The 913,203-nt window shown below is 41.7% G+C and overlaps 2 protein-coding genes, 2 long non-coding RNA genes and 1 other non-coding gene across 8 annotated transcripts; 3 read left to right on the top strand and 2 right to left on the bottom strand.

Moving 5' to 3' along the window:
• The first annotated feature begins 75,851 nt into the window (after positions 1-75,851).
• On the top strand, positions 75,852-75,958 carry LOC123455485. Its single transcript, XR_006633946.1, has one exon. It is a non-coding gene; the product is annotated as a U6 spliceosomal RNA (small nuclear RNA).
• Positions 75,959-112,207: 36,249 nt separating this feature from the next.
• Positions 112,208-169,355, bottom strand: Orc5 (origin recognition complex subunit 5). 2 transcript variants are annotated; one of them, XM_004652887.2, is made up of 14 exons: positions 169,188-169,355; positions 168,337-168,429; positions 164,403-164,603; positions 160,848-160,922; positions 154,053-154,164; positions 149,996-150,126; positions 146,577-146,625; positions 146,397-146,487; positions 141,832-141,884; positions 140,232-140,344; positions 139,235-139,282; positions 137,921-138,031; positions 119,030-119,142; positions 112,208-112,991 (listed from the first exon to the last, which is right to left on the bottom strand). In XM_004652887.2, the coding sequence occupies exons 1-14, from the start codon at positions 169,257-169,259 to the stop codon at positions 112,946-112,948; spliced, it is 1,308 nt and encodes a 435-aa protein (XP_004652944.1). In that variant the 5' UTR covers positions 169,260-169,355; the 3' UTR covers positions 112,208-112,945. The 2 variants fall into 2 exon arrangements, with proteins under 2 accessions (XP_004652944.1, XP_044991739.1); XM_045135804.1 differs by lacking the exon at positions 164,403-164,603.
• Positions 169,356-169,439: 84 nt separating this feature from the next.
• LOC123455328 lies at positions 169,440-205,049 on the top strand. 2 transcript variants are annotated; one of them, XR_006633840.1, is made up of 3 exons: positions 169,440-169,532; positions 171,040-171,114; positions 203,967-205,049. It is a non-coding gene; the product is annotated as an uncharacterized LOC123455328 (long non-coding RNA). The 2 variants fall into 2 exon arrangements; XR_006633841.1 differs by lacking the exon at positions 169,440-169,532 and adding an exon at positions 170,477-170,623.
• Positions 205,050-286,607: 81,558 nt separating this feature from the next.
• Lhfpl3 (LHFPL tetraspan subfamily member 3) lies at positions 286,608-803,762 on the top strand. 2 transcript variants are annotated; one of them, XM_045136192.1, is made up of 4 exons: positions 286,608-287,052; positions 644,939-645,175; positions 758,565-758,612; positions 801,334-803,762. In XM_045136192.1, the coding sequence occupies exons 1-3, from the start codon at positions 286,608-286,610 to the stop codon at positions 758,579-758,581; spliced, it is 699 nt and encodes a 232-aa protein (XP_044992127.1). In that variant the 3' UTR covers positions 758,582-758,612; positions 801,334-803,762. The 2 variants fall into 2 exon arrangements, with proteins under 2 accessions (XP_044992127.1, XP_004652943.1); XM_004652886.2 differs by lacking the exon at positions 758,565-758,612.
• Positions 803,763-831,514: 27,752 nt separating this feature from the next.
• Positions 831,515-852,744, bottom strand: LOC123455324. The gene is made up of 3 exons (XR_006633838.1): positions 852,435-852,744; positions 840,136-840,248; positions 831,515-832,021 (listed from the first exon to the last, which is right to left on the bottom strand). It is a non-coding gene; the product is annotated as an uncharacterized LOC123455324 (long non-coding RNA).
• Between the last annotated feature and the right edge of the window lie 60,459 nt (positions 852,745-913,203).

A 913,203-nucleotide genomic window follows, 5' to 3' on the forward strand; every position in this document is an offset into this window, starting at 1 on the left:
CCGGAGAAATAAAGTTCCTGCCTCAAGGAGCTTATATTGCAGTGGGAGAGATAGACATAAACGTGATATGTGCTCTAAGGGGAAATAAAAAGTGACAGAGGGCTGGAGGGATGGCTTAGTGGTTAAGGCCCTTGCCTGCAAAGCCAAAGGACCTCGGTTCGATTCCCCAGGACCCACGTAAGCCAGATGCACAAGGGGGCACATGCATCTAGAGTTCCACTGAAGGCCCTGGCATGCCCCCCTTTTTTCCTCTCTCTCTGTCACATGAATAAATAAAAATAAATATTTTTTAAGTGACAGAAGAAAAGAGGACAGTAGAGGGGGAAAGAGACTAAAAGCTAAGATCTGTGAAGATTTGGTTTGGTGAAAAGTGGTGGGGAGAAAAAAGAAAGCCTCTCTCAGGAGGCCAAAGCATCTCTGTGTAAGCATGCTCAACAGAAAGTACAGTAACAGAGCCGTGAGCTGAAACCCCGTCCAGCCAGGCAGAGCTGTGAGCACAGGCAGTGGGTCAGGCTGGGTAGGGCTTGTCTACACAGGGAAAATTTTAGTCTTTGCCCTGAAAACAACACTGAGCCACAGAATATATTTTTAGCAGGTACCTATCATGGTATCATGGTCATATCTATGCAGTCCAAAAGTCATCATTGTAGAGGGAAGGATGTTCAGAGTGGTAAAGTTAGATGCAGCGAAAGGACCAGGATGCAGTGGGAGTAGCTCAGGTGAGAGTTAATGATCTGGAGAGGAGATGAAGAGAATGGCACTGGCAACTATCAGGAGCCAGAACTATACAACTGAGTAACTGACTAGGTGATTGGACACAGAAATAAAAGGAAACAGGACTGGAGGGATGGCTTAATGGTCAAGGTGCTTGCCTGCAAAGCTAAAGGACCAAGGTTCGATTCCCCAGGACCCACATAAGCCACGTGAACAAGGTGGCACGGACATCTAGAGCTTGTTTGCAGCAGCTGAAGGCCCTAGTGAGCCCATTCTCTCTCTTTCAAATAAATAAAAACATTTTTAAAAAAGAAAACAGATGTGTTCATGATGCACTTTCAGGCACTTTTGCACCTTGGTATAACATGGCTATTAGATAAGTTACTTTTAAATATTTCTGTTATTTAATAAATTTTTTAATGAAATGTAATGTACACAAAAGTGGGAAAAGATATCTTAAGTGCCGAGCATAACACAAGGGACGCCCTAAGTAAACAGCATCCAGAGATCACGGGCAAAAGTTCCCATGACCCCTTTGAGCAAATATTCCTCACTGAGGCAGGAAGAGGATTTTAAGTGGGGGCCATAACATGTATTCAAGATGTCTGGTTTCAGACTTAGATGAATGAAATTATGCATTTAAAAAAATTATAGCTGGCCCAAAAGTCATGGTTATAACAATCATGTATGTGTTGTATGTGTTAAGAACTCATTTTTTATTAATATACTATGGGGCAGTTAAATTACTAATAGAGATTTTGGAAGTTTTCAGTCTGGACATTTTTTTAGATTTTGGCTACTGTCCAGCTGCAAACAACAATGGTTAAAAATACTCCTACGCAATTTCTTTCCGTGAATGTGTGAATATATTTCATAGAGGAGGGGAAAGTCAGATTGCTGGGAAAGGAGCCCCTTGCCACACACTAGTTTAACACAACTGGTGGCGACAAATAAAGAGAAGTCCGAAACTGAAATGGAAGCAGGAATCCAGAGATAAAGTGAGTATCCAGCCCACCCAGCACTCTGACTCATCTGCCCATTTCAGTTGTCCTTGGATTTCCGCTTTTGGTGACCATGTAGGGCATGGGAACAGGAGATAAAACTTAGGCCTAGCCCCAGGTGGGAAAAAATGATAGGCCATTCTACTCAGAGTGCTGTGTGGAGATCCGTCCACACGCTATCTAGTACTGGCCTGTAGTGAGATATGTACAGAAACGGAGTGCTCAGAAACTTTTATAGTAGTCTTTTTTGTTGTTGGTTTTTTTTTGTTTGTTTGTTTTAATTCCAGGCTGACCTGCATTTCACTATGTAGTCTCAGGGTGGCCTCAAACTCACAGTGATCCTCCTGTCTCTACCTCCCGAGTGCTGGGATTAAAGATGTGCTCCACCACGCCCAGCTTTATAGTAGTCTTAATAGTGCACAGATATATAAGTAGTATTCCATTTTTCTAGTAATTGACTTTGATTGTACTTTACATAAAAGTATCTGGGTGTGCTTTACTTTGCAAGGCACCATAAGAAGAAATGCATGCATAAAGCTATGACCCATCCCCAAATAGCAAAGCCCTTAGAAGAAAAGTGAACTAAGAAAAACAAAACAAACAAACAAACAAACAAAAAACTTTGTTGATCTGAATCTTGACAGAGGGTGGGACTCACAAGAAAATTATGTCGCCAATATCTACAATATCCAACTAGTCTGGCTCTCAAGAGGTTCTGACCCAAACTCACATGTGTTGCATTTGAAAGTTCTCAAGCCAAGAATTAGTTTCCAAGTGATTTCGTGTTTAAAATGCCTCGCCCCCAACACCTAATAAAACCAATTCCAAATGATTTCCCAAAAGGAAAAACAAAATCTATTTAAGTTATACATCAGGTGCTGGAGAGATTAGAGGCTAAGTCATTTGCTTGTAAAGCCTAAGGACCCAGGTTCCACTCCCCAATGTGCCCAGAAGCCAGATGCATAAGATGATGCATGCACAGGATCACTCATACACGCAAGGTGGCACACACACCTGGAGTTTGATTGCAGTGAGCAGGCCAATTCTCTCTCTCTCTCATAAAAATTTTTTTTAAAAGTCCATCAGCTAGGAACTCATTGAACACATGTCCACAATAAAAAAAAAAATCACTAACATAGTAAGAAAGCAAAACCAAGTGAATGATCACAGACAATAGATAACCAGAGCAGACCCATTAAGGCTTCAGATACAGAAGGATCAGCTACAGACTATAAAATTTGCATATTTAATACATTTTAAAATTAAATAACATTTTAATGCTATAACAGAAACTAAGGGGGTAATCAGAAATGAGCAGATATTCTTCAAGTGAAGAAAAAATCCGACAGCACAGGATGGACAACGCCGAACGCTGTCATCAGAGGCGCTCTGCCTGTGAAACAACTTCTCTAGAATTACTTGCTTACACAAAGTAAAGGAGATCATTCAGAGACCAGGAATTTTCATTAAAGCAACTCCTGGTTGCTTGTTTTGCAGGACCCAGTGCAAAATGTGCAGGCCCATGTTGCCAAAGTCAAAACCCATTTCCATTAAAGTCACGAATGTATTTCCCAGAACCAAATGAGGGAAAACAAGAGCAGCCTTTACAGTGAGTTCACTAGTGTGCGGAAACTCCATGTGTGACAGCTGGTTCTGCGGATCAGAAGAAGGAACAGCGGGTTTCTCAGTAAGTGTATTGAGGCTATTGGTTATCCATGTGACACCTAATAAAAATCAAGCCTGTGTCCTGACCAGGGCCACAGGCCTAAGTGCTGGGCCTTTCACTGGCATGAACCTCTTCAAGGTTCTCAGAAGGGCCTAGAATAAGTTCATCTAGTCAAAGGATTTTAAAAATTGAAAAAATAAGACAGTAAGAGATTTTGACTGTCTTCTTCCTTTCTTGCTCGGTGTTACTCTTCCATCACATTTCTCTTCATGTAGACTGAATGTCATTCGAGTTAAGTGTTTTATTTTATTTTATTTTATTTGTTTTTGTTTTTTGAGGGAGGAGGAGGAGGGAGTCTTACAAGATGCAGAAAGTTAAGGAAGTTTACAAGGTTTAGGAAGTTCCTCTGAAGATTCCCCAGGCTCTCCCTCCCCCATACAGAAGCAGTAAGAACTGCACTGCGGAGAAGATAGCAGCCCCCAAGCTTCCGGCACGTTGTACAGGAAGCTCTGGGAATGAAACTTCTGGGAGCTGTCACCATGCTGGGTGGCTGTTTGGTGGTCCTGCTGCCTTTGAATCACTTATACTCCCGTAAGTAACCCCTCACTTCTGTCCCTAGAAGTAATCCCAGTAAGCCCACTGGTTCACAAGCTGAGCTTGCATGGAATTATTCCTTTGGCTGTGGACAGTGCCCTCTCTGGGGTGAATGGATGCTGTTTGGTTTGCAGTTACTTTGTGTTTATTTAAGTTATTAAAGAATGACTTCAGTGCGGGGCGGGGTGGAGGGAGGGTATTACCATGGGATTTTTTTTATAGTCATGGAAAATGTTAGTAAAAATTGTGAAAAGAAAAAAAATAATAATAATAAAAAAGAATGACCTCAACAAAGACTTTTACTATCTACTGTGTTGACCTAACTATAGTCATGACAAGGAAGATTGGGAGTTATATCTGTTTTTGTTTTGTTTTGCTGCATTTTTCAAGATAAGGTCTCACTCTAAACCAGGCTAATCTGGAACTCACTCTGTAGTCTCAGGCTGGCCTAGAACTCACAGCGATCCTCCTACCTCTCTGCCTCCCAAGTGCTGGGATTAAAGGCGTGTGCCACCATGCCCGGCTTCTTTTGTTTATTGAGGTAGGGTTTCACTCCAGCCCAGATTGTCCTGGAATTCACCATGTAGTCTCTGGCCAGCCTTTAATTCTTGGTGATTCTTCCACCTCTGCCTAACTATGTGCTAGGATTAAAGGAATGTGCCACCATGTGAGCCAGGTATAGTGGCACATGTCTGTATTACCAACAGAGATTTGTGGATTACAACTTACTTGGGATAATATATGTCTTAAGTGGATTCATAGGTTTATAGATATTTGTTATAATATTTGTTATTTTATGCATTGTGTACTCATGCTTTATATTGGTAATGTTTCTTCATACATACAAAATATTTCATAATAAAAAGTTAAAAAATAAATTAATCCTTAAAAACCATACAATTACAGAATATTATATTCCAACTTAAATATCAATCATAACATTTTAAATATTAGTTTAAGTATTTCTGAAATACTATGCCACATAGTCAAAATTATAAAATTTAAAAATGTTATTCTGACCTAAACTGAAATTTCCCAACACATTTTAAAGCTACCTTTAAAATTCTCTTAGAAGTAAATATTAATTCTTTTTGTTTTATTGTGCTTTTCTATTATTTTAATTCCTTTGACATTTTTTCAGACAATTTTCCAAATTTATTACAGTATTATATACAGATTAAAATTAATAGAAGGTTTGGATTGTACATTGGAGACCTTAATTTCGGCTAATCAAAAAGGTTGCTTGCTGGAGAGGTGGCTTAGTGGTTAAGCACTTGCCTTTGAAGCCTAAGGACCCCGGTTCGAGGCTCGAGTCCTCAGGATCCACATTAGCCAGATGCACAAGGGGGCACATGCGTCTGGAGTTCATTTGCAGTGGCTGGAGGCCCTGGTGCGCCCGTTCTCTCTGTCTCTATCTGCCTCTTTATCTCTCTGTCACTTTCAAATAAATAAATAAAAATAATTTAAAAAAAAAAGATTGCTTACTGATTGAAATAACTGAAAAGCCCAAAGGCAATCTTAGCTTTACATATAACAAATAATACTTCCACATAATCTTCATCTCTTTATTGTTATTTCTTATTTTATTTCCTAAAGTGATATAACTTTAGGCAGGCTTTATCAACATGGTAGCTCCTGATAAGTCCAGGCATGTTTTATCATTAAAGTCTCATTGGACTGGCGAAGAGTCTTATGCCAATCCTTAAACCAGTCACTGTAATATAAGTGCTAATTATTTCAGTCTGAGGCATGTCTCCTAGAGCCAACCAAGAGTAAGTGCAGAGATGAGGGCCCCAAAGGCACACACTCTAGAGGAAGGACAGTGAGCCTCTTAAAGGAACTAGCTTCTAGAAGGAAACATGGACACCACACAGAACAAGCAACCAATGTCTAGTATGTCAATAGAAGGTACAAAAGTCCTTCTATTGACTAGTTGAGGAACTTGATCAGTTCATCTGTACCACATCCACCGCAGGATATCTGACAATACATCTGAATGCATTCTATTTAATGATGAGTGTTGAGGTGGGCTCAGTTTTCAGAACTGTCATCCAAAGCAAGGTGAATTTAATTATTTTCATTTTGTTTTTGTACTTTTGGTGTGTGGTGACTAGCTGAGGGTTTTATGTATGCTAAGCAGGTGCTCTGCCACTGAGCTATAACCCTAGCCTGCTGAATTTTAACTGATCAAGAACAGTCTGGACCATTATAAAGTAAAGGCCAGGATTCCCATATTTTCTAAAACTAAATAGCATTAATAATGTCTCCTATGTAGGTCTGCAGCTTGTTACATCCATGATAAAGTTCTACAAGAATAAAATATATTCCTGTAAAGCTATCCACTGTACTTAAATAAAAAAAGAAAGATTTGTTTAGTATCGTTGGATTCAATGCTATGTATACTGATGTAATGGGAAAATTATTCAGTAACATTTCATTCTAAGAAAATACTATCCACATTATCAATGCATTAGCACACCAGAGCTTATAAAAACCATAATCTATACTTTCAGAACACATGACCTTGTTGGTGACTTTTCACTAAAGAAGAAAATCTTGAAATTCAATAGCTTATTAGCAGTGCTCAGAAAGTAAGTTTTCTGTCACACACTAGAATAAAATTATAGATCCACCCACGTTCTTTTCTCAGTATTCAAACAAAATCTCTGAGGAGGTTATAGCAATTCCTTCCATTGAGTGCAATAAATCAGAATTTGGCTTATGAGAGGTTAGACTGAGGAAGATTAATTCATTATGTATCATTCACCTACTGAATTCCAAACACCATCTAGGCCCTGATGATAGAGAAGTGATGAGGAGTGAATAAGGTGTCAGCCAGAAAACAATGGGATGCAATAGCAGTGATGCTAGAAAATGCTTCAGTTGGTAAAAATGTTTTGTGGGAGACCTGGGCTAAGTCTAAGTCTCAGAACATGTAGGAATCATCCAGGGGCTACAACACAGTGGGAAAGGGCAGCCCAGAGTATAGAGAAAGAAGCACGGTGCACTCAGCAAGCTAAAACCAGGCTCCAACAAATGACGTCACGTAGCTGACGGTGTAGCACTACTTGGTGTGCATAGAGATAGTACTTACTACAAAATTCATATGTCACATACACAAATGAGGTTTTTTTCAAATCACATCTCATGTAGCCCACACTGGCTTCCAAGTTACTGTGTAGTTGAGGGTGATTGTGAACTTCTAATCCTCCTGCCTCCACCTCCCAAGTTGTAGGACGATAGGCATATGACACCATGCCTATTCAGGAAGTGCTGGATCGAACCCAGAGCTTCATGCATGAAGTCAAGCGTTCTACCCAGTGAGCTACATCCCCAGCAATTGTTCTTGGATTTACTCGAAACATTTTAATAGCTTAATATCCTTAGGGGTCATTATGGGGTAAAGATCAAAGATACAATCTTAGTGTCAAGAGTTTAATCCGTTTAATGCCCTAGCATGGAGTAGTCCAGGTTAGGACTCCGTAAGTATCCCCTCATAAAGGGCCAGCTGGTCATTATTTTTGGCTTTCTAACTTAGTTATAAACTATGTTAAAAGTGGTACTATATCAAAATTCTTGAGACTATAAAGAAAAGTTATATGGACTAACAAGTCCAAGGTCAAGGCACTGGCACCTGGTGTTTGGTGAGGACCTGATCTCCACTTACAAAATGCTGCCTCCTCTGGAGGGTGGGGTGCTCTTCCTCATAGCCAATCTGTTCCCACAAGCCCTTTGTTAAGGACACTCATGAGGGCTTTGCCTTATGACCTAAATCCTTCCCACTAGGTCCATGTCTCAGCACCTTTGCACTGGGGAATTACACTGGCAATAACATGAATTTGGAAGAAACAAAAATATTCAAGGACTGGAAAGATGGCTTAGCAAAGTGCTTGCATGTGAAGCCTAAGGACTCAGGTTCAATTCCCCAGTACCCATATAAACCAGATGCACAAGGTGGAACATATGTCTGGAGATTGTTTGCAATGGCTGGAGGCCCTGGCATGCCCATTCTCCCTCTCCCTCTCCCTCTCCCTCTCTCTCTCTCTCTCTTTCTCTCTCTCTCTCAATCTCTCTTGAAAATAAAAACAAATAAAAAATATTCTAAAACCATAGTACATGACACTGTTTTTTTTTTTTTTCAAACTCAGCTTTACACATGTGTCTAAAAGCAGCAATAAACACATGGGTGTGACTCTTGTTTCCAATAGAACTCAAATCTCCCAAACAGGCCACTTTCCCAAGGTCTTTAATAACTTTAGGGGTGGGGGAGAGTCTGTGGATTAAGCCACAAACAGTACCCTTTCAGAGCCATGCTGAGTCCAACCAATCTGGCCGGCCCAAGCAGCCCTCCCCACTTCCCCCAGCAGCCATATAAAAAGCTCTTCCTCTCTCTGGAAAGAAGAAAGAACTCCTTCTCTCGACTTGGCTCATCCCCTGCTCCTGCTCTGATGGGTAAGAAGTAAGGAAAGCTCTTGCTCCGTGGCTGCTCTCATTCAGGAGTTCATGCCCCTGCAAGTTCATCTTGTAAAGTGTTTGACATTTCCCCTCCTCACTGTATGCGTCACACAAGCGTGTAAGGAAGGGATTTTAGCTTACGCACAGGTTTCGCGGGGTATGGCTTTCCCATTCCGAATAATTTTCCTTCCCTCACACTTCTAAATATGGAAAATCACAAAGTTTAAGCCTAAACAGCAAAGCATATTGCATAGCTGAAGTGTATCACTGTTCCATGGCTGAAAGTTCTGTTAGGTTTACTGAATGGACCATGAACAGTCTGAAAGGCAAAATGTGTGTGTGTGTGTGTGTGTGTGTTTGTATTCACAGACTGAGAATCCCTGACATTCGGGGAGGGGGTAATAAAACTGGCTACCTTTAGTCATTTCCTTCTTTTAGTCTTTATCCTCATTTGAATGTGAGAAAGTCTTTAAGGCTTAGTGGGGACTTGTTCATTCCAAACAATTTATTTCTGTGAATTCCTTTCTGTGTACTTCACATGTCAGACATCCACAATAATACAACCATTACTTGCCAGTATCATGAACTCTGATCTCAACTGCCATGGGTCAGTTTCAAACAGAGCCTTAAATGTGAAATGATAAGCAGCTTCCGTGCCTATGATGTTACGAGATTTTATTCTTCACATAGTAAATACAATCGCATTTTTTAGTTAATGGCTATAATATGGCTCAAATGGCTCAAAATCTTGGGCAGCCTTAAATACTCTGTTAAACATTCAGACTTCTTAGCATTACACATTCTGGTACTATATATCTTCCAAAAATAAAACAATGAACATTCATTAATGCTAAATTATTTAATAAGAGGAAGACCAGTGACAACATGCACCTTATTACTGAAAAAACTCTACCACTTAAAATGTTGGTAAAATGGCCGGGTGTGGTGGCACACTCTTTTAATCCCAGCACTCGGGAGGCAGAGGTAGGAGGATCGCCATTGAGTTCGAGGCAAGCCTGAGACTCCTGAATTCCAGTCAGCCTGGGCTAGAGTGAGATCCTACCTTAAAAAAACAAAACAAACAAGCAAAAAGTGATAGATTTGCTCACTTTAAGACATGGTTTCACACATTTTTTGCCAATGCCACAGGCAATATTGCAAAAAGGAATTTTGTTTTTGGTTTTTCAAGGTAGAGTGTCACTCTAGCTCAGGCTGACCTGGACTTCACTATGGAGTCTCAGGGTGGCCTCGAACTTGTGGCGATCCTTCTACCTCTGCCTCCCGAGTGCTGGGATTAAAGGCAGGCATCACCACGCCCAGCTCAAAAAGTATTTTTTAAAGCCTTAAATTAGTCAAATTCTGTATAATCCATACAGGAATAGCCTAATCACCATAAGTTTGACATTCCAGTGCTTAGGGAAGGTGTTTGTAATGAGACCTATAGTAGAGCTCCGGTCATTAGACATGTAAATGAATCTGGATCTGTGAGTGACTGTGCTGAAAGCAGGTGGTTTTGTAAATAATTGAGTGCTACAAATGGCATGAGCACAGCATTTGGTTTTGGATCATATTCAAGAGATGGCGTAGCGGTTAAGCGCTTGCCTGTGATGCCTAAGGACCCCGGTTCGAGGCTCGGTTCCCCAGGTCCCATGTTAGCCAGATGCACAAGGGGGCACACGCGTCTGGAGTTCGTTTGCAGAGGCTGGAAGCCCTGGCGCGCCCATTCTCTCTCTCTCCCTCTATCTGTCTTTCTCTCTGTGTCTGTCGCTCTCAAATAAATACATTAAAAAAAAAAATTAAAAAAAAATAAAACATCCGTCCTTCACGTGCTTTGCTGGCCCTCAGGGTTTCGGGCTATTCTAAAGCACTTTTGAGTTTTGTTTCACGAGAACTCATAAACCCAAGAATCAATGATATGGTCCTAACCCTATTCATAAATCTAACAACTGTAAGTTAATTACTGGCAATGATAACATATTTTAAAACACAATGTGCTAGTACTTGATGAATTACATAAATGGTGGTTTGGCTAAATCGAAGCCTTTAGAATTGACACCATTATTATTTTGCAGCAAAAACAACCAAGGCCTGTAACTATGTCATGACAGTGACCAATTTTATAACCTCTAAGGGCATAGATTTCTCAAGCATAAGGCAGATTTCATTAATGCCCTATTATATAAAATTCTTTTAAATAAAACTCACAAAATTATTTATGGCATTGTTCCTCTTTTCCAGAAAATGTCCAAGTTTAATTCGTTAAACGACTGCCTGCGAGGTGGGTGGGTATGTTCACAACTTTTAAAAAATTTTATATGTGTTGGGGGGCACACACATGTGCCCTAATGTGCATGTAGAAGTCATTTGTGGCATTGGTCCTCTCCTTCCTCTTTCTTTTGAAACAGGGTCTCTCTTGTTTTTGTCACTAAAGAGACAACTAGCTTTGAGAGTTTTTTGGCTCCACCTCCCATTGCCACAGGCACACTGGGATTACAGACACCTAGGCCACTTTGGGGTCTAGCTTTTTTTAAAAAAAAATTTTTTTTAATGGGTGCTAGGGATTGGAACTCTGGCCCTCAGGCTTGCAAGCACTGGGCCACTCCCCAGCTAATTATTCACAACTTTTAAAATTGACTTATAAGTGTTTACAGTTTTGCTCTATAATGTTTTCGTAATATGGATAGTCACAAAAATCATCCATTTGATAATAACTTAAAATTTAACATATAAACAGTAGTGTAAATTATTAATCCCTTGCCTTTTCAGTACATGTAGAATTCAAGTCAAAGCTAGGCATATTAGTGGCTGGGGAGATGGCTCATTGATTAAAGGAACTTGGTTGCAAAGCCTACCAGCCAGGGTTCAGTTCCCCAGCCTACCACATATAGCCAGATGGGCATTCATTTGCCTCGGCAAGAGACCCTGGAATACACACACACACACACACACACACACACACACACACACACAGAGAGAGAGAGAGAGAGAGAGAGAGAGTTGCAGTCAGGATCACCATGCTGGCAGAAATCACCTGGCCAAGAGCAGCTTTTGGGGTAAAAGGATTTATTTTCGCTTACAGACTCGAGAAGAAGCTCCATGATGGCAGGGGAAAACAATGGCATGAACAGAAGGTGGACATCACCCCCTGGCCAACATAAGGTGGCCAACAGCAACAGGAGAGTGTGCTAAACACTGGCATGGGGAAACTGGCTGTAACACCCATAAGCCTGCCTCCAACAATACACTGCCTCCAGGAGGCTTTCATTTGCAATTGCCATCAGCTGAGGAGACTAGCATTCAGAAGACCTAAGTTTATGGGGAACACCTGAATCTAACTACCACATTCTGCCCCTGGCCCCTATAAACTGATAATCATACATAATTTAAAATGCAATGCATTCATCCAACTTTAAAAGTCCCCATAGTTTTTATCAATCCCAATGATGTTCAAACATCCCCATAGACCAGGATCTTTTTACTGAGCCATAATACCAAAAAATCCTCCCCAAATCCATAATGGCACAGAATACACATTTACAATGCAAAAGATGGCATTGGGCATAGCAAAGAAATATTAAGCCAATACAAGATTTAAAACAACAAGGGCAAACATCAAACCCTGTAGCTTCAAGTCCAACAACTCTCACCAGTGACAAATCTCCAAGTCTGATAATTCTAACCAGCAACAATTCTCTGGAGTTCCAATTCCACCCCTCCACCTAGGCTACTCACAGTCCTGGAAAACTTCATCGGGGCGGCAGCTGTCCTGGTATAACTGTCCCACATACAACCAAACGGAAAACTCCCTCCCCCCACCCACACGAAGTAAGGTTCTTTGAGGACCAGCCAGGGTTCCATTCCCCAGCCTGCCGCATATAGCCAGATAGGCATTCATTTGCCTCAGCAAGAGACCCTGGAACACCCATACACACACACACATGCACACACACACACACCCCACAATAAAAAATTTTTTAAAGGTAGTTATCATAGTTTATTTTTTTCTATTTAGTGTCAGTAACCTTACACCTTTAGGGTGCCATAAGCTAAGAAAACTGGGCTGGAGAGATGGCTTAGTGGGTTAAGTGCTTGACCGCGAAGCCTAAGGACCCTGGTTCGAGGCTCAATCCCCCAGGACCCACGTTAGCCAGCTGCACAAGGAGGCGCACGCGTCTGGAGTTCGTTTGCAGTGGCTGGAAGCCCTGGCGCGCCCATTCTCTCTCTCTCTCTCCCTCTCTCTCTGCCTCTTTCTCTCTCTGTCACTCTCAAATAAATAAATAATAAAACAAAAAATTTTAAAAAAGAAAAAGAGAAGTGGCAAAGGGAAGACCACGGCCTTTCGTGGCTCTCAATGTGATACAGAAATGCACTGGAGGTTACATAGCTATACATGTGAGGTTGACCATCAGGTGAACAATATGTAATAAAGGGTGATTTCTTCAGTTTGTTCATGAAAATACAGTTTAGCCACCCGTATATTTCACAGAAGTTCCTCCAGTTAAGTAGAGCATGGTTTTCCCAAGAGCCACTTAAGGTGCATAGATATTTTCTCCAGGAACGGGGCAACTTGGAGGTTCCTTGTGAATTGAGTGAGACGTGCTTTACAGACAGAAGGCCCAAGATGTCACAGACAGGGTAACATGGCCTTTAAGGGCTCCATGTCCTTTAACTTGGGTGGACCAGCTGACCTGTACCCACAGGCTGGTGAGTTATATGGGGTCAAGAGCTTTGCTTGCTCATTTCAAACCCCAAATTTTGGGGGTTCAGACAGCTGCTTTCTGGGAATGCAGCAACAGTCTTGTCTTATAGCCTTTCTCCCAGGTTCTGTTAATCATTGAGCTCTCTCTCTCTGCTGAATTGCAGAGTGAGCAGTAGCTGTCACGCCAGGGCAGCCTGGTAAAGGTTAGGCCTCAGCGGCCTGTCCTGGAATTTCCAGGTCAAAGGAAAAGGAAAAGGGAGAGGATGATGAAAACTGTCAACATCAGAGAGGCCTGTGAAGAGTTACAGCTGAAAAATAACATTGACCTCAAAATGACCTTCAGTATAAAAGTGCCCCTGCTCAAGGATAAACTGAGCTGAGGCTAAAATCTAACACTAACACCCTTTCTTCTTTTCTCCTTCTCCTCCTCCTCCTGTCTTGGAGTTACAGTCACATGTATCCCAGGCTGGCTTCTAACTCATTTCATAGCCAAGGATGACCTTGCACTTCAGATCCTCCTGCATTCAACACCCCATTTGTGTGGTTTGAACTCAGGGCATCGTGAAAGGCTAGAAAGCATCTGCCAACTGAGCTAAATCCTCCGTCAAGATCTAACATCTTAAAGCTTTTGTTTTTTTTTTTGTTTTTTTTTTTTTGGTTTTTTGAGGAAGGGTTTCACTCTAGTCCAGGATGACCTAGAATTCACTATGTAATCTCAGGGTGGCCTCGAACTCTCAGCGGTCCTCCTACCTCTGCCTCCTGAGTGTTGGGATTAAAGGCGTGCGCTACCACGCCCAGCATCTTCTTTTTTAAAAACACATTTTGGAGGGCTGGAGAGATGGCTTAGCAATGAAGGCATTGCCTGCAAGGCTGAAGGACCCATGTTTTATTCCCCAGGACCTATGTAAATCAGATGTACAAGAGGGCATGTGCATCTTGAGTTTGTTTGCAGTGGCTAGAGACCTTAGTGTACCCATTCTCTCTCTCTCTCTCTCTCTCTCTCTCTCTCTCTCTCTTTCTCTCTCTCTCTCTCTCTGTCTGTTTCTCTCTCTCTCAAATAACTAAATAAAAATAAAATATATTTTTTTAAAAACACATTTTGGGGCTGGAGAGATGGCTTAGTGGTTAAGGCACATGCCTGTGAAGCCTAAGGTCTCAGATTTAATTCTCCAGGTCCCATGTAAGCCAGATTCCCAAATGGTGGCACATATATCTGGAGATTGTTTGCAGTGGCTAGAAGTCATGGTGTGCCCATTCTCTCTCCCTTGGTCCTCTCTCTCTAATAAATAAACAAATAAAAAAATCTTTTTTAAAAAGCACATTTTAGTGTCCCTAAAAATGGATTTTATTGTTTTTAAGGCATGCAACATGATGTTATGGGATGCATATAGATAATAATAAGATTACTACAGTGAGGCAAATTAACATATACAACTTGCATAGTTAGCCTTTTCAAGGGGAAGTACATTTAAAAATTAGGGCTGGAGAGATGGCTTAGCAGTTAAGCACTTGCCTGTGAAGCCTAAGGACCCCGGTTCGAGGCTTGGTTCCCCAGGTCCCACATTAGCCAGATGCACAAGGGGGCGCACGCGTCTGGAGTTTGTTTGCAGAGGCTGGAAGCCCTGGCACGCCCATTCTCTCTCTCTCCCTCTATCTGTCTTTCTCTCTGTGTCTGTTGCTCTCAAATGAATAAATAAAAAAAAAATCTTTAAAAATCAACTCACGAATCCTAAAGGTATATGCTGCAGTTAGTTTCTCATTGCTAGACAAATACATGACCAGAAACAGGTTATGGGAGGAAGAAGGGCCTTATTTTGGCTTATAGACTGGAGGGGAAGCTCCATGATAGCAGGAGAAAATGTGCCCTGAGCAGAGGTGGGACTGCAGTTCCTAGCCAACACCAGGTGGACAACAGTGTCAGGAGACTGTGCCAAACACTGGTAAGGAGAAGCTGGCTGTCGTCCCCGTAAGCTCCCTCCCCAACAATACACTGCCTTCAGGAAGGTCCAATTCTCAAATTGCCATTAGCCGGGAACCTAGAATTCAGAATAAAAGAGTTTACGTAGGACACCTATTTCAAACCACCACAGTATAGATCTCATTCTATTATGTGCAGACCTCATGTTTAATTGTAGGGCTCTAGATCTATTCCTCCTACATATCTGCTACTTTTTTCCACCACCACATGCTCAGTCTTTATAATAGTTGATGTGAATGGATATTTTAGTTGGGACTAAGATTCTAATCTTTCTATAAATACATATGTATGCGTATGTATATATCGCAACTGGTTCGCTGAGATTTAAAATGATCATGTATGAATGATTTCCTAAGATAGAAAATCAAATGTAAACCCTATAGCTTTGGAAGGCCCTGGCTGAGTGATCACATCACTCAACATCTATTATTGATGGCAATAGGCATGACATGTTGGCCAACAGCTACTTATTTCGTTACAGTTATTTTAGGCATCTAATTGCTGGTAGTCATTGAAGAGCTTGAAGTGAAAATGATGGGGTTTATTCTTAGACAAATTATATACAAACAGGGAAATCTGAAGTTAGGGGAAAAGAAAATCAATTTTGAAAAATCTGATAATCATAATAATATTCATTAGTATCTTGGCAGATGAAATTTTTATTGACAAATAAAATAAAATACATGTATATAAGGTATTTTTTTTGAGGCAAGCCCAACAGACTGGCATTTTTTATGAGAGAGAGAGACTGAGAATTGTCATGCCAGGGCTTCTAACCACTGTAATCGAACTCCAAATGCATGCTGCCACCTTGTGGGCATGTACAACTTTGTGCATAAGTTGCTTTGTGTGTCTGGCTTACGTGGGATCTGGGGAGTCAAACATGGGTCTTAGGCTTCATAGGCAAGTGCTTTAACTGCTAAGCCATCTCTCCAGCCCAAGGTATTTTTGATTATAATCACCTCTCATTACCTTCTCTTTCCTTCCACTAAACCTTTTCTTCTTCCAGCTAGTCCTCTTCTACTTTGATATCGTTGTGTGTGTGTGTGTGTGTGCATGTGTGTGAAGGACAGAGACAGAAACACACACAGAGGTAGAGACACACACTGAGCTTAAGTGTGGTTGCTTGCCTGAGCATGGGTATGGTGTTATATTCTAGAGCAAATGCAACTTACCAGTGGTTACACTACTGAAGAAAACATCTCCCCCTCCCCAGTAACCCTTAACTTTAGTAGATGAAATCATAAGAGTTCAAATAAGTGGACTACATTAAATTAGGTCAATATGTACTTTATTTATTTATTTATTTAAAAGAAGCACATAGAGGAAGTGGGCATGGACACTCCAGGTCTTTCGGCCACTGCAAATGGACTCCAGACATAAGCTCCACTTTTTGTATCTGGCTTTACCTGGGTACTGGGGAATCGAACCCAAGCCTGTGAGCTTTGCAAGCAAGTGTCTTTAACCACTGAGCCATCTCTCCAGCCCCTCAATGTATGATTTTTATGGTCAGATATGTTCCTTGACTTCATTACTAAGGTAAGAGAAAAAAACGTATAAGTTGAAATTCAGGAAATAAGGAGGCCACATTTTACCACACATCAGGCAAACTGTATGCTGACTTCAGGCTCAATGAATAGACTATTTCTGCTGATTTTTATTCTCTCAGCATGTATCATTGACTGATAAACTATTACACAGGGACCTGGGAGGAAGGATCCCATAAGTGTTCAATAGACAGTTTAGCAATTTGATGGTTGATTTTTTTTTTTTAGTTTTACACTGTACATTTTACATTTTCATGGCATCCTATAAGTGAGCAAACATTTGCATGCTAAAGCACTCATTTTATTTCATCTGCAAAATAAACTCATGGAGTTGTTTTTTCCATTCCATTCTATAGACGCAGATGGCCAGGCTCAGGGAGCTTAGGAGAACTCGATAGAGATTCATTCAAGTAATTACTGGTTGAATGCCTAGAATGTGCCAGAGGCAGCGAGTAAATGACAGCCAAAACTTGAACTCAAATCTAATCATTAAACTTACTGTCAAAAACATTGTTTTCAGAGTCTTTCTTAGCAAAGAGAAAATGGGCAACAACTTCCAGTCTATTAGAACTGGCATGCAGATGAAATCTCCTGCCATCTCTGAGCTGTGCCAACCTACACTTAATGATTTGATCTAAACCCTGAAGTACTAGAGATAGGCAGAACTATGAGGCAGAACTGAGAGGCAGCCATCCTCTCCCACAGGTGGGCCTTTCTCAACACTGGCTCTCCTTTCTACCTGTGCCCTACCCTTTCCACGTCTAGTTCCTCCTATTTGAAAATCCATTAGAAACAAACAACTAAGGAGGAGCGGCAGGGGTAAGGAAGATAAGGAGGAGGTGGAGGTGTACTATGCTTGACTAAGAGAAAAGAAAACAAAATTTATGTGTTTCTAGAAAGAAATGTTCGGCCATAGATATGAAAGGTAACAAATTATTGAGAAAGTTTGTGCAACTCCGTGGGAATAAAATTGAAAATCCAGAAGGTACTCATTTTCCAGCAAACTATAACTCATCAAAATTACTTTAAGAATGAAAATCCAGGGACTGGAGGGATGGCTTACAGTTTTAAGTGCTTGCCTGAAAAGCCAAAGGATCCTGGTTTGATTCCACAGGACCCACATAAACCAGATGCACAAGGTAATGCATGTATCTGGAGTTCATTTGCAGCAGCTGGAGGCCCTGGTGTGCATATCCTCTCTGTGTCTCTCTCAAATAAATAAATAACAAAAATAAATATCTCAAATAAAAATAAAAATAAATGAAAAGCCATCCAGATCAGTACTTGTAGATTATAGCAAAAGACATGCTATCAGTCACAGTGGTTTTACAGGTATATGAAAGACTCTAGCTCACAGTAAGTGTAGGAATCACTTTCAAGGAACCAAGCAGTACCTCACTGATAAAACCCAAATCCCAAAAGTTCAATTAAGAAATTCACAAGCTCATTTTACTTACATCTGATCCAGGAATAAATAAAAAGAACAATAGAGTTTATACTGGATGAATCAGGGTACTTCAGCATTGAACTCCAAATAATTCATTATACTAAAAAAAATTGATGTGCAAGGTGATATTGCTATGACTACAACAGTATAAAATGGGACTAACCAAAACTCAACATGTACTTTTAATTCTTAATTAAAAATACAATAAACTAGAAATGAAAGGAAAGGATAATAGAGTTCACTTGGCATTATTCAGAGCCAACACCAAGCGAATACATAAAACACTGAAGCTATTTATATTAAAATCAGAAAAAAAGCAGAATTCCCACCTCATTATTTTAAAAGTAACACTTGAGACAGCAAAATGAAAATGTTTGTGTAAATATTGGAAAATGTTTGAAAAGTAGAAACAAAACTTTTTATTTTTTTTACGATTTGATTTCAAACATAGAAAGCTCAAGAGACTTGTTAATAAATTAATAGTATAAAAGAATGGCTTTAACTTAATATATAAAAGTAATTAGCTTCTCTATACACTACCAATAACCAATGGGATAGCACAATGTATTAAGTATTATAAATTAAAAATAATAATAACTGTGATAAAATGAACATAAAGGAAACTGCATAAAATACTAGCTAGCATAATAACTTGAGACTTGAACAAATTGAATAGCATACTCTGACTTTCAATCAGATTCTTTTTTACATATTTATTTTTACTTATTTGAGAGAGGGGGAAGTGGCAGATTATAAGAGAGAATGAGTGCACCAGGGCCTCTAGTCACTGCAAATGAACTCCAGATACATGTGCTACCTTATGCATCTGGCTTACATGGGTCCTTAGGCTTTGAAAGCAAATGCCTTAACTACAAAGCCATGTCTCCAGCCCAAGTCAAACTCTTTAACATCATAAAATGTTACCTTCTGAGGGCTGAAGAGATCGTTCATCATTAAGTGTGCCTCGTGCACAAGTCTGAAGCCCTAAGGGGGCCTGAGTTCAAACCTCCAGAAGTCCATAAATAGCAAGGGTGGCCACACCCACCTGTAACTCCAGTCCTGTGGGGAGTGGACACCAGAACCTCTCTGAGGCTCACAAGAAGCAAGTTCCAAAATTTGTTAAGAGATTTCTTCTCAAGGAAAAACCAAGGAGGATGATGGAGGGAAATATTTTCAATATTCCTGATATTGACACAGGAGCCACAGGTGCACACAGAGTGCTGCATCAGCACATGCATGTACATATACCACCACACACATACACACACACACACACGTTCCTCTTCTAAAATCAAACTGAATCTGATTCAGCTCCTATGTATACCTTACATAATAACATGTAATACAATGTTTTAAATTTTATTTATTTATTTATTTGAGAGCGACAGACACAGAGAGAAAGACAGATAGAGGGAGAGAGAGAATGGGCACGCCAGGGCTTCCAGCCTCTGCAAACGAACTCCAGATGCGTGCGCCCCTTTGTGCATCTGGCTAACATGGGACCTGGGGAACCGAGCCTCGAACCGGGGTCCTTAGGCTTCACAGGCAAGTGCTTAACCGCTAAGCCATCTCTCCAGCCCTGTAATACATTTTTAAATATTTATGTATAAAGTAAAACATATATTAATTATATATATATATACAAATGAACCAAGTAACTTTTAAATTATTTTTGTTTATTTATTTACTTAAGAGCAACAGAGAGAGAGAGAGAATGGGCATGCCAGGGCCTCCAGCCACTGCAAATGAACTCCAGATGCGTGTGCCCCCTTGTGCATCTGGCTAATGTGGGTCCTGGGGAATTGAGCCTCGAACCAGTGTCCTTAGGCTTCATAGACAAGTGCTTAACTGCTAAGCCATCTCTCCAGCCCTGAACCGAGTAACTTTTTGCTTACACTGTGTGTATGTGATGTGCATGCATGGGTGTATGCTTGTTCATATGTGTTTGGACCGTTACATGTACACATGTACATGCATATATACATGCGTGTGAAGGCCAGAGGTCAATATCAGCTATTTTCCTCAGTCGCTGTTTGCCTTACTGAGTGAGGGTCTCTCATTGAACCTACAGCTGACCAATTCAGCTAGACTGGCTACTCTGTGGGCCCTAGGAACGCCGTGTCTCTGCCTCCCCAGTGCTGGGATTACTGGTGCATGACGCCACACCCTGCATTTTTGTGCGGGTGCTGACTGGGGGTCTGGACTTAGGCCCTCATGCTTGTACAGCCAGTAGTTTACCCACCTCCTTGTCCCCCCAGCCCCTGAGTAGTATTTTAGAGGCCAACTGAAAGCATCTGAGATGAGACAAGAAAACTATGTAGTAAACAATTTTTATATGGGATCTTGTGAAATATTAAACCTATTGAAATATTACCATAATAAAAACAACAGGACCGGGCGTGGTGGTGCACGCCTTTAATCCCAGCACTCACTCGGGAGGCGGAGGTAGGAGGATTGCCATGAGCTCAAGGCCACCCTGAGACTCCATAGTGAATTCCAGGTCACCCTGGGCTAGAGTGAGATCCTACCTCGAAAAAAAAATTATAAGTCAGCTGGGCATGGTGGTGCACACCTTTAATTGCAGCACTCACAAGGCAGAGGTAGGAGGCTCACCATGAGTTCAAGGTCACCCTGAGACTACATAGTGAATTCCAGGTCAACCTGAGCTAGAGTGAGACCCTAGTTCGAAAACAAACAAACAAACAAAAATATTGAAAAAAAACAAAAATAGAAAATAAAATGGACCATGAAAGCAAAACCACTCTGTACAGGGAGCTTGATAGATAACAGAGAACAATTAGACTTCCTTAATACATAAGAAAGTGCAGTAGGACATTCCTGTAGAGAAAACTGCAAACTTCACACCTTATTTCAGTACATATAAAGAATAAATATGGACCTGAGTTTAAAGTTACAAAGCCATTAGTTTACATAGTCATGGGCAGAGGCAATATTCAGAAGCCATTTAAGTACACTGAAAAATATATTCTATAAAACAACCTTAAAAGAACCAAATGTGAAATAATAATAGAAAATGAAAACATTATCTTATCCTATAGCAGAGCTTTTGTACATGTTTTACACTTATTGACTTAGCCCTCATCCCAGTCGATGAAATAGAAACCACTTTCAGCCTCATATTTCACAAGTTAAGTCTATAGTCCTAGGTTATCTACTAATAAATAAACCTGAAATTTGAACCTAAACAGTCTCATTCCAGAACCTTGTCACTACAACTAAGTTGCTTCTTACCATTCATTGTCTAGGAAAATATATTTCTTAATTATGGTGACCAAGATATAGTGAATTCTGTAAGTTATTGATAATGAAAGAGAAGCAGCCAATTAAGTAGTAAGAAGTGATATGAATGACTTATTTCCAAAAGAAGAAATTTATCTATAATTGCTATAGCCCCAAAAAATTTTTAAAAACTTTCTTCACACTGGGAAAATACAAACAAAAGCAGTAGACAAATTTCCAAAAATGACAAGATCCAGTGTTGCCAAAGACATGACAGCCAGTCACCCTCCCATGCTGCTGGTGGAGATTTGAGGACGACTGTCACCCTTTTGAAATCTGGTCATATTGCTGGAGATGGGACAGCCTTTCACCTGACTGTCTCATGTTTGGGATTTCAAATAGCAAGCAATAACATCTTCATCAGGATATCAAAGTAAAAACACCAAAATGAAAGCTTTTTGCGTAAGAATATTACATCATTGTAAAAAATATTACGCTGCTTTAGTGGGACTTAGTGTAACTATTCTGCCAAGCATTAGCTATTCAAAAGGTTTTTTTTTTTAATTTTTATTAACATTTTCCATGATTATGCTATTCAAAAGTTTTAAAATGTAAGATTTACATGTAGTGTTTGGCAAGAAAATTATTGCTAAACAATGTGTCACATGTCCTCCTATTTTTAAAAATTTTTTTTATTGTTTATTTTTTTATTTGAGAGTGACAGACAGAGAGAGAAAGAGGCAGAGAGGGAGGGAGGGAGAGAGAATGGGCACGCCAGGGCCTCCAGCCACTGCAAATGAATTCCAGATGCGTGCACCCCCTTGTGCATCTGGCTAACATGGGTCCTGGGGAACCAAGCCTCGAACCGGGGTCCTTAGGCTTCACAGGCAAGTGCTTAACCGCTAAGCCATCTCTCCAGCCCTGTCCTCCTATTTTTAAAACTCAAAGGCATGTTGTATTTTAATAAGTGCATTGAGAAAGCATTACTATTAACTTTGATTTACCTTAGAAGCGAAATAAAGAAAGAGAGGATAAAGGAAAAGACCCTTGTCCCATTCGACAGATGTAGACTGCCCTGACTGAACAACACTAACCTGAAAGTAAAGGCTTGTTCTGGAAGATAGACAAAAATGAAATAGAATTTGAGTCAAGATATGAGAAAGAAATGTTCTTTTTAGGCCCCTCTGGTTTTTTCCTGTTTTGATTTTTGAACAGGGTTAATTATTTGATTTTAAAGAGTTTGTAGACTTATTCCAGTGATTGAAAGATTATAGTCACCTTTCAAGGAAAAATTAAATTCTAATAAATGATTCTGAACTTTGCATCTGGGAAGAGTCTATCTATTTTAAATAGGTTATCAGGCTAAGAAGTGGGGATCCTCACAGAACAAGCAATAATGACCACCAATTTCATCTGTCAAGCACTTTTCAAATACTTTCTCCCTTCTAGAACTTTAGACTTTGAATTGAAAACCTTTGCCTCAGGGATACACTTAGTATTGCAGTGGCAATCCATCAATGTGGAGAGTAGTCAGGCCGCATTAGCACACACCTCTACCGGCATGTGCAGATCACCTCAGTAGCTGTCGTTGTGTTAGGCTAATTCACAGGTCAGAAAAAATGCCACAAACTTCTTCTATGTGTCAAAATGACTCATGGGGCTGGAGAGATGGCTTAGCAGTTAAGTGCTTGCCTATGAAGCCTAAGGACCCCGGTTCGAGGCTCGGTTCCCCAGGTCCCACGTTAGCCAGATGCACAAGGGGGCGCACGCATCTGGAGTTCGTTTGCAGAGGCTGGAAGCCCTGGCGCGCCCATTCTCTCTCTCTCCCTCTATCTGTCTTTCTCCCTGTGTCTGTCACTCTCAAATAAATAAATAAATAATGAACAAAAAATATATATATATATTTTTTTTAAAAATGACTCTTTGTTTCTAGTCTTAAGGAAACTTATCTTGGGGATTGATCTATACAAGAATGCCATTGTTGCAGTCCGGTTCGTATTGCTGGTAGAAATCACCCAACCAAGAGTAGCTTCTGGGAAAAAGAGATTTATTTTGGCTTACAGGCTCGAGGGGAAGCTCCACGATGGCAGGGGAAAACGATGGCATGAGCAGAGGGTGGACATCAACCCTGGCCAACATAAGGTGGGACACAGCAACAGGAGGGTGTGCCAAACACTGGCATGGGGAAACTGGCTATAAAGCCCATAAGCCCGCCCCCAACAATACACTTCCTCCAGGAGGCATTAATTCCCAAATCTCCATCAGCTGGGAACCTAGCATTCAGAACACTTAAGTTTATGGGGGACACCTGTATCAAACCACCACAGCCATGAAAAGCCATTTGTAGCTGTTTAAATCTGTGTTGCTCCCAGAGAGCAGAGTATAACCACATAAAGCAATGGATACTAATGTGGTAAGAATAATTGGGCTGTAGAAGATAGGCAAGTCCAGTAGGTAGAAATTACAATAACTAATAAAAGTACTTACATAAACCAGGTGTGGTGGCACACGCCTTTCATCCCAGCACTCGGGAGGCAGAGGTAGGAGGATCATTGTGAGTTCAAGGCCACCCTGAGACTACACAGTGAATTCCAGGTCAGCCTGAGCTACAGTGAGACCCTACCTTGAAAAACAAAACAAATAACAACAACAAAAGCTTATATAATCACTGCTATGATATCTGTACTGGCTGGATATAGGGGAGCATAAAGAAATAGAAGGGATTATTTAGAGCCAGACACAATGGCATGCACCTAAAATCCCCAGCACTCAGGCAGCTAAGCCAGAAAGCTCACTAATTTGAGACCATCCTGGACTACATAAAGAAACAAAGCAACAAAAATTCAATATTTTAGATGTCAAGAAAATCCACTTTGCTCTTTGCATTCTCTTAGTTAATGCACATTAAGTAAATATAGTTCAAAAGAAAAAAATAGATGAAAATTGAATGTCAGTTTGAGTCAGAAATTTTAATTGGAGAATAATCATCCTTTTGGATATAGATGAGGCATATAAATGAAGTTATCACTTCCCTTCTCTCACTCATCTCAACTCCTAACACAAAGTGATAATTGCTTTAAAAGTAAAGTAGTCCTGAATACACTGAAAGGTGTTTTTTCTCCCAAAGGACTATAAGTAGCAATATCCCAACACCTGATGAGTCATGTTATTTCTCATCTCACTTAACAAATTCTAATAGGAAGTAAAAAAATCTCCTGCAGGGCCTTCATTTATCTTGGTACAAATGTTTGAGGTTTAAATCCAGCCCAAAAAACAAAGCAGAAAGATCAGGAAATAGAAATTATATAGCTGTCATCAAGAATAGTATTCTGTACTTCTGGACATGAAAAATAGCATTTTATTATACATGTTCATGTCCCTTCTCTAGAAAAGTAAGTTATCAAAAATTTACAAATCTAAGTAAATAATAGACAAACTTTGTCCTGAGTGAGCTCATGATGAGAGTTTGTAAAACCCATGAGGAAACCCATCAGAGCTCTTTATTCTTTTTTTTTTTTCTTCTTACAATACTGGAATAGACACAACATTCATAGAATGGACAGAAGATAAGTGTAGTCAATTATATTATACTCCTACTCCTGAGAAAATATCTCACAGTCCAGGAAATGAGTTCTGAGATCCTTCCTGTGTGTGGTAATGTGTCCCACTGAGCCTTATTGTCTCTTAAATGCTCTGCTTTTACACAAGCCCAGAGTGAATATGTATTTTTATTGATTTTATGTACAACGCCTTTTGTTTCAAAATGAGCTGAAGATGGCTTTAAAAACACATAAAGTTCAGTGAGAACTCAGAAAGCATGGACAAAGAAAGGAAATATAAATGGGACCAGAAATAGCACCAAAAATAAGTCCAAAATAAGGCCTATTATAATAACCTAACTCTTGCTGTTAGTAGACTATATATTTGTCCCCAAATTTTCTAAGAGTGACTGAGAAAAGGAAGAAAAGCATCAAATTGTACTATAGCTCTTCAAATGAAAAAAAAAAAATTCTTAATGAACTTTGGCAGACAGCTTAAATTATTTTACTTGTATTTAAAGAGTAAAAGTGTAAGTATAGATATAATTCCAGGTATGTACTATAGTTCCAATGACTTTTCTGTCTTTCAGTCATTAAATCATCATAAAAGTCATAATATGATTACTTCCCTTTGTTAGAAAACCAAGAGGTATGCAAGTTGCTTCTGGTAAGGAATAAAACTGAGATGTACTTAAATAAGGCATAAACACTATGGAGCTTATGGCTTCTATATATTCATCTGTCTCAGTGTTTTGATTAAATATAACAAAACTGCACAAACAAGGTAAGTTGACACTTTAAGTTTATACAGTGAATCATGTTTGAGACTAAATCCTGCTTGCAACATTAATATGGAATCGAGTGCTAAGATGAAAGTCCATTTAAGCTTGGCATAATTTGATGACTCAATTCCCACTTCATCTCCCTCTAATTAGACTGCTGGGACACCTAGTTCACATGGCCCGTTGAGAGGTGCCTGGTCTTCCTTTAGTGAGATGTCCTTCGTGTATCAAGCCCACCAGGGTTCTTTTTCATTACTTGGCAACAACCTAAGAAATATCACTTGGTATCAACTCTATTAGAAGCACAAAAATAAACTCAGGTAATGAAACTGTAGAGCGGTGTTAATTATGAGATGCAAATGATCCAAAGTATGCTGATACTAATTTGTTTTCTAGAACGTCATTTAAATATAAACACAAAGTATGCTCTTGTCAACAACTATTAGGTCCCCTATTGGGGGATATACCTCTTTCTGTTCTTCATTTGAAAAATAAGCTGTTCCGCTATTCCTATTTCATCATGCAAGAAGTTATTTCTCATGGATAGGGGCAATGTCATGAGGATAGTATGGAATTAAAATAACAATGGATTTGGTAACTCTTTGTGGTGTTTTGAATGGAGAATGTCCCCCATAGACTAGTGTACTTGAATGCCTAATCCTCAGTTGATGATGCTAACTGGGAAGACCATGGAACTTTGAAGAGGTGGAGTCTCGCTGCAGGAGGTGTGTCCCTGGGGAATGGGGATTGAAGCGTTTTAGCTCAGCCCTTCTGCCAGTGCACACTAGTTTCTTCCTGCTAATGTGAAATGTGACACCCGCTATGTGCTCCTGTCATGCTTTCTTACTATGATGAAACTTCCTCTTGACTGTAAGCCAGAATAAGCCCTTTCCTTCCCTAAATTGCTTTTGGTTGGTTTTTTTTTTTTTTTTTTTGTTTTGTTTTGTTTTGTTTTGTTTTTTTTTGCCTCAGCAATGAGAAAGTAACTGATACACTCTTCTATGATAAAACAACTAGAATCCTGAAACTATAACAATAATGTCACCTGAATGGACAGTTTAATAAAAATAATCCTGATGATCTGATTTTAGTTGAAGGATTCTGTTGTACTTATTTGTGTTGGCTTGTCATTTTGTGGTGTTAATGATCAAACCCAGGGGCCTTGCTCACATCTGCTTGACAAGTCTTCTCCCACTGAACTCTCCCTACCTCCTAGTTGAGGGTATATGTTTGCACAAGAGAAACCCAAACTTTGAGAAGTTAGTGATAATGAAAATAGATATATAATACTTCAGAAACTATGTATTGGCTTCAAAGGGCCCATGAACTTCAACATCAAAAAAGCCAGTCCAAAAATCTGACACATTGAATTTCCACTCCCAGATGGACTGATGGTATGTTCTTAGGAAATGTGCCATCAATAATGCATATTTATACAATGTTCTTATGTTTAGAAAGATCTTAAGGATCCTTGATGATTTCTATTTTTCTTGTTACCAGTGAGGATGCTTCAAAATTGACTTCAGGGCTGGAGAGATGGCTTAGCTGTTAAAGCACTTGCTTGCAAAGCCTAAGGACCCATGTTCTACTCTCCAGGTCCTATGTGAGCCAGATGCACAAGGTGATGCAAGTGTGCAAGCTGGCACATGCGCACAAGATGACATATGCGTCTGGAGTTCTTTTGATTGCCATGGCTAGTGGCCCTGGCCTGCCAATTCTCTCTCGTGCTCTCCCCTCTCTCTCATAAAAATGAAAAAGGAAAAAATACTGACTTCAGCAACAATGAAATATGTTGTCTCATGAAATTAAGGTCTCAGTGTAGGTATGGTTTCAGCTTTGACTCTTTTAGCAGCTGAGGGAGGTTCAGGTCCCATCTCACTGCTTTGCTTTGCTTGGAGTGCATTTCTTCCACCAGCAGGTTTCCCAGGCAGTCTAGATCATGGTTTCCAGTAGCAACACGATACATGATTCCTACTTTGCATCCATCACAAAGCAGACTTCTTTATGAAAAAAACAAAACAAAACGGGTCTTTTAAACTTATCGACTAACTATAAGTCACATTAACAAAGAAATTTACAGGGTGTTTAAGCCAGGTATGTAACCAGCCCAAGTAAGAGAGGTGAGATCCTTTTTCTGCCGTGTACTGGTTAAAGCAACTCAGGCTGCAGATGGGGTCACTTTCCCTTCAGCTGCATGGGCTACATTTTGTGAAAGTCTGAATAAAACTTGAATTCCACTGTGAAGGGAGAAATGGGCTTGATAACCAACAATCTAGTCATAACACCTTTGGGGCTGACCAGTGGCAGAACAAAATATGTAAGTAACCCTGAACAAAATTTTGTTTTTGTTTTTGGTTTTTTGAGGTAGGGTCTCACTCTAGCCCAGGCTGACCTGGAATTCACTATGTAGTCTCAGGGTGGCCTCGAACTCACGGTGATCCTCCTACCTCTGCCTCCCAAGTGCTGGGATTAAAGGCATGCGCCACCACGCCCGGCTCCCTGAACAAAATTTTAAAAATAATTAAATAATAAACTTTTCCGAGAATATTTTAAGAAAAACCTGTGTTGGGCTGCAGAGATGGCTTAACAGTTAAGGCACTTGCCTGTAAAGCCAAAGAACTCAGGTTCAATTCCCCAGCACCCATATAAGCCAGATGCACAAAGAGGCCTATGTGTCTGGAGTTCATTTGCAGTGGCTGAAGGCCCTGGAATGCCCATTCTCCCTCTCTTTCTTTTTCACTCTTCCTCTCACTTAAATAAATAAAAATAAAAATTTAAAAACAGGAAAAAAAAAAAAAAAACCTGTTTTATGCAGTGTCCTGACATAGATACCTTGGGTTGGCTATAGGGGGCAGTACTTAGTGACAGCTATGTTGTAATAAGGAATGCTTTTCTTTCTTTTTTTTTTTTAAATTTTTTTTTTGTTCATTTTTTATTTATTTATTTGAGAGCAACAGACACAGAGAGAAAGACAGATAGAGGGAGAGAGAGAGAATGGGCGCGCCAGGGCTTCCAGCCACTGCAAACGAACTCCAGACGCGTGCGCCCCCTTGTGCATCTGGCTAACATGGGACCTGGGGAACCGAGCCTTGAACCGGGGTCCTTAGGCTTCACAGGCAAGCGCTTAACCGCTAAGCCATCTCTCCAGCCCAGGAATGCTTTTCTTGTACAGTGTTTATTTCTTTGAAGCTCAAACATCATTTACAATCAAAGAATATAAAGCACAACAGATACCTTGGCCATTTAAAACTACACTATTTAGCATCAAGTACACAGAAAAAAATGGCCTGTTCCTTTTCTCAGTATTTCACTATAAGGCTTTTCTGGTCTGGATTAGCAAAACCATTTGATGTATTCAATAGCTCTATTTTTCTTACTGTGTGCAAATAAAGGGTAGGTTAACAGGGAATAGATATTTCTATGTATGTACTCCACATTACATGAATTCATCCCGTACAGTGCACCATGGTTAACATTAAACTCGGGAGAAAGATTAATAAAATGGGCAGTTATGGATTTGAGTAGGAGACTTCTTCAGTCAGTTAGGGTATGAGTGGGAGACAAATGGGAAAGCAAAATAAAAACAGGAAAGTATTCCTAGTAAGTAAGCTCCTATGGAAAAAGAGCTAAGCAAGTTCAGGACTCCAAGCAGATAAGGGAGTGGCTGGAGGGATGGCTTAGTGGTTAAAGCACTTGTCTCAGAAGCCTGAGAACCCAAACTTGATTCCCCAATACCCACATATGCACAAAGTGGCGCATGCATCTGGAGTTAGTTTGCAATGGCTGGATGTCCTGGCACGCCCTCTCTCTATCTGCCTTTCCTTCTTTCCCTCCTTCCTTCCTTCCTTCCTTCCTTCCTCCCTTCCTTCCTTCCTTCCTTGTTTCTTTCTTTCTCTCTCTCTCTCTCTCTCTCTCTCTCTCATAAAATGTAAATATTTTTTTCAAAAAGAAGATACTGGGGATGGGGAAGGGGGACCATAAGACTACACACTCACTCATCAGGGATGATGGGATCTGTAATGAGAAACCTAATGATAACATCTGTTGGTTGTCTAAAATGTGCCAGACACTGTGTTGGTTGATATTCATAAGAACCTAGCAAAGTAAGTAATACCACTATCTCTCTCTGTGATAGAGAAAATTGAAGTTCAAAGATGCTAAGTAAGAATCTTAAAATTCAGAACTGACTGTGGTGGGAAGACTCAAGAGACAGCATCAATAATCTATGGGAGAGGGGCAGTTAACAGGCGGCCAGTATGTTAAAATGCTTGGTTATGGAGATGTAGATGAGATTACATACAATTAAACACAGCCAACTCCAGAAGTGAGGAAGAGGAGTTTAAAGTGATGACCCTGTTTCCAGTTAAAATGCAGGAGCTAAAACTCCAAGAGTTGATGGCCCTTGCTACCAAGGATAGTAATTAGGTCAAATATGTTTTTATATATAACCATATATATCCATCTATTTATATCTATATCTAATATATATATATACATATTCTGCAGGGCGCCCATTTAGGAACAAAGTTCTCTCTTTGAAAATATTATCAAGGGGCTGGAGAGATGGCCTAGTGGTTAAGCGCTTGCCTATGAAGCCTAAGGACCCCGGTTCGAGGCTCGGTTCCCCAGGTCCCACGTTAGCCAGATGCACAAGGGGGCGCACGCGTCTGGAGTTCGTTTGCAGTGGCTGGAAGCCCTGGCGCGCCCATTCTCTCTCTCTCCCTCTATCTGTCTTTCTCCCTGTGTCTGTCACTCTCAAATAAATAAATAAAAAAATGAACGAAAATATTATCAGGACCTGACTCACTTGGAATTTGATCTACTTTGGGAAAAGGCTGGATTAACTTTCTTATAAATTAAAGATAAGAGAAAATATTTTAAATATATAGTCAGCACACATTCTACAGTACCATCATCTATTTTTTTCTTTTTAAAAAATCTTTAATTTATTTGAGAGATCAAGAGAGAGAAGCAGAGAGAGAGAGAGAGAGAGAGAGAGAGAGAGAGAGAGAGAGAGAGAGAATGGGTGCACCAGGGCCTTCAGCCAATCTAAACAAACTCCAGATGTATGTGCCACCTGGTGTGTCTGGCTTATGTGGGTCCTGGGCAAGTAAACCTGGGTCCTTTGGCTTTGCAGGCAGCTGTCTTAAGTGCTAAGTCATCTCTCCAGCCTGCCCCATCATCTTTTGAGCACATATGTAGGTTGGCATTTGCTACTTTACCTTTTCCCTCGTCCCTGTTCCCATAACAAACATATCGCCAATAATAATTAATAAAAACAAAACATTTAAAAAGCAGGTAATAGAAGGAAAGGGTTTATTTTTTCAGCTAACGGTGTCAAGTGGAAATTTCATCATGGCAGGGAAGGCAAGGCAGGAACAGACAGTCGCCGTCTCATCTTCACAGTATGGAGGAGGTAAAGCAGCAAATGCCAAGCAGGGCCTGGCTATGATGTGTCCCCGATGACACACTTCCTCCAGCAAGGCTCCACCTCCCAAAGGCTCCACCTCCCAAAGACTCCACTCTCTTCCCAAGCAGCAACATCAGCTGGGGATTAAGCATCCGAATGCATGAGTCTAATGGGGACATTTTTACATTCAAGCTACCACATATGAATACCATGGGACACAGAACAAATCTTGGCTTCTATCCTTTCTGGAGTTGGGGTGGCACTGGAGACTGAATGCAGGGCTTCCTGCTAACACTCAGCATTTACTCTGCCACTGAGTTACATCTCCAAAACTCCTTGATTTTCTGCTGCATGTTCTTTAATGCACTGAATGCTATTGGTGATGCCTACTGAACAATATAGCTGTGAAAATCAAAGATAGTAATAAATTCCAAGCACTATAAAGTATTATTTATAAGTAACAAATATTTCAGCTAGAATTTTTTTGCACACATGTGTGTAGTGTGTGTTCATACATGTGAGATGCACATGTGTACAGGTGTGGAAGTCAGAGGAAAAAATCAGAGGTTTTCCTCAGTTGCTCTCCATCTTCATCTCTGCCACAGTGCCTCTCACTGAACCTAGAGTTCACCAGTCAAGCTAGGCAAGCTAACCAGTGATTCCCTAGGTGTTGCTCTCTCCTTTCCCTGGGCTGGGAATACAGACATGTGATACTCTGCCTGGTATTTTTACACAGGTGCTGAGGATGAACTTGGGTTTTTATACCTGTACCATTCCCACTGAACCATCTCCACAGCCCCTAGGATACTTTTGAGCTTGTTAAACATGCAGAAGACATGCCTGGGTCATTTATTCGATTTGATTTGATAAGCAAATGATCTTTCTTCATAGTATATTCTATAATCCAACTGTCTTGTAAATTCAGACAGGCAATCCTCCAGAGTCCTTCCTTCCCTCCAAACAAAGTTTAATAATAATAATAATAAATACTCCCCAAATGAGCTGAAAAACTAATGCATGCTATCAATAGCATAAGGCTTGCCAGGCTTGCCATCTCCTTTTCCTTGAGCTGTTGACATTCCCTTGAGCAAAGAAGCCAACAATTTGATTCAATTTTTTTTTTTTTTTTGCAGCACATGCACTATGTTCAACTCAAGTCAGCGATCATATAACTCCCAAATGGCTTAAGTAAGTTTTAGACTGAAAACAAATGTCAGTGTTAAGAATAGAAGGTACCAGAAAGGACTCCCGTGGGAAATAGCTGGAGGACACACACACAAAGAATGCTGAGCATGGGCAGCACTATGGTTTCAATCTCAGCTTCGATGTTTGAGGGTAGAGGCAATGGAAAAGAATCAGACTAACCACTATTTTTGAGCATCCAGTAATTGTTCCTAAAATGAATCCCTAAATACATGGTTCTCTCAGACGCACATGTTTCTTCAAACCTCCATTCCTATCAGGTGTAATACCAGAAAAATATTATTTTGATATTGTCTACAAGATAGTGTAGACATCCGTGGTGCTGGAGGACAAAGAATAAACAAAGAGTGAGTTCAGGAATGGAAAGATTGCTTAGTGGTTAAGGTGCCTGAGTGCAAAGTCTAAGGACCCAGGTTCAATTCCCTAGTACCCACATAAGCCCACACAAGGTGATGCATCCATCTGGAGTTCATTCACAATGGCTAGAGGCCCTGGTGTACCTGTCCTCACTCTATATCTGCCTCTTTCTCTTAACTCTCATAAGTAAATAAAATATTATTTAAAAAAATAATGAGTTCATAGGTCGATGTCATCACAGTGCTCTAGGCCATACTACCAAATCCACAGTCAAGATTTAGCCCTGAGCTGTGCCCATGGATACAGCAAAAGTGGAAAAGAGAACCAGAGACTTCGGGTCACCACGAGCCTGAAATCAGAAGCTTTTCTACTATACACAAACGAAGTAGGCAACAAATTAACCTGGACATTCAAGCACTCCGGTGTAAGATACGGGTGGGGGGGGGGGAGGTTAATAAAAGCCACAGATGTTATTAAATATCAAAATGGTTCTCTGAAGACTGTCCCTGAGCCTTCAACATTCAACTGAGAGGCTCCCTGTCCTTGGTGCCCCTGTCCCCAGGTGATTTTTCTACCTCTCAGCTCTATGGGTAAGGAACCCAGATGGGATAGCTGCTGAGAACTCAAGAACGGCATAACACTGCCACGACTCAATCCAAGTGTAAAATGGGCATACCCTGAGTACTGCTCAGGAAGACACAAACTCTCCACAGCTTAGTCTCCCCAATAAGAACGTATGATAGTGCCTGACTCACAGAATTGTTGGGGGCAGTACTGAGGTATGTGCTTGACAATCATGGATTCAATAACTGTGATCTGTTAATATTAGCCACATGGCGTTGTGTGAATGAATGGTTGTGTGTGTGTGTGTGTGTGTGTGTGTGTGTGTGTGTGTTGTATGCATGTGGTTATGCATGTGGGTATTTAGGCACAAGTGTGTGCATGCATATGGAGGCCAGAGTTCAACCTCAGGTATCATTCTTTTCTAAAATATTTATTTATGTATTTGCAAGCAGAGAGAGACAGAAAGGGAGAGTGCGTGTGCCAGGGTCTTCAGCCTTGCAAATGGACTGTAAATGCACGTGCCACTTCGTGCATCTAGCTTTACATGGGTACTGGGGAATTGAACCCTGGTCTCTGCAGGCAAGAGCCTTAACTGCGGAGCCACCTCTCCATTCCCCATATCCACCCTCCACCTGTCCAGTGTTAGGGTTACAGGCACACACCACCACTCCTAGCATTTCTATATGAGTTTGGGGAATCAAAGTCAGATCTTTATGCATACAAGGCAACATTTTCCTGACCGAGCTATCTCCCCAGTCCCCACCTTCCCTTTTAGTAGAGTGAGTGCCTTGCCCTGCGTGATGTGGCGGCACTGGGGACAAAGGACAACTGTAGAGTGGTCCCTTGTCACCTGGGCTGGACTGCTTAAATCTATAGCTTCCTAAGAGCGAGCATAGAAAATGATAGTCCTGTCATTTTCCCAAGAAGGGCACAGCTGGGGTTGAACAGATGTTTGTGTGAGAAGCCAATTAAGTTGAAGGTTGTTGCTTTTAACTTTTCAAGCTCTGGAAGAACTGCTTCCAAGTGGGCTTTAGGAACTTTGGGCTGGCCCTTGCCTTCAGAGGGTTTGAAGGAATGGAGTTTTGGACTTTGGGGCTCCTAGTACATTAAAGGAATATACATTTCTTTCCTCACACTGCCCCCAGGCATGAAGATCATCGCTCACTTTAAAAAAGCTTTCATGTTTCAGGGGCCCTTGGCACCTCAGATTTATTTTGTACTTGAGTTTTATACTGCTGTTTATTTGGGGGGGTATCCTACATTTATCTTCTTTTATGTTTGCCTTTTGGTCTCAGTTTCACATATTGTTCTTTTGGGGGAATGTACTTTGGGTTTAGAAATCACTTAATATGCATCAAGGACAAAAATATCCCCTGTGAGTTTCTGAAGTTGATGGATAATAGATCAACCTAAAATTCCTTTTAAAAGACTACTTTTAAAACAATTTTTAAATGTTAAGGATACCACTTTGCAGTGTGTATTTCAGTCATTTATTTTAACACATGTAATTTAAGAAATGACAAACGGGATGTTTTTAAAGCCTTTTATCTGTGGTTCTCTCAGTAAACATTTATTGTGGAAAGCTCATGGGTTCAATTAATTATATGGGAAACTGAGTGCCTAAAAAGCTAACAGAGTTATACAAAGTATTTATTTATTTTTATTTTTTAAATAAACTACAGCCAGTCTGGACATGGAATCCAGGACCCTTGACAAGTCAAGATCCTAAACGTCACTTCTCATAATGTGTGAGAAGCTTTTCATACATGGACACTTCCATGATGCCAGAATCCATTTCAGGAATTAGAGAAAAGAGTCATGAGTATTCATTTTCTATGTATTTGTGGAATAATTTCCTCCTTTTCTAAGGTAGCATGTTCCAAGGCCCCCAGGGAATACCAGAACCCATGGGCAGTGCCGGTAGTACAAGCCCTGCGATGCCATCCATGATGGTCAGCCTGTAACCAGTCTGACGCCCATGCAAATAACAGGTGGGTAACAATACTGGGCAAAGGAACCCAGATCAGATGGAGTGGGCTGGCATGAGAACATACCATGGTGCTCAGAGTCGTATGTAATTTAAAACTTACAAGACTTTAATTACTGTAATTTTCTACTTAACATTTTTGGATGATGCTTAACCTTAAGAACTGAAACCATGACAGGGGAACCACAAATAAGAGCTAAGTACCATATTTTTCATATTCTCCAGGACCCATGTAAAACAGATGCACAAGGTGGTGCATGCATCTGGAATCCTCCCTCCTCCTTTCTCTCTCTTTAATAAATAAATAAAAATTAAAAAGAAAAGAGAAAGGAGACAGAAAGTGTACTGAATACTAAAACTAATATTGTTGAGTCCTTCCCCTTTGCCTGGGATTATTCCAACAGTTTTTTGAAGTAGAGTTATTGTTCTCTGCTTTTTATAGATGAAATATGGAACTCCTGACATTTCTTAAAGGATTTAAAAAGTGGTGAATGCAGTATTTAAAACATGTTGTGCACATAGTAAAACCCTCTATTAATTTAGGTTATTATTAAATAATTAAAAATTCTATTAAATATAGGTTACTATTACTGTAGAGAAATCAAAAATATATCAATACTACAGTATGCCAAAAGTTACAGTTACACCTGCCATTTGCTTTTGTGATCATTTTTCATTGAAATAGTTCATATGAAATACTCCTTGAAACAGCAGTATTTTATGTGAAAGGAAGGTATGGTGCTCGCACATTTACTTTACAGGTAAAGAGATGGGATCTGCAATGCAGCCACTAGTTAGAGCAGGGTTAGCACCACTAAGAGCAGGATGCAGGAGAGATGACAGCTCATATTTCCGACCTACCTGGTTCAATGACACCTGAATCTAGCCTCTTCAGCAATCTGGGGCCTGAGGGTTGAATTTCTCACCTGAGTTTAAACTGCTGATTTGCTATTTACTGAACTCTCCTTCCCATCGCCTCCCCACCCCTCTCCACCCCCTCCTCTTTGTATATCTGGCCTTTGTCTGCAAGTGGTCATAAAAGTTTCATATAATGACAGGTAAGGGACTTGGAGAAGAAGCGGGCCTATGAAATCTGACACTCAAAAGATGTATTTCACCTGCAATATGCTCCAAACAAAGCATTTTTCTGAGCATTAAAATAATAACAATGAAAGGATCCTCATACCTTCCAATAGTAAATTATTTCAGCACAAAAGTCACTTTGTCCCATAAATGTCTAATTTTCGCATACTCAGCTCACTGTAACTTTGATTTTAGACACACTTGCATCTTTGGAAGGCCAGGATGGTGCGACAGTGAAAAGTTTGCAAACGCTGAAGTGTGAGGGAAAAGGACTATGCCTTACCTTCCCCCCTCCATCCATCCCTCCATTTCTCCCTCTCTCTTTTCCACTTTCTTTTCCTTGCTTCTCTTATTTGGGGAGGAATTTAGACCTGTGTAGTTGTGGGTCTTACTCTGTACAGTCACTCCTGACCAGCTGCTACAAAGCAGGTGTGGAAGAGTATTGTCTTCAGAGGGGTAGGTCATACCTGATTCGTGAATCCCTAGCTTTCTATCTTTCTCTGGAATAAGTATCAAGTACAAGTGACATTTGGGCACTTTATTAATTTGAGACCAAATCCACATTTACCCCCCAAGTATTTGTTGACTGATGCAAGCAAGGACTACCTTATAAAACAGTGTGTAAAATTAAAGTCCCTGATATGTTGAAAATGTACGTGCATGCCTGTGTGCATGTTTGTGTGTGTGTGTGTGTGTGTCCATCGTGAAAGGTATTGGAATTTATCACATGCATTTCCTACATGTGGGAGGATGATCATGTGGTTTTTGTCTTTTGTCTATAGTTTGCTGTATCGTTTTAACTGACTTGTGTATGCTAACCCAGCTTGCTTTGTTGGGATATATCCCAGTTGGTCATATTGTGTAATATTTTCATATAGGTTCAGCTTACTCTTATTTTGCTGATGAGTCTATATTTATACTCCTTGTAGATGTTAGTCTATAGTTTGTTTTCGTTGTTTTTGCTATTGGCTTTATAAATTAGAAACTGTGCTCTCTTTTTTTCCATTTTTGGAAGCTTGTGTGAATAATTCCTTTAAGACATAATGGAATTGAGGACTGAAACCATCTGAGTTTGGGATTTTCCAGCAGGAAGTTTCAAAATGACTAATTTGATGTTTTATTAAGTCTATTCATATTTTCTATTTTTTTGAGTCAATTTTGATGATTTCTGTCTTTATAGAAATTTGCCTATCATTTTGACTATCTAATTTGTTGGCATACATTTGTTTCCTTCATATTCAAATCTGTGCAGGTGCTGATCTACTGGGGTGACATCATTTTAGACAAAGATAACATGTAAGAGTAGAATATGAAAGTAAACATCTTTTGCTTTAGAAAATTATTTAATTACTCTTCATTCAACAAGCATTTATTGAATGCCTTTCTGTTGCGTGCATAGTTTTTTAGCTCTTGGAATAAGGAATGAGCAAGAGACAACACCTTGTCCTTATGTTTTCAACATTCTCATGAAAAGTGGTCAAGTATAAGATTATAGAATACATAATGCATTCTCTGGGAATAGTCTTAATTATTGAGTATAGTTTATTAGGTATCAGCCTATCAATTTATTAGATTTTATATTCTTATCATAGTAATTTAATAAATGAACATAACAAAGATAGGATGCCTATCAGGTTAAATAGATTCTAATAATTAGATATGTGGAGATGAGAGTACAAAGGGGGGAGAAAGCAGATATTTATTCTAATTTGGGGAATGTTAACGTTAGAGTATCAGGGATGTTTGACAATATCCAGTAGCTGATTTCTTCCTAGAACTTTGATTTGAGTCTTGGGTCTTGGGTGAACCCCATAAAAGAATTTGCTTTAAGATTCCCCTTGTGGGCTAGAGAGATGGCTTAGCTGTTACGGCACTTGCCTGCAAAGCCTAAGGACTCAGGTTCAATTCCACAGTACCCACGTAAGCCAAAAGCACAAAGTGGCGCATGGTTCTGGAGTTCATTTGCAGTGGCTATAGGCCCTGTTGCTCCCATTCTTTCTGTCTCTCTTCTCTGTCTCTGTCTCTCTCTCCTTGCAAATAAAAGAATATAAAAAAATAAAACTAAAAAAGGATTCCCCTTGTGATTCAGTTATAAGGCCTCTCTTGAATGACAAGTACCTACTATGTCCCAAACATTGCAGATACGTCATATGTTATTTTATTGTTCTAGTGTTAGCTTGAATTGTACTTTACTGTTCTCATAGATGTGAAAAAAACAGATTGAAAGAGATTAGATGATTAGCAGAAGGTTAAATAGTAGCTATTTCCATCTTACTACTTTTTCTTATTTTGAAACTATTTTTAAGTTGGGCATGCTGGTGCATCCCTTTAATCCCAGCACTCAGGAGGCAGAGATAGGAGGACTGCCATGAGTTTAAGGCCATTGTGAGACTACATAGTGTATTCCAGGTCAGACTGAGCTATAGTGAGACCATACCTCGAAAAACTGAAAAAAAAATTTACTATTTGGAAGGAGAGAGAGAGAGTGAGCAAGAGTGAGAGCAAGGGAAAGAGGGAGAGAGGAGAGACTACAGGTGCACCAGAACCTCTTGCTGCTGCAAATGAACTCCAGATATATGTGCCCTTTGTGTGTCTGTCTTTATGTGGGTACTGGAGAATTTCACGCAGGCCAGAAGGCTTTGCAAGCAAGTACCTTTAACTGCTGAGCCCTCTCTCCATCCCCAGCTTGTCATTTTAAGTGTGATTAGCCCATTTGTGTGCTTAATCAAAGGGAGCTTGAAAAATCAGGCAGAAGCCTCAATATTATATTTTCTCTAACCACTCTTTTCCCCACTCACTGGGTTTCCTTTTGCACTTTCATCACTCTTTTCCTTGTTTCTTTCTGTCTTCCTTCCTTCCCTTCCTTTTTTTCTTTCTTTCTTTTGAGACAGGATCTCATGTAGCCCAATCTGGCCTCAAACTCACTACATAGCCAAGGATGACCTTGAACTTCTGATTCCCCTGCCCCTACCTCCCTTGTGCTTAGGCTAAAGTCCTGGTTTACATTACTGCTGATCAAACCCAGGGCATCATAATACTTGTCCAACACCCTACAAAGTAAGTTATATCCCTAGCCTGCAATTTGTCTTTATTGTCTTAATTTTTTTTTAATTTTGTGGCTCTTGATCAAACCAGAGCCTTGTGTATGCTAAACACATGCTGGACCACTGAGCTATATTCCTTCCTATCCAATGGGGAGAGAGCTTAGCACTTAAGGTGCTTGTCTGCAGAGTCTAACAACATGGATTCAATTCTCCGGTACCCACATAAAGCCAAATGCACAGAGTAGTACATGTTTCTGGAGTTTATTTGCAGTGGCTTGAGACCCTGCATGCCCCTTCTCTCTCTGTCTCTCTCTCTCTCTGCTTGTAAATAAATAAATAACATTGAACACGAGTCTTTGGCCTCATTTCTGAAGCCATTACTTATTTGGGTGACTAATTTGGATCTCTGTTTCTGACTGTCGGACCTCAGAATGATTAGCTTGACTCCTGATTTTGCCTCTCATTGACCTTTAATGCACCAGATAAAACCTTGACTATAAGGTGGTATGTGCACAGTGTGATTACATTTTATATTATTTCCCTATTTCCCAAACCATCCAAAGAGAATTATAGCTTCTTCGTAATGTAAATCAGAACAGCTCTCAAGTGAAAAATAATGACCATGTCTTTTGTATACACTGAAGAAAGAAAAGTTCTATTTGCATTTGTCTTTTGTGTCTCACTAACTGCTCAGCCAATTGTCTATGTTGCTGGTAAATAGGAATAAAGGCAATGTGCAAGTTGACCATTTAGTCCTTTGCAAAGATTCTGTTACCAGAAGACGAGCCCTTTAATGAAGACAATTTCATGTGTCCATTTTAAAAGCTAAAGTGAGAACAGAGGGACATTTGTTGTTCAATTAAGACAAATTTGGGGGGCATGCACAAGTCAAAGCCATTTTCTACTTAAGTGGCTAGTTGCTTTGACAATATTCTATCCCATAATAAAACTAATGTGAGGCACTTTGTGAGTGGTTAGTTCCTCTTAAATTTAGTCTAAATGAGGGTCCTCCTGGATAGAAGCTAACTAAATGGAAGGCTATTTACTTGATAGGCCCGAGCAACATCTGTACTGCCATCCTCCGCTCTGTGAGGCCGCACATCTCAGGACCTTGGACAGCACCTGGGCCAGCGCTCTGACTTCAGAGCATGGAAGGCAAATATTAACTTGCATTGCAAAATTATGTTAAGCTCTTTATAAAGACAATCTCATTATTCAACACAATGACACCATGAGGCACATAATGTCATTTTTTGTTCCCTTATAATTGAAGAAACTAAAAACATAGAGACAACATTATCTTGCCAGTAAGTGACTACAATGAATTGTGGACCCAGGAAATTTGATTCCAGGCTAATATGTTTAATCACTGTGTGAGTCAGCTTTTAGTCACTGTGACAAGATGTCTGAGCAGAGCAAAGGAGGAAAGATTAATTTGTACCTGTGGTTTCAGAGGTTTCAGTCCGTCGTGACCAGGAGGGCATGGTGGAGCAGGAACTGCTCACATCATAGTGTCCTGGAAGCAGAGAGGGCTCACCTACCTAGAAGGTCTTTCATTTCACCTTCTATTCATCTGGGTCCCCAGCCTATGGGTTGGTGCTTCCCATCTTCACTGTGTTCATCCTGCTTACCTAACAACCAGGTTATAAGGGCAAAAGACCCTTATACTGTCAATCTCATGTGGCTAGCCTTACCTCTTTCAATACATACTTACTTGCATATATAATTTATATAGAAGCCAAGTTTATGTAGCTAGGCATAGTGGTACATGCCTTTGATCCCAGCATTTGAGAGGCTGAGGTAGGAGGATCACTGTGAGTTCAAAGCCAGCCTGAATTCCAGGTCAGCCCAGGCTAGAGTGAGACCCTAGTTTGGAAAAAAAAAATCAAAGAAAATAAATAAGGTCTTGTCTATAAATTCTATTAATTGGTTAGGACAATTAAAAGGAAAAGCAAACCAAACTAGGTATCCTCTATCAGTCCCTCTTCATAAATACTCGCACACCTCTCTTCAGAGAAAGAGCATTTTCATCAACTTCCTGAGAAGATATTTTAAACTACAATTTTCAATGAACATGGACAGCCTTGAAAGTATTTGGCAAAACTCAAATGTACTTGAAATTCCTTAACATGTAAATGATAGATATGAATTTGATATTTCTATAAACTTTTGCAACTCACATGGCATAAAATTATCATCTTTTCTTGTTTAAAAAGTGATAAAAATCAAAATACTATATTTAATTATCTATAACATGTTTAAAACTGACTAAAAATGTATATATATATATATATAGATAGATAGAGAGAGAGAGAGAGAGACAGAGAGAGGGGAGAGACATGTAATTTTTTATGTCATTATCATTACTGGCTTTTGTTTCTTTGACTTTCTTGGAAAAAAATATGGGAGCAGTCACAGTATTTTTTTAAACTTTGTATTGACAACTCTCATACATCTAGATAATGTGCCATGGTCATAATCCCTCCTACCATACTCCTGTTTCCCTGTCCAAAATTCCCCCTCCACTGAATTCCTTCATCTTTCCAACTAGTCTCCCTTGTATCTGAATGTCATGAGTTTTTTCTGCTATAATACAGGTCTGATGTAGGTAGTGTTGCCCACTGTGAGGTCATGAATACCATGGCCACTTTATGTCTGGAAGATTGTATTATAATCATTCTTCTCCTTCCTTTGGCTATTTCATTTTTTTCTACCACCTCTTCCAAAATGGTCCCTGAGCTTTCAAGGGTGAGCTGCAGTATTTCTAAAACAATTAAGAATAACTTTGTAAGACTGGAGTGGTGGAGCATGCCTTTAATCCCAGTACTCAGAAGGCAGAGGTAGGAGGACCGCCATGAGTTTGAGGCCACCCTGAGACTACATAGTGAATTCCTGGTCAGCCTGAGCTAGCATGAGACCCTACCTTGGAAAAATCAAAAAGAAAAAAAATAGTTTTGTAGAAAGCCTTGCACATGCTTTCTTCTTCTTTTTATTAAGCAAACTCAGAGACTTTTGACAAAAGTGTAGAGGCATTTTTTCCTAAAAAGTACTGGAAAATGGCAGTACAAGTCCACCTTCAGGTATTACTGGTAAGTAAATGAATACAACTTTGAGCACAAAACCCAAATTGAACAATCTGATAACAGGCTACTTCTTGACATTCCTGTTCTGGGAATCCTACTTCTATCCTAAACCAAGCTGAACAGTGAATATTGTGCTCCATTGTCCATGGAAATTACAGCTACCATAGGAAGTTCACTTGCTTCTCTGGCTGTACTGTAGAACACATATTAGATGAGCTTGTGGAACAATTTCCATGAACTCCCTCCATTACTATCTGGAGATTTATGGTTCACATATAAAATCAACTGTCTGGTGCATGCTGATTATTTTACTGCTGAGCTTCACCATCTGTTTCAACCCAAGAATCATGAAAGATTTCTTAAATAATGTTGTAGGATGATATTTTAAAAGGCATTACCAATAGTCTTCCAATGCTTATTACTTATTACAGTGCTTACTAAAATAGAATTGAGGAGACTGCTAGCCAGTCTCATAAATTAAAGGACTTGTTTAAATATATATCTTATGCACAGAAATGAGCCTTTCTTAACATGTGTAGTGAAGGGCAATATATATATATTCCAAAGTATCTGAAGATTCATTCATAGGCACACCAACGCCAAGATTTTAGAAACTTAAAATACAGAATCTGAATGCAATAGTGATGCCTTGCTAAAAAAAAAAAGAAAAAAGAAAAAAGAAAAAAAAACTAAAATAGGGCATGAGATCTGTCTGTCGATAGCTATTGCAAAAATGACTGTATTTACCAAATACTCACATGATCTCTCCATGGTAGCCCCTAAAAATTATGATGGATACAGAGTATATCTGTGTACTTTTCCTCCTAAAGATGAGCTAATATCTTCATTATCCTTTACCCATTCTTCTCTCAATCAGCCTAGGCCCATCTAACTAACTTTACCAATAGTCTCTGAAAGTCTCACTTCCAGACTGGGGCAAGTTGGAGCTTGTATGCATTTTCCGTCACTGCTCCCTAATGGTGGCAACCTTGGAGAGCGTGTGTTCCAGATGTCATGGGAGATGGAGCTCTGCTTGGCCAATACTGAGCTGTGATGGGAATGAGAAGTACGCTTTTATTGTGTCAAACCCCAGAGATTTCAAGGTTGTCTGCCGCAATTAATAACTTTGAACAATGCCATCACAATTATCAGGTGGCACTGAGATTTCTCAACACTAAGGACAAATTTCATTTTCACCACTAAATTGGGCATGTCAGAAAAGTTTTTCTCATATCAAAGGAAATAAAATATCTGTACCCACTGTATGATAGTGCTTTTAAAAATGATACCAGCCACAAGGTTCTTGGGTGCTTTTCCAAAAGAAAAAAATGAACTTTCTTAAAAAATATAATGGATATGAAAAATACATATTTCCACCAAATTATTGCTATTTTGGTCTCATTAGCAGGCTGGTAGAACAATGTTTAATTCCAGGACCCCCCAGACTGTGTCAAAGCCACCTCTCTTGCAAAATCTTCAGTGTCAAAAACATTGATTACCAACAGGGTTACATTCTGGAAAGGGCTCCATTAGCTGATCCATTATTGTGTGAGCATTATAGAGTACATTTTCACAGACTAAGACAGCTATAATGTCAGTGGGCATTACAGTCTTATAAGACCATCATCATGTATTTGGTCCATTGTTGAGTGAAACATCATTATATGGTGCATGACTAACCTTGATCCATTTTTCAAGTGGAGGTGAATCATATTAACTAGATTCAAATGTAGTGTGGAGTGGATGGGCAGAATAGAAGGATAAAGGAACTCCACTTTTTAGCAAGCTTCTGTCAAGAACTATCTGCCCATGAACAATGACTTCTATGGGAAACCTCATTGTAATGGCAGAAGGCATCTGTCACATTATCTTAGCCACAATATATGAAACACAATGAAATAATCATCTTCAAGGAACCCTTGGCCATGCACTGCATTTGGTGACCCAGAACTGATTGCAGGATTGTAATGGTTGCAAGAATATGGAGCATAGAAGATAACTACCTATGACTCAGGAAAGAAACATGACTAAGAAATTTTGGTCAGAAATATGTGTCAACTTCCTAGACCTACTCCAGAGAGAAAAGTCTTTATTTTAAAGGATATTTTTGGGTGCTTTTTATACATTATTGTCTGAATTTCTGTGTCTTCCTTTCTTCACATTGGCAGCTTTACCGCTGCATGAGAGCAGAAAAAAAAGATTTCTTCCTTTGTGTGTGGAGGACAAAATATGCAGGGGAATCTACATTTTCACTAGTGCCAGCACAACTACAAGGTAGTATTTTTCCCCACCTAGGTTATAATTCTTGTAGATGGGCACCCATTAGCATAGAACTACTACCCTCACATCCCTCCTTCAACCCCAGAAAAGAAGGGTTGTCTTGTCAGATATGTGATTTGAGAAACAAGAATGGAGACTGTTTACCTGAGAGTCTCTCTCCTCTCTTCTCTCTGAGATCTGTCAGGCTGTAGACAGCACATGCTGTGGTCCCCTTTTAGACACAGGCAGAAGCTCTGTGTTTTCAGAGAGAGGCTATAGCTTTTCTGTGCTGCTCCTGACGAGTGAGCGAAGTGGTCTAATTCTTGGATTCCACATGAGGAAATTCCCTCTCAGCTGATACCTAAGTTCCACCATTCAATTTAACATGGTTTGCCTCACTCCTTCGACTAAGTTCAGAACAGGTTTGGGGATAATAAGCCAATGAACTCAGGCCAGAAATCCACCATTCCAAACATGGGGACTCAGACCATGAAATTTTCAGATTCTCTATATTAAAGATAAAGAGGGAAAGGGAAGAGGGAAGGGAGAAGGACATGGAGGAGGAACATAGGAAAAAGAAAAGTAAGAGAAAGATGGGTGAGATTCACAACAGGATGCAAAAACACTACATGGAATTCAACGCAAACAAATAAAAAGAGCTACTGGGCCTTGGGAGGGTACTGGGACTAAGGACCGTAAAGCCAGCTGGGTTGTCTCACTTCATCTTTATGTCTCTGGACATTGTTTTCATTCTTCTTTCTGCATGCCAGTATCTTGTACATTTCCATGCCACATTGAATTTGTTAGAATTTTAATTTAACTTATTTCCTTGACAATTTTTAAGGTATTCCTTCATGCCAATCTGATTTTCATTCTTTAAAAAGGATGTCTTTCATCACACCTGTTGGTTGTGGGACACAGGAGAAATTGAATTGGAGCCAAAACGGAAGCTTCCTTCTTGCTGTGGAGTTCTCATAGTGCCTGAAGTGTTATGCAGATTTCTGGCAGGGAAAATCGCCAACAGTATCACCCAGTGATGGAACCTGCATTCTACGATACTGGTCCACCAGGTAAGAGGTGCCCTCTGGGGTAATAGTGGCGTGATTTTTATGAGGTAACCATCTGCTCTTTGATTAGATTTGAGGTGTGGTCCATAGACGGGAGCTCATACCTGGTACTGAAAACCAGATCAAAAACCCATGAGTCCTTGGGAAGAATCTGCTGTTGTTATGTTGCTAAACAGATGTGTTGTTAAACTGCTTCCGAAATATTTATCTTTATATCCACAGAAGAGCTCTGCTCTCAACCCTAGCCAGAAAGGCTTTTATTTCTTTCTTCTTTTTTTTTTTTTTTTTTGGTTTTTTTTGTTTTGTTTTGTTTTCTGTAGTGGATGGTGGTTAATGCAGAGAATCATGATGGGTCAAAGTCTGAAAATAAGTGATTGGTGAGGGCTTGGCCCTACACAAGTCATAAACATGGACCCCTCCAGAGCTCAAGGAACGTCACAGAAGATGTGATATATCAGAGATACAACTGAGGCCCATGCCACAGAAGGTAGTGCTGTGTGCTAAAATAGGTGTCCATTCCATTGGGGCTCAGGTCTCTGCCTAGTGCACTAGAGGCTTACTGGTGAGCAGTGGCCTGGTGATAGCTATGATGTCCAGAGTGTGGGAGGCAGAAGGTGGAGGTAGCCACTGGCTATCAATGCTGATGCTAAGCTGGCTCACATCTGAGCTTCACAGCCGTAGGCACCTGCATCCCCTCAGGAGGAAAATAGAATATACCAGACCCGTTTCAAGGCTAGAAATGATGTAACTAAAACTCCCATCTCCCCCACTGGTGTACAAACTGCTGGATAAAGCCAAGGAAATCAACATACTTCCTTTGTGACCTCTGACCTGAGAATGGGGCTTTCAGTCTCTATTAATTGTTGGGTCTTATAAAATAGAAGGTCTGGTGCTGGGCTAAAAGACAAAGTCTTGTGCTATTTTTTGTGCTCTGATCCCCATTAGGTGGAGTCCTGCTGCCTGAGGTTGGGGAAGGTGTGAGGAGACAGTGGACTGGCTAATGTAGTTCAGCACTTCCATCTGCAGTTACCCACCAGCAGTGGGTATACCAGCGTTCATCCTGGTGGGCTGTGTTTCAAGTCTAACGTGAGGACTTAATTCTCCCCCTCTGCCAGGCAGGAGACTGCTTAAGGTTGAAGTGACATAGGGAACTCCTTCCCTGCCTTCTTCAACATGACTTTCCCATTGCTTGATTAAAAGCAGATATCATAGTTTCTCACTTGATTTCCTTAGTTTTTAGAGAGGCTCTCTCATTTGTGAATAGCTGTTCAACTTGGTGTGATTCTTACTCAGAAGCCATTTTTCTCCACTTTCCTCTCCTGATTTTTTAAAAAATTATTTTTTTGTTTATTTGAAGCAGAGAGAGAGAGAGAGAGAGAGAGAGAACTAGAGAGAGGGAGGGAGAAAGAGAGAATGGGTGCCCCAGGGCCACTGTAAACGAACTCCAGGCGCATGTGCCACCTTGTGCATCTGTCTTACATGGGTCTTGGGGAATGAAACCTGAGTCCTTGGGCTTTTCAGGCAAGCACTTTAATCAGTAAGCCATCTCTCCAACTCTGACATTTTTAAAATGAAATTTACACTAGCAATATTTTCTATCTCCTTATATATTTGCTGTTATCAAAAACTATTATTTGATCAATAACATTTTAGTTTATAAGATTTCTTCTCTATCATTCCTTTCACATAACAACTTGTTCTTAATTTATGGACATATTTTATTAATTTAATGTTAAATTAAATATTAATATATGCTCATGGAACAAAATTTAAGTAAAGAAATGTATAGTGAAGAAGTCAGCACACTCTCATCTGGTTCTCAGTCATAGAAATAAGCTAGTTATTAATTTTTAATGTATGCATCCAAAGACATCTCATGCATATTTTAACTTTATTTTATTTTATTTTATTTTTGAGGCAGGATCTCACTCTATCTCAGGCTGGCCTGGAATTCACTATGCCAATTCTGGGTGACCTCGAACTCATGGCGATCCTCCTACCTCTGCCTCCCGAGTACTGGGATTAAAGGCATGCGCCACCACACCCGGCATCTCATGCATTTTAAAAACTTGCCTTTAAAGGTGCATTTTTGGATTTGTTTGAAAGATAATTGGAGTTTTGTTTTTCTTTTTCTAATCTTTGTGTCTTTCCTAAATTATCTCATATTTATTGGGGATCAGATATTCCTCTTTCTCTTGGATTTTCCAGTTCATGTTACTGGTCTTTCTTGTGTGATTTCATCTTTATACGGTAATGACTTAAATACTTAAGTAAAAATGAAGTAGACTGCTTTGTTTTCAGGGTATCAGACATGAATTTCTTTGTTGAAGTGTGAGTTCTGAACTATTCTTATCCCCGAGTAGAAAAGTCACCTGTTCATGTGTGGCAATGGACATAGAGAGAGAGCAGAAGAAATCCACCTGTGATATTTATTTCAGAATAGGTGGCCACCAATGTCCTGAGCAGATGAATGAGTGGAAACTAGAACCCATCCAGGATCCTTACCCCTCTTCAGAGAATTTTTTCTTTCTCCCCATTCCAATTAATAGCATGTTTTCCTTTTTACTTCTCACTTCCACATTCTTCTCTGACTGCATTTTGGTTTGGGTTCCTCCATACTATGTCCTTTTTGTCTATAAAGGAGTATTCAGAACCATAGCTTCCACAGACTCATATAGTCACTAACATCTCTCATCTATTGGCGATTCCCCTCACAAATTGTCCTTTGAAAAAGTTGGACATTGGTTATTGAATCAGTATGAGCACTCCAGTCTATCCTGTTATGACATTTGTTTATTAATCCATGTGAAAGGACATGTCATGTTGGAGGTGGGTACTTCTCTACAGAAAGGCTTTTTTTTAAAAAAAAAAAAAAAGTAAGAGGATAGTCAATCTGTCCTCATAACTTTAGAGGTATATTCTGGGGAGGCCTAGGACAAGGGAGGGAAGAAATGCTATTTTTGCGTATTTGTTTCTGTGTACCTCCCCACTCTCCATATGCGGGATTGGTATTTTCATAGGAGACACCTGGCGGCCCTGTCTGTTCCAGGGCTTTGCACTAATACAAACAAGCAAAATGAAACTTCAGCTGTTATCTTCTTCCTCACAAATAAAGTATCTTTCAACAGTCGCAGCGTTTTGGAATGATCATAGTTTCATCTCCATGGGATCATTTCTCATTTTCTACTTTGAGATATGTTCTTCTCTTATGATAGAAGGAACTTCAGTCACTTGGCTTCAAGAAACACTATAAAATTAGAAGGGGAAAACTTTAGAAGTTGCAAAACAGCTGATTAACAGTAATGCTGTGGCCTTATTAAGTCGAGGGATGTCACGCTGTTTACCCATTCACACATACTTATTGATTTAATGTTTTGTAAATTTAGCTCTCTTCAGTCTCAGCTGATGTGTGGGGCACATATTCCAACCAGACTGATAGTTATACCATAAGTGAGAAATGACTTGATAATTTATGAGCGGTGAAAACTCAAAGACAAACAGGTTTTCCCCCAGGAAAGGAAAAATCACATGCAGCACCTTTTAGACAACTCCCTTCCGTGACACTTTCATTTTAAGGAAGTATACAGTTGTTGGAGGAGAAGCAGGAGAAAGAATCCCACAACTTGGTCAACCACCATTTCTTTTTATGCACCCTCTCTGAGAGAAACAGACCTAAGTAATGAATTTTTTCTCTTCCCCTTTCTTAGCATCTGTATATAGGGTTAGCCTATGCTAATGAGGAAGTCAAGAAATCTAGATGTGGGATGCCAGAAGGTACAGAGTGACTAAACCACGGAATGTTTTGAAAGCTCAACTCATGAAAAAGGTCTTATGTGACATCTTGGATGGACCTCCCTTTACTCCCTGCCTCCATATGACTACAGAGCCCCACGATTTTTTTTTTTTTTTTTTTTTGAGGCAGGGTCTCACTGTAGCCCAGGCTGACCTGGAATTCACTATGGAGTCTCAGGGTGGCCTCGAACTCACAGTAATCATCCTACCTCTGCCTCCCAAGTGCTAGGATTAAAGGTGTGCACCACCATGCCTGGCTTTTTTTTTTTTTTTTTTTTTTTTTTAAACAAGGAAGGTGGATTTGGGTGCAAGAGACCAAGTTCTTTTAGTGGAGAGAAGGCCTTCAGGAAAGAAAGTGAGGGAAAGGCATGCAAATGAATGCCCGTCCAAGCAATCGTCTTTACTTAGGCCAAGTGGTTATTGTTCAGGTGGCATTAAATCAGATCAAAAACATACACGGAGGGGGCAGGAAGATTGTTAGAGCCACAAGTTGGGACATTTTGCACTGAGACATTGCCTCTCCTCCATAACTGACTGCTGACCCCATAATGCATGACCCACAATCCCCATGGGGTTGACCTGCATTCCCAATGAGGAAGGCCTCTTCAGAAAAGGGGCAGGGAGGAGGAAAAGGATGGTACCAACATGTGTTGTTTACATACTAAATATGTCCATCGCTAATAAAAATTTTTAAATGTGCATGGAGCAGTAAAGTAGGTTAAAATGGCCAAAATAATGGCCTTTCTTCCATGCAGAGACATATGCACACATGCTCACATGGTACATACTCTCACATGTACATGCTTGAAGATGACTATGGGAAATACTAAAACCAAAAAATTAAAAAAGCAGCTGAGAGTCTACTCCCCCTCTTTACTCTCCACAAATTTAGAGAAGTCTATGGATTCCCAAAGAGCACATGAGCCAGAAAGCTGTTCGGAAATGCAAAGGCACGATACATCCCTGATCCTGAAAACCTACAACAGGGGTAGTCATGAGCCCTAGATGTAACATCTGCTGGTGTCTGGCTAAATGTATGTGCTATGCTCACCAAACTGCCCAGTCAGTAAGAACGTCTCTTAATGTCCATACCCATATATTAATGCTACTCTCACTTTGGTTAGAGAACCTTCTCTTTTCAGATGGCAGTGACCTGGAGATGACTCAGAAGGCGCCATGGTGCTGAGAAGAAGTGACAGAGGAGTGCTCAGCACTGAAATATCACAATCACACTTATGGCTCAGGGTCCATTGTGGAAGAGGAAGCGGAAAGAATATAAGAGCCAAAGGAAGGGTAGGACTCCTTACAGCATGCTCCTCCAGACACAAAATGGCCTGGACATCCATGACCTCACAGTGCCTGACACTACCCAAACAAGACCATTGTAATAGGAAGAAAAGATCATGACATCAAAATAAAACAGAGGGGATATGATGGAGAGTGGAGTTTGAAAGGGGAAAGTGGGGGGAGGGAATTACCATGGGATATTGTTCACAATTATGGAAACTGTCAATAAAAAAAAATATTTTTTTAAAAAAATGGCTCTATCCAAACTGTCTTACCCAAAGTAGCATGAGCTTTTCAGAGGGAGACCGGGCTTTGATGCAGAACACAAGCATCCGCAGCTCATTTTTTGGTATGACTAGCCCTCACTGAAGATATGGGATTAAAATAAGGAAGCTGATTCAGAGATGGAGATGGAGCAGCAATCTTGAAAACATCCACTACATGTTAAACTGCTTTTCAAATACCCAACAGTATTCCTTGGAAATGATGATTAATCATTCATGGTTTTCAGCTCCAGCTGACAAATGCTTTCAGCTGAACAAGTTTCTGAGATTTTCTTGGGTAGATTTTCAGTTAATCATATTAAAGTTCATTCTTTCTTATAAAAGAATTTTTTTTTCTTCTTACTAAGAGGTCTTAAAGAAAGCTACAATCTCAAATTGAAAAGGTTTTTAAGAAAGCTACAACCTCAAAGCTCCCTTTCACCTTAAAGTCATTATGAAACTGCTATGTGACAATCCCTTAAAATTCGAAGAAGTCCATTACTTACCTAAGAGTCTATGAGGCCTTGAGAAAATTTTGTCTATTTAAGAGTCTGTTAGCCTCCATCTTAAATCATTCTGAGGTCTCAACTGAGCCTTACATGAACAGCCTAGATTTAATCTTTGCCTGGAAGCTATTTCTTAATCGGAGAATATTTTTCCAATTCTACAAGCTTGAGAAGAGACCGTTTTTCTTCAAATGTAAAAACTCCTGACTTCTTTATATTTCCTGTAAATTTTGTCAAAACAAAACAGGTGCTTTGTTAGGTTTCTATTTCTGTCTACAGCTCTACACCATAAAACATTTGGTCAACAATGGATGACATCTAGAGCTGGTCCCGGGGGTTGATACGATGGTACAGCAGACAAGAGCCCTTGCTGTCCAAGCATGAGGACCTGAACTTGATCTACAGAACTCACATAAAAATCTGTAAGTGGCTGCGCAGGCTTGTAATCCTAGTGCTGGGGGAGACAGGATGATCATTGGGGCTCTCTGATCAGCCAGTCTAACCCCAAAACAGGGAGCTCCAGATTCAGGGAGTGAGTTTTGTTTCAGGAAAACAAGATGGAAGAGTAGTAAACCATCTTCCTCTGGCACACACACGTGGCATACCCATCTACACAAACGCACACATACACACACAACATACTGCGCACAGCAATGGTGGTTCCACACCATTATGTCATCTAGTGACACTGTAGCCCATCTTATTTTGTAGTAGTACAGACTATAAAGTTTGCATAGTGATAAAATCATTCAACAATGGCACTCTCAGAATGAATATTTATTTTTGCCATTATTATTTTGTTTGTGTTTTCAAGGTAGGGTCTCACTCTGGCCCAGGCTGACCTGGAACTCACTATGTAATCTCAAGGTGGCCTCGAACTCATGGCGCTCCTCCTACCTCTGCCTCCTGGAGTGCTGGGATTGAAGACGTGCGTCACCACAGCCAGCTTTAACACTTATTTTTAAGCAATACATGGGTGTCACAAATTAACAGCTTAAACACAAATTGACATTTCTGACAATTTCTGCGGACTAGGAGGCTAGTGGGGCTTGTCTGGATCTTCACAAAGTCTCACACGGCTGAAGGCAGCGTATTAGCCAGCTGCAGCCTCATCTGGAAGTTCAACTAGGGAAAAATCTGCTTCCAAGTTGTCTCATGTTAATGGCAGAAGTTATTTCCTGGGGCCATGCAAATGTAGTCTTTCTTTCATGCTGCTCTTAGTACTTGGGGAGTACATTTAGGTCCTTGCCATGTGGCCGCTTCATACCTCTTTATAAAATGGAACTGATCCCTTTCCAGAATTCACTTGACTGGGTTAAATCCACATAGGATAATCTCTTTTTGATTAATTCAAAGTTAACTGATTAAGAACTTTAATGACACCTGTAAGAGTCATTCAGTGACATATGTCCTATTGAGGGGTACAATGCTGGGAGGATGGGGGACATCTAAGATTCTGCCCAGAACAGTTGCTCTTTGGTTCATCTCTCTTCTTCCATTTGACTACAGGCAGCCAAAAGGTCCTAGGCAGAAACAACAGTGATGTACATGGAAACTCCATTAGCTAAATTATCCATTTACTTTATATTCAGTTGATTTTCTATTCATACAAGGCCTCATTTTCTGTAGCTTCCAACCTTCCTTTCAGCCCTTTCTAGAAACTTCTTCGGAGCCTTTAAGGCTTCTGCAAACACCATTCTTAAGCCTTTAGGTTTTCACTAATGTTTTCCTCATGCCTCTTCCATCTTACACCAACCATTAGTTTCAAAGCTGATGACATATTTTAAGATTTTCTGATGGAAGCATTGTCTAAACATGGCACAAATCAGTCAGAATTCCAAGCATAGGTATGTATTTACTAACGTATTTGTGAGCTAATTTAAATCAGTAGGTTTTACAGTAGCTTGCTATCCTGTTGTGGATAAGAAGTGTAGATTTTAGTACTTATACCATTTTTGGTACAGCTGCCATTGTCATCAGAAAACCCTGGAATGGTATCAGTGGCTTTGGGACTGTATTCACTGTGGTAGTTTAAATATGATAGTTTGATTATATGGCCCCACAGACTCAGGCATTTCATTAAAATTGAGCCCCTATAGGAGGCATGCCACTGGAGAGCAGATCTCAAAGTCCAGCCCTAAGATGTGTTTGGGTGGATCTTAAGTCTATCCCTAAGGTGTGCTTGGGGTGGATCTTAAGTCCAGCCCTAAGGTGTGCTTGGGTGGGTCTTAAGTCCAGGCCTAAGGTGTGCTTGGGGTGGATCTTAAGTCCAGCCCTAAGGTGGCAATCAGAAAGCAGGTTGAGCTCTGCAATGCTGTGGCACTGGCTGTTGGTGGCACCTCTCTGCTTGGATCTTGGAAGTGAGCCAGCTTCTCCACCATGGATGGTGTTCCCCTGGGTTTTATAAGCCTGAAAGAAACCCCTTCCTCCCATAAACTGCTTCTGATTGGTTGGTTTTCCCAGCAACATGAAGCTGACTTCCACAAAATATCAAATACCTTGGAATAACAGTAACCAAGGATATGAAAGACCTTTATAATGAAAACATAAAAACACTCAAGAAAGGAATTGAGGAAGAGTCTTGAGCAGATTGAAAGGGCTCTCATGCTCTTGGATAGGTAGAATTAATATTGTGAAAATGGCAATTCTACATAAAGCAATACACAGATTTAACACAATACCAATAAAAATTCCAGCATCATTCTTCACAGAGATAGAAAAAATGATCTCAAAATTCACATAGACCAGGTATGGTGATGCACACCTTTAATCCACACACTTGGGAGGCAGAGGTAGGAGGATCACTGTGAGTTCTAGGCCAGCCTGAAACTACATAGTAAATTTCAGGTCAGCCTGGGTTATTTTTATAATCATAGAAAATGTTAATAAAAATTGAGAAAAAACAAAGACCCTACCTTAGAAAAACAAACAAAAAAACATTCATATGGAATGGCAGAAGACCTTTGATATCCAAACAAATCCTTAGCAAAAGAAACATTTCTGGAAGTATCACTAATCTAAAGCTATATTACAAAGCCATAGTAACAAAAAAGCATGGTTTTGGCATAAAAACAGAACTATAAATCAATGAAACGGAACTGAAGACCTGAACCTTAGGTCAAGCAGCTATAGCAACTTGATCTTTGACAAAGATGCCATGGTGCTGAGAAAATTAGGTAACAACATGTAGAAAAATGAAATGATCCACTCATCTCACCATACACAAAAATCAACTCCAAATGGATTAAAGACCTCAATATAAGAGCTGAAACTCAGGCTAGAGAGATGGCTTAGTGGTTGAGGCACTTGCCTGTGAAGCCTAAGGGCACATGTTAGACTTGCCAGGTCCCACATAAGCCAGATGCACAAAGTGACACACTGCACAAGGTCACACATGTGCACAAGGGGGCACATACATCTGGAGTTTGATTGCAGTGTCTGGAGACCTGGGCACACAAGTTCTCTCTCTCTCTTGTGCTGTCTCTCTCACTCTCTCGCATTAAAATAAAGGGGGGGGCTGGAGAGATGGCGTAGTGGTTAAGCGCTTGCCTGTGAAGCCTAAGGATCCTGGTTCCAGGCTCGATTCTCCAGGACACACGTTAGCCAGATGCACAAGGGAGCGCATGCATCTGGAGTTCATTTATAGTGGCTGGAGGCCCTGATGGGCCCTCTCTTTCTTTCTTTCTTTCTTTCTTTCTTTCTTTCTTTCTTTCTTTCTCTCTCTCTCTCTCTCTCTCTCTCTCTCATTCTCTTTTTCTTTTTCTCTCTTTCTCTCTCACTCTCTCTCTCTGCCTTCTCTGCATATTTCTCTCTGTTTGTCACTCTCAAATAAATAAATAAAATAAAAATATTTTTTAAAAGGCCAGTCTGTTGGGCTTGCTTCAAAAAAATAAAATAAAGACCTGAAATTCTTCAACTACTACAAGAAAAAATAGGAGGAACTCTCCTCCACATAGGAGTGGGGAAGGACATTCTGAATAGCACTCCAGTAATTTAAATAGGAAATTAAACAATCTTTCCACCAATGGGATCTCCTGAGCAAAAGGTAAGACAAAACTAAACCCAAAATGATCTGGTACCATAGAAACCTTTCTCCTTGAAAGTAGACTGGAAGATATAACCCTCAACAAGAAAATAGGGGGAATGTACGAAAAGAAGGGCTCTGGAGAGGGTAGGATGAAGCCTAACCTTAAAAAATTTTTGCTCTGCTGGGCATAGTGGCACACGCCTTTAATCCCAGCACTCAGGAGGCAGAGGCAGGAGGATCGCCGTGAGTTTGAGGCCACCCTGAGACTATACAGTGAGTTCCAGGTCAGCCTGAGCTAGAGTGAGACCCTACCTAAAAAAAAAAAAAAAAAAAAAAAAAAAACTTTGGCTCTGACCTGTAACTCACAGTAGCAGAAATAGGTGCTACCAACATTGAGCTGTTAACTGGAGAGGCTAATAGCACATGTTTGCTATTTGCAATATTTTTGGGGGGTTTTCAAGGTAGGGCCTCACTCTGGCTCAGACTGACCTGGAATTCACTATGTAGTCTCAGGGTGGCCTTAAACTCCTGGCAATCTTCCTACCTCTGCCTCCCGAGTGCTGAGACTAATAGCAATTGCCACCATGCCCTGCTGCTATTTGCAATATTGATGGTCACATTTACACGCACACACACACACACACACACACACACACATAGTACATTCAATTAGCATATCTCGTTGTTTCAGTTGTTACATATTTATATACATGTTATCTTAACTATACCAGGCACTGTGAAGCTGTAAATTTGAATTCTAAAGTGAATGTACAGTTACCATTTTACAATACAAAATCAATCTGACTTGGCATGTATGACTTGAAAAAAGATTTCCCTATAAACTACATCTCTATTAAAGATTTTAAAAGGTTTTTTTGGTCTTTAAAGAAGATTAATGAGCCCATTTACATCTGGATTCTGTAATCTGTAATAAAGTTTTTATATTACATAAACACATATAACATAATAATATTTATTGAGCTTTTTTGTATCAGACACTGAACTAAATTCTTTACACTGATAGATGTTTTCTTTTCTTTTCTTTTTTTTCTCCATTATCTTCTAGTTTACCCAATATTGAGCTAAAACTCAAACAAACAAACAACAACAACAACAAAAAAAAAAACTAATGTTGGAGCCACAAATCAGCTTGGATTTCTGTGATTCCAAACTTATCCCACAAAATTATGGCATAAAACTCACTTAGATTCAAGAAACACTTATTTCAAAATATTTTAAAATAAGAAATGAAACAGAGAAGATATTTTGCCCAAGTTTTATTTCCATGATAAGATTTTAAAAATAAATCTCTTTTTTCAAATTTTATTTTCACCATAAGATTTTTAAAAACAAATCTCTCTCTTACTCTCTTGGAAAGCAGTAAAAAGCCTCTGTTGGCAGGAATTTTTCTCATGATAACCCTGTTCTCTCAGGTAAGCAATGGCCTTTCAAGTCAATATTTACTATGATTGATTGAAATCAAAACATACAGTAAGGCCAACTAAGAAAGGAAGTTTCTCTGTATCAAAGAACTTTGATGTAGATAGAGAAGATAATGATTAATCCTGGGGGAAACAGAAATTTGATACCATATTTACCCTCCAGTATATGGCAGCAGACATGTAAACAAAGAAGAGTCATTAAGAGGAATGTGGGACTTTAAGGCTCACTTGGATCAATATGTAGCCCTCCTTGTGTTTGTAAAAGCTTGTTTGTCTCTGTGCAGACTGGATGGGTTCTGTTCGGACATCTCACAATACCCCACACTTTCTATTCATTAAAGCCCTAAAGGCTGAACTCCAGATAGTCCAGCCATCAAATATTGCCCTATCACCAAAATATATGCATTTTTATTAATTTTTCATAGAAACACTAAGATGGTTTATGCATATGTGCATCAGAGACCACTGGAGAAAGAAAGAGCAGGATGTATTTTTAAAGTACTTTAAAAAAAATACTACTTTGCTGTTTGCCCTTGTGAATGTATTTGCTTGTTTCATAAAATCATAGTTAATGAAATGTGGGCTAATGAACTCTTTATGAATATAAATTACGTCCAGGTTTCTCTAGTAAACATTTAGGATTATTCATCTTCTCTGCCCCTCCTGATAGCAACTGCCAAGTGAGAGATGTGCCAGCCTAGAGGCCTAATGAGTGCCTGTCTCAATTACTGGTGATATAACTGGAATTTCTGCAAGAGTTGCTTCTGTAGAGAAAAGGAGGAAATGGTACCCAAGTGCCTCTTCCCCAGGGCTTGTTTGCTTATCCATACCTATCAACTCATACAACGATTCAATCTAATTCTTATCTTTTGGTGTTCTCAGAGGAGACTAATATCTGCATTGGAAACAGGAAAATATACATTTGGGCCCCAATCTTCTTGTCTCTGAGTCCCTACACAGCCACCTAGCAGCTGTGTAAGCTTGGGTATGTTAGTTGATATCCCATGTCTTACCTTTTTCTCAGGAATGTTTGAACAACAACAATGACAGTATCTATCTTGTAGCATGGTAATCAGGAGTAGACATTGTTTCTTGAATGAATTCAACTTCACCTGTTATTTGACTGCTCCCAGGGTGGTTGCATAGATTAATTCTCCCAAATGTACATATGCATTATTTGAAGTCAAGTAGATTATTTGAAATCTAGAGTAACATTTGTCATCTATCTTATCTAATTCCACGCAGCCTCGTGACCCTTGACAAGCAATTTTATATAGACTCTGCAAAGGTTAGAATTGACCAAAAAGGCATCTTGCATTATTTCTCCAATTGTCTTAGAATACTATCTATAATTGCTGTCTGCCTCATCCTTGTGGCTCCATCCTCAATTATCTTTTATTTATCATTTTTAGTTCAAGCAAGACTATGAACTACTTAAAGTAGAAACTCAGTATACTAGTCTTTGAGTCCTTCATTACTTCATTTCTTCAACTAAGGCAATTCCCTCCCGACGGCTGGCAGCCAAGTCTATCCGTAGGTAGCAATCTCACAGTTGTTGTATCAGGATGCCCACCACAATGCTGAAGTTAGTAATTCATATAAGAAGCACAGGAGGTAAATGTCAGCCTTACTCCACTTTCCTAGCTGTCCCTTAGTCATAGTGTAGACTTTTGTAGGTTGGATGGATTGGATGACCTCTGAAAGCTGACCTTGTTTATTTTCAGCCCACAAACCCATGGCAGCTGGTAGGCTTCCCCGGGCAAACAGTTGTGATCAGTACTAACTGAAGATAAGTTTCTGTTTGAGGAACCTTGTTTAGCTACAGATTTGGAGAATCCTACAGGTGGTTCCCATGCTTTATCAAACTCCAGAAGAGCTGATGGAGAGCTGGCTTTGCAACTTAAGAATAAAATACACCTGTGAGGAACTTTGAGACATAGAATATGGTTAGATCTGGGGTGGGGTGGGTGGTAAGATGGGCTCGGAAGCTCTAATTTGGGACTGACTGTCAGGAATCTCTCTGGGTGTCCTGTGTCATCCCAGCATTGCCCCTAGCACAATCATTTCTTTCTCTGCTCCAACCATGGGGCAAGCAGGATGGCACCCTGGAAGCTTTGGTGCCCACAGCTGGTCTGGCAGACCATACCACAGCTGAACGCTAACAACAGACTTGGGTACCTCTCATGCCAGCTGCTCCTGACCAGAGGGGCTGAACTAGAGGGCAAGAAAGGGACACAGCAGTGGCTTAATCTTACATGTCAACACTAGGGCCCAGCCACCATGAGGCACTTCCCCAAGAGCACGTAGCGTAGCTCTCCTCATCTCCTGACTCCTCTGAAGTAGCGCTTGCCTGAGCCTGACAGTCTTTCCCTCTCTCTCCTGGAAGATGTTAACTAACTTCACCCTAGTGAAGGTCCCTGTGGGACCTAGAAGCTGGTCATTTGAGGAAAATTTAATGGCGAGACCAGTTCTGTGGATAACATGACACAATACCTAAAGCTGGAGAAAAAGTAGGCGGCATCAGGACCTCAAGGAGAAAGTCACTGGGAGAGGGGCTGTCTTGATGGGAATGCTCACCTGCCATCAAGGACTCCTCCGGCAGCACAGAGAAAGAAGGCAGGAGACAAGGACTTGTAACCTCACTTTACCCCCCACCCCCCGCCCTCTTCATGCGGGGCTTCTCAGTGGCTGAATCCAACGGGAAGGCTGAGGGCAGGGCGCCTGCAGTGCTTTGAGGGAAGGAGCAGAAGAGTTGGGGTACATAGTGTTCTGGGGGCAGGGATCAGAAGGCTTCCTGAATAAAGTCCGCTGATAATCGTGAGGGGATGAATGATGAGCTATCTTGTGAGCATCAACACTATAAAATGAAGACAAATAAAGAAAAAGCATGAACCCAGAAAGCAGGATTAAGGCAAAAGACATAAAATTTAAATCAAACAATGTATAAATAAATGTATCTCAGATTTATGAGAGGGGATATTAGGAACATGAGGCAGAACAAAGCCATTCAGAAAAAAAAAAAAAAAAGCCAGGAGGATGTTGGTGATGGAGAATAATACAAAAATAAATGGCTTCAATAGCAGAGTGGGTGCAGTCCAAGAACAATTAGTGAGCTGGAAGATCGCACCAGGGAACTCTTCCAGAAGCTTTGAGAATGGATAAAGAGGATAAAGAAGTGAAGAGAAGCGAGAAGATAGGAGATAAAAGTCAGACCATCAGGTGGGAGCCCCGGGTTCAGATACAGACTAAACGGAACAAGAGCAAAGAAAAAGACCTCACTGAACTGAAGAAGCATTTAAGACTCCAAAACAGGATTGATAGTATTGAATAGGGCAGAGAAAAAGAAAAAGAAAAAGAAAAAAAAAAAAAAAACCTCACCCTAAACACAATATGGTGAATTTCAAAAAATAAAATAAAATAAAATCAGATCTCTGATTAGTAAAACCATGTAAAGGGAGACTACACATATAGAATCTTTTAAAGAACTGGAGGAAGGGCTGGAGAGATGGCTTAGTAGTTAAGGCACTTGCCTGGGAAGCCTAAGGATCCATGTTCAACTTTCCAGGTCCCACTTAAGCCAGGTGCACAATGATGTAAGCATGCAATGTCACACATGTGCACAAGGTAGCACACGTGTCTGCGGTTCAATTGCAGAAGCTGGAGGCCCTGGTGTGCCAGTTCTCTCTCTCTCTCTCCCTGTGTTTCTTTCTCATAGAAAAGGCCAGTCTGTTGGGCTTGTCTTAAAAACAAATTAAAAAACAAAAAGAACTGAAGGAAAACAATTTTCAACCTTGAGCTTAATAACCAACTATTGCTTGAATGTAACAATGAAAAATGTTTCTCAACTTTACTTATCTCAGAAAGTTTGCTATACCAACATCCTCTTTAAGAAACACAAGGACCATGTACTCCAAAAAGAAAATAAGCTAAGAAGGAAAGATAATTATGGACAGAGTAAAGGGGGCTGGAGAGATGGCTTAGCAGTTAAAGCACTTGACTGCAAAGCCAAAGGTCTCAGGTTCAATTCTCCAGGACCCATGTGAGCCAGATGCACAAGGTGGTCCATGCTTCTGGAGTTCGTTTGCAGAGGCTGAAGGCCCTGGCATGCCCATCCTCTCTCTCTAGCTGCCTTTCTCCCTCCCCCTCTCTCTCTAACAAATAAAATAAAGTTGTTTTTTTTTAAAAAGAACTGAGTAAAGTTTTATTTTTATTAAAACTTGACCAAGACAAACAACAAATTTATGCATGTGTATTCTGATGCAAAAGTAACACAAAATGGAATAGTATAGGAATTCTATCAATAGATGCACAAACATGTAAAAATCTGATACATATTAGTGGTAACACCACAATGAAAAGGGAAAGGAAGAATTCATAGATATAACTGGAATATATTCAGAAAAATAGGGGTGGCCTAAAGCTCATTTGGTAGCTCTGCTTTGTACCAGGAAGAGGAAAACAAGGATGGCTTTGTAGGTTGAACTACACTAAATAGCACCAGAGTGAAGGATTACCTGCACATATCGACAAGAAAACAAAACAAGGTGGAGGCTTATTTGTCTGTACTGTAAGAGAAGTCTCCAGGTGGAATTCAGGGTTGAAGCTATAACTCCGTAGGATCTTCAAAGCCTTCTTGTCTTTACTGACTTACCTATTTTCCCAAGAAACAAATGAGTTTTGAGAGGTAACTAACCAGAATTGACTACCAAAAAGCAAGTACTAAACTGATTGTTATTCTAAATATGAAGAGCTGGGAAGAGAGGTTAAGTCAGTAAAGCCGTTCAGGCATGCAGCATGGTGGCATGTGCTTGTAAACCCCACAGCTGGGGATGTGGAGAGAGCTAGGTCTGCAGGACTCACTGACCAGCCTGTCTCATCTAATTAGACGAAGTCCAGGCCAACGAGAGACTCTGTCTCACAAAAAGGTGGATGGTGATCCTGGAGAGTTTGACACCTGAGGTTATCTTCTGACCTCCAACACACACATGTGCGCACATGCATGCATACACACACACACACACACACACATGCACACACCTACATGAACACCTGCACACATACATACACATCCACACAACCTAAATATGAATGATATGGTCATAGGGCTAATAGGATAAAAGATAGAAGAATACATGTGATATTGTGAGGAGGTGGAATTTCAGAAATAGATTAGGAGGAACTAAAGTCGTAGGAAAATAGATGGATTATACCACAGCAAAAGCAGAGATTTCTATTTAGTGAATGACACTGTATAGCACGTTTCTCATACAGCATTAAAATATTTTTCCCCAAGATCTTTTTGTTGTTGTTGTTTGTTTGTTTACAGGTAGGGTCTCACTCTAGCCCAGGCTGACCTGGTCTCAGGGTGACCTTGAACTCATGGTGATCCTCCTACCTCTGCCTCCCGAGTGCTGGGATTAAAGGCATGCACCACCATGCCCAGCTTCCCAAGATCTTAATCCAATAAGGCATTAATGTTAGAAGGTTAAGAGGAGGATTTTAGGGGCACTCACTTATTGGTCACATTAGCGAATGCCAGAAAGCTGGAGGCTAGCCCCTGAGATAGACGTTCAATGTGCCAAGAACCCAGTCCTTAAAGACTATATTTATTGTAAGATTTAGGGCTCAGGTCTGGTTAATAAGACACTGAGGTGACAAGCAACATCAGAACAGAACCAAGCCAATTCTCAATTAAAGTAAAACTCGTGGGCATCTTCCACATGCCTTATTTTATCCTCTATCCCAACACAGCTTACCACCTTTCAGCCCTCCACAACTCTTTCACAGTTATGTCAGGACACAGTTGCTTCTCAGAACCTCCAGTGTGAAATTTCCGAGTGACTGAGGCCCAGCAACGAAGAGAAGTCGGAGGTAACTCACAGAGGATAACCCAAACTCCACAGCCTGGTTATGAGTTGTGTGTGAAGCAGAATGAACTCCAATGAACTTAGTAGGCATATAAATTTGAATTCAGAAGCTTGGCTATAAGGACTGGAAAAAGGTAGGATGTCATTGCTCAAAGGAACCTTACCTAGCACATGATTTATAAATTCACTTGGTTACCTTTTCTCTCAACAACTATTTTTTGAATGCTTGCAGTGTACCAGACATGATGTTACACTCTGGGGACTCACTGAGGAATTAGAGGTTGGACTGTGCCCGGAGCATCAGTCTAGTGCTGGAAATGAGCAAGCCTTTGAGCTTTCACACATGCCTGGAAGGATCTTTAGATGAAAGTCTCTTTCTCAAACTTCAAATTGTCTTTTAATGTAACTTCCTTAGAGAAGCCTGTCGGAGCAGTCATGCCCACCACAGCACCCTGCTTGTATCTTCCATAATACATACCACTGCCTGTTACTGTATATTTACTCATTTACTTGGATGAATGCCTAAAGTTTTCAGAAACTGTAGGGAGCGGGTGTGGCAGCCATTCCAAGATGGCGCCCGGGACGGCTGCCACGTCGTATGATTTGCACCTGACTTCCTTATACACCCCTGAATAGCCACGTCCGCAGTGCGCGCTGCGCAGACTCGTTGCTATGCAAGATCAGACCATCTGACGTTTTACTGACGTGAGCCTATTGAAGAGACTTACGCGGCAGACTCTGAGTGGTGCAGGCTAGGGATTTAAGGATGGACTGGGAAGGGCTCAGGGTTCATTTTTTTCTTTCTTTGCATGCGGTTAAGGTTCCTGAATAAACTGCCTTGAGAAGAACATTGTGTGGCGTCGTTCCTTTCTGCTGGTCGGACTGAGAAGTGACAAGAAACTGAAGCCCAGGGATAACAGGACATTGAAGAAATCATGGAAGCCTTTAGAAGTTGTAGAACTTCCTTGAATCTCACTTTACTCATGTATATAAACATTGTGAGCAGTAATCTGGCCTGATATGGAAATTAGATAGGGAAAAGAAATAAAAACCGTTCAGATTGTGAAACTATCTATATGTTATGGATAGTATGATCTTATCAGTAGAAAATCTTGAGGACTCATACTTTTCTATAAGCTTGTCTTTCTCTTTGTTGGACTGTATTAGATCTACCACCTGGTCTTCTAGCTTAGATATTCTGTCCTCTCCCTCATCCATCCTACTGGTGAGATTTTCTACAGAGTTTTTTATTTCATTAACTGTGTTCTTCATTGCTAGTAATTCTGACTGGTTTTTCTTTATTATTTCTATTTCCTTATTTATGTCTTGTATTGCCTTCTTTATCTTATTAAATTGGTGTCCTGCATCTTCTTTGATTTCCTCTTTGTTTCTTTTGATTTGTTCCTTGACCTCTTTGAACATATTTATAATCATTCTTTTGAACTCTTTCTCAGGCATTTCCTCTAACTTGTTCTTGCTGGAGGACATTTCTGATGCATTAATACTTTTAGGTGGATTTATATCGTCTTGCTTTTTAGTGTTTCTTGTGTTATAATGTATATATTTTTGAATCTTGGATTAAGTTAATGCTTGGATTTTCTAGCTAGCTGGGTATTCTTAGCTGTATCAATTGATTTGACGTAATATATTTTCAGGGTAGGAGCTTAAGGTGTTAGGTGTGGCTCTTAAGACTCTCAGAGTATCTACAAAGATGTTCTTAGGGGTTGAGTTTCCCTGCTATAGGAGTATTCAAGCAGGCTGAGTGGAATAAAATACAGGTAGATTCTAAAATTTAACTGAACACTGTACACATTCAATCAAAAACAGCCCCGAGTATGTATGGAAGAGTAGTTATTATAACGACCAGATCCTCTATCAACCAAGAGGTTAAGATTTCTGGTCTGTTGAGGGATCCAAGTCAGCTTGCGACCAAGTGAGACCCTTCCCTGGTGCAATCCCAGTTACCTTGGATGATTTTGGTCTCAGTCAAGTTGCTGCCTGGGTCGTTGGGCTGCTGTTCTGATTTCTGGAGCTGAGCACTGGCTTTTCCTGTGGGGCAAACTGAGCCTGGCAAGTGTGGCCCTGCAGATCAGCACCCCTGCTGCTGGAACTGCTGCTTGAGCTGCCGCTGCTGGGTCTGTAGCCGCTGCTGCTGAAGCTGCTGCTGCTGGACCCACTGCTGCTGCTGCCTCTGCTGCTGCTGTAGCTGCCACTGCTGGATCCACCACTGCTGCTGAAGCTGCTGCTGCTGTGTCCACTGCTGTTGCTCCCACAGGAGCTGCTGCTGCAGTATCTGCCGCTGGTGCCGCTCCTGGGTCTGCTGCTACTGGGTCTGCTGCTGTTGCCGCAACTGGAGCTGCTACTGCTGGGGCCGCTGTTACCGGTGCCAGAGCCACTGATGTTGCTGCCGAACTCTGCTCCTGCTTGGGTCCCGCTGTTGGCTCAAGTTGGCGTGGCTGGGTCCCGGGACGCTGCTCTGTTCGCCAGAGCTGGGCTCAGGCAGTTGGGGAGGGGAGGGAGCCACAGCTGCTCTGGTTCTCTCGCTGCTCCACGTGTTCTTCTACCTCGCGGTCTGCTCCTCCGTTGCTCGCTGCCGCTCTCCTTTCACGTGTCCTGAGTTGCGGAGAGCACGGTGTGAGGGGAAGCTCCTGTACCTGGCTTTTCCTATGGCTGAAGCCATGCCTGGTGGCTTTCTGGTGTGCCGCCGCCACCACGGTTGGCTGAGCTGATGGAGCCGCTTTTGCCAGCCTGTGCGGGCTCTGGATGCTCTGGATCTCTTCTACTTCTCCGCTCTCGCTTCAATTTCCTATACACCTCACTTTTTAGTAAAAGTGTATATTTTGCTGAGGTTTTTTGGTCTTTTTTCCCCCCTAGGCTGCTTTGGCGTGGTACCTATGCCGCCATCTTAACCAGAAGTCTCTTGAGGACTCTATATGCAGGAAATTAAGAAAAAAGATAATAAGGTCAGTAAAGTTAAAGGATTTAAGATAAATATACAAAAATCAAATTGTTTCTCTCTCTCTCTCTCTGTCTCTCTCTCTCTCTCTCTCTCTCTCTCTATATATATATATATACATACATATATATACATATATATATGAATAATTTTGAAAAAGAAATTAACAAAATAATCTGATTTACATTAGTATCAAAATAATAAAATAGGCCTGCAGAGATGGCTTAGTGGTTAAGTGCTTGCCTGTGAAGCCTAAGGACCCCAGTTCGAGGCTTGATTCCCCAGGACCCACATTAGTCAGACACACAAGGGGGCACACGCATCTGGAGTTTGTTTGCAGTGGCTGGAGGCCCTGGAATGCCCATTTTCTCTTTCTCTCTCTGTCTCTATCTCTCTGTGTGTCTGTCTCTCTCAAATAAATAAATAAAAATAAACAAAAAATCTAAAAAAAAAATAAAATACATAGGAATAAATTTAATTAAGGAGAGACAAACTTGTGCTCATAAGCTATGAAGTACAGTGGGGAGGATTAAATGAAGACCTATGTAAAGAAAAAGATAGACTGTGTTCAGAGACTGTAACGCTGAACATCATTAACATGCCAAACTGCAGACTAAGTTAATCTAAAGCTTCAGTATACTACTTCTAAAAATGCCAGCTGGCTCTAAAGACAACTTTGAGAACATAGTTGGGAAGGCACACTTCCCATTTCAAACCTTAAATGAAACTAAAGTCATGAAGGATACGGCAGTGGCCTAAGTACAGACATGTAAGCCAATGGGATAGAACTAACGTTTAGAAGTAAACTTATCATGACCCATCCAGTTTCTACAAAGGTGTTGGAACAATTCAGTGGAGGAGGAGAACCATTCCTCATCTATATGGTCTTGTGTAGAAAAACTCAGCTTAGACCCAATTCTTAGAATCACTTCCTCAGATCCAGCCAGCACCACCTCCAGCAGTCCTTCTAGCCTTACCCTCCACTAGGAAAATACCCTTTTCACTTTTTTACTGGTTCTCTCTTTTTCAGTGTTTATTTTATATTAAGTTTAATAAGATATTATTAAATTACACTAAATAATATATTATTAAATTAAATTATACATATAATTTAATATATTAAATAATATATTGAAATATTACTTTACATTAATCTTAGTAAAATATTGCTATTTCCATGTAAAAAACAAATAGTGAATGAACACTATTCACTGGTTATTCACATTCAAAAAATGAGACTGGACTCCTATACCATTTAACATACAAAAATTAACACAAAGTAGAACCTAAAATGTAAAAGCTAAAAAATGTATATAACTCTTAAAATAACATATAGAGGTAACTCTTTGGGATCTTTCATTAGTCAATTATATTTTAGGTATATGTGGTGGTTTGACTCAGGTGTCCCTCATAAACTTAGGTGTTCTGAATGCTAGGTTCCCAACTGATGGAGATTTGGGAATTAAAGCCTCCTGGAGGGAGTGCATTGTTGGGGTTGGGCTTATGGATATTATAGCCAGTGTCCCCTTGCTAGGGTATGGCACACTCTCCTGTTGCTGTTGTCCACCTGATGTTGGTGAGTAGGGGATGTCCACCCTCTACTCATGCCATGATTTTCCCCTGCCAATGTGGAGCTTCCCCTCGAGTCTGTAAGCCAAAATAAGTCTTTCTCCCCACAAGCTGCTCTTGGTCGGATGATTTCTACCATCAATGTGAATTTGACTGCAACAGTGAAGTTGGTACCAGAGGAGTAGGATTGCTGCTAGACACCTTGCCATATGGCTTTGGCCTTTTGGAGCTGATTTTCAAGAGGAATGTGGAAGGATTTGCAATCTTGGCCTAAGAGATGTCTTGCAGTGTTGTAAGTATAAATTGATGGACTGTTCTGGTCAGTGTTGAAAGACTTGAATGCAATAAGAACTATGGACAGTGAGGTTTGGCTTGCGATGGTAGGAAAGAGCTTTGCCTGGACTGGGATAGAAGCAGTTTGTGTGAGAGGCTTGCTGTTATGACCACATCCTGAGAACTTGTGCAGGGTGGCATTGTATAGGAATGGACTGCTGTGAGCAGAGGGATATGGCACAGAAATATTTGCTGAAACTGCTGCCCATTTAGCTGCAATTATATGAGAGATTATGACCTTTTGAGATTGGGCCAGCTAACCTGCATTGGAACGACAGAAAGAATGCAGTCTTTTGAATGGCCTGAATGCTCAAAGTGTGTCCTGTTCTTCAAAGTCTGCTTTAATCCCCACTGGATTAACAAATTGGCACCCAACCAGGTATTATGGAGTATAAAAAAATGCAAGAAAGACAAAGTCATCAAATTTGTAACATGGTTTTGTGTTTTGGAAATGGCTATGGGCAGTGTGAAGCAGGTTTGCTGGATGCATGCATAGAAACCCAATGGAGCTACGAGAATGGTTCATGGGTTTCAGAGGCCTGGATGAAGTTTTCCAGGATTGTGAGTAGCCTAGCTGGAATTGGAACTTCAGAGACTTATCAGTGGTTAGAATTATTGGACTTGGAGATTTGTCACTGACTAGCGTTGTTGGACTTGAAACTATAGAGTTTGATGTTTGCCCTGGTTGTTTTAAATCTTGTATTGGCTGAATATTTCTTTGCTATACCAAATGCCATCTTTGGTAGTGTGAATGTTTATTCTGTGCCATTATGGGATTTGGGGAATTTTTTGGTATTATGGCTCAGTTAAAAGACCTTGGATTATGAGGATGTTTGAAAATTATTGGGATTGATAAAAACTATGGGGACTTTTAAAGTTGGATGAATGCATTACATTTTATATCATGTATGGTTATCAGTTTATGGGGGCCAGGGCCTGAATGTGGTGGTTTCACTCAGGTGTCCCTCATAAACTTAGGTATTCTGAATGCTAGGTTTCCAGCTGATGGAGATTTGGGAATTAAAGCCTCCTGGAGGCAATGTCTTGTTGGGGGCAGGCTTATGTGTTTTATAGCAAGTTTTCCCTTGCCAATGTGTGGCATACTCTCCTGTTGCTAATGTCCACCTGATGTTGGTGAGGAGGTGATTCCACCCTCTGCCCATGCCATCGATTTCTCCTGCCATCGAGTCTGTAAGCCAAAATAAACTTTTTTTTTTCCCCACAAGCTGCTCTTGGCTGGGTGATTTCTGCCAGCAATGCGAACTTTATTGAAACAGTATGTCACCAAGAGATCAAACCATAGAAACAACTACTGATTAAATATAATAAAAATTAAAATTTATGGGCCAGGCATGGTGGTGCATGTCTTTAATACCAGCACTTGGGAGGCAGAGGTAGGAGGATTGTTGTGAGTTCAAGGTCAGTCTCAGACTAGAGTGAATTCCAGGTAAGCTTGGGCTAAGGTGGGACCCTACATAAAAGAAAGAAAGAAAGAAAATAAAATTGGGGAGCTGGAGAGATGGCTCAGCAGTTAAAGGCATTTGCTGACAAAGCCTGGTGGCCCTGGCTCAAATCTCTATGACCTGTGTAAAGCCACATGCACAGAGTGATGTGGACATCCCGAATTCATTTGCAGCAAGGGGCCCTGACGTGCCCAACTCTTTCTTTCTCTCTCTCAAATAAATAAATATTTTTTTAAACTTTATCTATTTGACAGAGAAAGAGGAAAAGAGAGAGAGGAAAAAATGGGTGCTCTAGGGCCTCCAGCCACTGCAAACGAACTCCAGACGTATGTACCCCCTTGTGCATCTGGCTAACGTGGGTCCTGGGGACTCAAACCTGGGTCCTTTGGCTTTGCAGGTGAATGCCTTAACCACTAAGCCATCCCTCCAGGCCAATAAGTACATTTTTAAAAAATTAAAAATTTTATATTTCAATATTGAGGCCCTAAGGGGGAACCTACTACTGTCATTTTGCTAAACAGACAGCATGCCAAACTACCTTCTGAATATCTGTACTTGCTTCCAAAGATTAGTACTGCTTGATGCCTCACTTATAGAAATTTCTTACTACAAATGGGCAGTGGGTAAGAAAGAGATGCATAGCTGAAAAAAAATTGCCAAGAATAAGTGGTTACTGTGTGCTCAGCCCCAAATAGAACATCTAAGCTACCCCTTCTAAGGCACAGGGGACCTCACAGAAGAGGGGGTGAAAGACAGAGCAGGAGGACGGAAGAAGATCTGTGAAAATGCTACCTTCTGGATACGGCTTGGCTGCGACACAAATGAACTCACAGACTCACAAGACTGAGCCCGTCAGTACTTCACCATCCATGGGGGAAGGATGCACAAGACCCCAGACTTCCCGGAGTAGCTGCGGCAGCTAATGGCTGCTGGGAAAGGAGTCAGGTTTAGCAGTGGTGTAGCCACTTTTTTAAAAAAAATTTATTTATATTTATTTGAGAGTGACAGACAGGAGGAGGAGGAGGAGGAGGAGGATAGAGAGAGAGAGAGAGAGAGAGAGGGAGGGAGAGAGGGAGAGAAAGAATGGGTGCGCCAGGGCTTCCAGCCACTGCAAACGAACTCCAGATGCATGCGCCCCCTTGTGCATCTGGCTAATGCGGGTCCTGGGGAGTTGAGCCTCGAACCGGGGTCCTTAGGCTTCATAGGCAACCGCTTAACCGCTAAGCCATCTCTCCAGCCCGTGTAGTCACTTTTAAGTTGCCCACGCCACAGTAAGATCCTGCAGACAATCCTTATTTACCATAAGGAGTTCTATTGTTTTTAAGGCATGAAAGTATGATGGTGATTAGTTGGAAAGAATAAGGGTATTAATGGTCAGGGGAGGGGGCATACAAGAGGGTAATTGGCAGGAATAAGATCAAAATATATTATATTCACATGAAAATGGAAAAATGGGGAAAATTAATAAAACAAAACAACAAAATTTTGTTTTAAAGGATAGCATGATCAATAAAGTGAGAATATACCTATACTCTCAGCACACAGGAGAGGCTAAAGTGGGAAGATTATGACTTCAAGGCCAGCCTAAGCTACATTGAGAGATCCTGTCTCAAAAGCAAACAAACAAACAAGAAAAGCAGTACTACTTAGATGGGATGGACGTAGGAAGTTTCTATGTTATTATAATGAGGTAACTGTTATGTGAGTTTCCTTTTAATAAAAGCCATATATCACATAGAAATTTCCAAGAATTATCCATTGCTTTTGGTGGCTTTTTGCCTGCGATTTCACTCTCCTGACTTTAAATAATTCTGTTTATCACCTGGACTCAATTTAACTTGTATAGTGACTCCCAGGTATCATGGATGGCTCACCACAGTATTTCAGTTTTTTTTTTTAAATGTACTAGCTTCATTTATTACTTGTATATTATCCTTTAAATAAATGGTAAACATGCCTTGCCTTCATTTAAAAAAAGGGGGGGGAGGGAATTACCATGGGATATTTTTTTATAATCATGGAAAATGTTAATAAAAAGTATTTCAGTTTATACAGCCTGTACACTCAACACAGCGTTTCATATACCACTGCCTTTGTTACTGGGAGAATCAGTTCATGATCTGACCTGTTGAGTTTGGCAGAATGCAATCACATTATCTAAAATGCAGGCAGGTCCTGCTGTCGCAGCTATAAATCACAAAGATACTTGTGCTGCCTAGTTTTCCTTGCAAGAGACCTCTAAATTCATGGTAAACTCATGAGCTGTGCTGCCAATAATTAGAAAATTGGAATCTGGGGGAAGAGGGTAATCTCAATACTTATAATAATAATAATAATCCCAGGCAGAGGTTGCAAAGTTGTACACTAAGTCTTTCCTATCCTTCCTGTCCACCCTCCCTACAGAAGGATGTGCCAACCTTTGCACAAAAGACAAAGTCAGTGACTGGAGGGTTAGTTCAGTGGCAGAAACTTGTCTGGCATGTGTATGTCTCTGGCTTCAATCCCCATGCCACAAACAAACACTCAGAGGAGAGACTTTTTTTCTCTAGACTGTTCGGTCCCTTGTGTCTTATTTCCCACTGGGTGCTAATTATTGGTTGAAACTTGATAGATGGTGGAGTGTATACTGGGACCAGGAAACGAAATTACCACTTCTTTCCACATAAATATAAAGTCTTTGCCAAATAGGGGTGAAGTGCTGCCAACCTCAGGTGTGGACTGGTGACTCCCCGGAAGCACGCCGGGTTTTGGATATAAATTACCAGGGCGTTGAGATGAGCGAGGAACACAGGTTGGTCAGAAAATAAGGCCTCCTCATGCAGCAAGCTTCACTCCTTACTTTCAGACTTCTCTGGATTGTTGAATCGTCATCAAGTTGAAGAGAGGAGACATTCTGAATCAAAATAAATTGTATCCTATGGCTAATGAGGCTTAGCTCTTATGCTGTGAGTTACATTTCAGGACTGTGTGATGGTTCATCCTGATTGCCAGCTTGACTGGGTTTCACGTCTCCTGTGTAACAATGCTCTGGGTGGGTGGTGCAGTGTTCCTAGAGAGGTTGAACCTGGGTGACACGTTCCACCCTAAACATGGTCTGCTTGCACCAGTCCTCTTGGTATGTTGTAGAGTGTTTCCAGAGAGGTTGAACTTAGGTGGGAAGTTACGCCCTGAAAAGGGCTGGCACCGTTGCGTGCACCCCAGGCTAAATGCAATGGAGAAAGCGAGCAGAGCACCAGCAGTCATCTCTGTCCACTTTTTAACTGGAAGCACTACGTAACCACCTCAAGTTTCTGCTACTGTACCTTTTCTTCCACAGTGAACTGGATCCTCTCAGACTCTAAGCCAAAATAAGCCCTTCTTCCCGTAAGTTGCTTCATGTCAGGTATTTTGTGACAGTAATGAGAAAAGTAACTAATTCAAACTGGAAAGGAAGAAATAGGTGCAAAGTGCAGGCAGAATGGGAAGGTTGGTTGTGATATGATTTTCTGTGCTCTGATACCAGTTTCTCCTGCTCAGTCACATGAGCAGAAGCAGAACCAGAAGGGAGGAGTCATGTCTTAAAGAGAAAATAAAAGTCAACCTCCAGTGAACAAACAGGAGAGACCATGGACATTGTGTTGGCTGATAACTAATTAGGTCAGCAAATTTGATCAGTCACAAAGAAGGCACTGCTTTCAGGATAGTTCTATCTGAATACAGCAAAGGAAGGTTGAAATGAAGTAGAAATGGAAGGACCAGGACTGGAGAGATGGCTTAGTGGTTAAGGCACTTCCCTGTGAAGCCTAAGGACTCATGTTCAACTCTTCAAGTCCCACGTAAGCCAGACTCACACTGATGCAAGTGCATAATGTCACATATGTGCACAAGGGGTCACACACATCTGAAGTTTGATTGCAGTGACTGGAAGCCCTAGCACACTAATATTCTCTCTCTCTCTCATGTAAAAAAAAAAAAAAAAGGCCAGTCTATTGGGCTTGCCTCAAAAAATAAAAATATAAAAGGAAGGAACAGTTTTTCAGTCCACTAAGAAAAATCATATAAAATTAAAAAAAAAACAAATAGTAACAATGAGAAGAAACAGTGTTTTAGTATAAACTAGGAAAAGAAAAGTCCAAGTATGTGAGTGAAATTAACTGAGTAGGACTGGTCAGAGAGCAAGGCTTTGCAGATGAAAAGGCAGGCAAGTCAGCAGCGAGGCCATTCTCGGGAGGTTGTAGTTGTTTGTATGGGCAAATGAAGGGGCAGATTGATTATGATGGGCCTCCATTCCCCTGAATGTTAGAGAAAGCAAGTTCTTCAATGGTCAAATCACTCCTGCTGCCACTGAAAAGACTAACGTAGTTAAGGCTTGCAGCAATGGAAAGTTTTGCAAGGTCATCTTCCTCTGCGATCTCATAATCCTCAACACACATCCTTTCCATTGTACTTACAATGTTATTTTTATTTGTGTGTGCATATGTTTATGCGTGTGTGTGTGTGCATGCACATGCGCTGGGGTCTCTTGCCAGTGCAAATGAATGCCCATCTGGCTTTATGTAAATGGCTTGGGAATTGTGGGAATCACACCCTGGACCAGCCGGAGTTGCAAGCAAGCACCTTTAACCACTCTGTCATCTCCGCAGACCCTGCAACATTGTTGATGATAGACCGTTTGATAGCTGTCTGCCTCATAAATTTGAAAGTTCCTCATGTGCTGTGATCATACCCTATTCATCTCAGTCATCCCCGTGCCTGGGATGGTGCATAATTGGCACCACAGTGCTCGTGTGATCAATGCTCACTGAACATTTGCTTATTCCAAGAAGGACAGAGTGGTGGCCAAGATAGACGGGACGTGGACTGGGGTTGTGGCTAAGTGGTAGAGCTCACAGTTGGCATGTGTAAGGCCCTGGGTTTGATCTCTGGCACCACACACATCCACAAATAAAAGCAAAATGAAAACAAAACAATAACAAAAACACTTGCTGTCATGGAATATACATGGAATAACCAGTCAGTGAATAGGGTGAAACTGTAAAATGTATGGATTTGTGTATTCAGTTGCTATTAATGTGGTCAAGATATTACAATCCCTACAAGGCCCTTCACTTTGTTTTTGTTTTTCAAGGTAGGGTTTCACTGTATCTCGGGCTGACCTGGAATTCACTATGGAGTCTCAGAGTGGCCTCGAACTCACGGTGATCCTCCTACCTCTGCCTCCCGAGGGCTGGGATTAAAGCTGTGCGCCACCATGCCCAGCACCCTGCACTTTTTAAAATTATTTTTTTTAATTCTTTGTTTATTTATTTGACAGCAATAGACAGAGAGAGAGAGAGGGAGAGAGAGAGAGAGAATGGGCGCGCCAGGGCCTCTAGCCACTGTAAACGAACTCCAGATGCATGCGCCCCCTTGTGCATCTGGCTAACGTGGGTCCTGGGAAAGGGAGCCTCGAACCTGGGTCCTTAGGCTTCACAGGCAAGCACTTAACTGCTAAGCCATCTCTCCAGCCCACCCTTCACTTTTTAAAAGGGGAAATAAGCCTGTATTGTGAATTTCTCTTTGTCATGCCAATAAGGAATTCTACAGGAACCTAAAGCTTTCCCTTCCAGGAGAAAGCTTTGTAGTTGGAAAGGCCTGGAGGTATATGGCCTGGCAGAAAGGCAGGATGGCGGAGGAGCAGTCTCCCAGGGCCCGAACACTGAGAGAGCCACTTTATTGATGCTTGTGACATTTGTCTATTTTGCCCAAGCGCTTTGTATTGGTGCCAGTTCTCGCTTCAGTAAGCTCGCCCGTCCTGTTTACAAGACGCCGGATTCTTCAGCCCGGCTCCTCTGAAGAATCCCAGGATGCGCGCGTCTAGCTGAGCCTGCGTCCTTGTGCACAGTCTGAAGACGCCCCGAGGCGTTCTTGCCTAGCAGCTCGGAAACAGAGTGGGCCTTCAAAATAGTAGGCATTAACTATTTAAGTAGCCCTGAGTTTTGTTTTGTTTTTTGTTTTCTAGAAATAATTCAGACAGAAAAGTGAAGCAAGGCCTTAGTGGTTAAGGCGTTTGCCTGCAAAGCCAAAGGACCCCAGTTCAATTCCCTAGGACCCACGTAAGCCAGCTGCACAAGGGGGCACATGCATCTGGAGTTCGTTGGCAGTGGCTGGAGGCCCTGTTGTACCCATTCTCTCTCTCCTTTCTCTCCCTCTCTCTCTCTCTCTCTCAAATAATTAAATAAATAAATAAAGTTTAAAAAAAGAAAGAAAAGTGAAGCATGTCTTACATTTATAAAGAGTGAGCATAGAAATTTGAATCATCCTAACATAATAGCTTAGTATTTGCTATAATTTATTGATGATAGACATGCCAACCTCTGAAAATGCAGTTTAAAAATAGGAATCATTAACATTTGCATAACATTTCACAAATTGATTCACACAACTCATAAAGGAGATATGGGAGGTGTTTAATATATGACATGTCGAACTTGAAAGGACGTAATTGATTTTTTTTTCTTTTTTCCCCTTTGTTATTTTATGAAAAAATTTAAAATACAGTAAAGTTGAAAGAAGACAATACTGGACATCTAGGAACCCATGCCCATAACTGAACCATTGTGTATGTTTGCTAGTTTTGCTTTGCAACTACAGGTATAAAAATATTTTGTGCTCGCTTCGGCAGCACATATACTAAAATTGGAACGATACAGAGAAGATTAGCATGGCCCCTGCGCAAGGATGACACGCAAATTCACGAAGCGTTCCATATTTTTTCTCAAATACACAAAAAATTTTTCTTTTTTGCTGAGCTATTGGATAATTAGTTGTAAATATCATACACTTTACCCCAAATATTCAGAATACATCTATTGAAAAAGAATGCCCTAGCCTATATGAGTTACTTTTCTCATTGTCATGACCAAGCACCTGACAGAAGCAACATTAAGGAAGGGAAGGTTTACTTTGGTTCCCTTTGAGGACGAAGTCATTGGTGGCAAGAAGAGCAAGGCAGCTGAGCACACGTGTCTGCAGCTGAAGCAGAATGAGATGAATGATATATTTACTCACTGTCTCCTCTGTACTTGATCCAGGACCTCAGCCTAGGCAGTTGTGCAGCCCACATTGGGGGCAAGTCTTCCTTCCTCAGACTTCTCCAGAAAACTGTTATAGGCACACCCAGAGGTTTATTTTCTAAATCCAGTCAAGTTAACAATGAAGATTAATCATCACCAAGCCCTAATAACATTTTCACTCTAATAAAATTAGCGCTCATTCCCTAATATTATGTAATGTTGACAATATCTCAATTTCCTCAATCTTCCTCTAAGGCTACTTTGCATGTTCGTGTACATGTGGGTGCATGTGCGTTGGATAAGTGTTCATGTAGAGGCCAGAGGACAAGCCCCGGCATTGTTCGGAGACAGTTTCTCATTGACTTTGGATTTCCCATGTGGGCCAATGAGCCCAGCCAGTGTTGGGATTACAAACATGCCACCACACCCAGGTCTTTTTTCTAAGTGGATTCTGGGATTGAATATAGGCCCTCATACTTCTAAGTCAAACACTTTACCCACTTAGCTATCTCCCAGCCCATTTGTATTTGTTTTATTGAGATACAAATCTTATACCATAAAGATTACCTTTTAAAAGGATTTGATTTAGTGGTGTTGATATATACTGCCAGCCACCATTATTGATGTCCAGAACATTTTTATCATCCCAAAGAAATTCCTTTTTAGGGCTGGAGGGATGGCTTAGTGGTTAAGGCATTTGCCTACAAAGCCAAAGGACACAGGTTCGATTCCCCAGGACCCACCTTAGCCAGATGCACAAGGGGGCGCATGCATCTGGAGTTTGTTTGCAGTGGCTAGAGGCCCTGGCGCACCCATTCTCTCTCTCTCTCTCTCTCTCTCCCCCCTTTCTCTGTCAAATAACTAAATATTACAAAAAGAAATTCCTTTTTAAAACTTATTTATTTATGTCCCAGAAATTCTTACAAAGTAGCAGTTATACTTTAGTCCCTCCTGCCGTTTGTGTCTCTCTACGCCAATGCATAATGCTCCTTTGGGAATTTATCTATTCGAGACATTTCACACAACGGAACCCTGCAATATGTCTGGATTCTTTCCGTGAGCATAACGGTTTCAAGGTTCACTTGTGCTGTAGAATGCAGTAGCACTACACCTTTCCAAGGTTGGACATATTTAAGATATATACACTCATCAATTGATAAATACGCAGGCTGGTTTCTCTCTTGGGCTATTATGAATGATTCCTCTGGGAGTGATTGTGGACACGTGCTTCTAACCGTCTTGATATAAGACTGAACTTCACAAGGCATATAACTTTGTTTACTATTTTAAGACACTGCCAAAGTGTTTCCCAAAATGACCGCATCAGTTCACATTCCCACCATCAAGCATGAGAGTTCCAACTTCTCCACCTCTTCACCAACATCTATTGTCTACCCTTTTTCTTATCACAACCATTCTAATTTTGTGAAGTCGTAACTTACAGTGGTTTTGATATGCATTTTCCTAAGACTAATGAAGCTGAGAGTCTCTTTATGTACTTATTGACCATTTATATACTTTCTTTGGTGAAATATATGTATACATTTTCAGATCCTTCACTCATTTAAAATCAGGTTATTTTTCTTTGTATTATTCAGCTATGATATGAGTTCTTTAGATATTCTGAATATCAGACTCTCATATGCAAACATTTTCTTCCCTTACTACAAGTTGTGTTTTTACATTATTGATGAAATTCTTTGAAGCAAACACTGTTTGGTGTGTACATATGATGTATGTGCATGTTCGTTTGTGTGAGTGTGGACATACATGTGTCAAAGCATGGGAGTGGAGGTCAGAGGATCACTTTTGGGTGATGGTCCTTGCCTTCCCCCACATTTAAGACCAGGTCTCCTGTTCTTGTTGTCATTTTGCTTCATTTCCCAGGCTAGCTCACCTCTGAGCTTCCAGGAAATCCTCCTATCTCTACCTTCCATCTCACTTGGCAGTGTGTTAGGATTATAGATGCCTTCCAAGCTTTTATGTGGGATCTAGAGTTCTGAACTTGGGTACTCCAGCTTGATTAGTAAAAGTAGTAAGGGCTTTTTTTAATTGGACTATGTTATAAGCCCAATCTTTTATTATTTATATATATAATATAAAATATATAATATATACTTATGTATAATATATATATTAGCATGGCATGGTTCATGTGTAACTTCCACGTGTGGGAGTCAAGAGACAATTTTGGGGAGTTGGTCCTTTCCTTCCACTTTGTAAGACAAATATTTCTCTTGCTGTTTTACTGCTGGGAAGGTCAGACTCACCGTCCTGTGAGTTTTACTATTCTCTGGGTTCCGTCCTAGGTGCACTGCAATTACAGACGCGCACGTCACGGAGCGCCCCGCTTTGCATGCTGCCAGGGATCTGGACTCTGCTCAGCAGGCTTGTTGAGCCATTTTGCTAGCCCTCAATTTTAAATTTTTGAGATTCTATTAATCACTTTGTCATTTTGATATTGGGGAAATTGTATATACATGTCCTAAGAAAATGGTTCCCTAAGCCAAGGTCACAAGGATTTTTTCCAAGAGTTATATAGTGTTACCTCATTTATCACATTTAAGTATGTGACAAATTTTACATTAATTTTATACAGTCTGGTAAGTAGGGTTCAACAGCATTTTTGTTTTGCAGATGAATATCCAGTAATCCAAGAAAAAAAAATTTGGAAGATTATTCTTTCCTCATTGAATTCTCTTGGCAACTTGCCAAAATGAGTTGAGTATAGATGTATGCATTTATTACTGGGTATTCAATTCTAGTCCATTGATTTATACTTCTATTTTCATGCCATTTTTATTCCAGTCCTGATTACTGTAGCTTCAGCATAAGTTTTGAACTTGGAAAGTGCATTTCCTTCAACTTGGCTCTTCCTTTTCATAATCATTTTGGCTATTGTGGATCTCTTTTATCTCCATATGTATTTTAAAATCAGCTCATCAATTTCTGTAAAATCAACAGCTAGAAATTTGTTCAATATTTTTAATGCTCCTACAGAGTGACTTTTAGATACTAGCCAATAAGCTGTTCTAAGGTTTTCAAGGACAATCACTTCTAACTATTTGAATTGTTGCAAAGGACTAAATGTGGAGTATCATCATTTTTACATAACTTCATTCATTTTGAGGGGAAAAAAAATCACATTTAAACACATGCACAACTGAATTTAAAATTGTTCATGAATAAAGATGTATGTTGCCAAGTAATCTATGACACTCTTACCAAAAGCCAGCTTTCTTTAATCAGCAAATTTAAAAAGGAAAAATTTCAAGGAATTTTTATTTTTCCTTTTGAAGAAATTTGATTGCTAATTATTACAAAGAGTACTACATCACTCCAACCACTGTGTGGGTGAGGAACAAACAGAAAGATGAAATTTCAGTGAATGAAAATTCAAAAAGCAACAGCCATACTTCTATTGGCTTGAGCACTGACAATGCTTCCTTATCAAGGCCTGATTGCCCAGGATTTCAGCAAATGATACTGTCAAAGAAAAATATTTCAAAATGCCTTCCTTGTGTGAATTTTTATGTCTAACCTTCCAAATTTTTTTCCACTGCCTTCCCTTCTCATCACTTATCTCTGCTTTCTTCTCACAGGCTCATGGCTTATACCTTGAAAAAGTGGTAGAGACCTGGCTGAGAGTATGTGGACCAGTTCACATGATCTGCTCATGTGTGTGGAGATAGGCTACATGGGTGTCCACTAACTCTACACTAATATGAACTTAGGTGTGAAATTTCCTAACAATTTTTGTTACCTCGAAGACAAATTTATTTGAAGCAGACTCAAGATTTAGATCAATTACATTTTTCTCTATGAAAAAAATGTTGCATAATAAATGAAACAATACTGAACTGTGTGTATCATAAATGTGAAGCTTAGTTGAAACTGTCTAAATATTATAATAGCTACTTTGGAAATTATGTGAGGAAAATTTCAATACCACATTGGTGACTTTCAATCATATGGTCTGCCTTCTTCTACCATCAGGGGATGTGGCTCAGAGAAGGAAACTCATTTTCATATGGCTGTATATAAAATGTAAGTAGTAGCCAGGCATAGTGGCACACGCCTTTAATCCCAGCACTCGGGAGGCAGAGGTAGGAGGAGTGACATGAGTTCAAGGCCATCCTGAGACTACATAGTGAATTCCAGGTCAGCCTGGGCTAGAGTGAGACCCTATCTCAAAAAACCAAAATAAAATAAAGTAAAATGTAAGTTGAAAATAAACCTAAGAAAAATCAATTAGCGTTTTTCAAAACAAATGTGTGTGTGTGTTTCCTGTTCCATCATTTTGAATTCCTGGAAACACTAACCTCCCATGTATTGCTCTAAATTACCAAAACAGGAACATGAAGATTGAATGTGCTTGGGCTTTTTGGAAAGGTAACATGTTAAGTCAAACAGACCTCACACAGATGTCTTGTGTCTATTATGTGCAGCTTCTCAGATCATCCTTGATGGTCCTGGAAAAAACTCAGACCTGAGCTCTTTTAGTAGTAGAAGACCCTCATGGAAAAAAATATTTAGGGGCTGAAGGGATGGCTTAGCAGTGAAGGCATTTACCTGCACAGCTAAAGGACCCAGATTTGATTCCCCAGGACCCACATTAGCCAGATGCACAAGGGGGTGCATGTGTCTGGTGTTCTTTTGCAGTGGCTGAAGGCCCTGGCGAGCCCATTCTCTCTTTTTCTCTCTGTTTCACTCTCTCTTTCCCTCTCTCTCTGCCTCTTTCTCTGTCTGTCACTTTCAAATAAATAAATGAAAATAAACAAAAAAATTAAATATATATATATATACATATATATATATATATCACCTTGTAACTTAATGTGCACCTATGTATGTGTATGTCAAATGACATAAATTTTATAAAATAATACTCTTACTACCACAATGTACTCCATCTGAAATTTTCTGTTCCATGTCTTTCATTTTGTGAAAATGCTGGGCAGTGTAGTAAACATATCTCTTAATGTTATAACCATATATTAATGCTACTCTCACTTTTGGTAGGGAACCTTGTCTTTTCAGATGGCAGTGACCTTGGGATGACTCAGAAGGCATCATGGTGCTGAAAAGTAATGGAGGAGTGCTCAGCACTGCAATATCTCTATCACTCCTTCCAAGGCTTAGGGTCCATTGTGGAAAAGGTGGAGAAAAGAATGTAAGAGCCAAAGGAAGGGAAGGACTCCTTACAACGTGCTCCTCCAGACACAATATAGCCTGGATATCCATGACCTCACAGTGCCTGACACTACCTACACAAGACCATCATAAGAGGAGGAAAAGATCATGACATCAAAATAAGAGAGGCTGACTGAGAGGGGGAGGGGATATGATGGTGAATGGAATTTCAAAGGAGAAAGTGGGGGGGGGGAGGGCATTACCATGGGATATTGTTTACAATCATGGAAGTTGTTAATAAAAATTAAATTAATTTTTTAAAAGTGCTGGGCAGTGTAGTCAACCAGTTTCACAACTCTGCAATGGTTTCCCAACCTGTTCTTGGAGGAACACTTTTCAGAGAAAGAGTCCCCCCACATGGGAGTAGAGCAAGCAAGGCTCTCGGGGTGTCATCTGAGAACCCGGGCCATGACTTGGTCGCTGCTCCACTGTGAGTGACGTCTACACTCTGCGTGCTTTCCAGTTTCCTTTCCTCTGGGCCGGTTTCACCTGCCACTTGCTGCAAATACATACAAACATGGAGAGAGAGAGAGAGAGAGAGAGAGAGAGAGAGAGAGGAGTGTAGCATGTCATAGGCTTTTGCAAAATTCTTATCCCAAACATCACAGTCTATAACATTGGCAATTACATAATCAGTCATCAAGAGAAGAGCAAATATTAGAGGCAAAACCGTCCCACATAAGCAAAACGCATACAGCGTTTCCAGTTTACAATCTCCCGCCCTCCAGACTTGTTTTCTAGCCCTTGTCCTCCCGAATGTCAGATTTTATGCTCAGTGGGGAGAATACGGTTGCCTTCTTTGCCCCAGTGTCTGCTTTCCTTCCCAGAGAGCAGCTTTTCTCTTAGACAGATGGCAGCCTTCCATGCTGTCTCCCCCACCCCGCCCTGGCACTCTCCGAAGAATGGGAGCTCTTTCATGCAGTCCTGGGCACTAGCTCTCTCTTGACTCCTCACCCACCAATCCATCACTCATTGCCCAGGGATCCCCAGTAAACTCTGGCTCCCCTTCCTCTCCTGCCAGAACATCTTTTCAGCTTTCATCAAACAAAGGCTAGGATCACACAGCCAACAGGACCATGCATAACAAAACAAGAGCTTTCAGAAATTGTTTGCTTCACTCCACACAGCATAGGATTCTGTTGGGAAGGTAGATGCGTCGTCTCTACCCAGTCTAAGATAACAGACTCAAGATTTGATTTACCCAAGGATTGGGGGGAATTAATTTAGGAGCAGGGAACTCCGGAATTCCCTAACCCTGTTCCAGCACAGGAAAAAATGCCTTTAGGAACCCCTCTCTTTCACCTTTCTGTTCAGTTTTGTCTAAGTACACTTTGCTAGTGAAGATGTCACTTCTAACTGCCCCTCTTGTCACACAAGGGTTTTTGTTAATTACTTTAACTTTGCCTATAATGAATCTCTCTGGTTTTTTTTTTTTTTTTGTGGTGGGGGGGGGCTGCGTTGGTGTTGTTGTTATTCAGATGTCTGAACTGAATATAGATTTAATTGGCAACCTAGCATGGAGTAGAGCTACATCAACAGTTTCCTGACTAAAATATGTCTCAGCAACTGTCATAACATCCTTCTGAAGCCATACCTTATCCTATCATTCCATCCAAAAGAGGTGGCTTAGATAATGTAATATCAGCTAGACAAGCTTAATGGAAGAGCCGCTCATTTTGATGCTTTTTGCTTAATTGTCTTTTTTCATGATTTTACCTAATATCAATATTCAATAACCACTAACACATTTGGTGTATATCCATGGAGACAATTTTTTTTCATGTGTGTATGTGTGACAATTGCACACATTAACGCAATATTTTAGAAACATCAAAAGTGGCTAGTTGCCTTTAGGAGATTACAGTAAGACTTGTTTTTTCTTCTTCCTCTATGTTTTAGATAATGTATGTGGCTGCACACCACAATAAAAGAAAGGTAAAAATAAGAGAGCAACCAGAGGTCGTTTGGTAGGCAGGGCAGACGAGCTATGTGGTAAGTGGGGTGCTGGAGCATGGGCAGAAAGCAGGGAAAGTGGGGATGTGTCTCTCGAGAAAGTTCTACCTAATCACACCTAATTCTCAGTTCCTGCTGCTGTTCTCAGGACTTTCACACTTGTGGGCACACTCATAATCACTTTCAAATGCCTGTTTATATTTTCCAGGTCTTCACCAAAACCTAATAAAAAAAATTGCCTAGTATTTTTTTGCCAACATCAAGAAGTGAAGGATAATTTATGGTACTTTCCTTAACTTCCACTGTTTGGATCATTATGAAAAATCCCACTCATGCCTCGGATGTAGCTGGCAGAAGAGATGTGATGATTATCTGAGTTCCCGTCATCAGGCAATGAAAGAAGGAAGTGTGTACATCTCTGCAGGGCGAGAATGGACTCCCCACAGACCCCTATTTCAGTTGAAGTGTTAAATCACACGCCTGTGCCAATCGCAGGAAACTCCCCTCTCTCTCTAAGGAAGCATTTATCATGATCTCCACACTGAATCTAAGGCCCATTCCCTCTCCTGCACCTTCAAATCTAGCCCATCCATCTCTTCCCTTTGTTTTACTTTGGGAGGGAGGTTTATTATATATTGCTTGTGTAATGCTTTAATCATGTACTACGGATTACTTTACAGCTCCCAGAATGCCTTGGCAGGGTCTCTATATAAATAAAATGATGATTATTAAAGTCAATTAATCAGAGGCACAATTCACTTTTCACCATCTGACATCCTGAATACTTACTGAGGCACAAAAATCCTTTTGTTCACTTCCAGCATAGCATTTGTAGGAACCAATAATCCCACACATGATCCCGTAGATTTCTTTAATTACATTGTAATTTGTACATGTGTACAGATGTGTCAACCTGTTAAGGATGAATGATGGATGAGCAATGAAACAAAACATGCTATGGAGTTAATTATGTCTAGGGAATGTTGGTGAGGCTCACTGCATTGTTTGCAAGCAGTTTAGATTCATACTCAGCAGAAGAAAGAAGGGAGAAGATGCTCCCCGTATAATTAAAATCTCTCATCCACCTCAATTTCTTTTGATAGGCTCTGTCTGGAGTTGCTAATTACTCTTTTTCTTTTATTTTTTTTTCTCCTTGTAACATTAAAAAAAAATAAAGTGTATATTTAAAAAAAAAACAACACAGAGAGAAGAGTACAAGCCACAAGTTTACAGCTCAATAATTTTCACACAGAAAATACAAAGGAAAGGACCACTCAGGAAATCATTATTTTGTTTTGTTTTCTCTCCAATACTGAGCATTGAACCCAGGGCCTCACACGTACCAGCCAAGCACTGTGCCTCTGAGATAGATCTCTAGCTCCAAAGGGACACTCAGGTCAAGAAACAAAACATTACCCCTCCCCAGAGCGTGCCTCCTGTTACCTTCCACTTCCTCTGTTCCTGACTCCCATCTCCGAATTCCTCTGGCCTGCTTTGAAATCTTCTGTACATACACTCATAGGGTATGTGCCTCTGTGTCCGCCTAAAGGTTTGTTTTATAGTGCTTGGGTTTTCTAGTTACCTTTTAAGTACCAACCTTATCAAGATTGCAAGGGGCCATGATGACCTATCAGACACAGTCACCACCCTTGGTGATCTTTTAGTCCAGGGGGAAAGAGAGACATATGAGCAAATGAGATTTGGTACATGTTAGGGGTTCAATGAAGGAAGAGAATAGGGCTCTAAGGATATGGGTCAGGTCCACTGGGGACCAGTAACAGGACATCGTGGGTGTTTTTCTTGATGTCTGTTATATAACTTAAACTCCTCTAAGGTCTTGTAAATAGGACAGGGTTAGTTGGACAAGACTGCTTTGGAGGGTCTTCCTGAATGGAGGCTAGGATCCTCTCTTTTTCCTCTTCCCTTTCATCTCATTTCTGCTCTTCCTTCTTTTTTTAAATTTTTTTTCAGTGAGAAAGAGAGAGAGGGAAAGAGAACGAATTGGCACACCAGGGCCCCAGCCACTACATTTGAACTCCAGACACTTGCAGCACCTAGTAGGCATATGCGACCTTGCACTCGCCTCACTTTTCTGCATCTGGCTTAAGTGAGATCTGGAGAGTCGAACATGGGTCCTTAGATTTCACAGGCAAGTGCCTTAACCACTAAGCCATCTCTCCAGCCCATGTTCTTCCTCTTTTTAATCTTTCCACCTCTATGCTCTTAAATATCCCACCTTCCTCATCTTTCCTCCCCACTCTCTCTATTTCTTGATCTCCTCTTCAGAAGCTGTAGGCTTCCCTAATCTACCCTGGACCTTTTTCTCCTGACTGACTGTTGCTTGCAAGAGGTGAGATCCTAGCATGTGCTGCCCACCCATCCTTCCACGTGGGTTTCCTTGGGGTTATGGCTATTTAGCACTCCTGGTGGCTGAGGGCTTAGCAGGTGGGAAGGCTGGATAAAAGGAACCATAGATACAGTGAGATGGTCAGAGGAGACAAGCAAAACCATCCTAGGTCCATTCCTTTTGGTGTGGTACTTTGAGACCTGCAGTCAATCAAACTGAGTTTGGTTGACTTAATATTTATTGTGCTTCGGGTACCATTGCCAGAAACTATTGCTTTGGATGGTTGGGATGGGATGGATGTAGTTTTGTTTTGTTTTGGCTCCAAAAAAAACCACATCCTTCTTTCTGAAAACCCAAAAGATGGTTTGTGCTGATTGCCTGTCTGCTGAGAGGACTCACTTCTGATGAATCTTGCCAGGAAGATGCTTTCTGTCCAGCATCAACAGGAGACCACGTAGAACACCAGCAGGAGGACAGACCCCCTTGTGTTCGTGTTACACCAGGAGCTCTCAGCCTGCTTTCCTTTCTCATCTCATTCTGACAGTGATGTTTGTATCTTGCCCATTGGCTGTCCAAATTGGAGAACTGGCTGAAAACAGACTAGTTGAAGTTCAGTACAGACAAGATAAATGCTCAGGTTTGGTACACTATAGAAATAGTGAAGAGATAATCCACCTTAGTTCTTCTTTTCACAAAAATTTGCACAAAGAGAAGTTGGGGTTTTAGGAGAAAGAAAGATTACCATTTTGCAGTGTGAGAATACATTGAGACAGAGTAATGAAATGTTGAATAACTAAGAGCTTTGAATCCAATAATCTGAGTTTAAATTCTGATTATAGCAACTAGCTTGGGTAACTTTGGGTGAGGTAAATAGGCCTGAGGTCTGTTCAACAGTCTGTTACTTGGAATGGCAATACATGCCTCAGAGATCATGGGCTGGGAGTGGAAGATAATATATGGCAAGGGCTTCCTGTGAGTTCCATCTTCATGACTTTTGAAGGGGATTCTGTTTTTAAAACCAGAGACTTCTCAAACGAAAAAATGTAAAATCTTACTGATGTGGTAAGAGGCATTTTGGAGTTCAGACATCAGAAGGGGCACAACTGAATAAAAAAAAAAAATAGCTCTCTAGCTTGCATGACCAGTGAAAAGATGGTATGGAGTTCCAGGCTGAAGGCTTAGTGGTCTCACTGGTCGTTCAGATGGTCTGTGCTTAAGGACCTTCTGGTAGCAGTCATCCACCACTAGGGTCCAGTTCCTGAAGGCCTAAGGTGTTGAATTAAAGAAAGGCTTTGTTCATGCTGTCTGCAAGTTCCTAAAGAAGTTTCTTTACCTTCTCTGGGCCAGACATTACTATAAGATATGATCACAAATAAACATTAAACCGACATGGCAGTTCAAATCTTAGGCTCACTCAGAGGTGAAAACCATTCACATGAATCAAGATCATTTAAATATTGACGTGATAAGTTATGATAAAGTACCAGGCGTATTTGTTGATTAATGTACCAAAGAATTATGGAGGAATTATATGCATATGTTGTATGTCTAAATGATAGTATCCATTCCTGTGACGTAAAATATGCATTTAGAGCTTGTTTGTACATGGAGTCATTGCTTGGGCTACAGTTGTAAATGATAAAAATACATGGCCCTTGTTCCAAAGAAGACTGTTTACTGGGGAGGAGAGATGGCTTAGCAGCTAAGGTGCTTGTCTGCAGTGCCTAAGGACTCATGTTCGACTCTCCGGGTCCCACATAAGCCAGATGCCTCATGTGATGCAAGCACACAAGGCTGCACATGCACACAAGATGGTGTGCACGTCTGGAGTTCGATTACACAGCTTGAGGCCCTAGTGTGCCAATTCTTTCTCTCTCTCTCTCTCTGATAAAAAAATAATAAAAAAGATTTAAAATAATCTTTAAGGGGCTGGAGGGATGGCTTAGCAGTTAAGGTGTTTGCCTGCAAAGCCAAGGACCCAGGTTTGATTCTCCAGGGCCCATGTTAGCCAGATGCACAAGGGGGTACATGTGTCTGGACTTCGGTTGCAGTGGTTGGAGGCCCTGGCACACCCATTCTCTCTCTCTCTCTGCTTCTTTGACTCTCTCACATAAATAAATAAATAAATAAATAAATAAATAAATAAATAAATAAAATATTAAAAACAAGTTTCTCTGGATAAGCACACCTTAAGTTGCCACCCACTGATGTTAATAGAAAATATGATTTGAGGGCTGGAGAGGTAGCTTAGTGGTTAAGGCACTTGCTTGTGACACCTAAGGACCTATCTTCGACTTCCCAGATCCCATGTAAGCCAGATGCACAAGGCCCTGGAACAAACCAATTCTCTCCCTTCCTCTCTCCCTCTCTCTCTATTTCTCATAAAAAAAGGCAAGTCTGTTGGGCTTGCCTCAAAAAAATATGATTTGTTCTTCTGCCCAGCAAAGAAAATGAGAAACTACAGAGTAAAGAGTCAATGAAGAAATTCACTGCTAGCTATTTACTTGACAGGGCTTAATATCCAGAACATGTACTCAAAAATAAATAAATAAACTACCAAAGTATTAACAAGGGCTGGAGAGATGGATTAGAGGTTAAGGTGTGGTTAAGGCACTTGCCTACAAAGGCTAATGACCCACGTTCACTTCCCCAGTCTTAGCTTAGCATATTTTCCCCCCTTATTCTTTGCCTCCTTCTAATGGAATGGAAGCTCCAGTTTTGCTACTGCAGCTATGGGCCTATCTATCTGAAGCACTTACACTTAACACCACATATTCGTTGAAAGGCTGATGGAACTAAGCAGGATAGAAAGGTCCTTACACCCAGTCCAACCTCTGCGGTGAGACTTTGTCCTTGCAGGTGCTTCCAACACTTCTAGTGCACAGATCAACCCCTGCTTCTGCGCTGTATGTTCAGGTCTGCTAGGAGAGCACATACCGCTGGGAAATGTGCCAGATGGGAGGAGGTAAACCACCCCTTGTAAGAGCAAGAATGCAGCTTCCCTGGCGAGCCTGACAATCAGTGCCAGGGTGAAGGAGACAGACCCTGGGGACACTCAACATGTACCAAAGCAGAGATCCAGAGGCTCTTAAGATCTCATCGCTAAAGTAGACTTAAAACTCACCCAATACAACTCAGGGAATTTTGCAGAAGAGGAGGCAGAAAGATTGTAAGAGCCACAAATGGAGGCATCATGCCCAGACGCATTGCTTCTCCGCAATAACTGACTGATGCTCCCACAATGCTTAACCCACAACCCCATGGGGAACACCAGCAACCTCACTGAGGAGGGGCCCCAGCACAATGGGGACAGGGACAAGGGAAAGGATGGTACCAACACATGATATATCCATACTTAGTATATCTGTAATTAATAGTAATAAAAAAAAGTTGGCTGGGCACGGTGGTGTATGCCTTTAATCCCAGCACTCAGGAGGCAGAGGTAGGAGGATCACCATGAGTTCGAGGCCACCCTGAGATTCCTGAGACTACATGTTTAATTCCAGGTCAGCCTGGGCCAGAATGAGACCCTACCTCCTTTCAGAGAAAGCCAGTCACCTGTGGAATCTGCAAAGTCCAGGTGTCCAGAGGCCCACTTGGATGACCTGCAGAATGGGGAACGAAAGTCCCATCTTCTATTTTCTTTTTCTTTTTGAAGATAGCAAGGCCACTATTTTTAGCTTATATTTTTATGACAGTCAATGTTATTATAAACATATTACTTAAAATGCAGCATGCTTAGCTTGTAAGTATGATACCTGGGCACATCTAAAGAATAAATCTCAAGTTCTATCAATATATGTGGATGTAGTAAGGAATATATTTCTCTTATTTCACAAAAATTGAGCTCATTGCTTGGATATAATATTGGTAAGGGTTGTATCCATAAAAAAGATGTACTTTAGAGGAGGAAGTTGAAATATAATTTGGGAACCAAAAAGCAGTAAACATATTTCTCTAGATATTTAAGAACTATGATGCATGCCACAGGGCTGACGTTTTGTTGTACAGCAGTTTCTTCTCTGAATAGTGCCCTGCGTGAGCTTTTGTGGTGTTACCCGGCGCTTGTTTCCAGTTTATGTACGGGATTCTCCATGGAGATACGTCCATAACATGAAGGCATCCAATATAGAAAATGACATGCAATGCCTTTATTCTTCCAGTTTAATTAATGCTGTGACAACCGCTTGGCAGAAAGTACAGTGGACGGGAGGCATCTGCAGGGAACGGCAGGTTATAAGCAGTAAGGAAACTGTCAAACTGTTCCTGGGATCCAACATATCAAACCCAAAGCTTTCTTTGCAGTATTTCTGGAAATAAATTGCAAGAACAAGCCACTCAAACATCAGGTTCTCCAGTATGACAAAAAGAAAAGTTGGGGATGGTAGAAGTTGTAATATTTAATAATGAATCCCAAATTTATTTTAAAAATTTATTTTATACCTTTAGGAAAATAAACAAATCTTGATATCTATGCAAGTGATATGTGTTCTTAATTTTCTAAATACTTTGCTTGAGGAACTGAAGACTCTTTGCTGGTTTTAGGATGCCTTAATTGAGCTTGAAGTTTGAACTGGGTCCAGTGGTAAATAAGGCAAGTCTAACGATGCACTGGCACCCAAAGTGAAGAGACAGAATGAAATCATCGGGAAATCAGAATTCCAAGTCAGGGGAAAGGTATGTTAGGGGCTGAAGAAAGTGTGATTACTTGTGCTTGGAAGCCAGCAGTAGGAGGCCGAAGAGGAAGGTTGTGGGTGGCCAGAGGAGGTTAAGGGAGCTGAGACTCCACTGCGTGGAGCACCATGAGGCTCTCAGTTCCAGGAAACAACATCCCTTTATTTCACAAATGCTTTCTCATGGCCCCTCTATTATTTTGTAAGAGAATTTACATAGGAATTTAAGGTGTCTTTGAGAGCAATGAATCTTTTCCTAGCTCTTGGTTGGGCTATAACTTAGGATTTAGGGTGCTGGACATTCACACCTCAAGTCATAATTAATAGATTTCCAGAGAATAATAAAAGTCTTATTAGGGGCTGGAAAGATGGCTTAGTGCCTAAGACACTTGCCTACAAAGCCTAAGGATCCAATTTCAATTTCCCACTACCCACGTAAGCCAGCTGTACAAGGTAGCACATGTGTTTGGAGTTTGTCTGCAGTGGCTGAAGACCCTGGTATGCCCATTCTCTCTCTCTCTCTCTACCTACCTATCTATGTGTGTGTGTGTGTGTGTCTGTCTGTCTGTCTCTTTCTATCAAATAAACCTAAATAAAAATTTTAAAAAAACTTAATTTTTAAAAAAGCTCATTAAGGGCTGGAGCCATGGCTTAGCAGTTAAGGTGCTTGCCTGCAAAGCCTAAGGACCCTCCAGGTTCCTCATAAGCCAGACACACAAGATGACACAAGTGTGCAAGGTCACACGTGCACTCAAGATGGTGAATACATTTGGAGTTTGATTGCCATGGCTGGAAGCCCTGGTGCACCAATTCTATCTCTTGCTCTCTCATAAAAAAAAAAAAAATAAGTAAAAATAAATTTAAAAAGCTCACTAAAAGCCTTATTAGGCAAAGAAAAATTTTGTATTGTCATCGACTATCCTGAGCATTGGGCTACAGCTGGCAAGCCATGGGCCACTAAACGCTTGCAACACTTGCACATATTTACCATGATCCCTTTGATGGTCAATTCCATCTTTTCACAGAGCCAGAGAGGCTGGCTATGGCCATGACAGACTATCTATAATTAACATCCTTGAATTCACCAAGGTCATGGTAGATGATCCTTAAAGTATATGACTATCAGACCTAGAAAAACTCTTTTGACAGAGATTAGGAGCAAGGTAGTTTTCTTTTTGCATAGTTTGTTAAGGACACAGGCCCAAAAGAACATAAATGTCAACCTGCCTTGGCAAGACTAGAAGGGAACTCCAGCCTGATTCAAGATGGTGGTCAGAGACAGCTTCCTGGATCTTCCTCCTTAATTTTTCTCAGACTTTTGCTTACCTGGGGCTCTTTCTGAGTCTGCTCTTCTCCCTCACCTACAAATTCAGGTACTCCATATACCTTGTCCAGTGAGGCTCATTCTAACTGGATGGCGAATGTGGTGGTTTGAATATATGGCCCTGGCCTCTGGCTTGCAACTTGAGTCTCCAGTGAGCAGAGCCCTACTGGGAAAGAGATGTAGTACTGAGAGAATAGATCTTAAGTCCAACCCTTAGGTGCGTAGAGAGCATCTGGAGCTCTGGATGTTTTATAGTGCTGGCTCTGCTCAGATCTGTGGAAGTGAGCCAGCTTCTTCCACCATTTATGGGATTTCTCTGAAAGTTGTAAGCCTGAAATAAATCCTTTTCTCTTATAAGCTGCTTTTGGTTGAGTATTTGTCCCAGAACACAGAGCTGACTGTAACACTAGTTTACATCTCCAAGGTTATAAGAAGACCTGACCCAAGTTGCCTTGTGATTTTCTCACTGGAGACCCCTCCCTGCTTTTCTGACTTACTTCTACTTTCTGCTGTATTCTCTTAAAATAAATCTTTAGGGCTGGAGAGATGGCTTAGCAGTTAAGGAACTATCCAACAAAGTGGAAGGATCCAGGTTCAATTCGCCAGGACCCATGTAAGCCAGATGCACAAGGTGACAAGGGGGCACATGTGTTTGGAGTTCATTTGTAGCAGCTAGAAGCCCTGGCATGCTCATTCCCTCTCCCTCTCTCTCTCACTGTCTCTCTCAAATAACAAATAAATAAAAATAAGATTTTAATTTTTTAAAACATTTAAAAATATAGCCTACCCTTCTTCATGACTGCTTGTCAATTCCTTGCTAGTTATAAGACAAGAACTAGAGGGCCACTGGTTTGGGGGGGCCATCCAGAGCCCAGAGGAACTAGGTCACTCTCAACCTCCCAGGGCTATGATGGGGACCATCTTTTTTTTTTTTTTTTTTTTACTGCTCACCATGTTTGTTATTTGTTTATATTGGCTATTTTCTATTTTGTAGAAATTCTTTTCCCACACTTATAATTTAATTTTTCTGCTGCTGACCCCGATTTATAATCAGAATACCAAAAGTCATAAATCTACTCTTTACCCTCTATTATCATTTAGAAATCTACCTTGTATAGGAGTCCTAATCTAAACCTCTGCCGATCATCGACTTTACCATTTAGTAGGCTGCTGTCGAATTTCCCTTTTATGGACTTAATATTTTAATCAAGCTGCTTTTAGATGTAGTCATTTACAAGAGCTAGCTTCAGAGAGGCTTCTTTCCAGATGATTTTTATCTTAATATATACGTCTAACAACACTTGTTCATTAAATTTGTAAATCTCTCTATATATCTATATATCTCTATATCTCTCTATGATACTCTGGAAGTAATTTTCAAACTCTTGCTGTGTTCCTAATAAGTCCATTACACTCTCTCAGCATTACAAATCATAGACTTTGAAAGCAGCGTGCATGCTCAAAGCATTTTCTTGCTCTCCCTCTCAGCAGATTCCCTTGACAACTGACCCCTGTAGGGTCTTATCAGAAGACTGAGGCTCAGCTGAGACTGGCTGCGGGGTCACAAGTCTCAGCTGCAGTCCCTCATGGTGACCTGAGAAGAGTTCCTCCAGGAAGAAAGACACACAGGCCTGGATGGCACTCCTTCTGAGCTAACGAAGGAAAGCTGACCCGAACCTCATCACGTAATGCTTTGAGGTCTCTTGGGATACTGCAAGGCTGCTGGCTCTGCACTTGGCAAAGGTAATCTAGGAGAGCCTGAGCCTGGATTTGGGGTGTGTGTCTACATCCTCACCAATAAGGATTCCAAAGTTTCTGGTTTGTTTGTTTCTTGACGATCCATCCTAGATGTTTTCTGGTTCTAAAGATCTCAGTAGGCTCTCTACTGCCTGACCTCTCCTGAACCTCCAGGTTCTGATGAGTTTATCCTCTAGTCCTTACTTTCCACATGGGCTCTTTACCCCTCCTGATCTCCCCATGGCAGGAGTTCTTTGAACTTTCTTTTCTGCCCTCCCATGTTTTTTCCCAGGCCCTCCACATGGATTCTCAAGACATATAGGTGTCCTTCCTGTGGCTCTGCACATCCCTAAATAAATGTAATAATGTAATTATCAAAAAAGAAAGATCTCAGTAGTAAAAACTAACTAAATAAATACAATTAAAAGTGAGTAAATTAGTCTTTCCAAAACTGTTCCCCTGATACAATGTAGCGGAGCATGGCTTGGGTTTGAATCCTGGTTTTGAATCTTTGTATGGCATATGAATAGCTAAAAAAGTGTTCACACCCTTAGCCATCAGGGGAATGCAAATTAAAACTAATTTGAGATTCCACCTAACTCCTGTCAGAATGGCTACCATCAAGAAAACAAATGACAATAAGTGTTGGCAAGGATATGGAAGAAAGGGAACCCTTCTACACTGTTGGTGGGAATGTAGTCTGGTACAGCCACTGTGGAAATCAGTGTGAAGATTCTTGAGACAGCTAAAAATAGATTTACCATATGACCCAGCTATAGCACTCCTAGGCGTATATCCTAATGATTCTTCTCACTACCTTAGAGATACTTGCACAACCATGTTTATTGCTGCTCTATTCACAATAGGTAGGAAATGGAACCAGCCTAGATGTCCATCCACAGATGAAAGGATAATAAAGATGTGGTACATCTACACAATGGAGTTCTTCACAGAGGTAAAGAAAAATGAAGTTATGAAATTTGCTGGACAACAGATGAATCTGCAAAGGATTATACTAAGTAAGGTAACCCAGGTCCGGAAAACCAAATGTCTCATATTCTCTCACATATTTGGATCCTAGCTACAAATGTTTAGACTTGTGTGTGAGCTGGAACCAAAAATTCTGTAGCAGAGGCCAGTAAGCTCGAAAAAGGCTATAAGGGAGGGAGGAGAAGGAAGGACTTCATATGTAAGTAGAAGAACAGATTATAGGGAGTGAAGTGGCCAAAGTGAGGCCAGAGGAAGAAATTGAGTAAGAGAGGGTGGGAGAGGGTCAATCAAATTTCAAAATATTCTGAATGAGACATATGAAAGCCTGCTTCTCTGGATAACAGCACATCTAGAAGCCATAGATTGCTACTAGAAATTTTTTAGCACCAGGGATGGGATACATTTCAGTGAGTTGTTGGCCAGGAGGCCCCTGTTGCCTCTGAAACAGAACATGCTATTGCCAAGGCCCTTGGTTTCCCACGAGTAACAGATGGTAAGACCCTATTGCTGAAGACTTCACATTTTAAAAATTAAAAAAAAAAATAAACACTAAAAAATAAAAAGTAAGTAGGGCTGGAGAGATGGCTTAGTGTTTAAGGCACTTGCCTGCAAAGCCAAAGGACCCAGGTTTGATTCCCCAGGACCCACATTAGCCAGATGCACAAGGGGTGCATGCATCTGGAGTTCATTTGCAGTGGCTGGCGGCCCTGGCATGCCCATTCTCTCCCTCCTTCTGCCTCTTTCTCTCTCTCAAATAAATAAGTAAATTGTGTGTGTGTATAAATTTTTTTGTCGTTTTTTTGAGGTACGGTATCACTCTAGCCCAGGCTGACCTGGAATTCACTATGGAGTCTCAGGGTGGCCTTGAACTCACAGCAATCCTCCTACCTCTGTCTCCCAGGTGCTGGGATTAAAGGCATGTGCCATCACGCCCAACAAGTAAATAATATATTTTTTTAAAGTGAGTAAATTAGTGTTACCAAAACTGTTCCCCTGATACAATGCACTAAAGTATGGCTTGGGTTTGAATCCTGGTTTTGTATCTTTGTAATAGGCCTTTGAAATACTTCAATCCCACTTTTCTCCTCATTTGTATAAAGTATTGCACATCTTTAAAAAATACTTATTTCCAAGGACAGAGAGGGAGAGAGAATGAATATGGGTGTGACATGACCTTCACCTGTTGCAAATGAACTCCAGATGTATGTGTCACTTTGGCATCTGGCTTTATGTAGGTATGGGAGAATCAAATCTGGGTGGGTGGGATTTGCAAGGAAGTGCCTTTAACTGTTGAGTTATCTTGTCAGCCTGGTCTTGCACATCTCTTGACTCCTATCTGTGTTAATTTTTATGCCTGTATATATGCTATTACTTCATTTGCCAATTCTTTATAACTGTTACATAGAAATGCAATACTGATATATATATATATATATATGGAGACATTATTGATGCTTGGGTTTTTAAATATTTTTATTTTTATTTGAAAGAGAGAGAGAGAAGCAGAGATAGAGAGAGAGAGTTGGCATGCCAGGGCCTCCTGCCACTGGAAATGAACTCCAGATGCATGCGCTGCCTTGTGCCTCTGGTTTACGTGGGTCCTCAGGAATCGAACCTACTCCTTTGGCTTTGCAGGCAAACGCCTTAACTGCTAAGCCATTTTACCAGCCCTGATTTTAATATATTGCCTGTACCGTCTTCGAGATCTTATGGATATGTACATGAACAACTTTACTGTTTTTTTGTTTGTTTGTTTGTTTTTTGTTTTGGCATGGCGCTAAGGTTTCAATACAGAGCTTTTGTATGATGGGCAATCGCTACCACTGAGCTACATTCCCAGTCCAAAGTTTTACTTTTCACTTATAACTCTCAATTCTCTGTCATCCTTATTGCATAAAACTGATATCGGTTCTCACTTGAGTGTTTAGTAGAATGTTAATGATGCCATTTGATCTTGGAATGAACTTTGTTGGAAGGATTATTTGGAAAATAAATTTCTCCAGCAATTATTGGAGTAGTTATATTTTTCCTATTTCATCTTGTGGAGTGGTGAACCGTGATTGTTGGAGTTGGCTTAGTTCAACTAAGCTGTCAACTTGATAAACAATGCTGCTCATGAAATGCATATAATCTATGCCGCCTGCATTTTCACTTCTGGTGTCATTGATCCTTGTTTCTTTTTTCTTCATGATTCTTGCTTAAGGGTTTATCAGTATTCTTAATCTCTTCAAAGATCCCATTTGGCTTTTGTGGATTTTTCTCTATTTCCCATATTTCTTATTGTGTTCTTTGTCATGTCTTTCCACTTACTTGGCTTAAATTGCTGCTCTATCGACTCTATCTTTTTTGAGTTGAAAATCTACAAGAGCATTTTAACTCTTTTTAAAAATTTTATTATTTACTTATTTATTTGGGAGAGAGAGAAAGAAGCAGATGAGGGTGGGGGTGGAGAGAGAATGGGCTCACTAGGGCCTTCAGCCACTGCAAATGAACTCCAGGCACATGCGCTCCTTTAGGCATCTAATTTATGTGGGTCCTGGGGAATTGAACCTGGATCCTTTGGCTCTGCAGGCAACAGCCTTAACAGCTAAGCCATCTCTCCAGCCCTTAAATCTTCTGTAGTGGCATGCACCTAAAGATAAACATTTTAATATGTACTTTGAAATATCTTTCTTTAAGCATTATTTTAGCAAAATTCCTTGAAATTTGTATTTTATATTTGTTAAATATTTTCTAATTTCCATTATGACTTCTTTTTTGACTTATAAATTATTTAGATTTTGACCAACAGCCAAACAACTGGGGTTCCTTGTCATCAATTATTGCTCCTCAGGTTCAGGTTATGGCAAGCAGGGACTGCATGTCAGGTGCTATTATGCTTTGAGACTGTGAACCTTACCATGTTCTATTTTTGGTGAATATAATATTCTTCATACCTTCAAAGCAATGTGTACCTTGCCGCTGTTGAATAGTGTCCTAAAGACTTCTTCTAGGTCAGATTAAGAACTTGTTTAAAGCATCTACAAAGGTGTGTGGGGGCGGGGAGTGAGTTTGCTCTGCTAACCACTGAAAGATCCTATAAGCTCAATCCGTTACTGTAGACTTAGGATGTCTTCCATATCCATTATGAAATGTCCACTTTAAAATTTCTTGACTTAAAGAAACTCTTGATGTTTCTATAGCCAGATAATCTTTTTTATTGTTTATTTTTATTTTTTTCAAATTTTTATTTTCACATGCAAGTATGGGTGTGTCAGGGTCTCCCCCTTGCAAATGAATGCCAGGTACATGTGCCACTTTGCATGTGGCAGCACAAAGATGCCAGGAAATTGAACCCAGATCAACAGGCTTTGCAAGAAAAGCCCCTTAACTACTGAGCAATCTCCTCAGCCCCCCCCCTTAAATGTCCTGTCCTTAACTTTTAAAAACTTATTTATTTGGGCCTGGAGAGATGGTTTAGTGGTTAAGCACTTGCCTGTGAAGCCTAAGGACCCTGGTTTGAGGTTCAATTCCCCAGGACCCAAGTAAGCTGATGCACAAGGTGGTGCACTCATCTGGAGTTCGTTTGCAGTGGCTGGAGGCCCTGGTATGCCCATTCTCTCTCTATCTGCCTCTTTCTCTCTATGTTTGTCTATCACTCTCAAATGAATAAATAAAAACAAACAAAAAATTAAAAATTGTATTTATTTGCATGTGTGTACATGCATGTGTGCCTTTTAGGATCTCTTGCCACTGCAAACAGAATGTCAGATCCTTGGCACCATTTTTTGCATCTGGATTTAGGTGGGTGGCTGGGGGATCTAAACCCTTACCTGAAGGCTTTGTAACCGCTGAGCCATCTCCTACCCTTTTTAGAATTAATTTATTTGGGAGAAAGAGAGAGGCAGACAGAGTGAGTGAGTAGGGGTGCACCACGGCTTCCTGTCACTGCAAACAAACTCCAGATGTACGCATCATTTAGTGCATCTGACTTTACGTGGGTACTGAGAAATCAAACTCAGGTCCTTAGGCTTTGCAGGCAAGCACTTTAGCTGCTGAGCCATCTCTCCAGCACTTTTTGGGGACTAGTGTTTTCATTCTTTTTCCCCACACCCACAGCATTTTATTTCGTCTATATTTGTGCCTTTATGTTTAACTGCTGCTTTATATAAACAGCATGTATTTGAGTCTTTAAAAATCATTTGTGTACTTGTACTGAAATCCCAGTAATTAGGATGCTCAGTCAGAAGGATTGCTGTGAGTTCAAGGTCGGCCTAGGCTGCAAGGTGAAATTTAAGGCTGGCCAGGGGTACAGAGTAAGACCCTATCTCAACAAACAAACACATAAACAATCCCCAAATGGAGGCATAAGAAAAAGACATATTTTACATATAAAATTCATTTTTATTTAGGTATATAGTTCTTTAAAATTAAAAAAGTAATTATTTCACTTTCATCACAAACAAGATCAAGAACATGTTTGTGGTGGTTTGATTCAGGTGTCCCCCATAAACTTAGGTGTTCTGAATGCTAGGTTCCCAGCTGATGGATATTTGGGAATTAACACCTCCTGGAGGGAGTGTGTTGTTGGGGGCGGGCTTATGGATATTAAAGCCACTTTCCCCATGCCAGTGTTTGGCACACTCTCCTGTTCCTGTTGTCCACCTTATGTGGGCCAGGGGGTGATGTCCTCCCTCTGCCCTGCCATCGTTTCCCCCTGCCATCGTGGAGCTTCCCCTCAAGCCTCTAAGCCAAAATAAATCTCTTTTTCCCAGAAGTTGCTCTTGGTTGGATGATTTCTACCAGCAATGCAAACCAGACTGCAACAATGTTTTAAAATATTTATTTGCAATAAGAGACGAGGAAAGAGAGTGAGGGGGAGAGAGAGAGAGAGAATGGGTGCACCAGGGCCTCCAGCCACTGTAAATGAATTTCAGATGTATGTGCCCGTTTGCACATCTAGCTTCATGTGGATATGGAGGAATCAGACTTGGGTCGTCAGGCATTATCAATAAGTGCCTTAACTCGTAAACCATCTCTCCCCGCCAAGAACATTTTATCAACACAGAAGGTTCCCTTTGTAGTCAATCCAATTGCTCTATCTTTATGACTTGGCAATACCTGATCCTTTGTTTTTTTTTTTTTTTTTTTTTTTTGAGGGAGAAAGGGTTTATTTTGGCTCACATATTGAGGGCAGGGAGGACATGGTGATGGAAGTAGCTCCCAGTTGTGAAGACAGGAACAAGCTGCTCATATTCACTGATCAGGATGTAGGGCTGACTCTACCTCAAGGCCCGCCCCCTACTGGACCACTTCCTCTAACTAGACCACCTTCTAAAGGTCCCTTCCAAAACAGTGCCCCAGCTGAGAACTGGATGTTCAAATGCGCAGCTTTTCCTTTTGCAAAGTGTCACAAAATGGATTCAGACAGCACCCATTTGGCTTTCTTTCATCTACTATAATACATTTGAGTTTCACCCATGTTGCCACCTGTACTGATGGTGTATTACTTTTTCTTGCTTAGTAGTGCTCCATAGTGTGAATGTCTCATGGTCCTTCTATTCACAAGTTGCTGGGTTTCTTTCAAATTTTTACTATTATGTTTACTGTGGTAGTTTGAATGGATGTCCCCCGATAAATTCAGGAGTTTATTAGAGGTTGGGATTTAGATCTCCAGATGCCTGGCTGGAGGAGGTATCATTGTGGGTCTATCCCAGGGTTCAGTCCTGAGGCAGATCTGAATTCCAACCTAACATACACAAAGTGCCCGGGTTCTACCTGTGGTTTGGCTGCTGACTGTATTGCTCCTGCCTTTGGTGGTGGCTTTTGTCTCTATGCATGGGCCTGTGGAAGTGGGCCCACTTATTCCACCATTATGAAACTTCCCCTTGATCTGTAAGCTTCAAATAAATGCCATTCCTCCCATATACTGTGCCTGGCTTGGAAGTTTATCCGAGCACCTGGAGGCTGCCTGCTGCAGTTACAAATAGTACAACTATTCAAGGGCTGGAGAGCGGGCAAGGAGCTCGCCTGTGAAGCCTAAGGACCCACGTCCCACTCTCCCGGTCCCATGTAAGCCAGGCCCACAAGGTGACGCAAGCGCACAATGTTGCACATGTGCACAAAATGGCATACTTGTCTGGAGTTGGACTGCAGTGGCTAGAGGCCCTGGCAGGCCGATTCTCTCTCTTTTGTAAATAATAATAATAATAAGAAGAAGTAAAATTATTCAATCACATCTTTTTGTGTACCTAGGTTATCTTTTCTGGGTCAGGTATGTTCAGTTCTCTAGGCAGCTGGTTGTTTTCTAAGGTTGTTGTGGCATTTGTCCTCATCAGCATCCACTTGCTGTCACTGCTGCTTGCCTTCCATGCAATAGTCACACAGGTATATGCTAACAGTTTGTTGTGCGCTTGTGCTGTCTCAGGCCATAGCTCAGACTGACCTTTCCTCCTCATGTAATCCAGGCTGGGCTCAAACTGACAGCAATCCTCCTGTCTCAGCCTACTGAATGCTAGAATATGTGACTCCACACCCAGAATTGTTGTGCTCTTTTCACTTTTCCTCTGCTCAGTGTTGAGTGTCTTTCAGGTGTTTGTCGGGCCACCTTTCTATCTTTGATGAAGCGCTCATTAAAATCTTTTGTCAAATTTTGGTGGGCTTTATTTTTATTCTTGCAGTGTGAGCTATTTGTGTACTCTAAACTCTAACCCTATCTCCTTTGCTGGTAGGTCTCCCTGTCTTTGCATTTTCTTAACAAGTGTTTTTATTTGTTTGTTTGTTGAGGTAGGGTCTTGCTTTAGTCCAGGCTGCCTGGAATTCACTATGGAGTCTCAGGGTAGTCTTGAACTCATGGCAGTTCTCCTACCTCTGCCTCCCAAGTGCTGGGATTGAAGGCGTATATCACCACACTTGGTTTAACAAGTGTTTTTGTGAAGAAGAACATTTAAGTTTGATGAACCACCTGGTTATTTTCTTTATATGTTCTGCGTTTTCTGTGTCTTACAAAGAGCTGATTATTTTCACTAAAAATCTCAAATGCATGGGCATGGAACATTCCCTGATATCTTCTTAGAGTCTATAGAATCCTGTCATGTCTGATATTGGTTATTTGTGGGTAACCCACACACGGGTTAGCCTGACAGGTGTTTATCAACTTTATTGATGATTTCAAAGGACCAGCTTTTGGTTTTATTGATTTTTCTCTCCAGTTTTAAATTTCCATTTAAGTAGATATTATTTTCTTGCTTTCACTTCATTTGGATTTAATTAGTCCTTCTTTCTTCTAGTTTCTTAAGGTAGAAACTCAGATTATGGAGTTCAGACTATTTTTTTAATCTAAATGCTTTAAAGATTATAAACTTCCCATTAAGTACTGCCTTAGCAGCTTTTCATTTAGTTTAGAGTGACTGCCCTGAGGTTTCCTCTTTGAACAATGAGTTATTTGTAAGTGCTTGTCAAATATGTACATATTTGGCAATTATCCAGATCTAGAAAATACTTTTTAGGCAGATTCTTCTTACCAGTGTGTGACACCCAGCGTCCACCACAGGTAAGAGGTGTTCATGTTCTGCTTGTCTTTGATTTCATGCCATCCCATTATCCTTAGTTTTCTGGATTTTTGGTTCTTTTATTAATTAACCTATCACCCTCTCTGTTTCACTCTTGGTGCCTGCTGACTGCCACTAGTGACCACAGGCATTGAGAGAGAATCACTGTAAATTAATGCAACATCTGGAGCCATAATCTGATACTTGTTCTCTACTGGGTGAGGCTCAGTCACAGACTTATCATGAGTAGGTGAGACAATAACAGATAAGATAAACATTCCCAGGTTGCAAGGAAGAATTTGGCACTCATCAACAAATATGCCACACTTAAACCTACTTAGCCTTTATAGTTGATAAAGACATTCATAAACTTCTGGTCAGTATGGCATCTGCCTAACCATGCCTCACAAACCTATCACACCTATTGAGATTGAAAAGGTAATCAAAAACCTACCCAAAAAGAAGAGTCCAGGACCAGATGGCTTCTCAGCTGAATTCTATCAAACTTTCATGGAAGAACTGAAACCAATTTTTCTCAAACTGTGCCACATAATTGGAGAACAGGGAAAGCCCCCCAACTTCTTTTAGGAAGCTAGTATCACCCTCATACCAAAACCAAGCAGAAATGCCACAAGAAAAAAAAAAAACAAAAACAACTATAGGCTTATTTCCCTGATGAACTTAGATGCAAAGACCCTTAACAAAATCCTCGCAAACTGAATTCAACAACACATCAAAAGCATTATCCACCTTGATCAAGTGGGCTTTATCCCAGGAACGCAGCAGTGGTTCAACATACAGAAATCTGTCAACGTAATACACCACATAAATAAGCTTAAAAACAAAAGCCATATGATCATTTCAATAGAGACAGAAAAGGCCTTTGACAAAATACAACATCACTTCATGATCCAAACATTGGAGAGAATAGATATGGATGGTTTATATCTCAACATAATAAAGGTTATATATAAAGTTCTTAAAGCCCAAATAATACTTAATGGGGAAAGACTGAAGGAATTCCCATTGAGATCAGGAACAAGAAAGGGGTGTTCACACTTACCTCTACTCTTCAGTGTAGTACTGGAAGTCCTAGCTCAAACAGTAAGACAAGAGAAAGAAATAAAAGGGATACAAATTTGAAAGGATGAAGTTAAGTTAGCTCCATTCACAGATGACATGATTCTATACATAAGTGACCTGAGAACTTCCATCTCAAAACTCTTAAAGGTGATTAATTCCTTCAGCAAAGTAGCAGGATACAAAATCAAAGCACAAAAATCTGTAGCCTTTCTCTATGCAAAGGACAAAGATACAGAGAAAGGAATTAGTGGCATTGTCCCATTTTCAGTAGCAACAAAAAAAGATAAAATACCTTGGAATAACATTAACCAGGATATGAAAGACTTACATAATGTAAACATAAAAACACTTAAGAAAGAAATTGAGGAGGACTTGAGGAAATGGAAAGACCTCCCACGCTTCTGGATAGGCAAAATGAACATTGTAAAAATGGCAATCTTACCAAAAGCAACATATAGATTTAATGCAATATCAATAAAAATCCCAATATTTTTCCTCAAAGAGATAGAAAAAAATGATCTCAGAATACATATAGAATGGCAGAAGGCCTTAGATATCCAAGCATATCCTCAACAAAAGAAATACGTCTAGAGGCATCACCATACCTGATCTAAAGCTGTATTACAAAGCCATAGTAACAAAAACAACATGGAGCACCAGACAGCTGCCAGGCTCAGCTTCAGCTGCAGGAAAAGCCAGGTGGAGGGAGCTTCCACTCACACCGCGCTCTCCGCAACTCAGGAAACGTGAAGGGAGAGCGGCAGCGAGCAACGGAGGAGCAGACCACGAGGTAGAACACGTGGAGCAGCGAGAGAACCAGAGAAGCTGCAGCTCCCTCCCTTCCCCCACTGCCTGAGCCCAGCTCTGGCAAACAGAGCAGTGGTCCCGGGACCAGCCAACTTGAGCTGACAGCGGGACCCAAGCAGGAGCAGAGTTCGGCAGCAACATCAGTGGCTCCGGCACTGGTAACAGCGGCCCCAGCAGTAGCAGCTCCAGTTGTGGCAACAGCAGCAGACCCAGCAGCAGCAGACCCAGGAGCGGCAGCGGCGGCAGACTCAGCAGCAGCAGCTTCAGTGGCAGCAGCAGCAGTGGACACAGCAGCAGCAGCTTCAGCAGCAGTGGTGGCTCCAGCAGTGGCAGCTACAGCAGCAGCAGAGGCAGCAGCAGCAGTGGGTCCAGCAGCAGCACCTTCAGCAGCAGCGGCTACAGACCCAGCAGTGGCAGCTTGAGCAGCAGCAGTTCCAGCAGCAGAGGTGCTGATCTGCAGGGCCACACTTGCCAGGCTCGGTTGGCCCCGCAGGAAAAGCAAGTGCCCAGCTCCAGAAATCAGAACAGCAGCCCAACAACCGAGGCAGCAACTTGACTGAAACCAAAATCATCCAAGGTAACTGGGATTGCACCAGGGAAGGGTCTCACTTGGTCGCAAGCTGACTTGGATCCCTCAACAGACCAGAAATCTTAACCTCTTGGTTGATAGAGGATCTGGTCATTATAATAACTACTCTTGCATACATACTCAGGGCTGTTTTTGATTGAATGTGTACAGTGTTTAGTTAAATTTTAGAATCTACCTGTATTTTATTCCACTCAGCCTGCTTGAATACTCCTATAGCAGGGAAACTCAACCCCTAAGAACATCTTTGTAGATACTCTGAGAGTCTTAAGAGCCACACCTAACACCTTAAGCTCCTACCCTGAAAATATATTACGTCAAATCAATTGATACAGCTAAGAATACCCAGCTAGATAGAAAATCCAAGCATTAACTTAATCCAAGATGCAAAAATATATACATTATAACACAAGAAACACTAAAAAGCAAGACAATATAAATCCACCTAAAAGTATTAATGCATCAGAAATGTCCTCCAGTGAGAACGAGTTAGAGGAAATGCATGAGAAAGAGTTCAAAAGAATGATTGTAAATATGTTCAAAGAGGTCAGAAAAGAAATCAAAGGAGTCAAAGAGGAACTTAAAGAGGAAATCAAAGGAATCAAAGAAGATGCAGGACACCAATTTCATGAAATAAAGAAGGCAATACAAGACATAAATAAGGAAATACAAAAACAACATGGTAGTGGCATGAAAACAGGATTATAGACCAATGGAACAGAATAGAGAACCCGGACTTTGGGTCAAGTAACTACAGCTACTTGATATTTGACAAAGGCCCTAACAATGTAGACTGGAAAAAAGACATCATCTTCAACAAATGGTGCTGGATAAACTGGGTAACCATATGCAGGAAAATGAAACTAGATCTACACATCTCACCATGCACAAAAATCAAGTCCAAATGGATCAAAGACCTCAATATAAGCCCAGAAACTCTGTTACTACTGGAAGAAAAAAATAGGAAGACCTTTCCATGATATAGGAGTGAGAAAAAACTTCCTGAACAAAACCCCAGTAGCTCAAAAAATTAAACAATCACTCAACCATTGGGATCTCATGACGCTGAAAAGTTTTTTCACAGACAAACATATAATAAGGAGCTCCAATAGATTACCCACCGGATGGTAGAAAAATTTTGCTAGCTATACATCTGACAGAGGGGTGAAGGAGGTAGACACAGAGAACACCGAACTCCTACCAAGCCAGATATGCAGAGACACAGAGGCTCCTAAGACCTCATCACTGAAGTAGACCTAAAACAAACCCAACATGGCTCAAGGAAATTTGCGGAAGAGAGGAAGGAAAGATTGTTAGAGCCACAAATTGGGACATTATGCACATAGACATTGCCTCTGCCCCATAACTGATGGCTAACCCCACAATGCATGACCCACATTCCCCAACGAGGATGGTCCCTTTGGAGGGGGGAGGACAGGAAGGAGGCTAACGATGGTGCCAACAAGGCTTTTTAAACACTGAGTATGTATATAACTAATAAAAGAAAAAAAAAAGAAATTCAACATTTATTTTTTATACTTCAGAAATAGCAAAACAGTAAATGCTTAGTAACATCTTTGAAACAGGGTTTGTGACATTTAACTAGCATGTTTGATCTGGGCACTCAGTAATTAGAAGCCATCTTATCTAGGCTGCACATGATATATACTGATGCACCCAAGACTATGACTCACTCCTTCTCTGCCATATTCCTCTTTCTCAACCCTACCAGGATTATTTTAAATTTTAGTATTAATACTAATTTAGCACTTGAAATTTTAGTACTTAAAATTCCAGCTCCCTCATGGGTTCCACCTTCCTTCCCATGGGAGAGAATGGCCATGCTCTGAGAGCTCCCATGCAGGGAGCTCTGTCTTTCCATAGAAACAGATTCTAATCCAGAGGAATTTGCCATTTGTGTGCATTTTTATATGGTCCTATGTCAGCAGACACCCCACAAGTGTCTATTGCCACCCTGTGCTTCTCCTCTGAACTCTGCAAATTCTTTTATGTCTTTTTCATCGAGGTTGGTCTAATTCCTTTCCTTTTAAGTATGAGTAGGCTTTACTGCCTTGACCCAGTGCTACAAAATCTAATGCTACCTGCCTTTGGAAAGTGAGATTTTAAAAGGCAATATGGGGACTGGGGATATGGCTCAGTGGATAAAGAAAGGTGCTTGTTTCCAAAGCCTGCCCACTTGGGTTCAATTCCACAGCCACCCATGTAAAGCAAGATGGGTACTTGTTCGCTACAAGAGACTTTGGTGTGCACGCAGGTGCACACACACACACACACACACACACACACACACACACAAATGAAAATCAGTGAAAGGCCATGCCCATCACTGATTCTCTGAGCCTGGTCACCAGCTTTAAGAAAGTGGACCAGATGCTTTCTTAGTGAATCTGATATCATCACAAGGGTAAAGGAGACAGACACTGAGGATACTCAACAACTACCAACCAGAGATCCAGAGGCTCCTAAGTGCCCATCACTGAAGTAGACTTAAAATGCTCCCAGCATGGCTCAGGGAATTTTGTGGAAGAGTGGGGGGGCGGGTTGGAAAGATTTTTAGAGTCACAAGTTGGGATATTACACACACAAACATTGCCTCTCCCCCATAACTGACTGCTGCCCCCATAATGCATGACCCACAATCCCCATGGGGTTGACCTGCATCCCCAATGAGAAAGGCCTCTTCAGAAAAGGGGCAGGGAGGAGGGAAAGGATGATACCAATATGTATTGTTTACATACTAAATATGTCCATGTCTAATAAAAAGAATTCAGTAAATACAACTATAGTCTGAAAAAAAAGAAGAAAGTAGAACAGAAAGATCACCTCACTTAAGATTCTCTAAGGTACTAAGACTACATAGACTCCGCCTTTCCTTCTTTATGATTACTTCAAAGGCAGAAGGGAAGGGGGTACAGTGAATTTGAACAACATAGACAACTTGCAGTTCTTTTTTTTTTAAAGTTTCCATTTTTATTTGAAAACAAAATCCATTGACTTCTCATTTGTTGACGCTGACAAAGGAGCACAGACTAATATTAACCTAGAAATATCTCACACAGTATGATGCACCATGTGGATTCAGTTCTGGAAGCACTTTGATTTTTACACCTCGGAATAGAGTACCTGGCTTTTCTCCGAAAGCGGTTACAAATTCACAACTTGCGGTTCTTAAAGAACATGATTATGACTAATTTCTCCCTCCCCATGGCATAGATGGTACTTTAAGAAAGAAGACATGTAACTCTCTAAACAGCCACCTCCACCCTGATGACGCCCACATTTACATTTGCAGCACATAGGCGCCCCAACACAGATCCAAGCAGCCGGCTCACATCAGCCCCTCAGTAGTCCGATGTCCAAGAAGAAACTTATCATCTCTCTGCCCCAGGCTTCGTGGTCCCCAAGGAGTGCTTCTTTCAGGCACCACTCGGGCACACTGCAGGGCCATTTCCTTTGTTCACTGCTCTATGCCTGCACCTCACGCAAGGCCTCACATGTAACTGGCACCTAGTTTTTGTGGAATAAAAGTGCATATTTTCCACATTACGAAAATTACCATTAAACCAGACCCTCATCTTCTTGAATGAGCAATGAAATGGATTATGGCCTATCTAAAACCTGAGCAAACCTCTAATGCCTCTTAAAAAAAATAATAAAAAAAACCCCTCAGGCTCTTCCCATCATGTCAAAGCTCCCACTATTTACTCAAACAGTTGGAATGCCTTCTCAAAGTCCCATCATCACTGTGCGTCCACATGCAGGTAAATGAATGAATTGATTGTAATTTCCTCTGCTCTACCAAATCTATCCTTCTCACACTGTGTCTCACTGCTGGAAAATGAGCACTAACTGTGTACTCAGGGCATTTAGCAGCAAATTTGAGTGAAATGTTGCTATCTTGATAGGAGAGCTTTCTTTGAGCTCTACTAAGCATTTTTGAAAGCAAATTGTGTCAGCAGACTGAAATTGCATGCAAAATTTTCTAAACTGTTCCTGTGATAGGCAGCCACATGTCGCAGATGAAGCTTTCACAACGTGGGAGATGAGGCTGAAAAATGTCAACTCGGGTCTAATTACCTCCAATCCAAGTCTCCGCTCATGGATAAGTGTGTTAAAATGCAAACAATTAAAGTGAGAGACACTGCAGAGACTCAGGTAGCTATGGAGGATGCTATTACAGCTCTGACTGCACACAAGGCTGTCTTCCTATTTCGTGTGCTAGTTTTGAGATTTTACCGAGTACTCAATGTGTTAAAAGAGGATGCATTATCCTCGGGCTGGTCCATGACATTTCTTTGCATAGCACAGCAGCATGGTATGAATATGAAGGGTTAATAGCTTTCCCTGAAAACCATGGGATCTAAAGAGTTAATAACTATCCTAAGGGCAGGCCATTAAAAAACAAACAAACAAACAAAAAAAACCAGAGAAGTTCAGTCTGGGTCCCCTGATTGATGTACTCTCCTTAGACTTAGATGGCCTTGAAAGAACAAAAATCATCTGGGCATCCTCCCTTAGACAATCCTGACTGAAGAAACCTATTCTGTCTTTTTTTTTTTTTTTTTTTTTGATGTAGGGTCTCACTCTAGCCTAGGCTGACCTGGAATTCACTATGGAGTCTCAGGGTGGCCTTGAACTCAAGGCAATCCTCCTACCTCTGCCTCCCAGGTGTTAGTATTAAAGGCGTGCACCACCACACCTGGCTCTGAAGAAACCTATTCTGAACCAAGGACACAAACAGCTAGCTACAAGTTCCTTATCTACCGCACCTGGTACAGTTTGTTTTGCCCAGGATCCTCCTTACAAACTTACACCCTAGCCTGGCTCAGGGCTTCAGCCTTCATCGCGCAGGAAGAGTGCTGCCCCTTGCTGTTTCTCTCAACAAACAGTCTGTAGAGATCAAGTCCTGTGTTCTCTTTTGCTTTTCTCTTGTTCTTTCCTCACAGTATGCTGCAGGGACTGAGTAGGTTTTATTATTATTTTTTTTAAACTGAGTTTTGCACACTCTTGAAGATATTAATTACATGAATCAGCTGTTGGTTAATTTGGTCTGTTGGCAATATACCTCTAGTTGTTCAGTCATCACACCTTGAGGGCGAACAATCTGCATCCTCACTTGGCTGCTCTCTGATTGGACAGTTCTTAGCTACGCGTCTGGCCATCTCATAGATCCCGCCCTTGCCCCCTCAAAAAGTAGCGAAGTTTGCATGTGAATTAGAACCCAGTGGACATTTCACCTTTAAAAATACAAATCTAAAATACTCCAACTTGAGCAACTCCAAAACTTTTAGCATGAAAACCTTTTTCTAGACGTGATCTTCCTTTCTCATGCAAATAGTTAACACACAGAACGCACTTACTTAGATCTGGGACTCTCAACACAGTTTGGACCAGATACTTCTGTTATGGAATATGTAACTAAGTGTATTTAGCCACTTCTCTAGCCTCTTTCATTCCCACCTTCCCATTCAATAGTGACATCTAAAAGTGTTTCCAGGAATTAGTGACTATTGCCTGAAAGGCAGATTTGCTCCAACTTGAGACTTACTGCCTTAGATATATCAATTTATTTAACTTTGGAGGCAACACTGTGAAGCAAATTCTATTCTTCAGTGTACGTGTTCCTATAACCAAATCTCTGGAAATAACGAATTCAAATGAAGAAAAGTTTGTTTGAGTTCTGGCTCACAGCCCTAGTGTTTTGGCAGGGTGTGCAATAGAGGAGCAGTTAGGGCCCTACGATCACCTTCCACGATATGCTTCCTCTCCTCTTCAAGGTTCCACCACCTCTGAGTAGGATGTAGAACAAGCCTCTAAAACACCCTGGGGGACATTTATCCAAGCTATAGCAACGGGTGACCAGACAGATGGACAGAGGTAGACAATTTGGCTATCTACAAAGCCAGTAATGCTACCGCTTCAAGGTACTGTGACTTGCATCCGGGGTCTTAACTGCTGCCCTAGCGTGGAGACTTGATCCATTTGTAACTTTGAAGCTTATGACGTGTCTTGTTGGTCATTATCCCTTCCAGAGCTGCTTAAAAACAGCTGCCTTGGGGCTGGAGAGATGGCTTAGCGGTTAAGCGCTTGCCTGTGAAGCCTAAGGACCCCGGTTCGAGGCTTGGTTCCCCAGGTCCCACCTTAGCCAGATGCACAAGGGGACACTCGCGTCTGGAGTTCGTTTGCAGAGGCTGGAAGCCCTGGCGCGCCCATTCTCTCTCTCTCTCCCTCTATCTTTCTGTGTCTGTCGCTCTCAAATAAATAAATAATTGAAAAAAAATTAAAAAAAAAAAACAACAACAGCTGCCTAATCAGTAAGGTTGGTCAGGGACCGAAGAAAATGACTAAGTGAAGAGGGAGGGAGGCCTTCATCTATGAGTAGCTGGCCTTTGGTAAATTAAAGATGATGTCTAATGTAGATCATCTACATTAATCTAAAAATTTGTAGCTTAGTAACTTCCATCTTCTACCATCTAAAGCACTGGGTGTAAATGTAAGTGCCTCCTCTCTTAACAGGAATATATGGCCCACCAGTTAGCCTAATTCTCATGATTGGATTTCTTCCTGTAATTGGAGATTTGCATCTTCAAATTAGGGAATTTTATTTGCAGATGACCCCTTGTTAAAATGCTAATATGCATATTAAGCTCTGTTAGTATTCATTTAAAGAAGTTAATCCCATCACCTAGTCATTTTGCAAGCCATTAGAAAGTAAATTACAAACCAGAAAATTTCTGAAGGCTTGGGTCAGGGCAGGAAGATGCAGTTACAAGGTACTCTTAAGGGAAGTGACATCTGGGGCTAGAAAGTAAGGTGAGGCAGGCGAGGCAGCCTAGGGCAGGAAGTATACTGGGGGAGATGGGTGACTAGCAGCCACGAGCAATGAACAAGTCCTTGCAAAAAATATCTCTTTTCTGTTCTTGTTTTCTGTTTGCTAACTGCTCACCTCTCTCACATAGTTTCTCCCTCCATGACAGGCTGCCTAGCAGACAAACTCCCCTATGAGGGCTACACTCTCCCAGGTGGCACTGGTCTTCCTTAGACCCTCAACTTTTAAAAAATATTAATATTTTTATTTACTTGGGAAATAGGCGGGAGGGGGGGCGGGGGGCAGATGGGTGCACCAGGGCTTCCAGCTGCTGTAAACAAACTCCACACACGTGCATCTGGTTTATGTGGGACCTGGAACCTGGCTCCTTAAGCTTCACAGGCAAGCACCTTAAGCACTAAGCCATTTCTCCAGCCCCGGCTCCTCTACTTTTTGATGACGTATGGCGTTCCACATGCAGAAACCCAAGAGTGAACACACTAGCACATGGCTCTTCCCTGGTTCTGCCTTCTCCAAACAGCTTGCAAAGCACAAGACTTCACCTCCCGTGGCACAGGCCCAAGGCTCGGTACACGCTCTCGTTGTGGAAGCCACACTTCTGGCTGGGAAGTCTTTCTAAGTCTTCTCTTGTCTTACAAAGAAAGGCAGGAACCACTCCACTTCTTCTTTCTGTGAACTGGGTAGTCAGATAATCACTACATAAAATGTTTTGTACCTAGGAATGCCAACTGTGAATTAAGGAATAAAATGTTGCTGAAACTTAAACTAGGCTGTAATGAAACACTTTAAACCTGCTCAATTTTCATGCATTCAAATGCTAACAGAAAACTTCTGTAAAAATATAAACAGATGAAAAAGAGCCAAGGTACATGACTGGTACAAGAAGAAACATTTTTATTGTGGCACTGTCAAAGGCCGGTGATGTACATAAACACAGAGGAGGAGGAAAGGGAGTCATGTGCAGGTGAGGAGCTGGACTAGGGGCAGGGGTGTCCCTGACCAGAGCGGCAGCTCGGCCTCACGTGAACACCGCAGTGATCGAGTGGGATGGGAGGCGAACGCAGGCCATGAGAGAATATGCCACCTTGTCTTCTGAGGAATGAGGGTTAGAGATAAGCACAGACAGCCTGGATTTAAAAAGAACTTAGTTAGATATACAACTAGCTTTTAAAATGGTGGCCTTAGGAAGCTGCTTTGGCAAGCAGCGGCAGAGGCTCCCCGGGAGAGGAAGCGCAAGGACTGGCATGTACAGGGCTGCTGGCGCGGGCACAGCGCAGGGGAGAGTTCACAGAGCAAAATGCAGGCCTAAGTAAATGGTTCAGGCAATTTCAGTGTTAAGATAACATCATTAAGAGAAGAACAGATTGTGCTCAAACCCTGCTGTTTATAATTAACACATTGCTTCCAAATACTCCAGGGTCCCTGTAAATAGTCTTCTGCTCACATCCACTCAGGCCAATCAGAACATTTCCAGCAGCTTCCATGCTGGGCCGGCACCTGTTTGGACAAACCCAGTAGAGCCAGAGAACTCCTCTCCCTGGCCAGCTAAGTAGCTGGATGAGCACAGCTTGGCTCAGTCATTGTCACAGTGTCCATATGGCTCTGAAGCTTGTTTTCACAAGAAATCATACAAGTATTTTATTATGTCAAAGTTCACCGTCCTATAAACAAAAACAGACAGCACGTTAGCATCCTCACCTCTGTGGTGCTCAGCTTCAGAGAGCTCTGCAAAGCATATGCAAAAACCCTTCATAACTAATTCAAACATCCTAGTGGGTTTCCGGTGCACCACGACAGGAGCGGCCCGCATTTGTAAAATGTCACCAGGAGCATGTTTTCTTCTTTTCATGAATAAAGTTTACTTTTTTAAAGAAGTTAGAAGAAAGTTAGAGCTATTCAACATTTGGTGTTTAAATTATGCTAAAGAAAGTTTAGACATACTTGAAAGCTATTTGCTTAATAATCAGAATAAAGTAATTAGAGACACAAAAGCATTTAAATTTTTGCTTCTGAACATTGTTTCGCTTCTGAAACACCTGTTTTGTCATTACACAAACGCACAGATCATCTGTCCTCATTTGTAGCTTTCATTATTTTCCGTCTTTTACCAGCGGCTGACCTGTGTGTGTGTTGTAACTAAATCTGTATGATCCAAGAATACGATGCAACAAACAGACGACGTAGATGTATATTTTTGTACTCTGATGGCAGGCAGAATAAAATAGCAGAGAAAAAGAGACATATAATTATTTTCCGTCCTCCAACTCATTCTTCACTATAAATATTCACACTTGGAGGTTTATTATTTGAATAAATGGTCAAAATAATTAGATATAATGATCTAGCAATAAGTATAAAATTAAAGCGTTAAGTATTCAATTCTGCAAAAATAATCATCCATGTGAGAAGAGCCTTTTAAAGATTCACTAATTGCATGTCTTATTATTAAACCCTCATCAATTCATGTTTTTGTCTATCATTTTGGAATACACTTTCCAAAAAAGTTTCTATGCAAACAACTGACGTATGAAATGTTTTAAAAAAATATGGCCAGGAACTATAGATACCACTTTTGAAAACAGATTTAAAAATAGCTCAAATAATGACATTCTGTTGTATATAATATTGAACTGAAGAACATCTTCACTGTTTTATTCTAACAGTATCTCCTGGAAGAATATACCTTTCTAACCAGCAGAAAAATACTGCCCTAAACAATCCTGTTAAGACAAGCACTGACAAAACTACTGATAGAAAAAAGGGTGTGGTTATTGTCATTGTCATAATGCCACTTTATTTTTTTGTCTTTCTTTCATTCACCTTTTAAACCCTCAAATTTACTGGCAACAAGGTAACTATGAACATGACCTAAAAGTTGTGTTACTGTTCAGAAGCAGCCAAAATGAAAACAAATGTTATAATATTAGGAGAATTCTCCTTTCTTTTTTTCCGAGGTAGGGTTTCAGTCTAGTACAGGCTGACCTGGAATTCACTATGTAGTCTCAGGGTGGCCTCGAACTCATGGTGATCCTCCTACCTCTGCCTCCCGACTGTTGGGGATTAAAGGCATATGCTACCATGTCCAGTGAATATAAGGAGAATTCTTAAATTACAAGGCATTATGTTATGGAATATTACACTGTAGTAAAACATGATCAATATGAAGAAACACAATATTAAGAGTGACAAGGAGAGCTGAGAATCAGAGCTATATTTTACTTGGTTTGGAAAAATGTTTGCCAAACAGGTGAATAATAAGAGAGGGTGGAAACAATGAAAATAATCACTCATTTGTGGTAGAGCTTCATTGTGTATTTTAGAAATATTTATGTTACTATGATAGCTTATGCAATAAAAATTTGAATAGATTAAATGGACTGATGTCTTTACCCCTAAGCCACTTAAAGTATTCATTTATAAAAGATTCACTACATTCTACTTCTCTGCTTTGCAAAATTTGGTAACTTTACAAGAAAAAAAAAAAAAGACTATGGAAATAAGGAACTGAATTTACAACATAATTAAGATATACTGCCCCAAGTGTGGATAAAACCTATAAATATAACTATAACCAAAAGTGAATATAAAGAGTCAGAAGAGGAGGAGGGATGGACAATAGGATAGTTGTGACATTAAAAAGAAAAATACATGGAGGATGAGAATGAAGGAAAAGGGGTAGGATGAGGGACAGGAGTCAATAAAAACACTGAATGTGAAAATGCCATAAATAAAAATAATGCTAGAAAAAAAACCAAGAATTATCATCTAAGAAGTCCAACTATCTACCATTTTTCCAGCTCTCAATCTAAGCAGGTGATTTGCCAATTGGTCTGGACTTGCCTGGCAAATCCCCAATACTGCATGATTTCAATTATAATTCTTTGCTGCTCTAGTCTCTAGCATATGGAATGCTGCTGGAAAAGACCACATGTCTCACAGACTAATGCCACTGTAAATTCAAGGTCAAGCACTTCAAACCCTCTCAGCAAGTTTCTTTCCTTGTTAGCATTTTCTTCCAGTTCTCATGGCAATGAAGTCAAATATCCCACATGTCTCTCAAACTCCTAATACTTCTGTCTGTAGTCACAATTCTGCTTCCTCCTTCACTGAGAAAATAAAAGCCATCAGATGAGGGCACTATGGGAAGAGACACAAAGCTGTTACACAGGAGAACATTACATGTGTATAAGGCCGCTACGGCTGGTGTGGGCAGTCAGCATACGGGGAGAAGAGCAGAACACAGCAACAACACGGGTAACGGAGGGAAAGGCCTGTGTACGCAGGAGAACCTGGAAGTCATCAAGACGAGCCCCTGCATATGGGGAGGGTGTAAAAGGAAAATGAAAAGATGGCTCCCAAGTTTCAGGCCTGGGCACCATGGGAGACAGACACGCTGTTCTCTGAGACAGGAACCCTGGGAGAAAGCAGAATCTTTCCTCTTGCTGGGTGGGTCAAAGCAGAAGTTAGAATTTCTGAGTTCAGTTAACTAGGAACTGTCAAGAAAGCTCAAAAATATTAAAAATAAAGGTCTGGCCTTTAACAGTAGGGGAGTGATTAATGTATGCACAGCTGTCTGATGAAGCAGTGGGTGTCGCCAAGATGGCTTAGGAAAATGTACTATAAGGAAAGAGGCCGGGAACAAGCCCCAGGAACACCTCTGTTAAAGGTCAGGTGGAGAGGACAAGCTGGTAAACAAAACATAGCAAAAACAGCCAAAGATTAAGGAAAGGGCTGGACAAATAACTTAGCAGTTAAAGCGCCTGCCTGCAAAGCCTAAGGACCCCAGTCCAAGGCTCAGTTCCCTAGGGCCCACATCAGCCAGATGCACAGGGGGCACACACGTCTGGAGTTCGTTTGCAGTGGCTGGAGGCCCTGGCGCACCATATTTTCTTTCTCTCTGCCTCTTTCTCTGTCACTCTCAAATAAATGAATAAAAAAAATTAAAAACAAAAAGCACCTAGTCTGTTGGGTTTGCCTCAAAAAAATAATGAGAAAAACCTACCTCATGGAATCACAGCTCCAAGGGACAAGTTTTATTTATTTATTTAATATTATTATTATTATTATTTGGTTTTTCAAGGTAAGGTCTCACTCTAGCTCTGGCTGACCTGGAATTAACTCTGTATTCTCAGGGTGGCCTCGAACTCACGGCAATCCTACCTCTGCCTACTGAGAGCTGGGATTAAAGACGTGCAACACCATGCCTGGCTGAGTTTTATTTATTTATAATTAATAATTGATTAAATTGCTGTGCTGGGTGTAGAACCTATGGCTTCATATATGCTAGGCAGGTGCTCTACCCTTGAGTTATGTTCCCAGACCTCAAAGACAAGTTTTAAAACTAAGTGAGCACTGAGAAGAAAAATAGCTTAGATGACAGGAGATTCTGAGGAAATGGAAGAGATGGAATTCTGAGTACCAGTGAAAGACTCTATCCTAGGGAGGAGTAGGGGGAAGGACCCGTACTGAGAGCAGAGAGAGGAGAGAAGCGAGAGGAGAGAGAGAAGAGAAAAGCAGAAGATGGGGGTAGTTGAAGGAATTCTCAACCGACGGCTCATTGTTCCCCTGTGAAAGAGCAAAGCACTGGCCTGCGCGAAGGTCAGGGTCAGGGCTGTGCTCTAAATGTCAAGGACATGCAAGGGCAGTCTGGCAACTGCGGCTCTGTTCTTCACTGCACAAACTGAAATGGCCGAGGACTGACAGGGAGTGAGAAGGAGAATAAGGAATCAGACTGTCTGTCAAAGTCTCTGGTAATGCAGAGACAGTGATGTTCTGGAAGTAGTAACAAGAAAGGCATTGCTGAGGTGATCTACATGAGGGACTGGGCTTGAAGCAAAGCAAGAGCTGTCACCAGAAGTAACTGTAGGGGGCATCAGGCTGTACTTAAGGGGGCCAGGAGAAAATGAGGGGAGGCTGGTAGGACCTAGGTTGGAGGGAACAATAGGAGGTTAAGTCAGTGGAAAAGAAGAATAAAATGATACTAAGAATGGAGCAGGCAGATGGAAGAGGGTGCTTAGTGTTTGAACAGGGCTCCTAGGAAGTACAGAAGACTACAGGAAACCAAAAGGAAGAAGTTGGAGTGCTTAGGCCAAGCTGCAGCTCGGTGCTTCTGCTCCTTGCTGAGGCAGTCCACACAAGTGTCTCTGGGTGTGGCTTACTCTCTCTCTCTGGTGCTATGGAATACAAACTCCAATTCGCTTTGGTTTGGTTCCCACAAATCTGTCATGTACATTGTTATATTGGGGCACAAACCAACATTCAGATGAAAACTAAGCTCCTGAAATAAACTGACTTTATTCCAAAGTTGTGTCTTCAGAAGTTCTTAAACAAAAATATCCCAGTATCATTGTTTTAAACACCGTCTTCCAACCTACTCCAAACTTATTTTTCTTATTTTATGAACATAATGAATACACCCAAGAAATGTTTCCTATCAATTTCGTGTGTGTAAATGTTTGCTAAGTAGGGGTCAATATACCATCAAAATGTGCCAACTGTCCGCATTATGTGTCACAGAGCTTTCACTCCAGAACTATGCTAGGCCCAGGCTGCCTGCATTATCCCAGCTCAGAGCTTTTGCTCTGGAACAAACACCAGGCAGAATCTGCCAGCCTGTGACTTCAGAACCTCAAGACGCTGCACATCCATAACCACGAAAGCACTGCTTTCATGATGAATAAACACAACCAAGTATTTGTTTTGAAATATTTACAAATCCTCCATGACTTATTTTAAAATGATTAAATACAATCTACCCAAAAAGACTGGAACACTCTTATGACTGCCTCTTATACTCTTATACTGCCTCTTCTACTACGGTCCTTGAAAACTTTCCATACAGAAAGCCCTTCTCTTTCTGAGGCAACTTTTTACATTTTTAGACAGCTCTCATTTTGACATTTCCTCCCTGAACTTGCAATGCTCAGGACACTGGATTTGTGCATGGTAGCCTTGGAAATACTTCAGATGTGTTACTGTGTCCTTCTCAAGGCATTTTACTTCATTTTTGGCTTTAGCCAGTGGGGGTGACATGGTTTTCACTGGACCACCCACCTTCCTGTCTCTTCAGCAGGTTCACAGCTGCCAGGTCTCCGGGGAGACTCAGAAAAGAGCTTCAGGTCTGATGGGCTCCAGCAGTAAGTACTGCTGCCTCCCTAAAGCCTCTCTAGCTCTGTGCGTTACCTAAGTTTGGAGTTTTAAAGCCGTGTAGTCAGCTTAAAAACACAGGGGTGGGGGAACCTTAAGCCAGGTGTCTCATTTTAGTACAAACAAGTTCTTAGTAGCCACAACTCCACCCCACCTTGCTACCGTGGAACTAGTTACAGTGTTTCCAAATCCTGACTTCTGTCACCTAACATATTAGTTACTATTTCTTTTTTTTTTTTTGTTTTCTCGAGGTAGGGTCTCTCTCTAGCCCAGGCTGACCTGGAATTCACTATGGAGTCTCAGGGTGGCCTCGAACTCACGGTGATCCTCCTACCTCTGCCTCCCGAGTGCTGGGATTAAAGGTGTGTGCCACCATGCCTGGCTTGTTTACTATTCTTCATTGTGTATCACTGGTAAAACTGACGAGAGGGTGCATTCTCCAATGCTGCGGACTCATTCATGACGTCGTTTTGGAAAGGACACTGGTATTTAAGTTTGGAGTAGCATTTGCATGATTCCTGCTGCTTCACATTGCTGCTTATTCTACACTTACCGTGCAATAGCTCGGATGAAATCAAGAGAAACTGTGCACTTGTATTTCGGTGCATCGAGCTGATCGTCATGGCCAACCAGGGTTAACAGCTGTAGGGTCACTAGGGAGGCAATCTAACAATGAAAGGGAATTTATGAGAAGTCAATTAATGAGATCACACAATCCCCTTATCTGAAATATTTTATAGGACCTTTGATAAAGACATATAAATAAATTGGCCAAGAATAGGACTAACTTAAAATTTGTACACCCAAATTTGTACATATGTTTCAATAGGTAGTTTAACAAGTAGGGATAGCTGCTAACGAGTCATAGCCTTAACAGATGACTCGGGCATTTGATAGCATTTTCTCTCAACTGTAAGTAGCATTATTAAAGACTGAGAAGACAAACAGAAGAGTCTCCTATGGCAACATTAACTGCAGCTCTTCATTTGCTAAAATAGCTAATAGTTACCTCAAAATCACACATCAAACTCTCTATGTTATTAAAGACAAAATTCCTTTGTACTTTTTCCTTTAATACAGAAGAAAACATTAAGGACTTTTTACTTTGCAACTGGCACTGCCTTGTATTTCTTATAACTTTGCTGTGATTTAATACTCGCCCACATTTAATTGGATACTTTATATTGCATATTACTTTTCTTCCACAATGTTCACAGTAAAACACAAAATCTGTCTGTATTTAAGTTAGAATTTATTGCTTTGATGACAGTCACAACAAATGTCCAAATGCAAATGCTGGAACAAACAATCCTCCCTTGAAGTCACTTTCAGTTCTACCAGGATGTCATGGTAAATAATTTAATCATGTAAATTATGCAAAGGCACAGGATCACTTCAAGATGTAGCAACCAAAAGGCACTTCCAAAATATAAATTAAGACGACCACTCAACTTTCAGGGCAGAAGAAGGGCTGATTTAAGAAAGCTAATACTCAAAAAAGCCAAATCCAAATAAAATTCTTTTTCACATTAAAGAGAATCATTCCATGGACTTGTCACATAAGAATTATTCAGAAACTCAACATACATACACATAGTTTAGAGAAGCATCTATCACATATAGTAGTGTGCAAATGTACTCACACTAAGAGTACCTTCCGGGCTGGAGAGATGGCTTAGCGGTTAAGCGCTTGCCTGTGAAGCCTAAGGACCCCGGTTCGAGGCTCAATTTCCCAGGACTCACATTAGCCAGATGCACAAGGGGGTGCACGCATCTGGAGTTCGTTTGCAGTGGCTGGAAGCCCTGGCGCGCTCATTCTCTATCTGTGTCTCTCTCTCCCTCTCTCTCTCTGTCACTCTCAAATAAATAAATAAAAATGAAAAAAAAAAGAGTACATTCCCAGTTTATTATCTTAAAATCAAATAGATATATTTGACTTTTTTTTGAGTCAAACACACTGATTAAAAATTATAAAATCTGGGCTGGAGAGATGGCTTAGCGGTTAAGCGCTTGCCTGTGAAGCCTAAGGACCCCGGTTCGAGGCTCGGTTCCCCAGGTCCCACGTTAGCCAGATGCACAAGGGGGCGCACGCGTCTGGAGTTCGTTTGCAGTGGCTGGAAGCCCTGGTGCGCCCATTCTCTCTCTCTCCCTCTATCTGTCTTTCTCTCTGTGTCTGTCGCTCTCAAATAAATAAATAAATAAAATTTAAAAAAATTATAAAATCTTTCAGAAAAAAATGAAGCCTTTAGAAAAATGTTTCTATACATGCATAAATATATGTCTCATTACCACACCCTTAGTTTGCCAAATTTTTATTTCTAATTGCTTATCAACAAAACTTTATAGTAAGAGGACTTACTCTAATAGGTGTGCATTCAAAGATGAACAGGATCACAGAAAATGCTTATTACTTCCATATTTAACTTTATTCATGATAACCCAATGTATCCAGATCTCTGGGCTAACAGTAATAGCTAAGTAGTCTGATCTGGTCAATGAGGATATGATGGAATTTTCTAAACAGTGCAGGCCCCTGTGGCTCCATCTCAGTGCACACTTTTTGGCATGCATAAGATAGAGGTGAGACTAGAGTTCCCAACCAGCTACTTAGGACTTAGTGACAAATCTGTCACAAAGAAAAGAGATACACAGAGTTGTTCTTGTTGTTAGGTTCCTAAATACAGAATGTGATTTATATATACTTTGGTTCCAGTAGAGAATAAATTAGAATATTTTACAGCTAATAAATTAACATCTTAGAAGGATTTAATCTTTGTTGGAGAAAAGCACTCTAAATAATAATAGCAAAATATACTATACTTGAATGTTATACTATTTTTTTTTAGCTCTGTGTAATTTACAGAAGGCCTACCATTCAATTGAGCATTGAATTATCCTAGAACATATATCATCATCAAATACTAACAACAACCTAGGTAGAAGGTTAGGAAAATTGTAACTCAGAGGGATGCTGTTCCCTGCTAAGTACAACTATAAAAGCTGAAAATAACCTACAAGTCAGCCAAAAGAGAAGTGGGAAAGGTGGAGAGAGGACAGGGGCCATGGAGGGACTCCAGGCCTGCAGGAACAACCCAAGGCACAGAGTCCGAGGTCACCCACCTGGCAGCTCATTGTCACTGTCACCTGACAGGATCTGGAATCACACAGGAGACAATCCTCCAGGCATGTCTGTCAGGGAGTTTCCAGACTGTCTTAATTAGCTGGGAAAACCCATCCTAAAGACCCCATCCATGGGCTGGGGTCCCATATGAAGTCAAAGGGAGAAAGCAAGCTGAGCCTCCTTACCAAGACAGACTGCATCCCCTCAAAATGTCATTCAGAAATGAGGTGCAGAGCCAGGCGTGGTGGCGCACACCTTTAATCCCAGCACTCAGGAGGCAGAGGTAGGACAATCTCTATTTGAGTTCGAGGCCACCCTGAGACTCCATAGTGAATTTCAGGTCAGCCTGGGCTAGAGTGAGACCCTACCTCAAGAAAGAACAAAAACAACAAAAAAGAAATGAGGTGCAATAGATACTTTTAAACAATAGAAAAATCAGAGAATTTGCTACTTCTACCTTTGAAGAAGAGCTGAGGGAGATACTTCAACCAAAGTTATAAAAAGAATCTTGAGGGCTGGAGAGATGGTTTAGCAGTTAAGGAACATGCCTGTGACGCTTAAGGACCCAGGCTTGATTCTCCAGGTCCCATGTAAACCAGATGTATAAGGTGGCGTATGCGTCTGGAGTTTGTTTGCAGTAGCTAGAGGCCCTGGCACACCCATTCTCTCTCTGTCTCTCTCTTTCTGCCTCTAATAAATAACTAAATAAAAATAGATCCTTTAAAATATATTATCTTCTCATGCATTTTCTAATCACATTTGATTAAAAAATGTAACACCAAAGCCGGGCATGGTGGCGCACGCCTTTAATCCCAGCACTCAGGAGGCAGAGGCAGGAGGATCGCCATGAATTCAAAGCTACCCTGAGACTACATAGTAAATTCCAGGTCAGCCTCGGCTAGAGTGAACCCTACCTCAAAATAAATAAGTAAGTAAGTAAGTAAATAAATAAATAAACAGCAGCAGTGGGTACTCAAGGTACTGTCATGCTCAAAGTATAAGGAACTAAATGGAAGAACAGAAAGATCCATATGCCTACAAAACCCTGTACACTGATTTCCACAGTGGCTCTCTTTATAATAGCAAAAAGCAAACCAACAACAAAAACAACAAAAAACCCAATCAACAAATCAAACAAACAAAACTGGAAAGAACTCTGATGTCCTTCAATGGGCTGTCAAACAAGCCTTGCTCCACCCACACGTGGAGTATTTATTAAAGCAGGAATGCACACAACTATTTCATGCAAATATCTGGGTGACTCTCAGAGGAAATAAATTTCCATATATTATATGATTGAAATTCTTAGAATGATAAAATTATAGCAGTGGAGACTGGCATTTGTCAGTGCCAGAGATTAGAAAGGGGAAGGCAAGAAGGGGTTATGGTTTTCAATGGGAGACAGAATGGTCCTTGTACTGATGAAACTGGTTTGTATCTTGATTGTGGTGGGAGATATGCAAACTTATATGTGGGATAAAATTCCACATAACCAAAGACATGGGGACATACACAAAAATCAATGGATGCAGGGATAGTAGGTATGGCTTAGCAGTAAAACAACCTGGGTTCTACCCCCAACACAAAAAGCAGAAAAGGCAAAAGAGAAAACACATAAAAAAGAAATTAACCCTTTCCCCCTGCAAAAAACAAAACAAAACATAAATTACATTTAGAAGTACAGAAATTTGAGTAAGATCAGTAGATGGCATCAGTGTTGATTTCCCAACTATGATACTTGCAGCATAGTTTTGAAAAATGTTCACTGGGTGAAATTAATAAAGAAAGGCATACAGGAAGACAGAGCCTGAGTCACTCTTTGCAACTGGCGATAAATGTGTAATTATCTCATAAAGCATTGAATTAAACACACACACATCTTGATACAGTGATCAAAAGGAACCTTACAGGAAACCTTCACCTTTATTTCAAAATGTTTATATATCCATGAAGCCACAAAAACCCTAAAAAACATTATGAACTAAAGCTCCATGATACAATATAGCATTAGGTGGGAAACTCAAAGAATGATAATTATGTCAATATTGACATATCACTGAAGTAGGTTTTTCAATGTTTATAGATTTTGGATTTTTCTACTTAAAGGCACATGGCTCATTATGCCTTAAGAAGGGCTTGCAGCCACTGGTTTCGTTCTGTGAACCCAAAGAGGTTCTCACTCTCACACTTCGCCACAAGCCTGGGGCTAGTACACCACATTACCTCTCTGATCGTACAGATGACTATGGCAAGAGTGTTAGGATGCTAAATTCCAATGTGTTTTATTTTCCCAAATTCTCACTTTTAAAGTTATTTCTATTCCTTAAAATGATTAAAGTGCTATTTTTGTTTGGGAGCTTTAAGAATCAATTATACTTTAGGTTCAATAACAGACTATAATCTTCTAACTTAAAAATGATTGAAAAATAAAATTCTGAGCTAGCCCACTGGGCCTGAGACACCTTAGAGATGAATGTCTATCCCATTTAATGGATGAGAACACAGACATCATAAAGGATGACTGGCAGTTCCTAGTCAGTCAGCAAGCCAAATAATACGTTTCCCAATTATTTAATGTGAAAGTCCCAATGAAAAAGAATGGAACACATATGCCATGCTAGAGGTTTACTAGAAAATACTTCAGGGTTGTTACAACAATTTTAAGTTAAGCAGTTAATGTTAAGACTACTCAGCATACTAAATATGTTTAGCCAAAACAATGCCTCACTTTAGGTGTTGATGAATTCTAGAAAGTGGTTGAAGATTACTGCTGCAGTGAGGAAAAACCTCAGCAGCAGTGTGTGGGCTTCCACCTTTTCTTCTTTCAACAGTCCCAGAATAAACATACGTGTACACAGACATTCACACCTTACCTGAGGAAAAGCCTAGAGATGAAAAGAAATGGAAAGAAAGGAGCCACTGAACAACTTAATATTAGTGATCATGGGAAACTAGTGGTGTCTGGGCTTTATGGCAGACACTGTACCAAGGCATTTTCATTACTCTAATCTTCATAATTCCCCTATAATTAGTTACTATAAATAAATTACCTTTTTCCAGTTCAGATAACTTCTAGAGGTTAGTAAAGGGCTCCAGGTCATTGAGCTAACAGTGGCAAGAACACTACTGGATTTGAATACTTCCTGGATCCAAAGTCAGTGCTCTTTAAATTACTCCAAACTAGAAGCTGCAGGAGACCGGAAAGGGTAATGACTTGTTAGGAGAGATGCAGGACAGCTTTGGGGGGAGGGAAGTGAGTAGGATGAGATTCCACACTGGGAGAACACTCAGGCAGGGTGAAGGCAGAAAGTGGGGACAGCAAGCACTGTGGAAAGGCCTTAAAGACAAATTTGAGGACAGTACAGGGAAACACCTCACCCTAGGGAAACAGAATATTCTGGAAAAGTAACCATCAGCAGCCTGTGGGCAAAGTTACTAGATACAAGGGCTGAAAACTATTAACATCGAATGAATTTACCCTAATGACCCATAAACTCAAGTCACGATGTTGAAAATAAAGTTACTGTTTTCAAGAGAGAATTAAATATCATTTACAAAAGATTCATGGGGTTGGAGATGGCTGAGTGGTGAAGGTGCTTGCCTGGGAAGCCTAAGGACCCAGTTCAATTCCCCAGTACCCACATAAACCAGATGCAAAAGGTAGCGCATGTTTGTTTGCAATGGCTGGCGGCCCCAGCATGCCCATATTCTCTCTCTCTTGAATAAATAAATAAATAAATAAGTCATAATTGCCATAGCAATCAAACAAAATATGTAACTACTGAGGACCTGGAGATAGAGCTTGATTGGCAAAATGCTTGGCTACCATGCACAAGGCCTGAAACTTAATCACCAGCTGTGTGTGTGTGTGTGTGTGTGTGTGTGTGTGTGTGTGAATGTACTAAGAGATAAGCATTAACATTTTGTGTGTATGTATATAAACAGGAGACATGAGAGTTACCATAGGCAACAGGACAGTATATAACACAAGGGGAGAAAAGGAGGTGATAGGGGGCAAATGGGAGACAAAAGGCAATATGTAACCTAAAAGCTGAAAGGTGGCTGTGGTTGAGAGAGGGCATGAGAGGGGAGATGAGGGAAAGGAACAAAAAACAAAATTTGTTTGAGAAATAACATAAGAAAACTTAATTCATTATATGCTAATAAAAAGTTAAAAACAAAGAGAATGTAAAAGTATAAAAGCTAACAATTGTGGGGAAGGTACAGTTCCCCTTCTGGGTCTCTACAACCTATGAAGTCAGATTCTTTTGCAAGTCATGTCTGGGTTTTAAGGGAGCACATACTGTTCCACACTTCTTTTTAAGGCTCAAAGTCAAAGGAATGAAATTCAAATGAATTGACAAGTAGCCTAGGGACTGGACTTTCTTTTTTCAAAGTCAAGATTTACATCTCATGCTAGAATAGAGAACAAAGTTTTCTTTTTTTAGACTATACTAAATGCCAGTTATTTATGTCCTAAGTTTTTAGTCATGTTTCCTCTACTGACAGTTCCCCCTCAAAATAAAGTTTGTCTTCAGTTTAAGGATAAACCAAAATCCCTAAAACTTGGAAGACTCTCGCTATAAAAGAATAGAACTTACCTAGTTTTGCATATAGTAGAAATTTTTTTTCTCGTTTCTTTGAGGTAGGATCTCACTCTAGCCCAGGGTGACCTGAACTCAGTCTGCAGTTCCTGGCTGGCCTCGAAGTCACAGTGATCCTCCTACCTCTGCCTCCCTAGTGCTAGGATTAAATGCGTGTCACCACACCCAACTATACACTGGAATTTTGACAGTATATTTTATTTACCTTAGTTTAAAATAATCTGACTCAAAAACTGAAATATATGTGCTTTTCCTTTAAATAGCTCCTATGACAAGTGAGGTATTCACAAAGAAAATGAAACAAGAAAATCTCCTTATATACACATTTTTGGACTCATATCATAATGAGGTCATGCAGTATTTGCTTAGTTAATCTTTACTGTGTATTACTGTGGTCTCTGTCCTCCTCCATGTGGGGGTGAGCTGACTATTTATGTCTTACCAATAGGAGTTCGTGTACCACAGAGAGGACTTTTATTCTTAATCTGAGAGGCAGTCACTAACAAGCTTCAGCTGGAAATGCTTAATGTAAACAGTGTGAGCCTGTTCCTGGACTAATGAACAGTTCTTTCTGCCACAGAAGGAAGTCAATTTGCAACTGTAATTAATTTTAACCGTCTCATTATTTTTACAGGTCAATTAATTTATGAAATATCCTATCCTGATTGTCCTGGAGAAGGTTTATGATTCCAAACATATTAAATTATTTAAATAAACAAACTTAATAGACAAAGTGTCACCATATGGGTTTTACACAACGCAGCAAGCACTACATTTGGCTCATGGCACAAATTAACTGTTCAACTAACATTTTTATACACAAAAAGCGGAAGAGTTCGTAAGAAGCACAAGGAAGAGACAGGAAAAATACTGTGAAACCAGGTAAAATTAAAATCCTCACTGGGATATTTTGCCTCCATAGGGAGGGGGAAATTATTAGTTTTTATACATCCCCAGACAAGACAAAAAGAAATCATACATTTTTTGTACAAAGAGGGACTACAAGATAACACCTCTAATCTTTGGAAATAATGGCAGCAAACCTTAGTAGCCAGGAAGATCCTAAGTGTGCATCACTCCTAGCAGAATTCAGGCGAGCGGAGAGTGCACAGTAACAGGGAACAACAGTGTGAGCGCTATGCCCACGAGATGAGTAAACAGCATCACCTGGTTACAGAGAAGCGAAGGAACTTCAAACAAGGGAGAGTGTGGACTGATAGAGGACTGGCTTTGCAGGGTGTCCCACGAGCATAAGAGAGCAGTGGGAGGACAGTACACACAACACAGGGACAAGAAGCACTAGCGCCTCCAGAGAAGAAACAGCTTCCTGAGCTCAACCACGGCAGGGGACGACTGACGTCACGGGGTCAAACTGAGCAGGGCTGACAGGAAGGCAATGGAACGCAGACTTAGTTCTTTGGGCAATGCGGCTCAACTTAAAAGTAAAGGCAGGACTATAAAACCAAAATCATTTCTTAAGGTTTATGCTGAGGTCTGTATAGAAAATTCCTGGTGAGAAGGAAGGCAAATAGGAAGCAGGTCTAGTTAGTACTTGAACATGTTCACCTACCATTTCAGGAAGTCGACTAACATTCCAAGTGTGTGATGATGACGCAGCAAAAATGCATGAGTACATCTGTAGGTGGGGCAGTGTGTCCGCAGGTGTGAGCAGATGTGACTCATCACGTGTGTGTGGGTGAGGCGGGGCAGTGTGTCCGCAGGTGTGAGCAGATGTCATTCATCACGTGTGTGTGGGTGAGGCGGGGCAGTGTGTCCGCAGGTGTGAGCAGATGTGATTCATCATGTATGTGGGTGAGGCGGGGCAGTGTGTCTGCAGGTGTGAGCAGATGTGATTCATCATGTGTGTGGGGGTGAGGCGGGGCAGTGTGTCCACAGGTGTGAGCAGATGTGATTCATCATGTATGTGGGTGAGGTGGGGCAGTGTGTCTGCAGGTGTGAGCAGATGTGATTCATCATGTATGTGGGTGAGGCGGGGCAGTGTGTCCGCAGGTGTGCGCAGATGTGATTCATGTGTTTGGGTGAGGCGGGGCAGTGTGTCTGCAGGTGTGCGCAGATGTAATTCATCATGTGTGTGTGGGTGAGGCGGGGCAGTGTGTCCGCAGGTGTGCGCAGATGTGATTCATCACGTGTGTGGTTGGGTGAGGCAGGGCAGTGTGTCCGCAGGTGTGCGCAGATGTGATTCATCATGTGTGTGTGGGTGAGGCAGGGCAGTGTGTCCGCAGGTGTGTGCAGATGTGATTCATGTGTGTGGGTGAGGGTGGAGGCAGTGGTCCAACGGTTATGGGTCAGCATAGTACACCCATGGTCATGTGACAAGGCTGGTCTCTTCCACAGAAGTTCCCCTAGGTGTGTGCTGGCAAGCTGTCATGGGAAACTCTTAGTCTTTGCAATTTCTTTTTCGGACTATTTAAAGTAGTCTTTTAATCTCCCTGTAACAGAGATTATTCCAAATATTTACTTCTTGTTCATATTTATACCTCTTATTAAAGCAATCTAGTCACAGAGCTTTAATATATTCATTTGTCTATGTAAGTCACTACAGTAATAGTGTGGAGTCTCTTTAAAATACATCTGAAAGCATATATTCATACAAGCTTCCTGTTTTTAGTCAAAAATGTGCTAAGTGAAATAAAATTTACTGGGTGTCAAATACATTTTCCTCAAAAACGTGAATAGTGGATATATATTTGGCATATTTATTGTAAGTAATCTAGGCTTTGAGAAAGATGGTTAGAAAATATTGTCTACAAAACTACAGTACCAATGTATTATTTTATATAAAAGTAGCGAACATAACTTATGCAGTCTTTTGAGTCCCTGAGGCAGTATTTCACAGGTCACCCTTAAGCAGAATTTCTATTTTCCTATGCTTCAGTAAAAAGGCCCCTTGTTGGACTGATATGCTCACAAAAGTGCACTGGCTGCACTGAAGAAAGTTACCACCAGACTCAGGGAGGACAAGGAAAGAAGAAAACACTGTTTGATTACAAATGAAAGCACAGTCAGCTACTTCTCACTCTGGGCAGTATGATAAAATCTACTGTGCTTTTTGTTGTCCTTGGTAATGAAAAATGCTAGGACTCCTTGCAACAGTACAGCTAGGGAACTCACACATCAACTGTACTCTTCACTCATGAACAACCTCAAACAGTCTCCAGAAAGCTCCTGAGACAGGCACCTACTACAGAGTGGCACAGGAGTGCAGGCGCACCAGGGGCAGTTGGGGATTCGAGATTCTCCTTTGCGGCCTGTGGAGGCTGGGCATCATGGCGGCGATGCGCTCAGCTGCCAGAGAAGAGCCAGACTCTCAAAGAGCAACCCTGTTGACCTACTCAGCACCTGGTAGGCATGAAGACAGGCTCCTTTACCTTGCAGGGAATGGAATACCTCACTATCTCAGTGGTGGCTAATAAAATAAAATGAAAAAGCAGCACAGTAAAGATTAGAAAATGTTGGCCTTTAGGTATTTTCTGTGATATGCATAATTTCCCTTAATGGCATCAGATATTTCTGTTAGGTGTCACTGAGACAATGGAATGCTGGTACCAGGCAAAACGAGCATTGAGAAATTACCAAAAACAACAACAAAACAACAACAAAAAAACCACAAAAGGCTTTTCACATTTCTAATATTCTAGCATCCACAGAACTTTTTTGTATTAAATTTCTAAGGAGAGACAGAGAGAGGCAAAGACAGAGTACGGGTACACCAGGGCCTCCCAACACTGCAAACAAACCCCAGACACATGTGCCACTCTGTGAATCTGGCTTTATGTGGGTACTGAGCAACTGAACTCATTAAGTTTCAGGTCTATGAAGACAATGCTTTGACTCAAATTACTTTATATGAATATCTTATAGCTAGATTTTAGGATATTATATTTTATGTGTACAAGGTTCAAATTTTCATTTCATCAATTTATGCAATGAATAGTTTTGGTGGTGTTGTTTTGATGTAGGGTCTCTCTCTAGCCCAGGCTGATCTGGAATTCACTATGGTGTTTCAGGGTGGCCTTGGACTCACAGCGATCCTCCTACCTCTGCCTCCTGAGGGCTAGGATTAAAGGCATGGAGTACCACCACGCCCAGCTGAATAGCAATTTTATCAACAATTTCTAATGTTATATGAGTAGCATTTGTAATTAATTACCTTCCATAGAAATACTCATAGAACCATAATATGATATAACATGTAAGTTAATTTTTCAGGGAACAAGGTTTCATAAATCAAGTATTTGGTTAAAGAGCTTTTGATTAAAAATCTATAAAAGCAGTTTGAAATATTATATATGCCTTATTTTCACAATGGGTATAATTTTTCATTCCAAAGTATTTAAAATATAGCAATATACCTTTTTAAGGAAAGCCACTTAAACAGCTTATATTCAGCCACATAAGATCCACTGCTTCTTTGTCCCTACTTTGATAAGCTCCAAGTATCAACTGAGATTGTGTGATGACATCATAGCACAATTTAGTTATATAAACACAGGTATCAAGCATTCATTGCTCCAAACACTAAGTTCAAGGCATTCCCAAGGGAAACGTGGAACAAACAGGTTTATTATTTCATAGAAGACACATATATATCTAAGTTGTCAAATATCGGGAAATTACTGAAGTAGAAGAATATCATTTGTTAATCCACTCGAAGTACTTAAGCATTAGCATTCCCACTACGTATCTCAGTATTAGTTCCTTTACCCATCTGGGGTAAAAATGCTATCTCCCCTGAACCCCAGCTGAAATCTTAACTCTACGAGTGCATATGAAAGCCACAGATACATTTTCTTTCTCCAACACAGACCCTGAAATGTAGTAGACACTTAAGTATCTGTTCAATGAAATTTTATACAAAGAAAAATTCAATTCTAACTAAGGAAAAAAGATAGTGACTTTGAAGCCTAATTCAGCTAAAACTTGTTTTATTTTTGTATGCTTTAGAATTGAAAAAATACTAACAAACTCTTTTCTTTAAAAAACTGAAAATACAGGCCGGAGAGATGGCTTAGAGGTTAAGGCGCTTTGCCTGTGAAGGATAAGGACCCATGTTTGACTCTCCAGGTCCCACATAAGCCAGGCACATAAGAAGATGCTAGCATGCAAGATCACACAAGGGGGCACACGCATCTAGAGTTTGACTGCGGTAATGCACATCTACATATCTGAGGGAAAATGTTAAAAACTCTGGTTTTGGTGAAGTAACATCTTAGGTACACTCGCTACACTAGGAAGTACAGCAAAACATCTTTACAATGTGCTACAAAAATCTCTATAGATAAAAAAAATCTAAACTACTATTCTTTTGATGATAAATTTACTGCAGAGAAATAAAATAATTTAAATATGTACTACTTAGCTAATTGGAGCAACACTTAAATGAGTTAAAAACTTAATATTATCTAAACACTACAATTAATCCTATCTCAGTGAGAAAAAAGTTGATTTATGACAAGAAACTAAACTAATGCAACAAATAAATGTAAACATATCTTAGCATATAGAATACTATGAATTTAAAAGCAGAAAAACTAAAAATATAAATGTGTATTTTAAAAAATAACATCTGCATATTAAACCATGCTTTAAAATGCTTTTTCTTAATGCTCAAATAAGTGGAAAAAATGCATAAGAAAATTTTAATTTTACTTTTTATTAAATTCTGTATAATTAAATGTGAAATTACATATTATTGAAAAATTAAACTGCCAACATGGTACATAAACTCCTTTAAAAAATTATGCTCCAGGGCTGGAGAGATGGCATAGTGGTTAAGCGCTTGGCTGTGAAGCCTAAGGACCCCGGTTCGAGGCTCGGTTCCCCAGGTCCCACGTTAGCCAGATGCACAAGGGGGCGCATGCGTCTGGAGTTCGTTTGCAGAGGCTGGAAGCCCTGGCGCGCCCATTCTCTCTCTCTCCCTCTATCTGTCTTTCTCTCTGTGTCTGTCGCTCTCAAATAAATAAATAAAAATTTAAAAAAAATTATGCTCCATTCCTTATCTTTTGACTGTTGCTTGGTATTACTTTATAACACAGTTTACAAAATACAGTCTATAATTATTAGTTTAAATGAAAAAAATTTAATTATCTTAAAATTATTTTATCAATTAATCAAATAAGATCAATAATAATATGTGATGAGCATGTGTGAAATTAAATATCCAAATTTCAGCTACTTTATCATCTGGGAAAAATTAAGCAGTATGGCTTAATATTTTAAATTAAGACATATAGTTAACAGTCTTATAGAATTGTACTTCTTGTCCAGTCAAAACAGAGCATTGAAATGAAAACTTTCCAAGTTGATCATTTTTCTTCAAGAAAGGAAAAATATTTTTTAAAAGGCATACTTAACTTTATTTTTAATACTTGGTACACTTTGGGAAAAAAGTTAACTCAGTATTATAAATAATCTTCAAAATCTTTTCACTCATCTTACTTCGTGCAAATAGTACAGCTTGTAACTTCTACTCATGTAAGAAAGGGAAGAACATAATAAAATGCCAGAATATTTTCTTACCCACAATGTTCAGGAATGTATATACAGAGAGGCTACCTTATCTATTTGAATGAAAATTTTAATAAATGACTCATGATAATGATTGACAAAACATGTATTAAACACAAAGACTAGTATATTAAAAGCCTGAAAACTTTTAAAACCCTATGTTCAGTAAGCTCAACAGATCTGTGCACTAAAACAACTTAAAATGTTAAATATGCGCTGCTACTAGTTTCTTTACTTATGAGACTAAAGCAATTCAATAAAGATAGCCAGAATATGTTACTATCATGAATTATTCTCAGTTGCAGTTTTAATCAACTTGAAAGCTTTCTTAAGCTATTATTTTATAAACTTACTATGGAATAAACTTAAATAAAATATAATAGAAATAAAATTTTCCTCTCAATAAATCTGAATTTAGACATGATTGGTTATATGTGAAACACTTTAAAATCATTACATATGTAAAGTCAAATCATAAAAATAACACATTACTATAAAACACCTGCATACAGATTAAACAGAAAAATTATATATTATTACCTCATATAGACATATAACAACCACTATTTCTGGTAGAAAATATTCTTGCAGAATTCCTAACCAATATGTATTTACCTTTGCATTGAAGTGTATTCATATTCATATATACACATAAAGCACACATACATCATTTTCAGGAAATTTTACTTTTACTCAAGTAACCCAAGGTGTCTAATGTTGAAAATTTCTTAAAATATTAAAGATAGTGTCATGTTAAAGCTGGTTTCCTGTTCATCTTACAGCTAGAATGCAACAGTATTGCCATCTACTGCTCATAACAAATAAAAGAAATGCTGTATCTGTTCACTTAAAAAAGTAAATGGGTATAGGTTAAATATAAATGGATAAGAGGACAGTTGTCACAGACAAATCAAAAAAAGGTAGAAAAAACTCACTGGGGAAAAAGGTACAAGGCATGGGAGACAGCCTCCTTCTAGATGTGATCCCTAACGACCAGGTTTATGTTCATAAACACAGTAGATGTTACTTGATAATTTACTGACAAATCCAAAGCAAAGGTTGACTCTTACAGCTAAGTGTTCTGTCTATTCCCAGGCACTCCTCTACCTCTGTATCCCAAACAGAATGAAGATCAAGTTTCCAAAAGATTTATAAACAAACAAGCACATTCACTTACATGTTTTAAATATAAAAATCATTGTAAAGACCAAGTGGTAATAGGAAACAACAATAATACCAACAACTTAAGTTGCTAAAAGTGAAAAGAATTTCATGTTTTACCAGGTCAAGATACATTTTGGGCCATAGTATTTCTTAATTAAAAGAATGGAGGCACTGCTTATCACAGTCAAAACTCCAGAGCAGTTGTAAATCTCTCAATCAGAAACCTCCCATTGCTTATAACTGTTCTATTTTCCCCTCAGATAGTAAAGCCGCTGTTTTGTTCTAAGAAAGCAAAAGAATCGAAGGTGCAGTACTCAAGATACAGCAGCAAGGTGTGGCAAGTGGTGGTGGCATGATGAGAACTTCTGCCCGAGTCAGCACTTCCGCCACACCTACAGCAACCATCACTGTGACAACATGGTCACCGCCACCCAACCAAACTCCTGTGGCAGCTGAGCGACGTGTCTGGCTTTGGCTTAGCCCCATACCTTTAGTTCTATTACCCTCTCTTCCTATACTGCTGATCTAAATATACTCCTTAGAAATGTCAGCTACTTTTGGTATGTTTCCTTTTCAAACAGTAAGTGCGTACCATATATAAATTGGAAATACTTAAAGAACAATTAAAAAATTCATTCAATTCTCTACCAAGCTCCACTGTCTTCATCTGTCACATCATTCATCTCCCCAACCCAGACATGATCTTTTCCAGCTCCAAGCTTCTCAACAGCAGTGTCAAACTTTCATTCATTTATAGCCTTTTACTATTTTTATGTGCACGTCACCCCTAAACTAGAGTAAGCTGTAAGCTCCAGAGAGGAAAAATTCATTTATTATCCTTCTTTGGTTCATTGAAAAGGTAAGTTCTTTGGTTCACTTAATTTTCCACATCATGTGATGTTCGTTCTTCCTGCTCTGGTTAGAAGCAGTCTCTTTCTTTCTTTCCTAGGCTTTAATTCTTAAATATTTACTTTTTAGCATACTGTGAAAATCAATTTCTCTGACATAGGCTCAAGTGGTTTACAATGAAGATTATAGTGCCTACTGCCCATTTAAAAAAATTATATTTCCTTTTTTCCTTCCTTCCTTCCTTCCTTCCTTCCTTCCTTCCTTCCTTCCTTCCTTCCTTCCTTCCTTCCTTCCTTCCTTCCTTCCTCCCTCCCTCCCTCCCTCCCTCCTTCCTTCCTTCCTTCCTGTGAGAGACAGAGGGAAAGAGAGGGGAGGGGAAATGGCACCAGGGCCTTAAGCCACTGAGTGTAAACTACAGACACATGAGCCACGATGTGCATCCAGCTTAGGTGGGTGCTGGGGAATTGAACCTTGGTCCTTAGGCTTCACAGGCAAGCAAGCACCTTAACCGCTAAGTCATCTCTCCAGCCAACCTACTGCCCATTTTAAAGTAGTTGTGACAACAAAAACAAAGAGAAAAACAAAACAAAACAAAACCTTACATGTTATATTTAGAAAGCTACTAGTAACAGCTGGGTGTGGTGGCATATATCTGTAATCAGAATGCTCAGAGACTGAGGCAGGAGGATTTGAGTTTGAGGCTTGCTTGTGCTACACAGCAAGACCATGTCTCCAAACTAAACAAATAAGCAAATAAAAATAAAAAACTACTAATATATTTCATTTTATTAAAAATTGACTTTAATATGAGACAGCATGTTGTTTAAAATACAGAAAAATACTGCTAATGCAGATTACAATTGAAATAAATTTTAAAAATTACCAGCATTAGGGATCTAACTCCTTATATAGCTAATTATTTATGGAGAATAAATGACTAGCTTTCTTCAATTGGATCATAAATGTAGATACATTTTCTATAAATGCTGGCATGGAAAACTTATCAAAAATCAATGTTGAGAACACTGATATTATTTTTGCTATACAGAGTCTTTTGAAATGAAGAAGTAAAAGCAACTAATTGGTAGATAAATGATTACAATATTTACTCTAGCAGCATATTTATTCATAGCAAAGTAATCACAATGTAAGTTTAATTATTTACATTTTTTATATCTTATTTTTATTTATTTATTTGACCGGGGGGGTGGAATAGGGGCATCCAGGGCCTCCAGCCACTGGAAACAAACTCCAGACATGTGCACCCCTGTGCATCTGGCTAACATGGGTCCTGGGGAATCAAATGTCCTTTGGCTTTGCAGGCAAATGCCTTAGCCATCTCTCACAAAACAAAACATTAAATGTAGTATTTAATATAATGGTTTAGTTCAAGAAATGCTACTTATATCGTTTTGCTTTTTCTAATATTTACACTATGTGCTAATATATCTTTCTGTATCATTTGCATACCTTTAATCCCAGCACTCGGGAGGCAGAGGTAGGAGGATAGCCATGAGTTCAAGGCCCCTCTGAGACTACATAGTGAATTCCAGGTCTGCCTGAGCTAGAGTGAGACCCTACCTTGAAAACCAAAAAAAAAAAAAAAAAAAAAAGAAAGAAACCAAGTGTGACTATATATTTTAAATTTTTCTTAACTTTTAATTACTTAAAAAAAATTAGGGCTGGAGAGGTGGCTTAGCAGTTAAGCGCTTGCCTGTGAAGCCTAAGGACCCCAGTTCAAGGCTTGATTCCCCAGGATCCATGTTAGCCAGATGCACAAGGGGGCGCACACGACTGGAGTTCATTTGCAGTGGCTGGAGGCCGTGGCATGCCCATTCATTCCCCCCCTCTCCCCCCCCCCTCTCTCTCTCTCTGCCCCTTTCTCTCTGTCGTTCTCAAATAAATAAAAAATAAATAAACAAAAATAATTTTTAAAGAAAAAAATTAGGGATGGAGGAATGGCTTAGCAGTTAAAGTGCTTGCCTGCAAAGCCAAAGGAATGAAGTTCAATTTCTCATGAACCCACATAAGCCAGGAGCAAAAGGTGGCACATGCATCTGGAGTATGATTGTAGTGGCTGAAGGCCCTGGTGTTCCCATTCTTCCTCTTTCTCTCTCTTCCTCTCTCTCGAAAAAATAAAATATATTTTAAAAAATCCACCTTATAGTTCCATTTTTTAGGCTTTTGCTGCCACCTAGTGATATACTGAAAAATTAATTATTCTGGAAAACAGATCAAATTTTTAAAAAGGGCATGTAAACCTATGAAGTAAATACAAAATATATACATGAGAAATAAAAACATTATAGATAACTTTCTTACAAATAAATTCTTTAAATGCTGTTTTCATTAGATTAGACATATACTTCATTAAGGCCATTTGTTTAATCAGTAAGATAATTTTCTAAAATTCCTTTATTGAAGTCAGAAACATCAATTTTTTCATGTCATCAGGTTATATGTATAGATACATGTAAACTTGATATTTACCCTAAAGATTCTATATTGAAAAATTAAAAATACTACTTTTATTTATTTGAGAGAGAGAAAAGGGGGGCAGATAGAGAGAGAGAGAGAACCAAGGCCTTCAGCCACTGCAAATGAACTCCAGATGCTTGTGCCACCTTGTACATCTGGTTTACGTGGGTCCTGGGGAATTGAACCTGAGTCCTTTGGCTTTGCAGATAAGCTCTTTAACCACTAAGCCATCTCTCCAGCCCCAATACTGGAATTTTTAATTATAGCTATTCTTCAGTATTCTTAGGACAACAGGTTCCAGGACCTCCGCAGATGCAAAAATGTGAGAATGAATGATCATATGTATAAAATGGCACAGTATTTGCATACAACCTACCATACCTTCTGCATGTGTAGAATTGTCTCCAGGTTGCTTACACCTAATGCAATGACAGATGTCATGCTATGGTGTCCACTGAATAATAAGACAAAGTCTACACATGTTGAGGTGACAAGCAAGTTTCATTTTTGTTTTATTCCCCACCCCCAGTATTTCTAGATGTAATTGGTTGAATCTATTAATGTGGAATCCACATATATGGAGAGTTGGTTGTTAAAATAGTAACCTGTAGACCAATATCTGTACACTTAGAACTCTATCAACAATACTTCCTAAAGAACTGACTACAAATGATAGGCAATAATCTGTGATTAAGCTTACCTGGGAAAAAATGTTTGCTGTGGGAGCAACCCTGCTGTCCACAATACTATACAATATCGCCAATAACCTGTCCAGTGGAAATGGTTTTGGTCCTAGGAGATGATTACTTGTCTGTAAAGAGAACATGGATTTTCTACTTACACCAGAGCATTCACTTTCTATATCATAATTTCTCCACAATAATATAGGTCTACTTGTCCCCCTACTTTGTCTGCACTCCTTAGCTAAAACTTGGCCTGATATAAAAGCCTGTCTATTCTGCTAGGGCTTTTCCCACTTGTGGCCCCTTTCTATCAACCTTGGTTATGTAGTTATATAAAACAGGGATAGAAATCAAACATTCATTTATAATCAATCATAAATTTGTGAGATACATGTAATTTTTCTATTTACTAAAGACAAAATCAACTCTGCATACTGATGATGTGGACATGTACGTTTACGTTTACATGGAGAATTAAATCTATTTTATCTTGCAGCATGTAAGACATTTCAAAAAAGTTTTTCAGTATGGATAAACATTTTGATTTCATAATCATCAATGCTGAGAACAGTGCTTTGCAAGAAGACACAGGACAAAATGGAAAAAGTGTATTTACAGCCATTTCAGACACTTGGAAATTCTGTCATAAAATTCATTTAATTTTTTTTATTGAAAATAAAATCAGCAATTCCAATAGCAATTATTTAAAACAAATATTCTAACACAATACTGCTAAAAGATAAACTAATTTGTTATTTGCATACTAAAGAAGTCAAGTGCACGCTGTGTGTTCAGAACTTGCGCTGCTGGGAAGCTGAGGCCACTCGGATGAGTGCTGCCAGAAATACCCCAGTCATTATATAATTCTGAATTAGTTCATGGTTATTATGTGATTGGAACCTTTTATTAGTGTCACATGGGGTCAAGACCCACAGTTAAAGAGACAGTATACTATGCAATTCCAAATTTCCAACTTTGGAAAGGTCTCCTCTTGGTCTTTGTGGATTTCCCTTTTATACTTCTTCAATGTAATTTTTAAAGTAAGAAAAGAGGAAAATAAGTGTATTAGAGCAACCAGCTGTATTTTACAGTATGGAACAATAGTTTTCAATTAAATCATTAAAATTCTTTGGCAACTCGATTTTCTTCTAGCACCAGCTCACTCAAATGTGTTTTCATTGTACTTAACAAAATACTATTAGAACATTAAATAGTACTATTACAAACACAAGTAGATACTTCTATGCAAATGACTAATGTAATTACATAGCCACTCATTTCTCATCCTAAATTCATAAGTTCTTCTATTAGCGAATTTAAAATGTAAATACCTTTTCATGTTTCTTTAGGAAGTTGGTTTTCTTGATTTTCCCATGATGCTACAATTATGGAAAATAATTACTAAGATTTAAAAGATAGTTTGCACAAAATCAAAAAGAAAACGTGTTGAAAACATGGCATATAATCTTTAACTTTTCATCACACTGGTTTTAGTACTGCACCTTTATTTCTGTACAAACAAAACTTCCATAGGCTTGCATTCATCTTTTTAGTGTCTCTTTGTGTTTTGTGTTTGCGCATGCACACACCCATGCATGATGGGGAGGGGGACAGATATTCCCTTGTCTTCAAAAGACTGGTGGGACAGATGACAAAACACACACACACACAGCTTATTAGAAATTGTGCCTAGAGAAGAAAACAAGTGTCGCATGCAATAGTGAACACTGAAGAAGGCCGACTTCGAATAGGCTGAACAGGAAGGGGAAGTGGACACAAGGCAACATTTAAACAGAAATGCAGAGGGTGAGGGAGTAGGAAAGGAGTTTTCCAGAAAGAAGCAGCAAGTATGGAGACTGGAAATGATTACAATGTCTCTTCTGCAAAGCTACCAATTTTCTTCAAAATTTCATGCTGTGATCTTAAAGCCATTACAAAATAAGTTCTAAATACATTTTTAGCAATTTTTTATTCTAAACTTTGCCCCCTAGAACTTAACAAGTGTCGAGAAATTAAAAAATAAATCATCCATCCATAGAGAATGAATATCTCTCAGACACCAAAGCTGAAGAATACTCAAGTCCCGAATGTACAGTGTGCTGGTTGAATATAACCTACTACATCCTTCAAATCATTTCTAGATTACCTAGTATAAAGTAGTAAAATATAAATAACATTCTGCTGAAGTGAGAACATTTATAGGCTCAATAAAGACACAATTTTACTTGATGCTCCGATGAATGAGCAGGCAGGCATGGAACCTATGGATACAGAAGCCAATTGTGTTCCTACGATTTTCAGTGATGAAGTGAAAAGAAATGTTGTTACCTTGAGGAAGAATCTCCTGTCGGTCCTTGCGGGGTTGTAGGACGCAAGGTACGCAGCAATGAGAATAAACTTGGAGTAGTATGGAAGTTCCACGTGACTATATGCGGAGAGACCTACACAACGAAACACATACTTGAGAACGTCTGTCAGGCTACCGTTAGTGTAGTGTCCTTTCTCGCCCATCTTTGCACACTTCCTATGATGGTCTCTACTCTGAATGAATGAATGACCTGCTTTAGTGATGACAGTAACAGCAGCACTTAAAGACTATCACTGAAATGCTTTGCTCACTCTGTTACATTTGCTTGCCCCTTCCATTCTGAAGCCCAAATCCCACCCATTCCTGACTTCATGCCGTGACCTTGTAAGTTATAGGCTACAGGTTAAGGTTTTAGGCTATTTTCTTCATTAAACTTTCCCTGATGCTCTCCTATTGTAGCAAAATAGCAAACTTTGCTTCTACTATAAAGCCCTACTGTGTGTATATCTTACACATGCCCTGTAACACTGTGACTTCCGTTATCAATGAAATCTGAATTAAATCCCCTGCTAAGATGCACTGTTCATTGAAGGACCACGTCTAGTGGACTTTTTTGTGTCCTTACAGAGTTACGCCTATAAAAAGTAATGAATGAATGAGTAAAAAAAGAACTAGTCAAGAACAAAGATTCTGAAGGAAGAAAAGGAATGTGATATTGACTAGTACTGTGTCCAACCTAAGCATCTTACTTAAGTACCAATTTGAATCTTTATAGTAACTTAAAGCTAGACAGTTTACTCACTTTACAGATGTGAGCTGACTTCAAGGTCACAAAGGAAGTAGTGCAATCAATTACAGCAGATTATTCTCACTTTACTAATTTTTCTTCCTCCCCTACAATATACTACTAGAATCACTTGTAAATCACCTACAGAATACAGAAACCAAGGGACAAAACATAATTTTAATGCCACCATTTCAGACTCCAGCTATCAGTTTTTAAAATCTTTGAAAAATATGAACATTTTAGATATTAAATTTTTTTTTTTTTTTTTTTTTTTGGTTTTTTGAGGTAGGGTCTCACTATGGTCCAGGCTGACCATTCTCTGTCATCTCAGGGTGGCCTTGAACTCATGGCAATCCTCCTACCTCTGCCTCCCAAGTGCTGGGATTAAAGGCGTGCGCCACCACGCCCGGCTTAGATATTCAATTTTTTAAAAAACAAAAATCTGTTCTACCTGGGATAAATGAAAGTGATAGTTTTAAAGAAAAAAGGAGCACAATGTTTTGAAGACATAACCAATGAAAAATACCCCTTAATGGCTTTATTATAAAACTGGGTTTTATTCAATAACCAATGAAATATATAAATATACTAAGATAAAACGGCATCAAATAATTGGTCTGTTTTAGTAAAAACATTGGAAGAAACTTGCTTGACTTTCATGTGATATAATCTAATATTTTAGAAAGCAGAAGACTTATGTTAAGGGAGGTCACAAGTAAAATATCATCACTGCTTTCTTACACTACTTGCTGACTGCTTTTGCTCACTACTTTTGTATCTGTCATTAGTTAAAGAAATAGCTCTGGTAATTGTCTTAATACTTTCTTTGATACCTTTGACTTGTGCTGGGTCTGCATCATCTTTCTGTAGCTTTTCCCACTGAGAACTGAAAGAAATGAGAAGAGCAAAAGCATACTGAGAACACATGCTGTGCTGGACAGATGCCGAGTAAGTAAAGCAGCTGCACAGGCATGAGGACCCAAGTTCATATCCTCAGTGTCCACGTTAAGCGCCAGGTCTGGTGGTCCTTGCCTATAATCCCAACACTGGGGAGGCAGAGACAGGGGGATCCCTAGGACTTGCTGGCTGGCTAATCTAGTCAAATTGGTAGGTCCTGGATTTGAGCAAGACCCTGGCTCAAAAAAACTGGGTGGAAGAGCAACTGAGGAAGATACCTGATGCTGACCTCTGTTTTGCAAACACATGTGCACATGTACCCCCTGGGGACCCACACACATAGAAACACACACACAGCACATACACACACACACACACACACACACACACACACACACACAGATTAAATTTATGATGTAATCAAAAGAGCTCTAGAGAAACTAAAACTTTTCACTAACAGATTAGGAAACAATAAATTAACCCATCCAAGCGATACATATTTTATACCTATTCAAAATCATGTGACATCAATTAAACCAATATAAACTCACAAAGAAATATCCAGATGGTAACTTTTTAATCTCTTTTACTTTGGCTACCAAAGTAAAACCATCAAAAAGCATCAACAATGGGCTGGGAGATGGCTCAGCTGTTAAAGGCACTTCCAGCCCAGGTTTGCTTCCCAGGTACCTACATCACACCAGACGTGCAAAGTAGCACATGTACCTGGAATTAATTTGCAGTGCCAAGCAGCCCTGGAATGCCCATTCTTTTTTTACTTCTCCTCTTTTCTCTCCTTGTAAATAGATAAACTTTCTTCTAAAATGCACCAACAAATAACCACCATCAATCATTCATCAAAATGCCCAACGTGTTAGTGAGCATACAAGATACAAGAGTTGTACAGTAATTCTGAATTTTATCAATCCCTTGAAGTAGTATGATCAGAACAGAATAGTGAGTTGTTGAACAATTAACATATGTGAATGTATATTTTTGAAAACAGTGATGGAGGAAAGACCAGAAATGATAGATGGTTAGAAACATGGTAGGAGGATAAAGATGGGTGTTTCTTTAAGTAGTTTGGTGTGGTGCTTGTTGTTCCTGCTGATTAAGTTTTTGTCTCTCACCTCTCCCTCTCTGGCAACACATACTCCTATCTGACCTCATACTTTTAAGGTAATACAAACATTCTCCTTTCTCTTCCTTTATTTTATTTATTTATTTATATTTCTTGAGGTAGGGCCTCATTCTAGCCCAGGCTGATCTGAATGTACAATTTAGTCTCAGGGTGGCTTTGAACTCATGGTGATCCTCCAAACTTAAGAATACATGTGCCTCTAAGTTTGAAAATCTAAAAGAAATGGATGATTTCCTTGACTCATATGACCTACCAAAATTAAATCAAGATAAGACAAACCATTCTCTCTCTTTCTCTCTCTCTCTCTCTGTCGCTCTCAAATAAATAAATAAAAATGAACAACAAAAAAAGTTCAGGCTATGCTGGAGGGATGTCTTAGCAGTTAAGGTGTCTGCCTATAAAGCCAAAGGACCCAGGTTCAATTCCCCAGGAGCACGTTAGCCAGATGCACAAGGGGGTGCACGTATCTGGAGTTCACTTGCAGTGGCTGGAGGCCCTGCCATGCCCATTCTCTCTCTGTGTCAAACAAACAAATAAATAAAAATAAACTATTTTAAAAAACAGTCCAGGCCCAGATGGATTCATTGGTCAATTTTACCAGACCTTCATGGAAGAACTAACACCCATGCTTCTCAAACTTTTCCATAAAATAGAAAAGGAAGGAATTCTACAGAACTCCTTCTATGAAGCCAGCATCACCCTGATACCAAAAGCAGAAAAAGACAGAACAACCACAACAAAAAAATCATAGCCGGGCATGGTGGTACATGCCTTTAATCCCAGCACTGAGAAGGCAGAGGTAGGAGTATCACCATCAGTTCGAAGCCACCCTGAGACTACACAGTGAATTCCAGGTCAGCCTGAGCTAGAGTGAAACCCTACCTTGGAAAGAAAAGAAAAGAAAAGAAAATTACAGACCAATTTCCCTCATGAATAAAGATGCAAAAATTCTCAACAAAATATTGGCAAACAGAATACAAGAATATATCAGAGATTATTCACCCTGACCAAGTTGGCTTTATCCCAGGGACACAAGAATAGTTCAACATATGCAAACTGATATATGTAAAACATCATATAAATGGTCTGAAGGACAAAAATTGTATGATAATCTCAAGAGATGCAGAAAAGGCATTTGACAAAATCCAACATCTCTTCATGATAAAAGTACAGAAACTGGGAAGAGAAGGAATATATCTCAACATAATAAGAGCTATTTATGACAAACCTACAGCCAACATAATACTAAGTGGGGAAAACCTTGAAGCTTTTCCACTAAATTCAGGAACAAGACAATGGTGTCTACTTTCCCCAATTTTATTTAATAAAGTACTGAAAGCCTTAGCTATAGCAATAAGGCAAGAGGAACTCATAAGAAAGGGATACAAATTGGAAAGAGATCAAATTATCATTTGCACTCACACATGCATGAACACATATATACACTTATACACACACACATACACTCATAAAGTAAGTTAAAAAATTTAAATCAGCCAGGCATGGTAGCACATACGTTTAATTCCAGTACTTGGGAGGTAGAGGTAGGAGGATCACTGTGAGTTCGAGGCCACCCTGACACTACATAGTGAACTCCAGGTCAGCCTGGACTAGAGTGAGACCCTACCTCAAAACAAAACAAAACAAAACAAAACAGGTTGAGTGTTGTGTCTACTTTTATTCCTATTTTGTGTTTCTTCTCTAGTTTGTCTATTCTTCATTGTGAAATGTCTCATTTTCCATGGATCAGACATGGGAGATTAAATTATAAATTGCTTTCGTCTCTAAAATAGTACTATTTATTCAATATAAAGTGCCACTTTGAGGCAGAAGGATGGGCTTACCTTCTACTTTTGCTTTTCAACTTTGTTTGATATAAGAGAAGCTCCTAATTTCCACTCTATTTTTTATTTGTTATTTGTTTAGGCAGAGTCTCCTGAAGTAGTCTAGGCTGGCCTTGAACTCATGATCCTCCTGCCTGTGGCTTGTTTTTGTGGGATTATAAGCAGGTTCCTCCAAGTCTGGTCCATTTCTTTTCTTTTCCATTACTACCAGGCCTTAAGAGACATCATGCGCTCCCACATCAACTCCATGGTCTCCCCTACCATGCTATAGTTTCACTAACTCATAAGACATCACGTTAGTTCTCCAGTAGCCAGTGGCTATTCTTGTGTCTCAGGACATTTAATGCTCCTAGTGGGGAATGGACTACTTCCAGAGGCGATTCCCTCTGCAGGTCACTCCTACTGGTCAGCCATCTACTCACTCTCCTTTTGCTTTTCCTAGAAAGCTATGCTTGACTGCTACATAAACACAAGAAGTAAGCACAGCTGGCTCCTAGCTGTAATGAGGCAGGGTGATGGATAGTTTTACTGGTTTGTCTTACTGATACTAGACAGAGATGTGAATTTAGATGGCCATAATTATCCTATGTAGAATTAGATGTCTTTTCATTATTTTCTTAGACTCATTTTAACAAGCATGCATTTTTTCCCTACCTTTAGAAGAAAGGATCACAAACTTTCTCATTCTGCAACTTTCAAAAACTACCACGGAGTCAATTTTTATTAGTGACAGAAATCACAGCAAATTTGCAATGCAGCATTTTTGCTTGTTCAGAAACTATAAATTTTTGGTTTTATAATCTAATCAGCTAATTATCTAGGTAGCTATAGAAAGAATAAAATGAGATAAAAATGGTAAGAAAATTGACTAGAAAGTAAGACATGCAGATAGGATTTTTCCAAGCTTCCCATATTATTTTACAATCTGGGCTTAATCTAACATTTTCACATGTTATCTACATCTTCTAGGGATTGTTGGAGGAAGAAGCCAAGGCTTGATTGTTTTAGATGATGTGGAATAACCATGACTTTCTCTCTCTCTCTCAGACACACACTCTAAAGGAAGAGCTTCTAATAATAGAAAAACATAGATTTATTTGCTTTATAATCAAAATTTCACACTGGTAAAGCTAACACCAATTTTCCTACAGCTTTCCAGGTTCAAAAAAAAAAAAAACTTGTTTTAAATTATTCACATTGGTTAAAAATGGCTTGGATTTTCAAATCTACTAAGTGGATAAAACAAATAACCCAAAAGTTCTGTAACAGTTTCTCTTATGTGAAGGAAGGAAACATCTACTCTTTAAAGATTCTGATATGAAATTTAAACAATTTAAGTCCTAACCATTAGGGTTGTACTATATTTTGGATTTCTTATGTTTGGACTAGAGGATGTTCAACCAGCCAATTCTACATAAACATTTAAAAATAATCTGAAATCTTTAACACTTCAGGTGGTAAGCACTGGATAAGGAATACATAACATGTTAATATACATATTAAATGAAGCAATTACCTTGATATTTCCCTGAGATAAACAGTCTGCATGGCTTTCTTCAAGTGAGGTTCAATATTCCTCCATAGTTTGCGAGTATCGCGTTCACCTGCTATCACCCCCCCAGGAGAAAATTTCAATAATTTACAATCATCATTTTTTCACCAAAAGGAATATTAATAATTATAGTTACATAGTTACCTTCTCCTTTAACCACAGGTTCACAATATTTAGGAAAATTAAGTACTGCCTGTATTTTTAAGAAAGAGAGAAAAGATAAAAAATAGTAAATTAACATAATCAGTTATTTATTTTTAAGCAAAATATTATACATTAAGCAATTTTATTTAGATATGATTTTTGATGTAAGCTTATTATGTAGCTTATTATAACAATAAACATAAAAAATAGCAATAATCATAGCACAACATTACAGCTGACTTATTAGGCTCATATAAAATAACAAAATAACAACCTTGAAACATTGAATTTAAAAAATCCCATGCTCAAATATTTAAATGGTATTTTTCTAGGTCACAACAGTGTTACAAATCCAACACCATCGAGTTCAGCACCACGTAAAGTAGCTGCACTGGCAGCACTACCTGTCATTAGCACACACTCGGCCTCTTGACCAAGAGTGGTTTTAGTCTTCCCAGAAATTCTACGTACTCTGAAGTTTAAGAAGCATTAACTAACCCATCGCATTTAGTAGTTTTCCATGTATCAACACCAGTACTCTACTGGAATGTTGTTTAAGCAAACTGGCAAAAAAGCATCAATGCAATTTGTTAATGTTAATTTGGTCCCAAGTACTTCACATAGAAATCATTTAATAGCGGGGCCTGAGAACACAAAATGGTATAGCTATGTAATCTCAAATTGAAGACAGAAAGGAATAGAAGAGCAATTTTCATGCTGTCACCTTAAGTTTTCATTTCAGATCTAAGCACTGGCCAATAACACAAGGTATTATATATTAACAGATATATTAACACTAACAGGTTAGTAACAGGCAAATTAAAATACATGTTAAATAACATGAATAATAGTCAGAAAGTTAACAAAAATAATTTAAGACACTATTTTCAATTTTGCTTTAATAATTCATAAAGAAGCAAAATTAGTATTTTCTATGCAATTCCACAAAAAGTTATTGAATGTGTAAACTATGTGGCTATACAATGAAGATAATGGATGCATTTACCTGTCTAAACACAATTTCCACTTTTTTTTTTGAGGCAATCCCAAGAGACTGGCCTTTTTATTTTTTATGCAAGCACAAGAGAGAGAGAGAGGGGAAAGAACTGGTGGGCTAGAAGGAGAGAACTGGCACACCAGGGCCTCCAGCCACTGCAACCGAACTCCAGACACGCACGGCCCCTTGTGCAAATGTGTGACCTTGTGCACTTGTCACTGTGCACCTGGCTTATGTGGGCCCTGGAGAGTCGAACATGAGTCCTTAGGCTTCACAAGCAAGAGCCTTAATTGCTAAGCCATCTCTCCAGCCCAATTTCCACATTTCAATAAATCTGTAAGGCCTAGTTCATACCATGAAGTGGAAATTTACAAATAAAATATATACCCAATTACAAAATTACTCCTCACAATTTCCACCATTCACATTCAAATGTGCTCTCCAACATCATGCTCCCCACTCTTCACACACTGTCAAATGGAAGCAAATGCTCACTTCTCTGCTTTGGGACTGACTACAGCACAATCTAAACTCAAGCTCATTAGTTTCTTAAGCTGTATCCCCAATTGCCAGAAAATGGAAATAGAAAATCTGCTAATAAAATCACTCCAAAAACAAGCTGAGATAATTTTTGGTGAATTCTGACATTATATATTTTGACTATTATGTACAACACCTCATATACTCCCATATCAGCCTTTAACTTTTAGGTATACAGATGACTCTTACCTAGCTCCATGAATGAAAAGGGAGGAGAAAGGTACAGGGTTAGCTATATTAAGAAATGATTGTGGCCTCAGTGACTATTCATGCTCATAACAGTACCAGCAGCACCATCATCAAAAGCTAACTATGGCCACCTGTTAATTCATTTATTGCAAAAGTTGCATTTTTATTATGCCCACTTGGCAGTTGAGGAAACAAAGGTAAAGGCCACAGGGATTCCACAGTCTGAGTCTGTGATCATAGATCTGTGACATGTTTGGGGAATTTATTTCTAAGTCAGTAAAGATCAACTTTATCAAAGCCTGATTCAGGTGAAATAAAATATGCCCCTTATTTTGAAAGGAGAAACTTCCATCCCTTAAAGGAGTAAAACAACCTATTATGAATACTGAGTAGGTTGCAAAAGGTGAGACAGGAGGGATATTAAGAAGCTCTTCCTCGGTGAGATTTCCAGAAAAACTTCATTATTGAAATCAAGAGTCCCAAGACTTTGTTCATTAGTATACACACTTTCCTCTGGCTACTCACTCAAACATTAATGTAGGTACTGCTATGAAGACACTTGGCAGATGAAATTAAGACGCCAAAGACTACAAAACTTGGAGAGTTCAAATAGGGATTATTAGGTTAGTCACAGGTACCCATGAGAAGCAGAACTTTGCTCTGGCTGGCCATGGAAGACGTTAGTCCAGGGACTGGAGAGATGGCTTAGCAGTCAAAGCACTTGCCTGCAAAGCCATAGAACCCAGGTTCAATTCCCCAAGCCAGATGCACACAAGATGGCACATGTGTCTAGAGTTTGTTTGCAGTGGCTAGAGGCCCTGGCACACCCATTCTCTCTCTCTCTCTCTCTCTCTCTCTCTCTCTCTCTCTCTCTCTCAGAAAAAAAAAAATTTTTTTTTAAAGTTAGTTGGAGACTTACAGGCTGCTGGTACCTTGTAGGTGGAAATAAGCAATGCACCTGCCTTTAGGAGGCAGGAAGGAGACATAGCTCGCAGACAGCCAGGCCATGAAACCACACGCCTAAACCAAAAGGAGCTGAATTCTTTTAAAATCTGAATCAGCCTAAAAGACCTTTTCCCCAGAGGCTCTAGTCTGTAGTCCCAGGCTGACCTCAAATTCACAGCGATCCTCCTACCTCTGCCTCCCGAGTGCTGGGATTAAAGGCATGTGCTACCACACCCAGATCAGTTAAGTTTTTATATCTTACTGTTATTCTTCAATTTAATTTTAATGGACTTCTATATTTCTTGCAAGTACAAAAAAGTTAAAAAAAAAAAAAGTGCTGGGTGGACTGCTTGCCTAGAAAGCACGAAGCTCCAGGTTGTGCCCCAGAACTGCAAACACCAGATGCATTTTTGTGTCTATGACCCCAGCACTCAGGATCACAAATTCAAGGTCATCTTCAGCTACATGGGAGTTTTGAAACCCAGCCTGGGCTACATGAGTTCCTATTTCCAAAAAAAGTGGGGAAGGGGAAATAAAAAACTTTCAAAACCGACATTCCTAAGAATTGAAAAGGAGTAACAGAAGACAAATGCTAATTTTCTCTTGCCGTCCAAGGATGTACTAACTCACAGACATTGACTTTTTTATAGTAAATGACTCTTAAGGCGCAGTCTAGCTTATCTCACATCATTCCTACAAGGGAACATATTAGACTACATACACACATAACCATGGGTAAAACACTTACCAGATGTCTGAGTTCTTTCAAATCTCGACAAACAGTGTAGAAAACTCCAAGGAGAATGTTGATGTAGGCAGCATAAAAGTCGGCTGAGTACTCTGGAGGATGGTCATGGGACAAGATCTTTTGAAGGTTCCCTGGTCACAGGACACAAATTAACTTGAATGAATAACACAGCACCCTAATTTATCTTCTAGGATTTCACAGCATAGGTTTAAAAAAGAAATATTTACGGCTGGGGAGATGGTTCAGCAGTTAAAGATGCTTGTTTGTAAAGCCCAATGGCTCGGGTTTAATTCCCCAGGACCCATGTAAAGCCAGATGCACCGAGCGTTACACTATCTAGAGTTCCTTTATGGTGGCAGGAGGCCCCGGTGTAACCATACTCTCTCTAAAACAATAAATGAAAAATTTTAAAAAAATATTCAGGCCCATCAATAATTAGTGAATAATATAGCTGTTACAAAGACTACAGAAGTATACTTCTGAGATAGAATACATTTGTATTTGTTTTTGCCCCCAGTTCCTCACATGGAGGTTCTAAAATTTTTATAATTTCCTAAATGATGGGGCAAAGGGAACATCTTTCAGAATTCATTCTGAGTCATTTTCAAATATACCATGGTATATACTAATGAGGTGACCATTAATGGACTTCTAGGCAACTTTAAGATGAGAATCATTTGCCAGAGCCCCTATTTCTTATGCTCCAAGGAGCAGATAAGGGCTACCGACTGAGTTCATAACCAATGCCAATTACTTAATCAACTGTGCTTAAATGAGAAGGTTCATAAAAACCACTAAATGATGGGGCGAGAGGTCATACGCTCTATGTGCTGGGAAGGAAACAAATCTCAACTCCACAGGGACAGAGTTCCTATGCTTGGCACTCTGGACCTCATTCTTATCTATCTTCAACTGACAGGCCACTTCTGTCCTTTTAAACATTATTTAAAATAAACTGATAATAGTAAATACAGTGTTCTTTTTTTATTCTTCTTCTTCTGCAATCCATTCTGGCAAATTATCAAACCTTAAGAGGAGTTCATAGCAATCTCCAATCTATAACCTGTTTTCAGAAGTACAAGGGGAAAACTGGCATTTGCAATGATACTTGGAAGCAGTAGCAGTCTTATACCAATGAGATAGCTTAGCGGTTAAGGCGTTTGCCTGCAAAACCTAACAAGAGGAGTTAGATTCCCTAGTACCCACATAAATCCAGATGCACTAAGTGGTTCATGCATCTGGAGTTTGTTTGCAGCAGCTAGCAGCCCTGGTACACCCATATTCATTCTCATTCTCTCCTTAGAAATAAATTTTAAAAAATTTCAACAAAAAACTGAAGTGAATAGCCCACTTGGCATCCAATTAGCAAATTGGTTTTTGGCCAAAGGGTGGGGTATTGGGGTCCTCAAATTTGGCATTAGAAGTGTCTTCAGTATTGAAAATACAGAAAAAGGATGTGAACCTTTGAAGAATCACAAATACTCTGCAACTAGGAAATGCTCATTTCTTGAAAACTGAAAATTTATTAAAATTTTTAATGATCACTATCACTTGATCTCAATCCTTACTCTGACATCCCCCCTTTGATAAAATATGTTTATTTCCTACAATTTTGGTGCTTTCACTATTTCTTTTCTATTATACCTCTAATTCGTTATATAATATTATATGGTTAGGTTCCTAAACATATATTTTAACATGATGAAAATATAGAGCAGTTAAAACTAATGACAAATAACCACCTGTGGTAGTTTGAATGTATGTCCCCCACAGACACAGGTGTTTTACTAAAGCTGGTCTACAGCCACCTGGCTGGAGGAGGTATCACTGGGGGTGGATGGGTTTCAGTCCAAAGATTCGGAAAGCAGTGTGAGCTCTGGGGTTCTGCTTGCTATGGATTTGTCTTTACTGCTTTTGGTGCTTGCTGGCTGGTGATAGATTCTCTGCTTGGATGTATGCAAGCAGTTTCTTCTCCCATTGAGGGAACTTCCCCTGGATTTGTAAGCCTGAAATAATCCCTTCCTCCCATAAACTGTGCCTGGTTTGGATGCTCATCCCAACAGCATGGAACTGTCTACAATACCACCTGTTATTCAATTCCCAGTGTACTATATCAATGAGTCCTCCATGCCTTACTGTAAGATCCTCTGGCTTCTTGGTACAATGGAATCCTCAATTAAGTTTTTTAAAACTATATTTGGGAAAACACTTCACACAGTGAAAATCTCTACAGAGATTCTTTCAATTTAGGAATAAAATCTTTCAATTTAGGAATAAAGATTTTACATATAAAAGCTACCTATTAACTGGATGGACAGAAAGAGGGAGAGCCAAAAGATGATGATGGATGGGTAGAAAGATAAATAAATAGAAAAGGTGGTTGCTACATAGATGGATATGGAAATCTGTAGAACACTTGAGTCTCCAACTCAGACTTTATTCTCAGGGGCCCTGTGGTCGTCTCTATTTATGTATCACTTTTGGGTAACACTCAGTTTCACATAACAAAGTTGATTACAGGTTAAAAACTGCTCCATCTGATCCCTGATGAGCATTCACAGGAAACAAACCTCTCAATGAATTGCTGTTAAAAACAGCCCAGCTGCTTGGGTATAGACTGTCTACATTAAGTAAGTCATGGTAGACTTAACAGTCTAGGATTACTCAAAGGCATAGGGAAAAAAAATCCTAGTTATGATAAAAAGCTAAAAAGTGTACCACCAGGTAAGCCAAAGGAAACAGAACCTTTTAGATTGGTCTACTGCTGTCTTATAAAGTTTGCTTATATCATATTTAAAAAAAGAAAATATTCATTCATTTATTTGAGAGAGAAAGAGAGGGAGAGAAAAAAAAGAAAGAAAGAAGCAGAGAGAGAAAGAAAATGGGCACTCCAGGGCCTTCAGCCACTGCAAATGAACAAATGAACTCCAGATGCATGTACCACCACCTTGTGCATCTGGCTTATGCAGGTCCTGGGGAATTGAACCTGAGTCCTTTAGCTTTGCAGGTAAGCACCTTAATCACTAAGCCATCTTTCCATCCTACATCATATTTTTTACTTCAAAAATGACATTGTTTTCTTACATCCTAAATAACTTTCAATTATCTAAAAACAAAATAGGGCATAAAAAAGTCACTATAGTACTGCCATAGAAACACAGAAATTTCTTAATGAAATTCTTTAACTTATTCCTTTTTTCCTTTTTATTCTCCTTGTTTGTGATTTTCATGGAAATCTATGAAAATATGACCATCTATTTTGAATTCCTTTTAAAAAAAGAACACTTGTTATTAGCTAAAGCAAGAGGTGTCATTTGGCTTGCTGTTCTTGTGAAAACAGACAGAAATGTGATGATCCTGGCAATGAATGCCTACAGCTGATTAGTTTGCAGAGATAGTGTTAGCAAGGCCAAGGTCATGGTATGCTATTTTCTCCTAGCCAGCTACCACTTATGTTTCACAGTTACAATCTTAGACTCAGAAGCATCACCTTGGCATGCTGACAGTTCAATATTAATCTACAAAGCTTTGCTACACGAAAGGCCACTGTGTTCTTCCAAATATAAAATTATTAGGACCTATAACACGATTAAGTACTACACCCAGAAAGAAACACAAGAGTTAGCCGTTGATACAGTAAGAGTAACAGTAATGAGAACTACAAAAGCAAAAGATACATTCCACATGCACTTAGTCCAAGTATATGGTAATCAAGATTTCAATATAATTTTCATATGCTTTACTAATCTGACTCTTTTTGCATGGAATTTATAATCACAATATACATATGTATTAGTGCACTAAAATAATAAAAACATATCATTAGCATAAATTACCATAAATGATACCTGCTCATTAAAAATTGTTGATTATGACAATACTCCCTTACAATGTCAAAATAAAAACTACTATAAGTGTAGAAATACAAGCATTTTATTTTCTATTAGAAATAAACCTTAACAGTTTATAATATCAAAACCATTTCAATTTGAACACACTATGACTTAAACTTTCAAACAACAAAAAATCTTTAATAAGGATTATTTGTTAAAATTACCTATGCTATAATCAGGGAAATATAAGACAAATGGCTCCAAACATCCAGTATTTGGACGAAACTTTTCCCAAATAATTTCACTGAGAAAGATAACAGTCACATTTCTGTCAGTCTATAAAAGAGAAAGACAGAGATAAAAGTAACTTCAGAGGAGTAATTCCATTGAGATTTTTCTTCAGCTAAATCCAGGAAAGCTTCATAAATTATTTGCTTATTAATAAACCGTATGTAGAAAACCTAATCGAGGAGCTCAACCTTTATAAATTTTCATACATATTTGCTTGGAGTTTCCAAAAACCTTCTAGGCTAATCAATATTTCAGTTACTCATGAATGTTAGGATAATCATAAAAGGATCTGTTTCATACAAAGTAAGAAACACATTTACTTGAAATATTAGGACAAATCCTTTTATGAGAATTCTCAAAAATCATTGGATTTCAATCAATAAAGCAAAGATAAAATAGCATTTCTCATCATTAAAATAGCTACAGAAACTCAAAGAACAGGAAATGCAGAGCTGAAAAGTAGATATACAATATCATAGCATTTCATGTTACTAAGAAATGTTAAAAGTTTCTTAAAGTCTTTTTCCCAAATTGAATAAAAATAATATTGGACATATATGTGAAATACGAACAACTGGCTGGAGAGATGGCTTAGTGGTTAAGGGGCTTGCCTGTGACGGCTAAGGACTCATGCCTGACTTTCTGGGTCCCATGTAAGCCAGACGCACAAAGTGACACAAGCTTGCAAGGTTGCACAAGGGGGCGCATGACTGAATTCTACTGCAGTGGCTGAGGCCCTGGAACACCAATTCATTCTCCCCCTCTCTATTTCATTACAAAAAAAAAAAAAGGCCAATCTGTTGAGCTTGCCTCAAAAAAGAAAAAAAATACAAACAACTGTAGCTATTAGTATCAAAAATACTTAGCAAAATGTATCTTTTTAAGTTATAAAGAAACTACAATTAATATGCTGAAAAGAATAAAAGAATTTCAATGGGTCTGTTATTCTTTTATACAGTAGTTACAAATGTCCATGCCACAAAAATCTCTGCATTGCTGCACAAAATTTAATTCTTCCCATATTCTTTTGACATCTCTGAGGCTGACAAAGCAGATATGATAGCTACTTTTGTTGACGAGCATGTTAGGACCCAATCTCACTGCACTCTACTTTTGTTTCCTTACTTGTATACCCTACTGCTTAGAAAGTCATTGCTTAGATTGGAAAAGACAGCTGAATTGGATAAATGGATCCACAGAAATCTGTCATGTCTACAACAGAGGACAAGTCTTGACCTTTTTTTTCCTCACATATGCTAAGCAAGCATTCTACCACTGAGCTATGCCTGCACCCCTCCCTCCAGTGCCTGGAGAAGAATATGTTTGTCTTATAAATTCATTAATTTTAAGAGTCTCTCAATTTATGCAGGTTAAAAGTCTGCTCTACCCACAATCCTGATTACAAAGTATATGGAAAAACATTTTAGAAGATCAGTTAATCAGATATTCAGTTTTTTTTTTAAAAAAAGATAAAGGACTTTAAATTGACAATACTGTCATCAGTTTATCTGAAAAAAAATTCATGAGACATGCCTTTTATCATGATTTAAATTTCCTTTGGCTCAGATACTTTATAAAAAAATGAGACAGGTTTCTTTCTATTAAATTTTTCTCAAAATATGATCCTATTTTCAATAGACACACAAAAAATTAAATACTTTGTAATATCACTAATAAAGGAAGTGAAAGATTTATACAAAGAAAACATAATACTGAAGAAAGCCACTGAGAAGGACATGAGAAGATGGAAATATCTCCCATGCTCATGGACTGGAAGAATTAATATTATGAAAATGGCCACCCTACCTAAAGCATTATACAGATCCAATGCTACTCCAATGAAAATTCCAGCAATGATCTTTAGAGACAGAAAAAAAAAAAAATCTCAAAATTCATAATGAAGTACAGAAGGCCTTGCATAGCCACAAATATCCTCAACAAAAGAAATATGTCTGGAAGTATCATGATAACTTGATTTCAAGGTATATTATAAAGCCGTAGTAACTAAAACAACATGGTATTGGCATGAAAACAATGGAATAGAATGGAATAGAAGACCCATCTCAAATTCAAGCAACTAAAGCTACCTGATCTTTGACAAAGGGGCCAAAAATACACACTGGAGAAAGCATCTTCAACAAACAGTGCTAAAGAAATTGGATAACTACATGTAGAAGAATAAAATTAGAACCATTCTCTAACCCTACACCAAAGTCAACTCTAAATGGATTAAGGACCTCAATATAAGACTGGAAACTCTGAAACAACTAGAAGAAAAGGCAGGGAGAACACAATATAGGAATAGGGAATGACTTCCTGAATAAGACCCCAGTAGCACAGGAAATTAGATCAATAGTCAACCACAGGGAACTCATGAAACTAAAAAGCTACTTACTATACAAGCAAACCATTAACAGAGTCAACAGATATCCTGCAGAATGGGAAGAATTCTTTACCAGCTATACCTCAAACAAATGTCTAACATCTAGAATCTACAAAGAATTCAAAAAGCCAAACAATAAAATATCAAACAACCCAATCGAAAAAAAAAAAAAAAAGCGGGTATAGAGAACTTAACAGAAAATTCTCAAAGGAGGGAAGACAAATGACCATTACTCACTTAGAGAGGTTCAACATTTTTAGACATCAGAGAAATGCAAATCAAAACTCTTAAGATTTCACCTCATTCCAGTCAGGATAACATCCATCAAAAATCAAATGACAAGTGCTGGTGAGGCTGTGGGGAAAGAAGAGCCCGTATGCACTGCTGGTGGGAGTAAAAACTTGCACAACAACTATGGAAATCAGTATTGAGACCCCTGAGAAAGATGAAAATACATATAGCATTTGATCCAGCTATACCACTCCTGGGTATATACGTTAAAGACTCCAGTCTTTCTACATAGTTACTTGCTCAGCCATGTTTGTTGCTGCTCTATTCACAATAGCTGGATATTAGAATCAACCCACGTGCCCATCAACTGATGAATGAATAATGAAGATATGGTACATACAGACAATGGAATTCTATTCAGCAATAAGAAAAAATGAACTAATGAAATTTGCAGGAAAATGGATGGAGTTGGAAAAAAATCATTCTAAGGGAGGTCACATGGGCACAAAAAGACAAGCACTGCATGTCCCACCTCATCCGCGGTTCCTAACTGGCATCAGTTGGAGGTGAGTACAAATGGTAGTAAGCATCAGGAACATAGGCATAAAGCTAGACTGAGACCAGAAGAGAGAAGTTACTTGACAGACTCAGGGAAGGACAGATCAACAGGGCTGGGAGGGCCTTGGAGATATAGGGCAAAGGAAGAGTGTGGAGTGAATCACACAAAAGTTAAGACAACATGAATCAGTTCCATAGAAACTCTCATGCTGGCTAGCATTCTGCAAGATATAACCACCAATAAAGAGGGAGGGGGGATAGTCAGGACAGGGTGGAAAATGCTTAACAAACTTAAAACCATGGACTCTGATCAATAAATCCAGGGCCTAGAACTGGGATGCTCAACCCTACAGCAATCTGTTAGCCAGGGAGACCCATGAGTCCCCAAAACAATGTAGACCATTGTCAAAACACTTGATTACTCAGTAGCAGAGGCCAGTAAGTTAAAAAGGAGATATAAAGGGAAGAGAAAGGAAGGGAGAAGGGTACTTAATAGGTTGGCATTGTATATATGTAAGTAGAAGAATAGATTAACAGGGGTGAAAAGGTCCAAAGTGAGGTCAGGGGAAGAGACTGAGTAAAGCAAAGGTGGAGGGATGGCTAATCAAAATCTAAAAGAATACAAATAAATCATATGGAATCCTCTGGTTTTGGACAATGGAACACTCAGGAGCCATAGGTCACTGTTAGAAAATTTTCAGTGCCAGGGATGGGATATCTCCAGTGAGTTGTTGGCCAGAGAGGTCCCTGATGCTCCCAAAACATTATAGACCATTGCCAAGGCCCTTGGTTTCCCACCAGGAATAGAAGGTAAGACCATATTGCTGAAGACTCCACATACTTGAGCTACAAGGCCACTGAGAAATCCTGCTGGAACTGAGTTGATAACCTCCTTCATGTAGATCAGCTGACAGAAAGCTGGAAGAAGCCATTCTACATGTAGTTCAATGGGAGAAAGAGATACTGCCAAGTGAAGATACTCAACAGTGGACACTGCAAGCCTTATAACTGGCCAGCCAGGCCAAATGAGCCAACGGGTGCAATAGTGGCACATCTGTTATGGTGGAAACCAACTGCTCTCCAATTGAACTGGAGGCCTGCTCCATGGGAGGGAATACATCCCTGATACTGAAAAGTTAAAACAGGGGTAGTCATGAGCCCTAGGGGTGTAACATCTGCTGATATCTGGGTAAATGTATATACTATGCTTATCAAACTGCCCCATAAGCACTTCTCTTAATATTTATACCCTTATATTAACACTACTCTCACTTTGGGTAGAAAATCTTCTCTTTTCAGATGGCAGTGACCTTGGGACAACTCAGAAGGTATCATAGTGCTGGAAAGAAGTGACTGGAGTACTGAGTAAAATCTTGATCACACCTTCCAAGGCTCAGGGTCCAATGAGGAAGAGGTGGCGGAAAGAATGTAAGAGCCAAAAGAAGGGTAGGACTCCTTACAACATACTCCCTCCAGACATAAAATGGCCTGGATATCCATGACCTCATAGTGCCTGATACTACCTAAACAAGACCATCACAAGAGGAGGAAAAGATCATGACATCAAAATAAAAGAGACTGATTGAGATGGGGAGGAGATATGATGGAGAATGGAATTTCAAAGGGGAAAGTGGGAGTAGGGGGATATTACCATGAGATATTTTTTATAATCATGGAAAATGTTAATAAAAATTGAGAAAAAAAGATTAAAAAAATGAAATTTAAAAAAAAACACTTCATTACCTGCCAGAGCTAAATGGTAAGCCTCTATTGATGAAGACACTATACGCTGCAGTCACTGGACATCAAAATATCATGCTGGAACTGAAAGGGAAGCTAGTGCCCACCTGGCTAGCCCAAATAGTGCTGGAAAGGCCTATGTAAGCCACTGGAGGACAGTGGTTACCAACAGCATGAATAAGCAGGGGACCCTGCACACCTTGAAATCAACAATCTGGATAAGAAGTACACACCTGTGCAATATGGCACATAGCCTCTGTGGGTAAGCAACTGTTCTCTGATTGGACATGAGGCCTGTTCAGTGGGAGAGAACTCACATCTGGTACTGGAAACCAACTCAGAATTCCATGGTCTGGAAACTCAGACCTCAGAACGAAGCCTCCACTGTTCTCTTGATAAGAAGTGTGGACTTGCACACCAAAAAAAATCTCCAAATAACTTTGTATACTCCTTTTAATCCAAGGTGCTTTTACTCTTAACTGGAGAATTGGCTTTATTTTATACATGGCAGAGAAAATGGAGAAGAACCAAGATCCATTAATAAGACAAGAAGATAGCCAACTGCCCACCATGAGACTTGCCACCTCTACTACATCTGCTAGGGCCCAGAAGAAACTGCAGTAGGAGTTAAGACATGAATACTGTTAGCCTGATAACCAGCTCCAGGGTGACGGTGTGATCAATCAAAACCTATCAAGGCAGGAATCAAGAGGCTACAGAGAACACAACATTGAATTGTAACTGCCCACAGAATCTGCCATGGCTCAGGGAACACTGTGGAAGAGGGGTCAGAAAGACTGTAAGAGCCACAGAGTGGGTAAGAATAGCCTGAGGCATGGTCCCACTGCTACCCCACAGGGACTAAGGCCTTCATGACTCCACAGGAATACTGTAACCCCACTGAGGAGGGCCCCCAGGGTAATGGGAGCAGGGGTAAGAGGATAAAAAGAATAAGCTGTTTATATATGTGTTTGTGTGTTTAAAAGAGTGAAAAAAGTCAAGTATATTGGGAGCTGGGGAGATAACTCAGTGGGTAAAATGCTTGCCTTGTTAGCATGAGGACCTTCATTCAATCCCCAATCCCCTCATACAATACTGAGAATGGAGGTTTATGCTTGTAATTTGAGCACTGGGGAGGCCAGCTTATGTAGCCTATTTGGTAATCTCCAGGCCAATTAAAGATACTGTCTCAATAAAAGGTCCCCAACAGATACTTATTCCCCTCCTATCCTCTATATGCCTCCTGTCACCCAATTCTTAGTAAATATGAGTCATGGGAGCCCACCTTTGGCATACAATAACTTCAGTGACACCTGGAAGACTTCTCTAAACTTCAGCTGTTTCTCAAATTTGGGTAATGTACTTAACTTTGAAAAGGAAGAAATGTTCTATCTAGACTTCTTTTTACATATTTGAATTTTTTTGGATGGTTTTCAAGGTAGGGGCTCACTCAAGCACAGATTGATCTGGAATTAAGTATGTAGTTTCAGGGTGGCCTCAAACTTATAACAATTAATACAAAGTTTAAAATCTAGCCTTCTCCCACTAATCAAATGCCTTTAAGTGTTTTAGCAAATAACCTTACCTTATAAGTAGAAATAAATGGCTAAATAATTAGGTCTATCAAGCCTTAGAATGATTTTACAATGGAAAAAAAAAAAAAACACCTGAACTTAATCCATAACACAGAAATGCAAATTAAATTTATACTAAGACATCAGGTTTTACCTGTCACATGGCAAAAGTTTAAAAATGTGAAAATACAATCTACTGACTACAGAACAGATACACTGATCTGTTCAAGTATAATACTCACCAATTCTTGTAATCTAAGGAACCCAGGCAAAAGATTTGCTTCCATGTCTCTTAGATATTCTGCTTTATCTAGAACCTTAAAAAATAAAAAAAAAAAGAGAGTGCAATGTAACATCAATTAATTTTCAAAGCCCTATCTAAAAGATGTTCATGATAAATGTATAAAATTTAAAAATTTTCCATGTTACAAAGAAAAATTTTAACTTCTGAATTTACTTTTAGAATGCTATTTATATTTGCAGTGAGACATTTCAAATAGATTAAGTTAAATAACAGACTATTGTAACATGTTTTAATCTAAGAATCCAAAGAGAAAACTAGTCACAGTTAACTAAAAAGGTTTGTTTTATTAGGTCCCAGGAGAAATTACAGGGGAAATGGCAATTTAAATATAAGTGCTGCTCTCACTGCTAGCCTGACAACAGTTCCAGGGAGATGGCAATACACACTGAGCACACTGAAAACTCATCGAAGCAGAAATCCAGAGGTTGCAGAGAGCTTAACATTGAAGTAGACTTAAAACACACCTGCCAAGGCTCAGGGAACATTATGGAAGAGGGGTTGGAAAGACTTTAAAGAGACACAAGGAAGTAAGGAGTTTCCTGAGGCATTGGTACCCCTACCCCCAACAGCCTCTCACAGAGACTGACGCATTTTTGATCCCAGTGAATACCAATAAACATACTGAGGACTGTCAGATGAATGGGGGCAAGAGAGAGGGGATATAGAGTATATATGGGATGATAGGAATATGACCAACACACAATGTATTGTTCACTTATTTGCAAGAAAGAAACTGGGTGGGGGGTTGAAAATGGTTGTGCCAGGGCCTCCAACAACTGCAAACAAACTCAAGACACATGTGCTCCTTGTGCATCTGGCTTATGTGGGTACTGAGGAATCAAACTTGGGTCCTTTGGTATTTTAGGTAAGAGCCTTAACCACTAAGCCATCTCTCCAGCTCAACAACCCCATCTTTAAAGGTATTCAAAACACCTTTGAGTCATCCTTGAATTCTTTTTCCCTTCCCCCAACAATGAATCCATGAGAAAAGTCTGTTGACCCAACTTTCAAAATATATTCAATCCACTTTTTACCAACTCCACTGATATTACAGGCCAAGTACATATGATGTGTTGCTAAGAGTATTACAAGAGCCTAAAGCTAGTTGGTCTGAATTTTTTTTTTCTACATATTCTCTCACAAGATTTCTGTGACCAAATGTGTGAGGTTATCCCTCATACCAAAGGAGAGAAAAGGCCAGTTCCAGTCCTTTCTCCTAAATTTTGGCATTTTCTTGGCTTTTTGATAGTATAACTTCCATCTTTACATGGTATCCTCTGTGTGTGTGTGTGTGTGTGTTGTGTGTGTGTGTGTGTTTCCCTGTCTGTCCATCTCCAAAACCCCTTTTTTACAAGTCATAATGGAGCAGGAGCTTATTTTCTTCTAACATGCTCTCATCTTAACAAATTAGAATGGCTCCCATTCGAAGGTAATGAGGGCTACAGCTTTTTGGGGGGGAGGGGAGAATGAATACTTCAACCCTTAACACTAGCACACATGGTTTTACATGTGCAACCTTCACTAGATTCTCAAAACTAACACTCTCTCCATTACTTTCACTACTCTAGTTAGAACAGGTCCTTGACATGCCTTCCATACACAGGGTATGCTCTAATTTCCTGTGCACTCTCATATAATCTTTTCACCTGCAACATTCTACACATATGCTCATGACTTGTCTGTCTCCTCCTTCAGGTTTTAGCTCAGATATCCACATCTTGTGAGAGCTCCCCTACTTAGAAAAATAATTACTGTCCTGTTCCTCAGCTCCCTTGGGCTCCCTGACTTGACTGCACGAGTCTATCACATTTGACATGCTACTACATGTTAACCTGTTTATTCTCCATCTTCTCAATCAGACTAGCTGCAAGTGGGTCAAAACTGTTTTTTCTTTGTGTATCTTACACATAGAACACTGCCCCGGTATATAGGAAGCCCTCAATATTGAATGAGCCCTCAATCACTAGATAATACAAATGAAACTAAAATGTAGAAGAAAGTATAGGAAATGTTAAAATGATAAAAACTCAAGAAATGCAAGAACGTATACAATTTTATCCCTTTAGTGAATATGTAACTCAGTTGTGACTTTTTCACTAAAATTTAATGCTAAGGTCAATGAATAATCATTTCCCTTAAAATGCTGAAAAGTATTATGAAAAAGTCACTAAAACTTATGATAGCAACCTTCCTGACCTGCAGGTTTGCTTGCTATAGTTCAAGTTACTCATGATCACAAAAGCACAAAATTATTAAATAGACAATTCTAGAAATAAGCAACTCAAGGCCTTTGAATTACATGCCATTTGAGCTGGTCATGAAGGTGCATGTCTATAACCCAACTCATGAGACTGAGGCAGTAGAATTGCTGTGAGTTCAAGAGCAGTCTAAGCTGCACAGCACATCTCTCTCTGCTCCTTACTGTGGACATGATGTGATTTATTTCTTCTCATTCCCTACCATGCCTTCCCTGCCAAGATGGACTGGACAACTTTGAACCATAAGCCAATATAACTCTTTCAAAGTGTTTTTTGTTTTTTTTTAATCAAGTAAGTGATCATGGCCATAAGAAAAGTAACTAATCGACCCTAATCATTCTTTTAGGTTGATCTCAAATCTCCCCACCTCATCAGATGCACTGAAGTGAGTACTTTACATCGCATGACTTAAACTCGTCCCATTATGCATGTGGTCCTGTGTATATATACATTATCACTCTTCAGCTAAGCAACCTCTCTTTAGACTGGGAATATTTCTGATTGATTTTTGTATCTCAAAAGTATCTTTGGGCTGGAGAGATGATGGTCTAACAGTTAAAGGCACCTGCTTGCAAAGCCTGAAGGCCTGAGTTCAATTCCCCAGTACCCACGTAAAGCCAGATGAACAAAGCAGTACATGTGTATGGAGTTCATCTGCAGTGGCACTAGGTCCTAGCCTGCCCATTCTCTCTTTCTCTCTTCTCTTCTCTCTCTCTCTCTTTTGAAATAAATAAATAAAATTATTATTTTTTTAAACAATTACTTTTTTTCATTTTTTTGTTAACTTTATTTTATTTGAGAGACAAAGAGGCAGATAGAGAGAGAGAGAATGGGCGCGCCAGGGCCTCCAGCCACATGTGCCCCCTTGTGCATCTGGCTAACGCCTTCTCTCCAGCCCAATAAAATTATTTTAAAAAAATCTTCCACAGGGCATTATAAAAATGGGCTGAAGGGCTGGAGAGATGGCTTAGCGGTTAAGCACTCACCTGTGGAGCCTGAGGACCCCGGCTCGAGGCTCAATTCCCCAGGACCCACGTTAGCCAGATGCACAAGGGGGCACATACATCTGGAGTTCGTTTGCAGTGGCTGGAGGCCCTGGCGTGCCCATTCTCTCTCTCTCTCTCTGTTGCTCAAATAAATAAACAAACCAAAAAAAATTTTTAAAATGGGCTGAAATACATTAAAGTTGATCTAACACAGTCACAAAGTAGAGATTATACAAACAAATTACTTACAATGTATACAGTTTGATCCTTAAGACTTTCAGCTGTGGTTACTTGTTTAAAAGCACGAACAAAGTCATTAAATGTTTCACAGGTTATTTCAGTAGAGCATCCCTCCTCTGAAGAACTAAGATGGTTCAACTTGTTTAAAATTTGCTCCAAAAGTAGCCTCAAGGTAAAACATTCAACACAATTCACAAAGACATGTGGGAGCTGAAAACGAAAATAAAATAAAGTATAAGTAAAACACACACACACACACGAGCTCTGATGGATAGTCTCTAACTGACATTCTAAATCTATACCCCACTGTTCTTCAAACAACCCTGTGTCCTAAGAGCCTGCCCAATATGGACTCTATCATCTGGCCTCTTGGTTTCTGGCTCTGGTCGGAAATGTCAATAGGAAGCAGCAGCAAGAGACTGTAAGAGGGAGAAGGAGGCAAATTATTCCCTTGGCACCCTACCCTAGGGTACAGTTTGGCAGTGTCTACATTCTTCTACCAAAGCTCCAATTGGGTATGCCCTCTTATAAGGCTTCTCTTTCTGGGTTCCAGTAATAGCTACTGTCTAAGGTCTCTGAAGTTCTGCACGGAATAAAGGTCACAATCAGTCACTATCTTTTCTTGATCTCCTTAAAACTACCTCAGCCTTTGTATAACTATTTCTTTCTTACTTTATATTATTATTTTTTATTTACTTAAGAGACAGAGAGAGGCAGACAGCGAAAAAAAGAGAGAATGAGTGTACCACAGCATTCAGCTGCTGCAAATGAACTCCAGATGCATGCACCATCTTGTGCACCTAGCTTATGTAGGTACTGGAGAATTAAACCTAGGTCCTTTGGCTTTACAGGCAAGTACCTTAACCACTAAGCCATCTCTCTAGCCTTAACAATTTCTTTCTTAAAATCACTTTAATGATTTGAGTTTGTCATTTGTTTTCTATCAGCAACTAAAGTGAACTTGTATTTTCCTCTAAATAATTCTTATAAAGAAACCTAAGCACAACTGAATACAAAAGTCCTTAGTGGAATTTTTACATTTATAACCTTTTTATTTTTCAGTGTTTTGAGATAGTCTCACTCTAGCTCACACTGACCTGGACTTCATTATGTAGTCACAGGCTAGCCTGAACTCACAGTGATCCTCTGGCTCCCGAATGTTGGGATTAAAGGTGTGAGCTCCATATTTATAATTTTAAGATGTATTTTTCAAGATGAAAGATTCTAGGTTAAAAAAACTTCTATGAGATACATGGATTAGACCAATATTTAAAGAAATATCAAAATGAGGCAATTCCAAAAGCAGTAAAGAATCAAAACAAATATAATCTGTTATTAAAATAAAATCACAAAAGCAATACTAATCATTGAGAGGAAGATAACTTATGCCATTTGGCACTAAAACAAAACCTGTAACTGTTTTCCGTGGCATTCTAAATCCTCATTATCCAATTAACAAAGCTTTTCTGAGTACCAGTGTAAACAGCTATGTTATACTTACTTGGGCAGTTTCATCAACATTTGCCAGCCCCCTTCACCCTTATTTTCTTACGTAGAAGAGTCCACAATGTCTCTGTTAAGTATCTTGTTTTCTTTTGTGCTATCCATGACTTTTAATAATAGTATTCTCTAATCACATATTTGTGTAGTTGTACCAGAAGTAATGATAATTTTATTTTACAGTGGGAACAAAGTTCTAAAATGTTAAAAAATGGAATCCAGCTTTCAAAAATGAAACTTCTTGAGCCGGGCGTGGTGGCGCATGCCTTTAATCCCAGCAAAGGGAGGCAGAGGTAGGAGGATCACGGAGAGTTCGAGCCCACCCTGCGACTACACAGTGAATTCCAGGTTAGCCTGAGCCAGAGTAAGACCCTACCTTGAAAAACAAACAAAAAAAAATGAAACTTCTTTATTGGAGTTTCATGTCTTTAACATAATTTTCTGGATCCTTCACATAAGATCACAAATGCAAATGTCTGGGCCAGGACCTTATACCCAGACTCTGAAGTCAGGTATGAAGCTCAGATATATACACACCACTAATCATTGGGACCAAAGACTAATATCCACAACTTAAAAGGTACCAAGTACTGTATGTGATGCTGGAGATGATCTCAAAAAAAAAAAAAAAAAACAACAAAAAACAAAAACTCAAGTCTAAAATGGAGAGAGATAACTATTGTGACAGAATTAAGCTAAGAACGCTGTGGCTGCAAAACCAAGACATTTTCACATAGCACAGGAAGTCAGGAAGCACACTTCTCAGAAGTAGAAAAAATGGCCGGGCAAAATAAATAAGCAGTTGTCAAGCAATATGGTAATAGAAGGGTGAGGAAGTATGGGAAAGTATGGGAAAGCCATTCCAAGCAGAGGGGGCATCATGTGCGGGGGTTTGAAAGAGAGCAAAACCACCAGCAGGGGCTGGAGAGATGGCTTAGCGGTTAAGCGCTTGCCTGTGAAGCCTAAGGACCCTGGTTCGAGGCTCAGTTCCCCAGGACCCACGTTAGCCAGATGCACAAGAGGGCGCATGCATCTGGAGTTCGTTTGCAGTGGCTGGAAGCCCTGGCGCGCCCGTTCTCAATCTCTCTCTCTCTGTCTCTTTCTCTCTCTCTCTGTCACTATCAAAAAAATAAATAAAAAATGAACAAAAAAAAATTTTAATTAAAAAAAAAAAACACCAGCAGTTCAGTAAGCCACTCTAAACAGGCATCCGGGAGCTACAGTAAGACCAGGCTTAGCAAACTGGAGTCTGTGGGCTGGCCACCTGGTTCTGGACACTCAGGTTCTCTGCATCATGGCCTTACCTATTCAAATAGATGCTATCTACCCCTGGCTTTAGATATAGATATGATATGCTTTAGATATGAAAGTGTATAGTAATTTTCATAAATAGTAGAACTTAACCTTTACTCAGTGGCTATTAAACTGAATAAAATAATTGCATTTTTAAATGTAATATAATTAACATTTGCTTCTTATAATAATACCAAAGGCTATTACAATTAGCCCCAGTTTGAAGATGGGGAAAGTATTAGGTGATGAATCAAAAGGAGCATGAATCTGCCAGACTCCAGCTCTTAACCCAAACTCTTAACCACTATGTTATAAAAGATAAACTGAATTCAGCTCATGAAAGGTCTTCTATATCAGGCAAATCACTTGAACACTGCCCTGGAGATCTCACAGGAGATTCGCAAGGGCAGGACACAGGATGAAGAGTGGGCGGCAACTGGGAAACGGGCAGGAATTCTTAGAAGGAACAACAGTAAAGGGACCTAAGATTGCAGCACTGGTTATGAAAAAGGCAGAGGACTCACTACTTTAAGGGAGCAAAACTGATGGGCTGTGTTACGGCTCGCCTGACTAGATGAAGGACAATGAAGAAAGAACTAAGAGCAGTTCTGCACAATTACATCAATGGCTAAGATCATATACGGAGACAAGAAATGTGAGAATAATGCCACGTGTCCAGTTTTGCATTTGTGAAAATTCAGAATTATCAGCATCAATATCATAAATGGAAAATGACAAAGAAACTGAGTCATGTAAATGTAAAAGAAACAAATTTTAGTATTTTAAAGAGTTTTGTTACTTGTGTCCCCGGTGCACCCTAATATCAGATGAAGAGAGAAAATTTGGCTCAACTTAAAAAACAACTTTCTGGGCTGGAAAGGTCACTTAGCAGTTAAGGTGCTTGTCTGCAGAGCTAAAGACCTCAGGTTTGATTTCCCAGAACCCCCATAAGCCAGATGCACAAAGTGATACATGTGTCTGGAGTTTGTCCGCAGTGGCCAAAGGCCCTATAAAAAAAATTAAAAAATAAAAAAAACTTTCTAATACCAGTACTCAAGTTATTTAGTAATTAGCAGTTTATGATAAAATGAACAAAGGTTAATCAAATAACTTAGATTCCTTCCATCTCTAGGAATCTGAGTGTTCTTACCTCTAAAGTTTTCAACAAAGTTTGTGTTACATAAGTCTTTCCGCTGGCAGTATGTCCATAAATAAAAATCGATGGAAAGCTGAAATGATGTCTCTAGGGAGAAAAAGACATGACAGTCTTTAAAACTTAGTACATGAATATTCATCAACATGTGAGGAAGTTTTACATGGTACAACAAAATATCCAATCCAAATTACTTTAACAATGAATAGGCAGTGAGTTCTTCACATTTCAAATTTACTTAAATTGAACTCTAAGCATTTTATGAAATTATCCTGTAAAATTTTATTTGGCTATTTTATGCTATGTATTTTATATTTATACTTTTATTATTATGCAGGTTTACATATATAAACTCTTGTATGCTGAACTTCCTAATATAATGTTACCTATACTCCTTATCAAACAATCTAAATGATTTTACAGGTTATGACTTCACTATTCACATTTTAATGATTGAAACTAAACCTATATAATCACAGAATTTTTAAAAGGTATTTTGAGTCCTCATTATTAGGAAAACTTATGGAACGTTTTTAATTATGTATAACCACTTATTCCATTCACTCTAGCATTACTGTGTATTTTTCACCAAATACTGGTGAAATCTGAATAACAATATATGTAAAAGTACATACTAGGAATGGCAAGGGTAAGCTCAGCTGTAGTGTGTTTGCCTAGCATGTCCAAGGCTCTTTTGAAATGGACACTCTGGGCACCTTGTGGGACAGGTGTGCAGCACCTCATCTTAAAAGCCCTGACCCACGACCCACACGCCACCGAAAGAACCGGAACAGACCACGGCAACGTTCGCCTCTGGGATGTGGGAAGGACCGCTTGGCCCCCAGTACCTCTCCAAACAGGGACTTCAAGGTGGACACTTGGGACTCTCGACAGAGCACCAGATTCTCCAGGTGAGGCATTTTGGCGGGTACCGCGGGCGGAGCGCAGCGCCGCTCACCGACGAGGAGCCGGGGAGCGCTCAGGGAAGCAAGGCTCTCTGCCCCGGGCAGGCCGTGCGCGCGCCGGAAACCGCAGGCCCGCCGAGCTGTGGGCGGGGCTCGGCGCGTCCCGGTGACGTCATCGCGCACGCGGTGCGTCGGAGCCGCTCTAGCCTCTCACGGCGTCGCTGCTGGCCGCTCGCTGGTCGGCGCGGGCCCCGGAGCGCAGCCGGCTTGTAAGCTCTGCACCGGAAGGTGAGGCTAGGTAGGGGTGCAAACAGACAAGGAGTATTGCCCCCCAACACCAAAAAAACAGCAACGACAACAACATGAGGTTTTCCTCTACCGAGAAGGTGGGGAATTCGTGGCATCCAGTACAAAAAGATAGAAAGGAGGGATTATGGAGAAGCCTGAGAGCATTTGAGGAAGTGGTTGATGTAGGAGAGAAGGGTATTTACAAGCTGAAGATGAGATGACTTTCACTATTCCAATAGCGTTGGTGTCTTTGTGCAAGAGGTCATGTGAAGACACAGGGACCTTGGAGAATGCCAAGTCAAAGTGGTGATGAGTATTGGAGTGAAACATGTACATGCCAAGAAATTACAGGCCCTTGCCAGAAGCTGGGGTTTAGATTCTCTCTTAGAAGCCTCGGGAAGCAACTGCTCATATCCTGGTTTTGGACTTTTAACCTTCAGAACTACTGGAAAATAAATTTATGTTTTTTTTTTTTATCACCTAGTCTGTGGCACTTTATTAGAGTGGCCCTTGGAAACTAGTACAATGGATATATTAAGTATCTTAATTACTGTGATGGATTCATCGAACATCTCTCAAACCATCAAATTCTACACTTTGAATCTATGCCATTAATTGCATGTAGTCATCTCAACAAAATTTCAAATGAATTAAAATAATAGAGGGCTGTGCATAGTCGTGATCATGTGTCATAGTCTGTCAAACTGATTAGTCCAATTCTGTCTCCCTGAGATGCATGTAGAAAACAACAGTCTTTAATTGTCTTACTGTCTCCCATATATGTCTACTTTGTCGCCTACAATCATGCTTTCTTCTAAATTTCATAAATTATTTATTCATCAAATGAATTGAGTGCCTCCTTCAAATAACAAGATCTTCAAGTGGCTCTATTTTTCTCTGCCTATATTCCTTTTATTTGAACCTACCCAGTTCTACCGCAAAGACCTCAAATCAAATACACAGAAGAGTACTGAGCCTTCTTTTCTGTAGCCAACATTAAACTTGGGTGACCAGGGAGTTCTCATGGAAAGATTCTGGTCCTCTTGCCACTTGCCCAGCTATTGAAAGGGACAGCACAGAAGTAAGAGAAGGTAACTTCCTGGGGTGGGGGGGAGGGGAGAGTGATTCCTTGTAGCAAATTTAAGCAATCAGGAATAGTACATTGCAGGGAGATATACACATTTCCTCCCCTCACATTCACACAGTGGCATGGTTATTATAGGCATTTTCCCATGCACTGCTTTGTGAGGCTGTTTTTAGAGGAGCCTGGGGAAATGGCACATGGTGGTCAGATGCACTTACCCTGAGTATGCATGGCTCCCGTGGAACAGCAGTACTTCAGCTTCGTGTTTCCCTCTGCCTCACTGCTACCTTTCCTCATACTTTGCTTCCACTTACTTGAATCTTTCAGGTAAAAATACCAGCATTTCCATCACTCTTAAGCTGTATTTTCTAAACAGCATAGTCTAAGAAACGTGTTCTTTTTCTCTGCCTATCGTCCTTTTAGATTTTATTTGAAGTAACCCAGTTCTACCACAAAGACCTCAAATCAAATACACAGAAGAGTACATTCTTTTTGTTGGTGAGTAGAAACCTATTGTGTGATTATACTACTGCTTATCCACCAAATTAAGAAGGAAAAAGATGACATCAATATAGAAAAAGGTTAATTGGAAAGAACAAGGGGTTTGGTGGAGAAGGGATAGAAGAGGGGTCACAAAGGAAGGTGGTGGGAGGGAATTATGACCAGGGTACATTATGCATAGTTATGTGTGTGGAAGTTGTCGAAGTTTAAAGGAGAAAGAAGGCCCAAGTTGATAAAAGTAGAGATTAAAAAGGAACCATTATGACAGATAATGACATTCATAAAATTAGGGCTGGGCACATGGCTTAGTTGTTGAGGTTGCAAAGCCGAAGGGCCCAGGTTCAAATTTCCAGTACCCACGCAAGCCAGATGCACAAGGTGGTACATGCATCTGGTGTTCATTTAAGACAGATGGAGGCCACGCACACCCATTTTTCTCTCTCTCTTTCTGTCTCAACTAACTAAAATAAATATTTTTAAAATCATAAGGATGCACCTTAAAATGTATACATGAATAAATTAGAACATCTAAAATAAATGGATGAATTTGTAAATACATGTGACCTACCAAAATTAAGCCAAGACGAGATGAATCATTTCAACAGATCTATCACAAGCAATAAAATTGAGTTATTGTGAAAATCTTCCAACTGAAAAAAAAGTTCAGGCTTAGATAAAGTCACTTGTGAATTTTACCAGATTTTCAAAGGAGAGCTCACACCAATACTTCTCACACTATCCTGTACAATAAGAGAGGAATGATATCAAACTCCTTTTATGAAGTCAGTATTACCCTTATAGCAAAACCAGTTAACACACACACAGAGTGATATAATGTAACCAAAAGATATACTGTAACTGTCCTTGTGAGGATATGTCAAGGCTTATTGAGTGCTACTAATATCAAGCCTCAGAAAACAAATGTATATTAATAACACTTTTAAAATTATTACATGATTGAATAAATCTTAAGAAATACATTTTCACAACTAATTTTCTCTTTGTGTTTAGCTTAAAATATAGTATGTCTTATGTTTTCTATAATATTACATTTGAATTTCACTGAATATAGCCCCACAAAAATATTTTTTTGTTGGACAAATTGTCAAGATGTAGCTGTAGGTGTGGGGTTCTTATTGTAGGACTATGATTTTCAATACCTCATATTCCCTGACCACAGCTAAAAGTTACTAGAACTTTTTTTGTTGTTGTTGTTTTGTTTTGTTTTGGTTTGGTTTGGTTTGGTTTTTCAAGGTAGGGTTTCACTCTAGCTCAGGCTGACCTGGAATTCACTATGTAGTCTCAGGGTGGCCTTGAACTCATGGCCATCCTCCTACCTCTCCCTCCTGAGTGCTGGTATTAAAGGCGTGCACCACCATGCCCGGCTAGAACTCTTAATAATACATATAAATTGAAGTTGATCTGAACTCAAATTTATTTCATATTTCACAAAAGAAAAATCAAGTAATAAGAGAATATAGTAAAATTATATTCAAAGGTGGTTTATGGTCTGGAGAGATGGACCAGTGGTGAAAGCACTTGCCTTCACAGCCTAACAACCCTGGTTTGCTCCCCCAGAACCCACATAAAGCTAGATGTACAAAGCAGTGTGTGCATCTAAAGTTTGCAGTGGCTAGAGGCCCCAGCATGCCCATTCAATGCCCACTCATTCTCTCTCTCTTTCTCTGATTGCAGATAAATAAATTTTAAAAAATATTTATGAGAGAGAGAGACAATGAGTGTTAGGGTCTCTAGCTACTGCAAATGAAGCTAGATGCATGTGCCACCATGTGCATCTGGCTTACATGGTTACTGGGGAATCGAACCTGGGTCTTTAGGCTTTGTAGACAACAGCCTTAACTGCTAAGCCATCTCTCCAGCCCAAACAATTCTTTTTAAAAAGTGATTTACATAGTGAAATATAAGAAGATTCCCAATCAGAGTAAACTTACATCAATATTAAGTTGAAAAAAGAAATTCAGCTAGCTCTATGCTACCACAGCCCAATCAAGTTTTATATATAACTTCTTCAAAAATGTTTAATGCAGGCTGTAAGATGGCTTAGTGGTTAAGTGCTTGCCTGTGACTCCTAAGGACCCCAGTTTGAGGCTCGATTCCCCAGGACCCATGTTAACCAGATGCACAAGGGGGAGCATGTGTCTGGAGTTCGTTTGCAGTGGCTGGAGGCCCTGGTGCAGCCATTCTCTCTCTATCTGCCTCTTTTCTCTTCTCTCTCTCTCTGTCCGTCACTTTCAAATAAATGAATAAAAATAAAAATAAAAATAATGTTTAATGCTGCATGTCTAAGGGAAAGTTATTTTGTAGGCTAAATTAACACTTATTAAATGATATTATAGTCACTTCTGGTGCATATTCATGATTTAAAATTTTTTTTTCTTTTGTTCATTTTTATTTATTTATTTGAGAGCAACAGACGGGGGTGGGGGGAGAGAGAGAGAGAATGGGCGTTCCAGGGCCTCCAGCCACTGCAGACGAACTCCAGATGCGTTCGCCCCCTTGTGCATCTGGCTGATGTGGGTCCTGGGGAGTCAAGCCTCGAACCGGGGTTCTTAGGCTTCACAGGCAAGTGCTTAACCCGCTAAGCCATCTCTCCAGCCCATTCATGAATATTTTATTATTCACTAGATAATAATGTGCAAGGTCAAGTCTTCAACAGACCTGGGTTACAATCTTGTCTTGAACACTTGGTAATTGATACAGCTGGCACATTTAGTTTTTAAAGCTTGTCTCCTCACCTGTAAAGTGTGTGTGTTTATGTAAAAGTAATATTTACCTCAAATATTGACATCTCAAGAATTTATTCCTGACCCTGTTGGACTTCCTCGACAACCTAATTATCCTCTTTAGAATTCAGACACCACAGTAGAAGGCAGGGATTTGTCTTGATTTTGCTCAGTACTTAATCTCCTGATCCTTGAAATTGTAGGATCATGAAGACAAGAATTACCATGAGTTTGGTCATGTTAATGAATGAAATATTGCCATATATTGCCTGTGGGTTGGTAACTATGTTAAGCATATCACATACATTCACATACCAGATAATCACTGAGCAATTTTGTTGTACTGGTCAATGTTCCAGGGTGAGAGATAAAGTTCTAGAAGAAAATGGCAGAAGGTAGGAGACAAGTAAATTCATTCATACCATGACAGTGTTTATACCTGATCTTGAAAATTACAGGGAGCTCTTGAAGGATTTTAAGTTTGGATATTTGTAATGTTGGAAAGGTCACAGTTAATACCGGCAGCAGTATTAATTGAATCAAGTAGGACTTAAAACACAGAGGCATTTAAAAATTAAAACACTAAGCTGAGCATGGTGACTTGTGCCTGTGTCTATAAGCCCAGCATGCAGGAGGCGAAGGTAGGATGATCACCATGTATTCAGTGCCAGCCTGGGCTACAGAGTGACTTCTGGTCAGACTGAGATAGTCAGACCCTGACCAAAAAAACAAAACAAAAAAACCTCAAAATGAAAGTTAAAATACTAAATAAGGGAAAGGTTACTACAGCAGGAAATGGTGCTATGCCTTTTAATCACAGCACTTGGGAGGCTGAGGTAAAGAGAATTGCTGAGTTCCAGGCTAGCCTGGGGCTATAGAGTGAAACCCTGCCTCAAATAACCAAAACCAAAATAAAAACAAAAGCACGCTGAATAAACAGAACAAAGTAAGTGTACTAAAATCAAAGAAAATGCATTGAAGGCTGCAAGAGAGAGGGTAAATAAGGGAAGTCCTACCAGAGTCACAGCTGATCTTTTCTGTGGAAAGTTTAAAAGCCAGAAGGGCTTAGAATGATGCTTTTTATGTCCTGAAAGACCTCAGCGGCCAGCCCAGACTACCAAAACTATATGGCAAAACTTTATATCATAATTGAAGAAGAGAGAAAAACTTCCCATGAAAACAGCAGTTGTGATATTTGAATGTAAAATGGTCCCCCATAGACTTAATGTGTTTGAATACTTAATCCCTAGTTGGTGGTGCTATTTGAAAAGGAATTAAAACCTTGCTGGGGGAAGTATGTCACTGGAGACAGGCCCTTGAGGTTTTTTAGCCTCACTTTCTCTCTCTTCCTCTTCCTCTCCTCTTCCCTCCCCTCCCTCTTATATCTCCTCCTCTTCCTCCTCCTCCTTCTCTCTCTCTCTTCTCCTGGGTAATGCGACAACAATGTAATTCCACAGACCCACTAAAGGTAAGCATTGTGAGACAGGGTCTTCATCCCTTAAGCTGTGGAGAACCCTAATTGCAATGGAAACCTCAGGATGTTAGAGATGCCAGGACCATGGGACATCTGTCAAGTAAAGCTACGAGTTCAGGTCAGATCTGGTCCAGAAAGGATACAGGCAGCACAGTTGGAGGAGCAGAGCTACCCAAACCTTTTGGAGCCCAGAGGAGTTTATCCTAAGTCCAGATACTTGACACGGACTCACACGCTTTGATGTTGCCCGTGCTCAGATTTCATCTTGCATTGGTTCAATCTTTCCTTACTATACACTTATTCCTCTGTGTGGGAATGGAATGAAAATGTTTATTCTGGGCCATTATATATTCAAAGTATACAACTTGTATTTTGATTTGTATTGGGATTACCATTAAGAGATTAACTTGGGCCTCGGATAAGACTTGGGATAGTCTTTTTCTCTCTCTCTCTTTCTGTGTGTGTGTGTGTGTGTGTGTGTGTGTCTGTGTGTGTGTGTGTGCACGCATGCATGCACATGTGTGTAGAGTATGGTGTGGTGTGTGTGTTGTGTGGTGTATGTAGATGCATGTGCCCCATGTGCATGAGTGCATAGGTTAGAGGAGAATGTTGGGTATCCTCTTCTCACTGATCTGCATATTTCCTTGAGATGAGATCTCAACCTGGAACTGCCATTGCTTAGCAACCCCAGCAATTCTCTGGTCTCTGCCCCCTGAATATTTGGGTTACAGATGTGTACAGTCACACCCAGCTTTTTACATGTGTTCCAAGAGTCAAGCAGTGCTCTCCAGCCCAAAAGGCCCTCATGCTTAAACAGCAAGTGCTCTTAACCACAGAGTCATCTCTCCAGCACAAACTTTGGACTTTTGAACAGTGTTGAAACTGGTCAAAATAATAGGGACTTTTAAAATTGGGCTGAATATGTTTTGCATCAAGAGATGGACATGAGGGCTGGAAAGATGGCTTAGCAGTTAAGGTGCTTCCTTGCAAAGTCTAAGGATGCATGTTCGACTCTCCAGATCCCACATAAGCCAGATGCACAAAAGGTCAGGCGCAAGGTTGCACATGCCCACTAGGTGGTGCAAGGGTCTGGAGTTTGATTGCAGTGGCTGAAGCCCTGGCATGCCAATTCTCTCTCCCTTTCTGTCTCTAAAATAAAAAATAAATAAAGAGATGCACACAGGTATCTAGAGACCAGAAGCATAATGTGATGGTTTGCATAGACTAGTGTGTCTGTGAATGTTTAGCCCTCAGCTGGCGATGCTGTTTGAAAAAGTTGTGGAACCTTGCTGGAGGAAGTGTGTCACTGGAGGTGGGCCTTGAGGCTTTTCTCAGCCTGGCCCATGTAGTGCTTTGTCTCTCTGCCTGCCAATGTGATGATGTAATGCCAGCTTCTTGTTGCTGCCATGCTTTCCCTGTCATGATGGACTCTGCCCTCTGTAACTCTAAGCCAAAAGCAAACCCCTTTCCTTCCATAAACTACTATTTTGTCCCAGTAATGAAGAAATAACTGATACACAGGTTTAAAAAAATTATGACCACAAAACCATCTCTGCAGAGAATACTGGGAGGAATACTTCAGGCTGAAGAGAGGACTAAACGCATCCATGATGCTACAAGGAAAAATAAGCAAGGCTAGATCAGATGTTGCACAAATGAGGACTAAGAAATCATCAAGCACTATGAAATCAAAACGACAAACTCGCATGTTCTTGCATATATGCGTACATATCCTGGCTTGGAAATTTTAGATTTGTGTGTTTAAGTTGGAGGGAGCATTTTTAGATGCCAGGAAGCTAGGGACCATGGATTGAAAGGGGAAAGAGGTTTTAAGGGGGGAGGGGGAAGAAGGCAGAACACATGTGATGTGAAAAGAGAGGGGGATAATAGTTGAGGAAAAGTTTTCAGCAAGAATCAAGGTAGGGTTTGGGAGGGAGAAGGGGAAGGGAAGGAGGATTAATCAAAACTAAGGATAAATAAAAGTGCCATAAAGGAACCTTCTACTTTATGAGAAATTAAAATATAATTTAAAAAGGGCTTGTGTGGAGGTATTCTCTATAGATAATTTCTTCTGCTTACATTAGTTTATCTACTATTTCCTGGGATCAGGGCAGTGCAAACCCTTCAATATTTTAGTTTTACGACGTTCATTCAGTTGGTCTTTTTATCTAGTGAATGGTACAGTTCTTATGTGACATCTAGCCACACATGTTAACCAGTGAGGAGGTTGTTTCTGAGGGTTCCATACTCTGCTAATATCCTAAATATGCAATGAAGCCATTATTGAATGATCTAACAATAGGAAGAGGAAATGAAGAGAAATACACAGGTTGGGAGCTATTTAGGTAGCAGACTTGTCCCAATTGTTTAAAGAGACGGGAGACAATAGAATGTCAGGATTCTGAGGGGAACAGTTCCATCTGGCGCTTACCAGGTACCTACCAGGAGGAACAGTTTGGGAAGAGAGGCAGGCCAAATCCAAGGGGCCTGGAAGACATCCAAATGGTGATGCTGGGTTGGCTAAATGGTTCTGACGCTGAGGGAAGCTATTTAAACTAAGTGCACAGATTTAAGTGTCATTAACATTTAAACGTTGTTAAAATAACATCAGTGAAATCATTCAAAGAGAGTGGATACTGTAAGATAGAAGAAGGGAGTTGAGAAACAAAATATTTCAGTGAGCTGGGACTTCCAGATTGAACTAGGCAGCCTGAAATGGGGTGATTGGTCTCAAGTCAATAATGCCGTCTGAAATTACCAGAAATTAGTGGACACTTTCTCTCAAGAAAAGTACCTCGGACAGGCACCATAGACTCAGGTTAACTAATAACAAGGCTTGCTCTTAAGTTGTAGAGCTGATCACCACGAAGCGGAAGTCACTTTCTCCCTGTTCTGGACTGGAGCAAAGGTGCTTTCTCTGAGCCTGCAGCTGCTCCACCTGGAGACAGCCTGCCAAGTCAGGAAAACCTCTCTCCATCAGGAAAAAAGGGGTTGTCAAGGAGAATGATGAGTTGATTTTTTTTTTTTTTCCCTTGGCCATGGACTGGATTTCAGTCAGCTGCAGTGATAGCGAAGAGAGAAAGAATGTGACAGGACTGATATATATATATATATGTGTGTGTGTGTGTATATATATATGTATGTGTATGTATATATATATATATATATATATATCTCCATGATCCCTTGCAGGGCGTGGTAGCTCACACACCTTTAATCCCAGCACTCGGGAAGCAGAGGTAGGAGGATCACCGTGAGTTCGAGGCCACCCTGAGACTACATAGTGAATTCCAGGTCAGCCTGAGCTAGAATGAGACCCTACCTCGAAAAACAAACAAACAACAACAACAAAAGTCATGATCCACAACAGCTGCTGAGACTGGGAAAATGGGAAAGAGAAGACCTGGAGCTCTTTGCAGAGGGGAACCCTCACACAACTCTGGGAAGATCAGGGGAGAGTGAAGGAAGTCGCGAGAAAGATCATAGCAAAGTAGGTCTTGGACATGGGGAAGTTCTGTGCGGTTTAGAGGCGATGGCCCGGGTCCTGGCCCTCCAGACCTTTCCTAGGCCCCGGTGAGTGAGCCCCCGGGGGGCAGCGCTGCCAGCAGGTAGCCGGGGGGTCCTTTCGCTGCTCGGGTCTGTTTGGTGGGCAGAGGGGAGGCTGGGTGGTCCATGCCCTCGTTCCTCATCCTTCACCTCCTAGGCTTTGCTGGTGCTCACGGCGACGCAGGCTCCTGCAGCAGGTTAACTTTGGGGTGCTTTGGCTGATCACAACAACTTCCTGCTGATGGCCTTGAGAATGGAAGGCCGAGGCGACTGAAATGCGGAGTGAAATGTGCAGCAGGAGGAGTCAAAGGCCCGCCTCGGGCCGCTCTGACCTGGGCAGCAGGTCACCAGGGGAAGGACCTCAGCTGAAAGGAGACCTGGGACAGTGGAAGTGCCGCAGATACGCTTCTCGGTCTCTAGATGTCGCCCTTGGAGTCAAAATGACAATTCCAGATCTATTCGCGTTCCCCACTCCGAGAAGAGGACTCGAATTCGCCCCCTCAAAGGACAGGACAGACCCTACACAAACCTGGTCCCGAAAATCAAGGCTCGAGAGCATGAAGCAGAGGCAAAAAAAGAAAGGCTCTTTCTTCTTAAGTCAGATGGGAGATGAGATGAGACAGGAGGTCGGTGGATGGAATGAATGGTGGCACAGCCATCGGAAGATCAGACGCTGCGGGTCTCTGTTGTCCGTCCTAGTTTGGAACAAGAGCTACCTTCTCTCTTGTGCAGGAAAGACCGTAACATTTTTTGTTTTGTTTTTTTGTTTTTTGCGAGGTAGGGTCTCACTCTAGCCCAGGCCGGCCTGGAATTCACTATGGAGTCTCAGGGTGGCCTCGAACTCACAGCCATCCTCCTACCACTGCCTCCCAAGTGCTGGGATCAAAGGCGTGCACCACCACGCCCGGCCGACTGTAACTTTTAGCTGGCGTCTCAGAAAATTCTTCTAAGCAGCTGACATATGTGTTAATATTTTCCAGACAATAGGTAATCTATAATTCTCAGGCTTGCCCCAGGAAGAAAGAACTTTCTCTTCACTCCAACATGTATGTCCCATAGTGCCTCTGTGGCGTGAAGAATGCAGACATTCACGTTCCTTTGTTTTCCAGGCCCTTCAGTGCAGCGTATACCTTACCTATGCCTCTGGCAGAATTCCGTTTATCTACCTCACCAAACTGTAAGTCACCAAAACCAAAACAAAACAGAATCACAAAAACAGAGCCAGAGAAACATCAGATACCTTACAGAAACCAGGAATAGAATGTCAGCAGACTGCATTCTAAGCAATCAACGTCAGAAGGAGGATAGCTATAAAATGCCAAAGGAAAAAAAAAAATGCCCATCTCAAATTCTGTACTCAGAAAACCTTCTTCAAAGAATAAGAGCAAACTCAAAACTTTGATAAATAGAAATAATTTTTCAGCAACAAATCTGAACATAAGGAACTTGTAAAGGTTGTACTTTAAAAAGAAGAGAAATATCAGAAGGAGGGTGTGAAATGAAAGGAACCATGTGGGAAATAAAGAGATCAGCATAGTTAAATCGAAATCATTATCTACCAAAAATGATAATGATACTAGTAATGGGTAATGTGACAGGATTGAAAAGGACAGGTATAAAACATGGGCCTGAACGGCAAAGTGGAAGATGGCTGGTAAGAGTCTATATATTCAAAAGGTCTTTTTCCCTAGGGGAATAAAGTGAAAACTATCCACTTTACATTTTAGCTCACTTAAAAAGTTTTCAGGTTGGAGAGATGGCTAAGTGGTTAAAGCATTTGCCTGTAAAGCCTAGCAACCTGGGTTTGGCTCCCCAATACCCAGGTAAAGCCAGATGCACAAAGTGGCCCATGCATCCCAAGTTCCTTTGCAGTGGCTGGAGGCCCCAGCATGCATGCCTATTCTCTATCTGCTTGAAAATAAACAAATAAAAATATAAAAAATATAGAAAATTATTTTGGGGGTGCTGGAGAGATGGCTTAGCAGCTAAGGCGGCTGCCTGTGAAGCCTAAGGATGGATGTTTGAATCTCCAGGTCCCATGTAGCCAGGCACACAGTGATGCAAGTGTGCAATGTTGCACATGTGCACAAGGGGGCGCACGCATCTGGAATTTGCTCACAGTGGCTGAAAAGCCCTGGCATGCCCATTTTCTCTCTCTCTGCCTCTTTCACTCTCTCTCAAAAATAAAATAATAATATAATAAATAAAAACAATAAAATAATAAAATAAAATAATGATAGTAATAAAATTTTTAAAAGTTTGTATAGATAAAATCTTATGTAAACTTTCATAAAGGAAAAAGAAAATGTAAATCTGAAAACTTTAGAAAAGTGAAAATCTCTTCTCTGTCATTTGTTTTTGCTAATTCCAAGCTTCCATGCACCCATGCACTCAAGCATAATAAGCATAATAATTTTTAATTAAAATACTACTCTCTTCAATTTGCTTTTTCACTTGGGAATAATCATGGATATTGTTCCAATTAAGTACATATGTATCTACCTCATTCCATTTAACAGCTGGATAATATCTAGTGATTCAATATTTTTAATTCCATTGATAATTTGTTTTATTTTTGGTAGTATTATTTCAAATGTCACAAAAGATGTGTATATATACTCATTTGTGTTATTGTTACCATAAGATAGATTCCTAGAAATGTATTAAATGATAAACATAACTTTGATTTTCATAGATATAGCCAAGTTAATCCCCCAAGCTACAATCCTACAGAGAGTGCCTATTTCCTCTACATACCTCATCACTAAATATTATAAATATTTGCTTTTTCCCACTGGAGAAACAAACATTTAAATTTTTCATTATTTGAAGTTTCATGGTCTTGATTGCTTATTTATTGATATCTTCTTAGTTTATTGGCCACTGACTTTCTTTTATGGGTTGACTATACATGTACTTGTCTTAATTTTTGTGGGAACCAATGTGTTTATTGGGGTTCAGAACAGGATGAGGAGTTGCTTATAGGAGCATGTATGCCTCAAAGGAAGTTGTGTCACTGAAAAGCCCACCCCAACATTACGGGTGACTCACCGTGGCTGCATAGAGCTCCCCACAGGCGGCTCAGCTGGTCAGAGAGTCTCTCTTTACTTATTTTTACTGGCTTTTATTTTTGTTTGAGTTTATTTTTAAACCTTGTGAGGTATAATTTGCATATTTAAGGAATGTGATTTGATATATTTTGAGTAGTAAATACTTGTGTTATTGTACCATAATCTACATAATGAGCATGCTTATCACACTAAAAAGTTTTACTATGACCCTTCATTTTTCTACTCCTGTACTCTACTCCAACTCAAGAATACCATTGATCTATTTCCCGTTACTACAAACTAGTTTGCATTTTCTAGAGTTTTATATAAATGGATGTTTGCCCTTAGTCTCCTTTTATCTGGCCTTTTCTATTTAGCATAATTATTTTGAGATTCACCCATATTGCTGCTCATAAGACCTCTTTTATGTTATAAATAAATATTAGTCATTTTCTGTCACATATACTGCAAAGATGTTTTAGGGTTCTGTCTGTATGGTAACATGGCTTTTGTAAGAGGTCATTTTCATTTCAAGAAATACATATTTTATTTGTTTTTATTGTTGTTGGTTTTCGAGGTACAGTCTCACTCTAGCTCAGGCTGACCTGGAATTCACTATGTAGTCTCAGGGTGGCCTCAAAACTCATGGTGATCCTCCTATCTCTGCCTCCCAAGTCCTTGAATTAAAGGCATGTGCCACCACGCCTGGCCTAAGAAATACATATTTTATAATAATCTCTATTAGCATTTTGCTTATGGCTTGGTCTTGGTTTTAGATTCATAATTAAGGGGTCTGCTTCATTGCAGTTATAAATTGTCTAGAAGTTACTAGCACTTTTGAATTGGAGTTACATTAACTTTATAGGTAGACTTGAGAGAGAATTGATATCAGTAGGGCATTGATTCTTGCTGTCTCCATTTCTTCATGTTTTTCTGTATGACTTTTGCTAAGGTATTATAGTTTTAAACAAAATTTTTCCCCAGTCCTTCTAATTGTATTTATGTGGATAAATTTAAGGTAGTTATTACGAATATCATTCCTTATTTTCTTAGCAATTTTCCACTTATATTACAATGTATGTTTCAATTACTGCCCTAGGTTTTATAAGTACAAGCAGTACATGCCAATTAAGTAATTTGTCATTTTTCACCTTTCCAGTATTCACATGTTTCAGTCATATGCTTTAGTTTAAAAATAAGCCTCCCAACTATTTGACTTCAACTTAAGTTACCATGGAATGCTAACTGCAAATAATTGCGGAAAGTACAGAGCCCATAATTCACTGCAAAGAACAGATGAGCATCATGATTAGAAACCAATCACATTGATTCTCTCTAAGGCTGTCCATGGCTGACCATCATGCATTCATTATTAAGATCTCACACAAGGGCTGGAGAGATGGCTTAGTGGTTAAGCGCTTGCCTATGAGGTCTAAGGACCCAGGCTCGAAGCTCGATTTCCCAGGACCCACATTAGCCAGATACACAAGGGGATGCAGGCGTCTGGAGTTCATTTGCAGTGGCTGGAAGCCCTGGTGCACCCATTCTCTCTCTCTCTCTGTCTCCTTCTCTCTGTCTGTCATTCTCAAATAAATAAATAAAAATAAACAAAAAAATTTAAGATATCACATAACCAGCAGAACATATATATGTGTGTATGTGTTGTTTTCATGTCTCCCAGTGAAAAAGTCACATGGCATTTTATGAAAAGGGTGCCCTAAAGATTGAGTTGGTCAGCAAAAGTGAAAGTGCAAAAAAATAGAAGTGATGAGACCGACAGTCACAGCTGAGTCATCCATCAGCAGAGCCATAGAGGAAATAATGTAAACATTGTCACCAATCAAGACACTCTAGAACAACTCAGCCAGGGGACTCTGTGAAGGTGAACTTATGGATATAAGCAAAGGAAGGATGATGAGGTCCCAGAGGACGTCACACTGGCAAGAATCCATCCCTTGAAGAAACCATCAGAGATGCTTCATGGCATTGAAAGCACAAAAGGTGGAAGTCAAGGACACTTTTCCACAACAGTGACAATATAAAAAGTACTGTTTGTCTTACAGCATATGAGTTTTTTTTTATTGTTGTTGTTTTTTTTTTTTTTTTTTTTTTTTGGTTTTCTAAGGTAAGGTCTCACTCTAGCTCAGGCTGACCTGGAATTCACTATGTAGTCTCAGGGTGGCTTCAAACTCTCGGCAATCCTCCTACCTCTGCCTCCCAAGTGCTGGGATTAAAGGCGTGTGCCACCATGCCTGGCTACATCATATGAGTTTTATGTCTTGCTGGAGAAAGATCAATCTGTTTGGTTATATAGTGTTATTTCAGACTTTCTGCGGACATCGAATATAGTTCATGTACCATATTATCTTTTTTGCTGTGTGTGTGTGTATGTGTGTTCACGTATGTGATTATGGTGCGCTACAGTGCTCATGTGGAGCTCAGAACAACTTCTGTGTTGCTCATCTTCTATTTTATGTGAGGGAGGGTCTGTCATTGTTCACCAGGTTAGCTGGACTGAGTTCCAGGAAATGACTGTCTCTGCCTCCTGTGTCGCCATAGATGTGCTGAGATTACCACAGCTTCTGACACTTTATGAAGGATCTGAGTATCGTAACTCAGGTCCCCATGCTGCCTGGCCCACACTACCTGCGGAGCTATCTTCCCAGTCTTCAATTTTTGTTAATATCTTATTTTTATTTGTGATAGGGAAAGAGGGAGGAAGAGGGGGGGGGGAGAATGGGCATGCCAGGGCTTCCAGCCACTGCAAACGAACCCCAGATGCATATCCCACCGTGTGCGCCTAATTTACATGGGTCCTGGGGCATCGAACTGGACTGAGTTCCTCTGGATTTGCAGGCAAGCATTTTAACAGCTAAGCCATTTCTCCAGACCCAGTCTTTAATTTTCTTTATAAAATCTTTGTAATTATGAAGTAAAAAGATTTAACCATAAAGGTTTTCATAAAAATGGCTGTGGAACTATGATCTGATATTACTGGCTCATAGACAAAGTAACTTCCTGACAGACTTGTCAAGTCACTAGTTCCAACCACATGGAAATATAACATCCAAGCCAAGGTACAGGATGATAACTTTGGAGCTTAATTAACTTGGAGCCTGGTCTCTTTCTGAGGATAGACATGCAACAAAGAACTGTGAGGAAAGAGCCTGTAGCTGGAGCTCCCTGGTTCTCTATTTTATAAGCTGGCCAGCCAAGGGAATAACCAGTCCAGGATAAAAAGTCCCTGTTGGCTAGGCTTTATTCACACTTTGGGAACTAAAAGGGAACCAGAGACTGTGTTCTATGACCTTGCAATGGAAGTCAGGGGTGGGAGACAGGAGTGTGCAGTGGATATGATCCACCCGGCAGCTTATTAGTAGAAAGTAATTTTTCAGATTAATCCTGGAATACAACTAAGCCATTTTGTTGGGCTGAGACCACACAGTTATTGCATTTTTTTTTTTCAAAAAAGACACTGCAGCGGGGGTGGGGAAGCAGTGAAGAAAATGGAATAGGAATGCACCTAAGTCAGAAAATGGTTGGTTTTTTAAATGAGAAGATCAAGCTCAGAGTTGATAGCCACAAAGGAGATACTCTAAGAGATAAAGACTCAGACAAGAATCCACAAAAATCAAGAAGCAAGACACTGAGCTACGTAGGCCTCCTTACAGCCACTGCACAGTGTGAAAAGACAGCTGGGGGCTAATGTCACAGTTTGAGGACGCATCCGTAAAACGAAGACTTTTGTAGGAAAGTATTAATGCCAACCAGCTCAAATGCTTTGGTGAGCAACGGAGATATAACTAGGCAGACAAGTATAATTTAAAATTATCTACCATAACAGATATGAAATGCTTATCTTTGAGATGTGCAATGTGTTTCTTAGGTATTACCATTGCTGTGAGCTTGAAGGAACTCTCCACAGGAGCTGACTGGCTTGGAATCTTCCATCACCACTTGCTACTTGGAAGTGTGTCTGTCCTGTAGAGATTCTTATTAACCATATATGCCAGGGTAATGTTTGCAAGCTGAAGGAGGGGTGTGACTGTTGCCAGCCTTATTTCGTCAACAGATCAGAGTAAGATGTAACTAACGCTCTCATCTTCCTAACCAGGGTATACACGTGCTAGGGCAAAGTTCTAACCCAGCAATTCCCCAAAGGTCCTTTGGCAGCCTTTACAAGACGAGCTGTCAAAGGGGCCCTAGACCTTCTTCCATATACTGCTAGGCTCTTAGCGAACATCACTTCCAGCATCTTGCTAATGGTCTTTACTTTCAGCTGCTGACTGTTTTCTCACTCCCCCCGCCCCCGCTGCGCCTTGGTTGCCTCCTGAGGTTACCTTCTGCTCACTCTGGCTTTAGGATTTCATCCATCCTGCACACCTGTTTCACATTCAGGATCATCTCGGGCTGGATTCAGTATCTCTCGGCCCCCTTCTTAAGTGATGCTGTGCTAAGTGCTTTTTTTTTTTCTTAATTTTTTTATTTTTTTTTTCTCAATTTTTATTAATGTTTTTCCATGAGTATAAAAAAAATCCCATTGTAATACCCTCCCCCCCCCACTTTCCCATTTGAAATTCCATTCTCCATCATACCCCCTCCCCATCTCAATCATTCTGCTTACATATATACAATACCAACCTATTAAGTACCCTCCTCCCTTGCTTTCTCTTCCCTTTATATCTCCTTTTTAACTTACTGGCCTCTGCTACTGAGTTTTTTCCTTCTCATGCAGAAGCCCAATCATCTGCAGCTAGGATCCACATATGAGGGAAAACATGTGGTACTTGGCTTTCTGGGCCTGGGTTGCCTCACTTAGTATAATCCTTTCCAGGTCCATCCATTTTTCTGCAAATTTCATAACTTCATTTTTCTTTACCGCTGAGTAGAACTCCATTGTATAAATGTGCCACATCTTCATTATCCACTCATCAGTTGAGGGACATCTAGGCTGGTTCCATTTCCCAGCTATTATAAATTGAGCAGCAATAAACATGGTTGAGCACATACTTCTAAGGAAATGAGATGATTCCTTTGGATATATGCCTAGGAGTGCTATAGCTGGGTTATATGGTAGATCAATCTTTAGCTGTTTTAGGAACCTCCACACTGATTTCCACAATGGCTGGACCAGATTGCATTCCCACCAGCAGTGCAGAAGGGTTCCTCTTTTTCCACATCCCCGCCAACATTTATGATCATTTGTTTTCATGATGGTGGCCAATCTGACAGGAGTGAGATAGAATCTCAATGTAGTTTTAATCTACATTTCCCTGATAACTAGTGACGTAGAACATTTTTAGATACTTATATGCCATTCATATTTCTTCCTTTGAGAATGCTCTATTTAGCTCCATAGCCCATTTTTTGATTGGCTTGTTTGATTCCTCATTATTTAACTTTTTGAGTTCTTTGTAAATCCTAGATATTAATCCTCTATCAGATATATAGCTGGTGAAGATTTTTTCCCATTCTGTAGGTTGCCTCTTTGCTTTTTTCACTGTGTCCTTTGCAGTGCAAAATCTTTGTAATTTCATGAGGTCCCAGTGATTGATCTGTGGTTTTATTGCCTGAGCAATTGGGGTTGTATTCAGAAAGTCTTTGCCAAGACCAATGTGTTGAAGGATTTCCCCTACTTTTTCCTATAGCAGTTTCAGAGTTTCAGGTCTGATGTTAAAGTCTTTAATCCATTGGGACTTAATTCTTGTGCATGGCAAGAGAGAAGACTCTATTTTCATTCTTCTGCAGATATATATCCAGTTTTCCCAAAACCATTTGCTGAAGAGGCTGTCTTTTCTCCAATGAGTATTTTTGGCATTTTTATCGAATATCAGGTGGCTATAGCCACCTGGACTTACATCTGGGTCCTCTATTCTGTTCCATTGATCTACATGTCTGCTTTTGTGCCAGTACCACACTGTTTTTGTTACTATGGATCTGTAGTATAGGTTAAAATCAGGTATGGTGATACCACCAGCCTTATTTTTGTTGCTTAGTATTATTTTAGATATTCGAGGTTTTTTGCGATTCCAAATGAATTTTTGGATTATTTTTCTATTTCCATGAAGAATGCCTTTGGAATTTTTATGGGGATTGCATTAAATGTGTAGATTGCTTTTGGTAAGATTGCCATTTTCACAATATTGATTCTTCCAATCCAGGAACAAAGGATGTTTTTCCACTTCCTAGTGTCTTCTGTAATTTCTCGCTTGAGTGTTTTACAGTTCTCATTGTAGAGATTCTTTACTTCCTTGGTTAGGTTTATTCTAAGGTACTTTATTATTTTTTTTTGATGCAATTGTGAATGGGAGTGATTCTCTGATTTCATCCTCTCTGTGTTTGTTGTTAGCATATATGAAGGCTACTGATTTCTGTGTATTTATTTTGTATCCTGCTACATGGCTATAGGTTTTTATCAGCTCTAACAGTTTGCTGGTAGAGCTTTAGGGTCCTTTATATATAGAATCATGTCACCTGCAAATAATGATAACTTGATCTCTTCCTTTCCAACTTGTATCCCTTTTATGTGTGTCTCTTGCCTTATTGCTATGGCTAAGACTTCCAGAACTATATTAAATAAAAGTGGGGACAGTGGACACCCTTGTCTTGTTCCTGATTTTAGTGGAAAAGCTTCCAGTTTTTCCCCATTTAGTAATATGTTGGCTGTAGGCTTGTCATAAATAGCTTTTATTATATTGAGATATGTTCCTTCTATTCCCAGTCTCTGTAGGACTTTTATCATGAAGGGATGTTGGATTTTGTCAAATGCTTTCTCTGCATCTAATGAGATGATCATGTGATTTTTGTCTTGCAATCCATTTATATGATGTATTACATTTATAGATTTGCATATATTGAACCATCCCTGCATCTCTGGGATAAAGCCTACTTGATCAGGGTGAATGATCTTTCTGATATATTCTTGTTTTCTGTTTACCAATATTTTGTTGAGAATTTTTGCATCTATGTTCGTGAGGGAGATTGGTCTGTAATTTTCTTTTTATGTCCTATCTTTGTCTGGTTTTGGTATTAGGGTAATGCTGGCTTCATAGAAGGAGTTTGGTAGAATTCCTTCTTTTTCTATTTCATGGAAAAACATAAGAAGCAATGGTGTTAGCTCTTCCTTGAAGGTCTGGTAAAATTCAGCAGTGTATCAATCTGGGCCTGGGCTTTTTTTAGTTGGGAGATTTTTGATAACTGTTCAGATCTCCATGGTTGTTATAGGTCTATTTAAGTGAATAATCTCATCTTGATTTAATTTAGGTAGGTCATATAAATCAAGGAACTCATCCATTTCTTTCAGATTTTCATACTTTGTGGAGTATATGCGTTTATAGTATGTCCCTATGATTTGTTGAATTGCTCTGGCATCTGTTATGATGTAACCTTTTTCATCTCTAATTTATTAATTTGTGTCTCTTCCCCCTTTCCTTTGGTCAGATTTGCTAAGGGTTTATCAATCTTGTTTATCCTTTCAAAGAACCAACTCTTTGTTTCATTAATTCTTTGGATTGTTTTCTTGTTGTTGTTGTTTCTATTTCATTAATTTCTGCCCCAGTCTTTATTATTTCTTCCCATCTACTGATTTTTGGTTTGCCTTGTTCTTTTTTGAAGGTTTTAGGGTGAAGCATTAGGTCGTTTACTTGCGACCTTTTTAATTTCTTAATATAGGCACTTAAGGCTATAAATTTACCTCTTAGAACTGCCTTCATTGTGTCCCAGAGATTTTGGTATGTTGTGTTCTCATTATCATTTGACTCTATAAATTGTTTGATTTCCTTCTTGATTTCTTCATTGACCCATTCATCATTTAGTAGTGTATTTTTTAGCTTCCATGATTTTGTATATGCTCTATAGCCTCTCTTGCTATTGATTTGTAGTTTGATTCCATTGTGGTCAGAGAGAATGCAAGGAATTATTTTAATTTTCCTGTATTTGTTAAGATTTGCTTTGTGTCCTAATATATGGTCTATTTTAGAGAATGTTCCATGTGCTGCTGAAAAGAATGTATATTCTTCAACATTTGGATGAAATATACTGTATATATCTGTTAGGTCCATTCCTTCTATGACCTCTTCATCCAGATGCCTCTCTGTTTATTTTTTCCCTGGATGATCTGTCAATTGATGAGAGTGGGGTGTTGAAGTCACCTACTACCACTGTGTTTGGTGTTATATGTAACATTAGTTCTAATAGTGTTTGTTTGATGAATTTGGGAGCCCCCATGTTAGGTGCATATATGTTTAGGATTGTAATGTCCTCCTGTTGGAGTGTGCCCTTAATCAATATAAAGTGACCCTCCTTGTCTTTGTTGACTAACATTGGACTGAAGTCTACTTGTCAGATATTAGGATAGCAACCCCTGCTTGTTTTCTAGGCCCATTTGTTTGAAACACTGTTTTCCAACCTTTCACCCTAAAATAATGCCCATCCTTTGTAGAAAGGTGAGTTTCTTGGAAACAACAAATTGTAGGATCCTGCTTTTTAACCCAGTCTGCCAACCTATGTCTTTTGGTTGGGGCATTGAGGCCATTGATAGTAAGTGATATTATTGAAAGGTGGATTCTTTTATGTATTTTCTGTAGAGCTGGTTTTGTCTTCAAATACTCCTTTAATCTGCTTTTGTCATGGAATGTCCTTATTTCTCTGTCTATTTGAATGGATAGCTTTGCAGGATAAAGTAACCTTGGTTGACAGTTGTTATCTTCCAGAATTTGGAATACATCACTCCAAGCCCTTCTGGGTTTTAAAGTTTGTGTTGAATAATCTGCTGTAATCCTGATGGGCTTGCCTTTGTAGGTAAGTTGATTTTTCTCTCCAACTGCTTTCAATATTTTTTCCTTGGAATGTGTGTTTGGTAGTTTGATTATAATATGGCGAGGAAAGGTTCTTTCCAGGTTTTGTCTGGCTGGTGTTCTAAAGGCTTCCTATATCTGTATTGGCCCCTCTTTCCCAATTTGGGGGAAGTTTTCTTCTATAATTTTGCTGAGGACACCTACTATGCCTTTGGAGTGAAATTCTTCTCCTTCTACTATTCCCTGAATTCTTAAATTTGATCTTTTCATAGTGTCCTGAATATCTTGAAATTCCCATTCATACTTTTCTATTAGTTTGTCTTTCTCTTTGTTGGACTGTATTAGATCTGCCACCTGGTCTTCTAGCTTAGATATTCTGTCCTCTCCTTCATCCATTCTACTGGTGAGATTTTTCTACAGAGATTTTTTATTTCATTAACTGTGCTCTTCATTGCTAGTAATTCTGACTGGTTTTTCTTTATTATTTCTATTTCTTTATTTATGTCTTGTATGGCCTTCTTTATTTCATTAAATTAGTGTCCTGCATCTTCTTTGATTCCTTTGATTTCCTCTTTGTTTCTTTTGATTTGTTCTTTGACTTCTTTGAACATATTTACAATCATTCTTTTGAAATCTTTCTCAGTCATTTCCTCCAACTCATTCTCACTGGAGGTCATCTCTGATGCATTAATACTTTTTGGTGGATTTATATTGTCTTGATTTTTGGTATTTCTTGTATTATAATGTATATATTTTTGCATCTTGGATTAAGTTAATGCTTGGATTTTCTAGTTTGCTGGGTATTCTTAGTTGTATCAATTGATCTGATGTTATATATCTTCAGTGTAGGAGATTAAGGTGTTAGGTATGGGTCTTAACACTCTCAGAGTATCTAGAATAGTGTTCCTAGGGGTTGAGTTTGCCTGCTATGGGAGTATTCAAGTAGGCTGAGTGGAACAAATACAGGTAGATTCTAAAATTTAGCTAAACACTGTACACATTCAATCAACAACAGCACCGAGTATGTATGCAAGAGTAGGTGTTGTAACAACCAGATCCTCTATCAACAAAGAGGTTAAGATTTCTGGTCTGTTGAGGGTTCCAAGTCAGCTTGTGACCAAGTGAGACCCTTTCCTGGTGCATTCCCAGTTACCTTTTTGCATGATTTTAGTCTCAGTCAAGTAGGCTGGCTGGGTCGCTGGACTGCTGTTCTGTTTTCTGGAGCTGGATACTGGCTTTTCCTGTGGGGCAAACCGAGCCTGGCAAGTGTGGCCCTGCAAATGGGCACCCCTGCTGCTGGAACTGCCACTGCTGCTGCCGAAGCTGCCATTGCTGCTGCTGAAGCCACCACTGCTGGAGCTGCTGCTGCTGCTGCCGGAGCCTCGGCTTCCACTGCCGATTCCGCTGCCGGAGCCCGGGGCGCCACTGCTGGAGCTGCTCCGGCCTGCCTGTGTGGGCTTTGAATGCTCTGGGACTCTCCTACTTCTCTGCTGCCATTTTAATTTCTCATATATCTCACTTTTTATTAAAAGTATGTATTTTGCTGGGTTTTCTTTGGCTTTTTCTCCCCTAGGGTGCTTTGGCATGGTTCCTATGCCACCATCTTAACCGGCAGTCCTGTGCTAAGTTTTGGTTTGATGAACTTTCTCCTTCTATGCCACTGTGTCCTACTTATCCTCTTCTTGATTATTTGTGCATCCAGAGACCAGAGACTGTCACAGATGTCATTTAAATTCCATATAGTACCTACTAGATAGTTATCACACTCATTGGATTATCAAATTGAGTATCAACAAAGCCAGTTTTCACACTGTTCACAACCAGTTGTGGTCTCAAAAATACTTTCATGAGTAAGGGCTGTGATAGTTCACAAAATGACATGGGATGGCATACAACAGGAAATAAAAGTATGCATTCTAAAACAAAACATAATATGATGAAACTTGTATTAGAGTCATAAGATAAAGATTTTTATTATAAATTCATTTCCCTTTATTTTTAAATGCTTTTACTTATGTGTGTGTGTGTGTGTGTGTGAGAGAGAGAGAGAGAGAGAGAGAGAGAGAGAATGTGAGTATGATGTGAGTATGATGTGAGTATGGACACATCAGGGCCTTTTTCCACAACAAGGGAATTTCACAAGCACATGTAACTTTGTGCATCTGGTTTTACATGGGTACTGAGGAATTGAACATAGGGTGGCAGGCTTTTCAAACAAGCACTTTTGCCCACGGAACCATCCCCAGCCCAGATAAAGGATTTTTTTTTTTTTAATTCTGCAGGTTACGTTTAAAAGTCACTAAAATCTCTGATGGTTACTCTTATCAATTTGAAAGTATCTGGAATCAATTGGAGACAAGCCTCTGAGTGGATCTATGAAAGCATTTCCAGAAAGGATTGACTGCAACTGCCCAGAGAAGACCTTCCCTCAGTGTTGGGGGGGAGTACCTTCAAGTGGATGGTCCATGAAAAAAGAGGCCCAAGTGCTGGAGAGATGGCTTAGCAGTTAAGGCACTTGCCTACAAAGCCTAAGGACCTATGTTCTCCTCTCCAGGCCCCATGTAAGCCAGACGTACAAGGTGATGAAAGTGCACAGAGCCACACAAGGTGGCACGCCATCTGGAGTTCAATTACAGTGGATGGATAATTTTCTCTCGCTCTCTCTTTTTTGTGCACATGCATGCATTAAAAAAAAAGAAGGCCTGGGCTGGAGAGGTGGCTTAGCAGTTAAGCGCTTGCCTGTGAAACCTAAGGACCTCGGTTCGAGGCTCGTTTCCCCAGGACTCACGTTAGCCAGATGCACAAGGGGTGCATACATCTGGAGTTCATTTGCAATGGATGGAGGCCCTGGTGCGCCCATTCTCTCTCTGCCTCTTTCTCTCTGTCTGTCACTCTCAAATAAATAAATAAAAGTAAAAAACAACAACAAAAAAGGCCAGTCTATGGGCTTGCCTCAAAAAAAAAAAAAAAAAAAAAAAGAGTCCCAGGAAAAAGCTTGCTGTTTGTCTCCAGCCTCTTGAGTCTTTCAACTAGGACTGATGACCAGCAACACTAGAGGAATCTTCTAGGCCTTCAGAGCCAGATTGGGACTGCTGAGTCATCTAGCTTTGAGGTCTGGTCTGAGTAGCTGCCTGGTTCTCAGCCTCTCCAACCTGTAGACAGAAATTCTTAGACAACCCAGCCACTCTTTTGTAAGGCATTATAATGAATCCCTTTTATAATACTATGCACACTTTGGCTTGCATATTCACTCCACCAGTTCTTTCTCTCTAGACAACCATGCCTAGTACAAAGGCCATGAATTAAATTGCAGAAGGAGTTGGATATTAAGTAGACATTTGTTAATTTTGTCTATAGAATTTCTTCTACTATATTTCTGGTTATAGAACCACTTCATTCTTTTTTTATTGGCTAGAGCTTATCCCACTTCTAAGCCTGTCATTAAGGAACTTAGTCATTGTCTAAGGAAGAGATAGGAGATACAATCGGAAATCCTCCCGGGGACTTCTGTGTGCATTTTGTGCCAGAGTACAAAGGACAACCTTTTCTTGCCACTAGAGTTGCTTAATTGGGGCTAAATTTAAGGCTAAGATTGGATGTATTGAAGTCACTTGGAGAGAGGAGTAATAACCCTGGCTCCAAGTGTTATCCCTGAACTTTTCTATAACACAAGGAAATGTATTTCTTTCTTTTTTTTTTTTTTTACTTCAAGTAGGTTAAATTGGATTTTTTTTTCCCTTTTGCAAACAAAAGAATCGTGGTCAATATAAAAGAACATATAATGAGGAGTTGGGAAATCTGGATTTAGACTTAACAATGTCATACAATATATAATGACTCACTGAAAATCTCAAAGGCTCTATAGCGCTCAGTTTATTACTTGTCTAAAACAAGAGAAATACATGAGATTGGTAACTCACTGCCTTTATTTATCTTCAGACTCCCCTATGAAGATTGAAAAATAAAAGAGAGAGATGTTTGAGCTTCATGCCATGTTTTAATAATTGAAATCTAAATGAGTGTGGCTCAGGCAGGCACTTGGAATTTTTAAATATCCTTGGATGTTTCTGCCCAATAGCCAAAATAGGTAAATGCTAAACTAGATCACTTCTGTGGTCTTTCGATACACAATCCTCAATGCTCCATGAGTTTTACAGATCACACTGTCTGACTGAATCCTTAGCAATTGATAGAGTGACAAATGTAGGATTTGTACTCACTCTATTTTTATTTACTGGCCTATGATAATGGTTTAATATTAGGGGCAATAATGACAAATATGAATATTAACTATTTTCAACTAGGTATAAAGAAAACTCACTCCAATACATCAGTAGACATTTACTAGTGCAAATATCCATCACGGGGTGGCCTGCTACCCTAACCAACTCTTATCCCAGCAGTTAAGGGAATTCAAGGAGAATAATGTAGGAGTTAAGGAGGGAAATATGTAGGAAGGTTGTATTACACTTTTTGGCATCATTACAAAGATTTGTGGTGTTCAGAGGTGTGACATCTCCTTTGTCAGAGCACAGAGGTAAATTAGAGATGTTAGGCAAGCGATAGCACAAAGCCTTGGTGATCTTTCTTAAGAAAGTTTCTCCTGCCCCCAATTTCATTCTGTATAAAAGGTACATATTTCTGTCATTTATTTAATACATTTTATTTATTTCTTTGAGAGAGAAAGAGGTGGAGAGTGTGTGTGAGAGAGAATGGGCATGCCACTGCAAATGAACTCCAGATGCATGTGCCCCTCGTGCACCTGGCTAACGAGGGTCCTGGAGAATCGAACTGGGATCCTTTGGCTTTGCAGGCAAGCACCTTAACTGCTAAGCCATCTCTCCAGCCCTCTGTCATTTATTTAATAAAACCCCACAGAGATAAGTCTCATTAAACCAACAGATTTATGTCTATTTTCCTCTTTAGCATGCTTCATATGAATTTATTAGTCTGTTCATTGTTTTTCACAGGAATGCTAACAAGAGAGGCAGACCTGGAATCCTTTGTCTAGGAGACTGGTGTCTTGGTGCATTTTCAAATGCACCTCTCACTCCTCCCCGTGGTGGAAAATGCAGAGATGAACACACTGTCACCACGGGCACATACTTATCGTGTTAGCCTCCTGGGGGCTCCAGGACAGTGACAACAGAGGGGAGAAGAAGATGTAGTGTCCATTTGTAAAGGACTGGCAAAGACCTTCCGCAGGGAGAGGTGGGTGTATGGGGACAACCAAGTAGGTAGAATAGGGAGGAAAAGAGTAGACATTGTGCACCCGGGGAAATAACTATTTTTGAAATATTAGAGTATCTTGTCAACCTTGACTGTGTGTGTGTGTGTGTTTCAGATTCCCAGGAAACCAGGGTGACTAATTACAGGCAGTGACTGTCGTTGTCAAGATAGCTACATAATTAGAGCAACACAATATATGTCTCACTTGGAGACACCTCAGGTAGAGCTGCCAGGGTAGCCTTCCGCTAGAAAAGGTTAACAAAGTCAGAACAGTCAGCTGATGGGGAAGCTGAAGAATGTAACCAATGGCTTTGGTAGCAGAAGATATTCTGTCCTTTAAAGCAAAGGCTTTTCTTTTAGAAGTAAACCTAGCTGGAGCAGTCAAAGGAAAAAGGACTCCTCAGTTCTGCAGGAAAGTTGATGGGAAGAGGAATAGCTTCACCAAATTCCTATGCATTTGGGGGTTGGATTTCTTTTAATTATTTTTATTTATTTATTTGACAAAGAGAAGGAGGGAAGGGGAGAGAGAGAGCATGGGCACGCCAGGGCCTCCAGCCCCTGCAAACGAACTCCACACGCATGCACCCCATTGTGTATCTGGCTTAAATGGGTACTGGGGAATTGAATCTGGGTCCTTTGGCTTTGCAGCAAGTGTCTTAACTGCTAAGCCACCTCTCTAGCCCCAGGGGTTGGATTTTTAAAATCCTGTTTGCTCTTGGAATAAAAATTACTTCCCAGCACTCGGGAGACAGAGGTAGGAGGATCACCATGAGTTCGAGGCCACCCTGAGACTACATAGTGAATTCTAGGTCAGCCTGGGCCAGAGTGAGACTCTCCCTTGAAAAACAAACAAACAAAAACCCCAAAAAACAAAAAACAAAAAAAAATTACTTTGAGGTGAGGAGCAAGATTCTTTCTTTGGACTCATAGTTGGAACCTACTTTCACTTGTGTAAATTCCATGAGATGGCTTATGAAAGGCAGCTTGCTGTCTAAGCAGTCAGTGTTTTAATAAGCACAGAGTGAAATCATTTGAAAACAAAACCTTCATTTATGAAAGCATGTAGAAAGTAAGTATGTTGAATTATAGTGCTAATTGGAGGCATGCAGTGGTTTGTTTTATGTGTAAGAGATGCAGCTGTCTTTGGGTATCTGGTTCAGATTCACGGATGCTCAAATAGACATCCTAAATCCGAACAAAGGCATATGGTCAGAGTAATTGATTATTGTCATTTGTATGGTTTTGTTTTATGTCAAAATGTAGAAATTGCTCTCTTACTCTTACCACACATATTGGAGGAGCTTAAGCTAAAATGTATCTTTAACCTTTAATTTAATTGCATGCTTAAAATGATTTTCAGAATATGAGAAACCACCAAAGCAGCTTATGTGTCTGTGGAGCCTATGAACTGACTCTCCTTTTCTCTTTACCCTCTTCACTTTCTTCTCTCCCTTTTCATTTGCATGTTATATTTAGGAAATGAGTAAAAGGTGATAACTATGTGAAAATTAGGCTAAAATGAACTTTTGTTCAAGAGAGCACGATTTATCAGCCACAAATAGATATGATCTTTAAGTACTAGCACCATATCTTTGTCTGCATGGAAGGATAATTTTAGAAGTTAGATTTAAAAAAGAAGACTAACTCATTAGGGTTTCAATTGACTAAAGGCATTGGCCACATATGTAACTTTTTAAACTTTTCATTTCATACTCATTCTAACAATGCTCACATTCATTCTGTGCTTGAGCCAATGCTAAACCAATAGTCAACATTGTTGAAGGATTGTGTAACCTACCAGTAAGTCCAGGGAGAGCTAATGGAATGTTATTTGAAGCAAAATTACATTTATGGTTGTGATTTTAAAAAAATAGAAGTAGGGTCGGGGAGATGGCTAGGAGATCCAAGACACTTGCTTGCAAAGCCTGTAGGTCCAGGTTTGATTCTCCAATACCCACATAAACCCAGACCCACAAAGTGTCACATGCTTCCAGAGTTCATTTGCAGTGGCAAGAGAGACTCGTGTGCCCATTCTCTCTCTCTCTCAAATGAATAAATAAATAAATAAAAATACTATTAAAATAGAAGTAGCTAGAGTTTAAACTGTTGTGACCTATTGAGTTAAATTTAACATTTCTGGTTAAAACAGGCATGTTAATTACTTGTTTAAAAAGAAAAGTGAAAATGGCATTCTTCATAATTACAACCTTGTATTTGAAAGGACTTTGGCATAAAGTACCTTTGAGCATGTCCCATTTCTTTTATTGACCCCCCAACTCAGAAGTTGAGAAATTATTTCTATAAATCACTGAAAATAATTTCAAGCTTTTCCCACCTGTAAACAGGTTGGAAATGTTCTTTCATTGCCCAAGTATTCATTGAGACATTGGGGTAGATTTGTTGAGGAAAATACAGTGGTCTACCATAAAGAAACTCCAACTTTAGTCAAGAAGACTGTTTACAAATATACGTGAGCTAAATTTAGACATAAATCTAAATACTAAGAAAGTTAAACTCCACTGACAGACTTAAGAGTTTCCTTCAGAGAGTATTTGAAGTTTCAGTTGGGTAGTGAAGCATGATCAGAAATCTTACAAGCAATTAAGAATGTTCCAGTAAGGTGAAATGCCTGGGAAAATATATAAGTGTTTGAGAGCAACCAGCAAGTGGCCTGATTTAGCTAAAATTGGGATTGGAAGGTTAAAGGTCAACAACTAAAGAGGAGAAGGGAAAGATGGATAGAAGTCAGATGGATTGATCAGTGATTCTTACCATACATATCATGCCCCAAACACAAAAATGTGCAACATGGCTTGCAAGCTTCAGCCGCATGTCTCTCCCTCTACCTAAATCTTCAGATTAAGAAGTACTAAAGCAGCCAGGTGTGCTACTTTGAAAACAAAAGTACTAAACCATTAAAGGCTGTGGGGACACTGAAGTATTTTCAGTCAAAGACTGGTACAATAAGATGCAATTTTTTTTTTTCGGAAAGACTGTTCTTATAGCAGCATGGAACATTTTACTCGATCACCTCTCATATACCAGGTTTGAAGAGGGACTGAATAGAGTTCATAAGATGCACGGAACCCTCATCCAGCTCTCTCATTTTAAAGGCTGGCTCTCTCCCACAGCTAATCAAAACACATGAGTGGAAACGTCCAGTCTACAAGTAGCATGTGCATAAATCCCTGGGTTCCAGCCCAGCTTCTTTCACCTGTCACAGTTGACTTTCTTCCCAGCTCATGACCTTTCTGCTCACTGCCATTCTGATTAGGATTTCTCAGTTGGCAGCAAACTGCACAGAGTAATAATTAGTTACAAGCTGAATTTTGGCACAGCCTCAAGACTTTTCACATCAATGTGCACTTCTCATTCTAGATTTTCCTCTAGTGCTTTCAGCCAGTTTCAGACAGCAAGGCAAGTAGTGTCATCTCTGGGTGAAAGCTGACACAGGACTGAACAAAGGGAATGCTGGAAGTAAAGGTGCATTGCAGGAAGAATTGGTAGGACTCACCCTTGGATTCGGAGTATGAAGATGACAATGGTGACACCCAGGATTTCAACTCGACAGATGAGCTGCTTGGTAAATAAATAATTGGCTAAATGAAAAGGAAGGAGATGGGAAAGCAAGTTCATTTGAAGAAATCAGTTTATTTTTGACCTGCTAAGTTTGAGCCTTCTTTGGTTCATCAGGTTCAGTGCGCGTGTGATTCCCGTCTGTTACACAGTGATGAGTCCTGGGTTTGGACTCTGGCTTGCTTTGTCTTACACTGGCACACAGCCTTTGAATGAAAGCATCCATTCTTGTAGCTGCAACCACTACCTGCTTATGCACGCGTCTCTCTGCTTCTATTCTCTCCCCAGCCCAGCTTGGTAATAAAAACACAATGAATATTCAGTGAAGTATGTTTGAGTGAATCTCTCTTCCTTTAGTCCCCTTGTAGGTTTTCTAAAGTGTAAATATGAGCCTGGAGTTCATGACCATAGCCATCCTGGAGCTGAGATCCATTAGCATCATATTTTTTAAGATCTATTTTTTAAATTTATTTATTAGAGACATGCACACAGAGAGAATGGGCATGCCAGGGCCTTTAGCCACTGCAAATGAATTCCAGACACATGCGCCACCATGTGCATCTGGTTTATGTGGGATGTGAAGAATCAAACCTGGGTCCTTAGGCTGCACAGGCATGTACCTTAACCACTAAGCCATCTCTGCAGCCCCATTAGCATCATATTAATGAATAAAGTCTTAGCATGGATGAGTTTACTCACAGAGAATATGTGACTAGAGAAAAAAAAAAGATAATGGAAGACAGAACCTTGGATGTCAAGATTGCTAAAGAATTAAGCAGAATGAAGTAGGGTAAGTTACTGAGAAAGAGTGAAGAGGGACACAAGAGGTAAACAAGGAAATCTTTGTACCTTAGAGGTTAGATGACAGGGTCCCCGAGTGAAGTGGCCCTGGTGTTAGGGAAGAAAGTTATTAATGAACGCTGCAGCATGGATTCCCACTTACCAAGACTGCTGTATTCACAACCACTGTCAAATGTGCAACTTGCTGTCCATGGAATCCAAAACTGAGCTCCCTGCATGATACTAGCTCCTGAAAAGGCTGCTGTTGGTGGCAAGTGATTATGCTGGGCTTTTTCTACTCTGGAGGAACCAATAATTCATCCTGGCAGAAAAGACCTGTACGGGTCTGCTGTTTCTCACTGCAAGGCCTCAGCCAGCACTCCCGATAGGACATTTGAACCAAAGACATGGACTCTCACATAGTATCATTACAGATCAGGGACTCGCTTTCTAGCGGAAGAGTGGGAGAGGCCTATGCCTACGGAATCTGCTCTTCCCGTCTCGGTACATCACTCAGAAGTTCTTGGCGGATGGAAAAGGTTAGATCATTAGAACACTGTGTTAAAAGATACGGTGGTTTGGCGATGAACTGTTCTCCCTCCATAGGCTTGTGGGTGTGAGGACGCATGTGTTTGAACACTTGGTCTTTAGCTGATGGTGCCATCTTGGAGAGGTTGTGTAACCTTTACGAGGTTAGAGGCTCACTGGAGGGAGTGGGTCGCTAGGGGCGGACCTCGAGGGTTGTGAGCCTGGCATGACTTTCTGTCTGTTCTCTGTTTGCTGCGCGCTGTGACCACTGACCTCACCCACCTGCCTCCCTGCCTTCCTTCTGTGCCACCACGGGCTGCATTCCTTCTTAAACCTCAAGTCAAGGTAAGCTGTCTGTCCTCGATTGTTTCGGTCAGATACTTTGCCACTTTGGCAAGGAAAGTAACTTATACGAAAGGATAGCTTGGAGACAATACCAGGTCATCACTCACTTAACCAAAGAACTCAGTAAGGTACTTACTGTGTTCCCAGCAGGAAGAATTGAGGGGTCCACAATCAAAGGGCGCAAAAAGTGCTTGGCGCCACTCCCAAGAAACTGACATTGTGGGCTGGAGAGATGGCTTAGTGGTGAAGTGCTTGCCTGTGAAGCCTGAGGACCCCGGTTCGAGGCTCGATTCTCCAGGACCCACGTCAGCCAGATGCACAAGGGGGCGCACGCATCTGGAGTTCGGTTTGCAGTGGCTGGAAGCCCTGGCGCGCCTATTCTCTCTCTATATCTGCCTCTTTCTTTCTCTCTCTGTCGCTCTCAAATAAGTAAAAATAAACAAAAAAATAAAAATAAAAAGAAACTGACGTTGCCCTCCCTGTGAGAAATGAATGCTTCCCATCTCTACAACCATGATCTCTGCAGACTCAGAGGCCCTGATTCTATGTGGGGAAATACGTCCGCCAGGGAAGAAAGAACAAATTTGTTTTACTGTGAACTATGACCGCCATCTGAGCACCTCAAGTTCCTGGTGGCAGGTGAGAAGGACAATAACCATGTTGGCAGTGGAAATGGCCCTGAATTTCAGGAGAAGGCAAAGCAGCAGGATGCAAGCAGGGAGGGACATGTGTGGGGTCCCTGGTTCCTCAGGAGGCCATTGTGAACCTGAGCACGGTCTTGAGCAGCAGTGAGTGCCACGGGAAACACCCAGGAGACAGCTTTGGAGAACAGCTGTTTGTTCATCAGGGGACTGAGTTTTTATAAGCAGTTGAGAGAGAGCAGGAAGAGGATCCCTAAGGGGATCGGTGGGTTCAAAGGTTGCTTGCTGATGCCTAGGGACGTTCATTCCAGCCCATAGGGAGAGCCTCAGGTGATCTGTGTAGTGGTGGCAAAAGGTGTGGGGTACTAGTCGTGGGGGGATGAGCTGTGTGAAGGGTGCTGGCTAATACCATATAAGGAGTTTCCTCGGTAACTGGCCAAAGGTCACAGGGCAATGAGCAAGCCTAAGTCTAGGTGTGCTGAGCTGGGGAGGGCATGGCCTCCTATAGCCCCGGGCCCTTAGCTGTGCCTGGCATCTCAGGCCCTCGTTTTAACTCTCAGTGGAGCCCGGGGGCCCCTACCTGTGTCCAGCAGACATGTTGGAAACTTAGATGAGCCACCCTCATAGCATTGGGTGCTTCCAGACCCCTTTCTATAGTGGATGAAAAGCAGCAGCAACCCCATCCTACGGGACGACTCGGAGATGAGCTGCGTACTGGGGGACATGGGAATCTCGAGTGGCTAGTGGGGAAGGGCACGGTGGCATCGCTGGCAGCCTTGCCAGCGCTGGAGTAGCAGGGCTGTAATTCCTCAGGCGGATTTCTTGCTAAGTACCCCAATCAGACACAGCCCATTAGAGTCTGGGAAGTGCTGCTTTGGAAATACATATGCAGAAGGAGATCCAAGTGGCACCAGTTGTTCATGGCTACAGATGCTTTGAAGCACTGCCCAGATCCTTCTTGAATGACGGATTTATCGTTTCACTTACTATGCTGTTTGCAGACAACGTTAACCCTCAGCTGTTTTCCAGGCCAGTTTACTTGGGAGTATAAAAGCCTGAATATCTTGGTCCCTGACTTTCAATGTTTTTTCCAGCTCCAATCTTCTTGGGGTGTGCAAAGGGTAACATTGGACCTGGATTGTAGTCCCAATTCTCCCTCATTACAATCATGCTTCCTTTCTCTCCTTTCCATAGGTACTAACTAATCCCTTCTTTTTTTATTTCTTAATATTTTATTTATTTTGTGTTAATTTGAGAGGGAGACAGGAGAGAGAGAGAGAGACAGACAGACAGACAGAGAGTCAGACAGAAAGGGCATGCCAAGACCCCCCAGCCACCTTGTACGTCTGGCTTACGTGGGTACTGGGTACTGGGGAAATCAAACTGAGTCCTTAGCCTTCACAGGCAAGCTCTTAAACACCAAGCCATCTTCTCCAGCCTAAGGATTCTCCTCCTCCTCCTCCTTCTTCTTTTTTTAGTTTTTCGAGGTAGGGTCTTGCTGTAGCCCAGGCTGACCTGGAATTCATTATGTAGTCTCAGGGCGGTCTTGAACTCACAGCGATTTTCCTACCTTTGCCTCCCAAGTACTAGGATTAAATAGCCAGCTAGGATTCTTCTTAATAAGCCTCCAGCATGCTAAATTCATATTTTGCCCTGAGGCTCCCAACCTGTGGTACTTCCCTAATACTCAGCCCTGGATGAGAATTCTCTTCACACCACTATTCCTTGTTCACTCAGAGCTGGGATAACCATCCTCCCTAGGGAATCTCCAGCTTTTGGTTTCATCTCATGAAGTCCTTTGGTCATGGGAACAACTTCCGGGTGGAGGTGCATTAGACCTGACATTGTCTGTGAGTCAGTCTTGATCCTCCACGTTCCCCCACTACCACTCTCACTGGGGACTGAAGGCTCATAATGGCCTGCGACTCTGTCCAGGGGTGACAGCTTGCTCTGAGCACTCAAGCAATGAAAGCTCATATTTATTAAATATTCACTGCAGCAGAAACATGAAGCTACCATCTGGAAGTTTACAGAGATGTGTTCTTTCCCCTCAAACAAACATATGCAGGACAGAAGTTCCCCTTGGGAGCAAAAGAGCCTTTTCGTTTTCCCCACACATCACATGCTTCTTTTCCTTTCAGAAGCAACATTCAGAGGGGACGACTATCCTGCACCGCAGCCTCTGCGTCCTTCTCCTTCCCAACCCTAGGAGCGGACGTCCAGCAGTGGTCTTCTCATACGTTTCCTACCCAGGCCCAGGAACGGAGTGGCGTCTGTGATCTCCTTTGCATGGAGGGTCAGACGAGAAGGACTCTGTCAACCAGAGTGCACAGGGGCAAGCACTAGTCACCCAGCCAAAGTCTATATGTGAAGGAATTCTGCAAGGAAGGGTGACCCTCAGAAACTATTTTCACTGCACTGTATCTGACCATGGTGTGGTGGAGGGTGACAGGGCTCAGAATTCTGGCCCTGCATGAGCAAAGACTACTCAACATTTTACATCTTTACACACGTGCTATCTGTAAAGGTCAAATTCCACAGCAACCCTTCCCCAGACACCACTTGCTAGATATATATATATATATCTATATATATATATATACACACACACACATATTTTATATCACCTACTAGAGTAATAATTCTAATTTCACCCAGGTGGTGGATGGGAGAGGCGGTGCTAGGACCTTTTACTTGTTGGGAAAATAAGAATACTCAGCCAGACAGCTATGTAGTTTCTCATTTGGGTCAAATGAAAGCATATGAGTTCATTTCATAAAGGTGGAAACACTAAACCAGTGAGCTCAATCATATAGCCCATACATGCTTGGTTTGGTTAGGACTATTTTTTGTTGTTGTTGTTCAAGGTAGGGTCTCACTCTAGCCCAGGCTGACCTGGAATTTACTCTGTAGTCTCAGGGTGGCCTTGAACTCATGGCGATCCTCCTTCCTCTGCCTCCCGAGTGCTGGGATTAAAGGCGTGCGCCACCACGCCCGGCAGGACTGTTTTAAATTTAGTGCCCTCAGGTGAATGATAGTCTTCAACAAGTCAACATTTGTCAGGCCTCCCTCATTAATTTACATAGGATGCTGGGTCCTGATGATTTTTGAGTTGATAATCTTGCTTAAGCAAATATAAACATTACTATTATCTGTGCTTTAAAAAAACTCTATTATTATGGGCCGGAGAGATGGCTTAGCACTTAGGATGCTTGCCTGTGAAGGCTTATGACCCATGTTGACTCTCCAGGTCTCATATAAGCCAGATGCAGTGACACAAGCATGCAGTGTCACACATGCACACAAGGGGGCACATGTGTCTGGAGTTTGTGTGCAGAGGCTGGAGGTCTTGTCACCAACTCTCTCTTCACATAAAAAATGGCCAGTCTATTGGTTTTACCTCCGAAACACCCCTCTATTATAGTAGAACATGCATCATTATCAATGTCTAATAAATTATAGATAAATTTTTATATATTAACTTCAAATACATTCTACTTGTCAATAAACTCGCTGAGAATAAATACAGTATCTTATTCATTACTTTATCTCCAAAACCAAAGACAGTGTTTGGATCATTGTAAATGCTTGGTAAATATTTGTTGATCCTAATTGAACCAGATGGGAAAGAAGTGGGTCATTATAACAGGCTAGATGTTAAACAGAAGCAGAACATGAAGATGGGAAAAATAAATAGTAAAACAAGCATGGAAATTAGTGACCAGATAGAAGCTGGATTTGCACTCATTAAAGAAAAAAGAAAGCCATGGAAACACCAAAGACCAAATACCAATTAGACACAGGGCAATCTCCATGACAGCTTAGACTCCAGGGGATAAAGTTCTGGGAGGGGAAAAAAAAAACAAACAAACAAATGGAAGAGATGTGTTAAAGACAAAACCCAACAAATATGGGACTAGATATGCCCCACATTAAGAAAGCAGTGACTCTGTGTTGATGTTTAGCAAACAATATCAGGCAGCGTCAGTTAAACAAGTCCTGGCCTTGCTGGAGGTCACACATTACATGTGTCGTGTGCCCAATTTAGGATTATAAAAGCAGCTGCTCCTAATGCTGTCATGCGATGCTTGTCTCAAGAAGATAGTGTTCAGCTTGACTCTACTGTGTAAGCCAAGGGCCTGAGTTAGGATTATTATGCTACTTGACACAGTCCGCCAGTAGATTGGACAAGATAGTGAAATTCTGTCAGCATCTAAACTTGTTTTTGGCATGTGTGTTCATATGTGCTTGTATGTACGAGACTGCATGTATGTATGCAGGCAGTCTAAAGGTTGATATACATGTCTTCCCTTCAAAAATATTTTAATTAAATTATTTATTTATTTATTTATGGCAAAGAGAGAATGGGCACACCAGGGCCTCCTACCCATCCAGATGCATGTGCCACTTTGTGCATCTGACTTTACAGTGGGTACTGGGCAATCAAACTTGGGTCGTTCATTAAGCTTTGCAGACAAGCTCCTGAGATCTAGCTCTCACAGTTAGGCTCGACTAGCTGGTCAACAAGCACTAGGTATTTTCTTGTCTCTGTCTCCACGGCACTGGGATTATAGGTACACACCACTATGCCTGGCTTTTTTAACGTGGGACCTGAGGATCTGAACTAAGTTCCTCAAGCTCACATAGCAAACGCTACCCACTGAGCCGTCTCCCCAGCCCCTGCCTCCAAATTTTCTCTTTCCTTTGGGTTTTCAAATGTGACTTCCCAGGACCTTTTTGTTTTCCCTGAGCAGGAAGCCACAACCTTGACTGAAGCATAAGCCATCGGCAAGCTATGCTCAACTACCGAGCTGGATCTCTTTTGCCTTCCAGACTGCAACTTCCTCCTGCCTCAACTCTTACCGCATTAGATGTGTCCCTTATTTACAGGGCCCCCCACTTAATTTTCAAAGTGAATTGCAAGTCTAACTCCCAGGATCCATTCCGTCTGCCCATGGTAGCCTCTGGCTTGTTCATGCGTAGTCAGGCCTATGCGTTACCCTTTCTCCACTAGGCTAATTTTCATATCCTCACACTCTGGTTTTTCTGAATCTGAAACTTTCCTTTTTCTTATTTCAAAGGGACTCCTCACTTTGCTCACGAATCATTTTAATTTTGAACATTGGGGTTACGTGCAGTTTTATGGAAATTCTGTCATTGGACTGCAGTCACTCAAGATACCATTGACTGAAATGTGACTTACATACCTGGGAATATGAGCTTGCCGCTTTGAGAAGGACATCAATCCTGTGATGGGGAAGAAAGGTTCATATGTCTGGATGACCACCGTGTTGGTCGGTCATCAGTTGGAGGATAGCTGTCATAGCAAATTTGCTTTTCCTCTGAGCAAGGGCCAGCCAACTATAGCCTTTCCGTCAAACCGCCTGTTGCCTGTTTGGGTAAATGCCATTTTTATTTTGACACAGCCAGGTTCATTTGTTTACGTGTTACTCACAGGTGCTTTCATGCTATAATGGCCTTGCTGAATAGCTACAACAGCTACCGTATGGGTCAGACAAGCCTCAAATTAAAATTTAGTGTCAAGCCCTGTACAGAAAATATTTGCCAACCTGACCTAGAGCACACTTGCTTGTTTTGGCTTGTGTAACCCCTTCCTCAGACTGTAGCCTGTAGGGCTGCATATTTTCCCCACTGCAACTTGTAAAGCACTCCGGAGAAGGCTTGGGTTTCTGATGAAATGAGAGGCATTCGTCCAAGAAACATTTTTAAGTACACCAGATGAGCAGCAAAAGCTAGAGACAATTTATATTTTATGTGGTAGGAAGGCCATTTCCATGTCTTTTCCTTTCAATACATTGTTGTGTGTGCGTTTTGATTTTTATAAAGTGCTTTTCTACAAAGACTCTCCCACAAACTTTCCCGAAGGGGTTTTAAGGAGTCGCGGGCTCTGGGGAAAGGCTGCAGCTTGTGTTCCTCTGTGGGGCCTGGCATGGAGGAGATGCCTGAGAGACAGCAAACGGATGCTGAATAAATGAGTTTCCTCTTCTGGTTGCAAGTAATTTTATTTGAAATATGTTGTTTGAAAACATATGTAAACTTGAATTTCACAATGTTCATAGCTGCACAGTTAATTAAGGAACACCAGACATATGTTTGTTTGCAGAACACCTGCAGATCTGCAAGGGGATCAACCACAGGCCGAGGCTGATACAACGAACTGTTCAGACCATTTTGGTGTCTTGTGAAGGATCCCAGAACCCCGAGATCATTACAACAGGATGAATGTAGGCAATCTCCACTTAGAAAACAGGCTGTGTTTCAGAAGGTGGTTTGTAAGGAAAGCCTTTAGCCTACAATTCTACTTTATAGAAAATCCTGTGAGAAATGGCTAGATGCTTGCCCAAAGATCTCTTAGAGGGAAAGGAGCTGGAGAGGAAAAGGAATCAGGATTCAATAAATTCTAGTGAATTGGGACCCTGCCCTGGTGATACTCAAACTGCAGCCTGATTCAACTTCATCCTTGGCTTAGCGGTTAAGGCATTTGCCTGCAAAGTCAAACGATCCTGGTTTGACTCTCCAGGACCCACGTAAGCCAGATGCACAAGGGGCACATGCATCTGGAGTTCGTCTGCAATGGAAGAAGGCCCTAGAATGCCCATTCTTTCCCTCCTTCTCTTTCTGCCTCTTTCTCTCTCAAATAAATAAATAAATAAATAAAATATATTTAAAAAAAAGAGCAGCAGCTTCCTGGTTCTTCCTAATTCTTTCCTCAAACCACCCCTCCTATCTCCCATCTTTGCATGGTGCCCCAGGGCATCCAGCCACTGGAGCAGACTCCAGACACATGTGACCCCGTGTGCATCTGGCTTATGTGGGTTCTGGGGAATCAAACATGGCTCCTTGGGCTTCGCAGGCAAACGCCTTAACCATTAAGCCATCCCTCCAGCCCCAAGCTCTCCTTTCATGGTTTCTTCTCTCTGGCTAGGGAGAGGGGAGCTCCTCTTGGCTTGGTAGCTTTCCTACCGTTTTTTGTTTTCCCTCTTGTCTCAACTCTCCTTTAATAAATCCTTCGTAATTTGTCCTTCTCTGTGTCTGCATTTCAGAGCCGCTGGCGATGGACTTCTAAACTCATCCAGAACCCAGACTCTCTCTCTCCCTCACCACTATGGAGATCCAATCCCACCACGGGCTTTCGCGTAATTACCTGACTTGGGCAGTGATTCTTTTATTGCCGAGTCTGAATACATGAGTTTCCTCTTCTGGTTGCTTTTCCCTTGTTGTTTGTTTAACCTGTAAGCTAGGAGGAAGTCATGTGTGTCCTAATTAAATGTGATCATGTGATCAGCTGATTCTGACTATTCCTGGCACATAGTAAGTATTTCTCAAACTTCATTTTCTCTTTTCCTAAGCACTTGGTAGAGTTTATATTTGAAAGCCCTTGTTTTCCCCAACTCTCCCTCCCCCTAGAGCTCAGTGATCTAAGTCACTTTCCAGGTCGGTGTGTCTCATTTCCCAACCGGCACCAGGGCTGCAGAGTAATTAAAAACGCTCCTTTGTCTAATGCATCAGATCTTGGCGACCTGTGGGGAAGGAAGCCCTCTGATTGGATTTACATACACTAAGGTGGTGATGACTTGGCTCCCCTAAAATTGTTTCCAAAAAGACTCACATGAATCACAAGTAATCAAATTAAGATGCAGGCAGAGGAGGGAAAGGGCCGTCTCTGTGTCTACTTCTAGAATGGCCTCCCAGCTTGTCACCCCAGGGGAGCTGCTGGGGGGGGGTGTCATTGTGCAGCCAGAGATTCCCTGGGAGGAAAGGGCTCTGGACATTGGTATGAGTAAGCCAAGGTGCATTTTTCAGGGGAGGAGAGTGTTTCACAGCCATCACATCCCGAGTGATCATCCGTGATGACAGAGCGGTTCGAACCGCAGCTCTGCAGCCGATTTCACAGTCTCTGTCTACAGAACTGTGGACTCTCCGAGTCACTCCGGGCTGCCGCTCAGTCCTCACTGCACGGCCCTCGGCCCTCGGTGTTGAGTGGAAAGGAAGGCAGACAGCACGTGGAAGACACTGCCTGTTTCTCCCTGGGAATTGTTTAGAACATAATTTTCCTATATAGAAGGTGAATTCCCACTGGAGAAAGTTCAGAAGAATATGAAGAAGAAAGAGAAAGGATGGTTGTCATTTTAGGAGCTGTGTGGCTACTATTTATTTATTTATTTGACAGAGAAAGGTGGGGAGTGGAGGGGAGAGAGAGAGAGAGATTGAGAGAGAGAGAGAGAGGGAGAGAGAGAGAGAGAGAGAGAGAGAGAGAGGGAGAGAATGGGTGCGCCAGGGCCTCTAGCCACTGCAAAAGAAATCCAGACTCATGCGCCCCCTTGTGCACCTGGCTATCATGGGTCCTGGGGAATTGAACCTGGGCTCTTTGGTTTTGCAGGCAAATGCCTTAACTGCTAAGCCATTCCCCAAGCCCTTTGTGGCTATTATTGAAAAGCAGTTTCTTCACTTTTAAAATTTGCATACTAGGGGCTGAGAAGGTGGATCACTGGTTAAGGGCACTTGCTGGTTAGGTCTAATTCCTTGGCTGCTTATTACAAAGCCAGATGTAAATTTGACTGCTGTGACAAGAGACCCTGATACACACACACACACACACACACACACACACACACACACACATACTTTAAAAAAAAATTAAAGGGCATACTAATAGTAACTCTGCTATATGGTTGACACTTTTAATAAAGCTACTTTGTTACTCATGTGCCTGGGTTCCTTTGTCTACAAACTGGAACAGTTTCCCATAATATTGTTTTATTATGTAGTTCTTCCTTTTCCCATTGGGATGAGTATTTATTCAACCAGTCCTCAAGAATTAAGAATCACTTACTGGGTTTTAAACAGGAAGGGTCATGAAACTAAATTTTTAAAAAATTATTTATTAGATATATTGAGAGAAAGAGGCAGAGAGAGAGAGAGACAGAGAGAGGGAGAAAGAGAGAGAGAGGGAGAGAAGGAGAGGGAGAGAGAGAATGGGCACACCAGAGCCTCTAATCACTGCAAATGAATTCCAGATGCATGTGTCACTTTGTGCATCTAGCTTACATGGGTACAGGGGAATTGAACCTGGGTCCTTAGGCCAGGTGCCTAAGAGAAAGTGCCTTAACTGGCCTTTTTTTTTTTTTTTTAAATGAGAGAGAGAGAATTGGCACACCAGGGCCTCCAGCTATTGCAATTTAATTACAAACGCGTGCGCCCCCTTGTGGGCATGTGCAACCTTGCAAGCTTGTGTTACTTTGTGCATCTGGCTTACTTGGGACCTGGAGAGTTAACAGGAATCCTTAGGCTTCACATCAAGCACCTTAGCTGCTAAGCCATCTCCATGAAACTAAATTTTTTTATTCAGAGGTCTCAAGTACAAATTCCTCCCAGATTAGGCAGGTAATGTAGGAAGAAAAGTGCTGGGTAACTGATGGGTCTGCAGCAGAATGGAAGAGCCTGCTTTCTCTAAACGATTTCCCACTTTTCTTTTGAGGAGAGAGAGAGAGAGACAGAGACAGAGACAGAGAAAGCACTTCCTCATCTCACTTGCAACATTTGGTCATGCTTTTATACTGGAGAATAAAAAACCCTGCATGTTTAGAAAAGCACAAATTAAAATCAACGGTTTTCTGAAGTTCTCAAAATGTCCAGGATTCAGTATCCTACAAAAACAATTTCCCTAAGAAGCTCAGTTGACTGGTCCACCATGACAGTCATTAGGCCTACAGAATATGGCATCACTCCTTTTTGCCTCCACACACTCCACAGTCCAACCATCCAATTTCTCTTCACTTCCCTTTCCTCTCTTTTCCCTCTCCTTTCCTTTCTCCCTCTTCTCCCCTCTCCACTGCTTTCTTCTTTCCTTCCGGCTTCCTTTCCTTCTGTTTCTCTTCTCCTTGCCTTCTTTCCTTTTTCTTCCTTCCTTTCCTCCCTCCTTTCCTCCCTCCCTCTCTTTCTTATTTTTTTCTTTCATATAGGGTCTTCTAGCCCAGGATAGCCTTGAACTTCCTATGAAGTCAAGGGTGATTTTGATCTTCAAATCCTCCTGTCCTCACCTCCTGAATGCTGGGTATTTTCATGCCACAGTGGGAATGGAACCCAGGGCTCATGCATGCATGAGTTACATTTCCAACCCACTGTGACCATGAAGTTGCTTATTTCCCATGGCCATACCTGTGTTCCCATCTTGTATGGGCCTGTGTCACCTAGGAAGCTGGACCCCATCGTACAGTATTATGATGAAGTACTCCTCTGATCCAACTGGCCCGTACAACAGAGCTGATATGAAAAAGGGAAATGGAAAGAAGGTCACATGGACCTGTAACCCTGCAGTTTGCTGACACTGGAGAGTTATTTCTTTGATTAGTGTTATTGCTTTTGTAATGCTTCAAATATTTCACTGCACTCTTTTATTGCTTCATGGTTTCTGATGAGAAATCCAGTGTAGTTCTCTTCTCTTTCTCTCTCCCTCCCTCCTTATTCCCCTCCCTCCTCTCCTCCATTCTCTTGATGTAAACATGGCAATGCTGACCTCCATGTTCCATACAGATTGGAGCAGTAATGGGAGTTATGCCCTTCTGGTCATCACTAGCTCTAGAGCTTATCATACAGCAGCTCAGCTTCGTTGAATGAACCTTCCCCTGATGCCCTGTTTTCTATCTGTCAGATTGAACATAGAGTAAGTTATTAGCCTCTATTCTCTATCCCTTTGTGTTTTTTAATTTTTTTTTATTTATTTGTTACTTATGAGAGAGAGAGAGAGAGAGAGAATGAGCATACCAGAGTCTCTAGCCACTTCATACAAACTCCAGATGTATGTGCCACCTTGTGTATCTGGCTTATGTGGGTCCTGGGAAATCAAACTTGGATCCTTAGGCATTGCAGGCAAGCACCTTAATGGCTAAGCCATCTCTCCAGGCCTGACTTTGTTTTTTGAAACAGAAGTTTACTCTGTAATCTAGGCTGTCCTGGAACTCACTACATAGGCAAAGCTGGTCTCAAATTCGTAGCCATCTTCCTGCACCTTGGGTGTTTGGATTACAACATGAGCCACCATATCCAGCTCTCTCTCTCTCTCTCTGTTGTGTGTGTGTGTGTGTGTGTGTGTGTGTGTGTGTGTGTGTGTGTGTGTGTGTGTGATGTATGTTGTACACACATGTGTGTGCAAATGCATGTGTCCCATGAATATGTGTGTGGAGGCCAGGACATCAGGTGTTCTCTTATCACACATCTGGGTACTTCTTGAGCAGGAGTTTCTCTCTCAATCCAGAGCTGTCATTGGTCAGTGTAGCTCTATGTATTCTTAAGCCAATGTTTCCTTCTATGTCACTTTGTGCTCCAAGTTTCTCAGCTTTTCTTAATGATTTAAAATCATTTCAATGCATGTATTCCATCTGTCCTACACTCAAGAATATATTCATTTACTTCTTTTATTTCTATTTAAGGAATGAGGTGGGTTTTTTTTTGTTTGTTTGTTTGGTTTTTTGTTTTGGTCAAAAAGATATAGTTGGTTGATGTATGTGTGTGTGTGTGTGGTGTGTACATGAGTGTGTGTGAGTACATGTGAAGGCTAGAGGTTGGTGTGGGTGTATTTCCCATTCACTCTCCACCTTGCTTTATGAGCCAGGGCCTTTCACTGAACCTGAAGCTCACTGTTTGGCTGGAATAACTTAGCTGGTAAGTCCTAGAGATCCTCCTTTCCAGTTCTGGAATTACAAGCATCCACCACAAGCAGCCAACTTTTATGTGGATTCTGGAGAGATCTCAGGTCATCATACTTGTGCAAGAAGCACTTAACCATTAAGATATCTCCCCATTCTCATGTTGAATTTTTATGTGTGTAAAAACAAAAAATTTCTGGGCAGGAGAGATGGCTTAGTGGTTAAGGCGCTTGCCTGCGAAGCTTAAGGACCCATGTTGGATCTCTCTCCAGAGCCCATGTAAGCCCGATGCACAATGGTCAGGCAAGTGCAAACTTGCACATGCCCTCTAGGTGGCGCAAGCATCTGGAGTGCAATTGTAGTAGCTGAGGCCATGGCATGCAATCTCCCTCCCTCTCTCTCCCTCTCTCTCTCTCTCTCTCTCTATCTATCTATCTGAAAAGACTGTCTGACAAATACTCAGTAAATATTGTTAACCAGGACCTAGCCATGTAGAACATATATAACTATTGATTGTAAACACAATTATTTTACTCTGAAATGTTCATAATTGTCCAGACAATTTTCTAGTTCAGCTGATTTAGGTGTTGTTTTCCCAACTATAATTTATTTTTTTCTTTAAGTAGAACAGCTAGAAAATAACAGATTCCATGTATATTAATAAGCATGTAAATAGAGAGGGTAAAATCAGGATTCCAACTTCAGAACAATCTATTTCTACTGTTTTCATTTATTAAAAATAGAAAAAAAAAGCTGGAGTAATCCAAAGTATTTAAAATTTTTTCTTGCAGTGGTAATAATAAATAGATTTCATTATACAAAATCCTTGGTAAGCCAGAAATAGAGAATAAATGGTAGTAGACCAGGAGCAGTTGATAGTAGTAATTAATATTCATAACAACCATCATATAGCTATAAACTATTACTGATTGTTATAGCTAGCATATAAAATCCAATTGACTTCCTCAGGATTAGTTAAGTAATGTCATTATAGCCTGAAAATCATGTTATAAAACTGTAATCATTTTGGCCTAAATAAAATGAGAACTTGCACCAAAAAGTCAATCTATTCACATACATTCTGCATTTGAACTGCATACACAGTTCTATCAGAATTTTTTGAACTTAGTATAAAATGGGAGTGCCAATATCTGCAGATTATCATAAAATATGCAAGTGTTAGTACTGTGGGAAGGTCTAGTTAACAGGAAACAAACCCATAAGGGACTTCCTGGCATTCTGGACTTGAAGGAGCAAAACATGGAATTATAGGATCCAGTCACTATTTTCTTTTTCTTTTTTTTTTAAACATACAGAGATTTTTATTTATTTATTTGACTGAGAAAGAGGGAGAGAGAGAGACAGAGAATGGGTGCACCAGGGCCTCCCGCCACTGCAAATGAACTCCATGTACGCCCCCTTGTGCATCTGGCTAACGTGGGTCCTAGGGAATCAAACCTGGGTCCTTTGGTTTTGCAGACAAGCACCTTAACCACTAAGCCATCCCTCCAGTCCCCAATCAGTGTTTTCATGTTGACTGAATGAGCTGCTCAGTTCAATTACTGAGCTTCCATGCTCTCTTATGTTTGATTTAATAGTGTCAAGCAACAAACCAAATGAAAAAAGTATTGTGAAAATCACTCTTTCTATATTTTTTAAAATTTCCAGGGAGTATTCTGATGAAATAAAGGCTCTCAAAGCAAGGAGTTGAAATGAGATCTGGGCTCAACTACTACTTATAAGTTTTGTAATATTGCGTTATTAAAGTTAAAATCATGAGTCCTGGGCTGGAGAGATGGTTTAGTGGTTAAGGCACTTGCCTGCAAAGCCCAAGGACTCAGGTTCGATTCCCCAGAACCCACGTAAGCTAGATGCACATAGTGGGACATGCGTCTGGAGTTCATTTTCAGTGGCCAGAGGTTCTGGTGCACCCATTCTCTCTCTTTCCTTAATAAACAAATAAATAAATAACAATAAAACTTAAAAAAAAAATCATGGGTCCTGCATTTAATTCTTAGCCATGTCCTCTGCCCCTAGCTTTTCTTTCTTGCTTCATGATCAAATGACTAAATCTTCCACCAACTCGGCCATTATCATGCTCTGTCTCCTTCATGATCTCTCTCTGCTACCTCTGACTTCCAATTTTTCCCTCTTCTTCCCCTTCAATCATCATCCTAGCTTGTCTTTTTGTCTTCTATTTCTGACAGATGTTCACAAAACGCATTCTTTTAAATCACTCATAGAATGTTAATATAGTAGCTAACTGCACAATTTTAGGTCTTTTATTAGTGCTATTTTATTTCTATTACTTGTGATGGGCATCTGTCATATCTTCTGCCTGCCCAATCTCTACTTGTTTTTAAGCAACCTCGAGTATTTGAGGAATTTTCAGCTTATGAATTTGTTGCTTCCTTCACAGATGCCTTACCAACCAAAGCATAGGTATGTGAGTTAGATTACAAATGGACTCAGTCATTTTACACAGTTGAGTGAACTATGGATTGACAAGACAGCAACTTGAAGTAGGAGCAATATCATGTTGTCAAGACAAGTTGGTAGAGTTGTGACCACAGTGTGGCAGTTGGAATGGATGTCCCCCAATAGATTCAGGAGTTTTATTCAAGCTTGTAACTTGGTATCACTGTGGGTGGATCCTGGGGTCCAGCTCTAAGGCGCGGGAGGGGCATAGATCTGGAATTCCAGTCTAAAGATATGCAGAGTGCTTGAGCTCTGCCTGGGTTGTCTAGAGCGTGGCTGCTTGTGCTGGTGGCAGTGTTTCTGTTCATGTGGACCTGTGGAAAGGGTCCAGATTCTTCTGCCATTATGTAACCTCCCTGTAAGTTCTGTAGGCTTCAATAAATCCATTCCTCCCATAGCTTGTGCCTGGATTGTAAGTTCATCTCAGCAACGTGAAGCTGACTGCAACACACTGCAATCATGGGGAGCATAACTGACCATGGTACCCCAAGTGCTGATCTTGAAATCATTTTGCAGCATTTGTATTGAGGCTATGTTCTCCAAATGGCCATTCAATCAATGCCAAGCCTATTTCTGTCCTCTGATGACTGATTTCAGCTGGAAGGCTTCCTGATGGGCCTTCCAGAATTTCCTAGAGTGCAGAGTAATCTACTAACCCGTTCTTTCTGTTTTCTTTTCCATCCGTCATAACTTGGTTGGATGTTGGATGGCTCTATGAAACTCCCATTTTCTCTCACATAAGCATCTCTTCTAGTAAAATTCTTGCCTGTTTAAGTCTACCTTTGTGCCTGCTCCTACAGAGACCCAGATTAACACAAGGGCTTTGAGGAAAGACAGTGGCTGCCAGGGTGAGTATCTGGGACTAAAGCAAAAGCCGCACAATATTGTGGTTGTGGTGTCTGTATTGGCTGGTGGGTAAATGTTCCCTTACAGGGAGATTGGAATATAGATGGGGGCAATTTCCTTAGAAATTGAGCATCAAACCTCATTTTTTTTTAGCACTTTTCACACTTTCATGAGCTTCTTAATATCCTAATATAAAGTGGAACTTACCTACCAAAGTGACCTTTTCTTCCTTATGACTAGGAACTTGCCAGCATGAGGAGCCAAGTTTGACCCTCAGTGCTCCTGTAAAATGCCAAGCATCAAGGTGTAGACCTGTAATTCCAGCCTGGGAAGGCAGACACAGGTGGATCTCTGGAGCTCACAGGTCAGTCTAGTCTAATCGGTCAGCTACAAGCCAATGAAAGATACTGTCTCAAAAGAGGTGACTGGTATTACCTGAAGAGCAGCGCCTAAAGCTGACTCTTGCCTTCTCATGCATGTGCACATTCTCGCACATGCATCCTCACACACATGCACACCCACACACACCATTATCTATCTGCTCACATGCATGCACACGTGCACGTAAGCTTGTGCACGCAATTGTGGCCAGGCACGGTGGTGCACGCCGTTAATCCTAGCACTTGGGAGACAGAGGTAGGAGGGTCACTATGAGTTCAAGGCCAGCCTGGGACTACAGAGTGAGTTCCAGGTCAGCCTGGGCTACAGTGAGACCTTACCTTGAAAAAAAAATTGATTGTGGAATATCAGAAAATCAATTCCTCCAATACTTTTTGAATTCCTTGAGAGCCTGTGATCTTCCCAACAGTAGGTTTTGACTAGATTTTCAGTACCAGGCATGAATTTCAAACCCAGAATTTGATTCTCTGGTATCTGCATTATATCAGTTTAATTCACAAACACTCTGTCTCTTAATAACTAAACAATGGGAGAGTAAAAAACCCTAATAAGTGGCATAAGAATCTATGGAAGGGTTTAATGATTAAGTAATCCAAATTTATTAACTCCAGGGCCCAACAGGAGAAGCATCACCCATCACCTTAGGAGCAGCCCCTCCTGCCTTGAAGTGGGACATGGCTCTGCCACAAGCCCATCTCCTCAGCCTTGCCAGGAAAACCAGTGGCTTGTCTGCTACCCCTACACCATCTCCCATTGCCTCACACCCTTACTTGCAATCAGATCACAGAAAACCAGAGCTAGGCAAATACAAAGTCAAAACCAAGAATCAAAGCCTCCCACACCAAAATAATTATAAGACTTTACTAATATGCATGGAAGAAAGGAAATGCAATATTAGATTCTAATACATACATACATATATACATATATACATATACATATACATATACATATACATATACATACATACATACATATATATATCATCTCTTTTATGGAATCGCCTCTTCCCAGGACAGATCAGCCTTTTGTTATATGCAGGATTTTAGATGGTTTTATAAAGCACAGCTCCTGTACAACCTCTGTAGTAAGGCTAGTCTGCCTTACCAAGAGTCCATCAATTTAAACTTTTTTTTTTTTTTTTCTGACCCAGATATAGCCTCACTGCAAGATCTGAGCGATGTTTAGCCACATCCAAGCTGACTCAGAAAGTTAATCCTCACAGCAGGTAAAGCAAGTTCATAAGAATTCTGGAACCTGGCAGTATATATTAATAATTATTTCTATAGATTATTGCATTCCTTTTTAAATATTTTTTTAAATTTATGAGACAAAGAGAGAGAGAGGGAGACAGAGAGAATAGTCACACCAGGGCTCTAGCCACTGCAAACGAACTCCAGATGCATGCACCACCATGTGCATCTGGCTTATGTGGGTTCTGGGGACTTGAATCTGGGTCTTTAGGCTTTGTAGGCAAACACCTTGACTGCTAAACCATCTGTCCTGCCCAAATATTGCATTCTTTTTTAAGGGATCCAAAAAGTAAATTATGTCAGTTTCAAGCATTGAATGTAAGTGCTATAAAATTCCTGACTACATATTTTTAAATTTTATTTATTTATTTATTTATTTATTTATTTATTTATTTAAGAGTGACAGACAGAGGCAGAGAGAGAGAGAGACAGAGAGAGAATGAGCACGCCAGGGCCTCCAGCCTCTGCAAACAAACTCCAGACGTGCACTCCCCCTTGTGCATCTGGCTAACGTGGGTCCTGGGGAATTGAGCCTTGAACTGGGGTCCTTAGGCTTCACAGGCAAGCGCTTAACCACTGAGCCATCTCTCCAGCCCTCGACTACATATTTTTAAATTAGCTTACTCTGATTAATAGAATAAAAGGGCACCAGGATATCGCTTACTCTCAATTTCTTTTTCTCAGTCGATACTCTTTACTCGTGGATTCTAAGCAGGAAAACTTGATATTCATAGCACAGATAGAAATAGAATCCTGTAAAAGATAATGGGTAAACATTACGACTCCAAAGTTCTGATCCATGGAGTCATCAGGCTATTGATCTGGCTTGTTTATATTTATCTTACCAATGGAACCCATAAGATATACCACTTTTGTGTGTATTATTGCTAGATAACCACTGCAAAATCAAAGAAGAAATCACACACCACAGTGAGAGGCAAACAGACAAAAATGACTGAAGTTTAGACAACATTTTTTTTCCCTAGACAAATGGAGATGTAACATTGAGAGCATATTTTACTTTAATTCAGTCAAGGTTATTTTTTCATGATGTCAGGGTGCTAGAGGCCCTACAGATAATACTCATAAAATTTCTCTGCCAGATATATACACTCAAGGGAGATATAAAAAACTCAGTGAATTAAACTTTACTGTCGAAAGCAACTTTATTATAATAAAAGTCTGTAGAAAGGCTGAATTAACTGTATGTCTTATGATATAATTATTTAACCTACCTTGAACTAAGGATTTCAAGGACGCTGTACAGCCAAAGAAAAATCCATTTAGTTTCATGAAAGGCTTTATAATGATTTAAAAAAAAAAAAAAAAAACAGGCTTGGGGCTGGAGAGATTGTTTGGTTAAGGTGCTTGCCTGTGAAGCCTAAGGACCCAAGTTCAACTCCCCAGAACACATGTAAGCCAGACACAGTGTGATGCATGTGCACAAGGTGGTGCACATGTCTGGAGTTTGACTGCAGTGGCTAGAGACCCTAGCATGCCACTTCTCTCTCTCTCAATAAATAAGTAAAAATTAAATTAAAAGTATGAAAAATAAATAATTAAAAAACACAGGCTTGGGCTCAGTGTTCAAGGTGATTATCATTTGATGACTCAGAACAGGTTTGTGACCAGGAACAGGAGCGTGAGAAACACACTGGTGTCAAGCCAGCTTTGCCATGTTGGCACCCAAGCACTCCTCCACCGTGCTGTTTATCTCAGAGCTGGCATAGCAGTGCCCCTACGAACTTACCTTTCATGATGTGTCATGACGTAATGCTTCAGAACAATGGCTGCTCAGTTATTGCCTTAAATCATCTTCAGCTTTGTGCTAATGGAAGCGGATGCGGTAGGGTATGGCATTGTCTTGTTTCACGGTTCATTAAACTTCTATGCAATTTGACTACTGCAGTAGATGGCAGTATTCTTTTTTTGTCATTTTATTTTATTTTTTTATTTTTTATTTTTTTCTCAAATTTTTTTTTTTTTTTTTTTTTGGTTTTTCGAGGTAGGGTCTCACTCTGGTCCAGGCTGACCTGGAATTAACTCTGTAGTCTCAGGGTGGCCTTGAACTCATGGCGATCCTCCTACCTCTGCCTCCCGAGTGCTGGGATTAAAGGCGTGCGCCACCACGCCCGGCTTTTTTCTCAATTTTTATTAACATTTTCCATGACTATAAAAAAAATCCCATGGTAGTACCTTCCCTCTACCCCCACCCTTCCCTCCCCCACCCCCCACCCCCGCTTTCCCCTTTGAAATTCCATTCTCCATCATACCCCTTCCCCTTCTCAATCATTCTACTTACATATATACAATACCAACCTATTAAGTACCCTCCTCCCTTCCTTTCTCTTCCCTTTATATGTCCTTTTAAACTTACTGGCCTCTGCTACTGAGTTTTTCCTTCTCACGCAGAAGCCCAGTCATCTGTAGCTAGGATCCACATATGAGGGAGAACATGTGGCGATTGACTTTCTGGGCCTGGGTTACCTCACTTAGTATAATCCTTTCCAGATCCATGATGGCAGTATTCTTAAACTTCCTCTTTTTGCAAATAAGATGGCTGGGTGGTTTTTGTTATCAGGATATTTATATCATATAGATAAGTCTATACAAAACAGTTATGTTTTTGATATATATATATATATATATATATATATATATATATATATATATATATATATATTTTAGATAGAGTGTGTGTGTGTGAGTGAGTGAGAGAGAGAGAGAGAGAGAGAGAGAGAGAGAGAGAGAGAGAGAGAGAGAGAAATGGAATGCCAGGGTCTCAGCCACTGAAATCAAACTCTAGTCACTTGCGCCACCTAGTGGGCATGTGCAACCTTGCACTTGCCTCACCTTTGTGTGTCTGGCTTAAGTGGCATCTGGAGAGAGATTGAACATGGGTCCTTAGGCTTCGCAGACAAGTGCCCTAACCACTAACCCATCTCCACAGTCCTGCTTATTTTTGGGGTGGGGGAATATGGCCTTTATTGAGCTTATTTACCAGAAGTAGTGTCTGTACAAAACCAAATGTTTGTTACTATAACTTCTGCATCACAATTAAAATCCAAACAGCTTTTTAAGAACAGTCAACTCAATCAAAACCCACTACTTCAGAATCAATAGCTTCTTTGTAGCCACAGGAACACTTAAACATGGCTAAGACTCGAATGCAGAAAATTGGCTGGTTGAAGCTTCCAACTTACTCAAATAGAATTACAAAAAGGCAAAAATTGTGTTTTTCACGGAGATATGGTCCACTGGAATCACCAACACTGGACAGCTGTTAATAGTATTTAGTCAGAGTGCTGAGATCATGAGGAATCCAGGCATCCTTTCGCCAGCTTTCTGTTGTCCTTTCTTCCCCAGGAGAGATTTGTGGATGTGTGGCATGACCCCACCGCTGGTAACTGCAGCCTTGATCAGAGACTCCAATTCTTCATCTCCACGAATAGCAAGGTGCAAGTCTTTTGAGGCATTTTCTGCCAATTCAAGTGACTCTGTGGCGAGGTACTCCAGGTGTCGACATTGGTGTTGACACATCCATGACTGGTTGTCCTGGATTTCAGGTGTCATGGATAGAGCCCACAGGGAACTGCAGCGTGTGGGAGACCGCCTTTGCCTTGACCTTTATGGACTTTCCAGCCTTACCACCAGCCGTGTCCAAGGTCCTGAAGCTCTCTCTAGCAAGGCAGAGGAGAGGCTAAATCAGCGAGACGGCGAGATTCCCAACACCTATGATTCAAACCCTCCAGCCCTGCTTTCTTGAGTTCATTACTTCCTGGGCAAATGGTGAAGAGCAATGAAAGTCGAATTTACTTATTCATCTATGTACTTCAGAGTTGTCAGCGTTTACATGGAAAGTACATGACATTCCCTGAAAACTGGTAGCAGAAAAAGTCAGGATTAAACTGTGTTAACAATGATTATCAGCAGAGACTAATAGAGCCTAAATGGGTTTTTAACAGAGAGCAATAAAGCTCAGATAGATAGCCCTGAATTTTCAAAAGAACCTAAGGCTAAAACACAGGTTTTATTTCATGAATATTGTATATTCCATAACTCCAGGCAAGGTGAAATTATTCTGTCTACTGAAAAGTGGACCCTGATCCCCATTGGAAATCTCTAGCACATGCTTTTGGCTGAGTGTTATATATCACCAGTAATGTTTTATTTATCCTCATTGACTCATAGACAAATGTGTCCCTGACTTTTGCCAACTCCACCAAGAAATGATTTAAGTATTTTTTTGTTTTATTTTTAATCATCATGTCTTTTTGTCATAATGAAAATAAAATTTTCTCCATTATCCCTGGAAATGTGAGAAGGTTACTCTATCTAGAGGAAAACAAAGCAGAAGCTTTGTAGTAAACCAACATAGCTCTCAATTAGGCATTTTGTGGAATCCTTCTTTCTCCAATCTGGCATTTTATTTTCCTCCAACCCTGCCTGGATGGAGAATACTAAACATCTTGACAACCAGTCATAGGAATGATTATGGAAACTGTTTAATTCATACCCAGAATATGGTTTTTCTATTTAAAAATCAACTCCTGGCCTGGAGGGATTGCTTAGTGGTTATGGCACTTGGCTGCAAAGCCAAAGGACCCAGGTTTAATTTCCCAGGAACCATGTAAAGCCAGATGCACAAGGTGGCACATGCATCTGGAGTTCATTTGCAGCTGGTGGAGGCCCTGGCACACCTATTCCCTCTCTCTCTCCTCTTTCTCATTCTCTCTCTCTTTTAGCCTCTTTGTCTCTGTCAAATAAATAAATAAATATTTAAAAAATAAATTCTGGGCTGGGTGTGGTGGCACTTGCCTGTAATCCCAGCACTCAGGAGGCAGAGGGAGGAGGATAGCCATGAGTTCAAGGCCACCCTGAGACTCCATAGTGAATTCCAGGTCAGCCTGGGCTAGAGTGAAACCCTACCTCAAAAAAAAAAAAATCAATTCCTGTGTCATTATCTATTAATTGTCCCTCCTATCTTTGTATCTCAACCTTTCCTTGTGACTGCCTTCTTCCTCTCAGCCTAGAAACATGCTTATCCTAAAATAATTATGTAGATTTTTCTCTTGATTCAGTTTGGTTATTGCCTGTGCAATTATTGATTATTGATTAGAATAACCAACTTGGGCTGCTATAACCAAATGCTATAGATTAGGTGACAAATATTACAACTTTTTCCCCCCTAAGTTCTAAAAAGCTGGAAGACTGAGATTAAGGAGCCAACATGGTTGGTTCCTGACAAAGGCTCTCTTACTGGCTTGTGAACAGCCCTCTTTTTTTTTTTAAATTAAATTTGACTGAATTATTATTTTTGGACAGAGTCTTACTATACTGTCTAAATCCAACTCATAACTCTCTTGCTTTAACAGACATGTACCACCATGTACCTGGCTTGTTCTTTCTTTATATATTTTTTACTTAAATCACACTGTTTTTGAGGTAGGATCCCTTTCTAGTCCAGGCTGACCTAGAATTCACTTTGTGATCTCAGGGTAGCCTCAAACTCATGGTGACCCTCCTCCTACCTCTGCCTCCTGAGTGTTGGAATTAAAGTTGTGCACTAACATGCTAGGCTTACATTTATTTTTATCATGAATTGTTTTAACTTTTGAATTACATTTACTTTTAACCAATACATAAAATCATTAAAAATTACTATGTAGGGACACTGGAACTGCTTACTCCCAAGCCCCAGGCACAGAGTAATTCAACCAGGGCCAAGGGGTGCCCAATCAGTCCCATGGGTACAATGCCAGCCCCCAAGCTCAGTTAGGGATCAAACCCATTTGGCACTGACCTCACTCCCTGACCTGAATGTCTGTGCTACCTTGAGTAGAGAAGACAGAACTGGCCACACTTCCCAGTCCAGACACCCAGAGAGACTGTAGGAAAAAGACAGATATTACTTCGCTTTCAGTGTGTCCACTTAAGACCTGCAGATGGACTGCCCACCTGGACCAAGGCTGACCAGGCTTGTCACACTCAGGCTCCACAACAGCCAATGTTGCCACATTCCAAGCAAGGCAAAAGGTCTATCTCTAGATGGGCAAACCCCAACATAAAACAAATGCCACAAACAAACAAGGCAAAGATAACCGCACTGAGAATGCTTAGTCCCACAGGGGAAGACAATGAAAACTACTGTTATAGAATTCCAAAATACAATTATAAGTATCATATTCAACAACCTTAATTAAATCATGAACAAATGGCTGAATAAAATGGAAGGCAGTCAAGAGGAACTCAGTAGGCTGAATGAAGTGGATGAGAATCAGCAAAAATAAAAATAACTCAATAGACAGTGGACCAAATTCAAAGAGAACATGATAGAATGTAGTAATGGATTTCAAGAGACAATAAAGTTAAATCAAGAAATGAAAATGGAATTCAATAGTTATGGAGACACTAAAGAATAACCTAATGGAAAACAAAAATGAAAGAATTCACTTCAAGGGCTTCTAAGAAAGGCCCACCAACAGAATATATCAGGTGGAGAAGAGGCTATCAGGGCATAAGGACAAGACAGAGGAAATAGATCAGGAGGCCAAAATCAATGACAAATTCCACAACACATACAAATAAGAACATGAGGAAACATGGGGCGTCTTAAAAGGACAAAACATTCGAATCATGGGAATGCTAGAAGGGAAAAACTACCTGATAAGGGTATAGAGAATATCTTCAGTAAAATGATATAAGAATATTTTCTGAATCTTACAAAAGCGAGACCTATCCAGATACAGGAGGCACCAAATAAGAAGATCAGAGGTTGCTGAGAGCTCAACAGTGAAAAAAAAAATTATAAATTTCCCTCCAAGACTCAGAGAACATCATGGAAGAGGAAGCAGGAAGAATATTAGAGCCACAAATGTACTATCAGGGTATGCACTCCCCTACCCCGGAGAGACTGACTTGTGCATTCATGGCCCCACAGTGATTACTGATAACTCCGCCAAGGAACAGTCAGGGACAGGGACCACACGAATATAATCCAGTGGAAATATGACCGACTTGCAATATGTTCATATAATAAAGTTCTCAATAAAAATTATACATAATAAATATACAAAAAGTGTTTGCCCACAAAGCCTAAGGACCCAGGCTTGATTCTCCAGTACCCAAATAAAGCCAGATATATAAGGTGGCTCATGAATCTGGAGTTCATTTGCAGTAGCTAGAGACTCTGGAGCACCCATTCTGTCTGTCTGTCTGTCTGTCTCTCTCTCTCTCTCTCTCTCTGCCTCTTTCTCTCTCCTATAAAAAAGAAAAATAAGGGCTGGAGAGATGGCTGAGCAGTTAAACACTTGCCTGTGAAGCCTAAGGACCCTGCTTAGAGGCTCCATTCCCCAGGACCCATGTTAGGCAGATGCACAAGGGGGCTCACACATCTGGAGTTCATTTGCAGAGGCTGGATGCCCTGGCACACCCATGCTCTCTCTCTCTCTCTCTCTCTCTCTCTCTCTCTCTAACTGCCTCTTTCTCTCTCTCTGCCTGTCACTCTCAAATAAATAAATAAAAATAAACAAAAAAGAAAAATAAATAAATAAAACATACTAATAAAGCATAACATGATGAAAAATATATATTTAAGTTTATAATGCAGTAGGTTATCATGCTTTTCATATCTCTTACGTTTTGGTTGACAATCTCTATATCCCCTCTTCCCCCTTACCCACCCACCTCACCCCTTCTTCACCCTTCCTAATCTCCCACTATTGTGCCTTCACTCGTCTTATGTCACCTGTGTTCGTGAGCACCCCGCCCACTACTACCTTGAGATCTCTGCAGATACTCCAGATTGAACTCCTAAGTCAGGAAATTCAAAGCTATGACGTGGATGTGAGCAAGAACGTGTGATATTTTTCTTTTGAACCTGACACTTTCTTAATTTCTAGTTTTTAGCTTCAAGAAATGGTGCTTACTGTCTCCCCTAATCCTAGAGTTTATTTCTTAATCACCTATTGATTGTCTTCCCTGATGTTGCCATTATCAGGATTCCACCCTCAGTGATCATTTCCTAATCTACGGCCTTTGTAAAGGTACTTCTAAATCTTAATGATCGACCATGCGTTGTTGTGTTCAGATCATCCATATGCAAAGGGAGCGCACTGCCTTACCAGGCAATCTGGTCACCGCCCAACTTATTTCACTATTTTCTTAGATGAAACCATGTCTGTCCCTCTTATCAAGTCTCTTTTTTTCTTAGTTATGACAGTAAAAAAGTTTCTTGCTTATTTAGAAAACTCTTAAAGTATGTGTGGGTGATGTATATATACACTGTGCCTCTGGCTGACATGGATCCTGAGAAATTGAACCAGGGTCCTTTGGCTTTGCAGGCAAATGCCTTAACCACTAAGCCATCCCTCCAGCCCTTTTTTTTTTTTTCTCTCTTTTGAGATAGCTTCACTTTATAGCCCAAGCTGATTTGGAACTCACTATGTGGCCTCTAACTCACAGCAATACACGTGCCTCTGTATCCTAAGTGCTGGGGTTATGGGTGTGAGCCACCATGTTTGGATCAAGTGTTTTGAAGTCTCCTAGATGCTTTTAAACACTTGGAACTATTTATAACTGCAAGGGATTTTAAAATTGGACTGAAGGCATCTTGGAATTATGAGATGACCATGAGCCTGTAGGAACAAGGGCTGGAAGCCTATGGCTTAACGTTACATTGGTGTGGCAGTCAGGTTCGCATTGCTGGTAGAAATCACCTGACCAAGAGCAGATGGTGGGAAAAAGAGATTTATTTTGGCTCACAGGCTCAAGGGGGAGCTCCACAATGGCAGGGGAAAGCGATGGCATGAGTGGAGGGTGGACATCACCCCCTGGCCCACATAAGGTAGAGAACAAGAACAGGACAGTGTGCTGAACACTGGCATGGGGAAACTGGCTATCGCACCCCTAAGCCCACCCCCCCCCAAATACACCGCTTCCAGGAGGCATTAATTCCCAAATCTCCATCAGCTGAGAACATAGCATTCAGAACACCTAAGTCTATGGGGGACACCTGACTCAAACCACCCCCGTTGGTGTGTCAAGGTGACAAGGGGTGGACTTGTGATGGTAAATGTCTGCTTGTTAATTTAATAGGATTTAGAATCCCCTTGGAAGCAAATGTATGGTTTCGTGAGGGATTTTTATAGATTAAATGAGTTGAGAGGAGATAACTATAACTGTGGGCAGCACCATCCCAGTGGGTGGGATTCCTGGATAAATCTAGGGGCTGGTGAGATGGATTAGTGGTTACGGTGCTTGCCTGTGAAGTCTAAGAACTCATGCTCAGATCTCCAGGTCCCGCGTAAGCCAGACGTACAGTGACGCAAGTGCACAATGCCGCACATGCACACAAGGAATGTGTGCATCTGGAGTTCGTTGGCAGTGGCAGAAGGCCCTGGCACACCCATTCTTTCTCTCTGTGCCTCCTTTTTCTCTCTTTCAAATAAATAATTTTTTTAAAAGGAGAAAGCTCTCTATGCATTCAGCCTTCATTGCTCTGCTCTACTTCCTCTATGCTGATAAGGCAAAATAAAGCCTTTTCTTCCTGAAAGTAAATTTATGTGATGGATGTTGCTCGTTTTCTCCATGCAAGCAATTAGTCACTGTGGTTAACAGCACATTCCAATCATCACCTAATTCTCTATTAATTGTTGATGTCTTTCTTAAAGTGTATGGCTAGAACAAAGAGGACAATACTTCAGATCTTGTCTTCTCAGCCGAAAAGGCAAAGAACTACTAGTCTCTTCATCTTGACACTAATTTATTTTTAAAAGATATATTGATTGCATGTGAGTTGTTTGGGGCATAATCACATCGTTGGACAATGACTCACATGAAGTTTTTCTCCCATCTAAACAGCCTGCTTCCAAGTCACACTTCCAAGGCACACTTTGTTTTTGCTCTTTTTTAAAATTTATTATTTTTTTATTAACAACTTCCATGATTGTAAACAATATCCTATGGTAATGCCCTTCCTCCCCCCACTTCCCCTTTGAAACTCCATTCTTCATCATATCCCCTCCCCCTCTCAATCAGTCTCTTATTTTGATATCATGCCCTTTTCCTCCCATGACGAGGGTCTTGTGTAGGTAGTGTCAGGCACTGTGGGGTCATGGATATCCAGGCCATTTTGTGTCTGGAGGAGCACATTGTTAGGAATCCTTCCTTTGGCTCTTACATTCTTTCCACCACCTCTTTCATAATGGACCCTGAGCCTTGGAAGGTGTGATAGAGATAGTGCAGGGCTGAGCACTCCTGTCACTTCTTTCCAGCACCATGGTGCCTTCTGAGTCATCCCAAGGTCACCGCCATCTGAAAAGAGATGGTTCTCTACCAAAAGTGAGAGTAGCATTAATATATGGGTATGAACATTAAGAGAAGTGCTTACTGGGCAGTTAGACACACATAATATATACATTTATCCATACAGCAGCAGACATTACTCCCTCAGGGCTCATGACTCCCCCTGTTTTAGGTTTTCAGTATTAGGGATGTATTCCCTCTCATGGAGTGGGCATGAGTCCAATTAGAGACCAGTTGGTTTCCATCATGACAGACATGCCACTATTGCACCTGTTGGCTCATTTAGCCTGGCTACAAAGTATAAGGCTTGCAGTGTCCACTGTTGAGTATCTTCACTGGTGATTTCTCTCTCTCCCATTGAACTGCATGCAGAATGGCTTCTTCCAGTTTTCTGTCAGCTGGTCTACATGGAGGAGGTTATCAGCTTAGTTCCAACAGGATTTCTCAGTGGCCTTGCAGCCCAAGTATGTGGAGTCTTCAGCAGTAGGGTCTTACCATCTATTCCTGGTGGGAAACCAAGAATCTCAGCAATGGCCTGTAATGTTTTGGGGGCATCAGTGACCTCCCTGGCCAACAACTCACTGGAAGGTATCCCTTCCCAAGGCACACTTTTTAAAAATCATAAATTCAAGAATTATTGGTTATTTTTGTTGGATTTTACCCTACAGATTTCAATCTAGTGTTTTAATTCATGCTGAGATAATTACTTATAACAATATGAATTAATTGCATACTTCCCTTCTGTTACATAAATCATTATTATTATTTGGAATCTCTAAAATCTGGATAGTTTGGGTTCAGGTACTTTATCTAAGTCCTTGGCATTGTTAAATGTGCTTAAAGGAAGACTTCTCACACATTGCAAAAGATGCTGCCTGCTATAGTGCCATGTGCTTACAATTCACTTGAGAAGTGAATTGGCCCATGCAATGTCACTACTGACATCAACTGTAGTTGTGTGAGCTCCTGTGAACTCACCAACAGTGTTGTTACATTGACAATCTACCCAAGAGACTGCTGTGGAAATTTTCATAAAATACCTCCTAAAGACCACGCCACATCAAATGTCTGCTTCATGATCCACACACTATCAATTTTACTCAAAAACATTACTTTAATATGATTATTTTCACTGAACTTATTTTTATGGCCCATGAGTGCTTAACCCATTAAAGGCTCCATTTTATCCTGTGTCCAAACCTTCCTCCTTTATCTTCATTTTAATTTTTAAACAAGTTATAATTTGCTTTTTTTTCTTTCTTTTCTCATTGTATATTTGTTTTACTAGTCAGGACAGGTCACATACCACTGAAGATTTCTTTGTTAGGGATTATTTGATTGTATTTTACTGGCACAGTTCTGCAGTGGAGCTTAATATTATGATGAGACACCCCCATACCTGACTAGCGTGAATTCCTCCTCTTAAGTACATCTTACCACTAGGTCACAGGAGTCACCCCAAATGAAAAACTTATGTTTTTCTGTGTATCACAGTCTCCAGAGTACAATAGTGAGGTTTGGGGTACAATTTCATCAGTATTTTATTCCTAGACACACGGACATAAGCATATTTCAGGAAACTCTGATTAGCTATATTATAGGTTTGTGTCACACTCTTATGTATATTCCAAACACTTTGATTGGAGCATAAATGCTTAGCCTTGAGATTCTTTTCCACATCCCGAAATATTTCCTTAAAATCAGCAGTTGCGGAGTCTTCTAATTTTTCACACCTGTCCAGAAACACCTAGCCAGGAAACCACCCGTGTATAAGTTCCAGCACCTTTCAGCTTTGTCTCTCATGGGCTTTTCCTTCCTCATTTGTCGTTGTTCCAGGGGACAAACAGCACTAGATGCTTTCTCAGCCTTATTGCTGGACTGTGCTTTCGGTAGAACGTCTCCTTTATTCTCTCTTGCCCATCATTAATGTTGGACAATTTTCTTTTCCTAGCCTGACAATCAACACACATGCTGTAGTTACCTTGACATTACTTGGACAAAGCACTCCACCAAAAGCAGCTCATGGGAGGAAAGGTATTTTATTTTGGCTTAAAATCTGGAGGGGAAGCTTCATGACAGCAGAGGAAAACATGCCCTGAGCAGAGGCTGGACATCACCTTTTCCCCAGTGGTGGGAAATAGCAGCAGGAGAGTGAGCCAAACTCTGGCAAGGGGGAGCTGGCTATAACACTCCAACGTTTGCCTCCAACAATCTACCTCCTCTGGCAAGGCTCCCCCTCCCAAAATGCCATCAGCTAGGAACAAAGCATTCAAAACACGAGATTATGGGGGACACCCAGTTCAAACCACTACAGCACACAAGTGGCTTTTTCAGTTAAACTCTCTTGCATTCCAAAGGGTGACTCTTCCGTGGGCTTACCCTTGGTTTACAGCTGTGAGACAAGGCACTTAAATCCCTGTGAGAAGAATTTCAGGCTATAGTGAGCAGGTAGAAAAACGTTCACTCTAATCAAATTACATTTAATGCTCGTCTAGGAGTTATAGCTCCCTTAGTAATAGTTCAGATACCTAAGATAGAGGGTAGCTGTTCAAAATAGGAAGTGAGTATTCTGGATCAGCTCCTTTAGGCAGTTATTTTGAGAAAACTGCGGAGCTCAGTTTTTTGGAGGAAAAATGAAAACATTCTCTGACTTCTAATTTTGTTATATATAGTGATTGATTTGACCACCTGTGTAATTGTTGGGTCTGTAGAGAGGTCCAGCATAAGAAATCATAGGAGAGAAAACGTTCAGTCATTATTCAACTTCTGGGACATCCAAAAGAGAATCAATCAACAGATACATCCATGATTTTAAAGGTACCTCTTCTTCAAAACTTGTCCTAAAATTAGGTTCTCCCCAGCAACCTTGCAGGCTCTAATGGATTATCAAATAGCGTGAACTGACATTGGCTGAAGTGGATGCTAGGTGCTTGATGAAAGAAAAGTCCTTCATGAAAGCTATTCTAGTAGAATGGTTACTTTGTGCCTGGTACTGAAGCTGGTTGTGATGAAGAAATACTAGCCCTTCTGACAACTAGCTATGATGAAGAGCAAGAGATGATTTATAGCCTCAAACTAGGGTTCTACTGAAGGACCTCATATATGAGAAACCACTGGTGATGTCCTTGCAAGCTTAATTTTACCTGGCTAATGGCAGTGCACACCTTTAATCCCAGCACTCAGGAGGCAGCAGTAGGGGGATCACCATCAGTTTGAGGCGACCCTGAGACTACAGAGTTAATTCCAGGTCTGCCTGGACCAGAGTGAGACCCTACCTCTAAAAAAAAAATAAATAAATAAAAATAAAAAAGAGTCTATTGTCAGGCATGGTGGTGCACTCCTTAATTCCCAGCACTCAGGAGGCAGAGGCAGAAGGAGTGTCATGAGTTCAAGACCAACTTGAGACTACATAGTGAATTCCAGGTCAGCCTGGGATAGAGTGAGACCCTACCTTGAAAAACAAAACCCAAACAAGCAAAAAGAGTCTATTGGGCCAGGGAGATGACTTGGTGCTTAAAGGTGCTTGCTTGAAAATCTGGGATCAATTTCTCAGTACTCATGTAAAGCCAGAAACACAACAGGGTTGCACACACCTATAGTTTGCAGTGGCAAGAGGCCCTGGTATGCCCAGCCAAATACACACACACTTTCTCTCTCTCTCTCTGTCTCTCTCAAATAAATAATAAAAATACTTTGGAACATGAGCCTATGTCTAAAACTTATTCAAAATATGAAAAACAGGGCTGGAGAGATGGCTTGGCAGTTAAGGCACATGCCTGTGAAGCCTAAGGACCCAGATTCGATTGTCCAGGTTCCACATAAGCCAGATCCACATGGTGGTGCATGCATCTGGACTTTATTTGCAGCGGCTAGAGGCCCTGGTGTGCCCATTCTCACACACTCTCTTTCTGTGTCTCTAATAAATAAATAAAAATAAAATTTTTTTTTTAAAAAATACCAAAAACCCCATGAAAAATAGTGCATTTTATCTAAAAAGGCCAATTAGAACCTGTAACATTCAACATGTCAGAGGGGTGTTCTAGAGTCAGGATAACATTAGAAGAAGAAGAATTATTAAGTCTGTCAGGTTTTCAGTTTCTCTTGGCTGTAAAACCAAAAGAAGTAAGGCCATAGAAAGCATTAGTATATGTTTTCACAGGCCAAGTAGGGATCCATAGTTACTGTACATGGTGTGTGAGGAAGGGTAGCAACTTGAAGTACCCTACATTCTTTTTTTAAATATTTATTTATTTAACAGAGAAAGAGGGACACAGAAAGAGAGAGAGAGAGAGAGAAAGAGAAGGAGAGAATGGGCGTGCCAGGGCTTCCAGCCCCTGCAAATGAACTCCAGACACATGCATCCCCTTGTGTATCTGGCTTACATGGGTCCTGGGGAATCAAACCTGTGTCCTTTGGCTTTGCAGGCAAATGCCTTAATTGCTAAGCCATCCCTTCAGCCCTAAGTACCCTACATTCTTTACAAGACAGGAGTCACTAGGAAGTTTATGTTTGCTTCTTGGTAATTAAATAAACTCTAGATTCTGAAATTTCTGACTGTCCCAAAATTCAATGAACCAAAATCTTGAACAAATTACTTTCAAAATACAGTCTTCCCTAGATTGGTAGGAACGTACTGCATCCACATACATGCTTACCTTCATTTATTTATTTTGGCTTATTTTCAAGAAAATTGAAATGAGAAAAAGGAATGAGATCCATTATGCGAATACAGAAGTCCAGTTTTCAGTGAAATTGATATTGTGTCAGGAGATTGTGTACTAACCAAATGCAAATGAATGAACAATTTGCTAAAATATCTAACTCCACGAGCATAAAGCACAAAGCCTTCCTTCTCAGCTCCCTCACCATCCCTCAGCCACTTTCCTCCCCTGCAACTGCGATTAATGTCAATGGATTGACCTTTTGAACTTTTCTCTATATATCCATATCTGTATCATGTAAGTCAATTTTTAGAAATGTCTATTACAATAAAAGGGCCACAGGTTTAAAGTACAGAGTTACAATGCCTTACACAACATCAGAGACCTCTGTACTGGCAAAACTAAGTGACCCAGGAGTCCAAATATGGAGATTGTTTCATCCTAAACTTCTTGGGAAATTAGCTTTGTGCATGCCATCTCTAACGTGACATCAAGGTTGGATACTGTTCACTTTGCTGAACATTTACACCATCTTCACACAAAAGCTGTGGCTTGTTGGGAAACAGTAGCAGCAGGGATCACGAGGTGGGTGACAATCAAGATTGTGGGAAGTTTTTAGTAGAAGCAGACCATGAGGCATATTTTATATGATGTGAGCTCTTTGATGAGCAGGCTTCCCTAGGGCCAACCTGAGCACACGTGAACATTTTCCGCCCCAGCTGGACTCACGCACTCAGCATGCAGAAATAGCAGAAAGAGAAGCAGTGGAGCTGGTAAGAGTGTGTGGATTTGTGTGCTTGCACCTGTATGTAAATTGCTTAAGTGAAGAGATGATCTCAGGTTGTGTCTGGGGTTTAGGCACTTAAGAACGTAGCATTCCAGGAATGCTTATCTTTCAATAATCGATAGTCTCCTGACTTATAGCAGTCTACTGCTGTCAATAAAGACCTGTGTTTGTTTGGGGGAAAGACAGATTTGTATTGAGACAGTGTTAAAATATTGATTTACACAGCATATGGTCAGCAGAACAGACCAGACTGATCCATAACTTCCCATTGTGTGGGCATCATTGTTTCTTTCTTTCTTTCTTTCTTTCTTTCTTTCTTTCTTTCTTTCTTTCTTTCTTTCTTTCTTTCTTTCTTTCTTTTTTCACTCTTTGGAACAATAAAAGGGAAAGGAAATGCATAGATATCTGGCAATGTCTCAGCAGTTGCCACTAATTGTAACTTAACCCAGTTGCATATTGAAGAGCTTTTACAGTCCTTCAAGATTTATGCAACACTTGTAGCATTATGATTTATTTACAAAGAGCTTCTTTGATGTTCTCTTTGAGACAGCCCAGTAAAGCCATGCGTCTTCCATCCAAATAGTATTTGAGTTGAATTCCAAGTTCAGCCCTGCAAACTAATTCATATAGTGAAGTGCATTTGACTTGGACACCAGCCATGTGCAAATCTCATGTTTGCTGACCCCTGTGCAACTAATGAGGCCTTCTGAGGATGCTTTCTTTACCAGCATGGCTCCCTGAAGATGGCAGTGGTATAGGTGGTCCAGGCTGTGATTTTTCTCTGCCTACCACGCAGACATTATTTTAGCAAATATGTCTCTTTCTTGCTCTAGAGGATGATCCCTTTGCCCCTTACTGAACAGAGGTCTCTTGGGTATAACCATCAAGATGCCCTTAAGTTCCTTAGATAAAGGGGACATCTTATCACCCTTTGTCTTAGAATGACTCAATCTGGGCCATCAGACTCTTTTCTGGGACTGTAACAGAGATATACAAAGAACTGACCCATTTCAGTGATAGCCCTGTGAAGAAATTTTCCATTGAGTGTTGTTAGATTTTGATCCTCAGATTTCTTTGGACCCTCTTCTTACTGTATAATTGCTTATTCAAGTTTGTAAATTAACCAGCATTGATCTCTCTTTCTTTTTCCTGATGAAGTTAGTTGTTTTTCTGCATGCTTGTAAATGAACAGCGGCAGAAGCTGAGTTATGCTGCGTGGCCAGTAGACTCTCTCTCTGGAGTATCTGTCCCTAAGGCCAATATTATCCTTTTCCTTCATTCTCCTCATCATCTTTCATTGTTGCTTGGTGAGTGGTTTGCCCACACAAAGTAGAGTTTCTTCAGAAGAATATACTGAGAACAAGAAAAGAGATTAATAAAAATCTAAGTAATAAATATTTAATGTTTTAGAACATGGTTTATTTTTTTTTCTCAAGATTGCACTTACTTAAACTTCTGAACTCCTGATACACTAAAATTGGATCCTGTTTCATCAGAAATTCAAATAAGATGTTCATCATCGACCATCAACAATTCAAATAAGCACCTGGCTCACCGCCAGAGAACTCTGAATATTCCTGCTGCCCTCAGACATGATCCCTGCTGATTTCTCTGCAGAAAATTGCGTGATAGTTAGGCTTAAGTATAAGATTCCCCATCAGGAATGTCCTAGAACCACCTAGGCATCCCCTCAAAGCCCCTTCTTCACCTCTCTTACATATCCTTGTTCTTCTTTCTTCCTTCCTTCCTTCCTTTCTTCTTTTTTTTTTTTTGTTTTTAAGGTAGGGTCTCACTCTAGCCCAGGCTGACCTGGAATTCACTATGTCGCCTCAGAGAGGCCTCAAACTCATAGTGATCCTCCTACCTCCACTTCCTGAGTGCTGGATTAAAAGCGTGCTCCACCATGCCTGGGTTACATCCTTGTTCTTGAGATTCCTTTAGTCCACATCCTCTAGACTTCTGGTTTAGAGCAGTGTTATTGTTTTTCATTAACTTCTAGTTGTACTTCCTCTTCATCAAAACTTTTGCTATTCATTATGTTTTTGGTGGAAGTAAAACATAGTAAAATGTCATTATATTGTAAAATAAGAATGCATATTATACATTCGTATATATATATATATATATATATATATATATATATATATATATATATATATATATACATACATACATACATGAATGAATGACACAGTAATATTCTCCAAACAATGATTCAAAACCAACTTGTGGGCTGTGAAATAAGTCTAGTAGGTTGTGTCCATGATTTTAAATCATATTGTATTGACTAAAGTCGAACTGAATACAAAACATCAGGATACCCTTTGCACAATGAAAGTCAATCTTTTCAAAACAAGAGCTGTGTTTCAGTGATGTGTGCTTCATGGTCTGGTCTGCTTGAGGTCAAGGCACAGTTGAGATGTCTGATATATAATTCATTCTGTTCCTTCATTCATTGAGAACAAGAGTATGTTACATCTTTCGCCTGGCTTCTTGGTCTTATTGGAAAATGTTAATTCATTTACACAATGTTATTTTTAAAGACTATAAGCTGTCTTACAAAATTATTATCCTGTTGCCTAACCTTAGTTTGCATGCCAGATACTAAATTTCAAAGTGTTACTATGGTGTTTTGTTTGTTTGTTTTGCCCAAGAATGATCCTAGGGTCTCAAGCATGGGCAAATGCTGTACCATTGAGCTTTATCTGAAACACTATTAACGTATTCTTATGCTGTATTCCCTCTATAATGTTTCTAATCTTTCGGGCACAGCTGTTGAACCATATTTGGCTACCCAGAATGAAGGTTAAGTACTCAGGATGGTAGAAGAGAAAAATCACATTAATTTAAGACCAACTATTAGGCTTATCACATAAATGCTCCATGCTTTCAAATTCTTAGTATCAACACACTTTTCTGAAAGAGAATTTTGGTTTTGATGGGCTCTAAATTCTTATTTGATTCAAGATTAGATCACTTTAAGAATATCTGTACTATTTCCTCTTTATATTCCCCAGCTATAACCCTTGCTGCCTTTCCAAGGGCAGTGCCTTTTTACTGTTCTATTGAGGTTTTGAGGTTTATTTCTTTGACCAGTGGTTCATCTGCAAATTTACAGGGGTCTTTCCTCCTCATAGGAATATTGTTCTAAGTAACTTTCTCACTTAAAAAATAACAGATCTCTTCTAACCCTTGCTTTCTTCCTTCCAAGGCCCAGTAGCTAATGAGATAAATGAATCCTTAGTTCTCTCATTTTTGTTAATACTCGTTTGCTGCTCTTCACTCTTTACCTAACCCAGTCTTAGCCTCCAACAATTAGTCAGTCTTGCCTCCCTGAAGCCCTTTGCTTCCACCTTGAAAGATAGCAGCCAAAGAACTTTTGCTAGTTTCATCCTTCTTACTTTTCAAGTCCCCACTCTCTTTCTGGCCTCTCAACACCTCCTTCATGATGGTCACTCTCTCTCTCTCATTATTACTCTTTCCATCCCTGTTAGTAAACTAGTGACAACTCTCTAAGAAAAACAGTCCCACATACTACCCTCTTTTCTTCACCCCCAGTTCCATTGTTTGCATTCTTTTTCATCAATATCTTCTTGATTTACAATATAACCCACAGAAATATGAATTTGTAAGAATATTTAATGGCTTGGTAGTCCTTTTATGACATAAGTTAAAAAAAAAATTCGAAGCAAGCCCAACAGCCCTTTTCTTATGAGAGAGAGAGAAAAAATTGTCATGCAGGGGTCTCCAGCCACTATAATCGAACTCCAGACACATGCATTACCTTGTGCGCATGTGCAACCTTGCATGTTTTTCGTCTGGTGTGTCTGGCTTGTGTGGAATTTGAACATGGGTCCTTAGATTTCACAGACAAGTGTCTTAACCTCTAAGCCATCTCTCAGCTCCTAAGACATAAATTTGCAATCCAAGGAACATTCCAGAGAATGTTACTAGTAGGATTTTTACTATCTGTGGGACGTTAAGGGTGAAAGTAACTTGGGGTGGAACATCTGGTATTCCCATCCTGCCTCCATCCCCAGAGTTTTATCTTCCAGTGCTCACCTTAGTGGAATAGGCCTGAACTTTGGTGGGAACAACTTGTTGAGCATTCACTTACAGGCGACAGAGCCTAAATTTGTGCTAAGCAGATGTTGAGACTACACCACACTGACTGACTGATTTGTTAACTAAAGTTTCTTGGCTTTGTAAAGGAGGGAGGAACCTAATGTGTCCTTTACTATGCATTCTAAATCGTAGACTTTATTTCAAAAAATATCTTTTAAGAAACTGTAGCCCCAAAATATCTTTCAAAAGGTAATTATTGTGCTTTAATATTTATGTGAATCATTTTATATAAACAGGCTTGAAAACATTTTGCAAACGTATTTATTAACTATATAGTGTGTTCGCATCAATTAAAGTAAAACTCAATTAAAAAGCAACCACCTCCGAAGTAGGGCTCAGCAGATGTTTAACAGCTCACAGCAACACCTCACAGCAGTGTAACTTAAGCAGCAGTTGATGAACAAAAATGAATTCCATTTTCTATTTAAGCTACAGGAGCAACAGAGAGAAGCAGAATGTAATTATCCAAATTAGAAATTTTCTGTGACACCAAGGTCACCATCTCTACCATTCACAGAAGGGCCAAAGGATATTTATTGATCACACACAGCCAAGAATCCTGCTTTATGTCTCTGCTGATGGACAATCCCCTCAGGCACACAGCCTCCAAATACTACAGCAATGAAAATTTACAGCAAGGCAAGGGATGTTCTTCAAGGCTTCAACAAAGGCACTCTCTTATTCTGTGTGCTACTGTCCCTGGGCTTGAGAGAGAGTTTGACCGGCAGACTCTCTACCAAATGACAAAAGTAGAATTCAGGGTGAAGGAAGTTAGACATCATATATTTTTTGTCACACGTAGAGGGATTATGCTAGTATTTAAGTTGATTATGACTCCATATGTAATGGAAAACATTCAGACCACTTCACAGTATGATTTTCACTGCTATCAAAGATAAAGGGGTACTGAGCCAGATATGATGGCACATGCCTTTAATTGCAGCACTTTGGGAGGCAGAGGTAGGAGGATCGCCATAAGTTCTAGGCCACCCTGAGACTACATAGTGAATTCCAGATCAGCCTGAGCTAGAGTGAAACCCTACCTCGAAAAACCAAAAAAGAGAGAAACAAACAAACAAACAAACAACGATAAAGGCATATTGAGGTGGGTTAGGGTTTCTTCAGGGGCAGAAATTTATCTGAAAAACATGACTACCCCAAATCAGAGCAGCCTTATCAAGACCAAAAATCAAAAACAACCACCACTACACTGAAAGTGACCAGGTAGAAAACTGAACATCTCTTCCTTTCTCCCAGATCTAAGTTTGCTCTGCATTCACAAGCTGACTTGATCATTATGAATGTAAAGACCTTATGCCTATTATATTGTTTGAAATTTAAATGTTAGACTAGATTTCCAGGAAGAAATGAAGAAAGAAAAGCTTCTAGACTGTAGTTTGTGTTGAGCTGAATGATGATTTTACTCAGGTTTTCTTTAATCTGATATATTTCTAAAATTAGAAGCAAGCAAAAATTCAGGGAATTATCTCTGGGCCAAATTTCTTTTTTATTTTTTTTGGGCCAAATTTCTTGATTGGTTTGCCATTGTAATGCTACTACTGAATTCATTCCTGTTGGCAATGGCTTCCTGCAAACAATACACTGCTACATGTAGACTCGAAAACCCATTCGGCTCCTGCATGCTGGTAACAATACCTTCCCCAGCCTGAAGGAGAGGGAATCAGAAACTTGGGGTATAGTCTCTGCTGTCATAACCATTTACCTAATCAATATAATAAAAGGCCTTTGGATATAGTATGACTTCATTTGCAGTGTATGGATCCCAGGGTCAAATACTGTGACATTTCTCCTCAGACAAATAAAAGACTTCTTTAAGAAGATTATATTGACTTGATTTTCTCTGAATCAAATAGATGCAAATCAATACATTTATTATACGCTGATTACTGAAAAAAGCTATAGCGTGTGCCAATGTTCTAGTTAGATATGAGTATGGACACGATGATCTTATCGAATTCTTACCGTATTTATGAGACCTAAGGCACTAGGAAGGAGACAAGTCTAAGGCAAAGGGGCCACACAGCATGCAACATGCAGCTGGAAGTCACGCTATTAGAGCTGCTTTTGCAATCTGGTGCCACCTCTCAGAGGCCAAGATTTGAACTGGGGAAGATTATCAGGTATTATATTATGGTGGGCTCACTGCAGAACCAAGTTGCACTGTCAATGAAAGGGTTGGCATGAGAGATGGAGTCAACAAGAACCAGAAACAGAAGTTGGGGTGATGAGATTGTTGGTTTTGGTGAGGAGAAGGGATCGTGAACCAAGAGATGCAGGAAGTTCTACAAGCTGAGACAAAGAAATAGACTCTTTTCCTCCCTGGCGCCTCCAGGAGAAGGAGGAGTGGTGTGTTTCAGCTCATGGTTTCAGAGGGTGTGGTACTCAGTCTCTTCATTCTGTGATTCTGGGCACAATATGAAGCAGAGCATGGGGGGAGATAGGAAGCAGAGAGAAGAAAGAGAGGGAAGGGCAGAGTGGACCAGGGATCAGACTAGTCTGCAAATAAATGATCCCAGTGATCTATCTCCTCCATTTAAGCTGTACCTTTTAGTTTCTCCAAAAACATTGGTACTAGCTGGGGAGCCAGCCTTCAACATACAAGCCTGTGGGGGGAGCATTTCCTTTTCAAGACCATAAATGTAACTCAATGGGAATTATAATGTTAATTATATTTAATTAGTTAAATGTTATAATGGGAGTCATGCATAGTAAATACAAGATAGTCAGTTTGTGTGGCCGAGTCACTAAGTTTGAACTGGAATGGAAACCCCGGCTCAGCTTCTTTCTCTCACACACTGGCATCCTGGTCTTGCCTTTACCACAATGCCATCACCGCCTTCACATGGGCCACCAAAGCTTTGAGAGAAAGAATGATTTTCTTCCTTTTAGATTTTAGGTTAAATTTATTTATTTGAGGGTGACTGACAGAGAAAGAGGCAGAGAGAGAGAGACAGAGAAAGAGAGAGAGAAGGGGAGCGCCAGGGCCTCTAGCCACTGAAAATGAACTCCAGATGCATGTGCCACCTTGTACATCTGGCTTACTTGGGTCCTGGGAACTCAAGCCTTGAGCTGGAGTCTGGGGTCCTTAGGCTTCACAGGCAAGTGCTTCACCACTAAGCCATCTCTCCAGCCCTAAATTTATTTTTTAACTGAATCATAAACATAAAATTATACACATTAATGTGGTACTATGTGCTTTTTGTTTGTTTTGTTTTTTTGCATTCAGCAAACAATTTTGTCAAATATTCTTTTTTTTTCAAAGTTAACTTTTTTATTTATTTATTTATTTATTTGAGAGCGACAGACACAGAGAGAAAGACAGATAGAGGGAGAGAGAGAGAGAATGGGCGCGCCAGGGCTTCCAGCCTCTGCAAACAAACTCCAGACGCGTGTGCCCCCTTGTGCATCTGGCTAATGTGGGACCTGGGGAACCGAGCCTCGAACTGGGGTCCTTAGGCTTCACAGGCAAGCGCTTAACCGCTAAGCCATCTCTCCAGCCCAGTCAAATATTCTTTAATTTCACAGATGACAATATGAAACAAGCACAATGGTTTTGCAGTACAGTTTCAAGGTGTATACAAATTAGAATACAGAGTTTAACACCTGTGTATCTGACATTTTGAACTTTAGATTTCCATATAAAACTTACTACTTCAAATATTAGCCAATCTGATAACTTTCTCATAATATAAAAAGGATGAAATGCAGATTTTCACTAAACAAACTACACAAAATATTTAAAATAATCATTAAAACTCAACATTAGAATTTGTAAAGATTAGCTATAAAAATATATTGGCAAGTCACTCTTCTTACAAAGGTACCATTCGCTACATTACGAAATAGTCTCTAACATAAAATTCCTCAACTAACTGTTCTATCTCAGAACCTGACAGCCCTTACATGAAGTTCATTGTAAAATTCTCTTGGAGAGCTTTGGTATGCATTTTCAAAGGTTTTATAAAACATATTTTCAAAGCTTTTGTAAACACTTCATTCTATTAAAGCACAAAAGTAATGCGTATCCAACAGCATTTAGGATACAGAATCAAAAAACCAAATCAGTATGTATTTGTAGACTTTAAAACAGTTCTTTTTCCATTTTTCTTATTAAAAAAATGCTACAAAATCATCCCACTTCATTCATGTACCTAGCAAGCCTTTTAGGAAAAGACCTTAGAAACAGTTAACCCATTCTTAAAAACCCTCTCCAGTTCAAAAAACTTACTTTTAAATCTCATCTAAAAAATTTCACAACACGACAGGTATACACAATCAGACCACATAATTTACATATTTAGTAAGGTATCAAGTTTTTTTTTTTATTTTTTTTTATTTTTTTAATTTTATTTATTTATTTGAGAGCAACAGACACAGAGAGAAAGACAGATAGAGGGGGAGAGAGAGAATGGGCGCGCCAGGGCTTCCAGCCTCTGCAAACGAACTCCAGACGCGTGCGCCCCCTTGTGCATCTGGCTAACGTGGGACCTGGGGAACCGAGCCTCGAACCGGGGTCCTTAGGCTTCACAGGCAAGCGCTTAACCGCTAAGCCATCTCTCCAGCCCATATCAAGTTTTTTTACATTTGTAATTTAGAACTTATTGGTAGAAATAAAATACACATTCAACCACATACAACTGAAAAAGGCCAATCTCAAGAAAAGAAATGCATACATACAGGGTAAATTGATTTACAAATTCAATTTACTAAATTTCACCTTATATACCATTTTTGGATTGACTTAGAAAACTTGAATTGCTGAAGTTCACTTCTTGCTTCTTGAGGATGCTTCTTGTTTACAAAGCCCCCAGGTGTGCCAATAGCTTCTTAAGGCCATCGGCCACTTCATCCTGTGACCAGGTCTCTTGCATAAAGACATTTATTTACCTTCGCATTGCAAAAGCCTAAATAAAAATTAGCTTCACTTTTGTAAAACTTTATAAAACTCCACTAAAAAGAAATCCATCTAATTTTTGGGCCCATCCACAAAAATACTTTCTTTAAAAAAAAAAAAATCACTTACGAGAATAAAGATCCTTCAAAGTTTTTAACTCTTCTATGAGAGTTTCATTTTGGTTTTCCAGGACTGCCACGCGATTTTCCAGGCATTTGACATACTCGTTCTTCTTTCTTCGACATTCTCGAGCAGCTTCTCCATGTTGCATCAACCTTATTTCTCTTTTCACTTGCGGCTCATCTGTCTTAGTCTTAGTCTGAGACGTAGGAGTCACGGGAGGCATCACCGCAGCTTGTGGCAGCGAGGTGCCCGAGGTGTGGCAGAGCTGGGGTGTCCGCGCATCTCCTGATGCCCTTTGCACACTCACCGGGTTGCTGGGCACCAGCACTTGCGGTCCAGCAGAGCTCTGTGCACACTGGACACGCGTGCCTCGCTGAGGACCGCCGACGTGGTCACGGTTAGCGTCGGGAGTCCCTGTTCTCTGCGCCCGCGCTGGCCCGCTGCAGGGCTCCGCCTGGGGCAACGAATGGCACTGTCCCGTCCGCTGCCGGCCTGATGACGGGAGTCGGAACAGACCCAGAAGTAACGGCAGAAACCCCAGGATTTCCTCTGAGTCCTTTTCTGCTTCGTGTTTCTTCGGAAGGGAGGTCTTTCGAAATTCTTCTGTTGGCCAATATGAGAAATAGCAGCTCCCTGAACTGCTGAACCAGGCCGAGGCGCAGTCTTGGAAGCGTCATTCTTTTTTTTTAAATTTTTATTTATTTATTTTTATTTGAGAGTGACAGACACAGAGAGAAAGACAGATAGAGGGAGAGAGAGAGAATGGGCGCGCCAGGGCTTCCAGCCTCTGCAAACGAACTCCAGACGCGTGCGCTCCCCTGTGCATCTGGCTAACGTGGGACCTGGGGAACCGAACCTCGAACCGGGGTCCATAGGCTTCACAGGCAAGCGCTTAACCGCTAAACCATCTCTCCAGCCCCGGAAGCGTCATTCTTGTGGGAATCTTCCATAATCAACTGTGGCCATCGCCCAGGGCGGACACGGTCCACTCCCGGTCCCGGGAGGATCCGAACTCACTTCCCAGACCCCCTCTCCCAGGATCGGGCGGGGACGCGCAGGGCCCTTGAGAGCCCCGTCCTGACTGCCGCTCCTCCGCTGTCCCCAGCGGTGGCTTGATCGATCGACACCAGGCCCGGGGCAAGAGAGGGGGACCAAACTGAGAGCCTGTATTTTGTTTTTTCCAGGTAGGGTCTCACTCTAACCCAGGCTGACCTGGAATTCACTACGGAGTCTCAGGGTGGCCTCGAACTCACGGCGATCCTCCTACCTCTGCCTCCCAAGCGCTGGGATTAAAGGCGTGCACCACCACGCCCGGCCTATGTTTTTTGAAAAGCACGTTTATACTGTATGATGTTGAAATCAGTTAAACTTGTCTCTTGGCTCAATATTTATAATTTCTACATGGTGAAAACTTTAAAATTATTTTTGCACCCTTATTTCATAACAGGTAGCAGCACTCAAATGCTTACAAACCAAGGAACAAGTGAATTATTAGCCTCTCACCAAATAACAATTGTAACAAAAACAAAAATCAAAATTAACAACTCAGTTTAAAGAATTGAAGTGATCAGACCCATCCAGAAAATATGGGACAGAATTTTAGGAGAACAAAAAGGAATATGTGCAGTGTCCTAAACTTGGCATAATAAAGTGTAATGTGTGAGGTTTTTGCATGCGTAACCCTTTGGTAGGATAATATAATGGGAGAATGGAGAGTGAAGGGAAGAGCCAGTTGACAAAGAAGGAAAAGTAAATAGATTTTTAGGTTCTTGAATAATGGCTCCCCATAATAATTAATAAAATAAGAGCTATTTTCTGTTTGCATTAGTCATGTTTCCTTAGACTCAACTTATATGAGAGAAATTAAGCTACTGAATTTGTTAGAAGTATTGCTGCAGTTGAGGCTACTGGTGGTGTCTTATGGTTTTGTAGTGCATTAATGGCTTCCGATTTTCAGAGTCCATTTCTACTCTGAAAATCACAAAAATGGACAGTTCATTCATTTCAACCATCAGGCTCCCTAGAAACCTCTGTCTCCCTGAAACCACTGTTAATGGCAATTTTAGAATAACTATAACACTTAACAGCTACCAAGCCTGGAACATCAAAGCCTGCTTTCCATCTGTTGTGCATTTAATTCATTTACTTAGCATTTTAATTCAGTAGAAGAGCTAATATAATTACACTTAAAGAAAAACCCTCTAATTATTTATAAAGCACACGATCATAGACTTACATTGCCTCCCATCTTCTTACTTTAAAAAAGCAGAGATTTGGTAATCATTTTCAGTTTGGTGCTGGTGGGACTTCGGGAGAAGCTTTATGTAACTCAATCAGAAACCTTCACTGTTAGTTACTAAACAATGTTGATTTTTAAAAAATTATTTATTTAAGAGAAAGTGTGTGTATGGGCATGCCAGGGCTGCTTGCTACTGCAGACAAACTCCGGACACATGGACCACTTTGTGTGTCTGTCTTCATGTGGATGCTGGGGAATCAAACCCAGACAGGCTTTGCAATCATGCACCTTTAACCACTGAGCTAACTTCCCAGCCTCAACAATGTTGGTTTTTGAGTACAGCCACTGAAATAATTTGTCTTGGGTGTCTTTCTACTTTTGCACTGAAGTGTTTCCTAAATTTGGGTGCTGATTATACAATTATCGCCTCTAGTCATGAAGGATTGCTTTTCCTTCCTATCGCCTAGAAAATATTTTCTGTGGGCAATGAGACTTCTAAATAATAATGTCAGTCTTTTCAGATCTCAGAGTGTGAGATCCAGGTCACTGGACTCTGACTTCTTAGATGCAAGTCCATTTGTCATTTACAAAGAGGTTATACTCCTTGTGTGTCATTTTCTGCTCTGTGAGATGTGGCTTGTGATATTTTATATTCATTGCCAACTTGACAGAACCTAGGATCACCTAGGAAAATGGATCTCTGGGCATGCTTATGAGGGAGTATCTTGGTAGGTTAGCTGAGGTGGGAAGTCCCACCTTAACCTTAACAGCTGAACACTGAGTTCCTGAACTGTGTACAAAGGACACTGCCAGCTGAGCATAAGTATCCATTGCTCTCTGCTCTTTTCTTCCTCACTGAGGAATGAATGTGACCAGCTGCCTCAGGTGTCATGCCTTCCCCAGAACTATAACCCTGCACTGTAAGCTAAAATAAGCCTTTCCTTCCTGCCTTAAGCTGCTTCTGTATTTGGTCCCAGCAACTATATACTAGTACAGGGATAATGATAATGCAAATAGGGTGTATGTCATAAGGTTGATGTTGATTTAAATGCATTGATAAAGTCATTTAAAAAGCACCTATAGGGCTAGAGAGATGGCTTAGTGGTTAAGCGCTTGCCTGTGAAGCCCAAGGAACCTGGTTCAAGGCTCGATTCCCCAGGACTCACATTAGCCATTTGCACAAGGGGGCACATGCGTCTGGAGTTCATTTGCAGTGGCTGGAGGCCCTGGTGTGCCCATTCTCTCTCTCTATCTGGCTCTTTTTCTCTCTGTCACTTTCAAATAAATAAATAAAAATAAACAAAAAAATTTTTAAAAGCACCTATAATAGTTTTATAATGAGAAGTTAGAATTTATTATAAAATAACTATATTATTATATAGTTATAATAAGTATACCTTATTATAAACTCTGGCTGTGCTGAATGACCTAGTGATTATTTATGAAATGTCTATGTAATTTTTTAAATCAAATAGTGGAATATTTATGCTAGAATAAAGCGGAATTTCAAAGGGGAGGGGGGCATTACCATGGGATAATTTTTTATAATCATGGAAAATGTTAATAAAAATTGAGAAAAAAATCAAATGATTCTATCTCTTTTTAAAAAAAATTATTTATTTGTTTGTAAGGAAAGAGAGAGGAGAGAGAGACAAGAGAGGCCTCTTGCCACTGCAAGCTCCAGATGCATGTGCTGCTTTGTGTATCTGGCTTTATGGGGGTCCTGGGGAACTGAACCCAGGCTGGTCAGGCTTTACAAGCAAGTGCCTTTAACTGCTGAACCATCTCTCCAGCCCTGATTCTATCTCTTTAAACCCACTCTACAATTGATGCTTTTTCTCACAGTAGTTGAAATGATTATCTTAAAATGCATTTGTGATCAGTGACTCGTCAACCCCAAGATAAAGGCCAAATGCACCTTCCCTGGTTTATGATTCTTAACTAACACTTCTCTCCCAGTGCTAGACATCAACAATGCAAGTTTTCAGTGTTGAGGGGATGATTTTTCTCAGGAAGTGCTGCCTCTTCCTGAAACATTTTTCTTTATGTGTCTCACTCCTTCTCTAAAGGTAGGAACCTCCAGTGTGTCATACACAGCAGCCACAGTTCCCCCGTCGGTAACTACCGCATCACATTGTGCTCATTTGTTTCTCATATCCAGCCATCTTTCCTCAATTCTATGAAGAAAGAATTGTCTCCATATTCTTTGTAGTCTCATCATCAAGATTAAGCTCAGTAGATAAAACATAGATAACATAAATAGTTATTGTATGAATGAATAATATAAATCTATGATTTTCCCCAGATTACTCAGGGGAAGGATGGAATTAAAATTTAGGGCATTTATTTGATCAATTCTCTGGACAAAATGGGAAGGCTTTTGAAGTTGTCCAGATAACTGCTTTCCCCAAATACCAAATACCCAATGCCGAATAAAGATAGTCCCCTGAGGGAAAAAGCAACCAGGATTATCTATTAAATTCACTCACTCTTTTCCTGTCACTTCTTTACCTCAGATTCTTACATATAAACACATTGCAATTTTTTGATGATTTTAAACTTTCCACTTGGTAGATAACCATTTTTTTTCTCTATGTGTGCATATTTAAAGGAACTTAAACTTACATGGATATTTTTGCTTGACAATTTAAATTTCCAAGGATCATTCATTTTGAGAGGAAGTCAGGTAGCTTTGTTAGGTAGTTTAGGGTGACCAGGCCCCCCAAAATAAAGGCAGGGAAGTCCGCCCTTGCAGTTTTCACTTTGCCAGAGATCAGAAAAGCTGGCTTCTCCTTATCTCTTGCCTAAAGGAGTTCCCTAGACCCATTTTTTCTACAAACAACCTGAGCCTCTCCTGAGAGGGAAGTCCCCTTTCCTAGAACTTAAATTGAATCCTGACATTGTGGTTGGTCAGGTTCTGTTCTCAGAACTTATGTCATGGCTGACCTCTTTCTGAGCCAGCCCCTGGCTCAGACCAATGGTGTGTCTCTCTGGCTCACCTGAGCCGGAAGGTGAAACCCACCCCTATAAGGTTATAAATAGATGTGTGCCAGGGGACACACATATCTCATATCAGGGGACAAGTCTGTCTTTGGGCTGTCCATCACTCCAGAACCTCCAACCTCGGTAAGTCTTCCCTCCTCTCAGCCCACCTGGGCTTGACCTCTCTCTACCTGCCCCTGCCCTCCACATGACAGGAGCTCTCTGTACTTTCTTTACTTTTCTCTCTAGATCTCTTTTTCATGTTTCTTCCAGACCCACCACATGGGCTCTACAACCATGTGGGGGTATCCATTTTTCTTCCCTTGGTTTTGTATTTCCCTATTTAAATGATTCACCCAATTCTTTGGTTAAATACAAACATTAACTCAGGGGGCTGGGCATGGTAGCGCATGCCTTTAGTCCCAGCACTAGGGAGGCAGAGGTTGGAGGATTGCCATGAGTTGGAGGCCACCCTGAGGCTACATAGTGAATTCCAGGTCAGCCTGAGCCAGAGTAAGACCCTACCTCAGAAAAATAAAAAATAAAAAAAAAAAACAAGAACACAGGATTTGGGGTTCAAGGACTTTCTTGGACTCCCTACAGACCCTGAATTAATTTGATGCCATATTATTGATCTGGAAAGGGGAATTTTTTGAAGAGAAATGTATGCCTTAAAGGTACTGGCTTATTTTTGTGAGATGAGAATAAAGTCGTTCACCTGTTCTTATAAACGGGTTGGAAGTTTTAAGCTAAGAAAAGACTCTGTCTTTTGCAAGGTTGAAGAGGGATCCCCAGTAATCAGTTTATGGTGCTTGGTATAAGAACATTTCATTGCCATAGGCTTAACATCTAAGAGTTTGAGGGTGAAGTACTTAGGCCTGATTCCGTTGCATCACCAGGGTCAACCCTGAAGGAGAACGTCAAGTGGATGTCATTTCTGGGCAAAAGAAATGACATCCAACATTCTGGATGTTCTTGGCCGTGCCCTGGCCCACCCTCCTGGTGTTCAGGTACACTTCCCCAGCCTGTGTGGCCTTGACAATCTCAGGACTAATTCCTTCATGTTCTGTTCTCCCCACTTGCTTTAAGAACGAGTAGAAGCCCTTGGTACGACTTCCTGACATAATCCTTCCACTACTGTAATACCCAAGTCATTCTGTACTTTTGCCTGGAGCTGTATCTTTTTTATTTGGTTTTTCAAAGGTAGGGTCTCACTCTGGTCCAGGCTGACCTGGAATTAACTCTGTCATCTCAGGGTGGCCTTGAACTCATGGCAACTCTTCTACCTTTGCCTCCCGAGTGCTGGGATTAAAGGCGTGTGCCACCACGCCCGGCTTTATTCCTCCCTTTTGAAGCAGCTCTTGGACACTTGTGCTCTACCCTCAGAAATGCCCTGCGTTCCAAGAGGTCTCAGTTAGACCCTGCACTTGACGTTCTCCTTCAGGGTTGACCCTGGTGATGCAACGGAATCAGGCCTAAGTACTTCACCCTCAAACTCTTACATCCTGGAGTAAGTGTGCCTTGCCAAGGCCTCCCGTGTACTTAATATATCACTCAACCCGTCTGATTAGCACAATCTCATTGACGTGGTGGACTAACTAATATATTCTGCAGACTGCCCAAACTGCCAAGGTCCTTCAAACTATGAAAGAACATAAGAGTATCAATTTGTCTTGTAAGGATAGTCACTGTATAAAGGCACAAATGTATATTGCTTGTAGTTCCATGTTGCAAATTGTTACTTATTACTCCTGATCTTCCTTCTCGATAGGAAAGAAAGAGAGTATCTTTTCAGGTATATCAGGCTATCTATGTACCATACACATAAAGTACATTAACCTGTCCTGGTCAACATAATCACATTTGCCACTGTACCTCCTGTTATAATTTACTATATTTATTATTATGTTAAAATTTCTAATTTTATTTACAAAGATATATATGTAATTTTTAAGGATACCACTATTGAATGACATGAGAATATGGTGGGTTGTGTCTTTTATGTCTCTGGATAGTATTAATCTTTTCCATTTCCTTTAGGCTATAATAGTACTTTTTAATTTTTAAATCTATTTATTTGAGAGAAAAATAGAGAGAGCCAGGAAGAGAATGGGTACGCCAGGGCCTCCAGCCACTGCAAACGAACTCCAGATGCATGTGTCACCTTGTGCATCTGGCTTGCACAAGGGTCCTGAGGAATCAAACCTGGATCCTTTTGGCTTTGCAGGCAGGTGCCTTGACCACTAAGCCATCTCCCACTCCACCCTCCCCACATGACTATACTTTTAACTTATCCTCTTGCCTCCAGAAGGTAGACTCTATCCTAAAGGTTTGGTCTTTGTATTAATGTTCAAATATCCCTCCCACTGTAATGTCATCACTGGTTTTTTTGTGCAAAGGTCTGACTACCAAATCTCTTATGTCTGGAGATGCAACCTGCTTATTGCAGTAACGCGAGTCTTAGACACAGCTCCATATCAGACCACCCGCCCGGGCAGGTGTCAGTGGTGGGGTCAGCCTGGCTTAGCAGATTTTTGGGCAAAAGACCCAACTTGTAGCAGATTTGAGAGGAACATCAGAGAGTTTGGAAATAATCCAACTTAGTTGTGGGAAGATTTTAGAATACTTTAACAAAACAAAGGCTGGTGAGAGCAGGTCCTCACGACATCAATATCCTGCATATGGAATGGACAGAATGTGGCAAAGATCTAGGCCGAGGATGATGGACATGTTATAGCAGCATGATACATTCATAAGCTACATCGACGGCCGTGCCATGGGAACTGGATTAATGATGTAGCAATTAGAGTTTCTTTCAAAAAGATATGCAAGTTCTTGATAACAGAACCATAGGAGAGAAGACCGTTCGAGATGGAAGAAGGCTATTTTCTTTCAGGCAATTAAGGAACAGAAGGGTGATGTACAGAGGAAAAAAAAAATGGAAGCATTTAGTATAGGATGGTGAGGTTGTTTGGGCCATACTAAATGTGGGTTGATGGTAGAAGATCATGCTGAAATGGTCCCTTAACAACCTTAAATGTGGAGTTATAGACTCAGATGAACATTCAATGAAGCTATAAAACTTTAAACCTGGAAAGGAAGCCTTTTAAGGGACCAATTAGAACCTACTCAGTTGCTTCAGTGACGGATGACAGGGGTGATTTTTAAGAAGTTGTGTTTGTGAAGTTTATGCCTGAATAATAATTTGGAGATGTTAGTACATACCTTTTCCCACAGCATTTTCCCATCCATTTCCTTCTATTAACTCAGCAGTAGATCTTGTGCTTCATTGCCTAGAAGAGAGTAAAGAGCAAGAAAAATGGCCAGGAGTAGTGCTTAGGACCCAGTATCTCTAAAAGTGTGTGCCCATTGGAGGAAGTGTAAGGAAGAAGCAACAAGCTAGCCGATGCACAAAGGAAAGGGAGGATCTCTCAGATAAAACAGAGACCCCCATATGCTGAAGGGAAGCTTGGAGATCCTGGGACCCTAAGAATTTGTGCTTCTTTTTTGGTAGCACAAGTGGACCGCCACGCCTCAGAGAGCACTTGATACAAGCAGCGCTGCTGATCAATTGTGGCTTCACATCAGATGATCCGGAGGGGATATTTTATTTTATGTGCATGTATTTTAACCAATACCCAAGTCTACTTCCAATGGTTTTGGGCTAAATGGTCTGATTTGGATCTAGAGATACATATATTTTCCTAATAGCTTTCTAAGTGACTCATAGGCATATCCACATTCACTGGCCTATAACAGAGTTTCTCAGCTATGACACTATTAATATTTGGGATGAAAAGTTTTTTCTGTTGCAAAGAGGGAGTGCTTTTTTTTTTATTGCAATAAGATTTTAGCTGCATTCCCAGCCTCTAACCAGTAGACTACAGTAGTTTCTCCCCACTCTCACTTATAAGTGTTTCCATGTGTTGGCAAATGTCCCTGAGTGACAAAAATGTTCTAGTTAAGAACCCCTGGGGGTAGGTAAACTATACCCTTTGAGAGTCCTGGCCTCACTCTTAAATCATAAAGAAGCGGGAGAAAATGTCTGAACCTTGAGAAGATAGTGGATAAAACAGAAAAGAATATCTGAAGATCATTAACAATATAAACCAACAACTGATGACCACACTATTCTCTCCCTCACTTCTCAAACTTAGGGTCACGCTCTGTGACAGCTTCTGAAGTCGTGGCACCACTTGAGGGTGAGGGAGGCAGGAGGATGGGGACTGGCGGGGAAGGTCCAAAGTAACTCATGGAACTTTCTACAGCATGGTGGCTTCGGAGGGGGTGGCTTCAGAATTGGAAATAAAATATTAAGAGGGGTGGGAGGAAGAGTGATTAAATGTGTGGCCTGATATTCATGCCTTATGCAAGTTCATATTCCATTAGCCTGTGTTACCAGGAGAATATCACACACAGAGCTATGCTGCAGGCAGGTCCATTCCAATCTTGGAGTAGACTAGAAGAGCAAATGGAAACAGAATAGCCACGCCTGACTAGCTAGAACAGTCTAAAGGTAACACCTATGCTTATGCAAAGAGATATCTAAAATGGCATTGTGAAATAGGTGCTGCAGAAATCAGAGCCTTTCAGTTCTTTTTATCCATAGTTAGAGCAACTTAGACTATTATGTTGGTCATGTGTTCACTGCCTGGAAGGCCCAATGTTCTCACGGGGACAGCTTGACATTCAAGCAGACAACTGAAGGAAGCACTCCCTTTCCTATGTGGGAGTAAATCTATTCTATACAAGAATCATAAACACATATTTAAATGTCCAACCCAAATGGAACCTTTTTGTCTTTTGCTTTTATAAGTGGATTTGTTCTCCCAGTTGCATCAAGATCAGAACATTGTTAATATCACCCAGTAAAGATCCTGTAATCTAAGCCGGGTGTGGTGGCACACATTTTTAGTTCCAGCACTCAGGAGGAAGAGATAGGAGGATCACTGTGAGTTCAAGGCCACTCTGCGACTAAATAGTGAATTCCAGGTCAGCCTGTGCTAGAGCAAGTCCTTACTTCCAAAAACCAAAAATTTAGAAATTCTATAATTTAATAAATCAGAAACCTGAAGCCCCAGATAAATGATACTGTCCGGCGATTTACACCTGGTTAGGAGCAGCATCAGGGCTAGAACTTATGTCAGCCCAGCTACATTCATCAGCAGAGCTGAATGCTAAACTTCCCAGATATTTTTCTGTATGCTAGTAGTGGTTTTAGAGAAAAGAACAAGGCAGGCTACTATAAGTGTGTAGATAGTCTTAATTATCAGGTTATTTCTGATAGGCTTAAATCTCGACATTCTGAGCACCAGGAACAAGAAACAGCACACATTTCAGCAAGATGAAAAGTCCGAGGTTTTCAATGTACAGGATTGCCTTTTGTTAGGTCATGAAGAGAGAAAAGTTGTTTTCTTCCCAGCCTAGTCAAGGTCATACACAAAAGTGTAGACTCTTAGACATATAACATATTCCCCACAAAAGTTAATTTTAGCATCCTGGGCCCCTGTTAGCGTCTATATTATGTGTACTTCACAAACCGTGGAGAGGTCCTCTAGAGAGGGCTTGAGGCTAACAGTCAGGTTACTTCCTTTCATGGTAAAACACCCTCAAAAGTAATTGGTGATGGTGAACAAGGTAGACTCTGAAGGAAGACGTGGCCTCAATAATGCAGGGCATTCGTGTGATCCAGTGGCTTTGCATCTTCCTTCAAAGTGGAGAGTGGTTTCTGGGGTGGCCTACTATATCCCTGGCACCACGCAAGGATACTTCAAACTGTGATGCCTGAATTCCTTCAAGGCCTTGTTTCTTTTGAAGTGAAATCTGAAGTTCAAAGACTGGGTGTCTTCCTGCCTTCCAATGCCTAATTAACTGTGATGCACTGGAGACTACAGGTGTAGAGCAGCTGGGAACAGCGCTGGAGCCAAAACAGAGTGAAGCTAGAACTGGGGTCAGAAGGAGGCATTGACGACTAAAGTTAAGTTGGAATCAGACCTGAAAAGGTGGTGTAAATAGGCCACTGGACGAGAGCAGCACCTGCCCAGTAGAAGATAGTGCTGACATGCACAGGAGGTGACAGTCACCTCCCTGGGTGGGCTTCCGTACTAGGGCCACCGGCTTATTTCTTTCACCCTTGCCCAGCAATCCTGCTTATTCATTTTGGGATCATAACAAAAACACAATGAAATTAAAAGGACCACTTAAGTATTTAAAGAGTACTTCCTTCCAAATATATTTGCACTGTATAGTAGACTCTTTATAGAATCAAACACTTAGATCCACTATCCTCAGATTTGAAAATAAAAGTTCTGACTTGGAAAAAAAAAAAACCCTAAACATTGATGAGTTGACTTCCAGGTATAAATTACAGAAAAAGTCTGATCCCAGGGAGGTGAGGAGAGGAACTGACCACCAATGCTGCCTTGAGGACATGAGCCTATATTAGGACAGATAAAAAGACACTTGATCTTTGTTCAAGACCCTCAGGGGCAGGAGCATAGCATTGAATTCCTTGAGCAAGAAAGCCCATCAAACACTCAATAATGAAAAAAAACCTCACTGATGAAATTAACCTGGCACAAAATCATGCAGAGAATAGAAAGAGAGGATGTTTCTCAACTCCTTTTATCAGGTTTTCATATCCCTGATTCCAAAACTCGATAAAAACATTACGAGGAAGGAAAACTAGAGGCTAATCTTGGTAAAAGGAAAACTGTTGCAAAATCTGAGAATGTGAGGTTAGGTTAATATTAAAAATCAATCAAAAGATAATTCCTGATAGCAGAAGTTTGAAGGAGAGAAATCATAGAGTCAGATCAAAAGATGAAAAAAATGTAGCACACATGTCTGTTAAGCAATAGGATACAATGCACACTTGTTGCAGTCAGGTTCGCATTGCTGGTAGAAATCACCCCACCAAGAGCAGCTTGTGGTAAGAAAGAGGTTTATTTTGGCTTACAGTCTCAAGAGGGAAGCTACATGATGGCAGGAAAAACGTTGGCATGAGCACAAGGTGAACATTACCCCATGGACAATAGCAACAGGAGAGTGTGCCAAACATTAGCATGGGGAAACTGGCTATAACACCCATAAGCCTGCCCTCAACAATACAGGGCCTCAAGGAGGCGTTAATCCCAAAGTCCCATCAGCTGGGAACCTAGCATTCAGAACACCTAAGTTTATGGGGGACACCTGAATCAAACCACCACAACACTACTCCACAAAAAATACTATTTATGATAGTTAGCTAACAATAGATAAGTTCACATTATTGACTCTCACAAATACTTTGTTAAACAGAACAAGGAAAGATTGAAAGAACACCTATAACATGATTCTACTTGTAAAAATGTTTTTAAAAAATAGACAAACTGGGCTGTAGAGATGGCTTAGCGGTTAAGCGCTTGCCTGTGAAGCCTAAGGACCCCGGTTCAAGGCTCGATTCCCCAGGACCCATGTTAGCCAGATGCACAAGGGGGCGCACGTGTCTGGAGTTCGTTTACAGCAGCTGGAGGCCCTGGCACGCCCATTCTCTCTATCTGCCTCTTTCTGTCTGTCACTCTCAAATAAATAATAAAAATATTTTAAAAATATACAAACTATAATTATATTGTTTATGAATGCATATAGCTGAAAATACACTAAAGAAAGGACATTATTGCTATGGATAAATGCAATGCTATCAATAACCTGCAGGAAGAGGGTGAGATATAAGTTGATGGCAGAAAAGTTTTTTAAAATATATTTTATTTATTTATTTGAGAGAGAGAAAGAGGGAGAGAGAGAGAGAGAGAGAGAGAGAGAGAGAGAGAGAGAGAGAGAGAGAGAATGGGTGCACCATGGCCTCCAGCCACTGCAAGTGAGCTCCAAATGCATGTGCCCCCTTGTGCATTTGGCTTACGTGGGCCCTGTAGAATCGTACCAGGATCCTTTGATTTTGCAGGCAAAGGCCTTAACCGCTAAGCTGTTTCTCTAGCCCGTGAAGGGGTTTTTGAGAGCTTCCAGTGCTTTATTTGTTTTGCTTTTTGAAAAGCTACTTATCTTTTTTCTCACTTTTATATTTTCATACATCTGTATAATGTATGTTAATCTTACCCCCCCCACCACCCCTTACCCTCTCTAATCTCTCTCCCCCTCTGATTAACACCTTCCCTATTAATCCCCATTTTATTTACATGCCTTTAAAAAAAAACCATTGAATTAAATTAGGATTGAGTGTATGATCATGTGTGGAAAGCTTTTTACAATGAAATAGGTAACTTACCGGTGGCTACACAACTGACCAACCTGACTCCCCTCTCCTTGAAACCATTAGCTACTCTGTGAGGTGTGGCATCTTATGTACCCTTCCCCACATCAATGGTGAAGTACTGCCAGGCTCAGTCTTGTGCAGGAAACCACAGCTGCAGTGAAGCCATGAATGGGGCAGCCATGTCATAGAAGGCAGTGTTTCACAGCCATCCTCCCGAACTCCTCTTCTTACCTTCTTTCTGCCGCTTCTTCCCTGAGGTTCACTGAGCCTTGGAGGGGATTTCTTAGATGTCTTGTTTGAAGCTGAGCATATAACAGTCACATCTTAGCGATTTTTCCAGCAATGCATTAACCACTGCCCATTGTAATAAGAAACCTCTGACTGTGGCTTTATAGTACTAATCTATGTGAATAAATGCATGTATTTAGAAAGCAAGCTTGAGATGACGTTTATTTAGCAAAACCAGGTGCCTTGCTAGGGCCTATGTTCATAGACATAGGCTATTGGCAACTTCATAGGTCCAGGCATGAATTCCCTCTTGTGGTGTAAGCCTCAAATTCAAGCAGAAAGTAGTTGGGGGCTGGAGAGATGGCTTAGTGGTTAAGTCACTTGCTTACAATGCCTAACAACCCAGGTTTCATTCCCCGGGAACCCATGTAAGCCCAGATGCAGAAGGTGGGGCATACATCTGTAGTGTGTTTGCAGTGGCTACAGGCCCTGGTGCACCCATCCTCATTTTCTCTGTCTCCCTCTTTTGCTGTGTCTCTATGCTTACAAATAAATAAATAAAATTAAAAAGAAGGAAGGAAGGATGAACGAAAGGAAGGAAGGAACAAAGAAAGTAGTTGGTCACTCCCATGCCATTCATGCCACTATTGCACCAGTGGGCATATCTTGCCTGGCAGGTCAGTTGTGGAATACATGGAGTCCACAGCTGGGTAGAACCGTGGGCTTTTCTCTGCTAGCAGCTTGCATGGTGCATCCTGGCATGAAGAAAGCCAGCTGACTGAGAGGAAGCTTCCAACCTGGGTTTTCTATGTCCTGCAACTGAAATGTGTAGAGTCTTCAGTTATAGCAACTTACCATCTAGTTTTTGTGGGCATCCAACAGCTATGGCAATTGCCTGTATTGTTAGTGGAGCCTATGTAGCATCCCTGACCAACAATTCATAGGCACTGGGAGTCATGATTAATAAACTATGGCTTCTGAGAGCAGTTTTATCCACCTGCATAGGGTACCTTTGTTCAAACACCTTTTTAAAAACTTACATTTTAAGTAGCTTACCAAGTAATAGGTTTCCATATGGCTTATTTATATATCCTTGGTTTTGATTAATCCTCCCCCTTCCCCATTCTCTACCTCACCCTACTAACCCCATCTTTGCTTATATTTTTCCTTCCTGCTATCACCCCTTCTACTCTTCTCTTCCATGTCTTCTATTATCCACCTCACAAAACTGCCCCTGCCATGGCTCAGTTCAGACTTCCTGGCCTCTACAGACACTCTGACTTATATTCACACACTGAGAAATATGAAACTATGATCCACATATGTGAAAGAACATTTGGCTTTTTAAAAAAATTTTTATTTATTTATTTATTTGAGAGCGACAGACACAGAGAGAAAGACAGATAGAGGGAGAGAGAGAGAGAATGGGCGCGCCAGGGCTTCCAGCCTCTGCAAACGAACTCCAGACGCGTGCGCCCCCTTGTGCATCTGGCTAACGTGGGACCTGGGGAACCGAGCCTCGAACCAGGGTCCTTAGTCTTCACAGGCAAGCGCTTAACTGCTAAGCCATCTCTCCAGCCCAGAACATTTGGCTTTTGTAAGCCCTATATTACCTCACTCAGTATGGCCTGTTCCAGTTCCATCCATTTTCCTGCAAGTTTCATTTTTATTTACAGCTGAATGAAACGATTGTATGTTTGTACCACATTATCACCATCCAAGTGTCAGCTGATGGGCATCTAGGCTGATTACGGTTCCTGCCTCTTATGAACAGAGCAGCAACAAAAATGCATGAGCAAGTATTACTGAAGTATAGAGCCTTTAGGGCATATGCCCAGGAGTGGTATAGATGGTAGTGATATTTTTAGAATTTTGGGAAATTTTTACATTGATTTATACAATGGCTATACCAGTTTATATTCCCACCAACAATGAATAAGAGTTAGATCAGTGGTGAACTTTTAAATTTAGGTTACCGGGCTGGAGAGATGGCTTAGCGGTTAAGCGCTTGCCTGTGAAGCCTAAGGACCCCGGTTCGAGGCTCGGTTCCCCAGGTCCCACGTTAGCCAGATGCACAAGGGGGCGCACGCGTCTGGAGTTCATTTGCAGAGGCTGGAAGCCCTGGCGCGCCCATTCCCTCTCTCTCCCTCTATCTGTCTTTCTCTCTGTGTCTGTCACTCTCAAATAAATAAATAAATAAATAAATAAATTAAAAATAAAATAAAATAAAATAAAAAAAAAAAGAAAAAAAAAAATAAATAAATTTAGGTTACCTTCCTTCTTTCAGTGGAGGTCTTTGCTATATTCTGGAGGGACTCTCTTGCATTAGGGTATAAGTGTCAACTTCTTATGTTAGACTGGTAGAGTACCAGGCTCTCTCCCAAGTCCTCCCCTTCAAATAAGTATTGCTTGTAACAATAGTCACTATCTTGGGACATACCCACTGCAAAAAATAGTGATAGTTAATTGTAAAATAATGATCTCTCAACAGCTAATCATTTTAGGGAGTAAGGAAACATTGAATGTACTAATAATTGTGGGTTGTTGAGAAGAGAAAAAAAGATAAAGAAGGAAAAAAGCTCATAGAACAAATGGTATTGGGTTGATAAAGAGAAAGTAATGGAGGAGGACATGAGTAGAAGATGGAGCTCTAGAAGTAAAAAGAGAAACGGGGGAGGATGGGAGAATTTTGAGGAGTATGGGAGAATTTTGGCTAAAGATAAACTGCAGAGACAAAAAAATATGTCATGTGCTGATAAAAAGTGGTATGTCTCTCATGATGTTGAGGTTCAGAGTTCCTGTAAACCTGAACAGACTGTTTCTTTTTGGGGAGGGAGAAGATGGTGTACAGGGAAAGAGAGAGTAAAGAGAAAAGAAGAAAAATATAAAGATTAAGAACACATACAAAACAAAACACAACCGGCCCTACCCCGACACACTCACATAGACACATAAACAAAGACTGGGGTCCATGTTGGCCTAGTTAGATGGCAACAGGTGTCTAAAACACTGTAGGTGCAGGGAAAGAACTGGGTGGAGATAGAGGATTTACAACCTGACTGGCCTGATTATTGACTCTCACCTGGATTTCCTCAGTGCTTACAATGGCAAGTGACCGATCCTACCCCTGGGACTTCCTTTCTTGCCTCTTACAGGGAGGTCCATTGGAAGTCTTGGTTCTGAGGTGGGGCCCCTGCAGAGCTGAGAACATCCCTCTGTCTGGAATGGGGTTCAGGGGTGTAGGTAGTTTCATCATTACTCCTTCATGGAGAGCTCTCTTGTTGCAGTTTTTCTGTGGTCTCTGGGAGGCTGTGCTTCCTGGAATCAGTCTTTTTTCTCCACCTGACTGGCAGGATGGGAGGAAGGGAGCTGTGTGCATATAGAAGTCTCTTAATTTCAGTGTTACAACCCCCTCCTCTGGTGTTCTTGCTGTCCTGGAGGCTTTCCAACTTAAGATTTTATGTTTTCAATCGTACAGGGTGCTGGAGCCTCCAGGCAGTTGCCTCTGTGGCTGAAAGCTCAGAGCTGTGCTCAAAGTGTGTGTTGATCTCTTGGCATGAGTGGAGGTCACAGACCCCAATTCCTGGCAACCTTTTGGGGTGGGGAATTACTTAATAGTGATTTTCTGAGGTTCTTCATTTTTTTCTCTTTTAGTTCTTACTTTCACTTTCTCCTTCACTGGCTAATGTCAAGCTGTCTGCCATCTTACTCAGAAGTCCCAATGTTTTATTTCCTGTTTTTAAATTTTTTTGGTTTATTTTTATGTATTTATTTGAGAGCAACAGACAGAGGAAAAGGCAGAGAGAGAGAGAGAGAGAGAGAGAGAGAGAGAGGGAGAGAATGGGTGCGCCAGGGCTTCCAGCCACTGCAGGCGAATTCCAGATGCGTGCGCCCCCTTGTGCATCTGGCTAATGTGGGTCCTGGGGAATCGAGCCTCGAACCAGGGTCCTTAGGCTTCATAGGCAAGTGCTTAACCGCTAAGCCATCTCTCCAGCCCAATGTTTTATTTCTTAATTTCAGTGGCAGGAGGGGGTCAATAAGGTGTTCACTTAATAATTAATGTCATTCTTCAGCTTTATGGCTTATGCACTTCTAAATATATATTGCAAACTTACCAATTTCTTTTTCAAAATGGAACCATTTAGGTGCCAGAAATAAATCACAAGGAGTGGCATTTCAGTATCATGGCATAAGCAACAAGAGAGAGAACTTTAGATTAGATGGGCAAACTCATATTCACTTCAGCCAGTTTCCACACCCAATTCTGTATTCTGCCACCCAGATGAGCCACCTTGCCCTTCACAATGAACCTCACTGAACAAGAGAGCTAAATCTTGGTCATTTATGCAGCAGTTTATTGATTTTGCCATAATATTTTAGAACCAACCAATATTATGATTAGTTCAACCATAACACATCATAAATTTAAATTGGAAGCACAGTAATTGGTTTCATGTTTTTAAATCTGAATTACACAAACCAATGAACGTGATTCCAAAGCAACTATGACAATTATTCATGCCATGTTAGCTTGTCAGGCTATGGGTCATAAGAAATGAGAAATAAAACATACTGAAAAATTCAATGATAAAAAGTAAAAATGAAAAACTTACTATTTTTTTGGAATGATAGTTATAGCTCACAAGAGCCTGGAGTTGCCATGGTAACAGTAATACAGGAAAATGAGCCTCTAGCCTCCAAGTTTCCTCTTTTTTTTTTCCCTCTTTCCTAGTCTTGGCACTAAATAGTCAAGAATGGTCCCAGATGATGTGTAAAACCCATAATGTTTATAAATTAGTCTCAGTTAACACATACAACAACCTTGAGTTTCTAAACAAATAACATTCTGATGAATGTTAAGAGGATAGAGACATCTTTGATGAATGTACAGTGCATCCAGAGCACATGAAAATAAAATAGTATCGCATGTGTTGAATTTACTAATAGTCCTCCTGTATGAAACCCAAGTCAAATGTGTGACAATTTTGGAAATTTGTGCCACCTTTATGACACTTCACTAAATAAAAGGCATCTCATTTCAGCCTCATTTATCTATTGTGCCATAGTAACTAGGTCATATAATATGCTGGCTTGAATAGTGGAGTTTGGGACCAGATACACTTAAGTTCAAATTCCAGCCCTATTGTGCATTTTCTGAGAAATCTTCGGCGATTTACTTAATATCTCAAAAACCTCTTAAAGTTAGGTGCAAGGTTTCAATGAGATAATGTATGTAAAAATCACTTAACGTAGCACCTAGTATATTCCAAATATTAATTTACTAGTATTACACACTGCATACTGTCCATGGCCTGTGGCCATACACATTTTGAGCAATTATTGAAACAGGTCTCAGAATCGTAATTCTTGGCTACTTTATTCTGCTTCTGTTTCTGTTCTTGATTTAGTGTGTTTTATTTCCAGCTAGTACTTGAAAGCTCCATTCAAAGACCACCGTGTCAGTCTTCCTTTATTGCTTTCAGTGCTTCATCATGCTTCTGCCTGAGCCCTGATCGCTATCATCAGCATCAGAAGTGGCATATTCTGGGAGCCAAAACACAACTTAATCTCTATTTTGGCTGTAGTTTGATAAGTGAGATAAATAAAGAGCATAATCATGCTATGTTTAGGAGTATAAAAATGGGAGATTGTGGAAGAGCTAGCCAAAACTCTCAAATCAGTAACAAGAGTATGAGATGACAATCCCACAGTGAGAACTAGTTGACAGTATAAACAAGCCTTGGAAAGGTGTAATAGGTAGGGGTAGGATTATATAGTAAGGCTTATGTGTCTGCTTATTTAAGAAAGCAAAGAAAGGTCTTTTCCAGTCACCCCAAAAGCTACATTTGGGCCCTGGTTCCCTGAGAGTACAATTGCAAATGACTGGGGAGAACCAAGGGTAATTTTCTTGACCTTAAATTAAAGCCTTCATCTTTAGCTCACACACTGAGCCAAGCTGATTTCTCCTTTTCTCTCCTGAATGGAAACGCATATACTTACACAAAGGCAAGCACATGGAGACCAATTTCTTTGTGTACAACTGGATATACTGTCACACAATAAATGCACTCATGTACTTGCTTCCCCGATTAAGAAATAGAATATCACCAGCAGAACAGATCCCTTCCTAAACCGCTTTCCTGGTTATTGCCCCTTTAATGACATCCACTTAAAAAAAAATCATCATTAATTTATTTTGCCACCTTTTAACTTTGTAAAATATAATAAGAATGTATTCCTATTTGGTTTCTTATCACTAATATGCTTCTGAGATGTCCCTATGTTTTAGTTAGCTGTTATCTGTTTATTTTTGTTCCTATTAGTATTCCATTTTATGAACACATAACAGGTTTTTTTTAAAAAATTGTTTCCTGTTGATAGACATTTGGATTGCTTTCGTTTGGAGGGTTTTACAAATGGTGGTATAATAGATATTATTGTACCTGTATTTTGATTATAACATGAAATTATGCATAATCCATTTCTTTTAGGATATATATCTAATAGTTACAAAAAGCTAGATTTTAGGGTTTTCAAACATTTAGCCTTAGTTTTAGTACATGATGATACACCAATATCTGCACCAAAGGAAGAAGAGGAGTCCTTTGAAATACTGTCTTGCAAGAATTAATTGCATTCATGACCTCACAATGGCCATACACAAGATCTACATAATAGGAGGGCAAAAAAGGAAGCCATCAAAGAAGAAGAGGGACTAGCTGGAAAGGAGTTCCATGAAAGGGTATTGGCGATAGAGGTATATATAAAAGGAATGGAAGATACATTTTTTTCTGCCATCTCTTCCGCAATAGTCCCTGTAGTTTTTAAATGTTAGCCTGAGTTTTATATTTATTTATTTATTTGAGAGTGAGAGAGACAGAGAGAAATATGCAGGGAGAGAGAGAGAAAGAGAGAGAGAGGGCATCCCATGGCTTCCAGCTGCTTCAAATGAACTCCAGAAGAATGCACCCCCTTGTGCATCTGGCTTACATGGGTCCTGGGGAATCAAACCTGGATCCTTTGGCTTTTTAGGCAAGTGTCTTAACCTCTAAGCCACCTCTCCAGACCCTAGCTTTTCTAATGGGTATATATGGCATCACTATTGTTTTGGTTTTTTAAATTTTTATTTTCTTGATGAATGATGAGATTTTAGCACATTTTCATATTTTTTTTTTTGTCCATTGGATTGGTTATACTTTTTAAAATTCTTGTCCAGGGATGGTGAAATAGCTCAGTGGGTCCAGATCCCCAGAGCCCATGTAAAGCCAGACTCAGTAGTGCACATCTGTAATCCCAGCACATCTACAGCCAGATGGGAGGTAGAAACGAGAGGACCTCTCAAAGCTCAAGTGCTGTTTTCAACACTGATGATGACAAAATCAAATGTTTATCAACTCTGAAAAACTCTTTGAGATATCCTATATCCTGTAGAATAAGATACATTTAACTCTTTTTTCTTTTGAGGCAAACCCAACAGACTGGCCTGTTTTTAAGCAAGAGAGAGAGAAAATCGGTGGCCAGGGCCTCCAGCCACAGTTTGTAATCAGACTCCAGACACGTGTGCCACCTTGTACACGTGTGTGACCTCGTGCATGTGTCACCTTGTGCTCCTGGCTTATGTGGGACCTGGGGAGTCATACATAGGTCCTCAGGCTTTGCAGGCAAGCATCAGCCACTAAGCCATCTCTCCAGGTCCTCTTTTCACTTTTTACTAGTTTCTTTTGAAATTCTTAATTTTAATGCAAACCAACTTATCAGTAACACAGTGATTATAGAAAGCTTGGAAGGTGACAGATACAGGTTAAAAATCCCAATTCTGGTTCTTCCTTAACCCATGCAATTTAGGAAAATTATTTTTATCTCTCTAAGCCCAAAGTTCCTCATGTACAAACTGGATATAGCTCTTATCTCTGTCATAGTCTGCTGTACGGATGGAATGGCATCATTTGTGTGAAGCATTAAGAACAGGACAAAGTGCTCAGACTGTTACTATGACACTAGCCCACAGCATTATCAAAGTACTTCCCATTCTTGTCTTCCCATGTTGAAATATAGGTGTGATAAAACTAAGGTTTTAATGGGTTCACATCATGGGGTAAAAATAATTAATTTCTTCATATCAACTTTAATGAAGAAACAGAGTTTTCTAACACTGATATCATGATGAAATCCTGGACCAAGCAATGGACTTGAAAGAATTTCCTTTTTGACTAGAATCTATATGGCTGGGAAGCATTTGATTTTTCAGCACAGTTAATTTTAAATATTCACTTATCATTACATAGTAACATTTAATCATACCAGTTATGACTTAATATAACAAGACTCCACAGCACTATGCAGCCATAGTCTGCAAAAGAAAATATTCCACATTATTCTCCTTTTTACCTTGCTAGGGAATCATTCTTGTGATAATATTTAACTGCTTCTTTATTTAGAATTACCTAAAATGTTATTAAACAATTCTCTGAAAGTAAAGCATGTATTCCTGGAAATTGGTTGCACATAGTGTCATACCATTCAGTGTTCTCTGTACTTGGTTTTCTAAGTGACATTATGGTTCCTCATGTTTCTAGAGTAAACTGAGAGCTATCCTTTGGATAATTTGTAATGAAACTGCAACAAACATGAAGATACCAACAGAAGTGGAAAAAGGAATGGTTGACTTAATATGGTGACTTAAAATTCTGAACTGATTCATTTCTTTCGAAGTTGCTTTGCATACACCCTCTTTTTATAAAGGTCTTCAGTGAAAGTGGACGCTATATTACAAGATGCTGCAATAAAAGAGTTAGTATTGCCAGGCGTGGTGGCACACACCTTTAATCCCAGTACTCAGGAGGCAGAGATAAGAGGATCACTGTGAGTTTGAGGCCACCCTGAGACTACATAGTGAATTCCCTGTCAGCCTGGGCTAGAGTGAAACCCTACTTTGAAATAATGAAAAAAAAAAAAAGAGTATTGATTGAACATTTTCTATGACCACATATCTTTTCAATACTTCACATAAATTATCTGTTTTAATGTTTCTAATGATCTTTAATATGTGGTATCATTTTGTGCACATTGGACAGCTAGAGAAACTGAACTTTGAAGGGAGTAATTAACTTGGCCAGAGATACAACTAAAAACACAAGCCAGGATTTAAGCTTATAGCCCGTTTGAGATCTAGCACTATCTATCCATAAGGTATAACGCCCCACTGCACCCTTTCAGTAGATGTTTAACTCTCATGGAGAGATTGAAATGGCTCTTATGAAGGTGTACTCAGGGGAAAGATGAGTTAGATAACTCCCTGCTATAGCCATAAGACCATCACTAGCTCAATCAGCAGCCATATTGTAGTAAATCCAGAAAGTTCCTCAATGTGTACCTACAGAGAAAGACACATGTGGCAAAGATGACAAATGTAAAATCAACAATTCAACCATGCAGACACTTGTTTAGAAAGGATGTCACTGACCATTTCTTGAACAGGAGTTCATATTGCTCTTGAATAGCTTTTTTTTTTTTTTTTTTTCTTTTTTGAGGTAGGGTCTCACTCCAGCTCAGGCTGACCTGGAATTAACTATGTAGTTTCAGGGTGGCCTCGAACTCACGGTGATCCTCCTACCTCTGCCTCCCAAGTGCTGGAATTAAAGGCGCGTGCCACCACGCCCGGCTTTGAATGGCATTTTTAAGCTGCTTCTTTTTAAAATATTTTATTTATTAATTAATTTATTTAAGAGGGAGAGAGAAAGAGGCAGGAGAGAGAGAGATAGAGAGAGAATGGACTCACCAGGACCTCCTGCCATTGCAAACAAACTCCAGATGCATTTGCATCTGGCTTAAGTGGGTCTTAGGGAATGGAACCTCAGACTAGGGTCCTTAAGGGTTCACAGGCAGGCGTTTAACCCCTAAGCCATCTCTCCAGCCCTCTAAGCTGCTTCTATAGCAACCACAAAAATACCTTCAGCCTGAACTTTGCATCATGATGATTAGAAGGAAACAACTTAATAGATTAAGCAGATGAAGTGTGAAAATCAAGAGAGAAAGAAGAATGCAGGACTTGGGAGAAGTAAGGAATAGAATTGTGGTCTAGACTGGGTGAAGTGGCACACATTTTTATATAAGTGAGATTTCCTGGTGCGCTTACTCTCCCCCTATCTAGTGAAACATTTGTTTGGCAAGCACTTTGATGAAGCATTCAATCCAAGATGGTAATGTGGACCACTTGATCTAAATGTTGGTTCGTAAAATAGTAATGTCTTCTATGACATCTTCTAGTCTTTTCCTGCTATGTTAAGGCCCCCTCCAAACTCTATTGCTTAAAGCAAAACCAATACTTTATTTAAAGCCAGAGCTTTGGTGAGATGGTTTATACTCACTGCTCCACAGTGTTTGTTGGAGTGGCTCACCTAGGGCCTGGCAGATCCATTTTTACAGATTTCTCATGACATTGCCCTAAGAGGGTATGGTATCAGCTGGAAATTCAGACAGAGCTGCAGAATGAAGTTCTAATTCCCTCATCTGATGGGCATCTCTGCAGGATATTTATGACACTCCATGACATAGTGGCTGAAATTTGAGAACAATGACTTCAAAAGAACCATGTATTAGCAATTGTCCTTTATGGGTTAGCCCCAGAAGTCACATAATAGCATTGTGGTCAGAGCCTACCTACATTTAAGAGGTGAAAGTATGATCCCTCCATCTCCTGAAAGTAAAGTCAATTCGGAAGAATATATCAACTAGGAGATATTGTGGACAGTTTTGGAAAATTCAATTTGCCGTGTCACTGTGTTCATTTACCCACCCATCCATCCATCTATCCACTCATTCATTCCTTCAACAGATACTTACTTAGTATTGAATGTTTTTGCACATGTCGGGGTGGGGGCGTATTTTAAGGTAGGGTTTCACTCTAGCCAAGGCTGACCTGAAATTCACCATGTCGTCTCAGGTTGGCCTTGAACTCTCAGTGATCTTCCTACTTCAGCCCCTACCCTAGTGCTGGGATTAAAGGCATGTACCACCATGCCCAGCAGAGCCTGTTTTAGTATTTAATTAAGAACTAAATTTTGAGTGGTAAGGAAAAATATATACTTACTGCTACACAAGGGGGATGGCTATTATTTAAATAGCCACATAAATAGATATAAAAGTCACAAGTGGCACTGATGAGAAGTCTGTAGTTCCGTAAGACAGTGTAAAGCAGGTCTAAGAGTCAATAAAGTTTTCTTTAAAATAAAAGAATTAAACTGAGGTCTGAAGGAGGATGAATGCATTATCCAGAGTTCTATAAAAAGAGAACCAGTAGACTATATATAAGACAGGGTTACCATATTGGCTCAGCCTCTGAACAGATGCTGAAAGTCCCACAACATTCAACAGAAATGGAGAACCAGGGAAACCGTAATTGCTAAGTCCAAGAAGCCAGAAGCCCTAGAATGAGGAAGAGACCAATAACGTAGCCTTAGTCTCATCTGAGATCAAAGGCCTGAGTGTTCCCGGAGCTGTTCATGAAAACTCCTGTTCAAACACTGAGGAATATGGAATGTGATGTCCACAGGGGGCAATGGCATAGAAATTCTTCTGAGGGAGAAGTGTCTAGCACAATCGCGGATTACCTTCTCCCTTTGGCTTTTTCATTCCATCCAAGCCCCCAGTCTATTGGATGGTGCCACCCATATTAGGGTGAGTCTTCACCACTCAATTCACTGATGCACATGCCAGTCATTCAGAAAGCATTCTCATAGGCCCACCATTAACAATTCTATAGGCGTCCTTCTATTCGGCCAAGTTGACAGTCGAAATTACTGCAAAAAAATAAAGTTAAATTTCTCAAACAGCATCACACACACACACACACACACACACACACAAATAAAACAGCCTGCAAAAATCCCTATAAGAGAAGAAAGAACACACTGAAAATAAAGATCCAGACAAGGCCTGTGTGGTGGAGAAGGTGCTGGAATGAGAGAGTACAGTAAGCTGATGGTGTTGAGACTGGAAGACTTGGCCAGAGCAGGGAGGGGTAAGCTGAGACCTGTACCATGTCATTAGTCTCAAAGTAGATAGATGACATTCAAGTGTTTTAAGTAGGGACAATAGTGTAATTGGACTTACGTTTCAAAAGGTCCTCGGTGTAAGGGATGTAAGAGAAGATGAAAGCAAGAATAAGGATGTAGCCGTTCTGCGCTGTAATTTAGAAAAGAGTTGGCAGGTAACAAGTCTGGTAGCAAAGATGGAGAGAATGAAACAGATAAGAGACCTAGAACCAGGTCTATGTGAACAAGATTGGTGAGGTAGAAACAGCATGTAAATTCCTAGAAACAGCCTATAAATACTAAATAATTAAAAGATTTAAAAAAAACCCTAAATTCCCACTTTCTTCATTTTCCTTATTTACTCAGTACCATAATCTCTGGTTCAGCATGAGCTCATTGATTGTCTCCACTGAAGGACTTTCAGCCAGTTCAGACAAGAGTGCCCTTCTAGTGAAATGGTCCTATTTAGCAAACTGAAAGAGTCATCATATGGACTTTAAGCCCCACGTTAGGCCTGTAGCTCCTGGTTAATTTGTTTACAGGTATGTAGGGCTTAAAGCTCATTAGATTATTCATATTTTTAAGAAAACCTGAGAAGACTGGGTATGGTGGCTAATACCTTTAATTCCTGCACTTGGGAGGCTAAGGTTGGAATATTATATTAGTTTGAGACCAGCCTGGGCTACAGAGTGAGTTCCAATTCAATCTAGACTAGAGTGAGATCAAAATCTCAAAACTCAAAGCAAGCCAAATCAAACAAAAAACCTAGGCTGACCTGTAAGGAGTAATAATATGGAATTAGTAACAACACCAACAACAGATCCTGCCCAAGACCACATGACTTCACTGGAAAATTCTATCCAATATCTTTTTTTGTTTTTGGTTTTTCAAGGCAGGATCTTGCTCTAGCTCAGGCTGATCTGGAATTCACTATGTAGCATCAGGGTGTCCTAGAACTCATAGCAATCCTCCTACCTCTATCTCCCAAGTGCTGGGATTGAAGGCATGTGCCACCATGTCTGGCTTCTATCCAATATCTAAAATAAGAATAAATACCAATCTTCTTTAAAACTCTTCCAAAGGAATAAAAGGAAATACTTCCACACTCTTTCTAGGATCTAGAATCATTCTACATGATCTTAATATGTACAAAACCCTAAACATTCCATATATATAGACATACACAACATCTTGCCAGGACTGATAAAAGATTTTGACAAAGTTATAGATATAAAACCAACACACAAAATCATATACATTTGTATATATTAACAACAAAAAAAATCAGGTAGGAAATTAGCAAAACAATCCAATTAGCAATAGTATTAGAAAGGATAAAAATTAGAAATAAATTCAACCAAATAGTTGTAAAATGTATATATTGAAAACTATAACACACTGGTAAAAGAATTTAAAGACAATAAAAATTGGTAGAGATGATCTAATGCTTGTGATTTGGAAGTCTTAATTTTACTAAAGTGTCTACACTGATGAACACAACCTCTAGATTCCATGCAATTCCTATTGAATTCCTTATGGCACAAATGGAGAAAAGCTTCCAAAAAATCTTATGGAATCTGAACAGTCCTTGAATAAGTAAAAAATAAAAGTTGTAAGACTTAATTTTCTTGATTTCAGAACATATTCCCCAGCAATAGTAATTAAGGTGAGGTGGTCCTGGCATTTATATATATTTCATTGATATAATATATATAGATATAGATATAGATATAGATATAGATATAGATATGACAATGAAATAGAATAAAGACCACAGAAATTTATTATATCATGCTTAGCAAAATTATTTTCAACAAGGTATCTTCTTGACACAATGGGAAAAATATAAACTCTTCAACAAATAGTGTTGGGAAAAATCAGATATCCATAAGCAAAAAGAAAGCCGGGCGTGGTGGTACATGCCTTTAATCCCAGCACTCAGGAGGCAGAGGTAGGAGGATTGTTGGGAGTTCAAGGCCATCCTGAGACTACAGAGCAAATTCCAGGTTAGTCTGGGCTACAGTGAGACCCTATCTCGGAAAACCAAAAAAAAAAAAAAAAAAAAAAAAGCAAAAAGAAAAAAGAGAGAAAGAAGGAAAGAAGCATTTCATTACTTTATGTCATATATACAAATTGTGTCAACACAGAATAAAGACATAAGCATGAGACTTAAAAGTATAAAACGCAGGGCTGTTCACACTCATTAGGGTGAGCACTAGGAAAGAAATAAAAACTAACTACTAGTGAGGCTGTGGGAAAAAAATGGAATGCTTTTGTACTAATGGTGAAAATGTAAAATGGTTAAGCCACAATAGAAAACTTTATAGAATGCCTTCAAAGAAATGTAAAAAATGTAAATGTTATGTGTCCTTTAGTATGAAAAAAAAAAAGAAAGAAATAGGAGTTCCTGCATTAGTTAGGTCTCTCCTGATACAGTGGATTCTTGTTTCCTTTGAATAATAGGAATCAAAGCCTCAGCTTTGAATCCATCCCACTTGGACCAACATGTCAAACTTCAGAGGTAATTAACATGTGATGGATGCACAAGACAGATGAATGAGAATAGACACATCTTGGTGTTGTCCTCAACACGATGTTCTCAAGCTCTCTGACCTTACTGCCTTTAATTGTATTGGCCCCTCTATGCAACATTCCCTCTGATAATTCTCTTCTCTAATACCATACCCTCACCAAACTGTCCCTCATCAAGGGAGCTTTTGGGGGTCCCAGGATAGTTGTGTGCTTCCCTCAGTAGAATGTAATAACTTACCATGCACTATCTAACTACTTGATTTATCTCTTGTGTGAGCTCCTTGAGGTGGGGGTTCAACGTTTCCCCGCACAGCTGTTTCCCTGGCTGACAGCTACCACAGTGCACAGCCTGTAGCAAGCACTAGTTAAGACCTGTTTATATCAGTACATGAAGTGAATACAGTTCCTAACCCTTGAGACTTGCAGATGCGTACTTTGGCTATTTGACCTTATTTCAAAACCAGATTTAAAAAATTATTCCTTCGGAAGGAGAGAGAAAGAGGAAATAGGTATGCCTGGGCTTCTACCTGCTGCAAACAAACTCCAGATGCATGTGTGCCACTTTGTGCATCTGGCTTTACATGAGTACTGAGAAATCAAACTTGGGTCTTTAGGTTTTGCAGCAAGTGCCTTAACCATTGAATCATCTCTCTAGCCCCCAAAGCCAGATTTTAAAAATAAGGTTTGGGAGATAAAATCTTTACAGAATCCCATAAAAAAAAAAAATCTCAAGGACAATGTCACTGTTTCATATGGTTGACTACCCAGAATTCTGTATGTATAAGGTCCACAATTTCTGAGTAGAAACTCTAAGAGTTAAGTTAGTCTTCTTCCAAAACAAACCTGCCCTCGCCTCTGCCTTTGAATGGCTGAGACACAGTTGGTGAGCAACCTTTATTTCCTTCTTTCCTCAGGGACACACGTGCACATACGTGGCTACTTCTGCATTTAAGTAAAAGCTTAGCTGAAACGTCGGTTTTCTACCATAAGATACATTAGGAATGCATTGGGCCTGAAAAACACTCACAGGCAGATGTTTTCAACATAAAATTATTAATAAATAGCATACTCTTCCCAGTAGAATAATTATCTAAAGCGCTGTCTCATACTTTTAACAAGAGCACTAGTGAAAAATTATTACTCATAAAACTGAGAAACACTACCTGGTGGACTGCATAAGGTTTTAGGCTAATGCTTCTTAAGCTGAGATCCATATGTTCTCCTGAGCTGCAAAGGAACACATTGTCACCTAGACATTGCAGCCTCTAAAAAGAACTGTGCACACAAAAATCAGCTCCAAATGGATCAAAGACCTAAATGTAAGACCAAAAAATGCAAAAGGAAAAGGGGCATAGAATTTTAGATTTACAAGATGAAAAAGTTCTTCTGTGACATATAGGCATAGGTAGGGACTTTGTGAATATGACTCCAGTTGCTTAGGAAATAAGGCCAATACTTGACAAATGAGACCAAATGAAATTAAGAAGCTTTTGAGCAATAGAGGAAGCTGTCAGTTGCTTGAAGAAACTACCTAGAGACTGAAGAAAATTCTTGCCAGTCCTCTGATGAAGGACTAATATCTAGGCTGTGCAAAGGACTGAAAAACATCAAGAAAACAACTCAATCAAAAAGTGGGCTATTGAACTGAACAGAGTTCTCAGAAGATGAAATATGAATGGACCATAAATATTTTAAAGTGTTTGACATTCTTACCCACCAAAGAAATGCAAGCTAAAATTACTTTAAGATTCCGTCTTACTCCAGTTGGGATGGTTGTCATCAAGAAAACAAATAACAGCAAATTCTGGTGAGGGTGTAGGAGAAACAGAAACCTTATTCACTGTTGGTGGGAGTGCCAACTGGTGGAGCCACTAAGTAAATCAGTGTGAGGTTTCTCAAAAAGCTAAACATAGACCTACCGTATGATCTAGCTAGAGCAATCCTAGAACTCTACCCAAAGAACTCTACACTCTACTAGAGACAGTTTGCTCATTCATGTTTATTGCTGCTCTATTCCCCTTAGCTGGTCAGCCCAGATGACCATCAACTGATAAATGGATAATGAAGAAGTGGCACATACACACAATATAGTTTTATCCAACTACAAATATAAATGCAATTATGAAATTTGTAGAAGAATGGAAAGACTGGAAAATGCACCAAGATAATCCAGGCCAAGAAAGATAAATACTACATGTTTCTTTCTCATACACAGATCCTAGCTTTTAATTTTTAGATTTGTGTGCTAAAGTTGAAATGAGTGCCTGTAGGAAGCTCAAAAGAAGCCATGCTAGGGAGGAACTTTGGGGTGGGTGCATATGAAATTTGTAACAGGAAAGTAAAGGTGGGGAATAATGTGGGGTTAAACAGGGATAGGAGTGAAGGGAGGGGCTCTTGAGAGGACTAACTAAAACTAAGGATGTATGAAAAAATCATATGAAGACCTACTACTTTATAAACTTATTAAAATATAATTTTTAAAATTTGGGCTGGGGAGATGGCTTAGCGGTTAAGCGCTTGCCTGTGAAGCCTAAGGACCCCGGTTCGAGGCTCGGTTCCCCAGGTCCCACGTTAGCCAGATGCACAAGGGGGCGCATGCGTCTGGAGTTTGTTTGCAGAGGCTGGAAGCCCTGGCGCGCCCATTCTCTCTCTCCCCCTCTGTCTTTCTCTCTGTGTCTGTCGCTCTCAAATAAATAAAAAATGAACAAAAAAAAAATTTAAAAAATATATATATATAATTTTTAAAATTTGAATAAAATTCCCCTACATTGGTGCATAAAGCTACTTCCAGAAGGCATAGATTATAAATAAAAAACATCCCAGTTCCAGGGATGAGTTATCTCTCAATGAGTTGTTGGTCGGGGAGGCCTCGGAGGTCTTTAAAACAAATCAGGCTATTGTCTTTCCTCTTGGTTGCCCACCAAAGCTCTTGTTAATTTCTAGATTTAAAGCATTGTGATCTGATCTGATGTAGGAAGTTATGTCAACTTGCCTGTATTTATGGAGACGAGCTTTATTGCCTAATATATGATCTATTTTGGACAACGTTCCATGGGCTACTAAAATAAAATGCGTAGCCTGTAGAATTGGAGTGTTTTGTTCTGTTGGTATCTGTTAGGTTTAGTTCATCTATGGTGTTTTTGAAGTCTCTTACTTCCCTGTTGATTTCCTGTTTTGATGATCTATCTGTTGATAATGGTGGAGTATTGGAGTTCCCAACTATGGGAGTGTTGCTGCTTATGTCTGTTTGTTAGGGTTGTTTTATAAACTGCTGTGCACCTGCGTTTGGTGCATGTAGATTTATGTTTGTGATGTCCTCATGTTGAATTGTTCCCTTCATTAGTGAAAAGTAGCAGCCTTTTTGTCCTTTTTGATTACTTTTGGTTTGAAGTCTATTTTATCAGATATTAATATAGCAATACTCAGTTGTTGCTTATTTTCATTTGCTTGGAATATCATTTTCTGTCCTTTCACTCTGAGGTGTTTGTCTTTAGTGGTGAGGTAGGTTTTTTGAAGACAGAAAACAGCAGATCGAAGGGTCCATTTGTATGATCTTCCCTGCCATGATGTGGTACTTTATAGGATTTGATGTTTTCTTGGACTTTGTACTTTTTTTGAGCTTGGTCTAGTTTTGGTTATTGTCATATTCTTCTTGCAGGCTCTTGAGACTGGTTGTTTGACTCTTCTGTGTGGAAAATTCCCTGAGGTATTCTCTGTAGATTTTGCTTTGTGTTCATGTAGTTATAGAGTTAAGCCACCTTTCCAGCCCTATTTACTGAATCTCTAACATAGCACAATGCTTTGTATTCATAGTTTTTCATTTTGTGGCTGGACAACTTGCATTGGACAGATTAAAAACATTTATCTATTACCATATGATGGATATTTATATTATTTCTTTGCTAGTCTGACAAGCTCCCTATTTTTGTTTTTTGGGTTTTTTTGTTTGTTTGTTTTGGTTTTTCAAGGTAGGGTCTCACTCTAGCCCAGGCTGACCTAGAATTCACTCTGCAGTCTCAGGGTGGCCTTGAACTCATAGCGATCCTCCTACCTCTGCCTCCCGAGTGCTGGGATTAAAGGCATGCGCCACCATGCCTGGCTCCTGTTTTGACTAATATGTTTAGTCCATTTACTTTTTTTGCATTTGTAAGATGTATACATTTATTGTTTCATCTAACTTTTTAAGTTTTATTTCTTGTTTTTATTTGAGAGTGATAGACAGAGAGAGAAAGAGGCAGGCAGATAGAGAAAGAATGGGCACACCAGGGCCTCCAGCCACTGCAGACAAATTCCAGATGCATGCACCCCTGTGCATCTGGCTAACGTGGGACCTGGGGAATCGAGCCTCGAACCGGGATCCTTAGGTTTCACAGGCAAGCGCTTAACTGCTAAGCCATCTCGCCAGCCCCTGAACCGGGGTCTTTAGGCTTCACAGGCAAGTGCCTAACTGCTAAGCCATCTCTCCAGCCCTATTTCATTCAATTTTAACATAACTTTATATTTTGATATTTGGATTTGCATGCAACTATAAGAAATAATACAAATGGGTTCTTGTGTATCATTTACTTATTTTCCCCCAGTTAGTAATTGACATTTGTCAAACCTGTGCCGTCATAGCACAACCAGGATACTGACCTTGATCCAGTCCGACTAGGTGTGAGCCATCAATCATGTTTGTGTTCTTTCATTTGTTTTTCTTTTGTTGATTTCAAGATTTTCTTTCATTTTAGCTTTAGGGGTTTAGCTATGATACATACCTTGGTATAGAACTTTTTGTGTTTATTCTAGTAGGGATTTATTGATTATCTTCATTCTATATACTAATATTTTCATCAATCATGAAAACATTTAGTCACAAATTTTATGGAAGTCTCATTATATACTCATTAGTATACTTAATATTGTCTCACAGATATATGAGGCTTTCTGCCTTTTCCTTTCCACAATGAATAATCTTCATTGATTTATTTTCAAATTCATTAATGTTCATTTCACCCCATCAAATCTTCTACTTAACCCATCTGGTGAATTTTTCGTATCAGTCATTGTCCTTTTCAACTCTAAAATTTCCATTTGATTCTTTTTTGTAGTCTCCGTTTCTCTATTATGATTCCCTATTTGTTGAGTAAGAGTTATTAAGCTTTCTTTCAGGTTTTCAAGCATACTTTCTTTTTATTTTTTTAAATATATTAAGAATAAATAGCTGCTTTGAAGTTTTGTCCCATGAAGTTATCTGGGCCTACTCAGAGTCAGCTTCTATGGAATTATTCTTTCTCTCCTGTTGCAGTCAACTCCCCATTTCTGGGACAAATATCTAACCAGATACAGCTTATGGGAAGAAAGGGATTTATTTCAGGTTTGCAGAACTCAGGGAATACCATCAATGGCAGAAGAGGGTGGCTCCCCTTAATAGATCCAAGCAGAGAGACACCACCAAATCCAGAACCATAAAATACAAACAGCCAGAGTTCAAACTGCTCCTAACACACCCAGTAGGGCTGGACTGCAGATCTGCCCCCAAACAGACCTTAGGGCTGGACTCCAGTATCCACCTCCAGTGACATGCGCCCTTATAGCACTGATCTACTTGCTAGGGCCTCAAGTAGAAAGTGTAGTCAAAAATGACTGAGTCGGGCTGGAGAGATGGCTTAGTGGTTAAGCGCTTGCCTGTGAAGCCTAAGGACCCCGGTTTGAGGCTTGGTTCCCCAGGTCCCACGTTAGCCAGATGCACGAGGGGGCGCACGCATCTGGAGTTCGGTTGCAGAGGCTGGAAGCCCTGGCGCACCCATTCTCTCTCTCTCCCTCTATCTGTCTTTCTCTCTGTGTCTGTCACTCTCAAATAAATAAATAAAAAATTTAAAAAAAAAGATGTTTAAAAAAAATGACCGAGTCTTTGGGACCCTATATTCAAACCAGCACACCTCTTTTTTTTTTTTTTTTTTTTAGTTTTTTGAAGTAGGGTCTCTGGCCCAGGCTGACCTGGGATTCACTATGGAGTCTCAGGGTGGCCTTGAACTCACGGCAATCCTCCTACCTCTGCCTCCCGAGTGCTGGGATTAAAGGCATGTGCCACCACGCCCGGCTTCAGCACACCTCTTAAATAGAGGTGCTTTCCTAATATTTTTATATGGCTCATATTATCTTGTTGAAAATGATAGTAGCTGTAGAGTCTAACTTTATTTTCTAAAGATTTCTTTTCAGTAATTTGCTTGGACTTCACCTACAGGACTTAAATCCATTATATTATATGGCTACCGATATCTGTGCTCAAAGATATATTATTCGAATATTCACATTTTTGGCCTGGTTTCCTAAGACAATGAGATCATGAATCTGCATACCTTAGTGGTCAGCCAATTCTGTAGACAGATTGTGCTCAAATATGTCAAACCCATGGGCTACTATTCTCTCATAGCAGATTCTGACATATTTTTTAAATATTTTATTTATTTATTTATGAGAGAAAGAAGCAGATAGAGAAGGAATGGTTGTGCCAGGGCTTCTGGCCACTGCAAACTCCAGATGCATGTGCCACCTCGTGCACCTGGCTTTACATGCATACTGGGGAACTGAAACCAGGTCCTTTTGCTTTGTAGGCAAGCACCTTAACCATTAAAAAATCTACTCAGCCCAATTCTGGCATATTTTACATTCTCCCTCAGTGCTTCCTTTCCACCACTGAACACTCTTTTGTCTTTCCTGAGCACACATGCCACACCTCATTTGGCTACAGATATATAGGCAGCTGATCCGGCTTTTCTATGGTTATCTCACTTTTAAGGGCATCATGATTAAACTTCTCTCTAGTTCACTACTTGTCCCAACCTAGACTTCGGGTGAGTGGAACTCTGGGGTCACCATGCTATTTTCCTATGGGCTTGTTGCTTTCATTGATACTGTTTTCGGCATGAAGTTTTCTCTTATATTCCAATCTAAGTTTTTCCCTTCTATTAGAAGCTACTGGTTTTCACTGTTGGTGCTGGCCAAAATAAAACTACTATGCGATATTTAAGTAGCATTACAATAGTGATTGTGTAAATCAGTACTTGTAGCAGTTACCTTAGCAGTTACCTCCTCACTGCTGGAACAAAACACACAACGAAAGCAGCATAGGGGAGAACAGGGTTTATTTGGGCTTACAGTCTTGAGAGGAAGTTTCCTCATGGCAGAAGCAGGGTGGCAGAGCACAGGCATCACATCTTGTCATGGCACCTAGGAGGTAGCAATAAGCATGAGATGGTTCTGAGTGGACAAGGTCTGCTCCAAGCAAGACGCCTCCTCCATCAAGGCTCCACTGCCCAAATTACCACTAGGTGGTGACCAGTATTCAAAACACATGTGGATGTGAGGGGAATTTTACATTCAAACCACCACAGTCTTGTAGTTTATACTAACTGAAAAAAAAAAATCCAGAACCAAGTTTGGAACATACTGCAGGTTAGTTCTGAAAATTCTGCAAGTAACGTATTTTTTTTTTCACTTTGAAACAAAAGTTATTAAAAATTAGTTAACACTTTAATAGGCATGGTTATGCATCATATTTGAGAAATGTAAAAATGAAAAAATACTTTTAACTTAGCTTCTTATTGGCCCTTTGCACGTTGTTAATGTTCTATTATAAAAACTCAAGAATGAGTATATTCTTCAATGTAATAATGAACAAGATATAATGCTTATTCATAATGAAATAATCCGTAACCTTTAAATAAGAATTATATATGAACACATTTTCTAGGAAATATTTGGAAAGCAAGTTGATATTAAAGTTTTATCAGAGAGAAAGTAGATACTGTAAATTTTATTAAAGTTCTTAATTTGGGGGGGTATTGAGGTAGTGTGTCACTCTAGCTCAGGCTGACTTGGAATTCACTATGTAGTCTCAGAGTGGCCTCGAACTCACAGCGATGCTCCTACTTCTGCCTCTCGAGTGATGGGATTAAAGGCATGCACCACCACACACGGCAAAGTTCTTAATTTTTCACTCAACTTTTCCTTGTAAAATGATAATACATTCCATTTTTTTCTGTTTTTGCAAGGCAAGATCTCACTCTAGCTCAGGTTTACTTGGAAATCATTCTGTAGCCTCAGGCTGGCCTCAAACTCATGGCGATCCTCTTTCTTATCAATTGACAATTGGTTTCTTCATATGCTATGCTTTGGCATATGAATATTTGGATATGGGTATGCTACATGCTGTATTTGAACCAAAGTTTTTCCTAAGTCACTTCCTGATCTTTTCTCTTCCATAACACAATGGGATCAGCATCGTGGTGCTCACCTTTAATCCCAGCACTTGGGGGGCAGAGGTAGGAGGATCACTGTGAGTTAGAGGCCAGCCTGAGAGTACATAGTAAATTCCAGGCCAGCCTGGACTAGAGTGAGAACCTACCTTGAAAATAAACAAACAAACAAACAACAACACACAAAAACCAACACAAATAGAGTCTTCTCATTCAACTTGATCCTGGTAATAAGACAAGGTCATCAGTCAGATCTACTGCCTAAAGCAGGACTATAGCCATGATCATGTGGCATACATTAGAAGTGAATGAGAATGGTTATAAAGCACTGTAAGGTTGATCTGATTCTACAACAAAAACTGACTAATGTAGGCAGTAAAATATGCCTCTACACCAAAAGCGTTGATTTATCAAGACTAATGTTTTTGCGTTACTATGGGAAGAAACAAAGTCTATCTTTAAGGATATCAGGAGTATAAGACTTAAAATACAGACTCTTAATTTTTTTTGGCGAGAGGGTTCAAGGTAGGGTGTCACTCTAGCTCAGGCTGACCTGGAATTCACTATTTAGTCTCAGGGTGGCCTCAAACTCACAGAGATGCTCCTACCTCTGCCTTGGAGATATTCTTTTTTTTTTTTTTTTTTTAATTTATTTGAGGGAGAGAGAGAGAGACAGAATGGGCAAGCCGGGCTATTGCAAACAAATCCCAGAAGCATGTGCCACCTTATGCATGTGGCTGTACATGGGTCCTGGGGAATTGAACTCAGGTCCTTTGGCTTTGCCGGCAAGTGCCTTAACCGCTAAGCCATCTCTCCAGCCCCAACACTGGCGTCTTTCTTCCTTCCTTCCTTCCTTCCTTCCTTTCTTCCTTCCTTCCTTCCTTCCTTCCTTCCTTCCTTTCTTTTCTTTCTTCCTTTTTTTTTTTAATTTTTATTAACATTTTCCATGATTATAAAATATATCCCATGGTAATTCCCTCCCTGCCTTGGAGATATTCTTGAAAAGGCTGAACCTGAGATTTGAGAGACCCAAGTGATTGCCAAGTAGGAGAGGCAAAATTGGCATATAAAGTTGCTCTCAGCAGAAAAGCCAAATAATGCTTTTAGTTATAAGTTCCAATTTGAAGGTGTATGTGCTCAATCAAGGTGTACCTTTGTCACAAAACAGGTTTCTCTCTCTCAAAATAAAAATTTTATAAAAGGACAAAGGGGCTAGAGAGACAGCTTAGTGGTTAAGGCACTTGCCTGCAAAGCCTAAGGACCCAAGTTTAACTCCCCAGGTCCCACATAAATCAGATGCACAAGGCAACACAAGCACGGAAGGTCACACATGCACACAAGATAGAACCCACATCTGGGTGGTTGGCTGCAGTGGCTGGAGACCCTGGTGTACCAGTTCTCCCTTTTGTTCTCTCTCTCTTGCTCTGTCTCTCTCATTCTCTCTCACACATAAAGAAAAACAGTCTATTGGGCTTGCCTCAAAAAATAATGACAAAAGCGTGAGAAAAATGATCAAATTATTATTTGCTCATACACACACACACACACACACACATACACAGGCATTCTCAATTAAAAACAGAACAGACAGATAAGAATCCAGAATGAGAAACCCTGCCTCAAATGAGGTAGACAGGCAAGAACCATCCCAAAAGTTGCCCTCTGACCTCTACACGTGACCCATTCCATATGCCTGCCTGCACTCACATACATGAATGTGCATGCACACATAAACGTGTATGCGCACAAATAAATAATTATAAAATAGAAGAATACACCATACCATGAAGTTTTCATATAATATTGCTCCATAATGGATTTGTTTTAAAATAATGCATTTCAATTGAAGATCACGTTTCTGTAGTGTCATACTCAATAGGCATCTCTATCTATCTTCGGGCAGAAGCATTCTGAAACGAAGAATCTACAAAAGTTATGCAGTGTTTCTTTTAGCATAGACTACTGAGGTATTAAGCCTTATTAGAAAAAAAAATGCTCTTAACTGGGTTCTGGAAAAATGTAAAAGACACATTTATACAGGAAACATTCTAAAGAGGAGAAAAGGAAGGGAGCATGCCTGGTTGGTATTCCTGTTTTCTGTTTCATTCCTTGTTTCTGTCTTTTTTTTTTTTTTTCTAAGGTAGGGTCTCACAGTGACCTGGCACCCACTCTGTAGTCCCAGACAGGCCCTGAGCTCAAGGCGGTCCTCTCACCCCTAACTCCCAAGTGCTGGGATTAAAGGTGTGCACCACCATGCCCGCTGTGTCATTCCTTTTTGAAGTTCAATGTCTCACTGAAAAATTGTGCAGACCAAGATGCAATGCTCCGAGTCCTTGGATCAATTTGATCTTGGTTAGCAGAGTGTTGAAACAGTCAAGCTATCTTATTGCCTCTACTAACTCTGTGGTTGCTTAACTGAGGGGTGATTCCTGATTTCTGAAACCTCTAAGTGAAAACTAAAGAGGGAAGGAGAGCAAAGAGAAGTCATAAGGGAGTGCCAAGTGCTTCCTTATGTGAATCTTTGTATTCTGGAGTGAGATCCAATAGTGACCTCGGCAATAAACCTAAAAAGCAATTAAGTACCAGTTTTTAGAAATCTTCTCTCTCTGAATTACCCAAGGTCATAGCAATGACTCTTGCAAAACTTCCAAGCACCTATTGCTTGCAAATTATGCTTATGATATTTCAGAAAGGGTTTTCAATTTTAACTAAAAACATTTAGTTTTAGTTAACTAAAAACATTTAGCTTGAAAGTTCTTCTTTGGGTTGCCTACCTTTTAAGAACTAGGTTGTGTCTCTTTTAAAAATGTTTTTCCTTTTTTTTGTTTTTGGTTTTTCAAGGTAGGGTCTCACTCTGTCCAGGCTGACCTGGAATTAACTCTGTAGTCTCAGGGTGGCCTCGAACTCACAGTGATCCTCCTACCTCTGCCTCCCAAGTGCTGGGATTAAAGGTGTGTGCCACCACGCCCAGCCTAAAAATGTTTTTCAAAGTCACCTTGAAATAGTCTTGGTCGAACAGAATTTTACTGCAGAATGTGTTTGCTGTCACCTGCCCCTCACTGAATTCTAGAGAAGACAAATGGAGTCTTGAACACTTGGACTCTAAGAGGTAAGGATAGTGCTGGATCCTAAGACTTTTGCCCTCTGAGGCTTTGTAACCCTCCTCTATCATGTTGAATTACCTTGTTAGCAGTTCACACAATCCAAGAATTGTTCGGTTCTTTGTCATATAGATCTAACTAACATTCATTGAGTGTTTGTGAGGAGTAGGTCTCACTACTGACCCTGTGTGGCAGTATGAGAAAAGCATTTTCAACAGTGGAACTTGAGATTTGAGTGTTCAGGGTTCCCACTTTCACCCTGTCATATAAATCACGTTTTAGTTTCAAAATACTTTTTTATCAATAGCAACTTCTTTTTTAAAAATTTTATTTTTATTTATTTATTTATTTGGCAGGGAAAGAGGGAGAGAGAGAGTGAGAGAATGGGCACACCAGGGCCTTCAGCCACTGCAAAGAAACCCCAGATGTGTGTGCCCCCTTGTGCATCTGGCTAATGTGGGTCCTGGGGAATTGAACCTGGGTCCTTTGGCTTTGCAGGCAAATGCCTAAGCCATTAAGCCATTCCTCCAGCCCAGCAACATATATATATATATATTTATTTTAATAGGAACTTCTTACTATGTATCAGGTTAGTTTTATTAGTGCCTTTTACCCCAAATAACTTTCTTGCTCACACTGATTTGATGAATGCAGAGTTGCTTGGATGTTTAGCTGTCCAAAATCTTTAACTCTGAATGGAGCAAGCCACAAGTTTTACATTCAGGGTGGGAGTATTACCTGTGGGATCCCTGGTTTCTAAGGGCAGGACTGAAGAGGTGGTGACAAGGGAGTTTGGGGGAGGATAGACGGACTACCTGCATTCACTGATGGTCCATCCAGAGTATGCAAGTCAGGCTAGCTTGTTTGTAATTCCCAGCATCTTAGCAGACCTTGCATCAGCCTGGAAATCAGCTGCGGTGCAGGACAGGGTAGAAATGTTAGAATGCAGTTCATTTCTGCTTATATCCTAACCTCAAGGAGCAAAAATAGTCTCAGGGTGCATGTACTGGAGCGCTTTATTTAATACCCCAACACCGGTAGGTTCCTAGTTGTGTTAACAAGGATTCATGGACACCTTGACTGTGCCTTGCGGTATACCCATTCTGAGCACGAACCTAGAGGCAATTCCAAACCTGGAATGAGAATAAGGCTTTCCTTTGGCATGACTCAAAAAGAAAAGCTCTTTGAATCACAACCTTCGAGGCTGAGTCACTTGCCAGTCTTTTCTTTGTCCCGGGAAGGCAATTGAAGCATTGAGATCTAACCAGGCTTTTGATTCTTGGCTTTCCCTTCTCAGCAACCTCCCATCTCAAACATCCCCTTGGGAACAGTACAGTTATTTTTTCAAGGCATTGATTTTAAAGAAAGATCACTTTATATAAGCAAGTTTGGGGGATTTGAGGGCTTGAGCGAGTCACTAGAAATTACGGTCAGTTCTCGCCTTAAAGCTGTCTCTGTTCTGGGGTGCGAGGCCTGACAAATGACCCTCCCCATCTGATTGCCCTCATCTTTTGTCTTCCTTCCTCCACGTTAAAAATGTTTCTGATTTACCAGCAGATTTAGGGGAGTTCAGACAAATGAAGCCTAACAGAAGTTTTGTTCAATACCACCAGTAAGTATACTGGTGATACGTCATCATGGATTATAATTTTAGAGACATAACTGTTATGTTGCACTGGTCCACATTTAGGCCACCTTCCTTCTCTGCTCCAAATCCCTCTGATATTTTAGAGACTTGAGAGTTTACAACCACATGATAGAAATTCTAAATTAACATGTCATTTGCTTCTATCCAGCGATGACCTTTTTTTTTTCAGCGCCCTCCTTACCTGATGGCTCCTGGACAAATTCCATGGTCATCAGAGAAACTCACTGTAACACACACTTTCAGCTCTTTCATTATCTGGTATGTCCCATACTCCAATTTCCACTTTCCCTCTCCCTCCCCACACAATCTCCAACCTTCAGGTCACCAGAGGAAGAGCATAATTAATCTTCATCACTCTTTCATTGAGCAGTTAATTTCTGTAGCCAATAAATGAAGACTGACCTATCAAAGTCGATCACAGCACTCTCTCTTTTTGCTCAAAGAATTCAGCAGTTATGTGGTGCAAAATGGTTTGTTGTTGAAATCTATTCCTTGTATTGAGCACTCCGGTTTCGAAGACTCGGGGGACAGGGGTCTTACATGTTTTAGAAGCAACCAAACAGTAGCCGGTGGAAACAGAGACACTCGGATTGAAAGAGAGAGACTATTTAGAATGCAACAGAAATCCTGAATAAACGAGCGAAGGAAACAACACAACACAAACTGCAGGTGCCCAACAGCCATGTTTCCCAAGACTGCACAGGATCAGGGATGACACCCTGAAAACAAGGCTATGATTTGCTGGGGCTTTGGGGCAGGTGGAGGTACCTAGGCAATTAAAACGGAGTCCTGGTTACCATCCTCTTTGTATCCTTAGCGCATAGCAGCTGCCAGTGAGTGTTGGTGTAATAAATGAAACACTGGCCAAACTATCCCATGTTTTCAAACAAACTATAAAATGAATGAGAACAATCGCTTCCGTGCACACACAGGCCGCCTCTATGGCAAGCTTTATGGGGAAATAAGTGGCTTAACTTTGAGATGTGGAGGTCCACTGGCCACAGTTCATTTGGCTGCATGGGTGGGGGTGGGGACAGAGCAAAGAGAAGCTTAGTCAGAGATGATTCCACCTTCAAGGTTTGTCTTTTCCATCTTCATCTGCCAGGGTCCTACCCAACTTCTGTTTCCACCTGTCACCAGAGGTGGAGTTTTGCCCCAGGGCAAATCTGTGGTGTTAACAGAGAAGTCTCCTAGGGGCACCAGGTAGCATTCGTGGTCTCTCCTCTGCACCTGCAAAGATGCAGAGGTTGTCGAAGCACGTTGCTGTGCAGTGATGAGATGATGCTCCCAGAATCACACCTCAACCCCCCCCTCCACCCTTGATCCTGGCCCCCTAACAATAACCGGGGATCCTGCCAATGCCTCTAAGATTTCTGGGAGTGCTCCGGGTGGTCCTCCCCTTAGGACTCACGTCTGCCACTTAAGGAGCCTCCCACGGTCACCCCGGTCCTCTGCACCCCGGACATGGGCAGCGCTGACTGGCGTGCCAGGGAGGGGAGTGTGGTGGTGGAGGGGTGGGGGCGTTGTGCCGTCCAGAGGCGGGAAGCGGAGTTGGGTGGGTGGGGGATCGCGAGGGTTCACCACCCTTCAGCTGCAGCGGGAAGAGGGCCTGGAGGGTGGGTGAGCTGGGCTGGAGCCCGGGGCCAGGAGTGAAGGGAAGGGAAAGGAAGGGAGGGCAGGAGGCTGTGCCCGGCGCGCGCGCGCGTGTGTGTGTGTGTGTGCCGGAGGGGTGCTTTTCTCTTCCCCCGCCCTCCTTCCGGGGAGCGAGGATGCAGACTCAGGGAGCTAGGCTGCTGGGCTAAGGCGGAGGCAGGGGGATTGCAGCGCGCGCGCCCCTCGGCGAGTGTGTGTGTGTCTCCTGCGCGCCCGGAGAGGCGCGGGGAGCGGGGGGCGGGGTGGGTGGTGGAAGCGGAGGACCGGGAGGCGGAGGAGGAGGAGGAGGCAAGAAGGAGGAGGAGGAGGAGGGGGAGAATGCCCGGAGCCTCCGCCGCTGCCGCCGCAGCCGCCGCCGCGATGCTCCCGGCACAGGAGGCTGCCAAGCTGTACCACACCAACTATGTGCGGAACTCGCGCGCCATCGGCGTGCTGTGGGCCATCTTCACCGTGTGCTTTGCCATCGTCAACGTGGTGTGCTTCATCCAGCCCTACTGGATCGGCGACGGCGTGGACACCCCGCGAGCCGGCTACTTCGGCTTGTTCCACTACTGCATCGGCAACGGCTTCTCCCGCGAGCTGACGTGCCGAGGCAGCTTCACCGACTTCTCCACGCTGCCCTCGGGCGCCTTCAAAGCCGCCTCCTTCTTCATCGGCCTCTCCATGACGCTCACCATCGCCTGCATCGTCTGCTTCACCCTCTTCTTTTTCTGCAACACGGCCACGGTGTACAAGATCTGTGCGTGGATGCAGCTCACCTCCGGTGAGTGCGCGCTCACCTCCTCCCGCCCCGGGGGAAGGCTGGGTGCGGGGTGCAAGGTGGGGTGTAGGTGAGCGGGGGGGGGGGCGGAGAGAGGGACCCGGGCTGTGTGCACGCCGCCCACAGGGGTCCCGGGGCAACCCTGGAAGGCCAGAACCCCTTCCCCCCCCGGGGGTTCCCCCTGCCCCCCTCCGGGGCTCTTGCACCAGGTCCCGTGGCAGAGTGGCTGTGGAGGTGAGTACGCTCAGAAGGGGAGGTGAGGGAGGTGGGCGGAGAGAGCGGCGTGGTGCTGAGGGATCTGGAGGACGGACACACAGGCAGGTGGAAAGAGGATTTGAAGACCAGCCAACCTGGGCTGCTGCCCTTTGGTGGAATTGTTTCTGCCTTTTTTTTTTTTTTCTTTTTGTTTCTTTCTTTTTTTAATTCGTGGTGGTTGTGTGTGTTGTGGGGAGGGGTGCCTTAGGGTGAAATTGTTTCTGTCTGTGCTGAGCAGTGACAAATGTTTCATTATCCATCTGGAGCCGAGTAATTCCTAATTCTGTTTCGGGTTCCCTCCCCCTTTAAGAAAAAAAAACAACAAGCAAACACGAACATGTAGTTTAGAGTAGGTATTTCCCAAAGCCAGACTTTCAGTTTGCCTCGTGTCAGCAGAGGTCCTTCCATTTCGTCTTCAGACGGCCGGAGGACTCGAGGGGATCGGGAAAGTGGCTTTAGGAAAGTGGGCAGGGAGACAAGCCTGTTTCATTAGCTTCTCTGATCACTGCCTGGACAGGGTAGGTTGTTGCCACCTGGAGAATATGAAAGCGCTTTTTTTTTTTCTCCTTTTTTCCCCTCTTGAGCATCGAAGTTACTTTCCACCCAGAAAGGATGAGAAGTACGTTTCCTGGTGGCTTTGAGGAGTCCCGAAACAAAACTGGCTTTTCCTGTACTTCCCTTGATGACACTGTCTCTGCCCGCGCCCTCGCCGGCCTTTCTCACTGAAGTCGGAGGTCCTGGGGATCCTTGTCTCTCCAGAGGGGCAAGGCTGTGGTTGAAACCCTTTCGACTGGAGGAAGTTGGAATGTCTCAGGCAGCCTAACTTTCTCGTTTGTGTTTTAGTATTGTCATTAGTTAAGGATCTTAGTTACAAGAGTTTGTTGTCTATCCCGTTTCTGGGCACGTTTTCTGGGTAGGAGGATTTAATCCCTGAGATCATCAGGACATGTAGTATGAATCTTTAACAGTGCTGGACAACATCAAGGTTTGCGAGGTTTTGTTCATTTACTGATTTGGTTGACTCGTGAGCTTATTAGTTTCACATAGGAAACCGGGAGACTAAACTTGTGCAGAACTATTTGTTTGGTATTTGTGTTGCTGATTTTTATTTTTACTGCAAAAGTGTGTGTATAGAGAGCAAGAAATGAGCCCCAACAGAAACCCACCCCCTCCTACCAGCTATTTTCCTCCTGAAATGTGAGAGGTCATCTTCCGTGCCTCCGTCCCTTCCCAACTTGAAGCGCTTCCTCAGGCCTTGTCTTTAAATATAATGTTAATTTTTTATGGGCATTTTAAGAGCAGAATAAACTCATGCATCATGGCAGTTCTTGATGGTTAATTCTGGCCTGACTTTGATGAGAACAGGACAAATAGGATGTAGATGTTTTAGAAAAAGAATTGACCCTGCACAGCTAATTTTAATTTTTCTGAGTTAAGTGACCTATTTAGACTGATGATTTCAATTAGATTGTTTTTCAAATGTCTGAGAATAGTTTGCAGGTACTTTCTCAACAACACATTATTAAATATTTTATTCCTTTATGAATTTTCATGTTGCAAACCCATACTTTTAAATAAAAGAAAAGAAAGAAAATAATCTTTGAGAAAGAATTCTTACCTTTGCAGTTAGGACAAGCTATAGCTGTTATAATGTCCCCTCCTTTCTGGAAGAGAATACACAAAAGCAATTTATTCTGGGATAGTAAAGTATAATGTAATGTTTTCAGACATACTTCATAAATATACTATTTTGGTTTCCATGTCTGTCCTACACCAGATACAAGGACGTTCACTTCGTTTTGGATAAGCTCAGATTCTTATGTGGCATACTTTCAAAAGCATCTATTTGCCATTTGTTATTTTATGTCTGGTTCTAATTATTAATGAAGTATATCAATAGCAAATACCTACAACAAAGGATCAAATATAAGCCAAAGTGTAATACATTCACAGATTTTTAAGAAATGAGATATAGAACATAATTTTGAACACTATCATTTAACGTGGCTTTTACTTTTTTGAGTCCAATAAGACAAGCAATGAATTTAGCATAACACAAAACGTACCAAGAAGTCTTTGCAAGTTTACCTTCTTGGCCCAGAGTGACCCTTCTTTAGCGCTCTGCAATGCTACAAAGACTTCTCATGCTTATAGTTCAACCATCCAGGTTAATCTTAAGTGCAGTTTGCTAAATTGAAAGGTAAGACTTACCATACCATTTTTTAAAATTTATTTTTATTTATTTATTTGAAAGTGACAGGCAGAGAAAGAGGCAGATTGAGAGAGAGAGAGAGAATGGGCACTCCAGAGCCTCCAGCCACTGCAAACGAACTCCAGACGTGTGCGCCCCCTTGTGCATCTGGCTAATGTGGGTCCTTGAGAATCAAGCCTTGAACCGGAGTCCTTAGTCACAGACAAGCGCTTAACTGCTAAGCCATCTTTCCAGTCCTACTATACCATTTTTGTTGGAGAGATTCTTGAACCTTCCTTGAAAGCCAAATAATTTTCCTGTATATTTATTTATCAAAGCTTTTTACTATGATAACATCATACATAAGACCCAGAAAGAATATAAAATTCTGTATGAAATGACACATTAAGATGATGAAGCAGTCCGCCATGGCAGTCAACACTTTTATAAGGATGCTAACAATGAATCTGAAATAATCACTTAATTTATTGGTCCTGATGTTGTTCATCTATCCAGACATGTGATGCAATATAATTATTGGAAACATTATAAACACTTTGCGCTCACCCTTGACCCTGTAAATCATTGATCATCTCAGGAGCCAAAGACTAGAAGCGCCAAATCCAGAGCTAGTATGTCACACAACCTTCAAATATAATGATATTTATGGACTGTGCCTTGCATAAAGACTGCATACATAAAATATAATGCACCAAATAATGACAATCAGGTGCAAAACTGCCCATTTCTGCAGACGGAAAGCTTCTAGGAAATAAAAGAGAAACTTTTCTTTCTTCTTTTCTGTGTTATTTCTTTAGCATGGAAAGCAAAGAAATGGAGCTGTGGTTTTCAAGCAAAATAATAAAGTTCTGCTTTTTTTCCCCCTCTTAAATCAAGAAGAGAATTTTGCTCCTCCGGGAAATTGATCCTCTATTTCTAGTCTCTTTCAAAAAGAATTTCAGTATGTTTTCAAGTCTACTAATAGCGAAATTTCACAAAGGTGCTTTGTTTATTTTACTGATGGTAAGCCCTATCTGGAAATGGTTTTGAGACACCTATGTGGGTAATAAAGTACTTTTATAAGCTAAAATACTAAGGTAAAATTTAAGGCATTGCACACACTGTGGATTTCTTGCTGGAAGGTAGTCAATGAGGAGGTTTTCCCTTTTATCTGTGTGCAAGGGGCACCAGACCTAGGGTGGATTTTCATGCTCAGGAAGAGTAAGAACAGAAGTAGATTGCATTTCCCGATTCACCTCTCGCCACTCAGAATGTACCAAGAAAGATCACTGTGAGGGCCAGGCTTCATGGCAAGGGTTAAGTTGCACCATTGCTCACTACTACTACATCTCTCCCAGCTTCTCAGCCTTCATTTCCCCCAGCTCGTTTTTTAGACAGCTGACTTTCTTACATTTTATAACTTTATCATTTAGGTGAGACAGGAGTCACCAAAGGTCACTACTATGTTTGTCAGCCTGCAGGAAGAGCCTTTGCATCCTCTCTCATGACACTCTGCTCTTCATAGTTTTCACCAGCATTTGAAATTACAGGATGCATGTGTATATATTTACTGCCTGTCTTCTCCAGTGCATTGAAAGCAAGGACTTGTTCTTTTGTTTTATTTTGTCATATGCATAGAGATCAAGAGCATGTGTGTTGGAGCAAAAAGATGCAGGTTTGAAGTCTGGTCCTGACACTCTGTGACCTTGGGAATTAATCCTTCTATGCCTCAATTGCTTGCCTGCAAACAGGGATATAATTATACCTACGTTGGGAGATTGGTGAAAGGGTTGAATGTGCTAATGTATGTAATCACTGTCTGGCTCATTGTTTATAAAAAAAGGTACCTATGTGAGTATTTGGCATAATTGTTGGTTTTTTGTTATTATTGTTGTATCCTGGAACATAGCAATATGTATATGCCTGGCTCAGATTAGATATTCAATAAATTTTTGTTGATTTAATGAATGAGAGAATAGCTAAAGGGGTGAAAGTGAAGGAGGGAGTGTTGCTTACTTTCTCCCTTGCTGTTGTGAGAAGGAAACGTTCTTCCTGATGGAGCTCATCTTTATCAGTGGCTCAGCAGTACCTGCAGAATAGAACTCTTCCGACTTGACAGCCTACTTTGTGGTCTTTTTTTTTTTTTTTCCTTTTTCCAACTGGAGGCTTCTCTGATGTGTAGCTAATGATCTTCCTTATAACACTGGGAAATAGTCAGTCATATCTCAGACTTCAACAAATATTTCCTTCCCTTTAAGCTTCCCATGGGAAAAAAAAGTTGCACCATTCCAAATGGAGGTTTCATGTAAGAATAGAGAGATTTGGTTTTTCTTAATGAAGAATGGAGATCTATTCCAGGTTCAGCTTCCTTATGAGTTTAGGGAACACTCAGGACCACTAAGGAGGGTATATTTTCCAAGTTTTCCCATTTCTTCTTGCTGGGCATTAGTGCTGAAGTGTCCTTTCCAGCCTCCCAGGGAGCCTGCTCAGCTGGGAGAGTGTGGTGTGGGCAGAGCTCTGGTGGGTGTTCTCAGCCAAGGCCAAGCTTGGCCTTCACTGAGTGCAGACTCAGTGTTTAACATAATCACAAGCTCTTACCATTTAGCTAGTGCTAAGAAGTATATGAAAACAAGTTCTTATCATGAAGAGCTGTTAATCCATTCTCCATTCAGTGTTATGAAAAGTCCTTTAAAAAAAAAAAAAAGATGTTTTCTTCTCCTGCCATGGCATTGTAAGCATCCTCTAGGAATCGAAGGGCAAGTATATGCTGCTATACAGGGAGGTTTTCACTCTTAAAACACATTTCACTTATGTTGAAATGTAATAAATACTTGCAATTTTGTGTCAATTAAAAATTAATACATTAAAAAGAACTTCCTATTTACCAAGCCAAGCTTGCGAGAAAGTGACTTGAACTATTTTAGAAACAGTTTCTCACATGTGGTGTGACAAGGAAAGAGACAATTGAGATGTTATAAAATATATGAATGTGAATGTCAAAACAAATGTTTATAACAGCAAGATTTTAAATGAAGATCTGTGAAAACAACATGTTCCATACAATTATGTAATATCCTGTTCCCTTGCCCTTAGTGCAAGGCTCTATATTTAACAGTCTTTCTACTTCAAAAATGTTGATAGGTGGCTTATTTGCCTATGCTTAGATGATAAATAGAATAAAAGCCGAGCTGTTGTACCGAATATTAGGTGCTTTGCATGAAACACATACTTGGTAACTGCTGCTTTGCTTTGGAAAGAGAGCTCTGATGGCTAGGTCGGTATGTTGTACCTTATGTACGTACCTCATAGATCTTTCAAAGTGAACCACATTTTAGTTGTTTGTTTGTTTGTTTTATAGAGGTAGTCATCTCACTCTAGCCCAGATTGACCTACAACTCACTCTGTAGTCCCAGGCTGGCCTCAAGCTCACACTGATCTTCTTACTTCTGCCTCCTAAGTGAGTTCAAGGATTAAAGGTGTGCACCACCATGTCTGGCCGAAGGGAGAAAACAATCACAGAGCCCATAGGTAAAGTGTGGCATGTGGCTCAGAGTCCTTCTGTGCATGGTGTGAGGAGATAAGTATGTATAGAGATAACTCCAAAACACACTGGTGTAAAGCAAAGATTACTACAAGAGTATTCTAATTTGAAGGTTTAATAGCATGATAACTAGGCTAGTTTTAAGGTGTAATTTCCATAATATATTTGAACTTTGGGGGTCAGCATCAGCTTTAATTAATGTGAGCTTTCCTTATCATAATGAGTCAACTGGAATTCTTATTTGATATGGGGAACGACCAAGGACATGACCTTTGTCCTTAATAATAGCAGGATGATATTAATACTGACAAAAGAGAGGCTGCCTCAGAGAACAAATAGGAGATAGATTATTTGCTGTCTTAAACATAGTACTGTTATGAAAGTTACTGGAGCATCTAAGGAAGGAAGGAATAACCACCCCCAGAATCCAGAATGTTCACATAATTAATATCATAATTAAAAACAAACTGAAACAATGACTGTGGCTCTGTTCTCTGTGGCCTAGGGTTCTGGCACCATTCAAAATTTATATTGTCCTAAATGTAATCTTGAGCATCTTTCTCATCTTTTATGCAAAAATAAAACAGAAAAATGATTGGCTTTCAAGAGAAAGGGATTTGAGCCAGGTGTGGTGGCACATGCCTTTAATCCCAGCACTCGAGAGGCAGAGGTAGGAGGATTGCTATGAGTTTGAGGCCACCCTGAGACTCCATAGTGAATTCCAGGTCAGCCCGGGCTAGGGTGAGACCCTACCTTGAAAAACCAAAGGAAAAAAAAGGGAGGTCTTTTTCTTTTTTTTTTTAAAACCAATGTAGACATGAACCCTGCCTATTGACTGAAAGTACAAAGCAGATATTTTTTTTCTGAAATAAATTTGCTGGTATGGAATTTCTTACCTAAGACATCTTTCCCAGTCCAGTGTAAACCAAGATCCGTAGCAGGTTGGGGCTGCCTGTGTATGTGTACAATAGGAAGAAAGAGCCTAATAATTGTCTCAGCAAAGTCAGCCTTCCAGCTGCACCTAATTTTGGCATGATGACATCAGTAAAAGGGTGAGTGGGAGATTGGAGAGAGGGAATGGCAACTACTAGTCAGTAGTTGTAGATCTGACATGAGGCTCTAGCTGAGGTCAAGAGTCAAGAGTGGTTTCCACGCTCTTTGTCCTGTTAGAAGGTCATGGCACAGAGGGGTGTGAGGAAACCTCAGCTCTCCCTGTAATACAGAATGCACTACAGGGCCATTGCCATAACAGCTGGAGACCCCATCCACAGGAGGGGTGATCTACATGGTCCTTCATTGGTTTCAAGACAGAGCAAGAACAAGGTGCTGGAAAACCGAAATGGTAAATGTGTGTCATCACTGACAGAAGGCCCACTATTCAACAAACAGGAAAACAGATTCAACTGTGAAGGGTGACAGGAGCCCTGCAAAGATGAACTATTAGTAAAAATATTAGTAAAAACTATTAGTAAAGGGCTGGAGAGAGGGCTTAGCAGTGAAGCGCTTGCCTGTGAAGCCTAAGACCTTGGTTCGAGGCTTGATGACCCAGGACCCACGTTAGCCAGATGCACAAGGAGGCTGACACGTCTGGAGTTCGTTTGCAGTGGCTGGAGGTGCTGGCGTCCCCATTCTCTCTCTATCTGCCTCTTTCTCCCTCTGTCTGTCACTCTCAAATAAATAAATAAAAATGAACAAAAAATACTATTAGTCAAAAGAGATGATGTTCAAGGGAGACTAGCCTATGGGATTTTCATGTATCAAAGGTGTTGTTGATTTTGATATATCAATGACTTTAAAATGCACTGGCATAGGATAGAAAGTGAGAATAGGTATCATGGTGCAGAGCAGTTCAATTTGCAAATCCTAGTTGCCAAGAGAGAATACTTGTGGCTGTGTCTGCTGTGCAGGGAATTATAGGCTCTAAGGTCAAGCTATTCAAAGGAAGGGATGGATGGTCAAACTTCTTGTATGGTATGGCGACTGAAAATATTGAGAAGGATTAAAATAAGCCTATAGGTTTGCCTTTAAAAAAATCTAGTTACAGTCGTTGATCTAATTGCTCCTCTTCCTCCTCCTCCTCCTCTTCTTCTTCTTTTTTGAGGTAGTGTCTCACTCTAGCCCACGTTGATCTGGAAGAATTCACTCTGGTGTCTCAGGCTGGCCTCAAACTGACAGCAAGCCACCTATTTTAGCCTTCCAAATGCTGGAATCAAATGCATGTGCCACCACACCAAGCTGATTTCTTCTTCTTCTTCTTCTTCTTCTTCTTCTTCTTCTTCTTCTTCTTCTTCTTCTTCTTCTTCTTCTTCTTCTTTTTTTGAGATAGGGTCTCACTTTAGCTCAGGCTGACCTGGAACTCACTATGTCGTCTCAGGGTGGCCTTGAACTCATGACAATCCTCTTGCCTCTGCTTCCCAAGTGCTGTGATTTCTTCTTTTGAAAAAAAAAATTATTTATTTGTAAGGAGAGAGAATGAATGAATGAATGAATGACGGGCCCATCAGGGCCTTCTGCCACCGCATACGAACTCCAGATGCATGCACCACTTTGTATCTGGCATTACCAGGGTACTGGGGAATCAAACAGAGGCCGTCAGGCACTGACAGCAAGCACTTTAACCACTGAGCCATCTCCCCAAACTCTAAATTGATTTCTATATGGCCTTCATTGGGAAAAGGAAACAGAGTGAGTGTTGGGTGAATGTATACACAGAACATTATGTAGCGTGTATAGTTCTATTAGATCAATTTAGTTCACTAAGACTCAGACTATTAATAACCAGCTATACTTCAGGTCTGCTTTAGTTAACTGAATTTTATCAAGTTGGTTGAACTTTGCAGAGTACTAGACACTTGTACCAAAAAAGAGTACTAATCACTTATGTTACAAAAACCTCTATAGAGAAAGGAATGCTGTACTTAGTGTTTCAAAAGCCATGCTTGGTGACCCTCAGCAAGCATCAGGTTGTGCCATCTCTTTAGTAGAAATTGATCATCATTGGAACGTGGATTATAATAGAATTATGGATGCAATGCAATAATACGGGTCAAACTAAGCTTATTTTATAAAATGCTCATGTATACATATATTTGTGGACTCAAATGTAATGTGAAATGCATGGCTTATTGTTGGCTACAGTCAAAAAATCTGAAAGATGCATCCAAAGAAAAATGATGATTTAGTATGAATTTAGAAAAGTAATTATATTTTGTTTAGAAAATTGTGAAAGATTGACATTGCTCATAATTAATCTTATACTAAAAAGTAGATTAGATAAAATATACTTAGCTTAGGCTTTTGAAATATTTTCTTTTACTTGTTTCACCTTAGTTTATTACTTTTTGCTAATGTACTACAATTAGATTATGGACTGATTGAAACTTAGAATTATTTTTTCTTGATGTAAGTTGATTAACCCTTGATATGCTAAACAAAATTACATAGTCTACTTTTGAGTAACAATAAAGCTAAAAAAATCTGCTGGAACAAATGTACTTAACCTAGTGTCAAATGTATATAAACTTGTAATCTTTTTAAAAAAATTGTAGGGATACCAAAATAATTTAGCACAATCTTCTCTTTTCTTTACTTTTTGTTATTATTTATTTTAAAGAGAAAGAGAGAGAGAATGGGCACACCAGGGCCTCCAGCCGCTACAAGCGATCTCCAGACGCATGCACCCCCTTGTGCATCTGGCTAACGTGGGTCCTGGAGAATCGAATCTGGGTCCTTTGGTTTTGCAGGCAAACACTTTAACCACTAAGCCATCCCTCCAGCCTTCTTCTCTTTTCTTAATAAAAATAATAATAATCCTGGACTGGACACATGGCTTAGTGGTTAAGGTGCTGCCTGCAAAGCCAAAGGACCCATGTTTGATTCCCCAGGATCTACATAAGCCAGATGCTAAAGGTGATGCATGCATCTGGAGTTCATTTGCAGCGGCTGGAGGCCCTGGTATGCCCATTGTCTCTTTCTCTCTCTATATCCCCCTAACCCCTGTCTCTCAAATAAATACAAATAAATATAAAACAATATTAAACAATAATAATCTAGTGATGATGATGATAACTTTTAAGCAATTACCACTTCCAAACCTTGGATTTGTTACACTGAACACCTATAGGAATCCTCTGTTTGCATTATTATGATCACTTTGTAGATGAAGAAATTGGAGCTTTAAGATGGTTCAAGGTCATATAACTAATAAGTGGTGTGGTGCTTTGACTCAGGTGTCCCTCATAAACTTAGGTGTTCTGGCTGGTAGGTTCCCAGCTGATGGAGATTTGGGAATTAATGCCTCCTGAAGGCCGTGTATTGTTGGGGGCAGGCTTACGGGTGTTATAGCCAGCTTCCCCATGCCAGCGTTTGGCACACTCTCCACCTTTGGTTGGCCAGGGTGTGATGTCTTCCCTCTGCTCATGCCATCATATTCCCCTGCTGCCATTGTGGAGCTTCCTCTAGAACCTATAAGCCAAAATAAGCCTTTATTTCTTACAAGGCTGCTCTTGGTTGGGTGATTTCTTCCATCAAAGCAAACATGACTGCGACAAGTGGTTTGAGCCAGAATCAGACTAATAATTCCCTCAACATATTGCCATTGAGTCTGAGAGAAATTAAGTGTCTTGCCAAAATAACACCTCAGTAAAATGCAGATTATCATATCTGAACATCAATGCAATGCCGTCTCTACCACTCTTCTGTTTTCCAACCTAATATGCATTTTTGATATGCCTTCAACATGTATTTTCAATATTTTGTGTCAACATGAAAGGAATGAGCTACTATTTATAGCAATTAAATTACGTATTTATAGACACCCCTGTTCTCCCACTTAGGTGTGATGAGGTACACCTCATCCCATGCTTTTCATGTCTTCAACTTAGAGCCTAAGTGGTTCTTTTCCCACAATGCTCCCTTGATTAACATCTGGAATAACTAGTACTGGCCTTACACTATGAATTCCTGTGGCCCAGGGTTAATGGAAACATTGGTTCAGTGTTATCCATTTCTGCCCTGCTTCAAACACAGAAATGTCTCTGATTGAGATGCTTAATGGTGTTGGAGGTAAACGCGGTCATGGTAAGCAGAAATGCTGTCACAATCACAGTTCCAGAGAATTGGGACAATCTGAGTGAGGGCGGGGGACCGGCAGGTTCTCACAGTATTTGCATCTTGACTGGGCAACTTTTTGGCTGGATGACTTCAGGCAAGCCATAGAAGTATTCCTAACTTGTCATTTCCTTGCTTCTATTTATCTCAGGTTTATGTAATTTATTCCTAATTAAAAAAAAAAGAGATTTCAAGTTATGGACATTAAAAATATGTTACCTGATAACCACTTTTTTTTTTATGAGATCTACCAAGAAAGTAGATATTAGGAAAACTATCAAAGAGGGTGAAATTAAACCAGAAAGAAGATAGGGAACAATCCTAGATTGACAGATGGATATCTAGCTAGAGTTTCAAAATCTAATAAAATGTTGGACAGAGTATCTATTAGCTTTATCCATTGGACTGTTGACTTAATGTCCATGAAACACCTAAAATTTGAACTAAGCATTTATGTAATAGTTATCATTGTTGTCTTCTGTTCTTGGTACTGCTCCCAAAGAGATTAGGGCTGGAATAGTGGTTAACATTCATAAAATTCTGTAGGCAGTAAAAAAAAAAAAAAGGAACTCATAATGTGCAACCTAACAAAGGGCTGTTTTTGTCCCAAGTCGTATGTGCTTGACCTCCCTTATTCTGGCAATCAAGAAAGAAAACGCTGTGGATGTCTTTTATAAACTTCACAGTGTTGTAAAAATTTTCATTATGATTCCTATAGTGGATTTTATACATCACCCACAAACTATTATATTCAGTTAAAAACTTAATTTTGGTTAACAAGGCTAGCCTTTTCCATTTTATTTGAGGTAATGACTGTAAGTAAGAGGAATGTGCTTTGGAGATAACAGTGAGCTATTTTGTCACTACTAGTGAACCAACTTGAAAAAAAGGAAGCCACACTTTAAAACTGCATGGATCAATTGTTTTATTGTGTCAAGACCCCGAAATTCATACTAAGTTTCTCCAAATGACAGAGAAGTATTAATATTATCCAAATAATTTTGTTTTCAGTTATCAAAAGCAAAATTGAATATTTTAATCACTAATAACATTATTTAATGGGAGTATATTAGAAATAGCATTTGCTGTGGTATTTTAAATGTAGCTATGGTATACTGACTATTAGGGTTCTAATTATTGTGTCTGTGAATCTGTTCCTTTTTTCTGGGAAAAGATGGAAATATGCCTAAAATGAAGATCCAGTTGTACATTAACTTGTTAATTCTTTGCTTTTCTTTTGCATCTCTAAAGTAATCTTTTAAATGTTTTGATTTTAGTTATTGTGAAATTAGGTTATCAGTTTTCTATGACTACATAGCTGATTATGATCCAAAGTGGAGTTTGGGTAATGATCAAATGAACATTCTCAGTTCTATATACTGTCGAAATCCCTCAGGTGGTGAACACCCATGTTGATGCTGACAAGGGAACTTACTGAGTAAGCATGCTCAATTGAATTCTACTTCTGGATAAGCCCATGAGTGTTGCCAAGTCATCTCCATAGGTCCCCATGCACCGCTCTGCTCTTCCCAATCTCTCTGTGTTTTGGAAAGAACTCTCCAGTTGGAAGAACTAAGATAAGGAGATGGGCCAGAATCCAACCAGCTCTGGTTCACAGCACTAGGACCCCTCCACTGACCACAGGATGGGCTCTAGAGGGAGCTCCTGCCCTGTCATGTTGTGCTTCTCAGAACTTCGCCTTTTACAGGGTCAGATCTTGACTCACTTTCTCATTGACTTTATTCCCAGGATAACTTTTCCTTTTGAAGATAAAATATAAAGACTGAGAATGAGTAAGAAAAAGGGTTTACTAGAATGCATGTAGAAGAAGAGAAAGCTGCTTTGCCTGTAAGAAAAGGCCTACTCTTCTTAGATATTTCTTTTTGACTTCCCTTGGTATTAGAATTTCGTGAACTTGGTTTCTATCATTTATCTGAACCTTGAAGAAGCTGTGCTGTGACTTGCAACAGCTAACCTTTTCAGAGGATTCGTTGCAGTGCTCTTCCTCCATTAGGACAAGTTGACAGGCTCCTGGAGAATCGACAAGATGCTGGGGAATCCAGACTCCAAGAGTCCAAACAGCCATTTGATCTCGGTGGTCTTAAACTGTGCATGTGGTCAGGTCTCAGTAAAAGCCTTGGACACAGTTTGAACATCAAAACCAGAAATTTCATTTCTTGGAAAAGTTTAGAGACTTTGCAAAATGGAAAAGCAATGTTTATGATAACTCCTAACACAGGTTCTAGCTGCAGGCAAATAATGTTTTATGTCTTCTAAATGGAACACTGAATACCCCATTTAAACACTAGGACCTACCTACATATTCCAGTCTCCATTTCTTTAAACAAAACAAAAGAAAAAGGAGTCAGTGCCTGCTCGCTATGCTGGATCCACAAAAGGGACACACAAGTTCCATTACATTCTTCTTTGTTTCATCAATATTTCCTGAACATAAGCTGGATACAGAGTGTTTTTTAGATGAAAACCATCAAAACAAACAAAAAAAAATCACTCTCCCTTGCATAAGCCATTTTTTCCCATCATATTTAGAGATCATTATTTTTAACCTTTACCAGAATTCTTCTAATTATCCCTGATTTTCTACATAGTGCCCTCTACTGATTGAAAGGGCCAAATAGAAATTCTGAAACGGCACTGGGTGGTACTTGGACTGTACACAGCGTGCCAGCACCACTGTGGGACCTCTTAGAATTTTTTTTTGGGGGGGAGCTGAATTTAGTGTACATAGGAAAAAAAGGAAGAAAGTCTGGAGTCAGTGTGAGTTCATTTGACATGAGTTCTCCCTTCCTTTGCCTACCATTAAAGAATTGATTTTTGTTCAAACAAGTTCTCTAAATGAACAACCCAATGATTATGTGGGAAGTCCCTTAATGCTAAAATATTAATTGCAGTGTATTTACTCAGGAAATAGACTGAGTCCTACATGCAATTCTTCCTCTTTGAGTTTCATATTAACATGAGCAGTTCATTTGGAATTTATTCCCTAAAGGCGTCGAAGTATTATTCATTTTTAGAATGTGATTTCTAAGAGGTCAAGCATGAACTTAACACAATGAAAGAGAGTTTTAAATTTTCTGTTGTCGTTTTGTTATTTGGTTTACCCATAATGTTGGTTTTGTTTAACATTTGCCAAATGAATTCTTGTTTCCGTCCCATCTGCAAACACATTGTGAATAATACATTTTACATTTCTGTGTATGGGGCCCCGTATATGTGCATGTTTTAAAGAATACCAAAATGGCCATTTGTGTACCTGCTACTCAGTGTCTGGATTACATCTCTCCTACCCCACGGAAATAGCTGCTACTTTCTTGTTTGTGTATATGTATGTGTTTGTGTGTGCAGGTAACGTGTGTGTATATGAAGCCAGAGGTCAACACTGGGTGCCTTCTTCAATTACCCTTTACCTGATTAATTTAGTTTATTTCTGAGACAAGGGTCTGTCAATGAACCTGGAGCTCAGCAATTTGGTGAGACTAGTTAGTCAGCAAGCCTCAGGGATCTCCTGTCTCTTCTCCCTGGTGTTGAGGTTATAGGTACATGCTGCCATGTCCGAGTTTTATATGGGTTCTGGGGATCCAAAGTCAGGTCCTCATGTTTATGTGGCTAACTTTTTATGAACTGAGCCATCCCCTAGCCTATAGCCACTTTCTTGAGTCTTGTGTTAATACTTTTCTTTATAATTTACCACTAATATACTCATTCCTAATGTATTGTTTAATTTTTTATTTTTGTTTAAAAAACTTATTTTAACATGTTACCACTTAATATATCATAAGTCTATAGCTTATAAGTACTATTTGTTAGATTAAGAAACTCCTTTTATGGGCTGGAGAGATGGCTTAGCAGTTAAGGCACTTGCTTGTGAAGCCTAAGGACCCAGGTTTGATTCTCAACGTTCTACATAAGCCACATGCATAAGGTGGTACATGCATCTCAAGTTCATTTGCAGGGGCTAAGGGTCCTAGCACGCCCATTCTCTCCCTTTGTCTCTCTCTCCCCTGTCTCTAATAAATAAAAATAAAAACAAATTTAAAAAAATTATTTAAAAAGAAACACTTTTTATAGTCCTCCATTGATTAGAAGGTTTAAAATGGTGAATGGACATTTGAAGCATTGTTTCCTTGCATTGAGATGATCAAATTACTTGTTTAAATTAATATAAATTAATGGGATAAATTATAATATTGGATTTTCTAATATTGATGTAATCATACATTTAAAAAATAAAGTCAACTTTGTTGTACATCATAAAACTCAGCCCCTAATATTTTATTTTTTTAAAGTGCTTTCATGGACAAATTTAGTCATTTTCCCAATTTTCATGATGTCTTTATTTAGTTTGAATATCATGGTTATGTAAGATTCATAACAGTTAAGATGTCATTATCTTTTCCTTTTTGAAAGGATTCATGTGTGATTTGAATGATCTGTTCCTTGAATGTTTAAACAGAGTTATCTTATAAAATTGTCTGTGCCTGGTATTACTTTGCAGAAAGATATTAAACTACTGTTTACATTTGTTTCATTGGCATAGCACCATATATATTTTTCATTTAAAAAATTTTTGGACAATATCACATAGCTGTATTTTGAATGGTATATGCCTCCATTACCATACCACAGCTGCCGTGAGTTCACGACTGCCATGGCCCTGCCATGTCCACATGACAGAGTTCCACAGTGCTCCTCCTGCTCTTATGCTTTTTGACCCTCTTTCATGATGTTCCCTGAGCCTTGGAGAGGGTGACACAGATGCCTCGTCCAGCACTGAGCACTCAACAGTCACTTATTCTCAGCACTTTGATGAATTCAGAGCATTTTCTATTTATTTCATTTTCTATAGATGCTTCTAACTGCATATATGTACATATAACATAGAAATATATTTCTCTAAATAAAAAACTCTATATATAATGCATATAGAAATATATATTGTTTTCTAAATAAAGTTGAGAGCAGCACTACTGTATGGGCAAAAGCATAAATATTTAGAGGGCAATTTGATGTGCACAGCATATCCATTTAGCCAAATGACAGCCATCCAGGCTTCTTGCATTTGTCTTAAAAGGACTAATTTTAACCTTGTTGCTCTTCTCCATCACAATGTTATCATCTGTAATAATTTTTGCTCTTAATATTTTTCAATCTCTTTGGATGAGGACAATGTATCCATTTAGTCAAATAACACTAGTAGTTTCCCACACTAGAGTCTATGACCTCCACAGCCATAGGCCTTTGACTAGGTTTTCAGTGCCAGGCATGGATTTCCTCCCATGGAGGAATCCAATCAAAAGAGCACTTGGTTACCCCTGTCATGCCAGTATTACACCAGAAGGTACATCTTACTTGATTGGTGAGATCTGAAGCACATACAGAGGATCTTCTGTTGGCTAAGACTGTTGATGACTTTTCTCCCCCTTAGTACTTTCCAGCACTATGATGGCTAGCCAGCAGGGAGGAGGCTTCCAACTCAGTTCCAGATTGGTTTTTTTTTCACTGTCCTACAACCAATATATATTAATTGGAGAAAAACCCAAAGCAGTCCCACGATGTTCTGGAACAAGACAAGGGTGTTCACTCTCTCTACTGCTATTTAATGCAGTGCTTGAAGTCTTAGGTAGTGTGATAAGACAAGGGAAAGAAATAAAGGGACACAAATTAGAAAGGAATTAAAACTTTCCTTATTTGCGGATGATATGATTCTGTATGTAAGAGACCCTAAAGACCACCATAAAATTCCAAGAGCTGAAAAAATTTCACCAAAGTGACAGGATATAAGATAAACACACAAAAAGCAGTAGCCTTATTATATACCATGACAAAAATAATGAGAAAGAAATCAAGGAAACAGCCCAATTCTCAATAGCCACAAAATTAAATATCATGTAACTTCTTAATTAGGTTACCAAACTAGCTAACTGTTTAGCTGCTTAAATTTTCATGGAAAAAAAACCCAGCTACTTACCTTTTACAATGTTTTTAAAGAGGACATCCTCAAAAGTTTTAAAAACTTTTTATTTATAATTTTTATATAGAAATACAATAGAATGTGATTATAATCCCCTACCACTAACTTCTTTTGTCCTTCCTCAACCATTTCTTCAACCGAACACCAGTTTTTTATTAGGAATTATAGGAAATCATCTACACATAACATAAAATGAAAATGAGTTCTTGAATGCTCAAATTATTATAAAAATATTTACAAATATTGTAATTTTGTGATTTATGTAAGTTAAATATATTTAATATCAATTTCTACCTTACTTAATAGATAATTCTTTATATTCTATTTTTCTTATGTCATCTGTGATAAATATAATATGAAGCTATATATGAATACTCCCGTATATATCCTCATCCATGTAACTGCTATTTTAATATGATTTTCTATGACAAGAAAACTATATGAGCAAATTCAGCCATTAATAATCATTTGACAGACCCAAAGTTTTTGCCGGATTTAGTGCTCAATTACTTCTCTGGAGTTTTGCTCTCAGTATTTCTCTTACTAAAAGAAAAATAAAGAATAGCATTGGAATTTTGATCGAAATTACATTAAATCTGTAGATTACTTTTGGTAATGCAACCATTTTCACAGTATTAGTTTTGCCAGTCCAGAAGCATGTAAAGTTTCTCTAACATCTGGTATCTTCTTGTATTTTGCTTTTTAGTTATCTTGCAGTTTTCTTTGTAAATGAAAAAAAAATATTGAAAAATACAAAGAAACCTAATTCTTTGTATGCTAGTAAAAATAAATAAATTTAATTAAAAAATAATTAAATGTTTTACTTTTTTATCTAGAAGTTTTGGGTATTCAGGGATTTATAGGGACTTCAGGGGTCATGTAGTCTGCATTCTTCCCAAAATCAAAATCCTGTGGACAATATTCAACTGACTTTGCTGTAGTCCAATGCAATAAGAACTCCAAATATCAAAGTCCAACTCTCTAATTGTGTCATTCCTGAAAGGAGAAGGGTTGGGAGAAGTGTGGATGTTGTATGCAAAAATTATAGTTTCTGAAATAAAACTGCACAAAACCCAAGAGGTCCCCTCAGTGAGTTCATCATATTTTCCTATATTAGGAGTTAAGAGGTGAAGGTCTCTATTCTAATGACATATGCATGGGATATAGTAAATTTCTCTTAGTTTTGATACCAAATGAAATCACAGAAAACTATGATTGGGTTCTCAGTATTTTATTTCTTTTCATTCAATCACTTACCTTTCCCTGATACATGCCCTATATTTGTTATTAGGGAAGATGGGAAGATTGAAACACTTTTTAATCTTGATGATCTCTTTATAACTGGTTTTCTTTCTAGTGGTGGAAAGAAGTTTTCATACCTGAGATGAGAAGTGTGGAGCCATACCAGAAGTGTATATAACTCTGAGAACAGAGTATCTGGTTTATGTGGCAGATGTGCCATGCCACCTTACATGGGAGAGCTGTGGGCCATTCCTTGGTCTGTCTTTACCCCTGTTTCCTCCTTTGCAAAGTGAAGATTAGAAAATGCACCTGTCTTATGTGTATTATGCAGTGCCCAGGGAATGTTACTGTTGGTGTCACCACCACCAGTGTCATCAGCCCCACCCTAGAAAGGCCATCCCAAGGAGACTGACAAGGACCCGGTGGGTTGCTGCCCTACCAAAATGCCAGGTGGCCTCAGAATTTTCTTTCACTTTTTTTTTTCAAAAGTGAATCATGTGCATTTTGGCTTTATCAATTTATTACTATTATATTCTTTTTCATTTTTTAAGTATTTATTTTTATTTATTTATTTGAGAGAGATATAGGGAGAGAGAGGGAGAATGAGAATGGGTGCGCCAGGGCCTCTAGCCTCTGCAAACGAACTCCACAAGCGTGTGTCCCCCTTGTGCATCTGCCTTACATGGGTCCCGAGGGATCGAACCTGGGTCCTTCAGCTTTGCAGGCAAGTTCCTTAACCATTTAGCCATCTCTCCAGCTTGCTACTACATTTTTAATCAGTGAGGCTATTTTGTTCCATTCTAGCCTTTTGTGAGGATTTGGTGATAGTAAGAGGAAAACAGAAGAAGGTGTGGAGGTTCTGTGGAATGGGTCACCTTTGGGCCTCCTTTGGCAGTTGAGAGTCTGTGGAGTTGGGACGCTGGGGCTCAGATGGAAAATGTAGGAGTTAGAAATCGCAGCTTATTGCAACCTGCGTGCTAGAGCCTCCAGAAGACAGGGCTTCCTGGCTGTGTGAATTGGCTGCGATATTCAGTGACATGAGTGCTTGCCTGTCAAACTTTGTCTTATTGTCTCATGCATGGAATGTAACAAAATCCAATGCTCTATCCTAAGCACTTCTCTAAAGACAATTTCTCAGTTGCATTTAGAGAAAAGGTCAACAAAGTGTTTTTTTCGCACGGACTCTATATTGCAGAGCATATTTTTGTATGACTTAAGCTCTCTTTAAGAAAACAGGTTCTAGGGCTGGAGAGATGGCTTAGCGGTTAAATGCTTGCCTGTGAAGCCTAAGGACCCCCATTCGAGGCTCGGTTCCCCAGGTCCCACGTTAGCAAGATGCACAAGGGGGCGCACGTGTCTGGAGTTCGTTTGCAGTGGCTGGAGGCCCTGGAGCGCCCATTCTCTCTCTCCCTCTACCTGTCTTTCTCTGTGTGTCTGTCGCTCTCAAATAAATAAATAAATTTTAAAAAAAGAAACTTTTAAAAAAAAGAAAACAGGTTCTATTTTTGTTTCAACTTTTAAAATAATGAACCATGATGCAAACTCATTTACATTTCTTTTAAGGTAGGGTCTCATTCTAGCCCAGGCTGACCTAGAATTCACTATATAGTGTCAGGGTGGCCTTGAACTCATGGCAATCCTCCCGAGTGCTGGGATGAAAGGTGTGCACCACCACACCTGGCTAAACTCAATTACATTTTAATATCTCATGTGTATGAATATAAAATTACACACATGCTTAATGACTCACCTTGACCAGAAAAAAATAGCACCAAAAATATTTTATTAAAATCAGATTCGTGGGTCTTACGGTTTGTAACTTTTGACCCTAACACAAAAAGAAAGACGTTACAAAACCAAGTATACTAATATGCTTAAATATAAATCTTATGCTTAAACAGATTATTTTCCTAAAGAGATTGTCTATGCCTTTAGCCTTCAAGGTGGTAGCCATCATATCTGACAGCTGGACAAGGTGGGAAGACAAAGAGGACCAAAGACAGAAAGGACGCAGAGCAGCACCGTCCACGGCACTAAACAGATGGGACTGGCATGTGACAACACGGCACTCCTGTCCCTGCTCCATTTACCGACATTTATATAATGGCCACAGGAGAGGGGCTGATCCGCTCAGTGGAATGAGGAGGGAAGAGCCTGTATTCCCTCCCCCTCACACCTCTCCACCTACCTCTCCTCTCCTCTCCACTCCTCCTCCTCATTTTTGTTTTTCTTTATTTGTCTTGAAGACAAAACCAAAAGCAAAACCTAATTTTTAAAGGAGAAAAATACTTATTTAAGTAAGGAACACACATCTTATATGGAAGGTTAACAACAACAACAAAAAAAAAAAAAACAACAGATATACAAAATGAAAAAAGTCAAGACACCCTCAAAATATAGCCACATCAGTTTTTTTTTGCCTCCTAAGGCTAAGGCAATAATAAAGTAGAGTCTAAGAGATACATCTTCATTTTTTTTCTTATAAGTAATTATTTTAGCCTTTTTACTGTTGCTGGGGTTTTTTTATTGTTTTCTGGAAGCAGAAAAGTGTGCAGCATATTGGGTGCATCTTTAAAATCGTTGTTAAAATTGAGAAAAAAAATGTGGGGAAGTGAACTTTTTTCTCTGGAAAACCCCAGATATACAAGGGAACCCTTTTATATAATTACACAAATGTGACTGACATTCAGAAACTTTATTTAAGGAGATGAGATGCTCATTATATTTTATTTCGAATTTTGAAATTGCTGCTGAGGTCATTGCTGTTTTATTAAAGAGTAGCATTATAGTCAACAAACCTTGCTCATATACATTACAAATTTCCCTATAATCACCCCATTTTTAACATATTACATATTTGATATAATCTGACATTTTGGAAATGCTTATCTATTCCTATGTTACTTTTTTATTTTATTTATTTGAGAGAGAGAGAGAGAGAGAGAATGTGTGCACTTAGCCACTGCAAAGGAACTCCAGATGCATGTTCCACCTTGTGCATCTGGCTTATGTGGGCACTGGGGAATCGAACCCAGGTTTTTAGGCTTTGCAGGCACCACCTTAACTGCTAAGCCATCTCTCCATTTACATGTTAAGTTGGTATTAAAATCATGTCTGAGTAAGGATTTAATGTTATTGCAGACTAGCTCCTTTTGCTCACAACAGTATCATTTACTGAAAGTACCTACTATGCCAAGTGTTCTAGGGCTGTATATACTACCCCATTTAATCCTCACAACAATATTATGAGATGCTTTATTATTATTCCCATTTCAATGAGAAGGAAATACACATAAATCTTAAGTCATATTGCCAGGATCACACAGTATACCTGTGCTGTTTAATACAATAATTCCTAGCCATATATGGCAACTTGAAGTTAAATTTAAAGGAAACTAAATTAAGATTTCAGTTTCTCAGTTACATTATCCATACATCAAATCTTCCATATATCCATGTGGCTAGTATTCAATGATGTAGAGAAACACATGTCCACTTTTGCAGAAACATCCACTGGACAATATTGTTGGAGAAGTAATTAAGCCAGGCTCCAACCAGGTGGTATGGTAGTTTCACTGTTCAGACTTGGACCTACTTCAATGAATGACTCTCCTTTCTATTAACAATTAAGGGACTAGTATGCAGAGTCCATAGATGGGCACTAACCTACAGAATAAGGATAAGATGACTGTATAGAAGCTGCAGGAGAAATAAGTTCTTTCAGTCAATGTTTGTGGAACCCCCGAAGAGTGAAGGGTAATGGTCTAGATTCTGTTCATACAGTAGTGAACCAAAGGGATGAATCCTCTTATGTCACAGAGCTGCCACTCTATCTGAGGCAGACAGTCAGACAAATAACTACATAATCTGTGAGGGAGTAATATGAGCTACATAGAAAAGCAGTCATGGGCTGGAGAGATGGCTTACTGGTTATGTTGCTTGCTGCCAAGCCTAAGAACCCATGTCCATGTTCTACTCTCTAGATCCCATGTAAGCCAGATGCACAAAGGTGAGGCAAGTGCAAGGCTGCACATGCCCACTAGGTGGCACAAGTGTCTGCAATTAGATGACAGTGGCTGAGGCCCTTTGTGCCAATTCTCTCTCCCCCTCTGCTTCTCTCTAAAATAAATTTAAAAAAAAAAAAAGGAAAAGCAGTCAGGGTGAGGATGACAAAAGAGAATGCTGATGAAAAGGTGTCTTTGAGAAGACACCACTTAAGAGAAGAGCCAAGAGAAGGAAGCTACACTGAGAAGTGAGGGCAGAGCATCCCAGACAATGGGGCCCTTAGTGCAGAAGCCCAGAAATGGAGGTCAGTGAATTCAGTGCCACACAAATGGCAGGTATCCAAGGAAATCCCTGTTCTTCCCTATTGCCACACATCTTCTGCTCAAGCTTCTTCACCCATGGCCTAATGTCACCATACTTTCCTTCCTTTGGGTCAATCCAGCCTGTTTCATCTCTCTCTTTTTACAAATACTGATTTTGTACCTTGAAAACTTGGGAACACAGAGCAAACTTTAGCATCCTATTTTTACCAACATTGTCTTGAAAAGATGCGGGATCATCTTTTAAAAAATCTTTTTTAGATGTTATTTTTATTTATTTATTAGAGACAGAGAGAAGGAGAGAGTGTGTGAGAGAATGGGCATGCCAGGGCCTCTAGCCACCACAAATGAACTCCAGACACATGGGCCACCATGTGCATCTGGCTTACGTGGGACCTGGAGAATTGAACCGTGTTCCTCAAGCTTCACAGGTATGTACCTTAACCGCTAAGCCATCTCTCTAGCCCAAGATGCAGGATCATGTTTGTTTGAAATGTCTCTCTGTGCTCCCTGTCAGATAGATAAAGGTGAATCTACCTGATCAGAAGTTACTATATATAAAAGCTGATAAATCTACTTCTTAAAAGAAAAGTACAATGAGAACCATAACATTGTCTAAAACTCACTTCTAGGTTCAAAATACAGCCTCGTGGAATTTCATTTTAGTTGCTAGCAGTTTCATGAAACGTAGAAAAAGAATCACGAGTCTTTTGAACAATTATAAAATTTTCAAGATGATAATACATTGACTAAGACAAATCAAACTTTTTTATTTTCCAGATAGTAAAAATTTGGTTCTTAGGACAGTATCTGGTACTTTCTCCCTTCTTGACTGTCCACTGTTCCTCTCTTGGTCTTTATGTCCTGTTAAGTCCAAGCCCGTGCTTCTCTTGTTTGTGACGGCATGCATCTAGAGCAGTGACCCTTTGTATTCTTCATTGCAAGAGGAAAAATAAATTGATGCCTGCACAATACTACTTTTATACTTATATGTCAAACAAACGTGTTTTTACACATAGAGCTCATAAACTATGACCCAGTACATGATAAAACTATAAATATTCACTTTTATCAGTATTACTCTCAACACTGTTATTTTCTCTGCCTTGCATAAGGCAGGCCTTTCCTCAACACACCCTACTGTATAGACCTTGCTGCAGGATATCTGTATCTCAGCCCCACATATATCCTGAGAAGCTCAAATACAGTGCACGTCTCCTTTGGTAAGCACTGCTTCTTCTCTTGGCCCTTTTCATCACCCTGCAAATTGGAGTCCTGGCCCTAAAAACCCTTTAAAATGTTTCAGCAGACACCTTGAGATTTTATCTGCTCACCACAAGCAATTTATACTCTAAAGGAAAGGCCTCAAGGCACAGGTCAATAAGCCTCTTTCTCCCAGGACACAGGTTTTTCTATTTCCCTCAGAGTGGGATAGATTTTGTGGGACCTATCCCCATGCCTCAAGCCAAGCATTCTGGGTCCTGGGAGTGTGTTGGGATCCAGGTAGATTCAGCCATGAGTATTTGGCTCCTCTTCCAGGAACAGTCAAATCCACTTACACACAGTCCAGGAAAATCCCAAAGTTGGCGGCGGAGAATGAATGAGTCTCCAACTAGTCTGGGCAAGTGCCTGATTTCGGTGGGGAGCCCGTGAGGCTACCCAGAGAGCCCATTTTCCCTCTCCAGGTCTGGATGACTCACTGAGGCTCCAAAGGAGGTAAAAATTCCTGCCTCTTTTTTTTTTTTTTTTTTGCAGTATATTTGTGAGGAAACATTAAAATCCTGATATGTTCATGAAACCAGTCATTTTGTCCATTTTATATAATTAAAAAAATAGCATACTGTGTACTAGCTTATGAGGAAGTGTAAGAAATTTAGCAGCTAATGGTAGACAAGTTCACATTTGAAAAACCACCAGTGCTCAGGCAGCTTCGTAGATGGGGAGTCATTTAGTTGTACTGTGCTGTGCTGTGCTGTGCAGCGGGGGTGTGATGACAGAGGAAGGGTAATGTGTACATGGGATAATCATCTTTCAAAAGGTTCTTAATATTCTGCCATTGGGTCGTGAGTCCTTCTTACTTATATTTCCTCAGGACTTGGCGAGGGTCTGTGTTCTGGAAAGATACGTTTACAAATTATTTTTTTGTGTGTGTATAAATAAAGAAGGATTTGCATAGTGGGAGTAAGATCTTACCTTGTAAGATAACAAGTAATTCTTTGTAGGTACTTAAATTATGAATGATGGCACCTTATTTGCTTTATCCATGTTCTTAATAGAGTTAAGGAAGTTATGATCATCAGTGCTTAATAAGGCAGAAAGGTGGTCTTGCAAAACAACAGCAGGCCAGTGTGAACTCCAGGTACTATTAGCTATTTCTCTTTAGGAAACCTTTGGAATATCAAGGCACAGTGCTTAGCGCTTTAAACACAACAACATCATATTTCTTAACGTGGCTTCAGTGTTGGTTTTCTTTGTTGATAATACAACTAAAAGCTCAGAGAAATTGTGTGACTTGTTTAGAGCCACCTGCCTTGTAAGTAGAGAAGCAAGGGTTGATTTATTTGTCTCTTTTTCATGTGATTTTTTTTTCTACTCAGTTCCTTTTATTCTTATTTCCTCATTTTCCAGTTTCACCAGCTTCCTCAATGGCTACCAAACCACTGTAACAAGTCTATGGTGTACACTTTTATTTGCATGAATTTTCATTAAGGAAAATAAAATTTCTTTTTTGTATTCATATATATATATATATATATATATATATATATGTATGTATGTATATATGTATGTATGTATGTATGTACGTACGTACGTATGTATGTATGTATGATTTTGGCAAATGATATTCTACTATAGACTTCTTTATTTTTCATTATTCATTTATTTAAAAAATGTCTCATGTGAGCCAAACATGGTGGCGCACGCCTTTAATTCCAGCACTTGGGAGGCAAAGGTAGAAGGATCATTGTGAGTTTGAGGCCACCGTGAGACTACATAGTGAATTCCAGGTCAGCCTAGGTCAGAGTGAGACCCTACCTCGAAAAACCAAAATAATAATAATAATAATAATAATAATAATAATAATAATATCTCATGTAATTCTGGTTTTTGAAGATCTATCCATATGGCTGTGCAGTACTCTGGGGGAACATCTACCACATACAAGTATCCATAGCCTCTGGATCTCCACCACACTCATTAACCCTATAATGAGCATCGTGCACACATCCCTTGATGGACTTGTGTAAGATTGTTTGGAACTGCTGCCTGGCTTGGCAGTCCCATGTACACAGCAGTACAGGATACTCTTATATCCCCTCATTCCCATGATCACCACCACTCTTCTCATTTTTCTAATTTTGTCTTGTCTGGTGTGAAAATTTATTTCAATTTTCATTATTCCAAATTAATGATACCATTAAAAGTCATCTTTCCCACACTTGTTGATTGAACTGTTTCTGTGGCTACCCTGAGCTCTAGTTCAAGGGGTAATGAAGGTAATGACCAGGGTCCTGCCCATCTCTCCAGGCCAGCACAAAACTGAACTGTACTAAAATCACATTATGTAAGTTCAGACTGTCAACTGGACACATTTTCAAAAGGTAAAGGAAAATGAGTGAAATTAATTTTGATAATGTATCATATATGAAGTTGAATAATGTATCTTATTTAACTCACTATATCTAAAAGTCATCAATGAGATTATGGTCTTTTTTTTTTTTTTTTTTTTGCACTATGTTCAAAATCCTGAGTAGATGCAACATGATGAAAGACAAAAACTTATCTTAATTTGAACACTAAATTATTGTTTTCTTGGCACATAAGAACGACGAAGGCTCATGGGCATCATTATGATGTCTGAATACATGTATATACGATATATAATGTTCCAACAAGGAGGAAATATCTGGGTCCTTGAGTATTTTCCACTTATTTAATGTGAAAGTATTCAAGCCCTTCTAGATTTTTTTGTTTGGAGATGTACAGCACATTGTTATCTATAGTCACTCTACTTTATAACAGAATTCCAGAACTTATTTCTCCTATCTAATTTTAACTTAGTACCTGTTGATTAACCTCTCTAGTCCCTCTTTCCCCTATTTTCTCTTTAACTTAACATAATGATCTTTAGCTCCATCTATGTTGTTGTAAATGACAGAGCTTTTGTTTTGGAATCATTACATATATGTACCACTTTTTAAAAAATTATTCATCCATTAACCAGGTAGTGAACACTAGAGTTGTTTCTATTTCTTGGCCACTATACTTCAATAATCAAGGAAGTTCAGATGTTTCCTTGGCATGCTGATTTTATTTCCTGTGGGTATATACCCAGTTGTGGATTTCTAGAGCACATGGTAGTCTCATGTTTGGTTGTTTAGGACCTTCCATATTGTCTTCCATTTGGCTGTATTTATTTACATTCCTACCAACAGTGTGAAAGGATTACCTTTTCTCTAGATCTTCAACAGCATTTGTTGTCTTTACTTTTGTTAATAATAGTCATTCTAACAGGTGAAACATCTCATTTTGGTTTTGATTTGCAATCTTGTAACTACTAGTGACATTAAACATATTTTATGTAACTTCTGTCCTTTTACCTTCTTTTAAGAAATTTCTATTTAGAACAATTACTAATATTTTGTTAATTTTTGGTATTGAAATTTTTGAATTTAAATATTCTAGATATATATATATATATTTCAGACATAGTTTACAAGTGATTTTCCCCATTGTTTAGGTTGTGTTTCATCTATTAATGGTTTCCTGTCCTATACTGCAGTTTTTTTAATTTGATATAATTTCTCTTGTATATATTTGCTTTTATTTCTGGTGATTGGGGAGATCTTGCCAAAAAAACCCTTCTCTATTCCAATGTTCAGAGTCAATTCCCCTATGCTTTCTTCTAATAATTTCATAGTTTCAGGTCTTACATTAGTAGGAGGCCCTTCTTGCATTCTTTAATTCATTTTCTAATCTGGTGAGAGATAGGAGTCTAGCTTCATTCTTCAGCATATGGATATTCAACTTTCCAGACACCTTTTTATTGAAGAGATTTTCCTGTTTCTCCAGGGCTTATTATTAGCACCTTTGTTGAGTATCTGTTGGCTGTAGATGTGTATGTACTTCTGGGTCTTCTTTCTATTTGTTGGTTTATGTATTTATGTCAATGTCATTCTGCTTTGAATAAGGCACTATGTTTTGAAAAGCCAAAGTTAAATAGAGTCACCTTATATTGGTAGGAAACATTTTATACTGCTTATAAAATTTTTAATCTGGGCTAGAGAGATGGCTTAGTGGTTAAGCGCTTGCCTGTGAAGCCTAAGGACCCCAGTTCAAGGCTTGATTTCCCAGGACCCACATTAGCCAGATGCACAAGGGCACGCACACATCTGGAGTTCGTTTGCAGTGGCTGGAGGCCCTGGCGTGCCCATTCTCTCTCTCTCACTCTCTCTCTCTCTCTCTCTCTCTCTCTCACTGCCTCTTTCTCTCTCTGTCACTCTCAAATAAATAAAAATGACAAAACAAAAATAAAAAAAAATTTAATCTGATCAATTATTAGAAGGTCCCACATTGAGACAAAAATCTATCTCTACATTGTACTCATTCATATAGTACTGCTTTCTTGGTCACATAAAGCTTGTTATCCATCTTTAGTTGGCATTATGTTAAGTTCTTGAGTTTCTCATTTCTCACATATTTTCTTGTTTGTAGTCAGCACCTCCATTTTCCTCAGTTATGCTTCTATATGACATCATTTTTTACCTAATTAAATTATGTTCGTGGCTTGTATGCGTTTCAGAGGATGTGTGAATCTACGGCCATACCACCCTGAACTCGCCCGATCTTGTCTGATCCTGGAAGCTAAGCAGGGTCGGGCCTGGTTAGTACTTGGATGGGAGACTCCACTACTATGGGAAACAGAGCCAACATGATGGAGCAGTGCCAAGATAAATGTTGGCCTCCTGTGACCTAGACCTGATACTACCACCAGAGTAAATTAAACTGAGTTTTGAGATGTCACATATGGATTCATTTAATAATTACTTGTTGTGTGGTCACTCATTTGTTTGTGCTTTTCATGAACCCACAATATATTTGGCATATCTATAAAAGTATTGATCTGACATGCCATCTTAGTCTTAACAATTTCTAAACAAGGAGAATAAAATTCATAAATTATCCATTACTTTTGATAAAATAATAACTTCCTCCACCATTATTGCCCCCAAAATATTTTTTACAGACTATCACTCAGAAACAACTGTAGTATTTCAAATGCCTAAAGCTATTTCTTGGACCCAAGACTAGTGGCAAAGCTTTTTTCCATTAATAACATCCATCAAAGATGAATTAGTAACACAATCTGAATCTATTCATAATCCGTCATAAGAATTAGTGTATTTTACTGCATAGGCAAAGCGGCATATTTTAATATGAAGTATATAACCTAGAAAGATAAATTTCCTTCTTCACATTGCTGGTATAGTACATTAAAAAAACCAAATGAGGAGATAATATGCAATATAATAGGCATTAATACCAAGTGTGAAATGTAAAAAAAAAAAATGTAGCACCATAATGTGATCCTGTTAGGATGTAGATTTTAAAAGACAAGGAAACATGCTCTTATAAAGGGGTGGAAAATGTGTTGCTTGCTATTTTCAGTCACATTTCCAGGCTTGCTCAACCAGAGAAAGTAACAAGAAAGAGAAAGAATTTGGGCTCTAGGCAATAAAGAGACCCAACTTTAAAAAAATATAAATCTTTGTAGTTTCTTCTACCTCTTTACTTCTCCCTCCCTCCCTCCCTTCCTTCCTTCCTTCCTTCCTTCTTTCCTTTCTTTCTGCCTGCCTGCCTGCCTTCCCTTCTTTCTCTTTTTTGCATGTGTATGTTGGGTGGTATGCAGTGTATACATGTATGTGAGATCGCATGTGTGTGGTGGGGGAGTGCTCTTGCATATGAGCATGTATGCACATGGAGGCTGGAGGTCAGCACTGAGTGATTTTTTTTCAATTGCTCTTTAGAGTAGACACATCCACAACAGACTTGTGGTTGCCAGGTTCTGGGACAAGGGAGAATACAGAGCGATTGTGGAAGTTTCTCTTGGAAGATGTAGTTCTGGAATTGGGTAGTGATGATGATTGTACAAGTCCTTTGTAAACATACATAATGTCACTAAATTTTGCACTGCACAATGGTTAACATACTAATTTTATACAATGCATAGAATAAAAAAATTAATCAAAGTAAAAATTGAGAACCACAGTAAATTAATTTTACTTCATTGTGGTAGATCTAACATTGGGACATACGTCTCAGTGTTGGTAGGGTGTAAATTATATGACTCATTTTAGCAAGGGACTCAGCTGCTTCTTAACAATGTGAGGCTGGGTCCCCTAATGGTAAGTCACATAAGGTGAGGTGTATGCTGCTGAAGACTGTACTTCTGAAAGCCCAGCTTTATAACAGAAGGACCAATCAGGCTTGATGAAGACAGTTTGGCAGCAGGTTGAGTAATAAAGATAAGCCAGCATCACACAGCAGGCGGTGGCGATCCTAGATGTAAGTGCTTTCAGCTGGAGTACACCACTTTCCGGCGAGGGTACCAGTTTCGGAGGAGGATCATGAATATCTGGCCAGTAGGAAAAAAACTGAGATTTTTAGCTGAGCTATTGTACTTAGGTTTCTGGGAATATTTTATGGGCATGACTCTTTTCTTCTTGATAAATTCTTCTTGGTCTTGCTCTTTATTGAGAGTTGTGATTCTCTGTGGACAGTTGATGTCTGCATAATGATACTTTTGCAATGGTGACAGTTAATAGAATTTTTTTTTTTCCAAACTTGTTGCTACTGACAGACATTGAAGAATTCCCAAGTAAAGTTAGGGATCACTTTATGAAAATGAATGGTGACAGTGTCTTGGGGCCAGGGTTTGAAAATGGACTTTTGCCTGGTGTAGACAGATGTTTTCGTCTTGGGAATATTTTTGGCCCTTTCAGGACAACATTACATGTCTGAAACTACTAAGGAGGAATTTAGTTCCTGGCATAAATTGGTCTAGAGGTACCTGTAACTGGAAGAACTTTTGGAAAGTCCTAAGCTGGACTATATGTCATTGTACAAGATAAAAAAAAATGGAAGCTAAAATTATGATTATCACATACATCATTGTTAGCTTATTTCAGCCATTAAAAGCAAAAGCTTGAACGAAAATAATTTGCTGTGGAATGGATGTCTTCGTCTCAAATAACTCAATAAATGTGCTTAAAAGCATAGTATGACTTGGTGTGGTCCTTATCACAAAATCTACTCAGCTAACTCAGCCATGGTGGCTGTTCTTTGGCTTATTCCCTGTCTCTGAGTCATGTGCACAGGGACCCATGAGAACTTTCAATCTGTACGAGAACAAAGGGCCACACACTATTTAAATGGCCACTTCTACAGCCCTCACTATGTTTATCACTTAGGCTATGTTATCACTTAGGGACAACTATTGAAAGACAACTTATTTAAGAAAGTCATATACTAGAGTTTATAAGATACATGTGTGGTTTTTTTCTTAACTGTTTTGTGCAATATTTGTTATGAAAATGACTTCCAGAAAAGAGACTAACATGTCTAAGGAACCAATGGTAGAGTTTGTTTCAAACCTAGGACAGTCTGCCACTTGTCATTATTTTATACTGGTCAGTCACATGGCTAGTCACCAGGAGGTGGGCCATAGGACACCTAACATTTTTTTGTTTTTGTTTTTATTTATTTATTTGACAGCAACAGACAGAAAAAGGCAGATGAGAGAGAAAGAGAGAGAGAGAGAGAGAGAGAGAGAGAATGGGCGTGCCAGGCCTCTGGCCACTGCAAATGAACTCCAGACACATGTGCACCCCCTGTGCATCTGGCTAACGTGGGTCCTGGAGAAACGAGCCTCGAACCAGGGTCCTTAGGCTTTACAGGCAAGTGCTTAATCGCTAAGCCATCTCTCCAGCCCAGGACACCTAAATTTTTAATGGGACTGGGCAAATGATCCTGGTAATTGCAAGCTGATTCACATGAAGTGCTCTTGCCTCTCTGACATGGCCTGTGTGTAGCCTGGTGGGATCCTGCAGTCCAGATGAATGCGTTCTGAAACTAGCTATACCTCCCTGGTGCTTGCTACACACCTGCCCATAGGTCTGGAGTCACACTTCCTGTGCTTTCTTGTGGCTGGCACAGAACCTTCATGAATGAGTCGGGTGAGGTGCTCAGGTACTTCTCGGAGAGTGGGCGGAGCAGACCGGGGACACTGGGTAGCTGATATAGGAGGCCAGGCAGTGACTAACTGCACTCGAAGTGTGACCTCCTGCTTCTGGATTTTCCTTAGAGTAAGCCGCCCAGCCCTGGACATGCACACGGACAGACAGATGTGCTGGTACAAGAGCTCAGGCTTCCTAGCTAAGGTGTTTTGAGCTTCAGGCACGCGTGGGTTTATTTTCAAAGTGGGTGGTTTGTTTGGTTGTTTTGTTTTTAAGTAAATCCTGTGTGTGTGTGTGTGTGTGTGTGTGTGTGTGTGTGTGTGCATTTATAACATGCATATGTTCTTGTCCGAGATATAAACAAAGATTTGAGAGAAATACTTCGGAAGAAAGTGAAAAATACAGAGCTATCTGCTCTGAGGACTAAGAATTCCCCACTGTGGCCTCTAAGCCAGGGATAAACAAATTGTAACCCAAAGCCAAATCCCTCTTGCAGGCTGTTTCTGTACGGCCTCCACACAAGCTGAGCTAAGAATGATCTTTATATTTTTAATGGTCAAAAAAAGGAAAAAAACCTCAAAGGAGGGATATTTCATAGTATATGAAAATGAGACAAAGTTCAAATGTCAGTGACCCTCTTTCTAATGCTTTGTGCAGAGCAGCTCTATGCTTCCAGGACAGAACCACGGTGTTGCTGCAACACTTGCAGATCCAGTAAGCCCCAAATATTTACTATCTGGGGGTTCTTTGTGCATGCATGCATATGCGTGTATGTGTGTGTTTGGTGTATGTGTGTGTAAGTGTGCATGGGAAGGTCAGGGGTCAATGTCCGGTGTCTTCCTCAATCACCTTGTTTTTTTATAAGAGAGAGAGAATTAACATGCCAGGACTTCCAGCCACTGCAATCCAACTGCAGACACATGTACCACCTGGTGCACATGTACAATCTTGTATATGTGTCACCTTGTGCGTCTGGCTTACATCGGATCTGGGGGAGTTGAACGTGGGTCTTTAGGCTTTGCAGGCAAGCACCTTAACTGCTAAGCCATCTCTCCAGCCCAATCACCTTTGTTTATTTATTTATTTATTATTTTTTTTAATAATTTTATTTATTTGAGAGTGACAGACACAGAGAGAAAGACAGATAGAGGGAGAGAGAGAGAATGGGCGAGCCAGGGCTTCCAGCCTCTGCAAACGAACTCCAGACGCGTGCGCCCCCTTGTGCATCTGGCTAACGTGGGACCTGGGGAACCGATCCTCGAACTGGGGTCCTTAGGCTTCACAGGCAAGTGCTTAACCGCTAAGCCATCTCTCCAGCCCAATTTGACACAGGCTCTCTCACTGCACCTGGTGCTCACTGATTCATCTAGACTAGGAAGCCAGTGAGTCCCAGAGGTTCCTTGACTCTGCCTCTTCAGGGCTGAGATTACAGGTGCATTTCCCCATTCATATGTTACATGGTTTCCAGGGATATGAACTCAGGTCTTCAGGTTTGCATGGCACATACTTCACTGAATGCTCCACCTCTTCAGTCTTTAAAGTATGTTTCCTTTTTTTTTTTTTTCAGTTTTTCAAGGTAGGGTCTCACTCTAACCCAGGCTGGCCTGAAATTCACTGTGTAGTTTCAGACTGAACTAAACTCACATTCATCCTCCTACCTCTGCCTCTCAAGTGCTGGGATTAAACACATGTACTATCATACCCAGCGTATATGTTTCTTTAAGGAAAGTTTTCCAGCCACTGTTCTAAACCATAGTGGCATTATCTTTTCCCCATTTAACCTTTGATAAATAGATTTGTTAAGTATTTATTTATTTGCAAGCACAGAGAGACAGAAAAGAGAGAGAGAGAGAGAGAGAGAGAGAGAGAGAGAGAGAGAGAAAGAGAGAAAAAATGAGAATTGTACTAGCCAGGGCCTCTAGCTACTGCAAGTAAACTCCAAACACATACACCACTTTGTGCATCTGGCTTTACATGGGCACTGAGAAATTGAACCCAGGTCATTAGGCTTTGCAGGCAAGCACTTTAACCATTGAGTCATCTCCCCTTTCCATTGTATAGTTTTTAATAATGATTTTCTTCCAAAATAAGTTGTAAAAATAATTTATTTTATTTTATTTGTTTAATAGTCCTGGGTAACAAAAGACAATAAATAGAATACCATTCCCTTTTAAGGCTGGTGAGGAAACAGAATAACATTATTGTTCTTGGTTTTTGTTGTTCTTGTTACTGTTTCCAAAGCCTTCAAGCAGAGGATATTGTCTGTAGAGATAGATTCCTATTTATTTCTGCTATTACTTTAACCTGTATTAGTGTGAAGGTGCTGGGATAACTGTATATTCTGAAAGCACATTCTAAATAGCGTTTAAGAAATCTCCCATGCTTTATTTTGGTAAAGAAGCTTTAATTTTTTGAATTTTTTAAAATTTATTTGAGAGAGGGAGATAGAAAGAGGAAGAGAGAGAGAATGGATGCGCCGGGACCTTCAGCCACTGCAAACTAACTCCAAACACCTGTGCTACCTTGTGCATCTGATTTACATGGGTCCTGGGGAATTAAATCGGGATTACTTGGCTTTACAGTCAACTGTCTTAACCACCAAGCCATCTGTCCAGCCCAAGAAACACTAATTTTTTTATTTTTTTAACTCACATCTTTTATTTACACATATAATTAATGTTTGGGAAAAGCAGTTTACAAGGAAAGTACAAATGGCTTAACTTTTTTTTTCAGTCAAGTCTGATAGTAATAAAAGAAACAGAAAAATGATAGAGCACCTTTTGGCTACTAGAAACACTAATTTTTTTTTTTTTTTTTTTTTTGAGAGCGACAGACACAGAGAGAAAGACAGATAGAGGGAGAGAGAGAGAATGGGCGCGCCAGGGCTTCCAGCCTCTGCAAACGAACTCCAGACGCGTGTGCCCCCTTGTGCATCTGGCTAACGTGGGACCTGGGGAACCGAGCCTCGAACCAGGGTCCTTAGGCTTCACAGGCCAGTGCTTAACCGCTAGGCCATCTCTCCAGCCCTAGAAACACTAATTTTTAAATTGCCTTTGTTCTTTTCCATCTCTGTAAGAGCTGAAGGAGAATGGTGGGGTGGCCAATAGACAATCTCTTTCTACATTACTTCATGACTTCCCTGAGGATTACTGAGATTATATAGATTGTCTGTTTGCACTTCTGTTTTTTATTTGTTTTAATTTTTAAGTTTTTTATTTGAATCAGAGAGGGGGTGGTGAGAATGGGCATGCTAGGGCCTCCAGCCACTGTAAACAAACTTCAGACACATGTACCACCTTCTGCATCTGATGCGCTTACGAGGGTCCTGGAGAATTGAACCTGGGTCCTTTGGCTTTACAGGAGAGCGTCTTAACCACTAAGCAGCCCCTCTAGCCCATCTTTTGCACTTTTTGTGACAAGAAACTTCATAAATAGAAGATATCATCATTAGCAACACATCTTTGATCTCTGACTCATACACTAATAGGTGCCTACAAAAATAATTTAGACTTGATGATTAAATACATGTTTGTAAATGGGGCCAAAGTAGTAAGAGGTTACGGACAAGGTAATTGTGGACTGAGAAGGGGTCATTGAGATTTCAAGGTGTATAAATCTGTCTCCAATGTTAAGAAAATGAAAATATTCCTTCTTTCCTGACATTATGTAAGATTTGATGCAAGAATAAATGTGATTGGTCAGAAATCATTACAGGGACCCTTCTTTGAAAGGATTGGCCTTATGTCATATACCTGGCCTAGTAGCTTGAGCTCTCTAGGCATTAGGAAGTATGGACATAAATGAGGCAGAAGTGGACCTGGGCTTTAACCTGTGCCCCGCCAAATTTGCTTGTTTGAATACATGTTCCTGGGTTGCAGTGTAGTTTTTCCTCAGAGAAGACGCTGAGTCAAGGACCTACGTGCGGGCGGCTTACCTGAGAGGTGCTTCTCACAACCAGAAATGAGCAAGCGGGGGGAGCAAGAGAGTGAAGACAAAAAGCCAGCAGAGGCGATGCTTCCTGGGCTGGGTAAACTGTGCAACTCAGGCTCCATGTGCCGGGAATCTTCTGAGGCTCTGTGTGGGATAAGCTTCAGGCTGTCCTTGCTAAGGAGGCTTCAATTAGTCAATTCATCCTATCACAAAAATAGCCATTGCACTGGGCGTCGTGGCATACATCTTTAGTTCCAGCACTCAGTAGGCAGAGGTAGGAAGAGCACAGTGAGATCAAAGCCACCCTGAGACTACATAGTGAATTCCAGTTTAGCCTGGATTAGAGCAAGACCCTACCTCAAAAAAAAAAAAAAAAAAGAAAGAAAGAAAGAAAGAAAGAAAGAAAGAAAGAAAGAAAGAAAGAAAGAGAAATAAAATAGCCATTACCGAATTTTGTATTATACATTGTGCCAGGAGTGGTACCTATGAAGTTTTGTTTAATTCTGAAACAATCAAGAAAGAGATCATTGGGCTAGAGGGATGGCTTAGTGGTTGAGGTGCTAGCCTGCAAAGCTAAAGGACCCAGGTTCGATTCACTAGGGCCCACGTAAACCAGATGTACAAGGTGGCGCATGTGTCTGGAGTTTGCAGTGGCTGAAGCCTCTGGCATACCCATTCTCCTCTCTCTCCCACCCTCTCTGTCTCTTTTTCTCTCAAATATAAATAAAAATAAAACATAAGATTTTAAAGAAAGATATCTTTATTCACATGCTATGGACAGGAAACTTAGTATGTGAACATAAGTTACATAATGTCATTTCACTTGGCAGTGTTGGTTCTAAGATACGGATTCAGGCCTGCCTAACAACAGTTTCCTCTGTGTGGTGAGGAAATGCAGCTGCCTGTTTCCCAGCTGGTAGCTTTACGTTTTTTTTTTTGTTTGTTTGTTTGCTTATTGTTTTATTTATTTGAGAGTGATAGGCAGAGAAAGAAGTAGAGAGAGAGAGAGAGAGAATGAATGGGCGCGCCAGGGCCTCCAGCCACTGCAAACCGAACTCCAGATGTGTGTACCCCCTTGTGCATCTGGCTAACGTGGGTCCTGGAGAATCGAGCCTTGAACCGGGGTCCTTAGGCTTCATAGGCAAGCGCTTAACCGCTAAGCCATCTCTCCAGCCCATAGCTTTACTTTTTTCACATTATCACTCTTCATAATATTTGCCTATGGGTGAATGTTGAGAAGTTGTGCTGTAGTAACAACCCTTAGAGCTCAGTGGTTAAACCACAGCTTACCTGCTCTTCGTGAGCATGTGGGTGACAAGGTGGGTCTTTGCAAGTCTGAGGATTTGGGCAGGTGGGGCAGACGTGTGCTGGTGGTGCTGGGTCCATTTCACAGCAAGAGAAGCAGGGCTGTCCAAAGGCCAACCTTGAATGTACAAGACCCTGGTAATGAAGGCTCTATATCACCCTATTAGGCCTAACAGAAGTGCTGTCACCCTATGTGGTAGAGAGAAGAGACCAAATAAAGCTTTTACCCAGGGCTGACTTGTTATCTCTGCTCACATTTCGTGGAAGAAGCAAGAAGGACACTGAATATTGGTGAACAATTACAGAGTCTCCCAGAGTAGGTCTGATTTAATTCATTTTTACAAGCCTCCCTTTCTTGTTGTTAATAGGTTAACAAGTTTAAGCTATTAAGCAGATTATCATGGCTTGGAATATATTTAATTCAAATGTTGACTTTTCTGTGCGACCTCATGAAAATTCAGAGTAGCCAGCTGCCGCAACTGTCGCTCCTGTATTTGAGTATTGGAAATAACACGAGGGCACACTGTAAAAATGCCCACCCCCAAAATCTGCCATCTAAGCTAACCTTAAGATTTAGCCATCTCCTGGATATTGCAAGAGGCAGAGCAAACAAACACACAATTATTACCCTAAGATTTTATCTTGAATGTGTAATGAGAACCTTTGGCCACAGGCGCAGTTCGATAGCTCTTTAGCATGGTGGTGGAGGGAATTGTTTACACGTAGTTGTCCTTTGCAGCACGCGGCCAAGCAACTTCTTTTGCTGTGTTTTGCATTGTCTCTGTGAGCTGAAAGTATAAGCAGAGTAAGAGGAACATTAACCACTGACACCCACATTTTTAAAAGGCACCATGAGAAGAAAAATAGCTTTGATTAACTCATAGCAAAATGAGTGGGGTGCCGAGAGGACCCGAGACTGAGTTCTGTCCCCCAGTACCCGCATAAACAGCTGAGTGTGGCCACTCATGTCTATAGCCCCAGAGGAGAGACTAGAGAATTGTTGGGTCTCATGAAAATGGAAGCTCCAGGGCAGAGGAATGACTCTGAAGGAAACAGAGTAAATAGCAATGGAACAGGACAGCCTGTATTCTCCTCTGGCCTTGCATGCATACATCTGGAGCACACATGTGCATATACCACACCCCACACCACACTACACATACCGAACAGACACACACACACACATACACACACACACTCATAGAAAAGCTAGTATTTACTTGATTTTGTTTCTGCTTATCCTTGTTCTTAAGTCCCAAGAACCCAGTTATTCTACCTAAGTTCTACCTTTTTCTTGGGAGCCACTTCCAGGGATGAAGAATGATGTAGTTTGGTCAAAGTTAAACGCAGATGTTGGAGTGAGGACAGGTGGTTAGGAAGAGGGCATTGTAGCAGGTAAAAGCTTGCTGCGTCCCTTGGGCCTGTCCACTCTAACATGACCCTGTTCTGTATCCACGGGCAGGCCCTTTCACTTTGCTTTCTTCGCCTCTCAGATGAAACAGGCTAAGTGTCTAACATCTAAAAATAGCAACAAACATTTTACAAAGACCTTTTCAGCTCAGATAGATGTGGATGGAAAAGAAAATTTTTAGGCTATAGGACACTTAAGTATGTTTGGACTTTAAGAGGAAAAGTTATTTGCAGGAGATGCTAAAAGTGCAGGGGAAAGGATTCCTGGCATCGCAAGGCTATAGAAGAGGTAGGAGTGAGAGACAGGAGAAGATCACATGGAACATTCTCCTGAGAGGTAGGATGCTTTTTCTTCTAAACATAGACTGAAATGAGGATTCAGAAGGTGGAGATACCGTGTATTTTAAGAACACAACAGGAGATGTAGTATCGTGAAGACCAAAATCCTTGGGCCAGCTCGGTCATCTACCTAGAGTGTGTGGGTCAGGGAGGGGAGTGGACATGTTGGGGCGTGGAGGAAAGTTCTGGAGCCAAGCTGTGTAGAGAACAATGAAGGGAGCTAGTGGCCAAGAGAAAAATACAGATGTTTTTGAGCCCAAGAAAGACTCAAACAGAGATGAGGAGCAGGAAATAGAGTTGAGCAGTTGACACATACACACACACACACACACAGTTATATTTGGTGACAACCTCCACGCCTATCCTTAGTGTATCTTGGTTATCGTCCCCTCCTACCACCTTTCTTTGCCCCCCTCCTGAACCCTGCATCCCCTGAACCCCTTCTTCTTTTCAACTCGTCCCTCCTCTATTTGGGTGTCATCATTATTTCTCTCATATTATGCAGGTCTTGCGTAGGTAGCATCAGCCTCTTGGATTCTGGAAGACTGCATTCCGAAGCACTCTTCCCCACCCTTTGGCTCTTACATTCATTCAGCCACTTCCTCCACAGTGGTTCTTGGTTCTCGGAGGGTGTGATGGAGATGTCTTTTGGTGCTGAACAGTCCACCGTCACTTCTCAGCATTTTGATGAATTTTGAGTCTCCCCAGCAGTCAGTCACCGGACATGGCATATTTTTATGACTTGACCCACCAAGGTTCAGGAATGAGGGAGACAAGATATAAGACATAAGCCATCTCCTGATGATCTTATGCTCCTCTCTCTCTCTCTCTCTCTCTCTCTCTCTCTCTCTCTCACACACACACACACACACAGACACAGACACATTTATGCTTTCTGTCACGACAATTTCGCTTGGGAGGGAAACAGGAACTTGAGGCTCTTTATAGTCTCAGTGAGGGAGCAGAGAAGACTCTTGTCTAAGAAAGTGCAAAAGACAGAGGAAAGGAAGTTTGGAGCATGTAGGGGACACTAAAGACAAAAAGGAACTTAGCAAAGAGGAGGTCTGAAAAGTACAGAGACCTGTGAATGATGGATAGGGAGGTGGGATTCCATTCTCTTTCTGAGAGAGCTGAGACAGAGGAGAAGAAGGAGACTGTGGTTTCTTAAAGATACTGGCAAGTCTCCTCCATTTTGGCATTCTAGCCTTCAGCATCTTGTCAGCACAAAGAAGATGCTCAGTAAATCCTGCAAATGAAGTTGCATTCTGCCCAGTATGACGGCAAAACAGGAAATCAGGAAGAGAACTCAGAAAGGAGCCCACTGTGGGTCAGGCTGGCATGTCTAATTCAGAGGGGTGACCTAGTTTCTTTTCTCCAACCCCATCATGGGCTTTTCCTTCCTCTCTCTATGACTGACTCCACAAATAAGGGGTGATTTCTCCTGTGACAGCCAGCTGGGCCTCCTATTTCTATAGGCAGGGATTCTTTTGCCATCACCTTAATGCAAAATTATATCCCTCCTGGGCTGGAGAGATGGCTTAGCGGTTAAGCGCTTGCCTGTGAAGCCTAAGGACCCCGGTTCGAGGCTTGGTTCCCCAGGTCCCACGTTAGCCAGATGCACAAGGGGGCGCACGCGTCTGGAGTTCGTTTGCAGAGGCTGGAAGCCCTGGCACGCCCATTCTCTCTCTCTCCCTCTATCTGTCTTTCTCTCTGTGTCTGTTGCTCTCAAATAAATAAATAAAATTAAAAAAAAATTATATCCCTCTTGCTTGCCTATATGAATGTATTTTGTGGTCATGGTTTTGGCTTCAGTCTTGATAAAGAGCTATTCCTAGAGATTAAATATAATATAAGGGAAATGAAACAGAAATGAGAGCTCACCTAATTTGTATTAGAGATAGGATAGTCCACTTTTGGATTGTTGAATTTTGAAAGATAGCTAGGATAGAAAAAAACCCACACAAAGAAATCAGCCTGCCAGCACTGTTGAATATAGGACTTTTGATTATTTATTTTGTCAGTATGGATGGTTGTTGATTACATATTTATAATATTTCATAGCTTACATATTTATGACTATCCTAAAGTACATTTCTTCTTACAACATTATTGTGTGTGCTATTAAGTTTTATCTGGGAGGTTGTTTAAATTTGGTATGAAGTTTCATGATAAATTATATTGGAGTGGACTTAGCAAGGATCTAGGGATAAAATTTAAGTACAAGAGATATCCTTAATTTTTGAGGGGTTCTACCTTTACTGCACCCACATGAATAATGCATTTGATCATCAGAGAACCATTTAAAGTGCAGAAGGCCTATGGACCGTAAATATCAGTATAATCCTTATATTTCCAGATTGATGATCAGAGGTTCTGCTTAACTTGTAACTTGAATGAATACCTTTTTTTTTTTTGAAATCCTATCTCAAAATTGGAAAATTGGTACACTGTATGTATAAAAAGTAAGGATTTAATTTTAATCCATTCCTAGGATTGGTGGTGATCTGATAAAATGGGTTGTGATGGCTTTGGGATATAGATTATCAAATGCTAGGCAGGTAGAATTGGGAACATGTTGTCATATTGATAATCACAACTGAAACTAATGAACTTGGAAATTATCAACATAATGAATGTGTTTTCCAACTTGGCAGTCCTGAAGCTATTCATGTAGTATTCAAGGAAAAACTGTGGGCTTTGATTTTTTTTTTTTTTTTTGACTGCCCAGGTAAATAAAAATTTGAATTATCATGACTTGCAAATAAAAACGGATCCTGGGCTGGATGGGTGGCTTAGTGGTTAAGGCACTTTCCTGCAAAGCCAAAGGACCCTGGTTCGATTCCCCAGGAATCACGTTAGCCAGATGCACAAGGGGGCGCACGTGTCTGGAGTTCATTTGCAGTGACTAGAGGCCCTGGTGCGCCCATTCTCTCTCTCCCGCCCCCTCTTTCTCTGTCAAGTAATAAATAAAAATAAAATATTTTAAAAACGGATACTACTGAAGAATTGCTGAGACTTTGAGAAGGAAAGAGCATCTCACAGTAAAGTTTTAAACTGATCACTTAGTCCGAAGGCACAGGGAGATAATGCTATCTCTGTACTGATACAGTTCCTGGAAGCAACCCTTCCCCCAGGCTTACTTTCCCCTTGATGCTTTTGAACTTTAAGCCTGTAGCCCAGAGCATTTAGAACTTTACCATTGTAATTTTCTGGCTATCATTTTGTGCCATGAATCCAGCTCTCCTCTTGCCGGGCATATGATTTGCTAGGCTGTTTTTTCCATACACAGCAGCACCGAGTGAAGCTGTGGACTTGTTAGCAGTGGCATATATGACTTAGATTTTATACATGTGCCTGGAGTTTCTGGGGGCTCCTATGTAAGCCCTCACCAGGCAGTCTTAGCTATGGATACTAAACTTTATTTTCCCAGTAGGACAGTTGGGTTTCAGAAACATCATTCTTTAGTATAAAAAAAAAATCTCTGTCCAGCTTCTCTTTGCTGTTGAAGTTGTGATGAGAACATTAACGAGGCCGGCCACATTAACAAAATTTTGGAAAGGAGAAGTAAGGGAGAAAGGGGGAAAGGAGATCTGTATGATTCAGTTTGTAACTTGCTTGTAACCATCTACCACCTGAACTTGGTGGTGGGTGTGCAGGCGGTGTTGGTGGTGGGGGTACTGCCTTCTTTCCTGGTTTGTGATCTGTTCCTTGTATTTACGATTTTTCATCTCAGTTCTGCACTCCTGCCTCTGCCTACGCTCTTCCTTTGCTTTTCTGTCTCCATCTTCCAGCCCCAGAATGTCTGTCCCGTTTGCAAATACGGTGCGTTGTGTTTGTGTGTGCGCATGCAATATTTCTTTGCATAGCATTTCCACAGAACACCTTCTGTGGCTTCCATGCCCTACATGTGACTATGGCTTTATACCTGTGTCCTGGTCTCCTGTAAGTTCCCGGCCAGCTTGTTTCACACTAATGTTTGACCTACTATATGTGACAACCATTGTGTCAAGTATGGCACACTTACAATATTTAATTTATAACAGCACAGAGTAGTGGCAATATAGCACGTAGCACTTACTACATGCCACAAACTATATTCCATGTTTGTTCTATATACTAAATTCTTTTATATGTACAGCAACCCAATGCCTGTGAGAGCTTTGTCAGTCAGGGTCTATCCAGAAGACAGAAACCACATCATTTCCTTTGGTAGCTGTCTTGAGGTACACTTTGTATCCTGTAAAGCGTATATGTTGCAGGTATTGAATGTGATAATTTTAGCACATTTGTAGTTCATGTAAATGTACTCACACACTTGGCATTTTCCACTAACCTAATGCATTGAGCAGTGCACATGTGATTGCATGGACCTTGAGTCTATTTATTTTGGCTGCGAAATAGAATTTTATGCCTTAGTAATACCACATTTTGTTTATGGATACACCAATTCATGGACATGAAATCATGAAGTTTTTTCCACTTTGGGCTGTTGCCAATAATGTGTCATTTCTTTTGGATTGATTTTTAAGACTGAAATTATTGGGTTGCATAGGAAGTTTATTTGTAACTTTTATTTTTATTTTTAACTTTTTTATAAAGAAAAGAAATAAACCTGCCTGGCTAGTTTCCAGAGTGGATGTGGTCCTGTGTTAATTGAGAAAAGGCTACCATTGTTCTTCTGAATTCTTGAAAGCGTAGGAGAATTGTAGAGATCTAGACCATAAAAAGACTATAAATGGTGAGTGTTCGTGCCAACCTTTAGAAGGAGTCAATCCAGCTGGTTTATTCCTGTTTCATTTAAAACTCTGTCTCTCATTTTCATCTCATCCCTTCCAAAAGCACTAAAAAATTTACTGGCATGGGTAGGTGTTTTCCTCCAGTGTTGCCAAAGGGGAATAGTTGCATTAGAAGTGAATCACTGGGCATGGTTCTTTCTTAGAACAAGAAGCTAATTCACATACAATTTCATTACCACTTTTTTTGTTTTTCATGTTTCCTATTTCTTTTTTTATTTGCATTTTTATTGACAACTTCTGTACTTACACACAATAAACCATGATGTTTCTCTGCCCTCCCCCAACTTTCTCCTTCACAACTCTGCTCTCCATCATATCCCCTCCCTCTCTCCATTCGTCTTTCTTTAATTTGATGTCATCATCTTTTTCTCCTATTATGGTCTTGTGTAGGTATTGCTAGGCACTGGGAGGTCTTGGATATCAAGACCAAATTCTGTCCAGACAGTTGTATGTAAGGAGTGGTACCCTTCCTTTGGCTCTTACATTCTTTCCACCATCTCTTCCACAATGTACTCTGAGCCTTGGAGGGTGTGAGATGTTTCAGTGCTGGACACTCCTCCATCCTTTTTTCTTAGCACTGTGTTGCCTTTTGGGTCATCCAGGGTCCACTGTTTTCACCACTGATGACTTCTGTCTCCCATAGGGCTGCATACAGTGCAGGTTTTTCCAGCTTTCTGTTGGCTGGTCTATAGGGAGAAGGTTTTCTGTTTGGCACCACCTTAATTTCCCAGTGATTTTGCCTCTCAGGCATGTGAAGTATTCAGCAATAGGGTCTTACCATATCTTCTCAAGGGAAACCAAGGACCTTGGCAATAGCCTGTAATATTTTAGAGGCAACAGGGGCCTCCCAGGCCAGCAACTCACTGGAATGTATCCCATCCCTGGCCCTTAACATTTTCCAGTAACAATCTATGGATTCTGGATGTGCCATTATTCAAAAAAGTACGTTTTCATATGTCTTATTCAGAATATCTTGAATTTTGATTGACCCTCCCCCCACCCTTCTTTTACATAATCTCTTCTCCTGGCCTCGCTTAGGCCTTTCCTCTCCCTGTAATCTGTTCTTCTACTTACATATATACAATACCATCCCCTTAAATCCTTCCCTCTCTTCCCTCCCTTATAGCCTTTTGCTAGTTTACTGGCCTCTGCTACCAATTTTTGGTTCCAGCTCACGCACAAGTCTATACATTTGTAGCCACGATCTACATATAAGAGAGAACATGCAATGTTTGGCTTTCTGGGCCTGGGTTACCTCACTTATTAAAATCCTTTCCAGATCCATACATTTCCCTGCAAATTTCATTTTTCTTTACTGCTGAATAGAACTCCATTGTGTAGATGTACCACATCTTTATTATCCATTTGTTCATCTGTGAAGGGACATCTAAGCTGGTTTTATTTCCTAGCTATTGAGTAGCAATAAACGTGGTTGAGCAAGTATCTCTAAGGTAGTGAGAAGAGTCATTAGAATATATGCCTAGGAGTGCTATACCTGGATCATATGGTAAATCTATTTTTACCTATCTCAAGAACCTCCACACTGATTTCCACAATCAGACTACATTCCCACCAACAGAGCAGAAGGGTTTCCCTTTTTCCACATCCTTGCCAACATTTATTGTCATTTTCCCCCTTTCCACATCCTTGCCAACATTTATTGTCATTTGTTTTCTTGATAGTAGCCAGTCTGACAGGAATAAATGGAATCTCAAAGTAGTTTTAATTTGCATTTCCCTGATGGCTAAAGCTGTAGAACACTTTTTCTAGATGTTCATATGCCATCTGCATTTCTTCTCATGAGAACTCTCAATTTAGTTCCATAACCCATTCTTTAAGATTTCATTTTATTTATATATTTATATATATATATATATTTATTTATTAGAGACAGAGAGAGGGAGAGACAGAGTGAGAATGGGCATGCCAGGGCCTCTAGCCATTGCAAATGAACTCCAGATGCATGCACCACCTTGTGCATCTGGCTTATGTGGGACCTGGAGAATCGAACCTGAGTCTTCAGCTTTGCAGGCATGCAACTTTAACAGCTAAGCCATCTCTCCAGCCCCCATAGCCCATTTTTTAATTGGGTTCTTTGATTTCTTGTTTTGTTTTTTGAGTTCTTTGTAATTCTAGATATTAATCCTCTGTCAGATGTATAGCTGGCAAAAATTTTCTCCCATTCTGTAGGTTGTCTCTTTGCTCTATTCACAGTGTCCTTTGCTACACAAAAGCTTTGTAATTTCATGAGATCCCAGTGGTTGATTAGTGGTTTTATTTCCTGAGCAATTGGGGTTATATTCAAAAAGTCATCGCCTATGCCACTATGTTGAAGGGTTTCTCCTACCTTTTCCTCTAGCAATTTCAGAGTTTCAGGTCTGATATTAAGGTCCCTGATCCACTTGGATTTGATTCTTGTGCATGGAGGAAGACAGGATCTATTTTCATCCTTCTACATATAGATATCTAGTTTTCCTAGCACCACCTGTTGAAGAGGCTATCTTTGCCCCAATGAATATTTTTAGCATTTTTGTCAAAAATCAGATGGCTATAGTTGTCTGGATTAACATCTGGGTCCTCTATTCTGTTCCATTGATCTACATGTCTCAATACCATGCTGTTTTTTTTCTATGGCTTTGTAATATAGCTTAAAAACAGCTCTGATGATACCACCAGGCTTATTTTGGTTTCTCAAAATTGTGTTGGCTATTCAAGGTTTATCATCCTTCCCAATGAATTTTAGGATTTTTCTTTCTATTTCTGTAAAGAATGCCACTGGGATTTTAATGGGATTGCATTAAATGTGTAGATTACTTTTAGTAAGATTGACATTTTTACAATATTGATTCTTTCAATCAAAGAACATGGGATGTCTTTCCATTGCCTGAATCTTCTGCAATTTCTCACTTGAGTATTTTAAAGTTCTCATTGTAGAGATCCTTCACTTCCTTGGTTAAGTTTATTCCAAGGTACTTTACTTATTTATTTATTTTTGTAGGCAATTGTGAACGGGAGAGATTCCCATATTTCTTGAGGGTATTTTATGTATGGAATCATATCATCAGCAAATAGTGATAATTTGATCTCTTCCTTTTCAAGTTGCATCCCTTTTATGAATGTCACTTGCCTTATTGCTATCGCTAAGACTTCTAGTACTATATTAAATAAAAGTGGGCACAGTAGACACCCTTGTCTTGTTCCTTAATTTAGTGGAAAAGGTTCAAGATTTTCCCCATTTAGTATTATGTTGGCTGTAGATTTGTCATACATAATTTTTATTGTTTTGAGATATGTTCCTTCTATTCTCAGCTTCTGTAATACTTTTACCATGAAGGGATGTTGGATTTTGTCGATTGCCTTTTCTGCATCTATTGAGATGATCATGTGATTTTTGTCCTTCAGACCATTTATATGATGTATTACGTTTATCTATTTGCATATGCTGAACCATCCCTGCATCCCTGGGATAAAGCCAACTTGGTTTGGGTGAATAATCTTTCTGATATATTCTTGTATTCTGTTTGCCAATTTTTATTTTTTTGAGAATTTTTGCATCTATGTTCATGAGGGAGATTGGTCTGTAATTTTCTTTCCTTTTTTTTTGTTCTGTCCTTGTCTGGTTTTGGTATCAGGATGATGCTGGCTTTATAGAAGGACTTTGGTAGAATTCCTTCCTTTTCAATTTTATGGAAAAGTTTGAGAAGCAGTGGTGTTAGTTCTTACATGAAGGTCTGGTAAAATTCACCAGTGAATCCATCTGGGTCTGGACTTTTTTTTAGTTGGGAGACTTTTTCTAAGTGTTTGGATCTCCATACTTGTTATATAGGTCTATTTAAATGGTTTATCTCATCTTTATTTAATCCTGGAGTTAGCCCTGCCTGTATCCCTTTCAGTAGCTCCTTAGTTGATCTCAGCTGTCTTTCCTTCAGATTTCTTGGCTTTGCAAGGAGGCTGATGAGGTTGGAAAATCCAGTGTGGTCTCTGCAGCTGCTGCTTGGTGCCCCTGGCAGGTAGTGCCCAGCAGGTGTGCAAATTGTCTGGATCAGTGGGCTACAAGCACCTCAGTGGGATTCTGGCCATTTTTCTCCTTTCTGGTTGACCTTGATCTCTGTTGCTTCTGCACTGCACCTCAGAATAACCTGTACTCCTTCTCTTTTCAGAAGAGTGTATTTTGCTGTGATTTTGCTTACATTCCTCCTTGGGCTGGTTTTGCATGGCTCCTATGCTGCCATCTTACCTGAAAGTCATTGCTTTTCCTATTTCTCAGTTGCTTTCTACTTCTGCAAGTTTCAGAATATGGTTTACTGTTTTCACTTTGGACATGAACTTGATGCTTCTATTGCTTACCTTACAAATTCCAGAAAAGTGATATACCATGGCTTTCCACAGGTAAGAAACCAGGTAAATTTTCTTGTTCCAGATGAGTCACAGTACGAATGCTGCACGTGCACCATCAGTGCTGTAGACTGTGCAGTGCTCTGGTGCTGAGAATTCTAAAGTGACCTCTTAGAATACGAATAAAAACGTGGTTCAGGGCTGGAGATATGGCTTAGCGGTTAAGCGCTTGCCTGTGAAGCCTAAGGACCCCAGTTCGAGGCTCGGTTCCCCAGGTCCCACGTTAGCTAGATGCACAAGGGCGCGCATGCGTCTGGAGTTCATTTGCAGAGGCTGGAAGCCCTGGTGAGCCCATTCTCTCTCTCTCCATCTGTCTTTCTCTCTCTGTCTGTCGCTCTCAAATAAATAAATAAAAAATTAAAAAAAAAGCAAACGTGGTTCAGTAACATTGCATAGACAAAGAATTCTGGGACAAAGTAAAGTGAGCTGTCTGGAATGTGCACTCAGAGGAGTGTTCCTCCTCTCCTCCACATGATATATATAATGTTTACCTTGGTAGATTTATCCAGAACAACAGTCTGGACCAGAGTTATGTCACTACAGATTGAAAGCATTGGAGAAGATACAGTTTATGTTGCTGTGCAGATTGTTATTGGCTAGTTAGCTAGTATTTCTTTTCAGTGGCCGTTACAGTCCACTGAATAACCTAGCCTCTTCAAACTTTTGCCTCTTCAGTGACAATATTAAAATGTTCTGAACAGTAATTAAATACCAGCACAGGTGCCTCATAAATATGTAGAGTTGTTACATGTCATTTAAAACAATAGTAGAAATGAAGTTAAGAGTGGCCAGAGCCTAACCACAACTATCATCTTGTAGCTGGCGTGCTCACATGTGAACCTATAGCAAGCATTAAAAATCCAGCTTTTGCTGGGCATGGTGGCACATGCCTTTAATCCCAGCACTCTGAAGGCAGAGGTAGGAGGATCACCATGAGTTCGAGGCCACCCTGAGACTATATAGTGAATTCCAGGTCAGCCTGGGCCAGAGTGAGACCCTACCTCAAAAAACCAAAAACAAACAAATAAAAATAAAAACCCAGCTTTTAGCAGCCTGGATGGAGGTGAAGAAACTATTTTCTCACATGTGCTTTGACTTTTAGACTCTTTTCCTTTTCTGGTCAGAGAGTGATCTGAAAATTGAGGACCATACTTCCAAATATGTGATGTTGATTTAGAACAATGAGGAACAATAAATCTAATTATTGTTTTTAAGTATTAGCTTAGTTCTTGATTCATCTGTGACTTTTGCTTCCAAAATGCTATACACATTGTATTACATCTAGAATCTGTTGAGTGTGATTGGTAATTTTTGTTTATTAAATGTGAACTTTACTGTATGAGCATATTGATATTAGCCATACTTCCCTCTAGAATGGGGGACATTCCCATGAGGGCCCTCTTCAGTGGGGTTATTGGTATTCATAGTGAGATCATGAGTCAGTCTCTGTGGGAAAAGTGTCAGGTGGGGGGGGAACAATGCCTCAGGATACTCTTTCTACCCTGTGGCTCTTACAGCTTTTCTGTCCCTCTCTTCTGCAATGTTCCCTGAGCCCCAGAAAGCAGGCTTTAGGTCTCTTTAAATGTTGAACTCTCTTCAGCCTCTGATTTCCTACTTTGATGAGTGTGAGTCTCCTTAGTGTCTACCATCACCTACTTGGAGGAGGTTCTCAGGCTAGCAGCTTAATCCATCAATTCCTTTGTAATGTCTCTTGGGACCTGTAGAGGTGATAGAGATGACTTGTCTTGTGATAGACCGCCAGCTTGCTTGCTTGCTTGCTTGTTTGCTTTCTTTCTTTCTTTCTTTCTTTCTTTCTTTCTTTCTTTCTTTCTTTCTTCCTTCCTTCCTTCCTTCCTTCCTTCCTTCCTTCCTTCCTTCCTTCCTTCCTTCCTTCCTTCCTTTCTTTTTTTTGTCATACTGATGGATCTTGGATCTCCCCAGTATTCACTGCCATCTGTAAAAAAGCATATTTTCTAACAAAGAATGAAAGCAGTGTGGATCAAAGGGGATAAGTGCATATGCTTAGAAGACATTTTGATAGGCATACCCAGAATCTACAACCTTCCAAACCACAGGCTTCTGACATGGACATGGTTCTCAGTACCACATATGAATTCCCTCCCACTGAGCAAGCCTCATATTCAATCAAAGAACAGTTGATCTACCCCATAGGCTGTGCGCCACTATTGCACAGGTGTTTACCTTTTGCCCTGCTTGTTGATTCTGTGGCCTGCAGGATCCCCTGCTTGTTCACACTCTTGGTGATCATTATCCCCCAGCAGCCCATATAGCACTTTCTAGCACTATGAGGACTAGCCAGCAGGAGGAAGGCTTCCTTCCTCAATTCCAGCATGATCTCTTGATGTTTGAGGTGGTTTTGGTCTACAAACTTAGAATTCTTATTTTTCTTTTGTGCATGTGTATCTCATGTGTGGTGTGCATGGGTGTGCACATGTGTGTGGAGGCCAGAGGTTGACTGTTACTCTCCACTTATTTACTGAGGGAGGATATCTCTCACCTGAACCCACTGACCATAAATTCATGTAGTCTAGCTAGCTAGCTTGCCCCCAGGACCCCCTGTCTCTGTCTCTGGTTCTGAAGGCAAGCCTGCATCAGTATTTCTTTCACTTTGTTTTCTAAGAAAAGTGTGAGCATGGTTCTCAAGATTTGTGCCTTACCTATTAATCACAAGTGCCTGCTTTTTTTCTGTATTAAATGATTTCATATTTTCTCCAGCTCACTGTTTTCTAAAATGGTTCAACATTTGGGGTCCTTGCTAAAAATGCAGATTCTTGAGTGATACTCCTGTACTACTCCATTTATATCTATGGTATTTGGGCTGGGAACCTGGACCTTTACAACATATCAAGTTATCCTCATGCATGTTCATACAGGAACTACTAGTTGATATGTAAGATTTATACATTTGATTTGTTTTGGCTTTTTGAGGTAGAGTTTCACTCTAGCCCATCTGATCCGGAATTCACTATGTAGTCCTGGGCTGGTCTCAAACTCATGATGATCATCCTATATCTGCCTCCCAAATGCTGGGATTAAAGTTGTGCACCAACTGGAATACCCAGCTGGAATTGTACATTTGAAAAAATGTAATCTATTGCTATAAGATGTGAGGAAAAACATTTGTGGGGAAATGTCTAGCTAGCACAAAATCATTCACTCATCACTCTACCCAATCAGTCATGATGCCTTATAGTCACTTGTAAATGTTAGGTTCTGTCTAGGTCCTGGGGAATATGGTGATCAACAGGATTGAGATCCTATTCTCATCAACTATATTTTCATGTGAAAGGTCAAAAAATGCAAGTGAAAATTACATATTTTCAGATCATGATCGTTGCAAAAAAGGAAGTGTAGTTTTAATATAGAACTTTTTAGTATACCATAAATGCCATAAACCCCAAAAGAAGGAAGATGTAAACTGAGACCTTCCAGGTCTTTCATCTCAATAGGGACAAGAGTAACATTGAAATTTTTTTCCTGTCTATTCTTATGATAATATCCTTGCTACTTTTCGTGAAATGTTAGTTTTCATGATGATAAGATGGAGTTGAAGGCAGGATATTATGAAAGTTGAGTCATAACAAGGAATTTTTGCTCTATGAAATCCCTTGTCAAAATATAATCCGTGGGTAGACATCAAGAAGCAAATAAAGTTGGTAAATTGTCTCTAGGCTCTGGGAAGGGAGGAAAGCCCCTTGGCTACATTTCACCTTATCCTTGCCAAAATATACTCATGAATCACATTACCAGTGATAACTATCCATCTAAAATTCATAATATATAGCTGTTTCCTTGAAAGTTATAGCAGCTTTGCAAAGCAAGTTAGTATTGTCAGTATGAAGAATTCCTGGGTTATGACTTTAAAATTTTGATGCATGGAGTTTAGTTTTCTTGTTGGAAATTTTGCTTGGTAAGGACAAAAAGGTAACACAGAAAATTGACTACATTTACCCAAATATCTGGACACTTTCCAGTTCCCAACTAACTCTATTAGGGCTGTAGGAAGGTCAAAAATATCCCCGTTGCTGAGGGTGGCAGAGAACTGGATGCATTCTGACATCTTGTAAAGTTCCATGCCTCCTTTAATCACAAAATAGAAGGAAAGAATTTGCTGACTCACAGATGTTTGGCTTGCTGTGTCCCAAAGAGTGTGACAAAGGAATCATGAGGATGCTGCTGAATGCGGGATTCTGCTTGCAAAACCTGTTAACGTGGTGTTTATTTTTTTGTTTTACTGCTTACACGTTAAATGGGGAGGAAGCAAACTCCCATTCTTTCAACAAAAAGAGAGAAATCAGATTTGAAAGCATCACACACCGAGGCCCACATAAGCAGGAGGGAAAGGAAGGGTTTCAGGAAAGGGGGGCTTTCAACTGAATGCTTGGAAAAGCATGTCTTCATTGTAGCCCTATTTTCTTTGGAATCCACTTTCAAAGGTGTGGCAGAAGCTCCATTGTTTGGAGTACTTAAAACCATCCAGAATAGATGAGAATCCACTTGCACCCGTGAAAAACTGGGTCAATTAAGCTAAGTTGTCTTTCTCACCAGTTTCTGTGACAGTTGGCAAAACAATGACTGCTCACTTCATACCCCACCCCCACCTCGGATTATCACAGCATTACATAACTCCTGGGAAGGACAAATCTGCATATTTTAAAAGCTAATAATGCTTCCTAAATTTTCCTGTGCTTTCTCAGTCACCATAACTTTTATTTGCCTTTAAATTAGAAAGCTGGAGTTCATGTCCCTGTTGTTTCTACAGTTCTTGTAACAGCCCTTGGTGAAAATATAATATGGGTATAGTATAATAGTCTCCTTTGGAACCATCCCAATTTTTACTTCCCCTTATTTATTTATTTATCTATTTCTAAGAGAGAGAGTGAGAGAGAGAGAATTAGAGAGAGAGAATGGGCATGCCAGTGCCTCCAGCCACTGCAAACAAACTCCAGACGTTTGTGTTGTTACTGTGTACTTCTGGCTAATGTGGATTCTGGGGAGTTGAACATGGGTTGACTTTGCAGGCAAGTGCCTTTAACCGCTAAGCCATCTCTGTAGCACCTCTTTTATTTTGAAAATCAGTTCTGTTTGGTGCAATTTATATACAATAAAGTTGGGCTGGAGAGACATCTTAGTGGTTAAGCGCTTGCCTGTGAAGCCTAAGGACCCCATTTCGAGGCTCGACTCCCCAGGACCCACAATGGCCAAATGCACAAAGGGGTGCACACATCTGGAGTTCGTTTGCAGTAGCTGGAGGCCCTGGTGTGCCCATTCTCTCTCTCTCTCTCTGCCTTTCTAAAATTTAAAAAAAAATAAATAAATATATATGCAAATGCACCCAATTTGTGCATATAATTCAGGTAGATTTGACAAAGCTATACACATGCATAAACACCATCATCATCAAAATACTTGTAGTACACTTACAGCTTCCCTCTTGCCCCTTTACCATGATCCCACCACCATTTACCCCAGACTATTAATGAATGACTTTGTTTTATGAATCAGTTTGCTCCATCCGCAAATTCAGATAAATGAATGGCACAGCATATAGTCTCCAGCCTCTTTTGGAAAGCATGCTTTTCAGATATATTGTGCTCACTTTTATTCTCTGCCAAATATTATTTCATTATACAGGTGTACCACATTTATTCAATTGTTGATGGGTGCGAATGTTGTCTGAAGGTTTGGGCTACTCTGAATAAAGTGGCTGTGAATGTTCATTGTACAAGCCTTTGTGTTGACATGTTTCACATTTTTGGGGTAAATATGTAGGAGTAGAATTTATTGGACATATGGTAAGTGCTTTTTTTTTTTCATTTTGAAGAAAATGCCAGACTGTTTTCTAAAGCAGCTGTCTGACTTTACATTCCTGTAGGCAATGCACTGTGTGACAGTTCCACTTTCTCTGCCTCTCTGAGCAAATTTGAATTGTCCATCCTTTGACTGTAGCCATTCAGCACAGTGGTACTTCTCTGTTTTAATTTAGAAATTTCCTAATGACTCATCATGACACTGAGTATCTGTTCATATGCTTAAGAGTTTAGTACAATTTCTCTGCATATCTTTAATATCAGTCCATATATATATATATATATATATATATATGCATATATATATATATATATTACAGATTTAGAATATTTTATCCAAGTCTTTAATTTGCCTTTTAATATTTCAATTTGTATGTGTGTGTGAGAGACAGAGAGAGAGAGACTGCGTGCATTTGTCATTACGCACCTGTGGAGGTCGGAGAACAATCATGGGATCCTCTCATTCCACAGGGTCTCTTTTGTTCTCTATGCTGCTAGAAAGGCCTCTATCTGGCCTGTGAACATTAGGGCTCTCCTCACTCTGCTTCCCTTTCCTACAGGCACATTGGCATTCCAAACATGTTTACCACTTTGGTTCCAGCTTTACTTAGGTTCCAGGGATTTGAACTCATGTTGGCTTGCTTTCTGAGCAAGCACCTTTAACCACTGAGGTAGCTATCCAGCATCAAAAGTGTGGCTGATTTTTTTTTTTTTTTTTTTTTTTTTTTTTGGTGGTGTGGGGATCAAACCCAGGACCTTAAGCATACTAGGCAAGTTCTTTATCACTGAACTATGCTACCAGATCAAAAAAAAAAAAAAAAAAAAAAAAAAAAGAAGAAGAAGAAGAAAAGAAATTGATTTTCAAATTGATTAAAAGATCACTTTAACCTAAACTTTTACTGCATGGTTTGAGTTCAATTTTTTCTTGTTTCTCAATATATGATCCAGTGTATTGCTCCTGAATCCTGAAGCCAATCATATAAAGTGAACATGTTTATATTTTACAAACAACACAGAGTTTCTGAAAGAAATAGTACCAGGTGGTCTGAATGTACCAACCTGGCTGGCTTTTTGCCAACTTCAGTCCAACAAGGTCCATTTCTAGAACAGGCTTAGAAAGCTAGATTCTCTAGTAGACCCTAAATAGAGCCCACCCAATCAATTGGACTCCCAGGGTATGAGAGGTAATTTAGGGAAAGAGTCCACACTTCTGGGGCCTTGCTTAGTGCAAATCAACTTGAATCAGACTAAATTAGTTACCTATGTGTAGAGTGTCTCTCGTAAGTTTGTAAGCCTTTATTTCTTGTTCATTCTTGGACATGAAAATGGAGTCCGTACCTTATTACAAAGGCTAGTAAAGATAATGATGCATCTGAGATAAGTATTGTCTAGTAAATAATTCTCACATCAGAGAGAAAAATAAAGTGCTTCCTTAAAAAACATCTTGGACAAGTCACCTACTTTAATTGTTCTAAGCTGGCCATAGGACCCAGATCATCTGAAAGACAGGAAGTATAATAGATATGATGCACCAACTGATTTTAGACACAATTTAGCATTACCTTCAAGGTAAAAATCCAATAAAGCAGAGAAGACCCAAACCACATGAGTGGAAGCCACAATATTTCATGGCCATGTGTAAACTGAATTTGACCAATATGAATGTATAATAAAGTCTGTTCTCCTTTAGTATGATTATGTGTGCTATTCTTATTAGTAAATTTTTAAGAGAACAGGACCTAAACATAAATCATACATTGCCATTATATTAAGACTTCATCGCTTAGAGGTGTAAACATTGAACACATAGCCTCATCATTCATTAGCCTCAAGTTTCTCAATTGCAAAATGGGATATAAAAGAGCTTACCTCTTACTGTCATCTTGTGGAGTTCATTAAAATCACCCATGCGCCTAGCACATGGTGAGTCCATAGGAAATTTTATTTTAATTCAAACTAATGCACACACACATATATATTTATATCTCAAGATATAAAATCAAGAGATGTTAGATACACAGAATGGGAAATAATGATCCAACAAACGGTGGATAACAATATTTATACATAGGTATAAATAGGAAAAACAAAAAAGTCTTTTCAGGGCTTAAGAAAGACCTGAACCTTCAGTTTGAAAGACTTTACCATGTTTTAGTAAAATTAATGAAAATAGTTATCATCTAAACATAACCTGTTTGATATTTTTTGGATTTCAAAAGTAAACAATAATTCTGGTAAACACTCAATAAGGGAGAAAAATCTTTGCTACAAATAAGGGGCTACATTAGCCTTTGACTTCCCCACAACATGGAAATGATGGGTGCATAGAATTTTATAAGTAACATTTTATTCATGAAAACCTTTAAGCCATAAATGCCTGAGGGAATCAGAATGACATTTTTAGATTTGGAAGGAATTAGAAAATACGTCATTCATGAACAATATGGAAAACTCTATTTACAGCCATTCTTCTAGCCAAGTTAGAAATGAACAAAAACAAACAGTGCAGAATTCATGGTATGAAAGGAAGTGTCGTGAACATTGAAATCCATTGTGTAGCCTTGATTCTTAGCTGTTGAAAATTTGATTACAAAATGAAATGTAATTATGATACATAATTCTTGTGAAAAGAGATAAATACTGGGTTAGTATTTATAAACTTGGTAGAAAAAAATCTTGAATTATTTTTCAAGTGGAAAATAGAGGAGGAATAGAAAAAAAAGTAAATATGCTATTTGTTTTAACTTCAAGAAGAGGGGTTCATTGATATTGTTCCACTCTCCTGGTGACAATTAGTATCAATCTCAATGTGTTTCCTAAAACTGAGAAGTAGCTAATGAATGAGATCTGAAGCCAAATATACCTTTCATGTTGCACAGAGGTGAAAAATGAGCCTACATTAGGGGTGGCTTTTAAGTCATATAAATCATATCTCTATAAATGTGGTTTTAGAAAATACAGAAAAAGTAAAATATAATTAATGTAACAAAAAGTAGACTTGTAAGAAAAGACAAAGATGCAACACAGAATAGAAAAGATTGCATCTTCAACTACCGGTGCTGGAAAAATTAGACATGTACATTCAGAAGAATGAAGCTAGACCTTTATCTCTCACTCTGTGCACGTGTGTGTGCAAATGCACACCCACCCACACCCACACACACACACACACAACATTTCCAAATGGATCAAAGACCTCAACATGAAACCTGAAACTGCTAAAGGAAAATGTACAAGTGTACAACCAGGTGTAGCCATAGGTAAGGATTTTCTAAAGAAGACTCAACTGCTCAAAAAATAAGTCCAGCAGTAGACAAATCAAACCTCATGTAATTAAAGGCTATAGAACAGTGAAGGAAACTGTCTAGTGAAGAGACATTCTAAAGGACCATCTTCCATCCAATACTGCCTACTTAGAGAAGGAAATGATAGGTGACTGTGACCAAATGATGCATTCCTGTTCCTAATTGCCTCATCACAGACACTTTTCGATGCTTCAGATCTCCAGAACAATTCATCATTTCCTTGGGCTGTTCTTATTACTGATAAATTTGCCCATATGCAGTTTCTGACATATCATACAATTAAACAGGTTAGGAGGTAGGTGTCCCAAAGCCTCTTGTTGGTCATCAAGTCATGCGAGTGAGAGAAAACATACTTTATCTTATTATTGTGAAAGATGAGCATCAAATAGTGTTAGATAGGAAGTTGTGCACAAGATCTAGTGCCAATACTTAACACATAAGTATACCTTAATACTTAATACCTCCTTTTTTCCTCCTACTTCCTCCCTCCCTTCTTTCTCTCCTCCTCACATGTACTTACTGAATATGTACTATGTATTACATAGTGCATGTGTTCTGATTATAAAGTTGTAAGTGAGCTGGGCGTGGTAGTGCATGCCTTTAATCTCAGCACTTGGGAGGCAGAGGTAGGAGGATTGCTATGAGTTTGAGGCCATCCTGAGACTACCTAGTGAGTTCCAAGTCAGCCTGGGCTAGTGTGCAACCCTACCTCGAGAAGCCCCCCAAAAAGTTGTAAGCGAAATAGATATGAATCCGACTTCCATACAATTTAAAATCCAATGGCAAATTAAGATTGTGACTCCTGCTTTCATTATTTACTTGATGAGTCGCTCATTATTTATTTACATTTTATATAAAATGTTTTTGTAAATGAAAAATAGCAAGAGTTAATTTTGACTTTGTGGGAAAAATACTTCTTTCAATGAAATTCTCATTTAGAGTGAAATATTGCAGCTCTTCTTGGATTGAATGCATACAAATAGTGAGAGATGTTAATTTGATTTAAAATTGCCAAATATGGCATAGAATGCAAATCTTCATCCATCATTGGGATTATCCTGAGGTACAAGTTGTGGGGTGGTCAGGACTGTTCTATTCATCATTCCATCTTGTTATTGCTCTGGCTCTCTTGCTTTGCTGTGTCAGTCTTAAAAGGCTATTTCTCATCACAGCTACGATTCCCAGTAGCCTAGTTGTACTAAATTCATTTCTGCTCAACAATATTTTCCAAGTGTGATGGCTTTGTCTGGATGTAACCCCGTTATTGTTTGGGGAGCATCAGTCATCTTACTGGCTCCCATGCACACATGAAAACATGGAGGCACAGTGAGGTGCTAGATCAGGGAATGCAGAAGTAGGTTTCAGGCATACATATGAGATTCTACAGCCCTGCACTTGGCTACTGTGCCATGAATGCCTTGTATGAGCGGTGCAAACAATGAGACTCCGTGACGTTTTTTGTCATGTGTGTGAACATTCCTAGTAGGCATTTAACATCTGTGCCTTTCCTGCTCTTATTTACCTCCTATGAATTACGAATGCTTTGCTGTCAGTTCTTTGGAAGACACCCTGTGCAAGACTTCACTCTGATATAGAGATTTCATATGCTATAGGTACAAACTACATGGGAGGCTGATGCCCCTTACAAATTAATGACTTCCTTAAGTGTCAGGCTGGCCTTGTAAAATGCCATTAAACCTAATTTTTACCAAAGTGCATGCTAATTGGCCCCTCTGAGTATATTCCTTTAACCAGGTATTTGGATGGACCTGAATTTCAAGATACTTGGATGAACAATGTTTTCCTTGATATATTAATGAATTTCATTAGCATTTGCTGATTGAGCACACAGCAACTGCTTTCTCTTTCAAGGTGTTGCTTGAAAGGAGGCACTCTTCCTTCCCAGGGAGCCATATTTTAATTCACTTATTTTTTCAAGAGTAAGGCCCTTGCTACAGGTACTTAAGTTGCAAAGGTAAGATTATAGGACTGCTTATTCTTTTAGTTTTAAAGAGAGGAAGGTGCAAGCTAATAGACCAGTGATGCCTTTCTCTGTCTCTCTGGCTTGTTGTCAGGAGAGTGCAGAAGGTTTTATAGACCGTTATTAAAGGTTACTCTGGAGTCTTGAAGGTCAGTGGAGCTTGCCTCTTACATGCCTGATGGAAATATTTGAAAGCTCATCATCAGTTGTCTGGCCTCTAGCAATGGCCTTCTTTTAGCTTCCAAGAGTACCTTGTGAATCCTAGAAGCTTGGCATGCCTGAGCACTAATTACCTAACTTGACCATTTTTACTGTAGCCTACACAAGTGGAAGAAAAATACAAGAAAATTTGGCATTGGAGCAGCATGTTTGTGGAGAACAAGTTTATTAGAGGACAATAATGTTGGCAAGAAATTAAATGACTTCAAAAAGTAGAAGAGGCCAGGCATGGTGGTGCACACCTTTAATTGCAGCATCTGCGAGGTAGAGGTAGAAGGATCGCCACGAGTTCAAGGCCACCCTGAGAATACACAATGAATTCCATGTCAACCTGGGTCAGAGCAAGGCACTATCTCTAAAAAAGAAAGAAAGAAAGAAAGAAAGAAAGAAAGAAAGAAAGAAAGAAAGAAAGAAAGAAAGAAAGAAGGGAGGGAGGGAGGGAGGGAGGGAGGGAGGGGGGGAGGGAGGGAGGGAAGAAAAGTAGAAGAGTTAGTGAATAAGCATATCAGAAAATTAATTTCAGAAGTTGAGGAGATGCAAAAATAATCTCAGGATGAAGGGGAGATAGACACTTATTTAAAGGGAAAGAGAATAAAAAGAAGCATCAGGAGCAGTTCTATAAGCTATACAGACACAAAATACCATTTATCCTGTTTAACTCAGAATAAATACAAAAGTGGGTGGTAAAGGAAAGAGGTGGGCACAATTCTGAGATGACTCAGAGTTTGAGTGGTTTGAAGCCAAAGATTTAAAAATATACACATCAAAAGAGGGATTGTCCAGAAATGGCATATAAATAAGGGTATCTCCACAAGGAGATCTTGGGCAAGCACCATCCAAATCTTGGCCAAAGGCGAAAAGTCTCTGGCCCCAGAGAGAAGAGGCATTGGCACTTTAGAAGTGAAGTCTTACACATATTTTGCAACGTGGATCCCTGATAAGCATACCCTAAGCAAGAGAAGTCAGACTCTTTCTTCATCTGCCTTGACCTTCACTCTCATCTCAAGTGGTCTGTTTGAAAACCTGGGACCTCTAAGAAGACAGATACCAAATGTCCAGCTATCTGACAGGGAGTCTGGAGCCCTGTGCTGCTGTGGAGCCACTCTCTGAACACATGTCCCTTCCCCACATTTCTTTTTTTTTAAGTTATTCATTTTAAGTTATTCATTTGATGGAGAAAGGAGAGAGAGAGAGAGAGAGAGAGAGAGAGAGAGAGAGAGAGAGAGAGAGAGAATGGATGCACCAGGGCCTCCACACACTGCAAACGAACTCCAGATGCCTGCGCCCCCTTGTGCATCTGGCTAATGTGCGTCCTGAGGACTTGAACCAGGGTCCTTTGGCTTTACAGAAAAATGCTTTAACCATTAAGCCATCTCTGCAGGCCACCTTCCCCACATTTCTTTACCTCAGGTAAACTGTCTTCCCAGGTCAAACTGCATCAGCCCTCTGCTCCTTCACAGTTGGAACCATACCAGCTTAGCCTCTAGTGAGGCTCTAAGGCTAAAGGAGGCACAAAATAGGATGAGTAAAGTACTTCACGTCTCCTCCTCCATATGCAAAAAGGATTAGATCCTAAGTGGTGAGATGACATTTCCATAGCTTCTAGTCTCCTAAATCAACAAATGTTGAAATGACATTTCCATAGCTTCTAGTCTCCTAAATCAACAAATGTACATCTAGGTTAAGTAATTAACAGTATCCCAATACAATAACAATTCAAGTGCGTAACAGTTCATGTTGTTCAGTTACTATGTGTGCCCTGAAAAGTTCTCAAAAATATTTGTCTCACAAGACTTATTACAGGGAGACAGTGCAGTATACCTCTTGTATAGTGACTGTGGTCCTTGTGGCATTGGTGGTTTTTATTGTAAATTAATCAGTTGGCATTCCAAAGTGAAAAACTGTCCCAAAGAGATGGCCCTACTTATGTCTAACAGACAGGTTGCTAGCCGAGTCTGCAAAGCTGGCGGCCACACTTGGTACCAGACTAAAATCAACAGGATGATGATTGCCTCTCTAGAGGGCATCTGGGTAGGCTAGCAGCTGGGACCCAAGCTCCCGACAGCATGGCCAGTCACCATGTAGGTATGTCTTTGCTCACTCATTCATTCACTCATGTGACCACTTCACTCATTCATTCATTCATGAAGTAGAGTGAGGGGCTGGAGAGAACTTAGCACTTAAGCATTTGCCTGTGAAGCCTAAGGACCCCAGTTCAAGGCTCAGTTTCCCCAGTACCCACATAAGCCAGATGCACAAGGTAGTGCATGCATCTGGAGTTCCTTTGCAGTAGATGGTGGCCCTGGTGTGCCCATTCTCTCTCTCTCTCTCTCTCTCTCTCTCTCTCTCTCTCTCCCTCCCTCCCTCCCTCCTTCTCTCTCTGTCCGTTGCACTCAAATAAATAAAAACAAACAAACAAAGAAGTAGAGTGAGTTGTTTCCATGCTGTGCTTCGCGAGGGAGCTGCGCTTTCCTGGGCACATAATAGTGCTATGTGGGCTCCTTGCTGCTCTAAACAGTTGAATGGATCCAGTGCCACATGTTGTTCGTTTAGTGCAGAAGAAAGGTTTTAAATACTTATTTTTAAAAGTCTGAAAGAGGGAAGTATTTTCATGTTTCAAATGTGGTAAAATAAAAACCTCTGAAAATCGCTTTGACATGAAAACATTGGTAAAGTTGTCAAAATCAACTTTTTTTTAAGAGCTTCATAAAAATTCTGACAAGCATTTATTCCAATAAAAGCTGAGTAACAGTGAAACAGTGAACTTGCTTTGTGTCATTTCATTTCTCCCTCTTTCTCCCTTTCTCGCTCTCTTTCTTTCTCTCTCTCCAGCTCCATGGTAGTTCATGTTGTTCCTTTACTATGTGTGCCCTGAAAAGTTCTCAAAAATATTTGTCTCACAGGCTTAAAAAATCAGCAGATTCAAAACCATGGTAATTGTGAAAGATAGCATAGCAGCCTCTGGTATAAAATAACAGGTTTGGAACTTTCCAGCAAAGTCCCATCCTTACAGCATTGTCTATAGCACAGCTCCATTCCTGGGCCATTGTTATGATTTGGAGCAGACTTGGTGCTCGTTCTGTGGGAAGAACACTATGCCCAGGGAGCTTGCTGAAAACAATAATTGGAAATTTTTAATATCACGGTTACCTTGAAGTGCAATAACAGTCGGGGCACACAAGAACTGAGAACTCAGTAGCTAGGTAGGAGGAGTAAAATGTTACCAGGAGCTTGTTAGAAGCTCTTCTGTATTCCTGCACATCTCGAAAGTCATGTACCTGTGCAAGGCTATGATTGTGCTCCGGAAATACCAGAGGATGTGCTCCTTTCTCACCTCTGAGTGACCTTGAGTCTCTGCCTGAACAGGAAGTGGAGGCACTATGGCAGAAGTGGGGGCTGCTGGTGCATTGCCAGAGTGCTACAGAACACATGGGGAGCCCTTCCATGAGGGGCGAGGAGACTGCTGGACTCCCCCACAAAGGCAGTTAGGACAATATCTGTCCTGTTATTAATTGTTCTTCCTATCGCTGCATAACACCTACAATGTACATCTTACAGAATTGTTCTAAGAAAGTCACCAAGCGAATAAAAAGAAAAAAAAAAAAAAAAAGCACAGCCAGAAAAAAAAAAAAAATCTGGTACGAATGGAAGATGTCTGATTTTTAAAATTTTTACATTATATTTCCTGCAATTTCAACTCTTTGACAAAACGTTATAAAACATACAAAGAAATAGGTCATTTCAGCCCATGCATGGGCTTGGCAGGGGGCAGCAAACAAACTACTTATGAGGGCATCAAGACTTAGCTTTACTAGACTAAAAATCTAAGTTAGCTATTGCAAATATGTGTAAAGAACTAAAGAAAACCATGTATAAAGAACAAAAGAAAAATATAAAAGTAATGTCTTGCCAAATAAAAAATATCAGTGAACAGAAAAATAAATGAATTAAAATCCTAGATTTTAAGAATGTAATAACTGAATGAAATTTTTATTAAAAGCAGATTTGAGCTGGCAGGAAGAAGAATAAGGAAAAATGAAGAAAGCTACCGTGAGATTAGTCTGAAGAACAAAGAAAAACATGAATAAAAATAATCAACATCTTAGAGATCTATAAACACCATCAAACTTATCCACATGTGCAAATAGCAATAGTAGAATGAGAAGGGTGAACTAAAGGTAGATAAAGGAGAAATGAGTAAGGAGAGAGAGGAAGAAATAGAATATTTGACAATAATACCACTCAAAAATTTTCCAAATTAATTGAAAAACATGACTCTAAACACCCAAGAAACACAAAAAGGCTAAGTTTAGAAAATCGCACCTAGGCACACTATTGTCAGATTACTGAAAGGCAAAACCAGAGTATCTTGAAGTTAAAGTTGTGTCCCTTTATAATACAGGAGGATCTCCAGGAAGAAACACAGCGGCCTTTTCGTCAGAAATTGCTCAGGCTAGAAGGCAGTAGAACATTATTACCCAGAGTGCTAAAAGAAACTAATTCCATTCCAGTGTTTTACATTTAAAACAACAGGAAAGAGATACTTCCCAACTCATCTACAGGACCAGTTAAGCAAAAAAAAAAACAAAAACATCAAAAGAAAGGAAGACTATAGACCAATATCTTTCATAAAAAAAAAGATAATAAAAAGACACAAACTCCTCAATAAAATGCTAACAAACTGAATAAAGTCACATGTAAAATGTATCATAAACTGTAAACAAAGGAAATTCATCTAAGGAATATAGTTTGCTCAGGAATCAAGGTCATATAAACCTTATTCATCGATTAAAAGACAAAAATAGTATGGTCGGGCTGGAGAGATGAATTAGCGGTTAAGCACTTGCCTATGAAGCCTAAGGACCCCAGTTCAAGGCTCAATTCCCCAGGACCTACATTAGTCAGATGCACAAAAGGGGGAGCATGAATCTGGAATTCGTCTGCAGTGGCTGGAAACCCTGGAACACCCATTCTCTCTCTCTCTCTCTCTCTGTCGCTCTCAAATAAATAAATAAAAATAAACCAAAGAAAAAAATAGTATGGTCATTTCAAAAGCTTGAGGAAAATCAGTAAAAATTGACAAGCTGATCCTAAAACTTTTGTGGAAATATAAGAAACCAAAAATACTTCCCAATTTTAAAACTTTACTTATATCTAAAAGAGACATAGAGATGACTTGTTCAGTGCTGCATACTGGACTTTCACTTCTCTTTGCCATCATGATGAGTCTTGGGTTTACCCAGTATGTGGCAGCGTCTGGAAAAGGAAGCCTCCATAACCCAAAGTGAGAATAGCATTAGTCAAAGGCCATAAACATATGACGGACACAATGTCACTATTTAAGCAAAGAACAGTGGTAACTTTCCTCTAGTGTCTATGACCTTCCAAACCACAGGCCTCTGACTTGATTCTCAGTACCAAGCACGGATTCCCTCCCACTAAACTGGCCACACATCCAACCAGAGAGCTGTCAACTATTCCCATCACTTAGGTGTCACTATTACATTCATGAGTACATCTTGCCTGGCCAATCAAATACATATATAGTATCTGATTTAAAGTTATCAATAAATAAATAAATAAAATTTAAAGGTTTGGCATATACAGATCAGCAAACAGAGTTGAGAATCCAGAACCATACCTACACAACCTTGGTCAACTGATATCAACAGGATGCACAGATCATACCAAGGTAAAGAAATAATCTTTTGTTCATGTGCTGCAGGAACAACTGGGTGCTCACATGTCAGAGAGAGACAGTACATCATAAGCATCATACTACACACAGACACTGCATTGTTATCAGTCATACACATACATGTTAGAAGTAAGACTTTTAAGCTCCTGGAACAAAATATTTTGGTAAATCTTCCTCACTAGAATCTGTAATAATAAAGTTTATGCCCAAAACACAAATGTCTGGCAATCTGGGATCAGTGGGTAAAGTGCTTTCCATACAAACATGAGAACCAGAGTTTAGATTCCCAGTATCCACGTAAATGCTAGGGGGAAGACAGTGTATGTAGCAGTATGCCTGTAATCCCAGTGCAGGACAATGAGGCAGGGAATCCTTGGAACAGGCTGGCTAGATAGAATAACTGAATCTGTGAGCTCTGGGCTCCAGTGGGAGATGCTGACTCAGTAAAATAAAAAGGAGAGAGATCAAGAAAGACACCTGATTTTAACTTCTGGACTCCATATGCATGCACTCACACACACACATTATATATATATATCCATACCACATACACACACAAAAAAATATAAAAATACAAAATAGAGAAGTTGGATTTCAACAAAGTCAAAAAAGCCATGCCTCAAAGGACATCAAGAAGATAATGAAAAGGCAACCTATAGAACAGGGGACATAATCATATAATTTATAATGATCTATCTAGTATCTAGAATATGTAAAAGACTCTTACAACAAACAATAAAACATCAAGCACCCATTTTGAAAATAAGCAGATAGGTAGACATTTCTTTTTTCTTTCTTTCTTTCTTTTTTTTTTTTTTTTTGAGGTCGGGTCTCACTCTGGCCCAGGCTGACCTGGAATTCACTATGTAGTCTCAGGGTGGCCTGGAACTCATGGAGATCCTCCTACCTCAGCCTCCTGAGTGCTGGGATTAAAGGTGTGTGCCACCATGCGTAGCTAATTAGACATTTCTTTAGGTAAGCGCATGAGAAAAGATTCCACATGTGTAGACACAACCCATGCATGCACACACACACAAGAATAATGTGATATATAAGATAGTAGCTAGCAATGTCTGCAACTGCATGAGTACACTAAAACCACTGTCTTGTATACTTGAAATGGACAAATTGTTTGACATATAAATTATATCAAGAATATCAATTATAAATTATATCTCATGGCATGTAAATTATATCCAAAAATTCTGGTTCAACATTTCTTTTGCCAGCTAAGCTAAAGATCTACGTAAAAGAACCAACATATCAGTTCTCAACTTTAGTGTGCGTAAGATCACTTGAAGAAGCACCAATAGTATCATCTATTAATCCTGGTGATATAATTTCAGTAATTTAAATTTGCCTTTTTATACTCTTAAGTTTTCTTTGAAACATTTTTGCAACACCCAAAAAGAATCAAATTTCTAAAATAAAACAAAAAGAAATCTTCCACAAAGCAATTATTCTATATATTTAAGCCATGCCAGGTTTTTTTAGCCTACATTTATTTTCATCATGAAAAATTAATCTTTGTGAAGATTCTATGGATGAAAAAATACATATATGTTAACATTACTATTAAGTTTATGTTTTCTTTTTAATTCGTCTGCGTAACATGGTGAAGCTACTCACATCCATTAGCTATAATTACTACCCATTATTTTCTAAGGATCAACACTGCCATATGCTGCGCTTTGTTCATGCCCAATGAGCTAATTAGAGCAAGACAGTTAGTCACCGTCTATATGCCTCACTGCCGGGAACGACACAGAAGAAGAGGGCGATTCTGAGATCTGATTCCCAGAAAGCTTATAGTTAATTATTAGGTATTGCATAACTGGCTCAAATAACAAAGCTTATTGGAACATGATTAGCAAACAAGGCAAAAGTGTTTAATTAAACTTTTCCTGAAATGCCTGTGTCTATACGTAGTTGAAAAGGCCAACAACCTGTGGTTTGTCAGCTCGTGCAGTTTGGCATCACTGCAGTGGTCTCATGCTCTCATATTTTTCCAAAATTCCTATTGCCGTCAGTGACTGAGCCAGATGCTCTGGCCAGTCTGCCACTTAACGTCACTGGTATCATGAAATGCAATATTTTTTTTTCCCTGAAACTGGCAGGCAGTTTCTTCGTCACCCACTGTCAGACTTCCTTCCCTTTACTGCTACACTCTCCCCAGATTTTATATACTTGGTTGTCAGGAGAACCTGCCGACTGGCAAGAGAAGCAGTGGTGAGGAAAGGTGCAACGGGTGGAGGAACTAAATTGCCTGCCACTGAGAAACCAGCTCTCTCCTGCATTGTTCCCCCCTCTCAATTTCTGCTCTCTCCCAGACATCCCATACGCCACGTGGACAAACCTTCTCATCCTGGGTTTTGGTGATGAAATTATGGCGTGCTTTCTTCATTTTCTGATGTTGATGGTGTCCAGCTGTATTGAGTTCACGTACTCCCAAACACAGAACTTCCCTTTGCATGAATGCGCAGTAGCTAGACTCTTTGGGTTGTCAGTGACAGAAATGGAGGAGTAAACTCAGCCCAAGAGAGGACATAGCCAGAGTTGTGTCACCGGCCCGGGGCAGGAAGGCAGGTAGAGCTGAGGATAGATACATTGCAAAATCACCACAAGTCCTCTTGTTCACCCTTCTCTCTCTGTAAAGAGAGTTCTCCTGTCCCTTGATTCCCCACTGTGAATAACATGTTCATTCCAGGCAGTGTGCTTGTGTTGATCACACCATGAGAGACCAGCTCTCTCTTGAACTTGCTTGGATCAGTAGCTTACCTAAATTAGGAGCACATTAAATAAAATGGCTGTGAAAGACCCAGGTCTACAAGGGACCAGGAAGGAGATCAAATGGACGTAGCACAAAATGACACAACATAACGTTGACCTGACAGTGGTTATGGTAAGAGAGTTCAATCCTCAATCCTATGTAAAAAATCCAGGCATGGTGGCATGAGCTTGTAATCTCAGTGCTAGAAAGGCAGAGACCAGCAGACCATTGGGGCTTGCTGGCCAGCCGGGTTAGCCTACATAGCAGGTTACAGGCGAATGAGAGATGCTATATCAAAATGGCAAATGGGCCGGGAGTGGTGGCGCACGCCTTTAATTCCAGCACTCGGGAGGCAGAGGAAGGAGGATCGCCATGAGTTCAAGGCCACCCTGAGACTCCATAGTGAATTCCAGGTCAGTCTGGGCCAGAGTGAGACCCTACCTCGAAAAAACAAAAACAAACAAACAAACAAAAAAATGGCAAATGGCACCAGAGGAATGACACTTAAGGTTGTCTTCTGGCCTGCCTGTGTGGTGTGTGCACAAAGCGCGTGTGCACACACATACACACACACACACACACACACACACACACACACACACAGTGAGAGAGAGGGAGAAAGAGAGAAAGGAAAGATTAAGGCTGTGCAAAGACTGAATGTATTTAGTTGTAGTATTTAACTAATTGGGTTAAAACACCAAATTAACATACATGAGAAGTTCTAATGAAAGGCTAGAAATCAGTGAAGGCTGAAAATAAAATCAAATGTATAAAAATATATTGGTTTATAAAAACATTCTTACAGAACTGGAAACAGACTTAATTAAAATAATTAATAACGAGCAAGTTTTCTAATAAAAGTATAAAATTCTAAGCAATAATTTTAGACTATAATTTTGTTTCATGCAGTATATTTATCTTAAGACATACTGAAGTTGTAATTGCAAACATGTTACTCTTTATGGGGCTTCATTATTTCATTGTATCTCTTTTAACTTCCATATTTATTTCATTATTTTTGTTTATTTATTTGAGAGAGAAAGAGGGAGGAGAGAGAGGGCACATCAGGGCATCCAGCCACTGCAAATGCACTCCAGATGCATGTGCCACCTTGTACATCTGGCTTATGTGGGTCCTAGGGAAGTGAACCTGGGTCCTTTGGCTTTGGCTCTGGAAGCAAGAGCCTTAACTGCTAAGCCATCTCCCCAGCCCATTTTTCAGTATTTCTATACTTATATTAAATAAGATTAAGTACTTAGTTTCTGTTCTTTTTACCTCAGTACTTAAGAAACCTTGAGATATTTGAAAAAGTCTTGGAAATTCCTGACCCAAATTTGCAGAGCAAATCATAGGAAGCAAAATGTAAATTTGATCAAGATATCTTCAGTCACTTCATATTCATTCCCCCAAGCCCTTTCCCAGTGACAGCCCTTTTCCTGCCCTCCCTCTAGAGCAGTTTCTCCTGGAGCTGCTCACATCCCAGGGGGTCTGAGCACTAACACCTTCTACCAATACTTACTGGGCTTCTATTGCGTCAAAAACAGGACGTGTGACATCCAGAGCAGAAGTGGTGTGTACTGGGAGGTAGCGAAGGACAGTATATTTATAAAAAGAGATGGCAGAGCTGGAGAGACGGTTTAGCCATTAAGGCGCTTGTGTGCAAAGCCAAAGAACCCAGGTTCAATTCTCCAGGTCCCCTGTAAGCCAGATGATGCCCCTGGTTGCACATGCATCTGGAGTTCATGTGCAGTGGCTAGAGGCCCTGGCGTGCCAATTTTCACTCTCTCTCCTCTCTCTCTCTCTCTCTCTCTCTCTCTCTCTCCCTCTTCCCCTGTCTCTAATAAATAAAAATTTTTTTTTAAAAAGAGATGACAGTAGCTTTGAGCCTTGAAGAAGAGTAGAAATCCAATAATGAACATAGATTTCATTTCATTTTTTTGGGTGCATTTTTATGAGGAGAGAGAGAGAGAATTGGTGATCCAGGGCCTCTAGTCACTGCAATTGAACTCAAAATGTGTGTGCCACCTTGTGTACATGTGCAACCTTACACACCCATCACCTTGTGCGACTGGCTTTCTTGAGATCTGGGAAGTCAAACATGGGTCCTTAGGCTTCACTCACCTTAACCACCAAGCCATCCCTCCAGCCACCATTCATTTCATTTTTGATAAGCCTCTCCAGCTTGGCCACCACTGTCTTTTGACATCGTGAGCTCAACTGTAGAAACTTCTCCGGGGTTTTACCCATGCATGGGGTATAGAGTGACTGCTCAAGTAACGCCTCTTCTTCACAGCCCCCTCTCCACTCATGTGCTGTCAGGTCTCGTCTCTTGGAAAGCAGCCCTGTTTTATCTTACATTAAAATGTGTGGGGCTGGGGCTGGAGAGATGGCGAAGCGGTTAAGCGCTCGCCTGTGAAGCCTAAGGACCCCGGTTCGAGGCTCGGTTCCCCAGGTCCCACGTTAGCCAGATGCACAAGGGGGCGCACGCGTCTGGAGTTCGTTTGCAGAGGCTGGAGGCCCTGGCGTGCCCATTCTGTCTCTCTCTCTCTCTCTCTGCCTCTTTCTCTCTCTGTCTGTTGCTCTCAAATAAATAAATAAATAAAATTTAAAAAAAATATTAAAAAAAATGTGTGGGGCTGGAGAGATGGCTTAGCAGTTAAGCGCTTGCCTGTGAAGCCTAAGGACCCCGGTTTGAGGCTCGGTTCCCCAGGTCCCTCGTTAGCCAGATGCACAAGGGGGCGCACGCGTCTGGAGTTCGTTTGCAGAGGCTGGAAGCCCTGGCGCGCCCATTCTCTCTCTCTCCCTCTATCTGTCTTTCTCTCTGTGTCTGTCGCTCTCAAATAAATAAATAAATAAATTTAAAAACAAATTAAAAAAAAATGTGTGAGGAAAGGACAGGGTTCAGAGGTCAGTAGCCTTCACATGCCATTCCCTGACTGAGAAAACACAGATACTTCATGTGAGGGGTCATGTAATCCCTGTCAGAGTTGGTAACTACTGCTCTTCTATCTAGATCATAGTTTTTATGTTATATGTGGAATCTTTTTTTTTTGTCACACTATGATAAAACTAGGACAAAATAAAGAACAGATGGAAAACTGTCTCTGTGAAAAGAGAAGCTAAAAATTTTAATGCATGACAGTTTACAGTGCATTTCTATAAGTGTTACCTCATTTAATTCTCACGTCTATCTTGTTTATGATCCCATTTTTCAGAAAGAAAAAGTGAGACACACAGAGATAAGGCAATTTTCCGTTATAAGCAAAGAGGTCAATGCAAATTTTCCTGCGCTTTTCATTATTATAGTCTAGTAGTGTCTTCCCACAGACCAGGCCTCCCTAACTATTATGTTCCCTTAAAAACTTCTGTTGCCAACACCTGTGGGAATCGCTCCCTGATGTCCACCTGCCTCCTCTGCATCTTCATAGAATTGATACGCGCCTGTATTACAATTCCTATCACATTATTTTTCTTTTTATTTATTTATTTATTTATTGGTTTTTTTGAGGTAGGGTCTCACTCTGGTCCAGGCTGACCTGGAATTAACTCTGTCATCTCAGGGTGGCCTTGAACTCATGGCAATCCTCCTACCTCTGCCTCCCGAGTGCTGGGATTAAAGGCGTGCGCCACCACGCCCGGCCCTATCACATTATTTTTCTATGATTTGTAGACTTATTATTTTTCTCTTGAGAGGCATAGATAGTGCTTGAGAGGAGGAATTAAGTCGTCTTTGTTTTGATATTTGCAGAGCAAGCCATAGGGTCTCAGATACCTATATAGGTGTTTAAGAAACATCCATTTCTTTTCCTAATGACAGGGATTATATAGCCATGGTTGTAGTATGAACACTGGTTTCTAGAAGCTTCTGGATGCTGCTGACAAGTGGGAAGAGTAGTGGGGACAATGTTTCCTAGAGTTTTGGAGAAGGTGGAGTTTCTGTGAGTTAGCCTAGAAGCTGCTACCTATGACAAGCTCTTCCTTCTCCGACATCCTCAGTTTCCAAGTGAACAAGACCCTGGTGCTGCTGCAGGTTGCGGGAATAAGCAATTAAGAACAAACTGTCTAAAAATACAGTGTATATTGATGCATTGTGAAGTTTTAATATCACTGGTTAATTTAAGGTATTCAGTTATAATTAGTTAATACTCAGGTGATTTTTTTTCACATTTATCTCATTTTTTCACATTTATCTTAATGAGGTGAGGTCAGGGTAAATTACCTAGGAATATATTATTGTGTTCTTTTCTACTTACGGTAATTATTGGGAATAGTTCCAAAGGTCTTACTGAAGAATTTGACAAGGGGCTGGAGAGATGGCTTAGTGCTTAAGGTGCTTGCCTGCAAAGCCAAAGGACCCAATTTTAGTTCCCCAGGACCCAACTAAGCCAGATGCACAAGGTGGCAGCACATGCAGCTGGAATTCATTTGCAGTGGCTAGAGGCCCTTGTGTGCCAATTCTCCCCCTCCATTCCTCTCTCTCTCTTTCAAATAAATAAATCAAAATAGAAACATTTTTAAAAGAATCTGATAGGATTGGAACTTGACCTGCCACGAATTTTATAAATATATATCTCTTAGAAGTCACCCAGGGAGGAGTTACTTTAGGTCAAAGAAGGCAACATTCATTCTCTCCTGTGAATAGGCTCACTACGTGTTTGAATTGTTTATTGCAGTTAGAAACTAAGCTGGCCTAAGCTATGCTGCACTTGTATGTGGAAGACATCGTACAACACACAATGGGATACTATATATGATTAACTCTACCTGGTAGGTCAGTTCTTTCAACTAACTAGAGACATTTTATTAAGGTAATCTGTAAGTATGAGCCACTTGGTTGGCATTTTTACTAGGGGAAAGGAGTCAAATATTCTGTAGTTTATAAGTAATTTCACCTCATATTTCTAGTGTTCTATTACCTATTATCTGATTTTTACCAAATTGCATAGATGAGAAATGGAAGTATCTAAAAAAACTAACCCAAAAGACAATTGTCTTTTCTGCTTAATTCACATACCCGTTAATAATATCTCATTTGCCCTAGTCTCTAGAGTTTTTGTGCAAGCCATAGGCATTTCAAAAATCTTATCTACATGGATTTTTTTTAGCTTTGAAAACTTCAAACTTTACTTCTTCCATATTTTTCATAAAAGCCAGTTAGGATTTTATTTTTCATTATATGCCCTTTGGGATTATTTTTATAAATGTGTCCTATTGATATAGACAGCCACCATCTGCCCAGGTTTAGTGAACTCTCAATGTGTGTCTTCATGTATTACTGGGAGTAATTTAAAGCCATGAATTTAATTTGACACATGCACTGTACGCCTATAGTAGTTGCACACAAATATAATTTGTAGTTTGATAGAGAGGAAGCCCTAAATCTGGCTCTATCCTGAGGACAGGCCTGGTCATAGGAACAGCTCTTAATTCTCTTGTTCTCTCCTTGGTCATTCTGCTATGTAGGTAGACCTTTCATTGCTATGATAAATGCCTAAAGAAACCATCTAAAGACAGAAGGATAAATTAGTTTGGTTTATCACGGATTGTCATTACCATTGTCACTGCTTCCATTGTTTTAAGGAGCATAGGAGGAAGGGTACAAAGGAAAGCTTGGTAACCGGAAAGCAAACAATGATCAGTAATAGGAAGGGGCCAAGGTCAAGATATATCCTTGAAATTAATTCCCCAAAGAGACCCATTTCCTTCAACAAGGCATCACCTTCCACAGTTCTACCATCTTTTGATAGGCTATTTGAATTTTGAACAGTGGATTAAACCATTGATGAGATCAAGGCTCTTGTGACCTAATCACCTCTGGAAATGCCCTCGGAGACCCACACCCAGAGGAGTGCTTCACTGATCTTGCATTATCTCAGTCCAGTCAAATTCATGATCTAGTCGTTCTCATTCTCTATGTAGTGATGGGATATTACACAGAGAGGAATGTGTGGAGAAAACCAGGATTCTCAGTCACAAATTCTAATCACAATAGGACATGACTTTTCTAGATCCAGTCCTAGTGTTTAGCCTCAACTATTTTTATAAAGCTCTGAGTGACTCCTGGAGTAAAAGAAAGGTTGAGGAAATTATTGTGATGTTAGTCTTATAAACAAAGAACAAAAAATGTTTTAATGTTTAAGCCAATATTTTTATTGAATAAAAACAGCCAAATCAATTTGAGCAGTGTTCATAGGACCAGAAAGTAAATTGTATTTAACCAAATATAGAAAGACAGAAACCAACAGAGAAGAAAAAAAATAGAGTATAACCTTTTGTATGACTTGAAATTTGGAAAAACAAAGGCATAAATTCTAAACCCAAGTTTTATTTAAAGAAAGAAAGGATGCTCGGTGCCAGATATTCCTTTCTGAAATTCAATTTTAGAAAGAGAACATTTAGAAAATATCAGCCAAGACAAATTAAATTTATTCTAAAAGCAGTTAGGAAAAAAAATTATTCATTCTTTTTTTTTGGCTATTGATATTTGGTGGCTCAATTGTGAACTTACTAAGGGAAAAATACAGAATATTAAAGAATCTAGTGGATAGGAAAAAATATGAAATTATTAAGGTAACAAGTGCATTAATTTTCCAGGGAAGATTAAAGTAGAAAAGCATGATTGAATTTGCCTAGAAGGCTCAGGGGACTCACAGGAATAGTCTAGGAACACCTAAGAAGTTCAGAACACAGAGAAAAGGAGAGAATTATTGAGCACGAAGCCACACAGGTAGAATCAGAAGTAACTGCGTAGCTCAAAAGGGCTCTCAAAAGATTCCAACCAGGGAGTATTTTGCATGGCCAATTTCCTACTAGAAATGCTATTGATTTCAAACGTTGGGCTGTCCAGGAAAATAAAACACAAAAAGGTCCTCATTGTTGTTGCTTGTAAGTCTCCCCTATTTATCCAACAACGTCCTGAGATCCAAACTCCAGGGAGGTAAGGGAGATCCCATGTCCTACTCGAAGTAAATTCGTAAGAAAGTTTAAACTAGGGAAATTGTACTGCATTATTAGCTGAGCGCTTTTGCCAACAACTTTTGCTTGTGCTGTTCTTGTTGCATCTTTTTCTGGTAACCTCATTCATCCTTTGAGATGCAGTTTGGATGTCATGCTGTGTGACTGTGTGGCACATAGGAAAGCATGGCCTCCTGAAGTTGCCAAAGATGTCTGCACCACAGAGTGTATCACGGGGCAGTCTGTTTCCAAGTGGCCTGTGTCTGCCTGTTAGACCCTGAGCTCCTTCAGAGCAAGGATTGAGCCTACTCACTTCTGCCTCCCTAGCACGTCTTAAGGCACAGATGCACAATAGCCATCCCGTGAAATGTCGCTATATGAATGAGTGAGAACTATTACAAAGAATGATGGAGTTATTCAGTTCTTTTAAAATTTGTTGCTTTAGGTTTTGGTGATTCTTCCATTTTCTTGTGCCATTTTTTAAAAAGCATGATAAAAAAATATATCTTTGGGGGCTGCAGAGATGGTTTAGTGGTTAATGCACTTGCCTGCAAAGCCAAAGGACCTGGGTTCAATTTCCCAAGACCCACATACACCAGATGCCCAAGGAGGCACATGTGTCTGGAGTTTGAATGCAGTGGATAGAGGCCCTGGTGCACCCATTCTCTCTCTCTTTCTCTGTCTATCTATCTCTCAAGTAAATAAAAAAAAATTTTTAAAAGTATATATCTTTGAAAGAGGGAGAAAACTATAGTGAGCTTCCAGAATCTGGTTAGAATGGGGGGGGGGTGGTTTTTGTTACACAAAGAATCCAATGATGTCTAGGAAAGTGTAGGCTTTCTCGCTCTCACTCTAGGTATAAAACAGAACCCTATCAAGGAGAGGTCATTCCACCAAATTATATCTACCAAGCCAAAGCTGCCCTGACATTATTTTTGTGTGCTTATTATCTAAGAATGTCTTTAAATTTTTTTTAATGGTTGAAAGCCTACAATAAGAATAATATTTTGCATTCTGTGAAAGTTATATGAGATTCTAATTTCAGTTTCTACAAGTAAAATTTCATTGGAACCCAGCCATGCTCATTCTACTCTCTATGCTTCAGTAGCATAATTTTAGTAGTTATAACAGAGGTGGTGTGGGCTGCAAATAAAATATCTACAGTGTACCCTTTAACAGGAAAGGTTTCCTGACCCCTGTTCTAGAAATAATAAACTTCTACCCTACTATAGGCAAGAATGATACCTTGTATCTTGATCAATAAGATAAATCTTTTAAACAGTTATCATTCTAGGATCAATTAGCTGGTTAATAATCTCATCATTCTCTTACATTTTATTGTAGGTATTGATGAGATAACCATTGTTTAAAAATTGGAACTGAAATGTTCCTTCTTTCTTAAAGTATAATTGCATTTAATTATGTGTCTTTTGGGGTTAGATTTTTAGTCAAATGAAGCAAAAGGCTGTTTTATTTTCTTCCAATGCCCATTTGATTTACTAAAGATCAGTAATGATTTAGTTAAAGGTCAGTTTTTACTAAGGCAAAATTGTCTGAGAAATGCACCCTGTATTTTCTACAGGGTACTTCGAGAGCTGAAGTCTAGCTTGAGAACCAGTGTTACTGGCTTTGGACACTAGCTCATAGCATTAAATCACAGACGTCACCTCTCCTGTCATAAAAGGAACTAGAATTGAGTCATTAAAGCGTAAGACAAATGTCTCAAGTTCAAGGCAGGAGTCCTGTCTCCCCTGTCAGCTTCCTCTGCCAGTCAGAATGGCACTGGGTGGAAGGCAGAGCAGCTGGGCTGCATGACCTGACGTGATACCTTTTCTAGTGCTAACCAGCTGCCTATGAACCTAGCGTCTACTTATTGAATCAGTTTATGCTTTTGTCCTGTCCTGTCCTGCCTCACAGGAACTATGTATGCATTGATCTCATAGCTTACTAGTCATGTAGTACACGCACAAATAAGCAAACTGTTGCTGCCTGGCTCTATGGCTGATATTTGTCAGCTAGCTGATCAGGCCCGTGAAATCCATTTAACATCTGGTTACATCGGTTGTGGTGACTTGGGTCTTTGGGGAGGGCTGTGTTTGTGTATGTGTTGTGCATATGTAAGCATGAGAGAAGGATTTATTGACTTTCAAATAAATTCGAACTGGTTGGTTTTCAAGATACCAGTGGTTTATTTTCTGAGATATTATATTCTATTTGAGATAAAAAGAAACATGATGGGATTTGTCAACCTATTATTCTAGTGATTATAATTTTTAGCCCAACAAAAACAGTTGGACTACTGTAAAATTATTGGATGAGGTAAAGATGATATTTGACATCCTTGTTCCTAATTAATGTTTTATGCTATCTAAAGTTATCTTTTCTGTTCCATGTGCTTATATTCATTAATAATGTAGAACTGATTGGGAAAAGAAATTCCAGTACTGACTTTAGTAGTATTTAGTACATTTAGTACTTAATTTGTCAGATGACTGGCAAACTATAAATAAAACCCAGATATTCCTGAAATAATGATAGCTAATATTTACTCAGGAATTATTATGCACTTGGTCCTTTTCTAAATGCTTTGCATAAATATCCCCCTTTTTCACACTTCCAGTGTGAAGTAGATGCTATGGCTATATTGTACAAACTGAGGCAAAGAGAAAGAGGGTAAGTTGTCCAATGCTGCACAGCAATGATGGGTTTAGGTTCACACTGCTTAACAACCAAGCCCAAGATTTCCACCCTGGAACTACAGCGCTTCCCAGTCAGTGTCCTTCTCACAAACTTTACATTATCCATTTTGATTTTTCAGAACTCTGGGCTAAAGCTGAATTCTTCTTTTCTGTATGTGTGTGGGCGGTAGACATGCATGTGGGTAGTAGACATGTATGTGGTTAGCATGTTTGTATATGTGGTGGGTGGTAGACATGCATGTGGGTAGCATGTTTGTATGTGGGTGGGCATATGCTCATGGATGGTAGAGGTTGACTTTTTTTACTTATGAGAGAGAGAGAGAATGGGCATACCAGGGTCTCTGGCCACTGCAAATGAACTCCAGATGCATGCGCCACGTTGTGCATCTGGCTTGCGCGAGACCTGGAGAATTGAACTCGGATCCATAGGCTTTGCAGGCAAGTGTCTTAACCACTAAGCCATCCCTCCAGCCCCGCTCTCCACTTTTTATACTTTGTAAGTGTCTCTTGCTGAATCTAGAGCTCACTGATTTCGTCAAACTAGCTAGTCAGTAAGCCCTGTCTCCACTGTGGTTTAGGAGCACACACAATACGTGACATTTTACATGGGTCTGGGGATCCAAACTGAGGCTTCCATGATTCTCACTGAGCACAAAGTATTAGGGCTCAAAGCATGGACATGTTCAAGAAGATCAGGATTTAGTACATACTAGTGAATTGCTTGTTGTATGTTAGAACCCAGTGGTGTCGTGGGGGTATTGGATAGAGGCATCATTGCTACTGTTTTATAAAAGAAGAACTTGAAGGTTAAAGAGGTCACAAAGTTTTTCTGTGTGAAGCAGGCAAGAAGTAGAATTCCAAGTGCAGGATAATTCATGTCTGTGAGTCTTCATTTTCTGTATTTTTTCTAGACAGCCTCTCATAGCTTTCACAAGGGTGCTGTCAAGCTGTAGTCACTCATTCTAATGGAAAGTTTTCCATTAATAACCCAGCCCCTCCCTTGCTGACTCAGGGCTCCCTGGTGAGCTGGGATGTACAGGAGTACAGTGGTAATTGTGCTACATGAATATTCCTATTTTCCTGGAGGAGAGCGGGAGTCTGAAAACAGTGGACTTGACCAGCAAGAATCTTTGTAGGGAGAAGACAGGGCAAGAACTTTATCTGTGAAATGCAGACTAGGTTAGAAATGGCCATAGAACACTCTAGAGCCTGCATTTGCAGTGGTTATTCAAGAGAAAGTCAATAGACTTTCTATCATTTTTCAAAATCACCACCAAATGGTGATTTTATAACTAGCCTCATTTGTTGATATAGGAATCAGTGCCAAAGAAAATGAGTAACATTGCCATGATCAGATTCAAGCTCAGGTCTTCTGGCTCCAAAGCTTCCCTTGTATGACCTTTTTTTTTTTTTTTTCTAGAGAAATACCTGGGTAAGTATGCAGAAAGATGATGTAGATGTCATTATCATAGCATATAAGAGCAACCCTTGCCACATGTTCCCGGTGACTGAGATGTTGGGTCATCACTGATCTTGTGGCCAAAAATAATGGCCTAAACCTGGCGGGATTCAAAAGCATAAGAAAGTCCTTAGGCTTTGAAGAAATTTATAATTCAGGGGACTTTCCAGGACACTTGTTCAGCCCATATTTTTGGAGCTTTGTATTTGCAACTTGTACCACGTTGGTCAGGAGTGGCATAAGTATGAAACCTTTGACTCTGGAGTCTAAGGCAGGAGTTGAACTCCTGCTTCACCATTTATAAATTGCTTGATCATGAGCACAACTGTCCTATGGGAATTGCAGTACTGACCTCACAGAACTCGAGCTGATGAGGGATGCGAGGTTGAATGGGTTCAGAGAACATCTCACAAAATTACTGATGGTGTTTACATGCAAAAGTATGTGGCAGGCTCCAGCTCTGATTCTCAGTTCAATTCCATGGTCAATGCAGTTTCCTTTAAATTCCATTAGTTTTTTAAATAATTTATCTGTGTGTGTGTGAGGGGGGGGGAGAGAGAGAAAGAAGGAAAAGAGAGAGAGAAATAGGAACATTGAAAAAGATTACATCAGGAATTGCTAGTCACATGCTATGTCAAAAAACTAGCATCCATGTTATTTAGGGAGCTTATTAAATTCGATTTTCTGAAATTAGAATTGGCCCAAAGTATTAGAAAGTCCACTAGAACCAAAACCAGAAGGCCCTGTTTCAAACTCTTTTAACTAACGGGCTATGTGACTTGAACAAATTAGCTTCTGTGGGCATGTATCTTATTCCTTGAAGAACCATTCTTACCTCTCCCACTGAGCTGCTATGGGGATCTTCGGATAAAATAATAAATGTTGAAACCCATTAGAAGTTGACATAAATACAAATCTGTTTATAATGAAAGGGAGCGGTAATTCATAAATCCAAATGCTTCACCATTAAAGGGCCCCACGGAGCCATTTGTGAGTTGTGAGATAGCTCATCCAAAGCTCAAACAAGGTCATCTCAAGGACATAATAGTGCATCATGTTGCTGCAGTGTGAAAATATGTTCCATAATGTACCTCACATCATGTTGATTAATGTGGATCATATGAAAATAATCACCAACCAATCTGAATGATATGTAAATGAAAACATGTGGAGGATAGCTTGACAAAGCAAAATGCCTAAAGCTGACATATATACAGTGACTCAATATGATTTTTCTGTGATTTTCAGAAATGCATCTCCTTCCTCAATTATACAGGGAAACTAGAGAAGCATAGAACCTCATCAGGAATTCTTTTAACAACAATATACAAGAACAACTTCTATGGTTTAAGCACCGTGGGATTAGAAGATGCATATTTACAGTGTTCCCATCAAATTAGGCTCTTTCTAAAGGAATTAAGTTCAGTGGGGGAAGCTTTTTTCTTTTCTTGAGGCAGTGTTCCAGGCTGGCCTTGAACTCAACAATCCTCCAACTTTGACTACTGTGTGCTGTGATAAAAGGCACATACCACCATGCCCGGCTGGACATTTTAATTAAAAGGGGCCTAGTTGTGGGTGACATATTAAAACTCTGTCCTCATGCTTGCTGTGATCATTTGATTTTTGAATATGTTAGCCTCTTGGTTATGACTCATAAATTCATCTCTGGGTTCTGGTACTTTTTGTACTTACCTTAACATATGAAAGGAGTGAGAAGATGATAACTATAGTACCACTGACTACAGTATCTTGAAATTCTTTATTAAATTGATGGGGTTTTAGGCTCGATGTGTTCTTTGCAGTAGAGAAGAGATATAGTGCATTTAGCTCTCAAACTGTTTTAAAATTCAACATTCTTAACTCGGAATACATAGGTAACATTTCCTGCAAGGACCCTACCGACTTTCCTCATAAAAACACCCATTATAGTTCTAGTCAGGGCTGGGAAATTGTGTCAGAGCAATGGAAAACGCTACCAGAAGTCATCCTACGAAAAGAGAATTGCTCTTTAAACTCCCTGAATGGTTGTGAGTTTGTTCTAACTCCACTTTGAAAACCATTGGCATATCAGCAGGATATGCAGCCCACATGAAAAGGAGCTCAAACAAGGGTAGGATTGAAAATAAACCAAGGAAATATATTCCTTTAAGAAGGTGTACTGCAATGTAACTGTTAAATTTTTTTTTTAAAAAACACATTTATTTAAATTGGTAGCAATCTGTAGAACTGGGTTTGCTAACTCCAGAAAACACATACAAAGCAAAAGGAAATTAAGCATTTTTCTAAACCTGTTTCAGAAGGTGTGACGACAGTTCTTCGTACAAGTCTCCTTTCTGATTGTGTGTTCTCTGCAACCAAATTTAAGAATAACAGAACAAGAAGGACATTGGCATAACAGTCAGGTGAAAGGAACAAGAGATTACTCATTTTATGACCCCTTCTCATCCTTTATAGGCCAGTAAAAGTCACTGATTTGAAACTCAATAGGTTCTCTCCTTAATAGAACAAGAGCTATGGTCTAATAAGGATCTATCATAGTTTTAAGTGATATCTTACACCCTTTATGTCTATTATGTTGTTCATTTAATCTTTACAATAACCCCTTCCGGAGGCATGGCAGACTCCACCTATAAGTGAGGTGAGGTGGCTGAGGTGGAAACAGGTAACAAGCTTGCCCGCAGCCTGTAGCAAGAGAGTGGTGGGAACACACATAACCTTACTCTTCACCACTCCCCCACTGACCTGCCTTCTTGTGGAACCAGTCTGATGTCTTGTGAAGATTGTCACAGAGAGGAAACCAATAAAAATTAAAATTGGTCATTGATGAAAAATAATCTTGGGTAAAACAAAGTCCTGGGCAGTGAGGTCATACAGAGTTTGGAGCTGTTATCTACTGGGAGACTTTTCTAATCCCTTCAATGCACAAGTAATCATAGGGCCCAGTCAAAGCACAGAGTGGTCCAGGACCTCCGGTGTGGCACATTAAGGCTTCTCTTGTTGCTTAAGGATCCGCTCTGGGTTAAGATGAATACAGAGTGGGTAGAGTTGATGTGTGAAGTTACATCATTTGCACAGAAGGAGAATCCCATTGTATATTAAAGGTTTTTATAGGGTGATTTCAAAAATCCACATAAAATACTGTCATGGGAATCTTGGAAACCTCATCAGCTGCCAATTTCCTCTTCTTATTCCTGAAGCTCTGTGTGTTTGTTAAAAATTCTAATTGCAAGCATATTTTTTACTTTTATTTATTTATTTGAGAGAGGGAAAGACACACACACACACACACACACACACACACACGGAGAGAGAGAAAGAATATGTGTGACCTCCAGCCATAGCAAACAAGCTCCAGACACATGCACCACCTTGTGCATCTGGCTTACGTGGGTACTGGGGAATCAAACCCTTGTCCTTAGGCTTCACAGGCAAGTGCCTTAACTGTTAAGCCATCTTGCCAGCCTATGCAAGCATATTTTTACATGGATAAAATACAGAAGTTACTGTGTCTGATAGTTAATGATTTTCAGCATAACACAGATTCTTCATTTATTGTGTGATAAAGTAATCTTGGTTGACAGTTCTCTTTCAGAACTTGGAATCTATCACTCCAAGCCATTTTGGCTTATAAAGTTTGTGTTGAGTAATCTGCTGTTATCCTGATGGGCTTGCCTTTATATGTGACTTGCTCTTTCTCTCTGCTTTCAATATATATATATTTTTTTTTGGTTTGTGTGTTTAGTAGTTTAATTATAACATGGCAAGCAGAGGTTCTTTCCAGGTTTTTTCTGTTTGGTGTTCTAAAAGCTTCCTGTATCTGCATTGGCATTTTTTTCCCCAATTTGGGGAAATTTTTCCTCTATGATTTTATTGAAAACACCTACTATGCCTTTGGATTGAAATTCTTCTCCTTCTACTATACCCTAAATTCTTATATTTAATCTTTTCATAGTGTCCCAAATATCTTTAAATTCCCATTCATACCTTCCTATTAGGTTATCTTTTTCTTTGTTGGGCTGTATTAGATCTGACACCTGGTCTTCTTGTTTAGATATTCTGTTCTCTTCTTCATCCATTCTACTGGTGAGATTTTCCACAGTTTTTATTTAGCTGTGTTTTTCAGTGCTATAATTTCACCTTGGTTTTTCTTCAGTATTTATATTTCCTTACTCATATCTTGTAATGACCTCCTTATTTTATTAAGCTGGCTTCCTGTGTTCTCTTGGAATTCCTTCAGGAGTTTGTTTTCTTCTTTAATTCCTTTGTTTTCTTCTTTGATTTCTTTGAGTATAGATAAAATCATAATTTTTTGAAATCTTTGTCAGGCATTTCATCCAAAACAGTCCCATTGGGGGTCATTTCTGATGGATTTATAATTTTTTTATGGTGTTGTATTGTCTTGATTCTTTGTGATTTTTGTATTATAATGTAGAGATTTTTGCATCCTGAGCTGATTTAATGTTGGGTTTCTAATTATCTGCGGTGCTCTTAGACTTGGAAATACAACTTTATGTACCTTCAGAGTAGGAGTTAAGGTGCCAGTGCAGTTCTTATTCTCCAATCCAACCCCAGAAGTCATGCTAGGTGTTGTGTTTGCCTGATATTCAAGTATTCTAGTGGGGGGGGGGGAAGAAATTTATTGCCAAAATTCTAAAATTCTATTGAGAAATATACACATTCAAGAAAAACCAGCATAGAGTATGCAAATGTGGGGATTGAAACAGATAACCTTATAAAGCCAAAATCCCTAAGGGTCTGTGTTGCTCGTCACCCTTAATCCTGTCTGCTGGGAGGTTGAGATTTCCATTCTGAAGTAGATTCCAGGTCAGCCTGGGTCTGATTCAGACCCTGCCCTCAATAATGACAGAAGAAAAAGACAAGGCCCTAAGAATATGAAAGCATCAAAGGCAACAATAGTTAATCCCCAAATATAGCTTAATTGGGAATGGTAAAGCCGATCAGGAATATGTAACCCATAACCTGCCCTGACATGGAAAGAGAGATTAGCATTTCCAATGCAGGCCTACGTACCTTCTTTTTTGTCAGTCGACCTTGTTACCTTTTGGGGTAGCTTTCAATCTCACCAATGCTGAGTGCCCACCTTGGTCCCTCCATGTTGTGCTGTGGAGCTGGTGCTCTGAGCAGGTGTGCTGGACACTGGATGCGTTCTCTGGTGGTTCGTGGCTCTGGTGGTTGGGGGATGGGAGAGGGCAGGAAGCCTGGAGTTGTACTGGAACTGCTCGGCTGGTCCCACCTGTGTCCCTTTCAGCAGCTCCTCAGCCATCTCCACTCTCTCCCTTCAGGTTTGATGAGGTTGGAAAACCCCCTTGTTTGGTCTCTCCTCCTGCAGCTGAGTGCCTGGCTGGGCAAGTGTGCAGATCCACATGGGCTGCAAGCACCTCCACAGGATTCAGGCCAGTTTCACCTTTCTGGTAGATCTTGGTCTCTTCTCCTTCTCTGCTGTAGCCGATAAAAACCTAAACACCTTCACTCTTCAATAGAAAAGTATATTTTGCTATGGTTTTACTTATATCCCTCCCTAGGCTAGTTTGGTATGACTCCCGTGCAGCCATCTTACCCAGAAGCCCCAATTCTGCATTTGTTATTCATATGAAATGCAAGCAAATATATTTCAAATTTTAAAAAGCTTTTATTATAATTTCTATAACTTATGTGGTATTTTACACTTTTCTATTATGTCTCATAATTCTATAGACTCCAAGTTTGTTTCTCATAAACAACCTTAAATGGTATAGGCACATTCTACTGAAACATTCTATACGTAGACTTGTTGTGCTACTAATAACTCTTTGTTAAAGAACCATTAACATGGGATCCATGGTGGTTATATAATATCACTATGCTGCTGGTCTTGGTTCCAGATGATCTTTTTCACTCAGAAGACCCTTACTCTTTGGCTTTGCTTCTTAGAGTCCTTATTATAAAAAAATTCTATTGGCTAATACTTATTAAGAAGCTTATTTGTCAAGTGCTTTTTAATATTTTAACTATTACTTCATTTAATCCTCATGGAAAACCTTCTATAGTTTGAATCTTGAATTTTCCCAAAGGTCCATGTGATAAAATCTTGGTCCCTAGGGTGATGGTCTTTGAAGATAGTGGAACCTTTAGGATATGAAGCCTAGTGGGAGATATTTGAGTTATTGGGAATATGCCCTTGATATGCCCTTGAAGGGGATATTAGCATTTCACCCCCTCCCTTCTTTTTGTTTGTTTCCTAGCCACGGGTGAGTAGTCTATATACTGCACATTATAAGCTGTAGAATTTACTCAGAGATCTACCATTTCATGCTGTTTTCAGTCTTGAAAGTCATTATTTATAGACTCTAGCCATTCTTTTTAATGGCTTGTGTTAAAATATATTAATTATACATAGTAATGGGTTTCATTATGACATTTTCATGCACATACATAATGTATTTTGATTCTATTCACTCCCTCCTTTACCCTCTTTTATCCCTCTCCAACTTTGCTAATCCCCTTCTTCCCAAAGGCAAAGCTGCCTATAGCTCAGATAATTTGGGATTATTTTGTTAATGATCCCTTACCAGGAACTCTGTTTCCACTTTCTGTTTGACTGACTAGCCAGCTTAATTTATTTTCAATGAAAATGTGATTTAAAATGTAAGACTCTCTCATACATTAGAAATGACAGGTTTTTCAATAAGTAGTATATCACACTGGAGACTGAACATTTAATTTTAATCCCTTCATCTCTTAAAAATGTTATATTTCCTGTTACTTCAGTAAAAGATAACTACACCACACAAAAGGGGTTTTCCTCTTTTGAAACCTGTTCATTGGCATTTAGTGTGAAAAGTAGATAGAAAAATCAAAGTTATACTGAAAACGAGTAGCTACCCATCACACTGGCTTTCATATTTAAGAAAATACGTTATGTAAGAAATATACTTGTAGGGCTAGAGAGATGGATTAGTGGTTAAAGCACTTGTCTACAAAGCCAAAGGACCCAGGTTCAATTCCCCAGGACCCAAGTAAGCCAGATACACAAAGTAATACATGTGTCTGGACTTCACTTCCAGTGGCTAGAGGCCTTGGCAAGCCTATTCTCTCTCCTCTTCTCTCTCTCTCTCTCTTTCTCACTCCCTCTTTCTTTTTTTTTCTCTCAAATAAATCAAAAAGAAAAAGAAATATACTTGTAATTAGAGTTTCCCTTTTGTCTCTTAGCAAACATATAGTGTCTCAGAAATAAGAAAAGGAAATTGCAGCTGATGAGCTATTCCCTACAAGAGCAATTGCTGTGTGGATTTTCAAAAGCATCCTACAAAAGGAGAATATTGTTAGGCACTTCCTAGAGTTTCTTAGGAGCTTCTATATTCTGAGCAACATGTGACTGTGCCCAGCTCTGAGGACAGGGAACTCTGAAATGAAGCACAGCTGTCTTGATATTTTTAAGAAAATTGTCAGGGAGACACTATGCACAATCAATTAGATTGTTCTTTATATCCCCCTATTTCAGAAGACAGAAACAATTTGTAAATGCAGAGCTGGTGTGGAGAATGTGAATTGGCTAGAGAATCTGTTTATGCTCTTAGATTTATGCATAAACTGTAGATGTACAAACAAGGTCTTATTGACCTTAGCAGCTAAGCACTGATCCAAAACAGGCTCGTTGTATTCAATTTCATGCTGCCAAACAACAGTCTTAACATTTCAGTTTTGAGGGTCGAATTCTCCTGCTGACTTAAAACAACATTGACAAATACAGATTATGTTGCCGTCTAAAAATTTTATCTATCAAATCCAATGAGTATATTTCCAGTAGTTAATAAAGGCATTGCTCAGGATGTGATTGGGTTTAATGGTAGGCAGGTCATCCAAAGAAGAAAATGAATTGTCTAGTACCAGTAAATGTTAATTCCAATGAGTATTTAATTGAGATCATGCTGAAAAATAATGAACAATGAGTGCACAGATCTCTTTTAAAAAATATTATGGGGGGTGGAAAGATGGTTTAGTGGTTAAGGTGCTTGCCTGTGAAGCCAAAGAACCCAAGTTCAATTCCCCAGTACCCACATAAGCCAGATGCACAAGGGGACACATACGTCTGGAGTTCATTTGCAATGGCTGGCTCTGGTGCACCCATTCTCCTCTCTCTCTCTCTCATACACACACTCTCTCTCTGCTTGCAAATACACTAAAAAATTTAAGTATCATCAATTGATGTCCATCTGAGCAGAGCCAAGAAATTGGAAATGTAAACAGAAAAATGGGAGAATGAATTCTTTTATATATACTATTTATTTATTTGAGAGAAAGAGAAAGAGAGAAAATGGGCATGCCAGAGCCTCTAGCCACTATAAACGAACTCCAGATGCATGTGTCACCTTGTGTATCTGTCTTACATGGGTCCTGGAGAGTCAAACTGGGATCCTTTGGCTTTGCAGGCAAAATGACTTAATTGCTAAGGACAACTCTCCAGCCCTGGAGAGTGAATTATTATTATGTTGTTGTTGTTGTTTTGTTTTGTTTTTCGAGGTAGGGTCTCACTCTGGCCCAGACTGACCTGTAATTCACCATGTAGTGTCAGGGTGCCCTTGAACTCACGGCAATCCTCCTACCTCTGCCTCCCGAGTGCTGGGATTAAAGGCATGCACCACCACGTCTGGCTTCCTGGAGAATGAATTCATAAGCCTACATAGAGGGTACCTGCTTAACAAACAATTGTTAATAATTGAAGTGTTCAATGAGTACTTGTTGAGTATGTCCTGTTTGTGATGCCTGTGTAAGGTGCTAACAATAAAAAATAGCGAACATACAGTTTCTGCTTTGAGAGCTTGGATGAGTGGCTGGTATTCTTAATCATGCTATAAATGGTGCTTAATTATTTTTCTTACATCAAAATGTTATACAAATTCCTATTCCTCCAAATACATTTTATCCTTTCTATTTTGAAAAAAATATTAATTATATTACTATTCAACAATCATTATTTCTTTCCTTCCCATACCTTCTGTAACATTTTTAAATTAAGACTATTATATAAAAGCATGAAAGCCAATTGTGAAAACTTAATAAACCATAGCCATCCCTCACTCCAGCTCTAGCACATTGTTTTGCTACTGTTACTTTTTCAAATCTTGGCTACCTAAGTACATATTTTCACATGCTACCAATTACAAAATATATTCCAATTTCCAGTCTGCTTTGTCATTTAGTGTAACAAATATTTATGCTTTTTAAAGCTGCATTAACAAAATATTTTTAAAGGGGGGGCTGGAGAGACTGCTTAGTGGTTAAGGCATTGCCTGCAAAGCCTAAGGGCCCAAGTTCAATTCCCCAGTACCCACAAAAACCAGATGTACCATATATGCATCTGGAGTTCATTTGCAGTGGCGAGAGACCCTGGAATGTCCATTCTGCCCCCCCCCCCCACTTTCTTTCTCTCGGATAATTAATAAATAAGTAAATATCTTTTAAAAGCTGCATTTTTGAAAGAAAAGGAGATATACTCAATGTAAGTAGAAATATTATTCACAGTTATTAGAATAACTTCTATTTAATATGTTCAGGAAGGATATTGTTGTCCATGGAGTCCAAGGGATGACTTATCAGGTCACAGAGGATCAAGCAGTGCCATCGAGACTGAGCGATGACATTGCAGCATGCACTGTTGACACACTATCCTGGGTTAACCAGTACCACCTGTCATGGGCTGCATTGAGTCCTCCCATAAAGGATACAGTGAAATGCTAACTCCAGTACCTCAGAATGCAATTTCATTTGCAACTAGTTACAATCATCTAATACAACTAGTGTCCTATGAAGAAGCCAAGAGAGGCAAACAGGAAGAGGATGACCTTGTGAAAGGCAGAGTGAAGAGATGCTTCCTGAAGTCAAGAAAGTGCAAGGGTTGCTGCGAAACATAAGAAGCTAGAAGAGGCAAGGGATGCCTTTTACCTTCAGGTTTCAAAAGGAGCTTGTCTCTGCTATATCTTGAGTTTTTTTGTTATTATTGTTTGTTTGTTTGTTTGTTTTTCCCTGGGTAGGGTCTCACTCTGGTCCAGGCTGACCTGGAATTAACTGTATAATCTCAGGGAGGCCTCGAACTCACAGAGATCCTCCTACCTCTGCCTCCTGAGTGCTGGTCTGATGCTAGGCAAACAAAAGGAGGTATACATGTCTGAAAAAAGAAATGGTAAAGTGATTACTATCAAGGGAACATAGTCCATTGTGTTTGGGCCATAACTAAAACAGTTTTCCTATATTTTTTTAGACATTTCAAGTAGTCTTCAGATTGCTGTTATTTTATGTGGTAACATGTGTGCACCTGTAAGTTTAACATGGCTGTGTTAAGCATTTTCTTATGTTTTGAGCAGAATATTGCAGTTTCCATGTTTTCAACCACTTATTCCCAGATCTCTTTTCAAAAGCATTCTCTTAGTCCACGTTTTCATAGAAAGCTTGCAAGCTACACCCTACTCAATTCCATTACCCAGTGGTTTTTTAAAGGCCTCTATTATTTAATTGATATTATTTAATTGATACCATGGATATAAAATGGTACATTGAGGTTGATTTGATTTGCAATTATTTCATCTTTATAAAGATTAATTTTTCACATATAGTTTACATTTTCTATTTCCTTTAGACTACTTTTTCTTAGGACATGGTTTGCTGTGTTTTAAAGAAAACATTTAAACAAATGCTTTTTAGGCAGTAGTCTTTACAGGCATTAAATCACTATTATTATTGTTGGCAAGAATTATAAAATGGTATGTGAAACATCTAAGAAAATAATCCTTGAGAGTGTTTTCTATTTTAAACTATTTTCCCATTACATTAGCTGTCAAGATATATGAGGGATCCCTGACATTACGATGTGGTTAATATGAGGTAGAACACAGCCTCACCTATGCTCACTTCACTGAGGGGCTCAACTAAAGGTCAGTGTTAACTATCCCTGTTATTCTTTATGCTGTTTTTATTTTCTTCCATTCTGGTTAAGAGAAAAAGGTTTATTATTTCAATGATTATTTCTTGAAGGCAAAAGACTATGCCAAGCACAGCAGATGATATCACAGTGAAGATGGATCAAGGGCTTTAAACCAAGGGGGATAAATGGAAAGCTTACAGAGAGCTAGGCTCCTGACAGTGATGCAAAGGTCTTTTGAGGACTGGAGAGAAAGGAAGGAAGTTCATATCAGCCTTCACTGAAGACTATGATTTCAATGAGCAGAGATGGAGTCGAGGCATCCCAGGAAGCAAGAGAAAGGTATGGACTGGAAAGATTAAATCAAGTTCCTAGAATAAGAAGTGATCATCATTAGTCTTCCAGTTGAAAGACAGTGGATCATTTAGAGTGTCAAACAAACAAATGCTATGCTAACACTTCAGGATATATGCATTGTCTAATTAAATGTTGAGGGCAAACCCATGAGACATGAACCATTACTGTTCTCGTTTTATTAATGAGAAGTTGTGGTTCAGAAAGGTCATATACTTGGCCCCACGTCATACAGATAGAAGTGGTCAAGATTATAGCTTGAATCTTGAATCACTAGGATGTGTCAGAAATGCCTGGCATACTAAAACTGGCAGATATAATGTGATTGAAGTTCAGAGCAAATAGGATCTTGAACTAGAAAAAGAGAGACATTGTTGAAGAGCTACAGATGGTGCCTAGCTGTCAGGTGAAGAAGTGAACTTTATTTAACTGGGAAAATGGCATCTTTGTGTTCCAGGCAGCAGAGTGATAGGCTTAAAGCACTGCTTTTGAAAAACAATCTGTCTTTACAATGTTTTGTCGGAAAGAGAGATACTGGAATCTTTAGTTACCAATGCCAAGGCAGGAAGAACCTGAGATATAAATATAATCAACAAGGTGAACTAAAGCAGTTGTGGATTTGAATATTTCTAAGAAAATAACTTAGTGGCCATCCAATATGGGGAAAAGAAAATAAAAGGTATATTCACATTTTAGAACTGCTTGACTAAAGGATTGTATCATATGTAGATAGTTTAAAAGTAGATTTAGGGAAGAAGATTATAAATTTGACTTTGGATTTATTGATTTTGAGGTAGAATCAAATTACTTAAGAATTCAGAACTAGGGCTTGGGAGAATGAAACTATAATTGTAGATTTTGAGATTCCTCTGGGAAGAGGTAATGATTGAAGTCTGGACCACATGGTTGTCCAGTGCACAAAAGAACGAGATGAAGCCTGGAAGCTTAGGAATGTCACAATGAAGAACAGGAAGAGAGAAGATGGGTAAGGGGAAATGCAAAGGCAAAGCAGTGTTCTCTGGGTTCCAGTGGCATACACACAGGATGGATTCAATACTAAGACAGAGAAAGGTAAAATGAGGGAAATTTATTTCAACTAAGTTTTTAAAAAATATTTTATTTTCAATTTATTTATTTGAGAGAGAGACACAGAAATAGGTAGGGAGGGAGAGAGAGAGAGAGATTGAAAGAGAGAGAAAATGGGCACACCAGGGCCTCCGGCCATTGCAAACAAACTCCAGATGTGTGTGCCCCCTTGTGCATCTGGCTAATGTCGGTCCTGGGAGTCGAACCTGGGTCCTTTGGCTTTGCAGGCAAGTGCCTTAACTGCTAAGCTATCTCTCCAGCCCCTCAACTAAGTTTTAAATGGTTACTGGTGACATTCCAAAGGGTAGGTCTATGAGAGTGGTCGATTTAAACCAAATTGATTAGGTTGAAAAAGAAACAGATGGAAAGTAGAGAAATGATTAACATGGATTAACGTGCACTTTGTGATAATTTGAGTTGGAAGGAATCAGAGGGATGGGTCATCAGCTCAAGGGCATGGTCAGTCTGAGAAAGCATTAGTTTCTGCTATTTGTTGATTGGAAGATAAGGAGACTTGTAGAGAGAAGGACATAGTACAACTAAGCAAAACAGGAGGATATGTACTTCATGAACACAGAGCCTGAAAGACAAGAGAAAAGATGGCATCAGGAAAGGATCCATCACTAAAATTTTTCAGAAAAGAAGAATGCTCAAAAAATTTAAATATAACTATAGTCTGTAATGATTAGGGGAACATTCTACTGAGCTCTGCTCCTGTAGATTTAAGTTAAAAAGACAATATGTTGGCAAATTCAGGTAAGGGTAGAGAAGAGAAAAGGGGGAGGCTGTGGAAGTAGTGTTGACCAGATAAGAACATTATGGCAGGAGAAAACTCACCATGTTGCAGCTGTCTGTTAGGGAATGATACATGAGAATTAAAGGTCAGGAAAAAATAAGACCCAAATGAGATCATTGGAGTGAAGAAAATGGGTTCAAAATGTGAACTGTGATGAAGAAACACCATATGTGATGGGGAAAAGTCTCTTAAAGGCCCTGAAGATGATCTGACCTGCAGGAATTTTCTGCAAAGGAAACGAAGTGCTCTGTGATTTCTGGAGAGCCTCGACCAGGGAAGCAAGAGAGACATGATTACAGCTGTCAGTATTGGAAATTACTTAAAGTCCTGGACATAAAAAGCTCTACAGAAGAAATAAAAGGTAATACAGCAAAGTTAAAGGAGGAAGAAATGGATGTGGAATAGCTTTATAGCCTAAAGGTATGTGTCCTTCTTCATGTTAAAATCCTTGCCTCCCCAACACCAGTGTAGAGGTTTTAGGAGAAGTGATTAAATCCCGAGTGTGAGGCCCTCACAAATAAGATCCATGCACTTACAAAAGAAGCTCCAGACAGCACTCTAGCCATCTTTCTGCCATGGAAAGGTACAACAGAATGCCAGTCTGAATCCTAGAAGATGGCAATCACCAGAACCTGACCATGCTATTCCCCTGACCTCAAATTTTTATCATCTAAAATTATTGAGAAATAAATTTCAGTGTTTCATAACCCACCTACTCAGGGTACTTTTCATAGCAACCTGAACTAACTAAAACAATTGACTTCTCATTGTTTATCACTGCTTCCCCACAAATAAATTAAGTCAGAGCATGTGTCTTATGTAGATTGACTTCCTTCAGCTAATTTTAATAAATGTTTTATTACAAAGTTATTAATCATGGGTTCTGGAGTCGAACTGCCTGGGCTTTAGCTCCGGGCCTACTATGCATTATCTGTATAACACAGACAAGTTATTTTTATTCTCTCTCAGATTCAGTTCCCTTATTTGTACAAAGGAGATAATATAACCCCAATTTCACAAATGATGAAAGTTGAATACGTTGCTCCAAAATGGGTGACAGATTGGCAGCTAGCACATGTTTGTTAGATATTCTTTATAACCATGATGATAATGGTGATGACGGTGATAAAAAAAAAATACACTGGAAATTCATGGGTGAATCTGACAGAGTACCTGTCTGCACAAAACTAAGAGAGATTAATTCATTAGATAAAATCAATACTTACAATGAATTGAATGACTTGTTAAATAATTATTGTTCATTAGTTCTTTTTAAAATTATTTTCTCTTTATTTCAGAGAGAGAGAGAGAATTGGTGCGCCAGGGCCTCGGTCACCAAAATAGAACTCCAGACTCTTGTGCCACCTAGTGGGAATGTGCCACCTTGTGCTTGCCGCACCTGTGTGCATCTGACTCATGTGGGATCTGGAGAGTCAAACAAGTGTCCCTAGAGATCCCTAGGCAAGCGCTGTAACCTCTAAGCCATCTCTCCATCCCTTGTCCAGTAGTTCTTGAGCCTTATACAATATCACAGGTGCTGGGAACACATTGGTGGAGAAAACATACCAAGATTTCCCAAGCTTCATGGAGCTTGCATTCCAGTGAGGGGATTCAGGAAATCAGTGCTAAATTTTATAGGCAAAAATCTATCCAGAGCTGATATGTGTCATGACAGGAAAGGAGAATGAGCTTTGCAAAAATAAGGGCATTGAAAAGACTGGGGTAGAAGATGTAGCAAGGTTGCAAGTTAAATAAAGCACTGAGACAAGCTCTTCTAAGAAAGGTTGGGAGTTTTGATGGGCTGCTATGGAAGCACAGACTTGGACCATGCAACATGGCCTGGCTATAGGAATGGCCAGGGTCCTTCAGAATGAAAAAGGGCTGGCAGCATCAGAAAGGCTAGCCAGAATAGGCCACCAGCTTTGTTCTTTGAAGGAGGCAGTAAGGTGTACCCTAATGTAGCCTCCTAAACCATACAAAACCTGGTTTCAAAAAGAGGGAGGAAAGCAGCACTCAACCACTGTTTTAGATAAGAAATTGTGCTATAACTGCTTCTCTCCTTTTAAAATAAGAGACTGTGGCTTACAGTGGTTTTCATATTAAGTTTCTGAAAACGATGGCTACTTTACCAAGTATGTGCCATGTGAGTATTATTGTAGAGAAATTGGTTTTCTGATTGAGCCGTCTCTTGATGGGCACTCGCTGTGCACGAGGTGGCAGAGCCCTTCTTGGCTTGGCGAGCTTTGGCAGGGAATCAGAGGGCTGTCTGTGGCAATTCACAGAAGAGCTACTGTAGGATGGTGCAGAGAGAAGAAAAACCTTCCACCAAGGCACAGAGGAGCTCTTGTAGGACCCTCTGTACAACTGGACAGCCTTTCAATTCATTTCATAATGCTCACAGCTTTCCATGACGGACAAGGTTAAATAAGACCACAGAAGGCGAGAGAAGTACAGACTAAGTGAATAAGTACACTGTAGCACCCACACAGTAAATCCAAATATTGTTTTATCTAGCAAGACTAACCGAGCAGGCATGCAGACATTTTGGACATCACAGCTGGTTGGAGGAGGGGTTACTAACTTCCTGAGGTTAAAGAAAAACTCAACCAGCAGACAGAGAAAGGTCTGAACTGCCCGGAATGCACAGGACAGTCCACAAAGAATGATCAGGCCCCAAATGTCCACTATGCTAAAATTCAGAAACTCTGTTGTAGTGCACAGAATTGTAGCTGGTAAAAGGAGGTAAAAAAATGTCCAATAGATAAGGGACAGAGAAAAACAGTTTAGTTACGAACTCATAGGGCTCAACATAGTTCCAAATCACGGAGAAGCTCTTAAGGAGAAAGATGTTTTGGAATCTGAGAAGTATAGATGAGATAGAAAGTAGATTTGAGGCCAGATAGTAAGGATGCTTTGATATAGGAATCTCACAGGGAGGTAGGGGTATTTCCATTATTGATATTGACAAAGGATGGTTATATTTCATGGACAAACAGACATGAACTTGAGCATTTATTTCAGCATGTAGAAGCATTATAATCTTTACTTATCTTTGTAGGTACATAATGCCCCAGTGTGACATATTAGTCCACTATCACATCACAATGCCCCACTGTGACATCACAATCCAACCCTGTGACATGACAGTGCCCCATTGAAACATCAAAATGCCCACTGTCACATCACAGTGACTCACTGTAACATCACAATGTCCCACTGTCACATCACAGTTCTCCACTGTCACATAGCAGTGACTCACTGTAACATCACAATGTCCCACTGTCACATCGTAGTTCTCCACTGTCACATCACAGTGACTCACTGTAACATCACAATGTCCCACTGTCACATCACAGTTCTCCACTGTCACATCACAGTGACTCGCTGTGACATCACAACGTCCCACTGTCACATCGCAGTTCTCCACTGTCACATCACAGTGACTCGCTGTGACATCACAACGTCCCACTGTCACATCGCAGTTCTCCACTGTCACATCACAGTGACTCGCTGTGACATCACAACGTCCCACTGTCACATCGCAGTTCTCCACTGTCACATCACAGTGACTCGCTGTGACATCACAACGTCCCACTGTCACATCGCAGTTCTCCACTGTCACATCACAGTGACTCGCTGTGACATCACAACGTCCCACTGTCACATCGTAGTTCTCCACTGTCACATCACAGTGACTCGCTGTGACATCACACCGTCCCACTGTCACATCGCAGTTCTCCACTGTCACATCACAGTGACTCGCTGTGACATCACAACGTCCCTCTGTCACATCGCAGTTCTCCACTGTCACATCACAGTGACTCGCTGTGACATCACAACGTCCCACTGTCACATCGCAGTTCTCCACTGTCACATCACAGTGACTCGCTGTGACATCACAACGTCCCACTGTCACATCGCAGTTCTCCACTGTCACATCACAGTGACTCGCTGTGACATCACAACGTCCCACTGTCACATCGCAGTTCTCCACTGTCACATCACAGTGACTCGCTGTGACATCACAACGTCCCACTGTCACAACAAAGTTCTCCACTGTCACATCACAGTGACTCGCTGTGACATCACAACGTCCCACTGTCACATCGCAGTTCTCCACTGTCACATCACAGTGACTCGCTGTGACATCACAACGTCCCACTGTCACATCGCAGTTCTCCACTGTCACATCACAGTGACTCGCTGTGACATCACAACGTCCCACTGTCACATCGCAGTTCTCCACTGTCACATCACAGTGACTCGCTGTGACATCACAACGTCCCACTGTCACAACAAAGTTCTCCACTGTCACATCACAGTGACTCACTGTGACATCACAACGTCCCACTGTCACATCGCAGTTCTCCACTGTCACATCACAGTGACTCGCTGTGACATCACAACGTCCCACTGTCACATCGCAGTTCTCCACTGTCACATCACAGTGACTCACTGTGACATCACAACGTCCCTCTGTCACATCGCAGTTCTCCACTGTCACATCACAGTGACTCACTGTGACATCACAACGTCCCACTGTCACATCACAGTTCTCCACTGTCACATCGCAGTTCTCCACTGTCACATCACAGTGACTCGCTGTGACATCACAACGTCCCACTGTCACAACAAAGTTCTCCACTGTCACATCACAGTGACTCACTGTGACATCACAACGTCCCACTATCACATCGCAGTTCTCCACTGTCACATCACAGTGACTCGCTGTGACATCACAACGTCCCACTGTCACAACAAAGTTCTCCACTGTCACATCACAGTGACTCACTGTGACATCACAATGTCCCACTGTCACATCACAGTTCTCCACTGTCACATCACAGTGACTCACTGTGACATCACAACGTCCCACTATCACATCGCAGTTCTCCACTGTCACATCACAGTGACTCGCTGTGACATCACAACGTCCCACTGTCACATCGCAGTTCTCCACTGTCACATCACAGTGACTCGCTGTGACATCACAACGTCCCACTGTCACATCGCAGTTCTCCACTGTCACATCACAGTGACTCGCTGTGACATCACAACGTCCCACTGTCACATCAAAGTTCTCCACTGTCACATCGCAGTTCTCCACTGTCACATCACAGTGACTCACTGTGACATCACAACGTCCCACTATCACATCGCAGTTCTCCACTGTCACATCACAGTGACTCACTGTGACATCACACCGTCCCACTGTCACATCGCAGTTCTCCACTGTCACATCACAGTGACTCACTGTGACATCACAACGTCCCTCTGTCACATCGCAGTTCTCCACTGTCAGATCACAGTGACTCACTGTGACATCACAACGTCCCACTATCACATCGCAGTTCTCCACTGTCACATCACAGTGACTCGCTGTGACATCACAACATCCCACTGTCACATCACAGTTCTCCACTGTCACATCACAGTGACTCACTGTGACATCACAACGTCCCTCTGTCACATCGCAGTTCTCCACTGTCACATCACAGTTCTCCACTGTCACATCACAGTGACTCACTGTGACATCACAACGTCCCACTATCACATCGCAGTTCTCCACTGTCACATCACAGTGACTCACTGTGACATCACAACGTCCCACTGTCACATCACAGTTCTCCACTGTCACATCGCAGTTCTCCACTGTCACATCACAGTGACTCACTGTGACATCACAACGTCCTACTGTCACATCACAGTTCTCCACTGTCACATCACAGTGACTCACTGTGACATCTCACCGTCCCACTGTCACATCGCAGTTCTCCACTGTCACATCACAGTGACTCACTGTGACATCACAACGTCCCACTGTCACATCGCAGTTCTCCACTGTCACATCACAGTGACTCACTGTGACATCACAACGTCCCACTGTCACATCACAGTTCTCCACTGTCACATCACAGTGACTCGCTGTGACATCACAACGTCCCACTGTCACATCGCAGTTCTCCACTGTCACATCACAGTGACTCGCTGTGACATCACAACGTCCCTCTGTCACATCACAGTTCTCCACTGTCACATCACAGTGACTCACTGTGACATCACACGTCCCTCTGTCACATCACAGTTCTCCACTGTCACATCGCAGTGACTCACTGTGACATCACAACGTCTCCACTGTCACATTGCAGTTCTCCACTGTCACATCACAATGACTCACTGTGACATCACAACATCTCCACTGTCACATCACAGTTCTCCACTGTCACATTGCAGTGACTCACTGTGACATCACAACATCCCACTGTCACATCACAGTTCTCCATTGTCACATCACAGTTCTCCACTGTCACATCGCAGTTCTCCACTGTCACATCGCAGTTCTCCACTGTCACATCACAGTGACTCACTGTGACATCACAACGTCCCACTCTCACATCACAGTTCTCCACTGTCACATCACAGTGACTAACTGTGACATCTCACTGTCCCACTGTCACATCCCAGTTCTCCAATGTCACATCACAGTGACTCACTGTGACATCACAACGTCCCACTGTCACATCACAGTTCTCCACTGTCACATCACAGTTCTCCACTGTCACATCACAGTTCTCCACTGTCACATCGTAGTTCTCCACTGTCACATCACAGTTCTCCACTGTCACATCGCAGTTCTCCACTGTCACATCACAGTGACTCACTGTGACATCACAACATCCTACTGTCACATCACAGTTCTCCACTGTCACATCACAGTGACTCACTGTGACATCTCACTGTCCCACTGTCACATCGCAGTTGTCCACTGTCACATCACAGTGACTCACTGTGACATCACAACGTCCCACTGTCACATTGCAGTTCTCCACTGTCACATCACAGTTCTTCACTGTCACATCACAGTGACTCTATGTGACATCACAATGTTCCACTGTCACATCTCAGTTCAGTGCTGCAACATCACTGTACCACAATGTGACATTACAATGCCTTACTGTGATGTAACAATGCCCCAATGTAACATCAACATGTTTCAATGTGGTGCCACAATGTCATACTGTAATGTCACAACTCCTCACTGTGACCAAATAAAAAACTTTTGGCTCACAATTTGAAGCGATGCAATTCATCAAGGCAAGGGAGGCATGGTAGCCCACAGCTCCGTGGTGGTTGGGAGCATGTGGTGTTCAATTAGAAAACAGAGAGCATTCTAGCATGACCTAGGGTGAGTTATATATAACTCATAAGTCACAAGATCTATGGCCCTACCCCTGCCAGCAGGGTGCCAGGTTCAAAATGTTCTACAGCCTTCCAAAACAGCACCACATCCTGCTGGGGACTAAGAATTCAAACACAGGGGCTGGAGAGATGGCTTAGTGGTTAAGCGCTTGCCTGTGAAGCCTAAGGACTCGGTTCGAGGCTCGGTTCCCAAGTCCCACGTTAGCCAGATGCACAAGGGGGCGCACGCGTCTGGAGTTCGTTTGCAGAGGCTGGAAGCCCTGGCGCGCCCATTCTCTCTCTCTCCCTCTATCTGTCTTTCTCCCTGTGTCTGTCGCTCTCAAATAAATTAATTAATTAATTAAAAAAAAAAAGAATTCAAACACAGGAACCTGTGGGGGACATTTTAATCCAAACCATAATACTAAGCTTATTTCTTATCTTTAAAATGTGGTCTTTTTCTCTTACTTACTTGAAGTATATGTCTAATATAGTGCTGTCTGGAGCACTCTCTACTTGCTCAACAAACTTTAGCCACTATCCTCTCTATTATGGTGATGATTAGACAGACACCTTTTGTAATTTGCCCCACTATGCAAGGGGAAAAGGAAGGGAAAATAAAAGAAAGAAAAAGTTTAGCTCATCTACTTTTCTTGGAGATGCAAACTTCTTAGCTCCACTATCACTGCAGTAAGGGAATAATTATATTACCCTATCTGGTCTGATGATGCAATGGTGTTTATACTTCTGATTGTGGGAATGCCTGAGGGAGTCTCTTAACTCTAGTGGGAAATGAGCTGGTGAAATTATTTTCTGGAGAAAGTAAGTATTCTGAAGCTTTCTTAATATAGAGGACTAAATAAGGTATTTCCTTCGTTTTCTTATCCAACCTTTTACTTAGAAAATACCTAGGTTCTTATCCTTTCCTAGCTATCATATTGCCCTGAATAATCTTGAACTACACTTAGGAGATAATTTTCAGGGAAGTGGCTATGTCTTTTCAACTGCTTCTCCATCAATATTGCCTATTACTTCTCTTCACAAAGGCAAAAATTACTTGTGTAAAACATTACTTAGGGTGGGTGTATAAAACATTACCATTCCCCCAAAGATATGATGACATTAGGTTATCTGCTAGTTTATTGGCATGACATTTTCTATATTGTCATTTGAGTATTTTCTGTACACATCTGATTCTTCTGTATAATGGGTTTGAGATTTCTTAGGTTTACTTCTAGATGCAACTTTGATTTCGGTGTCCTATGTTATGTTTCCCAAACATACTTCCAAAAAGGAAAGGAAAGTTGGTTTTGGGGGAATGGAGCCTAAATTAAGAGCAGGTCAGAAAATTTGCAAACAGATATGTGTTAGAGGTAACAATGTTCTGATAGCTCTCAACCTTATATGCATTTTTGTGTGGGATTCTCTCCTCGAAGTATACTTTATTCTTTGAACTAAATTTCTACTTTGCATTTCCACTGAGGGTTAATAAAGTTTGGTTGGTGTGATGAAGGTCCCTGTCACTTCATAGTTGTGGACTCTGCATGTATCGCTTTTAGTAGATTCAGTTCTTGTAAAGAGGAGGAATTAATGTTTTATTAAAGAGTCTTCTCACTGCTGCCCTCATAGCACACTGTGTGGCACAGAATAAACACTCAAAATGGTTTAATGAATACAAATGAATTAATGACTAATAAATACTTCTTGAGTACCTATTATGATATAAGTATTGTGTTAAGTTCTAAAAGTTCAGACTTAGTATCTCAAAAGTATTCAGTATGCTAGTACAAGAAATCCAGTCATCAAATCCAGGAGAAATTGGCCCATTGGCAGCACTCAGCTATAGTTATAAAAGCATGGGAGATGACTGAGCAAGAAGAAAGGAAAAGATAACCTCAATGTAATTTAATAGCTTCAAGGAGGACAGTCCAGTGTCTCACATGAAAACTATGGAAACTGTAAAACTTGCTCTGTGGATTAGTAAAATATCATTCATTTTAAACATAATCTGAACTTTCTGATCATCCACACTATTCTAATCTACATAAATGGGTCTCCTAAGAAATTGAATGGTAAAACAATCACAGTACTTCCCTTTGACTTTCCAAAAGATATAATAAACTAGTCCTTTAAATTATCATTGTTTGCCAGGTGTGTCTTTAATCCCAGCGCTCAGGAGGCAGAGGTAAGAGGATCATCATGAGTTTGAGCCCACTTTGACACTACATAGTGGATGCCAGGTCAGCCTGAGCTAGAGTGAAATCCTACCTCGAAAAACCAAATATATGTACATATATATCATTGTTTATGTAAAAACTGGACAGTACTAATGTCAGGTCCGTTCTTAGAGTAGTAGTTCTGGAAGAGTCTTTGCCTAAAGGTATTTTTCAACTTGTACTTTCACTTACTATGTGAATTTGAGAGGTTCAAACCACATACCACAGGACTCATCCCGCCGGCTTTGTATGACCACAGCCTGGTTTGTCTCTAGGTGATGCAGTCTACACTAGAGCTTTTCTTTGTGGTACGATGAAAGTACTTTCTCTCTCCCTACTTGGGGTGGATGATAAGCATACCAGTGATTGATGTGGAATTAGAATGAATGAAGCCTATTTCTAATTTAAACCATTTAGTTCTTCAAGTGTTTAACATTTTGATACTTATGGGGTCATGAATAAAATAGCTCAAATGGTTCAATTCAACCAGCCATAACTCAGGAAACCTCATGCAACAGGTTTTAACTAGCGATGATCATCAGGAATTAGAAATAGCACTGGCAGGCCCGTCTGCTTCCTGAAAATATGAAAGCTGAGATTATATAGCATACTCCAGGGCAGAGCTTATCTAATTAAAATGGATGGAAACTGCTATCCGAGTAAATCACACAGCACCTCCACATCACAATGCATCAGGTCGGTAATATAACATTTCACCTTGCCCACTTAGTTCTCAAATGTAATTTAGTCACTTAGAATCATAGCCATATTATGCAGTCTTTGCCTAATAGCATCCTAAATGCAGCCATTTCGTAAATGTCTGCCCAAAATTATGTTAAAAAGCACATCGAAAGCAGAATGATATGGTTGCATAATGCTAAATCTTCCTTCACTTAGGAAGAGACCACAGAATATTCACATATGGTAATATGATCCTAGATTACTCATTAATTAATTTGCTTTATCTAACCCCAAAGTGCATTGGGGGGGGGGAGAGAGCAGTCAGTATCCCTTTTTAAAGATGAGAATAATCAAATGTTCTTGAGGACTTAGGACATTACAAAACAGGCATTTTTATGTATGACATTTATCACTACCGTTTAGGGGTACCTGGGAGGATGGGAAATGAACACACAACCCACAAAATAAGATTTAAAGAAGGGTCACGGGGGGTGCACTAGCTCCCTGAACTGACTATACTCTCAGTGTTTATTCAGTTCCAAACAGTCAAAGCCATGGGGAGTCTGAGCATAAGACAGATCACGAGTCTGAATCAGATCAGATCTCAAGTTGCTTGTTTATATTTATTACATCAGGGAATCCTTGGAGAAGCTGTGAGCTCCTGCCTTCAAGAAATTCTACCCAAGGTACACAGCCTTCCATGTCCTGTTGTGAATTAGCTTGATAGCCACTTTCCCCAATTAGTCTTGATAGCCACAAAAGTTTAATACATTCTCCCTGTAATATATAACTTTGTGTAATTGTCACATTAGCCAGTGAAATTCTGGCTATATTTTTCTACTTAATGCTAAATCTAGAATTTTTTCTCAGTGCAACATGCACAGAGCTTCTTACACTAAAGGTCACATCTCAAGTCCAAGTTAAGGCTCTGCTTGTCACTTTTATTTGTTCTTTATGGAACTAGGAGAAGTAACTGCTTGGCATTTATAACATAACTTTGAAACCTTAGAAACTTTATTTTATGGTAATTTTCATATCTCCATTTCTCCTTATTTAGGAGTGAACAATAAAAATGGCGTAAGTCTGGATTGAAATAGTTGGATTTGAGACTATAGCAGTGCCACTTAGGCAAGTAATTCTGACTTTATTTTTCTTTATCTATAAAAGTATGTAACAGGGGCTGGAGAGATGGCGTAGCGGTTAAGCGCTCGCCTGTGAAGCCTAAGGACCCTGGTTCGAGGCTCGGTTCCCCAGGTCCCACGTTAGCCAGATGCACAAGGGGGCGCACGCATCTGGAGTTGGTTTGCAGTGGCCGGAGGCCCTGGCACGCCCATTCTGTCTCTCTCTCTATCTGCTTCTTTCTGTCTGTCTGTCGCTTTCAAATAAATAAAAATACACAAAAAATAAAACCTTTAAAAGTATGTAACAGAATTATTTTGAAGGTTAAATGAAGCAATATATGTATATGAATTTGAGATGTAACTGGGGCAAATCAACCCAGCATAATGCAGATCGTTTTTCCAGTCCAGGAAAGGATGGAAGGTGAGTGAGGTGAATATAACTTATGACAAGCCACGTGACGGCCTGCCATAGTTTGAGCTGCTCTTGAAATGCAAGCTGCTTTTAGTTGAGACTGGGAAGGACAAGTCCCGGAGAAATAGATCAATGGCTCCTCTGAGTGCTGGGTCTTCCAGCAGGGCTTCAACACAAGCTGAATGTCAGGGGAGCCGTTGTTAAAAAGGATGAAGGAGGAAAAAATGAAAACAGAAACAAAATAGGAAAAGAAATCCACGTTTGACATTCTTTAAAAACCCTTTTGTATGGAATGGAACACATTCGCAATCCTTATCCTATCTACGCTCATGTCAAGCTATCTGACCCTTCATCTAGCAGGCATCTTCTCTCTGTGGAAAACTGAGGATGTTACACCAGAAAATGATAATGGAATGCAAGGACTTGGCCACCTCTTATGGAGCCTGTTGTATGAACTCGGCTTACTTTTCTTACTGAAATTCACACGGGATTACTTTCAAGAAAACAGTTCTCGCAGCTTCAAATTGGCTGCTAAGAAGCCAATACCTGGGCTGGAGAGACGGCTCAGCAGGCGCTTGCCTGCAGTGCCTAATGACTTGGGTTTGATTCTGCAGTACCCACATAAAGACAGATGCACAAAATGGGCATTTGCACCTGGAGTTCGTTTGCAGTGGCCAGAGGCCCTGGTGCACCCATTCTCTTTCTCTTTCTCCTTGCAAATAGATGATTTAAAAAAAAAAAAAAAGCCTATAACCACCTCAGCAGCTCCTTTAAAATGTATAACCAATGGCTTTATTCTTTCTACTTTTGTTTCTTCTTGACCTTGAGTCATTCCTCTAGACGGTATATGTTCCAGAACACCCTAAATTCTATTTTATGAGGATAAATCGAGTGAATTAAAAGTTTCTCTTCCATATTTAAAACCATTATTCTATTATCTCTTGGCGTCCATTTTTTTTTCTGTGCAAAATATGGTTTTATTCAGATGTTTGTCCCTTTGGAACTGATACACTTTTTCTTTCTCGAAGGCTCTAGCCTTTGCCTTACTTTCATGTCAACTCCTTGTCTGTTTGAGAATGGAGGCAATTGAATAATTCCCAATGGGTCCGTAAACCTTACGGTTATTCTTCCCTCCCTCACTGGACTCTGCCCGAGGTTTTACCTCAGTGACGAGGCTGTTGCTGTCTTCTGTCGTTTCCCCAGGCAATGCAACGGAGACTAGAGCCGAGTTTAAAAGCCCACCATAGGCCTGTTCTCCTTCTGTGTTGGGTTGCCCATTACAGAAGATGTACGTGAGGCTGCCAGTGCATGGTAATGATCGCCTCTGGCCCTGTTCTCAGCTCCTATGCTCCTAGTACTGTGAGCGCAGTCCTGGGGTTTCTCCAGGGAAGTTGCTGGGGAAGGAAGTCAAAGCCAGGGCTGCCAGGAATTGGAGAGTGCACTCCCGTCACTGCATCATGTCACTGACTTTCTTTCCGAAACACGGTGCTTTCGATTTCCTGATAGCACATCAGGATGCATACGGTCGGTGCATGCATTTTGAGTTCACTGCAGTGGCGAGAAGCCCTAGCCTGTCCATTCTCTCCTTCCCTACCCCCTGCCTCTTTCTCTCTCTCTCTCTCTCCTCAAATAAATAAATAAATAAATTTAAAATTCTTTTTTTACAAAAGAAAATATAAGTATAATAAGGCATTTATAAGTGACTTAACATATTTCCCTTACGAGCCTAATGAATTGGGGTTTTGGTTTTATAGTGTGTATTAATTTGTCCCTTTACTCAGTAGTCTTAGAGGACTAATTCCTCCCAATTGGCTCTGGCTTCCCTCTGCCTACCAAGCAGATCACTGTTGTAGGGTTAAAGCACAAAAGGAAAGTTGTGCATGTACACATGACTACTTCCTTGGCCACTGGAACTAGGGAATGGTTGCCTATGGGCAACCTATCTGTTCCAGCAGAGGACCAGAGAAATCATTTATGGAAATTTTACATACGCTTTTGCATATGCAAACTTCTCTTAGGATGGGATTCGTCACTGGAAGAGAACAAGGATCAGAAAAGTAAAGCGATCATTTCATGATTGATGACTTGGCTTCAGTGTGTAATGAACTATTTTATTTCAATGAGGAAAAAAAAGGAACAAGTGAACTTAGGTGTAAGATCAATCTGTATCTCAGGTCCATTTTACACTGGCAGTTTTAGGCCCACTATGACTGAAAATTCTTGTAGAATTCTATGTATGTAATAGAACCTTCTGAGGACGTGAATTTTTCTGTTTCTCTGCAAGTTAAACTACAAGCTAACTCTACTAAATCATATTCAAAAAAGACATGCTAAGAAAGCTATTGTGTAAGATCAGATTTCAATTGCTGATCAATTCTGTAGAGCAATAATTTCTAAAACCTGTAACTATTAATGACAACATATTTCACTTAAATAGTAATGAACAATTTGATTCATTTATTAGGTTGTCATTAATTTATTAATATACTACCAATTATCTATTGAATATAATGCTTATTCAGTTTTAAATTTCCATCTGAGGTACAAGATTTTAAATGCTTTATGTAATTTTTCCCTTTTGTGGGTACATGTATGTGTGGGTGCACATCTCTGTGTGTGTGCATACACATGTGCACATGGAGACTACAAATAGACTTTGAGTATCTTTCTCTATGCCTCCACTTCATTTACAGAGGCATGGCTACTCAATTGAACTCAGGACTTACTGAGTTCATTCAGATATATCTAGCTAGTCAGCATGCCCAGAGGACTTTCTGACTCTACCTCCCTGGCTCCCTAGTACTGGGATTACAGGGGAGCACGCGTGCACGTGCACACACACACACAGCAATTTTAAGTAGGTACTTAGGGTCTGAACTCAGGTCCTAAAGCTTGTGTAGCAAGTGTGGTTTATCCACTCAGCATTCTTCCTAGCTATTGTATTTTTTCTTGAAGTTGTGACTGCCATATTTGGTGACATAGAAGCATAAAAGAAACTAAGTGGTCAGGCTGGAGAGATGGTTTAGTGGTTAAGCGCTTGCCTGTGAAGTCTAAGGACCCTGGTTCGAGGCTTGACTCCCCAGGACCCATGTTAGCCAGATGCACAAGGTGGTGCACATGTCTGGAGTTTGTTTGCAGTGGCTGAAGCCCTGGCACATTCATTCTCTCTCTCTCTCTTTCTCTCTGACTCTTTCTCTCTGTCTGTTGCTCTCAAATAAATGAGAATAGACCAAAAAAAAATTTTTTTTAAGAAAATAAGTGGAAAATAGGAAATATTCCATAATATTCTTTTAGTATCCACTTATTAAAAGGCTTTAGACATTCATATATTTATTCCTGCATTAGATTTATTTTCATATTTTTATTACCTCTCCCTACTTAAGAGATAAACACTCTTTATAGTAGGATATTTTGTGAATGTAATAGAGCATCAAAGTGTCTTTGATCAATGGCTGGCTCCTGGCTTACAGTATCTTTTTCTTTTTCTCTATTTTGAGAGTTCATCTCAAGGAATTTTATTTTTTATTGAATTACTATATACATTTACATTTTCTTCCATATCTGATTTGTGATTTAGATATTTATTTAAAAACTAATTATTTACAGATTGGTCCCCTGGCCTGTAATCCAATTTAATAAGATCAACTTAATTTGTTTTTATTTTCAAACAGCAGAAAGCAAGCTATGTTTAAGATTATGACAGAGAAATGGCAAAGTTAAAATTACTAAATCCAATGTGAAATGTTCTTGGATGTGCATTTTAATGTGAAAATATTCAGCTTGAGGAGAGTTATAGTAGTAGTAATAATAGAAATATTTAAATATCATAGCCATGTTACATACTCATTACATTTTATGCCTGTACAGCCCAATATAGTTTCCCCTGGCTAGGCAGCTACTGAGCACTTGAAATGTATTAGGGTTAGCTATTCATAGGATAACATGTTGGAAATATGACTAAAGAAAAAATATGATGTAAATTAATTTAACTTACTGTTTGCATATTGATGAGACTATGTGAATATTCAAAATTGTTTTAGTGGCTTATCTTATATTTCCGTTGAACACCATGTAGGCACTTTACAGGCACTTTAATCTCAATCATCACAATAACCCTATGAAGCAAATATCTTTAATATTTTCATGTAATATAAATAAACTGATAATCATAGAGATCAGATAACTCTCCTAGGATTATCCACGGTGGAGCTGTGGCTCCACCCAGGTTCTTATCTGTAGCTTATGATATCTACTACTTTTGATGGTTGTCTCATGAGTTCTTTCTGACACTAGTGACAACATTGTGATTGAATATACTTTTTTTTTTTTTTTAGATCTTGGTTTCTTACTTTGTAACATAGCAATTTAAGGATCTCATACATTTTTAAATGCATGCACTTAATGGCTGTAATGGCTGAAATATGTAGCTCCCAAAGATGTGTACATCCATACAAGCAAGGATGTCACTGACTGTACTTACAAAATCAAGGTGCTTGTTTTTCAGCCCATGCATTAATTATGCAAAGGGTTTTATTGAAATGCAGCTAGTAGTTGTCTATCTTTCCTGGTGTCATTAAGTTGTTCGTGCAAACTAATTGGATGATGTTGCATTTTCCTATTTTTTATCAAGTGGCTCCTACTGAAACTGTTTGAGAGACATTTAAGCAGCTTTTTAAGTGACAGCCTTTTCTAGAGGTGACACACATAGTTTTCATGTAGAGCAAACAGAAAAATTTCCATATGTTTATCTTTAAAATGTTTTATGCTCTAGTTGCTGAAAATGACACCTCTGCCTTGAAGTGTGATTAAAAAGAGAAAACTTTGCTATGTGCATATTACTGCTGACCATGTGTCATCAGAGAGGAGTTCAGCTAATTTCTAGCACTTTCCCTTTGCCAGAAGGTATGCAGCATCCTTAAATTTAAATTTTTCTCCCCTTTTTTCTTATGATACTAAAGACACAACAGTTTTAATAGTTGGTAACAGTTATATTTCAAAGTACTATGGAGAGTCTACCAGGTTCTACTTATTAAAAAATATTTGTAGCATATTAACTGCGTTAATCACCAAATACAAGAAAAATAGCAAATGAACTGTTTTCACCTACTATATTCTCAATACAAAGCAGTACATTTTTGATCCCAGATATGTACATCTCCCCCCATTTATCAATTTTCTGGTAGACAGCAACTACACAGGTTCTACAAGTCAATTCTGACAGTAACCAGAATTAGCATAGATACCACAGGTTAAAGTTGCAATCTCAGAAGGCTTGGCTCCCACTTCAAATGCCAGCTGCAAGCAGTAATTTGCCAGGTTACTGACCCTGTCCAGCTCACTAAAAAACTACAGAGTACTATGACATATTTCTCAGGTTTCATTATTTTCTCACTTAGGAAATAGCTTTACTTACAATTACTCATTTTTATGTAAAAAATTCCAGAAATATGCTGATAGAAAAGAGAGATAAGACAAGGTATGAGTGAAGAGTCATAGGATTCACCTCTACAGCCTCTCTGGGGCCACCACCCTCCTAGCACCTCCCTGTGTTCAACACCTGAAAGCTCTAAACAATATAGTTGAAATCTCTTTAAGGAAACTTCACCACAAATTGATGGTTACCTCAATATCCAGGACCTAACCCCTTTCCAGAGGACAGCTATAATCTGAAAGTTCCAAAAAATTTTCACAAATTGGGTCTTCTGGTGATCAGCCCACATGCAGGCGAACACCTAGGTCAACTATTAGAACATAAGGCATACCCATCACCTAGGAAATGCCTAGGGATTAAGAACTCTTTTGGCCTGGAGAGTTGGATTAGTGGTTAAGGTACTTGCCTGCAAATCCAAAGGACCCAGGTTCAATTCTCCAGAACCCATGTAAGCCAGATGTACAAGGTTGAGCATGTGTCTGGAGTTCATTTGTAGTAGCTGGAGGCCCTGGCATGCTTATTTCTCTCTCTCTCTCTCTCTTTCTTTTAAATAAGTAAAAAAATTTTTTTAAAGAACTTTGTTAGGAACAAGAGTCAAAGGCCAAATAGTAGAACAAGTGATGTACCTAGCACCCCTGTCACTCAGGAAATCACAACCATTTTTTAGGCAGCCCGTATCAGGAGCTAGGGACAGAGATCAAATATATATGTTTAGTTTTATTATCTCACAATAGTATTTTGTCACAACGTTTTCTTTTGACTTCTCTTGTTTGCCATGTCTGCTTGACTGCACTGAATGAATTCCCCATGTGGTGCTTTTTCTGTAACCTTAACTTTGAAATATTTTTTTTTCAATCCCAATTTAAAAGATTGTTCTGCCATTGATTACACTTGCACACGTTTTTCACCAACCATTATTTGCATCACATAATTCACATATTATGAGATTCTCAGGCACATATACTTGTGACTATATACTAAAGGCTTATAGAACTCGTTCATCAAGAGTTTCATTATTGTGGTAAGTTTATGTAAGATATATTTAGAAAATGTTTTAAATAGAATGATAATGAAAATATAATATGCTAAAATTTGGGCATGCAATTAAAGTGGTACTTAAGAGAAATTTATAGCTTCAAATATACATTAGAAAGGAAGACTTAAAAATCAGTGGTTTAGTTCTTTTCCTTAAGAAGGTAGAAAAAGCTGAGCAAATCAACGAAAGTAAGTAGAAGAAAGGAAGCAATAAATTAGGAGTAGAGGTCATTGAAATAGAATGCAAACAACAGAGAAAAATTAATAAAGGAAAAGTTTGAAAAATCAACAGAACTGTTAAATCTCTTGCATGGCTACTCAGAAAAAGGAAAAAATGCAAATTACCAACATTTGGAAGGAAAAAAAATATCAATCCAGATTCTGGAACCAAAGAACACTAAGGGAATAGTGTGAACAAGACCCTATCAAGTCCAACAACGTAGATGAAATGGCCACTCATATTGTTTCCATGTCTTAGCTACTGTGAATAATGCTGCAATGAACATTGGCAGACAACTGTCTCTTCAGTTCTTCTGGACCTATACCTGAAATAAGAACTCCAGGTCATATAGAAATTCAGTTTTAATTTTAAAAATTCATACTGTATTCCATAGCAGCTGCAATGTTTTTCAGTCTCATCAACAATACACAGGAGTTCCAGTTTCTCCATATTCTCATCGACTGGTATCTTTTGTTTGTCTTAATATTGTTTGATTAAATAATAGCCACCTAACAGTTATGAGTATATATATGAATATATATTCATTTATTCACTGGGCTTTTGATTAGTATTCCCCTTATGATTTCACATTTTTAAATCTGGGTGGTTTTTTTGGCTATTGAATTATAGGAGATATTAACTTCATATATACTTGAATTCCTTTAAGAAAATTCTAGTGTCATTGTGATTCTCCATTTCAGAATCTTTGTTGTTGTTGTTGTTCTTAGTAAAGAGGGGCCTCATGATGGTGCCTGAGGCTGACCTGGAACTCCTGGGCACAGACTCCTGAATGGGTGGGAGTAAGAAGTACAGCCATGTGTCATCATGCCTGGATGAACCTGACATTGAGATTTGAGACAGAGACACAATGCTTTTGAAAAGATCAAAGGAATGGAATGTTATATGCTTGATTTAGTGTAATGGAAAACTTCTGGAGGCTAAATGAAAGTATAAAGTCTACAAGAAAATAATACAGGGGAATCAAGTGCTAAAGTTTGATCACTATACTCTTTCATGAGGTAATGTATACCCAAGAATCTGGATGCTTGGCTGACTGAGTAGAATCTGGGTTTTTAGGTTGATGATTCTCTGAATATTCCTTCAGCCAGATGGTTCTGCATGGCTGGATGCCATCTGACCAGGCAGTGTTTAGTTAGGTTATTTAATTCTGTGTTTATTAAAGCTTGCTCTTTCTGGCAACATATTGTGCTTTTTTAAAGCTGTTCCTTGGCAAACTGCTCAGATTCGGGTGGTGACTTTTTAAGTCTTTCACTGGGGTTGCCAGGGGAACCTCTTTTAGTCTGTACATGACCAGTGACTGAGTTTCCATTGCTCCGTTACTCACACTACCTCCGCCACAACTGCTTTTGAACGTCCAGCCCCATCCTTAACTGCTGCACAATTGAGGGATTCTCTTTTAAAGTGATAATCTTGGGTGATTTGGTGATGAGTGGATGAGTCCAGGGTTTTCTTGTTGGTCCCAGTGGTGTTGAGTGAACAATAACTTATACCCGACGGTAATCACATCAGAAGTCTGTTTTTTTGTTTGTTTTTTTCGAGGTAGGGTCTCACTGTAACCCAGGGTGACCTGGAATTCACTATGGAGTCTCAGGGTGGCCTCAAACTCGCCGAGATCCTCCTACCTCTGCCTCCCGAGTGCTGGGGTTAAAGGCAGTGTGCCACCACACCCGGCTCAGAAGTCTATTTTTTAAAAGCATGATTGAGGTTATTTAAGAAGACACAGATCAATGTGCCTGGTGGAAATGGGAGAATTTTTAGTCCTGTGCAGCAACTGAAGGAGATGGAAGACAGACAAGATGGCACTCTAAGCCTGTTTCCAGGAGGTACTTGAGAACACTAAGCAATATTCCCATTCCCAAGCACACTAAACATACAAGGAATATCTACACTGGAAGGCACAAGTTGGGGTGAATGAAGTGTCAGATTTACAAGGAGGCCATGAACACTATTTACAAGGCAAGGATGTTTGGCTTCAGGGGTCTCCTGTGAGCGCTGACCCTTTTTGTAACTGGCCCTCAAATACTTTAGCATTTTTGGCATGACAGCCATCCCCACCACTACCACCAAGTCTACAACCATAGGCCAGACATGTACCTCAGAATACATGGAATCAAGAAATACCTCATTATCAACCAAGAGAAAAATAGGAAGCATTTAAGGCAAAAGCAATAGAAGTAGCCCCAAGTTTGTTATGCGCAACCAACTAGGATCCGTAGTTGTAAAATTCCTTAGTCACAGAGCATTTCTGAGTCTTGACCCTTGGAAAGTGGTGGAGGTAAGAAATCTGGGGCTGGGGATATGGCTTAGTGGTTAAGGTGCTTGCCTGCAACACCTAAGGACTAGGTTCGATTCCCCAGTACCCACCTAAATCAGATGCACAAGATGACACATGCGTCTGGAGTTCATTTGCAGTGGCTGGAGACCCTGGCATGCCTGTGAGCGTGTGCTCGCTCTCACCCCCTCATGAATGAATGAATAAATTAATTAATTAATTAATTAATTAAATTTAGAAAAATAAAACAGAAATGTGGAATTTCTGCTTCACTTCAGATTAAGGTTGCCTCGCAGTATTTTCTCAATGCTGGTGGCTACACTTCCTGTATGTTGCTCAGGAAAGTGAGCCTGCGGGTGTTCTTTAGCAGTCATAAAAGGCAGAATGAGGGTATTCTTTCAAGAAACTAATGATAATAGAGGAGCCTAACAGGAAGGAGTAATGAAAGGATGATTTATCACAACAAAGCATCTTGATAGACTTACTGAAGTGAATTGCAGACTAATACATTCATCTCCCAGAGGTCAACTGATCATCCCCATGTAATATGAATTACTTGCAAGTCAGCATAAATTTAGGATATTTTATAGAGCAGCAAAGATACTGCACAAGAAGTGAAACTCTAAATCTGGATTCCTTCAGCGAGTTTCCCTTCTCAGATATAGCTTAGTACAAGAGTAGAGGGAGAAGAAAGAATATAAGAGCCAAAGGACGGTGAGGAGTGCTGGGGAACTCTGTCTTCTGGACATGATATGACTATTGATTGCATAAACTCACAGCGGCTGTGGCTGCCTGGTTACCTACCCAAGATTTCCACAATATTCTGTCATGGAGGGGAATCCTGAGACCTCCTCTCCCCCCGCCCCCATCATAGACAGTAAGTAGTTGCTAGGGGAGGGACATTTTCTTTACTGGAGTAGCCACTGGCCAGTTGCCCATGCTCCAGCAAATAACCTCCTACCCATGCTTAGGCAGGCAACTGTAATTAAAGTCCAGTGGACCCTCTACTTACAAAGGCATCAAAGTAGGAGCCATATTGGTATGGAGAAGGGTTCAGCAGAAGAGGGTGGGAACAAGATAAGGTAATGGGAGTGGTGTGAATATGTTGAAATATATTTCATATGCATGCATAAATTTATCAAAAATAAAATAAGTGTTTAAGGTTGTCATGAAGATGGAGGAAAGAAATGCATGTAGCACCAAGCCTGGCGCATAATAAACAGACAACACACTTTTAGCATCTCACCTGTTTTCATTCTTATAGGCCTAAGAAATGGCAGATACCTACTTAGTTAATTCTATCTTGTCTTGTTCCTAAATTTATATGAAGGAAAAATAAGAAATGGTCAGACTTCTAGACAGGTGCCTTCTGTTTTGCACTGATAGCAACCAAACTTGTATCTAAGCAATGCTGAAGATACAAGCCTTAGGAAGTTAATTTCATTCTTTTGAGTCTTTTTTTTTTTTTTTTTAGGCAAGCCCTGGCTTTTTTTTTTTTTTTCTTATGCTAGGGAGAGAGAGAGAGAGAGAGAGAGAGAGAGAGAGAGAGAGAGAGAGAGAGAGAATTAGTATGCAAGGACCTTCGGCCACTGCAATCAAACTCCATATGCATGTGCCCCCTTGTACACATGTGTGACATTGCACACTTGCATCACTGCATCTGGCTTACATGGGACCTGGAGAGTAGAACATGAGTCCTTAGGCTTTGCAAGCAAGCCCCTTAGCCCCTAAGCCATCTCTCCAGCCGATCTGGGTCTTTTAAAAGGGATTTTGCCCAGTGTAAAATTCCACCAGCTTTTCAGATCCAACCCTCTCAGTATTTCTCCTGCATGTGAATCACAGCAAGGCATGAACAGAAACAAAACCATTTTCCTGCCTTTTGATTACTTCCGGGCCTCTTGACCCAGATCCCAAGCACAGGATAATTTACCTGCAGGAGCTGCTAGTGAAAGTCAAGTGTCACAGGACATTGTCCTTATCACCAAGAAGGGTTATTAGTCAGTGCTTTCTCAGAGGGATGCAGGATTATTGCACAAAATAGTATATTTTTCTTTTTATAAAATGCCTCGTAGGTCAGTTTCTATGAATTTTTCCTCAAGAGGCCTGGGAAATATCCCAAAGTGAGTGAAAAAAAAAAAATCATTGCACTTGAGAAGTAATTTTCAATAGAAATTTACTTATGGAAGTAAACTATTTGGGCTGTTTTGCTCTTTGAGCATTTGGAATAGTCTCTTATAGGAGGTAATGTATCATGGGAGGGAGGGAAGAGACAGGTGGAAAACCAGCCATGGCAGATACAGCCTCCAAATTCTACAAGCTGTGTGTGTCCTTTCAAGACCCTCTTAGTAGGAGAGTTTTGTGGACCACTTCATATGGCACTCATGTCACTTCTAGGTCGTGTGTGTGTGTGTGTGTGTGTGTGTGTACATGTGCGCACACACAAATAGATAAATAATTTTACAAAATCATTTATAAATTGATATCCCCAGTGCTCTTCGAGTGCACTGGCATTTTCCTAGTTTTTAATCTGTTTTTTTTCTCTTTTTTTTTTTTTGAGGTAGGGTCTCTCTCTAGTCCAGGCTGACCTGGAATTCACTCTGTAGTCTCAGGATAGCCTAGAACTCACAGTGATCATCCTACCTCTGCCTCCCAAAGGCTAGGATTAAAGGCATGTGCCACCACACCCCGCAGTTTTATCTTTTTATGGTTGATGTTTGGAATTCCATAAGTTCTCAGTACTGTTTAATGCCAGTCACTGTTTCTTATTCTGGGAACCATAGGGAGGTATCCCTCCTGTCCACGGTGAAGGACCAGAGATACTATTCCATGCAGTCCTCAGCAGCCTGAGGCATTCCCTTCAATATCTGAGAGGCCTTGATTCAAGAAAACCTATGATTAGTGGCTTTGGCCCTAAAAAGAATTTTGGGACTAGGGGTAGAAAGCAGAGTTAAAGATTTTATTAAAGATATCAAGTAAAGGGCTCCAGTAGAGGATGAAAGCACACCGGAGAACATGGACGTGAGCTCGTTAAGAGCAAGTCACAACTGAGTGTCTTAGCACTAGCCATGTATGCCATCTGGGTGGTTCTCAAGTCACATTTCAAAAGGTTGTTAAGAGACCTTTTCTCTCTCTCTTTTTTTTTTGATAAGTGAGATTATACGGTGGTTCCAGAGGTGCCTTGGAGAGGGTTATAATATGATAAGGTAAAACCAGGAGCCACTAGGGTTGCACATGGGGGTTATAGCATGCCCTCTGCTGGAATGGGGTTTCTGGCGAGATTCCTAGAAAACTGTAAGTTGACAGCTGGGAAGGGAGAGAGGCTTTCAAAGCAGTTGTTAACTGTCCGAACTCTTGCTTCACTGCTGACAAGAGCTTCAACAAGACTCCAGGTAAGGGTTTTCCTCTCCCTTCTCATCTCCCCACAACTTCCCCTGCATTTCTATTCTGCCTTACTCTTACTTTTTTTTTTTTTTTTAACCTGTGTACTCCCTAAAGAGAAACTGCACCAAGGTTTCTATCTTAGGCATCTAGCTCTTTCCTATTCTCCTTGAACATTTTGATTGTGTTTCAAAATACTTCATAAAAAGTTTTTATTTGTGTCTATCTTTGTGCTCATCAATTTAAACACAGAGAAGGATCCATCTGTCTGAGAGTAAATGGCCAGGATATATGTACTTTCTTAAGTTGGTCAAAAATGAAGAACTGGCCAGCGTGGTGGGGCACACCTTTAATCCCAGCACTTGGGAGGCAGAGGTAGGTAGATCACCGTGAGTTCGAGGCTACCCTGAGACTACATAATGAGTTCCAGGACAGCCTGGACTAGTGTGAGACCCTACCTCGAAAAACCAAAAAAAAAAAATAAGAAGAAGAACTGTTGATGGCTTCCCTTTTCTTATGTTCATGTTAGCTTTCTATTATCCTATGTAAGAAACCCATCTTTTCTGGATAAATAGATACAAGGTTTACCCTTAGACTTTCAAATACAGTGTATGAAAAGAAACTCGTTTTTAACTAAATTATGTATTTCAAGGTTCTATTTCATCAAGCTATGAGTGTAACTTCCACCATCATTGATATCAGTACCTTATGAGAATCACAGATTTAACTGATGGATGTTTTTTTTCTTCTCTTAAGTAGTATTGATGAGGAAAATGTTCAGGGAAATCCTTTTCCTTCTTTTGTTTTTCTTCAGTATATCATTTATTCATTCCTGTCTGCAATGTCCGAGTTAGAAGCAACTGGAGCCGAATTTCAAGGCCTCTCCCAGTAACAGGTTCCTCTCGTCCCTTGGCAGTCACAGGCAGCTCTTTCTATGACGACTCTATAATTACCCAGTTTTGGTAAACACACATTATTTAGCCAGTGCAGCAAAATGGCTCCTTCAGAGCCATTACATTGCAGTTCATCAAGTAAATAGTGATTTAGTCATTTTCATGAAAAAAATGTGTGTTATTTCCTTGGTAGCCTGTCAATCCACTGCATTCAGCTAATTTCCCTCCACTCCTTTATTTTGAAACCTCCTTTTGAAAACCATTACTATACTGTATGAAAACTGTTCAATGCTCTATTTCAATGTAAAAATCGGTTAGTGTGATTGTTTTTATAGATATTTCTATTATGAACAGTCTCTTAGTGTTAGAGATAACAGGACATAGCACCCAGGCTATTAACTTGAATTGCTTTGATAGAAATGAAAATGCTTGATTGTCTTTAAAGAATGGAAAGAAATGATTTTATGCTTAGGCCCTGGCAATATTTTTTGCTTGATCATTTAAATGTGGAATAATTTAATGACAAAATTGTAAGACCCATTTAAGAAGATCTGCCTTAATGTTTCTCCTTGCTGCCTGAAAACAGGTGTGTACCAGTGAGACTGTGCCTCAATGCTAACGGAGTTAGTCTCACAAAGGTGCTTTCAGGTTTAAAATTAAGATGATGTCTTTACTTATCTTTCAAATGGAGCCTTTTCCTTCAGGATAATATTACAGTGTGGGTGTCTAGTATATCCTCCTGAAGAGCAAATGCAGAGGAGACCCCTAACTCAAAGACAATTCCACAGAGACTGCAGCGAGCTCGCTGTGCTTGCTTGTGTTGTAGTGATGCGTCAAGCAAGGAATTCTAACAAAGCAAACATTGGAATGCAGATGGAGTCTCTACCTTCTGTAATGATTCTCCCCTGCCCCCAGACAAAAGTAAATGCCTTGCCACACGGTGCTGCTGGGCCTTGATGGGAAACGTCATGCTGTTTCTTGCTTTCTTCCCCGGATGGCATGGTATGTATCAAGAACAGGTGTGATCATCTAAGTTTATTTAGCGAGTCTCTGTGGGACACAGAAGTGGGAACTTAGAGCAGAATCACACAAAGACTTCAAAATGAAATCCCGCTACCTACGTCAGGCCCTTGCTGCTTTTCACAATGATATGAGGACAAGACAGAGATTAAAACCCCCACTGCTTCTTATATATGAATTAACAGTGGCTCATGTGGTATCTTTTTAGGCTTCTGCAAGAAACTTTGCCTTAATCCATTTACATGCCCAAGATAACTCAGGTATGCCAGTGTTCTGATCCACGTATGACTTTACTGGTGTGCTGGAGGACAGAGGGTTTCTCGCCGGTGCTTTCCCATCACCCTTTGTGGTGATGATGGTCTTAAACTCTGCCTTCTTTCTCCAGCTGATGCCTTCAGCTGTTTCTTAACAGTAGGAAAGTTTCCCATCATGGATATAACTACTTGTTTGGCAATCAACAATGTCAGTCAGAATACATTTGTTGGGTGACCTATGTGGCCAGTTGCTTGGAATTTCAGGGTTTGGTCAGCTTAGACAAGTTTCTGATTTTGTTTTGACATTTTCTTTCCTCATTGGCATAGCCAAGACAGGCCCGAAGGAAACCCTCTCATGATGGACATGTGTGGCAATTCTTTGTCTTTGCTCCCCCCCACCTTCCAGAAACATCTGTGGTCTGGTAAATTTTCCTGAGAATTGGTTCTCAGGAAAAAAAAAATTCCTGAACCTGTCAGAAAAAAATCGAGCAAAGGCTTGAAAGAGCAAGGAGAGATGCTTTGCTCCTGGAGCGCAATACCAAGGGAGCCATGCTTAGTGCTAAAAGATTCCTAATCACTTAGGTATGGCTGGTCCTAAGAAGTGCTCATGGGTGGGCTAGGGTTTTGAACTCGCTGTCCATAGCCTCTCCTAAAAGTGAAATGAAGCTAGAGCCAGACAGAACTAAAATTGGAAATGGAAACATACATTAAGACTTCTTTTTTTTCCTCAGAGGGATACACTATGTATACAGTAGCTGATTCATTTCCCCATGAAGAGCATCTGAGAATGTAACCATATCAAGGGTCCCTGAGTTTACTGCAGACTATTAACGTGTCTTCATGGTGATGAGCTGGGAAGGTAGGAAGGGAAATTTGGCTGCCGTGTTCAAGGTTAAGAGAACTGAAGGGATTGGAATCAGTAGGCAAGAGAATTAATTACCAGTTGATTAAGGACATCTAATCTGCAAAGTGCAAGCCTGGTAAGGGAGTAAGTAGCAATGCCGTAATGTGGCTAGTGAAGAGGGTTTTATTTTGGGAGGGGTGGGGTTGTTTAGTTGTTTGTTTTCCAGTACAAAGGCTTTTCCTGACGATTTTTGTACTGTAAGTAATATATCCCAAAAAAATCAAGCTACACAGAGAAATTACAAGAAAAATAAATATTGGTAACACTCTAATCACCTATGGATGACAATGGTCAACGTTTTGGTAAATCATCCTAAAACCGAGGTATGCATCCTATTTAAAAAAATATATTTTCTTTCGATAAAAAAAATAACAAGTTCATCATTTAAAAATTTCAAATAGTAGAGATCAAGTCAAAATAAGAAAGTAAAAACTTCCCTTTCCTAAAACTACAGTGACAGGGTGCCAGGGGTCCAGGAAATTGAACTCCAAACCTTATGTTCATTAATTTAGTCAAAGAATTGAATTAAAAAAAAAGAAGGCTGAAAAGGATAATTATCAAATTCTTATATTTATTGAGGGAAGTACAGAGCCAAGGAAAGGCACCCGTGTGGCCAGAGATCCCCCATGGAGGGCCTGGAAAGAAACGTGGAAAGAAAAGAGAAAAGAAAGTTCAAGGAGCTCCTGCCATGTGGGGAGCTGGAGGGGATAAAGGATGCATGCGGAGAGTAAGGACTAGGAGGCCCTCCCGGCTAGACCTGGGCCCAGGACCAGGGTCTAAGCTGAGCCCCTCTTGGCTGGGCCTGGGCCTGGGCCCAGCCAGCCCAGGCCCAGCTGAGGGAAAAACTCACCTATAGCTAGAAGTTCCCAAGTGAGACTCTACCCTCCCCTTGCAAAGGTATTTATAACCTTTTAGTGGAGGTGAGCTGTCTTCCGGCTCAGGTGAACCAGGACAGCTGGTTGGTTAGGGCTAGAGGCTGTCTCAGGAAGTGGTTAGCCCTGGCATCAAGATCCGGGGACTGAACTTGACCAACCATGTCTAAATCCTATGAAAGACCTGAAGCCCAGGAGTGGGTCCCGGTTGTTTGTGGAAAAACAGGTCTAGGGAACTAGGGAAGAGATAAGAAGTCAGATCATTGGATTTCTAGCAAGTACAAACTTTCCTGCACTTTTCGCTTTCAGGGGTCCAGTCACCCTAACTCTACCCCCTTCTCACTTTCACCCAGACATAGCTCCCATTCAAGTGTTTTCCCCTCACTTAGAGTCAGTTCTGTATGTATGCACAGGTGTATATTGACTTGTGAGTTACATGAATGGGATCTACTTATTTACCCAAAGGAGGGTGTGTGAGTGTGTGTGTGTGTGTGTGTGTGTGTGTGTGTGTGTGTGTGTACACGTACACACACACATACACATGTTAATTAAATAAGTGGATAGATATGTAGGTAGATGATAGGTAGGAAGATAGATAGATAGATAGATAGATAGATAGATAGATAGATAGATAGATAGACAGACAGATAGATAGATGCTGCACTGTATACCTCAACCCTATGAATCAACCTCACTTCTTCATTATTTTATTCAGGAAAATTTAAATTGCTCACAAGCTTGAGGTAGTTGGGCATTTAAGACCTTTGTACCTAAAGCTTTGCTTCATTTATTCAATATTTCCTGAGGATTCTTTCCTACGCATGAAGTTAAAGGATCAAAGGGCATGGCTACTTAAAGAGCATTTTATACCTGATGAACTGGTGCTTATTGCTTTAATTTAAAGCTTTGTTTGTCAGAATTAATTTTTTCATATGTCAATTAGCCACTTATATCTCTTCCCTTCTTTTATGTTAAGATTTATCCTTTTATTTGTATTTTTGTGAATTTTCCTGTTTATACCTTTGTGTTTGTAAAACTCTTATGCAGTAGAGATTTGCCCTACATCTATTGTATATATTTCACATATTTTAACACCTTTTAGTTTGTCTTAAAAAATTATTTTTTAAGTTATTTATTTATTTATTTGAGAGCATTTGAGAGAGAGCATGCCAGGGCCTCTAGCTACTGCAAACAAACTCCAGCTGATCTGATACTTAAATATGATATAAAAGAAGAATGCCATTGAGCCAGTTAAACAGATAAGAATGTTTTTATTAATGACTACTGTGAAAAAATAGAGATTGACTCAATTTACCTGAGAAAAATAGCATATGGTTTTAGGGATGGAGAGTTAATGAAAAAGCCCTGGGAGGGTGTTGTAAACAAAGGAAGATGCAGATCCATGCGTTTTAGGCCTGTGTGTGTTAATTGCTATTTACAAAAGTTAGACTCCAATCCTTACGCAGAAGAGACTGGTTAATCTTTTTTCTGATTATATTTCCCTCTGGGGAGGGAGTGTGGTGATAGGGATCCTTGGGGGAAACATTCCTGGGTGGTAGAACATTTACATCTTAAAAGGGCAAAAAAAAAATGAATTTTCAATTGTTAGTTTTCTCGATGCTCTAATAAAAGGGAGGCTTAGGGACCTGTACTCCAGAAGAAATCTGTCTAAAGTTCAATTGGGCTGAGGGGAATGCTAAACTGTGTTGGTCCCTTGGGGAGTGATTTGCTTCTCAGGGAACTGGGAAGCTAATGGAAGAGAGAGAAAGGAAGAGATGAGCAGCGGAAATACCTCTTAGGCAGAGGCTAAGCTGGAACTGGTGCCCATTGCAAACACATGGTTGAAATGAAAGGAGCAGGAAAGGAATGGGGCCTCAGTCAAGGCAGGCATTGTTGCTCCTCCTGCATCTCCCACCAGATCATGGTGCCGCAAATAAAGCAGGCAAAGCGTATGCTGTGTTGGTCCTCACCTGTGAGATTGTCGCATCGTGTGTCACTCAGAATTGGAATCCTGCCAGTCCCTTCTTGAGTCACCACATCCTTACCTGCTACAAACTGTAGTTGTCAACATGCCTAGTGGTAATATCTACAGTGCAAGAAAGAGCAGTGGCCTGAAGGTACCAAGCTTGAGTCCTGATTTCAGTTCTGCTATTTATTAGTGTCCTATGGACAAGTCATTTAACTCCCATAATGCTCAATGTCATCTGGTAAATACAGATAGTAACGGTATTCAAGATTTTTGGACAAAATTCATTGAGATCATGTGGGCAATATACCTGGCCCGAATCATACACAGAATAACCTCATTTAATGTTTCTTTGCTTCCCTACCATTTTACATGAATATTGCTGCCCTACTTTGATTAAAAAACACGAGGAAGTCTGGAGAGATGGGTCAATGGTTAAGGTCCTTGACTGTGGAGCCTAACAACCCTGGTTTGATTCCCCAGTACCCATGTGAAGCCATATGCACAAAGTGGAGCATGAGTCTGGAGCTCATTTGCAGTGGCTAGAGGCCCTACCACACCCTTTCTCTCCCGATCTCTCTCCCTCTCTCTTTCTCTCTCTGCTTGCAAATAAATAAGTACAAAAATTACTTTTAAAAACAACATTAGGGGTATTAGTGAGTAATTGTTCAGTTCTTTAAGTCCTGTGTTGCAAAGTTGTAAGTCCTTGGAAACCCCACTCTTTGTCTTCATGGTCTTACTGATAGTGGCCGATGAGCCAGCCTCCTCATTTTGCCTCTGTGATTCTGCCTCAGAGCCTCCTCGATGTTTTTTTTTCCTTTATAGATTTATTTAATCTTGAGGCACAAACTGGGTGCAAATCACAACATTTCACTTCATCACCAGTATTGACATTGATTTATAGACAGCTTGTTTATCAGAAATGGTTCTTGTGATTTTAAAATGCACCTTAATTAGGATTTTGCTTTTAATGAGTTATTGGTGATTGACAAATTAATTGTCATGAAATGCTTATTTGGGATCTACAATGCTCAAATTAGTTGTACAACCAAATGAAAAGTTTCTAGCTCAAAAATATGGACAATGGCACTGGAGAGATGGTTTAGCAGTTAAGGTGTTCGCCTGCAAAGCCAAAGGATCCCGGTTTGACTCTCCAGGACTCACATAAAGTAGATGCACAAGGGGCGCATGTGTCTGGAGTTCATTTGAAGTGGTTGGAGGCTCTGGCATGCCCATTCTCTCTCTCTCTCCCTCAAATAAATAAATAAAATATTTTAAAAATATGGACAAGGACAGGCTGGAGAGATGGCTTAGCAGATAAGGCACTTGCCTGTGAATCTAAGAACCCATATATGACTCTCCAGGTCCCACATAAGCCAGACACAAGGTGACCCCAGCACACAAGGTTATACATGCACACAAGATGGCACAGCATCTGGAGTTCAATTACAGTGACTGGAGGCCCTGGTGCACCAATTCTCTCTCTCTCTCTCTCATAAAAAAAAAGGCCATCTGGGGCTGGAGAGATGGCTTAGTGGTTAAGTACTTGCCTGCAAAGCCTAAGGACCCTGGTTCAAGGCTCGATTCCCCAGGACCCACGTTGGCCAGATGCACAAGGGGGCGCACGCATCTGGAGTTTATTTGCAGTGGCTGGAAACCCTGGTGCGCCCATTCTTTCTCTCTCTCTCTCTCTCTCTCTCTCTCTCTCTCTCTCTCTCTCCCTCCTTCTCTCTGTTGCTCTCAAATAACTAAATAAAAATTTTTTTGAAAAAAGGCTATCTGTTGGGCTTGCCTCAAAAAAAAATTGGTTGTGTGCATAGTATGTGCTTCAAGAAAATAATGGAATCTAAAACATAAATAATGAAAAAAAAGGGATTTAAACTTTCAATTCTATATATTTAATACTTATCTTCTGAAATTACTAATAGTTAGCAGCCTAAGACAGTGACAAATCATATGTCTTGTAAGACTTTTTAAAAAGTAAGATTATTTGTAAGAAAAAATATTGAAAATGTCAGAGCAATCTATTTTTATAAATCACTTTGGGTCATCATTCAATAGTAATTATTTTATATTAAAAATGTTCTTAGTGGAAGTCTATTTAACTGATGAATTGGGCTTCCTCCCCCTCCTTTTTCTCTTTCCCTCTTTCTCTCGCATCATTTAATAGCATAGACTAGAAGGACTGCTCTTGCTTCCTGTTTGTCAGAGAGTCAGTTTTCTTTGACTTGACTGTTAGAACTCTGCATATATAAATGCAATTTTAGCACTCTATAAATAATAAAAGGATAATATAAATATGCACAAATGTTTAGTTTTTTTAAAACTTTTTTTGTTCATTTTTATTTATTTATTTGAGTGTGACAGAGAGAGAAAGACACAGAGAGAGAGAGAGAGAGAGAGAGAGAGAGGGGGGGGGAGAATGGGTGCACCAGGGCTTCCAGCCACTGTTAACGAACTCCAGTCGCATGCGCCCCTGTGCATCTGGCTAACGTGGGTCCTGGGGAATCGAGCCTCAAACCGGGGTCTTTAGGCTTCACCACTAAGCCATCTCTCCAGCCCACAAATGTTTTGTTTTGAAGTTGTATTTACTATATGATGCTTTGATGCTTTATAATTTGAAAGCTCAAAAATTGTAACTAAGTAACTCTTATGGAATCTAAGGTTTGTGGCCACTCTACTAAAAAAAAAAAAAAAGATTAGAATTTGTGAAAGCGGTTTTGTTTACAATTTGGTTAGAATTGGGAAGAGAAAATACTCAGTCTCTCTTTTTCTTCCTTGTAGCTGATACAACTGGTAGAAAAGATGAAACAAGGGCTGGAGAAATGGCTTAGTAGTTAAGGCATTTGCCTGCAAAGCCCAAGGACCCGGGTTCAATTCCCCAGGACCCACATAAGCCAGCTGCACATGGTGGGGGGTGCACACATCTGGAGTTTGTTTGCAGTAGCTTCAGGCCCTGGCGTTCCCATTTTCTCTCTCTCTCTATATATATATACCTCTTTCTCTCTCTCAAACAAATAAATTTTTTTAAAAAAAGAAAGAAAAGATAAAAGAAAAGTGAGGAGGTATGCACATGTACATTTAGCTGTCAGATAGACCCAGGGTTCCTGGAGAGGACCTACCTGCACTGCCGGCACGAAACTTCCTGAAGAAATTCTAACCTTCACTTCTGGAAGAACTTTAAGGTGACCTGCGAGTCTGATAAGTATAAAAGCAGAATACCATAGACTTAGAATTATGAATTTTTACTTTATGCATTTTTAACTTTATTTTTCTTTATTTATTTTCTGTTTGTTTTTTCGAGGAAGGGTCTCACTCTAGCTCAGGCTCACTTGGAATTCCCTATGTAGTCTTAGGGTGGCCTTGAACTCACAGTGATCCTCCTACCTCTGCCTCTCAAGTGCTGGGACTAAAGGCGTGTGCCACCATGCCTGGCATTATTTTTATTTATTTATTTGAGAGAGAGAGAGAGAGAGAAAGATGCAGAGAGAGAGAGAGAGAGAATGGGTGTGCCAGGGCCTCCAGCCACTGCAAAGGAACTCCAGATGCATGCACTCCCTTTGCTCATTTGGCTTACGTGGGTCCTGGAGAGTCAAACCAGGATCCTTTGGCTTTGCAGGCAAATGCCTTAACTGCTAAGCCATCTCTCTGGCCCTATTTATGCATTTTTTAAGAAAATATTTTTTATATTTACTTTTAAAAATATTTTATTTTTATTTATTTAAGAGAGAGAGAGAGATACAGAAACAGGCAGGTAGAGAGACAGAATGGGTGCACCAGGGCCTCCAGCCACTGCGAACAAACTCCAGACACATGCGCCCCCTTGTGCATTTGGCTTATGTGAGTCCTGGGGAGTCAAACCTGGGTCCTTTAGCTTTGTAGGCAAGTGCCTTAACTGCTAAACCATTTCTCTAGCCCAATGTATTTTATTTTTATTTTTTAGAGAAAAGAGAGAGAGAATGGGCATGCCAGGCCCTCTAGTTACTGTAAACGAACTTCAGACGCATGTGCCACCTCGTGCATCTGGCTTATGTGGGTCTTGGAGAATCAAACTTGGGGCCATAGGCTTCACAGGAGAGCTTCTTAACCACTAAGCCATCTCTCCAGGCCTAAAAACTATGATTTTTAAGAAACTGAAGCAAGGGGAGTTGCTCAGTGGATGTGCTCACCAAGTGTGAGTATGAGAGTTTGGATCCCCAGCACCTACATAGAAAGCTGGAAGTGGCATGGGTTAGGCGCATCTAATCCCAGCACTTCTACAGTAAGACAGGAGGGAGAGGCAGGTCCAGATAGCCTGACAAAGTGGCAGATGACAAATGACCCCGCCTCAAACAAAGTGAAAGGCCAGGGCCAACACCCACAGTTGTTGTCTGATTTGCACACATACTCCAAGGCAAGCACAGGCTTGTACACATATATACAATTATTTTTTGCTTAAAGAAATTGAAACAAGAGGCACATTACATTACTGAGACTAACCAGCATTCATAGTACCTCCCATATACCTGTTGCTGTTTTTAATGCAATAGTTTTCCATTTGAGCTTTAAATACACTAAGACTGTTTTCACCCTGATCTTCACAACGTGGCTGGAGGCCACGCTTCGGCAGTGCAGCATCATCATGTGGCTGGAGGCTGAGCTTCAGCAACTTCAGCTGAGGACCACACATGGCTGGAAACCTGGCCCTCCAGTCCGTCAGCTGAGGACCACAGTGCTCTGAGTTAATGATCATTGAGGGTCTGCATTTTGTTCTCAAGCATGTGCAGCACTTATTCCAACACCCATGCAACCAACTTTCTGTTAAATGTCTTCTTTTAGAAATACCTAGAATATTCTGTCTTTTGAGTTTTTAATGTAATGCGTGCAAGGCCACATTTAAGCATCACTTATTACCTAATAATATGACCCAATCCCAATACCTTACTATTCTCTGTAACTTTTACATAAGGTAACAGATTTAAACCTAAAATGGAATTAGAGCCCTACACTTTGGATTTCACTGTGAATCTTGTTCAGAAAAGTCAATATAACAAGATGGTACAGGGCAGGAATGTTAGTTTGACGTCAGACTTCATTGGAACAAGTTGCGACCTATGGTGACCTGAAGCATGGGTAATGCTCTGCTATGGAAGATATGAAAGATAGGAATAGACGGCCACCAAATGTATTTATATCTGATTCTACTCATCATGTTCCTAGCTTCATCAGCTAGTCTTAAAGCTATAGCCAGAAAAAAATGGCTAAGGGAGAAGACTGGCTTAGTAACAGGTACTAGTGAGAAAGTGAGTGGCTATAAAGCTTTGTCATTATTGTTGCTTGTTTCTGAATTAGTAATAGGATCTAATCTTTGCCTTTTACACATAATTTTCATTTTTATTTCCTGACTAGACTGGCCAAAACTTGTATCAGTACCATCTTTACTAATAATTTATGCATCTGAAAATTTACATCTCTTTAACTATTTATGATAAGAGGATACAAAAATAACGACAAACAAAGAATATTGTTGCTTTATATAGATATGGTTCTGATTTCAGACTTCTAAGCGTGTGTTTTGGGCACACCTGGTAAAAGCTAGGAATATTCCTGAATAGAAAGAGTGAACTGCAAAAGTCAATCACGTACATATGTTCTTAGTTTCAATCTTTGGTCCTCTCCCTGGACAGGAAATGTCAATATTGGAAGCAAGAGAACGAACTCTGCTACCATGCTTCAGACAACTGTGCACGTTTATGTTGCTACTAAAAAGATCAAGCTAATTAGGGAATACTCTGCTTTTCCATGGTTAAAAGGGCCTGTTTTTTTCAAATTCTAGTGCGTTACAGTTCAGTCACCATTTTGTTGTCAGTTTTGTTCAGCCACAGTTGTGCCAATGTTTCTGCCAGATCTGTCCAAGTGAAACAAAACCAGTTTTTATTTTTGTTTGTTTCTTATTGTTGTTGCTCGATGAAGGCTTTATGGGTATGTGGAGCTGGATGTTTGACCTAGTCATATCCCTTTCTATGGACTAAAGGTGGTTTTCACTGGAATTGAAATCTTTTAGTGAAAATGAAATGAATCCATGTTAGAGAACTCCACATATTCTAAAGGCGTGGCATTTGCCCAGATTCAACATCTGTAGCAAGAGTTTGGGTTTCAGTTTCATTTCATCCTTTCTTAAGAACTATCTTTGTGACTCTTTTCTTGCATTCTTTTCTCTGTCACACCTCCTTCCAAAGTGCTCATCACGGCTAGCAATGAACTCACTCTAATGATCCTCCAAATGCAGCTTCTCTTTGGCTGCCATCTTTTCCAGTATGTTCCCTTTTTTAAAAGCAAAAAGGTTTATCCTTCTACTGGGACCAGTAGTAGTGTCCACAGTTGGTCCTAAAGCAGTGACTTTCACTGTATAGTTTTAGTCTATCGATAACATTCAAGTAACAAAAAATGAGAGAGGATCAGTCATTGGACCACACATTTTACAACTGGTATGACAGTTAACAAGAGGCATCATCGGGTAATGCAAAGGACCGTGGGGGGGGGGGGCGTGAAGAAGTGTAAAATGTGTAGTTTAACTCATACATCTGCAGCTCAGCAACATCAGGTCTCCACTAGTGTCTTTAACTATCAAGCAATTCTACTAAGTCCTACCCATCTCAAGAATGTGTCAAAGAGGAAAATTAGATATGCTGTGTAAATATAGACTGTAACTGGAAAGTTCTATGAAATATACGTTTCATGAACTTATCTCCATTTAAGAAAACAATGGCAAATTGATTCTGGAGGATTACTTTCTATGTGATAGACTTTGTTATATGACCTAATGGGCCATATTATGCTCTTTGAGAAGCTGCATATAGATCTATTTCCAATTTTATAATCTTTCTTGGGCTGATTTCTCCTCATCTAATGAAGAAATTACATACATTTGGACTGGGACATAATTGGCAATAGACATATTGAGAACATGAATTGGAAGCTACTGTGGATTTGCCCTGAACAAGTTACTCATTTGAGCATCAAGTCATTTGTTTTCTATTTTTTCTCTTCCTCCTATTAATCATGCGTCCTTCTTTTTCTTCTCAGGCTGTGTCTCGTATCTTCTTTAGTAAAGATGGGCCCTTAGATCTTCCTACTGTCCAGAGCTTTTGCGTCCTATAACAAGAATGATGACGATTAGGTTTTTATCTCTCTTTATCTATCTCTCTGTGTTTAGTGTACTCTAGATATTTTAAACAAATAGATTTAATACCCAAAGTCATTGGGAGAGTTAAAGGAATGGAAATGACCTGAAACTGTCCATTTCAAGGTCATATCACAATAGCTGCCTCCCAGGGGTCAGAAAGCATCTAATTCTGTGTCTTCTCCCTCCATCAGTTGGCTTGCAGCCTTCGAAGCTGGTGAGATATACCAACCCACCTTCCTAGCCAACTAACACAAGTGTGTCTCATTACTGCCTGCATCCTAGCTGCCAGGGAGGTCTAGCAGCACCGTTTTGAGTTTTTCCTCCTCTACAATGATGGGGTAAGGTTGGAAGCTAGTGGCCATTGACAATTGCTTCAGCTAGGAAAATTGTATGGTCATCCTGAAGTTTTCAGAAATAAAGGGAGAAAACAACTGCTTTGGGTTCTAGAAGAAAAAAAAAAAACATAACAGCGATATATCATTTGTGCCCTTGTGAGTGATAGTGATTGAAGATCTGCTCTCCGACTGAAAGTTGCATAGACTTGTTTCAGCATGGAGTAGTTTCCATGGAGAATGACAAATTTCCCAAGTAGGCAGCACTTATAAAATGTCTTTTTCCTTTAACCATTGAGGTGCTTCCTTGGGAAGGGAGCTTTGATTTACTGAGCTCCAGTGTCATTCGTTCCATAGGAGGCTCCAATTTAACAAGGTCATTTCAGAAATAAGTCAGTAGACTCTGAAGATGTTGATATTCATTTTATTTATCTCACTAGTGGGCTGGATCAAACCATCCATATGTTCACAGGGCAAAGGTTTGAAGGGTCCTTGCACAATTGGACAAAAGTGCAAGGAAATAGATGACAGCATTTTAAGTGCCACACACTCTGAGAATGCCTAGATTCCAGGAAGGGCATTGTGTGAAGCTCAGATATTTGGTCTAAACATGCATTGCTTGGTGCTTCTATCTGAAAAGAAAGGACAGCCCTGATAAGGTGCAGAATGATTCAGCTTGGAGACAGGAAAGAATATGGATTCTTAGAGTTCTTCTCTCTCTCTCTCTCTCTCTCTCTCTCTCTCTCTCTCTCTCTTTCTCTCTCTCTCTCATTAGTATGTGGCTGTACATTTTCAAAAAGTAAAAGAGAGGAAAAAATGTTAAACAGCCTTTTCCACAAGTGATTTTTCTTGTTAATTCCATTGTATTCATTTCTTGGGGGATAAATTCTGAAATCAATAAAACAAGCTATTCCATAAGTAGAGGTTAACCCATATTATTTTAAATAATGACTTCTTCTTTGTGAACCCATGTCCTGTGTGGGCCTATTCATGTACTGTACTGTGAGTAACTGGATTTGAAAGTGTTGGTAGGATCTTGAACTAAATTTGGCTTAGAGAAAACAAGATTGTGTCTACCTCCATGCCTAGCCCAAGAACAATGGCTGCGTATTTAACCAGCCTTTGAGCATCCCATCTACAAACGTTAGCGGCTCTACAAATATGAGCTCTCTGACTCAGATAACAGCCCCATCATTCCCTGTTATTCAGCTGAGGAACTTCTGGTTAAAGATGACTGGAAACTCAGCCAAGTTCACAGAGCTGGAAGAAATCTGAATCTAGGCACACTGCCCCCAGTCCTTGCTCTGAAACACCCTGAAACACTGTCACAGCCACATGCTCCCTTTGCTAGGCTGGCTGGTCCCTCAGTTTGGGGGACATTATCTTGTCTTTTCATCTCATCTTGTTGTAGGTATCCCGGGGGTTGCAGAAGCCTGCCATAGCTCCAGCTTTTAGATGGGTTCTGGGGATCCTAACTCAGGGACTCATACTTGTGTGGTAAGCACTGTGTCCATTGATCCATCTCCCCAAGTCTTTAATTTTTTAAAAAGTGTGTCTACCTCAGAATGAGTAGCAAATGGGAGGCAAGTAGGCTAATATCATAAAGGTTCAGCCCAAAAATTCCTGATTCTTATAATCTTGGTTCCATTGTGACAAGAAAATGGATATACACACTGCTGACCATAAGCCTCTCTATCCATGAGCCGTGGTGGACAATTGGGACTCTGGAGTCAGAAAAACATGGCTTTACATCCTTTCCCAATTGGGTGACCTTAGGCAACCATTCTGTCCCTCCTATATTCTGGCCATGAGATAAAGCAGTTTCTGTCTCTTGGGTTTGTTGTGGGAGTTATATGTGGCATTGTATAAAGCATTTAGAATGGTGCCTGGCACATAGGAGTTACTCAATAAATCTTATGGTAAATTTGCTTCAAAAATTGGAGCTTGACATATGGCATCTGAAGGTATACTCTAACAAACGTCCTTAACATCTCATCACTACATGAAAGAATGAAAGTAAAAAAGTAAGACCTATGCTTGATAATGACCATCTAAGAAGCTATGTGGGATACACATCCTTCTCCTTTGTAGGAGCATGTATACTGAATTGTAGAAGGAAAACTTATTTTCTATATTCCATGTATTCTGTGGACCCACACACCATCCTGCCTCAGACCTGTCACTTGCATGGAGCAGGAAAATGTCCCCAGCCAAGGGACACATGTGATCTGTTCCTCAGAGTCATGAGTATGAATTAAGACACTACCTGCCCCTACAATACAATAAAATCCCCCCCCAGCCCAGCTTGGTCTACATTCTGCATAGAGAAGGCCCAGATCTAAGTCACCAATCAGCAACCAGTATGTGGTTCCCTTCTAAAGCACTTCAGAGAAGGTCTATCCAGCTAGACAAATATTTCAGTGCCTTCCTATGAAAGAGTACTATTGTTCAAAATAATATGTAAACATTATTTCCCAGTTTTACTCTCTAATTACTAATAGGCACTCATAAGAATAATGGGAGGAGAATGGTGTAGATGGAAATGAAAAAGAAAACCACTAAGTATTTTCCATTAACCTTCTCTTACCATTTTTATATTTTTGCTTGAATGCTCTCATTTCTTCATATGCTGAAATCATGCTTAAAAATTATAGAGTAACTGTCAGGAGCTGATAATAGGGTAGAGAGACTGGAGAGTTGTCATTCAAGGGGTACAGACTTTCAGATCTACAAGATGAAAATATTGCTGGGTGTATGTTGCAAATGATGTGAATATACTTGACATCATTGAACTGTACTTTAGAATGAGCAGGACAGTGAGTTTTATCTTATTTTCTTATTATAGTTAAAATAATTTTTAAAAAATCATGTCTTATAGGAAAGGCTCACTGGCCAAGTATGTTTGTGATACATTTTTATTGATAATACCATTTTAATGAGTAGTAGTTTTGCCTGCAAAGCCTAAGGACCCATGTTTGACTTTTCAGATCCCACATAAGCCAGATGCACAAGGTGATACAGGCGCACAAGGTGACACATGCGTCTAGAGTTCAATTATAGTGGCTGAGGCCCTGGCACATCAATTTTATCACTCTCTCTCTCTCTTCCTCTCTCTCTTTCTTGATCTTACTCTTTTTATGTTGTTGTTGCTTTCTCGAGGTAGGGTCTCTCTCTAGCTCAGGCTGATCTGGGATTCACTATGGAGTCTCAGGGTGGCCTTGAACTCATAGCAATCCTCCTACCTCTGCCTCCTGAGTGCTGGAATTAAAGGCATGCATCACCACACCTGGCCTTGCTCTCTCTTTATCACATAAAAAAGGCTAGTCTGGGCTGGAGAGATGGCTTAGTGGTTAAGTGCTTGCCTGTGAAGCCTAAGGACCCCTGTTCAAGGCTCAATTCCCCAGTATCCACATTAGCCAGACACACAAGGGGGCGCATACATATGGAATTCATTTGCAGTGGTTGGAGGCCCTGGCATGCCCATTCTCTATGTATCTGCCTCTTTCTCTCTCTGTCCTGTTGCTCTCAAATAAATAAATAAAAATAAGCAAAAACAAAATTAAAAAACAGGCCAGTCTGTTGAGTTTGATTCAATAAATAAATAAATAGAAACCATTTAACTTTTCTTAGAGCTGAATTTCCAAAGACAGTAGTAACAAATCAAGACATCTTAGTTTTGGTCAAAATTCTTTTAAGAAATGCTTATGTATACACTATGGCTAAAGAATGGTAGATGATCTGTTTCCTATTCTTTCTTGAATGGAATAACATGAAATTTACCTAGCAATGATTATTTGCTAGCAATTATTTCATCTCTTAATTTTTTTTGGTTTTTCGAGGTAGGGTTTCACTGTAGCTCAGGCTGACCTGGAATTCACTATGTAGTCTCAGGGTGGCCTTGAACTCATGGCAATCCTCCTACCTCTGCCTCTCATGTGCTGGGATTAAAGGCATGTGCTGCCATGCCCAGGTAGTCTCTTAATTTTTAATAAAAACTCTTAACAGATATTCTTACTGATCTAGTCTAGCTCAGAAGTAATTTTCTTCCTGCCTGTGTTTATCATGCCTTAAATTGTGTTTACTGAGCTTTGAAAAACTGAGTGGTAACCTTGTTTATTGCTAAAACCAGTCCTCAGATGCATCAAGAATTTTCAATTGGCATATATCTAGGAATTCATGTATAAAATGGAAATACTCAACAAGTCTTCTTTGTGAAACATTATAAAAAGAAATAAAGCAAGCACAGATCTCATCAAAGATTTCCAACTTGGAAATACAACTTAAGAGATACAAAATAATAACTATAATAATAATAATGTGGCAGTGTTAGCCTTGAAAAAAAATGACTGTGAGCACAGATTTCAGATGATGCCCGTGGTTCATTTTGATCCTGACTTTCATCACCCTTTCAATGTAGAAAATACAGAAGCCAAATACTGCAGGAAATAGAAGAAGAATATAAACACTTTCTACTAAATCACAGATATCCCAGGATCAATGTGCCTTAGCCCTTATGTTCTTTTTATGGTTAAATTAGAAAAATGGTAATTTTTTGAAGACATTTTCATTCAGATATTTTCATTAAATGAGTTAGAAACTTTCCCAGGAGCATACTTCATAGGCATACATATTCAGAGCCATATTAACTGCCTTTTAGGCTTGTAAAGGGATTGTTTGATGAACTGGAAGTTGATCTGTATTGAACATTTCATTGTGATGCCAGTGTCTAGAAAATGCAGTTCTTTTCAAAAGAAATGAACAGCAATTTTACACATGTACATAATGCATATTGATCATAATCCCCTTCCATTACCTTTTCTTTACATCCTCCCTGTCCCTCTCTCAGTGAACTCCTTCTTCTTCCCAACTAGTGTCTCTTCTACTTTGATGTCTCTCTCATTTTTGTTCCTGAGTGTAAGTGTGACTGGCTGAGTTTAATTAGGGTTACCTTCATGGGCACGGATGGAGAAGTACCACAGCCCGTGCGCTCTATCGGTGGCTACACTACTGTGTAATACGACCCTCATGCCCCAGCCACCATTGACTGCCTACAGCTCCAAGAAAAATGGGCTTCATGTCCTCCTCCATCATCCACATTGGAATGTTGATGGACCCAGAATCGTGTAGGCCTTGAGCAAAGTTATGACAGTGACTGTGAGGTCATAAATGCAATGACCACATCACACCTAGACTGTTGTGTGGGGTGTTATGCAAGTTATGGCAGTCCCTGTGAAGTCATGAAGGTAACAGTCATATCATGCCTGGATAATGGCATTCCACAGAAATCCTCCTCATCCTTAGGTTTCACATTACTTATGCCCCCTACTTCACACACAGTACAGATGCTTATAGGGAGTACAGTAGTTTGAATGGATGTCACCCAATAAATTCAGGACGTTTATTAAAGTTTCTTGGATTTCCAGCTGCTTAGTTCAAAGAGGTGTTACTGTGGGCAGATCCTAGGGTCTACCCTAAGGTGTGTTTGTGTGTATCTGGAATTTCCAGCCAAAGGTATGGAGAGTGCTTGAGCTCTGCCTGGGGTTACTGGAATGTGCTTGCTTATAGTACTGGTGGTGGTATTTCTCTCTGCTTGGATGTGTGAAAGGGAGCCAGCTTCTTCTGCCATTATAGAAATTCCCCTGGATCTGTAAACTTCAGTAAGTCCCTTCTTCCTCCCATAAACTTTATCTGGTCTGGAGATTCATCTCAGAAACACGAAGTTGACAACAGAATTGGTCCCAGACAGTGAGTTGTTGCTGTGTGATGAATCTGACCATGTGGATTTTGGTCTTTTGTAACTTTTGTTTCAGAGGAATAGGCATGGACTTGGTACTTGCAACTAATGATGCCTTCTAGAGCAGTAATCCAAATTTTGTGGAGTATTTTGGTGAGAATTTAAAAATGCTATGTGCAGAGAGAATTGTATTTGAATGCTTTGCTTATGAACTTTCTAAAGGGAAGGAAAGACCATAGAGAACTTTATTGGAACTGGACAATTGGCACAAGAGGTGGCTGCATTCTGCTTCCCATGCCCAGAGAGTTTGATAAAGATTAAATTTGTAATGGACTGATGGGCTTGGATAAAGATATGGAACTGGGATATTTAAGATTTAAAGTTGGAAAAACTTAAACAACTTTAAAATTACTGGCACTGACATGGGTTGCTGAAGCATTACATTAGCATTTGGAAGGAAGATGGTGCAACTACTTCACGTTAAAACAATGGAAAGGATGCCTGAGGGAAGACTGAATGGTAGAGATGCAAACTCTTTTGAAAAGAGCTGATTGAAAGCAAGGAACCTGCTCTTCAAGGTCACAATTTATTTTTTTCCCTGAATTAAGAATACGGCTGTGTTCTGCATACCTGGCATTGGTTTTGGAAACATGAGAAATGTGTGGAGTTGGTCATGAAGTGCACACCGTTCTAGGAGCTCCTGTGAGCTGTGGCATGAGGCAGGCAGTAATGACTCTGATAGGCCAGTGGAGCCACTGAAAGATGGACCATGGTTTGCATGGAAAGCCAAAGATATTTTGGATATACAAAGATATTTTGGAAGATGGTTCAAGGGCTACCATGGAATGCTGTTGGCTCAGGATGGAAGTTTTCCCTGGCTATTCAGCATAGCTGGAGGGATGAAACTAGAAAATCTGGAGACTTTCAGTCACTGGTTATTAGATTTAAACTGCAGATGTTTGATGTTTGCTTGATGGTTACTGAGTTTACATTGGTCCAGTCTCTCCCTGTTATACCTTAAAGCAGTTGGAAATGTTTACTCTGTATCTTTGTATGTTGAAAGTATATAAGTTGTTTTGATTTTATAGGACTCACAATTACAGGACAATCTTAAATTTCAGATGGACTTGGAATTTTGGAACGATGTTAAATTGGTAAAGACTATGGTGACCTTTGAAGTTGGACTGAATATGATTAACAAAGTGAAGTATTTATGAATCTACTGGGGACTGAGGTGGTATATGTTAGTTTGAATGGATGCCCCCCAGTAGATTCAGGAGTTTTATTAAAGCTTCTTGGATTTCCAGCTGCCTGGCTGGAAGAGGTGTCACTGTGGGCAGTGTGTCTGAGAATCAATATGGAATTTATAGGCAAAGGTATGGAGAGTGCTTGAGCTTTGCCTGAGGTTTCTGAAGTGTGCTTGCTCATGGTACTCATGGGAGTATTTCTCTCTGCATGGACCTGTGAGAGGGGGCCAGCTTCTTCTGCCATTATGGAACTTCCCTTGGGTCTCTAAGCTTCAGTAAGTTCCTTCTTCCTTCATAAACTGTGCCTGGTCTAGAGATTCATCCCAGCAACATGAAACTGACTGCAATAGGGACTTTTGTTATTTATTCATTCTGACAGTAAGTATTTACCAAGCATTTGCCACATGCCAGGAACTGTGCTAGACAGTAAACATCAAGTGGTGAGCCAATGCAATGCGTTCTGTGCTTTCATGTCGCCTGCTATTGTTAGGAGGTTAAGAAAACTGTTAAACTGTTAAATAATCACAGAAAGGAATGGCGATGAAGATAGTCATGTATTTCAAATAAAAGAACATGATGCACGCATGTTAATAAACACATCTGATGAATCAAAGAGGGCTTCTCACAGGAAGTAGCACTCATTCAAGAGGAAAGATGAACAATGGAATGGTAGAGGAGGGAAAATCTGTCCAGACATATGAATGGCTTATGAAAAGGATTAAGGGCAGATCTGTGCAGAATCTTGCCCTGAGGATGTTATTTATTGAAATCTCTATCCGTATCCCACATAGGGAAAAGATCAGAAGAACCAGCATGGAGATATTAAATACAAGGGCTTTGCTATTTCTAACCTGTTTCTGTCTTTGGATTGTCTTATACTGAAGATATAATATTTTAAAACTCAAAAAGCTCCATGAACCAGAAAGTTTTTTTTTTTTTTTTTTTTTGATTTTTCAAGGTAGGGTCTCACTCTAGCCCAGGCTGACCTGGAATTCACTATGTAGTCTCAGGGTGGCCTCGAACTCACAGCGATCCTCCTACCTCTGCCTCCCGAGTGCTGGGATTAAAGGCGTGCGCCACCACGCCCGGCATCAGAAAGCACTTTTATTAGATTGATAGTTTCACAGAAACCTTTTTGTTAGTCTCCAGTGTCTTGAAAAAAAAAAAATCCTGATTGGCTGAGAAAGTTTTTCCATTCCAAAAAATTATCCAGACAGGAAGACAGGTGGTCTGTTGACTTATGGGACCTCGGGCACCTGAGATTCCCAGCTGTGACGGCTCCTAAATGGGAGTGTCTCCTTTCTCCTCTCCTCTCCACTGCCACTCACTTGGATGTAGGTTTCAATTAGACATGGAATCCTACTTGTTGTATATTAAATCTCTCTCTCTCTTAAGCAAGTTCAGACAAACCATAAAGGCTTTACCAAGTTTTGGATGCTCCGTGACATGCAGCTGCATGCTCCACTGTCATCTACCATGTCTTTACTCTAACATTCAGAAGAAGCAGCCCTAGGTGCACTAAGAATGTCCTATGAAGGCAGCAAGTCCTGATAGGAGGTGCGATAGTGATCAGATGATCTTGCCTCAGAACAGAGTTTAGAGGACAGTCTTCTATTCCAATCGTCTTTCCGAGCACTGTGCACAATAAACCACATCTGTCTGCTGCAGTTTCTTTCACTTTTGAGTTGGACCCATTCCAAGAAAACTCCACCCTGACAAGTCTGGGGCATTCTGCAGCTGGCAGAGGCTGGGTTGGCTGTTGGATATGATGCACTTGGTGAGAAGCAACTTCATGCTTGAAGAAGTCTCCAGTTCTATAGGTTTCTTATCTGACAGACTGGGGAAAAAAAAGGTAGCTCAGATGACTTAAATCTAGTCCCATCACCACGAGCCCTTCACAGTAAACATTAATATTTAACACTGACAGAGTTTAAGGAGGTAGTTTCCTCAGGCACTAAGAGAGTTTGGTGGTAGGTAGACCATGATCTTGGATCTACCATTGTGAATCCTGGTGCTGTGGAATCCATGATTGATCTCTTAAACTCTCTGAAGATTTCTTCTGAACAAAGAAACAATCAGTTAACACAAAATTATTATGAAAATTGAATGGAGTTACATATGAAGTTAAATAAAATGAAATAATACTCAAAGTTGTAACCGATACTTGTGAATACACTATAATAAACAACTTACAGATGAAATGCTACAGAGGAAAAATGTTCTTCCATTAAGTTAAAAAAAAAGTACTTGGATAGAAAAGAGAATAGACAGCTTTACTTGTACAATTGGAGTATTTCAAGGATGTGGCATTATGAGGCAGTTTGAACATTTGTTATTATAACCAATTGCTATAGTCAGGTCTGCTCCGGTATAGCTCTCCATTGTAACTTACCTTGAATCAATTCATTGGAAAGTTAAGTTCCTGAAAACAATAACAAATTATGGAACATGTCCTACTGTTACACCCACAGTGTCCCAGAGTAGAAATGATAGCTGGAATAGGGCCATGCATTCAAAAAGGCATTTGGTATTGAAATAAGATAAGGCAATAGAATCTTACATAACCCATGGGCAAGATCAAGAATTTATACTTGTAGATATTTGCAGCTGACATTTAAACTAAAGTGGCTGAGGGTAAACTAGTGGAATGCCTGATATTTTACCAAAGATTGAGACTCTACTCATGTTAGAAGCTGATGTTTTATTTTTATTTATTTATTTGAGAGCAACAGACAGAGAAAGAGGGAGAGAGAGAGAATGGGTGCGCCAGGGCCTCCAGCCACTGCAAACAAACTCCAGACACATGTGCCCCCTTGTGCATCTGGCTAACGTGGGTCCTGGGGAATCGAGCCTTGAACTGGGGTCCTCAGGCTTCACAGGCAAGCACTTAACCGCTAAGCCATCTCTCCAGCCCAAGAAGCTGATGTTTTAGTGAGCCATTTCTAAAGAATACTGGGATGAAGCAAAGAGACCAGTATTCCAGTTTCATTACTGCCACTGTACAATCATGTCACTTAGACTTGCTGGGTGACACATCCCCATCTATTAAATGGTAGGCTGTCATACATAATACATTTCTAAGAAGGATACTTGTTACCAACAGAAAGCCACCTGCACTTCCCTATCTGCTCCAACACCCTTCCTTAGTTCATGGGCCTATCCTTCCTCATCCAGGCTATGAACATAGTCCTGACTGATTGCCCTGCCCCCAGTCTTCCTCCTTCACATCTACCCAACATGATGTTTTAGAAAGAACACTCTTTCTAAAGTGCCAAGCTCATCAAGTCACTTCTCCTTTCAGGACTTCATGGATCTCAGAGAGTGTGTTCATATGGTATTCAGGTTCCTTCATCTTCTGTTCTGCCACCTCTCTCACCTCAAGGTTCTGGACACACAAACTTATGTTCAGGTCTCCAACACACCTAGGTACCTCTTGACTCTGCCCTTGTTTGTGCTGTTATCTCTGCCTGGAGAGCTTTCCCTTTCGTGCATAACTCCCTGTAAGCCCCAAATCTCTGAACTATAAACAAAACAAACACTTCTCTCTCTCTCTCTTTTTCTCCATGCTGTGCCTGACATATGACAAGGCCAAATACGTAGTAAAGTGAAATAAAGTATAATTATGGCCCAGGTTGCAATCTAGACAGTCAAAGAGGGTATTTTATGGTCAATATTATTTAAATGACAGCCTTAGGCTTCTTACACAAAATGTTGGACATCCCTGTAGTATAATTGGTAATTCCGAATCCACAGGCCAAACGTGATTGATTTTGATAATTACTTGTCTAGAAAAGAAGCTTCTCTTGAGCATATCCTTGCTTTCTGAGGGAAGGAAAACTAGGGGTTCCTGGCAAGGGTGCTTCTTTCTGTAAAGTACTAGATGCCACTTTTGAGGAGCAATGGGGTAAGGCATCTCACACATATAGAAAACAAGAAAAGAAAGCATGGTGGAGACTGGGAATCAGAAAGGAAGACAAGGCTCTGAGACCCGCTGAGGAACCCAGTGCAGTTGTGAAAGTATTTGGAAGGACAATACTGCTATATATAATTGGAAGTGAAAATATTAAAACTTCTTTTAAACACAAACCACATGGCACCTTAATGCAAACATCTCTGAATGTTAATGCAAACCATCGCTTACACAGAAGGCTGTCTTAGAAAGGATATATGATGGGCTGGAGAGAGAGCTTAGTGCCTGCAAAGCCCAAGGACCCAGATTCGATTCCCCAAGAATGTAAGCCATATGCATAAAATGGCACATACATTTGGAGTTCGTTTGCAATGGTTAGGGACCATGGTGTGCCCATGTGCATGCCCTGCCCTCTGTCAAATAAAGTAAAAAACAATTGTTTTTAAAGAGGATATTCTCTCAGGGACTAAGTGGGCATCCTGTCATTTAGGGTATACCACTGTGTGGTAGTGGTTATAGGTCTGTGTAATGCCTGCTTCTCCCTCTTACTCCACATGCGTAGCCTGCTGAAGGCTCACAGCCAAGCTTTCCCACTGGTAAATGACCCTTACTGAAGGCGAATTGCTTTTACTCGGTGATTACACCTTTTCTTCAATGAGGAGTGGTTTGTGAGTGGCCCCTGATTAATCCAGGGGAAGTCCTGATTCTTTTTCTCAAGGTAAACGAACTCTGTGGTCCTTGCTGGTCACACTCCAGAGCTTCCCAGGTGATCATGTTTCCTTCAGATTTCAGGTAACACATCCTGGCTTTAGTGTTTCCTCTTTCCTTTACCCTCTCCCCGCCCACAATTTCTGCAAAACTTTTCTGCTTCTCAGTAAATCATTTGAAGATCACTCTCCTTGCAGGAAAGCCCAATCTAAGATACCCTGATGGGCAGCAGATCCCCCTGTGGCGAGAGACCTTTCTCTTCACGGGATTGGAGGGGGCTGTTGCTGATCACTTTTGTCCACGCACAGAGTGTCTTTCCACCCATCACTTCCACTGTGAACGCAATCCCATCCATGGTGTACTTAGAAAGGCTCTTTAAATGGAGTCTGTCCTTTAGGACTCATGTGTTTATAGTTTCTGCCTCCTCCAGTGTGCACAGTACTCAGAACGAGTCAGTCATTTGTCACAAATTGGGCTAAAAGCAGACTCTGCCTTTCCAGAGTTTGCTTTTCTTGTGATTTCTTCTCCCTGCCACCTCCTCAAACTCCAGAACAGCAGTTGCTCACATCTCATGAACACTGAACAGATTTGGAACCCAAAAGGCAGCTGGCAAACTGCCCAGTGTGCCATATGTCACATTTACCCACTGCAGACGTTCTGTCTCTTGACTGACAGCTCAAGGGCTGGCTGTGGTCCAGTTTGAGGAAGAGAGATCTGGGAAGATGCGCTTTCCTCATGATGCCAGCTCTGCAACAAGGTTTTAGTTTTCGGACAGTGATAATCATCTACCCCTGAGATTGTAGGAAGTATACTGAACCACTCTCGTGAGGAGGACACGCGCGGTGCCATCCACATGACGACTCACAGCCTCCGTTTTGGAGAGACTGAGGTGACTGAAGAATTAAAACATTGACTCCAAAATAGATGGAAGTCATATATCGTGTGAAAATACATTCACTGTGATTAAAAACTGAACACAAAGCCGGGTGTGGTGGTGCACGCCTTTAATCCCAGGGCTCTGGAGGCACAGGTAGGAGGATCGCCATGAGTTAGAGGTCACCCTGAGACTACATAGTGAATTCCAGGTCTGCTTGTGCTAGAGCAAGACTTTACCTTAAAAAAAAAAAAAAAAAAAAAAAAACAAAAATCTGAACACAAGTTGAAGACCATTGCACCGAGTGATCAAGGAACAAGAATCAGTCATTTGTTCTAACTATTGATTTGTTCTGCATGTAAATTCGGTTTGCTTACATGCACTCTCATCCTAAACGAAAGATGACAAAAAAATAAAAATAAAAACTCCAGTAATTAATGCTACTTAATTAACTGCTGATAAACTATTTGGGGAGTGCTGGGATTCAAAAGGAAAAGTGTAAGTCAATATGACTGCTCCCATATAAAGTTCATCATTTTGTAAAATGTACATTCAGTCATAACTTCCTTTTTTTCTTAACCAAAGAACAATATTTTTAAATGGATCATCCAGACCCTTTAAACGTTGCATAGTTATTTTTACCTATATTTTTTCCTCAAGAAGAAAAGGTCACATCATGTAAAGGAAATGTGAAAGTAAACATGTAGGTTAGATAGTCTTGACACACTTTGACATATTTGTATTTCTTCCAAAATACTTAGCAAGAATTCTTAAACTTGTATTTCAGACACATAGCCCTTTTGTATATGATATTAATTTAAGGGAAATGAGCAAAGTTTTCCACAAGAGGCAATTTTTAATGTGCTGTTTTTACCTTATCCCTGAGTTTTCCAAGTTAATCATAATAATTCTAAAGATTACAAATTCTAATTTTTACCCGTTATTTTCTCTTAGTGGTCTGGGGCTTCATATTTTATGTTCTTTCCCCATTAAGAAAATCCCTCAGTGTGGGTAACAACTGGTTAAGCTTCTTCAATTATCAGAATTTTTAAGTTTTTTGAGGTTCTGTCTCACTTTAGCCCAGGCTGACCTGAAATTCACTATGTAGTCTTGAGGCTGGCCTTGAACTCACAGTGATCCTCTTACCTCTGCCTCCGGAGTGCTGGGATTAAAGATGTGTGCCACCACACCTGGCTTACTTCTATCTTTTTAAAAAAATATTTATTTATTTGAGAGAGAGAGAGAGAGAGAGAGCACACATGGGCATCCCGGAACTCCAGGCACTCTAAACAAATTCCAGACACACTGGCCACCTTGTGCCTCTGGCTTTATATGGATACTGGGGAATCAAATCCAGGTCCTTAGGTTTTGCAGGCAAGCACTTTAACCACTGAGCAATCTATCCAGCCCTACATTTACCTTTAAAACTCATTTATCTGTATTTTTTCTCTCCATGATTAATTAGCAATTCAGTCCTTTTGAACTGCTACAATAGAAATATCAGGATTTGCAGGTAGAGTGATGGCTTAGAAGTTAAGGTGCTTGCCTGTGAAGCCTAAGGAACTAGGTTAGATTCCCCCATACCCATGCAAACCAGATGCACAAGGGGACACATGCATCTGGAATTCATTTGCAGTGGCTGGAGTTCCTCGCATGCCCATATTCTCTCTCTCTCTTTTTCTCTCTCTCTCTCACCCTCTCTCCTTCCATCTCTCTCTAATAAATAAAGTAAATAAAACATTTAAGAAAGGAATATCATAATTTATGTTGCTTATAAGTCATACACATTTATTTCCCAGTTTTGAGACCTGGAAGTGCAAGACCATGGTGGTACACAACTCAGTGTCTGGAGAGCACCAGCTTTCTGATTCACAGATGGTGCTTTATAGCTGTGTCTTCACAGGCCTCCTTTACGAGGACACCAATCCTCCCCATAGGCTCTACACCCAAGTGCCATCACCTTGGAGTTAAGATGTCAACATACGTACAAGGGTTGTAGGGGCCAAGTGGACATGAACATTCAGTTTCCTTGTGCTGAGCAGGCACATTATTATATTTTAAAGAATAATCCTTTGATTTTATTTATTAGTGCTGCTACTTTAGCATTAACTAATTCAGCATCTCCTTTTATTCTATACTTTCCTTTATATTTTATTGGAGGTTTTCCTAACTTCATCAGTGGGATGGTCTATTTCTCAATCTTTCTTATTTGTTGCTATAAATACCTATCCTTGTATTTTCTACTTTAGAATTGCTTCAACTCTATTGTTTCCTTGTTTGTTTATGAGAAATAGGCAGAGAGAAGAGAGAGAGAGAAAATGGGCACCCCAGGGCCTCTAGACACTGAAAATAAACTCCAGATACATGTGCTACCTTATGCATCTGGTTTTACATGGATACTGGGGAATTGAATCTGGGTCTTTAGGCTTTGAAGGTATGGTAGTTTGAATGGCTGACCCCCAATAGTTCAGTTTTATTAAAGCTACCTGCCTGGCTGGAAGATGTGTCACTGTGGACCAATCCTGGGGTCCAGCCCTAAGGTATGTCTGTAATCCCAGCTAAAGAGATGCAGAATGCTTGAGTTCTGTTTGAGGTTCCTGGAGTGTGCTTACTCATGATGCTGGTGGTGTTATTTCTCTCTGTGTGTGGACCTGTGAAAGCGGGGGCAGCTTTTTCGGCCATTATGGAACTTCCCCTGAATCTATAAGCTTCAAACAAATTCCCTTCCTTCTATAACTGTGTCTAGTCCGGAGGTTCATCCCAGCATTATGAAGCTGATTATGACAGCAGACAAATGCCTTAACCACTAAGCCATCTCCCCGGGCCCAACTCTACTGTTTTATCTAATATTTTATTTATTTTATGTTATTTTATTTTATTATTTTTTTGAGTTAGGGTTTCACTCTAGCCCAGGCTGACCTGGAATTCACTATGTAGTCTCAGGGCGGCCTTGAACTCATGGCAATCCTCCTACCTCTGCCTCCTGAGTGCTGGGATTCAAGGCGTGTGCCACGATGTCTGGCTTTATCTAATATTTTAGAATCTTGTGCACATGTTTCATTTTTCCTTTTCATTTAATCCCCAATGCCCATTGTTGGGTTTTGTTGTCCCTGATGTATTTATTTGACCTTGTGCTTCTTGAAGGTTCATTTTCATGTCTATAATGGTTTGAAGTCTTACTTTTTCTTTGCTTCCTTCCTTTATGAATCTTACCTTTCTAATAGTTATCTCTTATTTTCTCTCCATCGTGCCCACAATTCTTGCATTCATGTTTTATGGTCTTCTTTTATTTTTGTATGATATTGCTCGTAATTATCACATGCTTCCTGGAGACATTTTTTCCTGGGTCTCCTGGCTGACACCTGTGAGGGAAAGACAAGTGCTTGTTAGCTAGGGTTCACACGCAATGCTCTCTTTCTCTTGACCGCTACCAAACATGCTGCTGTCTGTGAGTATCGCTTCTCTCTGTGCGTTGGTTATGCAGTATATGCCCAGTTCCTCTCTGCCGCTCTGGATTAAACATCAGCCCGCTCCCAGGATAGGTTCGCTGGGAATGAACCATCTGGTATCAGGAAGCGGATCTCTGCCAGTGCTTTCTGAGCTCGCCCCACAACTGAGCTCTTGCTGAAGAGATCCCTGTTGGCTCCTCTCCAGTTCCTCCATGCAGCTCCCTATTGAGCCTGATTGCTTTTGGAAATGCTTACAAATATTTTGGAGTTTTTCCTACCAGTTTTGCCAAAAACTGAGTGCACTTTTGGGTGGCTTCCAAGAGAGGAGGTAATACTGAGGTATAAAACCATGTGCATATCAAAATTCTTTGTTGGTCTTTAGGGAGCCATTCTCTTTTTGAGGGTTCACTTTACCTTGGAGAACAGTAAGCTCTTTGAAATAAAAGGAACGAGAAGGCAGTCACGCTGTTCATGTGGCCCACTTGCATTTACAATCCTAGGATTTCTTCTGTAGGCCTATGATTGTACAATGTCCTTCCTTTCCTTCCTGTCTTTTCTTCCACCTTCATCTCCAAAGCCTAGGAAATTAAAGGTACAGGACTTGAATTATACCCATCTGCTCACAGCCTTTGAGGTGTCATATGATCAAAGGATAAGAAAAAGGTCGGCTGAAGAGTATATCAACAGATAGCAACTAAGACTAAAATGCAATGTGAGGGGACAAGAGGAGATGTGTATATGAGGCAGTTATAGCTGCAGTGATGCCACATATTGAAAGTACGGACATCCACAGGTTATCTAGAAGATAACTTGATATTTAAGCTAGACCACAAACTCTTATTCATTTCTGTCTTGACCTTCTCATTCATACTTTGCATCAGCAATCAGATATTCAGGAGCTCTGGCACTACTTGACCTCTCCTCTCCCACTGAATATGCAGTTGGGGGAGACTTAAGTGGAAAATACTCCCTTCTGATCAAACTTTAGGGAGTTTCAATGTGTGCATGGGCATACAGCATTTTCTGATGAACTCTGAGGATTCTAATTGGAGTCCTACATTCATATCCTTTTAAGTATCTTTATTAACTATTAGAATTAAGAAATGCCTCTGTCACCTTCGGTGAAATAGCAAGAAATTTTCCATGTTAAAAAAACTATAGATGGAGATGGAATGTGAACATAAAAACAACAGCTCACACATTGTCTCCAAGTAGGCAGGGCAATATCCAGTCAGCGCTGGATACCTGCTGGGGAGTAAATCAGATCACGGTAGGTGAGGGCTGATTGGCCAGCCACACAGAGTTCTCTTTCTGTCCCACTTCACACTGTAAGTGCTAAGCAGTGGAATCAGAGGAAAGCCGCATAAGACAGACATTAAAAGGACAGAATTATAATCCTTCTATTTGAAAAGACAATTTCTAGGATAGTTTATATTTCTTTCATTCAAATTAAACATTCAAAATGTCCCAGTCAACAAACAGGTTTCCATATCCAAGTGGAAATGATCAGTATAGAATACAAAATAAAATTTTTCCAATTAGAATGTCGGGTAATTCTAATGGGAATTATCTGAATAAGTTCTAACTGGATAATAGTTATAGAGCATATTCTTTTTCATCATGCCAAGTTGCGGTCCTCTTTCAGCTATATGTGATATTGTTTACAGCCACCATGCACATATCAAAATCAGAGCATGACTAAGCTTTTAGGGTCAGACCTTGTACTAGACCAAATTCATGCAGGAAATGGTACCTTGTGTGGTTCCATTGGACACCAGCCATTTCTTTGGGTTTTGCCTGGCATATCCTAACTGTTTTGTTATTGTATTTCCCTCTGGAGCTTTGTATTTTTAGCACAGGAGAGCCTAATAAACATTGTATAATAATAATAAATATCCAAGACATATGGTCCAAGCTTCTCTGTAAATTCTACAAAACTGTGCTACTTTCACAATCGTTTAAACTCCCATACTTACTAAATCTGAAAGCGCTAAGATTTCTTGCTTTCCAGTATCAACTGTCTGAATTTTAACCTAGTGTCTTTTGTTCCCTTTCTGCCATACAGGATGGTATAGATGCTTGTGGTCTGCTTTTCCATGGCTTCTTTCATCCCATTTGTTCCTGAGAGCCTTCTCATATGTTCTCATCTTTCTTTACTTCACTATCTTTAATAAAATATTCTCAGTTCCCTCCATGCTAGGGAAATACTGCTCACCACCAACATACCTTTCACACTGCAGGTGTGTGCAAATTGATCGATCCATGATTCCTGGAAGATTCTGCTTGCTCTCTTGTTTTTTCATTCACTTGTCCTTTCAAATATAAGATAGCTGGGCTGGGCTCTTCCCCAGCAGGCCTGCTAGAGTCATATCCCTTTACCTCATTTTCAGATCCCACTGGAGGCACATGGGAACTTGGCTCATGTGGTCTAGAGAACATGGGAAAGGACGTGACGTCAGGTGGCCTTAGCAACTTGTTTCAAAAAAAAAGTTATTTATTTATTTGAGAGAGAGAGGAGTAGATAGGTAGATAAATAGATGATAGATGATAGATAGATAGATAGATAGATAGATAGATAGATGATAGATGATAGATTGATAGATGATAGATTGATAGATAGATACATAGATACATAGGTGATAGATAGATAGATAGATAGATAGATAGAAAGAAAGAAAGAAAGATAGATAGATAGATAGATAGATAGATAGATAGATAGATAGAAAGAAAGAAAGAAAGAAAGAAAGAAAGAAAGAAAGAAAGAAAGAAAGAAAGATAGATGGATAGATAGATAGATGGCATGTCAGGGCCTCCAGCCACTGCAAAGGAACTCCAGACATGTGCACCACCTTATGCATTTGGCTTACATAGGTCCTGGGGAATCAAAACTGGGACCTTAGGCTTCACAGGCAAGTGCCTTAACCACTAAGCAATCTTTACATCCCTTAACAATTTTTTAAAAAAAATATTTTATTTCTTAGCAGATTTTTGCCAAGCCAAGTGGTGCTGCAAAAATACAGACCTCTTCCTCCACCAGGCAGGGTGTAGACAGATTTGGGATCCCTGAGGATCACAATAGTACTCTGTGGTCCACTCACCTGGTACTCATCAGTTCTGAGGTGACCAGTTCTCCCTTGAACAGAATATGTCCATTTCCATTTTCGAACCCTCTTCCAGATTAGACCCCTTCCTATTTCAGAACCTGTAGTGAGAAGCAGAAACCAGGTTACAACAAGCTTCCCAACATGTTGGCCCTTTCCTTTGCACCTCGAAATGTGCTGAGGAGTTTCTGTGGATCAACAGCCACACCTCAGAGATGGCTCAGCCCCTTATCCTTCTATCCCACCTCACCTTAATTAGAGGAATGCTTTGTTCTATTTTGTTCTCAACATATGCTATGAACTTGGTGCATACCATTTTATTTAATCCCCATTACTGTGCTTAGAGAAGATGAGTTACTTGAGATCAGATCACACACTTAGTGAGCAGAGGAACTATGATTTGAAAGAAGGTCTTGGTGGTTTCCAACTGTCTGCTTAGCCATTAGCCAGGATTGGTATAGCCTTCATGTAAGAAATAATCCCTTCCCCCCACCTCCCGACAAACACACACACAAAAAATGTATCTCATCTTTGCTACCAGATGCTATGAGGACTGTTCTTCCTATGCCCAACATAGAAATAGGTTGCAAATGGAACTATCTGTGAAAAGGAAGAAAGGAAAAACTTTAAACTCTTAATAATGAACTTTATGAACAAATCTTGTGTTGGCCACATTCCCCTTGTGTTACCTTCTTATATCTCATCTCATATCACCCCCATTCTACTGAGGCCCTCCCCAGTGGGGTTACCAGAATTTACCATGAGATTATCAATGCACCAGTCAATCTGTGGTTATCAGGTGGGATGGTGTCTCAGGATGTTCCTTCCTGCTCTGTGGCTCTTACAATTAATCTTTCCATCCCCTCTTTCACAATGTTCCCTGAGCCTTGGCAGGTATGTCATAAGTCTACTTTAGTGTTGAGCTCTCTACAGCCTTTAGATTTAAGTTTTGATGAGTTTTGAATGTCCTCGGTATCTATTGCCATCTCCCTGGAGGTGGTTGTCAGGCTAGCAGTGATAGCAGCACTCAGGTTTAAATCACCACTTCCTCTGTGATATCCCCTGGGCCCTGGCAAATGTGCTGGAGGTGGATCATCTCATGCAAGGCAGTTGACTTTCTTTGCTCGTAGTATTGATGGATCTTGGTTCTCTCTGGTTTTTGTTGCCATCTGTGAAAAACAAAACAAAACAAAACAGATTCCCCAACCAAGAGTGAGAGCAGCATGGATTAAAGGGGATAATAATAGTTAATTCTGAGACATTTTAATGGATATGGCCACTTTTCTTGGCCAAAAACTACTAGAAGCTTCTCTCTGGAGTCTATAGCCATTGTCTCCATAGGACTCAGATTTGGTTCTCAGTACTGGATATGAGTTCTCTCCCATTGAGTGGGATTCGTAGCTAATCAGAGAGCAACTGGTTACATGCCAAAGGCTATATGATGCTATTGCACAGATGTGGACATTTTGTCTGGCTGGCTGATGTCGTAGCTTGTGGGATTCCCCTACTTGCTCACCCTACTAGTGGCCGTTTTGTCCCAGCAGCTCACATAAAATTTTCCAGCACTAGAGAGCTGGCTTCCTTCTCAGATCGAGAGTGATTTCTCCATGTCCTGCATCCTCCGCCTGTGGTGTCTGCAGCAATAGGGTCTCACTCTTTAGCTCTGGCAGGTAACCAAGTGCATAACCAAGTGCTTGGGCAACTTTACCTCTCATAAACTTTGCAGGACTCCCAGTTTTATTTCACATGCCTCTTTATGAAATAAATTTAGCACCCTCCAAAAAGAAGAATAAAGAACAAAGTCAGTCATTTTGGCTCTTTTCATCATTCCTGCTCCAAGCAGCCCCAGTCTCCCCAGTACCTGGAGAAATCATCCCTAGATCTATTCTCCATTAAAGACTGGCTTATTACAGGAGATTTTCAGGGCAGCTGGGATACTGTGAGTGCTACATATGGAAAACTGGAACATCTGATTACCATTATTGTCATGAAATTTGATTGGCAGCACAGAAAACACAAGCATGCATTCCCGGGCGTGTTTTGTGCACTTACAAGGATGACTTACATGTCAGAACAAAGCCTTGATAATTTACATAATGAAGAACTTTCAACCACAAAAGTAAAAACTTCCATTCAAACATTTTCAATGTAAATACACACACAAATAACATGAGGAACTATATCGCTAAAAGGCCTTCCTAATTACCTGGTCAGGAAGTTTCTTTGGGTTCAACCCAAAAGTAAAAGTTCCTTTTGAGCATTAATTTAAAAAATACACACACACACACACACACACACACACACACATGTATGTATATATGTTATAGAGCATATCTAAAAAACAGAACCACAGCAAGCCAATCAGAAGTCACCTCTGCTGCCTTGGTCTTCCTTTGTGAGAGCTGGCAGAAACTTCCATTGTTGGTAAACAGACTATGATATGCATTTTGGGGGATGAAATCTCATTTCTCTTGTTCTGCTGTTACTATGGTTACCATCCTACAGATTCCCTGCATACATCAATAAAAATGAAAATAATAAAAGAAGGAAAGGAGATCACAAACATAAATTTAAATATTAACACATCTCTTCCAAGCCAGAGGGACCATCACTGGGAATTTGCTTGCAGCCTAGTCATTCATCTTTGGCAGTGATATCCCAGTGTTACCCTTTAGCCTGATTTCCAATAACACTTAGGAGGGTGGCAGAGATCTTGAGCTGCAGGAGAGACACCTGAGTCACGCAAGTCTTAACTTGTCATAGCCTGGCACATAAAACATGTGGGAATTCAGGGTCCATAGGCCTGGCTCTTAGGGAAATATGAAAAATAAGGTATTGTAAGTAGAGTAAGCATTGGCAAAGAACTTTTAATCACAATTGAATTGTGACCCTCATTTGTTGAATTTGTGCACTCTTGGCACATGGAGACAACTTCTAATCAAATTTTCCTTTTTTGCCAATAAGAGTAATTAAAAATACCAGCTCTTGGGATCCAAATGGGTCCAATAGTCTAAGATTAAAAAATGGAACATTTGGGGTTGGAGAGATGGCTTAGTGGTGAAGGCACTTGCCTGCAAAGCCTAAGGACCATGTTCCACTCTCCAGGTCCCAGGTAAGCCAGGTGCACATGGTGACACAAGCATGTAAGGTCACACATGCACACGAGGTGGTGCACACATATGGAGTTCCATTGCAGTGGCTGGAGACCCTGGTGTGTCAATTCTCTCTCTCTCTCTCTGTCTGTCTCTCTCTCTCTCTCTCATTCTCACTCTCTCACATTAAAAAAAAAAAAGCCAGTCTGTTGGGCTTGCCTCAAAAAAAAAAATGGAAAATTTAAGTAAAAACTTTACATGAAAAGCTATATTGCTCTAGTCTTCCTTTGATAAGAATTCTATAAATGTTCAAAAAAATGTTCTTCCATGAACACAAGTACATCAAAGTTTTGAATAGGAACTTTTTCAGATGTGGTTACTTATTTAGAGTCAAATTAATGCCAGTAAAGCATGATGGGATGGCCTTTTTTTATATGCTCCGAAACTTATGCATAGTAAGTCACCTTAATCTTATTCCTGGGGGAAATGATGTCATCTTATCTACTTTGTGAAAATAAAAATCAAGAAAAGGGTATAAAGATAAGAAGTGGGAGACTGGGGATCTAGTCTTTGCTGTCAATTTTGTAGGTGATGTTAGTAAAAAGCACTTATCTCTTGTTAGTCTGTTTTCTTATTTGTAAATGCCCTACAATTCCTTATTCATTTTAATAGAATTGGTACTATAAATTAAGTGACTGGTGCCAATGTGCTTTGAAAATGAAAAAAAAATAATAATACTATCTCAAAGTTACCTGTTTTCATTCTTGTATTTGCCCTCAGGAAAGAAGTGGGTACAGTTGTAAGGAAGCATGACTTAGCTCTTATCCTTTGAAGTTGTTATGACAGTGTCACCCTTGTACAGGTTGGTGGGGATATTTACCAAAAGTCTGGTTCAGTGATCCCTTCCCAGGTCCTATGACAAATGACCTCAATAAAAGGGAGGGGAGTGGTCTTAGCTTCTGGTTCACCAATATTGTATCATTAATTATAGTATTTTCCCTGTGTGCAGACACCTGATGACCAGTAATAAGATGAATTAGTTCAATCTGCTACATTAATTTCTTTTTATTGGGAGGTTTAAATCATTAAACTAATGATCTAATCCATATTTTCAAGCAAATTAATAAAATGTGTGTAGTGATAACCACATATAACCCCAAAACAATATAGAACTTGGTAAATTGCTTTAAAAGAATTAACTATATTTCAATAATGCTTTCTTACCAACAGGAAAATAAAGAGAATACTACTGGATATTTAAATAATAGCAAATTAGACCAACAGACAAGACATAGGCTTCACAGCTTAGATTTTTCCAGATGCAGAGTAATTCGTATCATTCCATCACGGAGGCTTACATCACAACGATGGATAGTATATGTGGATAGCTGAACGTTATATTGACTATGCATCATCTACTGATTGTATGGCTGTTTCCAGAACTGATTCAGTCTAAGAAGAATGAGAATGTGGTTAGATAGTAAAGCCACAGATATTCACAAGTATTGCCATAACAGAGACGGTGTTTTTGAGGCCCATCCTCAGACAGTTTCAGAGAACATTTCAATAGTCTGCTAATTTTATCAATACCCTTGTGATACCCTCTCCTTCTTATAACAGGGAGGGGGTTGAGGTAGAATTTTTCTAGGGTCTCACTCTAGCTCAGGCTGACCTGGAATTCACTATGTGGTCTCAGGCTGGCCTTGAACTCACCATGATCCTCCTACTTCTGCCTCCAGAGTGCTGGGGTTAAAGGTGTATGCCACCACACCTCACCCTTCTAAGCAACTGAGGATCAATGCTTATTATTTTAAACAACACAATTGTAAATTTTTTTATAGCTTAGTTTATAGTTTTACTGAATTTGCTTACTCCATTTTGCTTCATAAAGCTGTAAATGATGAAGATAATAAGATGATTAGCAAAGAGAATGGGAGACAGAAAGAAAAAGGCAGATGAATCAGAGCGAGCCATAATTTCAGTACTGAGGAATTTGGATGCTCACAAGGAAGGTAATTTGGGTGCTGTCTCTTAAATCTATCTTCATTTACTGTCTCCCTGATGCTATGGGCTACTTCAGGTGCTCATCTCACCTAAAGCACTGCAATTAGTGGTCTCTTTGGTCCTCCACCTCTCATCTTCCCTATGTCCATTACTCCTCTTCCTTATGGAAGGCTAGTGAGTTTTCTGAACACAAATTAGATCCTTAAACAACCTAAAACTATTGAGCGAATCTCTGTCCACAGAGCAAACCCTCCCTTTGGTTCAAGTGCGATTCATGTGCTTCCTTCACGTGTCATAGCTTCCTTACCCAGCAATATCTCATTCAGCCCTTCAAATCCCTCATCGTCTTTCAAGTACTGAGGGTCCCCGAGATGATGCCATGCCTGCCCCATCTTCCCCAAGTTCCCAAGTAGCTTTACTGTCTAACTTAACCTATGTGCAATTATCTTGGTGTGCACACTCATTACTTTATATTGCAACACTGAATTGACTTCTTGTTGCTACATCTTTATTATGAATGTATCCCCAGGGTTTATCATGGTGCCTGACAAAAAATAAAGGCTCAATAAATGTTTATTGATTGAAGGAAGGGAAAAACAAAGGAAGGAACAAGCTGCATGGTTTAGTGTTGTGCCCTTTTGAATTTCAAATACTATTCCTTGGTTAATGATAGGTATTTTTTTTTCATATACTCTAAACCAATGCCATATACCACTGTAATGCAGCTTTCCTTTCAACAACATGTGTTCTACTAATTTAAAAGCTATTAAGTAAGATGATGCCTTCAAAACCAGTCAACTGAACTGTTACAGTCACTTGGGAGCAGTTAGTGCTCTGTACGACTGCTAATACGATTTAAACTGGAGGTGTAAACCCTTTTAGTTTTGAAGTTGAAAGCAAATAAGATGCTAATAAAATATGGAGCTTTATCTAACTGCACTTTTTGCGTGTTTTTATAGCTGTAACTGTAGGATTGGGCGTATACCTGGGTCTTCTGAGCACAATAGTATTTTATACAATTTCTTAAATTTTTATTGTTTTTATTTGTATTTATTTATGTGAGGGTGAGAGACAGAGAGAAAGAGGCAGAGAGAGAGAGAATGGGCATGCCAGGGCCTCCAGCCACTGCAAATGAACTCCAGACACATGCATTACCTGATGCATTTGGCTTCGTGGGTCCTGGGGAATAAAAATTGGGTCCTTAGGCTTCACAGGCAAGCACTTAACCACTAAGCCATCTTTCCAGCCCACAATAATGTTTTACAATGACAGGTCACTCAATGCTTCTTCTGGAGATGGGACCTTGTATCTCCCTGGCCATTCTTCTTTCATGTCCACAATAAGATACTGGCTTCAGAAGTTCTGGGTCACTGGGCCCAGTATAGCCTGGAGTCCAGGGGATGTTAAAAAAAAATTAAAAAGGGGGCTGGAGAGATGGCTTAGCGGTTAAGCGCTTGCCTGTGAAGCCTAAGGACCCCGGTTCGAGGCTCGGTTCCCCAGGTCCCACGTTAGCCAGATGCACAAGGGGGCGCACGCGTCTGGAGTTCGTTTGCAGAGGCTGGAAGCCCTGGCGCGCCCATTCTCTCTCACTCCCTCTATCTGTCTTTCTCTCTCTGTCTGTCACTCTCAAATAAATAAATAAAAAAAATAAATAAATAAAAAATTTAAAAAGGAAAGAAAGTTGTATAAATGGTATGTTTCAATTTGAAATAGAGGAAGAAAAAAAAAACCAAAAGAACCTTAAAGAAAACCAAGTATATTCTGTTGAAGCTGTGTTTAGATGCTGCTATTGAATTAGCTCTATCATAGTTGATTTGGTCAGTTTTTGTCTGTTTTCTTTTTCCTGACTATAATAACTGGGTTTCTGAGCATTAAATTAGATCGATTGTACTGTGTTTGGAATTAAATTAACTGAAAGAAACTTCAAAATAATCATATTGTAGTCCACTTATTGTAAACGCATTTGGACAAAGAGACAGATATCAGATTTCTAAAGGTACCTAGGAGAAAAATGATTTCATGGAAATAGACACGAGTCATCAGACAATCACATACCATTACTGAGATGTTGTGAAAACAGAAAGTTAACACAGAATTCAGGAGTATCCTAGGTGCAAGTCATATTGCTTTCTATATCAGATAATGGTGCAAGGTACAGCCTGCTTGCTAACATCTAAAGGTGTTAAAAATTGTTGCTTCGCCCCATGTTTCAGGATTTGGAAGTGAACTCCACTCTTACCCAGAAGATAAAGGAAGTCGCTTTTCAGTGCTTCATGTAGGTTTGCCATAAAATTGGGGGAAGGGTAAATAGTTGAAATAAAAGTGATAGTAGGGAAATGGTGGACGTAGAAGTCACGTCTCCATGTTGGCTGAGCCTCCTGAACGCTCACGCCACAGTGAATCATGCTTGTGGTCCAAGGCAATACCAGGAAACTGTGGTCCATCTGTCCCTATCATGCATAACCCTGCTGCAGTATTTCCTCATGTTCCGTGCAGAGAAGGTGAACAGCCTTCTTGGAACTTGCCTGCAGTGCTTTTCCAATTCTTTTTAAATTTTTATTTACTTATTTATTTATTTATTTTAGAGAGAGAGAGAGGGAGAGACACAAAGAGAGAGAGAGAGAGAGAGAGAGAGAGAAGCGCCAGGGCCTCAGCAACTGTAACCAAACTCTGGATGCTGTGCCACCTAGTGGGCATGTGTGACCTTGCACTTGCCTTTGTGCATCTGGCTTACATAGAATCTGGAGAGTCGAACATGGGTCATTAGGCTTCTCAGGCAAGCACCTTAACCACTAAGCCATCTCTCCAGCCCTCCAACTCTTATTACTCAAGGTGTTTCTAGTAAGATTTATTTTTTCCTACAACACTGATCCATACATACTAACTTAGAGGATGGTCTGGGAGGTCTAATTTTCAGAACACTATCTTTTAAAATAATTCTCAGTAGTAACTGAGTTCTTAGAAAAAATGGCTTATTTTAAAAAATATTTTATTTTTATTTATTTACTTGAGAGAGAGAGAGAGAAATAGGCAGAGAGAGAGAGAGAGAGAGAGAGAGGGAGGGAGAGAGAGAAAGAGAGAGAATGGGCATGTCAGGACCTCTAGCCACTGCAAACAAACTCCAGATGCATGTGCCCCCTTGTGCATCTGGCTTACATGGGTACTGGGGAATCAAACCTGGATTCTTTGGCTTTGCAGGCAAGTGCCTTAACTGCTAAGCCATCTCTCCAGCCCCCAAAATGGTCTTTTAAAACAGTATTACTGGCAGTTAAATAATTTCCTATTTTCTAGAAGTAAAAGGTAACTTTAAAGTTTTATGAGCACTAAACCAGCAATCGCTTCTAGAAACTTATACTGAAGACATAATTACATATATTTACAAACCTTAATTTGCTCATTATTTGTTAATAAAAAGAAAACTAGAAATAAGTTAAGTATTTCATTACAGGGGATTGGTTAACTAAATTAAGCTATGTAAGACGGTACAATACCATGAAGCCATCACAAAATACTCACATATAATTTTAAGTGAACAGACCAAGTCAAAATAAAATGAACAATAATATATCATCATGGTAAAAATATGTACATACATACACACATATAAATTTGTATGTTAGCATATGTACCCACCCATTGGTGTGTGTGTGTGGTGTGTGTGTGTGTGTGTGTGTGTGTGTGTGTGTGTGTGTGTATGTAAAAGGTAGGAAAAATTAGTCCTTTCTGGTTCCCCATGTTTTTCTAGATTTTCTATAATATTTACTTTGTTATAAGAGACAACACTTTCATTTGATCAAGGCGATGTCCTTGAGTATCCTATTTCTTATTTTGATCATTTCCATATCTACATTTTTCACCTGAAGACCACTCAACATTTCCTTACCATTCAGGTCTGCTCATTTCTTTTCATTAGACACTTGTTTTGCATTTCTTGTTTGGGTTCTATTTGGTTGATAGTGAACAGTAACTACTCAGCACACTTCCATGATCCATCCTATATTTGAAGATAATGATCAAGTAATCCATTACTCATTTTTCTCTGTAGGCCAAATAAGGCCCTTTCCTTTCATCTTTCTGTATGAACTCATTTTCTATTCCTTTCATCTTTATTTGTTGTTCATCTCTGAACATTCTCTGCTTTCTTCCCGTAGAATTTAAAATGCAATGACCAGGCTGAAGACAATTGCAGAAAAAAAAAAAATGTGACTAAGACAGACAACAATGGGAAGAGTTACTCTTAATACTTAGCTATTTAAAAACAATGTGTATTTTTTGTAAATTGTCAATTGTGTGTTCAACTTATGCTTATAAACAGGTAATACTTCTCAAGGTTTTCTGTTTTCTGGATACATTTTTTTCTTCAATTTTGCTGCAGTTTTTAAATTTTTTTTAATTTTTACTTATTCATTTGAGAGCAACAGACAGATAGAGAGAGAGAATGGGCACCCCAGGGCCTCCAGCCAGTGCAAACAAACTCCAGATGCGTGAGCCTCCTTATGCATCTGGCTAACATGGGTCTTGGAAAATCGAGACTCAAACCAGGGTCCTTAGGCTTCAGAGGCAAGCGCTTATCCACTAAGCCATCTCTCCAGTCCTCAGTTTTTTAAATATTTTATTTTTATTTATTCCTTTATTTGACAGAGAAAGAGGGAGAGAGGAGACAGACAGAGAGAGAGAGAGAGAGAGAATAGGCATGCCAGGGCCTCCAGCCACTGCAAACAACCTCCAGACATGTGTGCCCACCAGTGCACCTGGCTAATGTGGGTCCTGGGGAATAGAACATGGGCCCTTTGACTTTGCAGGCAAACACCTTAGCCGCTAAGCTATCCCTCCAGCTACAACTTCAGTTTTTATGTTTGCTGTTAGATTTTTGCCTAAATGTTTTTGCATTTAGATGCTTACCCATACAGTTTCAAATTGTATTTTTGATAGAAAAAATATCTCAAAAACATCCAGGTCATTTGAATTTAGTCAGAGATGTTAAAAGCAATAATAATCCCTCCTGATTGAGAATTTTCTGCAGATCTGGTAAGTGTGTTCCTGATTCTGGGTCATGAATGTTGAATACAAATACAACCACCTCAGGGCTTATTCAAACTCAATATCACCTTTCTCCAGGTTATATTCTTGATTTAGCTATCTGCTGACATTACAATAGGGCATTAAGCACCTAACTGTTGAGACATGGTATTATATATAACATTAAAACAATTGCCATAATTCAACCTATTACTTTATTACTTGGGTCCCTACCACTTTGTTTTTATTATGTGACAATGGCATAAAAATAAACACTGTAGGTGCAGCATGCTGAAATTCTACAGGTCACTGTGGAGGCCTTTTGCTAGCTAATCATCAGCAGTTGAACAACTGAGGGTGGTTGAATTTTTCTAGCTTTCAAGGATTATAACATCACCCTGCTGTATGCACACACACACACGCACACAACTATGTTTATGACTGTGTGCATGCATTTATGTACACATGCAATGCATATATGTAGGCAATCACATATTTAAGCAAAACTCTTCAACATTTACAGTTGTGTTGAAGTGGCACCGCCCTCCCAATTAATATTCAGAATGCTAAACATAGAAGGAAATGCACCAGTGAAGTTTTCGTCTTCTAACTTCGTGATTATATTCAGTCATGACAGGGAAAAATGTTTTACCTGGACTGCATTTATTTTTAAAGCCAGCTCATTCAGATGAGATACGGAAATGAAAAGCTTTCAGATTGCTGATGCTGAAGAGCAAATTAGAGGCAAGTGATGATAATTACAGAGTTCAACCTTGTGTTCTCCTGCATATGCCTAAAGGTAATGAAAAAGCAGGAGGTAAAAAAGTAGTTGGGGGTAAAGATGGAGCATGGTGAGCTGTCAGGGAACTCCCACTGAAGAAAGCATAGTAACAGCAGAGCTAGCGCTTGGTCTCATGGGAAAGATTGTCTGAGCATGAACAATCGGGTTTCATTTGAAAGAGAAAAAATTAGAACTCATTGGGAATATCACAATCAGTTAATTATCATACATAAAATATATTTATATGTCCATAAAAGTGAAGCACAAGACAATGAATGAATGATTATAGTACAAGAACCAATCAAGTATTCAAATATGAATAAATGCAATTAATAGAATTAGTCACTGTTAAAATTACCAAAGCATGTCATTGTAATGTAAAAAGCTAATATCTCTCAGATGGATTAATGGAAATCTTTTAAAAAGCTACTCTTCTCCATTTTCAAAAATTGTATTTATGAACCAGGAGTTATATATTGAAAGGGCATCATGTGCGGCCTCTTTCTCCAGGGAGACTAAGCCTAAAATGGACCTGATTACTCATGGTACACAGTTATTTGAAAATGAATGTAATCAGCTCACTGGAATAGATGAAAACTGAATTTATAAGGGAAGTTTTCCTCCCAGTACTTCAAGAGTGTGTATAGCACATGCCATCCATTGTTCATCACTGAACTCCTACTCCATCTTCCAGAGGGAGACACTTCCTTGGAGAAGCCTTGCCTGAGCTCTGAGAGACTCCTAAGTGTTCCCGTGACCTTGCTGTGCATATCATGGTCTCTACCACTTGTCCTAAAACCTTGTCATCTCTTTGTCTCTGCCATTAGACTATGGCCAAGTCCTTGAGGTTATGTTATACTCACTGTTAAATACTCAAGGTCCATGATACTGTCTGATTCTAGCTGATGTTCCTTAGGTACCCTAAAAGACACAGGTCATAATGACAATTCTAATTTTGTAGTGAAAGAAATGAGGTCCTCAGAGTTTCTGTGATTTGCACAAGGTGAAAGTGCTCTGGTTCAAACATTTGATCAGGGAAGTCAAGGGAAATAGAACTTTACCAGGATCCACCAAACAATTTCAAACGAAACAGACTTTTGAGTGGAAATGAAAGAAGCAGGTCTGGGAGAAAGCGTGATCTTTGAGAACAGTGACAGCAGTAGAATGAATAATGAGAGTGCAAATCCAGAAAAGTTAGACAAAACTTGCAATGACACAGAAGTGATAGAAGTAGTTAACTAGGTATTCCATCTGGAAGACACCAAAATGTTGATGGTCACTAAGAAGACATATTAATACAATTCTCTTTTAAATTTTGTATCATATGTTAGTGTTTTTAATAAAAAGGGTTACACCCTTATCCCTGACCCAGTTCTGCCAAGTGTCTTCTTCGGTGGGGTTATTGGTACTTACTGTGGGGAACAAGAGACCTCAGTCAGTCTCTAGGAGTTGGGGGGAGATACAGTGCTTCAGGATAGTCCCACCCACCCTGAGGCTCTTGCAATCTTTCCGCCTCCTCTTCCACAATGTTTCCTGCCTTGACGGGCAAGATACAGATCTGACTTAGTGTTTATTTCTCTGAAGCCTCTGCATCTCTGTTTTGATGAGGTTTGAGTGACCGTGGTGTCTGTAGCCATCTCCCTCGAACCGTTTTGCAGGCTAGCTGTAAGAACAATATTCACATTACCACTCCCTCTGTAATGACTTCTGGGCCCAGACAAATGTGGTGGAGGTGAAACCATCTCCCGGTAGACAGTCAGCTCTCTACTCCTGATGTATCCTGACTCTCCACAGTGTTCTCCACCATCTGTAAGATAGAACAGATCTCCAGTGAAAGGTGAGAGTAGTTTGAATGAGAGGGGATAAGCCTAACATTGATGTGGATGTCTACTCTTCTTAGTTAAAGAGCAGTGAAGGTTCTCTCTGGAAACCTATTAGTTTCCTGTCCTAAGGAATTTGGCTTGGCCCCCAGAGCCAGATATAAGTTCTGCCCCACTGAGTGGGTCTTGTGTTCAACCCATGCCGCTATTGCACAAGTGTTGCTCTGCTGGTTGATTTTGTATCTGGCAGGATCTCCTGCTTATTAAGTCTGTTGGCGACCCACGTAAGCCAGATGCACAAGGTGGAACACATGTCTGGAGTTTGTTTTCAGTGGTTAGAGGCCTTGCTGTGCCCATTCTCTCTATATACATCTGCCTCTTTATCTCTCTCTCGTGCTCGCTCGCTTTCTCTCTTCTCATAAATAAATAAGTAAAATATTTTTTAAATTCATTAGCATTGAAGGGGAAATCAGCCAGTTAGATTTCATTTTTCTATGTGTAAAACTGTTGAGTGAGTACAATCTGCAGACCAGGGAGATGATTCTGGAAACCACATATATGAGAAGAGACTATTACACAGAGTATGTAAGGAGCTCTCAAGACCCAGTGGTAAAAGTACAAACAATCTAATTGTGAAATGCACAAATACAAAGACTTTACATTGAAATGAAAAATGGGCCATTTCAACATCATAAGCCTTCAGTTATGTGCAAATTCAACCCCCAATAAAACGTCACTAGACAACTAACAGAATGTCTAAAAGAAAAAAAAAATGACATCACCAAATTTTGTCAAAGACATGGAGAAACTGAATGACTCACCCACGTAAAATGTATAGGCACTCTGAAAAAGAGCATTTTCCAAAAACTGACTCGAGGTACAACTACCATAATATCTAGTCCCTGAACTCCTAGACATTTATCTGAGCAAAATGAAGGCATGTTCAACAATGCCTCTACACAAGTGTTGCTAGCAGCTGCATTCATACTAGATAAAAGTTGGGAAAAACCCAGATGTTTCTCAGTGGACAAGAGGCTCAAACAAACCGAGGAGCACCTATATCACAGAATACTGCTCATCAGGTAAAACTAACCATTGGCACATAGAACCACCAAGACGAGTCTCCAGAGAACATACTGAGTGGAAAAGAAGCCAGTCCCAGAAGATTGTGTCCCAAGGGACTATCAAGAATATATCCTTTAAATGACATGTGCAGAACTAGAGAACAGAGTAGCAGCTCCCAGAGGTAGAGATGGAGAACAAGGGCTGGTGGCTATTAAAGGACCACATGAGATATCCCTGTAGTGATAGAAATGTCATGAATCTCACATGCATCAATGTCAACATCCTGAATGCAATACTGTAGCATAGTTCTTCAAAATGCCACCATCAGGAGAAACAAGCTATAAAGGATCTCTGACTTACTGCTTACAACCGAAGGAGGGTCTACGGTGATCTCAAAATAAAACATTTTGTTTAGTACATGCACAGCCAGTAGAAAGGAAAAGATTGAAGACAAGGACAGAGGATGTAGAGGAGTTTTGCTTTCCATTTAAGATCTCTTCTTAGTGTTTCTTCAGTTTTAATTCTAGTCCAACTATTTATAAAGAAGTGCTAATGCAGAAGAGATGCCCCTTGCATGATGAGTCTTGTTGCCTCAAGTGAAGACAATGATTAAAGATGGAGTGTGGCTTTTTCTCCCCCTCCTTCACAGTGCCTGACACTACCTACACAAGGCCATCATAATAGGAGGAAAGATGATGACATCAAAATAAAAGAGAGACTGATTGAGAGGGGAAGAGGATATGATGGAGAGCGGAGTTTCAAAGGGGAAAGTGGGGGAAGGGAGGGAATTACCATGGGATATTGTTTACAATCATGGAATTTATTAATTAAAAAAATAGATAGATAAATTATTTAAAAAGACAAATGAGATGGAGTGTGGCAACTTCAAATTCAGTTTATTTTTTTCCCTCCTAATAGTTTCCCTGATCAAACCTTCAACCTATAGCAATAATCTCTCTTAGCCACATGTCAGGAGAACTTTAAAAACATTGTAATGCCAGGATCCCACTCCCAAAGATTCTGAGTAAGTTGGTATGTGTGTGTGTGTGGGGGGGTCCTCTCTGGTCCTTCCATATATTTAAAGGAAATAGCCAGGTAATTGCAAAGTACAGCCCTGACTGAGAACCACTGACCAAGTAAAGGGCCACAGGTTGAGCCTTACCTGTGAGTGCATACCATATAATTGTTTCCAAGTGAGGGGACAAAGTGGGGATCTATGAAAATCACTTCACTGTGCTCACAGGGACATTAACCCTGTAAGCAGTGGTTGAAGGTTTGGGATGGTGTCCTCCACAAAGGTTTCCATGATTCCATGAACTTATCAACATTCCACATTCTCTTGCTTTGTGGCACATGCTATTCTCTTAAGCAAATCACAACTGATTCAACACTGATACTCTGTCTGGTGCTATGTTTATGCACTTTACTGGCTTTTGATTCCTGCTTCACTAGACATAGAAAAGGCCTCAGATATGGTGGGGACAAACATTAGTGTGGCCTGAGTTGATTCATTCTCTCTCCCTCCCTCCTTTCATCCCTCTGTCTCCCTCTTCTTCCTCTCTTGTCTCCTCCTTCTTTTCCTTTATTTCCTCTTTTACATAATTAATATGCTTACCCTTCAGGTCTCAGTCTTCCTTGGAGAAGACAACCACAGACTTCTCCTCTCTACTTACTTCACTGATAATTTTATAACTATTTTTTAATACACAGAGGCTTTTTATTTGTTTATCTATTTGTTTGTTTGAGAGAGAGAATGGGCACACCAGGGCCTCCAGCCACTGCTAATGAACTCCAGATGCATGTACCCCCTTGTGCATCTGGCTTATGTGGGTCCTGGAGAGTTGAACCAAGGTCCTTTGGCTTTACAGGCAAATGCCTTAACTGCTAAGCCATCTCTCCAGCCCAATTTTATAACTATTTTATCACTATTCCATTAATGTCTGCTTTTCCCACCAGACGGTGAACTCTATGAGGGCAGGAATCTCATCTGTTCTGTTTTCTTTTCTCAAAATTTTATCCATATCCACAAGCCCAGTGCCTGATAAATTGCATATGATAGAAAAATAATTGGTTGCTTAAATATCATAAAAACAAGTTTGGCTGAAATCTAATTAATGTGACCTTGGGTCAGCCACCAAGTCTTCCTGGGACTTGGTGTCTGAATTTTGGGAAACGGATAATTTTCAAACTTGGCTATAAATTAGAACCACTTGGGAAACCTTTCAAGTCCCAAGGACTTAACCTGCATGTTTTCCTTTAACTGGCTTTAAAAGGATGCAGGCATTTAATTTTTTTCCTGAGTGAGTGAATGTGCAATTGAAGTTGAGAACCACTGGGCAATGATGGCTATAATCTGACACAACTGTATACATTTATGAGTTTATGAAGTATCTGACCTCCTTTGGACCACCCTCTTCTGTGATTAGGATAATCTATACTGTTTAAAAAAAAAAAAGCTTATGATAATTTGAGAAGACATACAAAGTGAGGGTTGTATGACCCACCACCCCAGTTTTCTCACTGAAGATGAGGTGTAGGTAAATTGGAAAATAATTGTTGATATAAAAACAAAGCAAATAAAAGTGCTCTTTTGGCCAGGCATGGTGGTGCATGCCTTTAGTCCCAGCACTCAGGAGGCAGAGGTAGGTGAGTTCAAGGCCATCCTGAGACTACATAGTGAATTTTAGGTCAGTCTGGGCTACAGTGAAACCCTACCTTGAAAAAAAAAAAAAAAGTGTGCTATGCTCTTTTGATTATTACCTTTCTCATTTTCAAAATAGCTATTTTAAAAATGCATCTTTCCATTCAAATTCTCAGAGGGGTTAGTCTGTGTTAATCTGCATTAGAGATGAATGTTTTATTCTTCAATAGTCTCCTGGTTTAAGTATTAATATTCCGCACTAAAAATAATCGCGTGCGAAATTCCATCTATTATTGCTTTTTAGTTGCAATTGACTTTAAGATTTTTTTTTTTTAAATCTCATCAGATTGCATGGCTTTTATCCGTAACAAAGCAGCGTCCTTGTTAAAGAACTAGGCTCACAAAATGCAAATGAGGAAGCCCAGCCTAAACCCTGTGGCTCTAGAAGTAGAAAGCCAGGCTTCTTCCTCCAGCTCCTCGAACTAATACTTTTTTTTTTTTTGTCTGTTTCCTGGGTTATGAGAGAAACCTCAGTTTACTAGTAAAATGGCTCATTAGGAAGGAAGTGTGTTTGAGGTAATGTTTTTTCATCCTAATTAGAAAAGTTGGCAGAAGAAATAGAAACTACATGCAAAGAAAAATTACTTCCACTTCTTTGTAGCCCTAGGGATGAAATGCACTTCCATGGTATCCCATTTGTAGGATGCATGAAAGCTTGGTGGAAAAAAAAACAATGTCTAAACACTCTAGTGAGGTGGAAAGCATGGTGCTGAGGGGTGAGAAGAGCTGTATCTGTCTCATGAATCAGTACAAGTGGGTCTTCTCTACTTGAGTCACAAGATTCTCCGATGAGTGCATCCTGTCTGTGTCTCAAAGCCAGCTATGAGCACATACCGCAGTGGTTCTGTTATTTGGGTGCTGCCATTCTCCCTGCCTAACTTGCAGCTATGAGATAGTGGCCTTGATGTGTTTGTAGCTGACATAAAGAACTTTTATTTGCCAGAGGAGTATGTTGTATGAATTGCTGACCTTCTAGAGTTCTCTTTTGGAAAAGGAGCCATAGAAAAGAGGCCCTTGCCATTCGTCACTTCCACACCACATACAATAAAAGTGCTGGACATCACCCACCAACAACTCCTCCTCTATAATGATTGCAACCCTGGGAACGATGAAGACCTTTGTTCATTCACACTTTAATATGTGTGAGGTAAGTTAGAAAATCAGATCCATTTTCTTCTCAGGGAAGTCATATATAGAAAGAAACTGGGATTCTGGATATGGAAGGGATGAGGAGTAGGTTTTTTTTTTCCAGTGTAAGAACCAGGATGATTTAAGTGAGGGGGTGCTATGGTGGGGATCAGAAGCATCTGAGAGTTCCTAATGCCTGGATATAGGAGTGAGAGCAGGATGAGGGAATATCATGGAAACAGGAAACTATAAACCACTTAAATTGCACTCACACATTGCCTGAATTTTGAGAATAGTTATTTAACTATGAGACAGTGGCAAATAAACTTTCTTCTACACAGGTGTGTACATTGCTATAGGCAAATAGACAATTTTGTCTTATACTGTAATAAATTGAGAAGCATGGATGACTTTGGGAAAACTTGTGCAGTGGCTAAAATGTGACCAAGGTCCTTGATAATCTCTCTCTGTAAAGATTAGATGAATTTAGTAATACCTTCCATCCCCCCCGCCCCCCACTTATGGCCCCCTAAAGCCAGAGAACTTCACACTGGGTGTAATGGTTAGTATCGATTGCTAACTTGACAGGATCAATAGTCACCAAGAAGACAAGCCTCTGTTAGGTGTTTTCTAGATTAGATTAACTGAGGTGGGAGTATCTAACCTAACTGTGGGCAGCATCATTCCATGGACTGATATCCCAGACTGAGCAAAAAGGAGAAATTAAGTTGGGCACCAACATTCACTTCTTCCCTTGCTCCCTGACTGAATTTAAATGTCACCAGCTGCTTCACACTCCTGCGTACCATGCCTTCCCCACTGCGGTGGACTATAACCCCTTAAACAATAAGCCAAAATAAAACTTTCTTTCCTTAAGTTACTTTTTGTCAAGCATTTTGTCACAGTAACAAGAAAAGTAACTAAACATGGATCTCACATGATCCCAGGATTTGGTGAGAGAGAGAGAAAGAGTCCATGTGATAGGCACAGAGAGAATTAAATAATTCAATCCCTAGCCTCAATGTTCTTGTGCACAAGTCCCCAAAGGGGGCTTGCAGCTAATATGTTCAACACGTTCTCCTTTTCCACTTCTTCACAGTGAACCTTTTGCTTTACAAAAGAAAGTCTTCTTTTGCCCTTCCTCTATCTCACCACAGAGAACTTCAAGGTACCAGCAAACTACAACTACTGAAGCTAGGAAAGGCTCCCTTAAGCAAAGCACTTAAGCGTGACTGTGTCTTCCCTGGCTCAGACACACTTCCTTCTGTGACAGACATCCAGGATGTCACAAAGACCCTCGTTGACATGTCCTAGATTCCAGAGCAATGGCAAATTTTATCTAAATATTTCATTTTCACCACCACCCATTAATGAATAAGTTGCTTCCAAGGGACCACTCCTTGTGAGCAAATCAAAGCATGAAAAGAAACATAGTGTGGCAGTGCATCATCTCATCCTTGCACAAGCCCTTGAAGGAACCTTGTCCCCTATCTATCTCTGAGAATTAAGTCCAAAGCAAGGTGGCTGTCACAACGATGTGTATTAACACATCCATTAGAGCTGAAACCTGAGGCCAAATTCTTTCTAACAAAATGTAAGGCTGTCAAACCAATTCCTTGACAATAAGGACTGTCTCATTAATTATGTTATATCAAGGGCTCCTCCATAGGTTCAGTTAGCTGAATTTGCAGCTACAAAGTTTTGACAAAAATTAAAGGCACTTGCTTACAGAGCCTGATGGCCTGGGTTTGATTCCCCAGTACCCATGGAAAGGCAGATACACATGGCACGTATGGCAGGAAGTCCTAGCACACCCATATTCACTCTCTCTCTCTCTATCTCTGTCTGTCTCTCTCCCTCTCTCAAATAAATAAATGAAAATATTTTAAAGACTATTACTAATTATTAATATTTAATTTAATATACTTGACAAAATATAAACAAAAATTAATTTTATTAAATAAATTCCTACGCTAACTTCTATATTAATAATGTATTAGTATATTGCATTAACATATGGTGCTATTATGTTATATAAATGATTATATTAATATATAATTTGATATGTAATAGTACATATATTTGATATATAATTAAACATAAAGGTTTAATATATAATATTAAATGATAGATGGCTGTGAATTTTGGCATGTAACTCAAAAATTATTCAAGTAGTTGACTGACATTATTATAAAATAGCCTTGCTTGTGTGAGCAGCATTTTCAATGCATGTTTGTAAGATAGAAAATCGGGAATCAGACTAATTCTTAACCTAGCAATAAGTAATATTTGTGAAGGTTTATATGTAGATCAACAACAAGAACAGAAAACATTAACAGCTGCATTTTCCAATCGGAATTTTACTTATAATTCATCAAAATTTATAGTCAATGCATGTTGTTTTACTTATATATATGCTATTTGTATCCTACTGGTCAATTATATTTTACTGCTAGTAATTACAGTTTCTCCTTTCAGGAGAAAAATTTAAACTTTTTTCAGCCTTATGGTGACAGGACATTTTTAAACAAAATTCATATTTTCATATTGTTGTTTGAGAGATCCATGATAAGGGTAATCAATAAAAGATTTCCAGGGTGAAAATGCATCATGTTTAAACAAGACTAAGGAGAACAGAAGGCAAGTGGTACTTAAAGGAGAGAGGGGATGTAGAGAGGTTCTGACTAGGAGGAACCTGAGCTTGGATATTCTTAAGTGAATGATAATGAGTATCTAGTCTACAGTATTTGAATTCCACTGGACACATGAAAAAAGATAGTGGCATACTTCCTTTGTCAATGTTTAAGGTTATAATGAAATTTAGATACCTTCTCGAAAAAAATATGAAGACAATTGTTCAAAAGTTGGGGAAAGACTGTTTGAGCAAGTGGTTCTTTGGCTTTTTTATTTTTTTATTTTTTATTTTTATTTTTGTCTCTCCCCCAACTGTCCCTCCAGAATTTTGTGCTCCCACATGTATTAGAAGTAACTTCCATGTGGGCGACTATTACGCTCTTCCTAAAAGACATTTGCACTGTGCTAGGAGTTCCTGGAATTAATAATGTAACCTAAGAATGATGTCACAGTGAGACTCTTCAGCCAGGAACAGAGCTGTCTGAGAGAAGAGGGAATGTTCCAGAATTTATACTAAGCCTGTGGAGACAGGACTGTGAGGAGAGAGAGAGACTGTTGGGGGAGGTATGGGTAACTTTATGGATCAAATTAAATGAATGGATCAATTAACTCATGATTGACAGAAACATGCTCACTAGATATGTATTGCTTTTTGTATTTTGATCTGACGTTTTTGACACGGCCCCAGTAGTTTGATAGGTATTCATACACACACAGAATATAATTGAAACTTGTTTAGTTTAGGAGTAGAGAAGAGAAAAACCAAAATCTTTTAAAGGAAACTGCTCACTTACATTTGGGGGTTGGATAGTTTTCTGTTGTATTGACTCCTCAGCTGATGTCCATGTCAAGAAAACATAGGGAATTTTGTGTTTCCCCCTTTACAAAGCAGTCCACTAAGCAGCTCAAAATCATGGCTTGAGGGATACTATGACTCTAAACTCTGCTTCCTGGGAGCCCGAGGCAGCATGTGATGTGAAAAGATGAACCCTTTGGGCACAGTTGCATCTGCGCAGTTCTGGGAAAGCAACGTAGATGCCTGATTGAGGAATGGCTCAGAGCATCATTGTTGTTAATGAAGGATTGTGAATTATAAAAGTGGTGGTACTCCAAACAAGTAAAATCCATCCTGCTTAGTTCTTTGGACTTCTGCAATTGTGAACACCTTACTCAATATGAAGATACTGCCTCACTAGAAAGAAAGAAAAAAAAAAAAAAAGCTAGTGTCTTCCTGGTCTTTGTCAAATGTATGGAATTTTATGTGACATAAGATGTGTTTCCTAGATTGAAGAGATGCCAAACGCAGCAAGGTAGACAGGATTTGTTCTTAAAGAAAGGAGAGGCAACGCACAGTCTCTGTTCCATTTGTTGGACACTACAGTTGATGTGTCCAAGTGTTATTTTAGGCCTAGTGGCTCATAGTGTAAAGCAGCACTTTATTGAGACTTTGAAACAAGGGTAAGACTTTGAAAAGAGACTTCAGGAAGATCACCTACATCTATCTAGATAGATGATGTATACATTTACTTTCTCTTTTCATTTTTTTAAAAAATCTTTTTATTTATTTATTTACTTATTTATTTATTTGAGACTGAGGAAGTGAGAGAGAGAATGGGCATGCCAGGGCCTCTAGCCACTGCAAATAAACTCCAGATGCATGCGCCACCATGTGCATCTGGCTTACATGGGACCTGGAGAATCAAACCTGGGTCCTTAGGCTTCATAGGAAAGTGCCTTAACTGCTAAGCCATCTCTCCAGTCCACATTTACTTACTTTCTAACTTCTCGTGTGCAACTTCATATAAACTATACTTTAAAGGGTCACTAGAACCTTTCTGGTGAGTAGTAAGGATCTGTCATTCCTAAACCCCTGTCATGTGTGCCAGGCACTGCAATAACCCCTTTAAGTACATATGGGATTCCAAATTCTTTTTTTTAATTTTTAAAAAATATTTTATTACTTATTTATTAGAGATGGGGGGAAGATAGAGAATGAGCACTACAGAGCCTCCAACTACTGCAAGCAAACTCCAGATGCATGTGCCACCCTGTGCCTCTGGCTTACATGAGAAGTGGGAAATCAAACCTGGGTCCTTAGTCTTCATAGGCAAGTGACAACTGCTAAGACATCTCTCCAGCCCCCCGTAATTCCAATTCTTTCATGGTCCCCTTTGGCAAATGGTCTATAAAACACATCCCCCTTATACACACATATATACACAAAAGTATCTAGTGCTTTCCAGTCCTTTTAAGAATGGAATAAGACATTATAAAGAACCAGGGAGCAAAGGGTAAGTTATACTCAAGGTTTCTTTTTCCTTCATAGCTAAAATGCCCCATGAGCCAGGCACGGTGGCACACACTTTTAATCCCAGCACCCAGGTGGCAGAGGTAGAATTGCTGTGAATTTGAGGCCATCTGGAGACTACATAGTGACTTCTAGATCAGCCTGGGCTAGAGATCCTACCTTGAAAAATACAAACAAAAAAAATGCCTTGTGACTTGTTAGCCAAAGGTGATCAAGAAGCACATAGGTGTTGCCTCTTGTTCCTTCCTCCTTCCCATCCATCCAGCCATTTCTATCTTCCCAGTAAGTCCTTGAATGCTTGGTACGCACCTAGCCTGACATACAAACCTATGATGTAGGTACATGCTTCCCCAGCTACACCAGAGATCCCTCCATCATGGAGTGTGATGACGACCCTTCGGTAAACAGCCACAACCACAACAGAGTCCGTGGAGTTCCAGGATCTTAGAACTTTTCACTTTGGTTTCGTAATTGAATAACAAGGAACCTCCAAAAAGGTAATCCCGCAGCCTGGCTACATTCCTGAAAAGAATTTAAAGCATTCACACCCATCCCCCCATCGTGCTTATCCAAGACTTAGTAAACAAGAGTCTCTGAGATTCATTCAAGAAATCTTGGTTATTTCAGAAGTTTCCTCAGCTGACTCTAATGCAGTGAGTTAATGTACCAGTGAGTGTTCGGGAAACATTTGCATCAACGAATATAGCAAGATATTGACAAATCCAACAGGATTTCTTCCTTCTTTGCTCCACATGCTAGCAACATCATATTTGCATTGTGTTAAATGACAATGACATGTATGCATTTCTGGAATGGAATCACATGGCATGTCACAGAAGTACATAATTAGATGCGGACAGGAGTTGGGCCAAGGCAAGTAACGTGGTAAATCAAAAATTCTTGCAGGATTAATGGTAAGCCAGGGGTAACATACCAAATATGAACCTTGGAACTGAGGCATGGCTCACGCCATTACAAAGTGTTAAGCTCACAAGAAGACAGGAGAGAGGGCTGGGCAAACCTGAAGTTAAAGAAATCATAACCTCAAGAAGCTGGGCTTACAGGCATCCCTTCATAGGGAGCCACTGCATTTCATGATTCCATGAGGGCCATAAATGACCCTTCCGGTACTAATCTGGTGCAATGATACACTTTGAGGTCTCTCTCTTCTACCCAGCTAGCAGCAACAGGAGGAAAAGACCAGGGTCCATCTCTTCCTGGGTCCTCAGGTCTTACCCAGCACTAATCAGTGTTGTTGAACCAAGTTAGCCTAAGTCAAGGACTCCTTGTAGAGTGACCATAGTATGGCTCGAGGGCCTTATGAAGTGCCACCCACAATTAAGAAGCATGTTTTGACTTTTAAACACTAGTCACAATTCTCATTTGTGTGAAGATAGTGATAATGCTATAAAAGGCTATTGTATTTGACCCACAATCCCTCTTCCTTCCCCAAAGTGTAGGTCATATGCCTCCCCAATGTGGTCTTTTAGCTCAGAGAAATCTCAACCATTGGCCCTGTTTTATTCCCAGCAGCTTGCTTTTCCAGCGAAAAGGTTTTCATTCATTTTGTTTTTCCCAGTTTGCCTTCTGCAGTGCTTCAAACAACTGAGAAATTACACACACCTAGTATTGCTGCGGCAAGGCTGGCTTGCCAGAGAGGCGGAATGCGTTGTGACCATATGTGTGCCTGTGGGACTATGAGAAGGTGGCGCTGGTCTCGCAGCTCCTGCAGCTTGTGCCGGAGTAACAGTTCCTGTAACGCGGTAGTGGGTGTGTTTGTTTCCCACTCAAGAGTTAAGCTCCTCAATGTATATCACACATTTTAAATCTCAATATGCTGCTCACTACTTTAGCACCGAAACCCAGAAAATTCTAATTCTCCAAAGGAAAGTAATTTCTCCCCTTCCTAAATCACTCAATTCGCCATTTTTAATGGGATGCATAAAGACATCCGGGTTACAAGCATGATGACCAACAGCTTCACTATAGACATGTATGAAAGAATGTTCAAAGGTCTTCCTGGATTTGGGATTTCCATGGGAATTGTTTTATTCTAGGATGGTGAGGGTATTTTGGTTGTAAGTGATGGAAGTTCAAACCAATTTTCTTAGCTTCTGGAATGTGTTGGCTCACTAAGGTAATCACAAGACTGAAAGAAAAGTGAAGGAATCTGACTTGGGGCCTGGTGTAGAGGAACTGCCTGGGCTCTTTATCTTCTCTTGCCTCTTGCTGTCTCCTTGGCATTACCCTAGACAGTCAGGCTCTCCCTACTTAGAGAAGAGGAAGGAGCAGTACTGGGAGACCCAGATCCATACCTTCTCTGCTTGGCAACTCCAGCAAAAATACAGCATCTATTTCTCCATGTATCATTCCCAGTAAAGATTTGCATTGGTCCCACAGAAGCCTTATTCTCATGCCTTTCATAAGTATTTCTCAGCCCTTGAAACACATAAGAAAAACAATACAAGTGATCTCTACAAAGGTATGTAGGTAGGACAAATGCATCATTCCCTCCAGGGCTCAGGGAACATCATGAAAGACGGGACAGGGTGAATGTAAGAGCTGGAGAACGGGGTTGAGCGCTGCGGAACTCTGGCATCTGGACATGGCAAGGCACCTGCGCTCACAAACTCACACGGGATGTTGTCAGGTGCACAAGACCTGCGCATAATGGGGCCATCACTATCATTAGCTCATCAGGGAGAGACCCTCCCTAATAAATTAATGAAAGCCAATGCCAGGAAAAGAATGAAAGTATATATTTTTTTAAAAAGGTGTGCCAGGCATGGTGGCACTCACCTTTAATCCCAGCACGCAGGAGGCAGAGGTAGGAGGATTGCCATGAGTTCAAGGCCACCCTGAGAATTCAGAGTGGATTCCAGGCCAGGCTAGACTAGAATGCAACTCTACCTCAAAAAAACAAAAAGGTGTGTAGCTAGGGTAGGAAGAGGAAGGTGAATAGCAGAGGAGTGACAGAGGGAGGAGGTGGTAAGGACAGTCACACAACAAACCCCAGGCTTGGGAAAGTCCTGGACTCTGCCACGGGTGATGGTACGGGCCTGTTATCCCAGCACTGGGGAGGCAGAGGCAGGTGGATTGTGGTTCAAGGCCAGCCTGAGCTGTAAAATGAGTTCCAGGTCAGCCCTAAATAGTGAGACCTTGGCTGGGAAGGAAGGAAGGAATGAAGGAAGTGAAGAAGTAAAGAAAGAAGGAAGGAGGAAAGAAAGGAGGTCCTGGCCTTATGATAGGCACATACTGCACTTTGCCTTAAGTGACATGTCAGAATATGGAGAGAAATTCACCTCTTTTTAGCCCTTCAAGGAATCCTCATACACTGCTGCCTCCCAGCTGATGAAGGCTAGCATTCGAGGAATTGTAACATGGGCAGAAATGTATTTTTATTATTCAAAGGGTATGACCATATTTATTTAAATGTAAATCACAAATCCAAGCTTACGCATGCTTATCTTTAGGGATATTGATCTCTAGCCTTCTCCATCTCTTGAAAATGGCTGTTGCAAATTAATTAAACTCTCAAGAGAGCGCAGGACTCTGTGGAAGGAGGATAAATAAATTAATAGCTTTTTAGACCCTGTGATACATTTTTTCTTTTACAAAAGAAACTGAAATAAGTTGCATTTACGTTAGGATTTCTGTAGGTTTGATTATTTCAAAGGGATTTCTGGTTTTCTTTTGGGTACGGCAGCCACCAGGGAGTTTGTCAACGTTTCAAAGCAAGTGGGTGAGTTGCCATGATTGGATGGAACATAGAAAGAGCGCTTTGGACTTTATGTAAATAGATTCATTTAGCTTCCACTTGGAACATAAGCAATGTTGTAATAAAGGGATTGAAGTTACATTTGGTAAGAAGTAGTTATAGGCTCCTGTAAAATGATTTTCCCTTCACTTTCTCATCCATTTCTCTTACCTCAAGCAGAAAAGCAATTTAAAAATGCTGTTTTCTCAGGATCGCAGGGGACATGTACAGCCCTAGCATCAACAAGAAAACAACTAGGTCTTTGAATAAGACAACCACAGAAGGCCCGGTGCTGAATGATCTAAGGTAATAGATAATAAGGTTAAGACAGAAGGAACAAAATATGCTAACGGATGTTCCAATCCCATGGGATTATGTACTGCTCCTAGAAAGCAGATGACCTTTTTTTTAAAAAAAAATTATTTTTGTTCATTTTTATTTATTTATTTGAGAGTGTCAGAGAGAAGGAGAGGAAGAGGGAGAGGGAGAGAGAGAGAGAGAGAGAATGGACATGCCAGGGCCTCCAGCCACTGCAAATGAACTCCAGACGTGTGCGCCCCCTTGTGCATCTGGCTAACATGGGTCCTGGGGAATCGAGCCTTGAACCAGGATCCTTAGGCTACACAGGCAAGTGCTTAACCGCTAAGCCATCTCTCCAGCCCAACAGATGACCTTTTTAAGGATAATGAAATTTCAACAAAAAAAAAACTCTAGGAGTAACTTTGATAGTCAAATTATGTATTTCCCATGTCCCTAAACCGCACCTCTCTCTTTTTTTATAATTTTCTAGGGAAGTTAATTCAAACACCATAACTTGACATCTAAGATGTTTGGCTAAGACATTCGGTTCTTCTGGAGGTGATGCATAGGAACAAAACTCACCCCATGGTGAACAGGACAGGGAATTCCTCAGCTCCTGAGGCCTGTCGGAGGAGCAGCTGCACTTCCGTGGGTCATTTAGCCAGGGGCTTTTCCTTTGCAGCAGTCAGTGAAGCCCTCCTCTGCGATGCCTTTGGTTTCAGACTCTGCACTAACAGCTCCTGAGAGCTCCTGGTTCACTGGCCCAGGGTCAAAAGGGAAAGTGCTTCCTTCCCATGGGACCATCAGAATGGTTAGTGCATCTCTTTATTCTAACTGGATAAAATGGCAGTCTCTGAACCAATGGTTACGGTCAGAAGACTGGGATGCTCTGATTGGCCAGACCTTGGGCAGCAAAACCACAGATTACCATACGGGCAAGGGTCTTGACAGGTAGGCTGGGCTCCATCTTTTGTACTGCTTGCCCAGCCCCTAGAGTTCTCATTGCAAGAATTCGTTCATGCTCTCTAGGAATCCCACGAGATTGAGTCTGCGTAGCTCCCATTGCTACAGTTCCATTTCTTCAGAGAAGCTAAGTCTCAACACTTACAATATACCTCCTGCCTGGTATAAGCTCATGATGTGTCCTCTGAGGGGTGCAATCTGAGCATATTGTCAGCGGCGCCCTCTCCAGTGAAAACACTTGTCCCCACCACCAATGGTGGGGTGTCACTCCTTTTACTACAGAAGACATGAACTCATGTTGAACAATCGAATAGTTTGATAGATGGAGTTGAGGAGGTTAGAGGCAGGGGCCCAGGCCTGGAGAATGGCATGGTGTGTCAGAATAGGTGTAAGAGGTACTTGTTTCAGTCTATTCCAGAAAACGCTGCATCAGCACAGGGGATGGAGGTGGCTGATGGGAGTTTCAAGCCAAACAGGCAGGACAAACCTGATAAACCAGATAAACTGAACCGGTCTCTGAAGAGTGTGATCATGGCAAGAGGAGTAAGGATGCGCAGGTATCAGGGTCCAGACAAAAGTGGACAATGGAAGAGGACTGCCTCAGCTGATCTCCACCAAGAACAGGCTTGTGATGTGTTTTCATTTTCCTAGCTTATGTAGTGCTTCATAAAGCTTCTCTTAGAATGCTAATAGCAGCAAGGTGACTGAAGAAGGATCAGCTATTTTTGACATAAAAGATAACATCCTTGGGCTGGAGGGATGGCTTAGCAGTTAAAGCGCTTGCCTGAGAAGCTAAAGGAGCCAGGTTTGATTCCCCAGGATCCCCATAAGCCAGATGCACAAGGCAGCACATGCTTCTGAAATTTGTTTACAGTGGCTGAAGGCCCTGGCATACCCATTTTCTCTCTGTCTCTCTCTCTCAAATAACATAAAATAAAATAATTAAAAGACAGTATACTTAATCATCCATATCATTTCAGTTCTATGATTTGAACGTCATTGTAGATCTAACTGCATTTACATCCCACAAAGGAAACTAGGGTAGTTTCTACAGAGTTCTAAAAGATGTGATGTTGGTCCTACTTTGCAGTGACTTAAATGTGGCCAAAAGCAGCTTGTATTGGAGGCTGTCAAGTGCTTTATAGCTACACACGGCAGCATATTGCCTCAGAGTACTTTCTCCTGCAGCAGTCATGTTTCCAGTGCACCCAGGGCCCAGCGCAGCCACAGCTAGAACTGGCAGACAGCATATGTGGTTGGTTGGTTGCTTGTCCTTAGAAAATTGGGCATGACAAGCCAGCGGGGGGATGGGGAGAGCCGTGCCTGTTGTCAACACATTTAGAATTCCAGAAAAACAAAGTGTAGGTCTGAGAATTTGATTTGTGAAGCTCGTAAGGATTCATTTCTTAACCATAGTTCGTTAAATTTAACAGTTGTGTGACTCTGAATTCACAAATGGCAGCTACGACATACTTTGTGCAATAAATTACTAGCTGCTTTAAGAAATGGAACTGATTTAACATTGTGTTGTGAAGAAGTAATAGAAGCACTAAAATCTGTCTTTCTATCTCCAAGGGGTTTGTTTTAAAGGTTTAGATTGTAACAATAAACATTCCTTTAATCCTTCACCGTGCAAGCAAGTCCACTTTCTGAGGCACTCGTTAACTTCCCTGGTAATAAACAGTAATTTATGATATGTGGTGTCGATTTATATTCCCACTTTTCTCTCTTGTGACAGAGGCATAATGCTTTTTGGTTGTTCTAGCAGAACGTGCTTTACAATTATCTCACATCTAAGACAAAGCAAATAGTGCTTGTGTTTAAAAAAATTAAATAAAGGCTCTGAAAGTTGGAACAGGGCCTGGAATAGGTCTCAGTGACAAAGTCCTACTTGGCACAGAAGGATGCCCACTTCACATTTGCCTCTTGAGCTCCGTGCCACCTGTGTGCATTTTCGTGATGATTGTTATATCCCTTCCCATCTGACCTTATTTCTATCTGAAACCATAATTTTGTGTTTTCCCTCTACAACCCTTTCCTCTTCCCAGAAGTGTCTAAACAGATTGGCTCACTTAGTCAGCTAAGAACTTCAAGGAAGAGAAGGACTCCAGTGGAGACAAGTAGCCATTGCAAGCTGACGACCACAACATCTGTTAACCACTAGATAAAATAAGAGCTGGAAAGGGCCACTGGGTTTGAAATGATTATTTTCTTGGCGGGAGGGTTAAACGTGTACTGATTAACACTGATTAACAGGGATCTGCTTAACATAATTATGTCATTGGCCTTGAAATGAGAATCTTACTGTTAAAGAAGTTTCAAAAGATCCATTGTTTTTCTTGGTTCTAGACACTGAGACCCTCACAAAGACAGGCAGTTCCACATTTTGTTATCTGCCCTGTCTTTCGGAATTTACCCAAAGGTTCTATCCAGGTGTATCACAAAGAAATTCATATGGGAAACCATTTATACTGTAGGCATAACTGGTGGGTCAGAGGTTTAGGAGTAGAGAGAGAGTCACATTTCCTTATTTTTCCATTAGCAGTTTCACTCTGACTCTCCAGTACAATACAATTTGATGTGTTGAAGATAGGTCTATGTGGGCCTATACCCATTGGGGTTTTGCCAAGATTCTGGGGGTCAGGATGGCCTCCCTGGCTATCAGGCATTTGTCCCCTACATTACTCCAACCTGTGTTACCAGCAGACAGATCATTGGCTTTGCCCATATAAGAAACCATGCTGAGGTTGGGAGTTCTGGGCTTTGATTTCTCTGAGGTTCTGCCCCTTTCCAGTGCCATCAGAGTCTAACTTGCCGACATGTTCAGGCACCACACACCTCTCACACTATCTCTCAGTTAACTTGTTGTTAACATTGGAAAAAAAATTTCTCCTTTTTATCCCATCAAAAGCATGGATATAGACTTCTCTTTATTCTCCCTCTGACCCCAGGCAATCTAATTTTGTCTTGGGGAAACCCTTTTCTCTCTCCATGTTTCTTTCCAAATGCTCCCATCTCCTTCCATGCTATTATTCTCTAAGACATTTGCTTCTGGAAGCCAAAGCCAGGGAGAATAGTTTCTTATGGCAGAATCTCTTTTTCTTCTTCTGAAGGGGAAGAGAAAATCGACAATATAGGATAAGGGTGCTATATAACAGTGACAACTAATTATCCTAGCATAGACATATGCACGTGATTTCAAAGCTGAGTTGATTCAGTCTTGCACTGGTAGAAAAAAACAAAACACTACACCAAAGACCCATACATTTTATACATCATGTAAGTTATGAATTTGTCCATAGCAAAATGCATCAGGCAGGAGGGATTGGAGAGGAGGAAATCAGCTTCACAGGAGTGTCCCGAGGATCTCCAATTACCATCCTTCCATTCCCAAGTCTGCTGCATTTGCACCTGTGACTACAAGACTTTGTAGTCAGTCATCTTTCATCCACCAACATTAGCTACACATACGGGTTTATGGAGACCCATATTTCCAAACAGAAACAATAGAACTAATAGTTGTTATTTTCATCTCCGTGTGTGGGCATAAGTGGTCACTTTTTTTTTCTTGGAACTTTCCTCTCATGGAAACACTAATGATTTCTTCCTGTCACCTGATCTTTCCGCATCCTTTGAGATGCTTTTTCCTTATCCACATCTGAATACTGATCCATGAGCAAGTCCAAGTTCTCTTTCTTGTCCCTCTGTTTCCCTCACAGGATGAATTTGCCTACTCTACTAATGACTCATCTTTGACCAGCCCTCCTCAGTGTGCACTTTCAGGCATGCAGAACACCTCCATGGGAATGTCCCATAGCACCTTGAGCTCAAAACGTCCAAAGTGAAATGACTCAACTACTCCTTCAACTTATACCTCGCCTTACGGTTCATTTTATTAATCACAGAGAAATAATTCTCAACCTTGAACAAACCTTCAAGGCACATAAAATTAGCACCAATTTCAAGTACTTTCTAGGCTTACTCCTAGCCCCTTTGTGTTGATTGTTTTCAAACGTCTCTGAGACTGCAGTGACTGTGCTGTTTGCTTCTAGCCCTGCCAAATTCCTTCTTGGATGTCCACTCTTCATTTTCACAGCAAGACTTTTTCTATGTCTTTACTTTTCCTGTTTCATGAACTCTTCTAAGTCCCTCTTGGCCATGTAGACTTTTACTTTTAGGTTCCTCCAAACACCAATGATAGAAGGAAGAAATAGACACCTAACTTCCTCCCACATCAAATTAATAACCAAACTTTCATTGGACCTGTTTATTCTCCCTGACAACCCTTGCTAACATGAACTCAACTTCAGCTCATATCCTCTTTTTCCTACATTATTTAGTTTCCAAATAGTCCTCATTGTCCTATTTTGTTCTCCACTTGGCAGGAGAATGACTGTTCTAAATCATGGTACTGATTATTCCTTTGCTGAAAAACAATCAGCAAATATTTGCAACCAAGATACCTCATCATTTTAAAAAAAATCCATAAAACATTTAGGAGAGGCATATGGTGGATCCAACCCCAGAGATGGTAATTCAGTGGCTCCAAGAGAGGGCCCCAATATCAAAGTGCAGAAAGAGCTCCTTTGGTAATATCTGTGCAGCCTCCCTCACATGTCCCTCAGTTCTACCATTGCCCACCTCTGCCTATATTTCCAAGTCTAGAATGGCTGGAATCCAGTGACAAAAGCCACAGAACTCTTAAGTTTCAGACACCTAAATGTGCTTTCTGTATTCTAGAGCCTGTTGTTAGAGTGTTTGATGTTCATTGGCATTAAAAATTGACAACTGCAAAAGGGTGGTAAGGTTTATCAAAGTGTCAGAGTTTTTGTGGTGGTTGTTGTTGTTGTTTTGTTTTTGAGGTTGTTAAGGACCCTGGAGCTGAAAGAGTGCCTTTGGATTTTCACACTATAATTGAATGTATTCCTCTTCTTAATTCCCTGTTCAATGCTATTTCTGTATAGTACTAGACAAAATAATTCCTCACCCTACTTGCTATTTACACCTTTAAAGTATTTATAGATCCCTTTTCCATTCTCACTTAGTCATCTCTTAACGAAGCAGTGCACATTTTCCTTCTACCCTACTACTTTGGAAATCTATCCCTCCACAAGGTGGTGACTTTTCCTGAGTCATTCTATTCCCTTATAAAGTTCCCGAGTTGTAGTTTTTCTGCTGTAGATAATAGTCCACAAGTACTTAGAAGATAACAATTATGACCAAAAAATATGACTTTGGCTTCACTGTTACTTGACATGACCTACCTATAAAACGGGGGAAAGAAGGAAAAGAGAGGGTTTACCAAGAGGAAAGGGCATTAGGCTTATTCTTACCTGTTTTTTTTCCCCTTCTTCTTGTCTTGTTAACTACTATTTAAGATGCTCCTTAGTGCTATCCTGTGTGTTTCAGATATCTGCATTTCTTTGACTGGATTGCAAGTAAGCTTATTTGAGATATGTTAACACAAAACAACCTTGGAAGATGGAATTCTTGCTATTATTTTTACATCTCTGGAAAAGGAAGGCTCACATCATATAACTTGATGAGAATTTACCAAAAACCAAAATGATACTTCTAGCAAGGAGTGAAAATTGTCATTCTGAATCTCTGTTATAAGAAGTTGTATTTGGCTACAATCCAATGAAATGTATCAAAATGCAATTCCCAGTGCATTCAGAACTGTACCCTTCATTTGATTCTGTGCATGCCCATGGAGTGTCTGAAAAAATATTCATTAAGTGTTTATAATGGAATGAAAAAATAACTCAGGACACACTCCAGGAAATCTTTGGTAGTATATATACACTCCCTCTCCTCCACCAAAGCCCCTTCAAGCAGCCAATCCTGTTCAGACATGTGTGAATAAAGGGTTTTGCCAGCAAGGGAGGAAGCCTTGAGCCCAGCAGCAGTAAAAAACATTTCAGACCCAGGACACTGTGACTAGTTGCATAATAAAAAGAAAATGTCCGGTGCCCATGGAAGATGAGCATGAAGACCAGACTAGGCTACCATGACAGGTAATTAGCATGGGAGAAACATGAACATCCAAAGAGACAAGAAAGAAGGACTGTGCAAGAAGAGAATGGAGAAGAGGAAAGACAGCAGAAGTAGCAGCTATATAGAAATCAGAAGCTTGCCATAGATGGGATGGAAGCTACGGAAAGAACAGAGAGTCACTGCAGCATGAGAGAGTGGGAATACAAGGCCTCAGCTCTTACCTCATCTGCCTGTGGAGCCAACTGTGAGTGCCCACCAGCAATGCTAGAACAGCACCGACCCAGGGCCACACTGAGAAGCTACTGCACCCCTTTGGCCCCCAGGGCCCTCTACACCCACATCTGTAGCCACAGATCACATGGGGGGACTCAAACATATACCCTGATAAAATGGCATGTCATTTTTCTCTGTTGAATGAAGCATCGACATTTATAGTACACACATTACAGATTGATAATGTGAACAATATTTAATATAGAACCCCCTCAGCAGGGAAACACACAAACTCTGATGCACCATCTTAACCCCAACAGGGAAAAACTGACCTTATAAAGGAGATGCACGTGAGATGATGTTGCTGTCAAATTTGAGCTCATTCATATATTTTTAAGTGTTTGATATGTCCACATCTCTACAATTTAATTTTAATACTATAACTTCATCTCCAGATCCATTCAAAAAAAATTCCAGGCTGGAGGGATGGCTTAGAAGTTAAGGCACTTGCCTGCAAAGCCAAAGGAGCCAGGTTTGATTCCCAGGGACCCACGTAAGCCAGATGCACAAGGTGGCGCATGCATCTGGAGTTCACTTGCAGTGGCAGGATGCCCTGGCGTACATACTCTTTCTTTCTCTCTCTCTCTGCCTCTTTCTCTCTCCAACAAATAAACAAATAAATAATGGGCTAGAGGGATGGCTTAGCACTTAAGGCATTTGTCTGCAAAGCCAAAAGACCCAGGTTCCATTCCCCAGGACCCACATAAGCCACATTCACAAGGGGGTGCACATGTCTGGAGTTCATTTACAGTGGCTGGAGTCCTGGTGCATCCATTATTTCTCTCTCTCCCTCTGTTTCTCTCTGTCAACTAAATAAACAAATAAAATATTTTTAAAAATAAATAAAAACAAATTTCCCAAGTACAGTTTTTCTGGACCATTACATCAAGTTGCACTGTAAAAGAAAAATAAATGGTTGACACTTTCTCAATATTAACTGAAGCTGTACTTCTGTCCAGAAGCTGTTGATCTAATCTTCTGTGACCAATCTTGCTTGGACAATACCAAATGCACCTTTGGACTTCTGGGTCTCCATAGTTCCATGAGTGCCAGCCTCAGATTATTTTTCATCATTTAATATTTTACACTGATGATAAGATTTTGTTCTTTCCACTTATTGTCTTTAAACTTTATTTCATTATTTATTCATTTGAGAGAAAGAGAATAGCCATACTGTGGCCTCCACCACAACAAATGACCTCCAGACCATGTACCACCATGTTCACCTGGCTTATGTAGGTCCTGGGAAATCAAACCTGGGTCCCTAGGATTTGCAGGCAAGCTCCTTAACTGTTAAACCATCTCTCCAGCCCACCATTTATTTTCTTACTATGACCCATACTCCTTTATCTTCCAGAATGTTAACAAGATTGCATGTCCCATGTACAAGAAACTCTTTAACACAGTTCTTTCAAGCCAATTCATTTTTTTATATTACTGAACAAAAAGTGTCAGCAAATGTCAATAACAGAATAGCACAAAGTTTAAATGACCACTAACTTTATCATCCTCCATCTAGATTATTTCCTATGGTCCTTGCCTATCCGAATCAGGGGCTATTAAATCTCTCCACTCCACGTTAACCTTTTCTAAGGTAGCAGACAAGTCATCTGTCACTCAGAATGTGAAGGTAAAAAGGAATTCTAAGAGGTAAAACGTTGCAGCTTCCTTAATGTGACTGGCTGATCCTTAACCCAAGAAATAGGCAATCCATCTGTTCAAGGGGAGCTTGTCTCCTGCAAATGGTTGGCTCTTGTCATAAAAGGCATTTCAACACACAGCCTCCATCTGGTCACTGCTGATCGCTAATCTAAAAAGAGACTTGTGGATGTGGGGGCGAATGACATTTCCAGTTAACAGTAATTATTTCTAAAAGCTCTCAGCTTCTTTTGACATTTCCTCCTCCTTCCCAACACTTCTGTTTCCCACGGAGAACCTTCAGAAAATGAGGTTATCAGTAGAATCTTGAGACTATTTATAAATAAGATATTCTTCTGCTAAACCTTGGTTTCGGTCTGTCTCCTTTTTCATTCATTGATTCCTCCTACGTAAGTGTGGGTTCCTGCCCCAACTCTTTTCTCTCCTGACATGTTGTCCATCTGGAGCACATGTGTTGAAACAGAGTGTGCTCCCTGAGCCAAAGGATGACCCATCACCCAAATTCTAGCTGTTTTACCTGACCTGATGATTGAGAACTGGTAGTGGTTGAAAACCCATGATGCATCTGTCATATTTGCTCAACTGAGATAAAATTTGTGGATTACTTGCTTTGTGGTTATGAACACTTCATAGCTGATACAGTTCCCTGCAGTAATGTGGAGATGTGTTTCCTCACTGGCACCAGGCCATACTCTTTCCCAAATAGCCTCCAGTGTAAATGGATGAGGGAAGTTGAAGAGATTCATCTAGAGAGTATATAATCTACCTATAACCAGGTGACAGTCCTTTAGGTTCCATTCCATTAAGTTACCTTATGTAGGGAACATTTTTCTGAAGCCAGAAAATGGATTATAGATGAAAGCAAGTAGAAGTTAAGGCAAGGTTTCTTTTATCAAGAAAGAGTTTGCCAGGAAAAATAAAACTAAACTAACCTCCTTTTAGTCCAGTGGCAATTAGTGTTGAATTCTGTCACAAAGACCTCACCACACTATCATGTTAATTAAGTTTTGAAGTACCCAAGCCATGAGTCATCACTATGTAATCCATACTAAAACTTTAAACAAAAATAGCCCTTTCTACTCCACATCAGCTACCCAAATCTGAATAGTGTGACAGCTAAAGGGAAGCTTTAGAGAGATGTGTGCTTAGATCATAGTACAGAAAGCTTAACTGTGAAGGTCTTTAGGTGTTAAAAATACACCCAGTACTCAGGGATAAGTGCTGCCCACATTTGTAGAGCTGAGTTAAAAAGGCCAGAACCCAATTAAGAAGAGTCTGCCTCTCAAATTTGGTTTTGTGACCATGAGCACTCGTCTTTGAACACACAACCATGTATCAGGAAAGCATCTCCGAGTGACACGTCACAGCCTCCATTGCATTCCATGTGTTGATCATCCAGTGCACAGGGTGGATGTCTTGCCATTATTTGCTTATCACAAAAGTGCTGGGTGTAGCTTTGAGCTCCCAGAGACATGGCTTCTTTTATCCACAGTGTTTGTGCTCAAAAACAAATTTCAGGTGATAAACAAAGCCCTTGATGGGGGTGATATTGTGTATTGATAAAGAACAGTGAGATTGGTTAAGGAGGCAAAACAATGCTCATTAAGGAAAGCTATAGTGTGACTATATTAATTTACCTGGCAAAAGTAACTCATGGGCATGGTTAAATTAAGGACCTTCAGGGAGATGATTATACTAGATCATATAGTGCACTCAACCTAATCATGTGAGTCCTTATACTCAGAGAACCTTTCCTATCTGAGTACAATTTAGAGTCTTTTAGTCAAGCTAAATTATTTCACTTACTTGCTTTCTTTCATACTGAAGTTATTTTATTTTATGCTTTTTGGTAATAAGATTCCCTTTCAATAACAAATTTGTGGAGTATTATTGGCTGTTGTTGTTGAGATGCTCTTACAGGGCAAATATAAAAGTTGCCAACCATATATTAGAACTTCTTGCACAGCTGTGGTGGTACAAGGGAGGGCAGGGGGATTTCTGATTCACACAAGGAAGACTGAAAGGCAGAGTATTAAAGCAATGAAGGATGTCAGATAACGTGATCAGGCTAGAGCATTTGGGAGATAGATTTATGGAATGTTGATGATTGTGGGAGACTGTTAACTTTAATGTCTTGATACTAGAGAGTCAACAAGCACAGCGCTTACTGCTGTGTTCTCAGCATTATGCAAGTTATAGGAAAAGCATGTGGCATGATGAGAGGTCAGAGTTCATCTTGCTTGGCTGGAGTCAATAGATGAAAGTAATAAAAGTTATGCTCTTGAGAATGATAAGTGGCATTGAAATGTGGCTATCAGAGGAATAGAAAATCTAGAGGAATCGTTTTTAAGCCAGGCTTATTCCTTGCATTCCCGGCTAACAGGGCACTTGGCAATGCCTGGAGACATGATGAACTGAGGTGCCCCTGATAGACAGTAGCCACCCCCCCCCCATGATGAATTAGCTAACTCCTAAGGTCAGTGGTGCCAAGATTAAGAAACACTGGTCAACAGGAAGTTTCGATAAAATAAAATAAAAAGGGACTACTATACTTTTTGAGGTGAATCACAGTGTTAAAAGAAGGAAAGAAACAACCCTTTCTTAACTGTCTATTTTGTCATTCATTCCCACATGTAGAAATTCCTATTTACTATCACGGTGATGCTGAGTGTTAGTAATGTTGTCTTACAGGTGAGGAAGGCTGGGTTGGCCTACCATCAATCAGTGGTCAAGACCAGATTTCAGCCTCACTCTGTTCCATTTGATCACTTACCAAGGCCAGTCAGATATTTATTACTCAACTTCTATACTTCCCCATTGCCTCCAGCTGAGGTCAACTCCATTGTTATCTGTTGCCGGGGTTACCGAATGCAGCAGTGGCTTAGGAGCTTTTCTCTTGCACTTTTTCTCAACTGTAGTCAGAGGAAGCATTTATCACTTCCGACCTTGCTTTTCTAATTAAAACTCTGACAGCTTTTCTACTTCATCATGCGTGTGTTTATTTTCTATATATGCATATCCTCCCCACAATACAAAAAGAAATGTGCCCACACAACACGTTCTTCTGGCTAACCCATTCCGTCCCATCAAACTCACTTCCGGAGGAATAGTGGTTCTGATCCTCAGGCTGAATTATGTCCCTAACCTGCATGCTCCTGTCACGTGCTGGCATCACTGTACTTCTAAAACATTGCACTAGAAGTTCAATTATTTGTCTCTTTTTTCCCCCACTAAGATATAAGCATCTTGAAGCAATAACATTATTCCCATATGTAGTCTTCACAATAGGCATATGGTACCAAAACATAGGTATTGGGTTCTCCATAGCTCTGTCTGATCAACAAACTGGGTTCAGTATTCTCCAAATGTAAAAGGGCCCAACAGGGCTAGAGAGATTTCTCAGTGGGTAAGGCTTGCCGGCAAAGCCTAGCAACCTGGATTCGATTCCCCAGCACCTATGTGAGCCAGATGCACAAAGTGGCACATGCATCTGGAGTTTGTTTGCAGTAGCTGGAGGCCATGTTGTATCCATACTCACCTGTATATCTATCATCCATCTATATCTGTTGCTCTCTGCTTACAAATAAATTGAAAAATATACATAAAAATGGGGCCCAACATAAAGCTATTTTCCTAGGCACAAGCAGTATCATGAGTACCACTTGGTCATAGGAAGGAAAGAGAAAAATGTGAAATGGCCTGAAGAAACAGGTATAGTGGATGTCTTGACAGACTGACCATGTGGGTGACTGAAGTTAGTTTACTGAAAAGCATTCTTTATTAATAATAATGATAAATAATTTTTAAATTAGTATACAAAGTAATGGTTTCATCATGGTGTTTTCATATATGTGTCATTTAAATTCTTTTTTTTTAAATGTAGAACAAGGACTTTTTTTAATTTTATTTTTATTCATTTGAGAGTGACAGAGAAAGAGGCAGAGAGAGAGAGAGAGAGAGAAAGAGAGAGAGAATGGGCATGTCAGGGCCTCCAGTCACTGCAAATGAACTCCAGATGCATGTGCCCCCTTGCGCATCTGGCTTATGTGGAGAATCGAGCCTCAAACCGGGATGCAAATGCTTGTGGGCCATAAAGTATCTGTAATTATTGGAATTATGATCCTTTAGTGACTATTCCAATGGATTTTAAGATTCTGGGTTTTGGGTTTTTTTGGTTTTTTGTTTGTTTGAATGTTTGTTTTGAGGTAGGGTCTTATTCTAGTCCAGGCTGACCTGGAATTCACTATGTAGTCTCAGGCTGGCCACAGTCATCCTCCTACCTCTGCCTTCTGAGTACTGGGATTAAAGGCGTGTACCACTATACCTGGCGAGATTCTGTTTTTAAAGAACGGAAGTAACTCACACTTACATGTCTAGGGAAAATTTGTATGGCTACAGAAACTTCTTTGGAAGGAAGCTATATGTCATGTAACACAAGTCAATGTTTATAAGAAGATGTGATTGTACAAACAACCACAAAATTATAATTTTCCTTCACAGACAGAAATTTAGAATATTACAGGGTCAGATCCATTTTGATGGGACATCTGCTTTCATCTCCCTTAGAAATGTAACGTTTTCATTTCCCATTGGTCCTAAGCCCTGAAGTCATTTTTTTTTTTTCATTTCTTTCTAGAGCAACACAGACTTTTAGCTGAAAAATGACAAGTGAGCCACAAACACACCAAATCAGTCATGGGGTCTCTTGACAAGGACAGAAATGGTTGGTCCTGCATGCTGTCGTCTATCTGCAAAAATGATTTCTGAAGAAAAGCAATGCAGTTTTCACAAGGGAAAGGATGTGGGTGAAAGGAGAGTATGCAAAGTTGGAAAAAAAAGCAGAACTGTTTAAAAAAAAAGAAAAAAAGAAATGAAAATATGACTCCCTTAGACTTCTACAAAGGTATCTGGCTTAGTAGAAGATGGCAGCCTTTGTGTCAAATTTAGAATTTCTGAATGAGGTACACTAGACAAAACCTTGACAGTTCATGCATTTGGGATTTAGACCAAGATGGATACTGCCTCTCTGCATCTTGCATTCAAGCCTTTATGTCTTTTTTTTTTTTTTTTTGCCCCTTAATAAGCTATCAAATCATTTTTACCTTTGAAAGTTGTCCATTTTTTCCTTTCATTTGATTAGAGCCAATTGAATAATATGAAAATCATCTCCACTTACATTATGCTTATAAAAGACATCCTTACCCATCATCACCACCCTTTTATCCTTTCCTTTCTCAGGTTTTTTTTTTTTTTTGCCACAGTGAATATCAAATGAGCTTCCCCGGATGCAGACACTTGGAGTGGCCTCCTGGGTTTTGCCTGTGTGACTGATTCTGGGCCTGTTCTCTGATGCGCATCCTTGCCAATCCCCCCCCCCAAACCAGATTCTTGCACGAACCTTTTTGCCTGTAAGGATTGTCCAAACTTTGTTAGAAGTCAGCTCATCTGTGTCGTAGCCGGCTAGCTGAATATAGTACAAAGACGATTTCTAATACGACAGGGGCTGCCTTCATCAAGGGCCATGTGTGCTAGCTGGGTCTTGTAGAGTACACTGCAACCCACCATCTGTCCTCCAAGTGTGGACAGGAGGCATATTTCCTTTTATTATTTTTTCTTTCTCAGCTTATGTCACACAGTGACATTTAAAGTACTGGGGACTGGCTGTGACCTAAAAACCTTACGATAGTTGAAATACGTAATTCCATAACAAAAATTCCATATTTAACCTAGCACTTTTGGAGCAGTAAACTAATTTTATCTTTGAAATTATCTTTGCATGTATCCAAGACTGGTCAGCTACTTCTTAACCACACATTGCATAGTGAAGGCTCATAGGCACTAGATAACAAATGTAATTTTGTAGGTGAAAAGGACAAAAAAGATACCCCAAATAAAGCCAAAAATGAAGCTAATAGTTGACATGAGGATTTCTCTCTTAAAACGTGGGTCTCTCGCTGTGAAGCGAAGGTGTAGATTGCTTTCATTATAGCACAAATTCTTACTATGCTAATATTCTTAACATATTGAATCAGAGATTCGCTATGGGCATAGGAAATTATATAGTCAGATTACCACCTACAGTAAATGTTGGGGCCTTATGCAGGATTCACAATTGAGTTATAGAGTTTTTAATTACTCATTTACATGTGTCTGGGTGCACACGCATGCGTGTGCCCACACCCACACATGCGCCAGGGCCACTTGCCACTGCAAATGAACACCAGATACTTGGGTCACTTTTGTATCCAGCTTATGTGGGTAGCTTGCAAAGTAAACCCCAGTCAGCAAGCTTCGAGAGTTAAGTGTCATCATCTCTTCCCCGAGTTATGAGACTTCTAGCTTTGAAATTAGAAACCTGAGTTCAGATCCCCACATCATAGCCTGAACTCAGCTCTATTACCTTGTTCAGTACTGTAAGCCTCAACGTTCGCTTCCCTAGAATCAGAAGGACAATATGCATCTGTTTCTTGTAGGTGTTAAGCGGGCTTAGTGAGAAAAATGTGAGTTACTAAGTACCCAAATCTATATATGTCCCAAATTATCTTTGAAAGGGTAAAATAAGAGCTAAAGATATGCCTCAGTGGTTAAAGGCACTTGCTTGCAAAGCCTGATGGTCCAGGTTTGATTCTCCAGTGCCCACATAAAGCCAGATGCAAAAAACAATGGTGCATGCATCCAGTTTGTTCGCAGTGGCAGGAGGCCCTGATCCACTCATATTCATTCTCTCTGCCAGGCTTCGTTACCCCCTCTTGTAAATAGCTAAAAATATATATTTTTAAAGCGAGTAAAATAAGTAACTGGATAGTTTAAATTAATTGTAATACACTTACAGTCTTCTCCTTGTAACTAGATGCCAGAGAAAAATCCTTTCTTTAAATCAGAAATCCTGTCCAAGTGAGGTGTGACTGGGCCAAATCTCACACACTCCTAGGTTAGTGACAGGAGAAAAGAGGTGCCATGTCTCCCTCCTGTCTTTCTGTGACGACAAAAAAAAAAAAAAAAAAGGCTTTTGGTCAATCCATGCCCAAATGCTAACAACCAACAGTGAACAATCCCAGCTGCCATTGTCCCTGCTTCAAGAACTTTCCATGCTGGTTGTCTGAACAAAACAACACTACCACAGCTCAGTACACTTATTTTACATGTTTGAATAGTCTGTAAGGGATTTAGTAGTTGAGTTTGTGAAGAAAAAGGGCAAAGGGCCATTATGGGGATTAATAAGACCTGTAAAGGAAGTGAGACTGGTGCATTAGTAGAAAAAGGAGTAAGTAGCAAATATGATGTTAAAAGTAATGTGAACATCTCTACTTGACACAAAATCCAGATGGGCCAGTAAAGATTCTATATCAAAGAAGAGTAAAAGCACACACTTTCTACTCCTTACCCTTCAACTAGACATATAGACATTGATGTCTAAATAATAGATAACTAGATAGCTGTAGATGATACAGATACACACGTAAGTATATAGATGCACATGCAGGCACACAGATGGACAGAGACATAGCTCCCTTGGTTCTTACTATAATCCTAAAAATTGAGTCAGACATGATCCCCAGTTCATACATGAAGACAATTGCATAGAAGATAACTGCCCAGATATGTACAGCTAGCATGTGATGGAGTTAAGACGTCAGCCTAGACAGTTAGCTCCAGAGAGTACTTAGAGCCCTTGAAAGAAAATGCTAGAAGGAACATTAAATGTGCTTTCCTATCATTGAGCCCTTTTTGAAAACATTCAAGTACAGAGAGATGAACTGCCCAGAGCTGAGTGGCTAACATATGATGGAGTTGAGACTTCAGCCCAGGCAGTTAGCCCCAGAGGGTACTTACAGTCCTTGAAAGAAAGTGCTAGAAGGAACATTAAATGTGCTTTTCTGTTATTGAGTCCCAGTTAATGTAAAGGAATGAGGAGAAAATTGGCTCCACAAACCTGAGTTAACTTTAGTAAAGAGTGATCTTGTAAAGTGAATCCCCCGGCACCAAACAACAATATTTACCATGTGCCTATAACTGAAGAATGACGAAAACATTTCCAGCTACAGCCTGTTCCAAATAAGCATAATATATTAAAATAGGGCCCAAGTCACTAGCCTTGTGTTTGTTGTTAAAGGTATGCTCTTTTGACTCTTTTCCCATCACCCTACATATGTATATTTATATATCCATATATTAAATATAATGTTATTAACTTTTCCCCACCCAATATGTGTTGGAGCCACAGGAACCCACAAGGGACATTGCTATCAGGATTTTTCACTTACAATTAGCATATAATTGGGGAAAAAGGGATGAAATTAAAGATGAAAATACCTTGAGTTATGTCTTTGAAGGTATCCACTATAAAATAGAAAATCTTTTGCTAAACTTCTGCTTTTCTTTATCCATTTTGATGACTTAAAATTAAACTTTTGGGGCTGGAGAGATGGTTCAGCAGTTAAGGCACTTGCCTGCAGAGCCTAAGGACCCAAGTTTGATTTCCCAGTACCTACATAAAGACAGATGCACAAAGTGGTGCATGTGTCTAGAGTTTGCTTGCAGTGATTAGAGGCCCTGGCACACTCATTCTCTTTCTCTCTCTCTCCCTCTCTCTCTCTTTCTATCTGTATCTCTTGCTCATCATGAATGAATAGAATGTTTTAAATTCAACTTTTTATTTTTATTTTATTGACAAATTCCATACATATAGAGAATATATCATGATCACAGTCTCCTCCCACAACCCTCCCTTTTCCTCCTCCTGAATCCACCCCTGTAGTGAATCAGTTCTATTTTGATAGCATCATGTTTCTCCCTATCACCCAGGTCCTGTGTAGGTAGCATCAGCCACTGTGAGGCCATGAATACCATGGCCACTGAGTGTCTGATCGACAGCATTGTAAGCACTCCTCCCCTTCCTTTGGCTTTTACATTCTTCCCACTACCTCTTCTGTAATGGTTCCTGAGCCTTGGAGAGTGTCATAGAGAGGTCTCACTTAGCACTGAACAGTCCATTGTCACTTCTTAGCACTTTGGTCAGTGGCCACTGCCATCTGAAAAGAGAAGCCCCTCTAACCAAAAGCAAGTAGAGCGTTAATATTTGGGCATAAACATAAGTATTTTAAAAGCAGTTTGGTGGACATGATATAACCATCTACCACACAGCAGTAGTGTTTTCCCTTTTAGGGTGTATGACCTTCCTACCCATGGGTCTTTGACTAGGTTTTCAGTCCCTGGCAGGAAATGCCTCCTGTGGAGTGGGCCGCCCCAACCAGAGAGCAGACGGTCCACCACTGCACCAGTTTGTCCATTTGGCCTGGCTGGCCAGACATAAAGCTTGCCGGGCTCACTGCTGGTTAAGACATACTGATGACTTTTCTCCCCAAACAGGCTACATGACTCTTTCCAGTATCCTGACAGCTTGTCAACAGGGAGGAGGCTTCTAGCTCAGCTCTTGCTTGATTTCTCAGTGACCTGCAGCCCAGGCATGTGGCGTCTCCAGCAGCAGGGTCTTACTGTTCAGTTCTCGTGGGAAGCCAAGAGGTTTGGCAATAGCCTGTACTGTTTTGGGGGCCCCGGAGGCTTCCCTAGCCAAGAACAAGGGTACCCCATCCCTGGCATTGAAGGTTTTCTAATTATAGGCTATGACTTCTGGGCACAACATTGTCTACCTACACAGGATAATTCTGCCCAAACTCTTTCTTAACATATATATTATTTGCCGGTGAAGAAGTAAGCTTCCATATGGCTTATTCATGACATCTTAAATTTTGATTAACCCTCCTCCAACCCCCTTCTCAGCTCCATCCCTTCCCCTGACCCCATAAAACTGAATGTTTTCTGTTGTGTGATCATTGAATAGAGTGAACACTGGGAACTCGCTGGTAAGTGGCAGGAGCGATGCCCTCCTGGAGCTTACAGAAGGGGTCAGAAATGTTAACAAACAATCGATAAATACAATAAAAAACAATAAATAATCAATAAGCCAAGTATTTTATCACAGGCCTATAAGTGATATAAACAGAAGCCAAATGTATGTAGAAGCAACTGTGAATTAATTCCCTCAAAAAAAACCATAGTCTGGACTGGAGAGATGGCTTAGCAGTTAAGCGCTTGCCTGTGAAGCCTATGGACCCCGGTTCGAGGCTCGGTTCCCCAGGTCACACGTCAGGCAGATGCACAAGGGGGCGCACGCGTCTGGAGTTCGTTTGCAGTGGCTGGAAGCCCTGGCGTGCCCATTCTCTCTCTCTCCCTCTATCTGTCTTTCTCTCTGTGTCTGTTGCTCTCAAATAAATAAATAAAAATTGAACAAAAATATTTTTTAAAAAAACCATAGTCTGAGCACATATAGAAAGATTCATTTGTTTTAAGAAATTGGCCCCCGTTATCATGCAATTCAAACTCTACATGGTGGACTGGCTAGCTGGAAGCCCAGGGATTCCAAAGGAAGCCTACTGGAGGAATCCTTTCCTTCCTGGGTGAGGCCATTCATTCATCTACTGAGGTCTTTAAATGAGTGGGTGAGGCTCCCATACACTATTATTATGGTTTGAGTATGAAATGTCGCCCCCTCCAGGCCCATGCAGTTGACCACTCAGTCTCCACCTGGCAGTGCTGTTTTGAGAGGTTTTGGAACCTTTAAAAGGTGGGGGCCTATCTCGAGAAAGTGGGTCACTGAGGAGGGCCTTATAGCCTAGCTCAGTTCCTCCCCAAGTTCTGCCTCCTGATCCCCTGACATGTAATCAAACAGCCTTCACATTCCACTGCCACTGGCACAAGCTGCTGTGACCTCCACCACATCTGCCCTGCCGCCAGGGACTATACCCTCAGAGCATGGGCCTGAATAAGTTCTTCCACCCTAAGTGGTACCTTTCTGCTATTTTATCACAGTGAGAAGAAGTGTAGTATAATAACAGTGAGCAATCAGCTTTCCACAAGCCTATCAATTTAAATCTTAAATATCATTCAAAAAATCCTCATAGAAATATTCATAATAATGTTTGACCAAGTATCTGGGCACCATGGCCCAGCTAAGTTGACACATAAAATTAACCATCACAGCAATTACTTTTGCCCTGGCGAAAAGAATAGAAGGTGAATGGGGTAGCTGGATGATGGTTCAGTTAGAGGAGATCACAGTTCAAGAGCAAGGAGCAGTACACAGGCAGTGTGGGAGAGGACACTCTGTCCAAAGGAATGCACTTGCATCACAGGTTGCTTTAAGGACCGCGGAGTAAGAAGAAAAAGATGAAAGAAGAGCTGAAAACAATCAGCAGACAGAAAACCAAGAGCTTTGATTGCACAGAAAAAAGGGTTTTGGATTTTCCCCCAAATCCAAGTGAGCCATTAAGGTTTTCAGCAGCAAAGTATCCCGGCCAGCTGGGTGTGCTGGGAAGGTCATGCTGACCCCTGTTCTCACAAAAGAGCATAAAATTGCCAGCTCTATTGAAACCTGTGAAAATTACTTAAGTTCCTTGGAGGGAAGATAGAATGGGGGAACTCAGCATCCTTTTATGATTTAAAAAAAAAAACAGTGAAAAAATTTTCTAGATCTGTCTTTAAAACTATTTGTAGAAATGAGAGTTGTCCTTGATACCTTGTTTTTCAATCGCATATTTCAGGAAGAACAAAATCCCTTCCAATGATGCCTTATATTCCAAACAGTATGAAAACCTCCCAAGATTGTCTATAACACTCCTTGCTCTCCCTCACCAGGTTATATTTAGCTCTTATATAGGCCTTGACCTTTTCAATAGACTGCACAACACAATGCACTAATTGAAACATTTCCTAATAGACTTGAATAAAGCTGGTGGACCCAACCCTGACCTTTTAAACACAGACAACACACACTCCTGTCTGCATGCATGCTCATCCTTGTTTGGGGGTCATTTCGGTAAACAACTATTAAGCTAGGCCAGAGGAAGATAGATGTCTGGTAATTTTGCCAACAAAATGAGTTTTTAAAAGACTTTATTTCTCTGAGCTCTGGGAAAGTAGAGATTTGCACTTCTTTCCTTCTTAGGAAGTTTTTCTTGCTGTTTTAAAAATTTTGGCATGTTTCCAACGGTTATAAATCTTACCTTGAATGGATCTCTCTAGGGTTTTCTTTCTGAGGTTTGTTTTGGTCTGCCAGTGGGATCTGTGTGCAAAGATTGACCTACAGGGTGTAGTGCCCTTCTCAGGAACATGAACACTCCCCTCTTTTATGCCCCACACCACAGCATCCCCTGATCCTGTGGGTTTGTTTTGCTCAGAGAGGCTTCAATCATGCTGTCAAGGTACTTTCAATGTGGAACTTACTATATCATTTATTGTCGAATTAATAGTAATACTGGTTACAGTGTAAATGACAGGGTGGGAAATGAGGCATGCTATCCAAGCACCTGGTATCACAGTTACTCAGAAAGGTTAACATAAACCTGCCAATCATATTTAAATTAAATTTATTGCTTATTCTCAGAAGTAAAAATAAAGAAAAGCTGAAAAACCAGGAGAAGCATTAGACAATTCTCGCAGAGGGGTGTGATTAAAAAAAAAAAAAAAAAGGAAGGCAGTTTCCTTTGAAGTATATCAATCTCCAATCTCCAAGAAACAATTGTTTGGCAGTGAACTGGCCAGCTGGCCATCTGCTGATTTCGTGATATGCTCAGCTTATCAGTTGTCTGTTCCTTTCCAGAGCATTTCAGTCCTGCCTGGTTCTACTTTGAAACTTCACTTGCCCTTTTTCCAGGACTGGGTACAAATCCCCATTTCACCACTAACTAGTTGCATGTCTTGGGAAAGTCATTTAATCTCCCTGTGACTCAGTTTCCTAGACTAGAGACATTGGTTACAAAAACAGAAGACTTAAGCAGCACCTTCGGGCCCTCAAACAACCCGGCAATATGATGTGTGTGGAACAAATGCTACCAAGCAGCCAGTTTCAGACAGCGGTCAGGACCAAGGACAGCTCCGAGCCAGTCATGCACTGTCTCCAGTCTCTTCCCTACATCTTCATCCAGTATCTTCCCTACATCTTCAAGGAGCCCAGAGCATCATTTATTCTGTGTGAGGTTGGGCTGGTTAGCTCTCCTTGCCTGACTGAAATGTTGCTAGGGGTCCTGTGATGATTGTGCCATGGTGTGATTCAGGTGTACCCATAAACTTAGGAGTTCTAATTGCTAGGTTCCCAGCTGATGGAGATTTGGGAATTAATGTCTCCTGAAGGCAGCGTATTGTTGGGGGCGGGCTGATGGGTGTTACAGCCAGTAGCCCCTTGCCAGTGTTTGGCACACTCTCCTGCTGGTGTTGGCCAGGGGGTGGTGTCCACCCTTTGCTCATGCCATTGTTTTCTCTTGCCATCATGGAGCTTCCCCTTGAGTCTGTGTGCCAAAATAAACCTCCTTTTTCCCCCCAAAGCTGCTCTTGGTCAGGTGATTTCTGCCAGCAATGCAGATCTAACTGCAACAATAAAGCTGGTACTGAGGAGTGGTGTCATTTGCTGCTAGATGCCTGACTGTGTGGCATTGGCCTTTCAGAACTGATTTTCAAGATGAATGTGGAAGGATTAAAACCATGGTCTAAGACATGCCTTGCAGTGCTATAAGTACAGCTTGATGGACTATTCTTGTCAGAGTTGAAAGACCTGAATGCAGTAAGAACTATGGACTGTGATGCTTGGCTTATAAGGGTGAGAATGAGCTTCCAAGGGTAAGAATGAGCTTTGCCTGTACTGGGCTAGAAGCAGTTTGTGTGAGAGGCTTGCTGTTATGCCCATGTCCTGAGAACTTATGCAAGGTAGCATTGTGTAGAAATGTACTGGTGTGAGCAGAGATAAATGGCACAGAAAGAAATTTTTGGACTGAAACTGCTACATAGTTAGCTGCAATTATATGAGAGATTACAACCATTGAGATTGGGCCAGCTGACCTGCACTGGGACAACAAGAAGAATGTAGACTCTTTTGAAGGGGTATGAAGGCTCAGAGTGTCCTGTTCTTCAAAGTCTGCTTTATTCCCTCCCTGGATTAATAAATTGGCATTCCTCCTGGCCTTATGGAATATAAGAAATGTAGGAAAGAGAGGGTTATTGAATTTTCAACACATTCTTATGTTTTGGAAGCAGACATAGGCAGTGTCAAGCAGGTTTGCTGGGTGCCTGCACGGAGACCCAATGGAGTTGTGAAGATGGACCATGGGTTTCAGTGGAGACCCAGTGGAGATGCTGGGGCCACAAGATGGCTTCCAAGAACTGCCAGCCCAGATGTTTGCCAGGACTGTGACTAGCCTAGCTGGTGGGGAAGAATTGGAACTCCAGAGACTTCTTGCTGGTTAGAATTATCGGACTTGGAGATTTGTCACTGACTCTTTTGAAGTGTGAATGTTTATTCTGTGCCATTATGGGTTTTGGGGGAAATTTTGGTATTATAGCTCAATTCAAAGATCTTGGACTATGGGAATGTATGAACATCATTAGGATTGATAAAACTATAGGGACTTTTAAAGATGGACTGAATGCATTGCATTTTACATCATGGATGGTTATCAGTTTATGGGGGCCAGGGTCAAAATATCATGGGTTGATACAGGTGTTCCCCATAAACTTAGGTGTTCTGAATGCTTAGGTTCCCAGCTGGTGGAAAGTTGAGAATTAACGCCTCCTGGAGGTAGTGTATTGTTGGGGTGGGCTTATGGGTATTATAGCCAGTGTTCCCTTGACAGTGTTTGGCACACTCTCCTGTTCCTGTTGTCCATCTGGTATTGGCCATGAAGTGGTGTCCATCCTCTGCTCATGCCACCGTTTTCCCTAGCCATCATGGAGCTTCCCCCTTGAGTCTATAAGCCAAAATAAACCTTTTATTTTCCAAAAGCTGCTCTTGGTCAGGGGATTTCTGCCAGCAATGCAAACCTGACTGCAACAGATCACAGGATGACTTTTTTTTTTTTTTTTTGGTTTGTTTTTCGAGGTAGGGTTTTACTCTAGTTCAGGCTGACCTGGAATTCACTATGTATTCTCAGGGTGGCCTCAGACTCACTGCGATCCTCCTTCCTCTGCCTCCTGAGTGCTGGGATTAAAGGCATGCACTACCACACCCAGCTTTGATGTGGGGTTTTACTAGGGATGGAGTAGAAGGGGAAATTCAAAATAGTTACCATTGCTTTTTAAATGGGAAACTCAACAGGAACGAACTCAGTTCTTGCTTATTTCCAAGAAAATCCTGTGCTATCTTTAATTCATCTCTTCTATGACATTTGTACATTAACTTATTTTATAATTGAAGCATTTTGGAGGGAGCAGGTTTTTAAGTTTGCTGGTTGTAATGTAACCATGAAGAAGATTACTGTCTTCTAGTTTCACCCTATAAATTTCCTCAATTTCAATCAGGTCTTTTATCATCTGCAAATCTAAAGTAGAAATTAAACTCATGGTTCAGATGCCTACTGTCCCTTTTCTTAGGTGTGTATCCTTCCCATGGTAGTTCACTTACCCCTGTGAATGGAATAAACATGGTGCATATTTTATAGAGTTACTTTGAAGACTGTGTGTGTTAATATTCACAGCATATTTAGGCTATCCCTCATTAAACATTAATCCAGGTTATGATTTTGATTATTTATATATGGTGCTTCTTTGTGGCAAAGCATACCTCTCCTCTCCCCTTGCCCAGCACATATCAGCTTTCTATAATGTTATTTTGATACTGAATCTAAAATAAGAATCCACATCGTGTTTGTTTTGCAATATCCTTGCCCAACAGAAGCAACACTTCACATTCTTAAGAGTTTTTACTCTTTGAACTTAAACCAGAACGTGTCCTTTGTGGAAGGCAGCCTACAGAAACTCTGCTCCTTGAAGACACAAGAAAACATTACTGTTGTGTCACCATTCTGTCTATTTTGATTTTAAAAAGTTATAAAATATCTAACATCTTCAACCTAGGTGGATTTAAGTTCTTTTGTCACCTAACATGGGAGGCACAGACTTAGCAACATCTACCACCATCTCCTTAATCTCTGAGAACCATCCAGAAAATTTCTGTAGTCCTGGCTGTCTTGGTTAGGTATGAAACTGCCTTTAGGCCCATGTACTTAGTAGTAGTAATCTGAAATGTAAGCATTTTGTATTCACTTAGTTCTCCTTTCTCTTTTCAGTTGAGCCTTTCTTGGGCAGAGCCTTAATGACTCGCATCACACTCCTCAGCATCATTAAGGTAGTTTACCAATTAAAGCCATACAATATTGAGATTACTCCATAGAATACAAGTAAGCAAGCCCTCTGTATATCATGTGACCATCCAGCAGCTGCTCACTAAGAGGCAAACACCGGAACTGACCTCAGTGACTCCTTTCCAGTGAATGGTGTCTGACTAGACTAGCTCTGGTGTTCCCATGTGTGTGTGGGTGACTCTGAAATAGTGCCAATTTACTTTCTCTCATCCTAAAGCTTCACTGAGATGTTTCTCTGTCCCAAAGCTCTTCGCTGATGATACTAGGATTCCCCATGGTGGGAATTTTCCTAGCTGGTGGCAATTCATCAGTAACAAATTTCTGATTTTCTATGTGCTATTCTACATTGCATACTAATCTCACAATAACTCATCCTTATATCTTTCATTTCAACAAATAGCTCAGTCATTTTGAGGCATGGCTGCTTTTGCTTGTCTGGTTTCCTATTTTTTGTTTTGCTGATTTTTTTTTTTTTTTTTTGGCTCGTATTACTTGATTCACCCTTCTTGCCTTCATCAAGGAAAGGGATTATTGTCTTAGAATTATTTCTGTTAATATTTCTTTTTCTTACCATTCACTCTGGATGATTTATGAGTTAATTTGACAGCGAGTTCTATATCTTTCAGAGAAGCTAAAGGATCTTTGATGTATGTTTTACCCCTTCAAATATAGCATTCTAAACACAAAAGGTGAATGAAGTCAGGCAGTTCTAGAGACTGAATGTTTGTGTGCCCCCAAAATTTATATTTTAGAATCTGAACCCAAGCATGTGGTTGTCAGAGCCCCCAGAGGAACCAACAGGCAAGGCAGGCAGGCAGATAGATAAGTTGACTCATGATTATGGAGACCAAAAAGTCCCACCTCAGAGTACATAATTGAAGATCCACTAAAATCTTTGGCATAGCCAGGTCTGTGTTATAGGGCCCAAGAATTAGGGAAGAAGATAGAGAGTAACTCAGTCTGAGGCCAAATTCCTGAAGACTCAGGTGTGGTGGTTTGAAAGTAAAATGTCCCCCATAGACTCGTGTGTTCAAATACTTAATCCCTGGCTGGCGACAGTGCTCAGGACAGTTATGGAAGCTTTAGGAGGTAGAGCTGTGTTGGAGAACATATGTCACTGGGGAAAACCTTGAGGTTGTATAGTCCAGCCCCATTTAGTGTACCCTCTTGACTTCCTCCTGGCTGATAAGAAGATGAGACACAGGCTTCCTGCTCTAGCCTGTTACGCTTCCCTCACTATAAGAGGTTTCCACTTGAAACTTGAAGCTGAAAATAGACCTTTCTTCCCGTAAGCTGCCTGCTCCTGGATATGTATTTTGTCCCAGCAATGAGAAAGTAACTTACATTCCAGATGTCCAAATATCAGAAACCAAAGACCCCAAAACCTAGAGTTTTGGTGTCTAAGGGAAGGAGAATAAAATTGTCCTAGCTCTAGGAGAGAAACATGGACAGGAAAGGAATTCATTAATTTGCCCCTTTGTTCTCCCTGGGCCTTTGGCTGGCTGGATAGTGCATGGCCACATTGAAGGTTGGATATTTTCCACCCAGCCTGCCAATTCACTTGCAAATTTCTTCTGGAAATACTTTCATAAGTGTGCCCCCAAATCATACTTTACCAGCTATCTAGGTATTGTTAAATCCAGCCAAGTTGATACTTGAGACTTACCATCCTCCAAAAGTAATTAGGTTGTGGATGTGGGGCCCTCATGAATAGGGCTGGCGGTCGTTCAGGAGACACCAGAGTACAGGAGTAGACTATTATCTGTGAACCAGGAAACAGCTCCTTACCACACAACAAATCTGTCAGCATCTTGATCTTAACCTTTCCGTATTCCAGAACTGTGAGAAATACATCCCCATTTTTTTTATAAGCCATCTGGCCCATAGTATTCTGCCATATCAGCCTGAACAGACAAGGACAGCTGAATAAACAGAATATTAAACTTGACATTCAGTGAAGGAATTCTTAGTTGAATATTAAGCAAATGGAATTGTGTTAACTGTTATTTTGCCATAGAAAATATCCAACAGTAATGGCAATCCATAACACTGTGTGTTTATTATGTGTTTTGCATTGTGCTGAGCACTTCATAACAATATCTTATTTAATCCTCTAATATGGCTGCTATTATTTTATAAAAGACAACAGTTAAGGATAGAAATTAAATAACCCATCCACGGTCACACAACACCTGGTAGAATCACAATTTATACTTGCATGAAAGTCAATAACATGTGTTCGTGGGTCACATGGCTTGTGCTTCTTTTCTTATTTTTTTTATTGCCAACTTCCATGATTGTAAATAATATCCCATGGTAATTCCCTCCCTCCCCCCACTTTTAAAACTCCACTCTCCTTCATATCCCCTCCCGCTCTCAATTAGTCTCTCTTTTATTTTGGTGTCATCATCTATTCCTCCTATTATGATGGTCTTGTGTAGGTAGTGTCAGGCACTGTGAGGTCAAGGATATCCAGGCCCTGGTTCTCAGAGGTATGAGTTAGGACCACAGCTTTGCTCGTCACAGACTGATTAATTCTTGGTATGTGACACCACTTTTAAAACACCCTTCTGTGGGTCATAAAATATGTATTATCATAGGTGCAATAGCCAGCAATAGGAACTCATAGCATTCAATTATATTTTATTCACTCAAAAAAAATTTATCAAGGATCTGCAGTGAGGAAAAAGTTAAGATGACTGTTGCAAAGAGCACTAGGTTAATTGAATACTATGATAAATATATCATACAATATATGTGGTTTTATTTAGACAACTCATGGAATCTGGTCATCTAAATAAAAACTGGGTTTTTCCATGAGAAAGAGAAAATCAGAACAGAAAACTCTGCATCCAGAGTGCTTTGCTCTCTGGCATTCTTGGGTGATTTACCTTATTACTGAGCAACCAGAGATGAGTGTTCCCCAGTTGGCTTCAGAAGGCAGGGAACACTTGTTGAGGATGGGAATGAACATTGATCTTGAAGTAACAGACCACTGCTGGGCTGTCTTGTTCTGAAGCAAACATAGCAGCATTCTAGAACCCTGGCTATGGCTCTGAGTGGGAAAAGGCTCCAGGTCTCCTGGGAATGGAACAGACTAGGAAGGAGAATTATCCTTGTCACTGCCTCCATAAGCAGTGACTCTCCACTAGTGCTAATGAAATACAAACTGATGGATGACAGTGATGAATCTGTGAACCTGGAACATTAAATAACCATATGTGGTTTGCACTGACATGGGAAATCATATGCAAATGGATCAAGTTATCATTAATAAAAATGTACTACTAATGAGCTAAAATTATAGTTGACCAGTCGACGAGAAAAAGACAGATAAGGTTTTGAAATCACTTAAGTATTCAAACATATGAGATGGCAGATGGATTGAAAAACATTAAGTCCTGTGGAGATAATTTTATTCACTGCAGTGTGGGTCATAGATATTTAAAAGAAACCAAAGCCCTCCAGAAAAAAATGTAAATTGGACTCTACCTCCTATTAAGAAAGTTTTTTGCATTAAATAATACATTTAAGAAACTAATGCCTATGACAAAATATTGCTATATCTTTGAACACTACTTAAAAGTCTGTGTTTAAGAATAAAGCCCAAACTGGACCATTACTTAAACTATTTTGTTAAAAACAGAAGGAGAGGAAGGAGTTTGCAGGAAGTGGAAGAGAATCAATGAAAGCCACTTGAAGGTTTACACCTAGGAAAATGCTAGCTTGCAATAGAGATTACTTGTGGTCTGCCACTTTAATAATGAAAGCCATTCAACCAATGCATGTGCTCCGTCTTATTCCATATTACTTACTGTGGTTGTTTGAATGTGAAATGTCCCCTACAGTCTCGTGTTGGTGATTAAGCCTCATGCTCAATCTCTAGCTAGTGAAGCCTTTGGGAGGTGGAGTCTTGCTGTCTTGAGGTTTATTAGTACAATCCTACTGGGTGTTCATTAGCTAGCTCACTGGAGTTACTTTCTTCCCCTGTTGTGACAAGATGTGATGTTCTTCCATGCCCCAACCCCCTGATGAAACTTCCCCCTTGATGCTATAGCTGAAATAAGCCCTTTCCTCCCATAAGCTGCTTTTGGTCAGATGCTTTGTCTAAGCAACAAGAAGCTAACTGCTACAGTGACCCTCCTCTTAGTCAAGTTCCTTTCATTTGCATAACTAGCACCACCCCTTATCTTCTAGGCTACCTGTATATAATTATACACAACGCTGCCATTTCACCCATACCTCCAGAGGACCAATTCCAAAGCAAGTGTAACCACAGGTATATCTCATGTTGCATCTCAATTGACAATACCAGAAAACGTGATGTGACTTTTATACAGAAATGAAGTCTATTTGGGTATGGAAGACGTTTTCAAAAATCCTCCCTTTCAGTGGCCTTCGTGGTTTTAGTTAACAGATACTCTAATATTCTAGACTTTCATCCTGGGGCTACTATTGTTGAATGAAGACATTTTGTGAATGCATGTGACAGAGCCAGCAATTATGATGCACTATTAAGAACCAAGACCATGAATTCACCAGAGGGAAAAGGTATTTTCAACCCCCAAAAGCCAGAGAAGTAGAAATTAGAAGGAAAGCTCTACATAGTTTTGTGACTCATAATACACCTTCTCCATACAGTTTTCACTTAACCTAACCCTCCGCATCTGAGGTAAAAATACTCCACTTCTCATGAAAAGTCACCTTATTTATATTTTTATATTTAGAAATGGAGTTGTGAATAATGAATGTTCATACAGGGACCTTCCAGATTTATTTTCAATATTAGGAAAGGGAAATTGGAAAATGATGGGTTTTCAGGTCAGCACTAAGGACTGTTCATGTTATTAAAATTAGTTGATGTGGAGAAGTCTGTGACATGGGCCAAAAGTCTCTTTCTGATCTTCCCACGAATCAGCTGATTGCCCTGGAAGCCAAACCTTTCTTTCCCAGTGATGAAGCAGAAGGCTTTGTGCAGACAACTCTTTAAGGATTAATTATGTTTTAAGATGAAAAGTCTGAACAAATGTTACCCAAAACCTCACGAAAGCCTCTGTGCTATTTCCCTGTGTTTCCAAGCACTCAGAGAAAACACCGTTTATATCTCACATGCAATTCTCTTTTGCATAGCTTCTTTGTACAGGTATTTTATTGTAGTTAATAATTTGTTTATAGTGACAATTTTCATACATGGGCATAATGTATTTTGATCATAATCCCCTACCATTACCTTCTTTTGGCCCTCTACCCATACTAAGCCCTTTCTTTTTCCCAATTAGTCTGTCTTCTACTTTGATGTCTTTTTCTTTCCCCTTGAGTATGGGTGCAACCCACTAGATCTAATTAGTATTGCCTGTATAGATACAAGTACAGGATTGGTTACCAAGGTATGTGGGCCACACCAGTGTTTATATCACTGAAGGAAATCCCCCCAACCCCAGCCACCAGGAACTGCCAATAACTCCTCAGGGAGCAATGAGGGCCTCATAACTTCCTTCATCATCCATGATGGAATACTGATGGACCCAATACTGTCAAAGTGCTAAGAATAAGTGGCTATGTAGCACAAAACATTCATCTCTATAATTCCCTCCAAGCTTGAGAAAACAATGTGCAAGAGGGTGAAGAAAGAATGTAAGAGCCAGGGCAGAGGGAGGAACACTATAGAATACTGTCTCCATGTAAGAGCCAGGGCAGAGGGAGGAACACTATAGAATACTGTCTCCATGTAAGAGCCGGGGCAGAGGGAGGAACACTATAGAATACGGTCTCCATGTATGATATGGCCACTGTATTTAGCACTGCTATAACCTGCTCAGACCCATCTCACAAAAATTCTCCCTGAACCTCCATTAGGGTTTTTTAAACAAACGTGTTCACAGTTCATTCCTCACATGCTCCATGTCGGCCTCACTGACTGTTGTAACTCTAGGCAAAACTCGCCTTCACATGCACAGCTTCTTCCGGGACAACTATGTTTTCCATATGAAACAAAGTCAACTTTATATTGAGCCACGTCACACAGTAATATTGACTTTCAGTTAACTTTTGTGAATTCCAAATCCAAAGTGATTTCTTCTGGTTTGGAGACCATCTGTATTTTAAATGGCTCTATTTTCTTTACCAGTGGGTTTAATGATTTCGTTTCAATAATTATTTCCAAAAGAACACACACGCCATAGGGTGAATGTTTAATTATAGTAACTTGTGCTTTACTTGTCTTCCTTACCAAACAATAAGTTCCTGGAGGACAGAGACCAAGCTCGATTAACTGAATCTTATTACTTTGATCTTATGGTGGTGTGATGGTTAATGCTGAAAACTTGACAGAGTCTAGAATCACCTATGAGACAATTCCCTGTGTTTGTCTGTAAATGTTTTCCTAGATAAAGTTACCTGAAATAGGAAGACCCATTCTAGGTGTGAGCTACTCCATCCCCAGGACACAGTGTCTTTTGTGCCTCTTCCTGGAGTGACATAGGTGACACTGTGCTAGAAGCATCTGTCTTTCTGGATGAGCAACGCGAGGGCAAGGACGTGTCTTAGTCATTTCTGTTTCCCAGCCTCTAACTGAGACTCGATAAATATGTTTAAATCAATGAATGACCCTTAACCTGCAAACTAAAGAGGAATATTCTCACGTTCACAGCAAAGGTAGAACCGCACATAGCTATACACACTCTGTTGTTCGGTGATCTCTTGATAGCAACGATTGCAAAGGGTGCGTTCATAATAATTCTGACAAGCTGTACAGGGTAGAAACTGCCATTCCTCCTGTCTGCACAGTATAAAACTGGGCTTGATGAAGTTGAATGACTTGTCCCAGGCCACACAACCCATAAATCAAATTCAAATCCATCTCTGCCCGACGTCACAGACAATACTCTCAACCACTGATCCAGTCTTTCCCTCTCTCCTGCCACTCTATTCCTGATTATCTTCAAGGATAATCTCAACACACGCCTATAGGAGCCATCAATATTTGATATAACAGAGATATGATTCACTGTGTTTTGTAGCAGCAGCCATATGAAAATGCTAATTCATTCCAAATACATTTGCTCTTACATATTTTAAAGTGTTGGCTTGAATTAAATTAGACTGTTCCTTTGTTGGGAAAGCTGTGATTCCAACCAGACATTGGAAAATTCCAGGGTGGATGAAATTTTTCATTAGAGTAAAAGGGCAGTTGATACTGACTGAGTGATTGGTTGGTCAGTTGATTGGTTGGCTAAAGCCTTCTCATTTCCACCTTTTGTCTGAGCTTCTCAGCCCTGATACATGTTCAGCTGTAGTCAGCTGCTTTTCATGGTGGTCCCACACTTTGGCTAAACGTGGCTTGTGCACCAGCCTTGCACTGAGCAGCATGCATATATGAGCGCTTAACTCAAGAAAATGACTTCCCCTAGTGGAGCTCACGAGGCTTGCTGAGGATGTCCTCAGTCCACCGTGTCTGCCATCAGACCTGCTTTCAATCAGAACTTGAACTTGATGGTATAATGTGCATGTTTATTATGTCACAAACAGTATATATATATATATATATTTCCTTCAATTTCAGTCTCCCTAAGATATTCCATGTGAAGCAAATTCATTTCTAGTAACTATCCATGTTCATCTCAGAACATATGCCTTGCAGGCATTTTTACGTTAATCAATCACCTACAGTAAACATGTTCCTAATATGTTCTATGGAGCTTTCTTATGTTTTCGTATGTACAAATATACATCATATCTAAATATCTTGCTTTTCCATTGAATTATTATTCAGGAATACTGTTCTCCTCTTACAAAGACTCAGATATTTTCACACTACACAAACATCCTGCCCTTAATGTTCACCTGGTGGGAAAAAAAAATTCTTTTGGAGAACCCAGCAAATGTGAGAGCAGCATCTGATTCAAAATGTTAATTTAATTACATTTTCCACTCTGCTTGAATTCCTCCTGCTTCAATGTTAAAAAGCTCTTATAAACATTTTCAACAACTTCACCCTAAATGGTTTATGATGTCAGTAACTTGTTCTTCCCAATATTCATTTGTGCATGATGCCCTGAAGTGTCTACTTTATACTACGCAATGAAAGGGCCATGAAAAATTTAAAATCTGTCTTACTTTATCTAGTCAAGAGACCATAAATGATGCCTCCACGAAACCAAACTTTCTCCTCTGTCTTTTTAGTCTTCAGTCAATGGCAAAGCATGAGGTGTGGAATGAAGTTCTTTGTTGCAACAATTTCAAAGAATTTTCATTTGGAAGGCCTATGACCCAAAGCTCATTTCTGCTCACTGCATCCCTGAAGTCCCTGGCAGGTGGTTCCCCAGCCTCTTCAGGTGCATAGTAGTAAAAAGGAATTAACTCCTTTGGAGAAAGCCAAACCCACTGATGTGTGGATTTGGATGGAAACAGAAATCTCTTTTCCAATTATGTTAACTAATTAACCTTAGGAGAAATACATATACCCTTTGTTGACTCAACCCAGCAGCCTTGTAGGTATTTGTAGACAACCAAGGCTTCTCAATATTAATCAATAGAGATTCTCAAACTCTCTCACACACTAGCAGGCATCCCTCAGAAGACAGAAAATGACATTCAGAATATATGATGATTCTCTGGAAACACTCAATTTTTTCAATATTCTTTTCTGTAATTTATTTTTAGTTATTTATTTATTTGAGAGTGACAGATAGACAGAAAGAGAAAAAGGCAGATAGAGAGAGAATATGCATGCCAGGGTCTTCGGCCACTGCAAATGAACTCCAGATGCATATGCCACCTTATGCATCTGGCTTACTTGGGTCCTGGGGAATCAAGCCTCAAACTGGGGTCCTTAGGCTTCACAGGCAAGCAGTCAACCACTAAACCATCTCTCCAGGCCCAACATTCTTTTTAAAAAAGAATTATGCATACACACATGTTTTCTTATTCTTAAATATGTAAAGCAGAAATAAAAGCATCCTAAAATCTTACCCATCCATCATCTTGGCCTTTTGTGCATACTCTTCTGGCTATGAGTCTGTTTTAATGTGCTGACTCTACGTGAATAACTCTGTTTCTTACAAAAGATGTGCCATTTGAGTTTTTGTTTTGTTTTTAGTTTTTCGAGGTAGGGTCTTGCTGTAGCCCAGGCTGACCTGGAATTCACTCTGTTGTCTCAGGGTGGCCTCGAACTCATGGTGATCCTCGTACCTCTGCCTCCCAAGCACTCGGATTAAAAGCGTGCACCACCATGCCCAGCTTCCATTTGAGTTTTTAAGCAACTGACGCACTTATGACTCCACAGTGAATAGCAATAACCCCACTGAGGAACATTCTCAGTGCAATGGGAGGAGGGGAGAGAGGGTGTAAGAGTGTAACCCAACATGAATGTGACCGGTATGTGATATATCATACAGTGAAGTTCATAATTAATAAAAAAAAAAACTCCAAGCCAATAAATATGGTGGTGTTTTTAAGTAGTTCCTACATTTGAATCCATATATTGTTGCTGAAGGCTTATATTTTTAATAAATAGCAGACAAATTATAATTTTCAGTTGTCTGAGGTCAGTCTTTTAGAAATGTGACTTGGATCAAAAGGGAAATACATATTTAGGTTGGGCAAATGACTAACTCTGTTTTAGTTCAAAAAAATCAATAATTCTGTTTGGGAAGAGGAAGAATTTTATAGGTTCATGGACTTAATTGGACATGTCAGTCAACTTTCTATTACTGTGACAAAACACCTGAGACAGTTAACTTAAAAGGAGGACGATACATTTGAACTCACAGTTTTGGAGGATTCAGCCCATGACCAGGTAGACTTATTGCTTTGGACCCATGATAGCACAGTACCTTATGGAAGGTGGCAGCCAGGAAGCAGAGAGAGACAGAAGGTACAAGGCCACAATAAGTTTTCAAAGGCATACCTCCAATGAACTAACTTCCTCGCCAAAGGATCCATGCCTTAAAGGTTCTATCACTTGCTAACAGTGCAGGTAGCTGATAACTCAAGCCTCTAACACATAGACCTTTGCCATGTATGGTGCTGGAACCAGGCCTTTATGGAGGATTTCCTTTCCTTACAGTAGGGAATGTTCATATTATTTCTGTACAGCCTAATTTCATAGACTTACATTTTCTATTCCTCTAGAAAAAAAAATGTGTAATCTACTGTGTTTTGTATTTGCTCAATGATTCTGTAAAGGAGCAAAAAGGGTTTTGTACTACTGAATTAATTAGCCATCTCCTAATAGCATGCATTTTCTAGCAGTGTTCTTTTTTTAAAAATCAATCTACTGTATGGATCAAAATACATTGGTGCTTTTCTAAGTCATAAACTTCCTCACTGGATAGGCATTTTAAGGACGACATTGAATAACCCTGAATCCTAAGTGAGAAATATATTTCTTCAGCTTTCTTTCAGTCATGTTAATTAAGAGAAATATTGTCTCATCTTGGGATATATATATATATATATACACACACATATATATAATATTGGTGCCAATATATATATATCTTAGTATCTTGGTACTAAATATATATATATATATATTTATATATATATATATATATTTATGTATATATATACATATATATATATGTATGTATGTATGTATATATGCCAGTTCCCTTCTAGACAGAAAGATCAAGTTTATCTGGGCATATATTTTACCCCAATCACAATTACTGGAAGTAAATGTAATTATTTTTATCCTCAGTGCATTTGCATGAACAATTTCCTTAAATTTGTGACAGTTAATAGTCATTTTCCATCAAAGGTGATTGAGAAAGTTTCCTTTAAATCGTTCCAACTGGAGTAGAAAAATGAGATAATTTAAAGAAATCACTATTACATGGTATGTGGATGAACTTAAGAAGCTGAAACGTAAATGATAAGGTCATTTTCATTAGAATTTGAATCATTGTGAATTTCTTTTGTCCCTCTGTTGCCAGCTACATCCACAACTGCATCAGTCACAGTCCTTTCCTCCCAGCAGCTAGGATCTGAGTGATGGCTGGCAGAAGTCTGTCGCTACACTGATCTTAACTAATGCCATCCCAGAGGCCTTTCCTGCTAAGGAGGTGGTTGGAGGAGACATTCCTTTCCTGTGCAAGGCCATCATTTATGCTGGCCACAGTGTTTTGCTTTTCACAACAGTATGCTGCATGTGTCTCTTCCTTTTACAGTTCCCTGTGGAAGTTTTCTCCTTTATCTTTGTTTAAAAGAAAGGCTTTGATTTTTGGTGTCAGGGAGGATGACATCCATCCACAAAAGAGCATGAATTGGAAGAAGTAGACAGTGGAATGACTGACGTGTAGAATAAAAGATTATTGTGTGGCAAGTTGAAAATACTTACTGCTAGATCAGATCTCTCTTTTATACCTTTTTTTGGCATGTGTTGTTACCATCCTTTTCCCTTGCCCCTGCCCCCATTCCACTGGGGCCCCTCCTCAGTGGGGTTGCTAGCATTCCTCATGGGGTTGTGGATTATGCATTGTGGGAGACAGTCAGATCTGAGTATGACATCCCAACCTATGACTCTTACAATCTTTGTCCCCTTCTTCCATAAAATTCCCTGAGCTGGGGTGGGTGAGTTTTAAGTCTACTTCAGCGATGAGCTCTTAAGAGCCTCTGTATTTCTGCTTTTGTAGGTGTTGAGTGTCCTCAGCGTCTCTCTCCTTCACCCTGGTGCTGATCACCAGGCTCACCATGGAAGCAGCGCTCTTGCTCATCTCCCCAACTCCTCTGTGGTTTCAGCTGGGTCTGGGCTGAAGTGGTTTGCCTCCGTGGGTGTCACTACCTTCTGAAAAAATAAAACAGATTCTCCAACAGACAGTGAAGTCAGCATGGGTTAAATGGGATAAGCGTTATTAATTTAGGGAGAATTTGATGGATGTAGCCCCTCTTTTGGCCAAAGACTAGTAGGAGCTTGTCATTGGAGAACATAATCTTTGTCTCCATAGGATTCTGACCTGATTTCTAGTTTCAGATATGGGTTCTTTTCCACTGAGCAGATCTCTTAGCCAATCAGAAATGTATTGGTTACCCACCAAGGCTGTGTGCCACCTTTGCACTGGCACGTACATCTTGACAGGGTATTTGCTTCTGAGTAGCTCAGACCCTCTGTTTGCTCACCCTGTTGTTGGCCACTTTCCCCCAGTAGCTGATATAGTGCTTTCTAGCATGAGATGTGCTAACTGTCTGGGGACTGGCTCTCCTCCGGATTTCTGTTCTGTGTTGGTAGCAGATGGTGTCTTCAGCAATAGGGTCCTACCATTTACCTCAGGTGAGTGATCAAGGGCTTTGACAGAAGCCTATCTTGTTTTGGGGACCTCATAGGTCTCTCTGATCAACAACTTTTTATGGGTAGCAACCTATTTATGGCACTAGGAGTTACAAGCCAGAGCCAAAAAAAAAAGAAAAAAATTTAAGGTTAGCCTTCATCCCACCCTCTCCAGGGTCCTTCTTTCCAAGTGCTACCCCACCATACTCCTGTTGAGGGTTAACTCTTTTTGTCTACCTTCAAGGATAAAGGGTTCAATGGTACCAGCTCATTGTGGGTTAGTTTTGTGTTGGTCCCCCCCCACATACACCCCCATTCCCATCCCCCTAAATCCTTCCATCCCTATGGCTTAGGTCTGTAGTTGCCTATCAGGTATACCAGCAACCTGAGCCGAGCCAGGTTAGGAACCACAGCTGAGTGAGAACATGCCACGCTTGTCTTTCTGTGCCTGTGTATGTCCTCTGAATACTGTTCCAGGCCCACCTATTTTCCTACAAAGTTCATTTCATCATTGTTTTCTCACTGCTGAATCAGATCGATTGATTGTGTCCAAGCAGCACGGTGGACTTGAGAAACAAGGAACTGTGAAAAATACTCACAAAATGAAAACATTATGGAAGTGCCCCAAAACATAAGTGTTCTACCACCAAATAAGTCTAATTATAGTTGCTACTCAGGACTGTCACCTAAACAAGCCCAGCTAAGAGATGGTATTGGGGGCCACATTTCCTTCACATCGAAAGGTGCAAACAGCTATTGCCAGCTTCCTCAAAAGCAGCTGGGTCAACTCACAGGTGAAGGTATGGGTAGGGTCATCAGACCCCACCTGAGATTCAGGCACACCCTTTGCACCAACTTTTTACAATAACCGCACCAGGTCTTATGAGCTCAGGGTGAATAGAATATATGAAAACAATGAGCTGCATCGAGGTGGTTTCTTTGGAGTCTCCGTGCTCTGTAAGTAAGCTTTCACCCCGAGGCAGAGGGAAGAGCATCCACAGGGGGAATCCTGGCACAGTGAGCCTCAGGGCTGCCCTGGGGTCTTACACTCCTGGCCGGGAACAAGGAGCTTCTAGAAGTGGCCACAGGGAAGTTGTCATTCAGGATGGGATGAGACTTCTTGGTGGTGTGGCTGCTCCGGAGTCTTCACACTCTGTAAGTAGGTCCTCATCCTGAGGCTGAGGGAGGAGCATCCAAAAGTAATCTTTGAAAAATAAAAAGAGGGCTGGAGAGATGGCTTAGTGGTTAAACGCTTGCCTGTGAAGCCTAAGGGGCCTGGTTCGAGATTCAATTCCCCAGGACCCACGTTAGCCAGATGCAAAAGGGGGCACAAGTTTGCAGTGGCTCAAAGCCCTGGTGCACCCATTCTCTCTCTCTCTCTCTCTCCCTTTCTCTGTCTGTTACTCTCAAATCAATAAATAAAAATGCACAAAAAATTAAAAAAAAAATAAAAAGATGTTGCCATTTTTGAAATTTATTTTATTTACTTGAGAGGGAGAGAGAGAGAATGGGCATGCCAGGGCTTTTAGCCACTGCAGATGAACTCCAGATGCATGCATCACCTTGTGCATCTGGCTTACATGGGTCCTGGGGAATCAAACCTGGATCCTTTAGCTTTGCAGGCAAGTGCCTAAAGCGCTAAGCCATTCCTCCAGTCCCCAAAGAGTAATCTTGACACAGCCCATCCAAGTGGCTGCTTTGCCTGTTCCCCATTCTTATAAGTACCCCTCCTTAAACTCTGTAAATGATTCTCAATAAATTCGTTGCTTCACCAAACTAGTATTGGTGTATTCCTACTTTGGTCTGCCATCTGAGTCCCATTTGGGGGTGAAGGTGTGTGTTTGGGCCTCCCCAGGAGAAAAGTTTCCCATGACAGATGATTTGTCTGTGCAGAGTGCTATTACTTCAAATCTAACTAAAAAGATAATGTCTGTCAGTCCATCAACACTCACCCTTGGGGCACTAGGTTCCATCAAGGAGCAGGAACAGAGATGGGCACAAGCTTTTCTGAGAAAGGAACACAAACATCCTTCAATATCAAGTTTTGAGAGAGTTGCAATAGGGTAAAATGTACTTACCATAAAATTATACTGCAAGTAACACTATCTTCCTTTTATTCAGAAAGAGTTCCTTTGAGGAGTTTATGTCTCTGGCACATGCTAAATCTGTAGGTGACTATTGCCACCGCTGTCAGAGCTCCCAGTGCTGGATAAGTATCCAGGGGGAACCCAGAGAAACTAGGGAGGTGACCTCTAGAAGACAAAAGGAAAATGCTATAAAAATTTTAGGGTAGACAGGTCACAGAATTTTGAGGAAGAGGAGGTGGAAAGACTTTAAGAGCCACAGAATGTAAGGGAATGCTCAGGGGCACTGCCCCCTTAAAGTGACTGACATTTATACCCCATGAACCTAGGAGGAATACCATAAATCCCTCTGAGGAAGGCCCTTAGCAGAATGAGGGCAAGGAAGATGGAAATGATGGTACTAACATATGATGTATCCATACAACTTTCTACTTAATTTTAAAAAAAAAATGGGGCTGGAGAGATGGCTTAGCACTTAAGGTGCTTGCCTGCAAAGCAGAGGACTGGGGTTTGATTTCCCAGGGCACACATAAGCCAGATGCACAAGGTGGCACACACATGTGTCGGGAATTTATTCGCAGAAGTTGGAGGCCCTGACATGCCCATTCTCTCTCTCTCTCTCTCTCTCTCTCTCTCTCTCTCTCTCTCTCCCTCTTTCTCAAATAAATAAAAGTTTAAAAAATTAAAATTCAAAATATTTTTAAAATACTATAACCTTTGAAAAATATATATTATAAAAGAATAAAAAGAAAAGTAGGGTGATAAGCATAGACATTGTCAAAATCTATAACTTTTCTTGATAGGTAGAAATCTAAGTACACTGAAGTAATATATGATAAGAGATCTTTTTGATATTATCCATATTATTTACTTAAGAATTTATATATTTAAGTTTTTCTTCTTTCTTCTTATCTTGCACACTTTTAAGGTTTTACCACCAGTAATATTTTGCACACGTTATTGTTCTAGAATAAAAGGCAGAACTGGGTAAAATAAGAATGTCAGCGGGATGACAGATAGAAAATAGGACACTTCACACATGCCGGGCCTGGGAAAAATGAGAAAGATCACTCTGTGCATTGTAATGGCAATGTAATCTATGAGAGTTTCACTGCAAAAGAGTGGCTACTTTTAGTATACAGAGAAGTTTATAATCAGTAATGACTAATAGATTCAAAAATTAATCATGCATTTAACTCAGAGAATGCAAATGGGACCTATACATCAGAAGTCTTAAAAAAAGAAAAAAAAACCTGAAGCTGTGTGTGGTGGTACATTGAAGTGATGTCTCTGGAGCCTCCGTGCTCTGAAAGAAAGCCCTCACCCTGAGGCTGACAGAAGAGCATGCGAACGACTATAATCCCAGCTACTCAGACGGCTGAAACCATAGAATCACAAGTTCAAGGTCAGCTTTGGCAACTTAGCCATAACCTGTCTCCAAATAAGACTAGAAAAGGGGGGGTCACTAGAGAGATGACTTAGCAGTTAAGGCGCTTGCCTGCAAAGCCTAAGGACCCATGTTCAACTCTCCAGATCCCACGTAAGCCAGATGCACAAAGGTGAGGCAAGTGAAAGGTTGCACATGCCCACTAGGTGGTGCAAGAGTCTAGAGTTCAATTACGGTGGCTGAGGCCCTGGCATGCCAGTTCTCTCTCTCTCTCTCTCTCTCTCTCTTAAAAAAGTATATAGAAAAGGTATTTTTCTAGCATATCCCTGAGTTCAGTGCCCCAGGACTAGAAAAACAAACAAACAGCAAACAAACACAACATGAGAGTATTTTATAAATCAATAATTCCTTGAATTTAAAAAATTGGAAAGAGCCTTAAAAGAAATTCAGGGCTGGGGAGATGGCTCAGTGGTTAAGAGCACTTGCTGCTTCAAAGAAGGGCCTCTTCAGCCAGAGACCACCCAGTTTGACTTCCCAGAGCCCATGTACAATGTTAGGCATGGCCATTAATGTCTGTAACCCCAGTGGTGGGGGGCAGAGACCCTGAATTGTTAGGATTTGCTCAGAGACGGCAGCTCTAAATTCAGAGAAATGCCTCATCTCAAGAAACAGGAGATGAGCCGGGCGTGGTGGCGCACGCCTTTAATCCCAGCACTTGGGAGGCAGAGGTAGGAGGATCACCATGAGTTCAAGGCCACCCTGAGACTACAGAGTTAATTCCAGGTCAGCCTGGACCAGAGTGAGACCCTACCTCGAAAAACCAAAAAAAAAAAAAAAAGAAACGGGAGATGAGAGATAAGAGGACCTTCAGTGTTCTCCCCTGGCCTCCACATATATGCACACGGGGCACATACACATCTGCGTACACATGTGAGTACACCACACATCAAACGCCACACACATGCTCAATACATTCTGCATGCATGCCAAAAAAAGAAGAAATTCAGTTCTCTCAGATTAGTAAATCAGAAAACTGAGCCCAGAGTGACTGTGCTCACCTAATTGCCCAGCAAACCAGATCTAAATATCAAGACCCCAGGCTTTCAAATATTGTTATTTCTACTGTACCATTTCCCCTCCTTTCTTGCTTTTAAAAGAGTTTCTTTCAAGGGTTTGTATGAAGTCTATGATATGCCACTAGTTATTTTGAAAAGAATTGACGTCAAAAAGAAATTTGAAAGTTATTTAAAGAATATAATAATAGAAATTGAACACAGCTAGATAGATGATTTTAACCATAAAATTTACTGAAAGTGTTATATGCAATTTTTACATATTATTGACAAATAGGCTTATTTCTAATGTGTGGGAAGGGAGTGAGAAAACAGCTGACAATGCCCTAAGAGCTCTAAAAAATAAAACTAAAAATAGAAGCAAACTGCCTGCCCAGAAAGTCTTCAGACTGGACTTCCTTCTTCACCATCCAAATACAAAGGGGGAAATCTGCTTCCGTCCCACCCCAGCCTGTGTTCTCCCGATGGCTGTCATCTATGTGTTTGAGATAGAATCCACTACATGTCCTGGCCTAGAATCCATTATGTAGACCAAGCTGACCTCACACTGGTAGAGAGCCTCCTTCCTCTGCCTCCCAAGGGCTGTGATTACAGTGTGAGCCACCACAGAACTCCAGCTGGTTATCTTTCCAGCAGTCCCTCTGGAACTCCTATGTAAAAAAAACTCCTATGTAAAAAGGGGATAGATAGGTAATTAAAGAATTTGTCTTATAACTAAGATTGAAAGTATGTTGCTCATATTTAGACTGTGTTCATTTGGAGTGTGCTAGCAGAAGAGGGAAGTGGTGGTGATTATAAGTGAACTTTAATGCACTTACTGCCCCTCCCAGCCTGGGGCTTGGCATTGGTATTAGTTCTTAAACTTCCTGAAAGTATTCCTGTCTGAACAAAGGATAGATCTTCACACCTCAGTACTATGGTGAATGTAGGTCTTCCTTCCTACTTGTCCTCTGACCTATTGGAGAAGGGTGGTGTTTTGTCATAACTTACACTAATTTATGGACTATGCTTCCTCCAGCGCCCCTCAGCTCAGCAATGTTACACTTTTACCTCTAGGACTCTGGAGAAACAAACAAACTATACCCACTACCACATATTGATATATACTTTTTAAAATACTTGATTCAATTGTTTTAGTGACCAGGGAAAGCAGATAAGGACATTGACTCCCAAGTAGATACACCTTTCCTTTACGTAGGGGGAACAAACCCAGGGCTTCACACATGGTAAGCAAGCATTCTCTGTTCCCTTATTAATACATACGGTGTTTATACAAGATGTTACATACTTATGAATGCTTTTCTATTCTCTGTAATACATGACTCTAAGGTAATATGATTACGTAATGTTCTACAATGTAAGAGTAACACCCACTGCAGGCAGGCTAACTCTAGAAACAGCTAGTTGATCATCTCACAATTGGTGTGGCAGTTACTTTTTGTTGCTGGGGAAAACATAGACCAGAAACAGCTTATGTGAGAAAAGGGTTTACATCAGGCTTGCAGAATTCAGGGGAAGCATCATCTATGGCAGAAAAAGCTGGTTCATTTCCATAGATGTACAGCCAGCAAACACAAACAGCCAGAGCTCAGACTGGCTTTCTGCATACCTTCTAGGGCTGGACTAAAAGATCTGCCCCCAGTAGTGACACCTCTTCCAGCAGGCTGCTCGAGACTTAAGTGGGAAGCTTAACCTTAATCAAATATCCCTGGGGTTATGGGGGACACGCATTCACGTTCAAACCACCACAATTGGCATATTGTGAAGGCATTATTATTCCTCTAACTCAATTTCAGTGACATTTTTGAAGATCCATGAGCCAAAATTGTGGGAACTTTGCTTTAAAGAGATTAAGGAAAATTATGGTTAAGCAGGGTTTTTAGTATAATCAGGGCTTGGCACATCCTTACTCATTGCTTAGACAGTGAGAAGAAGCAATGAAGGGAGCTTGGAAAGGGCCTGCCTTTGGGGGGGGCACTGATGATAAGTGTCAGAACTTTTCCCAGGATTAATATCCCCAGATATTATGCATGTCTAGTATATAATGACCAGCAGGACAAAAGGCAATACTTACGAAGTCCAGAACATGCAAGGAACGAGCCCCACGAAGTACCTACTTAAGCCCACTTCTTCCTGACATAGATTTAAGGAGACCGCTGATTAGAGAAATCTGGAAAGTCCATCCTAAAGCCCAAATTTTGGTGGACATTTCCTAGGTACTGATGGCGCGACACAATGTGTCACTGTGTTCTTAGCAGGAAGCGCTCAGTTGGCTTGGTAAGCTTCGGTCTTTTATAGGGCACAGGATCAGAGATAACTAGCATGATCCAGGCCTAGTTGACTAGTGCCGATAAAAGGGAGACATCCTCAGCCAGGTGATTTAACCCCAGCACTCAGGAGGCACAGGTAGGAGGATCGCTGTGAGTTCAAAGCCACCCTGAGACTACATAGTGAATTCCAGGTCAGCCTGGGCTAGAGTGAGACCCTACCTTGGAAAAACTAAAGCCAAAACAAAACAAACCATTTGAGGGGCTAGAGAATATAACTCAGTTGGAAGAATGCGCTTGCCTAGCAAGAATGAAGCCCTCCCTGGGTTTAGGGTGTGAGCTTTGGTTTTAAAAACTCAATCCCAGCACTCATGAGGCAGAGGTAGGAGGATCGCCATGAGTTCAAGGCCACCCTGAGATTCCATAGTGAATCCCAGGTCAGCCTGCGCTAGAGTGAGACCCTACCTTGAAAAACCAAAAAAAAAAAAAAAAAAAAGATTGGGTCCTGAAAGGGTCTATGAAACCCCCAAAGTATATGTATGTTTTCCTAGTAAAAGTATCCTTGCTTGCTCAAATTTTGAACTAGAGAAAAAGATGAAGTCAGTTGCAGGGTAGGGTACAAATGTCACCGGTTCATACTTAAAAGTTGGACAAATTGGAGAGCTCACAAGACTGACCCTGCAACATTAGAATGTGGACTCCTGGCACAGGAAACTGAATGCTTGTTTTATGCTCTTCTTCCTAGCTGAATTTCAAGCCTTTCCAAGAGGCAGGAGGGTTGCTATACGTTCAAAGCCAGCCATGGCTATACAATGTCCCAGCCCACCTCCCTCCCCCAAAAAGAAAAGTTAAATAAAAACCAAGATCCTGGGAATTTCTGATTCAAGTATGCCCCAGATGTGATCAATTGCTGCAAAACTCCTGGGAGTCTTATACAGGTTTGGGTTATTCATCCCCCGACATTAAACCTCAGGATCAAATACATGGAATGCACTGATTTCAGAGTCACTGGTGGCCTAAGGAGGAAATAACACAACTTTTCCTTGGAAGAGGGCTGTAATGCCAAATGCCGGCCATGTTCATAAGCTTCTCTTTCCCCTGGATTTTCCTCCCAGTGTTTGAAGGCAGAAAATACTCTTCTTTGAAGATGCGTGATCATTCCAGAGAACCAAGACACACTTCCGGAGTATCGTGCTTATGGACGTTCTGGGTCTAGTTCAGCTGGCAGATGAGCCGATTAATGAACTCACCCCGAAAGCCTTGTGAGCTCATCTCCTTGAGGAATCCCACTCTTCCTGGTAGCACGATGGGCCACAGAGAGCTGGAAAGGATGAGAGAATGAGGACATCTCCTAGAAATACTTTGCCAGGGAAGCAATTTGAATGAGGTCTTTCCAGGCAAATAATACCAAATCTCCCCAGGTGCTTCTCAATCATCATGCTGTCTGGCCAGAGGGACGCTCTTATTCTGAACCTTGGATTCTTTGCAATTCAAGATGAGTTCCTGAGCCAACCCCAGAGTTAGACACCCCCCAGGTCACATGAGGTTCCACTTCACCCAGCGTTTTTATAGTTTGGGGATGACTGTGACAAAGACACGACTAAACAGTTTCTCCCGATGGAGTCCTGCAATGGGCTTTGGCGCTCCTCAGTCCTTTGTATGCACGCAACACAAGCCAAGGAAGATTTGTCAGGCGCTTCCAAAGCAGGGGGTTTTGCTGCTAGATGTAAGACCCAGACCTCCTCCCACTGCTGCTGCTAGAGGTCATGTCTAAATGACTCTAGTTTCTCAAATCTGAACCCATCCCCTTTCTTTTCCTGTACCCGCTTTGTCTGGGTAGCTTTGAGGGCTCGGTAAACCTTCCTCTTTCCCAGGAGGTTTTCTGCATCCAAAGGGATCGTTTCCTTGCCTCTTCCTTTGGCATCTTTCCTATGCCAGCAGCTATTTCTGACTATGATTTGAAAAGAAGGATCCGGGCACAGTGGTACACACCTTTAATCTCAATACTCAGGCGGCAGAGGTAGGATGATTGCGGTGAGTTCAAGGCCAGCCTAGGATAATGAATTCCAGGTTACTCTGGGCTCTAGTGAGACCCTGCCTTGAAAAAAAAATCAATTAATTAATTAACTGGGGAAGGAGTAGCACTAACATCCCAAAGCCATCAGTGTTGCCCGCCTTGTCTTCCTGAGGTTCTTTGTACATGTACTGATGTCTTTAACAGTCTCATGGGCTTCTTTTCCACAAATAATCTGTCTCCAGAGGGTTCTGTTCTTACCCCCTTGGGCCTTGGATTGCTCAGCTGTTTAATCAGTTACCTTCTGGTGACTCACTATCATGAATTTCTTTAAAGCCAACAGAATCTCTATAGCCTCAGATTTCCTTTATCCTATGAAAAGCACCCAATATTTGGTTGACTTCTTTATTTGATGGTCTGTTACTGAATGGCATATATAACACAGCACTGTGAATCCAGTGATATAAAGACTTAGTTCTTGAAGCTAGGGAAATAGCTTAATTGGTGAAGTGCTTGCCTCCCAAGCATGAAGACAATCCTCAGTACCCATGTCAAATGCTGGGGATGGCAGCACATACCTGTAATCCTGGCCCTGGGGAGGCAGGGGCAGGCAGATTCCTAGAACTCACAGCAAGCTAATCTGGCCTCACTTATGAGGTCCAGGACAATGAGAGAGCTTGTCTCATAAAGAGATGGACAACACACCCAAAGTGTGGTACATGGGGCTGTCCTCTAGTCTACATATGCACACATGCACACGTGTGCCCACACATATATGAGCAAGCATACACATACACTAAAAAAGATTCAGCTCTTTCCTTTAATAGGAACAGTTTTTTGTTTTGTTTTGTTTTGGTTTGGTTTGGTTTGGTTTGGTTTGGTTTGGTTTGGTTTGGTTTGGTTTATGAGGTAGAGCCTTGCTGTAGCCAAGGCAGACCTGGAATTCACTATGTAGTCTCAAGGTGGCCTCGAACTCATGGTGCTCCTAAAGGCATGTGTCACCACACTGAGCCACAAGAATGCCTATGAAAAAGGGAGAAGAGCTTCTCATATTAAAACACTGGGCTCCAGACAGGTACAGTTCCTGAAGAGAAATAGGCACAAACATAGGAAAAGGTCAGGGAGAATTCGCTAACAGAAGTCACTCTTAATATTATTGAATAATTATGCAGGAAATAGATTGTATAGAAAAGTATTTAGAAGATGTGGCATTAATGAAGGCCTGAGTGCACCAATCAGTATAGGACCTATAGAGACTTTCAAATAGCTCTGTGTTTGGGTACATGTAGTGTTAGAAGGCAGCATATGGCTAGGTAGTCCCTGGTGAGCTTTAAGCACAGGAGTACATCAGACTTACAATCTAGAAAAAGCAAAAAGAAAAATCACTTTGAAGAATGGAGGAGAATGGATTGAAATGCGCAAAGCTGGAAGTAAGGAGATAAGTACAGAGACTGTGGATAGCTTCTAAAAATAAATAATAAAGGTTATACAGGTCTGACTTATACCCAAGAGGAAAGACCTCCGAGAGCTACATATGAATCAAGATAAAAACGGCTTTGTGATTAACTGGCCTTTGGGTATAAGAGGAAGAGACAGGAGCAAAATTTAGACTAGAATTCTAGAGTGAGGACTTGGTGGATGGTGACACCTCCAGCTGCCGCTGACATTAAAGGAATGTTATAGCAAGGACAATGACTTTGGTTTTGTCTGTGTGGATCTGAGGAGGCCATGGGACATTCAGATGCAGAAGCATAGCACATGATTAGAAACACAGGAAAGGTAAGGACTTCTTGAAAGTATTTGAGTAGGTAAAATTGTCCTGGGAAATTTTACAGAATAAAGAATAAGGTGGAATTTAAACCCCAAGGAGAACTCCTATTTGAAAAAATAAGCAGGAGACTAGAAAAAGAAAGAAAAGAAAAGAAATAGAAAAACCTTTTGTCAGGCATGGTGACTCATACCCATAATCCCAGTGTACAGGAGGCAGAGGCAGGGGGATTGCTATAAGTTTGAGGCCAGCCAGGGATATGTAGCAAGAACCTCCATTAAGAAAAGAACAACACACAAGCGAAGAAGTCAAGGTTGAGAGAGGAGTGAGGAAAAATGATGTGGTAAGAAAGACAAGAGAGAATGTGGACAAGAAATATGTCATTCCCAGTTTGAGGTTCAACTGAGAGTTAAGCATTTTAAGGATAGAGATGTGTCCACTGGATTTTTAAGCCAATACTGGAGTACTGTTAGTGGAATGGGAAAGGGGACTGCAAAAGTAATATTGCAATGGGCCAAATCCATATGCTTGGGTGAAAGGAAGAGGTATGGGTGTATTTGAAAGTTTGTGTGAAAAGGGAAAAGAAAGGTGAATGATAACTCCAGAGACACAGAGTAAATGGAGAGAATTGCATCCAAGATTAAAGATAGAGTGGAACACTTGGGACTAACATGTGAAATGTGGTCTGGAATTTAATGGAGAAGGTGTGGCCAGGGGTAGAGTATTGGCTGTATATGACCCATGAAGTACTCTGAAATTGGAAGATTCAAATGAAGATGGATTGGATGTTGGAAATTTGGGGGGGCGGGGAGGAATGGAAGGCGGAAAGCAGTAAGTTGCATAAAAGTGTGCCCAGTGCTTCTTTGTAAGGTGAGTCTGAAATTCCAGTGGAGGGGGAAAGAGAAGGGAGGTGTCTATTGACTACTGAAGGCATTCACCAGGAGGAGCAACTCTGAGAATTTCCAGTCACTTGGAAGCCTGGGTTGTGGGTGCTGGATCTAGGTTTCAAATAAAAGGCCAGAATGGTTATCCTAACCTGACCCCCATCCCAGTGGAATGGATAGCAGAGCAGCCGTGCTGGGATAAAGAAGGAGGTGTTGTGAAGACGCACTCTGCCCTCTGCTCTGAAAAAGGCGGGTGTTCCAGAAGAGAGGAAAAATGGGTTAAAGATGAGCAAGTTAGATTTATGTTTATGGTGATTTTTTTCAGTGGTCTGTTCTCAGGTGTGTGTGTGTGTGTGTGGGTGGGTGGGTGTTTTGTTAAAAAGCCGACAGTTGAATTTAATGTTCTAGCCTCTTACTCTCTTCATTTTGATGCCCTCTCTGTTTCTCCTGAGTCTTCCATTTCTGGATCTAATTTTGTCCTGTGATTCCTAACTCCCGGCGATGGGAAAATAAGAGTTCAAGACTCTTTTGTTCTAATGACAATTGGATTTTAATTGATGTCAAAGAAGAGTATTTGATGTCAAAGAGGGTGTTTGAACTCTAACAATGAAGACAGATGGCTGTCTGGGTGTCTGCTGACTTGGCCGTTAGCACACCAAAGAAACAAAGGACGTTCCACGTCGTGGAAGTCCATCATTGAAGTCCCAAATAAATGTGAATGTTTGGCTTGAACATTTCCCTTTTTCCAAGGCTATTTTTAAAAACCTACACTCAGAAGTCCTGCTGATTCTGTAGTTGAGCCCCCCAGTCAGGATCAAGGGTCAGGCACCCGGCACTTGCCTGGCAATGAGCAGAGTTCAAGGTGGGTCAGACATGGCCCATGTCCCTATTGGTGCAGCCACTTGTGGTGACAGCTGTCATAGTAGGATGATCTCACCTAAGAAGCCTGAGGTGGCCAGGGAAGAAGGGCCAGTAACAGATTTCTGCGTAGCAAGCTCATTCATGCCTGACAGTTCAGGACCAAGACTCGTAAGCACTTGCCTAATATTATCCAGGAACAATTCATATCTTATCCAGTCTAGAAAATGAAGATGAATTCAAGATTTCAAGAGCCCCTTGCAGTTTTAGTGAGAGAAGTGCTTATGCAAAATGAATCGCCTCAGGTTGTTTCAGCAGATAGGATAGTGGCAGAACCTGAGAAAACATTTTACTTTCAACACACCACTGATGGATGCTCTCAGTCCAGTCTTGAAATCCCCACATGTCTCATTTTCTCTACTGTGTAAATATGAAGTAACGCAGGCACTCCTTTTGTATTCCACATTGGTTTTCTCATTCCCTGTCTCCTGTATGGCACTGGGTGACACAGGTCTGCCTACGTGCCCTACATTCCCTGAAACTTGTCTCATAACCCAGTCATCTCGTGTTAACCATTTGCTGCTGCCTTTCTTTGAAATCATGCCAAGTTTGTTTTTCTTTACCTTCTTTTTGACACTGAAAGCTCTATCTTATACTTAGAATTATCTGGATATATGTGAGGAAAATAACCATCCCCTTCTATTATGTACTTTAACCTCTGCGTTTGCAGAAGTCTTAAACTTTGAGCCATGGATATTTTTTATTAAAAGCCTACATATAATTTATTTTTCAATCAGCACTCTCATATATTTTAACATTTTCTAGGTATTTTGGCTGTTCAGTGATTGAAATTGGAATTACCTAGTCTCCCCTCGCCTTATAAGCTCATAAGCATTGTGTCATTAAGCTCCTGATGAATGGAAAACTATCAAAAGTTCAAATTAAGAATTTTTAATCCCACTTTGGCTATGTCTGAAAAGTTTTTTTCCACATTTCTAAATGATAATATTTTATTAGTAAAAATCTACTCTCTACTCTTCATATAAGATTGTGACTAGTAATAGGCAATTTAGTTATTTTCCACATGAATGTATCCTTGTGAAGTATTTAAAAGAGTGGAAAACGGATTGTCATGTCAGAGAAACAACAGTTCCTTACCTGCAAACTGGAGAGTCCCATCAGGGAGATATAATGGTCAGATGTGTGGTCTTATAGCACCCCAATTAAATTATGTTCTGCTTGAAGCCTAATTCCTATCATTAGTTAAATAGCACTTGGTAGGATTCAGAACACACTGCCCCCAAAATATAGTACCTTGACACATTGAATATTTTAAGCTGAAAGATTTTGAGAAACAAGGACTCTCTGACCTTCCCTGAAGCAGATCGACAGAGCCTCGTGTGAGAGGTGCCCTTCTTATTCTCAGAGAAAAGCAGCAACCTTAATTGCATAGTGAGAAAATCTGAACAAGCAGACTTTGCTAAGTCTCCACCAGACACTTCCCTTAGCTCGTTCTCTTGCGTCCTACATTTTCCCATCATGTCCCCTCTTCGTCAAAGCCAGCGTATTGTTCAACTTGAGCCACTGATGGAGAGCTTCACGTCCATGCTGTGTCGGTCAGCTTTCTATTATGCTAATAAAAACCCGAGATAATCAACTTGAAAAGAGGGAGAAAGGCTTCTTTTGGCTTACACTTTCAGGGGTTTCCAGCCATGGCTGTTTTATCATGTTTCTTTGGGCCCTGGGCTACGCGAGCATCACAGTGATATAGCCAGGAAACAAAGAGAGAGGCAGGCAGGGGTCCAGGTTCCAGTAGTGCCTTCAATGAGACAGCCCCAGTGATGGAACTTCCTTCCCAAAGCTTCCACCGGCTCCCCATAGCAGCGTGGACTGGGGACCAAGGCTTCTAGACAAGGGTCTTTGGAGGGCATTCAAGGATCCAAATTATGACATCTGTGAAGGTTCCTGTGTCGTATGAAACTTATATTAACTGTATGTATGCCTTCTTTTCTTCTTATAGGGGCTCTAGCATGCAAACCAGAAAGGGTAGATGCAAAAGATACCATCTTTTCCTATCCTACACAAATGCCTAAAATTATTACTCATTGGTTTATACTTGAAAGGACCATGTTGTCATAAGTCTTGTTTTTAATCAAAAGCATAATGTTTAATGTGAGGCTTACCCTGGAACACTTTTTGGGGGGCATGGTATGAAGAGATGTCTTTTGAGCTTCCTTTGAGGGCAGAAGGGTGAGGATTTTATGGCAGCCGTGATGGATTTCCTCATGACTTCACGTGTGTAGGATCATTCTCCTTTTCAAGAAGAGCTGGCAAACATCAAAGAGCGCAAATAGCTAGGTTTCTTCCTCTTAAAAATGAGGAGCCTGGGCTGGAAAGATGGCTTAGTGGTTAAGGCACATGCCTGCGAAGCCAGATCCCACATAAGCCAGTTGCAGATAAGGGCAAATGTATCTGGAGTTCGTTTGCAGTGGCTAGAAGCCCTGGCACACCCATTCTCACTCTTTCTCTCTCCCTCTGACTGTAATAAATAAATAAAAATGCAATCTTAAAAAGAAATGAGGAGCCTGAGTTACAGCTCTCACCCTGGTCACAAAGGATGGCTAGTGTTTGGCTCAGACCAGAGAGAACCTGGGCCTTAGTCCCATCCTGCGTTAATGCCATCTTCCTGAACACCATATACAGCAGTTCCTTTACCCTTGCTGGGACAAAACACTCTACCAGATGCAGTTTATGGAAGGAAAGGGTTTAGTTCAACTTACAGTTCCAAGGGGAAGTTTCATCATGTCTGGGAAAGCATAGCAACACCGGGAAGTTGGATCACATCATCACATGTCATCAGGAAGGACGTAGCAGGTGTGAGCTAGCCAGCACCAGCAAGGCAGGTATCTGAATGACAAAACCCAAAGGCCCATCCTCAGTGTGACTTCCTCTGGCAAGCTTCCACCGGCTAGGGATCAAGCATGAGATTTAATCATGAGCCCACAAGGCTATGGGGGATAGGTTCCATTCAAACCACTTGACATTTGCAATTTCTATTTTGTAATAACTCTAGAAAGATCTAACTAATTGTGTTGATTTAGCAAATATTTACTGAAGACCTTGTAACATGGCTTTCTGCTGGGGAGATGCCAACAAGCACTTGCTCCTTCCAGGAAGGTCACCTACAGTAAGCTAAAGGACAGTTCCAAAGTCAGCCTGGAGAACCAGTGAGTCTGTTGGGATTCCTCACATAGCATGGATGAGGGTTACTTACAGAAGCGTGGAGCCCCTAAAGCAGCTGTCGGAGTCAATAAAATGTTTCATCCTAGCATGGATGCCTTCCCTACCCCCAACAGCTGCATAAATGGAGCTTCCAGTCCCTTGATCTTCCACCCTCTATCAAGTCTATCATCCCCTGAGACCACAAGACTTCATGCCTCATTGTGTGTGGCTGGGATGAGGGTGGCTGAAATCTCAGCTGAGGGTCTGACGATATTCGCCCCCGCCGAGCTCCCCCCCCCCCCCGCCATTCTCTGAGGAACATCAACTGGTCTGATCTCGAGAGTCTCTCATGAGCGGTGGCAGCCACTTCAGATGAAGATGGCAATAGTTGTTTATCTGGAGGACTGCATCATACAACAGAACTGATGTGGATCAGGCATTGTACTTGGTATCTTTTTTACTCTCATTACTTACTATCAAGCATATCTTGAATTTAATCAATGTCTTAATAACTTGGCATGTTACAAGTATAGCCTATGAAGGTTTACAGAAAGACTTTCTCCTATGTATTCCTAATTTATGTTACTTGGAGGTTAATTATTTGCAAGGTCGGTAATTACTGTGAGAATTATAGGCACAGATATCACAAGAGAAAGCTTTTTGTCATGAACGTCTCTGACAGTCATTAGTCTGTGAATGTGTGTCTCTGCATGTTTAGGATGCCAGGAGCATGAGCCAGAGGTATAGTTAGCGGAGCATCTGCCAGCAGGTCACCCAACCAAAGTAGAGGCAGTCACTCTCATTTGTTACCAAAATTCCACCTGACTCCAAGCAGGATTGACAAGCAAAGAATGTAAGACAGATAGTATGCTTTGCAAATATAAGAATATACATTTTTCTAATTTTTATTTCTGTGAAATCAGTATGTGTCTCACAGCCAACACACGGCATGGATTAATTAATAGTGGAGTTGTTTTCTTTTTTTTTTTTTCTTTTTCTTAAGGCATGGGCCACCACACCTGGCTCTTTAAAAAGATATTTTTATTTATTTATTTGAGAGTGAAATAGGCAGAGAGAGAAAGAATGGGCATGACAGGGCCTCCAGCCATAGCAAACAAACTCCAGATGCATGTGCCACCTTGTTGATCTGGCTTACATGGGTCCTGGGGAATCAAAACATGTTCTTTTGGCTTTGTAGGCAAGCTCCCTAACTGCTAAGCCATCTCTCCAGCCCCGTTTTTATTTATTAGTAGTTCATAGAATGATGTTTTATAATCTTGTAATACTAACTTCGTGAAATAATGCACACTACATTATGATATGAAATTAATGCATGAAATAATGGAATGTCAAGCAGCAAGCTACATGAAATAATATACGTTGAGGATTTTTGTGTTTATGTGTATGTGTGTGGGAACATGTATGTATATGTGCCAGTGAACATTTACATAAATGTCCATGCATGTGGAGGCCAGAGTGTGACATTGGGTATCTTCCTTAATATCTCTCCACCTAATTTGCTTCAGACACTGCCCTTCAATGAACCTGAAGTTCACAATTTCAGCTAGATGGGCACACCCCAGGCATACCCTGCCTCCACCTCCCTTGCACTGGAATTGCAAATGTACATGGCCATGCCAGCTTTACATTAGTGCTGGGCATCAAAACTCAGGTCTTCATGTTTCCTCATCAATGTCTTGACTGGCTGAGCCATCTCAGCATCCCTAAATAAAGCTTTTGCAAGGTGCAAAATAAAAGTAAAGAAAAAAATCTAGGCTCCTGCTGCAAGTTAAAATTAATTCTATGTTTTCCAAAAATCTACACAGAATACCAGTAAAACATGGAGGTCTTTCTAGAAACCCCAATAAAATGAAAATGAGGAATTAAATAGTATACCCCTTTCTATTTGTCTCACCCCCCCCCAAAAAAAAAAGCCTAAGGAGACTATGCCATGGATGAGAGATTTTAACATATTTTCAAAAAGGAGAAACTAGCAAGTGGTGAGACAGAGTCAAGACAACAGCGGTGAAAGCATCTATCGTATGCTTATGCCGGTGATGGTCACCGTGGTCAAACTGATTCTGTGGAGGTGTTTGTGAGACGATGAATAAGATATAGGAAAAATACTTTGTGGATCATCCACCAGGTAGTTTTCAATCTACTGTAAATATCATTATTTCTTTCTGTCTTGTCTTTAAACATTGCCATCAAACTTGTTCAAGGTTTTAGTTAGTTGGGATCGCTTTTAAGATTTACTCAGTTATACTTTGTGTTTCAAAGTAAAATAGTCCACAGTGAGAGGAGGGAATAAGGGGATTCAATACAAAGGATGTGAATAGAAGTGTGATTATATAGTTCTAGTATGCATGTGTGAGTACATGTGTGTATCCACCCTGAGTAAAAGGAGTTCCTATTTCATATGAAGGGCTTATACCTATGAATGGTTTACCTCAGCGCCCCCTGACGTCCACTACTGCCAGAAGCTCTCTGGTTTCATGAACTATGCCTTCTATGGATGGTGACGGCCAAGCAGGAGATGGGTTTTTGTTTTTGTTTTTTTCACAATGTAAAACATGTTGAGCTGAGGTATGTATCCATCAGCAGCCCCTTCGTTACAGCTGTGTTTTCTCGAAAACCAGCCCTGTGCCCATTCTTCCCAAGGCTTCCAGTACATTGTCTCTTTAATAAATGCTTAAAGCATTTCCACAGTGATGCACACTTTCTTTTTCCCTTCAACCATAGGAAAGTAAGAAAACTATATCTGAGTCTGTTGTGCTGTAAAGGAAAAAAAAATCTAGAAATCAACTCTGTTCATCACCTTTTATTGTGACATATGTATAGAATGTCAGGGGAAATGGTATCACTGATAAAGAAATGCAGGGGAGGACAATTATTTAAGGTGTTTTACTAAATCAGTTATATTGGCTGTTTTGTTTCACATGTCAGGAAAAAGTCATAGGCAGTTGGCTTTTCCAGGAAAGAGGTTTCAGGAGTCAGTGTGATTTATGTTTTAGAATTTGTAACACTGTAGACTTGTCCAGAAAAAGGCTTCCTGCCAGCATTGGGGACTCCTAGCAAGCCACCCTGCCAAGCTGCCCTGTGACGGGTCTGATTCAGTAATGATCCCTGTCATTACTCATCCCTCTTCCTGGGAGTTTGGACACTGAGATTTCCTATTCAGGATAGACAGATTTAGCCTTGAGCTGCCACACTCAAACTTCATTTTGTCAACCAAGAGTAGCTCCTGCCTTCACCTGTGGGGTCTGGGCAAAACATTCTCAGGGTGAAATAAAGCATCTGAAAACAAAGTCTTAAAACGTTGCATGTTAGGGGCCAGAGAGATGGCTTAGCAGTTAAGCACTTGACTGTGAAGCCTAAGGACACTGGTTGCAGGCTTGATTCCCCAGGACCCACGTAAGCCAGATGCATAAGGTGGTGCATGCATCTGGAGTTCATTCGCAGTGGCTGGAGGCCCTGGTGCACCCATTCTCCCTCTCCCATTCTCTCTCTTTCTCTCTCTTTCTCTCTCTCTCTCTCTCTCTCTCTCTCTCTGTGTGTGTGTGTGTGTGTGTCTTTCTCTCTGTCTGTCACTCTCAAATAAATAAATACATTTTTAAAAAAGAAATTGAATTGCTTTTTAACAAGGTTACATGTTATAGCATATCATGTCACGTCATATCCAGTCATGTTCTATTTCAATCTCCCATGCAGTGCTCCTAACCTTGCCTGGGATTTCCTGCTGTGAGCCTTTAGCATCGGTAAACTCTGCCCACCTCACACCCAGCCAAAGGGTGATGGATGCTGCTTGACAGTCACTCCCAACTCCAAGCAGCAAGGACCACTTGTTCTTTTCACTCTGCATTTTAGATGTGGACCTAAGAGACTTAACTTTGATATATGGACACATCAGCAGATCAAGTCAGAGTCAACTGAGTTACAATTCATTTGTGTCAAGAGGCCATCTTGGTTGCTTCTGAGACTGAGCTCGAATTAGTTTGAATCTTAATTTGATTTTTGGAGTCCACTGGTTTTTCTGGTACATTGCCATTATCTGGCCAGGAAATTGAGGATGTAAAATAATGCTGTTTGGAAGTATTTAAGTGATCTAGTTTCCTGAATTATAGCACCTGATCTTAGCTTGTGTGGGATAGCATACTGCTGGTTTCTGCACCATTCTAGATTACCTAGTGAAATGGGAAGATGGCTAAGCAATGAAAAGTGCTTGCTTGCAAAGTTTTAATTCCCAGTACCTACATAAAGCCAGAGACAAAAAGCATATGGCATTCATTTGCAGCAGCAAGAGATCCTGGTGTTGTGTGTACAAGCACACACACAAACGCACACTCACAATGTAAAAAAATTAGCCAATAGTCAACATTACCCATTATTATTGTCATTAGTTTGGAACATTTATTTCATATTCTATGGATCTATGAATCACTCCAGAAGTAAGCTTCACCAATAGGATTAGAACTCTGGAAAGGCTGCAGAGATGGCTCAGTGGTTCAAGGTGCTTGCCTAAAAAGCCTGATGGCCTGGGTTTGATTCCCCAGTACCCATGTAAAGCCAGATGCACAAAATGGCACATGCATCTGGCTTACATGTTTGCACTGGCAGGAAGCCATATTGTGCTCATTCTGTCTCTTTCTCTCTCTCATAGCTATATATATATTTCAAAAAAACATAACTCTAGGGGGAAGCTAAGTCCAGGCTATAAGATTATTCTGCCTTTCAATACAGTTAATGTTCATTGAGTACCTACCACATGCAAGGGATAATTTGCTCTCAACACCTCTCACAACAGCAAGCTGAGGCATCTTCCTGGAGCTGATTATGTGGGTGGCCTAACTAAAGCTTGAGGTTGCTCCCATCCCTCCTGGAAACTCTGAGGTAAGTCTCCTTATTAGTTGATCATAAGATTTACACACTCAAAAGTCAATTCTTGTGACTGGGGAGATGGCTCAGCACCTAAAGGAGCTTGCTTTCAAAGCCTGCCAGCCCTCCTTCCCTTCCCCACCTACCCATATAAAGCCAGATGGGCATTCATTTGCAATAGCAAGGGATCCTGGAGCTCTCATAAACACACACACACACACACACACACACACACACATGCACATTTACATACATGCAAATAAATGAATAATTTTAAAAGTCAACTCTGTATTAAGGCAACAAATTGTTAACCACTAGGTGATAGATTATGTTCTATAAATACAGGTCATTTTAATATTTAGTACTAAATTGAGAAGGTGAGGTTGTAACAATGTTCTGATAAAGACCCTGGGGAGATAATAGAAATTAAAATACTAAGTCATCCTTAGTCAAGTTCTGAGAATTTTTTCATGCTGTGGTAGTTTGAATGGATGTCCCCCAATATATTCAGGATTTTATTAAAACTTATAATTCAGATATCCAGCCACTTGGCTGGAGGAGATGTCACTGGGCAGATCCTAGGGTCCAGCCCTAAGGTGTAGGGGTACATTTGGAATTCCAGTCTAATGATATGCAAAGTACTTGAGCTGTGTCAGTGGTTCCTGAAGGGTGCTTGCTTGCTTTTGGTGGTGGTCTCTCTCTCTCTCTCTCTCTCTCTCTCTCTCTTTCACATCGTGGGCCTGTGAAAGGGGGCCCAGCTTCTGCCATTATGGAACTTTCCCTGCATCTGTAAGTTTCAAATAAATTCCCTTCCTTCCATAATGGCACCTCATTTGGAAGCTCACCCCAGCAACACGAGGCTGACTGCTACACAGGCTTAATAATCTCTTTCCAGCTGACTAGTCAGTTTCCTCTTGTGTGTTGAGATATATATATACATACACATACATACATATGTGTGTGTGCGTGTGTGTGTGTATGACTGGTGAGTCTTTGTAAAGGCCCAGGTGTATAGTCTATCACATGTACTACATGTTACTCATTTTCTTTTGCCAAACATCTTATTGTGAAAGTTTTCACATTTGGGAAAAGTTGAGAGAATAATGCCTATGCACATGCCATTGAAATTGTGGAATTTACATGTATGTGTCTTATCTTATATGTACAAAAATCTATATTATGTTTTACATATTTTAAAGTGAATTGCAGACATGGCCCTTCATGCCTAAGCACTTGAGTGTGCATAGCATTACTTGAGCTCAGTATTTCTTTATACTATGATGTGTGAGTCTTCAGCTTTTCGGTTAATGAATTTAGTCAATGCATTTATCCCTGTAACTCAGATACCTATAAATAGAACATTTCCATCAGCCCTATACTGTCCAGCAACTAATTTCCATCACAACCCTCAGAAAGCAGTCACCTTTCTGATTTTTTTCCCACCACAAATAAGTTTTACATGTTGTAAAACTTTGTGTTAATTGAATGTTACTCCTGTGTAAGGTTCCTTTCTTTCAGCATGTTTTTGAGATTCATTCAAGGGGATGTGTATAGCATAGTTCTGTCACTGGGCAGCATGCCAACATAATGAGTATACAAAATTTTTTTCTTTCTTAAATTGGGCATTGAGGTTGTTTCCCATTTATGAATATTATGAGTAATGCTATTGTGAATATTCTCATAGAAGTTTTATGAGCATGTTTTATTTTCATGATATAAGAAGTTAAGATGCAGGGTCACAAAAAGTAGGTCTATGTTTAGTTTTAGAGGAAACTTCCAGAATATTTTGCAAAGTGGTTAAATTCCCATTGACAATATGTGGGAGAGTCAGTTCTCCCACATCATATTCAAGTTTGGAGATGCCCAATCTTTATAAATCCAGGCATTCTGAAGATTTGAATAAAACCTCACTATGAGGCTTCCCTCACCCCAGAAAAAAAAAAAAACTCCAAAGACTAATGACAGTAAGAACTTTTCCATGTGCTGATCATCTATATACATCTTCTTCTGTAAAGGTTTGTTAAAGTATTTCTATTGGTTTGCCAAGCCAATTTTTAACATACCCTGAACAAAAGTTCTGTGTCAAACATATATTTTACAAATATTTTCTCATGCAACTGTACTCCTTTAATTGTGAGTATAATTTGATGAATGTAAGTTTTCAATTTTGATGGATTAACTTATTTTTTTAAATTTTATGTGTATGATTTGCAATATCCTAAGAAGGCATTCCTATTCATATATTGTGAAGATATTCTCCTGGGTCTTCCTCTAGAAGTTCCATAGTTTTCTTTTTTAAAATAGGGTCAATCTCAAATCAATTCTTTTTTGTATGTGGTGACATTTACTTTTTTCATGTGGATGTCTAGGACCATTTATTGAAAGGACTTCTTTTTCCTATTTAATTATTTTGGCGTGTTTGTCAAAAGGCAAATAACCATGCAAGTGTGGATCGATCCTGGGCTCATGGTTTTGTTCTTGGTGGTGTTGTCTGTGCTGGTATTCCATTAGTGTAGTCTGACAGTGGGCTCTAAAGTTAGGTATTAAAGCCTTTTAGTTTTGTTAAGTTCAGATGGCTTTGGTTGGTCTTAGATACCACACCAGGTATGTGCCACCACACCCGGGGCCAGCCCCTAATATTTTATATTTAAACGATTATGCTATTTATAAATAGGAGCATTTTTTCCTTTCTTTTCAATCTATGTGTTCTGAAATTATTTTTCTTGGTGTTATTTACTAACGAGGATTCCCAAAGATGAATATAAGTGGTAGAGCAAATATTCTTGCCTTGTTCCTGATCACAGGGGGAAAATATTCAACATTTTGCCACTGAAATAATGCTAGATATTCTTTAATAGGTTAAAGAAATTTCCATCCATCTCTATATCACTGGTATTTTTAAAGAATGGTGTTGAATTTTATCAAATATTCTTCCTGCATCTATGGAGATTATCATATGATATTCCCTTTTTAGTCTGTTAGTATGGTGAATTACATTGAGTTTTGAATTTCAAACCAATGTGACATTCTGAAATAAAGCCCAAAGTGGTTATAATGTGTGTATATAGTGTAGAATGTATGAATGCACAATGTTTCTTCTTATGATAGTTTGAATAAATTTGATAATATTTTGTCCAGGGTTTTGTATTACATACATGTTTAATAAAGAGGATTTGTGGGGGGACTTAAAATTGGGTAGCTGATTGGGTACTTCTGGAGCCATTTCAGTTAGAATCTATATAAATGAGATCTTAAAGCACTGCCCAAATTGGATTGTCCTAATAAAAACTTTATAAATGTCCATTTCCCCCTTCCTTCAAGCAGCTAAAGAGAACACAGAAATCACTCACTTCATCTTTTTTCAAAAAGCTTTGACATAATTGCATTTCTTGCACTAGCAAAAAATGAAAAGGTCATAAGAAGTCATCCTCAAGGGATACAGAATTCTGCTTTCATCTATCATATTGGACAACTAGCCAAATGAAGAGAGCCCCACTGAGTTCTCAGCATTGACTCTTGAGTAGGTTAAGAATGCATCTCCTTGGGGCTGGAGAGATGGCTTAACAGTTAAGGCTCTTGCCTGCAAAGCCAAAGGACCCAGGTTCAATTCCCCAGGACCAACATAAAGCCAGATGCACAAAATGGTACATGCATCTGGAGTCCTCATGTGGCTGGATGCCCTGCTGTGCCCATTTTCCCCCACCACACTCCCACCTCTTTCTCTCTCTCTCTCAAATAAATAAATAAAAGTAAAAATTAAAAAATAGAAAAAAATAATGCATCTCCTTAAGAAAAAATGCACATAGCATTACTTCAAAAGAATCATAATGCCCAAGCCATCAAAATAAAAGAATCGCTAAAGTAGTGGTGTTTTAAGAAAAAGAACACACAAGTGATTTTGGATCACAGCATAATCAGAAATCAGAATAGAAGTTCACTGAACTTGTATAGCCTTAGTCAACTAAGTGTTGGATGTACTACTAACACAGGTGGCCTCTGCTTTCCGTGTGCATGCATGTGTGCATGGGTGCGTATGTGTGTGCAAAAGCTTCACGCACATATGTGAGGGAGCTCGCCTTGACAGCACAGTACCTTTGTGGCCTGAGCCTCACAGCTTTCTGCCACAATCACCCCTTGCCCTTCTTTCTTGTCTTCTAGTCTTTACCCTTGCCCCAACCCCCGGGCTTCCTTTCCTCCCTCTGCCATCTACCCTCGGTCATCTGTGCCTTTTGTGGTACCCATGACTGCTCAAAGGGTCTCTTTAACTGTAGAGATGCCTAACCAAAAAGGTTAGCCTAAAAGTTGAACACAAGAAAATCTTTCAACTAATTCTTTGATCCTTCAAAGGGAAAAGTTAATATTTATCAAAAGCAAGCATTATTTTTGTCAAGATCTGCATAGGGATCTTGAGAATTTCATGTAGGCCTCTCTCTCTCTCTCTCTCTCTCTCTCTCTCTCTCTCTCTCTTCCCTTTCTTTCATGTTTGGCCCTCATGTGTACTGCAGAGAACAGAAGCCTTTAAATGATGTAGGTTTGGGAAGGCGATATTGTTCTACAATTTGTCTGTCAGTAGCTTGTCCTACCCCTGAGTCATTGTGTTTTCCCAAGTGACAAACCTTTGGCTGAGCTCTGGAAATGCACAGGCTCCTCAGAAATGAAAAGTTATTAAGCCAAGACTTCAGGGGAGATAGAGGAATGCTCTGTTTGTAATTCTGGGGAAAATAATTTAGAATGCACTTTTGAAAGCTTAACACAATTACCTAAAATCTTGCAGGGAAACAATCGCGTTAGTTTTGTTTTAATTCGGTATCTAAGGATTTCATTTACCTTTTAGATCTAGTTGCTGCAAAATACTGATAATGCACAAATTTTTCAAGCTATTAAGTCTGTATCCACCAGCGACTTGTCAAATTAATGAAATCACCTCGAAGTTAGTGTAGTTGGTGAGGAGAGTTTGATGATATTCAGAACTTTCATGGTAATAATTACAGATGAAGAGGGTCAGTCAGTTGAGAATTAATGTGAAAAGTGAACATGATGAAAATCTGAACTAGGAGATCAGAGTTACATAAACTATAGAAAAAGGGAACCTTGAAAACGAAATTCATTTGTGTTCACTTGGAAGGAAGAAACAATAGAGAATGTGTAGGAATCTGAGCCTTGGGAAACTTAAAGATTGGATAATTTTTTTCAAAGTATTTTTGGTTTATTTATTTGAGAGAGAAAGAGGCAGAGAGAAAGAGAGAACATGGGTGCACCAGGGCTTCTAGCCACAGCAAACGAACTCCAGATGTATGTGCCACCTTGTACATCTGGCTTAGATGGGTCCTAGAAATCGAACCTGGGTCCTTTGGCTTTGCAGGCAAGTGCCTTAACCACTAAGCAATCTCTCCAGACCAAGATTGGGTAATTTTAATGAAAAGAAAGAGTAGATATGGATGGTTGTGAAAGTAAGTTAGAAATGATAGGGCATTATTTCTTCTTATTTCCACTTATTGTAGAATGCTGAAAATAGCTATTATAATTCACATATCACTTCTGCCCACAAGTTTATTCATCCTGATGTCATCCATGTATACACCCTTTATTTCCTCCTCCATGTTTTAAATGAATAGATAACACAGTGTATGAATTATCTTTCTTGCTTAAAAATCATGTACCATACAGAACATTGTAAACAGAAAGTTGAGTTGACTTAAAGTAAAACACATTTCCCTACTATTTCTCATATTATTACCCAACTCCCCATTCTTAAAGTTAGGAAAGTATGGGTAGTTTTATTTTAAATGAAATTACTTTAGATATTATTTGAAGATTTCCAATGGGTGCAAACATCTCTCATATTTCAGAATTAGCATGGTATACTCACTGCATTTTTATAGAAGTCAGTCACAACAGATGGTGTAGTAACCTTTAAAAATCTTACTAGGGAGCTGGAGAGATGGCTTAGCAGTTAAGCGCTTGCCTGTGAAGCCTAAGGACCCCGGTTCGAGGCTCGGTTACCCAGGACCCACGTTAGCCAGATGTACACGGGGGTGCATGCATCTGGAGTTCATTTGCAGTGGCTAGAAGCCCTGGCACGCCCATTCTCAATCTCTTCCTCCCTCCCTCCCTCCCTCTCTCTCTCTCTCTCTCTCTCTCTCTCTGTCACTCTCAAATAAATAAATAAATAAAATTTTAAAAAATCTTACTGGGGACTGGAGAGAGGGCTTAGCAGTTAAGGCACATGCAGGCAAATCCAAAGGACACCAGTTCAATTCCCAAGTACCCACATAAAGCCAGATGCACAAGTGGCTTATCTGTCTGGAGTTTGTTTGCAGTGGCTAGGAGCCCTGGTGCACCCATATTAATTCTCTCTCTCTCTCTCTCTCTCTCTCTTTCTCTCTCTCCCTCTTTCAAATAAATAAATAAAATAAAATACTTAAAAATATCATTGGCTCAATAAATAGTTGTATGTCTTCTGTGTTACAGGTCAGCAAGTGCTTTATGAAACCTTTCCTAGCCAATATAGTAACTTAATCTATACCCAGCCCCCAGAAAGTCTACCACTGAGAGTCAAAAGAAAAATCTGGGAGCATGTAATGTTGTAAAGGCCTTTCTTCAAACTGTATCTATTAAAAAATTGTGTACCACTCTTCACCTCCTGCTTAACATGTATAACTACGAAACAGAGACCCAGCTCATCCAGAGACAAATGGTCCCTGTTGTGACATCAAACATCAGGAAGAGGTGAATGCTCTTGGAGTTATTCACCATTCGATCTCTGCATACATGTGTTTACCGTGGTTCAGCTGCTGTAATAAGGACCTCAGATACAGAAGTGAATATGAAGCCATGATCCCTGCCACCAAAAAGGGCAGTGACTCTTATGCAAACCAATAAAATAAAATGATGTATAGTGGGTGCTAGGATTGAAGAATGTGTAAGAGCAGAAAGAGCTGACAAGACAGATGTTCAATAGCAAAGGGTAGGAGGCAGAGGAGACAGGGCAGAGACACCCTAAGATCCCAAAGCTTTTGTTCTATTCTCCAGTCTCAGTGATTTTCTTAGCTCAACTCTATTGTCTCAGAGCCAAAATGGGGCCACAAGTTGTTACCCTTTATATTTCCAACAGCCCTATCTTGTCCCATATCTTCCTTCCGAGTACCTGGCCTGGAATTATGCTGGTACATTAGCAAACACAACCTTTCATTGGTAGCTGCTCCTCTGTTCTTTGGGAATTCCTACTTGCTTTCATGAAAAGAAAAATTGATGACTTTTGTATAGCTGATCATCTACAAGTAATGCCAATTTCACAACTTAACAATTATAATGGGTGCTTGTTAGACATTTGTTACTAACTTTTGTTGTTTCAAAGTAATTAAAATTAGTATGTTGAAGCAAAAAAAAAAGAGATAAAGATGAAAGAAAGAAAGAAAGAAAGAAAGAAAGAAAGAAAGAAAGAAAGAAAGAAAGAAAGAAAGAGAAAGAAAGGAAGAACCCAGTGGTACTATAAGAAACTAAGTTTGGCTGAAGTGTCCAGCCCCTGAAAGAATGACAACTTGGCAAAATAAATTCTGGCCATGGAATCTCTTGCCAATGCCAAGGGTTATGGACTTTACAGCGCAAGCATTTGGGAAGTCCTCAGTGTTTTGAGCAGGGGAGTAATAAAGTCTCACTTAATAAACATAGTGAGAGTGGGATACAGTTAGGATGACTGGAAATAAAAAGCGTAGGAAAGTTTGAACTTTCTAGACATCCAAGATGATCTGACTTCTTAGCTCTTACCTGGCACCCCAGAGGTATTTTTCCACAAACAGTCAGAACCCCTCCTGGGAGGGAGGTCTTTCATAAGATTTAAACATTGTGGTTGGTCAAGTTCAGCCCTACCCTTCCCCGCTCCCTTCCCGGAACTTGGTGGTGCCAGAGCTAATCTCTTCCTGAGACAGCCCCTAGCCCTAACCAACCCACCCTAAGGTTATAAATACCTTTACAAGGGGAGGGCAGGCTCTCTGATCACTTGGGAACTTCTAGATGTTGGTTTTTCCCTCAGCTGGCTCAGCCCTGGCTCAGCCCAGGCCCAGCCTAGCCCTTACTCTCTGCATGGGTTCTTTACCCACTCCGGCTCCCCACATGGCAGGAGCTCCTTGAACTTCCTTTGCTCTTTTCTTTCCACGCTTCATTCCAGGCCCTCCACGTGGGATCTCTGGCCACGTGGGTGCCTTTTCTTGCCTGTGTACTTCCCTCAATAAATATAACAATTTAATAATTACCCTCAGTTTTCTTTTTTTATTCAATTCTTTAATTAAAATTAGAAATGAACCTAGGGTTTGGAGTTCAAGGACTTTCCTGGGCCCTCAACACCCAGTTACAATAGGACTTAAAATATAAGAAAGAATGGCCTTGGTACTCTATTTTATCAGAAATTAAGCAGTCAATGATTATCAGCCAGAACATCATCTGGGTGACACAAGCCACAGTTGAAACAATATCAGACAGTGATAAGGATGCTCTTCCGGCTGCTTGGGTCCCCCCACCCCAACCCTGAGAGCTCCTATTGCTTCTCAATCTCCAGCTCACCAGGTATATGTCCTTATTCATTGAGTGCTCATGTGCCATTATGGGCCCTAGATATGGTGGGGTGAAAATAGCTCATAGCCCTTTTCCTCAGGGTGTTCACTGGGACCATCTTCAAGCAGAGCCCTTGAGCCAGACATTGCCCTACAAGAGTCAGAATCGCGTTCATTCCCCCTCACACAGCCACATCCTGGCCTTTCCAAAGCCACATCGGCTGAATCCCTCATCTTCAGGTGCCATTTCAAGCAACAGTAATCAGCTTCATTTTGAGAGTTGCCAGGATGGTTAGGTGAAAGGGTTGAGAGTGAGGAACCCTACTGGTCTAGCACACCAAACACACATGCACACATACACACACACACACACACACACACACACACACACACACAAAGTGACTTTGCTTTCCGCAAGGTTGCTGTATATAAATTTGCAAGGGGTTCTATATAGTGTTCTACCACTCGAGGATTCAAATGCTTAATGCCAATGACTATTAGGTTAACAAGTTCATTATTGTTTTGATGGCTAGGCAGACCTCCAAGCGTATGTTGGACACACACTTTATTACACAAGCCATTGTTCCACTTAGTGTTCAGGGAAAAAAAAAAGAATGTATAAAATGTGCTGTGAAGGTAAGAGAATCATATAAGACAAGGAAATGGCATTTTTCATGTTTTAATGTTTATTATATGTAGAATAGAAAATGAGTTCAGAAAGCCCTTGAGTGCCTGAAAAATATTTTATAATTATTCTTAGTAAATCGAACTGGAAAGGAAAATGGGTTATCTGTGGGCTACGATGACTATAGCCTTTGCCTTCTCCTGGGCCTGTCGTCCGCATTGCATGTAACTAAATTGATACTCCGTCGTGCAACTTCTTGTAAACTCTCCGTTGCAGGAGAATACCTTCAAAAATCTCTTGCCTGCTCCTGAGGTTGAGTTGTTCTAGTGGAATGATCCCTTAGAAATTGATTTTTAGCAGTGTGAAGCAATTCTCAAAAGGCTTCCCTGCTGTCCTTCATAATAAGTGGAAATTTCCCTTTGAAGAGGCTGTGGAGCTCACAGCAGAGCTTCCAGCAACAAAAAATGTTGTAGTCGTAACCTTGAAGGCTGCATGGCAACCTTGCCAGTTAGGGCACAGGACTGGGCAGTGTGTGCTGTTACATCATTAATTGAACAAATATCTGTAGGAAGCCTACTGCGTTCTGTGAGCTGCTTGTTTTGTGCCTGGGCACTTCTGTGACTCCCATCACAACTAGAAGTTCTCCAGGTCTCTGCCAAACCCGAGGAACAGCTTCTCTCAACTCCAAGTAAGATCCCTGGCAGGGAGCTGCTTCCACTAACCCCACACACCTCATCTTAACAACATTTCACATTGTCTCGGCTTTGGTAAGAGAAGCTTCTGTTTGCAATTGGTGAACATTACTAAGGAGGCTCAGACTTGTCACAGGGCTGAGAATAAGTGACTAGTGAACGCTCAGTCCTTGGTGAGACATTTCTATCCCTCACTGCAAGGCTCTGGTACATTAAGAAAGCAGTGGAAAGAATGTGGGAGCCAGAGGGGGTGAGGAATGCTGCCTTCCAGACATGACATGGCTGTTGCCTTCACTATCTCACAGCGACTATTGTTACCCGCATCACTGTGGGCCAAAATCATTTCATCATGGATGATGGAGGAGGGCATGAGGCTCCCACCCATCCCTGAGGAATTATTGCAGTTAATGGTGGCTACGGGGTGGGAAAGACATTTTCTTCAATGGTGTAGCCTCTGGTAAGGTAGATGTGCACTGGTCAGTAATCACCACTGCCATGTTCATGCTGCCAACCCTAATTCAACTCAGTGGCTCATGTATGTGCACACATACAAACACACATGACGTTAAAATAGAAGAGGAATGAGCTGGTTCGGTGGGGGAGGGGACAAGAGAAGGTAACAGAAGGTGAATATGGTCAAGATACATTACATACAAGCAAAAATTATCAACAAATAAAAAATTAAGTTCCCTAAGGACATTTATCACAGCCACTTGTCAAGTGTGAGGGAGTAAGTTTGCCTTCTCCAAAAGTGGACAGAATAATCTCTCTCTTTTTAGTTATCAATGCAGGAGCAGGTTAGGACATAAGCAATAACCATGAAATGTAAAGAGTGAAAGCAGAAACGTTGTTCTATAACTCATAGATTGTGTGTACAATATTCTGACAAGTGGTGAGTATTCCAAGTTGGGCCATAGTACACTCTCAACCATGTTCACATGCAAAATCCTGGAATTCAGTTTCACTGACTAGAAGATGACAAATTTCAACAGCTTTTGAATAGAACATTCCCTCAAAGCACCCCTTCATCTCGCAGAATCTGCTTCAAACATCCATTGCAAACACACATAGCGATAACTTGCAATTGGAATAAAGCTTGTTCATACTACGGTGCCACACAGAGCAAGGCCTCCCTGTTGCTGCGGGCAAGATGGCTCTGCCCACTTCTGCAGCGGTGTCTGTAGCTCACATCGATCCTCCTGTGGCAGTCTCCCTGCCTCAGACCTTCTCATGGCTCATAAAGGTGCGGATGGTAAAGAGGTGCCAATGAAGAGTTTAGCCTTGAGCTCCAGTCCCAAGACATCTAAGTAAAGTCATCTTCAGAAGCAGTAACATCTCCATAAGCTAGTTTCCTCTGTGTGTGATCTAAGTCTTCCTATGATTTATCAATGGCTTAGAGACCCCATAAGCCTTTTTTTAGCTATCTTCGTTCAATATGAAATAGAGTTAGTAATGGTATTCCTGCATCTTTTGGATCTTATCAGTTGTTAAGAAATTAAAATGAGTGTGTTCAGGTCTGTTCATTTGCTTCCAAACAGATTAAAAGCACATCAATAAGAAAAGATAGAAGTTAGCAATACATATTTTATTCCCGCATGGGAGGTCATACGATTGACTGTTTCAGGGTGGATGTTAATTGAAATACCTAAAACTACAACTTAGGGTTTATATTCCTGAGCTTCACCTAACAGCAGCCCATGCTCATCATCGAATGATGTGTGGCTAGGCCTTTGCACTCTTCTTTAAAACATATTCTTTATTATTTATTTATTTATTTGCAAGCAGAGAGAGATAGAGAGAAGAGAGACAGAGAATGGGCGTGCCACTGCAAATGAATGTCAGATACATGTGCCATTTTGTGCCTCTGGGCTTACGCAGGTACTAGAAAATCGAACCCAGGCTGTTAGGCCTTGCAAGCAGGCATCTTAACCACTGAGCCATCCCTCCAACCCCTTTGCATTCTTTGTTGTGGTGGCGAATGAGCTCTGAATCACTGCTTTTAACTTTGCCATACCCTCGACATGACCATGAGCTCACTGGGCAAGGGGAAGGGATTGGTGACTCTGCCTTGTTCGTCCATTTTATTCCCAACATCAAATCCAACATCTGACATGCATCTGAGTGTGATAAACTATTTACTGAGCTATAAGAATTCTTAAACTCTCTCTTGAGTTCTTTCCCATGGAAAGCAGCCATAAGCATCTACCCTCCAGATACATTCATGCCATATCTAAGTCACACTGTTATAGCATAATTCATAAGCTGTATCAACAACAAAATGTCACTTAATGGGAGTAACATTATTTTTATTAGTTTATACATGTAGCATATTAAAGCGTTTTTTTTTTTCCATTTACCATTCTATTTGGTATAATTGTCCTTTCTTTTTGCTTTTGCATGCTTTAACTCATACCAGTAATTCTTTTTGTGGATATCTTTAGAGATAACTACAAAATCAAGTGGTTTGCACTCACTGTTTATATTTCAGGCGTTGACACAATGAAATCATTAAGTGCGTTAGTTAAGACTAGCAGATGCAACTTTAAACTAATCCCCTGTGTGAGTTACTTTCTTGCAGCTGGGACAAAATGTTGAACAAACTGCAGTTTTTAAGGAGAAGGGGTTTGTTTTCCGTTTAAGGCCCGTCACAGCAGGAAAGGCGTGGAAACAGGAGGTGGCAGCCTCGGGTCATGTCCAGTGCACAGTGAGGAAGCAGGGAGGAACGGACACTGGTGCTCTCTGCTTCCTATGCAGTTCAGAACCTGGACCCATGGATGGACACAATCAAAGTGGGTCTTCCTGCCCCAGTTAACCCTAATCAAGATAATACCTCACAGGCGTGCCCGGAAGCTAACCTAGCCTAGATAATCCCTCAGTTATTCCTGGTCCTGTGAGGTTGACCATTAATATAAACCACATCCAATGTTTGTCACGGTGATGGACTGACTGTACCCTCAAACTGTGAGCCAAAGCCAAAATAAGTTGCTTTCGCTGTGTATTTTGTCACAGCAATGAGAAAGGCAACTAGTACCCTCTCCATCCTACACCAGACAAGGCTCAGATGAGAAATTCCTCTGCACCGCCCTCAACCAGATGTCTTTTATGATCACCACCCGGTCTTCTTTGTCACCCTTTCATTTGGTGTGTAGTCCTCAAGATTGTCACCTGAAGCAGCACAGAGACATCTTGGGAAGTGAGGGACCTAGCAAGGGTCTGAACTTACAGTAGTAGAATTTCTAAGTAGACTTAATAAAATCTCTCTGTGCTGTCTACTTTTAGGGAGCTAATCTCTTGTTCTTTCCACTCTGCAAACATTTACTGAGATGCTGAGCTCGGCTCAGTGAAGAACCAGCCCCTTGGGAGCCCCGGAGCTGGCATTAACTCTAGACCTTCCATATCACTGAGCTAATCTCTATGCTGTGACCGGATGATTATTGTCATGCAGATTCTACCGCTCAGTCAAGCTGTCGCCGGAGTCACTGGGGACATCATTTTGAAGTTAGTGGTGATGACAACAAAAAGCCTCGTGTATTATGATGTGTTTCACTCTTACAAACTCTTCCCAAACTATTATCTCATCTTGTACTCAGCAGGATGAAGCAGATAATGCAAATGAAAACCCTCCTTTCATTGACAAAAATGTAGAGGCACCACAGACTGACTAAGTCACTTAGCTCATGGCAAAGCCAAGAATAGATGACCTCACACTTGACTGGCATCTGAGAGGCCATAAAAAGATGTACTTTTTTGTTTTTGTTTTCCTTTGGAATTCATAATGTCTCAGTCTTGGGGTTGAAGTGACCACTCCTTTATCAAGTTCCTTACTTGAAGTGCCTAGAGGTGATGTAACTGCCTAGGCATGAGTAAATACATGTGCATTAGAAGTATTAAGCTGCACTTATGTATCTGTAATGTTTCATTGAAGCTCAGAACAGTCTCTGAGTTAGGTGCCATCTTCCACACTTAATGGAAGAGCCAATCAGCTGATCGGATACGGCCTCCACCTACCAGCCATAGAACCAGCTTGTTATTAAGCTCCCTTCCAAATGTTTTCCACTTCAGGCTAGACTCTTGGTCTTTTTCATGTCTGAAATTCATTTATTAACACATCACAAATATGGCTCATAAGAAGATAAAATAATTTTGTTTTTTAAGTTCCTTTTTTTAAACTTAAAAAAAAAAAAAACTTATTTCTTTAGAGAGAGAGAGAGGAGATAGAGAATTGGTGCACCAGGTCATCAGCCACTGAAATCAAACCCCAGACACTTCCACCGCCTAGTGGGCATGTACAACCTTGCACTTACCTCATCTTTATGAATCTGGCTTAGGTGGGATCTGGAGAGTAGAACATGGGTCTTCAGGCTTCACAGGCAAGCACCTTAACTGCTAAGCCATCTCACCAGCCCTTAAGTTCCATTTTTATTTGTTTTATCCTTTCAGTAAGATTTTTTGAGTAGCCACCTGGGCCAAAGATGTACCATGTCCTGGTGACTCAGTGGTGGACAACATTTCGTGAGGCCCCTACACTCATGAAGCATATACTTTAGGCAGTAATGTGTGCTCACTTATGATGAGACAGTCAGGGTGGCTGCCCAGCAGGGATTTCAGTGAAGCCTTCTCTAAGGAGTATCATTTGTGCAAGCACATATGCACATCCATGATTACCACAAATGAACAAACAAAATAAGAAGGGAAATTTTTGAACCCACTAGAATTTCTGATCCTTTCATTAATTTTTTACAAAGCCAAACTTTAACTCAAGCTATAATTTATATATATTATATATATGATATATTATCATATATATTATATGTGTTATATATATATTATAATTTGTCTTATAAGCATCAAGATTTACACAGATTTCCTTGATGATCCCACAATAAAATTAAACCGCCTCCATCCTTCCAAAATACTGGGTATGTCTACAGTGATATACCTTTTAAAAAAAATAGCTTTTTAAAATATTTTTATTTATTTGACAGAGAGAAAGAGAGAGATAATGATGTGCCAGGGCCTCCAGCCACTGCAAACAAACTCCAGACACATGTCTCACCTTGTGCATCTGGCTATCATGGGTCCTGGGGAATGAAACCTGGGTCCTTTGGCTTTGCAGGCAAGCACCTTAACTGCTAAGCCGTCCCTCCAGCCTAACTACACCTTAATAAGGCATTGCACTTACTAAAATTTGTGTTTTGATATTTGAAATGTTCCTCTCTCCTCTCATCGTGAGGGCAAATAGTTACCTCCCGTCTTCGTGGCCCCCACAGTGTCTCAGACATGAACAGTGAAGACTATTATTGTATAAAATTTGCTGTATTCCAACCCGTTTTCCCCAATAACAGCAGTTCCTAGTGTTTGGCATTGATGCATTTTGACAAAACTAAGTTTCTAATAGAAGCTCCTCCAGTGGACTGCAAGCCAGCTGATCCATTGCTTCAGCAAGTATTTGTTAGCATGTAAGTATGCTTATCAGATTACCTCTATATATCCATAAATATGCACATTAAAGTAGAATCACCACTTCCAAAATCCATGCAAGTTAATTTTGAAGTTTCTACATCTTAAAATATATGAGTATCTCATTGGAACCTCCCCAGGCTGGCATAAACTCTGAAATCAGTTCCTTTAGGATAACAGGATAAACTGCATCAGTCACTATGATGTGACTTTTTTTTTTTTTTCAACTTTGGGGAAAAGCAAGTGGCAGGAAGATCAAATTCCTCCAATAATGGATTTTTCCACTCAATTATTCAGCTGTCGAAGCTGCCAGGCCAAGCAGAACTGGCTTCAGGACCACTCCAGCGCCAGATGAAGCTATCAGGATTGTCAGTCCCCAGGGAGCCTGAGAAATGTTTCAAAGTAGTCACCAAAGACCATCAGAATTAAGTGTACTTTACTGAGGGAAAAATGGTCTTTTTCCTGCTGGGATTTACCAGCCATCTCCTTCATTCTTCAAGGTTCAGGAATGACTTTTAATGAACACAATTTAGTAATTTTCAGCTGCTTATAGCAGGTATCTATTTTTAAAACATTTTAATAACCTAGGCTTGGGCTATATGAACAACACAAATATCTTAAAATTCACAGAAAAATTTCTACATTATCAAATAAGATTTTTAAATCTTGAATTGATACTTCTCAATCAAATAATGATTTTACTTTATTTTATGTAGTCCGCCATTTAAACTGCCTTTCCTTTACACTTATCTAAGTATCCAAACACTTATTTTCTTACTATTTGAATACCAAAAAATGAACAATTGTCTCATATTTTAAAAATGAGGAGGGGCTGGAAGAATGGCTTAGCAGTTAAGGCATTTTCCAGCAAAGCCAAAGGACCCAGGTTCGATTCATCAGGACCTATGTTATCCAGAGGCATAAGGGGTTGCACACATCTGGAGTTTGTTTGCAGTGGCTGGAGGCCCTGGCACACCAATTCCTTCTCTCTCTCTGTCAAATAAATAAATAAAAATAAAAATGAGGAGACAAGCATGGTAGCACATATCTATAATTCCAGAATTCAGGAGGCTGAGGCTGGGATACCATGAGCTTAAGTCTGGCTACATAGAGAGACATTGTCCCAAAAAATAAAAAATAAAAATAAGAGGCAAGTGAGGAAAATAATTAATTCATCTGAGCCCAAGTGACCTGGGGCAGTCAAAAATCAGACCAACAAAAAAGCAATACATACTCACCATAACCATATATCCATACTCACAAACCAATACACACCCTAAATTAAAACGTAAATAAATTATATATGTGTGTATTCACAAACCCAAACCCATTCTAACTATACATATATACTCATTATAACTGCACTTACATACTTATAAAAGTCCCAAGAGCTAGTTTAATTTGATAAAGCCATCTGTAAAATTGTAAATTTAAAAATAATGACATTAATTACAAAATAATTCTTCACTTAATGAAACTCAAATCACATTTTAGTATTACTTTTTAATTCTTTATTAACTATTAATTATTTTACACATAATTTTTTAAACCTGTATATTACATAGAAAAAGCATTAGTCTTAATAGAATGATAGGAATAAAAGCAGTCTCATCATATTAAGAAGGCAGAAAATTCAAGTCCTTTTTGAAGCTTGTCTAACCAAATGACAGTCTTTGGAAAATAACCTTAAGAAATATTGAGGAGTGGAGAGATGGCTTTGTAGTTAAGGCACTTGACTGTGAGGCCTAAGGACCCATATTCCAGATCCCACCTTAGCCAGCCACACTAAGGCAAGGCAAATGCAAGGTCACATATGCCCACTAGGACACGGAAGAGTCCGGTATATGATTTCAGTGGTTGAGGCCCTGGTGTGCCAGTTCTCTCTCCCTCCCTCTCTCCTTCTCTCTCTCCCTCCCTCTCTCCTTCTCTCTCTCCCTCCCTCTCTCCCTCTCCCTCTCCCTCTCCCTCTCCCTCTCCCTCTCCCTCTCCCTCTCCCTCTCTCTCTCAAATTAAATAAACAGATATATTGAAAATCTGCCAGAAATTTTGACAGGCATTTATTATTAGATGTAAAGGCATTCATTAGTGCCTACCAAGGAAACACACTCAGATGGCCGAAGTAGGGAGCTGGTGATGGCTTGTAACTTAGACATTCCCATTCAGTATTCTCCGCTTGCCTTGGAAAGATGGCAATGAGTGAGTGAGACTGGGAAGGACAGCAATCTCAGTGGCCACTGCTGCTTCTGCCATTTTTCTGTCAAGCTCATCACTTGCCATGTCTATAAACAGTACCTAGCTTTGTTGTTTGGAGCAATCAACCAGGGGTCTCAGGGATGACTCTATTTGAAATCTTCCCTTTCATGAGCTTGGAAATTACTTATCTCTTTGAACCTGAGGTTTCGGGGGGCAGGTAGAAAATAAAGATGATGATACCACCTCTGTCTACCTCAAAGGGTTTTACAGAAGGTCAAGTGAGATAGTAAGTGGTAAGGGGCTTTGAGGGCCACAAAGTGTTACGCAAGCACTCTGCATCATACGAATGGGCTCCGAAGAGTTGTCTTCCAGGAAACACATCAAATTCCATGCAGATTCGGGTGTTCAGATCCGAGTCACTTATAAGTCTACCAGATGCTTTGCGCAGCTCCTTCTATGATTTTCCCTCTATAAACCATCGCTGTGGTCAGTTCAGCAAGAGTGAGGTTTCAGGGCTCATTGAAGAACATCAGCCCCACAGGGTTTCAAGCCTGAGGCCAAAGAAGCTGTACCTGGCAGTTGGCAGGATACCTTGTTTTCTCTGAAGTGAGAATGAGCAGTGGGTGACATTGGCCTGTTATAAGTCAGAGTGGTACATAGTTTTATTTATTTATTTATTTATTTATTTATTTATTTATTTATTTATTTATTTGTGATGCTGGAGATCAGATCCAGGGTCTCATGTATATAAGGCAAGCACTCTACCAACCAAGTTATAACCCCAGCCCGAGTGCATATTTTTAAAACTGTATTCCACTCGTCTACCAATGTGGCCATGTAAGCTGGCTTTTTCTATGCCTCGGTCTTACTCTCTTTGAAAGAGGCACAGTGATAACACTAGTGAGGTTGTAAAAAGGATTAAGTGACATCATAAAACACTACACAATGCCTGCAAGAGAACAAGATATGACTACTTTCATTTTTTATTATCCTAATTATCTTTTATTATCTTAAACTCTTATACTTCTGTTTGCCTGTCTACAATATACATGTAAACAATTACCCATTTCCTGGAAGGGAAGAACTTTCATTCTGTACCTGAGCTGTACCTTTAGGTACATACACAAACATTCTTATTTTGAAGCAAATATTGTTTAGGAGGTGCATTCTTTTGAGTGTAAGAGACTGGATACTATAAGAGGTCTCTGACTAAATGGGAAGAAAATGAAAGTTTCCCTAGGAATGAAGACAGTGCAGAATATAGAAACTCGGGGGAAGAGTAAAGCACATTTAAAATGACAATTTGGGTATCACATGGTGCCCATAAAACAGCCTCACACACAGTCCCTGCCAAGCTTATTTGCCATCACTTCCAAAATTTGGCTGGTAAACAAGAAAGACATCTGGGAAAATAGTTAAAACAAAACAGTGTCTAATTAGTTTTAAAATATTTTGATTTAAATATACAGTAATTAAACAATGCAATTCCAAGGGGATAAAAGGAAGCAACTCTTCAGGACAGACACAACAATGCATTCCCAGACATCTCCAGTGGAGACGTTTGGGACATATAAGGAGAGGCACAATTATTTCTTCTTTAGTTTTTAATTATGAAACTATTGAAACTAGCAAAAGTACCAAAAAGAATACCATACCTTTCCCCCCACCTCTAAGACTTATTCACAATTATCACTTAAAAAATTATATTAAAATATTTAATTTATTTATTTGACAGAGAAAGAGAGAGAATGGGTGCCACTACAAATGAACTCCAGACGTGTGCACCCCCTCCACATCTTGTGCATCAGGCTAATGTGTCTCCTGGGGAATCGAACCTGGGTCCTTTGGCTTTGCAGGGAAACACCTTACCTGCTAAGCCATACCTCCAGCCCCCAAAATTATATTCAATTATTGCACTAGCCAAGCCTCATTTTAGTATCAGTTTCAATTGGTTGTGTAACTATTTTTCTGTGACTTATAAATTGATGCAATAAAAAGTAAAATGATACAGTAAATTAAAACTTGGCGGGGGGGAATGTTGGATTCTAAGTTGTAATGAAAAAAATCCTGAATCTTTTAAAAAGTTTGCTAAATATCTGGTAATCTTTGATTTCGTTTTGTTTGTTTGCTTTGTTTGTTTTTGCTTTTGTTTTTGGAGGTAAGGTCTCATTCTAGCCCAGGCTGACCTGTAGTTTACTAAGTAGCCTCAGGGTGGCCTTGAACATACAGCAATTCCCCTACCTCTGCCTCCTGAGTGCTGGGATTAAAGGTGTGAGCCACCACGCCCAGCTAGTTTTTGTTTTTGTTTTTGTTTTTTAGTTAAAGCAAAGCCAGTCCTTTGTATTGGTATAGCTCATGTGCTGCGCAGTTGTGCCTTAGCTAATTATGGGAAAGGTTTGCTTGCCAGAACAGCTGCAAATGTCAGCATCAAAGGTCACACCAAGGACACTGGTCCCTGGTGCTCAGCTCAACTCAGAAAAATTGGGCAGTAAGGATAGATTGTGTAGCAAGTGAAATGACAAAAGAGAAATAAGGGCTGGAGAGATGGCTTAGCAGTTAAGTGCTTGCCTGTGAAACCTAAGGACCCTGGCTCAAGGCTCAGTTCCCTAGAACCCACATTAGCCAGATGCACAAGGGGCGCATGCGTCTGGAGTTTGTTTGCAGTGGCTGGAGGCCCTGGTGCACCCATTCTCTCTCTGTCTCTCTATCTGCCTCTTTCTCTCTGTCTATCACTCTCAAATAAATAAATAAAAATAAAAACAAAAGAGAAATAAGTCATTTTTGCTCAATCCTTTCTCTCTTTTTTGTTATAGCTGTGGTTGTTTTTCAAGGTAGGGTTGTGCTCTAACCCAAGCTGACCTGGAATTCACTATATGATCTCAGGGTGACCTTGCATTTACAGCAATCCCCCTACCTCCTGAGTGCTGGGATGAAAGGTGCCAAGCACTGCTCAATCCTCTCACTCCAACAGTTGAAATTAATTATAGAGGAGAAAAAAGAAAAAGAGCATTAAAAGTGAGATAGTTAAAAAGGAGAAAAATACTAACAAAAACTAATGAGCTTCTGAGTAGGGTAAGAATAGAATGAGTAGTTACAATTGTATGTATTAAATTTTAGTGTCATTAGTTTTTGAAAGAAAAAGGGAAACAGAGCATTGTGCCTTGTATAATAGACTATGCTGTCCTGAGCTTCATGCTGGCATCACGGCTCTTTGGGCCCATTCTTCTGACGCAGTGTTTGCCTCCGGGATGTGCTGAATAAAGTGTTTCTATTCTTCAGCACCCTGCCGGGTGATTGTCACAATGACTTTCCCATTATTAGCCAGAGTCTAAGCTTTCTTCTTTCAGAGTGAAATGGCATGTAAAACATTATGGGACTTCGTTACTCAAGTGTATTTAGAAATCCAAGACCAGTGATAACATGGACATTTTCGTAAACCCTGAGTTTGAATACAAGGTCCTCCATCCATTCATTTAGAACTTTAAACATGTTCAATTTTTTAAACCTCTGTCTTCACATTTGTAAACTAGTGTTTATAACTTTCTCCAGGGCTGAATAAAATAAAATGAATCAAATATTATCCTGATTTCCGAGTAAATGGCAGTAACAGGTGGGTAGATAGATGACTGGAAAACAAACTAAAATGCTAGATACCTCAAAAAGAAATGAGTGCATTTAGGAGCATCCAAAGTTGGGAACAAAGAGAAGCTGCATGAAGTTCTGGAAGATACCCCCACTTGTCTGAGACCTGTGATACTAGAGGTATTTGATTTGCCACATGATTTATTTGGCTTCTAAAATATGAGCATGAATTTAAAAGCTTACAGAGAGCTCTCAAAGAAAGCTGTGAAGACACCCACACTGACATCGAAGATTTTCATAGACGTAAGTGACTGTTGAATGTGGCACAGTCCAGGGCGGCGGTGGGTGTGTAAGACAATTACACCACTTAGCCTAAAGGGATTTGGCACTTCATTTTTCTGCCTGCCTAGCCAAGTTATTCTCTTTCATTCCTTCTTCACAGACAAATTTTTATGCTTATTATTACTATTAACAAGATGTTTCGTATGGATACATCATGTGTTGGCACCCTCTTTTCCCTTGTCCCTGCCCCCATTCCACTGGGGATGCTCCTCAGTGGGGTTGCAGGTATTCCCCATGGGGTTGTAGTTTATGTGTTGTGGGACCAGTAGTCAGTTATTTTGGTGGGGGAGGGAATGCCTCTGGGCATGATGTCTCAATCTGTGGCTTTTACAATCTTTCCGCTCCCCCACCCCCTTCCACAAAATTCCCTGAGCCATGGTGGGTGAGGAGCTCTGAGGAGCCTCTGGATCTCTGCTTTGGTAGGTGTTGAGTATCCTCAGGGTCTGTCTCCTACACCCCGGCGCTGGCTATCAGGAACAGCATGGAAGCAGTGCTCTTGCCTGTCTCCCCAATTCCTCTGTGGATTCAGCTGTGACTTGGCTGGAGTGCGAAGGGTAGTTTATCTCCTTGGGTCTTGCTACCTTCTGAAAAAAAGCAGATTCTCCAATGGAGAGTGAAGTGGACATAGTTTAAGTGGGATAAGCATTTTAATTTAGGGAGCATTTGATGTCTATAACCCCTCTTTTAGCCAAAGACTAGTGAGAGCTTGGCACTGGAGAGCATAATCTTTGTCTCCATAGGATTCTGACCTGGTTCCCAATTCCAGATATGGGTTCCTTTACACAGAGCGGATCTCTTAGCCAATTGGAAAGCTATTGGTTACCCACTGAGGCTGTGTGCCACTATTGCACTGGTGTGTACATCCTGTCGGGGTGTTTGCTGCTGAGCAACTTAGACCTCTGGTTGCTCAGACCATTGTTGGCCATTTTTCCCCAGTAGCTCATTAGCGCTTTCCAGCACTAGAGAGACTGTCTAGGGACCAGCTCTCTTCTGAATTGCAGCCAGGTCTCTCCATGCTTTGTGTCAGCACTATATAGTGCACAGACAATTTTTTAAGTATCCAAATGTGACTATACCTGTGGCATCAGTCATGGCTTGCTTATTCCAGAATTTTTCATGTGTTTTCCCATGCTATATATATTCATCTCTCATGTTCACAAACTGCAAGTTAGAATTGGAATAATTCAATTGAAAACAAATGCACAAGTAATTGTATTTAACAACATTTGTAATGAAAGACTTTCTTGAATGCAAGTAGGAACAAGACAAATTAGCAGCCTACCTTTGGGTTGGGTATGTTTTCGTATCTTTCTCAGGAAGTTATAATAACCAGACCCCTTGCTGAAACATTGCCCTGCCCTTCCCTGGTGCTTTCTAATACAGACCCTGGCAGCTTTAAAGCAATCAGTGCTAAATGACACTAAGCTGTTAGAGCTCAGTGTTCAAGTGGAAACTGCAGATTGGCATAGGTGATACCTGGCTTAAAAGCAACTTGAGCTATTTAAGAATTTTAAGAAGGGGGCTGGAGAGATGGCTTAGCAGTTAAGGCACTTGCCTGCAAAGCCAAAGAACCTAGGTTCGACTCCCCAGGACCCACGTAAACAAAATGCACAAGATGTCACAGGTGTCCTGGAGTTTGTTAACAGTGGCTTGAGGCCATAGCATGCCCATCTTCTCTGTCTCCTTCTGTCTGACATTGTGTCTCTCAAATAAATAAATAAAAATAAAATATTTTTTAAAAAATTTTAAGAAAGGCAAGAACTTCATTGCCTTGAATTCTAGAATTCCTTTCCCATGCAAGTGGCCCTCAATAGCTTTTCATTGCTGCTAACACACGCACATGCACACATACACACACACACACACACACACACACACACACACACACACGAGTCCTGGCACTTAGAAAATCATAATTCTTTGTTTTTGTTTTGTTTTGTTGTTTTAGTTTTTCAATGTAGGGTCTCGCTGTAGCCCAGGGTGATCTGGAATTCACTATGTAGTCTCAGGGTGACTTCGAACTCACAGTGCTCTTCTCACCAAAGCCTTCCGAGTGCTGGGATTAAAGGTGTGTACCACGATCTGTCATAGTCACCAGATGACTAAAATCGATGGAAAAAGGTGTCAAGCAGCGTGGGTTTTACCTGGCTTTCTTTTTGATAAGTCAAATAAGCACAGTATACATCAAGTCTATATACAAAGTGTAGAAATATTTTTATATATTGAGCTAGTTCAAAGTAATATATTAGGACTGGAGAGATGGCTTAGCAGTTAAGCGCTTGCCTGTGAAGCCTAAGGACCCTGGTTCGAGGCTCGGTTCCCCAGGTCCCATGTCAGCCAGATGCACAAGGGGGCGCACGCTTCTGGAGTTCGTTTGCAGTGGCTGGAAGCCCTGGCACGCCCATTCTCTCTCTCTCCCTCTATCTGTCTTTCTCCCTGTGTCTGTCACTCTCAAATAAATAAATAAAAAATGAACAAAAAATATTTTTTAAAAAAAGTAATATATTAGCTCCATTAAGCAAAACAAGCTCCTGTTTACTTCTTCGGATTTTTTGAAGGTGATTTAGGGAAAATGAATAACATATCTCTTTACATTTTTATTAATGTCATTTTCTTCCATCAAAAAATATTTCCCCCAAACAAGTAAGAGTGTTAATCACTGCATTGGTCAGTAATTTTAAGAAACGGAGAGCATCAGTCTAATCAGATAATAAGAATAGTTCTATTAAGAAAATTTTAAAATTTTGTAGAACTTCTATCTCAAATGCCTTAGCAAGAGCAGGTCCTCTAAATTCAGTGATCCCGCTGCTTTTAAATAAAATAGGAATGATTGTGAATTGAATGTGAAACCAAGGGAAACAGGACTTATTATCAGTGAATCCACACAAGCCATGGCCATGCATGCTTATAAGGTACTAGGACTCAGGAAGCTGAGGCAAAAGAGTCATAAGTTCAAAGCCAGCCTGGGCTACAAAGTAAGTTCCAGGCCAGCCTGGGATACATAGTAAAAGTTTGTCTTTAAAAAGCAAAAACAAACAAACACACAAAAAAGGAGGCTGGAGAGATGGCTTAGTGGTTAATGTATTTGCCTGCAAAGCCAAAGGATCCCGGTTCAATTCTCCAGGACCACATGCTCACATAAGCCAGATGCATGGTGGGGGTGGGGGGTGCATGCATCTGGATTTTGTTTGCAGTGGCTAGAGACCCTGGTGTGCCCATCCTCCCTCCCTCTCCCTCTCACTCTCCCTCCCTCTCTCCCTCCCTCCCTCCCTCCCTCCCTCCCCCCCCTCTCTCTCCCTCTTTTACTCTCTCAAATAAATATATAAAAAATATTTTTAAAAAAAAGAAAGGAAAGGAAAGATGACAAATCAGGAATGTCTAAACTTTTTCTAGGTACCATGAGTCACTTGAGGCTTTTCATACATGACAAGGAACAATGATCTTGAGTCAAACGAGGCACATTGACAAACACCTGTGGCCAACTCCTGAGAGGCTGGGGCAGGAGAAGCACCAATCACTGGCTAGCCTGGATTAAGTAGCCAGACCCTTTATCAAAAATCAAACAAACAAAGCCTTTCATGTTGGCCAGCGCCAGCCCAGAGCCATACTATATGGACAACATTAGTCTCCCTATATTCAGTTTGTCTCTTCCAACATTTCAGCTGATAGAGTTCTAATACTGGCAACTTACATTTCTATATCATGCCAACAAAAATCTAAGCGTTGTCCTCCTGGTTTTTTTCTTCTAGATGCTTTCTAATGCTAAAATGTGTCCAAGTGCCTGATTAGAGACATAGCAATGGTTTTCTTTCTGTCAAATGCTCTAACTTCATGCAGCCACCAAACCAACAATTCTATGACTTAAATAGTGGCTTCCATTTCAGACTTTAGAATTTTAGGGATTTTCTTTACCGTATTTCTAGCAATAGTTATTATTTGGTTTATTAGTGATACCATCTGAGCCACCTTCTATGCATCTATAGGAAATTAGCAATCTATACATATTATATGAAGTAAAATGCTTATGAGTGTCAAGTCGTAGAAGATAAACTCAAAATACCTTGGGACTTAAGCTTAAACGAGGAGAACTGTAATGATCTGGCTGTAAGAACCTGATGATGGTCCATTGCATACGTACTGAATTTGAAGCTTCACGACACCATCACTGCCCACCGTTTCTGTCCTGTAGCTGTCCAGGTGTCTGCTGTGGCCTCGGGATCAGGATATTACAACTCTACATCCAGGTATTATGTGTCAGTGCAACACATGAGAAAAGAAAGGTGGCTTTTCTTTTCCCCACCCTATCTCCTTTCTGCAAGCCCAGCACTCGCTGTGTTCCATTGGTAAATAGTATGTTTTACAACCTTAGAGGAAAATGAAAATACAGAAATCCAGCCAAGCCTGGTGACACACACCTGTAATCCCAGCACTTGAGAGGCTGAGACAGGAGGACTGGCAGCCTGGGCTACATAGTGAGGCGCTACCTCAAAACAAATGCTATAATAGAATAGTTTCAGGATGGAGAGATGGCTTAACTGTAGGGCGCTTGTCTGCAAAGCCAAATGACCTCAGTTCAATTCCCCAGGACCCGCGTAAGCCAGATTTACAATGTGGCATATGCACTTGGGGTTCATTTACAGTGACTAGAAGGCCTAGTATGCCCATTCTCTCTCCCTCTCTCTCTCCCTCTCTCTCTCTCTCATCTCTCATCTCTCACTCCGGCTCTTACCCTCTCTCAAATAAATAAATAAAAATAAAATATTTTTAAAGTGAGTTCATCTGCACATTAATGAACAGATGCTTGATGAGGCTCCCACTTTTCCTGGTGCTTCACCAGTGCTGCCAAGTGGCAACTTCTAACCCTCATCACAGCCCCATGGGAAGTGCTATTTCTGTGGCCCCGGGCATAGAGGAAGAGATGAAAGTAGACAAAGGACTTCCTCTAAATCTTGAACCTGGTGTCAGGAGTGGGGTTCAAATTTAGGCAGCCTGGCTCTGGAAGCCCCCAGAGTCTGTCTGGTTCTGGGTTTGAGAAATAAGAACCAACACAAAATGTTTACTTTGGGCCCAAGAGCATGTATGTGTGTGTGTGTGTGTGTGTGTGTGTGAGAGAGAGAGAGAGAGAGAGAGAATTTTAATGCATGAACATATTATTTGATCATATTCCAGTCTCACTGTTCTCCTTTCCCACCCCTGTTCAATTGAGGACCCTCCTCTTTCTAAGCAGTCCATCTTCTTCTGTTTTTGTTTCATTCCTTTTGTCCTTCTCCATCCTCCATGTCAGAGTGTTGATGGGCTCAGAACTGTGGATGTCTTGTGGGCTTGGCAACAGCCGCTATGAGGTCGTGAATGCATGAGTCAGTTCATGTCCAGATGACAGTGCCCCACATTACTCCTTCCCACCCTGTGGCTCCTACATATTTTCAGCCACTCTTCTACAATGTTCCCTGAGCCTTGGAGAAGGGGCCAAGGACCTTTAACACCAGGAGAGTTTGGCAAAATATAAAACCAGAGTGGGGGATGGGCAGACAAAAGCAAGAAACTTTGGAACACTGGGTAGAGAGAGTGGGATTTTAAGGGTTGTGGCCAGAAGGGGGAAACTTCTCTGTGAGGGAGGCACCTTGCATGATATGACTCAGGGGCCGGGGAAAGGTGGTATGGCCCTCATCTTAGCCCAGATGCATTCTGTTACCATAACAGGGCATGTTTCCTGAATCCCAGACTTAGTCTGAGCATTGCCAGGTGACAGGAAGGGTAGAGATATCTCTGAGACTCTTTGGGGGTTCATATTGTTAAACACTGCATTGCAGCCTCTGCTAGATTCACATTTATTTCCATTTTTTCATGGGAAGTTTTCTTGGGTTATGTCATATACCTAAATAATTGAAATAAAGGTAATGATTCTTATTTTGGAGATAGCAACTTTATTTTGAGGTCCTGACAGGAAAGGGTAATGTAAATCTCATTAAAGTCAGGTAATCACATCCAAATCCAGAAAATGTAAGATCCAAAATGGTCATATGTCTCGGTCCAGGTCACTGGCCCTTAATGAAACAGCTTGGGCCAGAATTCATGTTGCCTTACATGTATTTTAATTAAATTCATAAGTATGAGTGGTGGGCTTGTGCCCCAGGTCAATCAGCAGCACACAGGACCACTGAGGCTCAGGCCTTTGTAACTTCTCTGTCCTCACCTAGTAGTTTTTCACTCATTGATGAAGCACACCATTAGTTGTGATTTTTATCATGGGTATTGCTCATAATGTTTCCTTTGGGCTCCATTAGAAATGAGATAGCATGCCTCCTCTACTAGGGGAAGTGAGAAGCTAGAAAGGGTTTTGAAGGTTGCATACATTAATTTTTTTTTTAGGTAAAAGTAACTGTAATAAGAACACATGTTTTTCTCATTCATATAGTTCTGTAATCAAAATTCATTGTAGCTTTTGTTTCTCACTAAGTGACACTAATTTTAGCCCCCAGTATAAAAAATAATCGTCTTATTAATTTTATTGCTTCTTTTTATTCCTTCTGTGTATTTTTATTATTTTCACATATTACTTTTGCTGTAACTGTTATAAAACTCCCAACATAATAATGGTAATTTCATCTTACATACTGGCTTGCAGCAATAACCCCATTTGTTTCAGAATCTTCTTTATAAAGTATTCATTATATTTATTTTCTGAAATCCAACCAAAATCAACTAAAGTTCTAATAGAATCATATATTGGGTGGTTAGTAAACTAGTATCATATTCATTCCAGTTAGTAGAGTGGTACAGACTTATCGAATAATGTATTCAAGTATCAATTTTCACATAATTCCAATGAGTGAAGTGTTTCATCATTTAATGCTCATGAATGTAATTCTTTCAATTAGAAAATATTTATTGCTGGCTGAGGCAGTGTACTGGGTGATAGAGAATAATGTCATGCTTTTGATTCTTAACAAGTTTGTGGGGCATTTGTAGAGCTAGAAAAGGATCACCCAACATGATAAGGATCATGTGCTAAGAGGAAGAGTTCAAATAAGACTGAGATTCAGGCTTGGGACGTGAGAGAAGGAGACAAATCTTAAGTTTAATTTGATCTGGAGGTCATTAGAAATAGTTTACAGCTGTTATGAAAAATGGTTTACTGTAGACTTATACAGGTTTTGTTTGAGTTTGTTGATAGTTCAATGATGACTAAGCTCTTCTGCTTAGATTGTGGAACATATTTTTCCTTCTACCTCACTTCTTGTTTCATTGTCAAAGTTTGCAACTTTTGCTTCCATTTTGACCATTTATCACTGCATGACAGTCTCTGCTCTTTTTCCTTTCCAGTCTGTGATTCTTTGGATACTTTCATAAATCAACATCCATTTCATTTGTAGCAGTACTTATCAGCTTTAACCTGTCTTGTGGCCTTGTCTAGTCTCCACCTTGGCCATTTGTTACACACCGGACCTCAAGACAAATAGAAAGGTATACTTTTTATCTTTAGTGTCGTACTTTTCTCCTCTAGTGATTTTCCACTTCCAGGTGCATAACAGCCCAGAGCCCTTTAGCTCATCATTGAGCATCTTGAAATAAATAACAATAATTCCCATGTGTAGGAGCCCAGTTTGGGGGAATCATGATTAATAAGAAGGTTTAATTAAAATGTCCAGATACTTTGTTAACAGCTAGAATGCCAATGCAGACGAAGATGTCTCATGAGCCCATGACTAAATTTGGCCTTAGACTGAGGAAAGCTGTCTTGCTTCCACCCTCACAGAGACAGACCTCCTTGCAACCCTGTTAGAAATCTCTATGACCCTTGGGAAAATTGCCAAAAGTACCCTGTGCTCACAGGAGTTGGCCTAGTTGAGTCTTGTTATGATTTGTATATGAACTATCCACCCATAGACTTGTATGTTTGAACATCTGGTCCTCAGCTGGTGGGATGTTTAGAAAGGTTAGAAAATCTTCAGGGGATGGGCACATGCTGGAAGAAGTGGGTCACTGGGTGCCAGGGCAAGTATCCAGGGCTTCCTGAGCTACTGACATATGAGGAAACTGTCAAGCTCTCACCTCTACAGAGCCACTCACCTCCCTGTGTTCCTCACATACTTGACTGTGTTTCTCAAAACCACGAGCTAGAGCAACTCCTTCCTCCTTTAAGTTGATTCTGGTCGGGGTGGTGATGAGAAATGTAGCGAATATAAGGCTTTCATCCCACACATCTCCTCATACTCAGGTAACCCGTGGGTCTCAGATTCTCCACCTTACAACTCTGTGGGACCCATCCTCAGCTCTCCCAGTGTTCCCCTGCTACACATCCAAATACTTAATGAAATCTGATTCTGAAAATTAATTGTGCAGCTCCTGGGGTTAACTCGCAGCAGGGTTTCACCCTTAATGGATTCGTAGAATATTCTAACCAACGTTCTGTAAGAGAAGTTTCACTATCTGCCACCTCAGGAACAAGCCTGCCAGTGCCATTTCCAGCATGCCCTTTCCTAAAAGCTCAATGCTAATATGTGATATCCCGGAGTTTACATATTTGCAAACAGACTTGCTGCCCACTCCACCAAACTCAACACTGAAAGGAGCAGCTGGTACTAGACTGAATGACAAAGATCACTGAAGAGAATATTGGGCAGCGGTGAGGCCCAGACTTCTACTAGAGCTTCCAAACCAAGCTGGAAGCCACTCCCTCCAGAGGGTTGGCAGATCACTTGATCATACTGCCATCTGTGTAGATAATGACATACCAGGAGATTGTCATTCCTCTCACAAAGGTGTTATAATGGACTTTTTAGTTGTACCTGAAACTAGGAAAGGAGTTGGCCATGTGTACAGTACAACATCAGTACTTTTATTGTACCATATAATTGTTAAAAGGAATAAGGAAGGAAGATAAATAGATGTCACAAAATCCTTTCATCATAGCAACTTTGTACCCATGGTCCCTGAAGAAATAAAAAATAGAGCACTCAGGCCCTGATTTCTGGCCTTTTAGTAATTCCTACTAACAGGGAAATGTTCTTCTACACACCAAATATATGTGTGTGTGTGTGTGTGTGTGTGTGTGTGTGTGTCTTCCCATTTCAGAAGATAGAACATACATGTTTATAACCAAATTCTCTTAAATTCTATTTTAGCATAGCACACACCATGAATATCTATAAGATTGTTTTTAGAAATAGCTATAACAATGTCCACTACAATTTTCTTTTCATTGAATAGCTTTATTGGGATAAAATTCACATACCATGATATTCACCATTTAAAGTATGTCACTTAGTGGTTTTAATATGCTCATAGGTTGTGCAAACACCATGATGACTAGTTTTTGCTTGGAATATTTTCACCTTCTTCAAGCAAAAAAAAAAAAAAAAACTCCTTATATCCATTAATAGTTCCTTTCCCTTCTCCCTCCACAATCAGGACACCACAGCCCTGGACAATCTAATCTACTTTATGTCTATATTGCTTTGTCTGTTCTGGACACTTAATATAAACTGAATTATGCCATGTAAAGTCTTTAGTCCAGCTTCTTTCACTTAGCCCATTTTCAAGAGTCATCCATGTTAGCACATGCAATAGTATTTCAGTTGCTTTCCATGTCAAATAGGATTCCACTGTATAGATATGCCACATTTTGTTTTTCCATTCATCAGTTGGTTGCCATTTAGACTGCTTCCTTTGTGGGGGGGTTGTGATCTATGCTGCTGTTAACATTCATTTTCAAGTTTTTGTGTGGCCATTTGTTTTCATTTTTCTCTTAGGTATTCATCTAAAAGCACCATTAATGAGAAATTGTGTGTATGGTACCTCTCTTATTTCAACACTTGAGGAACTGCCCCAGCATTTGCATCATCATACATTTCCACCAGTGGTGAATGTGGCTTCCAATTTCTTCACATTCTCATCAATACTTGTAATTACCTATATTTTATTTATTTATTAAAGAGAAAGAGACAGAGAATGGGCTTCTAGCCACTGCAAATGAACTCCAGATGCATGTGCCACCTTGTGCGCCTGACTTACATGGGTACTGGGGAATTGAACCTGGGTCCTTTTGCTTTGTAATTGTTGGCAAGCGTCTTGACTGCTAAGCTATCTCTCCAGCCCTCTCTATCTTTGAATTCTTCACTAACATTTTCCTTAATTGTCTCTACCTGGGAAATTTTAAGGGTCATGCCTTTATTGAAAAAAACATTAATTACACTGAATGCTTTGTCTTCATAAAGGAAAACATGTTAAAAGAGAGTATCCCTTCAACCTAAATTAATTATGACATCCATTGAAAAACAATGGCTGTAATTACACTTGGCATTCTGAGGCCTCTTATCATGGAAAACAGCCTGCTTAAACAACAAACAGGGTTACCTTTTCGTCTTATGAGTAAAATGCTGCACGTCTCTGTTCCACGGAATTGGAGACAAACATTCATGGGCACAAAACCAGCAATAATTAAGTAGCAGAGAGAGAGAAGTTCCTACCTAGCGTTTCTATCTTCAAAGTCTCCACCATCCTTGCCTCCCTATGGAATTTTGTGCCTCTGTTCTTAAACCACAAATGAAGGACAAGACACCTTATTCTTTGTGTCATTGGTGCTTCTCTGAGATTCACTTTGCCAGTCATTTCTGATGTCTATTTGTGAAGCCTTTTATTGTCATAGGTTGTCCTCCACCTCCAAATCACAAAAACCTTGCAGTCATCTTACATCAGCTTGAAACTGTAAGAATAGATTTTAAAAAGCTGGGCGTGGTGGCACACACCTTTAATCCCAGCACTCGGGAGACAGAAGTAGAAGGATCGCAGGGAGTTTGAAGCCACCCTAAGACTACACAGTGAATTCCAGGTCAGCCTGGCTAGAGTGAAACCCTACCTTGAAAAAAAAAAAAAGGAGCCGGGCGTGGTGGCGCACGCCTTTAATCCCAGCACTCGGGAGACAGAGGTAGGAGGATCACCGTGAGTTCAAGGCCACCCTGAGACTACAGAGTTAATTCCAGGTCAGCCTGGACCAGAGTGAGACCCTACCTCGAAAAACCAAAAAAAAAAAAAAAAAAAGCAGAATAGATTTTAACCAATTTTTAAATGCTTCCCTTTCATTCATTGAATATGACCTTACCAACTAAATACAGTCAATGTTACCCACACACTGATGGTACTGTTTAAAACATTCACATGGCACTTACGTCATGAAACTTCTTCAGAATCTCCAAAACAACATGTCTGTCTGCCCACTGTCATCCTCCCTCCCATGGACTTGCCACGGTCACCTTGTCTGACAAGCCTTAGCTCCAAGGTCACATTTGGCATATACGCAGAAGAAATCGACAGCAGAAGGTTCCACAGTTGTTCCTTTTGTATAAACTAGACAGTAATGTCGTGGGGAAAACACCCCCTGGGCCATGTCAGTTTTTCATTTTAATGAAAATATGTACTAGCTACAGGGTTTAACATTTCAGACACTAGAGCCTATTTTCTTACAAGGTGGCTTCCTAGAGAGGGCGGTGTGTGTGACTCCCTGTATTATCAACCCTAAGACACTTAGTGACAAAGCTCTAAGTACTTGATTTCCTACCGCCCAAGTTGGTCCAGCTGTTCAGAGTCACAAGTGTGATATTTATCAGAGAGCCTCAAACTTGCTTTCTGCGTTTTAAGTTTTCCATTTGAGATCAACATATAAGCTGAATTGCTGTGATTGGTATATCTTTGTTTTTAGGTTTTTATTTCTTTATTTGCAATCAGAGAGAGAGAGAGAGAGGATGGGTTCAGCAGGGCCTCTAGCCGCTGCAAATGAACACCAGACAGATGTGTCACTCTGTACATCTGGCTTGACATGGGTCCTGGGGAATAAAAGCTACGGAATGCTGGAATGCTTCATGAATTTGACTGTCATCCCAGCACGAGGGGCCATGCTAGGCTCCTCTATGGGGAAACGAGCATGGTGTATCTTTGTTTATTGTTCTTGTCTTAAGCATTTTAAGATACTTAACCTTCACTCCATTCTGCACATTTATGGTCCTCTTTCTTGCAAGCCATGGTCCCCAACCCAGGGCACTAAGTCACTACTGCTCTCAGCTATGGTAAAGTACCTGGAATCGGAGCACAGCACTGCTCAGGCGCACATAACCCGCAGATGCTGGCAGATCAAGCTGGAGGGTCTGACAGGTGATGAAAATCAAATGCTGAGTGATTTTTTAATCTGATGATGTAGTGGGGCATCCTTGCATATTTATCAAATATCTCTTAGGGACATACCAGTGATGACATAAATCATAGTTACTGTGAGCATGTGTTGCTGGAAAGCTAGACTTGGTTAATAAATCTTCCCTTTGATCCCATCGGGTAAAATTGTCAAGGAGTTCATTGTGTGCAGAGAACTGTTAGATTGTTTGCGAGCAGGAGCAGTGGGAATAAGTAAGATTTTGTGGGGGTAATGCATATTGCTGAGTCCCCCTAGAGCTAAACAGGGCTTTTCCAAATTAAACGTACCATTTTGTAAGATTTTTCTATGAATCTTAACTAAAGGTTAGTTCTATTTCTAAAGATATTAAGCTCTGGTTATTTTTACTCTTGTTGTTTAATAAGGGTGTGTTTGGACGTGTAGGCCACAGATTTTTGGAAGCTATACCTTAAATAGTAACGTTTCCTGAGATCAGATAAGAAACAAGCTCTTTAAATCCAAGAGATCAATAACTGTTCTTAGCAGTATTCATATCAAATATTAAGATAATCGGCAAACAATTTTACTTTATTGTCTGAAAATATTGTTTAGAAATTCTGCCTTGCTTTTTGTCAAATAAATTTCACTTGAAAGCCAGGTGTGGTGGCACACGCCTTTAATTCCAGCACTAGGAGGCAGAGGTAGGAGGATCGCTGTGAGTTCAAAGCCACCCTGGAATACAGAGTGAATTCCAGGTCAGCCAGAGCTAGAGTAAGATCCTACCTTGTAAAAATAAACAAAAAAAATTTCATTTGAGGTTTATTCTTCTTTTCTGGGGTTTACTCCTTTGGTACAAGTGTACTTCAATCATTTAAATAAACAAAAAATACTTTATTCATGTTATGAGCTGATGACCAGAAAAGTCCTTCCCTTTTGTAGCATGTCAGTGTTCTCTCTGCTTCTTCTGTCAGCATGACACCCTCACTCACTATTCTCTGCATTCAAAGGACATTACCAACATCCCCATGTCCACGAGGTTCCACATTGTCAAAACCGGTGAGGATCAGCCACAGACTGTGCTTTTTATCTAGAGAAAATTAGCCTGTATTTCTGATTTTTTTTTTTTTCCTTTCTAGAATTTTGGGTCCCCATGGTTCAAAAAGTATGTACTTTGTTTCTGAGAGCAGCCAGGCACTGTTGATCATCTTGCAGTATCTATAGAGTACACAGCGACAACTTGGTCTCCTTCGCTTCGTCATCCCATTTCCCGTGTCTGCCCTCCCTACCCTCACGCGGAAGCTGGCTTTGCAGGCCTCCTGTTCTCTGTCATCTGTACATCTCCAAACCTGCAGAGATCCCGCAGTACCAGCCCTGGCATCAGTTCCTGGGGGGTGGCTGGGTTCCAGCTCACTGCTCATGACTCACACTGGCCAGTTGATGCATCAAAGGTGTGAAGAAAACTTTAAAAATCCACTAAAGGTAGCCTCAACACCCAGCCCTTTTGGTCCTTAAAAATGACCCTAATGTGGTAACCTTTAGCTGTCTCCTTGATTTGACACAGAGCCTATTCCACATCGAATGAGTTCACGTCACACTGGCATAATTGCACTTAAATACAAAATTTATCAAGTGGTGACCCATGTGTGTGTGTGTATGTGTGTGTGTATATATATATATATATATATATATATATATATATATATATATATATATATATATTTATGTTAAATGTGCTTCAAGGGCATGGAGACTTCTCTGTGCATTATTCTCCCACAGCAGTTGGCAACACATCATTTGTCAAGGAAAGGTCCCACCTGTCCCTCATCATTCAGTTCCCTCCAACGCAGCAAGAAGCCTCCAGTGAGCCCAGCACCAGAGCCCTTGAAGAAGCGACACAGAATAAAAAGGCGGGCCTGGAGAGATGGTTTATCAGTTAAGCACTTGCCTGTGAAACCTAAGGACCCCGGTTCAAGTCTCAATTCCCCAGAACCCACATTAGCCAGATGCACAAGGGGGCACATGCATCTGGAGTTCGTTTGCAGTGGCTGGAAGCCATGGCGTGCCCATTCTCTCTCTTGCTCTCTGCCTGCCTCTCTCTCTCTCTCTCTCTCTCTCTGTCACTCTCAAATAAATAAATAAAAATAAACAACAAAAAAATTTTTTTTTTAAAGGCAGAAGTCCATCTCGGTGGTGTTTGTGATTTACCAGTAGAATCTAAACAGATGTACAAGAGAGATTTCCAACATGTAAGTGAATATTTTGAAGTGCATATTGTGTTAATGTTCTCCAGAGAAATTGACCACAGGGGCTGCAATGCTGCATAATCACCAGGGAAACTGGTTGCTGCTAAGTGTGAAGACGCGGGAAGCATCAGAAGCAGAGAGGAGCCATCGATACAGCCCAGAGCGAAAGGCCTTGAAGCCCCCAGGAAGTTCACTAGTCCAAACCTGCTTTCAAAAGCTGAAGCGGGGGCTGGAGAGATGGCGTAGCGGTTAAGCGCTTGCCTGTGAAGCCTAAGGACCCCAGTTCGAGGCTCGGTTCCCCAGGTACCACGTTAGCCAGATGCACAAGGGGGCGCACACGTCTGGAGTTCCTTTGCAGAGGCCGGAAGCCCTGGCGCGCCCATTCTCTCTCTCTCCCTCTACCTGTCTTTCTCTCTGTGTCTGTCGCTCTCAAATAAATAAATAAATAATTTAAAAAAAAAAAAAGCTGAAGCAGATTTGACTCTCTCTCAAAGACTGAAGAACCTGGAATCCTATGACCTCAGATGGCAAACAAAGAAATAATGCATTCCCTGGGAAGGTAGAGCCTGACTTTTCTTTCTCCCAAGTCAATAGTTCAGTAGACGGTTCCACCCAAATTAGGTGCATCTTCTCCCACTCAGTGACCCCCACCAATCTGCCAATTTTCTAGGCATCCCTCAATCCAGTCAAGTTGACAATCAAAATCAGCTCTGACACATTACATATGCATTACACGTGACATATACACAAGGTCACAGAAGCACTAGGACACTTATATGACACCTGAGAAAATAGTGTGTGGTGAGGGTGGAACACTAAAAAAAACAAAAAAGAAAAAGAATGGGCTGGAGGGATGGCTTAGCAACTAAGGTGTTTGCCTGCAAAGCCAAAGGACCCTGGTTTGATTCCCCAGGACCCACATAAGCCAGATGCACAAGGTGGCACATGCATCTGGAGTTCATTTGCAGTGGCTAGAGGCCCTGGCACACCCATTCTCTCTATTTCTCTCTCTCCTTCTCTCTCAAATAAATAAAACCTTAAAAAATAAAAATAAATTTTTTTTAATTATTTTTATTTCTTTTTATTTTTTTATTTATTTGAGAGCGACAGACACAGAGAGAAAGACAGATAGAGGAAGAGAGAGAGAATGGGCGTGCCAGGGCTTCCAGCCTCTGCAAACGAACTCCAGATGCGTGCGCCCCCTTGTGCATCTGGCTAACGTGGGACCTGGGGAACCGAGCCTCGAACCGGGGTCCTTAGGCTTCACAGGCAAGCGCTTAACCGCTAAGCCATCTCTCCAGCCCCAAAAATAAAAATTTTAAAAAAGGACACCTTACTCCTTACAACATGCTCCTCCAGACACAAAATGGCCTGGATATCCATGACGTCACAATGCCTGACACTACCTACACAAGACCATCGTAATAGGAGGAAAAGATGATGACATCAAAATAAAACAGAGACTGACTGAGAGAGGGAGGGGATATGATGGAGAGTGAAGATGCAAAGGGGAAAGTGAACAGGGAGGGAATTACCATGGGATATTGTTTACAATTGTGGAAGTTGTCAGCAAAAAAAAATATTTTAAAGAAGAATTTATAGACAAGTTGAATGGTAAGCAAGGTTATAAGGAGATAGGGCTGGTGCAGAAATAGAAACTAATATTCAAGTAAGGGATCATCAGGTACCAAGCAAGGGACATATGAACATGAGAATATACTCACCTTGTGGAAGGTAACATGTAGCTTTGGTTCGGGTTAAACTATTGGCATAAAAAATACTTAAAGTGGGGTTTCTGAACTGGTAGAATGACAAAAGGGACTATTGCTGGGAGCCTCGCAATGCCAGGCACAGGAAGGGGTGCAGTGCTGGCACTGATGGCTTGAGGCAGCAAACCAGTCACCATCTGGCAGGTGCTGCAAAGATCTTTACTTACCTGCTTGTTACACCAGTTCATTTTCATGGGCCTCGTGTATTACTCGAGGTCCGAGCAGAAGAGGAGAGCCATGCGGTCACTTAGGCAGGGCCAGAACTATTGTCAGGGAAGAGAATATTGCTCAGTGGTAGAGCGCTTACCTGGCATGCACAAAACTCTGAATTTAGTCAACCTCGTTGCAAAAATAAATAAATAGAATTATTGCTTTTAAAATGAAATAGAACAACAGAAGGTTAGTGTGGTGGTTTGATTCAGGTGTCCCCCATAAACTTAGGTGTTCTGAATGCTAGGTTCCCAGCTGATGGAGATTTGGGAATTAATGCCTCCTGGAGGGAGTGTATTGTTGGGGGCGGGCTTATGGGCTTTATAGCCAGTTTCCCCATGCCAGTGTTTGGCACACCCTCCTGTTGCTGTGGTCCACCTTATGTTGGCCAGGGGGTGATGTCCACCCTCTGCTCATGCCATCGTTTTCCCCTGCCATCGTGGAGCTTCCCCTTGAGCCTGTAAGCCAAAATAAATCCCTTTTTCCCAGAAGCTGCTCTTGGTTGGATGATTTCTACCAGCAATGCGAACTGGACTGCAACAGTAGAGTGGTACCAAGGAGTGGGATTGCTGCTAGACACCTGACTATGTGGCTTCAGCCTTTTGGAGCTGATTTTCAAGAGGAAAGTGGAAGGAGTTGAAACTTTGGCCTAAGAGATGCCTTGCAGTGCTGTAAGTACAGCTTGATGGACTTTTCTGGTCAGAACTATGGACTGTGAGGTTTGGCTCATGAGGGTGAGAAAGAGCTGTGCTTGGACTAGGCTAGCAGTTTGTGTGAGAAGCTTGCTCTTGTGCCCATGTCCTGAGAAGTTGTGCAGGGTTGCTTTGCATAGAAATGAACTGGTGTGAACAGAGGGATATGGCACAGAAAGAAAAATCTTTGGGTGAACTGTTGCCCGTTCAGCTGCAACTGAGAGATGACAACCTTTGAGACTGGGCTAGCTGACCTGTGCTGGGGTAACAAGAAGAATGTAGACTCTTTTGAAGGGGCCTGAGTGCTCAAGGAGTGTCCTGTTCTTCAAAGTCTGCTTTATTCCCCCCTGGATTAACAAATTGGCACCCTACCTGGTATCGTGGAGTATAAGAAATGCTGGAAAGAGGGTCGTTGAGTTTGCAACACGGTCTTGTGTTTTGGAAATGGCCATGAGCAGTGTGAAGCAGGTTTGCTGGTTGCCTGCATAGAGACCCCATGGTTCCATGAGGATGAACCGTGGCTTGCAGTGGTTTACGGTAGAGATGCCGGAACCATGAGATGGCTGCCAAGGAGCTGCTGGCCCCAGTGAAGTTTCCCAGGACTGTGAGTAGCCTAGCTGGAGGGGTGGAATTGGAATGCCAGAGACTTGTTGCTGGTTAGAATTATCGGACTTGAAGATTTGTCACTGGCTAGAGTTGCTAGACTTGAAGCTACAGAGTTTGATGTTTGCCCTGGCTGTTTTAAATCTTGTATTGGTTGAATGTTTCTTTGCTATGCCCAATGCCATCTTTTGCAGTGTGAAAATTTATTCTGTGCCATTATGGGTTTTTTGAGGTTATTTTTTTGGTATTATGGCTCAGTTAAAAGATCTTGAACTATGGGGATGTATGAACATCATTGGGATTGATTAAAAACTATGGGGACTTTTAAAATGAGATGAATGCATTGCATTTTACATCATGTATGGATATCAGTTTATGGAGGCCAGGGGCGGAATGTGGTGGTTTGATTCAGGTGTCCCCCATAAACTTAGGTGTTCTGAATGCTAGGTTCCCAGCTGATGGAGATTTGGGAATTAAAGCCTCCTGGAGGGAGGGTATTGTTGGGGGCGGGCTTATGGGCTTTATAGCCAGTTTCCCCATGCCAGTGTTTGGCACACCCTCCTGTTGCTGTGGTCCACCTTCTGTTGGCCAGGGGGTGATGTCCACCCTCTGCTCATGCCATCGTTTTCCCCTGCCATCGTGGAGCTTCCCCTTGAGCCTGTAAGCCAAAATAAATCCCTTTTTCCCAGAAGCTGCTCTTGGTTGGGTGATTTCTACCAGCAATGCGAACCGGACTGCAACAGTTAGCAAGTACAACATTTTAAAATAACTATTTGGCAGGCTCTTGGGAATGTATGTGTTCATGTTCATGTATGTGTTCATGTATGTGATAATGTTGCCATGTGATAGCAACCTGGCTCTATGAAAGGCAGCTGAGATGAGGGTCCTTTTACATATTTTATTTATTTGCAAGCAGAGAGAGAGAGAGAGAGAGAGAGAGAGAGAACACCAGGGCAACTGCCACTGCAATTGAACTCCAGATTCACGTGCCACTTTGTGCATCTGGTTTTATATGGGTACTGGGGAATTGAGCCTGGGTCCTTAAGTTTCACAGCCACGTGTCTTAACTGCTAAGCCATCTCTCCAGCCCTCCTGTCTTTTTAAACTTAAAGGTCGATTAGGAGAGTTATAGCACCATGCCGGAGTGGTATAGCAGAGTCCAAAGCCAGGGAGAATGGCAGGTTCTCAGAGTGGGAGATGAAAAAGTCTTCTTTCTTTCTCTCTCTCCCTCTCTCTCTCTCTCTCTCTCTCTCTCTCTCTCTCTCTGTGTGTGTGTGTGTGTGTGTGTGTGTGTGTGTGTGTGTGTGTGTGTGTGTGTGTGTGTACGTGCACATATATATATGAACAGGTCAGAGGACAATTCTAGGTGTCACTGCTGGTCTTCCACATTGTTTGAGGAAAAGCCTTTCATTGTTCTCTCCTCCATTTGCCAGGCATGCTGGCTCATGAACTTCAGGTGGATTTTCCTGTCTCTGCCTCCCTTCTCTCCATAGCTGTGCTGGGATCATAGACACCAGCTTTTACATGGGCTGTGATGATCCAAACAGGTACTCACACTTGCCTGCCCTTTACCCACGGAGCCACCTCCCCAGCCTTCTTGGTTGTTTGGGTTTTTTTTTTTCTTCAAGGTAGGGTCTCACTCTAGCTCAGGCTGACCTGGACTTCACTATGAAGTCTCAGTGTGGCCTCGAACTCACAGCAATCCTCCTACCTCTGCCTCCTGAGTGCTGGGATTAAAGGTGTGCACCACCATGCCCAGTTGTTGTTGTTTTTTTTAAAAAGATTTCTTTTTTATTTATTTGAGACAGAGAGAAGGAGAGAGAGAGATGCCAAAAGAGTGTGAGAATGGCTTCTAGCCACCACAAATGAACTCCATATACATTTTTCACCATGTGCATCTGGCTTACGTGGGACCTGGAGAATTGAACCTAGGTCCTTAGGCTTTGCAGGCATGCACCTTAACCGCCAAGCCATCTCTCCAGCCCCCACCTTCTTGGTTTTTGAGATGGAGTCTCACTCAGTAAGCCAGGCTGGCCCATGTAGTCCATGCTAGCCTCAGACTTGTTCTTGCCCCAGCCTCCCAAATGCTGGGATTTCATCTGTAAGCTATCATGCTGGTTTAGAAAAAAAATTTTTAAGTTCTAAAAATATGTATACAAGTATCATAAATAAGGGGTAACCACTACCCTTAAGGTGATGAGTATCCAAGAAAAAGCCCCTTCCCCAACTTCCAGGACTATGGGCCTAGACCTCGTTGGACAGAAAATAACTTTCACACACTAAATGGCATGTGGCACCATGCCAGCGGAATATCTGGAAATCTGCTGTGAGCTGCCAGGAAAAGTTGTTAACGAGGAAGTATGTCCTCTCCCACAAGCTCCCTGCCAAAGCCTATCATCATACTAGCTGAGGAGAGGAAAGCAGTGAAAAGATCTTTTTGTTTTTGGTTTTGTTTTTGTTTTGCAGAGCAGGCAATGAGGCATGATTTGTAGCTGATCAGTGTAATACTTTTCCTTTTCATTTCCTAAGAGTTTACCAATGCACTCATTCATTTTGAGGCATAAGACAATTTTGATTATGCTTCTTTTTTAAAAATAAAAATTTGAAAAGTTTTATTTTGCTTGGGTTGAGGGGCTGAAAATGTTTGAAATGCTGGGGATATTGGGAATCAAAGGCCCTCTTTTCTTTTCCTTTAATTTATTTTTATTAGCTATGAACATATTCAGTATGTAAACAACACATGTTGGTACCAGCCTTTCCCTCCTCCTTGATCCTTTTCTGAAGAGGCCCTCCTCAATGGAGTAAATATGCTTTTTGTTTTAAATAACAGACGTGCTCAGTATGGACACAACATGTGTTGGTACTATCCTTTCCCTGGCCCCTGCCCCCATTCCACAGGGGGCCCTCCTCTGTGGGGTTGCTGGCATTCCCCTTGGGGTTGTGGCTTATGCATTATGAGAGCAGCAGTCAGTTATTTTGGGGGAGGCAATGCCTCTGGATATGATATCCCAACCTGTGGCTGTTACGATCTTTCCACCCCATCGTCTGCAAAATTCCTGAGCCATGGTGGGTGAGCTTTAAGTCTACTTCAGCAATGAGCTCCTAGGAGCCTCTGGATCTCTGCTTTGGTCGGTGTTGAGTATCCTCAGGGTCTGTCTCCTTCACCCTGGGGCTGATTTTCAGGCTCACCATGGAAGCAGTGCTCTTGCTCGTCTCTCTAATTCCTCTGTGGATTCAGCGGGGCCTTGGCTGAAGGGTGAAGGGTGGGTTATCTCCTCAGGTCTCATTACCCTCTGAAAAAGAAAAGCAGATTTGCCAATGGAGAGTGAAGTCAGCATAGGTGAAATGAGATAAGCATTACTGACTTAGGGAGAATTTTACGGATATAACCCCTCTTTTAGCCAAACACTAGTGGGAATTTATCATTGGAGAGCATAATCTCTGTCTCCATAGGATTCTGACTTGATTTCTAGTTCCAGATATGGATTCCTTCCCACTCAGCGGCTATCTTAGCCAATCAGAAAGCCACTGGTTACCCACCAAGGCTATGTGCCACCATTGCACCGGCATGTATGTCTCGTCAGGGTGTTTGCTTATGAGTAGTTTGGATCCCTGGTTACTCAGACAGTTGTTGGCCACGTTCCCCACTAGTTCACATAGCACTTTCCAGCACTACACAGGCTAACTGTCTGGGGGCAATCTGGGTCTCTTCTCTGTGTTAGCAGCCTATGGTGGTGTCTTCAGCAATTACTTCAGGCAGATAATGAAGTGCTTTGACAGAAGCCTGTCTTGTTTTGAGGACCACATAGATCTCTTTGATCAATAGCTCATTGTGGGTAGCAACTGATTTCTGGTACTAAGAGTTACAGGACAGAGCAGAAAAAAAAAAAAAAGTTTTTAAGGGTAAGGTTCATCCCACTCTCTTCAGGACTCTTCTTTCCAGGCACCACCCCCAACTCCTATTGAGGGTTAAATGTTTTCATCTCCCTTCAAGGATAAATGTGTCTACGGTACCAGTTCATTTTGGGTTTAGTTTTGTGTTTGTTTTCCCCCAACCTTCCCTTCCCATATTTCACCAACCCAACTTCACTTCTTCCAGAAATCTTAATTAGCCCATGGAAGGAGCATGACTCATAGTTAGAGTCTGTGGTCTAAGCTAACATGATCGCATCTACCTGCAGAGGTTGGAAGACTGGGTCTACTGGTTTATGAGGAGAACCAAGTTAGAGCTGGAAGGTGGTCATGAGTTTGCTGTCAGTGAATAATGAGCACATAAACTGGAGGTGACTCCTAAGGAGGTGATCAAGATCCATTGATGGGGCTCATTACAAGAAACCATCTGCTTAGCTGTGGAGCTTTTGTTTTGTCTTAAAAATTGCACTCAATTGAAGACATCTCTTTTTATTTTTATTTATCTGTTGGAGACAGAGAGAGGGAGAGAAAGAGAGAAACAGAAAGAGAGAATGGGTGCTCCAGAGCCTCGAGCCACTGCAAACGAACTTCAGACACATGTGCCACCTTGTGCATCTGGCTTACATGGGTACTAGGGAATGGAACCTGGGCTCTTTGGCTTTGCAGGCAAGTGCCTTAATCACTAAGCCATCTTTCTAGACCTGGAAAATACAATTCATTATTTTTACCATCTTGGGATGTAAAAGAAGAATCAGCAGGAATCAGTATTGAGAAAGGAAAGTGAAGCTCAAAATAAGAAGAGAACTCTCACCCCAAACCATACTGGGGAAAATCTGGATGCCTTAGGAGAACTGCTTCCTCTCCCAAATAAAAGCAGAACACGTCTCTTTGAGTTTCCTTCTTTCTCTGGTCTTTGTTGAGCCTCCATGAGCATGGCAAGGTAGCCCAGCTTATCTCAACAGTACTGAAAATACAAGGCTCCAACCTCATAATTAGCCTACCTCTAGGCTCATTGTGCCTGGTGAAGGCACATACCTTTTAGAAATTAAATAATGAAGAGACCTCTGAAATCAGCTTTTTTTATATTTAGACTTGCAATCATCCCTGTCCTAGAGACCCAAATAATTAAATTCTTGCATACAATTCAATTGCATAAGACCATCACTAATACAACTATTTGAGTATGCCCTTCAGGATGTAGGCATTATTATTATAACAAAAGGAAAGGATTTGATGGTTCATTTTCAACCATTATGTGAATTTTTAGCCTAGAGACTATCACAGTCCTATAGTGTGGGAAATTTCTAATATACAATTATTATGAAAAAGGCAGACTACATTTTAAAGGTGAATGATGACTATTTTACAAATGCATCCTAAGGTGGCTCGGTTCTGCTGCTTTGAAGTCATAGTTATATACAGTTTGGAGTACCTGGTTGGATTCAGAGGGGTATAGATATAAAAACTACAACTAGTAAGCAAGTGATCAGTTAGCTGTGGGAACACTTTAAGCTCCCCAGAATCTTTTTTTCACCAAGTAAAGGGAAGATGATGAGGAGGACAGCAATGGTAATGATGATAAGGAAGTCTAGAGTCAGTTTTAAGGGCCATGAGAAGCTTTCTGGAATCTTTTTGACCACAGCTAAGGCTGCTACTGTAGTTGCATATTATTCAACCTCTCAATGGCACATACCCTCTGGAACACATCGAGTCAGTCCTGAGTGCTAGTTAAACATTGGAAAGCATAATTTGGTGAGTTGTCTTCCATTGTGAGTATAACATTCTAGGGAAAGGACATTTATTCCTGTCTACAATTGGCAATTGAGTACCCACCTGATGACAGGCATTTTGTTCACCTGTTTCTCCTCATCTGGAAAAAGATACATTGCACCCATGATTTGGGACTAAAGTCTACTTGGAGCTTTCCCCAAGGGCACTGACTACGTGGCCTGCAGTGTCTCCACTCCCATCAGCTTGGCAGAATGTTTCAGCCACAGTGAGCCAGGGATAATTCTCCATTCCTCATCTTCTTGCCACCTAAAGGTAGTTCCTTCCTGGAATCGGCTGTAAGATGGAGTGTCCACTTGTTCACACTGTATTCTGGCAGAGAGGGCTCATTTTTCAGACATGTACAGTTGGTTGATATGTTACACAAATACACTAGGAAGCTATTTCACTTCAGTTTAATTTGTGATGGAAGTAAAAGCTCGCACTTGGGCAGTATTTGCCAGCTACCCGTTTTCAGCTTTATTAAATACACTACTCAAGTTGCAGCCATTATAGCAACCTACTTCAATGTGGAATACTTGCTTTTCCTTCCTGCCATCCCATACTCTATTTCTCCAGCCCCAACTTTGTACACCTGCCCTACATGTGGTACCCACAGCTGGTGTTGGATGCAAATAATCCCCTGGTAGCACCAACCATCCTTGTCTTGCCACCCATTGATTTCAGTAATTCTAATAGTGCAATCATTGTGGACACTATTATCCTAAGCTCTATATCTTCATTTCTCAGTAATTTCTTCCTTATATTATAAGCACATAGGTAAAAGTGCAAGAGCTGATAAATATATTGATTTTTTTCAAAATACTTAAGGTCACTATGTGTATAAACTAGCCCAGGCTGACATAACAAACACTGTAGAGTAGCAATAAAAATTTAGCTGGGCACAATAGCATATGCCTCTGTACCCATCACTTGCAGTATGGGGCAGGAAGACAGCAAATTCAATGTCAGCCTGGGCTACACAGCAAATTTGAGGACAGATAGGGTTACATAGTCAGACCTTGTCTCAAATGAGGAAAATGAACAACAAGCCTTTGATTTTCTAACAGTTCTGAAAGCTAAAAGTCTAAAATTAGGTACCAACCTGGTTGGCTTGGTTCCCTGTAAGTGCCCTCTTTCTGTGGTATAGCCCTTCTCATTCTCCTCCCATGGCAAAAATAATTGCTGGTGCCTTTTCCTCTTCCTATGGAAGAGCCAGTCCTATTGGAGGAAGGACCAATGCTTGTGACCATCTCAAACCTTAATTTACTTCCTTAAAGCCCCTCTGAATAGAACCACGTTGGATGTTAGTGATGTAACATTTAAATTTGAGGCTCAAGGACACCAGGCACCAAAGAAGAAAGTCACGATTATACAGCGAGCAGTTACAGTCTCCTAGTCTTCCTTTGTGCTCTAGCTCTAATAGGCCAGCATCCAGAAGACTAAGGAGAAGACTACAGAATCCTTTTCTTGAGCCACACCAAAGAATGATCAAAGATGATGAAACCCGGGTATCTCCTACCCAGTGGTGCCAGCTTTTATTCCATTGTGCTACAGTTAAGCCGTTTAGTATGCCAGCCTGACTTACAGCTAGAGAAGTGTCATCTACTGAATACCTCACTCTTAAATATAAATATATAGAAGAGGATCATCTGCCATTTGAAGAAAGCTCCAACATGAAGCCAGGAGCCTTGGCTTATGACTGAAACCCCAGCATTCAGGGGGCTGAGGTAGGAGGATTACTGTGAATTTGAGACTACCCCAGGCTACAAAGTCAGTTCCAGGTCAGCATAGGCTACAGTGAGACACTGCCTCAAAAATAAAATAGATTATAATCTATGTGCTCAGAAAGCTAAGAGAAAACAGAAAGAATGAGATGATAACGTATATATCCATGTAGGTGCACACATACATTTTAAGACAACTAAAGAACAACAGAGAATAATTGAACATCCAGTGAACCAAAAATGAGGAAGACCAGAAAAGTGAAAGGTGGTCCCAAGAGAACAGTTTTGCCAAATACAACAGAAAAACTAGAAGACCCTCAAAGGGCTGTCTTGGGGGAGGGGGGGTTGGGGATAAATTAAATGACAAATTTGACCATGCAAAAACACACAAAGTATTCTATAGAGCTATTGGAATTGTGGGAAAGACTTAATCAGATGTTCTTCCAAACCCTGAGTGAATTTTTTAAAAAGGCAATTAACTCTAGAAACAATAAAATGTAATTCAAGACAGGGAGTGGAATCATATTAAATTTCTAGTTCAGTGGTGAGCAATCTTTACACAGTGTTTCTAATGAAAATCCTGAATATGTATGGGCTTAACCAAAGGTTGAAGCATAATTACATCAGGAGGAGAGGAAGCATATTCACCTACTGCCAAGGAAATTAGGAGCCTTGTGAGTCATCAGGATCTAACACAGATGCCTTCGGGGTGGCAGTATATATATATATATATATATATATATCTTGTAGAACTATGAAGGCTAATGTTGAAAGAAGCAGTTCAAAGAGTCAAAGGGGCTACTGATCTCTGGGGCATGGAGAAAACTTAAGCAGGATGCAAGAGACTAGTTTTTTATTATAAGACTTGTAGTACTATTTTTCATTTTCTAAATATTTATTTCATATGCTTTTAGATAATATTTGCTCTTAAAAGGTAAAATAAGTGCTGAAAAGCCCTTATTTCATTTTCAGGAAAGTAATTCAGGTATTGGAGTGTTTTCAAAGCAAGCTATGGTTTTGGCTTTTGGAAAGGAACCAAGAACCGTGTACATCAGTGATCAATATGTCTTTGTGTGTGTGCCAGATTCGTGTGGGCTGATCAGTTGAATTAGCATATAAAACCACTGACATCAACTAACTATTCTAAACTACATTTGGAAACAGGCTTGAATTTTCCACATGCTGCAACTCCTTAATTATTCTGTAGGATTTTTGTTTTGTTTCATTTTGTAGTTTTAAGATGCTGGGAAAAAAATATTTTAAATTATAATCAGACTGATGGCAAAATGAGCACTGGGAAAATGCCTTAGTACCCAATTCCAGCCTTGGTCACCCAGTGTCCCTCCATTCCTCTCTAGCAGAGCTGGAAATCTGCCATTCACAAATGACACCAGGCTTTCTATAGAAACAGAGTTCTGAGAAATGTGCATTTTTAAGAGTTGACATGACTTCCAGGGATAAGTGAAGCCTTATGGCCTAAATAACAACACTTTGGGCAGTCATCTTGAATGTTTGACCATTACCTACCTCTTGATTAACTCTGCCAAAGTATGCAGTTTCTCAGGTAATTTAAAGCATCAGGGAAAATATGTTTGACACTGGACAATACTACATCATTTAAGAAGTGTATTTGGGGCTGGAGAGATGGCTTAGTGGCTAAGCACTTGCCTGTGAAGCCTAAGGATCCCGGTTCAAGGCTCAATTCCCCAGGGCCCACGTTAGCCAGATGCACAAGGGAGCGCACATGTCTGGAGTTCGTTTGCAGTGGCTGGAGGCCCTGGTGCGCCCATTCACTTTCTCTCTCTCTCAATCTGTCTCTTTCTCTCTGTGTGTCTGTCACTCTCAAATAAATAAATAAACCAAGAATTTTTTTAAAAAAAGAAGTGTATTTGTCCCTTACATGGCACTGCCTTAGGATGACATATAATAAAGACAGGTTTTCAGTTCCCAAGCAAACACATCCTTGGATGAAAAGAGAAAGGCGAGCGAGGGTGAAAGTGTGACACTGAGTATGATTGAGTATGGTTTAGTACAGTGTTAGTTCTGGACCATCTCTCCGTCTTCTTTCCAAGCAGGACTCCAAACAACTTGTGAACAATCAGGAGTAATAAAGTTTGAATGTCCAAATACATCAGGCATTCCTATTCAAGCACCAGTGACACTTGACAGAGAAAGCTAGCAAGACCAGAGCTTAGATCATCAACCAGTGATTAAAATCACTAGCAGCATGACTGCATTCTTCTCTGCCATGGGTTAATGCATCCACAGGGAACCAGCTTAGTACATGACAAAGAGAGGGAGCTGATTTTTTTATTCATAAAAACCTGGTCAATTATTTGTAGAATAATTATACAGTAATAAATCTTCCATTAATGATCATGTATTTATTTTCACTTAAGGTCAATTTGAGAACAAAAACTGACTTCTTCTATTGAAAGGGTAGTAGCCAAAAAGATATTTCTATTTCTTGAAATTTTTCTTTGTGAAAGACTAAAGAGTTTCTTTGGTGATGTCCTTTCATAATACACTTCAGCCCATGGTTTTAGTGACATATTTCTTATTTTTTTATAATTTTTTAAGTGAGAGAGAGAATTGGCACACCAGGGCCTCCAGCCACCACACTCAAAGTTCAGACATGCATGCCACCTTGTGTGCATGTGTGACCTTACGCTTGCATCACGTGTGCATCTGGCTTATGTAGGACAGAAAAGCACCTGAGCCGCAAAGCCATCTCTCCAGCCCACATATTTCTTCTTATGTTGAGTGAGTTATCTCCTCTCCACCACTCACTATATTAGCTAATATTTTCGAAGAATATATAAATGATGAAAAGCAAGCCAAGCACAGCAAAGTGAATGCTATAATAGCAAATTTTTAGCTATCGCTTCTAAGATTTTGTGAGAGTATTTATATTGCTTATACTGGGATTTTTTTTTTCTATTGGCCCATAACTTCAAAATTTCACAAATTGATTTTCTATTCCCTCCTTAGAATAATCTGGTTGTTCTGAAATAAAAATAATGATAGAGAACAAATAATGTCTCCAGTTGAAAATTTTCATTTTATTCCCCACTTCAATGTCTGAAATCCATTATGTCGTATGTTTACAACATAACGCTTCTCACCAGTTTTCTCCTTTTCTTTCTCCTCCTCAGTCATGATACACAGAGGGCTCACTGTCCTCCGTGTGAGAATAAAACCACCTCTGCTCACCTCCCATTCCTTCCAGTGGCCTGGACCCCACCTGCACCAGGGTGCAGGAGAGGACTGGGGGAGTCGTGTTTCCATGTGCTGCAGATCTGATTTGATAGGCCATCTGCTGGAAGTCTTTCCTCCTAAGGGGCCCCCCTTTCCAGCTGGCATTCTGAACGCTCAAAGATTATCAACCTACAACCCAGCACCTGCTTCTAGAGCTGTGGTTTTGCTGGCAACGCTTTTAATCTTACAAAACGCAATGACTTTTGTCCAGTTTTATGTAGCTAAAAGTTGATCTCCTTTTAAACCAGAGACATTTAGCCAAGGTTTTCTTTTAAAATGTCTTTGCTTCTTCTTTTGTTTTAAGATTTCCCCCCCCCCATGTAAACTCACTTTCGTGTCTGCTCTGTACAGGAGGCGCGAGTACCCGCAAGAAACCAGAGGTTTCACTTGGCATTAGCGCCTCCACAGGCATTGACCCCCAAAACCCCCAACTCTCCCTTCTTGGTGAATCTTTGATCTGGTCACGTGGCTCTTCTGCACAAGGGCAGTGCTTTGGGTCTTGTTTCCTGTTGACCTTTCTCTGACACAGGCATTAAAGAGGAACATGGTAAATTGAGGGTTCTCTGAACCTTCCGAGAGATTCCCCCAGCCTCCACAAAATTCAGTTTTGTATTTTTGGGGGGAAGCAGCAATAATACCTTCCTCGCATGGTTTTTCTTATGGCAAATGAGATAGCCCATAATGTTAGCACTGGGATTTTAATTCTTTTAATGACCACTTCTACTGCGATGGCAACTTGTTATAAATGGACACCTATGTTGTGTTTTTCTTTTTTAATATAGATTTTCTTGAAAATTCTACCTTGATCTTAGAATCTCCAGGGAAAACCCTGAAGAGTAAAGAAAAAGTAGCCCATAAAGGACTCTAGGTGAGCAGAGCTTAACCTTAGCTGCACATCAGAATCACCTAGGGAACTGTATAAAGTATTGATGCCTGGACTCCACCCTCCAGAGGTATTAAATCACTTGGTTTGGAATACAGCCTCAGCCTTTTTTTTTTATTTTTAATATATGTTTATTTATTCATTTATTTGAGAGGGAGAAAGAAAGAGAGAGAGAACAGGCATGACAGGGCCCCCAGCCACTGTAAACAAACTCCAGATGTATGCGCCACCTTGTGCATCTGGCTTATGTGGGTCCTGGAGAATCGAACCAGGATCCTCTGGCTTTGTAGGCAAATGCCTTAACAGCTAAGCCATCTCACCAGGCCAGCCTCAGCCTTTTAAAAGCTCCTCAAGTTGAGATGCTAGTGGGAGACCATGGCTGGAAAGTATTGTTTTGGTTTAAATTTAAATTTAGGACACTTGAGCAAAACCTGACACTGTGCTCTAACTTTAGAGTATAAATTCAGAAAATACAAGTGCATAGCCAGTTCAAAGGGAATTTTTTTACTTTCATGATAGGAACTACAGTGTTTTGTGGCTATAGAAGCATGGAATTATCTGTAAGAAACCTGGAGCAGTCTATCCGTGATCTAGCAAGCTACACAGTTCAAATCCAAGCGTCATGAATGAATGTCATCTACTAGTTCCCTGTGGTGTGTCACGAGCAGACGGTAGCCACTGATAAAACAGTTGCCATTTCTTTTTACTGCTAGTTACATCCACAGTGTGTAAACAGCCATGTTGGTAGCATCGTTAGCCTCCTCCCTGTCCTCTCCCTCCACAGGGTCCCTCCTCGTTGGGGAATGTGAGTCATGCACTGTGGGATTAGCCATCAGTTATGGGGAAGAAGCAATGTCTCTGTGCATATTGTCCCAACATGTGGCTCTAAAAATCTTCCGACCCCCTCTTCCGCAAATTTCCCCGAGCCACGTTGGGTTTGTTTTAGATCTACTTCAGTGATGAGGTCTTGGAAGCCTCTCTGTCTCTGGATCTCTGGTTTGGTAGGAGTTGAGTATTCTATATGTCTATCTCCCTCACCCTTGTGCTCATACCACGTTCACCCAAGAAAGCCCATTTTTAAATAAATAAAAATAAAATATTTTTAAAGGGGGTGCTGGAGAGATGGCTTTGCAGTTAAGACGCTTGCCTGCAAAGCCTAAGGACACAGGTTTGATTCCCCAGCACCCATGAAAGGCAGATGCACAAGGTGGTACATGCATTTAGAGTCTGTTTGCAGTCCCTAAAAGCCCTGGCACAACCATTCCCTCTCTATCTGCCTCTCTCACTCTCACTGTCTCACTCTCCTCTCTCGCTCTCTCACTCTCTGTCTCCCTTTCTCTCAAATAAATAAAAATAAAATATTTTTTAAAAAATACATTTCTTGGGCTGGAGAGATGTCTTAGCGGTTAAGTGCTTGCCTGTGAAGCCTAAGGTCCCCAGTTCGAGGCTCGATTCCCCAGGACCCACATTAGCCAGATGCACAAGGGGGAACACGCGTCTGGAGCTCATTTGCAGTGGCTGGAGGCCCTGGCGTGCCCATTCTCTCTCTCTCTCTCTCTCTCTCTCTCTCTCTCCCTCTTTCTTTCTCTGTTTGTCATTCTCAAATAAATAAATTAAAGCAAATATTTAAAAAGTACATTTCTCATTTTTGAATTGGCAGCCATCAAAGTAGCTTGTATTGCTTTCACACATTAGTCAAAATACTAATTATCAAGTTTCTCCTCCCCTATCCCATAAATATTTCACTGATGAAGTCATAAATTACAGTTTCTGAGTCATTCTAAAAGACTCTGAGACCTGAATCTGTAGAATGGCTTTTCTAGGGCTACAGGGACAAAGCCTCACATCCTCCCGCCTCATCTCAGGCCTCTTAGTCAAACCCTGGTCCATGTGCAGCCTGCCAATGCCATGAGTATTCCTGACTCGGTCTCTTCAATATTATTGTCCCCCAGAAGCCCTTTGATCACCCAGTGCCAGAAACACAACTATATAAACAGTATGGAATGATTATAAGAAAGTGCGCGCACACACACGCACACACACACAGCAAAGTTAAATCACCAGTGTCCATGCCCACTCCTGAGTAAGCAACATCTAGGATCTTCTCTATGACATTGATTAGCAGCACGTGCCACGCTGAGTATTCTGTGATGCCCAAGACTGTAGAAGAACTCCTTGCCATCCCGAAATGTGTGACACCCATCAGAAGTAACCTTACCCTCAGTCACTCGAACCCTGCCAAGGGCCACGGGGAAGGCGAGGCAGATCCTGCTGCTGCTCCCTCTTCGGACTCCCTCTCTTCCTTCCCTGCTGCCCATATGTCTACCGTCTATCTCAGCGAGCTCTCAGCTTCAGCCAAACACGAACATCACCTGAAGAGCTGTGAAAAATATCGGAGGCCCACACTTCTTGCCAGAACAATAAACTGAAAGCTTTGATCATTGCCATCGTTTAAAAATTACCACGGCACAGCCGGGCGTGATGGTGCACGCCTTTAATCCCAGCACTCGGGAGGCAGAGGTAGGAGGATCGCCATGAGTTCAAGGCCACCCTGAGATGACAGAGTTAATTCCAGGTCAGCCTGGACCAGAGTGAGACCCTGCCTCGAAAAACCAAACAAAAATTACCACAGCTGAGCAGGGCATGGTGGCGAACGCCTTTAATCCCAGCACTCAGGAGGCAGGGGTAGGAGGATCCCTTTGAGTTTGAGGCCACCCTGAGACTCCAGAGTTAATTCCAGGTCAGCCTGGGCTAGATTGACACTCTACCTCATAAAACCAGAAAAAAAAATTATCAGGGGCTGGAGAGATGGCTTAGCTGTTAAGGTATTTGCCTGCAAAGCCAAAGGATCCCTGTTTGATTCCCCAGGACCCATGTAAGCCAGATGCACAAGGGGGCCCATGCATCTAGAGTTCATTTGCAGTGGCTAGAGGCCCTGGCATGCCCATTCTCTCTCTGTCTCTCTCTGACAAATAAATAAATTAGTTAAATATTTTTAAAAACAGCTTGTGCATCTGGAGTTCGTTGACAGAGGGCAGAGGCCATGGTGTGCCTGGGCACTTGTTTCCTCCCCATCACCCCGCCTCTCTCCCTCTGCAAATAAATAATAAAATATAGTCTTTTTAAAAAATCTCTGGGCTGGAGAGATGACTTAATGGTTAAGGTACTTGTGTGCAAAGCTAAAGGACCCATGTTCCAGTCCTTAGGACCCATATAACCTAGACGCACAAGGTGGTGCCTGTGTCTGGAATTCATTTGCAGAGGCTGAAGGCCCTGGAACACCTAATCTCTCTCTCATTATCTCTCTTCCCCCCTCTCTCTTTCTGTCTCTAAGTAAATAAATAAAAATTTTAAAAATATATACTTAAAAAAGTCTCCTGTGTGATTTTGAAAACATACTAGGCATTAAGCATCACTGACCTAGGTTTCTCCTCCATCATCCCCCCACACATCTCCTCTAAAGATCCCGAACCTCATCTCTTCTACTATGGCTCTATAAAAATGCACCCCCTCCCAGGGCTGGTGGGATGGCTTAGCAGTTGACGTGTTTGCCTACAAAGCCAGAGGACCCAGGTTCAATTCCCCAGAACCCATGTTAGCCAGATGCACAAGGGGGTGCACACATCTGGAGTTCTTTTGCAGTGGCTGGAGGCCCTGGAGCACCCATATTCTCTCTCTCGCTTTCCCCCCGCTTCTCTGTCAAATAAATAAACAGAAATAAAATATTTCTTAAAATGTTCCCACCATATTTACGAGGCAGCCATCCAAGTTTCTCAGTTGAATTTCACGCATGATTATCTAGGCTGTCCGTATTGCTTTACCCATGGAGATGCAGCCTACTTGCTCTGTTCATTCCCCATCTGCAGAACAACCCCAGGCCCTGGCTGCCAGTTGGGCTGGGCAGATCCTGATAGGGTTTCCACTAGAAACAGCCCTGCACACATGTGTGCTGAGTAAGTCCAATTCTTGGTTTTTGTTTTTATTTTTTTCTACACTGCTTTATTTTGATTTGCAAAGATTAATTTTGCCCAGAATCAATTCTTTGATTAGCTTACTGTTTCTTCTACTGATTGTTATTTTCAAAAAAGGAAGTGAGGGACAAACATGGAGTTCAAACAAAACCGCAGCAAATTGTAGGTAACAGGAATATGATCCAGGCCTTAGCGAATGCAATTAGCACTCGAGACAAGAATAAAGGCCCAGAAGCCCCCCTCAACCAAATAGTTGTTAGTGGAGGCTGCAATGCATCAAAGAGCTCAGTGGCTAAGAAAGCACAAAAATATGGCAAGGGCTCCAAAAATACTTATTCATCAAAAATTTCATGCATTTTTTTATGGATTAGCTATTGCATTTCATGCCAAATGTTGTATGCACACTTGTAAAATAGAATAAGATACTTTTTGGATAGTGCATAGACCACCCCGTTTCCTTTTCGTTTGATTTTTTTGAGGTAGGGTCTCACTCTAGTCGAGGCTGACCCGAAGTTCAATGTGAAGTCTCAGGCTGGCCTCGAATTCCCTGAAGTTCTCCTACCTTATCCTCCTACCTCGGCTTCTCAAGTGTTGGGATTAAGGGCCTGTGCCATGGCCAGCCCAAAAGCTCTCTTAATAACTTGAAGCAATTATATCCATGGCATTAATTCTACATTTAATTCACGTTTGAAATCATTCTCACATAGGGCTCCATGTCTCAAGACTGCAGTCCATCTTCTCATAAGCAGTAGTTCTCCATTGGAACGTGGGGCCTGGTGTCCAGGTTGGAGCACACTTCCAATCTGGTATCAGTGCTATCCAAGCGACCTTCTCGGTTCCCAACTCTCCACAGCACACACATGGTAAAAACCAAACAAGCCAACCTCCAGAGCAGGCTGACTCCACCTTGCCACAGTCTCTCTTGAGGTGAAGGCAGTGACAATCAAAAATCCCTGCAATCCAAAAATCTCAGACTGTGGACATGAATCTTGACTTTGTCCAAACACTGAACAGGCAGATTATTTAACCTATCTGTACCTCAGTATCCACACCTGTAAAATAAAATTGATTCATAGTGGGGACTGAATGAAATAGTATGTAAAGTGCTTAAACTCAATACTTGATAAGCATACTATAATATGCAAAGTGCTTAAACTCAATACTTGATAAGCATACTATAAATAGGATGTTGCTAATGTTAAAAGATTAAACATTTTTCTACTTGGAAGGCTTACCGTTGTTTTCTGTTTCCAGGTTTTTTTTTTCCACATTTTGTAGAATTAAATCATTTCATATGGCAGCAGTAACTGGCTGCATTAATGTGTGCTGGATTGCAGAATCAAAAATCAACTTCTGCTCTATGAAGCCGCATGAATTATCACAGGCACAAAGATGTCTAATAGGATTCAAGGACAGGAATGCAGCCTGAAAAGCTAGATGCGCCACTCGGTGATTCTCATCTCTGCTCTCCTCTGTGTTCTTGTTTTGTTTTCATTCTGGACTTGTTTTGTCTCTCCGTCAGTCATAAAGCAAAGATTAGTCCCAACAGGTAACAGATCCAGTCAGCAAAAGAAATGAAATTACTCTCTCTCAATTCCTAGTTCTACAGGTTCCCTGACTTTCTCGCCTTCAGTCAAGTGTCCACCTGGGAAGATCAGGATGACACTTTACAAAATGGCCACCAGGAGCCTGCCACTGAATGCAGGGCAGGGAAGGTAGGGACCTAAAGAAAGAATCGAAGGTCATCAGTAATCAACTTGCAAGACACAGCTAATCTGCATATGGTTCCTGTTATACGTCAACCAAAATGCAAGGGGGAAATATTTTCCATCTTCAGCAAATGTAAAACTTGTAGAACTTATCCGGGCGTGGTGGCGCACACCTTTAATCCCAGCACTCGGGAGGCAGAGGTAGGAGGATCACTGCGAGTTCGCAAGCCACCCTGAGACTACTTAGTGAATTCCAGGTCAGCCTGGGCCAGAGTGAGACCCTACCTCGAAAAAAGAAAACTTACAGAACTTAAATTTCTCTTTTTTTTTTTTTTTTTTTTTTTTGGCTTTTCGAGGTAGGGTCTCACTCTGGCTCAGGCTGACCTGGAATTCACTATGTAGTCTCAGGGTGGCCTCGAACTCTCGGAGATCCTCCTACCTCTGCCTCCCAAGTGCTGGGATTAAAGGCGTGCACCACCACGCCCGGCTCAAGAATTTAAATTTCTCAAAGCAAGGTTCACAAACTCAGTAAATCAATTTGTCAATTTAGCCCAATTATACTAAGTATAGGAAGATTCCACTCACCTGTGTGCAGTCTGTCTTTGTCCTCCTGTCTCCCTCTCTCTCTCTCTCTCTCTCTCTCTCTCTCTCTCTCTCTCTCTCTCCTTTCTTTTGGTTTTTTGAGGTAAGGTCTCACTCTAGCCCAGGCTGACCTGGAATTCACTATGGAGTCTCAGGGTGGCCTTGAACTGACAGCAATTCTCCTACCTCTGCCTCCCAGTGCTGGGATTAAACAGTGCTGGGATTAAAGACATGCACCACCATGCCCGGCCCCTTCTCTCTCTTTTGAATAAGACAAAGTTTAGATTAAAAAATACACAATAGCAAATTGATATGCAAAAATGATCACCCATTATATTTTTATGAAATTATATAGTTACATAATATCAGAATAAAATTTTTAAAAACTTTATTATTGTAAGTTAAAATCAAGAAGCTGTTAAAAAATTGAAGGCTGGAGAGATGGATTAGCAGTTAAAGCACTTGCCTGCAAAGCCACAGGACCTAGGTTCTATTCCCTAGGAGCCACATAAACCAGATGCATAAGGTAGCACATGCATTTGGAGTTTGTTTGCAGTGGTTGGAAACCCTGGTGCACCCATTCTCTCTAACTGCCTCTCTCTCTCTCTCTCTCTCTCTCTCTCAAATAAATACAAATAAAAATAAACTTTTAAGAGATTGATATCTTCAAGTAAATAAAACCCAAAAGCTTCTGAGGAAAAAAAATACCTTAAACAAAATCAAAACCTGAACAACAAAGTAGAGAAAAATATCTGAAATTTACTGCATAAAAGTCTAAACTGAATTATAAAAAGGCTTCCTAGAAATCAATAAGATTAAGCAGAAGAAAAACAGGCAAAATCTTGTATATGAAGAAAATGGTCATGATAAAAGGATTAAACATTCTTCAAATGTGAAAAAAAATACTAACTCACATGGTACTGAGAAAGTGTTTTTTGCATGTCAGATTAGCAAAACTTCAAAAATTTGATGACTCATTCTATTGTTTAGGCCATGAAGAAATATCTACATATGTAGTTTATACAGAGGAAATTGGCTCAATACCCATGAATGAGTTACAGTGGTGTGCAAATACACATTCTGTGGTCCAATAATTGAAATTCTAGGAATTTATCCAGAAGATAGACTTGAACAGTTGATGTGTGCGTGTGTGTGTGGTATATTAGGTTAGGTTAGTGATTACAGGTTAAAATAATAGAAAGTAAACATTCATCAAGTGTGGGCAGCTAAGTTATGGAACACATATGCAATAGAATACAGTGCAGATGTGAAAAAAGATGAACACAGTATAGTGAACATTTTGAGTGACTTGAAGAATACATGAGTATATGTGTGTACATGCATTTGTATTTACTTGGTTTTGTTCTACACATCTTTGAAAGGCTAGAAAACTGACCTCGGATTTCTGTTAGTAATTGAGTAGAGCAAATGGAGAGGTGAGGAGAGTGGTGGGAGGGAGATTATGTCATCCTCAGACCTTATTTCTCATTTTAATGAGAATTACAGTCAGTATCTAAGAAAAGAGCAATTGTAAAAAATTCTGTCCAACTCAAAAACCTCCCACCACCTTCCTCTGTCCCCGACTCCCCTCCACTGAGCCCAGACTTTTTCCATGTCTATTTTGATGTCTGGTTTTTTTCCTCTTCCATCACCCACAAAAACCTGTTGGTGGGCTCACTATTATGCAGGTCTTGTGCATATAACAACAGCCTCCATAAGGTCATGAATACAATAACTACTTTATGTCTAGGAGAGAAGTTTCCACAGCACCCCTCCCCATCCTTTGGCTCTTTCATTCTTTCTATCACCTCTTTTGCTATCATCCAGAGCTATTGGAGGGTGTGACAGAGATGTCTCATTAAGTGCTGAGCACTCAACTATCATTTCTGCTCAGAACTTTGATGAATTTTGAATCTCTTCAGCAGTCACTGCCACCTGAAAAGAAAGACTTCTCTAACCAAAAGTAAGAGAAGCAGGAATACATATAGAGAGATGTACATATTTATAGGGCAATTTGGTCGTCATAATATACCCATGTAGCCACACAACAGAAACAACTTCCCCCCTGGGGTGTATGACCCTCCAAACCATAGTTGTTGCTTTTTTTCATATAGATTTTCAGGCATGAATTCCTTCCCACGGAGCAGGCCTCAAATCAAATTAGAAAGCAGTTGGTTAGCTCAGTAACAGATACACCACTATTGCACGAGCAGGAGAATCTTGCCTGGATGGTCAGTTGAATATTTTGCACCACTGCTGGTCAAGGTCACTGATCACTGTCCTATCCCTGCAGGCTACAAAGCACTTTCTAGCACCATGACTACTTAGTCAGCAGGGAAGAAGCTTCCATCTCACCTCCAGCTTGATTTTTCAGTGTCCTGTAACCAGGGTGTCCTTAGCAGTAGTGTAGGTGGCCCACCAAGAGCCTTGGCAACAATAGCCTGTATTGGGGTTCTTTTTCTGTAGGGTTGTCATTGACTAATACATCACTTAAAGGTATCCCAACCCTGGCACTGAAATTCTTCTGTGGCAACCTGTGGATTCTGATCAAAATCAAGAGAAGCATGAATACATATAGAGAGATGTACATATTTATAAGGCAATTTGGTGGGCATAATATACCCATAATACACCCCCATAAAGTACTTCTGCCAAAACCCTGAATTTATGTAGATGTTTAATGAGCTAACAAAGAAGAATGTTTCCATATGGGGTTTTTATAACCTCTATAGTTTTGATTAACCCTCTTAGCCTCCATCCACCACCCCTGATCCCACTTAGACTTTATTTCTGAGCCATACAAAATATTACAATCTAGATCAAAATTTATTGTATATGTGTGAAAATATCAAATGGACATAAACAAAAATTTTAAAACCTAAAAATATTTTACATGAGATTAAAAATATACAAGAGTACTTCCATTTTTAAAAAATGTAGAGCTCACCTTGATTCCTTTGGACAGCCCCAGTCCTCAATGGAATCTTTCCACTGAAGTTCATGCTTCACTTCATTATATTTAGAAATAAGAAATTAAAATGAGTGCAATCTGGCCTTGTCACATGAAATATAATTACCTAGTAAAAAACATAGTTCCTTGAAGAATACTATATCCCCTAAGAATACTTCATAATAATTGTGTCCCTGAAAAAAAGAGAATATGATGTAATTCTGTGAAGGAAAACATTTATAAATACAGCAAAGGCACATGTCTATATCCTTATGGGAAGTAAAAGAACTCTCCTGACATCAATGGCTCAATGGAGTGGTATTCCCTCAGGTGGAGTACACCCATAAACATGCTTTCTAGAATAGGGATGTCAATCCTCTGGAGAGACTTTCCCTTCACCTCTCCAGATAGTGTTGCCCAGTAGGAGGGGCTGGAGACTTTGCTGTCAGACAGATCTGGAATTGATGCTATGTACTTACTGAGTAACCACAATAAGGTATTGACTCTTGGATCCTCATTTTCTTGGTGTGGTGGTTAATCTTCACTCTTGACTACATTTGGAATCACCTAGGAGACACACCTCTGGGCATGTGTGTGAAGGTGTTTGCAGAGCTGTTTAACTAAGGACACAAGACCCATCCTGAACGTGGATAACACCATTCAATAGGCTGGGGTCCTAGACTGAATTTTTTTTTTTTAAAGGAGGAAGTCAACACAGTGTCAATAATCATCTCTCTCTGCTTCCTGATGCAAACACAGTATGACAAGTCACCTCTTGCTCCCGCCACCACACTGCCCACCATGATCCATGATGGACTGCATCACTACAAAAGGAGGAAAAAATAAACCCTTCTGCCGTTGCTTCCCTCCTTTTTTCCTTCTTTCCCTGCTTTCTTGCTTAAGTTGCTTTTGTCAGGCACTCTGTCACAGCAAATGTAACCAATGCACATGGGTACTTTAAAAAAGAAAGTGGTAATAATGCTGATGTGAAGCTTAAGCAGGTACTGTGGAGCAACAATCCCAAAGCCAGGTATGTTGTTAGTGAAACAATAAATAATAAATATGTATTTTGAAGAATCCCTTCACTTCCACTTGGACTGGTAGTTGCTCTCCAAAAACTCTGAAGTTTTCTTTTTTGTATAGTACACCCTGGGTGCCATTAACGTCTTTTCAATTATCATTAACATCACTTTAAGTAAAGAAAAGCAGCATTGTGAGTATGTACCTGAGGACGTGGGATTCCAAGCTTTATTCTGGTGAAACAGAATATAAGAACTGGAGGGAGAAGTGATCTGAAACTGGTTGGCTGGATGACCTGGTTCCCAGTAGCAAAATAAATGTTAAACTCAGTAAGAAAAAAAATGTTTTAGCTGGGAAGGCACCTATCATACTTGTCCTGATCAAACATAAACATAATTATAGGGGACTGTGCTATTGAATGTTTTATATCACCTAAGCCACTATTCAGTGGGTTTATTTTTCTCTAGTATAAAATAGAGTACAGCAATGAAACTTAAATTACCAATATATTGTTAATAGAAAATGATTTTTTTCACTCAATATTCAGCAAACTTCTGCTGAATGCTCTGTGTATAAGTGCTGGAATTCAAAAATAAGAAATCACAGTTCTTGTCCCACCTTCTCCCTCCCAAACCCTCCTGCATCCATGAACATGATGAAGACGAGTGTCTTGATTTAAGAGTAAGGAGCGCTGTTAAATATAAACAGGCACTATTCATCCCAGAATCATGCATAATGTCCTAAGCCAAGTGACAAGTGTCAGAAATACATTGAATGCCCAGGACAGTTAAGAAGTATGAGGAGCAGTCTTAACTAGTTACTTCTTTTCATTTAGCCTGATGACAACATCAGACATATATATATATACACACACACATTGTATGAACACATCATGTGTTGATACCATCATTTCCTTAACTCCCTGCCCCCATTACACTGGGGCCCCTCCTCAGTGGGATTCTGGTTTTTACCATGAGGTCATGAGCTATGAGTTTGGACGGAGCAGTAGTCAGTTGTGGCAGGGTGGGGGGTGGAACGCAATGCCTCTGGATAGTCCCTCCACCCTGTGACTTTTACAATATTTCCACCCCCTCTTCTGCAAAATTCCCAGAGCCATCGTGGGTATGTTTCAAGTCTCCTTTAGTGTGGAGCTCTCGGCAGGTTCTGGATTTCTGCTTTGGTGAGTTTTGAGTCTCCTCAGTGTCTGTCTCCATCACCCTGGCCAGGCTGTCAGGCTCGCCGTGGAAGCAGCACTCGCTCATTCACCTGTTCCTCTCTGGCTCTACCTGACCCTGGCGGACACACAAGGGGTGGTTCATGTCCTGGAAGGGAGTCAGCTATCTTTTCTTGTCTTGTTGATAGATTTTTTGTTGTCCTTGGTTCTTGCTGCCTTCTGAAAAAGAAAAACAGATTCCCCAATGGAGAGTGAGGTCAGCATCTGGTTCAAACCCAAACCAGAACACTCACTAAAGATCCTACAAGGGCAAATACTTGCTCCCTCCTTAATAAAACAAGACAGTCTTCCTTTTCTTAGTATTCCTTAATATTGTTGAAGCACATGGATTACTGACTTGAGTTTTCCAAGGAGAGGGAATCCCTCTGTAAGGACCAACTCTAGAACCCACCCTCCTCGCCCTCATACCTTTGTTCATAAAAGTCCATGGTCCCCAAAAACCTCAGGTGCAATAATCTTAACTGCTGTAGTGTTTCTGTCTCAGAGTACCTCTGGGCTGAATTTGGCTTGAGCCAGTGATTTCTGCCTCAGGAAAAGATTTGCCCAGCCTCCAAGGAAGTGCAATGAATTAGTTCTACATGATAAATTTGAGCTCTACAGGCATCTATAAGGAGTCTGGAATAACTTGTCTACCTTCCTATTGTTGCTTTGGTTCTCAGCACACATTTATAGTATTTCACCACGGCAAATGCTATTTTGTGCCACATTACCTAGTAATGTGTTCAGGTACAAAGAGCAGCTCCGTCAACCAGGGTGATTCACAGAGAGACTTTTGTCTTTCTCCATAACATCTGCAAGAACTCCACAAAGCCAGTGTAGAAAATTCCTTGAATCTTTTTTTATTTGTTTTTTTTGTTTTGTTTTGTTTTTGTTTTTCAAGGTAGGGTCTCACTCTAGCTCAGGCTGACCTGGAATTCACTATGTTCTCTCAGGGTGGCCTTGAACTCATGGCCATCCACCTACCTCTGCCTCACAAGTGCTGGAATTAAAAGCATGCGCCACCACGCCTGGCTTTCTCTTTCTTTCTTCCTGGTCACTGATGACAACTGATGAAGTTACTGCATCTGTTCTTGTGTCCTTTGAGGAAGAATAAGGAGGAGGAGGGAGAAGGAAAAGGAGAAGGGGAGGGAGAGGGAAAATGAGGAGGAGAAGGAAAGAAGAATGGGCAACTTTTGATATAGGAAAGCAAAATTTCCCAGGAGGCCTACAACAGACACTTGCTGACAACCCATCGACCAGGAGAGGAAAGTAGCTGCAGGAAGGAGTTGGGAAGGGATGAGTCACCCAAGGCCCCTGAAAAACTTACTTACAGTCTACAAGGTGCATTTGGAGGATCAGATTGTGAACCCCGCTCTGGTGAGTGCAGTGACGCTGAAGTAAGTGGGAAGTCGGCCCCACATCCCTGCTGATGCAAATAGACGGAGTGACCTTGGCAGAGCATCTGACTTCCCAGGAAGGCATGCAGTGAACAAGCTGGAGAGGAGTCTCTGTCAGCTGTTCAGATGTGGGTTCTCAGCTTGCTCACTGACCAGCCTGGGCCATTGCCATCTCACTGATCAAAGCAGGGAGAAAAGCGTCCCTGCAGGGCCCTTCTGTGCAGACGCCATTGGTCAAGCCCTGAGCATGGGCTGTTCCGATTCATGAGCTACTGCTGCTCACTACAGTGACCACACCAGCTGTGCGCACTCACTGTCACATGCTCACTGCACTCAGGAGCTCCCCAGAGACTGTGTCCCTGAGCCCCGCCCCCAGCCCCACCACCAGACATACATGCTCAGTCTGACAAAGAGCGTGCAGATGATATGTACTGCCATTAACATCTTCTTTCTCCGGAGCCTCACCAAAGAAAGGTTGACTGTTAAGTCACTGAAGTCCTTGCCCATGGTGGCCTCACAGAACTGGAACATCGTGGTGTGATTTCCATCTAATGATACCAACACATGCAAAGGTAATTGCTACCTCGTCCAGTGTCACGCAGCTGGAGACCAAACCTGTGCCACTATAACATGGTAATAATAACATGGCAGCTATCATGCATATGGTTTTACCTTGGGCCAGCACTGAGAGAAATGCTGGTAATGGATAAGCCCACTCAAATCCTCTCAATTCTATTGGGAAAACAAGACGTAAAGGTGCTGTAGCTCGCTCAAATAAAAGCTAGGCCATCTGATCCATGGCACCATGCTCTTCCTGGCAATGTGGTGCCAATCTCTCGGGGAAACACGCAGGAATATTCCATTCTGCTGCACATGCGACACTTTGCCAAGTGGCTAGCCCAGACTATGGAATCTCTGTAGATGCATCCTACTTGGTCCTTTCAGGTTCCTTCTGATAGGAGACAGAAATTGGCTAGGCAGTCAGGGTAATGGAACCCCAAAAACGAATGGGTTTCCCCCCCCTTGATTAAAAACAAGAAATGTCACTAAGTTTAAGAAACCTGGATGTTACACTCTATAGGAAAGCTCGCACCCTTCCTAGATGACAGAAACTCTGATCCTTACCTAAGGTTACTGGAAATGCTGTAAAATCTGGGCTTTGTCCTTAATAACCTGTAAATCTGGTCTTCCCCACTTAGCCACTCCGTGTGTGTGTGTGTGTGTGTGTGTGTATAACAGGGGCTGGAGAGATGGCTTAGTGGTTAAGCGCTTGCCTGTGAAGCCTAAGGACCCCGGTTCAAGGCTCAATTCCCCAGGACCCACATTAGCCAGATGTACAAGGGGGCACACACATCTGGAATTCATTTGCAGTGGCTGGAAACCCTGACATGTCCATTCTCCCTCCCTCCCTCCCTCTCTCTCTCTTTCCCTCTTTCTCTCTCTGCCTGTCGCTCTCAAATAAATAAATAAAAATGAGCAAAAAACAATTTAAAAAAAAACACAGAACTGAGGGGGCTTCCCAAACTCCCTTTGCCTCCCTGGGCAAAAACTCCACTTTGCTTCCCTCTCGTGTTCCAGGCCTAAGCCCTCATTCTCTTCTTTTTCCTGAAGTTTAAAGCTAAAATAAAATCTTTCTGAACCTTATCCTCTGGTCCATGAACTTTATTCCTCAAATTCATAGAACAAGGATCCAGGAGCACCCCAACTTATTGGTGCATTGTCATACAAAGAACCCAAAATGTTTGTATCACTTCCCCTTCCTAATTTTTCTCACTTATTGGCTCCCAGCCTAGTGGGCTGGTGGACAGCATCAGTGAAATGGCACTTTCCTATCCTCACAACCTAGGAGCTAAGAGGGAGTCTGAGCATGCTGAAGAGCAATACATTTGCAGGCAGAATTCACGTTTTGCGTTCATTTGTAATGCAGTGTAAAGCACTAGGGTAGGTTAGGAATTGAAGGATACCTTTCCTGAGCCCTCCAAAAAACTAATACTCTGCAGGGCACATTTGGGAGAGAGAGGCAAATGAGCAAAACACAGCTGCCCAAAAAACAGTGGAACAGAGAAGTCAGCCATCTGTGGGGATGGGAAATCCAAGAGTCCTTCCTAAAGAAGGAAGCTTGAGCTCCTTTAGCACTCAGCAGTTGAGGATAGAGGGTACTCCTTCGGAAAGAGCAAAGTGCACCCAATTCCTGAGGAAGGAAGGTATGTGGAGGGATTGTTAAGTATCAACAAATAGAGTTAGAGCTGGAGAGACGGCTTAGCGGTTAAGACGCTTGTCTGAGAAGCCTAAGGACCCATGCTCGACTCTCCAGATCCGGCATTAGCAAGAGCACAAAGGTGAGGTAAGCGCAAGGTCGCACATGCCCACTAGGTGGCACAAGCGTCTGGAGTGTGGTTGCAGTGGCTGAGGTTCTGGAGCACCAATTCTCTCTGTGTGTCTCTCTGTCTCTCTCTAAAAAAAAATTAAAAATAGAGTTAGACTTAATGACCTCTCAGCTGGTATTTATTCCCAGGAATAAGACAAAGGAGGATGGTGGGATACCAACCCAGAAAGATTTGGGGGGGGACCCATAATGTTTGGGCACTTAGGGTTCTTTTAAGAACATCCAAGCTTGGCTTATTATTTAGAAGTGTATGTGTGTTGCATGTGTGGTGTTTGGGGGATATATGCACATGTGTATGTAGATGGGTGTAGCCAAACAAAGATCTCAAGTGTTCTTTATTACTCTTCTCTCTTCACTCTCTCTCCCTCCTGCCTGATTTTCTTGAGACAGTGTCTCACTGAACCTGGAGCACCTGGTTTTTCAGTTAGGCTGGATAGCCAGCAAGTGCCAGAAGTTCTCTGTCTCTGCCCGCCCCCTCAGTGGTGGGATAACAGACACACACACCCATGCTTTTTCACATGGGTGGTGGGGTTTGAATTCATGCCCTCATGCTTGACTAGCAAGTACTCTTGCCCACTCAGCATTTTCCCAGCCCCAACTTGGAATTTATTATTATTACTATTATTATTATTATTATTATTATTTTTACTTTTTCAAGGTAGGGCTTCACTCTAGCTCAAGCTGATCTAGAATTCACTATATAGTCTCAGGGTGGCCTCAGACTCATAGCAATCCTCCTACCTCTACCTCCCAAGCACTGGGATTAAAGGTGTATGCCACCACACCCAACACCAACTTGGGATTTTGGCATTTTGGGTTAGGAAGCCACAAGATTATCATTTAAACTCAAGATGAGGACTATAGAAATGACTTACTGGTTAATGTACGTCCCTGTGAAGCCTAAGGACCAGGTTCGATTCCCCAGAAACCATGTAAGCAAGATGCACATAGAGGCACCTGCATCTGGAGTTCACTTGCAGTGGCCAGAGGCCCTAGCATGCCCATTCTCTCTCCCTCTCTCTCTCTTTCTCATAAATTAATTAGTTAATTAATTCAGCGTGAGAGGTTGGTGGCAATAACAGAAGCAAAAAGAGTGCCTCAGTATCGCAAACTGAAATCTGGGCTCTCCTTAAGGGGCTCTACTTAACAATGCTGTCATGATGCCATTGAATCTGGAAACTGATACTCAGAAATGTGCCTTCTGGTCCACAAGAACAGCCCACAAGTGCATGTTAGAAATGCAGAATCTCATTCCAAATACAGGGCCTCAAAAGAGTCCTGTGTTGTGATTTCTTGTCACCACCTCCCCGGGGCGGGAGTGAGTACTTTGTGCTCCTGCTCCCTTCCTTGGATGTGGTAGCTGATTCTCAGGCTCCCTCTCCGGAATCGAACCCTGATTCATCCCTAATCATTAGGGAAATGCAAATTAAAACAACTATGAGATTCCACCTTACCCCAGTAAGGATAGTAAACATTAAAAAAAATCAAATAAAAACAAATGCTGGCGAGGATATGGAGAAATAGGAACTATCATTCACTGTTGGTAGGAATGTAAGATGATACAACCACTATGGAACGCTATATGGAGACTCCTAAAAAGACTGATTATAGAGATACCAACAGACCCATTTATTCCCCTACTGGGCATTTACCCTAAAAGTTCCACGCCTCAGTTCAGAAACATTTGCTCAACCATGTTTATAGCTGTTCAATTCGTAATAGCTAAGAACTAGAATCGACCCAGATGTACATCATTAGACAAATGAATAACCAAGATATGATATAGCTACATGATAGAATTCTATACAGCAGTAAGGAAAAATAACACAATGAAATTTGAAGAAAAATAGTTGAACCTGGAACAGATCATTCTCAGTGAACTCACCCAATCACAGAAAGATAATAATTACATGGTCTCACCCATCCATGGCTCCTAACCTGAATCTGCCTGAGATGCTGACATACCTAATAAGCATCTCAAGGACTGTACAATAGGGAGGGTGGGGCAGGAGGGGAGGGTAAGGGTGGTGGTGAAACAAAACTGGACCCAAATGGCGATGGTACCATAAAATTCTATATCCTGAAAGACAGACTAAATGGTTGAATCTTCATCGGGTCCTTAGAGAGAACACCTGAACCACAGGGCTCTGAAGAGGACATGTCAAAAAAAAAATTTTTTAAAAAAAGAAGAAGCAGAAAAGAAAACAATGAAGAATCTCAGGCCTCTTATAAGATCTGTTGAATGCAGAGCTCTCAGTTCGACCCTCATATAACTTAATGAATCACTGAGGTATGAGGAACACTGCTCCTGCACACAGAAACAAAGAGGGGAAAAAAAAAATCCTATCCCAATGCTTTCTTTAAATCTCATCAAGCAGTGAGTCCCAATAGAAGACTTGTGTATGGAAAAGATAGCCACAAATGTTCAAAATTGCAGATGCCCAAGTAAGTGGAGAAGGAGAGCCTAACATGCTGGGATTGGGTGCCTTGTGTTCTAGAGCAATGAACAGTAAAAGAACCATATTGCAATGGGGTGGCTGCCTCAGGAACAGATGGAGCCAGACTCCAAGGTGGGTGCACACATTCCCATCAGCCTCAGAAGATGCTGGAGAACCCAGATACAGAGCAGGGAGGAGGCACAACAGTAGACATCTACCGTGTAATAAGAGTGCTGGCACAAACCATTGCTCCTCACTGCTTCTTCCTCCTCAGTAGATGTTCCTTCTAGGAGAGTTCACTCTTTCAATGTCCTTAAGATACACTACATCTGGAATATTAGGGAGGCAGTTTATACAAGGCTAACAGTGACAGTGCATATTCATATCTACAAGCAAAATTAGATTAGTCCACCCAGGCTATCCATTGCTGAAAGCATTGTTTCCTTTACTTGAATCTGTAACCCTCAGAAAGGTTTCAGCTAACACAGTGAGCCTTTTCATGCTACAGGCCACTGGGTATCCTTGACTTGTCTAACAGTACAGTTTGGGGAGGTAGACACTCCGCAGTGTGTTAGGAATGAATATTGTTCTGCGCACTATGGGGGCACACAAAAGAAGCCAGTGTCTGGAAGAAACGAAGTTGTAACAAGGAAAAAGGAAAGCCCCACAGGATCCATGATTTCTACGACACCTGGAGCTTGTACAATGAATGATTCATGTTGTCTGATTTGGGTTTAAAAAAAAAAATCAGATTTGACAGTAACTTCTTTCTGTATGAGTCTGTCTTCCTCTCAAAGGACTTTTAAGAGTCTAACTAACCATCTTCATGTGACAGCAGGGTTACCTCTGCGTGTAGCCCAGGGGTGAGGGGGCAGGCCCCACAAGAACAAGTCAGACTGCATTTCACTGCAGGGGGTGTAGAATGAGTGAATTTGGGCCAAGCCACCAAGGGAAGTTGATCAGATCTTTTGAAAAAGTAGGAACCAGGCTGCAGTTTAATGGACCACACAGAGAAGCATTTTCCTTGGTGATGTGGATTCTCTTCCATGACCTCAAAAATTCAAACTTTCTCAAACTCTGAAGCTGGTAGGCATCTGAACAAAGGTTTGATTGTGTGGACTGCTTGTTGCCAGTGTTTTGAAGTGAAGATCTTAAAGCACAGGGCAGCTGACTAGAATGCACTGTGAGCTGTGTGAACCCAAGGTGCTCAAAGGATTAGCAACCCCTGAGGAAACATGTCTGCGTGTAGCCCTGTGCCCTGGGGCCTTGGCACGGTGCTTCTGTATATGGCAGGGGATCAAATGCTTCCCCTGGCATGCATCCTTAGCTTTTAGTGTTTGAATTAAAGGGGGTGAGTTGCCTCCTTTGTTTTCACACAGGCATAACCGAGTTTCAGACGAGAGATCTAGCAACAATCGTTTCATAGAAGGACACAAAAGAGGAAAGAAGGATTTGAGCCAGATGTTCTCGTGTTGGTCTCCAAACCCTGCATTATGATGGTGCATGCCCCTCTCTGCCACCTACACTTCCATCCTATGTCACTGCTTTGATCTTTCCCATGAAGCACATCCAAGCTCTCATAAAGTAGTGGGCCCTGGGGGAACTTGAGTAACATCTCTGAGTCTCAATTTATTGATTTATAAAATAGTCATAATTCTAGACCCACAGGTTGTTGGGAGGACTGAGTAGTATCACTGAGAGCTATATAACATGGCCTCTTGGCCCATAGTACATGCTCAATAAAATATTAATTATCTTATCTATATCACCCATAAGATCCAGAGGGATGTGTGAAAAAGAGAGAGAAAGAGAGAGAGGTGAAAAAGGAGCAGAAGATGGGCTGGAGAGATGGCTTAGCAGTTAAGTGCTTGCCTGTGAAGCCTAAGGACCCCGGTTCGAGGCTCAGTTCCCCAGGTCCCACGTTAGCCAGATGCACAAGGGGGCGCACGCGTCTGGAGTTCGTTTGCAGAGGCTGGAAGCCCTGGCGCGCCCATTCTCTCTCTCTCCCTCTATCTGTCTTTCTCTCTGTGTCTGTCACTCTCAAAATAAATAAATAAAAATTTAAAAAAAAAAGAGAATGAGGACATAGGCATCAGGAACAAGCAGAGCCTGGAGGACAGCCAAGTGAAAAATCACAAAAATAGGGAGAGAGGCTGATCAGGGCTCTTGGCCCTCTGAGTCTACAAACTTTCTAAGACATGAAATAAGGTCATTCCAGGAACATGACCTTGAGCTCCTAGAAAATACACTGGAGTTCAACGTTAGTTCGGAAGCAAATATGTAGTGTGATCTATGCTGACGTGTGGTCCTGAATGGCCAAGGTTGAGTACCAGTGAAGAAGGGGACTCAGGGGCAGCTGAGTTTGGTCAAGGAGAGAGTCTGTATGGGAAGGGGCAGAGTCATGGAATGGAAGGATTCAAGAAAGAATAAAGACTGAACCAGAAACTGAGGTCAGGGTTTAAAAAAAAAACAACAATAACATAAGTGGGACAGGAGATGTGGCTTAGCAGTTAAGGAGCTTGCCTACAAAGCCTAAGGATCCAGGTTCAATTCCCCAGTGCCCACGTAAGCCAGATGCACAAGGTGGCAAAAGTGTCTGGAGTTTGTTTGCAGTGGCTGGAGGCCATGATGCGGCCATTTCTCTCCCTCCCTCCCTCCCTCCCTCCCTCCCTCCCTCCCTCCCTCCCTCCCTCTCTCTCTCTCTCTCTCAAATAAATAAATAAAATATTTTTGAAAACACAAGTAACCACATACCCAAAATGAGGCCTAGAAGGACCCCACAGGAGCAAGTTCCAAAACCAAAGGTCACCTAAGGGTCTCTCCAAAATGCCAAGTAGTAAATATTTTAGGATTTGTGAGTTATATATAGTCACTGTTATTTTCTTCTTCTTCTTTTAACACCTTAAAAAATTAAAGTTGGAGATGGGAGATGGCTCGGAGGGTAAAGTGGTTAAGGATCAGAGTCATATTCTTAGCAGCCATGTCAAAAAAAAGCTGAGTGTGGTAGCACACACCTGTTATCCCATTGCTGGGGAGTCAAAGACAGGAGGATCCACAAGTCTTGCAGGCTAGCTAGTCTAGCTGAATCAGTGAGTGTCTGGTTCAGTGAGAGACCCTGTCCTCAATTGAGGAAGATAACTCTATGTAGACTTTTAGCATTCATCCACACATGCACAAGTATACACACACACACACACACACACACACACACGTGCACCTGCATTAACAGGTGTACCCCCACACATACAAACACACATGAATATGCATACCACACACAAACAGAGAAAAAAAAATGTTAAAGTCTCCAGGCTTGGTGGAACACATTTGTAATGTCAGCACTCGGGAGACTGAGGCGGGAAGATTGCTGTGGTTTTGAGGCAAGTTTGGGCTACATAGTGAGTTGCAGGCCAGCCCGGGGTTAAAATTTAAGACCTTGTCTCAAGAAAACAAATAAGCCGGGCATGGTGGCACATGCCTTTAATCCTAGCACTTGGGAGGCAGAGGTAGGAGGATCACCATGAGCTTGAGGCCAGCCTGATACTACATAGTGAATTCCAGGTCAACCTGGGCTAGAGTAAGACCCTACCTCAAAAGGAAAAAAAAAGGGCTGGAGAGATGGCTTAGAGGTTAAGCGCTCGCCTGTGAAGCCTATGGACCCCGGTTCGAGGCTCGCTTCCCCAGGTCCCACGTTAGCCAGATGCACAAGGGGGCACACGCGTCTGGAGTTCGTTTGCAGAGGCTGGAAGCCCTGGCGCGCCCATTCTCTCTCTCTCCCTCTATCTGTCTTTCTCTCTGTGTCTGTCACTCTCAAATAAATAAAAAATGAACAAAAAAAAATTTTTTTTAAAGGAAAAAAAAGTAAAAGAAGGCAAATAAGTAAATAAGTAAAGCAAGACAGGCCACAGGCTGAATTTAATATCCACTAGGTACCAAGCTCTCCACTGTAAACTGGTTTGGTCCTATTTACATATGGGCTTCACCCTTCTCCTCCCTCATATTTTTCACAGAATGCTTTGACATTCCACCTGCCTGTGGGGATATCTCAGAACATTCACCCGCGGAAGTGTGCTCCGTCCCAGCCAAGAAAACAAAATCACAGCCTCACCTCCTGCATGCAGAACTAATTTGTTGCTTGGCATTGCCCCAAGTCCACAGGCCTGATTCATTCTTTCAAACTCTGTGCCAGCAACCTCCATTCAGGGCCAGGTGACGCCACTCCCCGGAGACAGCACGTTTTTTGCCCACTACTTAAGCTTAATTGGGAGCAACTTCCTGCAGGACAATGCTCACATTAAAAAATATCTTAGGATGCACCTAAGGTCTGCCCATTCACTCCATGCCAAGAAATTCCTGACTCAATTCCAAACACAAACCACAAGCAGGCAGCTCCAGGTCCCCTCGGATCTCAGCTCTGCGTGTGATGTAATTAATGGGTTTCTCAGTCGGCTGCATTATCTAAGAACAGAAGCAGGAGGCATGAGATCCGTCCGTGGCATCATGCTGGCTCTTCTGGGCTCTTCTATTGTTGGTGGAAATGCCAAGGCCTGACCAGAGGAATTTGCTTCTTTTAGATCAAAAGAATGTTTTTGTTCATTATAAATCCTCAGACTTATTTCCAGGACCAGACAGATGTAGGTCGACAGCCATAATTAAATGATTTCTTGATCCAGAACCCTCCGAAATGAGCCTCCCTCTCTCTCTCTCTCTGCGTCCCTGGGTCATACCTGTCTGACCTTGGGCAAGCAACCACTCCCTTCTCACTTGCAAAATAAGGACAATTGCCCCTGCCTTATAAGTTATGAAGATAAGACATGATTCATAAATTCCTCAGTGAGGTATTGGGCACCCAGAAAGCACTGAGTCAGGGTTATAATCATAATATATGTAAGGTCATAGGGCTTTTTTTCAGAAAAATATAAAAGAAATAGAGTGCCACATATGTCTTCTGGTTTGAGTACTTGTCTGTATAGAAACAGAAGACTGGACAGTGTTAGGGATTTTGTCCATCTGTCACTTCCAATCTTATGATTTCTAATCACGCATTTCTTTACCTGACTAGCCCCTTCCTATAAGAGAGGCTACAGGGCTGGAGAGATGGCTTGGTGGTTAAGCGCTTGCCTGTGAAGCCTAAGGACCCCGGTTCGAGGCTCGGTTCCCCAGGTCCCACGTTAGCCAGATGCACAAGGGGGCGCACGCGTCTGGAGTTCGTTTGCAGAGGCTGGAAGCCCTGGCGCGCCCATTCTCTCTCTCTCTCCCTCTAACTGTCTTTCTCTCTGTGTCTGTCGCTCTCAAATAAATAAATAAATAAAATTTAAAACAAAAAAAAGAGAGAGGCTACACCCCACGTACAAACACATGCGGACCTGTGCACACACTCACACACTTATACTCTCATCCCTGGTACAAACTGTTCACTCCTCTTTCCAAGCAGTCACATGCCTGACATGCTCTCCACCTTCAGAACTTCTTCTATCCCTTTACATCCCTTCCCTCTTCCCTTTCTCCTGAGCTTGCTTGAGAGGCTGCCCCAAGAGATGCCAGTCTTTCCTCCCCTCACCACCTACCCATGCGCACAGTGTGTGCAGGGAGGTGTGGCCAGGCACTGTTCCAGATTCCTGGTCTGCTTTACCTAGTTAACAGCGTTTGCTTTTTCACTCCTCGTGCTAGCTCCCTCTCTCAGGTTCCCTGTCCCTTGGCTCATGGGGTTCTCTGTGCTCTCTCCTAGAATTATGAATGTTTTGTGATGGTGATTCAAAATAGAGACAGGTGAGCCAGGTGTGGTGGCCTTTAATCCCAGTACTCAGGAGGCAGAGGTAGGAGGATTGCCGTGAGTTCGAGGCCACCCTGAGACAACATAGTGAATTCCAGGTCATCCTGGGTTACAGCAAGACCCTATCTCAAAAGGCTAAAAAAAAAAAAAAAAAAAAAAAAAAAAACAAAAGGAGACAGGTGGCTATGTGGGCAGGTAGCTGGGTCCACATAATGAGTGGATGTGATTGACAATGTTATATTCCAGGAATGATAAATTGGTCATCTCAAAAGTAAGTAGGGGGCTGGAGAGATGGCTTAGTAGTTAAGGCACTTGCCTGCAAAACCTAAGGACCCATGTTCTACTCTCTCCAGATCCCACATTAGCCAGACACACAAAGGTGAGAGGCGTGCAAGGTTGCACATGCCTACTAGATGGTACAAGCACCTGGGGTTCAACTGTAGTGGCTGAGGCCCTGGTACACCAAATCTCTTCTCTTCTCTCTCTCTCTCTCTCTCTCTCTCTCTCTCTCTCTCTGTGTGTGGGGGGGGAGGGTGTATCCCACTCTCTCTAAAATAAAAAAGTAAGTAGGTATTTTCACAATAAATAGCATTTGGAATGCATGTTGGAGTTAGAATCCTTGTGAGTAAAATTGGGGATCCATAAAGAGCCACATGCAAATGAAATATCAAATTAGCTTTATTGTCAAGTATATGTAAATCTTAAGGTTAAAGGTACATATTCCTTGTGCCAAGTTGTTTGCAGCAGGGAATTTTGTTGTAAGAATTTGGAAAACTCAGCACTGATACTTACTGTATCCTTCATCGAAGTGCAGATTTTCTTGCAGTGGGATGTTAACCTGGGCTGTATTATCTTCCTCCTTCCTCTTCTTAGCTTGCTTTGAATGAGTTCCAGCAACACTCAACCATTCACCGCTCGTTTCCTTGGTTACCATCAGCTTTCAGTTTTTCATTTGTTGTTTTCTGGTGTTAAACAAAATATCTCTGCTTTTGTGGTGCATCGATAAAGGTTAGAACTAATGATTGTGCTTTTGTCTCCAGAAAAGCACTGCATTTTGTTTTTCCAATAAAACTACTTTGGTAACAAAAGAAGAGGAAAAGGTTCATGGGGGTTTTCTTTATGGGAGAGGCTTTATTTCTCCTGTCCCAGATTTTCAGATTTTGACACTTTATTTAAAATTCTATATAATCAATCTGTTGGACACAAAAAAGATTGAGCTTCTCTGGCCAAATAAAATCAGCAACATTAGTGCTGCAAATACTTTTCATTTGATTTCCTCCAACATCCTTAAAAGGACTCTAAATGTGCTTTTTGTTCATTCCAGGAGAGCCCAGAGCAATGGGAACCTAGGAGTATGGGTGAAAAGTCTGTTCTGTAGATGCACTTATGTCTCTGACGGCTGGACGCTGGTCTACACATTAAGTAGAAATGGGCATGACCCAAGTGGGCCATTAGCTTGGTGAAGCCTGGTGTAGGCTTGAGTAGAAAAATAAGGACTGGAATGATTCTCGCTGGGAAATGAGTGTCTTGGGGACCAGGGGACTGCTTTCAGGGGTGTGACACTATTAACTCCCTGTGCACAGCCCTCACCAGGACCCACCAGTAGCTTTCCCGGCAGAGGCTGCTGAATGGCCCTGAGGAAGCAGAGGACGAGAGGCATGCGTGGCGCCCTTCCCTTCCGAGGACAGAATCCAACCTGATGAGAGGGGTTATGAAGGAACGGGAAAGGCGTTGAGGTAGAAAGGTAGAAAAGGGTGGATGGACATGGCCAGTGGCTGCGTTAGGCATGCTTCAAAATATCACAATGAGTCCTACAGATTTGCAGTTTAATATGTGTTAATACATAATAAGTGATACCATGCAGACATCTCCATGTGGGCATCATATCCCATTGTTCCTTTAAAGAAAGAAAGGTCGCAATTTATCAATTTATATCACTTCCTTTTGGAGTTCAAGAGAAGTCTGGGGCTGGGGAGATTGCTCAATCGTTAAAGGGGCCTGTTTGCAAAGCCTATCAGCCTGGGTTCCATTCCCCATTCCCCGTGTAAAGCCGGATGCACAAAATGGTGCATGTGTCTGGTGATCATGTGCAGTGGCAAGAGCCCTCCCCACACCCACTGTTTGTCTGTTTCTCTCTCTCTCTCTCCTTCCTCTCTGTCTCTTCCTCCTTCCCTCCCTCCCTTGCAAATAGATACATGATAGGTAGGTAGATAGATAGATAGATAGATAGATAGATAGATAGATAGATAGATAGATAGATAATAGATAGATATACAAAGGCTGACTTCTCATTTAACTTTTTTTCAAATTTTTTTTGTTGTTGTTCATTTTTATTTATTGAGAGTGACAGAGAGAGAGAGAGAGAGAGAGGGAGAGTGGTAGATAGGTAGAGAGAGAGAGAGAGAATGGGCACGCCAGAGCTTCTAGCCCCTGCAAATGAACTCCAGATGCGTGCGCCCCCTTGTGCATCTCGCTAACGTGGGTCCTGGGGAATCGAGCCTCGAACCGGGGTCCTTAGGCTTCACAGGCAAGTGCTTAACCGCTAAGCTATCTCTCCAGCCCTCATTTAACTTTTTTAAAGGGTCTCACTATGTGGTCCAGGCTAACCTCCAACCCACAAGCCTCCCACCTTAGCCTTCTGAGTGTTAGGATTCCAGGTGACAAATGTCCACCACCAAGCCTGGCCTTACTGATTTTCATAGCTCAGTTGACCCACATATCCCTTTTTATTTATTTTTAATCATACAAAAATCTAACAGAACGTAATACATGCTGAGCAGTGTGAGGTGCATACTAATTAATATTACAAACCTGTCTAAGTGGATCTTAAACAGCAAAACATTGTGAGCAACATGATTCCCAGCCCCATGTACCACTAGCTGTCTGCACAGCTGTTTTTGAAAACTTCAGAATGAGTAGATATGCTGCCCACAGGAACTTTGCTCCCAGAAGCTTACTCTGGTACCCCTGTCTGTCAATAGTTCTTCTAAGGCATATATAGCCTATAACATTGGGAAGGGGAAATTCAAGCCTGATTCTTCAGGTAGCAAGTCATTGGTTGAAATTCAGTCTGAGGATTAGAAATAAAATCCAGGTTTTAAAAGGTTTCTGTTACAGAGAGTCTAGTTTAATAGCTCCCATTCCTTGAATATCTAATATTGTCGAGATTGTAGCAATTGAATCCTCAGAGCAGCCCTGTGAGACAGACAATATGCCTGTTTCACTGAAGAAGTTGACAATTGTGTAGCTAATGACTTTGTGAAATACATTAAGGTGCCTGGGTGTGAATATTGCTCTGGCTCCAAATCTCACAGTCTTTCCAGTACTGTCAGCTCAGCTTAAGTTCTCTCCCCTCACCCTCTCTCCCTTCTCTCTTCCTCTTCCTCCTTCCCTTTCCTTCTCTTTCCAGCTCCCTTCTTCCCTCTCCCTACACTTCCCTCTTACTCACTCTGCCTCTTTCTGACTCATTTCCTCCTCCTCCTTCATATTTCATTCTCACTCTCCAGTTTTCCATCTTCCTTCTCTGAAGTTTCCTTCCCAAACTGCCACATTTTTTTTTTCCTTGCCAGCTCAGAGGTCACAACTTTAAAGTCTCTTCCCAGTGTGTTGAAAACTTCCACACTCACTTTTAACTTGAACTATTCCGACGACAGTAAGTCCTCAGTTCTGACAATGGGATAATGTTCCATTTTATTTGGCTACTAACGTGCCAGTAGGAAGCAATTATGGTGATATGCGGATCTGCTAATCAAGTATTTTTTTTTCTAAAGATGCTAGTATAACTATTTTCAATGCTGACTTCATCAGAAAAAAATGAGGCCATAATATTAAATCATAAAGCGCTCATTGAAAGAAAAATATATATATAATTTCAAGTAAAATTATGGAGAGCTTTCAAATGTCTCACTGCTTTGCAATTAGAATTGCTTGGTATTTAATGCTGACTTTGTCAAATAATATTCATATAACACTTTATGTACCATTAAATATATATGGAGATATATGCATATAATCTTTTTAAGATCTCAGCTCTGACTTATTTTAAAGATAAAGCACATTTTCAGATAAACCAGAGAGACTCAAGGGAAATACCTTTTCCCAATATTGTATACATACATCTTTCTGTATTTTTCCTACTCTAGTCCAACTTTGGAAACATGCCGACCTGGTTCTTTACTCATCTGTGAGAGCCATTTAGTTCAGCTCTGAATTGCTCAGAATCCCCAGGTACAACATCAATGGGTCTCCATTTTCAGTATCTTCAGTATCTGTGGGACTTATTAAAAAGGCAGCTGAGGGCTGGAGAGAAGCAGATAAGACACTTGCCTGCAAGCCAGAGGACCCAGGTTTGACTTCCCAGCACCCATATAAACCAGAGGCACAAGTTGGCGCATGCCTCTGGAGTTCATTTGCAGTGGCTGAAGGCCCTGGCATGCCCATTCCAGTCTCCACCCCCACACCTCTTTCCCTCTCGCAAATAAATAAATAAAAATTAAAAAGGCAGCTCATACTTTCCATTAATTGGGAAAAATAACACATGGTGTGTCAATGACTATGTTTTATTTTGGTCGGAAGAGAACACCTACCTTGGTCTGAAATCTATGAGAAGTAAATCACGGATGAGATGTTGAAGTTTGTACACTGATGAAGAGTTTCCTCAGACTGACTTTTGGTTTCATCCACTTCACACGATTGTCTTGCCCATTCCACGTGCACTTACTCCCAGCATGAGGGCCACAGAGATAGTCACACTGCCGTAAGACTGCCAGCCTTGAGCCTTCACATTTCCTTCTCACCCTCTGAAAGCATAGGTTTCAGTAAGACTGGCCTTGAAAGCTGTTTCTACACAAACAAAGCTACCAATAATTTCCACTCACACAGACCTGCCTGCAAAAAAAATCCCAGCCCTAGCCAGGCATGGTGGCACACGCCTTTAATCACAGCACTCGGGAGGCAGAGGTAGGAGGATCGCCATGAGTTCGAGGCCACCCTGAGACTGCAGAGTGAATTCCAGGTCAGCCTGGGCTAGAGCCTGCCTCGAAAAAAACAAAAGAAAAAAGAAATCTCAACCCTGTGGCCCACTGAACACAAGACAAATTCCCTCTGATATGATACTGAAATGCCCATTGCTGCTTCCCTCCAACACCACCCAACGGGAAGACAATTATGTAGGAGAGTCAGAAAGGAAAGAGTGGTCTTATCTGGTTAAATTACAAAGATATGATCATGGCCTCCAGGGCCTTTGATGGAGCCCAAGTAATTGACAGCCCAGATCCTTCAATGCCTTCGCTTCACTGTAGAGCTTCCTGCGGTGGGGGGGGCGGGCGGGCAGGGGGTTCAAAGAAGTGACTCTCATCACCTTACCCTGTCACAGGAGTTTCTTCTTCTTTTTTCTTTCTTCTTTTTTTTTAGGTAAGGACTTAACTTCAGTCCAGGCTGACCTGGAACTCACTCGGTAGCTCCAGGCTGGCCTTGAACTCATGTGATTATCCTACCTCTGCCTGCCCAGTGCTGGGACTAAAGGCATGTGCCACCATGCCCAAATTCTGGGAGATAATTCGTTATGTTTCTCTGTCACTCACACTAAGCCCTTTAGAAGCAGCCCCTTAATATGCTGGTCCCTGCGCTTAGAGAAGGGCTTCATGGTCGCTCTCTTCCTGATCATAGTGAGTTGTTTCAAATCAATGCCTTTCTAGCCCTCAAGTTTCTCACCCTTTGTGTTTAATTGAAACTGATTTGTGATCGGCTCGCCATCTGCTCTGTCAGCACAACCAGCCTGGTTTGCCCATCTCCCAGTCCTGGCTGAGATGTCTTCCCATCAGTCTTGGCTTGGACAAATGATGAATTGCTTTTCCCTTTTCCCCAGAATGGGGGAGAATATTGTCATGCTGGGCTCCCCGTTTGTACTATGCCAAGTTGTGTATTGTTATCAACTGGAATCAAATGTAGCAGAAAGTCCATGGTTCTTGTGTCAGAGCAGGTTTAAAAAGTTAACTCGATAAACAGCCCAGTGTGGATTTTCTATTCACCTTTCGCTGCATGAGAAGGCATAAAGAAATAGGTTACTAGCTAGTCAATGTCAATAAAGTCATTCTTGAAGACTTTCATCTTTGCCTTGAAAGGTCTATTTATAGCTACATTTGCACAGCTTTTTTTTTTTCAACAACTCCTACGTTTGGCCTCAAAACCGCCCTTCCAACATCCATATTCATCTCACTTTTTAAAAATATTTTATTTTTATTTACTTATTTGACAGATAGAAAGAGGGAGGAAGAGAGAGAGAAAAAAATGGGAATGCCAGGGCCTCCAGCCACTGCAAACAAACTCCAGACACATGCGCCACCCTGTGCATCTGGCTTTCATGGGTTCTGGGGAGTTGAACCTGGGTCCTTAGGCTTCACAGGCAAGTGCTGTAACCACTAAGCCATCTCCCCAGCCCTACTTTTCTTAATGTATCAGATGGTGTGAACACTGGTAGGAAGGCTGAGAAGTGTTGCCATTAGGGCCCGTAGGGAGTCGGGGTCTATGATACAGTTAAGATGATGTCAAAGGAAACAGTTTCTTGTGAGGGACTGATGGCTGGTGACAAGAAGCGTCACTCCATTGTCGAGCATGCTCTTTCTTGGAGTCATTCCTCAACATTCTTGCAGTGTTCTTGTCAACATGGCCAACAAGCTGGCCTGGCTGACCTCCGACCACACTTTATAAGAGATCAATGGACTACACTCACGTGTGCTTCGCTCTGCGCTTCAGTTAAATCAGAAGTGAAATGTCTAAGTCCTGGTTCTGTTGTCCCAGTTTACTTGCATGAGAGAAGAATGCTACTTCTATTATTTTGAAACAAGGACAAGGAAAAGTGATTGATCAGTCCAAATGTGTTTCCTTCATCACATGCACGTGTGAGTTTGGGAACCGAATGCAGCTGCTGGCTGTATTCCAGATGCAGTGCCTGGGATGTGTTCATAGCGGCTCATCTCACCAGTGATCACTGCAGCAGAGCATGCTAGTACTTGTGACGTGCCTCACGCCGATCCAGACATCTTCCAGATGTGATCTCATTTAACCATCCCGAGGGCCCAGGGGTGTAGATGCTATTGTTCAGTTCCCTTGCTCAGATGAATACACTGCACATATTGAGCCTTGACAACGTTCCTAAGGCCACAGAGCTAAAAAGGAAAAAAAAAAAAAAGGAAGTATATCTAGAATTGAATTCAGGTGGACACCTCCCCTAGTAACTCTGTGCCCCGTGAGAGGTGGTGGGTAATACTCAGCTCCCACAGCATGTCCGGGCTTTGCAGGCACTTGGTAGCATGTTGAGGCCAGACAACACAGGCCAAGAGTGTACAGGCCACAAAACGCACAGTCCACCAGCTTGTGGAAGGAAAATGAGCGTTTGTGGCACTTACCAGTAATGGATCTATCCTTGTATGTGCAAGTGTCTCGGTTCACACCCCAGGTATCTGGACAAAGGATTTCCCCAAATGCTGGCTCGAAATCATTTAATAAAGGGGAAAATATCCACATGATGCTGTTAAATCACTAATCTTTCATGTTTGACTCAAAATGCCATTTTCCAGAAACACTGCAAATATTTGGACCTGATAGTATCTTACCTCAAATGCCATGGTCATCTGTGTTTAAAAAACACTTTCCTTGGGCTGGAGAGGTGGCTTAGCAATTAAGGTGCTTGCCTGTGAAGCCTAAGGACCCCGGTTCAGTTCCCCAGTACCTACATAAGCCAGATGCACAATGTGGCACATGCATCTGGAGTTCATTTGCAGTAGTTGGAGGCTCTGGCATGCCCATTCTCTATCTGCCTCTCTCATTCTCTCTCAAATATATATATATTTTTTCATTTTATCATGATTTACTTATGACCTTATCCTCATGAAGCCTCTCCTCTGAAATTCAACCATGATTGGCACTTTTTAAACAACAGAATTTGTTTGAATGTTTGTTTTGCCAATGGTAACCACAGTATACAAAATAAAATAATAACATTGACCAAAAACTCAAGAACTTGAAAGTTTTTAGTTTCCTGAATTTCTAGTTGAAATTTTTGGAGTACATGTTCAGATTAGAATCTGAAATGTTTCATGCATTTTTAAGAGCAATCGTTTAACTGTATGTTATAGATATATATGTTATAGATAAGACCCATTCATGAACCAAAAGACAAAAACAAAGACACCAGAAGTAATAAATAGTCAACACTGAAAAGAGAACCTGTGTGGCCTTCTTCTTTTCCTCCACATTTTTGGGCAACCAATGTTAGCATCCAACTGAGGAAGAAGAGAACTTTCTTCTGGAAGGTCCCAGAGAAGACCAAGTGTCAGTTTTGGCTGAGATGCCTCAGCTTCTGAAGGAGCCAAGATACACTCATCCCTCCTTGGACGTGGGTCTAAGTGCTGATCACAAATGCAGCGTGGCCACACCTTCCGGGTGAAGACTCCATGCACAGGGTGCAGAGTTGTGGAGTCATGTGCCCTGGCAGCAGCTTCAGTGGCTTGAGGAAACCTAAGAGAGCTGAAATGTGCCATGATTTGGGGGGTTACCCTGTGGGATAGCAAGTATTAGAAACAAAATATCTTGTAAGTTTAGGAGAATACTTTGTTTTAAATTTATTTTTAGCTGTTACATAAGACATAGAAACAATACATTTTAATGGAGTACTATGGTAGTTCATGGATAGACATTGTGTAGTATTTTAAATCATTTAAAATATCTCCTCAAACATTATTTCTTTATAGTGGAAATATTCAAAACCATTGCTTCTAGGTACATACCCCACACAGGAAATGGGCTACTTAAAAATCTTGTACTTTGTAGTGTATTATAAAAGTAAATTTCACTTATTACTACAGAATGCCATTATTCTAGTATTGGGTCCTTGAAAGCAAGAAGTGTCTGGAGATGGGTGCCCTGTATTCAGTTATTTACACCACTTCCATTCACTTTACCCATAAGACCACCCTAACTTTGAATTAGACCAAAAAAGTATCTATTTTGTGTATTTTCAGCATTTGGTTACATTGAGTTGTCAAGTGTCCCCAGGAATTATCTTACTCTAGGTGTCTACTTTGTTTGACTTGCTGATAACTGTTGTCTAGAGACAGATGCTGACATAGAGAAAACTGATAATGACAAAAGTGACTCAAGTCTGATAATACTGAAATTTCAACTAGTACATATAGAAATAAATTCTGTTCCACAGTGTGTCTCACAGAAAATATAATCCAGGCCCAGAGAGATGGCTTGGTGGGTAGCACTTGTGACCCAAGCCCGAGTATCTGAGTTCAATCCCAGCACCCACAAAATCAGACTGCACATGCCTGACCCCCAGGAATCAAGGGGTAGTGGACACAAGAAGACCACTGGGCTTGCTGGGCAGCCATTCTAACTGAAAAGTAGTGAGCTACAGGTTCAGTGAGAGACTGTCTCAGAAAATAAAGTAAGAGAATGATAGAGAAGGACACCCAAAATCCTTCTCTGGCCTCCACACACGTGCTCACTGGGCACACACATATGTGCATATACTACATGCACACATGCTAAATACAAAGAAAAGAGAAGAGAAGAGAAGAGAAGAGAAGAGAAGAGAAGAGAAGAGAAGAGAAGAGAAGAGAAGAGAAGAGAAGAGAAGAGAAAAGGAGAGGAGAAGGGAGGGGAGGGGAGAGGAGGGAAGGGAAGGGAAGGGAAGGGAAGGGAAGGGAAGGGAAGGGAAGGGAAGGGAAGGGAAGGGAAGGGAAGGGAAGGGAAGGGAAGGGAAGGGAAGGAAAGGAAAAGAAAAGGGCTGGAGAGAGGGCTTAGCAGTTAAGGTGCTTGCCTGTGAAACCTAAGGACCTAGGTTCAATTCCCCAGTACCCACATAAGCCAGATGCACAAGATGTTGCATGCCTCTGTAGTTCGTTTGCAGTGGCTAAAAGCCCTATCATAGCAGTTCTCTCCCTCTCTCTCTCTCTCTCTCTCTCTCTCTCTCTCTCTCTCTCTCTCTCTCTTAAATAAAGAAAGAAATGAAGAAACAGACAAGAAAAGCAAAGATAACCCAAACATCATGTTTTTAATGTTCTGGGGCATTAGCCAGTTTGTACTGATGGTTGTTTTACTTGTGTGTTCTTCATGCATGGTACCTGGGAAATGTAGTCTGTAATTGGGAAGTCACCTCCCGGTAATAACGCTGCCTCGTGGAAGACAAGCACACATGAACACTCAGCCATCTCAGCCACAAAAACATCAAACATATGGTAACCATTCTGTCGGTCCCATAAGAGGAAAGTACATTCAATTTCAGATTTCTTAATGGCAATATCATATTGATGGAGATAAATTTTGTCAGCGACTCAGTCATCTGCTGGCCAGGAAGTGCTTTGCCCAGGTTATAATATTGTTAGAATAAAACTAGTTTTCATGGAAAGCACTGGTTTCTGTGTCTGTAATTACCCATTGGCTTTCCTGCATTGTTTTCACCAGAATACTCAACAAGTGGTCTAATCCATGAAGCTCAGGCACTAAACTGCTCCTATGATTAAAATGCCTTCTTCAGAAGAAATAAAATTATGTTTCAGAAATCAAATACTGGAGTCTGATAATAGCTCATTCAATTAAAAAGACAAGCATATTGATATTTTTTTAATTGAAAAAAAAATCCAGGAACAAGCTGCAGTTTCCACTGTAACTGATTCCTCTGTGCACAGAAATCTTATTTTGTATGGCTACAAATTAATTACCTTATGATCCAAGTAGTGTCCAAAGCAGCAAGAGCTATGAGTATAGACACCCTGATTCGCATGTATGTCTTGTTCATAACTTGTCAGGAAGAAAAAGTGACCTTTCAATGAAGAATTACACTTGTCTTATCGCTCCTCCAAAGTGAGTTATTTCAGATGCATGAGAACAGAATGACCTATCTCTAATGAACTATGGATGGGGGCAAAAAAATGCATCTGTCTTGTCTTTTTCCAGTGCCCAGATTAACAGGTGACTTCATTATCTCTTAACTAGCAATGAAGACTGCCTAACTCACGTGAGGGGGCGATTTCTCCTGCTGCCCATCCCCCCTCCCCCACTCCTGTTCAGTCCCCCTCAGCTATAAAACCACAAACGCCACGCTCACTGCAGGTGTGCCTCACTTTCCAGTCACAAGTCTGATTCAAAGCTTTGAAATAATGTCTGGTGAAACCTTTGGAAAGGTACAGATTTCCAATCATAGATCCCTCCTTTAATTACCCCTTTTCATTGGAGTGGGGGGGAACAAGGAAATTTCTTTTTTCTTTTTTTTTTTTTTTTTTAATTTGAGAGCGACAGACACAGAGAGAAAGACAGATAGAGGGAGAGAGAGAGAATGGGCGCGCCAGGGCTTCCAGCCTCTGCAAACGAACTCCAGACGCGTGCGCCCCCTTGTGCATCTGGCTAACGTGGGACCTGGGGAACCGAGCCTCGAACCGGGGTCCTTAGGCTTCACAGGCAAGCGCTTAACCGCTAAGCCATCTCTCCAGCCCAAAATTTCTTAATCGGTTTACATGGGACCTGTTATGGATGAGCACATAGAGGTGCTTTGTGGTGGCTGTGCCCCATTCTCGTCATCACAAATCACTTTCACGCTCCCTGCCTGTATTAAATATCACAAGCCATGGGCCATTGCTGTCACTTTATAGATTTGACTTTCCAAGGCTCACATCCCAGCAACTGCTTCCATACCCCTGGGTGTTTATGCCTATTAATTTAGATAAGTGTCCCAGAAGGATCAATGTTGTCTGGGTGATGAACCTGTGGCCAGATTAGCCAATTTTCCTGTAAAGCCTCCATAATTAGATCAACTGTTGGCATAAGGGCTACTTGTTATCCATTTAGGGGACAGCATTACCCTTGCCACAACAGACAAAGGTAAACAGTAAGTCTGCCTAACACACCATTATATTTCAGATTTACAACTTAAAAAAGCGCTTCGAGAAATATAAAGGAAAATTGTACGCTTTTCCACTATATGGTCATGTAGAGATTTCAAGGTCTGGCTTCAGTGCTAGCTGTGAAAACTTGAACAAATTCCCTCTTTCAGCCTGTTTTCTCGTGTGCAAAAGGAAGCCATAATTAGCCCCTGTTTGTTCAGGATCTTCTAGGAAAGGCAGCTAAAAGAGCTGCTCTCCAGTCATTACTTAATGTCTTTCTAACAACCCAGCAAGACATTATTATATTCATTTTGTAATTTATGTGGAAAATTGGTGTTTGAATTTTTTTTCCTTGGCTCATGTTGATGTCTCATTTCACTTGTATTAATTGTTCCTTCCTTCCATTACTTTTATACATCATAATAAAAGTACTAAGGAGCTGTTGGTGCAAGAAAGTAGAATGGTTTTTTAAATATCTTTTCTTTTTCCTCTCTTTTTTGACTGCTTTTAGTAAGGGTAGGTACAATTGTTCCTTATGCAAATTTCCTATATAATAGGATGTATAGGGGAATGATGTGCAACCTGACAGTAAGCACAGAAAGAACCAAACTGCTGGGTAACATTTGTGGAGGTTTTTGGTTTCTATATATAGAGAGATCTATAGATATAGATATATAGATAATACATACATATATATATATACATATATATGCAGGTATGTATTCCTCCTGATTCACCAGTACCATGCTCACTGAGATATCTCCATCCCAGGACCAATGATCTGGGCTCACATAGCTCCCTGTCTCCTAGCTACACACTAGCCATCTTGTTTTATAATCTAGCTGCTAGAGAGTCTATAGATAGACTGAGTTCTTGAGCCCAGAATTCATGTCCTAGCTCACTTTTCCATTCTGTTTCGAGCACACTCCACGTAGTTAATAAAAGCCTGAATGAGTAAATTAAGCGACTAAAGAATGACATGAAGCCAAGGCTCAGAGCAGTGAGTACTGTCTTCAAGGTCACCTGCTAGAACGTGGCAGGCAGCTCAGCCTCCTCCCTCCTGCATCTTATGTGGTGGGTGAGGGAATTAGCATCATAAGATGATGGATGTGCCCACCGTGTCTCTTCTCCTTTCAATCTAAGTGGAGTTAGGCAGCCCAGTCCTGAGCACAGCTCAGTATAGCCTTGGCATACGTGAGCACCCTCACGGAGTTCATGCAGTTTGCCTTCACCTACATCTTTCCCCCTCCTCCATCATATTTTGGCCGACTTCCTGTATGTATAGGAAGGAATGGCTGAATACTGCTGCTCTGCCCTTGAGAACAACCAAGTCCAGTCAATAAGGAACAGCATACATTCATTTCTCTCCCATTTTAGTAGGATGAAGTAATGTTTCTTCCTTTCACTTTACCCCTCATATTTGGCTGTCGCAGCTATAGCTCTGTGATTCATTTACATTTATGTATGAATCCCACTATGACGTTTGAGAGACCTCCTGCAAGTTCACAAGCTGCCCTCTACATTGGCTTTCTATTTTATTTATTTTTTTTTTTTATTTGAGAGTGACACACACAGAGAGAGAGAGAGAGAGAGATGGGCATGTCAGGGCCTCCAGCCACTGCAAACGAACTCCAGATGCATACACTACCTTGTGCATCTGGCTAACGTGGGTCCTGGGGAATCGAGCCTCGAACTGGGGTCCTTAGGCTTCACAGGCAAGCGCTTAACCGCTAAGCCATCTCTCCAGCCCGGCTTTCTATTTTAAAAGGGCTTTAAATGCCTTGAAATCCAAAGTAGATCATAATTTTTAAACACATTAGAGGGAAATATGTAAAGAGTTTATATTTGGGCCTGGGGTGACTTAGCCATATATGGTATGAAGTTCCTGAGGGAACAGGCAATTAGCATCATTTTGTTGGTTTTACCTAAGAAGTTCCAAAGCCAGAATTTTCCACATAAAGTAATTTTTTATCGGTGCTGTGGGTTCTCACTAACACTTTTGGAGGGTCACTGACGTCGTATGGTTTATGGCCGGTGCATGATCAGAGCTCTCTGAATCAAAGGTGACACGCAGGGATCCTTCTTGTTGGCAGTGACCACCCCCTTCTGCGCCTTTGCCACATGCACTGCATGAAATCTGAGCTCAAAGAGAGCGAGATGTGACGCTTTCTGATGTTCCCCAAAAGTAGTGTGCATCAGGTGGGAAGGGCAGCTTTTGTTTTCCTTCCTTTGGGGAAACAGAACAAAAAGACCATCGTCCGGAAGACAGCTCACTGCCGGCCTGCTAGAGACCGTGACCACCATGGGAGCTAGAAAACAGTGCCCATGAAAAGCTGTGGGCTGAAGCCAGTACACTGCCAATCAGTGGCAAGAACTCCAAACCGCAGGAGAACCAGAAAGACACAGAGAGCCGCTCTTGTCCCTGGAAAGTGAAAGCAAAGCTGGGTGCCTTTCGCTACTGTGTGTGGCCACTATGTCTACACAGTTCTTGCTGGGTAGCTATATGGCCCATTGAACAATACGGCCTGACCCTTCAAGAAAAGAAGAAAGTGTGTTACTGAAGAGAACTTCTGCAGGCCTATTTAGGCCACTGGGGAGAAGAGACAAACTGGGAATGCTCATGTCTTCAGCAGGGACGGCTTACCGCAGGGGCAGCTTATCTAGGACCAGCTTCGAGGCAGAGAATTAACAATAAAGATGAAGGGATTATTTTACACATGATTAGGAAAAGCTCAGAGTACATGCTCTTATAATTTCAGAACCAAACACATATTTAAGAAGTCCCAGCTTCTTCATTATGTTCTGGTTAATTCTCACATAAGAGATGACTCAGTTGGTAAAGTGCTTGAGTTCTGTCTCCAGAAGCCAAGTGAAAAAGTCAAGCATGCGGGACACACTTGTAATCCTAGTACTGGAGAGGCAGACACAGGTGAATCCTAGAGCTTGTGAGCCTGCTGGTACAGCCCAATTAGTGGGCTTTAAAAAAAAAAAAAAGTTTGCCAGTGCCTGAGAGGAATGGCACCCAAGCTTGTCCTCTGGTCTACATATGCACACAAACATGCACACGTACACATACACACAAAAAAAAAATTGAAAATTTAAAAGCATTCCTCAAAAAACTGATTATTTAACTCAATTTGAAACAATAAAAGGACTTTTTAAGGCACAAAAGTCATGGAATAAACTATAAGAGACAAGAGACAAAAAGATTGCCCTGCTTGATTATATTAACATTTGGTGTTTCTGCCAGGCATAGTGGAGCACGCCCTTAATCCCAGCATTTGGGAGGCAGAAATAGGAGGACTGCTGTGTGTTCAAGGCCACCCTCAGACTACATAGTGAATTCCAGATCACCCTGGGCTACAGCAAGACCCTACCTTGAAAAAAAAAATGTGATTCAGTACCTCAAAGAATATCACAAATAAAATTTGAATGCAAAAAAATGAGAAGAAAAATGTTTCTGTGTAAATCAACTTTCACTATTACAAATGCCAGAGATAATAAAGACATAAAGATAAAAAGGGTTGCTGGTTAGTGGCTTTGTAGCCTAGTTCATTCTCAGTCTGCCCATTGCTTTCGGCCTATGGAGAAACGTCAGATCGCAGGGGAATGTGCAACAGAACAAACCTACTTTCAGCATGAGCCAGGGGTACAGGGAGAGAGATGGAGGTCTCACAAGCCCCTTCGGAGCACGTCCTCAATGACCTTCGTACTACACGCCACTTCTTCAAGTTCCACCTTGTCCAAATTGCACCAGCAAGAATACTGTCTTGCCAGGCATGGTGGCGCACGCCTTTAATCCCAGCACTCAGGAGGCAGAGGTAGGAGGATTGCCATGAGTTCATGAGTTCGAGGTCACCCTAAGATTACATAATGAATTCTAGGTCAGTCTGGGCTACAGTGAGATCCTACCTCAAAAAAGAAAAAAAAATAAAAATAAAAATACCAAGTCGTTAACATGTGGACCTTTGGGGACATTTAAGATCCAATCTGTAGCAGTTTCTAACAAAGACATAAAATATTCAAGCTATAAATTTGTCTTATAAATCATTGAGGAGAAACACTACACACTCAAAAGAGATTTGGGTAGCCACCAAAGAGATACAGAAGTTCTCATTAAGCAAACATAACTGTTCCAGGCCGTGGGTCACTGCAACCATGAGAAGAATGGGGAAAATATTTTGGTGTGAAAAGTCAGAAAATGAACAAGCTATAAAAGTAAATATATAAAATGTTGGATGATGATAAATACCTTAGAGAAAAACTAAGCAGAATAGTGGGGAAAAATCAGGGGTGGGAGGCTATTTGCTTGTCTAAGAAGGTTAACATTTCAGCAGTGGGACGATATGGTAATTGCTAGGTACATGGCAGAAGGAATGATCCTTTAAAAGAAGAGGGAAAGACTCAAATGCTCCAAGACAGTCTCCTTCGTGTCTTCTAAAGAGCAGTCCCTAGCATGGCCAGGGCAGAGAGGGCAAAGGGTAGCAGGTCAAGCTGGCTACTCTGGGCACTTTACTCTTAGCTCTGAAAAGAGATATGCAGCCCTCTAATTTGGGGTCAAAAGAGTGACAAGAATGTACTGGAACATCCCTATCACACCTTCCAAGGCTCAGGATGCATTGCGGAAGAGGTGGCAGAAAGAATGTAAGAGCCAGAGGAAGGGTAGGCCTCCTTACAATGCAATCAACCAGGCAGAAATTGGCCTTGATATCCATGACCTCTCAGTACCTCACACTATCTTCACAAGACCCTCACAATAGGAAGAAAGGATGATGACATCAAAATAAAAGAGAGACTAATGGAGAGAGGGAGGAGATATGATGGAGTGTAGATTTGTGAAGGGGAAAGTGGGGGACGGGAGGGAATTATCATGGTTTATTGTCTGTAAGTATAGAAGCTATCAATAAAAAGAGGGGAAGAATAGCTAGAAAAAAATTGGCTTAAAATTTCAAAGGGTGATAATTCTACTAACCACCTGGAAAAAGAGTAGTGGGAACAAAGGCTAAAGCAGAGAAAGAAGTTAGGAGACAATCACAAAAATGCAGGCAGGATATCATAGGAGCATGGATGAGAGGGATGACAGCAAAAGTAAGGACAATCAATTTTAGGTGGTTTTTTTGTTGTTGTTGTTTTGAGGTACATTGGCAGAGAAAACAAGTATTGCTGAAGGAGCCAGGACAGAATATGAGAGAGCCAAGAATCTCAAATAACATATGGGTTTGTTTTTTAACCTGGCCAGATGTGGTGGTGTGAATCAGATGTCCCCCATAAACGCGTGTGCTCTGAATGCTTGGACCCCAGCTGATTGCGATTGAGGGGTGGGGTCTTGCTAGAGGAGGTGTACTGCTGGGAGTGGGGCTTGAGGTTTCTGAGCCCCTAGATGGTCAGTGTTCGCTGGTTCTCTCTCCTGCTGCTGTCTTCTACCCGCTGTGGCAAACGTGATGCCCAGCCTCTGCTCATGCCACGCTTTCCTCTGCCATCCTGAAGCTTCCCCTCCAGACTGTAAGCCTGAAACACACCCTTTACTCCCATCAGCTGCTTTGGGTGGGATGCCTTGTCTCACCAATGAGAAGTTCATTACAACAGCAGATTAGTTATTTTCACGTTGGAGACTATGAAGACAAGTAATTGGTTTCAGAGGGAAAATCTGAGGTTCACTTGAAAATGTATTGCATTTGGAATGGGATTCCAAAGCTGTTAGACATACAAGACTGGAAGTAAGGACAAAGAACAGGACGACAGGGTGACATACGGAGTGCCCAGCTGGTGGACAGCCTGGAATCGAGGACTGGAGAGATGGCTCTGCAGTTAAAGGCACTTATTTGAGAAGCCTGATGCCTAGATTCAATTCCCCAGTACAAACCTAAAGCCAGACGCACAAGTGGTGCATGCTTCTGGAGTCTTTTTGCAGTGGCAGGAGGCCCTGGCATGCCCAGTATCTCTCCTCTCTCTCTCTCTCTCTCTCGCTCTCTCTCTCTCTCTCTCTCTCTCTCTCTCTCTCTCTGTCTGTCTTTCTCTCTCTCCCTCTCCCTCCCTCCCTCCCTTTCTCCCTCCTCTTTCTCAATCTCTGTCTCCTCTCTCTCTCTCTCTGTTTCTTACCTCTTTCCTGAAATAAATAAAAATTATTTTTAAAAAAGCCTGGAATCAGATGAGATGATCCTTACTGAGTGGTGAAAGAAAGAGAATGACAAGCTATCCAGGTCTAGGCCTCGAACATTCCAACACTGATCGCTTCATGGATGAGAAGAGGCTAGCAAAGTAGCTGAGAAGCATAGAAGAGGAAAATTTCATGTAGTCTTATGTCAAATGTCTTGCTTCATGACTTGCTCCATTGCTTTTATGTTCAAGTAGTCTTTTAGGCTTAGTAAGTTTTTTCTACTCCTAAGGACACTGCATATCAAATCCAAAAGGCAAAGACTATGATAGGGAGAAAATAGTAAACAAAAGGCATATGAAGAACTCAAAACTCCCTAAGACAACGTCAACATTTCAGTGGAGACTGAGACATATGAACAAATGTGAAGTCAGACCATTGTAGCCATGTTTATCATCGTGTGTGTGTGTGTGTGTGTGTGTGTGTGTGTGTGTGTGTGTGTGTTTCATGCTCAGGTGTGTGAGCACAGGCACACACATGCCATGGTGCATGTGTTGTGGTAAGTGAACAACTTCCGATGTCAGGCAGGGTCTCCTCATATTGTTCATTGCTGCACTTGCCAGGCCTGCTGGCCTACAAGCTTCTAGGAGTTTCTCATTTCTCTGCCTCCCTTCTCACTATAGGCATGCTGGGATTATAGATGTCCACTCTCCTCAGCATCCAGTTTTTGGGGTTTTTTTTTCCTTATCTTTCGAAGTAGGGTCTCACTCTAGTTCATGCTGACCTGGAATTCACTATGTAGTCTCAGGGTGGCCTCGAACTTATAGTGACCCTTCTACCTCTGCCTACTGAGTGCTGGGATTAAAGGTGTGTGCCACTGTGCCCAGCTCACAGCATCTAGTTTTTAATGGGTGCTAGGGATCTAAACTCAGTATTCATACTTGCATATCATGTGCTTTAGCCAGAGTCATCTCCTCAGCACACATTTATTATTTTTTAGTTTAATATACCTTTGATCTTCAAAGGAATAAAACACACATTTTTAAATTTTCAGTCAACTGCAAAAGCAAAGATGAAATTAAAACTCTCACCAGTGACTTTTCTATATGATGTGTATCAGAAACACATATTCTTCTCTAGTAGGCAGCATTTTTTCAAGCATACATGGTCTTTTACAAAATCATCTGAAAACCATATTAGATGAAGAAAACATCCCAGACCTCTGAATATGTATCTAAATGGCAAAGAATCCAACCATTGAAAAATATTTTCAGAGATGATGATGAGATGTAGAAATGCTTTTTTTTCTGAACAATGCTGCTGATTTTGTAAGCTTGTATGTTATCTGGATAAATGTATGAATTTGCATCAAAATCCTAGAAATTGGGCTGAAGAGATAGCTTAGTGGCTAAGGACCCAGGTTCAAGTCCCCAGTACCCACGTAAGCCAGATGTACATGGTAGCTCATGCACCTGGAGTTCATTTGCAGTGGCTAGAGGCTCTAGTGTGCCCATTCTCTCTCTCTCTCTCTCTCTCTCTCTCTCTCTCTCTCTCTCTCTCTCTCCCTCCCTCCCTCTCTTTCTCTCTCTCAAATAAATAAATATATTTTTTAAAGCCTGCAAGCTGGCATATTCTTTGACTGAGCAATCAAATTCTGTCCTGACTGGAAATTCTGATTCTAGCAAAGGAAATAGTCAAGGAGAGGAAAAGCAATGTTTATCTGTCAGAATATTATAACATCTCCAGGAAAGAATACAGTAAGATTGTATCTGTTGTCTTGGGTTAGATAATGCATTACTTTATCAACACTATTTTGTCAATGCTTTGAGGGGGGAAGTAAAATAAAAATAAAATATAGTCCCTTTCACATCCATCAGCTCAATATGTCTTCCCAGCACTTGAGCCACCCATTTCACTGATGGGGAAGTGAGATCTTACCTAAGGTTATAACTGCTTAATGGCTACAGGTAAACCCAAGTCTTTCAACACCAGCAGGGAGATGACAGCATGTACTTAAATAAAAAGGAAGAACTAATGAAGAACAAAGACTATTATAACATTCTTGTTGGGAGTGGGAAGAAGTTAGATAACACCATGTAGACAATACTGAACTGGCTAAGCAACTTCATAATGCCTATGATAAAATGATACGAAGAAATTCAAAACAATATCATAGAAGTAATGACATAAAAATGTACCTAATATAGCGAAAATGTATGACCTACTTTGGTTTATATATGCCTGGAATATAGACTGGAAGAAAATACACCAAAATGCTATAATCATGTCTGGGGAGTGGGACATGAATGGTTTTAAGCTCACTTAGATTGGTTTGTTCCAGTTTTCCTACCATCTAGTCACTAATCTCATCAGCATGGGGATCAGTCACAGAAGATGCTAGGACTATTTTGCAAAGACAACAGAGAAACAGTATTTTAGGGTGGCACAGGCCATTAGAACACTCTACAGTGATGGAACTGGCCAGAAGTAGAGCTACCACCCTTACGTGGCACTGAGCACTTGGAATGTAACTAAGAAGCTGATTATTTTTAATGAGCATGCACAAAAGTTTGCTGTTTTAAGGATAACATGGTGGGGGGGCTGGCAAGATGGCTTAGCGGTTAAGGCACTTGCCTGTGAAGCCAAAGGACCCAGGTTCAATTCCCCAGGACCCACGAAAGCCAGATGCACAAGGTGCACATGCGTCTGGAGTTTATTTGAAGTGGCTAGAAATTCTCTCCCTCCCTCTGTCTCCCTTCTCTATCTCTCTGCTTGCAAATAAATAAAATAAAAATAAAAAGATTAACATGGGAAGCAAGGTGTGGTGGCGCACACCTTTAATCCTAGCACTAGGGAGGCAGAGGTAAAAGGATTGCCATGAGTTCGAGGCCACCCTGAGACTGCGTAGTAAATTCCAGGTCAGCCTGGCCTAGAGGAAGACCCTACCTCCAAAACAATTAAATAAATACAATAAATAGAATAAAGATTAACATGGGCTCACATGCCTGTGGCATCAATGAAATTAAATGAACACTGCTCTCACTTTATGGAGAAAATAATTTTTAATTTTCCTTGAGTAAAATTTATAGAAACACATGAATAAAGTGTCTACTGTATTGGACATTGTCATTCTGTAGAGAGTTGGCCTGAAGCATGTTGGAAAAGAAGGGCGGGTTTGGTTTCACGCTGGAACTCTGGGTTAGACACCCAGATAGATCTGAGACCATCAGTCCCAGCAGATCTAGGGTTCTCATCAGATTCCCAGGAGAAGCCCAAAGTTTATTTCTAAACTCCCATATGTAGACTATGTACATACATGTCATTTAGGCATATGTTAGCAGTAAGAGTTCTCATTCCAAAATGTGGATTTTTTCTTAATTTATATATTCATTTGTTGCCAAAACTTATAATTATAATTAAAGAACTATTCCAAATTCTGATAAAGAGAGAAATCTGGTTAGGGTCAATGTTATCTACTGTAGTTATCACATTGCTGGAACAAAATAATGCACCAAAAGCAGTGATGTGTGTCAAAGCTGATGGGCTTATGGTCTTGAGGACAGCTTCATGACAGCAGGGGAAAGCATGGCATGAGCAGAGTCTGGACATCACTCCTTGCCAAAGCAGCTGGCAAACAGCAACAAGAAAGTGAGCTAAACTCTGGTAAGGGTGTTCTGGCTATAACACCCCAAACAATTCACTTCCCCAATTGCCACTTGCTGTGGAGCAAGCATTGAAAACACATGAGTTTATGGGGGACATCTGATTCTGATTTTAACTTTTGGGCACACTACCCAAACACTGCAGGCAAGATTCTGATGTACCAAGTAAATGACCAGCACATTTATCAAATGTTGTTTTATTACATTTTAATTTTTTATTAACTTATTTATAAGCAGAGGTGGGGGGAATGGGTATGCCAGGACCTCTTGCCACTGCAATCAAACTCCATATACATATTCCACTTTGTACATCTGGCTTTGTGTGGATACTAGCGAATTAAAACCAGGCCCTCAGGCTTTGCAGCAAGCATCTTTAACTGCTGAGCTATATCCCCAGCCCACATTCTATTTTTGATATATAGTCTTACTCTGTAATCTAGTCTATCTTGGAGATCACTGTGTAGCTCAGGCTGACCTTGAACTCATGGAAATCCTCCTGCCTCAGACACAGACTCCTGAGTGCTGAGGTTATAGGTATGAGCCTCTCTGCATGGAGGTAATATTGCTTTTTTAAAAAAAATATATTTATTTATTTGCAAGCAGAGGAGGGGGGGAAAGAGAGAGCATGCCAGGGATAGTGCCACTGCAAACAAACTCCAGATGCATGTGCCACTCTGTGCATCTGGCCTAACGTAGGTACTAGGGAATCAACCCTTGGTCGTTAGACATTGCAGGCAAGTGCCTCAACCACAGAGGCATCTCTCCAGCCCTAATGTTGCTTTTTAAATTAAGCTGAGCAATAGGGTTACATGTGAAGAACCACCCTGTAATGACCACTTAAAAGGAAAAGAAAAGAAAACATGTTCTTTTCTGGTACCTTATTTCGTGGCTGATGCTTTAAGAGCTATTTTCTCCAGGTCAAATTTAACATGTCTAAAAGCATTTAAAAAAAAAAAAACCCTACTCTCTTTTCTTTACTATAAGGAAAAAACACAATTCTTAATTTTTCTTAACCAGGATTATTAAATTTTATAGCACTTAAAGTAATATAATTATTATACTCTAATGGAAGAATAATGTTTTAAAAATAATGAAATTATGGCAGAAGCATTTAGGTATAATTATACAGCCATAATAAAATTTTCAATTAGGCCTTCATTAGATTGCAATTAGCTCTGCATTTGAAAACTAACATTAGTGTGGCTATAAGTTTTACTTGTTTCTCTCTTTTTAAAAATAACACAATTTTTTTTTCTTTTTGTTCACTATAGTCTGAGAAGGTTCCTGAAAAATTAAATTAAAATCCAAATGGTTTCTAGAAAATGAACAAAATGTAAAAGAAAATATTCTTCAAATTATTGCAATGCTTAATCATGCATTGTAATAGCTACCTATTGTAGTGTGACAAATTAATCTAAAATGACATTGCTTTAAACAATATACTTAGAATTTGCATAGAACTTGTATTAATATACCTCTCTGTTTTTCCTATATTTTTCTGGATTTTATTAGACCATAAATATAGTTGTCATCTGACACCTTTTTTCCACTAAAAAAAAATGCATGCTTTATGAGATCAAAAGTCAAATTGTGTATGCCACCTTCTATATTCTAAGATTTCAACAAGATTTCTAGTGAAAGAAAAGCTCAAAAAAAAAAAAAACTCAGGTGTATCTCAGCTCAAAAGAATGTGACTAGAAGCGGGAGAGATGGCTCAATAGTTAGGACACTTGCTGGCAAAGCCTAATGATCTGGGCTTCTATTCCCCAGTACTAACATGAAGCCAGACGCACAAAGTGGCACCTGTATCTAGAGCTTGTTTGCAGTGGCTAGAGGCTCTGGCATGTGCTCATCCTCTCTCTCTCTCTCTCTCTCTCTCCCTCCCTCCCTCCCCTTGCAAAATAAATAAATAAAATAATTTTTAAGAAATAATGTTACTAGGTACTATGCATCTTTTATTATGAACATACTTTGTATGGACACATCATGTATTAGTATCATCATTTCCCTCCTCCCAGCCCCATTCCACTGGGGAGCCCTCCTCAGTGGGGTTCCTGATATTCCCCATGGGGTGTGGGGTGTGAGCTGTGAAAGCAGCTGTCAGTCATTGGGGAAGTGGGCAATGCCTCTGGGTATGCCCTCTCAACCTGAGGCTCTTACAATCTTTCCGCCCCCTCTTCCACAAAATTCCCTGAGCCATGGTGAGAGTGTTTTAAGACTACTTCCATGAAAGGCTCCTGGGAGCCTCTTGATTTCTGCTTTGGTAGGTATTGGGGATCCTCAGTAGCTGTCTCCCTCACCCCGGTGCAGGTTGTCAGGTTCACCACGGAAGCAGCTCTCTTTCTTATCTCACCAACTCCCCTGTAATTCCACCCGGCCCTGGCTGATGTGTGAGGTGTGGTTCATCTCCTCAGGTCTTGCTACCTTCTGATAGTACCGCAGGAGCTGAGGCATGGTTAGGAGGCCACCGTCTCCTACTCTGTATTTTTGCTCAGACACTTGTATGGAACGACTCTTTGCCCCTCTGCTCTCCCTGTCTCAGCCTCTCACTGAGTGAGCTCATACAGCTCAACCAAGTCCACATTGTTACCTGCAGCCCAGGGCTCTCGTTGGCTCTCAGACTTGTATGGTGCCTGCTCATCGTGTCCACTGAGACAACTAAGTGGCTTCTCAACCCAGTGGGACTTAGTCTTCAAGTAACTGACAAGAAGAAAAAGAATGAGCACAAAGACCCTGATCCCCACACCAAGGGCAGTACGGGAAAGTGGAGGGAGCAGTGGAGGAAAAAAGCAATGGGAGATGAGAGGAGTGCAGAGGGACAAAAGGGCCACATCATCAAATGTACTCCCCATGAGACCTTGTGGTTTCATACCTAAAGATATTGAGACCTAGAGAGATCAAGTAATTTGGCTAAGTGATATAGCTAACAAAAGGCTTTTCTCCCACGTGTATTTATTCAACATCTCACCTTAAAGAGACAATACCAGGGTGCATATAGACCAGATACCACTCACAGGGTCCTGGTTGAAATTTTCACACGTGTCTGTGTAATTGTGCCAAAGGCTTACCTTGCATTCAACCCAGATTTTGCCATCAGGCGTTGCTAAGGATCTGGAGACACTGCAGGGCCACAGTGCACAAGTGATGTGTCACTTCTTTCCAAGAGAAACTGGAAGATGGGCAAATTGATACTTACAGGAAAACCTTTAAAAGTCTCATGGACTAACTACATAATTGCCAAGCCTTGTTATCAGCAGCCCAATAAGTTATGGAAAATATTGCCTGTGGGCACCCTGAGGGAGCTCACAATTCACATCTTCTTCTCTCACATGCTTTTGTTTGATTGAGCAAGAGTCAAAGAGGAAGCTGGAGAGATGGTTCAGTGGTTAAGGCACTTGCTTGCAAAAAACATAACGACTCAGATTCAATTCCCCATACCCACATAAAGCCAGATGCTCAAAGTGACTCATTCATCTGGAGTTTGCTTATAGCAGCTAGAGGCTCTGATAAGTTCTCTATCACCCTCTCTCCCCCCTCATTCCTTTCCAAATAAATAAAAATATTTTAAAGTAGAAAGTGACTTCCATGCCTATTTTTTTCCAAGCCATATGCCTTTAGACAAGAGTCCTTCCTTTTCTAAGTAAGCGTTGGCTCTTCAACATAGCTTCTGTGACCCAACAACATAAGATTTCAACTGGGAGCTTGTTAGAAATATTGAACCTCCAGGGCCACCCTAGACTCACTGATTCAGAATCTACAGCTGCCAATCCCCAGGTGACTTGTTGACATGTTGAATTTTGAGAAGCCCAACCTTTAACCACAATTGCCTTACTTAGTAAAATGTGAGAATTCAAGAGCCCTGCAGAGTCACCTGTCACTTCCTCCACCTCCTCAGTAACAGTAACATGAAAACCCCTGAAAAAGACCAAAGGGTCCTGTTGCTACACAGCTAAGGTGAAAGTCTGGCCTTGGGCAGCCCTGGAAGGGGACTGTGCCAACGATGTGAAGAAATGTGGTCCTTCCCCTGATCTACTGTGTATTTGCCAATCTATTTTTGTCATCTCAACTGCTGAACCATTGTGGGGATTCAATTGTGTTTGTTTTGACATGATTTTTCAAATGCAACAGTTCAAATTCAAGTCTGTATTTGATCCAAATGGAATGATTTTCTTTTTATGGTGCTTATTTATATCCTACTATAAAAGTAATACATGCTTATTATAAACAAGTTAGAAGACATGAGCCACTGCTGCTAACAATGGTATATTTCTTACCAGTCTTAGTTCAAGCAAAAATAAAATTATACTGGCGAATCTCGCAATCTTTTTTAACTTGTTTAAACACTTTCCCACATTATGTAACTTGAAGATAATTAGATGAGTCTTATTCTGTTTTGTCACTCTCAAATCTTAGCCACCGCTAACTAAAAAATACAGTTTTTGGTTTTGTTCACTATTTAAATCCCATGGTAGTAAAATTCTTCTTCAGGGGTCTTTGCCTGTTGTTGGTGATTTCTTAGTATTATTTCCTCAAGAGAAAGGATTACCAAGTCAAAGGGTGCTTGATGCCTCTCTTCTCATACATAATGTCATTATAAAGGATATTTCAGCAGATACAAAGGAATGTTCAGATGGAAGGGGTGTATGAAGGGGTGTATGTATAAGGGAGGGGTGGCCAAGCTTCATGCCCTCTCTGGGCACACCCACATGCTTGGCTCTCTGAACCTCATCACTCTGTGTCTACATGGGTCATTACATAGGTATGACCAATTAAATCATTGGCCAGTAATGATCAAATTAACTTTCTCCCCTTCTCCCCTCACTAGAAGTTGGAGGATGGGACTGAGAATCTCAGCCCTGGAATCATGCCTTAATTTTCTGGCCATCCTTCAGCTATGCAGGCCTCCAGACACCATTCACTTCAATAGTGTACAACAGACACGTGTGTGACTCAGGAAATTATAAAGGTTTTATATTCATGGCTATGAAACTGCCAAAGACCACACGCATAATGAAACACTCAGATGAAACCCTTCCTGAGAGGGTACACAAGCTTGACCTGCGAGGTTTCCTACCTCTTTGGATCCTCAGTTTTCTGGTAAGAACAATTAGAGGGTGGAAAACGCTGGTGACCAGCAGCAGACCTCCTCGTTTGTTGGCAAGGCCATGAAGCTGCCAGGGCTGAGAAAAGTGAAGGCATTGCTCCTGGGTGTTTCAGACTGGGAGATTTACACCTTGCTTCTGCTGGGTGAGGTCCATACAGATGAAATAAGGTGGCAGGGGGAATGGAAAGTGTTTAGAGGAAAATTACCACCTACCCAAGGGACCTAAAAGTGACAGCAATAAATCCTCTAAATATAGAATGTATCTAGCTTAGATAAACAAGGACAGCAAGCCTTAAGCAGGAACGACAGGTCAGCTGGTACAGACGCGCGTTTTTTCTGGTACAGCACAAAGTGAGAGCCGACTGGGGCTCATCTCCCTCCGCTATGCCCATGCAGGCCTCTGCCCGGTGACTTGAATTCTGAGTTTGAAACCTTTTTATGTGTAAGCCAGGATTAGTTGCTACTTGCAAGATTGATCTGAGGGCTGGAGAGATGGCATAGCGGTTAAGTGCTTGCCTGTGAAGCCTAAGAACCCCCGTTCAAGGCTCGATTCCCCAGGACCCACGTTACCCAGATGCACAAGCGGGCGCACACGTCTGGAGTTCGTTTGCAGTGGCTGGAAGCCCTGGAACACCCATTTGCGCTCTCTTCTCTCTCTCTCTCTCTCTCTGTCGCTCTCAAATAAATAAATAAAAATTAAAAAAAGAACATGTGATCTGTAAAGAACCAGTGCCCAAGCCAGGCATGGTGGTGCACGCCTGTAATCCCAACACTCGGGAGGCAGCTGTAGGAGGATTGTGGTGAGTTCGAGACCACCCTGAAACTCCATAGTGAATTCCAGATCAGCCTGGGCTAGAGCGAGACCCTACCTCGAAAAAACAAAACAAAAAAAAAAAAAGAACCAGTGCCCAATATGTGTACATGGTAAATGTAGTTTTAAATAAACAAGTGGGTTATAAAGTTCAAAAGGATGACATAGGAAAAGGTAAAATGTCACTAGCACCGGGAGAGGGGTGTTTATCGCAGTTCACCTCATACAAGGATATTGGAACTATTTGTGAATTACGTAAGGGAGGCGGGGAGAAATAGTGGTGGTATAAGGAAAGACATAAAGTCCTGAACTGACCATCACTAAAGGAAAGGCCTAATCCCAGCAAAAGCTACAAAAAGACAAGGTCCTGCCAAACAAATGATAACAGGAATTGATAGCTCTGAGGTCATTTCTAATACATGATAAAACAAGTGCCGAGGACCCAGCATTTAGGAGCAGAAGTAAGAGGATTGTCACTGTGAGTTCAAGGCCAGCCTGAGACTACATAGTGAATTCCAGGCCAGCCTGAGCTAGAATGAGACCTTACCTTGAATAAATAAATAAATAAATAACACTGCACAGTTCTAAACCAAAAATTTTTTGTGAGAATTGATGTTTGAACTGCTTGATAAAGAAATAAATAAAAAGTGCCAAGGTGGTGCTAGGGAGAGGTCTCAGCAATTAAGGCACTTGCCTGCAAAGCCTAAATACTCAGGTTCAATTATACAGTACTCACGTGAAACCAGATGGACTAAGAGGCACATGCATCTAGAGTTCATTTCCACTGGCTGACGACCCTGGCACACCCCTTCTCTCTGTCTGTCTCTCCTCTCTCTATCTCTTTCTGCTCGCAAATAAATACATAAAAATATTTTTTAAAAGAATGCCAAAGTGGGCTGGAGCGGTGGTCTTAGCAGTTAAGGCACTTGCCTGCGAAGCCTAAGGACTCATGTTCGATTCCCCAGTACCTACATAAGCCAGATACACAAGGCGGTACATGCGTCTAGGGTTCATTTGCAGGGGCTAGAGGGCCTGGTACACCCATTCTCTGTCTATCTACCTCTCTCACACACACGCAAATAAATAACAAATAAATAAAATATTTTTTTTTAATAAAAAGAATGCCAAAGTTTGTCCTAGTCTACTTGGCCATCACATAATGTCTTAGACTGGAGGTGGGGAAGTGCTTATAAACACTTCTAGAGGCCGAGTGTACAACAGAAGACGAGCAAATTTGATGTCTGCTAGAGGACCATTTTGTCATTCATAGATGGCTACTTCTAATGAGGTCCTTCCATGGTGGAAGGGTGAGGAAGCGCTCCCCAGTTATTCTTATTAAATCAGGAATTCCATTCATGAGGGCTTTCTTCTCGTGACCTAATACTATCATTTTAGAGGCTAAGATTTCCACGTAGGAATGAGTAAGGAAACACATCATTCGGCTTATAGTGAATAGCCTCTCTCCAAAAATAAAAACAAATATTAACAACTAATAAAGATGTAGTTTCTGAGCAAAGACTGCTTAAACGATGTGAGTGCCATAACAATTCTTGTGAGAGCTTGCATTCTATTTTAAATTGGCAGACCTACAAAGAGCATCGTACAATTTATGTGCCACCACGTCCACAAGCAAGGACTGAGCAATGTGCTGCCTGGGTGTATTAAGAGCACATGATTTAAAAATAAATAAAATATAGAATGAGTGATGTTTCCTGCCAAAAGGAATATTATAACCTTCTTAGAAGCACCAATAGAACAGAAATCAAATTTTCTATAAATCAAGCCAAAGAATGTAAGGATAATAATGCATTTGGCTTTTCAAAAATCTAAAGAACTACACTCTGGAGATCGGAACAGTTGGGCCCTATTTGATTTCAGAAGCATGGCGAAACCAAAGGGCAAAGCCTTTATTTTGAGCTTTTCATCTAACCTGCCTCTATAATTGAATTTTACCCTACTGCTGATGTAATGTTTGTTCTTAAATATAAGGGGAAAGGACAGTTTGATGGTGTTTTAGCTTGCACTCATGAAATATGAGCTATGGAGAGAAAACCCAGTAAATTACTTAGCATTTCAGGGATCTGACAGGAAGGCAATATTGATTCCTTCAGAATCTGTTTTGTCTTTTGTGACTTTCAATTTAAATTCCCACCTTTACCAGAGCTTCATTATAAGTGTATTATTCCCAATAAGTTTTTCATAGTCTCATCCAATCTCTCCGTCCCTCTTTCTCTCCCTCCCCCACCCCGTTCTCTCTCTCCTTTCTCCTCTACTTCTCTTCTTTTCTCTTCTCTTTTCCTCCCCTCTTCTCCTACCTCCAGATTCTTAGTGTGGTATAGTTCTGAATTTTCCACCATTTTACATCCACACAAACTCTTCATCAAGTGGGAGGTAAAGACACAGGTAGATGACAACTCAAGAATATTTTTAGCACCATGATTAATGCATTCCCTCTTCTCATATTCCATCAGTTGTTTAAATTCATGCTGTATCTTAGTTTATAGTTTTGATTTTTCTAGTTTTAGTCACCTTTTGTCCCGCATTATTTGATATTATGTCCTTCCTCTTTTCCAGGCACCCACCATTTCCATCCAAGTCCTTTTCCCTGATCCCTTCAATCTCCTATACAGACTCACTCAACCCAGGCCCGCTGCATTCAGCAAGCAGAGCCTACTGTGTTGTTCACCTGAGGAGGCTCTGCTGCCACACTGTGTGCCTTCCTCTTCATCTGCCCTTTGTTTTCCTGGGGTATGTCCTAAGAAGAGATATGTGGGTAACAAACTTTGAGTTGTTATCTACCTGTGTCTTTACCTCCCACTGGATGAAGAATTTGTGTGGATATAAAATTCTGGAATGAAATAACTTTCCTTTAGAACTTTTAGGGAAGTATTACATTGTTTCTCAGCATCTGGAGTTGCTGATCAGCTGGGTGTCAGTCTGTTCCCATTACCTTCTTACCGTTGGGGTTTCACACTTTTATGAAACCTGTTTAGCATCTTCTTGTTTAGCATCTAGTAAATTTTTCAGACCTGAGGGTTCAGGAGGAATTGCATTTTGTTTTTGTTGGTTTCACTATGGTGTCTCAGGGTGGCCTTGAACTCACAGCAATCCTCCTACCTCTGCCTCCCAGGTGCTGGGATTAAAGGCGTGCGCCACCACGCCCGGCACTTCTTTTGTTTCTTTTCTATTCCTTGTATTATTTCAGATTCTATTCCTGTCTCTTTTTCATACCATATTTCTTGTTCTCACTCATGTTGCAAGCATTACCCCTAATATCCTCTAAGCTTTAATTTTCTCTTTCCAATTCAGAATGAGGGAAAAACAAGCTCCTGGTGAACCCTGTATGTCTAAATAGGCGGCGTTCATTGCTGGACTTCTCTGTGGAGTGAGCATTATTCTGACCTTTAGGCTGAGAAACAAAACCACTGGGACAGGAAGGCTCCTTGAGGCCAGTGCTCTGACTGAGTGGCCTTCGTTATTCTCAACTTTATTTTCTTAAGAGAAAACTCCTGATCACCTAGAATTATGTACACAGAAAGAGAATGGAGCCAATGGCTCCACATAGACATCTTTAAGCCCTATTTTCTACTTCAGGCCTCACCTTTAGTTCTACCTGGCTTCCCAGGCATCGGGGTCGGTGCTCACTGTTGGACAATTGTGTCATCTTCTAAGCTCTGGTCTCTCCAATACTGTCTCATCATTCACCATCCTCCATCTGCTTCCACCTTCAAAAATTCTGAAAGTCCTCATCTGCCAATAACCACCACTTCCCATCCACTGTCGCATTTGTTATGAAGAATGTATCTTTTTCTGGTATTATCTGTTTAATTAGTGGAATAAATAATGGAATAAGCATCTCCATTTCTTCTATTTCATTTTCGCTTCAAGTATCTATTTAATTTCCAAGTCGTTTTTTGGTCATCTTTTCATTATTGATTTCCAGTCTTTTCAAATCAAAATGTAGCTTTTAAGAACCCAACTGTGATGGATTTATTTAGTCTCTTTATCACAAAACTGATGTTTTGAAGTGTTCTATGGGCTCAGATCATCTATTCTGTTTGTAGGATATAAATTCTATAAATGTCAATTATCTTGACCTTGTTGATTATGTTATTCAAATCTTTTGCATGTTTATTTTTAGACTATTTATCTGACAAGTTCTGGAAGGAGTTTATTAAAATTTCCCACTGTCATTTTAAGCATTTTCCCCCTCAGTGTTTTGGCAAATTTTACCTTATGTGTTTGTGCATAAAAAATTTGTCATTTGGGCTGGAGAAATGGCTTAGTGGTTAAGCACTTGCCTATGAAGCCTAAGGACCCCGGTTGGAGGCTCGATTCCCCAGGTCCCACGTTAGCCAGATGCACAAGGGGGCACACGCGTCTAGAGTTCGTTTACAGTGACTGGAGGCCCTGGCACGCCCATTCTCAGTCTCTCTCTCTCTCTCTCTCTCTCTCTCTCTCTCTCTCTCTCTCTTTCTCTCTCTTTCTCTCTCTGCCTCCTCCTCCCTCTGTCTGTCGTTCTCAAATAAATAAATAAAATAAACAAAATATTTTTTAAAATGTCATTTATTTTTCTTGTGAAAATCACCTAAACTGCTTTATCCTATGAATGCTTTCGAATTCTGCCACTCATTTCATTTGTTCACATTAACTAGATTTATCCTTAGACCCTTATTTTCAAACTTATTTTGTCATTACTTTATTTTATTTTAAATATTTTAATTATTTATTTACTTGAGAGAGGGAGGGAAAGACAGATAGAAAGAGGAAGAGGCAGGTAGAGAGAATGGATGTACCAGGACCTCCAACCACCGCAAACAAACTCCAAATGCATGCACCACATGATGCATCTGGCTTACGTGGGTACTGGGGAATTGAAACTTAGTCCTTAGGCTTCATAGGCAAGTGCCTTAACCACTAAGCCATTTCTCCATCCCTTTGTCTCTACTTTAATGCTCATTTAACAATTAGATTGTGTTTATTTCACTGACCATGACAAGTAACTTGATGGGGAAATTCAGGCTTCTGGCATTTATTGGGATAACTGGTCTTTTTGCTATAACTTTCATTTATTTTAGGTTTACTGTTTAGCATACTTTATTTATGTCTCCTTAAGTTTGAGGCCTGTTCAGCTTTCTCTTCATCGTATTTTTCCCTGTTAGTTTGGAAGCTCTAATAGCTTTCAATTTTTCCAGGGTTTATGGTTTGTTTAGGTTCCCCCCCACACACAGTTATAATTAGATCTATGCTTCTCAGTATAATATGTACTATACAGTAACCACTCAGCATCTTCAGACCAAAGCAAAGGCAAATAGGGTGCATATGTTCACCCCAAAAATTTAGGACATGACCTTCTACCAACCAAAAACACCAATTGTATGCAAGCCAAATAACAACATCACTCACAAACAGGCCTCTGGACTGGGGATGTAGCTCAGTAGTAGAGCACTTGCCTATAAAGCACAAGGACCTAGGTTATATTTCCAGCACACACACACACACACACACACACACACACACACCACAAACATGCCTCTGAAAAGGCTAAGCAGTGGTGGTCAGCCTCTTATCCCATTCTCCCAAGCATGTCATCAGAGCTGAACAAATTGAACCACATTTGTCAATCTCTGGGTTATCAAGATCTCACAGGCAAGGCAGTCATAATGCATGACCCATGATACAGATTTGACCTTCACATCAAGACAGGGCTAAAATTTTAGTTCAGTGAAGACCACATCCCAGACTCATATTTTTTGAAGACATTACATGCAATTGCCCTTCCCTCGAGTATCAGAGCTTACTGCATTAGCTTGGCAAAAAATAAAAATGCAGGTTTTGGGCTAGAGAGATGGCTTAGCAGTTAAGATGTTTGCCTGTGAAGCCTAAGGACCCATGTTCCACTCTCCAGATGCCCCATAAGCCAGGCACACAAAGGTGAGACAAGTGCAAGGTCATACATGCCCACTAGGTAGCGCAAGTATCTGGAGTCCAATTACAGTGGCTGAGTCCCTGGAGTACCAATTCTCTCCCTCTCTCAAATAAAAAATAAATAAATAAAAATTACAAATAAATTCATTTAAAATGCAGGTTTTACATGCTACAGTACTTTTTTTCAGGTTGAGGGAGAGGGCATATTTATAAAATATCTGATAATTGCCTTTAGATGGGAGAAAGGTGTTTGCTGGTCAATTACATGTATAATATTCGTTTCTATGGTTGCACTTTTATGGTCAGCACTGATGTCAATGTCACTGGAGATTAAGAAACTCAGCCACATCTCATTCTTGGCAGCATCTCCTTTTAAAAAAAGGGGGGGGCACGAGTCAACATGAGTAGCCTCATCAACAAGCTCTGACATCCAGCTAGACCAGTGCACACTGCCAGTGTCCAGAGAAACAGCTGCACTGCCAATCAGCGACATCCAAAGCATCACCTCAAATCAAGCCCAGTATATGTGTTATGTGCTTGACAGCCAATAAATGGAGACCAGCGCTCATACTCCATTAGGCTTAATTCCCTTCAGAGTTCACGGCTTACCAGGGTTTGGAGCGTTCACTCAGGTAAAAGGCTGAAGCTTAAGTTTCAGCCAGCTCATTGAACACACACACACACATACACACACACACACACACACACACACACACACACACACACGCAGTGTCAAGTTTAGGACTGTCAGCCAAAGATAAATAAAATCAGCTTGCTCACCCACAAACAGGTTTGGATATTTCCTGATCAAGTTCAACCTACAAAGGAGGAGTCTTCTAGGAACAACCAGAGTGTAGTGGCCATCAACCAAATGAAAATAATCTATAATTCAGTAGCAAGTTATATCCTGCAAAAAAAAAAAAAAAAAAAAGCAGTCTACAAATAGCCATATTTAACTGTACTCTCAAAGAGCCTTGGTTATGTTATGGCGTTCAACCATCCCTGACAGAGGACTCTGCTGGGGGTCCCAGGGATGTGTTTCTTCTCTCCTTTGGACACAGGAGAAGTTCTATGTAGAACTGTAACTTTTCTATTTTCCCTAGTAGTGTTTTAGATTGTTCTGTATGCTGGCTATATTCTGGGTTGTAAAGGTCATGTTGAGCTCTTTGCTGATTGTTTCTGAATGAGTGAAAAAAAAACATATTTCCTATAGGATAGAATATAAAGAACCAGTGAGCGTTCCTACTCAGCGCAGGCAGGCTGCATAAGAAGAGTAGAGGTTAGGTTCGGAACTGAAGAAAGTGCTTAGCTACAGTCTTACACGCCAAGCCTAGACAAGGCTCAGAAACAAGAATAACATAAAACCATAAAGAATAGGGCTGGAGAGATTGTTTAGTGGTTAAGACACTTGCCTGCGAAGCCTAAGGACCCAGGTTCAATTCTCCAGGTCCGACGCAAGCCAGATGCACAAGGTGGCCTATGTATCTGGAGTTAGTTTCCAGTGGCTAGAGGCCCTGGGGTGCCCATTCTCTCTCTCTCTCTCTCTCTCTCTCTCTCTCTCTCTCTCTCTCTCTCTCTCTCTCCTTCTCTCTCTCTTTCTCCCTCCCTTCCTCCCTCCCTCCCTCTTTCTCTCTGTCTCTAATTAATAAAAATTTAAAGAATTTTAAAGCCATAAAAAATACTACTTAATTACAAAAAAACAAAAATGCTAAGGAGAAATCCAGAGGCATGTCACATCAGAAACAAAGAAATGGTGAAAAAAGAGCAGAAGTCTGTGTTCCTAAAATTCTTTCTCTTGGCATCAAGGGCAAGCTTGGGTAGTTGACAGAAACCAGATATGTGTTACTGGTAAAAAGATCCAGGGCACAATTCTTGCCAGCTTCTGCAATCCATAGATCACTTCAGGTTTCTAGGCAGCATTCTAGGATCTGGCACTAGAATGAAAACACGATGCTTCTTCATCCAAACATGAGAATGGCAAAATATTTTTTCCTCTTATTTGTAGAGCTATATACAGAAAACTTATCTGTCACTCTAACTGGAAACATCGATCCTGATATTTCTACACTTCAAGTAGAAGAGACAGGTGGATCTCACAGTACTGTTGATATAGGGAGGTTGAATCTGAGTGTCATTATAATATAGGGGACATCTCTGGACCTCCTCAGCTTGAGGATATTACCAAAGTGGTATGATTGGTTTTTTTTTACTAGAATAACTAGCTTTTTTTAAGTGATCCATTTTGCAGGGCATGGTGGCACATGCCTTTAATTCTAGCATTTGGGAGGCAGAGGTAGGAGGATGGCTGTGAGTTTGAGATCAGCTTGAGACTACATAGTGAATTTCAGGTCAGCCTGGGCTAGATTGAGACCCTACCTCAAAAAAAAAAACACAAAAAAATGATGCATTTTGTTCTCCCTGTAGTAGCTCCTAGCTGCCTTCTGATTTTTAAGTTATAGTCATAGCTATGTTTCAGTATTTACATACTATAATTAAATAATTATGTCCTAAGCATAAATATTCTTTTCCTTTCCTTCTCTGATTGTCAATCCCAGAGCCCCAATCCTCTTTCAACTCTTCAATCTGGTTGAAAGAATAATGGTCTGAGACTAAATGGATAAAATTTTATCTTCAAGTAAGTTTTAGGAGGCCATAACATGGGTTGAAGATTTGAGATTACATGTCCATTTCTACCTAACAGCCTTTGTCTCCTTTTTGTCCTCACATTGTCACTTATTGCAGCAATTAAATTTGGTATCCTTAGAGACTATCAGTCCCTTGAGAGAAGAAATGAGAATTCTTTTAATCACCACCATCCATAGATCTGGAGTATACAACAGTTGCTTTACCTAAGAGGCTACTTGCCACACATATGGAAAATCACTTTATGTCTGACCATTCAAAAAAAAAAATGGCACCTGTTAAGACTCATCAGCCACTGACAAGAGTTCACTTAACTGAAAATACATTACTCTAAAGTTCAGCAACAAAAATCAATGAAGCTTTTGCATTCTGTTTTACTGGGATTTTGCTGCCCGTTATTTCTAGAGATGTCATTCTCACAAGTCAGAATGCCAATACTTTAAGATAAGTTGCTCCCTTGCTCTAAAGTTCCAGGAACTCTAGTATTGCTCCATCACAGGACCATTTCTCAGGACTGGGCTTCTAGCCATGTGCAAGTATTGACTGGAGAGCCCAGCTTCTGCACTCCACATGGTTCTTAACTACAGACTGTCATTTATAAAAACACAAGCCAGTCTCACCAGTTCTTAGATGAATCTGCCCCTTGTTTCAGTTTTAATTTACTGGCAGAGGAAAGATCTACATTTTCCTGAAACAGTAAAAACTTGACCCTGACAATACCATGGTAAAGAAATAGCAACCAGCCGGGTGTGGTGGCGCACACCTTTAATCCCAGCACACGGGAGGCAGAGGTAGGAGGATCACCATGAATTTGAGGCCACCCTGAGAGTGCATAGTGAATTCCAGGTCAGCCTGGGCCACAGTGAGACTCTACCTTGAAAAACCAAAAAAAAGAAAAAAGAAAGAAAGAAATAGCAACCAGACTACCCATGCCACCAACCTTGACTCCCTTACTGGTAACATGCTGCAAGGTATTTAAGCTCTATCTTATTGTTACATTCTCTATAAAATGGGGCCAATATAATATATACCTCATAGAATTATAATGAGATTTTAATAAGTTGATTCATATAAGAGGCTTAGCAGAGTGTCCAGGCATGAAATAAATTTTTAAATAAATGTTATCCAATTTTTGCATTGTCAATGTATTTTAAGAAGGCTGGGGATTTGTCTCGGTGATAGTTCACTTGCATGGCATACATGAGAGTCTCAGATCAGTATTAGAAACACAAAATCACTATTCATTTTAGCAATCCCTACAATGATTTTTAAAATTTTATTTAACAGTTGTTCAAACTACTTATCCTACTAGGGACTTTAGGCTTCATGATGCCTCAATGATAAGTATATAAAAATGAAAATATCATTTTCATGTCCTTTGTCTCCTTTTTGTCCTCACATTGTCACTTATTGCAGCAATTAAACTTGGTACCCTTAGAGATGAGTGTGCGATGGTAAGTGAGGTATGAGCTTATCCTATACACTGGGCCCATAACTTACTCAATATGTCTCCCTACAGACCTCCCAATACTTTGCTTGTCCCCATCAAGATAGGCTTAGATATGAGAAAGTTGAGACTACAGCCTAAGTGCAACCTAAAGATGACTAAGCAGGACCCATATGTACTCATCCTCTAACTTCCAAACATATCAAATAGTAAAGTTTCAGGAAACTTTCATTTAGCACTGTGCCTCTGCATACATCCAAAGTATTTATGTTGATCCAATACCTCAACTAGAAAAAAAAAGGGGGGTTGGTAGAATCCTCTCTATGATTGGAGCTGTTGAACTGACATTCGTATTTGCGACTCATATGGGCTCAGTCCTTATGAGTTACAGATTGTAACTCCAACAGAGAGCCAATGTCAAAAGGGAGAGTATATAGCTGGCAAGACGGAGCATACAGTCATCAATGGGATGGCCCAGTAGTCCAAAGGATCCCAAAGTTACATTTGTCTCAGCTGGAGGTTATACTGAGGCAGAATGGTGGCCACACAATGAATTGGGTCCAGCAGCAAGAAGATCCCAAGTCTTTCTATACATAACTTGCTTTGTTCACCATGACCTTCCTAGAACATAATGTAAATTTTCCTTCAAGAATTTTCCATGTTAGATACATCTGTAATTCCAGCACTCTGGAGGCTGAAGCAGGAAGATCTCGAGTTCCAGGCCAGCATGGTTTACACAGAAAAATTCTGTCCCGAGGAACAAACAGCAGAGAGGGTCTTACAAAAATAATATACACAGCTAGAACCAGGCAATGCATTAGAACCCAAACTCCTGACAAGAACACTCAAAATAAGATTCGTGGGTTGGGGAGATGGCTTAGTGGTTAAAGGTGCTTGCTGACAATATAAGATTAATACTGGCCCCAATGGTCAACCATACAGCTGATCAGGAAACCAAAAAAGAACCATTTCACCATCCAAGAAAACACATCAGATACCAGAATTTATCCCATGCAACATATCTACCATTGTCTCTCCTTCCTTTAGGCTATAATGACTTATATACTAGAAATCGGAAACCCATGAGAATCAAGATCATGTTACACTACTGTGAATAACATCAGATAGTAAGCAGAATAAAGTCCCCCGAAAGAGACTCACCCTAGTATCTGGAACTTGTATTAGGTCATTTGACAAAGGGAAGTTAGGGGTACTGTTGCAATTTCAGTTGCTAGCCCAGCTGACTTTGTGATGGGAGGGATTATGTTAGCTAGGTAAGACCACCCTAAGCATAAGTCCTTTGAAGTAGATGAGACTGTCACAGAGACAATTACTGAAAAGGACTCAGCTCACTAGTTTAGTCCATTGGCCTGAAATAACAAAGAGCCTTAGACAGGGTGGCTTGAACCAGAAATTTATTTCTCTCAGGCCTAGGTGCTGGAAAGTGCAAGGTGGAGGCACCGAGGGACCCAGTGTCTGGTGAAGGCTTACTTCCTTTCTGGAAGATGGCTGTCTTCTCGTGATCTCCTCAAAAGGCAAGGGACAGATAGGAATTCTCGGGTTTCTTTTGATAAAGGAATTAAACCTTGTAAGGGTTCTACCCTCCTATTCTGATCACATCCCAAATGGCCAGCTCCAAATATCATCACATTGAGGATTTGATTCCAATGTTTGGATTTAAGAGAGATACAAACATTCAGTTGTAATATCTACCATTGCAGGCTCTGGGGATAGAAAGGGACCATGAACTAAAGAATGCCCAAGAATACAACTTCCAGAAAGGTCAAGTGACTATATTGTACCCCACCAATACCTTGACTTTGGCCCCCAAGACACGTGTAGGAATTAAGACCCATAGAACAGTAAAGACATATTGTTTTAGGCCACTAAGTTTGTGGATTTCTTAACCACGGAAATAGAAAATCAATGCACATCACAATTGAGGAAATGTCTAACCAAGATTGTGTTTTGCTCTTTAGAATCAACAAAACCACAATTTGTCTGAAATGATATTTCTTTTGAATATAAAAATCAACTTCTGTTTGGATGTAAACAATAGCTTTGAGAGGGAGGCGGGCAGTGTTAGAGGCTAGAGATGAGTTCCACTCTTCACCACTGAGGCCGAGAAAGTGATGGATCTGAACCCTCACTGCTGCTCTGGATGCGCTCAGTTCTCACTCAGAAACTCTGAGCTCAGCTCATGGCCGTATGTTGATCTCCAGGAAGAATTAATATCTTGAGTTTCTCAGTAATTCACATGAGCAGTGTCCCAGAATTGAAAATGTTTTAGATCATCGCAGTGTATAATTCTATCAGTGCAGGCAAGTCTCAGTAGTAAGAATGGTAAATGTATCACAGGAGATTTTCAAATGCCAAAAAGGACCCTGGGGCTAATGGCTAAAGGATGATAGATAATAAAGAGCACCGAAGGGAAGACAGATCACCCAGGGCAGAAAGCAAACCTTAAACTCCCTGCTCAATTTCCAAAACCTCCTATAAGCCCTGCTTGGAGCCATTCTGATACCCATATTCAAAGCAATGCCACCTTCAGGATACTAGCAGGTTAAGACTGGTTGCATTAAATTCCACTTTAGTTAAAAGAAGGCATTGTTCTGATTCAAGCATTGTTCTTCAAATGTCATACAGGTGGAGGTTTTATCTGTAAACTTTTGGCTGCTGCTATTAGTGTTTGAACTTGAAAGGCGTGTGAAAATCTTTTCACAGAACATTTAGCATGCTGACTTCTTTTACCCTCCCTTGATATGGTTTTGTCCAACCCTCTTTTTTTGATAGTATTATCTTTTCTAATTTTGCTTCTCCAGAGACAGTTTCTTTTTCTAAACAATGGAATCTTGAAAAACATAGAAGTTATTGGATGGTATTACCATAGGTTAATCATAGCCTACCCTAACAAATTGTTCATAATCAATGTCTCAGTTAATAGTCTTAAAGGAGCATCAAAAAGCACAGAGATCAAAACAGAAAGATTGAGGCATATCTGATGAGGAAGGAGATCAAAAAATAAAGGGAGAGTGAGAGAAAGACAATTGTCTTTTCTTTAACATGTATATCCTTTAGCATATTACATTTTGTTCTAAATGGAATAAGTCAGTCCCTCCAGCGTCTCAGAAACCATGCCATTGGTCATAACATGGGTGGACCTCCAAGGACATTGCTTTAAATAAAATAGCCCAGACACAGAAAATAAAATTTGTATGATCTCAGGTTTTTTACCTTGTGTAATAGGCCTTGACCATATAGCACAGGCTAGCCTCAAACTCACAGTCTTTTTGACTTAGCCTCCACTGGGCCTCCCTGACCAAAATCAGCTGCTACAGGTTGCGGGGGGAACATTGTCTCCAGTAAATACATAAATGAGTAATAGAAAAGGGATCTTGAAGTTCTCCTGTGGCATCCAAACATGTAAGTGCACATAACATGCCACACATAACATGCCACACATCGCATGCCACACTGCACATACTCTTTATACACACACAAAGAATAGACCAAAAGAAGTTGTGTCAGGCTTGGTGGTGTATGCCTTTAATCCCAGTACTTAGGAGGCAGAAGTAGGATGATCGCTATGAGTTCAAGGCCAGCCTGGGCTAGAGTGAGACCCTGCTTTGAAAAATACTGGCTAAAATGTTAAGCCAAGAAAAAAAATGTGCGAAAAAAAAGTCAGAGGTTTTCTTGAAAAATGTGTAAAACACCAAATGCACATGTTTATAAATATATTTATATTATAGAACCTCTTTAATTCTCACTTCATACATTTGGAATTTATAGTTAATCATGTTCTTAGAGCTACCTATCAGATGAGATTATGATTAGGTGAAATGCTAGTATAAACAAAGGTAATACTTACATAACTAAAAACAACCAGCTTTAAGTATCACTTTAGTAGTTCAGTACTCAAAAGTAAATGTCTAATTATAAACAACATGCTAATCACTGCCAAGATCCTATGTGTATTCCTAGTGCTCAGATGAGCACTCCATGGCCAACTCACAAGACATAGGCCTAATAGAGGGTCTTTAGGCCATTAAAAGTGCTACCCACAAGGGCTGGGGAGATTGATTAGCAGTTGAGATGCATGCCTGCAAAGCCTAACAACACAGGTTTGGTTCCCAAGGACCCACATAAAGCCAGATGCAGTGATACATACATCTGGAGTTCATTTGCACTATCTGGATGCCCTGGCATGCCATTCTCTCTCTCTTATCCTCTCTCTGTCTCTTATTCTCTCTCTCCTATCTCTCTCTCTCTCTCGCTCTTACTTTCTGTCTGTGCTTGCAAATAAGTAAATAAAAATATTTCTAAAAAAATAGAAAGTGGGGCCAGAGAGTTGGCTTAGCAGTTAAGGCAATTGCCTGCAAAGCCAAAGGACGCAGATTTGATTCCCCAGGACCCACATAATAAGCCAGGAGTTTGCTTGCAGTGGCTGAAGGTCCTGGGGGCCCATTCTCTCTCTCTCTCTCTCTCTCTCTCTCTCTCTCTCTCTCTCTCTCTCTCTCTCTTTCTCTCCTTACCTTTCTCTCTCTCTCAAATAGATAAAATGAAATAATTGTTTTTTTAAGTGTGTGTCACCATGTCTGACTGTTAAAAAAATAGAAAGTGCTAACCACAAAAGGAATGTAGCTTTCCTAGAGTAAATTATTATAAAAGCCTAAACCTGACCTTGAGGCTCTCTCATCTTCACATCTTACAACGGGACCCACTATTCAACCCTCAGCAGAGGCTGAACCAATACATCAGCCCAAGCTGTGAAAGATGCCAAATCTGTAAAACAAATAAATCTCTTTTCCTCAAAAGTGGGCTGTCTCAAAATCCATCTTGGTGAAAACTAAGAGTCGGGAAAAAGTATTTTCATGCTTCTCTTAGCTTTTTTTGAGAATACAATAAGAAGGTGTATGTAAAATATGTGCCTACATCCAACAAATAGTAACTATTGTGGTTATGTATATTATTTTATTAACCAGACTATTATCAGGATTTCACAGAATTTTAATCTGTGATATAAATCAAGTCATGTAGCAGCACTGTACAGAACAGAATTGCATTTATTTTGTTTACCTTACAAAATCTGATGCTTTTATATATGACCTTATTTTTTCCAGTGCAAGCGATTGAGCCAAGGGTCCCACTCATGATAGATAAGTGTTCTATCACAGGCATCTTCCTGATCCTATATATGGCTATCAAAATTTGGGTGAAGCCACATGTTAGGACATTATGCACAGAGATGTTGCCTCTTCCCCATAGCTGATAGCTAACCCACCATGTATGACCCACATTCCCCAACAAGGAGGGTCCCTGCAGAGGGGGGGAGGACAGGGAGGAGGCTAATGATGGTGCCAACATGGCTGTTTACACACTGTGTACATAACTAATAAAAAACTGGGGTGAATTGGGAAGTAATATTATACAATGAAGTAACTTCTCCCTATTTGGTATCATATTTCTCTTCTAATTCATGAGTTCATACCTGCAGGTGTGCACAGATTCCTGTCATCCACATACAGTGTCAGTTCTAACCACTGATTCAACACTATGCACATTGGGTTTCTTGTTTGGTTGGGTGGTTTGTGTTTTTTTTTTTTTTCCTTAGGTAGGGTCTCACTCTAGCCCAGGCTGACCTGGAATTCACAATGTAGTCTCAGGGTGGCCTCAAATTCAGGGCAATCCTCCTATCTCTGCCCCCCGAGTGCTGAGATTAAAGGCATGCACCACCACTCCCAGCTGCACAGATGTTTTAAGGACCTGTTTATTCAGAGAAATTAGAGCTAAGTGCTTGGCAGAGTAGAGAAGCTTCCCTTATCACCATGACATTTTCTAACTCCGGTATTTTTGAGAGTTCAGGACTTATTTATATTTTCTCTTAAGCCCCACCATTCGAAGGGATATTATATCTTTCTCGTTATGACCCCAGGTTAAATGCCTATAAAATTATATTGTGTTTAAAACCAAAATCTGGAGAGGGAGGGCATTACCATGGGATATTTTTTTATAATCGTGGAAGTTGTTAATTCAAACACTTTGAAAAATAATAATAATAAATAAATAAATAAATAACAAAATCTTCCAGAATACAATTCATTTATTCTACCACGCTTTACACCACAGTATTTCATGTCCTGGGTCATCACAGGACTCCAAGTAAACTGAGCAGTAAATAGTAAACCTTTTCCAGGAGCAGAAATGTTACAGCTTGCCTTTGCCGACCAGGCGCTGGCGAAGAAGCTGTGGGAATGAGTCTTCTATCTCTCTTTCCAGGTGCTCAGAGTAGGGCACCCCCTGCCCCCCGCCCCAGTGGCCTGGCAGCCTCTGCTGGCATCAATTTCTCCAGCTACTCTGTGCCTGAATGATTGATAGTATTACGTGAATGCAGGCTCCCCTCTTTCACCATGTTCCTCTTGAGTGCTTCAGGCAACACGAGGCAATTTATCATGGTTTTTGTCCAACAGTGCATAAGCTTTTGAAAGAGTGAATTTAGGTTTTCTCTTCCTGTTCAAAAAAAAAGTGGTTTTCAGGTTCTCAGCATTCAAAGCCCTGGCTGGGACAGTTGGCCCAGTCATATATGCAAGCCCAAATAACCCAAATCATAGGCTACATTTATGGCTGTTTTTAAATTTTTCCTTCACTTTGGAGAGAAAGCCCAGTATCAGGGCTTGGGGGCTTCTCTTCGGATGTTTCCTCCACAGAGATTGCATTCAGCTCTTTAACAAGAAAAGTGCCACTGTAATTAAGGGCTCAGGAGACCCATTAACCATTGTGCAGTGCTTCAGAAGAACCCATTGTGGGATCGGCAGCCTCCCCACAGAGCCTCCTTGTAGAAAGCCAACACTTCTTAACCATTTGGAACATGCCTAAGATGGAAATCCGCTGTGGTGCATTCACAAGGACACCTTTGTCATATAGTCTAGTGTAGAAGACATCGTGGTGGCACGTAACAGGGCTGCGCGTTTCTTTCCGCCCTTGGGTGCTCACCTCCAACCTGGGAGCTCTCTCTCATTTCCCCCTTGGCATTCAAGAATACACTCTGGGGCTGGAGAGATGGCTTAGCGGTTAAGCACTTGCCTGTGACGCCTAAGGACCCCGGTTCGAGGCCCGATTCCCCAGGACCTACGTAAGCCAGATGCACAAGGGGGCGCATGCATCTGGAGTTTGTTTGCAGTGGCTGGAGGCCCTGGGGCACCCATTCTCTCTATTTCTCTCTCTCTCTCTCTCTCTCTTTTTCTCTGCCTCTTTCTCTGTCGCTCTCATATAAATAAATAAAAATAAACAAAAAAATTAAAAAGAAAGAATACACTCTGATATACCTCCAGAAAACCTGCTGCCAAAATGAAGGAACACATTGCTGCAAGGAAGTTAGTCATTTCCTAAGTGACATTTTAATAAAGGAAGCCATTTTTGGATAATAGCCCAATTGGAATTAATTCTCTCCTATGCCTTGTGATCAGGAAATATCAAGTGTGGAGTAACCAAATGTTCTCCTGCCTTATATATTCCAGCGTTTACTGTAGCAATGGCACTATGCCTCAGAGTCAAGTCCTGTGTAAGCAATTAGAAATAATGATGGAACCAAGAAGAATACTAATTCTTTCATTGGCTGAGATGACCAGGCCGTTTGCAGGTGCCACCTTGTCAGGATTGGGAACAGGTGTTACTTCTAGTGGCTATACAAATGATGTTAGACTAGGAAGGTTCTGTTGATAAAATGTCAGAAAGCAGAAGTCATTATAGCTCTCCAACATTAATGCAAAGAAACCAACAGGGTCTAACCTACTTTAATGACTCAAATTAAATATACCAAAGCTTGGGGGCATCCCCTTTCAAGAAACAAAACATAAAGACAGCTAAATGGGGCTGAAGAGATGGCTTAGTGGTTAAGGCACATGCCTGCAAAGCCTAAGGCCCCAAGTTCAACTCCCCAGTACCTACGTAAAGCCAGATACACAAGGTGGTGCGTATATCTGGAGTTTATTTGCAGTAGCTGGAGGCCCTGGTGAGCCCATTCTCTTTCTCGCTCTGTGCCTCTCTCTGTCTCTCTGTCTCTCTCTGTCTCTCTGTCTCTCTCTCTCTCTCTCTCTCTCATATAATAAATAAATATATTTTAAAATACAGCTAAATAAAAAGAGTTTGGATAGGGGAGGGAAAATGTATGTTTTTACACATTTTGACAGAAAGTTTTTGTTATATAAAAGCCATCTAAAATTTTTAAAGCACTTAAATGTTTTTGTGGTTTTTTAAAATCCTAATATATATAACCATTTAGATTTTTTTTTTTTTTTGGTTTTTTGAGGTAGGGTCTCACTCTAGCCCTGGCTGACCTGGAATTCACTATGGAGTCTCAGGGTGGCCTTGAACTCACAGTGATCCTCCTACCTCTGCCTCACGAGTGCTGAGATTAAAGGCATGTACCACCACACCTGGCTCATTTAGACTTTTAAAACAGATAAATTAGAAGAAAATTGTTCATGTTAAGAAAAAGTTGGCAAGAAGCAGATGGGAACTTGTTATATTACATTGCCTTATAGCTTAAAGGAAAATTGGGATGTCTTTGCCAGTTAGGAGTGAATATTTTTCTCCAAGCACCCAAAACCCTAATCTTCCTAGTTTTTATAATTTCCCTGAATACCAACTTCTTTAGATAAAAATTTTGTATCAAAACTTTTGCTTTTACAACTTTCATTAAAATACCCATTACATAAAGAACAGTTATGTATTACCTCATCTATCTTTGAGTATTCTTCTAAATGAATTCTAAATGAAGAATACTCAAAGATAGGTGAAATCATATATTTTAATTTAGGAAGTCATATACTTGGAAAATAGAAAATAATTCTCTAATTCTCTTGTGTCTTTTTTCAGGGTATTAATTCTACCTCTGATTTTTTTTTTTTCCATCTCAAGTTGTAACTCAATGAGATATTAAGTCTCTTCCCTCAAGACAGAAAGATCTTGAGAAAAAGATCTTAGTTATGTGACATAAACTCCCAAGACATAAAGTCATCTTAGAGCAGCAGGAGCCTGCCTAGGCTTGAGTCATTTGTTGATTTCTGTTATTTAATTAAACTGTAGAATAAGCCGTTTAACTAATTCCTATTTGTGAAGGAAAAACAAGTTGATTTCATATGCCCTCTCACCATAAGAAAATATGTTTTTGTCTTTTTTGCTGTTTTATTCTGGCAATGCTTTTATTTTATGTATTTATTTTATTTTAGTGGGTAGAGAAGACTTCAGGTGTCCTCTTCTTTCATCTTCTGTCTCTTTTCCTTGAAATGGAGTCTCTCACAGAACCTGTTTTGGTTTTGTTTTGTGTTTATTATATTGGCTGACCAGTGAGCCCCAGCAACTCCCCAGCCTCTGGATCCCTCAGTGCTGAGGTTGCACTGGGATCACAGGCACCTGCCCCTGTACCCGGCTTCAAATTCTTTTTTTTTTTTTCAATTTTTTTTTATTATTTATTTGAGAGCGACCGACACACAGAGAGACAGAGAGAGAATGGGCGCGCCAGGGCTTCCAGCCTCTGCAAATGAACTCCAGTCGCCTGCGCCCCCTTGTGCATCTGGCTAACGTGGGTCCTGGGGAATCAAGCCTTGAACCAGGGTTCTTAGGCTTCACAGGCAAGCGCTTAACCACTAAGCCATTTCTCCAGCCTTCGAATTCTTTTTGACCTAGATTGCCCATCTCTGAACTCTCAGAGCTGTTGGCTACACCTGGCTTTGAGTGTCTGTAGCTAAAATTATTTTTTCACATGCATCATCTCAATTAACAGACTACAAGCTTCCTGAGGAAAGAGAATGATCAATTGTTATATTCATAGCATCTGAAGGAGTGCCTTGGACAAATCAGCCATTAAAATACACTTAAATGGCATTTGCCTGCGAAGCCAAATGACCCAGGTTCAATTTCCCAGGACCCATGTAAGCCAGATGCACGTGCATCTGGAGTTCATTTGCAGTGGCTAGAGGGCCTGGCATGCCCATTCTCTCTCTCTCTCTTTTTTTTTTTCTCTCTCTCTCTCTTTCTTCCATCTCTATCTGAAAATAAATAAATTTTTAAAAAAATTTAAATACACTTAAATAGGATAATGAATGAATACCTGAATTGTAATAACTAGACAATATACCCTAAAATACAATCCATGGAGGTCAACAGCATAGTTACTGAAGGGCACAAATCTACTTAAAGAGAGGTTCAAATTTCGGGGATATTGAGCTGGAGAGATGGCTTAGCGGTTGAGCGCTTGCCTGTGAAGCCTAAGGACCCCGGTTCGAGGCTCAGTTCCCCAGGTCCCATGTTAGCCAGATGCACAAGGGAGCGCACGTGTCTGGAGTTCGTTTGCAGAGGCTGGAAGCCCTGGCGTGCCCATTCTCTCTCTCTCTCTCTATCTGTCTTTCTCTCTGTGTCTGTCGCTCTCAAATAAATAAATAAATAAATTTTTAAAAAATTAAAAAAAATTTCGGGGATATTTAGTGGAGACAAGTTTGTGCTGACTAGACAACAGATTACAAATACTTGAAAGGATCATTTAGATAAAGTAAAATTTGTGATTTGGAAATATTTTCACATCTATCTCCTCTCAGCTCTCAGTATTCAACGTGTCCTCTCATGCATCCTCTAGTGCAAGTGATCTGTGTATTTTTAAAACTTACAGCTTCCATTAACAGTTTATTTCATTTGGAACAATGCAGAAGATTTTTGAGTCTGAACTACAGTATGGAAAATATTTCTAAATCATTTTTAGTATTTAAAAAATATTCTGGCCAGACGTGGTGGCGCACGCCTTTAATCCCAGCACTCGGGAGGCAGAGGTAGGAGGATTGCCATGAGTTCAAGGCCACCCTGAGATGACAGAGTTAATTCCAGGTCAGCCTGGGCCAGAGTGAGACCCTACCTCAAAAAAAAAAAAAAAATCTGAATACTTTGTCTGTAGATGAGTGCTGTTCTCAGCTTTGGTCCAAGAAGGTTCTTTTTACAGTGGGTGGCGGCAGCTGGGGAGACTCAAATGGATCAAAGGGCTGAGAAGTGACTGTTGAGCGCTCAACCTAAATGAGACTTCTATATTAGCCACTCCAAGGCTTAGGAAATATCACAGAAGAGGGGGATAAAGGAATATAAGAGCCAGAGGCCGAGGAGAAGGGCTGTGGAATGCTGTCTTCCGGACATGACACGGTCTTGCACTTATGAACTCACAGCAGCTGCACAAGAATGACCCTGTGTAATCCAGGCTGGCTTCAAACTCATGATTCTTTTGCCTCAGCCTCTCAAGGGCTGGGATCACAGGCACATGTCAACATTTGGTCGGGGGCGGGGAAGCTACATGAGCCCCTCTGAGGAGCTATTGGTAGTTAATGGTTACTAGGGCAGGGGCAGAGATTTTCTTCAACCACTGGTTACTTGACCATACTTTGATAAATCACTCTCACCCATGGTCCTTCAAGCAACCCTAATAAAACAATGTGTTACAAAAAATGAATAAATAAAAGACATTAAGGTAGAAGTGGGACTAGCTGGGAAGAGGAAGGAGTTCACTGTGAAAGGGAGGAGGGCAAGAGGAGGTAATGGTGGCAAATATGACAAATACATTACAGACGTGTATAGAATTGTCAAATAAGACTTTGAAAAGAGGAACTGGGGGGGCGGGGAGCTGGTTCAGGAGATGCAAGCGTGCGCTGTACAAATATGAGGGCCCTGCACTCCCCACATCCGTGTGAAAATGCAGGCGTGGTCACACATACCCACTTAAGAGGCTGAGGCAAAAAGAGTTTGTAGGGAGCCTGGATTACACAGACAGGCTCTTTCTCAAAATTAAAAAAAAAAAAAAAAAAAAAAAAGAAAGAAAGAAAATTCTTATGCAGTGATATTTGGGAAGTAGAATTCTTCTGAATTTCTTAACTTCCATAAAAACTCTGCATTGGGGCTGGAGAGATGGCTTAGTGGTTAAGCGCTTGCCTGTGAAGCCTAAGGAGCCCGGTTCAAGGCTCGCTTCGCCAGAACCCACGTTAGCCAGATGCACAAGGGGGCGCATGCATCTGCAGTTTGTCTGCAGTGGCTGAAGGCCCTGGTGTGCCCATTCTCTCCCTCCCTCCCTCTCTCTCTCTCTCTCTGCCTCTTTCTGTCTATTGCTCTCAAATAAATAAATAAAAATAAACAAAATATTTTTTAAAAAAACTCTGCATTGCCACACTGTGTCGCAGTGTTTTTCAGTCCCTCATTTTTATGCATGTGAATATTCACATCTGTGCAAATGCATGGAGGTGTGTAAGCAGGTGTGCCTGTGTGTGTGTATGTGCTTGCATGTGGAGGTCAGAGGACCTCAGCTATCATTCTTGGGAATGTCACCCACCTTCTTTTGTTTTTTTGAGACAGGATCTCTCATTGGCATGGAGCTCATCACTTAGGCTATCCTGACTCCCCAGTAGTGGGATTTCAAGTGTATACCACCTTTCCCAGCATTTTGTTGTTGTTGTTGTTTTTACAAGGTGGGGTCTCACTCTAGCTCAGGCTGAACCGGAATTCACTATGTCATCTCAGGGTGACCTCAAACTCATGGCGATCCTCCTACCTCTACCTCCCAAGTGCTGGGATTAAAGGCGTGTGCCACCACGCCCGGCCTTTCCCAGCATTTTTACGGTGGTATTGGGAGGCCGAACTCAGGTCTTCATTCTAGTTAGGAAACACTTTACTATTTCTCCAACCTTTAAAAAGCAAAATAAAATGAAGACTAGAATAGAAAACATCTGTGTGCAATGAATGCAAGAGGTAAGGAGAAAGTTTCAAAAAAAAGAAACTTTCTGGATGTTGGGGGTGGGCATTCACAATGTAGTTATTTTTCACAGTGATTCAAAGTCAATATACACTCTGGTATTTTCTATGTTATCCTAATCCCTTATCTGACTGCTGTCATAGTTCTTCAAAGCCAGTCATGAATTGTCATTCTGCATTCTTATGATTCCTTGTAGCCTCTTTGCAATGGAAGCTTTCCTATAAATGCACAAAAAATTCAATTTCTTAATATTTTCTCATGGATCAATCTACCTTAACCTCTCCTAGGATATGTGGGGTCACTCTAAAGTGAAATTCTAGAGTTCTTTTTGCTGCAGAGTGCTGAAGTGTTTTAAAAGTAGCCAAACACACACACACACACACACACACACACACACACACACAGAATAGAACAGTAGTGAGATTTGCTACTGTCTAAATCAAGAAGAATTTGAACTGATTTGACAAGCAAAGGAAATATTTGCTAAAAATGAAGTTGACTAACTTCTTTTTCTCTCCTTGTCTTTCTTTCTTTCTAAGCTGCCTGCCTTGTGCTTGGCTGTATGATTTTCCCTGATGGCTGGGATTCAGATGAAGTAAAACGGATGTGTGGAGAAAAGACAGACAAGTACACTCTCGGGGCTTGTTCAGTCCGCTGGGCGTACATCCTGGCAATTATTGGAATATTGGATGCCCTGATCCTGTCGTTTCTAGCATTTGTGCTTGGTAACCGACAAGACAGCTTGATGGCAGAGGAACTGAAGGCAGAAAACAAAGGTAAGATTGCTTTGGGGACCTCTTACTAGAGTTTCAAGCACACACAAACACAAAAAAATGTCCCTCTCTTTCCCATCAAGTACCTCCATTTCCCCTGTAGTGCTCAACTGCTGTATCTTTTTTTTTTTATTTTTTTTTGTTTATTTATATATTTAAGAGCAACAGACAGAGAGAGAAAGAGGCAGATAAAGACAGACAGAGAATGGGCGCGCCAGGGCTTCCAGCCACCGCAAACGAACTCCAGACGCGTGCGCCCCCTTGTGCATCTGGCTAACGTGGGACCTGGGGAACCGAGCCTCAAACCGGGGTCCTTAGGCTTCACAGGCGAGCGCTTAACCGCTAAGCCATCTCTCCAGCCCTCAACTGCTATATCTTTTAATACTGCCTAATTCTCAGACTTTTCCCCATATTCAAATCCAGAACTTGGCACAATTCAAATACAATATTGCATTTACTTATCTTTCTGAGGCACTTATCCTTCTGGGGCCAAGTCCATTATCAGTATTTAAATGCATCTTTCCAGTTTCTTCTTCCTTCCTTCCTTCTCGGATGTCTCAGCTATCCGAAGTTAATGGCTAAGTGGTAACATTTTGGGGAGTCTGTTTGTTTGAATGGAAAATGTTTCTACTCTGAGGGTTCAGCTGTTTCCCAGGATAAAAAGAATGTCTGGAAAATCTTTAAAAACCATCACAATCATTTTCTTTGAATTCAAAACTCATCGTCTCAGACAGATAGACCCAGTGGTCCTGGCCCCAAGTAGTTATAAGGATTACAATAATTTCCTAATTAGCTGAATTTTAAATGTGCTATCTGAGTAACCAAAAGTCCTCAGAAATTGTCAACTGAAACACAAGGAACTCAGGGTCCAGAACAGGATATTGACTAGGGAATGACACACAAGTGCATTCCAGTGTGTGAGTAAGAGATAGCAAGTCATTATTCAAGGTGAGCCTTATATCTTTCTTTCCAGATTTCCAATCCCATTCTCTGGGATAGAATTTTAATGTCAAGGGTTGTTTTTTTTAAAGACTTCAATGTTGTATCTTTATGTTATGCAGAGTTAAGAGGCAGAATTCTCTGTTGTTTGTTCTACTTTTGAGATAGATTCTCATACCGCAGCCCATGATGAGCTCTTGATTCTCCTACCTTTGCTTCCTATGAACTGTGTTGTCAGGTCTGTGACACCATACCTAGCTCTTTATGCTCTTTAATTCTCATAATTTGCATTAATATCAGCTTCTTCTGTCTTTCTGTTCCCAAACTAGGAACTAAATCCAACCCTAAGTTATGAAACTTAGCTTATTATCTCAAGTAGTTGGTAATTTCCAAAACACTTCACCACCTTAACAGGCCTCTCATATAAGCAGCCATACACTTCTACACAAATGTCACATGTAGTGGTTGCTTAGCAAGCTTCACAGTTAGACATCACTGTTTATGAACATGAAATATGAATTGGAAGCTAGGCGTGGTAGTACATGCCTTTAATCCCAACACTTGGGAGGCAGAGGTAGGAGGATCCCCATGAGTTTGAGGCCACCCTGAGACTACATAGTGAATTCCAGGTCAGCCTGAGCTACAGTGAGACCCTACCTCAAAAAAAAAAAAAAGTATATAGGAAAATATGAAGTGTAAGAAGGTAAAATTAGGCCATCAGAAGAGCAACAGTCTTTCAGAAACCTTTTATTCCTGACCTTGGGCAGAATTGTCTTCGTTTATTTAATTCTGTCAAAAATATTCTAAGCACAAAAAATAACTTTCACAGGGAGCAATACTAAAATGTCTTAAAAACAAAACTATCTCCCTTTCAAAGTTGACCTTTCTAGATTAAAAAAACGACAAGAGAAGATAGCAATTACACTTTTATTTACCTTACGAATACAATCCTCACCATGCACTCATTTGTTGGATGCTCTTGTCGGCTTGTTGAATGTGCACAGGTGTCTGCCTTGTTCACTTCAAATTTAATAAAGGACAGCCGGATATTAGACAAATTTCCTTTCCTGAAGGAATGAATGGAATAAAAAAAGACCACTATGTTCTGCAAATACTTCATTTCCACCAGCACCTAATGAGGGGACAGAATGCTAATGTCTCCTTGGTAAAGTTCAGGTATATTGAAATTTTTTCATATTCTTTGACCGCAGATTAAAAATAAACTCAGAAGATAAATAAATAAATAAATAAATAAATAAGCACAGAAGAAGGAAAAAAGTAACAAAAATAGGAAAATTTTACTTGGCAACTGAGAATTCTAATTCATGTACACCTATGTAAGAATTACCTGTCTTGAATTCAGACTATAGAAAAGCACAGCCAGACAGTACACAGAGTACTCAAAGCTTTGAAATGGGTCTTTGCTTCTGTGGGATTGAGCTAAAAGCTGTTGCCTGGTCCCCTCTGTCTATATATCCTCTTAAGAAAGCAACATTACTAATGGTTTAGCAACACATTGGTAAGTTTTGATGGGAAAGCGAGTTAGAAGAGATAATATGCGGCTGAGGGAGTGAATCTATGTAGGCTTTTCCTGTGCTCATCATCCCCATTTGTACCACCATCATTTTCTGTATCTTGCTCTGAATGAGTAAAATCAACAACAGCTCCTCTGTTGTAGATCAGAGAGAGCCAGAAAAATAGTAGAGATTCAGGCCACATGGATGAGGCATTTCAGTTATACGCATGTTTATTCCTCAATCCCAAATCTTTAATCCATGCCTCTGAGAAGACATGAACAGCTCCACTGTGCAGGCATTGCAGACCCTCGTGGACTAGGGCCTCTGGAAATTTGGATCAGAATTTCTGAAAGCCAAGTATAAAGTTTAATCGAACCTACATGTTTCTGAGAGATGATATGAGATTTATGTTGATATACAAAGTAACCTTTATTGTTTGGTATTATTTACACATTTGTTCAAGGTTGAAACTTCTGAAGCCAGTCAGTGATTCTGCATGTCTAAGCATATTTTCACCAAGTAGTGGTCTAGCGACTTTTGAGTGTATATGATAATACAAATATCAACACCCTAAGGAAGATGAAATGATTTGATCTGAATCCCAGGATAATTTATAATTATAAAATTGATTATATATTATCAAGTGCTCTTACAGTTTACATAGGTGTAATATTATACATGTTAACTTATTAAAACATTTTTCATGATGAATTTTTTTTCCTGATAAAACTACCAAGATGTCCCTTGACAACCAAGACCCCATTTTGTGCCCAGGGTAATACAATAAGATGGAAGCAAAGAAGCAGGCAGTGCCATGTGGAAGGCTTGGCTCAAAAAGAGGAAAGAGGGCTGGAGAGATGGCTTAGCGGTTAAGCGCTTGCCTGTGAAGCCTAAGGACCCCGGTTCGAGGCTCAGTTCCCCAGGTCCCACGTTAGCCAGATGCACAAGGGGGCGCACGCATCTGGAATTCGTTTGTAGAGGCTGGAAGCCCTGGCGCGCCCATTCTCTCTCTCCCTCTATCTGTCTTTCTCTCTGTGTCTGTCGCTCTCAAATAAATAAATAAAAAATTTAAAAAAAAAAAAAAGAGGAAAGAGCCGGGCATGGTGGCACATGCCTTTAATCCCAGCACTTGGGAGGCAGAGGTAGGAGGATCACCATGAGTTCGAGGCCACCCTGAGACTATAGTTAATTCCAGGTCAGCCTGTGTCAGAGTAAGACCCTACCTCAAAAAAATAAATAAATAAATAAAAAAGAGGAAAGAGGGCTGGAGAGATGGCTTAGAAGTTAAGGCACTTGCCTTTGAAGCCTAAGGACCCAGGTTCGATTCCCCAGATCCCATGTAAGCCAGATACACATGGTGGCACATGCATCTAGAGTTCATTTGCAGTGGCCTAGAGGCGTTGACATGCCTATTCTCTCTCCCTCTCTCTTTTCTTCTCTCTCTCTCTCTCTCTCTCTCTCTCTCATAAGTAAATTTAAAAAATAAAATACTACAAAAGAGGCTGGTTGTGGTGGCACATACCTTTAAATCCAGCCCTTGGGAGGCAGAGATAGGAGGATTGCCATGAGTTTGAGGCTACCCTGAGACTCCACAGTGAATTCCAGGTCAAGGATTTACATTCTGCTATTGATTGTATCACTACACACACACTAACATCTTCTACAGCCATCTGGTCTTCTGGTCTACCAATCATCCCCTCAACCTTCATCTTGTGAGCTGCAGGAGTATTACAGAGAGAACAAGCTCAAAGTCATAACACATGCCCCCAATTTCAAAGACTTTGTCCTTAGACACGCTCATGCCACGATCACATCTTGATCATAATTAGCACTGTAACATACGTCCCCCTTGATGAGGAAGAGCCACATACAGATCCATGCCTTATTACAGCAAGGCTACCTCTTAGGTCCATGAGTGTTTCTCACTAATCACTGTAAATCACTGCTACATGGATTGAAGACTGCATCAGGGAAGGGAAGAGCCCAATTCTAATTGTTGAACCATGCTCCACTCACGGGATCTTAAGGTGACAGGAAACACAAGATTCTATCAAGCCATAAATTAATCATCACAGAGACACTAGTCAAAGGGAAAGCAAGGAGAAGATGCCCGTCCCCACCTCTCCAGTTCCAGCTCCCTCGGAAGACACATGGCCAGTGAGCTCACTCCAGGCCCATTTTGGTGCCTCCCACAGCGTTTCTTAAACCTCTCCTTTTCCAAAAGTGAAAAGATCATTTGAAAGACATCTCTGCTGAAACTGGTCATAAACTGTGGAATGGGAAAAATTGGAACAAAAGAATTTTTAGGTACTTTCAACCAACAGAAATTCACACTTTATTGTTTCTCTACCTTTTGGCCAAGGTCAAGTGCAGTATCTGTTCTTACAGAAAGTGACAACTTTCAAGGTGCAAGTGTCTTCTCAAAGTAAAGTTCTATAATAGAGTGATAGAACTCTATCAACGTGTTAGAATGTTTTTTCTGTGGATTAAAAAACAAAGCTCGAGGGGCTGAAGAGATGGCTTAGTGGTTAAAGGACCCGGGGCCAGATGCACAGGGTGGTGCATGCATGTGGAGTTCATTTGCAGCGGCTGGAGGCCCTGACATGCCCATTCTTTCTCTAAATAAATAAATGTTTATAACTTTTTATTTGTTTTTGAAAAAGCTCCACTGAAAAACAAAGAGAAATGAAAACTGTTCATATCCAATTAACCTTATAGAAGAGTTCACACACACACACACACACAGAGAGAGAGAGAGAGAAAATCAATTTGTCAATTTCCTGATCTGACCTGGGGAAGCAGACTTGCAGACCATGTGGTCCCTGGCTCAGGGGTGATAGTGGACAGCCAGGAGCTCCTTCTTGTTTAGGAGTTCAGCAGCATGATTTCTAAATGAGCCAAGAGCAGTAGCCATTTAACCTTGATATTCTGTTTAATTGCATATTTTAACACACTGAACTGTGAAGCCAATTTAATTATGTAAAATTAAAGTTTCATCTAGATAAAAAAGGACTTGAAATGAAAGCTTCAATTTCAATTTCTTTTATTAATTGTGAAAGGATAAATAATTACATTTTCTAGTGCTCCTATGCCACAAATATCTCTTTCCCTGTCAGACATCATTTATAACGAGTCCTGTTTCTACATTTGTGTGTATGGTCTTTGGAATTGCTTATCAGATAATTGGGTCCTCTCATGAGAAATTTTAAAGTCATTTTGTCTTCAAGCACTTAAACTGCAAAGGAGAAAGCATGATTATCCATCAAGAAGTGACTCAAGCTAATGTCTATTTATTAAGTGGCATAAGCTCTTTTAATATGATAATAGGAAGACTGAGAATAAATTTTGCTTAACCAATGGAGAAATGCTTCAGAATTTTGATTTGGGGTGTCATGCCATGCCATGGCCACATTATGAGTGACAATATGGTGTAGCAGTAAGAATGAGAACTTGGCTTAGAGTTGCCCAGCACTGGTATCATCCCAGACAATGCGTAAGACCAGCATCTTAATAGTCACAGAATTACCAAATATAGGACTTGTCTGGATGCCACCTGACGTTTCTCCCAGCACTAAGAGATCCCACGATGGCAAGGGCTACTGCCCTCAGAGTAATGAATGTTAAATCCTCTCTGCGTCTTGTTGGCATGCAGGTGATGAGGAGCCGGGCCCTACAAAGGTCAAGGGGAAGAGACTCTGGAATACCTTGGGTGTTTTCTCCCGGAATGTACATCCGCCTGTTGGCCCATGTGGTCCTGGCTCATTCATTCATATCACCCAAGAGATTTTTAGTGACCATGCCACTGGTAGAGGAAGTCCTTTCCTTACCAGGCTTAATGCCATGGGGTGGTCACGTGAACACCATGAGAGTGGACAGCACACTTTGTTTCTGGTCTCAACTCCAGCAGAGTACTTCGGGCCAGCCCCTAAGCATCTCAGAGATTCAGCTTCATCTTGGTAAAGTGGGAAAAACAGTGTCCCATGCTTCCACTTCTGCCGGATGGAAGAATCCGACAAAGGCATGAGAGTAGCTGTCAGTTTTCAGCAGTGGTGTCTGCATACACTTTATTATTACGAAACTGTAAAAGTGTATGACCTCTGAAATAACAATGAACTGCTTATCATCATCCTAGTTCCTACATCAGAAACTAAGGTACAGGGGAGTTAAATAGCTTGCCTAAGTTTTCATAACTAGGGATGGAATCGATTTGGACTCAGAAATGAATCATTTAACTCAGAATGTCAAGGATTTGTTTGTTGGTTGGTTTGTTGGTTGGTTTGTTTTGAGATCTTTCTGTAGCCAGCCTAGGCTGACCTGGTACTCCCTCTGTAGACCCAGGCCGCCCTCAAACTCCCAATGATCCTCCTATGTCAGCCTGCCTAGTGCTGGAATTAAAGGCGTGTGCCACCATGGCTGGCCTCAGGTTCTGTCTTGTGTGTGGCATGGCATTATCATTCTTAGGAGGTGCTGGTCCCATTGCTTCCAGCTGGACCACTCAGCCCTGTACGAGCAAAGAGTTTAATCTTGTTTCCTTTTGGCAGCTTTTAGACAATGTTATGTAATCACAAGTTTGATGCACTTGAGAAGGGCTTTTAAAACTCATGCTGTTACTTAGCTATGAAATTTTATTTAAAAAAAAAAAAAACAGTGAAAAAAGACCAGGAAGTCCAAGAGAAAAGCATCTTCAAGTGGTTTGAATTTAAACTTGAATAAGGCCACAGTGAATTGTCTGTCTCCCAATGGGACTTATATTAAAGAAGGTCCTTGTGCTCTTCAAAGCATCTCAGGATGTACCTCAAACAAAAAAGAAAAAGAAAATTGCATGTACCCTGGCACTTTTTCAGTAGGGCTAAAACTGCTCTGAGTATTAGCACAAAGCTGACAGGTCCTCATAGAGTCAACTGTCTTCTAATCTTACCACCTCTGTTTCCTCTCCTCTCTTTTTTCATGAACTCACTCCACTCCAGCTTTCATTGCAGTATTTCACAGATACTGTCTGGTCAAGGGCACCCCACAACCTCCTACCTGCTGAATTCTAGTCATTGCTTCAGTGCTTAGCTTTTGCACATCTTGAAGCTCTGCCTTCCACTGACCTGCACTAGACCTCAGCTAGCTGTTCCTCTGACTCTAGAACTTTCCTGCTTATTCTCCTTTGTTGATATTTCCACATCCTCCATTCTGTAACCAGAGTATCCTTCCTAGCTATGTCATTTCTGGTTATCTCATTTGGTTCTGTAGCCTAAGGCCACATTTCTATCTTGATGAGCCCCAGGTTTAACACACACACACACCTCAGATGAAATCTGATCATATATATCCCATTTCCTACTTAAGTGATTAATGTGAGTAACATCATAAACCTTCTATTTCCAAAACTGAGCCCCTCATATATTCCACAAAACTACAAAACCTCTTCTTCCCATAATCCTCTTCATCTCAGTTATTGGCAACCTTATCCCTATAACTACTCAGACCAAAACAAGGATCGTTCTTTCTATTGTCCTCATGTCACAACGTGACATTTAGCCATCAAAGAATATTGTATCAGCTCTACCCACGCAGCAGAACTAGAGCGTTCCTGCTTCTGGCCCCTGTTACTGCTGCCACCGTGGTCCAGGCAGCTGTTCTCGTTCCCTGGTGCCCTGGCATGCTTCCAGCCTGACCTCAGACCTGTCAGTGCACTGCAGGTTCCAGTAAGTCAGATCACACCGTTCCGAGCTCAAGGCCCTCCAGTGACTTAGTGATCTCACTCAGAGAAAAAGCCGAAGTCATTGCTCATGTTCTCCATGACCTTGCTCAACTGCTGTCTTTACCACTCAGAGAAAGACAGAGACAGAGAGACAGAGAGAGAGAAAGGGAAGTAGTTTTCCCTTATTTCAATGATTGCAAAGGAAATATACTTGCCTGGATGTTACCTGATATAGATGCATTGTTTTTGGTTTTTCGAGGTAGGGTCTCACTCTAGCCCAGGCTTACCTGGAGTTCGCTATGTAGTCTCAGGGTGGCCTCGAACTTAAGGCTCTCTTCCTACCTCTGCCTCCTGAGTGCTGGGATTAAAGGCATGAGCCACTAGACCTGGCTTAGATGCATATTTTAAAAGAATCCAAGAAAGTAAATTAGAACGATATATGCTACATGCTGCCCTGACACTTAGCTAAATCATCTACTTGTGACAATCACAAAAATACACTGTATGCTGTGGTTCCAAGCAATGACATACAACTGAGCTCACAAAAGATCCCCGGTATGTCTAACACCTGCCATGTCTAGTGATAGACCCTGGGGGTTAAAAAATAAATTGAAAAGGATTTATTCTAAGTCTCTGCGGAGGATGAAGGGTACCTAATGCTATAAGTTGTATTTCTGAGGCCCCATCCTGATCTAACATTCACCACCTCAAGAAGGCACCTTGTTGGAACCATCTCCACATAAAATGAGTAAATGCCCTCCTCTGACAGCTGACTTACTCAAGCACCAGTGAAAGATGATGTTATAACAAGCAGAGACTGCTTCCCAAGGACATCTGGGCATATAAGGTTTCATCTGCTGAGAGAAGTTTTGAGAAATCAACTTGTAGCAAAACATCAGAGGGACTATTAATATCAAACAAAGCAAAGGAGGACATGGTGATGGAAAAATGGAAAATGCAATAGATGTGTTGTGGAAGAATGATAGAAGGTGTGGCGGAGTCTTGCTGCTTACACTAATTTCAGTGTAGCCTGCTTAACATCTAAACTCTAAAAGCCTCTCACTAGAGAAAAGTCACTTGTAACAACCAAGGTGATTCCTCTTGGCCGTGCCTTTACACATGGTCACCATGGGTACTGTCCGGTGCTATGTTAATGCACTTCACTTCTTAGTACATTCAAAGGCCTCAAAATTGATGGAAAGAAGCCAGGCATGGTGCACGCCTTTAATCCCAGCACTCAGGAGGTAGAGGTGGGAGGATCACCGTGAGTTCGAGGCCACCCTGAGACTCCATAGTGAATTCCAGGTCAGCCTGGGCTAGAGTGAGACCCTACCTCGAAAAATCAAAAGAAAAGAAATGATGGAAAGAAACATTAGTTTGGCCTGAGTTTATTCCCCCCCCCCTCCCTCTCTTTCCCCCTATGCCTCTTGCTGTCAACTTTAGTGATGTGCCTGGAATATTCAGGAGGTAAAAGGAGAATTCTGGCAACTACTATGAGATGTGACTGCAAGGCAATGTGCTATTCAGAGCTCACCAAAGTGAGAGTGACAGCCTTGCCCACAGATCCACGGGGCAGAATTTAATTCATCCAGGGCCAGTGGGGTGGGGGGGAGTGACTGTGATATGTCAACTCTAACATCTGTTCTGACAGAGCAGCTAGACAGGCGGGTCACTGGAGAGAAACCCCGAAGGGTGAGGCCACAGGCTTACTGAAAGCAGACCCTGACCCAGAGTCCTCACAAGGTTCTCCAGAGAAAGTCTAAAACAACTCTTCGTTGCCCCAGAGAAAATGGCAAGCAAGGAAGTTCTGCAAGCATCTGGTGGCTCCTACCAGAAACTGGCCTTTGGGTGCCAACACACAAAATGCCTTAGACACTCTGCGAAGGAAGAGAGCGACAGTTGAGAGTTGACAGGTTTAGCAAATGGGACTCAAAGAGGCTTTGCAGGTCATGGTGCACACCTCTAATCCCAGCACTTAAGCTGAGGTAAGAGGATCGTGGTGAGTTCAAGGCCAACCTTGACTACAGAATAAGTGCCAAGTTAGCCTAAGAAAAAACAAAAAAGGGGGGATGGCTTTTCAGGTTGGTACCTAGTTCTTTCCCTGTTTTGAGAAAATCTAAAAGCATGAGTAGCTTTTAAGATAAATAACTTTTTTTTACTTTTTTCTGTTCATTTTTTATTTATTTATTTGAGAGTGACAGAGAGAGAGAGAGAGAGAGATTGAGAACGGGCGCGCCAGGGCTTCCAGCCACTGCAAACGAACTCCAGATGTGTGCGCCCCCTTGTGCATCTGGCTAACATGGGTCCTGGGGAACCGAGCCTCGAACCGGGGTCCTTAGGCTTCACAGGCACGCGCTTAACCACTAAGCCATCTCTCCAGCCCAAGATAAATATTTTTTGGCTAACCTTGGTAGATTCACATGTAGTATGGTAAATCCATCTCTCTTTTCTCATCTCTACTGGGGAAATCAAGTTAAAGGACTGCTGAAGTTTGGTGAAAAAAGGAGGGCATTTTAGAGGTAGAAAGCCCTTGGTTTTTACAATTATCCAAGTTTTCAAAGATATTCCAGTGCTCTGTTTGATTTCTGACATTCTGATTCAGTCAACAAGAAGTGGATTCAGGTATGAAAACTCCCCAAGGGATTCTGATGTGCAGCCAGGGCTGAGCACCAACAGAATCACCCAATTCCTTCCCTTGTAGATGAAGAGAGGGACTGGGGCTCAGAGAAAGGAGATAAGGAGTCGCTCACCAGCAGGGATCAGTATAACGGAGACCTGTGACACAGTTAAGTTGCATCCAGTAAAAGGCTAAACATTCACCTCTCTTAATAGCCTGTGTCCCTCACAACCTTGCCCGGCAGCTTTTCGTTCATTGTTCCCAGTTACAGTTTTAATGGAGATTCCATTAATACCTGGGGGCTGCTTCCTCTACAGGCTTAAATATGATTTTGTCATCTAGTAGCTTTATGGATATTTCTTTTATGAGAAAAAGCAAGAGGGAGAGAAAGAAAGAAAGAAAGAAAGAAAGAAAGAAGGGAGGGAGGGAGGGAGGGAGGGAGGGAGGGAGGGAGGGAGAGAGGGAGGGAGAGAGGGAGGGAAGGAAGGAAAGAAGGAAGGAAGGAAGGAAGGAAGAAAGAGTTGGCAATGCCAGAGCCTCAGCCACTGCAATCAAACTTCAGACATACGTGCAACTTTGCACTTGCATCACCTTGTGAGTATGGTTTACGTGGGATCTGAAGAGTTGAACATGGATCCTTACGTTTCTCCATCAAGTGCCTTAACCACTAAGACATCTCTCCAGCCTGCATTATTGATATTTTTAAATGAAGACTGATGAGAATGAGGATGAGGTTATTGGTTGGTTAGGTGTTTTATTTTTAAAACTTTCTCACATACGCTTGTATCTTGAGGAAAGCAGGATTGAAAGGTTATTCCTTTACATTTATTCCACTTCAGCCTTTGCCATCCACAGAACTCAAACCTGTGGGACTGTTTCTGCAAGTTCAATGACCATCAGCAAGGGGAGCACTTGTTTCCGTGGTAGAACTGGCTCCTTGCAATGTTACCCTTTTTCAGCCCAGCTGAGAACTCCTTCACTGCATTGCTAGACAGATCAGGAACAAACTCAAGCCTTAAAAATGTCATGAAAGGTGTCCTTCAAAAGTAATAGACGGAAGAGACTCTCCCCAGGCAGCAGAATCAATAAAGACAAGACTCCCTGAATGTGGGAGGATACGATCACTTCAGTTTATCCACAGGGCGATAAAAATTTAGTGCCTGCTAGTAGCAGATCTCTGTGTGGGTTTTTTTGGTCAAAATATGTGTTTATTTTCACCACAAACATCAAAAATTAAAGTCATGTAAAACAAATATAAGTAATAAAAATTTTATTAGAGGTTAAAAGAAATCTTGGGGGATTCTTCCTCATTCAAAAACCTGTTTGTCTCTGGATATCTCTCGGTATATAATCTAAAGTGATCACTTCCCTTACAGCAAATTCGTACCCTCTGAGTACCATCTACAGCAAGTCACACCATTGCTATTATTGTTCAGGTAATACTTTTCAGGTAGTAGCTGTCAAACTTCTAGGTGCAAAATATTTACCTAGAATAGTTGCTTTAAAATGAAAATTCTGCCTGGGCAGGGTGGCAAATGTCTATCATCTCAGCATCTGGAGGCTGAGGCAGGAGGATCATGGCCGAGGCTACATAGCAAGATCCTGCCCCCCCCCCAAAAAAATGGAGGGGGTCAAATTCTGGCTTCATTCATTCTAAAGAACAGCTATGGAATATTTTACAACCATTAAACTTTATTGTTAGAGCAGTTTTTAGGGTTACAGCAAAACTGAACAGAAAGCATAGTTCCCACAAACTCTCTTCCCTATCACCTGGTCTGCCTTCACCACCCAGCTTCAGTGTGGCCCATTTGTTACAGCGGAGTTGCCAAGAACCAATACTGACCCATAATTGGCAGCTAAAAGCCCCGGTGTACATCAGGATTCACTCTTTGTGTTACACATGCTATATTTTGTTGTAGCTGTTGCTGTTTGTTGCTGGGAGAGCTCAGGGTGTCTTGAGATTGTCCCGCCATTCAGGCTAGGTTAGCCTAAAAGTGCTAGGATTACAAATGTGCACCACCATGCCCAATTCATGGCTTTTGACAGCTGTTATCTTTTTTTTTTTTTAATTTATTTATTTGAGAGTGACAGAGAGATAGAGGCAGATAGAGAGAGAGAGAATGGGCGTGCCAGGCCCTCCAGCCACTGCAAATGAACTCCAGACACGTGCGCCCCCTTGTGCATCTGGCTAACGTGGGTCCTGGGGAATCGAGCCTCGAACCGGGGTCCTTAGGCTTCACAGGCAAGCGCTTAACCCCTAAGCCATCTCTCCAGCCCTTTATTTTTAACAGGTATATTCAATAAAGTGATTTTAGGACCATACTTTAAGTGGCAGTACCACAGGTCATGTATAATACAATAAACACTATGATTATAATGTAATGTATGATGCTGAAGCCAATGTCCATGGACTAGGCCAGTGTTATTAGAGTCCCTTTTTATAAATACCCTGGCAAGCTTCAATGTATAAACAGGCTCTGTTCCAAATTTCATTTTTAAATTGCTTTAGAGCTCAGATCACATATTGTTTTAGAAATAATTGACATACACAATGGCCAAGTTCTTGTGTCTTATTAAAAATTTTTTGAATCTACTAGTATAATTGGTCCTATTTGTCTTATTAGATCCCTAGAGAGCTTGTTTCACTCACAATAAAATGAGAATAAAGGGGCTGGGAGATGGCGCAGTAAAGTGCTTGCTACATAAGCATGACAGCCTGAGTTCAAATTCCCAGCACCCAGGTAAATGCTGAGCACCTGTAATCCCACTACCTGGAAGATAGAAAGAGAATGATACCCAGGGTAAGCTAGCTAGCTATACTAGCTGAATTGGTGAGCTCTGGGTTCAGTGAGAGACCCTGATAATGTAGAGAATGAAAGGGATAACACCTCATGTTGTCCTCTGGTTACCAAACATGCACACATACATACATACATACATACATACATGCATGCATACATACATACAAACACACATGCATGTATGATACCAACACATATATACATATGTGAACACTACAAACAAGTACATACACAAAAAATAAGAATTAAGCTATTATAGCAATCACGTTCAAAGAGGGAGTAATAGAAATATAAACCTAGGGCTGGAGAAATGGCATACTTGCCTGCAAAGCCTAACAACCTGGGTTCAATTCCCCAGTGACCACATAATGCCACATGCATAAAGTAGTGTATCTGGAGTTTGTTTGCAGCAGCTAGAGGCTCTCTCTCTCTCTCTCTCTCTCTCTCTCTCTCTCTCTCTCTCTCTCCTTGCAAATAAATATTATTTAAAAAAGAAATGGAGCCAGAGAGATGGCTTAGTGGTTAAGGTGCTTGCCTATGAAGGCTAAGGACCCATGTTTGACTCTTCAATTGCCACATAAGCTGGATGCATAAGGTGATGCAAGTGTGCAAGGTTGCACATGTGCACAAAGTGGTGCATGCATCTGGAGTTTGATTACAGTGGCTGGAGGTCCTGGCATGCCAATTCTCCCCTCTCTCTCTCTCTCTCTCTCTCTCTCTCTCTCTCTCTCTCTCTCTCTCTCTCTCTCTCTTGCACACAAAAGAAAGTCCAGTCCATTGGGCTTGTCACGAAAAGAAAGAAAGAGGGCTGGAGAGATGGCTTAGCGGTTAAGCACTTGCCTGTGAAGCCTAAGGACCCCGGTTCGAGGCTCGGTTCCCCAGGTCCCACGTTAGCCAGATGCACAAGGGGGCGCACACGTCTGGAGTTCGTTTGCAGAGGCTGGAAGCCCTGGCGCACCCATTCTTTCTTTCTTCCTCTATCTGTCTTTCTCTCTGTGTCTGTCGCTCTCAAATAAATAAAAATTTTAAAAAAAATTTTAAAAAAAAAAAGAAAGAAAGAAATATAAGCCCAGAAAGTTTATAGAATAGATGTAAACACACAACAACAAAACAAATCTTTGAGACCTGGGGGCAGGGAAGACTTGTAAACAGACTTCAGAGGTGCAAAGTAGAAGGCCAACAATTTATGTTAATTGTATTACATCAAAATAGGACTATTAGGGCTGGAGAGATGGCTTAGTGGTTAAGCACTTGCCTATGAAGCATAAGGACCCCGGTTCAAGGCTCGATTCCCCAGGACCCACGTTAGCCAGATGTACAAGGGGCGCACATGTCTGGAGTTCATTTGCGGTGGCTGGAGGCCCTGGCGCTCCCATTCTCCCTCTCTCTCTCTCTCCCTCACTCTCTCTCTCTCTTTCTCTCTCTCTCTCTCTGTGTCTCTCTCTCTCTCGTCCTCTTTCTGTCTCTGTCTATCACTCTCAAATAAAAAAAATAAAAATAAACAACAAAATAGGACTATTGGTAGTGAAAAAGACCAAAATCTGATGCTAAATTATGGGAAGCATTTTGGAATGTTTCAAACTGGCAAGTACCTAGAATAAGCAAGGAAATCCTCCAAATTAATAGGGGGAAAAAAGAGACTTCATTTATAAATTACAAACTGAGCACATTATGAAAGAGTAATTTGTAGAAGAGGAAACTTAAAAAAATCAACATATGAAGAAAATTATCCCAAATCATTCTTAATTGCAGAAATGCAAATCAGAACAACAACGAACCATCAGTTTACACCTGCTGATTTGGCCAAACGCACAAGGGTGATAGGCGGGCTCTCCGTTGCTGTTAGTGTAGCATCCATCTTGAGGGCAGCAGTCCAGTTCTACTGACCAGCCCTCCTGCTCCTGGATTTGCATCTGGGCATTTCTCACTAGAGCCATGTTGAACCATGGATGAGGATTTTTCACTCAAGTGCTGTTGTGTGAAAACCACATCATTCCTGGCAGAGAAGAGGAAAAAGCTATCAGGATGGGTGCAAACCTTGTAGTACAAATGAAATGAGCACCAAGGATCCTGGAAGGATCCTAAAATCAAGGTTCTTTGTGATCAGGCTGGTTTAAAGGACATGATCCAAATACTGCACAGGGCAACATGGAAAGGAAGGGCTGGGAGAGAATAAGGATGTGGAAGGAGGGGCTCAGGAGCAGGATGAGCCCTGGAACAATGACACTTCCATCTTTCCTGTAAGCATGTCCTGGTTTGCATCAGCATAGTCACCTTCCCCTTACCTTTGTTCTCCGCTCCTTATTTTCCTCTCCCAACCACAAGAGCATCTTAGTGGTGGCCATCAGGTGCCAGGGCAGAGAGAGGTCAAGTGGGAAAGAAATCTAAGTGTGGAGAGAAGTGAAGGAGAGTGTGTTGGTATCGCTGTGTGTATGTCATCCCAACATTTATTAGTTTATGAAGACAATCATTCATTGCTCCTCACAAGTCTCAGCCTGGCAGTGGAGGTATTTCGCTAGACTCATCTGGAGGAGTCCGTGATACCAATGTCTCCCAGCTGCTGTCTGGGATTAAAAGATGAGCGAGTCTTTCTCCTGATGCTGAGAGGGACAAGGAACAATCAACCCAGTGGCACAAGGACTTGTGAAGGCTCTACATCCTGCTGGACATAGTAAGTTTCCTACAGCCATGTAACCCACACACAGGGGAAGACACCACAAAATGACATGGGCGAATGATATGGACTCCAAGAGCAGAGTGGAACTACAATCACTTGTACAATCAACACAGGAAGCCACAAACATCTTAGGAATGACAGGAGAAAGGGCACATGCCCAACAGAGAATAGGAAAACGATAGTCAAATACTATGAAAAGAAGACCATCTTTTTCTCTCTTTCACACAGGGGCGGAGGGAGATCACCACACACATTATGACATAAATGACAGAAGCTACTTCTTAGCATATTCTTAACTTGGTTAATAAACTTAGAAAAGACTTACCATGGAACCAGGAGTAGGGATGGAGATATCCTTAAGGAATTAGACAACTCAACAAAAAAAAAGCACTGTTTGAGAAGATGGGAGAAAACAAAAACTCTGTCTAAAACACAAAATAAATGTGAAGAAATAAATTAAGTATTGGCACAAGGTTAGAAATAATCGTAAAGTTTGTTCCTAACTTATAAGTAGTTACACCCCTATGTGACCCTTTAATAGCCTAATGTTGACGTTCATGGTAATATAAACAGCTTTTTGCCTGACATATTTAAGATATAAATACAAAATTGTAAGTTGTTGGTGAATAAATACATATTTATACATGGCCCCTTTGAAAAAATAATGCTCCTTTGACCCAGGGTGGGGACAGTTTAAATAATCAGAAATACACATGTGCTCATATTACATCATAAACACCACATTTTACCATTTAAAGAAGCATCCATTCATTCCAAAAAGCATTCTTGGTTTGAAAGCCAACTCCATATTGTGATGAGTTTCCCGCCCCCCTCCCCAGTGTGCGCAAAGTAACTCTCATTCTGCTGCTAATGTTTAATTTAAACATGGATTTGCTTTTTTTTTTTTCTTGAAGTAGCATGATGGTGCTTAGGGCCTGGTACCAAGAGGGTGCCCTAAAATTTTGTGGGTTTTTTTGAAAAACAAAAAGGAAAAAAAAAAGCAATGAGTCCTGTATCTGGAAGCCAGGAAAGTCCTCTTCATGCTGTGAGAAGAGACTGGCATCCACTTCTGGTTGGCTCTGTGCTAGAACAGGGCTCAATCTGTTTCAGTTCTGTACCCGCTTTGCCTGCCTTGGTATCTAGGATCAAGAAGGTACCTTGTGTTTATTGAAATTTAGCTAACTGAAAACTTTCTACACCACTCCCCCCCGCCCACCGCCAGAAAAAAAAAAAAAAAAAAAAAAAAAAAAAACTTAAAGGAAGGAATGAGAAGCTATTTCTCAGGCACTTTTTCGGGCACTGAGTCATCTGTCTTTACCATCTGGCCCCTTGCTGGTGTAAAGGTTGCTTTTCACTGTGACATGCCACTTGCAAAAGCCATGCAGCAGCCGGGCGTGTGGCACATGCCTTTAATCCCAGCACTCGGGAGGCAGAGGTGGGTAATTGCCATGAGTTCAAGGCCACCCTGAGACTACATAGTGAATTCCAGGTCAGCCTGAGCTAGAGTGAGACCCTACCTCAAAAAAAAAGCCATGAAGCATATGCCTCTGATAGGCCCCACCTCCTCACCCAGAGGGGTTTCTTTCTGTTTATTAGAATGTTCTCTGAGTCCCTTGCAAGAGCTTGGTTCTTAAAATATGACTAAATATTTAAAACACAGAACGCAGGTTCCTGTAATCCTAAAATCATTTTAAAGATCACAGCAGGTCTATATTGTCTTGAATAATTTAAGAAGCGCAAATAAGAAATTGTCATTTGAAACATCTCAACCTGGATAATTCCATAAATGTTTCTCTCTGTAATATATTTGATTGATAGATGATTTCCATAGCCAGTTTTTAAATTGAGCTGAGGACAAATAGACAGCGGAGAGAACTGGCTTTCCTTTGCCTTTTGATAAGGCAAGAAAGACAGAGTGGGCTGACGGTTAAAGGACTCTCATTTCTGAAAACTGGCTTTCTTGAAGGTCCACTGAATTAATCAAGTCTCTAGAATCTGCCTTTAAGGAAACGTAGGGGTGGGGGAAGGCACTGTGCAAGGTATGTAGAGCCCTGTCACTCAGTGAACTTTATTAGGAGTAGACATACTAATAAGCCCCATTTATTCAGGGTTAGCTCTGGATCCACATTTGCTTTCTACCATAATAGCTAGTTTGTACTTTCCAGAGGGAGAGTCATCCTTTGTGACCAAATTTCCCTACTGTGTGAAGGCGTGTATGTGTAGCCACTGGCCTTTGAACACAGAAGGTTGCTCTGATGAGCTATTTTTATTGACAACTTCCATAATTATAGACAGTAAACCATGATATTTCCCTCCTCTCCCCCACTTTCCCTTTCACAACTCTACTCTCCATCATATGCCTTCCCCCTCTTAGCCTGTCTTTTGTTTTAATGTCATCATCTTTCCCTCCTATTATAAGGGTCTTGTGTAGTTGGTACCGACACTCTGAGGCCATGGACATCCAGGCCATTTGTGTCTAGAAGATTGCATTGTAAGTAGTTCTACCCTTCCTTTGGCTCATACATGAGCCTATGGGGAATATTTCATATTCAAACACTAACATTGTGTCCCTGGCCTCCAAAGGCTAATGACCATCTCCTAACACAAATGTAACATGCATGGCCTCTAGTTCTATTCCCAACAGAGTCTTCAGTTCTGTCTGAAACCCCCTAAGACTGACCTTCACTGTACATGTTCCTGTTGTTCCTGCTGACACGGTCAGCTGAGCTCTGACTAGAATTACCCATAAATCTCTGCTTACCTACGACGCCATGTTTTCTCTAGCCTGTTTCTTTAAACTCTTCCAAATTCCTCCCACAAGCTACTTCTGAAGGTCTAAGAACCACATGGTCAGGTTTTATCACAGCAATGACCCCCACACCCTTGTACCTGTTTCCTATGTTTGTCATGCTCTGCCTAACTATGCCCAAAATACCTGAAAGAACAACTTGGTGGGAGAGCTATTTTGCTAATGGTCTCAGAGAATCCAGTCCAGTATGGCGGTGAGACTGTGGCCGGGCAGCTCCCGTCAGAGCGCAGAGGAGGAAGACAGTACGACGGGAAGGAAGCAGGGACAATATGCCACCAAGCGACCAACCCTAGAGACCTACTTCTTCCCAGCTAAAGTTTCCAGAACCTCCAAAAAGAGTGTCACCAGTTTTGAACTAAATCCCTTAGCATTTTATATTTGAACTATAACAATTAATATAAAAATTTACAGATTAATTTTTTTTTCATGCTATCTCGAAAAGCCAAAGGGTATTTTATGCTTGAGCACATCTCAATTCAAAGATGGCCAGTGTTCCTGTGTAGTATAGCACAGGAGTTGATAAGCAGAAAACTCTCTCAATGCAGGGTATTCAGTTTTCATTGAGTAGTGTACACAAGTATGAAAAAGTGAATTTAATTTTCCACAAATATTGATGACTCTTATCTCCTAGATTTTTCAACAGGAATCCAGCTTCAGGGAAGAGAGGAAAAGCAGCCACATATCTTAAGCAGCTGTGACACCTCATTTTTCCCACAAAATACCTATAAGGACCAAAAAAGGACCCTCATTTTGCAGTGGAAAAAAATTAAGAACTTGCGATAGTCACATAGCTATTGATGGCAAAGCCAGACAGTATCTCAGGTCTGGCTTCAGAACCCTGGTGCTTCCCACTAACTATCATGCTCCTCAGATATGCCTGGGTAAGAGTGGTTCTCAAACCCAGTTTCTGATTCAACAAGTCAGAATGAAAAATCTGAATTTCTAACAAGTTCCCAGAGGGACTGGTGCTAATTGTCCAGAGACCACACTTGAGAATTGTTGCTGCAAAGACTGGAAGATTTGTGCGTCTTGAAGCTAATAATGATAATTACCTATACTGCCACAGGCTGAGCTTTGATTTATCAATTTGTCCAATGTTTCCTTAGTCAGATAAAGTTAGATGCTACTTAGTAGACCTGGGATAGGTGTATCTATTATGAGCCTCTATCTTCATTTATAATTATCCATCAAGCATAAGTGTTTTATTACAATAGGGAAGCAGTCACCTCTTCCCTCAGCTCCTGCGGGAAGAAGAAATGGCATATGTGGGTGTCTTGTCTGGTATAAACATTGTGCCATCTTGTCCAAAATGCACACTTTTTCAAGCCATCATTGCTTTTGAATAGTTCATATAGCATTTCTCCATAGGGTGAAGTGACATCATATTTTTCACAACCAAGTGATAGTTAGAATGGTGCATCACTGCAGTTTTAAAAACTCTATCTGAGTCTTAAATTTGACTCATTATATTTTAACCACAAGCTCTGTGCCCTAGAAGCAACAAATTTCCACCTAACCACAAGTTTTCCATTCCTTGATTTATTAAGCAATTTGGGGACACTTTCAATCTTCCTAACCATTGACCTCTAGCTCCTTTCATTCTCACAATACAGGACCCTTTCCATCTCTCTTATTTATTCTTAATGCCTTTAAGCCCTCTCCCCCTTCCCAACTCCCAAGCCCTGTCAAGTCTGAAGAAAGATAATGAATTACCTTGCACAAATCATGCAGTCCATCACATTCACGGGATGATGGAGGACCCAGGTGTGCTGTGGGGACAGGATCAGGTCAAATTAATATCAACACAGGGAATGGAAGAGTCACATTTATTAGATGCTTTATGAGAAATATGGGGAGCATCTGTGTGTTCAAAAATGAAAAGAGAGGCAGGTTGTGTTTTCCTCAGTCACCTAATGACAATATAGATGAAAGTGAAGTCGTGTGGCCTGCTGCAGAGACCACGGAGGTCTTCTTCCAATGCCACTCGGAGCCTAGACCTGCCTTACATAACAGATGCTTTAAGGCTGTTTCTTCACCAGAATATGGATTTACTGATTTGAGGGAAAAGGGTTGAGATGCTTTTGCTTTTATTAACAGTGCATTTTATATGGGTTCCTCATGTGTTGGTCCGCTCGTTTCCCTTGTCCCTTCCTCAATTCGGCTGGGGACTCTCCTCAGTGGGGTTACAGTTATACCCTGTGGGTTTGTGGGATATGTGTTGTGGGAGCAGTAGTCAAGTTTGTTTGTTTGTTTGTTTGTTTGTTTGTTTGTTTGTTTGTTTGTTTTGGAGGGAATGCCTCTGGGCATGATGTCGCACCCTGTGGCTCATACTTTCTTCCCACCTCCTCTTCGGCAAGAAAGGGCTATGTGAGCTACTGGGGCAAAGTGGCCAACAATGGTGAGAATAACCAGAGGTCTAAGCTCCTCAGAAGCAAACACCCCGACAGGATGTACACGCCAGTGCAATAGTGGCACGCACCCTTGGTGGGTAACCAATAGCTTTCTGATTGGCTGAGAGATCCAGTCAGTGTAGAGGAACCCGCATCTGGAATTGGGAACCAGATCAGAGTCCTATGGAGACAAAGATTATTGCCCCCCGTGTCAAGTTCTCACTAGTCTTTGGCTAGAAGAGGGGTTACAGACATCAAATTCCCCCTAAATTAACAATGTTTATCCCACTTAAACTATACTGACTCACTCTCCCTTGAAGAATCTGTTCTTCTTTTTCAGAAGGTAGTAAGACCCAAGATTTTTTTTTTACAATAGTTCATTCTTGTAATACTCAGAACCTTTAAGGAGAGAAAGAGTTATATGGTTACTTGGGGAATTACCCTAAAGTTTGGCAGTAGGACTTCTCTTCATACCAACAATTTTTTCCTCTCTATCCCAACAATCTACATCTTCCATTAAATCTCTTTCTATAAAACAACTGGAATGGGTTCTCTTATCTGCAACTGAACTTTGACTAATCCAGAGGGATTTACAATAAGGATACATGGGGATGATGACACTTGTAAGTAGAATTCTGAAAAAGACAAGGAGGGGCTGGAGATATGGCTTAGTGGTTAAGGTGCTTATCTGCAAAGCCAAAGGGCCCAGGTTCAATTCCCAAGGACCCACATGGGCCAGATGCACAAGGCGGTGCATGTGTCTGGAGTTCGTTTGCAGCAGTTGAAGGCTCTGGCATGATCTCTATCTGCCTCTCTTTCTCTCTTTCCCTCTCAAATAATTAAAAAAAAAAATTAAAAAAGAAGAAGCCAAGGAGTACTATGTTCTTTGCTTATACTGCATTAGTGTGTGTCTTTGAACCATCTTCTCAGAAGTTGTACCTGCTTCTCCACCAAGCAATCACTTACACATTTATTGCCCTTTGAGTTCTCCTCTTTAATATATTTATTATGTCATAGTTTGGGCTAGAGGTCCCCTCTGGTTAATGGACTATTCTTTCAAATGCAAAACCCTGTGTAGCTTTTTAGTCGCTTAATAACCTACATTTACCATTCAGTAAGTTGGATCTTATAAAGTTCACATGACTTGTCTTAAATCCTATCACCGCTAAGCACATGGCTCAGTAGTTACATCTCTGCCTGCAGATCTCAAGTTCATACTCATTGTACTACCACTGCTTTCCAGTGGAGATAGCTTCATCTGGTAAGCGCTTTACCACATGCTTTCCTACACTTTACTTCATTTGTTCCTTCTAACCGTCCCATTATTATTGCTATTCCACTTACAGACAAGAAAATTGATATCCACAGAAGAAAGTTGGGAGACTTGTTGACTGGCTCAAGATCATAGACTTCGTTAGAGCTCATGTTGAAGTTCAAATCTTCACTTTTTGGTTCTTAGAGAATTGTGGGGGGCTGCTGGGCATGATGTCTCACACCTTTAATCCCAGCACTTGGGAGGCAGAGGTAGGAGGATCACCATGAGTTCAAGGCCACCCTGAGACTACCTAGTGAATTCTAGGTCAGCCTGGGCTAGAGTGAGACCCTACCTCAAAAAAGAAAGAAAGAAAGAAAAAGGGGAAAAGAAGAGAGAATATTTGGGAGAAGCTAAAAATGTAAGTGATACTAAACCTCATAGGATATCAGATCTGGTACTTCAAAGCCATTTCTTATAATGAACTATAAGAGAAGCAAACAGAAGGTGACACTTAGTTTTTGGTTTGATTTGGTTTAGTTTAGTTTGGTTTGGATGAAGCAACTAGGGACATTTCTCTTGGACATTTATAAGTCTAAATAAATTTCTAAGTCTAAATAAATGGTAATAGGGTTCTACCTCCCTAGCTCCAAGAGAAAATTTTCCTCTATTCCCTCCACAGCATAATAGGAAAGGTTATGACTCTAGCAGATTACTAAGATGCCAAGGAAACACATCTGAAATAGCAACTGGACGGTGTCCTTCAGAGCTTCAAGACCAATGTGGACCTAGAACACTGTCATTTCAGTATTTGGCCAGACTTTGTGGTAGTTTTTGCTGATCTATGAGAAGATGCGTAGATGACCTTGCAACTTGTAATATTCCTTGGAAATTAGCTCTGCCGGTTAGGGGCAGCATTAGCATGAAGGGCTCACTCTCGCTTCTGGTCGTCACTTTGGGGGACAGTAATGCTTTCCTTTCAACCTAACTTTTGCAAAGAATGCCATTTCCCTGGAGGAACTGCAAAGGCATTTCCTGCCTCATCGTGAGCTCATGCTTCTTGAGCTGCTCTCGACTACAAGGTATGCTAGGAAGTGTGCAAAGGAACCAGCTTCTAGGTCTCTGCAGCTGCTCTGAGAGTTCTCCCACAAAGACCAGAAGCAGCAGGGCAGAGCTGGGATTGATGGCTGGCATTGTAATTCTGTCCCTGCAAGGGACCCTACAGGCACCTCCATTCATTCCCTTCCCTGTCATCTGTGCACTGAAGATGCTGATGGCCCAACGGCACCAAGGAGGAAGCCCTGCCCTTCCCGTGGGCAAGTTCTAGGCAGTTCCTTCAGGCTCAGCATCCAACCTGTCCAACCCCTGTGCTTTGGGACCATTTCTAGGGACTGGTTCTAAAACTCCGGCATGGTTTTTTTCTCTGTCTTGCCGTCAGCTCTGATCATTTGCTGAAGCCACTATGTCTGGCTTGCTTCGGGATCTTCTCTGCTACATCATCATTATTTGACGCAGCCTCCTGTTCCTGAGTTGGGACAGAAATTCATAATGATGCTCCGCAGTGACCCTAAAAGAATTTCTTTGGGTGATGAAGTTAACTTTTGGTGGTACCTTGGCTCTCTCCCTTGCTCCCCATCTGTGAAGCAGCTTGGCGGTAAGGAACCTCGGAGGCTTCTTGGCTCACAATTTACATGCTGTCCTTATCCAGAGACCATGCTAATCTAGCTATCATTCCAGTGTTACTATATGTGCTGCCAAAGTGAGAATCCTCACACACAATTTGAAAACCACTGTTAGACTGCTACCCTTACTTAGGCAGGAGCTTCCAACCATGGGTCCCTCGGATGAATGCTGTAAAGACTTGATATTTGGAAATAGAAATGTGAAAGAACATTTCTTTCAGCTTGTATTCTCTCTCCTACATCGCATTCTCATTTTCACCCCTCAAATTCCTTTACTCCTCAGTCTTCCCCCTCTGATGCTCTCCCAGTCTAAAAGAAAATTCAAATTGTAGACTTAGAGAACCATAACAAAGATCTCAGAAAATTATACTCAAGATATACAAAATTTGGGATTGGGGAAATAGCTCAGTTGGTAATGTGTTTACCTCATATGCATGAGGTCCAGAGCTTGAGTTCCAAAACCTACAGTAAAAAAAAAAAAAAAAAAAAAAAAAAAAAAACAGGCCTGGAGAGATAGCTTAGTGGTTAAGGCACTTGCACGGGAAGCCTAAGGACTCATGTTCAACTCTCCTCTTCCCCACCTAAGCTAGGTGCACAAAATGATGCAAGTGGGCAAGGTCACATGTATGGACAAGAGGGCACACACGTCTGGGCTTTGATTGCAGTGGCTGGAGGCACTGGCGTGCCAATTCTCTCTCTTTCTCTCTCTCTCACTCTCTCACTTGCTTGTTTGCTGTCTCTCATTAAAAAAAAAAAAAAAGAAGTCTGTTGGGCTTGCATCAAAAAAAAAAAAAAAAAAAGCCATGCATGGTGGCCAGCACTTGTAACCCAATCACTAGGGAGGCAGAAACAAGTGAATTCCTGAGATTTGCTTGCCAGCTAGCCTAGCCTAATTAGGTAAGTTGCAAGCCAGTGAGAGCTCCTGTCTCAAGTAAGGTGCATAGCACCAAAGAAACCTCTGTGTGTGTGTGTGTGTATTTATATATATTATGTATATGTATATACATATCCAAGGTCATCCTCTGGCCCACACACACACACACACACACACATGCATGTGCACAAACACCCACATACACACATGTGAACCTGCCCACACACACCAACATGTATGCACACATGTGCTTATACATTTAAAAAAAAACATATAAAATGACATTTTTTGGAAAGAAAATTGTAGCACTTACTTTCCCATTGCTGGAGTAAAACACCTGGCCCAAAGCCACTTAGGGAAGGAAAGGATTTATTTCAGCCTCCAATCCCATCATGGTGGCAAAAGCAAGGCAGGAGCAGGAAGCTAGAGTTGCATCCTCACATCAGCAAGGGGGAAGGGAAGAGAGAAGGCACAGCAAGCAGGGCCAGGCTGTGATGCAATGAGGCTTCCCTCCAGTGACACATTCCTCCAGGGAGGCTCCACCTCTTAAACATTCCACAGCCTTCCCTAAGAGCACCATTTTTCTGGCACAAAGAATTGAAATGCATGAGGCTATGGGAGTCATTTTGCATTCAAACCACCCCAAAATCCCACTTGGTTTTTAGTCCGCATCTCTGAGTAACACCAAATCCAAAGTGGCTTAGCCTTGGTTTGCAGGCCACATTTGCCCATCTTGCTTCTATTATTTGTATTTGCAGAGTTCCTTATCATAAGAAGCATTACAACTGCTTGCCTTTGTCTTATGAAACTTGAGGGTTCTTTAAAAAAAAAAAAAGACAAAAAGGACCACTGAGCAGCTCCAAATTTTGATTGAAATTATAACAAAAAAAACTTGACACTAAAGGTTAATGGTGCAGTGACATGGGGTGAGAGGAAGATGGCATTTGTCAAGGTAACCATGGTGCCAACTCTGCAGTCTTCTAGTTTTAGCCCTCAGTGAGGAAATGAGCAGAGGTCAAATAGAAACTGTCAGGGCTGGAGCCATTTGGGGGTGAGATGGAGCAGAGATGGGTCACCGGGCCCTGTGGATGGGGAAATGAGCTCTGAAAGAGAGATGGTAGATGCTGGGGGAACTGAAAGCCCAGAGGTGCTTCTGGAAGATTGCCTCGTGTCTGAGAAAACAGAGAGAGAATGTCTAAGAATTCAGGTGGCCCCCACCAGAGCTTCAGGATAAAGAGAAGCTGCCATCTCTAATGCAATGAGATCCAGGGAATCTGATCAGAGTCTCGCTGGCTGGTATATTTGTAGTCTGTGGGTGAAGCTTACATTTGAGTGCATCCAAAATGAGTTTGACAAATCCCATGTGCACTTTTTTATCTTTTTTTATTTATTTTTTTTTTTTTTGATTTTTCAAGGTAGGGTCTCCCTCTAGCCCAGGCTAACCTGGAATTCACTCTGTAGTCTCAGGGTGGCCTCAAACTCACAGTGATCCTCCTACCTCTTCCTCCAGAGTGCTGAGATTTAAGGCATGCGCCACCACACCCAGCTCTACTTTCTATCTTTTTGATATAGTATTCTCAGATGATTTTGCCATGCTCTCATATAACTAAGGACTTTCCTTGGAGGCTCTCAAAATACAAGTGTTAATTCAGTCAACCTTACAGCTTCCTCATGAGGAGGTGAACAATTTTGTTGGAAAAAAATGAAGAAATTAAATGCAGAATAACCACAGTTAATAAAATAGAAAATCTATGCTCTACATTCAATGGCTTCCATCTCCCTCCCTTAACAATCACACTGTCAGATTCAGTTTCTTTCACTTTCGTAAGGTAATTTTCATATACAACAATATCATGTTGTATCGCCTTTAAACATATGGGAAAACATGGGGCTGGAGAGATGGCTTAGCAGTTAAGCGCTTGCCTGTGAAGCCTAAGGACCCCGGTTCAAGGCTCAATTCCCCAGGACCCATGTTAGCCAGATGCACAAGGGGGCACATGCATCTGGAGTTCATTTTCAATGGCTGAAGGCCCTGGCACTCCCATTCTTTCTCTCTCTATCTGCATCTGTCTCTCTGTCTGTCACTCTCAAATAAGTAAAAATAAACAAAAAAAAATTTTTTTAAAGGATGGGAAAACAAAGCAAAGAGATGTTGTATGAGGTCACCTGTCCCAGAGTCTGTTTTCTACCCTCTCCTCCCCACCACAGGGCACTTTGGAATCCCTAAGTCTCTGAAATAAAGACTCTTTTAGCTACTGGAAAGGCAGGTGCCGACTTCTCTCCATCATCCTCCAAGCTACTCATAAAAAGTTGAAGCGGTCATCTAAACGCCCTTGTGATTCTTCTGGTTTTGAAACAAAAAAAAACAAAGGCAAGATTATTGTTTCTTCCTTCCTCTTACTGGAGTATCTCGGATATCTAGCTATTTTTTCCCGCGTGTGTAGGATGTGAGGGATGTGTTTACAGCTCTGTATAGTATATGTGAGGGCTGTGTTCACGGCGTATACACACAAATGTGCACATGCACACTTAGGCACGCAGAGGCCAGCAAAGAAGAGCGGGCAACCTTTTCCTAAGGTCCTTCTGAGTAGTTCTTTGACTCAGAGTCTCTCTCAGATCACGGAATTGTGGGTTTTCACAATCCCTCATGACGCTCCAGTCTCCTACACAGGACCAGAACGAAAGGCCGCATCCAACTGTTCACATGGGTCCTGGAGACTTGGGTTCAGGTGGTCTTGGGCTCCCTTAGCCACTAATACTTGTGGCAAGTGCTGTTAGCAACCACGCCCTCTCCCCAGCACCAGATTTCTACTGGTGATCTTCATTTTCTGTGTGGCTGTTAAGTGCGGTGCCCTGGTCGCTTGGCTGAGGTAGTCTTAGAAGTTTCTTGGAACACTTTTCTCCCTTGGTGATAAAAAGTGGGCAGTAGAGGGCAACATTTCAGTGGCCTTTGGTGAGCTGACTGCACACTTCAGTCTCCAGAGAATGAACACAGTTCTCAACATCTCTGTTTTTATTAGTGGAATCAGCAGATTTTGGACTGAAGCTTTCTCTGCTTGCCAGCTAGAGGTGCCCTGTGTCTAAGGTAGGAGAGGCCAAGGCAAAAAGCTCTTCAAGGTCCTTAGTGTCCCTTTGCCATCTACATATACTCCCCTCTCAGAAGCAGCTAGTCACATCATCCTTGTGACTAGCAGTTTTGCCACAATAAGAAGTAGGTCCATCAGTCTCCTTTGGAGAATCTGTTCTGCTTTTGCTGAAGGCAGGAAGAACCAGGAGATAAACCACCCCTCATACAACAGCCAGGGCCCAGGTGAAACCACAGGGGACTTGGCAAGATGAGAAAGAGCTCTGCTTCCGTGACAGCCCATCAACCAGCCCCAGGGTCATGGAAGCAGACACTGAGAATACTCAAAATACACCAAAGCAGAAATCCAGAACCTGTCAAGAGCTCAATACTGAAGTAGACTTAACACACACCCACCACGGCTCAGGGAATTTTGTGGAAGAGGGAGCAGAACATTGGTATCCACCTGCATGCACAGATATTGGATGGCGTGCGTAAAACTTGAGTGCTCAGACTAAACTATTCTTTCTGAAAGATCCCATCAGCTATTAATGCAAGGATTAGTCAGTAAAAACCAGATTGCCAGACTGGAGTTAGTGGTAAAGGTGCTTACCAGCAAAGCCAAAGGACCCAAGTTCAATTCCTCAATACTCATGTAAAGCTAGATGCACAAGGTGGTGCATGTGTCTGGGGTTCCCTTGCAATGGCGGTCCTGGCACACCCATTCCCCCCCCCCCCCTCTCTCTCTCTCTCTCTCTCTCTCTCTCTCTCTCGTAAATAACTAAATAACTAAATATTTTAGGGCTGGAGATATGGCTTAGCAGTTGAGGCACTTGCCTGGGAAGCCTAAGGACACATGTTCGATCTCTCATGTAAGCCAGACACACAAAAGGTGAGGCAAGTGCAAGGTCGCACATGCCCACCAAGTGGTGCATCTGGAGTTTGATTGCAATGGCTGAGGCCCTGGCATGTCAATTCTCTCTCTCTCTGAAAAAAAAAAAAAAATATATATATATATATACATATATATATATATATATATATATATATATTAAAAACCAGAGTAACCTCAGACATCTGAGAAAGAAATGGAGAGGTGAGTGATATTTCAAACATTCCAGGAGTTCCTCTTAAGTATTTCCTTTTTCAGTCTCAGAATCACTCTCATCACGGAGCCCACGCAGCCCATATCAAGCCATCTGAAGGAAAGGCACATGAAGCCTGTGTCAGCGCGAAGGCTGCTGTCTCCTCCTCCAGGGTGTCTCCTTGCCCTGGCCACCTATGTCTCCTGCCCCACCTTACCCTGTCCCTCCCCTGTCAGAAGTGAAGGCCGAGGTCTTCCTTCTGCTTGCTCTCTGTCCTAGAATAGTGCTTGGCAAACACTTGGTGCTTAGCCAATATTTATGGGATAAATATTTTTCAATGTTTTGTGGTGGTTTGAATCCAATGTCCCCCATAAACTCATGTATTTTAAATGTTTGGTCCCCAGCTGGTAGCGATTTGGGAGGCGAAACCTTGTTGGAGTAGGTGTGTCCCTGGGGCGAGGGCTGACCGTTTCCCCAGCTTGCTGATGTTAGGTCAGCTCCCTGCTGTGGCAGAAGCGCTGGCCAGCCTCTGCTCATGCCACTCTTTGAAGCTTTGCCTCAAGACCATAAACCAAAATAAAATCTTTCTTCCCATTAGGTGTTTTGTCCCAGTGATAAGGAAGTAACTACAATGGTTTTGTTTGTTCAGACTTTCGCCCCTCTTATGAACCATCCTCAGCTTTTCCAATCAAAATCAACCTAGGGTTGGAGAGATGGCTTAGTGGTTAAGGCACTTGCCTGGGAAGCCTAAGAACCCAGGTTCAATTCCCCAGAACCCACATAAGCCAGATGCACATGGTGGCATTATGTATGGAGTTCATTTGCTGTGGCTAGAGATCCTGGCACACCCATAAAATAAAATAAAATAAAATAAAATAAAATAAAATAAAATAAAATAAAATAAAATAAAATACAGTTTTTCTTAATAAGGACTTCCAAAATTACTTTATTTTATTTTATTTATTTGAGAGAGAAAGAAGAAGAGAGAGAGAATGGGTGCCCCAAGGCCCTCAGCCACTGCAAACAAACTCCAGACACATGTGACACCTTGTGCATCTGGCTTACATGTGGGTCCTGGGGAATCAAACCTGGGTCTTTAGCTTCACAAGCAAGTGCCTTAACCACTAAGCCATTCATCCAGCCCATTAAAAAGTTTTAAGCTGAGTGTGCAGAGAAGGGGGATTGCAGTGAATCTGAGGCCACCCTGAGACTACATAGTAAATTCCAGGTCAACCTGAGCTACAGCAAGATCCTACTACGAAAAACCAAAAATAAATAAAAACAAAAAGCAGCAACCTCATTCTCTTCTTGCTTCACATAGCCACACAAGATAGGTACTTTATTCACCCAATTTGTCTTACTCTGCCTAGAGACCTCCAATCCATATTTGTTGAATTTAGTTAGAATAAAAACAGGGAGCTGACCAAATTATTGGAATAATGGTTCTTCATAAATGCATAGAACGTTGACATTTTCTGACATGTATTTTATGTCCTGTCATTCAGCCCTGTGAATTGAACGGACAAGAATTACAAGTCCATGCTGTAGGCAAAGGAATGAAGGTACAGAGGTGATTTTTCTCACCATTTGCTCGTATCAGAGGCAACAGCATCTGCTCAGGGCTGGGCTCTTTTTACTAGATGCTTCTATTACTTCAGGTGTTTGGTCCAGTGGAAAATGTGTTATTATTCAAGTCTATAAGCTTTAAAAATAATAGGCTATGGGCTGGAGAGATGGCTTAGAGGTTAAGTGCTTGCCTGTGAAGCCTAAGGACCCTGGTTTGAGGCTTGATTCCCCAGGACCCACGTTAGCCAGATGCGCAAGGGGGCACACACACACGTCTGGAGTTTGTTTGCAGTGGCTAGATGCCCTGGAGTACCCATTTTCTTTCTTCCTCTCTCTCTCTCTTTCTCTCTCTCTCTCTGTCACTCTCAAAAAAATAAAAATAAAAAATTTTAAATAATGGGCTATGGGCTGGAGAGATGCCTTAGTGGTTAAGCTGCTTGCCAGCAAAGCCAAAGCACCCAGGTTCGATTCTCCAGGACCCACATAAGCCAGATGCACAAGGTGATGCACAGGTCTGGACTTCATTTCATTGGCTAGAGGCCCTGGTTAACCCACTCTCTTTCTCTCTTTCTCTCTCTCTCATCTATCTCTATCTGCCTCTTTCTCTCCTTTTAATAATAACAATAACAGGCTAGTTATTTAGTTGTAATTATGAGTTATATTTTGAGTATTTTACTACATGTTTTCAAAAGAAAGCTTTCATTTTTTTTCATCCCAGTGAACACTGATATTTTGGTTCTGCCTTGTAATTACTTTTTAATTCTGCTCCAACCATTCCTAACCCTTCATCCCTACATGATTTACTTACTGAAGAAACTGGGTTCTTTCCTTTTGAGACTAGAATTTACCCTTGGTTTTGTTTTCAATATTTTCTAACTTTTGTTTTGTCTCAGTCTTTTAGGATTTCTGCTGGCCAATCTGGCTGCATTTAGAAATATAAATTAATAACCTATCACTTCCATGTCTATTAGTATGTTTCTCAGGCCTAAGAGAAGGAACATATGTCATTACCCACATTGGACAGATGAGAAAAATGAGACACCAAAAACAGGAACTGACCTGTCAAAAATCATCCAAGGACTCCATGACCATTTTAGCGCGGGTCTTTTGAGCCAGGGTCCTGCACTCTTCCCGCTCAGACATAATGGCCTGCATAGGAGCTATCTTGTAGCCACTAAGCTCCTGGGTGCACAGCTCAAGCTGCCTCCTGACCCTGACCCTACAGAGCCACTGGATCGTGCACAGCGCTGCCCTTTCTGATTCCTTGTTTCCTTGGCTCACTGTCTGTAGGAAAGGGCAGGCAGGCTGTGCTAAGCGTCCACATCAAGAGAGATAAAGGAAAGCAGAGATCTCGTCCCCCTGCTGGGTGGAGGTAGAAAAGAACCATCCTGGGAGCTCCTCCTTCCAAGAGTGGGTTCCTCTTTGGAATATAAATGGCAGCCACCTTCCCACGTCATTTCCCATTCTCAACAAGGCAGACCACACATTCAGTAAGGTGCATGACTCAGGCTTGCATCCTGCGATGAGATATATTTTTAATTCAAGTTCTGTACAATTTGGCTAACGTCAACTTTATTGGGTAATTACCTCATTCGGGGTGGCTGTTAAAAGTACTGTCGACAAGAATGTCAGCTTGCTGCTAGAGACGTGCTTTCTGACAGCAACACAAAGAAAAGCTGAGGCAGGTTTCTCTTTTAACGCATTTATGAAATTTTTATGAGGAAGTCATTTCCCCCCTGGTGGGCTTTCCCTTGTTTGTATGGAACCGCAGCTGCCTGAATGCAAATGCAGTGGCCCAGCCTCCCTGTCATCGATGCCAGCTGTCTGTGAGCCTGGGAAGCCCCCCTCCCCCTTTTCACCAACCCAGGAACTGTCAGCATCGTGAGAGGACAGCTCACAGAGGAAGGCAAGAGTGGGTTCCGCCCTGCGATGAAGCAAGGACTTCCTGTGTCTGGTTAGTCAGTCCTGACTGTCCACGTTCCTGATGTGGACATAACAATCTCATCAGGATTCCTCGGGAGGGCTCACAGTCTTAGCACGAAGGCCTGGTGATCCTCCTCGGTTAAGCAAAGGTGTGCTGAGGTTAGAGAAAAGTTGAGAAACACCCTCCAGACATCAGAGAATAGCAAAGCACAACCACATCTGAAAGATTCTGAGAAACACACCCACACCCCCCCCCCAAAGAATCTTATATTGAGGTCTAAATTGCCAGTTCCTCAGCATGTGACCCTATGTGGAAAAAGGACTGTTGCATCAGTTAGGATGAGGTTGCACTGAAGGTGTGTGATCCGGAAAATGAGCCCTCATGCTTGAAATCCCAACACTCAGGAGACCGGGGTAGGACGGCCGTGGGTTTGAGGCCAGTGTGGGCTGCATCGCTAAGCAGGCCTGAGCTACAGTCATGCTTTTAGTCCCAGTACTCAGGAGGCTGGAGTAAGAGGATAACCATAGGGCTGGAGAGATGGCTTAGTGGTTAAGGCACTTGCCTGCAAAGCCAAGGGATCCTGGTTCAATTCTCCAGGACCCACATAAGCCAGATGCACAAGTGCACATGCATCTGGAGTTCGTTTGCAGTGGCTGGAGGCTCTGGCATTGCCCATTCCCTCCCTCTTTCTCTCTCTCAAATAAATAAATAAAATATATTCTGTAAAAAAAAAAAAAAAAAAGAGGATAACCATGAATACAAGGCCAACTTGAGGCTACACCATGAGTTCCAGGTCAGCATGGGCTAGGGTAAAACCCTACTCAAAACAAAAAAGCAGAAAAATGAAATGTGGACAGAGATACTCACACAAGGACAATACCATGGATACCTGAAGGCCAAATGACACTTCCACAAGCTGACGAACTCCCAAAACTGCCAACAGACCACCAGAAGCTAGGAGAAGGCAGCAACCGTATTGATCTCATACTTCTAGACTTTGGCAGAAAATTAGCTCCTGTGGTTTAAGTTCCCCACAAGCAGGGTGAATGCAGAAGATCAGAGAACTTCCTTGTATCACCCAGCTCGTTAACAATAAAGCCAGCAAGAGAAGCCAGGACGGGGCTCTGTCCACACTAAACATGCTCTGTGCACACTAAACATGCTCTGTCCACACTAAACACGGTCAGTGTCAGTCCCTTGACTTGGAATCACTCTGAGAATGCGGCAAAGAAACTGCATGGGAGCCGGGCATGGTGGCGCACGCCTATCATCCCAGCACTTGGGAGACAGAGGTAGGAGGATCGCCGTGAGTTCAAGACCACCCTAAGACAACATAGTGAATTCCAGGTCAGTCTGAGCTAGAGTGAAAAACCAAACAAAAAAAAAAGAAAGAAAGAAAGAGGATGGGAAGAAAGGAAAGGTAGCCAAATGAAAGGAAGATGAATAGAAAGAGAGAAAAGAAGTGGTATACTCACTTCCATGTCTTATAGAAATCTTCTTGATGAAATTTAAATTACTGGCAAAGGGCTGGAGAGATGGCTTAGTGATTAAGGTGCCTGCCTGCAAAGCCTAGGGACCCACGTGCGACTCCCCAGAACCCATGTAAGCCAGACGCACTAGGTCACGCATGCACACAGGGTGGAACATGCATCTGGAGCTCAGTTGTAGTGGCTGGGGCCCTCGTGCACCAATTCTCTCTCTCTCTCTCATAAAATAAAATAATTTTTTTATTTTTATTTTTATTTTTTATTAATTAGCTTTGTACTCAGCGAATACTGTCAATTTGGTACAATTATTAGGCTCATCCATTACCTACCCCCTCCCCTTGGCCCCTCCTTGTTGAGATATATGGGTCATGCATTCTGGAGTCAGCCCACAGTTATGGGTAGGATAAATGTTGGCAAAAAATGACTACATTTGTTGACCACTTATTATGTAACCAACACAGTTCTAAGCATTTTTCACACATTGCCCAAACCTAATGGCAAGTTAGATATTGCTGTTTGCCTCCACATCCATGGAGAAGCTAAAGGAGACATTTATAAAACCTGCCCCGCAAAGCACTCAGCTAACACACCTTGGGAATTTGCCCCAGGCAGCTGATGTTCCGAAGCCAATTCTGAGCACTGCACTATTTGCTTCCAGACCTCCCCACAGTGATGCATGGGCAAAGTGTTTCGATTTATTTACTTATGAGAGAAAGAGAGAGAGAGAGAATGGGCACCCCAGAAACTCCAGCCACTGCAAACGAACTCCAGACTCATGTGCCACCATGTCCATTTCTGGCTTACATGGGTCCTGGGGGTTTGAACCTGGGTCAAGCTTCGCAGGCAAGCGCCTTAACTGCTAAGCAATCTCTCCAGCCCTGAAAAGGCGTCTTTACAAGTGGTCAAATAAAAACCTTGGGTTTTCGGATGGTTAAACCCCAGTGAAGACGCTAAACAAATGCTCAGCACAGTGTCCCCGCATTTTTCCAGAACGTGGGCTTTTTCAAAAAAAGAGTACTTTGATTTCTTATATTCTGGGAATCAGGCTATGGTTCAATTTATTCAAGGACTTTTATATATGGCATTCTTTCTGATCATGTTCCTTTCATGGAGTTTGCTTGGAGGATCGCTGTTTGCAGTACAAAGAGCATGCAGGATTAAAGACCTCTTCAGAAAGCAAAATATCTGAGTCTTAACATCTCTGCACATTAGAGCAGATCCACGGTGTAAAACTTCCACTTGCCATCCCCTTTGTTGCCAGGCAAATGCTGGGCCCTGAGCACTGGTTACAGTTACAGCAAATTGCTGACTTTTCTGGAGCAGGCTTGATTTCAAGGGTCCTGCCCATTGTCAGTGCACATGTCAAACCTTACATCACACCAAGGCTCAAAAATAGGTTACCCATAATACACTGCCCTTCAGGCAATTAAACATAGCTACTAGGTTTTTTGTTGCTGTTCATTTTTAAAACTTGTTTTATTAATAGCTTACATTCTTACAATAAACCATGATAATTCCCTCCTCTCCCCTACCTTTCCCCTCACAAATCCACACTCCACCATATCCCCTCCCTATCTCCATTACCATCTCTTTTATTTTGATGTCATCATCATTTCCTCCTAGGGTCTTGTGAAGGTGGTGCTGGGCACTGCCAAAGATGTGTAGGCCAATTTATGTCTGGTCGATTGCATTGTCAGCAGTCCTACCCTTCCTTTGGCTCTTACATTCTTTCCGCCACCTCTTCTGCAATGGACCCTGAGCCTTGGAAGGTGTGATACAGATGTTTCAGTGCTGACCATTCTTCCGTCAAGTCTTCTCAGCACGACGGTGCCTTTTGGGTCATCCCAGTGGTCACAGCTACTAACTTTTTATAGGCTGTTAACCAAATATTTCCATGGAAGCCTCAGTTTTCTCCCAATATTACCCATCTGTGTCTAAATATAAACATTTTAGGACAGAAAACAAAAATCCCTGCCAGATGTGTGAGTTAGGACCTGGGTAGCAAAACATTATAGAGCTTAACCTCATATATATATATATATATATATATATATATATATATATATATATGTGTGTGTGTGTGTGTGTTAGAAATAGTTTGCAGGAATTTAAAATACTCTCTCATGACAGACTAAAGAATGTGATTTAAACCCTCAAAGATTTTCTGCTTGCCCCGAAGCAAGCAGCTACAGTAATAATTTAACTGGAACCTTTTATTACATTAGTCACTGACTTTAAAAATGCCAATCTTCTCAATATAAGCAACATAAAAGGCTTTATTCTTCAGCAATGTGTCTTCTAGATTCTCTGAGCTACCTCTTGCATGTTTTCACCCTGGCTGTTCAGAAAACATTAAAAAAAGTACATACTCACATTCTTCCTGAATCTTGATTTTCCATGTGTATTCTGAAAGGTATCTGACTCGTATCAGAATCTTGAGATGTTTTAAAAGGAAAGACGAGCCTAATTCTCAAAAGTATTCACGTCCATGTGTTCCACGTTGGGTGCATAAACTAGTTGGTACCAAACCCAAACCAAAGAGGAGAAATCTAATGGGTTTTAATCTAATTTACCTCTAGAAAATGTCACATAGACAAAGGAGTAGGAAGCAGTCACCCTGGGAATATTAACCTGACTAGATCACCACTGAAATTATATGCTCACATTGATTAAAAAAAAAATGTATTTGGAGACATGATGGCTTAGGCTAGTGTATGATTATATTGGAAAATAGAGCAATTAAAAAAAAATCAGCAAAAATACAGAAGCCTTCCTTTCAATCACTATGAAAGACATCCTACATCTGAAAACACCTTGAAATCCTAGTCCAGGCACGAGAGCCCCAAACCGTGGCTTTCTGTGGGGGTGAATGCATGTACACGTGGACGTGTGGAGGTTACGGAACGGCCTGTGGGTATTGGTTGTCTTTGTTTTTGTTTTTCCACTTTATGTGAGACAGTTTCTCTTGTGTTTGCCATGGGGCAGGCCCAACTAGCTGGCCCATGAGCTATGGGATTCTCCTGACTTTTGCCCCTTGCCATAGGTGTGTTGGGATTACCTAAGCAAAAACATTTTTCATCCAGTTTCACATGGATGCCAAAGATCTGAACTTCACTCGGAAGACGCGCAGAGCAGCCACTTAACTGCTGAGCCTTCTCCCCCGTCCCAACTATTCCTTCTTTGCCCAGCTCTCATCCAGCAGTTCTCATATCAACGTACCTAAGAATCACTGGAGGCTTGCAAGCCTTCCCCTCTGCTGCATGACACCCACAGAGCTTCGGATTCTCTGAGTCTTGGGTGAAACCCATAAATGTCTATTTCTAACAAAGCCCTAGCTGAAAAGAGGTTCTGATTCCAAGACTGCACTGTGAGAACTTCTGGTCTTAAAAGAGCTAGAGGGCTGGAGAGATGGATTAGTGGTTAAGATGCTTGCCTGCGAAGCCTTAGGAGCCAGGTTTAATTCCCCAATACCCACATAAGCCAGATGCACAAGGTGGTGCATGTGTCTGGAGTTCATTTGCAGTGGCCAGAGGCCCCGGCGTGCCCATTCTCTCCCCCTCTGTCTCACCTCTCTCTAAAATAAATGAATAAATAATTTTTTAAAGAAGAAATAGAAAGTATTGGGGTATGGTGGGGCACACCTGTAATCCCAGCACTCAGGCAGCTGAGGTAGGAGGATCACTGTGAGTTTGAGGCCAGCCTGGAATTGCAATGTGAGTACCAGGTCAGCATGGGCTGAAGTGAGACACTATCTCTAAAAAAAAAAGGAAAGAATGAGAGAAAGGGAAGAAGGAAGAAAGAAAGGAGGAAAGAAAAAAAGAAAAGAAAAAGAAGAAAGCGCTTTTTTTTCATATTTTTTTATTTATTTATTTATTTATTTGAGAACGACAGACACAGAGAGAAAGACAGATAGAGGGGGAGAGAGAGAATGGGCGTGCCAGGGCTTCCAGCCTCTGCAAACGAACTCCAGACGCATGCACCCCCTTGTGCATCTGGCTAACGTGGGACCTGGGGAACCGAGCCTCGAACTGGGGTCCTTAGGCTTCACAGGCAAGCGCTTAACCGCTAAGCCATCTCTCCAGCACCACTATGAATATTTTTGACATTAAAAAAAAGCACTTTTGGGCTGGAGAGATGGCTTAGCGGTTAAGCGCTTGCCTGTGAAGCCTAAGGACCCCAGTTCGAGGCTCAATTCCCCAGGACCCACATAAGCCAGATGCACAAGATGGCACATGCATCTGGAGTTCATTTGCAGTAGCTGGAGGCCCTGGGGTGCCCATTCTCTCTCTCTCTCTCTCTCTCTCTCTCTCTCTCTCTCTCTCTCTCTCTCCCTTCTCTGTCTGTTGCTCTCAACTAAATAAATAAAAATAAACAAAAAAATTAATATTCATAGTGATATTTAGATGTTTAATTTTTGTGATAGGTTCTCCTATTTGGCTTCCTCTCCTAAAGTCTAGAGGCTCTAGACTGTGTGGCGGGGCTGCTGCACTGACAGATAATCACGTCTGCTTTGGCACTGAGGAGAATAAACAGACCTCCTTTTGGCTGGGAACCCTCCAACACGGGTTCCACTATGAAAGGTTCCACTTGAAAACTGGAGTGGTGATCGATTTAGTGAACTCTTTCTGGGGACCCATCATCCAAAACAACATTATAGTCTTCTGTCATGTGGAAGATACAGTCCTCACTGGTTCTGAGTGTCATGACGTCTGGGAGTCTCAAGATGGCTGGGCGCCACAGAAAAGAGACATAGGGAGCTGGCGTATGGCCCTGCGGACGGTCATATGGCCTTGGAGATTATTGTGTGGCCTCGGGGGAAAAAAAAGTCAGTCACCATTTCTGCCTTTAAAAAAGTACTATTATCATTTAACATCCCTGCGTGATTTTTCAGGGTCTCCCCATCATTCTTTAACAGGTTTGGAGAGGAGCCTTGTGGCTTGAGCCCTTGTACTTTTACTCCTAGGTTTCCAGAAGTTACGGTGAATAACATGCTAATAGCTCCCAAAATCATTTGGTAATCCCGACTCTGAGGCCCGCCATCCCTGCCTCTGATGCTGTGGTCCCAGGTCTCATGAGAATAAGCCACCAGGCAGCCGCTCCTAAGGGCACCTTTGGGTTGCTGTATCTGCAGTTTTTTCCATCTTCCTGCGCAGCTAGCATTCCCCCAGCCTGATCCAAACCCCCCAAAGACTACCTCCCCAGAAATCTCTAGAACCAGGTTTCCAATGTATCAGAAAAACAAAATGCTTGTCTTATTTAATCACTCTAGGGAATAGGGGAGACCAATAGCCGCCTTCTCTGGCTGATCCATATCTGGCTCAGATGCCATTTGCTTTTCCCTCCTTCCTCATCTGAGGGTCTGATCTACAGACAGAGCTAACATGGAAGCAGCAGAAGTCATGTCCTTTCACGACATTCCTCGAAGTCAGGGAAAGGGAAGCATGCATTTCCTAATAGCGTAAATAAATCATTTTGGCCTCCTTGCCTCACCAGCTGTTTATTCACCTACACAGGATTCTGGTGTTTAAAGAGAAATGTCAGGACCGCCCATGGTGGCGCATGCCTTTAATCCCAGCACTCAGGAGGCAGAGGTAGGAGGATCACTGTGAGTTCGAGACCACCCTGAGACTACAGAGTGAATTCCAGGTCAGCCTGGACCAGAGTGAGACACTACCTCAAAAAACCAACAAAAATAAAAAATAAGAGAGGCATCAGGGATGTATTTAATCTTCTCTCCCCCAAAACAGTGCTAGCCCAAGTTCGTCCCGATCTAAGCTTTCCTTCTTGGAACTAAAGCCCTGATTTTGAGGAAGAGGAACTAAGGAAAGGAAGGGGAGCCCAGTCGCTCTCAGGGGAACCTGTGGGCGCTGTGCCTAGAGAGAACCTCGGCTCCAAATACTCCTCACAACGTCCTCCACAGGATTTTTCCAAATGAGATCAAGCGGGATTTAGGTTTGTTATTGCTCTTTGTTAACCACAGCCCATTGCTGCTATGACCTGGCTGGTGCTCCCACAGTCTTGGACATAGGTGGTCACAGTACCTGCGTTGATCTCATTGATCAGTTCTTGTCTCACTCAGCCAGAAGCAATTAACTCATAGTACAAGTGACTGGCATGAAGTTTGGGATGTCAGCCTGCTGTGGGGAGGCACCAACCACAAGCCTAACCACTCCATAGATTTACCCAAGAAACATCTTGATTGCTACATACTCCTATGGGGGGGGAGGATTATTCTCTTCCCAAGTGAAATAAACCCCCTTCACTCTGTATTTCTTCTGTTTACCAGCACCTAGGTGCATCCCACACAGACAAGCCAAGAAACAAGAATCAAGAAACTCGAGCTGGAGAAATGGCTTAGCGGTTAAGCGCTTGCCTGTGAAGCCTAAGGACCCCGGTTCGAGGCTCAGTTCCCCAGGTCCCACGTTAGCCAGATACACAAGGGGGCGCACGCGTCTGGAGTTCGTTTGCAGAGGCTGGAAGCCCTGGCGCGCCCATTCTCTCTCTCTCTCCCTCTATCTGTCTTTCTCTCTGTGTCTGTCACTCTCAAATAAATAAAATTTAAAAAAAAAGAAAAGAAAAGAAACTCCTTGAGCCAACTGACATCTGCTGTGTCTTGTGCAAGACTTCCTCTGACCTTGGCCACACCTCTCTGTGACCTCCTTTCTCTGCCCACCGTTACCCACCACTCTCCACCCTAGGTTTCTTAGGCTGAGGAGCGAGTGGCCTGACTCCAGACCAGGCTACACCGGCTCAAATCCAGACTCTAACACTAATCCACTCAGGAATATTTGGAACAGAACAATCTTGTGTTTCAGCATGCTCTCTTGTACAGTGACCATGACAAAGTTATTTCCATAGAGACATAATTAAACAGAATGGTTTCCTGTAGAGTACTTGCCATAATTCCTGGCTAAACCAACGCAAGCTAACATTACTCCTTAAGACCAGATTCAAGGGCCACATGTGTCCTCTGTGGAGGATCTTGTCCCTGCCTCATTTGTGCCCTTTATGTGCCCTCTATGTGAGACGTCTATCTATAGCTACAATCACATATATACCATTACAAGTGGCTGCGTTATGTACAGCGCAGACTGTTTGGGTTCAAGGTTTATCTCTTCCACTTAATAACTGTATGAACTCTACGCTTTGTTCTTTTTCTACGGGTAGAGACCATAGAAGTTCCCTCCTCAGTGAGTGGACGTGAGGATGACGTAAGTCACTTCACAATATGTGATACTCAGCATCACCCAGCATGACTGCCCTTAGCATTGCGTGTACGCAGCTGCCTCTGTCACTCAACTTCCAGCTTCCTGAGGGCAAGAGAGTGCTTTACTTCTTTTTATAGCTATGTGTTGCTGTTTTGTCCCATGACTAAAACATAATTTGGCAGATCATAGTCCAGGACTTTTTTTTTTTTAATTTTTTATTTATTTATTTGAGAGCGACAGACAGAGAGAGAAAGACAGATAGAGGGAGAGAGAGAGAATGGGCGCGCCAGGGCTTCCAGCCTCTGCAAACGAACTCCAGACGCGTGCGCCCCCCTTGTGCATCTGGCTAACGTGGGACCTGGGGAACCGAGCCTCGAACCGGGGTCCTTAGGCTTCACAGGCAAGCGCTTAACCGCTAAGCCATCTCTCCAGCCCAGTCCAGGACTTTCGATGTCTAGTTTTCATCTGTGTCCTTTCTCTCTGAAAGTTGACTCAGCACTGTTAAGCTGGCCCCACTGCCAAACTTGACGGTCACATGCAAGTTGGCCTGACGTCCTCCAATCCAAGCAATAACCAGTCCCAAACCTGCTTAGCTTCCAAGATCAGACGAGTTCTGGCAGGTTCAGGGTGGATGGCTAGATAGACTGGCCTGACCCCCTGATAATCCGTGCATAGGCGCCTTGTCATAGCTGGGGGCTGGTCAGTAAGAAGACATCACCAGTACACAGCTTCATGTCTAAAACCCCTAACTGAAACACTGCTAAGCAGCTTTTATTTCCTAAGTTATCCTTCAGTCAAGGTCACAGCTCATAACCATGCCTATAGGTGATGGAGAGAATTTTGATCTTTACACACACATGACCAGATAGTTGACAATCTACAAACTGATAAAAGGAAGTTCCTCCTTGCTAAATAAATAAATAAGATAACAACTAAAATAAATCAAGCCAAAGCCCTTGGCTTCCCCCGGGCCCTCTTTTGTCCTCATAAGCATTGTCTGTGTGGGGGTGGCTGCATCTGTGGACGGAGCTCCCTCTTTCACAAGGACAAGGACCCCTCCTGCACACGGTGGCACCTCCCACTCTTAAGCAGTAGAAACCAAGAAATCCTAGAAGGACAGAGCCAGAGCAGGGACTCAGGATGGAAAACCTGCTTCCTCTGGCAACAAGCCCCTGGCACCTCATGCTGCAGTAAGTACACCCCCAAGGTCCTCTCTCCTGCCTGGATGGCCCCCTCCACCTCCTTGCCTCATCTGAGGCTCCCAGGGCATATCCATGCTAGCAAAGAAAAGCAAGATCAAAGTTGTCACGTCCCCTCCCGCTGCTGCTCTCCTTCTGAACAGCTGGGCAGCGCAGCCCCAGGCTTCCTCCACCTTTCAGCTCTGCCATCTTTCCAGGCACCTCTTTGGCTCATAGTTAGTGACCATGTCCATGAGTGTGAGCTCTCAGTTTTGCTTTGTTTTCTTTTTTTTTTTTTTTTTTATTTTCTCACTTCAAGACTTCCTTTCTACTCTGGCCACCTCTGCTAGACCCTAGACTCTGCCATTACCTGGAACCTCCAAAACATCCAAACGAGTTATCTCTTCCATCCTTCAACTTGGTCAAGACCTCGATCTCTCTAGCCAGACTTGCTCTGTCGTCAGCTGCTTTCTAACCAGAGCACCCCTTCTTCAACCCTTTCCTTCCAACATCCTCAGACTTTTTTTGTGCCACGTGCCTTGGTGGAGTCCACCAAGACGACACCCCTAGATACGTCTGGTCCTCTGCATCCTGTGATTCTACGGCTGGATTGTCAAGTAACATCGAAGTGGAAATATTACATAGCCACAGAAATCGATGTCATTCCCAAGGATGCAAATCTTCCATTCCTCTGCTCTGTCCCCTGAAATTCTCTGGGTATCTCAGGTTTTTGTTTTGTTGTTTTGTTCTATCTCAAAAGTTCCCTTACAGGAGAAATAGGCACCATCAGATAAAAAGTCCCCTCACCTGATAGCCACCCCCAGCCTCATGTGTTTTGAGTACTTGGGCCTCGGTTGGTGGAAACTTAGGAAGGTTATGGGGCCTTTGGGAAGGGGGAGGAGGATCACTGGGGGCAGACCTTGAGTGGGGAACTCTGCTGGGTGTTCAGAACTAGCTCACTTGGACTTCCGCTTTCCCCTGGGATCCTGCTACTGCTATGCCTTCCCTGCCTTGATGAAGCTTCCCCTTGAACCCATAAGCTGAAATAAACCCTTTCTTCCCAAAAGCTGTTTCTAATGGGGTATTTTGTCCCAGCAATGAGAAGGTAGCTGCAATGCCAAACAGCCACAAAACTTAGTCATTTAGTCTGGGCTCCATAGAACAATCCCTCTGCTTCACATAGCATCGACTAAGGTCAAACACAGGGCTCATCTACAGGCTGAGCTGAACAAATGGTTCCAGACTAGCTTCACTTGCATGCCTGACACCTTGTCAGAGGTGACCGGAAAGTTAGAAATCTATTCCTCTCCAACTTCTCCATAGAGTCTCTCCAGTCAGATTGCTAGTCACTAGTAGGCATTTCAAAGAGCCCAAGAACAAGCGCTCCAAGAGACAGAAAGAGAAGACGGGCAAAGCCTGCACCTGGAATCTGGTCACTCCTACATTATTCTGTGGGTCAACTAGCCAGGAACTCACCCAGGTTCCGAGTGAGAAGACAGAGACCCTCAGTGAGGAAGGGGGCCACCAACTCAACAAAACAGTCTCTGAAGTCCCCTCCTGGGCCATCCTAACTGGTCTCCAGTTCCCCGCTGCCCCTTCTGTCTCAGTTGCAATTTAAATGTCAAATGATGCCCCCCATAGACTCATGTGTTTGAACATTTGGTCCCCAGAGAGTGGTGTCCTTTGAGAAGATGGTAAAACAAGTAGCAGGTGGAGCCTTGCTGAAAGAAGCCAGTCATTGTTTGGGGATGGAAAGCCTTGACATGGGTTTAGTCTGGCCTCACCTCCTGTTTGATCTCTGCTTCCTGACTGGCTGCATTGTAACCAGCCCGCCCACTTTCCCCACCATGTTGTAATGTATTCCCTTAAAGCTATAAGCCAGAATAAACCCTTTCCTTCCTTAGGTTGCTTCTGGTCTGGTATTTAGTCAAAGCCATGAGTAAGTGACGTTATGTGGGTACTAGGACCTGTGTCCTTAGCCTTTGCAGGCAAGTGCCTCTACTGCTGAGCCATCTCTCCAGTCTGAAAAGTGATTCTAAAATCACCTGTGTGGTCCGAAACAGGCAGCATCCACAGCAACTGGGAGCTTGTCAAGGAATGTGAATTCTTTGATACTTTTCTAAGCCTACTGAGTGGAAAACTTTACAGATGGAGCTCAGAAAGAATCATGTTGTTAACCATCTCCTACCCAGCTGCCATCATTCTGATGCACTCTAGAGTCTGGAATCACAAGACTATATTAACACTTGCTTCAGGTAACTTTTTCTACTTGTCACAGGACAGAAACATGTCTTACCACTCTCTTCTGTGTTTCCATGACCCATCCTTAATCTGATTATAGCCTTTATCATCAGCAGATGATGTAATTATCAACTCTTTTGCCCCTGTTGGTCTCTCTCCCCCCCCCCACTCCTCCCACAAACAAGCTCTATCCTGTATACTGATGTGTGTCCAGTAGCTACATAATATACGTTACAAGAGTAGTTCAATAAGAAGTTGCACAGTCAAGGGATGGAGAGATGGCTTAGTGATTAAGCACTTGCCTGTGAAGCCTAAGGACCCTGGTTCAAGGCTGTATTCCCCAGGACCCACGTTAGCAAGATGCAGAAGGGGGCGCATGTGTCTGGGGTTCATATGCAGTGGCTGGAGGCCCTGGAGCACCCATTCTCTATCTGCCTCTTTCTGTTGCTCTCAAATAAATAAATGAAAATAAATAAAAAACAATTTTCTTAAAGAAGTTACACAGTCAATATTCAAACCTAAAGTCTTTTACAGTTATACTTTAAACACCAAAACTTGAGATTTGATGGTCTGAGGATATTTGTAATCAATGGCTGGCAATAGGTTTCAAGAAGTTTTGTTGCGGTTGTCATTGTTTTGATATTTATCATATTGATTTTGGCATACTAAAAAGGAGACATTGAGCAAGAACAGACAACCTAACTACAAAAGGGAGGAAGATATGCACTGTTGACTCTACCTACAATCCTAAAGCTGGACCATAGGATTCTAGCTCTGAAGTCAGAGAAACTGAGTTGCTCATCTTTCATTTCTGCATGGCCAGCTCCTCCGTAGCTTGCATTTTAATACACTATGTTAACTGGAGTTCCAAAAATGCCACTAAATCTTTAGAAATTTGGCAGAAAAAGAAGAATCTGGGTCATGCAACTATGAAATCCAAACAAGGTGTAATTAACATGTCCATCAACTTTCACAGAAGTGATGCTAGTTTGCAAACTATTCATTAAGTCTGCACAAAAAAAAAAAAAAAAAAAAAAAAAAAAAACAGCGAGTGGGTACAATGCAGACCCCAGGCTGAAGATGAGCAGCGCTAACCCAGAGGGCTGGCAGCAACATGCAGAACGAGATGCATCTGCTTCCTGCTTACCTCAGGAGGTGGGTCAGGTAAGAGTACTCGCTTGCCACAGCAAGAAGGTCTAAGAGGGCCCAAGACAGGCTGAGTTTGATTCCCAGGACCCACGAGTGTTTGTAACTCTAAGCCTGTGAGGAACGGAGACTAGAGAATCACTTGGGTGCATGAAACCCACAGCTTAACATTCAGAGGGAAGCTCCACCCCATATGCTGATGAGCCATAGAGGAAAGACATCCAACCTCCTCCTCTGGCCTTCCCGTGCACACACCACCACCACCACCACCCACACAATACTTGCACAAACAAATCCTGTTCTCCACTTGAAAAGACATGACTATTAGGCTGGAGGGATGGCTTAGCAGTTAAGGCATTTGCCTGCAAAGCCAAAGGACCCAGGTTTGATTCCCCAGGACTCACATTAGCCTGATGCACAAGGGGGCACATGTGTCTGGAGTTCATTTGCAGTGGCTGGAGGCCCTGGCGCTCCCATTCTCTCCCTATCTCTCTCCATCTTTCTCTGTCCAATAAATAAATAAATATAAATATAGAATAAAAAGACATGACTATTAAGAATTTAAAGCTAGGACGGGAGGGATGGCTTAGCAATTAAGGTGCTTACTTGCAAAGCCAAAGGACCAGGTTTATATTTCCCAGGACCCTCATAAGCCAGATGCATAGGGGAGTGCATGTGTCTGGAGTTTGTTTGCAGTGAATGGAAGCCACCCATTCACTCTCTCTCCCTCCCTCCCTCCCTCAAGTAAATAAATAAATAAGTATAAAAGAACTTAAAGCTAGAGGGCTAGAGAGATAGTTTACTGGTCAAGGTTCTTGCCTGCAAAGCCGAAGGACCCAGGTTCAATTCTCCAGTACCCACAAAAGCCAGATGCAAAAGATGGCACGTGCACTATAAGCTACTTCCCTTTATGTTTGGGGGATTTTGTTTTGTTTTGCTTGTTTGTTTTTTGAGGTAGTGTTCACTCTAGTCCAGGCTGACCTGGAATTCACTATGTAGTTAGTCTCAGGGTGGCCTCGAACTCACAGTGGTCCTCCTACTTCGGCCTCCCAAGTGCTGGGATTAAAGGCGTGCGCCACCTCGCCCGGCTTGTTTTTAAATGTTGGGTTTTTTTTCCTCCTAAGTAGGTCCTGCAGCAGGTACGCTTCAACTTCTAAAATGAACTGTTCTTGGGCTGGGGAGATGGCTCAGCTGCTAAAGCTCTTGCTTGCACAGCCTGTTGCCTGGGTTCTATTCCCAGATAACCACGTAAAGCCACCTACACAAGGTGTGTGGAGTTTGTTTGAGTGGCAAGAGTGTCCATTCTCCCTCTCTCTCTCTCTCTCTCTCTCTCTCTCTCTCTCTCTCTCTCTCTCTCTCTTCCTTCTCTTTGTACCTCTCACACAAATAAATAAGTACATGTTTTTAAACAAGCTGTTCTTGAAGTTGCATTGTGAACCTCACAGGAAAAAATATTATCAGCGGATTCCTGTGTTTTCCAACTTATGGTCTTTGCCTTCCAAGTGCAGGAAAGTCTTGCCATCGCCTTTGCAATAGTTTGTTGACTTGTGGTGACACAACAGCCATGAGGCTGGACATTAATGTCAGCTCGTTCCCGGCGCAGTCAGCTCTTCTGAAACGATGGGAATGTGTGAAAACCGCAACTTGGGACAGTTATGGTTGTTGTCTTGGTTCCACCTTCTCTCACAGAATACCATGGACCAGGGGGCTTACAAACAACAGAACTTGATGTCTCACAATTCTTGAGGTTGGCAAATCCGAGATTAAGGCACCAACTGAGTCAGGTCGGGTGCAGATCCACTTCCTGATTCAAAGATGACTGTCTTCTTGAGGCATCCTCAGAGCACAAGGGATGGAAGTGGCTAGAGAGCTCCCTGGAGTGAACCCCACCCATGGGGACTCCACCTTCATGACCAGCTCACCTAAAACAGCTCTAGCTTTGATTATCATCAGCTTGGGCATTCTCAGGGAATGCTGACATGGACTGTTTAAGTCCTAAGAGTTCAACCCATCCTTGGTGATCCTTCTACAAATTGCACCTAGTGCCACAGGAAGAGGAGAAACCATTTCTTCTTGTTCACACATGGAGACAAATGGAATTCTTTTAGGGAAGGTATTCTCAGCAGATCTCCTTGTTCTATTCTTGCAATGCCTGACATGTGATTTAGATCAACTGATTTAGTGTCTAATAAACAGAACAGAATCATTTCCTGCATAACTATGAGAGGGCGCAGGACATGAGTATCAAGGGACCTGTGTGGGCTGCTCAGACTTCTCCAGAAGGAATCAGCAAGGCACTGCTCCAAATCCTGCCTGCAACAGTCCCTGTGACTGGCTACTCCGTTCACTCAGCTCCTTGCCACCACACTCCATTTCATGCCTCACATTCTCAATCATAGGCTTCATCCACTCGACCCATAAGGACATTTTGTTTCTGTTACTTTTGTTCACACATTCTTGGCAAAGTGTGAGGTGGCCTATTCCAGGCTTAAATTGTGCATGTGAGAAGATAAACCGCATCTCGAGTTCAAAAGGTCTAATGCTACCCAAGTGACCAAGGCCGGCCAGTAGCATGGCTTTCTTTTATTAGTGAGTTTAAACCTGCCTCCTTTGTGCCTTTGTTTTTCTTTTTTAATTTATCTAATTATTTATTTATTTTGGTTTTTTGAGGCAAGGTCTCACTTTAGTCCAGGCTGACTTGAAATTCACTATGTAGTGTCGAGGTGGCCTAGAACCCACAATGCTTCTACCTCTACCTCCCGAGTGCTGGGATTAAAGGCGTGCACCACCACATCTGGTTTTCTTTTTGTCTTTTTCCTATGAAGGTCGGTGAGAATTGCTGATGCCTAAAGAACCCTGTAACAACTATTGGGGAAGGTGACCATTTGAAAGTAAGGACCCATTTTCACAAGTGTTAGAGGAGTACTCAATCACACAGACCATTTCCTCAGTCTTCCTCTACATTTTACTCCTTCCCTCTCTCAACCCTCCACACAACTGTACTTATGAAGGAGTTGTGGTCTGAAGTCAGTAGGAAAGGCAAACACTGAGGAGAGATGCAGAACACTTGAAACTCCCTGTAAGAAGGCTCCCGCGTGTCTCTAAGTGGAACCCAGCAAGCTCTTCTTTCCACTGATGTTGGAAGTAATTGCTGCTTCTTGATCAAGCCTCCTTGTGTTTCGGGGCTATGTTTTCTTTAAGTAAATAAAGATCTTTAAACTCCAAATCACACATCACAGTAAGATAATAAGAAATTGTCATAGTTATCTTCCCATTGCTGGTATAAAACACCTGGTCAAAAGCACCAACAGGGCTGGAGAGATGGCTTAGCAGTTAAGGCACTTGTCTGCAAAGCCAAAGTATCTAGGTTCAATTCTCCAGGACCCACGTAAGCCAGATGCACAAGGTGGTGCATGGGTCTGGAGTTTGTTTGCAATGGCTAGAAGCCATTCTCTCTCTCCCTCTCTGTCTCTCTCTCTCTCTGTCTCTCTCTCTCTCTCTCTCTCTCTCTCTCTCTCTCTCTCTCTCTCTCTCTCTCTCTCCCTGTCTCTTCTGTGTCTTCCTCTCTCTCAAATAAATGAATAAATAAAATATATTTTTAAGTACCAACATATGATGTGTCCATATAAAGCTTCTACTTAATTTAAAAAGAAAAAAGCAGCCAGGCATGGTGGCACACACCTTTAATCCCAGTACCTGGAAGGCAGAGGTAGGAGGATCACCATGAGTTCAAGGCCAGCCTGAGACTACATAGTGAATTCCGGGTCAACCTGGACTATAGTGAAACCCTACCTCAAAAAAACAAAAAAAATGCCAGGCGTGGTGGTGCATGACTTTTATCCCAGCACTAGGGAGGCAGAGGTAGGAGGATTGCCATGAGTTCAAAGCCACCCTGAGACTTTATAGTGAATTCCAGGTCAGCCTGGGCTAGAGTGAGACCCTACCTCAAAAAAAAAAAAAAAGTATCTTGTGGGAGGAAAGGGTTTATTTTGGCTTACAGACTTGAGGGGATGCCCCATGATGGCAAGAGATGGCATGAGCAGAAGGTAGGCAGCATCTTCTGGCCAACATCATATGGATAACAGTGACAGGAGAGTGTGCCAAACACTGCAAGGGAAAGCTGACCATAACACTCATAAGCCTGCCCCAAACACCACACACCTCCAGGATGCTCCTGTTCCCAAATTGCCACCAGCTGGGACCTAGCACTCAGAACACATAAGTATGTGGGGGACACCTGAATTAAACCACCACAGGGGACATCTGATCCAAACCACCACAGAAATCATAGAGGAACTGAGAAGGGCTGAATAGTCACTCCTGTCACAAGCTCGCTAAATTTACCATCCATAAGTGGACAACCAATAGCCAACTTGGAGAATACATGAAAAGAACTTAATTCAGGTTTGGGGATAAGACCATGGGATATGTGTTAGAAAAACTCAACACACTCTTGAAATTGACAGATATGCCAATGGACCATCATTTCCTGAGCTGAATTTCTGGGACTTTCCATGTTCAACCAACTTTTATCTATCTGAATGGAAAGCCTGAAAGAAACAAAACTAAAATAACATCATAGGTTCATTTTCTGCCCCACCACTCAATGCTAGAGGTAAGAAAGTTTGACTCTTATTTGCAGACATCAACCACTACATCCAAAACTTTCTACTATATCCATATCCTCCTTAAATATGGCAAACTAACTCAGCAGTAATGCAATCATATATTTGGAAACTGTGTTTTTCTTTTCATTGTTAATCTTCATTATTAATTAGTACCAACCCTGGGCTCAGATGGTTGTGATTGACTTAGATGTTATACTAGACAATTCTTCCCTACACAACTCCATAGAGGGTTAATAACTTTATCAGGTTCTTGTCAATATTTAATTGATTCTGGGTCATGATCTCTTCTACTTTTTTCCCTCTCTATAAGAAAGGCATAAACTAACATTATATATTACAGAATTTGCCAACTAATCAGATTTGTCTCTGAGTTTCTGGATTTTCTGATTGATCTTGCTAAGTTAGTATTCAAAACTGCCTTACACAGCAAGGAGAAAGCCAGCAATGGCACATTGGTGGATTATGTAAAACACATTAATCATCTTTATTCCCCAGGGCTCTCTACACTGTAGCCTGGCTAACCAGTTTCAAATCTGAGAGTGGAAATTCACACTGAGACTCGTGGCCTGACATTCTGCGAACCACACAAAATAGCTCCTACTAATTCCAGAATGGCAGAATCAAGATGTCTCCAGAGTTATCCTCTTTTGTGAACCAGAAAAGATTCCTGCATCCCATCACTCTCCCCACAGGCAGAACCTGCTTCCTCACCATCCTCAGTTCACATAGGCACTACATCTTCTTTCACCAGTATTTCCTGGTTACACTCAGTCCCCTATCACACCCCCTCATTTGCTTCAGGACCACCACTTCCAATCTGAGGATGAATCAACAGTGAGCAGAATTGTGTCCTATCTTCCTGCTGAAACCCACGGAGCCTGAAGCAGTCATCTAATTGATATCATTTGATTTAAGGCAGGATACAAGCCCATTTAGGAAGCTACACTTCTAGACTGTGTTAAACGGAAGACTGGGACTTTCTGGTACACTGAAATTTGTACTTTCTAATTTCTAAAATACAGATTTCTCCTCACTTGTGACTTTGAACAAGTCATACAATCTTTTCAAGCTACAAAACCAAAGGCCAGACGTGGTGGCCCATGCCTTTGATCTCAGCACTCAGGAGACAGAGATTCAAGGCCAGCCTGGGCCTACATAGTGATGTTCATGATGAGTACGCATATATTATATACCTTTCTATTTCCCAAGCTCAAGTAAGGACATCAAATAAAAGAGAACAGACAGGGCTGGAGTAACGGCTTAGTGGTTAAGGTGCTTGCCTGTAAAGCCAAGGGACCTTGGTTCAATTCCCCAGTACCCACATAAGCCAGATGTACAAGGGGGCACATGCGTCTGGAGTTCGTTTGCAGTGGCTGGAAGTCCTGGAGAGACCATTCTCTCTCACTCACTACCTCTTTCCCTATTTCAAATAAAATATTTAAAATAAACAAGAGAACAAAGGCAATTAATACCTATAAAGTATTATTCAAATATATTATTGCATTAGGTCATTTATCTTTCTCTGCATTATTGCCATAAATGCATGGACAGGACATCTTCAATTTCTGGGAGGTTTTCCAAACATTTTAGCCTTTATCATTATTATTTTTAAGGGAGGTTTCAAGGAAGGGTTTCACTCTAGCCCAGGCTGGCCTGGAATTCACTACGTATCTCCAACTCACAATCTTCCTACCTCTGCCTCCTTAGTGCTAGGGTTAAAGGTGTGTGCCCCCATGCCCGGATTCCTTATCAATATTTTCATAGGTTTATATTCTATTTGTGTTTCCATGACATGCTCCCTTTCCTTTCATGCTTCCTGCCCATGTAGCTGAAACTGGGTTCTTTGTTTTTTTGTTTTTTTTGTTTTCTGAGCTGATTTTTCTCCAGTAACCAAGCAATCACCTCTGCATGCTCTGGTCTTGGGAGGAAACATGGTGATGTCTTTGGCTCAGATTTCCTTGGCCTCAGGAAAACTTTCTGATTGCTCACAAAAGAAACACAAAAGTACAAAGAAAATTTCAAAAGCCTGGGAATGGAGCCTGTAGGCAGCAATCCTATTGACAGAGCTAATTCTGGCATAATTAAAAGGAGTTTAATTAATCATGGAGTTAGAGTACAGAGAAAAGGTTCCGGGCAGCTCTGCATTCTTAGGGTGAGATTATTAGACCCCTACTAGAAGCATGTTTCTTGATATTTTTAGTCTCCGGCCACGTGACCTCTGCAGTTCAGAAGTCTTGCCACCTGCCTTGCTGGATCCTGAGAGGAGTAGCTAGATCTGCTGGTTGTTTTGCCAGCCTTGGGCATCACAGTTGCCTTGGCTTAATGCCATTTAAGCCAAAGAATACAGAAGCCAATTCTCAGCAGCCTAAGGTATTCCTGATTTCAAATAACGTCCCTGCCCCAGTCATGCAGGACCTGAGCACACGTAAGATTCAAAGATGGCTATGTCTTCACTGAGCTGGTCTATCAAACTAGTACAACCACAGCTAACAGTCGGCTTTTATGGGAGCTTTGAGGATCGTGGGGGCATGTGCCTGCAGTCCCGGCACTTGGGAGGCTGAGCAAGAGCAACTGCTGTAAGTTTTAGGCCAGCAATATCCTCTCTTGGAAAAGCAAAATAGTTGGAGCAAGAGTCAGTAGAGACCAGGAAGCCAGAAAGGATCCAAGAGGGGGATGTGGGAGTGGAGATAAGGGGAGAAACAATAGATATGTAAGCAAAGGGACAGAATCCTGGGGCAGTAAAGGTTAAAGTGGGGTCAGCAGAGGGAAAAGAAGGACAGGAGAGGAGTTGGGAAGACTAACAGAGCTAATGATGTTCTGAAAAAATCAATAGGGAAGCCCACTTCTTTGTTGACTAATTAAAAATATAATTAAGGGGCTGGAGAGATGGCATAGTGGTTGAGACACTTGCCTCCAAAGCCAATGGGCCCAGGTTCGATTCCCCAGGACCCACGTAAGCACAAGGTAGCGCATGCATCTGGAGTCCATTGGCAGAGGTTAAAGGCCCTAATGAGCCCATTCTCTCTCTCTTTCTCTCTCTGTCTCTCTCTCTCCCTCTTTACCTCCTTCTTTCTCTCTCTCTCAAATAAATAAATATTTTAAAAATCAGAACTATATATATATAATTAAGAACAGAACAATGAGAACTCTAATATGGGCAGAAACGTCCCATGGGAGTAGGTAATACTGCTTCCAGAAGCCATAGGTTGTTACAGGGAAAAACCCCAGTGCTGTGGGTGGGAAAGTTCCCATTGAGTTGTTGGTCACAGATGACACCAGCTATTGCCAAGGCTCTTGACTGTCCAGCAGAACTCGATGTTAAGACCTTACTGCTGAAGACACCACTCGCGTCAATCTCAGAGCACTGAAAAATCAAGCTGGGATGAATCGGGAAGCCTCCTCCCTTCTGGCTAGCTGGCATACTGCTGGAAAACGCCATGCAGGGTGCTGGAGGAGGAAAATCAACAGGTTCACCCGACTTTGTATCCACCCTGCATGCCACACAACCAACTAGCCATGCCAGAGGTGCCTACAGTTGCAGTAATGGCATAGCTGAGACAGAGATAACCAGCTGCTCTCTGGTTGGATCTGAAACCCATTCCGTGGGAGGAAATTCATCCCTGATCCATGGCCTATGACTAGGAACGTTATAGGCCCTTGTGGGGAAGCCACTGCTGTTGGTTGACTAAAGAGGTAAGTTGTGCCCATCAAATTGCCTTCTAGTATTTCTATTATGTTTATGCCCATAGGTTAGTGCTGTTCTCACCTTTGGTCAGAGAAACTTCCTTTTGCAGATGAGAGTGACTTAAGCTTTGTCAAAGTGCTGAGAATAAGTGATGTCTGAGTGCTCAGTGTTAAATGAGACATCTTTATCACACCTCCCCCAAGACTCAAAAAATATTGCTAAATAGGGGGTAGAAAGAATGTAAAAGCCGGAGGATAAGGTGGAATATTTTGGGACACTATGTCACTTCACAACTTCACACCAGCTGTCATTACTTCCACAAGACCTCCACAACACTAAGCTTGTCCACATTTTAACACGGAGGATAGAGGAAAGAAAAAAGAAATAACTATCAAAAATAGAGAGGCTGGAGAGATGGCTTAGTGGTTAAAGCATTTACCTGCAAAGCCAAAGGATCCCGGTTCTATTCTCCAGGACCCACGTTAAGCCAGATGCACAAGGGTGCTCATGCATCTGGAGTTCATTTGCAGTGGCTGGAGGCCCTGGCATGCTCGCTCCCTCTCTCTCTCTCTCTCAAATAAATAAAATACATTAAAAAAAAAAAAAAGACAAGGGCCAGTCATAGTGGCACAGGTCTTTAATCTCAGCACTTGGGAGGCAGAGGTAGGTGGATCACCGTGAGTTCAAGGCCACCGTGAGACTACATAGTGAATTCCAGGTCAGCCTGGACTAGAGTGAAACCCTACCTCAAAAAAAAAAAAGACAAGGGACTAGCCAGGAGATCCATGAATGGGAGGGAGTGGACAAATTAAGATGATGGAGGGAATTATAATGAAATTACGTTGTATTCAAGTATGAAGAGTGTCAATCAAGTAAAATTAGAAACAGGAAAGTGTGGGCAAGAGGGCACTGTCATGGTGGCTGCAGGAAAGCTTCTTGTCTTTCTTTCTAGAGATACTGTGCTTCCAGGAATCTGAGGGCTTGTCTGGCTGAGTTTCCCTGTGGTTGGAGGAGAGGTAGTGTGTCTTTAAGAGGTCAAGACAGCAACATTTCACTTTCAGTTATAGAAAGAAAGCCTCATGTTGCTGGTTAAAGGGACTAACTGCCCAGCCATGTCATCCTGCTCTTTTTCCCATTCCTTCCCTTTCCTTTCCCTCACAACCATCACCCCCCACACACATACACACACACCCTGAAATGGCAAAGGCTTGCTTCCCCCAACTACCCAACCAACAAAAATGAAGGCGCTTAGGAAGATATAGTAAGAGGGAGACGAGAAAGTAGAGTACACTCCCAGCTGTCTCCTTACCTAGAATGCTGGCAGCCTACCAAAATACAAGTAAAAATTCTAAGCAAATATCTCTCTCTCCCTCTCCCTCTCCCTCTCCCTCTTCCTCTCCCCCAAAGTCTCGGTGCTTCCAAACTCTATTACAGCTGAATTAATCACCTCCATTGTGGCGTTTTCCTTTGTGCACTTTGAAACGGTACTACCCATGACTAAATAGCATTTTCCCGATTGGCTCTTATATACTTTCTCCAGGCTGAAATTCGGCTGCCTCCGGGGACACAGTGCAGTGCCGTATAAAGCACCCCTGGGCACTTTGTTCTTATACCTTGTTTCTCTACTGTAATTTTACACTTCACTCACTAAACATGGAAGAGCTCTTCTGTTTTCTCATATCCAGTAACTTACAGATCAGAAAAGCACGATGAACCTCAGATATATTGAAAGAGTCTGAATAGCTGGTAAACCCAATCTTGGAGCCCCAAATCTTTTAGTGCATGAAGTGGGGGGGGGGGAGGCTGTGTTGGTGTATAATTTAAGCAGCACCAGGAAACCTGTTATCTTAAAGTAAGCTCTGTCTCCCATTCAAAAATAAACTAAAATCAAACCTATGGTGATTGAACAATCTCCCCTTCCCTATGGGCCACACCAGTCTTGTGATAATCAGCTATGAGGTATAAAGCACATGGTTGAAACTGCAGAAGTTTGAGGGTTGGCAAATCTTCCTTTGGTTTCTTGATGGGTATTTATTTATGTGGGCTTTGTGTGCATGGATACAGGTGTCACAGTGCGTGTGTGGAGGCCAGAGGACAACTTTAAGGTGTGTGTGCGCCACCTTCTTTGAGACAGGGTCTCTTGTCCCTGCAAACAAATGACCAAACTGCAAACTAATGTCAGACTAGTTGGCCTGTGAGTTTCAGCTTCTGATCCTCCTGGCTCTGCCTCCCATAGTCATAAGCACAGTTGGGTTCATAGACGCGTGCATCACTTTGCATCCAGCTTTTCTGTGGGCGCTGGCTTTGCAAGCAAGAGCTTTTAATTGCTGAACCATCTTGCCAGCACCTTGACATTTTTTTTATTTTTTTATTTATTTATCTGAGAGCGACAGACACAGAGAGAAAGACAGACAGAGGGAGAGAGAGAGAATGGGCACGCCAGGGCTTCCAGCCTCTGCAAACGAACTCCAGACAAGTGCGCCCCCTTGTGCATCTGGCTAACGTGGGTCCTGGGGAATCGAGCCTCAAACCAGAGTCCTTAGGCTTCACAGGCAAGCGCTTAACCGCTAAGCCATCTCTCCAGCCCGACATTTTTTTTTTTTAGACAAACCCAATGCACTAGCTGTTTCTTTGTGAGAGAGAGTAAATTTGGCACACCAGGGCCTTCAGCCACTATAATCAAACTCTAGATGTGTATGCCACCTTAAGCTCACATGCAGCCTTGCACACGGGTCACCTTGTGTGACCACCTTATGTGAGATCTGTGGAGTCAAATATGGGTCCTTAAGCTGCCCAGGCAAGAGCTTTAACCACTAAGCCATCTCCCTGATTTTTTTTTTTTTTTTTTTTTTGAGATAGGGTCTTGCTCTAGCTCAGGCTGACGTGGAACTCATGTAGTCTCAAGCTGGCCTCTAACTCACAATCCTCCTATCTCTGCTGCCCAAGTGCTGGGATTAAAGGTATGCAACACCATGCCCGGCCCCTTCTTCGATTTTTAATGTTACTGGGAACCCAAGGGTACTCATTTGCATTCTTATAGCCTTTCTTGAGCATGAAGGTGGTGAAATCATTCCCAACATGCATATGGTTGTGAACAACCCTAGATACATGGGTGGAATTCAGTATGCATAGAAACCCATAATCCATTATGTGAACAGAAGAGGAAAAGGCTTGGAAACTCTGTGATTGAAATCAGCATCCTTTTAGCTTCTGACTTCCTCTGTTAAAAATAAAAATAGTATTTATAAAAATAATAAATACAGGGCTGGAGAGATGGCTTAGCGGTTAAGTGCTTGCCTATGAAGCCTAAGGACCCCGGTTCGAGGCTCGGTTCCCCAGGTCCCACGTTAGCCAGATGCACAAGGGGGCGCACGCGTCTGGAGTTCATTTGCAGAGGCTGGAAGCCCTGGCGCACCCATTCTCTCTCTCTCCCTCTATCTGTCTTTCTCTCTGTGTCTGTTGCGCTCAAATAAATAAATAAATAAATAATTTAAAAAGAAATAAAAAATAATAATAAATACATAATTTTAAATTTTTTTCTTTATTTATTTGAGAGTGACAGACAGAGAGAAAAAGTGGCAGAGGGAGAGAGAAAGAATGGGTGTGCCAGGGCTTCCAGCCACTGCAAACCAACTCCAGACGCGTGAGCCCCTTTGTGCATCTGGCTAATGTGGGTCCTGGGGAATCGAGCCTCAAACCGGAGTTCTTAGGCTTCCTAGGCAAGCGCTTAACTGCTAAGCCATCTCTCTAGCCCAGAAATACATAATTTTAAATAAATAAGTAGGAAAAAAAACTGCTGTTGGAAATATCTGACTGCACAGAGAGATATGTGACCCAAAGCAGTAAATCTGACAGCTATCCTGAGAGCTGACCATCGAGCTGTATCAGACCTTGCTATTTGCTAGAATTTATATGATGTAGTCAGAACTACTGCACAAACTGGGTGGTAAACAAAGCATGTGGATTTATGTTACCTCCTATAGAAGTGGAGGAGAGAGAGAGACAGAGGAGTGTTGGGTAATGTCTGTAACAGAAAACTCAGTATAAATCAAAATGAAAGCAAACAACCTAGTGCCTAACATCACATTATCGGGAATGAGATGTAGAAAGTAGGCTATTTATTGTAGAGAAATTTTGAAAGCAGTCCAGTGATCTTTCTGTCTCTGGATCTACTAAGATGTCAACGATGAAAAAGCAATATTGTCAAGAATAGTAATATGCCAGGGTGGAAATCAATACCAGCCACAAAAAGGTAATGAATTTTTCTAAAGAATGATTTGATCTCACCTTTATAGATTTAGAACTGTCAACAGAACAACCAAGTAGCAACTAGGTGGACCTGTGCCCACCACGTCCCTCAGGCAGGGTCTGAAGTTGGCTGGTTTGGGGTTTTTTTTAACATCCTTATTCTAGTGAAGTGGTCATGATTCTAACGATGGAGTGTTATAGTGCTGCCAACTAGAGTATGATGAAAAAAAAGACTCCAAGATTGAATTCACAACTTTTAAGCCTATTTTTAGAAGCTACTTAATGCTTTCATACTATGTCCCTTAGCATAATGTAGAGCCCAAAGAAATTCTGGTGGTATAAAGGCAATATTAGTCTAAGGCAATTGAAACCAAAATTGGGTTGTCTTAAAAGGGAGACAGAGAGCAAAAGATAAACTACTGGTGCTGGTGAGACAGGTGTTCCTTCCCACTTTGTAAATTCATTGAGCTTACACATATGATCTGCACATTTTTTGTATCATCTACAAATGTAAGGTGCACATGATAATACTTGAACAAAATGTTTACCCTAAAAATCCTTTGCATTCTCTTAGCAAATCTGAAACTGTCAACAGATTAGGGAAGGTCATCTAAATTCAAATGTCTTACAAAATGAGAAGGTAGACCAGATGACCCACCTCCTCCCCAGCCCTGAAGCTGCTTCTTAAGGCCTATGTCATTGGCACAAGATGAATAGCATTGATGCTCCTGCTATTGGTGACTTGAATAATAATCAGAACATGGACAAAGTGGCCACAGGCCTTTGAGAAAGGGAATGAGCTGAAGGCTGTGCAAATATGCCACACAGGGAATGATATGGAATAATTGGAACTTGGAGATTTGTGTTGATAGCAAAAAATAGGGAGAATTAAGGTGGCTGCCAGTGTGGGCTTCCACTTCAAAAGCAGATGTTTGCCACAGAGCTAGTGATGGGTACAGTTACATTAAATTCAAGAGCCAATGTTTTTCTAATAGTTTCTTCTCAAAAAAAAATACCTATAAAAATAAAACAAAAATAGCTGTGGGAGGGCTGGAGAAATGGCTTAGTAGTTAAGGCACTTGCCTGCAAAGCCTAAGGACCTATGTTTAACTCTTCAGATCCATTGTTAGCCAGATTCACAAAGGTGGGACAAGTGCAATGTTGTACATGCCCACTAGGTTGCTCAAGCATCTGGAGTTCGATTGCAGTAGCTAAGGCCCTGATGAGCCAATTCTTTCTCTTTCTCTCTCTCTCTCTCTCTATCTCTCTCTGAAAAAAGAAAAATAGCTATGGGAATTATGGTTCTGTTAAAACAGACCATAAGAAGTTCCAACCATCCCTGCAGGTCAGTGTTTCAAGCACTGCTCTTACTTTCTTGTTTCATGTAATGTGAATTTAAAGGCATGCACAGTGATTGATCAGCAGCAGAGGAGAATCAGCATACCCCAGGTGAGAAGTCACCAATCACATCTCACAATCAATAAGGAAAGACCAAGCTGGGAGCAGTGGCGCACACATTTAATCCCAGCACCCGGGAGGCAGAAGTAGGAGGATCACCATGAGTTTGAGTCTACCCTGTGACTACATAGTGAATTCCAGGTCATCCTGGACTAGAGTGAAACTCTATCTTAAAAAAAAAGAACAAAAAATAAATAAGGAAAGACCAAAGCCCTGGATAGAGGGTGTTTTCTGGAATGATAGGAGAAATTACTGTGACCTCAATTTGATAAGAAAGCAAGATACACCCATTTCCCTGTGAGCTCGTCTTATAATTTGAGTCTCTTAGAAAACAAAATGTTTAGTAGAAGACAGTCAAAGTGGCACATGCCTTTAATCCCAGCACAAGGGAGGCAGAGGTATGAGGATCGCCAGGAGTTTGCAGTCACCCTTCGACTACATAGTGAATTCCAGGTCAGCCTGCCTGGGCTAGAGCCAAACGATACCTCAAAAAAAAAAGTTTAGTAGGAGGCAGAAAGGAAAATAAATTATTTTGATAATACTCTGCACAAACAAGATAGTCAGCCCCTGGGTAACAGATCCACAGGGGAGTTTTCACAACCTGATGATCTTTTTCTCCAGTCTCTGAAGCTCCCTGGGGATAGGTCACCTGCTTCTCCTGAGCCTCCTGTCTCTACCCCAGTGAAAACAGTTCTGGTGAAAGCCAGCCAAGACATACTCTGCTGACCCTTCTTCCTCTTCTGAATCCCAAAAATAAGCCTTTGGTAGCAACATAGAAGTGTATTATTTAGTCTTCCAGAAGACATGAAGGGGAAACAGTGAGATGAAGGAAATGTAAATCACTAGCTGCCACATACAATCCTAATTACCATAATTTGACCCATCCTCTTTGCTAGCAGCGGAAAGCCTCCCTTCTGGAAGAGAGGGAGCCAAACAGGGAAGATAAGAGCCTTCTGTTCTCTCTGCCCATCTCCTGCCTCTTTCCTCTGTTCCTTAAATGATGTTCATTAAGACAGTGATTCTCCCAACACTTTGAAAGCCTCAATTGTGTTAGTGAAAGCTTTGCAGGACTTGATAAAATGAGCTCAAGGAAAGAAAAGGAGAAAGAAAAAGAAAAGCAGACACATGCTAGACTTTTTTATGCCCAGAAGCAACTATCAGTCACAGAATATTTTCACAGAACCTGCCAGAAATGTCTCTGGAACCATCCCAGTTGGATGCAAGGACAGTAAATTTAAAAGGTCCAAGACTTCCATGTTGTGATTTAGAAAGCATTAATAATTCAGAAAAGGCCAGTTCAAACTCTACATGTCCAGTCACATCAATATCATCACTGCCTCTCCCCACACACAGCTCCTAGAGTATTTCTTGTTCCTAGATTACCTGTAGATCTTGTCCCTGACTTCCCCAAACTACTTGAGGTGAGTCAACTTAGCATAGCTTCTTACATTTATGGTGGTGAACGAGCCAGGCTGGGAGACACAAATTATGTTAACTTTAGGTCCATTAGAATTCACCTAAAATATGGATCTAAAAAGTATACCCTCTTCACATTAGTGCCAGGACTTCTATCTTTTGCTGTGGCATGTGCCATAAAAATTGGCTCTCCTGGGGCTGGAGAGATGATATAATGGCTAAGCACTTGCCTGTGAAACCTAAGGACCCCGGTTCGAGGCCAGTTCGAGGCTCAGTTCCCTAGGACCCACATAAGGCAGAAGCACAATGGGGCACATACATCTGGAGTTCGTTTGCAGAGACTGAAGACCCTGGTGTGCCCATTCTCTCTCTCTCTCTCTCTCTCTCTCTCTTTCTTTCTCTCTGTCCCTCTCCCTCTCCCTATTTCTCTCTCTGTCCGTGGCTCTCCAATAAATAAATAAAAATAAACAAAAAAATTGTCTCCTGTCACCCATCAGCTCATGTAAGAGATGTAATGGGATGCTTCAACGACAGCTTTCAATCAGCTTGCAGAGGCCTCAGTAGTGCAGCCCCAAGTTAGGACTCAAGCAAGCAAGTCGTTAAGTCAGAACGTTCATGGCTCAGTGACAGTATGGGCAGCCAACACAACAGAGGGTCAGTTCTACTGACCTTGGGTCTTACAGCATTTGACCTCATAGTCTGCTGTACTTCCAACCAGCATGTCTACAAACTGCAGCTTAGCAAGACAAATGGTATTTTCTCAAGAGGCAAAAAAGAAAAGTCCTTGAGAAACCAATTTTCTTGTTAGCACTGGGTTAGGGACTGCCGGCCCAGGAAGACCAGGAGTAATCCAAAAGGGCTGGAAGAACCTAGCAGACAGTAACTGATTATCAGACCATATGTGAAGGTCATGGAGCGAGCAGAATTCGTATGAACCCAGGCCTTTGAAGTAAATCCATATTCTATTTCCAAGTGAAGTGTGACAAGAAGAAAAAGCATCCAGGAACGTACAAAAAATGAGGCCAGGTTCGAAGCAGAGGTTACAAACGGAGCAGGAGGAATGTGGTAGGAAAACTTGTTGTGAAGGCCTACCAAAGCTGGACGTGGTATCGCATGCCTTTAATCTCAGCACTCAGGAGCTGAGGTAGGAGGATCTCTGGGAGTTCGAGGCCAGCCTGAGACTACATAGTGAATTCCAGGTCAGCTCTGAGCTAGACCTTACCTCAAAAAAAAAAAAAAAAAAAAGGCCAGGTGTGGTGGTGCACACCTTTAGTCCCAGCACTTGGGAGGCACAGGTAGGATTGCCATGAGTTCAAGGCCACCCTGAGACTATATAATGAGCATTCCAAGGCCTATAGCCACTACAAATGAACTTCAGATTCATGTGCCACTTTGCTTGCTGATGGGAAAGGTGTAGAGCGTTTATATCCAGGCACCTGCACCTGCTTAATCTGGGATGAGATTGCCATTCCTTTGACATGGGTCTCTCTGGTCAACACAGGTCAGGCACAGGAATTACCTAGCCACTGCCTCCTAGTCACCTTCTGACAGCCTAGAAGAAAACAGTTTCAAAGCTCCATAACCGGGGCTGGAGAGATGGTTTAGCGGTTAAGCACTTGCCTGTGAAGCCTAAGGACCCTGGTTCAAGGCTCAATTCCCCAGGACCCACATTAGCCAGATGTACAAGGGTGCGCACGCGTCTGGCATTCGTCTGCAGTGGCTGGAGGCCCTGGCGCGCCCATTCTCTCTCTCTCTCTGCCTCTTTCTCTGTCTGTTACTCTCAAATAAATAAATAAAAATAAACCAAAAAAATTAAAAAAGAAAAAAAAATCTCCATAACCTGGCCTCCTCCTACCTCATGACACAGTTAGAGAATGGAGACCTCTTCCAGGACCTCTGTGGACATTGATAAGCCCATGACAGGGGCTGGAAGCAGAGATCCTGCTGGCAAAAGAGCCTGCTGGCCAGGGGAGCTGTGGGCATCTCTCATAATGGTTTCCATCACACTGGTGCTTCCCACACACTGTGCCCTGAAGCATCTCATTTTCCTTTTGTTTTACCTTGATTAATGCTTTTCATAAGCTTGCCTTCCCACGACTTCATCCTGCACTCTCCACTCAGGCATGAGCGCAGCTGTCATGATCTCTAGGAGTTGTTTTCTACCTTCCTTTAGGGCATCTAGACAGCAGCCTTCTTTCTTCCTTCCCACAGCTCTCCAGCATCAGAGGCTGTTGTCTTGCTCTTCCTTGTAGTAGGTGCAAGGTGCCAGGGGTAGGCGTTCTGTTTGTATTACATGAGCTGAAACTTAAAATAGTTACAAGGGCAAATTGTGGAGAGATTTGCTGTCCCTAAACTAAAGGTGTCCTTAAACTTAAAGCTGTTGTTGCCTTCCCTTTGAAAGTGGACCACATCGATAATTGAGTTTACATCTCGGCTTGTCTGGTATATCTCTCTCTTTTCCAAAAGGCGAAATGAACTTGAAGGGCTGCTGTTTCAAGCAAGGTTTTGTGAGGTTTCTGAGATCTGTCTGTTAACAGAGCTGGGGCTTCATGTGCCTAACAGAGATTCATGTGTTCCCTTCCTTCCTGTCTAGCCAGCCACTCCTGCCCAGCTTCCTTCCAGCTCCTCTTCCTCTAACCTCTCCTCTCCCCTCTCCCCCACCCTCTCTCTCTCTCCCTCTCTCTTTCTCCCCGCCCCCTTCCAATGCCCATTCAGGCCCATTCTTGGCACCTACCTACAACCTACACCTACTCAAGTCACTGCCAGTTTTGATCTCTAAACGCAGGCTGCCCCTGGGTATGGTAGACCTCCGTACCTCAGGTTTCCCTTGTAGGAGTTCAGTAAGTCATGGTCAACCCAAGTTCTAAAAATAGTAAATGGAAAATTCCAGAAATAAGTAATCCATAAGTCTTAAACTGGACCCTTTCCTAAGTAGGGTGATGGACATCTCTTGCTCTACCCCACTCCATTCTGCCTTAGATATGATGAAGCCTTTTGGGTAGCACATCCATGTTGTATGTTGTATGTTGTATGCCCCGGCCTGTTAGTCACTCAGTAGATCAACTCTCATGGCACTACCATGTTTGCATCCATATTAGTCTTTTTTTAATTTTTTTTATTTATTTTCCAGCAGACAGAGGTACAGAGAAGAGAGACAGAGAGAATGGGCACACCAGGGCCTCCAGCCGCTGCAAACAAACTCCAAGTGCATGAGCCTTAGTATGCTTAGTAGGTTCAATTCCCAGCACCACCTAAGCCAGGCGTGATGGCACATACTGTAATTCTAACAGAAGGGAGGAAGAGTCCAGAGGATCCAAAGCTCGAGGTCATCCTTGGCTACATAGCAAGTCTGAGGCTAACTTAGAATACATGATACCTAGCTCATAAAAAGAAAAAAATAATGAAGGAGAGAAATTACTGGTAGTTTTGACTTCAAACTACAAAAATTACAGCTACTGTGTGTGATAAGTCATTGGCTAGGATGGAAAGGCATTAAATCATAGGAATCTGTAATGCCCATGGTTTCAGATATGCACAGAAGAACTTGCATACATCTCTCACCAATGAGTGGGGAGACGTTTTGTATTAGACAAGTCAACCTGTGTAACTGAAGTAATTGTCTGAATCTTTACCTCCCCCGCCCCCGTATCATCTGTCCACTATCCAAATACCTGCCAGTATTGCTTAGTGAGCTAGTTTCATTACTGAGTAGCCACACAGGGTTGAAAGAAGGAGGTGGAGGGCAAAGCAGAAATGAGGACACTTGTGTTCCTTTACATACCCTTGGTTCTAGAGCCAAGACAAGGGAGGAACAGAAGGCAGCGTGTCACATGAGGTCCAGATAAGCTCTGGAGACCCCCAAAGTAAACAGAACCTTGGCCCAGTGCCAGGTTTGAGTAGGAAATGGCTCCCACAGGCCCACGTGCTGAAGACTTTATCCCCCACTGGTGGTACCATTTGGGGGGATGGTGGTAGAAGCTTTAGTTGGTGGGGCCCACCTGGAGGAATTAGGTCATGGTAGGGGTGTCCCATGGAACTGTGTATTTCCCTGACTGCTCCCGTGTCTGTCTGTCTGTCTGTCTGTTTTCTGGCCACCCTAAAGTGAGCAGTTTTGTTCTATCATGTGCTCCCCACCATAATGTTCAGGCTTGCCTCATGTCCATAACAATAGAGCTAGCTGACAGTGAACTTAAAACTCTGAGACTGTGAGGCTCCTTTTTAGGAGAGAGAGAGAAAACAAGGGAGAGAAAATTGGCCCACCAGGGCCTCCAACCACTGCAGCTGAACTCCAGATGGGAGCTACCTTTTGCATATGTACAACGTTGCGCACTTGCATCACCTTGTGTGTCTGGCTTATGTGGGATCTGGAGAGTCAGATGTGGGTCCTCAGGCTTCACAGGCAACCTCTAAGCCATCTATCTCTCCAGCCCTGTGAGTTTCCTTTTAAACTATTTCTCTTGGGCATTTTTCACAGCTACAAAAGTCTGCCTCACATACCTGGCTTCCTTTTAGGAAACTACCAGCTACATAGAGAAATTCGTATTTACTAGCACTTGAGCCACAGACTAGAGCTGAGGGAGGGGACAAGACATTTGTCCACCAGGCAGATATATGTATGAGTGTCTTTTCAGTTGCCCAAGGGTTCCTACTTCTCCCAGAAGAGACCAGAAAACTGGTGAGATACCAGTAGTTCAGAAGAACATTGAGAAGCTGTGCAAACGAGTAACAGTTATGTGGGAACTTTGAACAGGAAGGATGTTATGGAAATGATGAATGTGAGGAGTGGGTGACCTCAAGACCCAAAGATGGTTTGGTGCCCTGAAGGGACATAGTACAAAGTACTCAAGCCAAGGCCAACCCAGCCAGGGCTCCTTCAACAGGAGCCAGCCAAGACTCATCATGAGGATAGATTTCCTTGACATGCATACCTAGGGGAGGTTGCAAAGACAAGACCCTAAAACCCCAGAAATAATCAGAAGAGATGGAGTTATCCTAAAAGGAATCATTTTGACTTGGAAAAAAATTTCTGTAGTTGACACTAAGGTCTATTTTTTCTTTAGTTTATTTTTTATTTCTCTTACCATTGGGTTAAGAGTTATCAAAGATAATTAGTCAAACAACAGACAACAAGCACATGTTTTTCTCCCACTTTGAGATGTAGTGGGATGGTTCTGATATTGCTATATAAAAATATTGGTTTCTTTTTCTCCACTGTTCCCTCTCTTTACCCCTGATATGGTCCAAATATTGGTGTCCTCCAAAAAGTTATGTTAGAACTTAATCTCCAATGTGGGAATGTTAAGAGGTAGATACTTTAGGACATGATTAAGGCATGAGGTTCTTCCCTCATGAATGAACAAATGCCCTTTGAAAAGAGCAATCTTCGGGCTGGAGAGATGGCTTAGCGGTTAAACGCTTGCCTGTGAAGCCTAAGGACCCCGGTTCGAGGCTCAGTTCCCCAGGTCCCACGTTAGCCAGATGGACAAGGGGGCACACGCGTCTGGAGTTCGTTTGCAGAGGCTGGAAGCCCTGGCGTGCCCATTCTCTCTCTCTCCCTCTATGTCTTTCTCTCTGTGTCTGTCACTCTCACATAAATAAAAATAAAAAAGAAAAAATTTAAAAAAAAAAGAAAGAAAAGAAAAGAGCAATCTTCGGCCTGGAGAAATGCTTAGTGGTTAAGGCGCTTGCCTGCAAAGCCAAAGGACCCAGGTTCAATTCCCCCAGGACCCATGTAAGCCAGATGCACAAGGGGGTGCACACATCTGGAGTTTGCTTACAGTGGCTGGGGACCCTGGTGTGCCCTTTCTCTTCCCTCCCACTCCCTCTCTCTCTCTCTCTCTCTCTCTCTCAATCTCTCTCTCATAAAGAAAAAAAAAATTTTAAAGAAAAAGAAAAGAAAAGAGCAACCTTCCCCTCCACCATGTGAAGACATCATCTGTGGAGAACAAGCTCTGACCAGACATTGAATCTACATGTGCCTTCATCTTGGAAGTCCTCAGCCTCCAGAACAATGAGAAATAAACTTTAACAGCTCTTATCTAGCACTACACCAACCACCCTGTAGGCTATATCTCTGAACTAACTCAGATCCGTGTTTAATTCTTCCCATTCCCAATACCAATGCCAAGATTCACCCTGGGTATCACTTACAGAGATGGCATAACTCGGAGTGGTTGCTCATGCTGCGGTTCCTCTGGAATGCACCTTAGTGCACATTTCTAGATCTTCTAAATTGCATTGCTCCCCTGAACTACAGTCGGGGCTGACTTCTTGTGCATAAAAGATGGTGTTCAAGCTCTAAAGCCTATACTATAAGCTTCTTCCTAATGTAGTCCCAATTTAGCTGACTTCTCTGCTCTCTTGCACAAATTCCACACTCAAGCTACAGCAACTATTGAACATTTCTACCAGCATCAGGACCCAGATCAAACATACCATTTCTTTTCCATCTTCTGTATCAGCCAGTGAAACTCATCTCTAATACAGTCTTTCCTTTATACCATATATAAACCTATGGTACCCAGAAAGCCTCCAGTACCAGTTGCAAATATTCTGTTCCACCCTCAAACTAGAAAGAGAAATGTTTATAAACCACATTCTTCAACTTATGCTTCTAGGCATAGCTGCATTGTATGGCTGTTAGTCTGTATCACAATTTCATCATGGTCTTGAGTTTGCATGGACAACCACACTCTATAACTAAACTCCTGACATGTGGATTATGTGTGTGTTTCTCCTAAAAGCCACACCTTTATATTCTGCTCACTCCTCCCATGTTCAGCTAAGCAAGGAAACATCTGGCCAGTTACCAAATGTAGAACCACAACCCCCACCCAGAAATGGATCCACTCCCATATCAGGACAGAGTTGGCAGATTTCTCAGGCAGATACTTTTGTGTAGTGCCAAAACTACCCAACTCTATGCAATAGCCATGTAGTTTTCTTCAATATGCCATTGATAAAGTACTGTCAGGTTTAGCCATAGAAACTTACTGTACCATGATAATTACATGGGAAAAAAATATTTAACAGCATTTTTAGAGCATTTTGTGCAGGTATTCAATGTATGTTTATTAAATAGAACCAACACTAATATTGGAATTGTGTTACAATTCCACTGATGATTGCAGTAGAACTGTCAATCCTATAATGTCTCTGAAAATAAGAGAACCATATTCAAAGATTAGATTTTAAGCACTAATTGACTGTGTCATACACATAACAGCCTGAATCTTGGTGGCTTATTAAGCTGCATGCCTATTTATTTCTTGCTAATGTCTCTAACACTCAACTAGTTGGTGTGTGCCTCCACACCTTACACAACCTGCTCTTTCATTCAGCTTTCACGCTACGCAGCACACAGGTAAAGCCAACAAAATAGAAGACTGGCACAAGTTGAAATAAACTAAAATATTAACTTATGACCCTTCATTTCTACAGTGAGAGTTCAAAAAGGACACAACGAACATAAAACAGACATTATACTATGATATAATTTTTAAATATTTTATTTGTTTATTTATTTGAGAGAGGGAGGAAGGGAAAGAGAGAGAGAGGAAGAAGCAGATAGAATGAGGAAGAATGGGTTCACCAGGGCCTCCAGCCACTGCAAATAAACTCCAGACATGCACCACCTTGTTTATCTGGCTTATGTGGGTAATGCAGAATCTAACCTGGGACCTTAGGCTTTGCAGGCAAGTGCCTTAACCACTAAGTCTCTCCAGTCCTAATGTAACTTTTTAAAAGCATATTAGGCCAGTATGGTAGTACACAACTTTCATTCCAACACTTGGGAGGCAGAGGTAGGAGAATTGCCATGAGTTCAAGGCCACCCTGAGACTACAAAGTGAATTCCAGGTCAGCCTGGACTAGAGTGAGACCCTACCTCGAACTACCAAAAACAAAAAAGAAAAAAGAAAAACACCCATACATAAAAGCAATCTGATCTAAAAGAAGCAGGTGAACTTCGAGAAACTTCTTTGTAGGAAATGTAGGTGGCTATAATTCTATTATCCGAGAGCACTCTAGGGTTACTAAAATAGCAGCAAAGACAGAACAAAAGTGATAATTGTGGAAGCAACATCTCAGCTGAGGGGAAAATAGCATAAAGTAGCTGGATTCTTATTTGTCTAATTTCAGAAAATTTTTCTACAGGCTTGATGGGTTAAGTCCATCACTCTAGGTCAAATAATGTAAGTTAACTCTAAATAAAATGGTACAGGATGCAAAAGTTGTCCTCTGAAGAGATATGGGCCAGGTCTACTGGTCCTTTCTTGTATTCCAGTACTTGGGAGAACAACGGCAAGAGGATCATGAGTTCAAGGCCAGCCTGGGATACATTTGAGCTGTAGCTCACAGAGGCCTTGTGTTAACAAGCTGGACTAAGCACATTAGGAATAATTCCCTTAAGCTATACCTGAATTGGGATGCCTTTAATCCCAGCACTTGGGAGGCAGAGGTAGGAGGATCACCGTGAGTTTGAGGCCACCCTGAGACTACATAGTGAATTCCACGTCATCCTGGGCTAGAGTGAGACCCTACCTCAAAAAACCAAAAAAAAAAGAAGGATGAATGAATGGCAACCAGAAAAAAAAAAAAAATAGATCCCCATCTCCTGGTAGCCCGCACTGTGTAACACCCTCCCTTTGAGCATAGTTGAGATTTGTGACTTCCACTTAATAGAAATGGCCAAATATATATAGGAGATGTCACTTTCATGATGAAGTTAGGTAAGATTGTGACTCCCATCTAAGCAGACTCTCTCCAGCCTCTTCTTGAATTAAAACCTTTGACAAAGTCAGCTGTCATGTTAGAGAAGCTTGTATGGCCAGGAATTGAGGTTGGCATCTTGGCTAAGAACAGAGGTTTTGCCAGGCATGGTGGCACATGCCTTTACTCCCAGCACTCAGGAGGCAGACATAGGAGGATCACCATGAGTTCAAGGCCACCCTGAGACTCCATAATGAATTTTAGCTCAGCCTGGGCTAGATCAAGACTCTACCTCATAAAAAGGGGGGGCTGGAGCCGGGTGTGGTGGCACACGCCTTTAATCCCAGCACTCAGGAGGCAGAGGTAGGAGGATCGCCATGAGTTCAAGGTCACCCTGAGATGACAGAGTTAATTCCAGGTCAGCCTGTGAGGGAGACCCTACCTCGAAAAACCAAAAAAAAAAAAAAAAAAAAAAAGGGAGGGGGCTGGAGAAATGGCTTAGTGGTTAAGCACTTGCCTATAAAGCCTAAGGACCCCAGTTCAAGGCTCCATTCCCAGGACCCACGTTAGCCAGATGCACAAGGGGCACATGCATCTGGAATTTGTATGTAGTGGCTGGAAGCCCTGGCACTCCCATTCTTTCTCTCCCTTTCTCTCTGCCTCTTTCTCCCTCCCTCCCTCCCTCCCTCCCTCTCTCTCTCTCTCTCTCTCTCTCTCTCTCTCTCTCTCTCTCTCTCTCTCTTTCTCAAATAAATAAATAAATAAATAACAAAAAAAGAACTGAGGTCTTTTGTGTAATGCTCCTCAGAACAATGAATTTTTCTAATAATCACATGCACTTAGAAGTGGATCTTTTCCCAAGTGAGCTTTCAGATGAGAAACCAGCCCTGGCCAATACCTTGATTGCAGTCATATGAGAGATAAAGAACTGATGGAGCCAGAAAATCCATGACAACCTCCTGAGTTTCTATAACCTCCTCAGTTATGGAAACTGAGATAACAAATGTATACTTTTTAAGCTTATGATAATATTATTATGCAGCAATAAATAACGCACTTTTCCCTCTCCCCATCCCAGTCAGAGTCTCTTCCAGATGTGCTTTGGTCCCCACAATCCAACACAGTGCCAATCCTGGGTAGCCAGAAGGTTCTCTGAGTGCTCCAAGTGACTAATATGCTCTAAGAAGAGCTTAGCAGTCCATGTCTCAGTGTGCCAACCCTGGTCTGCCATTCAAAGGACTATGTGACTGGGCTAATTATCACAGGTTCCTCAGGTCTGAGCCTATGGCATTGTTACATTGGTGATAGATGAAGGCTTTCTGATCTCACTTAAGTTCAACCCCAAACAGAGTGGCAAATCATATAATGAGAGGAACAAAGCTACAGGACATGGAAGTATTCTGGATTCCAAAACAACTGCTTCTTGAGAAAGAAATGGCTAGAATTAAAATGTAATCCTTGGGCTGGAGAGATAGCTTAGCGGTTAAGGCACTTGCCTGTGAAGCCAAAGGACACAGGTTTAGTTCCCCAGGACCCACGTAAGCCAGATGCACAAAGTGGCGTATGCGTCTGGAGTTCATTTGCAGTGGCTGAAGACCCTGACATAACCAGTCTCTCTCTCTGTCTGTTTCTCTGTCTCTCTCTCTCTCTCTCTCATAAATAAATAAATTAAATTTAAAAACCATAGTCCTTGTTGATGGTAGCTTGCAACTTTGTCTAGTGAGACTGACATTTTCTTCTGGGTAGCCTTTGAGAGGTCCTCTCCTGTGTGGAAGTCACCTTAGAGGGACACCATTGACCTCCATGGTCCCACGTCAACCTTCGTCCTGTTGTTTCTTCTTCTTCCCCTTGCTCTTCCTCTCCTTCCAGGGATGCTCAGCTGCAGCTCCACAGAACCCAGACTTCACTGACGTGGAAGGAGGCTTCACGGGGCTCAAAAGCTTCCAGCACCTTCTGCACAAAGCCTCCTGCAGCAGGGTTCCATGCCCGCCCAGCCCCGAGGACAGTTATAATGACTATGCGATGATACTACTCTCTCTTTCCTACGGGGCTTTTCTTCAGCCAACCTGAACCCTTCTTTTCTCACATGCACCTCTTCTTCTGCCCATTTCACAGTTTTTAGATGGGATCTCTTTAGCATAGCCTTCAAAGGCTAGGGTTTTCCAGCCACCATATCACTTCATCTGAACCAGGGATCTCTTCTGCAGATTCTGTGATTCTGCCACTCAGCATAGTATTTCACTTGCATTGCACAGTAAACCATGATATGTTTAGTGATTAAGCACTAAAAAAAGAGACAGGTGGTGCATTTATGGGTAATTAAAGCCTGCTGCAGGCTGTGTTAAAATGCATAAGACTGACAGTGCAGGAATTACAGCAGTCCTTGGTGAAGAAATAGCTCCCCCGTCACATGACTGCTGCTTATGCAAGTTTTACATGTGGGATAAGAGTGGGGGAAGCTTGATAATTTTTTAACTGAAATTTAAGTCATTTGGATACCTACATGCCACAAAAGTAATGATTTCACTCACGCTTAAGTTTAATTAGTTCGAGGTTGTTATTCATAGATGATTTAAGAAATGTATCCCATCTTTTCTTTTTCATTTTTCAAGATAGGGTCTCACTGTAGCCTAGGCTGACCTGGAATTTACTGTATAGTTTCAGGCTGACCTCGAACTCACAGCGATCCTCCTACCTCTACTTCTCTGAGTGCTAGGATTAAAGGCCTGCACCACCACATCCAGATCATTCCATCTTTTGAATTAAGATAAAACTCCTCTTAAGAGAAAATCTTTCAGGCTGAAGATATGGCTTAGTGGTTAAGGCACTTGCCTGCAAAGACAAAAGACCCAGGTTCGATTCGTGAGCCAGATGCACAAGGTAACACATGCATCTGGAGTTCTTTTGCAGTGGCTGAACGCCCTAGCACACCCATTCTATCTGCCTCTTACTCTCTCTTTCTCAAATAAATAAAGATTAAAAAAATAAAAACGAAAAGAAAGAAAATCCTTCACCACAATTGATCCCAAGAATCCTCAAATAGTTTTTGGTCTCTGAAGATTCCTAAGCTGATAAAGGGATTTCACTGATTCCCAAAGTTGTGTTTGATACATATTCAAGTCTTAGATTCTTGTAAACAAGAGTCAAATTCTCTTTCTAGTCACGACATGTCCTGTCTTGGTGACTATGTGTACTAACACAAGGAGCCCTCTTCAGGATGCCTGTCCACAATGTTCCTCGATGTAAACACCACCTGAATGTCTTTAACATGAAAAATGTTAGCATTTCTGGAATTGATATTTGTTAATGCAAGGAAGAAAGCCCTTTTGCTTTCATTCAGTACGTGTGAAATGTTGACAAAACTCCTGCAGGGCTGGAAAGCAGGATGAATGATGAAAGTGTATTCAGTGAAGTCTTACTGACAGCGTACCTGCATCAAGCACTTGTCATTGCTCGCCATATTAAACACTAACGTGGACGTTCTCTTCTTCTTTCCTTAGTTCTCTGTTTCTTCTATGTCCTTCCTGATAATTTCATTTGTTCCTACTGACCTTGTTATGGGTTAAACTAAACTAGCCCTAGTGCCACAGAATGGAAGTTTGGAAACAGAGTCTTCGCGATTGCCATTGGAGTGGTCCCTAATCCAATATGACCGGTGTCCAAAGCTTGAGGACCTGAACACCGAAATAGTCACAGAGACAGCAACATGAAATCAGAAATCGTGAAGACACTTCCACAAGTCAAGGAGAATCAAGGATTCCCACCAAGCCACCAGAAGCTGGGAGAGGCTTAGGTCCTTCCTCACAGCCTTCACCTGCTCATTTTGATGCGAGACAGCTAGCTTCCAGAGCCGTGATGCAATACGTGTCTGTTGTTGAAGATCCTCTGCTCACAGTTCTTGGTTATGGTTGCCCTAGAAACTAACTCTCAAATGATGATTATTACTTTCTAGTTCAAAAATCCTCCTCCAGGCCTGGAGAGATGGCTTAGCGGTTAAGGTACTTGCCTGTGAAGCCTAAGGACCCATGTTTGATCTCTCTCCAGATCCCACATAAGCCAGATGCACGAAAATGAGGCAAGTGCAAGGTTGCATATGCCCAGTAGGTGGTGCAAGCACTCAGAGTTTGATTGCATTGGCTGAGGCCCTGACATGCCAATTCTTTCTCCCCCCCCCCCCCAGAAAGAAAATCCTCCTCCAGACTGCTTGATTGAGGTCTAGGGACATAGTTCAATGGTAGAACACTTAACTAGAATGCATCAAACCTTGGGTTTCATTCCAAGCACTGAAGGGGGGGGGGGACCTTGTAATGCTTGATTGACAAGACACACAAGCTTCTCAAACTCATGTGAAGGGCTAATACTGCCCAATGCTTTCCCATAGCATAACATGTTCTCAAAAAGAGTTCATGCTGGTGCTGTGGAAGAGGAGGAAGAGGAGGAGGAAAAGGAAGAGCAGGAAGAGGAAAAGGAGGAGGATGACAAAGATGATGGAGAGGCAAGGCTGATGCCGGTGACTTGGGAGCGGCAGAGGAAGGAGTGGGAAAAGCAGTGGCTGAAAAGAAGACGTCAAAGGGAAGAGAATGAATTCGGTGGCCTGGCTCCCTGTGCAAAATACAAAAGATGGAAACAGTTTCAGCACTATCTCTGTCTTTCTATCTTTACACTTCCTCCACGCGCACACACACACACACCGAAAGCCTAAAGCAGATCGTTGTGGAATCTTTTAAATGTTTGTCCTTGCTGGTGGACAACTGGTATTTAATCACAACTGGACATCCTTGAGAAGAAATCATGGCTCTTGGCCCCTCTGTGCATCCAACATACAGATGTACTGAGGTAGTTGGGAACATTGCCTCATCATTAGCACTGTACTCCTGCATCAAAGAAGAAGAGGCATTGGGATGTGTTCACACGAGGGCTGTGCCAGGGTTTGCATTATAGCATTCTGACTCTGCCTTGCCCTCTCCTTCCTCAGCCACACTCTTCCTCTAATGGGAATTGGAGGAGTAGATAGTATACTATGTTAACAATCTTCAGAAACTACAGTGTCCAGGGTATTCTTAAATGGCACCATTTATCCAGTACCTACTGGATGTGTCAAAATACCACCAAGTTCTTACTTTGTTCTCATTTCACACTATTTGATCCCACAAATCCACATTCCCATCACAAAAGAAGTGGTTAAGGCACTTACTGGAAAAGCCTGATGACCAGGGCTTGATTCCTCAGCACCCAGTAGAGCTGGGTGCATAAAGGGGCATATACATCTGCAGTTCATTTGCAGTGGCTAGAGGTCCTAGTGTTCCCTCTCTCTCTCTCTCTCTCTCTCTCTCTCTCTCCTTGCAGATACATAAATAAAAGTATTTTTGAAAAACAACACTATCCACTTCATGAATGGGTGGAGAAATGAGATTGTCCAGTGTCAATAACATTGGACAATCCAGATTTGTACATATGATTGGTCTGCTTAAAACACAGCACCTAGAATAGCGTGGTGCATGGTAGAGAATCAATAAATATTCCGTGACCCAATTGATTCCAGAGCCTGTAGTCCTCTACTTCATGGTAAAAGTGTTCTATAAATAGAAGAGGAGATGGAGAAAACAAACTCCAGGCCAAAGCTTTAAGAGGCAAGGACCTGATAGTAAGAGACAAATTTTCACTCTTTATTCTGTTGATGGTTGATTCTTCCAACTCTGGTGGTAATTACACACAAAACAAGACAGTGCTCATTAGTTAACATAAGGCCAGTGAGTCTCAAAAGCAGGTAAATAAAAGCAGGATAGCTCTTGATTTTTAGGACAATCTCCCCAACACATGTATGATATTAATTGCCATTAACTTATTTGTTGTCCTCATACACAAACCTCACAGATCCTGGATCCGAGTTTGGAAAGTGTTTCACAAATATAAAACATAGACTTTTAGGGCTGGAGAGATGGCTTAGCGGTTAAGCGCTTGCCTGTGAAGCCTAAGGACCCCGGTTCGAGGCTCGATTCCCCAGGTCCCACATTAGCCAGATGCACAAGAGGGCGCACGCGTCTGGAGTTTGTTTGCAGAGGCTAGAAGCCCTGGAGCGCCCATTCTCTCTCTCTCTCCCTCTATCTGTCTTTCTCTATGTGTCTGTCGCTCTCAAATAAATAAATAAATAATTTTTTTAAAAAAAAGAAAAAAATATTTAAAAAAAAAAAAACATAGACTTTTAGCCTGGAGCAATCCCAAAATTTATGACTCATTTGACAGGTAGACAAGGTGCATTTGCCTTGAGATTCTTTTCTTAGTAAATGTGCTTTAAAAAAAAAAAAATGAAGAAAAGGTGAAAAAAAAATGCTTTCCACCTTTCACTGAGGCTAATGCTGCAGTGAGTGCTGGAGTGACCATCTACATTCTGCCTTTGAGAGGCTGAGGCCAGGCTGGAAAGATGGCTTAGCAGCTAAGGCACTTTCCTACAAAGCATAAGGACCCATGTTTGACTCTCCAGTTCCCATGTAAGCCAGATGCACAAAGGTGAGGCAAGCGCAAGGTTGCACATACCTGCTAGGTGGCACAAGCATCTGGAGTTTGCAGTGGCTGAGGCCCTGGCATGCCAATTCTCTGTGTGGGTGTGGGTGTGTATCTCTCTCTGTGTCTCTTTCTCATGCTCTCTCTACAAAAAAAAAAAAAGAGAGAGAGAGGGAGAGAGAGAAAGAGAGAGGCTGAGGCTGGATACAGTAAAACTTTTCCATTAGAAAAAGTCCTGAAGCCCCAACCCAGGGACAACTGAGTTTACTAATTCATGAATCATCCCAGTTCTGAAACCACATGAGCAGCACTCTCAGAATGATGGCACTTTTAACGTTGAGCTATTGGCACATAGTGTTTCTTACAAACGGTCCTGTGTCGAGACGCATAAAGCACCAAATGAGAAGATTCAGGAGTTTGCTGTGGGAGGGAAGAGAAGGGTCTGACCCAAGCAGCACAGGGGAAGCTCGTTATCTTGGGCTCAGGAATCCTAGATTGAGTACCGGCCACTTCTATCACTGATGAGTCTTTCCTGAGCCACAGTGGGGTGCTTCACACACTGTCAGGTGCTGGGAAGCAACGATTCGATTCACCGGGGGACATGGTTCCTACCCACTCAGAGCATGTGGGATATGACTAAGCCATTCAAATAGACGGTGGTGAGGGAGGAAGCAGGCCCTGGAGCTAATCCGGATTGGATCGCGCACAGCTGAGTGAAGGAAGGGTCCACGGGGCTGAAATGGGAGGCGCAGACATGGGAAGCGAGCAGACTGGAGAACTGTATACGCAGCAACTCAGAGGTAGCGTGGGCGCAGATCTTCCTGGGCAGCCTAATCCTGGGAAGGAAAGGACAGCATGAGGCGTGTTGAAAGAGTAGCCAGACAGCTATCCCGGGCCAGACCCTATGGTCCAAGGGCTTCATCGAAAGGCAAAGGAGAAGCTATGGCAGTGACTGAGACAGGGCCGGCATAATCGGAAGGATGGAAACCAAGAAGCAGCACTAGGGCAGAGGAACAGCAGGGAGGCTGCATTGGGTAAACCAGGCCAGAAAGGACGGGGTGTGTTAAGGACAGTGGAAAGGACTTGGAGGGAAGAGCTGGGTTGAACAGGGGTTTCTGAGACAGAGTCTGCAAGCATGGCGAGAAAGGGTCATCCATTTGTTGTTCTTTTTTTTTTTTTAATTTATTTGACAGCAACAGACAGACAAAGAGGCAGATAGAAAGAGAGAGAGAGAGAGAGAGAGAAAGAGAGAGGGAGGGAGGGAGAGAGGGAGAATGGGTGTGCCAGGGCCTCCAGCCACTGCAAACGAACTCCAGATGCGTGCGCCCCCATGTGCATCTGGCTAACGTGGGTCCTGGGGAATCGAGCCTGGAACCGGGGTCCTTAGGCTTCACAGGCAAGCGCTTAACCGCTAAGCCATCTCTCCAGCCCCATTTGTTGCTCTTAGAGCCACTGGAAAGATGATAATACCTCAGCAACTGCGGTAAGGAGGATCAGTGGAGAGGTTAAGTGTGAGAAGCCAGAGGGAGGCTAAAGAAAGATAGGCATGAATTCCTTCTGGGTAAGGTGACTCCCATCATTTCTGTCCAAATGGGCACACAGTTGAAAATAAAGCAGAGTGCCACTTGTACAGTAAGGACAACAGAACCTGAGCCCATAACCTAGCAAACCTGGTCTATGGTCATCCCACTGTGTGGTCTGTTGAAATTGGAAGTACCAATAAGATACTCAAATAGAGATGTCAACTAGGCAGTGGATCCATGGGTCTGAGCTTAAGGGGGGGAAAAAACATTAAGTGAAGTGTTTTCCATCAGGAAAACATTTAAGGAAATTGTTTCCAATTGCTTTGTGATGTTTAATTAAGACACGCTTTATAGATATTGCCACTGTAGATGCCAAAATGAACTGGCAGCTAAGGATCATTGCTCTACCTCCCCTCAAGCTATCTCTCCTATCAGTGGCCCAGGAACAGCACTGAGTGTGCCTAAGAGATCTATCTTCATCTTGACACTAGAGTTAGAATGAAATCTCGTCAAAGGAGGTCTGTCTGCTTCTAATGGAAGCCCATCAAGGGGGCCAGGTTGGGGCTGGAGAGATTGCTTAGCAGGTAAGGCGCTTGTCTGCGAAGCCAAAGGACCCAGGTTCAGTTCCCCGGGACCCACATAAACCTGATGTACAAGGGGGCGCACACATCTGGAGTTCATTTTCAGTGGCTGGAGGCCCTAGCACTCCTATTATCTCTCTCTCTCTCTCTCTCTCTCAAACAAATAAATAAAATAAATTTTAAAAAGAGAGAGAGAGAGAGCCAGATTGGATAAGCACATCTATATACCCCAATCCCAAAGGGAAAAAAAAGCATCGTGCAGTGACTCTGGATTCGTGGCATCATTTCCATCTAGGTGACGGCGTGTTTTGCTGCGGTTGTTACCAGCATTAGCAATTATCATTATTATGATGACAGATGCCACACTGGAGATCAGTCTCTGTCAGCGCTAGCATAAATCAATGCATATATTAAAGCTTCTTCCACATTTAGTTTTCTCGTTCTGAAAGCTAAACCTGAAATAACATCAAGCTACTTGCTGTCGCCTCCCAGCTGATGATGCTGCCGTGAGAGAAAGCTGTTTTGGAGGACGCATGCAACAATGAAGGATTTGTACAGTAAATCTGCAGAATAAATACATCCCGCTAAGGAACGACACAAATAACTACTTGGTAACTTGTTGACCTAAAGACAAGAAAAGACTTGTCAAAGGTGGGCAAGATTGAAGCCAGTACAAATTCAAGAGTGAATCGGATGGTCACTCGGGCCTCTCTCCATGTCTGAGCTACCATTGAGCCCTTCTGCTTGTCACAGATGCTTACTTGAAAAGGGATCAGTGACACGCTTTCCAGTGACTGACCTTCCCTGCAATGTAGAAAGCTTCCATCTGAACTCCAATTCATTAATTTGTTGCCATGAACACTGTCGAGTTAGAGCCAGCAGCTACTGGGGATGCATGTTTCCAAAAGGAAAGAGAGGCCAGGCGCGGTGGCGCACACCTTTAGTCCCAGCGCTCAGGAGGCAGAGGTAGGAGGATCACTGTGAATTCAAGGCCAGCCTGAGACTACATAGTGAATTTCAGGTCAGCCCGGGCTAGAGCAAAACCCTGCCTCAAAAAACCAAAAAAAAAAAAAGGAAAGGATGGACTGGAGAAATGACTTAGCAGTTAAGCACTTGCCTGTGAAGCCTAAGGACCCCGGTTCAAGGCTCAATTCCCCAGGACCCATGTTAGCCAGCCAGATGCACAAGGGGGCTCACGCGTCTGGAGTTCATTTGCAGTGGCTGGAAGCCCTGGCGTACCCATTCTCTCCCTCCCTCTCTCTCTCTCTCTCTCTCTCTCTCTCTCTCTCTCTCTCTCTCTCTGTTGCTCTCAACTAAGTAAATAAATAAAATAAATTTTTAAAAAAGGAAAGGAAAGAGAAGCATCCAAACTGCCAAACTGGCTGTGCCTGCAAGGGTGAGTGAATAAAACTTGATATAGTAACATTACAGCAGTACTATATAACAGAAGAAAGAAACAAGCCACAGATATTCACACAAACATCAATGGATCTTACAAGGTACAATGTTAAAAGAACCACACACACACCCCAAAAAAGAAAAGAATACATACAGATTACTCCAAGATCAAAAGTGGTCTTAGCATATAGTAGCAGACAACTCCACAAAGAACCCAAAAGGAGTGTCATGAAAGTCAAGGGTGGTGGTTGCTGTAAGAGGGAGAGATGGCCTGAAATTGGGGAGGGACTCCAAGATCCTACGTTGCGGGCAGTGTCCTTGCTGCTAACCTGGCTGGGAGATATGCATAGGAACTCACTATTAATTAGATGATATTTGAGTTCTGTGTGCTTCTCTCAATGTGTGTTCTCCTACACACACGTGCGTGCACACACACACACACACACACACACACGCACGCACACACTTCTCTACAAGGATACATGAACAGAGATATGAGGGAAAACTAAATCTAAAGACTTTTTTTTAATTTTTATTTATTTATTTGACAGAGAGAGAGAAAGAAAGAATGGGCACACCAGGGCCTCTACTGCAAAGGAACTCCAGACACATGTGCCCCCTTGTGCATCTGGCTAACGTGGGTCCTGGGGAATTGAACCTACGTCCTTTGGTTTTGCAGGAAAACGCCTTAACCACTAAGCCAACCCCCCAGCCTGGAAAACTAAATCTATACATTCTAAGTTTGAATTGCAATGGTTTGTCCAAAGAGGGAAAAGAATTCCTCCAGTTCTACATTCCTCCCATCCAGAGGCTCTTCCCTCCCCTCTCTCTCCAGCACCCTATCCCACACACCCAGAGTAGAGTTCCTGCTTCTCTCGAGCCTGGATTCTGACTCACAGAGAGGGTGCTTGGTTTGTTGTGGAGCACAGGAAAACTGGTACTGCCTTTGTGTCCATCCTGGGGAAGAGAAGCTCTGGGGTTAGCATCCTCAACGTACCTTCCACCCTGCAAAGAATGAGGGATTGAATATTCAGAATACAAAGGCCGAACCAACTCGGCCTCCTCCTGCAACCAACCACTACATGCCATCCAGAACAGCCTCACCCCTGCCCAATGTCCCACATGGTCTGTCTGTTACCCATTCTAGGACACTTACAACCATCTTGACCCTCACTGTGAGAATAGAATGGATATCTCTACCCAAAAGAATTACTTGAAGAACTGAGTCTTCTAGGAAATCTTTATTCTTTAGCCTCTGTGGGAGTTTGGTTAACAGAAATGATGTTTGACAATAGATTCTATGATTTCCCCTCCAACTCGGCCCCTCACCAGGGCAACAAGAATCATCAGCCTGGGGGAGAAGCGTGTCTTTAAAATAGCACATCTATTACAAACCTAGTTTCCTTCCAAGCTAGCTGGAGTCCATCCTGCTGGCTGGAATTTGAAGCTCTGCTCTATGCATCCAGGCTTTGTGAACCACAGTGCTGTCTCCTGACACCGCCCCACAAAAGGAGGCATTTGCCAAAGATAAGCAGATAGTCTGCACAATGCGCAAATATGAGCTCTAGTTCATACTTATCCTATTTCCTTGGATTTGAAATCGTCACCTTTGATCTTAATTTTAGTCGTCTATGGTAACCATGGTTTCAGAATCCTTCTTTCAATCGCTATGAGCGGTTGCATTAAAATGTTGGGTTAATCTCTTAAAGCTCCATATGAAACATCTGCCCTGGTCAGGGTGGCCGCTCACTTATAAAGTGCATGTCAGACCCTGCTTCCAAAGGCGCATGTCAGCGCCGAGCAATTTCATTCTCAAGACTTTCAATGTGGCAATGACATTAGGTCTAGACCACCTTTGTCCAGCTACAGAAACATCTCACCTTGCCATAGGTAACTCCTCCCCTTGGGCCAACCCCAGAACTCTGGTTATTTTTAACATAACTGTATTTGTCAAGAAAATGTGCCAGGCATGATGGTGAACGCCTTTAATCCCAGCACTTGGGAGGCAGAGGTAGGAGGATCGCCGTGAGTTCGGGGCCACCCTGAGACTACATAGTGAATTCCAGGTCAGCCTGGGCTAGAGTGAGACTGTACCTCAAAAAAACAAAAAAGGGGAGAAAGAAAGAAAGAAAGAAAGAAAGAAAGAAAGAAAAGAAAATGCGTTTTCCAAGCTTGCCTCATTAACCTGTATCTTCTGCCTTCCCATGATCCTCTGGGTAAAGCATCCTCTTCTGACTATGGCCACCTTAATTCCCAAAAGACCAGTTCCTCTTGTCATTCCAAAGTTCTCTTTCCACTCAGCCCAAGCTTCAGCACACCCTGGCCAACGCACCAGGGTATCTCCCTGTTCTCTGCCTCTCTAAGCACTTCACTAGATTTTCATTAGATCATTGCTTTTGCATTGTTCGTGTGTGTGTGTGTGTGTGTGTGTGTGTGTGTGTGTTATGCATGCATGGGTATATGTATTGCACATGTACCCATGTGTGTGCATCAGAGTGGAGCCAGAGGACAACCTTAGGTGTATCCTTCAAGTATAATACCAGCCACCACTTTTTCTTCCTTTGTTTCTTTTTTATTTTTATTTTTGTATTTTTAGGGAGAGTGAGAGAGGCAGAGAGAATTGACGGGCCAGGGCCTCAGCTGCTGCAATCGAACTCCAGATGCTTGCGCCACCTAGTGGGCATGTGCAACCTTGCGCTTGCCTCACCTTTGTGCATCTGGCTCACATGGGATCTGGAGAGTTGAGCATGGATCCTTAGGCTTCACAGGCAAGCACCTTAACCGCTAAGCCATCTCTCCAGCCCCTCTTTTTTACTTTTTTGCGTTAGGGTCTCTCGTTGGTCTGGAGCTCATCATCAGTTAGGCTGGCTGGCCAGAGTTTCTGCGGTCTCCACCTCCCCAGCACTGGGATCACAGGCTTGTGCCATCATGCGCAGAAATTTTACATGGGTTCTGGGGATATAATTCTATTCCTCATGCCTGTGAGAAAAGCACTTTACCAACTGAGTTATCCACTGGGCCCGGCATTATTACTTATCCTTGCATAGCTAGGGTGGGTTTGCTGGTCTTTGGAATAAGCTCCAGCCACTTACTATGTGTAGACTGAGTAAAAACTCCAGTTTGTTTTCTAACTTCAATTCATAATCTTCATTCAACCCAGAAGTGGCTTTTCCTCCTCAGCTCTCTCACCTTCTCTGACTGCTGTCTTCATCAGGCCCCATCCAAAGCAGAAAAGAGCAGAATTTTCCTATCCCTTGGGAAGTTCTTGCATGGAAACACCATCTTTTTTGACAACCTTTTATTTCATTGTAATCTATAGAATTCTGTTTCCTAGTCACCTAAAACACTTATTTGTTAGTGTTTAGATAAATAGTATCACTTTTTTCATTTTTCAACGGGGAGCTCCCTGAATATAACACTTCCTGTGTTTTTTAAATATTTTATTTATTTATTTATTTCAGAGAGAGAGAACAGGCACACCAGGGCCTGTAGCCACTGCAAACAGTCTAGATGCATGTACCACCTTGTGCATCTGGCTTACATGGTTACTGGGGAATGGAACCTATGTCCTTGGGCTTCTCAGCAAGCACCTTAACTGCTAAGTCATCTCTCCATGTCCCCTGCATTTTATTATAAAAATCTGAGACCCTCACACCCCATGAAACTCAAGGGCCTTTCCTTATTGATGATTGATAATACCACAGAAGCTTCCTCCCTCAAAAAAAATAAGTAAATAAATAATGGAAGCATTATGCTCATTCTAATTCAATGAACCCTCCTCTGCACAGTTCCCTCCAACCTTGTACCAGGTCATCAGTCATCAACTGTCTTTTGAAAACCTACCATTGCAAAGTCTTTAATATTTGAAACATTATTCCCAAAGCAAGCACTTAGAGCAGTGATTGGATGTTTAAACTTAAATTCTAAACTAAAACACAACTTATTTCCACTTACCAATGCTACATTTCAAGTACCCCATAGGTATATGTGGCTAGTGGCTTACCATAATGGATAGTTCAGAATTTATCCATTTTTTTTTATTTTCAAAAGATATAGGAAGGCTGGAGAGATGGCTTAGCAGTTAAGGTGCTTGCTTGTGAAGCCTAAGGACTTATGTTCGACTCTCCAGATCCCATGTGATGCAGATGTGCAAGGTTACACAAGTGCACACACATCTGGAGTTCAAGTGCAGTGGCTGGAGGCCCTGGTGTGCTAATTCTCTCTCACACTCACTCTCGCTGTCTCTCACATACAAAAGGCCAGTTTGTTAGGCTTGCCTCCAAAAAAATAAAATTAAGGACATTTCTAACACTATAGGAAATGTGACTGGGCAAAGCTAACATGAAACAAACAGGAGAATTGACAAGGAAACAGAAGGAAGTGTCTGTGGAGCTAGCAGAGGCTACACAATTCATTTCAAAGCTTGGGGATGTGTGTGCTCAAAGTCCTCAGGGAAATAAGTTCATTTTCCTGTTCTCTTTTATTTCCAACCAATTTCAAGAAGAGTCCTTTACCACCTTTTGTGTAACCTATGGGAACTATTACAATCTACAGGGGCAAGAAGTTGTCCCTGAACTCTAGAGCTTATTTGTGGAATGTCTTCTCTACAAAGGCAGCTGAACTGGTCACCCCGTGATCTTTGTATCTCCAAATATCTTGGCTTCTTTTGCCTGCTAGTTATTATAGTTTCTGTTTTAAATATTACTTCATAAGCTTGGGTAAGCATGTCATCATAGACTCAAGCTTATGAGTAAAATAATCAATAGCCTAACTTCCATTTGTTCAAAATACTGAGAAGAAATTAGAGCAAAGCCAGAAAAACACAGAAGATATTCCACTTTTTCTATAGTGTGTTTTTAATTTGTTGGGTTTCAGAATGTGTTGGCTTGCTTGTTTATTCAGCAAGTTCCCTCTCTCTCTCTCTCTTTCTCTCTCCCTCTCTCTCTCTCTCTCTCTCTCTCTCTCTCTCTCTCTCTCTGTCTACACACACACACACTAAGATGCCAATTCAAAAAAGAAAGAGGGTCCTATACAAACTCAAGACACTGGAAATTCATCTCTAACTGCTCTTTTTTGGGGGGAGGGTGGCATCCTCCTCTTTTTTTTAATCTCTGATAATGCCCTCACCAGCTTTGAGATTCTTTTTTTCTTATCATATGTCTGATGCATGGAAGAAAGTGCCTGTTCAATTTATAGTAACATAATACTTAGAGAGGAAACTACATCATAGGCCCCTGTCAGCATTCATAATGCTTGTTTTGCAAGACTTCAAGTATTAGGCGAAGCCCCAACCACTCCTAGCGTTACTAAATGGATTTAATATCAGCTTAATTTGATCCCTGTAAATGCAACTGAAAAATCTTTCATCTTGATCCTGCTAAGAAAATAGCAAATCACATGAATGATAGAGAACATGTTTGTATTTCTAATGACAACTCCAAATGGATGGAGTTTATGTGCAACCATTGCAATTAATATATTGTCACTAGGAATTCAGCAAGGCTCACCAAAGGTCAGTTTCATTGAGCATTTTCTGTTGCCCTTTATCTATGTCCAAAATAATATATGCCTTGGGCTGGAGGGATGACCCGGTTAAGGTGTTTGCCTGCAAAGCCAAAGGACCCAGGTTTGATTCCCCAGGACCCACGTTAGCCAGATGCAGTGGGTGTGCACACATCTAAAGTTCCTTTGCAGTGGCTGGAGGCCCTGGTGTGCTCTCTCTCTCTCTCTCTCTCTCTCTCTCTCTCTCTCTCTCTCTCTCTCCTCTCTCCCCCCACCCCCGCCTTTTTCTGTCAAATAAAATAAAATGTGAGCCTCCACACCTAGTTCTGTTATTTAAAAAAAAAAGAAAGAAAGAATAAATTCCTCTTGCCCATTTAGATCTAGGGAAAATACATGTTCTCTCAGCCGCTTGCATCCAGCCTTGCCCAGAAGCCTTCCGCATGATTACACAAACTCTGACCCTTGCTTCTGAATGATCTCTCAATATCCCAGGAGGAAAAAAAAAACAAAGCCTTTGCAGTAGAAAGCCTGGACCTTTTCCTTCTCTCACAAACAAAGCTGTTGCATCATTCTTGTAATGTAGAGTAGACGTGTCTCAGCACCCAGCTTCATCACTTTCAATGCCATTCACAGGGAAGTCCTTGGCTGGAAAGTAATCATGACCATTCAATTTATATTGGCGCTAGCTGATATTTGCATACTTTGTTTGTTTTTTGAGGTAGGGTCTCACTCTGGCCCAGACTGACCTGGAATTCACTATGGAGTCTCAGGGTGGCCTTGAACTCACAGCGATCCTCCTACCTCTGCCTCCCGAGTGCTGGGGTTAAAGGCATGCACCACAACGCCTGGCTTAATATTTGCATACTTTAAGAGGGGTTCAAGGCCATGTTTACAGATCCATCACCACAGCCCATTTTTGAGGGCTCATGGACAGCTCATCAAGGAACACAGTTTCAAGTATTCCAGGGAGACCCACATTGCTATGGAGAATCTTCAGCTGCCACTGCAATCGCGCCTGCCACCAGGCCCTTGATGAAACACATCAAAGCAATGTACAGAACAAGATGATCGTGACTTATTTTGAAAGAGAGAGAAAGCTCTGCCTCTGTTCTCCTTCCTGTGTAGTGTCTCATTCCGGACTCCGTGACATATCGCAGGGTTCTCTCTAGGAAAACCGAGCTCATCAGGACATCCGCCCTTCTTCACTTACACACATCTGGGCATGTTATATGTGAAAATTGGAAAACGAAAGTGCACTCACAGAGCATGCAAAAACCCAGAGCAGGAAACACCAAACCCATTTATCATTCTCAGTGGAAAAAAAAATCGTGCAGGTGTCGTCTTCCGCAAGAAAAGCGAACAAATGAAATGGTGGGCAGGGCGCTAATAAAGTGCCATGGCTCTAGATGAAAGTGTCAATGTTCTGCCCAGCCTCCGAGTAACTGACATGCTTCTCCAGGTTTTGATTAGGAAAAAGAAGAGACTCAAAGAGACATGAGCTGCTTGCCCAGGACACATTTTCATAAGCCAACCGTGCCTTGTCAAATCAGAAGTTGAGAGTACGTTGTCAGGGGTCGCAGGCCAACCTGGCACCCTTGGCACAATAGGCAGGCTGATGTCTAAGTGCTTGTAAAGGTCTTTGCCAAGGATCCCAAACAGCTCATCTCATGCCCAGCTTTCTTCAGTTTATAACATGAGCACAAAGGCAGGCCCGCCACGTGTACAGCCGCCACACCAGCATCCTCCCAGAGTCAGGTAGTGCCCGTTGCACCCGCCCCCGTCAGGCGGCATCTCTCAGTTTTGATCAAGAAGAGTCTGAACAGGAGCTGGGTGTGGTGGCGCATGCTTTTAATCCCAGCACTTGGGAGGCAGAGGTGGGTGGATCGCCACAAGTTTGAGGCCACCCTGAGACTACCTAGTGAGACCCTACCTGGAAAACAAAAAGATTAGTCTGAACACCTCCATGAACACAGATTTGGGGAGGCCACCATAACCCCCCACCCGAGGCTAAAGAAGCAGAGAATTCCAGGTTATAAGGTTCCAACTGCACACTCTCAAAAGGAGAGTCCTTTGGCATTAGCTCACTGCCAACTACAAACACAGTTTCTCAGCTGGTTCATCCTGACACTGATTTTAAACCTCTCAGGTGTGGCGGCGCACGCCTTTAATCCCAGCACTTGGGAGGTAGAGGTAGGAGGATCGCCATGAGTTCAAAGCTACCCTAATACTACATAGTGAATTCTAGGTCAGCCTGGACTAGAGCAAGATCCTATAAAAACCTCTCCAGAATCTAGTACTAACTAGAAGCTTGAAAAGACATAATCAGTGTTTCCCCTTACACCAGACTGTTTCCCTGTCCCCAGAGAACCTCAGACACCTCACAGGTACCTGCATCTCCACTACTAATTTTGATGGCCTACTTCTGCTTCTACCAAAATGTCATCATGTACTGTTCAACGTTTCAATAAATATAACACGAAGTGACCGTCAGGGAAAATCCATTCTGTGGATTTTAACAAGTGTCTGAAAGTGGCAGAAATAGTGGCAAAGACCTCCTCTTCTTCCGGGCTCTGTGGTCACTCCAGAGCACCAACCCTGCCCCCCACCATGCCCTCCCTCACAAGACACTTCCTCCCCAGGTGACTGCCTGTTCTGGAAGAGAAGGAGAGGAAGCGAAGAGGTCTGACTCAGAAGCAGTTGCAGCTGTGAGCTAGACACAATGTAATACAGATTCACTCTGAGGATTAACATTGCAGAATAAGGAATTGTTTGTGCAATACAATTCTAAAGTATCCCTCATGATGGCTTAGCAGTTAAGGTGTTTGCCTGCAAAGCCAAAGGACCCAGGTTCTATTCCCCAGGTCCCACGTTAGCCAGGTACACAAAGGGGTGCATGTGTCTGGAGTTCGTTTGCAGTGGCTGAAGGCCCTGGTGCACCCATTCTCTCTTTCTCTCTCTCTCTCTCTCTCTCTCTCTCTCTCTCTCTCTCTCTCTCTCTCTCTTTCTCTGTGAAATGAATAAATAAATAAATAAAATATTTTAAAGTATCCCTCAAGAATATTTACCTATCTCTACTACTTCCTCAGAGACAGCCCCACTTCCAAGGCCCAGGGGTTAGAACTGTGCAGGCCCAAAGGCTCTAGAAAACAAACACTGGCCCTTTTTAAAGAACTGCATGTGATGTGAGTGAGCTGAGATGCTGAAGAAAGGGATTCTGATGCAAGTACCATGGATCTCACCACACTGCTTTTCCAACCTGATCTGTCGTCTTTAGAGACTCAAAGTGGCAGAGGCAGAGCTCTGAGAACCGCGAAAGGCAAGGAGTTGAAGAAAATCACCAGTACCTCCAGCTCCAAGTGAAACACATTTAAATACAGTAAACTGCACAAATCCGAACCTAGGTAAGGCACTTTGCAAACACAGATTAAGTACAGTAATCAAAGGTTGGTAAATTTATCAAGAGTGTTAAGAGCTATTGAGCAGCCTAGATTGTAGGGTGGAGATGATAACAGCCTGTACATATTAAAGAAACAACACCCCGGGAGAGAAAGGTATTATTTAGTGAAGCTTAAGAACCCACAACTTGGAATTTGGTGACAACTTCACCTGGAGGAGAAGGGAAAGTCTCTCAGTGATTCACACACAAAAGACTGTATGTTGACATTTATCCTTTGTAAGGGGAGGTTTCCTGCAAGAGGAGTGATTGAACCTATTTTCAAGAACCCCAATTCATACTGTGTTTCACAGTGATTTTTGTCTTGTCAAGGTCTGACTCAAAAGAGAAAAGCAGGGCTGGAAAGATGGCTTAGTGGTTAAGCGCTTGCCTGTGAAGCCTAAGGACCCCAGTTCCAGGCTCGATTCCCCAGGATCCATGTTAGCCAGATGCACAAGGGGGCACATGCATCTGGAGTTCGTTTGCAGTGGCTGGAAGCCCTGACAAACCCATTCTCTCCCTCTCTCTCTCTCTCTCTCTCTCTCTCTCTCTCTCTCTCTCTCTCTCTCTCTGCCTCTTTCTCTCTCTGTTGCTCTCAACTAACTAAATAAAAATGAACAAAATAAATTTTAAAAAAAAGAGGAAAGCAAAGACTGTTGACAAACCTAGTGAATCATGTTGTTTCTATGTTCCAACATCCAGAAATAGCCAGTCTTGGTCTAAGTAGATATTTGATGCAGGAAATCCCAACTTAGGATCACATGGTTATCAGGTATTCACAGAATTCCTGAAAATTCATCCCCACTTAAATCTGAGCTTCCGTTTTGCTGTGGGGACACTGGACTTCACCACTATAGGTGCCGTGAACCAGCTAATTCCTTGCTGGAGGGTGGGGGCAGGTCTCTGTACTGAAGGGAGTTCAGCAGTAGCCCTGGCCTCTACCCATCAGTACCAGTGCTCAGCTGTAAAAGGTCTCTAGTCATTGTCCAATATCCCCTGAGAGTTAAAATTGTTCCTGGCTGAGGACCCCTCCTGGAAGGAAGGTCTCCCATAGGAAACACTGGGGTTGGTCAAGTTCAGCTGCGGGAACTTGGTGTCAGAGCTAGCCTCTTCCTGAGACAGCCCCTAGCCCTAACCAACCAGCTGCCCCTCTGGTTCACCTGAGCTGGAAGACAGCCCACCACTAAAAAGTTATGAACACCTTGCAAGGGGACAGCAGGCTCTTTGACCACTTGGAATCTTCCAGCTCTTGGTGAGTTTTGTCCTCAGCTGGGCCTGGGCTATCTCAACTAAGCCCAGCCCAGAGGGACCCCTAATCCTTACTCTCTATGTGGGCTCCTTTACTCTCTCCATGCTCCTGAACTCTTTCTTCTCTTTTCTTTCTGCAGTGTTTTTTTTCCAGCCCTCCACGTGGGGTCTCTAGCCACATGGCTGCCTTTCCTTGGCTCTGTACTTCCCTCAATAAATATAATAATTTAAAAAAAAAATGTTCCTGGCTGAGAACCAGGAAGAAGTGTTTTTTCTTTTTCAAGGAAGGAGTGACTTTTTCTACCTACGCTAAGCTGTCCCCATGCACTGGTGGAGGCCTGCCCAGAAACAAGCCCCTCTCTATCATCCCGAGACCGAGTGCACCTCATAAGTTTAAGAGAATCCTAGATGGGCCAGTGGTTCAAAATACCTCTTATCTTCAGGAAAGGGTTAAGACAGATAGTAAGAACACAGTGGGAGGGGCAATGTGAAACTAGAATTCACAGGCAAGGAAGAGAATAGTTGGCTCACACCCAGGTACGGCTTTGTTCTCACTGACCACTCTCCCAACTGGTTGAATACCTACCATGTGTCTGGCTTGAGACTGCACCCTGTGGAAAAGACATGGGATCCCAAGCCTCCAGAACCCCGCAGTCTGCATGGGGAAGCGATCCTACACATGCCCAACAGTATAAGTACAATCCACAGCAATGTGTGATGCACAGAGCTAGAGACATGTGGTCACAGGCGCTGAAGGATATAAAGAGGATCCTGCCCACAGCATGGAGAATGTCATCAGTGGCTCCCAACACGGAGGAATAATTTCAGATAAGAAGAAAGAGTTTTTCTTTCAAAATTTTGTGATATCAAAATGTTTAATGCGCCGGGCATGGTGGCACACGCCTTTAATCCCAGCACTCGGGAGGCAGAGGTAGGAGGATCACTGTGAGTTCAAGGCCACCCTGAGACTCCATAGTGAATTCCAGGTCAGCCTGGGCTAGAGTGAGACCCTACCTCGAAAAAACAAAAAAAAAAAAAATGTTTAATGCTGTAAGTATCTTCTGAATGAAGAGTTTCAAGAACCCAGGGTCTAGGCTCAGTCCTTACTTCATCACCATTGTCACTAATAACAATCGCCTACCTGCTTTAGCCATCAGTTTTTTAATCTCCAAAATGAACAACAACAACAAAAAAAAAAAACTGGGCCAGGTGATTTCTAAGGTCCTTCCAGCTAACCTTCTGTGACTCAATGTTTTGGTTAATTGCCTTCAGATGAATGCATTTACTGTATTAAGTACTGTGAGATCCATCCATTCTGAGCTTCATTTCGCATCTTACAATGTATTTAATCCTAGAATGTTTAAAATTTATGTATAAAAATTATGTCTCCAAGTGTGTAATAGCTTTAGCTTGAAATAGACATTATGCCATAAAGATCACCATAGATTTGTAAAGCAAAACTCAGAAACATTAAAGAGCCCATAAATGCTTTAAAATTAATTTGATCTTGAATGTGTCTGTGAATGAATGGGCCTGACATAAGCCTTTCAATTTTTCGCTCCATTTCCAAGAGCGCACAAGTACAAACTGTAAATCAACATCCACACTTGCTGATGTGGTCAGTATGCTAAAAAAAAGGGGGGGGTGCGGGGAGAGAGAGAAAAAGAGAGATGACTAATAAACGATTCACCCAAGATTTAGGAGCTTGGAAAGCACAAGACCCCAGCTTATGACCTGCCTTCTTTGAATTATTCAAGCTTGTGTGATTCAGGTGGCACGTGTCTTATCCACTTCCAACAGATACTGATGAGAGAGGTAGAGAGGGAGAGGGATCAGGAGGGAAAGAGAGAGAAGTATAGAAGGAACTGGGCCTGGGAGGGTCAGAAGGATACAAATGATGGTTTTATTTTTCCCTCAGATGGCCTGAGGCAAACAGCAATAATGAACAGAATTTAGTACAGAATTTGCCATCACTCACTAGCTGCTCTTGAAAAGAGAAGTGTGCAGAATGGGGTCAAAATGACCTAGGATCAAATCTTAGATTTACCACTTTCTATTTCTGTGACTCTGGGTGTTGCACTTTCTTTTCTCGTCGTTAGACAAACACCCAACCAGAAACACCTTATGGGAGGAAAAGGTTTATTTAAGGCTTGTAAGTTCCAAGGGAACACCATCAACAGTGGAAGAATTTGACACTATTTCAGGGATCCGAGCAGAAAGACACCACCAAAAACAGCCCACATGCACCAGACAGAGCCCAAATTGTTCTCCACACACCTTAGAGCTGAACGCCAAGATCCAACCCCTAGTGACACCTCCTCCAGGTGGACTGCTGGAGCCTCAAGTTACAAGGTCAATGTGCGTCTGCCTATGGGGCTACACATTGAAACCACTACACTTGGCAAGTTATTTAACCCATTCAAGGACCTGTTTCCCCACCTATAAAATGAGTGTAGTAAGAGTTATTTAGAATTTCTGGGGAATGAAATGAAATGAAATGTGTGTTCCAGGGTTGTCAGTTGTGTTACACAGAAAAGCCCTAATAACAGTGTCTTCAACTTGGTAGACTGCTTTTCACTCCCACAATATGAAATCTAAATGCTGACAGTTCAGGTCTAGCAGAAGGCCCCATAACATCAAGAATGTCTGTTTCCTTCTTTGTTTTACTGTATTACCTTTAGTGTGTCACCGTCACTCTCAAGATTAATCATAAAATGGCTCGACAAATACAGCCATCATATTAACATTTCAGACAGAAAGAAGGGAAGACAAAAAGAATACTGCCTTCCAGTTGAGTAAATAAATACTTTTTACAGAGTTTTTCTAGATGCCCCATCCAACAACTTTTATTTATGACCCTTTGGCCATAACTACCTTCAAAAGGGACTTGAAAAGTTGGGACAAATTTAGCTGGACTTATTCACAGAGAATTAAGGCAGAGAGGGGAGATCAATTAGCAGCCTCTTAATGGTACCACATGTACTAATAGAGGGGAGCTGGGTGAATAAGAGCTACTGTGATTAATTTGTACATTCTAATTATTTTAAATTTTTTGTATGCGTGTGTGTACACATGGATGATGCATACTTGTGTGCACATGCAGGTAGAGACCAGAGGACAACCTCCAGTGACATTTCTCAGGAACATTATCCACCTTTTTTTTTTTTTTTTTTTTTGAAGCAGGGTCTTTCATTGGCCTGGAGCTCACCAATCATGCTAAACTGGCTAGCCAGTGAGCTCATGGAATCTGCCTGTCTCTACCTCCTCAGGACTAGGGTTTCAAGAGTACCATCATGCCTGGCATTTTTACATGGGTTCTGGGATCAAACTCAATTCCTCATGTTTACAGGGCAAGCACTTTCCCAACTGAACTACATTTGCCCAGCTTTGATTTATTCTCATAGCCATTTTGAAAATACTTGACCCATCTCACCATGCTAATGTCCTCAAGGGCCTCTCACATCTTTAGGTCAAGGTCCATCTGTCAGAGGCCTCCACCATTGTAAGGGTTAATAAGTCTGGGGTCCCAGCACAGAAGTCACAGAAACGACTGGGACATGCTGGCTCTGGAGCAGACTTTAGCACGTATGAAATTCTTAAACTCTTTTAGGTTGTAGATAATTTTCCAAACCACAACCTGATAAGGTCACAAGGAAAAGGCACAGGAGCCATGCAAACCCTCTATCATCAAAGACCTAGTGAAAACCTAAGGGTCCTACCCAGGAAAACAAGTCAACAAAGGAAATGTACCTGCTACATCCCTTTCCCCTCTCCCTCCCCCATTCTCTGCCCTGCTCATCCCTTCCCTTTAATTTTTTTTTTTTTGGTTTCTTTTTATTTATTTATTTATTTGAGAGCAACAGAGAGATAAAGAGGCAGATAGAGAGAAAGAGAGAGAGAGAGAGAGAATGGGCGCACCAGGGTCTCCAGCCACTGCAAATGAACTCCGTGCGCCCCCTTGTGCATCTGGCTAATGTGGGTCCTGGGGAAATGAGCCTTGAGAACCAGGGTCCTTAGGCTTCATAGGCAAGTGCCTTAACTACTAAGCCATCGCTCCAGTCCCATCCCTTCCCTTTAGAGATGCAGCTCAGCTGTGGAATGGGGCTGGCCATCAGTCCTTCGGTGTTCACTTGCTCTCCAGGAAAGAACAGCCTGCTGTTGAGGTTGTATATTCTCTCTCCTTATTTCCATGGCACTCCTGGTTGGTTCAGTTCTGACTCTGATACAACAGCCACCTTTTGGGGGCCCTTACAAAGGAGGTAAGACCCTCTTCCAAACAGTAGTCCTTTGCAAATCTGAAAGAAGCTGTCCTGGGCTCAAAACACCATCTTAGCTTCGAATTGGCACCACGGGTCCTGAACAGCCTTCTCTGAACCAGATTCTTCTTTGACTCATCATTGCCCCCAAAGGTCATCTTAATCAGGATCTGGGGTCAAGAGGGCCCAGAGGAGGTCTGGAGAGTCATTCCCTGGTTCTGGGCTCTCTCCTTCCAGCTCCCCTCCTGTCAAGGCTGACTCATAAAATACGTCCTGGAGGACTCTTCAGCAAAGGCTTGGAGACAGCAGCCTTCTGTTTGTGGGATGCTGTAGAGGACCAGCCCATCTTCTGGGGCTCTGGTGTTCTCGCTGCAGAGAGGCAGGGCCCCTGAGCGTCTGTCCCACTGTGATCAAACTCCCCAGACTAGCAGAACGGGAGCATCTGCTCAGTGAATTAGCAGGTGAGAGGGTCAAGGGCACAGGTTCACAGGAAGGGTGGGGGAGAAGCGAGCAGAGAAATCAGCATCTCTAACATAGCCAGTTCTTCTGCCCTCTTGTCTAAACTCAAGAGCTGTAGATGCCAAAATATGCTTCCAGCAAAGGAACAGTGTTCCAGGGATATAGAGCCCAGGAAATACTGGCCTGCAGCCCTTCCCAGGTGAGGCGAACAGGGCCCCTCTGGAAAGCGCAGCCAGCCAGCTGGTCCCCTTGTTCCCCAAGCACAGTGATGTTAGGTAAAGACTGTCCCTTCAGCCCAGACAAGTAGATGTCACCAGACAAATGACATACGGGAACATAAAAGGATATAGAGTCTCCAGGGCATGCCCACTCCAAAAGCCCATGCTCACTCAAGACTCAGACCGTTGTCTGACTCAGTGCTTGTCCAGGACTTGGGCCTAACCTTTTGTCCCAAGGCAGGTAGCACATAGCCATTGAGCCTCCCAAGGTGCATCACTCTCACTGACTAAGGGCCCACAGCCTTTCTGGATTCCTTGCTATCAAAAAGAAACAGTGAGCCGGGCGTGGTGGCGCACGCCTTTAATCCCAGCACTCGGGAGGCAGAGGTAGGAGGATCACCATGAGTTCAAGGCCGCCCTGAGACTACAGAGTTAATTCCAGGTCAGCCTGGACCAGAGTGAGACCCTACCTCGAAAAACCATAAAAGAAAAAAAAGAAAGAAACAGTGAAGCTGGGCGTGGTGGTGCACACCTTTAATCCCAGCACTCGGGAGGCAGAGGTAGGAGGATCGCCATGAGTTCGAGGCCACCCTGAGACTACATAATGAATTCCAGGTCAGCCTGAGCTAGAGTGAGACACTACTTCAGAGAAACATAAAGAATAAAAATAAAAATAAAAAAGAAAGAGTGGACCGGAGAGATGGCTTAATGGTTAAGGCACTTGCCTGAGAAGCCAAAGTGCTCACATTCAAATCTCCAGGTCCCACGTGGCCAGATGCATGGTGAGAAGTGCACAACGTCACATGTGCACACAAGGGGACACACATATTTGGAGTTTGTTTGCAGCAGCTGAAAGCCCTGCAGCCCCCCATTTTCTCTCTCTCTCTTTCCCTCCCTCCCTTCTTCCCTTTCTCTTTCTCTCTCTCTCTCTCAAGATAAAAAAAAAGAAAAAGATTAAACAAATTTTTAAAAGAAACAGAAATTGAGGTATATAAAGGAAGAAGGCTTGGAAAAAGGTCAAAGGACCCGCTTCTGCAGCGGAAGGTGCTAAAAGTAGACTATTGGGCTTCTGGTAAAATATGTAGGAGAAAAAGTGGGTTTTCTTTGGATAGAATAGATATCCATCCTAGTTCATCTAGGACAGCCCCAAGTTCAGATGTGACTATCAAGAGCACCCACGTTCACTCCTAAAAGTGGCTTGATTTGAATAACAAATGATATAGCAACTCTGTTGGAAATGGACTAGAAATAATTTTTAAATTATTTTTTAAAATCTTTTCCCTGTAACTCATAATATAAATTAAAAATTATATTCTTATCTAAGCTGCCTTAATCACAATAGTGCATCATCAAGCTGTATTTTTATTCCTAATAAAAAAGACATTACCCATGCATAATGTGATGCAGAAATTAAGCAGACATGCCTCTGATGAAAGGGCAGTCCATGAAGCTCTCATTCCCCCTGATTGCTGGAAAATTCAACTCAGGCAGTTCCAACTATGTACAGTGAGCTTAGGACAGAAAGTAGTCATACACTCAAAACTTTTCTGTATTGAAGAACTTTTTAAGCTGTGTTTCTTTTGAGAAAAAAGAAAAACTAAAGACAGAGCAAGAAGCAACATTTACAGCCAGGAGCTGTATGTCACCTTAGGTGTAACTGAACCGAAAGTGACTCATTTCCATGGTGGGTCTGCAGCTCATTCTCCCTTGATCGTCCCTTCCTCACTGTCAACCTCCACCCCTGTCAATCTTACCCAAATTCCCAACACCCCAAGAAGATTGCCAGACTCTCTGAGAATCTCCCTGCAACAACAGCTGGTTTGTTTTCTGTTTATTTGTTTGTTTGTTATTGTTGTTGTTTTGGGGTTTTTTGAGGTAGGGTTTCACTCTAGCTCAGGCTGACCTGGAATTCACTATGTTGTCCCAGGGTGGCCTCGAACTCACGCCGATCCTCCTACCTCGGCCTCCTAAGTGCTGGGATTAAAGGCGTGCGCCACCACACCCAGCTCCAGCAGCAGTTTTCTCATTTGAAAAATAAAAATACAACCAACATTACCTGCTTCACAAGGAAGATCATGAAGATTAATGGACTGGCTGTCTCATAGAACATCTGGAATATATCAGAGAAAGATGCTTCGGGCGATGTAGGAGGGATCCTGAGTGAACTATATATGCTTAGAGTGGCTAGTGGTACAGGTTTGAATCCCCGTTGAACATGTATAGCTGAGACTGGGTGACCTTGGCCACTGGACTGACACATTGAATCCACTTCCTTCATCTGTCAAAGAAGGGTTCACCCACTCTCCAGGGTGTCTAGCCAGCCATCCATAGCCACTCTGCAGGACCTATTCCTGATTAGCTCTTTGATGACTTGGAAGCTAATGATGTTTAAGCACTGTGTACAATTTTCCGACCCCCTTCTTTCTCTTGTTTCCCTTACCTTTTGCCGTTTCAGCGTATACAGGTGAAAACCAAACAAAAACAGTGAAATAAGTTTGAAAGGAAATGAAATTCACAGAAAATAGCATTGTCCTTTGTTACTTTAGCTCTGGGGGGGGGGGGGTGAGGGGGCTTAATGTAGAAGACACATTGGACTATTTGAAATTCCAGTGATTGAAACACACCAGATAATTGTCATTGACTCTTTATGGTGAAAGACTGTGATGTTTGTATTGTCCATCATTCAGTCAGGAGAGATTAGTGTCCGTAGCGTGGCCCCTTCCATTGAACTCAAAGAAAACTGGAACTATGAAAAGCCAAATTTTGCTCCGAGGCACACATTCAGGGGCCTTCATCTCTAGATCTTGGGTGCTTACATCAAAAGAGACAGTTTTCATCCGGGCATGGTGGTGCACACCTTTAATCCCAGCACTCAGGAGGCAGAGGTAGGAGGATTGCCGTGAGTTCGAGGTCACCCTGGGACTATAGACTGAGTGCCAGGTCAGCCTGAGCTAGAGTGAAACCCTATCTTGAAAAAGAGAGATGGGTGGGAAGAGACAGTTTTATTCATAAACAAGGTTCATTCTGTCCAAATGTATCACAAGGTAAAACTGAATGCATATTTGACCTTGCCAACAGAGTCTTACAGCATTTCTCTTAGTCTTGGTTCTCATCTAGGGCACCTTTCTTCCACACAACTCAAGTCTTTCCCTGTCACTGCTCACCGCCTTGTCCTAGGATCTTCCTGTTCCATGTTTCCTGATTAAAAGGTCAACCCAGGTAGTCAGTCACTCACCAGGAGACTGTCCCGGCTCTGGATTCCAGCCTCGGGCTCATTCTGAATGGCCACCTTGCTCTGTGTCTCACAGTCTTTGCCCCCTGATGTCACCTGTACCCTCTGCCTCCTGACAAGTATTCCATAGTGTCCCTGACTTCCTGGATTACCTATTCAGGCCGAACTGGCATCAATGGGATCTGGCTGAGCAGGAGGGACCAAGGTGGCAAGTCCAGCAGCCAAGTCAGCAGAAACAAACACTTGCATAGTGAGAGGTGGACAAGGGGAAGATTCGGGACAAGTCTGCCCGGCAGCTTCCATCCACTGACTCGTCAGTCAGGTCACAGGTGAACTGTTCATCCAGTCTGGCTGCGAGGACCTGCTGGCAAGAGGGCTTCCGCTTCGTGGTGGTTTGGACAGAACACGTTCACGAATGCCTGAGTCAGGGCTGGGGAGATGGCTTAGCGGTTAAGGCACTTGCCTGTGAAGCCTAAGGACCCCCGTTTGAGACTCGATTCCCCCAGGACCCACATGAGCCATATGCCCAAGGTAGGGCGCTGCGTCTGGAGTTCATTTTCAGCAGCTGGAGCCCTGGTGTGCCCATTCTCTCTCTCTCTCTCATAATAAGTAAAACATATTTAAAAAAAAAAAAACAGATTTCTTGAGTCAGATCTCCACAGTGCTGAGAGTATTCATCTCCACAGATGTTCTCAGTTATGCAAAAGGACGCTGTAGCCTTTAAGAGATGGGAGTAGATACTTTTTCATTTTAATGTAGGCTGGAGACACTTATACCCAATTTATATTCCGATTTATGTTCATTAAACAATTATAGATTCGCACTTTCTTTTTTAAAATATTTTATTTTATTTATTTTGAGAGAGAAAGAGTCAGAGAGAGAGAATAGGCACACCAGGGCCTCCAGCCACTGCAAACAAACTCCAGACATGTGTGCCCCCTTGTGCAACTGGTTTATGTGGGTCCTGGGCAATTGAACCTGTGTCCTCAGGCTTCACAGACAAGTGCTTTAACCACTAAGCCATCTCTCCAGCCCTGCATCTTCTTGTGGCAATTCTCCCCACTTTGAAATCTTCACTAGTGTAGTTTCCACTGTGATTTCCTGTGGCCACTAACTGTGTGGTCTCTGGAGTCATATGTTCTGAGTTCTGAGTTCCAATCCTGACCTTCCAATTTGCCATCTGTGTGGCTGTGACTAGTGTGTATTACCACTTGCACTTCAGTTTACTGATTGTGGATTACCACTTGGACCTCAGTTTACTGATCCTCACCAATGAAAATGAGAATGAGAATAGTAACTGCTCAAAGTATTGCTTTAATTTTTTTTTTTTTCTGAGATAGGGTCTCTATGCCAGGCTGACCTGGAATGCACTATGGAGTCTCAGGGTGGCCTTGAACTCATGACAACCCTCCTACCTCTGCTTCCTGAGTGTTGGGATTAAAAGCGTGCACCACCACGCCAGGCTGGTTAAACTTATCTGTATTTGCTGTGTGTTCTGCCAGCAGAACTGACTTTCAGGTTTCCTGTTCGTGGAGCCCCTTACCTTGCTGTAAGTAAATAAACATCTTCAGCCTGAGAGTCTCTATAGCCACAAATAGTGCCAGCGAGAAAGTAAGCACAGACAAGTTATGACCCTGGAGTGGGAACCACACATCCATTCATCCACCCATTCATTCATTCTACTCAGTGCTACGTGCTAGGTACAATTCTAAAGCATGGGGATAAAGTAGTAAGTAAGTTGACTCAGGACACAGATTAAAAAGTACCAAAGCCAAGCTGGGCGTGGTGTGGTGTTGTGGTCAGGTTCACATTGCTGGTAGAAATCACCCAACCAATAGGAGCTTGTGGGAAAAAGAGGTTTCTTTTGGCTTACAGGCTACAGGGGAAGCTCCATGATGACAGGGGGAAATGATGGCATGAGCAGAGGGTGGACATCACCCCCTGGCCAACATCAGGTGAACAATAGCAACAGGAGAGTGTGCCAAACACTGGCATGGGGAAACTGGCTATAATGCCCATAAGCCTGTCCCCAACAATACACCACCTCCAGGGGGCGTTAATTCCCAAATCTCCATCAACTGGGAACCTAGCATTCAGAACACCTGAGTTTATGGAGAACACCTGAATCAAACCACCACATGGTGCACGCCTTTTATCCCAGCACTCGGGAGGCAGAGGGAGGAGGATCACCTTGAGTTCGAGGCCACCCTGAGACTACATAGTTAATTCCAGGTCAGCCTGAGCTAGAGCAAGACCCTACCTCAATCAAACAAACAAACAAACAAAAAAGTACCAAACACCATGTGGGAATTTAGCTGCCTCCCTCTGTAATATGTAACACAATGCTGAACAGACATTATTTGATGTTGAAAGATTTTTTTCTTTTTGGGTTTTTTTTTTTTTTTTTTTTGAGGTAGGGTCTTGCTGCAGCCCAGACTGACCTGGTATGTAGTCTCAGTCTGACCTTAAACTCATAGCAATCCCCCTACCTCTGCCTCGAAAGTGTTGGGGGATTAAAGGTGTGAGCCACCATGCCCAGCCAATTTGTTTTGTTTTGTTTTGTTTTTGTTTTTATTTTTTGAGGTAGGGTCTTGCTCTAGCCCAAGCTGACCTAGAATTCACTATATAGTTTCAGGGTGGCCTTGAACTCACAGCAATCTTCCTACCTCTGCCTCTTGAGTGTTGGGATTAAAGGCGCACACCTCCACACAGGCTTTTTCTTTTTTTAAGATATTTTGCTTATTTATTTGCAAGCAGAAAGATACACACAGAGAGTCAGAGTATGGTCACATCAGGGCTTCTAGCCACTGCAAATGATTCCAGATGCATACACCACTTTGTGTATATAGCTTTGCTTAGGTACTAGGGGATTGAACCCAGGTCATTAGGCTTTGCAAGCAAACATCTTAACCACTGAGCCATCTCTCCAGCTCCTGAGATTTTTTTCTTTCGAGACAGTTTCTTACTATGTTTTCCAAGCTAGTCTTGAAGTCATGATTTTCCTATCTCTAAATAAGTAGTTTTTGAATGAATGAATGGAGTGTTTAATTCTAATTTGCCTTCAATATTTATCCCCGCTTACTTTAAGCCACAAAACCTTGCTAACCAGAAGTTTTACCCACCCTGCTCAGTCCTGGTACAGAATTCGCTCATAAGATCAGCCTTAGGAATCAGAGCTTAACCTAAATAAGGGCTTAAGTACTTAGCCTACATAGATAGTCCTTCTCATTTTGCAATTAGTCATCTTTTGTGCTCTCAAGAGAAGCAGGGTGGGGAAGACATAGATACGCCATCTGGGGAGTTCCGTCAACATGCAGAAGTTCCTCATGCAGGAGACTCCAATCCAACCTAGATAGACAATGATGTCTACTTTGGAAAAGTTCTCAGATGTCCTAAACACACACACACACACACACACACACACAAACACACGCATGATTCCATGGAGAAGAATGACAGCTTTAGAGTAAATCAGTTCTTTTTTTTTTTTTCAATAATCTGACCTCTTAGAATCTCAAGCGATACCAGGCGTGGTGGCACATGCCTTTAATCCCAGCCCTCGGGAGTCAGAGGTAGGAGGATCGCTGAGAGTTCGAGGCCACACTGAGACTACACAGTGGATTCCAGGTCAGTCTGAGCGACCGTGAGACCCTTCCTCAGAAAACCAAAAAAAAAGAATCTCAAGTGATGAGACTCCAAGGGGCTGACTTGAACATGAAGACACACAAAATTCCAACTGTATTTACTGCTTGCTTAATAACTATGCCTTGCACTTTACAGATGGGCTGTGACTGAGGCTGAATGATGTGTTCATGTTTCATTGTGCCTTTTTCAGAAGACAACCTGTGTATAGCTTTCATTCAGATCTTATTAAAGTGCAGTAAACGCCCTGAGGCAGCACCGTCCTGTAGACAGTAATGAAGATAGCTTATATCTACTCTGTCTGATACTATGCCCTAGACACGTGTGGCAAAGGATGACATGAATGATACGTCTAGTTAAGACTGAGGAACCGGGCTGGAGAGATGGCTTAGCGGTTAAGCACTTGCCTGTGAAACCTGAAGACCCCAGTTCGAGGCTCGACTCCCCAGGACCCATGTTAGCCAGATGCACAAGGGGGCGCACGCATCTGGAGTTCATTTGCAGTGGCTGGAGGCCCTGGCGCGTCCATTCTCTCTCTCTCTCTCTCTCTCTCTCTCTCTCTCTCTGCCTCCCTCTTTCTCTCTGTGTCTGTTGCTCTTAAGTAAATAAATAAAAATAACTTTAAAAAAAAAAACTGAGGAACCAAGTTTTAATTGTATTTCATTTTAATTCATTTAAATACTCACATGTGGCTAATACTTGCCACATTGGAAAGCACACATATAGGGAAACAACCCTTCCATAGTTTCAACCAAAATAGTATAGTGGCAGGTTTATCCCATGTTTTTAAAATCTTTTCCCATGATTTTAAAATGAAAACAGCAACAACGCTGTCAGAGGAAAGATGAAATTCTACACACCTCTATTTCCAACAGGGGATGCACTCTGAAAGCAAAAAGAAAAGATTCTGACCTGGGAAAGGATGAAAGCAGATAGGCAGGGAAGGAACACCCCTTCGGGGAGCTTCCTGCAAGGTCCTAGCTGTCTGTGAGACACAGAGCAGAGAGAGACTGTCAAGGAGAGAGAAATTCCCCCTCAGAGAAAAGTCTAAATGTGTTTTTAGCCACCTGTCACCGCAGAGGGAGGACAGGATGGCAGTGTTAAATTGGTGAGATTGTAAAACAGGGAACTTAACTAACCTACAAGGCCTGGTGGGGTGTTTAAAGTACATTTTAACTGACAGAACTTGTTCCCAAAATCCAGAAGCCAGCTGACACCATCTGTAGGACAGACTCAAAACCCAGCTCCCTTTTGTTTTATAAAGATAGGACTTTCATTTAAAAATGTCAGTCCAGAAAAACAGGATTATCCTGAATTTTCATTGAGGGTTAAATGCTATAAAAGGGCTGGAGAGATGGCTTAGCAGTTAAGTCACTTGATTACAAAGCCTAACAACCCTAGTTCGATTCCCCAGGACCCACGTTAGCCAGATGCACAAGGGGGCGTACACATCTGGAGTTCATTTGCAATGGCTGGAGGCCCTGGCACGCCCATTCTCTCTGTCTCTCTCTCCCTCTCTCTCTCTCTCTCTCTTTCTCTCTCTCTCTCTCTCTCACTCACTCTCTCCCTCCCTCCTTCCCTTTCTCTCTGTGTCTGTCACTCTCAAATAAATAAAAAAGTGAACAAAAAAGTTTAAAAAATAAATAAATATAATATTCAAAGAAGAAAGTATGCCTCCAGCTCATTTCCAGCTTCAGTTTCTTCACTTCCTGCAGACAAAGCATGTGGTGACTTCGGTAATAGAGACTGACCATCTAGTTTGGGTGTGGAAACTGGAACAATGACCATAGCCAATATTGTTTTAGTGTGCGGCCTCCTTGACCCACAACTCACTAAGAGGTAATCTCTCGCCATTAGGCAAGTGATCCTAATTTAAATCAGTGGCTCAAAAGTAAAGAAATAAACATACAAGGCATAGATGGATGGGAACCTAATGTGGGAGAGGATCATGCTGAGCAAAGACAATGTTTCTGAAATTTATTTTCATTTATTTATTTGAGAGCAACAGACAGAGAAAGAGGCAGATAGATAGAGAATGAGTGGGCCAGGGCCACTAGCCACTGCAAACGAACTCCAGAAGCAAGCGCCTCCCCACCTTGTGCATCTGGCTTATGTGGGACCTGGGGAATCAAGCCTCGAACCGGGGTCCTTAGGCTTCACAGGCAAGCACCTAACCGCTAAGCCATCTCTCCAGCCCTCAAGTCCATACATACTCTCAGAGAGTCATTGGGTTCAATGAGAATATTTGGTGGGGCTGGGGCAACAGCTCAGGAGTCAAAGGCTTTTACCTGTAAAGCCTGCCAGCCTGGGTTTGATTCCCCAGTACCCATGTAAAGCCAGATGCAAAAAGTGGTGCATGGGTCCGGAGTTCATTTGCAGCAGTAAAAGACCCTGGAGTACCTATTGTCTTTCTGTTCCTTTCTCTCCTTTTCTCTCTTTCTCTCTCTCCCTCTCAAAAAAATAAGAAATAAAGATTTACATATTTTTTAAAAGAATATCTGGAAATCAGGCATGGTGGTGCATGCCTCTAATCTCAACACTGGAAGGCAGAGGTAGGAGGATCACCTTGAGTTCGAGGCCACCCTGAGAATACATAGTGAATTCCAGGTCAGCCTGGGCTAGAGTGAGACCCTACCTTGAAAACTAAAAAAGAATATTCGTGTTTTATTTTTGTATATCTTTTTCCAGTGAGAATTCTCAACTGAAAGTCATGCCCAGATAATAAGATTATAGACCTCTTATGTGTTTTTTCAAATACAGGTTGAAAAGTTGATTAAAGGTCTCGGAGGGTGCTAAAGGAATCCACAGTTTATTCGAAGTTGGGGAGTGGTGAACTAGACAAAGGTAGACCGACATGCCACTTGGTGTTTACTTAGCTGGTAGCGTTAAGGCAGTTTTCTAACTGTGCCCCTTGCTTCCTTAAGAAGTGAACCCTCTGTGAAGTCAGAAGACAGGCTGGGAATAGTATTTGTACTCTACAAGTTTAACACCCTTAATCTTCAAATCTGAAACACTCCAAAAGTGGGCGCTTTTTGAGTACCAGAATGTGGACAAGTAGAAAATTCTACAGCCTGACCTCACGTAATGAGTCACAAGTTAGAACATTGGCAAAGTCTTGAAAGTATTGGGAAAAATTGCCCAGTTACATATATGAAAATTAGTGAATTTTAAGTTTAGACTTGGATTCTGACCCAAGATCTCTCACCACGAACATAAAAATGTTCCAAAATATAAAAACTCCTTATCTAAAATACTGCCGGTCCCAAGCATTTTTTTATTTTTTTCTTAAATTTTGTTTTTTTTTTTTTGTTTTGTTTTTTGTTTTTCAAGGTAGGGTCTTACTGTGGATCAGACTGACCTAGAATTAACCATGTAGTCTCAGGGTGGCCTTGAACTCATGGCGATCCTCCTACCTCTGCCTCCCGAGTGCTGGGATTAAAGGCGTGTGCCACCACGCCCAGCAAATATTTTATTTTTATTTATCTATTTGAAAGTGAGCAAGAGAGAAAGGGGCAGAGAAGGAGAGAGACAATGGATGCATCAGGGCTTCCAGCCACTGCAAAAAATTCCATGCACATGCACCACCTTGTGCATCTGGCTTTACATGGGTCCTGGGGATTGGAACCTGGGCCCTTTGGCTTTGCAGGCAAGCACCTCAACTGCTAAGCCATCTCTCTAGCCTGCAAACACTTTTTATGGATATTCAACCTGTGTTACCCAAGAGGTATCAATGTTTTTAAAATATTCTCATACTGAAAAATGAAAAGCTCTGTGGTGGAGAATTCCAGATCTTTAGTCAAGGGGTCTAACCACTCTCCCTGCTCCCAACAGGATGCTTCACTTGTCTTCCTAGAGCTTCTGTTTCCTACTGTAAAATGAACCGAGTTGACTGGATAATTGATTGTCAAGATCAGGTCTGACTCTAGATCTCTTTGATTTTTTTAACAATAAATTACAAGTCCATCCTGGATTTCCTCCCTGAAGGGCTTCTCATCTGAAAATCGTTTCTACCAGGACTTTAGTTCATGTCTGCTCTTTTCCTCACTCCCCTCCACCGCCGAGCTCTAAAGGCTGGGGAGGCAAAGCGCTTGAAGGGAGAATCAGTCAACACTCAGCATTCCGCCTATTATCCACTACCACCTAGGAAGTGGTAAATTAAACTATAGAAGCCAGATTCCCAGGGCTTACTGCAAATCACCCAGATAGAAAAGAAATAGCCATTCAGAAGGACATTTTGGTAGCTTTTCTAAAATTTCAAATAAATGGGACAGCTGTTCACTCAAGTTTGTATAAATCAATGGAGACATAAAACTGTCTTTTATATTTTGATAATGCTATTTAATGAATTGAAAGCTTAGTCTGTGAGTTGATCTACAATAGTAAGAGTGATTCTGGGGCTGGAGAGATGACTTAGCCCGTTAAGGGGCATGTCTGCAAAGCCTAAGGACCCAGGTTCAATTCTCCAGGTCCCACATAAACCAGATGCACATGGTGGAGTTAGTTGGCAGCTGCTGGAGGCCCTGGCATGTCCATTCTCTCCCTCTCTCTCTCTCTCTCTCTCCCCTTCTCTGTCTCTAATAAATAAAAATAAATCTTTTTTAAAAAAGTGAGTCTGGGCTGGGGAGATAGCTCAATAAATGGTTCAAGGTGCTTGCTTGCAAGCATGGGTTTGAGTCAGCAGTACACATATAAAACAAGATACATAAAATACATGTGTCTAGAGTTTGTCTATAGTGGCAAGAGGCTCTGGCATGCCTATACACTCACTTTCTCCCCCCCCCCCCCATAAATAAATAAATTTTAAAGGAGTGATTCTTTTCTTTTATGTGCCACGATGTCTCTTTTTTTAACCCCCACCCAATTCTTAGTTTTATAAAAACCTACTCTCAGCCAGGCGTGGTGGTGCATGCCTTTAATCTCAGCACTTGGGAGGCAGAGGTAAGAGGATTGTCATGAGTTTAAGGCCACCCTGAGACTACATAGTGGATTCCAGGTCAGCCTGGGCTAGAGTGAGAGCCTGCCTTGGAAAACCAAAAAAAAAAAAAAAAAAAATGTTAAGTCTGTTCTAGACAGGAAGAGAGCTCAGTAGTAGACTGCTTCCCTAGAATGCTTAAGTCCCTGAGATTCAATTCCCAGAACAAAAGAAGAAACAAAAAGAATAAAGAACATTCATTCAGAAAAGAAAGAAAGAAAGAAAGAAAGAAAGAAGGAAAGAAAGAAAGAAAGAAAGAAAGAAAGAAAGAAAGAAAGAAAGAAAGAAAGAAAGAAAGGACATCCATTGCTGTCAGCTTCCTCACTGTGGACTGAGTACGACCAGCCTCTATCGCCATGTCTTCCCTGCCGTGATGCACTACAACATGAAACAAAGCTGAAACCGGGCAAGAGGGATAGCTTAGTGGTTAAGGCACTTGCCTGCGAAGCCTAAGGACCCAGGTTTGATTCTCCAGGGCCCATGTTAGCTAGATGCACATTGTGGCGCATGCATCTGAAGTTTGTTTGCAGTGGCTAGAGGCCCTTACAAGCCCATGGTCTCCCTCTCTCTCTCTCTCTCCCTCTTTCTCTCTCTCTCTCCCTCTGTCTCTAATAAATATTTTTTAAAAGTAAAAAAAAAAAAAAGAATAAAGAATTGAGCTAGGTGTGGTGGTGCATGCCTTTAATCCCAGCACTCAGGAGGCTGAGGAAGGAGGATCACTGTGAGTTCATGGCCTGCCTGAGATTACACCATCATAAAGGTGAATTCCAGGTAAGCATGGAATTGAATGTTATGTCTGTTCTGAACAACAACAAAAAAAAAAAAAAAAAAAAAAAAAACCAGCATGGGGGCTGGAGAGATGCCTTAAAGGTTAAGGCATTTACCTGCGAAGCCTAAGGACCCAGGTTCAATTCTCCATGTCCCACGTAAGCCAGATGCACAAGAGGCCCTAGAAGGCCCATTCTCTCTCTTTCTCTCCCCCTTTCTCTCTGTCTCAAATAAAAATAAATAAATTTTAAAAACCCAGCAGTTCTCAAACATCTGGTTAGGACATGTCCAAGAATAATTCTTAGGCTCAGTAAAGCCCTCTGCATAGAGTGATGGTACAAGGTCTGCCTGTAGTCATGGCAAAGAGGAGTTCTGTGCTTGGGAGGGTGATTTTATTCCTTTTCCCTAAGACATCTCATGAAAAGACAGACAAAACCTATGCACCATTGCCTTAACCTTCTCTGGAATGTGGGAGTCTTTGGGTTCAAGAACAATGCTTTGTGTCTTGCTATACCAGTTATAAAAGGAAAATGTGTCTTTTTCCATGAGGATTCTCAATTGAAAGTTAAGTTCATGATTTAAGGCATCCCTTTCAAGGCCCAGAGAGTCCCCAAAGAAGTTTATAGCTATGGCAGATCCTTCCTCAGAGACCCATGGGGCACATTCTGTAGAAACATTCAGTTCAGTGTGTTTTCTCCATCTGAGGAACAGGGTGGAGACATTGCATCTTTGTGCTTCTTGTCAATGCGCAACAAAGGATTTTTAAAGTGTAGAAAGTAGAATGACAAGCAATGGTACTGATTAATAGACATCTTTTCTTTCTTTTTAATGTGGTGGAAAGATCAAAACTGGTGCCTCACACATGCTGGGCAAGCGCTCCACCACTGAGCTACAACCCCAGCCCTTACAAACGCCTCACATGTGTCAAGTACTGTGTGTGGGTGCATGGTTTGAGGCACCTTTATGTGGCCATTCTAAGATCTTGGGGGGGTCTCCTTTTCTTTTATTTTTTTTTTTTAGGCAAGCCCAACAGACTGGCCTTTTTATTGAAAACTTCCATAGTTATAGACAATAAACCATGGTAATTCCCTTCCCCCAACTTTCCCCTTGGCAACTCCACTCTCCATCATACCCCTCTCAACCAGTCTCGCGTTTATTTTGATGTCATCATCTTTTCCTCCTAATATGATGGTCTTGTGTAAGTACTGTCAGGCACTGTGAGGTCATGGATATCCAAGCCATTCTGTACCTGGATGGGCGCATTGTAAGGAGTCCTACCCTTCCTTTGGCTCTTACATTCTTTCCACCACCTCTTCCACAATGGACCGAGATTTAGGAGGTGTGATAGAGATGTTTCAGTGCTGAGCACCCCTCTGTCACTTCTCAGCACCACGGTGCCTTCTGAGTCATCCCAAGGTCAACACCATCTGAAAAGAGAAGCTTCTCTAATCCAAAGTGAGAGTAGCTTTAATATATGGGTATAAACATTAAGAGAAGTGTTTACCAGGCAGTTTGGTGAGCATACTATATTTATTTAGCCAGATACCAGCAGACATTACACCCCTAGGGTTCATAACTTCCCCTATCATAGATTTCTACTATCAAGCATGTAGTCCCTTCCATGGAGCAGGCCTCCAGTCCAATTAGAGAATGGTTGGTTTCTCCCGTAACAGACATGCCACTATTGTACGTGTTGGTTTATTTGGCCTGGCTTGCGAAATTTAAGACTTGCAATGTCCACTGTTGAGTATCTCCACTGGTGATTTCTTTCTTTTCCATTGAACTGCATGCAGTGTAGCTTTTTCCAGCTTTCTGTCAGCTTGTCTACATGGAGGAGGTTTTCAGCTCAGCTCTAGCAGGATTTCTCAGTGACCTTGCAGCTCAAGTATGTGGAGTCTTCAGCAATAGGGTCTTACCATCTATTCCTGGTGGGGAAACCAAGAGCCTTGGCAATAGCCTGTAATGTTTTGGGGGAACAAATGACCTCCCTGGCCAACAACTCACTAGTAGGCATTCTATCCCTGGCACTGAAAATTTTCTAGCAACAATCTATGGTTCTGGGGTGCTCCATTGTCCAAAAGAGTAGGTCTCCATATGACTTATTCATATCCTCTTAGATTTTGATTAGCCCTCCCTCCACCTTTCCTTTACTCAATCTGATTGTACTTTTAATGGCTCAATAAACCACCATTGTGTATATGTTCCGTGTTTTCTTCAGCCTTTCATCTGATGGTGGACATCCAGGCTAGTCCCATTTCTTAGCCACTAAACTCGACTAAAATGCATCCTGTGCCTAGTCATGATGCCCACCTCTTGTCCTCATGGTGTCAAGGGCTCCAGCCCTCCCGCTATACTTCTGTGGGTTGAGGAGATCACTGGCACCCCACTCCCCCAAGAAGATGTGGCATCCTTTGTCCTAGCCACAAGGAAAGCATGTCTTTCTAAGTCTCCTCTGCCAAAATAATGACCTTCTTCATTTGATGCGAAACCAACAGCAAAATGATAACTCAAGATAGTAACTCCAAAAGCAAGAGAATGGCTAATTTAGAACGATTCTCTTTGAAATCATCTTATATTTCCCATCCTAGCTATAATATGTCTAATTGCTTAATAATTCTGTTTAAATGTCACTATTTCTGCAAACATCAGTTCATTAGGCCTACTTTTTCAGATTGAAAAACCTTGCGCTTCTCTAAGTATCCTCTATCTCTTCCTCTCATTTGCACTTTCGCCTAAGCAACGGTCTAGTGACATAAATAGCATCCCTTCGAAAAGGTGTTGAGCAGAGCAAGGTGTCGCTCTGCTCTGGCGTCTGAGTAATATAATTCATGTCCTTGAAACAGTGCCGCTGATTGGAGAGATCTAAGACCATGTCTTTCAAAAGCCAGCTTCCCTGCTAGACCAATGAAACTGTGGTCACTGGCTGCCCTGACCCCCCCCCCCCCCCCCGCTAAAAGTGACCTGGTGAAAGGCTTGTGTGAGAAGAAAAGCACAAACCCAGACTCCAGGAGCCTGCAGCCCACCTGGCAGCTCCTCAGCTGAGGAACTCAACCGGGTGGTGAGGGGGAGGGCAGCCAGGGAGGAGGTATGCACATGTGAAAAAAATGATCCAGGTTAAAATCCAGCTCAAAGCAGAGGTCTTCTGAGAGCACCTCAGTCCCATATGCACACTCTCATGTTCTCTGTGTGGTGGGGGAAACGTGCCGCATTCAAAGCTGAACAAGCTGCCATTCGGTTTCAGGTGGGCTTCCTGTAAAGCTCTGCCTCTCTCTCTCTCTTTCTAGCAAACGGGCACTATGTAGGCACTAAATGGATTCCAGCATATTCCTCCTGATCCTGCCCTTCTATCATCTACCATTTGAAAACTCCCTATGTTGTCTTTTGTTTTTCATGTGAAATGATGTTTCTGGGACCCAACTTTCAATAATCAATTCACTTCATCCAAATGCTCACGCCCCCCCCCAAACAAAACAGCAACAAAAAACACAGGCCAACACAGATGCTCATGAAGGAAATTAGAGAGACCCATATCCACCTATCCTGAAAACCTCCTTGGACAAGTGCTGTGTAAGAAGCAGTGTGGGCAACAGCAAAAAGGCGCAAAAAGAAAGTCACAGGGAAGCAGGGAATGATCACTGGAGAGAAAGGAAAAGGACATCATGGAACAGGGGAGGAAGGGAACTCAATACATCAAGGTGTGTGCTACCCCATGGTTGTTGTGGGGGGTTTTGTGTGTGTGTATGTCTCTGTGTGTATGTGTGTGTGTGTGTTTTGAGGTAGGGTCTCGCTCTAGCCCAGGCTGACCTAGAATTCACTATGCAGTCTCAAACTCCCAGTGATCCTCCTACCTCTGCCTCCCAAATGCTGGGATTAAAGGTGTGCACCACCACGCCCGGCCTGATCCCACGGGCTTTTAATAAGACCCATCTCCATGGGCAAGCACACCTCTGGATGACAGAAAGGCTCGTTTTCACTCAGAGGAAAAGTGGGAAACGAACTGTACACCAGCACTGCCCAACTAGGACCTGTGGGTGACATTTCCCGGGGTTGTCGATTTCTATTTCCCTCACGCAGAAAGGCCAACGATAGACCAAAGAAATAATTCCACCCACGCACAGGTTGGTGAACCAGAGCGTTTACTTACATGATCATGTCACCTCACTGGCAGCTGCGCCTCTCCCCTGACCCCCGCAACTACTAACTGCTCACCTATTTTATGGGGCTGAGGGTTGCTGAGCCTCGTGAATAGCACACGTCCTGTGAGCCCTTCCCTCCTCCTATGACAGAAGCCTGTGGGTAATCGTGGCTGCCTTGATTTCAAGGCCCTAGTGGCCATGTCTCGCTGGAGGACACAGTTCCCAGACAGGGCCACAGAGGGTGGTCGGCAGACTACATCCAGGTCAATTAAGAATCATTTCGTTTGCAAGTTTCCTTTACGCAAAGCTGTCACCCTCCACTAAGTTATGCCATTCTTTCTTGTTGGACAACAATGTCAAGTTTGGCAAAAAGCTGATTGCATGGTTCTGGGAGAGCGTGGGTGGGGGGCAAAGGGCTCCCCTCCAAGCCAGTGATCCTCAAGTCCCGCTCTTGTCCCCGCCCTACACCTTCCAGCCTTTCCCTGAGAGACACTGGGTGGAGGGAACTGAGAGGATGCAAGATGCCATCCCACCAGAGCACAAGCCCTGAGGGCGTAGGCATGGCGGGAACGCCCCAATGTGTTGTAGATCTGTGTGCGTACAATTGCATTTGACTCATCATTCTTCAAACGCTGCTCTGAATTGCTTTTGGAATGATCTAGAATTTGAGATGATGTCCTGGAAGAATCCTAACAACATATGGAACTGTTGCTCAACCCGTTCATTTCTAACTCGTCTTTTTGCCTGAATTCTTTTTCTTACTGAATAGCTAAAATCCTCTCCGAGTCCTTGGCTTTCTGAGTATTTTATTCCTGTAGTCTGAGCTGTATGGCCTAAGGAAGCCAAAAGTAGAATTAGCAATGGCATGATCATTCTGAACTTGTAGGTAATGTTCAGTCTGGAATAGGACTGTTGCAAGTATACTCTCCGTGTGTTAATTCATAACATCCTCGCCACTCCTAAGGTAAGTGCCACTATTAGATTTTACAGATAAGGAAACAAACGGAGGCACAGAAAGATGGGGCGTTTGCCCAGGGTCACCGCTGGACAGCAGCAGGCCCAGGGTGCGAAGCCAGCCAGTGTGGCGCTGGCCATTCCCACGAGTCATGAACGGAATTCCTAGACAGGAGTGACTTTGTTGTTTTCTGCGTCTTAAAAAAAAAAAAAATGAAGTGTGAGCTCCTAACCTATTTTGTCTTTAACCATTCTTGTTTTTCCCTCCCATACTCTCAGATGATGGAAATGCTTAAGGCAAACTAAGGTAGTGTGAGACCACACCATGTAAGTGTGAGCATGGCTCCTCGTGGGTTCGGCTGTGTTTTGTACGCTTCAGCCTTCCATCCCCGCATGTTCTCTCCGCTGTTTTCTGACTCCCGCTTCCAGCGCTTGGCACTTGGGCCGCATGAACCGTCCCTTTGCAGCCACCGAGCCTCTGTGTTGTGCTCCTGGTTTTTGTTGCTGTGCTTCTCCCGCACACAATGCTCAGCATAGAGGAGAGAACCTGGCAACGTTGAGAGACTGTCGCCGGGCACCAACCCTCAGGGGCTGGGAGTCCCGGTGGAAATGCTCTGCGGGCCGGGGAGGGTCAGCCTGTAGGCGGGGCGTGTACCACGTGCCGCTGCGGAGCGTGGACGTTCAGCCGTGGGCTGCTCCAGGCAGCCGTGACCGCCCACGGGGCCGGGGCTCTTAAATGAACCATTGCTCTGTCATAGGAGTGGCTATGCTCTGTGAACATGAACGTGATGGTGCTGAGTAATGGAGCTAAATGAGGCATGGCAAAGAGCATCAGTCTTCTAATGTATTTACTTTCTCCATAGACATACGGATATGATGAACAAATTTTATATATATATATATCTCCTCATAAAAAGGATAATGGGTTTTAATGCCAAGTATGGGCTATAGAGGCTGTTCATTGTATACACACACATATACACACAGTTCCTTTTGGTGTTCCATATAACCTATACCTTATTGCTGCTTTGAGAGAACTTCACATGGGATAAATTAGATTTGCAGAATAAATGAATCGAGGAGGAGATATTTGTGCCTGACAAGCATATACCTGGAACTTTTACAATACTATGCTGGGGATATAGCTCAGTGGCAAAGTGCCTGCCTAGCAAGAAGGAGGTCACGGGTTCAACTCCTAGCACCACAAATAAAATAAATCCTGTCTTATTGCTTGCCCATCAACACACATGTAAACACACACACACACACACACACACACACACACGTGTCTGTGATTTGGAGGTTAAAACTACTTCATATTCTTAACTTCATGGATGTTTCAAGTATACGTTGAATGCATTGAGTTGTATCTTCTGAAATGACACAAACATTGAAGGGGTTTCTCATGATGTGTGACTCTGCACTGCATTAAGATTTCACTATGTAGACACTCAGGAAGCTGTAGTAGATGGAAGATGATTCAGACTCAGATGAAGCAGAGCCTGGGGCAAAACCCAATCCTCCTCTTTCCATCAAAACATCTCTGGTACAGGGTCCTAGCCCTTTCCCTGGACTAGAACCCTGCACACAACATCCAGAGAACTTTTTATAAGCAAAAGAAAATAAAGGAGTTAGTATCCCAAAAAAGGGGGGGCTCCAGGTCCCATTCCTGACTCCATCCCAGAGACCTGGGCAGGCTGGAGAACATGTGGCTGTCTGAATCATGAACGCTTCATTCATAAATTCAGAGCAGCTGACTTCAAAAGTACATGGTGACGAGTTTGTGAATCTTGGGCTGGTTTGCATTTGTTTGTCGTTTCCGTTTTGGAGAGAAGGTCTCTCCTACAATACCCAGGCTGGTCTCAAATTCATTATGTGGTCGAGATGGTCTTGAACTTCTGTCTTCACCTGTCAGGTGCTGCAATGGCGAGAGTTCACCACCACACCTACCTTATACGTTGCTACGGATTGGACCTAGGGCTTCGTACAAGCTAGATAAGTGCACTACCTTGTCACACAACTTCTTCTCCACGGCGTTCATTTTCTGCCATATATGGGGAAAGTTGTGCTGTGCAAATGGGAAAGCAGCCTGAGGGAGCTCTGTGAGTCTCTGCTACTAGAGAACAAGAACAAAGAAAGAGAAGGCGCGAATGAGAGATAAGTGCCCTGCATCCTTCACATGGACCTGTGAAATCAGATGGACGAGGAAACTTCAGGTTGCCCTTCATGTGATTTCAGACACCCACGGAAAGCACAGAAAACGTGCTGATCTCTTCAGCTCCTTTCCTGATTGGAGCTCTGAAACTTGTAAAGAACACTGGGTGAAGGTGACATTCTCACCTGTGTTGCCAACCGAGTTAACAAGGCCATGCAAGTCTGAAACACAGAATAACCATGAAAGCCAAAAAGGCAGGAAGAGAAACCCACGCGTGTCAAGGGTTCAGCACAGTTTGGAGAGATGCATCCCTCTGTTTACACAAAGTTACAGAAATCCAGACATTGACCAAACACGCCATGTCATTTCAGTAAAGATTTCTTTTTCCATGGCAAATATAGGACATCTTGATAATGAATCTTTTTTTTTTTCCACAGGGCAAAAAAAAGTTATCATTAAATTTAACATTTTGGAGCAGTTGAGTTTTGGTGAAAATGCAGCATTTTCCAAAATAGTCTACAGAGAAGCTACAAATCCTGGATTTGACACGGTTTCGAACTTGAATGGGAGAAGCAGGACAGGATAAGGAATGGCACCGAGACAATAGTTTCATGAGTACTTTTAGGTTCTGATGATTTTGAACAAAAATGTAATACTGCAAAGAGGTGTGGACTCAGAAAGCATTACCCAAATAAAATTTCAGCTGTTGAATTTTGGCCAGGAAAAGTATTAGAAGTAGCACACGGACTGGGAAGTGTGAGGGGCTCTTAAAGCTGCCTTTGTATGACACTTAAGACTGAGCAATGTCAGTCCACCTGTTTACATCGAGGCAGCAGCTATTTTGGAAATCATAGACAGAATCAGCTGGCCCCTTATTGGCAAGGAAAATGGCACCCTTAGGAAGTCATGCGAGGCTAGTCATCCCGCGAAGAGTGCTGCAGGCAAGTGGGACAGGAGCTCTCCGTTCTGCTTCTCCCTTTACCAAAGAGCTCCCTGAACAATTCAGCCAGCTTGAGCTTGGGAGGGAATCATCTTTTTCAGACGTCTGTCCCTTACATTTAAGAGAAGTGTTGTCCAGCTGAGACCTCTAGTGACCAAAGTGGGAACTGCAAGTGAAAATGGAAGGGAGAGCGGAAAGTGTGAGAGGAGAGAGCGGGGAGGGAAGGTTTCCTGTGAGAACATGCCCCCGCCAGCCTCAACCAAGCACATCCATTAAACTCATCCTACATGGACTAAAGACAGTATGGTGGCCTGAGACCCCCTTAAATGTCCACTGGGTTGGTGGCCTGTCACCGTAAGAACATACACAGCAGTCTTAGCAGTTAAGGTGCTTGCCTGCCAAGCCAAGGACCCAAGTTCGATTCCCCAGGTCCCATTCCCCAGGTCCCACCTAAGCCAGATACACAAGGTGGCGCGTGCATTGGAGTTCGTTTACAGTGGCTGAAGGCCCTAGTGCGCCCATCTTCTCCCTCCCTCCTGCCCTCTCTGCCTGTTTCTCTGTGTCAAATAAATAAAATTAAATTAAAATGCAACAGGAAAAAAAAAAGAAGACGAATATATACAGCAGGCCAGTCATGGTGCCGCACGCCTTTAATCCCAGCACAGGGGAGGCAGAGGCAGGAGGATCACTGTGAGCTCGAGGCCAACCTGAGACTACATAGTGAATTCCAGGTCAGCCTGGACTAGAGTGAAACCCTACCTCAAAAAAAAAAAAAAGAAAGAAAGAAGAGAAAGAAAGGAAGGAAGGAAGGGGGGAGGGAGGGAAAGACAAAGAATATACCCAGCAATCGTTTTCAGATACGGTTTCTCCCTGGTAACCATTCTGTGGAGAGCTCTGCTTTCTTGTGCATTTCCAGTTATTCCAGGGGGCTCTGGCACCTACTGGAACTCTAGATATGTCCAGTCCTTCGTGTCTTTCCCCTGGCGGATACCCTGAGACTAACCGAGCCTCCAAGAGCCACAAGAACCAGCCCACAGAGCCTGGTAGCAGACCGACACACACAAGTGTACCTCCTCAGGGTTCTGGGATCCGCCTGGTGCCCGGGGCAGGTGGCCCAGCACTGCTTTTGCCTTCGCTCTGCTCTTCCCCTCCCAGGCGGATGGGAGGCAAACCTGCCACCACCACTGTCTCAACACCGATCCTAGGGACTTCCCCAGAAGAGTAAGTAGGTTATGCCTGACTGACATGAGACTAGATTGTTTTAATTGTTCTAAACTGCTGATTCGCCAAATGGGGCTCCAGACCAGCAGTGACTCATTAGATACGCAAACCTGGGGGCTGGGGAGATGACTTAGTGGTCAAGGTGCTTGCCTGCAAAGGCTAAGGACCCATATTTGACTCTCCAGATCCCATGTAAGCCAGACACACAAAGGTGAGGCAAATGCAAGGTTGCACATGTCCACTAGGTGGCGAAAGCATCTGGCGTTTGATTACAGTGGCTGAGACCCTAGCGTGCCAATTCTCTGTCCGTCACTCTCTCTCTAAAAACAATAAAAATTGGGGGCTAGAGGGATGGCTTAGCAGTTAAGGTGTTTGCCTGTAAAGCCAAAGGACCCTGGGTCAATTCCCCAGGACCCATGTTAACCAGATGTACAAGGTGGTGTAGGCATCTGGAGTTCATTTGCAGTGGCTGGAGGCTCTGGCGTGCCCATTCTCTCTCTCTCTCTCTCTCTCTCTCTCTCTCTCTCAAATAAATAAAATACATTTTTAAAACCATAAAAATTAAATTAACAGTATCCCAAGGTTCCCCAAGTCTCTGGATGGAACCCTACTTACCCTTTGACCTGTTAGTTCCTGGTGCCTCTTAAGGAAAATTGCAGCCAAGTCTCCCTCGGGGTCCAAAAGCTAAAAGGTTGTGCATTACTGAAAGAACAGCAAGAAAAGGAGGCGGAGGTTTCCGGACAGGGGGCTGGCACCCTGTGAGTCTGCATCTCTGAGCATTAAGATGGGAGCCTTCATAGGCTGAGTCCATCCCATGGCAAGACTGCCCTTCTTCATCTTCCTGTACCTACTGCTCCTTTCCCAATGGGACCCAAAAGGAGAGTTCATGGTAATGCCACTGGAAAAAAAAAAAGCTACGGGCTGGGGATGTTGTAGCTCAGTTGGTAGAGTGTTTGCCCAGCATGCGTGAGGCCCTGGGTTCAATCCTCAGCACTGAATAAACCAAGCATGGTAGTGCGTGCCTCTAAACCCAGCACTCGGGAAGCAGAAGCAGAAGGATCAGAAGTTCAAGGTTATCCTCGACTATATAGCACGTTTGAAGCCAGCCAGGGGATACCTGAAACACTGTCTTTTTAGGTTATAAGTACACTCAGGTTTTGCAGGCATTGCATTAGCCCCCCTGGGGGAAAAAAATTGAGTTCATATCGTGAAGGTCAGATTCCAGTGCTCCTCTTTTCAGCTCTGAGCCTCCTGAGAGCTCCAGAAGAGACCTGCGCTTGTTCCCCTGGCCCACCTGACTCCCCCATCTAGCCCTAGTCACACCCCTGTTCTCCTTAGGGTACCTACACCTGCTCAGGCACGAATTTGTTGGGAGAGGCTTGGAAAGAACTACTGTGGAATCTCATTTTCAGGCCCCTGACAGGAGCAGAGCAAGTAGCTTGGTGCTGACACCTGTCACAGGCCACCAGAGAAGCCCCCAGGACACCCAGCCCTCAGGGCTGCAAAGAGGGGCCTGTTCAGCCTCTGTCCCTTCCAGACTGCGGAGAGCTGGCTTTCTTGGTCTCTTCCTCCTCTTCCCTTCCTTCCTTTTCTTCTTCCTTTCTTTCCTCTTTCCTCCCTCCCTTTCCTCCTTAATTTCTTTCTGCCTTTTCCCGTCTTCTTCCCCTCAGCCACTCTCCCATATTTTCTTTCCACCTCTTTGCCATTCGTCTGTGACTTTCACTAGCTTTTTTTCCCCCTCCTTCTCCTCTTTCTTTCTCTTGGGATCCCCACCATCCTGGGAAGCAGGATCCCCCCCCACACACACACACACATACCAGAAGATCGAAGCCTCCCCAGCACACGTCTGAGGGCATACACCCTGCCTGTTGGAGACCACACCTTAATGAACTGCAAAACATAATTGAGCTATGGCTCTCTCTTCATAGAGAGAGAAAAGAGAAGTGAAAAAGAAAAAGGAAAGCAACAGAGGGAAACAAGGAAGCCACGCATGTGGGTCAGGGATGTTAGCTGATAACGTTTGAGCTGACTCGGTGACGAGAAAAGCAGAGGACCAGCCCACTGCTCCCAACATCCTCACACACGGTGCTTAAAATGATGGCAAAGCGGCAAGGAAGTGGGGGAGGAGGAAGAAAAGAGGCTCATAGTGGAAGTAGAGCATAGAAAAGAGAATGTTCAGGTGCCCTGCTTCCTTCTAGCCTCTCCTCCTCCCATCTCCTCACCTCCCAGGGAGTGGATTCCCATCCACTCTCCTACCCCTCAGAACTCTAGGTCGGATCTCACCTCCCCTCCCTAGACAGGGGGTCACTGCTCAATGAGAGGCAAGCCCATTCTCACTCCTAATCTCATTATGTAGTTGTTTTTTTTATTTTATTTTATTCATTTATTTAACAGAAAGGGAGAGACAGAGAGAATGGGGAGCCAGGGCCTCCAGCCACTGCAAATGAACTCCAGATGCATGTACCACCTTGTATATCTGGCTTACCTGGGTCCTGGGGAATCGAACCTGAATACACCAGGGCCTCCAGCCACGGCAAACTCCAGATACATGTGCCCCTTGTGCATCTGGCTAACGTGGTCCTTGAACTGGGGTCCTTAGGCTTCACAGGCAAGTGGTTAACCGCTAAGCCATCTCTCCAGCTCTTATTTTGTTTTTTGAAACAGGATCTCACTATGCTGCTCTGACTAGTCTCAAACTCACTGCATGCAATGGTTTGATTCAAGTGTCCTCCATAAACTCAGGTGTTCTGGATGCCAGGTTCCCCAGCTAATGGCAATTAGAAATTAATGCCTCCTGGAGGCCGTGTATTGTTGGGGGCGGGCTTATAGGTGTTATAGCCAGTGTCTCCTCGCCAGTGTTTGGCACACTCTCCTGTTCCTGTTGTCCACCTTATGTTGGCCAGGGGTGGATGTCCACCCTCTCTGCTCATGTCATTTTCCCCTGCCATCGTGGAGCTTCCCCTCAAGTCTATAAGCCAAAATAAACCCTCTTTTTCCCACAAGCTGCTCTTGGTCAGGTGATTTCTACCAGCCATGCGAACCTGACCGTGACGCACACTAACCCAGGCTGACCACCCACTCTCCATGCTCCTAGCTCAGCCTCCCAGGTTCTGGGATTACAGGAGTGTGTTGCCCTGCCTAGCATACAGATTATTTTAAAAAGAAGAAAACGTAGACGTAAAAGAGACCCTTGCACTTAGGAGAACTGTCCGGGAAGGCAGGGAGGAAGTCTTGCCTCTCTCTCTGAGTCCTTAGCTGGGACAGACCCACAACACAAAAAGGCAAATTAACAGGCAAAAAAAAATAAACAAGTTTAGCTGGGCATGTGGTGGTACATGTCTTTATTTATTTATATATTTATTTATTTATTAATGTAGGTTTTCACTCTAGCTCAGGCTGACCTGGAATTCACTGCGTAGTCTCAGGGTGGCCTCGAACCTATGGAAATCCTCCTACCTCTGCCTCCCAAGTGCTGGGATTAAAGGTGGGCGCCATCACATCTGGCACACATGCCTTTAATCTCAGCACTCTGAATGATGAGGAAGGAAGATCGTCATGCATTCGGGGACAGCCTGCACTAGAGGGAAACCATGCCTAAATAAAAAGATAATATAAAATAAGTAGGCTTACAGCTCTGCATGCATGGGTGATGTCCAGAGACATCAGCAAATCTCAGCAGAGGTAGTTGTGAGCAGTGTTACATTTTAAACTGCACGGCAGTCATGGGGAGGTGACCAGGAAAAACACAGTCTAGAAGTTCAGGCTATTTTCTGTGCACTTAGGTCAATGTTGTCACCACTGAAAAGTCTCTGGGGTTTAGAGTCATCCTTTACTTCCTGTTACAGAGAGGAAATACACTACCGAGAGATTCCTCTTGTACGTGTAAATTCCCTCACCAAAGGGTGATTTCTACTCTTCAGAGCTGCTCCCTTGCCTACAATTTCTCAAAATCAGCAGCTCAAAACATCTCCTGTGCCAAATAGGTATATTTTGAATTAGGCATTCCCCATACACTCATGTGTTCTTGATGCTTAATCCCCAGCTGATGGCAATCTGGAAATCAGATCCTTCCCGGAGGAAGTGTGTTGTTGGGGGTCAGGCTTCTAGGTATTATAAGCCTGCTTCCCTTTGCCTGCTGCTGTTGTCCTGATGTTGGCCAAGAGGTGACATCTGGCCTCTGCTCATGCCACATTTTCCCCTGTCATCATGGAGTCTCCCCTTCAAGGCTGTAAGCCAAAATAAACCCTTTCCTCCCATAAACTGCTTTTGGTCAGGTGCTTTGTCACAGAAAGGAGGGGCTGGCTCCAACGGGGCATTACATGCACAGGGCATTGTAATAGTTTGGTGGTAGGATCAATTCATCAATTATGAGAGACCCTTTTTGACTAGATAGGTTTTTATATTCAGCATGAATTGTCTAATGTTTCCAGAGCCTCACAAATGAGTTAGGTCATTTATCACTTGCCTGTCAAGTCTGCCGCCTCAGAAGACAATTAACAAGCATGTAGCTTCTCATAACTTGAGTGCAGAGGGAAAAAAAAGTAGAGTAGAATTAAATACAGATAACGTGATTTCCATAGCACCATAACACCATTTGCCTAAAGAAATGGTGTGGGGCTACATTCTAAATGAGATTTTTGGGAAGGGAAAGTAAGGCAATTTGGCCCTTCTCCCAGGTCAAGAAAACCTTACTTAAAGTAAGGCTTGCTATGGTTTATAAAGTCCTCCTAATGACTCTCCATCGACTAGTAATGCATCCAGCCAAGCACACCTTTACCCACACTCGCCCAAGCTTTGCCTGGCTAAGCTCTTTAGGCAGACGTGGGAGGCTTAATGTATTTCCTGTGAAATTGTACCATTCTCCTTGAACAGCCATCCTGGTTTTGCAAATTGAAAAAAAAAAAAAAATCATTCCTGGCATCAACAGCCTGTTAAATGGATTCTGATTAATAATTGAATCTTAAGTCCCTTTCAAGACACCATTTTACAATGACAGCTTGGTGGGAAAGGGCGAGGGGTCCCCACACCTCCATGCCATGGTCACATGCAGAATGCTGACCTCAACTGGAGGTCAAATGCAGAGTCAAGACTTAAAGTCCTTAGAAACTCCGGCATAAAAATGTGGCTTCCCTGCAGACTGATGGGCCTCTCACTTGCTTCCAAGTAAGTAATATATGATCTAGATTCATTCTTCTTGTACTTAGTGTGTGACTGGAGGTCACATTTTTACAGTTCACATTAAGCTGTCTTGGATTTTGAATTATTTATGATAGCTTTACAGAGTATTTCTTCCTTTAATCCTGAAGCACATAATACAGTCCTCCTGAAATGTCAGACTGAGAAACAGACTCCAAAAGCTCAACGATCCAAAAATAAATAAATAAATAGCCCTCTAGATATTTTTTTCAGACAGCTGTGTGTCCAAATAATTCTAGATATTTATGGAAGATCTCCCAAGTGTCTGTACCAGTACTTAACCTAGGTGCATCCCCTCCCAACCCTGTTCATTACTAAAGGCAATTTTAATTCTATCATTCGTTCACCCACAGGAGCATCAAAGAAGGAAAGCCAAAAGAGCAGAATGTTATTTAGATGAGTGTCTATCCCATCTTTAGCTAACCTCTAGGATGTCTCAGAAATCTTGAAGTTTCCCTGAAGTGTGGTAGCAGAGCCCTCTAGGGGATTGTTTAAAATACTGATGTCTGCACCTTGCCCAGAGCTACTGACTCTAGGCATTTTTCTTTTCTTTTCTTTTTGGAAGCCAGCAGACCTCTAGACAATTTCGTTAGTTTCAGTGAAGATTGATGTTTTCAAAAATCCAAGGATCCAAACATTCCACTTATTACACATGTAAGGTCTTGGAGGCACTTGCTTAGTATGGCTAGTGTGTATGTCTTGTAATTCCCAAAAATTGAATACAGATTTCTTTTAACATTCCGTGCAGTCAGCATGGAGTGACACTGCCTGTCAACTGAGGCACTGTGTTTGTTATCTTGTTTTTTGTTTTCATTTCTTTTATTTTTTTTAAAATTGTTGTTCATTATTTTTAATTTTTTTTATTAACAACTTCCATGATTATAAAAAAAATACCCCATGGTGATACCCTCCCTCCCTGTTTGTTATCTTTATAAAGTAATCCCCAGAGCTTCTCTATGAACTGACATCCTACATGCTCAGTATACATTGGCAAACTTCAGCCTGCATTAAAGGGATGAAGAGTGAATCTTGGAGAAGATTGAGATAAAAGATAATAATAATAATAATAATAATAATAATAATAATAATAGCTAGGAGACTCCTCCTAATCCCCTCACATTATTATGATTTTGCTCTATGTTAGAGGTTTTGCCTATGGTATCTCATTGTACCCTCAATATAACCTATGAAGTAGGCATTGTCCCCATCTTACAGATGTCCAAACCTCACTGTAACTCAGTGGGACTCTGATCTGTGAACAATGGAACAGGACTCTCGCCCACCAGCCTGCTTCTAATACACAGGCTCTATTCACCACCATTCCCGCTGTCGCAGTTTTCCTTTCCCAAAGCATGCAGTGCTAGGAAGTGATGCTATAGAACGCAACCAGCATATGATATCATAAGGCCTCCTCATTTCTATTCCAATGGTTGTTCGTGCTGCATTAGACCCATCAAGCATTCAGTACATGCCAGGTCTTGTGCCGGTCTCTTGGGATACAAGATGAATAAATGTGTGCCTCAGGGAACTCACCATTATGGACACATTCGATCACGTGATCCAGAAGTAAAACTTAGAATCCCCAACCTCCTTATCTGTTTCAAGGCTGACCTGCCTTTCAAAAAAAAAATTTATTTTTAACTCCCAGAAGAATTAATTTCCAGTCCTACTGCATTATTGTGATATCAGACTAACGTTTGCCAGTTTGTTCTTACTCAAGCAAATCTTTACTTCCTGGGCGTAGTGAATTTCAGAGCAAAATCCCCTTTGTCATGAAATCTGAATGAAAGTGATTTTTATAGATTTATTTATTTATGTATGTATGTATTTATTTATTTATTTATTTGATAGAAACAGAGAGAGAGAGAGAATGGGTGCTCCAGGGCCTCCAGCCACTGCAAATAAACTCCAGACACATTCGCCACCATGTGCATCTGGCTTACGTGGGACCTGGAGAATTGAATCTGTGTCCTTAGGTTTCACAGACATGCACCTTAACCACTAAGCCATTTCTCCAGCCCAAAAATGGTTTGTTTTGTTTGTTTTGTTTTGTTTTAAATATTTTATTGTTTATTTATTTGACAGAGAGAGAGCAAATGAATGGAGATGCCAGGGCCTCCAGCCACTGCAAACGAACTCCAGATTCATGTGCCCCCTTGTGCATCTGGATAATGTGGGTCCTGGGGAATCGAACCTGGGTCCTTTGGCTTTGTAGGAAAACACCTTAACCGCTAAGCTATCCCTCCAGTCCCGGAAAATAGTTTTTAAGCAGCTTTCAATGCACTAAACGTCTATCTTTTGCTTCCTTTCTGGGTGCTAGAAAAATTCCCTGCTCTCCCAGTGCAGTCGCCCTCATTTCACAATACCTGGTAAACAAGGAGTGTGGCCCTGTACACAAACAAGCAGGGGGTTTTCTAGCTGAAAATTCTGGAAAGAATAGGTGTGGTGCACAAAATCAGTACCACACAACTGCTTCTGCAGCAAAGTCAAGTTAAAATAAAGGTGGTAAATTCAAACTGTATTCCAGACTACATCCTGCTCTGAAGGCTGACTCCAAACCAGCCCACCACACTGGCGATAAGAAGCTGTGTAAATAGGGCTGGAGAGATGGCTTAGCGGTTAAGCGCTTGCCTATGAAGCCTAAGGACCCCTGTTCAAGGCTCAGTTCCCCAGGTCCCACATTAGCCAGATGCACAAGGGGGCGCACGCGTCTGGAGTTCGTTTGCAGAGGCTGGAAGCTCTGGCGCACCCATTCTCTCTCTCTCCCTCTATCTGTCTTTCTCTCTGTGTCTGTCACTCTCAAATAAATAAATAAATAAAAATTTTTAAAAAAGAAGCTGTGTAAATATGTCTTATAGACCCTTTAGAGTTGCCCCGGAGACAGTTAGAAGTGAAGACTTCCTTTACCTCAAGAAATCTGTAAAATTTTTCCTAAGCATTTTGATGCCCTGTTTCTAGCTCAGATCCTACTCTTAATCATGAGTTCCTAACCAGGTCATTCCAGAGACTGGGCCCAGCTAAGTCTGGTCATTTCTTGTGGTGTCTTATGCCAGAAGTCCAGTATGAAGAGGCTAAGGTAGGAGAAAGGCTTTGAAATCGAGGCTAACTTGGGCTACATAGTGAGTTACAGGCAGCCTAGGCTACTTAGCAAAATCTTGGGGAGAAAAAGAGTGCCAGACATTTGTGCCATGCTCTTTGCATCTGGCTTACATGGGTGGCTTGAACCTAGGCTGACAGGTTTTGCAAGCAGGTGCCTTTAACCACTAAGCTGTCTTCCCAGCCCCACCAACAACCATTTTTGGAGGATGTGCTTGAGGTAGGGTCTCACCTTAGCCCAGGCTGACCTGATATTCACTATGCAATCTCAGACTGGCCTTGAACTCACAGCAAGCCTCCTATCTCAGCCTGCCGAGTGATAGGATTAAAGGCATGCACCACCACACCCAACAGAGAAAGAGAGAAAGAATGGGCACACCAAGGTCTCTTGCCTCTGCAAATGAACTCCAAATCCATATGCCACTTTGTGCATCTGGCTCTACTTGGGTACTGGGGAATAGAATTTGGGTCGTTAGGCTTTGCAGGCAAACACCTTAACTGCTGAGCCATCTCTCCAGCCCAACAACAAAAATTTTAAACATCCTATATTCATAGTAGAAAGAAAAACTGCAAAGTATTGGGCTGGAGAGATGGCTTAGCGGTTAAGGCACTTGCCTGCAAAGCCAAAGGACCTTGGTTCAATTTCCCAGGAGCCACAAAAAACAGATACACAAGGTGGCACATGTGACTGGAGCTCGTTTGCAGTGTGCCCTCTCTCTCTCTCTCTCTCTCTCTCAAATAAATAAAATAAAATAAATATTTCTTTTAATTTTTTATTTATTTATTTGAGAGCGACAGACACAGAGAGAAGGACAGAGAGAGGGAGAGAGAGAGAATGGGCGCGCCAGGGCTTCCAGCCTCTGCAAACGAACTCCAGACGCGTGCGCCCCCTTGTGCATCTGGCTAACGTGGGTCCTGGGGAACCGAGCCTCGAACCGGGGTCCTTAGGCTTCACAGGCAAGCGCTTAACCGCTAAGCCATCTCTCCAGCCCGAAATAAATATTTTTTAAAAACTGCCAAGTATGCCTGCCCTGCACCACAGATGAGTGCATGGTACAGCAAGGGCACATACATGTGTATATACCACACACACACACACACACACACACACACACACACACACACACAGGCAAAAACAAACCCGTAAAGTAGCTAAATATACTCTTAGTTTTTTTAAGAAAAATCACTAAGCATAACTGAAGGGCATTAGGTCACATTAGTCATTGCTGTAACCAAGTACCTGACAAGAAGTGGCTGAGCGAAGGGAAGGCTGTGCCCAGGGTTACGGTTCCAGAAGGTGCGGCAGGACAGCAGGGTGAGAAGCCAGCAGTATGCTGCGGCGGGAGGAACAGCAAGTGAGGTCAGGCTGTAGAATATCAAGACCCGGAGATGGGGCGAAGGCAGGAAGAGGCTCTGGCGTGCCCATTCATTCCCTCTCTGCCTCTCTCTCTCTCTCTCTCCCTCTCTCTCTCCATATATAATCCTTCCCTCTTTCTCTCTTTCACTTTCTCTCCCCCACCTCACCAATAAATAGATCGAGAAAATTATTTTCTTCAATGTTTTAAAAAGAAAGTGTCAGCCAGGCGTGGTGGCGCACACCCTTAATCCCAGCACTTGGGAGGCAGAGGTAGGAGCATCGCCGTGAGTTCGAGGCCACCCTGAGACTCCATAGTGAAGTCCAGGTCAGCCCGGGCTAGAGTGAGACACTACTTCAAAAAACCAAAAACAAGCAAAAAGAAAAGGAAGTTTCAATTTCCATATAGCCAAAGATACTATAACTGACTTAAAAGATAGTCTGTGGTGGGGGGGAGGGAGGGAATTACCATGGGATATTTTTTTATAATCATGGGAAATGCTAATAAAAATTTTTTTTTAAATGAAAAACAAAGATAGTGTGTAGTTCTGGAAAAGGAATTTTCCAAACATTAAATCAACTAAGGATTATATTCAGACTGTTCTAGTCACTTTTGCATAACTATGACCAAAATACATAGAACAACTTAGGGGAGAAAAGAACTATTTTGACTCATGGTTTCAGAGGGTTTTAGTGTACCATGGTGGGGAAGGTACAGTTGCTCCCGGCAGCAGGGAGCATGGGCGAGGCTACGCACATCACCTCCCAGTGGACCAGGAAGCAAAGCGAGCAAGGCCAGAAGCAGGGATCAGACCATAACACTCAAAGGCCCGTCCCTCATGACCTACTTCCATCAGTGAGACCCCACTCCTGAAGGGCCTGTGGCCTGCTGAAATAGCACCACCAACTCGGGAACAAGTGTTCCAAGCAAAAGCAAGTGGGGGAACATTTCCAATTAAAACTGTAACATATATGTTGTATAAAGAATTCATAGCGCTGGGCCTAGGGGTGCAGGCCTATAACCCCAGCTACTTGGGAGCTGAAGCAGGAGGATCACCAGTTCAAGGCCTGCCTAGGCTACCGAATGAGTTCAAGGCCAGCATGGGCAATTTAATGAAACTGTGTGTGTGTGTATGTGTGTGTATAGTATATGTACATGTATGTGCAGCTGTTCACATCCCATGCACACATGTGAAGAAGCCAGAGTAGAAAAGCAAGTGTCTTACCTGGCTAAGCCATTTCTTTGGCTGCATGAAACTTTTCATTTATTTGTATTTGAGAGAGAGAGAGAGAGAGAGAGAGAAGCAGAGAGAGAATGGGCACACCAGGGCCTCTAGCCTCTGCAAACAAACTCCAGATGCAGGTGCCACCTAGTGCATCTGGCTTATGTGGGTACTAGGGAATCGAACCTGGGTCCTTAGGCTTCAAAGACAAGCACTTTAACTGCAAATCCATCTCTCTAGCCCCTGAAACTTTTTAAAAAGTGAAAGAAAAAAAGACTAGAGACGTAGCCCCTTGGTAGAGCATTTTCCTACCATGTAGGAAGCCCTAAATTCAATCCCCAGTACCACAAATTAAGTTTTTCGTGTTGTGGCTCACACACATTTGTATTCCAAACACTGGGGAAAGTGAGGCAGGAGAATTTCCACAAGTTTGAAACCAGCCTGGTCTATAAAATGAGCACCAGGACAGCCATGGTTATGTAATAAAGCCCTGCCTCAAAAAGAATTCGTATAAATCCTCTTAATTTAATTTAATTAACAAAAGAAAAGAAGTTAAAATTCACAAAAGAGCAAATCTGGTGGACAACAAAGATGGTCAAATGAGGGGCCATCAGGGCTCATAAGAGGCAAGTAGTGCTGATTATCAAAGAATCTAGTGTTGAATAATGAATGAGCTGTTTGCAGTGTGATTAGTCACAGCATATATTTGTTATAACACCAAGTAATGATTTACTAGGTCTGTCTATCCAAAAAAAAAAAAAAAAAAAAAAGCTGATGGCATCCTAGGAGTTCTTGATTGAGCTAAACAGGTTATAGGTTCTGGATTTCTCCAAAGGGAGCCCTGTGGTGGAGTCAAAGGGTCCCTTCCACTACACTTCCTTCCTCTTGCTGCCTCTCATAAGAGCATCACAGTGTTTCAGCCACCACCAGCACCCCCCAAAAAAAAGCCCATTCTAAGTACTTGAAAAGGTGGCCCTACAGGGCGTGGTGGTGCACATCTTTAATCCCAATACTTGGGAGGCAGGGATAGGAGGATCGCTATGAGTTCAAAGCCACCCTGAGACTACATAGTGAATTCCAGGTCAGCCTGGGCTAGAGTGAGACCCTACCTCGAAAAGGCAAAAACAAAAGGCGATCTTATATAGCCAGCTTCAAGCATTAAGATGTGTATCTTATCCCTAGAATGTAAATTATTTATAGAAGAAATGCCAAGCTCTACCAGTGAACGCCTGTCTCTTCTGGCATTCTTCCTTTGTTTTTGCTAAGAACTAGAAAATTAAATCAGATACTTAAATAACGTTACATCTCCTGTCGCCAAGTTTGACAGGGGCGCATAAAGCATACTGAGAACGCAGCCCGAAGCAGACAGGAAAATGTAATCTTCATTTCGATTTTTTTTTCCCCTCTGGACAATGCTCTTATCAACACAACTACAGGAGACAAGGGAGACGGTGCCATTTCCAGTGTTTTCCCCAGTCCTGCGCTTCTCACTACCACTGACAATTAGGTGGCGTTGCTTTATCGTTTTGTCTTGTTTTCTTTCTGAGGATTGAACCAGTGATTTAGCAGTGCCAAGCAAAGACTGTGCACGGGGCTACATCCTCAGTCCCCCTAAATTTTTTTTGTTGTCTTTGTTCCTTGTTTTTTTTGTTGTCATTTAAGAGAAAAAGGAAACCCAAGGCACACAATAGAGGATACCAGATTAACCCTCCACCTCACTGCCGATACAAAACTTCAAGTGTAACATAAACCATTTTGTTATTTCTTAGTTATATTGGTCTTTTTTTTATTTTCAATGAGGAAGAATGTAAACAAAAACAGCACCAAAAACCCTTCACCCACATACGAGGACATAAGGTAGACCAAAGGGCACGAGACAAATCTGGTCTTGCTATTGAGCTCTATGGCTTCCCACTGATAAGATTTTGGGAAATTTACTTCATTTTTTTTTTCTTCTCTATAAAGGAACAGTAGGATCTACCCTAAGGAGTTCCTGTGAGGACTGGGCCTGTGTCGCTCAGACCTCAGCGGGAGACAGATGGCTTTCTCAAACCAGATAATCCAGGATTCATCAGTGACTCAGCTCTTTACACAGCAAAGGGAGCTCAAGCCGTGGTTTAGGAGAGGCCTGGCTTCCTAGGCAAGAACACCGCCCCCTATCTGTGACCCTTAGGAGAGAAAACACAGCAACATTTCTTTCATCCTCCTTCCCTTCTCCTGCTGGCTTTCCTTTTGGCTCAAGCCAGAAGGCATTAAAATCCAAGTGACATAATCTAAAGAGGTCAGCAAATTAGGACAGAAAGCCAGATGGAGGAAAGGCAATCAAAAGCTATCAGTCAGGGCTGGAGAGATGGCTTAGCAGTTAAGGTGCTTGCCTATGAAACCTAAGGACCCAGGTTCGATTCCACAGGACCCACGAAGCCATTTGCACAAAGTGGTGCATGTGTCTCTTTGTAGTGGCTGGAGGCCCTGGTGCACACCCATTCTCGCTGTCTCTATCTCCCTCTTCCTCTCTCTCTCTCTCCCTCAAATAAATGAATAAATAAAATATTAAAAAATATTTTTAGGGCTGGAGAGATGGCTTAGTGGTTAAGCGCTTGCCTGTGAAGCCTAAGGACCCGGCTGGAGGCTTGATTCCCCAGGACCCACGTTAGCCAGATGCACAAGGGAGCACACGCACCTGGAGTTCATTTGCAGTGGCTGGATGCCCTGGTGTGCCCATTCTCTCTGTCTCTCTCTCTCTCTCTCTCTCTCTCTCTCTCTCTCTCTGTCACTCTCAAATAAAAATGAAGAAATAATATTTTTTAAAAGCTATCAGTTTAAGTAGGTAATCATTTCTAATCTCCTTCAGACCTTATCAAACAACATTAATCAGTAAATTGGAAATTTTTTAGCCACTGCTATGGTTTGAATGTAAAATATCCCTCGTAGGCTTGTGAGTATGAATACTTGGTCCTCAGACAAAAAATTTATGTAAATCACTTTTAATTAATTAACAGAATAAAAGAATTTAAAATTCACAGAAGAGGAAACCTGGTGGATAATAATAATAATAATAATAATCTGGTAGATTGACCATCTGGTCAATGGAGGGGACACCAGGGCACATAAGAGGCAGGTAGCATTGATTATTAAAGACTCTAGTGTTGAATAATGAATGTGCTGTTTGCAATGTGATTATTCACAGCATATATCTGTTATAGCTGTGAATGCCAAGTAATGATTTGCTAAGCCTCTGTGCAAGCTGCACAATTCTCATTATTGAGATAGAAGCAATGTACTATTTTCTCAAGAGGAGAAAGAGACATTCCTAGAAATGAATTCCAAAGTAAACTTCTTGTGAAACAAACTTCCTCTAGTGTCAGGCATTCCCAACCCAGATAATTTAGAGAAACCATGCCTCTGACAACAGTTTTATAATTAATAAAAATAGATTTTTTTTTTCATAGCTCCTTTTTGAAGTCAGGAAGTAAGATCCAAATCTACCTCAGGAAAGGTGATTCTAGAAGCTCAACTAACCGTGTGAATGCTAGACATCCTTGTGTTCAAATATGGTCAGAGGAGAGCCTTCAAGACAGTGAGAGAGAGATCAGGGACACTTTCCCTTTTAGGAGATCTCCCTTTAACATCACTTTGACATCTGGGAGTTATTCTCTCCTTCAAAGCCTGGGGTATGTAAGGTTCGGGAGTGATCAAGACCACACAAACCGCTCTGAGACAAAGACAAAAGCTTTTATTCGGGAAAAGCACGAGCTGCCAGGGCTGGCTCACAAGAGAGCCCAGCCAGCCTGAGATTTTAGGTAGTGGGCTCTATAGGGCTTTTTCAGTTGGGGAAAGGTGAGGAAGGCAAAGGAACTGTTAATTGACTAAACACAAGTTTCCTTTAGGAGAGATCTAAAATAGCCAGAGTGTGAGACAAGAATAATGGCCTGGGGACTTGTGAGATAAGGGGGTAGGAAACCAGGACCTGGGGACATTGTTAGGCAAGTAAGGGACAATGGCTGGGCGGTCTCTTTAGGAATGTGGACAATCCACTTCTTTATGCCTCTGTCACCTTTCTGCTGTCGTTGGTGGCATCACAACCGGCCAACCCAGGGAACCCACCCATAATAGGGCAGGCCCGGGCTGCCCTTCTGCTTTCTCATTCCTGGAAGCAATAGGTGGGCACTTGCTCTGGCCAGTGATGCTGCGTTCTCTCTACCACATCATCCAGCAATCAATTTTCCAATGTCAAAGAATGAAAGGAAAAAAAGCCAGACATGGTGGCACACATCTTTAATCCAGCACTTGGGAGGCAGAGGTAGGAGGATCACCATGAGTTTGAGGCCACCCTGAGACTCCATAGTGAATTCTAGGTCAGCCTGAGCTAGAGCAAGACCTTACATAAAAAATAAAAAAATAAAGAGGTATAGACCCAAGGCTAGTTAAAACCTCCAATCCTAGATCTTCTGAACTGAAATGCAGATGAAATGGCCTGCAAAAGTGAACTTCTGCCTGGGCTGCTTAGGAGCTTTGCCACCTCCAGGCACTGTAAATCATACCTCTAATCTTCACTACCCACCTTCTAGATGGATGGTAGTGTCTCTTGTGTGTATGTGTGTGTGTGTGTGTGTGTGTGTGTGTGTATGTATATGTGTGTGTGTGTATATATATATATATATATATATATATATATATATATCTTATTTACTTCACAGAGAGAGAGACAGAGAATGTTCCTGAAGCGCAGAGAGAAAAGTAAGCTGGGCATGGTAGTGCACACATTTAATCCCAGCACTCAGGAGGTAGAGGTAGGAGGAACACCAGGAGTTCAAGGCCACCCTGAGACTACATAGTGAATTCTAGGTCAGCCTGAGCTAGAGTGAGACCCCACCTGGAGAAAAAGAAGAAGGAGAAGGGGAAGGGAAAGGAGAAGAAGGAGGAGGAGGAGGAGAAGAATAAGAAGAGGAGAAGGAGGAAGAAAAGGGAAAAGAAAAAGAAAGAAAGGAGCCTACCAGGCTACACAGGTCAAAAAATGTTTTTCTTGGGCTGGAGATATGGATTAGCAGTTAAGGCATTTGCTTGCAAAGCCAAAGGACCCAGGTTCAATTCCCCAGGACTCATGTAAGCCAGATGCACAAGGTGGCGCATGTGTCTGGAGTTTGTTTGCACTGGCTGGAGCATCCATTCTCTCTCTCTCTCTCTCTCTCTCTCTCTCTCTCTCTCTCTCTCTCTCTCTCTTTCTCTCTCTCAAATAAATAAATAAATAAAATATATTTTTTAAATGTTTTTCTCATCAAAAATAACCCACCTTGAGCTGGGTGTAGTGGTGCACACCTTTAGTCCCAGCACTCGGGAGGCAGAGGTAGGGGATCACTGTGAGCTCAAAGCCAGCCAGAGACTACATAGTGAATTCCAGCTCAGCCTGGACTAGAGTGAGACCTACCTCAAAAAAAAAAAAAAAAGAGAGAGAGAGAGAATAGCCCACCCTAATCCAGCAGAATCCCCTGTAAATAAGCAAAAGTCCAGTTGCTACTCTTGGAACATGCATATGTCCATTCAAGAAAGTTCTGTGTAGTGCTCAGAATCAGACTCTGGAGCCAGCAACCTGCCTACAGTAAGATCCCAGGTCCACCTCTTGCGAGCTGTATGGCCCTGGATGGTCATATAGCCTCTCTATACTCCCTCCTCTTATCTGTAATGTGGAAGCAGTAATAGGACTATGTCTTGGGATCAATATAATGTGTATCCTCATAAAAATACCTAAGCACTGCCTAACACAAAGTTAGCATTGTACAACTATCAATTAGCTATCTCTCCATATTCAACCAACAAACACTTGTGGAGTCCCCTCTGTGTAAAAGTTCTGTGCAGGGCTGAAGACATGGCTTAGAGGTTAAGGTTCTTGCCTGCGAAGCCTAAGAACTCATGTTCAGATCTCCAGGTCCCACATAGCCAGGCACACAGTGACACAAGCATGCAATGTCACACATGCACACAAGGGGGCATATGCATCTGGAGTTTGTTCGCAGCAGGCTGAAGGTCTGGCTGGCACCCATTATTTTTCTCTCAAAAAACAAGGGGGGATGCTGCAGAAATGGCTTGGCAGTCAAAGCATTTGCCTGAGAAGCCTAAGACCCCAGTTCGATTCTCCAGGACCCACGTAAGCCAGATGCATAAGGGGGGCATGCATCTGGAGTTCATTTGCAACAACTAGAGGCCCTGGCGTGCCCATTCTCTCTTTCTCTCAATCTGCCTCTTCCTCTCTCTCTCAAATAAATAAATAAATATTTTTTTTAAAGTTCTGTGCAGGGCTGGAGAGATGGCTTAGCAGTTAAGCGCTTACCTGTCAAGCCTAAGGACCCCGGTTCGAGGCTCAATTCCCCAGGACCCACATTAGCGAGATGCCCAAGGGGTGCATGCGTCTGGAGGCCCTTTGCAGTGGCTGGAGGCCCTGGCATGCCCATTCTCTATCTATCTGCCTCTTTCTCTCTCTGTCGCTCTCAAGTAAAAAAAAAAAAAAAAGTTTTGTGCAGGCAAGCCAGACACAGTGGTGCATGCCTATAATCTCCTTCAGCACTCTAGAGGCAGGCGTATCAAAAGTTTGAGGGCATCCTGGGCTATAGAACAAGTATTGAAAGAGAAGGAAAAACAGGGCTGGAGAGATTGCTTAGCGGTCAAGGCACCTACCAGCAAAGCAGAGAGCCTGCTTCTTGGATAGCACAGACAAAACAAAAGACAGCTACTGACATTGTCACTGGCACAACCTAAAGTCCAAGAAACTGACCTCCTGGAGCTTCCAGCCAGACAGGGAAGGCAAGTGAAGCCCTCTCCCATCACCGAAGTTAAGGCAGGTAGCCTGTGGCAGTAGGAACTTCACCAGAGACTGGAGACCCTGCTGAGAGAAAAGGAAGAGGTTCTAGGCAGTGTCCCTGTGGACTTTTCACTTCGTGGCATGGGAGAGGTCACCCCAAAGTAGCTCCAAATAAGTGAGAATGTAGGATCTAGGCTACTGGAGGACTGAGCCACCCTACATCTACAGAATGGGAAATGTGTAGCATGCTCTAGAACTTTGCAAAAAGGAGCAGATTTCAGTTGTCCCCTCCTGTCTTCACATGTGTGAGGGGTAGGCACTGTCTGGACAGTCAGGTGGAGGCAGGGTCGAAGCAAGCAGTGAGCTCTTGATGGAGGATCCATCTAATCGGCCTCTTTCCCTTCACCACGCAAATACCCGCATGGTCTTAGTCCTTTCCCAACCAGAGCAAGCTGCCTAAACTTTTCAGAATAAGGCTAAAGAGGTGTATATGTATATGAATGTTTTCATTCAGCTTGCTTGCTTTACTGCTGTCTCCCAAAAGGAATATGAGGCAAGTAAATATTTTGTTAGTAACATATTTTTAAAGAAAATTCACAGTAGAAGGTCCTATTAAGGAAAGACAACAACGAAGGCAGGATGTGAATTTTTAAACTGAGATTTTTTTAATTTTTTTATTGACAGCTTCCGTACTTACAGACAATAAACCATGATATTTTCCTCCCCTCCCCCATTTTCCCCTTCACAACCCCAATCTTCATTATGTCCCTTCCCTCTCTCCATTAGTCTCTCTTTCGTTTTTTTTTGTTGTTTTTTTTGTTTGTTTGTTTTTTTTTGTTTTTTTTTTTTTTTGCTTTTTCGAGATAGGGTCTCACTCTAGCCCAGGCTGACCTGGAATTCACTGTGGAGTCTCAGGGTGGCCTCGAACTCACAGCGATCCTCCTACCTCTGCCTCCCAAGTGCTGGGATTAAAGGCGTGCGCCACCACGCCCAGCCTCTCTTTCGTTTTGATGTCATCGTCGTTTTCTCCTATTATGAGGGTCTGGTAAAGGTATTGTTAGGCACTGTGAGGTCATGGATATGGAGGTTAATTTCTGTCTGGACAGTTGCATTGCACATTGTAAGGAGTCCTACCCTTCCTTTGGCTCTTACATTCTTCCCACCACCTCTTCTGCAATGGACCCTGAGCCTTGGAGGGTGTGATAGAGATGTTTCAGTGCTGAGCCTCCTCCATCACTTCTCAGCACTATGATGCCTTTTGGGTCATCCCCATGGTTACCACCACCTGAAAAGAGAAATTTCTCTAACCAAAAGTGAGAATAGTATTAATATATGAACATGAACATTAAGTGTGGTGCTTTCCAGGGAGTTTAGTGACAATAATATGTGCATTTAGCCAGACAAGAGCAGGCTCTATACCCCTAAGGCACATGACCCTCCTTTCCATAGGTTTTTGATAGGTTTTCAGTGCCAGGCATGTATTGCCTTCCATAGAGTGAGCCTCCAGTCCAATTAAAGAGCAGTTGGTTTCCCCAAGAGCAGACATGCCACTATTGCACCCGTTTGGTCACTTGGCCTGTCTGGCCAAGCTAAACTCAGCTTTTTAACAGTATATGAATGTGTTCATATCTTTCACACACGTTTTATTTCTCTCACTGTATTTTTATTTTGAGGTGAGCCCAACAGACAGCCTTTTTTGTAATGCAAGAGAGAGGGAGAATATCAGCACACCAGGGCCTCTAGCCACTGCAGACTCGACATATGCGCCCCCTTGTGTGCATGTGTGACATTGCATACTTGCATTATTGTGCATCTGGCTTACGTGGGACCTGGAGAGTTGAACATGAGTCCTTAGACTTCACAGGCAAGCATCTTAACCACTGAGCCAGCCCTCATTGTATATTTTTCAAGGAATTTTTATATATGGGGAACAAACTTCTTGCTGGATGGCAGGCAAGGCCCCTGGCAAGATCTTTTGCTGCACTCATTATGCAGCCAGTCTTGCTTGGCTCAGAGTGTTAGAATGAAGTCTGAAATTTGACTGTGCTTTTATAAGGGAATGTGGAGGTGGAGAGCCAGAGATGGAGAAGTTTGTGGACATCCCTGAGGAGAACTGGTCCACAGACCTTCCCTTAGCAATGTGAACACTGTAGATGGGGTGAACAAGAGGGGAGCCCAGACATGTGGTAGGTCTCCCAGAAAATGTCATCTACATACAGCTGGCAGCTTCTCTAAGCTCATTTCTCTAATTCTTCTTATTATTAGGATGTTCAAAATATTAATCTTACTCTGGACATTAATTTAGACAAACCACAACTGATAACCAATTAATGGCACTAAAAAGCATTTCTTCCTAATACCACAATTTGCAATTGCTCATAATTACAATCTAATTTTATTTGCTGTAATTGATATTTGACAGATATAAAAGGAGATGGGAGAGATTGACAATAGTATCTTCTTGCTGACAGTGTTTTTCATCCTCAAAGAAAAGCCTCTGTATGTGAAGTAATTCTTTTTTCTGTCCAGTGAGTTTGGTACCAAGAGACTCTGAGAGGTGCAGAGCGTGGTGGTGTGTACATGCCTGATATCTCAGCATTTAGGAGGAAAGACAAGGGGATTACCAGCTCAATGTCAGCCCAGGCTGTGTAGTGAGTCCAGGGCAAGCCTAAGCTACATATTTAGTGCTTGTCCCAAAATTTATTCTTGTGATCCCAGCAACTAGGAGACAGAAGCAAGATGGTCAGTTCAAGGTCATTGTGCCGCCTGCATACTGAAGTCCAGGCCAGTTTGGGTACATGAAAGCTTGCGTTAAAAAAAATGAAAATAAAAAACAAGGACTAGAGAGATGGCTTAGCAATTAAGGCACTTGCCTGTGAAGCCCAAGGACCCAGGTTCAATTCCCCAGTCCCCAGGTTAGCCAGATGCACAAGGTGGCACATTTGTTTGGAGTTTGTTTGCACTGGCTAGAGGCCCTGATGGCAGCACCCTTTCTCTCTCTCTCTCTCTCTCTCTCTCTCTCTCTCTCTCTCTCTCTCTCTCTTTCTCTCTCCCTCCCTCCCTCCCTCAAATAAATAAATAAATAAGACATTTTTTAAAAAAAGAAAAACCAGAAAACAAAAACAAAAAAGATTGCAATTCAATAAAGAGAAGGAGATAATGAGGAAAAACATAATGGACAATATAAATGAAATATCTCTTTTTAAAGGCACCCAAGAGAGCTGCAGAGACAGCTTAGCAGTTAAGGCAAAGCCAAGAACTCATACTCAAATCTCCAGGTCGCACACAGCCAGACACACACTGATGCAAGTGTGCAAATGTTGCACATGCACACAAGGGGGCACACACGTGTGGAGTTCGTTCGCGGTGGCTAAGGCCCTGGCTCGCCCATTCTCTCTCTCTCTCCCCCTCACTCTCTCTGCCTCTTTCTCTCTCTCCTCAAAAAGAAAATTTTTTTAAGGCTCCCAAGGGCTGGAGGAATGGTTGCCTGTGAAGACTAAGGACCCAGATTTGATTTTCCAGGTCCCACATAAGTTTGGGAGGCAGAGGTAGGAGAATTGCATCAGAATCGTCGTTGAGTTTGAGACTACATAGTGAATTCCAGGTGAGCATGGGCTAGAGAGAGAGACCCTACCTTGAGAAACAACAACAACAAAAAAAAAATTGTGTTTTCCTTTGGTGCTCTTCCATGTTTCTTTCACTCTACCCATCAGTGCCTCTTTGCACCCATTCCCACATGCCCACCCCCGTCTGGTCACCTGTCCATCCAGATCCAAGCCAGTGCTAACTCCCTATAGCACTCCAGACCCATACCTGGCCTGACTCCTTCAGAACACATTGGTCCTGGTTCCTGGCAGGTCATTAGATCTGTCTGGGTGAATCCTTCAGAGTAAAATGTTACATTCCTCCCAGGGAATCCCAGACAAGATAGCTCCATCTTAACCAAGACCTTTCAATATTTCTTTATTTTTATTCATTTATTTGACAGAGAGAATGGGCACTCCGGGGCCTCCAGCCACAGCAAACGAACTCCAGACACATGCGCCCCCTTGTGCATCTGGCTAACATGGGTCCTGGGGAATTGAACCTGGGTCCTCTGGCTTTTCAGGCAAACGCCTTAACCACTAAGCCATCCCTCTAGCCCTACCGAGACCTTTAAAGTCTTAGCCATGTGCAGTGGTTTGACAGTGCTGCAAATATTAGTTATATCAAATAGAGATTGTTTTTCAGACTTTAACAAGCCTCTTTAAAGTCTTTCAATTACATGGTAGGCAAAAATAATTCTATGCTCACAACACAAAGCAGAAGGCTTCCCTGTCTAGTCAAGTACTGATTCAATGTTTATTTCAATATTCATGCATCGCCACTGTGATCAAGCACTAGAGAAAAAGACAGCACTTTGTATTTACTAAGTACTAGAGATGAGAGGGCCTGATGGAGGAATCTAACAAAGAGAGCTCACAAAACATTCCCCAACAGTGGCCAAGACTATGACAAGGTAGTTTTGCCAAGACAGCTTTTCTTTTTTTTTTTAATTTTATTTGTTTATTTGCAGGGAGAGAGATGGGGAGGGGAGAGAATGGGCACACCAGAGCCTCTAGCCACTGCAAATGAACTCCAGATGCACGCGCCACCATGTGCATCTGGCTTACCTGGGTTCTGGGGAGTCGAGCCTGAGTCCTTAGACTTTACAGGCAAGTGCCTTAACTGCTAAGCCATCCCTCTAACCTCCAAGATCTCTATTCACAGCATTCTGACAAGTGTTTTCTCATCTCCAAGGTATATACCAAACAGCTCATATTGGAGGCCTCAAAAAATTGACATTAATGGTCACATGAAATAATGTGTTTCTTAAAGGCATTTCATCCTGGATGAAGCTGAAATTAAGGTGTTTCCTGGCAGCTGGGTACACCATGGATTGTATTGCAAGCAGTTCTATTTTTAGCCCACTAGTTCTGTGGAAGACAGGCTGTTAAAAATAGAAGCAGTCCTCGTCGTGTTCAGGGGCTGCCTGGAGCATTAATACTACTGATGAATGAAAACGAAGCCGGCTAGCCCACCGAAAGCCTTGGAGGAAAGTGTGTTCAGCTGACAGGGCCTGTGGCTAGTGTACAATGGGGTGTCCAGTGGGGTGGCCACTGAGGGATGCGGCTCTGGGGCGGGGGCTTCCTGGAATTAATTGTTCAGGTACTGGAAGGGTCAGTAAGTTTGATCAGATGGGAAGCCTGGGTGTTCTAAGAACCTTTCTTCCTGTTTCCCCTCCTCCTCCTGGGAGGTATGACTCAGTACTTCATTGACTGCTCTCTGTGGTCAGCAGGGGACGCCAAGACAGTGTGTGGCAGAGAAAGATGTGAGCCTTGTGGCGCTCAAATCCCAGCCTTCCCTTTTTTTTTTTAATATTGTATTATTTGAGATAGATAAAGAGAGAGAGAAAGAATGGGAGCGCCAGGGTCTCTAGCAACTGCAGACAAATTCCAGACGCGTGCAGCACCTTGTGCATCTGGCTTACGTGGGTCCTGAGGAATCAAACCTGGGTCCTTGGTTTTTGCAGGCAAGTGCATTAACCTCTAAGCTGTCTCTCCAGCCCCCCAGCCTTCCTTTTGAGCAGCTGTGCCTTGGTGGTGCGGGTTTCTGTGCTGGACTTGGTCCCAAGCCTGGCCTCTTTTGTTAGCAAACTGGCATAAGGACCTCCCTCACTCAGTGGGGGTGGGCAGTCAGCATTCAGTAAACAGTGCCCAGACCTGGCTGACTATCCGAATACCATACTTGGTGTGGAATACGTGCTCAGTTCCTCAATAGACCCCATAGGCCTGGAGGTGTGGTAGACTCGGCACCAACACCACCACACACGACAAGGCATTTGTTTGCCAATTCTCCTGGCCTCCTCCCTCGTGGTCACCCTGACACCTACTTGTTTCTGTTGGTGCGAAAGTGTTTTGGCAGCCTGCCAGGCATGTCTTCCTCACAAATGTCTTATGATTGCTAAATTCTGCCCATCCTTCTCTCCCTCAACAGTTTCCAGTACAGTTCATGAGGCACCTAGGCGATCAGAAACGCATGGCCCTACAGATTGCAATGTTGAGAGATGGAACCTAGGGCTCTCTGTTTAGTGAGTGTTCTGAGTGGATCTTAGGCATGGTAAAGCCACTACATCCTTAGTAAGGCCTTTTAAAAATAGAATATAGTGCAGCCTGATCTCAGCCAGCTGTTAGGAGGGAAATTAGCTGATTATCTGATTAAAGTATTTCACATTGAACTGTGAACAAATAAACTCCACTTTCAGGAGAATTTGCATTTTGACATTTTGCAAGCCTTAATGAATTTCCAATTAGTGAAATGTACAGGATGGGTATTTAAAGAAAAAAGAAAGCAAGAAAGAAAAACCTTGCCTGTGACTCGAGACTCTGGGCAAGAAAGCCTTTCTATGCAGGTGAAGCTCCCTGGCCCTCCCTCCCCCCCCCCCACCCACGTGAACTTCAGCGTCTAGAATGCTCACTACTGGAGAGGAGGAAGAGCAGAATGGGGAGGGGGAAGGAAGGAAAGCCTTCCAAATACACCCAGCTCCACACCAGTGCTAACGCTTGTGCAAATGAGGAAAGCACCCAGCTGCCATTCCCTTCCACTCTGCCCAGAGACGGTCACAACTGAAATGGGGGTCTTATTATTTGGGTCGCTCTTAGCACCAAGCTGCCAAGCTGGTAAAGGAGAGGTCGCAGTGCCTTGTTCTTTCTGCTCCCAGGCCACTTCTCCTCCCTCCAAAGTGGGCTCAGCACTGGCCCACACCCCAGGTTTCCCCACACACACACACACACCCTTCTCTTTCTACAACTCAGTGAATTCTTCCAATCTTCTGCTTTTAAGGATTATCTGTACAACCGACAACTTCCCCACATATGCGCCTCCAATGCTACCTCCTCTGAATTCAAAGTCTTTATGTCTAATGGTCTATCCTATATCTACGTTCAGATATCTCACTTAAAACAACAGTCTTTCCCTCAATGTTTCTTACACCAGTTATAGCACTCACTTAACAAAAGTAGACCAAAACTTGAGAGTCATAGCATCTCTCTCTCTCTCTCTCTCTCTCTTTCTCTCTCTCTCTCTCTCCCTCTCTCTCTTTGGTTTTTGAGGTAGGGTCTCACTCTAGCTCAGGCTGACCTGGAATTCACTATGGTGTCTCAGGGTGGCCTCAAACTCACAGCGATCCTCCTACCTCTGCCTCCCGAGTGCTGGGTTAAAGACGTGCGCCACCACGCCCAGCTCTCTCTCTCTCTCTCTCTCTCTCTCTCTCTTTCTTTAACACACACACACCTTCATACAACCTGTCACTAAATCTTACTAGTCCAGCATTAAACATTTAAACATATATCTATATTTTTTCTTTTGAGACAGCATCTTACTTTGTAGCCCGAGCTGGCCTCAAACTCACAGTAATCCTCCTGCCTCAGCCTTTAAAAGTACTGGGATTCCCCTCTCACCACTTTCACAACTACCAGCTTGATCTATGCCAGCCTCGCCTCCCACCCACATGGCTTCTCCTACCTGTTCTTTCTGCTTCCACTGTTCCCCTCAGTGATCTGGTTGCCACACACAGCTACAAAACGAGCCTTTTGCATCACAGCTCTCCTCCCGCCCCTCTCCCTATCCTCTGACTGCTTGCCATCGCCCTCAGACGCACTTCAAGGGCATGCAGCACAAGGCCCTAGGTTCAAGCTTCAGTGCTGGGAGAAAGAAGTTGCCCAATCACACTGAAGCCTGCCTCTTCAGCGCCACTGGTCTCCTGCTGGGCTTCCTGCCCTTGCTGTTGCTGATGTCCCACAGGGAAGGGCACACCCCCTGCACTCTTGCTCCCCCGTTTCCTGCACCGCATTCTCTGAAACAGCAGGGGTCGTCTTGCCCAGGTGTAGAGTTTTCCATAGCGTTTAACATTTCCTGACTTATTGCCTGTATATTACTATTGCCTTTGCTCCAATTTTAATATGAGCTGTATGAGAGCTGGGACTTCTTCTCTCTTCTCTGCCATGGAATCTCTTCACCTAGAACACTGACTGACTCAAATGTGCTCAATGAAAGTCTGTTGCATAATGGGAGCAAAACTAAAAAAAGCACCAATGGAAAGACTGGTGGCTATTGACTGTAATGGTTCCAGTTAGCTAGAAGAAAGAAAGCTGTTGGCTTCTCTTTTGCCTATTTGGAAATGTCTTACGCTGATTGGCCCAAGATAAGGTACATACCTACTTAATTCCAGTCAGGGGCTGGAGAGATGGCTTAGAGGTTAAGGTGCTTGCCTATGAAGGCTAAGGAACCAGGTTCAATTCTCCAGGTCCCAAATAAGCCAGATGCACATGGTGGCACATGCATCTGGAGTTCATTTGCAGTGGCTAAAGGCCCTGGCACACCCAATCTTCTTTTTCTCTCCTTCTCCCTGTCTCTAACAAATAAATAAAGATAAATCTTAACTCCAATCAGATGGTCATTTCAGAAAGCTCTAAACCTCTTCTTTGTACACACAGGAAGTCTTTATTCCACACTCTCTGAGTGCTCAAAATTATACATTCACAATTACTGAATCACAAACTCAGCTTTTACCCATTTACCGTACATAAAATAGAGCTAATGAGATTAGCAATAGGAAGCTTTTCTATTGGAAAATTATATTAATGGAATCTCCCAGGGGCTAAACTGCTCACTCTCTCTCTGTGAAAGTTAAGCACATTCCAGAAATCACATTAGAACTCCTTCAGTCTCCCATGGGTCTATGGGGTCAAGGCAGGGGAAGTCTGATGTCATTTCACAAAGCAGCTCCATTTACTTTCAACACATAGCTTGAGTTTGGAAAAATTGCTTTGTGATTTTCTTCCTGGATCTTAATAAAAATCCATAGTATTTTCTCTTTTCATGCCATAGCTTGTTATGCTGGTGGCCATTTCCTCATAAATATGACCACAAAGATGGCCACCAACCCCCACCAGTAACCCATGGGCATTAGTTACACAGCACACAGCAAGTGGCAAAATGACCTCTTCATAGGAAGTAACTGAAGACTAGATGACTGTCTGGCTTGTTATATTAGAATATTATCAGTTGGGCATATTGCAATGTGCCTATAGTCCCAACAAGGAAATTTTCGCCTGCTGAAACTGCAGTGCCCACAACTGGGATAAGTTGCCCACAAGGAGGAAGCGATTTCAGCCCAGAGACCACTGGAGGAACTGCACTGTGGTCAGGCTTTTCCAAAACCCACCTGCCTGCTGGGCGCTGAATGGATGCCAGGTCTGAAATAGACTGAACTTGGCTCCAGGGGAGGTGTGGTCAAGGGCTTTCTACCTCCCAGGCACCCAGACATCCACTAACACTGCCTCCAGCTCCTTCTCCCACAAGCCTGAGCCATGGAAGGCCTCATATTTCTTCACCCTCCCCAGAAAATGATTGCTGGTTTTCCTGTGGCTGTGACCCGAATATGGCTGAGGAAGGGCCACGTCTACGAAGTGGTGCTGCAGATCTAGGCACCCGCTCCACGCCAGCTGTCTCTCCTGTCACAGGCATGGATCCAGTTGCCAAATTCAGAATCAGATTTGAATGGTCCCTTAATTGGCACTATCATGCATTGGCTAGGGGCACCCACACACACACAACCAATCACAAATAAAAATCAAGGACCAGTTACAATCAGAAGCCTTTCTAAGAACTAGAAATCTGTTCCCTATCTGTGCAAGAAAAATGTCCTTTTTTGCCGGGCGTGGTGGCGCACGCCTTTAATCCCAGCACTCAGGAGGCAGAGGTAGGAGGATTGACGTGAGTTCAAGGCCACCCTTGAACTCCAAGTCAGCGTTGGCTGGAGTAAGACCCTACCTCGAAAAACCAAAAAAAAAAAAAAAGAAAAAGAAAAATGTCTTTTTTTTTTTTTTTTTTTTTTGCACAGATAGGGACCAGATGGACTAGACGAGAAGTGACCAGTGTGGCTGGGAGCATTTTTCAGCCATCTATTTGCGACAGCCACCAAAGGCAACACTAATGGAAAAAGAGGCATGCAGACGGTGAAGGGTCACTTCTGTGGGTACAGCTCTTATTGGGAGGGAACGCCTACCTACTCTGCCTTGATCCTAGAATGTCGCTAGACTCTTCTAATCACTTTGAACTCATTGGTTCTGTCGGGAGTGAAAGGAAAAGAAACTGAAAGTCATTCTTTCCCATTGCTGTGACCATGTCCTATCCTTACGAAAGTGTTCGTCTTTGCCAGTACTTTCCATATTGATCGTAATCCCTATATACACTCTTGTACTTTATTAATTTTGGGTTTTTTGATACAGAGTCTTGCTATTCAGCTCGTGGTAGCTTTGAACACCTTATTTTCCTGCCTCAGCCTCTCAAGGACTTGGTGTACAGGCAAGTCTCACCATACTCCAGCTTGCACCCTTTTTTTTTTAGAAAGAGAGAGAGAATTGGCATGCCAGGACCTCAGCCACTGCAATTGAACTCCAGACACTTGCCTCACCTTTGCGCCTCTGGCTTATGTGGGATCTGGAGCATTGAACATGGATCCTTAGGCTTTGCAGGCAAGGGCCTTAACTGCTAAGCCATCTCTCCAGCCCTGCACCTTATTTATGTATTTATTTATTTAAGAATCAAAGAGAGAGAGAAAGCATGATCACACCAAGGCCTGCCCCTGCAAACAAACTCCAGATGCATGTTCCACCTTGTGCATCTGGCTTTACGTGGGTAGTGGAGATGCAGATACTCCTCAGAGTGGTAAACGGCAGATGCATTTCTCACTGTTACAATGGGATTAGTGAGCCGGGCGTGGTGGCACACGCCTTTAATCCTACCACTCAGGAGGCAGAGGTAGAAAGATGGCCATGAGTTCGAGGCCACCCTGAGAGTACATAGTTAATTCCAGGTCAGCCTGGACCAGAGTGAGACCCTGCCTAGGGGAAAAAAAAAAAATGGAATTCATGGGACTGGGGATGTAGCTGAGGATGGTAGAGCTCTTGTCTAGAATGTACAAGGACCTGGGTTCAATTCTCAGCACCACAAAAACAAGTGATAAAATGTGGTGAATGATATTGCTTGCTACTTAGATGCATTTCCAGGGATTGACTAGCATAATGTATGCAGTGTATGTAGCACAATCCCTGATCAGTGCTCAACAAGGGGCTCGGCCATTCCCACAGGGAAACCTTGAAGTCCAAGCCAAAGGTCTTACTGGGGGGGATCAGCAATCACAGTGACTTCTAAACTTTGAGGGGAGATGTAACTGGGGTGTAACTTGACTCAATGTATGATCACATCCATAAAACAGAAAACAAACCAGGTGTGATGGAAGTGATTCTAGCACATCACACTGGGCTCAGACAGGAGGATTACAAATTCCAGGCCATCTTGGGCCGCATAGCAAGACCCTAAAACAAAAGAACTCTAGGGGGTTAAATGTCTTGGCATCTTCCTTCCCATCTTCCTTCCTTGTCCTGGGCAGAACAACCCAGAGATGTGTCTCCAGCACTTACTTGGATGTTGTCCATGATGTCTGTAAAGCCCTCGTGAGTTCTTTGTAGGTAATTTCATTCCAAAGCAGCAAGAAGAAACTATAAAGGTTCCTTGCTTTATTATTTGTTGAAATTAAAACCTTTACAGGGAAGTCTTAGAAACTGCTTTTCTCAATTCTGCTCTACTTCGTTTCCTCTCTCTTTCTGTCAGAAGGTGTATCAAATGCTATGTCCAGGGCTGGAGAGATGGCTTAGCAGTTAAGCACTTGCCTGTGAAGCCTAAGGACCCCAGTTGGAGGCTCGATTCCCCAGGACCCACATTAGCCAGATGCACAAGGGGGCACATGCATCTGGAGTTCATTTGCAGTGGCTGGAGGCCCTGGCATGCCCATTCTCTCTCTCTCTCTCTCTCTCTCTCTCTCTTTCTCACATAAATAAAAATAAACAAAAATATTTTTAAAAATATTTTTTTAAAAAATGCTATGTCCACTTTTCAAAAGAAGAAACAAAAGTTGTGGCAGTAAAACATCATGGCCACATCTAGCAAGAGGCCAACTAAGGATTCAACAATTTTTTGTTTTTTGAAGCAAGCCCAATAGACTGGCCTTTTTTTTTTTTTTTTTTTAATGCAAGAGCTGGGAGGAGAATTGGCATGCCTGGGCCTTCACCCACTGCGATCAAAGTCCAGACACGTGCACCCCCTTGTGCACATGTGTGCTCTTGAGCACTTGTGTCAGTGTGCATCTGGCTTATGTGGGACCAGGAGAGTAGTGTTGGAGTCCTTAGACTTCACCGGCAAGCACCTTAACTGCTAAGCCATCTCTCCAGCCCTTTTTTTTTTTTTTTTTTTTTTTTTTGGTTTTCTGAGGTAGGGTCTTGCTCTAGCCCAGGCTGACCTGGAATTCACTGTGTAGTCCCAGGGTGGCCTCAAGCAATGGCGATCCTCCTACCTCTGCCTCCCAAGTGCTGGGATTAAAGGCGGGTGCCACCATGCCCGGCTTTCAACAAACTTCTCTATGACTGTCTAAGGCCCAGACACTAACATTTATGAACTTGATTGTATGTTCCCCTGAAACACTTGACATTAATCCATTAGAGTGGGGTGGGATGCTGAAATCTGCATGTTCCCAAACACCCATGATTGAGATCCAATAAGGTATAAGGAACATAATTAGAGAGATGTTGTCTTGCTCATACAGCATTTATAAACTCCAGTTTCTGAAGCAAAGTTCCCTAAGGCCATAGTTTTTTTGTATGTTTTTTTTTTTCCTGATGCTCACCAAAGCAGCTTCCTAGAAACTTCAAAATGGCTTGCAATTTAAAAAAAAAGAAAGATAGTTTGTAGTAAACTATGTACATATTTGGAATAGTTGTTAACTTGAAAATGCATCTGAGACTGAGGTTGGGACACACCTGGTTTCTAGATAGTATCTGGTTTGGTTTGGTTTCTTTTCTTGGTCTGTTTTATGGGGCTGGGGATATTATGTAAGACCGTTAAAACGCTTGCCACGCACGCCTCCCCTGAGCTGCATCCCAGCCCTGAAGTCTACCACGCTACTCGGCCGCTCCATGGCGGGGGTACTCACCCAGCGTCAGGCCAGCTTGCCCTGTCCTCTCCTGACCCAGGGGGCTTTCCCACCTCACGACAGGTTTCTAAGTCGGTGTGAGAGAACTGGCAAACTGGGGAGACGTGTGACACTGAGGAAATAGCGTGGGGTAATTAATACAAGAGTGTGCAGACAAAATGCCTTCAGTTCTTCACTGCAGCGGCGCAAATGGAGGCGGGCAGATGCAGGAGGTGAGGCCTGGGAAGGCAGGGTTCTCAGCCCTTGCTTGGAGTGCTTGCTCGCAGGGGCTATTTTGCATCCAGAGCTGGAATTCCTCAAGATTTGCTCCAAAAAGCTCATATGAAAAGCAAGGAAGCCAGGTGTGGTGGTGCACACCTTTAGTCCCAGCACTCAGGAGGCAGGGGTAGGAGGTTCGCAGTGAGTTCGAAGCCACCCCAGGACTACATAGGGAATTCCAGGTCAGCCTGGTCTAGAGTGAGGCCTTACCTTGAAAAACCAGTGGCTGAGACCCTGGTGCACCAATTCTCTCTCTCTCTCTCTCTTAATCTCTCTCTCTCTCTCAAATAAAATTAAAAAAAAAAAAAAAAAAGCAAGGAGGGCTGGAGAGCTGGCTTATCAGTTAAGGCACTTGCCTGCAAAGCCAAAGGACCCAGGTTTAACTCCCAGACCCCACGTAAGCCAGAGGCACATGGCGGCACATGTATCATGGCCCTGACATGCTATGCCCATCCCCCCATCTCTCTCTCTCTCACACACACACACACACATACATACACAAGCAAGCAAACATTAAAAACAATTTAGGGCACACTTTCCTGTTGCTGTTGTCCATCTGAAGTTGGCCAGGAGGCGATGTCCACCCCGGCTCATGCCGTCATTGGCTCTCTGAAGCACAAGCAAGGATTTCCCTGCAATGAGTAGGATGTCCCTTCTGTCCCTTGTCACAAGTTTAAAGACCTCACAGTGTGTATAATGTAACCATTTGGGGTCTACTTTTAACTTGGACTAGTGTAACTTCATGCAATAAACTGAAAGAAAAAAAAATAAAGAAAAGAAAAAAAAAATTTTTAATGGAATCACAACTGGAAAACCAGTGTGGGACAAGCATTAATCTAGGGTCAGAAAAAAAACTGAATTCTAATCACAGATCTTCAAATAAAACAGGCAGAGTGATGTCTAGCAAATTGCTTCATCTTTTGGATCCCAGAGTCCTTACATGAAAAAAAAAAAAAAAACCCACTGGAATAATCGACGCCTACTTCAGTCTGCTAAGGCTGCCATAATAAAATACCACATGCTGAGTGCCTTAAACACAGACATTTGTTTTCTCACAACTTGAAAGGCTGGAGGGCTAAGAGCAAGGTGTGACAGCGTGCGCTGCCGTTGAAGCCTCTTTCCTTTGCATGCAAGTGACCAACTGCTCGTTGCATTCTCCCAAGTCCTTCCCTCCATGTTCACATAGCCAGCTCTCTCTTCATCTTCCTGTAAGGACCCCGGTCCTACCACATCAGCTCATTCACCTCCATTACCTCCTTAAATATCCTAATTCCAAGTGCAGTCTCATCATGCTGGGAGCCAGGGGAGACATTGTGCAGCCCATAACAATATCTAAGGCTTATTTCAATTAGCGCTTGCCTTGGGCTATCCAGCAGCTACCAAGTGCTGGGAACACAGGTTTATCAGACGTGGTCCTTGCTCTCCCTAGAGCTCCTTGTCCAGAGTGGTGAGGTGGTCTGTGACAAAGAAGGAGGGGACAAAGTGTCAACCCTAGATAGGAAAGGGAGCAGTTTAGGAAATGTCCCCCTCCCCGGGAGGCAACTTGAGAGGCTTGAATCGTGAGCAGGTAAGAGTTCATCGATTGGTCCAGGGGTGGGGAGTCCAGCAGAAGGGGCAAAGACTGGGAGTAGGATTTGGTGGGGTCGGTTAGGGGGCCAGGGCACAATCTGAAGTGGGGAACTGACGAGAGGGGCTGGCGCGGTGAGAGAAGGCCATGCTAAGCCACTGGACAGTTCAGTTAGTCAAGTGTCATCGCGTCTGAAGGGTTTCTGGCTGGTAAACAATCTGTTAAAATCCTGCAGTTTAGAAACCCCTAAAAGTCAGCAGGTTCGAAGTTCATGGCTGACCGACGTCAGCTGGTCAGTGATGGATTACACAGTTGCTGAATGCCTTCATTCTTGGTTACTTCTCCAGCAGGAGCAGTGCGGGGGGGGGGGTGAGCGCAGATTTTCACTGGCTCTTGATTATAAATTGCCTTCTAGACTCTGCAGTTCACTTCCCTTTGGCCTAGAGAGGAAGCATGCATCATTCTTGAATGTCTTATTTCATTACCATAAACGCCCATATCGGTAATTAGAACCAGTACTGTTAAAGTTGTGGTAATAAAGACATGTAAACTGTAAAGCCTGTAACCCTGAACTCTGCCTACTAAAGTCATCTAGGGCTGGAGAGATGGCTCAGTGGTTAAGGTGCTCGCCTTCAAAGCCAAAGGACCCAGGTTCGATTCCCCAGGACCCACATAAGCCAGATGCACAAGGTGGCACACACTTCTGGAGTTTGCAGTGGCTGGAGGCCCTCACGCGCCCATTCTCTCTCTGCTCTCTCTGACTCTTTCTATTCCTCGCTCTCTCAAATAAATAAATAAAAATATTTTTTAAAAAAGACTCATCTAAGTTGATAGGTCTGTGTACTGAGCAACAAAAGCCTCCCCCCCACAAAGCTTCCTGGGGGAAAGAATGGACATACAGGATTTTTTTTCTCTTTTTAAATTTTTGTTTATTTTTGGTTATTTGTTTGAGAGCAACAGAGAAAGAGGGAGAGAGATTGGGCACACCAGGGCCTCTAGCCACTGCAAACAAACTCCAGATGCATGCACCACCTTATGCATCTGGCTAACGTGGGTCCTGGGGAATCAAGCCTTGAATCAGGGTCCTTAGGCTTCACAGGCAAGCGCTTAACCACAAGGCCTTCCCTCCAGTCCTGGACTTACAGTTTTAAGGGGCTGTATCTCACATACTACAATAGCTCTGGAGAATAGTTCAACAGCAGAAAGAGAAATATCAATTGGGATATATGAGTAATTATTAATAACATTGATTCTAGTGCTCTCTGAAAATTTTTCAAAAATTAGACACTTTCCTATCATCAATTCTGTGCTAAAAGAAGATAAACATCCATCAGGAAAATGAAAATTAAAATTGTTTTAAAGACTGGACAGATGGCTTAGCAGTTGAGGTATTTGCCTGCAAAGCCTAATGACCAGGGTTCTATTTCCCCAGGACCCACACAAAGCCAAAGGCACAAAGTGACACACATATCTGGAGTTATATTGCAGTGGCTAGAGGCCCTGGTGTACCCATATTCATTCTCAATTTCTCTCTCTTTCTATCTCAGAATAGAGTGAATTCCAGGTCAGCCTGGGCTAGAGTGAGAGCCTACCTCAAAAATATATATGTGTGTGTGTGTGTGTGTGTATGTGTGTAAAGCTTATTTAGTCAATGAGAGAAAAGGTGGGCTGGAATCCCTCCCTTACTCATTTTCACAAATGGATCCCTTAACCATTTTGTCAAAAGCCTGGTGTAACAGCTGTGTGTGGTGGCACACGCCTTTAATCCCAGCACTCGGGAAGCAGAGGTAAGAGGATCGCCGTGAGTTCGAGGCCACCCTGAGACTACATAGTGAATTCCAGGTCAGCCTTGGCTAGAGTGAGACCCTACCTCAAAAAAAAAAAGAAAAAAGAAAAAGCCTGGTGGCTCCAGCCACTCTGATAGCACCTGCCCCTTGCTCCTACCCTCAAACTGTCCTGATTGAAGGGGAGAGCCTACACCCTAATTGAATGGAACAGACGGAAACAACCAGCAGAAACCAACCCCAGGAGACCTTTCACCATCCATAAACACACAAAGAATCATTTAGACCGGGTGGACAATGTGGCCACTATAAATGCTGGTCTCATGAGCAGTGATTCAAATGGCAGTTTCGGAAAGGATTTGCAGAGAGCTCTTTGGAAACAGAACATAGGCAGCTCAGAGTCCATGACATGTTCCAAGGTCAAACCCGACTGAACGAATTCCAGAGCAGCATTGAATGACTTCTTTTTCCCATCCTGTGCTGCACAAACCTGGGGGCATGTGACATCTCCTAAATTGCCTCCCTGACGGGCGATACCCACAGTACAGGGGGAAATGGTAGCAAGAGTTTTGAAAAGAGCAGAATGTTTTTCCAAAGCCACACTGAGACTTCTGGTGGATTCTACGAACTGCCCTGCTGTCTTACACTCTTAAGACAAAGGGAGGAATGGTCACGTGGACAGAGGAAAATCCTACCTTTTGTCCCATTTCACCTACTCCCTTCACAAGCCTGAAGAGCAAGCCTTGCCAGGTCTTCAGCTGGCAACTCGGCGCCACCCACCCACCTACGTAACGTAGCGGTGATCTGGTCTAATCTTACTCCCCCAAGCAAAGCGACTTCCTGATATTATGTGGAGAGTATTTGTTTTCTGAGCCCTACTAAAACCAATATTCTCATTATTTTTAGCTTAGCAATGTAGGCCTTTCTATGCCCTGAAGTTGTTACTGCCTAGCCTCATACAGTAAGAAAAAGAAAAAAAAAGGGGGGGGCTGGAGAGATGGCTTAGCGGTTAAGCCCTCACCTGTGAAGCCTAAGGACCCTGGTTTGAGGCTCGATTCCCCAGGACCCATGTTAGCCAGTTGCACAAGGGGGCGCATGCGTCTGGAGTTCGTTTGCAGTGGCTGGAGACCCTGGTGTGCCCATTCTCTCTCTCTCTCTCTCTCTCCCCCAAATAAATAAATAAATAAATAAATAAATAAATAAATAAATAAACAAACAAACAATATATATATATACCTATACATATATTGGGTAGCAGTGTTTAAGTAACTCAGACACAGGCAAACATTCTCAGAGACATTGTGAAGAGTCGTCTACAGAAGCAGCCAGACCAGGAGCTGGGATAGGTGTGCAGAGTGCCTGGCACACAAACTGTACGGAGGTCCTTGCTCTGTGCTGGCACGAACTAACCTGCTGACATGTTGAGTCTTGGCTGCCTCCTTTGCTTGGCCTTAGCCACTGGCTCACTGGCTTCCTGCTGTCACCTCTCCGTTCATTCTTCAGCGTCCTGCCGACCATTGACGCCGTGAGTGAGGGTAGAGCTTTAAGAAGGAATGGCTGAGTCAATGGTGAGGTTGCAATACAGAAGGAGTCCAGTGGGAGATATGGCCAACGTGGAGGCCACAGGTGACCCCAGATGAGAGTAGATCCCAAGAAGGATTGTAGAAAAATGACCTGACTCCTGGTCAGGCCCTGGGTTGTTGGTCCAAATAATAAAGAAATGGGCATAGACATTGTGAGATAAGCCATAGATGTTCTGATCCTACAAGAGGGCTCAGGGTCTCCGTGGGGTGGAGTCCACCTATGGAAGCCCCCTTCTCATCTCAGATACAATCATGCCTGCTCTGGGAGCTGATCCAAAACCCTTCCAGCATCCCAGCCTGGCCCACTGACAATGGGCCTCTCCCTGCATGTGACACGCACATACTTTCTTCCTGACAATCTCATGCTTTTCCGTCACCCTGTGATATCATAAAACCTATCCAGGCAGCTTAAAGCTGGAGGAAGAGACAAGGCACCTCTGGTTCGTGGATGTCAATAAATGATTCACATAATACACGCTTCTCTGTCAGGAACCTGGAGTATACTTGAGAACCTCAAGAAAAATGGGGAGAACCTTCTTCCTCCTCATCATCCTCATATAGAGCCTTCGCACGTGTCTAGCCGCTTTTCAATACCTCTTTCCGTATTCTCTTTCATGTGTTCACAACCCCTTTCTTTGACTCTCTTTTCCCTGCCTTTAGCTGGAACCTGCCACAATGTGACTCAAAACCCCAGCCATTCATCCATGTGGATCGTCAGAGCCGAGCCATGGATCCACAAATTGGACTTCTAGGCTCTGTTCATGGTGGCACAGCAAACCACTCTCCAGGTTCTGAACCACCCACATCGCTATGTGAAACCAATGACTGTTTGTGTGAAGAAAGCATTTCCCCTCCATGGGGCTTCTGCCAGCATGACTCAATCTCAGAATCATTATAGATAAATCACCATTATAATATGATCATATTTCAATTACCCGCTGTGTGCTCTGGGTGCATTATAAAGTAACTGAATTGCCTTGCTGAAATAAGTTCATTAAGATCATAATGTGTATAAGATTTTTTTTTAAGTGTGATGGAAAACAAAGGATAAACAGTGAAAACCTCTAAGTCCTTCAGAGGCCTCTCTAGCATGCTCAGAAACCACAAGCTTATCCGGTTGCAAAGAGCTCTAGGATGTAAAACCAAGCATCCTGTTTTCTTTCCGCCCAAATCTGTCACACCAAGAACAGCGAGGAGCATATACCCATCCTCACAACATGTAAGGTGCCTTTGACCTGGTTAACAATGTCAAAGTTTATGAAAACCACCCCAAGAAATGGCTAATCTGCGGGAGAAAAGGAAAAGCATTCATTCCCTAAAATAAAAAAGTAGATCATTATATGAAAAGATGCTTCTTGTTTAAAACAAAGAAATCAAAATCTATGAGGGATGGGGTTGGTGCCGAATGTCTATAATCCCAGAATTCAGGAAACTTAAAGAGGAAGAACATGAATTTGAGGCCAATCTGGGCTATATGTTGAGACCCTGTCTCAACCACTGCCACTCCAAAAAGAATATACATCAAAAATCAGTTTATAGCCAGGCATAGTGGCGCACGCCTTTAATCCCAGCACTCGGGAGGCAGAGGTAGGAGGATCGCCATGAATTCAAGGCCACCCTGAGACTCCATAGTGAATTCCAGGTCAGTCTGGGCCAGAGTGAGACCCTACCTCGAAAAACCAAAAAATAAAAAAAAAAAAATCAGTTTATGCATCTAAAAATATTGAAATGGTGGAGAATGGGGTATTGAACATGAAATAGAAAGAAATGAAAATAAAATGGTTATACAACCTTTAAAAGTTGATACTAGAGCTGGAGAGATGGCTGAGTGCAAAGCCTGCAGGTCTGGGTTCGATTCCCCAGTACCCATGTAAAGCTAGATACACAAAGTGGCACGTGTGTCTGCCATTCATTTGCAGAGGCTGAAAGCCCTGCACCCATATTCATTCTCAATCTCTCCCTCCCCCCCCACTCTCTCTCTCTCTCTCTCTCTCTCTCTCTGTCTTTTTCTCTCTCAGAAACAAAGAAAAAAATTTCAGTTGATACTGACCAGGATCATCTGTAGTGTGGCTCTATCTACATTAAATAAATATGCTTTTACATAAGAAATCGAAGGTGATTGGATTTGTGGGTGACTCATACAGTCATTTCTTTTGCAGCTGTTATAATGTCGAGTGTAAAATAAATGAAACTTGAAGAGAAAAGGAAAACAATTGAGACACTTGGCATGGTAGGCAGGCACATGGTCATTGTGCATCCTTCCTGAATTCCTTCAAAGCACCTCATGTTCTTGACCCAGGTAGAGGGAATACTTGGATTTCACAAAGGCCTGCTCATAAAGATGATGCTATGTGTTTCATGGAACTGAATTCTCAGAAGTGTTCTGTCTTTGGTAACAAATCTCAAGTACATTGAACTATCTAGTTAGCAATAATGCTTATTGTTTAAAACAATTATTGGGGGGGTGTTTGTTTTTGTTTATTTATTTGTGACAGGGTCTTATGTAGCTCAGCCTGTCCTCTGACTCCCTATGTAACCAAAGGTGACCTTAATCTTCTGATCCTCCTGCCTCTCCACCTCTAGAGTGAGGGGGTATGCGTGGGTACCATCATGGCCGGTTCATGAGATGCTGGGCACCAAGCCTAGAGCTTTGTGCACGCTAAGCAAGCACTCTGCCAACTGAGCTACAGCCCCCGCCCTAATGTGATTTCTCCATGACAAATATTGTACGAAAATCTTATTAAACAGAAAATGATGTATTTTTTTCTCTTCCCCCATTCCTCTTTTGTCTCTTCCCTCCTTTCTGCAGTTCTGCTAAGCCAATATTCTCTAGAATGAGCACAAAACAAATCAAATAACAGCTAAACAAATTGAAAAACAGCTTTTGTACATCAACATCAAGCAGGAAGATGCCAGGGAAAGACTGGAGTCCAGAGACGAACATGGACCATAGTGAAGCATCCACTTGCAAAGCACCTTCTAATTCGAGATCGGCAGAGATGGGAGTGATTTTTCTGGAAAGGGATGTGGATTGTGGATTAAACACCAGCTCATTGGAAACTGTCATTGAATAAGATCAGATAACATTCATGAAAAAATCATATCCAGGAAATATTTGAAGGAAGAGGAATATAAATGTGCTAGAACTAATGTGTAAAATACATATGTACTGAGATTTATAAGCTGTCCTTTTTAAGTCAAATTGAAAACAAAAAGCTTTAATCTTTCAATACTATTTTAACGAAAGGGCAGTTGATTCTAGATTGTTCCTATCTCAATAGCCAAGAGGCCTATCAAGTGTCATTTATTGAGGAAGCATTAGAAAATGCCTCTGACCTTTGGATCCTCATTCTCAACTGTTCATTTACTTCACTGTGTGATTAGTTCAGACCACTCAGTTATTAAGAGATGTAATGCTTCAAACTTTTTACCAGGTCTGTGTGCAGTTTAATCTGTCTGTACAAGTTATTACGGAGAAAGTGTTTCTGACATATTGCTATAAATCCATCAAACTGTATATTACAGGAAGTGCATCTTTACATCATAGTTCCCAAGCAACATAGATTTCCCTGTCTTTCAGGACACAGCATATCAAGGAACTCTGAAAAAATATAGAAAGCTCATTTTCACCTTGGATGCTCTCTCACGTACTAGATAGGCTGCTATCAAATAAACACTTTTTTTCTAATCCTCCCTAGTATATGCATAGGAATTTAATATGCTTTATAAATAGATATCTAAAATATATGGGTTTTCTATTTCTTTGCCATACACAGCATCAGAAACCAATATCCTTTATTTCCTTTACTGATAGATACTCATTTTTTGCTTTTTTAAAGAAATTATTCCATTAAAACCTATTTCTAAATGATAGTAAGTGGTACTAACAAAATAAATAAAAATTTAATAGCCTTAGAAATAAATGACTATATAATTATACAGGTCAAAGAAACTTGGTAGGAATAAGTTACTTTTTTCTTTACTAATAGTGGGTTTGAAAATTATGATGAGGAGGGTGGCTGGTATCTGGAAGGAGTTGCAACTAACCAGCTGTCTTCAATAATCTTTTGCTCCCAGAATTCCCCAACCCTTACCTTCATGACATGCCATGTTGAAATCCAACAACAGAGAAATATTTAATATTGAAGGAATCTCTGATCTGAGAACAAATGCATAAAATATACATGCAGAAATACTGGTGAAAGCCAGCCCATGTTCCATACCTGAACAGAAGACATGCAAGTCTTAAGAGCGTCTATTTGTAAGCTCAGAATGAGGTACAGTTAGTACACGTCACTAAAACATCAAATGGCTGGCTGAACTCTCCCCTTTCGCAATTAAGACCACATTCCTATTGTAGCTCGATGTTGCTAGTACTGGCCATTTTTCCACCATTAATGGAATAATGTTTCAAAATGCTAAAAGTACAAATGCACTCAAGTGCTTCAGTAAGGAAAACTCCATTCACGGAGAGGTGGCTTTCCTAAAGAACCAAATGATGGGACTACTTGGTCTCTATAATTAAAGCATCGGGCCAGGCGTGGTGGTGCACACCTTTCATCCCAGCACTCGGGCGGCAGAGGTAGGAGAATCGCTGTGAGTTCGAGGCCAGTCTGAGACTACAGAGTGAATTCCAGGTCAGCCCGGGCTAGTGTGAGACCCTACCTCAAAAAAAAAAAATCGGTCATTCTTTTTTGCGTTAAGTAGTAGATGCCCTGTTGCATTCAGAACACCCTATTTACTAAATTTAATTACACACAACTTTTTAAAGAATTCATCTTTTATTTAAAGGGAGGTATGTCTCTACAATAAAAACAAAAGGTACTGGATTCCTCTAATCCATGTAAATTTGATTCCATTAGGGAACTACACCACTAATAGTGGCATTAACAAAAGTGAAAAAGTACTTCCTATCCACTTGCAAATGCTTTTGAAAAGTTTTTGCCATAAAATCTAAGTGTAATTTAGCATAGTGTCATGCTATAAAGACGGCTCATTGATGATGTACCATTTGTACATAGATAACACACATGTAAATCACTAAATGTTAAGTATAAAAAGTATGTTTTTACCTTTTTAAAGACAAAAAAAAGTTACTCCCTTTCTCATTCTGTTCTGTCGTATTATGTCCAAAAGTTGTGTGTAATTTTTTTAAGGTCCAGGAAATGTAAAGAAATTTGTTGGAATACCTGAATTTCTGTAAAAAATAAAAATAAAAATAAGATTTTGTTACTTAAAGGAATGCTTGGTGGTGTGGTACACATTTGATTTCTCTCTTTGTCCAGTGATTCAGCCTATTAATTCCTTTGCTCATTGCTATGACCAAATAGCTCCCAATAAGCAACCTACATGGGAGCAAGTATGGCCTATAATTCACAATAAGATACTATGAAGGGGAATAAAAGGAGGTGAGAAAGCAGGGGGCCAAAGGAAACATGTAGTATGAAAGCAGAAAAGAGGCTAAGTTGGGGGGGTGGGCATAAGGGGAGAGGGAGAAGGGGAGAAAGGGAAGCAAAAACATTTGCTTGAAAACACCATAATGAAACAAATGTAATAATTCTTTGCTTATTAATAAAAAAATAAATTTAGGGCTAGAGGGGTGTTTCCGTGGGTAAGGCACTTGCCTGCAAAGACTAACAACCTGGGTTCAACTCCCCAGTGTCCATGGAAAGCCAGATACATAAAGTGGCACATATGAATGGAGTTGTTTTGCAGTGGCTAGAGGCTCTGGTGCACCCATATTCTCTCTCTTTCTCTCTCTCTCTCTTCTCTCTTCTATTTCTCTCTATTTATAAATAAATTTTTAAAAATTAAAATATAAATTATAAAATAAATTTAAGCCAGGTATGGTGGCACATGCCTTTAATCCTAGCACTCATGAGACACAAGTAGGAGGTTCGCTGTGAGTTCAAGGCCAGCTGGAGACTACAGAGTGAGGACCCGATCAGCCTGGGCTACGGTGAGGCCCTATCTCAAAACAAAACACCAAAAAAAATTAATTAAATTTAAAAAGGAGGGAGAGATTTATTTGGGCTCACAGTTCAAGAAGAGATGCAGTCCATCATGATAGGTAAGCAAGCCACGGCAGCAGGAGCGGGAGGTGACTTATGTTATACCCCAGGCTGAAAGCAGAGATGTACAGGAAGTCAGGCTCAGCAATATAAACTCAAGGCCCAGCTCCAGGAACCCACTTCCTCCTGAACCTTCCAAAATGGTACCACCTGTTTGTTGTGAACTCAAGTGTCCAAACACATGAGCTTGTGAGGGCCCATTTCACATCCAAAGCACACCACTCCGTGTGAGATGGATCAACTGAAGTGACTACCTTCAGAACATCTACTGCTCCATGCCATATGCTTGCCCATGGGAAACATTGATTAGCTACGCAGGACCATCCTGGTGAAGGCAGGATCAACATCTCCATATCTCTACCTAAAGATACAGACACTTCCAGCCAAGTCTTTATACATTCACTGGAGTGAAATTGCCAATGGAGTCACTAACTAGACTGCTCAAATAAAACTGGGCCCTGAGATACTCAGTTGCTCCAATTTCCACTCTGCAAATTGGAAACCCTTGATCCTTAGACAGGAGTAATCCTCTGGCCACTCTTCATTCCATGTACACAATGTCCAGCTGGACTTCAATCCCAGGCGTCTCACATGCAGTGTGATTCTTTCCAACTCTGAGCCTTAGTGTCTTCACCTATCAGATGCGTATGAGTTATAACGTTCGGTCACATAGCAGTGTTGTGGGGATATAAAGTGAAATCACAGGGTTATGCTTGACACATAGAAGGTGTTTAATGAATGTTCGTTCCTTTCCTTCCTTCTATATGTATATTGAAGGAAGAAAGTCTCTTTTCTCATATAACTCTAGTGATATTTATGAGCAGGCATTGAAACTCAAATCCATGCAAAAACCAGGTAGGTAAACAGATTAACAAGGGAAACTGGGCTGCAATGCTAATAAGAAGCCGGGGAACATCGGAGCACAGAAGAGCCCAGGTCCTGTCCAAAGGGGATAAATAGGCAGCACTTAGCTCTAGACACCCAAGTCATATGGACTTAATCCTTACTAAAGAACCCAGAGCTTTTTTAAACCATGGGAAAAGAGTGGTTCCCTAGACAATAAAAGTCCCTGCTCTTATTGGTTTTATATTCTAGTAGAGGAATTCAAGCTGCTTGTCTTTATTGTAATTCTGCTTCCCATACAATAAAGCTTGTTGCATCCATTCCTCTCTCTCTTTCTCTCTCTCTCACTGGCTTTGTCTCACAGTCCAGGAACAGTTAATTCTTTATGGCTTCCTGGGTAAGAATCAGGTCCAGCAGAGCTCACGGAGCTCAGAGCTCCTCCCCTCCCATTTCACTCTGGCTTTTGCTCATAAACACTAACACGCATTTCTGGGAATATACCTCATTCACACACATATACACACCACCACCACCACCATCCCCCTACATATAACACATGCAAAAGACAAAAGAGGAGCCTGGAGAGATGGCTTAGTGGTTAAGACATTTGCCTATAAAGCCAAAGTACCCAGTTCAGTTCCCCAGTACCCACATAAACCAAATGCACAAGGGGGCACAGGCATCTGGAGTTCATTTGCTGTGGCTGGAGGCCCTGGCACACCCATTGTCTCTCTCCCTCTCTCTTCCTCTTTCTCTCTCAAAATAAATAAACAAAAGAAGCAGAAAGAGAGAGAGAGAGAGAGAGAGAGAGAGAAATAAAGAAAGAGAAATTATCTCTGCACTAGCTCAGTCTAGATGGGAGTAATAACAATAGTCACCACTTGAAATTTATAACCATATATAGACCTCCCCACCTCAGCTCTGAAATTCAATGTTACATTTCTACATGATCAAAGAAATTCACAAAGTAACCAATTACATAAAAAAGGAAAAAAATTGGGGTAGGGAAGTGGCTTAGCAGTTAAGGTGCTTGCCTGTGAAGCCTAAGGACCCATGTTCAATTCTCCTGATCCCACATAAGTCAGATGCACAAGGTGATGAAAGCACAAGGTCACACAGGCACACAAGGTGGCGCACACATCTGCAGTTTACAGTGGCTGAGGCTCTTGAGTGCCAATTCTCTCTCTCTCTCTCTCTCTCTCTAGTGCTCACTCTCTTGCATAAGTAAATATTTTCTTAAAACATTTTATTGAGGATTTTTGTTTGTTTGTTTATTTTATTTATTTGAGAGCTACAGAAAGAGAGAAAAAGAGAGAGAGAGAATGGGCGCGCCAGGGCTTCCAGCCTCTGCAAACGAACTCCAGACGCGTGCGCCCCCTTGTGCATCTGGCTAACGTGGGACCTGGGGAACCGAGCCTCGAACCGGGGTCCTTAGGCTTCGCAGGCGAACGCTTAACCACTAAACCATCTCCCCAGCCCTTATTGAGGATTTTAATACATGGTCATAGTAACCTGGTTGTACTCCCATCCTATTACCCTCTTTTGTCTCCCCTCTCCACCCCTATTTCACTGAGACCCTCCTCTTTCCAAGTTGACCTTCTGTTCTGACGTCTCGTTCTTTTTGTCCTCTTCTGTCCTCTATAACAAAATATTGATAGGGATTTTTTTTTTTAGTTAAAACAAGTTTGAAAAATACAATAAATAAGAATACTAATGGGTTCAGACTTATGCAGGTCTTGTGGGGACAATGACAATGACTGTGAGGTCATGAATGCACCAGTCACTTCATGTCCAGAGGGCAGTGCCCCAAAGTACTCCTTCCCACCTGTGACTCTTTCATTCTTTCTACCCCATCTTCTGCGATGTTCCCTGAGCCTTGGAGGCAGTGTAATAGGAGGTGTGGTGGTTTGATTCAGGTGTTCCCCATAAACTCAGGTGTTCTGAATGCTAGGTTCCCAGCTGATGGAGATTTGGGAATTAATGCCTCCTGGAGGGAGTGTATTGTTGGGGGCGGGCTTATGGGCTTTATAGCCAGTTTCCACATGCCAGTGTTTGGCACACGCTCCTGTTGCTGTGGTCCACCTTCTGTTGGCCAGGGGGTGATGTCCACCCTCTGCACATGCCATCATTTTCCCCTGCCATCGTGGAGCTTCCCCTCGAGCCTGTAAGCCAAAATAAATCTCTTTTTCCCAGAAGCTGCTCTTGGTTGGGTGATTTCTACCAGCAATGAGAACCAGACTGCAACAAGAGGTACCCTTTTATTTATTTATTTATTTATTTATTTATTTATTTATTTATTTATTTATTTATTTGAGAGCGACAGACACAGAGAGAAAGACAGATAGAGGGAGAGAGAGAGAATGGGCGCGCCAGGGCTTCCAGCCTCTGCAAACAAACTCCAGACGTGTGTGCCCCCTTGTGCATCTGGCTAACGTGGGACCTGGGGAACCGAGCCTCGAACCAGGGTCCTTAGTCTTCACAGGCAAGCGCTTAACCGCTAAGCCATCTCTCCAGCCCCAGGAGGTATCCTTTAGTGCTGATCTCTCAACAGCCTCTTCTTTCAGCTTTGATGAGCTCCAAGTGAAGCTTCACTGGCTAGCAGTTAGAGCATTACCAAGATTCTGTCCTTTGCAGCACCCTGGTTGGTATGATAGAGATGACTCATCCAAAGATAAGCACTGGGCTTTTTCTTTCTTTTTTTTTTTTGTTGTTTGTTTGTTTGTTTTTGGTTTTTTATTAATTAGTTTTGTATTGAGCAAATACAGTCAGTTTGGTACCATTATTAGGCTCATCTGTGACCTACCCCCTCCCCACTGGCCCCTCCTTGTTGAGGTATATGGGTCGTGCATTGTGGAGTTAGCCCCCAGTTATGGGTAAGATAAATGTCTCTGCATATCATGACCCAACGTGTGGCTCTGACATTCTTTCCGCCCCCTCTCCCACAAAATTTCCCTGAGCCATGTTGGGTTCATTTTTGGTCTGCTTCAGTGATGAGGTGTTTGGGGCCTCTGAGGCTCTGGCTCTCTGATTTGGTAGGAGTTGATTTTTCTCTGTGTTGGTCTCCTTCCCCCTTGTGCTGGTATCCGGTTCATCCAGAAAACAGTACCCTTGCTTGTTTCGCCAATTTTTCTTAGTTTTCTCTTTCTTTTTTTTAAAAAAATTTGTTTATTTTTATTCATTTATTTAAGAGCAACAGACAGAGAGAAAAAGAGGCAGAGAGAAAGAGAGAGGATGGGAGCACCAGGGCCTCCAGCCACTGCAAACAAACTCCAGACGCGTGCGCCCCCTTGTGCATCTGGCTAACGTGGGTTCTGGGGAATTGAGCCTTGAACCAGGGTCCTTAGGCTTCTTGGCAAGTGCCTAACCCCTACTCCATCTCTCCAGCCCAGCTTTCTCTTTCTCATACCCTGATGAGTCTTGGGTCTCTCCAGTACTCATGGCCACCTGTAAACAGAAGTTTCTCTAATCAAAACAGAGCACAAAGCCTGGTGTGATGGCTCCCACTTTTAATCCCAGCACTCCAGAGGCAGAGGTAGGAGGTTGCCATGAGTTCAAGGCCACCCTGAGACTACATAGTGAATTCCAGGTCAGCCTGAGCTAGAGTGGGACTCTACCTTGAAAAACCAAAAAAAGAAAAAGAAGAAAGAAAGAAAAAAAAGAGAGCGAACAGCATTGGTCAACGGGTATAAACATGTACATTTAGAAGGCAACTTAGGGCTGGAGAGATGGCTTAGTGGTTAAGGTGCTTGCCTGCTAAGCCTAAGGACCCAGGTTCAATTCCCCAGTACCCATGTCAACCAGATGCACAAAGTGGCACATGCATCTGCAGTTTGTTTTCAGTGGCTAGAGACCCTTCTATCTTCCTCTTCCTTGCTCTCTCTTTCTCCCTCTCAAATAAATAAACAAAATATTAAAAGCACAATAAAATAAAATAAAAGGCAATTTGGTGGGCTTAACATATCCATTTAGCCAAAGAACAGTGGTAGCTGCCCTCTAGGGCCTGTGTTCTTCTAAGCCACAGACTTTTGACTCCGTTTTTAGGACCAGGCATGAAGTCTCTCTCACTAAGTGGACATCAACTCCAATCAGAGAGTAGTTGGTTGCCCCCATAACTTATATACCACTATTATATCCATAGGCTGGTTGATTTTGTGGGATCCACTGCTTGTTAAGACTGTTGATGACTTCCCCACTCCCCTGCAGCCTGCATAACAGTTTCCAGCATTATGGCAGCTAACCAGTAAGGAGGTGGTTTCCAGCTCAATTCCAGTTCAAAGTCCTGTGATGCTAGCACGTGGTACTGAGGGGAATATCTTATCCCTGCAAGCTTCCTTTCTGGCTCTTTCTTTTTTTAAGATTTTATTTTTATTTATTTATTAGAGATAGAGAGAAGGAGAGAGAGAGAGTGAGAATGGGCGCACCAGGACCTCTAGCCACTGCAAACAAACTCCAGACACATACGCCACCATGTGCAGCTGCCTTACGTGGGGCCTGGAGAATCAAACCGGGGTCCTTAGGCTTCACAGGCATGCGCCTTAACTGCTAAGCCATCTCTACAGCCCATTTCTGGCTCTTTCTGCCTTCAGCCTCCTTGAGGTGAGCAGCTTTGCTCCACTTCATGCTCCCACCATGAGGTTTTGCCCCACCACATTCTAAAAGCAGTGGAGCCATCTGACCATGTCCTGAAACCATGACTCAAAATTAAGTCTTTCTTCCTTCTAAGTTGTTTATGGCAGAGGTATTTTGGCACAATATTTAAAAAGTGATGGGGCTGGAGAGATTGCTTAGTGGTTAAGGGACTTGCCTGCAAAGCCAAAGGACCCAGGTTTGACTTCCCAAAATCCACATAAGTCAGATGCACAAGGTGGTGCATGTGTCTGGAGTTCATTTGCAGTGGCTGGATGCCCTGGAGTGCTCATTTTCTCCCTCTCTCTCCCTCTCTCTCCCTCTCTCTCTCTCTCTCTCTCTCTCTCTCTCTCTCTCTCTCTCCTCCCTCTCAAATAAATAAATAAAAATGTATTAAAAATAAAATAAACATTGAAAAAGTGATAAACACAGAAGAAACCTCTGACATAAATCTCACCAATTAAGCTCAACAAAGTATGTACTCACAAAGTGAAAATTACCAAATATACCAATAAATCATTAAGAAATAATGAGGGCTGGAGAGATGGCTTAGCAGTCAAGGAGCTTGCCTATGAAGCCTAAGGACCCATGTTTGACTGTCCAGATCCCACTTAAGCCAGATGCACAAAGGTGAGGCAAGCGCAAGGTCACACCTGCCCACTAGATGGCAGAAGTGTCTGGCATTGGACTTCAGGACCTAGCATGCCAATTCTCTCTATCAGTCTCTCCCTCTCACTCTCTCTCCCTCTCTCCCTCTCTCTCTCTCTCTCTCTCTCTCTCTCTCTCTCTCTCAAAATAAAAAAGAAAGAATGGGCAGCTGCTCTCATTTTTGGTCAAAGAAGTTTCTCTTCTCAAATGATGGTGACTGCTGGTGAGTGTAAAAACTCAAAGAAATGCTGAGAAGTGACGGTTGAGTGTTCAGCACTAAATGAGACACCTCTGTCATACCCTCCAGTGGCTCAGGAAGTACAGCAGAAGAGGTGGTGGAAAGGGTGTAAAAGCCCCAGCATGGGGAGGGATGCTGTGAAATGCTGTCTTCCAGCCAGTGTTTGTTGTACTCATGACCTTACAGTAGCTGTTGTGACCTACACAAGACCTGAATACTACTGGGCCCTTTAACAGGGTGTCATGGACAATGGAGGAGGTACAAAGACAAAAGCCATTACAACAGAAGAGGGCCTAAGAGGACAGAAAAGGGAGTCTAGTAGAGGGGGAGGGGAACAAGGGAAGGTGGTGAAAGGGATTATGTAAAATTTTAATTTTTTATTTTAATTTTTTTTTTTTAAAGAGAGTGCCAGTCGTGGTAGCACGCATCTTTTTTTTTTATATATAAATTTTTTATTTATTTATTTGAGAGCGACAGACACAGAGAGAAAGACAGAGGGAGAGAGAGAGAATGGGCACGCCAGGGCTTCCAGCCTCTGCAAACGAACTCCAGACGCGTGCGCCCCCTTGTGCATCTGGCTAACGTGGGACCTGGGGAACCGAGCCTCGAACCGGGGTCCTTAGGCTTCACAGGCAAGCGCTTAACCGCTAAGCCATCTCTCCAGCCCTATTTTAATTTTTTAAAATAAAAAATCAGTAGAAATAACTACCACAGATTTATTGCCCACCAATTTTAATAGTGGAATTACCAGAAGCTGAATATAAAATAATCAGGTTTATGCATTAAGAAAATAAAAACATTTGAAAAATGAATGATAGAGTCCATTAGATATTCCATATATATTTGAACATAATGAAAACAAAAATATATAAATGAAACACATAATCACTGAAAATTTAAAACACAATGTATAATTTAAATATAAACCAGGTATGCCTGAGGAACATCGTTATGAAATAGAAGATAGAGTAAAAAATATTGCCCAGATTTCAATAAAGGAAGCCAGGGAGACAGAGGGCAGCTCAGGGGTAGAGCACTTGCAAACATATGCAAGGCTCGGGTCTCCAATCCCCATCACTGTCAAAAGTATAGCATAAAATAAAATATAACATAATAAACAAAGCAAGCCACAAGAGTAGAAGATGACAATGAAGTTAAGTGGTGAAGAAGATGTGTGGTCCAAACAGATTCTAGCAAAGAAGTAAAGAGAGTAAAGGAAAAGCAAGCCGGGTGTGGTGACACAAGCCTTTAATCCCAGCACTCGGGAGGCAGAGGTAGGAGGATCGCCATGAGTTCAAGGCCACCCTGAGACTACATAGTGAATTCCAGGTCAGCCTGGGCTAGAGTGAAACCCTACCTTGAAAAAAAAAAAAAAAAGAAACAGAAAAGAATCTGAAATAGGATATGGCTGAAGTTTTCCATAAATGGTGAAAATGTGAATCTGCATATAACTGAAGCACAATACATATCAAACAAGACAAATATGAGCTCAGATGTAACCACAAACGTGAACACCAGAGACAGGAAGCACCGTTAAAACAACCAAGGAGGGTCGGGCGTGGTGGCGCACGCCTTTAATCCCAGCACTTGGGAGGCAGAGGTAGGAGGATCGCCGAGAGTTCGAGGCCAACCTGAGACTACATAGTGAATTCCAGGTCAGCCTGAGCCAGAGTGAGACCCTACCTCGAAAAACCAAAAAAAAAAAAAAAAAAAAAAAAAAAACCAAGGAGGGCATGCTGGAATGGATCAGTGAACAAAGCCATTCAACCACTCAACCTAGAGCACACGACTTCAATCCTCAGATCCCACATAAAAAGCCAGAATCTGGACTGGAGAGATGGCTTAGTGGTTAAGGCACTAGCCTGCAAAGCCTAATGATCCAAGTTCAATTCCCAGTACCCACGTGAATCAAGATGTACAAAGTGGCACATGTGTCTGGCATTCATTTGCAGCAGCTGAGGCCCTGGCACAACTATTTTCTTTGTCTCCTCTCTCTCTCTCTCTCTCTCGCTCTCTCTCTCCTTGCAAATAAATAATTTTTTTAAGTCGGAATCAGTGGTGAGCTTCTGTAATCCCAGCCAGCTATGAGATGGGAGGCAGAGATAGAACAATTTCCCAGAAGCACCCAGCAAGCACAGCAAAAAGAACAGCAGACCACGAGCAGGAGAAACTACTTCAAACAAGGGTAAATGGCAAGGACTGACCCAAAAAGTCATCCTCTGACCACCACACATGTGCTGTGGCACATACATGCTGACCCGCGCGCGCGCACACACACACACACAGCATAACTAAGGCGGGCTGGAAGATGGCTTAGTGGCTAAGGCACGTGCTTGCAAAGCCAAAGGACCCAGGTTCAACACTCCAGGACTCACATAAGCCAGATGCACAAGGTGACGCATGTGTCTGGCCCTGTTGCACCCATTCATTCTCTCTCTCTCTCTCTCTCTCTCTCTCTCTCTCTCTCTCTCTCTCTATCTCTATCTCTATCTATCTTCCTTTCTATCTTCCTTTCTCTCTTTCTCTATGTGGATATATATATATATATACACACACACATACATGTATCTTCCTTTTTTCTCTCTCTCTCTGAAATAAATATGAAAAGAATAATAACTACGGAACTCAGTCTGTCTCACTCCTCAACTGTGATGCCTACGCAGAGAACCTGGCCAAGTCATGAGAACTTCTAACCTACTGAACTGTGAACTCATAAGTGGGTACTATCATAAATCAATGATCAATACTAACCTCATACACATAAGCTCTCAGTGAACTTATATTTAAATCTACAGTTATCCAGGCAATAGAAGCAATGCTTTTGCAACTCATTTTTTTTTTCTTTTTGAAACAGGACCTTGCTACATAGCTCAGGCTAGCCTCCAAGTCACAATCCTCCTGCCTCAGCTTCCCAAGTGCTGGGATCACAGGCCACCAGACCTGGCTCCTCGACTCATTTTTTTGAAGGTAGTTTCAAATTAATAACATGAGCAGACAAGAACACATTGCAAAAGGAAAAACCACATCCGGGCATGGTGGCACACGCCTTTAATCCCAGCACTCAGGAGGCAGATGGAGGAGGATCACTGTGATTTCGAGGCCACACTGAGACTCCATAGGGAATTCCAGGTCAGCCTGGGCTAGAGAGAGCTAGACTCTACTTCTAAAAAAAAAAAAAAAAGAAAAGGAAAGGAAAACCATAGGCCAAGCTGCATTCCAACAGCAAAAGAATCTCCAACCTGCCCTTTAAGTGCTTTACTTAATGTTCATACCCATGTATTAATGCTACCCTCACTTTTGGTTAGAGAAGCTTCTTTTCAGATGGTGATGACCACTGGGATGACCCAAAAGGCACCAGAGTGCTGAGAAGACTTGATGGAAGAATGTTCAACACTGAAACATCTCTGTCACACCTTCCAAGGCTCAGGGTCCATTGCCGGAGAGGAAAGAATGTAAGAGCCAAAGGACTGCTGACAATGCAAATGCCCAGACAGAAATTGGCCTCGATATCCACGACCTCGCAGTGCCTAGCAACACCTACACAAGCCCTCATAATAGAAGGGAAAGATCATGGCATCAAAATCAAAGAGAGACAGGCTGGAGAGATGGCTTAGCGGTTAAGCACTCGCCTGTGAAGCCTAAGGACCCCGGTTCAAGGCTCTGTTCCCCAGGTCCCACGTTAGCCAGATGCACAAGGGGGCGCACGCGTCTGGAGTTCGTTTGCAGAGGCTGGAGGCCCTGGCACGCCCATTCTCTCTATTTCTATCTCCTCTTTCTCTGTCTGTTGCTGTCAAATAAATAAAGAAAAGGAAAAATTAAAATAAAAGAGAGACTAATGGAAAGAGGGAGGGGATATGATGGAGTGTAGATTTGTGAAGGGGAAAGTGGGGGAGGGGAGGAATTATCATGGTTTATTGTCTGTAAGTATAGAAGCTGTCAATAAAAAGGAAAAAGAAAAAAAGTACAGACACAAATTACTACATAAAGAGGAAAAGAAAAGCCATGCCCTAGTGGTGTATGCTTGTAATCTCAGCTACTCAGGAGACTGAGGAAGGGGGAGTGAAGATTCAAAGCCAGAGCTGGAGAGACGGCTTACCAGTTAAGATGCTTGCCAGCAAAGCTAAAGGATATAGGTTCAATACCCCAGTAGCCATGTAAAGCCTGATGCACAAAATGGTACATGTGTCTGAAGTTCATTTGCTGTGGTTAGAGGTCCTGGCATGCCTATTCTCTCCCTCCCCCTTCCCTTTCTCTCTCCCTCTTTCTTTCTTTCTTAACTAATTAAGATATTTTAAGAGAAAGAAAGTAAGTAAGGCCAAGGCCAGCCTGCACTGCAGAGTGAGGTTGAAGCCAGCCTACACAAGTTAGTTAGACCTTGTCTCAAAATAAAACATCAAAACAAGCGCTGGGAATATTACTCATGGTGGAATGTTTGCCTACTTAATGTGAGGTCTCAGGTTCAGTTCCTAGGAATTCAAAACAAAAAGAAGGGCTGGAGGGATGGCTTAGTGGTTAAGTCACTTGTTTGCCTGCAAAGCCAAAGGAGCCAGGTTTGATTCCCCAGCACCCACATAAGCCAAATGCACAGATGGTGCATGCATCTGAAAATTGTTTACAGTGCCTGGAGGCCCTGGCGCTCCCATTCTCTCTCATATGGGGCTGGCCGTGGTGTTGCACGCTTTTAATCCCAGCACTCGGAAGGCAGAGAGAGGTAGGAGGATTGCCATGAGTTCAAGACCAGCCTGAGACTACATAGTGAATTCCAGATCAGCCTGGGCTAGAGTGAGACCCTACCTCAAAAAACAAAATAAATTTAAAAAAAAAAACCTCCACCTTCCTGTAGAACAAGAAATTCTGAAACTACAGAATCAGCTTTCTTTACAAGAGTCTTTATATTTTTCAAGCCTTCTTCCTAACAAACTTGAAGGATTCTTTTCTACATCATTAAAATCTACTCTGATTTAAATACAGTTGTCCTAATCATGTCAAACTTGATGAACTTACTATAGAATTCTGGAAGCAGGAAGCAGTGGGATATTTTAAAAATTGATTTGTACTGCCACCTAGTGATACATTTCAAATGAAAAATGAGAGAGGTTTATTTTTTTTCCAAGATAGGGTGGCAATATTGCCTAGGATGACTTGAAACTTTGAGTAACCCAGATTGGCCTCAAACTCATAGCAATCCTCCTGCCTCTGCTTCCTGAGTTCAAGGATTGCAGATGTAATCCACCACACCTACCATTCAATGAAAACTTCAACATACTATATTTGTGTCTAAAATCCACTGGGTTGCCTATATGAGCAATATACTACCACACTTTATTTTTATTATTATTAATTTGTTTTTTGATTTTTGGAGGTAGGGTCTCACTCTAGCCCAGGCAGACCTGGAATTCAGTCTGTATTCTCAGTCTGGCCTTGAACTCACGGCAATCCTCCTACCTCTGCCTCCTAAGTGCTAGGGTTAAAGGTGTGTACCACCATCCCAGCTACTACTACATTTTAAATAAGAAGCTCACACAGTATGCAGGTATCTCAAAAAAAAAAAAAATAGAACTGTTGTATACCCAGCTATATCACTGTGGGTATACCACAGGACTCTAAGCCCTACCACAGAGATACTTGCACATCCATGTTTATTACCACACCATTCACTATAGCTAAGAAATGGGACTAGCCTGGATGTCTATCATCAGATGAAAGGCTGAAGAAAACATGGAACATATACACAATGGTGGTTTATTGAGCCATAAAAAATACAATCAGATTGAGTAAAGGAAAAGTGGAGGGAGGGCTAATCAAAATCTAAGAGGAGGGCTGGAGAGATGGCTTAGTGGTTAAGTGCTTGCCTGTGATGCCTAAGGACCCCTGTTCGAGGCTCAATTCCCCAGGACCCATGTTAGCCAGATGCACAAGGGAGCGCACGCATCTGGAGTTTGTTTGTAGTGGCTGGAGGCCCTAGCGCGCCCATTCTCTCTCTTTCTTTCTCTCTGTCTGCCTCTTTCTCTCTATGCCTGTCACTCTCAAATAAACAAAAAATTGTTTTTTAAATCTAAGAGGATATGAATAAGTCATATGGAGACCTACTCTCTTGGACAATGGAGCACCCAGAAGCCGTAGATGGTTGCTAGAAAATTTTCAGTGCCAGGGATGGGATGCCTTCTAGTGAGTTGTTGGCCAGGGAGGTCATTGGTGCCCCCAAAACATTACAGGCTATTGCCAAGGCTCTTGGTTTCCCCACCAGGAATAGATGGTAAGACCCTATTGCTGAAGACTCCACATACTTGGGCTGCAAGGTCACTGAGAAATCCTGCTGGAGCTGAGCTGAAAACCTCCTCCATGTAGACCAGCTGACAGAAAGCTGGAAAAAGCTACACTGCATGCAGTTCAATGGAAAAGAGAGAAATCACCACTGGAGATACTCAACAGTGGACACTGCAAGCCTTAAATTTGGCCAGCCAGGCCAAATGAGCCAATGGGTGTAATAGTGGCATGTCTGTTATGGGGGAAACCAACCACTCTCTAATTGGACTGGAGGCCTGCTTCATGGGAAGGAATACATCCCTGATACTGAAAACCTACAACAGGGGTAGTCACAAGCCCTAGGGGTGTAACGTCTGCTGCTGTCTGGCTAAATGTATAACCTATGCTCACCAAACATCCCAGTAAGCACTTCTCTTAATGTTCATACCCTTATACTAATGCTACTCTCACTTTTGGTTAGAGAAGCTTCTCTTTACAGATGGTGGTGACCTTGGGATGACTCAGAAGGCACCATGGTGCTGAGAAGTGACAGAGGAGTGCTCAGCACTGCAATATCTCTATCACACCTTCCAAGGCTCAGGGTTCATTGCAGAAGAGGTGGTGGAAAGAATGTAAGAGCCAAAGGAATGGTAGGACTCCTTAGAACGTGCTCCCCCAAACACAAAACAGCCTAGATATCTATGACCTGTCAGTGCCTGAAACTACCTACTAAAGACCATTATAATAGGAGGAAAAGATGATGATATCAAAATAAAAGAGAGACTGATTGAGAGGGGAAGGGGCATGATGGAGAGCAGAGTTGCAAAGGGTAAAGTGGGGGGAGAAAGGAAATTACCATGGGTTATTATCTGTAGTTATGGAAGTTGTCAATAAAAAAATAAATTTAAAAAAAAGAAAAGCATAGCATTTGCAGAAAAAAATCGATAAAACTGGAAATTAATACAATAGGTGAAATATCACATAGTCAAAAACAAATAAATAGGGCTGGAGAGATGGCTTAGTGGTTAAGGCACTTGTCTGTGAAGCCCAAAGACCCTGGTTCAATTCCCTAGGACCCACATAAATCAGATGTACAAGGTGGCGCATGCATCTGAAGTTCATTTGCAGCAGTGGCTAGGGGCCCTGGCATGCCCACCGCCCCCCCCCTCTCTCTCTCATAAATAAATAAATAAAATATTTAAAAATAAATAAACAGGAAAATCCAGGCATGGTGGCACACGCCTTTAATCCCAGTACTTAGGAGGCAGAGGTAGGATGATCGCTGTGAGTTCAAAGCCACCCTGAAACTCTATAGTGAATTCCAGGTCAGCCTGGGCTAGAGTGAGACCCTATAATCGAAAACCAAAAAAAGGAGCTACTGAAGGGCGGGAGGGAGAGAGGGAGAGAGGGAGGGAAGGTGGGAAAGAAGGGAAGGAGGAAAGGAGGGAAGGAGGGAGGGAGGGAAAGAGGGAAATAGGGAGGGAGGGAGAGAACCAGTAGGACGGGGCAGAGGGATGGACTAAATGGCTAGCAGAGGAGCTCCAACAAAAATACAAAGTACTATGGATGTGCTATGAACATGACCCAGCCAACCCATTACCTTGTATGGTCATATAAAAAACGTTAGCACTAAAAATAAATATTCAACAAATAAATAGCAGCCTTGCATTTGCAAACTTAGAGAGGGGCCAATTCCCTCATATGCTTTACAGTCTAAGGGAAAAAAATGTTAATATAAACATGGAAGGAAACACAGAATCCTCATAAACTTAGAGACTAGCTGGCTTCTTACAGTAGGTTTTTTTCCTCGGTTTCTTTGGGTTAAGCAGGTTAAACGGCAATGTGAAAGAATGGTAAATTTTATGTTATGTTTATTTTACAGTTAAACACACAGAAAGGAACGTAGCCTAAGCCTGCATTCCTCATCCAGATTCCTTTAACGTTCATTACATACCTGTACTAGCTGAACAGGTCGGGAGCGCCTCCAGGGGACTGGGGAGGTAGCCAAGGTGCACGGCCTTCTGAAACACTCCCCTCATTCCCACGCACTTGCATGCACACGCGTGAACACACACACACACACACACACACACACACAGAGGCAGCTTTTTATTGTTTTTTTAAATTTTTTATTCATTTTTATTTATTTGTTTGAGAACAACAGGGAAAGAGGTAGTTAGAGAGAGAGAAAGAGAGAGAATGGGTGCACCAGGGCCTCCAGCCGCTGCAAACGAACTCCAGACGCGTGTGCCCCCTTGTGCATCTGGCTAACGTGGGTCCTGGGGAATTGAGCCTTGAACCAGGCTTCTTAGGCTTCACAGGCAAGCACCTTAACCGCTAAGCCATCCCTCCAGCCCTTATTTATGTATTATGATAGAGAGGGGCCGACAGAATCAGAGAGAGGGAGAAAATGGGTGTGCCAGGGCCTCTAGCCACTGCAAAGGAACTCCAGATGCATGCCCTACTCTGTGCATCTGGCTTACGTGGGTCCTAGTGATCATGTGCAACCTTGAGCTTGCCTCACCTTTGTACATCTGGCTTACATGGGATCTGGAGAGTCAAACATGGGTCTTTAGGCTTTTCAGGCAAGTGTGTGTGTGTGTGTGTGTGTGTGTGTGTGTGTGTGTGTGTGTGTTTGATTTTTCAAGGTAAGATCTCCCTTTAGCCCAGGCTGAACTGGAATTCACTATGTAGTCTCAGGGCATATGCCCATGTCTGGAGAGAAAGATTGGCTCCCTGTCATAAGGGCATTGTCTGCTCTGCTCCTGAGCTTCTGGAACACACCACACAGAAGTGTTACTGCAGGCTGCACAGGGCCAAGCATGGGCAGCCCACAGCAGACATCAGTGGCCATCACAGCCTCCCCAAGAACAAAGCCCAGTTCCCACAAAACGGCCAGTACCCTTGGAATTGGGTATTGCTACAACTAGGGCTTTATCCAGTTGACAGCCCACGATTTGAAGCAGCTAACCTCCAAAATGGCCCCTGTGATCTTCACCTTCTCATGCTTACACCCTTGTGTGGTCTTCTCCCACACTCTGCCGGGCTTGTCTGTATAACCGACAACAGATGGCACAGGTAATTTCCACTATTTGGTTTTAAAGTACCATAGCTTTTGTCATGGGTTCTTTCTTCCTTTCCCTCGGGCTCATCACGTATAAGGAAGACCAGCTGCCATGCTGTGAGGACACTCGGGTAATTTATCAAAAGGCTTGCACAGCAAGGAACAGAGACTTCTAGCAAACAGTCAGTGTAGAACTGATGATGCCTTCCAGCACCTTTAGGAGTAAAAGTAGATCGGGGTGGGGGTGCTTGCCTTCAAAGCCTAAGGAACCAGGTTTGATTCCCCAGGACCCACATAAGCCAGATGCACAAGGTGGTACATGTGAATGGAGTTCATTTGCAATGTCTGGAGGCCCTAATGTGCCCATGCTCGCTTGTTCGCTCTCTCTCTCTCTCTCTCTCTTTCTCTCTCCCTCTCAAATAAATAAGTATAAATAAAGATAACTTTAAAAAAAAATGTAGCTAGGCATGGTGACGCATGCCTAATCCCAGCACTTGGGAGGCAGAAGGAAGAGGGTCACAGTGATGGACCTGGAAAGGATTACGCTAAGTGAGGTGACCCAGGCCCAGAAAGCCAAGCGCCACATGTTCTCCCTCATATGTGGATCCTAGCTACAGATGACTGGGCTTCTGCGTGAGAAGGAAAATACTTAGTAGCAGAGGCCAGTAAGTTAAAAAGGAGACATAAAGGGAAGAGAAAGGAAGGGAGGAGGGTACTTAATAGGTTGATATTGTATATATGTAAATACAATGATTGAGATGGGGAGGTAATATGATGGAGAATGGAATTTCAAAGGGGAAAGTGTCAGGGGGGAGGGAGGGAATTACCATGGGGTATTTTTTATAATCACGGAAGTTATTAATAAAAATTTGGAAGGAAAAAAAAAAGGTGATCATGAGCTGGGAAGATAGCTTAACAGTTAAGGCACTTGCCTGCAAAGCCTAAAGACCCATGTTTGACTCTCCAGATCCCATGTAAGCCAGATACACAAAGGTGAGGCAAGCTCAAGGTTGCACATGACCACTAGGTGGTGCAAGCATGTGGAGTTTGATTTCAGTGGCTGAGGGCCTGGCATGCCAATTCTCTCTCTTTCTCTAAAAAATAATAAAAATAGTAAATTTAAAAAGTGATCATGACTTATGTAGTAGAAAGAAGTGGGACTTTGAAAATAAGCACAGAACAGAAGTCTGGGTTCCACAGCTCCTTACCCGCGTAACTAGGTCTGTCTGAGCCTCACCTTCCTGAAAAGTAAAAGCAGGCTGCTAACACTTCTTCTCAAGGTTGTGTGATGATAACCAAAGGAAAAAAGGACAAGGGAGAGAACCCTGCATCCTTCTCAGTGTTTCCAAGCTGGCATTAAGAACTCCCTCAGAGGGCTGGAGAGATGGCTTTGTGATTAAACGCTTGCCTGTGAAGCCCGAGGACCCCAGTTCAAGGCTTGATTCTCCAGGACCCACGTTAGCCAGATGCACAAGGGGGTACACGCATCTAGAGTTCGGTTTGAAGTGGCTGGAGGCCCTGGCGTGCCCATTCTCTCTCTATATCTGCCTCTTTCTCTCTCTCTCTGTCGCTCTCAAATAAGTAAAAATAAACAAAAAAAAAAAGTTTAAAAAAAAAGAACTCCCTCAGAGCAATCTGGAGATAATAACAATTGTGGGCTGAAGAAATGGCTTAGTAGTTAAGGCGCTTGCCTGCAAAGCCTAAGGACCCATGATTGACTGTCCAGATCCCACATTAGCCAGATGCACAAAGTTGAGGCAAGCGCATGGTCGCACATGCCCACTAGGTGGTACAAGTGTCTGGAGCACTGTTTCAATGGCTGAGACCCTGGCACACCAATTCTCTCTCTCTCTCTCTCTCTCTCTTTCTCTCGCTCCCTCTAAAATAAAAAATAAAATGATTTTTTAAACAACTGTGCTCTAAGCATTGTAGTAATAGTACAGTTAAATTTATTCATCCCTTAGTATACACCAGACAATGTGCTGACACACATTTCAGGGAAAATCCTCCAGCACTACTATTTTAGCTCTGCTTTTTGTCTTTCTATAAGCACATTAGAAAGATTGCAGTATGCAATCAGTGACAGCCACTGATGGCTGCTGACAATAATCTCCAGATTATTGTCAACTTGATTGGATAAGAAGTGAAGCAGGAGACATCTTCTGGGCAAGTCTGTGAGAGCATTTCCAGGAAGAATTGTCTGTGGGGTGGGGGAGGAGACTCTCCCAGAGCTTGGGTGCCCTTCCAGCAGCCTGCCACATATAAAGACATCCAAGGAAAAAGCAGTGCTTTGTCTTGCTCCCCCCCCCACCCACATTCACTGTTTACTGGTGGGCGTGCCTGCCTTGTGGCTGCCGTCCTTCATGGACATCACCATCAGCTTCTGGAGCCTTTCAGCCTGGACTGAAAAATCAGCAGCTCTCTAGAAATCCTCCAGGCATCAGTACAAGATCATTCAAAAAAAAAAAAAAAAAGTCATCAAATTTCCCTCAGAAATGAATTCCAAGAATTCATTAAGATGAAAATCACATGAGAATGGATGCCCACCAACTGATAAGTAGATAATGAAGACGTGGCCAGGTACACAATGGAATTCTACTCAGCGGTAAGGAAACATGATACAGTGAAATTTGCAGAAAGATGGATGGACCTGGCCAGAGAAACCTTCCTAAGTGAGGTCACGTAGGCACAGAGAGATAAAGAGCCCATCGTAGTTTCTCACTTGTGGTTCCAGACTGGGATCGACTGAACAGTGCAAACAGTAGTAAGCATCGGGAATACAGGCATAAAACTAGAATGAGACCAGGAAAGAGAAGAAATAGGGAGGAGTTACTTGACCGGCTAAGGGGGGAACACAACACAGGGAGGGGGCTTGGAGGGGTCGCAGGTAGCGCGGGTGGAAAAGGAATTACACCAAAGAAAAATTTGGGTTTTGTTTGTTTTGTTTTGTTTTGTTTTGTTTTGTTTTGTTTTGTTTTGTTTTGTTTTGTTTTGTTTGAGGTAGTGCCTCACACTAGCTCAGTCTGACCTGGAATTCACTATGTAATCTCAGGGTGGCCTCGAACTCACAGCGATCCTCCTACCTCTGCCTCCTGAGGGCGTGTGCCACCCCCACCCGGCTAATTGCACCAAATTTAAGAACACATAAATCGGTTCCATAGAAACCGTCCTTGTGGCTAGCATTCTCCAAGATATAACCACCAATAAAGGGGGAGGGGAGTCAGTCCAGACCGAAGCACTGGGCAGAAGGTGGAAAAAGCTGAACCTTAAAACAATGGACTCGGCCCGGTCAATCCCAGGCCCCAAATTGGGTTACTCCTCCCAGTGAGCTGTTGGCCAGGGAGACCCATGAGGTCCCCAAAACAATGGAGGCCACTGCCAGAACACTTGATGACTTGCCCAGAGATAAAAGGTAAAACCCGGGGCTGGAGAGATGGCTTAGCGGTTAAGCGCTTGCCTGTGAAGCCTAAGGACCCCGGTTCGAAGCTCGGTTCCCCAGGTCCCACGTTAGCCAGATGCGCAAGGGGGCGCACGCGTCTGGAGTTCGTTTGCAGAGGCTGGAAGCCCTGGCGCGCCCATTCTCTCTCTCTCCCTCTATCTGTCTTTCTCTCTGTGTCTGTCACTCTCAAATAAATAAATAAAAATTTAAAAAAAAAAAAAAAAGGTAAAACCCCAATGCAGAAGAAGACACTTTAGGCTGGGGTCACAGGACGTCGGAATACCACGCTGGAACTGACAGCAAAGCCGGCTTCCTCCCAGCTAGGCCTTCAGAGTGCTGGAAAGCGCTATGGGAGCTGTTGGAGGACAGCGGTCACTAACGGCATGAATAAGCAGGGGACCCTACTAAATCAACCAGCCAGACAAGAAGTGCGCGCCTGGGCAACAGTGGCACACAGCCTCTGCGGGAAACCAACTGACGGACACTGCTCAGCGGGAGGGAACTCATATCCGGTACTGGAAACCAAGTCTCAAATCCCATGGCCAGGAACCTCGCAGACTTCAGGGAGAAGCCCCCCACTGCTCTCTGCAGAGGAACAAGAGTGGGCTTGCCCACCAGAAAGTGCCTCAAATAACTTTGCATGCCCCCTTTAGCCCAGGCTGCTCTCACTCTTGGTTGGGAAATCTGTTTTTATACTTAGATATATATATATATGTATATAGATATAGATGTAGATAGATATAGATATAGATATAGATATAGATATAGATATAGATATAGATATAGATATAGATATAGATATAGATATAGATGATATAGTATGAGGGCTGGAGAGATGGCTTACTGGTCAAGGCACTGCAAAAGCCTGCAAAGCCTAAAAACCTGAGTTTGAAAGCCAGGTATGGTGGCACACACCTTTAATCCCAGCACTTGGGAGGCAGAGATAGGAGGATTGCAGTGAATTTGAGGCCACCCTGAGACTACATAGTGAATTCCAGGTCAGCCTGAGCTAGAGCAAAACCCTACCTGGAAAAAAAAAAAAAAAAAAACAAAAAACGATCCACGTTTGATTCCCCAGTACCCACGTAAAGCCAGATGCACAGTGGTTCAAGCATCAGGTGTTCATTTTCAGAGGCTGGAGGCCCCAGTGCACCATTCTCTATCTCTCTGTCTCTTCTCTCTCTTTGCTTGCAAATAACTAACTAAATAAATAATTGTTAAAAAGAAAGAAAAGTACCAAACAATCTGTGTGTATCATTGCTGGGCATATAGCATAAGAAACTTAAGCCAGCATACCACAGACATAACTGCACATCCATGTTTATTAATATACTATTCACAACTGAGATGTGAACTGGTGTAGAGATAGTCATCAGCAGATGACTGGATGAAGAAAATGTGGTACAGACTGAGGCCTTCAGGACCCCACAATCAATGCTAACAGCCCCACTGAGAAGGGCCCTCCATAGAATGGGCGCAGGGTTAGATATGGAGTATAACCTTTTTGAAAAATTTTAACTTAAAAGCAAAAGAAATATGGCATATATGCACAGTGGAGTTATATTCAGCCAGAAAGAAGAGTAAAATGATGTCATTTCCAGGGAGGAAAAAAAAAAAAAGATGGAGCTGAAAATTGTCATGTTAAACAAAACTAATTCAGTTGGGGCTGGCGAGATGGCTCAGTGATAAGGTGATTGACTGCAAAAGCCTAATACCCCAAGTTCAATTCCCCAGTTCCCACATAAAGCAAGATGCACAAAGTGGTGCATGCATCTGGAGTTTGTTTGCAGCAGCTGGGGACTCTGGCACACCCATTCTCTCTGTCTCCTATCTCTCTCTGCTTGCAAATAAATAAATAAAATATTTTTTAAAAAACTAACTCAGGGGCTGGAGAGATGGCTTAGTGGTTAAGCGCTTGCCTGTGAAGCCTAAGGACCCCGGTTCGAGGCTTGGTTCCCCAGGTCCCACGTTAGCCAGATGCACAAGGGGGCACACACGTCTGGAGTTCGTTTGCAGAGGCTGGAAGCCCTGGCGCACCCATTCTCTCTCTCTCCCTCTATCTGTCTTTCTCTCCGTGTCTGTCGCTCTCAAATAAATAAATAAATGAATTTAAAAAAAAAAAAAAAAAAACTAACTCAGGGGCTGAAGAGATGGCTTAGCGGTTAAGCGCTTGCCTGTGAAGCTTAAGGACCCCGGTTCGAGGCTCAATTCCCCAGGACACATGTTATCCAGATGCACAAGGGGGCACACACGTCTGGAGTTAAATAGCAGTGGCTGGAAGCCCTGGCACGCCCATTCTCTCTCTCTGTCACACTCAAAAATAAATTTTAAAAAATGAATAAAAAAATTAAAAAGAAAAAACGAACTCAGTTGGTAGAGTGCTTGCCTAGCATACACAAAGCCCTGGGTTTGATCCCCCCAGCATCATATAAAAGTGGATGCAGGCTGGAGAGATGGTTTAGCAGTTAAGCGCTTACCTGTGAAGCCTAAGGACCCCGGTTCAAGGCTCGATTCCCCAGGATGCACGTTAGCCAGATGCACAAGGGGGCGCACGCGTCTGGAGTTCGTTTGCAGTGGCAGGAAGCCCTGGCACGCCCATTTTCTCTCTCTCTCTCTCTCTCTCTCTCTCTCTCTCTCTCTCTCTCTCCTTCTCTCCCAAATAAATAAACTAAAATATTAAAAAATAAAATATTTCCTGAGACCAAAAATATATTTGTACAAGCCAGGCATGGTGGCACATGCCTTTAATCCCAGCACTTGGGAGGCAAAGGTAGGAGGACAGTTCAAGGCCACCCCAAGACTACATAGTGAATTCCAGGTCAGCTTTTGGTTTTGTGCTTTGATGCATTTTTGTGTCTCTTCATTATCTACTGCCATCTCCCAGGAGGAGATTCTCAGGCTAGCAGTGACAGCAGCTTTCATTTTTTATTTTTAATTTTTAAAATATCTTATTTTAATTGTTAAATTATTATATTTATTGAAGGAAGTACAGAGCCAAGGAAAGGCACCTGCATGGCTAGAGATCCCACATGGAGGGCCTGGATAAAAGCAAGAAAAAGAAAGTTCAAGGAGCTCCTGCCATGTGGGGAGCTGGAGGGGATAAAGAACTCATGTAAAGTGTAAAGCAGAGTAGGATACCTTCCAGGGAGTTGTTGGCCAGGGAGGCCCCCGATGGCCCCAAAAACATTATAGGCTATCGCTGAGGCTCTTAGTTCCCCATCAGAACTAGATGGCAAAACCCTATTGCTGAAGGCTCCACATTCTTGGGCTGCAGGTCACTGAGAAATCGAGCTGGAGCTGAGCTGGAAGACTTCTCCCTGTTGGCTAATTGTCATGATGCTGGAAAGAGCTATGCAGGCTGCTGGGGGAAAAAAGACATCAGTGGTCTTAATCAGCAGTGGAGGCCAAATGTACCAACTGGTGCAATGGTGGCATGTTTGTTATGGGGAAAACCAACTGCTCTCTGATTAGACTTGAGGTATTTACTACCACACCACCCTGAATGTACCCGATCTCATCTGATTAGACTTGAAGCTTGCTCCACAGGAGAAAATTTCTACCTGGTAATGAAAACCTAATCAAAAGCCTATGCTGGGAGGTCATAAGCCCTACAGGGGAAACTGGCTAAATAGATATATTATGCCTACTAAACTGCCCTCTAATTACTTATGTTTATGCCTACATATTAATGCTACTCTCACTTTTGGGCAAAGAAACTTCTCTTTTATTTATTTATGTATTTACTTATTTATTTATTTATTTGAGAGCAACAGACACAGAGAGAAAGTCAGATAGAGGGAGAGAGAGAGAATGGGTGCACCAGGGCTTCCAGCCTCTGCAAACGAACTCCAGACGCGTGCGCCCCCTTGTGCATCTGGCTAACGTGGGACCTGGGGAACCGAGCCTCGAACCGGGGTCCTTAGGCTTCACAGGCAAGCGCTTAACCGCTAAGCCATCTCTCCAGCCCAGAAATTTCTCTTTTTAAATGGCGGTGACCAACGGGGCAGCTCGAAACTTACTAACATGCTGAGAAGTGACAGTGGAATGTTCAGCACTGAGACATCTCAATCACACCCTGCAAGGCTCAGGGACCATTGCAGAAGAGGCAGCAGAAAAAATGGAAACACCAAATGAAGGTGAGGAGTGCTTACAGTAATGTCTTCCAGATACAAACTGGCCATGATATTCATGACTTCACCTAACTGATGCTACCTACATAAGACACGTGTAATAGGAAGAAGAAAAAAAAAATAATGACATCAAAATAGAAAAGAGACTGGTTGTAAAGAAAAAGGGATTCTATGAAGGGGGATTTGAGAAGAGCAAAATGGAAGGTAGAGGGAAGGAATTATGATCTACATTATTATGGAAGTTGTCAATAAAAAGTTTTTTAAAAGGGGGAAAAGGGAGCTGGAGAGATGGCTTAGCAGTTAAGGTGCTTGTCCACAAAGCCAAAGGACCCAGGTTCAATTCCCCAGGACCCAAGTAAGCCAGATGCACAAGGTGGTACATGCATCTGGAGTTCATTTGCAGTACCTAGAGACCCTGGCATGCCCATTTTCTCTCTCTTTTTTTGTTTTTAAGTTAGGTGTGATGGCCCACAGCATTATTGTTTTTTAAGATTTTATTTTTTTATTTTATGTTTGGTTTTTTCTAGGTAGGGTCTCACTCTAGCCCAGGCTGACCTGGAATTCACTATGTAGTCTCAGGGTAGCCCCAAACTCTTGGCAATCCTCTTACCTCTGCCTCCCGAGTGCTGGGATTAAAGGAGTGTGCCACCATGCCTGGCTAAGATTTTATTTTTATTTGTTTATTAGAGAGAAGAAAGAGGGAGAGAGAAACAGAGAGTGAGAATGGGCATGCCAGGGCCTCCAGCCACAGCAAACAAACTCCAAATGCATGTGCCACCTTGTGCATCTGGCTTGTATAGGACCTGGAGAATCGAAGCCGGGTTCTTTGGCTTTTCAGGCAAACTCATTAACTGCTAAGCCATCTCTCCTGCCCGCATGCCCATTCTCTCTATATATCTGCCTCTTTCTCTCTCTTTCTCAAATAAATAAATAAATATAAATAAATACTTCTTTAAAAGAAAAAAATGTTATGCCTCAAAGAGTTGTCCTGACTAAATGAGTCACGTCTCCATCTTTCGGCTAATATTTAGCAAGGACCAAGTAAGAGGAAAGCAGGGGAGGTAGAGAAATGGACAGAAAGGATCAGACAGGGGGACCATATCTACAGATTTCTAAAATATATATATATGTGCATTTGTTTATACGGAGTGTCTATTGAGAAGTAATAGATAAACTGGGCTGCAATATGGAACATAATGGGTGATACTGACAAAGTATCAGGTTGGGGGAGGAGGCAGATTATTGGTTTGTTTTGTTTGTGTAGGGCTGAGGCAGGAGATCATGTGACTTAGAGAGTCTGGACAACTAGCCAGACCCCTTTGGAAACAAAAAAAAAACAGGAGTGGAGTGACTGAGAGCATAATTCTGTGGCCTTGTACATGCTAGGTTTGATCTCCCTCCTCTCAGAAAGAGAGGAAGGGAAGAGAAAAGAAGGAGGGCTGGAGAGATGACTTAGCAGTTAAGGCACTTGCCTGTGAAGCCAAAGGACCCATGTTTGATTCCCCAGGACCCATGTAAGCCAGATGCACAACGTGGTGCATGCATCTGGAGTTCGTTTGCAATGGCTGGAAGCCCTGGTGCACCCATTCTCTCTCTCCCTCTCTCTCTCTGTCTCTCTCTCCCTCCCTCCCTCCCTCCCTCTCTCAAATAAATCAAAATAACATATTTTATAAAAGAGAGAGAAAGGGAAAGGAAAGGAAAGGAAAGGAAAGGAAAGGAAAGGAAAGGAAAGGAAAGGAAAGGAAAGGAAAGGAAAGGAAAGGAAAGGAAAGGAAAGGAAAGGAAAGGAAAGGAAAGGAAAGGAAAGGAAAGGAAAGGAAAGGAAAGGAAAGGAAAGGAAAGGAAAGGAAAGGAAAAAGAAACCAGTGGTCTGAGAAATGAAAGGGTTGTTGAGATGGGAGGACCCAGCCTGTTTCTCCCTGTGGGGGAATTAGAACAGCCTTGACATTCCTCCTTAGATAGGAAATGATAAAATAAAATGTCTCACCTTGTGCCGTGCTGGGAACTGTTTATTAGCTTACCTCATCCTCACAAAGCTACGAGGAGTGCTCTCCTTCGCATCTTGATTCCGCAGAGGAGTTAGTCGAATAAGGTCTAATAGGGAGGAAACTGAAGCTCAAAGAGCTTGAATAACTTGCCCAAGATCATGTAGCACGTGAACAGCAAAGCTGGGCCTTGAATCCTCGCTGCCTCACTTTAGACCCTGCGCTCAAAGCTTCCGCTGGCTAATCATGACAGTTTTTTCAATCTACTTAACATTTTCCTCACCACTTAGCCAAGTCCCAAGCAGAAATCTCCTATGAAAGGTAAACTAAAATTAGCTCAAATTAATACTAAGAAAACAACATTATCTGAATTAGTCTCAAAGCAATGATTCTTAGCCAGGCGTGGTGGTGCATGCCTTTAATCCCAGCACTCGGGAGGCAGAGGTAGGAGAATCACCGTGAGTTCAAGGCCACCCTGAGACTCCATAGTGAATTCCAGGTCAGCCTGGACCAGAGTGAGACTCTACCTCAAAAAAGAAAGCAATGGGGCTGGGAAGATGGCTTAGTGGTTAAGCGCTTGCCTGTGAAGCCTAAGGACCCCGGTTCGAGGCTCGATTCCCCAGGACCCACGTTAGCCAGATGCACAAGGGGGCGCACGCGTCTGGAGTTCGTTTGCAGAGGCTGGAAGCCCTAGCACGCCCATTCTCTCTCTCTGCCTCTTTCTCTGTCTGTTGCTCTCAAATAAATAAATAAAAATAAACAAAAATTTTTAAAAAAAAATTAAAAAAAAAAGAAAGCAATGATTCTTAATATTTAGGGTCAGGATCACCTCTATAATCTGACAAAAGTTGAAGTCCCTCCCCCAGAAAGATGAACATAGGTCCACAACTAGAAAAGTGTGCATAGAGTTTCAGGGATTTGACTGGATAGATGGCTTGGCACGCATTTGCAAAGCCTGCTAACCTGGGTTCAATTTTCAAGCCACCCACATAAGCTGGATACAAAAGGTGGTGCAAACACTTGCATTCTTTGCAGAGGCAAAAGGCCCTTCTGTGCCCATACACACACACGCACGCACATACAAACACATGCAGATAAATATTTTTAATATATTTTATTTTTATTTATTCACTTGAGAGGGGGACAGATAGAGAAAGGATGGGCAAACCAGGCCTCCAGCCACTGCAAATGAACTCCAGATGCATGCGCCACCTTTGTACATCTGGCTTACGTGGGGACCAGGGAATCAAAGTTGGATCCTTAGGTTTTGCAGGCAAATGCCATAACCACTCAGCCATCTCTCCAGCCCATAAGGAAATACTTTTTTAAAAAAGAATTTTAGGGGCTGGAGAGATGGCTGAGCTGTTAAGGCACATGCCTGCGAAGCCTAAAGACCCTGGTTCGATTCTGCAGGTCCCACGTTAGCCAGATGCACAAGGAGGCGCATGCGTCTGGAGTTCTTTTGCAGTGGCTGGAGGCCCTGGCGCTCCCATTCTCTCTTCTCTCTCTCTCCTTCTCTCTGTCTTTAGTAAATAAATAAAATAAAATATTTTTTAAAAAAAGAATTTTGGGTTGGAGAGATGGCTCAGCGGTTAAGGCGCTTGCCTGGAAAATATAACAACCCAAGTTCAATTCCCCAGTACCCACTTAAAGCCAGATGAACAAAGTAGCACATGCATCTGGAGTTCATTTGCAGTGACTAGAGACCCTGGTGTGCTCCCTATCTCTCTCTGTGTGTGTGTCTCTTCTCTCTGTCTCTCTCAGAGTGCAAATAAATTAATTTTTTAAAAAAATTCAAGCAGTTCCTGAATCCTGGGGTAAATCTTTCTGTTGTTAGTCAGTTGATCCTCCCACCTCTGCCTCCCTGCCTCCCGAGTGCTGGGGTTATCTCTCTGGACCTCACAATTTCTAGAGCCAGACATTGCCCCTTCAAGTGCAGATAATCTGGGATTTACACCCAGGACTCAAGCCTCCCCCAGCCACTAGTATGGTCAAGAGTGCTATGGCAGGAAGCTGTTCTCCCCGTGGGCCTGTGTGCATCCTAGTGAATAGGCCCTGAGTTCTCCACGGGCGCCAGAGATCCAATGTTTCCATTCTCTCAGAGCAGAGAAGGAGCCGGTGGGGGAAGTCTCTGTGGCCAGCTGCTGCTGCACCACAAACTGTCAGATATCACTGGCTGCTGAAACTCTCTGAAGTCACTTCCAAACCTGGGGACAAGAAAAACAAAATTAGCCTAACCTAGCTCCCATTCCACGCAGTCTTGTATATTATATTAGGGAAAGTCAAAAGCATAATGAATGTTTTCTTTGCCTCTCACTACATTTAGCAGCAGTGTGGGTTTTTTAAATTTATTTTTTTTATTGACAACTTCCATAATTGTAAACAATATCCCATGGTAATTCCCTCCCTCCCCCGACTTTCCCCTTTGAAATTCCACTCTCCATCATATCCCCTCCCCCTCAGTCAGTCTCTCTTTTATTTTGATGTCATGATCTTTTCCTCCTGTTATGATGGTCTTGTGTGGGTAGTGTCAGGCACTGTGAGGTCATGGATATCCAGGCCATTTTGTGTCTGGAAGAGCACATTGTAAGGAGTCCTACCCTTCCTTTGGCTCTTACATTCTTTCCGCCACCTCTTCTGCAATGGACCCTGAGCCTTGGAATGTGTGATAGAGATATTGCAGTGATCAGCAGTGTTTTTCTCATGTCTTATTTTCTGCTTTGCAAGGAACAAAGCACAGACAGTAGAACAGAAGATTAAAGGATGAATTTAGGAGACATACATATGCAGGTTCAAATCCAGGCTCAAATCCATTCAACTAAACATGTGAGCAAGTTGCTTAGCATCTCTGAGTAGATGTCTGCACTAGAAAATGTGGACACGTGCTGGAGAGATGGCTTAGCAGTTAAGGTGCTTGCCTGCAAAGCCTAAGGACCCAGGTTCAACTCCCCAGGACCCATGTAAACCAGATGCACAAGGTGGTGCATGTGTCTGGAGTTCATTTGCAGTGGCTGGAGGCCCTGGCTTGCCCATTCTCTCTCTTTCCCTCTCCCCCTCTCTCTCATAAATAAATAAATAAATAACTTTTTTAAATAAAATACTGAGCTGGATAGATAGCTGAGCAGTTAAGGTGTTTGCTTACCTGCAAAGCCAAAGGACCAGGTTTGATTACCCAGGACCCATGTAAGCCAGATGCACAAGGTGGCGCATGTGTCTGGAGTTCTTTCTATCAGTCTCTCTCTCTCTCTCTCTCTCTCTCTCTCTCTCTCTCTCTCTCTCTCTCCTTCTTTCTCTCTCAAATAAATTTTTAAAATAAATAAATAAAATATTTTTAAATTAAGAAAGAGAAAACACTGCCACTTTGTGAGGATTAAATAAGACACTACACAAGGCGCATGAATGAGGATTTAATAAACAGTTGCTAAAACCAGACCTCATTAGTATTTCTGGCTATCAATTTACAATAAGATCAATAGCCCCTTAGTCCTCAAATATCTAGAGGTATTGAGACCTCAAGGAACTTCCTCACAACCTCCCTGAGTCAGAAGTTATTATTGTCTTTGCGGTCCTACCGTGCCATGTGTGGTGAACAATGAGTGAATATTGGCAGGTGCTTATGAGAATGGCAAAGGAAACTCTGGGAGAGCCAACTTCACCTGAAGAATAACAAATGTAGGCTGGAGAGATGGCTTAGTGGTTAAGCACTTGCCTGTGAAACCTAAAGACTCCAGTTCGAGACTCAATTCCCCAGGACCCCTGGAAGCCAGATGCACAAGGTGGCAGTTGCATCTGGAGTTTGATAGACAAAATATATATATTGGTTTTTCAAGGTAGGGTCTCACTCTGGTCCAGGCTGACCTGGAATTAACTCTGTAGTCTCAGGGTGGCCTTAAAGTCATGGCGATCCTCCTACCTCTGCCTCCCGAGTGCTGGGATTAAAGGCGTGCGCCACCATGCCCGGCTTGACAAAATATTTTTTTAAAAAAAAAGAATAACAAGTGCGGGGCTAGAGAAATGGTTTAGTAGTTAAGGCATTTGCTGCGAAGCCTAAGGACCCGTGTGAACCAGACACAAGGTGACACAAGTGTGCAAGGTCGCACATGGGCACTAGGTGGTACACGAGTCTGTACTTCCTGATTGTGGATGCAATGTGACCAGCTGCCTCACACTCCTGATGCACAGCTCGACTCACTCTCACTGCCACAATGAACTAGTGAACTGTTCCCTAAAACTGGGAGCCAAAATAAAGTCTTGTTCTTTAAGTTGCTTTTTGCCAGGCATTTTGTCACAGCGATGACCAAAGGAACTGAGACACCTCGTTTAGCCTTTCAAAGCAGAGGGCTGCCCAGCTCTCAGAGCAATATCTGGACTCTCTTGTCTCTGTGCCCCAGACTCTGAAGGCCCCGCTGGAGAGACCTGCCAGCTGAGAGAGCGTGTACCATGTCCTGCCCCCTTGCCAGACCCCTAACTCCGAGGACGTGCACACAGGGAAGCCCAACTCCTTACACCCTTTTCCTGCCCCCTGATTGCCTGGTGACCTTATAACTTTTGCTTTTGCCTTTCCCATGGCAGTTAACCCCTCCATAACCTAAAGACTCTATAACCCTAAAAACCAACTCTGCTCACCAGCTGGTCAGGAACAATAGTGCCTGAAAAGCGAAGTCATGGGGCTGAGACCAGAAGAAAAACTATTCATGAGAGGAGCAGCTGGCAGGTGGGAAGAGTCTCAGAAAAGAAAGGGCAGGGCAGCCCGACCTCCTACAGGACCTGACTGCGCTGGGGAGTTCAGAGCCGCTCATTCAGCCTGCCTGGACTAATGAAGGCGGCCATGCTTATCACACCTCTTCCTCCCTTCCCCAAGGGGGGCTCCGAAGGGTGGTCCTGCTGACCAGACCTTTGAGATGGAAAGCAGAGCGGAGGGGAGGGGCAGAACCCAAATTTCTAACTCCACTGTTCACTTCAACACCAAAGAAATATTCTTGAGGGCATGTTCTTATGAAATGATGGTAATCTTTTTCAAGTTTCACAAGTCGTATCATATATTTTCATTGAAAAAAAAAAAAAAACAAAGCCGGGCGTGGTGGCGCACGCCTTTAATCCCAGCACTCGGGAGGCAGAGGTAGGAGGATCGCTGTGAGTTCAAGGCCACCCTGAGACTACAGAGTTAATTCCAGGTCAGCCTGGACCAGAGTGAGACCCTACCTCAAAAAAAAAAAAAAAAAAAAAAAAACCAGCCGGGCGTGGTGGCGCATGCCTTTAATCCCAGCACTTGGGAGGCAGAGGTAGGCGGATCGCCGTGAGTTCGAGGCCATCCTGAGAATACAGCCTGGGATAGAGTGAGACTCTACCTCAAAAAAGAAAAAGAAAAAGACAGAAAAGTCGTCTTTAATATAACTATAATGCCTATCTGTAGCGAGCATATATAATGAGATTACAGCACATAATAACTTTCAATGTTGAATATGCATATGCTTTCCATGCCAAAAAAAAAAAAAATCTCATTAGCTGGGCATGGTGGCACACGCCTTTAATCCCAGCACTTGGGAGGCCAGAGGTAGGAGGATTGCTGTAAATTTGATGCCACCCTGAGAATACAGAGTTAATTCCAGATCAGCCTGGACTACAGTGAAACCCTACCTCAAAAAACTAATTAAAAAAAAAAAAAAAAAACTCATAAACCAGGGGAAATGGCACACACCTTTAATGCCAGCACTTGGGAGGCAGATGTAGGAGCATCACCGTGTGTTTGAGGCCAGCCTGAGACTACATAGTGAATTCCAGGTCAGCCTGGGCTACAGTGAGACCTTACTTTGAAAAACCAAAAAATTAAAAAATTTTAAAACTCACAAAAATATTAATTTATCAATAGGTTATAAACATCTATTTATGTCAACAAATCCATTTCATCGAATCCTGCTAAATGGCTGAAGTGGGCTAGAGACATGGCTTAGCCGTTAAGGCACTTGCCTACAAAGCCAAGGGACCCAAGTTCGATTCCCCAGGACCCACGTAAGCTAGATGCACAAGGTGGAACATGTGTCTGGAGTTCGTTAGCAGCAGCTGAAGACCCTAGCGTGCCCATTCTCTCTATCTGCTTCTTTCTTTCTTTCTTCCTTCCTTCCTTCCTTTCTTTCTTTCTTGCTTGCTTGCTTGCTTTCCTTCTCTCTCTCTCTTTCTCTCTGTATCTCTCTCAAATGAAAGTATTTTTTAAAATTTAAATAAATGGCTGAGGTATGGTTCACTGTATACATAGAAGATGATCGTTTAATCCAGTCTCCTATTACTGATTGCTTGTGAGAAAACTTAAAATTCCTTTTGCAATAGCAAGCAAAGACTAGAGAAGGTGATAGGCCAGTATAGCTAATGCTCTTCCACTCCATTATCCCTGGCCACTCACCCACCGTCTTAGTCCACATCAAATACCCTGAGTTTCTGTACGCTGTGCTTTAGATTCAACCTTGGGGAATTCCCTGTTGTTTTGCTGAGTGAGAGCCCTGCCCGTAAATGTGTTATGGGGCCACGACATCATCTCTCACCAGGTCTTCCCCCTTTTAGCCATTAGAGAAAGCAGACCTCTGCTGAGACAAAACAGATGGCTTGAGCTGGAGAGTGCTTACAGTGTGTGGTAGTATAATTAGTGGAAAGTGACTTCCCTATTACACTGTGAGCATCCCAGCCCCAGAACATTAGAGCTTCCTGTGGGATTAGACCAGGGGCCCTGGAACTGGCTGTCAGGGAGCTGAGGCACTTGTACAGTAAGAGAGGCTGAGGCAGGGGTGGGGAAGAAGAAATGGCAAGTAGGTGAACGAACAGACATCCACTTATGCATGCCTGCCTCAAAGCCTGTGCGCATGAGAGATGAAAAATATCTATAAAGAGACAAAGTGGGAGACTAGGGATGTAACGCAGTTGATAGTGTTCTCCTAACGCGCATGCTTGCTGCTCATCACTGCGTAGACTGGGCGGGGCGGCACACGCCTGCATTCCCGAGCTCAGGAAGCAGAGGCAGAGGATTGGAAGCTCGAGGACATCCTTGGCTAGACAGAAAGTTCAAGGCCAACCTGGCTGAATGGATACAGGAATTTGTGCTATGAATTTTGATGAATGAAATCCATAAAACTAAAGAGGGTCAATAAAATTTAGGAAGGTTTTCTTTTTTGTTTGTTTTGGTTTGGTTTTTCGAGGAAGGGTCTCACGCTAGCCCAGGCTAACCTGGAATTCACTATGGAGTCTCAGGGTGGCCTTGAACTGGTGGCAATCCTCCTACCTCTGCCTCCCAAGGGCTGGGATTAAAGGCGTGCACCACCACTCCCAGTTTAGGAAGCTTAAGAGAAGGAAAGAAGGCAAGACTCCTATATATCAGAAGGGGTGGGGGGATCCCCATAAATGGGAAATGCTATCTGGTAATCCTGATTAGGATCTTTAATGGGAATTTACTGGATGGGGGGCTGAGCTGGTCAGCCCAGGACCTGGCAGGTTTCTAGGGAAGTAACCAAGCTCACTTACACTCTAAGAAAGGAAGTTATCTGCCAGGCATGCATCACACTCAGCTAGCACACCTTTCTTCTGTTGTTCCATGACCTTGTTGTTTTTGAAACACGGTCTCATGTATCCCAGGCTGGCCTCGAACTCACTGTGTAGCTGTGAATACCGTGAACTTCTTATCTCCCTGCCTCTCCTGCCGGAATGCCAGGATTACAAGCGTGCTCAATCACTGGTGCCGTTTACGTAGCGCTGGGGACTGAACACAGGCTTCGAGCACGCTAGGCAAGCTTTCTACCAACTGGGCTGCTTCGTAAACTGTGAGTAGCCGTCCTGTGTGGAATTACTGCACGAAAACTTTGAAAACAGTAGAAAGCTCCTTAAGGCACAACCATCAAAACTTTAAACATGTAATGAGTCCAAGGTGTTTCTATCAGCACCTTGTGGCAATACGCGAGCTCACCGCAGCCTTGATTTCGAACACACAGCATGTACGCTTTGAACTCCGCATGTCATCGGTCCGTGCAACACCAATAAATGCTTCCTGAAGACCTTTGCTCAGATTCAAGACTATCGCGTTATAGAAACTAGGAGCAGGGCTGGAGAGATGGCTTAGTGGTTAAGGTGCTTGCCTGCAAAGCCAAAGAACCCAGGTTCAATTCTCCAAGATCCACATAAGGCAGATGCACAAGGTGGTGCATACATCTGGAGTTCGCTTGCAGTGGCTGAAGGCCCTGGCATACCATTCTCTCTCCCTCTGTCTCTCTTTCAAATAATTAAATTAAATTTTTTAAAAAAGAAATTAGGAGTAAAGCAGCTTTCTTTTGTATGTAGCTGGTCAGGAACACAGGCCCAGAAGAACATGGATGGTGTGCTGGTGAGATGGCTCAGTGGTTAAGGCACTTGTTGGGAAGCCTAAGGACCCAAGTTGAATTCCCCAGGACCCACGTAAAGCCAGACAGATGCACAAGGTGATGCATGTGTCTGGAGTTCACTTACAGTGGTTGTGGGCCCTGGCATGCTTGCTCATTCTCTCTCTTTCTCTCTCTGCCTCTTTCTCTCTCTCATATAAATAAGTAAATAAACAAACAAAAATAAAAATTTTAAAAATGTTTAATATCCTTATAGAGCACATGCCAGGAAAACATGCTGGCAAATGTGCTATGTTAGAAGACATGCTAAACAACTCATTGGGAGGCATTCCATTCCTAGCACTGGGATTTCTCTCTGGAAACTCATTGCTTCTGCGTGTAGCATTATCAACTCCCCAGAGTTCTTTTTTTATCCCCCCCCCCCAAGGCAGGGTCTCACTCTAGCCCAGGCTGACCTGGACTTCACTATGTAGTCTCAGGGTGGCCTTGAACTCACTGTGATCCTCCTACCTCTGCCTCTGAGTGCTGGGATTAAAGGCGTACTTTTAAAAGAAAAAAAATAGGGGAGGGGCCTGGAGAAATGGCTTAGCAGTTAAGGCACTTCAGTTGTTTTCTTGAAGGTGATGGGGATGGAGTCCAGAACCTACTATATACTAGGTAAGCGCTTACCACTGATCCACACCCAAACCCCACGTACATATTTTATTTTATTTTATTTACTTGCAAACGGACAGACAAAAGAGAGGGGAAGAGAAAGGGCACTCCAGGGTCTTTAACTCTTTGTGCATCTCACTTTACATGGGCACTGGGGAATTGAACCCTGGTCGTTAGGCTTTGCAGGCAAGTGCCTTAACCACTGAGCCATCTCTCCAGCCCCGACCCACGTACATAGTTTTGATTCCTCCCTTTTTCTCTATTTTGCCTTGTCTGCATATGATAGTGGTGATATCGCTTTAAGGCCCTTCCCTGTGGTCATTTCCTCACTGTAACATGGAGAACACTCTTGAGACAAATATGCCTTTGGATGATTAAGATACAGAGGGGGGAAAAAGGAATAAGGGGAAATGGAAGGAGGAAGGGTGAGGCCGGTCTTGCTTCTGGCAGTTGAAGGGAGGTGAAGGAAGGGGAGGGCCCATTCTCTCCTCTCAGTAGGGACTGTGCAAACCACACCTCTGACTGACTTCCCTGTTTACTGTTCTGAAGTTAGGCCCCCTTCCTCTCCATAGCTCAGACCCTTCCCTTGAGTTCCGTGCAGTGCTTTCCCCACTCCATTTTCCCCTTTTTGCTTCCTGGGAACTCTCCCTTGGGCCTTTCCCCTTCCCTGGGAACCACTCCCCCACCCAATTTAGCTTCCCTTCCCCATACACCTGCTCGGTAACTCCTACTAGAATGGTCTGAACAAGATCTGCTCAGTTTGCTTTCCGATTTGGATTATGTTGCCTTCCTGCTGGAACTACTCAATAGATCCCACGCACCAGTTGAGTAAGGCTCAGTGTTTTAAGAAAATCCTGTAACAATTACCCTCTGTCCTGCTGTTCCAGCCTGTTCTCACCCAAGCTGCTCCCACCCACTTTTTAAATATGCCAAGGGGCCGGGCGTGGTGGCGCACGCCTTTAATCCCAGCACTGGGGAGGCAGAGGTAGGGAGGATGGCGGTGAGTTCAAGGCCACCCTGACACTACATAGTGAATTCCAGTTCAGCCTGGGCTACAGTAAGACCCTGCCTCGAAAACAAAACAAAACAAAACAAACAAACAAAAAAGTATGCCAATGGGTCTCAGGCTTCCCTAGAATGCCTACTTTTGCCTAGAAGTCCACCAGGATTTCCCAACCTTCCCCATCTTTAACTTTGGAGTCCGGACGGTCCAAAGCAAATCTCCATGAGTGTCACTTACCTCCTAACTACACAAAGGTACTCTCTTATATAACTTAATTATTTGACCATGTTGCTGCCCTATATTTTATTACCTGGTCAAACGTCTTCTCTCTCCTGCTGGGTTCCAGTTCTTGAGGACAGAGGCTAAGTTTTATGAGTCATTTTCCTGCTTGCAACCCCAGGAAATACTGTGTTTCCATGGACCCTGTGGGGCAATTAGCAGATGATTACACTGGCAGCTCCCTTGATGCATGCACAAGGCTCAGTGACCACCCACTGCTTGGACTCCCAGACATGAAGGTGAAAAGTTATACTTGCTTCAAGGTTTTAGGCAATTGTGATGGGTTGCACTGTATCCCCTGAAACATTATATGTTGAAATGCTAATTATAGTACCTCAGATGTGACCTTATTTGGAAAGCAGGGTGTTTACCAAGGTAAACAAGCAAAAATGGATGCTAGGTGTGGTGGCGCACACCTTTAATCCCAGCACTCAAGAGGCAGAGGTAGGAGGATTGCCTTGAGTTTGAGGCCACCCTGAGAATACATAGTGAATTCCAGGTCAGCCCAGGCCTAAGTGAGCTCTACCTCGAAAAACCAAAAAACAACAACAAAAATGAAGTCATTATGGTATATGTAAATCCAATTTTGACTTCTATCTATATAAAAAAGGAGAAACTTAGGGCTGGAGAAATGGCTTAGCAGCTAAGGCATTTGCCTGCAAAGCCTGAAGACCCATGTTTAATCTCTCTCCAGATCTCACATAAGTCAAACGCACAAAAGTGAGGCAAGGGCTGGAGAGATGGCTTAGCAGTTAAGCGCTTGTCTGTGAAGCTTAAGGACCCCTGTTCGAGGCTTGATTCCCCAGGACCCACGTTAGGCAGATGCACAAGGGGGTGCACACATCTGGGATTTGTTTGCAGTGGCAGGAGGCCCTGGTGTGCCCATTCTCTCTCCCTCTCTCTATCTGCCTCTTTCTCTGTGTGTCACTCTCAAATAAATAAATAAAAATATTTTTTAAAAAAGTGAGGCAAGTGTAAGGTCACACATGCCCACTAGGTAGCATCTGGAGTTCAACTGCAGAAGCTGAGGCCCTGGCATGCCAATTCTCTCTCTCCCTCTGTCTCTCTCTGTCTCACTCTCTCTAAAATAAAAAAAGAGAAACTTAGACATAGAGACACACACACAGGGAAGATGATATGAACAAACACACAGGTACTACCCTCTGTAGCCCAAGGACTATAGGCAGCTACCAGAAGACAGAAGACCAGAATGCATCCTCCTTCATAGCACTCCACCCTACCAACACCTTGATGTGAAACTCCTAGCTTCCAGAACTGTGAGACAATAAATTTCTAAACCTCTCAGTTTGTGACAGATTTTTTAAGAGATGAGGGTCTTTCTTTGTTGCCCAGATTACCCCCAAATTCCTTTTTTTTTTTTTTGATTTTTTGAGGTAGGGTCTCACTCTAGCTCAGGCTAACCTGAAAATCACTATGTAGTCTCAGGGTGGCCTTGAACTCATGGCAATCCTCCTTCCTCTGCCTCCCAAGTGCTGGGATAAAGGTGTGAGCCACCATGCCTTGCTCTTTTTTTTTTTTTTTTTTTTTTGAAGTAGGGTTTTCCTCTCTAGCCCAGGCTGACCTGAAATCTGAAATTCACTATGTAATCTCAGGATGGCCTTGAACTCCTGGTGATCCTCCTACCTCCAATGGCTGGGACTACAGAGGCGCACCACCCACCTGGTTCCTGCTACTTTTCCAAGGCAGTCCAGCAAATGAATGCAAGGAGTTCTAAGAAAGCCAAGGGCCTCCAGAGTGAGGCCACAGGCCTGGAGGGCAAAGCCAAGGCTATGGGATTCCCTGAGCAGGAGGAAAGTAACCACACCCGGGCTACAAATAGCTCATGCCTACAACCGCTGAGCGGAAGTGGCTGGCCAGCCACTGAGGGTGTTTTTCAGTGGCCAGGCTACCTGACACTCTTTGAAAAGCTCTTTGTTTTGTTTTTGGTTGTTTGTTTTGTTTTGCTTTTTAATTTATTTGAAAGATAGAGAGAGAGAGAGAATGGGCACAGCAAGGCCTTCAGCCACTACAAACCAACTTCAGATGCATGTACCACCTTGTGCATCTGGCTTCTGTGGGTCCTGGGGAGTCGAACCTGGGTCCTTTGGCTTTGCAGACAAGCACCTTAACAGCTAAGCCATCTCTCCAGCCCCTGAAAAGCTCTTTGAATCAAGTTTTGGTTCCACCTTTGTTAGGGGAAGGAGCCAGTGGCAATGGTGCAGGAAGCCCCGCCGAAAGGCAGACCCCAGACTCTTGAAGCGAAGGGTGTCACTGAGCCTCACGGCGCTGCCAAAATCGAAACCACTTCACGTTTCCACTTTGTCCTCCAGCTCCTGGCACCTGGCGCCTGCCACCTCCTCACTGGGACTTTTCCTGAACCTTTACACAAAATGTGCCCACCTTAGCCCAGACAGACAGGCAAGCTATGCCAAGATTGGTCTGTTACAATCAAGAATAGCTAAGTACACAGACCCCTATTTAGAGACAGGAAAAGGACGTTACGATGGGACTCACAGGGAGGCAGGCGGGCTGCTGCGAGGAAATGGAAGACAGGGCTTCAGGCCGGTGACTTCTGGTCGTGAAGGGGGGAGGCAGGGCAGGAGAGCTGGAGGAGCTGGACCAAGGTAAAGAGTTTAAGGGAACCACTCACCTGGAGGGAGGAGGGCCCTAGAACTCCTAGCAAAGTTCTGAGGGCCAGGCCCTGGCTTTAACCCTGTGCTGCCCAGTCTGGCCATGTGTGTTCAGTGGGCACTGGCTTTAACCCTGTGTTGCCCAGTAACAGTAGCCCCTGGCCATGTGTGTTTAGTGGGCACTTCAAATATGGCTAATCCAAGTTGAGATATATACTAAGATTGTACTAAGTGCAAACTACATATGGAGTTTGAAGACTTAGCATGGAAAAGAGAAAATAGTATCTGTGTGTGTATGTGTGTGGGAAGGGGGTAGTTTGAAGCCAGAGCCCTGTGTATTCCATGTAAGAGTTCTAACATTGACCTATACCCCCATCTCTCTCTCTCTCTCTCTATGTGTGTGTGTGTGTGTGTGTGTGTGCTGGGTGTGAACCCAGGGCCATGCACTTGCTAAGCAAGCTCTCTGCCACTGAGCTAAGTCCCTACTCTCTCCTTCTAGCTTTAACATTTTTTAAAATGTTCATGGAATTCTAAATAAATAGCCATTTACAATAGCATCTCACTCTAGCCCAGGCTGACCTGGAATTCACTATGTAGTCTCAGGGTGGCCTCGAACTCATAGTGTTCTTCCCACCTCGGCCTTCTGAGTGCTGGGATTAAAGGTGTGCACCGCCACGCCCGGCTTGTTTGATTTTTGAGATGGTCTTGTTGTATAGCTCTGGCTGGCCTGGAATGTACTACCTGAGTAAACCAAGCTGACTTCAAACTCATGGCAATCAACCTGTCATAGTCTCCCGAAGGCTAGAATTATAGATGTGAGGCACCATGCCTGGCCTTTGTTCTTCTCTTCCCTTTTCTTTTCTTTTCTTTTCTTTTCTTTTCTTTTCTTTTCTTTTCTGTCTTTTCCTTTCTCTTTCCCTCTCCCTTCCCTTTCTGAGACAGCCACACTATATAGCCCAGGCTAGCCTTACACTTGTGTGTAAATGTGTATGTTTGTGTCCACATGTGTCCTCCTGACTGTGGAGGCTAGAGAACAGCCTCAGGTGTTGTTCCTAATGAATATTGTCCACCTTTATTTTTCTTTTTTCTTTTTCTAGAAGGTAAGATGCAAAGAACATTCTGTTTATTTTTATTTATTTATTTGAAAGTGACAGAGAGAGGAAAAAAGAGGCAGATAGAGAGAGAGAGAATGGGCACACCAGGGCCTCCAGCCACTGCAAACGAACTCCAGACGCGTGCATCCCCTTGTGCATCTGGCTAACATGGATCCTGGGGAATCAAGCCTTAGGCTTCACAGGCAAGGGCTTAACCGCTAAACCATCTCTCTAGTCCCTGTCCACCTTTTTTTGAGACAGGGTCTCTCATTGGCCTGGAGCTTGCCAAATAAACTTAATAGCTGCACAGCAAACCGCAGAGATCTGACTGTCTTCAGCTCCCTAGCGCCAGCATTACAAGCAGATGGCTTCATGCCTATATTATTTACATTGGTTCTAGGGCTCAAAGTCAAGTCCTTATGCTTGCAAGGCAAGAACTTTACTGACTAAGCTATTGCCCCAAACTTAACCTATTTTAATCCTACTGCTTCGGCATTTCTGTTTTGTCTCCCTTACTCGTTAGTTCAACTTTTCCCCTACCTTTAGCTCCCATATTATTTCCAATTAACTAGAAATTTACATTCAATTAGGCCAAGAGCCTTCAAAGCTCTAAGTAAGCCACAACACTTAACTTCTGAATTTAAGAATTGCATGTGGGGGTGCTGGAGAGATAAGTTTAGCAGTTAAGGCACTTGCATGCAAAGCCTACGGACGCAGGTCTGATTCCCCAGAACCTACGTAAGCCAGATGCACACAGTGGCGCAAAGTGTCTGGAGTTTGTTTGCAGTGGCTAAAGGCCCTGGAGTGCCCATTGTCTCTCCCCCCCATAAATAAATAAATAATATTTTTTTAAAAAAAGAATTGCAAGGAGCTGGAAAGATGGCTTAGTGGTTAAGGTGCTTGCCTGCAAAACCTTAGAACCCAGGTTCAATTCCCTAGTACCCATGTAAGCCATATGCACAAGGTAACACTTGTGTCTAGAGTTCTTTTGAAGTGGCTAAAGGCCCTGGCGCTCTCTCTCTCTCTCTCTCTCTCTCTCTCTCTCCTTGCCTCTTTCCCTCTCTATCTTTCTCTCTCAAATAAATAAAATATTTTTAAAAAGAATTGCAAGGATTCATTCTATGTCTGTTGAATATAAATCATACACTTTAAGCTAAATCCTGATGGATGGGATCTCACCCCCACAAAAATTTAGAAAACATCCAAACCTCCTAATCTTCTATCTACTTTCCTGTTGTCAAGAAAAAAATGTGGGGTAACAAGCCTGTTTGAATAGGGCCAGTAGAAAATTCTATGTGTTTAAAAATTGTGTTTCTATGAGATATGTCAGGGAGGCAAAGGTTTTTATTTTTCCTCTCTCCTTTTATGTTATTTTTAGTGAAACTGAAAATTAAACTGACAAAAAGTAGATTAGCAGAAAGAAAAAACAGATTTACTATCTCTTTTTTAATATTTTATTTATTTATTTGAGAGAAAGGGAGAGAGAGAATGAGCACACCAGGGCCTTTGGTCACTGCAAAAGGAACTCCAGATTCATGCGCCCCCTTGTGCATCTGGCTTACATGGGTCCTGGAAGCCAGGATCCTTTGGCTTTGCGGGCAAATGCCTTAACTGGTAAGCCATCTCTCCAGCCCATTACTTTCTTTTTTTGAAAGGTCAAATTTATTAGATTAAGACATATATTGTGGACTAAAATAGCACAGAGCTGACTTTATTCACAGTTAATCACACAGACATAGTCAATGATGATCTATTTTGTGGATACTCTTGTTCTTTGGTTCCAAGAAAAGTTTACACCATCAGACTTGGAACCTTCCTCTCTTCCATGTCATAGTTCCATCACTTCTTCCTACAAAGGCAACTGCACCTAATTCTTTAGTACTGAAGATTAGAAACATGTTGAAAAAGAAATTAGTCATTGACGCCCAACCCATCCAAGGACTTCCCGTCACTCCCTGGTATCAGTGTTTTGTTTCTTTGTGGTGTTTCTTCCAGGCTGCATGTTATTGTGAAGAGGAACAGAGATCTGACCTTTCTGGCTTTGATATGCTCTTTGGATCACTAATTATTATACTGATATCCTTACATATACTATGTCATGTGTCTTTTTATGTTTATTTTTATTGTATTTATTTGTTCATGTATTTATTATGTTTATTTATTTATGAGAGAGAAAATGGGCATGCCAGGGCCTCCAGCCACTGCAAATGAACTCCAGACACATGCAACACCATGTGACTTACGTGGGTTCTGGGGAGTCAAATCTGGGTCATTAGACTTCGCAGGCAAGCACCTTAACCACTATGCCATCTCCTCAGCCCTATGTATATTGCTTTTCCCATTGCTGTGACAAAATACCTGACAAAAGCAATTTAAGGAAGGAAAAGTTTACTTTACTCTTGTTTTTTTGAGGGCATATGGGAAGAGATAACAGTAGAAACACAAGGTAGCTGGTCACATTGTGACTTCAGCCGGGAAACAGGAAGAGATGAATCTTACTTATTTGTGAGAGTTCACAAGAAAACATGACTCAAAGAAAGAGTTAAAATTTGGAGCTCAAGCCGGGCGTGGTAGTGCACGCCTTTAATCCCAGCACTCAGGAGGGAGAGGTAGGAGGATCGCTGAGAGTTCGAGGCCACCCTGAGACTACATAGTTAATTCCAGGTCAGCCTGGACCAGTGTGAGACCCTACCTTAAACCCCCCCACCAAAAAAAGATTTGGAGCTCAGGCCAGGAGTGGTGGCGCACGCCTTTAACCCCAGCACCTGGGAGACAGAGGTAGGAGGATTGCCTTGAGTTCAAGGACACCCTGAGGCTACATAGTGAATTCCAGGTCCGCCTGTGCTGGAGTGAGACCCTACCTCAAAAAAACAAAATATCAAAAAATTGGAGCCTTAACCCCCACAATGCACAACCCACAATCCCCATAGGGATAACTGGCATCCCCAGTGAGGAGGGTCCCTTCGGAGGGGGGACAGGGATGAAGATAAGGATGGTACCAATATGTGCCATTTACATACTGAGTATGTCAATAATTGATAGTAATAATAATAACCCATCTAAAGCCAGGCACACAAGGTGGTGCATATATCTAGTTCATTTGCAATGGCCAGAGGCCCTGGAGTGCCCATTCTTTCTCACTCCTCCTCTCTCTCTCTCTCTCTCTCTCTCTTTCAAATAAATAATAAAATTAAAGATATCCTTTTTTTTTTTAATTCAGTCTAGACATGGTGGTACATCTCTGTTCTCAGCCCTCAGGTGGTAGAGGTGAAGGAGCAGGAATTCAAGGCCAGCTTCAGGTATACAGTAAGCTTGAGGCCGGCCTGGGTTTCATGCAACTGTCAAAAAGAGAGAAAAAAAAGATGGGTGAGGTGGCACACACATTTAATCCCAGTACTTGGAGGCAAAGGTAGAAGGATTGCAGTGAGTTCAAGGCCAGCCTAAGACTACATAGTGAATTCTTGCTAGAGTGAAACCCTACCTTGAAAAACAAAACAAGAGAAAGAGAGAGAAGGAACGGGGAAGGGGAGACTGAGAATATAAATGCTGCAAAAAGTTTCTTTGTTCTTAAAAGGAGAAAGGCTCAGGATCCAAAAACATTCCTTTTTAAAAAATTTGTTTTTGATTCTGTTTTTGTTTTTTGAGGTAGGGTCTTACTCTAGCTCAGGCTGACCTGGAATTCACTATGTAGTCTCAGGGTGGTCTCGAACTCACAGTGATCCTCCTACCTCTGCCTCCCAAGTGCTGGGATTAAAGGTGTGCGCCACCACGCCCGGCTTTAAAAATATTTTTATTCATTATTTGAAAAAGAAGAGAGGAGCCAGGAGTGGTGGTGCATGCTTTTAATTCCTGCACTCAGGAGAGGAGGCAAAGGTAAGAGAATTACCATGAGTTCCAGGCCAGCCTGAGACTGCATAGTGAATTCCAGGTCAGCCTGGGCTAGAGTGAGAACTTGCCTCGAAAAATTGAGAGAGAGAGAGAGAATGGGTATACCAGAGCCTCCACCAGTATAAACAAACTCAAACTCCAGATGCATGTTCCACCTTGTGTTGGTGTCTTATGTGGGCCCTGGGAAATTGAACCTGAGTCGTTTGGCTTTGCAGGCAAGCACCTTAACTGCTAAACCATCTCTCCATCCTCCCAGGCTGTGGAATCAAAGATTAACTCTCAGGCCAGCTCCCCTGGTGAGCACATCAAAGAGACTGGGTGGAATGGTTTATCGCTCCCAGGAGGCCACCCTCCTTGGGTCACAGCACCTCTCATTGACCAGCCTGGGTCTGGACAGTAGCCACAAAGCTGGGCCAACTCTTTAAAATATATTTTTTTTTAATTTTTATTTATTTATTTATTTATTTGAGAGTGACAGACACAGAGAGAAAGACAGATAGAGGGAGAGAGAATGGGCGCGCCAGGGCTTCCAGCCTCTGCAAACGAACTCCAGACGCGTGCGCCCCCTTGTGCATCTGGCTAACGTGGGACCTGGGGAACCGAGCCTCGAACCGGGGTCCTTAGGCTTCACAGGCAAGCGCTTAACCGCTAAGCCATCTCTCCAGCCCTGGGCCAACTCTTTAAGGCCAGCCTGCCCTGAAAGGAGATCCAAAGGTGAGATCAAGCCGGGGATGGTGGCATATACCTACAATCCCAGCAATCTTAGTGGCAGAGGAAGGAGTAACACCATAAATTTGAGGCCAGCCAGGTAATACAGTGAGACCATGTCTCAAAATAAATAAATACAGCCTGGCGTGGTGGCACACACCTTTAATCCCAGCACTTGAGAGGCAGAGGTAAGAGAATCACTGAGTTCAAGAGTGAGTGCCAGGTCAGCCTGGGCTAGAATGAGATCCTACCTCACAAATATATTAAAAAAAAAAAAAATATATATATATATATATATATATATATATATATATATATATATATATATATGTATGTATAAATACACATACATACACACACACATATATACATATGTATTTATTTATTTATTTATTTGAAAAGTATTTATTTATTTGAAAGTGACAGAAAGAGAGAGAAAGAGGCAGATATATATATAGAGAGAGAATGAGTGCACCAGGGCCTCCAGCCACTACAAATGAACTCCAGATGCATTGCCCCCTTGTGCATCTGGCTAATGTGGGTCCTGGGGAATCGAGCCTCGAACTGGGGTCCTTAGGCTTCACAGGAAAGTGCTTAACTGCTAAGCCATCTCTCCAGCCCTGTGATGACTTTTTTAAAAAAATATTTTTTATTTATATATTTCCGGGCCCTACCTCAAAAAACCAAAAAGAAAGAAAGAGAGAAAGAAAGAAGAAAGAAAGAAAGAGAGGAATAAAGGAAGAAAGAAAGGTCTAGGTTATCTGGGCCTCATTTTGCTTCTGGAGAATCTTGAGCCTGGAAGATCCTCATGGTCTGTTCCATGTCTCACATTTCTGAGTGCCTGTGAACACCCTTCACAGTGGAGTCACAGGAGGCAGAAGCACTCCCTCCCAGTGCCGAATTTAAAGAGGCACCACGAACTTCAGTAAGCAAGACCAATGATGTAATTCTTTGAGCCTGAGACCTCCCACATTCAACTCCCCAAAATCCATGTGAAAACTGGGCATGGCCATGAACCGTGTGTAATGCCAGTGGGCAAGGCTGGGACAAGAGAATCACTGGGGCTTGATGACTGGAAATGGTTACTCTGGGTGGAGGGCAAGATCCCACCTCAAAGAAGTGTGTGGATGAACAATCGAGAAGGGTGCCCAGTTTTCCTCAGACCTCTACATGCATGCATATGGTGTGCATCCATCTGCGTATACACACACACACTCTACACACAAAAATATTACCATTTTTTTAAAATATAGTGGGGCTGGAGACATGGCTTAGCGGTTAAGCACTTGCCTGTGAAGCCTAAGGACCCTGGTTCAAGGCTCGATTCCCCAGGACCCACATTAGCCAGATGCACAAGGGGGCACACGCGTCTGGAGTTCGTTTGCAGTGGCTACCTCTGCCTCCTGAGTGCTGGGATTAAAGGCAGCACATGGTTAGAGATGGGAGCTGAGGTTAGTCCACTCAGCTCTTTGGATGTTAAGACTAGAATAAGGTCAAGAGACTTCATCCGGGCACACTTTAGTTACTTAAAAAATTGGTAATATGCTGGGCATGGTGGTGCATGCCTTTAATCCCAGCACTCAGGAGGCAGAGGTAGGAGGATCGCCAAGAGTTTGAGGCCACCCTGAGACTACATAGTGAATTCCATATCAGCCTAGGCTACAGTTAGACCCTACCTTGAAAAAAAAGAAAAAAGAGAAATGCCAGGCTAACCCCGGCATGGTGGCACACGCCTATAATCCCAGCACTCAGAAGGCAGAGGTAGGAGGATTGCTGTGAGTTCAAGACCACCCTGAGACTACATAGTGAATTCCAGGTCTATCTGGACTAGCCTGAGAGACCCTACTTTGAAAAACCAAAAAAAGAAATGCCAGGCAAACACAAGGCAGGGAGCTTAATCTATTGTTCCAAAGTTTCCTTGGGTCTTAGCCCTTGGGCTTTGTGGTTTAGTGATCAGAGGTGTAAAGGTTTCTAAACAATTACAGGCCTTTGATATGTTGCCAACAGCCACATTTTCCGTTCTGGGCACAATGCCATCAAGGACCATAGCCACCACCCTCCGCCACATGAGTAAGGAAGCGTTTGCTGGTGTTTGCAGGGCCAGGTCTGTGAGGACAAGGGTCAGAAGACTCAGGCGTTCTTGTCCTGAATTGCCTTTTCCCTCTGCTCCACTCTGACATACCCACACCTTTGCACTCCAGAACTTTCACTTATCTTACCCCTTTCGGGCTCCCCTTCTCATTGGCGGAAGCCAACACACACCTCTGTTCCTCTCTATCCAGGAACTATCTAGCAATACTTAAGGGACTTTTGGGAGCTGTGAATGTAGCTCAGTTGATAAGAGTGTTTGCCTAGCATACACAAAGGTCTGGGTTCAATCCCCAACACCTCATAAAACTGGTCATGGTGACATACGTCTAACTTGTTATGCCTAAGTCTTGGGAGGTGGAGGCAAAAGGGCCACAAACACAAGGTCATGCTCAGCTACATAGCCAGTTCAAAGCCAGCCTGGGCTACATGAGATCCTGTCTCATGCAAATGAAAACCAAAATGGGAGGGGCTTGGGATGTAATTCAGTTGGCAAGAGTGTTTGTCCAGCATGCATGAGACCCTCGGTTCAATCCCCAGCACTGCATTTGTAATAAATAAATAAAATAAAGGAGCAGGTGTGGGGCTGGAGAGATGGCTTAGCAGTTAAGGCGCTTGCCTGGAAAGCCAAAGGACCCAGGTTCAACTCCCCAGGACCCACCTAAGCCAGATGCACAAAATGGTGCATGCATCTGGAGTTCATTTGCAGTGGCTGGAGGCCCTGGCACACCCATTCTCCCTCTCACTCTGCGCTTGCCTCTTTCTCTCTCAAATAAGTAATAAAATTAAAAATAATAATAACAGGTGTGTTGCTCACCTGTAATCCTAGCACTGTGGGGTAGAAGCAGGAAGATCAGAAGTTCAAGGTTGGGACTGGGAAGATGGCAGAGTTTGGATCCGCAGCACTAATGCAGAAAGCAGCAGCAGGAGGTGTGACCCCTGCACTAGGGGATGTAAATAGGAAGATCCCTGGGGTTTGCTGGCTAGCTGATTTAGCAGAATGGGTTGGGTTCAGTGAGAGACACTGTCTCAAAAAGTAAACTGGAGAGGGGGGGCTGGGAATTACCATGGTTTATTGTCTATAATTATGGAAGGCTGTGAATAAAATAAAATAAAATAAAATAAAAAACCTGAACCTGGAAAAAAATAAAAACAAGCTGGAGAGCAATTGAGGAAGACACTCGTCTATTTCTAGCCTCCACATGTGCACACACACGTGTCCACACGCGTATAAGCATGCATACACACACACATATCATTCACACATAGGAAAGAAAGTTCAAGGTCATCTTCTGCTACATTTTGGCCTTATTGAAACCATTTTGGCCTTATTGAGATCCTGACCCAAAATCCACTGGGTTTTGTTTGTTTGGTTGGGTGGTTTTGTTTTGTTTTCCGAAGTAGGGTCTCACTCTAGCTCAGGGTGACCTGGAATTCACTATGTAGTCTCAGGGCGGCGTCGAACTCACGATGATCCTCCTACTTCTGCCTCCCGAGCACCACCACGCCAGGCTCCGAAGAAGTGTTTTACACTGGTTTAGAACTTTGAATACAGGTTTGTGGTTGTTCTCTCTCGACACACACACACACACACACACACACACACACACACACCCCTTGGGTATAAGAATTACAATGAGCTCTTTTGTTAGGAAGGCAGAGAAACATAACCCCAAGATTCTACGCCCCCCCCCCAAAGTGCCTAAAATACACTCTTCTGAGTAAACAAAGCCCCTCCGAGGCCCAGCATGGGGAGACAGTCCCCTGAAGGGCAGACATCTGCGCTCTGTTGACTGTTTTGGAGGAATGCAGGTGAAAGAAAGGTGGTTTCCACTAGGTCAAAATTTCCACTTCCTGTTTGCTGTCCGTCTCGCTGCGTCCTGTGTGAAACCACTGAAGTTTCAGAATCAGATGAAACTTACCCAAGGCCGCGGCCAGCCCCACGACCTGCTGGAAGCCTCCGCGTCGAGGATTTCCAGAGAGCAGGCTTTTCCAAGGGAAATCAGCAAGCGGGGAAGCTCGCCGTGCTGGACCTGCCAGGGTTGCTCTTCCCCCGGAGACCACCCGATCGATGGGAGCTGGGGAGGGGGTCCCGCTTCAGTCTACACAGCTCCCCGGGCCTGACTTCTGGGGTCGCACTCCTCCCGGTCCCGGGGAGTCCCTGGGCCTTGGGGGGGAGCCCCCCCCCGCAGAGCACCCTGGGCTGATCCGGAACCCGCGGGGTGCGGTGCTGTGTTACCATGGCCACGGGAGTTACCATGGCCACCGGGCGTTACCATGGCCACCGGTAAGCAAACGCAGCTGCAAACCTCGCGCAGCAGCGCGGCGCGGCCGCCGGTGGCGGGGAGGAGCTGCCCGTGGCCCGGTGTCCCCCACCCCCTCCGGGGTCTGGACCCGGCTCCGTCCGGGGAAAAGTCGGCCCTCGACAGACCTCGCTGACGCCGGGGAAGCCGTCCGTGTCGGGTCCTCGTTGATTCGCCCGGAGGATGCGAGGGCACGAACGAACGGCGGAGGTCCGCAGACCCGCGCGGGCGCAGCCCGGGTCCAGTGCCCGGGAGGGTCGAGGCCACGGCGGCTCGGATCACGGGCAGAACTCCCTGTGCAGCGCGTCGGCGGTCTGCGTGCACCCGCGCGCTTTGCGTTTCTGCAGGTTCTGGGCGGAGAACGAATATTTACCCTCCTGTGATGGAAAGGCAAAATAAGAACTGCTCAGTTTTCCCATCTGGGGCAATGATAAAACTTTATTACTTTCTATTTCCCCTTATTTTTTAAAATTATTTTAAAATATTTTTAGTTATTTAATTGCAAGGACCGAGAGAGAGAGAGAGAGAGAGAGAGAGAGAGAGAGATAATGGGCACTCCAGGGCCTCCAGCCACTGCAAACTCCAGACACATGTGCATCTGGCTTATGTGGGTTCTGGGGAATAGAACCTGGGTTCTTTGGCTTTGCCGTCAAGCACCATAACCGCTAAGCCATCTCTCCCGCCCCTTTTTGTTTTGTTTTGTTTTTCTAGGTACGGTTTTACTGTACTTCAGACTGACTTGGAATTCACTATGTAGTCTCAGGGTGGCCTCGAACTCCTGGTGATTTGTGTGCCACCATACTCGGCTTCCCCCTGTTTTTTTTAATTCATTTTTTTTTACATTCTTTTTATTTACTTGGGAGAGAGGGAGGGAGGAAGGGAGGGAGGGAGAGAAAGGGCCTGTCAGGGCTTCCACCCACTGCAAACGAACGAACTACCAGACACATGCATAACCTTGTGCATCTGGCGCACATGGGTCCTGGGGAATCAAACCTAGGTCCTTTGGCTTTGCAGGCAAGAAGCGCTTTAACCACTAAGCTATCTCTCCAGCCCTCTCTTTATTTCGTGTAACCCAGCATGGCCAAGAATTTACTAGGTAGCCCGGCGGGCGGGGGTCCTCCAGTTTATGATACCCCTATCTTGTCCTCCTGAATGTTGGGATTTTAGGAGTTTACCAGCTAGCTTTGCACGAGTACTTTTCCAATCGGATTTTTGCTAATGTTAAATGAGTTGGTTGTTTGGGGATTCTGAAGAATATAATAAAGGGTTGGAGTCAGTGGTTTATATTTGTTGGCAAGTTAACTCCAGCCTTACACAAAGTCCCCCATCTATGCTTGGACAAGCCTCCCAATTGCAAATTCCTTTGGTAAACAGCTGAACATGGAACAGCCCAAAAGCCTGCTATAGAGCCTGGCTGCAAAAATAAACAAAAAATAGAAAAAAAAGAAAAAGGGCTGGAGAGATGGCTTAGTGGTTAAGCGCTTGCCTGTGAAGCCGAAGGACCCCGGTTCGAGGCTTGATTCTCCAGGACCCCCATAAGCCAGATGCACAAGGTGGCGCATGCATCTAGAGTTTGTCTGCAGTGGCTGGAGACACCATTCTCTGTGTGTGTGTGTCTGGCTCTTTCTTTCTTTTTTTTTTTTTTTTAATTTTATTTTTATTTATTTATTTGACAGAGAAAGAGAGAGAGAGAGAGAGAATGGGCTCACCAGGGCCTCCAGCCACTGCAAACGAACTCCAGACAATGTGAATAATAGTACCTACCCTATACTAGGGAGGACTACATGATTTATGTGTAAAGGACTTAGTATGGTGCCTGAAATACAGTAAACATCTAGTGAATGGTGACCATTGTAATGAAAAAGCACTTGGGGTTCAGATCAAAATAAATGCAAGAACAAGAATGAGACACAATTGGTTTAACCGCTAAGCCATCTCTCCAGCACAGACACAGTTGGTTTAAAGAGGTATGTATAGGGGCTGGAGAGATGGCTTAGCAGTTAAAGCGCTTGCTGGCAAGGCCTAAGGACCCATGTTTGACTCACCAGATCCCACATTAGCCAGATGCATGAAGGTGAGGCAAGTGCAATGTTGTACATGCCCAGTAGGTGGCGCAAGCGTTTGGAGTTCAATTGCAGTGGCTGAGGCTCTGGTACACCAATTCTCTCTGCTGTGGTCTATAAAATTAGTAGTAGTAGTAGTAGTAGTAGTAGTAGTAGTAATAATAATAATAATAATAAAAAAAACAGAGTCAGGCCTGGTGGCACACGCCTTAAATCCCAGTACTTGGGAGGCAGAGGTGGGAGGATTACCATGAGTTTGAGGCCACCCTGAGACTACATAGTGAATTCCAGGTCAGCCTGGGCTAGAGTGAGACCCTACCTTGAAAAAAAACAACCAAACAAGCAAACAACAAAATAATAATAAAAGAGTTATATGCAGGAAAGGTAGGTTACTCTGCATCAAAATCATAGCAACTGATTCCATTTGATCTACAACCTCTGGATTTGATGACCACGTTTGCCCCTGGAAGTATTAAACTTCCATGCCTGGAAGTATTAAACTCTGTGGGCCTTGTTTCATCACTTTCCACCAAATGAAGAGAAACATTCTGGTGTTCACCTTGGGAAGATGGTAATATGTTGAAGACTTTGAGTTGTTTAAGAAAGGGTAACTGGACTCCGGAGATGGCTCAGTGGTTATAGGTACTTGCTTGCAAAGCCTACTGGACAGGGTTCAGTTCCCCAGGACCAAGGTGTTGTAGTCAGCTCCATGTTGCTGGGATAAACATCCAACCAGACACAGTTTATGGGAGGAAGGGATTTATGTCAGGGGAAGTTCCTTCAGTGGCAGAGGAAGCTGGCTCCCATTCATAGATCCAATCAGAGAGAAACCTCCCGCCAGCCCCACGAGTAAGCAGGAACCACCACCAGTGCTCAAACTCCTTTTTCCACACCTTTGGGCTGGACTTCGTATCCCTCCAGGGGACACAACCTTTCTAGCAGGAATCGGCCTGCTAGGGGCACAAGTAGGAAGTTTAGTCAAAAATGCCTGAAGTTAACCAAGTCTAGTGGCACAAACCTTAAACTCCAACACTAGGGAGGCAGAGGTAGGAGGATCGCTTTCTAGGCCAGCATGGAACTACAGAGTGAGTTCCAAGTCAGCCTAAGCTAGAATGAGACCCTACCTTGAAACAAACAACAACAAAAATGCCTGAGTCTATGGGGGCACACAAGCTATCACATTCAAACTACCACACCGTGTAAAACTGGATGTAAGGTGGCACATGTATCTGGAGTTTGTTTGCAGTGACAAAAGACCATGGCATACACACACACATGATTTTGTTCATTTGGTTTCTGAGGTAGGGTCTCACTCTAGCGCAGGCTGACCTGCAATTCACTACATAGTTTCAGGATGGCCTTGAACTCTTGGTGTCCTACCTCTGCCTCCCAAGTGCTGGGATTAAAGGCATGTGCCACTATGCCTAAGCTTTTTGAATTTTATGATTACGATTATGATTATTATTAATTTGGTTTTTCGAGGTCAGGCCTTGTAGCCCAGGCTGACCTGCAATTCCCTATGTAGTCTCAGGGTGGCCTTGAACTCACAGCGATCCTCCTACTTCTGCCTCCCGAGTACTGGGATTAAAGGCATGTGCCACCACACCTGGTTGAATTTCTCTTTTTTAACTGTTTCATGTGTTGCTCCAAAATGGATGAGCTAGAAGCTGGAGAGATGGCTTAGTGGTTAAGCGTTTGCCTGTGAAGCCTAAGGACCTCAGTTCGAGGCTCGATTCCCCAGGACCCATGTAAGCCAGATGCACAAGGTGGCACATGCATCTGGACTTTGTCTGCAGTGGCTGGAGGGGCCCTGATGCACCCATTCTCTTTCTGTTTCTCTACTTCTTTCTCTCCCTGCCTGTCTGTTGCTCTCAAATAAATAAATTAAAATAAATAAAAAGGAATTCTTTAAAAATGGATGAGCTAGTCACAGAGTCTCAGAGCATCTGTCAGAACTGCAGAAGGACGGATACTGAGTGTGCACCCGAGCCACTGCTTCGTCCGTGGTACCCAGAACAGTGCTTGGCACACGGGACACATTTATAAAAGGTTTGCTGAGGTGAAGGGGGCAGGTAGCTCTCCATACAGCTACAAGAAGATGACACCGAAGGTGATGTGGTCTCATTCATTCTGTACATCCGGGCAGGCATATCTACTGACTGCTGACCCAAAGGTATTTGTGTAATCCTTCCGTGGTCTTGCTGAAAGAGAGAAAGAGAAAGGGGCAAGCTGATGAATAGTAATCCACAGAACTACAGATTGCTGCTTGCTTTTTTTTTTCCCTTCAAAAACCCCTTGGGTATTATTTTGAGCTCTTTGTGCCTTACTTCCTGTGCCAAATGAGATACCAGAGTGAAAGAGGGCAATCCTTTAAAAATCAGGGGTGTGGGCTGGAGAGATGGCTTAGCGGTTAAGCGCTTGCCTGTGAAGCCTAAGGACTCCGGTTCGAGGCTCGGTTCCCCAGGTCCCACGTTAGCCAGATGCACAAGGGGGCGCACGCGTCTGGAGTTCGTTTGCAGAGGCTGGAAGCCCTGGCGCGCCCATTCTCTCTCTCTCCCTCTCTCTGTCCTTCTCTCTGTGTCTGTCGCTCTCAAATAAATAAATAAAAAAATAAAATTAAAAAAAAAATTTTTTAAATCAGGGGTGTAAACTGGGCATGGTGGCACACGCCTTTAACCCAGCACTTGGAAGGCACAGGTAGGAGGATCGCTGTGAGTTCAAGGCCACCCTGAGACTCCATAGTGAATTCCAGGTCGGCCTGGGCTAGAGTGAGACCCTACCTCAAAAAAACAAACAAAAAAAAAAAAAATCAGGGGTGTAAAGCTCTGGCAAATTTAATCATATTTCATCAAAATTTCCCTTTCCTACAAGGAAGCTACAAGCATACTTTATGCAATGGCCAAAAAAAAAAAAAAAAAAAAAAGAGTGGGCATGGTGGCGCACACCTTTAATCCCAGCACTTGGGAGGCAGAGGTAGGAGGATCATCGTGAGTTCGAGGCCACCCTGAGACTACATAGTGAATTCCAGGTCAGCCTGGGCTAGAGTGAGACCCTACCTTGAAAAACCAAAAAAAAAAAAAAAGAAAAAGGAAAAAAAAAAGAAATAGCACAAATGTCCATCTATATTTGCACAAGAGAATTTTGCGCTGTAAAAAAAGAGTGAGAAGTTGCATTGTGTATTAATATTATCTCTACAATACATTGAGACTTGTTGTTTGGTTAAAGTTATTTTAGTAGTTAGCCAGGCGATGTGGCACACACCTTTAATCCCAGCAAGAGGTAGGAGGATCGCCTGGAGTTTGAGGCCACCCTGAGACTACATAGTGAATTCCAGGTCAGCCTGGGCTAGAGACCTTACCTCGAAAAACCAATAAATAAATAAATAAATATAAATAAATAAAATAAAGTGATTTTAGTTAAAACATGAAAGTATAAAAGCTTATATATTAATGGGATACCATGTGATTTTTTTTTTTTCAAGGTAGGGTTTTACTCTGTCTCAGGCTGACCTGGAATTCACTCTGTAGTCTCATGGTAGCCTTGAACTCACAGCGATCCTCCTACCTCTGCCTTCCGAGTGCTGGGATTAAAGGGATGTGCCACCATGCCTGGCCCCATGTGATATTTTAATGAATGTGTTAAATCAAGTTAAACACATTGCTTCAAACATTTTATCATTTCTTATTGTAAAAACATCCCAAATCCTTTCTGCTAGTGTTTTTTTTTTTTTCAAATTTAGTTGCTGGTAGTATTTTGAGATATGCAGTCATAGTTGTTATCTATAATCAGCTCACAGTGCAATAGCACATCTGAACTTGTTCCCATCTAACTCTATAATTTAGTACCCATTTGTTAACTTTTCCCCATTGCTCCCTCCCTCCTTCCTTCCTTCCTGTTTTTATTTTTATTTTTTATTTTGATTTTTTGAGCTAAAATCTCACTCTAGCCCAGGCTGATCTGGAATTCACTATGTAGTCTCAAGGTGGCCTTGAACTCATGCCAATCCTTTTACCTCTGCCTCCAGAGTGCTGGGATTAAAAAGGCATGAGAAGAAAACTCAATAGCAGAGGCTGGTAAGCTAGAAAAGAGATATAAAGGGAATAGAAATAGAAAGGTGGGGGGACTTAATAGGAAGGTATTGTATATATATAAGTAGAAGAACAGATTAATGGAGGGTGAAAAGGCCTAAGTGAGGTCAAGGGGAGAGATTAAGTAAAGGAAAGGTGGAGCGAGGGCTAATCAAAATCTTAGAGGATATAAATAAGTCATAAGAAAATCTACTTTTTTGGACAATGGAACACTCAGGAGCCATAGATTCTTACTAGAATATTTTCAGTGCCAGGGATGGGATACCTTCCAAGGAGGTCCCTGATGCTCCCAAAACATTTCAGGCCATTGCTAAGACTGTATTGCTGAAGATTCCACATACTTGGGCCTTAACTGCAAAGCCATCCCTCCAGCGCCCGCCCCCCCCCCCCTGAATTTTTTAATTAATTAATTTATTTATTTGCCAGCAGGGAGAGATAGGAGACAGACAGAAAGAATGGGTGCTCCAGGGCCTCCAGCCTCAGTAAACAGACTCCAGATGCATGTGTTACTTTGTGCATGTGGCGTTATGTGGATACTGGGGAATCAAACTCTAGTCATTAGGCTTTGCAGACAAGCACCGTAGCTGCTAAGCCATCTCTCCAGCCCCACTCTGATCTATTTATTCCTTTTATTAGGATGTGTATTTGCCTACCAGCTTAGACGACTAAATAAACAGTGATGTGTTTACATCATCCTCTTGGACTGGCATGGCGTTATCTAACAAGGCAATCTAGCATTTTCTCAGGGGACTATGAAGTTACTCTATGCTGTATACTTTTCTAGGAAACAGGAGAGTGTGGCTTTGCTCTTTAGTCACTGGACCTCATGGACAAGGCTTAGATATCATTGCAGCTCTTTATTGCAAGTGAGTTTTACTTTTTCTTTTCTTCTTTTTTTTTTTTTTTTTTTGGTTTTTCAAGGTAGGGTCTCACTTTAGCCAGGCTGACCTGGAATTCACTCTGTAGTTTCAGGGTGGCTTAAAACTCATGGTGATCCTCCTACCTCTGCCTCCTGAGTGCTGGGATTAAAGGCGTGCACCACCACACCCGGCTTTTTACCCCGCTTTTGTAATAAAGTTTTTTTTGTTTTGGATTTTACTTTCAAGCTATGTGAAGAATGAGCACTGCCAAGGACACCCCCACCTTCTCCCCCTGCTGTCTCACATAGACTCAGTCTGCCTCCTGCAAAGCTCAGGTTTGTTTTTCTGGCAATCCCTTTCTCCAGTGAGCCAGCCTCCGGTCTTTACACTGCAGCGTCTTTAATGAGGCTGGCAGCAAATGTAGGCCCTTGCCTGACCACGTGTACTTGCCGAAGGATCCTTAAACTCTTGAGTTACATTTCTTTCTAAACAGTTTATAATTCTCAAAGCCTGAAAAAACAAAACCATACCCCAGGGCCCACAGAGAGAGAAAGGCAATTTTAAAGCTAACTAATACATCTGTCTCACCATTCCTAAGCACTTATTTTAATTTTCAGGGTTTTCTTTCTTATCATCTACCAGATGTACAACACTGTAGGAAAGCAAGGCTTGGATTATTAAGCTCAGGTGCTATGATTTCCCTGAAAAACGCATTTGTTTTTACATAACCTATGCTCATCTCTTCATTATTATTATTATTATTATTATTAGTAGTAGTAGTAGTAGTAGTAGTAGTAGTAACAACATATTTCGTATGGATATACCATGTGTTGGTACCCTGTTTTCCCTTGTCCCTACCCCCATCAATTGGGGATGCTCCTCAGTGGGGTTGCAGGTATTCCCCATGGGGTTGTGGTTTATGCATTGTGGAAACAGTAGTCAGTTATTTTTTTATGGGGGGAGGGAATGCCTCTGGGCATGATGTCTCAACCTCTGGCTCTGACAATCTTTCTGCCCCTCCTCCGCAAAATTCCCTGAGCTGTGGTGGGTGAGGTTTAAGTCTACTTCAGTAATGAGCTCTTAGGAGCCTCTGGATCTCTGCTTTGGTAGGTGTTGTCCATGTTCATCTCCTAATCAAGGTACGGACACGGGGAAAAAAAAAAGTGTTTTGGGGGCTGGAGAGATAGCTTAGCGGTTAAGGCGTGTGCCTGCAAAGCCGAAGGACCCAGATTCAACTCTCCAGGACCTACGTAAGCCAGATGCACAAAGGGTGCATGTATCTGGGGTTCGCTTGTAGTGGCTGGAGGCTCTGGCATGCCCATTTTTTTCTCTCTCTCTTCCCCTCTCTCTCTCAAATAAATAAGCAAAATATATTTAAAAAAAAAAAGAAATACCTGCTAAGAAAAAAAAAAATGTGTTTTGGGGACTGGGGCAAAAGCTCAGCCAGTAAAGAGGATCCTTGAGGCTCTCTGGCCAAGCAATCCAGCCTGATTGGAAAGTTCCAGCCCAATTCCTGGGGACAACACCTGAGGTGGTTCTCTGGCCTCCACACATCCATACACACATGTGCATACCCACCTGCACACATTCAAACATACACACACACATACAAGCACAAAAAGCATATTTAGTTCATGCTTCCCAAGACACTTGGGATGATCGTCATGATCAACTTGACTGGATATGGAATTACCTAAGAGATGCACCTCTGAATGTGCCTGTGAGAATGTCTCCACTCAGTTTTAACTGAGGAGGGAAGATCCACCCTACATGTGGGCAGTCCTGTTCCATGGACTGGGGTCCCAGACGGAATAAAAGGAGAATTAAAAAAAATAAAAGCTGAATGGTAATACTTCTTGCTTTCTGCTTCTGGGTCTGCTGAGGAATCCCAGGTGCAGAGAGAGTCTCGCAGAAAGGACCCGCCCTCGCTATGACTTCCCCGCCATGACAGATATATCCCCTCCAGCCAAACCATGAGCCAAAATAAACCTTTCCTTCCATAAGTTTATTTTGTCATGGTTTTATTTATTTATTTAATTTATTTATTTTTAATTTTTAAATTTTTATTAACATTTTCCATGATTATAAAAAAATATCCCATGGTAATTCCCTCCCTCCCCCCCGACACTTTCCCCTTTGAAATTCCATTCTCCATCATATTACCTCCCCATCACAATCATTGTACTTACATATATACAATATCAACCTATTAAGTACCCTCCTCCCTTCCTTTCTCTTCCCTTTATATCTCCTTTTTAACTTACTGGCCTCTGCTACTAAGTATTTTCCTTCTCACGCAGAAGCCCAATCATCTGTAGCTAGGATCCACATATGAGAGAGAACATGTGGCACTTGGCTTTCTGGGCCTGGGTTACCTCACTTAGTTTTTTTGAGGTAGGGTCTCACTCTAGCCCAGGCTGACCTGGAATTCACTATGTAGTCTCAGGGTGGCCTTGAACTCACAGCGATCCTCCGTCTGCCTCCTCAGTGTTGGGATTAAAGGTGTGCGCCACCATGCTCAGCTTGTCATGTAATTTTTTTCACAACAGTAGAAAAAAGTAACTAATATAAACCCTTTGGAGGAAAAAACAATGCTAGTGGTACAAGAATTAACTCCCCCCAGAAAAACACACTTGAAAGGGTACAGTTGGCCTGTGGGGAGCTTACCACCAGGATCATCAGACTGAATTGTTTAATGGGCTCTTCATATGGCTGCAAATGCCTTGGTCACTAAAGTCCTCCTCAAGGTACTTACACTTGAGAGAAAGTCAAGTGTACATAGTATATGCCATTTCTACTTGCTTCCTGCTGCTGGTAGTCCTGGGTTTTGGTCTTTCTATTGCTTTTACTTTTATTTATTTTTTTTGACAACTTCCATAATTGTAAACAATATCCCATGGTACGCTGATGTTTTTCTGCCCCTTTCACAAAGGTGAACATGTGACCAGTTATACCTGGGAAGTGAGTATTTCATTTGGTTTTCTTGCTATCCTAACAAACTCTAAACTCATTTTACCTTTATAACAAATCTGTCAGGGAGAGTTGGCTCAGTGGTTAAGGCACTTGGCTGTGAAGCCCAAGGACCCAGGTTTGATTCCCCAGTAGCTATGTAAGCCAGATGCCCAAGGTGGAGCATGCATCTGGAGTTCATTTGCAGTAGCTGGTGGTCCTGGTGCGCCCATTCTCTTTATCGGCTCTCGTTCTCTCTCTCTCTCTCAAATAAATAAAAAATTAAAAAAATCATGGTATTTATTATTTAAAAATGTCATGGACTGCAAAGATAGCTTAGTGGTTAAGCGCTTGCCTGTGAAGCCTAAGGACCCTGGTTTGAGGCTCGATTCCCCAGGTCCCACGTTAGCCAGATGCACAAGGGGGCGCACACGTCTGGAGTTCGTTTGCAGAGGCTAGAGGCCCTGGCGCGCCCATTCTCTCTCTTTCTCTGTCTCTTCTCTCTCTGTCTGTCGCTTCAAATAAATAAATAATATTATAAAATCTGTCAGAACCATATATTGCATGATTCTATTCATAGGAAACGTCTGGAATGGGGCATACACAGAGACAGAAAGTAGTAACCCCTTGGGGCCTGGGGAGTTTGAAGGGAAATGAGAAGGATGGCTTTGGACAAATGGTTTCTTTGGGGGTTTTTCCAAATGTCCTAACATTGTTTGTGGTAATGGTTGCACAATTCCATGACTCTACTAAAACCCTTGGGTTGTGTATTTTATTTATTTATTTGGGTTTTGGAGGTAGGGTCTCACTCTAGCCCAGTCTGACCTGGAATTCAGTCTAGCCTTGAACTCCTCCTTTCTCCATCTGGGATTAAAGACATGCTGAACTGTATATTTTATTTATTTATTTATTTATTTTGATTTTTCTTTCTTTTTTTTTTTTTCGAGGTAGGGACTCACTCTAGCCCAGGCTGACCTGGAATTCACTATGGAGTCTCAGGGTGGCCTCGAACTCATGGCAATCCTCCTACCTCTGCCTCCCGAATGCTGGGATTAAAGGTGTGCGCCACCACACCTGGCTGAACTGTATATTTTAAACGGGCAAGTTGAACGGGGTGTGAATTGTATCTCCATAAAACTGTGTTTTGTTTTGTTTTGTTAAGCCTGGTAGTGAATACGTATCATGTCAGCACTTGCGAAGAGAGGCAAGCAGACTGTGAGTTCCAGGTCATCTTGGGCTGAGTGGCTGAACCCTGTCTCAACACAAATCACTGAGAACTGCTCAGCTGGCATTGGTGAGGATGTAAACATGCCTTCATCCAGGGATGGAGGCAAATCTCCTATCCTGTTCAAGGGGCAGTGTCTGCCCTCCCATCCTCTCTCTCTACTCTGTATACACAGGTTCTATTTGGTCCTTTTATAGTCTTGCTGTAGTTAGTGAGCAAATATGAGGTCAGAAACCACAGGGAGGCCTTGGATACCAGTCGCCCTTGTTTCAATCAACAATCAGCATGACTAATGTCCCTATGACACAACTCAGCCACACACGCGAACTCAGGGAGTTCGGGACATGAGCTGGAGTCTGGCGGGCTGACCAGCCCAAGAGACAGTGGCTGGCTAAACTCGGGCTCTAAGGCTGAGGTGTTGGTGAAGACTTTGAAAATATCTTTTCCAGACCCTGGAGTGAAAAACTGCTGTAGAACTTTGAGGGGAAAGAGTTCTCTGGCTTGGCCTGGGGATCAATGCCAGCTGGGAATTCGTGAGCAAAGCAAAGCTTGAGCCCAGCATCCCCTAGCTAACTTCCAGCCCAGCACTCCTCATCCATCTCAATCCTCCCATACATTTTTTTTTTTTGCTTCATTCTCTCTATCTGCCTCTTTCTCCCTCTCTCTCTCAAACAAATAAAAAAATTTAAAAAAAACCATGTATGGCTGGGCGTGGTGGCGCACGCCTTTAATTCCAACATTCGGGAGGCAGAGGTAGGAGGATTGCCTTGAGTTCGAGGCCACCCTGAGACTCCATAATGAATTCCAGGTCAGCCTGTACTAGAGTGAGACCTTACCTCAAAAAAACAAAATGAAAACAACAACAAAAAAAACCTGGCACCTTGGGCTGGAGAGATGGCCATGTTAGCCAGATCCACAAGGGAGTGCACGTGTCTGGAGTTCATTTGCAGTGGCTGGAGACCCTGGCATGCCCATTCTCTCTCTCTCTCTCTGTCTGCCTCTTTCTCTCTCTGTCTGTTGCTCTCAAATAAACAAGTAAAAATAAACAAAAAAATTGAAAACAAACAAACTGACACCTTCACCACCTTCTGTAAGAGAAACTCCTGTGGCAGATCTTGGATTTCCTCTGTGATATTGGCTCTTCCTGGTTTGCCATCAGATTGCTTCTGGGCTTGACCTGTATCTTCAACCAAGTCTCCAGTTCCCACCTCTCCTATCAGAGTTTGGATCTGTCAAGCCTCTAAAATAGTATGAGCCAATTTCTCAAAAAAAAGTCTTCTTGTACATATACACTCATCCCATAAGTTCTGTTTCCTTGGCAAACCCTAATGTAGGCTGTATGTCTCACTTTTTAGGAGTGTCTCTTGGAGCAGAATGGAAGTCAGCCATCCAGAGACAAGAGCGTGCTGGGCAGCGGCTGAGGTCTCACTGCCGTGATTTAGCACGCACGGTGGGTGGGAAGGTCATGTAATAAACCTTCTTGGTGTCTTCTCAGTTATGCCCATGGCTGGTGTGTCTGAGAAAAATACGGATTAGATAAAATACTAGAACAAGTCCTTCCTGCCACATCTGGTATTTGATGTAGGAAATGCTTCTCCCAAAGAGGGTCGGTCCCCAGGCTAGGTCTTCAGGCTCACATGGTGTTATTTTCAATGTCTGATCTGTGTGGACAAAGATACCCAGATGGTCTTCAGTAGGACGGCAGCAGGCACGTCCACGTTCAGCTGCTTGGGTAGTAAAAGTTGGTCTCCTAAATCTCCCTTTCACATATCTGCTTCTTTTTATGAGACAGGGTTTCATGTAGCCCAACTGGCCTCAAATTCACAATGTAACTGAGCATGACCTTGAACTCCTGACTCTCCTCCCTCCACCTCCCAAATGCTGAGTGCTGGAATTATAGATATGTGCCTCCATGCCCATTTAAGTGGTGCTGGGAATGAAACCAGAGCTTTGTGTATGCCAGGCAAGCAATATCTCTAGCCTCCACACATCCATTCTTAAGAACCCTCATACAGGATTCTATACAACAGCCAACAGGCCTTACATTCTAAAACAAATATATAACACCTTCATGGTCATGCTTACTGATAAACTTTAAGCTACTTAGAAACATAAAGTGAGGGCTAGAGAGATGGCTTAGCGGCTAAGGTGCTTGCCTGTGAAGCCTAAGGACCCAGGTTTGATTCCCTACTACCCAAATAAGCCAGATGCACAAGGTGGCACAAGTGTCTGGAGTTTGTTTACAGTGGCTGGAGCACCCATTCTCTTTAAATCTGCTCCCCCTGACCCCCCATCATGCCTTTGATCCCAGCACTTGGGAGGCAGAGGTAGGACTGATGTGAGTTTGAGGCCAGCTTGAGATGACAGAATGAGTTCCAGGCCAGCCTGGGCTAGAGTGAGACAGACCCATACCTCTAAAAATGTAAAGAAAGAAAGAAACATAAAGAGATATGCACATGCTGGGCTGGAGAGGTGGCTTAGCGGTTAAGCGCTTGCCTGTGAAGCCTAAGGACCCCCGGTTCGAGGCTCGGTTCCCCAGATCCCACGTTAGCCAGATGCACAAGGGGCGCACGCGTCTGGAGTTCGTTTACAGAGGCTGGAAGCCCTGGCGCGCCCATTCTCTCTCTTTCTCTGCCTCTTACTCTCTCTCTCTCTGTCACTCTCAAATAAATAAATAAAAATGAACAAAAAAAAAAAATTTAAAAAAAAAAAAAAAAAGAGATATGCACATGCTAAATGATGAGTCAATCTGGTAAAGGATGAAAAGAGAAAGGACTTTGTTAGTCTTTAGGAGAACGGGATGGGAGCTCCATGTGTTGAGAATTGTCAAAGAGATGACATAGAGGTAGAAATAAGGAGGCAGGGAACCAGGCCAAGGTCAAGTGAAACTCCAAAAGCACTTCGCTTCCCTTTTGACAGTTCTGTTCAGTCTCACCCTACCTAGTCCAGTGCCTAACCAAAGCCAGAGAGGTAAGTGCTCTTGCCTGGGAACCTCTGACACAGGCCCACACCTTAGCATTGGCACATAAGACTTTCTGAAATTGTAAGCATTCCTGACTTTCTATTTCTATTTTAAGGCAGACTTTCTTTCTTCCTTCCTTCCTTTTAATTTTTAATCTTTATTTATTTATTTTTGGTTTTTCGAGGTAGGGTCTCACTCTAGCTCAGGCTGACCTGGAATTCACTCTGTATTCTCAGGGTGGCCTCAAACTCATGGCAATCCTCCTACCTCTGCTTCCCCAGTGCTGGGATTAAAGACATGCACTATCACGCCCAGACTTTCTTTTTTAAAGTAATATATCCTTCATGTAAAAAGAAAGACCAGACCTAAAGTTTTGTGAGGTTTTTGTTTGTTTGGGTTTTAAAAAAATCTTTATTTCACTTTGAGAGATAAGAGAATGAGAGAGAAAGCAACAGATGAGAGAGTGGGTGTGCCAAGGCCTTCAGCTGTTGCAAATGAACTTAGACACATGTGCCACCATGTGCATCTGGCTTATGTGGGTCCTGGGAAATCAAACCTAGGTCCCTTGGATTTGCAGGCAAGAGCCTTAACCACTAAGCAACCTCTCCAGCCCCTTCCCTTTTTTTGAGTTAAGGTCTTACCCAGGCTGATCTAGAATTCACTTTGTAGTCTCAGGGTGGCCTTGAACCATGGTAATCCTCCTACCTCTGTTTCCTGACTGCTAGGATTAAAGGCATGTACCACCACATCCAACTTCTTTTTGTTTTGTTTTGTTTTGTTTTGTTGAGGAAAGGTTTCACTCTAGCCCAAGCTGATCTGGAACTCACGGATCTGGAACCTCAAACTCATGGTGATCCTCTTATATCAGCTCCTAAGTACTGGGATTAAAAGCATGTGCCACTACACCCAGCTTCAGATTTAGGATTTTTAAGCACAATATGGGGAAGTTGGTGCTAATGAGATAAATGGATTGATTTTTGAGTAATAATAATTATCTAGTTAATAATAATTGGATAAGAAATTTAAAAAATTATTTGAGAGAGAGTAGGAGGAAAACAAGATAAAAAGAGAGAGAGCATGTTGTCCCAGGAAGTTCGGAATGGACACATGTACAATGTGGCTTTCTAGAATATTATAGAACTGCCCTGCGAACTCCTCAGGAGCTACAACCTCTGCCCAAATTAATATGGCTAGGACCTCACAAAAACACTGCAGTTACTGTGCTCCAAAAATGTGGAAGTTGGATCAGAAATGACCAATTGCTGCCCTAAGCATAAAGCTTGGCAAGCCAAGAAAGATGGCCAATGACCTCTGCCTTAATTCTACCTTCTGAAAGGCACGCAAATGGGTGAGTTGCACAGCCACAATTGCAAGGGAGTCTGGGAAATGTAGTTTTCATCTTTTTAGCCTCTGTGGGAATGGATGTTGAATGTCAATCCATTGCTAATTCAAGTAGTGACTATAGTCTTAGCCTAGCTTCAGGAGTAATCTTGTGCCCAAGATCAATTGTAGAACTTACTCTACGGGTCCTCTCCACTATGCTCCCGGAGTCAGAGGGCCCCTTTCTTCTCAAAGGCTAATGAACATTCTAGGATGTCGTAAGGAGAGATTGTCCATATGGAATAGTATGACTCAGACCCACTTAACATTTTCTTTTTTTTAAATTAAATTTATTTTTTTGTTGACAACTTCCATAATTGTAGATAATAACCCATGGTAATTCCCTTCCTCCCCCTACTTTCCCCTTTGCAACCCCACTCCCCATCATACCCCTTCCGAACCTCTCAGTCAGTCTTCTATTTTGATGTCATGATCTTTTCCTCCTATTATGATGGTCTTGTGTAGGTAGTGTCAGGCACTGTGAGGTCATGGATATCCAGGCCATTTTGTGTCTGGAAGAGCACATTGTAAGAAGTCCTACCCTTCCTTTGGCTCTTACATTCTTTCCACCACCTCTTCCACAATGGATCTTGAGCCTTGGAAGGTGTGATAGAGATATTTCAGTGCTGAGCACTCCTCTGTCACTTCTTCTCAGCACCATGGTGACTTCTGATGATTCCAAGGTCACTGCCATCTGAAAAGAGAAGGTTCTTTAACCAAAAGTGAGAGTAGCATTAGTATATGGGTATGAACATTAAGAGAAGTGCTTACTAGGCAGTTTGGTGAGCACAGTATATGCATTTAGCCAGGCACCAGCAGATGTTACACCACTGTGGCTCATGAATACCCATTGGAAAGAAACATTGTGTCAGATGCTAGTCTCTGGGCCACAGTTTTGTGGGACACATCACAGTTGTGACTGCAGAGCAATCCTCTCTACCCAGAAGCTCCAAACCTCTATCTGTGTCTGGGACATTCCTTTTGAAAATGAACATGGTAGGAACTATGGTTACATGTTGAAAGTCTTATCAAATTCCCAGAAAATCCAAAATTGTGTAGGTTATAAGAAAAAGATGTTATTTTTGGCAGAAAGACTCCAAGTCTGGAAGTAAACTTCTAAAAATATAATAAACGTGCTATTTAACATTCTCTTTTTGCCCTTTGTTTATTTTTGAGCATTTCTTTCCAAGCAAGAAGTTATGTAATAAAAATTGAAATCTGCCACAATTTATTGTTTATTTTCTTTGTTTCTCTTTCTCTGTGCACCTTATCTGTTCTAAATTCTAAACTCAGGAATCAATACTAACTATAAAGCATTCCAAAAGTGGCCTAGAAACCACAGGGGACTGTGTAAGCTCCTACAGCAATGTGGCTAGCTCTAAATGTTAACTGCTGGGCGAGGGTGATGGCTCAGCAACTAAAGGTATTTACTTGCAAAGCCTGCCTACCCAGGTTCAGTTCTACAGTATCCAGATAAAGTCAGGTACAGAAAGTAGTGCATGCCCTTGGAGTTCATTTGCAGCAGCAAGAAGCCCTGGCACACCCATACTGTCTTTTTCTCAAATAAGTAAATAATTTTTTTAAAAAGACACTATAGATGGCACCTGAGAGTGGGTGTGTGTGGGGAGACATAATAACCAGGCATGGTGGCACATGCCTTTAATCGCAGCATTTGGGAGGCTGATATAGGAGGATCACCTTGAGTTTGAGGCCACCCTACATAGTGAGTTACAGGTCAGCCTGGGTAGACTGAGACTCTATCTCAAAACACCAAAAAAAAAAAAAAAAAAAAAAAGAATAGCCATTTTGAGAGCTGGGATGATGATGGTTTCAAACTTGTAATGCCAGGGAAGCTGTGGGACCTACTGTAGGCCACCAAGATCCTCTCTGAGAAGGTAAGTAATCTTTGAACCTAGGTATTTCAGAGCTGACTGGGTCTTTGCCTTTCTTCCCAAGCAAAATGTTTCAGATCAATGTGTCTTAATAAGCATCTTCAAAAAACCCCACACTCATTTCCCCAGAAAGGCGGTCTGGTGCAAGAGTTAGGGGCATGAACCCTAAAGGTAGACAGCTTCATTTGGCACACTGCCTGGTTTTACTTCTCCCTAGTGAGGAATCTTTAGCAAGTTGCTCAACCTCTCTGGCTCCAGGTTTCCTTATCTGTAAAGTGCGAATGATAAACTACCTGCTCCCTAGACTTATTGTGTTGACTGTATAAATTGATATGCAGCGAGTTAGCATGGTGGCCCACACCTGTGATCTCAGCACCTGGAAGGTGGGGGCTCTTGTCTCCTGGAATGCCGGGCCAGCCTTAGCTATATAGTGAGTTCAAGGTCATCTTGGGCTACATAAAACTGTCCAAAAGCCAAAAGCAGCTAGAGTGATGCATTAGTGGTTAAGGTGCTTGCCTTCAAAGTCTGAAGACACAGGTTCTATTCCCCAGCACCCACAGAAGCCAGATGCACAAGGGGGCACATGCATCTGTAGCTGGTTTGCAGTGGCTAGAGGCCCTGGTATGCCCATTCTCTCTCTCAAATAAATAAAAATTATAAACATATGTGTGTGTGTGTGTGTGTGTGTGTGTGTGTGTGTGTGTGTGTGTGTATATATATATATATATATATATATATATATATATACACATACACACACACACACACATATATATATATATACACATACATACATATGTATATAACTCTGCCTCTTTCTCTCTCTCAAATAAAATATATGTTAAAAAAAAATAAATAAAAAGCCTTTGAGACCAATCTACAACTACAGAGTGAGTACCAGATCAGCCTGGGCTAGAGTAAGACCCTACTTTGACAATCCAAACAAACAAGAAACAACAGAAAGGCCCAAACAAAACAAAGTGTTTCTTTAGAGCAATCTCTGGTGTGTAGTAAATGCTTGAATGAAAGTACTGTTCCTTGCTTTTGTTTGAGACAAGCCAGGCTGGCCTCAAACTCAAGCTCTTTCTGCTTCAGCCTCCCTAAGATTTAGGTGTGAGCCATCACACCCAGCTCTCAAAGCTGCTATTCTCCCCCCCCCCCCACAAATATTTGTATTTTGGGCTGGAAAGATGGCTCAACAGTTAAGGTGCTTGCTTGCAAAGCCTAATGACCTGGGTTTCATTGCCTATACTCACATAAAGCCAGATGCACAAAGTGGCACATGCATTTGGAGCTTGTTTGCAGTGGCTAGAGGCCCTGGTGCCCTCACTCTCTCTCTCTCTCTGGCTTTATGTGAGTACTGGGGAATTGTATCTGAGCTGGCCAGCTTTGCAAGCAAGTGCCTTTAACCGCTGAGCCATCTTTCCAGCCCAAAATATAAATATTTTGGGGGAAAAAAAAGAATAGCAGCTTTGCGAGCTGGGTGTGATGCACGGAGGCAGCAACAGGAGATAAGAACAACCTGGCTTGCTATCATATGCCTCCCGTGAAATGTGGCCTTAGGTGGAGCCAACATATTCAAATGTCCTGGGAGCCATGAGACCTCAATGCTAGCCCTACCATTAACTCTCTGTGTGACATAAGACAGGTCACACCAGTGACTCAATAGAGAAATAGAATGCTTGAACCAGAACCTTGTGATTTGGGGATTCTGAGATGCCAGGAAACTGCACCCACCTCAGAATGCTGATGACGAGGGCTACACTAAGGTGTAGCATTTGACCACTGCTGTTAGCGCATCTTTTCTTCTTTCTTTTTTAATGTTTTATTTTTATCTGTTTCTTTGAGAGAAAGATATAGGCATGGAGAGAGAAAGAAAGGAGAGAGAGAGAGAGAGAGAATAGGCACTCCAGGGCCTCCAGCCACTGCAAATGAACTCCAGAAGTGTGTGCCCCTAGTGCATTTGGCTAACGTGGGTCCTGGGGAATTGAACCTGGGTCCTTTGACTTTGTAGGCAAGTGCCTTACCTGCTAAGCCATCTCTCCAGCCCCGCACTAAGGCATTTCTGTTGGCAGGGAAGCCAGCTGTAGTAAAAGTGTAAACAAGAGGCACAGACAAGAAGCGTTTTTCAGATGAATGGTGTTCAAAGTCTGTGCCCAAATCCAAGGCCTGCTGGGAAGCAGCACAGCCGAGGTCCTGCCCAGTTCTGAGGCGAGAGCATTCCTCAGTGAACATGCTACATGTGGGCAAGATGCAGAAGCCACATGACTATGCAGAACTCTTGGCCTGGTGGTTATTTATTTACTTGGCTTTGGAAAGATCTGGGTTCAAGTCATAGCTACACTAGTTACTCTTTGGGTGACTTGGAGCCAGTCACTTATCCCAGCCTCAGTTTCTTCATACATTGCTGTCATAATTAAACTAAGTACATCAAGTACCCAACACAGTTCCTGCAGACTAGGCTCTTAATTAGCATTAATTATTGCAATCATCAACATTCTAGCAGCACCTACTGATGGGAAAAGGGAGGATCCAGGGTCAGGTGGTGGATTGGAGCAAGGAGACTGACCTGGCCGGCTAGACCGGCTCTGGGAAAGCTAACAGAGAGAGTGGAGTACACTAGGCAAGCCAGGATCTGATCAAAGTAAACAGTAGGAATGACTGTGGGATAGTTTGAATGGCGGAGTAAAGTCACAAAGTAGTGACTGTTGGGCAGTTTATTCCAAGTACAGTTCTCTAGTCAGTGGGGGCTGTGGAAGGATGAATGGGAAGGTATGTAGCTAGCCAAGAGCAAGAGGGTAACTGAACCCCAGCCAAGGGGCAACCTAATGTTAATGTTAAAGTTAGGTCACTGAAGGGTAGAATGTTGAATAGAAGGAAGAAGGGAAAATCTAGGACAAGGGAGACCTCACAGAAGTGAAGTTTTGCTACAACCAAGCAGCTAAAGCTGGCTTGCTGGGGCTAAGCCTCCTAGGTCTTTCTAGCACAGTTGTGGCCATAGTGACTCAGTGTTGATTTGTCCCATGCCAGAGCACAGCTCCTAAGAACATGATAACCTGGTGTTCCAGGAGGTGTGAGTGGTCAGTACACAGCAATCTGCCACAGACAGGAACATGGAGAACATTTTTCACCAGGGACAAGGGCCGGTACTTGGAAGAGAAAGACTTTTCCTATCTGTCTGAGATGCACAAGTAGCTTGTTCTTGGGAAAGAGAGCGCCTAGGTTTATTCCAGCCATCTCCTCAGTTTTACAACTGCTGAAGCAAGATGAAATGGAAAGGTTGCAGTGTGAGAGTAAACAAAATTATTTGGCCTGCAGATTAGTTGAAATTCCCTGAATAGTTTACCAAATATGAGAAACTTTGGGCTTGAATTGGCATTTTTTTTCTTTCTTTCTTTTTATTTAGAAGCAACCCTGAATACTTAGGCCCTATTATAAGTTGTGTTCTCAGAAGCCTAGAAATTTGTATTTGAAATTTCCTGTCTCTTTTTCTCTTAGATTTTGGAGACATGCATTACTTACAAAGGGAGAAAAGCAGGATCATGAAGGTGGCAGATTTTCTAAGTTTCCCAGAGACTTCTCCATTTACTCATGAGCTCTTTGGTTTACTCTGTCATCCCTTTAGGCTATAGTTTAAAATATCTATCACTGACCTGGAAATTGCTTCATAGTTTGTTTGACCTTACTGAGCTTTTTGGTTTATGTTGTCTGTGAGTCAAGGGTCTATAAAAGACCCCTCCAACTTGAACTCTGTGCTGCGAGACTTTATCTGAACTTCAACATTGAAGGACATCTCCTAATGGAGTCAGTTCTATTCATCTCCTTGTTAATTAAATTAATAGCCAAAGTCTCATCAAAGAAGTTTCTGGTTTGAAAAATAGGGGAAGCTGGTTTATATCTTTATAGAATGAAATCCTTTTGGTACAGATTACTTTTTCTTTTAAGTGCTTCTGGTTGTCATGTAATAACTTATTTTATTGTACTACTGATAGTGCATTTGATCTACAACTCCCTCCTGGCATGAAGTACATCTCTCAGCTCAGGCACAAGGTCCGAGAAGACAATTTAAGAACAAATAAGTTAAAATCATTCCTTTGTGGATTTCATCAAAGCCTGTTTTTAAAACATTGTGCCATGAGGCTGTTGTTGTTGGAGGGACAGCAATGTAGGCCTGAAAGTTTTATACAAATAAGTAGAATTTATATTCTTATTTAGTGTACATAGATTTAATTTCATTGCCTATTAATGGAATACAGAATATCCTCAGTGCTTATTTTGGCTTCAAGTTGGCTTTCTATCTTCATGATCTTTATTAGATTTAACTGGCCTAAAACCAACTAGAAAGACTCCATGAGAGCTCTCATATATGAGTTTCACATTCTCTGAACCAGAACCTTTTATGAGAGTCTATTCTGTTGGCAAATTCAAATACAATTTACTTAAAGCCTTGTTAAACATCTTGCTCTCAATATTTTTATTGGTCCTACCTTCAGAATTTGTCTTTGCTAACAGACTCCATTTGGGTTCTATCAGACATAATTTTAGTTAGGAAGTAAATATTGGTAGGTTTATTCTTGGTTATCAAGTTCTATTTGCAGATAATTAAAAAGCAAGTGAGAGAGCTGGGCATGGTGGCTCATGCCTTTAATCCCAGCACTCAGGAGGCTGTGGTAGGATTGCTGTGACTTCAAAGTCAATCTGGATTACAAAGTGAGTTCCAGGTCAGCCTGGGTGGGAGTGAGACCCTGTCTCAAAAAACAAACAACCAACAACAACAACAACAACAAAAACCCTCCAAAAAACGATAAGAAAGTGAGGAGAAAAAACTTTAAAATTTTATTGTTATTACTTATTATTTATTTATTGTGTATGAGAGACTTAACCCAAGTCCTTGCTCATTATCAGCAGGCAAGTACTCTTCCATAGCTACCCACAGCCCTTGATTTTTTAAGACAGTGTCCTTATATAGCTCAAGCTGGACTTGAACTTGTTGTATAGTTCAGGATGTCCTCTGATTTTCCATGCTTCCTATCTGAGCCTCCTGAGTAGTAAATGGGATAAAGGTGAGTGCCTAAAACAAACAACAAAAAAACTTTGAAGAACTTTATGTATTTATTTTAGTTGTCTATAATCTCAGCACCTGGGAGGTTGAGCTGGGAAGATCACTGTGAGTTTGAGGTCAGCCTGGGTTAGAGAGTAATTCCAGGTCAGCTTGGGCTAGGGTAAGATACTGCCTCAAAAAACAAGCATCAGGGATAGAGAGGTAGCTCCGTGGTTAAGGCACTTGCCTGCAATGCCTAAAGACCTGGGCTTGACTCCCCGGAACCCACATAAAAGTCAGTTACACAAACTGGTGCATTACATCTAGAGTTTGTTTGCAGTGGCTAGAGGCTCTGGTGCACCAATATTCTCTCTCTCTCCTTGCAAATAAATAAATAAGCCAGGAGTGGTGGCACACACCTTTAATCTGAGCACTCAGGAGGCAGAGGTAGGAGGATCACCATGAGTTTGAGGCCACTCTGAATTCACATAGTGAATTCCAGGTCAGCCTAGGCTAGAGTGAGACCCTACCTTGAAAAATCAATCAATCAATAAAATATTAAAAACAAACAAAATCATCATTAACAACTGAAACAATGAAGGGTAAGGCCAGGTATAGTAGCACATGGCTGTAATCTCAGAACTAAGGAGGTGGAAGCAGGAGGATCTGGAGTTGAAACCTAGCCTGGGTATGTAGTGAGGCTGAAGCCAGCCTGAGCTACATGAGACCCTATCTTAAGAAAAGAGGGAAGAAAGTGAAGAGATGGCTGGAGGTCTGGAGGTTTAGCACATGGCTAGAGGTCCTGGTGTACTCATTCTCTCTCTCTCTTCCCCCGCTTTCTCTCTCTCTTTCAAATAAAAATAAGTAAATTTTATTTTAAAAAGTAGATTGCTTGGCCTGGAATTGTCATAAAAACACATTTCATGGGCTGGAGAGATGGCTTAGTGGTTAAGGTGCTTGTCTGTGAAGCCTAAAGACCCAGGTTAGATTCTCCAGAACCTAAGTAAGCCAGATCCACAAGATGGTGCATGCGTCTGGAGTTGTTTGCATTGGCTAGAGGCCCTGGGGGTATGCCTATTCTCTTTCTTTTTCTAATTAATAATAAGCAAAAATAAAATATTAAAAAAAATAATGCCAGGCATAGTGGTGCATGCATTTAATCCCAGCACTTATGAGACAGAGGTAGGAGGATCACTATGAGTTTGAAGCCAGCTGAGACTACATGGTGAATTCCAGGACAGCTTGGGCTAGAGTGAGACCCCACCTCGAAAAGAAAAAAAAATTCAAATACCATATCCAAAGAGTACATCATGAACTAAGGAATTTTATTGCTTTAATTATGGACTCACTTATTTAGTAAGTAGTAATAAGTAATACACACACATTATAAGGAAGAGGATTGTATGAATAGATTTAAGTTCCTTTTCATATGTATATAGCTGTCATGAAGTACTATTTTGGATAAGTCAAATCCGAGAAACCACTAAGTCATAGAACTGCATCAAAGCTGCCAAAGAGGAGAGAGAAAAAGTGAGCCGAAAAAGAAAAAAAAAAATCTGATACTGGGATTGTTTGGTATTGGTAAAATGGTGAAAAGTGGTTTCTATTACATACAACTCAAAGGGCTCATTAAAAATGTGGGAAAGATATTCTTTTGTATAATTAAATGCAAAGCAGGGAACTATAATGTCACTAGAAATTACTATAGCAAATTTCAATAAAGGACCATAGAACAATATGGCCTTGTTACTCCTATACTGTTTTATTCAAGTTGTGTGTAATTCGAAGCAATTGCTGTTCCCCAGGCAGAAATTTACAAGGGTCACATTTGAAGGGAGGCTTATGTGTCATTGCAGGGGAAATCAGGTCTGCAAAGGGCCTCCCCGTTGGGAACCTCATGTGTCCTGAAACAGCTCTAAAGCAGGCCAAGTCAAACAAGACGACTGAGAACCACCCAGTGAAGTAAGCCCGCTTTCAACTCATTTGTATTTCCTTTGCTGTCTCCTGCCTTTTTGGTGAGTGACAAAATGTACCCAGAGCAAATAACAAGAGGACAAGACAGTTTATGAATTGAGTAAGCTTTCACTTTGGAAGTGGTTTTTTGAGCCTCCTGGCAAAGGCATTCAAATTCATTGTGAAAACTCTACATGTGTGGACTCTATTGTGTTTAGTTGATAATGAACAGCTTCCCTGGCATTACAATGTTGCCAAAAAGCCAAAGGTGAGTCAGCGGCAATAGGCCTGAACCATGTATTTTGGACAATTTTGTTGAACAACCCTTCAAAAGCCCCCCTCCCTTTTTTAAAATTTATCTGAAAGAAAGAAGGGAGAGAGGGTGGGGGAAGAGAATGGGCACGCCAGGGCCTCTAGCCACTGTAAATGAACTCCAGGCGAACATACCACTTAGTTCATCTGGCTTATGTGGGTCCTGGGGAATCAAACCTGGGTTCTTTGGCTTTGCAGGCAGGCACCTTAACCATTAATCCATCTCTCCAGCCCTAGGGTCCAATTCCTTACTTTTATACTGTCATTTTTACTTGCTTTGCTTTTTAAAATGTTTTTTATTTATTTATTTATTTATTTTTTATTTGAGGAGGGAGGAAAGAGAGAGAGGCAAAATGTGAGAATTCTAAACGCATGTGCCACTTCATGCATCTAGATTTATGTGGAGATTGAACCAGAGCCAGTTTTGCAAACACATGTCTTTAACCACTGAGCTTTGAGGCAGGGTCTTTCTATGTAGTCCAGGCTGGCCTTAAACTTGCAGCAATCCTCTTGCTTCAGCCTCCCCAGGTCTGGGATTACAAGCACGCACCATTATACCTGACTTGCATGAGTTTTGGAAAGTTAGCTTTGATTCCAGTGACTGCTAGATCCATGTTTCCAGGTGCATGGAGCTATGCCATGCCCGCAAGTCTATTGTGAGGCTGTACTGTGTAGTTCCTGTGGAATAGCTAATTAAGTTGAAAAGAATTAAATCCAGGCTGGTGGTGCATGACATTAACTTGGGAGGCAGAGGTAGGAGGATTGCTGGGAGTTCGAGGCCAGCCTGAGACTACATAGTGAATTCCAGGTCAGCCTGGGCTTGAACAAGACCCTACCTTGGGTGGGTGTGGGGGGGGAGGGAAGGGGAACCTCACAAAGAAAAGTCCAGAGATAAAACCCTTAAACCCTTTCATAGAACCCCCTTAAATAGGGTGTGCTACTTTTTAAATTTATTTTTATTTGAGAGAAAGAGGTGGGGGAGGGAGAGACAGAATATGGGCACACCAGGACCTTCAGCCACCATAAATGAACTCCAGACATGTGCCAACTTGTGCATTGGCTTATGTGGGTCCTGGGGAATTGAACCTGGGTCCTTTGGCTTCTTAGGCAAGTGCCTTAACCACTAAGCCATCTCTTCAGCCCCAGGGGGTGCTATTTCTTAACCTGAGGCCTGCCTGTTAAAATGCTCAGAGAATAGTTAAGAACTTTAGATGAGACATACATAATCTGCTGAGGATCTGGGCCGCTGTAACACGCTGCAGCATGCATGTAGCACTGCAAAGTTGCTATGGAAGATGTATGTTTGAAACTTTCCATGTGTGTTCATGCAATGGTGACAGTGCAGAGGTCAGGACAACTTTTAGGTTGGTCCTAACCTATCACCTCATTTGAGGCAGGGTTACTCTCAACTTGTTCTGATGTTCTTTGCTTCTGGGAATTCTCCTGTCTCCATTTCCCATCCCACCATCAACACCAGCATCAGCATGCTAGGGTTACAGAAGCCTGCCATGGCTTATGACTTTTGTTTGTTGTTGTTTATTTTTATTTATTTATTTGATAGCGACAGACAGAGAGAGAAAGAGGCAGAGAGAGAGAGAGAGAGAGAGACAGAGAGGGAGAGAGGAGAGGAGAGAATGGGTGCACCAGGGCCTCCAGCCACTGCAAACGAACTCCAGACGCATGCGCCCCCTTGTGCATCTGGCTAATGTGGGTCCTGGGGAATCGAGCCTCGAACCTGGGTCCTTAGGCTTCACAGGCAAGTGCTTAACCAGCCCGACTTTTTGTTATTTATTTATTTTTGGTTTTTTGATGTAGGGTCTCATACTAGCTGACCTGGAATTCACTCTGTGTCTCAGGGTGGCCTTGAACTCCTACCTCTGCCTCCTGAGTGCTGGGATTAAAGGCGTGCACCACCACGCCCGGTGACTTTTTGTTTTTTTAATGTGGAGTCTGGGGATCAAACTCACGTACTCAAGCTTGAACAATAAGCACTTTTATTCACCTAGCCATCTCCCCAGCATCAAAGAGGTATCTTTTTGTTCACCAACTATCTAGATTCTTACTCGTGCATTCCAGTCCTCTTGTGGTTTTTTGTTTTGTGTGTGTGTGTGTGTGTGTGTGTGTGTGTGTGTGTGTGTGTGCGTGTGCGCGCGCGTGTCCAACCACTGAGACTGAAGCATGGAAGAGCAGGTATGTGCTCTCCATGAAACCTCTTCTATAGCCAGGATGGGGGAGGCCAAAGGCTCCAAGGAATATGGCTGGAGACTGACTCCAGGCACTATGAGTGGAATTCCCTTGTCTCTACCTTTTACTGCACTACCAACCAGTATTAATTCATGTAAGGAAAGCAAGACAAATACTTGTGTTAAACTGAGATTCTGTTAGTGCATCAAATCACAGGTCAACATAGCAGCTTTTCTAGATTATCTTGGAGAAAAAGAAACTCCACACAGGCAAAGAGCATAAACAATCTAGTTACATAGTTCCTGAGCAAGCAACCGAAGCTTCACTAGGTTACCTTGCCAGTTTTCTGCTCCCCCAGATGTCACTGTTCCTTCAGGGAGTGGAAGAAGGGCAAGTGACCTAGTTCAGTTGGTGGTTGATATCTGATGGTTTCTCTAATTCTTATTCACCAAACTTCTCTTGGGATTTAAGTCTTGCTAAACACACAGGATACATCAGTGAAATTATTCATTGTGGTTTTCATTTGAAAGAACTGGTTTCCGCTCCTAAGAAGAGTCTTAACAAAACAGGAAGTTTTTCTTGGATCTAGAAATGGAACTGTGCCTTTCTGACACAAGTTGTTTTTTTGTTTTTTTTTTTAATCAACTTCTGCCCATCTCTGCTTTCCTATTTCCCTGTCAGAGGTTAGGGCAGACACAAGTGACTAGATAAAACCAGGCAATGCTGATAGGTGTTAACAGCAGAGTCAGAACTGAATAGGGTTGGTGTCTCAGTTACCTTCTCCTTGTGGGGATCAAACACTTGACCAGAAGCAGCTAACAGGAGAGAAGGGTTTATTTTGGCTTACAGCTTTGAGGGTAAGTTTTCTTTCTTCTTCTTTTTTTTTTTAATGGTGGAGAAAGCATAGTAGAGCAGAGCACCTGGGCTGTCACATCTTGTCATATCAGCTGGGAGGAAGTAGCTTGCTAACTTTGAACACCAAGCCAGCTCAACTTATTAACTTCAAGGTCTGCTCCCAATGTCATACCTTCTCTGGCAAGTCTCCACTTCCCAAAGGCTCCAAAAGTTCCCAAACTGCCATCATCTATGAGGGACATTTTACATCCAAAGCACCACAGTTGGGGAGTGGTCGAGACATGCAGTGTCAGGACTGTTAGCATTAACGAGGAGGGCAATATCTTTACTGGTCCCTTTCTGCTGTAATGCCCAGGTGACAGGGGAGCCAGAGCAGCTGTCTTCCTGGATTGTGATATGGAAGCCATATGTTGAAGGCAGCAGCCAGGAGCTGGAAACCAGGCTCCTGACACTGTTGAATTGGTGCTGTATTTTGCCATCTGTCTGAACCCCATATCCTAACTAATACCAGATCTAAATATTTAGCAGAACAGTGCTCCAGCTTCCTGACCTGAAAACAAATGTGCTTTTTGGAAAGAATGTACAATTAAATTAATCAAGCTTTCCTTTGTTTATGAGCGCAGGAACCCAATTCCACTCCAGCAATGAAGGGTGACTCCTTAATCCAGGACAAGATCTAATAGAAATGGTAAAGAAACTGCAGAAATGCTCCTCAGTTTCAGACCACATATGCTTGGGCATTTTTCCAGCTCTTTCTTCTCTGATTCTCAGCCTTATCCTCCTCCTACAGACACAGCTCAGAATTTGTACATGTGGTACAAAGGGTTTTATGTGAGAAGACTGGCCAGCTGAGCCGTCTTGCCATCGCCCTCTTGATAATGTGGAGAACTCAAGGCTACATCTGTCTTATGGTAGAAACATGAATGAATTCTGGGGATTACAACTGTTCAGGTACATAGATAAGATGACTAGTGATAAAATATAGAGCAGCAACATTTAAAAAATATTTTTATTTGAGAAAGCATGTGCATGAGCGAGAGAGAATGGGACACCAGGGCCTCTAGCCACTGCAAAACAACTCCAGATGTATGTGCCACTTTGTGCATCTGGCTTTTGTGGGTACTAGGGAATAGAACCTGGGTTCTTAGGCTTTACAAGCAAGCACCTTAACCACTAAGCCCTCTTTCCAGTGCAAAGCAGTAATATTTTCAAAACATTTTAATTTATTTATTTGAGAAAAAGAGGCAAAAAGCAAGTGGGGGGGGGGGGAGGGAGCATGCCAGGGCATCCAGTTACTACAGATGAACTCCAGATGCATGTGCCATCTTGTGGGTCCTGGGGAAATCAAACCTAGGTCCTTTGGCTTTTCAGGCAAGCTCCTTTAGCACTAAGCAATCATTTCAGTCTTTCAAAACATTTTTTATTTATTTACTTACAAAGAGAAAAAAGAGAGAGAGAAAAAAAAGAAAATGGGAACTCCAGGGCCTCTTGCTTCTGTAAACCAACTCCAGGAACATGTGCCACTCTGTGCCTTTGGCTTTACATGCACACTGGGGAATAGAACCCTAGCCCTCAGGCTTTGCAATCAAGTACCTTTTAACTATTGAGCCATCTCTCAAGCCCAGCAATATTTTTTAAAACCACCTGTGGTAGTTTGAATGCATGTCCCCCAAAGACTTAGGTATTCCACTAAAGTTTGTAACTTGGATTTCCAGCTGCCTGGCTAGAAGGGGTGTCACTGAGTGTGAACCTGATTTCCAGGCTAAAGAGACACAGAGCAATCTGAGCTCTGCCTTGGCATACCTCCCCCACCCCCCACACACTGCTTTACTGCTGGCTTTGTGCCTGCTGTTTTTGGTTTTTGCTGGCTGTTTGGTTGTTTGTCGGCTTGGATGTAGGGAAGCAGCTTCTTCTGCCATTGATGGAATTTCCCCTGTATCTGTAAGCTTGAAATAAATCCCTTCCTCCCATAAACTGTGCCTGGTTTGGATGCTCATCCCAGCAATGTGATGCTGACTACACCACCACCTTAAAACATTTACCTCACAGTTTGTTTTTTTTAAAATGAGTTTGGTACTTTCTATTTATTTGTGTGTGTATGAGAGAGAGGGAGAGAAAGAGGCAGACAGGGAATGGATGTGTCAGGACTTCCATATACTGCAAATGAACTCCAGATGCATGTGCCACCTTGTTCATGTGGCTTATGTGGGTCCTGGGGAGTTGAACTTGGGTCCTTTGGCTTTGCAGGCAAGTGTGCTAAGCCATCTTAACTGCTAAGCCATCTCCCCAGTCCCTATCTCACAGTTTTTGTGGGACAGGAGCTTGGGGTACAGTTTAGCTGGGTGCCTGCAAGTCATCCTCTTAGGCTGTAATCAAGGCTTTCTTTTAATCAGGGTCCCTCTTTTTACCTAGGGTTCTACTGTGTTCTTCCTTATTCATTCGCGTGACTACTGGAATATCTCAGGTTTACCAGTGAGCAGTACCTTAATTAGAATCTTCAACTTCTGGATTGCTCTTAAGAACACAAAATATGCTTGCCTTCTGAGTTAAAAGTTGCTCACCAAAATCGGGCATGGTGTTGCATGCCTTTAATCCCAGCACTTGGGAGAAAGAGGTAGGAGGATCACCATGAGTTTGAGGCCACCCTGAGACAACAGTGAATTCCAGGTCAGCCTGGACTAGAATGAGACCCCACCTTGAAAAAACAAAACAAAACAAAACAAAAAAAAGTTGCTCACCAGACAAACACTTCAGCTAGTGATTGTAGGGTGTGGACTTCCCAGGTCTTGCAGGCTCTCCTTTATAATCTACAGCCAGAATAACATAATTTAAAGAGGGGTTGGGCTAAAGTCCTACTCCAAATAATTAGCAACTACAGTCTGTTCATGGTCATTTTCAACACATCTGGATCAAAGACTGAATACTGGATGTAATTCATGGCTCACGGTTTCTGAGGTCATTCTCAGATCCCATGGCCAGGACATCGGAGGTGATTTCATTTTCCCTATTTTAAAAATGATGTACCTGGAAAGTTGCAAAGTACCACCAGGATTTAAACCTCCCTGTTTGAAGCCAAAGCTCTTTTTGTTTCTAGGCCTGAGTTGGTACAGAGGCTGGAAAAGTCATTTGACAGCATTCCAAGCCCAGTCAGCATCTTCAATGAGTAGCTTTATTATTTGCTGTAAACAGTTGTAAACTTCTAGAACCACAGGCACACCCATATTAAAATGTTAATTACTAAAGTGCCTCATAATGCCAAGTGCAAATGAACAGTGAATTAAAGGCCCTGTGAAATTCTGTCTCTGGGTCACCTCCTCTAAGCACACACAATCAAACCCGGCAACACTGAACTTTCTTACACGACATTTAGTCACATCTCTCAAAACGGACCTCTTCTGTCAATTTTGTGAAACTGTGCATTATGGAGAGTGACAATGGTTGATGCTATGCTTTATGCTTTAGTATGTGAGACCTACTTGGCTGATAGAAACAGACTTGTTCAAGCAAGAAGCCTTCTACAGGTCCCCTAAGATTTTCTGACACTGTTACAGAGGGACATATGGGCAATTCTCTAGTTTTTGTGTGTTTTCTCAAAGTTCCAGAAACCCTGGCTTCTGATGCCGTGCCCTGCCAGAACAGCGGGACTTAAAACCACAAAAATTTTACTGGGATTTATGAGGTTCATGTTTTCAAGTTTTGGTCCCTCCACCCCCAGAGGGGCTCCACCCTTCAGGCCAGTGTCTGTGGCTTTGATTTATAACCATCCACCTATTCAGCCCAACATTCACTGGGATCCTTCAAAGATGTGAAGGTGTAAACCAGGAGGAAGCTTTTAAGGACAAGAGCGGGTGTAAGGATGATGTGTCAGGAGGGAGAGTGAGAGAGGGAGGAAAGACAACTAGGAGAGATCACATGCTGGCACTAGTGAATGGGCGCACGGGTGGGGAGGGCCCCTGACTGGTGAAGGAAGGGCTGCTCAATGTGGTTTTGCTGGCCAAGACACAGCCTTTGTTTCTGTGGCCCAGCTTTCACCAGGGTAGCTCCATTGCCCAATGCACTGTAACCAGAATGGCCAGCGTGTGACCCCCCCCCCCTTCTGCCTTTTGTCTAGAATTCTTTTATATGCTTACACAGCCAGATCACAGTGTTCCCAGCTGTAGGGCTTGGGATTTGCTGTTTGTGCCCTGGGGGGTAAATAAGAGCAGCTGCAGTCTTCTGCCAGAAAAGTACTTGCTTGCCCAGCTTAGAGGATCTGCTGATGACAAATGGAAAAGGCCCTCTAGGAGAAAAAGCTAGAGACCACACGGGCCAGTCTTCAAAAGCTGTGAGGTAAGTGTCAGACAAATGTCAGAGCCATGATGACAGTTACAGCAAGGTGGGCTTTGAAGGAGGAAGCCTCATAACTGTTGGCTTAATACCTAGACAGAGCCCCCAGATTCTTGCATGCACTTTGAACAACGGACTTCATTCAAAATACTCCCTTGGGAACCTTTCTTTTTAGTGTTGAGGACATGCCCTTTTAATTCAGGTTGCCACTTATCCATGTCACTTTTACCACTTTCAATGTCATTGCTGGAAACGGTGATCATAATACATTCTACCTCACTGGTCATGGCCTGTGAAAGTTACATGTCATGTAAGTAAAATGCTTAGCAGAGTGTCCACACAATCATGGGGCTCAATGAAAGGTTAACCAGTTCAGGAGGAAATTGGTCTGGTTTAGCAGTGGGGCCACAGGAGGAAAGGACAGACAACACTGTCTATAGCACATAGGGTAACTGTGGAGAGATACAGAATACATGTGACCAAGGACTCTAAGGACTTAAGTACCAAATGCTTTCCTAAAGTAACGGAGTTACTGGGGAACTTGAGAAGTAATGGGGAGGTAGTGGTATTAAGCACAAAGGTTCTGGCAGTCACAGAAGGAAAACTATAGGAAGAAAGTCTCTTGGACTATGTTAAAAGAAATAAATTCTATCTGCATAATCTAAGCAGTGCTGGAAATGGTTAGGTGCAGGATTCTGGGGCCCACAACTGGTGTGGATTTATGTCACGATTTTCATAAATTCCAGCCAACTGTGCTGCGTTTGCACTTGCACGCTGATAGCTTTGTTCATAGGTCATTAGTAATCCAAGTTTTTGGCTTCAAAAACAAAAAAAAATTTTTTTGGGGGGCTTTTCGAGGTAGGGTCTCACTCTAGCCCAGGCTGACCTGGAATTCACTCTGTATCCTCAGCGTGGCCTTGAACTCATGGCGATCCTCCTACCCCTGCCTCCCAAATGCTGGGATTAAAGGCATGCACCACTATGCCCGGCCGATCTTAAAAATTTTTGAAGCAAGATATCATTCTACCACCAGCTGACCTGGAACTCTGTAGCCAAAGCTGGCAATGAACTCTTAGAGACTCTCCAGCCTCAGCCTCCCAAGTGCTGGGATTAAAAGTGTATGCTAATATACCTGACAATTTTTTTTAAAAGTTTTTATTTATTTGAGAGCAACAGACACAGAGAGAAAGACAGATAGAGGGAGAGAGAGAATGGGCGCGCCAGGGCTTCCAGCCTCTGCAAACGAACTCCAGACGCATGCGCCCCCTTGTGCATCTGGCTAACGTGGGACCTGGGGAACCGAGCCTTGAACTGGGGTCCTTAGGCTTCACAGGCAAGCGCTTAACCGCTAAGCCATCTCTCCAGTCTGACAATTTTTGTTATTAAATTTAGTTTGCTTTTTGAGACAGGATCATATTCTGTAGCCCAGGCTGGTCTGCAACTCACTATATGTATATATAGAAAATTTCCATTTGTCCTTTTTTTTTCTGGTTTTTCAGATAAGGTCTCACTTTAGCCCAGGCTAGAATAATCCTGGAATTTACTCGGTAGTCTCAGGTGGCCTCAAACTCACTATGATCCTCCTGACTTCTGCTTCCCAAATGCTGGGATTAAAGGTGTGCACCACCATGCTTGGCTGTCTTCTGTTTTCTAAGATCTACCAGTAACTTAGTTTGAACATTAAAATAACAAATACTTGTTAAGAGTGCAATATAGGCACTGGAAAGGATGAAAATAATTTAACATGCGTCCAGACTGCAGAAACAATAGGAATTTTCTCAGTAAAATGAGACTGAGATTAGAGTTATATCTGAGGCTTTAAAGTTCTTTTTTTATTTTGGGGGGGGAGAGAATGGGTGTACCAGGGCCTCCAGCCACTGCAAACTAAACCCAGACATATGCAACACCTTGTGCATCTGGCTTACGTGGATCTTGGGGAACCAAACCTGGGTCCTTTGGCTTTGCAGGCAAGCGCCTTAACTGTTAAGCCATCTCTCCAGCCCTATCTTCGGCTTTTATGATTATTTTTTTGTTACTCTTTAACATTCCTTACATTCCCCAACTAGCAGAATTATGACAGCCTGTAATTTGTCATCGGTCTTGGGAGTACTGGCTTGAGATGTAACAAAGGTTGCAGTTTGGTGCAAGAGTGGTCACTTATGCACAGGGTATTGGATTTGAGCTTTGGAATCTCAAAGAGAAAGCTAACATTTATCGGGCTCCTGCTATGTGCCAGGCACCCACAATTACACACATTAGCTGATTTGTTTTTCAGAAGAATCGTATCTGGACTTAGAAGACTATCCTCCTTACTTTACAGATGAGGAAACTGAACCCTGTAGAGATTAAGGAGCTAGCTAATGTGAGGCCATAGTCTCATCTTTTGGTTGAGTGAAAAATATGGTAGCGGGGCTGGAGTGATGGCTTAGCAGTTAAGTGCTTGCCTATGAAGCCTAAGGACCCCAGTTCAAGGCTTGATTCACCAGGACCCACGTAAGCCAGATGTACAAGGTGGTGCATGCATCTGGAGTTTGCAGTGGCTGGAGGCCCTGGTGCGCCCATTCTCTCTTTCTCTTGGCCTCTTTCTCTCTCTGTCGCTCTCAAATAAATAAATAAAAATAGAAATACTTAAAAAATATGGTAGCAAAGGGGGCAAGACTCATAAGGAAAAGAAACAAAATAAAACACATTAGAAAGGTAAACAGTTTTAACATTTCTTTTAATAGCTTAACAAGGATAAACTACACTTTTGTAATTAAGAATGCACTAGAGGGCGCTAAATACATAAGCAGTAGCAACTTTTGATAATGCAGTTCCCACAGCTGTACAAGATCTATGATCAGTAATGGATTCAAGCCAAAAAGGCCCTCCCCAAAATAGGCATGATGCATTTTGTAATTAAGAAGATGTAGTTTTATCCCCTCAAAAAAGGTCTCATGCTGGGGGAGGGGATATGATGGAGAATGGAGTTTCAAAGGGGAAAGTAGGGGGAAGGAGGGCATTACCATGGGATATTGTTTACAATCATGGAAGTTGTTAATAAAAAAAAAAAAATAGAAAGGCCTCATGTTGTCCCTCCCACCCTCAGATAGGGTCTCACACTAGCCCAGGGTGACCTGTAATTCACTATGGAGTCTTGGTGGACTTGAACTCACAGCAATCCTCCTACATCTGCCTCCCAAATGCTGAGACTAAAGGCGTGTGCCACCATGGCCAGCTCAAGCCTCATGCTTTTTTTTTTTTTTTTTTTTTAAATTTATTTATTTTTGAGAAAGAGATAGTATGGGCACGCCAGGGCCTCCAGCCACTGCAAACCAACTCCAGACACATGTGCCACTTTTTGCATCTGGCTTTATGTGGGTTCTGGGGGAATCACACTTAGGTCCTTAGGCTTTGCAGGCAAGTGCCTTCACCCTAAACCATCTCTCCTGCCTAAGCCTTACTTGATGTTGAGCAATCAACATAATAACCTGTCTCTACTTGATACTGACTGCAGTTCAAAGTACCTTTTACTTAGGTGTTTTCTTTGCTCTGCCTGCTGAGTGACAAACAGAAAGGGTGGTGTGTGTATATATATATATTTATTCAACTAAGTTCAGGTTATGGTTGGTTTCTTTTTGTTTTTCCAGAGTCTCACTGTAGCCGAGGTTGGCCTGGATTTATGGCAAATCTGCTTCCTGAGTCCTGGGATTTAAAGATGTGAGCCAATATGTCTGTCTAGTTTACTTAAGTGTTTGGATTGCACACTCTACCACTCAGTTACAACTCTAGTAGCCCTGAAAAAACGAACATCATACCTAAAAGCTTAAAAAGAAAAAGAACAAGACTTCACCTTTATCCCTAAGTTTCAAAGGCAACATCTTTTTAAAATTTTTTTTTAAATTTTTATTTATTTATTTGAGGGAGAAAGAGAGAGAGAATAAGAATGGGTGTACCAGGGCCTTCAGCTGCTGCAAATAAACTCCAGACACATGTACCACCTTGTGCATCTGGCTTACGTGGGTTCTGGGGAATCGATATGGGTCCTCTGGCTTTGCAGGCAAGCGCCTTAACTACTAAGTCATTTCTCCAGCCCGAAAGTCAACCTCTTACAGGATATTTCACATTTCCCAGTATTTCTTTTCTTTTTATGGTTTCCCGAGTGTGGTGGTTTGATTCAGGTGTGTCCCCCCCCCCCCCGCCCCAATAAACTTAGGTGTTCTGAACGCTAGGTTCCCAGCTGATGGATATCTGGGAATTAATGTCTCCTGAAGGGGGTGTATTGTTGGGGGCAGGCTTATGGGTGTTATAGCCAGTTTCCAGTGTTTGGCACACTCTCCTGTTGCTATTGTCCATCTTATGTTGGCCAGGGGGTGATGTCTACCGTCTGATCAAGCCATCGTTTTCCCCTGCCATCGTGGAGCTTCCCCTTGAGCCTGTAAGCCAAAATAAATCTCTTTTTCCCAGAAGCTGCTCTTGGTTGGGTGATTTCTACCAGCAATGTGAACCTGACTGCAACACCGAGGTAGGATCTCACTCTAATCCAGGCTGCCCTAGAATTCACTATGTAGTCTCAGGCTGGCCTTGAACTCAGTGCGATCCTCCTACCTCTGCCTCTCAAGAGCTGGGATTAAACACATGTGCCACCATGACAGACATTTAAAAAGTATTTATTTTATTCATTTCCAAGAGGAATATGAATGGGCACATTAAGGCTTCTGGCCATGGCAAATGAACTCCAGATGCATGTCACTTTGTGCCTTTGGCTTTTTGTGGGTACTGGGGTATTGAACCTGGGTCACTAGGCTTTGCACGGCAAGCACCTTAACTGCTAAGCCATCTCTACAGCCCTGTTTTTATTTCTTGATTTATAAAACTGACATTTCCCCTTTCCTCTACAAACTGAGATGTTTGTTAACAGAATATCCATTTCTTTTAAGTAACAGAATGAGTTTACTTTCCATTATTATAAAGATACCACGCAGAACATCTTTTTCTTTATTACATTTGATTTATTTCAAAGATTTTTTTTTAAATGACAAAGTTAACTGAAGTCTAAAGTGAGCTAAATTTTTATATAAACAGGCCATAATCTGTTACATGATATCATAAAAAACAGAAACAGAGGTAGTACATTGCCCATTATCAGAATAGCTGGGACATTATTAGCATTTTCATATACAAACACACAAAAATTATCATGTAAATGTGTTATGGTGATCTTTCCATGTCACAATATTTTCCCTTTGTAGCAATGCCAGCAAAGCATTCTACCACTCAGCTACATCCCCAGACTTCGGTTTCACTTTTGTCTTACTTTTTTTTTTTTTTAAATTTTTATTTATTTATTTGAGAGCGACAGACCAGGGGGGGGGGGATGGGCGCGCCAGGGCCTCCAGCCACTGCAAACGAACTCCAGACACATGCGCCCCCTTGTGCATCTGGCTAACGTGGGTCCTGGGGAATCGGGCCTTGAACCAGGGTCCTTAGGCTTCACAGGCAAGCGCTTAACCGCTAAGCCATCTCTCCAGCCCTTGTCTTACATAAAGCACACAGATCTTGTGTGCACTAGGTTTTACATTATGTAGACATATGCAAGTATACCCGGTTTCTTCACTATCAATAGTGCTTCACAGCTAAGTGTTCTTTTGATCTTATTACACATTATGCGGCCACATTTTTTTCAGTATTTGAGAGAGAAAGAAAGAGGGGTGAGGGAATAAGCAGGTAGAGAGAAAGGGAGGGACAATGGGTGCACTAGGACCTTCACCGCTGTAAACTAACTCCAGACACGTGTGCCCCCTGTGCATCTGGCTAATATGGGTCCAGGGGACTCAAACCTGAGTCCTTTGGCTTTGTGAGCACCTTAAGTGCTAAGTAAGCTATCTCTCCAGCCCCATTTTTTTTTCCCCCTCCAGGTAGGGTCTCACTCTAGCCCAGGCTGACCTGGAATTCACTATGTAGTCTCAGGGAGGCCTTGAACTCAGAATGATCCTCCCACCTCTGCCTCCCAAGTGCTGGGATTAAAGACGTGTGCCACCAGGCCCAACTCCATCTTTTTTTTCTTAATTAAAAATATTTTTATTTATTTTCAATGAGAAAAAGAGGAAAACAGTGTGGGTATGGGCACTCCAGGGCTTCTTGTCACTGCAAACTAATTCTAGACACATACACCACTTTGTGTATCTGACTTTATGTGTGTACTGGGGAACTGAATCAGGTTGCTATGCTTTGCAAGGGAACACCTTTAATAGCTGAGCCATATCTCTTCAGTCCTGATTACATCTTTCATTTCAACCTACAAGGATGGACATGTTCTAAAATACAAAACACTTCCAGTTCTCCAGATGGTGTGGAAACTGCTAATTTTGCTCCACTGTGTGAGTTGTGCTTACTGACTGGATTATTCAGTCCTTATTATAACCCTGTGAAAACAGTGATCGAAGAGACAGGGATCTGTAAGAAAGCAACTGTAACCAAATGTGCAACACAGCCTGGAAGAGAAAGTTCTAATTATTCTTTGACATTTCAAAACTCACTGGATCATGAACAAGTCAAGTTTGGTATTTATTTATTTTTGTGGAACACAATAATCTCACGTATTTACTTTTTTTTTTTTTTTATTTGAGGGAGAAGAGAGAGGATAGGTGTGCCAGGGCCTGTAGCCACTGTAAATAAACTCCAGATTCATGTGCCATCACATGCATCTGGCTTATGTAGGTTCTGGGGAGTTGGATCTGGGTCCTTAGGCTTCACAGGCAAATGCCTTAACCACTAAGCCACCTCTCTAGCCCTATTTTTTAAAAAATTAATTTAAAAAATTGCTTTTGAGGTACAGTCTCACTCTAACCCAGGCTGACCTGGCACTCACTCAAGCCCAGGCTGGCCTCGAACTCACAGCAACCCTCCTACCTCTGCCTCCTGAGTGTTGGGATTAAAGGCGTGTGCCGCCGAAACAGGCTATCTATTTACTTCTTTTTCATTGCCTTGTAAGTTATTACAAGTAGTGACAGGTGTTACCAGTTTTATTAGTGCACTTCACTCAGCATTTGTCTTGTTCCTCTTTAAGGTCCTTCGATCTATACTTGGTTCTGAACAAGGCTAGCTAATTATAAAGCAGTGACATAATAGAGAGATATATGTGATAATCGGGAAGTGTTACAGTCCGCTGTTATGTACAGGACTAAAATGTACTTAGGAAGTTAAGTCTGCTTCTTTATGTTTCTCTATAAAGTACAAACACGATGGGCACCAACATTCTACTTTGGCTTGTCCATCATATATTCAATTCAGCACAGGGTCTGTTAAAAAGAAGCAGGTCAAGCCGGGCAAGGTGGCGCCCGCTTTTAATCCCAACACTTGGGAGGAAGAGGTACGAGGATTGCAGTGAGTTTGAGGCCAGCCTGAGACTACACAGTGAATTCCAGCTCAGCCTAGGCTAGAGCAAAATCCTACCTTGAAACAAACAAACAAGGAGCAAGTCAAATTGAATAAAGAGGGAAAACTTTCTTAGGAACTAAGTGTCTGTCAAGACTATTTGAAACATGTCAAACACCTGTTGTTGGATTACAGGCGGGGGAAAGCCGTTCTCCAGCTTTCTTTCATGGGCTTTCATCAAAGAGGGACTAGATAAATTTCCATAGCCTTTCCTCTTCTTCCTCCTTTTGTTGAGATTTGAATCCAGTGCTCATGCATAGGAAGCTTGCACTCTACCAAGGGGCTATCCCCACACACCCAAGTCCCCTTTGTTTACTTTTACTGCCAGGTACTGCTTTATGTCTGGTACTGGTTTAAGAGCTTCACATACATTCTGTCATTTGACCTACAGGCTAACTTAACAAGTAAGAGGGTCAGAGAGGATTAGGCAACCTTTTCAATTTGTAAAAGGCCAATAGGAAGTGACAGGCAGGGCTAAAGAGCTGGCTTAACAGTTAAGGTATTTGCCTGCAAAGCCAAAGGACCTCGGTTTGATGCCCCAGGACCCAAGTAAGCCACATGCACAAGGTGGCGTATGCATCTGGAATTCGTTTGCAGTGGCTGGAGGCCCTGGCCCGCCATTTTATTTCTGATTCTTTCCCTCTCTCTTAAATAATTTAAGAGGGGGGGGGGAAAGGGAGGGGGAGGGGGAGAGAGGGGACTGACAGGCGGGTCGGATGTGGTGGTGTATGCCTTTAATCCCAGCACTGGGGAGGCAGAGGTAGGAGGCCATGAGTTCAAGGCCACCCTAAGACTACAGAGTTAACTTCAGGTCGGTCTGGGCTAGAGCAAGACCCTACCTTGAGCAAAATAATACAGGCCAGATCCACTGCAAGACTCCTGCCTCCCAAGGTGGGCATCATGAAACAAGTGTGGCAGTGTATGTTACTAACTCCAATACTTAGTCGATTTAACTATATAAAAAAGATCCCATCTCAAACAAAACACAACAAAGGGCTAGAAAGATGGCTTAGTTGTTAAGGCACTTGCCTGGGAACTCTAAAGACCCAGGTTCAACTCCCTAACCCACATAAGCCAGATGCACATCTGCAGTTCGTTTTGCAGAGGCTGGAGGCCCCGGGCGCGGCCCTCCCCACCCATAAACTACGGCCGAGTGTGGCGGCGCCCGCCATTAATCCCAGCACTCCCTGAGACTACATAGTGAATTACATCCAGGTCAGCCTGGGCTAGAGCGAGACTACCTCGAACAACGCCCCCACCCCCCGCAAAAAACACGCATTTTCCTATCCACACACGAAACACCTGACAAGTCTGGCCACTACCACTTCCGGAAGATGGCGCCGGCGAGGAGCTCGAGTTGAGCAGAAAGCTTCGGAGGCTGGGCAAAGTTGGGAGTGGCCCTGTACTTTCTCGGGGCTGACTGGAAAACGGTAAGGGTCAAGCGACCGGTGGCGGACCCGAAGCTGAGGCTGCAGGCCCCCGGGCGGAAAAGCCCAGGAGGAGGGCGCGCCGAGCTCCGCAGCCGGAGGCCCGCTAGGAGGAAGTGCGCTCTGACCTCCGCCGGGGGGGCGTGGGGTCCAGGAAGCTGCTGGGGCAGTTGGGGTGTTACCACCAGCGCTCCACTTCCTTTCTGTTAACCCCAAAAGCGGGATCAGCCCTAGGGGCGCCTGGCTTGGGGGTCTGACACACGCTGCCCTGGCACTTTCCGGTTTCCAGGCCCCGAGCGGCCGCCCACACGCAGCGGAGGGCGGCGCCCCTGGCGACGGTGACGGCGACGCTGACGCAGACGGCAGTCTGGACTACGCCCTGCACCGCCGCTGACTCAAAGGGCAGGCCAAATGGGGGGGGGGGGGAATCCCACCTCCCGCTCAACTAGGTTTTTCCTGTGTGTAAGGCGGCGGTCAAGCTCTGCAGGGGCTCCTGAGTGTGCCCACGGTTATCACTACCAGTTACAGTCTGTTCTAAAATGCTATTTCCACAACTGGCATAGGCCCGGGACCTTTTACATCTTGGTCAGAATTATTTCTTAAGGTCTGAAATTCTTCATGTCCCTTAATAAAGAAAAATCTCTCACTGCAGCTTTTCAACTCAGCCACTTTCAAACGGTATTAGTTCTCCAAAATCAATTGAGAGGTCATTCAAGTTGAATGCTAAATTTACGTTAAAAGATAGAACAGCGGGCATGGTTCTATGTCCCTGTAATCCAGGCATTTAGGAGGTAGAGGCAGGAGGATTAGTTGCTGAAAGTCAACTACATAAAACTTCGTCTCAAGCACCTCCTCCCTTCCCTCCCCCCACCCACCATTGACCTGAACAGGGTACAGAAACACCATTTTCTCAGAACTCTCAAAGTCTGTCATATCAGAATCTCAACACCTTGCAAGGGATGGTAAGCAGGAGAACCCAGGGAGAATCTGAGTGTGTGTTATGTAATATACATAGACAACACTGTGAGAATGGATCTACGGCACTGAGAGGGCTTAATCCACACTTCAAGGATGGTATAAAGATGTATTCCTTATGTACAAAGGTGTGTGGTAAGCACTTAACCCCAGAACTTGAAGAAGCTAGGGCAACAATGAGTTGGGAGTCATCCAGATTTACCTAGGCAAGATTCTGTCTAAACACCCCAACCCTCACACATGTACCTTATTTGGGGAGAGGGAAGAATTTCTAGTAGCAACTAGTGTTAAGGTCATTACGGGGACTGTGGAACCAATGAAACTTAGAGTGTTGGCCAGTAAAAACTACTCAAGAAATCATGCAGACCCTGGGGGGGGGGAGGGAGGAGAGGACAGATGCATTCTTGTGTGACAGAGTCCCTTTTCTGAACCTGAATTCCCCTCCCCCCTCCCCGCCCTTTTTGGGAAACATGGTCCAACTGTATAACTGCTCAGACTGGCTTCCAATTCACCTTCCTCCCCAAATGCTGGCAGACATATGCCACCATGCCCAGCTCTCATATTTGCATTTTTCTATTAACACCTTTTTCTAGTTATGGCTGGATTCACAGGATACTATTTTTTTTTTTTTCTGGTTTTTCAAGGTTGGGTCTCACTCTAGCCCAGGCTGACCTGGAACTCATGCTGTAGTCTCAGGGTGGCCTCGAACTCACTGCAACCCTCCTACCTCTGCCTCCCAAGTGCTGTGCTGGAATCAAAGGCATGTACCACCATGCCCAGCTTCAGGATACTACTTTTTAATTTGTTTAATTGTCCTTCAGTGCTGGGAACCATATCCAGGGATCACATTATGCAAGTTTTAACCAAGTCACAGTCCCTAAGCTCCCCCGCCCCTCATACTGGCTATCAAATCCTGGGTCTTAAGTATAGGCAAGCACTCTGCCACCAAGCTACTCAGCCCTAAACGATTTTTAGGGGGGGGGGAAGGTTGAGGTAGGGTCTGTTGCTGTAGCCCATGCTGACCTGAAATTCATTATATAATCCCAGGGTGGCTTTGAATTCAGATCCTTCTACCTGTGCCTCCCAAGTGCTGGGATTAAAGGCGTGTGCTGCCACCCCTGGCTTAAGCATGTTTTTTAAAAGCTCATCAACAGATGGTAATTTGAATAGCACTGTCAACTTATACCAAACCCCACTATATTTAGACTGAAATTTTGTGGCTTCTGTTAACTAATGTGCTCCTCTCCCCACCCAAGCTTATCTTTGGAAGTAGTGTTAACATTCTCTGACCTCTATGAATTATTTTTACAATACGAGGATCCTTTCAAGTATGTCCTTTTCCTGTTCAACAGGAACATAGGAGAGGGACTATCAAATCTCAACTGTGATGCAATTCTGTTCAAGAGCTCAAAATAGCAGTTTTCTCCCCCTCACTAGTAGGACTGCACTGTAAAAACTAAAAAAACCAGAGGCTGCTCAAAGATGGTCCTCTTTATCACTGTTGACACTACGTTGGACTATCTGTAATTATTGTCTTTCCACAGAAAAACCTGTTTCACAAATGCTTGATTATTAAAACGCTAAAGCTCTGTAATTATATATTCCAAGTTTATTAAATGAGCTTAAGTTCTCCACCACTTACTCTTGATTAGAATTTACAATTATTATTGTGGCTAATACTAAGGGCTTAGGTTGAGGAAAAGGGCTAAAGTAAGCAACAAGATTTTGCAGGCTCAATCAGAACTGGAATCAAGATATAAGAAAGACCCTGTACTAGTCTAGTTGGCTAAATTCAGTGAGATGATTTTCAGAGACCGAAGACTAATAGTTTCATATATAGTTGTGTCTCTTTGTGACATCAATCAGTGTTATACCTGTATGGCAGAACAGATATTTACTTCTAAGTACATGTAAAGATGTCTGTTAAGTGTGTATAATGGTCTCAACTACCAAAATAGCCTGCATAACACTACTGTATGACATACTTGCAAAAATTTTTTTTTCAAAGATTTCTTGCCCCACCCTATGAACACACATCTTGTCTCCTAAAGAAAATGGCATGAGGCTTTGGGGGGTATTTTTACAATTTAAACAAACTCAAGTCTCTCCTGTGAAGTTATCAGTAAAATAAACATTACTATTCTTTACTAGTATCCCATGAATGCTCCTTTTGGGGAATACTATCAGTCTTTATTTAAAAATCTGACACAGGAGTTAAGGGCTGCCCAAGGAGAATAGCTGGTTATGGGATGTGCATACATTTATTAGCAATTTTAAGTCCAATATAGCTTTGATAATTAATGTGTATACCTCACTAAGAAAGAAGTCTACCATGCTACAAGAAAGTCTTTATTGTGCTTATTATGTCTGAATAACTTTACTAGTAGCCTTCCATGTAATAAAATATTCATAGGAATTAGTGATTTCATTGCATTAAAACTTCAACTTTGTAGTGTCATCTTTGAAGGTTCAATCCTCCCAGTGAGAAGGTAGATTATTTTCCATGTATTAATGTCTGCTGTCCAACTTCTTTGGACTATTGGTTTCCATTTTGCTTTGTTTTGCGTACGTGGTGTGCATGTGTGTATGTATATGTAGCGCAGAGCACAACCTTGAGTTGTTTGCTGTCCACTCCCAGACAGGATCTCTTGTTGGCCTAGCATTCAATTAAGTATGCCAAGGAATCCACCTGCCTCTGCCTCTCATTACAGGCATGTGCCCACCAAGCCTAGCTTTTGTGTGTACTAAAGATCAAACATGGGTACCCCTGCTTCAAAGGAAAGCACTTTCCCAACTGAGCTGTCTCTCAGCCTCTCATTTCCCTTTAAAATAAGGACAATGATGGGCTGGAGAGATGGCTTAGCGGTTAAGCGCTTGCCTGTGAAACCTAAGGACCCCAGTTCTAGGTTTGATTCCCCAGGACCCATGTTAGCCAGATGCACAAGGGGGCACATGCAACTGGAGTTTATTTGCAGTGGCTGGAGTTCCTGGTGAAGCCATTCTCTCTCTCTGCCTTTCTCTATCGATCTCAAATAAATAAAAAATTAAAATAAGGACAACAAGAATGGTGGTGTACCATCAATTACCTAGCCCTAGTAGGTGATTTTATAAGCCTCCTGCTAGAGCTATATACTAAAGTTAACATACCCATTTTTTTAAAGTTGAGATAATTAAATGTCTTCTTTACATCTCTTCTTGTACATCTAAGGTACAAACGTAAAGTGCTATGCTAATGATACTTTAAAAAAATTATTTATTGCGAGGGGGGGGGAGAGGAATAAGAGAGAATAGGTATTCCAGGGCCTCCAGTCACTGAAAACTAAGTCCAGACACATGCACCACCTTGTATACCTGGCTTATGGGGTACTGGGGAATTGAACCTGGATCCTTAGGCTTTGCAGGCAAGCATCTTAACTTGCTAAGCCATCTCTCCAGTCCAATGATACTTTTTTGAGACAAGGGCTTAGTAGCCTTGTTCAAGGACAGCTTGGTCTATGTGGCAAGAGACCTTATTTCAAGAAACCAAAACTGAATAAAGTGAGTGAAATATATTGTGGTGCATTACTGACTTTCAGAAGATAATTTTTGATTATTTGTATTTAGCTTTTATAGAGACCTAAGCTGGAGATTTCAAACAGTGGATCAAGTCATCTGATCTTATAATAAGCAAGCCCATGTCTCCCAAAGCACATTAATCAAGCTAAGAGACAAATGTACTGGGTGTGGTGGCGCAGGCCTTTAATCCTAGCACTCAGGAGGCTGCGATGGGAGGATCAGATCACTGTGAGTTCAAGGCCACCCTGAGACTATATAGTGAATTCCAGGTCAGCTAGAGTGAGACCCTACCTTGAAAAACCACACACAAACACACACACACACACACACACACACACACACACACACACACACACACACACACAAAAGGCCAGGCATGGCGGCTCATGATTTTAATCCCAGCACTGGGAGGCAGAGGTAGGAGGACTGCTGTGAGTTTGAGGCCAGCCCCTGAGACTACATAGTGAATTCCAGGTAAGCTTGGGCTATAGCAAAACCTACCTCGAATAACAAAACAAAAACCAAAAAAAAAAAAAAAGAGAAATGGAAAAATGTCACCTTTGCACACTATAGATACACTTTAACGAAGCACTTCATTCTATTGTTATCAAAGAAGCATTTGTATACAAAGTACCCATGAGCAAGAGTGTTTAGCAATTTATTCTATATGCATTGTAAAGGCATTTTGATTCAGAATAACTCTAACATGCCTGTTGGGAAGCTATCAAGCAACTGACTGCTAATATATAAGGGAGTTACTCACATAACTTGTTTATTATGATTGATACTTTGTTCTTATATAAGCTCCTCTCATTTAAGCAGCTCAAAGTCTTTTAGTATACCTCTCTTGATGAGTATTAACAGACAGAATAGTTCTTCCAGAGAGGTTGCAAAAGGCACAAATAAACTACTCAAATTTAAAATTCCAAGTCCAAATAGCTTGTGATGTGAAAAATATTAAAACCGGACATGGTGGTGTATGCCTTTAATCCCAGCATTCGGGAGGCAGAAGTAGGAGTTTGAGCCCACACTGAGACTACATAGCGAATTCCAGGCCAGCGTGGGCTAAAGTGAAACCCTACTTAGAACCCTGCCCCCAAAAACCTAAACAAAAGAGGAGGGGGAGAGAGGGGAAGAGACCATGAACATGAGAATAAAAACAAGGCTGGGTGTGGGGCTCATATCTATAATCCCAGCACTTGGGAGGATGAGGCAGGAGGATTGCTGAGAGTTTCAAGACAGCCTGGGCTAGAGACCCTGCCTCAAAAACAAAAGAACAAATACCAACAATGAAATAACCCAGGCCCCAAACTTCCCATTTCCTCAATGCAAACAAGGCTTATAACTTGCTTATTTATATTTCTGAATTTTTTTTGTGTTTTGTTTTTTGAGGTAGGGTCTCACTGTAGGTCAGGCTGACCTGGAACTCACTGTAGTCTCAGGGTGGCCTCAAATTCAAGGGGATCCTCCTACCTCTGCCTCCCAAATGCTGGGTTTAAAGGCGTGACCAGCTTTGCATTTCTGAACTTTTTAGAGCCTCAAATTTAAGAGGTCAGCTGGTCTGATTGTTAATTACAGAGCCCTAAAATATCAAATTTTGTGACTGATGGGAAGATAACCTTCTCACTGGGAATTTAGAACTAATCTTTAATCTAGGGTGAATAAGCACATACACACACAACAGCCTGAGAACCACCTCAGTTGTTGTTCCTCAGGAGCTATCCACCTTTTTGAGACAAGGTCTCTAAGTGGTCAGTAGCTTGCCAAGTAGGTTAGATTGGCTGGCTGGCAAGCCCTAGGAAATCTATCTCTATCTCCCCAGTGCATACTTAATTCTCTTCTGATTCTCAATTCTCACCTCCCCATGACTTGGTTTGTGGACCTGGGTTCCTCATTTTTTTCTAATATAGTAGAATAGTATTTTAATTTTTACACAAATCATACTTATTTCATTAAAAAACAGCAAGGAAAAACCTTAAAAAATGCAAAATTCCATGAACACCCGAGTTATGTCAATGTTTTAGAAACAGGTCATAAGTACTATTGGTTTGGGGAGGAGATTTTGCCTAATTTTAAGGACTGTACTCATAGAAAACCAAGTAATTGTTTCTGTATTACAGATGATTTGCCATGAGTGCATGAGTACTTGGCAACTTAAATGGACTTAAAATTCCCAACTTTAGGGCTGAAGTGATGGCTCAGCAGTTAAAGTGCATAACTGCAAAGCCAAAGGACCCAGGTTTGATGCCTCCAGGACCCATGTAAGCCAGATGCACAAGATGGTGTATGCGTCCGGAGTTCACTTACAATGGCTGAAGGCCCTGGTGTGCCCATTCTCTGCTTCTCTCTCATATAAATAAATAAATAAAATATTTTTTAAAAATCCAATCTTTAAAAGCTATTAATTAAGAACAACCTAAGGTCAGTTCACTTTGTAACTTATTTTCAGGAAAGCTTAAGAAAACTGAGATTTCAATTTCACTTTGCTAACCTTTGTCACATTACAGATACTGAGGACTTTCCACTGTAGAAAAGTCTGATTTATGTTGGTCTTACCTCTAAGGCTAAAGATAACAAGTTTAATACATTTTGATATCTGTGCAGGAGAGGGGAACAGTGGTAAACAATAGGAATTAACAATAAGGTGTTTCTCTGTCATAGGGTCACAATGGAAAGCAAGACCAAGATAAATTGCTAAAAAATAAAGTAGGCTTGGTGGTACACTCCTGTAATCCTAGCACTTGGGAGGCAGAGGCAGGAGGATAAGGAGTTCAAGGCCAGCCTGGGCTACAAGAGATCTTGTCTCAAAATAAAGTACTGAAAAGTTATTTAATATAATCACTGATTAACCAGATTTATATAAAAATGACAACATGTTGGGCTGGAGAGATGGCTTGGCGGTTAAGCGCTTGCCTGTGAAGCCTAAGGACCCCGGTTCGAGGCTCGGTTCCCCAGGTCCCACGTTAGCCAGATGCACAAGGGGGTGCACGCGCCTGGAGTTCGTTTGCAGTGGCTGGAGGCCCTGGCGCGCCCATCCTCTCTTTCTCCCTCTATCTGTCTTTCTCTCTGTGTCTGTCACTCTCAAATAAATAAATTTAAAAAAAAATGACAACATGCTGGGCATGTTGGCACACACTTGGAATCCTAGCAGTAGAGATATTGAAATAGAACTGCCTCAAATTGGAGGACCACAAGTTCAAAGCCAGCCTGAGCTATATAGCAAGACCCTGTCTCAAAAAGAAAAACAAAAATCCCCAAACAAGATCAGAATGATCACACATGGGCTGGAGAGATGGCTTAGCAGTTAAAGCTACTTGCCTACGAAGTCTAAGGACTCAGGTTTGAGTCTCCAGTTCCCATATGATCTAGATGTACAATGTGAAGCATGTGGCTAGAGTTCTCTTCCAGTGGCTAGCGGCCCTGGTTTGCCCACTCTCTCTCCCCTTTCTCTCAAATAACTAGATAAATAAATAATAAATGATCATACCAATGCCAGGCATTGTGGCACATGCCTTTAATTCCAGCACTCAGGAGGCAGAAGTAGGGGGATTGCCATGAGTTCGAGGCCACCAGAGACTACATAGTGAATTCCAGGTCAGCTTGGACTAGAATGAGACCCTACTTTGAAAAACCAAAAAAAGATCATACCTATACAAATATGATACCTGTATCTTAGCTATCTTGATGGATCTCAACTTCTTCAGTTGTAAAGAAAACCTAAATAAAAATTAAGCACCTGGGGCTGGAGAGATGGTTTAGCAGTTAAGCACTTGCCTATGAAGCCTAAGGACCCCAGTTCAAGGCTCAAGTCTCCAGGACCTATGTTAGCCAGATGCACAAGGGGGTGCACGCATCTGGAGTTCATTTGCAGTGGCTGGAGGACCTGGCGCGACCATTCTCTCTCTCTGCCTCTCTCTGTCGCTATCAAATAAGTAAATAAAAATAATAAAAAAAATTAAGCACCTACTTAAATTTTTTTATGAGAAAGCATACACTTACTGCTAATTTCTTTAACATACATCATAAAGGCAAAAACAATGCAAATGTTTAGGTTGTATTAGACATAAACTGTATTCATTCTTAGCTGGTTCTGACCTTTCAATATATGGTACAAATACACAAACTAAAAACTAGTCACAAAAAACTTTTAAGTACAGAACAGTACAAATGCCAAGCACATATAGACCAAACACATTATAAGGCATTATGACAAAAATGCTATTCAAAATTTTTCTTTTTATTTTACTTATTTTCTTTATTTATTTGACAAAGAAAGGCAGAAATCTATAGAGAGAGAGAGGGAGACAGACAGACCCTGAGAGAAACCTGGATCCTTAAGCTTCACAGGCAAACACCTTAACTGCTAAACCGTTTCTCTACCCCTTCAAAATGTTTAACTTAAGATAGGGTGTTGCTCTGACATAGAATTCCCTATGTAGTCTCAGGGTGACCTTGAACTTACAGTGATCCTAACTCTACTTCCCAAATTCTGGGATTAAAGGCACATGCCACCACTGCCAGCTTAAAAATATTATTTTTTACTTGTAAGCAGAGATAAAGAGATAGAATGGGCATGGCAAGGCCTCCAACAGCTGCAAAAAACCCTCCAGATATATGTACCATTGTGCATCTGGTTTTATGTGGGTACTGGGGAATCAAACTCAAGTCATTAGGCTTTGCAGGCAAATGCCTTGGCTGCTGGGCCATCTCTCCAGCCCCAAATATTTTAATTTTTAAGCCAGGCATGGTAGCTCATGTCTCTGAATCCCAGCACTGGGGAGGCTGAGGTAGGAGGATTACCCAGAGTTTGAGAACAGAAAATACACTGGAGAGGGACCTTGCCACAAAGCAAAACAAAATGTTTTAACTTTCGAATCATGAATGACTCCTCTTTTTAGGCCTCATAATAAGAACCTTCAGAAAAACATAAGCTACAACACTGACATTTAGCCCACCTCTTTGTACCATATTTGGTTAACATCTTACATGCTGGAAACAACTATCTATTTGAAAATGGTCTTTTAAAAAAGTGCCTTAGCCGGGTGTGGTAGTGCACGCCTTCAATCCCAGCACGTGGGAGGCAGAGGTAGGAGGATCACTGTGAGTTCGAAGCCACCCTGAGACTCCATAATGAATTCCAGGTCAGCCTGGGCTAGAGTGAGACCCTATCTCAAAAAACCAAAAAAAAAAAAAAAAAAAAAAAAAAGTGCCTTGTGGGACTGGAGAGATGGCTCAGTCATTGAAGGAAAATGTACTAAGAAATCAAATACTTTTTCTAACATTAATTCTACCTAATGCTAGAATAAGGAAGATTAGGAATGAGATGTATAAACCGAGCACACAGCAGACTCTTCACAGACTGTCCTAGTTTCAATTTGGATTAGAAGAGCAGTTTTGGACTTTTTTAGCTCTGTCACTCATTACTGCAAGACTACTCTCTTTGAAGCTGTTTCCTCAAACATAAAAGAGGAGGAAAAAACAATGTCTTCACCCTTTCACTATTAAATTCCTAGAATGGCCTGGAGGTGTTGGTTGGTGGTAGAGTACTTGGTAGCATCCAAAATGCCATGGGCTTGAGCTCCAGCAGAGAGAGAGAGAAATATATATCTCCCTCCTTTATCCCCATTTGTTCTTTAACTAAGTGAGGGTATGAGAACAAACATTAAGAGAGCTTCAAGTGTCTATTTCTGATGTGGTTGACAAATTCTGTTTAGGACCAAGGAGAGAAGCCTACGTTCCATACTTTAAGGCTAGTTATTATTACCAAACACACCCTAGATAAGCAATTTTTTTTGCTACCCTTTTCTAGTTTGATTATAGAATAAATTTTTAATAAAACCTAGTTCCTATTAAGAAAAGTTTTTCTTAGGAACAAGCTGTCACCTTAGTATAGCCCTCTTCATGAAAAAATTTAGGTATCAAAGATAAGACTGGCCTGGAAGAACAGGTTCTCTCTGAGCTCACAACAGTGAAATATCTCAGAAATACAACAGGGAACTGGAATCAGACATAACATGTAGATATGATGGAGAAGTTTAAGTAAGCTATAAAGAATTCATTGCTTTTAATGTGAAAAGTTTGAATTTCTAAATAAAGTTAGTTACTAAGTTCTGACCTAGTTTGTAAGAACTCAAATGTCAAACAAGACGGTGGCAAGTCCCCCAGACTTAAGAGTTTGACATACTACTTTATTCTGATCCTTAGGAATGAAGTTGTTGGTGGTAGAAACAATCTGGTTTCAGAGAGTTGAGCTGCAATGGCTTTCAAGAGTTTCAAAGACATATACTGCCCACTTATTTCCTATGGAATTTAGGTAAATAACTGGAAACTTAGATTTAAAAACAAACAATGCCAAGCATATTGATACACACCCTTAACTGCAGCATTTAGAGGCAGAGGCAAAAGGACAAGGATGGTGAATCTGAGGTCAGCCTTGGCTCCAAGGGCAAGAGATTAAAAAAACAAAACAAAACAACAATAACAACAAAAAACTAAAGGAAAAACCATTCAAACTTCTAATCAGAACTCTTTAGGTTTCTAAAAAAATATACTTTTATTACTTTGGGGCATGATAGAACGTTAACAGTAAATGATGATTATGATATTATTTAAGGCACTTATGAATAAAACATTTCAGACATTTAAATCAAATATTCAAAATGGCCAGTGGTGGTGGCACATGCCTTTAATCCCAGCACTCAGGAGGCAGAGGCAAGAGGATCAGAGAGAGAGTTTGAGGCCACCCTGAGACTACAGAGTGAATTCCAGGTCAGTCTGGTCCACAGTGAGACCCTACCTCTAAAAAAAAACAAATAAATAAAAATAAATCAAAATTACTCCTCCTGTTCTAAAATGTAGACATAGATGTTGTTTTTCTCAATACATCAGTTTATTGTTAAAGATTGTAAACATGGCTGGGCGTGGTGGCGCACGCCTTTAATCCCAGCACTCGGGAGGCAGAGGTAGGAGAGTGAGTTCAAGGCCACCCTGAGACTACAGAGCTAATTCCAGGTCAGCCTGGACCAGAGTGAGACCCTACCTCGAAAAACCAAAAAAAAAAAAAAAAGATTGTAAACAGGATAAAAATGGTGGCACATGTTTACAATTTGTTACCCAAGAGGCTGAGGCATGAGAACTAAGCCACCCGAACCAGAGTTATGAAAGTCAACTCTCTCTCCAAACCTAGGTAACAAGCATAGATGTTTCTGTAATTTATCATTTATTTTTAATTTTTTCACAAAGGTCTCATGAATCAGGCTGGCCTTGAATTCCGAATCCTCCTGCCTCCACACCCAAGTGCTAGGATCACCAACCTGGCTTCTATATTTTATATACCTATCTCCTTTATTCTAATACTATTGTATTACTGTGCCCACCCTCAATCTGCCTCTTTCTCTCTCAAATAAATAACAACCAAGGTACAATTCCCCAGGATCCTCATAAAGCCAGATGCACAAAGTGGTGCATGCATCCTTGCAAATAAATAAATATAAAAAATACTTATTTTTTTTCTTCTTTATGTAGTTTCAGACTGGCCTATTACAGTGATCTTCCCACCTCTGTGTCCTCTGAGTGCTGGGAATAAAGGCATGCATCACCATGGCGGGCTTCCTTTTTCTTCTCTTTAAAGAATGGGCACACCAGGGTCTCTAGCCATTGCAAACGAACTCCAGATGAATACAGTAGTACTATATGCATCTGGCTTACTTGGGTACTGGGGAATCATATTTGGGTTCTTAGGCTTTGCAGGCAAGCGCCTTAACCACTTAGCCATCTCTCAAGCCCCAAAGGCAACATCTTTTACATAGGTTTTAGTATTATATCCCCTCCCTTCCCCTCCCCAGTTCCCTGAAGGCCTTCCTTAGTAGGGTTATTGGTATTTACTGTGGGGTTGACTAGAGGCCCTTATCTTAAGAACTTTTAAGAGCCAGTTTGGTTGGAGTTAAGTTTCAAGCAAGTTTTCAATTTGGGTTAAAACTCACTGATATGAGCTCACTTGCCTAATAATCATGCAGTCCTAGGTTCTGATCCCTAGTACTACAAGGTAGGAAAAAAAATTCTAACAGCATAATTAGGATAAAGATTATAAACTCTGGTAGGATCAGGGAGACAGGTTTTGAAGTCACTTCTCTGTCACCTGGGGTGAGATTAGCTGTTAACTGAGATACAGCAGTAAACAGTTCCCTCCACTGGGGGAGGGAAAGGGAAAAATCCCACCCCTGTTGCATACAGATTTCTATTTGGTCACAGTCCAGTCTTTCTAATCTCACTAAACTAGCATCACCAATGACCTTGGATGGCATACCTTACTAAAAAAAAAAAAAAACCTCTTTGTCATTCCAAGTTCTTTCTTCTAATTATCATACACTGATTTGTATTGTTATCTTTCCTTTAGCTTTGATGATAAGTGTTAACAACACATGAAACTATGCATTAGGAAATGTAAATAGCAAGAAAACTAAGCTAAGTTTAAACAGACAGAATAAAAGATGGGAGGAGATGGCAAGTACATGTTTAGGTATGAAAGCTTAAAGGTTATAATTACTAAGAGGCTTATAAACCCTGACTGTATCACCAACTAAACACTAGGAATTAGTTTGTGTGTCTGCAACAGGATAGGAATACAGGTTGTTTACAGAAATCAGAGCTACAGTTGTCCCATGAATAAAGTCAATGGTAGAGGGAAAAACAAATTTGATAAACATCAATACAGTTGGGGAGGGGCAGTTTTTAAAGTAAGTTTCCTGAAAACAAGGGATACTAAAATTGACAGTCTCTAGGAATAAAAAAGTGTATATTATTTAACACAATTTAAGGTGTACGAAATACCATAGGTTATAATTAATTTATTATATAAAAACTGCTATATATAAGGTAGTTTGTTTGTTTTTCAAGGTAGGGTCTCACTCTAGTTCAGGCTGACCTGGAATTCACTATGGAGTCTCAGGGTGATCTCGAACTCATAGCCATCTTCCTACCTCTGCCTCCCAAGTGCTGAGGTAGGAGGAACGCTTTGAGTTCGAGGTCACCCTGAGACTCCATAGTGAATTCCAGGTCAGCCTGGACCAGAGTAAGACCCTACTTCAAAAAAGAAAAAAAAAAGATAAAAAACAATTCAATTATAGGTTCTGAATGACATAAACTTAGCACACTTAGAAATTTTGTTTGAACTGGCAGTTCCATCTCCAAATAAACAAAATGCTTTCAACAGAGCACCTCCCCCTTCCAAGGTAGGGTTTCATTGTAGACCAGGCTGGTCTCCAACTCACAGCAATCCTTCTACCTCTTTGCCTCCCAAGTACTGTGATTAAAAAGTGTGCACCACCATGACCGGCTTTTCAACAGATTTTAACTCTTCTACACTGGCTCTTGTTTTCGTGTTGTTGATTCAAAGTTTACAATTTCTATTGGAGTATGTATATATGTACGTACATACATGTTTAGAGGCATTAAACTTAACAGTGACAATGGCAAGGCATAACTACAGGTCTGTACCATTTGGCCATCTTCCTATTTGCTTCATTTAGCTAGTTCTTCTCATTTCCAGATGAAATCTGATACTAAAAATATTTTTTTTTCAAACTTGAGACAGCACAGAGGAGTTGGGAAACTTTCACAATGATTTTGGATACTTAAGAATAAATTTAGCATGTCTTTTTCACTGTGGCTGTTACTTGTTTTGAGATGCTATCAAGTAGCCCAGGATGGTCTCAAACTTTCTTTGTAGCTGAGGCTGCTCCTACTTCCAATGCTTCTGCTTTCACCTCCCAAATGCTGGGATTACAGGTGTGTGGTACAACTAGCTTGTGTCTTCATTAACATACATAAACACACACCAAGGTGATTCAAAGTGTCCAGAACCCTTGAATATTTAGTACTTTCAAAACAGTATCTCCAACTATGGACTTTAGGATTAGTGTTGTCATTAAAAAAATAATCTCTCCGAGGAAAAGTAGCTAGCCTTGAACTTCTGATCCCCTGCCTCCACTTCTAAGAGCTGGAAAGGTAGGCACCACTATGCCTTGCAAACCATTTTCAGGAATCTTCTCTCATTCTTCTGTATTTACAAAACACTAAATATCAGGAGTACCCGTGTCATGCATAAAAACAAAATCCAGCTATTTACATGATAAATAATGTTTTCTCAGGGCGGCTGGAGGGATTCCGTCCTTATCCCCAGTGTCCATATAAAGCCAAATGCACGAAGTGGTCATTCATCTGGAGTTCATTTGCAGTGGATAGAGGGCCTAGCACACCCATTCTCTTTATCTGCCTCGTTCCCTTTCAAATAAATAAAAAGTAACTTTTGAGCTGGGCGTGGTGGCACACGCCTTTAATCCCAGCACTTGGGAGGCAGAGATAGGAGGAGTGCCATGAGTTCGAGGCCACCCTGAGAATACAGAGTGAATTCCAGGTCAGCCTGGGCTAGAGTGAGACCCTACCTTGAAAAACAAAACAAACAAACAAAAAAAACTTTTGAGCTGGGTGTGGTGATCCACGCCTTTAATTCCAGCACTTGGGAGGCGGATCGTTGAGGGTTTGGGGCCACCCTGAGACTACAGAGTGAATTCCAGGTCAGCCTGGGATATAGCTCGTTCAAACTCATGGCTATCCTCCTACCTTTGCCTCCCGAGTGCTAGGATTAAAGGCGTGTGCTACCACGCCTGGCTAAATAAGTTAACTCTTGAAAAAAGAAATGTTTTCTTACTTTTAATGTCAAACTTCACCAAATGTGTCAAATGACAAATGCCTATGTCGATTAAAAATAAATGAAAAGGCTCTAAGAATGAACCATGGATAATTAATGTTCACACTTGACTCAAGGAATTTTCAGAGTTTCATATTACATGGAATGTTAATAAGCCCAGTTATGGGACTGCCAACCTTATGTTCACCCAAACATGCGGCTACTACAGGCAACAAAAACTAAACAAGGTCACAGTAAACTGGGTTCTCTAATAACATTGCTTCGTACCTTGATAAACCTTATACAAGTCAAGGGGTCATAAACCCTGGATTTGATATTTATTGCTAAGTCGACAGGTACAACTGTCCTCTACATTTGAGGAAGGTAAATATCCAAAACCCCTCAGTCCAGCTTTTCTTTTTCTCTCTCTTTTGCATAATTATCTCTGACCCATCAAATGTGGCCTGCTTTACTTGCCTCATCTTTTTTTTCTTGATCCAGACTCTAGAGGTTAAAAGTTTGTTTTTTAAAGCTTAAAAGCCTACAATTTTACTGCTTGCAGTCAATTAGAAAAATGTTTCATCTTAGCCAGGTGTTGGTAGCGCACATCTTTAATCCAAGCATTTGGAAGGTAGAGGTAGGATTGCAGTGAGGCCACTCTGGGACTACATAGTGAATGCCAAGTCAGCCTGGGCTACCCTACCTTGAAAAATAAACAAAACAAAACAAAAAAAGCCGAAAAGATGTGTTTAATCCTGTTTCTAAAGAAACATGTATGCCCAAATGCCTACTAAGTGTCAATCACTGGGTTGGGTCATCAATGTAAACAATGGCTCAGTGCTGGAAGTTTCAAGAGGCAATGGAGAAGGCTAAAGTAGTGTTATCCAGAAGGGAGAAGGATCACTCCAGACAGGATGAAGGGACGCAGGTATGGAATGGCACACTTTTGAGATGGTATGTATTTTACCATATCAATATATGCTATGTAAACCCAGTAAGAATACTACAATTGGGGCTGGAGAGATGGCCTGCCAGCCCCAGTTCAACTCCCCAGTACCCACATAAAGCTGGATGTAAAGTTGCACAAGCATATGGCACTCATCTGCACTGACAAGAGAACCTGTGTGCACACCCATGTGTGAATACATGCATGCAAATCAACAATTTTTTTTTCCAAAAAGAGTACTAAAATTGAACAGACAAAATAAGGGTTAGGGATCAGCTTGATCTTTTTGAAAGCATTAGGTTGCAGAAGTTCTTAGGAATCAGGTACTAAGCCTGGTATGTTTTTTTTAGGGGGAGGGCAGTGTTTTCGAGGTAGGGTCTCTAACCCAGGCTGACCTGGAATTCACTATGTAGTCTCAGGGTGGCCTTGAACATGTTATAGTGATCCTCCTACCCCTGCCTTCCGTGGGATTGAAGGCCTGCGCCACCACATCCAGAAAGCTTGGCATTTTTATGAGCTTAGAAAACCTGTGACCCCTAAAGCTTTTAGCATTCAGAATCTGCAGCTCTGAAGCTTTAAAAAAAAAAAACAACCTAACATGGAGGTGAAAAAAAAAACTAGAAAAGGTACAAAGGATATTGCTCAGAGACAATGTCTCCCCTAGCTCAGGTTGGCTTCCAAAGCCCTATGTAGTATAAGATGGCCTCCCAAATGCCAGGATTACAAGTATGTGTCACCAAGCCTAGCTTCCAAGTATTTAAAATGACATGGCAAAATCAAAAAGACAAAAACCCAACACTTATTTCTTGAGTTTAGTGACTGGGAAGAACAAGAGCAATGAGCCCGAGGTGTGGATGAAAAGTACAGGGGGTATGTTACCCCATTAGCTTAGAAAATGGCCTCTTTTCTTTAGTAAGACAGTGAGTAGGAACATTCTGAAATTTATAATCCACTTCATACTTAGTCCTTTTTCAAAGAAAAGTTGCTATGAGAAAAGAAATGGCACACCTGAGAAAAAAGCGACCCTTGAAATTATTCCAGAATTCTTATTCAAAATGTCTGTTTTAACAGCTTAGTGGGCAAAGAAAAAGGGCTTTTGCACTTGTTAGATTCTTTGTACTCTATAAGTATTTACATTTTAAATACGGTTTATTTTAGGCCATTCACATTCAGTTACCAAAAACCCACAATAACTACTAATGGGATTTAAGGCTACACAGATTAATTAAAAACTCAATCTTGTTTTCAAACTATCAACAGCCTACAACTAAAGGAAATCTCACAACCTGGACCCCAGGGTACAGTTATCATTTTTAGGTACCATAAGCACTCATATTCTCCTAATACCAACTATCTGTTTTGTCAAAAAATTAGGCCGAGTTTAGGGCATAAATTGCTGTAATTTCAGGATGGTGGAAGTTGATGCAGGAGGATGGGGTCTAAAGCCAGACTATATAATCCCACTTCAAAACAAACAAAAAAAAGCCACTGAAAATAGTTTATACTACAAATGTGCTCAAAGCAGATACAGGGCCCCTAACGAATATTTACTAGAAACGCTTATAAATCCCTCTTTTACTTAGATGCCCTTTCAAATTTCAGAGTAAAACACTAGCAGAGGTAATTCTGTATTACTAACGATCATTATAAGTCCCACCGATATGATTAAACATCATCGCAGGATGTAAACGGGGGGGTGGTGGTTGTGGGAAAGAAGTACCTAAGAAATCTAAACTCTGGAAAAAACAGGGACCCTGAATTCAAACGATAGTCCTTGGCTGCTTGTATGTGCTAGGCCAATAAAAGACGTTCTTGGCGTTATTCACTTGCTTCCAAACTTTGGGACTGCTGAGCTTTTTTCTATGCACGTCTGCGAACCTTCGCGTTTCCCAGCGCACGACCGACACCCCTGGACGTGGCGCCCTGAAGCAGCTAAGCCTGTCCCCGTTTCTCATCCCCGTGGCCCTCGAGGGCCTCACACTTGATTCGGATTTGCACTGCAGGGATCTGACACCTTACGTAAGTACGCTTCGCAAGGAGAAAGGCAGAGAGGGGAAGAAAAAAAAATAGGGCGCCAAACCTTCCCTCCTCCACCGCCACCAGCCGTCACACCCCGAAAGGAGTGTCCCTCCGGGGGGCTTCCCCTCCCCACCCCCACCCCCGCGGGAGACGCAGCTGCATGGGGGAGGGGAAGCGCTTTCAAACTGTCATCTCTTCCTCTTCAGGCCGCCAACGCCGACCGGCCGCACCACGGTCTCGTCCGCCCCAGCCCCGTCCCCGCCCCCGCCTGGGTTCGGAGCCAAAGCCCAGAGGAATGCAGCCGGTCACATGCGCTGCGGCGGCGGCGGCGGACGTGCCTCTCCCCCCTCCATCCCCCGCGCCCCAAGGAGACCCGGCGCCATCTTGCCCTGACGCAGTTACAAAAAAAAAAAAAAAGTCACAGGAGAAAGCGTGTCTCCTCAGCCGCGCCAGCGCCCCAAAAGTCTCGCAGAGGCCGAGCCAGGGCCCTCACCTCGCGCAGGGAGAGGAGAGAACGGTTCAGGGAAGAGCCTTGCGGTTTCCTTCGCCACCGCTCTCTGAGTTCCATGATCGAGGCCGCGGCCGGCAACGATTCCCCCCATCGTCACTCCTCTCTCCCTCTCCCTCTCTCTGCCTTTTGCAACAGCCTCCCTCCCCCACGTCAGGCTTTAGGCCCCACCCGCTGCTGCAGCATGAGGTCATCGCCAACCAATCACGGCGCGCCCTACGGAATACATCGGGACGCGATTGGCTGCCGGGTCCGCCTCTGCCTCTCCCCACTCTTCTGTCATCGAGCGCCCCGGGTGGCGCTGTAGGGCAAGAAGACGGGGAGAACCGCCATTTCGTTGGTGGTGGTGGGGAAAAGGCCCCGAAAAACACTAGAGTCGTAGTTGCCGTGTTTGTGTGTGTGTGTTGTTGGGGGCGGGGAACCTCTGATTTATTTTTCGCCTCCCTTCCGCAATTCTTTTTCTTCCAGATACCCGGTTCTTGTCCCCCCCGCCCCCCTTAAGTCACCAGCACCATAAAAAGAACTCCGCGCACAACGTTCCGCGGCGGGGAGAAAAAATAAAAATCTTTCCCCGTCCCGGGATGGGGGGGAAACCCAGAAAACTACAGGAGACAGCGACGGCAGATTTTACCCCGGTACGCGGTGGCACAGACGGCGGCTACGAATGTCTTGTGCTTTTTTCCTGCTCCCCCACCCCTTCCGTTTTCTCGGTCCGCCATCCATTAGGCCGCCCGACTCGCCAGCTCCGCTTTGATCCGGTGCCCG

Source organism: Jaculus jaculus, chromosome 16 (assembly GCF_020740685.1).
Source record: "Jaculus jaculus isolate mJacJac1 chromosome 16, mJacJac1.mat.Y.cur, whole genome shotgun sequence".
Classification (NCBI taxonomy): Eukaryota; Metazoa; Chordata; class Mammalia; order Rodentia; family Dipodidae; genus Jaculus; species Jaculus jaculus.

Coding starts and splice junctions, on each gene's coding strand:
- Orc5 (XM_004652887.2), bottom strand. CDS start 169,259: ATGCCTCACCTGGAGAATCTGGTGCTCTGTCGAGAGTCCCAAGTGTCC. Junction 154,165..160,847: donor TCCTTAGATTACAAGAATTG/GTGAGTATTATA, acceptor TCTCTTTTATAG/ACTGACAGAAATGTGACTGT. Junction 112,992..119,029: donor TTCATCCGAGCTATTGCACG/GTAAGTGTAGAA, acceptor TTTTGTTTATAG/GACGGTGAACTTTGACATAA.
- Lhfpl3 (XM_004652886.2), top strand. CDS start 286,608: ATGCCCGGAGCCTCCGCCGCTGCCGCCGCAGCCGCCGCCGCGATGCTC. Junction 287,053..644,938: donor GTGGATGCAGCTCACCTCCG/GTGAGTGCGCGC, acceptor TTTCTTTCTAAG/CTGCCTGCCTTGTGCTTGGC. Junction 645,176..801,333: donor ACTGAAGGCAGAAAACAAAG/GTAAGATTGCTT, acceptor TCCTTTCTGCAG/TTCTGCTAAGCCAATATTCT.